Source organism: Daphnia carinata, chromosome 1 (genome assembly GCF_022539665.2).
Source record: "Daphnia carinata strain CSIRO-1 chromosome 1, CSIRO_AGI_Dcar_HiC_V3, whole genome shotgun sequence".
Classification (NCBI taxonomy): Eukaryota; Metazoa; Arthropoda; class Branchiopoda; order Diplostraca; family Daphniidae; genus Daphnia; species Daphnia carinata.
Window position 1 is genome coordinate 4,138,719 of NC_081331.1, and position 1,071,410 is coordinate 5,210,128.

At 40.4% G+C, this 1,071,410-nt stretch overlaps 157 protein-coding genes, 24 long non-coding RNA genes, 2 other non-coding genes and 1 pseudogene across 270 annotated transcripts in view; 85 read left to right on the forward strand and 99 right to left on the reverse strand.

Annotated features, from left to right (window-relative positions):
* Positions 1–5,019: 5,019 nt before the first annotated feature.
* LOC130691897 (sonic hedgehog protein-like) lies at positions 5,020–31,009 on the reverse strand. The gene is made up of 3 exons (XM_057514931.2): positions 29,646–31,009; positions 15,607–15,868; positions 5,020–7,456 (listed from the first exon to the last, which is right to left on the reverse strand). Exons 1-3 carry the CDS (start codon positions 30,138–30,140, stop codon positions 6,573–6,575), a joined length of 1,641 nt encoding a protein of 546 aa, XP_057370914.1. The 5' UTR covers positions 30,141–31,009; the 3' UTR covers positions 5,020–6,572.
* Positions 31,010–31,539: 530 nt separating this feature from the next.
* LOC130691900 (alpha-(1,3)-fucosyltransferase C-like) lies at positions 31,540–49,120 on the forward strand. The gene is made up of 2 exons (XM_057514936.2): positions 31,540–31,544; positions 48,003–49,120. Exon 2 carries the CDS (start codon positions 48,207–48,209, stop codon positions 49,086–49,088), a length of 882 nt encoding a protein of 293 aa, XP_057370919.1. The 5' UTR covers positions 31,540–31,544; positions 48,003–48,206; the 3' UTR covers positions 49,089–49,120.
* Positions 40,743–40,814, reverse strand: Trnaq-cug (transfer RNA glutamine (anticodon CUG)). Its single transcript has one exon. It is a non-coding gene; the product is annotated as a tRNA-Gln (tRNA).
* Positions 41,666–45,864, forward strand: LOC130691909 (uncharacterized). The gene is given in 15 exon segments (XM_057514949.2): positions 41,666–41,803; positions 41,958–42,103; positions 42,172–42,513; positions 42,599–42,861; positions 42,933–43,023; positions 43,088–43,237; positions 43,310–43,558; positions 43,620–43,791; positions 44,531–44,725; positions 44,816–44,943; positions 45,029–45,134; positions 45,192–45,250; positions 45,307–45,381; positions 45,481–45,579; positions 45,647–45,864. Coding segments are annotated over 15 exon segments (2,283 nt in total). The 5' UTR covers positions 41,666–41,691; the 3' UTR covers positions 45,743–45,864.
* LOC130691908 (uncharacterized) lies at positions 46,332–46,861 on the forward strand. The gene is made up of 2 exons (XM_057514948.2): positions 46,332–46,683; positions 46,753–46,861. Exons 1-2 carry the CDS (start codon positions 46,449–46,451, stop codon positions 46,821–46,823), a joined length of 306 nt encoding a protein of 101 aa, XP_057370931.1. The 5' UTR covers positions 46,332–46,448; the 3' UTR covers positions 46,824–46,861.
* Positions 46,917–47,687, reverse strand: LOC132088588 (uncharacterized). Its single transcript, XR_009422076.1, has 2 exons — positions 47,469–47,687; positions 46,917–47,405 (listed from the first exon to the last, which is right to left on the reverse strand). It is a non-coding gene; the product is annotated as an uncharacterized LOC132088588 (long non-coding RNA).
* A 10-nt stretch (positions 49,121–49,130) lies between the features above and the next one.
* Positions 49,131–50,769, forward strand: LOC130691904 (uncharacterized). Its single transcript, XM_059497579.1, has 4 exons — positions 49,131–49,841; positions 49,904–50,275; positions 50,332–50,477; positions 50,542–50,769. Exons 1-4 carry the CDS (start codon positions 49,469–49,471, stop codon positions 50,719–50,721), a joined length of 1,071 nt encoding a protein of 356 aa, XP_059353562.1. The 5' UTR covers positions 49,131–49,468; the 3' UTR covers positions 50,722–50,769.
* Positions 50,770–51,124: 355 nt separating this feature from the next.
* On the forward strand, positions 51,125–52,257 carry LOC130691905 (corrinoid adenosyltransferase MMAB-like). The gene is made up of 5 exons (XM_057514944.2): positions 51,125–51,277; positions 51,361–51,525; positions 51,591–51,819; positions 51,881–52,005; positions 52,112–52,257. Exons 1-5 carry the CDS (start codon positions 51,168–51,170, stop codon positions 52,200–52,202), a joined length of 720 nt encoding a protein of 239 aa, XP_057370927.1. The 5' UTR covers positions 51,125–51,167; the 3' UTR covers positions 52,203–52,257.
* Positions 52,258–53,236: 979 nt separating this feature from the next.
* Positions 53,237–58,141, forward strand: LOC130692218 (uncharacterized; the record flags this gene model as incomplete). Its single annotated transcript, XM_057515295.2, has 17 exons — positions 53,237–53,263; positions 54,581–54,623; positions 54,695–54,789; positions 54,863–55,055; positions 55,129–55,323; positions 55,393–55,503; positions 55,597–55,720; positions 55,784–55,878; positions 55,939–56,097; positions 56,160–56,296; positions 56,354–56,466; positions 56,530–56,635; positions 56,694–57,000; positions 57,077–57,245; positions 57,318–57,567; positions 57,632–57,809; positions 57,868–58,141. Coding segments are annotated over 17 exons (2,424 nt in total), but the record flags the coding sequence as incomplete, so codon positions are not given.
* A 3,443-nt stretch (positions 58,142–61,584) lies between these two features.
* On the reverse strand, positions 61,585–63,329 carry LOC130691916 (uncharacterized). The gene is made up of 7 exons (XR_009001323.2): positions 63,120–63,329; positions 62,901–63,048; positions 62,738–62,836; positions 62,583–62,669; positions 62,011–62,522; positions 61,768–61,919; positions 61,585–61,709 (listed from the first exon to the last, which is right to left on the reverse strand). It is a non-coding gene; the product is annotated as an uncharacterized LOC130691916 (long non-coding RNA).
* Positions 63,330–64,462: 1,133 nt separating this feature from the next.
* Positions 64,463–72,937, reverse strand: LOC130691893 (ectopic P granules protein 5 homolog). 3 transcript variants are annotated; one of them, XM_057514923.2, is made up of 14 exons: positions 72,870–72,937; positions 72,687–72,795; positions 69,569–72,625; positions 67,921–69,502; positions 67,628–67,842; positions 67,418–67,549; positions 67,104–67,343; positions 66,761–66,944; positions 66,382–66,683; positions 66,062–66,313; positions 65,810–65,991; positions 65,123–65,749; positions 64,847–65,041; positions 64,463–64,769 (listed from the first exon to the last, which is right to left on the reverse strand). In XM_057514923.2, the coding sequence occupies exons 2-14, from the start codon at positions 72,747–72,749 to the stop codon at positions 64,538–64,540; spliced, it is 7,263 nt and encodes a 2,420-aa protein (XP_057370906.1). In that variant the 5' UTR covers positions 72,750–72,795; positions 72,870–72,937; the 3' UTR covers positions 64,463–64,537. The 3 variants fall into 3 exon arrangements, with proteins under 3 accessions (XP_057370906.1, XP_057370907.1, XP_057370905.1); XM_057514924.2 differs by lacking the exon at positions 72,870–72,937 and having other exon boundaries at positions 67,921–69,509; positions 69,576–72,625; positions 72,687–72,858; XM_057514922.2 differs by lacking the exon at positions 72,870–72,937 and having other exon boundaries at positions 64,464–64,769; positions 72,687–72,858.
* Positions 72,938–73,144: 207 nt separating this feature from the next.
* Positions 73,145–77,283, reverse strand: LOC130691894 (DNA repair protein REV1-like). Its single transcript, XM_057514925.2, has 10 exons — positions 77,059–77,283; positions 76,350–76,995; positions 75,809–76,284; positions 75,371–75,745; positions 75,217–75,309; positions 75,013–75,141; positions 74,774–74,957; positions 73,703–74,709; positions 73,426–73,646; positions 73,145–73,361 (listed from the first exon to the last, which is right to left on the reverse strand). Exons 1-10 carry the CDS (start codon positions 77,110–77,112, stop codon positions 73,241–73,243), a joined length of 3,306 nt encoding a protein of 1,101 aa, XP_057370908.1. The 5' UTR covers positions 77,113–77,283; the 3' UTR covers positions 73,145–73,240.
* Positions 77,284–79,219: 1,936 nt separating this feature from the next.
* Positions 79,220–85,082, reverse strand: LOC130691898 (reticulon-3-like). Of its 3 annotated transcripts, none has more exons than XM_057514933.2 (7): positions 84,806–85,082; positions 83,873–84,739; positions 83,712–83,747; positions 80,667–80,874; positions 80,392–80,600; positions 80,225–80,330; positions 79,220–80,152 (listed from the first exon to the last, which is right to left on the reverse strand). In XM_057514933.2, exons 2-7 carry the CDS (start codon positions 84,660–84,662, stop codon positions 80,107–80,109), a joined length of 1,395 nt encoding a protein of 464 aa, XP_057370916.1. In that variant the 5' UTR covers positions 84,663–84,739; positions 84,806–85,082; the 3' UTR covers positions 79,220–80,106. The 3 variants fall into 3 exon arrangements, with proteins under 3 accessions (XP_057370916.1, XP_057370915.1, XP_057370917.1); XM_057514932.2 differs by having other exon boundaries at positions 84,904–85,081; XM_057514934.2 differs by lacking the exon at positions 83,712–83,747 and having other exon boundaries at positions 84,904–85,080.
* Positions 85,083–85,421: 339 nt separating this feature from the next.
* On the forward strand, positions 85,422–88,184 carry LOC130691910 (serine palmitoyltransferase 2-like). The gene is made up of 11 exons (XM_057514950.2): positions 85,422–85,653; positions 85,812–86,003; positions 86,060–86,214; positions 86,289–86,434; positions 86,502–86,720; positions 86,784–86,947; positions 87,010–87,171; positions 87,242–87,368; positions 87,430–87,565; positions 87,651–87,780; positions 87,847–88,184. Exons 1-11 carry the CDS (start codon positions 85,555–85,557, stop codon positions 87,967–87,969), a joined length of 1,653 nt encoding a protein of 550 aa, XP_057370933.1. The 5' UTR covers positions 85,422–85,554; the 3' UTR covers positions 87,970–88,184.
* Positions 88,185–88,467: 283 nt separating this feature from the next.
* On the reverse strand, positions 88,468–91,997 carry LOC130691896 (general transcription and DNA repair factor IIH helicase subunit XPD-like). Its single transcript, XM_057514930.2, has 17 exons — positions 91,886–91,997; positions 91,721–91,820; positions 91,399–91,653; positions 91,103–91,336; positions 90,919–91,042; positions 90,743–90,839; positions 90,551–90,684; positions 90,321–90,489; positions 90,144–90,263; positions 90,011–90,079; positions 89,771–89,942; positions 89,437–89,715; positions 89,263–89,351; positions 89,104–89,191; positions 88,916–89,026; positions 88,750–88,848; positions 88,468–88,689 (listed from the first exon to the last, which is right to left on the reverse strand). The coding sequence occupies exons 1-17, from the start codon at positions 91,888–91,890 to the stop codon at positions 88,552–88,554; spliced, it is 2,283 nt and encodes a 760-aa protein (XP_057370913.1). The 5' UTR covers positions 91,891–91,997; the 3' UTR covers positions 88,468–88,551.
* A 54-nt stretch (positions 91,998–92,051) lies between these two features.
* LOC132088587 (cyclin-dependent kinase 20-like) lies at positions 92,052–93,501 on the forward strand. The gene is made up of 6 exons (XM_059497633.1): positions 92,052–92,415; positions 92,473–92,727; positions 92,794–92,864; positions 92,933–92,972; positions 93,062–93,252; positions 93,322–93,501. The coding sequence occupies exons 1-6, from the start codon at positions 92,097–92,099 to the stop codon at positions 93,454–93,456; spliced, it is 1,011 nt and encodes a 336-aa protein (XP_059353616.1). The 5' UTR covers positions 92,052–92,096; the 3' UTR covers positions 93,457–93,501.
* Positions 92,624–94,083, reverse strand: LOC130691914 (uncharacterized). Its single transcript, XR_009001322.2, has 6 exons — positions 93,966–94,083; positions 93,763–93,896; positions 93,547–93,679; positions 93,346–93,462; positions 93,060–93,264; positions 92,624–92,953 (listed from the first exon to the last, which is right to left on the reverse strand). It is a non-coding gene; the product is annotated as an uncharacterized LOC130691914 (long non-coding RNA).
* On the forward strand, positions 93,798–94,447 carry LOC130691907 (uncharacterized). The gene is made up of 3 exons (XM_057514946.2): positions 93,798–93,919; positions 93,990–94,214; positions 94,281–94,447. Exons 1-3 carry the CDS (start codon positions 93,905–93,907, stop codon positions 94,380–94,382), a joined length of 342 nt encoding a protein of 113 aa, XP_057370929.1. The 5' UTR covers positions 93,798–93,904; the 3' UTR covers positions 94,383–94,447.
* A 459-nt stretch (positions 94,448–94,906) lies between these two features.
* Positions 94,907–96,977, forward strand: LOC130691912 (gamma-soluble NSF attachment protein-like). The gene is made up of 9 exons (XM_057514952.2): positions 94,907–95,125; positions 95,198–95,350; positions 95,620–95,637; positions 95,702–95,887; positions 95,940–96,032; positions 96,104–96,203; positions 96,277–96,354; positions 96,415–96,636; positions 96,705–96,977. The coding sequence occupies exons 1-9, from the start codon at positions 95,067–95,069 to the stop codon at positions 96,813–96,815; spliced, it is 1,020 nt and encodes a 339-aa protein (XP_057370935.1). The 5' UTR covers positions 94,907–95,066; the 3' UTR covers positions 96,816–96,977.
* Positions 96,978–97,238: 261 nt separating this feature from the next.
* On the reverse strand, positions 97,239–98,608 carry LOC130691903 (cyclin-D1-binding protein 1 homolog). The gene is made up of 5 exons (XM_057514942.2): positions 98,448–98,608; positions 98,071–98,383; positions 97,854–98,007; positions 97,637–97,791; positions 97,239–97,573 (listed from the first exon to the last, which is right to left on the reverse strand). The coding sequence occupies exons 1-5, from the start codon at positions 98,524–98,526 to the stop codon at positions 97,309–97,311; spliced, it is 966 nt and encodes a 321-aa protein (XP_057370925.1). The 5' UTR covers positions 98,527–98,608; the 3' UTR covers positions 97,239–97,308.
* Positions 98,609–99,441: 833 nt separating this feature from the next.
* On the reverse strand, positions 99,442–100,488 carry LOC130691906 (protein MIS12 homolog). Its single transcript, XM_057514945.1, has 4 exons — positions 100,300–100,488; positions 100,060–100,229; positions 99,788–99,928; positions 99,442–99,734 (listed from the first exon to the last, which is right to left on the reverse strand). Exons 1-4 carry the CDS (start codon positions 100,373–100,375, stop codon positions 99,459–99,461), a joined length of 663 nt encoding a protein of 220 aa, XP_057370928.1. The 5' UTR covers positions 100,376–100,488; the 3' UTR covers positions 99,442–99,458.
* A 355-nt stretch (positions 100,489–100,843) lies between these two features.
* Positions 100,844–102,769, forward strand: LOC130691901 (uncharacterized). Of its 2 annotated transcripts, none has more exons than XM_057514938.2 (2): positions 100,844–100,969; positions 101,335–102,769. In XM_057514938.2, exon 2 carries the CDS (start codon positions 101,344–101,346, stop codon positions 102,544–102,546), a length of 1,203 nt encoding a protein of 400 aa, XP_057370921.1. In that variant the 5' UTR covers positions 100,844–100,969; positions 101,335–101,343; the 3' UTR covers positions 102,547–102,769. The 2 variants fall into 2 exon arrangements, with proteins under 2 accessions (XP_057370921.1, XP_057370923.1); XM_057514940.2 differs by having other exon boundaries at positions 100,871–100,935.
* A 1,414-nt stretch (positions 102,770–104,183) lies between these two features.
* LOC130691902 (S-adenosylmethionine synthase-like) lies at positions 104,184–106,833 on the forward strand. The gene is made up of 8 exons (XM_057514941.2): positions 104,184–104,470; positions 104,571–104,648; positions 104,706–104,828; positions 104,888–104,992; positions 105,057–105,208; positions 105,272–105,490; positions 105,558–105,740; positions 105,817–106,833. The coding sequence occupies exons 1-8, from the start codon at positions 104,371–104,373 to the stop codon at positions 106,051–106,053; spliced, it is 1,197 nt and encodes a 398-aa protein (XP_057370924.1). The 5' UTR covers positions 104,184–104,370; the 3' UTR covers positions 106,054–106,833.
* A 2,390-nt stretch (positions 106,834–109,223) lies between these two features.
* LOC130692485 (zinc finger protein 865-like) lies at positions 109,224–113,001 on the reverse strand. The gene is made up of 6 exons (XM_057515600.2): positions 112,549–113,001; positions 111,861–112,359; positions 111,252–111,672; positions 110,803–111,193; positions 110,465–110,726; positions 109,224–110,398 (listed from the first exon to the last, which is right to left on the reverse strand). Exons 2-6 carry the CDS (start codon positions 112,201–112,203, stop codon positions 110,091–110,093), a joined length of 1,725 nt encoding a protein of 574 aa, XP_057371583.1. The 5' UTR covers positions 112,204–112,359; positions 112,549–113,001; the 3' UTR covers positions 109,224–110,090.
* A 576-nt stretch (positions 113,002–113,577) lies between these two features.
* LOC130692451 (eukaryotic translation initiation factor 2-alpha kinase 3-like) lies at positions 113,578–116,813 on the reverse strand. Of its 2 annotated transcripts, none has more exons than XM_057515561.2 (14): positions 116,505–116,813; positions 116,249–116,386; positions 115,972–116,176; positions 115,731–115,886; positions 115,505–115,621; positions 115,308–115,432; positions 115,174–115,249; positions 115,000–115,076; positions 114,623–114,939; positions 114,414–114,531; positions 114,297–114,344; positions 114,118–114,155; positions 113,913–114,053; positions 113,578–113,834 (listed from the first exon to the last, which is right to left on the reverse strand). In XM_057515561.2, exons 1-14 carry the CDS (start codon positions 116,617–116,619, stop codon positions 113,613–113,615), a joined length of 1,893 nt encoding a protein of 630 aa, XP_057371544.1. In that variant the 5' UTR covers positions 116,620–116,813; the 3' UTR covers positions 113,578–113,612. The 2 variants fall into 2 exon arrangements, with proteins under 2 accessions (XP_057371544.1, XP_057371543.1); XM_057515560.2 differs by having other exon boundaries at positions 115,000–115,094.
* Positions 116,814–117,791: 978 nt separating this feature from the next.
* LOC130691820 (myosin heavy chain, striated muscle-like) lies at positions 117,792–140,394 on the forward strand. Its single transcript, XM_059497625.1, has 25 exons — positions 117,792–117,911; positions 117,982–118,686; positions 118,785–118,923; positions 119,013–119,245; positions 119,314–119,586; positions 119,647–119,898; positions 119,961–120,170; positions 120,231–120,614; positions 120,671–120,892; positions 120,952–121,173; positions 121,238–121,405; positions 121,469–121,711; positions 121,776–121,985; positions 122,061–122,303; positions 122,376–122,585; positions 122,642–122,947; positions 123,016–123,258; positions 123,344–123,592; positions 123,763–123,858; positions 123,929–123,991; positions 124,070–124,150; positions 124,241–124,285; positions 124,357–124,549; positions 140,075–140,251; positions 140,316–140,394. Exons 2-24 carry the CDS (start codon positions 118,027–118,029, stop codon positions 140,176–140,178), a joined length of 5,049 nt encoding a protein of 1,682 aa, XP_059353608.1. The 5' UTR covers positions 117,792–117,911; positions 117,982–118,026; the 3' UTR covers positions 140,179–140,251; positions 140,316–140,394.
* Positions 126,420–131,566, reverse strand: LOC130691823 (uncharacterized). Its single transcript, XM_057514813.2, has 3 exons — positions 131,439–131,566; positions 129,356–129,652; positions 126,420–129,252 (listed from the first exon to the last, which is right to left on the reverse strand). The coding sequence occupies exons 1-3, from the start codon at positions 131,460–131,462 to the stop codon at positions 126,526–126,528; spliced, it is 3,048 nt and encodes a 1,015-aa protein (XP_057370796.1). The 5' UTR covers positions 131,463–131,566; the 3' UTR covers positions 126,420–126,525.
* A 5,920-nt stretch (positions 140,395–146,314) lies between the features above and the next one.
* On the forward strand, positions 146,315–148,017 carry LOC130691890 (uncharacterized). Its single transcript, XR_009001318.2, has 4 exons — positions 146,315–146,466; positions 147,061–147,160; positions 147,222–147,595; positions 147,672–148,017. It is a non-coding gene; the product is annotated as an uncharacterized LOC130691890 (long non-coding RNA).
* A 3,317-nt stretch (positions 148,018–151,334) lies between these two features.
* On the forward strand, positions 151,335–153,197 carry LOC130691868 (hydroxysteroid dehydrogenase-like protein 2). Its single transcript, XM_057514890.1, has 8 exons — positions 151,335–151,413; positions 151,474–151,637; positions 151,774–151,987; positions 152,077–152,291; positions 152,395–152,619; positions 152,709–152,811; positions 152,919–153,048; positions 153,117–153,197. The coding sequence occupies exons 1-6, from the start codon at positions 151,400–151,402 to the stop codon at positions 152,726–152,728; spliced, it is 852 nt and encodes a 283-aa protein (XP_057370873.1). The 5' UTR covers positions 151,335–151,399; the 3' UTR covers positions 152,729–152,811; positions 152,919–153,048; positions 153,117–153,197.
* A 2,228-nt stretch (positions 153,198–155,425) lies between these two features.
* Positions 155,426–167,100, forward strand: LOC130692219 (tachykinin-like peptides receptor 99D; the record flags this gene model as incomplete). Its single annotated transcript, XM_059497153.1, has 7 exons — positions 155,426–155,713; positions 155,789–155,964; positions 162,062–162,268; positions 162,497–162,647; positions 164,301–164,497; positions 165,218–165,360; positions 165,611–167,100. Coding segments are annotated over 7 exons (1,326 nt in total), but the record flags the coding sequence as incomplete, so codon positions are not given.
* Positions 161,567–214,697, reverse strand: LOC130691834 (uncharacterized). Of its 2 annotated transcripts, XM_059497541.1 has the most exons (12): positions 214,247–214,697; positions 214,112–214,174; positions 213,856–214,038; positions 213,648–213,785; positions 213,406–213,586; positions 213,218–213,337; positions 212,958–213,124; positions 212,690–212,893; positions 212,587–212,626; positions 212,341–212,524; positions 212,120–212,281; positions 161,567–161,578 (listed from the first exon to the last, which is right to left on the reverse strand). In XM_059497541.1, the coding sequence occupies exons 1-11, from the start codon at positions 214,529–214,531 to the stop codon at positions 212,125–212,127; spliced, it is 1,722 nt and encodes a 573-aa protein (XP_059353524.1). In that variant the 5' UTR covers positions 214,532–214,697; the 3' UTR covers positions 161,567–161,578; positions 212,120–212,124. The 2 variants fall into 2 exon arrangements, with proteins under 2 accessions (XP_059353524.1, XP_057370812.1); XM_057514829.2 differs by lacking the exon at positions 161,567–161,578 and having other exon boundaries at positions 211,937–212,281.
* Positions 166,311–172,888, reverse strand: LOC130691837 (bromodomain-containing protein 4-like). Of its 2 annotated transcripts, XM_057514836.2 has the most exons (5): positions 172,027–172,888; positions 171,254–171,611; positions 169,704–170,051; positions 169,349–169,667; positions 166,311–167,659 (listed from the first exon to the last, which is right to left on the reverse strand). In XM_057514836.2, the coding sequence occupies exons 1-5, from the start codon at positions 172,048–172,050 to the stop codon at positions 167,113–167,115; spliced, it is 1,596 nt and encodes a 531-aa protein (XP_057370819.1). In that variant the 5' UTR covers positions 172,051–172,888; the 3' UTR covers positions 166,311–167,112. The 2 variants fall into 2 exon arrangements, with proteins under 2 accessions (XP_057370819.1, XP_057370818.1); XM_057514835.2 differs by having other exon boundaries at positions 169,349–170,051.
* LOC130691850 (uncharacterized) lies at positions 174,984–177,751 on the reverse strand. The gene is made up of 2 exons (XM_057514863.2): positions 177,532–177,751; positions 174,984–176,253 (listed from the first exon to the last, which is right to left on the reverse strand). The coding sequence occupies exons 1-2, from the start codon at positions 177,538–177,540 to the stop codon at positions 175,006–175,008; spliced, it is 1,257 nt and encodes a 418-aa protein (XP_057370846.1). The 5' UTR covers positions 177,541–177,751; the 3' UTR covers positions 174,984–175,005.
* LOC130691854 (uncharacterized) lies at positions 181,895–184,933 on the reverse strand. The gene is made up of 8 exons (XM_057514870.2): positions 184,811–184,933; positions 183,999–184,615; positions 183,762–183,831; positions 183,530–183,685; positions 183,349–183,452; positions 182,715–182,795; positions 182,532–182,637; positions 181,895–182,416 (listed from the first exon to the last, which is right to left on the reverse strand). The coding sequence occupies exons 1-8, from the start codon at positions 184,817–184,819 to the stop codon at positions 182,330–182,332; spliced, it is 1,230 nt and encodes a 409-aa protein (XP_057370853.1). The 5' UTR covers positions 184,820–184,933; the 3' UTR covers positions 181,895–182,329.
* On the reverse strand, positions 188,811–197,479 carry LOC130691857 (putative uncharacterized protein DDB_G0271606). Its single transcript, XM_057514873.2, has 4 exons — positions 196,924–197,479; positions 191,822–192,118; positions 191,389–191,622; positions 188,811–191,247 (listed from the first exon to the last, which is right to left on the reverse strand). Exons 1-4 carry the CDS (start codon positions 196,936–196,938, stop codon positions 190,597–190,599), a joined length of 1,197 nt encoding a protein of 398 aa, XP_057370856.1. The 5' UTR covers positions 196,939–197,479; the 3' UTR covers positions 188,811–190,596.
* On the forward strand, positions 210,398–211,942 carry LOC130691877 (transmembrane protein 134-like). The gene is made up of 5 exons (XM_057514900.2): positions 210,398–210,686; positions 210,894–211,003; positions 211,076–211,229; positions 211,305–211,408; positions 211,477–211,942. The coding sequence occupies exons 1-5, from the start codon at positions 210,542–210,544 to the stop codon at positions 211,549–211,551; spliced, it is 588 nt and encodes a 195-aa protein (XP_057370883.1). The 5' UTR covers positions 210,398–210,541; the 3' UTR covers positions 211,552–211,942.
* Positions 214,698–216,002: 1,305 nt separating the features above from the next.
* On the forward strand, positions 216,003–217,760 carry LOC132088170 (uncharacterized). Its single transcript, XR_009421463.1, has 4 exons — positions 216,003–216,266; positions 216,337–216,520; positions 216,582–216,925; positions 217,027–217,760. It is a non-coding gene; the product is annotated as an uncharacterized LOC132088170 (long non-coding RNA).
* Positions 217,761–221,749: 3,989 nt separating this feature from the next.
* LOC130691888 (uncharacterized) lies at positions 221,750–227,801 on the forward strand. Of its 4 annotated transcripts, XM_057514921.1 has the most exons (12): positions 221,750–222,710; positions 223,707–223,846; positions 224,218–224,461; positions 224,639–224,806; positions 224,875–225,097; positions 225,218–225,271; positions 225,351–225,455; positions 225,551–226,213; positions 226,292–226,540; positions 226,603–227,102; positions 227,168–227,246; positions 227,312–227,801. In XM_057514921.1, the coding sequence occupies exons 1-12, from the start codon at positions 222,223–222,225 to the stop codon at positions 227,360–227,362; spliced, it is 2,964 nt and encodes a 987-aa protein (XP_057370904.1). In that variant the 5' UTR covers positions 221,750–222,222; the 3' UTR covers positions 227,363–227,801. The 4 variants fall into 4 exon arrangements, with proteins under 4 accessions (XP_057370904.1, XP_059353494.1, XP_059353492.1 ...); XM_059497511.1 differs by having other exon boundaries at positions 225,551–226,540; XM_059497509.1 differs by having other exon boundaries at positions 227,168–227,801.
* Positions 222,740–230,318, reverse strand: LOC130691867 (alpha/beta hydrolase domain-containing protein 17B-like). The gene is made up of 11 exons (XM_057514889.2): positions 229,765–230,318; positions 229,587–229,703; positions 229,344–229,517; positions 229,179–229,280; positions 228,924–229,056; positions 228,618–228,857; positions 227,165–227,381; positions 226,841–227,076; positions 223,413–223,858; positions 223,254–223,347; positions 222,740–223,101 (listed from the first exon to the last, which is right to left on the reverse strand). Exons 1-6 carry the CDS (start codon positions 230,013–230,015, stop codon positions 228,774–228,776), a joined length of 861 nt encoding a protein of 286 aa, XP_057370872.1. The 5' UTR covers positions 230,016–230,318; the 3' UTR covers positions 222,740–223,101; positions 223,254–223,347; positions 223,413–223,858; positions 226,841–227,076; positions 227,165–227,381; positions 228,618–228,773.
* A 660-nt stretch (positions 230,319–230,978) lies between these two features.
* Positions 230,979–231,807, reverse strand: LOC130691886 (large ribosomal subunit protein eL36-like). Its single transcript, XM_057514919.1, has 4 exons — positions 231,688–231,807; positions 231,367–231,489; positions 231,164–231,298; positions 230,979–231,106 (listed from the first exon to the last, which is right to left on the reverse strand). Exons 1-4 carry the CDS (start codon positions 231,697–231,699, stop codon positions 231,020–231,022), a joined length of 357 nt encoding a protein of 118 aa, XP_057370902.1. The 5' UTR covers positions 231,700–231,807; the 3' UTR covers positions 230,979–231,019.
* Positions 231,808–231,891: 84 nt separating this feature from the next.
* On the forward strand, positions 231,892–232,966 carry LOC130691871 (uncharacterized). The gene is made up of 3 exons (XM_057514894.2): positions 231,892–232,016; positions 232,160–232,537; positions 232,609–232,966. The coding sequence occupies exons 1-3, from the start codon at positions 231,961–231,963 to the stop codon at positions 232,883–232,885; spliced, it is 711 nt and encodes a 236-aa protein (XP_057370877.1). The 5' UTR covers positions 231,892–231,960; the 3' UTR covers positions 232,886–232,966.
* On the reverse strand, positions 232,908–233,791 carry LOC130691878 (bcl-2-like protein 1). The gene is made up of 2 exons (XM_057514901.2): positions 233,158–233,791; positions 232,908–233,096 (listed from the first exon to the last, which is right to left on the reverse strand). The coding sequence occupies exons 1-2, from the start codon at positions 233,626–233,628 to the stop codon at positions 232,983–232,985; spliced, it is 585 nt and encodes a 194-aa protein (XP_057370884.1). The 5' UTR covers positions 233,629–233,791; the 3' UTR covers positions 232,908–232,982.
* Positions 233,792–234,200: 409 nt separating this feature from the next.
* Positions 234,201–235,009, reverse strand: LOC130691887 (zinc finger and BTB domain-containing protein 44-like). The gene is made up of 3 exons (XM_057514920.2): positions 234,778–235,009; positions 234,610–234,723; positions 234,201–234,547 (listed from the first exon to the last, which is right to left on the reverse strand). The coding sequence occupies exons 1-3, from the start codon at positions 234,877–234,879 to the stop codon at positions 234,455–234,457; spliced, it is 309 nt and encodes a 102-aa protein (XP_057370903.1). The 5' UTR covers positions 234,880–235,009; the 3' UTR covers positions 234,201–234,454.
* A 106-nt stretch (positions 235,010–235,115) lies between these two features.
* On the reverse strand, positions 235,116–235,719 carry LOC130691885 (histone H3). Its single transcript, XM_057514918.1, has 2 exons — positions 235,552–235,719; positions 235,116–235,476 (listed from the first exon to the last, which is right to left on the reverse strand). The coding sequence occupies exons 1-2, from the start codon at positions 235,677–235,679 to the stop codon at positions 235,194–235,196; spliced, it is 411 nt and encodes a 136-aa protein (XP_057370901.1). The 5' UTR covers positions 235,680–235,719; the 3' UTR covers positions 235,116–235,193.
* A 242-nt stretch (positions 235,720–235,961) lies between these two features.
* Positions 235,962–236,273, forward strand: LOC130692220 (histone H4). The gene has a single exon (XM_057515297.1). The coding sequence runs from the start codon at positions 235,962–235,964 to the stop codon at positions 236,271–236,273; it is 312 nt and encodes a 103-aa protein (XP_057371280.1).
* Positions 236,274–236,409: 136 nt separating this feature from the next.
* LOC130691833 (carboxylesterase 4A-like) lies at positions 236,410–239,939 on the reverse strand. Its single transcript, XM_059497534.1, has 13 exons — positions 239,774–239,939; positions 239,536–239,681; positions 239,262–239,414; positions 238,931–239,196; positions 238,732–238,869; positions 238,524–238,668; positions 238,342–238,440; positions 237,992–238,269; positions 237,764–237,914; positions 237,517–237,701; positions 237,305–237,449; positions 237,106–237,238; positions 236,410–237,041 (listed from the first exon to the last, which is right to left on the reverse strand). Exons 4-13 carry the CDS (start codon positions 239,162–239,164, stop codon positions 236,819–236,821), a joined length of 1,731 nt encoding a protein of 576 aa, XP_059353517.1. The 5' UTR covers positions 239,165–239,196; positions 239,262–239,414; positions 239,536–239,681; positions 239,774–239,939; the 3' UTR covers positions 236,410–236,818.
* Positions 239,940–240,075: 136 nt separating this feature from the next.
* LOC130691830 (malonate--CoA ligase ACSF3, mitochondrial-like) lies at positions 240,076–243,275 on the reverse strand. The gene is made up of 9 exons (XM_057514825.2): positions 242,602–243,275; positions 242,113–242,165; positions 241,575–242,050; positions 241,313–241,513; positions 241,108–241,253; positions 240,895–241,028; positions 240,721–240,832; positions 240,484–240,662; positions 240,076–240,420 (listed from the first exon to the last, which is right to left on the reverse strand). The coding sequence occupies exons 1-9, from the start codon at positions 242,966–242,968 to the stop codon at positions 240,217–240,219; spliced, it is 1,872 nt and encodes a 623-aa protein (XP_057370808.1). The 5' UTR covers positions 242,969–243,275; the 3' UTR covers positions 240,076–240,216.
* Positions 243,276–243,375: 100 nt separating this feature from the next.
* On the reverse strand, positions 243,376–246,131 carry LOC130691832 (malonate--CoA ligase ACSF3, mitochondrial-like). Its single transcript, XM_057514827.2, has 8 exons — positions 245,667–246,131; positions 245,149–245,602; positions 244,881–245,081; positions 244,668–244,813; positions 244,419–244,555; positions 244,214–244,325; positions 243,936–244,114; positions 243,376–243,872 (listed from the first exon to the last, which is right to left on the reverse strand). The coding sequence occupies exons 1-8, from the start codon at positions 246,025–246,027 to the stop codon at positions 243,663–243,665; spliced, it is 1,800 nt and encodes a 599-aa protein (XP_057370810.1). The 5' UTR covers positions 246,028–246,131; the 3' UTR covers positions 243,376–243,662.
* Positions 246,132–246,526: 395 nt separating this feature from the next.
* Positions 246,527–247,174, forward strand: LOC132088379 (uncharacterized). The gene is made up of 4 exons (XR_009421910.1): positions 246,527–246,666; positions 246,731–246,829; positions 246,898–246,984; positions 247,044–247,174. It is a non-coding gene; the product is annotated as an uncharacterized LOC132088379 (long non-coding RNA).
* Positions 247,175–250,532: 3,358 nt separating this feature from the next.
* Positions 250,533–251,180, reverse strand: LOC130691891 (uncharacterized). Its single transcript, XR_009001319.2, has 4 exons — positions 251,041–251,180; positions 250,878–250,976; positions 250,723–250,809; positions 250,533–250,663 (listed from the first exon to the last, which is right to left on the reverse strand). It is a non-coding gene; the product is annotated as an uncharacterized LOC130691891 (long non-coding RNA).
* A 459-nt stretch (positions 251,181–251,639) lies between these two features.
* LOC130691831 (negative elongation factor B-like) lies at positions 251,640–254,192 on the forward strand. Its single transcript, XM_057514826.2, has 11 exons — positions 251,640–252,038; positions 252,101–252,140; positions 252,199–252,347; positions 252,404–252,464; positions 252,525–252,646; positions 252,723–253,217; positions 253,274–253,424; positions 253,494–253,573; positions 253,631–253,732; positions 253,797–254,015; positions 254,074–254,192. The coding sequence occupies exons 1-11, from the start codon at positions 251,757–251,759 to the stop codon at positions 254,182–254,184; spliced, it is 1,812 nt and encodes a 603-aa protein (XP_057370809.1). The 5' UTR covers positions 251,640–251,756; the 3' UTR covers positions 254,185–254,192.
* LOC130691889 (uncharacterized) lies at positions 253,539–254,186 on the reverse strand. The gene is made up of 2 exons (XR_009001317.2): positions 253,945–254,186; positions 253,539–253,878 (listed from the first exon to the last, which is right to left on the reverse strand). It is a non-coding gene; the product is annotated as an uncharacterized LOC130691889 (long non-coding RNA).
* Positions 254,193–254,865: 673 nt separating the features above from the next.
* On the forward strand, positions 254,866–257,267 carry LOC130691835 (rab-like protein 6). The gene is made up of 8 exons (XM_057514830.2): positions 254,866–255,128; positions 255,191–255,297; positions 255,372–255,592; positions 255,653–255,793; positions 255,861–256,070; positions 256,128–256,333; positions 256,392–256,545; positions 256,613–257,267. The coding sequence occupies exons 1-8, from the start codon at positions 254,996–254,998 to the stop codon at positions 257,127–257,129; spliced, it is 1,689 nt and encodes a 562-aa protein (XP_057370813.1). The 5' UTR covers positions 254,866–254,995; the 3' UTR covers positions 257,130–257,267.
* Positions 257,268–257,443: 176 nt separating this feature from the next.
* On the reverse strand, positions 257,444–260,420 carry LOC130691828 (probable serine/threonine-protein kinase dyrk2). Its single transcript, XM_057514822.2, has 9 exons — positions 260,276–260,420; positions 259,922–260,215; positions 258,761–259,853; positions 258,547–258,695; positions 258,323–258,489; positions 258,176–258,267; positions 258,013–258,120; positions 257,601–257,951; positions 257,444–257,532 (listed from the first exon to the last, which is right to left on the reverse strand). Exons 1-9 carry the CDS (start codon positions 260,323–260,325, stop codon positions 257,509–257,511), a joined length of 2,328 nt encoding a protein of 775 aa, XP_057370805.1. The 5' UTR covers positions 260,326–260,420; the 3' UTR covers positions 257,444–257,508.
* Positions 260,421–261,439: 1,019 nt separating this feature from the next.
* Positions 261,440–265,381, reverse strand: LOC130691849 (gastric triacylglycerol lipase-like). Of its 3 annotated transcripts, XM_057514862.2 has the most exons (13): positions 264,110–265,381; positions 263,970–264,031; positions 263,784–263,902; positions 263,172–263,286; positions 262,934–263,096; positions 262,792–262,875; positions 262,507–262,662; positions 262,364–262,448; positions 262,183–262,283; positions 262,072–262,116; positions 261,914–261,997; positions 261,652–261,857; positions 261,440–261,576 (listed from the first exon to the last, which is right to left on the reverse strand). In XM_057514862.2, exons 1-12 carry the CDS (start codon positions 264,305–264,307, stop codon positions 261,798–261,800), a joined length of 1,272 nt encoding a protein of 423 aa, XP_057370845.1. In that variant the 5' UTR covers positions 264,308–265,381; the 3' UTR covers positions 261,440–261,576; positions 261,652–261,797. The 3 variants fall into 3 exon arrangements, with proteins under 3 accessions (XP_057370845.1, XP_057370843.1, XP_057370844.1); XM_057514860.2 differs by having other exon boundaries at positions 261,652–261,997; XM_057514861.2 differs by having other exon boundaries at positions 261,652–261,997; positions 262,792–262,871; positions 262,930–263,096.
* Positions 265,382–265,543: 162 nt separating this feature from the next.
* Positions 265,544–269,149, reverse strand: LOC130691851 (lipase lipl-1-like). Its single transcript, XM_059496031.1, has 13 exons — positions 268,785–269,149; positions 267,538–267,774; positions 267,385–267,446; positions 267,187–267,314; positions 266,984–267,098; positions 266,753–266,915; positions 266,606–266,689; positions 266,387–266,545; positions 266,243–266,327; positions 266,063–266,163; positions 265,952–265,996; positions 265,793–265,876; positions 265,544–265,735 (listed from the first exon to the last, which is right to left on the reverse strand). The coding sequence occupies exons 2-13, from the start codon at positions 267,706–267,708 to the stop codon at positions 265,676–265,678; spliced, it is 1,257 nt and encodes a 418-aa protein (XP_059352014.1). The 5' UTR covers positions 267,709–267,774; positions 268,785–269,149; the 3' UTR covers positions 265,544–265,675.
* Positions 269,150–269,315: 166 nt separating this feature from the next.
* Positions 269,316–270,800, forward strand: LOC130691866 (phytanoyl-CoA dioxygenase domain-containing protein 1-like). Its single transcript, XM_057514887.2, has 7 exons — positions 269,316–269,476; positions 269,545–269,691; positions 269,763–269,885; positions 269,960–270,066; positions 270,135–270,169; positions 270,236–270,481; positions 270,545–270,800. Exons 1-7 carry the CDS (start codon positions 269,444–269,446, stop codon positions 270,718–270,720), a joined length of 867 nt encoding a protein of 288 aa, XP_057370870.1. The 5' UTR covers positions 269,316–269,443; the 3' UTR covers positions 270,721–270,800.
* Positions 270,729–272,577, reverse strand: LOC130691858 (uncharacterized). The gene is made up of 6 exons (XM_059497428.1): positions 272,286–272,577; positions 271,780–272,226; positions 271,630–271,718; positions 271,344–271,565; positions 271,185–271,254; positions 270,729–271,103 (listed from the first exon to the last, which is right to left on the reverse strand). Exons 1-6 carry the CDS (start codon positions 272,451–272,453, stop codon positions 270,945–270,947), a joined length of 1,155 nt encoding a protein of 384 aa, XP_059353411.1. The 5' UTR covers positions 272,454–272,577; the 3' UTR covers positions 270,729–270,944.
* A 48-nt stretch (positions 272,578–272,625) lies between these two features.
* On the forward strand, positions 272,626–273,610 carry LOC130691872 (small ribosomal subunit protein uS7m-like). The gene is made up of 4 exons (XM_057514895.2): positions 272,626–272,756; positions 272,817–273,005; positions 273,064–273,127; positions 273,201–273,610. Exons 1-4 carry the CDS (start codon positions 272,695–272,697, stop codon positions 273,588–273,590), a joined length of 705 nt encoding a protein of 234 aa, XP_057370878.1. The 5' UTR covers positions 272,626–272,694; the 3' UTR covers positions 273,591–273,610.
* A 158-nt stretch (positions 273,611–273,768) lies between these two features.
* LOC130691870 (DNA-3-methyladenine glycosylase-like) lies at positions 273,769–274,859 on the forward strand. 2 transcript variants are annotated; one of them, XM_057514892.2, is made up of 2 exons: positions 273,769–273,817; positions 273,989–274,859. In XM_057514892.2, exon 2 carries the CDS (start codon positions 274,042–274,044, stop codon positions 274,798–274,800), a length of 759 nt encoding a protein of 252 aa, XP_057370875.1. In that variant the 5' UTR covers positions 273,769–273,817; positions 273,989–274,041; the 3' UTR covers positions 274,801–274,859. The 2 variants fall into 2 exon arrangements, with proteins under 2 accessions (XP_057370875.1, XP_057370876.1); XM_057514893.2 differs by lacking the exon at positions 273,769–273,817 and adding an exon at positions 273,860–273,876.
* Positions 274,860–275,110: 251 nt separating this feature from the next.
* Positions 275,111–276,494, forward strand: LOC130691874 (uncharacterized). The gene is made up of 5 exons (XM_057514896.2): positions 275,111–275,429; positions 275,492–275,650; positions 275,711–275,831; positions 275,899–276,074; positions 276,155–276,494. The coding sequence occupies exons 1-5, from the start codon at positions 275,265–275,267 to the stop codon at positions 276,230–276,232; spliced, it is 699 nt and encodes a 232-aa protein (XP_057370879.1). The 5' UTR covers positions 275,111–275,264; the 3' UTR covers positions 276,233–276,494.
* An 18-nt stretch (positions 276,495–276,512) lies between these two features.
* Positions 276,513–291,526, reverse strand: LOC130691847 (lachesin-like). 4 transcript variants are annotated; one of them, XM_057514855.2, is made up of 10 exons: positions 291,332–291,526; positions 278,751–278,881; positions 278,256–278,390; positions 278,108–278,183; positions 277,871–278,035; positions 277,674–277,799; positions 277,292–277,597; positions 277,186–277,227; positions 276,970–277,134; positions 276,513–276,854 (listed from the first exon to the last, which is right to left on the reverse strand). In XM_057514855.2, exons 1-10 carry the CDS (start codon positions 291,381–291,383, stop codon positions 276,778–276,780), a joined length of 1,275 nt encoding a protein of 424 aa, XP_057370838.1. In that variant the 5' UTR covers positions 291,384–291,526; the 3' UTR covers positions 276,513–276,777. The 4 variants fall into 4 exon arrangements, with proteins under 4 accessions (XP_057370838.1, XP_057370840.1, XP_057370837.1 ...); XM_057514857.1 differs by having other exon boundaries at positions 291,336–291,472; XM_057514854.1 differs by lacking the exon at positions 291,332–291,526 and adding an exon at positions 283,579–283,733.
* A 412-nt stretch (positions 291,527–291,938) lies between these two features.
* LOC130691883 (protein SREK1IP1-like) lies at positions 291,939–308,759 on the reverse strand. The gene is made up of 3 exons (XM_057514912.2): positions 308,751–308,759; positions 292,765–292,807; positions 291,939–292,607 (listed from the first exon to the last, which is right to left on the reverse strand). Exons 2-3 carry the CDS (start codon positions 292,799–292,801, stop codon positions 292,171–292,173), a joined length of 474 nt encoding a protein of 157 aa, XP_057370895.1. The 5' UTR covers positions 292,802–292,807; positions 308,751–308,759; the 3' UTR covers positions 291,939–292,170.
* LOC130691822 (serine/threonine-protein phosphatase 1 regulatory subunit 10-like) lies at positions 293,211–299,357 on the reverse strand. Its single transcript, XM_057514812.2, has 12 exons — positions 298,798–299,357; positions 298,484–298,581; positions 298,332–298,418; positions 298,019–298,248; positions 296,495–297,949; positions 295,517–295,740; positions 295,073–295,439; positions 294,920–295,006; positions 294,687–294,843; positions 294,120–294,603; positions 293,895–294,054; positions 293,211–293,812 (listed from the first exon to the last, which is right to left on the reverse strand). The coding sequence occupies exons 1-12, from the start codon at positions 298,798–298,800 to the stop codon at positions 293,568–293,570; spliced, it is 3,597 nt and encodes a 1,198-aa protein (XP_057370795.1). The 5' UTR covers positions 298,801–299,357; the 3' UTR covers positions 293,211–293,567.
* LOC130691876 (small ribosomal subunit protein mS40-like) lies at positions 299,526–300,578 on the forward strand. The gene is made up of 4 exons (XM_057514898.2): positions 299,526–300,004; positions 300,066–300,160; positions 300,224–300,354; positions 300,419–300,578. Exons 1-4 carry the CDS (start codon positions 299,725–299,727, stop codon positions 300,543–300,545), a joined length of 633 nt encoding a protein of 210 aa, XP_057370881.1. The 5' UTR covers positions 299,526–299,724; the 3' UTR covers positions 300,546–300,578.
* Positions 300,570–302,659, reverse strand: LOC130691844 (fumarylacetoacetase-like). Its single transcript, XM_057514851.2, has 9 exons — positions 302,459–302,659; positions 302,257–302,367; positions 302,070–302,191; positions 301,902–302,012; positions 301,579–301,837; positions 301,471–301,492; positions 301,185–301,391; positions 300,847–301,113; positions 300,570–300,786 (listed from the first exon to the last, which is right to left on the reverse strand). The coding sequence occupies exons 1-9, from the start codon at positions 302,624–302,626 to the stop codon at positions 300,710–300,712; spliced, it is 1,344 nt and encodes a 447-aa protein (XP_057370834.1). The 5' UTR covers positions 302,627–302,659; the 3' UTR covers positions 300,570–300,709.
* Positions 303,308–306,132, forward strand: LOC130691855 (hatching enzyme 1.2-like). Its single transcript, XM_057514871.2, has 15 exons — positions 303,308–303,551; positions 303,645–303,705; positions 303,934–304,073; positions 304,161–304,236; positions 304,303–304,420; positions 304,547–304,595; positions 304,678–304,740; positions 304,829–304,892; positions 304,957–305,025; positions 305,095–305,204; positions 305,270–305,375; positions 305,445–305,570; positions 305,687–305,726; positions 305,793–305,865; positions 305,932–306,132. The coding sequence occupies exons 1-14, from the start codon at positions 303,405–303,407 to the stop codon at positions 305,830–305,832; spliced, it is 1,209 nt and encodes a 402-aa protein (XP_057370854.1). The 5' UTR covers positions 303,308–303,404; the 3' UTR covers positions 305,833–305,865; positions 305,932–306,132.
* Positions 308,760–311,314: 2,555 nt separating the features above from the next.
* On the reverse strand, positions 311,315–326,162 carry LOC130691853 (cytohesin-1-like). Of its 3 annotated transcripts, none has more exons than XM_057514868.2 (12): positions 325,970–326,162; positions 319,284–319,357; positions 314,049–314,116; positions 313,600–313,737; positions 313,223–313,351; positions 313,003–313,115; positions 312,769–312,917; positions 312,579–312,690; positions 312,375–312,493; positions 312,194–312,269; positions 311,992–312,097; positions 311,315–311,868 (listed from the first exon to the last, which is right to left on the reverse strand). In XM_057514868.2, the coding sequence occupies exons 1-12, from the start codon at positions 326,013–326,015 to the stop codon at positions 311,781–311,783; spliced, it is 1,218 nt and encodes a 405-aa protein (XP_057370851.1). In that variant the 5' UTR covers positions 326,016–326,162; the 3' UTR covers positions 311,315–311,780. The 3 variants fall into 3 exon arrangements, with proteins under 3 accessions (XP_057370851.1, XP_057370849.1, XP_057370852.1); XM_057514866.2 differs by lacking the exon at positions 325,970–326,162 and adding an exon at positions 323,929–324,332; XM_057514869.2 differs by lacking the exon at positions 325,970–326,162 and adding an exon at positions 321,096–321,112.
* A 431-nt stretch (positions 326,163–326,593) lies between these two features.
* LOC130691862 (luc7-like protein 3) lies at positions 326,594–328,983 on the reverse strand. 2 transcript variants are annotated; one of them, XR_009001316.2, is made up of 7 exons: positions 328,840–328,983; positions 328,334–328,777; positions 328,114–328,269; positions 327,789–328,042; positions 327,652–327,722; positions 327,469–327,578; positions 326,594–326,980 (listed from the first exon to the last, which is right to left on the reverse strand). XR_009001316.2 is itself a non-coding variant. In XM_057514883.2 (6 exons), exons 1-6 carry the CDS (start codon positions 328,939–328,941, stop codon positions 327,547–327,549), a joined length of 1,059 nt encoding a protein of 352 aa, XP_057370866.1. In that variant the 5' UTR covers positions 328,942–328,983; the 3' UTR covers positions 326,594–327,546. The 2 variants fall into 2 exon arrangements, 1 of the variants encoding a protein (XP_057370866.1); XM_057514883.2 differs by having other exon boundaries at positions 326,594–327,578.
* Positions 328,984–329,842: 859 nt separating this feature from the next.
* On the reverse strand, positions 329,843–333,351 carry LOC130691839 (protein disulfide-isomerase-like). 2 transcript variants are annotated; one of them, XM_059497417.1, is made up of 9 exons: positions 333,212–333,351; positions 332,886–333,088; positions 332,207–332,404; positions 332,014–332,147; positions 331,581–331,952; positions 331,186–331,517; positions 330,948–331,116; positions 330,419–330,496; positions 329,843–330,293 (listed from the first exon to the last, which is right to left on the reverse strand). In XM_059497417.1, the coding sequence occupies exons 2-9, from the start codon at positions 333,022–333,024 to the stop codon at positions 330,246–330,248; spliced, it is 1,470 nt and encodes a 489-aa protein (XP_059353400.1). In that variant the 5' UTR covers positions 333,025–333,088; positions 333,212–333,351; the 3' UTR covers positions 329,843–330,245. The 2 variants fall into 2 exon arrangements, with proteins under 2 accessions (XP_059353400.1, XP_057370821.1); XM_057514838.2 differs by lacking the exon at positions 330,419–330,496 and adding an exon at positions 330,704–330,793.
* Positions 333,352–334,154: 803 nt separating this feature from the next.
* Positions 334,155–337,174, forward strand: LOC130691840 (TOM1-like protein 2). 3 transcript variants are annotated; one of them, XR_009422002.1, is made up of 12 exons: positions 334,155–334,388; positions 334,480–334,649; positions 334,707–334,797; positions 334,863–335,053; positions 335,109–335,515; positions 335,597–335,775; positions 335,845–335,923; positions 336,091–336,166; positions 336,281–336,310; positions 336,427–336,477; positions 336,565–336,768; positions 336,834–337,174. XR_009422002.1 is itself a non-coding variant. In XM_059497419.1 (11 exons), the coding sequence occupies exons 1-11, from the start codon at positions 334,325–334,327 to the stop codon at positions 336,703–336,705; spliced, it is 1,479 nt and encodes a 492-aa protein (XP_059353402.1). In that variant the 5' UTR covers positions 334,156–334,324; the 3' UTR covers positions 336,706–337,174. The 3 variants fall into 3 exon arrangements, 2 of the variants coding, with proteins under 2 accessions (XP_059353402.1, XP_059353403.1); XM_059497419.1 differs by having other exon boundaries at positions 334,156–334,388; positions 336,565–337,174; XM_059497420.1 differs by lacking the exon at positions 336,281–336,310 and having other exon boundaries at positions 334,156–334,388; positions 336,565–337,174.
* Positions 337,150–339,006, reverse strand: LOC130691845 (angiogenic factor with G patch and FHA domains 1-like). The gene is made up of 4 exons (XM_057514852.2): positions 338,240–339,006; positions 337,994–338,179; positions 337,449–337,931; positions 337,150–337,374 (listed from the first exon to the last, which is right to left on the reverse strand). The coding sequence occupies exons 1-4, from the start codon at positions 338,741–338,743 to the stop codon at positions 337,231–337,233; spliced, it is 1,317 nt and encodes a 438-aa protein (XP_057370835.1). The 5' UTR covers positions 338,744–339,006; the 3' UTR covers positions 337,150–337,230.
* Positions 339,007–340,283: 1,277 nt separating this feature from the next.
* On the forward strand, positions 340,284–342,829 carry LOC130691838 (large neutral amino acids transporter small subunit 1-like). The gene is made up of 10 exons (XM_057514837.2): positions 340,284–340,492; positions 340,561–340,966; positions 341,034–341,159; positions 341,228–341,311; positions 341,374–341,440; positions 341,726–341,849; positions 341,927–342,127; positions 342,199–342,433; positions 342,492–342,581; positions 342,644–342,829. Exons 1-10 carry the CDS (start codon positions 340,370–340,372, stop codon positions 342,706–342,708), a joined length of 1,521 nt encoding a protein of 506 aa, XP_057370820.1. The 5' UTR covers positions 340,284–340,369; the 3' UTR covers positions 342,709–342,829.
* LOC130691821 (leucine-rich PPR motif-containing protein, mitochondrial-like) lies at positions 342,785–348,305 on the reverse strand. The gene is made up of 18 exons (XM_057514810.2): positions 348,138–348,305; positions 347,856–348,040; positions 347,538–347,787; positions 347,343–347,483; positions 347,132–347,265; positions 346,828–347,066; positions 346,397–346,630; positions 346,062–346,318; positions 345,795–345,992; positions 345,458–345,737; positions 344,964–345,373; positions 344,664–344,895; positions 344,105–344,592; positions 343,830–344,049; positions 343,547–343,766; positions 343,202–343,483; positions 342,984–343,138; positions 342,785–342,921 (listed from the first exon to the last, which is right to left on the reverse strand). Exons 1-18 carry the CDS (start codon positions 348,272–348,274, stop codon positions 342,886–342,888), a joined length of 4,098 nt encoding a protein of 1,365 aa, XP_057370793.1. The 5' UTR covers positions 348,275–348,305; the 3' UTR covers positions 342,785–342,885.
* Positions 348,306–348,522: 217 nt separating this feature from the next.
* Positions 348,523–350,528, reverse strand: LOC130691848 (syntaxin-5-like). Its single transcript, XM_057514858.2, has 5 exons — positions 349,937–350,528; positions 349,800–349,855; positions 349,492–349,733; positions 348,988–349,355; positions 348,523–348,921 (listed from the first exon to the last, which is right to left on the reverse strand). The coding sequence occupies exons 1-5, from the start codon at positions 350,383–350,385 to the stop codon at positions 348,762–348,764; spliced, it is 1,275 nt and encodes a 424-aa protein (XP_057370841.1). The 5' UTR covers positions 350,386–350,528; the 3' UTR covers positions 348,523–348,761.
* Positions 350,529–351,390: 862 nt separating this feature from the next.
* On the reverse strand, positions 351,391–352,298 carry LOC130691881 (salivary glue protein Sgs-3-like). The gene is made up of 2 exons (XM_057514905.2): positions 352,147–352,298; positions 351,391–351,903 (listed from the first exon to the last, which is right to left on the reverse strand). The coding sequence occupies exons 1-2, from the start codon at positions 352,156–352,158 to the stop codon at positions 351,427–351,429; spliced, it is 489 nt and encodes a 162-aa protein (XP_057370888.1). The 5' UTR covers positions 352,159–352,298; the 3' UTR covers positions 351,391–351,426.
* Positions 352,299–353,846: 1,548 nt separating this feature from the next.
* LOC130691825 (importin subunit beta-like) lies at positions 353,847–392,307 on the reverse strand. Of its 2 annotated transcripts, XM_057514819.2 has the most exons (12): positions 357,403–357,547; positions 357,133–357,191; positions 356,650–357,060; positions 356,438–356,590; positions 356,227–356,376; positions 355,966–356,130; positions 355,710–355,886; positions 355,318–355,650; positions 355,047–355,256; positions 354,475–354,990; positions 354,144–354,376; positions 353,847–354,077 (listed from the first exon to the last, which is right to left on the reverse strand). In XM_057514819.2, the coding sequence occupies exons 1-12, from the start codon at positions 357,455–357,457 to the stop codon at positions 353,894–353,896; spliced, it is 2,646 nt and encodes an 881-aa protein (XP_057370802.2). In that variant the 5' UTR covers positions 357,458–357,547; the 3' UTR covers positions 353,847–353,893. The 2 variants fall into 2 exon arrangements, with proteins under 2 accessions (XP_057370802.2, XP_059353376.1); XM_059497393.1 differs by lacking the exons at positions 357,133–357,191; positions 357,403–357,547 and adding an exon at positions 392,304–392,307.
* LOC130691826 (PHD finger protein 12-like) lies at positions 357,664–361,189 on the forward strand. 2 transcript variants are annotated; one of them, XM_057514821.2, is made up of 15 exons: positions 357,667–357,890; positions 357,958–358,151; positions 358,215–358,284; positions 358,346–358,703; positions 358,803–358,917; positions 358,992–359,121; positions 359,195–359,365; positions 359,423–359,530; positions 359,603–359,799; positions 359,866–359,993; positions 360,059–360,253; positions 360,323–360,439; positions 360,498–360,580; positions 360,652–360,861; positions 360,924–361,189. In XM_057514821.2, exons 1-15 carry the CDS (start codon positions 357,843–357,845, stop codon positions 361,095–361,097), a joined length of 2,298 nt encoding a protein of 765 aa, XP_057370804.1. In that variant the 5' UTR covers positions 357,667–357,842; the 3' UTR covers positions 361,098–361,189. The 2 variants fall into 2 exon arrangements, with proteins under 2 accessions (XP_057370803.1, XP_057370804.1); XM_057514820.2 differs by having other exon boundaries at positions 357,664–357,890; positions 360,059–360,439.
* LOC130691864 (F-box/WD repeat-containing protein lin-23-like) lies at positions 361,455–363,472 on the reverse strand. The gene is made up of 4 exons (XM_057514885.2): positions 363,315–363,472; positions 363,020–363,253; positions 362,617–362,907; positions 361,455–361,692 (listed from the first exon to the last, which is right to left on the reverse strand). The coding sequence occupies exons 1-4, from the start codon at positions 363,429–363,431 to the stop codon at positions 361,459–361,461; spliced, it is 876 nt and encodes a 291-aa protein (XP_057370868.1). The 5' UTR covers positions 363,432–363,472; the 3' UTR covers positions 361,455–361,458.
* Positions 364,034–366,269, reverse strand: LOC130691880 (uncharacterized). 2 transcript variants are annotated; one of them, XM_057514903.1, is made up of 4 exons: positions 366,188–366,269; positions 365,829–366,044; positions 364,615–364,893; positions 364,034–364,528 (listed from the first exon to the last, which is right to left on the reverse strand). In XM_057514903.1, exons 1-3 carry the CDS (start codon positions 366,191–366,193, stop codon positions 364,615–364,617), a joined length of 501 nt encoding a protein of 166 aa, XP_057370886.1. In that variant the 5' UTR covers positions 366,194–366,269; the 3' UTR covers positions 364,034–364,528. The 2 variants fall into 2 exon arrangements, with proteins under 2 accessions (XP_057370886.1, XP_057370887.1); XM_057514904.1 differs by lacking the exon at positions 366,188–366,269 and having other exon boundaries at positions 365,829–366,050.
* On the reverse strand, positions 374,421–376,430 carry LOC130691843 (prenylcysteine oxidase 1-like). The gene is made up of 5 exons (XM_057514848.1): positions 376,238–376,430; positions 375,937–376,143; positions 375,683–375,857; positions 375,353–375,561; positions 374,421–375,289 (listed from the first exon to the last, which is right to left on the reverse strand). The coding sequence occupies exons 1-5, from the start codon at positions 376,332–376,334 to the stop codon at positions 374,538–374,540; spliced, it is 1,440 nt and encodes a 479-aa protein (XP_057370831.1). The 5' UTR covers positions 376,335–376,430; the 3' UTR covers positions 374,421–374,537.
* On the forward strand, positions 376,955–380,257 carry LOC132087973 (uncharacterized). 4 transcript variants are annotated; one of them, XR_009420997.1, is made up of 11 exons: positions 376,963–377,086; positions 377,144–377,303; positions 377,386–377,595; positions 377,674–377,765; positions 377,827–378,000; positions 378,079–378,281; positions 378,381–379,280; positions 379,334–379,405; positions 379,464–379,603; positions 379,674–379,857; positions 379,920–380,257. It is a non-coding gene; the product is annotated as an uncharacterized LOC132087973 (long non-coding RNA). The 4 variants fall into 4 exon arrangements; XR_009420998.1 differs by having other exon boundaries at positions 378,079–378,175; XR_009420999.1 differs by having other exon boundaries at positions 376,955–377,086; positions 377,151–377,303; positions 378,079–379,280.
* LOC132088096 (uncharacterized) lies at positions 382,019–383,925 on the reverse strand. Of its 2 annotated transcripts, XR_009421319.1 has the most exons (7): positions 383,847–383,925; positions 383,722–383,793; positions 383,524–383,663; positions 383,270–383,453; positions 383,114–383,207; positions 382,862–382,950; positions 382,019–382,790 (listed from the first exon to the last, which is right to left on the reverse strand). It is a non-coding gene; the product is annotated as an uncharacterized LOC132088096 (long non-coding RNA). The 2 variants fall into 2 exon arrangements; XR_009421316.1 differs by having other exon boundaries at positions 382,862–383,207.
* LOC130691842 (myocyte-specific enhancer factor 2-like) lies at positions 386,334–413,599 on the reverse strand. Of its 3 annotated transcripts, none has more exons than XM_057514845.2 (9): positions 413,416–413,599; positions 393,681–394,335; positions 391,262–391,465; positions 390,819–390,992; positions 390,356–390,731; positions 389,937–390,222; positions 389,691–389,823; positions 389,434–389,560; positions 386,334–389,266 (listed from the first exon to the last, which is right to left on the reverse strand). In XM_057514845.2, the coding sequence occupies exons 2-9, from the start codon at positions 393,732–393,734 to the stop codon at positions 389,172–389,174; spliced, it is 1,449 nt and encodes a 482-aa protein (XP_057370828.1). In that variant the 5' UTR covers positions 393,735–394,335; positions 413,416–413,599; the 3' UTR covers positions 386,334–389,171. The 3 variants fall into 3 exon arrangements, with proteins under 3 accessions (XP_057370828.1, XP_057370829.1, XP_059353406.1); XM_057514846.2 differs by lacking the exon at positions 391,262–391,465 and adding an exon at positions 391,918–392,121; XM_059497423.1 differs by lacking the exon at positions 413,416–413,599 and adding an exon at positions 395,376–395,605.
* Positions 398,427–399,900, forward strand: LOC132087956 (uncharacterized). Its single transcript, XR_009420955.1, has 3 exons — positions 398,427–398,730; positions 398,808–398,874; positions 399,608–399,900. It is a non-coding gene; the product is annotated as an uncharacterized LOC132087956 (long non-coding RNA).
* A 200-nt stretch (positions 413,600–413,799) lies between the features above and the next one.
* Positions 413,800–415,773, forward strand: LOC130691846 (phenylalanine--tRNA ligase, mitochondrial-like). The gene is made up of 8 exons (XM_057514853.2): positions 413,800–413,976; positions 414,045–414,292; positions 414,355–414,583; positions 414,642–414,795; positions 414,864–414,995; positions 415,080–415,240; positions 415,314–415,433; positions 415,499–415,773. Exons 1-8 carry the CDS (start codon positions 413,896–413,898, stop codon positions 415,664–415,666), a joined length of 1,293 nt encoding a protein of 430 aa, XP_057370836.1. The 5' UTR covers positions 413,800–413,895; the 3' UTR covers positions 415,667–415,773.
* Positions 415,774–416,016: 243 nt separating this feature from the next.
* On the reverse strand, positions 416,017–444,362 carry LOC130691818 (uncharacterized). The gene is given in 23 exon segments (XM_057514807.2): positions 416,017–416,629; positions 416,888–417,041; positions 417,357–417,438; positions 417,623–417,679; positions 417,884–417,968; positions 418,049–418,079; positions 418,158–418,373; positions 418,450–418,552; positions 418,645–418,771; positions 418,832–418,957; positions 419,028–419,165; positions 419,227–419,607; positions 419,673–420,969; positions 421,032–421,870; positions 422,174–423,874; positions 423,971–424,141; positions 424,204–424,245; positions 424,655–431,267; positions 431,269–433,637; positions 434,699–434,779; positions 434,963–435,067; positions 438,910–439,041; positions 443,847–444,362. Coding segments are annotated over 23 exon segments (14,943 nt in total). The 5' UTR covers positions 443,932–444,362; the 3' UTR covers positions 416,017–416,621.
* Positions 444,363–457,235: 12,873 nt separating this feature from the next.
* LOC130691841 (uncharacterized) lies at positions 457,236–466,360 on the forward strand. 2 transcript variants are annotated; one of them, XR_009001315.1, is made up of 9 exons: positions 457,236–457,372; positions 458,232–458,397; positions 460,544–461,027; positions 462,412–462,525; positions 463,445–463,559; positions 463,639–463,745; positions 463,843–463,991; positions 464,393–464,527; positions 465,518–465,657. XR_009001315.1 is itself a non-coding variant. In XM_057514843.1 (9 exons), exons 1-9 carry the CDS (start codon positions 457,366–457,368, stop codon positions 465,701–465,703), a joined length of 1,467 nt encoding a protein of 488 aa, XP_057370826.1. In that variant the 5' UTR covers positions 457,236–457,365; the 3' UTR covers positions 465,704–466,360. The 2 variants fall into 2 exon arrangements, 1 of the variants encoding a protein (XP_057370826.1); XM_057514843.1 differs by having other exon boundaries at positions 463,839–463,991; positions 465,518–466,360.
* Positions 466,361–469,989: 3,629 nt separating this feature from the next.
* Positions 469,990–476,210, forward strand: LOC130691861 (aquaporin-10-like). 7 transcript variants are annotated; one of them, XM_059497429.1, is made up of 8 exons: positions 469,990–470,199; positions 473,206–473,305; positions 474,227–474,353; positions 474,487–474,624; positions 474,737–474,864; positions 474,933–475,147; positions 475,217–475,380; positions 475,538–475,591. In XM_059497429.1, the coding sequence occupies exons 1-8, from the start codon at positions 470,042–470,044 to the stop codon at positions 475,543–475,545; spliced, it is 1,038 nt and encodes a 345-aa protein (XP_059353412.1). In that variant the 5' UTR covers positions 469,990–470,041; the 3' UTR covers positions 475,546–475,591. The 7 variants fall into 7 exon arrangements, with proteins under 7 accessions (XP_059353412.1, XP_057370859.1, XP_057370861.1 ...); XM_057514876.2 differs by lacking the exon at positions 475,538–475,591 and adding an exon at positions 475,799–476,210 and having other exon boundaries at positions 469,991–470,199; positions 475,217–475,410; XM_057514878.2 differs by lacking the exon at positions 475,538–475,591 and adding an exon at positions 475,799–476,210 and having other exon boundaries at positions 469,991–470,199.
* Positions 476,211–476,687: 477 nt separating this feature from the next.
* Positions 476,688–478,271, forward strand: LOC130691869 (aquaporin-10-like). Its single transcript, XM_057514891.2, has 8 exons — positions 476,688–476,847; positions 476,949–477,036; positions 477,126–477,164; positions 477,231–477,281; positions 477,346–477,432; positions 477,500–477,621; positions 477,750–477,967; positions 478,026–478,271. Exons 1-8 carry the CDS (start codon positions 476,749–476,751, stop codon positions 478,132–478,134), a joined length of 813 nt encoding a protein of 270 aa, XP_057370874.1. The 5' UTR covers positions 476,688–476,748; the 3' UTR covers positions 478,135–478,271.
* A 754-nt stretch (positions 478,272–479,025) lies between these two features.
* Positions 479,026–480,160, forward strand: LOC130691865 (dnaJ homolog subfamily C member 17-like). The gene is made up of 2 exons (XM_057514886.2): positions 479,026–479,193; positions 479,347–480,160. Exons 1-2 carry the CDS (start codon positions 479,064–479,066, stop codon positions 480,090–480,092), a joined length of 876 nt encoding a protein of 291 aa, XP_057370869.1. The 5' UTR covers positions 479,026–479,063; the 3' UTR covers positions 480,093–480,160.
* Positions 480,161–481,695: 1,535 nt separating this feature from the next.
* Positions 481,696–483,285, reverse strand: LOC130691875 (uridylate-specific endoribonuclease-like). Its single transcript, XM_059497431.1, has 5 exons — positions 483,247–483,285; positions 483,073–483,174; positions 482,901–483,002; positions 482,664–482,831; positions 481,696–482,140 (listed from the first exon to the last, which is right to left on the reverse strand). Exons 2-5 carry the CDS (start codon positions 483,155–483,157, stop codon positions 481,848–481,850), a joined length of 648 nt encoding a protein of 215 aa, XP_059353414.1. The 5' UTR covers positions 483,158–483,174; positions 483,247–483,285; the 3' UTR covers positions 481,696–481,847.
* A 215-nt stretch (positions 483,286–483,500) lies between these two features.
* LOC130691879 (proteoglycan 4-like) lies at positions 483,501–484,690 on the reverse strand. Its single transcript, XM_057514902.2, has 4 exons — positions 484,519–484,690; positions 484,197–484,448; positions 483,852–484,009; positions 483,501–483,774 (listed from the first exon to the last, which is right to left on the reverse strand). The coding sequence occupies exons 1-4, from the start codon at positions 484,601–484,603 to the stop codon at positions 483,697–483,699; spliced, it is 573 nt and encodes a 190-aa protein (XP_057370885.1). The 5' UTR covers positions 484,604–484,690; the 3' UTR covers positions 483,501–483,696.
* A 1,257-nt stretch (positions 484,691–485,947) lies between these two features.
* On the forward strand, positions 485,948–489,855 carry LOC130691824 (F-box DNA helicase 1-like). 3 transcript variants are annotated; one of them, XM_057514815.2, is made up of 15 exons: positions 485,948–486,130; positions 486,201–486,331; positions 486,384–486,600; positions 486,657–486,730; positions 486,789–486,924; positions 487,017–487,484; positions 487,551–487,803; positions 487,879–487,937; positions 488,004–488,273; positions 488,339–488,396; positions 488,459–488,653; positions 488,719–489,154; positions 489,213–489,442; positions 489,507–489,617; positions 489,698–489,855. In XM_057514815.2, the coding sequence occupies exons 1-15, from the start codon at positions 486,011–486,013 to the stop codon at positions 489,781–489,783; spliced, it is 2,844 nt and encodes a 947-aa protein (XP_057370798.1). In that variant the 5' UTR covers positions 485,948–486,010; the 3' UTR covers positions 489,784–489,855. The 3 variants fall into 3 exon arrangements, with proteins under 3 accessions (XP_057370798.1, XP_057370797.1, XP_057370801.1); XM_057514814.2 differs by having other exon boundaries at positions 485,950–486,130; positions 489,501–489,617; XM_057514818.1 differs by lacking the exon at positions 485,948–486,130 and having other exon boundaries at positions 486,198–486,331; positions 486,395–486,600; positions 489,501–489,617.
* A 19,593-nt stretch (positions 489,856–509,448) lies between these two features.
* Positions 509,449–519,064, forward strand: LOC130691836 (secretin receptor-like). Of its 3 annotated transcripts, none has more exons than XM_057514832.2 (13): positions 509,449–509,997; positions 513,201–513,314; positions 513,873–513,982; positions 514,792–514,920; positions 515,520–515,614; positions 515,689–515,878; positions 515,977–516,130; positions 516,240–516,373; positions 516,462–516,553; positions 516,867–517,014; positions 517,075–517,211; positions 517,285–517,579; positions 517,665–519,064. In XM_057514832.2, exons 2-13 carry the CDS (start codon positions 513,236–513,238, stop codon positions 517,788–517,790), a joined length of 1,689 nt encoding a protein of 562 aa, XP_057370815.1. In that variant the 5' UTR covers positions 509,449–509,997; positions 513,201–513,235; the 3' UTR covers positions 517,791–519,064. The 3 variants fall into 3 exon arrangements, with proteins under 3 accessions (XP_057370815.1, XP_057370816.1, XP_057370817.1); XM_057514833.2 differs by having other exon boundaries at positions 516,462–516,547; XM_057514834.2 differs by having other exon boundaries at positions 509,450–509,997; positions 517,309–517,579.
* A 721-nt stretch (positions 519,065–519,785) lies between these two features.
* On the forward strand, positions 519,786–520,977 carry LOC130691882 (uncharacterized). Its single transcript, XR_009421468.1, has 4 exons — positions 519,786–519,923; positions 519,994–520,177; positions 520,240–520,584; positions 520,689–520,977. It is a non-coding gene; the product is annotated as an uncharacterized LOC130691882 (long non-coding RNA).
* A 1,804-nt stretch (positions 520,978–522,781) lies between these two features.
* LOC130691884 (uncharacterized) lies at positions 522,782–524,100 on the reverse strand. Its single transcript, XM_057514913.2, has 5 exons — positions 524,034–524,100; positions 523,836–523,975; positions 523,582–523,765; positions 523,175–523,519; positions 522,782–523,070 (listed from the first exon to the last, which is right to left on the reverse strand). Exons 1-4 carry the CDS (start codon positions 524,095–524,097, stop codon positions 523,512–523,514), a joined length of 396 nt encoding a protein of 131 aa, XP_057370896.2. The 5' UTR covers positions 524,098–524,100; the 3' UTR covers positions 522,782–523,070; positions 523,175–523,511.
* A 19,650-nt stretch (positions 524,101–543,750) lies between these two features.
* LOC130691859 (LIM/homeobox protein Awh-like) lies at positions 543,751–552,865 on the reverse strand. The gene is made up of 7 exons (XM_057514875.2): positions 552,339–552,865; positions 552,142–552,213; positions 550,973–551,280; positions 549,256–549,473; positions 545,563–545,895; positions 545,052–545,186; positions 543,751–544,898 (listed from the first exon to the last, which is right to left on the reverse strand). The coding sequence occupies exons 1-7, from the start codon at positions 552,372–552,374 to the stop codon at positions 544,840–544,842; spliced, it is 1,161 nt and encodes a 386-aa protein (XP_057370858.1). The 5' UTR covers positions 552,375–552,865; the 3' UTR covers positions 543,751–544,839.
* A 3,220-nt stretch (positions 552,866–556,085) lies between these two features.
* Positions 556,086–558,386, reverse strand: LOC130691856 (TBC1 domain family member 13-like). Its single transcript, XM_057514872.1, has 10 exons — positions 558,266–558,386; positions 558,132–558,205; positions 557,946–558,071; positions 557,729–557,882; positions 557,348–557,510; positions 557,090–557,288; positions 556,812–557,013; positions 556,621–556,743; positions 556,481–556,538; positions 556,086–556,414 (listed from the first exon to the last, which is right to left on the reverse strand). Exons 1-10 carry the CDS (start codon positions 558,283–558,285, stop codon positions 556,337–556,339), a joined length of 1,197 nt encoding a protein of 398 aa, XP_057370855.1. The 5' UTR covers positions 558,286–558,386; the 3' UTR covers positions 556,086–556,336.
* A 94-nt stretch (positions 558,387–558,480) lies between these two features.
* LOC130692221 (alpha-(1,3)-fucosyltransferase C-like) lies at positions 558,481–560,099 on the forward strand. Its single transcript, XM_057515298.2, has 3 exons — positions 558,481–558,978; positions 559,039–559,809; positions 559,885–560,099. Exons 1-3 carry the CDS (start codon positions 558,594–558,596, stop codon positions 560,097–560,099), a joined length of 1,371 nt encoding a protein of 456 aa, XP_057371281.1. The 5' UTR covers positions 558,481–558,593.
* A 226-nt stretch (positions 560,100–560,325) lies between these two features.
* LOC130691863 (uncharacterized) lies at positions 560,326–562,571 on the forward strand. Its single transcript, XM_057514884.2, has 6 exons — positions 560,326–560,510; positions 560,590–560,723; positions 560,816–560,983; positions 561,067–561,326; positions 561,587–561,928; positions 562,003–562,571. The coding sequence occupies exons 3-6, from the start codon at positions 560,833–560,835 to the stop codon at positions 562,126–562,128; spliced, it is 879 nt and encodes a 292-aa protein (XP_057370867.1). The 5' UTR covers positions 560,326–560,510; positions 560,590–560,723; positions 560,816–560,832; the 3' UTR covers positions 562,129–562,571.
* An 18,106-nt stretch (positions 562,572–580,677) lies between these two features.
* Positions 580,678–596,735, forward strand: LOC130691852 (neurogenic protein mastermind-like). The gene is made up of 3 exons (XM_057514865.2): positions 580,678–581,600; positions 591,656–592,442; positions 594,965–596,735. The coding sequence occupies exons 2-3, from the start codon at positions 591,721–591,723 to the stop codon at positions 595,479–595,481; spliced, it is 1,239 nt and encodes a 412-aa protein (XP_057370848.1). The 5' UTR covers positions 580,678–581,600; positions 591,656–591,720; the 3' UTR covers positions 595,482–596,735.
* A 12,976-nt stretch (positions 596,736–609,711) lies between these two features.
* On the forward strand, positions 609,712–612,476 carry LOC130691829 (eEF1A lysine and N-terminal methyltransferase-like). The gene is made up of 10 exons (XM_057514823.2): positions 609,712–609,958; positions 610,027–610,149; positions 610,213–610,429; positions 610,489–610,588; positions 610,647–611,061; positions 611,128–611,314; positions 611,402–611,591; positions 611,651–611,947; positions 612,009–612,143; positions 612,205–612,476. The coding sequence occupies exons 1-10, from the start codon at positions 609,867–609,869 to the stop codon at positions 612,396–612,398; spliced, it is 1,950 nt and encodes a 649-aa protein (XP_057370806.1). The 5' UTR covers positions 609,712–609,866; the 3' UTR covers positions 612,399–612,476.
* Positions 612,477–618,329: 5,853 nt separating this feature from the next.
* LOC130692567 (uncharacterized) lies at positions 618,330–619,095 on the reverse strand. Its single transcript, XR_009001462.2, has 4 exons — positions 619,023–619,095; positions 618,772–618,965; positions 618,530–618,707; positions 618,330–618,473 (listed from the first exon to the last, which is right to left on the reverse strand). It is a non-coding gene; the product is annotated as an uncharacterized LOC130692567 (long non-coding RNA).
* Positions 619,096–631,533: 12,438 nt separating this feature from the next.
* LOC130692369 (protein obstructor-E-like) lies at positions 631,534–725,171 on the reverse strand. The gene is made up of 8 exons (XM_057515475.2): positions 725,084–725,171; positions 724,978–725,015; positions 724,738–724,909; positions 724,525–724,667; positions 724,386–724,449; positions 724,190–724,317; positions 724,024–724,103; positions 631,534–631,543 (listed from the first exon to the last, which is right to left on the reverse strand). The coding sequence occupies exons 1-7, from the start codon at positions 725,112–725,114 to the stop codon at positions 724,026–724,028; spliced, it is 654 nt and encodes a 217-aa protein (XP_057371458.1). The 5' UTR covers positions 725,115–725,171; the 3' UTR covers positions 631,534–631,543; positions 724,024–724,025.
* Positions 633,621–663,913, reverse strand: LOC130692224 (paired box protein Pax-2-A-like). 4 transcript variants are annotated; one of them, XM_059497412.1, is made up of 9 exons: positions 663,295–663,912; positions 659,571–659,765; positions 645,490–645,676; positions 643,522–643,719; positions 639,212–639,582; positions 636,840–636,928; positions 636,376–636,748; positions 636,103–636,207; positions 633,621–634,395 (listed from the first exon to the last, which is right to left on the reverse strand). In XM_059497412.1, the coding sequence occupies exons 2-9, from the start codon at positions 659,713–659,715 to the stop codon at positions 634,250–634,252; spliced, it is 1,614 nt and encodes a 537-aa protein (XP_059353395.1). In that variant the 5' UTR covers positions 659,716–659,765; positions 663,295–663,912; the 3' UTR covers positions 633,621–634,249. The 4 variants fall into 4 exon arrangements, with proteins under 4 accessions (XP_059353395.1, XP_059353393.1, XP_059353379.1 ...); XM_059497410.1 differs by lacking the exon at positions 633,621–634,395 and adding an exon at positions 634,545–635,704 and having other exon boundaries at positions 645,490–645,655; positions 663,295–663,913; XM_059497396.1 differs by lacking the exon at positions 633,621–634,395 and adding an exon at positions 634,545–635,704 and having other exon boundaries at positions 663,295–663,913.
* LOC130692339 (maternal embryonic leucine zipper kinase-like) lies at positions 705,996–709,751 on the reverse strand. 2 transcript variants are annotated; one of them, XM_057515435.2, is made up of 14 exons: positions 709,661–709,751; positions 709,289–709,466; positions 709,078–709,228; positions 708,904–709,013; positions 708,684–708,837; positions 708,509–708,615; positions 708,282–708,437; positions 708,024–708,218; positions 707,750–707,954; positions 707,535–707,687; positions 707,397–707,475; positions 707,042–707,246; positions 706,794–706,897; positions 705,996–706,597 (listed from the first exon to the last, which is right to left on the reverse strand). In XM_057515435.2, the coding sequence occupies exons 2-14, from the start codon at positions 709,439–709,441 to the stop codon at positions 706,411–706,413; spliced, it is 1,959 nt and encodes a 652-aa protein (XP_057371418.2). In that variant the 5' UTR covers positions 709,442–709,466; positions 709,661–709,751; the 3' UTR covers positions 705,996–706,410. The 2 variants fall into 2 exon arrangements, with proteins under 2 accessions (XP_057371418.2, XP_057371419.1); XM_057515436.2 differs by having other exon boundaries at positions 707,042–707,249; positions 709,661–709,750.
* On the reverse strand, positions 709,975–712,704 carry LOC130692334 (uncharacterized). Its single transcript, XM_057515424.1, has 4 exons — positions 712,609–712,704; positions 711,266–712,547; positions 710,982–711,198; positions 709,975–710,920 (listed from the first exon to the last, which is right to left on the reverse strand). Exons 2-4 carry the CDS (start codon positions 712,514–712,516, stop codon positions 710,127–710,129), a joined length of 2,262 nt encoding a protein of 753 aa, XP_057371407.1. The 5' UTR covers positions 712,517–712,547; positions 712,609–712,704; the 3' UTR covers positions 709,975–710,126.
* LOC130692387 (uncharacterized) lies at positions 716,845–719,099 on the reverse strand. 4 transcript variants are annotated; one of them, XR_009001379.1, is made up of 9 exons: positions 718,820–719,099; positions 718,687–718,761; positions 718,584–718,604; positions 718,399–718,527; positions 717,832–718,297; positions 717,510–717,765; positions 717,044–717,435; positions 716,921–716,978; positions 716,845–716,859 (listed from the first exon to the last, which is right to left on the reverse strand). It is a non-coding gene; the product is annotated as an uncharacterized LOC130692387 (long non-coding RNA). The 4 variants fall into 4 exon arrangements; XR_009001377.1 differs by having other exon boundaries at positions 718,687–718,764; XR_009001378.1 differs by having other exon boundaries at positions 718,584–718,761.
* A 620-nt stretch (positions 725,172–725,791) lies between the features above and the next one.
* LOC130692355 (integumentary mucin C.1-like) lies at positions 725,792–727,991 on the reverse strand. Its single transcript, XM_059497427.1, has 12 exons — positions 727,875–727,991; positions 727,762–727,805; positions 727,582–727,680; positions 727,444–727,519; positions 727,179–727,372; positions 727,047–727,116; positions 726,920–726,967; positions 726,788–726,840; positions 726,647–726,719; positions 726,277–726,587; positions 726,119–726,217; positions 725,792–726,054 (listed from the first exon to the last, which is right to left on the reverse strand). Exons 1-12 carry the CDS (start codon positions 727,969–727,971, stop codon positions 726,019–726,021), a joined length of 1,200 nt encoding a protein of 399 aa, XP_059353410.1. The 5' UTR covers positions 727,972–727,991; the 3' UTR covers positions 725,792–726,018.
* A 1,013-nt stretch (positions 727,992–729,004) lies between these two features.
* LOC130692366 (probable chitinase 10) lies at positions 729,005–730,542 on the reverse strand. The gene is made up of 6 exons (XM_057515471.2): positions 730,440–730,542; positions 730,143–730,373; positions 729,904–730,061; positions 729,754–729,829; positions 729,434–729,654; positions 729,005–729,344 (listed from the first exon to the last, which is right to left on the reverse strand). The coding sequence occupies exons 1-6, from the start codon at positions 730,483–730,485 to the stop codon at positions 729,261–729,263; spliced, it is 816 nt and encodes a 271-aa protein (XP_057371454.1). The 5' UTR covers positions 730,486–730,542; the 3' UTR covers positions 729,005–729,260.
* An 886-nt stretch (positions 730,543–731,428) lies between these two features.
* On the reverse strand, positions 731,429–733,787 carry LOC130692346 (mucin-2-like). The gene is made up of 9 exons (XM_057515449.1): positions 733,675–733,787; positions 733,554–733,615; positions 733,362–733,466; positions 733,178–733,247; positions 733,058–733,102; positions 732,929–732,981; positions 732,792–732,864; positions 731,811–732,691; positions 731,429–731,738 (listed from the first exon to the last, which is right to left on the reverse strand). Exons 1-9 carry the CDS (start codon positions 733,724–733,726, stop codon positions 731,649–731,651), a joined length of 1,431 nt encoding a protein of 476 aa, XP_057371432.1. The 5' UTR covers positions 733,727–733,787; the 3' UTR covers positions 731,429–731,648.
* Positions 733,788–734,466: 679 nt separating this feature from the next.
* On the reverse strand, positions 734,467–736,657 carry LOC130692359 (probable endochitinase). The gene is made up of 12 exons (XM_057515463.2): positions 736,509–736,657; positions 736,317–736,363; positions 735,996–736,239; positions 735,814–735,929; positions 735,670–735,745; positions 735,431–735,594; positions 735,273–735,345; positions 735,163–735,210; positions 734,972–735,096; positions 734,775–734,847; positions 734,684–734,714; positions 734,467–734,599 (listed from the first exon to the last, which is right to left on the reverse strand). Exons 1-11 carry the CDS (start codon positions 736,555–736,557, stop codon positions 734,695–734,697), a joined length of 1,035 nt encoding a protein of 344 aa, XP_057371446.1. The 5' UTR covers positions 736,558–736,657; the 3' UTR covers positions 734,467–734,599; positions 734,684–734,694.
* Positions 736,658–737,592: 935 nt separating this feature from the next.
* Positions 737,593–740,028, reverse strand: LOC130692354 (integumentary mucin C.1-like). The gene is made up of 9 exons (XM_057515457.1): positions 739,889–740,028; positions 739,738–739,802; positions 739,421–739,664; positions 739,180–739,355; positions 739,013–739,091; positions 738,583–738,674; positions 738,423–738,498; positions 737,974–738,311; positions 737,593–737,872 (listed from the first exon to the last, which is right to left on the reverse strand). Exons 1-9 carry the CDS (start codon positions 739,938–739,940, stop codon positions 737,780–737,782), a joined length of 1,215 nt encoding a protein of 404 aa, XP_057371440.1. The 5' UTR covers positions 739,941–740,028; the 3' UTR covers positions 737,593–737,779.
* Positions 740,029–740,345: 317 nt separating this feature from the next.
* On the reverse strand, positions 740,346–743,244 carry LOC130692345 (salivary glue protein Sgs-3-like). Its single transcript, XM_057515448.2, has 11 exons — positions 743,113–743,244; positions 742,951–743,015; positions 742,610–742,859; positions 742,370–742,539; positions 742,224–742,293; positions 742,040–742,090; positions 741,909–741,961; positions 741,763–741,835; positions 741,060–741,682; positions 740,937–740,976; positions 740,346–740,835 (listed from the first exon to the last, which is right to left on the reverse strand). The coding sequence occupies exons 1-11, from the start codon at positions 743,153–743,155 to the stop codon at positions 740,759–740,761; spliced, it is 1,515 nt and encodes a 504-aa protein (XP_057371431.1). The 5' UTR covers positions 743,156–743,244; the 3' UTR covers positions 740,346–740,758.
* Positions 743,245–743,910: 666 nt separating this feature from the next.
* Positions 743,911–745,645, forward strand: LOC130692362 (geranylgeranyl transferase type-2 subunit alpha-like). Its single transcript, XM_057515467.2, has 8 exons — positions 743,911–744,043; positions 744,099–744,209; positions 744,305–744,429; positions 744,490–744,674; positions 744,730–744,927; positions 744,986–745,171; positions 745,237–745,365; positions 745,445–745,645. The coding sequence occupies exons 1-8, from the start codon at positions 744,041–744,043 to the stop codon at positions 745,492–745,494; spliced, it is 987 nt and encodes a 328-aa protein (XP_057371450.1). The 5' UTR covers positions 743,911–744,040; the 3' UTR covers positions 745,495–745,645.
* A 21-nt stretch (positions 745,646–745,666) lies between these two features.
* Positions 745,667–748,716, reverse strand: LOC130692332 (bromodomain-containing protein 7-like). 2 transcript variants are annotated; one of them, XM_057515423.2, is made up of 8 exons: positions 748,526–748,716; positions 748,174–748,439; positions 747,662–748,108; positions 747,189–747,587; positions 746,951–747,116; positions 746,360–746,863; positions 746,130–746,300; positions 745,667–746,036 (listed from the first exon to the last, which is right to left on the reverse strand). In XM_057515423.2, exons 1-8 carry the CDS (start codon positions 748,590–748,592, stop codon positions 745,792–745,794), a joined length of 2,265 nt encoding a protein of 754 aa, XP_057371406.1. In that variant the 5' UTR covers positions 748,593–748,716; the 3' UTR covers positions 745,667–745,791. The 2 variants fall into 2 exon arrangements, with proteins under 2 accessions (XP_057371406.1, XP_057371405.1); XM_057515422.2 differs by having other exon boundaries at positions 748,520–748,716.
* A 242-nt stretch (positions 748,717–748,958) lies between these two features.
* Positions 748,959–749,574, forward strand: LOC130692380 (NEDD8). Its single transcript, XM_057515490.1, has 4 exons — positions 748,959–749,100; positions 749,168–749,185; positions 749,246–749,358; positions 749,424–749,574. The coding sequence occupies exons 1-4, from the start codon at positions 749,083–749,085 to the stop codon at positions 749,506–749,508; spliced, it is 234 nt and encodes a 77-aa protein (XP_057371473.1). The 5' UTR covers positions 748,959–749,082; the 3' UTR covers positions 749,509–749,574.
* On the reverse strand, positions 749,442–750,389 carry LOC130692374 (adenine phosphoribosyltransferase-like). The gene is made up of 3 exons (XM_057515481.2): positions 750,227–750,389; positions 749,913–750,153; positions 749,442–749,830 (listed from the first exon to the last, which is right to left on the reverse strand). The coding sequence occupies exons 1-3, from the start codon at positions 750,316–750,318 to the stop codon at positions 749,615–749,617; spliced, it is 549 nt and encodes a 182-aa protein (XP_057371464.1). The 5' UTR covers positions 750,319–750,389; the 3' UTR covers positions 749,442–749,614.
* A 928-nt stretch (positions 750,390–751,317) lies between these two features.
* Positions 751,318–754,685, reverse strand: LOC130692343 (uncharacterized). The gene is made up of 10 exons (XM_057515442.2): positions 754,405–754,685; positions 753,561–753,795; positions 753,108–753,479; positions 752,984–753,025; positions 752,791–752,906; positions 752,471–752,726; positions 752,341–752,391; positions 751,794–752,277; positions 751,605–751,732; positions 751,318–751,526 (listed from the first exon to the last, which is right to left on the reverse strand). The coding sequence occupies exons 2-10, from the start codon at positions 753,706–753,708 to the stop codon at positions 751,513–751,515; spliced, it is 1,611 nt and encodes a 536-aa protein (XP_057371425.1). The 5' UTR covers positions 753,709–753,795; positions 754,405–754,685; the 3' UTR covers positions 751,318–751,512.
* Positions 754,686–758,770: 4,085 nt separating this feature from the next.
* Positions 758,771–764,380, forward strand: LOC130692385 (facilitated trehalose transporter Tret1-2 homolog). Its single transcript, XM_057515496.2, has 8 exons — positions 758,771–759,061; positions 759,440–759,525; positions 762,119–762,251; positions 762,314–762,528; positions 762,608–762,858; positions 762,925–763,159; positions 763,228–763,508; positions 763,578–764,380. Exons 2-8 carry the CDS (start codon positions 759,484–759,486, stop codon positions 763,984–763,986), a joined length of 1,566 nt encoding a protein of 521 aa, XP_057371479.1. The 5' UTR covers positions 758,771–759,061; positions 759,440–759,483; the 3' UTR covers positions 763,987–764,380.
* On the reverse strand, positions 764,374–765,071 carry LOC130692386 (uncharacterized). The gene is made up of 3 exons (XR_009001375.2): positions 764,951–765,071; positions 764,788–764,885; positions 764,374–764,538 (listed from the first exon to the last, which is right to left on the reverse strand). It is a non-coding gene; the product is annotated as an uncharacterized LOC130692386 (long non-coding RNA).
* Positions 765,072–765,102: 31 nt separating this feature from the next.
* LOC130692324 (protein RRP5 homolog) lies at positions 765,103–772,334 on the forward strand. The gene is made up of 10 exons (XM_057515408.2): positions 765,103–765,322; positions 765,414–765,578; positions 765,634–765,951; positions 766,019–766,288; positions 766,349–766,791; positions 766,854–767,499; positions 767,561–769,642; positions 769,733–769,964; positions 770,359–770,524; positions 771,935–772,334. Exons 1-10 carry the CDS (start codon positions 765,218–765,220, stop codon positions 772,104–772,106), a joined length of 4,599 nt encoding a protein of 1,532 aa, XP_057371391.1. The 5' UTR covers positions 765,103–765,217; the 3' UTR covers positions 772,107–772,334.
* Positions 772,335–775,925: 3,591 nt separating this feature from the next.
* Positions 775,926–786,663, forward strand: LOC130692326 (uncharacterized). Of its 2 annotated transcripts, none has more exons than XM_057515411.2 (10): positions 775,926–776,113; positions 777,317–778,126; positions 778,730–779,242; positions 779,384–779,776; positions 780,998–781,169; positions 784,400–784,859; positions 784,930–785,143; positions 785,221–785,538; positions 785,615–785,731; positions 785,802–786,663. In XM_057515411.2, the coding sequence occupies exons 2-10, from the start codon at positions 777,344–777,346 to the stop codon at positions 785,967–785,969; spliced, it is 3,138 nt and encodes a 1,045-aa protein (XP_057371394.1). In that variant the 5' UTR covers positions 775,926–776,113; positions 777,317–777,343; the 3' UTR covers positions 785,970–786,663. The 2 variants fall into 2 exon arrangements, with proteins under 2 accessions (XP_057371394.1, XP_057371395.1); XM_057515412.2 differs by having other exon boundaries at positions 775,942–776,113; positions 784,933–785,143.
* Positions 786,664–787,208: 545 nt separating this feature from the next.
* LOC130692335 (uncharacterized) lies at positions 787,209–792,847 on the forward strand. 6 transcript variants are annotated; one of them, XM_057515425.2, is made up of 12 exons: positions 787,209–787,875; positions 789,206–789,497; positions 789,565–789,804; positions 789,879–789,971; positions 790,107–790,253; positions 790,477–790,572; positions 790,686–790,883; positions 790,997–791,250; positions 791,317–791,429; positions 791,495–791,637; positions 791,702–791,952; positions 792,013–792,847. In XM_057515425.2, exons 2-12 carry the CDS (start codon positions 789,258–789,260, stop codon positions 792,206–792,208), a joined length of 1,971 nt encoding a protein of 656 aa, XP_057371408.1. In that variant the 5' UTR covers positions 787,209–787,875; positions 789,206–789,257; the 3' UTR covers positions 792,209–792,847. The 6 variants fall into 6 exon arrangements, with proteins under 6 accessions (XP_057371408.1, XP_057371409.1, XP_057371412.1 ...); XM_057515426.2 differs by lacking the exon at positions 787,209–787,875 and adding an exon at positions 788,121–788,277; XM_057515429.2 differs by lacking the exon at positions 787,209–787,875 and adding an exon at positions 788,497–788,520.
* A 38-nt stretch (positions 792,848–792,885) lies between these two features.
* LOC130692225 (zinc finger protein 383-like) lies at positions 792,886–795,661 on the reverse strand. Its single transcript, XM_057515300.2, has 6 exons — positions 794,918–795,661; positions 794,310–794,813; positions 793,442–794,227; positions 793,331–793,377; positions 793,204–793,267; positions 792,886–793,131 (listed from the first exon to the last, which is right to left on the reverse strand). The coding sequence occupies exons 1-6, from the start codon at positions 795,557–795,559 to the stop codon at positions 792,886–792,888; spliced, it is 2,289 nt and encodes a 762-aa protein (XP_057371283.1). The 5' UTR covers positions 795,560–795,661.
* Positions 795,662–795,890: 229 nt separating this feature from the next.
* On the forward strand, positions 795,891–797,464 carry LOC130692367 (zinc finger protein 19-like). Its single transcript, XM_057515473.1, has 3 exons — positions 795,891–796,041; positions 796,472–796,569; positions 796,675–797,464. Exons 1-3 carry the CDS (start codon positions 796,012–796,014, stop codon positions 797,234–797,236), a joined length of 690 nt encoding a protein of 229 aa, XP_057371456.1. The 5' UTR covers positions 795,891–796,011; the 3' UTR covers positions 797,237–797,464.
* An 896-nt stretch (positions 797,465–798,360) lies between these two features.
* On the forward strand, positions 798,361–800,022 carry LOC130692391 (uncharacterized). 2 transcript variants are annotated; one of them, XR_009001388.2, is made up of 5 exons: positions 798,361–798,777; positions 798,841–798,942; positions 799,026–799,186; positions 799,290–799,423; positions 799,495–800,022. It is a non-coding gene; the product is annotated as an uncharacterized LOC130692391 (long non-coding RNA). The 2 variants fall into 2 exon arrangements; XR_009001387.2 differs by having other exon boundaries at positions 799,026–799,423.
* A 940-nt stretch (positions 800,023–800,962) lies between these two features.
* Positions 800,963–802,131, reverse strand: LOC130692394 (uncharacterized). The gene is made up of 3 exons (XR_009001391.1): positions 802,044–802,131; positions 801,563–801,960; positions 800,963–801,490 (listed from the first exon to the last, which is right to left on the reverse strand). It is a non-coding gene; the product is annotated as an uncharacterized LOC130692394 (long non-coding RNA).
* Positions 802,132–807,339: 5,208 nt separating this feature from the next.
* Positions 807,340–812,171, forward strand: LOC130692331 (annulin-like). The gene is made up of 13 exons (XM_057515421.2): positions 807,340–808,057; positions 808,896–809,111; positions 809,221–809,354; positions 809,441–809,573; positions 809,657–809,851; positions 809,973–810,007; positions 810,075–810,249; positions 810,327–810,582; positions 810,649–810,804; positions 810,872–810,951; positions 811,025–811,169; positions 811,241–811,547; positions 811,620–812,171. Exons 1-13 carry the CDS (start codon positions 807,763–807,765, stop codon positions 811,905–811,907), a joined length of 2,415 nt encoding a protein of 804 aa, XP_057371404.1. The 5' UTR covers positions 807,340–807,762; the 3' UTR covers positions 811,908–812,171.
* Positions 812,172–812,289: 118 nt separating this feature from the next.
* Positions 812,290–813,989, forward strand: LOC130692360 (heparin sulfate O-sulfotransferase-like). Its single transcript, XM_057515464.2, has 6 exons — positions 812,290–812,802; positions 812,858–813,036; positions 813,091–813,312; positions 813,376–813,473; positions 813,540–813,697; positions 813,762–813,989. Exons 1-6 carry the CDS (start codon positions 812,640–812,642, stop codon positions 813,971–813,973), a joined length of 1,032 nt encoding a protein of 343 aa, XP_057371447.1. The 5' UTR covers positions 812,290–812,639; the 3' UTR covers positions 813,974–813,989.
* Positions 813,990–813,992: 3 nt separating this feature from the next.
* Positions 813,993–867,586, reverse strand: LOC130692363 (ubiquitin carboxyl-terminal hydrolase isozyme L5-like). The gene is made up of 6 exons (XM_057515468.2): positions 867,576–867,586; positions 815,223–815,357; positions 815,077–815,140; positions 814,718–815,011; positions 814,447–814,644; positions 813,993–814,378 (listed from the first exon to the last, which is right to left on the reverse strand). The coding sequence occupies exons 2-6, from the start codon at positions 815,293–815,295 to the stop codon at positions 814,051–814,053; spliced, it is 957 nt and encodes a 318-aa protein (XP_057371451.1). The 5' UTR covers positions 815,296–815,357; positions 867,576–867,586; the 3' UTR covers positions 813,993–814,050.
* On the forward strand, positions 820,724–832,009 carry LOC130692350 (transcription factor SPT20 homolog). The gene is made up of 2 exons (XM_057515451.2): positions 820,724–821,507; positions 830,576–832,009. The coding sequence occupies exon 2, from the start codon at positions 830,576–830,578 to the stop codon at positions 831,983–831,985; it is 1,410 nt and encodes a 469-aa protein (XP_057371434.1). The 5' UTR covers positions 820,724–821,507; the 3' UTR covers positions 831,986–832,009.
* On the reverse strand, positions 836,169–846,162 carry LOC130692351 (uncharacterized). Of its 2 annotated transcripts, XM_057515452.2 has the most exons (6): positions 845,451–846,162; positions 844,740–845,313; positions 843,098–843,145; positions 839,746–839,982; positions 839,136–839,600; positions 836,169–837,185 (listed from the first exon to the last, which is right to left on the reverse strand). In XM_057515452.2, the coding sequence occupies exons 2-6, from the start codon at positions 844,812–844,814 to the stop codon at positions 836,673–836,675; spliced, it is 1,338 nt and encodes a 445-aa protein (XP_057371435.1). In that variant the 5' UTR covers positions 844,815–845,313; positions 845,451–846,162; the 3' UTR covers positions 836,169–836,672. The 2 variants fall into 2 exon arrangements, with proteins under 2 accessions (XP_057371435.1, XP_057371437.1); XM_057515454.2 differs by lacking the exon at positions 843,098–843,145 and having other exon boundaries at positions 836,171–837,185; positions 845,451–846,148.
* On the reverse strand, positions 851,356–857,844 carry LOC130692383 (far upstream element-binding protein 1-like). Of its 7 annotated transcripts, none has more exons than XM_059495516.1 (16): positions 857,715–857,843; positions 855,425–855,743; positions 855,231–855,360; positions 855,037–855,163; positions 854,900–854,974; positions 854,693–854,842; positions 854,310–854,372; positions 853,753–853,953; positions 853,348–853,597; positions 853,132–853,289; positions 852,750–852,876; positions 852,555–852,689; positions 852,362–852,486; positions 852,100–852,252; positions 851,698–851,919; positions 851,356–851,628 (listed from the first exon to the last, which is right to left on the reverse strand). In XM_059495516.1, exons 1-15 carry the CDS (start codon positions 857,796–857,798, stop codon positions 851,713–851,715), a joined length of 2,304 nt encoding a protein of 767 aa, XP_059351499.1. In that variant the 5' UTR covers positions 857,799–857,843; the 3' UTR covers positions 851,356–851,628; positions 851,698–851,712. The 7 variants fall into 7 exon arrangements, with proteins under 7 accessions (XP_059351499.1, XP_059351498.1, XP_059351496.1 ...); XM_059495515.1 differs by having other exon boundaries at positions 853,348–853,603; XM_059495513.1 differs by having other exon boundaries at positions 853,747–853,953.
* On the forward strand, positions 859,107–873,901 carry LOC130692382 (sushi, von Willebrand factor type A, EGF and pentraxin domain-containing protein 1-like). The gene is given in 24 exon segments (XM_057515492.2): positions 859,107–859,321; positions 861,620–861,744; positions 862,229–862,429; positions 862,745–862,847; positions 865,369–865,551; positions 866,399–866,509; positions 866,581–866,673; positions 867,472–867,648; positions 868,130–868,303; positions 868,386–868,441; positions 868,443–868,566; positions 868,646–868,825; positions 869,440–869,613; positions 869,731–870,108; positions 870,184–870,390; positions 870,456–870,869; positions 870,931–871,093; positions 871,179–871,297; positions 871,442–871,584; positions 871,793–871,919; positions 872,007–872,166; positions 872,442–872,953; positions 873,031–873,201; positions 873,265–873,901. Coding segments are annotated over 24 exon segments (4,350 nt in total). The 5' UTR covers positions 859,107–859,266; the 3' UTR covers positions 873,465–873,901.
* A 2,467-nt stretch (positions 873,902–876,368) lies between these two features.
* LOC130692349 (steroidogenic acute regulatory protein-like) lies at positions 876,369–880,144 on the reverse strand. The gene is made up of 13 exons (XM_057515450.2): positions 880,012–880,144; positions 879,482–879,886; positions 879,328–879,408; positions 879,192–879,269; positions 879,058–879,111; positions 878,823–878,955; positions 878,637–878,741; positions 878,449–878,495; positions 877,208–877,360; positions 877,001–877,105; positions 876,793–876,919; positions 876,579–876,721; positions 876,369–876,511 (listed from the first exon to the last, which is right to left on the reverse strand). The coding sequence occupies exons 2-13, from the start codon at positions 879,767–879,769 to the stop codon at positions 876,401–876,403; spliced, it is 1,425 nt and encodes a 474-aa protein (XP_057371433.1). The 5' UTR covers positions 879,770–879,886; positions 880,012–880,144; the 3' UTR covers positions 876,369–876,400.
* Positions 880,145–880,377: 233 nt separating this feature from the next.
* LOC130692353 (DNA primase small subunit-like) lies at positions 880,378–882,645 on the forward strand. Its single transcript, XM_057515456.2, has 9 exons — positions 880,378–880,484; positions 880,549–880,674; positions 880,897–881,053; positions 881,115–881,290; positions 881,355–881,553; positions 881,622–881,835; positions 881,913–882,106; positions 882,180–882,346; positions 882,417–882,645. The coding sequence occupies exons 2-9, from the start codon at positions 880,584–880,586 to the stop codon at positions 882,434–882,436; spliced, it is 1,218 nt and encodes a 405-aa protein (XP_057371439.1). The 5' UTR covers positions 880,378–880,484; positions 880,549–880,583; the 3' UTR covers positions 882,437–882,645.
* Positions 882,557–884,709, reverse strand: LOC130692352 (mannose-1-phosphate guanyltransferase alpha-like). 2 transcript variants are annotated; one of them, XR_009420694.1, is made up of 9 exons: positions 884,518–884,709; positions 884,197–884,395; positions 883,750–884,139; positions 883,494–883,659; positions 883,307–883,411; positions 883,116–883,239; positions 882,912–883,052; positions 882,681–882,844; positions 882,557–882,593 (listed from the first exon to the last, which is right to left on the reverse strand). XR_009420694.1 is itself a non-coding variant. In XM_057515455.2 (8 exons), exons 1-8 carry the CDS (start codon positions 884,558–884,560, stop codon positions 882,744–882,746), a joined length of 1,269 nt encoding a protein of 422 aa, XP_057371438.1. In that variant the 5' UTR covers positions 884,561–884,709; the 3' UTR covers positions 882,617–882,743. The 2 variants fall into 2 exon arrangements, 1 of the variants encoding a protein (XP_057371438.1); XM_057515455.2 differs by lacking the exon at positions 882,557–882,593 and having other exon boundaries at positions 882,617–882,844.
* A 108-nt stretch (positions 884,710–884,817) lies between these two features.
* Positions 884,818–886,559, forward strand: LOC130692356 (3'-5' exoribonuclease 1-like). The gene is made up of 6 exons (XM_057515460.1): positions 884,818–884,896; positions 885,100–885,262; positions 885,322–885,611; positions 885,676–885,814; positions 885,896–886,045; positions 886,116–886,559. The coding sequence occupies exons 2-6, from the start codon at positions 885,119–885,121 to the stop codon at positions 886,473–886,475; spliced, it is 1,083 nt and encodes a 360-aa protein (XP_057371443.1). The 5' UTR covers positions 884,818–884,896; positions 885,100–885,118; the 3' UTR covers positions 886,476–886,559.
* LOC130692364 (cyclin-J-like) lies at positions 886,496–887,963 on the reverse strand. Its single transcript, XM_057515469.2, has 4 exons — positions 887,660–887,963; positions 887,410–887,581; positions 887,228–887,328; positions 886,496–887,158 (listed from the first exon to the last, which is right to left on the reverse strand). Exons 1-4 carry the CDS (start codon positions 887,780–887,782, stop codon positions 886,625–886,627), a joined length of 930 nt encoding a protein of 309 aa, XP_057371452.1. The 5' UTR covers positions 887,783–887,963; the 3' UTR covers positions 886,496–886,624.
* Positions 887,964–888,399: 436 nt separating this feature from the next.
* On the reverse strand, positions 888,400–891,671 carry LOC130692338 (transmembrane protein 8B-like). Its single transcript, XM_057515434.1, has 11 exons — positions 891,467–891,671; positions 891,235–891,379; positions 890,838–891,027; positions 890,559–890,766; positions 890,191–890,496; positions 889,962–890,131; positions 889,752–889,900; positions 889,481–889,659; positions 889,345–889,399; positions 889,069–889,280; positions 888,400–888,982 (listed from the first exon to the last, which is right to left on the reverse strand). Exons 2-11 carry the CDS (start codon positions 891,287–891,289, stop codon positions 888,719–888,721), a joined length of 1,788 nt encoding a protein of 595 aa, XP_057371417.1. The 5' UTR covers positions 891,290–891,379; positions 891,467–891,671; the 3' UTR covers positions 888,400–888,718.
* Positions 891,672–891,816: 145 nt separating this feature from the next.
* On the reverse strand, positions 891,817–894,265 carry LOC130692341 (zinc finger protein ZFP2-like). Its single transcript, XM_057515437.2, has 7 exons — positions 893,805–894,265; positions 893,422–893,740; positions 893,053–893,338; positions 892,727–892,982; positions 892,494–892,669; positions 892,162–892,424; positions 891,817–892,088 (listed from the first exon to the last, which is right to left on the reverse strand). The coding sequence occupies exons 1-7, from the start codon at positions 894,157–894,159 to the stop codon at positions 892,019–892,021; spliced, it is 1,725 nt and encodes a 574-aa protein (XP_057371420.1). The 5' UTR covers positions 894,160–894,265; the 3' UTR covers positions 891,817–892,018.
* Positions 894,266–895,603: 1,338 nt separating this feature from the next.
* On the reverse strand, positions 895,604–904,472 carry LOC130692323 (regulator of G-protein signaling 12-like). The gene is made up of 15 exons (XM_057515407.2): positions 903,685–904,472; positions 903,396–903,597; positions 902,911–903,110; positions 902,477–902,841; positions 902,030–902,187; positions 901,283–901,878; positions 900,811–901,117; positions 900,071–900,298; positions 899,735–899,965; positions 899,385–899,666; positions 898,690–899,304; positions 898,293–898,632; positions 897,981–898,231; positions 897,562–897,924; positions 895,604–897,505 (listed from the first exon to the last, which is right to left on the reverse strand). The coding sequence occupies exons 1-15, from the start codon at positions 904,110–904,112 to the stop codon at positions 897,110–897,112; spliced, it is 4,962 nt and encodes a 1,653-aa protein (XP_057371390.1). The 5' UTR covers positions 904,113–904,472; the 3' UTR covers positions 895,604–897,109.
* On the forward strand, positions 896,190–896,927 carry LOC130692372 (uncharacterized). Its single transcript, XM_057515480.1, has 2 exons — positions 896,190–896,391; positions 896,572–896,927. Exons 1-2 carry the CDS (start codon positions 896,190–896,192, stop codon positions 896,925–896,927), a joined length of 558 nt encoding a protein of 185 aa, XP_057371463.1.
* Positions 904,473–904,583: 111 nt separating the features above from the next.
* Positions 904,584–908,599, reverse strand: LOC132088025 (uncharacterized). Its single transcript, XR_009421089.1, has 7 exons — positions 908,136–908,599; positions 906,797–907,268; positions 906,557–906,727; positions 906,416–906,492; positions 905,290–905,650; positions 905,096–905,188; positions 904,584–905,004 (listed from the first exon to the last, which is right to left on the reverse strand). It is a non-coding gene; the product is annotated as an uncharacterized LOC132088025 (long non-coding RNA).
* Positions 908,600–910,894: 2,295 nt separating this feature from the next.
* LOC130692327 (actin-binding LIM protein 2-like) lies at positions 910,895–958,922 on the forward strand. Of its 5 annotated transcripts, XM_059495492.1 has the most exons (18): positions 910,898–911,382; positions 911,729–912,008; positions 912,741–912,922; positions 913,026–913,152; positions 913,285–913,378; positions 913,471–913,560; positions 913,624–913,773; positions 913,929–914,006; positions 914,171–914,366; positions 914,426–914,591; positions 914,650–914,863; positions 914,924–915,067; positions 915,131–915,293; positions 915,681–915,772; positions 916,300–916,372; positions 916,441–916,805; positions 916,894–917,030; positions 958,913–958,922. In XM_059495492.1, exons 1-17 carry the CDS (start codon positions 910,923–910,925, stop codon positions 917,005–917,007), a joined length of 2,988 nt encoding a protein of 995 aa, XP_059351475.1. In that variant the 5' UTR covers positions 910,898–910,922; the 3' UTR covers positions 917,008–917,030; positions 958,913–958,922. The 5 variants fall into 5 exon arrangements, with proteins under 5 accessions (XP_059351477.1, XP_057371397.1, XP_059351475.1 ...); XM_059495494.1 differs by lacking the exons at positions 915,681–915,772; positions 958,913–958,922 and adding an exon at positions 916,121–916,194 and having other exon boundaries at positions 910,895–911,382; positions 916,894–917,121; XM_057515413.2 differs by lacking the exon at positions 958,913–958,922 and having other exon boundaries at positions 916,894–917,121.
* LOC130692342 (uncharacterized protein DDB_G0280205-like) lies at positions 917,913–922,959 on the forward strand. 2 transcript variants are annotated; one of them, XM_057515441.2, is made up of 12 exons: positions 917,913–918,731; positions 918,806–918,942; positions 919,010–919,289; positions 919,352–919,441; positions 919,513–919,680; positions 919,762–920,031; positions 921,263–921,349; positions 921,414–921,491; positions 921,581–921,682; positions 921,760–921,957; positions 922,025–922,182; positions 922,248–922,959. In XM_057515441.2, the coding sequence occupies exons 2-12, from the start codon at positions 918,835–918,837 to the stop codon at positions 922,365–922,367; spliced, it is 1,659 nt and encodes a 552-aa protein (XP_057371424.1). In that variant the 5' UTR covers positions 917,913–918,731; positions 918,806–918,834; the 3' UTR covers positions 922,368–922,959. The 2 variants fall into 2 exon arrangements, with proteins under 2 accessions (XP_057371424.1, XP_059351505.1); XM_059495522.1 differs by having other exon boundaries at positions 921,266–921,349.
* LOC130692344 (QRFP-like peptide receptor) lies at positions 923,077–936,537 on the reverse strand. Of its 2 annotated transcripts, none has more exons than XM_057515445.2 (8): positions 933,940–934,501; positions 931,712–931,854; positions 931,242–931,293; positions 930,811–931,148; positions 930,539–930,729; positions 930,296–930,477; positions 923,885–924,141; positions 923,077–923,789 (listed from the first exon to the last, which is right to left on the reverse strand). In XM_057515445.2, the coding sequence occupies exons 1-8, from the start codon at positions 934,167–934,169 to the stop codon at positions 923,710–923,712; spliced, it is 1,473 nt and encodes a 490-aa protein (XP_057371428.1). In that variant the 5' UTR covers positions 934,170–934,501; the 3' UTR covers positions 923,077–923,709. The 2 variants fall into 2 exon arrangements, with proteins under 2 accessions (XP_057371428.1, XP_057371427.2); XM_057515444.2 differs by lacking the exon at positions 933,940–934,501 and adding an exon at positions 936,200–936,537 and having other exon boundaries at positions 923,128–923,789.
* On the reverse strand, positions 937,221–938,119 carry LOC130692379 (ATP synthase subunit e, mitochondrial-like). Its single transcript, XM_057515488.2, has 2 exons — positions 938,003–938,119; positions 937,221–937,533 (listed from the first exon to the last, which is right to left on the reverse strand). Exons 1-2 carry the CDS (start codon positions 938,042–938,044, stop codon positions 937,321–937,323), a joined length of 255 nt encoding a protein of 84 aa, XP_057371471.1. The 5' UTR covers positions 938,045–938,119; the 3' UTR covers positions 937,221–937,320.
* Positions 948,396–958,653, forward strand: LOC130692381 (uncharacterized). Of its 2 annotated transcripts, none has more exons than XM_059497357.1 (20): positions 948,396–948,711; positions 950,326–950,676; positions 951,153–951,279; positions 951,368–951,582; positions 951,731–951,901; positions 952,131–952,500; positions 952,768–953,315; positions 953,381–953,719; positions 953,780–953,888; positions 953,952–954,127; positions 955,321–955,462; positions 955,533–955,786; positions 955,851–956,201; positions 956,263–956,469; positions 956,531–956,785; positions 956,850–957,008; positions 957,074–957,503; positions 957,566–957,712; positions 957,777–957,927; positions 957,996–958,653. In XM_059497357.1, the coding sequence occupies exons 2-20, from the start codon at positions 950,334–950,336 to the stop codon at positions 958,161–958,163; spliced, it is 4,662 nt and encodes a 1,553-aa protein (XP_059353340.1). In that variant the 5' UTR covers positions 948,396–948,711; positions 950,326–950,333; the 3' UTR covers positions 958,164–958,653. The 2 variants fall into 2 exon arrangements, with proteins under 2 accessions (XP_059353340.1, XP_059353341.1); XM_059497358.1 differs by having other exon boundaries at positions 955,324–955,462.
* A 600-nt stretch (positions 958,923–959,522) lies between the features above and the next one.
* On the forward strand, positions 959,523–961,525 carry LOC130692371 (myelin and lymphocyte protein-like). Its single transcript, XM_057515479.2, has 5 exons — positions 959,523–959,964; positions 960,778–960,836; positions 960,906–961,014; positions 961,089–961,202; positions 961,266–961,525. Exons 1-5 carry the CDS (start codon positions 959,767–959,769, stop codon positions 961,344–961,346), a joined length of 561 nt encoding a protein of 186 aa, XP_057371462.1. The 5' UTR covers positions 959,523–959,766; the 3' UTR covers positions 961,347–961,525.
* A 576-nt stretch (positions 961,526–962,101) lies between these two features.
* On the forward strand, positions 962,102–964,598 carry LOC130692376 (uncharacterized). Of its 3 annotated transcripts, none has more exons than XM_057515485.2 (6): positions 962,102–962,242; positions 962,856–962,988; positions 963,264–963,332; positions 963,405–963,518; positions 963,684–963,806; positions 964,268–964,598. In XM_057515485.2, the coding sequence occupies exons 2-6, from the start codon at positions 962,872–962,874 to the stop codon at positions 964,340–964,342; spliced, it is 498 nt and encodes a 165-aa protein (XP_057371468.1). In that variant the 5' UTR covers positions 962,102–962,242; positions 962,856–962,871; the 3' UTR covers positions 964,343–964,598. The 3 variants fall into 3 exon arrangements, with proteins under 3 accessions (XP_057371468.1, XP_057371466.1, XP_059353525.1); XM_057515483.2 differs by lacking the exon at positions 963,684–963,806 and adding an exon at positions 963,975–964,106; XM_059497542.1 differs by lacking the exon at positions 963,684–963,806 and adding an exon at positions 963,975–964,106 and having other exon boundaries at positions 962,113–962,254; positions 962,871–962,988.
* An 830-nt stretch (positions 964,599–965,428) lies between these two features.
* On the forward strand, positions 965,429–971,186 carry LOC130692325 (alanine--tRNA ligase, cytoplasmic-like). Its single transcript, XM_057515409.2, has 19 exons — positions 965,429–965,455; positions 965,876–966,044; positions 966,108–966,296; positions 966,365–966,510; positions 966,578–966,914; positions 966,987–967,132; positions 967,222–967,348; positions 967,546–967,678; positions 967,745–967,869; positions 967,927–968,080; positions 968,136–968,305; positions 968,364–968,618; positions 968,682–968,935; positions 968,999–969,107; positions 969,169–969,507; positions 969,564–969,677; positions 969,734–969,942; positions 970,301–970,442; positions 970,501–971,186. The coding sequence occupies exons 2-19, from the start codon at positions 965,898–965,900 to the stop codon at positions 970,939–970,941; spliced, it is 3,537 nt and encodes a 1,178-aa protein (XP_057371392.1). The 5' UTR covers positions 965,429–965,455; positions 965,876–965,897; the 3' UTR covers positions 970,942–971,186.
* A 7-nt stretch (positions 971,187–971,193) lies between these two features.
* Positions 971,194–972,910, reverse strand: LOC130692375 (uncharacterized). Its single transcript, XM_057515482.2, has 5 exons — positions 972,628–972,910; positions 972,289–972,357; positions 972,109–972,222; positions 971,821–971,943; positions 971,194–971,353 (listed from the first exon to the last, which is right to left on the reverse strand). The coding sequence occupies exons 1-5, from the start codon at positions 972,721–972,723 to the stop codon at positions 971,222–971,224; spliced, it is 534 nt and encodes a 177-aa protein (XP_057371465.1). The 5' UTR covers positions 972,724–972,910; the 3' UTR covers positions 971,194–971,221.
* An 800-nt stretch (positions 972,911–973,710) lies between these two features.
* On the forward strand, positions 973,711–975,069 carry LOC130692368 (protein obstructor-E-like). Its single transcript, XM_057515474.2, has 7 exons — positions 973,711–973,811; positions 973,895–973,932; positions 974,023–974,194; positions 974,260–974,402; positions 974,482–974,542; positions 974,614–974,741; positions 974,811–975,069. The coding sequence occupies exons 1-7, from the start codon at positions 973,775–973,777 to the stop codon at positions 974,886–974,888; spliced, it is 657 nt and encodes a 218-aa protein (XP_057371457.1). The 5' UTR covers positions 973,711–973,774; the 3' UTR covers positions 974,889–975,069.
* A 267-nt stretch (positions 975,070–975,336) lies between these two features.
* LOC130692330 (tudor domain-containing protein 7A-like) lies at positions 975,337–979,474 on the forward strand. 2 transcript variants are annotated; one of them, XM_057515419.2, is made up of 14 exons: positions 975,337–975,503; positions 975,571–975,719; positions 975,777–975,871; positions 975,933–976,186; positions 976,252–977,017; positions 977,085–977,274; positions 977,347–977,572; positions 977,635–977,728; positions 977,790–978,118; positions 978,194–978,273; positions 978,350–978,378; positions 978,452–978,632; positions 978,732–978,864; positions 978,941–979,474. In XM_057515419.2, the coding sequence occupies exons 2-14, from the start codon at positions 975,589–975,591 to the stop codon at positions 978,977–978,979; spliced, it is 2,547 nt and encodes an 848-aa protein (XP_057371402.1). In that variant the 5' UTR covers positions 975,337–975,503; positions 975,571–975,588; the 3' UTR covers positions 978,980–979,474. The 2 variants fall into 2 exon arrangements, with proteins under 2 accessions (XP_057371402.1, XP_059351484.1); XM_059495501.1 differs by having other exon boundaries at positions 975,339–975,503; positions 977,790–978,273.
* On the forward strand, positions 979,330–980,136 carry LOC130692377 (peptidyl-prolyl cis-trans isomerase NIMA-interacting 1-like). Its single transcript, XM_057515486.2, has 3 exons — positions 979,330–979,473; positions 979,556–979,650; positions 979,719–980,136. Exons 1-3 carry the CDS (start codon positions 979,422–979,424, stop codon positions 980,046–980,048), a joined length of 477 nt encoding a protein of 158 aa, XP_057371469.1. The 5' UTR covers positions 979,330–979,421; the 3' UTR covers positions 980,049–980,136.
* Positions 980,137–980,391: 255 nt separating this feature from the next.
* On the reverse strand, positions 980,392–983,601 carry LOC130692358 (glutamine synthetase-like). Of its 2 annotated transcripts, none has more exons than XM_057515461.2 (6): positions 983,329–983,601; positions 981,972–982,224; positions 981,225–981,661; positions 980,922–981,121; positions 980,715–980,854; positions 980,392–980,647 (listed from the first exon to the last, which is right to left on the reverse strand). In XM_057515461.2, exons 2-6 carry the CDS (start codon positions 982,144–982,146, stop codon positions 980,499–980,501), a joined length of 1,101 nt encoding a protein of 366 aa, XP_057371444.1. In that variant the 5' UTR covers positions 982,147–982,224; positions 983,329–983,601; the 3' UTR covers positions 980,392–980,498. The 2 variants fall into 2 exon arrangements, with proteins under 2 accessions (XP_057371444.1, XP_059351530.1); XM_059495547.1 differs by having other exon boundaries at positions 983,323–983,599.
* Positions 983,602–987,386: 3,785 nt separating this feature from the next.
* On the forward strand, positions 987,387–990,901 carry LOC130692336 (F-box/LRR-repeat protein 6-like). Its single transcript, XM_057515431.2, has 7 exons — positions 987,387–988,375; positions 988,442–988,605; positions 988,673–988,842; positions 988,910–989,050; positions 989,113–989,488; positions 989,549–989,705; positions 989,795–990,901. Exons 1-7 carry the CDS (start codon positions 987,708–987,710, stop codon positions 990,006–990,008), a joined length of 1,890 nt encoding a protein of 629 aa, XP_057371414.1. The 5' UTR covers positions 987,387–987,707; the 3' UTR covers positions 990,009–990,901.
* An 879-nt stretch (positions 990,902–991,780) lies between these two features.
* Positions 991,781–993,361, forward strand: LOC130692393 (uncharacterized). The gene is made up of 4 exons (XR_009001390.2): positions 991,781–991,914; positions 991,985–992,168; positions 992,231–992,574; positions 992,678–993,361. It is a non-coding gene; the product is annotated as an uncharacterized LOC130692393 (long non-coding RNA).
* A 1,891-nt stretch (positions 993,362–995,252) lies between these two features.
* LOC130692396 (uncharacterized) lies at positions 995,253–995,842 on the reverse strand. The gene is made up of 4 exons (XR_009001393.1): positions 995,780–995,842; positions 995,655–995,726; positions 995,457–995,597; positions 995,253–995,386 (listed from the first exon to the last, which is right to left on the reverse strand). It is a non-coding gene; the product is annotated as an uncharacterized LOC130692396 (long non-coding RNA).
* A 2,109-nt stretch (positions 995,843–997,951) lies between these two features.
* LOC130692329 (piwi-like protein Siwi) lies at positions 997,952–1,031,773 on the reverse strand. 2 transcript variants are annotated; one of them, XM_057515417.2, is made up of 17 exons: positions 1,031,763–1,031,773; positions 1,001,944–1,002,111; positions 1,001,556–1,001,883; positions 1,001,259–1,001,467; positions 1,001,097–1,001,198; positions 1,000,944–1,001,039; positions 1,000,729–1,000,884; positions 1,000,344–1,000,645; positions 1,000,132–1,000,240; positions 999,931–1,000,075; positions 999,720–999,861; positions 999,480–999,645; positions 999,260–999,382; positions 999,012–999,187; positions 998,783–998,897; positions 998,398–998,727; positions 997,952–998,340 (listed from the first exon to the last, which is right to left on the reverse strand). In XM_057515417.2, exons 2-17 carry the CDS (start codon positions 1,002,073–1,002,075, stop codon positions 998,224–998,226), a joined length of 2,748 nt encoding a protein of 915 aa, XP_057371400.1. In that variant the 5' UTR covers positions 1,002,076–1,002,111; positions 1,031,763–1,031,773; the 3' UTR covers positions 997,952–998,223. The 2 variants fall into 2 exon arrangements, with proteins under 2 accessions (XP_057371400.1, XP_057371401.1); XM_057515418.2 differs by lacking the exon at positions 1,031,763–1,031,773 and adding an exon at positions 1,002,411–1,002,495.
* LOC130692370 (probable endochitinase) lies at positions 1,005,661–1,007,233 on the reverse strand. Of its 2 annotated transcripts, none has more exons than XM_057515477.2 (7): positions 1,006,978–1,007,233; positions 1,006,854–1,006,912; positions 1,006,592–1,006,681; positions 1,006,480–1,006,530; positions 1,006,317–1,006,389; positions 1,006,060–1,006,247; positions 1,005,661–1,005,992 (listed from the first exon to the last, which is right to left on the reverse strand). In XM_057515477.2, the coding sequence occupies exons 1-7, from the start codon at positions 1,007,015–1,007,017 to the stop codon at positions 1,005,903–1,005,905; spliced, it is 591 nt and encodes a 196-aa protein (XP_057371460.1). In that variant the 5' UTR covers positions 1,007,018–1,007,233; the 3' UTR covers positions 1,005,661–1,005,902. The 2 variants fall into 2 exon arrangements, with proteins under 2 accessions (XP_057371460.1, XP_057371459.1); XM_057515476.2 differs by having other exon boundaries at positions 1,006,060–1,006,250; positions 1,006,978–1,007,232.
* LOC130692361 (G kinase-anchoring protein 1-like) lies at positions 1,007,842–1,009,626 on the reverse strand. Its single transcript, XM_057515466.2, has 6 exons — positions 1,009,211–1,009,626; positions 1,008,799–1,009,119; positions 1,008,577–1,008,732; positions 1,008,334–1,008,499; positions 1,008,120–1,008,265; positions 1,007,842–1,008,053 (listed from the first exon to the last, which is right to left on the reverse strand). Exons 1-6 carry the CDS (start codon positions 1,009,406–1,009,408, stop codon positions 1,008,021–1,008,023), a joined length of 1,020 nt encoding a protein of 339 aa, XP_057371449.1. The 5' UTR covers positions 1,009,409–1,009,626; the 3' UTR covers positions 1,007,842–1,008,020.
* On the forward strand, positions 1,010,406–1,011,149 carry LOC130692378 (cytochrome c oxidase subunit 5B, mitochondrial-like). The gene is made up of 3 exons (XM_057515487.2): positions 1,010,406–1,010,568; positions 1,010,735–1,010,808; positions 1,010,870–1,011,149. Exons 1-3 carry the CDS (start codon positions 1,010,487–1,010,489, stop codon positions 1,011,074–1,011,076), a joined length of 363 nt encoding a protein of 120 aa, XP_057371470.1. The 5' UTR covers positions 1,010,406–1,010,486; the 3' UTR covers positions 1,011,077–1,011,149.
* LOC130692388 (uncharacterized) lies at positions 1,011,839–1,013,039 on the forward strand. 4 transcript variants are annotated; one of them, XR_009422098.1, is made up of 4 exons: positions 1,011,839–1,012,220; positions 1,012,274–1,012,373; positions 1,012,441–1,012,524; positions 1,012,592–1,013,039. It is a non-coding gene; the product is annotated as an uncharacterized LOC130692388 (long non-coding RNA). The 4 variants fall into 4 exon arrangements; XR_009001380.2 differs by having other exon boundaries at positions 1,012,284–1,012,373; XR_009001381.2 differs by having other exon boundaries at positions 1,011,840–1,012,220; positions 1,012,288–1,012,373.
* LOC130692365 (uncharacterized) lies at positions 1,016,188–1,017,960 on the forward strand. Its single transcript, XM_057515470.2, has 2 exons — positions 1,016,188–1,016,881; positions 1,017,134–1,017,960. The coding sequence occupies exons 1-2, from the start codon at positions 1,016,569–1,016,571 to the stop codon at positions 1,017,712–1,017,714; spliced, it is 894 nt and encodes a 297-aa protein (XP_057371453.1). The 5' UTR covers positions 1,016,188–1,016,568; the 3' UTR covers positions 1,017,715–1,017,960.
* LOC130692337 (GRAM domain-containing protein 2B-like) lies at positions 1,019,710–1,027,148 on the forward strand. Of its 2 annotated transcripts, XM_057515433.2 has the most exons (10): positions 1,019,710–1,019,951; positions 1,021,028–1,021,205; positions 1,024,481–1,024,666; positions 1,024,762–1,025,126; positions 1,025,219–1,025,322; positions 1,025,395–1,025,601; positions 1,025,663–1,025,785; positions 1,025,851–1,026,028; positions 1,026,091–1,026,356; positions 1,026,421–1,027,148. In XM_057515433.2, exons 1-10 carry the CDS (start codon positions 1,019,840–1,019,842, stop codon positions 1,026,502–1,026,504), a joined length of 1,803 nt encoding a protein of 600 aa, XP_057371416.1. In that variant the 5' UTR covers positions 1,019,710–1,019,839; the 3' UTR covers positions 1,026,505–1,027,148. The 2 variants fall into 2 exon arrangements, with proteins under 2 accessions (XP_057371416.1, XP_059351504.1); XM_059495521.1 differs by lacking the exons at positions 1,019,710–1,019,951; positions 1,021,028–1,021,205 and adding an exon at positions 1,021,725–1,022,043.
* LOC130692397 (uncharacterized) lies at positions 1,027,402–1,027,929 on the forward strand. Its single transcript, XR_009001394.2, has 2 exons — positions 1,027,402–1,027,551; positions 1,027,620–1,027,929. It is a non-coding gene; the product is annotated as an uncharacterized LOC130692397 (long non-coding RNA).
* Positions 1,027,738–1,031,164, reverse strand: LOC130692384 (lysophospholipid acyltransferase 6-like). Of its 3 annotated transcripts, XM_059495526.1 has the most exons (10): positions 1,031,052–1,031,164; positions 1,030,731–1,030,860; positions 1,030,521–1,030,666; positions 1,030,379–1,030,456; positions 1,029,917–1,030,008; positions 1,029,432–1,029,679; positions 1,029,195–1,029,366; positions 1,028,907–1,029,112; positions 1,028,489–1,028,838; positions 1,027,738–1,028,407 (listed from the first exon to the last, which is right to left on the reverse strand). In XM_059495526.1, exons 2-10 carry the CDS (start codon positions 1,030,830–1,030,832, stop codon positions 1,028,272–1,028,274), a joined length of 1,530 nt encoding a protein of 509 aa, XP_059351509.1. In that variant the 5' UTR covers positions 1,030,833–1,030,860; positions 1,031,052–1,031,164; the 3' UTR covers positions 1,027,738–1,028,271. The 3 variants fall into 3 exon arrangements, with proteins under 3 accessions (XP_059351509.1, XP_057371478.1, XP_059351507.1); XM_057515495.2 differs by lacking the exon at positions 1,031,052–1,031,164 and having other exon boundaries at positions 1,030,731–1,030,963; XM_059495524.1 differs by lacking the exon at positions 1,031,052–1,031,164 and having other exon boundaries at positions 1,028,907–1,029,107; positions 1,029,190–1,029,366; positions 1,030,731–1,030,962.
* Positions 1,031,354–1,035,146, reverse strand: LOC130692328 (sorting nexin-19-like). Its single transcript, XM_057515416.2, has 8 exons — positions 1,033,788–1,035,146; positions 1,033,584–1,033,708; positions 1,033,143–1,033,505; positions 1,032,913–1,033,089; positions 1,032,413–1,032,855; positions 1,032,200–1,032,357; positions 1,031,967–1,032,129; positions 1,031,354–1,031,904 (listed from the first exon to the last, which is right to left on the reverse strand). The coding sequence occupies exons 1-8, from the start codon at positions 1,035,093–1,035,095 to the stop codon at positions 1,031,708–1,031,710; spliced, it is 2,934 nt and encodes a 977-aa protein (XP_057371399.1). The 5' UTR covers positions 1,035,096–1,035,146; the 3' UTR covers positions 1,031,354–1,031,707.
* Positions 1,035,147–1,035,390: 244 nt separating this feature from the next.
* Positions 1,035,391–1,037,352, forward strand: LOC130692483 (uncharacterized). 2 transcript variants are annotated; one of them, XM_057515598.2, is made up of 6 exons: positions 1,035,391–1,035,773; positions 1,035,837–1,035,938; positions 1,036,059–1,036,295; positions 1,036,358–1,036,667; positions 1,036,744–1,036,921; positions 1,037,025–1,037,352. In XM_057515598.2, the coding sequence occupies exons 1-6, from the start codon at positions 1,035,550–1,035,552 to the stop codon at positions 1,037,108–1,037,110; spliced, it is 1,137 nt and encodes a 378-aa protein (XP_057371581.1). In that variant the 5' UTR covers positions 1,035,391–1,035,549; the 3' UTR covers positions 1,037,111–1,037,352. The 2 variants fall into 2 exon arrangements, with proteins under 2 accessions (XP_057371581.1, XP_057371580.1); XM_057515597.2 differs by having other exon boundaries at positions 1,035,396–1,035,773; positions 1,036,056–1,036,295.
* LOC130692482 (uncharacterized) lies at positions 1,037,254–1,039,469 on the reverse strand. Of its 2 annotated transcripts, XM_057515596.2 has the most exons (6): positions 1,039,172–1,039,469; positions 1,038,848–1,039,102; positions 1,038,523–1,038,759; positions 1,038,163–1,038,450; positions 1,037,796–1,038,094; positions 1,037,254–1,037,623 (listed from the first exon to the last, which is right to left on the reverse strand). In XM_057515596.2, exons 1-6 carry the CDS (start codon positions 1,039,260–1,039,262, stop codon positions 1,037,342–1,037,344), a joined length of 1,452 nt encoding a protein of 483 aa, XP_057371579.1. In that variant the 5' UTR covers positions 1,039,263–1,039,469; the 3' UTR covers positions 1,037,254–1,037,341. The 2 variants fall into 2 exon arrangements, with proteins under 2 accessions (XP_057371579.1, XP_059351519.1); XM_059495536.1 differs by lacking the exon at positions 1,038,163–1,038,450.
* A 97-nt stretch (positions 1,039,470–1,039,566) lies between these two features.
* Positions 1,039,567–1,040,841, reverse strand: LOC130692484 (uncharacterized). The gene is made up of 3 exons (XR_009001415.2): positions 1,040,770–1,040,841; positions 1,039,830–1,040,676; positions 1,039,567–1,039,761 (listed from the first exon to the last, which is right to left on the reverse strand). It is a non-coding gene; the product is annotated as an uncharacterized LOC130692484 (long non-coding RNA).
* An 858-nt stretch (positions 1,040,842–1,041,699) lies between these two features.
* LOC130692479 (cyclic AMP-dependent transcription factor ATF-7-like) lies at positions 1,041,700–1,044,141 on the reverse strand. The gene is made up of 8 exons (XM_057515594.2): positions 1,043,958–1,044,141; positions 1,043,795–1,043,891; positions 1,043,579–1,043,665; positions 1,042,859–1,043,520; positions 1,042,679–1,042,798; positions 1,042,495–1,042,616; positions 1,042,225–1,042,439; positions 1,041,700–1,042,145 (listed from the first exon to the last, which is right to left on the reverse strand). The coding sequence occupies exons 1-8, from the start codon at positions 1,044,006–1,044,008 to the stop codon at positions 1,041,844–1,041,846; spliced, it is 1,656 nt and encodes a 551-aa protein (XP_057371577.1). The 5' UTR covers positions 1,044,009–1,044,141; the 3' UTR covers positions 1,041,700–1,041,843.
* Positions 1,044,142–1,044,186: 45 nt separating this feature from the next.
* On the forward strand, positions 1,044,187–1,046,827 carry LOC130692480 (dihydrolipoyllysine-residue acetyltransferase component of pyruvate dehydrogenase complex, mitochondrial-like). The gene is made up of 7 exons (XM_057515595.1): positions 1,044,187–1,044,389; positions 1,044,600–1,044,778; positions 1,044,854–1,045,135; positions 1,045,201–1,045,526; positions 1,045,643–1,045,812; positions 1,046,130–1,046,292; positions 1,046,360–1,046,827. Exons 1-7 carry the CDS (start codon positions 1,044,268–1,044,270, stop codon positions 1,046,627–1,046,629), a joined length of 1,512 nt encoding a protein of 503 aa, XP_057371578.1. The 5' UTR covers positions 1,044,187–1,044,267; the 3' UTR covers positions 1,046,630–1,046,827.
* Positions 1,045,961–1,046,032, forward strand: Trnac-gca (transfer RNA cysteine (anticodon GCA)). Its single transcript has one exon. It is a non-coding gene; the product is annotated as a tRNA-Cys (tRNA).
* Positions 1,046,821–1,049,660, reverse strand: LOC130692478 (polypeptide N-acetylgalactosaminyltransferase 1-like). Its single transcript, XM_057515593.2, has 9 exons — positions 1,049,386–1,049,660; positions 1,049,038–1,049,328; positions 1,048,802–1,048,971; positions 1,048,616–1,048,738; positions 1,048,336–1,048,559; positions 1,048,062–1,048,211; positions 1,047,743–1,047,923; positions 1,047,521–1,047,663; positions 1,046,821–1,047,439 (listed from the first exon to the last, which is right to left on the reverse strand). Exons 1-9 carry the CDS (start codon positions 1,049,523–1,049,525, stop codon positions 1,047,023–1,047,025), a joined length of 1,839 nt encoding a protein of 612 aa, XP_057371576.1. The 5' UTR covers positions 1,049,526–1,049,660; the 3' UTR covers positions 1,046,821–1,047,022.
* Positions 1,049,661–1,049,960: 300 nt separating this feature from the next.
* Positions 1,049,961–1,052,367, forward strand: LOC130692503 (uncharacterized). Its single transcript, XR_009001434.2, has 5 exons — positions 1,049,961–1,050,235; positions 1,050,300–1,050,399; positions 1,050,460–1,051,563; positions 1,051,626–1,051,699; positions 1,051,767–1,052,367. It is a non-coding gene; the product is annotated as an uncharacterized LOC130692503 (long non-coding RNA).
* Positions 1,052,368–1,055,391: 3,024 nt separating this feature from the next.
* LOC130692562 (dickkopf-related protein 3-like) lies at positions 1,055,392–1,057,983 on the forward strand. The gene is made up of 4 exons (XM_057515703.2): positions 1,055,392–1,055,712; positions 1,055,824–1,055,998; positions 1,056,491–1,056,740; positions 1,057,580–1,057,983. The coding sequence occupies exons 1-4, from the start codon at positions 1,055,455–1,055,457 to the stop codon at positions 1,057,662–1,057,664; spliced, it is 768 nt and encodes a 255-aa protein (XP_057371686.1). The 5' UTR covers positions 1,055,392–1,055,454; the 3' UTR covers positions 1,057,665–1,057,983.
* Positions 1,057,984–1,058,976: 993 nt separating this feature from the next.
* On the forward strand, positions 1,058,977–1,060,509 carry LOC130692475 (endoribonuclease CG2145-like). Its single transcript, XM_057515590.1, has 5 exons — positions 1,058,977–1,059,054; positions 1,059,138–1,059,210; positions 1,059,324–1,059,456; positions 1,059,529–1,059,728; positions 1,059,813–1,060,509. Exons 1-5 carry the CDS (start codon positions 1,058,992–1,058,994, stop codon positions 1,060,286–1,060,288), a joined length of 945 nt encoding a protein of 314 aa, XP_057371573.1. The 5' UTR covers positions 1,058,977–1,058,991; the 3' UTR covers positions 1,060,289–1,060,509.
* Positions 1,060,510–1,061,206: 697 nt separating this feature from the next.
* The window catches only part of LOC130692133 (uncharacterized), a 15,171-nt gene continuing 4,967 nt past the window's right edge, over positions 1,061,207–1,071,410 (reverse strand). The window contains exons 2-3 of the mRNA XM_057515209.2: positions 1,063,914–1,064,477; positions 1,061,207–1,062,405 (exon numbers count right to left, since the gene is read on the reverse strand). Coding sequence (XP_057371192.1) covers positions 1,061,920–1,062,405; positions 1,063,914–1,064,450 — 1,023 coding nt within the window. The 5' untranslated portion in view covers positions 1,064,451–1,064,477 and the 3' untranslated portion in view covers positions 1,061,207–1,061,919. The remainder of the gene's footprint in view (positions 1,062,406–1,063,913; positions 1,064,478–1,071,410) is intronic.
* On the forward strand, positions 1,067,985–1,069,529 carry LOC130692226 (endoribonuclease CG2145-like; annotated as a pseudogene).

Here is a 1,071,410-nt window from a genome sequence, read left to right on the forward strand (position 1 = left end):
TCTTTCGGTATTGAAAAGCCACTTTTAAACGAGTGACTTGATGAATAGTTTGAAAAATTGAATGGGAGGCTACCCATCCCGTACAGCTTCCTTGGGAGAAATATACTAGAACGAACTTTCTATTGAGAAGAAGCAAGGAAAAAAAAAGATGGAAGAATGAAACATTCAATTAGTTTTTTTTTTTTTTCCCTCATCTCCGTTAAGTGAGAGAATGAATTAACCTCAACACACACACAGCGACAAGGGAGGTAAAGGCGAAAAGAAGGGAAAATAATAATAAAAAGAAAAAAGTAGGTGTGTTCGCGAGTGTCGTTATAATAACAGGCGGGCCGCTCTACAAGCCTAATAGCCCCAAGAGAGCAGTATAGAGGTGAATCCATACAAATTCATTTTTTTTTTACGCACACATTTTTATTTTTACCTTTGAAAATTTTTTTTTTTTTCCGACGAAAGGTTAAAAAAAAATTGGAATGCTCATTGCCGTGATGATTTGGTGGTCATGGTGGTGGTTGAGAGGGGGGGTTCCGGAGTATGTCTGTGTCTGTCTGTGTGTCCTTCTCTCAGTTTCTTTCTTCTGGCAGTCCTTATCCCCCCGTGGGGGCCATTTGGAATGGAAATTTATACACCCAAAGAGAGCCGTGTGGCGCACACAAGGTGGGGTGCCTTAGCTCTATGTCGACAGGCAATTGGAGGATGAATGTCATTAAAAAAAGGAAGAAGAAGAAGAAGAAGAGGAAGAAAGAACTCGACCGTCCAGATGGAAGAAAAAGAAAAAGGGAGAGAAAGAAAAGATCAGGAATTCGGTAATTTTTTCTCTTCTTCTTCTTCTTCTCCTTTCCTAACTCTGATTTTTTTTTCTGATTGGTCGGTATCGTGAGCGCGGGGCGCGCGCAGCACGCGGACGGGACTAGTGGCGTCACGAATGATGGTCGTGTATCGCGCCATGGGGGAAGATCATCAGTATTCATCACACACACAAATAAATAAAAGAAAAAAGTCGACGACGAGAAGGAGAAAAGAACCAAACGGATTCTTCATCTAAGAAAAAAAAAATAACAAGACAAAAAAAGAAAAATTAAAACAAGAGTTGGGCCCGTCTCTACGTGGGGGGCTTTATAGCAAATAGTAGACATATCGACATGCGATGTAACGAAGAAGGAAAACCTCATCTCACCCTGCTGATGTATATCGCGGCAGACATGAAGGTATGAAATGCATGAGATCACCCTTAAATTGGGATGCTTTAACTTTCTTTTGTTTATTTTTTCTTTGCCCGTACCCACCTTGTTATTGTTTCATCATCCGCATCTTAAATGGATGCGTTCTGCAAAACTCTTAACGTGTGTGTGTGTGCCAAAGCTCTCTTATCGAAAACGGCCATCTACACACGAATTCTTTTTCTATAGCTTCAGAAAAAAAGCTATCGGATATCCAAGGCGGTACTGCAAAACAAAACAAATCAAATTAGTGAATTGAATTGCAAATTTCTTTTAAAGGAAATAAAATTACCCAGCAAATTTATGTTACAATCATTTGTTTGTTTGTTTTTCCAGAAACGCACTACGGTATGCATCTTGCATTTCACGGACATTCCGACATCAAGATGTTGGGAAGACGAGGAGAATTAGTAATGTTTCAACATTATCCTGCATATAGCCACAAAGAGGATAGAAAAAGAAAAAGGACGTCGTAGGGTATATCATTCTCGCGTTAATCGGTAGGCACTTATATTGTGGAATAGAGCCAACACCTGACCTCTGGCGAAATTCCTTTCGCTACTCTATATATGTCTCAGCTAAATTTAGCCAAAACCATTTGAGATTTTATGTTGTGTCTCAGTCTTTCGGCTTTAATTGCAATTGGGACACGCTGTAAATATTAAATGTTTTCTCGTGCATTGCGAGCGGTAGATTCAAACACACTAAACAAAGGGCCATTTTCGAAGGGGAAAAAAGAAAACACCTCCAGCCAAAAGACATAATAGCAGTTTAGAAACGTACTCTCTATAACAATGTGGCTAAAAAAGAAAAATTCGAGCAAAGTGGTCACTGTATAACCTTTTCGAAGTCGGTTTCAAGGTTAAGATTCTATTAAAAGCTATTTATTGCAATTTTGTCTTGCCAGAATAGGACCGAAAGAAAACGAAAATTGTAACAAGATTATGCAAGGTCCACTTGCCGCTAATTCTTTCGTGTTTCAAAGGAAACGCATTACATCCAACCGAGCTGACGGGCCATTCGGGGGAAAAAAAGGACAGTAAAATTTGCATGTATGTATTCATTAATAACCTATTACAACATTAATTCCATTTTGACAAGCCAGAGGCGACCATGTCGGCAAATTTTTAAAATTCTGTGATACTTTTTGTGCATCAGATTGAGTCAATGATTCAGGCATTAGGAATCGTGTAATTTATTCAGACATTCACCGACAGGCAGTGACCAGGCATATTTTCTATTCGTTCCAACACATGAGAAGTATGTGTGTACACACACAAAAGGGAAATACTTTTCTGCGGGTTAAAAACTGCATACGTATACAAGTCATTACAAGAGTTTTGGTCGGCATGCTCACCTATAACTAAATTTGGCTGCAAAAAAGAAAGAGAATGCTTCATTATTAAACGATAACGGCCGGCCATGACGTGCAAAAGAGAGAGCCGATTGTGGAACATTTAAGGTATTAAGCATACATGTACATTTCCAACTGGGGAGAACAAAAAGGCGAGGGTTCATTAACCAAATCAATATCTGATATAATGACGCACAAGGCCTTTCTGTGTCTTCAACAAGTTTGACGTCAATAACGAGGAATCGGTAAATGGATGGTTATGGCGGACCAAATAACGAAACGGTCATTTGAAACAGCCGACAGGTACGTCGTCCATTACTGAGTTCTTTCTCTTTTGGCAATCGAAAATGTTTTGTTTATTCCTTTTTCCCCTTTGCAATAGCATCATGCCTTGAATGCTTAACGTAGAAAGAAAAATGTTGGTCAAAGTAGTTCATCGGGTCCGGGCTAACAACCTGAAACTGCCCTGGTCCAGACGTTCTCGGCATTGTTGCACGAACGTGATTATGGGGGGGGGGGGCTGCTATAGAGTAATCTCATCATGGAGACATAACTCTTCTGAAAGACTATACAGCACAAGGCAGACAACCAATCACGCTGTTGTCAACCAAAACGTTCATCAGGAGCCTCTCATTTGTACAACGCGGACGGGCATGTAATTTATTCGCCATAGTCAGACGAGTTATTCAAAGCAAATAAATTCTGATTCTTGTTGCTTGTTGAAGACTAGCCATTGGATAAAAAAAAAAAAAAAAAAAGGAAAAAGGAAGAAGGTTGGAACAATATCAGCAAAAGGCCTTCTGCTATATCGCTGTCCACACCTCTGTGTTATTCATGCAGACGGAGGCAGACAGACGAAACCAAAGTCGAGACGCTTCCACGGTGGATTACTGATGTAGACAACGGAGACAGGCCACGAATACGGGGCCGCAGACACACGCGGCGTATCACGCACACTTTCAAACTCGTCGATAAATATGTAAGGTGTTATAAAAGCTCCAGCTCGGAGAGGGAGCTTACACCACTATCGGCCTTGTGTCTTTGGCTGATGGCCGCATGATACATGAGATTGCGTCTGAATTGGACTTCTGCATGTTGCTGCTGTTGTTTGCCGGATCAATGCATAAACAATTGGGAGAAGCCATCAAGTAGGAGGCGGACCCTCCCTAGCGCTTTCACAGAGCCATATACAGTGCACGGCTATATACTGTGTACGTATACATGTATACAACGCAGGATGATGAACGATGGTCACGTTTTTTCGGTGTGTGCGGCCAAACGCAAGCACACACACAAAGCCAAACAAAAGAAATCAAACATACAAGAATCAATTTTCAGAAGGCCAACATCAGCCTATATCTAGTTTGTAACGAATGATTGAACGTTTACGTTGAATAGGTGGAAGACCCGTTCTTCGTTACGATCATCATCCCTACCGTTGGGATAGGGCAAGAACGCGTTGATCAATTGTTAGACTGGCTATCCCGAGAAAACAAAAAATAGATTTTCTTTGTCTTTTCATTTGTTAGGGGAAGAAAAAGAGTCACGAGTGATGGGTGAGAGTAAGAAATCCCGACACTTTGTCATGGCGGTCGTATTGTATTACAGTGTCTCGCCGAAATGCATAGCCAAAAAGTTCTTGACTTTTGCCCGTCTTGGTAGCTGTATAGTAGCCGCTTGTCACGACACTCTACCGGGAAATCCTTTTTCTCATTCTTTTAAAGTGCATCAACATTCTTTTTGTCTGCGTGTGTGTGTTCATCATCAGGCCGTCTTTGGCAGAGACTCCATATTGTTGTATGCGCATAGACAAGTAACCACCAGTCTCTTGTTTCCAAGCACAAAGATTATACACATCCGGCTAAATGAATCAGTAAAAGATGATTAACATTTCATTAATGTATATGTTGATTTTTTGTTGTGTGTATTTAAATTTTTCGCATCGATGAAAGATGACTATTGAATGCGCATTATCGTGGCATTTATAAATAGATTTATAGCTGACACGACACTTGTCGTGATATGCTACTCATGTGACTTTGATGGATGTGCTCGTCACCATCGAGCAGCTTAGCCAACCATGTGGTACTTTACGTTTTTGATGGAACGATGTTTTTGTAGACGACTGGGGTTCTCTGTAATATGGCACGAATGAATTTCAAATGATTGTGTTTTTTTTTCTTATCAGATAAAGAATACAATTTTGTATAGAAATTTGTTTATCCGGCTGCGCATATTTAGATTTTTACATTGGCTTTTAGGAAATCCTTGTGATACGTTATTTCTGATAGTCTCCTCTCACATCATCCGAATTACGTCATTGGTGAAGGGCTCATATAAATATGCTTGAGTTAAAGCAAAGGTATTATCTTATTGTTTCGTGAAAACTATCGCATCTTGCTTGATGCCTTTCCGAAGTGAATAATAAAAGACTTGGAAATGTGTTGGTAATAATTGAAACAGATGTATGATTGCAAAAATATACAAAGTTGACAATCCGAATGGCGGAAATGGGTTGCTCCCAATTGACATTTTTTTTTTTAAACAGAAATTTCGGAACATAAAGACATGCGAAATTTGAATTACAAAGTAAAAATTAACAATACATTCGCAATTTTTGTTATTTTCATTTCTCAATTTTTTTTTCCCCTTTTTTCACGACAAAAGATTCCGAGAATGAAAATAAAAAAAATTAATTGGTTGTCGTATTAGCTTTGGAGGGCGGTTCAATTGATTTTTTTTTTTTTTTTTTTTGTTTATTTTCTATTATAATTACCGCCCGTCATTGATGCAAAATGAGAGCGAAATGAAAAGTGATAAGGCTTTGATCATGAATCAACAAAGGGTCAGCAGAACGTGGGGAGCACTGGAGACAGCTACGTTTGATTTAAAAAAAAAAATAATAACAGAAAAAAAAATTCAATTTCAAGTGTGTTAAAAGTACCCCACAAAAAAAACTAGTATAGAAAATTATTATATGAAGACGGACGGAGTTATAGCAGTAGTTAAAATCAAGGATAGTATATATAGTATTATTTATTGATATTATTATTTTGTTTAAGAAAGAGGGAGGCTTTTTCATAGAAAAAGTCGTTGGTGGTGAACGCGATTGGAGGAAAGGGAATCTGATAGATCTGTGTGTCTGTATGTCTCACTCTATTTTATGTACAACTTGTTGAATCTTTAACATTTTGCTCTTTTTTTTTTTTGTTTGTTTTTGTTTTTATTGTGAAATTAACTACATATATGGGACAGAAGATTTTCTTTTTCTTTCAAATCTGTTTGGCTGGTGGTTGTCTTTTCCGTTCGTGTTCTCATTTCTCCGTCATCGTGTCATATGAACATTCCTGTTCATCCTATTTACAAATTGTTATACATCTTACACGCATCATCACATAATTATGGAGGGTATATTCGTTTCGCTTTTTTTTTTTTTTTTTCTAAAGAATTCTGCAATAGGGAAACGCGAGGGACAAAAAAAAAAAAAAATTTATGTAGGTTGTTTGCATAGGATTTGGATATACTGTAGTGGTTGGCTGGTGGTGGCAGTTCCTCTGCTTGGAACAATGTAGTTTGGGTTGACCGATCAGTCGAAAACGGCTTTTACAGGAGATAAATTGGATTTGAAAAAAGGAATTTTTTTTTTTTTTTTTTTTTTTTGGATTGGGGAAATCGACAAAATCATACATCATTGGGCATATTTAAATATATAGACTCAACATTGCTGAGCAAAAAAAACGAACAAATAAAAAAAAAACCATTCAAACAAACTAAAAAAAAAAAAACGAAATTGGGAAACTTTAGTTTCTCCATCTCTCTCTCTTTCTCCCGGTATATCATATGATGGCTGGGCTCTCTTCAACGTAAAAAAAAAAGAAAAAAGAAACGTCATAGAGTTAGGAGATTACATAAGAGAGAGTGGAGATGTGGCTGAGCAAAATGATGCCCAACAAAAAGATTGTGTGTGTTTTGGTTTTTGCACACCGTCAGGCGGCGGTCGTTCAGTTGAAGACCAAGTGACTGGGCAGTACGACTCGTGCTATCCTGTACAACAATTTGGCGTACCAATGGATGCCCACTAACGTCGGAGGTTTGTTCTCATTGGTCGTCGATCTAGCCTCAACATTTCTGACTGGGATGCTGCTGCCCGTGGCATCGACCGTCGTCCGGTCGTGATTCCACCAGCTGATGGCTCGCCAGAAGTGGACCAGACTTTTGTGGACGTTGTTAAGGAGCCGGACCGGGGCGAAAGCCCAGTGGGCGATGACCTGATCGTCGATGACGGCGTAACAGGACACGACCACCTGGTCGACGACCAACGTGCCTTCCTCGGTCAACGGAGCCAGAACGCCTCGCTGGGTCACGGCTGAAACTCCGACAACCCGTTGAGGGTTGGCTCGACCGTCAGGGCCGGTTGACACGATCCAGTCGCCAATTTGAACTTTGGAAGCGAACGTGGCCTTGAGTCGTGATCCGAAACGTTCCATCGTGGCGTTGGCCATCAGCTGGCCTAACAATCGATCTTCTTCTTCTGCGCTGCTGCTCTCGTCAGAGGTCAAACTGTTGGATTGCAATTGCTCGTTCATCAGATCGATGTCGACATCCTCCAGTAAGTCTTGGCTGGCCACTGTGTAGATCAAATGACTGGCCGTCATCGTAACCGTAGCGCCATCGGCCGATTGAAGTTGAACGAAATCACGTTCTTCGGTCAAATCGCGGTCGAGGAAGAGCAGAACGGGACTGAAGACCAAACGGCCTTGCGAGTCCATCGATTGAATTCGATCGCCAACTGAAAGTTCGGATAGCTTTCGGGTGCTGCCATCGTCGACGAGCACGGTCGATTCGGGTGGGAAACAGCCTCCGTGACGGGCAGCTTGCGACGATTCTGTAAAAGAAAGGAAAACATGCGGTCATTAATGATGTCAACAATTTATGATCAATGTGCAATGTTGGCGTTCCTTTTTTGTTTGAAAACATTCTGAACTAGAACGAGGAATGTGAGGAAAGACATAAGGTGTACACGAAATGGACGCACGAAAATGAAATAACTGTTGGAGGAACACCAAAAAACCATCATTCCTTAACTTGGGCGGTTTGGTTAGAGTCAAACGAAAACACAGAAACAAAAAGCGGAAAGAAATAGAAAGAAAAGGGATAAGGTAAAAGAAAAAAAAATAAATAAATAGAAGGTAATAACAGTTCGGCTTTGATGCCCTTGTCTCGTCCAACTGTCGAATGCTTACGTGTAGATAACTACTACTTGTCGTTTCGTCCGTTTCTTTCGTTCCCCTCATTCCTCTTTTTTGTTTCTTCTCATCTAACCCAAAAAAAAAAAAGAAAAAAAAAGAAAAAAACCTTTCCTTTGGCTCTTACACGTACAGATGAACAGGCGCGAGCAGAGACTGTTGCCATGGCTGCCCGGTGAAGCTTTCTTTCATCCTTTTTTTTTTTTTCCCCCTTTGCGCTTGTATTCCGTTTTAGTTATACCTATATCCATATATCTATCTGTATATTCTTCTATTTTTTTAGTGCTCATTAACTTTAGGCAGCCACTTTGTGTATGCGTGTGCCCCCTTTCCCATTTTTTTTTTTTGCGCTCTGGGCTGACCTCCCATTGGCTCTTACGATATTTTCGCCTTCCATATTCAATTCCTTTTGGTCCCTCTCTTTAGACACATCGCCAAGTAAAACATCCAAGGACAGCAGCTGGATCTCCTTGGAACAATGTGGGACGGCAGACTGGGCAACAACGTTTGACTCCCAAGTTGACACTGGGAAATCTGTTAGTCAATTACAAGTTTTTAAGATAAAAGAGCCACCCCAAAAAAAAAAAAAAGAGAGACTATATCCATCTCGACCAGACGGAGAAAATCTTAGGGTGGGAAATGAAAATGTGTTTTAAAGAGAGAGAAAGAACGAGAGGTTGTTGGTGCTTATAAGAGACGACGGATGAGGAGGGGGGGGCTCCATAACCCGGACCTTTTTTTTTTGCCCTCCTCGTCCGCATTCCTTATATAATAAACATCGTTCTTCTTCTTTTTTTTTTTTTTTGCTTGCTTGCCTTTTTTTTCCTGTCTGTTTTCTACCTGAGCAGTTCTCACGCGCGCATCCAACACACACACACACACACACAAAAACCTATGGGTGCCACTTTTTTTCTTTTTGTTTCTGTCTACAACTGCGTCTGTTTTCTCCTTTCCGCAAGAAAGAGGGAGAGAGAGAGAAAATACCTAAAATTCACTTTGTGAAACATTACGTTGCCAATTTGTCGTCATGTTCTTTTCTCTCAAGCCCCCCACCCGACTGTTTCCATTATCTTTTAGCTGCAAACTTTGCTGGTATTTTTCTTTTTTTTTTTTTGTTTTGTTGTTCACAAACTGCGATCCATCACCATCATTCGAGATTACCGAAAAGATGAGGGGGGCTCCGAAAGAAATTTCTTTTTTTTTTTTTGTTTTGTTTTAAAGAGTAAATAAATCATGGAAAGAATTCGGCTTCGAAAGAAAATTTGAATGACAGTAAAGCGTACACACGACGACATTTGGGTGGCGCATTGAATGCGCACGGGCACAAAAAAAAACGAAAATTGGCGGTGAAATATGTTTGCGGAGTTCCTCCATTTTTTTTTTTTGGTGTGTGTTTTGAAAAGGAAAAAAAAAAAAAAGGAGACGCACGTCAAATTTGAGACGCAGGAAAAATGGGCGACAAAAGGGCGACGTTGCGATTAATTGTTTTGTTCGCTCCTCAATTTCTTTTTCTTTTCTTTTTTTTTTCTTTGAGGAGAATGCGCAGGTGTGCCGAACGCCAATCGAGTGAAACGAAGAAGAAAACCTTTTGATGGCAAAAAATGTTGTGTCTCATCTTTTTTTTTTTTTTTTCAACATTTGAAAAGCATTCCATCAGTTCAACATCTCGTTTCTCCTCATTCCGCCATCACAAAAATGAAAGGGAAAGCCACACACACAGAAAGTCACGCGCAGAGATCCGAATTTGACAAAAGCGCATCGCGATTCTTTGCGAAACGATAAAAAAAAAAAAAAAAAAAAGGCTGGCAAAAGCAGCATCGGCTTGTCAATTGTGCGCAGGATTCTCTTTATTCTAGAGATGTTTCACGGATATCATATAAAACACAATAGGAAGAAACATCCAAACACATTTTTTTTTTTTTTTTTTTTTTTTTTGCTACGAGCTTTTTGTTCTCGATTGGAAAGAACGAAAAATCTGTGCGTTCCGACAGATTGGGGGAGAAAAAAAAAAAAAAAAAGATAAAGCTGGCCAAGCGTGTCAAAAAGGCTGGACAAGAAAAAGGGGGGACGTTTTATTTTTCGAGCCGGAGCAAAGCGCCGCGCTCATCACCACGCACGATTTCCAATGTCACAACAATTTCATCTTCTTTTCTCGAATAACTCGCATCACGTCAAAAGAACGTGTTTACACCCACCAACTATGTGGAGAGGGGGGGAGGAGGAGGAGGAAGGTCGGCTTCCTCTTCATACCTTTACAGGTAAAATAGCAACGAAATTCTTATTATTATTTTTTTTTTTCAAATTTGATTTACGCGCTTTTATTATTACGATTATTTTTTTTTTCCTATCATAGCTCGGTGTTTTTCTTCTCCTCTTTTGGATATTCAATCGGATACACATTCATAGAGAGCTTTATAGGGCTGCCCCCCCTGCTTGATTCTATACAGCGGAAACCTATACGAAAATAGAATTTTACCCTTGACGTGGCATAGAAAATGAATTTGTATTTTTTTTTTTCTCTTTCGTCACGGATCTCTTTTGATTCCTTCCTTGTCCAAGGATTTTTTTTTTTTTTTTTTTTTTTTGGTGCCGGCCGGGGGGAAGGAATAAGAAGACAAGAGATTATCAACGGGTGAGGACAAGATAGGCAATCAGTGAAACGGGCCAAGGGAAAGAAATAAAAGGGGGGAAAATGAAATAAGAAAAATCTATAGAACCTAGAAAAAAAAAAAAAGATAACCAAGAACAAGAATACAAAAGAAGAAGGAGGAGGTATGTTGTTGGTAAACCAATCGGAGAAGGAAAACTGTTCAGTTTTCATTCTGACTGACTTGAGTCTGAGCTGACGAAAGCGAAAAAAAAAAAAAAAAAGAAACGAGAAAAAGTAAAATGAAAAAAGAAAAAAAAAAAAAAAAAGAAATGGCCGCTGTTGACTGTGTGTTGGCAGTGCAGCTACTACCTTGGCTATCAATTCAAAGGCCCCCTTTTTTTTTCCCGCATATTTATGGTCGCAATCAAAAAAACAGAATAGAGAATTTATTCCCCCCCGCCCTGCCAAAGAAAGTCTTTCTTTTTTTTTTATTTAAACCACCCTACCACCTTTTCTTCGATGGCGTGCAGCAAATTTGCGGGGGAAGCTCTTCTTCTTCTTCTTCTTGTCTTTACATTTTATGTGCCGCAACTTGGGCGGCCGGCATAAATTAACAAGCGTGAACCGAACGCACGTCATGGCTCCCAGTTCTGCTCTTACTCTTTATCCCATTTCAGAATTTTTTTTTTAATGGAAAGAATAATTTTGCATGTCTCCAAAAGTGCGAATGAGCCGCTTTACCCCCATATTTTTATTTCTATCATTTTCTTTAGAGTTTTCATCACATCGGTGTCGTCACCGTTGAATGTCGTTATTATGACAGCGAGCGTTCAGTCAGTCTTAGTCAACGATGACGCAATTTTCGGACGCACGAACCAAAAGGGCGAGGCAAGGTCAAAACGTGTCTCACTGCCGACAACTCTTTATTATTATTATTCTTTTTTAAATGGGTGTTAACGAGTTGGGAAATCTGTTTGAAGTTGAAAGACCATTTGAAAGTGGGAGAGACAACGGGACACGCCGCCCCGTCAACGAGTCAAAATGTCACCCCTCTTTCTTACTGCCTGAGAAATAGAAGAATTTCAACGAAAGACACCCATCTCTTTATTTGTGGTATAGTAGAAAAGGCCCTTCTTTTTTTTTTCTTTTTTTTTTGTACTCAAAAGAAAGAAAGAAAAAAGGGCCACACAGAAGTGAGAGGGACGTGTAGGCAGATAAGAGATCACATATATTGAATCCTTGCCTTCGTGTATAGGCTCTCTACAAAAAAAAAATATATATATACAGTATACCTTTAACAACGACTGGGCTGCTCGTACTCACCGGTGCTGTGTGAGAAAAGAGCGCGTCCAAGTGGTGAAAAGCGGCCGTTGAGTAAAAAAAAAAGAAAAAAGAAAAACCTTTTCTCTTCTCTAGTTCTCTAGAACATTTATTTGAATTCCCTGGTAGTGTCCACCATAGAGGGGCAAAAGATATAAGCCCTGCTAGTTATACATACACACGCAGGTATGCGGTGCAAGTCAGTTGTAAGGGCAAAAGCAGCCGCTTCTTTTTTTTTTTTCAAAATAAAAAAGAGAGGCAAAGAAAAGACGAAAGACAAATCGGGTTCGGCGTCTAGAAGCTGCGCCAACACACACACACAAAAAAAACGAAGAGAGTTGCAGGACCCACATATCCCGACAAGTGTTTCCTGCGGGGGCTTTTTTTTCTTCTTTCTATTATATATACACACACCAGTGTATATATAATAATGCTGAGCTGTTCGGTAGAGGCCATAGCATAACTGAGCCACGCAAAAGAGAAAAAGAGTTTGAATAAGCTGACGCGTCAAGTCAAGTGAACGCGAGAAGAGCTCCTCTCACAGGTGACGGAACCCAATCAGTCAGAGTCACATGATACCTGTACGTTCGTATAGTATAGATATTCATAACGTTTTATTCTTTCTAAATACATCCCGTATGAGAAAAAAAAAATTATGCGTTTTTTTTTTTTTTTTTTATTCAATTGTTAAACGAATATAGCAAAAGGGGGGAAACGAAATGATGTTTAGATTTCTTTTTCTTCTCAAATCGACGCTTTAGATTGATTTAATAACATTCCTCTGTTGTTGTTTTTCCTGCCTATCTGAAACGTTATGTCCCTTTCTTTTTTTTTTTTTCCCCCTTTGTGATTTTCTTTTTCTTTACTAGTTTTCATTTTAACAAAAAGAAAAGAATTAAAAATAAGATAAAATAAATCCCAGCGCAGCTTGTTGTTCGAGCCCTAGCTTGTTAAGCTGTGTTACACGCTCGAAGACTGGGAACTCTGGAGCCCCCCTCCCATTGGTATGCGGGTAGTTATGTGGGGAGAATAGGAGAAAAGAAGACGGCGCAGGTAAAACAGGTAACACGGCAAAAAAAAAAAAAAAAGAGCGGGGCGCCGGTTTTTTTTTTTTTTCAGAAAAAAAAAGGGAGAAGAAGATCTCCCTTAAAAAAAAAAAAAAAAAAAGGAAAAGAGAAAAAGAAAAAGAAGAGGGTGCCGGTTAAGTAGAAGAAGAGGCTCCATCAGGTTCCCTGCAGAGCGCGGCACCCATCACCCCGCATGGCAATACACGGCCTCTTTTCTTCTTCTTTCCTTCTAACATCTATTACTACTTATGCTCTTTCTACGTTTCTTTTTTCTTCTCCTTTCTTGTCTTTTTGCTTTTCTTTCTTGTCGGCCCACAGGCCACAGTCAAAAAGTCGCCGGAACAACATCACCCCATTCGCCATGTCTACATGCACATACATATGGGATAAATAAATGTAGACCCCATATCTAGAGAGACACACACATAAGAGATGAAAAAAAATAAAAAGATTTTCTTTTAAGGTTAAAGAGAAAAAATAAAAAAAACGTCAACAACAACAACGAAGGCCTATTCAAGATGGCGATTCAACTAAGAAAACATGAAAAAGAAGAAAGCAGGTATAGATGAATGAGAAATGTTGAATGCTATGTCCACCATGAAGGAGGGATAACATTCATCGAATTATTCAACGATTTCATTAATGTCACGCACGTTAGTGTGTCCAGACACCTGCGTTTAAAAGCTTTATATATATATATATATATATATATATAAAGAATTATTAAACACAGCAGACGTGAGTTGACACGAGTCTCATCACGAACGCGAATGTGTTCCAAGGGGAGTATCGGGAAAACCCATTGGCCTGGAGCAAGACTTGTGGCCTCACGCTCATCTCTCACTTCACGAACACGACAGGGGTGGACGCTAAAAATTGCGTTTGCGTGACATCGTCTGTGATATGCTTCAATCATTACATCATTTAAAAGAAGAATCGTTTTTTTCTTTTCAAAAAGAAAAGTAGGTAGGCATTTCGTATTTTAAAAAGGCACTCTCTCTTTCGATGTAGATTCTTTGTAAAAAAAAAAAAAAAAAATCTGTTTGTTAAAAGAATGAAACTATTCATTGGCTCAAGTCCAAAAGAAAGAAGAAGAAGAATCCAGCAAAAAAATCAAAGATAAGTTGGATGGCTTCTCACCTTTCTCTCTCTCTCTCTCTCTCTCTCTCTCTTTGCAGCGGAATGTTTCACACACGCACCGTTAAATTCGAGAGCTGCTTCTTTCTTGGTCATCATCATCATCATCCCTGTGAATTCCTGAACTACTTTGCCTTGCCCTTCTGTTTTTTTTTCCCCCCTTATTATATACACAGCCCTCTTATATTAAATAATGATAAGCTATTTTTCTTCTAGCCAATGATCTGCTGGCTAAAGCTATACACAACCGGAGTTCAGTTATGTACCTTGTTGGGCTTTATTTTTTGTTGTTGTTCCTTCTTTTTTTCTTTCCTTGGATATCTCTGAAGTGGTCCCTTATATAAACGTCTGGCAGCCAATGAACGTCGAGCCTCAACCGACCGGCCCTAGAGCCGATATCTAACGATGTATCCTAGAAAATATACACACAGACACTCGTCTATAGCCTATACGATGCCTTTAAGAAATGAAATACAAGAGAGCCCCGTTTGGCCTCGACTGTTGCCCAAGCCTCACGAAACTGTAGTTGCATTCCAACATTTACCAATCACCTGCTGTCTTGTCTGTTCAACTGCTAGCCAATTGGAACGATAGCAAAATTAAAATCGTAATTCTAAAACATCATTTTGTTGTCAATGTTAGACAACGATGTTGGTTAACACGACGACTATTGGTGTCCATCAGCTTCGAAGATGACTTGGCGGGATTTTTTCAAAAAAAAAAAAAAAAAAAAAAAAAGAACTAACGCGCTTGGAGAGGCGATGACAATCGAAAGAGTTTGTACATGGTTAATATACGTGTGAACAGTCTGTTGCTCTCTCTTTGCCTTATTGCCCAAGTCTACCAAACATAATCTTTTTTTTTTTCCTTTTGCCATCGGAACGCAGGGAAGCCAGTCAGAGCTGCTGGAGGGCGATTGGAAAATGGTTGCTCCTCTCTCTCTCTCTCTCCTTTCTTATTTATTTATTTATTTTTTGTTCGTAGGAAGAGAATTAAAATAAAAGAAATAGCTCCGGCTGAGGTCCAACGAACTGGCCCCCACAGACGCTCAAAGTAGGAGTTGTCCGAAGCTTCCCAAAGAGGAACAGAAAAAAAAACAAAAAAAAACAACTGGCGTTTTGGTTGGGGCATTTGAAAGAATGATGGCACTTCTATAAATAGAAATGAACGTAAAATCCCCTTCTCCCATCTTCTCGTGCTATCCCGAAAAACAAGAAAAAAAAAACAAACCAAACTCGAGTATAGTATTAGTCGTAGTAGCGCATTATAGAGTTTTCTCCTCTTCTTTTGTAAAAAGAAAAAGAAAAAGAAGAAGAAGAAGAAGAAGAAGAAGAATGGATTCAATAAAAACGAGATACTAGTGAAAAAGAGAAAAGAAATAAAAAAAAAAAAGATTTCTGGAAAATGTTTTGCGGCCTCGACTTTGTGATTCGAGCGAGTATTTATAACAGAAGAAAAGGCCAGGGTCGAGACTATGTCAGAAGAAAAAGAAAAAAAAAAAAGAAACAACAAACACCTATCCATCAAGATGGATCCGGTTCGTTCGTCGTCTTTTTTCATTCGAACTGTTTCGGTTTGCAGGAGCTTTTGGGACGGTCTTTTTTCGGATGGCGCGCTAACATTTTGGTGCTATTTAGCGTGTCTTTACTGGCTTTGACAGTCATGCGTTTCTTACCTGATTTGACCGAAGCGTGAATGTGAGCTCGCGACTCGTAGTAGACCCAGTCGAATCCGGCCTCGACGGCCAGACGGGCCAACATGCCGTACTTGGAGCGGTCGCGATCCGACGTCGTGATGTCCACGCCTCGCCCTTCGTAGTGCAGCGAATTGGCCGCGTGTAGGCCTTCCTCGTCCCAGCCTTCCGTCACGCGCAGCTTGACGCCCGGCCACTGGTTCATCACTGAAATGGCCAGCGTGTTCAGCTTCTCCTTGCAGCGCTACAAAGACACACCCGAAAACAAAAAATTGATAATTAAATTTCGAGTCTTTATCTTTTTTTTTTTTTCAAACACATAAATATTATTATTATTTTTGTTTAGTTTTTTCGCGGGCAGTTTCACGTTTCCCGTAGGTCATGAACGACCTCGTCTCCCGATGTTGTTTTTCGTCTGTCTCTTTCACTCGCCCTCAAGAGATGTTGAGTGTTATGCAGGTGTTCTTTTTGCTCTTCACGAGGAAGATCGAACCACCTGTGGACTGTGGGCGCCGCTCTCCCACTTGAATGCTTCACGTTTTAGAATCAATTAAGAGCGGCAGCAGCAAGAAGGACGGCAACCAACACAATAAAGGGAACAAACGATTTTAACGGACAGTCAGCCCCCCGCATCATCATCATTTCCCAACACACCGTTTTAACAATTCAAAGAAGAAAAAGGTTATTATTCTTATCTCTTATCTCATTTTGTTTCTTTTTTTTTATATTTTAAATCTCCACTTTACAATTTAAAGAAAAAAAAAGGGGGGGGGGGATAAAAATTCGACGTCATCTCATTATGTTTTAATTAATAACAACCAGCGGCCCCTCGCACATATGTAAATACGCTATATATTTACATAGGCCTATTCCTACTTTCTCTTTCTCATATATTTATTATCCGGATATGCGTATATATATATATATATGTATATTGATGTTATGACGGGGACGTTTGATCTTTGTGTGGACTGTGTGTCACGATGCTATTAGTTAAAAACCACCGGCTAAGATCCTCCATCCAACTATGCCGCCCTTTTTTTCTTTTTCTCCTGAATTTCTACCCACCAGTTCGTACAACACGCACACACACGTAGATACACACACACACACATACGGTGACGACCTCCCACCTTCCCATGTTTTGATTTCCCACGGTGTCTTTAAGTGTTTTTTTTTTCTCTTCCTACACTCGGCTCTCTCTCTCTCTCTTAGTAAAAAAGCCAGTCCGAGGAGGTAGGAGGAGTCACTAGAAGCAGAAGAACCGCGCGCGTGATTTGTCATCCCTTTTTTTTTTTTATTTGTCTCCCTTCACTTTTTTTTTTTTTTTTTTTTTTTTTTTGAAGAACTGTTAAACGAGTTTGACTTTAGCCATCCATTTGCTTGAACACACAACACACGGGGGTAGTAAAAGATGCGACCCTGTTTCTCCTTCTTCGACGCCGACATTTGTTCAACCGTTTTTAGTCGACTTTATTCTTGTCTAAACACGTAGACGAAAAGAGAATAGAACATCTACACATCAGAGATAAACCGCACCACGAAGCCAACGTTTCGAGTGGGGGCGATGACAAGTGCCAAAAGCTCCGAGAATATATTTGTGTTCCAAAATGTCGGCAAGCGGCTCTTGAACTAAATATCCGAGTTAAAACACACAACGAGACTGATAACGGTAAGCGACGCTCGACGACGACATGATTTTCCCTTGGTTTTTTTTTTTTTTTTTTTTTTTTGTTCCGTCTGTGTGTCGCTTTATTTTTCTTTACGTGCTGCTTTGCCAATGTGTTTACACAGGACACCCGATACGTTGCGTAGTGGTTAAGGCGTTAGTCTACGTTGACTCGACTCTTGTGTGTGCGCGCGTCTGTTTGCTCTGAAACCTTTTTTTTTTTTTTTTCTCGTTCGCTTAAGGCACCAGCTGTCAGGACTTTAAGGGCTAATTGCTCTTTTGTGCTGCCGAGAGAACTCTCACACACGACCAAAGGTTTTTTTTTTTTTTTTTAAGGGCGAGGGAGAAAAAATAGAAAACCTATTCAATTTCCCTCCCAAACACGAGAGAAATCTAACAACAACAGACACACAAAAAAAAATCTCTTTTGTTAGAGGCTTCTTGGGTCCCCCCCTTGATTTCTTGGGTCCGTAGCGCGAGCGCTTCTCCTTATTAGCCGGACGCCAGGTGTTTGAGTACCCCTGCGGTACTGTATCATTTTTTTTTTTTTTTTTTTTTTTTTTTCAATGGGTTGAAATGGGAAAGATTCCCCTTCCTCCCTTGAAAGTCGTTGCTTTTCATCAACAATGAAAATCAATTGGCAACCAAAGCCGAACACTTTGACGTTAGGAAAGGATTTGCTGTGACGTCCCACAAACGAACGCGTTCGAGTTTTTTCCTTCAGTTTTTTTTCAAGATTCACTCAAGGATAGACGTTGGTTTCTACTTTTTTGGACAACCGTGAAATTCCAGGAATGTCGTTCGCTTGTCGGGCATCTCATTTTTGCGCTAGCCACCGACATAAAAGACGTTGACACAATCAAACAAGTTGAGGGGAAGGTGAAAAAAAAAGGAGAGAGTTATAAAGAAAAGGCGTGTGTTCCACAACGGAACCCCCTGGCGCGTGTAGACCAAAAGAAAGAAAAAAAAAAAAAAAAAAGAATTTGTTTTGAAAAAGAGGGGGTGCCCTTCTCAAGGAACCGCCGCTTGTGTTATGGGGGGTAGGGGGTCCTTTTTTTTGTGTGTGTTGCTTGTGTTGAGGGTGAGAGACACCAAAAGGTGAGGGGGGGGGTTCCGGTACCCTTCCTCCATCAGCCATAGATAATTCCGCCCCCACAATTCGTCCTGATTTTTTTTTTCTTTCTAACTCCTACCCTTCATTCAAAACGAAAGCAATAAGAGAAAACCGCTAAAAATATTATCTGCCAAACGTTTCCGAGGTTTGTCCTTACAACGTTGGATGATGGTAACATAATGAATGATCGTTCCATGACTTGACTTTTTTTTTCTTTCAAACATGTGCCGACTCTTTTCAATTGGGAAACGTACTGGATTGCTATGCATGGAACAAGATAAAAGAAAAAGGATGGCTGTTGGAAAATAAGGGAGGGTGAAGAAGTGGGCAGGTCGCGGTAGAATCTAACCAAATGACAAGGTAGACCGTTCATCGTCCGTACCCTATAAAAAATGCGCAAAGAGCCCAATGTTCCATGGCGAACCTGGAGAACCATGTTTTGACAACAGCGTCTATGTCGATGGCTATTTTCTTTGGCCTTTATTTCCCCCCTTACAAATAAACGAAAGGAAGTCTGGTTTACGGGAGGGGGGGGGGTTCCAGTTTTTTTTTTTATTGGGGAAGAGAGAGGTATGAAAGAATTTCTAGGGAAATATTCAAAACATATCATTAGCAATGGGCCTGACTTTTCTTTAACATAGCAGCCATTTTTCTTTTGTGTCGGCGGAAGAGAAAAAGAAAAAGGTGGGTGGGATTGTAAGAATAATCATTAACCCGTTAAGAAAGTTTGCAAACTTTTTCTTTTCAATCTGATGATGATGGAATTAAAAAAAAAAAAACACACAAACAGGGGTAATTTACATTTTGTATGTGTTCGAAGGATCCCCGTTTAAAACGACAGTGGCACACGGTTGAAACGGAGTGCGGACGACCTCCGAGTTCATCCGCAACAAGCTAATGGGTGGTGCGGAATGTCAACTATGCGCACACCACACAGGGGCGCCGGCCGTCGTCACCCTGCCGGGCAACCATCCGCATTTCTTTTTTTTTTTAGCCTTTAATGTGGCCCCACAGGTCGGCATGAGGGTTCATTTGCAACCGAAAAAAAAAAACAACAACCACGAACTCACTTGTGTGGTGGCTTTTTTTTCTTCTGGTTGTTGTCAACTACTTAAAACAAAAACAAAAAAAAAGGAAATAATCGAAAGAATGTGAGGTTGTGGTGCCATCGGGACATTCTCTTGCTCGAGTCAACAAGTCAACAAGTCAACACGAGCGCAATTAAAACGGCGGCCGTGTGTCGTTGTGTGGCCCACGAAAAATTAGAAGACGTCGAAGAAATTCCAATCGTTACGAACACGAAAACAAAGTAGTGCTGGAAAAGCTCAAAACGCTAAGGGAAAAAAAATCATTTTTCGTTTGGACAGCGGGGGGCCAAACAATTCGTGCAACACCAACAAACTTGTTGCTCCGCAACGGAATTTCTCTTTTCTTTTTATTATTATTATTATTATTATCATACATATTCTCTCTCTGCCGTAACCCCAAAAATTCCAGTCAGTCCACAGACAGCCGGGCTGGGAATGCGATGATTGCGCGACCCGAAAAACGACCCAACCCAAGAAAAAAAAAAAAAAAAAGAAAAAAAGAAAAGTGTCAAAAGTCAATTGGTGGAACGAGTCGCGGTGCGTAGCGGGACACGTTTCATTTCTTTTTCCGCGCACACGCGCACAAAACGAAAATAAAAACACCCAAAAATATCCTTGTTTGTTTTTTTTCTTTCTTTCTTTCTTTTTTTTTTTTTTTTTTTTTTTTTTTTTCGCATCGAACACAAAGAAAAATGATATCGACCACCAGGCAAAAATCATCGCCACCTGTAAAACAAACGAACGAAATTCTGTGCACAAAAAGGAGGTTGGAAAGAGGTTGATGGCCGCGACGCCTCCAGAAAGAAACGTCCCCTTCTTCTTTCTTTCTACTGTATATGCAAATCATCATCATTGTCTTTACGAGGAGAAGATACTTTTTCTCCATCAAACTCTGTGTGTGTTTGCCTCATCTTTTATTTTTCGCTTTGAATTGTCATTTTCATGTCCTCTTTTCTCTTTCGTACCGGTCTGCCCTGGCCGGATGGGTAGCCGTTGACCCGGGCTGTATACAAGATGGCAACAAACGGGAATGATATGACAAACGTTATAGGGCTTTACGTGAAAAAAAAAATATATACAGTATATATAAATAAATAAAGGAGCAAAAAAGAAGGAGAACGAATTGATGGAGAAAGAGAGGAATGAAGGCCGCCTTCGGCAGCTGTTGTTGCGTCTTTTCAACAACAAAAATTGTGGCGGCGGCCTTCGTTCTCTCAACTGCTGGCCCTTCGACGGGTCCAATCACAGAACAGGCTGCATTATTGCAGAGAGAAGATGGTAAATAGGCTCCTCCTCCCGTTTGTTGAGCCGACGACAGCCTCTGCCCTGCTGCATGTCACGACAGACGAAAAATGTTTCATCTGTGAACTCAGGGCCAGCTGCCTGTTGTGCGACAAATGTGTTCTCACACACGCACGCAGACACATTAGGAATTGTCCAAAAAAAATAAAAAAAAAGGAAAAATTCTATCCAGTCATGATCTATTCATCGACGCCCGGGCCACTTATTTTTGTTTTCCCAAAACGAACGGACCAAACAAGAAAATCGTAAAAGATTTGAGAAAAACGACCAATGGCAAGAGGGGGGCTATTTCCGCACTCGAAGACAACAAACAATTGACTCAAAGTTGAAATTCTTTTTCTTATCGTGACAACAACAACAAAAGAAGTCAAAAGCACAATAGGTTTTTTTTTTAAATTCCCATCCGTAACAGTTGGGTTGGCAGCCAATGAACGATCGAGAAACGGCAATGGAAAGCATCCTCTTTTATCGTTGACAGTAGCCGATATTTTCTGATTAGGACTAAACGAATCAAAGTTGGTTGTAATATGCACACACGTACATCGAAAACAATGAAAACGATCTAAAAAAGAAACGAAAATTCGTAAATTTTTCGTATAGAAATCCAAAGTGAAGCGGTGTGTCGAAATCACGCGCACCTGGACAAACTGAAAAAGCGGCTACTTTTCCGCCATTTTGCAACGGGAGGGGGTTGTGTATATCCCCCATCAACTGATAGGCCATAGTGGGAGCCGCACGCCAATCGATTTCACCACAACAACAAGATCTGCAACAATCGTTGAAATCAAATCTACTTCTCAATGTCACCGCAAACATGAAGCAAAAGCTTTGCAAACGCCTATACGGCGCTTAACGCGGCCTGACCTTTCTACTTATGTCCAGTAAATTTATTTATTTATTTTTTTTTTTTTTTTTAGGTATTGTGTGTCTACGTTCCTCCCGACTTTTTTGATTTGTCGACAACAAGAAGAAAAGAAAAAAAAAAAAAAAAAAAAACACGACGAGTGGAGCATGCTCAATGAGAAACACGATCCGTCATCGGTTGGCACGTGTGTTTTTTTTTTTTTTGCCTCAAAACTTTGCCGCTGCCGCCGTATAATATTACCCGATCCGAAAAAAAAAAAAAAGTTTGCGTGCGTGATAGCGTGCCCGTCCTCCCTTACTTTGAAATAGTAGCAAAAACATATCCTGCTCACGCGCCCGTTTGCCAGTTCGATTTTAGGTGCAGGGCTATGAAACTCTCCGTTTTCGGGCTGCAGCTTTTTTAGAAAAAAAAAAAAAAAGCGAATCAAAATTCGAAAACAAAAGGGAATAAAAAAGAAAAAAAGGTGTACAATCATGCAGACATCCTGGCTGCTGAGGTTTGCAACGAGTACTATCACCTTCTCCAAATCAAGAAAACGGACATTGTTTCTCTATTTCTTCTTTCTAACTTCTCGGTGATAATCCGCAATGCCCTTTCTTTTTCAGTTGTTTTGACATTGAAACAACCTTTTCGGCTAAAGCAAAACGCCCAAAATCCGATTGCTTTGTGGTAGGGTGGTATGCAGATCATACAGAGGCAGGCAAATATGAAACGAAAAACAATCTTTTCTTTTTTTTCTCCTTCGACTCTTCTTTTCTCAAACATTGTTGTTGGCTCGATGCCAGTCGTCGATATCGAAAGGTGGTGGCCGCTTTTTTTTTGGAACTCCTTTGGTGTTGGCAATCTATGCCACATTCTTTTTCCCTCCACAGGAAAATAAAAGAAAAAAAAAAAATCTTCCAGTTTGCAAATGTCTAGTGGCCCGTCTGCTGTCAGACGGCCCAATTTTCTGGGAATCGTGTAAGGAGTCCCTGTCTGTCCGTCCATCGTGATAGGGTGAGGGCCAAGTGTGGCCAGCGTGTGCCACCCAAACAGATTAGATAAACGCCCAACAGTTCGCAGTAGGTCGACCTACATTACCATACTCTACTATTACTATGTCTACTACTACTACTACTACTACTACTACGTTATGCTAATCAAGTCTCGTGCGGAATGGATCTTGAGCCAACATATCATCACGATTTGACCCTTTTTTTTTTTTGTGTTGTTGTTGTTGCGTTCCACTAAACGGGCGACAAGTGATGACGACAGCCAAATGGACAAGTAATTCCTTGTTGATTTGTTTTTTATTTATTTTTTTCTTCTTCTTCTTTTGGTATTTCGATGATTTCTTCTTCTTCTAAACATTGCGTTGATTTTCAATATCTTTTTTTTTTTATATACATATTCTCTCTTTCTATTATTTTCTTTTTGGGAAGGGAAGGTTTGTAAAAGGACGTGTAGGAATGCGATGGGCAACCCGTTGCTCTGCCTTTTGCATTCTATCATATAGAGATTGTTGCAAGCAATTTCTATCCTTCTGTCTCTCCGTTTTCTTTTTTTCCTGGTTCCCTTTTGATTTGATTTGAATTTTCTCTCGGAGGTCAAAGACCCATGTCTCACACCACGTACACACGACATCAGTTAAATACTGCACGTATCAAACAAAACGCAAGTAAAAGCGAATAAAAAAGGATGTGCTTCGCGAGAACGATGATCGCCAATGTTCTTCGAGCTCTTGCAGTTGGATAACAACAACTTCGTGGAACAAACCGTGCACGATTTGTGTTATTGAATTTTTTTTTTAATTCTCCTTTTTTTTTGCCATTTCACAGAATGAATTTGCCTGTTGAAATGTTTCTTTCGTTTTTTTGATATTTTTACGATGTAATTGGTCCTCGTACTATCCGTTTTGTTGCCCTATAAAATTTTGAAGTTTGATCGACTCTTGATGAGGGCCTATGATTTCAAGTGGAACTGACCCTGGGCCAGTAACAACAAATGTCAACCCTCTGTTTTCTTCCCTTAGCAAAAAAAAAAATATTATTTTTAAAAGGGGGGAAGAAGGAATATAAAGACGAGCAGTTCTTTTTGTTTTTTTACAGACCTGCGTATCTAACCAGCAACCCCTCCCTCGTCTCACTCGTCAAGGGAAACCCAGAAAACACCTGATTCTTGTTCGAGGTCTGTAAAGAAAAAAAAGACCCAGGTCGAATTTCAAGATCCATCCGGCTCTACGACGTGTTTATGTTGTTATACCTCATCTAAAGGCACTAGTAGAGTAGTAGCTATAGCCTACATATAAAAATTATACGATGCAAGCGAACGCAGTACAACAGTACTGGCTTCCGGAATCGATCGGTCAAGGGTTTCGCTAGGTCCCTTTTTTTTTTCATTCTCAAAAAATGCTACAAGTTTTTTTTTTATGTACCTTAGCACTCTTGTGCTACTGTTACCAAACTATACACCTTTACGGATTGAGTCGCTCTTCGATGGCATCGTTGCCTTTCGTACTGTACGGAACCGAGTATATTTATGACACGAAAAGAAAAGGACCCCATCGTATGATAAGAGGAAGCACGGACACAAGAGTTCGGGTCATTTGTAGGTAGTCGGTATTTTTATAATGTGGAGACGACAATATAGCCGAGCTACTGCCATAACGTTTTGTTATGTTTAGAGTTATAGGTGGATACTATGGAATATGAAAGATCGGAAAATACCTTCGTCGAAATGATGACGTCAAACCCGTCCCGCATTTTCTTTTTTTTCTTTTTACGAACAAACATTTTTGTTATTTCCTACTCAGGTATTTTCTCTTGCTTTGCCAAATACCGTGTCAAACTAATGCTGGAAAAGAAAAAAAATAAATTTTCGTGTCGTGATAACACGGAAAGGTTGTATATCTACTGAACCTTTCAGAGTGAAAGGTGCGTTTTTCTATTCGCTTTGGCCAGGTCTGCCCTTTCCATCCCGTTGTATCTTGTCAACTGTTTGCAACAACTGATGCGCTCTTTCGGGTTCGACATGTCGGCCTAAATACCACCTGCGTTCACACAGACACACAGGCACGAATAAGAATCCTTTAAAAGGTCCTGATGGATCGTCCCAGTCTTTGAATTCCTTCCCGTTTTCTGTTGCTCCCTTTTGCACGTCTTTTGGGCAGACGGAGAGCAAGGGAAGCCCCCTCCCCCCCCCCCCCCTCCTGTTTGTTGTTTGTAAATTTCCGCGGTGATTCTTTCAATCGTCCGTGTGTGACTTGGTGGACAACGAAAAAAGAATTTTCAAGACAAAAATACACAACGACCATTTTTGGGGACGCGCCCTTCAGTTGTGTAATAAGTAGAAGAAGCCTTATGTTTTCGCTCTCGTATTGGCGATCAGCCGTGAACAGATAAATTCGCTGGCAAACGCAGAAGATGTTGTGTGATGAAACGGGTCGACCGCTACATGTTGGCCTCTCGACTTGGTATCGCGCACGACGACATAAAAAGAACGCTCTCTGCTGGAGGCTGCCCATTAAAAAACAAAAAAGAACACAACAATTCAAGAAAATGAAAGAAAGGAGGAGGAGGAGCTGCTGGATATTGCGCATCTTCTTTTCTTATCCCTTGGTTGCACTGGCGAACTTTGGCCCGGCCAGACAATATAACACTATAGAAAGATGGTATGGATATACACATAGTACATCATACCGTGTTGCATTACTAAGGGGGGATATAGCCTGTCAAACATTGTTCCATCCCCTTCCATTCACCGTGACTGAATATAACAACCGTCATAAACAACATGTTGTCCTTGCCACTAACCCCACTCCGAAACGGCCAGCAAACTCTGACAACTGCTTTCGAAAAAAATGAGCTGGAGAAAAATAGAATTCGGAAACAGAGAGGAATAAGAAAAAATTCTTTCGCTTTCAAACTGTGCAGCAATTGACATTGTCCAAAAAATAAAAAAAGGTAAAATTTCAGTAGCTCCTCACCAAAAATGGCAAAAAACAATTTGATGCGCAACGTTGTTTTCTTGATCAAGTACGCGTTTTTTATTTGCAGCCAGTGAGGTATCTTGGTGAGCTACCAATCCTACCCTTAAATTTTTCTTTTCTTTTTTTACAAGTGACTGTATTTGAGATTGTACAGTCGCGGTAGCTAAAAGCAATCAACAAAGACAGGAAGAGATGTGAAAGCTGTTTTTGAAAGAAAAAGTCGGATGGTACAGAAGGTAATGGCGGTATATAGTGCCTGGCACGTTGGGTGGTGGCTATCTATCTAATGGCCCCACACAAATCTTAATGTATGTCTGTGTGCGAAAGGCGTGTGTTTATATTCTCCCATTTTTCTTTTCCACAGGAAGGAAATCTTCCGACTTTTTGCACACACACACACACATACAAAAATTATAAGGAAATGCTGTCTACTAGGATAGGAATGCCAGCCGGATCTTAGCCATATAAATGCCACCAGTTTTGTGATACGGCTCTGAACCGTGTCATGACCGTGTCGTCGGTGTATGACAATATCCTCTACCGAATATAGAATTTGAAAAAAAAAAAAAAAAAAAAAAAAAAAAGAAGTCGTGAAGTCACAGAGAATGTTTGGACGTGTTGCTACGGCTTAAAAGAGAACACACACACACACACATACAAACACAGAAGAAGAAGAGAAAAAAGCCGTGGGAATGTGTTGTGTCTTTGCCCGTTTTCTTTCTCCTTTTTGTTTTGGGTTTCCTCAACGGACCTCAAAGAGCGAGAGACAGAAGTGATGAGGAATAATAAAAAAAAAAAAAAAAACAGGGCGCAGGCAGCAAAATTCTGTGCTGCTGTGAAAAAAAAAAAAAAAGACAACGAGACGACAGGTAAAAATGGGCCAGCATCACACCCACACACACTGGTGTCCATCTCTGTCCCGCATCTCTCGGCACTGAACTTGTATGTGTGTGTGTATGTGTGGGAAGAAGTCAGAGCAAAAGTCGAGGATATGGCATGGGAACGTCAAAAAAGAGAGTATAGTAAATCTATAGGTATAACCCCACCCTGTAGGTATATATGTATATATACCGGGTATATACATTTTAAGTGTCTAAATAGGACCTTCCTTTTTTTTTTTCTTTCCTGTTTACTACGAGATTGGGACGTGACAGCTCAACCTATAATTCCGGTCAACTCTTTCCACTTCGACACTGTGTCTGGCAATAAACAAAATCCACGACTTTCTCAATCAACTCGAGTCGTACCGTGTATAATAGGTTGTATCAGAAATGTCGATCATGTTCCTTGAGTTTCCATTTTTTTTTTTTTTTCAGGTAACATTTATTGGGAGGCTTGCCATTGACTCACTTCCCTGCGATTCTAAAGGATTTCGCTCGTTTCTCTTAGTCACCGTCGGAAATAGTTTTGACTAGCGCACGCTCGTAATCCAAGCGCTAGTGTTATAATATGTGAGAGAGTCACCGAAAAGACGGTGTGGTGTAACGTTTCGTCTTTGTGTAATGTACGTTGTTGTTATACGAGGACACGTCACACGCCCCAAAAATCCCAGCAAGAAGAAGGAATTCTTTCTTTTTTTTTTTTTTTAATATATCAAAAAGAAAGAAAAATTGTTGTTTAAAAATATAAAAAAAAAAAAAAAAAAAGAATGTCGCATCTAGAAGGGAAAGAAAAAATGGTGAGCTTCTTTTACATTTCCGACTTTGCGGTGCCATGGCGCGCTATATGTGTTTGCGTGAAACCGAATCTCTTTATCGGTCCAGGAAAAAAAAAAAAAAGGGCCACTAGCCGAAAAAAAAAAAAAATGTTTTTCGAAAGAAGGATCGGAATAAAACGCGCAACCCACCCGCAAGTTTTTCTCTTCGGTCGCTTCCAAACTATTCTATTCCACAAGGTTTCGAATTTCAAGCGAGGACATGGAGAACGACGATGAATACGTACATGTACATGTCTCTTAAATAATGTCGAGAATACAAAAAATAAAAAAAAAAAAGAAGGAATAAAGAAATCGTTGCATTCTTTTCATAACTTGGCGACGTCGTCGTGTTATTTTGTTTCTCTACCTTTTTGTTTTTTTTTGTTTTTTTTTAATAGAAAATTATCGAATGATTTGAAGGCAAAAAAGAAATGCCCAAAGTGTTTGTCAGCTATTTCTTGAATTCGATGAAGACGCGATAATTGATTTGTTTTGAATTGCGCGGGGTTTTTTTTCGAATGGCTATCCTTATTACTTTTATTTCTCCATCTTGTCTGGGCCTTATTCTTTTTCTTTATTTGCTTTGTTATTTGGGGGGAGGGTGAATCCTTTTTTTTTTTTTTTTTTTTTTTTTAGCTGAGAGGTCCATTTGACACCTGGGTGACAGTCACGCCGACCTGTTACTGTCAATAGCCAATAGCCCCCCAAGCAGTTCGCTTTTGTTTTCTTGTGCTGCACATATCATGGGCTAAAGAGGGAAATTCCATCAAGAGCCTTTTTAAGAGGTCCTCCTCTTTTTTCTTTTTCCATTTGTATTTTGTATTCTCCTCGACAATGACAGGAGAATCAAAAGCTTTTCAGCGAGGTATTTTCAAAAGTCGCACGCACTTCCCAAAAGAAGAAATTTATGAAAATAAAAAAAAAAAATGGAGAAGATGAAGACCGCCTCATCGTCGGGCCATCCCGCCCTGATGTTTCAAGTCCAACTGGCGTGTCTTGGACGCAAAGTTCCCAAGACGTTGGGCTATATAGTGCCTCCCTTTTTTATTATTCATTTGGGTATGATTGTTCGCAGATAGGTTGTATTACTGCTACGACTACTCTATTTATTAAAGGGCAATTAAACATTTACTTTCTTGTGTTTGGAAAAAAAAAAAAAAAAAAAAAAAAAGGCCAAATGCAAAAGGTGGGCAGAGTTCGAGGGTGGGCCGTTAGATTCAGATACATGTAGGAATCGTGAATGATCTTTGAGGAGGAAAACCAATTGTCACTTGTCTATTTTAAAGCGTGGACCCAACAAACCATGGGAAGCCATTTTCTTTTTACCTATCCACCTTTGACAATAAGTCAACAAAAAAGTCCAGACTGGTGCTAAACTCTCTCCACGGGGGCGATTTTTTTCTATTTTGAAATTGTCAGGTACAGTGTACGGACATGTCTACGCACGGCTATTTGGGGGTACATTTTACAGGATGATGGAGCTCAAAGAGAGAGACTTTTAATTAGGACGAATCGACCGGTGGGAAGCTTCATTTTTTTTACCTCGCATGTCACTCTTCATCGCACAATATTTGGATGTTTGTGCCACTGTGTAATTGGATTTCAAAGCCGTGTGAAAATCGACTTTGCCACACATTTCTATCCTTGTTTTTTTTGTTTTTTTCGCACAGTATCGCGCAAATTCACTGGAGAGATAAAGTATTTCAAACAAATCCAATTGCTGTAACGTTAAATTAAAGACCATACGACCTAATAAGTCAAAGAAACCTCTTTTATTTTACCTTCTTCACTCCCCCCCCCCCCCTTTTTTTTTCTCTATTACTCGAAGAAAAAAAAAAAGGAAACATTTCTGGTGTGCGGTAAAGTAAAACCCATAAGAAGCTTAAATTTGGAGCCATCGGATACCGCCATAACAGTTCCGGCCGCTGGTTTCTCCCCCCCCCCCATACTATAAGCCTATAGTGGCCATACTACAGATATCGTCATAAAACAAATGAATAAAAAAAAAAAACAAAGCAAAAGGGGGATAAGTAGCTAACTATATAATCGCGTGTGTGTACGTGTGTGTTATGTTTTGTATCGTGCGTTTCTTATATAGCTCTTCGTCGTCTCAATTTACAGTGGGTGCGGTAACTACGTATGCCTATTGTAACGATACAAAAGATATGCGTGTAAACAGCGACCAGAAACTGTTTACGCGTACAAAAGGATTAAAACAGGCCTATATCAGGTAGAACGATTATCGGCCTATGCCATGTCCTGTTATCGTTGAAAACCCGCGGGAAAATTCAAACACAAACGAAAGGATGTTAAGACGTACCTGGGTCATAAGACGGTCGGCGCCAGTGCCTTCCTCGTCTTTGAAAACAATGTCCGTGTTGTAGTTTGGCACGAGCTGCTGGAATCGCGGATCGTCGCGCGTGATTTTGCCCTCGGTCAGTCCGCTGGCGCCTAACGTGTTCTCCGACACGTTGGGCACGTGCTGCTTGAAGACGAGCGGCGTCAACTTGCGCGGCGACCGCCGACGGTTGGCACCCCGGCCGGGACCGCAGGCCATCGCCGGTGTCGGCAGCAAAGCGCTCGACACGACCAACAAAACGAGCAGCCAATAGCAATAACCAGCCGATGAGCGGTGATCGTGAGGGCGGCGAACGTGTCGCCGTGACGAAGATAACGAGCATTTGATTTGCTTGACACCACAGTCGTTGCAGACGCCGACGCTTATCCGCCGCCGAGTCCGAACGCTTCCAGCCTCTTGTGAGCACATCGTAGGCCTTGCACTATTACAGCTGGACCAACACTCGAACGACGCCATTTTTTTTTTTTATGTGTGTTGTTTTGCTCACGATTTCTTTTCGATCTTAATTAAACGATTTCTTTCTTTGTTTTGATCGAGCGAAATTCACCTACACTTCAGAGACGCACTGTCGTAAGGCACTGAAGTCGAAATCCAATGACGACGCACCGTCGAATTACAAAACAAAATCACACGATGATGATTGAGAGAGGAAGGGATGTATAGAATTGTAGGGAATTTTTTAATGGGGCAAATGAGACGGCCGGCAAAGCTGTGATCGTGTACTCTTTCTACTGGCAGATGTGTCGACACGATCGACAAACGGCATCGGCTCTTGGTGGAGTGTCATTCCATCTCTCGATGCCCAGACGTCAGCAGAGGGTCAATTTGAAACAAAATTGCCTTTCGATTTCTAATTCCAATTTTTTTTTTTTTTTTTTTTTCAAATAACTCTGTTTTTTTTTTACGTCTTTAAAAAATGAATTTCGTTTGCTCTTTGATGATAAAAAAAAAATTGCAAAATCGGGAAAACTCAGAAAAGGAAATAAAACTGCGGATCGTGTGGGAGGTGTGTAAGTGGTGAATAGCGTGGGTTATCCGACAGGAAGGTAGCGGAGAGACGATCTCTCGACACCGGCCGATGAGGTATCTGTGATGGAACTGGCAGCAATCACCGAACCACCAGCACTCTGTGAAACTGAAGAGTAGGAGGCGATGGCGGAGGCGGGGTAGTAGTAGTGGTACTAGCAGTAGTAGTAGTCCACCAAGTGGATGAGGAGGAGGAAGGTGACGTTGGGAGAGCAGAAGAGCGGATCGGATCGGAGGAGAGGTGGGTCATTTAAAATCAGGGGGGTTTGGAAAAAAAAAAAAAAAAAAAAAAAAAAAAGGTAAGGTATATAGACAACACTAAAGGGAATATTTAAAAGAAGGGGGAGGGTGGGTCAGTCCAGGTGGATTTTTTTTTTTCTTCTTCTCCTCTTCTTGTTATACTGAGCGCCTCTTCTTTTTTTCAGAGGAAAAAAGAATTATTCTGGGATATGTTGTCACAACAATGTGTCTTGACGGACTGAGATCTAAAGTCCGTACCGGTGGGTACATCAGACACACTAGACACAGAGGAAGAAAAGCACAGGGCGTACAAGCCGAGACGTACAACACACACAGCAGGGTGGAGGCGGGGGGAAAGGAGGCAGCACCCGACCTCCCAGTAGAGAAGAGAGAAGGAGGTTATAATATTTTTTTTTTTTTTTCTTTTCTTTGATAGAGGGGGGCAAAGAAAAGTTTTTGTTTTTTTTTGTACCTTTTTCTGGTGTAGTTTCACCTTCTTCTTTTCGCTGTAGTGAAAGAAGGGGGGGGGGGTTCTGTGGGGTGCGCTCACGGGTGCGCATATTTCTCTCCTATGGGTGGGCACCCACAACAACGGTGTAGGCAGGGCTTTGGAGGTATGGACTTCCCCACATGTGAGCTCCTCCCTTTGCGTTTAGACTCCTCCCACATCCACCGGCAGCATCCATTTCAAAAAGCCCCTGCTCATTGTGTGGCATTGCTTACAGATACATACACATACGGGTGTAGTGTGTATAGTTTCGATAGAACCGAACCGGAGAGTCCCTCCCACTTGACCACCACTACACCGGCAGTGCTCTGCGTGTTTTTTTGTTTTGTTTTGTTTTTACCCGAGGCAGAGACACCTATAAAAAGCTGATGCCACACAACCAAAGAGATAGTCAAGATAGGGCGAAACGCGTACAACAAACAGCCAGCGAAGAAATCAAGCAAAAACCCCTGCAGAGGTGCCGAATGCGCCATCAAAAAAACATCATAAGAGAAAGAGACGATTTTTCTTACCTTTTGTCGCCTCTTTCATTCTTTTTTCTATGCCTTTGCTTTGATGGAATGAGATTGAAACCCATCAAAACACATACGCGTACCGACTACATGTTTCAAGTGCTAATGTGGCCCTTTTTTTTTTTTTTTTTTTTTCCTTTGCTTCGCCCTTTATGAGATGATGGGCGGTTTACTTGTAGAGTTGCTCTCCTGAGCTTTTCCACGTTCATTCAATTGTGTTGCTGTTTTTTTTTTTTTTGTTCTCTTTTACCTCGTACATTAGGAAGGAAAAAAAAAATAGAGAGAAAACTGTAATTAGATTTCATTATTTATGAATCGCTCTTCTTATCACCGCCCTCCTCTCTTCCTTCTTTTTTTTTTTTTCTTCCTCCGCCAACGAAGAAGAAGAAAAAATAAAATCAATGACGAAGCTGAAAATGTTTTTTGTTTCCCCTCTTGGGTCTTGTAGTACTAGAGCTATATATCTCTGGCGTTCTCCTATGTTTTTTTTATTTTTATTTTAAGGAACTTTTCTTTTTTTTTCTTCGAGTGCCAACAAGGGCAACAATTTAGAAAAAAAAAAAAAAAAAAATAGAAAATGATCGTTAAAAAGAAAGAGAGAATTCGGTGTGTGTGTGTGTGTGTGTACATTTATTATTCCTTTACGAGTGCGTAAATTGTTGTGTATGCGTGTGCGTCCCTCTATACCTTGTGGGTCTTGCGGGTACCTACGCTATTTGACTTTGATTCCGTTTTATTATCATTTTCTTTTTCTTGTCTTTCTTTCTGCTCTCTTTAAATAAAATAAAAAATACCCAAATCATTTCTGTTTTCTTCAGCACCCGCCCAATCTCTCTACCGCCAATGATGATTACCTATTTAGGTGTGTATTTATAGATGTGGCAAAGCTTGCGCATGTGTCCCGAGATCCCGCCCGAAAAGACGTGGAAGTAGTGAAACAAAAAAAAAAAATGCTGCTTGATTCTTTTTTTGGTTTTGTTTTTTTAATGGCGCTCTTAGCGGCCTTTTTGGAAGAAAAAAGAAAATGATGGCAACCGCCATCAGTTGACCACCCACTGGCGCTAAATGCAAAAAAAAAGAAAGAAAAAGCATTTTTCTTATTTCTTTTTATTGTATGTCTATTTCTTCTTTGAGTTGATGGTCGTACGAAATGAACGAGGACGTTGGCAGACAAAACAATCGAGAACAAAAAAAAAAATGGCATTGAAAATGTAAATCAATAGATATTCTGCAATTGCATTAAAATTGAGTACACCGTCCATCAATGCAATTCTTTCTAATCATAAGTGTTCGACATCGTGTCATTAAATGGGTTGGCGAAAAAAAATACAAACAAACAATTCCGCATCATTCCGCACGATATCCCTCGTTGACCGAAAAGGGGGGGGGGGGAAGAAACGTCACGACTAAAGAGGCTTTTATACTATAGAGACAGTTGTTGTTGTTGTTGTCACACGGGTCAGTACACACAAACAAGAGACACCTATACAGCCGACAAGAGACGACCACCTCCACACCCGCCCGTTTATACCTGCCCGATTGTCTCCAGTGCACCTGGGCTAGGTATCTCGGATAACCTCGATAATCTTGTGGCCCAGCTTTTTCAATTAAACTCGGCTTCTGAAAGAGGGGATAAGGAATACGATCACCTTCCAAATCTTGTTACCTTTTAATTTTCGTTTGTGTGTGTGTGTGTGTGTACTGGACTTCAAAAGGAAATTGTGAGGCATTCAAAGAAAACGGCTCAGAATAAAATGTTTTTGTTTTCGCCCGGTTGGAACTTAAACTTGGGAATCTAAACAGGACCTTTTTCTTATCCATCCGTGTGTTTACGCGTAGGGTACAAAGTACAAAAAGTCATGGAAGAATACACAACAAGGGAGTGGCAAGTGCCACGAGTTTTGCCTCTTTCCAGACGGCCGGACGTCTCTTGATCGACAGCCACCGTCTTTTCGCTGTTTCGACACACCATTTTCTACGTAGAGCAAATGTTTCATCAGAGCGTCTGCCTGTGTTTGTAAGTCATGTAGAAAAAGAGAAGATAAAACAATGGAAAAGAAACCTCTTTCAACCCCACTGTTGTATCGTCCATTTCAAAATTCTAGTCCAGTCTGCCCAAAAACAAGAAAATTCCCAGCAAAGAGGGCGACACCCCACCCAACTTGCGGCCACACACACGGCTTTTTTTTTTTTCTTTCTTTGCCGCAAATAAGTAGGAAAAATAAAGAAAGAAAAAAAAAAAAAAAAGGGAAAAAGCGATTTTCCGAAACACTTACAGAAACACACAAACACGCGCCGCCACACAGCGACCGCCGCCGCTGTTGCGGTTCTTCCCTTTTTTTTTTTACACTTTTTTTTTTTCTTTTCGTGAGGTAAACATACACATCACGGAGAGACGATGATAACACCATTCGGCCTTATTCGTCCTTCCACACAACTGTACCCCGATCGGAGCAAAAACACGTCGAGTGGACGGATGGAGAAAGCGGTCCGGACATATACAAGACGCGGCGCCGAGAGAGTTGGACGCGTGCCGCCGACGCCTAGAAAACAGAAAAAAAAAGGGACTAAGAGAGAAAAGGAACAGCATCCAGCAGGTGACGGGCCGTTGAAAACACACGGACGTGTCTTTTTTTTATTTTTTTTTTTCCCTTTCTGTTGCAGAGCGCGCCTTATTGGACTTATCTTTGGTCTGCTGGCCGCGCCGCAAACACGGCACAAAAAGGCGGTTACAATGTAACACACTATCACGTATACAATCGAGGGTTAGACGAAGAAAGAGAGGGTGGTAAATAAGAAAAGAAATTCAAAAAAGAAATTCCATCCCCCCGTTGAAAAGAAGAAGAGCGGCCTTTTTATTTTCCCCGTGTCTATGTGTGTTTAAAAAGCTAAAGCGGAAAGCTGTTTACGCAGACATGCGGACCTACTGGTCAAGCACACACACACACACACACACACACACGGGTGAAAAACCAATGCAGTCACTATGTACATTTTTTGTTTTTCCCCTCCCTAAATATCCCGACTGGGTCCGTGGCAGATGCGGTCAAATAAAAACAGACTATATACACACAACAGATTTCTTTATATTCGTTGTACTTTTTGGGTGTTCCTTTTTTCGGTCTCTCTTTTTATTTCGCTTCACACTCTTTGTGTGTGTGTGCAACCGGAAGGACGTGCATTTCCCCATCGTCGATTCTGACGACAGCAGAAATTTTCGTAGAAAAAAGCTTAGATGCAGTTGGGGGACCTTATAGCGCTTTGCTCCGGGTTCAAACTGTGTGTGTGTGTGTGTGTGTGTGTGTGTGTGTTGGCAACTTAACGCTTATCGATATCAATCTGGGGCTATAGCCGACCGCCTACATGGTCCATACATATGTACAGTCCATTATATTCTTTGGAAAAAATAAGAAAAGAAGGACTTTTTGACATGGAGCAAAGGCCAAAGGCAGAGGAAATGACTGGCCGCGCTGTGGCTTCTTAAAGAGAGGACCCCCTGTCGTTCAGTCGCAGAAGGAGGCCGTCATGAGCTGGTTTTTTTTTCTTGTGTGTGGGAAAACACCGAGACATTCCAACACACACATAGCTCGTCCTCACCGCTCTCTCTCTCTCTCTCTTTTTGCTCCTGTCTCATCTCTACAACTGTGCCTAAATAATCATAAAAATGTACACACGGTACATGTAGAAATGGGACCATACAAAAAAGGTCGAACAGAACAAAACAAAATAAAAATGGACCACATAAAGACACCCAAATGAAAAAAAAAAGGGGGCAAAAAAAAAAAAAAAAAAAGTGCGCACCCATCAGTGAGATTTATGAGTCTTGGCTTTGCGCTTTTATCTCTTGGACGACGCGGCCGCTCGGCACTGAATGATAATTTTCTCAATAGCCTCCACCCACCCTATACATTTTATTCTTTCTGCCGACCAATGTATGCACAACAGAGTGAAAAAGATTATACTTTGTTGTTTTTTTTTTTTTTGCTCAGTAGAATAACGGGCATTTTTTTTTTCCTTCAGGTAATTATTAACCGATTCCAGCGCTCTAGAAGGCAGCATCTATTAAGGTGGCAGAGCCTCCCCCCAAAAAATAATGTAGAACTGGAATAGAATAGAAAAGGGTGCCCTTGCTCCACAATATTTACTGGACGAAGAAAAACAAAAAATGTTGGGCTGTTTGGCGGTACATTTTTTTTTTTTTTTTTTTTTTTGACGTCCGACATCGACCTGCTTCCGACATTCCATCGCCTTTTGATCCGGTCCTGCACAGCAGAAGTCGTCGCCGAATTTTCCGCAGTCGAAAAATGTTCTGTCAGTGGCGTTGTACGACAAGGCCAAAATGTCAAAAGTCTTGTAGGCAGTAGAAAAGAAGGCCGAAGGATTTATCAAAAGAAATCCTTTTTCTTCCTGTTGCAGGTATCGATGATGGCAGGATAGGGAAAAAGAGAAGATGGGAATGAAGGAATTATAAAAAAAAAAAAAGCGTTTGCTACTAATCTCCTTTTAAAGAGGACAACATTCTTTGGATCCGGTTGTACATACAATACATACTACATATGTACATATATTTATATCGACGTATCACACACAGCCCCTCCTTTTGAGAAAAGAGAAAAAAAAATCAAAATATTCGACTGGAAGATGCATTCGTATGGAACCCACACGTATAGAGGGAAGACCTAAAGAAAAATGTTTGATGTCGGATCTTTTTCAAATCTTAAAGCAATGAGGCCGATCAGGTGAATGATACCCAAGGGTCAATCCTTTTTCTCCGGCTTTACTTTCTTTGACCGTCTTATTTTTTTTTGTTTTGTTTTCCATCCCTTAGCGTTTATACCCTTCATTTAGTTCTTATTTTTTTTTTTTTTTCTACTGAAGAAGGTTTGTTTCGGTTCTGGCTGTCTGGATCAGTTTGAACTGCTGGCCCAACAAGAGCTCGGCGTTGATCGACAGGGAAAATTCAGGCAATTCTTTTCCCATCTTGTCCGCAAAAAATATAAAAGAGAAAGAAGATTGAAAGGTTGAGCCAATATTCTGTTAAGAACGAGGACGTGTCTCATGGATTTTTCAAAACAAAGATCCTCAGATCATTTTCAAAGATTATCAAGAACCCACTCTGTGACTCTTTAACATGTTGAAAACTACGGAACATGAAGTCGTCTTTCTCCAGTCGACATTTCTTGAAATGAATATCTTTAAGATCCTTATCGCTAACAAGCGATTGACCCAAAATCATCCGCTTTTTCGAAAATCTTCTCGCATAATGTTAAATTATCATGTACGCAGAATATTGAATGAATACCACACGTATGGAAAGGCAGTGCGGAAATTCATTCATTGACATTTTTTCCCTCCAAAATCTACTATAAATTTATACACACTCGGCCTGAGCTGGGTATATCTATTTTTATGGTCCACCCCGAAAGCGTAGTCTAATCGTAATGCGGTGTATAGCCTCCTACTGTATAGCTATAGGCAATAAAAAGTATTTAAGGAGGGAAAAAAAAAAAAAAAATAGAAACTTTACAGCCGTAAAGAGAGAGACTATAAGACCCAATCAAAGAAATATGAAGACAATTGAGGGTTGTCTCGTTTCCCAGTATTTATTGGTTCGAACAGTTTCATTCTCAAAAATCAAAAAATTAATTCCCTTCATTTCGTTTTAATGAAGTTTACTATTTATGTACACGCATACAATAAAACAAGTCCGGTGTATACTGTTCCTATTGGGTGGCCGTCCCCACTGAATTTCGAAATGCCATTCATCCCATTTTAGATGAGAACCTACTTGTTTACAATGTGCAAGTAACTTGATTGAAGCGCATGTTCAATTCAAATGTCTACATTTTCACCTTCTGACGCTAGGCTAAACACAGACAAAACATAGTAAACAAACTTGACACTCCATACACAACACGGACACGGGCAATAACAAAAAAAAAAAAAAGAAGAAAATCAACGAACAGCTCAGAAGGGTTGGGTTTCCATCATGCGGCTATTGTTTCTTTTGCTTTTTGCATGCGCCGGAAAGAGAAATTCCAGGCTCCGGGGAATGTGTATATTGCCATATCGGATGCGGAAATAAGGCGGTTGTATATCGCTGCTGCGGGTTAAAGAAACATGTAAAGCAACACACATTTTTACAGCCTGTTATTATTATAACTAATAATAATAATGGACATGGCGATCTTCGTCTTTCGCTGACCTATACAGGATTATCTTTTTACGAGCCGCCACTGCATTTTTAGTTATTACTCATTGAAACATGGATACTTTATAGCCGGCGACCGCGCGATAAACTTAATCCTGATGGTTTCCATTTTTCTCTCCTTTGACCCTTCGCTTATATTTTATATACGTGTACGTAGAGTCTATGTTCGGAAGTATCCGTCTACTGCTTAGCTTTCCATCATCATCATCGCTGATGTTGAATGCATCCACCGGCTGTCCTGTTTTCGTTAAAATTACTTTAACGGCTACGGCATTGTGTCCTGAATAGTTTGCAGTTGATGGGGGTTAAAGGTTCATCATCTCTCATCATTGGTTGGTTGATTGACTTGACTGCTGACCGTTATTTCAAATTTTATTGCATTTCTTGCTTGTTGGCCTTAATTCCGGCGCGGATAGAGTTTAGTGGTTTACAAGTGGCTATTATACATTGAAGCAAACAGGGAATCTTTGAAGGGAAAAGCACTTCTTTCTAGTTTTTCGTTTTTTTGTCTTTAGATCGTTTTGTTTTGTTTTTATTATTTTGAAAAAAAAAATTTTGTGTGTGTTCTGTCATTTTCTTTTCCCGGTTTTCAGTGGAATTGAACGGTTCCCCGGCGCGCCACTATTAGCACCCGACAACCCAAATATTGTGGAATGGGTCGCCAAGGCTTGTTGGAGGATTTATAAAATAACGAAACACGACCTCTGCTTTTGAAACAGGAACTGTTACAACATTTTACGGCGCTTCCACTAGAAAAGCCGTAAAAGAAAAGTGGGCAGTCGGTGTAAAACAACGCCGACTTCCCGCAACCACTTCTTAGTTCTTACACCAGCAGCGGGAAACCTTGATTACAAGCTATAACTTACAATCAAATATGCCGTTTAACGGCTGGCTGATTCTCTTTTGCCGAGAAGCAGTCCAGCCCCAGCAGCTAGTCAACGAGAGGGAGATTTCAAATGCAGCTATATACGACTAGCTATACTATAGGCCAAACTACTAAATGGGATTGTTTGAATCTGTTTACCCGCGCAGCTCTTCTCGAAAATCCTTCGGATCGGACTGTTTGTTTCATTAAAGGACAAAGAAAACAAAAACAAAACTAAATTCCTTATTTTTCTTTTTGTTGTTTCACTTGTTTAGTTTTTTTTTTACGATCCTTCTCCGTCCCCCAACGTTTTCATTTTTTTTTTTTTTTGATTCTGGAATCACGGTCAGCAATTTCCTAACGACCAAGCGCGCTAAATAGAATTTAATACAAGACAATAAAATTTTTTAAGAAAAAAACCAAAAACAAATGAAACAACTTTTCTTTTGTGCTGCTGCATTCTTTTCTTTCTCGCCTTTTTAACGGTTTGTATACACACATGCAGCAGTCACACGAATGCTGACGGCGACTATAGTTGTGCCGATAAAAATATGAGATGTGCTCCGTGTGATGTGTCAGCATCAGCGCACCGCTTTCTCTGTGACAGAGGCCCATATTTTTCGGGATTGACGCCACACTTGATATCAAACTGTAGCAACGGGTTACGCAGTTATTGTCGCTGTATTTGTATGTTTATTCTATTTGCTCCGGCAAGCAGATAGACTCGCTATCGTTCCCTGCGCCACCGCGATTTTGTTTAGTTTTATTGTGTTGTTCACAATGTGGCGTCGATTTCAACTAACACGAAGAATTTATGGCAGCTCTTTCTCTTTCCTCGTTATTTTGGCTCTATCCACCAGCAGCACTTCGTATACAAGCCACGGCGGGAAAAAGAAAGGGGGAATAGAGAAACAACAGCATCTAAAATACAAACGCATTAGCCTGAGGATGACGACTCTTGGTCCAAGTCATGGGAAAAGGGGCGTCAAACTCGACTATCTTTCGTGTGTATGCCTCGCAACTCTTCATTGTGGATGGAAAAGCTGGAATGCTGGGCCCGCCAATCACAATAGCGCGGTCAGTGCTTTGACAACAGGTCCCAATCAGAGTTGTGCGAAAAGCTTTTTAATTGCTCCTAGAATGCCATCCACTCTAAATGCTTTTTTCTTCATAGGAAGATGACACAATGGAAAGAATGAAGAAGACGAGTTATTTCCTACAACAGTCATGAGCCTATGTGTTTACAATGAACAAGATGATGCGCTCGAATGACATCGAAACTTTCAGTAGAACCTGACAGCTTCGATGTTTGCTTTCTTTTTATTTTAGATTTTTTTTTGCCCTGTACCAGCGCTGTGCCTGACGTAAATTTTGAATTGCTAACGTAATCCTGTTAGAGGCAATTGAAGTTCAATCCTACGTGAAATTTGGACTCGCATGACGAGTCGGAATTTCAAACGAAAAGACCAACAGTGCGAGTCTAGTATGACATCTCCTGGTAAAAATCTTAAACACGTAGTGAAAGCATATTTTTTTGTTCCAGTCGACGGTCACGCTTATAATTGTTATCACTTACAAGAAGCCTAGATGCCTGTATTCAATCTAAATAGAATCTGATTAGAACATCCGTTCTGTTACTTTTGGGGAATTGTAGATTTTTGCAGTTGATTTCCTTTCTAGCCTTGCAACATGTCTAAGGTCCCACCGAGATTTGAACTCGGATTGCCAGATTCAGAGTCTGAAGTGATAACCATTACACCATGGAACCTTTACAAACTTTATTGTCCCTGTATTAACAATCAGTAATGTTTGAACTTGGAGACATAGAAAACTGGAACCACAGTTCCGTGAAAAATAGGTCCCACTGAGATTTAAACTCGGATTACCAATTTCAGATTCTAGGGTGCTAACCATGACGCTATGGAACCATGGAACAATTACTCTACTCTACAAAGAAACAAGGAAAAATGGGGAGGAATGTTTTGTGTCCATTATGTTGTACATTTGCTTGTTAAATATGCATGGCACAACAAATGAATTTCAAATATGTTGTAGAGGTTTTAGTGAACTGGCTGTTCCGTGCGCCTTATTTTAGGCAGTGTATTGGATTTTAACAAATCAGATCCTCAAATAAAATCAAATCCAAATCACATCATTTGCCGATGTGGATTAAATTGGATTTTACTGGTTAGGTTAGTTAAAGTTAGCTTAGGTTAGTTTAGGTTAGATTACTCGAGGACTTTTGCTGTCTTGAATGATTCAAAAATCCAATGCAAATCCGCAAATAATTGGATTTGCTTCGGATTTTTTTTTTTGCGGATTTGATTTGCCAAAATCCTATACACTGATTCTAGGGTTGGTAAAAATCTGACGATCTTCCTTAGGGAAAAAATTGCAAAAAAAAAGCCAAAAAACAAACAAAGATGTGAAATTTTAGACTTTGGAAAAAATATCCTGGTTTTCCTGAATTTTACTATCGAAATAAAAATAGTATAAAACCCTAGAAGTGCAATCACTGCCCGTTTGATTACAGCTTTCAATTATTGGTATTCCGACGATGCCAGTTTGGGTGGGTGTTTGGCAGCCTGGTTTAAACTGAAACAAACGAGCGTTGATGTCAACAATCAACAAAGCTGCTAGTGAAAATGGCGTCTACTTCTGCAGCCTTAGAAGGTCTACCAAAACAATTTGTGACATCAATGAAAACTTTGTTTGAAATAATGGACGATAGGAATAGTGGATACGTGAAACTTACAGGTATGCATCTTCTAATAACTAGCATATGTATGCATGGTATTTCGTAAGTCCTTTGTTGTTTGTATGTATTCCTGATTCCGACTGCACGATTTTAGATTTTCTTGGTTTTTCTTTGACTTTCTTGCATGTAATTGTTTGCGTTGAATTTCACCAGATTTGGAAAATTTTTGGAGTGAAGAAGGCCTCTCAGGCCTTCCCAAAGGTGTTATTGAGAGTTTACGTAAAGTGACACCTACATCTGGCTTGCTTTCATTTGAAAGGTTTTGTGCTGGCCTGAAAATTTGCCTCCTTAGATATCAAGTATTGACCAACAATGCCATATCAAAAACTTCCTTTAACCATTACTTTTTCAATTTAAATTTTTAAAGTCTGATCAACAGAAAGTTGATCTGAAAGTTCCTCTGCGGTCTCCTTCTGCCCCTATTTTGGATCTAGAAAATGGGTCCACCCCACCACCAATACCTCCACCCATCCATCCTCGTAGTCCCACAGCCACTGTAAGGCCAAACAATGCCCTTATGCTACATAGCAGGACACTCAGCATGCCTTTATTGGCAGCCAATCAACAATCCACAACTGAAGAAGAGCCACCTCCTGTACCAGTGCACATGAGAAAACCAGAAACTTCCATGGCAATAAAAGAAAGAAGAGCTGGCATTCATAGTGTTTATGGAAATGTTCCATTATTCAGGAATACTCCACCACCACTGGTAAATGTTCAAAGTTAAAACTCCTATAGAAGTATAGAAAATTCATGGATTTTCTATTGGTTTACACCCAATACATTTTCCTCAGGTACCTATGATGGGGCCGCCGAAACCTCCTCGTGTACTGCAATCTTCAGCTCCTCAGAATAACGTTATCACCAATGGAGCTCTGATGATGAGAACGCGTTCTGAAATATCGGCCCGTACTATGGCTTCAACCAAGGGTACTTCAATTGAAAATAAGAACCCCTTACCGGTGGCCTCGATAGCAGAGAGATTAATAGCCAAAGCTGAAGTAAGAACTGCACTCCAACAATGGCAATTGGCTCAAATGGATTCTGAAAAAAATGGGTTATTTATTTACATAGATTTGTTATTGTTCATTTAACTAAAATATCCACGCCATAAATTTACGGTTTCAGAGGAAATAATAAAGGCGTTGTCAGTGGAATATCCGGCAAAAAGAGAGAACCACGGCGACATACTTTACAGAACGGAATTGACCAGAGCATGGTGAGTTTACTATATGTGTACCTGTAAATCTGTCTCCAGTTTATATAAATTTGATTTTTTTTAGTTACGCAGGATTCATATGTTAGAACAGGAACGGCAAGTGCTTACTAGTGGTTTGCAGGCATTGGATAGAGCCAGGGATTGGTTTAACTCTCAGTTGATCGATGTTAAAGATAGAATCGAATCATTTGGAAAATCGGCAGTTGGCTCACATGTAATTTCTAGGAAAACATCATTCAAAAATTTTCTCTTTTGATTTGTTATGACGTTCTTTTACCTCGTTTAGGATTATTCAACCGACGCAGCGTCAGAACGTTTGGGTTTCAAAATCTCTCGAATTGAAGAAGTTAGCCGGCAGCTCCTTGTACTTATTGAGAATGCTGATCGCGGATTCCCTGCCCATATGAATCTTGCTTTGGCCGATCGTAAAAAAGTTGCAAAAGCTCCTGGCGATGGAGGTATTGATGAAAACAACGAAGAGGAAGTCAACCGTATCCTCCGTCGTTTAAAAATTCAGAATCATCAATTAACCGAAGTATGATTCCCTAAGCATACCACAGTGATTTAAAATCATAACACTTTTATTTTACATCTAGGAGGTTGGCCGAAAAAGTGAACGAATAACTATGCTAGAAAAGGAAAAAGGATCTCTCATACGCGAACTTTTTCAAGTCCGAAGTCAACCATCTAACAGAGCAACCAGCAGCCATCATTTAGCTGACGATAATACGTTGATGTGAAGTCAATGCGTAGCTGACGAAGATGCACGTGACAAGTCTTAGCAAACATTCTTCTGACAGTATTGGATCGAACAAACAAAGAAACAGTTTTGCAAATGCGTCATAATATTATCCTATACACTCTTTAAAAAAGTTACTCGCAATTTTTGGATTTTTGTCCCCCATATCCGTTCTTGTAATACAACACCGTTGACATAATGTATAGCGAACATGTAACAAGCTTTCAGCGGTTAAGGTATGTAGATGTAGACGAGCGATTCGGCGTCCGTTGCCGTTTAAGCTTTCCTTGCGAATAATCCCCTTAACTCCATAGCTGAATTTCCCGGCTCGGCAGTTGTATTTAAGCGATACTACCATGAATTTTCACACAGACCGTCTACCAAATTTATTTTGTATAATTTAATAAAATCCCAAACCTAACCTTCCAAATTCCATCAGTCAATGGCCAAAGTTTTCATCGATTGCTTATTTAAAACTCGAATGTAGTCTTACACCTTTTGAAGTCGAAAATAAGGAGCTTTTTTTATGAGATAACAAATGAAAATGTTTTAACAATTCCGCGCCAAAAGGGGTATCTCGGAAACTGGCAATGCTGCCGTTGGCTAAGCAAAACTGATGCTTGGCAACGTCTAGTCGTTCAAATTCTGCCTTTGTGTTTTTCATAAAAATCTCAACGTTCGTGTTAATAAAAAACTAAGGAAATTGCAGAAAATCGATACTTGGTGTAAATTCCATTAAGCTCGCGACATAATAATTGTTAGCTTAAGCACGAATTACCATGGGAAGGACCCGTCGTAAAGCGAGCTGTGAAAAGGAATATGAGGACAATGCATCGTCATGCAGCACTCCGCCTGCCAAAGACAAGGAAAATTGTTCCCCTGCACCCATTAGAGAAAGATCATCGTTTGCCATCGCTCAACAACAACAGATCATTACGTTACGGAAGGATTATGACCATAATGGTAAACAAAAAGAATTCTGTGTTCATCCTAGTGTGTGTACAACCACAATAAGTGCAACATACATTTACATATGCCATTCTTTTTCCACAGTTGCAATGACCATAAAGGATATGCTTGCAAATAAACAAGTAATGATTGAAAATCTAACATTGCCATTCTATACTGCATTGATGAAGATGCCACAGAACATCAAGAAAATGAAATGGTCTGATTATTTGGTGAGAATATATACATTAAATATACATATGTATAACAGATATTTCAAATTCGTTTTTGGTTTGCTAAATAATACAAATTTGGTAGAAACGGAAGGTAGATGCCAGTCAAGAAACTCTCAATGTATTGCCACTAAATGACAATCCTTCACAAGAATCAGTTCCTGATCTTCACACTTTTGCAGTTCCAACAGGTGATACATGAAGATCTCACTGTAGCAACAATTGTGTTAATATTTCATTAACTTTAGGACTATCTAAAATGGAAACCCCTGCATTACGATCCTCATCACGATTAGCAAAAAATAAAGTATTAATAATATTAAGCACTCAGTAACTTAAATAAAAATTCTGATCATTACCCAGATTCCCATCATTACCCCTAAATTTGATCCATCCACTGGGGCTATCATTAACAAAAGGCTTCCAAAGCCAGGAGAGGTAAGGCTTTTATGAAATGCCTGCTTATTATTCTCATGCATATTTATCACATTTTAAATACTTCAGAAAAATTCAGTACTAATTTTGAGCGTTATTTAGGTGTTATTTTCCCTTAAGGGTAGCCCCGTTGCTACTAACACACATTCGACAAAGCTGTCTGCACGGGAATTGTCTAGCCTAGCCGCAACAGAAGATAAGGTATAGATGAAAAAGTAACCGTCATTTGATAAATTACTAAATCGTAGGACTCTGATTCTTGTTTCAGGATCTAGTTGTTGCTTTCTTGAAGAATCCAGAAAATTTCAACACGTTTAAAGCTTTTGAGAAAACATACAACAGTCGCAAGATGCGCAAAGAATGAAATGGAGATTTTTGTGTTCTTTCCATGCGGTCTTACCCGTCGATCAAACAGAATCCTTATGACCAATCGATCTTCGAAATCACACGTGTATAATCCCATATAATACAATTTAAAAATGTTCACACATATTATGTTTAGCTAACCAGACAGCATGAGATACAATGTTCCCTACAATCGCTTCATACTAATGACGCAGTGTATTCGGTGCGTTCTTTTTAGATTTTAGATAAATATTAAAACAAAAATTGAGACATACAAGTGTCAGTAATTGTTACGGTCTTTTAACGTGCGAACCCCTGAGGAATAAAAAATGCTATGTTGTGTGCGATGAAAAGTGGTTATAACTTAAAATTCCTGTGAAAAAAGAAGCGAATGGTACTGTAGAGAGCAGCGGAGGAAATTGTTTCTTTTATTTTTTACTCTTTTTTATCAAGAAATTGTGCACAGATTTATTAGCGAAGAATAACTGGTTGGTAACTGCGTGTCTTATCTTTGGAGTTGTGAATTTTGAAATATTTCACTAACATCAGCACCATCTGTTAGCACTTTAAAAATGTTTTCCAGTACACCTGACAACTAAGGGGAGTCAGTATTCCCTAGGGTCTACCATTCTCTCTATCCAACAGTAGGAGGTCATTGAGATCAGAAAACGCCTTTTCCTATCGGGGAAATGTTCATTCGCGTTTATTTCTCTGAGTGATACGAAATGGACGTTGCTGAACGTCCCGTGATTAATTTTGCCATTAACGGACCATCAGAAATTGCGTTGAGTGAGGAGGCCATAGCAGCTCGCCAGAGAAAGCTTCAGGAAGCTAAGAAACATTTGGCCTCTATAAATGAAAAAATACTGGAACTACAAGTTATGTTGAGAAGATTGTCTAGAAAACCTCGTTTTCATAAACTTCAGTACGTTCTCAAACATCGTGTGGCTGTCTATTCAGGTAAAGTCTTATATTTTAGCTTTTACTTCTATTGTTCTAACAAATCTAAGGTTTTGCTTATATTTCTAGGTTTACGTTCGGTCTACCTTAAATATTGCTGTAATTTGCAAGAAGATCTAAATCAGTTTCAACAATACTAACAATAAGAACATCATCGTCTCATCCACAACTTTTATAGGTAACCTGATGTTTGGTATTTTATATCAGTTCCTTGTTTAAAGTCCTCCTTTAACAGTTTTGAATCAAGAATTGTAAAAAACAAAAACAAAATGGAAGTGGAAAGTGACAATGAGGAAACAGTGGAAGAACAGTACATTTTGGTAGAATTTGCTGGAAATACTGGAAGTGATGCATTAAACCAAGAAAATGTGTCCATCAAAGTTCTTGGAATGGAGACCGAAGAGCCTATTATTAAAATAGGAAATCAGCTTTATGAAGGAAAATATTATGACACTATTGGAACAGAACTTTTCTTTACTGAAGCTGAAGGTGAACCACCTTCTGATACCTTGTTTGATGCTAAATTAGAGAAAAAACTGGAATTTTACGGTAAAACGAACACAAAACTTGTTGTTAGCAGAGCATTTGCTAAGCCATTGGAAAAATCTAGAAATTCGGCTGACCTCCATTTGCCCAATCAAAGTGTGTCCAATTCGGATAAAATTAATGAAGTTTAGTAATATTCATCATCGTTCCAGTTTCATTGTTCATTTCTCCACGCCCTGTTTTGATCAGAAGTGTACCAAATTTGTAAGCGAATGTTAATGTGTGTTGGTGTGAGTTACTAAAATATAAAATGTCTGTGGTATCGGAGCAACATCTGGCCATCACAGGTTTGTTTTCCACAACGACGTTAAGAAACAGAAATTTTCTAATGCCGTTTCATTGGGGGAAGTCCGTTCCATTTAGAATTTTTTGGTACGACAAAAGAAAGAAAAGCGCTAGAAGCGTGACGCCCCTACGACGATACAAAGCAACCCGGTTCACCGACCTTATGTTCGCCTGGAGTCCCCAGTACTGCCCACTCGTATGGTTGCCCATCTCCTGACGCTGCATTCTCACATGTTAGTTACAATCGAGACTTCCAGCATGCTCGGATGACGAATTGAAACTCGGAACTGGTCTTATCGAAAAACTTCAGATGCCCTGGTGAAATCTAAGTTCGTATACGGGCAGACGTTGCCATGGAATCATTTCGCCGAAGAAGCAACTTCAGCCATCCGCTTCAGCGAGTCCTCGCCGTTCCCGTGGCATTCATTCTCGTCATGTGTTATTATTACCAAGATGCCATTACAGCGCAAAGTAAATCTGCAACACAGTTTGGGAAACAGGATGGACGGAATGCAACTGCCGATAGTGTGAAAACAATATTGATTTGGAATGCATACTCCCGTTTTGAGTTGGAAGTTTTTGGCGACGGATCTGATACTTTCGCTAGCCATAACTGTCCAATAAACAATTGTTTCATCACAAAGAATCGATCTTGGGCTGCCCTTCGTGATTTTGATGCCGTCATCTTTAATATGCCACCGCTTTCACTTTACAAATTTCCAGTGGATGGTTATAGACGACCCGACCAACGTTATATCTTCTTTTCCCAAGAACCACCGCCATACATCGGAGAAGAAGTTACCAAATTCAACCATATCTTTAATTGGACAATGTCATATGCAGCTCACTCGGACATTCGCTACCATTACGGAGAAGTTATACCTTTACCATCTGCCCCGACAACTCATTCCAGTCGCACGGCATATATTAAATCTACTCGACACGGCGAGAATTTCGCAGAAGGCAAGACGAAAATGGTAGCCTGGTTTGTTTCTCATTGCTACACTCAGAGTCGACGTGAAAAATACGTAAGCATTCTGCGTCAATACATCCCGGTCGACATCTATGGCGGTTGCTATTCACATCACTGTCCCATGAATGAAAGTGCCTTCTTGTCAACTGACCCTTGCTACGATATGCTCGATAGTAACTACAAGTTTTATCTTGCATTCGAGAATTCTTTCTGCGTCGATTATGTTACGGAAAAATTTTTTGATATTCTCCAAAGAAGAATTATTCCTGTTGTGATGGGTGGCGCAAATTACTCTGCAATAGCACCTCCGCATTCGTATATCGACGCACTATTGTATAGTCCACGACAATTGGCAGACTATCTCAAATTATTGGCTTCGAATGATAAACTTTACAACGAATATTTTTGGTGGAAACCTCATTTCAAGGTTGTAAGAAGATACCCACGGTTAGCCTCCAACGCGCTGTGTTCTTTATGCGAAAAGTTACATCTTAACAAAACGCAGTCGGTCTATCACGATTTAGCAACGGGATGGAGTCACAAAACACAATGTAAAAGTCCGCGTTTTAAAGGTGTTCGAATTTTCTTTGGCATTTTTTGAAATAACCTTGTGTTACACACTATGCCATGGAACACGTCAGTTAACTCATTTCGGAGCAAGCTCTGCAGGCAGTCGTGCACAGCGGTGATCATTTGTTACTTTCGTTTCCGTTACATCCTCTTCATCATTCTGGCTCCAGGTAGTCGACATTTAAATGATCGCTTTAAGAGCTAAGGGCTGTTCATGTGCCATGGGCTACAACAAATGGGGTTGTTGACCGTGAGCTTGTGTGGCGTGAAGTATTTGCTTGCAGGACTTCCATTCCTTTAAGGAGGTCCATGACGTCTGGACGTAGAATTTTACCGAAATTACGAAAACACGTGTTATGTTCTCTGTGTTTTACTCTGATCTTGCTATGTTTTATTCGTTTTTAAGACAATATGGAAATCTGTGGTAGACGTCGGACGATTCAAATATTTTTGGTGATTTTGGTAGTGTTATTTTGGCTGTTGGTTTTCCGTTTTGAACTATATACTCTGCATCTAATCCGGCGCACCGGTGACTCAAGGATGGCTACCGATTCAAAAATATTTTCGTATCGTTCTTCCTGTGGTTGCTCTAAAAATTCTACCTCTTCCACACTAGACACGCAAATACAAGTTAATTATCAATGGTGTAGCCCCGAATCTGTTCAGCGAGGGCCAAATCAAAGAATCGTCTCCTTTTCCGTGTTCGGAAAGGCTGACAAAAACGGGATGAGATATTTCAAATTCTTGCGGGAAAATGCTATTAAAATAAACCAATTTTTGCCAGGTAAGAATTTGAGTTGAAAATTATCAATATCACTTCATCCATTACTAACTTACTTTTGATAGGATGGGTCATGAGGGTGCACCACAATATCGGTGTTGAAACGCCGGAGCACAAACTACTATGTGAAGCATATTGTTCCTATTCATGGGTTGATCTTTGTGATGTTAGCAGCCTCTGGAGAAGGCTTTCAAAGCGTCGGAAGAACAAAAATTTCGATTTACGGCCAGTTACGGGGGAGCAAATTTCCAATCTTAATAGACGACTATGGCGATTTTTGCCATTGTTGGATCCTCAGGCGCATACGGTGCTTACCAGAGATTCAGACGCTGTAATATCTCATCGAGAGGTAGCGGCAATTGAGCAGTGGCTGAATTCCAACTACACTTTTCACCTAATGAGAGATCATCAGGCTCATAAAACCCATATACTTGCTGGTTACGTATGTCATAAAGTTATATTTAGTTTATAGCTGAACGTGTTTTATTTTTAGGGATGTTTGGCGTAAAAACTCACCAGCGACGAGATCTGGTCGAAGGATTGACACGGGTCTTGGTAGTTTTCGGGAAAAACCAGAAATATGATACAGATCAAACGCTTCTTTCAAAAATCTTTTGGCCAACGGTTAAACACGATGTGGTAAATTTAGTGTTTAGTGTTCAAATTTAGCAAAATTAGCAAAGTTTGTTTACGTTACCATCAGATGGCTCATGATAGTTACAATTGTATGGAAAACTCAAATGCACTACCGACGTATCCTTTCCCAACACAAAGAGTGAACAACTCCTTTGTCTCAGATAACTTTGAAAGCCGCTGGATTGTCCCAGAAAAATGTCCAATTGCATGTCGACCTACTGATCATCATGATTGGGAATATTGTTAATTCTTGAAGAAACAACAGCATGAGGTAATGCTATTTTCCAAATATAGGTTTGGTTAGGTATGCGTTTCATGGCAATCTACTGTATTAGATTTCATGTCTGTCAGTGCTGTTACAAGACTTCTGCCATGATGTCCTTGTACACCATGCTTCTGCTAGTCAAATTTTCAACCATCATGCCGTTTTGACTGGACATGATCTTGGATACATCAAAATTAATTGGGGTTAATTTTGATTTTCACAGCTTTTTGAGTAGTTATGCTTCTTTGTCGTAATTGTACGGTCTAGTATACAACTTTGTTGAGGAAGAGAAAAAGCGTGAAATGCATCCTTAATATCCACGTTTGCGATCGAAATTCGCTTTGAATAAAACTGGCTGCTCTGCCCTCTATCTATGCAGACGCTTTTTTTCGTTTGTAACAAAATCGTTGAGGTAAACTTGTTAACGTATGAAAATGTCTAGACTGCTTACGGGAAAGTATTTAACATACTTTTCAACTAATAACGTCATTAGTCTATTTTCGCAACACAATTCCATACGTTTATTATCCAAAACATGGTAAATGGATCAAATAAAAAATTAAGATGGGATGTAATAGCAATAGGTTATTTTAAAAATATTGTGCCTATCTATTGTACCAGCTCGTCGAAAAGTTCTGATGGCACTCCACCGAAAGCATTCCCGAAGATCTACACCAAAACTGGTGATAGTGGTATGACATCAACATTCACAGGGGAAAGACGTGCTAAGGATGACAACATATTTCAGGCATTAGGAGCAGTAGATGAGCTTGCATCCTTGCTAGGGTATGTATGACAGGGCTATATTTCATACCTCAAAATATGTTTCTACATTGAGTTTCCTACTTTAGTTTATCCAGGGAGTTTGGTTTAGATAACTCTCATCCCTACACTGATCATTTACAAAGAATTCAGTGTATCTTGCAAGATGTGAATGCATGTGTTGCAACACCATTTTCTTCAGCTCGAGAAGGACACCTTCTCAAAACAGAGTTTGATGCCAGGCATGTTGGAGAAGTAGAAGAGTGGATTGATTCTTATACTGCCCACCTTCCTCCTTTAGAAAACTTTATATTGCCAGTAATTAAGGGAAATGTCTCTTCCATATTAAAAAGTTATTTTTAACCTAATTTAAAACTAGGGAGGAGGGAAAGCTAGTTCATCCCTTCATGTTGCTCGAACGGTTTGCCGAAGAGCCGAAAGAGCTGTTGTACCTCTAGTTCGGGAACAAGAAATAAACGCAGAAACACTGAAGTACCTGAACCGGTAAGATACAGTTGTACTAGGCTATTTTATGCTGAGCTTATTTGCAACCGTTCGCGGTCATAATTATGTTTCCCGTTCACTAACTCTGTTCACTTTATGCGTTCAGCTTATCTGATCTGCTATTTACCTTAGCAAGATTTGCCGCAAAAGTCGACAAAAGGCAGGAAACAGTTTATCTTCGACCTGGCAAAAAATGAAGTGTAGGATGCCATAAGTTCATAACGTCGTCGTGAAATACACTCGCACGTTGTACTTGTATTACGCAAAAAAAAACGAAAACAAAAAAAAACAACAAGAAATTTTGTATTTGTGCAGGTAAAGTTAAACCAGAGATCGCAGAAGAATATCGACAGGAAATAGTATTTTTTTATTGTAAAACTACTGTGCATAATGGTTCAAGCGTATTACCAGGCGAAACCCGTCAAATGTAACCCGGTATTCATGGCAGGCTGTCAACGTGGAACTCTGGTTTTCTGCTTTGCCATAGAAATAGGATACTTCGGTGAATTAAAGTGATACACATTAGAACATATGTGGGTTCCAAAGAGTTAAACACTTTGCTAGAAACGACTTCAATCAAAATCAAATTCTTCTTCAATGTCGTTATCCGTATCGTTTGTAAAGTCGGAGAAATATCCATCAACATCCGGAGTGTCTTTCTTCTGGCAAGTATTCGTTATAATTGGTACTGCATGCTGCGAATTTCCAAGATGTTTCACAGTGTAATTTTCACTTTTTAGAACAGCGCATGGTTTATCGTCGAAGCCTTCAAATGTTGAACTTGCTACTCCTAACTTCTGCGTTTTCTGCATGGATGGCGCTTTTTGACCTTTCTTGGACATTTCATTTTGGCTGACGCCACTTTTAAGGTAGCTGTCTGTTGGCTTGATTTCGTTGTAAAACATTCTGATATCTTCTTTATTATCTCGCCAGGTTTGATGTGAATAGGTGGAAACTGCTTTGCATTTGGTTGATCCATAAAACTGGTCGTTGAAGCTATTATCATTAGGTATCATTAAATCCTCACAGAGTCTTTTCATCAAAATCTCCTTGCCAATCTGAAAGTAGAATTGAAGACAGTTAAATTGTCAAAAGAAACGAATATGCTACATTTTTACTGAAAACTTTTTTCTCGATTTTCGTATGTAGATGGCTATAATTTCCTTCATATTCCCGTTGGTGCAGAGGTTCCGCTGGAGAAGATCTGCCGTAATATCACACATCAACTGCATGTAACAATTCTCCTCTTCCCTATGAGGTAACAACATCTGATTCTGAAGAAAAATTCATTACTTAATAAGGAAGTTATTTTTACTGTGCTCGGAGCCATTTTTTAATGTCAAAGCCATCCATTTCCTGCGAACTGTCGCTGGTAGAGCTTGAAGAGTCCATAAATTGTTCATCTCCAAAAGCCGAATCTGCAGAGAGATTGCGCTCTGGGTCAACAGCAGCAACAGCCGCCTTAGTTTTTCGCGATGTATTTACCAATTTGGTTGGGACATTTTCCATGCAATCCGATTTTGTTGCATTGCTTGTAGTAGAAAACGGGCGCATGGTTGTTGCAGTGTTAGGACGGACTATTTTACGTACAATTCTAGGCGCGAAGTTCTTGGGTTGCGTGAAATACTGTGAATGTCGAATCATGACGTCGAGTGTCTCGTCCGAAATTTCTTTTTTCTTTTCCGAGACAGGAGCTGAAACGTTTAAACAAAATTCACTAGCCATTCGCGTCTCGATGTTCCGTAAAGACTCTTCAAAGCGTACATCATTGCTGGATTTGGATAATCGAGTTCTTGAAATAGTAGATTGGCGAGTGTTGTTCAAATGTAGCTGGGACCGGGCCCCATTTAGCCGACGGTAATGATGGTTCATGTGATCCTGTTCGATTAGCTTTCGTACGACCCATGTGCCATCTGAAATCAACGTTATGTTATCAAGAACAGAAGTAAAGAAATAATTTATATCAAAGAAATCTATCTAAATACTGTACTTGATTTATTACGATGCATCGTAACACAAATAAGAGTAAACTATGTTTACAGTGCTCACGACACGTTTCCCTAGCAACCATCGATTACATCGCAACCATATTTGTTTATAGTCTTGGAAAACCATTACAAACTCAATGCATGTCATACCGTTTGATTGACAGGTCTATGAAATGACGATGCTAAAGGTGGGGACTAATAATTTTCCCTCGGACAAGAACTATTTTGCGCAATAGTTAGAAACCCCTGGTAACAACGCTTTGTTGTGAGTTATCGGAAAGGTTGTTAGTAGACAATAAGATCCATAACTGTAGGAACGTTTCTAACGAAAAATTGCAGGGAACTTTTCACGCGGATGATAATGTCACAATGTCGGGAGTTTACCCGGACAGACTTGAATTAGCTCTCCAATTGGTGTGTATGCTCCGGTATCGCTCTTTGCAACGAAACCCATTTGCGCCATCATTTAGTTGTGCATCTTATTTTTTACGTTTGCCATTATTAACTTAATTTACCACGATACTGTAATTGCTATTTTCCGTCTTTTTTTTTGCGAAATGATGGCATCTCATTTTCGAATTTTAAAGTGTATACTTATCACACTTCTATACGGAGGGAATACTGCAGATGGTAAGAAATTCCATCATGGAATTTAAATATCTGAATAATTTCCGAGATCTTTTGTTGTCTTTTCTCTACAGTATTCAATGAAAAACCTGGTTATCATGTAGTCGAAATTTGTTCCGACTTCACCCGATGGAATATTGCTATACCTCCGACAGCGCATTGGATTTCGGTAAGAAATAGTGACATGTGATTAACTTAAGTTTGATGCTCTAAAACTTAACTCGTTATAATGAATTTTTCAGGACCTGTGTGATGCGATAGTTAAAGTTCAGCGAAAAGGCCATAGTTTTCCGGAGACTACAGTTGGCATAAATTTTATATTGAATGTCCTTTTATCGACGGTTTCAGATGAAGTCAGTGTTGCTGAGGCACGCATGCTTAGCACAGACAAAGCCGCACCAGGGTTAATAACTCTTTTTTACTCTAATTCATCACGTACGTAACTGTGATCAATTCGCTCCAAATCCCTAGCACTCTCGAATTTAACCACTTTAAAATATGCTTTTAGATGTCAGAGCAGACCAGCTAATCGCGTTTAATGGAACAGAAATGTTGTTTGATGTACGTAACACACATTTGGCACTTCCAGCAGAGTCATGCGGCCAGATGTTTCTCATTGTTGCACTTTGGAACAGTTCAGATGGTGTTAAGGAGACACTCATGTCTACCATGGCATGGCCGTTCCAGGTTACCTGTGAAACTAGTAATGTCTATTGACAACTTTTTTTGCTATTACGAATGCTGTAGAATTTTTTTCTGTGCCTACGAGCAGACGCAGATCTTGCGTTATATGCTGAGGAAGAACCGTTTCCACCAGCTCATGGGATATTTGGTCATAACATGACCATTGTGATTGGCATTCCTCTGTCCCAACAACTAATGGGTACCAGTTCGTTCCATTATTGCTGATCTCTGAAAGATCAAACAATGTATTACACGGCAACCTTCGTTAATTAGATTTTTTTTTCTTGTTTAGGTTTGAATTTCTTCGTACAGAACGCGAACAATTCCAAGGCTTCATTCTTACGTCGTACCAGTATAAGTGTGCCTAAAATTATGGCGTTCTTGACTCAGAAAAGGCACAGCCTTTTAAGGAAAAGGTTAGGTGGAGTAAAAAGAGGTTACTTATTATGACAATTATCTAACAACTTTTATTGTTGTAGCCTCGTAAGGTACGATACTTTAGAGTATCGCTTGGGTGACGAAATCTTACACGGAGAGCAACTAATTGATTTACTATCAGATCAGAGTTCACCAGGTAACTAGATGTGATAGCTATGTGTATGAGCACGTCTTTCGTGACATCGAATGCTTATAGAAATCAAACAAGGCCAAAATATTCAGTTGAATACTAGCCAACTACAGCTTTTTACCACCAGCATATGTGGCGAAGCCTGGATGGTTTTTCGGATAGATCTGGAAGACTTAAATGTTGAAAACAACTTTGTTGTTATTCCGGTCATAGTCGATTGTTCGGGTAATAATACCTATTTTGAATTCCCGTTTAGAATGTTCACTCTTATGATCTTAAATGTCTAGCATTATCTGAATCACTGAATACCAATATGGGAACTTGTGGTGTTGTTCCCGATGAATTCTCTATGGGCCGTTCAGCTCTCATGTTCACATCAGTGCAATTCGGCGGCGCTATGTCATTGAACGCTTTTCTTTATAAGGTATTGCATTGTTGACAGGTTTCTCTCGTCTTCGATTTTAATGTGAGAACGGTACAGACAGAAGAAAAAACCTATCTACCATTGCGAGGAAACGAGGTTTTTGTTTCCGAAATACTTGACGCTTTCCGAACGGTTCAACTTGAGCGGAATCGGTTAAGCAAATTAAATCAGTAAGTGAATCTGCCAAAAATGAGTTTTCATGAATTAGTTTCTGAAATTAAAGTTTTGTCTAGGTGTCCATCTCATCCGGAACTGCGTCTCGATTTCAATACCACACTTTTTGGCCATCTTTATCATTTGATTTTATTATTGAACGAACGTTGGATACCCTTCAATCAGGTTACTTTAGAAACAAATCCATGAAACTATTTTCTTGTTAACCCATTTATTTTTACAGACCGAGCAACAGAGAGAACAGCAGGAAAAAATTCTTTTAATAAGCCAAGCTCTGGGGGGACTTTTATTTGCCTCTACGTCTTACAACTCCGTTCCCGCATATTTTATGGATTCCGTTTTAAACGGTTTGTTTAGTTACTGGCCCTTTTTTCCTTTTGACCTATCGTCCATACGAAGTGCTTCTCCATCCGCGCAAGATATTAATCCGTCTCTTCAATCTTGGCACGATCGCTTTGCGAAAGTCGTGACCCATTTTATGCGAACAGCTGTTTATGCCGATTATGAAGGGAAGCCTAATCCGGATACAGGTTAACATAGATTCTTCGACTTATTTCTTTGGTAAATGAATGTAGCTGAACCGTAAAATATCGCAAATTTTAACAGGTTTGCAGAATTTTCTGAATCAGCTTTTGTGGAGCCCTGATGCCCTTCAAAGCGCTACGCTATCAAAAAATTCGGTGGACAAACTCCGCCAGTTTCTCCTTTTAGTTTTACAGAAAAAATTGCCAAGGACCTTCGATGATTTGCCATCCACAATTTACAACGTGCTTACGTAATTTTGTTTATAACGTGATGCCATAGTAGATATTTTACTATTCTTTGTCAATCCTATGATGTGTTTTAGATCTTTTGCTGAAGAAGTTATGTCGCTCATACCCGTAGAAGAAGCCCAAGTTTGGATAGCAATGGACACTATGTATCATGCTGTCCTGCAAAGTATAACACTTAGCGGTAATCTGACACAGGTTGAAAGGAAAAGCGACATCGCACCTAATCCAGCAGATCGCAGCGAGAAATTGGCTATTTTAGGTTCGATGATAAATACTATGAATACATCCATGGTTGTCACGCGTCTGACTTTGATCATTCGAAAGGTTTGAATTTGATCACCAACCGAATGTATGTCCAAATTTTTTATTACTATTTTTGTTTATTTAGATCCAAGAGAGCGTGTCTCTGAACAAGCAATGGATTCTGATGGAAGGCATGTCCGATACTGCTTTAGATGCTGAACTTTATTGCCGAGCACTCGCGCTTAATCGAATTAAATTTCGGAAAAATCCAGAAGCTAGAGATCTGTTTAATGACCTCGATCGCATCACTTTCTGGAAAAGAGGTTAAAACTAAACTTCTACAATTGTTAAAGAGAAGATTCTACCTCTTTTGCGTTTTAGATTCTGGAGTGATTTACCGTGGGGACATAAGTGGTATAACTGGCCGATTGTATTGGAACAGAATTGCCGTATGTCACTGCAATAGTTTTCCAAAATACCAGACGCGCGAAACTATGCCGTGAAACAGCTGGCAATAATTATTCATTTTCTTGTGAAATCAACTGTTTTTTTAAGGTATTGAATACCGTGCTGTAGTAGGATTGCGCTATATTGTACAAGCGTACCGACATTTGTTACCAATAGTTTTTGAACTGAACGTAAAAAACCAAATATAAAATTGGGAGAATGACAGCACTTTTTTTTTTATTATTATTTTCAAAACGACTGGTTGAAGGAGAAAACCAATAGCTGAATTGAAATCAGAGTTCAAATTTCATTATACCGTACGAGTTTCATCGAATTCCAAGAGATGTATGGCAATCCGTTTTACACAAAAAAAAAATCACACTTTTTTCTTTTTTCCGACACGTAGCCATCTACCGCTCAGACTCGTAATTACTGGCGTAGGCAATTTCAGTCCATTGGATTGCCATTCGCAGTTAGTTCAGTAGCGTGGATGGAGGAACAATTGAAAAATGGATAAGATAATACAACAAAAGGATGGAAAGTATCAACATTATTATATTGGTTTTCAATTATTAATTATTGTTTATTAGATCAAATTATGAAGCTGCAGGCCCAATTATTGGAACAACACGAAATATTAGATAACAGCAAAGCTAAGGATGGTAGGGCCTAATACGTAATGATTCTATTTATTTGCTTTTATTCATTTGCGTTTTGTAGCTCAAATTTTGAGTCTACAAGCTCAGCTAGGGGAAAAGAACAAATTGGAAAGGAACAGTTTCCAAACAGTGAAGGAGGTTTTTCCAAACTCATCCCTAACTGAACATGAGGATGAATTGGCATTAGGCGAACACAGTCAGGTACCTAAACTTTTCAAATAAGAATTCAAAAAAAGTATAGAATTTTAACAAACAATTATTTATTGTTTACTTATTCAGTCTACCACCTGACAGTGTGTTAAAGTTAAATTCTGTTAGTGCTGCACTAAAAGAATTGTTAGTAATAAGTCCATGCAGCGAAGGAAGTGAACAATTGTGGGATCGTATTTGGGCTGAAAATGGGTGTGGTACGGAAGCCCAGAAACGGCATGAGTTCAACATAAAACATGAATTAGGTACTTTTCGGTTTTTTGTCTATCGAAAAAGTATTTTTAATGCTATTATTTTGCATTCACAGAATTTTAGTGGGGGATCAAGTCAAGTCTGGAAGTGTTACAGGATGGAAGAGTGAGCCTACAGTTGAAAAACACTGAAAGTGCATTACCATTAAGGTATGAGGTAAAGTAATAGAGTAATAAAAATTGTCTAATGAGAAGTACCATCTTGTGTGAATGAATCCTGTGTAACAGCAATCCTTTATAGTTCTGTCACAGCTAGAAGCCTCAAATAATTCTGCTTCTCTTGCTAAAGAACAACTTGTCCTTTACGTTCAGAGTGTTGGTGAAGCTGGGTACTTAAATGGCCCTAAAGATGTTTCATTTCGTTGGCATTGCAGCGATGAACATCATACATAGACTTTTTAGGTATGAAAGGAATTTTCTTGAAAATTTTTTGAATTTATGACAAAGCATTTCTCCTGCTTTTTGCCAACCATGTCTAATTTAAAAAAAAATTTATCCAATAGGAAAGGATTTTCAGCATACTGGGAACACAACTATCAACAATGCAACATTCTAGGGGTGCTATTTTATCATTCAAGAGCCTTATACAATGATTTTCATCTGCAATTTGTATGGCCTTTCCCAAGCTTCTGCCAGAAGTTGAATCTATGAGTCATGTAAGTCACATGAGCAACAATTGAGATGCTTAATGGTGTTGTTTTTCTTTTCTCAGCATAGGTTAATAGTAACATTGGATCTGAAAAGATTCTTGGTTGGGGCAAGACACTGAATAAATTGTAATGATTGAATGGATGTCACGACATTTCTATACTTAATTTGGATTCCCGAGACGGTATTTTATATTTAAAAAATTGAAGTGCATATCTGGGCTCCCTTCCTTTCCGTAGCCCCGTTTCCCCTTGACTCGTAATAAGCCCGTAGGGGGTCATGCCCCTACTGTACGGTATATATAAAAACAACATATACCGAGGTTTGGAGGGCTCTGGCCGGAAAGGGGACGTGGGGGTCCGCGTAGTCCGATGATGTGTTCACGGAGGGCGACGTGGCTGCCCACAAATCCGAACTAAAGGTTAATCGCTCCTGTAAAAATGTTCCAATTCTTCAGCTCTTCTTCCGGCTTCTCTTAGCCAATCACCGGGTAATCTCCCCGGTGGGTCAACAAGGCAGTGTCTCCCCCTGCCTGGGTTGACGGCAACTTTTGAAAGGGCTATTGTGCCTTTTTAAAGTTGCAAAAATAATTGTAATGTGCAGAGAATTCTCAATAAAAATTTTTTTATAAAATATTTTTTGCAAAATTTGTTTCTTTCATTGTCTGTGTTAGCTGTGTTCACACATTACATTTATCAACTTTTACCTTTGATGGTAAGCATTGTTTCCATTGGTTTATCTGTAAGTATTCAATTATTATTTATTACACTGTTTGAATTCTCCAACTTAAATTCAAGGAACAACGTGTAATATCTGGATATTTTTTGAAGTAATTTTGTAGTTTGCTTTACTCGTATGGGAATCGATCCCCAGACATTCAGCGTACAACGCCGATGCGCTAACATTGAGCCACGAGATACATATAAATATTTTATCACCGCATATCATATGTTATCGTCTAGGATGTTTATGCAGTCTTCCATAACTATATGTTTATCTTTCTATAGCTTGCATAAGGTTCACATCTCTGTGGTAGAGACTTTAGCTGAGATACCTGTTACCCTGGGTTCAAACCTCAGTAGATGTGTAAAAATGAAGTAGAATAAATGTAGAAGAGTATATTACAGAATTGCATTTCAATTTTATTCCAAGTGTAAATGCAAGTCCACAATTGACTAGAAAAAAGCCAACTTCACATCATATGAATCATGGCTCACTGGTAGAGCATCGGCGCGGTATGCCGAACATCCAGGGTTCGATCCCTGGATAATAATAGAATGCTTTCAAGTAAACGATAAACCAATGGAAACAATGCTTACCATTAAAGGTGACAAAAACAAATAAAGCAAAGCAAAGCAAAAAAAAAAAGGTTGATAAATGTAATGTGTGAACACAGCTAACACAGACAATGAAAGAAACAAATTTTGCAAAAAATATTTTATAAAAAAAATTTTATTGAGAATTCTCTGCACATTACAATTATTTTTGCAACTTTAAAAAGGCACAATAGCCCTTTCAAAAGTTGCCGTCAACCCAGGCAGGGGGAGACACTGCCTTGTTGACCCACCGGGGAGATTACCCGGTGATTGGCTAAGAGAAGCCGGAAGAAGAGCTGAAGAATTGGAACATTTTTACAGGAGCGATTAACCTTTAGTTCGGATTTGTGGGCAGCCACGTCGCCCTCCGTGAACACATCATCGGACTACGCGGACCCCCACGTCCCCTTTCCGGCCAGAGCCCTCCAAACCTCGGTATATGTTGTTTTTATATATACCGTACAGTAGGGGCATGACCCCCTACGGGCTTATTACGAGTCAAGGGGAAACGGGGCTACGGAAAGGAAGGGAGCCCAGATATGCACTTCAATTTTTAAATAATTAATACCGTAATACGCGGGAATACACAGGCGACTGATGGAGGGAAAGTCAATTCCGTACTTCAAATTATTATAACTTTTCGTCATCACATCCCAACCAGAAACCTTCGCAGGTTCACTATTGCTATTAATCTAAATTAAGAAAATAAAACATAGATAAGGATAAGACGTTCTTATTGATATCGCTTACATGGTACATAAATTCATCATCTGCCATATTCCTGTAGATTCCTGGCAGGAGCTTCTAAAAGGCTATGCAGTTGCAAGTAATCACCATAGCCAAAACTTGAATACGAAAGTTTGGAAGAACCCTTCGTGTTGGACACAGAGATCTTCCATGGGCTTTCCGGTTGGACGTTCCATGCACCATAAAAAACAGATAGGTTACAAAGTTGGTTGTTTTGATCACTAAACGTTAAGGTAAACAATGTACCTGGTCTCGGCAGTCTTGACAACAATTTCCATTATAACATCATATCACCTGATTTCATGGAAAAAGAATTTCGTAGGCGACAGTTCAGAATAGAAATGGTTGCACTCAAATCTCTTGACAGGTGAGGATTAAGTAATGTCGCCTTAGGGAGTGCAAACCGCGATTTTCAAAACTATTAAATGCTTGTTAGCCATTGAAAGATTGCTGGCTGACGCAGACAATCGTTTGGGACATGATTAATGAGCTGCTTCGTGGATAAAGCTCGTTTTTTTTTTAGTCCTCTCCAGGATGACATGAATTCCAGCATGTTCTCCACATGTATCAGCACTTAGCGATACACCAATTAAAGCAATTAAAAAATTTAAAATAGTACCACCTTTTAATGGTTTTGACTCCATGATTCATCTTCGTTGCAACTGTGAAGGCAAGACAACTGACCTATGGAAATTTATTTATCGCACTTGCCATAACCATTTTCCCAAAGTATCAGCTTTTCTGCCAACAGTAGTTTACTAATACAACATTGACGATTAAAATTAGAAAACTAAACAAACTCAGCAGAAAAGCATTACCAGGGAGTAACATCTTGCATGTTGACGAAGAATCCTAGGTTTATCATGTACATGGCAGAATATCCACATTGCCTGGATGGCACAATCCTTTGCGTAATCACACAAATAGTAACTAAAACATAATGAATTGAAACAAAATTTAAATGAAGTTTTACCCAACAGCTGGCTGCACCTCTGAATTCCAAAACTACGTCTACACATTCATATCAAGCTTTTCCAGCTTGTCTCACCTTTGCCATTTGTTTAAATCATTCCTTCAAAAAATTTTTATAAATGTAAATAAAGTAAACAATTGATATTTATGTGACGTCGGAGTACCATTTGGCTGTCAAGCATTCCATACAAGATAGGCATTTTGAAGAATCAGTGGCAGCAATCAAGTGCTACAATTTGAATATGGGCTAGGTGTTATAGTCGCTGAGGGCTCTCAATCCCTAAACTGAACCTTGCTCACTGATGTGACAATCTATAAAAGGATTTAAAACTTAATTAATGAGACATGCGGGATACTGTATAAAATTATAGTAAAGATGGTACCAAATGCTGAATTACTAGAAATTTTGCCTGGGAAATCTCCACTGACCATGTGAAACATAAGTCAGCTGTACTGCAATTGCAAATCCAGTGTTCAAGTAACCATATCCAATCAAGATGGTCTCCGCGAGTTGACTCGACCGTTCGGGTTGTAAGCGGCACACGATTCTCGCACTGTGATTGGCTCTCCAGCTGTGACGCCAGTGGCAACCACCACTGAAAGAAAGCAAGCTGTTGATGTGTTGTCTGCTTGTCCGTCTGCATGTGTCGTCTGCATCGATTTCTATTTTCAAAATAGGCCCAAATCATAAAATTACTAATAAAAAATCATAAAACATTCCTGAAATCAACACTGACATCTTTTACGATAACCCTTTGGACTCGACGGTAAGCGATTTTTTTGTTTCCAGTGAACCATCAATGTAAGTAGTTTAATAGCCTTCTCACTTTTTCATTTTTGGCCAAAATTTAGATTTCATTTTAAATACATGATTCCGATTCAAAATTGAACCAGAATCACAAAAATGAAGTTTGTTTTTACGTTGGGCTTATAGCTTTTAGAAAATGAAAAAAAAACTGGAGAGAAATTAAGCCCGACAAGAAAAAGTCGGGCTTACCGATTTCTTCATTTTCTTTCAAAAATCAAGATATAGCCATAACAATAGATGAATTTGATTTGAAATTAAATGAAAATGATAAATATGTCGTTATTTTTCTCATTAGGTCACGTTTTTTTAATAAACCGAATATTTGAGCTACATCGCGCTAGCACCGGTGCGTACTGGCGCGGTAGCGATTGTGTTAAATATTCGATGTATTTACAAAACCATTGATTTTACGCAAAAACAAAACACCTTATGGAATTCAGCGTTTTATTTTAGGTTAACATTAAATCTAAAGTTAAAATTACAAAACTGAATATCTGACATACCGAAAATTAAGCCCGATAAAATAAGCCCGACTTGTTCGGGCTTATTTTTACATAAGACTTTTTTATAGATATAGCTATAAAAATACATGGCTTTGATTCGAAATTAAACGGCAATCACACATATGTCGTTCTTTTTTTATTGGACCAACTGTTTTTGAAATACATCGAATATTTGGGCTGCATCGCGCTAGCGCTGGTGCATACTGGCGCCCTAGCGTTGTGTGAATATTCTATGTATTTCAAAAGCGATTGCGTGATTTGTTATATTATTTGGACAGGATGACCTATAGCAGGCAACAAACAACGGAACGAAAACTGTCACAAAAACTGAGCTACTACTTCGTTTTCTTGTATTTTTTCCCATAAACCACACGATGAAGAGATTTTTTACAGATAATGTACAATCAACTGTCTATCCAACTACATAAAAAGATGAAAAATTACTTATTGAAAAAACAAAAACGATAACAATAATGAAATGCATACGTTTTTACTTAACAATTAAGCGTGAAAGATAGGAATTGGAGTATAATAAAGGGACCAGATTTTGAAGCAGCTTTATACCATCAGGTTTGACCGATTTCAAGGCTTCCAAGGCACTTTCCACAGCGGGCTTGCAGTCTGCATTATGACGATTCATTCTCCATCTGCTCTCTAGCTGATCCAGAGCTGTTGTAGATTGCTGCAAGTAACACAACATAACGTGAGCCAAACAGCGACCCCTATCAAGAAGTTAAAAAAAAAAGAGGGTACAGTTTCCAGACTACAACTGAATAAGAAAACGAAAAATGTTTAATACTTAGATGACAGTCTGGGTGCTTTACCCAGGCCAATTGTTGATAACCAACTTTTGTTTTCTTCAGTCCAGGAACCGAGCAGTTCACACCATTCTGTGTTCACAGCTGTCTTTTTAGGACTGGGATTTGGCGAGGTAAGATTCCAAAGAGTTAGGAGTCTTTCGTACACAAAACAGAGCTTTGGCTCAATTGCTTCGCTGTATTTTTTTTCATTCAGAAAAAGACAAAATCATTGAGTTGATTTTTAAAAAATGTAAAAAGCTTTCTACCAAAAGTACCTCAATGAAAGTGCCTTGCAGTTCGAGAGCATCTGTTCCAAAAGGTATGGCCCGTCTGCTGGATCGGGTTTCTCTTGGTTGCTAACAAGACAATACCAACTCAAAATGCAGCCTTGTTGCCAGGAAACTGCCGCCAACTCTTTTGAACCTCCGATTGGAAGTAAATCAAAAATAACAGAACGTGTGCCCTCAAATTGTTCCAAGGCAGATTCTAGCACGGCAGCCATTCGTTTTTGGCCATCCTGACCACCACCACCACCATTTACAACGGTAATCACTCGCAGAACATTTTCCACTAAAGCCGCATTGACAGGATAGCAGTTCATCCTCTGACACAGGCAGTTTTGAAGGGTATCAGCGATGGGACTAGAGCTCGATATGGTAACCGTTAGATATTCATGAATGTCATTCCTGTATTCCGCCGAGTGGGTGTTTTTGCATATGAAATCCAGTAAATTTCCAATAGCATTAGAAATAGCTCTAGGGTGTTGCTGAATGAGAGACCGATGTCGAGAGACGGTCAAAGCGATCAGACGGATCCAAGAACGAACGAATATTTGCCGCTTGGGCGAATTGCGAATGTGATCGGTTGACTGCAAATGGTGGCTACTGGCCGCTTGTAACAAACTGCCCACAAAATACCGTATAAAAATAATGTGATTCATTAAAGGAAAAATAAAACAATACCGAAACACCAGAGGATCATTGGAACTGCACGGTGTTTCTTGTCGCTCCAAGTAGGGTTGTAAAATGAAAAGTGGATCACAAGTTGAGATGTACCAATTCAATACTTGATCATAGACACTAACGTCTATGAATTGCCACGGATATGCGCAAGCTTCATCTAGGATACGTTTCATCATGGGATTCTAGCAACAGTTGAAACCGGCAAACGATTAAACAGCAAGCCACGCAAATTGCAATTTAAATACTGCGTACCTGTTGAGCCGTTGGTTCACTAGCCAACCGAACATGTAGGTGCAGTAAGCAGGCTAACAATCTCGAAGATGTTGTCGGCTGTGAGTTACAGTGGGCAATCAGTGTAGATAAGCAGCAACGGACGAAAACATTGACTAGGAAGGAATGCACTTCGGGCAAGAACTGCCCTGCTACACGGACTAATTGCTCCAAATCGTTCAATGACGGAACAAATGATTGCCAGGGTAACGTATCCAGTGCTTGGTGGATTACCTTTCCAGACATACGTTGACATTTTTAGAATTTTACATCATAATTCTACAATATGAAATTGGTAGTACCTTAAGTATGTGCAGTTTGATTGCTGTATGGCAAAATCCTTGCAAATAGAAGGTCAATATGTGAGATAAGATACTCTGCTGAGCAGGAAGCGTCTCGTGAATAAATGTGGTACAGTGGGTAAGAGAAGAAGCCATGAGTGATGCTAAACCACTATCGGCGGCAATCCATGGCAGTAAAACTTTACAGTCAGACAAGGCGTGTTGAATCCAGGCGGCGCAATTGGAGTTCACCTGCTGTTGGGTGTAGGGAAGTATCCAAGGGGAATAAAGGTCCCGAATAGCAGTCCAGAGCTGCCCAACCACTGAAAATAACCAATCAACGTTATAAATGACAATGATAAATTCCGTAAAAACTAGGTATTCGAAACTGTTGCATTACGCAAATCGGAAGCTGTTCCATTGTCATTCTGTAATGTGGTAAAACACAATCCATGGCCGATTGTCAGTAGGAAGCAGGCGATAACATGGATATAAGGCCGATACTTTGGATACAATCCATAAAGACCATGGAGTTGTCGTTCCGTGGAAAAGTGTTGAGACATTAAAATTACTGTTTCCATCATCTGAAAACCACAGAATGATTAGTTTACAAAACTAACTTAACACAAACGAAATTGTAACAACAAAGCGGTCAATACAAGAAGGAAAATTTTAAAACAAAAGTGCAATTAAACGAGTTATTGAAACCCATTAAAAAGTTGACTGTTAAAAACATTAATTACTTTATTAGCAGCCAATAACGTCTGCTGGGTGGTGTATTGCAAAACTTGTTGAAGAAATTCCTCCATGCTTAACTCCGGCTGAAGACGGAGCCATCCCTGACCAAGGGTATTAATCGTATCGCACCAAACTACAGGACTGCAACTTTGGGCCTCGCTAGCTTTTAGCAAATGGTGTAGGAAGTGATTGTATTGCTCCGGGAAATTTTGTGACAGTATTAGTTGTAAATGACGTCGTAGGACCTTTCGTCGTAATTAACATTATAATTAATGCTTCAAAAAATCAATTTAAAAAAATTTAAAGAACTTAGACTGACTTCGTGAACTGCCAGTGCTCTTTCAACTGGCTGCGGACCGTAACTATCCAAGGCAGCAAAGACAATTTCCAACAATTTTAAGCGATCGTGAGGCCAACACTCTGCGCAGTTCAACCACCATCGGACATCGAACTGAAAAATCGAGGTAAAAAAAATAATAAAACAAATGTGATCATTGATCATCTTCTTGCAATCTGTACTACAGGATACCTTGGTAAGAAGGACGAGAACAAGGTCACTATCTTGCTTAGAGAGACCTATGACTAGCCGATACGAGTCCAAAAACGCGTTGACGGAGGCACTGGAAGGATCAGGTGTCGATGGAGTGAAATGCGGTGCCACTAGACCAGCCAAATTAGAATTGCTGCTTAACAATCCTACGAGGTTTCGGCATTGTTCAGGATGTCCGGCAATGCAATGCTGACCTGTAAGCCAGTACACACATTAGAACAGATAAATTTAGGCAAATTCAGTATTATAATTATTTTTGTTTTGTTTTTTACCTAATCGTTCAAGACAAGTAGAAAGCAACTGTTTGGTAGGTAAATAATTGTTACTCTCTTCACCGACAAGCTCAACCAAGATGTAAAAGAGAGCTGCTCCAATTTCTAGCACGTTCGGATCCGAAGAACCTTGGATTTGATCAACACAGTCTTCGATAAGAAGAGCGGCCACACAAAGCCACTGGACATTGGCATCTTGAAAGGCCGAATGTAGCCGAGTTGCTTCTTGTCTATTGGTATCTAACTGTTTACGAACGGAGGTATTGAGTCTCCAAGGCTCGCAACTCAGTTTTATTACAGCGGATCCGCTACAAGCTCCTGACTGTGTTCCATCACACTTGACAGTCATTGTCCGTTCGGACCGGTAGGGGCAATAGAGTTCTGTTAACAGCTCGGAATAGTGACAGTCAAGGGACGTCAATTCAGCCATCCGTCGATTGAATTGATCTGCACAGTCTATTATAACTTGAAGGTGCGGATTTATTTGTAGGCGAAAATCACTGGCATTTCTGAAAGCCGTTAAGAACAGTCTGGAAAACGGAAGCTGCAGTGCCACCTGAGTTAAAAGGATGGGAGTCGGATAGGTTTGCAGTCTTGTATACAACGTGTCTTTTTGAGGATGTAGCGATCCCATTGATTTCTGTTGGACAACTGTTGGCGAAGTAATGTTTCTCTCCTTATTCCATGATTCTCTTAGTTCTTGGCGATCTGCGTGAATGGCGTTCAAGTCGCATAGGTCTATCCATAAATCGGAGCCTTGAAAGAGTTGGAGCAGTCGTGCCGGATGGTAATTTGGTGCTAAAGATGGCAAATAAACATGAGGTTCTAGTAATTTGACATCTTCCACCCAAAGACAGCAACTTTGCAAAAAACCGGAATGCACAAAGTTGTTCTGAAATTTGTTTGCACCTTCTTCCCACTTCAGAACGAGACGTTTCAATAAGGAAGAAAATGTGGACGAATTCGTCATGATCCGTTGACCGATGGCCCAGCTATCAGTGCCAATTTCCGTTGCTTCTGTACGAGCAAAATATAGGCTGAAGAAACGTTGGATGATTACCGGCAAAAGTGGGTGGTCTGAATTCAGTTCCAATGCCATTTGTGCGTAGCGGATCAAACAAAGCTGATGGACACCAATGCACGGAATTTTAAGAAATCCTGTAATGGATTTCAAAGCTTGTTCGATGCTTTTCACTTTTCCCGGTTGCAATTCGATGATAAGATGTTGCCACAATTTCGACTGGCGTTCCATCTCCATTTCTAAGACCATCCATGACAGATACGGCAGCGAAGGGGTGGGTGAAATCAATTCGGTTGCATCCAAATGACCAAGGGCCTCAGATGATCCACTCACCCAATTACCCACGCGTGACACAAGACCTTTGGACGGCCGGTGAACTTTACTTGATTCTTGGAGAATGATGGATAATATTTGACTAAAACTTTGGCTATCAGAAGGATTCGCCCAAGCGATTCGAGCCAATATGTCGAGAAGATAAAGCACACTTTTGTCGACATTCCATTTGGGTAGCCTGCTGAGCAAATTTAGCCAAATCTCAAGTACAGGTGTGGCTCCAGGCAACTTGAACCTGAATCCAATGAAACAATCAACAACTTTACATTAATTCACTTTTGCTGTATCTCTAACTACTAACCCATTCAGCTTCCAAACAGTGTTTTCGATTAAGGACGCCATCATTTTGAGGACTACTCCAGGAAATTGGGGTGCCAACAAGTTTTTTGCCCTCTTGTAGTAAGTCAGATCAGCCTGTATTAGACGTTGGAAGATTTCTAGCAATTTAGGTTGATCGTAGAGTACATCAGGGCATGTGACTATAAGGGGGAACAAATGGTTCAGGAAGGCGACGACTGGCCGATACTGATCGGCGATACTCAAAATGTACAAGAGATCCAAGCCAACCGAACAAAGTTCCGGGACACTATGCCCGGCATTCGTCATGGAGAGCGCTATGAAGCAGCTGAAAGGTGTGGGATGTGGTTGGCGCAAAATCGACAATTGTGGATCATCTTGCAGTTGCCGTACGTTGCGGAACGCCTGTTGTGGATTGTGCAGCATCCATACGAGATGATCAGGAAAGCAGTCAAACGTATGCAGGCGGAGTTTGAGAGCCAAATGCCAGGCCCATTGGACCAAACTCGAAGAATTCCACGAACGTGAAAAGCTGGAAAGAAACTGTACAGAATCAGCCAGAAAGTTTGATGCCAATACTGGAACGGCTGAAGGGACTGGAAGCCTGCCATGAATGGCTACAACTTCTGTCAGCAATAAAGCCGTCTGCTGATGGAAAGATGTTCCCAGGAAAGGACGTTTAGGGTTGTCTTCTAAGGCCCAGTTCAAACGAGTCAGCACTGTGACGGAAAGCTGATGACGGACGGAATCCAGAGCATCATTTAGCAACCAATTTCGTAATAACTGGAAGTCCTTAGTGGTAGGTTTCCACCGATGTAAAGGTAAATCTTTGAACAACGCTAATGAAGCGGTAGGTACCAATTGCTGGACCTCCAACCGTTGCAAGACGAACGAAACAAGTGGCGGAAAACGACTGATGATAGTGACTAACAATTCTGCAGCTGTTTTGAAACAAACTTCTCTGGTGAGTTGATTTAACAACCCGAGTTCGGTTAGTTCCCAGGCGACTAGTTGTAGAAAACAATTATCAGACGAGGTGGAGCCGTCGCTGGCCATTTCTGCCAGAGTCACCAGAAAGACGAACCGGTCTGGTTCAGGGAGTTGAACCAATTTCGTGTTTAGAAGGTTCCAAAAGGCATCGGAGTGGAACGAATCGAGGGTATCAATCTCAATAGGCTCGCCAATAATCTCAGAGTGCCATCGCAACCAGAACTCGAATCTTAGTCTCGGAGTCAGTCCACTTAGCGGAATTCGACTTAGAAGCTGCCACGATCGTTGCTGCCTTGTTCGGATCAATAAGGATATTCCTTCTAGAAATAAATGTTCGTATTCCCTCAATAATCGTTCTCCCATAGACGTCACAAACGCTTTTTGCTCTTGCCAAATGTCTGATAGATTGCAAACAGTATGTAAAATCAGTTGCCCAAATTTTTTTGCAAGATTCTTGTAGCGTTTTCCTTGATAGGTTTTCATTCCGGAGTCGAACATTTTCAGCAGATGGCGGCAAATGGCGAACGCGCGGAGCCATTCGCTAGCTTCAAGTAAACCGGTAGAGACGTCCATTTCATCTTGTTGTCGTAGCCGAAAGGCAAAACGGAAAACATTGGCCAATGGAATTTGATTAAGTAATGACAACAGGTCATCATCTGTCAAGTTCATCACAGACGTTTCATTACCACTGCATTCATCTTCACCCTCTGAATCCAGCCATACCCAATGGCTGTCCTGGTCGGGATCAACCCAGCTTTGAAGAAATTCTTGGCGGCTTCGAACCGGCTGACACAGGATGGACAGTAAGGCTAATACGACATCGACGTGATGAATGTTTGTGCCATGTCGGTCTTCGAACGGATCATAAAAAGGTGCTTGCACGTACGGACTTCCCCATCGAGCCAATCCAGTTGGGCAGCGCACGGCGTGATGAGCAAGGAAAATATAGTCTTCTTTTCTAGCTCGTTTCAATAAAGAAACGGCAACGTAATTTAACCAGGATTTCAGGTGATCGACGAACATTTTATCTTTGACTGGTCGTCGCAGAAAGGCAAAAAGAACCGAAATGGAACCATGTTCACTGTGTTGGCTGCTCTGGCAAATTAACCAATCAACTCGTAGCCTCCATAAATGAGATTCGTAGACACTTAAAACTAACTTTTCTTGAATTTTTTCACGTTGTTGCTGTAACTGCCGTATGAGCTGAAGGGAGGACTTCTCATTGAGATGGGCCACAGGAAAATCGTAGTGCGCCTTGACTCGCTTGCTGTCGGCGCAATCGCCATATTCAGTCATTCTTCTGGTTTCTGATGTCCACAGCTGAGATGTCAAAGCTTCAACATCTCGATTAAATTGCTCAAGTTCTTCTAAATTGCTTTTTAACATAAGGCGAGAGCGCAAAAAGTATGTTAGGCTTTCATATAAGGGATGCGTTTCTAAATTTTTTCGACAGTCAAGAAAACTTTCTACCACAGCCAATTCGCCCAATAATAAACGGTTTTCATAAAAGGAAACCAGCTGCTCTGCAGCAAATGGCTTTAAATTAATGAATTCTTGTTGCTTGGAAACAGCTTGATTGATACTGTTTTCAAATGACTGTGGAAATACAATGTTTGCTGCCTTTTCTTCAATAGGTAGTTCAAAGTTGAATTCCAAGGTACCACCCAACATGCTAGGAGCTGGTGCAGAGGGAATTTCTGGCTTAATTTTTTGTGGTTCAATTGAAAATTCCCTCAATTGTTCACGAATAGAATTTTCACACATGGGAGCTTCTTGCAATTTAGAACCTTCTTGTGACAACACCACTCCATTTTCTTGTTTAGCAAACACAAGTTCAGGTCCATTTTCAGATAACTTCACTTCATCTTCAACTAAGTGGTTTGGGATAGATTTAGCTGTGATGTTTTTATGACTTTCTGTTGTGATTGATGTATCCTGTTGGATTTCATCTTCTATGCTTGGCAAAATGGTTACTTGTTCATTTGTAATGCCACTCTTAGTCACTGAACAGCTTGGCTGGTTTTCAGTATTTACTATTTCTGAGAAGGGCTCAGCATGTTCAACCTGAAGGGCAATGAAGCCAATAAAATGTCAATGATGAAAATGAAATTACTGGAAAACTTACCAATATCTCCTTTATCTTAGGTTTCCCTTTTTTCTTGCTCTTTGGGCGTACTGCTTCAGCCATGGCTTTTGGTTAGCCAATACAGTATATGCCTATAGATTTTGGTCAACTGAAAATGACGCACAATAAAAAATTGAACAATAATCTTCACCTTATCTCTCGAACCAGATTCCAGGACGGGACTTCTGTTTTGATACTACGGGTGTTTCTTGAGGCACGATAGAAGCCCATACTCACCGATCATCCATACTAGATTAGCAGGCTTTCACTTCAAGATTCCAGTTCCAGACAATCCGGAGTTCCAGTTCCAGGATAGCACCCCTGCAGTAGTAGGCAGAGGCCGGGAATCAAGGGCTGCCGACCACAATCTCCATAGGCGGTATTTACGGGCCACATAATGAAAGCTACGGCACTATGACTGAACATAAGAAAACGTTAATTAAAGAAAATGCGCATAATTTTTTGTTTTCTCGCAGTTTTATTTAAATCAACGAAATTTCTGCTATAACCTACGCCGTGTACGTTTTCAACCAAAAAATAAAACGTCGTACCAATCATAAAAACGATGGGGGGAGTTTCAGTGGCGCGTTATAATACTGAATCACGTACAGCTGAGTGGTATTGATTATTTCATCTATTGCATGTTTCCATGAATCACTTTGCCCAATGGACTTCCTAAATATAAGCGATTCGTTTAAAATACATGTAGTGATGGAGCATTTAAAAACCACAAGCATACCTTTTTAAGAAAAGAATAATGGGTTCAATCTTGTGCAATTCTTTATTATTTACCAAACTTGCAAAGAACTTCGAGACGGCCTCGCAATCCTCATTTTCAGGGCTATCACTTGACGAGAACCATTCCAGCAACAGCTGCCGAATTTCCGGCAACGTAGAAGCGCCACTCAAAGTTAATTCTTCTTTTGGTGCATCAAGAGGTGTTGCATCTATTACTACCTTCTGGGTAAGCTATAAATAATTAATCTTTACGGATGCAAAATAAAAAACGTTATCACCTCCTGAGCTACTGCAACCGGAATTGGAATGGTAGATTGAACTTTTGCTTTCGGTATTTCTTGGAATTTGGTCTTTCGTTTGGTTTCAGCTTTTGACTTCCCGTTTACAATTTTTCCAGCAGCTTTAACAGGAGATCGTTGAGGCTTGAATATACTTTTCCAGCCCTTGATTGGGGAAGTTGTTTCCAATTTGCGTTGCTGGATGTCTCTTTCTATTTCAATTCTGATGTCGTCTGGCAATGCCGACCAGTAACTGGCGTCGATGTCCGTGATCTCTTCGATTCCATCGTACGATACAGGCTTTTCTGACAGTGAAGTACCAGAAGATTTCACTGATTCTTTGGTTACAGAAGAGCCAAGGGCTGTTTCGGTTTTCGACGTTCCGGCTACAGGTTTTGCGAAGTTTTTTGTGGGACTTTTCGCAACGCTTAAAGTAACTCCTTTTCGTCGATATTCTTGAATAATGTCATTTTTCAAATCATCGGGAAGTTCGTTAAAGACGGTAGAATCTATCTGAGAAGCAGCAAAGGAAGTAGCATTTCCCGCTTCAGCTTTCGATGGTCCTGCTACAGGTGCTGGAGAGTTTTTCGTAGGACTTTTCACTCCGCTTAATGCAATTCCCTGTTTTTGATATTCTTGAATAATGTCGGCTTTCAAATCATTCGGAAGTTGGTCAAGAACATTAGGATCAATCTGAGAAAATGAAGGAAGCTCGAAGCGCGCGTTGTCATTTGCACTTTTTCCACCTTCTTGTTTTCTATCTGATTCCGTTTTCTCATTGTCAGGTTCCTCTGCATAGGGGTTTGGTGTTATAAAATTTTCTGAGAGAACTGTTTTTACAATGTCTTCTGGCGGAACGGTTGTTATAGGATTTTCCGATGGAACTACTTTGGAACGTGCAACAAAGGATAATAAGGAATTCTGTTTCGGTTGTTTGCCTTTTGATACATTATCAGCTACAAGTTTGCTAAACTGTATACCCATTCCGCGTAACTCACGGCAATCAACTGTAAGATGACAACTGGGTTTAGTTATGGTATGGGTAATATTTATAATTAGAAAAAAAGGCACCTTTGAGTTGCTTTAGAAGAATTTGAACCTCCTTTTCTATGATCTTGGTTTCGCGAGTGGCTGTAACCAACGTTGTTGATCGCGAAATGCTATCGCACACTCCATGGCCCATAAATTTAGCCGTCTCGACTGGAGCATCCTTTGCGCGAATTTTAAGTTTTAACGTCAAGAGTCGTCCTCTGACCTGAGGGAACATTTGTTATTGAAATAATTCAAAATACAGAATACTAGATACTTGCGTGAATTTCTTCCATTCTTTTGGAAACTTCAGACGATAGCTCTTGAACGAATTTGTGCATTTCCTGGTCATTTGCAAAACGCATCCCATAGTTTATATCTGCAGAAATGGATTTTCGGATGTGCTCTGTCTATGAAGTTTATTTTTTGATTACAATGATTTCAAATGAACCAAAACAGAAAAAGGTAGCAAAAGAACAAATTACCTTTAGGCTGCGCTTATCTTCTCCTCGGCACATAAAATACAAGGTTTGCCCTTGCTTTTGGCCGAATTCTTGTTGAAGCTTTCCCAAGGTAACCTGGAATTGAAGAAAAACCATGATAATATTGGAATTTTCACATTTCTGTGTCAATATCCACCTGCTGCATCTCAAGACAGGTATTGACGCCCAAGGCATGAAACCGATGGGCCATAGATCTTCCGACACCCGGTAAGTCTTCAATCTTGTGACTTTTCATAAATTCAACCATTTCTTCTTTCTGAATATAAAATAGTCCATTTGGCTTCGCTTTTTTTGTTGCGAGTCTAGCCATAAGCATATTAGGGCCCATTCCGACAGAGGCGTTACACCGAGTTTTGCTGAAGATAACTTCTTTCAGGTGCGTTGCAAAGTCTGCTGGTGAAAGTCCACTTTGTCGCAAAACTGTCGTGATGTCGGCATACAACTCATCACAACTGACGGCTTCAATGTCCAAGGTGTAGGAAGACACAGTATTGTACAGTAATGTGGACACCTGTCAATGCGGAAGAATTGGTTGAATTGGCTAAAAGATGAATTCTCTATGATATCACCATACTTCTTTATATCCTTCAAAATCATAAGGAATCGCGACGAGAGATGGGCATAACTTCAAGGCTGCTCCCATGAACATTCCGTTATAAATGCCAGCCGCGCGAGCTTCGTAGCTACATGAAGCGATTTCAGACATGGAGCATGATTCGTCCAAGTCCTGAAGTCGAGGAAATACATCCGTAAGACCAGCTTCCGTTTCGTCTGTATTTTTATTCTCGGAGAATTTAGATTTCTTAATCCAGTGTTCCTTATAGCACTCGAATTCATATTCCCGATTACTGCCTTCGCGTCTTGGAAGTGGCTTGGAATCAGCTTTTGCATGGGTCACGACGACTGGTTTGCCCACCAGGGACGGATGGTTCCGCAGCCCAACCGAAACAAAGAAGCAATCCATATCAATATGCATGAACACAGTCTCTTCGTTTTTATGGCTCCCTTGATACCCAGATGTCTTTTTCCAATTTTCGATGTTTTCTATTCCTTCATTCAGAAATTCCATAATAGAACGAAACAGTCCCTTTAAAATAAGGATGGACAAACTGTACCTGGGAAAACTCCATTATTTTTTTCACGTAACTCTGTGACATGCCGTTTGAACAAAGCTCCCATGGTAGAAATGTGATGGAGTCTTGACCGTTTGTAAAATTCAGACAAAAAATCGTCTTCTCCCGCGCGTTTCATTTCTCTTGATTGCCTACTATCACCAGTTGGTGTATCTTTTTCAGGTGAATCTGTAACCACTGTCCTTTCACTTCTATTTTGACAGTGGGTGACACCTTCTTTCTTCGCCATTGAAACAATGCCCAGCTTTTGTTGTCCTTTATCTAATGTTAGTCCAGTATAGAGCAGGTATGGTTTCAAATCTAATAATGAGTTTGCTTTCACAGAATCAAGAATCCATTCAGGCTTAACAAATTTTTCATCCCCTTTAAGTTTCTTGATTTTAGCATCACATAAGTTGGAGGCAATTATGTGGGTGGTAGTTCGGGAATTATAATAATGATGATAAATACCCCCATGTGCTAACATTATGCGTTTCAGTTCTTCAGCAGTTGGATTGGTATAACCATTTACAAAAATGGCAACATTCAAAAATATGTTGCTTAATTTTTCATCTTCATTCTCTTCATTAAACTTCTCATTCAAATATTGATTTTCCAGTTTTGATATTTTGGCTGCCATATAGCCTCCCTGCAATAGGAAGTAAAAGTACTAATACTAAAGTTATACTTTTGAATATAATTGCCTTCTCACCCTGTCTGCAAATCCATTATCATCCCCTAATTTTCTTTTTCCTCTTCCAGCCATTGCTGGAAAAACGTAATCTTAAACCAAAGAACTATGAATTACGTTGAAAACACTGTTTATTAAGGTACATAGCTTTCGCCAAATCTGACTTAATATTTGAACTCAAAGTTCAATAAAAGACGTAATTATTTTACATTTCACGTGGTTTTGGCGGTCACGTCCACGAGACGTCTGTTTATTTTATTCGTTTTTTCAAAAATGTCTACTAGGGGGCCAGTAAAGAAAACATTGCCGAGTTTGCTAATTAAATCCATTATCGCCAAAATCTGCCAAAATTACAAATACAGAAAACTATTTATTCTGTTCAACCTTAAAAATATCTAGATATTGCCATGAAATAGTGGATAATAAAAGTATGGTTTGCTGGTATATTAGAAAAAATGTTAAATCTATTATTTAGAGTCACTGCTCACTGGGTCATTAAGTCTTCAATTTTTTATGAGCATGGAGAGTTGTAAACTTTCGGGCATTTGGTTCGTCGTGACTGTTACCTGATCTGAGTAGAAAACCTTATTCTAGCGATATAAATTATTGTTAAGAATAGACAATTATTGCAAAAATCATTTGCACCCTTTTTCTTTTCTATTCACGTCATATAAAATGGTCTAGGGTAAGGAAAAATAATTCAATTGTTTTCGAAATTGTCGTAATTCACACTGTGAGGCGGAGAGGCATCATGCGGCCTTGTGGAGTAGAATCCTTAGGAAGACCGAAAAATTGCGAGGACTAGACGGAGGACTAATTTTGGTATAAAATTGTTGTAAACAATACCTTTCGTCCAACAGGATGGAACTCGAAATCTTTCGACGGGGCTTCTCCAGTCAGTCTTGTCCCAACTGCCTAATGAAAAGCGATTGTCAATCATAGCCACTGTGTAAATCTTCTGCGATAAGATTGTACTTCATCGTAAGGTATAAGCTGTTTCTGGAAGCAAACGTACACTTTACCCAGAAATCGTTGTTTTATCAGAGGAAAGCTTTTGGGATTGTTTCGACATTCCATATCGCTGTACGGCCTGCAGATAAATCACAAAAGGAAATCCCAACAACATACCCACAAAAGGCGGAAAAGAAAAAGGTCGTTGCTTGGTTTGCATCGCGTTACACAACGAGAAAAATACGTAAAAATATTGCAAAAGTACATCCATGTCGACATGTTTGGAACACGTCATTCGACGAAGTGTGGTTTAAAAACAGAAAAAAGGCGTCATTGTGGGGACATTATGTTACGATATGTTAAAAAATGATTTCAAGTTCTGCTATCTTGCTAGACTTCACCTCACACATGGACGAGTTCCATTTCACATTGAAAATATGAGCTGTTCTCACTGAAATGAGTTAAACAGATTACGTTGTGATTGCCCGGGGAATTCCCAAAGAAACAATCGAGTATACACTGTTACCCAACTCTAACGACACACTTCATTCGAAGTACTGTACAACGTTGACTGGGAAACAAGTTTTGTTGTCTAGAAACAAAAAATGGGTGGCCTACAATTCTATTCTACTTTTCAAAATTGAATCTGGATCGCCGAAACGAAATGACAGTTGATCTTTCATTGAAATGGAACCCAACGAGTCCGGTCTGAGTTCATGCTGTACAAAAGCTTTCCACCTTGTTGACAGTCTAGTGAATGGCATCACAGTGCCTGATTTTTCTTGTACACATAATCGAATAAAACAAGTTCAGCATGGTCCAACTGGATTAAAAGTTTTCTTTCTCGCTGGCTATTGTCCTACAGCACCATGCAGATATTACAGCGTTATGTTTTTTTCTGAAGAAAATCATTTGCATTGAACTATGGTTGGAATGAAAGAGCGAAACCGAAAGGTCTGACTTTAAATGGGTCGAACTTAATATAGATCCGAAGACTAGACCAGGTGAACAACGCAAAGAATTGCAATGCTATTTTCTTGTTCTAAAATTAACTGAAGTACCTCGTCGTTTCACAGTCTCAAGACCTTTTAAAAACTAACCGAGTAATTTTTTTTTTAAAGCCTCAATGGCTATTTTTGAAAAATTTCTTAAAATGGAATGCAAAGGAGTTTGAATTATGATGGATATTGCCACGGAGCTAAATGGCGAACCAGTCATGTCAAAATGACAATTCACGGTTGAACGTTGAATATTTATTTTCCAAAGTGTGACGGGAAAAGGTGGGAACAGCAGACAAGGAGCAGTACTATATATTATTAGTATTAGAAGAGAGAGGCTTTTTCCTTCAGCTTTTAAAAATAAAAAATATAACAATAAATCTTATCTGAATATGGGTAGAGAATCGACAAAAGGGAACTCATGAGTGCCACCAAAGCAGGATGAGAAGCGCGTATAACTTTCTGGCTGAAATTCTGTATCGAGTAAGAGACTGACGACATGCCGGGACAGCGAAACACTACAACAGCTCTTCTCACACTGAGATTCGAGAGATTGACAAAATTAGCGTGTCAACAAACCACACACTGGTTTACAAGACAATAAAATGATGTTTTGAAGACTTGTTGAGAGAATCGGTTTCAAGACAACACAAAAAGAAGTTATAAGAGGAGATTATAGGTGAGCAAACTCAAATTCTAGCCAAGGGCATTTCGCTAGTTCAGTATCTTTCTTTTAGCCCTTGAAATCCCAACATATAGTCTTTTACAAACATTTGACGGCTTCCGAATTTCAAAATCCCTAGGTGATGGATAAGAAAGAAATTTGCTATGGAGCACACAACAAGTGCGATCGCCCGATGTAAATGATGGTTATGGTTGTTCATCTACAGGCCAAGGTATATTATAGGGGAAAGGAAGAAAGGAAAATGTATGACCAGTTATTTCTCTTCTCGCAAATAAGGTCTAAAGAGAGAAAGCAGCCACAACCAAATTTAGAGAAAAGAGAAAATAACTAGTAAAGGTTTCTTCTCATCAAGTCTACCGAGTCCCGACTGACCACAAGCACACCGAGGCCGAGGCATTAAAAAAAACACAAGCCTCGCTATTCTAAGTTTCCAATTTATTGGCTTTTAACCTTCTTGCCGATGGGCAACACGGCCTGAACCCTTTAAAAAATAATAACAAAAATTATAAGATAGCGTTCTTAACAACAAAGACACTTCGCGAATTGAACTCACTTGTCAACAATTTCGTTGATTTTGCCTTTCACGAGATCAACATTCTGATCGATTTTTTCCTGGTGTGTTTCGTACACCTTGGGGAACGTAAAAAGACCAATCACACCTGGATTTCAAACGGCTATGTTAATAGGCTGATGAACTGCGAGACAAAAGGACTAGTTTACCCAAGATGACCAATGTCAGACCATTGAACATGGAACCAACATAGGTGAGAGCCCACAAGACGAGTGCGAACTTGACAGAATCCACCAAATCTTCAACTAGGAACAATCGGCGCAGTTCGACTAAAGTAGCATTCAATTTTGCTGCAGTCAAATCAGCTACTTCATGCACCTTTTCCGTTGTAACAGTAACATCTTGTTCCAAATATTCCCTGTAAATACAAGAAAGCACCATCAGTTTCTCAATCAGACTTTCATTAATTTACGGTTAAACTTACTTGAATGGGTGTCCGTCTTGAGTCTTTTGAACGGCTTGCAGCACATTCTTGTAGAGACGGAAAGAGAGGGTGCCAGTCAAGACAGCCAAAGCAGAATAGGAAATGACGGATACGACCGAGACCACCGACAGCGAAAGGAGGATGGCGAGCACAGCACCAAGAACAATGCCGCTTTTACGCGGGTCGCGCCAGTACACCAAGTCCACAACTGCGGTAAAAAAATGTGGCGTAAGCCAATTCGATTAGTAATCGACCAATACTGAACGGAATCGATTAATAGAGCTTGCCACGTAGACGCATACTATCACCATAAATGCGATGCTAAGTGCTAATGAGTTAAATTTAAACAAAAAAAGGTTGAACCACAGATACATACAAAAAACGAGGACAGTAAAGAGACGTTATACTTGATAAAAAGCCATAGCGATTCTTACCAGGACCCTGAGATTCGTAAACTTCCTCAGTTGTATTAATTTCACGATTACGACGACCCATTTTTTTAGACAAAAAATTTAAAACCCCGCAAGGATGACTGAAGACGAAAAAGTAGGGAGAAAAGAGATGAGCAAATGAGGTCAATCGGCACAAGGCCTGAGCACCTGCACTACCAGCTGTTACACAACACAAAGGAAACACAGTAGGAAATAGAAGACACAAAGAGCGATGGTTTTACTAGCTGATTGGCAATAGCACCGGTCGCAATTCGGTCTTTGAACAGCGAAACGAATCAGTGAATTCGAAATACGGATATCAGTTTCCAGAACTGCCGAAAAATGAAGCGACGAAAACCACGGGCTTGTAACAAGCCACGTTGACAGCAGCTTCCTTCAACAGACTGAACTACCGCTCAGGTACAAAAGGGAAGGAGAGGAAGAATTGACTTGGTTAAATAGCAGTAAAGAGAAACTTTGAAGCCTAGAGCTATGTTCGTTCGTCTGAAGACAGGTGGCGTTGAACCTAACCTGCCAACAAGCCTTAATGCACGTGAATAAAACCTGGTGGAAAAAAAATGAAAGATACAAAACAAAAAAAAAAATCGATGGCATTAACTTCACTAACGAAGTGGATTGGCTAAGACAGACGAATTGGGCACAGTACAGGTTTCCGACGACGAGAGGGGAGATCGATTCGGAAAGTGAAACGACTAAAACATAATTCAATTTAAATATCTGAAATCCAACAACTGTATCTACCCTGACCAACCAGAACGCTGATCAACGTTGGAATAAGAGAAAGTCATGAACTATCGACGACAACGACGAATGGCTTTCGCCATAAATTATGCTTTACTGGCGCTATATGATCTGGCTCGGCAACAGCAAGATCAAGGACATACAGTCAAGATCAAACACAAGAGCAATGACACATGCCGGTACTTTCAATTCAATCCAAAGAAAAGAAAGGATCAGCATTTTTCTAGAGCAACATCAGCTGTTTGATATCCCTAAAGAATTATCTAGACAGGCGAGTTAATTCGATTAAGATGTATGACAATGAAACGAGAAAAATAGTATAGTTGCATAAAGTCAACTTCTTTTTGCTTTTTTTTTGTTTGAATCAATCACGGTGCTAGAGCAGGGCAACAGAAATAGCTCGAGCTTGAGTCCTATGTGTAGAGCTGGTGCATTATTGGCTCATATGACGTCGCTCCTGCGATCCAACAAGTAAAGAAGAATTTTACCTCCCACCCATTCTATTTCCGACCTCCATCAAACTGGGTACTCAAGTAGCTATCTGAATAAATTAAAACAAGTCAAATATTAGATAAAAGAAACGACAGTAGCTCTCCCGGAAGCAGGGTTATACTGATTATTTATCAAGGTTAAAGAAAAAGTCCAAATGTGTGGAATCAGGAATCGACTTTCGCAGGCATCGACACAAACACGTAACCACTATTCGGTACGATAAAGGGTAATTCGAGAAACACTCACCCTGTTCGTTGGAAAACAGAGCCATTTTGTTGAAACCCACACTCTGTACAGCACTCATAACACTGTGACACGGAAGAGGAGATTAGACAACAAGAATCAACCAGTTATTTTAAAAAATGCTTTCGTAGCCTCACAAGAGATCAAATATGATGACCGGACACGACTGGGTGTCTCCGTCTTCCAAACGATCCTGCTCGAATCCCGAACTCGAATCAACGAGAGTACAGCAGGAACAATAATACTCGCTAGGTATATGTTTCAACGGCTGCTTTTGGCGCTAGCATCGAGCCTCCGCATCACGACTCTTTTGGCGCTAGTGTCGCACGTCGATAAAGCCCGAATGCGGTGCGCGCGGGAAAAAAAACGCTCAGTCAGGGACGGAATAGGATTGGACAGGACAAGGCAGGAAGACACAAAAGAAAAGAGGAAGAGACATGCAAAAAGAATAACACGCCCTCTTTCATTCGTTTTTTCATACTACTCATTGCTCACGCACTGATGACACCGGGCGGGGTTCGATTTCACTAGGAGCGCGGTTTTTCCTACCCCCAATATTTCGCGAGCGAATAACTTTTCTAAATAGAGCAGTTATTACTACACCTGATCTCTCTTTTGCGGAGGAAGCGGACACTGGTTATGGCAGTAGGCAAGTAGTTCTTGCACCACAAAAATTCAGCAGAAATAGAAACTACTTTCCAACCTCTTGTACGCACAGGTGGTGAGAAAGTACAGCCAGGTTGTTCATCTCTATTCGCCCACCATTTCGCAATAGAAAACCATTGCAACAAAAAAAAAAAACGGGAAAAGAAAGATGTTTTGCAATACACCCTATGTGATATGGCCCAACTGCTGAGAAAGATATAGACTGTGTAGGATTCCGTTAATCATTCACCCCCGCAATAACTTTTACAGCCCTTACTTCTCGTCTAACAGTGATCAGAAAGGAGGAGTGGGAAAGCGGAAAGACGTTTTCCAATATTTGAATGGAACACATATACAAAATTAAGTTCTTGGCATACAACTTGCAAGTGCCCTGTCTTTGTGCTTCGTCTTATCAATTGTTAATAAACATCAATAGCTAGCATTAAAGTGGATGAAAACTCGTGTGGCTTACCATAAGTATTAAGGCGTGAGAGATCAAACCATCGACCTGTGGGAAGTCCAAAAGCCATGCAGCGTGCGTGATAATTTGAATAAAGAGAGATGGCGAGTGTGTTAAAAGCATTTTGTTTTCCTGTTGGCACTCCTAGAAAAATAAATGAATGGGGCACTTACCGAGAAAGCTACGCCCTTCTGACTTCATGCTTTTGACGGAACGCGTTTTGAGGGGCTCGGCTCCGGTTGGAGTAGGTTCGGCCGAAGAATCACGGTCGACCAAAGATGCTGATTCGGTGTGATGAGACTTAGATTCTGGTTGACTAGTGGATGAAGTAGAAACCAACTTTTCCTCAGTAGGGACTGATTCGGGTGACTTATTAGAAATCTTCTCCTGCTTGGGTTCCTCAATAGGGGCTACCGACGACGAGGTCTGACTTTGAGACGGTGTGGGAATTTCTTCCTGTTTAGAAGGAACTGCTTCGGGCGAAGCTTCCTGTGGTTTCCGGTGACTGACTTCTTGCTCTGGTTCTACAACTTCTTCTTCAACATCTTCATGAGAATATTCTTCTTGTTTAACATCAGGATGAAACTTTTCTGCTTCATGAATTGCTTCATCTTGGAAATGTGCTGGAGAAAACTTCATTGTTGATTCAGACTCACTTTTCTGATTCTCAGACGGAATTTCTGGAAGTTTCTTTTCAAAGTTAAAATCTTCTTCCTTATCTTCAGGCAAAGTTTCATCTTGTTTCAGGCTGAAGTCTTCATGTGGAATGTTTCCATTTTGTGCACCAGACTGCTCAGCTTGATCAAGTCGGCTTGGAATGTGAGCTTCGTGGTCATCATGGTCTGAATCTGGATTTGTTTCTTCTTTAGTGTGGCTCTTATTTTTTACATCTTCTTCGTGCCGGCTTTGTTCATTTTCAGCTTGGAATTTATCAGAAGGATTGCTAGTTTCATATTGATCCATATTGGCTACCTGTTTTTGTTCTTGTTGCCTATTTAAAAGGACGGAATTTCACGACGTGGCCGTAATATCTTTAAAATCTGTGAAACAGAAGGGAAAAATTAATTATTATAGTTTGGAAATAAAAAGGATGACGATTGGATTACGTCTTCACTTGGAAGGTACCACAATTCAACTGAAGAGAAGGTAGCTTACATGCCGAACGTAAGTAAAAAAAATTCGAAAAATAAAATAGAAAGCTCACTATTTGGTTAAGACGAAAGCCTGTCTGTGTTTCGGGAAACGTCAAACCGGCGTGACCGAAAAGAAGTGTGTGCGTTATGGTAGGTATAACTGCGTTTGCTGCTGAGGGATACTCAGGGAGGGACTCGACTCGACTGTTCGTAAGGCAAAAACGAAGAGCAGAGGAAAGTTTAAAAAAGAACTACTAAACAGCAGACCATTGACGGAACGTCATGAGATCGATAATATTAAGCCCAGCCCCTTTTGCCTTTTGGTTACGAAACCACAATGTTATATCAACTGAAACAATATTTATCTTTGTTTGACTATTGTTATACGTATATCTAAGATGAACAGAATTTTTTTTACTAAAACCCAGACGGGAACAAAATGGGTGAGTCATTATTTATTGGGTCGGATACTCGGCTTTGGACGTGACGCAGGCGCAGTGCATATCAGCCATTTCGTTGCCTAATAGGCCCTAGCCGGCTATCCTCTTTTCTTCAAAAGTTTCACGTAACTCGTAAGGTGGAGTCGTCATCGCTGGGCCGTCTCACACAGCAGACAGTGTAGTTGGTGGGGATAGGGCGTTGTACTTTTTTTAATTTTTTTTTTTGAAATTTCCTTCCTCCAATTAGTGTTTATATTTGGTGAAGTTTATTAATATTCCATAATGGCGATTACCAGTACATGCAATTGCAAACTGGCACCCGGACAAAATGGAAAATCGAAGCATGCCTATTGCCCAACCGAGAATCATTTTACTGATAAGGTAATGACGTATTTCTTTACCATTGCTTGGAGTACAGGTGTCCTGGTTTTGTAGACGGAGACAAGTTCCATTCGATTGTTCTGGATCGTGCCAGATTCGATAATATTTTTGTCTCTACTATTAATGGTTCTGTAATTTTATTGTTTTCTTTTATGCAGCAATCATTCCAAGAAGGCTATGAAGGAATTGGGAAACCAAGAAACAGAAATGGCATTGAATCTTTTGAAGAGGTTCCTATGTCAGTTGCTTTACTGACTTACATGGGATGGGGGATTATTATTCTTATTGGATATGTCAAAGAATTTCTACTTAGTTTTGTGCCTAGTCAAAATCCTGAAAAGAATCGTGAGGTATAACCATTGGCACATAGCTGTTTCAAAAGCTTGTGTAACACTTTGTTTATCAGGGCTTTGCTCCCCTATATTCAAGTTTTGAATCTTTTTACACACGCAATGTCTATCGCCCCATTCGTGATTGCTGGAACAGGCCCATTTGTTCTGTACCAGGGGCAGAGCTTGTTCTTAAAGATCGTGTTACCCATGATAATGGCTGGACGTTCAGGTAAGCATCTCATGACGTGCTGTAAAAATCCCGAAATATTCACGCATATTCCACTTTGTGATAAAATGTTACAGCTTCACAAACACATTCACCAAATGTCTTAATATGGGGTCTTACAATTATCTGGGATTCGCTGAATGTGAAGGCCCTTGTGCAACTGCTGCCCAAAAAACTACCTACAGTTTAGGTTTGGGAGTTTGCAGTCCAAGACAGGAGCTCGGTATTATTTCCACAAAACCGATTGGGTATACAGATTAGCTATATATTCATGCTTATCCTCTTTACAGGAACCATGGCCATTCATAAAGAATTGGAAACGTTAGTAGCAAGATTCGTGGGAGCTGAGGACGCTATAACTTTTGGAATGGGTTTTGCCACCAATGCCCTGAATCTACCAAGTCTAGTTTCCAAAGGTTGCCTTGTTATCAGTGATGAAAACAACCACGCTTCACTCATTCTTGGCCTTCGATTATCTGGAGCCACTATTCGTGTTTTTAAACACAACAGTAAGTTAAAGAAATTTTTTAAAAATAGTTAGAATGGCTAATTTATTCTTTATAAACTCTTAGATATGAAGAGTTTAGAGGCAAAGCTCCGCGAAGCAGTTGTTCAAGGACAACCGCGCACTTACCGGCCATGGCGTAAAATTTTGATTGTTGTCGAAGGCGTTTATTCAATGGAAGGTTCTATCGTTAATCTCCCAGAGATAATTGCTTTGAAGAAAAAGTATAAGGTAGGCTTTGAGCTATTGAATATGGTAGCGGGTATATAAATGAGCTTGGCTTTCGGTTACAGGCTTATCTATACTTGGATGAGGCTCATAGCATTGGGGCGCTTGGACCACGAGGGCGTGGCGCAGTAGATTACTTTGGGTGTGATCCAAAAGACGTCGATGTATTGATGGGCACGTTCACTAAAAGTTTTGGATCCGCTGGGGGTTACATTGCTGGATCGAAGGTAAGATGCAAAAAAAACAAACATGGGATTTCACAGCTTGCCATTAAAATAACTGATTTACTGCACGCAGAAACTGATTAATCATCTTAGAATTAACAGCCACGCAAATTGCTATGCTACGGCAATGTCACCGCCTGTCGCACAACAAATTATCTCATCAATGCGCATTATTATGGGGGAAGACGGGACCGACGAAGGCAAGCATTTCTTAAAGATTTTCTCCTTCCGTTATGTAACGGTACTATTTGCAATTTGTAGGACAACGCCGGTTGGTACAGTTGTCCCGCAATAGTCGTTATTTCCGGCAAAAGCTACGCCAACTTGGTTTAATTGTATATGGTAACGATGACTCGCCTGTCGTCCCAGTGTTACTTTTCATGCCAGCTAAAATTGCGTAAGTTTGTTATTTTTTTATTTTTTATATTTCTAATGTAAAATCTTTTGGTTGCATTGGCTTATCTCTTAATTGTTCGCCAAAGTGCCACATCCCGAGAACTTATCAAGCGCGGCGTTGCCTCTGTTAGCGTTGGGTTTCCTGCCACTAGGATCACCGAGAGCCGTTCCCGGTTCTGTATCTCTGCCTCACATACTAAAGAAATGCTAGACAAGGTACATATACCCTCAGATTTTCAGTGTATGATGAATTGTTTTCAATCAAGTGGTCCGATTTAACAGGCTATTGAAGCTATGGACGAAGTCGCAGATCTATTACGCCTTAAGTATTCCCGCTTACCACGCCCCATCGGACCTGTAATTTACGGCGAAGATAAAAAACCTCAACAGGACCAAGTCGATTAAGTTGGAACAAAATTGTTAAAACTGAAGCAAAAAAAAATCATCCCTGCCGTCAGGAAGAGAAATCTTTCAAGTCCGTTTATTGTATTTTTCAGTCTTTTTATATGTAAATTTATTAAAATAGCCTATTGTTGATGTCAGTCTTCTACGTGGATGACCTTTCGATCAACGAAAACCATTGCAACTCAATCAAATACAGAACACAATCCAAGTAGTAACTATTGTCCTCGGCAAGGCACACAGTAAAGTTGCAATACTGTGTGCGCGAGGTCAAATTAATTTTTGTTGCATTACTTCTGTTGAATAATGTATCTCTGCGTCTTATCTCTGCCCCTTTGCTGCCTTGTTGTTGCCCCCATGGTTCGTTGACAAAAATAATTCACTACCAACCAATAAGCAAGAAGACTTGTGTGAACTAATTTATTAGGTCTTTGTATCATTGTTGGTCCGTTTACAATTTCCTTATCCGTTCAAGTCACACACATAGTGCCTGCTTGTTCTGCCTGCTTTTGCGTCTCAATATAACCATATGTGTAGTTTGTTTTCATGAATTCTTACAAAAATACACAACTACCATCGTCAAATTCAAACGCCTTGTGCACGTAGTTGAATTTTCTTTTGCATATCTTCGCTCTGAAGTTGTTCCAAAGTTAATAAAGAAATTCCAAGCTGGTCCTCACGCGAAAAAGGCTGCGCCATTTGCCGAAGCCATCGTTTGCAAATCTAAAATAATATTCCTTTGAACACAAAACGTACTAGTTAACCAGTTGGAGTGGAAATGACCTGAACGCATTCTTCAGTTGACAAATTACAGAGCGTATCCTTTAAATGTTCCTGAATCCATTTCGGTAATTTGCTACGCTTGTCCGCCCGGGAGAATCGCTAGAAAATCGAATTTTTACGAATAACGTTCGATTGACCTATGTACAGCTTTCAGCATTGATCTTACTTTGTCAGCTAATACCATGATACCATAGTCCGTTTTACCACGCATGCACCGACCAAGGCATTGGGCGGCGTGACGCATAGCGTCGAAAGTTAGAAAATCGTTTTCCCTGATCTATCATAAAAAGGAGAAAGAAACGTAAAAGCTTAACAAAGCCTTTGAACCAGGAGAAGCAATTTAAAACGTTTTACCTGAAACTGATCCCTTAGGTATTCCAGACGTGCTCTTAGAATCCGTGATTGGGTGTAGACGTATGGGATCCCGAACATCAGTACAGCGCTAGAAAACGATCAATAGGAAGTATTTGATAAAAAGAGGAAAAAACGAACAGTTTTCCAACATTTACACACCGTCCAAGATGATGATCAAAATCGATTCCTTCGGAAACTTTGCCCCTAGCAACGGAAAGCAACACGGCGCCTCGCCCATTATCACAGGCCTTAAGGAACGGAAAGTAAACGTAACAAACCAAAAGATGAAAGTTAGCGAGATCGATTTCTTAATATTCTAGAAAACCATAATACTTTGATGTAGTTGATAAGAGCCAAGCTTGTTTCTGCGGCGTCTTGAGTTTCGATAAAGAGAAGCTTGTGTCTTTGTAACTGATCAATGATGCCTTGGTCATACCACGAAGACACAATTGTTTCAAGATAGAGGTAGCTGGTGAAGAAGCAAACGATACCATCAGGTACCGCAGCAGCTACTTCAACCAATAGGTTTCCATAGTTCCGGATAACAGCAGTATCTTCTCTGGTCTCGTAGCGAGACGACATAGCGACCTGATCGTTGCCTTTCGATACGATCTAAATTTCAAGTGAAATCACTGTTAGTCAAACATCATAAAAGTAAATCAACTACCATTGGCAGAATGCAAGGTCTCGCCAACGTCATAGTGAACGACGTCATAATGACGGGATGAAAGTCGAGGATTTTTGGATACATATCAAGCGGTGAAAGAGTTCCTGAGGTAATTACGACAGTTTGAAAACGATTGAAAACTGGTTTGATGGCGATTGATGAATCTAAACAGCTGCAAGATTATCAAAGTCAACCTTTGCATTTCGGCTTGTTTTCCATGAGGTATGCGTTTATAATTACCTAAAGTATAAAATTGGGTTGGAAACAGTAGGGGCCCGATCTTCAAATGGCTCAATGATTATAGTGAATCTGCCATGAAAGTTCGATAGTAAACAAAAAATTTTACTTTTATGCCCATATTAAAGTAACAAACCCTTTTGTATATGTTGAGACCAATGTGGCAAAATGAGAAACAGTCACCAGAGGTGAGAAATCCGTCAGATCCGAGATTTCTAACGTGCGAATAAGCGACGCTAGGCGCTCCGCAGTGAATCTTGCGAGTAACAATTAACAAAGGTATAATATGTGTTTTGAAAGATGATTTGAATACCTTAAGGGTTTTCTATCGATGCACACTTTTGTGTGAATATCTCTTAGGAAACCTGCTGGGCTTTCTTGAACGACCTGCTGGACGCGGAGTCGAGTTTTAATGTACTCTACCACTCTTTTCAAGAATGCTACAAAATGTTCGGCCGTACGAATGGTACCCGGGACGGCCTCTGTCATTGAAATACGTTGATAAAAAGTTATTCAGAATACTAGAATAAATATGATGTCAACCTTCTAAGACTTCTGAAGGTAATACTGGATTCACTAAAGCCATATCAGTTTCTCTTGCAATAGTAGCGTCCCGTAAACCTTCAACTAATCTTTTATATTCTTTTTCCAACCTTTTACTGTCATTCTCCTTCATGCTAAAAAAATATTAGAAATTAAAACATGAGCTTTAGGCATGTAAATATCATGAATTACTTTGAAATAGTAGTTTCGAGAATCGTAATACTGTTAGAGCATTTGTCCAAAAGCCTTTTCGTAATTTTCACGCTCATTGAATCTATACAAACATTGTCTAATACATAAAACAAAAGTGAAAAAATAACACTTTGGTCAAAATTCTAATTAATATACTGAAATTCCAATTAAAATACCGATGTTGTGGGCTTCATCGAAAACAACCACGCTGGTTTTGGAAATTTCCTTTGAAACCACTTCGGCAATTTTGGGATCCAGCAAATAGTGGTAACTGTACACCACTATATTGGCATGAGTAATCTTTAATTCCAGAAATTAGTTTGATTTGTCAATAATATTTAATATTATGTCCGAACTCACCGTGTGTCGAGCCAGAAAATAAGGGCACCATCGTTTCATCTGCCCATATTCTTTGAGGTCGTCCAGGTTGTATACGCCAGGAGGCAACGGAAATTCTTTTCCGTGGGCATCAAATCCTTCATAAAACTCGCAAATAGGAACGGCATCATCGGCTGCATGACGAGCTCTTACAAACGATGCCGTAAGACTATAACAGCGCCCATCTACCACTTTTCCTTCTCTCTCCTTGCTAACCTATTTTTTTTAAATCATGTCATGACTTACGGTCTTTTCAATGTAAAATTTTTTTACAATACTGAGGGATGAATGCAGAGGTTTTTTCGGGAACTTAGAGCCAAGCCAAGAATGTTTTGTTCCATGCCTAGTTCTTTCTCGTAGTAAGTCATTAACTTACGTAGCTCTTCCATAACTTTCTCAATTTCTGGAACAGTTCTTGAACAATAAACTAGTTTGGTCAAATCAAGAGGATGTGCCTTCATGTAGGCCACAATTAATGATAACAATGTAGTTGTCTTTCCAGTTCCAGAAGGCATTTCTAACAAACAGTGGCCCTAGAAAGATGCAATTAATCAGAATCAAGCCAATTGAAAACACAAAATTAATAATGTTACAGTATACTTTTGCATCCAGAGCACGTTTCAATTCAAGCATGTATGAAAACTGCTCTGGATATATGTAATCATAGGGAAAGTACACGAGTAGTCCATCGACATTTAACCTGAGAGTAATTCAAATCATAATTTTTTCTTAATCTGAATTATCGTTTTCATAAACTAATATTACTTCATTTTCAACTGAAAAGTTTACAAAAACATGAACCACATGAAATCTGCAGATCAGGAACCACTGGCACGGTGTACTTCTTCAAAATTTTAGCAGACTGCTTTTCATAGCTTGTTTGAAATTATGTCCACAAGATGGCAGACAGTTGCCAAGGCAACGCATTGTTGTTTGAACAAGTAAATTTTTACAATTGTCAATAATTATTGTACTCATGGAGAAATATATTGTTAATGGTAGGATTGGTGAAGGGGCACATGGCATCGTTCTTAGAGGAATCGACAAATCGTCAATGAAAGTAGTAGCCATGAAACGGGTAGCGTTGAAAAATATCAACGAACAAGGCTTACCCAACTCGGCTGTGCGCGAACTGCTGGCTCTGCGCTTAATCCGTCACGACTACGTTACAAATTTGGTTGATTATTTTTCACAAGGATACTCGCTGGTTTTGGTCTGTGAATATTTACCAATTGATCTCAACGAATTTTTACGATCCAACGTGAAACCCTTGGCGATTAGTCACGTGAAAAGCTGTATGTTTTGCGAATCAATAGTTGACAATTGGGTACTTTGAACACTTTTCCATTCAGATATGTGGATGTTGGCCAGTGCTGTCGAATACATCCATAGCCTCCACATCATGCATCGTGATTTAAAGCCGGCAAATCTTTTAATCGGTTTTAGAGGGGAACTGAAAGTTACCGATTTCGGATTGTGCCGAGTCTTCCGTAATCCTGAATTGGTTGGTAGCACTAATAACGAAAAGGATCAAAAACTGTTCACTCATCAGGTCGCTTCCCGTTGGTACAGAGCACCCGAATTGCTTTATGGTTCTAGAACTTATGGCAAGTTTCCTTTGTGATGATAGTGCATTTTTACTTAATAACTAGTAGTACGCTGTTGCACGGCAGGTCCGGAAGTAGATCTCTGGGCCATGGGTTGTATCTTTGGTGAAATGCTCAAGAATTCTCCACTTTTCCCGGTAAGATAGCAGTCCTTAATAAAAGTGATTAACAGCTGTTGAATTCTTTCTCTCATACAATGCTCTAGGGGGAAAATGACATTGGCCAACTATGCACGGTCATTCAAGGTAAAAAAAAAAAAAAAAAAGAAATAGTCGTAAAGCCAGATAGCATTTCCAAGATGAATGTTATCTCCTAACTATTTGATTACTTACAGTACTAGGTACTCCAGATGAGGAAATTTGGCCAGGTGTGTCATCGCTTCCTGATTTTCACAAGATTTCGTTTACAAACACCCAAAAGCAAATCTCCTTCAAAGAAATCCTAACTGAAGTAGACGAATCATCAAGGATTATGCTGGAACGTTTTCTACGTTATTGTCCCAAATCCCGAATAACGGCACAAGAGGTATGGGAAAACCTGCTTTTTTAAAAGGATAATTAGATTTAAATTTAATCTCTCGATCGTTTTGTATAGTTTTTGGAAGCTTCATATTTTCACCAAGAGCCGCCGATGACTCCTTTAAATGATCTCCCTCTTCCGGTTGTAAAACCACTAAATACAGCAACAGCTGAATTTGCCAACTGGGATTGGTCTGCAACACATTTTTGAATAAAACTTTAATAAAGAAAAAAAAATAGTATTTAAGTATTTTAAGTTGTTATGTAGAATTTTTTAGCGATTTCAAAATTCAAACCCAACCTATAGGATAGGGATAGACCTATAGGGAATAGATTTTCAAAGACGAAAGTTCGTCTTATGAGCTCGACCGAAACAGGATAGCTGTACGAAGGACAGGGTTTAGTCTTCCAGAATACTTTATATTATTGTTACCCTGGGCGGAGAAAGTTTCCATTAGGTCAAGGTTGCCTTGCATTGAGAAATAAGAAAGGTCACGTAGACAGAAAATGCAATTACCGGAGAAAGTTGGGAAGAGGAGGCACCAAGGGACAAACCAAAGGTTCAAGAACAAGGTGCGAAGCTGAGTGATGTTAGTCTTCCGTGTTCTTTCGCACTTGTTGCACTGCTATTGCCGTTGCCAAACACATTTTCTAGTATTATGTACAAGAATAAGGTACAGTCATTATTTGAAAGTAGGCAACAGTTCAAATCTTACAGACCAGGGCTCATTTTTTCTTTTGCAGAAAATATGCCTCGTGTTAGCACTTTGTTTCCTTCTACTGCTGACAATGCAGAATTGCAATGCAAAGCGCGAAACGCTCAAAAAGTTATTTGGATTCCTTGACTTTGATGCACGGGATGTGAAATCACCTGTGGCTGTGGCGCCCCGAGCACCCGTGGTTTATGTTCCACAATATAGATCCGCAGATCCAATATACTTGCAGCCGTTGACCAAACCGGTACCAGAGGTAAGTGCTGTAGGCCAGACTATATAATTAATACAATTTAATACATTTTTGTTTCATAACAATCAGGTCATGCTTGGTGGCGTCTCGCCATATTCGAACCTTGATGCTAATGGGAAAAACAATCCTGCGTTATGGCAGTATTCCAATTTTTATCCAGAATATCAATGAAAAACGTTAAATGACGTTCAAACGACTGTACTATTATTTACTGTTAATAAAATCTACAAATATTTTTTTCTTTTGTAAACGCTTTCAATCTCAAAGTTCGGAAGGTACCCAATAATGTGAAAATCATCAGTTAGACCCGATTAAGGTCGATCTTGATTAGAACCAAACACGCGAGGGCCAGCCAACCAGGTCAATTCAACGCATTTGTTACGAGCCAGGTACCGATTAGGTGCTGTAGTCGTAAAGTATTTCTTTATCACGAAAGAAACTAAAAAGAATTACCGATTGCATGCTCTATCCTAGTGTGCTTAACTCAAACGGTTGATGTTAGTGATTAGACAGAGAATTCAATAGCCTATCTTGTTGAAAAGCTATAGTGAACTCAATTACGATGAACCGCGTGCCTCCGTATAGTACGTGTATGTTTGTTGTCTGCTTGAGTGCTTGTGCCACGATCTCACGAATCTGGAATATATGCCAATGGTAAACTTGAAATATACGACAACGTCGCAATCTAACGATCTGGGTGCTCAGCAGTTGCCCAGGAGCAGACATTGTTTTGACAGAAGAGTTCCAAGTAAGTTCTCCTATTGATACCTATACACAAACCAAAAGGACTTCAATCGTCAATTTAATTGTTAACGGATAGCACAGCTCAACGAAAAAATATTTTAGTACACTGATATGGCTTCAGCAAAGAAATCCGCCGAAGGAACGGACCTTGTTCAGCAAGCAGAGAAATAGTAAAAATAGTGCAAATTTTTCTATACTTTGATGTTATTAAATTTATGTTTTGTTTGCGGATAATTCTGTAGCTTAAAAACCTCTTTGTTAAAATGGAAGCCAGACTATGAACTGGCAGCAGACAGCTATAACAAAGCTGCAACCTGCTTCAAAACTGCCAAAGAGCTCCATAAAGCAAAAGATTGTCTGTACAAAGCATCGGATTGCTACAAGCAAACCAAAGCGTATCCTTTTTATTTCCTAGTTAATGAAAATTCTTTAATATAAGCAAATTTGGCCATAATTAATATTATTTGTGTAACATAAGATCTGCTACAGTTAAGAAATAGTAAAAAAAAAAACTGCAAGTCTGAATAATCTAAGAGTTTTCTCAACAGTACAGATTGGCATTACTTATAAGGGAAATTGTATTAAATACAGTATATCGTAAAATTGCATGCAAATTGTCAGTAAAACATCTTCCTTGACTTAGCATTATAATGTCTGAACTCAGATACTTCTCTGCTGCCAAGTAAGTAGTCTATTTCAATCACCTATTAAGTTTATTGAAGCAGTTTATGATGATTTTTATATAGGAGCTTGGATCAAGCAATTCTTTTATTAAAAGAATTGCAGGATTGGAAGGAAATATCGACTATTGCACATAAGGCTTGCCAACTGTTTCAAGAGCATGGATCTCCCGATACGGCTGCATTACTTTTGGATAAATCCGCAAAAATAATTGAGCCTCATCTTCCTGAAGATGCCCTTGTTTTATATAAGTATACATTCAGAAGCAAACTGATGTACGATGTAAAAAAATCTCTTATTTAGGAGAGCAATGGAAGTCGTTATGGTAGAAGATCGGCCCCGCCAAGCATCCGAGTTTGCGTCCAGAGCTGGACGACTACTCGTCAGATTGGGAAGGTTCGTTTTAAATTTAGAAATGGAATACAACAGGAAATTAAATAAAGAGAATAACATTCCCCTTTTTAAAGGTATGAAGACGCCATCAATATGCTATCAAAAGAGATGAACTACCATATTGCAGGAGAAAATCCAGCAGCAGTAGGAAGAGTATTGGTAGCTGTTGTTATGGTAAATATAATTTGGGTTTTCTTTTGTCAACCCGAGTTTTGGTTGATTCCCAGTATATGCAAATTGATTTTAGCTTCATCTAGCTCGCGAAGATGTAATCGCTGCTGGAAAAGCTATACAAGAATGGGGCGGCAACGGTCAGCAAGAAGAAGTACGTTTTTTCGACTAAACATCCGTTTCTGATTTTAATTTTTATATTCTTTTTAATTAGCTTCAAGTAGCCATGAATCTACATCACGCTTTCGATTCTGAAGATGCCCAAGCAGCAGAGAGGGCACTCGCTGATCCTTTCATTCGCCACATGGATGTGGAATACGCGAAACTAACTCGATCCGTTCCATTACCCAAAGGGCTAAGTGAATTGGAGAATGCAGCTAGGCCAAAAACAAATCTAGAATCTCTTGTGGACGACATTCCAGCCATTGATGATGACGTGAGAATTACGCTAAGACAATTTCAACATTCATTACAAGTGCCAAAATCATCCTATTTTCCTTTAAGGACATCGAAAATGAATATGGCGGTGTTGCAAGGAGCTACAATGCAAATCCTGAAGCCGAATCAACAGAAATTAAAAACGATGACGATTTAGAAGAGGGTGGATTATGTTAAAAGTTGCGAAGACCTAGTCCGTTATTTACTCATTCCTTTTGGTGTTGTCGCATTTTTTGAATTTTTTTTCCTGCTGCCCGTTTAATTTTGCTGCTGGTATCTTACATGTATCTAAACATCAATGTTGCCTGTGTACTCCGAATACACAAATTGCTACTCCAACGCTGCTCATCAAATCTAGCTTCTGTCCAAACACCTTGTACGACAACACTGCAGTGATGCTAGCTTACCTACGCCTCCATACTCGCGTATGCGTAAACAATGCTGTATAAATTGCAAAGCAAGTTATATAACTATGGTATGGGTTAGTCAACATGAGGTCCACGATAAATTAGGCTATAAATTTAATTACAAATTAAGTTTAAAATTATAGGGTTTGAGAAAAATAAAGAAGATTCGGAAATAAATCGTACAAGAATATCGTTGTAGATGGTTGCGGCCACCGTTAATTTTTTCAGCTAAAAACCGCCGAGTACTAAAAAAATATCAAATATTACCCCGATGCTGCTTTGCTTTGCAAATTTTGGAAGTTATGTTGAACAGCTTTAGACAACAATTCGATCCAGGCTTTATCATCCTCGCACGCTATACCCTGAACAGTTTTCAAAAGATTGTCCACTTTAGATGAGAGCTTGTTGCCATGTCCAACAGCTAGTATCAGGTTTACGGGAGCATAGAGGGAACAGATTAGGTCGTCAACTTCCGTACTCATGCTAGAAACGCTTTCGACTACAGGATCTAGTCTGTTTTGGTCGATACTGAAAAAGTAATTGAAGATAAAAGGCTGAATGCCTTTAAGTGTTTCACAAGCGTTCTTTTACCCATTGAAATTGTTGACCACTTTTTTCGTTTTTCGTATCAGCGCGGCTGCAGTTTTTACAAGACCTCTGACTGACGGCTGTAGTTCTTGTCCAACCCCATGAATCACGGTTTCATCGTCGGAATCGATTTCATCATTGGTTGAAGCATCCACAGCCTAAAATAGATAAACAGAAATTAGACAGGACTAGTAGGATAAAAAAAAAAATATAAACTTACTTGTTCTAGTTCTTCGATTGCATCATTTATTAATTCTTCTTCTCTACTTAGCACAGCCAATACTGCTTCTTTATTGTTTTGGGGCAAGGTTGGCAGTCTGTCACAAAATTCCCAGAGAATCCCAGTAGATACAAGACAGGGCTGCAGAGTATCACTAAACAAAAAGAAACCATTTCAAAAAGTGGAATACAGGGCAAAGAAATAAAGTTATTAATACTTTTTAAGAATTAAATTCTGAATTGCTTCTACAAACTGCTTTAGACCCAAAAGCAAGGATTCCAACTCTTTCTCTATAACTTGAAGAAATGTTGACCCACAGTTGTAGGGTAACAAAAGATAGCATCCTACTAATTGACTTGTTGCATTACACAAACTTCCAGCTAAACTTTTTGTTGTTGACACATCTGGAAAAGGTGGGCTACTGTGAGCAATAGCAAATTTTGTAGCTTCATGGGATAAGACTTTGGAAAATGATGCTAAATTTGAATGAAATTCCTGTAAACTATGTTCATATGGCTGCAAAGAAGAATCTAGGGAATATGGAAAATTATATATGAAACTTGAGGAAATCAGCTTGGCACATACTCAACATACCTTTTTCTTTTTGTAAACTAGAAATAAGAACATCACAGTTTGAAAAAATGTCATCAAACACTTCCGATATGTTACTCATTCCTCAGAAGTTATTGGTAAATAGGATTTTCGAAATCTGATGGGCCTTTCAGCAACACGAGTAAACGTGTCAATTATAACACCTTCTGCTTCTAGTTGTTTAGTCGTCTGCTCACTAGATATCGAGACAATGTTGCTAGATTTCAGCGAAAACCAGCCTGCCTGCCTACCTACTAACCTGCTAGGTTAGTAGGTAGGCACCAACGGGTAACACCAACTAACAGTAGGTAACACCAACGGGACTACAGAATACAAAGCGAGGACGGTAACCATTGTGCCAGGACCGCACATCTCAACCAAATTTAGCTTTAGCTGTCCCTCATTCAAATAGCTAGCTTATGTATATATTAAGTATTAACTTTTTGAAGTATGGCGCTGTGGCATAATTCGCGGCTGCCATGCTGATTTCACGAGTTCGAATCTTTGTAGTGATGCTATTAAATTTTTTTAAAAAGATATTTAGTCAATATTATTTTGCAAAGCACCCCCTACCCTGCCCGTCGGCTTACGTGCTGTCGCCCACCCGTTATAAACAATGCTCGTGAACTGAAAAGTTGCTTATATCCAAGTTTCCATCCACATTCTAACGTTCCAAAACCCAATCCCACCGATTCACTTCAGCCGGCGGCGGTTTTGACGTAGGCCCATCCAGCCAATCACAGCAAATGCACATTGACACATAAAACTCCTTCCCGTTTAATGTACTTTTTCTCTCCTTCATAAGAAAACAACTATAGATTTCAAAACATTTTCTTGGGCATATGCAAATCTGCTGGCAATGGCAATAGTTGAGATATGTTCAGTTCCTACAAACCAACACCACGTGGCAAATACTAATTAGAAAGAGATCGTTAAGAGAGAACTACTTGCTTATTGATTAAACCCAGGCCCCCACGTACACGACACAAAAATGCAATTTGAACGAATAATAGTTTATTTGAACAGGTCATTTTCTTTTTGGCGGTAGAGTTTATTTGTGTCCTTAGTATCTGGTGGTGGTGCCAATTCTTGCAAGTCCTTTAACTGAGCTCTACACCTCTCAAATTTTGCAAGGATAAATTCAGAATTTTCTTTGATGTCCATTGTTTTATTTTCCCGTAAAACCTTTTGGGAAGTAGTTTCAGTTTCTAAAGCTACAGCTTTAAGATTTTCGTGAGTCTCAGTTGCTTCTTTTAATTTTCCTCTGAAGACTACTTTTTTGTATTTTTCCTAAAACAACAATTTAAATTCGTCAGAAAAGTATCAAATGTAAAATGGAATACCATTTGGATATCACTCTTGATGCTCTCTATTTCTTTGAGAATCTTCTTGTGTTCTTTTTCGTGATGTTTGGTTCTTTGTGCTGCATCTTCAGGCAAGAGTACATGGTCAGGAACCTTTAAAATCACCTCTGTCATAAACCTCTGTTTCAAGGTTACAAACAAACAATGAGTGCATGCATCGGTACTGAAGTTGTAATGTTCAACAATTTCATCTTTCTTTGAAGTGTTTTAAGGTGTTGATTTCTCTTTAAAATTGGAAAATATATGCATACTTCAAGCTTGCTGCAGATAGGCTCCATTTTTTTTGAAAATCTTGATCTTAGAAGATCTACCCCTCTGGCAATATTTTCTTTGGGAATATCTTCAAAGACAGAGCTTTCCAACAATGATTTTTCCATGACATCCATACACTCTGTAACAGTTGAGTCCAGTGTCCCAAGGACTAAATGTAAAGTTAAATTTTTACTTTAATTACATAGAGTAATGAGGTCGTAACTTCGAAGCCTGTTTACCAAAATCAGTGATGGTTTTTGGTGGATAATTGAGTAACTGAGTGGCGTAATCCACGGAGGTCTTCATACTGTCCATAATGATTCTAGCCTCTAGATACTTATAAACATTAGCTCAATGTCATCGGCCAATTTTGAGTTTAAATGCAGATAACGATTCCTCTCTTCCCTCTTATGTATCGTACTAAATGTTTTGAAAAACGCTATTCGACTGTGAAAACAAAACCGTTTGAATAGAACACTGTTGCCGGTTAAACGATGATGTGTGGCGTGCAACTTGGTCCCAGCAAAGTCATATAGGGGATATTGATATATTCAACTATATACCTGATGAATAAAATTGCTGTTGCAGGAAAAAATACAAAAAAACATCTGAGACTCGAGAAAACCTTAAAGCTGCGATATTAGACTCTGAAACTACTTCCCAAAAGGTTTTACAGGAAAACAAAACAATGGACATCAAGGAGGGAATATCCCCTCTAGAGTCAGTCTTCTCTATGACTCCGATGCCAACTAACCATATTTTATTCTTACTTGGCACCGTCGCAAAAAGCTGGAACTTCGTAAACAACAAAAAAAGAAAGTTTATTCCGTTCTCTAATCTTTTTTGTTAAATCTTATGAAACTTTCTGAGTTTTTGTAAATTAAGCTTTTTTGGGACCTTGTCCAATATGTAGGTTTCCTTAAATTATCTATAGAGACTAAAAATGTAGATGGTTAGACATGGTTTGAGCAATGTATAGTTTTATCTGGCATTATCAGCAAGTAAATTTTTAAGCCTTTACGCAACCATTCGTTAAAATCCAAACGTACGTCTTAGTCCTCGTGTTGTATTGCTAAGCACTTTTTCAAATGTTGTTATAGAATCCTGTTTGGGACAGGGTAACATTTCTTATTTCTTTGGGTTGTAACCAAATGGTAAATTTTGGATTTCGTACATGATCATTTGCACCTGTACATGAGGTTGCATATGGAATATGGTACTCAACAGTATTGATGTTGTAATTGATTTTCTAATTTTCGTTTTTTTTTTTTTAGATAACTGGAATGAATCCAAACAATCCACAGAATATGATAGGGAATTACCCACTACATTATTTTCATGTAAATCCTGCAAGCTTAAACTGGCAGTGGAACCAAGTGGTACCTGGCCCTCCTGCAGTTAGAGGAAATTTTGTCCATGTCAACCCAGCCTTCTTTCAACCAAATGTGCTTCCACCCCCAGAATTGCCCAACCCCAAAAGAATAATCATCAATCCCAAGTTTTTTCCTCATGTACAAGCTGAAAAGAATATTGGGATGCCTTTGAACTGTCAAGAAATGTATCATGCTGAAAGAGTTGTGCTTGTTCAAAACGATGAAATCCCATCTGTGGATAGACAGGCTGTTCAGCAACAAGTGAAGGCAAGTAAACAGCCAATTTCAACCTTGAACATCCATAACTCTGAACAGATTCCGCAACAAGAGCAGACAAAACCAAGTCCCATTCGTCACCTTGCAGATCGTCGTAAACTGACAAAGTTCAATTTTACAAATCAGTCAGTGAAAAACAAATATAAATGGCGGAAAATGGAGAGCCCATTAAAAACCATTGCCATTAAACATGCCTATAAACTGGTTCGAAAATCCGCTGCAAAGTCTCCGAAGATAATTAATCGTTTTACCCAACGTGGGCAACACCACATATTCAAGACGCTAACTCCCCCAAAATTAACAAGTACGCCAATTGAAAAGCAGCCCCCAGGTAATTCACGTTTTAAATTGGATAACCGGCTTGCCAAAACGAAAAAGAAGGCCAACAAGATTGCAAGTCCTCGAACGTCATTACCCAAGATTCTTCAAAGCAAATATAGACTGGTTCGAAACAAGTGTTGGAAACCCAATAGCCTCATTGTGGGGAAACTTGCTTCCAACCGCTCCAACGTAAGCCGCTCCGTTATCAATCGGTCTCTTGCCAACCGTTTCGTTGTCAATCGTAGTTTCACCAACTTTAAGTCCCCACTCTGCACACCATTGGCACATCACGGCAGCAAGCTTCAAAGGTTGGCTATTATTAATAAATCAAATAAAAGCATCAAGAAGACCAAAACTTCTAAAAAGAAGGCGCAGAAGCGTTATTATGATGAAGAATCAAAGGCCAAACCAGATGAAGAAGTCCTTGATGACGTGGATGTTGAGATTGTTGAAAAACCTTCGGGACCTAAAACGCGTACGCCGATAGGTGTGTTACCTTCCTTTATTACTTTGTAGGAAATAGGTTTGTTGCAATAATTTTCTTACTGTCATGTAAATACCTAGCTTTCTGTTGATTCATTTGGTTAGTTACAACTGGGTATATTTGTAAAGACCAATGGTCGGTGGCCAAATGCTCATTGAATAATCTCTCATTCGAATATCTGTCTTAATTGATGAAATTTTTGTTTTCAGAATGAACTGTACTTTTTTAAAGAAAACAAATACAAAGTGATAATTATTCGGGGAAGTACGGAAGTATTTTCTGTGGGTGTGGCAGTTTCGGTAGACGAGAATGGCCGTATTTTCATATGCTGTGTTAATATTTTCTGTAAATCTTGACTGACTTCCAGTAAGAACCGTCCTTCGATAAGAGTAACCAAAGGGGTTTTCGTAGCCGTCCTTGAAATTCAAGGAATGATGCGCAGTTTCTAGACGGATTTTACTTCGTCTTAAAGTCCTCAGGCTCTGCCACATAGATTATTTCTCAGACGTAGTATCTTGGCATAATGCAACAACGCTTTTCTTTCTTGTCAAAAACACATCTGAAACGTCATGGAATCTGGGTGGTAATCAAGGTATTCGTATCCATGTTCATCTCGAAAAAGTAAGCATGGAATGCATGATTACATGAGGTAAATAGTTTTTCTTATCACCAGCCTTGCAGAAGCTTTCGACATTATCATGACGAAGGTAGAATTGCTTCGTTTTCAGCTGCAACAAATTGCACCATTTTTTTTTTCAAAATCTTCCTGGTAAGATAGTACGATTCCTCGTGAAACGTTATGTTATATCCTGAAAAGGTTGGGCTATGACGTACGTGACCAAACCGCCGATGTTCACTGCTATTATGGCAGACCTTTTTCCTATGGGCGTAAGGCATCTCCGTTGTTTCCTTGAGGGTACTTGGTCTTGGTAGGTCTATACTTTGGTAGTAAAACAGAACTGGAGGTCGTTAGCGATGGAATGATTTTTAGCCACTGCTCTTCCTGTTGTTTAAATCTACAACAAATAAGGAAACAGGTCTTCAAGGTTTTTGTTGAAAATATACAAGCGATGTGGCCTTTGTGTCAATGCAATCAGAACTTTCGATCGGCTTTTGATGTAGAACGCCATTCTGTCAAGTCTTTGAAAATATTTGTACAGTTTTGCTTAAAACCGCCCTCCTAGCGTTTCGGAGAAAACGTTTTAGAAGGCCATTGAGTGTTAACTCATTCAAGTAACGTGAGGTCGATAAGGTTGATCGATTGGCGACTCCTATCGCGCACTGGTTCATCTGTGTGGCGACTGGCGAGATGTCAATAGCCCTGAGTGGCCTAAATAGGGCGGAATGGACCTAGAAACTTAGTGGAGAAGAAGGAAACTACGACTTCAGAAGATTTGGCGCGGTAAACTTTTGCTTAACAGGCGATCGTCTGCTAAGATGCAAACTGCATTGTAATTGCGACTGCAACGTGTCATAGAGTCAAAATCAGGATTTTCTTACACTTCAGTTACTTGTAGGTCGTACATGTCGCAAGTTGGATGACAATCCCAAGTGCGTGAGCGTGGTCAAATATCAAGTTTAAGGATTCACGACGATTCCCGATTTAACAAAATATCGTGATCGATATTTGAGCAAGTCTATAAATTGCAGGTTGCCACGTGCAAAGGCCTCTTTCCACACACAGCAGTCGAACTAGGAAGTTCTCACTTCGATATTCCAGCAAGTTACTCTCGTGTCTACTAAACTGCCACGGGCTTTTGTGTCAAGCTTAGAAATAAGAAATCAAAATAAGGAGTCCGCGTTTTTTGTTGTAAAGTGTAAAGTGTTTTTAAATTGTTGGTTGAATTTAATTCGACATGCCGGGAAAAGAAGTTCTTAACGGAGAGAATTTGAGCACAAACGGAACGTCTGAAACGTTTCTTTTCACATCGGAATCGGTGGGAGAAGGGCATCCAGGTAATTTCAAAGAGCAACGTCGAATATATGTTTAATACTAAAATGGCTTACATTATTGATTTTATGTCAATGCCCTGTTTGTTTGGCATTTTTTGTACAGACAAGCTATGCGATCAAGTCAGTGATGCTATCTTAGATGCACATTTAGCACAAGATCCAAATGCTAAAGTTGCCTGTGGTAGGCTCCTGTATAAATGCCACTAGTTTTCATTTAATAATCATTGTTTGTTTACAGAAACTGTCAGCAAAACAGGCATGGTTTTGGTCTGTGGTGAAATCACCTCACGTGCCATTGTGGACTATCAAAAGGTTATCCGTAACACAGTTCAACAAATTGGATATGATGATTCGTCTAAAGGTGATTATTATTGTTTTATTGTTTATGAGGTATTTTAACACAATTTTTCCCTCTCCCAGGATTTGACTACAAAACATGTAATGTTTTGGTTGCATTAGAACAACAGTCACCCAACATTGCCAGTGGTGTTCATGTTGACCGGGATGATGATAATGTTGGAGCAGGTGAGAAAAAAGAAATAATATTTGTTGTTTTGGTTATTTATAAATTAAATGTTGTAAAATTCAGGTGATCAAGGATTGATGTTTGGCTACGCCACTGATGAGACTGAAGAATGCATGCCATTAACGGTTGTTCTCGCTCATAAATTGAATGAAAGACTTGCCGAATTGCGCCGTGATGGCACTCTCTGGTGGGCTTGCCCTGATACTAAATCTCAAGTGAGAAAAACGAGTTTTGATTATATTCTTCGATAATAGTTTATCACAATATCGATGTAAAAGGTAACTTGTGAGTACTATTTCGACAACGGAGCTTGTGTTCCACTACGCGTACACACCGTAGTAATTTCTACACAACACTTGGCAAAAGCCTCCTTGGAAGAGGTTCGGCGAGACGTGATGGAACACGTCATCAAGGCTGTTATTCCCGCTAAATACATGGACTCGAACACCATTTTCCATATCAACCCCTGTGGATTGTTTATTTACGGTGGACCAATGGTACGTGCACACGTAACGCCCTACTTATTGTAACGTCACGTGACGTTTCTATTATTTTTTTTCTAAGGGTGACGCTGGACTTACTGGTCGCAAAATTATCGTTGACACATATGGTGGCTGGGGAGCGCACGGAGGAGGTGCTTTCAGTGGTAAAGATTATACTAAAGTGGATCGTTCTGCTGCATATGCTGCCCGATGGGTTGCGAAATCTTTAGTCAAGGGTGGCATATGCCGCCGCTGCCTTGTCCAGGTAAATCGAATTTCTGTGTTTGGCACGAAACAAACTAAATACTATCCGGTCTTACACATTTTTCCCTGTCTACTAGGTGTCTTATGCCATTGGTTTAGCGGAGCCCCTCTCAATCACAATTTTCGACTATGGTACATCCAAGTACAACCAAAGCCAGTTGCTGGCCATCGTCAAGAAGAACTTCGACCTAAGGCCAGGTGCTATCGCTAAGAACCTCAACCTGAAGAACCCGATTTACCAAAAAACTAGTACATATGGCCATTTTGGGCGAGAAATATTTACCTGGGAGCAACCTAAAACTCTGATATTGTAAGACTACGCCGACCATTTTTTTTTCTTTTTTTTTTTTTTCTTTTGCCATACGTCTCTGTTAAGTCATTAGAAGATCTTATCCTTTCTCAGACCTGCTATTCTGTTATGGTTCTACAGTGTCTCAGTGTGGGGGTTTCTTGTTGGTAGCAGTAGTTGAGATCGAGACAAGTCTCTTTTCTTAAAAGCTTTTCACGTCATCTCAATAACTAGAGGTGGCGAAGATATAGCCATGTAATGAAGTACGTCTACTCTGCTGCCGACTGAACGAACTCGCTGCGAATGTTCGCCGTTTCATTTACCATTATTAATACCCTTTTTTTCATAAACCACTGTTGCTGACGGCGTACGTTTGTGTTGTGTTTCCAAAAATTCGTCCATGGAAAAGAGCACTTTTTGGAAACACTCCGATACTGTAGAATTGCACTCGCTTCTTCACACACTACTTCTAAAAGTTCTTATAATGTGTCTTCTGTCCAACATCTCTTGTTTGTTTGACGGGCGGGGCCATTTGACATACCCAACTTTTTCGTCTTTGAATTTCTTTCCCAATTTTTTTTTTTCATACAAAAAAAAATCTAGATTTTGTAGACTTTGTTTTTTCTCAATCAGGGAATGATTTCATTTTTGCCACTCCTTTACACGAATGGAACAATGACCCTTCGTTTTGTCTTTTAATAGTGCGGTTTGACTGTATCTAATGCCGCGCCTATTACGCATATTTTTCAAGGTGTGGGCAGGTAAGAAACGAAGATCAATAAACAATGGTCGTAAAAAGAAAGAATCCAGATATCAATCCAATTGTATTGTAAATTTTGAAATCATGAAAGGGTCATAACCGTCTGTTTCCACAATACAGGTGAACGAAGACAAAAATATTCCAACCCAACCTCAAAAGGAAGAGAAGCTAGATCAAAAGAAAAATCGAGGACACTACCAAAATTAACTAATAAAAGTAAAAAGACGCAAACTTCCAAGTGTTTTTTTGTGTGTCTTTTGGAGGGGGAGGAGTCGAAGTGTTCAAGTGCATTCAAAACGCTTTCGCTAATTCAACTAATCTTCAATCACGCACAACAATACCACTCTTTGAACCGTATCACATTTTGTGCAGTATCCGCCCTCTCCGCTTATTATATTTTTAAAAAAATCATTTGGGGGGTGGAGAGTTTGAATACCATCACTGTACACACACCAAGCAGACACATTATCCTTTACCATATTGTATGGTCGTAATTAATTTTTTCTTTCTCTCATGACATTCTATTCAGCTATTAATTATTGCTGGCAAGTTGGAATCTCCCAACCCTCCTTTTTCGCTCACGCATTTGCGGATGAACAGAAAAGCAACGACTAGACAGCTCCACCTCCCCATCTCACTTTTGTGGATTCAGGTGAGTATCAGTAATAGTCACAGTTGGCGGGACATCATACTGATTCGCTCCCTAATGTAACAAGGTTATGTCTGCTCCCCCCCCCCCCCCCCCTCACTGGTTCGGCAACGGACGCAGAACGAAAAGTAAACGAAACAGATAAAAAGGATTTTTTTTTGACAGGATCGAACAAAGTCGATTGTCACGTGACAAAAACACGAGTTACACTCTAATAAAGAGGCAAAAAGGCAACGACAAAAAGTAGAAAAAGAGCGGGGTGAAAAAAGAGGGGAAAAGCTAATCAACCGGAAGGTAAAAATTAAAAAAAGGTAAAGATAAAACAAAAAAAAAGGGAGGGGGGAAGGAAACGAACATTAGACATCCACGCTTTACCGATCACTGCGCTTGAGAGAGAAGTTTAAAACACGAAAAAGACATTAATAATGAGTATTGCGCCTTGACATGGACGCGAATCAACGACATCATTGTCACACAGATTCACTCAAAAAAAGGACAAGAAAAAAAAAGAGATAGAGAAAATGAACGTATAAAAAACGGGGAAAATTGCTGGAGAGCGATAAAAAAAAGCTGGCGCCAGTAGTAAAAAGAGGAATCAAGAGGGATAATATAGTATAACATAAATGATAGGAAATAATTGACATCGCACAGCCGCACACAGGTACTGGTACCAATTCCCGTTCTCTTTGTTGGTTTTTCCCCTTCGCACTTGTCCGAATCTGGGTTTGTGTATGAAAGCATTCACAGTCGAAATCAGGCACATCTTTTCTTTTGGTGTTATCTTTAGAAGTTTGTGGGTTCGAGATATCATCCATTCTTTAAATGAATCAAAAAACTTTTAAAACAAGCCAAAAAAACAAACAATTTAACAGATCATTTCTATATCTGATCGTCACTTTTCTTTTAAAAAGGAATTATACGAAACTTTAAAAATTTATCTTCCGAATTAAAGACTAGATTCGATTCCGCACAAACGTTTGCGCCTTCCTTTTTGTTTTTCTTTTCACAATTCACCGGTTGTTGGTACTCAATACGCTAACTGACTCGCATTTGTTGTTACCGTCACTAGTTAATCTACTGCGATGATGTCGGTTTTCACTCATCCATACGCACGGTCACATAACTATTAAAACAATAGGGGAACAATCAACATTGTCCTTTGAGGGAAAGAATTGAAAAATTATGGTTAAGGTCGTTAAGTAGCAGTAAAAAATCTGCATTCTCGAGGGGGAAAAGGACAATTTTGATGTGAAGGAAGATCAAAGTCGAAAACTCTACTAGGCTGCTGGATGTGTTTTTGAAACATGGATCCTGGCAGATGATTACGATTACAAAAAAAGGGGAGTGGGAGGGGGGAAACAGACGACCATTCATTGACAGAAAAGGCACGCAAGTCAGTCACGTCCAATGGTTGAGCAACGAGTGTGGTACTACGCAACGACGAGATGTTCTAAAAAAGAATCTAAAAGATATGGAGGGTGGGGTGGGTCAACGGCTTAACACGATAAGTCAAATTTGAAGCTAATTTCTTTTTGGGGAGGGGAAACAAATTTACTAACTATGCACGATCGAACGCCGTGACTGATTTGATCCATAACATTATTATTACTGATTTTTTTCTTTTTCTTTTCTTTGCCTATAAAACGGGAAATTATTTTACCTAATTCACGAAATGGATTTCACGAAATAATTAGCGTTTTTTTAACACTCGTCGTTGCCTGTCATTCACTCGGCTTGAGAACTGTGACTCTAAAGAGGAAAAAGGGGAGGGAGGGAGGGAGGGAGGGGGATTTTTGGGACAACACACGTACACATTTGATGGCTTGGCGCGATAGAATATCCTTTCACAGTCAGTTCCACGTCTTTTCCATCTACGAGTTATTTTAACAACACGCATGAAACATATCAACCAAGAAGCACAGCGCCTTTTATCACGAGTTAGTTGCAACATATATAATTGTTTTGTTTTTTTTGGATTTTCCGCTGTGCAATTCTGTCGATTCTAACTCAACTGGGTTATCACAGACTGTTCTGAAATGCTTAAATTCGCACAATCAGCTATTCTCTTTTACTTTCAATCTCACGCTCCTTCGCTGGCTCATATTCTGGGTCTCGGATTTCAATGATCACAATCACTGGGCTGTTCACTAACACAACGCTGCGCCTATTTGTTTCTCTCGCCTCGTTTAGCGCATTGTCTATCTCTGCTTAACCCAATCAAAGGCACCGACCTTAAAAGAGCAAATCCTACCAGGCACACACTTAAAAAAAAGGTGGAAAAAACGCTCGTTTTTTTAAAAATGCCCACGGTTAATCAACGATAATATATATAGAAAAAAAAGCAACGGTTAACCGGTTTCACCCCAAAAGGCTCCTTTAGCCAAAAGGAAAATAAAGGGAAAATGGGGCAAAAAAGAATTCGACCGGCTGATGGCAGTGAACCAGCCCCAAAATGGAGAGAAAGATATTTTGGAGCGGTATTAATATAGGGCAGGGAAATTCAATTTGTTAAAGAGCATTGAACATGGTACGGCAGTACGATGAATGGCGCTTGGATATCGCACGAGGCTTAGGTTAAAAGATTTAATGTGAAAACAAGATTTTTCCCCATTTCCTAACTCAGGACCTCCCCCTACATCCCAACCTACCACCTTTAGGCATTATTATTGTTGGCCGTCGGTGAATCCTGGTCGCAGGAACTAGGAGGAGGACTGGTCGGTTTGGTCTGTATCAGTGGCGGAGGGGAGGTCGTTGCAAGAACCGATCCGGCCGAAGAAGTCCTTGGACTTCCGTTGGAGCCGGCACCAATGCCCGGCTGAGAGGCGATCACATTCGATTGAACGTCCGATTCGGCCACAAAGGCTTCTCTTGGGGCGCTACCAATGCTACTGCTGCTGCTGCCACGTAGGTATGAATCGCGACCTCTGTTGCTTCGACTATGGCCAGCCCCTGTGAGTGATCCTATTCAATGTGTTCATCGGATGAAATCAAAACTAATGCTAGCAAAACTGCAATGCATCTGTTTACCTTGGCCCGGCGTGGGTGGGACGTGTGGTGGGTGGTTGGCCGTTCCGGTCGTCGAGGCGTCGGAATGAACACGCATGTGGATTCGCACTTGTTGCGACTGGCTAAATCGGCGGCCGCAGGTGTTGCATTGAAATGGTTTTTCACCTGTGTGAGTGCGGATGTGTTGGCGCAAGTGATCTCTTCGCCGAAAGCGTTTTCCGCAATAGGGACACTGGAACATGGTAACTGGGCCCTGGGGAGTCACCACTGTCACTCGCAACGGCTGGAGCGGAAAAAACATAAAATCTTTATTGATCTTTCTACACACAGACACACAAAAAGGCCTAATGCTATCTTACCTGATTTTGGGCGGACGGTGCTGGTCGTGGTTCGGCCACTGCAACCGCGGCAGGCACTTCAGACACAGCTATCGTAGACGCAGTGGTCGGCGTAGACTCTTGACGAGGAGCGTTGACGTCTGATGGAGGGCGACCGCGTCGGCTAAACGACGGCCCAGGCAACGGGGGTGGAGGAGGATAGGTAGGCATTCGTTGGGAGGCGATTGGCCCTGGTGGTATAGGAGGAGCAATAGGGACGACCTGCTGCTGACGAGGAACCCAAGGTCCTTCTGGCCCAACTCCTATCGGCGGAGTGGCCACTACTACCGGAGGTCGTCCCGCTGATGGAGATGGTAAACCAACGGGTAGGGCAGCAGGTATTAATCGGTTGGTGAGTGGTGTCGGCGAGTACCTAATAAAAGTTAAACGAGTCATTTTGAAATTCCATTAAGCGTGACATTGACCGTTACCTGTTGCCCATTAGAGAGGACAAAAGCATGCTGTGATGCTGAGAAAACGCATGCTGCTCGGCTGCAACTGGGCCAATAACAGGGGCACGTATGGGTAATGGTAGGGGAGGACTTGCGCGTCCAGGAGAAGTTGTAATTCGGCCATCTATTCTAATTGCTTGTTGTTGGTGTTGTGGACTATCCACGTCAGCTGAAGATGGCCGCATTGGTTCGGATACTATGGTTGGTCTTGAAACGTGATGGGATCGCCTGTCGCCTGTGATGGGTGGGCTAACTGTTCCGCTGTTTCCCGGTGCTGGACGGCTCACTTGGTAACCTGCATTTATGTTCTCCGCCGATCCCGCGCCCCCTTCACTCGCGCTGAGTGGTGTGTTTACGGGTTCGGGAGCTACAGCAAATGGGAACAACGACGAAGCCAGTCCTGAAGAAGAAATCAATAATGTGATAAATACTCCAAATGACGGTGTGGATTTGAGACTCTTGAACAGCTTATTGCATAATTGAATATCAATGGAAATGTAAAATCAAGAGATTTACAATAATAATGAAAAAAAATTATCTATGCCTATATAAGATATAAAAAAGGCAGCGAGTTAGGTGATATAGTACCTTTGATTTGAAGATTTTCAGCAGTTCGAAAGAACGAGGCCATATCACACCCAGCTGATACAACCACCTCTCCTGAATACATGAAGGTGAGCAAAGAATGCAGATCCTTGAGCGGCACCCCCTGGAGGAACACAACAGGATGCTGGTGCTCAGGCACTTTGCTGAGGATTTCAAGAAAGTAAGGGCTGCAAGCTGATAGAATGACACGGTGAGCGGGGAACACCCTTCCCTCAGAGCAGAGGATCACATCTGTGAAGGTATCATGCCTCCACAGGTCCTCTACCACAGCAGCAAAATTCTGCTGGTGGTTATTCCACCGCAGAACAAATTCTTCAGCTGCCATTCTTTGTTTGCCTTAAAGTCTATTCAAGTCTTCAGGATTATGGGCAAGGTATTCCAAGTTCACATAGTAAAGGTGCAGTAAAGTCCGACCTTCATCACAAACTAACACAGCTGGGAGCTAGCTTGCTGTTTTCACAATTATGTACAACAGACTGTCCTGCAAAAGATTGACAAATTAGTAAAGATCACTTTTAGACCCCTCAGGTACACAAACTTTATCGATTTTTCCGCAAAAAAAAACTCGCCACATCACAAAAAAACACATTGAACAATTAATAACGCGACTAAACGAATCCTAATTCACTATTATAATGTGTTGTCACTTCAAAATAACACATTAATTTACCTTTACACTGCAAGACAGGGGCAGCCCCTACAACAGCGCTGTTTACGACGCAAATGTCATGTCGACAGCTGTGTGTAAAACAGCACAGGCGAAATAGGGTTGTGCTAGCCTCTGTGGGCAACACCAGCGGCTATCATCGATATATATTTTTTTAATACTTAGAGTTGGATGATGTAAGTTTGATACGACTCGCCAGCAAAATTTCACAAGGACAAGTCGTCAGAAATAGTTTCATGAGAAATGGATGCCATCGAATCACAATTTTTCACGCTCCCAAGTGAACGAGCATTAAACATTTGTTTATCCATAAAATTCGGGAGGAAAAAAAGAATGTTTTAACGACCGGTTTGATCTTCCCGCGGTTGCCAGACTCATCTAAATCGTGAGAGGGAGGCTTTGTGTACCAGCAGACCCAGCAGTCGAGCAGATAACGAAATACTAAGATAAGAGGAAATATTTGTTTTTGCTGGTTAAAATGCTCTTGTGTTTTACGCCCAAACTGCTAACCTAATGTTCTACTAACCGATAAAATGTACCATGTGTGCCATGTTAAATTTGCAATTACGGTACAATGACGAAATCAAATCAACCCATTATTCGATTATGCGTTAACAAAAAGATAATAAAAGAGGTAAAGTAAAAGCAAATACATATTTTTACTACACGTTTAGTATGAGATTTGTTGAGGGCGTAAAGATCAGCAAAATCTAACACCCGCGTACTTATGAAATAAGACCGTTGCTGCAATGAAGGGGTTGGATGTCACGCGATTTCATTCCCATGCGAACTCAAATGGTATCATTTTCCATACCGTCTCCAACGAGTCGAAATGATAAATCCGCCTTCAATTGCACTCGTTCGGGTGCAAGAGTAAAGGCGGAGTCGAAACGTTGCCTTAGTTGTAAACTTCAAAAAAGGAATTTCAGACCTTACGGAATGGTTTCTTTGCATACTAAAGTGGTGTTGGGCCTTGAAATTTGATCACAATGAGCTGTAGATACCCATGCGATATTACAGCCTACACGAACGTATTACTTGCATATTTTATTTGCATACTGGAAAGGTCACTTTTGTTTTTTTGTCAGTGCTTCTATGATTAGGTCTTTTTCAGCTATTTGACGTCGTAAATCCTCGATAATGGACCAAAGTTCATCTTTGCTGAAATGGCTCGTTGCTGATGCGGCAGTTTTGGAAGTAGGTGAATTGGAGTCGAGATAGGATATGATTTCTTCAGCAGACGGGCGTAATTCACGGTCACGCGAGATCATTTTCGTCACTAACATTGCCTAAAATAATAAATTAATTCGTTGATAAACGATTGAGAATATGAGTCTGGCGAAGTAAAATGACGCATTTAAAATCACCATTTTAGGCCATTTACGTTTCACTTCTTCTGATATTTCACAACGCGCTCGTAAATTTTCAATTGTCTTGTATCGTTCCATGTCCGTTTCGAAAGGGTTGAGCAATTCTAGGAGAACGATGCCCAGGCTATATATGTCGCTCTGCAATATCGAAAGTTTTGCACGTTTATATATTGTGTGATCATACACGATTTTTCTTTCTCACCTTGGCGTAAGATTCTCGACTGGTTAGTTGTTCTGGTGCTAAAAACAAATGTTTAAAAAATGAAGAAAGATTACAGAAGGTTGTAGAGAATCACTACCCCGTTTTCCCAAATTTTTCTTTTAACGAGTATAAAACAAAAAAATGCCGAAAAAAATCGCCCGACATCAAGTCGTACCTACCAGCATATGTATGAGTTCCGACTCCCCGGGTGGCAGCGCGTGTTCCAACTAGTTGAGTATTAGAAAAATTATAGTTAGATAGTAAAAACACGAAAAACTGAAAACTAACAATCGAACCTGGTCTAGCTGTTGATAAAGCGCTTCCATTGGGTTCATTTGTGAATCCTAGTACTGCAAGCCCAAAATCTCCAATTAACACCTGATTAGCTTCTGCATCGACAAATATGTTTTCCGGCTTCGACAACAGACAAGGGTTACGGTTAATGTGGTAAAAGGAAAATAATGTTAGATTTGGTATTTTACGCTGTCAAATTTTCGCACCATACCTTAATGTCCCGATGAATGATATTATTGTGATGTATGTAGTTTATTCCTTGTACTAATCGGCGGAAGATAGATAGCTCGAGGTCAATGCTATCGAGCGTGTTTTTTCGTTGGTTACGATCGTTCAGCCAATGTCGTAAAGTTTGTGGGCATAATTGCATCTGAATATAGAGTAACATGGCAGCAGATGAGAATACTCGGTCGTAAAGCAAGCTGCTGCTCAGAATGACACTTCCCTTGCCCACCTCGCGATGGCTTTGATAACACCGCGAGGATGAATTGGTTTGTGTTTCAATTTTCTCCGCAACGATTCCATCACCTTTGAATAGAAATGCAAATACATAAATTTTCATCAAGCACCTGTGTCTTATTGGCTTACCGGTACGGCAGTCCACTCGACGTGTGCTACCAGTTCTTCCATAATTATACGAATAGGATGAACTGATAGATGTGGCTCTATGTTGAGAAGAAATACTTCAATCGCCGACATGTTTAAGCACTTTGCTGGAAAAGCGAGGCAAGACATGTATGAAAATAGTATGCGTCTACTTACTGTAAAGTTTGTGATGGATGACTATCCCGTGGGGACAGATTGGTTGGAGTTTCGCTTTCAAAAATAATACTGTCACCTAAGATATAGTATTAAAACTTATTCATTGACTAATTAACAGAGTGCTCAAATATTACTGCTGGAAGAATCTATTGGGTATGAGCTCAGAGCTATGTCGTGAGATTGGGATGAGCTGCTGATGTTTAGCGAGGACGATAGTCGACCGTCTTGGGAAGAAATATCCATATGTCGAAGAATCTCACTGAATATGATACATGGAAATGATAAGTAAGCTGTTGAATTGAGAACGGGGGTATGAAAAACAATTACGTACCTTAATGTCTGTGGAGGACAATATTCCAACCATGCACTTTTATATGCCACTATATTTGGGTGATGGAGTTGAGACAAAAGATGCACTTCACGTAAAACTTTGGTAGCAGATCTCGGCCTAGAAAACAAAAAAAAAGTGGAATTCTTCATTAAGTGGAATATGTAGAAGCAACAAAAAAAGTTACAATAATGATTCAAAAAAAAAAAGGATCGAAACAATATCGAACCCGATTAGAATTTTTTTTACTGCATATTCCATGTTATCAAGAAAGTTATGAGCTTTGTAGACAACACCAAAACCTCCAGCTGCTATGAATTCCCTTTCTTTGAAATCCAGTTGATAGCGCGACGTAAACAGATGTTCGCTGCCATCGATTGAACTCCTAGACATATAGGATTTTATAGTGTACAGCACTGCCAGGAAGAAAAGCAAAAAAGAAAAATTGTTAGAATGTAGCAAATTGTTACCAAATGCTCCCAGCAAGGGGGGATGAGTTAGCAACAGCCAAAGGGCCAGCTGTTGTAGGTGTTTGACTACTTGTGGCCAGCTGATGCTTTGCTAGGTAAAACAGTTTGTTTAAGTCAGAAGATATTTTTAACCTGACTCCATCCATTCCTGGAAAACCAGTGCTTCGAGGTAGGAGACGAAATGTAATGAAGTAACTTCGCAATGCTAAAAATGAAAGCAAACAAAAAACCTAGGATGAGTTTAATTAGGTTAAACTATTTTGGTTCCTGAACTCACCATCATACAGCTCTTTTTGTTTTGCTGAATCTGTTTCGTACATGGCACACATTCTTTCTAACATACATTCTATAAGTAAAACATGTGGAAGCTGATGACGGACGCTAGTTGCAAGACTAGTAGATCCTTCTGCTACTCCTGAAGATGTAAAAGTGAGTGTATTTCTGTCATTGTTTGTTTGTTTAGTTTTTCGTGTAAGTTGAACATCTAGGGCTCCCATTAGTCACCCCACTTTAATATACATTTCATATCTGACCTCCATCTAGGGTTGTTATGGGCACAGGTAGGAAACTCATGTTTCCTCTAAATTTTCGCCGTTGATGAAATGGGAAAGGCTTTGCGCTGCTATCTTTCAGATAAGGATTTCCCATAATGGCAATTTACACCGACACCAATCAAGAATAGCAGCACAAGCACATAATGTGTGGCGACTTCAAATCAATGTTAGACTTTATTTCTTTACGTTCATTACATCTACTTTTGTGGAGAAATACAAAATGCATCAACACTTGGACTTTGCAGCATGCTTGTTTTGACTTTACATTTCGAGCAGCAGACCTCGCGATTCCGACGGCACTGCCACATCTGTAAAAGTTTAAACAAAGAAATTAAATCAAAATCTAATTCTAATTTTTAACCTGACTAACTATTAAAATGAATAAAGCCAAAAAATCTTGATGAAAATTTTCTTAAATTCAAAAGTTTATGAATTTTTGCCACGCAGCACAATGAACATAAAACAGTTGTTAAAGCGGTAGCAGTGTTTGAATTCGAAAAGGGCGCCATAAAAATGGGACTAGCAAAAGGGAACCCATACGTACAAGACGATCCATTTATTTTCCGTAGATGATCGCGTTTTATGTGACACTTCAAGATCAACATTTTTTAATATACGTGAAATTAAGTGTTAAACATTGCGTACATGTAGTTGAAAAGTGCATGCATGAAACATTCAGTTACAGACTTATTCCGTGAGTTAACGTTAAACTATCTTTCCCCATCTGTTTGGCCTTGAACCTTTTAACTTTGTTATTCCTACACTTGGATCATTATTAGTGAATGCCATTAACTTTTAAATTAGCAGCCATAGGTTGTCACACTTTTAAGGATGTTCTTGAATTCGATATGGTTGTGGTGGTAACAAATAATGGTGCTTGCAATCTATGCAAACCTGAAACAAATGAGGATCTATTTTACTCTGCCATATTGGAACACGAGGTCAAAGTGTTGGACTGACATTCGTTTGTTTCAGGCTAGCCGACCAATCGGCATATGAATACTATTTTGGGCGGCAATTAGTCAGTAGTTGTCCTTTCTTTGGCGTAACAGGTCGTTTCGTTCCTAGTGTCTCACGTTTCTGAGTGTGCCAAATAGGTAAGCCTTCCTATCCTTGCCATGTATTGTGGTGTACTTTTCGTTGATCAATTTAAGGAAAACTGCCAGTTAAGTTAAAATTGATCTCTTTTGGTGAATTTCGAAGTATTGTGGCCAATGAAACCGTGAATTGCTAAATGACATGATAGTTTCCAAGTAAAACAACCGTAAGCTACAATCTTACATTTTAGAAGCTAACATGCTTATCCCCAAGAGGCTTTACGTGAAATTGCTATTTTTATGGTTGTTTCCATTTGCTTTGTAGTATTCTGGCTGGAAAGGCAAATTTGTAAGGTCTTGATGATATCATTTAAGTCCAAATTTAGTGTTCATTCTGTATTTAAATTATCTTTCTGCAGGCTTGCCTATGGCTTTCAGCAACCAATACACCAAGTCAAAGTAATATGGAGAAAACATTCTTTGGGTTCCCACAACCCAAGTTTATGACAAAAAAACCTCGCCAGGAAAAGAGCAATGGGCCTGATTTACCATTTATCACTTGTGTGGTTAGTTCATCACCACAAAATCCTTCTTACTCGGAAACTCTGAAACCTGATGCAGGATTAGAAGAGTCTACTCCTCAAGAAGCTATATTTAGCTCCCATGTCCCCAGTATCTTTCAGCATCCTTTCAATTCGCCCACTGTATCTGGTGCAAATCAACCTTTTTCGCCTTCAAGCCTTCCCGCCGAATTTCCTTTTACCTCAAGAAGGAAACCACCAAAAACCTTTGTTACCAAACCTGTATTTCCTGTTTCACCTGTAGTGGCTTCATCGCCAAGTACACCATCACAACCGGCAAGTTTGGTTTCCAACAGTGACGTAGAAAAACCTGTTATCCATAGGCAACAATTGAACGCTTCGCTTCCGAGTTTTTTCCATCGTACGTCTTCAGAGTGTGTTTTTACACCGAAACGAAATCAAATCAAAGTCGAAATAAACCTTGAAGATCCTTCCCCAATACCATCTCCCACTTCGTATGCTGAGGGCAATACTAGGCGTTTCAACACAAAATCACTTTTTGGCGGAGGTGGCTTTTCACGCGTGACAGGCGTGAACTCTGAGGTACAGCATGGTTAATGAAAAAAATATTTTTTTTGCAATAATTTTCATAGCCTTCTGAATACTATATTTCTAAGATTAATTATTGCATTCTTTTCCAGGAATTATCTACTGAAACTGGCGAACAACGGGCTGAACATGAAAATGCTGCAGCAAAAGAGTTCGAGGTTTCTGAGCACTCAAGCTTCTACCGGTTGCCGTTCCGTGATAGGATGAATGGGGAAAAATATGTTGAGGAAGGTAATTATTTATATTTGACCTGTTAGAATCAGATGAAGTTCTTTGTCTATTGTCATAGAAAGTATAGGTAAAATATTTGTCTTCTCCAGAACAAACGAAAACCAAGACGAACTGGGTAGATGCAACAAAATCTGACGAACGCAAAACTTCATTTGAAAGTAAATTACAAGCATTTACTAGCCAATTGCTAGCAGCTGCTGAGGAGGCACAGTCAACTGTCAAAGCCGAAAATGAATTCTTAAAAAAAGAATTAACCAGAGCACAAAAACACATTGTTAATTTGGAAGCGCAGTTTGATCAGTTGGAAAGAAACCAATCAGAGGTATGCTTGTCTTGTTCTAAAATCTTGCGCATACTAGAAAGGTGAAAAATTTTCTTTGTAATTTAAAGGCTATAAAGAAAGCCAATCATTTGTCGGTAGAGAAAGAGACTCTTAGGGACCATCTTCGAAATTTGCAAGAACAATTATCTGCTACCGAGGAAGAACTTGGGAAGAAACAAGGCCAATATGAAGAGATGGGTTTACAGTTAGCAGATAAGGAGCGACGCCTGAATGTGACCCTAGATAACATCAAATCACTTGAGGAACTGACGCGTTCATCGGATGAACGCGTTTGCGAGCTGCAAACCCAACTGCAACTGGTTTTGACCGATCGGACAGCTGTAATTGTCCCCCTTCAATTTAATTTGGTTAACAGGGATTACATGTATATTTTTTTTTAGGCGGATGAGAAAATTGTGACAATGTCTGAACTAGTAGATAGCCTCCGTGAGAATATTGTTGCATTGGAATTAGCGATGTCCGATGCCGAAAAAAAATTCCAATCAACCCTGAGTGGTTATCAAGACCAACAAGAGAAACTTAAAAAAGAAATCACCTTTTATCAAGAAACTGTATCTGCCTTAAACGACACCCGTAAAGAATATGACACCGTAAAAGGCGAACTTGGAAGCTGTAGAGAAGAATTGTCGAAGGTAAGCGTGCAAGGATTCAACAGCCCTTGGATTTTTGCTAAGGTTTTTTTTTCTGATTCCAGATAAAAGCAGATTCACAAGCGGGCTTGGAAGAGAATTTCAAACTTAAAGAACGTCTTGATTGTCTCAGTGAACAATACGCGACTTGTGAGCAATCTTCACGCGTAGCACAAGAAAACATCTCTACGTTGGAGAGAACAATCAGTAGTCAACACGATGAGATTCAACAGCTTAACCAGCGTTTGGAAACTTCTTCTACTGAGCTCACTAATGTATGCCATTTGTCTGATTGTAAAATATTCGATTTTTACTCTTCATATTGCCTTATTTAGAGCAGGGAGGAAGTGACAAACCTTTCGAAAGAACTCGAAACGTTGCGTCGTCAGACTTTCTCGTGGCAAAATCGTTTGAGTGCCTCCGAAGAAAAATTTCAGCTTGAGTTAACCAAAACGCAACAAGAGCTCAGTTGCGAAAGATTAGCACACAGTGAAACTAATGTATCCGTCATGGCAGTTTTCATTGAAACCAGAAATATCGTGGAAACTCAAATAAAGGAGTTGGAAGGCAGTGCAATCGTGGCTGAATGCGAAAACGATGCAATGAAGAAAGAACCTGACGGCGAAAGGGAGGCAGTTGCCGAGGAAAAACTCTGTTGGGAACTATGCAAAGATCACCTGGAAGCATCCCTTCGTCTACTTTCAGCCGAATTGTGCAAGGTAATTTTTTTCTTGAATTTTCTTTAGCAGAACTGTAGCATTAATGTCATTTTCAGGTTCGGAGTACTATAAAGACATTAAGTAATGAAAACGATTCGCTTAAATGTCAAGTGAATGGATTGCAAGAAAATATAAATGTCTCGAAATGCCAAATCGAATCATCTAAGCGAGAATTGCAAAACGAAAGAGTGTCGCATAATGAAACGAAATCCAGCTGGAAACAATGCAAGGATGAACTGCAAAATGAGAAAAAAGAACATTCGATTAATTTGTTGAAAGTAAGTGCAGATTGTGCTTCCAATTTTGTGGAAAACCTTATCTGAAGTTATTGTGTTAGATTCAGAATACCTTGCACGTATTGAGCGGTCAAAAAGCTTCACTCGAAGCTCAAGTGAATAACCTAGAAGAAAATGTAATTGCAGCTGAACGCCAAAATGAAACAATCAAACAAGAATTGAGTAGTGAAAGAAACGCCCATCATGAAACAAAATCTAACTGGAAACTTTGCAAAGAGCAATTAGAAGATGAACAGCGTCAACATTCCCTTGATCTTTCTAGGGTTAGTATTTTTTTAATTTTATTATTTGGTTTGCTCTTCCCAGTCTAAAATTCGTCATGTTTAGCTTCAGAGTGCATTGCAGACTATGAGCGATCAAAAGAAGTTTGTAGACGCCCAAGTAACAGATTTGCAAAGTAATTTGGTTACAAAAGGCCGAAATCATGAATCGATTCGCGACAAGAACCTTTCACTTGAGCGTCAGCTGGAATTTGCTGCAATAGAAATATCCACGGTTAGTATAACTACTATACCAACCTTTGATATTTGTCATAATTACCTAACATCTTGTTTATAGCTTAGGGCTGAAATTCAAGAGCATTCTAACAGAAATCGTGACATCCAAGCACTGCTTGACGATATCCGAATGAAATCAGCATTGTCAGAAGAAAGCCTTCACGCAGACCTGAGTAAATGCCGCAAGGAACTGGATTCCCAGCAAGAATTGCAACGTGAGACTACGCGAAATTTGACGGAAACTCAGTTTAAGCTCCGCACTACAGAAGATATTTGCAACCAAGTTATGCTGGAACGTACCAATGTAATACTGGTGTAATTTAGAAATGGTTTTCCCATGCGTTTTAAAATGTGCGTTTCTATTGTAGCTTCAGTCTGATGTAGCTCATCTTGCAAAAGGTAAATTGGAGAACGAAGAAACGATCAAGCACTTGAAAGTGAAAATAGCTGCCCTGGAGAAAAACGTTGATACTGTAACAGCAAGTGATGCCTCACTAAACCAGACTTTAGACGTTTATGAAGACTTTATAAAAGCAGCCCATCAAAAATGCCAATTGATGTTTGCAGAATACTTAGAGGTAAATTGGATGCAAACCCTAGTTTCACTACAAAATCATCGTACACAGCAATAAGTTAACTTAATTTTTTTTTAGGCTGCGCTAAATGCCAAAGAACTCACAGTTGAAATGAAAACATTGAATGAGAATTTTGAAACCATTTCAAAAAATGCCGAGAATGTTGACGAAGATTTGAAGAATTTCAATATTTCTTTTGAGAAGTTCCTTGCGTTGGAAACGATTTCTTCCCGAGAGATCCAGAATCGTCTAGTAACTGCAAATTCCCGACTTGCTGCATCGGATGAAGCACTCGAGAAGGCAGCAAACGAAAAGTCGTTGGTAAATATTTACACATATTTTTTTTTAAATTTTGTTGATGCATGAAATAAAGACATACCACGAAATTCCTAGCTAGAAAACGCGATCAGCTTGGCTTCAGCTGAAAAACTTGAACTTGAAAAACAACTCGAAGTGGCCAGAGAAAATTCGCTAGCTTCAGAAGCGATTCTCAAACAACTTCACAACCGAAACAGTGCTCTAGAAGAAATGAAAACATCCTTGGATCAACAGATCGTGGATCTTGAAGAACGTGTCCGCTCGGTAGAGGCTGAACTGGTAGTTGCAACACCATCACTTATGTTTTTGATCCTAATCTGAAAGATTTTTTCCTTTCAAAGGCAAATGGAAAAGTCCGAGATCTGCAAAATGATAAAATAGAATTAGAAGCTAAACTGGAGTCGCTTCATGATCAGTTGCAGACTTCACACTACAAATGTGAAAATGCAGTTGGAGTGTTGATTGCAGAAAAAGAGCAGCTTGCGGAAAAGGTCAAAACACTCACAGAAACCGCTACAAACTGGAAATCGTCAAACGAGAAATTCTGCGCTCGAAACTCAGCCCTAAAGAGTTCGCTTATAGCTTCAGGTCAGCAGATATCGGATCTCCATCAACGTATTAATACATTAGATACCGAACTAATCCTGGTAAGACGAAGTGCTGTTGTTTAGTTAAATGTTTGCAGTGATTGTTAATCCGAATATTTCAATTAAAGTCGAATGAAAAAATCAGAGATCTGGCAGTAGAAAAAACAAACCTAGAATCTCAACTGGGATCGCTTCGCCATCAATTGAAAGAGTCCCGAGAAAAATTCAACCGAGATCTGGAAAAATTGCGGCATCAGCTAGAAACCGAAAAAGCTTCCCATGAAAATTGCAAGTCGCGCCTTGCCACCATCTCCACTAGTCATCAGAAATCCATAAAGTTGACGGACGAGAAGAAACAGAAATGCCTCAAGGTATACATTTGTCAAGTAGATATAATTGCATCGTGCCCTATCACATGAGAAACAGTATTTATGCACTTTGAATTTCTGGTTCAAGGTCGCGGTGGAATTAAATCAGAGAACGTTGGACGATAAGGATTTAAATGATCTGAAGAAAAAAGCTCCATCACCACCGTTAGCAGTTACTACGACGAACGAAAAATTTCAGAGGCGTCCGTTAAGCGACCATCATCAGCAATTAGAGAGAGGCAAAGAGTCCAAAAAAAATAAGGCTATCTGTGGTACTCCCTTAATGAATCGCAGCCCCACAAATCGTTCCAGAGATACCGTAAACAATTCGACTAAGGTAAAGATTTCACAAAATTCCGTGTTAGTTTGATTTTACTAGCAGCTTCTACAGCAATTACTTTAATCACCAAACAAAATGTGATAGTTAAAACGGCCATTGTATGAGCTTGTTATGATTAAACCGTTATTTTCAATTCCTTTTTAACCCAGTGGTTTCCCTTTGCTCAGATTACAGATGTCGACAAACGTGACAGTAGACAAAACCACGAAGTACATGCATCGGTGACAGTTATTGAGGAATCTCCTCCTGCAGCTATTCGAAAGGTATGTTTCTTGTATAATGATCTCGGGTTTATCGTTTTAAACTATGGATTATTACAATTTTAACATTTAGACACGACCTCGGCGCGCTGTGGTTGTTGCCAATCGAAGCTTTCCTATCCAGTTGGAACACGAGGTTAGTTTTCATTCACTTTTCATATGACTTCTAAAGGCTCTATTCTTTTTTTTATCGTTAAAATATGGATTTTTCTAGTCGCCTAGCAGTTGCGACAGCAATGGACAAAGGGGAACCAAGAAACCCGATGAGATTTCATCATTTCGTGAACGTCGAAAGGTACAATTCTCTTTTATGCTATAATTAGTTGTGAAGAACATGTCTATTTAAAAACGGCTATTTAAAAAAGAGTATATTGTAATCTTTCAGTTATTTCTCACGCCGTCTCCTGGCCCCTCGCGTTCACCAACACAGGTACAGTGCCTGATTGCCTTTCTAAGACAAAACCAATCAAATATTATAAAATTTTCTTAACTTGTCAATAGAATTCAAGATCAGTTAACACTACACCTGCAAAGGCTGACAAAGAGGAATTGTCAGATCACGACGTCAGTGCATCGTCAACAACAAAGCCGTTCGCACCTGTCAGTAAGACTTACGCACGCAAACGTTTGTCAATGACAGCTCGTCTAGTCTCCGCCAACACGGCCTCGGCTCAACCCTCCAAGAAACCTCGCAGTAAGTGAAATTTCTTTTTATTTGCTTGCGTGTTGCTATCTATAAATCCGCCTTGGCATAGGAGCGACAAAATGATTAGGCGGTGTGTTCTTTTTTCCGACAAGAGGGACTTGGCACTGTGCCAAGAAACGAAAATTTATTGCCATCCATTTGTTTCTTTTTCGAACTACTTTTTCTCATTTTTTTTTTCCTGCTGTCATGTTCTTCAATGAACAAACGACGAGCGGATTTTATTGCGTTACCCCTATTAGCGATCGTTTTCTTTTCTTTGGTTTTACCCGGAAAACAATACAGTTTTTGCGTTGATTTTCTTGGGTTCGTGACGATATCGGTTTTGCGGATGGCAATCCATTTTTATTTTTTGATCGAGGGCACTTTTTAAAAAAATTGAAATCAACTACGTTCCGCTCTTATTGTGTAGAGTGTATTCCTGTTATTAGAAGGTAATGCATAAATTAATGGAGAGGGTACCAGATTGGTCGGACATTTTGGGGCAGGGGAAATAGATGGCCACAGGCCATACCTTACATTACACTATAGATCTAATCTTTGTAAGACCAATTGGGAGAAAATGGGAAAAGTGGAAAAGATATAGAAAATGCAACATATCTTTGATAACAATAGTTGAGCACGGCACCAGATATGGCCTTGCACACTGGTCATTCTGCGAGAGTTTGTTTTTGAAAAAATCCCGACCGATAATACAAGCAACAACAAACGAAGGGAAGGGGTGAAAAAAAAAAACTTCGATCAAGAAAGAATAGGCGATCCGTCAACTGCAAGGCAACACACACACACACGTTAATAGATTAACATTAACTGCACTCGCTGACGTTGCTACAGTATAAAATATCCGAATGCTGGAATGACCAAGAAGCGTAAGGCGCTGTCTGGAGAAATGATCCGATCAATAAAACAACAAAAAAAGAAACATGTCGAAAGTGTGTGAAAAAGTTGAAGGAAAGATGGAAGAGGTTTGTAGGAGGGGGGGGGGGTGGTTGGGTATCGTCAAAGTCGGGTGCTATTTACAGCGAACTAGAGTCAAGTCTCAAGATCCTGGGGCGGCGTAAGTCAACGTTGGCAAAGTTTTGTAAAGTTCTTGGTTTTGATTTTTCTTCTTTTCGCATCTTGACGTGATGACAAAAATTGCAAGACAAAGCGCACAAGTTTGATGTCCTCGTACTTTTCCTTTCGTATAAATAAAACAAGTCCGGGGTGAGAGCGTCAGTGTGTCATAACAAAAGCGATTACAATCAAGAGAATCAGATTCTACCACAGACCAGCTGGATGTCGTCCTCCTCCTGTCATTCTTTTTCTTTTTTATCCAACAAAAAAAAAAAAAAAAAAAAAAAAAAAACAAAGGCCGTCTTTCAGTCCCGTCTCGTCAAATTCGTAAAAAGAAAAAAAAAAGTCGAGAAAAAAAATATTGCTTCGTTGAGCTTCTGTCATTTTTGTAGTTTTTTGTATTTTATGAATTTTTAAAATTTTTAAGTTTCATGTCAAAGAGATGGTCGTTGTTTTTTTTTTCTTTTTTCGTCAGATTGTAAATTAGATATAATAATTATCGTCTTCGTAGTATGAGCGTTGTTTTTTTTTTTGTTTGTTTCTCTTTTACTCTGTGTCGTCTGACGTGTGTTGGCAACGTTTGACTCCGACACCCAAAATCGGAGCGTCTCGTGATGGGGCGTTTGAGGGAGGGAGAGTCGGGGGTTTGGGATGGGGGAGAAAAGAATAAATAAAACAAGGTTACAATAGATAGAGTGGGATGGGGGGGGGGAGAGCTAGGGAGGACTCGGCTGGAACAACAGTCTCATCATCAGCAGGGGAGTTTTGTTGTTATAATGATAAAATAAAAGATGGTATAGAAGGAGGTGGAAATTGTTTTTTTTTTTAGAAATTGAAAATCTGTTCCATCCGCATGGAACAGGGAACGGTGAAAAAGAACCCTTTTAACTCTCGTTTTTTTTTTTTTTTTTTTACTCCTCGTCCTGGCCATCGATCGTTAGTGCCGATCCGACTGTCAGTTCGACTGGACTCTCTCCTTCAGCTTCCACTTTTTGCTGTTCGTCTGATTTAGCGTTTCTCAGCCCGTAAACTTGACCCCGATTGTAGACGGGGAAGTAATTGGCTGCGCCGGGCACAGCGAAACCGGGAGACGAACCACCGTTCACCGGTGTCCATTCGTCGCTCTTGACGGCGTAACCGCCAGCGGCTGGCGCAGCAGCTCCAGCGTCGTAGGCGGGAGCTTGTTCTTGCTGTGGCTGTTGATCGTATGAGGGAGCGGCGGGAGCTACAGAGTAGCTTGCACCGGCATCGTAAGCTTGGGGCTGCTGTTGGGAATAATCGGGTTGAGAACCAGCGTCAGTGTAGGTCGGTGCTGGCTGAGCGTAGTCTGCTGCTCCACCGTAAGATGGCTCTTGGGGTGCGTACGATTGTTCTTGCGGAGCGTACGATTGTTCTTGCGGAGCGTACGATTGTTCTTGCGGAGCGTACGATTGTTCTTGCGGGGCGTACGATTGCTCTTGGGGAGCGTAACCGGCTCCAGCGTCGTAAGCTGGGGCTTGGGGAGCATAACCGGCTCCAGCGTCGTACGCTGGGGCCTGAGGAGCATAACCAGCTCCAGAGTCGTAAGCTGGGGCCTGAGGAGCATAGCCGGCATCGTAAGCTGGCGCTTGAGGAGCGTAACTGGCTCCGGCGTCGTAAGCTGGTGGCTGAGGTGCGTAACCGGCTCCGCTATCGTAGGATGGCTCTTGGGCAGAGTAACCGGCATCGTAAGATGGTGGGGCAGATCCGTAGCTGGGAGCCGGGGCGTAATCAGCGACTGGGGCCTGGTAGACGTGCACGGGAGGACGGACACCCTGGTAGATGATAATGGGTGGCTTGTGGTAGGCTTTCGGGGCTGGAACGTACACTCCCTTAGCTTTAGGTGGCTCGTAAGTGTTTCCTTTGCTTTTAGGGGCTTTGGGGGCCTTTCCGTACTGTCCTTTAGGTGCTTTAGGTGCTTTGGGGGATCCGTAAGATGCCTTGGGGGCCTTTGGTGCTCCGTAACCTTTAGCTTTAGGGGCCTTTGGTGCCTTTGGGGCCTTGGGTGCGCCGTATGAGGCTTTGGGTGCTTTAGGGGCCTTGGGTGCCGAGTATCCCTTAGCTTTGGGAGCTTTAGGAGCCTTGGGTGCCTTTTTGGGCTCTTCGGGAGTGATGTAAGCTTCGGGCTGCTGGTAGACGTGGATGGGCGGGTGTCCAGCGTAAACGATGTGTGGAGCTTCAGGTGCTTTAGGTGCCTTCTCCTTGGGTGCCTTGGGGGCTGAATATCCCTTTGCTTTGGGTGCTTTAGGGGCTTTAGGAGCAGCGTATCCCTTAGCTTTAGGTGCCTTGGGGGCCTTTGGAGCCTTAGGAGCGCCGTAAGATGCCTTGGGTTTCTTGGGAGCGCCGTAACCCTTGCTCTTGATCTTGGGCAAGGAAATCTTGGGCAGCTTTGGGGCACCGTAAGAAGCCTTGGGAGCCTTTGGTTTCTTGGGAGCGCCGTATGAGGGTGCGGGAGCGCCGTATGAGGGTGCGGGTGGGGCATAGTAAGGATCGGGCTGGTTGACGTAGACGGGAGCTGGGGCAGGTGGGGCGCTCAAGTAAAGAGGCTGAGTCGAAGCAACGGGATATGCTGGAGCCTGATCGTAAGCGGGAGCGGGCTGATCGTAGGAAGGAGCTGGTTGTTCGTAAGCAGGGGCGGCCGGTGCGTACGATGGTGGAGCTTGCTCGTAAGATGGGGCGGGTTGATCGTAAGCTGGAGCCGGCTGTTCGTAAGCTGGGGGAGCGTATGCCGGAGGAGCTTGATCGTACGATGGAGCTGGTTGTTCGTATGCAGGAGCCGTGGCGTAAGCCTGTCCAGAAGGAGCTGCTTCGTAAGCCGGGGCAGGTGCGGGTTCATACTGAGCCGGTTGTGGGGCGTAAGCCGGAGCAGGGGCAGCATCGTAATACTGCTGAGGAGGAGTGTAAGGAGCAGGTGCGGCTTCGTAAGCGGGAGCAGCAGGAGCATCGTACGCCTGTTGTTGGGGAGCGTAAGCCGAAGCTGACGGCGCAGTTTCATACGATTGTGGCTGGGGTTGCGGGTAAGCCGGTGCGGGAGCAACATCGTAAGATTGTTGTTGCGGTGCGTAAGCAGACGCCGAAGGAGCAGTCTCGTACGACTGCGGCTGGGGTTGCGGGTAAGCGGGGGCTGCGTCGTAAACGGGTGCTGGGGGAGCGGCATCGTAAGTTGGAGCCGGAGCAGTTTCGTACGGTTGAGGTTGAGGGTAAGCCGGAGCAGCTTCGTACTGTTGAGGTTGAGGGTAAGCCGGAGCAGCTTCGTACGGTTGCGGTTGGGGATAGGCCGGTGCTGGAGCGGCTTCGTATGCGGGAGGAGCCGCGTCGTAAGTCGGTGGTGGCGGGGGAGAGTAAGGAGCCGGAGCTGATGCAGCGTAAGACGATCCTGCATCATAAGCCGGGGCTGGTTGTTCGTATGATGAGGCGTATTGCGGGGCCGGAGCCGGAGCGTAATCTCCCGCGGGTGGGTGGACAACGTGAATAGGCGGCTGACTATCGGATTGGTAGATCAAGACGGGAAGGTCGTGATGAGGAAGTGGGACGTATTTGATGGGATGTTCAGCCTTGGGCTGTTTGTATTCGGGCTCGGGAGCTCCGTATCCGTATCCCTTTCCCTTTGATTTCTCCTTCTGTAATTGCAAAAACAATCAATTGAATGAATTTTTTTTTACTTTTGTTTCGACGGAGCAATTTTGTTTTGCCATTTGAAAGTGCTTTTTGTGAGGGACTCACCTTTGCCTTTGGCGGAAGAGGTGGTGGCGGGAAATAAATCACGGGTGGCTTCTCAGCCGTGTAAACAATAGGTCCGGCGTATTTGACTGGAGTAGGGGCCTTTGGTGCTTTAGGTGCCTTGGGAGCCTTGGGGGCCTTGGGAGCCGCATATCCCTTGGCTTTGGGTGCCTTGGCCGGTGCTCCGTAAGAGCTGGCAGGCGGAGCGGAATAGGAATCTCCATATCCACCGCCTCCTCCTCCTCCTTTATCTGCGCATGCTAGGTGAAGAGCTATCGCTAACGATAGCAACCATAAAACCTATCATCGAAAAAAAAAAAAAAAGAAAAAGAAAAAAAAAATTGTTAAATGAAAAATGAAATATTTAATTGATCGAATCATTATAGGCAAACGATGTAATGATCCTGTTTTATCATTATCGAAAGAAAAAACAAAAATATTTCATTTTCAATTTGTGGCGTTCGTTTTGTTGCTCGAGAGTAAAGGAGGGACGGGTGTTTGTTAAAAGAACCGGTTGAGGGAACACACAACCACTTCCGGAAAGATGGCCTCAAGCTCGCCGTTGACCGAATTGGCTCGATGCCATAGACACATACGCACACACAAACTTGGACGATTTTTTTTTTTTTTTTTTTTTTTTTTTTTAAAGGCTATACGGAATGTTTTTCGTTTTTTTTGTGTGTGTGTGTGCCCGTCTGTACATAGTTCTGTTGCAAGCAATCAGATAGGAGAAGGTCAAGGCTACCTGACTCGATGGCCAGGATGAGGCGGTTGTAGTGGCTAAAGGGAGAAAAGAGGGATAAGGAAGAGCAACAGGTGGAATAGAAGCCCCCTATGGCACAAGTCCCGGAGAAAAGAGGAAGAAGACCGACGCGGGCTTTCAACCTGCTGACCTAGTTACCTCACCTAAGCCGGCTCATTCCTCCAAAATTATACTAGGCGTGTGTGTGTGTCTCGTTTTTTTTTTTTCTCTTAAAGATTTTAAAATTTGAATAAAAAAAAAAAAAGCAAAGGATGATGAGGAGAGAAAAATGTGAAGCAGGACTTGCCCTCAGGGAAAGAGCACCACCCACTCTTTTTAGGCGATGAAGCGTGAACTTTTGTTTAAATGGCCTCAATTTTCATTTTTCTCGTTTCCATTTTTTTTTCCAATTCGAAAAAGATGAAAAAATTCAAATTTGGTGCCATTTACAATTTTTGTTTGAATTTCTTACTAGAAATGGACGCTTATGTTTTTCCTATTTTTTTTTTTTTTTTTTTTTTTCGGGTGAAACATTTTACTTGAATGCGAAAAAAGAAAAAGAAAAAACGATTTTCGACCTTGACTGAAGGGCACCTGTAAACTTGGGATGCGTGTGGCGCTTGTGGTTCGGGGTGGGGATGGGAGCCAGTATAGAGAGAATGAACAAAAATCCCGAAGACCCGTTAGTGCGTGGAATGGGGACGAGAGAGTCGAGGAGGAAGGCACGACTGACCGCAAGGTGTTTCCTACCTGATACCGTGTGTGTGTGCCTGATATGTACCGTTAGAACAAGTGCATCTTCTCTTGAGAAAGGGCGACCTGACCCACACACACGCACACACACGGAACAAGCTTCTTCCGGCGATGACCTTTCTTAACCCGTTTGTTTTATTTGTCTCTCTTTTTTCTGCGACATCTTCCCACCCAAAACACAAAAGGGAAGAAAGGCAATTAAAAATGGAAGAGAAAACAGTTAACTGTATCCACTGTGGACAGTAATTATTTTTACTCCTTTCCCTGCGGTTGAATTTAATTTAAAAATTTGAAGGGGTTTCGCAATTTTAATATTCCAACCACTTTTTGTTCGATGGCACACAATTCACTGATAATAAGTTTTGCTCTTTTTTTTTTCCAATCCCGCTACAAATGATAGGACCTATGCAGATTTCAGAAAAGAAAATCTTAGGAAACTCAAAAAAGAAATTGTTTTGAACGTTTTCAAATAAGCCCGCTCTTTTCTCTTTTCAAATCTTTTTCCTGCCCAAAAATGTTTGAACTTGATCGGACGGGATTCAAAATGGATTAGATTCTTCTTGTTTTTAAATGTGATTGATTCAAACTTACGGTAGTATATTTGGACCGTGCCATGATTCGGAGAGGTCGTAAGCCTCCACTTGATAAACACGAAACCACACTGACAACTAACTAGGTTGTCTGCCCTTCTGGGTGCTTTTATACTCTGCAACCTGTACGAGTCGTGGTGGCCATAGTATGTGCCTGTGTGTGTGTATAGGAGAACCCCCGGCCCTCCGCCGGTCTCTTCTGAGGAGGAGGGTGGAGGAGGAGTTACCAGGACGAGCACACACACACACACGCACACACTTGGTGTAAGCGCAGCAGCAACCGGCAATCACCAACCATCCTCAGGTGCGCTGGTGCTCATTCTTTGTAAAAGAAAAAAAAGAAAGAAAAATAGCCCACACGATTTTCTTGGTTTGATGCTAAAATGGTACGGTAGAAATTGCCTTATCATGTTACGTACCATTTTCCATGTTGATGGCCTATCGCATTTTGAGCTAGGGCTAAAACTTAATTTTTTTTTTTTTTTTTTTTTTGTGTTTGAATTTGATTTTGCCTGTCGCTGTACGTTTATAGCGCGAATGAATTGAATAATGTAGGAAACAACGGTTCATTTTGACTCGTCTGGGAATGATTGCCTTGAGCCATAAGGATCCCAAATAATCGTAATAACAGTCATAATAGTAAGAAGAATTCGTCGGAATATCTTTTTCATTTGGCTCGTCTTGTGAGCTAGAGAAAGCCGGACCAAAAGGGGGAAGAGGGGGGGGGGGGGAATCATTGGAACGTCATGTTGGGATTTGTTTGCAGTGTAGTAGCCATCCTCCATAGGACATAGCAGTCCCCCCCCCTCTCCTCCGCCTCACCTGCCCACCCTCTTTTGTGTGTCTGTGTGTTGAAATGGGCTGCACATAAGAAACCGACGAGCCAGAGCCCGATGGCAGTGCTCCACTTAGATTCCATTGGTTCTGGGACTCCAACCAGGAAGTCGATAAGAAGAAGAAGAAAAGAGAGAGAGAGAGAGAGAGAGAGAGAGAGAGAGAGAGAGAGAAAAAAAAAATACCGGCCATTTTGGCTGGGCATTATAGTCAAACGAGAGAGAGAAGAGGAAGCTTTTTCTGTTGTGTATGTGCTGTTTGGTTTCTTATGTTGGACGTGGGCAGTAAACACATACACGATGGCCTTGATTCCTGCGTCCCGATCCGGCCAGCCATCGGCTTGGCCCTCCGCTATTTTTCGAAGTTGTAAACTGTTAACTGTTTAGTTCGGCTAACAAATACGTCACACGTAGCGCCACTGTTGACTTGTCCCCGACTTGTTATGACGCCCATTTGGCCACTTTCTTTACCCCCCCCCCCCCCACCCTTTCCATCCGGATAGACAGTTTTCTATTAAGAATAGGACGCAACTGGACATCAACACAGGACGAAGGGTTGATTTCCAGTTTTCATTTCGAAAAGAAACAAGAAGAGAAACATGTTGTATACTAGCAGATATCGATTGACGTAATGGGGTCGCTTATGCGCAAAGAAGTTAATGCTATGAATATTTGTCCACCATTTGTCGGTTTATCTTGTTTCGTGTTTGGCATTGAGCCCATCCTCGTCGCGTTCGATGATGATGAGCAAACGAATTTCTTTTAAATTTAAAATTCAACCCTAAAGTTCAGAGGTCGGTCGTCCACCGAGTCGATTAAGATGAAGAGCAAAAGAGAAAACGAGGTGCTTTGTAATTTCTAACCGGCGGGGGAACGAGAACAGCCAAATAATAAAAGACGAAGAGATTCTGTTGCGCATCTCGTGCCCAAATGATAACCGAAATTTAAAAAAAAAAAAAGGCAACCCAAAAATAACAACAAAAGAACGTGCTATAATGTCTCATTGTTTTTCTTCCCCTTTTTTTCTTCCTTGACTCGTTTGTTGAGAAAACAATGGCTCACGATGGCGGCCTAATAATAAAAGAGGAGAACCTAATGGAAGGCAAAGCTTAGACGAGTTTAAACTTAAGATTTGCATTTTTTCATTCACGTCTGCTCTCCCCAGGAAATCTTAAAACTCGTCTGCGGCTGCTGCGATAATTTTCATTTGTACGCCACAAAAAAAAAGTCGTTGCACTCGTTCGGAAGTTTGATGGAATTTTTTTTTTTTTTTTTGTGAAACCAAAATGAGAACAAATGAATTTGACAGGCTTGTTTTTTTTTAATGTTTTTTTTTTTTTTTCCTTTCGTGTTTTACTATCGGAAACAGGGTTATGTGAATCCCACATAGCAAGTGAACGATGTCTTGCCTGAAATGATGGAATAACTACAGCGTAGGCTATAGACAGTGTAATGGCGCCCTATTTGAATTAGAACCAAACGAAAACATCTGCTTAGGGAAAACAGGGAGCGTTGTAACTTTAGTTTCCAATCGAAGTAGCATGGCGTTTGGAGTTATGTAGACCAAATATTGTACAGGCTTTTTTGCAACACGTTAGCACTCAATATTTTTTTTTTAAGCGACCGCTGCATTCCTGTGCGTTATGGTTTTCAGCTTTGCTTAGAACCGCATATGCCCGCTTTCCCCGTGCAGATGCTGACCAAGATGTCTTTGGAATTTTCCCGCCCCCACCTGCTACAGGAAATAATCGCAAAAGACAGGGCTATTTTTAAGAAAAGGAATTTGAGTGATTTCCCCCATTCATTGAGGACGGAACATCTATGAATGGATTCCATTAGAGAAACTGAATTCTCCCACTTGTCAAGTAGAGTGCATATCTTTTGTTGATTGGTCGGCCATTTTTCACCTTGTCTACCTCTTTACTGTCCGGACTAAAAAAAAAAAAAGAAGAAACGGATTTAAAAATGCCTTTAAAAAAATAAAAAAAGGAAATATATCACTTCATTAAAATAGGCGAACAGATGGGGGGGGGGGCGTCGACCACATTATTCCGCAGACGAAAAAGGCGTAACTGAAAATACCTGAAAAAAAAAAGAACTAGAGTAGGGTGAAGGAAAAGACGCAGTAGGAAGGAAATGTAGTCAATCCGGATCTGCATTCAGTTTCTATTTTAGCTCTCTCTCTCTCTTTCTCTCTTTTCATTGCGCTTCATCTGTTGCGATAGACGCCACAAAGAAAATAAGTGTGTCGTAATGGTTTAGATGAAATGGAGGACTTCGAAAAAAAGACAAAAAAAAAAAAAAAAAAAAAGAATGCAATATGGCGTATATGTAAACACTACGGGAAGGAGGAAAAAGAAATGTAAAAAAAAAAAAAAGCAATGAAAAAAAAAAAGAAAAGAAAATAAATAATATGTTTTCTTTTCTTTTTTTTTTTTTTTTTTTGGCGATGATCCCGGGGTCACGTTAATTCGCCCTGAAACCACGTCTCATCCGGCGCCTGTCCCCTGACGTCATTTTTATTTATACAGCCGAGGAGGGAAAAGGTGAAAAGGTATCCACCGTCTCACGGTGAGATGCTGATCTTTTCTTGCCCAGGGTTCACCAGCGCCGGTTCACCTTCCTACTTTACGGGCGTCTTATTATTTATTTATTTACATTTAACCTTGCGCACATACCTCGTCCTCCTATAGGCAACGGATTATTTAGCATTTTTTTTTAATTTGAAATCAAGCGCTGAATTTTTTATTCAAAAATTTCAGTATCTTTTTTAAAAATATTGTTGCCATCCCCTTTTCGGAATAATTCCTTGGGCTACTGCTACGCGCGTAGAGTAGATTACCTATATATTCGCTCTATTGAATCAGGGGTAGTACAGCTGAGACTGGAACTCGTTACATGTTGTTTTTTTTTTCTTCTTCTTTTCTTGCGGGGGAAATGAAGAGGAAAACAAGAACGAAAAAAAAAAAAATCAGCAGACGTTATTGTAGACTATTTCTAGTAGCCCTTTAACTGTAACGTAACAACACGTTAGAACAGCAGCGTACTCTTGTTTAACTCGTGTAAACTGGGACGTGTGTGGTCGTGCGGCCAGTCGATTTAGCGCAATCAAAATAACTGTTTGTGTTTTGTTTTTTTTGTTGATTTTTTATTTTTTTTTTTTTTTTTTTTTTACCTACGAACAGAAAAATAATGATAGTAGGAAAAAAAATTGAATATTATTGTCCGACGGGCTCGTATACCAATTTTTTGTTTGTTTTTTTTTTCAAATCTTTTGTGCAGGTACGTGTACAGCGCAATTTTGAACCCTTCTGTATAGGAGGTAAAAAAATTTTTTAACTGGACGACGTGCCGAAATGTAGGGCAGGATGTATTCAATTTGGCTCTTGCCATCGCAAAGATTTATGCATCGACATAAAAGTCACATGGTAACCCACACAGACGCACACGGGGGTGAGTTGAGGGTCCCTTTGAGGTTTTTCGGTTACTCAAAAAAAAAAATATCCAATTGAAAAGAAGGCTCCTTGTTTTTTTTGTTTTTTTTGTTCAAAAGTGGGCCGCCGCCTGGCTATATAAAATTCTGACTAGCTGTTATACGTTCTGTGAACAAAACAAAAAAACATCAACGTAAACCCTATGGTAAAAAAAAAAAAAAAAAAAGGACCAACAGTGTGGTGGGGCCGTTGGTTCGTCAGTCAAATGATTAGGTGTTGGCGTGTTGTGATTATTATCAAATATCTGGCGTACGTGCGGTTACGTTGCTTTTTCGTTTTACTATTACGCTTTCGAAAAGGCCATACACATTTATTTCGCCCTATAATGTTAATGACTCGCACCCAAGTACCGCTGTACAACATGCAGTAAATGCAGCCTCGAGCTTCCGCCAGCACAGTTTCGTATGGCGATTTTTTCTTATCGCAATTCTTTAAAAATGTTTCGGTATAGAAAGAGGTTATCCTATCAACGTTAACGTGATTATGTTGTAAAAAGAAGAATGATTTTCCGTAGCGTTTTTGTTCGGGGGGGGGGGGGGGGCGCGCTAACATTTGAATTTTTTTTAGGTGTAGCTCAAAACTATTATTTTGAACCTTCTCTCTTTTTTTTTTTTTTTTTTTAGAGGAATCGTACGCTGTCGAGGGCGAAACTGAGGGAAGTCTGAGAGCAGGTGGTAGAGGGAGGAGAAAGAATGCGGGATCAGGTGCCAAAATGACAGAGTCGGGGGGTTAAAAGAAAGGAGAGAAAGAGAGAGGATAAGGAGAGCTTCGCCCTTTGCCGTACGTTGAAGGATGTGTTTGGGACCTGCCGTGTATGTACAATGGGGCAGGTTGAAGAAGAAACGAAAGGCCCAGGTATTTTGGATTTGTACAAGAAGTAGATGGCGGGGGTTGATGGGGCAAGGTGAATAAGATAGAGAGGGAAAAAGAAATAAGACGAGGATAGAGCGGGGGGGGGGAGAAGTAAGGTGGAACAAGTGGATAACTGGAGAAAATGAGATAGAAAAGAGAGGGATGGTATGGAGGGGAGAAATTTTGTGTTTCTCTCTCGAAATGTAGGTGCAGGTTGTTGCTCCGGGCCAAGACCTTCACCTAGACCCGAACCATCACGTCAGCACGTTGCAAGTTGACCTACATCTTTTTTTTTTTTTTTTTGTTTCTTTCCGTCTTCTTTTTTCTCCAAAAAAAGAAAAAATAGAAGACGATGATTGCGAGAGCGCGCGCGCCGCTCCGGCCCCTTTTTTTTTTTTTTTTTTTTTTTTTAATTTTGCCTTTTGGTTATCGTCGCCTTAGATATAGAGGCCCACACTCGTACGCGAGGTGTGTTTGCTAATCAAATTGTTACACATATCTTGCTCTCTTCATTTTTTAAAAAGAAATCCCAAAACACATTTCGTCGTAATCCGCCTGAGTTATCCCTTTGATTCTGATAATGAGATTCTTTTTTTTTTTATTATTGGGGATGGGGGGGGGGGTGGACGCACGCGAATGAAAGTGAAATACATTTTTCACGTTTTTGTTTCATTTCTATTTTGAATGAAGCAAAAAATAAGGGAAAGAGAATAATCAAATCAAAACAGAAATGGTTCAAAAGTTCGCCGACCCTATTGTGAAATAAGAGGCGGCCGCTAGGAGTTGTGACTGGGTCACAGCTTTGCGGAAGGCGTCACTTTATCCGGTATTAGGAAATACAATATCTCTCCAATCCGCAATGACCTTCCATTTCAGATATTTTTTTTTTTTTTTTTTTTTTTATAAACAGGAAATGCGAATTTGTTTTCTTATATCTTCAACTTGCAAATGCCCACATTGAACACGAACCACAGCCAAAAGAACGTGACAGATTTTTTGCTGTTGTTGACGTTTCAATTTATTACGTCTAATTAAAAACAAGAAAAATGCAAATCGCTTTGCTTTTGCCGTGTAATTGCATAATGAGAAAAAGAAAAAGAAATCAGGATGAATGGGGTTGTCGGCGCCGCGGCGTCTACAACTCAATTAGTTGGTAGCAGCTCATTCCCGACTTTTAAGATGAAGGTTAAATAGGCAAAAAAAAAAAAAAAAAAAAAAAAAAGGGGGGGGGAGCGGGAGATGGGAGTGTACAGGTAAACTGAGAGAGAGAAAAAAAAAAAAGGACGAACAGGGGGGGAGAGTGAAAATGGGGGGATTCTTGTGATGTGTGTCTTTATATTCTTCTTTATTATTCCACGTATTTTTTTTTTTTTTCGTTCTTCTTTGCGGTGGAAAATATCATTAGAGAAAACAATTTTTCAAGAGGCTTTGGTATTGGCTCTCTCTCGGTCAGCCATCACGACACGGGGCAGACGAGAAAGAATGTTCTCTCTTTCTCCTCTCTTCATGATGCGCTTCTCCTGCATCTTTTTTTTTTTTTGTTTTCTCGATCAGAAAAATAAAAACAACAAAATGAGGAGACCCGTTTGTTTTGTTTTTTTCTGAATGGGAACAAATCCCCGGGAGCCATTCGACGACGCGCTCGCAACTGGGCGGCTGACCTCCTTCCTAATACACCGACGAGTTCTTTTTTTCTTTTCCTTTTTTTCTTAATTTTCTTCTCTCTTCATCCCTGTTAAAAAGAAGCCGGTAACTTGAAAAAAAAAAAAAAAAAAAAAAAAATTTCAAAATATCATCACACGCAGTTGTTTTGTGTCCTTCTCTATTTCATCTTGTTTCAAAAGAGAGACTCGTCATTTATATCGTGTTTTTTTTTTTGTAACATTTATGACTTATTCAGAAAGAAACCGGTCCGAATTCTCCGGTGCTACCCAACCGAAGGCCGCGATATATTCGATGTTTTTTTTTTTATATTAATGAATAATCGTAAGTTCTTAGTATTTCGTCGGGGGAGGAGGGGGAGAAATGATGGCCAGGAAAACTAAAAACGAATTGTGTCACCTGATTCAGGTTTAGTTTTGCATGGCCAAGAATTTGCACTTTCGAAATTCCTTTTTTCTGTTTTGTTTTTTTTTTCGACCCAACGCAATGTCAACTATTTTTATTCGAAATGGTATGCAGCCTTCCTACACCCTCGTTTCTCTATAATGCGTCATTGCCGGCAGCCTTAAAGGCAGCTTCTTTTTTTTTTTCGAAAGGAAAAACTCACATAGCGGAAGCCAAGAGCCGGTAATGTCAAAATGAACAGTAAAAAGCGGGGAATTCCAAAAAAAAAAAAAAAAAAAAAAAAAAGAAACATTAATTATGGGTGGGGGGGGGGGGCGGAATGGTGGGTGCATCGTCATTGTCGACTTGCTGGACTTGTGCAGCCGACGCTGAGCGATAGCAACGGCCCAATGAGCACTAGGTCGTTCGTCGCTTATCCAAATTTGGACGTTTGGAACTTGGAGGAGAAAAAAGGAGGTTCCCTAAAAAGCGATAGAGGAAGAAAGAGAGAGAAGCATCAGAGTCAAGGCTGACATTCAAAGAAGCATATGTGCTGACGAGGTCAGTCGGTCAACGAGTTTTGACCGAAGATGCACGGACGGAATATTTAAATAAAGAATATGGAAGATGCTCGTTGCCAGTACAGGCTGCAACCATCAAACTGGTCTATGCATTTTTTTTTTTTTTTTTTTCAAATGATTGGGTTCATTGCCATTTGATTTTTTTTTTTTTATTCCTTTCAAAAAATTTGTCGTTTACTAAACTATTTTCTTTTACCGGATTTCGTATTATTGATGGATTAACAAGATGTGACGAAGAGATATTGCGGAATTTTCCTGTTATGCGTCTTGCCGATGGCGCTACGATTTGTTTTTTAGTCCAGCGAGTCTCACAAGGCTTCGACTTGGCAAGTGTCTTAGAAGAACGTTAGACGAGTCACTGAGCTCGCCACTATTTTCTGTGCGAGATTCCATCATATTTTTTTTGTTGCTATATGACGATCGCAAATATCTTCTTAGAAATTAAAAAAAAAAAAAAAAACAAACAAACAAATCTTTTCAGAACGTAGTGGCTTTCGATAGAGTACTGTGTGACTTCTGCCGTGAATTTTTGCTTGCGCACGGTCATCGAGCACGAAAGACGTTGCAAAGGCAAACTGGAGAAAGTAGGAAGCGTAACCTTTGTAACGGTTCTATAGGAAATCCTGGAACATGTAGCATACACGTCCATATCTGGACGCTCGTATTTGGTTTCTCTCTGCCTTTTGGCGTGTTCATGTTTGTCTTTCAACCACCTACATCTTCACGTCTACCCCTTTTTCTATCCGCGTCTTGCTTTTGTTTGTTATGGGGGAGTTTTCTCGCTGGTCTGTTCTCTTTTTTTCTTATTGTTTTTTTTTTGTTTTTTTTCAGTCTCAACCCCTGTTGACTCGCCCTGTTGCGTGTGGCCAGACTTGTCCAACTCATTCCGACGAACGAAACCAACAGGAAGTGAAAGCTCTGGCGCAACTTGTTAAAACGTACCCTTCTTTCTCCGACAGACGAAATCGCTTGAATTTTTTTGGCAAATTGACAAGGACGTACATCCTTGTAGGTTCCTCCTTTGAAAACAATTCAAAAGACACGCCTTACTAATATTTTTTCATATTCATAGACATCGTCTCGTTGTTAATAGCCCGTTGTTTCACATGGGGTCGACCCGCCTCTGATTGGCTGCTTCACCTGCCAGGTGTGTATCAAATCAAATCACGGCCAAGAGGATTTATGTAGCGCACATCATCCGTTCGCAACAGTTGGGAAATGACGTTGCGAAAAACAAAACAAAAAACAAAGTAGGGGAGAAGAATACCATCCATCATGAATGGGAAAAAAAAAAGCGATGGGATGGTGTAGCAACCTCATTAGAGTGATTGTAATATCTACCTTGAAGTCATAAGGAAATAATGAAAGGATATATATATAGGGTGTAGGATAGACAACACAAATGTCTTGAGTGTTTGAACTCGATTGAGGCCGATTTACGGAGCGCACTGCTTGAGGTGTGGCGTAAGAAATGGCCGTTTTGGAACACATGTCGTAAGACGTCTCCGTTCATTCGACGCGGGAATTTTTTTTTTTAAACGCTCTGCGTACGTGGCTGGGATGCAAACGTTGCAATTAGCCTTTTCTATCCACTTTGTTTCACAACAAGTGGGTCTTATATTCCACGTGAACGAGCCTCTAAACAATCGTCAACATTAACTGGAGAAAAAAAGAAAAAGAAAAATTAAAACGTGCGGTTTAAAAAAATAATAATAAATGTTTCATTGTGAGAAGCCGCATAATATTGTACTCTCTGAAAATAGATTGCAACAACTTCGAATCGAGCCAAAACACAGCGGGATCATCCCGCGAAATGACTGGCCAGGAAAAAAAATGAAAATTTAGAGGCATTCAATTGTTAAAAAAAAAAAAAATTCTTTTTCTGTTCCGTTGTAGCTGAGATATATTTAAAGAGACGAGCGAGAAGATCATCTTTTTGGATGTAGCAACAAGGCAACCCAAACAACAAACTCCAAGGAAACTAAGCAGCAACAGAAGAAGAAGAAAAATGCCGAAGGTGGGACGCGCTTTGCCTCTTTGCCATACACCTGGTAAACACCTGATGCCTCCAGACGGGGCAGTGACCCACTTTCAAAGGTGTGCAAGAGAGAGAGAGAGAGAGAGAGAGAGAGAGAGAAAGAAAAAAAAAGGGGGACTCTCATCTGGACACGTTGTGGGAGAGCTTTGTACCGTTTTTTTTTTTTTTTTTTTTTCTTCTTCTTCCTTATCCGCGAGAGCGTCTCTTCCTATACACAGCAAAAGATTGGGGGTAAACGTGCGTTGTTTTCCTATTTATTTATTTTTTTTTTTTTCTGGTGTTTTATTATTTTGCGGTGTATATTTTTCTCCATTTCAGGGTACCTGTCAGTGTAATATCGTGCCCGCATCGTAGCGCAATTTTCTTCGTCTAGCGTTTTTTTGATGGATCGGCTAAATGGCCAAGTTATGACGCAACCATGCGAAAAAAGAAAAACGGTATATGAAAATCGTAGCCAACATGTATTTAAAAAAAAAAAAAAATGGAAGAATAAAGAAAAGACCTTTTCCGGGTGTTTTGCTTGACGTGGCGACGAGGAAAACCTTTCATAATCGAAATTCGAAAATTCCTTTTCGGCTTCTCTATCGTTCGGACGAGAAGAAATTGAAAACAGCGGCAAACGAAAAGGTCACATAAATTTGAAATAAAAAAAAAAAAAATTCCAATAGAAAGATTTAAATATTTATTTATTTTTCTCCGCTTTGCATGTTCCAGCCACAGCCCCGAAAAATAGGGGAAACAAGAAGTCATTCCAGCCTCCGTTCGAACCAATGTAGGGCGACGAAAAGGACTACGTCTAGAGAGATCAAGACCAACGATAGTACGCCGAAAATAAAAAAAGTAAGTCAAAAATTTCTATCATTTTTTTTTTCCCCTCCTTTGATTTTACCTATTACCTTCGGTTAAACACGAACTCGCATCAATTTTATTGTTGTTTCGATGTTTAAAATTATTATTTTTTTTTTTTTTTTTTTTTTAAGAGGATAAAAATGCTTACATGATGAAATCGTGTCTTCACTATGGCACGACCATTTGCGAAATGGCTCCATCGGTCGTTTCGTACAATGTCGATATGGAAACTCGACAAAACGAATCTTTTACGCTATCATAAGTTTTCCGATAACGTTTCCTTATTTTCCTACCCTCCTTTCGAACCGTAAAAAAAAAATCGAGGAATGGGGTCCGCTTCTTTAGCAATTCAAATCGAGAAAAATCGCAAGAACCGTTCGTGGACCATATGCCGTTTTCGATTCGCATGTAAACAAGAAAAGAAAAAAAAAAAAACGATACGACGATTTTTGTGCCGAATTTTTTTTTTTCCTTTTTTCTCGCTAAAAAAGAAAATGGAGATCTAACTGGAAATCAGCGTGTAGCCGTTCCAGGTCGCCGCCCAGTTGGCATCATCTCCGCGAGAGATAAAGTCTATTTTTACGTGATACGTAAACAAAGCGGCGACACCATATGGCAGCTTTCTATGTAACTAGGATAATCGCATATCGGCGCAACAGAAATTGTCCGTGTTTTGTCCGATGGGCTAAAATAACAAAATGAATTAAGAGATTGGCTACATATGGCGATCGACAGTGGGCCGGAATTCAATTTTAAAACTAGTCTTTGTGTCTTTTCCATAGTCAATGTTGACCGCATAGAAGACGAGGATAGTCGTATTCAAAAAAAAAAAAAAAAAAAAAAAAAAAAGAATTATGTATAACGAGTCCTACATCTGTCTTTGGAAAATGACATCATTCTTTCGCCAAAAAAAAAAAAAAAAAAAAAAAGAATCTATCCTCCATGTCCTATGACGTCAATGTGCCACTAGTCTATTTGAACCGCTGTGCATTTTCTTTCATTAAAAAAATAAGAAAAGAAAACGCTGTTACTGCTTCACGAAACACAAGGGGATAATTATAGTAGCTTCAACATTTTTGAAGAAGAATTGTCCCCAACAGCGAACGGCCCCCTTTTTTTTTTTTTTTTAAACCGATTCCCCGCCGGCCTGATTATGTCAGGAAGCGTCCTGATTCTTATCATCCACACTCTCCTTTGCCACGTAGGAAAACAAAAAGAGTCAGACATCCGCCACTCGTTCGATCTATTGGGTACAAACATAGGATAACTCGTTCACTTTTACTTCGTTTGACGTCACGTTTCCGTTTTCTAGTCGGAAACTTGAAAGATAATTTTCACTGTGGCTTCAAAGTGAACCACCAAAAAGAGAAGATCCATTGCGCTGACCATTTTTCCCACCATATAGCAGACGGCTAAACTAGCTGACTGAACGCAACGAACGTTATTTAATACCTGTTTTTGTGTCTCGAATGATTTCGATAGGTCATGTGTAACGTATCGTTTTGGACCAAGTCCGAATAACGCCACATAAAATCTAACTGAACAGCGCGTAAATTTTGCGAGAAAAAAGAAGAAATAAATGTTCTAGAACGAATATTAGCAGGTGTCGTGTGTGGGCACATTAGATGGGTCTGCTGTAGAAAACGTGTTGCCTTTGTGGCACCAATGAGTTTCTAATTGCCATTTTGAAACTCGATTCGTTTCGGACTTTTCATTTGATTTCGTACGATTTCCATCACGCCGTTGCTCCCCTTTAGGAATGTTACTGTTGCCATACAAAATCTAATCCGCTTGAACATTTTCTTCATTCAAATCAATTTTTATTCCAAGAAAAAATTTCAGCTCGTTTTCTCGATTACATCGGTCAACTGGATACTGCAAATTGCTGTTTTTAAAAAAAAAAAAGAAAGGCTGACCGACGAAAAAAACCGGCCAATTTTATTTGAAAGAAACCGCAACATTCTGCTGTCAAAGGCTTCACGTCTGCAATGTGCGTTCATGTTTTGAACTGTAGCGGAGAAGGATAGTGTTATTTATTCCCGTAACTGACCGTAACATTATTACATAGCTTATGTCCGTAATAGCATAGACGACTCAAGTGGATGTCGAGGGGGTTGTACGCACTTGCACCAAAACTCATTTAGCTCTGCTACGTGCCGTAATAATATCGCATATAAAAACAAGTAATGACCGACCATTTCTTCAACGGAAAAAAAAAAAAAATTAAATTAAGCCGCCAGCTACTCAGAAAGGAATGGCCTATGCTGCCGTTGTTCCATAATGCCTCGTTCCGCTATAATAACCTTGTGCAACTCATACGGGTTTTTTTTTTTTCTTCGACGGTGGTTTATGACTTGACAAGAGTACTGTTTGTTTCTTTTGTACGTTTTTTTATTTTATTTATTTATTTTTTTATATATATCTGGGTTACATCGAGACCGTAAGCAGTAAAAAAAAACAAAAACAAGTCGATTCCATTATATCTGTTATGGTATACCCTGTCCAAGTTCGTACTGTACTTCAAATTGCTTTTCAAGTGCGTAATTCGATTCACAAGGAATTTAAATTGCAACGAAAGTACGGGACTCTCAAATCTGCATTTTCGCCTCGTAGAATTCATTTCACATCATGATTTACTTTTGTTTCGTTTTTTTTTTGTAACCAAAAACCACTTTGGATATCGATATGCAAATTACGAATTTTTCACTGTCCTTTATTTCAATGCGGATCTTTGTTTGTTTGTTTTTTTTCTTGGAAGAGGGCAGCAACTCGATGGCCCGTGCAATTTTACCAAAGAGAAAGAAAAGAACACGAGGCTTTGATTCCGTTATCAGGCCATCTGCAACGGTTCACAGCGATGATGAATTGAAAGTATATGTGTGTAATACGACGTCCTCTCTCCTCCTTTTTTTTACTCGATGCGACGCCGTCCATCCGTTTGCGTGGGAAAGGAGTCATGAGGCAACGAGGCGATGGCAGAGATAAACGTGTTACAAGCGCATGTATTTCAGCTCCGAATGACGATGTCAAATAACTCTCTTGTACATCGACTTACAAAACGAATCAGCGGGAATGTTGGCGATCGATGACGATACGATCCGCCAAAAAAAATAAGAAGGGGGTTCTTGCTTGCCAGATGACGATGCATTGCAACGCTAGCCAAATTGGCGAATAAGCATATTTTAACAGATCTCTCCCCTCCAGAAAAAAAAAAAAAAAAAAAAATGCTTCATCTTAAATGAGGCCATGCATACGTTTCTCGATTTCTTATGGCAGACATTGTCTAGCTCATCTCTTTTTTTTTTTGAGGTCCGATCTGGCGAACGTATTATGACTCGTATTTATTTGTTTCGACGTGTTAACTTAGAACTGACTTTGTCTTCCGCAACGGCGGGTGCTCTCACGCTTTCTCTTCAACGAGAATGAATTAGGTTACAAATGATGGAAACATCATACCCCTCAATTTATGTGTGTTTGAATATTTATGTGTTTTCTTTTTTTTTTTTTTTGGCGCAAAATTCTTTATAAACAAACGTAACAAAATGAAAAATTAGTCTTGTGTTTTAAATGCGACGTGCCGAAAAAATCATTTGCATTGACAATTCACCCTTCTTATTTCCAACACGAAAATAAAACAGGTTGTTGTCAAAATGTTTGTTTTTTTTTTTTGTTTTTTTTTAGATACCGTCAAAAAGAAATGAATACCGCTGAAGAAAAAAAAAAAAAGAAGAAGAAGAAGAAAGAAGAAGGAAAAAAAAAAAAACGACGAGAAGAGAAATATATGAAAAGAAGGTCAAAGAAGCAACCGTTATAGAGTTCCCGATCGGAGGAGCTGGCGAGCCACCACCAAATGGCCAGCCAAACATGGGGTGAGGGAAACAGACACACCGGGAGCAGAGCCGTGCCGGGAGGACGGCCGAACTTGAGGACGCGCCGAACTTAACGAAAATGCAACTTCCTTGTAAGGCCATACCAGAAAGAAAAAAAAAAAAAAAAAAAAAAAAAAGGAGAACTGGCGGATGGTCAAATGCGAGCACTGTTAGTAACTCGATGTCCTAGTCTAACGGATATTTATTTCGAACGGTTGTTCTCTCCTGGTCTTCGTTATTGTCCGGATTGCCCACACAATCAACAGTATTGCCAGCTTTTTATTTATATGTTCACCCTTTTTTTTCGATTTTTTTTTTTTTTTGAAAACATTTTGTACATAGATAGATGATAGGTGTTTTCACGTTTCAAGGAAATCCATATTGATTCAAATGAGCTAGTCACCAGCAAAGAAGGCGGATCCTGTTGAGCATGAGGCTACCAGAGAGCGCTGGTGATGGTGCGTCAGGTATTTTACGTCGAATTGCATTCGTTTTTTTTTTTTTTTTTTTTTAAGGATGTGGCTTATTCACGTTGTCCCTTTGACCCTGATGCCGCAGACACACAGTTTCACATGTTTAGAATCCATCACGAGTCTCTCATCCACCGTCGACGAATAACGTGAGTGCCTCCGATACAAATGGGCGTCGTCGCACGGGTTTCCCACCACCCGTTTTTCTTCATTTTCATTCGTTCGCTACAACAACAGCAAACCGTAAAGCCAAAAACATGCGAAATTACCATCTGCAAGCGGATCGTCCCCCGAAATTCTTTTTTTTTTTTTTTAATCTGGTCAATGAACTCTGTTGGTGTAAAATTAGAGAGGCCATAATTTAGTAATACGTATTTATATACTAGTAAATTTTAATGGCCAGGGAGAAATTAACGGACAATGAACGAAAAAGAATTAACTATCCTGCGTTTAATAAGAAATTTCCGTGATACACAAAAGAGAAGTAGATTGTGTGGATCATCTGTTTGATGATGTTCTAACGGATTTATTCCAACGTTTATTACCAATCCGCTTTTAATATTTCCCTTCATTTTATTTATTTTTTCAAAGGTATGGCCTCCATCTTTTGTCGGGAGTTCAGCTCGTCAGCATGTGCCACCTACTGAGCTCACCATCGACCACGTGAACGAAACCCACGAAGAGTAAAATGGTAACTAACAAAAAATAAAATCTTTTATCAATCACTAAAAAAAATCAACCATTGAACGCAGCTGACTCTGGAACGATGACGCACGGAGATCACAAAAATGGGGATTTATCCTACGAGATCATTTGCGTATAGGATTCGCACTACACTTAGCATGTAATATAAAAGGCAGATCCGTCCATCAAATGGTGAAAAGCTTTTGCTGCTTGAAAAGTGATGTGGAATTGCGACGATTGAATTCCATGTCGATTTCTTTTCATCCAGTTCCACTTTACGGCAGAGCAAAGGATTTCTGCCACTCGGCATTTCAGCTCAAGTTTTCTGAATAAGATTAGCCTCACACTTACTTTTCTTTGGAACCATTTGATTTCGTTATTATCCTTAGTGTGTCCTGGCTGCTGCTAAGATATCAATCGGCCACTTCTCTCCCCCAATTTGGTAGGTCGCCAATGAAATGAGCAACAAATCATGTAAAGATAAAATGTTTAATTCTTTTTAAATTTGCCTTTTGTAGCTCTCAGATCTGTAGTTTCTCAGACATGACGTCATTAAGCCACAGTCTGATGAAATGTATCGAATTTTTTCAGAGTGAATGAAGCGATAGCGTACATAACTCCTAAAGAATTTCGTCCTTTTGGATGAAAGGAGTTTCGCAATCAGACGGATGCCGTTCCTATACTCACGAAGATGTAGACCCCCTATGGTCGAGCATGAAAATTTATCACTATGGACGTCCCTTCCACCCACTGGTATTACATCCTCATTCTTTTTTGTTCCAGCTTCCGCTTTATTCTTTTCTTAGTTCAATCACTTAAAAAGAAAGCGCCCATCTATATAGCCCTTGTTTCTAAGGAAACCAGTGGTCGTGGGATTCAGCTCATTTTATTATTATTTGAAACAAAACGTTTTACTTGAGCTTATTATTTTTTTTTTTGTGTTGCTAACTTTGTTTCACGCTTCTACTTTGCTTTGTTAGACGTGTAGAAAGGACGGGAACTTGATGGTGTTCAAACTACCTATCCCGCGTTTTCGATAGGATGCTCATTAATCCTCTCCGCAACACAGCCGCTCCCTCTCGTTTAATTTTTCATTAGACGCTGCGGTACGGCCATAAATAGGCTGTATGCGAGAAAAAGAAATTAAAAAAAATACAATATTGCCCTTTCCTTTCAACCAGCGCCTCCAGCCTCGGAGGAATCGGAATGTCGGGATCTGCGAAATTCAATGGAACTTTTCAAGACGTAAATTCCAATTGACGTTTGCGCTCCTAGCGATTTATTTTCTAAAATGTTTTGCTTTAAATTTTCTTTTTTGTGTGTGAAGCAGGCAGGAGATCCCATAACAATTGCTCGGAATTTTCATCAAAAAGTTAAGCATCGCATTAATATTTTAAATCGTGTATGTTCGTGAGAAACGCCAGCTAGTTGGACTTTTTCTTTACGATCACGTTTATCGGTTTTTTTTTTGTTTTTTTTTTTTGATTTTATCATTGATGTATAGGTGACGAGGAGAGCTGGTGAACGTGCACTCTACATTGTTGTAAAATGCATTGTACCGCGCCATGTTACTGTGCCATTTAAGCGTTTTGCTAGCACCGCCAAGATCATTCCAGCAGTTATACAAAGAAGGATGTCGTGAAAATGGATCATTACACTGTGATATCGGCCGGATAGTGCATGACATGGCGACCGTGCCCCAGTTATATTCCGCTCTAAGGTACCATAAAAAGCCATCGAGGCACACGCCAAAAAATTGTATATTCCCAACAACAAATTGAAATCGAAAAAAGTAATGCATTCTCAGCAAGTTTAAATGACCTGTAAGAAAAATATATTCTTAAAAATTTGTTTTTCAAATTTTAGTAGGTCACGCAGGGATCCAAGTGGCGAACAGGCACCTGTCAATTCACATTTCTATTTGGCGTTACAGCTCTACGAATACCAGTTGCGTAATCGAATTACATCATAGGCTTAGATATTTGTATTCAGTCTGTGATATAGCAGCGCAGTTGGTGACACAGTTTGCTGAATATGCAATAGTAATACCAGTAGTAATCTTCTTTGATAAATCATCGCTTCACTCCAGTTGACAGCGCGGTCGGTGTACCGTAGTAATTTTTGGGGTCGTCAAGTAGAAAAATTTCGTTCTCGAGTGCGACAACAAATCCTGTAGTGGGCGACATGGACTATGTACTATGTCTATGTACGTCTGTTATAGCTGTTAGGTCGTCCGTATCCGAGCTGTGGGTGTCTCGAATTATATTCTCGTCCCCAAGAGAAATATCTTTAACGACCACCTCGTTTCGCTAGACAACAAACATCGCATCATACAGAACAACTACATTTATTTCGGTTTAGAAATAAAATACTCTTAGATGGCCGTATTGATGTTTACAGCGATTTAGAAGGCTAAAACAAATGAAAAGTTAGAGGGTCCTTGTGATGCTACGTCATCATCAATGCGACCGTTCGGGACAAGTACAAAGTAACACAGAGTCACATGTCAGCTCACTTTGACGTACCTGTCCACTTTAAGTCCGATTAACTAAAGATCGATGCGTCTACCAATGTTCCTTCTACGATAAACCGAATTACCTGGTAACCTCGCTACGTTGTTACAGTGGCACACTCAGTTAGTGGAAGGGGGAGGGGGAGGGTGGTGCGTAGAGGATGGCAAAGATCTGACACGTACACTTTGTCTTCGGTACACCATTCGATTAGAATTATACTGCGCAACTAATGCGAAGCCCATGACGTCTGAGTCATGCGGTTCAAATTTCAAAAGTATGTTTCTTCAGGATGGATTCGTTTATTTTACAACTAAAAGGACACTTACGTATTCAAATCGAGATTTCAGGGATATTGTTAATTGGTTTTTCATCCAGATACGTGATTAAAAATTGCATGGATCGTTGAAGATACCTTAATACTCTCATACTCCCTTCTGCCCAATTAATGTGACATCTCGTAAATCTCAATCTTACAGACTGCAATAAGTCGTGGCGAACATGCAGACAAACGAATCAGAAATCATTGAAGGTTTGAAATTATACCCTCGTCTATACAGTGTAGCGGAAAAGGCGTATAACGTAGATCGATACGGTTTCCACTTAATGTCTTGAAACCGTCATTTGCCTCGTGTGGTGACAAGTACCCATGGTTAACGGATTTGCCCCCGCACGCATTTTTGATTTCTTTCTTTTTTGTTTTGTAAATTTGGCACTGTCTGCACTTTAGCTGACGTCATATGGATAATAGATGGCTGCGAAGGCGGTTTATTGTTTTTTGTTTATTCTCGTTTAGGTCAAAGGAATTCAAAGTAGGACCGTAAAAAAATTATCGTTGATAAAGCTAAATGAATAAGCAAGTGTTAGCTTTTTCAACGTTACGGGTATTTTCGGATACACTTTATTATAGGATCACGTAACGAATAAATACGGTTCTTGACATGTATAAAACATGGAGGACATGTCAGGGCAATTATGCCTAAGCATTAGGTTAAAAGAAAGACTAAAGGTGATATTATTCGTGAGGCATCAAGAGCCAACATGGCACACTATGATAACGGACTCAAAAGTTATTAACACTTGCCAAACGTGCCACTTTTTCACAGGCAAATAAGCTAAGTTGCTACGTCAAAAGACTGAGAGTAATCTTTGGATTCTAAAGTCGCGTAATCAATACCAGGAATGGCTTTGGGTACGTGGAAGTGTTCTTGTTGACACTTTTTTTTTAAGCTTTTAGTCTACTGTCTGCTTAACCTTTGAAAGTTACCTCGTTCTTCGCTGAAACAAGTATCAGTACATAATGGCATGTTACGTGCTGGTAGTGTAAAAATTCACCCTTTTGCCTCTCACTTCGTAGAAGACGTTCAACTATGAAATCATCCACTTTACTGGAGCACTCTTCGTTCGGTTAGGATCCAAAAATTGCAGTTCTTGTTGTTCTTTTTTTTCCTTTTTCCTTCCTGCCTTCTTTCCGTGCAAGTGGTAGGTACTATACTCGACGACACTAACCCGCCGCGTGACTCTTAGATGGTGGTCGACGAATAAAGTTAAAAAAATAATAATAATAAAATTTTAAATAAATAAAATAAAATAAAAAAAGAATATTTATTCTTGAATACTAGATGGCGCTGAAATTAGTTTTCATAGATATTTATTTTTGCTAACTAAACTATTCGGCAATAGTTTATTGTATCAACCGGTAGTAACAGTAGTTCTTGCATTTCAGCTCAGTAAAGATGCTAAATACTGGGTACGGCAACTCTTTTATCTTTGCTACGACAGCGTGATTGATTCTGGTGTTCTGATTTAGGAAATTGGCTGGTCGCACGTTGTTCATCACGGGAGCCAGCAGAGGTATTGGAAAAGCTATAGCACTTAAAGCCGCTAGAGACGGAGCTAATGTAGTTATTGCGGCAAAGACTGCCAAGCCTCATCCAACATTGCCTGGGACAATCTATACTGCAGCTGAAGAAGGTATGTACAGATATATTTTCTTTATCATATATAGCAGCTGCACATAGCTGAATGTGGGTAAGAACATAATGTCTGGCTTTGTTTCGTACAAAAATGATTGGCTAATAAATCACATAGTCTCCTGTATTGGTCACAGTCAGAGCTGCAGGAGGACGATGTCTCTCATGTGTGGTGGATGTTCGAAATGAAACTCAGATACAAGACGCTGTGGATGTAGCTGTCAAAACATTTGGAGGAATTGACATAGTTGTAAACAATGCATCAGCCATCTTCCTCACTGGAACTGCTGAGACTTCAGTAAAAAATTTTGATTTGATGCATGACATAATTGTTCGTGGGACATTTCTCGTGTAAGTATTTATAATGTTAACCAGTATGCTGTTGTTATTGTTAGAAAGCATTGGCACAACTATGCATGAAACATCTTTGATTATTGCAGAACTAAGTTTTGCCTACCATACCTAAAAACTGGAAAAAATCCACACATCCTCAACATAGCCCCTCCATTAATGCATCTTCCTGCCGAAAGGTTTTCCGGACATGTCGCCTATACCATGGCAAAATATGGAATGTCAATATTTGTAACTGGTATGGCAGAAGAGTTTAGATCAGAGGGGATTGCAGTTAATGCGCTGTGGCCGAAGAGTGGCACTGGTACAATATTTATTTATGTTCGGCTTAATAGCTTACCAGCTTTTCCGCACTTGAACGCTGAAAATAAACTCCTAGTTTTTTTTTTCTCTTTTACAATTTTCAGCTATCAAGACCGCTGCAACGGAATTACGTGCTAAACGAATGTCTCAAGAGGACATTGCATTATTACTCAAACTCAAACTCCGAATTCCTGACGTAACTGCTGATGCCGCCTACGCTATTCTTACACGTGATTCGAGAAGCTACACTCAGCACTTTTGTATCGATGAAGACGTTCTTAGAGACGAAGGAATTACGGATTTTGAACAATATTCAGCATCAATTCCAAGTAAATATCTATTTTGGTTTGCTTAATGCTGCTGTTCTCTTTTTATCTGGTTTTGTATACATATATATATATATTTTTTTTTTTTTCAGATTGGGTTCCCAGAGTTTGAAAATCAGAAAATTGAGTTTCTCTTCATCTTCTAATGCCATGCTTGAATACCAATTACATTTCCTATTCATAGGATCCCAGCAGGTGATACTGGTTACTATCTGGTTCCTTATAGGACCATTAGTTTAGACTTTCTGCAAATTGCCAGGAAATTCAAATTTACTTACATTGTGTGCTTTTTTGTTTGTTAGGAAAGTTTGACGACGCCAGCTTTGAAGCGTATAGAATCGAGATGGCTGGAGCAAGACTACCACAAGAAATGATTCAGATGATAAAACTTATCCAGCCAGAAAACTTTCGTTCTGAACCAAATATAGTATTGTAAGTTTAATACCAAATTGTGTTCATTCCATCACTGCTAGAGCTAGAACCATTGAAATATTTTTTAGGTTGTCAGGTGTTTCGATATAAGATGTACGCAGCTAATGGGAATGCGGTACTACTAGCCATATATCACCATTTTCTGCAGGTAATTTTTTTTTTGCATTACTTTTAATCTTAAACCCCCAAAAGGCAATAGGGTTGTAGCCAAAAATCATTGTCACAATTATGACAACCACTTTTCAGCTGTCAAAGCAGATTTTTCTTTTATGTGCGCCCGATGTGTTTGTCCCAACTCCATTTCTGGAATCCTTTAAGATACTCATCGACAACGGCCCACAACTTGTGCCAAGTTGAACGACCAGGTGTTGAACAAAGCACTCTAAGGGCTATTGATATGAAAGAAGGATTTCACCCACCAGATTTCAATCTTAGCTGTCTAAGAACTAAAAGAGAGAGTGCCAAGAAGTCGAGAGGTTATGCCGTGTCACGGCGCAATCGCCATGTGTGGGACTAAAGGGGCGGGTTTCGTTTGGACGTGTGCTACATCATAGCTAGTCTTCGTTGCTCTCGCTCCCTCTCTTTAGTAGTCCCCAAGAAATGGTATGGACAGTTCCGATTCCTCCAATATAACACCATATAGCGTTCGTCTTGCTCGAAGAAAGATAGTTCGCTGTGCGTGATTCACGAATTTGCATTCAAAGACCTTGTTTTTTTTGCACCAAAGAAGCTTGTGCAAGCGCCAAATTTGAATATAGAAGCCGTGGTCACCAATACCGGTATGATATAACGTGTAGAAATCTTGAGAAACCTTTGAATTATTGAAGAGGTAGACGAATTCAACGGGAAAGTTTACCTTCCTTGCGAAAAGTTTTTTTTTTCCAGTAAACTATCTCATAAAATACTAAACGACTTCCAAATAAGAAAGAACTGCCACGTTTTCTGAGATCTCATTCCAAATTGAAAGTAGGAGAATAAGTTATTCAGAGACAAAGTTCTTTAATGTTTGACAGTGTCTGAGAACATTTTAATGATGCCGTTATTCGTTCATAGCTTCATGATTTTAAAAATTGGTTAAAAGTTTGATAGCGATATAGACAAAGCCAATCAAGCCTCTTGGTGCGTCTCCTAAGTTCACGCATTTATGCGTTCTTGATAAAGCCAGCCATTTCTCAAAATAAAAGCTATTAACGATAGCGCAGCTTCTTGTGCATTTTCTGTAGCGTAACATAGGAATTATTTTATATTTAGACTGATTGTAGCGTTGAAAAATGTTTGGTAATGTATTCGATAGCAAACAGTATTGACAGAATCGCGCGTACCTTGCAATTGGTCGTTTGGTTTTTTTGCAGTTAACTTAGTTCTTAGAGTTTCTTTTCAAGGATTGACTCCGAAACGAAAAGTTGCGCGACACATTTTGCACAATACTTTTTAATTGCGTTTCAATAGCGGATCATTTCAGCACTCGACAGCCATTTTTGTGTAAAATTTATTTCTGGAAAAGCCAACTGAAGGCTTTTGACAGTGAACGTTAAACTTACGTCATCGCTCCTAATTTTTGCGTATTGTGAAGAATTGTACGAATAAACGTCAGCTATTTTGCGCCGTAACTTCTAAAGAGGCAAACGCATGATGTATATATAGACATGGAATTGGAAGATGGCTGTCCCGAGAGCATTCGCCTTTTTTTTTTTTTTTATTGTAACTCAAATGCTTTGGAGTTCGGTTGCTATATACCGATTGTCTGCCTACCAAGACAAATAGCCTGTCAGCACAATTGTTAGTCTCTGCCCGGGTTGACGTCAAACTAAAATTGTGTTACATCTTATGTTCGTAGTATGAGGGTGCAACAACAATTTCCTTGGCCGTTTTAAAGAACATTTCGAATCGCGCTATAAACGCGTGTTACTAATGATAGTGTGAATAATGAACATACGTTTATCTTCTTTCTTAGTCTCATATTATTAGTCATGTTTGTTGCCAGTTTTGTAACTCTAATGCCCCGTATATCACTGGTTAAATTCCGTTAAGAGCAAACAAAAGTCCTTCCAGCTGACGGTACTTGAATGAAGAAACGTTGTGTTCTCTCTTACACGGGGGTACGAGAGTAGTATCTGAGCTGTCCTTAGCTCGAGTCGGCTTTTGTTGGATCAGTTCCGCCAATCCTCCTATAGTGTCAGCTAGAATTTGTCCTTTTTTTTTTAAAAAAAAAACTAGCTTAATATATTCAGTGACCTATTTTCTCTCTGATCGACATTTTCTTAATTTCTAGTAATTGCGTCGTTAGCCAAGAACTGATAAATTTTTAGTTTGAAAACATTTGCGAATGTCAATCAAAATCCTTATTTTTGCTTGTGTATTTTTAGGAGTTCTTTGAACTTCCAGAAATTGGAGCCTGATGGCGCTCCAGTGGAATGACGGAAACTTGACGGTTGTCGATTCGGACCTGATGTTCTTTGATCACAGCAACTACAACTGGAGCCATAACAACAGCGTCTTGGAAGACACTTCACAAAATGACCAGTTCAATTTACCGTGGTGGAGAATCGTCCTTTGGACAATGCTCTTCGCCGTTATGGTTGTTGTCAGCACCGGAGGAAATTTGATTGTCATCTGGATCGTTCTGGCTGACCGGAGAATGCGCACGGTCACGAACTACTTTCTGGTAGTCAGTTTTTGAAAGCAACATCGCAATTGTCATCCCTTACTAATTCATACCCTTTTGCATACATTCTGGCAGGTCAATCTATCAATCGCGGACACGATGGTCTCGACGCTCAACGTCATATTCAATTTCATCAGTATGGTCACCAATGATTGGCCATTTGGCCGGATTTACTGCAAAATATCGCAATTCGTAGCCGTCATCTCCATCTGCGGAAGCGTCTTCACTCTCATGGCAATCTCCATCGAAAGGTAAGCCAATCCTATCTACAGCTCTTGTCGTTTTAGTTGCTCGTCGCTAGTGTTAATTAGACAAAATATGGACTGACAGAAAGCTGCTGTTGCTCTCTGTACTACACACTGCGAAACCGCTCAGATGAGTCCAGGGTGTACGGACGTTTTGCCAGTAAAAACAAAAAGGGCACGGCCATGAAACGCGGTGATTTCTTTCGTTTTTTTAAAGCGTCTGCCAAGTTAAGCTTGAATCACAATATTGGTCCACTTAGCCGCTTTGAATCCATCAGAACCTTTTTTTCCGCGTTTCTGCTGCGCCATTGTAGGCCACACGGCTTGCGGTCTATGCAAAATCGGTTCTGAATGGGACGCGTTCAACTCTGACGCCCTGCTGTCTAAAGCCTTTCTCTTTTACTACGTTTCGTGGGCGACGCTATATGGCAAAGATTTAAGCTGCCAAGAGGCTGTGAAAAAACTTCATTTTGCCATTATTTTGTTTTCCGGGTACTATTTTCTTATTATTAAACGCGGCCGAACTCTATTCGCTTTATCGTTAAACGCGTATCGATCGCCGGTTAGCGAGAAAAATAGCTACAGGATTGGATTGCGACTCGCAATAGCTACCACGCCCTCACCGTGTCTTGTATTCAACATTTCGTTATTCCGTAAAAGCTTATGTAGTATACGCAAGGATTTCTGCAATGAATGGATTGCTGAGTCTGCTCATCGTGTGGGTAAACGGATGCTTTTAAAATGCTGTTTGTTTGAGATAAACGGCATACCAAAAACAAGACGAAGAAAAGTAAACCACGTCATCGGGGGAGATAGAGGGTTGCAAAAAAAATGCAGCGGCTGAGAACGACTGGAGGGTCAATCCATTGGCTGTGTGATTCCGCGCTGCGAAAAACCATAGTTGCTTCTGGCTTCTTCTCGTTGTCGGCTACGAATCGCTTGGCTGGTTTGATTGATCAAAAAGGGAACGTCACGCCAATGTGTTCCCTCACGGCTGAGCGATTCCGGCCAAATATATTGCTGCAACGAGCAATCGAATACTAAAAGAATCTATCACGAAAAATTCGTTGAATGTAGTCAAGACTGTCAATAATAGTTATCCGCTTATTGACGCTTGTCGTATTACCTTAAAGTATTACCGACTTTTAGAAACGGATTCAGTTTTGCGTTCGCACAATTTTCTCCCTCAATTTCTTTAGTTGGGTATTTCTTTGATTCCTTCAAATATTGAAGGATTTTTTTTTATCCCTTAAAATATTCAGAATATATCCGAATAAATTTACAAGTAAATGTTGTTTGCCGAAGGACCCCTTTTTTGTGGGGCCCGTCAATCAAATTGCTACACGTTTCAATTCTCTGCGTGAGCTTCTGTAATCGAATTGTTGAGTTTTCGTTGGCGTTACACGGTCAAATCGTGGCTGTGGAATCAATATTGAATCCGTCGAGTTGGCAACACATAGTTGTACGGCTACTACAAGTAAACCGGTTTCCCTATGTTTTTGTTATTTTTGAATATTTTTACCTCGCAAATTTCGGACCCTGCGCTTTGAAAGAAAAGAAAAACTAACCTTCTTATTTTCTTGTCAAAGAAAAATCTACAATTTGATTCCTGTTTTCATTTGGATACTCGTGTTTTTCAACCACAACGGGGTTACGTCGGGTTCTTGATAGCTACAAAGCTACAATGGTCGACAACAGGACAAAACTTAATTTCACGACTAAGGAAAAATGGAAACATTTTTAAAGCTTGTTCTTTCCTTTTTTAGTTGTTCAGGAGTTCTCTTAGTCGATAAGTACACGTCTTTTGCGCTAGAGCGCATCCAAGTTTTTTGAAAAAAGCTCCGTTTTTTTCCCTTTACATTCTTGAACAATTTCTTGTCAAAAATTTGACTTCCAAATTGCGTCGTGTTTTGTTTCTCTTCCTATGTTTTTTTTTAACGTTCTAGCTAGTCTGCGTTATGGCCAAGCTGTGTTACGTGCAGTTTCCTCAACACCAACATGTCTCGGGGCGTATCAAATAGTCCGTATACTTTATTCAGTTTTTTTTTCCTATCTGAATGTCAAAGAGCGATGCTGAACTTTTGGCATTCGCCAAGGGCCTTTACGGTTGTGCGTGAGACAAAGAGACGCTCGCCAATGACTCTTTAACGGTCCGTAAAACTCAAATTTTCTTTGATACGTTAAAGATGGAAAACAAAAATAAGAAAAATTCACGGTCTTTTGTTACTATCTTCCTAACGCGGAGCTGCAGATTAAATGTTATTTTATTCGTGCCTCAGAGAAACCCGAAACGTACACCAACAGCCAATTAAATCCACAAAACATCGTTTCACCGATATGTTGGGAGTAAACACAAAAGCAAAAGTTCGTTATTCTACACTCCTATTTTCAAATGTAATCGAGTATGTTTTCCCGCTCACTTGTCTGGCGGGTTTATTCTTCAAACTTGCACTCGTTTTTTTTTTTTTTTTTTGTAAGAAGTCAATAGTTAATTACGTGTCTGCGAGCGACTTTATAAGAGACGACGCTTCGTTATTTTTCATGTTTCTCTTGTACGCAGTGTTCCACATTTTCCATTTCGGCAGCTCGATGAAATAAATGCCAAATAGAAAAATGTGAGTAAGGCCTGCGTGTTGAACAAAAACATTCAGGAGAAGGCAGTATAAATTTCTTTTGATGTATACTGCCAGAGCAAATATCGTGCTGCTGGGAAAGCCATCAGCTACTGTCACTGTAACTTACACACACATCTAACGAACGAAGGGGATGTTTTTTTTTTTCTTTAGTGTCAACATTCAAAAGTGCGTCACGTGCAACTAAAAGGGAATAAAAACACGGAGTAAAAAAAAATACGACTGTTTGGTATGACCTGACCCCAACAAAGTATGGTTTGCACTTGTAGATTATGTGGTGTAATGTCGTGCACATCTGGGAACAAGTTTGCTCGTCAGGCATTTTTCTTTTTTTGCTTTGGAAGCGTGACGATGGGGTAGCTCATTTCCTGCAAAGAGTTTCGACATCGACAATCGGAAGGAATTCATTCTGTTGTACGGTTTCTTTTTTTTTTTTCTAAACAAGTGCAGTTTACGTGGCAATCTAGCTGGCAGTTATCATGAAGCCTTAGTATACGAAACTGGGATTTTCCTTGCTGATCTATCTCGCTTTATAGATGTGCGCTATATGGCCATCGGTGCGTAATCTTCTGCAGAATTTTAGAGGCCAACTTTTTAGCCTCTAGTTGAAATAACAAGCAGCTATGTAGTTACCTTATATCCTTAAGGTAGTAATAAAATTCAGATCATATTCGCTCGGGGAGAAATCGGGTCTAGTGTTATCGCTAGTAAAACGCCCTAACAATCTACGCTTATGCACCCGTCGGAGTAAATAAACAACTATGCCATTCGGCACATCCAGACAGTTAGGTTGCGTGATAAAGTATTCTTTTTTACGTCTGTTGAACAAAAAAAAGGGGGGAATGAAAAACTTTTATTTCCCTTTTTTTCAGTTTAACAAAAGTTTGCGGAAGAACCGTGTTCGGTAGACTCACAAACGCGGGACCCAATTCAATCGCAACTACAGTCGAGTCAGAAGATCCATCATGTTCTTTTTTGTGCCTTATGCGAACTTCGAAACATGGACTTTGAAGAATTCAAACAACGTTTATTCCTTGTAGTATAAAAGCCACTTCGAAGAGACCATTACGTATGGGCATTTTTGAAATATATCAACCGATTCAGTTGGGGGAAACAAACGTTGTTCGTAATTAAACGCGACGAAGTCGAATAACCAAACTTCTCGATCAACTTGTTGCACGTACGAAACTGAACGCGTTGAATAATTTTTGTTCCTTTTCTTTTGCAAACTTTTCGAGTCTTCATTTTAATGAGGATCACAAATGCCTCTAGGAATAATGCAATTCATGTCGAAAAACGTATGAATCACTGCAAGTAGTTTGAAACGGCCCTGCTTTCAACAAGTTTAAGAGCGAGCTGAATTGCTTTACATATCATTACGAGTTCGTTACCGTAGCGTCGCAAATTGAAAGAAAACAAAGGCAAACTCTCATTCGTCCCAAATCTCTTTTATCTTTTTTTTCTTTTTTACCAAAAAAAAAAAGAAATTAGTAGAATGGCAGAGCGTCTTTTGTTTTTGTTTTACAACCCGAGCTCGATTCCGTGCGGAACTTGTATGCAAGTTGCAATGATACAGTCATAATCTTTTATAGCGAGCCGGTGAATAATACTTGGCATCTTTATCCGACCGTTTGACGATACACTATTACGGACCAACAAGCCTTTTTCTTTGTTCCCCAAATGCAAATCAAAAGTCAGTAGATACCCTGTAAAGTATATGAAGTCCTATAGTTCATTTGCTAGGAACTGGTTGAGCGAATTTTCTTTTTCAGACCGACTTAAATACAACCCTTGCTGTAGGATTAGTATTCTTTAAAAAGAAAATGTAAATTTTGGACAATGTAAGACTAATAACAAAACCTCATCATCTCAAAGGTTGCCAGTTGATTACGGGCATGCATTGTGGGGCGTTCTTGGATTAGTAAGCAATTAGGCCTATGCATGTTTTGCCAACATCAGCCTGCAAGCAGATATTGCCAGAGACGCTTTCAAAACGTAAATGGAGCATTATTACGTAGGCATCGTGTGGCAATATAATTCCCATTTCCCCCCCTGAAACTCTGACGTTGGAGCTGCAGTAACTGTCAAACGACGTCGAGCAAGGTTCAGGTTGTGATCCGCATTTTTCTGTACGGATTACCATTTCGTAAGCAAAAAACATTCCGCATTGCGGTTTTTGAATCAACGAGCGAAAACTATTCACCACATCGCGTAGATCCAAGTTGTAGTTTTCCAGATAGTTATCTAGTAAGAAACTAAAACCTTGCAATCTTTTTAAGAAGTTGAGATGAGGAGGTAACGCAAGTTTTAATCATCCCTGGTTCAGACATGATAGCTAACGAGGAAGAAGTTTAACGAACTACGCAGGTGCATAAAAATTTCCGTCAGGTGTCACGTTCCATCTTCGCCGCCAAAAAGATGAAACGCAGCAGCGTCGTGTACCTTCAACAAATAATTAGACCTCCAAACTTTAGCTGGAAATGGATTAATGAGGGATACACACACCGTAAGAAGATTTTGATGTATATTTTCCATAATGGTGTGTTTTACGTCACGTACGACACCCTCTTTTATAATGTTGATGCGATTCATCTTTGCATGATGGATTTTGAATTTTAAAATGAATCTACATTTCGCAGAATATGAAACACTTGATTATACGTAAAGTAAACATATCCTACGGACGAAATACGCATCGGATATTTGACGGTTTTTGTACAATCCAATGGGTTCCTCGAAGTGCATTTTCAGTTGACGTCTCATACTTTAAATTCAATTGCCACGTGTAGCTCGTGGAAATCTTTCTATAACGTGGAGATTACATATACGCGTTGTATTTTCAATATTCAATTTACGAACCGGAAAATTATGCGTCCATTTGGTCTGCACTTGGCGTGTGATTTCAAGCGATCGAGACCCGAATCCATTGAAAACCTTAAATTTCGTTAGTGTTTCTCATTCTATTTCTCCTTTACGTTTTTTTCGTCCTCCCACACGAAAGTTCCATGCAATATCATATGATGAATAAATTTGTATCGACCGAGTTAGTGAAGTGTCACTACGCAAGAGTTATTTTCTCGTGCCGGCAGTTATTTTTATCCCCAGACGAACTGCTTTGTATCAACGACGTTATTCTCTCGCATCGCCAGACCCAGGAATACGTAAAATCCAATGATGCTTTTAAATCAACTATGTATACCGAGTTGCAGTCGTAATCCATGAGAATACATTGAGCACTCCAGATGGCTCCCTTGTTGGAAATAAATCTCGAAAACGTATAGCTATTGACAGCGATGACAAACAGCACGCGAAAAGATATTCACGCGGAATTGAGCAGGTGCTTTAATCAAACACAACCAATGCACACGCATACATCCCCTCATAAAAAATGATTTAATGTCGTACTTCGTAAGAAAATCAATCGATATCGATCATTACATTTCTTTCTCCTTGTTCACTTTTAAAAATAGATATTTGGCTATAATGTACCCCTTACGGCGAAGGATGGGCAAGATGACGACCATCGGCATCGCTTTGAGCATCTGGATGGCCAGCTTACTCATATCGACTCCGCACGTCTTGTATTCCACCACCATTACGTACAATGAATCCGGACGTACGGCTTGTTACCTCGCCTGGCCTGATGGTCCCACCTTCGAGAGCTACCAAGAGTACATGTAAGTCTTACAAATTGTTTGCTAATTATTTGGACATTTGCCCGATCTTGCATTCGTATCCAGTCACATTACGTATACGAGGTTAATACCATTTCGCCGCGTTCTGGTACTTAGTTCTTGCGCTTAATGTGCGAGTTGGCTTGTAGTCAACGGCCGCCGTTTTCACACAATGCATACATGTCTTGATTTCTCACTTGATCTTCTTATCACGTTCCACTTTGTGTACAGATATAACGTGATGTTGACCATCCTCACGTACTTCTTGCCTATTTGCGCCATGGGCTACGCTTATTTCCAAGTCGGAGTGGAACTGTGGGGTAGCCAAGGGATCGGCGAGTGCACGGATCATCAAATGGAGAATGTCCGGTCCAAACGACGGGCACGTATTATTTTTTTTGCTTATTTAGATTTAGAATTATTCTTTTGCGCTTGTTCTCCGGATATCCTTATCCAGCTACCTGAAAATTGATGGTGCAAACAACTAAACAGGGTGTGGCCCCATTCGTATCACGCAGGAAGGGACGTTTACATTGTTTTGGGCGGAATAGGAGATCCGAAATAGAACAATAGAAAATAGGAAATGACGATAGCGGGAGTAAAGAGGGGGGAATTATTATTCGGTTGTTTTCTTATTGGGACGAAGGCCAAGTTTGTGTCGGCTCTGATTAAAAACTAGCAATCCATAAGAGAATGCTCGTTGGGAACCGAGGTATAATTGTGTGCATCATCACTCATTCCGCGTGACTTTCTCTAGGGTATGCACAATGCCACAAAAGGCTGTTTTCCTCGACCGTGCACAGTTCCGTCGGTCTAATGCACAGCATAAACTAATCACAAAACAGGCTCAACCATTGGCATCGGTAAAATGCCAACCATTTTTTTTTTTAAACATCTTTCTTAAAATTATTTTCGTGTTTTCAGACCTTGAAAATGTAGACATTGTTGCGCCGGTGCGTGCGTCATCATCAAGCTGATGTTTTTCTATTTTTTCATGAAAAAGAAAATTTAATTATCGCTCGTCTTTCTTTTCATTAATTACTCGGAAGGAAAACTGTCTGCATTTTTTTCAGCACATTTTCCGGGAGGTCTAATTCTGTTAAGTTTGGCTACTCTAATGAGCCTTGCAGTGTTCCCCCGAAATGCTAAGATAAACACTTGCGCGCTAATTTCTCCTGTCGGTGGCTAGGGACGGGCCGAGTTTTGTTCATGAAACAAGAAACAGAGAAACAATGTTTTACCAAAAATATTTTTTCTTATTATTGTATACTCCGTGCCACGTTGTCATTTGATCGAGTGTTTTCTCCTTTTCCTCCGTACCCTAAAGCTTCGCTACATCATTAATAACGATCAGGTGTATTATGAATAGCCCTTTTTACAAGTTGGTCTTCTTTTTTTGCATAATATCCAGTATTCCGTGTCGCCCATGTATTATGGTATCGAATTTCTTAGGACGAGCAATCGGGAAATGACATTGAAAGCTTTTCTTATTTTGTATGCTGAGCTACTTCCGTTTCCTTCCTACATTTTTTTTTTTAAGCTTTTGAAAAGCTAAGAGGATCTCAGCGGACATGTGCCAGCTAACATTGACGCAAACATTTTTTTTTTCGATATCTTGGGAAGTTATTGTTGCTAGATTGAATGCGTAGCCACGGTACATGTAGCTTAGGCATTGAGATTGTACGGTCCCCGTTCTTGCCTCATAGGACAATGATGTCAACGAGGATTTTGCCTTAGGTAGGCAGAGGAGATTCGGATCGTTTGTGCGCGAAAAGAATACCGTTTTCTTTAAGCTAGTAGAAAGCAGGTATTAAAAGTACGTTGAATAGCTTTATTTGTTTGTTTTTTTCAAAACCGAGTGCAAGCCTTCGTCCAAGATTACGTGGCATCACCAGGCCGAATCTATACGAGATGACAGATTAAGTTTATCGAGGCAAAAAGGGTAGGGTGACCATTCTCAAAGTTTAATTAGTGATACATGTATAGAATGGCAGATGAAAAGCACGTGAATAATTGTCATTGCTCATTTGCATAGGTTGTCAAAATGATGATTGTAGTCGTGACGATCTTCGCCATATGCTGGCTACCCTATCACGTTTACTTCATCGTGTCGTGGCTGTTTCAAGAGATCAACCAATGGTCGCACATTCAGGAAATTTACCTTGGAACGTACTGGCTGGCCATGTCCAATTCAATGTACAATCCCATCATCTACTGCTGGATGAACTCGAGGTATTGTGCCACAATATTAATACTAACGCTCACGGTGTGTTTTAGCTTTTTTGAAAATAAGATTAGCAATGTACTGATAGTTAGCTATCAATTGATGCGTGATGTGCGTACGTACTTCACTCGTTGAACATTTGGAATGATTACAACGTCGATCGATGGCGAGAGACGACATTCTTTGGCGTTGACATTGCAGCGCTTTGAAGTGAAACTCGTAATGAATTTGAAAAGATCAAGCAAAACTTGTACAAGAGATATCGGTGTTAGCATAAAATTATGCAAGTAGAGAAGCTTTGCTTTTCTCTCGTTTCTCCTTTTTTTAAAAGGAAGAAATAAAAGCGTAACAATTGTGGGCATCTATTGTGCGCTTTGTTGCTACGATGGAAATCCGTCCAGTGCCGTAAGACATTCTGAGGGGGAATTTACTTTCGTTTCCTGGTCATGTGTCCCATGCGTTTGGACAACAATACAGAACTTTCTTTTATCGTTGACGAAAACATGTTGAAGGAGAAAACGAACGCCGCGGTTTTAAAAAGAAAAAAAAAAGTACGCTGAAAAGGGTGGCGGCCATTGTACCACCACGGCATGTGTAACAGACAGCTTGTTTATTTTTGCTATTGAATTTCTAAAAAAAAAAAAAATAAAAAAGGTTGAAGAGAAAGAAAAATGAGTGGAACAGACATCTCCCATGTGTTTAATCTTCCAACTTTCACGATGAGTAAGGTTCCGCAAGGGCTTCCGGCGCGTGTTCTACTTTTGGTTCCCCTGCTTCAAACGTCCCGGTGATACCTTTCCTCGCAACGGAGCAACAGCACAGTGGAACAGCTGTCCCGGATCGCCCGATCATGCTCGAAGCGGCCGTAATGGTGAGTTATAAAAATAATAACAAATAAATGAAAAGCAAACAAGCAAGGCCCACATTCCCGCACTTACGCACAGACAAAGATGTGAGCATATCGCCCATGACTCGTGAGAACACGGAAGCACATTTACTACGATTTTACGAGCTATTTACACTTCTCCGTTATGGTTCCGAGTTACCGTACTCCAAGTGTCGAGAGCTGAAAGAATCACCTGTTTGAAATGGGAGTCCTAATTTGAATTGTCTGTTCATAGGAGGAACGAGCATTACGATGATGCCATTGCATCATTTGAACCCAGCGACTGCGCGCTATGATCGGAATCGCCAGCTGATCAACCAGCAGCGGCCTAAAGTAACCCAATGTACCATTGGAGGCATCCCAGCACGATCGCAGAGGGAAGAAGATATCTTTGCATAGAAAAGGTAAAAATTTAGGCCAGAGAATGAAGATCAGATTTTGTTTTGTTTTTATTGTAAACTAAAAATCAAGCCAGGACCAACCCGAAAGAGGCACGTCAGAAATAATCGTGATTCTCTCACATCCTACGTAAGAAAGAAAAAAAAAAAAAAAAAAAAAACAAGTTGCTTTAGCGTGCGTATCAATCTTGTTAAGAAAGAAACCAATGAAGCGAACGTTTATTGCTGTTCATGGTTTCTTTAGTATTTGTTTATTTATTTTCAATTGCCGAATGTTATTCTCGTTCTGACATCACGTCCTCAATCGCACGATATCTGTTTAGATATTTGTGTATATCGTACTTGTTCACTTCCCTTCGGGATATCACGAAGCGATTATTATCTATTACCGTTCGTGAATTGGGTGTTGGATATCCGGTATCTCATGTACATAACCCATTTTTTTTTCTTTATGCTATTCAATCATCAAAAAGAAAGTGGAACAAACCGTTTAGCACGTATTTCTTCAAAAAAAAGCAGTCTAAACGATTAGAAAATGAAAATAATGAAGTGTATATTTAAAGTCGAACGGATAAAATAGATGCGAATGGGTTCATCATTTAGATATTCAATGTTATTTTTGGGGTGAGTGTTAGTGTCACGAGGATATATGTACAGCGTATAATAATTATGCAATTTTTTGCTGTCGGACATGTAAAGTAGAGAGCACAAGTGAAAAAAAAAAATTTAACCGTTTTTTGCTTACGTGATATCAATTCTTACATGGTAAATTCAAATCTCGGGAGCGACATCGCTCTCTGAATTTGCGAAAAAAATACAAACAAAAAACTGAATAGCCAAGAGGTAAAAAGCAATTGGTGCAAAATCGAAATCCGATTCGATCAAAATCTTTTCTTTCTCTTCCTTTCTCTTTTTTTTTGCATATTATATTTTTAAAATATTATTTTGACGGTGATAATGTTTCGGTGTCGAAATAATTTCCTTGCGATGTGTTGTATGTAAAACCGAACAAATGACTTTTGGGGTGATTGAAAATTGATTCAATAAGCGGCACATCTATGCAGGAAATGACACGATACCAAAATAATGAATAATCAATGATTTAACTGTGCACAAAAAAAATTATAATATTCTTTTCAAATATCAGCAATGTGAGAAAGATTCGATGTATTGTGTTAGTATGATGAAGACAAATAAATGTTGATCTTATTATTTATATCATAGAAGCTGGACGGCTATCACAGTCAAAAGACAGAATGTTTTTAAAAAAATGCATTTTTAATGTAAAACGAAGAAGAATGTAAATAAAGACTTACGCCGCTGAAAACGAACATAAAAGCTAAGGTCGGCGAATAGCAACCGAATTACGGCGGTTTGATTTGCTCGGTGTTTGCGTTCTTTTGTCAACTTCGACGTGACAAACGCAGCTAGTTGGGAAGCGAAAAATGGCCATTGACGGACACTGGCCTGCCTGTCTCTTATCTTGATCAATTGAAATGAGCGGTTGGTAGCTATAGCGTTGAACGCAGCGCGACTTGCGACCACAGTCGGTGAATACTTTGCAAACGTCATCAACCCTGCGACAGACATCGATGGCGACCCGCTGAGGAAACTCCGGTGTTTGTATGATAATCCGCCAACGACCCAGACGATCCTGTGCCACATGCGGCTGGATGAAACGAAGTTCTGATTCACAAGCAGATTCCTTACGGTATGCCGACCATGACCAAGGCAATAGATTTTTGCCGGTGCTGTTTCCTTCTTGGCCAGGACCTACGCCAGCAGGTTGATGGCTGTCTCCTAAAGCTTCGTAATCTTCGGGAACTTCAGCATACATGAGGTTCACTTGGTCGTGGCATCTATGCATCGTGTCGTCAACAACACTCCTAACACGTCATCAAAGAAATTAATCAGAAAGGGAATGTGTTGACCTGATTACAATTATTCAATGGGGATCAATTAATTTATGCGTTTCGTTCGATCTTTCCACCCGAACTCATCGGAAACTCAGTCACCATGCAATCACGTCGTCTGCTGTTAATTGAATAGTGCAGCCAATCTGACGAAAAATAGCGCCACCCAAGACTTGGTCACATCGTCCCAATCACTTTACGACTAACTCAAGATATAGACGCCATTTGTCGTGTCATTAATTACCCAGAAAGAGATGAAAAAAAAAAAAACGTTCGCCAACGGTGCAATTTCGATGACATTCTCAACTCGTCGATCATCCACTCAATTTTGTTGACGACGTGTGCAGCATTTACAGCGATGCCATTGAAATATGAAAAGCGAAATTTTGTTTTCTTCTCCTGATTTTTTTCGTAGTCTGCTGTAAGTGATAGCATGGCGGAGACGACGGCACACAACTCTCGGTGATTACTTTTTTCTTTGTTGAAAACTATTTAGTTAGACGAATCAGCCGTTATGATTCCTTTTCGACTGATAATAAATAAATGCTTATTCTACTACTTTCTCTAGGAATCCAGTCAATGCAAGATATCTATTCTATTCTAGATCGTCTAATTTGGTCGAGTGCCTTCAAGTTGCTGTAGCAACTGAGGGGGGGGGGAGCTAGATAAATTTCGACGGCGTGCTCGAATGGCGGCCACCTATTCCGTCAAGGCCATTCGATCCTGGCAGACAACTTAGTCATCTCATCAAATCTACCTATAGTCAGCTCATCGTTGAGTTCGCTAGCTCACAGTTAATGAGTGAGAAGACGATTACATTTTTTGTGAAACAAACTAGTAGAAAAAATTTTGGAACAATAAAAACTTAGTGTGCGTCTCCCAGAAACAAGTTCATTGTTGGAAAAGCCATGCAACTTCATCGTTGGAGACCAAACTTCTAGACAACGTCAACGTGCCTGCAGTTCTCACATCACCGGTTGGGTAAGTGAACAATGCCCATATCTTTTTATTTTATTGCTCGACATTTTCCCGTTTCTTGGCTGTTGCGTCGTGCACGTTTTTTTTTTTTATCTTTTGAGCGAACTTTTTTGGGGGGGTTTTCTGCCATTTTGTATGTCGAGGGCGCGCCATTTTTCGACTTTCTTTTGTCTAAAGGGATGTGGCTTCGGTATTGTTACGACTTTTATCGATTGACTTTTAAGATCCCCCCGTTGGGAGATTAAAAATCTTCTATAACCCCATATGTCTACCTCAGCATAAAAAAAATGCTCTTTCGTTCGATCCCACTCCACACTGTTATTGACGCTGGCAAAAAGCTTAAGCATGTATTAGTCTGCGTCTAAGATGTCCCTGCGACGCTTGGGGCCATCTGCGTACACGTTTTTATTGTTACGTGATCTAAGTCTAGCTGTAGTTCTTCAGCCACCTCACAGACCCGTAGCTATATAATTCGGTGCCCGACTGACGGCAATTGTTGACCGAGCTCTGTGGCGTCAGATTTCCCAGTTCTCAGCTCGTGCTGACACTTATTGACACTCATTGCCTTTGCCTGATCCAAAGGGACCTCCCTTTTTTTTTTCCTCTTCTTTTTTTCGATGTACTCTCATCTGGAATTGTTGAAGTAGTGGTGACACTCAAACTGCTTTTTTTGTATTGACTTACCTTGGATATTTTTCCGTAGCAGCGCAGAAACCGAGATCGTTACCAGCTCCGCAGTCGATCACGTTTTCACTGTGACTAGAGGCGCTGGCTGCGCTATCTCGATGAATCGTGCTAATCGTCTTGCCTTGACGCAAGAAATGACGTTGTTGATGATGTTGGTGTTGAAGCGTGTTACTTGATAGGGCAAACTGAGCAGGCAAAAGAACTGGCGGTGTCGGCTGACTCGCTGCAATTTGCTGTGCCGGAGGTGGACCTGGTAGACTGGGAACGATAATGGGCTGTTGAAATGCTTTTTGAACCTGTTGTTGCTGCTGAGGCGGTTGTTGCTGCTGAGGCGGTTGTTGTTGCTGTTGAGGCGGTTGTTGTTGCTGAGGCGGCTGTTGAAATTGTTGTTGAATCTGAGTTGGGTGCGGCTGGAGGGGAATGTTACCAATCGGAAGAATGTTGGGCACCAGGTTGTTGTTGCTATTGAACGGCTGCGGAGGCTGGAAAGAGATGGACGGTGTAAAACCACTAGCGACTGGAGTTAATTGCGGTTGTTGCTGGACCGGTAAGGCTTGAAAATTCTGATCGCCAGGCTGTGAAATTTGATGCGGTTGCTGTTGTTGTGGCGGTCCTGCGAACTGGCCAGCATGTTGTTGTTGTTGAACGAACTGCGTTCCAATCGGCTGCGACTGTGCAAATTGCTGCTGTAGCGGAGCACCTGTTTTGTTTGTTTTCGTCATTAGCAAAAAAAACTCGAAATGAATAAGGTGGATGCATTTTTTGAGAAAGCGAAGAATGTCAGCCGCCTTATTTCTAGAAACGGTTTTTATTTGAAAGTTTCACCATTATCACGTGTGCATGCACACACATAGAACCTCTTTTTAATTGAACAAGAATTCTTGAAAAATTTTCTTCCTTTTTTAAATTCATTTTTAAACGGCAAAAATTTCTATTTTGCGTTCTTTAATTCATTGTTGAGCCTCTGCGATGTTACGGTCTAGAAAATGCTCAACCCCTCGTAATTACGGCATCTCAGTGAGCGAACAGACGCTCGTCAGTTGGTGATTTACTTCCATTTTCTCTTTTCCGTTTTTTGTGTGGTTTTTTTTTTTTTTTTTTTTTAAATGTAATTGATGGGTTAGAGAAAAAAAATTGAGTTGCGTATCATTTTGAGCTTTAATAACGGTGTAAGATTACATGGTTTGAACAGCCAATATCGCACCCGTCCCCTCTTGAAAAAAAGAACTTTCACGTTGATCAGCCGATTCACGAAATGACTTTCTTTCGGCGGTCATAGATTATTTGATTCGCTCTGGCGTTGATTGAACCCTGTAGGCTAGATAGCTTCCTACGTTTAAAAAATGATCTGCTTTCGCGCATGAATTTTTTTTTTTCTTCCATCCATCTCTCGATCGACCCGATTAAAAAAAAAAAAAATCCAATCGTAATCGTCGCCCGTGTAATGGGATGCCAACGAAGCGTGTTGCATTCCTCATGTTATCTAGAATAAGAGGCCTACATCACGAGCGGTTGTCTCGTTCCGAAAAGCCCGAACCGATTGAAAACACGAAATCCGTGTAAAAAAATTGTAATCTTAATTTTAGAGGCGTTTTTTTTATTCTAAAGATACGCCTTCTCGTTGGAAAGAAAAATTGTTTGACATGTCAGGGAACTTTGCTTTCATGACTACTTCTCCCGTGTCTATATGCGTCGTATTGAGGTCAAACTGGGCCGTTTTCTCCTCAATGCCGTCATTTTTGACTGTTTCTTCCTGGATCCGGATGCCGTAGGGCACCGTGTCATCTCTCATTCGTCTTTACAAGCCACTGATTTTTTTTTTTTTCTTCTTCGTTTTATCTTTTTTGGTTATTCTATTTTTTTTTTTTTTTTTTTTTAATAATAACGGGAGGGGGTGTTTACCTTGTGCGTTTGGAACGAAAGCGTTGAAAGGCTGGCCGGGTGGTGGCTGTTGGAAGACCGGCGGAGGCACCTGGAGAAAATGATTGGGTCCACCGCTGACCGGTGAAAGTTGTCCACCACCTACGAGGCTAAATTGCGGATTCGACGAAAAGGCGGGAGATGGTGGCGGAGGAGGCGGCGGCGGCACCTGATTTTGTGGCTGCCTTTGCTGGCGGAAAAGGTTCGACAGCGAAAAGGGATTGTTGAGTCCGCCAAATAAGTTGGGAAAGCGCAGGCCCCCGCCTGTTTGTTCCTGGCATTGGCTACCGTCCAACAGGATGAGTCCGACGGCCACGTAGAACAGCAGCACCGACGCAATCTGGCCGTAACATAAAGAAAAGTACACGCACGCGATGAGAATTATAGGCCGGGGGCACACGTGAAAGCGGCTCAGACAGCATAACCTCGTTCGGTTCCTGTTCTTTTAGTTCAAAGTTATGCATCTGGGTGATTGTTTAGCCTATTTGGCAACGCTTCCTCTTCTTCTTCAATTTTGTTCCATTTTATTTTATTTTTTTTTTTTTTTTTACTACTTTATCTACACCTTTTTTATTCCTGTGCCGAAAATAATGTTCGAGGAAAAATGCAGAACGTGCGAGACGCTTTCGCAAAGTCGATGAACTCTCGATTGATTTCTCTTGGCTACAATTTGAAAATGTTTAATATTTTTTTTAAATCGTTTTTCTACGTAGGGAAAAGTGTGAGGCTCTTTGTCGCGTGAAACTGAAGCTTACCGTGAAGTTGCTTTTTGCGTGCATTATTTGATGCCGTGCGCCAAATCCAGTTTTTTTTTTCACTGGTCCTTCTGTTTTGTCGATGGATTGCCCGAATGCACAAAGTTTTGGGGAAGCGTAAACTTTAATCTAAAAAAAAAAAAGAACCGGACGTTTTTAAATCCTTTTTTTTTTTTTTTTTCGCGCGATGCACAACGTTCCGCCGCCACTGAAACAACGAGTTTGGACGGGCGCGTTACGGCGGCCCTTCTAGTCACGCAAAACAAGAAGAACAGCTAACACAGATAGACACGGACGCACACACGCAACGGCCGTAAGGGACTGGTAGCTGAGCTACTCAATTGTAGTGAAGGATAACTTTTTTTTTTTTTCTTGTGTTTGTGTTTTTGAGATTGACAATACGAGTATCGACTACTTGAGGGAAACTGGGATGAAAATAAAGTGCTCTTTGAGCGGATATCCGAGAATGAAAGCGGATGTCACGTCGTCAAACGCTGACAGCGACAAATCCCGATGGTGTTTCGTCCGCAACTGAGCACACCAAGGACGCAAGGCCGTTTTCGGAATGGAGCAAGGGGAGGGAAGACACAACAGAGCTCCCGAGGATTTCAACAAAAAAAGAGGGCCAAAGAAAAAAAAAAACAAAACACGGAGAGTATACCAATTTCCTTCTTTTCTCTTCCCGAGTTGTTTGTCGGATGAAGAGAAAAGAAAAGAAAAGAAAAGCCGGGGGAGCCTTAGCGGGAAAGAAAAAAATAAATGCGGATTCGTTGGCTGCGTGATTAAACCACTCCTCACAGGGGAAGGCTTCACGCACGCACTCTCGGAGAGCTGGTGACTCGATCCGTGTCCAACTCCAATGGGAACTAAACAACTCTCTCTTCTTCGTCTACTCTTTCTCTTGTGCTCTTTACCTCTCGTCTGTTTCTTGTGTGATATCCCACGAAGAAAAAGAAAATGCTTTGCCGGAGAGCAATAACGAAGGAAAAGAAGAAAATGAAAAGAGGACGGCCTTCCGGTTTTTTTTGTTGTGTACGTGTCAAAAAAAAAAAAAAAAGGAGAGCCGGCGTTAAGTCATTCTTTTTTTTAGGCCTACTGCTTCTTCTTTTTTTTTTTCATTTTTGTTGGAAGGAGTGGGGGGCTGGCGTTATTTAAAAAAAAAAAAAAAGGAGGGGAGGGGGGCTATTGTAGCAAGTAGGTTAACGGCCATGTATCACGTCATGCGACCTCAAGAACTTCCGCGTGACGGATCATTTTCGTTCTCCGTCATCCAATTTTCGGTGTAACCAACGAAAGAAAATCGGTATACTTAAATTTTTTTGGGGGGGAAAACTTGACCGTAGCGATAACGTCATCTTGTCTAAAAGATCTAAGATCTGACTCTTGTTTTCCTTTTTTGTTTTCCGCTCGATTATTTTCTCCTTCGAACGAGAAAAAAAAATGCTCGGTATTTTTTTTTCTTTACGGCGGAGGTTCTTTTTTTTTTCTAACGTTTTGTATTATACCCCCCACCCACCTGCTGTTTCATCTAAAAGGTGATGATGAGGAAAATATGATTTAAAAAAAAAAAAGCGGAAAAAAAAAAATAAATGAAAAACGATTTATGGTAACTCTCCAACTTTCACTAGAGGCGCAGTACGTTTCTGGCGGTTGATTTCTCTTCATCATTGTGCGTTATATGCCCCAAGTGAAAGTTACGAGGCCTTCCACCTATCGTAGAAAGAAGAGCGCATTTATCTTAAATGGAATTTTGGCTTTTTTTTTTTTTTTTTGAAAGGGTGGTCCGTTTGCGTCCCGTCTCCAACCACTTCTAACACGTAGACATTTTTTTTTTTGTGTGTACATATCTCCTCATTGGTTGTGCGTAAATACAAATAATGAAAGGTAGGAAGAGAAAATCAAGGCGTTGCGAATGGTTGGAGAAAGCGCAGACGTTCGTTACGAGACTTTTATTTATTATTATTTTTTTTTATCTCGTCTTTTTGTGGGTGACATCACACGTCTAGTTTGGCTCTCTTTTAACGGCCAATAAGCACAAAGTATTTGACCGAGTCTGATTTTTGACAAAACTCGAGTTGCGTGAAGAGAGAGGGGGAAGCCCGTTTGGTTTGGCGATGATATCAGCGACTTGAAACGGATGGGATCATTGTGTCCCACTTGGCCCGGTTTTTTTTTTATTTTATTATTATTTTACTGCGAACTGGAGAGTCGGTCAGTATGTTTTTTTCCCATGGAAAGACAACCTTCCTCAAGGTTGGCCCGGCAGGAGAAAAAAAGAAATGGGTGGGTTTGTTTGAAAATGCCTCCTCCCTCCAGGCTATAAACATGTTATAGCTTTCTCTCTCTCTCCTCCTACTCCACCTTTCCTACTCCACTTCCTCCACCTTGCGTCCGGTTTTTTTCTTATTATCTAAAGAAATAAAGAAAAGCTTTGCTTTGTATTTTTTCGGTCACCTGTTTGGCTTAGCCTTAAAATCTTTTTTTTTTTTTTTTTTTGCCTTTTAAAAAACGCACTTTGTTTGTTTTCAAAATCGAGTTATCTTTCTGTCGAATTGTATTCCTTTCTTTTAAATGGATAACACACGCGAAAGAAGAAAAGCGTACGTGCGCTATCGACGCAGGAATCCAGCTGCATCACAAAACAAAAACATGTAAACACAAAACAATGAAGCACTCATTTAACAAAAGAATTGAAAACAGGAAATTAGAAATTAAGGTGAGCGGGGGGGGGGGAGAAACAAACGGTGGAAGAGTTGCGCGAAATGTTGTTCCATGTTTAGACAGTTTGTGAATGAAAAGGCCTCCATGTTAAATCACGTTTCTTTCTTTTCGCGTGACCGTAATGAGCCTCGTCTTACGACCACCCCATTAAAAAAATTTTTTTTTTTTTGCGCAATGAACGGATCTAAACTATTTTGAAAATGATGAAACGCTTTAGAAAAAAAAACATGCAGATTTTGGAATGGCGTGCAGCAACGTTTAGCGACGGCCTCCTCGTGGCCGTATCCGTTCGCCGTAGTTGTCGGCCTGATCCGTTGGCTGGAACGATGCGTCCTCTTGCTGGTAAATGTCCAGCTGGGGCGCTTCGGACGGAGCGATGTTTGCGTAGGCATCTTGATGAAAGATGGGATCATTGAAAAATTCCGCCAATTCCGGATCTTGATGTTGGTAATTGTCGATTTGCTGGGCGTTTTCCAACGCTGGCTGCTCGACGTATTGGACGATTTCTTGTTGAATCTCGCCGCTGGATGAGCCGGAATAACCTGTTGGTTCTGTCGGACCATAGGCTGCTTCTTCAACGGGCACCGTTTCAATTTCAGCTACAGCATGAGATTCCGGACCGGAGTAAACAGGGACGGAAGAGGCTTCCGAATAAGACTGAGATTCGCTGGAACCAATGTCAGACGATCCAGAGCCGTAATTGAATTCCGGGGCGGATACTTCTTGAATAGCGAAATTGGCTTTTGGCAGATCGGGTACAGTTTCCAGTTGAGAATACGCGGGGACGACGGACTCGGAAAAGGATTGCGGAGCGGAGTAGTCTGAAGGAGATTGGGCCAGTGCGGAATCTACTGGACCCGGCTGCGAATAAGTTGGGGCAGGTTCAGAGTAAACAGGTTCGTTTTGTTCGGGGTAAACGGGAGCTGGTTGAGAATAAACGGGCTCCGATTGTTGGGGGTAGGCGGGCTCGGGTTGTTGGTTGTACGCGGGCTCGGGTTGTTGGTTGTATACGGGTTCGGGTTGTTGGTTGTATACGGGTTCGGGTTGTTGGTTGTACACGGGTTCGGGTTGCTGGTTGTACACGGGTTCGGGTTGCTGGTTATACACGGGTTCGGGTTGTTGGTTGTAAACGGGCGCAGATTGAGGCGGGTAGGCGGATTCGGGTTGTTGAGAGTAAACGGGCTCGGGTTGAGAATAAAGAGGAGCCGGTGGAGTGTAAACTGGAGCCGAATAGGGCGCTGGAGCGTATTGAGCAGGAGCGTAGTAAGGCAGACGGGGAGCTGGTGGCAGGAAGGAAGGAAACGGAGGCCGGGCGACTTTGTAGAAATGCTTGCATTTACCCTTGGGTGGGCAATGTCCTACCCACGGATAAGTGGCACTAGGTCCGGCTTGTAAGATGATCACCTTTTGCGGAACTGGATACGAATGGCCCTTTTGCTTCTTCTTGCCAGCGTCGACGAGCGCCAGGGACGCCAAAAGCGCCAAACAAAGCAACAAAGATATCACCTGTCGTAAAAGAAAAAAAAAAGAAATGTCGCCAAAATTAATCATCTAAATGCTTACCAACAATTCGAAAAAAAGAAAAATGAGCGTTGGTTTGTTTTGTCCCTTCACGGTTGTAACTGGAAGTAACACGTTAGGAAACAAACGGCTGTCCGGCTTGACCCACTCGATTTATCGTTTCTCCTTCGTTTCAACAGCAATTGTTACGCGTAACAATGCGCGTCACAAACTTAATCTTTTAAGGTCGTGTTCGGAGGTTTTTTTTTTGTTTTGTTTTGTTTTGAAAATTTAAACGACGATCGCTTTATGCTTTAAAACGCCTTTAAGGAAGAGAGAGGCGTTCCACTCGATTGCACGTCCTCATCTTTCATTCGTTATGATCGACTTGAGTCACGTCACACGAAGCGAAACTTTCTCCAAACTTCACCTGCCCGCTAGGCTAATATGATAATTTTTTTTGTTTTTTGCCCATCCTTCCCAGGGTATTCAAACGCATTACGCGCAAAATGGAGAGAAAGCGGATGATGGGTCAGAAAATGGGCTGCTCACCATTCTTGTGTTCTCTTCCAACAACAACGAACTTTGGCAATTGATTAAATTCCTTTTTTTTTGTCGTCGTGGACGTATTACCTGATGTTGTAACCTTCTTTCTGTTGGTTTCACCGTCCCCCCCCCCTCTTCAAGAAGATGGGGCAGTTGAAGAGTGAGGGGGGGGGGAATGAATAATTAGAGGGGGGTTCTTCGTTTCCTGAATTATTTTGTTTGTTTGTTTTTTCTACTAGGAGAAGACGAAAGAAATTGCGTTTCTCTTTGTGGTAAAAAATGGCAGTTGTTTACTAGGTCAGTTGTTTAGCCATAATTTAAATAATCTAGTATGGATCTCTACTTGAAATGAATTGCTTTCGTATGGTAATCCAAAGCGGAATGTTTTTGCTTTAAGACCCGAGCGTTCGCTAATGTCTTTGCCCTTTTGAAATCTTGTTAGGGAAACCGCAAAATGTTTTCGTACTGTATTTTTTTTTTTTTTTTTTTTTACGTTCTTCTATTATGTCCGTCTGTGGTTGACAGTTGCGCACAGCTGGAAGAAGGATGCTTTCACGTTGGCATCCCGTACGTCAGGATTAGTGTAATCTTACCAACGTCCCCAATGTCTCTGGCATTCGGCCCCCATCCACTTCAAACACAAATTACGAACAATTCCCAAGCGTTTTTTTAAACACAAAATGTGGGGGTGTCAAAACTAAGATGTGGGTTTAAAAAAACAAAACAAAATCAACTTACCCTTGCCATGATTGGCTATTTTGTTTGTATTTTTCTTCTTCAATGAAAACTGACTGGGATTCTTCAACGAATAATTCTCTTGGAATCCTTTGCGATAAATGTAGATGGAACGAGTTTTTTTTTGTTTTGTTTTTTTTAGATAAACGCTAGCGGAAATGTTATTTTTTTTCTTCTTCTTGTTATCGAATGTATTGGCTTTAGCGTCCGAAACAAGAGACACCGTTGTTTAAAATGACGCCAGTTCTTGGCCGGCCGACCGTTTTTATACCAAGACCTCATTTCGCTCTCTCTCTTTTTTCTGTTCGTCTTCATTTCCCTCCTCTCGCCGAGCTGGCCCCCTGACAACGGGCTGCTCCATTGGACATGCCCCCTTCCAAGTTGCCTACTTCACCGAGGGCTGTTACCAACCACATAAGGGAGGGTTACCTGTTGGCTTTTATCAGCGTCCGAAACAAAAACAAAAACAAAAAAATGCGCCAACTGAAAGAAGAAGACCACACTATTTGGCGAGAGACTATCGTGAATTGGAAATCGACCAAGTGCAATAATAACATCACCGCAAACAGATGAGAGAAAGAAAAAAAACAAAAAAAACAGGGTGATGTGTAACATGTCGCGGGGTAGAAAAATGGACGAGAAAATGTGCAAACTTAAAATCGGGGAATTTTTTATGGAGGAAAAACAAAATAAATAAAAAAAAAAAGAGGAATTTTTTTGGAAAACCGCTCAAATATGTGGGTGACGCAATGCGTCCTTCTCTCTGAGACGATTTGCATCGGAGAAAATGGTCTTGAAGGGGAAAAGTTTCCTCTTTCTCTTTCTTCTTTAGGGTCTATTTTTTTGTGTGTGTGTGTGGGGGGGGGGGGGGATTGAGAGAAAGGCAACTTGGCAGCACGGCTAAGCCGTTTTCGTGTGACTAGAAAATTTGGCTTGCAGGTCGGTCTCTGAAATTATTCAAAATTCTTCCACTGTCCCGCTGACTCTTGTAGCGCTAATAACGATCACGATACATTAGTGTACTCGATCTTTCCCCAACTAGAATCGAATCGCCTTTAACCAAAACAAATCCACTCAACACGGAATCTATCCATCAATTTTTGTATTGTTTTTTTTTATGTTTGTCTGACCAGGCGGCCGGCGTAAATGCTTTAAATGTATTTTTACACGCTGTTGGACCAAGGTCCCTCCTTTTTTTTCTTATTCATTGAGTATTTTGTTTTCGTACCCGGTGTGACCGATTTGCTCTATCCGTACAAACGATTGCGTTTATATTCTACTTTTTTCTATTTCGTGTGTTCCGTCCGTGCGACTCGAGTGGCCCGGCCAACACGCACAGGGTCCTACTTCTTTTGTTATATCCTGGTTGTAATGATATCGACCGAGATGCATCCGATGATGTATCGCATTCTTTTTTTTTTTTTTTTTTTCTTTTTTTTTATTAGAAACAAACCAAGAAAAAGTTTGTCTTTAAAACTTTCTCCGTCCTCTACTGTCGATACGTAAACACTCGTCATTGCCCAATAAGGTGTAGGAAGTCGATCTAAAATCATTAGAGCGGCAATTTTCTTATAGATTATTATGTCGGCGCGGCGCGGTCGGCGGTTACGGTGTTTACGCATGCGAGATATGGCGGCGATATACATCTCTATCGTAATGAGTCTCTCTCTCTCTCTCTCTCCCCCTCTCTTCGGGAATCTTACACAGGCAGGGGGGGGGGGGATAAAGAACAGTTGGGGTGGAACAAGAACGCGATCGAGCCTGAACTTCACGAACATCTTCTCTTTTCCGTCTCCACTATATCACTACTTTCTTTTCTGTATACATTTTTTTTTTTTCGCTTTATTGGCTTTTTATTTGGGATTTTGTTTTTGTTTATCTCGTTTGATCGGATTGCGTTATTTCTAATGTTTTAATTTTATTTCTTGGCTTCAACTTTTTTTTTTCTTTTCAAATTTGAATGTGGATTTGAAGGCGGGTGTGACTCTATTTCCAAGATTATTGTGATTTTTCCCTACCTATATTTCTCGGAACCCTTTCCCGGCGGGAACGCCGGCTTTTCAAGTGTGTCGCTACCGTCGCACATATAAAGCGTGAAATAGGGAGATTAACCCAAAGCCTCGGGTCTCTTATTTTTCTGGCCAGTATATATAACGCGTACCCTCGACGCCTAGATTTCCCGCCCTGCGTGTTGCTTGACTCTATATTTGACAAGGCTGAGTAACGTGGCCCCCGCTCCGCCGCTGGCCAGCCGACTAACACACCCAATAAAAAAAAAAAGTGGGGGGTGAGAAAGACGGAGGAAATCATATGAATAGTTGAAGTGGTTGAGACCGTCAGCGCCTTTTCTTTTCTTACCATAAGAACGTAAACAAAAAATTCAAAGCTATAGACGAACTTTCTTTTTTTTTTTTTTTCACGCATCCGCTTGAGGAGAGAAAATATGAGGCTTTAGATTTCATATTGGATCCTTACCACCAAATCAAAATAGAAAATTTTTTATTCAACTTCCGACCACGTCGAATGAATTTTGATGGCTACCAGACTGGAGCAAAAAATAAAACGCGGTTGATTATTGTATTTAAATGCATATTTTCTATTTTGTTCGATGTGCTACGTTGCCATCAGTTGAATGTAGTGCGATACAATGCAATGGGAATGTGCGCATTAGTGGCTGGATGACGGGATGCTGGAAGGGGTTAAAAGCCGCAAGTCACGAAAGATGACTTCAAAAACAACAATGAAAAAGTGGGCCGCTTTTATCTTCTTTTTTCTTCCTTCTTTTGCATATTCAAATGTGGATCTTTAGGCTAAAAGAAAATGGCGATGCCGAGAAAGCTTTCACTTGATACCGGATTCTTTTTCTCTTTTTATTTTCTTCTTTTCTGCCAGCCGATATGCAGGTCGAACAGCGGCCTCGAACCTTTTTTCCATATACCAACAGCGTTTCCTCACCGACGGGGCGGACGCATCGCCGTCGGTAAAAGCGAAACTTTCTTCACCTCTTTTCGAATACTTTCACCAGCGAGTCCGCACGTGCGATTTATATCCTCTCTCTCTTTTGCAAATATGGGCACGCATCGTTAATATTAATTTTTTTTTTTTTTTTTTTCGTTTCCTTGTTGCACGTATCGACTTTACCTTTCAACTTGGAACAAAACAAAAAAAATGGGGTTTTCTTGTTTCGTTAAAAAATGACATCCATTCTTTTCGTTTAAAAATTAAAAAATCGGGTCCGCCAAAAAAGAAGAAAAAAGAAATCATTTTTGCGAGAACAATAGACCTGTGTTGTTGCAGTTGACGGTGACAGATTAGGAAGGTAGCGACCGACTGGCCGAACGACCGGACAGTACAAAACATCGTGAGTTTGTTATATTTACCACCTCTATTTATTTTTTTTTTCTTCTTTTTCTCGGGGCAAGTAGCATTAACAAAAGAAACAAAAAAAAAATTGGGGACATGCTGTGTGCTAGCATATTATTGCGGACGGTCGAAACAAAACGCGCACAATCGTCGACAAGTTCACACCATTAAACGTACCCGCGCATTCCACTTCCGCCAATAAACGGCTCAAAGTTAATAATAAGCTATCATTATTAACCAAGGGTTTTTTTTTTTTTTACCGGCTATATTTGGCGTTTGACGTCACGGGATTTTATCTTGATTTGTTTTTGTTTTGTTTTTTTGTTTTTTCAGAAAGACGAAAAAGATTAGGTTGGATATTCGTGTGACATTATATTGTCGGTTTATGCGGTGCGCGATCTCTCGACCCCGCGGAACACACGGTTGCGCTCTTTGAACAGAGGCGGCCATTAAGAAAACAAAGAAAAAAGAAAACACAAAGGATTGAGTAGGAAAACGGAAAAAAAAAAAATGAAATACGAAAGGCATTAGTAGGCAGATCAGGGATAAGGAAGAAAAGTAGGGGGTGATGGCGGCGTATAGACGAGCAATCTTCTATCATCGGGAAATGCTGACCGTTACGTCTCATCTCACATTGTGTAACAAATAAAAAGAAAAATAAAAGAATAGGAGTAGGAAAAGGAAAAGGCGAAGAGGGGCGACATGGTCCGTTGATGAAGCAACCAATCAATACTGCCGCTCTTTTAGTCTTTTTGTGGGTCGTGGCACTGCAGCAAGGCAACATTGGGGTAAGGCGTAACATAAAGGCCATCAACATGAAACTGGCGATATATTAAAGGTAGTCGATTTCAATTGCAGTGTGCCAGCGTTGGACATGATCAAACGAGTGGGTGGGTGGGTGGGTGGGTGACATAAATAATTCACGTGCATGGCTGATATGGTTGCGATTCTTGTTTTTGTGAGTCGAAACGATTTTCTTCTCGTTGCAAGGAAACAACATTTTTCGAATAAATTAAAATTGGGGAAAATGATCGAGCATTATTATTTTTTTTTTTAACAATTGCTGAATATTTTTGAGTGAGGCAAAAAAAAAAAAAAAAAAAAAAAAAAAAACTACCGGACTTGGAGCGACAACTTCAGTTGCATCGGTTTTTGTTTTTTGAGTTGTTTTTCTAATTCCGGGAGTTTGTTTTTTTTTTTCTTTGAAAATCCTTCGTTGATAAAGTGAAAGGAACAATTGCAAACAAATATTGGGAAAACAATTCTAGAGTTCGATGAGAAGTAGCGAGTCAAAGAGTATGTTGTATGGGTTCTTCCTATTTTCTTTTAGCCGGACACTTAAAGGGTCCGACGTCAAGGACAACAGCAAACGTTACCGTTATTTGCAACCTGACATCGTTGAAGCCCGCGTCCAGCCAAGAGTAAAAACAAAACAGTCCTATTGCCATCGATGTCCGTCTATCTCAGCTGCCATCCGTTGCTGAGCCGATGGCATGATGGCCCTTCTCGAAATACTCGATGGAATCTAAAATCGAAAGAAGCGATTCAAATGTTACGTTTAACATTGATACCGACGTTCGGCGTCCCATCTTTTTTTGTTTTCATGGCACACATTTTTAAGAAATAGTTTGAACATTTACGTTGGAGCGTGAATCCAAGAACGGTTGCCTGAGAACGCAGACGCAACAGGATGGAAAGGTGAAGGCTTCACGAACGATCTTGCCGTTTTTGATCGCTGCCAAATGACTGCAAATGTCGATTGGAATTGAATTAGTTTTTTTTTGTTTTGTTTTGTTTTTTAAACAATTTACTGGGTGACTTACTGTGTGACAAATTTCTGCATACAAACAGCTTTGAATCCGGCCGGGAAATTTTCTGCATGATGGCACGGCTTATTTTCACCTCTTGAAAAGACAAAAAAAAAAAAAAAAAAAAAAAAAAAAAGAAATAAGGAAAAATGTTGCCTTTTTTCTTTCAATTTTTTTTGAAATTTGCGTAAATTTTAGTAAGGAAAGAAAATGAGCCAATAACGTTTGACATTTTAAGTTTTTCGTTGCGCATCTTTTTCTTTCGTTTCTTTTGCGCTCAGTTAATCGCTCGGATGTTGTAAGACCGAGCCCGAACGATTATAATTAACCGCCGCGCAACTGGGTCGCGGTCAACGTTGACGTGGGAAATTAGTGAGCCTGAACATTTCCCGCATTCCTTTACTTGGCCATCAGCGAGCACAACTACATCGGAGAGTACACATGTACATACTCTTCCAACCTTGTGCCATTAAACTATATGTCGACGGTCTAACCTACATCACGTGGAGAACTTGTCCTCTCTGAAGAGCCTAGTTTGAAAATTGGCGGGTTTCTTATCCCGCACTCTTCAAAGCGCTTAATATCTTAGCGCCGTGTGAAACATTTTCTTGTTTCGTTTGTTTTGTTTGTTATTCCTTTTTTCCCTTACCGACAAGTCTCGACGGTGATTGGCTGCGAGATGTTGTCTTGGTTGACGATCATCAACATTTCATTGTCTTTACTTCTGGCCGATTTCGGGAACAAGAAGTCAGTCTATTTATAAACAAAAAATGCGGAAATCAAATTGAATGATGCGCAATGAGGATAACATGTACGCGTTTTTTTTATACCTTTGAATCGCAAAGAGGTAGAATATCAGTGGCGGACGTTGCTAACGGTTTGATTCGGGTATTAATGGCGTGCGATGTCACTGCCGTACTTAAGTCGGGTTTGCGCTGGGCCAATATCATGGATTCGTCCGGCTGGCTACTCGACGCCAACGGTTGCTGTCATCACAAAATTGGGTTGTGTCATGAAAAGAGAACATTGCCGAACGTATTTGGCCAGCTGTTTGCGACTTACAATGTTATCGGCGAAAAACGTAGTCAACAGACTCCCGTTATCAGACATAAGGATCTCTTTGATGGCCTCCCTGTTGTTGAAAGGAAAAAAAAAAAAGAATTTAGTTTTTTTTTTTTAAATTTTTGCGATTTTTGTAACTTTTACTCGCTAGATGGCACTTTTGAAAAAAAAAAAAATTTGAAAAAGGGAAAAAAAAGGGAAATGGTGTACATGATGAATGTGGATTGGAAAACTCACGCTGGATAATTGGTCACGTCCTCGCAAAACTGCGACGATCCGTAAGATTGGCACTGAGATTCGTTCACTACCGGCGTCCAAACGGGTTGATTGATGGAGTCGAGCGAAGATGAAACGTCAGCCATTGCCGATCTGTCGGCCTCGCTAGCACCGACGCTCTCCGTCTTATTGCAACCGGGACGACGTCCGTGATGTGGGAACCTATTCTTCATTCGATCTTGCACACCGAAATCGATTGCGGGAGCGCCTTCCATTGCATCGGCTTCCTTAACAACCACTTTGTCCCCATTAGCGGCTCCGAAAATCATATCGTCTTCCGTGTTCGGTTCCATCACGTTTCCCGTGTTCGACGCTTGTTGAATGTAAGGCTCCAAAGCGACGTCGACGGCAGCGTCGCCGTCGACGAAGATGTCTTCGGTGTGGCGGTTTTTTCGCATAATTCCCGCCGAATTTAAACGACCGCCATTGCGAAGCTCGCGCAACCAATAGGGTAGCGAGGCTCTTCGTGCCACTCTGTGTGATGATGCGGATGGATTTGAAACGTCCCTACGGACCGTCCATACGGAAGAATCTGCGGAATGAATTGCGAAGATGACGGCCAACGTCATATGGATAACCTGAAACAAATTGAACGTTAGTTGTGTTTTGTTTTGTCCTTTTGTTTTTATTTTAAAGGTCGCGAAACTGAAACAGTCTCCGACTAAGCGCTAGCAGGAAATGGAAGTTTGGTATCATTTTCCATTCAATGGAAAATGAAAAACGATTTTTAAAAAAAACAAACTTTGAAGCAAATCCGATGAATGAAAACTCACTAGATTCATGACGCTATTTGCAATGGGGTGAAACGGGCGAGTAATAAATTAGAACGATGGATGGCCTGTTTTTCTTGGGTGGGGGGGGGGGGGGTCACACTTGAATCACTTTTTCGGGACGGGGGGAAAAAAAGAGAACTTCGGCCAAAATAAATAAATTAAATTGAAGGGTAGAGAAAAAGGAAGAGATGAGTGCAGTTCTCCGTGGAGCGGATTGAAATGAATACCAGGCGGCTGAGACTGAGCCCTTTTTAAACATCCTTTTCGCTCACTGTGCGTGCGTTATACGTGTGGAGGCGGACGGGGGTATTTCGAAATCACTTTTCTCTTCTCCAACATTGCCGCCGGGAGGCGACATTCCACTTCCGACGGGAGTTACAGCCTCTTTTTTTTTTTTTTTTTCTATCCCCTCTTTACAAAAACAAAATCTCTTTTATTGGCTTTTTTTTCCCCCTACTATCTTCGATAACGTTTCAAAAGACACGGGAAAACCGACAAACTAATTTTCGCTCACCGTTCCAACCGATCAATCGCTGTTAATGGGCAAGACTGGACGTGTTTACTTTCTTGGTAGGAAGGTGAACAAAAAAAAAAAAAAAAATTTGTAGCTGCATCTTTTGTGAGGAGAAATCGACAAAAATAGATCGGGGTTTTGTGTTTAAAAAGGGGGGCGAATACGTTGAAGAGTGACCTCTTGGTCGATTCACTCTCACGTCAAGAAAGTCTGCCTGTCTACATGGGTGGGGCTTAGATTCGAATGTTTTCAGGTCACATTTTTATCGCTAGGTCTCAATCTCTTCCCAACCAACATCCGGGTTTCCGCCATTCAGCTGAATACCAATTTCTTTTTCCTTTTCTCTCCCCCATCCCTTTTTTTTTCTAATTGTTTTTTTTTTTTTTTCTTAAGGTCATCAAATTTTTAAAAAATGATTTCAGACAAATTATTTTTTTTTGTACGTCGTTTTTCCTCGTCAGTATTATTTTTTTTTCACGCATTATCGTTTACCGGATTTCCAATAGCGTGACGGCAGATTATTTTTGTTAACTACTTGACGTATGAGTCATCCTTGCACGACATCCTCTTACGTGCCAGTCCTCCCCGCCACCAAACGACCCCGCCTTTTAGATTGTGCTGATCAAATACGAGCGATTTTTTCGTTTATCTTTTTGATTTTTTTTTTTTTCACGACATGTAAAACGTGCCCGTTCATTCAAGCCGTTGTACAACTGCCTCACGTTTCGCAAGGTTTCAAAAACTTTGCCGGTGTCACGCAGAACGTTGGTCCGCCGCTCTTTGATTTTTTTCTTTTTAACAAACTGTCCTCTCTTCCGTGTTGATGCGAAATAAAACCGGTACCCTAAAAGTCGGCGAATTGTTTTTAAAAAGTTGATTGTGTCGGTAATAGCGAAACTCGCAATCGCCATACGACAACAACTCGCATCCTTCAATTTTACTTATCTAAACTGCACGTTTTGTTTTTATATATTTCCAGTGATTATTCCTTAATGAGGAACATTTTTTTTCCCCCTATCGCTAACGACTTTGCCGACTTCTCAGCCGATGATGTCACTAGATGACGTCAAATTTCCCTTTGTCACGATGACTGTTGATATTATTAGATAGCGCTACTAACGAGCATACCGGTATCGCTCCGGGCGTGGGCGTCCGCGACAGCTCTTAACCCGACCTCGTTAAATGATTAAAAAAATGAACATATTTTTTTTTTGTTCCTTTCATTTCCGTTTAAAGGGGGAAATTTCCTTTACATATAAAAATTGCGGTAGATTGCGACTATTTTTGCGTACACGCATTCGAACCGCCCGCTAGTGGACCGTGACGCTTGTTCATTCATTCGCGCAATCGTTGTCGGCAGTGAACGCTTCCATATGCGTCATCAACTGTTAACAACAACAACAACAACAACAACAACAACAACAACAACAATAACCAAAAAAAAAGGGGGGGTCCCCTTTTCGTGCCGCCTATGTGTAACAACACGCTCTTTCACCACTACGTTCTATTTGCGGCTTCGTGTGTAGAAGAAGGGCCCAGCCCTATAGGGCAGCATGTTGTTTCTGAGTTTCTTGCTAATGTTTGGATTCTCGGTACTCGGCTTGGAGGTCTGGTGAGTAGACGACCCCATGTCGTGCATGACGTCGACGCCTCATGCGCGACCGACATTGTACAATTGTTCCAAGGCAACAGCGTCTTTTCCACGTTTCGTTTTTTTCTCGCGAATTATTGGTACATGCCGTCTTATCGCTTTTACTCCATTCGTAGAAATCAATTAGAGTTTGCATTTTCTACAAGACGGGAAGTTGCGCTAACCTCTCTGTACTTGATGCTCACGCAATTTTATTTTCCCCCCGTTTTTTTTTTTCTGTTATATTTGTCTTTAGCGCAATTATAGCCGCCGGGCATGGATTTGTGGCATTTCGTGGTATCCGGCACTGCGTGTGTATTTATTATATATTTTTTTTATTATCATCGTTGCGTGGAAACGGCGGTTGGTGGTATCATCAGCGATATAAACATCCTTTGGTTCGTTTGGTTAACATTGTTATACTTTCGGGTCGGCGACGTCTATTAACGTCCTTTGAAGCTTTCATCTTACATCGACCTAGCTCCTAGCTATACGTGGCCTCTAGCTGATCCCGATCCGGTTCCAGGGAAAACATCCTGAATGGAAGTGGAACTTTTTTTTCCACTTTGGTTTTGTTTTTGTTTGTTTTTTTACCTTGTTTAGAATTATGATTCTAAATCCATTTCTCTCGCGACTTGTATGGAGGACGTATGTTAATATAGGGGATTTCCCATTTCACTTTCGAACCATAACTCACGACCGTTCACTTTAAAAGAGAAGGCCGGTTCCGCGAAGAAATGCTAATAAAAAATAAAAGAACCGCTACTGCAAACACCACCATCTGTTGTTTTGATGCAACACAATGGTTGAAATCAAAATTTAAAAAAAAAAAAAAGGATAAATAAGATAAGCCTAAGGGGAATTTTCTAAAACTTCGTAATGATTCACATTTTTGCTTTTGTTCAGTGTCGCTTTTAAAGAGAAAAGATGGGGAATACACTCACGTACGCCTTCACTTTGTCTCGTGAACGGGAGAAAGCAGGCTATTCTTCCTTTTCATCGTCATTACGAAAGCGTTAGATAAATGGCCGCAAGAGTGCTGTTAGCATGTTACAGCGCCATCTTTACGTCAGTTCGTTCAACAAAAATTGCTGCCATTGAATTTGGGGTTTTCCGCCGCTTTTTTTCACGCGGTCAGTTTCTTACGTATGGCACGCGGACCATTCGTTGGCGTAATGGTCTGTTATTTAATTGAAACGGATTTTTTTTTTTAAAATCATTTACCATTTTTTTTTGTTTATCAGCCAAACGAATTTTTTATTTAATCCGCTAAATCAGAAGAACGATGCAACTTTCTACATTCTAAGGTTGCTCGGCCGGCATAATCGTTTTTGCATATATGGCGTCATCGCTGTGACGGAAGGTCGTGATAACAAAACATTTGCTGACATCATATTGACCATGTCTTTCCTTTTTTTTTTTTTTTTTTTTTGCCCGCATTTGCTTTGGAAATCTTTCGACATGTGCGCCTATTTCGGTAGTGATCCAGCACGATGACGATATGCCTCTCTATACATGGATCGGAAACTAGTTTACGCGTCAAATGATAATTTTCACCTTTGCTCCACATGCGCACAAATAGCAACAATAGAAAGGCACTTTTTTTTTTTTGAAATTTTGTTTATTGTTTTGTTTTCTTTTATAATTGCAATTCAGAAAACGTGATTATATTCGATTAGCTGAGCATTTGGCTTTCTCACCTTGTACGTTTTTTTTTTCTGCTGATATTTCCTCTATCGCATTCTCTAAAAGGCCAACAGGTTTCTCTCCAATCTGTTCATAATGACGACTCTATCCTGGAAGTAGGTTGATTGATCGTTGTCGCAAAAAAAGAAAAATAATTTCAAAGAACCAACTCGAAACATAAAACCCAGTTTTTTGTTTTGCTCTTCATGCATGTTACATAAAATGCTTAATCATTTACTAGACAGTTAGCCGAAAGGCGTGACAGATTGAGAAGAAACGGAACAAAAAGATACCCACATAACAGAGACTTGAAGATACGCTAAGATTCTGATTACGTTACACCGTTTATAATACGAACAGAGAGCGAATGCAGAGATAATGGGTCGCGGGGGGGGGGGGATGCAAATGTCCTATCAAATAAAGATACTAAAAGGCCTGTGATTTTAAAAAATGTGTTAAGACTTGAAGTACCATTACTTCCTTGTTGTTTTTGTTTGTTTTTGTTTGTTTTTTTTTTGCAAAATGCGCCCGTTCCTTTCTTTACAGGCAAACATACCGCGCACCGCCCGGCTTTATTTTTATTTACACCTACGTATCTAATTGGAAATGTTTTCGGCACACAGTGGCTTTACAATATACATTTGCGTGTGTGTGCGTTTGTGTTTGCTTGTGTTTAAGGTCCTCACTACGCAGTCACGTAGCGCAGTTTTCACTGGAATCTAAACACAAACAAATTTATTATTTATTTTTGAAATTTTTCATCTGATCATCGCAGCGCCAAACCGGCCAGCAGCGTTTGCAATGGTTTCTTTTTTTTTTTTTTTTTTTTTTTTCTATTAAAGCCGTTCGTTTTTTATTGTTTTTTCTTGGAAATCGAACATACCGTCGTATTTTCGGCGCAGAAAGGAAATGCAATGTGTGTTTTGCTTCTTTGTTTACACGGGAACGAACCAGGACGGTTTAAAAATAAAAGCATCAGAAACTGCGAAGCGACTGACGCGTGCCCAACTACGTTTCTTGTTTAAAATACTGAATTCAAAAAGGCTTTTAACGGACCCAAAGAAAGAGTAGCATGAAGTAGCGCACTCGATCGTCCGCTAGATGTTGTTACGAGTGCTATGTTAATTCTTTTCAAATATTCTTGCTTGTTTTTTTTTTTTTGGCAGTTCTCGGTGAACACACGATTACACGAGAGGCCAAAACAAAGAATCAATTTGCTTATTCACGTCAAGTGTTTGTGTTTCGCGGCATTTTACTTCGTTTCATTTTGACCTTCCCACTATATTGCGATGGCCGTTGAATGACTTTCAAAGGCTGCAAATCGATGCTTCATTGCCGGAATTGACGAACGTTTAGCTCTTGTTTTGTCTGCCTCTGAAAATGTGCAATCTCATTTGACCGTCTTCGTCTACTGTCTGAATTTTTCAGCGATTCATCGTCAGTTTAGTAGACGTCTGCTTTGTCGTTAGCGGCACCTCTAGACACGTCAAGAAACACACGAAAGCAATCACATTTTTGAAAAAAAAAAAAAAAAAAATTAAAATAATAAAAACACGGGGATACATCATTTTCAATCAGAATCGTTTTTTGTTTAAGGACAAGGGAAATTCAACCGGGAACCGTTACGTACTTGCCGTAAGGTTCCTCCAACACGTGCAATTCTCGTTCAATCAATATTCATAGACAATCAAAAGTTTTTCAATTTAAAAAAACAAATCATATCCAGCAGTTCCACGGCCGTTTTTGTTTTTTTTGTCTTTTGGTTTCTCTCTCATTATTCACTTTTACCTGCGTAAAGGTGGACACGATCGAAGGGTTTTCCTTCCGCAAGACAATAAGAAAAGAAAAAAAAAAATGTCGATTAATAAAATCAAATGGAAGACCACGAAAGAAAAAAATGGTGATTTGTTTTGTACACGCATAATTTTTGTTTGATGTTTTTCGCTCTTTCCGTTTCTACGCAAATGGAGGATATTTTGGGAATAGCAAATTTTGATCGTTCGTATCCGTTTGCAACGGAAGGATGCCGGCATTGTTGACGCCTGCGTTATTGTCCGTCAACGGCGAAACGGGCACAGGGCCGCTAGGTTGTCGTGTCGTGGTCATTCCACCTCGGAAAACGGGAGCCGAAGGGTCGCCCGATGATGCGCTCGCAGCCGGAGCAATCGGGGTAGGTGTAGTTGGTGGCGTGCTGGTGGCCGGAGTTATAAATGTCGCCACTGTCGTTGTCGTCTGCTGCTGTTGTTGCAGTTGTTGTTGCTGCTGTTGCTGTAGTTGTTGTTGCTGCTGTTGCTGTAGTTGTTGTTGCTGTAGTTGTTGTTGTTGTTGTTGTTGTTGTTGTTGGGGAAATTGCTGAGGGGGTTGTTGCAAGTTTTGCAATTGTTGAGGCTCCTGAATTGGAACGACTGGACGAGGCACTTGCGGCTCTTGAGGTGCAACGGGAGCCGGACGAGGAATCTGAGTCACTTGCGCAGCTTGCTGTTGTTGAGCTGGAGGTTGAGTGAACTGCTGGGCAGGCCTTGGCTGTTGCGGTTGCGGCTGCTGGAACAATTGTTGAGGCTGGCGAACAGGTTGACTTAACTGCGGCGGTTGTGTAAACTGCTGCTGCTGCTCCAGAAAAGAAAAAAAAAGCCAATCAGATTTTAAAAATGTAATCGATTTTTTGGGGACAAAAAAACAAAACAAACACGTGGCCCGATAAGGCCGATGAAATATTTTTAAAAAATTGTGATGTGCGTGGTTTTATACTTGCGGTTGTGTTGGCCGCTGGTTCGGTGGACGGAAACCGCCTTGTTGTTGCTGAGCCGGAGCCGGTTGTCTGAACGGCTGCTGAAGTGGCGCTGGCTGCGCCGGGCGTGCTGGTTGCTGTTGCTGGACAGGAAATTGTGGACGGACCGGTTGTGTCGGCTGTTGAAACTGGGCTGGTTGCCTGAATTGTTGGGGGAAAGTTTGCTGTCGAAATGGTGGCTGCGTTACCTGTTGCTATATAAACACACAGGCAAAACTTTCAATTAATCTGCGTAATCCATCGTCTTATTGCTTCTGGAATCGACAAAAGATAACGAAAGTTTTACACGCCCAATTTGCTAAATTAAAATTTTCTTTTTCAAAAAATAATAATAATAAAACAGTTCATTTGCATTTCAAATTAGCCAATGGAATTGCTTTTTATTTTGTTTACCTGCTGTGCCGTCGGCTGTCTGAATGGCTGTTGTGCCAGTTGGGCTTGTTGCCGTGTTTGCCTCACTTGCTCGGCCATCGCTTGAAACGGCCTGGACGGCTGCTGTTGGAACGGCCGTTGCGGTCGTTGGACATTAAAAATCTGGCCGGGCAATTGTTGTTGGCGAGGCACCCTGAACTGCGCTTCTTGTTGTTGCTGTTGAAATACTTGCTGGAACGGAGGGAAACGCTGGAACTGGGCCAAGCTCTCGCTCGCCAATAAGATGACCAGCACCGACAGCATCACTTTCGATTTTCCCTAACAATCAAGAAATCATATCGTTAAAACACAACATAAGGGACCCTCTTTTTTCTTTTGTTTTTTTTTTTACTTAAGATTTCGGATTCGTCGTAAGAGCTTATGCTAATAGGGTTTTGATGTAGCCTTGAAAAATGGCTCGATGTCTTGATTACCATCCGTCATTACGAAAACAAGAGAAAAGATAGTCAAGGTTGAGAATAGCGGAGATGGGCACATTGCACAGGTTTTTTTTTTTGTCTATGTTGCTCATTTCTCTTGTTTCCCCTCCGTAGCGCATACATCACTGCGTATCCGTGAAATGAAGAACCACTATCCATCATGCAAATGACAGGGTTTTTCTGCCCTTTCTGCTGACGACCTTATAGACCTCCACTGTACGGTTAGGGATTCTTTTTGAGAAGTTTAAACAAAACGAAAAAAAAAAAAACGTCTGCCCCTTCATTTTTCAAAAGCCACGACTACCCTCACGTTTCCTCTCGTTTTTTTTCTTTTATATTTTTTGTTTCTTTTTGAATCCATACATGCCGAAAAAAACAAAACAACAACAACCCAGGACACATCATCAATATTCCCTTTTTTTTTTTTTTTTTTTTTTTTTTTTTGTTTAGTTTTGTATTTTAAAAAATTCAATGAAGTTAGGGGAAACTTTGTGTGCGCCCACACAACGAAAAAGTTCGGTTTAGAAAAGAACGACTCCAACGGCGACTTGTCAAAAATAAAAAAAGGTCAATAAATAAAATAAAAAAAAAAAATAAAATAAATTGAAAATCGAAAGCGAAACGAAAGAAAAAGTTTTCGTCGTGTCCTTGCCCTTCTTTTGCTTTTCATTTCTCTATCTCGTTTTTATACATCCGCGCCGACAGCTTACGACTCTGAAATAGCGTTGGCAAAAAACAAGCCCCAAAGCTTACACTATGTAACGTCCACGCGTGATTTTTTTTTTCCTTTTTCACTACCACCAGTCAAAACGTGACTGCACACTTTGGAACAAATTCAAGCCCTAAAAAAAAAAAAAAAAAATTTGAAATCGAGAAAAAAATTACACGGCACTAAGAAGCGCTCTTCGTAAACGAACGATATATATTTTGAGAGGACTTGTCGACAAGCACGACATGGCGTAGTCTATCATACGTTGTTGAAACATAAATATAGAACGTGCACTAACCTTTAAAAGCCTCTCAAATTTTTTTTTTTTTTTTTGCCATTTAAACTTTAAGACAAAAGAAACACGTTGAAATGGGAAACCTGTCGTATGGGATTCGTCGTCGTTCATCATTATCAATGCCTTTCACCCTTTTGTGCTGGACTGAGTCCGTTTTGTTGCGCACTTAATGTAACGGGTCACCCGTTAAAAAAAAAAAAAAAAAGATCTGCGCGTTTTCTTGTGCGATGCTTCGGCCAGCTGGCAACGTGACAATAGAAATCAGCCGTTTGGCCAGCTCTCTTTCACCCCGAATAAGTAGTAGCTATAGATGCTATATAGTGTAGTGAGAGCTAAAACTATAGAGCTCCGCTCTTGTGCGTCTAACGCAACTTCGGGCGGCTTCTCGCTTTCACCCGACCGCATCCGACAGCAGGGACTTGTTGGAAAGCATTTTTTTCTTCTTTCTTTCTTTCTTTCTTATTGTGTAGTCAGTCATTTTTGTTACAATTATTAGTAGTTGTTTTTTGTGTTTTTTTTTTTGTAGAAAAGACAACAATTCGTCAATAAATTAAGTACGCGCAATTCTTGCGGGAAATTTTGAACAAAAAAAAAACTTGTTTTCGTTTCGTGAGTTGTTTTTCGTAATGTTTTAATAGGTAGACCACAACGAGACAGTGTTCGAACCTATAAGGAAAAAGAAAAAAAAAGATGAGTTGCGTAAATGGCTCGACTGGCTCGGATATTTATTCTTCACGCTTTTTTGTGTTACGTACGCGCACACATTTCGCGTGCCATAGTTTCAATTAATGTGTCTATACAGACGCGGATATTTTCGGTTACAGGCCGTTAAATTCTTCTCTTTTTTTTTTTATCTATCGCTCGCGTGTTTTCATTTTTTTTTTTTTTTTTAACCGCTTCGTTTTTTATATTTTTTACGAGTTGCCTCTGTGTATCTCCTCCGCATTTTATGTATTGCTCATTTTCAAAAAAAAAAAAAAAAAAAAAAAAAAAAAAAAACGCGGTGAAGAACGAGAACTTAAAAAACTTCGCCATACATTTTCCTCATTCTTAGCAATCGATTCGCCAGCTTTGTTGGCGAAACGTATGCATTTAGCGTGTCCTGTGTTAATGCGTCTAGTACATGTCGCAATGGTCGATGCGTTGGGTACATTGTTTGCTGCTTTTAAGTCTTTCCTCGGACGGATTAACTTTTGCTTTCTTTGTCGAACAGATCTTTCTAGGGCAGTAGGTGGTATTAGTTATCATAATTGCGTATTAGGTTTATTTTCTCCCCCCCCCCCCCTTCTTGTCTTGTACGCTTTAAATTGCTAAGCACAGCCAAGGCCGTGTTGAATTTTCCGGTGCGCTGTGCTGATGTGCTGTCTAATAAGTACATTTAAAGACGCCTATGTGGCAAACATAGACGATGGGGGAGGCCGGCTAATAGGCAGGTGTGCACAGGTGAAGGCCGCGGCTGCCTTAAGCAGCGGTTCACCATCATTAAAATAGCCACGGAGAAAAAACAACGCAAGCCCTACCAACACGACCGCCGCGTTTTACTCAACGACCTTTTCGTTTTTTTTCCCAATTAGTTATCTTTCCCTTTCTCACCAGAAAATTACTAATGAAACTTCCGTCAAAACGCATTTTCGTTAGGGAAAAAACGTTCATTTTTTTTCCCCTTCTTTCTGGAGAATGAAAGAAAACAAATTTTTTTTTTTTTTTTTTTTAAATGTGACGTAGGTCAAGACATCTAATAAAATAGCGAACTTATTTTGTTTTTGAAATAGAACATCGCTTGAATATGTTACACATTACATCATTTGCTTTCTCTAAGAAATGCGTGTCTCTCTTGTTTCTCTGTGTGTTTGGCCATTTTCTTTTCTGTTAACGGCCCATCAACAGCAAAGGACGACTTTTTTTTTTTTTTTTACCTTATTCAGCACGAAATCAGGTGCGTCCTCGTGTGGCACCGCCAAAAAGAAAACAAAAAAGTCTCGTTTTCTCTCGTTCTTGTGCGTGTGTGTGCGTGTGTCGCCCGAAAAGAGAGAGAGACTCTTCGGCACCTGACAACAAGAAATTCTGCCTCGGATGACAAAAAGAAAATCAAAGCTGTAAACATGTGTGTTCGAATCCAATTAATTCCAATGACACGCGCAAGTTTTTTTGTTTTTTTTTTTCTTTCTTTCTTTCTTTCGATAACATACTAATCTTAACAGCGGTTACCCTTCTACGTACATTTAACGCGGATTGTTAGGGGAAAGCGAAAATTACACGTTTATTAGCGAAAGGGGATTTTTTTTTCCTCAAAACTGCGGCTGGGGTCTCATTTTGTTTTACAAAAGAACGGAGCCCAACGGGCGGAAAAAATAAACACACATACGTCACTTCTTTCGCTTCCGAATTTGAAACAGAAAAAAAAAAAAAAAAAAAAAAAGAAGAGAAAGACAAGCAAAGGTAGAGAGCGAGATATTATAGCATTTCTTTCACAAACAGGTTTTTGCGTGTTTGTCTCGAGGGGCGGTCTATACACACGGACTGCTATGGCCAACGGTTTTTGGCGCCGGTTTTTCTTCTTCTTTCGTGAGACATCGCCACCACTTTCTACGCACACCACACGTATACGGCACACACACACATGTATATGCATTTATACGCTAAATATATGCTGAAACGGCTGCGGCTACTACCGTAGACTATATAATGTGAGATGTCGGGACAAGATGAAGAGACCGCTCCCGGAGAAACGGGGAGAAAGGCAAAACAGAAAAGAGAAAGATGTTTTGCGGTGCTGCTACTTTACACGAAAGGTGATTGCCGGCTAGTTGAATGTAGGGAATTTTTGGAACAAGCGGGGAAAAGATGGAATAACAATTTCGATTTTTAGTCGACAGGAAATAGCGATCGAAAAAAAAAAAGAAGAAAACGTTCACATGTACAGCGGATGAAAGATCAATCAGCCATAAAAATCGGATCGTGTATCAAATACCCTTGAACGTTTCTTCCTTTTTGTAAACTTTTTTTTTTTTCCCGGCAGTCAGAAATCAATACGAAGCGCATTTAAAAAAAAAAGAAAAGAAAACGAGAATCGTTTCCTGATAAACCTGTGAGGCGTTTAATTTTCCTGTTTTTTTTTTGTTTTATTTCTTTTTTTTTCTAATTCATTTCTTTTTCAACCTAACTTTTTTTTTTTTTTTTTATCTATACGGTGTCTTAATGGAAAACCGGCCGCTTTGAAGTGCCTATCTTGACACAACGCCGAATATTTCATTTCCTTCTTTGTTTTTGTTTTTTTTCTATTTACAACGGCCAAAATTTTTTATGGTTTGGAATCAATGACCGCGCGATGTGTAAATTCTTGAATTTATTTATTTTTTCTCTCCTTTAATTGCTTCTTTGTCCTCTGATTCCCAATCACCCACCTGTCGAATTTGTTTTTCTTTTCGCACAGGGGAAAGAATTACAAAAAAAAAAAATTAAAAATGCTAATCACGTAGACGACTGCTTGTCATGCAATGCGATCCTTAAGGTTAATTGAACACTGTCAGGTGTACCTTTAAAGAAATTCTATTTTCGCAGTTGGGTTATAGGCACTTTCGACCTTCAAAATAAATTGAACTCACCACAGATAGAAAAAGACTAGCGAAATCAAACTTACCCATGGGAATGCCATGTTGAATTAAATAATGATGCGCTTTTTGAGAGGAAGGGGGACCCGATTTGCGGCGGCAAGTTTGATTGATTCAAATGGAAAACCACCAAAGTCGAAGAGAATGCGGTTTAATGAGCAAAACAAAAATGTGCGTGTCTTTTATGTGCAGCTGTTTATTACAGAAGGCACTGTCGTAACACTTGAAAACATCACATCACATAAAAAATAAACCCGAAGACAAACAAATGAAGCGCGTCCGCTTTTAATTTCAGTCCCGGCTGTCGATTTTTTTTTTTTTTTTTTGCTTAACCGGACCAAACAAAGCAGCAGATGTTTTCTTTGGTGCCGATGAATCGTGAAAAAAGATCTCTGCGCCCGAAGAATGGAACACTAATAGCGACGCCAACTGGAACACGGACACATATAAAACAGAGGAGGAGAGCACCTTTGTGAATAATTTTTGAATATTGGCCTTTTTAGCGATAAACTGGCAGGGCCACCAGTGCTGTGGCCAGCGTATGTGAAACGAGTGAGCCCGGCCGTGTTTCTTTCTGTGCGGGTATATAGTGGCCCAGCCAGTCTAAGCCCAGGCTTCTCTCAGTCAGTGAACTTTCACTCTCTGTTGGCGATGGCCAAGTCTCTGGAAAAAAAAAAAGAAAAAGGAAAGAGAGAGAGAGGAAGAAAAGGGGCGGGAGAAGAAGAAAAAGGTGGACAAGAAAAAGGTGTATATCTGCAAAGAAACAAACTAAACTTTACGCCAGTATTGACGGAGGAGGACAGCTGGCCAACATCAAACCACTGACGGAATAAAAATACCTGAAAACTATTCACGTTATTTTTTTTTTGTTTTTTTTTTTTATATTATTTTAACGGAACACATATCGAATAGATGTAAGAAAGCGAAGAGGACAGTAGCCCCAGCAAAAACCCAAAAAGTTCGACCTTGGCAAAGGCCTTCCAATCAGACTGCAGTTGTGGGATGGAAAATCCAGTAAAGAGTTGTTGTACACGTGAACCCTGCGCCTATATGAAGCTCGACCTTTTTTTTTTTATATATACATTCAACTCTCATTTGTAGCTCAGCCTTTTCTGTTTATATCTTTTTTTTTTTTTTAACAATGGTCAGGTTCTTCTTATTTAGTTCTATTTTTTTGTCCTATCTTTATGAGGTTATTCCTCCCGTGTTGCGCTTGTGTCTCTGATTTGAATTCATTAAATTTTGTTTTTATGAATTCATTCCTTTAAAGCTAAAGTTTTGAAAAAATGAAGCAACCAGGCCAAAACATAGAGCGTGACCTTGCCGTTGGACCGTAACAATTGACGAGGCACATACCCTCTGATGTTCGTGCTCAACATTTACCGTCATAACCAGTTTTTTTCCGTTGTTGTCGTTACATCGCCTAGAAGTCTATCGCTTTGCTATTGGATGATGGAAATGAAAATTCGGGCCGTCTCTCCGGTCGATGGCCTTTGAGCGTCTTCTCTACTGCCTCTCCCGTTAAAAAAAAAAAAAAAACATTCCTCGACTTGTTTCTTAAGAGTTTTTTTCGTTGTTTTTTCTTTTTTAGCTTCTGTGTTATGTCGTTTGTTTGTTTTATTTATTTTTTTCTATTTCTCTCGACTTGAAAATCGACTTAACAGGGGCGATTTGATGGAAAGCTGATTAGAAATCACGTGTATGTGTGTCCCCTTTGTTTCTCTTGCTAGCTCCTATCCTACTCTCCTTGATGGCCCATCAATCGTTGGTGTACCTTGACAGGTATGCAGCCAGCAGCCTGTCGTGCACTATACGTCTGTATATAACACACACGTGTGTGTGTGTCTAAGAAAAGAAGGGGGGTTCTACGCATAAACGCTCACCGCTAGGTGACATCAACTTCAAAGGCCTCTTTTCACTTTCCATTCGACTGAGATCGAATTGTTCATTCTATTTATGCAGACGCACAAGTCCGACATAACTCTTGTGCGCTTTAAATAGACTGACGTACTACGCCTTTATTCACAATACACCTAGTAAATCAATTTATCGTTGAATGGAGTTCAGTAAGAGAGGGTCGCCATCAGTAAAGATCCGGTGTGTCAGGGGGGGGGGGGGGGACTAGGGTTCGGCTGTTGTCGAAATGTATGTGCGTATGGACATGAAAAGGAAAGTGGTGTACATGTCGGACCGATCTTATAGCAGAGGGGGGTTTGCTATACGACAGCCCGTCCAAAATGAAGATAAAGAGAGGGAAAGAAAAAAGCCGGCGCCAGTGGTATATTTATATATGTATACGTACCACGTACAATAACGTATCCGTATCGCTATATATGGGGCTATATACGTACACATCCCGAAAGACGGTCTATCCGTAACAGATTGTTTTGTGTCTTATTTTTTTTTCCCTTTTGGGTGGGGGTCCAAATCTTTTTGAATCGTTTTTTTTTTCTTGCCTCTCAAAACGTACTTATTGAGGACCTAGATGTGACCCCGAAAATACAAACAGAGACTGTCTTCACTGAAAATGGAAACGGAAATTTACAAAACACTCTTTGCTATTTTGCTTTTTAGAATAATTCTTTAAGTTTACGTCGACAAGAACTCGTCACTTGTTATAGCTCACATTTCTTCTTTTTTTTTTTTTGTCCACACGAATATTGTCGTCGCGTGAGTACAAACATCAACAGTGGATGCAAACATGGGCGGGGAGCAGCACTCCAGTGTTCCATTATTTTCTATCCGGCACGCATGACCCCACATTCATATACTACACTCATCTCCATCATCCCATTTCACGATCAACATTTATTTCTTTTCTCACTCTCGCCATATATCAAGTTGGAACGCTGCACGTCACGCTGATGACTTTCAATCATCCGCACGATGGCCTTGTGTACGCCATTTTTATTTATACACGTCTGCCGATGTAACGTGTCAATCTAGGCATCGCTTTTACTTTCGCATTTTTCATGCATATAACTTTCTGTGAGAACAACTCATTAACCGATTTGAAATGCGACGAAACAAAAAATTATGAAAGTTTCTTGATTTTTCTCGTGTTTTATCGTTTCAAAATTAAACCTCTAATTGTACTATATTTGCTGGCCATTCCACGAAAATGCGGGTTTTATTTTTGAGTACCATAACTGGATTGCGACAGTTTTCTTGTGCTCCTTTTTTTTTTTTGCAGCTATTCCAAAAGATAAGCAGACGGCACGGTCTCGTGAGTCATCGTCGTGACAAGTTTGACTCTTGTAGTCTTTCACCCGTTTCTAGTTCGTTCTTTTCCCAAGTCCAGTGCTGTGGTGTCCAGCACGTTAGTTACGCACGCCTTTCATTGTCGTCGACTGGATCAATCGCTCGTTTTTTTTGAATCAACTGCCCGTAACGTAATGGTATTACACGACATACCTTGACCAACATTCAAATTTTCAAATGAAGGAGCGGGAAATCAAATAAGAGTCTTCCTTTTTGAGGAAAGAATCACAACAACAAAGCTAGACCTTGTGACCTTCCAAGTCCATCCATACAAGAGCGACCTTCCAGCTCTTCACACACACAAAAAAAAAAACAGAGATGAATTCAAACCATAAAAAAGACCTTGCCTCTTTTGAGATTATCTCCGATGGGGAGCAATAATGCGTATAATTCTAACAGAAAAAAAAAATTGAAGAAGAAACGTTGAAAGCACTTCACTTTTTATGCTGTGTATGGTCTACATTAATTCATACTATAAGCCTCTTTTGTGTACATCATCTATAATGAAGCGAAGCGCAAGAAGGTCGTGAGCCCCATGGCGGCATAGACGAGCAGCGTTTAATAGCCAGCGGGTCTCAGGGATAGGACCCGGGTCGTCCATCCGCGTATATACGTAACCAAGTTTTTCCCAGTTCCTCCCCTCTCCTTAGAACGAAAAAAAAAAAAAGGACAAACAATAAAATTCTCGGCACGTCCTGAAAGAACGCCACTAACCTTGCTTCATCGCGGCCAAAAAGTCATTTTCTTCTTTGGGCAGCAAAGAAAAAAAAGAGGGGGAGAGCAAAAGCAAGAGATAAACAAAATCACGTGACCAAGGTCGTGATGCCATGGACCATGGCAACGCCAAGTCCCTTTTGTTTTCGGTTCATATTGTATAGTGACAGAGTTAAAATCTATTGTGTTTCGACGATAGCCGGATCTTTGGAAATCCGATGGATTGCATCGACATTGTTTTGGTTTTTTTTTTTTTTTTTTTTTTTGGGAAAAAAAAACACATCGAACAAAGTCGAAAGAGTTGTCTTACCCTTCCTTTTTTTTCGGCCACCAACTGATTTACAGCAGCACTTCTTCTTTAACTATGACGTCAGTAGACCTTGATGGAGCGGCGCAATGGTGTTTATTTAAAAGAAAAAGAAGAATAACTCTCAGGTATATGCGCGTAACGGACATTATCCTACAGGCAGATCGTAATCTCAAACCATTTACGTGAATCATTAGGCCAAGGCAAACTTTTCTCTACTAATTTCCCTTTTTTCTTCAAATTTAAATATTTTATTCCTATTTTTACGACGGCAAAACATGAAACATTCTTTCCACAAAAAAAAAAGGAAAAGGAGTTTGAATCGATAAGCAGAATATTTATACGCATAATTTTTAATGTATTATATCAATCGTTTGTCAAGCGAATCGAACGATGACGGGCCAAACTCGGCGAAATTGTGACGAGACGTCGTTCCAGCCGGTTTTTTTTTTTATTCCAACTCGTTCCAAGAGAAGCCCTTTCTACAACTTAGTTGGAAAAAAAACCACTTTGCAATGTAAAACTGCATTTATTTATGTTTATTTGTCTCCATTGGTTGAGCAACAAGTACCCGTCCGAATCGCAATGGCGCAAGGTTCTTGATAAATGCACAAGGCCGAGCAAGGCTGATTATTTGCTTATAAACAGGTCGCACGCTATCAGTGTTGTTACATACGCGCACGGGGGACTATAACGGCATAACCGGCTCCGAACTGACATGCTTATTTTTCTATATTTATACACATCCCACTCTCTCTTGCGCGTATCGGGGATTTTCTCATTTTTCTTTTCGTTTTGTTGTTCCACCTCCGCAAAGAGCTTCTCATCCATTGACGGCGAATAGCAGTGTCTAACAACTTTGATGGGAGATTTGAAAAAAAAAAGAAAAAAATTGCGTGATGATGAGAGAATCACGACGCCACACAAGAGTTAAGGGAAGGCCGGGATGAAATGTCGCACGGGCATGCCGACGTCGACGATTTATTATTAGAAGGTACGGGCGTGTGTGTAACCATCGACATTGGCCCGTCTTTTTTTTTTTGCCCGTCCGTAAGAGCTGACGTCAAATTATAATGCCTTTCACTTTATGATTTTAGTTTTTTTATTTATTTCTTCAATACTCATGTCAATTTTGTCTATACATTTTGCCTTTAGGCTTTGAATAATGTTTTCTACGTGTACACGTTTTGTTTTTATAAATTTCGTTTTTTTTTTTTTTTTCATTTCTTGTGATGGTGACGATAGTTCTCCTTTTCTCGCGTGTTTATGATTGCGTGTGTAGCCCGAAAATTGTTGATTCGATATTCAAATTGGATTGGAATTCGGGGACTAGGAAAAAATGCGCACAACGCAGCAAAAATGTTTGACAAGCGTTTGGTTTCCGACGTGAGAATATCACGTATCGTGTCGTTTTTTTTTACCTCGTTTGTCGTTCGATCGCGTGAGTTGCATACTGCACCGAATTTGTAGGACGTGTGTGTCCTAGGGCCGGTTTATAAGAAATTGTGTTTTGTGCGTACAAGGAAGGAAGCACACCAAACAAAGAAAAAGTCGAACACTTCCATAATAACACTCGTAAATAAGAAAAAAACAAAAAACAAAAGATAATCAACAAAACGAACAAGAGAGAACAACGTCATTTAGTGAATAGGTAATCATATCATTTTCGCACTGGGGAAAACCCGACAACAAACATTGTGTTGTTATCGCGATATCGCACCGCATAAGAACCCACCAGAAACCGCAAATGTCAAACGAAACAAGAACGAAAAACCCAGGCTCTCTTCTAGCTTTCAGCTAAAATTCGCGAATGCGATAGAGACTCTTTCTTTAGCCTCACGTGAGAGCGGCGGCTAGAAAAATTGACAAGGGAAGCGGGTCACGCTATTTCGCATAACAGCGTGCGGTCATTCCATTTGATTGAAGGTTTTTTCTTCTTCTTTTTCGGCCGCTCAATTATCAGCAATTTTGACGCTGTGGCGCCAGTGATGACTAACGTATGTTTTTAGACATAACGGCCCATGTTTGTGGCGAGGCAGTAGAAAAGAGTAAAGAATAATATAGACGAGCTCTCCTGTTTTGCGATTGGATCGAATGGCGGTCTCAACGACCGACCTTTGCCTCTTAGAAATCGGCCAGCTAACACGAATTGCAGCGCTTTACACGCGCACGGGACAGGCGATTTCCTTTTTTCTTTGCGTGAACGAAAGGAAAAGTGACTATGGATGACCAACGAAGCCACAAAAATCTCAAAGAGAACGGAGGGAAAAAAAAATAAAAAGCAGATGACCACGGATGGCCTATCGGTGTGTCCCATCTTTCAACTTCATCGACGGCCAACATGGCCCGCTGGAAAATGCAGTCACGCTTTGATTGCGACATCATTTTACATTCGTCGAAAGGCAGACGTGACGCTTTACGTGTAACTCGAAACAACAGCCAAGTGGGTCGAATTGAGTGAAACGAAACTGAAAAAGCCAAATCGAGAAATAAAATTCCATTTCATTTTTCCAAACGCGCAAAAGCGTTTTTTTTTTTTTTTTTTTTTTTTTGCGCAATGCGATAGATAACAAAATAAAAAGATTGAAGGCAACCCTCGCGTAGTCGGAGCTTTGCCAAAAAAAAAAAGGAGAAAAAATCTCAATAGCATGGGCGATGTTTTGGGCTTGGGTGTGTGCCCAAATGGTCGTCGTGAAACCTTTGCTCAAATGCTAATCAGCAGAAGAAAAAAAAAAACAAGGGAGAAAAAAAGGGGGCGTTGATAGCCACTTTCTTTTTCCTTATTTTTTGCCAAGAAAAAAAAACACTTCTTGGTTATACAACAACAACAATAAATATAATTTCATCTTTTGTCTTCTTTATTATGGCCACACGAGCCACTGCGCGAGAGTTTCCCGCTGGATACATTTGCGTATGGCGCTTAATACAGGTTGGTCCGGCAAAGAAATATTTCGCTTGCGGTCATTGGCCACTTCGTGTGGCCTTCACCTCGCACATTCAAAACACAAAAACAAGAAAGAAATCATGGAGGCCTTTAGCTGTTTCACAGTTTCCAATTTGTGTTTTAATTCTGCTCTTTTCCCATGTTGAAATTGCTATTTTGTGCGTGTGTCTTGCCTGCATCACGTTGGTTAATAATTGAGTGAATGTGTCTAGCCAAACCGAAATAGATATCACCGTGAGCCTAGCGAACCGGATCCGTTAAACAACAGCAGAGTGAAAGAAAAAGATCAGAAAGTTTTTCGGTGTGTGATGGTGGTGCTTGTTTTTCTCGATCCGTATCGAATGCAAAGAAGGGCGGACACGGGCTATTTCTTATCGAAGTCATTCGTTCTATCCTCGTTTATATTATTCTTTTGTACGGTTTTGTTTCTCTTTCATCGGCATGCAATGCAGCATACCTGATGCCCGTGAGCGTTCAAATGTGGCCATAAAAATCTGTCAGCCATCGCACGTCGTCCGTTTCCAAGTGTAACAAAAACACACGAACCGGACAAGTATACACTTAGTAAAGCCGAGTATCCGTGACGTAGCCAAGTGACAGGTGACAATTTATAATCGACGGACATTTTTTTTAAACGTGTAATTTAGTCATACGTGAATTCATGTGTGGACAAAAGGCTTTAAAACTTAATTCTGCGCGTCTAGCGTCTTTAATTATTGGCAGACTGCCGTGGACTGGGCAGATCTGTCAGCGTCATCTCAGGCGACGATGAACTTTCTGTCCGTGAACGATCGTAATGCACGCGCTTTTCTCTTTACATTTTGACTCTATTTAAAAAAGAAAAAGAAAATGCAATGGATGATGATGAGAGCCGCCTTTTGCGTGTGTCGGGCATGGATAGCAGTGCATGATGCAAGTGCATTTTCATACGTCCTTGGCCCCCTCTTTCTCTTCTACACACTAGGCCAGATAGTGTGGGATGACCGGTCGTTCCGTCTATAAACACGTTGTTGTGTGTATGTCGTGCATGTCCTACTCCGGCCCGTTGGTTTGATTTGCTTTCCCCTCTTTTTTTTTTTTTGTTTCTCAAGAAAAAAAAAGGGGAAGGCTTTTTATGTAGCGACCTCGCCATTAACTCGTTTCTCGTTGCTGATTTCCATGTCGGACTGACGTCAATCTCAAAGAGAAAAGAGATCTTTTCGTTCTATTCTGTACGTAAACACGAAAGGGAATCAAAAGAATACGAAGTTAGCGCAGGGGAAAATTGCAAGTTGAAGGGCGGACACACGCACGGGAAAAGTCGTGCTAATCTAGCTACTGTTGTTACAGGTTCTCCACTTGTTATCGTGTTGCTGTCGTCATTGTATTGCCCTTCTTTCACCAGTTTGTCTTTTTCTTTGCCATTTTGCCATTCAACATTCGTCACCGTTATTATCCACCCTCGTGTCCTTGTTTATTCTGAATGACTTTTGCACGATAGAACTGATCAGACCGTCCATCGCTGTCGAAACAAGTGTAGTTTTCGTGTCACATACCGTCAAAGCTATAGAAAAAAAGGAAAAGAAATGAACGACATGCCAAGAAAGAAAGGAAAAAGAAAAAGCGAGAAATTTTACGCGAAGGAGAAGGTCGCGACGCTTTGCCAACCAAAACGCTCGGAATTTTTCTTTCTTTCTACAGCATATTTCGCTCGTGTAACTAATGTGCTGCGTGTCGCTCGTATACTTTCTTTCGCATAATTTTGCAAAGTCATTCCTGTCAATGGTGGAAATCCCAAAATCTTAGTATCGTACGGTGGCCATCAAAAGGTCGGGGCAAACACACCTTGAACAAAAAATAAATGTACACTGCTTTTTTCACGTCTTACGTAACAAAGCTATGAATACAGCTGTATGTATAAACAGAATAGGCGAGGCTATATTTCAATATTTGACGGAACGTCTCGGAACAGCAATAAAGATTCTATCATTATCTTTGAGTTGATTACCTGTATCCACTGTCACTGAAGATTTGCCAAACGCACCTGGATGGATACCGACGCCGGACCATATCCGAATCCTGCAATGTGTCTTCACCGACCTTCGAATAGACAGAGACGGATTAAAAAGGAATGTTTTCTGTGCATGTACGCTATTCTCACTATCAGCCTTGAGACTGTGTTTTGGTGGCTGATTATCACACTACTGGTGATATGGCTTCCCAAATGATTAGGGAAGCCACGGAGGTCGTTGATTAGAAAAGCAAAGAAGAGAACAAGTCCATCTGGAAAGACTTTGTTGGAGAGTCTCGGAGAAGAAAAAGTGAATCACGTCATCACATAACATGATGAAAGAAAAAAAACTGACCATGTATGAGCATTCGCTTTATTGTTTTTGAATGATATAAGATAGGAGGGGTGCGTCAGTACCAGCTAGAGACTAATGAACCTATTTTTAAAGCCACTCTTTATTTTTTACATCCGCCCAGATGGAGTGGATGAATGTTTTTCGATTTTTGTGTTCTGTTAATATCCGCATACTAAAAAAACTCATTTGGTTGATTTTTTGTTGTTGAAATGGGAGATAGTTTGCATTCGTCCTTCATAAATCTCCATAATCGTGCCAACATTTGTTCCTGAGTTCAGATCTAAAAAAAATGTACGAAGAAAGTTCATTCTTTATGAATTCTTTTGTTGCATCATTAAACACCGTTTATGGGCTATTTTTTTCCACCAATGAAAACATTATAAAAATTCTTTTCTTTAACCTAGAACTAGGAAGGTTTTCTATTAAAACATTTCGGGTCATCTTCTCTTTTATTTCAGGGCCATGTTTGTACATGTTCTTTTCGGTCAACCATGTGACGTTTGAAAAGTGCCCTTTTCTGTTGAAGCTAGTAACCTGATCTATTGTCTCGATGGTGGTGCAATCAAACGGATTACCATTTTTCTCTATTGGCCTCAATTCTGTGTTGGTGACCGAGGCCGCTTGCCCAGCGACACAGTCATCAATGTCGCGATGCGGCTCAAGCCGTCGGCCACTTGACGGATGACAGTCGTGTAAACGGGAGCCCTTGTACTATCCATAAATGTTTCGAAACATTTTCCTTTTCGTGTCCGTAAAGCAATGTCCTTCTGTGCAGCAAAAGTGCACGAGGACTTGGTTGATAACAAATCGATATTGGGCATCACTCATTGTGTCAAAAAATTTGTTCGAGAATAAAAGCTGTAGAGTTTTAGCCAATGTCGCTGCTCTCACTGATTAAAAAGTTCACCAACTGTAAGAGGATCAAAGATGGTTAATATAGAACAGAGCAGAAGCGTAGCAACCTCCACAACTTTCAGCAGTTCTTATGGTGGTTCTAAGAAGTTTAAACACAACGCCCTCAGATAACGTATACTTCTTAAACCAGACATATATACGACACAGAGCGCTAACGCTCAAGGTGTCAAACAAAGGGCTAAAAGTGGCAAACAAAACTTTTATTCATCTCCCGACGATAAGTTATTGTACACACGGTGCACCTTTGTGTAGTAAGTGGACGCACTTCTTTAAAAATACAGTCGAACCTTTGGAGATTATATTTCAGTTGATCTATCGCTTTAAAAAAAAATGCTATTTTTGGATTATGACCCTGCCTATCTGAGCGCCTCATTCGTCTTCGACTATTTTTGATGATGCTTGTCCGCGAAGGCTACGTCTCCTTTTGTTAAATCCTATTCAAAGTGTGCCCTCTGACTTCCATAGATGCGCGCAGGTGCGTTAAAGCCACGGTTCTTTTCATTTGGTTGGTTTTTTTTTTCAACTTTTAGATAGTGTGTATACGTGAGGACTATATAGACTCATCGCCCCGGATGGACTCGATGGGCAATTCCATTTCTTCTTCTCCACTGACATTCAAGATCCCTGATTTCAAGAAATGTCCTTCTAAACCGAACACAATAGGGCATCCGCTGTCCTCCTTTTCTTTTCGATTGAACTCTCGTTATTGATGCTGAAATACCGTCACGTTGACTGCTCTCTGTGGTACAACGAATCGTTCTGCCGTAAACATAACAAGTATACACACAAGTAAATTGTTTGAAATGCACTGTATAGCATTCCTGAGCACCGGTACAGGTGTACGGTATCGTACGTGATGGACTTTAAGGTCATCCCAGTTTAGGTTGCTATTTCCGTGGACCATATAGTGGTCTGGTGGTCACAGTTTTCTTTTATTTGTGTCCCGAAAAAAAAAAAACTAGACGAAATTTCTTTCTTTACGTGTACCTGTAGTGGCTATACGATTGTGGGTGCATTGTTTTCAATTGGCCTTGAAGGACGGTCGACATCCGCCCACACAGAGCCCGATCGATGTGATAATTGCCCATTCTTATGCTACCCGCATGTTTATATTGTTGACATCTGGACAAAACGAGTCACGTTGACTTTTTTTTTTTTTTTTTTTTTTGCAAAAATGAAGGCAAAGCTTTCGATTCAAATGAATTCGACTCACGTTCCGAAACCGATTTTCCGCTTAAATGTATCTACACACAGTCACACATTATATGGCGAAAATTATAATAGTTCCTCCGTGTTAGGCCAACGGGCGAGAATGGCGGGTTTCTTCTGTTTCGCGATCAATAAAGTAACATAATCTTTCTTTTTGAATTCGATCTTTTTTGGTGCAGAGTCAGCGCCGTCACACCGACCTGATAAGCATCGACGCCCAACACTTTCCAGTTTCGAAAATGCTTATTTCTTTTTTCTTGTTCTTGGCAAAAGGAGCAGGGTATTGTATTGGCGCTGAAACCTGCATGGCCCGCTCCTTTAAAGTGCCTACAAAATTTCTGGTTCGACATAGAAGCCACAGTGGCTCACAAATGAAAAGTTGAAATCCATGAGAAAAGAGAAAAAAAAATCCTTGAACCCTGAATGACTGTTCGACGTTCCATGCACGCCCTTGCCGTTAGCTCGTGTTTCGGTAGTTGTGTACAATACGTGAGGTAGCGCAAATAATCGAAACCGTATATGTGGATGACTTACCGTGATTTTCAGTTTCTTCACTGTAATTTTTTTTTTTTAGTTCTGGTGCGGGTCATCTCAAGGTTGGTTTTGCAAATGGGCGCTATATTTTTATGCTGATGTGATCCTTAAACGGGCATGGTGGACAAGCAAAGGATGGCATTGGATCTTGTCAAAATGCTGTGGGCCGATGGGTCACGAGCGACGACCCAAAAAGACAACATTTGCGCAAAAATTTGAAAAAGGAGCTGACCGATTTTCGTCTACCTGGATGAGACGGCCATTATCAGAACGTGGAGCAGAATACGAATGAGTTAACAAAATTCTTTTCGAAACAGAATTAAAGAAATAGTGTGCTCTAGTGTTTGACGACCTTCACATTTTTCGAGGCCAGTAGCAGCGTATCCGTCGAGATTGTATCTGTTGGATCCAAATCCCGAAATGTATGCATGCTGCGTACCATTTCACCCCAACGGGAACACGGTGACTCTTACAAAGAACATAAATCAGTTGCGTCAGCTGTGCTACGCATACGCACTTTCCAAAAGCTCTTGGCCTTCTCGGCGTCCACTTGGTAAATTAGCGCCTTTGGTGGTTTAATTATATTCGTTCCGCGTCTAATCTAGCCTTTTCCGAGACGCAAAATGACAATTTCGAGTAGCCCCGCCATAGCGCCGTCGGATCCGATCCCATTATAAAAACTTCAGCGAATGAGCGTTTCAAATAGTTTATAGTATTAAAATGTTCCAGCTATCACCAGTTCTTCATGATGAATACGAATTTGCAGCCGCTTGCGCGTTATGTAAAAGCCATGCGTACCATACTAAGTGAAGGGGTGCCAACAGCTTTCTCTATCTAATACGCATTTGGTGCCCACTTGTTCTAAAGGCGACCGTTTGCATAACCCAAGCGACCAAACCCCACGCTACGCGTTATGTCCACAAATGGAAAATCTGTTAACCAATCATGATTTGCCTGAGAAGAACCGAAAATTTCTTGAATGCCTTGGAAAATAGTCTTGATAGTCTTGCATTAAAAGTGTAAAATCAACGTTATTCACCAGAGAATTCGACACTCAACAATACTGCGAAACCTAATTTTTTTCCAAACGGCCTTAACACCGTTCTTTGGCAGACAGGGTTTAATGTTTTAAAAAGTAAGAAAAAAAACTACGGAAAAACAATCGAGTGTGCAATGGGTGGTTGAGCAGGTGGGTCACTTCTCGCTCATGCCGTTATTTGTTTTTGTGCCTGTTTTCGACTGGCAGGTTGAAAACGATCCGGCATCGCTGGGGGAGGGACCCCGCCCACTTCGTTCTCCCAACAGCCCACCATCAATATTTGTGGCATTGAGTTCTTCATAATCCACCAATGTGTGGCTTATAGTAACGTTGAAATCCCAAATTGTGTTATTTATTTGGTTATACGTATTGCAATAATATGGCGAAAAAGCCATTTTCAATTGATGATGCTTTTGACGAAAATCTCGATGATGTCGTGGTACGTGTGTATGGCAGCACAACAGTCGAAAAATCCGCTTTTAGTGCACGTAATAATAGCGGCGTGAAACCTGCATCTAGTGAAGGTAGTACACGAAGCAAACACTTCTAGTATTCATATGCAAACGTCTTTTCTGTTGCACAGTGCTTGTATCAACATACTAGTAGATCTTTATTCCATGAACAGCTGAATTCAAAAATTATTTCTTGATTACTATGTGTGTTAAATTGTCATTTACATGCAGTTCTTATTTGCTCATTCTCAAAAACAATATTGGTGGGTTTTCTGTCAGGTGTTGAAAATCAAATTACAAACATAAACTCGTTAGCAGTTCCTCATGGCACACATCCACACCACACCCCAGTATTACTGAGCATTCGAACAGGAATCATGCAGGATGACGTAGGCTGAATTTTTCATTGGTTTATCTATCTTTCACATTGAAATAATTATTGCTTTCTTTCTGGTACACAGACGGCATCTAAAGACAGTGACTCCCTAATTCATGAGAGCTATCAATATTCACCGTCTTATTTTGACCCAGACAGAATTTGGTTCAAACATCCACGTGTGAAAGAGAATTGGAAAGTTGTTGCAACTGCCTTTGCTCTTGTCATAATTGGCTTGGGTAAAAATTTTATTTCCAGAAAAAGTTGCCCCTCATTGAATAGTGCATGGTATGTAACATGCATTTCTCCTTTAGGTTTATTGGTCACAGGGATTACTGTGTTGATACTTCCATCAGGGGGAGTTCAAGGCCTAGTTTTTCTCATCATAGGAGTGATTTGCTTTATTCCAGGAGCTTATGTAAGCCATACTTACATTCAAATGAAGTAGCAGATTTTATGACACAATTGCTTTCTGTTGTTTTACAGCATATTGTCTACATTTATCTTGCCGTCAAAGGAAGAAAAGGATACAACTTCTATCACTTGCCTCTCTTCAATTAGGCTCTGCTAAAAGCCCGGTCATGAAATATCCCAGATGCTGCCAGCGTGCCATATTGGGGTGTTACGTATTTCTCTCGACACTCACCATTCGGCAGAGTTAGCTTTTTTTTGTAACCGTGTACAGTGATTCATCGCTAATCCCCCCTCCAAATTCCCTAAGTTTTTTTGCTCAACTTTGGTTGTACATACTGAACCTCACAGCTCGGTTTTCTTTGATTTGCATTTTTTGGCTCCCCAGAATTTTGGACCACTTCACTTTTGTGTTATTATTATTTTTTTTGGTACTCACTAGGACCTTTTCACTCAGATGAATCTCGTTTTTTTATATTTGGACGTTGTGTTTCTGCCCTGGGCAGATTGTACAGAGTAGGAAAATACAACGAAAGCAATTCCGATTTGTGTATGTTTTTAGGAATTGCACAAGTGATGTAAACAATACCTTTAACAAATGTTTTTTCTTCGTTTAATAGATATTAGAATTATTTTCAAATTAAAATGGAGAAAATAGGTAATATAAGGAAGTATTTTGTGAAATTTCGAATCTCTCCCATCCGCGTCAATCAACGACTATAATCACGCATTCCCAAACTGAGAATAATTTGGCCTGTGGGAAGCCATTTCGAGGAGGCACTTGTCAGGATGATCGTTCCAATCCACAGCGGAAAGTTTAACGTCCCGACTCTTCTCTACTTGCTTCAATTCCCATTTTTTGTACTCCAGCTGAGACTCCCTGATAAAATGGCGCTTTTTATGGCAAATCAAAAGCATGACAACTTTTAACAGTCATACCTCTGTTGGCTTGTACCACAACCCCATACTTGAATGGCTTCCAGCCTATACGGTATTTTTCTATAGCTCAGCCGCGAAAATTCTTTGTCGATTTCAATGCAAGGATGTCGGTGATCTGTCCCCACTTGAATCCCAAAAGGATATCCACGAACGGAGGTATTGTAGTACATCATGCTTTCGCCACCTAGTAAGAATGAAATAAAAAGATAAGGCCATCATGGAATTCTGAACTGGTAAAAATCTTACGATCGATCACTCGATATTCGGGAGTCAGCTGAACGGTGATCTACAGGTAATCAGTTAGATGCTTTAGCGATTATGTCATACTGTATCCTATTTAAAGTAATACTGTATTAGGTGTTCCCCAAAATTGAATCGATTCCTTCCACGCTAGGTCGACAGCCAGACAAAAAATACGGTCGCCCTCGGCATAGAGAAAAGAGACAGTAGGGCCACGGTAGCCCATTACGTGGTGCTCAAACCGATTCAACGACAATCCGTCGTTATCACTATTGTACAGTGTAGTCCAGTTGGAGGGGCTATGTGAAGCAAGCTAAACGATATGATGCACTATGCTATGAATAGTGTTCGTATGCAATTGTTTGACGCTTAGATACCATTCGAGATATGAAAGTGTGAGGATCCATTAAAACAATTCCGTTAATGGAAGGCGAGCTAGGAAGTGCAGGAACGGGACGCGTATATACCAATGGAAGCGTACACCCCAATAACCAGATTTGCATCGGGTGAAGTCTTGTCTCAGAAATCACTTGTTCTATGTCAGCTGAAAATCAAATGTAATTTAAAGAATACATCACGGATGAATTGTTGACTTAGCACTTATCTTGGCACTGAAATTACTTAAAGAGAATCGTACCCTGAGATTGATCTGACTGCCTTTGTAAGGAAAATTCCGTCCCAATTGGAGAAACGGGGCTGCAAGGGAATAGAGACAAACTATCTCGACGAGTCGTAGCCAACACTGGGGTTTCTATATCTGTAAATATATAATGTTAAATTTGTGTTTTGTGCAAACGCAAAACAAAGATGGACCAGCATTCTTACTCGTGGCGAGATCAGTGTCGTGTTCAACTTCTATTTTGGCTTCCCGGTTCTGCTGTAAAATGCGAAAGCCAACAGTAAGACGGTGGACAAGGTGACGGTGCATCCATGTCACAACTCTAGGGCAATTTTCTTGTACCCAGTGAACGACATATTTTGAGCTAAGGGAGCTTTTACCATGAAACTGTCAAACAATGCTCGAAATTTACATATTTCACCATTACCGAGAAGGCAATTTATCGTACCATAGCTGTTATAACCATTTGAATAATCTCTTCACTGTGTTCCATGGAAGTTGTGGTTCCTAACGAGAGCTGGTAGCAGGATTGAAGAAATTGGCTAACATCGTCATGGCTTAATGCGTCATCTTCACTCGCAAAAATCTAAAACACAATATGAAGTCAAATGTTAAAAAATAAAATGGAAACTCTGGTAGAGCTGCGCGTATCAAACCTGAATATAGAATGTCAACAATGGTTCTTCTCCAATAAGTTGTACTATCTTTTGTGATCCCATAACAAACTGTTCTTTGGAAAGTACTTGTTTATTAGGTGACTTCTTGGAGTTCTTCCCCAGTTTGAAAAAATCTCTGAACAATGCCTGACCTAAATGGACACAGCCGTGGCAAACATATTTCTACAGCAAAAAAAACAGAAAAATGAAAGGTAAGCATTTCTGTTGGGATGCTTTATGCTGTCAGGCACTGTACACAAAACATGCTGAGAGATATTCCGTCCTTGGTGTCTTGGTTCTGTGTTCGGATGATTAGCTCCTTTAACAAGTTAGAAAGAAGAACAGTTTTACTTTATGGCAAAAATTAAGTTAAAAGGTATCCACAACTAACCTTAGCAAGTTTAGTAATTCCATCTGGTTTTGAGCTGGAAGCAACTCCTGATTCGGTGTATGAAGAATCAACACCTGCTTGCTTGTTCATAGAATCTCTATCACTTAAGTTGGATGTGATGTTGGTTATTTGACAAGCAGGACCATGATCACCTGCTTCTTCTTTAATATTTCGCTTACTTGACGGAGACAAAACAGGCGACTTGGCTTTTAGAAAATCTCGTAACGTCCCCAAATGACTTTTATCATCTCCATCCGACTCGTCGTGACTGTGTTTGTTTCCCATTGTTTGTTTAAGAATGGCAGACAAGCTACCAATGTAAGCGGAAATTTGACAAACTTTTACGAATAACAAACTAATTGGTTCATAGATTCAAAGAAAGAAATACAGGGCAAATATACAGATATGTCGTTGTAATAACGATTGGGAAATTCCAATGAAGTGTCACGTCAAGCAGAGTTCAGGGCTACTATTACAAGTCCCAAAAAGCCAAAACACATTCACGTGTCACGTGATGTTGCGTTGTCGGATTTCTAAATTTAAAAAATCAAAGCTAAAAACGATTTTTAAATAAGAGAAAATGACGTTAGCACCCAAAGTTTATTTTTTATATTTTACTATTGGTTACAAAACGATGCGGCTATTAACAGTCGTTTTCAAAATATAAAAGACAACAAAGTGTTGAAAGAGCACCAACTTTATTGTCGTTTTTTACGTTTATTTCAAAAACTGTAAGGCCAATTTAAATATAAACATGATTTCCGCGATTAAAATTCAATTCTGAATCGAAATCATGTATTTATAAGCGAAATCTAAATTTTGGCCAAAATTGAAAAAGTGAGAAGGCTATAGCCTTCCCACTTTTGTCAAAATCGGCAAAAAAGGAAAACTCTTAGAATGCTATAAAAATCATACTGAACATTCAAAATTAAACGCTGATTTCGATAAAGTGGTTTGTTTTCTCGTCCAACCAACTGTTTTTTAAATAAACGCAAACAAAATGCTGGTAGCGTACATATTCGGGTTTCTTGTTTTTTACAATTTATTCAATAACTATAAGACCTGTTGAAAAACAAACGACATATTTGTGATTTTCGTTTAATTTTGAATCAAACTAATGTATTTTCATAGCTATATCTATAAAATGTGTCTTATCTAAAAATAAGCCCGAAAAAGTCGGGCTTATTTTATCGGGCTTAATTATCGGTATGGCAGAAATTTAGTTTGTAATTTTAGCATTAAATTTGATGTAATTTAACCTAAAATAAAAAGACTGATGCCAGGAAACATATTTGTTTTTTCGTCAACCCCCCCGTTTTTGTAATAAATGGAATTAACGCGGTGCTGGCGCGCCAGCACTTATCACCCGTTTTTTCCGTGTATTCAAAAAGATATTAGGCCAACGTAAAAGTAGACTTCATTTTTGTGATTCTCGTTCAATTTTGAATCGGAATCATGTATTTTCTATGGCAATCCGTTTTACACAAAAAAAAAAAATTTCGCCAAAAAAAAAAAAAATCACACTTTTTGCTTTTTTTCCGACACGTAGCCATCTACCGCTCAGACTCGTTATTACTGGCGTAGGAAATTTCAGTCCATTGGATGCCATTCGCAGTTAGTTCAGTAGCGTGGATGGAGAATAACGCGTGGCTGGAGGAGCAATTGAAAAATGGATAAGATAATACAAGAAAAGGATGGTAAGTATAAACATTATTGTATTGGTTTTCAATTATTAATTATTGTTTATTAGATCAAATTATGAAGCTGCAGGCCCAATTATTGGAACAACACAAAATATTAGATAACAGCAAAGCTAAGGATGGTAAGGCCTAATACGTAATGATTCTATTTATTTGCTTTTATTCATTTGTGTTTTGTAGCTCAAATTTTGAGTCTACAAGCTCAGCTAGGGGAAAAGAACAAATTGGAATGGAACAGTTTCCAAACAGTGTAGGAGGTTTTTCCAAACTCATCCCTAACTGAACATGAGGATGAATTGGCATTAGGCGAACACAGTCAGGTACCTAAACTTTTCAAATAAGAATTCAAAATAAGTATAGAATTTTAACAAACAATTATTTATTGTTTAGTTATTCAGTCTACCACCTGACAGTGTGTTAAAGTTAAATTCTGTTAGTGCTGCACTAAAAGAATTGTTAGTAATAAGTCCATGCAGCGAAGGAAGTGAACAATTGTGGGACCGTATTTATGCTGAAAATGGGTGTGGTATGGAAACCCAGAAATAGCACGAGTTCAACATAAAACATGAATTAGGTACTTTTCGGTTTTTTGTCTATCAAAAAGTATTTTTAATGCTATTATTTTGCATTCACAGAATTTTAGTGGGGGATCAAGTCAAGTCTGGAAGTGTTACAGGAGGGAAGAGTCAGCCTGTAGTTGAAAAAACACTGAGAGTGCATTACCGTTAAGGTGTGAGGTAAAGTAATAGAGTAATAAAAATTGTCTAATGAGAAGTACCATCTTGTGTTAATGAATCCAGTACAACAGCAATCCTTTATAGTTCTGTCACAGCTAGAAGCCTCAAATAATTCTGCTTCTCTGGCTAAACAACTTGTCCTTTACGTTCAGAGTGTTGGTGAAGCTGGGTACTTAAATGGCCCTAAAGATGTTTCATTTCATTGGCATTGCAGCGATGAACATCATACATGGACTTTTTAGGTATGAAAGGAATTTTCTTGAAAATTTTTTGAATTTATGACAAAGCATTTCTCCTGCTTTTTGCCAACCATGTCTAATCTAAAAAAAAAATTATCCAATAGGAAAGGATTTTCAGCATACTGGGAACACAAGTATCAACAATGCAACATTCTAGGGGTGCTATTTTATCATTCAAGAGCCTTATACAATGATTTTCATCTGCAATTTGTATGGCCTTTCCCAAGCTTCTGCCAGAAGTTGAATCTATAAGTCATGTAAGTCACATGAGCAACAATTGAGATGCTTAATGGTGTTGTTTTTCTTTTCTCAGCATAGGTTAATAGTAACATTGGATCTGAAAAAATTCTTGGTTGGGGCAAGACACTGAATAAATTGTATTGATTGGATGGATGACATAACATTTCTATACTTAATTCGGATTCCCCAGACGGTATTTGATATTAAAAAAATTGAAGTGCATATCTGGGCTCCCTTCTTTTCTGAAGCCCCGTTTCCCCTTGACTCGTAATAAGCCCGTAGGGGGTCATGCCCCTACTGTACGGTATATATAAAAACAACATATACCGAGGTTTGGAGGGCTCTGGCCGGAAAGGGGACGTGGGGTGCCGCTTAGTCCGATGATGTGTTCACGGAGGGCTCTGTGGCTACCCACAAATCCGAACTAAAGGTTAATCGCTCCTGTAAAAATGTTCCAAATCTTCAGCTCTTCTTCCGGCTTCTCTTAGCCAATCACCGGGTAATCTCCCCGGTGGGTCAACAAGGCAGTGTCTCCCCCTGCCTGGGTTGACGGCAACTTTTGAAAGGGCTATTGTGCCTTTTTAAAGTTGCAAAAATAATTGTAATGTGCAGAGAATTGTCAATAAAATTTTTTTTATAAAATATTTTTTGCAAAATTTGTTTCTTTCATTGTCTGTGTTAGCTGTGTTCACACACTACATTTATCAACTTTTTTTTTTATTGCTTCGCTTTATTTTATTTTGTCACATTTGCTGATAAGGATTGTTTCCATTGGTTTACCTGTAAGTATTCAATTATTATCCAGGGATAGAACCCTGGATGTTCGGCATACCGCGCCGATGCTCTACCAATGAGCCATGAATCATATGATGTGAAGTTGGCTTTTTTCTAGTCACTTGTGGACTTGCATTTACACTTAGAATAAAACTGAAATGCAATTCTGTAATATACTATTCTAAATTTATTGTACGCCATTTTTACACATCGACTGGGTTTGAACCCAGGGTAACAGGTATCACAGCTAAAGGCTCTACCACAGAGCTATGAACATTATGACAGCTATAGAAAGATAAACACATAGTTGTGAAAGACTGCATAAACATCCTAGACGATAACATATGATATGCGATAATAAAATATGTAAATATATCTCGTGGCTCAATGTTAGAGCATCGGCGTTGCACGCTGAATGTCTGGGGATCGGTTCCCATTCGAGTAAAACAAAATACAAAATTACTTCAAAAAATATCCAGATATTACACGTTGTTCCTTGAATCTAAGTTGAAGAATTCAAAGAGTGTAATAAATAATAATTGAATACTTACAGATAAACGATAAACCAATGGAAACAATCCTTATCAGCAAATGTGACAAAATAAAATAAAGCGAAGCAATAAAAAAAAAGTTGATAAATGTAGTGTGTGAACACAGCTAACACAGACAATGAAAGAAACAAATTTTGCAAAAAATATTTTATAAAAAAAATTTTATTGACAATTCTCTGCACATTACAATTATTTTTGCAACTTTAAAAAGGCACAATAGCCCTTTCAAAAGTTGCCGTCAACCCAGGCAGGGGGAGACACTGCCTTGTTGACCCACCGGGGAGATTACCCGGTGATTGGCTAAGAGAAGCCGGAAGAAGAGCTGAAGATTTGGAACATTTTTACAGGAGCGATTAACCTTTAGTTCGGATTTGTGGGTAGCCACAGAGCCCTCCGTGAACACATCATCGGACTAAGCGGCACCCCACGTCCCCTTTCCGGCCAGAGCCCTCCAAACCTCGGTATATGTTGTTTTTATATATACCGTACAGTAGGGGCATGACCCCCTACGGGCTTATTACGAGTCAAGGGGAAACGGGGCTTCAGAAAAGAAGGGAGCCCAGATATGCACTTCAATTTTTTTAATATCAAATACCGTCTGGGGAATCCGAATTAAGTATAGAAATGTTATGTCATCCATCCAATCAATACAATTTATTCAGTGTCTTGCCCCAACCAAGAATTTTTTCAGATCCAATGTTACTATTAACCTATGCTGAGAAAAGAAAAACAACACCATTAAGCATCTCAATTGTTGCTCATGTGACTTACATGACTTATAGATTCAACTTCTGGCAGAAGCTTGGGAAAGGCCATACAAATTGCAGATGAAAATCATTGTATAAGGCTCTTGAATGATAAAATAGCACCCCTAGAATGTTGCATTGTTGATACTTGTGTTCCCAGTATGCTGAAAATCCTTTCCTATTGGATAATTTTTTTTTTAGATTAGACATGGTTGGCAAAAAGCAGGAGAAATGCTTTGTCATAAATTCAAAAAATTTTCAAGAAAATTCCTTTCATACCTAAAAAGTCCATGTATGATGTTCATCGCTGCAATGCCAATGAAATGAAACATCTTTAGGGCCATTTAAGTACCCAGCTTCACCAACACTCTGAACGTAAAGGACAAGTTGTTTAGCCAGAGAAGCAGAATTATTTGAGGCTTCTAGCTGTGACAGAACTATAAAGGATTGCTGTTGTACTGGATTCATTAACACAAGATGGTACTTCTCATTAGACAATTTTTATTACTCTATTACTTTACCTCACAACTTAACGGTAATGCACTCTCAGTGTTTTTTCAACTACAGGCTGACTCTTCCCTCCTGTAACACTTCCAGACTTGACTTGATCCCCCACTAAAATTCTGTGAATGCAAAATAATAGCATTAAAAATACTTTTTGATAGACAAAAAACCGAAAAGTACCTAATTCATGTTTTATGTTGAACTCGTGCTATTTCTGGGTTTCCATACCACACCCATTTTCAGCACAAATACGGTCCCACAATTGTTCAGTTCCATCGCTGCATGGACTGATTACGAACAATAATTGAGCCTGCAGGTTCATAATTAGAGCTAAAAAACAATAATTAATAATTGAAAACTAATATAATAATCATTGTACTTACCATTCTTATCTTTTATTATCTTATCCATTTTAACTTAATTATCTTTTTCCAATTTTAACTTAAATCTTATCCTATTTTCTCCAGCCACGCGTTTTTCTCCAGCCATGCTACTCGACTAACTGACAATGGGATCCAATGGACTCAAATTGACATGCCTGTAATAAAGATTCTGACCGGTAGATGGCTACGGGTCGAAAAAAAAAGAAAAGAGTGTGATTTTTTTTTTTCCGAATTTTTTTTTTTCTTTTGTGGAAAACGTATTGTCATAATTTTCCCTCAAATCTAAATTTTGGCCAAAATTGAAAAAGTGAGAAGGCTATAGCCTTCCCACTTTTGACAAAATCGGTCAAAAACGACATCTCTTGGAATTCGATCATACTCACACGGCATATTAAAAATTTAACGCTGATTCCGATTCAGCAATTGGTTTTCTTGTTAAATTAATCGTGTTTAAATTAAAAGAAAACATTATTTGTTGTATAAAAGGAAGACTTTTCAAAATTTAGTAGCCGAGAAAAATTGGTTAACTGATTAACTAAATTGCTTTCCTTACCACAAGAAAGCAGAATATCAACTGTGGGGAGAGTAAAACAAAACAACAGTGGAGCAAACCCCACTGACACAAACATGTTGAGTTTAAATCCACTTTCCTGTACCGGGAAGGCTGTGGATGATTAAAACACTAATTTCTCTGGCCTACATTCACTTCCACCACCACAAGGGACTTGTCCTTACCTTGAAATACCCGTATTCCGTCTGCATTATATCCCAGCAGTCAAAGGCAAGTCTCTAGGTCCAGTTTGTTGGCATAACCTCCAAAAGTGTATTAGTCAGTCGCCTCTATTGGTATTGGTCATTATACTTGTCATGGTATCATTTTGTCGTATTATTTATCCTTGCTTATTGCACACACACAAAATTTTGCATTTGGTTTGCTTATTTTTTTTCTCTTGCTTTGTGTTTGTTTAGGGAGAAGAGGGAGAATTTTCGCCGAAAATAAAATTATGATTCTTTATTTGAATTGTTTTGGTTCTTATCCTTGCGGGCAAAAGAAGACAATCTTTAATGGTTAAACACTGAATATTTTGCCGTTATTAGTAGAGGTGAACGCGCTGATGTGTGCATACGGCTGATGATTATTCGAGCGTCACATTGTTTAGAAGACTTAAAGGCTAGCGATAGGTAATGTCATCATAGCGCCCTTTAATTTTTCGAGTACTTGATGCGGAAAGCGGGAGGATGCTACGCGACTAACTTTCTCTTAGTTTAAAGCAACATTACATAGTGCGCAGAAGTAAGCTTTTAAACACGTAGGGAACTTGGAAGGAAGTGCGGTCAGGCGAGTTGACGAGAGTTACTCGAGTGTGCGACAATAACCAAGAACCTAACAAAAAAAATAAATGGGAAGATGTTACAAGAAGTTATAAAAACGAAAAAGCAAAAAACAAGTCGCGTGCCACCCGCAATGTACTCTACATACCCCACCGCATTGGTTATTGCCCCCAACGAAAAAATGAGCAGCACGCAATACACTTAGTAGTTCGTAGAAATCCCCAAGTCTTTGACAGTCTTTCTTGTAGAAGCTATGCACCGACACCAACCGGATATACCAGTCTGCACGGTCTGATCAACGTGGATAGATTGGCTTCTCTTCAGTTGCTTTAGCTTTTGTCTTTGCTCATTCACTTGCCAACTTCGAAAGTGCCTGACACGGTTTGAGCTTGATCGTCGGAGGCGTCGTATTAGCGAATGTCCTCTTAACAATTTCAAGCACTTTCAACTTGGGTGAAATAAAAATAAAACAAAAAAGGACCAGGCCAGGTGGATTAAATAGCTGTGAAGCAGTTTTGTGGCCACAGTGTGACATTCTTAAAAGAAGCAGCAGCTTCTGCGTAGTGTTCCGCAAGAGAGAGAATGAAGACGGGTAACTGAAACTCCGATCATCTGTAAGCTTCGATCAGGTGCGATCTGTGACAGTCACCAACCATCGAGGGTCGAGTCAACATGCTGACGCCTTGATCTCAATTCCGCACTTCGCAAACACTTGCTGGTGAGGCGAATCGCAGTTTCAGTTTTTTTTTCTTTCTCTACAGCAGCTGAAAATGTGGCGTGAATTTCTGATGAAAATGCGCTCAAAGGACGCTTTATCCGAGAACTTGTACAGTGACGACGACAGCGAAGACACGTGTGATAGTGATTATTCTGGTCTCAGTGGTCATTACAGTTTTCGCAATCGTCTAGATAACAGCGAGCCGTCTACGATGTCTCAATCCCGATTTGCAAGGACGCGGATCAATGGCATTCGTTTTTCGCAAAGTCAGTGCAGCAGTGAAGCGACGGTGAGCACTGCAACGGGCGCCCACGAAGAGGAATCTTGCGTTACTTGGCGTGAAAAATTTCAATTCACCTTATCGCTCATCCGTGAACCGAGATACCTGCTGGCGGAAACACTCGTAGCCGAACAACTCAAACTGACCCTAAAGCAACAAGCTTATAGACTGGAACACATTTTAATACGCCAGACGATTCAAGAGCATCGACAGCAATCCATTTCTGCAGCGTCAGAAGCTGCTTCAACTTACAATCACAGGTAAATCGATATTTTGCGTCATATTAGCCTTTTTCTTTTTACTGGTTGTCGTTCAGCTTCAACTGATGCAGGGGTTCAGCCCTGAAAACATAAGAGAAAAGACTAGTCAAGCAAACAGGAAATCAAAGGAATACAAATAGTTAGCTCAGTTGGGCAGATCGCCTTGTTCTCTTTATCTCCTTTTGACTGTGCAAAAGATTCAATTCCATCGAGTGGAACACATTTTTTTTTTCTCGTTTCGTCAAAGATTGATGAACAAGAGCGCAAGGCAATGGGCGGAGACTGATTCGATAGGACCTTGAACCAAGCATTTAGAAAGCAGCAGGTGCTTCATCAGCATACATCAAAAGGGTGTGTAGCTCCTTTCGGAAGAAAATTACCAAGTAGGCAGCTGACCGTATCCAACCATCCATTTTCCACCAAAGAATCATGAAAAAAGAGAGCACAAAAGGAAACAATGGTGTTAGGTAATGGCGTAGCAAAATAATTTAACCAGGGAATAAGGGTAACTTTTTTTTTAAAGGGACGTAACGAATTGATTACCAGATGTAGTGTAGTGAAACGCCCCCTTACAAAGCTTCTGTTTGCGGAAGCCGCCAAAGTTGATCCACCCGGGTAACAATGTCGACCGTCTCACCTAAATTCAAAACAAAAAGGATTCACAACGTGCTGGCCTGCAAGTTATCCAATGACATGTGGTACCGTCACGGCCGGAGAGGCATGCGGCATAGATTGCAAGTCATCCGTGACAGTGGAGGAAGCCAACACGGAGGTAAAAAGAACATATGGGTACATACAGTATTCATACCACTCGCTACCCAGAGTTGTACGTGCGATATACAAGAGTAGTTGAAGAGCATCACTAAACTACCAGTCCGTCGCCTCTATTTGAACGGGGATGTTCCTCCATCCAGTGATGTGTCAGGCGGTTCACGTTGTGCCGGACGGAATCAGTTTGTTCCGTTTGTCTCATTCATCCTATTCGTTTTCTTCCAGTGGTAGGCGAGTGGACGGTGATAAAGCTGGAGCGGATATCGAATCGTTAAAAAGGCAATTGCTCATTGTCGACCAGCGTCTGGCCACGTTGACTGGACGGTTGGAGGTGCTTAAAGCAGTTCAACAAGTTCTCCCTGCTGGTAAGCCGTTTTCTGCAAAACAAAACAAATTACTTGCATGCACTGTAAGAGCTTCCCTCTTGGGTAAACTCATTGCGATTTCAAATTCAAAGTCATTACCCTTTTAAGTTGTTTTTCTCGGCGAACGCTCTCGTGATTTCCATCGAAATGCTTCAAGCCAAGCCTGTATAGCGTGACTTGGCAACTGCTATAGTTTGATTTATTGCTATTTACACAAGGATCGTAAATTCATCTATAAATGATTAGGAACAATCACACAAGCGTATCGTAGATGAACAATTTCGTCGTGCTATTAGTGTTGTTTTTGTTGGCTAATATTCTATTTACGACAAAAACAAAAAGTTTAAAAATCAAATAAATTACATAACTAGTTCCTTCCGGCACCGAAATCAACTCCGAAACGGACGAGCCGGATTCCTTGGAACCGGTGCAAGAGGTTACGCCATCGATCCAGAATGTCAGTGGAACAATACGCCAAAAGAAAGTCGGTGATAAGAAAAAAAACACGGAAACATCATCTAACGAAAGCGATTTACTGGCCTTGTTACAACTGGAAAGACTAGCTCAGCAAGCCAGTCGGCGTGATTACGAACTACTCCGGAAACAGTACCAACGGTACTTCCTGTTATTTTTTGTTTTTTTACTAAAACAGTTCAGTCGTTCTTGGCCGTTCAATAACTCGAGTTCAAAAATTCCAATACGGTTTGCAAGCACAAAGAATTTAACGAATCAACTAGAAGAGTATTAGAAAATAATTGCCATTTGCCATTTCTTTTAACGGTGAATAACAAGACTCAAAGAGGAACTAGAATGGAGAGATTCAGGTCATGGAGACGATGTAGGCGACGCTGAATTTTCTTCAGAGCTTATCAGCGACCGTGACAGAGATTCAGACAGCGTTCAAATGAAACCTAGTGTCGCTCTCAAAAGTTGGACCTGGCGTAGCAGCAGTACACCCAGGTAAGTGAATGCGCAAGCCAGCATTGCAAAACGCAAGAGCTTTCAACTTGACTTTTCGTGAACCGTAGTCAAGAATCAGCAGCTACCATCCGGGAGAGTCATCCAGGTGATAACACCTCCACCTGCTCGTCGATAGAGTCACCATCAGTGGCCAACAGTGAAAATAAACACTTGTGGAGCGAAGTGCAATCAAAAGACAAAATCATCACCCAGCTGCGGTCTACGATCGCTGAACTGGAACCCGCCGTTGACAAAGCGAGAGCCGAAGCCACACAACGCGACATGGTCAACGTATGTATAGATATTCAACAATGCATGGATCAATAATTTTTCGTTCCCAAGTCACGGAAACGAGAGGCATTTGAAGTACTTGCTCCGTCACGCATGTTTCTCCCTTTTTTTCGTTAACAGAAGGAGCTCGATAGGAAAAACCAAGAACTACAAATGGTCATCAACAACCTAACGGTATGAGCTCCATAAAAAGTTATTCTGTACGATTGCCTTTTCACACGTGACCCAAGTCGTGATCTTCACATTCATTTAGGCCAACATCGAGGCTTTAAGAGCGTACCAATTAACAGAGCAGCACATCCATGAGAAGGCGTTTGTAAGCAGCGACGATAACATCCAACGAAAGCGGACCTACAAAGTATGTCGCTCGTACATAACTTGAAGAAAAACAAGTTTCTAGAGATAAATTCTGAATGATTATAATAATGAATAACCGTTGACCTAAACAAACAGGTGACTGAAAACAAGGAATTTGTACAAATGCGCGGTCTGATCGCCGAACTACAACAGAAAGAAAACGAGTACAAAATCAGAATAGAGCATCTGGAAAAGGTGCTACGTCACCAGTCTCATTCGCTGCCCGAAGTCCCAAACTTGGAGGAACTCGAGCGGCACGTCACTCACATGGAACAAGAATTGGAAGATAAGAATGAAAGACTGGCGGCTTTCGAGCAATATCTGGAAACGAAAGAAGAAGAATTCTCTGTAATGGAACGCGACCTAGAAAACCTGCGAGAGGAAAACATCCGTCTCAAGTCCGAAGTAACTGAAGCCATCTACCGTGACAGGGAGAGTAACCTAGAGAAGTTGGAACAAGTGGGTCGAGAGCTTCAGCAGGCGCTAGAGGCGAACAAGCGGTTGGTGGAAGACATCAATCGTGAGAGAGTCTTGCGCAAAAAGTATTTCAACACCATAGAAGATCTCAAAGGGAAAATCAGAGTTTACTGTCGGCTCCGGCCGCTGACTTCCGTCGAACAACGAGTCCAGCATTCGGTGGCCGATGTCATCGATCCTTACACGCTCGTCATAAACACCCCAAAGGGCCCAAAGGAATTCCATTTCGATCGCGTTTTCCTGCCAGAAGACACGCAAGAAACCGTCTTTGAGGACACGCACGTAAATGTTTATCAAAACTTCACGCATTGCTCATTGTCTTATTCCTCTCGTGTTTTTCCATCGCTTTGGGGAATACAGACACTTGTGCAGTCAGCTTTCGACGGCTACAATGTTTGTATATGTGCTTACGGCCAGACCGGTAGCGGGAAGACGCACACGATTATCGGAGACGACATTCAACCCGGTTTGGCAACTCGCACCTTTGAGCGCATCTTCCAGTTAACCGAAGACCATCAAGCCCAATTTGACGTTCAAGTTTCTTGCTCTATGCTAGAACTTTACAACGACAAGCTCATCGATCTCTTGCGCTTGGCCGATCAGACAGAGGTACATGCAGGTTTTCACTTTGCATTCCCTTACAGCATATAACTAATTTCGATAACAATCAGGTGAAGCTGGAGATTAAAAAAGACAAGCGTGGAATTGTTTGGGTCCAGGGATCCCGCATATCGCCCGTTACCAACGCAAACCAGCTGTCAGATCTGTTCCAGCGTGGCCTCAACTCTAGACACACTGGCTCCACACGCATGAACGACCGAAGCAGTCGTTCGCACCTTATTGTGAGCATCAATATTGAATGCACCAGTCGGCTGCACGGTACTGTCATCCGTGGTAAGGTGAGCTTACTCGATTTAGCCGGCAGCGAGCGATTCGCCAAATCGGGATCATCTGGCGATCAACTGCGAGAAGCTTCCTCTATCAACAAGTCGTTATCCACTTTGGGCGACGTGATCTCGGCGTTGGCCAGCGAACAGCAGCACACGCCCTACAGAAATAGCAAGTTAACTATGTTGATGCAAGATTCGCTGGGCGGCAACGCCAAAACACTTCTATTCGTTACCGCCTCCATAGCTGCGTTCAACCTAGACGAGACATTAACTTCGCTGACGTAAATTGACACCAAGATAAAAACAAAATTGTGCAAACAAAATAGTAATAATATACACTCACTAGGTATGCCTCACGCGCCAAAGCCGTAACCAACCAAGCCCAGAGAAGTGCCGACTGCAGGGAGATTGCTCGTCTCAAAGCGGTAAATTGTTCACTAACATTGGTAGAAGGTATTAACAAAATGACTGAGAGCGGTTGCAATGTTAGATCATACAAAAACTCCGGAGAGGGGAAGAAGATGTCGAAGATACGAGTTGAAAAACAGCATCCTAAATGTCTTTTGGGAGAATTTTTTGTTTTTTTTATTTTGTAAATTAGAGCATGTTCATACAAATATTTCCGGTGGATTTTTTTTTTCACGTGTCTTAAATCTAACTTGCTCTCTTTCACATCGGATGATATCAATTGTAATCGAAAGAATTGATCTCTTTGCATCTATACGAGAATCTAAAATCTTAAACAAAGAATCTAGAGCAAAGAAATCCAGACGAGGGGAGATAATTTGAGGGGAAAAAAACAGGTGGGAGCATCGGCGTAAATGGATAATGTCGTACGAATAATCACGCACGTAGAGCAAACAACAAAAACAAATCCGTCTTAATTTTTTTCTCGTTCGTCTTCCATCGTATGTTGTTTGACGAACCACACATTTTTATAATAGGACGCCTGAAACGAAATTACGCACACGAGATAACAACGAAAGGGGGGCGGGCACCTTTGTTTTACTTTTGAAAATGTAAATGGGATTTTCTATCCCATTACTATATGAAGACTTTACGAGGGAAACTTGGTGGAATATTGGTGGCGGTCGATTAAGGGAAGAACCAATTTTACGATCACGCGAATGCAATCAGCATAGATAGAGTGACGAGGGGCGGTTAACAACCCACTAGCACACAACAACGCAATAAAGTCGGGAGGTACCAACGGGTTTTTAGGGGAGTTTTTTTTTGTTTTTTAAGCTTTGTACGATAATCCTCCACTGCGAAAAATGCACGACAAATAAAAACGAAATTAACAAAGAAAGAGGCCCAAGTAGAGGCACCAGATTTCTTTTTCCCATTGGATCCAGCTCAACCGTTTATGATAGAGGTAGAATAGAAGGATGAAAAAGACAAATGATATCAGTTTTCATCTTTCTGACAAAAGTGGGCAATGGGACAAAAATACACTGCATTTGAAAAGAAGTTCCCCCTTGCGCTACTGTCCCACATATCATAAGACGCGCGTTTATCGGCAATTAGTCCACTGCAAACACACGCACACAACCACACAAGATCCTTTCTACATCAGCACCGCTTTGGCCAACTGAACTACATATGAACGTGTGAGATCATCGATAGGATCTGTCGCAAGTTCGTTTTTGGTTAAAAGAAAAAGCAGGTCGATTTCAAGAAAAATCGCAAAAAAGGGATTTCTTTAAAAAAAAAAAATACATAAAAAAAGTTCCCTGTTAAGGTGTCGTGTGTGAGTGACCAGTTCTGACGGGATCAAAAATTGTTTTTACTTATACCTTCTCAAGTTTTCTCCATGTTTAGAGAAGTTTTTCTGTTGGGTTCATTGATTTCTTTATTGGAGTGGCTCTTTCGGGTACTAGGCAGAGACAACCGTCGGTGGACGTGTTGGAGGTGGTGCTGTCACTGTTCCCATCGATGGCCAAAGACACCTGTCAATTGGCCAATTCGACAGATACAAACTGTTTCAGACGGTCCAAATATTGGCTGTACAATTCAACGTCATTGTGACCAGCGCCCTTTTAAAATGATTTTGAAATAATTAGTCGTCGTAAAAAACAAAGAAAATATCGCAAATGGAATACCTCGACCCACAAGGGTTCTACGGCTTTGGGGCACTTGTCGTGAATGGCGAGGCCATGAGAGAAATCAATCACTTCGTCTTCTGTCCCATGGATAACCAGCACAGGTGATGTGACTTTCGAGACTTTGTCAATGCTACCGGGGAAAATAATAGGCAATTCAAGGACAAATCTGTTGCTCGATTCAATACTCTTCATGGTCCACTGACTTTTACACAGTTAAAGATACACATTTACGAAATTCTGTTCACAACATACCTTGGAAACGCGTCGAAGCACCAGGTGCGCTGCGTCTTGGGAAAAGCGACACGCATACCGGACATTAGAGGAGAATGCAATATGACAGCGCCAACTTCATATCTAAATGCAATGGAATGACGTTAATTAAAGAACACATGCGAGTTTTGGCAACACTTTGTTTACCGAGATGCCAGATCAACGGTGGGAACGGTTCCAATACTTTGGCCGTACAGAATCACATTTTCCGGTGATATCCCATATCTGGTTCTCAATGCATGCCATGCAGCATCAACATCTGCATAGAGGTTTTTCTCTGAAGGCTTTCCTGTGCTCATACCGTAGCCAGCATAGTCATAACTGGGAATCCAACAAAAATTACTCATTTCAAGGATTGTTATAACAAAATAAAATGGTTTAGTTGCTCACCTGAATATGTTACAATTGATCCTTGTTCCCAAACCTAAGTAAAAGCTACTCATTTGGCCCAAATCGACAGCATTTCCATGGGAGAACAAAATTGTGTAGCGGGCATTTGGTGTACATCTGTTGAAAGTAATGTCAGTTGTGTTTTGTCAAAGATAAAAATGAGAAGTATCAAACATACCTGATAAACATGCAGGCTATCCTGTTTTGTCTTGATGTCCGAGTATAGAATACTTCCAGATTTTCTTTTTCTCTTTCAGAGTATTGCCACTCTGCTCGATCTGACAGACAGACAACTTGCTTAGCTCCATTCTCCTCCACAAATGTATAGGTTGGCTCAGGTGGTAGAAAGGCCAACTTGGCAGCGATTCTTGATGGCCAAGGAGGACAACAAAAGAGGCAGCACAGCTCCCGGACTCCAAGTCCGTTCATTGCACGGCCGTCGTTCTCCAGCTTGATGACTTGAGGAAACCTTCTTTGTGTCACGATTTTACTACCCGAGTGACGTGTTGAAGATCACAATATTAGGTTGCTCTAGGGCGTTTAGGAATTTTACTCATTCAGTGATAGATAGAATAATCCAAGTCACAACTAGTAGGTAACAATCGAGCAACGGACCAGGAAGCCGTTCAACGAAATCGAGCGACAAAACTCACGTCATCCAGTGACTACCAGACGAAAATACACAAACCGAACAAACGGCCATGACACAACTGCTCTACGAAAGCCTACACAAAAAACACCGCCAGGGAAGCAAGCTACACACTCAAGTCTTCCCCACCCCCGTTGTGCTTTTTAATCTGCTGCAGGCGTATAACACAGGCGTGGAGTATTTTGCCAAATATCACTTCAATGATATTAGAACAAATCAAAAGATAAAGTTTAAAACAATATAAATTTTATGCCATGTATAAAAAACTGCTATTCCGGATTACACCAGATGTAGTTTTATCAAATAAAAAAGCTGAAATCACCTACCAACGTTAATACGATTGAAGATACGCGGTAAAGCAGTGCCATTTTGTTTAAACTAAGCCGTGTCCTGCTTCTGATATTTTCTACCCTCAACTAAATTGTATGCGGTGCAAATCCGCCTTCTACATCAGTCAGTCATGCCCATGGTAGATTGATTTTCCTTCTAAAGGAACCTTTCCAGCCAACCATGAGAAAGTGATATACCAACAACTACAGAACAGCTCTCTTGATTGCCAAGTACTTAACCAAACCAAAATGATTTTCAAAATATTATAGCCTGGATATTTTACATAAATTACCAACAAAAATTACTGGTTGAAAGAGCTAGTGTCCCTTTAATTTTAGCATCAGGTTTAGAACTCATTTGTAAAATGTGTTTTCACAGCCACTTTCACACTTGAAAATAATGACAAGAACATCTGACAATGCAAGCCTATGTATTGTTTTAACACATACACAATTTACTTGGCGGCTTGGGCTTTCCTCATCTGGGTCAAAACATTACCCAATTCTTCACGCTTCCTCTTGGCCCTCAAGTGCGTTCCCAACTAAGGTAATGACAATTGTTATAATCTTAACAACACTCAAAAATAAAAAAAACTTACTCTGCGCTTCAAGAACTTCAAGGCTCGCTTATCCTTTGAGATCTTGAGCAATTCCATGGCTCTCTTCTCATAAGGTGCATGACCAGCGACTTCCTTGACGATGTCGCGGATGAACTTGGTGTGTTTAGTGAGTTTCTACAAAACAAGAAAGCCATATACTATCAAAACGAATGCACTTCATCTTTTCGCTTATGTTAACTTACACCCTTCCTGCGTGAAGGCCTTGGCTTCTGGGGGTTCTTGGTAGTCTTGAAACCCTTCTTCAGACCAACGGCCAAATCGTAACGTGGACGGCTCTTGCTGGGAGCCTGAACCTTTGGAGCTTCCTGTGTTCCATTAAATAAAAAAGATCTGTCATGTAAACATGTACCATCGAGTTCCTAATTTTATTCAATATATCGAAAACCTTACTTCCTAATACTTCACCTTAGCTATAACCACGCACCAAATAAATGAATTTCTCACACAATACAATCTATAGATGCTACAAATTTCCAAAGATGTACTTGGATGCAATTCCTTACCTTTTCCGACATGTTTTCGAAGTGTTTCGTCGACTGGAGCGAGACTCGACGAAAAAGAACTAGAAAACAAATGAAGAACGACGAAATCAAATTGCGGCGATGCCATTTGGGTTAGGATTTGGTATCCGATGCGCATGCTTATGATTGGTATGTGGAAGCCGGCAACAGTGTATTCTAGAAAATCTATCCTTTTCTTTTGTTATTATTATTACTTCTGTATAAACTTGTCTTTATACCAAGAAAACTTTTCGTGTTCTGCAAAGAAAATAAATTATGAATTTCGACAGTTTCTTTCGTCAATTTTTCGGATTATCGCATCCTGCGAAAAGGTTTGAAATTCTTTCGATTTTCTCATGTGAGATTATTTATGGCGCTTGTGAGATACTGATGATTCAGTAGCTATCAGAAACACCAAATCAGAATGATGTTTTTAAGCTACTTTTTAGTATTGTATACTTAACTTTTTTTCCAGACCGTCTGAAGAAGGGCTTGATGAAGATTCGCGGAATTTAGGCAGTAGCGCAATGTTTCATGGCGCTCAATGGAATAGTGAACTTGATCAACTTGATAAAATAATGATCAAACTTCTAAAAGAGAGTTTTGAAAGTCTATCGATGTTCACTGATGTTCCATTACATCAAGAACACTTAGACATGCCTGTATATCCACAAGCTTCCCTTAGAGACCAAATGCTAAAGCCAGGATTTACAGACCAACCAAATAAAGAGGACTGGAAACCAGAAAGAAATATAAAAGCTGGAGTTAATGTGGATGAAACTACCAAAGATGAAAAAAATTTAGCTGTGTTGCTACCAAAAGCCAGAGAAGATGGAATGTATTATTCAACCAGGTAGAGTATCAATAAATGGTTGGTATTGTTAGTTTTGTGGCTGTCCATCTAACAGATCAATTCTTGATAAGGTCTTCAACAAACTATTTCCATAGCTCGAATGGTGCAACAGAATCAAAGTCCACAATAAATGACAGAGATGGTTGTTACAGAGATTTGACAACAAAAGAATTTAATGGAAAAAAATATGTGATGGAACGAAAACAGTGCCCTGGAGCTCCCCCACAGACAACAGAAACACTCATTAACTTGTCTAGGGAAGAATTGCCAGAATTCTTAAAAAACTGGCGAACTGATCAGGGTGTTGGAAATCAAGATATGTTTGACTTTTGGGGCTCCTTTAAATAAATAAAATTTTATTTTAATTGTATATTTTTGGAGAATAATTGTAATCATTTAAAATTAAATAAACATACAATACACATACAAGAGGAAAATTACAGGTTTAATGTGTCAGTTTATAAGTGGCAACCAGACCAATGCCCAGTCCTGTCAAAAAGAAGTACTTCCACTTGTTTGATGTAGATGTGTCACCTTCAAATTCATTGCAGATCTTAATCTATATAGAAAAAGTAGCTGTAGACTTGCTTGTAACAACTTTTAAAAAATTAAATAATTACCCAGCCTCCTTGTTGCAAGATCCATGGAGTAATTTTGTCATTTAGGTAGCTCGCAAGTATCTTGCTGACATTGCTGGATGATACAATAGGGTCTGTATGTAGCTGCTTGCTAAGTACCCATGTGAAGGCAAACAAAGTCACAATCCTCTCCCATAGCACAATAAACCCATTTTCTGCTTCAAAGAGTTCATCAGCTAATGAAGCAAATTTATCATGGCCAACACCACGAGAAAGGTCCAGTCTGTTTACTAGCTGCTGCATAGGTGACTCACAATTTGCCAACACTTCTCCAACACACGTCGACAACGTCCTATAGATTGTATCCTTTGACAAATCTATGTTTTCGCCTAATGCTTCTTTTACAATGTTGACGGCGAAAGTTGAGTTTTGTTCCAGCACGTATTCACGCGTTGACTGTGCAGTGTTGTTGCCAAGTGTTAGCCAAGTTGTTGAAGCCATGGTTTTCTTCATTAAGTAACAAGCATAAACACGCTATCGATCACGTCTAAACAATAAGAGCTGAGATCAAAATTCACGCAGTTTTGTCTGCACATTACACCATTCTAACCGTCACTATCGTACTGTTGTACTGGTCGTGCGTGTAACACACAGGAGGGTAAGAGACTGGGGCGAGAGATCGGAATGCGAGTAGTGGGTGGAGTGCTGCCATCTGCCCTAAGGATACGAGTAAAACAGTTGAGATGCCCTCAGGCAGACTTTTAATGAATGAATCTTTAAGAGAAATCTTTTGGAATGCTTGTTGGCCTTATATTACGAGTAGCTTTCCTTCTCTCAGGAAATTCTTGTATGGCCTTAGGCCCCAAGGTCGTGTCTGCCATACTACCCCTTTGTTCCTCTTACAGCACGTTAGAAGTGTAAACTCTGGAACTTTAACCGATAAACTGATTACGCTAACTTTAAATCAAAATAAAATGGAAATAAACTGATAACATATCTTGTATTACTGGAAACATAACTTAAAGTAGATTGAAATTAATTTAAAAATTTCAATCTACAAAATTCTTTGCTGCCCATCTTTACATAAAAATTATAGTAAGGATTACTTTTGTTTCACACACATATCTGGAATAAAGTTAAATGATTAAGAATTTTCCATGAGGCTGGTAACCGATGAAGCCAAAACCAAATAATCCTTTAATCACAAACAAACAAGACTGAACAGACTTCTTAGTTCAAACATTAAATAAACTGAAGATGGCTTGTACAATATTTTGTTTCAGCAAAAGTTGCTGGCAATTTGGCAAAAGACTCATAACACATTCTACTCAAATTTCACTTAACATGGTAAATGGGTAGCAATATGCGCCTTCTTTTCCCTACATGGGATCGTTGCCAAACAAATATTGCAAGAAACAAATCCTCTGATTCGCTGAAACAGAAAGCAAGAAATAAAAAGAAGCACCATATAAACAATATTAGAAAATACTTTACCTTGAACTTGTCATCCATTTGCTCATCATGTTGAAGTCTCAAATGAGTATTCAATGCATACTCTAGTTTAAAAGATGTCCCACATTTGATACACATGTAAGGACAAATCCCTGCCTGTGAATGTACAATTATGAATGAAAATACGAAATAGTGCATTAATCTTTTTACGTGGTAAAGCATGTGCCTTTTCAGAAGACTGAGAGACATGAAAAACCGTTCGCAGTTGAACATAGGGCATTCAAACTCCTCCGTTTTCGCGTTGTTGTCCATAAAGATACTTAGCTCTTGTCGGATTACAATTACAATTGTGACAACAGAAATTTAGCTGTCCAGAATCAAAATGTCGAGTTTTCGAAAATTCGAAATCCAGAAAGTAACACGTTTTAATGACGTAAGTCACTGGATGTTGCCAAATTGATTGCCAATATATGGCGACCGGACATGGCAGTTGCCATTGTTTGACGTTAGAATTTTAAAATTAGCGATCAAGATTCTTTTCATTTCAATGGTGGTCCTGAGAAGGACCGTTGTCGAAACAGCTTTCAAAGACAATGGATTTAAATTACAAAACACATTCAGGCACATTAAGCACGTTCTCCACGAATACGACGGGCAAGCTGGATATCTTTCGGCATAATTGTGACTCTTTTGGCGTGAATAGCACACAAATTGGTATCTTCAAATAAACCAACAAGATAGGCTTCTGACGCTTCTTGCAAAGCCATAACAGCTGAGCTCTGAAAACGCAAATCAGTCTTAAAGTCCTGAGCGATTTCTCGGACCAGACGCTGGAATGGCAACTTTCGAATGAGTAATTCAGTCGACTTTTGATACCGCCGGATTTCCCGAAGAGCAACGGTTCCTGGCCTGCTCAAACACCCATTCCATGACAAACACAACTATTTTTAAAAATTTAAAAAGGGCATACTGCTAATTCGCTACCTGTAACGATGCGGCTTTTTGACACCACCCGTAGCTGGGGCAGATTTACGAGCAGCTTTTGTGGCCAACTGCTTACGTGGAGCTTTACCACCAGTCGACTTACGAGCGGTCTGCTTCGTACGAGCCATCTATAACAGATAAAATTGAAGGATGTACAATATTATAAAACCGAATTAAAACACGTCAATCGCATTCCGGCTTTCTTCTGTTAATAACCTCTATTCGGACGCTATGGAGACGTGAAGGCGGAGCTTTCGGAAATAATGGGAACGATTGGTGGCTTGGTTTCAGCCAATAGAAATCCAACCGCCTCAATAAATTGTACAGACGACCTTTATTTTTACCCCAGTCTTCGCTCAGCTCTGTGCAAGTATTGTTTGAATTTTCTAATAAAAACAGTCGAATTAGAAATGACAGGCCGTGGTAAGGGAGGCAAAGGACTTGGTAAGGGAGGCGCCAAACGTCATCGTAAAGTTTTGCGTGACAACATTCAAGGTATTACTAAGCCTGCCATTCGTCGTCTTGCACGTCGTGGCGGTGTAAAACGTATTTCGGGTCTCATCTACGAAGAAACCCGTGGTGTCTTGAAAGTTTTCCTTGAGAATGTCATTCGCGATGCGGTTACTTACACCGAACATGCTAAACGCAAAACCGTCACAGCAATGGATGTGGTGTACGCTCTGAAACGTCAGGGCCGTACTCTTTACGGTTTTGGTGGTTGATCAGCTACTTCAAGAACCCGGGACAAGCTAATAAAAGTTCTTCAAATTAGTAAGTTTTTTACCAACATTTTTTGCTTTATTTTTGATTGATACAGCGTAGTATTGACATGACTGGTATTTGCGCAGTTATCCAAGATGGCGTCTCGACATTTTTATCCTCTTGTGCTTTCTCGTCTGTTTTCTTATGGATCGGCTGCAGCCATGACACCAAACGGCACTGAAGTGAATTAAATTCATCCCTCTTGCTTGATTGGATCTGCACAATTTTCTTCCAGTATACAAATTGTTTTTTATGTTTAATCTTTCAATTCGATCTTAGCGTCCCACTCGAATAATGTATTTCGGTACCTATGGATCTAATGTGATGCAGCAAATGTTATGACCAGAATACAAGTGTTTTGCTGTACAATTAATTTCCTCATTTTTCAATAGTCTCGAAGCATGTGAGTAACGTTAGGTAGAGAATAGATGAAAATGAATTTCTAAAAATGTTCAACATTTGAACAGTTTTCTGTGTGTTGTTTTCTTATAAGTGTACTGAGTAGTTAAAGTTCATCTTTTTCAATATTTGCATTGCTGACAATGGTATCATTTTTCTTATCAGTTGGATGTAATATAACAGAAATCTCCTCGTTCCAAAAACGACTTGCATCAGCTCGGTAGTCTGAATCAACAACCAAAGTTGTACCGATGCGTAAAAACAGACGGTTCTTATTGAACGGTGTCCATGAAGTTGGTATATGATCCGTAATTATCGACGTAGGGACGCTAAAAAAAGAAATTGGATATAATTTCAAATTTATGGCACCTAAATAAAGGTATTAACAAATACCCGGTTTTCGCGAAATTGGTCAACAAAGGGACGAAAACATGCTTGCTGAATTCGATATCGTCGGATGACATCAGCAAATCTTTGCCCCAAAGGTCACTAAAAATATATTGAAGATCATCTCCTTGGGCAACACCTAGAGCAATTTTAAAGCTATACTATCCAGAATAAGCCAATGAATGTTACAGAAAGTAATCGATACCGAAATCCGCGATTTCACCCTGAAGATTTACAACGCTGTATTGGCCGCGGTATTCGAAAACATAACGATAGATCGGCACGCTATGGTTTGCGAGTAGACGCGAATAACGATCCGTGCAGCGGGTGTAGAGCAAATCAGTTAAAAACTAAGGGCGAAACCGAAAATAACTTGTAGCAATGATTTTCATTACAAGTATCATTAATCACACTTGCCTCGACATATTTTGGTCTAAACTGATCCTCTTCATCTAGATCGACGTTGCGAAAATATTTACGTCGTATAGCTTTTGACAAAGATGGAAGTTTGCGATCGAATCCCGACATCATTGGTAGCAGACGGGGAAGCTGGTCTACAAAACTGTCATCGTACCGGCCGTTACTTAACGTATTCAGTGTCACTGTAACACAAATAACGGCAAATTTGCTTAAATTTAAATCAGGAAAATAAGAAGACATTTACGTCGATAAAAGAAGGCTCCTTCGTCTTTTGTTTGCCCGGTTAAAGTAGGCACGCGATGAAAAGAACCTTTTGTTAGCATATCTTCCGGATCAACCAGAATAACGACACCGTCCACCACAGGCGTGAACCTCCGAGGAAAACTATAAAACATCTTAAATAAATAACCAAATTAAAAATACAACGACAAAAGCAACGACAAAACAAGAGTGGGAGACGTAATGTACTTACATGCATATCGGTGGATTTAAGAATAATATCTTCCACAGGCACCTTGCGTAAGCAATCAACCATTTCTTTCATTCCCATCTCAGAGCATTCTACCCGTCGTGCAAGTTCCAAAGTTGCTTCTCTTGGTTTATGTTGGATGTACTCACCACACAGGGCGTTACCGGATAGAGCAATAATTCTAGAGAATAGCCCATCAGCTACAGGTGACATACCAAGCAATGTTGCTGATACTGCTCCGCTGTCTTGTCCAAACAGTGTCACCGAGTTGGTTTCTCCCCCTTTTTTCCGTACGGCAATGTTAATAATACAAAATGAATAATGGAAAAGTTTTTAATTATTAGACGTATTACCAAAAGCCGAAATGTGATCTTTAATCCAGCGTAAAGCCGCCACTTGATCCAATAGTGCCCAGTTACCTGGGGCTCGATTGTCACCACTACTCAAGAAACCTAAATAACATCATTGTTCACACAACAAACAGCGGTTAGTCAATACTACACATTATTTCAGCTGTTTTGTTTTTGTTTGCAACCTAGAGCGCCGAGGCGATATTGTACAGTAACCAGAACTATATCCTGTTCCAGTAAAAGCTTTGGGCCAAAAAAGTACGATACGCCACCTCCCGTCACAAAGGCCCCGCCGTGCAGAAAGACCATCACAGCCCGTGAACCACGAATCTGTGACTCGTGATTTTTTAAATTCTTAAAATAAAATGGGTTGTAAAATCTAAAATTACATACAGAAGGCGTATAAATGTTCAATATCAGGCAATCCTCATCTCCGACTGGTTCATTGCTTTGTAGGTTAAATTGGGGACAAAGATTTCCATCTTTTAAAGCATTGCGAATACCCGACCAAGGTTCCTCTGCTTCTGGAGGCTAATTGAATTTGGTTAGAAAGTCAAAGCGGACAATTTTTTTAGCATTCAAACACGGGTACCTGAAAACGCCTTTCTCCTATTGGTGCCTTAGCATATTTAATGCCTTTGAACGAATAATAGGATGTTTTAAAATCGACAACCTCTTTTCGACCTCGCAGTGAACCTGTTTTCGTTTTCAATACTACAGTTTCTTCATAGAAATCTTCGGTCTCCTCTTGTTCGAGACTCCAATTCGGCGCAACCATGATGCAAATCATGGACAAAATTTGGATCCACACATCAGTCGACGCCATTTGTCTTTCTTCTCACGAGAACTCTGACAAGTCTAATAATCGTTAGAAGACGTAATGTTATGTTGAGCTGTAGGAATACTTCTTCGCTGGTAAGAACCTTAACGACAACTGACTGTTCAAGAACTGTCAGTTTCTGTATTATAACACAGAATGTCGCAATACTTCACGCTACATGGAACAGTTCGTCTTTTTCCTGGTAGCCGTCCTCAAAATGATCACACTGCAGACACTGCGTGATTGCCTTGTCGGTCTCTGTCATAAATAGGAATAGAAAAAGTGAAATTTCCTTGGGTACCGGAGACCAGCTCTTCAAATATTGTTCTGGTCGAAGTCATTAATCAAATGTAACTATGGATGGGCATGGGACTTACCTTCATTAAAAATTACCAGAAACCATTCCAACTCCCTACAAACAAGCCACGGATCGGTGACGAGCTGACAACACAACGAAAGTCCGCACTTTCACTGCCATGCAATTAGAGCGCTCGAGAGCCATAACAAAGAACATGCTGTGCATCTATAAAACAGATGTTGTACTTTTGAATTTTCCAATGCTTTTAAGGAAGTATAATATAAATTCATTAAGGAGAAATGAAAAAAAAATATTACCTGAAAAGTTGGCGAGACTTGTTCCATTTCAGTCTGTCGTGTTAATTTCGTTTTAGGTCTCTGAAAACAGTCACATGAACATAGCCGAGTTTAATTATTGCCCGTGAACTATCGTTTCAAATGCTAGGAAATGAAAGATGAAACTATGAATACTACGGCCAGTAACAAGTTCGCTTTCTCAAGGGCAGAAGGTTTGTTGTCTTTTTCCCGATGAAAACGTGGATATCCTAGATCAGGCAAACTGGAATGAGAACTAGAAATAGGGTAATGTTGATACCATTTTGAAAGTTACTTTAAATCTATTTTAATGCTTTAATTTTATTATACCACCTGAAAAATGTCAACACGATAATAAACACAATTGGGAATATACAGCGAAGGCAAGCTCATGAATCACAACGCAATTGATAAAATAGTTGGCACGGTTAAAATATAATTTAAGTTTACGGAGAAGTAGGCAACGTGAACATCTGATTTACCAAATTCTTTTTGTTGATTTTGCCCATGGCATTCCGAGGTATGCTATCTACTACTTTCCAAACTGTAGGAATAGCATACGGTGCCATAGTTGCATTTTTTTTGCACCACGACTTCAGTTCGTCAACTTCCAGTTTACTGCGCTCCTTGGGAACCAAAACAGCCGCAACCTGTGAATGAAGTGCATGATTATTTTACCAAAAGAATTTTTTTTCTTGATGTACAAGTCTTACCGCTTGTCCCCATACGGGATCAGGTAAACCAACTACAGCGCAATCACTAATACGCGGATGGGCTAACAATTCTGTTTCAATTTGGAGGGCGCTAAGTTTGTGACCTCCCGATTTGATTATATCAGCAGATGCTCTTCCGAGAATTTTGTAGTAACCGTTGTTAAACTGGGCGATGTCTCCTACAAATATGATGGTAATATATATTGTTTTTGAATAATGAGGCGTTGTTTAAATTACCGGTTTTAAACCATCCATCTTTTGTGAACTCTTTCTCTGTCACATCGGGTTTGTTCCAATAACCCTGGAAAACGCTGTTACCTCGGACAAGAAGCTCACCTGAAAGTCCAGCCTGTACGTTTCGCAAATAAGTATAATCGAGATGCACGAAAATAATACAGAAAAATTTTTTACCTTGCCGGGTTCGACTTTAGTTGCTTTAGAGTTGCCTTCTGCTAGGATATCGTAGTATACTTTAGAACCATCCAAACTGGTTTTAAACTCAGCGATGCGAACACGGACACCAGGAAGAGGGAAGCCCACATGACCTTAAAAAAAAAAAAAAAAAAAAAGATAAAATGTACTACAAGCCATTCTGCGATTTCAGAGCAATATTATTTTTGTTACCAGGTCTGCGTTCTCCTTTAATGGGGTTAGATAACGCCATTCCAATCTCTGTCATTCCGTAGCGTTCCAACAGTTGATGCCCCGTAATGGATCGCCATTGATGAAAGACGGACTCCGGTAAGAGGGCCGAGCCGCTGACCATCAATCTAAAGATAAAAAGTGTGAGCATCTCCACGTTAAGCATTAAGCTTGACTTCAAAATAACCTCATCTTCGTCGAACAAGTGGCCTTGACGTACTCTTTTAGTTTAGGATTGCCCGCAAACTTGCGTTGATACTCGTTAATTAACATTGAATAAATGGTGGGTACAGCCATAAATACGGTTGGTCGTTCACTGTTTGACATGTTTACACCTAAAAGATTAGACCACACCAAACTGGCATCAAATTTCGGCAGCATTATACACCTATAGCCGAATATTAAAGAGTTTAAAGTAACCGCCCCGCAGACGATGGCACAAGCTATACCTGGCGCCAACATAGAGTGGGCAAAGAAGGGCATTAACGATTCCATGGGTGTGATACAGAGGCAAAGTGTGAAGAATTACATCAGCTGGCGACCAAGACCACGAGCTAACCAGGGAACGGACTTGGGAGTCGATATTTACGTGACTCAGTAGAACTCCTTTAGGTTTTCCTGTAGTCCCGCTGGTGTATAGAATCATGGCGTTTGCTTGCCGATAGAAATTATCAGGCATCGAAAACTCGCTTAAAAGCCCAGCCAGTGTCGAATCAATGGACGGTGGATTTGTTTCAACTCTAACACTTGAGCAAATGTTCTCAGAATTTTTTTCACCGACAGGCCGAGAAGACGACGAATCTTGACGCGACCATGTGTCATCAATAACTAATAACGGAAGGCCATTCAAGTTAGAAGACAATGATGTCATTAGCTCTACATTTGATGGGTCTGATGTGGTAATGGCCAATGAAGCTTCTGAATCCTATTAGGGATTCATGAGACTGCAGTTAGAACAAAACATAAAAAAAGGAAGAAATGTGTTACCTGGATGTAGTATGAGAGTAATGATGGCGGATGCACCGGAGAAAGAGGAACCGCTTTTCAAATGCATTCATGTAAGATATTAATGATAAGGAAGATGAGTTTAGATTAAAATCAGAAACGGTACTTTTATCGTATTTTTACTACCATAATACATTTATTTTTATGCGATCGAACGCATTTGGCAAAAATTCGGAAAAGTTACCATAGCTTAAAATTGATTGACAGTATAAGCACAGTGGAAACAAAAAATTAGAAATTTTCATTGACACAGTTTTCATGTTCCTTTGCATTGACCTTGGCCTACATCACAACTTCCTTATCTGCAATGGAATGCCTTATCAGGAACATAACAGTATTATGCAATGTATCCAAACACAAAAAATTTGTATGAATGCATCTAGCATCACATTATGCAATCTTTAATTTTTTGTGTTACAGCTACAAGGGTTCATCCCTAGTTTAACCAAATATAAATGAATTAAGGCTTACCTATGTGACCAGACGCCCAGCATGCCCATTGCGCAAGGACATATGTAACATCATTTGGGCATAGGAAAACAATTCGTTCTTGAGTTTTATTAACTCCAAGTTTTCCTTGAATCTTTCTAGCCAGCAATAAGCTTTTCCGTAAGATGTCTTGATAAGTATGGGTTCCATTTTTGTCTTTCAATGCAATTTTATTTAAATGGTTGGTTGCAATTTGAAAAACTGGTGTGATTAATTCATTTTTTTCTTCAGTTTTCCCATGAGGTATAGAACAAAATCCCCTTCTTGCAGCTCTATATAAAGTAACAGATTTGTTTGACGAAATGGAACTCAAGAAACAAATGACTGGTTTTAGGATAAGAAACGCCATTGCACAATCATCTAACGTGAATCACTGCACACGCTTTGGCGACAACTGACTACAAGAACATCACATCTGACTTCACAAATGCAAACTGTCTCGCGTCTGGTAAACAAAGTTCCTGAATTTCAGCCAAAAAATGATAGCCCAAGACCTTGAGACAATGTGGCGCTTCGCTTTCAAGGTTACACAAAAGGGTGCAAAAGTTACGTGTTACCAACCAAAATAGGTGCAAAGACTGTTTTGTAATCGCACAGCATACATACGCACATTGACTACTAAAAACAATATGCCAAGTATGCTAAGAACCTGCAGCAAATATTTAGAAATACGAATAAAAAAAGAAAAAGACTCAGACGAAATTTGGGGTAAAGAAATTTTACGGATTTCAAGGTTGTAGCTAAAGAGCAAATAGATTTAAAATCAAACATTTAATTTATTTTCGATTAATTTACATTAATTGCATCCCATTCTTCGTTCTGCGAATCAGTATAAAGCCAATCGGAGATTTACAAATATTACAAATACCACAAAGTGTTCCCATGATCCCATCCTACACCTATAAGCTTTGACTACCAAACGGTACAAATGTCATACATCAAGGCATGTATTATTGCCCGAATGTTACCGTATACGATAAGAAAAACTTAGTTTCTAACGTCTGTTGCCACACACTCCCGTGGTACTATACATAGACCAAATATTAAAGTTTGCTGGTAACCGGTTTGTCGTTGAATGCTACTTTGGCGAATTCTACCTTATTAACTTTACCTAACGCATTTCGAGGTAGTTCGGAATAAATTCGCCATTCACTTGGCACTATATAAGGTGCCATTCTTTCTTTACACCACTTTTTTAAAGCTACTAGGTCTATGCTTTTTTCAGGATTCACGAGTACGATGACAGCTGCAACCTGTAAAACAAACATAAACGCGGGCTAGACAGTTGTGAATATTCCAGTAAATTAATTTGATACCTTTTGTCCCCACGTAACATCAGGAATTCCAAATACTGTACAGTCTACTATTTCGGGATGACCAAGAAGGTGTGTTTCAATTTCAAGGGCACTTATTTTGAAGCCACCTGATTTTATTATGTCTGCAGATAAACGTCCAAGAATCTTGAAGTAACCGTTGTCGTATTGAACTGCATCTCCTGTAAAAACCTATCATTTTTAGCTTCTAGCGTTCAAATTATTTGTTTAAATCTAATAAAATTGTTTAAGTAAGAAAGACAATCTAGAAGTTGGCACACCAGTTCGAAACCATCCGTCTGCAGTGAAATCTTTCGCTGTAGCTTCCGGTTTATTCCAGTAACCATGGAAAACGTTTGGCCCTTTAATGATAAGATCACCGCTTATAACTTTCTACAAATAAAAAAATACAGTAAAGTCCTTTTATGTACGTTGTAGAAGCAACATTAACAACACAATACGATTGCCTAAATGAAGCCTTCTTACATCGTTTTTCACGTGAGATGAAAACTGCTCGTGGCTTGTTTCGAATAACACTTGATAATTTGCTTTAGCTCCAAGCGAAGAGGGTTGAAATTCAACTAGTCTGATACTGACCCCTGGCGATGGAACCCCGACGTAGCCTTAGGAAAAAAAAACATAAATTAATTAGAAATTGCTTACGCTTGACAAGGAATTGCTAGATGCCATAGGACTGTTGATCATGTTCAAATGATTTCGGTACCAACCACTCACCGGCACGTCTCTCTCCATCTAAGGGAATCGACAAAACTGAACCAATTTCTGTCATTCCATAACGTTCTACAATTTCGAGTCCTGTTGCCGCTTTCCATTTATGAAACACTGGTTCAGGGAGAGCCGCAGACCCGCTAATCATTACCCTACGTGGAAATAGTTCAATCTGTTATGTTATCGTTTTATTTACCGTTTGAATACAGTAAGTTGTACCTGATGCTGTTGGAGATGCTCGCTTTCACATATTCTCTTGTCCGGGGATTATCCCCAAAAGCAGTATCATGATGTGCAAGTAGCTTGCTGTACATGGTGGGTACTCCCATGAAGATAGTCGGTTTCTGCTCTCGATTCACATTAGTGTTTAGGAAATGATCCCAAATTGTTTTGGAATCAAATTTAGGCAGCATAATACAACTAAATCATGTATCAACAGAAGACTACTCCTTAATGGATATTAATGAATTCTTTCCCAAATTGATACCTGGCTCCAACATAGAGAGGGCACAGCAGAGCATTTACGACCCCGTGGGTATGATGAAGCGGGAGTGCATGGACTATGACATCTTTTTTGGTCCACTGCCACACCTCGATTAGCATGCGTACTTGAGCATTGATGTTTCTATGACTCAATAGAACTCCTTTCGGTTTCCCAGTAGTTCCGCTAGTGTATAACATCATCGCATCAGAATCGCGATAGAAATTAATGGATTTTGTGCCACTGAGGATGGATTCTAGTTGGGAGGGCAAACACTTTTCATTTGTTTCCTGTTGCCATGATTCTTCAAGAATTAACGATTGAATTTCATTTCCAACTGTTTTTTTAAGTGCAGAAAGCAACTCTGAATGACTTTGAGATGCAATCAATAATGCAGCACTACAGTCCTTTAAATAGTAACCTAATAAAGAAGGGGGATGTACAGGACTGAGTGGTACAGCTGTAATATAAATAATAATGATCACTTTAAGAGAACAATATTCTCATTCCAGTAATATAAATACCAATGTGACCAGCAGCCCAACAGGCCCATTGGGATACGACATAAGTGGAATCATTTGGGCAGAGAAATCCAATTCTTTCTTGACTCTTTCCTGTACCAACAGTGTCATTTATGAGGGTTGACAGCCTAACGGCTTTTAGCAACACATCCAAATAGGTGTGGGAACCATAGTTGTCTTTTATTGCAACTCTATCCAAATGTTGTAGAGCAATGTGATGAGCAGGAACTACATCATTGTCATTCATTATGATTTTTTTTCTGCCTTGAGTACCTGCATAATTGACCGAGTACGACCAATTACGATGGGTTATTGAAAGAACAATGGATCTTAATGACTTCAGGAAAACAAGACGCATCGCCATATTATTGTAAATAACAATGACTTTCAGGATAACATTTAAACATTGAAAGTTTTAACTTTACAAGTAAAGATGGATTTTCACTAATAAGAATATTAATTAACCTGTGCAACCTTTGAGTTACGTGAAGGATATGGCAATCCGTTTTACCACCCCCAAAACAAGTATTGTTATTATTTCTGTTTTACTGCTATCACCATCTACCGGTCACTTTCTAGTAAATTCTCAAAGTCAGTTTTTACAGCTATGGCCATCTAGCGGCCAGATTCCTATTTAACTTTCTCATTCATTCCTTCAGACATGGATTGGATATGGTTACTTGAACACTGGATTTGCAAATGCAGTACAGCTGACTTATGTTTCACATGGTCAGTTGGAGATTTCCCAGGCAAAATTTCTAGTAACTCAACATTTGGTAACATCTTTACTATAATTTTATTCAGTATCCTGCATGTCTCATTAATTAAGATTTAAATCCTTTTATAGATTGTCACATCAGTGAGCAAGGTTTAGTTTAGGGATTGAGAGCCCTCAGTGACTATAACACCTAGCCCATATTCAAATTGTAGCACTTGATTGCTGCCACTGATTCTTCAAAATGCCTATCTTGTATAGTTGTATGTAATGCTTGACAGCCAAATGGTACTCCGACGTCACATAAATATCAATTGTTTACTTTATTTACATTTATTAAAAATTTTTGAAGGAATGATTTAAACAAATGCCAAAGGTGAGACATGCTGGATAAGCTTGATATGAATGTGTAGACGTAGTTTTGGAATGCAGCGGTGAAGCCGGCTGTTGGGTAAAACTTCATTAAAATTTTGTTTCAATTCAATATGTTTCAGTTACTATTTGTGTGATTACGCAAAGGATTGCGCCATCCAGGCAATGTGGATATTCTGCCATGTACATAATAAACCGAGGATTCTTCGTCAACATGCAAGATGTTACTCCCTGGTAATGCTTTTCTGCTGAGTTTGTTTAGTTTTCTAATTTAAACTTTAATGTTGTATTAGTAAACTACTGTTGGCAGAAAAGCTGATACATTGGGAAAACGGTTATGGCAAGTGCGATGAATACATCACCATAGGGTCAGTTGTCTTGCCTTCACAATTGCAACAAAGATGAATCATGGAGTCAGAAACATTAAAAGGTGAACTATTTTAAATTTTTTAATTGTTTTAATTGGTGTATCGCTAAGTGCTGATACATGTGTAGAACATGCTGAAATTCATGTCATCCTGGATAGGACTAAAAAAAACGAGCTTTATCCACGAAGCAGCTCATTAATCATGTCCCAAACGATTGTCTGCGTCAGCCAGCAATCTTTCAATGGCTAACAAGCATTTAATAGTTTTGAAAATCGCGGTTTGCACTCCCTAAGGCGACATTCTTTAATCCTCACCTGTAAATAGATTTGAGTGCAACCATTTCTATTCTGAACTTTCGCCTACGAAATTCTTTTTCCATAAAATCAGGTGATATGATGTTATAATGGAAATTGTTGCCAAGACTGCCGAGACCAGGTACATTGTTTACCTTAACGTTTAGTGATCAAAACAACCAACTTTGTAACTTATCTGTTTTTTATGGTGCATGGAACGTCCAACCGGAAAGCCCATGGAAGATCTCTGTGTCCAACACGAAGGGTTCTTCGAAACTTTCGTATTCAAGTTTTGGCTATGGTGATCATTTGCAACTGCATAGCCTTTAGAAGCTCATGCCAGGAATCTACAGGAATATGGCAGATGATGAATTTATGTACCATGTAAGCAACATCGATAAGAACGTCTTATGCTTATCTATGTTTTATTTTCTTAATTTAGATTAATAGCAATAGTGAACTTGCGAACGTTTCTGGTTGGGATGTGATGACGAAAAGTTATAATAATTTGAAGTACGGAATTGAATTTCTCTCCATCAGTCGCCTGGGTATTCCCGCGTATTACGGTATTAATTATTTAAAAATTGAAGTGCATATCTGGGCTCCCTTCCTTTCCGTAGCCCCGTTTCCCCTTGACTCGTAATAAGCCCGTAGGGGGTCATGCCCCTACTGTACGGTATATATAAAAACAACATATACCGAGGTTTGGAGGGCTCTGGCCGGAAAGGGGACGTGGGGTGCCGCTTAGTCCGATGATGTGTTCACGGAGGGCTCTGTGGCTACCCACAAATCCGAACTAAAGGTTAATCGCTCCTGTAAAAATGTTCCAAATCTTCAGCTCTTCTTCCGGCTTCTCTTAGCCAATCACCGGGTAATCTCCCCGGTGGGTCAACAAGGCAGTGTCTCCCCCTGCCTGGGTTGACGGCAACTTTTGAAAGGGCTATTGTGCCTTTTTAAAGTTGCAAAAATAATTGTAATGTGCAGAGAATTGTCAATAAAATTTTTTTTATAAAAAATTTTTTGCAAAATTTGTTTCTTTCATTGTCTGTGTTCGCTGTGTTCATCCGTTACATTTATCAACTTTGTTTTGTTTAGCTTGCACAATTTACCATTATTGTTTATTCCACCTTTTTAAGATAAGCATTGTTTCCATTCGTTTATCATTTATCTGTAAGCATTCAATTATTATCCAGGGATCGAACACTGGATGTTCGGCATACAGCGCCCATGCTCTACCAATGAGCCATGAATCATATGATAAGAGGTTGGCTTTTTTCTAGTCACTTGCGGACTTGCATTTACACTTAGAATAAAACGGAAATGCAATATTTTTTCATATATTTATTCTGCTTCATTTATATACATCTACTGAGGTTTGAACCCTGGGTAATAGATATCGCATCTAAAGGCTCTACCACAAAGCTATGGACCTTAAGGAAGCAATAGACAGATAAACATATAGTCGTGAAAGACTGCATAAACATCCTAGACGATAAAATATGATATGCGATAATGAAATATTTAGATATATCTCGTGGCTCAATGTTAGAGCATCGGCGTTGCACGCTGAATGTCTGGGGATCGATTCCCATGCGAGTAAAATAAAATACAAACAACAAATTAAAATACACAGTACAAAATTACTTGAGAAAATATCCAGTTATTACACGTTATTCCTTGAATCTAATTCAAAGAATGTAATAAATAACAACTGAATACTTACAGATAAACCTAGGGAAACAATGCTTACCATCAAAGGTAGCATAAACAATGATGGTGAATGTGCAAGCTAAACAAAACAAAGTTGATAAATGTAACGGATGAACACAGCGAACACAGACAATGAAAGAAACAAATTTTGCAAAAAATTTTTTATAAAAAAAATTTTATTGACAATTCTCTGCACATTACAATTATTTTTGCAACTTTAAAAAGGCACAATAGCCCTTTCAAAAGTTGCCGTCAACCCAGGCAGGGGGAGACACTGCCTTGTTGACCCACCGGGGAGATTACCCGGTGATTGGCTAAGAGAAGCCGGAAGAAGAGCTGAAGATTTGGAACATTTTTACAGGAGCGATTAACCTTTAGTTCGGATTTGTGGGTAGCCACAGAGCCCTCCGTGAACACATCATCGGACTAAGCGGCACCCCACGTCCCCTTTCCGGCCAGAGCCCTCCAAACCTCGGTATATGTTGTTTTTATATATACCGTACAGTAGGGGCATGACCCCCTACGGGCTTATTACGAGTCAAGGGGAAACGGGGCTACGGAAAGGAAGGGAGCCCAGATATGCACTTCAATTTTTAAATAATTAATACCGTAATACGCGGGAATACCCAGGCGACTGATGGAGAGAAATTCAATTCCGTACTTCAAATTATTATAACTTTTCGTCATCACATCCCAACCAGAAACGTTCGCAAGTTCACTATTGCTATTAATCTAAATTAAGAAAATAAAACATAGATAAGCATAAGACGTTCTTATCGATGTTGCTTACATGGTACATAAATTCATCATCTGCCATATTCCTGTAGATTCCTGGCAGGAGCTTCTAAAGGCTATGCAGTTGCAAATGATCACCATAGCCAAAACTTGAATACGAAAGTTTCGAAGAACCCTTCGTGTTGGACACAGAGATCTTCCATGGGCTTTCCGGTTGGACGTTCCATGCACCATAAAAAACAGATAAGTTACAAAGTTGGTTGTTTTGATCACTAAACGTTAAGGTAAACAATGTACCTGGTCTCGGCAGTCTTGACAACAATTTCCATTATAACATCATATCACCTGATTTTATGGAAAAAGAATTTCGTAGGCGACAGTTCAGAATAGAAATGGTTGCACTCAAATCTATTTACAGGTGAGGATTAAGGAATGTCGCCTTAGGGAGTGCAAACCGCGATTTTCAAAACTATTAAATGCTTGTTAGCCATTGAAAGATTGCTGGCTGACGCAGACAATCGTTTGGGACATGATTAATGAGCTGCTTCGTGGATAAAGCTCGTTTTTTTTAGTCCTCTCCAGGATGACATGAATTTCAGCATGTTCTACACATGTATCAGCACTTAGCGATACACCAATTAAAACAATTAAAAAATTTAAAATAGTTCACCTTTTAATGTTTCTGACTCCATGATTCATCTTTGTTGCAATTGTGAAGGCAAGACAACTGACCCTATGGTGATGTATTCATCGCACTTGCCATAACCGTTTTCCCAATGTATCAGCTTTTCTGCCAACAGTAGTTTACTAATACAACATTAAAGTTTAAATTAGAAAACTAAACAAACTCAGCAGAAAAGCATTACCAGGGAGTAACATCTTGCATGTTGACGAAGAATCCTCGGTTTATTATGTACATGGCAGAATATCCACATTGCCTGGATGGCGCAATCCTTTGCGTAATCACACAAATAGTAACTGAAACATATTGAATTGAAACAAAATTTTAATGAAGTTTTACCCAACAGCCGGCTTCACCGCTGCATTCCAAAACTACGTCTACACATTCATATCAAGCTTATCCAGCATGTCTCACCTTTGGCATTTGTTTAAATCATTCCTTCAAAAATTTTTAATAAATGTAAATAAAGTAAACAATTGATATTTATGTGACGTCGGAGTACCATTTGGCTGTCAAGCATTACATACAACTATACAAGATAGGCATTTTGAAGAATCAGTGGCAGCAATCAAGTGCTACAATTTGAATATGGGCTAGGTGTTATAGTCACTGAGGGCTCTCAATCCCTAAACTAAACCTTGCTCACTGATGTGACAATCTATAAAAGGATTTAAATCTTAATTAATGAGACATGCAGGATACTGAATAAAATTATAGTAAAGATTTACCAAATGCTGAGTTACTAGAAATTTTGCCTGGGAAATCTCCAACTGACCATGTGAAACATAAGTCAGCTGTACTGCATTTGCAAATCCAGTGTTCAAGTAACCATATCCAATCCATGTCTGAAGGAATGAATGAGAAAGTTAAATAGGAATCTGGCCGCTAGATGGCCATAGCTGTAAAAAAGAAAAAAAAGGCCAAAATTTTTTTTTTTTTTGGGTAAAAAGGATTGCCATATGCCACAAAAACCAACGGAAATTTTCCCAATGATTTTGATTTTAGAAAAGGCATTTTCCTCGTATTTTTTCCATTAGAGTCAATCGGGGTCGATCGCTAGATATTAAGCACGTTCGTTATAGTTTCAAAAGGCAACGCTGTATTCAACTGTCAACACAAAATTTGTTTGGAAATTTATCCCAACTGCACAAAAACACGAAAACAAACAGTGCTTCGGGATATTATACTTGAATTAAAGTTGGTGTTACATCTACAATCATGAGTCGCAATGTCCCGTCCGGTGCAGTGCCGAATTCTACTCAAGCTGCTGGTTCCGCTTCCGTTGCAGCACCTTCAAGCACTGCATCTGGTCTTGAAGTCCTCGGTATTCCAGGGGGAACCTTTCTCCGAGAAGCATTAACTTCGTGCAGTGATCCACTTCAGGCCATTGAAGAATTCCAAGTTGAAAATGGAATCCTTTTGCCTTCGTTAAGACCAATGATGCCCCTTTTGGATTTACATGGAGTTAAACGACTGGATTTTCATATATCTGTCATGGAGGTTTCTTGTATAATCTAGTTTGTTAAACAGCAATTTTGTTTTAACATATTGTTTGGTGTAAGGCTCTTCGAGAAAAACTTTTAGCCCAAATTGCTGATTTAGGTAAACATCTTGTGGATTTTATAATCAATATGAAATTCTAATTAGCTGATTAATTTAGGTCAAAAAGAGGGAAAAGATAAAGATAAAAAGTTAAAAGAATTGCTTAACAAAAGCTTTCTTGTTGTAAAAACCAAAGCTCTCCGACCAGTTGTTATGGCAGTCATGAAGCATCTTTCTCATGTGGATGACAAATATCTCAAAGTTTTGGTAACTGACTTTGTCATGCCATTCAGATTTGAAAATCAATTAATGATTTCTCTCAGGTAAAAGACAAAGAACTCTATGATGATTGTGATACTGTGGTTAAGAGGCAAATGTGGAAAGGTATCATTACTCATTTAGCTAAAATAGCTGTATCTCTCATTTTTAAAATTAAATATCTAGACAACCAATCCCTTTTTGGTGATGAAGTATCACCCCTGCTCAGCCAGTATATCAAAGAAAAGGAGCAACTTCTTTTTGATCAAAATAATCTTACAAATTTGTTTTTCCTACCATCTCCAAAGGTAGAAATTCCTTTCGTTGGAACTATTGGAATCGATGTGAAAATCATTTAAATACTGATAATTACCAAAAATTTAGGTTCGCCGTCAAGGAGAAGTCGTCCAGAAACTCGCACACATGATTGGGAATAACGTTCGACTTTACGACATGGTTTTACAGTTTTTACGGACACTCTTTTTGCGCACGCGAAACGTTCATTACTGTACCTTGCGCGCCGAGCTGCTCATGGCTCTCCATGAAACTGAAGTGCAGGAGATTACTAATGTGGATCCATGCCACAAGTTTACTTGGTGCGTGGACGCTTGTATCAGAGAACGCAATGTCGACACAAAGCGTTCACGAGAGATTCAGGCATTTCTTGACGGTATCAAAAGTGGTCAAGAGCAAGTTCTTGGGGATCTATCGATGATGCTTTGTGATCCCTATGCTGTCCATTTCTTGGCCACTTCGTCTTTAAAAATTTTGCATAACCTGGTCGTGTCAGAGAGCCTCCCTCGGGAACACCATATTCTGCTTTTATTGTTACGCATGCTTGCTCTTGGACTAAGTGCATGGCAAATGATCGATTCACAGGTTGGCAGGGATTCAAAAGCCGTCGTTCATAATTAATTCTTTAAAATCTTGCATAGGAATTTCGTGAACCACGACTTGATTCTCAAGTTGTCACTAAGTTCCTTCCAGCTCTCATGTCGCTGATGGTGGACGACCAAGTCCGATCTCTAAATGCAAAATTACCCAGTGATGAGCGGGAATCGGCTCTGACAGTTATTGAACATTCAGGTATTCAAGGAGAATTCCTTAGTTTACTGCAAATTTGCATTACTTAAGTCAAAAATAATGATAAAATAGGTCCACCTCCTGATGCCTTCCAAGCATACATTTCAGAAAGTAGTGTTCCTTGTGTACTGGCGATGTATTATACCCTGCAGGTATCGAAATTGCTTGAGGATCAGAAATGGCTTAATACATCAACTTCTTGGTTTCAGGTTGCAAGGAGTAGAGACAAAGTGGCTCTAACGCGTGTGCTAGGCACGCTGGCTGTAGGACATGGTGAAAGATCATTTGAAGATCCCTTCCTCCACACTTTGGTAAAATCTTCTAGCCATATTAAGTTTTGGGATCCATCAATAAATAATTTCGTTTGGGTATTAGGTTGCTCATCTTATCCCAATGCAGGATGAATTTGTCAATGAAATGTTCTGTACAGTTGTTTTTGATGAATTTTTCTTCACTTCTATTGGCAAGGAAAATGTTGTCAGACATCTAACCAAACTGGTGTGGTATATTCACCATAAGCTACCTGCAGCTCGGCTTAATACCCTCATGAAGGCACTTCAACCCAATTCTCAATCCCCTGAAATTATGCATCAGGTATAATCATTCACCGACAACATATTTACAGTATGAATCATTGACTTTCTGCAATTAGGTCTACAAGCAATTGGAGCAAAGAATTGAATCTTACCAAGTGAATCCCACCCAGGGAGTTCACAATGAAGATTCTGTCTTGATGAATGTACCTACTCCAATGTCAATATAGAATAAAAATGACAGTGTGTATTGGTCGGACAAAGAAATAGATTTAATGATGATTTTATTGGTAATAGAGTTCCAAATTCATTCCATCATGAATCTCATCTATAAAGAATAAAGTTAATTGTGATATAGTAAACAAGAAAACTAGGGGCCTGTACTTACAATCTTCTAGTTTGATGTGGTCCTTGTAAATGGTATACCACTTCTTTAAGACGATCTTCTCCCATCTAGTACCAGTTTGTGCGGCAATCAATTTTTTCAAATCGCCGATAGTGTCGTCAGGATTGCACTTGACTCTAACTTTCTTGCCCAGACGATCGTTACAGGTGATTTCAATCATCTCTGAGATTGTTAGTGAATCAACTAACTTTAGGAAATTGATTTGTAATTATGTGAATTTGGGGCCCACTCGACACATTTAACCTACGTGTTTTGACAGACAGAACAGAATGTGCGTAAGCTGCAGAAGACGATGCTAGCAGTGTTGCCTTTCGAATACAGTTCGAATTTTTAATGAAATATTTTGTTGTAAAAATTTAAATGAAAGAAACAAATCCAATATATCGAAAAATCTGTTGAACTTGAAGGTACAAGTTTTCCACTGTAATATGCTATTGGATAGTTCGATAAAATTTACTTACGTAGATCGAAACGTTACAGCTTCAGCCTTCAGCAATCTTCCTCGTCTTCTGCTTTACTTTGTTTACCAATTCTTTCGCATTCCCGTATCGTACTGTAGCTTATACGTTTGCGTTTCTAGAAGACCGACCAATCTGCCTATTTAAAAATAGTGAGTAAGATTTCAATTAAGTGCAATGTTTTCGGCCTTAAGAAAGCTAACAGCAGGAAACAACAAGAATGAAGTTAATGGAAAAAGCCCAACTGGAGGTCATCAGACTATGCATGCATCTCTACAAAAGAAATTTGCCAAAGGAGTACATTACAATAGTAGGACCCTGTGAGATGTTTAGCACAAAATGATCCTTTACTTAAATCAACATTTTTAACAGTGAAAATAATTATACGTGGAGATAGAAATGTAGGTAAATCATGCCTATTTCAGAGGCTTCAAGGCAAGCCTTTTGTAGAAAATTACGATCCAACACAAGAAATACAGGCAAGTTTCTTCAACCACAAGAGTTTTGTAAAATATCCATCAGTTTTAATTTGGAACAGTTATACTTAATGTAGGTTGCCAGCATACAGTGGAGTTATAAGGCAACTGATGACATAGTTAAAGTAGAAGTATGGGATGTTGTGGACAAGGGAAAAAAGAAAAAACCTTTAGAAGGCTTGAAACTCAATACTACTCCTACATCTCTCACTGAGGAACCAGCTTTAGATGCTGAGTTTCTTGATGTTTATAAAGGAACTCATGGAGTAATTTTAATGCTAGACATCACCAAACAATGGTGAGGATAGGAATAGTTCAACAATCACAAGCCCTAATTAATACATACCTTCATTAAAAGGACCTTTGATTACGTAAAGCGCGAACTTCCTAAAATTCCAGCCACCATTCCTGTTATGGTACTTGCAAACCACCGAGATATGGGACACCATCGATGTGTCTCTGAAGACGACGTAAAATTTTTCGTGGAAAGCCTAAATCGGTTAGAAAAATCTCTGAAAATAAGCCATGAGTTTAAACACTTTTTAAATTACCGAATTGCAATTCAGGAGTAAAACTGATGCCCAGATCCGATTCGGCGAAAGATCGATGAGAAATAGCTTCGGCCTGAAGCTTCTTCATAAATTTTTCAACTTACCATTTCTAGCTTTACAGCGCGATTCTCTTCTTAAACAGTTAGAGACGAATGGACAGGAAATGGCTTTGACCAACGAAGAACTTGATCTCTATTTGGAGACTGATGATGCTAGCTATGACAGGTGCGTTTGGCAATGGTTGTTTTCGATCCTATTGTTATGACGATCCTATCGCGACAGGTTTCTAGATCTTCTTACTCAAAAGCGACGCCAGACTGCTGATTCTCTGAGCGCAGCAGCAACTTCGAATGCGCTACAAGCTCCTGTCCCTAACGCACCAAAACAAGTATCAGCCAATCCAATTCAAGTCGCCACACCTAAAGTAGAAATCGCAAAACCTCCTTCCGTGGAACCCAAAACATCGGGCCAAATTACAGCGGTGAATGGTAAGCCTTGGACGATTTTGAGGTGGGAAATCGAATTGAGTATGACCTTCAATTACAGGCGATTCTGTGAAAAAAGATAGCGAATTTTCCAGCGTCGAGGATTTTGTTGTTGAAGGAGATGATGGCGAGCAAGGTATGGGTTTCCTCTCGTCAGTCGAAGAAACATCTAGTGCCCCAACCAAAGGAGTTGCAGTAGAACCAGAATCAGATAGGTAAAAGATAAAGTATGTTTAAAAATTGAAAGCGTAGAAGATACTAATTGTTCAAGAATTTTCAAAGCGATGCCGAAAAAGAAGGCAACCCAATGGTAATGGGTTTCCAGGATGAAATCGACGATGAGGATTACTTACGGCCATCTGATTTTGGAAATCCTGTAGCGCAAATTTCGGATTCTTCTGATGATGAACTATCAGTTCCTGGGCCCAATAAAAAAGAATCCTCTGTTTCTAAAGCAAGTCGGACACTTGAGAACGTGACGATCAAAGATGATCTAGACGATTGGCTCAACGGTGGAGATGAAACATTGTCAGCTACAAAATTTAAAGCGCCTTCACCAGCCAGTACAAGAGATGATGCAGTACCTATTAATAGAAAGATTACTGAAAAAAAGACAGAAGTTATTTTGTTCGAGGAGTCTTCCATAGAATTAACTGGGAAGAGTAAAAGAACAAAGGAAAAGAAAGGCAAACGAAAATCCAAGAGATCGTCAACGGAAGAGCGCACGTCGAGCAGTCCTGTTCACGATACAAATGCTGTTGGAGAATCACGGTCATTTAACGACTATGAAGAACTCTAATGAAACTCGCTTTTTAAAAATCATAATTATCTAATCATTCAGACCATAATGTCAATTTGTTTTCCCCCTTTTTAAGTTAAATGGTGTACAAGGTATATTGTGTCCTCAAGCTTTCTAAATGAAAAAAAAAGAAAAATTTATTGATTAAAACTATCATTTATTTTTTAGTTTAAGCCCTAAAAAAAGTTCACTTAATGACCGCCCAACAAATGCATGGAATTTCTAGCGCTGCTAAGATTTTCCCATAGCCCCTAGACCAGTAGATTTTTTTCCGAGCTACATTTAGAAACAATTATAATATATAGAATACATACATAGGATGAATTTGATAATGGTGATTGATTCACTATTGCGCGTATGGAGGTGGTTTTCCTGCGAATTACATCCACCGCCGGATGTTTTCCTGTAAATCATGGCAAGAGAGTAATAAGTTGTGGATCTACGTTTATCTAAAACTGCTAGTAATTTTACCTTCTCTTCTTCGGTGAGTTGCCCACCGTCCAAGAGGAATTGTAGCTGAATGCGTATTTGGTGGGGAATAGCCTGGGTACTCTGCACCTGAGGCTGGTAAGCGCATGTTAAATACGGATGCGATAAAAGCTGTTCAATGGATAGTCGGTTGCGTGCATTGCGATCGAGGCAGCCTTTCAGTACAGATATGGCCATCGGATCTGCCGTTGGAGGGAAGTCTATAATATGACGCTCGTCCACTATCGCATTGATTTTCTCGATGGTATCCCTGATCTTGTTAAATGGCGGGTTCTTGTAAATAAGACTATATAACATACAACCTAGGGACCACACATCTGTTTTCCTACTAATCTGCAACTCCAAATGTAACATTAACGATCATTAAGTTTCGGTCAATGAAATTCCATTTTACCTTGTACTCGTGATTAGCTCCCGCAGGAGATGCCGATTTAATTGCTTCTGGTGCCATATAATTGTATGTGCCACACTGACTGTCTTTCATTATTGACGTCATGTCAGCCTTGTAAAAGAAGGTGTTAGCTATTTAAATTTTTTTAAAGATTAATTTGGATTACCTGGATGGAAGTAGCTATACCAAAATCGATTAGCTTTAAGCCTCCGTTGACCAACAGAAAATTGGCCGGTTTCAGATCTGTATGGATTACATCTGAAGGGAACAAAATTTGTTACATGCCAATAATGGCTATTAAAAACAAACTTACTTTTATCGTGAATTTCTTTAACAGCTTCTAGCATTTCTTGCCAATAAAAGCGAATGAGGGTCGGATTAATGGCATTCAGACTGGTTCGGTTCCGAATGAGATTGGCAAGATCAGTGTCACCTTTTTCCATAACTAGTAACAATTTTTCTTCTTCTTCGTTGTACTCACTAAAATTTTTTTTATTATTCCAAGAACAAACGGCCACCCACTTAACATTAGCTTACTATTCAAGGAGGCGGACGACACGAGGCAAACCTTGCAATTGCTTTAACAGCCGCACTTCGTTGATGTATCCTTCGGCAGTGACCTCATCAACGGAATCCAGACGCACAACTTTTAGGGCAAATATGTCTGTCATTTCTTGGTTCAAAACCTGTGATAAAAAAAATTACTTACTTGATATACTAACTAATGAAATGTTAGGTTTAAACGTTCAACCTGATAAACAACACTTGATCCACCACGTCCAAGCAGTTTCATAACGGTGTACAGTTTTCCGTTTACTGAAATCTGCTTGCTTTTGGTGGGTTGACGAGGAGTTTGAGGGAGTAAATGATTGCTGCTGGATACGACGGAATGAAGCATTTTCTGTTGCTCAATATTCTGATGATTTGAAATAAGCGGTTGAACTTCTGATATGCTTGCCGTATGTTTCATTTTTTCTGGTAATGGCCGTTTAAAATCCGCCGAGTTCAAAACCAACAATGACGCACTATCTGGCTTGGTTAATAAAAGGCTAGGAGATGGACTTGGTTCATTTATACGGTTTTCAGGTTTGGAAGAAGAAACTGATGAAACTATATGAGGTTCTTGGGCCTTGGTTGTACTAAACGAAGAATGCCCAGTCCACGATAGCTGTTTAGCGATTGGCGTTCTCGAGTCATCTGAAGGATGCATTTTGACAGTGAGCTGCGTCGGTATCCCAAGCATGATCGCTGTATCTGAAGTTGTATTCGAGTCTGATTTATCGAGAAGCTTGGTAGTAGAAGACACGGGTTCTTCCTTTTCTGGTGGCATGAATGGTACTTTGCAGTTTAAAACTAATGGCTTTCGCGGTTGATTCCAATCCCCATTTTTAGTTCCATGCAGGTTCGTCTGTTGAAGACAAGGTTTCAGTACATCAACAGGATGCGACTCCTCTTGAACTTGCGGTAATGACAAATGTCCTTCAGCAAGCAGTTTGGTAGGAAGCTCTTTGTGACAATCAGAATGAAGGGTTTTGATACCAAACCCTTGTTGGATATTCATAGAAGACGAAGGACCATAACCCCAACGTGAAACCTTGTCTTCTGATTGGGAAAACTTTGATTGAAGGTTAAGGGCAATATCAGGTTGTTGTTGAATAATAGGTTTGCGAAAGATGTCTGGAAGTGAGTCACTGGTGAGCGAAAACAGGTTGGACACACTGGTCTCTTGAAGGACATTGCTGTAACAGGTTTTTTCTTGAGCAGTGTTTCTATCAACTGTGTGTAGCAGGTGATCTGATCTTTTAATCCTATGCAATTCAGGTGTTGATTCAGAACGTCCAAGCCTTGTTTTAATATAGGGAAACAGTAGTAGTATTTTGAACAACTCAACATAGAATTTAAAAAATTATACTTTGGGGTAGATGGAAAATCATGCATTCCAAATCTAGGAAGTTCATTTTCTTTGAAGTTAAGTCTAGGTGTGTGTGGCAATTGCCTACCAGGGGTAATTGGGTTGAGGTTGGAAGCAGAAACATTTGTTGGGCGGATGGGCTTCAGACCACTCTTATTTCTGGCATATCTGTTTGAGTTTGTGCCTGTACCTCCATCATGGTTGTGTGTGTTTTCTCCTTTGGAAGCGTCATCACTCGAAGTAGAAGTGGGACTGGGTTTCTGACTACTTGGAGTCGCAGCAGCAGAATTTGTTCTAAATCCAACAAATGCAAATCGAAAACCAGAAATCTTTGGTAATTTAACTCAAACTTACATTAATTGCTTTTTGTAGTCACCGTCTTCTTTTCTTGGAAACCCATACATTGCTCAAAATATTTTATGTTTGCGATGCAAGTCGGCTTGCAAACAAACGGTTAACCTCGAGTCAGGTAAATTCAAACTTTGTCTGCATTTCGGCATTGCCAGATCTGAAGAAAGAATTTTGAAACTGCTTGAAAACCGCCGCCAGCTGGAGTGAATCGGTGGGATGGGGTTTTGGAACGCTAGAATGAGGATGGAAACGTGAATATAAGCAACTTTTCAATCCAGGAGCATTGCTTATAACAGCTGGGCGACGGGCAGGGATAGCGGGTGCTTTGCAAAATAATATTGACTAAATATCTTTAAAGAAATAGAGTTAAATAGCATGACAACAAAGAATCGAAACCGTGAAATCAGCATGGCAGCCGCGAACTATGCCACAGCGCCATATTTCAGTCACTTGTAGTATACATAAGCTACCTGTTTCACTGAACAACACCAAAGCTAAATTTGGTTGGGATGTACGGTCAAGGCACAATGGTTATCGCTCTCACCTTGTATTATTTAGTCCCTGGTTCAAATCCCGCCACTTCCAATTTCCAGGCCCTCCCTTCCCTCCATGATCTCCTCCCACCACTCTCTCCTCCCCTCCCACCCCTCCATATCATCATTCAAGATTCGCAAGTTTCTTCATATCATTGGATTACGCGCAACATTCAACGGATTCTCAAGATTCTTCCCTTCATCGGATTACGCAACATTCAACATCTTCATTACAATGGATTCTCAAGATTCTTCATCTCATCGGATTACGCAAGATTCTACATCCCATCATCTACACCAAATGACACATATACCTTCAAGAAAGAAGAAAAAAGAAGAGCCTACTAATAAGGGGTTAAAAATGGCACAATAAAAAATCGATCTGTAGTACCGTTCACTACATTGAAGATCGACCTACAAACTCAGGTAGAGAAGGGGTAATCGTAACTCGTAGGTTGTTGGTAAGTCTCCCCATGGCCACTAGGTTTCATGGATGCAGGCAGCTAATCATCGAGGTATGTGACCCTCTTCGATACCATTTTTTTTTTTCCTTACTGTGTCGAACACCAGTAGGTACTGCTAGCAGGTTATTAGGTAGGCAGGCTAGTTAGCATTAATAAGCGGAGGTTATAGAGGACTGTAGATTTGAAATCAAATGTAAAATAAAATAAATATAGAAATATAATAAAATTGCAGGCAAATCGATGACCCTGGAGTGGCGCAAACGTGAAGTCGACAGCCGTGATTAGTAACACTGTATTGTCCTTCTAACTTTGAAAGCGAGAAGGGAACAGAAAAAAAAAATTTGAAAAACTGGATACAACAAGAATGTATTTTTTTGCTCACAAGGTACGCGGCGAGAAATGAAAACAGCTTTGTCTGGGGGCAGGATGCAGTATGAGTGAAAAAAACGGCCGACCATTTTTCTGAGAAAGTTTTCTTTTTTAAAATCTTTTTCAGTAAGCACCTACACGCTGTCACAGCGTATTAACCTAAGGTGGCGGTAGAAGAGCGATGACTTTCTCATACAGCCTTTCTTTGGCATCTATTCCCTATTGAAAATGTTGTAAACGTTTTTAGTTCCGTAACATCTAAAAAGTTTTGATACCCAAATGAAATCCAAATGACTGTAATCGCTAATACGGTTAGATCCATTCAAGTTTTTAAGTTTAGACAAAAGCCAATCCACGTCCTATGTAAAAAAAAAAAAAAAAAAAAAATCTAAATAAATTTTTATATTTATTAAAATAGGGAAAAAAGCTGTACCGATGGGGTCACTATGTGATCGCTTCCTCCAGAAAAGACGTACACCTATGCACGCGAACCTTCTATATCATGGTTATTCAAAATAAAAAATACTGAAAGAAAGTGAGATACCGGAGCTGTGATTTTGGCAAGATCATATTCGTGCGGTTTGACGGATCCATACCGTAACAAGTTACCCCTTCGCCCGAAGTCATAAGCTTGAAAAACATTACCTAAATAAACAAATCAATTAGTTACACTAGTTACTTTTTGCAATCTGAATTCGTCTGATATTAATTATGCCATTTCTCACCTGCATTGTAATTTTGCGCAAACTGAGCTATAACACTCACTGATGTTCCGCGAAGAAAATTCACGTTAAACAGCGGAATCATAGCCTGAGAAAATAACCATGCACTGTTCTTTTTTCTTTGCAATAAATATACAATTGCTTACTGGATCTAAATTCTCACTGGGTCCAACTACTGAACGAAACCAGTTTCTGCAATAGTGTGCTTGGATGTAAGACTGCTCGCAAACCAATTTAAAAAAGCGATCGCCGAAGCCCTCACTGTCTAGCCCTCCATGAACTCCGACAAACTTAAGAGCATCCTGAATGTACAGTGTGATGTGGGTAATCATGAAACCAAAATAAAATTCCATTAATTTGTTAAATATATCGATCTACCTTTGTGGTATCAAACTGGTCAATTTATAGTTAGACGTGGATTCATAAGTTACCTCTATGCGATCAGTAAATGGCGCCCAAAAGCGAAAAAAGTCGGTGGTAATATACGCAAAGGAAGAAAGCGGCGCAAGAGCTACCTATGAATTATAATTTGATTTTAGAAAAGCGAATGTGACAAAATAGTTATAAACTTGCCATGATTTCAATCCTTGCGTTAAGTTCTGGGTGTTTGAGCATGGCGATAAAAAACACACCGCATCCCAATGAATGTCCTATATAAGTCAATTTTGACTGACCTGTCTCCATTAATATGTAACGAATGACGGACGGAATGTCGTAATTTCCTATTTCGTCCCAGCTAATAGAAAGTGAAACAATAAGTAGGACCCACTAGAATGTCGTTGGTACTTTCAGCTTACGAAACAAAGTTTACCTGAATTTCCAATATTCGGCTTCATCGGGACTAAGGGTTGTATGTTTCCTAGAAAATCTGTTTCCACGAAAATTACCCAGCCACACGTCGTACGATAGTCCTGCTAATAAAAATGCTGGAAACAAGAAGTGGGAGTAAATCGTGTTACTAAAGACGCGTTGTTAAAAAAATGCCTTAAGTTTTACTTGTTAATGGAATCGTTATTTAAGCAGAACCATGTTTTCTAAAAATTTAGTAAATTAAATTTAAATGATGTTCAGCTGGAGGCAATTGTCTGCGTTGTGAAACAAGCTATTTCAATGGTGGAAAAAGTGGAGGTGAGCCGAGGTCAAGGTACAAAAGCCTTTTGAGTTGTTAAAGAAGAGGTCATCGGGTGGTTCAATTTACTCTACAGAAAAAGAAAGAGAAAAATTCTGGAAATTTCCTTTTTCTTTAGGTTGTTAACCTCATAAACATTTGCAGTTAAAACCTAAAAAATTTGTACCAGCTTTAAAATTAAGGGCCACGGGCAGCTGAGATATGTACATTGAAATCGACGCATTGAGCTCTAACATTAGTGGAAAAATATTTTCCACAGTACACTAGATTAAACAGAGAAATCAGTGGTATTACCGAGGGAGCGACTAGAAGGATTCACCAGCCATGTTCCAGAAGATTGTAAAACTCCATGTTGAAGAAACACCACTTTCTTTGGAGTTCTTGAAGGAATTCGATGAAGCTCCAGAATATATCTATATTTGGAGATAAGACATCTGATTACATTAGCATCCAATTCCTGCTTTTTATCAAATATGGTACCCATCTTCTGTCGTTACATGATGAATCTCAACTGGAAAACCCCGATGCTTGATTACTTGCGGCTATACAGGTTTTCCAAACAGATAGTAAAACACAATTTTTAAAAAAATCAACATCAAAAATTCTTTACAAAAACTCACCGGGGTATAGGAGCGTTCAGCAGTTTTGGTTAAGCGATCAAATAACGTAACCCCATTTTTTGTTTTTGTTAGCCACTTGTCTAGTAGTCCACGAGATAAAACGGGGTCGTGGTGCGATTCAATCGAGCTGTAAACGACCTTACTTGACCCAACCATTAACAATGCAAACCACCAACATCTTAATCGACTAGGCAGCATGACCGTATCTTTCCTGAGGTAGAGGGTGACTGGTCGCAGCAGTTGATGAATTCGGCATATTGTACTGCCACCAAATTCCGATGTCACCAAACGTAGTTTAAAGGCCCGTAACGAAATAGAATTTTACGACATGCAAAGCGCGCAAAGACCACGCAAACGCTGTACGAGAAAATCAATCTTTCTATTTAAAGTTATTTGCCACGCAACTTTTTTTTTGAATTTTTTGAATTCGGAAGGCTAAAGAACAACGAGAGGCCCGCAAAAGCCAGGTGGGCTAATTCTTTTTGAAGCACCCAACCCATAATTTTGAGAAGCTATGTAACTGCCGAGTTCCATCTACACAAACACCTCCCAACGCTTGTTACGTGACCACTAGAATTCCAAGAAAATTTAACAATAACGTGACGGAAGTCGTACCAACGAAACCGGTATCGAGGAAGAAAAATTGCTTTCCAATATTTTGATAGCAAAGCAACAAGAGTTTCTTAGTTGGAACAGAAAACCTATCTAACAATTTCTGAGGTCATTCAAGTTTTGTGGTTTTCCTTTACGGCAATGCATCGAATTCCTCAATGGTAACTGACAAAGAAAAACGTGATGAAACTGGTTTTAAGTTTCGCATGGTAGTGGCTTCCCAGTGCTTTGAATGATTCATCTGACTCGCATTACCATAATTGCCACTCGTCACACCCTTCTCAGTTACGTTTTTGTGTACACAAGTAACTACGAAAATAAAATAACCCATTTTTTTTTAGAGAACTAGTTTCTCCACAAGATGCAGAGCATTTTACACCTGAAATAACTCTCACCCATATGGAAAAGGGAACCCAAAAACAGCTGTCGCGGTAGCAAACGTGTTGCGAAATAACAAAAAAAACAAACAAAGACGTAGAACACTCGTCTTTCTAAGAAGCGAGTTTTGGTTGTCGTGCGTGCGTCGAGAAAAAGGAAAGACGTTCGCCTTATCGTTTTTTTTTTTAAGGATATGATTCCCATTTAGTACGAAAATAACGGTTAGTTGGGAAGCGAACTGACAACTCACATTATTCGTCAGCTATGGTATAAACTAATCTGTAGATATGAATTTAAAAAGCGAAGTGGCAGGAAAATGAAATATCAAGCAACTAGATGACCACAATCCTCAAATACCTGACGACCGCAGTCTGCTACATGAGATTAAAATTCAATATTTTGTGCCATGCCCCCCCCCTCCCCAAATCAATCGAAAATGTTTTTCCTAACTTAAACAATAGTAAGTATTCTGTCTGATCGAAAGATTGATTAGTATATCACGTCAAAACCTTTTCAAACGTTAAAATTAAATTATGTGCCTGAGAAACGTTCCTGTCGCTTATGCGTTGATGCGGCTTATGGTGGTGGCAAAAGGGCGATCACTTTGTCGTACAGTCTTTCTTTCACATCAATTCCCTATATAAAAAATAAGATATTTAACGCGATAACAAGGCTTACTATAATTTTCCCTACAAAGAGGAAATCCAAGTGGTTGTAGTCACTAAGACGAGTAGAGCCTACCAAGTTTCCCAATTGCGTCAAAAGCCAATCTACATCCTGCACGATTTTATGCTGTTACTTCGGAATATACTATCTAAAACTACAGTTTAAAAATGAGAAATGTTTACTTACCAATGGAGTTACAACTCCATCAGCTCCTCCCGAAAAGACGTACACCTGTTCAGATTAAAAGAAGTGTTTGAAATGACGCAAATTCCTAACGGATGCAGGTAATTCAAATACCGGAACTGTAACATTTCTAAGGTCGTACGTCCACGGTTTGCGAGATCCATACCGCAACAGATTACCCTCTCGACCGAAATCATAAGCCTGAAGTGTTTTACCTGTGAAACAAGTAATCAGATAGGAATGTGACAGCTACCATTAACTCTTGAAAAATGTTGCTGAATTAATTTTTTGTACCTGCGTTGAAATTTTGCGCAAATTGGGCAATAACTTTTACCGATGTTCCGCGCATAAGGTTCGCGTTAAACAGCGGAACCATAGCCTAGGTAAACATCAGACATTACATTTAACTAAATAAAATCTTATTTTGTGATATTTTACAGGGTCTAAATTTCTGCTAAGTCCAACAAAAATATTGTAAAAATAGTCAATGCAAAACTGCGCTTGCGTGCGAGTTTGCTCGCAAACAAATTTGAAAATGCGATCGCCTAAACCGTCAGTGTCAAACCATCCATAAACTCCCATGAAATCCAGCGCACCCTGCGTAAAAAAAATGAGACTATTATCGATTGTCAATGCAACTGGTTATTTACTTTTCACCTTGAGATAAGTAATCCATGGAGCAATAACGCGCACAACCTCGATAGTAGAGTGAGCAAAGGTAGAAAGTGGGGCAAGGGCAATCTGATCAATTGTAAAAAAGCTTTAATAACATGTCGATGATTAAAATAATCCTAAATAACGTACCACAATATCTATTTTCGAATTAAGTTCTTGATGTTTGGCCGTCCCTATAAAAAACGCAGCACTTCCTAATGAGTATCCTATACAGGATAGTCGTTGTTGGCCGGTAAATTTCAGTACGTAGTCGATCGATGATGGGATATCATGATTTCCTAATTCGTCCCAGCTTAATTACAAGACACGCTCTAGAATTTTACTGGGAAAACTATTTTGTTGTTGTGTGAATAAGCTTACCTGAATTTCCAAAACTCAGCTTGGCTGGGATTAAGCGTTGTATGTCTCCTGGAAAACGTGTTCCCGCGGAAATTTCCCAGCCATACATCGTACGATCTGTCCGCTAATAAAAATGCTGGGGGGGGGGGGGAGCGGTTTTTTGTGTAAATCTGTTATTTTAGATATCGTCGTAATAAAACGCATTGATGCATTGCTATAATTACCAAGAGAACGATTAGTGGGATTACCCGTCCAGACGCCAGAAGTTTGCAATACCCCGTGCTGCAAGAACACCACTTTCTTTGGAGTCGTCGAAGAATTTGGTGGAATTCGATGAAGTTCCAAAATGTATCTATAAACGCATAAAATTGCATTTTTAATTTAACAACAATTTAAATTTGTTTGCTTCAAATTTTAAGTACCCATCATCAGTAGTTACTTGGTGAATTTCAACTGGGTAGCCTCGATTTTTGATGCCTTGCGGCTGGATAATATCAACATAGAGAGAGGCATATTTATTATGATAATTATTAGTATTTTAAATGATATCTTCACTTATTTTCTTAAAAACTTACTGGTGTGTAAGAGCGTTCTTCGTTCGTAGGTAGCCGGTCCGCTTTCTTTCGCCAACTTTTAAACAGTGCACGTTTTATAATTGAGTCTTGATGTTGTCCAATACAGTCGTTGCTAATTAAAGTAACGGTAAATACGGCCAACCAGTAACACTTAGACGGGCAAGGAATCATGATCTACACAGGGACAAACACAGTAAGAGACTGCCTACATCGGAGTAGTATTCTTGTCGTCGAACCCTAGCGAGAATAATGATGATAATCAAAATCAAATTTTAAAAAATGCAGTAAACAAGAAATAGAAAAAAGGCAAATAAAATGTAGTAAAACAGGATAAACGGAGGAATCGATAAAAATAATAATAATAAAAACAGCATATGAGAACAGTTAGATAGACCCAAAAAGTAGGAATTCAAATATCATTTAATCCAATTTTTGAAAACTACGATAGTGGGTTACATTTTAATTGGTCAACAAAAATACACATAAAGTACCAGATGCCATTAGTCTTACGCAATGGAGTTTGGTTTTAAAAAATTCGATAACCACCTGTACACCGCACAATCGGAAAAGAGCATGGAATTTATGGAACTTGATTGGGTTTTGCTGAAGGCTTCAAGAATGCCAGAATTCCATCATCTTTTCCAATTAAATATAAACTTTTAGAGTTATTTGGCGAAGAGGAGTTCAGTGGACTTTCAAAGAATGTCTACGATGTACTATTTGAAATTCAGATTTTCAACAGAAGAATTTTGTTGTAGAAACACTGGAAAACGAGCCACGTTCTAAGTTACTTATTAACTGTCAAATTTTTAGTAATTGCGTAGTGTTTAGTCTGGTGACTCGTAATGTCTCTACTATTTGTCACCGAAATTGTTTTTACTCAATGTGTTAACACTCGGCAATGATCGGATTTGATTAGAGGAGAAATGCTTCGCTATTATGAATTTAGTCATCGAAAGTTTAAATCCAACCATAAAATGAAAGCTTTTTGCCACTACATAAGAATATAGAATTCATCTGACCTCACACAAAAATACGTGACACAACAAACAAGCGTAGGGCATTAACTAGTGCACGTCCAGACATTGTATCAACTTATATAGGAATCCGTCTGTGACTTCTCTGTCGACGATAATGGATCTCCTTTCCAAAGACGTAAGGGCAAGACAAATAGGGAAAGGAAATACAAACTAGACCTATGGAAAACAAAAGACAGAAGAACGAAACATTAGAAGCAACAAACTCACCCAAGAATCGTGTGCTTTAGGACTTTCGAGAACACTTTGTAAAACATGATTTTCTCGAGGAATGGAAGTCATGGAAGGTAAGGTATTCGGGTCCGTCCATGATTATGATTCGTAACCGGATTTTAAAGCTGTCACTGTGTGTAACGTATAACATTTTTCAATAACAGCGTTTGGAAATATTCCATAACGGGAAAATTGTACACGTTTTACAGCGAATTCGCCCCTACTGATACTTTTGTTTTTTGGGGGCAAGCTTACATTACGCCAAACTTCATCTGCTGTGATTTTGAGTAATCCCTAAACATTTGCCTGCAGGGATCAAATAAATCAATAAGACTGGATGAAGGTTATTGCTAGGAGAAGGTCCAGATCTACTAATGATAAGAATGGGTGAAAACTCCAAAACAGTTAAAAGTACCCACTTTTTGCCTTTGGCATTGCTTTGCCTTATTCGTTTTATCTCACATACGAAACAGACTCAGCCGATGTTTTTCGTTGTAGTCTGCAAGAAGCTGTGTGGAGACGTGACTTACCATTTTAAAGTTCTGATCAGGTTTTGTTTTCGGCTCCACAACGTCAGAAGGAAAATTGTGAAGTAGTGGCAAAACTAGTTCTACGAGTGTCGGTTGCTAGTTGATTGGCAGTTCACAATTTTAGTAATGGGATTTCTCAATAAGAATCAAATAGAACAAGTAAGAAATAAAGTTTCATTGTCACAAACCTTTGACGAGTTTTAGTGATTTCCGTTTGCACAATCTAGTTTCATAACGATGGATATTTGATCATCAATAATTTCTTGAGCGATGAAGATGTGGCTTCTTTGCGGAAAGCCATAGCAACTATTATCGATGATTTCCAACCGGATCAGCACAGAAGTATTTTCACAACAACAGACACTCCTAAACAGGTGAATTGTTTGTCAAGACGGCGGCAACGTCGAAACCAACGTTTTGGCATGTTTGAATTTGATACATCTAGGCCCGTGATACTTACTTTCTGGAAAGTGGTGACAAGATTCGCTATTTCTTCGAAGAAGGCGCTTTAAATGAAAATGGAGAACTAATTGTCGAGAAAGATCGTTCCCTGAACAAGATTGGCCATGTCTGTAAAACAATGCTATAATTATTATCTTAATCACATGCATTTTTACGCTGTTATTTTATTTTACGCAAAAGGCACTGCATTGGCTTAACCCGGATTTTAAACGCGTCACTTTCAGTAATGAAGTAAAAGGGACGCTTAAGGATATTGGTTTCAAAGATCCCGCCATCGTTCAGAGCATGTGAATAAGAAAGCTTTCTAAAGATAAATAAAATGCGGTACTAATAATTTTTCCTTTTCCCGCCAAAGGTACATTTTTAAGCAGCCTGGGATCGGTGGCGAAGGTAAAACTATTTCATTGTTTGTTGAAAAATAAGAAATTTGAAATTCTAATCATTATTTATCTTCAGTTTCGCCTCATCAAGATTCTACCTTTCTCCATACGGAACCCATGAAGATAGTTGGTATGTGGTTTGCGCTGGAGGATGTAACTTTAGAGAACGGCTGTCTATGGTTTATTCCTGGGTCGCACAAGGAAGGAATCAGTAGAAGATTCATCCGCAATCCTGATGAAAGCTCGCCAAACTTGACTATCTACACTGATCCTAATCCTGATTACGACGAAACAAAATTCATACCAGGACCTGTTCCAAAAGGTAGAGAACGTATAAAAGGAAACAATTATAAACAGTTGTAACGGTTAATTATAATACTTTAAGGTTCTATGGTACTTATCCATGGAGAAGTCGTGCACAAGAGTGAGCGAAATCTGTCACAGAATTCCCGACACATTTACACATTCCACGTAATTGAACGAGAGAATACGACATACTCATCAGACAACTGGCTTCAGCCAACAGAGAAGCTTCCATTTCCAGGAGTATTCGATAACTGACCAAAATATTTCTTTGGACAATTTATTGAATTTGCTCTTGTTGCCTTGGAGTTCAATACATATCCAGTTTAGCCAGCTTATTTATGATAGACCCATTTTGACAAACTATACACCAAGTTTTTCGGAAAATTTAAAGAATTTCCTGGGTTGTTGGCAGAAGAAGCGCAGAATCACATTTCTGCTATTTAAATTCTAAATTAAACTAGGGACGTTTGTTAGGCATTTCATGCCTGACTTTTCACAGTTGAATTAATTAGCAGATTTTCCATCACATCCGACAAGTTTTTCGAATTATGCTGTGGAAGAAGGCCCAACAGCAGAGCTAGTTTAGCTGCTAGAATGCCTTTGTTCGTTTCGGTTGCTTTATCGTCATCGGGCATCATCTTTAAAACAAATATGTTCGATATTGTTGGTAATAAGTTGCAAGGCTAGAGATTTAATATTCTAAAAAAGGTTGAACTTACCTTGTCAGCTACGTGAAGCGTGATGAGTCCTTTAGAAGACACGTGGAAAGTAGAAAATCCATCATACCAACTAGAAAAAATGAAATGAGATCAATATGGGTAGACAAATCAACGGGAAAAAAGCGATGATTGTTTTTTTTTGTTTGTTTGTTTTCTCACCTTTCCTGCTTTTGTAGAACCTCTTTCCATTGCCACAGCTTATAGCGCCAAAATTGCAAAAGAACTTTCAGTCCTGAGATGCCACATATTCGCCAACGAACTTTAATCGTGCCGTCTTCGGGATGCTGAGTAATTTTTAAAATTTCGAAGCGGACGTATGCGTATTTCAAATGTCCAACGCATCGAAGAAGTGCCACTTGTTTTACATAATTGTATAGCCCCCTGTAAGAGAAAACGGTATTAAACTATAAGATTGTTGTGGCATTTCCAAATTTAATTTCTTTACGCTGTACGGGTTCCTCTAATTCGATTTTCAAAGACAACGTCGGGGCTGTAAATTTGATAATTCATGGGTTGAATAAATAATTTGGGTAACTGTACAAAGGACATTCTGTTATTTTAAATTCAGCAAGTTTCATGAAACTACAGTTCTTACCGTGGTTCTGAGAACATCAAATACATGCTGTAACTGTGATGGGGATGGTAATCCTTGATTTTCTATGTTGTTGGAACTTGTCTGTGGAGTATCCCCAGTTGAAAGCAAAAGCTTTTCATTACGAGACAATTGACTACAAAAGTAAGCTGAAAAACTAGGCTGATCCACAGTCATTGAAACTAAAGTTTGTTGAAGTTGGTCGTCTTCAATGCTCAAATGGCAATCCTGCAAATCATTCCGTCCCAGACAGAAGTTTCTGTGGGCTCTAAATTGCCTCACAAAGTCATTTGCTTGAATGTGTTGCTGTAGACTAACGGCTGTATAGTGCTTTCCAAACACCTTTGGATTACACTTCAATTGTAATGGCTTGTCAACCATTTGGCTAGAAATTTGATTTTTGCTTGAAAGAGAATCTTCTAAAGTGTCAAAACAGGTAATGGCTAAAGCCTGCAAAAAAATATATATTACAATTGCCAATAATAAAGCTCAGACTAATAGTGATTCACCTTTGGTTTATCTACATAGCATTGTATTAGGTTGAATCCTTTTTTATGAGCTCCATAAACACGATTACTTGCAACTAATTCAACCGACTGGTTGCTTTTCGTCCAAACCATCGGATTTGTTGTGGGATACGAGGCCCGGAGCGAAATACAACGGAAACCGGAAGCCATTGTACACTAGACGATTTTTTGCATAGAAAATTGAAAAGCGTACTTCACGGAAAATCTTTCTCTTTACTGTAATTTAAAGAGATACATGAATGTAACCTATACGTCAACAACGTGTTTAGTGCAACTAAACTACGTTTTAACAACTAGCAGCAAGCAGCAGTGTTAACAGCAGTCGACCAGTGAAGAATTTCTGTCTGCTACCGGGAACTTATTTATTTTGTGCCACAACATTTTCGGCAAAATGTCGTTGTCCGGTGTACTCCGGAAGCTACCTAATTTTAATGCAATACATAGCCATCTAAAGTAAGACAAGTTATATCCCTGAATAGGGTTAACTTTATTTACTGTTTGTGTCCATTGTAGCTTTTTGGGTCGAATCGCTCGACAACAACCTTATAGCATGTATCAGCCATTCGTGAAAGAGCCAACATACAACATTGAAAAATTGAAAGAGTTGATTGAATCGGGAGAAGCGAAAAAACGGGAATTCGTTCCAGTTAAAGCGGCGAAAAGTGATCATAATGTTTCAGTTTTTCATGATGAATTAACAAGGTAAGACTTAAAACATTAGTGTATTGCCAACATCTAATTTTTCAGTTTCGGTCCACAGCAAATTTATCAATATGGTTATGGAAAAAGGACATAAGGAAATAGCAACAAAATTGGTCGAAACGGTAAAATACCATTAAAACTATAAATTGGTAATAGAACCTAATAAAGCTTATATATAATGATTAAACTGTTTAGGCCTATATGAAAATCAAGCAGATGCAGCTCGCAAAATACTATAAAGCTACAACAGATGAGGAACGAGCTGAAATTGAATTGAACCCTATTGTCATATTTCATAAAGCCTTAGAAAATTGCAAACCTGTTCTTCAGTTAACACCTATCAAACGAGGTGGTGCAACATATCAAGTTCCTATCCCCATAAAAGAAAATCGTGCCCGGTTTCTTGCCATGAAATGGATGATACTGGAATCCAGAGAAAAGGAAAGGAAGGTACACTTTCCTGAAAGGCTTGCATATGAACTACTAGATGCTTTCAATAATACTGGCAAAGTGGTTAAAAGGAAACAAGATTTGCATAAACAATGTGAAACTAACCGGGCATATGCTCATTATCGTTGGGGATAAGTAATGCCAACAAATCCCCCAATCATTCATTATTTGTAGTTGTTAATACACATTTTCAAAAAAATGTTCTTTGGTGACTTACCCTTCTTTCTTCATTATAATGGTCTTCAGGGAAAGAACTGTTTCTAGCCTAGCCAGAAAGGGCTTGGTGCCTTCGCATTAACAAGAATCAAAGTCAAATAGATCAAGACAAAAAGAAAAAAACAAACAAACGGGCATGTTTTCAGGTACTGGAAAATCAAAAGGCATTTCGTTTACTACTAATCGTTAATTCGAAAATAAAAATGTACGCATATTTTTTTAACATTCTGAATGAGAAAGAACATTTTTGAACTTTTAAGGCATATGTCAAACGCAGGTAGTAGATTAATTTTGTAAATTTTTACATTTCCTTCTAGTTTTTGCATCTATTTGTACTTCGTGACGCACGAACATTAGAACATTTCAGAAGATGAGTAATTCAAGTATTTACTTCAAGAAACTAAATGCAAAAGTTGGGGAACCTCCAAGAAAAAGAAAATGTAAATTACTTCCTCATCTGCCACCAGTTGCCTTACCTTCGTTTCCACCTATCAAAACCCGATTGGGAGATGAGTTTTTCAATCAAGAAAGCTCTCTCCTGGCAAATGCCTTACTAGGTAAAGTCCTAGTGAGGCAGATTAACAATGGGGAGCATATCTGTGGCAGAATAGTAGAAACTGAAGCATACCTGGGCATGGTGGATAAAGCTGCTCATTCAAGTTGTAAACGTTCGGTGCGTACCGAGCCGATGTTTATGAAACCTGGGACTGTATACGTCTTTTCTATCTATGGAATGTATCACTGTTTCAACATCTCGAGCGGAGGAGAGGGAAAAGCCGTTCTAATACGTGCCATAGAACCCCTTTCTGGATTTGAACGAATGCAACAAATCCGTTCCGAGTCTCAAAAAAAGTCGTGCCATGGTCTACCGACACACCAGTTATGCAACGGGCCTTCTAAATTGTGTCTTTCGTTCGGTATCACAAAAGAATTTAATAAGGTGGACCTAGCGGATCCCTCGTCTAGAATCTGGATAGAAGATTGGAGTCCTCAGCCGGAATTTGTAACCGTAACATCGACTAGAATTGGTTTAAGTAAAAAAGCTGCTGAGTGGATTGATGCTCCATTAAGGTTTTACGTGAGTGATTCTAAGAGCGTCAGCGTCCTTGATAAATCAAAGAAAACATAAAAATCATAAGTAAAAATTGTTTAAGTCAACTTGTTTCTCGAAGTGTGTGTTATACCAGAATAAACAAATCCTGTGTTAAATCGCCAATAAAGATTCTTCAAACATTTGCATTACATTGGTTGTGCCACGTGTCCTAGGAGTTTGCCTAAAGAGAAACGTTTCCGGTAATGTAATAATCCAGATCCTTTTGTCCGGCATACCAATAGCACATTTTAAAATATCCGACTTCGTAATATTGTCAAGTTTTATTTCACAAAGGAAGCGTTGTACATACTTAATAAACCAATAACGGTTATGATGAATTGCGAAATTTGAAAAGTGTTCTACGGCCGTAGAACACCATCAGGATCGACGGCCATATTGAAGGTCCAAAAGTCTGTTGAGACGGTTGCGTCTTCATCACGCTCCCCAATATTTGACGAATTAAACTGAAAAACTCCCATTTTGCAAGAAAAAACTAAAACATGGCAAACACAGCTTCCGAGAAAGATTTGCTCGATACAGTTTGGCATGCTACTCGTGGCTTTATAGGGAAAGAATTACTTTCTGAGAGCAAACTCGTACCAGTTCCTTACCTCTCGAATGCTGATGATTTCGGCCTATTCTCAGTTTTCGTTAAGAGCAAATCGGTAACTACTTTACTTTCACAACCGGCTAAAAGTACTTGCAAAATAAAAATGTTTCTAACAAGGAAAGCGTAGGTCAAAAGATTAAGCATTCGCTGGCGGGAGCCACTTACCATGTACTTGGCCACGTTTCTCAAGTCATTGAGCTGGAAAAAACTGACCTTGATCGTTTGTTGAACAGCGCGAAGCCACACACAGAGGACGTCGGCAATCAGCCCGAAAAGGTACATCAGCAGCTTTGTGCATTCTTCGTTTCATTTTAATGTGATTTTCAACATGCACAGTGGGAGAAGGACATCGATTTGGGATCAAAGTCGATACACTTGACTGTCGAAGGGCTTCACAAATTTCTCATCCCACTGAATTTGAGCGAAGGAGACCTTTGCCTGAAGCAAAACATTCCTGGTACATATAAATAACTGACAACATTACAGAGGCATGTAGAGTAAATTTAAGTTTTCATCGATTTTAGATCTGGTCAGCGCTAAAAGCGTGTACATCATTACAGATGTAATGAAGGCTAGTAGCGTTACAGCATGTGTTACGAGTGATGACGACACGATGGAAAGAGTTTCTACCGTTTCTGTTCCAATAGGATTTGGTTATTCGAAATTCCGATTGACTCCCGAGGGACTCATTGCTGAACAGGTCTCAATTTGTTTGTCTTTTTGCCTCACTCTCGAGGGCATCCAATAACATTTTATAAAAAAAAATACTTAATGTCACAGATGAAATGCAAGCCTGCTTTCCATGGTAAATGGGTTGTTGTGGTTAAACAAATCTCTGAATTCCTCAACAAATTGTAAGACTCGCATGGCATGCTGCTCTCATCCTGGTCTCACAGCGGACAACGCCAAAAATGATTTTCAGCCTTTTCAAAATTATCTTTTTAACTGTTTAAACATTTCTAAACGTTCCTACTAAAGGTATTTTCTAAATTTTTACTTACTAACTCGTTACTTTCCACTCGTTCTGTTACGGTCACAGACTACGCCGTCCCATTCGCCATATTTGTGTGTCCTATTCGAGTTCAATATTTTTAATTACAAATACCTCATAATTCTTTGCGTACCTATGAATACGTCATTTCCAATCTTTCTCTCTGGCATGTATACAGCATTTACCGGCAAAAGTATAGTGATATTTACAAACAAAACAATTGTTGGGTATAACGAAGAACAGGTCAAATGGATTTACGGTTGTTTTTTGGGGGGGAGATTTTTGTTGCAAACTGTCATTTGGTGAGCACGGGGGCTTTGCATCCAACCTGAGTTGAAGCTTTTTTAAATATATAAATTATTTAAGATTTGAAAAACAGGGATAATGTACGGCCTCACAACGAAACAATTCATCAAAGTAACTTGTTGACCACGACCAGGAGAACAACGGTGGTTAGTTGCTGGGGCCAGCGTGGTAACAAAGGTAAACCTGCATCCAATGGCAACAGATTCAACATACGGTTGAGTTGGAATATCAGCATACGATTTGTACGAATAAATCGAAAGGTATTGATAGTTTTTAATGGGATATTTGCATCAATTACCTGAGTTACGGACTGTTGATTGGCGTCCAGTTGAATACGAATTGTTGCTGATAAACTGAACCCGATTCCCTTGTTGCCACGTACTCGTGCTGGGTTTAGCAGTAGATCGAGGTATCACTGTCGTTTTCTGTGGGGTTGTCTGTCGTGATTCAACGCTAGGGAAATCTATTTAAAATATTATTATATTGTACCGTTTTGAAATTTTCATTCTGATACCTTCAACAATCATGTCGTTATTTGAATTATCCGGTTCCGTTTCTATTAAGTTAACAATCAATTTTTAAAAATAATTGTCAACGATGTTATTCATTATTAAACGAACCCATTAGCTGAACTGATCCTTCTGCTTCGCCAAGAGAATTTTTAGCCACACATCGATAAGTGCCTATATCTTTGGCTTCAAACGATTGGATAGTCAAGTTCATGTGTGTCCGATAGCCGTTGCTGGTCGAATCGGCGTGAATCCTGCGACTAGGTAACAGTACGAGATCCGATTCGGGTGGGCCGCCTGACGTTCGAGCCCAGTAAGTAATGGCCTTCGGTTGAGCTTCAGTGAAACAATCAAATGTAACAGATCCTCCCAGTGGCAATCCGACTATTTGAGCTGGAACCCAAACATTTGGAGGAACTGTCAAATAAACAAATTAAATCTTTGCGCCGCCACTGAAAAAAGTAAATCAAAATGATTTAAAGACGTTACTCACATTCCACATCGACCCAGATCCTTTTGGAAACGGATGGCGGGACGCCATTGGAAGCGATACACAAATAGGCTCCAGATTCCGTCCGTCCAATTTTGTTGAGTGTCAAACTTTCGCCGTCACTCATTGCTACATCGGGAACCAAATGTAATGAGATTAGCGCGATGTCGATTGCTATTTTAAACGTAAAAATGCCATACCGTCTTTTCTTTTCTCGCCGAGAAAAATAGGGCGTCCGTCTTCGCGGCGCCAAGTGACTTTCGGTGCTGGGACTCCATCACCACGACAGGTGAGCGTCAAACTTAATCCTTCACGGATCGTTATGTGCGACGCAGAGCTGCCAGCATCGACAATCACCGGCGGCACTACGAAAAACCAAAACAAAAATGATCAAGTATATTATAAATAGTTAGAATCGTAAGATGCCGAAAGATTACCGACGACATCAACGATGCCGACTTGCGTGATCATAGGGTTGGAATTGACTTGGCACAAATATCTTCCGGCATCCTCCTTTAAAAATGTTTTTTTTTCATGTTAGTGAATTCCTTTTCTTTTCAACAAAAATGTTCAAAATGAACAAACCGGTTGAGCACCGCGAAGCGTGAGCGTCCAAGTGTTTCGATGAGCATCGTGAGTGGCGCTGTAACGCGGGATTCGGGTCACGAGATGTTGATGGATGGCAACAATCATGTGACGGTCCAAATGGATCCATGCAACCTACTCGACAAAAAAAATTCCAATCAATCATAAAACTACCACTTCAGTCCAGTTATTTATGAATTTTCTTGAGAAAAACAGTAACAACACATTTCCCCGAATTAAATTTCAGCTGTTGATGAAAAAGTTATCAACTTTAAAGTTATAAAAAAGAGGAAAAACTTTTAAGCTGCCAATTTTCTGAGCTTATTATAAAAAACACTCTAATCATTTAGGAAAGGCAACAAGTGAAAATTTGATGTGAAGGACAGGTCAAGAGGAAAATAGCATTTTTTTTTTTTTTCAAAGTCAATTTGCCCAAAGTAAAGCGTGTTAGCGCCCGCCAAGGCAAGAGAACGGAAGGAGGAAGCTATTATGAACCTTATTAGCCCCTAAATGCTCTACGGTGCAGGTGAGGCTGGCGTCCCTTCCAATTACGACGGTGGCATTGTTAACAGGCTCTAGGAAAATAGGCGCCTGTTCTCCGCTAACTGTCCCGCTGCTGCCGGCTCCTAAGATAAACGGTAAACGAAGATAAAAAAAAATAAATAAAATAAGCTTAAGTAAGAAAAGAGAAAAAAAAAAAGATATATACATCGTGTATAAAGAAGACTTGACGGGGGATGCGACTTTTGATTATTTCTTCATCGCAGCTGTTGGGACGGGGACGCAGATGGGATTCAATCAAGAAGCGAAAAGAAGGTGTCGTATAACCCCAACGGGAGAGGGAAAAAAATAAATAAAAGGAACAACGATGGCGAAAATAGAAAAAGAAAAAAAACAGCTTGGCTAAAAGTGACAGTACACGTTTAGATAGTATAGCGAGCGCAAACTAGGCGTGATGATGTCGATGACAGTCGTTTAATTGACTGTCATCTTGTATTCTTGCCGTGATCAGATCTTGCGATATTTAGCCAAAGGTCATGTGTTTTATGCGTGTTTAGAGGACATCCACTATTGTTTATTTCAACCGCCAAATCTTTCGAATGATTTATTTCGTTCATTCCGTATTGGAACTCGGATAAGAAGTATTAGAAAAAGACAAATTAAAAAAGAAAAGAGGGGGAAATTTACGACTAGGAAATGACCAAAAATAGTCGCTTCGTATTTGATAGGCAATAAATCTTGATACCCAATCTAATGGCTTGCGCATACGATGACGGATATATATTCTCTGGTTATACCACCTGCGACTCTTCTTTCAACTTCATCTTCTTTATTTTCGATTAAGAAAAAAAAAAATAAAATTCTCTTTCAACTGTGTCGAACGTCGTCTTGTGTGAACATCTGCTCCTCATTAAATGCAATTCAAATGGGCGCGCGCAGGCGCGTCCTATTTCTTTTCAAAAATACATATCGAGCTATATTTATGAGAGCTACAAGCACAACTCTCATACCACTAAAACTCTCTTGTACCTCATCTTTCATTCCGTGTCCGACTTGCTGTTTTCGTCATTCAACAACAACTAAAAATGAATTAAAAACACGACCTCCGCCACGAGAGGAAAGAAATGCTAGCAGTCCGCTATTTCATTCCTCGCTTTTGGCCTTTTTTTTTTTTTTGTCAAATCATTCAGACAGAATTTGAAATTCGAGAGTTCCACAGACGCCAACGTGCACGACGCAGAAGTGCTATCGTTGGAATGTGTGGCGTGAGGACAAACTAGCCCATCATCGGATTTAAATATAGAGCGCGCGCGGCAGTTGAAAAAGCAAAAACCGAACACGTAAGGCGCCAAGAAGATTTAAAACAAAAAACAAAAAAACAAAAAAAGGAAAAAAAAAAGTAAAGCATGTTGAGAAACGAAAGATATCACGGTTTGAGCCGTGAAATAAGAAGAAAAATTTTTAGAATCTTCTTATCGTTGCGCATATTTTCTTTCTTCGCACCGTTTTTCATATCGGTTTTTCTCTCCATTTTCAAGAAATTGTATCAAATGCAGTTGTATCATCAAAGGAAAGCGGCAAGACTTTTTTTAAAACGACGTTGACATGTGTTTTGCATGTACATAAAACAAGCCGCCGTGCCACTTATTTCAAGAAAAAAGAAAAGGGAAAATGAAACTTGGATTTTTAAAAATACAAAACTGTCCGGAATAATGGAAGTATCAATACTACTAACTGTTTAAAGGCGCGTGTAGCCCGTTAAACTAGATTGAACTTGTCAATGTCTAACAAGTTTTGAGAAAAAGGTGGAGAGTAAAACTTTCAAAGTTAATTTGCTTTCAAACAAGAAATATGACGTAGCTCAGTAGAAAATGTGAAAAATCGAACTTTAAGCGCAATGATTATATGATTTAAACATTTTCTTTGAAAATGCTTATCCACTCTTTGTTTTGACGACTAAAATGAATAAAAAAAAAAAGAGAAAAACTGTTTGGTACTACTAGGAATTGCTGGCCGGAGACGTAATCCATTAAATTGTCCGACTGGCAACGTCAAAATAACAAAAAAAAAACACGTGAAAAACAATAATAAAAAAAGTAATATAATAATAGCAAGTGACAGGTTCCAAGTTGAAGCAATGGCGGGGATGTGTTCAATGCTGTCTTTTTTTTTTGCCGTGCGTGTTTGTCGTCTATTTCGATTGAATCAATTTTTCAGAAAACAAAAGAAAAATTCCTCTTTTTTTCCATTCTTTCCATACGGCATAGTTTGTGAAATTGGGGGAGGACAGGAAAAGAAAATGACATTCCTAGTGGATTTGTAGTGGCCGTAATATTTCACGTTAAACGCAATTTTGGAACCTTTAAGGTGGAATATGTTACGCAATTACGAGTGAGTGTGCACCCCAACCTTGCGCCGTTTAATCTCAACTCTTATAAATAAGCTCCTCTTCGCAAAATGCCTATAACAATAAGCCTAATGGTAACATAAGAGCGCATAGGTGTTGACGTGCGTTGACTAAGAAAAGAAGTGCTTTAGACCCGAAATAAGCCCAACAACAAACAATCTGTTATGCGTGTGTCTCTAGCGTGCACAGCACGTTCGTATATAGCAACAAAAAGGGAAGGGAGAGAAAAAAGTCCTTCGCTCTATCTCAACTTTGCGCTCTGATGAACACAATGGTTTATTAACATCAACTGGCAGGATCAAGATAGAATGCCTTTATACGTACCGCGATGCAACATCATCACCTTATCTGGGTTTTCAGAACGCCTCCAGATAATGAAGAGATAAGAATTTATACAACAAAAAATATATAAGGGAGGCAGCTTAGGCATGGCTAAAAACTATTGAATTCAACAAAGAAGTGAAGCTCATCTTCATACATGTTTCTAAAAAATGTATAATCAAAACAAGAAAAGGAAAACCACAAAAAAAAATCCATAGAGTATTAAGAAACGAACGCGGGTTCTAACTTTTTTTAAATTTATTTTTACTCGACTCGTGACTTTGTGATTGGTGACCTTTTGTCTTCAACTTTTCTTTTTTGTTTTAACAAATCATTGATGCGCTCTCCTCTCATGCTCATTGTAATTCTTGTCGACCTGTTTATTTTATTAGAAGAAAACCACTGATTTTTATCCTTTAACGGATGAATACATTTGTCCGCTTACTTCCCAACAAGTGGACACACAAATTGAGTGTCTTGAAAACCAATTGTTTTGCCAATGGCATCAAATTCATTACGACAAAGATAATCGCAACGTATTAAGACAGTGAAACGCGGTACTAAGCTACGCAGTGACGTCATCAATGTTTGAATTGCGGCTATTGGAAGTAAAATAACAGGGTCGCTAACCTGTCGGTAAAGTAAACCGCTACTACTATGTACGCCCGAGTATAGCATAGATGTCTCTCCATATTTCATCTACGGATCAAGACCTATTCCGGATATCTTGGCAGGGATCATTGAACGTGATCCGACAGGCCCAATATGATGGGGGGAAAGAGGTTACAAGGGCCAACTTCAAATAGAGACATCAAGATAAGCTTATGACGTTTCTTTTAAGAGCAATTAAGCGTTACATGGACATACATGGAGTCATCAACGTACGTCAAACTTGTTGTTTTACAAAAAATTTAATCAACAATTTAAAATGCAATAGGTCATTCATGAGACGACTCCATTTAATTGGTAAATGAAATTATGAAATACTGAATGAAAAGAAAGGGCGAAAATCATTTAATAATGATCCCTTGATTGGAAGATGTCTTAGAGGGAGATTTTTTGTTTAGACAGCCTCTTTTGTAAATAATACATCGTCTCACAATGTACGTGGAGAGCCTAGTCTCTATTGCATTATTTCGTGCGTGATTAGCAGTTGCGTATGCGATTGGCCTTGTTTGCTGCACGCTCCCGATCTTATCATTTCTATTGGTTGATGATGTTGCACGTAATGAATTCCCCCGTCGGCGTATTTACAATAAGTTGCGCTCGTCCCTATTTCCATACCATCTCAATTCGAAAATAAACAAAACGAAGAAGGAAATCACCGTAAAATAGATGTTCGCTCATCTAACACGAAAGTAAATATAACGACGAACTTTACTGTACACACACACGCAAAAAAGAATCCCTAAACGCTCGACTGCCTACGTGCAAACATTCGTGTGTGTATCTTTTAACAAAACAATATTAAGCCCCTTTAAATGGGCGACCTTTACATTGCATACGGTTCATTAACGTGTAGTTGCCCTACATCTCAAATTCCATCAAAATCCATGAGGGTCCGACCTGACAATTAACGTTCGATACATTTTAATGAATTGAAAAAAAAAAAAGAAACACAGGTGCAATGAGAACTATGACAATAATGCGGTGGGATGGTCATCTCGTGTAACAAAAATCCCCCCGGATATTATTATTACATATTTTGAGAAGAGCCGACAAGGGTCCTCTTCTAATAAGAGGACCAACTTGTATGTCTTCTTTCATTCTGGCGAAGCAAAGCCACATACATTTTCATTAACTACACGCAATTCGATCTGCTCTTTTCGAAGAATTTCAGAATACCAAAAAACTGTTTGACGTGCTACGCGTTTCTTCCCCCGCTAAGAATCACATCACTGTAGTGCTCACGACTCAACGGGAGCGGCAAAGCAGGGGGAATCCTACAAGTGTCTGAGCTTACGTCTATTCCACCCCTACGAACCCAAAAGGTCAAAATAGCTTTTCAATCCATTAGCAAAGAAAATCCTATCGCCTTCTTCTTATCAAATGTTCAACGAAAATTTAAAAGGAAATAAATTGTTTTCAACTTACCAAACACAGTGAACGATTGGAGTAACAAATGAAAGACGATAAAAGCGATCGTCATCCTTCAATTTGAAAAAAAAAAAAAAATGGAAAATTCTATAGTCGCATATCCCACGGACTATAAATTGCCTCTTGTTTTAAAAAGCCAATATCAAAACACAAAACGATTCGAAATTCTTCTTTTTTCACAAGCCAGTTTTTTAAACGGGGGGGGGCAAAATACACGTCTGTCTACGACGGCGGACGATACGGGATTGAACTATGAAGAGGACGACGTGGCATATAAGCGTATAATGCAAACACAAGGAACGACTCCCCCTCAAAAGTCAAAGATGGGGGGAGGTGGGAGACAGAGACCGGCTGGATGACTTATACATGGCACACAACGGGTGGTTAATGGGCATCGTGTGTAGCTCGCGCATGCTCTTTACACACTTCAACCCCAAAAAAAGGAACTGTCAGACAAGAGAGACCAAACTAGTCATTTTCTGTAGCGGTCGTGTGGAACGATCCGCGTTGAAGATCTCATCAGATTTTTTTTTTTTCCTTTTCTCTCTATAAAACTTTGATTTTTTTTTTACCTTTAGCAGACGTCAGTGGTCTTTTTATCAGGGACAAAACTTGGCGGTCATCCGCTGTATGTCAGCGACGTCTTAATGAGAACTGTCCAACACGGGTCATGAACAAACGCGCCAACCAAAAAGGACATCAACATCCAATCATATCCACACGCTTGAACTTTCGATGCAAGACCTCATCACAAATTGTTATACATTTAGAAGATAAAATCGCTTCTAGCTGGAGATGAAATTACGATAAAAATTAAGTTAATGCCCAGTTTGTTAAAGAGACAATTTCCATGCCAGTTTTTTTTTTTCTTTCTAAGCATCAGCGCCTCCTCAATCATCTATCCATCTGCTTATGTGGATTCCATTGCATTTTTTGGAAAGAAACTAAGAAACTTTTGGCTGTGGTAAAACAGATGTCCATACCCCTCCCGAGAAAAAACCATCGTCACCACAGCAAAAGAGTCCGACGGTTGAGTAATGATCAATCGGTCGTCGTCGGCGTCAACCCCCCCCCCCCTACCTAAAAGGAAAAAAGGCGTCACGTAGCCGCAGGGCATATCCTAAAATTAGAGCGTGAAATAACTTTTGACAGTGAAACATTCATTTGAAAAAAAAAAATTATTTCTCAGTAGTATTTTCAAACGGCATAGAAAATAATTGTCATTTCTGTCCAGAAAAAAATTCTTCCCCCCCCCCCCGATTGAAAACTTTCAGCGAAATCACGCAACGCTATTTCCACGTACTTTGCAAAAAAAGAAGGTGCCTTGGGGAACGGATATCATTGTAGCTGCGTGACAAACGTTGGCGGCGAGTTCACGCGCTAGACGTGACGGCCAGCGCACGTCAGTTACCCATTAGGATTAGATCAGCCATATATAGTTTGTGTGTATAAAACTAACATCGACTAGACGCAGTCAAGTGTTTCCTTTTTTTTTGGTGCTGCGAGGATGGCACAACTAGCCGCGAATTTAAACGGTCTAATGATCGATGAAATGCAACTGCGACAGTTTAATTTACCGTCTTTTTTTTAATATCGAACGTATTTTCCCTTGCATAGGATTTCTATCCGTTCAATAATTAAAACTGGCATTGGTAACGAGAGAGAGACGGAGGAATGCCCTTTTCTTTAAACTAATCCGCTTTTGCCTGTACATCATCCGACTACTTTTGAATAGTAAAAGAAAAAAAAACCAACTTGCGATCGGTTGAACTTTTCTCTATCAAACTTGTCACATTTGGTCTGTAATAGAATCTTATTTATTCAAAAGAAAAGCAGAAAATGTAATAAAAGGGGGCCGTGTAAATGACGGAGGGAAGAAAAGGGCGTAGGCTGTGCGGAGGGAAGAAGAGAAGGGAAAAGAAATTCACATAAATCAGGACGTCCGCATTTTTCATCGTTGTCCGATTCATCAGACAACTGATATGTTTTTCTTTTACGGTGGTACACAGTGACTTGCGCTTAATACAACACAAAAATGGAATAATAAGCGACAAAAGATAATAAAGCGGCTACATGTGTGCCGTTCGTTCATCTTGGTATATCGTGTGTTCTCTAATAGAAAGAAAGAAGACACACAACTACGAGCCAAAAAAACAAATCCATGATGTAGCATATCAAAAAGGGTAAAGTATAAATTGCGACTTGGTAATACAAGGTCTCTCATCCTAGACACCCAGTGTGTACAGTATATAAATACACGTATTATTCCATTATTGCATATAGAGGCAACGAGCATATGAAAAAGGCGACTATTACGATCTCTTTACCAAGGGAAAAAAAAAAAAAAATAAATAAAAAGTTTTTCTTTTTTTTCAAGGGATGGGGGGGGGGGGGGTGAAGCGCAAAATGGCTAAAGATGGAAAGAAATCCTATTGGGAGTCGTGCATCATGCTTTAGACGACGGCCAAGGGAGAAAAACGATGTCAGCAAAGCCCCGGCTGCGGCCAAAGGTGGCTCTATAAAGTCTTATATAAATATACGTCGTGAAACGGATGAGAAGAGATGGACAGCAACTATATCTCTCTTCTTTTTGTGTGTCTACTTTCTCATATACATCGCGCGCACTGTCCATTTCGTTACGTATAAATAAATGTCGACTATACGCAGCTATACAAAAAAGAAAATACTCTAATAAAAGTTGTGAAATGCAGTGGAAGGTTTGCACAAAGAAAAAGGGAAGCCGCCATTTTTTTGTGTGCCAGTTTCAAATGGCAATGGTTTCAAATGTACGCAAAGGGACTTCGTCCAGGTAAGTCGGGTGATTTTTTAAAGAGGCCAACTTTCTTCTACCGTTTCGCATAGACAAAAGCAAATAAGAAGATGGGGAATAAATCAATATTCCGGATGCAGACAAAGAAAATCCATTTAACAAAATCCAGCATTTAAAAAAGAGATCCTTTACTTCCTATAGGATTTAACGTGCCCGAAAAAAAGTTAAGGGATGCGCAACTATTCGCTTGAGCATCGTCATTTGGAGGCCGTAAGCGTCAGACCCAACACGAATTAACGCACACCCCCACTAGGCAAATAAAAAGCTAAAACTCATTTTTAGCTTGTAACACAAAAGTATTCCCAAATACGCAATTTGAAAGAGCGAAAAAAAAGTTCATTATTATAAAAACGCAGGAATTAGACTCGCGCAAAATAAACGCATCGCTGGGTTGCCGGGGAAAAATAATAAAACTAGTTTGGATGTTGCGACTTTTTTGATCCTCTCCCCCCAACTTGTTGGATTGTTAAACAGATACAACCACCCGCGCACACTGTTTTCTCCGACTATCGTCATTTCCGGTCGTGAGGGTTTCTCACCGTATTGATTTCAGGTATAAAAAGTAAGTGCATACATAGGACGATGTGAATTTCGGATGCTGATTGGCTTTTAGGATAAGCAGAAAGAAAATACGAGGCTGGTCTTTTTTGTGTTTTTCTCCCTTAAAAACAAGATAGTTCTATACCAACGAGAGTGAGAGATTAAGGTTAATGGAGGTTCCGTGTTGCAAAGTGGCAACACTGACGAGCTCTTGGGATGATCCTCCTCAGCAATCCCATCAGAACCTCATGGCACATCCGCAGCTGATGATGCAGCTGCTGCGTTGCTATAAGCCGTGCTCCCTTTGCAACAGCAGGAGTTGATGTGTGCGCCCCGCTCTCCGTCCTCAGCTCAAAAAGTCGACCATCATTTTTCAATTAACTTTGTGACTTTTTTCTTATGCGCCAACTTGCGCTGCATCAGCAAAAAGAAACGTTGTATACACAATAGAAAATGACACCAAACTACTTTGTTAAAATGTCCTTTTCGCAAGACGAACAAAAAATTTTGGCTCGTGTTCTAAATATCCTCGTCTCATCTATTTCCGATTAGATTTCATAGATGTCGGTTTGCTAAAACTAATTAGCGGGATTTCATCGTTTCTTTTTTCTTTTCTTTTAAGGACCTAAATCGATTTGCTGGTGATCACAAGTTCGTGACACGCCGGGTCGACCTCCCTTGTTCGAATGACATAGGCCCTGGCGATTCCGACAAACACCTTCGGGAATTTCGGGCCGCGTGAGTTTTCAAGTCGCGGGCAAAATCCGGCATGTATATTGGGACTTGTACCGTCTACACACACGCGGAAAATGAAATGGTATGTTTAAAAAAAAAAAAAAAAGAGAGAGAAAAGCATGGAACGAGCAAAGGTCTTAACGGATGGCCTCCCCATATAGATCTATGTACGAGGTGTGTTTCGGATCCATGAACACATATTTACTCGATAGGATAAAGTATTAGATATATTTATGTACGTAAGAATTTTTTTTTTCTATTTTCTTGTAAGAGTCGTGCGTGTTTCCCTGCGGCCGAGGAAAAACATACGTTTGATTTCCCCGCGGTGCTGTAGAGTAGTTAATTGATCGCGCGCGCTCGGGCTCTCTTTCCCCCCGACCCCGTGAGTAGATACATAGACGTATGGGGGTAGGGCGTTGGTGGTTGGTGTGGATGGTTTGGAAAAACAAAAAGAAAAACACTCTGGTGGATAACACGATCCATTTTCATAGAAAAAAAAAGGAAACAACATAACAACAGGGTTCGTTTTCGCGCCCAGCGTACCACATTAATCCCGTTGCTCACCAAAAAAAAAAACTATTCAATCAGTCGATGATCAACTGATGGGATTCATTTAAGTCATTACACTTTTTTTCTTGAATGGAAAAAAACTGATTTGATGAGATTTTCAATTAAAAGAAAAATCGAATTCAATTCGATGTCATCTTCACATTTTTCTGTTGGATAAAGGACGAATAAAGAAATCATCAAGTCAGCAATTTGAAAGTATTATTCGTTCTTCCCTTTTGTTTTTCTGAATCCCAGAATAAAAAAAAACAATGGCAATCGACAATGTCTTCCCTTCCCCCACATTGATTATAAACAATAAAAAAAAAAATGAAATTTTACGCATTTTTTTTTTTTTTTTGTGCTGATGTGAGCACTGTATGAATAGCTGTAGGGTGTGTGCGTATCATTACCAACTCTCCTACAATTGTGGATGGTGATAGAAAAGATTTTTCGCTGCGATGGCACCTGAAAGACGAGTGGACTCTTACGGTTCTCCACGTTTCAATTGAAAAGAATTTCAACCCATCCCGTACCCCATACGGTAATAACGCGACGCGATTGCCAAGCGCATTCGTCCCCATTGTGTTGGCATCTGCATTTCAAGTCGGGTTCGGCAACAAAAACCGCGATGCGTGAAATACGATCCGCGGGCCATCCATTCCACTCGCCCCATTTTATTAGATAAAACATGATTTAGCTGGCCCGACATATCGATCGAAATCGCCCTATTTGCTCATTGTCATGGCAGAGCCACGCGATGACCGTCTTTTTCTCGATCGTCATCCGACACCAATCCAAACAATTCGTAAATCTCATTGCCCCCCCCTCCCTCACACGGAATAAAATTTAATGGATGGCAATCGAAGAAACATTCTTTGATTTATACGGCATTCAAACGAAGAGGAAATCAACTGTTTAGGGGTAAACCGAAAGATTCAGTATAAAAAATATACGATAGTCGTAAAAAAACAAAAACAAAATGCCCTGCACCGGGGAAGGATTTGAAACGGGAACAATGGCCGATTGTCATCACGCGCCACCCCACACACACATTTTGACAGACAAACGGTGCTGGCGTGCACATATCCGATGGCTATACACACATTCATGTAAAGCTCGTGTTACGTCTTTTTTTTTTAAGGCATTTTGTAATATTATGACAACTAACGCCTCTTCTCAACGCTCATAGACGACGAAACCCTAAATAAAAAAAAAAGGTCTAAACCCAATCGACTGGAAATGTCTTCCGCGTTATTTGTTACTTTCACTTGAACAAGAAAAACAAAAGTGTTTGCCGCTCCATAAGTTATTATGACGTCACCCTATGCGTGTATAGAGAAACTATAGCAAGTTGAGCGGAATGATGAGCTTGACACGCATAGCCATAGCAAAGTGTCGATGAAGCACAGCTGGGGATAGCAAGTCCAGTTGTGCGGCAGGGGGGAGGAATAAAACGGAGGACATTGAGAAGAACGAATAAAAAAAAAAGAATGTCAAAGAGATGAGACGCAGAAAAAAAAGGGTCAAGTGAAGAGGGTGAATATCGACAATGTCGATATTGTTGTTGAAGGATCCGGTATAACTTTAACCGACTACACACACCGCAGGGCATGGCGGAGGGAAATCGGAGAAAAGACCATCATTTGAAAGAACATAACCGGAATCTATCCGCATACGCAGCAAACTCTCGCCCCTTCTTCTCACTTCTTCAATGGACGATTGAATATGTGAACAGACAGAACGGAAGGAGGGGCCCTCAAATGAAAAATGGCGTTAGGCGAACGGGGGGGGGGGGGGGGGGGGGGGGGGGTAAGCAAAAAGAAAAATCGAAGATTGGAAGGGGGGGGTTATAATATAAAAATAATAACAGAAAATAAATGGCTGTCATTTACTCGCCAGATGGTACTGTCACTCAAGTTCAGAGGAGGCAATATCGACAAAGAACAAAAAAGAAGTCCGAAATTTTACTGGCTGTGCATTTAATTATCTTTTGTAATGTTTCAAAACGAGACTTCCCTTTTTTGTTGTTTGACGACCTTTTCAATTCAATAGATTTTTTTCATATATTGCAGAGTAAGGCACAAAAAATGAAAAGGCAAAAAAAAAAGAGGTGTTTTGCGAAAAAGCGTGAGCGTGTGCATTAGACAATTGAATAGCGTGGCAGTGGCCTGGGGACATGTATTACTGACGCATGCGGGTCCAGTCACACCACTTGAATACAAGGAGAGAAGTCATTTCGTTGCAACAAACTAAAATAAAATGGGGAAAATAAAAATCAATTGCCTTTTCTTCTCTCTCAATAAATGTAAGCAATTTCACTGTTACAAAAAACTGTGTTTCGTACGCCAAAAAAGTACAGCCTTCACGTCCCGTTGTCCCTACCTACTGTTATTACTTTTTGTACGGTCGCAAAGACCCAACTCTTTATCGTTCTCAAGTTTTCTTTTTTCGACGATGAAATTTCCTCTATCTTTACGTTTCCTTTGTACGGTTCGCGAAGAAGGGCTTATATGCTTACACACAGTTGAACGAAACGCATTTGATTGAATCGAGAGCTGCCCTCCCCCCCCCCCCCCCGAATAATGTCAACATCGTCATAAATGGTAACACAAACGTTGATGTTCATTTCCTATCTGCCAGTAAAGAACACGAAACAAGTATCACTTTGGGCTTCTACGTGAATGGAGAGACTTGTCTGATGACATTTAGATGTGAAAAAAGATTAGCACATCTCAGTGCTTCCGGTCACTGTAGACCAGCTGTCACACATGCCCATATGCGCGCCATTTTTTTTTTTGCCCCATTGATTGCATTTTGCTCTACATCCGGTTAAAAGAAAGGTAGCTTTTTTTTATTTCATTTCCGCCAAGAAAAGAAATGATGCCGATAAAATAATTTCTAAAAGTTCAATTTCCTGTCTTGATTGAACGTGTTTTATCGACGTACATCCTCCCGACATTCATAATTAGTAAGTTACTTTCTACACAACCTACCCTTAATAATCGAAATCTATCAGATTGAATAGTTTGAAAAGGAAGTAAAACATTTTAAACATAAGAGCATGTGCTGGAAAACGAAGGGGGAAAAAACGCCCACCTACTTGTTCGATCGTTGGCCTCGAAACACCATCAGTATGGATCGACATCATACGGTGAACATTTTTCTTTTCAAACGTCTTTGAGCAGAAAACAGAATCCCATGAGAAGGAGATCACTTATTCAGCATCCACTCTTTTAGGCAGCATGTTATCGATCGTTTCACAACGTTATTCAATATGAAAAATTCAAAAGTTATTATACGACAGGAGCACAAACTTTCTTTGCAGCACATTTTCAACTAGTTCACGTTTTCGTCGACGGCGTTGCAATTATTTTAAATTGGATGCGCTAGCAATTGTTTTTTCGATGTAAATGGTAACAAACTAACAATCAATTAATCAGTTAACTGCAATGTGTAAAAATGGGGAAATAATAACAGGATATAAACTAATATTGAAATTCATAAAAATAAAATAAGACCGTCTCAGTAAAAAAAAAACACGTAAGTTTAAATATTAACCCAAATTACATGGCGGCGAATGGAATTAAATGCAACCTTACGTTTTCAACGCGCCGTTATGAAAAAATGCCCGCAATGTTATTTATTTGGTTTCATCTTTTTGATCTATAGCTATTTAATAAAGCTGACATAATGTGCAATGATATGAATTCTGTCTTTTTTTATTACTTTTCTTTTTAATGTGAAAAAGAGGAAGTGAATGGGGTTAGCGATGTTTGGATGGTGGCGGAGGATGCTTGTTGAGCACAGGGTGTTACATAGATTTCCCTTGGGATATCACTTCAAGAGCCATAAAAAACTAAAATGGACAACTGAATCCAAGACAAAACACGTAGAAACATGCTTCCTTTTTTTTTTACTTCAATTAAAAGAATATGTTATGAGTCTTCCTTTGATGATTTCTTGTGCTTGGACTTTTTCTGTTTCTTGGATTTCTTCTTCTTTTTCTTTTTTTTTTCGTGACTGTCATCTGAGGAGGTAGAGGAATCAGAAGAATCACTAGAAGTTGATGACGAACTTGAATCCCTCCTTCTCCTCTTTTTCTTGTCCTTCTTCTTAGTTTTGGATTTTCTTTTTAGCTTCTTTTCTCTTTCTTTTAACTTCTCTTGTAATGCTTTTAGTTCTTCAGCTCTCAGCATAGTGAGAGGAGTTGTCATATCATCCTCCTCGCTGCTCGTGCTGCTCACATCTAAAACCACACCGCTGGTAGGATTTGCTGAAAGAAAATTTCGACACTGAAATGTCAAATGTCCTGGGTAGCCACATTTTTTACATGCTGGCCTTGTGGTTTCATTTCCAAGCCCAACAACAGTTCCTACAATCAAACACATACAAATGAAACACCCATTTTAAACCTTTGAATTGCTATACCAATCACAAGAAACGAAGAAAGGAACGAATTCGATAAGCAGTTACATTCCTTAAAAAATAGAGGAAAAGAAAATAAGAGATTGCGTTAATAAATTAATTACCAGAAGATTTCAGCTTGTTTAATGTTTCAAGATCCATGTTGTTCTACGTAAAAGCCAATGTCGAGTTATCTGTGGAAGGCCCATGTGTCAATAATAAAGCGTCCCCTTATTTACTTTCTAATTTCGTATTTACTGGCGGGACCGCGGGAACGGGAAACACAAAATTAGAGCCACCAATTTCTCACCCATGTGACTTGAATGACACTTTATTGGCAGAATAGCAAATAAATTTGATAAATTATGCATTAGAAGAGCTTGTAATTACACTGGATAATTGGTATCCGCTTGAACCACTGAGGGGGTGAGCTAACTAGCTAATGGAATTCTACCCACGTTTTCGGTTCTAGCACTCTGCTAATTTATCGATCACAGCGACTGAACCTTTTAAGCAGCTCTATTGACTCACGGTCCTGCACTCGTGGATTAAACGTTATAACAAACACCGCAACTTGAAATCAATTTATATGCAGCCAAAGACTTACATGAAATGTACAATGATACAGCACAATCATACAAAGACGGGCAAGGGAAGCTGGTTAACTTATTATTTCTTACTTTTTCAAGTTTTGATTCGTCTTTTTTTTAATACAATTCAGCACAAGTATGATGGCGGCGACGGAATGCAGTCTATGCAGGCATCACATGATGAAAGTGAAGAAAAAAATGAAACAAACTAAACAATCACATTGATTTTCGAGCTCGTCATAAAACACTATACAGGAGAGTGGACAGTAAACGATTTACTAAATATACATAATAGCTAGAACTTCTAACATTTTTTGTGTCTTCAATGTTTGCAATTATTAAGGCATTGGTGCGCCGTTATAGTTGTTCGGATGAAGAAATTTGCATCGGCTCTCCAAACGGCAGAAACCTCGCATAAAGTGCCAGCAGGGCTGATTTGAGGGGCCGCCGCGAGATGAAGGCGGCCCTCCAGGCCGGCCTCCACCGCCACCTCTTGGTGGTCCATGGAATCTGGGTCTCGGTCCATCCATACCCATTCCTCGAGGATGACCCATAAAACCAGGGCTCGGACCTCCCATCATATCTGTTAAGGAATAAACAAAGATTCAGTATTTCGTAAAGGACGAGGCTACAATGAAAGAGATATATTCGAAAAACCAAATTACCATTATAGCCATGGCCGCCCCGTTCCCGGGGATGAACATGTTCACGCTCTCTGTGATGATGGAAACTGTCACGATGATGCGGTGGTCCGTCCCGGTGGGGAGGCCCATCATTGTATCTCTGTCCGACATCATGGTCGGGGTAAATTGATCCATCACCGGCCTGCTCAAAATGCAAAAAGGAAACGTTAATTTATTTGGAGATCAAACGTTTAAATAAATTCTTACCATCCACGTTCCTCCGATATCACCGCGGTGACCGCCTCTACCATCAGGATGATGATGGTGCATAGGAGGCCCTCCGTGATGAGGCATATCTCCATGACCGTCATGGAGAGGAATGTCGCCAAGTCCTCCGTGCCCAAAATGATCGTCATGCATTGGAGGACCATGATCGGGATAATACTGATCAATAGGACCAGGACCAACAGGTGGGGCACTTCTATAACCCGGGCCCCCATACTGTTGTTGGTGTTGAGGAGGTTGATGTTGCTGTTGATATGGCGGTTGTTGAACGTGATGTGGGCCACCTCCGTAGGGCGCCATTGGGTGTTGAGGTCTCATTGTTTTGGGTTCCGGCCATGGCAAGTGCCGATGATCATAAACGCTTTCCGGATTGCCCGTCACGTCATCTAGTGGAATGATAGTAGGAGCCTTGTCAGTCCGCTCCAATGGTACTTCAGGATCCGCTTCAATAGGAGCCTCTGGAAGTCTGTTTTTGTTTCCAAAGATAATTTTAAGAACAATAAAAGCAATAATTTTTTAAAAAGAATTATCAAGCGGCAGTTCACTTACACTTGGCCTTTAAAGTACAATGCCTGAAGTGTAGAACTTTCTCTGGCGGCCTGGATTTCTTTTTCTTTACTGTTTTCTCCGTAAATAACACGATCTTCGAGATTGTCAATACGCTGAAGACCTTTCCAGGGATTCTCTTCAATTTCGGGTTCTTCAACTGTGGGCACACAATTCAATTGCGGATAAGTGAAGTTCGTTCGAAAATAGAAACTAATAAAAATAGATTTACTCACTCATTGTTTTAGACATGAGAATCGATTGTTTCTCTCGTTCCTTCTCGGCTTGTTTCATCTCGCCGAAAAGTAATTTGTTTACGTTGACTGCAAATAAATACATTCCAATCAATCGTGAACGACAGACACCTAAAACAAATAAAGAGAACATACCTCTTTCCGTTTCGTCGAGTTCGAAATAGTGATGCATTTCCAGTTCTTCTTCTGGTCGCCATTGGAGGGTTTTCTTGGGCCGCCGTTTCTGATTCGCGTGGAGGATTAGAACGCCTTTCGGTTTTCCACTGTCTGATTGTGACGGAGGAGATTCCTCGCCAGCCATATCGGTTTTGATGCTGTCACGGGAGTTGGCTTCCTCATTCTCTTCGCCGTCAACTTCCATTTTCACACGCGCTTCTTTCTCTGCCGATGGACTCTCTGGGCATTCTTCTTTAATTTCTTTGGCGTCCGCTGATGCAGCGACCGCATCCGGTTTCTCTTCTTGCTTTATGCCACCGTCCGTTTCCAGCGTGTCTTGATAGAACTGATAAGGTTAAACCATTAAAAAGAAGGGTTATTGCAAGACTCGTGTGAATCGATAGTTGTCAAATAAATATTTACATTGAACATTGGTTTCATCGGGGTAGGTGACGTTTCCCGATTTGCCCCGGCAGCTGGCGCGGGAGGATTCTCAGGGAGTTCTTGTTTGATATTAATGGGTGGTGGAGGTGGTAGATCGGGCATGGATCCGTCTTTCGCGGAACGTTTTCTTTTGCGTGGTTCGGTAGTCGATTTCGACCCGGCTTCCAGCGCATCCATAAACAAAGAACTGTCCTGCAGCAACGCTGTTGCGATAAAAACATAAGTAATAATGGGTAATGTTAAATATACGGACATCTTTCAAAGAGCAGATCCTGTGGGTTTCACGTGTCAAGTTATTTTTATCATATATGTAGTGCAATAAGTTTCATAACTATTTTTTATCATTATCGTGAAAGCGATGATGTACACATTACTGCGTTGCCTCCGGAGCTTGCCACTCCCGTGTATTGTTCCTCGACGGACACAAAAACACACTCCGGCTCTTTAACCGCCGTCCCGGGCGGATCGGGTTGCCATTGGTAGACAAACTGCCTCTGCTAACCAGCGCAATGATCAATTAGTTTTTAGAAGAAGGAAAGTAAAGGTAGAGCGTAACGACCGGACTCGCCATTATTCAGGGCTCATTGGGGGTTAATGTAGGGTTTATATCACACCCTTTATGACCCCGCCCTTTATATCAAAGGGTCGACTGTATATCGCATCGTTGATGATACAATCCAATCATCCGAGCCATCAAGAATGGACACCCTTCACACTGCGAAGAGAAGAGTCAAGACGTTGTTGAATGTGTTATATGTATACATACGACAGGGCACGTCTGCCGAATTGAGCCATTAAACTGATGACAACTGACCATCCGATAAACCTGAAAAAAAGCGCTAGAGCAAAAAATAGCTAAGATAAACAATGAAACGTGATTATGTAAACAGGACACTTGGTAGCAAAACGAAACCCACTGGATCTGATACGTGAAAACAATATATGAAAATAACTTACGTCTCGGTCTAGGAGAGATCAACTTGACCGCTGGTTTGATATCCGAAGCTGTTTTTTTCATGACTGCAGCCACGGCAGCGCTAATTGCCGTATCGTCCACCGCTTTCAGTTTCTTGTCGGCCGGTGGTAACAAACCCTCAATCGAGCCCGATCTCTTGATATTCGGACCCTTCTTTTCGGCTGATGACGATGGGCTGGCAGCTCCTGGTTTCTTAATGCCAATAGGGGGACTCTTTCCAGGTTCTTCGACTAGACCTGTGGATCGAAACTTGGAATTGAACGTCTTGACTGTTTTGGGTCGAGGTGCAAGTTTATCGAGCAATTCTGTCGCTGATGTCGTTGACGCTTCGGTAGGAGGTGCCGTGACGTCTTCAACCTTCTTGCGCGGAATCTTGGCCAACTTGATTACGGGTGACATGGCTTTAATGGCGGCTAAAGTTTCACGATTCTTTTCAGCCTGTTTTGCTTCTTTGATTTGACTTTCACTTCGAGGACTAGCTTTGATTTTCGGCTTCTCTTTCCTTTCATCCTTGATGCTCTTGCTTCGATCCCTTCCACTGCTACTACTAGATTTACTATCTCTTGTTGACGATGATCTCGATCTATCTCGTTCTCTCTCTTTATCTCGTTTCTTGGGGTCTGATGACTTGCTGTCGCCCTCCTTTGTTTTGGAACTGCTGCTGCTATTGGACGTCTTCTTGTCTTTTTCTCTTCTCCTGTCTTTTATCCTTTCCTTCTCCTTCGTTTTGTCCTTTTCTTTGGTGTCTGCATACTGGTCGCCAACGGCTGGTGATGGCTTTGTTTCCTCTTTGGGTTCAACAGGATTGTTTGTACTGTTTACCACATATGTGCCTGCCTTTGATACTTTAATTTTTAAAACAGGTAAGCCTGTTGATGCTACTTCATTGGGCTTTACTGTTTCATCAATAGTTGGCTGCGGTGGAATTGATGGTACTATGGGTACATTATTATTAGACGACCATTCGGCGGTAGTCGGGGCAGATAAAAGCTGGTTGTTCACCTCTACTAAACCAGGATTCAACACCTGGTGTTGCAGTTGTTGCTGCGGTTGGGGCTGCTGTTGCTGCTGCAAAGGCTCGTTAGTATAGTTTGCTGTTCCATCTATATAGACCTGGTGATTGTCGTGACTCATGTTATTGTTCATGGCCACAGCCACAGGCTCAAAGGGATTTAAGTTATAATAGTCATTATTCTCCATATAGGGTGTGCAGGTGTTCATGTCGAGTGTGGACAGATTCGCCATTGCCATGTCAACACCTTCACCAATATTCATGCCGAGTTGGTCGCCATACGAGGTCGACGTAGTGTCTGGAGCATAGATGGACAAATCCATGTCATCCGGAAGGATGCTCTCCTGTGTCAGCGTGAATTCTTCGGGTTTGCTGGAAGCGACGCACCAACGTGCCCAAAATTGAGCAGCAAGATTTCGGCAATCTGCAAATGAAACAGGAGTAGGCATTGAAGTATAGGAAGACGACACCAGTGGCTGCATGTTTGGCTTACTCTGGTCATTATACTCCTCAGCTATCGACTGTATCATTTGAGATAGGTCGTTATAAGGGAATGTAGAACGAATCAAACGAGTGACTTCTTCGTCTTTCAGCCGAACCTCTGACATGGGCAACAGTTGGACAAGTTCCAACATCTCGGTCAGTAGCGGTGTATTACGCGTCTGTAAAGCTTCAACAAGCCATTTCAGAAGCAAAAAATAAGCTCCTTGCTCATTCAAAAACCTGTTGGAAAAACAATCAATTTAAAAAGGAGAAACAAACAAACACAATAAACAAACAAAAAATGTGAATGTTTTAGAACTCACTGGTCCAACAGCTCGTGCGGTGTTGCTTTAAGGACGTGAATGTAGATGCATTTACTAACAAGTTTCTTGGAGAATCGTAACATCAGCCTAAATTAAATCATCGTTCAAATTACATCGATAATTTTAAGAAGAATATGTCGAGTTAGGCATACCTGGCTACTCGTACGACTTCTCCGGGTCCTTTAATACCGCCATTTGTCGACAGTAAAACACCAAGGCAGTTGAGCAGATCAAGTGGATCAATGCGTGGCTATGAAACGTAAACAAAAACGTATATAACCTATAACGTAAGCATCGTATAGCAATCAAGGATTCGAATAAGAACTGATGACGTCACTAACCCCCTTCCACTCCCTTCGTTCCCAAATGAGCCCAAGGTCGTTGCTATGCGATGGTAATGCCCCGACGTATGCATTACACCTAACTACAATACATATATTTGTTCCATTGTTTACAGTTCACTTACCATTTTGCGTTATGATTATCGGCGTGGAGGAGTCAGGGCAGAATCCTCATTATGTGAAAAGTTTGACTAGGTTTCGAGACGATGAAATCGTGCCAGTCACAGAATTATTCGCCACTTTGGAGAGTTAAGGTTTTCACTTATTCAACGACAGAATCGACCAGATATCAATTATGTACATGTGTAAAATTATTCTTTCTCAATGTAATAACATCTGAATCAAATCGATTTCGTCGAGTCAGAAGACGGCAGCTTCGGATACGGCAAAATGTCTCGTCTCCCTACCCAGGGCTGTTGGTAGGGAAAAAGGCAAAAAAAAATGGACGACAGAAAAGTTGTTATCTGATGGCTGGGCTTCCTGTCCTGACGCGTAAATCGTTTATATCTGAGTTCTTCGAGGCGATCGGTATTATATATATTTATCAACAGACACGTTATGTTACGAAGGTGAATTAGTATACTTTTATAAGCAGAAATACGCTTTAATATTTGGTTTTTATATGTGGCGAAAGACACGAATTGACCAAACTAACGTCGAATCCTCACAACTACCAAAATGACGTTTCTTCTCCGAAACGCCATCTACTGTACTTTTTGATCCATCTAGCGACGATTTTGTTTACCTGTATGCCTATTGCCTTACTTATTTTATGGGAGGAGAGTGACAAGAAAAAGTTAAGTATGAATTATAGATTTCAAACATTTCCTTCATTAAGGTAATGAAGGAATTCATATAATTCATTAAGGTGAGCAGTACATAATAGATGTTAATCGCATTATTAGAAGTTATTTCCAATGTTGCGGAAACCCGTACAGCCGAGATTCGTCTGCTAGCTCATGGTTTCAGACTTTTGAAGTAGTTGAGAAGAACACAAAAACTAGACAGAATTTTATACTTATTTAAGGAGAAAAGTGATTTGCCACTAAAATATGGCAGCCAGGGTCATATTAAGTCAGGGTTTACGGCAATTGGCAATAAGTCCAATAGCTTTCACAATGCCGTCGAAATACACAACCAACTTACCTGTGTTGTTGAAAGCTGGAGGGAATTTGTCATTCGCGCGAAGCTTTTCCGAACCCAACGATGAAGTTGCTTCCGAGCCAAATCCAGAAAGTGACCCCAGTTTAGTTGTGGATCAGAAAGATGCGTCCAAAATGCGTAATCGTGTAATTCCAGTAGAAATTAGCATGAAGTATTTAAAGAGTAAAGGTAAATATCATTTCTGTTGTTTGTTTAACAGGAAAAAAAATAATACTTGTTTTATTCTAAGGGTATTTAACAACCTATGGTTCAGAGCCTGTGTGGGTTAAATATCGCAGAAATTTCAAGGGCCAGTTTGCTCCAGAGACAAGAAAGACTTGCATAGTAAGTTTACTGTTTTGAGGAAAGGAGAAAATTAAGTACACAAAAGTTGTCTTTTTTCTCTAGAGACAAGAAAAATTAAGTACTGGGAATCCTTGCCCAATATGCAGAGATGAGTACTTGATACTTGATTACAGAAACGTTGAATTATTAAAACAGTTTATTTCACCCTTCAATGGAGCTATTCTGCCAACACTGTAAGATGAAAATGAAGACTTATTTTTTTAACCTTTCAGTTTAATAAATAACTTATTCTTCCAGGAAAACTGGTTTATGCCAAACTAAACAAAGGGAACTACTTGTGGCAATTACAAAAGCTAAAAATTACGGTCTAATCGCGTTTGATGTTCCCATTCGTGAATATGATTATTCTGATTATCGATCATAAATGTGATAGTAAATACAGCAGTAGTTAAAGTTGCTTAAGGAATCATATATTTTCAACTTCGACATAAAGATCTTTTCTTACACCACGACCAACGATAAGTATAATCTAATGAACTACTAAATAGCACTTTGATATGATCAAATGCTCTGAGTATGTGACTTGAATCAGACCGGAAGAGCAGGAAGAACCTTCCCCGTGCATTTGCCAAAACCAATGCGTAAACCGTCTCGCTCACAAAATCCTAAAAAAAAAAGGAGGAATTTTTCTGTAACACTACACACAATTCAAAAAATTAGTCTACCTCTGATGGTGACCTCGTCTTCATCTTGAATAAACTTGCGCGTAACACCGTCGCCCAATTCAACCAGCCGGGTGCCACGCCAGCTTAGCTCCAACATTGATCCAAATGCATCGTTAGTCGGACCACTGATTGTTCCGGAACCAAGAAGATCGCCAGGTTGAAGATTGCACCCAGTGACAGTATGGTGGGCTAACTGTTGTTTCATGGTCCAGTACATATACTTGAAATTTGACCTACAGACGACCGCTTCTTTCTCCGAACCACCAGCTATATTAGTAAAATTCCTTTTAGTCTATATTTTTAACTTGTGCAAAGCTTAAAAATTTTAAAGTGCTTACGTTTGATAGCCACTTCAAGGTTAATGTCGAAATTGTAGTCATCAGCGTGTTTTAAATACGCAAAAGGTTCGGGATCTTGGGGGTAGTTAGAAACCTTAAACGGTTCTAAAGCCTCCATGGTAACAACCCAGGGTGAAATAGTTGTTCCAAAGTTTTTAGCTAAGAAGGGACCTAATGGAACGTACTCCCACTTTTGAATATCCCGGGCTGCATAAACGAAAAAAAAAAAAATAAATAAATACAAATATTATCTATAGCTGAATACAGTTTTTAATGTGAAACGCACCACTCCAGTCGTTCATCAAAACCTATAATAGAAGAAATATATAAAATCAACAACATTAAGACAACCAAAGCTGCATAAATGTAAGCCAAGGTTTGTGGAAAATTATACCATTCCAAAAATGTGGTTTTCCGCTTCTGCCACTGGAACGGGACTACCAAGAGAGTTGGATTTTCCAACGAAAAACGCTGTCTCCAGTTCAAAATCAAGAAGCTTGCATTTGTCAAAAACGGGAGGCTCAGCGTCATTAGGTCGCGTTTGCCCAATGGGACGCCGAATTGGTGTTCCTGATATCACAATCGACGAGGAACGACCGTGATAGCCAACAGGCAAATACTTCCAGTTGGGCATCAGAGCATTATCTTTTCCTCTAAAGTATTAATACAATACCATGTTATTTTAATTCACAATAACTTAGTCATGACGTGCTTTACCTAAACATTTCTCCAACATTTGATGCATGGATGATGGAAGAATAGAAATCTGTGTAATCACCAATCTTGGCTGGAAGGTGCATGGTAGCTTCCGATTGCAAGACCAGAGAACTGGCAATACACTCAAAGTTATATAATGATTGGAGAAAAAACCTCAAAGCTCATTACTTTTTTCTCAAATCAGTGTCATCTTCGAGCGTCTTGTTGCCAGTAGACAAAATATCTTGCAGTGTTTTTCTCGCTTCAGTCCAAGCTTTTGGTCCTAATCCCATGAAACTATTGAGAGTGCTCTGTCAAATCGTACAAAGTATGATTTTTTATTCAAATAACCTGCAATCTAATAAAAAAGTGTTACCTCCTGGAAAACATTCTGATTGTTTTTTAATTCTGGTCCATTGAAGAGATGAGCAACAGCATGAAGGTCAAGAATGTGTTCACCAATAGCAACGCCGATTCTTTGCTGGGGCTATAGAAATTACAAATAAATATTTCACCAGTTACCACCACAAGTGTTTACATCCATGTCAATACCTAGTTCATATCACAAGTATTCTCACCTTATTAGCTGTAGAAAATATACCATAGGGTAAGTTTTCCAATGGAAAATCGCTGTTTTCTGGGAGAGGTATGAACGACATTCTCCGAAGTTGGCTGCAGATTTTTTCAGCTCGCGAATGAGGTAATGTCAAAAGGAAAAAAGACCACGGCAACAGGTAACTGAGCATACTAGTTGAACGCGAGCATTTTTGCCGGGAGCAGAAGACGCCACGCGGATAAAATCTCAACTATCATCACCTTGCCACTGGCAATTCTCGTTAAATATTTAGAAGATCCGGACAAATATGGATGTTGGCCTGAACATTTTAAGTTACTTTGAACTTGTTACTCCTGGAAGAATGTAAAGCTAAACAATTTTACTTTCTGCTTACGATTAAACGGGTTTTTTTCTTACCAGAATTCGTAACTCGTCGAATCGGAATTGGACACCAAGAAAAACCTGATCATATTTGAAGTACGAAAAGGCAATTGGGAGTTAAAATCTTACTTGTCGGTACGTTTTTACAGCATTACACAAAGATAACAAGAGTTTTAGGTTCCAGAGGCGTGTACTGGGATTTCCCAGTAGATATGAGTTAGACATAACGCCATAGGCTTTGGAATTTCCAGTTTCTACAAAACATTTAGTCAGTTGCACCCAGAGATGTTTGCACCCCCATAACAGATGATCTTGTCTGAACTGGCACAGACTGGTTTAAAGTGGAAATGAAAAGCTACCACACACAACCCGTGTAAAAGAACTTCTAGGGTGAAAGTTTTCGGGCTATGACGATAACTTTTACACGCAATGAGTAGGATGACGAGGGCGAGTTCATCCTCTGTTCACCGTATAAAAAGACCATCGTTCCTTGGTACCGGGACAGTTCATACAACTACATTACAAGGCCGTCAACCTCTCTTTGTTAAACCGGGAAAAATCTAAACAATTCGTTGACGACGGAAGAAATGTTCCGAGTAACGTTTTTGGCGTTCGTGCTGATTGGAATGACCAATCAATACAGAGTAATTTATTGCGCTCCCACACCTGATGGCAATAACGAACTTTCTGAACCTAAAATGACCAAGACAACGTATGGCAGCAGCAGGGATCCGGTACGTTTTCTCTTTTTTAATGAGATTAATTTTGTTGCAACGAGAAATGCAAAATTTTGCGCAAAGATTACTAATGAATTTTAAAAATTACAGATTGGAGAAATGCCTGGCGAACCCCTCAGCCCAGCAGATTTTCAAAATGCAAAGGAATTGGGTAAATGCAACAAAATATTAAACAAAAAAAAAATGAAAGTAGAATGTAATCAATCTGAGTACTAGATTATATCTAGTATTTCCTTAATTGGGCAGCACGAGCTCGTCCAAGTCTACCGAAAACAAGGAACTCTGCATTGACAGGCTTTTTTCTTTAGAAAACTACTTTAGTATGCAAATGACTATTATAATAACCTTTATAAAAAGGAAATTTTTGTTTTCTTCACAGTTCTGGGGCCGAATTTTCAAGATTTGGTTGACGGTAGTCCAAACGGACTGGGTGGCCAGAAAGGCCTTTTTGAAGGCGACATTGTCGGCGTGTTAGCTAAAGAAACGGCCACAGTAACAGGACGACAAAAAGGGACAAAGGTCAGTTAGAATTTTATTTCTATTGAAAATCAATCAACTAGAAAGTGATCTACTTCCAATCCGGTTCACTGATTCTTTTCGGTGTAGCTGAACAGTGCCGTCGTCGACGTGACCCTAACCTGGCCATCTGGTACAATACCGTACGTGATTTCAGCATCTTTCGGTATTGTCCAACACTTTATAATACAGTTTCCGGACAAGCTCATTCACTAAAGGTGTTGTATTACAGGAAAACGCGAACGAACTTTAATCGCCAAGGCCATTCTTGAGTTTCACAACAAAACGTGTCTTCGTTTTGTACCACGTACGAACCAGGATGACTACATCAATATCTTAAATGCAAATGGGTAAACGAAATGTTGCAAACTAAACACTGTGGACGCGTGCAGTCGACATAAATTCGTCTGTTTTGCTGAGCTATCGTTATTTTCCTTGTTGAATGATTTGTAAAATACTTCCCATATTTTTTGCAGATGTAGCAGCAACGTCGGTCGTGCAGGTGGAGAACAGCAAGTCTCTTTGGTATGAATTATTCAACATGCAAAAAAAATTAGGAAATTATGTTAGCGTGATTTTGTCTACATGGAGTCTGTTGATCATTTAGGGCATGGGATGTTTCTACGTCGGCATCATCATGCACGAATTAATGCACGCCGTTGGGTTCTGGGTAAGCCTTCTTTTCCGAATTGCAAAATGTTTACTCACGAATACTTAAAAATCTGGCTAAACGTTTTGCTTTGATTGATCTTCGACAGCATGAGCAAAGTCGTACCGATCGCGATGACCACGTCATAATCCACTGGGAAAACATAATGAAAGGTATGACTCACCTATTTAAAAAAAAAATTCATTTTAATAGTAAATTACTTTGCTATCATGACAGGGATGGCATACAATTTCCAGAAATATGATCAAGGCCGCATCCAATATCTTGGTCTACCCTACGATACAGGTAAACAAGTTAAATATATTGACTTAAGTGTTCGTCTTGGTAAGAACACTGATTTTTTAAATGAAACAGGTTCCATTATGCACTACGACGCTTACGCGTTTGCTGAAGACAAGCGCTACCCTACGATTACATCTAAGAAGAGCGACGAGCAACTAGGACAGCGAAATGGGTTTAGTGATGTACATATCAACACGTTGATAAAGTTTTGAATTTCTAAAGTAATTTTGGAAAAATCTGATACAAGGCGGACGTGTTAAAGTTGAACCGGTTGTACAAATGTGAAACAAATTCGAGCGAAGAAACGTCAGTTACAACTTCGCCTGCTGCCACTCGGTTGAAACCAACTCCAGGTATATACTTGATATTCAAAGCACATCATGATTTGAAACCATTAAAAATTATTTTTACTCTTTTCAAAGACAAAGGAAAGTCTACAAATGGATGCCTAGACGACCACAAATATTGCAAGATTTGGACAGAGAGAGGAGAATGCGCAAGAAATTCTTGGATGGCAAACCACTGCCGCAATTCTTGCAATCAATGCGGTATGTTGTATGCAAAAATCATTCACGAAATCAAAGATTTAGAAACATCTATCTTAATCGGCTATCTCGCTCAACGAAGCACGTTTGATGTAATCTTTAAAATATTTTCTTTTCAGATGGCCAGTGTAGTAATTTGAACGACAATTGCATCCAATGGTAAACAAAAAATTGCTATAATTATAGTTCTATTGAAATCAATGAAATTAAAAACTATTCCAACAGGGCCCAATCGGCGAGTGTCAAAAGAATAGTCCATACATGAAAATCTATTGTCGCAAATCTTGCCATTTGTGTGGTAAAATTGAGTTCTGTTAAAACTGTAAAATACCAGTAATAACTCAAACGTTTTATACTTTAACAGACGACACAGATAGATCTGATTGCGTCGACGACGATCGTTTGTGCCCCGTATGGGCGGCAAGGGATGGCTGCAAGGCCAATTCGAATTTCATGCAACTACACTGCAGGAAATCGTGTGGTGAATGCTAACATCCTACTTTCACTGAAAAGATTATTATCTTCATGACATTTCTCTCTTCGAAGACTCCACTGCCAAATCAGTCCATGTTGTCCTACTTCGTTGCACACTACCAGCTTTTTATCTAATAGTTTTCAAAAGGGCCTGAATTTTAGAGATTTTCTTATTTATGTATTGCAAATCGTTCACGATATGTCTCAAGAATAAAATATTATTTTTCAAGTCAAAACCTAATCGCCACCGACGTTTATCGAAATAGCATTAGACGTAATCATGTTTTTAGGCAACAGGATTGTGTTCCCTTGCGCAATAAACACACGGTGGGATGAAAAAGTAATCCGGTTTCTTTTTTGGTGGCTTTGTGGGTTTGGCAGGAACAATTTCCGATCCTATACAAGAATGATTTATTCATAAGATAACCAGGTTATGAAAAATAAAACGAAGGCCAGCAGTTTTGCGCTCTGATGGTTCTTTGTTCCACTAAATTATTCCTTATGTTGTAGGCAAACAAAGAAATGATATGCCAGCCTTAAAAAAAACGCTACCTGTTGAAGCAGGTATTGCCGGAAGGTCGGTCGATAATTTAGATATCACCTCGGGCAAAGGTGCGGGCTATGCAAAAACATTCAAAAAGAAAACAATAAATTTGTTTGTTATTTCCGCCTAAATTAATCTGTTGGTACGTTACCATAACGACGGACAATGCGAGGAGAAAGATAAGAACAACGACAACTTTCATTTTTAACCGGTGAGAAATGTTTGCGATTGGACGGAAATGAAAGGCAATCTGCCACCGTATACCCACGATTCAGAAATGAACATTTTGTGCTTGTCAAAAAATCTAAATAAAAAAAAAATTCGGGAATATTCCGCAGGTGGCCGGTCTTGCTGACGATCCTTTTCTATAGATTAGACGCCACATGTGTGACGCTTTTAAGTACACATATGGTGTTGCAACCACTAAAAGTGGAACAGATGCGTCGTTTATGGCTCTTCATTTCGTAACCAGAAAATAGCACATGATAACACACTTGCTTTCGTCAACTCGATGGTGAGAAGTTGACGTGGATAAAGAACGAAACTGGACTCGGCAGAGAAGCTTGGGAGTCATTTACTTTGGAATTCCCTTTAAAAAGTTATTTGAACGTTTCAGAGTTCGTTAAAAGAAATATGCAATCGAAACGAGCTGCTTGGTGAGTAGCTAATTGCTAATCAGCGCGCAAAAATCAAATGTCCACATTTATTCGTTAATGCCATAATTAGGATTTTTCCTGGATAGGGAAAAGTCAAGCAATTCTTGAAAGGGCGTTGATACTTTCTTTCGGGTACACATTTACATAATTGCTTAGTAGCCGGGGATAAAGTCTACCTCCATTTCAAGGTTATCTAGCAGTTGATTTGCGTCGGCAATGACGGAAAAATCCGTTGATCCCAATCAAGAGTTGAGACTACTGACTTTGAGATTTTGGGCGTGATTCCTTACGTTTCTACTTAGCGGTAAAGACAAACCAGAAATACTATATTCAAAAAGCTTGTCAAGGCTAAATATTTTTTTCAAAAACAAAAACAAATTACAGCTGATTAAGGCTTGATTACTATCGCATGCAACACGGACGTACTCTAAATCTTGTCCATTTCACGTAATAAGTGGTAGGTAAGTGTTACTGTCACGCTGGGCCAACGCGAATACGATACGTGTAAAAAGGAACAGGTTCTATCTGCGAAAGATAAAAAAAAAACTTTCGATGCAAAATTCGTCTCTACTTCAGCGATCTGCTGACTAAAATGACGCAATCTCAAACAACGTCCTTGGTACCACAAAGATGCCAGGCATTTAAAACGCAGTTTGAAAGTGTTTGTGTCTTGATTGTCAGGTGACTTTTGTCGATGCAAGGACAACAACACAAAAACAAATGACGACCTTCGTTTAGAATACAAGAAAAAAAAATTCAGCAATTTTCTTCTCTTGTTTATCAAAATAAAATGTGCAGAGGTGTGGCAGTCAAGAACACTCATAGCGCCGTTATAAATGAAAATACTGCGCAGTACATTGCTTTCGAATCCTTTCACTTGCAATAAACAAACTGAAACCGGAATCTTTTACCATATTAAATGTCGCTACATTAATCGAAGTCATGCAAACTGCGCCATCGATTCGTTGTATCGCTTTCATCAAAAAAGCCGAATGACGTCACACAGGTCTCTTCAATCAAACCCGGAAAAACAAACAATTGTCAAGAGAAAAAAAGGTGGGCATTGACGCCCGTTTTACAAAGCTTTGCATACTGTCAAGGTAAATATTCAAGGTCATTATCCGCCAAATTTCCGACTGGGCGCTCACGACGTGAGGGGAAAGTTCAATTCAACTTGACAAAGCAGATCAGGAGAACAGCACGAGCCTTATGTCGAAATTCCAGGATTTCGCTGAACGCGCTGCATGCTGAAAGCGTGCGGACTAGTCGACACAGAATATAATGTCCTTGTCTTTTACGTAGGCAATATATCACAATCGGAAGATGTAGAGGCAAACGCTATTGGATCAATCTTACTGTTGCTGGTACGCACACAAGTTTGAAAAGTAGGTCTCAATTCGGAGAAGGTGGGTGTAGTACGGTCGATGAAAAATTCATAGCACGAATTCGGTTTTTATACAGTATACAAAATAAAATTGTACGTCTTAAAAAGATGGTCAGAAACGTTACAGAGTCGATTGCGTTTTTTAAACCCGGAACTCTTTGCGCATGCGTTGGACTCAAAAGAATTTGGACCTTTACCTTTTTTTTTTTGTACAGACTATTGATAAATATTTAAAAATTTCAACAAGACGAAATTGTTGGCTCGTTCTCAAATTTGTCAAAATTATTTTTTTACATTTTCTGAAACTCATCTAGTCGTTAATAAGGAATGTATAAAGTTATTTTCAGACGTTAATAGTCTTCTGGAATGGGAAAAACTCCAATCTGTCAGTAGTCATTATTTTAGGCTTCTTGTAAATCAAAATCCCCACCCACAAGAGGGATACAACTAGAGGATTAGCTCTCATTTATTTTCAAGTGCTTCTTCCCGTCAAGCTGTTCCATCATTTAACTAATGACGTACCGCGAGACCCAGACAATAAACATTTTTTTTTCGCCCTTTTTAAATAATTTACTGTAGGGTATCGAAACGCCATTTCACAGCCCATAAGCTCTTCAGATTGATGAAGAAGTGAAAACAAAAGATTTTTGATTTCGTGTTATGATGAATTCCACCTCTCCGCAACACCCACCTTCTTATTACGCCAATATCATCTTACGTCAGCTACGCTTGCTATATAAGGTACCACGTGAGTTGTTGCGTGGGACATGTTATGATAGTCGGAAAAGAAAACGGATACGTATCAATGAAAGATTGGCTTGCTGTTTAGTCAAGTGCGTCAGCATTGCAAAGAAAACCTTGCGGTCGACAATGCAGGATAGCCTCGTTAACGATAACAGCTTATCTACCGTGTGTAAATAGACAGTGTCAAATAAATAAGTTTGTAGAGTTTGAACCCCAAAAAATATTTTCTTTTTAAAATGAATTGTAGGGGATGACTTACAATTGTAAATTTATTCAGAAGCCAGAAAAGCGTTGATATCTTCATTCTGGCAGTTAGGGGCTATCGACAACAGGTTTTCTAATAGATATTTTGCATACGGCATTCTTTAAAGTCCCATCGCTATCTAAATGTTTACTTTAAGATCACCTTAAAAGGGAAAAGGCGGAAATGAAGGCTACGCCATAATCAACTACACCCACAGGGGGGAATTCTAGACAACATGTAATGGAAGGGAAATTGAAAAAAAAGGAGAAAAAGTTGATAATAATCACTTTAATTACATTACAATCTCTCCTTTTTTTTTGGTCAAACAAAAAGAGTTTATTGCCAAAACCCCTTTTGGGCAAATTAAAATTTAATTTTGCGAAAGGTGGTAAAGAAAAAATACGCCAATGGCTTAAGGCCTTGTACGAAGCTTAAATGCAAAAGGAGAGAGAACCAAAACTCGTTGACCTACGAGCGTCATCATCAGATTATTGCCTCCGACTTGTTTTAATCTGTTCGAGATATGCGAAAAGTGACACAAGGCTACTGAGTTGAAATAAGTTCGGATTTTGAATACTAACGGGAACTGTCGGTATAACAAGAAATCATCAAAGGAAACTTGTTTCAACACACGAGATGTGAAATGGAAACCCAAAACGTCAGCAAAACTTGAAATCGAAGACGATCTTGACATCGGCCAATAACTTTCAAGGACCCCGTCTCTTCGGCGGGATCTTCACTTATTTCCCAAACAAAAAATTGATACAAAAATACAGCCGTCCAGTTTGAAAACTCCATTTCAATCTTTTGCATCATGATTTTACGATGCATAATGTCCGTCCTATATAATCATCGAACGTTATGACCCATAAAAAGCTATGGAAATTTTGCTGACGTATTTTTTTTTCTGCTGGTGGCCCAGTATGTCATTCCTTTAAAAAACTTATATACGGTTTTACTTGTCTATAACTGCACGCACACGAAATCAATATTGGCGTGAGGAGAACTTGCCCGGTAACCCATTTCTAAAAAAAATTGAACTAACCTGTGGTTTATACGATGCACGAACTGGACGAGTCAATTTCCAAGTCAGCGATTTCGGTGATGAGGTGGCGCCCCTTTTATTCAACATGAGAAAAAAAATTTAAAAACATTAAGCTCGTTTGATTTCCATTTTACAATGGCGATAGAATAATAACAGACTAGTACGAAAACGTATCAAGGGCTCATAAAGAAAGGGATAAATTTTTGGTTACGCAACGCCCCAAAAAGGAATGAAAAGGTAGTTGGTGTTCGTTTATTGAACGAAAACGCCAGCAGCTACTATTGTGCATGCTCTTTTACGGTATGCGTATCGAATGAGCAAACCCTTTCAAACGTCTCATCTTCAGTTGTTTTCGTCGTATTTCAAATTCAAACACCAGCAGCCCATTACTGACATCGTAAAACAGAATGAAATAAAGAAAAAACTCTTATCTAACAATAGCACTGGGCATTCAGATTTGAGTCTTTCAAGACTTCCAATCTAACGGAAGAGTGAGTAACGTCATCGAGGTCGGATGTACAAAACAAGATAAGAACAGCATGAAACCCCACTAACCATTAAAACAAACATTTTCCTTTTTTCGTGGCTTTCATTTTCTTTTTCTTTCTTATCTTGTTTATTTTGTATTTCAGTAGAAATAGTGTAAGAAGAGTCTATACAAAAGAAAATCGACGTGTATATACGCGCGCACCAGAAAAAACATGGCCGATCCAAGGGAGGGGAGTGAAAAATGTTTGAGATTAAGTAAATCGTGCACAACACACAAAACTGTCTTTTCTTTTTTTTTAAGTAATAAGTAGAAAAAACACTCACCAAAAATAATATTAATAATCACTGAAAAAAAAAAACACACACTTTTTTCTATTTTTAAAATATTCTCTGGCAGGAAAACAAACTCAAGATCAAAAATGTGTTCTGTTGCAGACGATCAAGAAAAGACAGAAAGAACAAAAATTACATGATGCGATACTTGAACGCCACCTGATGACGACATACTTGGAATGGGGGGTAGAGGGGAGATAATGCGATCTCTATCGGTCATGATAAATAATTGGTGAGGCTGAGTTGTTGTTTTAGTGCCCACTTTTTTTCAATGCCGTTTTGAATATTTGCTTCGACTTTTCAGGGCTTGGTTCGATGGCCAGATTTCTGGGCTTTCTTCTTCCTGGCCGCTAGCATGTCGTAGAACGGATTGTGGCTTATGCTTTGCCTGTATAGATCGACCACACAAAAGACAACAGTTGAGTACAAAATGTTAGAAACAAATTACAAAAAAAAAAACGGGTGTGGGTTTTCTTTTGCTAAAAGACTAAAAAGAATAAACGATTTGTACCTAATGCAAGCAATCCATTCGTCTTTTTCAGCTTGTTCGGCAGCGGACATTCGGTATACAGTGTGCTTGCCCTCAACCACTTTCCCCTCGGAATCCGTTTTGCAGGCTATTTAAATTTTTTTGAAAAGAACAAAAAAATATTTGAATTGTAGACACTCGTTTTTCTCAAATGTATTATTCGCATGCAATTGTGCGTTTGTACCTTTGATGAAATCGTTTCCTCCCGTGGCGTAAAGCTCGAAACAGTTGGGCTTGTTCCTATCCGGCACTTCACGGACCTGATGGATTCACGAAAAATATTTCTGTTAGTTTTTATGATAATAATGATTGACTGACACGATAAAAATAGATTTCAAAAAAAGGGGAAAACATTCAAAACGTACCTGAATGTTCTCTAGCGGAATAATTCCTCTCGGTTCCTTGTCGGTGGTATACTCGAAGTAGTATAAACAATTGTCGTTCAAAATAAACCAGCGCCTCTTCCACGACTTGTACCGGCCACCTAGTAACGAAATAACGAGGTCAGAAACCAAGAATTTTTTTTTGTTTGTTTCTTTCCAAACGCGAAAAAAGATGTATGTGCTTACCTTGTTTCCATAGCCATCCTTCACGGTCTGGGTTGAAGAATGTGTGCATCAGGTCGTTGCCGTCGTCCTCGGGTATTTTGAAAGGTTCAGCCTTGATGCTATCGTAGATACTCTGAAATTTTCGAGAAAGAGAGAGTTCAGACGCTGTTTGTCTCAAGACTGAAAAACGGCGCTGGCGAAACACACTTACTTCTTGTATATCTTTCGGTATATCTTTGCCATCGTTGATTCCACGGTTCATGGCAATGAATTTCTCCAACGTGGGTTTTTCTTTGACGCTCGGATTGTGCAAACTCGTATTGAGTATGATAACGGAAAACGATAAAACATAGCAGGTATCTGTGGTGGTGAGAAAATATTAATCAGAAATTACGACACTGATAGTTTTCGACGCGATGAAGAAAACAACAAATAAGAAACGTACCTGGATTGGAGAAAATGTTGGGGTTGAGCTGACAATACCGCTGAGCGAAGGTCTCCATCATTCTGTCAATCTTTTGGGCTTCACCGGGAAGTCTGAAACTCCACAGGAATTGTCTATTGGAAGAGCGCGGGCACAAAAAGAAAGTAGATTATTATTTTTTGAAAATCCCCCAACTTCGAAAAAAAAAAAAAATAATAACAAGAAAAGTAAATGGCTTTACCTTAACGCTTGTACGATGATGAGATCTGTAAAGTCATGCAGATCGACGAAAGCTTTCAAGACCTGCTCGTGGAAGGGGCTTTTCTCGCCCAGGTAATCACCGATAGCCGTCTTACTCAGTCCTTCTCCCCTGTGGGAACCAGAAAAAAGGAGAGCACCGTTATTAGCGACAACTAACAACAAAGAAACAGTGTACAAAACGAGCTTATTATCAAGCCGAATTTTCTCCTCGGGATGTCAACCTTTGACCTTCCCCAACACCACAAAAAGTAAGACTTTAAAACGTCTTGTAAAGAATAGCAAAAAAAAAAACACATTTCGACGGGGTCGACTACACACGTGTGAATCACTAGAGTAAAAAGAAAAAGGGTGATTTACCTGTAGAGGAAAGCGGCAATGTCTTGAGGCGTGTTCTGCAAGAGCCCTTGTTGCAGCAGGAATTCAATGCCCTTTTTCGGGTCCATGTTGAATTTCTTCCGTCCGAGGGACATCTGCTTAGCTCGGGCTGCATTTTTACTGCAATCAAACAAAACACATGGAAAAGATGATGTAACATCTGTCTCTTTTTTATTCGCTGACGTACAATGTAGGAAGTTTAAAGACCCACAAAAAATTGCTGATTCAAAGTTCAAACAGTCACTGTGTATGCAAGTGGGCGTTATGCTGCAAGTCCGCAGATAAGATAAAACATTCTTTTTTTTTACACACACACAGGAAAAAGGATTTAGTGGCTCACAACATTGGAATGCCCTTTTTTTTCCCTTCTCTACGATCTATTTCTCATTTAAATTTCAAATTGTTATTTTTGCCTCATCTTTGTTTCTTACCTGTCTTCGCCCGTATTGTCCAAACTCTCCATCTCGGCCGTGACTTCGGCGATCTCATCCTTAAGTTGCTGTAATAAATAGAAGAACATAATCAAAAAATGAATCACGTGCATGGTATAGATAAATTTCATAACGAGTCTCAGCCGCTGCTGGCCATTGTTCAGAAATAGACTAGCATAGAGATGGTAAAAAAAAGAAAAAAAAAAGAAAATAAACAAAAAGCAAAAGAAAAAGTAGATGAACAGCCTAGCCCACACGTTGAACGATCGCTACATGGCTTAATGACAGGCTCATCAGGGCGGAACAGCTAGGCGTAGGCACGAAACGAACCGTGCCAACATCCCAACAACAATAACAACAAACCCCCCTCTGCATAGAAGCTGCCGCTCTTCTTTTTCGACAGAGATAGAGGACGCCAGTGAAAATAAACTCACTCCATTCCTTCGTCCGTTGATATCGCTATCCGATTGCGTATACCAGATGGTGGATCGTTTTTTACGACGATCCAGCGATGAGGTATTAGAATTGGTGTAAGCTCGTGGTCGGCTCGTCTCCGGCAACGGAGGCTGCCATCGATTTGTGTTCGATTGCGGCATCTGCAACCGCTTCCTGGGCAACGTGCAAAACTGTGAACAATTCTTGTTGTCGTCATCCACTTGTTCTGTCACCACCGGAAGCGGACCTTGGATAACTACGATCGAACGACGAAGACTAGGATCCGGCGACTCCGCATCACTCGAAATGTCGATGGAGGAATCGTTTTTCTTGGATCGTTGCAATATCGTGCCAAGAAGCCACCTCGTTTTCGGAGTTGTCGTAGAGCAACGTGCTGATTTCGGTGAGGCTTCCAATCGTTCATTCAACATAACGGACGAGGTGGAATGAAGATTGACATTCAATGTATGTAGGCTGGACAGTGATTTAGCACCGGTTATGGTCTTTGTACCGTTGATGACACCACCATTTTTTGTTGGGCTTAAATTGTCCGGAGTCGAGCTGAGACTTTTGTTTCGATTCTTTCTTAATGAACCGAACCAACCCATTTTGGCTGCCGTTTCGACGGGTGATGTCATCGTCATGGCGAAGCTAATCGGCAAACACCAACACACACAACCACCACACAAAGACGACAACAACAACAAAAAAAAACAGAAATGGAGGCGATAACCAACAAAACACACTTCAACTGACTCGAAAAAAGGAACACACAGTTTTTTTTTGTCGTCCCCACTGTGTAACGGTTTTTGTTGTGTGTTGTTATTGGAATACGCAAAGGAGTGAAGAGATGAAGAGAGAGCGCAAGTGCGCACCTCACACCCTTAGCTCTGCTGACTGACTGACTCCCAACCAAACATCTACAGCCCAGTCAGCTGATGCCAGTGTAGAGGTTAGAAAAATAAAACTAGCTACTCTCCCCTAAAGGGACAAGGGGAAAAAGCCAAAAAAATAATAAAAAAGGGCGGAGACCTTTTTTTTTTCCTTTACTTGGCACAGGGCCGTGTGGGCGTTGCACTGGGCACCGTGTCGCTATCTTCATGACGTCACGGTCCTGTGCTTCGCTGTGGTCATGAAAGGGAGATGAAAATTGTGAACTGTGGCAAAGCGAGCCAAACATTAACGAAAAAAAACAAAAAACAGGAATGATGATGATAATATGGAAAGAAGAAACGTGACTGGGCATCCGCAAATGCGACGTTTTTTAAAATTATTTTTATAGACGGCTCGTGAATCACGCTGCTCTCTTTTCAAGAGGCTCTCTAATATCGTCTCGGCACACACACAAATGTCTCCTTAAATTTTTTCCCCTCCTCCTGCGTATCCTTAAACAAACAGAAAGCAAACAATTTTAACCTGTGCGGCAAGTTTTTGATTCGCTCGTTATTCAAGTCGGCCATAGATCGAGATGTGGGGGGCCCACATTTCGAAGAAAAAAAAATGCATTTATATGCACAAACAATAACAACAACGACGACGACGGAAGACGACGTCGCTATGTGGTTCCTGTTTTGTGCATGTGTTCAAGACAAAAGAAGCAGCGCACGGGAGAGCAGTTGCGTGCGGACCGGTTTTCCCAGGGACCTGGCTTCCCAACCGCCCAGAGGGTTGGTCGCAGGGGTATAGCCGAGGACCGAAGTTCGGGTTGCTTGATATTATTCTGCTCACGCAGTGATGCAATCCTTTCCATTTTTCTTCTTCTTCTTCTCCTTCTTTTAATCTACTCGAAACAACGTTCAAAGAGGAGGCAAAAAACATGCGGGAGGAGGGAAAAGCTGTTGCTGCTATGGAAGGAGAGAGAAAAATATAACAGTTTTCGGATCAAGACGCGTGATAATACAAAAACTGCCGACCCCAATGGCCAAAACGCTGTTTGTTTGTTCTGGTCGCTGAATATGTAGTTTGTCGTCGCCGTCCCAATTAATGAAACGAGTCCAAAATGTGACTACATTTTCATGGATTCCGACTCTCTCCTGTCATTGTTAGACCGTATTTTTTTTTCGTCCATCTTAATCAAGGCTAATTCGGATGCCAAAAAAAACCGAATTTTTTTCTTTCCTAGTCGATCTTTTTTCTTTTCCTTCCAGAATGACATTTAGAAAAGAAGAAGAAGGAAAAAAAAAAAAAGAGGAGGAAGCCAACATTTAGGCGAGAGAAAATAGATGTGGCGTCGTCTGCGGTTTGACAGAATTAGAAACTGGGTGGAGAGGCGCAAATAGTGTGACTCTCCGGTTCGTCCGTTCGCTTCGCTTCATTTGTCAAGAGTCCATAGGAGGGACAAGAATAACGCTTCACTTTGAATAACGATCAAACACAAAGCGGAATTTAGAATAATAAAAAAAAAGAGAGAGAAAGAGAAACAGTCAGTCAGGATAGAAAAGACGCAATACGAAACGGATGGATAGTTAAAAACAGGGTTTTTCTTCTCCTTCTCAAAGACGCTGTCAAAGCAAAACAAAAAATGGAAAGGGAAGGATTGGTATGTAAGGCCTTGTATGCATCTCGCAAGAAGAGGGAATAATAAATTTCACTATTGCGAGATGCGCTGGCCAGGTGAGAAGGCGGAGGAAAATCCTCTGTATGACGAAAGACCACACTGTTGTGGTAGCTCTGGGGTAGATATGGTAAACACGATGATGAATTCCATAACCAGAATCCTATTTTTTTTTTCCCTTCGCAAAAGAATATTAAACGACGAGAAATCGTCAAAAATCGCAGACGATGATGTCAGAGTTCTTTAATACGTTTTTCTTTTTTCGTTGGAAAGTTATGACGATAAAGGGAGACAAAAATTGTATTCCCTTCGGTTTCTGGTCTACGTGTAGGTCAAGGACCCACTAGAAAGAAAGAAAGAAAAAATCTGCAGAAGACAGCATTTCTTCAAGTACAGCTACTATATTACTCAGCTATATCCCACTTGGGATCGATTTTGAAAAAAGAGATAGCCCACTTGACTTTTTCGAGTTCCTCTTCTTTTCCCCTATGCAAGACTATTGTTCTTTAATTGTTTTGTGTTCCAGGAACAAGAAAGAAGGGGGGAAAAAAACAGGGGGCGAAACCACAGCAACAAGGTAGGTGGTTTCTGTAAAAGCAAATAAATGGTCCATTTCTAGCTGACGTCTGCACAAAAAAAAACCCATCTCAAACTCATCTAACTGTAAAAACAAAAAATATAGGTGTACGTTATGAAATAGAAAAAACAAACAAAAAACAAACAACTAGAGGATCATCGTGCGAGAATAGATATCCATCCAGGATAATTATTTTCATTCGATTTTTTATTAGTGCATCGCGTTTGCCATCCGTTCGTTCTTTTTCGAGGTTAGCATTGGGTGGTTTGTTTGGTTGTTGTTCGTTTACTGCGGCGCGGATGAGGTCGCCCTGACGATAAGATTAGAACCGACATTCGGCTTGTTTGTGTGTCTATGTTTTGTGACTGCCTTAGCGACTAGGGGTTCGTGTTTGCACGTTTCAAGCAACTTATAATAATATATGGGACCTTTTCTTCCTTCTTTTTGTTTGAGATGGAGGAGACTTAAAAAGCGGATATGACCATTTGGACGCTGACAAAAACACACACACACAACCAAAGTCACAAATAGAAAAGACACACACACATACGCACAGTGTGTGGGATGAGAGGAGGGCGAGCATCAAAAATCCATTAAGGGCCCTTCCGACTTTGGGTTCGTTCGTTCGTTATTTTGTTTCGTTCAGTCTGCATCCCAAAAAAGCTTTTCCTACTTCTTTTCTTTTTTTTTTCTTCCCTAAAATATTTTTCTCTGTCTCTCTTTAACGTTTCCTACTTCTTTTAATTTGAAGACTGTGCTCCTCTGACTCGGAAAAATTCTTAGGACGCCTAGCCCACGGCTGCGCGTGCTTGTATACATATTTTTTTTGTTTTCTGTTCGCCATTCACACTTCCTTGCATCACGCTTTGATTTTATTATTTATAGTTTTCTCCCTTTTATGACAGCTAGTCGGCGACCAAGAGGAAACAAACGGCTCTGATTTCATGGTCCCAAGGTTCAGCAGCAGAAGGAAATAAAATGCGAAAATTCAATAAAAAAACCAAAAAGTAGGACACGCAAACGCCATCTAGTGGCCAAATTGTCAACGTTATAGTCGAAATCGTGGCTCTAGTGACATATGCTGCCACCTATTGGCCGAAAAAAGCAAACGACATACGACAATTTGGTACAAATCTGATAAGGAAGAATCTGTAATTCAAGATGTAGAAGAAGAAGAGGGAAAAAAAAAATTCCTTTTCTGGATTGTGGTGGGTCACATTCTTGCATAATGGACAACCGAGGGGGGAAAAAACAGATAAAAGAAATACGGAAAAAAGCGGAGTGGGGGTTGTTCTTCCCTTTTCCCCTTCTTTTTTACTACCGACTACTACTATTATTATGGAAATAAACTATTATGCGACTATGAAAAGCCGACGAAAAAGATCTTAGTTAAACGATCATTAATACAGTCGATTCCCACGCCGCCGCGCATAATAGGAGCCTCAAAATACTAAACACTTCACACCCAACCAATAAGAAAGAAAAGGAAAAAACCGGGTGAACATAATCATAAAGTAAAGCATGGCATTTTTCTTTACTTTATTTTATTCAAATCTACTTTGTACTAAAAGCTATGTGTTTCCGCCTTTTTTTTTTCTTTTCTTTCTAAATTCTAAATAGCGACGACGCAACAAAAAAAAATGCTGTAGAATGCAATAGGATTAAATACCTGTATTTCATTTAGTAACTCCGTTTTACGGCGTCGTATCTCGACAAGCAGCTGTTGTTCGGCTGGCGTCAAATCTAAAAAAAAAAACAAAAAAAAAACGGATAAAATAAAAAATGAATATTAACTCAAAATTTCAACGAACGAATATGATATCACAAAATTACAAAAGGGCCCCCCAACTGAGCAGAAGCGCAAGAACTAAGTATAATGATGAATTGACGTGTCGCTCGGCCGTTGACAAAAGGGGAACAATGAGCGTCGTGTTCATAATGATGAACAACAACCCCTCCCTTTCTCTCTCTTTACTTCTGGCAAATCGTAATTATCGTCTGTGTTGTTTATGTTCTCTTATATACACACAAATAAAAAAAAAAAAGCAGCAGCTGATGAGTTCGAGCGTATCATTATGGCGATCATTATGTTTGTGTTCGGTATATTCACATAACGACAGAGCGTGATCGTGAGAACCCCAATCGTACACATGCACTACAGTGCTACTACCCCACCAAGGAGGCTATTCATCGACTATTTATTAATCTACTAGTTAGAGAGTTCCTCTCTTTCGCTTTGGGGCAAAACGGAAGCAGGTGGTCGCGGTCGGAAAGAATAATAATAAAATGAAAAGACAGAAAATAGCTCTCTCTCTCTCTCAGTTTCTGGGTTTCCATATGGACTCAAAACACACCAACCCGACCTGGCCTCTCTGCTCGCCAGAGGAGAAAATAAACGTGTCAACCCAAAAGGCCAGACGTTCACCGATGGAACATTTTTCGTTTGTTTTTTTTTCTGTTCGTTTTTTTTTTCGAGGGGTAAAAAAACACCAAAAAAGGGAAAAAAAAAACAGGTTTTAGCTGATAGGGCTAGTTTGGATACAAGTCAAAGTAATTTGACTAGATACGGAAGCGCTGCTTTCTCTCTCTCCCCCTTCTCTTTCCGGAATGAAACGTCATCAGCTGTTACTGCTGCGGGGTGCGTTAAGTTTCTTTTTCAGCTTGTGTGTATGCACATCTTGACAAAACATTTCGAAGCCTTGGAAGATACGAACACACAAAAAAAAGGAGAGACGAGTGTGAAACAAAAGCCGATGTTGCGGGTGTCAATTCGGTGGAGGAACGCCAAAAGCAGCGTGGGACTGGAGAGGCGGGGGGGATCCTTCCATGGCGCCATGCAGTCACAAAAGTCACACAGGACGCAGACGGAATCCATGAAATGAAAAAAATCTTGACCGGATTCTTCCTCGTGTGAAATGTGAGAATCAAAAGCAGTGTTTTGGAAAATTTTTGTTGTTCATAAGCTAAATATTTACTCGTTTCGTTCTCAAACTACAAAATCATTTCGGTTGGTATTTTAGAGTGTCGGCATCATTGTCAGTAATTTCAATTCGAAGCGAGTGGAATTGATTTTAATTGGAAGTAGCATTCCAGGAAAGGCAATTGACATTCAGCCCACCAACTACGAGCCGACGAGTTTCTTTCGATTGTCACTCGTCCGGTTGGACAACATTTCATCGGGTGGAGTCGTTAAACGAACTTTAAAAGGAGATGCGCCTGTTGGCGGGGACATCTAAAACTGACAGAAGCTTCACCCGAAAATGGGAACGACGAACATAACAATCAACAGACAAGATAATAAAGACTCAAACAAAACAAGATAGAAAGCATTTTTTTTAAAGAGAGAAACACAGGGCGTTCCCTTTATCTCGTGCCTCCCCGGATAAAACAAAATGATTTCCGCTCCGTTTCATCCGCCATAAACGAATGGGAAAAACAAAAATGAAATAATATAAAAATAGTAAACACCCGGAATTCACACCTCAACGGTCTCACGTCTAAATCTACACGAGACGACAATTAGAGGACGATTTTCAGCCGAATAGCGACGGCAAAGGGGAATCTGCCATCATCATCCGCAAGACAAAAGGTCTGACGGAGGTCTGACACACGGCGCACGTTCACGCTTGAGCAAGTCACCAAGGTCACTAGTCCCGCAGGCGGTCCTCCTCATCGCAACACTCGATCACTCGATAATGCGCATCTTGTATATAGATAAAGCAGGGGGATATAAAATAAGGAAAGCTGAACGTGTTATAACTGAAGGCGAACGGGATAGAAACATCAAAAAGGAGGAGGAGGGCGGCAAAGAGGCAGGTTCAGATTAGAACGTGCAAAATAGCAGCCATACATAGTCTTCTGCGTAATTATAATAATAGAAAGCTGTACGATGAAAACAGGAAAAAAAAAAATAGAGAGAGATATAAGGAACATGTTGTGTACCCTGTAAATAACGAGTATAAAATCGAACGTAACCATCTATCTGGCTCTCAATGCATGAGCTAAAAGGCGTTATCCAAAAGATGTGCTGTAAGGTTCAAGGACTCATCCGTCTCACCTTTCTATCGCCCTTCGTCGCTCACGTTTCATAATATCATCGTCGTGGCATCTTTTTTTTTACGTTCCACTACTTCTTTCTTTTACGCTCTTTTGACTCCCCTCCACCTCCCCCCCAAAAGAAAATGATTCGGAGATCACGGTGAAAAACAAAAGAAAAATGCGCACGACCGCGGCCTCAAAAAAAAAAAGAATTTTGTTTAAAGGTAAAATGGGGAAGAAAAAAGTTAAAGGAAAACGAGACACAAAACTGGCAGCGCGAAACACCTCGGTATTATATCTATTGGGGTCGATGCTAATCTCTATCGTTGAAATTATCCGTCCCCTTCGATACACACACAATCTTATTTTCCCGTTGCAGCTATTTACGTAAGTACCAAACGCTGTGTGTTACGTACACACCAAAGTACACACACAGATAGTGAGTGAATCGAAAATATTTACGGTTACAGCGGTAGTACAGTTTAGATTGTCACCATTCCGTCACGACCGTTGCTTTAGCAGACGATCACTCAACCGGCATTCCAACGAAAAATGCCAAGAGTGTCATAATCCCCTCCTCGCTCTTCTACAAACACCACAACTACTAGTCTATATAACTACATTCCCATTGAAAAATCTGTGTATAATCTCTTTTTTTTTTACGTTTCTCTCTATCTCTTGTAGACGGAAAGCAACCCTCTTTATAGACCGCAAGGAGATTCAATGAACCGCGTCAAAATCCAACCCCCTCTCGATCACACAAACTTTTTCCGATGTTCGATCCAATATTTTTGACCCGAAAATCCCACGAACCCTATTGTGGTGTCGTTTTCCATAAATAATTACGCTGCTCGGGTAGAATGAGAGCTCTCTCGAAAAATATAAAAACCGAGTGGGTTACACACAAAAATAGTTGAGAGAGCGAAGAAAAGAAAGGAATATGTCAATAGAAAAAAGAACTTGTCCAGGTGGAGACAAGGAAGAGCCGTTCGTTTGCAGATGGCCACGAAAGAGAGAGACGGGCCATTCATCACATCGGTGAAGGGCTTTCGAAAGTAAAACGAAGAAAGTCTTGTACATACGCAAACGAGTAAAACCTGCCCATTAAATTTTGTTTTTCTTTTTTTACACGGTTTCCGAAATAGACGACAGAGAAAAGACGAGAATAAAGTAAATTCGAGGGGGGTTCTACAGTGGTTAGCTGAGTGTCCATGACCAGGGCGCTATCGGTGGACTTGGGTTTGCAGCAAACAACAAGGACCACACCTGGCTTAACGTCAACCCAATTTGTAACGGCCTCTATTCAAAGATGAGCAAGAAAAACGAATACAAAAAAAAAAAACTGGAACATATTCAAGTATCTTTCTATTTTTCCCCCCTCTCTCTATTCAAAATGATGAACAACGCGGTTAGTGCACAACTACACTGCCAACAATGTCCCGAGAGAAGCCCCACGCCGGACAGCCGCACCTAACATATACAGACAGCCGTGTTTGTGTGTGGCTGTGTGTAAATTTGTCCGTTCCATCCCTGGGAAAAAAACGAGGCCGACCGAAACGCTCATCATTTGCTTTTTTTTTTCGAAGAGAAAGAAAAGAATGAATAAAAGAATGACGGGAAAAATAGGAGGAGAGGGGCACCGGAACAAGTACTTTTTTCTCCTTAAACTGTGCCTGTACTTTTGGATGAGTTCATCCAATGCCTTTTTACTCAATGCCGTGAGATAGTGAGAGACCTGCCGCTGTTTGGCGGCACATTTTGGGGACCTTTAATGACAAGCGCTACCGTTTGATGATTGTCCTATTGATGGCCCATCAGCCGTAATGTCTACTATTTATCTCCTTTTTTTTCATCCCTCTATCTCTCTCTCCCGATTTCTATACACAATAACCTTTTTTTAAAATATATATTCATGGGGGTGGTGGATATAAAAGAGATTGACCATTGCACCGTGTTTTTCTACCATAAATGGTGTAACCGGTCCTTTAAAGAGATATCGCCCCCATGTTACTGCGTACAATTTAAAGTTTCTTTTCTTATTTCTTTTTTTTTAGATTTACGGATCGGCATTCCAAAGTAACAAAAAAAGGGAAGATGAAGTAGATGATGATGATCCACCAGCTAGCTACCGAGTTCTTATGAAAGTAAAAAAAAAAAAAAAAACCAACACAAAAACAAGCATCTCAAAATGAGACTGGACTACATTATCCCTCTGCTATTCTCTTTCTCGCTGCGAGACGATGATGCCAGGTAGCATCCTCAACAACTTCACTCACACTTGTTGATAAGATTCTCCAACTGAGTCCCGGTAGCCGCCTGTAATCCGTTGACGACGGCCATGGTCTGAATTCCAATAATATGTTTTTGTTTGTTGTTTTGCGGGTCTTTCGTCCCAATGAAAGAGAATTGGAAGGGGGAACTTGAAACCAGGGCAAATAACTCTTTTTTCCCCTTCTTTTCGATCTTCGTATCAAAAATTGCCGAACCCGAAACAAACAAACACACGAACACAATGAACGTCCAAAAGGGAGAGGGGAATCACAATGTTCAATAGACAACTGCCACTTCTTTTGCTATATAAATTTGTGTTTTGTTTTCTTTCTTTCTTCTGATCTGTAGCACAAAAATCCGATGCACAGAACAACCCGGAGAGTGTATACACGACCGTTCCACCTGAGCGTTGGACACTGACTGGTGCCAGTGGCTCCTATGCTACCCCCACTATCAACGAACTCCGGAACCCCAAAGCTCCATGTGTACTATTACTACCACCACCACCACTACTACTATGCGTATACTACGCTCCCTTCTCTTTCTCTCGTTTCACCTCGACAACAAAAAAAGAGAGAGAGAAAGAGCATCTTTTCACTCCCACCCTCTTCACCCCCTAACTATAGTAGTTTTAGATTCCCTTCGCTTCGGACGCTATCTATCCGTTAGCCAGTCAGCATCGTCCATCATTCAAGTCCACGAAAGAGGAGTTGCATTATTGATTCTTACATCCGAAGAGGAGGGAAGAAAAAAAAAAAGGAAAACCCAAAATGCAAAGATTTTTGAATAATCTTTCGAGTTTTGTGTGGTTGTTCATAGTATAGCTCTCTGCGGGGCGAAAACAATACCAATCAGCATATATGGGCGGTCGGTGAGCTTGCAGTTTGGGTCGTGCGGGATGATGGATGCACGAACGGCGCCGGAAGGTAGACTCAGGTGGGGTACAAAAAACAAAAAGGCAAAAACAACATTGAATCAACAAAAAAAAATCTAAACGTGTCGTTTTTCCATTTGAGGGAAAAAAACGGGAAAAGACAAGGCACGCTTAACACATCCATGTATCGAGGGCCGTGAAAAATGCCTTTGGGTTATGTGATCTTTAAAGGCTTTGGAAAAACCTGTATTCTCCCTTTTCTTCGTGTATCGCTTCTAGTTCTCCCCCCCCCCCCCCATTTTTCCCTTTGGAGGGCCCGGAAGGCCCTGTGCGGAATGAGGGACATTTAAGAGCGGATGAGCTAGACGCAAGAGGGTTCGGATTCGCTCTCTCTCTTTCTCGGCCTTTTTTTTTCTTTCTTTAGTTTATGTATTTCATTTTCTTTTAAGGGTTAAAAGGTGAACGGTGGAAAACCAGTGGGGGGAACAGCCCGGCATTTCCGTTCCCATCTCATTACCCCAATGTTCTTGTTTTTTTTTTGTTTTTTCTTTCTTTCTCTTTCATCTGAGCGTCTATCTGAGCATATCTGGCTGCCTTAAGGGTACCCCGTTGCGGTTGGTATCGTGTTTCAACACCCAGCCAACCAGCAAAGTCCAGCTTTTGGTCGAATCCAAAAGACACGTTCAATAGTCTGGAACGTCTGCAGAGAATTCTTACCAGGAGTTGGGAAGAAGAACAGCTTGGTACATAAATAACAGCCAAACACTCCTGGTGAGCAATGACCATCAAGTCAAAACAGTAACGAAGGCAAAATAGCCTAAAGTGTACCACCTTTATCAACCGAGAAGATATTTTTGAAAACCTATAACCACTCATGTGTGGTTTACTAGAGAGCAGAGCCTCTGCAGAGAGAACAGACTGGGGAAAAAACCAATGACAACTTGTGAAGTGTGCTTTGTTTGCAGAACGATCCTATATGAGGGAAAAGTCAACCAACAGGAGAAGACTAAATTCACCCCAATATCTCTAATTGAAATCCTGCCAATATTCAATAACTAAGCAACTCCACTAACGCTATCAAGTGTGCAGCTGTTTGCCATGATACGAGTTGCATCCTCGTTCTCGTTTTCTCCGAGAACCACGTACACCTTAGTTATCTTTAGATCTCTTACCTGCAATTTTGAATATCTCGGCAGAAGACACCGTCTGGGTCTGCATGATAGCAACGATGACAAAGTCTCGATCGTTGATTAAACTGGTGTGGAGACAATGCACTTATCTATGGATTGATAACTCAAAAGAAATTGTGGCGGATTGTTTGCACCGTTTATCGTCAACAATAAGACGCCATTGTTCGAGTACGGCCAACGCTACCTAGTGGCAATTTCTTACAACTCGGTGTCACTTTGCCATTGCCAATGGAAAATAAAAGTCCTAACCGATTTGGTAATTCCCGTCTCGACAAGACATCCCGATTGCATTCATACATTTGAAATTCCAACTTTATCTCGATACAATCATACGGGTTTTTAAATAACAACTTACGCTAACCTTTCGAAGAGTCTAATTTCACGAATATAACTGAAATTACAAACGATTTTTTTTTGTTTCTTCAATTTGGACCGAAAGGTGTTAAGTAACTTCCTAGCTGAAACAAAAAACTCGAAAGCCTTGTTAATAGGGCGATTTGGGCCGCATCCGCTGCGTAATCGGAACATGTTCTAAAACGCCGTTTTTGACACACTATAGTACTACGTTCAAAGATTTAGGTCACATTTTTGCTATCGTTAAGTGAATTGTGGTTGAAGACTAACGTGTATTTAAGCAACTTTATACTAATGCATTATCTGTCACACAGAAGCAAGTTTTAATTCCAACTGAGGAATGTGTAGTGGTATAATGCAATCAAAGACATGTTTTGTAGAGAAAATAGAAACATTCCAAAAAAAAAAAATATTAAAAAAAATAACTGTAAGGTTCCACAAGAAAATGAATGCTTTGTTGAAGAAAAAGATCAGTTGTAGAAGCGAGAAAGAACTCGAGGAAGAACAGAAAAGGAATACAAATAATGTGTCACCTTGCTTGACAGCAGCAGCGACTTGAGGCGAAGGGAAAAATTGAGACGCCCACTGTGATCCGTAATGAGCGTCTGACAACAAGGCTTCAACATTTTTAGTCCGGACCTACAATAAAATGGGAATTAATTTTCCGACTGCCTACCATGACGAAGCCAGCTTTCTTATGATTCTTTTGTTTGTTTCGAGGCTCGCCGACTTGCAGTTAATCAATAACAATTTGGATCAAAAGGTCACCTGCAATCGAATCAATTTTCCCAGCTTTTTGACAGTCCGAAGCTGTGTGTCTGTGCGATTGTGTACGATCCCTCTCACAGTTTCACTCATTCTCTCTGGATGTCGAACAACACAAAAGCAAATCACGAATTCTTCCCTTCCCTCGAACCATTGGACCACCCTCATTTATCTGCCCCGTTAAAGGCAAAATGGAGAAAATCCGTGTGCATTGTTGTTCTTTTTTATTTATTTTTTTTTTCTTGCTTTGTCATCTGAGATGCACCCCAGCCCAACGACACTTACCTGACGCGGTTTCGCTAAACCATGTAGGGGGGCAAGTGGATAACGATTAACTCGCGTCATGAAGTGAAACCACTTACCTGAAAAACGATGAAGCTACCTCATCTTAGATGACTTTTTGACTTCGTGCTGCTTCTCCCATCTCCTACACGTAATAACTACATGATTCCTCCACCATTCTCCTTCAAACCTAACGTTGCAAAACAAAAAAGGGCTTTTAATAAACGCGAATCAGTCAAGACATGGGGAATATGAGAGACTACCGTTGTGTGCTGAGCGATCACGATCACGAGGTCTATCGTCTCGTTTTCTGTCTCGATGATCTCTGGTATGCCTGCAGAATGAGCATAATTTTGTTAAGAAATTAACATTTCTGTACACTGATAGCAAATTTACTAACCCGCGGTCCTTGTCTCGGTGCCGTTCGTGTTCTCCCCGATGACGATCACTTTTTTCGCTACGATCTCGGCGATCGCCGTGATGGTTTGATGATCGATGCCTTGGAGAGCGGGAACGGCTGCGCCTACGGCTACTACCTTCGCGGTCTTTTCCAGGTTGGCGACGTGAATCGTCGTCATGACGTCTGCCGCGACGATCTTCGGCTTCTTTCTGTCGCTGCATTTCCCTATCTTGACGAGCCTTTTCTCGACTCTCCTGAAAAAGGTATAGACCGTAAATTATAAACTTAAAACTGAGATTCATTCTTTTCTTATTATTGTCAATACCGTAATTTCATCGACTGCCGACCGCAATTTTTGGTAGCCAACGTGCTGCTTTCCTTGCATGTGATCGTCAAGTCGAGCTGGAGCATCACCAACAATCAAAAAAGCACCACAAACTTTGCAGACTTCCATTTGTTTTTCCAACATCAATTCAGTTGCCTGAGTAAATACACAAAAATAAATGAGTAAACAACAGCAAACACATAATTAAACAATTCCTTACAAATGAGAGGCCTTCTCCCTTCTTCAAAGCTTCCCGCTCACTTTTGAACTGGTCACTAAGTTTCAACAATCCTTGGGCCTGTTCAATGTTACCTTCAAAGCCTAAACGTTCAGCTTCTTTGACAAGGTGACTTATCTTGTCGGTGAGCATGGCAATTTGTTCTTCAGCTTTGGATTTGGGATTAGCACCAGCTTCTTGCTTTGCCAACTGTGATTGAGCAAGTCTCTGTTCTCCCTTTTGGATTTTACGTTCAACTTCATTCAACATGGATCGACAATACTTGAGAAATTCATCTTCAAATTTTGTTTTAGTGTATGAAGGTGCCTCATTCAGGTACTTTTGGCGTACAACTTCATCATGGAGATTGGAACAGGGACCAAGATCTGCTTTGGTGTTATGAAACAAGTCGTGGGGACAAAATCGTACCATGTAATACCTACACACCTAATAAAAACAAGCCACAGTTCAAGGACCAAATGCGTACCAATGAAATTTTCACTACTTACCTCGGCGTCATTATACGACAATTCTTTAGTGCGGTCAGTTGGAAGAGCATTTCGATTTCTTCCCATTAACTCATCAAGCAGTTGCGCAGCCATGGAAGCCATTTTTGCGTTTTACTGAATGTTCTCTCAGATGACCAAATAGGCGTTGCCAAATACCGCTAATTATTTCACACAGCAAAAGAAAAAAGAAAAAAAAAACAGAAAAAAAACTTACGGAGTCAGAAAGAACGCATTAGTTGTAAGGTATAAAAGATTAGATGGCAAATAAATTTTTTTTCAGCTAAAATTGAATTCGTCTAATGATTTCTTTTGAATTCTTCGATTTGAAGCTTGAAAAATGAAAGGGGTAGTGACACTCGACAGAGAGGTATCTAAATGCTTGATGGGCTGACGTCATCAAATTCCAATTTTTGAGAACTAATGAACTGAAATGAAAGAATGAGAACACGGGAACCATACAAAATAATCACACGCATATCGACAAAGTTGTAAACAACTTCTTTTATTAAAATTAAAAATATTTAGGGAAAACCAACATTAATAAGACATCTTTCTGATATGTTCAAGTGAAAAATGTGGAAATCAACAATCATTCAAATATGATTGTGTTCTGAAAATTAATTTTAGGAAAACAAAAAAAAAGATAGTTTACTGAAATTTAGTGCTAAATAAAGTATGGTGATTGATAGGTAAACTGACATACGCTCGGTTCCTGAACAATCCCATCAGCTGTTCAAACGTTATGGTGTCCCAAATGTTCAGCATAAATTGCAGCCAGACCAAGTTCATTGGTATACACTTGTAATTGTGCATGGTTTCAGAAACTAAAACAGCCTACACTTGGCAGATAACGTACAGTATACCATAGCGCACCCCCAATTATTAAAAACAATCGTGTTATCAAAACGGTCGTGAATTTATTTAAGCACCATGTCAACTTGACAAACGATGAGAAAGCATCAACACATTCGTCCTTGCTAAATAAACTAGCAATTATTACCAATTGTTTTGTTACATCGTGTAATTCATTCAACTCTTTCACTGTTGGAAATAGGATGAGAGACGCATGGGCTTCTTTTATAATTGCACTTACGTCCGATCAATACATGAGCGTCAGCCAGAAAAGAAAACGATGGGACTGCACTCGGGAATTTTATCGATGAAAATATTTCTTGTCCAACCAAAACATGATTCATGTATACCAGGAAAGTTAGATTTGCAAGTGATTAAGTATTTTGTTAAACATCTGGAAATGAAATATCCCCTTTCAATGATTAAAGAAAGGGAAAAACAGATTTTTTTTCGTTTTTTTAAGGTGTTTGTTAATCACGTACATTAAAGAAAACATTGCAACAGAACAAAGCCAGCACCCTTTCCCCAAGTAGTGATTTAAAACCAAATACAACTTATAATTCATCCTTGGCTGGAACATCTTTCTCTTCTTCTTCGTCCTCCTATTTAACGATAAAAAAAAAAAGATTAGTAATTCGTAATAATACATTTCGCAAACCCGTGAAAACTCGCCACCGAGAAGCTCAAGGCAAAGCTGAAAGATAGGAAGAAAAGTTTAAAAACTCACTGTGGATGGTGTCTTTAGACTCTGTTCTAAAAACTCTACAAAGCCGTCCAAAGTGCGTGCACCCGTATAAGGGATCACCTCGAATAGAAAAAGAAGAGAAACAGATTGCAAGTCAGCTACTGTTGACAAATAGGCCATGCAAAGACGCGCATTTACAAACATGCAGTTCGTCCGTTATAAACTCAAAGGTGTGGGTTAAAAATAGAGAAAGATTTGGTAGCGAGCGAGTTTTGGTGGCGAGCTTCCCCCTAGTCATCCGTTGATTTTCTTCATTTTATACAATACCTCTTCGGGAGCGGCTTGGCCGTAAGTACCACCGGTTTCCAAAAACTTGCTCAAGCCGGCCAAAGTTCGCTCACCATTATACTCGACAACCTTGACGTATCACACAAAATGCGTTATACAAATATTCATATTACCTCGATTTACTGAAATGGATCAGGATTAAATCGGGATTCTACTATCGGATGGGCACAGGCCACCCATGTCTTAACTTAATTCTCGAAAACCCCGAAGCACTAAAAAATACCTTGTTGTCTCCCTTCTGGTACAGTTTAATTGTTGGGAAGCTCTGGATTTTCGTGTGCTCCAACTCGTTGGTAGTGGAATCCATTTTGGCAATAACGATGCTTTCATGATCCTTGTACTTTTCGCCCAGTTCATCGTAAATGGGGACCAACTGCTTGCAGTGTCCGCACCTAGAATCAACACGACCGGTGGTTTATGGAAAAGAATCAAATGAACAGTTGTACACTGAAGGGTATTACCAGGGAGCGTAGAATTCAACCAAAACGTCCTTCTCCTTGTCGAAGGCAACATCATCAAAGTTCTTGGAGACGAGGACCTTAACGGGGTTCTTGTCCCAATCCTCGGGAACATCCTCAGAGAGCAAATGGGGCTTGACTTTGCCATCGATAAAGTCTTGAACGAAATCCTTCATGGAGTCGGCAGTGAGTTCCTCAGCAGTAGGCTTGTATTTAGTCATCTCTTCTTCCAAATGGATAAGACGCATGGCTGGGAGTTCGGCCTTCTTCATGCCGAAGAATTCGAGGATACGTTGGTGGTCCTCTTCGTCGGTGTCAACGGTGACGAACAAAACCTTATTAGGAGAATAGATAAATGAGTCAACGATTTGAATAACTACAACTCTTTTAGTACTAACCTTGCCCTTAAACTGCTTAGCCACATCACGGGCAGCTCCGGTGATTTTCTCAACATCAGCGTGGCTCTTGCCAACAAATACAAGCAAGTGGTTCTTGATCTCTCCGCCAAAGATCTTTTGTGCGCTTTCGTGATTGAATTCAATGACCAAAGGCAAAGATTCGGTCTTGACGAATTTGACGATGGCTTCAGAGGTGATTTCACCCTCGAAGGCAACCTTGGGAGTGTCAAATTTCTTCAGGAGCAAGACGGCAGCGTCAGATGTGACTTCGTACTCCTTGAGGACATCAGCATCAGCGGTGATACCGAAACGGAAATCATCGACTTCTCGGGCAGCGGCGAGGTATTGCTTGGCAGCCTCAGATTCGAGATCCTGAGGAAAAATAAATTTATGAATTAGAAATAAGTGTGACGCAAAAAGGTAATTTTGTTACCTTGAAAAAACCGAGAACGACAACGTCGCTGGCTGAGGCGAACTCCTTGGCTTCATCGACGGTTGCGATGGCTTTGGCAGCAGGGCCAGTCTTCTTCAACAACCAGTTGACAATTTCGTCAGCGGTACGACCACCTTAAATGAACATTCGCTGGTTGCTCAACAGTGACTAAAATAACTCTTGTCATTCATACCATTGTAGTCTGATGGCTTTCCATCTCGGTAGAATTTGAGAGTAGGGTATCCACGAATCTTGTTTTCTTCAGCCAACTCGGTCTGTTCGGTGGCATCAACCTTTCCAAGCTGAATGTCTGAGTTGATATCTCTCAGTTTCTGGGCGGCCTTGATATATTCCGGTTCCAGAGACTTGCAGTGGCCACACCATGGGGCATCTAGAAACAAATTGAAAAATAAAGATAATTAAAATTCACGCAAAAAGTGAAGAAAACGAACAGTTGCTGAAATTGAAAGCAAAAGTTCATTAACTTTCCGTCCAGTTTTCTTTTCTACTGAAGGTCGACGAATGTTGGGTCTTTGAATCGCTTCAAGGTCAAAATGCCCAGGGCCATCTCACGCGTACGTTGGCAGACACGAGAACTGACACTACCAACTTTGTGATTGCTTTGAATGCAATCATTTCAGAATTTTTTTCCCCTTTTTTCTAAATTCATAGTTGATTACCATTACTCCATACAAAATTACTTTAAACTACGATAATTGTAAACCTGTTGCTTCAATTCCTGTCATATTTGTTACAGATTCAAAGGATAAACTTAAACATAAAACTAGCCCATTTTTAATCCAGAATTTTGCACAATAACTCTAGCTGGTAGACGTTAGGGCTAAAAATATGCACAAGGAAAATCAACTTACAAAATTCAACAAGGATGAACTTGTTATCAGTGATGGCAGCCTGGAATGTGTCTTTCTCCAAGACCAACACTCCTTGGTCCTTTTTTATTTCATCAGTTCTCACCAAGACGGCAAACGCTAACAGCAATAGGAATTTCATCTTGACAGAAATCTCTCGTCTAGGTTGGTGATTTGTTTGACGGAGCAATTAGCGTTGCGCAGATCTGCAAAACCGAAAGCATATATTATTGTGGCAGTCGATTAGATATCTTTTATCAGTGATATTCACTATGCGTTTAAACAGAAGTATCATGTCAGACACTTTAGAGTAAAAAGAAATTACATACCTCAAGAGTACGTTGAAATCGGTCGCCGGTCTGAAACAGAAAGAGATGAAGTGCGGATTCTGACGTTCTCTCCCGGTAAACGAGCCAAACGTGCTGACGTGGTGTACGCTCACGCATCGATTTTTTTCATATCGATAGTACGGGTGGTTTTATTTTTAAACATCGATTGATTTTGTTAATAAAAAACGTCGGAAAGCACGTTAAGGTGCAAATGAGAAACAGATTTGAACCAACATTTATAATCGCTTAAAATTTGCGCTATCGTAAAATGCGTTGTTTCAATGATTGAACGTTTTAGAAAAGCCAACGAAAATTCAGCCTGAAGTACAAGTCTGTGTATCGATCTATAAGAAATCGCTGACGACGGTTTTCCTTAAAGGGGAAAATGTGTGTTGTGCTGTTTGATTTCTATTGGTTCCTGCCTTAGTACAATATTTGATTTTCAGGAAAATTGATTTGACTCCTTAAATAGTTCTCTCGAATTATATACCAAAATCTTACTATTTCAGTGGCGAAGAAAACGAAAAATAACGTTTTACATAATGCAATATAACCAATTATTATTTAAATGATAGCAGTAGTTATATCCTTGTGTTATTAGTGTTAATATGTCTAATTCTAGCGTGATGAATACATACTACTACTTCATGGGAACAGCCATTGTTGAATAAGCTTGATCGTTCAGCTGATTTACGGAATACTTTTATTTGCAAAGTTTTGCTTTTTACAGATACGAATACGTACGAATCATAAGACCCGTAAGACGCAAAAGGGAAAGATGGGCCATATGGAGTTCTTGATTACGATGGAGTATTTTTGTAAAATTCCAAAGCTATGGCTGATGCAAAGATAATGCTGATCAAAGTAATAAATAGTTCAATGTTGACTGCCTGACTGACTCACACCGCTTATACGTACGGACGTACCATTCCAAGCAATAAACGTTGATTAAGAATTTGACAACGTCCAAATGTCTGCAATCACCTGTCAGCTGATTTTAGCTGGTTCTTCCTAAGCCTGTCTCAAGAGGATAGGAATTGTTTACTAGTTTGGCTTCTTACTTCTGGCATATTGGCATACAAGAGTATCACCTACATTTCTGGTTTTTCAATCATGGAGACGGTAGCTGCTTTTTTCGGGGGTAACCCTTTTGCCACACCTATCGGACAACGAATTGGTAAGCAACTTGTTGACTAAATGACTTCATAATCTCTGCCTCTTTAAATCCTCTGTCTCTTAAAACCCACGTACGTGCTTGGATTCAATAGAAAGAGCAACGGACGCATCGTTGTCCGATGAGGACTGGGCACTCAACATAGAAATTTGTGACCTGATAAACGAACAGGAGGATGGTCCAAGAGATGCTGTCAGAGCAATCAAGAAACGTTTACAACTTAATGCAGGGAAAAATCACACAGTTATCATGCACACTTTGATAGTATGACCTTACACTTCATGGTTTACTAGGAAAAGCTAATAACTTTTTCAATTGAAGGTTCTTGAAACTTGTGTAAAAAATTGTGGACGCAGGTTTCATGTTCTAGTGTGCAGCAAGGACTTTGTTCAAGAACTAGTGAAGTTGATTGGTATTAGTGTCTCCAAGTTGCCCTACCTTTTTTAGTAGAATTGAAAATTCATGTTTGTACACTAGGTCCCAAAAATGATCCGCCGACAGAACTACAAGAGAAAGTGCTGACACTAATTCAGAGTTGGTCTGATGCATTTCAGCAATATCCAGAACTGCATGGTGTAACCCAAGTCTACCAGGAATTAAAATCTAAAGGCATTGAGTTTCCAATGACCAATATGGACTTGATGGCTCCAATTTTGACACCACAAAAGGTATTCACTGAACTCCATGGGAAAATCTTTACCTTAACATTGTCTCTCCATTTAGACATTCACTCACAGTGAAACTGTCCCTGCAGTCCGTAGTAATCCAGTTTCAGTCATTCAGCCTGTTTATCAAAGACCGTCAACAGCTGACCCTCAACATCCATTGCCTGGCGTTGATAGTTCAGCTATTTCTGCGAATCAATCAATTACATTAAGCGGTCCACAGCTCACGAAGTTGCAGCATGAGTTGAGCGTAGTGGAAGGTAACATGTCCGTTCTTTCGGAAATGTTAGCAGAGATGAGTCCCGGACAAGAAAACCCCGCTGACTTGGAGTTACTGCGGGAATTGTACTCTACGTGTCGGACTATGCAGCAGCGTTTGGTAGATTTGGTTGATCGTGTGGCAAACGATGAAATAACAGCTCATCTTTTAAAGATCAATGATGACCTAAACAACCTTTTCCTAAGGTAATTTTTAAAATTAGAAATACCAAAGATAAGACGGTAAAAACAATATTGAGGTCACAACACCTGTTTGTTTTCAAATAGATACGAACGCTATGAGAAAAACAGACAAGCGGTGGCCCAAAGTGGTAACAATGAGACTTTGCAGAAAACTACTCCACGACCAACTAGTGCTTTGATTGATCTTGCTGATAATTACCAGCCATCTGCAAGCGCAGCGGCTGCTGCGCTCCCAACTATCACTACTCAGTTACAGGGTCTAGGTAATTTCTTATCATTCTCTTATAAAAACGAAGAAGGAAAACTTTAAGATTTTTACGATAAACTCGCAGGATTGAAAAATGCGGATGAAAGCGAATTTGATATGTTTGCACAATCACGCAACGTAACCTACGAATCGTCAAAACCTAGGTATCTGTACATTGGTTATCAAATTGGTTGCAGAATCTTTCCGAAGTTCTTTTGCTTATCAAAGTTTCTTTATAATTTCGGTCTTGTCTTTTCCGGAATTGGCGTATTGCACGTTACGGAACATGCCGTTGTGATCTCCTTGACTGTCGAATGACACAACTGACTAGCGCTGGTAGTGCGTACGGAGATCCAGACCAGTTGGATGCCAGTTTAGGGACAATAACCCAGCAGCGACAGCAAGAGGTATTTTCACGTTGCTTACATTCCTAACCTCTTCGCATACTGTGGTCCGCGTAAAATGTTTATTACGTTTGTTAATGCTTCTATCTTTCTGTGGTTGGGCTTGGTTGTCTTCAGGGAGGTATCTTTGAAGGTGATTTTCTTCAGGTAATTTGTTTCTTTGTCTATTTCGTCTTCCTAGTCTGTTCAGTTCAATTTTGTACTCCTATAATTTCTTTCCATTTATTTGGTATTCCTGTATTTAATGGATTCTCATTAATTAGGGAGTAAAAGACGAGGACATGGAAGAAATGGAAGCATGGCTCGAAAAAGAGGTACCGCTTTCTCCAAAGCTGTTCATCCGCTCTTTTAGTATCCATATGTCAACAAATTTTTCGGTTTTTAAATAATTTTGTTTTTAGCCTCACCTTGCAGAAGATGCTACGCTTACTCCTGCTATGAAAGAATACCTAAAGAAACGTTCCGCTAAACCAGAAGGAGCCGGTACCACAGGCGAAGAATCTTCTACTCGTTCTAACGACACGAATTTGTTTTCACTTTAACACATTTGTTCCTTTTCCTACGCCTTTTTTCGCAGAAGACTGCAACTGCTTTGTCCGTTAATTGTAGGCAACGGCTACATTAACACCAACTTATTTTTTTCTTTCTGAATTTAAACCATTTTTTTTAGGTGTACATGGAATTTGATGGTCTCAGTCGGCTGGTTGGAGAATCCAACCAGAAAATTATCCTTATCAGTCACGTTATTTTCCACTTAGAAAAAAACACTATTTGAAGATTTTTCACCTCAGCTGGTTGGTCCAGATGTGTCAGAGCCCTCGTGTCCGTTGTTGTGCTGGTGTATTTTTCAGTTCCTTACCTATGTCCCTTGATTAAATATTAATCAATCTGTTCGTCGTGTTGACATTCCTTTGCTTCCCCTTCTACCTGGCCAGCTGTAGATGTTACTTCCTTAACTATATTTAAAAATGGTATTATTATATATATACAATAAACGCCTTGTATTACCCATCCAGCAAACGATAGGTGAATGATTACGATGGAAGAGAAGGAAAATAGCACGCTCCTTATTGCGCTTGTGAGTATCGGTGTCTTGTTTTTTCTAACACATCAGCTCGTCGTTTTCTTGACGCATCCGAATGAAAAGAGCTGATTGAAGGAATTGCATCGGCTCCCAAGCCTTCTCTACCGGCTCTCATGTCTACTGATATCTACAAAAGAAGGAGATATCAAACTGAATCTACCACTAAAGATGTACCTTGAAATAAATCTTGGTTACACTTACTGGTTCGATGATGGCATCAGCTGATTCGGTTTTACCCAGAGCCTGACCTTCATTCCAACCCATTTTAGCCAGCATTTGGAAACCTTTGTTCTTTTTGGCGATCGGTACCAAAGTGGAGGCCTGCTCTGTCTTTGCACCGACGGGATCAATACCCACCGTCTGGCGTCGCACCTCTGCTCGATCTTGGTAACCAGGCTTCAGTGACACGGGATCATCAGAATCATGCAGCTTAAGTCCAAATTTTTGACGTATCTTCTTGAGCTCCCTTTTTCGAGCTTTTTCCAAATCTTCTTTATTGGCTGAAATTGAACAGCCCATATCTTTGTTTTCTTGCTCTTTGATAACCAAACCTGGTTCACAGCCGTCACATGTTTCCAAGCCAGCATGGATGTGACATAAAAGTGTGATACTTCCAACTTGTATCTGGGAGTCATGGGCCAAAATGTATTCTTCGCTCGTTTCCTTAGATCCAGAAAGTCGTTCCTGCAAAATAAGGACATTGGAAAACAAATTGCAAAGCATGTGCTAACTTAAAGTATACTTGCCATGTGAATGAAAGTACCATTCCGACTGCCCAAATCAATAATGGTAAAAGATTTTTCATCCTGGTTGTATCCAAATTTGGCATGCTTCTTACTAACATTTACATCATCTAAAAAGACCTCACATTCTGGCAATCTTCCAATGGTTCCACCAGTATAAGGTACAACAAATAAAGAACCAATCTTTACCTATTGACATGACAAAATATTAGTGGCTACACTCTATGCATAATGTCAAACTACACTTACTCTATCAATTGAAGAACTCACAACCAAAAACCGAGCACAAGGAGGTAGACGTTCGGCAAGCTTGTGTGCTTCACCTTTGGTCTTGTTGTGTTTCAGGTCTACTTCATCAACTTCTTCTTCAGAAAGTTCACCCTCTTGTTTACTTGACTTGATTTCAGCTTCAACTTTTTTGGATAACTCAGTTGTGTAGTTGTCAATTGAGTTGAGAACATGTTCAGCAACAGCATTTTCAAAGGTGAATCCTTCTACTTGATGATGCACCACATATTCACATATGGTTTCATCATAGCGATACCAAGTTCCCGTAAAACCATTATAGTATAATCCGGTCTCAGAGTTGTAATATAGCTGTGTAGTATTGTCATAGTAGAGGCCAGTCTCTTCATTGTAAACAAACCCTGATTGATTGACAGCTTCTTCAGCAGCTGCTTTCACTTGATCAGCAATGGATAATCCTGACTCCCAACCGACTTCTTCTGACGTCGACGGTTCAGTGACATCCATCTTTATTGATAAAGTTCCTGCAAATCAACAGAGAAAAACGTGTTACTCTTCCTGAAGGGCTATGATGAAAAACTGCCGGTTGCATGTTAAGCTCTCCAGCCATAATGCACTTTAGGTGGAACTCGGCGAATTCCTCCGGATAGTCCCGAATTGTTTGAAGACTTCTCGTAGATACTGATTCGTTTACAGCAACCACTCGCCGATACAGCGAATTATACATAAAACCGCAGAGTGCAGAAGGAAAGAAAATCGGACAGATCTTTAGGTTAGTGAAATGCTACGTTGCGACTTTGCAAATAATAACTTCTTTCGAGCTACGTTTCAACAAGTCTAAGTTATTACTTGTATTTAGCGCCTAGTTAAACTAACAGTATTAATTAAAAAATTTATTAAATTTGTAGGAAAGGCAATGCATGAACGCGTTTTTCTGTAAAAAAAAAAAATAGGTAGAACTGGATACTCCATATTACGAGGCTCACCGACTCTTTCCAGCTGATAGTTCGAACTTTAGCACTGAGGATATACAATGACTTAAGCGCCACAGTTGTTCAGCGCTCCAACAAATTGGCTACTTAAATTAGGCTATCTACTTGTAACAAAGTTTCGGATTCAGGTGGTGTTGCCGTGTTTTCGCTGGTTTCATCTTGCCATATCTGTAGATAATAATAAAACCCACGTTCTAACCGTAGATACACTGGTTTATGCGACATTCCCTTTTGATTTTTATGCTTCCTAGTTCCTACGTCCGGAAACAGACAACAAGTGTGACAAATTGCATCATTAAACGATGATTGGTTCATGAGGGATCCCTTTATATACAATGTTTGAGTTGTAGTCGTTTTCGCTATACCGCGTCAAATCTAAAATGAGCCATTTTCTTTAAAAAATCGTATGAAAAGACGGATGATTGGGCGATTTCACAGCACTTCAACACCTCTAGAGGGATAATAAAAAAATCAGAAACGGTTCCTTTATGTACATTTTTGAGGCTTCTTCCTAGTTCTGGCAAAAAAAAAAAAAACACGAATAAGTTTTTACTACGAAGGTGTTGGGTAGATGAGCTAAGAAATGGCCAATAGGTATTTAGTTACAAGAAGATCGCAGTTGAGGGCTTTTCTCAGGTGTTTTAATTTAAACTGCACCATTTATATTTATACTATGTTGTAGAAACGATCCAAGTTTTTTTTGTTCAAAATTGTCAGCGTCAAAGTTCAGCGTTGACGTCCCTCGCAAGTCATCATCGTGAAAGAACCATTTAATTTTTTGTTTAACGTTTAAAACTTCCCTAACCTTTCTTACGCTTACAAAGATGGAACATAAAACCCTAAGATACTATAAAGAGAAATAAAATACTTTTAGCCGAAATGAAATATCCCAAATGAAGCCCTATCTGCAAAGAAATTGTTACCCAATCCATTTTGCCCTTTTTCTATATATGATGGTAAGAAGCAAAAAAAGACCTCCTCGGCTTCTTTTTTATTCCACTAAATCCACGTCTATGCTACGCTCAGTGGGTTGTAGTCAACAATATAGAGCTAAGATAACGCCCGTCTGTTGCCTTTAGTCTTTAATTCGGTTCGGAGGAGCAAAGACGTGCTTTGCAGTCGGTGAATCACTGCTTTCGAGATGGATTCTGAAGAATGTGATGACGATGTCGCTGCCACTTCCTGTCAAATCCTAATCCAGCGTTTAACCAGAAAAAGCCATAAGCCAGATGTAATCCACGATGACGTGCCGGAAGCAACTCAGGTAGGGGAAATAATTTTACTTTAGTTAATTTTTTTCTAATAAGTTTTTTTACAATCATTTGGTAAAAGGACAAGCGTCGAAAGATTACCTTGGCCAACGGGGTAGCTATCATAGTTGGGAGCATCATTGGTTCAGGAATATTTATCTCTCCAAAAGGAGTTCTCATAAATGCTGGATCAACTGGTACAGCGTTGATAGTTTGGGCGTTGTCTGGTATATTTTCTGCCGGTGGAGCCCTCTGTTATGCGGAACTAGGCACAATCATTTCTCGATCCGGTGGCGATTACGCCTACATTTTAGAGGCGTTTGGTTCTCTGCCAGCATTTTTGACACTATGGGTTATAACGTTAATCATAAAACCAGCGTCTCAAGCAGTTGTTGCTTTAACTTTCGCTACCTATATGCTGCAACCAATCTTCGGTGACTGTCCCGTACCTTACTCGGCAGTTCGCCTCCTTGCTGCCTGTTGCCTCTGTAAGTCTAGAGAAATATGTTATAACTCATTCAGTTAACTCAAAAATATTTGATTTGACTCTGTAAGGTCTTCTGTCGGGTATCAGTTGTGCCAGTGTAAGAGGAGCCATGCGCATCCAAAACGTTTTCACAGTGGCAAAATTATTGGCACTATTTATCGTCATTGTACTCGGCCTGTTTGAGCTTTTTGCAGGTTTCAAAATTTTTAACAAAGAGTCTACTTTTGTTTTACCTCTTTATAACGCGTTCGGAAATTGTCAGGAAACACACAGAATCTAACATTCACATCGTTTTCGGAAGATGCACCGCTCGAAATAGGAAAATTATCCTTAGCCTTCTATTCGGGTACATGAAAATTAATAAATTTTTAAGCTTTAACGGATTTAATACATCGCTGTTGGTCATAGGCCTATTTGCTTTTGGTGGCTGGAATTACCTGAATTTCGTAATTGATGAACTGCAAGATCCATACAGGTATGAAGAAATACTGATGATATCAAGAAATTTTGTCAACATTAAGTCCAAAGAATCTATACAATTTACAAATGGAAAATTACTCAGAAAAGCCATTACGATGGAGAAAAGCGTGTCTTTTACCAACGAAACCAATTTCTCTGTTCCATCATTCAGTGGATCAATAGTATTGGGCAAGGAAGAAAGCGCATCCTAAAGTGTAGTGGATTACATTTCCAATGCTGATGCGGTTCTTGTTTGTTCAGAGTGATACTGACTATTGATTTCTATTTTGTGTACTCTAAGGAACTTGCCTTTAGCTATATTCATAGCAATGCCAATCGTCACGCTCTTTTATGTTTTGGCCAATTTGAGCTACTTCGTGGTAATTTCACCGGCCGATATCATTGCATCTCATGCCGTCGCCGTGGTATACCATAATGATTTTCGCAGAAAAATGAAATTGCTCGACAGCCTGTTTGATAACACCATCTTTGATGAATCCAGACATTCGGAATAAAACTTTACAGCTGGTTGAAATGGGTCATACCTGTGTTCGTCTCCATCTCAACTTTTGGCAGTTTAAATGGAATCACTTTCACGGCAGCGCGAATTGTTGCAACCGGAGCGAACAACGGCCAGTTTCCAGCTGCTTGCGGATTCCTTCACCAAGAGTTACTTACACCCATACCAGCTTTGATGTGGGAGGTACGCACCAGCGAAGTTCTATTTATCTAACCTGTGGAGCTGAAGTTTTTAAGATAATTTACGTTTTACAGTGCTGTCTGGCTTTGCTATTGCTGCTTTTTCCTGACGTCTTTTCGCTCATCAACTACTTGAGCTTTGCACTATGGTTGGTTTCGGGTGCAAGTGTGACCGGACTATTATACTTACGTTGGAAACTACCAGACATTGAGCGGCCTATTCGAGTTCCCCTGGTTTTACCTATCACCTTTCTTCTTTGCTGTGTTTTTCTAGTATTAGTTCCAGCTGTTGTAACGCCTTTTGACACAGGTACATACCCTAAACGTGTGTACAGAAAAATGCAATTAATCTCGATTTTGAATAACAGGAATAGGAGTGGCCATAGTTTTGGCTGGTGTTCCTGTTCATTTCTTGATCAAGAAAAGCTCATCTTCAACTGTTGTTAAGAAATATTCAGGTACTCGTACAATCCCTTTGTCTTTAAATTTGGCAATTAAATTAAATTTGCTTCATCCATAGATAAATTCTCCCGCTTCTGCGTCGCTTTACTAAATGTTGCGCCAATCAATGGGCATTATGCTTAACTATTAGATATGAATAAATGTGAAAGATGCTTACCGTCATATAAGAGGACAGTTTACTTTTGCCAATAAACAAAAGTGACGAAATCAAGGCTAACTTTATTGTCAACAAAAAGTAATTCGCGACTACAATTGACTGGAATTATCAAAACAAACGTGTCGGTCTAGATTAATCGTTCACTACTCGGATTGTGGCTGGGTTACAGGTTTCTCGCTCTGTAATAATTTTTAAAAATCTTAGTTACCTCAGAACTTTAACAAATGACACGGGGAATTACCGATTTTGGTATAGAATAAGGAAAGCTTTTTCCGACTTTCTCACACTCTGTTTTTAACGCGGACAGTGTAGATTCGTTTAGAAGCGAGAGCTCAACGCCTCCGCTCAAGGCTTTATCGAGAGTAGCTATTGCTGCATCTAGTTCATTTTTTGACCCTGAAAAGGCAGAAATGGTCTTAGTCTAATGATCTCCACTGAAACTTAAAATTTTTAAGTTACGGTGGACATCAATCCATGCGGAATATGCGATGCCTAGGGCTGACGGTTTGACGCTTGATCCAGAGGCAAGCATGTTGATAAGCGTTTCGGCCAAAGCCACGTCTTGTTGTTGCCTAATGTGGCGGCAAACAGGCTGAAAGCCAATTGCAATAGGAGATGATTTGAGAGTTTCCCAGGTTGACTGGGCTTCAGTTAAATTTCCACTATTCAAATGGTAGCACCAAAGAGAATTCACGGGACCATAAACCCCAAGTTTAACATATTCGTTGGCTATTTCTTGGCCTGTATAGAATAAAAAGTACTGAACACTTTCTTTAATTCCATTCTACCATATTGCACACTCACATTTTGGCAGAACATTGGGGTTCTTTTCTAGTATCCCTAGTATGCCTCCTCTAGGAAATGTAAGTCTTAATGCCTTTAACTGTTCTTCGTCCAACGTCGCATTAACAGATTTCGCTTTAATGTCGTTCAAAAGAGTATCGACGTAAGCTGTCGTGGCAGCGGGATCTTGTGCAATAGCTGAGGCAAGAACGTTTTCGTAGCTTAGGAGACTCTTTCTTTCCTAAAGATTGATAATGAATGAGTCAAACATACAGGAATTGAAACAAAATAACCTCATACTTACTGGGCTTAAATACTCCCCAACCGTTCGAATTGATTGATGATCACCAGCTGATGCAAGGGCTTTCATGTAGAATCGGAAGATGCGTGGAAGAGGATATCCACCCGATTTTTCTAGCTCTAAAACAAGCTCGGTAGCAACATCCAGCCGACCTGCTTTTACAGCCACTTCCACCAAATCGGATTTTTGTCTAACTGAGATATTATCACCTTGGCTTTCCAACCTATAGGAAAAAGTCGAATAACGAGTGCTAGCCGGAATTGAAAATTTTTACTTACTCTTTCTTTAGCTCAAGAGCAGCAGTTAGGTCGCCATTTTTTATTGCTGTCAAGAACTCCCCTTTCTTGGGAGACTTTGATTCCGAGATGTCTTTTTTAGGTTTGCTGATGCTAGAAGTTTTCTTTGCGTTTAAGCTGGAGGCGACCGACATGGAAGAATTTGACACTGTCACGTTATCCGGTACATCAGGAATTGTAAAGGGGACAGGCTCGTTCTGTTCTTCAAGAAATCTACCCAATTTCTGCAAAAATTCAGGACTTGGTTGAACATCTTCTTCTTGCATTTGCGTCCATAGGCCAGTGGCACGGGACACATCTTTCGCGTTTATACAAGCTGATAGCATGTATGTGTACATCATGTTCCGATCAATACCATATACATCTTTTGTGATTTTGATCAGGTTCTCAAGTTCTGTGATTCTCTTCTCATCAACATAGCGTTTGCATACCATATCAATACGCGGACCTCGTGCACGAAGACCAGGAGTCTGGTGAATAATAGGATGATGAAAATTGATATCGTGGATCACTCCCAAGAGTCTCTCGACTTTTTCATTACCTCAAGGACTTTTTTTGCTTGTCGAACTCGACCGCATTCCAAAAACGCGAACACTAAATCGTAAAGACTGTTCATCTCGCCATGAACTTTAATGCTGGCATCCATAACTTGTTGAAGTCGCTGGGCATCTTCCGATTCAATCAATCGCGTGGTTAATGTGGATTTCAGAGGAGTGATTCGATATGTTTCAACGCACTGAAGGAAAGTTTTCAATGCACCTTCAAAATCGTCTCTGTGAATAATTGTTAAAAGTTAGTAGGCTTTTTACCTCATAAAAAAAGATACCGTAGTAAATTTTACCTGCTTAGATGAACCTTGATCAGCGGGCCAGCAAGCATGCCAGTAATTTTTAATCCAGATTTTTCTATGACTTCAAACAATTTACGGGTAACTTCGACGTCTCCTTTCGAAGCCGCTACGTTCATCAGACGCCAACCGGACATTTCCAAATTGCGAAGATTTTGTTCACTCGTTTCAGACGATGGCTTCAAGCGTTCGAGGACCTTGAATGCATCATCTACGCGGTCACCTTTCAGAAAGCTTGTCGCTAAACTAAACAACTTAATAGGTGTCACAACAATATCTGGGTTCTTCGAGTAAAGCGCTGTAAAAATCCCAAAAGCTTCATCGAAACGTTCATGGTGGGCATAAAGGTCCATGAGCAGAATGTTCAATCCTTCAGAAAAGACGAAATTGCGTGATTCCAATAACTAAAAGAACAATCCGAGTCGTAAATACAAAGTTGTCAAAAACAACAAAAAAGAAAAAGAAAAACGGGGAGGTTAGAAAACTACCTTCTTCTCGTTGAGGGCTTCCGTGAGATTATGCTCTTTAGCGAATTCAACGAACTTTTGAGCTCCTTTAAAAAAATTTTGCCTGTTGGTGGACGGCGGGTAAGCTATAAGTTCTGTAGGCATTAGCGTCCCGGAACTCAGTTCAACAAGCAGCTGCGCAACTGATTCCGTCATCTCGTCGCCGGCCTGCTCTTGGATGTACTGTACAACGCTATTTGGTACACCTATTCCGTTTTCGTGCATGGCTTTTAAAAGAGGTTCGACGGCTTCTAATTTGGGTCTTCAAAAAGCAACTATTAGGTCCTCTGAAAACATTATAGTCGAACGAATTTTTTACTTGGTAGCACGATCGAAAACTTCCCTCAGAACTGGCCCAGCCAACTCAGCAGCTTGATCTTTACGATCATTTTCCATTTCCGGCGTCTGCGGTTGGCGCAGCGTGGATTTCAGAAGTTTTGCCAAAGATGATGCATCTCGGGTTTTCAGGTACGCATCAGCCGCGGCTTGGCGAAAGTGAACGTTGTCAAAACGGAGGCTGCAAAGTAAAAATGAAGTGAAAAATTTGCTTTCATAAGTAAGCATGTTGCGTTTCCTATCATTTTACTATATCTTTGAAGCAACATCAATTGCCGACGCGAAGTCAAGACGATTCAAGCTTTGAACTAATAAAGATATGGCCACAACACTTGGAGGGACTTCCGCGGAACGTAACTTCCGGAGCAGAGTTTCAACATTGTCGTTTGCCATGTACGGTAGTACACGTTGGCTGATTGTATCTACATTTGGCGTAACCTGTATGGCTGCCATTTGACGGAGAGCGTCTAAAACTCCCTTTTCACCACCAACTTTTGATTGCGCTGTCTGAAAAAGTACAGAGTGTCATGCAGCAACATGGAAGAACTAAATTTAAAAAATTTTATGATGTAGTGATTTCCTCACCAACAGCGGCCAGAAAGCTTGGGGTCGGAGCATTTCTTTTTGTTTTTGAATTTGCTTAAGAAGAAGATTTGAGATTTCTGACTTCTTGAATGCGTTAGAAATCTCAAGGGCTTTGAAAAACGCTCTGTTGTTTAGGCCAGAGTCCACCAGATGTTGACAGAAAGAGATAACCTTCTCAGGTGGACAGTTCGATTTGATGATTTGACGAATAAAAAAATTCCCGGTTGCAGACATCTGCAAATAAACATTGCTTAGGTTGAATCTTAAATACTGTCAACTTGGTTATTCCACTAGTTGGGAGTTACTATGACAATCAATGTTTGATTTTGCACCTATACTAGTTTTTGTACCATCTTATTATTACAGTGTGATTTAAAGTTTAGACTAATATTAGATTACAACAAAAAAGTAAGAATATCATTAAAGCATACTTGACCATCAGCTAGCTGAACAGGTTTCATGCTTTGAAGGACTCTAAAAGCCTGGTCTTCTTGTTGATGATTGACTAAACGAAGAATTATGTTGAAACAATCTTGATTATAGCCGGCAGATTTGTTCATCAGATTCAACATGTTATCAACAACTGTGGGGTGATTGTGAATCGCTGCGGTGTATAATACTTCTAGCAAATCCCTGTCATGGAGTGTGATTTCCTTGTTTTTACATTCATCTATGCATATGAATATAAAACAGATTTAAATAAGGATCTCATTCAATAGTTTTCTATTAAATTACTTATGGTGGAAGAAATGTCCTGTAATAGGCCGTGTTTAGCGTAGCCGCAGAGTAACGTACGGTACGTCTCACTGTCAGGTTCTAAACCAGCTTGGGTCATCACTTTGATAACACCCCTAGCGCTTTCCAGATCTCTGTTACATAACATAATAAACAAAGTAATGTAAATTCAAATAAATACTTATTTTATTGGTAGTGCTTAGTAGTTTACCCTGTGTTGGCATGGCCCATAACAAGTGAATTGAATACTAGCTCTCCAATGGGGAGATCTTTGCTTTTCATTATTTCCAAAATTTGTGAAGCACCATCAATATCACCTTTCTGGCAATAGGCTGACAAAAGCCTCTGGTAAGTTACCTAAAAGAAATGTACAAATAGAAATGGAAATGTATCGCTGAAGATAAAGGTTACTCTGTTAGGTATAATATTTTGCTCCTCCAGCTTCTGTAAGAACTTCATGGGGTTAAATGAGTGCTCATTTTCTAAATACACACGCAGAAGGGCATTATAGTGACTAATGTCAAGAGAAACATTGTATCCCTGTAACATTTTCCAGACTTCTTGAACCAATTTTGTTCTTGAAGTTGGTGGTTCCTCAGGAACCAAGCTACCACAACATCGTATAAGCAGTAAGCTTTGAGTAGTTGAAGCAGTTTCTAAAAATATGAATAAACAGAGCATGTAATTTTTCTACTATTCAACAAAATATAAAGAGGCAGCATACTCTGTTGTTTTATCTTTTCAATGATATTCAGAATATCATCCTTTGTGATACGGCCAACTTTTTTAGCATCTGACTCAGCTTTTTCAATAGCCCTGTCAATAACACCATGATCTGTTGATATTAGTGGCTGCTGAACAGTAGTATCACTTAAGTTCTTCAGTGGTAATTGGGCAGCTGACAGAGATCTGGGGAAAACACAATAGGATAAAACAACTTAAAACTGTTATGTCACGTGGGTTACCGGCAGATAGAAACCGGTGTTACGATGGTACGGCTACAAACCTGTGTATGGTAATTTCCCATTCACCTCTACGTGCACGAGCCAGTGATTCATTTCTACCACCATTATTTATATCGAAACTTCTTGTTAAGTTTGAGAATAACCGGAAAAATTTTCCAGAACGTAACAACGAAGCCATTTTCGCAAGTTGGTGGTCAATTTAAGGGATTTGGAATCACGTAGTGACAAACTGCGGTAAAATGATTGCGGGAAAGTAATATTCGGGTGTTTCTAAACAACCTTTTCATGGCCATATTATGCCGGAAAACAGCCGTGATGTAAAAACTTTTACAAGTCATACCTTCAACGGAAAATAAACAAGATATTCAATATATTTTGAAAATCCTGAATACTCAGCGTGTGGATTACAATACAGGAAAAGGTAAATCCAGTTTACAATTTATTTAGATCTTCTTAGATATTTTACCACCAAATCATACGCTAAATACATCACAGAGTTGATAACTTCATCATGAAAAATTACCAGTAAGACTGGGCAACATTTTCATTAGAGGGCATCGTATCTACATTCGATTGTTAAGCAAGAAGACAAATGAACCGTAGTTTCAATTCATTATGATCGAAAATTTATTGATAAAGGAATTGGGAATTATACTTTAAATAGATCAAGCAAAAAAGATGGCGAATATTACTATGAAGATAAAGACCACTCCAAAGACTTTCAACATCAGCCATCTGTTTGAAGAGACTGAACGAAAGTAACGCAATAGCTCATCATGGGCGGCTTCCACGTTGAGTTGCGCATCGTCAACATTCGAGTCGATTCTAACAGAAGACATTGAAATAATTTGTTTATAAATTTTTAACATCAAATGAAGAAAAGATAAGTACCTCTGAACCATTTCTTCCTGTTCGCGGACCATAAGTGCCAATTGTTGGAAAATTCCGCCCAATTCCACGATAGTGGATTCTATACTTTGTACGGCATCAGATCTACTTTGCAGGTAAGACTCGGTTTCGTCGGCGAACACTTGCTGCTGAACTTGAGTCCTAGTACCTCTGTGATCGGCCGTACCCATATCGATAGCTACTGCTTCTCCTCCGTGAGCCTGACACGCATCCCGAAGTAGTACCGATCCTTTGGAACCATTTTGAGAGGACCCAAATGGGCCTCCAGTCAATGCTGCGGCAGGTAGATCTGACACAACTGGGGCGGTGCCAGAAAATTGTTCTCGTCGAGTTCTCTGGGCTTTAAGATTCTGAAATATTCAATAAATTATTGGCATTACGCAAGGGTTTAGCGATAAGTGTCTGGTCATTTTGGAAATATTTTCTCAATTTATCCATTTATAGCCTGAATTTTAATTTGTGTTGCGATCTAGTTTAAATATATACCTCCGTGCGGACTTCAAGAACTTGTTTAAATTCCGATGACATATTTGCCAGCTTTGATTGAAGAGCTACAACAACATTAGCTGAGTGTGCCTTGGTGTTTTGTTGTTGATTTTGCTGCTTTTTCATGAAACCTTGCAGATGGGCAATTTGTTTGTTAAGATTTGTGATGTCCTCGCGAATGATGTAAGTAAGTTCTTGAATCTCTTGAGGGCGATCATCAAATAGTGTTCTCTTTTTTGCCACTATTAATAAAAATATGTATACAATTTGGTCAATGAACAATGGAAATGTGGAACAAAGCAAGTTACATAATGTTAGTTTTTCTAGCTTGGCATAGGTGTTGCTTAGGTCCTTGCTAATGACCCTATGGACAGATAAACAAACTCAATTGTATAAGGAAAATAATGACAAAAAGCAAATGTGTTTTTAAAATGTAGACACTTACTTAGCCACTTTCATGAATTCAGAATACTGCTGATGTTGTTGATCATTATTTCGAGACAGCTGTTGATGATTTGGTTTTCCAATTACTCCATTTGCTGGTCTATTCTGGAAACTCCTGACTGCAGAAAGGAATTCTGCAGTTCGGTCACGAGACGAGGCATTGGTGGAAGAAAGTAATGCTGAACTGGAATTAGCTGCTAGGGCCATCATATCAGTACTATTTGTTTTTGTTTGAACATCTAATGATCTATTGGCTGAAAAATTTGGTGCAGCAAATGCACCTATTTCACCCTGTGGAACAATGAAAAACGATGGCTGTTGTTGAGGACTTTCACCCGACCAAAGTAAAACGGACGAAGGGCCTTTAAGGACTTGGTGTTGTAACTCAGGTTCAGCAAAATGCTGCTGATGCTCCGATTCAGAGCCTTGCCGACGACGTCGCGTAATCATCCGTTAAAATATATTCTTCTAGAACTCATCCAGTTTCGTCTTTATAATCCAAGGAAACAGAAAACCAATTCATTTACTATCAAAGAAATTATCCCAACGTCACGCCACGTCATTCACGGAGGATGCAGACGAAAACAAAACCAAATATTAATCCCAGCGTTGCAAAGTTTCGGAGTTGACTTAGCACACTTGTTCCTGAATGTTTTGATTGTTCTGATTTTGTTTGATGTTGGCCACTGTCTATTTAAAATTTCATTTTTTTCTCGTCTTTCATCTCTCGTGAGCTTTTGTTTTTGACAGGGAGGTTTTTGAATAGTTACGGGCTAAACCTGTAGCGTCCCCGTACTGTGTAGATTGTGTCGTAAAAACCGGTCACATTATTAGGCAGTAGTAACTTGTAAATCTGTAATAAGAAGCGCAGAATACTGCAGAGAGCTGGAATAAGAAATCGCTGAAATATTTTCTTGTGAAATAACACTAGAACTGCCTACGTGATTCCAAATTTAAGAAAACTAACGGCTTTTTCCAGATCTTTCTTTCTTTTTTATTTTATTTTTTACCATTTCCAAGCAGGTTTTTCCTTGGATGCTTGTCATTGCCAATGTCATTTTTTTTTAAATAAAGAGGCGTAGTTGGCAAAAAACGTAAGATAAAACCGATTCACCATTTCGGAATTAGACATGTATCCTTAGGAGATTACATGTCAAGAAAGTATTTTGTATTTTTAACTGGCTTATAAGTTATAACCAATGAACTTTAAATTTATATACATTACTCGATAAATATTAAAAATCTGCTTTCACTTCCAAAAAGCAAAGGAAAAAAGAAATATACTTTAGCCTTTAGTTACTTTGTTAAAGTTGAGTAAAAAACAACAATCCGTCGACATTTACTGCCGATCATATTTATTAAATAACATTGCGAAGTTAAAAAAATTAGGTTTTCAGAAATAGAAGATTAACAGACAACCTGATGGGTTTTCCAATAGACAATGTAGCCTGGCTAGTATACGTGCGCAGGTCAAATATTATTAAAAAGCGCTTAAGCAGACATAGCTGCGCGTTTGGTGGTAGCGGCCGTGGGTTTAGCCGTACTCATCCCTACCCCTCCGCTGGTCGTGGTACCGGGTTTCGTGGTAGTGCTGGTACGTCTGGCCGTCGTTGCCGGACGCCTGGTGGCCGAGGTAGTACGCCTAGCTGTTGTGGGTGAACGCCTTGTTGTTGAACTGCCTGCCCGTTTGACAGTTGTGGTCCTCGGTTTGGTAGTTGTTACCCCTCTTTGGGTGGTAGCGCCTGGACGTCTCGTGGTGCTGCCTGAGCGTCTGGTGGTACTAGCTGGTCGTCTGGTGGTACTAGCTAGTCGTCTAGTAGTACTAACTGCCCGTCTAGTGGTGGATGCTCCGGGTTTAGCAGTGGTTACCACACGTTTCGTTGTGGAAGCTCCAGGTTTGGCTGTAGTGCTAGAGCTGGACTGGGAATTCACCACCGCGACGACAGCTATCAAAACAATTAAGCTTACCTGGCAAACAAACTCTTGATTAGCATATACTTTAATAACAAAATACGTAACAAGAGTCAGGTCTGAATATGTGTACTGGAATCGTGAATTTTTGTGATCCCATAAGGAACACAAGATCGTTAGTGTAACTTGGGCTGTCCTTAACTTCCCATCTTATAAATACACGGTTGTATCCTACTAGCCTTAAGTATAATTTCTCGATTGCACGCTGCATACGTAGTAAACAAAAATAGAGGCTCTTACCAAGTGCTTCATGTTGGCTTGCGCGTTGGTGAGTGAAGATGCTTTCTCGAACGAAGCGAAGATGTTATTTGAACAACTGATGGTACTTGACACCTTAATATAGCCACGAGTGAAGGTCTGCTGCGTTGTTCTTCTTCAAATTATGCTCTTTTATGTTGCTTTGGCGGATAGGTGCAACTCCAACTATGGTCGAATATCAAACATGAGGTCATCAGTCTTTGTATGCGACTCGTTCTTATAAAACATTTATTCCTTTACCTCAACAGCAAACATTTCCAGTCAAACAAGTCACGTCGGCTGGCAAATTCTTGTCACAGAACAATGCTCCAGGCTATAACCAAACCTTGATTGCAATATCTGAACTTTCAATTCTTCTACTAATTCAAAACGTTATTTGTATATATTGATTGTTATTCAAGAACGTCATACCCTTATTCGTAATTCGTTTCACATGGCTTCCGTAAATAAAAAGTCTTGGCATCACTTGTACAGGCCAACTGATGAAAATATTCTGCGTCGTCAGGTTGCAATGAAACCCGAAATTTGGTTGAGGCTAATATAAAATGAAAAGTCGTAATGAATAATTAATGTTTCTTAACGTTATTCCATTAAAGGAATATTTTCAAACTTGACGAAAACCCATGGTTTCATGATTCGATTCTTTCTACGTGAAGCGAGGTGGTTGCTCCCTTATACGCGGCACGCAAATTTTGCGTGCGAGCCTCTGTTTCGATAAACCTATGCTTATCGTACTGAAAGCACAACGTTATTTAAAACTTGTTTTTTTTTTTTTTTTGTAATATGGTTGGTCGTCATTTCCTTGGCCGTGAAATGGATGACGTATGACACAGCCAAAAGACGGATGGAATGTTTGTTTCGTATACCTGTCTGATGAACAATTGCAGTATTTCTCAGCAATGCAAAACAGTTTTTCGGGCTCCAAATTTAATCCAAACGATGCATACAACTGGCAATCATAAAAAAAATCCAATTATTACATGTATAATTCACGGTCACAGTGTAAAATATATACTCATACACATCAATCATTCACACACCTTGCATTTATATACAAGTGGAATCCGCGTTGGCGTAGGAAAAAACTTTCGCACTGACGGGATTTTAAAAAAAATAGCATAAATGGAATTCGAGAAAAAAAACTTTTGCATAAGGAACCTGGATATAAAAAGGGCTCTTGTTGCTGCGAAACGCTGGTTCAATCTGTTATACACGGAACTACGGCGTAAGTTTTCTGTTCGAGAAAATAAAAGTTAAAATATGATAACGTTAAAGAGAGGGAAACCAGGTTTGAGTCAAAAGTCACAAACTAGAGGATAGTTTACAGATTTACTACCCAACTAGTCTTAATTTCTTATCGAGTTTTACTCGTTGTGATATTTATAAGTTTACATTTCCAGGTCCAAGGAAATGGAATGCTGTATATACAAAATGGAAATAAATGGAACTAGTCTATTTGTGATACTTACCGAAAAAAAGCAACCATCTGGAACGTAAAATTTTGTTTACCTCATTGCCGTTCATCATAGCCAGAGCGCAATCAAACGCAGCATACGTTCTTAGTCTCCGTGTAGACCATTGAAATAAGATTTGGCAGCATTAATTTCTCCTGGTTAGTGAACTAACCGGGAGAATGCGTTTTAATTTAATATTAATTTAAATACATTTTCTCGTTATGAAATATTTTTATGGCATGCAACGCATATGAAAAAATTTTAATAGAAAATAATTATTTTACGTTTTTAAAACCTTCCAGCTCAGATAGTGCAGACTTGCAGATTTGCTGACATTCATAACTGTTGAATTCGAAGGTGTCCGCACGGCGAAGTGCAGTGTTTAGTAACCACCTGGCGTCCAAGTTTGACTCAAAGTATTTGTATGTTTTGGTGGCACCCAATCTAGCGATGACGATGCTGATGAATAAGCAGAAAAAATATTTGAAATTTGAAATTACATTTTTCACCCGACAAAATTCCTACCCGACAAGAATGCCACCTGCTATTATGACCATGTCTGAAGTTTCGTCGTTGATGATGTCCCCCATGAACTTTGAAACACTCTTGAGGCACTCTTGCATTAATTTAAAGCGGGAGGAATATTCCGGTTCTAGATTTTTTTCAGGTTGCCCGAACTCTCTGTCAACACAGGTGTAGCTAAAAAGGACGGTGTAAAGTTTTAACATATTCTCCTGGATCTCTTCATGGTCGGTATGCTGAATAGTAAATAAGATAAGTTAGTTTTCGGCAAGTCGAACACCGACTATTTTAAATGATTCACACATAAAAAAAGCCAAAATTAAAATAAGCTTACGTTTTTTACAGTGGTGTTTGCAATATACTGAAGCTGTTTCAATGTACGAGCTATGTATGGCTGGAAATGTAACCCGCCTACAGAATTGGCCATATCCATCAACGTTGCTGTGCAATCCGAACACAACTTCGTATCTAAATCTTTTTGGTTTAGTAAATCGAATATTGTCGTCCAAAAATAATCCAAGTATGGTAAGGATTCAGTTCCAAGAACGCGAAAAAGATCGCCAATTAAGCCTATTATTAGAGGAAGAACGTCGGGCAACCCAACTGCTAATTTGAAGTAAGTTATCAATGACGGCAAGTGCGCTTTTAATTGTGTTGGACCCAATAGCGAAATTGCGCTAGAGGTTGCTAAAAAGATTTCTTCTTTGACCACTCCGGCTTCTAGCGCTGATAAAAGGCTAGACATGAATTCATGGCGTAATTGGACTACATTCTCGTCCAGATCCAAGCGAGCTAGTGATCGCGATAACGCTCCACACGTGAAATCTTGTTCTCCTGTCCTATCCTCCAACTATTGACAAATGAGAAGTCAAATTTTTACTTTACTGTAAAATATATAATGCTTACGTTTTGAAGTTTTCGCAATAAAATTTGGATAGTACTCTTGACGATGCTATAGCAATCATTGGGAGAACTAAGAAGTATGTCTGCCAGCGCTTGGTAGGCAGCAAATTGCAGGTGTTCACAGGACATTTCGCCACATCTCAGAAGTTTTTCGGTAATTGTCTTGTAGTAACGAGACAAGGAAAACGTTATGGGGTTTTCCCCTTTTTTTTGCTGTGTCACAAAAAACAGGTTTAGAAGATTTGACAGTTCTCACAACAAAAGGGCGCTTCACCTCTAATGCTAGTTTATAAACAACTTTTACTAGCGAGGCTAAACTTCTACAAGCTGCAGCAGCAATTTGTTCCTTGTTATCATCCAAATGTTCGAGCAAACCGTTGATTAATGGTCGGAGAGCTTTAGGAATCAAAGCAGGGCAAAGTTCAAAGATTCGACTCATTACTACATGAGATCCATAACGAACTTTGGCACTATTTCTATCATTTGTCAATTCCCATATCTGTGCCATCAATGGTAAAAGTTTGTCATAAACTCTTTCTGAACCCATTTCTTCTATAATGGCATTAACCGCCCACAGTGCTGCATGACGTTGTCGCCAATCGGAATGCTATGGATATTTACATCGTTACAGTTAGAAGAAAACCAGTTTGATGAAATCTATTCTACCTTAATGCGGTTATTAACTTCTGGCATTATGTAGAGGTCAATGGTATTTGTACAGCATTGCGCAAGATACGTCAGGCACGAAAATGCTCCCTTGAACGGTGACCAGTCTTCCAGATCATCCATATCGTTGGGCAAATCTTGCCAAGCTACAAGGGCCTCCATCAGTATGGGAACTAGCTACGGAGCAAATGGTTGGTAAAGTAATCAGAATATTTTAACCTTGACTTTGCTATGTTTGCCAATTATGGCATTTTACCTTAGGCAATGCCTTTTCTGTATATTGATGTGATTCTGGGACCACAAATGTAGGATCATAAACCCCAGAGGCCAAATTTAGCTCAATTTCTGCTACAGACGACCAAAATTCTATGCCTTGCAATGAGACATTCGAATCGGTTGACACAATGGCATTCAGCGTGATCTAGAAATTTAAAATGTTGCTTTAAAGAGTCCGTTGTTATTAGCACACGTGAATTTTTGGCTGCAAAAGATACCATAGAAGAGCTTTATAACTTACAGGCACGACGGCTTGATCCATGTAATTCAACAAATGCTGATAGTAGAATAAAGCGATTTTTACCAAAATTTCGAACGAAATTACAGATTCTTTCGCAATTTGCGATTGCGTTGCATCACATGTAACTTGCATAATTATGTTTCGACCTCCCTGCGAGGAAACAATGAATATAAAAAAGGAAATTTTATGTTAAGTGCTACCAACAAGATACCTCTGTCTCAAACTGTGGATGGATGCATTCTAAGGAGCTGAGCAGTGCACGGGCGGCAGCTAGACGAATCCTTTCTGCTGTTTTTTTATCCATCATGCAATTTAATACGGGAGTCAAAATAGAAGTGTAGTAGTTGCTGAGAACGTTCGGATTCTGAGGAAAACTAATAAAGGTTATCTTTTAAAAGAAGGCATTCATTAGATATAACGCACCACTTCCTGGCAAACGTAGTCCAATGCTTCTAGAGCTGCTTCTTTACAATGCTCACTAGCTGTTTGACCAATAATAAGGCTAGCCAAAACAGAAAGAAGTTCGCCCAAAGATGTAGTATCGGATGATGTTTGGGTTTCTGAAGACAAAAGTTCAGCTGCTCCAGTGTAAGCTAAACACTGCGCCGCACAGCTCGGATAGACGTTTTCTGTTCCCAAAGCTGAAATCAAACGTTCACGTATCGCTTTGCGAGTTTTAAGTGGGAGAGATAGCCATCGTCTTTGATACTCTTCCTTGAGAGACACGTTTCTGACGGTCAAACAATTTTTGAGTTGGAGACCAGCTGCTTGGCGAGCAACAGGCGAATTTTTCGAATCAGCAAGCACAATAGACATGTTAGAAATAAATTGCCCCTTTCAATACAAACCAAAAGCAATAACAATAAACTGAAAATTCGACAAAACTTTTAAAATTCTAGAACTAACCACATTTTCTTGAGCACACTGTTCCAATACTAACTGGGCTTCTGCCAATATTTTTCTATCTGTGAAATGTAGAAACACACATTTAAGAGAAAATTACAAGTAGTCTATGATTCAAGTTTTACTAATCACATGGGCAAAATCAACTCATTTCTGCAGTCAATATTACCCATATCAGTTAATTCATACACACTTACATATATATTTACTTAAAGTATGGTGGCACTTAAGACTGATCGAATGCATATAGGTCGACTGTGTTTGTTGACTTACCTGGAGAAATTGTTCTTTCCAAACATTGGATTAAGCAAGCCAAAGAAGCCACCATTTTTCAACCCAGTAAGCAGTAAAGTAATGTGACACTAGTGAGGTAGAGCAATGACTGTGATTATTAGGTGACTCATGCCTTGCAACAATTATGATTTCTTCTTTGTTTAATCGCTCTTGGCTGGAAATAGGCCTAAGTTGCCCCTTATTCCTTCACTGTACAAATATTCACGAAATATTCAAAATCATGTTCGTTCGTGTGTAGAACTTTTCTTGGTTGCCGCTAGGAGACCGGAATAGAAAGATGCTGTTTACTGTTTAGCTCGTTTTTTCTACACTCAAAAGTTGTGTTGTTTCTTGATTCCTGCATTTCGTGTTCATTTAGAAGATGTTAGTGTAGAAACGCTGGGTTTTTATGCGATAATTGAATTATTTTCACGCACGCCATGGCTAATTCTCAATATGATCTCGACCTCTCTGGTGGATTAATGCCTGTAAGTTACTTTATTCGGCTGTTGAGCTATGCTTGTCTATCGCATTTATGGTGTTTTCCTTTTGCAGCAAATACAAGCTCTGCTTGCCCCACCTTTATTGGAAGACATTTCAAAAGAAAAACGGAAAGATGGTTTGGCATTACATCCCTACTACAGAAGACCAGGAAGAGGTCATAACCGAGATAGTTGTGATGCCTGCAAAGAGGGAGGTGAACTCATTTGCTGTGACTCTTGCCCAGCTTCTTTTCACCTTCAATGCCAGTAATAGAAACACAAATTTCCATGATTGAAATATAATTTTCCATTTCTTTAATCTTCCTGTAGTGATCCTCCATTGGAAGAGACTGATTTACCCAGAGGTCTATGGAACTGTCACAGTTGTCGTGTTAAGAAGGTACTAAAAAGGTTCTATTTACAGAAAGCCGAAATGAATTGGACTGTCATGTTTGTTTCAGGCTCAAGATGCTGCATATGCCCTTACTCATTCTATAGAGGTAGATGATGGGGCAGACTCTGATTCCAGCAAAAATGGAAAAAGATCAAACAATTCAACATCAAGTTCAACAATGCAGCTGTTATCTGCTGGGCAAGGAGTACCTGAGAAGATTGCAGGTCGCCGTCGAACAAACAATTCCGATGATGTGGATGTAGAAACTCCTGGAGTAAGCTCGGAAAAATCGAGTGATAGGGAGGAAGTCTTTGAAAATGCGGGAAAGGTTTCGTTTTTTGGTCCACTCATCAAAGTAGCAGCATCCATGAATCCACAACAGTTTGAGCTACCGCCTGAGCTTGTAGAACCTATCCCGTTCCCAGGTAAGTTTAAGCAGTACAATTTGTAAAAGAAATTTTTGGAAGGCCAAAGCATACATTCTGAGATTGGCAGATAATATTGTCACATATTCTTTTTTCAAGGTTCCAGCAAATCATGCACTTCAAAAAAGACAGGACCTGGGCTTAAAAAGAAGTCGCATGAACTTGATAACGGACTTGTGCCGTTACCTTTGCGAGCGTGCTTCTATTGCAGCAAGTAAGATTTGACCAAGTCCTAAATAGTATTAGTTTAGATGAAACTGTAACCTTAAAGTCGTATTCAAACGTCAGGAGTTGCCGCAAGGCGCCAATGGTCGCGTGTGACTTTTGCCCCCTGGTTTTCCATTTAGATTGTCTGGATCCTCCGCTTGTTTGCATGCCAGTTGGAAAGTGGATGTGCCCAAATCATCCTCAAAATATTGTAATACCTGTCATGTTATGTTATTTTCTTCGTGCCTTATTAACCATATCTTTTGTTATCTATTTCTGATTAGGAGTATAAGTTGTTGCCGGATTCTCGACTTACTGAACGCGTCAAATTTTGGTCGTTTTTGCAGAAACCTATTGATCATGAAACTGTTAAAATTAATTTTCTGCGTAAAGTAAACCGAAAACATCCACCCTTTCGTCGGAAGGTACCTCTGCCAGGCCGACCTCGTATGAGAGTAAGACATAGAGATGTTGTTTTCTTCGAATTTATTCCTTAACGTAACGTATTACAGGTGCCATTGATAATCAAGAATCAGTACAAGCATCCTCCTCTGCTTCCCGCTCGTCTGACAGGGACGCAACCATTCCATTGGTCGCCCGTTCTTCCTGAAACACGAAGGGTAGGCAACTCTATTGTTGGTTTATCGCGTAAGATTGGTACCGTAATAACTCACTTTTGCTTTGAATTTAAGAGTTTGAAGCCTTTCGGAAGGGATGAATCAAGTGACGAGGAAGATAAAAATGAAGAACAACCCCAGCCTCATGAAGAGGCTCACCAAATAGCAGCAGAATGTAAGAAAATGCTTTCGAACGAAGGCGAAGCCATGGAAGAAGCTGATACTGTGTTACCTGAACGAAAAAATAAAGAATCGGTTGAAGGGTCCAATTCGTGAGTGTTAAGTTGAAACCGCAAGAAAGTGAGTTCAGTTCTTTTCATCTGTGTTATTTCACGCAGTTCTGTGTGGAGTGGATTGTTTGCTGAAGAATTCAAACAGATTGAGAAAGATGTAACAAATTACCTGGGCACCCTGAGACGCGGAATGAAAGAAAGTCATTTGAAGGTCTTCATGGAGCAATTGTCAAGTAATTTACCTATATTTGTTTTCATTAAAAAACAAGTAGGATTAACGTTTAATTGTGCAATCTAGATGACTTATTGAAAGCCATGGATCAAGAAACGTTGCGAACCCTTGCCATGCAAAGAGTGCAGCAGCTAATCCTTAACCCAGAGTCGCGGTCGCTGACGGTGTTTCCTCTTCCTGGAATGTTGTCTTCTGTTAGCAACTCACAGAGTACAACCATTCCACAGCCTTGGCTTCATTCGAGCAGTGCTTCCGACAGTGGTAATAGCACTATTCTTTTTATTCAACCAATTGGAACCCAATCATTAAACCTCTTCTGTTATCGAGTAGACAGTAGCCAAGCACAAGCAAATGTTTTCCCAACACAGCCGAGAGCGTTCCTCTGTCCCCTTAGTTCAGCATACCCGCCAGCTCCCATCTACTATCGCCGACTTACTATCGGCACTGGTATTGATCTTGTTTCTTTTACCACGTTTATCCTCAATGAATGTATTGTCTGTTTAAGGTGCCGACATGGATTTAAGCTTATCTTCCTATGGCACGTGCAAATATGTTTCCGGACATCACGCCACCGTGTTCTATGACGAGGTATGGTAATTACAGCACAATAGTCTATTTTGGATCTTAACGTGCCTTTGTTATTCTTAACTGTGGAACAGATGTCGAGGCATTTCGAGCTACTCAATTACAGCGAACACGGGACAGTTGTTGATAACGTCGTATATTGCTGCGATCTAGATATTGATGTAACCGCTAAATCGGAGGCGGACAGTGCCAAAGAAAAGGAAAGGAATCAATCATTCCAAGGCTTAGATGACATAACGAGACGTTGTGATAAAATGACCACTTCACTTACGGAATCAAATGAAGTAATTTTGTTAAAGTTTATCGCCTCTTAACATGAAAATTGATTTGTGGTTTTGTGTGATAGACTTCTCATTGCGGTTGCCGTATCGATGTCAGCTCTCTTAGCTCAGCAGGCAAAAATGGAGGATGGGAAGGGACTGGTCTACTCACACATGGCTCTCACATTAAGTTCGGATGCATGCAGTTCATTTTGTGCATAAGCAACACCAACGAGAAACCTCGTTTTATTCATCATTAAAAATTCTAGGGTACATTATCATATTTGCCTCATTATGTCCCGCAGTTATTTTGTTTGTTTTTCGTTCAAATAAAATGTGTCAAGCCGTGAAACGAGAATCAGACCGCAGACCATTCGTTTGAAAATTTACGTTCACGCTGCAAAAGTTCTTTCATTTTTTTACCAAAACTACCTGTCATTTGTTCATTCATAAATCTCAAAGTCAAATGTTACGATTTGGAGCCAACTCTAATTATCAACTACATAGGCACGCGTAAGATAATGGCAAGTATAGGTACGTTAACGTCACGATAATGTTTGCATACATGTTGAGGAACATTAAAAGAGGAGAAATCTAGCAGTGTGTGATTGAATGTGTTTTTCATCTGTCGAGGATCTTGCACAAAAGGCCATTATTGCCGCCGACGAAGATGTGGCCACTGCTAGAGGGGTCGGGCCGGATGCAATTGACTGCCTGACCCAATTCGACTACAGACAGAGGGGTGAAAGTCTCGAGGTCGTAACTGCGAACCGTGTTGTCCCATCCGCCCGAATACAGGTGAGTCTTCTTTGGCTGTTGGCTGTACGCCAAAGCGTTGATCATGCGGTCTTGACCCTGTTGTTTGTTACAAGTACAGCAGTGAAAGAGAGAAAGAAGAAAAACAAGTTGTAAGCAAAAGAGAAAAACTAGCATTGAAAAATTGAACAAAACATGCAAGACGAAATTTCAAGGGCGTGTTGGAAAGTAAACGAACAACTTTAGGAGCTTCAATAGCTCTTTCTGTTTTCCAACATCTTAATTTTCTGACATTAAACTTATTGCTCTGTAAGATAATTTCTTTCCCCCTGCCCATTTTAAATTTCGAATGGCGTAACGTTTGGCGGCTGTTGTGGCTCACGTGGTGGGTCTGTCGTACACAAAATGCGCCGGAGTAAACCGGCTGAGTGCTTCGCGTACATCAATGAACTTGAGCTCTTCATCCATTGCGATGAAATTATGGACTTTCCTTTGTTGTATCTACTTCTTCTAAAAACACCTGACTCGAAGGGAAATGTTGAGAACGGCAACTTGATTCTTTTTTCCCCTCTAACCGCCAACTGTTATCTCTCTTTCTCTGCCCATCTAATCAGTGACCTCAATCCTCGACCTTTTGCCTCGTGTTACCTGTTGCTGCCGCCTCTGCCGACGTGTAGACCTATTCATTTCTCTTTTTTTCTTATTTTCAGGCCTCTTATTCTTTGACTTTTCAAGTTCACTGACATTTGTTACAACGAAGACGCGAACACGGACACTCATTCGCCGCGTCGAAATTTTCCCAGGAAATGACCGCTTCTCCTGATTGGGATTGCCGCAGGTAGATCTAGGAGAAAGTGTCCATTTCGAATTCTTCGTGTAATATAACACGTCGCTCGAGACGAACCCCAAGCGCCCCACTGACCCCTCTCATTTTTCTTTCTTCTTTTTTGTTCCGTTTTCTTACGTCTTACAGGGAGAAGACAAAGACAAATGCTTTAATTAGACTGTGGGATTTCTACCCACCTTGATGATACCAATTCGCTTAAATTGGAGTTTATCATCTTCCATGATGTGGATATCCATTCCGTCTCGGCTAAGTACGGCGATGCTGCCGTCCAGCCGACACATTGGACCACGAGCTTCCAACGTTTTGGTAGTAGTCAATTTGTGGCCATGCTCCGTTTTGTGGATCTTTTGGACGATGAGGTCTCGGTCACGGATAGAATAGAGATGATCGTCGGCAAGGTCAAAGTCCCAGACTTCTTCACCTGTTTCGTACAGGTGAATTAACGTGTCACCTTGCCACACGAGAACCTGCAGGTAGGTGATGATAAACGTCATTCAAATTTGTTCTGACGTCTTTCTCTTCATATTTTCATCGATTACAGGGTTAAAAAAAAAAGGAAACATTCCTTTGAAATTATACCTTGCCTTCGGTGTCGCCTGAAACGACCAAGTCCCCTACTACACGTATCTTGGCTACGCTTCCTTGATGCTCGTTTAACTCCCTGATAACAGTGGCCGTCTCGATATCCCAGACAACAATATTACCACCAGACGTACCAGCATAAAGTTGGTTGCCCTTAACGGCGATGCAGCAGATGGGGCACTGTTTAGCATCCAATTCGCCCACCGCTTTCAAATCTTCCTTGTTCCATACCTAGAATGATTCATCTTTAAAAAACGAGTTTGTTTTAAATGAAATGGTTGAGGCATATTACCATGACATTTCCACTTTCGCTCGATGTGAACAAACGATCGTTTGTGACGCCGATAAATTCAATATCGCATTTTGGTCGTTCGGAATCGCCCACCATTTTCGCAATTTCTAGTGGCATTTTGATTTCCTTGAAGATTAAAACACGAAAAGATGTTCAAGTAAATTGTTTCCTCTAAGTGAGTGGTAGCTCTGATCACTGTTGACTATTTTCAAAGTGACTTGCGTTCGGCTTTATACGTGACGTTCAGTCTGTTGGCCCTGTTCCCTTGCTGCTAAATTTGTGATGGTACTAGAAAAGAAACAACCTAAAAATAGCATTCATTTTCTTTCTCGAAGCTTCTCCCTTTTTCCTTGTGTACGTGCGTGAATGAGTGATGCGCAGAGGCCGGCAAACATAGCCTTTACGGTAAGTTCTAGTAACTACGTTTCATTTAATGACTGGTTCGAAATGGCAGACAGCATTTCCGTTTATAGAGGAAAACTTTCTCCGATCCCGACAAGACTAGTTCATGGTTGTGACTGAGGAAGCGTTCATTGAAACGCCAGACACGATAAAAAAACAAAAACTGCTGCGCGTTTAACAAAAGCCTCCGAGTGTCGTTGCTGCGCACGGGTGGTCGTGTCGGTAAAATGCGTTTAAATTAATTTTAATTGCCGTTAGCTGTCGGCTTACGTTATTATTCTGAACACTAAAAACAACACACATTGTGTAGTTGATGGTTTGTTGTTTTTTGTTTTATCTGTATTCATCAGGTGGTATGAAAATGTTTTCCAAAAAGACAAAAGAGAAAGTGATGACAAAATCAAAAAGCTCGCGTCACAACGAGATCTATGATTAGCCGGCACGATGAAACATACTCAAACAAACAAATCAATCGGGTTAAAATGTAATAATACTCTTGGCTTCTTCTTTTCCTTTTCTTTCCAATTGATGGGCTATAAATGATGATGATGTTGTTGGCTGATTTGGGATCCGTAACAAATAAGAAAATTGAAGTAAAAGCGGGAAGCAATGATTGGAATAGGATGGAGTATTACACACTACTACTACAACAAAATATATTCATCTTTTACAGAATGACATTCTCTCTCTCATATTGTGTACGGGGGGAAAAAAATGTCGTCGTCTCTACCGGGAGAAACGCTTGTGAGCTGTACATTGAAGAGATAAAAATAAAAGAACCACAAACTCGTTCACCTTCGTACTTTAACTTCCTGTGTTTAAAAAAATAGGGAAGAAAAATGTGTGAGAAAGCATTTCAACCGAAAATGAGAAACACATTTTTAGTTGCTATAATTACCTAACCGGAATAACCGGAAGCCGGTGGCGAGTAGACGGGAGCTGGTGGCGAGTAGATCGGAGCGTAGCTCGGCTCGTGGTGTTTATGCTTCTCCTCTTTCTCTGGTTTCAAAGCTTTCAGAGACTCACCGATTCCTACCAATTTCTCGCCCTTCTGTTGGTAGTGTTGAGCTTTCTTCAACATCATTTTGCCCTTGGCCGCCAGGATGGAGCCCTTCATGTAACCGAGATGACCGATGATTTTGCTCTTGAACTCCTCGAGTTTGGCTTTCAGATCCGGCTGAGTAATACACCGATTCGGTGGAAAAGAAAGTAACGAAATGTTAGGACAAGAGTTCAACGATCTAGCCGGAAATGTTTGCTGGCCTTAGGTTACAATCACATTAGCAGTCACGATACATTCAGGTAATAAAAAGAGGAGTCAGTCGGGCACTAGGTCGAAAACAAAATCAGAAAAAAATAACTACGATTGATTGATAAACGTATCACATAAGGGTCGTCGACGTGACATTAGCAAACATAAATTCCCAGCCTCTCTTTTTCCCAACATCCTGCTGTTCCTTTTCGTCATTCGCTTTCTTTGTTCAACTTCCGAAACTGCTTGATCGCATACCAAGTAGGCCTCCACACGGGTGTGACCCGTCGTCACGAGCGAGCATCACAGATAGACCATCTCTTTTCAACGTTCCCTACATGTACGCATGTCTCTTTGTCTGTTTAAGGGTGTAGACCAAAGAATATGGTTCTTTTTTAAGGGATTCTTCTAAAGGAACTAAAAATCGTATAAAATTTCTCTTTTTTTTTTTGCTTCTAGCCATTTCCTACCACACTGTCTGCGTGTGTTGCATAGGTTAAGTTAAGAGCTTCGACCTATGCAACAGTTTTTTACTTTCCAATCGGCCAATGAGATCAGCCGTCTTTTAACATAGGCATCGGACGATGAATAAGAAACAGAATATAAATTATTTTTAAATTGCTAATTAAATAGATGGAGGAATAGATTGCCCTGAATGTTCGCTTTCCTTGTCCCTATCAATTATTGAACGGTGAAAGTTGCCAGCGATGGATAGAGTTAAAAAAGATCGGTTACGATGAGACGACAGTGCTTTTCTACACTAAGTTTGTTTTAAAAGAAGAGTCTGTCTAACTCATTACGCTTTAAATGAATAGATTTTTATGGGCTAAGCCAATGAAATAATAATGAATTGCACGTACCTTGTCATCCTCTTCGTAATAGACGGGAGCGCCGTAGTTTGATGCAACATAAGTGGATACTGGAGCAGCTCCATAAGTGGGTGCTGGAGGTACGGCTCCATAGCTTGATGCCGGTGGAGCGCCATAGCTGCTTCCGCCCTTGTGGCCCAAGTCGCGTCGGACCAGACCGCAATGAATGCCCGCCACCAAACCGATCAAGCACAGCAATCTTAAGCTCTGCATTAAATAGAAAAGTTGTTTAAGATTGTTAGTTATCACGCTGAATTGGCAGAGCACGCCAGAATCTATGAATGAATCCAATGCGTTTTGCATCTCACTACGGATTTTGAATACATTTAGGAAAAAAAATAATATCTTACCATCATTTTTTTTTAAATAAACGTTTTGATCTGAATCACTCCCTATCAGAGACTATAGAGGCGTTCAACGTCTTTTTTGGTTGGTAAAACTCGAATGTTTGAAAACGAGAATCACTCGCCCTTTATATACCCTGTGGAAAAAAATAACGCCAAAGAGGAGGGACAGGGGGTGGAGAAAGAACGAGTCTCTCCATAGCAGAGCCGGAACCTAGGTGAATGAGAAAAGTAGAGAAAGAAGGGTGGTGCAAGGATGGGCCACCTCGTCTACGGCCACCTGGCCACCTCATAAAAAAAAATTTGTATATTAGGTAACTCGGCAAGAGGTAGAGAGGAAATCGAGGGCCCCCATCCCTGAGTTCTTGTACAGGAGAAAGAGGGAGGCGGGATTGACGTCGTAGCATATAGCGACGTAAGCTATTCGCTTACAGGTGTACAGCTGGTGTTGCCGTATGGATATCGGTGAGAGTGGATTTCTCTCCGCCTTTTCTCTTTCCTCTTTGAGATTAGAGACGCGAAGGGTCAGCGCATTCCAGCCGACTCTATAAGCAGAGGCCGTTATGAATCGTAGAGATCACTTTGGTCCGTTGCCAGTAGTTTCGAGCCGTACAAAAGCCTAAACCTGCGCCAACCAAAGTCTTCTTCTTTAACATAACAGCCGAAGGTGAAAGGAATTCAATCCAGACTAAAACGACGTCTATGCTGTCCAGTCAAGAAATTAATAGCCGACATCAACGACAACAGCAAAATATATTCAACTTTCTCTCTCGATAGATCGTTGCATTGTCTCTTGTGTTTCCCTATTTCGAATCACACAATCTCCCTTTATCTAACTCTACCAACAATTTAAAAATCCATTCATTTGTTTTTTTGCTACCCCACCCGTTAACGGGTAGGGACGTCTGAAGTAATCGCAAAGGACTAGGGCGGATGACGTGCGGACTTCATTGCTGACCTCAATCAGACGTGTTGCGCGTTCGATTTCATCACCGTGTTTGAGTTCCGCTTGTGCCATTCTGCATTGCACCGGCAGTTAACTCGAAAAATCGCTTTTCGCATACAACAGCCGGTTTATTGTCGTGAGATTTCTATCCATTTTTTGTTCCTTTTATTTCAGCGGACTTGTACGTTCTTGACAACGATAATGTGGCTAGCGAGCCGTGATGGACGGGTCACGGGATGTGGCCTGTATCGCGGATTTAAACATATCCTAGAACTAAAACAACCGCAGAGATTTTATGACCGTGTCGAGTGGACGTGGATCATGGATACGGCCGCCAATGAACTTTCCCCTTGCCCTATTGGAATGCCGAGCTTGTCCGCCAATTTTTTATGTGTTTACTTATCTCTTTTCAAAAAAAAAAAAGAATTTTCTTCGAATGGGAGAAAAGCGGGGAAAGAGAGAAATTGTGTTACTAGCTCCCGACACGACCTTCACTACGATGTCCGCATCGACACTATCGGGTTCGGGAGAGAGTTGAAGGATGTGAAAGAAGAACTCGAAGGTTGGCGGAAGTGCGCATTGTTTTTGATGTGAGTGAACGCTTTGAATGGCCGACGTGCTTAATGAGTTGTTTAAGAATTTTTTCTAAATCGTTAAATTCTGTTTTATTTTTCTTCAAAATGAAATCGGGAGTTTTTCCTGAATATTTATACGACCGCGTAAAGTTTAATTGATTCAATCAAATTTGTGGGGGATTAACGACTGTCGAATTCCTCCCTTTTCCTTCGCGTAGATTATTTAAATGAACATAATACGATGACCCATATTAGCGATATAATGTTTGTTTTATTGATTCGGCCACTTCCTAGTTCCTATATAAAGAGGAATGCTTCAGGGTAGAAAATGCCAACTTTTTTTTTTCACATCAGCGGAATCCATCTTTAGTTACAACCATTTGATTCTTTTGTAGGCGGATACCTGTGGTCTCCAACGGCCACTCAGGCGAAAATACAAAGGTGCCACTTTCTAAGATGGATCCTGGTGATAACAAAAACCCAAAGACGCTGTGAATTCCTTGTTTTTTTTTTTCATTTTATCAGTTAGCTAATAGCTACTATTACAACAGCCAACCTGTGCAACCTGCGCGTTCGAAGAATCCGGTACGTTGATTGATTGTAAAACGGATCAGACAGACCAAATTGGATTCGATGGCGAATTTCGTGGCCAAATTTCATTTTCCCGGTGATGCAAACGGCTGGGCGTTTTTTTTTTCCCGTTGTTTGTCGTCTTGCCTACACCGACCGAATTGGTTTTATCTGTTCGGTTTAAAGAATGCAGTTCCAAATCGTTTGCGCCTTAAAATTTTTTTAAATATTTTTCTCCTGTTTTGCCTTCGGTATAATAAGGGATGAACAAGGTCAAACCCTCTGAGGGAAAGAGCTTCGAATCCGGTTCATACGCCCTTGTGGGTCCATATCTTTTAGCCGATTCGAATGATCTTTGATCTCTCCCGTCAACTAACTGGTCGGTAGAAGAAAAGCGGAACAAGTTTTATTTTTCTTGTCTTCCTGTTGCTGCGACTAACCTTGAACTACGGCTGTCGCCTTTCGTTTGATGGAACACGAGGAGAAGATTGGAAGGCTAGACTGTTCACCAGAAGAGAAAACTTTCACCTGTTCTCTCGCGAGGAATTTTTTGTTTAAGGTCGCAGAGGATTTGTTTCAAAAACAAGATTTTTTTCTTTCCCTTCCAGGCGAAAAATGATAATAAAAATTCTTTTATTTTTTTTCCTCCCTAAAATCTTCTCGACAGGTCCTCTGCCCATCATAAGCTTCATAATGACCCATTCGTCAAACTGATATGGAATCAATTATAGCTGATTGTGATGCAGCTTGCTGGAATTTCCTTAGCCCTAACTAAGAGGTTGTCCCTTATTTTTCAACAATCTTATTTTTAGTTCTGATGATATAATCCTGTTGTATGCGTATAAAAGTATAGACTAGATTTTCCTTGATGGCTGCTGTTACTCGAATTGTTTTTCCTTATAGCTCATCTGTTTGATTTATGTTATAAGAAAAAAAGAAAAAAAACAAAAGGAGACCAATGTTTTGAATGAATGTACATGCCATGATGGATGATCTCGCACCCAGCAGGCTGTTCAACTTTTCGATTTCGTTACAGAATTTAAAGGAAATCATTGCAAGGCAACATTCAGATGACGTGTTGCTTTTTATTTATTTATTTTTGAAAAAATCTATTTCCTTCCTTGGTCGGACGATTGTGTTAGATTATGCAGGCGGCCCCGTGGGCCTCTTAAATATAGGAGTTTGACCCACTTGTCCGTCCACGGGGGCCCGTCTCACAGGACTTAAAGCTGTTTTTTTTATCATGGTGTCTGCGTAGCTACGTGCGTCTATGAAATTCCTGTCGGTTCTTTTTTTTTGTTATTTCGGTTTCTTCAACATATTAGTTTTCAAATAAAACATAAAAATGGCCTGTGTTTTTGATTTCCCCTTCCTTTCTCTTTAACCTGTCGCCCCACGCTCAACAGGTGCACTAAGGTGGCACTATAGCCTAGAGCCGGACTTTGAAAAACGTCCGAGTCTCTCTCAACGATCTGGCACGGATATTTCGCATGACGAGAGGAGATGTTGTCGGTCCGTTTGATCCCTTCCTTCATTTTCGTGTGTGTGTGTTTTAAATTTTCCTCCTTCTCCCGATTTGTTAACGAAGACGTCGTTCGTCATTCTTAATTGCTTCTCTTCCATCCAATTTCAACGACCAGGTGGCATTGTGGATGCGTGCGCGTACCGTCTAGACGATCTCACTCGTCTAGCTGCATCCAGATTGAACGCGTTCGGTTCCATTTAGGGTTGTTAGTTCTTGCTTTTTTTTTTTTGCTTTCCATTCCGGCATACGGCACAGAAACATATGCACGACAGGAATACCATTGAATGTAATGACTTAAGGGGGCCAGCAGGTTATCCTGTCACTTTCATTCGACAACACTGTTTTACGAACAGTTACGGCCTTCTTTGACGGCCTTTTGATTTGATTATTAATGCCAGTGTTTCTGGTGACTAGTCGAAATGTTGGCTGAGACGCCGTGCAATGACAACTGAAATGGCAGGAAAGAAAACGGCCGTATTGTTTGTTAGCAACGTGCGTGAGCGCGACCGACAGGTTACGCTTTCTTCATTTTATCTTTAGTACCCCTATGGTTGTGTATTTTAGTAAGGTACTTTTAAATTCGTGCTGTGGGTGCGACGCGATTGTGTAGGTTCATCGGATGACCCCAACAAAGTGGACAGGTAAAACCCAGCAAATCAGAAAATTAAAATCATGTTCACGAAAATAGAATTGCTGAATTTTTCATAGTCACCTGGGCTCTTTCTCCACTTTACATTTTGGAAGAGGTGTATCTTTCAATTGCAAATTCACTCACTTGTTGTTTCATGCAATGACCTGTTCGTCCTGTAGAATCAACGTTCGATAACACCATAGTTTTTCACCTTTCCCATGACGGTGCTAACAATGAACGTTGTATACAGTCAAGGACTTTGTTGAAAGCTCATGTGAATAACAGAAGAATGGCCAACGATGGTTATCACTGGCTACGGGTCATGCAATTGCATAAAATGCAAGTCCATTTTTCGTATAAGGTGAACATACAGACAGCGATAACATTCACTGCGGGGGTAGGACTCGTAAAGTATTTGCTTACCCTAGACAACTTTCGCTTGCTGTGGCTAGTAATTTGAGAGAATTTGGCAGGGTCTTTTATTGTAAAGTGTGTCCAGACTAAAATACGATACGCCTATCGTGCGTGTTGTTATACCATCGGGAGCGAACCGTTTGTTCGATTGCTCTTCCTTGGGTTAGCGGTCAAAACAGATAAAACATTAAGAGCCAAACGTTTCCCAGTATAGCAGTGAAAGTTTGATACGAAATTTATTCATTGTCCTTTTTTTGTTTTACTCCCTTCATTGACGGAATAGGAAAGAGCTTTCGCTTTCCCGTCTCGCGATCGACATCACGCGGGCATTAACGGTAGAAAACATGTCTGGAGAAAAGCTACAAACACAGTTTGCGATTTATTTCTGTCCAAGACGACGAAATTAATGTCCACCCAAAGTAGGATTTTCAAAATTTTATGGGCAATACACAATGAATCAGGTTGAAACGGAACCGTGTTGCCTTGAGCTGTTATGCTTACAATTATGGCTGATATATATCATAGCGACAGGGTGTGGTGGCCCGAAATTATATCGCCAACATCCTTAGTTTGAATGCATTAAATCTGGGGTATCTACACAAATAACAATTTAATGGTTGCATTTTTATAGCCAACGCTTAAAGATCGGTTCGAAAGTGTAGGCAATATCAGTCGTATTATCAAACTTGAAATTGATTGGTTCTTTTCTTCTGCTTAACGTTAACCTTCGAGTCATCCGCAGCCTTTCATCGAACAATTAGAAGTAGAAAGAACACGCATTTTTTGTTTAACTTCTTATAGTCTCACGTTAATAAATGTTTACTAATCGTTTCACGCTACCCGACTCTATATGCCTCAAGAACTACGGGCAGCTATCCTGCTGATGAAATGGAATGACGTGGATACGGTATTTTAAAGCCAACAACATAAATGGAGATGGATGAAACTGGATAGAAAAAACTCTTTCTCTCATCGTCTAGCATTTTTTCCTAACTGGCTCGCACTCCCTAAAGATGTTTGGTGATGTGACGAATCTTTCCCAACGGCATCTTTGTATACTTCAACATATGGCAAACGATCAAGGGGATCGTTAACTAGCCCAAGATGAGGATTGCCTTCTCGACATAAAAAAAAGAAAAATTCCGAAACATTTCCCATTTGCCAAACCCCACCCGACTTTAATGCGTTAAACAGGTTGCTGGGGCAAAATAGTTCGGAATTCCGATTGAGAAAATTTTAATGTACCGTTAGAATCGTCACCCGCTTATTAAAGTTTATTTGAATGGTGCATCATGCTGATGAAATCAAGAATGCGCTTTAGTTTGAAATAAGGTATGACGATGCAGTTGTTAATTATTTTGTATTCTCGTCGGGAAACATAATAATGGGGATTTAAAATCGGGCTCATTTTGATGATACACACAGATGTAAGTGAACCCTCACCAGGCATAACAACAACTAGCCACACAACGCGTATTCAATTTCACACAGGTGCTCCGTACGTGTCCGCGTTGCTTAATTAGGAGAAGCTAAAGAAATGGAGACAACAAAAACAGTTAAATTAAAAAAAGGGAAGATTCATTAATTTGTTTTAAACCTGTTGTTTTGCAGTGAACCGTTATTGCATCTAGGATGACGGCTAAGTAGCAATAAGATCATTTTCGCCAATCAATTTCAGCCCTCCTTTTAATTGAATATTCCATACTTCAAAATCATGTGAAATATTGTCCGTTTACTACTGGAAACTTCTTCTGTTACAGGTATAACACTAAATCGCCCAGAGATATGCATGCAAGTTGTTGTTACCAATCGTGCCCGTTCGTCTCCGTTGTTCATCACAACGGATACATACCGAATGGCAAAGGCAACAGGAAAAAATAAAATGCATTTACCTGTGCCAGTTCTTCTTTCCTGTAAAAATCTTGACGTAACGCGTTGGTGAGGGAGGCACGTGACGCAATAATAGGGGAATGGTGAAAGATGATGCATGCCAGCATCGCACAAGCTGAAAAAGGTAGAATCTTATACCTGAGATAGGCCTGGAAATTGAGAGAAATATCTAGATTTTAGGTATTTCCCTGTTTTTTGTTTTGTTTTCGACATATGACGTTGAACTGATTGCGTTTCTCGCTCATCTACTTGTTGTGGGGGTTGAAAAGTTCATCGCCCCCCGTATCTGTTTTACGACAAAGGTTGCACCGTTAGCTTCGGTGCATACCAGACGTGACACGTTGATGGACGAGCTTCCGTGATTGGTCATCGCCAAGCTTTTGCGGTCCATAAGGGACCATCTCTCTCCCCAATATTTCATTGAGAGAGTCTGCAACCTGTTGCACACGCGCTGATGTGGAATGTTGACCCAGTGCTATGTCCTCATCGACTTATAACCGCCAATAATTTGTGTCAGGATAACAATTCTCCACATTCCACCTGTCTGATTGTTGGACGTGCATCAATGAATAAAACCATGATGCGACAACAACTGAAAGAAGAAAAATGGCACGAGAAACTACGACTACAGCTATGTGGTTTGTAGGTGGTATTCCAGGAATTCCAGACTTGTGATAGAGTGACAATTCAATCTTGGACCATGCTAGCTAGGTACTACGAGTTGTAATTTGAACTATACGCTATCACATGAGCATTGTCATGTTTTCTTCTCCTCCCCCCGTTTTTTATTTCTTAGTTCCATGATATGTTGTTTCCTTCAGAAGTTTATAACTTGTAGTTATGGTGGGCGTAATGATTCTTTGCCACTTGCATACTGTTATACGTAATAGAATTGCACGGTACGCGAGGGAAGAAAAACCACGTAAGATAATTGGGTCTTCGTCAGATTTGCATGGTTCGTAAAAACTAATTCCCCTTCGTTCTAGCGGTTTCTAAAATTAATATACAAGGGGGAGGTCAAATTAAGTTGCACTTTCATAGGCAAACTACATAAAGGCACTATTGCTGAAAGTCCGGCTTCTTTTTACGGCTCATTTTTGCAATGGGCGCCTAGAAGTATCTCGACAAGGAAAAATACGAATACATTACAGTTTGATCCTGGTTGACACCATAAGCGATAAGAGCTCTCGTTTATTCGTCTTTTCGTAAATCTTTTGTACAACATTCGCAGTTGATAAACAATCACACAGTTGTTTCACCGTTTCTGCTGAGCTGGTGAAAGTTAGGTTCTGTAAGTTCTACGAAAGCTTACAACACGGAAAGCCCATTAGGAAACCTTTAAGGAGGTGCTCTGAAGAACTTTGTTTTCTTTGATGCACCTTACCATATATTGTTTAACATCACAACTTTCACTGGAATTTCCTCGCAATTAATAACTTTCAGGCGTGATCCGCGTCGGTATCTTAAATGGGTAACCGAATCTGGGTCAATATCATGTACCTCATTTGTTCCACTGAATGCAAGTTATAGGGCTGTCATACATTGTTAGGGTTTGAATAGCTTTCATTCTTTCTCAGCACGCATGTAAAGCTTTCTTTCGGGTAACCATAACTTCACTTGTCACAGTATATTTTATTGGTCGAAGAGTAGATTTAAAACAGGTATGTAGAGCTTCAACTTCTAGACTATTTCTTGTAGCCATTGTATTCGACTTTTTACAAACGATAATAATGCACGTTATTTGAAATAACTTCGACCAATTTACCCAGAATGATTAAAAAATAATACTTTTGTTCCAGAGTTGATTACAACTCAATATGGAAACTTTGAGCCTTCCGATCCTGTATATCGACACCAAGGTGACTAGCTGCCAGCATCGCTACGTTTCTTGCACCAATGACTCCCATTTCCATGGCTGATGCGGCAAATTCAAGTGTGTTGATATGGTAAAGACCAGGGTGCAAAGTGAAATTTCCTGAAGATATGGTTCCATCGTATTCCGGGTAGGCTTTCCAATGAATCGTATAGGTTTCATTAATGGATGAAAACAGGATGTTGAGCTCTTCTTTCGTGAGAGGCTCGTTAGAAAACACTTTCCAGACCGGTGGGGCATCTCCTTCACCATCATCCATGTCAACTGGATAGTTTCTGGCTAGAGAATTGAAGAACAGCGTTCGGTTGATGGTGAAGATGTCGTCAATAACTGAACTCGCATCAGCGAAGCCAAATGTTTTGTGGTTGACTTCCCCTTGGACCATGGTACAAATAGTCTGGTGATAACGGCCGGGGAAATGGAACTGGCGAGGAAAGTTTTCAAACCCAAACGATGACGTATCATTTGTTATTGGTGTGGCCAATATCACAGCGTCGTATGAGGGCATTTCGTCATTCTCTTTGAATCGTAGGCTGAATCGTCCATCAGTATTCAAATGGATGGCTTCTACTTCTTCATCATGGAAATTAGCTCTCGAAGCATTTAGTAAGGCATGTGGAATCTTCTTGTTGCCACCGCGGAGCGACCAGAGGCCAGTTTCTGCTCCGGCTAAGGAAACACTTCCTAAGTAGAGAATGGTTAAAGTTTTCTAAACAGACAATTAGAAGCATGGCATTATTTTTGTACCCACGAACTGATGGGCATCTGTCGACTGCCCATAGTTAACTCGCATGATGGCATTTGCCAATTCGTCAATGAACAGACTAGATATGCCCACTTGTTTCAGACCCTCTTCCAATGTACGCTCCAACATCAAGTTGAAAGAAGGATCCATGGCAGACAACAGATCGACAACGTTTGAAAAGGCATACCCGTCGTCTTGCACGTTATAGATTCTGATTTATAACAAAAGGAAGTAGTTAGCCTTGTTATCTACTGTAAATTTAAACTGGTCATTGATGATACTTTTCTATGGCCAAAATAATTGTAACACAAACACTTGTATATGAAAAGTACCTTTCAAACTGATTCAACATATCTCCTATTAGGGTATTCACTTTGACGAGACTGAAGCCATAGCGCCAGAGCAGGGAAGCCACATTCAGGACATTCCAATCACCTTCACTGTATACAAAGCCAGAACCATCATAAAGTCCAAATTTCCCACTGATGCCTTTCTTTTGTTTGAAACCTGTCGTTTAGTATCATATATTCAAAACTAACATTGTCTCTCATGTTGAACATTTGTTTTAGATCATTAATTTTAGTACCAAATTGTTCTGCAAATTGCTTCATGTATCGATTTCTCGGATGGAGTATTGATCCTCCAGTTTCAAAATCATATCCTTGAATGTTGATGGTTGCCATTCGCCCACCCACTGGGTCTTTTGAATAGACATCAATTTTCGGATTGAGCCCAGGGGTCTTACTTAGAAAATAAGCAGCAGAAGTTCCACTGATACCAGCTCCAATAATTGCTGTAACAAGAACGAACAGAAAAAACGTGCACCCATTATTACTGTTACTTGGCTATGTGTGAAGAACGTCTAGCTTGCGAAAATAAAAGTTTACCAATTCGCGGTTCAGCCGGGTCCAGTGTTTGCTGAGAATCATTAATCAGCAAAAGAATTAGGAAGGAGAGCTGAATGCAAAATGAAATTGGAAACATCACGTAACGTTCCGTGAATAACGCAACAACGGCCTTTATCGTTAAAAATTCGTTTGGGAGTTAGGAGGGTCCTGCGTCCGTCTGGCAATTTTGTTTTACGTGTTGATTGGCTGTTATTACAGTATGCCATGGTTGATACAGTACTAGCAGACGACGTAGTGAAGCGGAACAACATTCGGAGGTACAGTTTGGTCCTGGCCTACCCATGGGTCCATCGCCGTTCTATTCTATATTATTCTTTTCGAATCAAAAAAGTAAAAAGGCTTTTCCGGGGTTCACGTTGAGTCATGTTCCACGACCACATAATATTGACAACACTTTTAAACAATCGATTGTTTGCTGTTGGGTTGCGCACCCCTATTCAGCAAACCGACTGAAATCCGACAGGACATGGGGCCAATAAAAGGCAGCCCTCAACCCATCCAACCCGCCCCGAAAACCGACATTACCAACACGTTAATGCTGGGCCGATCCTGCGATCCTACTAGGATCTAGGGCTGGCCGGTGAGGAACTAGGATCCTCGTAGTGCCTAGAGGGAATTTACCTACGTAAAAATTGTCAGTAAAGCAAGAAGAGGCTTCGTGCCGCGCAATCTTCATTGTTTGCCTGTACGTTCTGTACTCTGTATGGCATGTTGTTGTTACATGTCATGTCACGTTTGTTTGATAGCGTTAAACAAAATTACATAGTCACTTATTGCAATCAGATTTGCTTGTGATTACATCTGTGCTAAAGTGTCACACTCTCAAGGGTATCCATAATTCACAGAAATTACCTTTATAACCAAGTGTTGAAGTTTTTGTTTAAGTATTCAGATGATTAGATTCCTGTGATAAAATTTTAGCTGAAAGTGATGGCAAGTTTAGTAGCAATCATGATGGGTGTTACGAAGCATAGTACAAGAAGTTATGCACATTAATAGATGACATTTTAAGTCATACATGTGAAAGTATGACTATACTTCGGAGGTAAACTGTTTTACTGTGCAGTCTTATTCACTGACATCATGTTAAGTAATTGCATGTATTTTTGTGATTCTAAAATTACTAGCTTTTTTTCATTTCTTATGATATGGGAGCTTCAGTTTCTAAACAGATGCATATATCTCAAACTATAAGAAGCTACGAAAGCAAAATTAACTGTGAAATTGGAAGACACCTGAAATGATAACTATTCGAAAAGAAAATAAAGCAGCCTTTCTCAATTGGGAAGCATTCGGATGGACGGGTTCCAAATGTTTTTTTTTTATACATTCATCTGGTAAGCAGGCTTCTTTGAAATTTTTTAAAAACAGAAAACACTTGTTTGTTTCATTTGAAATTTTTATTTAATTGAAAGAACAACTAGTTATTGTTGGCTGCTAGATCAACAGCTGAACTGAAGCATAACATATTAAATAAGAAAATGCAGGGCACAATGGTCGTTAGAAGGTATATTATCCAAAACGTTGTATTCCACACACTTTAACTACAGTTTTCCTATTAAAAATAGACCAATTTGTCAGGGCGCCATGAAGAATGAATATTGTGGTTACGGTTTCTACAACAATGGGACAAATGCAGCGTAATATGCGATGAACAATCAAGATCTTAAAAGGTTATTAATTAAGGATTTGGATAATTATCATGGATAAGACGCTCAACAGAAGTTCTATGACGATCTAAGGTAATAAACACATTTACATATGCGTTTGAAGTATAAACAGCACACGTTTTGAGCGCAGTCTTATGTTTGTCATTCTAGTGCTACCAAACGGTGCGTTTTGGCGTCACTTTATGAGTCCGACCATCACAACATCGGTCGCAATGCTGGCCATGGCATTTTTCCTATATCGACAAACGTAAGCTGAACCATGTAGTTTCGCTTGTTGCGGAATTTTGTGACATTTCAGCTCGATTTTAATTGTCCCAAAGTGACTTGACGGGCATTTGAGTTACTTTCACACGGTGAATTGATACGAAAAGATAGCGGCTATTCACCAAAGCCTACATATTCATTTTACTCTACCAACAAAATATTATATCAGCTTTATTATTATTATTAAGGTTCTGCAACCAAAACTTTAATCCGAGACACTGTTCGTCAAGCTCGTGAGGGTAATCGTCAGAAAAGTGTAAGTCAGACAGCTTTCAATTTCGTCTAAGTGGAAAGTGCCGCCAATAGTCAATTGCCACCAATTAAGGTAATTCTTAAACTATTATGGAAACCATGTTTTCTCTCAGTAGATACCACATGCCTTAACATACATTAGGTCTCTACGTAAAGTCTCTTGTGTGAAAGAAGCACAATCACCATTATGTCTGACACTATGAGCTTCCCAAACATATAAATCTAACAGCTCAAAAGTCTTTAGTAGGGTTGAAAGTTTGTTTAATTATTTATACAGACTTATGATGTGCGGTGGAATTATTTATTTTTTTTTTGTTAACCATGACTTTCTACACAAAATTCTTTCAAGTTCTTGGAATAATTTACATGAAACGGATTGAAAGGTAGTTTGTTTAACTGTAAGCATGTGACTCCTGATCTACAATAAGTTTGATGGTTTTAGCCTAGTTGTTGCATAAACGAACTATTAAGATTATTAATTTAAACCTCTACAGCATCTGTGTTATTTGTTTGATGATTCAACGCATGCATAGATGGCGTTGCGGCCGCTAACAGAAATTGATCAATATTATGAACATCACGTAAACCTGCTTTTCATTTCAACTATGGCAATATGGCAATCCGTTTTACATAAAAAAAAATGGCGGAAAAAAAAATCGCACTTTTTTCTCTTTTTTCTACCCGTAGCCATCTATCAGTCGGTTTCGTTATTACAGGCATGTAAGCAATTTCAGTTAATTGTATCCCATTACAGTTAATTGAGTAGCGTGGCTGGAGAACAACGCGTGGCTGGAGGAACAATTGAAAAATGGATAAGATAATAAAACAAAAAAATGGTAAGTATAAACATTATTATGTTGGTTTTCAATTATTAATTATTGTTTATTAGATCAAATTATGAAGCTGCAGGCCCAATTATTGGAACAACACAAAATATTAGATAACAGCAAAACTAAGGATGGTAAGGCCTAATATGTAATGATTCTATTGATTTGCTTTTATTCATTTGTGTTTTGTAGCTCAAATTTTGAGTCTTCAAGCTCAGCTAGGGGAAAAGAACAAATTGGAACGGAACAGTTTCCAAACAGTGAAGGAGGTTTTTCCAAACTCATCCCTAACTGAATGTGAGGATGAGTTGGCATTAGGTGAACACAGCCAGGTACCTAAACTTTTCAAATAAGAATTCAAAATAAGTATAGAATTTTAAAAAACAATTATTTATTGCTTAGTTATTCAGTCCACTACCTGACAGTGTGTTAAAGTTAAATTCTGTTAGTGCTGCACTAAAAGAATTGTTAGTAATAAGCTCATGCAGTGAAGAAACTGAACAATTGTGGGACCGTATTTGGGCTGAATATGGATGTGGTACGGAAACCCAGAAATAGCACGAGTTCAACATAAAACATAGATTAGGTACTTTTCGGTTTTTTGTCTATAGAAAAAGTATTTTTAATGCTATTATTTTGCATTCACAGAATTTTAGTGGGGAATCAAGTCAAGTCTGGAAATGTTACAGGATGGAAGAGTGAGCCTGCAGTTGAAAAACACTGAAAGTGCATTACCATTAAGGTATGAGGTAAAGTAATAGAGTATGCAAATTGTCTAATGAGAAGTACCATCTTGTGTGAATGAATCCTGTGTATTAGCAATCCTTTATAGTTCTGTCACAGCTAGAAGCCTCAAATAATTCTGCTTCTCTTGCTAAAGAACAACTTGTCCTTTATGTTCACAGTGTTGGTGAAGCTGGGTACTTAAATGGCCCTAAAGATGTTTTAATTTTGCTGCTGTTGCAGAGATGAACATCATACATAGACTCTTTAGGTATGAAAAGAATTTTCTTCAAATAATTTTGAATTTATGACGAAGAATTTCTCTTCCATTTTGCCAACCAGGTGTAATCTACAAAAAAAAAAAATTTATCCGATAGGAAAGGATTTTCAGCATACTGGGAACACAACTATCAACAATGCAACATTCTAGGGGTGCTATTTTATCATTCAAGAGCCTTATACAATGATTTTCATCTGCAATTTGTATGGCCTTTCCCAAGCTTCTGCCAGAAGTTGAATCTATAAGTCATGTAAGTCACATGAGCAACAATTGAGATGCTTAATGGTGTTTTTGTTTTCTCAGCATAGGTTAATAGTAACATTGGATCTGGAAAGATTCTTGGTTGGGGCAAGACACTGAATAAATTGTAATGATTGAATGGATGACATGACATTTCTATACTTCATTCGGATTCCCGAGACGGTATTTTATATTTAAAAAATTGAAGTGCATATCTGGGCTCCCTTCCTTTCCGTAGCCCCGTTTCCCCTTGACTCGTAATAAGCCCGTAGGGGGTCATGCCCCTACTGTACGGTATATATAAAAACAACATATACCGAGGTTTGGAGGGCTCTGGCCGGAAAGGGGACGTGGATGTCCGCTTAGTCCGATGATGTGTTCACGGAGGGCTCTGTGGCTACCCACAAATCCGAACTAAAGGTTAATCGCTCCTGTAAAAATGTTCCAAATCTTCAGCTCTTCTTCCGGCTTCTCTTAGCCAATCACCGGGTAATCTCCCCGGTGGGTCAACAAGGCAGTGTCTCCCCCTGCCTGGGTTGACGGCAACTTTTGAAAGGGCTATTGTGCCTTTTTAAAGTTGCAAAAATAATTGTAACGTGCAGAGAATTGTCAATAAATTTTTTTTTTCATAAAATATTTTTTGCAAAATTTGTCTCTTTCATTGTCTGTGTTCGCTGTGTTCACACATTACATATATCGCCTTTTTTTTTTATTTAGCTTGCTCAATTCACCTATATTGTTTTATGCCAACTTTGTTGGTATGCATTGTTTCCATTGGATTATCGTTTATCTGTAAGCATTCAATTATTATCCAGGGATCGAACGCTGGATGTTTGGCATACCGCGCCGATGCTCTACCAATGAGCCATGAATCATATGATGTCAAGTTGGCTTTTTTCTAGTCACTTGCGGACTTGCATTTACACTTTGAATAAAACTGAAATGCATTACTGCAATATTCTTTTCTCCATTTAAATGTAGATCTTTATACATCTAGTAAGGTTTGAACCCAGGGTAACAGTTATCGCAGCTGAATGCTCTACCACAGAGCTATGGACCTTACGAAAGCAATAGAAAGATAAACATATAGTTGTGAAAGACTGCATAAACATCCTAGACGATAACATATTATATGCGATAATAAAATTCTAAACATATCTCGTGGCTTAATGTTAGAGCATCGGCGTTGCACGCTGAATGTCTGGGGATCGATTCCCATGCCAGTAAAACAATATATAATTACAAAATTACTTCAGAAAATATCCAGGTATTACACGTTGTTCCTTGTCTAAGTTCAAGAATTCAAAAAGTGTTATAATAATAATTGAATACTTACAGATAAACAATACAACGGTGGCAAAAACAATAAAGATGAATTGAGCAAGCTAAATAAAAAAAAAATTGGTAATTATAATGCGTGAGCAAAGCGAACACAGACAATGAAAGAGACAAGTTTTGCAAAAAATATTTTATGAAAAAAAAATTTATTGACAATTCTCTGCACGTTACAATTATTTTTGCAACTTTAAAAAGGCACAATAGCCCTTTCAAAAGTTGCCGTCAACCCAGGCAGGGGGAGACACTGCCTTGTTGACCCACCGGGGAGATTACCCGGTGATTGGCTAAGAGAAGCCGGAAGAAGAGCTGAAGATTTGGAACATTTTTACAGGAGCGATTAACCTTTAGTTCGGATTTGTGGGTAGCCACAGAGCCCTCCGTGAACACATCATCGGACTAAGCGGACATCCACGTCCCCTTTCCGGCCAGAGCCCTCCAAACCTCGGTATATGTTGTTTTTATATATACCGTACAGTAGGGGCATGACCCCCTACGGGCTTATTACGAGTCAAGGGGAAACGGGGCTACGGAAAGGAAGGGAGCCCAGATATGCACTTCAATTTTTTAAATATAAAATACCGTCTCGGGAATCCGAATGAAGTATAGAAATGTCATGTCATCCATTCAATCATTACAATTTATTCAGTGTCTTGCCCCAACCAAGAATCTTTCCAGATCCAATGTTACTATTAACCTATGCTGAGAAAACAAAAACACCATTAAGCATCTCAATTGTTGCTCATGTGACTTACATGACTTATAGATTCAACTTCTGGCAGAAGCTTGGGAAAGGCCATACAAATTGCAGATGAAAATCATTGTATAAGGCTCTTGAATGATAAAATAGCACCCCTAGAATGTTGCATTGTTGATAGTTGTGTTCCCAGTATGCTGAAAATCCTTTCCTATCGGATAAATTTTTTTTTTGTAGATTACACCTGGTTGGCAAAATGGAAGAGAAATTCTTCGTCATAAATTCAAAATTATTTGAAGAAAATTCTTTTCATACCTAAAGAGTCTATGTATGATGTTCATCTCTGCAACAGCAGCAAAATTAAAACATCTTTAGGGCCATTTAAGTACCCAGCTTCACCAACACTGTGAACATAAAGGACAAGTTGTTCTTTAGCAAGAGAAGCAGAATTATTTGAGGCTTCTAGCTGTGACAGAACTATAAAGGATTGCTAATACACAGGATTCATTCACACAAGATGGTACTTCTCATTAGACAATTTGCATACTCTATTACTTTACCTCATACCTTAATGGTAATGCACTTTCAGTGTTTTTCAACTGCAGGCTCACTCTTCCATCCTGTAACATTTCCAGACTTGACTTGATTCCCCACTAAAATTCTGTGAATGCAAAATAATAGCATTAAAAATACTTTTTCTATAGACAAAAAACCGAAAAGTACCTAATCTATGTTTTATGTTGAACTCGTGCTATTTCTGGGTTTCCGTACCACATCCATATTCAGCCCAAATACGGTCCCACAATTGTTCAGTTTCTTCACTGCATGAGCTTATTACTAACAATTCTTTTAGTGCAGCACTAACAGAATTTAACTTTAACACACTGTCAGGTAGTGGACTGAATAACTAAGCAATAAATAATTGTTTTTTAAAATTCTATACTTATTTTGAATTCTTATTTGAAAAGTTTAGGTACCTGGCTGTGTTCACCTAATGCCAACTCATCCTCACATTCAGTTAGGGATGAGTTTGGAAAAACCTCCTTCACTGTTTGGAAACTGTTCCGTTCCAATTTGTTCTTTTCCCCTAGCTGAGCTTGAAGACTCAAAATTTGAGCTACAAAACACAAATGAATAAAAGCAAATCAATAGAATCATTACATATTAGGCCTTACCATCCTTAGTTTTGCTGTTATCTAATATTTTGTGTTGTTCCAATAATTGGGCCTGCAGCTTCATAATTTGATCTAATAAACAATAATTAATAATTGAAAACCAATATAATAATGTTTATACTTACCATTTTTTTGTTTTATTATCTTATCCATTTTTCAATTGTTCCTCCAGCCACGCGTTGTTCTCCAGCCACGCTACTGAACTAACTGCGAATGGAATCCAATTGACTGAAATTGCCTACGCCAGTCATAACGAGTCTGAGCGGTAGATGGCTACGTGTCGGAAAAAAAGAAAAAAGTGTGATTTTTTTTTTTTTTTTGGCGAAATTTTTTTTTTTTTTTGTGTAAAACGGATTGCCATATTGCCATAGTAAAACGGATTGCCATAGTTTACGCCCCCCCCCTAAAAAAAACCCATTTATTTTTCTATTTTACTACTATCGTCATCTATCGGTCACTTTCTAGTTAATTCTCTACATACACTCAACGAATATTTCAGTTGCATCTCGCTTGCGCTGTAGCGTACTGGCGCTTGGGCTTATTAATTGGGGCTTAAATTTCTTTTCGGCAAAAACTGACACGCATCGGAATGGCTGAATACCACAGGATATACTCAAAATTGAGTGCTGATTCCGGAAAAATTTCTATATTTTTCATTAAATTAATAGTTTTTGAAATACATCAAATTATATGTGCTGCATCGCATCGCGCTAGCGCTGGTCGTACTGCCGCTCTAGCATTGCGTTTAATATTAGGTATAATTCAAAAACGATTGATTTGACGTAAAAATAAACCACGCTATCGAAATCAGCGTTTAATTTTGAATTTTCTGTGTGATTTTGATCGCATTCTAAGCGTTTTCCTTTTTTGCGGATTTTGACAAAAGCGGGAAGGCTATATGCCTTCTCACTTTTTCAATTTTGGCCAAAATTTAGATTTAATTTTAAATACATTTCCGATTGGAAATTGACCGAGAATCACAAAAATGAAGTTTATTTTTACATTGGGCTTGTAGCTTAAAAAAAAAACGGAAAAAACGGAAGAAAAAAAAGCCCGACTTTCTTGAAAAAAATCACGCCAGATGGCATGGAAGTGCAGTTTCTGTTAAAACTCAATCGATAAGCGGGAAGGAAACGCAGAATGTTGGCGTATGTAAAAAATTCAGAATTTTACTGTTGGCAACTGTAGCCTTTGTTTTTTAGTTATTTATCGGCATCAATTAGAATCAAAGCATTCTAAAGAATGTTATCACAACAATCAGTTTGACTCGTCAGAAAAGGGTTTTTTTGTTCAATAACGAGTTCACTGGCCGCGGCAGGACGAGAAAGAATCCAGTTTGTTCTAAAGCACACAGGTAGCAAAGGTATGTAAGAGGTAATGAAGAAAATACGTCCGAAATTTCACGTCGAGCTCGCGACACGTCGGTGGATCGAGCCCCCTCCCTTTCCAGCGGTGTACGCACATGTGAACAAAAAACACGCTTAAGAACGAATCAAAACGAATAAATAAACATGGAGCGATGAAAGATATCCGAAAGTAGAGACGATTACGCCACGCATAGAGAACAAAGAACATGGGTGTGTGAGTGTGTGTGCGGGGAGATTGCGGAATTCTGTGGAAAATATATGCACTTACAACTACAAAGACAATGAAAAAGGGCATGAAAAATAACCGGTTTCATGTTTAGCTTACACGACAACTGGCGACAGCTGAAAATAAAAGTTCACATTTGTTTTCTGCACATGGAAATACTGGTAAAATCGACTTTGATTTTAAAACATTTTTTTCCCTCTTTCTTTTTGCTTCTATTGCTCCTATATTTATTTATATACGACTTCACACTTGAACACAAATGAAAGTTCCCATCTTCCTCCTGAGTTTGACCTCCTCGTCACCAATAAAAACCGGATCGTGGCCCCCTAGTTGACGATGGAAGGAAAACGCCGATAACACGTGTAAGGAATACCAGGTAAGAAGGAAAGAATGTCATCTTAACGTACGTGCACCATCCGTCATCCAGTGGGTTGAACAGGACCCCCCCCCCCCCCCCCCCCCCCCCCCCCCCCCCCCCCCGGTTTTGAAATCAGGAACTCGAGAACTTGATTTCTTTCAACATTTTTTTTTAGTCTTTTGTTTTATTTATATCTGTTTGAATGTATTTTAACATGGCCAAACACTCGCACACGCACACACAAAGTGGGGAGGGTGGGGTTCTCGCCATGATGATCAATAATCGGGAGCCATTGATTGCGTCTGCTGACATTCGAAGGCGCTCGCAATAAAGAAATGAACAAACAGAATAAAAACCAGTTACTCGCACACACTCGCACTACAATAGCAAATCCATTTTCAGGAGGGGGAGAAAAAAAATAGCAAAGGGATGATGGGCAAAAAAATCCAACTATTGGTCGTAAGATGTAAATGAACACAACACAGCACTACCGATGATGATATAATAATAACAGAACACGACGCGACTCAACTTCGAAAATTCAAAACTCGTACTAAAAAGAATAAACAAACAAACAAACAAATACATAGAGCAGCACAACATTTCTCATTTGGTTGAAATTACAAATGAACAAAAAGAAATTCATTTTTGTTTTGTTTCCTTTTCTTTTCCCCTCTCGTTTTGCTTTGTAATGATGATTACCACAATTGATGATTGTTGTCGTAATTTCGCATTTTTTTTTTTTTTGGCAAAATTTCTGACAGAAGAAAAGGAACGGGGAGTTAGTAGAAAACGAAAACACGATGATATAATATATATATAAATGTATATCTAGGGGTGGAGGGGAGGGATTTCATAGGCGGAGGAAAATTTTGTTTTCTTTATCGAGAAAGGAAGGCCATTTTTTGTTACGATTTTTTTTTATACACGGGGAGGTGTGTGTGCGTAAATATATATTTCCTTTTCATATATATTTTGCGGGCGGGAAATTTGAAAGGGAGAAAGACGGTGAGAGTAGAAACCATACGCACATTTGATATCAATGTGGAGGGAGAGGGGACAGTGGGAGCGGACTCTTTCTTTTGAGGCAATAGATGTTTTTGTTTTTTAAAGACGAACTGAAAGATGTGATCATCAGCAAAAAAAAAAAAAAAAAAAAATAATAATAACTCTTTTGGTTGGTGTGAATTCACATTGGCGTTGGCAACGTTGTCATCGGTGAAGAAAGATCTCAAACACCCGCACGATTACAAGGGAAAACAAATTGATGGGGAACAGGGCAAAGAAAACAGGCACACGCTAGCTCAAGTTGATAGAACTCGGCTTGAAATAATTATATCTAGAGCACACACACACACACACCCTCCCCTATATCCTATTGAAATTTCAGAGACGGGATCGACGAAGCCGCGCTTTTTTCATGTTTGAATTTTTTTTTGTTTTTTTGAATTTTTGAGCGTTGTAATCACCTTTGCCCTTTAACGCGACAATTGGTGAAGAGGAAAGAAAAAAAGAAGTACGAAAATCTTTAGCAAAAATAGGACCACACCCAACTTCGAATACTCTCTCTCATTCTCTCTCTCGGGTTGCGTTCTCCTCTCGGCAATAAGGTACTGGGCATCAATCAAAGTATCTCACATCACTTCTTGTAATAATAAAGGACACAAACGAAGTCAGTCATCGCTACGAATTAAAAAAATAAATAAATAAATCAAGAAAAAGTGAGAAAGAAAAAGTTTTGGTTTGAACTGGGAAGAGACGCTCCTCAATCGATGCATGTTATCATTACTGACAGCCAAAAATTAACCGATCACGAATGATGGATGCATTTTTTTTTTTTCCAAAATGAAATTTCTGTTTTGGCCGTATTTTTTGTTTGTTTGCGAAACAATTTTCGAAACGCCGATGCCCCACGAAAACAGTGAAAAACAACGGGGTATTTCACTTGTTCAATAATTCTTAATAACATTTAAAAAAATAGGTTTCTCTCGATAAGAACGAAAGAGAAACAAAAAGCACGCAGCAGGATTGAACTTCTTGTCTTTGACAGAAAAAAAAATATACAGATAATTATAAAAAAAAAGTACGCACACACGTATTGATTTCTAACACAGCACGGCCCTGGGCCAATAATATTTGACCAGTTTCACAGAATAAAACTGTCACAGAAAAAGAGAGAGACCTGCCTCATTTTCGATTGAACAATGATAATGATGAAAAAAAAAAATAGTCGACCCGTTCTGTGGGTTCTCTTTTGGTAGAAAAAGAAAATCGCCCACAACGAAAAAAAAAAAATATTTAATTAAATAAATAACGAAAAAATAAAATTATAGGGTCGTAATGGTAGCGTTACAACAAATAGCAAATGGGTGGAGGCACTTCTGATAACTAAAATAACTCTTATCCAATGAGTAGTTCTACAACTGCCATATGCCATTTGCCGAGAGGCAAGAATAATTGGCGTGAATTGTCTTTTAGCAAGTCAAATTGTTTCCCACTAATTAGAAAAAATGAAATTCTTTTTGGTCTCTTCTTCACTCGTCTTTACTCAACATTTTCTTTTTCTTTCTTTCTCACAACCTTTTTTTTTTCTTTTTTTTTTTTCTCTCTTTTGTGCTGCCAATTAAGAAATCCCATCGCGGTAAGAGATGGAAATACGAAAGAGTTAGGAGGAAAAAAAAATGACACAGGTTTCCTACAAGTTTTGTTTTTTGCTTTTGACGAAAGGGAGCGAAAACGTCTCATATCCGCTTGTGCACCATTTTTCTTATTACATAATCTACTAGTTCTACATATACTCTCAAATTGTTTGTCACTTTTTCTCGCAATCTGTTCGCAGTCTTTCAGGCACTATCACTGATCACTTGTCCGAAAAATTTAGGTACAGGGTTAGAAGGGGGGAGGGCGGGATAACTGTTGCATCTTTTCAAACTTTTTGATATAAGGATCTTTGGCGCCATCGAAAAAATTGATTCAAAAGCGAATCCAAAAGTGCAAAAGCTTCGTTCAAAGAGCAGGGCTGGAGCAGGACTCGATTAGGTTTCTTTTTTTTGTTTTTTGTTTTTTTGCTTTCCACAGAAATCGGGTTGTTAAAATTGTGTTGTTTTTTTTTTTTTCTGGGAAATGCTGAAATTGTCTTTACTGCCTCCCCCCCCCCTCCCATTTGCCCATCTAAAGAAAAAATGGAAAAAAAAAATTATTATCGAAAAAGAATTGTTTCCTGACTTATTTGAGTGCATGTGTGTGTGTGTGTGTGTTTGTGTTTCCTTCCGAGGGAGATGCACAATAAAGAGATAGTCTGCGAGAGAGAGAGAGAGAGAGAGAGTAGACAAAGAGTTTGCAAACAAAACTATTTCCCCGGTCCGTGGGTACTGGATGTTGAGTTTGGTTGTTGGGCTTGCTGGGCGATGTTTGTTTTCTCGCTTTGTGTGTGTGTGTGTGTGTTTGTGTTTTATTTTGTTTTCTTTTTTTTTTTTCCTTTTCTTTGGAGTCAATCTTTTTAAGACGCGCCCCATTCGGCAATGCGAGGCCTTTTGTGTAACGGCATCGAATCGTATTCTGAATGGCTATGATGACCCGGATCTGGCGACGACCCTATTTGGACATAATAATAATGATAACAATAAATTATTTCACGTTTCCTCATTACATAACGTCAAACTTGAATTTCCATGCCCTTCTTCTTCAGAGTTGGAAAATTATTTCATTATTTTTTTGTTTCGTTTTCATCTCTGATTAGAATACAAGTTTGCCTTCCATACCTGTTGGGGTGAGGTGACCAGACGGTGACAAATGATGATCCGATGACGATGAAGGACGTTGCATTAGACTCATACCGGTTGGCAGTGGCGCCATTGAAGGTCCTAATCCGCTGCTCATACCTCCTCCCTTTAAGCGAAAAACAAACAAACAAACGAAAATGATTGAGATTCTAGAAAAATCAATTTCTGCAAAGGGAAGCTCATTTTCCAAAAAAAGAAAAAATCATTGGCTTTTGAAAATAAAACGATGTAATTACCTGAAGGACCATAGCTTCCCGAGGCGGGGATATAGGCTCACTTTTGATTTTGAGCGCCACCGGTGACGGTGACAGAGGCGCGCTAGGCGGCCGCTGAGAGCCCGTATTGGGCACTGCCAAATGGGACAAGGACCTGATGGGGGAAAGAGAAGCGCCATACAAAAATGCAAACAACAACATTCAGTTAAATGGCCCAATAAAAAACAAAACAAAAACAAACATCAATGAAAGATATTGGACGTTTACCCTAAATGTAGATTGTTGGAGAGGTGACCGGTGTGGTGAACGATACCGCCGGAAGAAGATGAGGAGTTGCTGTTGTTGGAGCCGGCGGACGGAGCGCCCCATCCGCCGTGAACGGCGTGCAGAGAGGTGAGTACCATGTCGGGAGGTAAATTGAAATCAGGTTGACCTTGAGCTCCTACACCACCGTGACCAGAATAACCGGATTGATACAATCCAGACAAACCAGCAGTCTGTAGTGGAACGACGGGAGTATTCAAACTGCTGTTCCCTCCGCCGCCACCTCCACCTGGCAAAATGTCAATCAAAATCATTCAAATCTGTTTGTTTTTTTGTTTTTTTCCTTTGCTTTTCTATGTCTCCCACGCTAATGACTCAATAATTAAAAATACAGACATAAATTAAGACAACTATCATTTTACCTCTATCATGGCTAGATATGGCAAGTCCGGCTTGGTTGCCGGGTATGGCTAGTCTTAAATTATGTCGCTGAGAGGCGGCAAGGTGTTGCTGTTGCTGTGGCGAGAGGGACCGGTTAGCCATCGAGCTGGAACTCCTGAGCGCCGATTGAGTTGGCGGCGGTGTCGGACTCTCCGGTATGGGCGAACTGGCCGGTTGGCTGGAGCCGTAACCATTGTTGCTACCACCAACGTCCAGCATCCCTGAAGATGACGACGGCCGCGGACTGACACTCGAATGGCCGCCCACCATTTGCGGACTGGCGTGTAACATGGAGCCAGGATCTCCGTAAGGTCCGGGATTGACAGGTACCGAGACGGGCATCGTATAACCGCCGCTCTATTTGGAACAAGCCAAAAAGAAAAAATGTTGATTACAAACTATTTCATTATTCAACTGTTTTTGGAAATGATGTTCGGGGCTTACCCTCTGGGCTCCGTTGAGGGGTTGAGTGCGCTGCATCATCATCTGAAATTCTTCGTCGATTCTGTTGTATTTGGCTTCGGTCCGCGGTGTCAGTGTGTAATCGGTGGCGTCGACATCTTCGCCGGGACTGTCTGGACTGCAGCCGCCACTCTTGTGCTCTTTCTTGTTCAAAGCCTGGTGCGAGCCAGCCGCAAGAATCAAATAACATTATTAATAATTGCGTCGTAACAAGTGAATCAATCGATTTTTCTATCTAAAAATCAACGACGCACAATCGACATTTTTTGTCGTGCACTCATGCAAATTTCTACTTCGATTTTTTTGTTGTTAGTACTTAACGAGCGCACGATGACAATTCAATTTGTTTTGTTTTTTGTTCTGTTTTAACAATAAATAAAATGATGAAATCAAAGGTAAGGGATGCAACTGAGAAATGGCCAAACCTCAACGATGTCGTTGTTAGTTCGCGATTCATGCGGCTCGTTATATTCCGTGTATTTGAGCAGCACTTTGTCCATGTCGGTGGAGGCGTACTGGAACAGCTTGTTGGAGCTGCTGAAGATGATGAGAGCGATCTCGCAATCGCACAGCACCGACAGCTCGTAGGCTTTCTTCATCAGACCGAATTTGCGCTTGGTGAACGTCACCTGGATACGGCACGCACAGGTGTAGTCAGTGGAGGGGGAGGAGGAGGGCAGCAACCGAGGTACAGTTGGATGCAAATTGCAAACACGTGCAAAAAAAAAAAAAAAAGGACAACGTCAAACAAACAAAGAAAAAAAAAAAAAAAAGAACAGGTTATTCATACGATGATTGCTGTTTAGCATTTCGAAAAATACATGATTAGCAGAATGGCAGTCGGTTGCTACGATATGGAAATCGGTTTCATCGAGCACGCAGTGGTAGTAGAAAAGAAAGAGATTAGATACTCAAGATTTCTATGCGGCAATAAATGGCGCAATCGTTTGTCCCTTGAACGTAAACAAGATCACGACATGTGCACTATCGAGACCCGATCGTCATGCCAACATTATTCGATGCAAGTTCTTTGTTGGAGGGGGGGGGGGGGTATTAGTTTTCTGCTGATTGTGTTTCTAACCTCGATGATATTCTTATTGGTCAACGATTCGTGGGGCTCGTTGTACTCGGTGTACTTGAGCAAGACTTTGTCCATGTCGGTCGAGGCGTACTGGTAGAGCCGGTTGGAGCTGCTGAAGATGATCAGAGCGATCTCGCAGTCGCACAGCACCGACAACTCATAGGCCTTTTTCATGACGCCGAATTTGCGCTTATTGAACGTCACCTTCAATTTTTATTTGCATTTTTTTTTTATTTAAGAATGTTTGTATTTTTTTTTTGTTTGCAGGAAGAAAAAAAAAGAAAACAATAAAATAGAAAAAAAAAAGCTACTGGCTGTTTACATAAAGTACAAGTAGCTACTAATCGGCCTAGTCGGTTGCTAACCGATTCGCTATAGACCCAAACAACATTTTCCCCTTATGCTTGCACTAGTTGAATGACAAGTCGAGCTCAATTGGATCCCACCCCCCGTGGTTCGGCAAACTAGAGACACGAGGCAGGTTGAAGATAAAAAAAACAAAATAAGAAAAAGACTTTATTTTTTTTTTATTTTTTGGTAACGGTAGCGCGATCGATAATGTCAATGACTGGTGAGTGAGACATGGAGAAGGACGCAAAGATACGAAGCATAAAGATAAGATTACATCGTGACTCAATCTTTGCGTCGTCCTCCCCATTTTGCACCATCCCACGGGGGTCTTTTGTCAAGGTATTCTTACAAAATTACGTTTTCTTCCTTCTCAATATTTCTCCCCCCCCCCTCTCCCTTCTTACGGTGAACGTCTCGAGTTGCACGGACGTTCAAAAACAAAACCAAGAGAAGCGCGGAAATCTATCTGCATCGTAGTACAAAGAGGCTCAGAATAAACATTACGACCACGATTTATCTTAACATCCGTGTCAGATCCTGGTAAAGCTCTCCTTCTTCCTCCTCTACGTCCCATCGTCACCCCCCCATTTTAACAGGAGGTGCGCTGCGAATTTGCCTTTCAGAATCAGATTTCCAACGAAAGGCAGAAAAGAAGTTGACCTTCATTCCCCCCGTCCCCCCCGTCTTATCGACAACAATCGAATATAAAGAAATAATAAATAAATGTTGGCAGATTTTCATCTTGTTCCTCCTGGCCGTTACCATGGTGACGACAAAATCCCGATAAAGAAATCGGCCGATTTCTTGAGAAGTTGCGTACGTCACAATTCTTCTCCTACCCCTCCTCCCCCCCCCCCCACCTTTTTTTTTTCTTCGCCCATCTCCAATCTTTCGCTCTTCCTGCGTATTATACGGAACCAAACAACACATTGTGCCTCTAACCGTACACACGTACACACCGGGAGGGACGGGAATGAGCGACAAATCGATTGTCGCTATGGTGACGTTCGAAGTTGGCGCACCTGGAGTGTGTCTCTCTTCAGACTGCCGATCGCTGGCCCGAAGTTTTCACGTTCCCATAAGACGTTTCTTATCCAACCAAAGTGAAAAAAAAAAAAAATAACAAATTTCTTTGCTTTTGTTTTCGCTTTTCATTTGTTACTCAACTCTTTCGTCGGCACGTCAATTCCTCCCCTCTTTTTCCTTTCAGTTTAGTTTTCTTTGAAAAAAAAAAAAAAAAAAAAAAAAAAACTTGCTCGGCGTGTCTCTTTCGACACCTTTCCGGCCGCTCAAGCTCGGCCCGCACAAACGCCAAACATTAACATAAACCACTTAATTTCAATCGCTAATTGAAATTAAAAAAAAAAGAGGAAGAAGAAAGGTCAAATCAAAATGGAAAAATGTGCGCGTACCTGTCGGTTTCGTTCGTCGGTGATGCGCGAAATTTGAATTTTTTTCCGTCCCATGTTGTTGTTGTTGCCGCTGTTGCTGTTGATGATGGTGCTGCCGCTGATGCCTACCTCAGCTTCGCCGCCTCCGCCCGCGCCTCCGCCGACCCTTCTTCTCCGTCTTTCGGACACTTCCAAAATGTGATGTCACTCGTTCAGAGTGAATTTCTTCTTGTTTTAAATTTTGTTTTTTTAATCTTGTTCTTTTTTTTTTTTCCCCGTTTATCCTCGTACACCAACAGAAGATTTCACTACAATCAACGATGGTCCTCCACTTTTATTTTGTTGTCTATAAAATTTTATAGTGGAGGAATGACGGTGCGCACGTCTCGCGGTTACGTGTCTGGAAGGATGGATGAACAACAAGACCCGTCGTCACCACATTAAAAAAAAAAAAATAAATAAATAATAAAAAAAAATCCACTGCTGCTACTGGGCTTTATGCGTCTCGTCGGAATTGCTACGTATTTTCCCGCTATTGTTTTTCTTTTGCTTCTCTCCTTGGATTCTCTTCTTTTTTTGGGGGTTGCCCAAAAAAGAGCCCGATGGTAAAAAACAAAAAAAAAAAAAGGTCCCCCCTTTTTTTTTTGCGCTGCTTAGCCGACGACAATCATTGGCACTGTTTGTTTTTTTTTTGTGGAAGAAAAAGAAAAAAAAAAAAAAAAAAGAAAAAATGCATTAATTAATCAGAATTTAAAAAGAACAAGGGGAAATCAACAAAAGGTAAATACAGGTTATTTAAATATTTAACACTGGAGCGTAGTGGTGCTGCTACTGTTTGAAACACAGACATTGTGTTAACGCTTTCCGTCCCACTGGCACGTCTCGCCATCCTAACTAGCCGACCACAATTTTGTTCCATAAGGTGTAAATAGTGTCTTACTCTACGCCCACTTTGCTCTTTTCTACAACTCGCGGACAAGAAAGAGGAATTTTCTCGTCTATGCACGTGAGTTTTTTTTTTTTTCCTCTTTCCGTGTGAATCGACTGTCTTCTTCCCTCGCGTCGTCATTTTGCGCTCCGTTACGAACCGTTTTCTTTTATTTCTTTCTTTTTTGCTGCTTAATTTTCTTGAAACAACAACAACAAAAAAAAAATTATCTTCCGTTTGCTCATGCCCTCCTTTTTATTTTCACGTTGTCTTTTTTTTTTTCTTTTGGAAAATAAAAAATAATAACACGATCTACCCAGAAAGGAAACGTTCACCCTTTCAACGGCCCCCCTTTTTTTTTTCAAAACTGTTTGAACTTGCAATGTCCCAACATGATTGGCCAATGTTGCCGCCAACGTGTTACGCAGTAGCGGTCCTACTTCTTCACGTCGGCCATTGCCTGTGCAAAAAACCACAAACCACCCGGAATAGTTGCCCCTATATTTATATGTAGTCGTACGTGCACACGGTTACCCAACAACAACACCGCCATTCACGTTCGTAACAAACTCACTAGCTTTTTCTCTCTCTCTCTCTCTCTCTCTCTCTCTCTCTCTCTCTCTCTCTCTCTCTTTTTTTTTTTTCTTTTTTCAAAAAGGAATTTCACTGTATGTGTATGCGTGTCGCATTTAGAAATGCCGAAAATGAACACACACAGACACACACAAACTGAAGCATATATATATATATATATATATATATACACACACAGGTAGGTGTACACGCACCGTTGTGGTTGGAGTCAAGGAGGGCGGTGGGGGTAGGTGGGCAAATTCTTCGCGGTGTATAGCCACACGCGCGCACATGTACACACAGACACACGGAGGCACGGAGGCACAGACACACATACATACATATACACACACACACACACAGAGGCGCGCGTATACAATTTTAGGGGGGTTCCTTCTCGTTTAGTGTGTGTGGCGGGTGTTAGACGGCAGCGTCGAAGTGAAAAGATAGTATAGCAAGACTACGATGGTAAAAAAACGGAGAGCGAAATCGCCGAGAGCACGCGACGCACCAGACGGCTCAAAATAGAGGCGCAACGGCGACTGGGCTTAAAAATAGCCGGCGACGCACTGAGGACCCCCGAAACAAGAACACACGGGCTAAAGCCACGGGCCCAAGCCAAAGCAAAACCAAAAAGCATAGGGCGGAGGAGGTGGAGGGGGAGGAGGGAGGAAAAGGAGGAGGACTTGGGCCGGAGTAGGTGAAAGAAAAAAAAAAAAAAGAAGCAAAAAAGAGGAAAATATATATATACAAAAAAAAAAAAGGGACAAACTCTTGCCATGCTATACTGAGAGGATATGGGGGAAAACGGGAGGGGACGAGAGGCCGAAAACATTCGGGACCGACACCGTCACAAACCCCCCCACATCCAACCCCTTTTTTTTTTTTTTGACTTGGGCGACGCTACCGGCGCTCACCTGCCATTGGCTCGCCTCGTGCCGCTGACGACATGCAAGGAGGAGGAGCTCTCTTGGCCTCCGCCGCAACAGCGCAACGTAAGTACAGTATCCGTCAACGAGCAGAGAGGATACCGCGTCTCTCTCTTTTTTTTCTCAGACCCAGTTCCGTACCCAACATCACCACCACCACCTCCTCCTGCTTCAACCCCACCCAGTGAAAAACAAACAAAAAAAAAAAGTAAATGTAAAACCCACAAAAGATTCTAATAAATGAGCTGTTCTGCACACAATAAAGACAATGCGCATATATTTTACTGACTGGCAGTTTTCTCTTGCGTTTCAATTGAAATGACATTTAAGATCAATCGGATACCAACAACGTAATCTGGGGCGGCTGTTCGTGCGAACGAATGCGCGCTTACGTCTAATTTACATGTCATTACGAAACTCTCGCTAGTCGAATGAATGAGAATTAAAAAAAAAAAAAATGGCCAAGGACGGTCAATGTCTTAGCATCTATTTAATTTCAACATCTTATTTTTTTTTTTCTTTTCAAATAAAAAATTTGAATTAAAAACCAATCAAAGACAGGTAAATAAAAAAAATTAGGAAAAGAAACGGGAGAGCCTTGATCGAAGACCAAACGTGGAAGAGACACTTATTTTCTTCAGTCGTCCAAAATTCAATTACGACACGAGTGCTGCTATACTTAAAAAGAAAAGGGCAAGAATAAAGTTAGCAACAGATTGCCGTCATCGATTGAAATAAGCAAAAAAGAAAAAAAACTAAATTAAAAATTAAATCACACGTCTATGCAAAACGAAACCCTATCGGCATTCAAAAGTCACGCTGGGAGATCCCAGTGCGGTTGCTGGTTTGATAACGACGTCATCAATCTCTTTCGCTTTGTAATACTACGCGGTTGGGGTTTTTTTTTTTTTTTTTAGAAAAAAATAAGAAAAACATAAAAGATGGAATAAAAACAAACTTGAAGCTGTGCACGGTAGCTAAACTGTCTGAACAAAATTTTCAATGTTGGCCTCGATGGGGGACCTTCATGTCTCTCCCACGTCGATCCGTCTCCTTTACCCCCCCCCCCCCCCCCCTCGGAGGATGTAATGAAGAATCAGAACTTCTTCCTTGTTCGCGTCTCTTACAAAGCGGAGAGCAGCAAAGAAAAAAAAAATGAAAACACAACAATGCCAATCGTTTGGGTTGTTGATCAAAAAAAAAAAAAAAAGAAAAAAGGGAGAACTAACGGTACACTCTGTAAGACAAACAGACGGGGATTGCGCGAACGTGATCCGGCTGCTCTTTTTCGCTACGTGTGTAAACTTGTTGCGGCCATCGAACCGTACGATCCTACTTGCTCTCTAGCAAATAATAAAAAAAAAATCTATTTTTTATTTTCTATTTTACCAATGCACTTTATGGGGAAAAAAAATATATATACAATCGAAATGTCAATAGATACGCGTACACACAACGGATCATCTAGTTTGCAATGTTGTCCTTCGTCTTGTCCGCACAATGGCGGAGGGTTCACGTTACACACGAAAATAAAAAAGCCTTTTCTTCTGCTTGTATGTGTGTGTGTGTGTGTGTGGAGTTGTCAGGTTCAAGACAGTCGGGGATGGATGTTATCAAGTCGATTGAATCATATACCATAACAACGAGTAAACGTTGGACAGGTGTATCGTGCCTGTTACATCGTTTCTATATCGGGCACGACTATTGTTTAGACTATTATAATAATACACACACGCACACACACACGAATATAGCACACGTAACCTACATGTGTGTAAGTATATTTCTGGCAAAGTTCTTCTTTCCCGAAATACTTTGGCGAAAATCAAAAAATAAAACCTCATCGGCACTGAGTGCCCGTCGTCTTTCTTATTTTTGGGTTTTAGGATTTTTCTTGTTTTTTTTTTTTTTTTTTTTTTCTTCTCCTTTTTCACATCCAAATCCACCTTTTTTTTTTTACCCGTCTTCTTCACTTTTTCAGCCCGCCCTCAACAAACTCGTAGCGTTCTGTGTCCGGTGTCATGTCTGTGCTCAAACACTCGTCTAACTGAAATCTAGCAAACCGCCAACCAAACTCGATCGAAAAGCCGAACAAACCGCAGCAACATGTTAACGAACTCGAAGTTTTTGTGGCTTGTTATCAAATCATTTTTCCCACTCACCCCCTTGAAAAAAACAAACACGTTGTGCTAATATTTTCTAGCTTTTTTTTTTTGTTTGTTTCTTTGAACCATTTTTTTTTTGTTTTCTTGGATCGTGCTCAAACAAGTTATTGGCGAAAAAAACAAAAATCTATCAAGATTTATCCCCCCCCCCCCCCCAAAAAAAAATGCCAATTTTCCAAATCGGAATGAGACGCATCTCGTGTTACAAGTGTTACGCGTCTCACGCGGATTAGTCGAGGAGAAAAAAAAAATTGGGACCAGAAAGAGCCGGTAGAGTTTGAAAGGAGTGACCGTCTTCATGCTCGATGTGACGCTCATCTCAACTTATAAAGTAAAAGACAGCGGAGATGACAGCAAAGAAAGGACGGGAAAAAAAAGGAAAAACGATGAAAACGGAAGTCGTGTCGAGAGCGTGTCCGGTCGTCTCCGGGAGCTCAACATCCTCCCCTCTCAACCATCTCTGGCAGGAGCAGCAGGTGCAGGAGCAATCAACTTGACGTTAAGCAAAGAAACACAAGAAGAGCGGCACACTGTTGCTCCTTTTTGGCTGCAGAAAGTCCAGGGGGGATGTAAGGAAATGGGGGACGGAATACGAACGGAACAGAGAAGCGACGCAGCCGGTAACAAAAAAAAAAAAAAAAAAATTTAACGGATCCGCTTTTTTAATTTTGAAAAAATGAACTCCTAAGTTTGATTCCGTCATCTGGTCGACATGTACGTCCCACCCTTAAGCCTTTAAATCGTTTCTTACAGCCCGTTGTGTTCCCCAATCCTTCCCCTACTCTAAAGGGATAACAATATCCGCTTTAATTAAATAACATCACATTGCATTATGGAAGATTAAAGAGGCTGATGCGTCATGAGGACTTCCGGGTTTCGTAAATGATTGCGACACAACGCAAGCTGATGCTGATGATGTGCGCTCTTGTGTTGGACGGCTGAAAAATTCCAAAATGAGCTCCCTTTCGCTCCTGCCCTCCCGCACTGGGGTGTCTGTAATGAAACATCGACGTTCACGATGGCGTCGTCGGTCCCGCGTGAATACACACAGAGAACGAGCGGCCCATTTTCTCGAGTATCTGCCGGCTGGGTTGAGAGAGAACGAACGTTAAAGTCCCGGGCCAGGAGCTCTGGCCGGTCTCGAAGGCTATTTCTGGAACTCGATGTGTGGTGATGTTCCGGTCGCGTGTTCCAGGAGAGACTCAAAACCTTTTTTTTTTTCTTGTTTTATTTACTCCTTTTTTTTATTTCCTTTCTCCCTTTCTCTTTCTCGACTGCAAAACGTTCAACACTTCGTCCTGTCTAACCTTATTTTTTTTTTTTTTTGTGTGTGTGTGTGTGTGTGTTCACCAGGTTTGAAAAACTTGGGTCAGAGAAGAAAACAAAACGGAAGAAAAATCTTCACCATACCCCGCCGCGTGACTGTTGCTCTGCCTCCTGAGCTCCCGAAACGAGAATTTTAAATGGACTCTTTCATCTTAAGAGATAACCAAGTGCCAAGGAAGCACGGCCCGTTTGGTTCCAACCGAACGCGAGGAGGAGAGGAACGTACCAAAATTTTTTTTTTTTTTCGAACAAAATCAAATTCAACTAAATAACACGTTCGCAATGCTTCACATTCAAATAGTTCCATCACGATTACAAGATGTCACGCTATTCAAAATAACGAACGTGGAATGTTCGAATTCAATTTGATCCATTTCAAATTGAATAAAAAATGAATTTAAAAATTCTGTAGCCATGGCAATGTGCCAAACATGAGTTAGCCCCGATCCATACGCAATAGAACATTAGTCAACAGGGATGGAAATATTTACAAAGAAAAAAAAAAAAAAAAAATAGGCGCCAGTGGAGGGCATCACAAGCATCGCAGCCAACGGCTGGCGTCATATTTTGCCTCTAACCTACGCGTTTCTCTTCTTCACCTCCCTTCGAACACATCTTCTAGAAGAACAGACTTTGTTTTGTTTTTTTGTCGAGACGAGGGTTCTACCCGGTGTCAAACAGCCAGCAAGAGGCAATGGGGGAGGTGGACGTCGTTCCACAAAAACCTCCCCAGCTGAGCAGAGGCCAGTCCCGGGTTCGTTCGCCACCGGACCGATCCTCCTCCTCTCCAAGGTTTGCGGGGGATTTTTTTTTTTTTAAAGAAAAAAAGAAAAAAAAAAAATCCTTCCTGCCCCCTGACTGCTACGTTGTTACTACTAGTGCGCACGTGGTGTGATGCCAAGACGCGGGCGCGCTGCCTGTCCAAATATGGAAGCGATGCCTTGGCGTCGTGGGGCGTCTCTCTTCTGTTCCACTCACACGGCGCCGAGCAACAGGCAAAATATCATTCCGCCCTTCCCTGGCGCTTTTCGCTCTTTCCTAACCTTTTCAAAGTGTGCGTGTGTGTGTGACCCAAACCTAACGAAAAGGCAGGCAAATAAAAATGAACAGAAGCAGCAGCTGAGCTTCTCAATTTTCAGGTGAGTGCGGGAGTCGTGGTGATGTTGCTCCGAAACAAAATGGGCAAACAACCCCCTCCATTCTCCGTTAAAAAGAAGAAGCAAAAGAAAAATGTAATTGAACATTTTCAAGGAGCTATATATGATAAGGGGGGGAAAAAAAGGAAAGAGGGGAAGCACGTCAAAAGATTGTCATTTTTTTTTTTTTTCTTAGCTTTTTCGCCGACTCGATTACTGAATGACGAAGACCGAACAAGCAACGAAGTCAAGAACAAGACGCAAAAATGAAACGAGATTACAATCCATAGTTACCGTTGCACACATCCTCGGGATGTGCAACCGTCTTTGGTAAACATTTCAAAATAATAAACAACTAACAAACAAGAACAGACGCCGAAGAAAGAAAGAAAGAAAAAAAAGAAAAAAAAGAAGGGGGATCCTTCCAAAAGATCTGCCGTTTCGCTTGTTTGGGAATATTTTCTTTAACTCAACCGAGACGAAGCCAGTCAAGAAAACGTAACGGGCGTACAGCAACCGAGACCAACCCAATTAAAAGAGACCCCGACGTTTTGTTTCGTCTACTCAACTTTTGTCATCATAAAGGAGAGGAAAGAAAAATTGATTTACGTCAATCTTTTTGCAGATGCACGTCACGTTTTAATTCGAAAAACGAAATTCTTTTTTTTTTTTTTTTTTTCAACTAAAACAAGATTAAGATGTGCTTTGTTTAATTCTTTCCAACTTACGAGTAAAAAGGATTCTCTGAAGGCGCAGGTTAAAAATAGAAACTGCGGCGGAGGGATAGAGACAGAGACGTAGCCAAAACACATTCAATATGCTCTACGTATGACTGTTGACTAATCAACTGCAAGAATCCATTTCTTAATTATCGAGAAAAAAAAAATCGTGAACGAGAGTGGGTGGGGGACGAATCACAACGATAGACACGACAAAACGAAACATTGATTTCTCCTTCTCTTTTTGTTAAAACAACAATTGGAGCGTGAGAAGATGAAAGAAAAAAAAAACAAAAAAAAACAACAGCAAAATGGAAGGTGTGTGTGTTTGCCCATCGCGCTGAACGTGAAATCAGTCCGCATGATTACGTATTCTATTAAATACTGGTAGTGACTTAGTATGGAAAAAAAAAATGATAACACATCATCTATAGCCCAAAGAGCCAGTCAAACGAGTTAACGCATACACGTTTCTGTTTTAAAATTGAGGCTACCATTAGAAGAATACAGACAAAAAAAAAAGAAAGAAAAAAAGAAGAGCGTGAAAAATCCCGTTAGGTCAGACGTCGTCTTTCGTCGACCAGTTTCACCACATTCGAAGTGATTCATCCCCTCTACTTGCAAATACGTAAAACCATCCCAGTCACAACAACCTCCCCCCTTTAAAAAAAAAAATGGCACAAAAGAAGTAAGAAAAAAGAAAAAGGGGTAAAAATCAAGAAAGATTTTTCAGTTGTAGGGCGCAAGGGAACAGTTGGCACGCGTCCGTGACGAAAGATGTGCGTCCAAGAGCACGTGGTCTAAAGAAGGGGGAACCTTCAAGAAGAAGCTGCTGCTGCTGCTGCTCTGTGTATATACGCTGGCAAGCAGATGGACTTTTAAAAGAGCGAGACGCGGCGTCAATTGACGAACAAGCAAAGCGATTTAGTCCTTCTCTTCTTTTCTTTTTCTTTCCTCCACTACGATTGCGAGTCGGGAGACGAAGAGAAAACAAAACAAAACAAAAGGCGAAAGCAAAGAAAAACGCCAGCATGTTCATCGATAAGTTTTTTCTTTTCTTTTTTACTTACTAGCAGCGGACTCACTCTCGGCCCTCTTTTTTTGGGGAGGTTCGTGTAAACACAACAACAAACGCATATGCTTCCTGTCTTTTTTAAAACACTCACACGCAGAAAAAAAAATCCTCCAGCAATTCTTTAAGTTTGATTCGATTTGATTCATCAAGTTCACTGATGATGGGATGGAAAGATGTGAGTTTCCAAACGGGCAGGTCAGACACCAGTGCCGCGTTCCGGATCTAATCAGATCTGGGACGGAGGGGATGAAAAAAAAAAAAAGCAACAAGGCCACACACAGGAGAACAATGTGTTGTTTGCTGAACGTAACGAAGAGGTGAGAGTCTTGTGGCAACGCGCAAACGTCAACTTCGCATCAGACAAGAGAGGCCATCGATTGGCACCTTTCTTTTTTGTGTTGCTTTTTTCCTCTGTCTAGCGTGCATTCTCCATTTAAAAGAAGAGGGAAAAAAAAAAGAACAACTCCTTATTCAATGTTTGATCGAAACCTACGTCAATCCCTTCTCATCAAGTTTGCAAGGACACCGGTGCGCATTATGTTGCACCGTTACGGCGTCCTACCCCGCGTGCGTAGACCCGAATACAAGAGAGACGGTGTGTGTTATCGACTCGATTGATCGGAATGGAAGCGCGTGTCTTCTCTGTATATGCGCAACTGTCTCGTTCATTATACAAGCAAAAAAAAAAGGAAAGGAGAGGAGAGGAAAAAGACACAGACATTACCGGTGACGTGCTTTAACGTGCACGACGCGGATTTGAAGCAGTGGAGGCACTCGTGAGTCTCGATATCCGGACCAACAAATTTCATTCTGTTTCTCTAGTCGATAACACATTTAACGCACGTAAATGGAAAAAAAAAAAAAAAAAAAAAAAAAAAAAGAAAGAAAAAAGAAGACGCGACTTTGATCAATTTGCCCAACTCCTGTAATTTTTCATCATACGCGCTCTCGTGCCTTTTGTTTTCTTTAGATCCTTCCCTTTATGCAACGCATGGGGAAAGCTCTTACATAATGGCCTGAAGGAACTGATTATTTTTTTTCTCTGTAACACTTGTATTAGCCTGAATGGATTGAAACTTTTCGTTCTTGAAACATTAACGCGTTTCGTGTTTGAACTCCGGAACGAGCGCAAAACACAAATGACAAACTTGTGTCGGGGATTGTGTGTGGGCGTGAGACTAGCACGTACACAACTTTCAAATACATATATGAAAAAAGGACGAGAACGATAAGGATATTAAAAAAGAAATAAATAATAAATACAAAATTTAAGGTCTCTATAGAGTAAAAGCGGTCTAGCAGCCAGACCAAGAGTAATTGGGATCTTTCCATGACGACGCTAAATCAGTCAACTGCCCTTTTTTTTTTTTTTTTTTTTTCCTTTTCCTTCTTGGACCTCCTCCTCCTGTTCCATTTTAACGACAGTCTATATAACACGGACGTTAAGACTCCCCATTTTTCCCACTCATTTTCAGCCCACGGGTCCCATTTTTTTTTTTTCCCTCTGCATGTTTTTTTTTTTGTTTTGTTTTTTTAATGAAACTCGAGCAGAGGAAACTTGTGTTGACGAAATGCTTTCGCCAAGACGACGCAAGGAAAGTGTACGAACGATGGCCGTGTACCCGTCTAATATTTAATATAAGCTGACTTCTTTAAGTACGGACTCTCATCTTCTTACCACGCCATCGCCTTTTTTTTCGTTTTTTTTTTTTTTTTTTTAAGGTGGCATCATCAAAAACAAGGTCGCTATTCGTGCGCTGTCATTTTTGCCTCTCCGTGTCACCTTGGACGCTGATCGAACGCTCTCCCTCCCTCCTCCCCACCAAAAGCGACACATATACACACGCATCATGTCGTAACGTCTCCCACTACATAAATGCGTCATAGAGAGTCAAGTGCGGAGTGAAAGCCGCAAATACCAAGGGTTATTTCCATGATGATTTTTTTTTTTTTTTTATTTTTTTTTTTTTAGAAAAATGAGAAGTTCATTACATGTGGAATGACGTCACGGCGGTTTACCCCGGCCCCGATACCGCGTTTAGATAACGGTATCGTCAAATGCAATTAAAATGGTTTGAAAAAAAATCAAATACAATTTGCTTTTTAAGGAACTCAATGAGCCGAAAAGAAAAAAAAGGGAAATGAGAAAACTGAACCGATGAAAGTGAGATTGTGCACGTTGTGGGAAGGAGGGAAATCCTTTCCACAACGTCGCGCTAGCAGACGCCATTTCCTCCTGAGAAAACACAAACACGACACGGGACCCCTTCAGTTGTTGCTTCTCCCCTTCCCACCCGAAGAAGACAACTCTCTTTTTCCTTTTCCCCTCTCCTCGCAAACGGAGTATTATATAGTCTAGTAAGTCATTTAGTTAGTTAGGAGTATATACTGAGAAAAAAAAAAAATAAAATTAATGTTCCAAACGCGCAGGATTTTTTTCTTTTTCTTTTCCCTCCTCCGTCCGTGGAACCGGATGTGAGACTCGAAGTCTCGCTTCGTGTAGACCATATGGACCAACAGTTTCCTCTTCTTCCACCCCTCGTTTTTTTTTTTTTACCCCTCCCCCCCCCCCCCTTTCGATATCCTTCCCTAACCAAGTGAAAAAGAAACTCTCAATCTGCAGAGGAGAGAACTGGAACATCTTCGTTCAGCCTACCTTCTCTCTGCCCCTTGCGACTGGTATGTGTGTACGTCTAAACTGCGCGGAACGAGAGAGAGAAAAAAAAAAAAAAAAAAAAAAAAAAAGGGAACCGAAAGAGAACCGAAGCTTCATTTTCGATTGCATTGATGGGTATTATCTGAACGATAGGAACAAACGGCTGTCTGGCTTTACTGGCGGTGTGTGTGGCGTGTGCGCCGAGCGCTTAATGGCCGAATGGAGAGTGGAATGTCTATTGAGAGCACTTGGCTCGTTACGGTGATAACCTAACAGATCCACCCCATCCACCGCAAGCATCTTTTTTAACCTCACGGTCAAAGTAACAAACACAAGACACGATAGTTTAAACGCGCCGGTCGAGCAGAAAGAAGGAGCTTCTTGTTCTCGGCCGTGTTTGCTACAAGTGAAAACACAAAAACTTAAGCCTTTTTTTTTCTTTTTTTGAGGAGCAGGGACGGATAACGACGGATGTTGTTGTTTTTGCTACTATTACACACATACATACACGAAAAAAAAACCGGGATAAAGAGGAGAACAAGAAGGGGGGAGAGAACAACACATGTCTTCCATCATGCGGCACTCGTAGTGTTCGGAAAACTAGCCCGAACATACGTTTGCGAACGTACACTTGACAACGTTACCGAACCAAAGTGAAGTGTATAACGATTTCCCAAAGTTCATCAATTGATAGATCGAGCACAGAGAAAGAGGGAGGTCGGGAGTGGGATGACGTCAACCCTACCCCCCCCAAAAAAACGAGAGGGCGACCGATCAATTCTTGGTCGCTGTTTCCAGGGATAGGGAGAGATAGATTCTATATATAAATACATAAAGGCAATATAAATCTCGTTATGATCTCTGTCATTTTCACTTCAATGACATAAAGGGGGACGAGATAGCACGAGGGAATCAATACTTGTGATTTCTTTCCTCTTTTTTTTGACTGAATTTTTCGTGCCTTTGACACGTTCCTTTATTCCCGTTTGCGTTCAAGCACATTATTTCCTTTCTTTTGCCTGACATCATTTAACTCATTTCATCAAAAAGAAAAAAGAATAGTGGAACCTCAAAAGGGGAGAAGGAACGTCTCATTCGCTTTGGTGCGCTATTTGAACCGGTTCGCCAGGTGAATGACAAGCGACAACGTTATCTTTCCAGTTGCATTTCAAATTTAGGAACAAAACAATGGCGGGACGTATGCGTAAAGCGATTTGAAAAAAAAAAAAAAAAAAAAAAAAAAAGACAATCAAGATGGTTTCGTCTCACTAGAACAAAAAAGGGCTTCATTTCTTCACCGATACGTTTTGATTAGCGCGAAAAGAGAATGTCGTCACCGCATCAACGCGACGGCAGCCAACAGCCTGCCGTCAGAAGTGGAAAACCAGTTGCTAATTCGCGCATTTCTTATTTTTGCCGTCTTGATTGGTCGCAAATCACGCAACAAAAGAAATACATTAGAAGGCTGATGGAGACCAATCGAGTAAATCATTGCGTTTTCAAAGGAGAGAAAGAGAAAAGACCTTACGGTTGCCTTGGCAACGGGGCTCATTCCTACATATACCTGGAGTGGACAAAAGTTAGTCTAATAAGACCGCCTGCCCTTGCCTTTCACTACTTATACCACTCAATTCAGCTCGACAACAAGATGAATCAAGACTGTATGCTAAATAGTATTATTCAAAAGACACGCACAAAACAAAAAATAATAATAAAAAACAGTCCAGCAGACAATTGGTTCATTCTTTTAGAACAGTCACGATTCAGAATTGAATTCCAAATGTAAACTGTAGATGACTTGCCACTTCAACTGTGGCCGATTTCGTCATCCAGAAAAAGTTAGCGGGAATGCAATAACGTCATACGAGATAACACGTAAGAGAGGGACGGGTGTTTAGATCATAGAGGGCCTCTTTCTTTTCTTTTTTTTTTTGCAAAGCATTTAAAAACAAGATAGTACAAAAAGAGGCATATCAGCAAAAAGATTGAATTATTTTTTTCAATTTCCACTTGCTAGATGACAAAGTTCACGGCCTTTTTTTTTCAAGCTGGTTTTTACCATCAAGTTCAACTAAAGTCAAAGGGCAGCAGATCGAAATGGAGCGTGACTGGCCGACACAATCCTCGCAGAAAGATTGGCGCGTACAAACACGTGACCCGATAGACAGGCTAAGCAAACAACAAAACGAACGAAAAATACGAGCCTAAAAATTGACAAGGACCGAACAAGATAAGAATGTCGTCAACACCCCCTGATGGTGGTCCCATAACCAGTGGATTACATTTGTAGTCGCAGCGTGTTGTGCATTCTGTTATCCCAGTTCGAACTGATATTACGTCACTGCAGATTTACTCCGCAGATAACCATCTGGATAACACGCTCTTATTATTTCTTTTTCTCTATTGTTTTTATTAAGGTTGGCCCCCCCCTCCCTATCGCAACGGCTCCGTTTACGAGCCATAGGCAAAAGCGATAAACGCCATCTAGTAAACAAAATCATTTATAGGTAGTCCTCCACGCGACCGTTAGATGGCGAAACGCTTAGACACATATTTTACGTACACAATTTCGCCTACTCGATTCTTTTTCCTTTTGCCTAAATTTTGGCTGGTTCAAATTGCCATCGTCAAAGGAATATGCAAATCGACCGTATACTGCCGACCACCTCTTCCATCTTCATCTCTGTGGCCTTCTCTGAGAGGAGGAGACTGGTAAAGATCGTGGCCATCAGATCGACGTCAGCATCGAATAAAAAAGAAGGAAGCCCTCAACAAAGAAATAATAAAAAAGAAAAGAAAAAAAAAAACCTTGGCAAACTGTTGGAGAGGGATGGTATGATCTGAACGATCAACCGCGTATGACGTCATTCGCCCTTCGCCACGGCGGCGGTAGTGTCTACAGTCGATCCGCCTGGACAGCTCTCGCTCTCTCTCTCTTGCTCGCTCTCTCTCTCCTTACTGTTTTCTTTCCCGCCGGTTTCACGCGGTTTTGACCTTGCGTTTTCACGAACATTTGTACGTCGAATAAAAAAAAAAAATCAAACATTTTTCTTTCTTCCCATAGTTTACTAACGGCTGTACTCGGCGCACTAGCGACTGAACGATTTATAGTTACGACATTTGGAAAGATACAGAAGAGAGATGTCATAAAAAGAAAATCTATCCATTTGAATAAGAAGAAAACGAAAAAGAAGAAAAAGCAGAAGCAGAAGAAGAAGAAGAAGCAGAAGAAAAAAACCTGCTGCATTTATGCTGCCTTTAACTTTCTTGCTGTGTTGGCTGCCGACACAGTTCAACGTCCCTTCGACCGTTCGTCGGGACCGAAAGCGGAGAACCTAGTTGGTGCGTGTTGTTGTTCTTTGATAATCAGTAGCGGACCAAGAGGGCGCGCGTAAAAATCAAAAAAATAAATTTTAATACAAAATTAGTGGAAAAAAAAAAAGGAACTCCTTCAGTCAGCTACTTAGCTCTCACTCTCTCGCTCTTCTGACGGGCTAAACAACAACAGACAGAGAGAGGCTCCTCCTGATGCCTGTGGGTAAAATCAACGTAACACAGCTGCTGGACTTTTTTTTTTTTTTTTCTAGACACACGAACCTGATTGACAACATTCGTGTTGCGGACATTGTGTAGATCGTGAAAACAAAAAAAAAACGAACGCTTTTTCGCAAAACAAAACAAAACAAAAAAAAATAGAATACACAATCCATTTCACGTGAGGAGAAGAAGAAACAAAACCTGTACTCATCTAGTAGCTCACACGCATTATCTATTTTTATTATTATTATTATTATTATTGAAAGAAAAAAAAAAAGATTGTGGCACTTGGCATTCCCCCCCCCCCTTTTCTATTTAACATTGTGTCCGTTCCCAAATAACCTGACAACGGTCGGACAAAACTCAAGGTATAAATCGACCAAGTAAAGAATGGCAATGGCCCTTAAAAAGAGACGAGACCTTTTTTTTTTTTTTTTCCTCTCTGGGTCTCAACCAAGCCACACATCTGGACTTATCTCGATTGCAATCAAGCGAATAACCTCTCTTTTCTTTCTCTCTATCCTCCGACATGGAATTTTATAATAGAAGGAAAAAGAGAGAGAGAGAGAGAGAGAGAAAAAAAAAGAAGAAGTAGACGTGGGGGCCCCCCGACCATTATCTTTCGAATGCAGTGAAAGAGAGACAGAAAAGAACTCAGTTGTGGCCACTATTGCATTCCGAAAAGCTTTTCGGTTTCTTTTTCTCTTTTTTCACTCGACAGCAATAGAGGAAAGAAATAGATAAAACTGGTTAGATTCGTTCTTTTTTTTTCTTTCCCCTAGCACCCACCTTGTTTCTCTTTTGTTTCTATTCTGATCAATTTTAATGAGCCAAAGTAATACTCGTCTAGTAGTATGGCAACAATCGACTAATGAGGGCATCAAAACAACTAAAAAAAGAGAATTCTTTTTTTTTTTTCGAGGGTTGAAAAAAAAATATTAGAAAAGCAAAACTAGCTGCTTCAGGTTTTTTTTTTTTTTTTTTTTTACTTAACTTGCGAGTTGAAGCCATCACTCATTCATTAGGACAAAGTCAAGTAACGTTGGGAACAGCAAAAACCAAATATTTCCACCGATTTACGTGTTTCATAAAACGTCAGGTAAAAAGAAAAAAAATAAACAAAAAAAAAACGTGAGAACCAAAAATCAGTTTCATTAATTAACGCGACCCACCGTAAATGAAAACTGGACAGGCCATGGAAAAGTTTATCTCTAAATTCACTTAATGATTATGACTTTATATGCACAACAGGGTGAGGGAGGATGGCCTTTCTGATAAAAAAGAATTGATCCTTTTATCAACATCAAATGTCACTAAGTATGTCTAAAAGTTTTTATTTTCCCGACGTGGTGCAACTCAAGTCTCACAATCACACGGAATCACAACCTCCGCCCCCCTTGAAAAACACAACAAGAAAAACAATTTTTTGAAGGAGAGAGAGAGAGAGAGAGAGATTATCTACGCACTACACCGTTTCAGCCAATTAGACGCCACAAGAGACGACCGAAGCACCAAACAAACGCGGCCACACACGCACGCACACTAAGTATTGTTTCTTTCACATTTCTTTTACAAACGATCAGAGTCGTTAAAATAAAAAAAACAACAGGCAAACCGAAAGTAGTTTCGGAACTTGTCGCTTTATTCCCTGAACATGCCTCATTCCCAGAGAAGTAAAAGAAAAAATAATAATAATAGCATAAAAAGAGTCAGAGAAAAAGAAAAAGGCAAACGACATTTAACGACACACGAGTTGCCCAGCAACCGAAATTGTCCGTGCGTTCTAGTACCATTCCAAAGGTCCACCGCTAAATGACAAGCCCTCCCCTCCCTGTCCATCCATCGAAAAACACCTTGTCATATAGAAGAAAGTGATTACGTCCGTAATCATCGTATTACGCAGACATTCTTCTTTACCTCCACAGCTCTACGCGTACACACACACACACACACACACACACACACACACACACACACACACACACACACACACACACACACACATCCCGATAACCTAACAAAGGAAACCAAGGTTGCACGTGATCAACAAACGAGGGAAAACAGTATTTTTTGTTTTTTATGGTATTCACTTGATTTCTTCCCCCCCCTCTCCTACTCACGATGAAAAAAAAAAGTAAAACCGCAACAACATAACGGCTGAGAAATACAAATTCACTAGACCGATTATTGTTTGATATTTTATCGAGCCATGGAAGAATGAGGAAGAAGAGGGTCATCGGGTATAATACTAATAGCCGCCTCCATGTAGTGAGTATTCTACTCACGCCATTGACTGTAGAATTTTACTAACGAAAAAAAAGAAGAGCTCGTGCGGGAAAATCAATTTTTAATGTGAATTCAAATAGAAATTAAACGTTGAAAAAAAAAAAAAGAAAGAAAAATGGCGCCACCTATGAGGGAGGAAAAACGATCAAGACAGAAGGGAGGCGCCATCGTACCTGGCCATTATACAGGTTATACTGGGAGGGACGTGACATGTTGGGCACGCACTTTAAATCACTCGCACGGATACGCTGTGAAACAGAGACGAAGATGCAGCACTGAGGATCGGCAAACACAAATTATCGATTTCTATCCCATTGAGGGAAACACACACACACAAAGTCAGGGCGGCTTCTTTCAGTTCCTTTTTGAAATCAAGAGACACGTTACACGGTTGCGCAAAAAAAGAAAAAACTCTTTCTCTCTCTCTCTCTCTCACACACACTCAGGTTATCTTCGCAAGAAATGGCGACATTTTTTTTTTCTTTTTTTCCTACTAAACTTGTACAATTCGACCCTTTTTCTTCGGGTGTGTGTGTGTGTGTGCTTTTTTGTTCTCTGGCAGAACAAGAAAACCAGTCAACTGAATCGTTTCGTTTTATCAAGTGTAGACGGCCATGACGCTAAAACATAGAGAGTCCATCAGTGTGTAATGGCCAATGACTTGAGTCTAGCATTTTATTTACGACGAATTCGTGTAGTACGTTACTGTGCAATAGCGAAACGTGCACACCGATGAGGGGACACCCGACTCTCTTTCAATTGTTTACTAGGTAAAAAAAAATTTAGACGAAAACCAGTTCTAACAATAGGTTCAAATTGTTCGACCGTAACACTATAATCCTTTACGAAATTAAATGAGGGTACAATTTTTACTCGAAAAAAAAAAAAGAAAGATGTTTATCAGTTCCCACTGTAGGTGGATATTCTTGCCATATTATAGATTGTAGGTGTGCACATTGTTGAGAGGTGGAAGGGGTCCCCCCCCCCAACAAAAAGAGTGGGGGGGGTTCAATTGAACGGAAAAGATGGAAGACATTCTTTTTAACAAAACCATTTTTTTTCTTTCTTAATACATAAAAAGAAACTCGCATAAATAGTAACCCTTTCCTTCCCCCCTCCCCCCTACCTTACTCTCAACCCTTACACCTCTTCGGAAGACCAAAGTTAAAAACAACTTTTTTTTGGGGGGGGGGGGGGGTGTGCAAAAAACAGACCCCGTAGGGTAGAGGACCGCCATTTTTTTCCGGAAAAAAATTTCAATAATAGACGCTTATTTATTTTTGTAAAAGAAAATGTGGGAGGGGGGGGGGGTGGAGGTAAGAAAAAATAAAATAAAAAGGGGTGTGGGTTTTTTTTGTACGGGTTGAACAGGCCCCAAGAAATGGAAAGTTCATATAACACCCTAGTTCAAGGTCGTTTGAATAACTCACCTACCCTCCTGGCTTTTGCATATTCATTTTTCCGCGAAATGTATTTTTAAGAAATGCTTCTTTTCCGAAATAAATCAACCCCTGCGCACCACTGTAAGGCAACTCATTACTGATTGCTCCATGTCTTCTACAATGTTTCCCAAAGGCATCAAAAGAGTGCAACTGGACTTGCTATATTTGAAAAAGGAAAAAAAAAAGAAACACGAAATCATTTTTGTGTTGCCTTTTTTGCCTGAATTTTGCTGATGGGTCTGGCCACTCGAGGAAGGGGGGTGGGTCATTAGCATATCGATTACCAATGGTGTATGTATGTGAGGATCCCCCGTTTCAGCAAGTTCAAACTGCAATTGCAACACAAGAAGAAGAGCTTTTCTTTTCGCCCGGGGGCTTTAGACTTTCGAATACAAGGAACACACACACACACACACGCAATGCAAGTCTTTCTTGACAATGTCCGGCGAACACGATTCACGCTCCACAATATTGTCGGTACCGTACCTCGTCACCCCGGCAACTGCCACACAATCCCGAATGACTTAACACAACAAAGTCAAGGTCGACCAGATATTGTAGTGTTGCTTAGACAAATGAAAAGATTCCAAGAAATGTTCGTTTTTGTGGGCTTCATAATCATCTTTCCATCTTGAGAGACGATTGAAATAAAAAGTGGCCTAACCGGACTAACAATACTAGCCTTGATTCGTTAACATTTTAAGAGAGAAACACACATACTCAAAATCATGAGTTTAACATGTGCTTCCCAGCATTTAAAACGAAAAGCCGAGATTTTATACGCACACAGACACACACCTGCTGGTTTATCCGATGAACAATAACGACTTGCGTGAGATTTAACCATCCCCAATAAAAATCAACGTCCCAAAAGATTGGGAAAATGTGTGCTGGTCAACGGACCAACTTCACGTTACACCTCGATACCCTCGTGCAAATGTACAATTCGACTTCGTGAATGAACGAAAAGTAAAAAACACTTACCTTATTCGACAGACGACTGTGAAACAACACGCACTCCAAAGTGTTGGGGGGTAACAAAAAAAACAAAAGTAAACAGCACTGTGTGTGTACGTTGTTTCGTACGATTAACCACAGCCCCGAATGGACACTGGAGAAATGTGCACGCACAACCCTCTTCTCAGATCCCTCTACAGCAAGTGCCAGAGACGTCCATTATGGGCCACTGTCTGGCTGCCGCGGTGGCGCTACTATCGTTTCTTGCCGAAAGGAAATCACGATAAAAATTTTTTGTTGTACGATTTTTTTTTCAAAACTTCCACTTGATTTCGCACCGTATCAAATTTTGCAAGTGAATCGTTTTTCATCCATTTGAACTGTTTTATTACATTTTGTCGGACTGCATTGCTAATGTTATAAAGTTAGGGCTGCCATCTATCACTGTCACAGGAAGTTTCCGACGTTTATTTACCTCCGTGAGCAGTTTCACACGTGTCCGAAAAAATGACTCTGTTGATGAAAAATTTGCGAATTTTCGCCAATCAATGTCGCAATTGCACAACAAAATCGGCCCCCAATATAGAGGTTTTAATACGTTGGACTTCTTATCTCTCACCGTTTGGCTATAATTATTACAATATGAATTGAAACAGTTTACCGCCTCTTCGGTTAATATTGATGGCCGAAAGTTCAACCGAGACAAGTGGACAAATGTGACACCTAATATTTTGAAGCATCTCAATAGGAACTTGCACTTGAAACCTGGACACCCTTTGTGTCTCCTGAGAGAGAACATAATTTCATTCATGTACAAATCATTTCCAAACCGTGCTGGCAATCCAATATTCTCTATTTATGACCGTTTGGATCCAATTGTTACAACAAAGAAAAATTTTGACAGGTTTGGTACTGTCTATTTTCACAGATTTCAACTTGAAATTTATAATGCACATCATGTTTCAGTTTGCTGATTGGTCAGGACCACCCCAGTCGAAAGCCTTCAGATTGCTACTACCTGAATAAGGATTTCATATTGAGAGGCCACACCAGCGCCCACCAAGAAGAGCTCATTGCCAGTGGCTTGGACAGCTTTGTTGTCATGGGGGATGTCTACAGGAGAGATGAAATTGACGCCTCACATTTTCCAATCTTCCACCAAGCTGAAGGTGTTCGACTGTTTACCAAGCATCAAGTATTATTGTTCAATAGCAAGTGGGAAAATAAAATAATACCTATTCATTTTTCCAAAGATTTTTGATGATGATAAGCAAAGTGTAGAACTATTTGAAGATGGGAAGCGAACCCCTTTTAAACAAGAATACCACACAGAAATTACGTCCAAAAAACTCCAGCATGATCTGAAAACCTGTCTGACCAAATTGGTACATCACCTATTTGGCACTGGTATGTAATTCTTAGTAATATACTTTGCTGTTGATTAAAATTTAAATGTCCTTGTCTTCTCTGGACAGATGTTGAGACTAGGTGGACTGAAACATATTTCCCATTCACCCATCCATCATTTGAACTGGAAGTCAAATTCCAAGATAAATGGTTGGAATTGCTCGGGTGCGGGGTGATTGAGCAACAGATTCTTTACAACGGTATTCAATTTCGTCATTTGATTTCTCGTTACTATGAACTGGTTTCATAAATCAATTGGTCATGAATTCTGCTTCATTTTAAAGCTGGTGTTCCTGACAAGGTCGGATGGGCTTTTGGTCTCGGATTAGAACGCATCGCTATGCGTTTGTACGAAATACCCGACATACGCCTGTTCTGGTCCAACGATTCCGGATTTTTGTCGCAGTTTGAAGGTGCTAGTCCCGATAAGAAAATTAAATTCAAGGTATAAGGGTTTAAATTATATATTCTTTCAAAAAAAAAAATAAACATGTTTTCTATTTCTTACTTTCAACTAGTCGGTTAGTCAATATCCCCAGTGTTTCAATGACGTCAGCTTTTGGCTACCTGAGGGGGACATCAACCCAAGCGATCTTTACGAAATTGTTCGTGGCATAGGAGGCGACATTGTTGAGCAAGTATAACTTTGAAAATGTCTTTGTCAGCACCTTGCGAAATATCTTTAACGTTGTCATCTTAAAAGGTTCGACTAGTCGACGAATTCGTTCATCCGAAGACGCAGCGACGTAGTCAGTGCTATCGCATTATCTACCGCCACATGGAACGCACTCTTACTCAGGCAGAAGTCAACGAGGTGCACAAACGAATTGAAGCCCAGCTCACCACTGAATTGGGTGTAACCATACGTTAACATACCTGGTGCGTGTACATAAATAGTCACAACCTGTGGAAAAGCTGTTGACGAGAAATCTATTTATTAGTTTTGGCGATGTATTGAAATAAACATTTCAGCGTAGACCAAGCTTTATACAGGCATTTTTTTTTTTAAAGGGATCATTCCAGTTAAAGAAAGATAAAATAATACAAAAAAAAAAGTTTTAGTGTGGGGACACTCTTGTCAAACGGAAAAACAATTCACTGGACACTGTATATGTTTGTATGTTTTTTAGTCCGTCTAAACATGATTAAAAAATTGGTCCAGCCAAAGGTTAGTTGTTAGAAACTTTTTTTGTTCTCCTCAGCTAAATAGAATTTGGGGGGGGAGAGGGAAAAGAGGAGAAGATATTTTTTTTACTTCAACATTTTCCTCTGTGGTTGCCATATTTTTGGTGATTGAAAGTGTCACCGGATCACGCCTAAACATTTAAGTATGCATATGAACAGATAAAAGATATAGAATGTTTGTTAATTAAAAACATTTGAAACATGTTTCCTTCTTTTTCTATAAAAAAAAAGGCACCAAATAGAATTTTTCTTCACTCACAATCAATGAAGTACAAATAAATGAATAAAAAAGGGGAATACGGAAAAATGTTTGGTGTTGGTCGATATTATAACAATGCAAAAGAAAAAAGAAAAAAATCTTTCCCGGCAGTTGAGCAAACACATCTTTTGCTTTCATTTTTTTTCTTCAGCAAGAAATGAAACAAAAAGCAGGGAAAAAAACCGAAGAAATTCATAAAAAACCCAATCGTCAACTATGTACTTGAATCGCTCTTCCTTTCGTGCGACCTGCTGGGTTGTTACATAAATTTAAGAGCTCTGGTATTCGCTCGCGAGAGAAAGAAAAACAATTTTTAATTCAAGAGTTTCTGGCTACGATCATCGCACACGTAGTGGTTTACAAAGAATCAAAGTTGGAGTTGTCACTCTCCTGAAAATAAAACAAATGGAAAATAAATAAAAATATTTAACGATACGAAGAAAACAAACTAAGATTTTTCTAAAGAAATAAAGCGGGTATTAACAACAATAAGCGGTTAGGTACACCCAAAAGCCCAAATAATTCATCAACCTTGATGATTGTTACAAAATACCATCTACTTTGTGTTACTTGTAGAAAACTACACGAAAATAATAATAATAAAAAAGGACAGCTTTTAGAAGAGCCCCGTTTGAATAGGGGACTTACTCGGAAGGGGATTGTAGAGTTTCGGACGGGTAATGGTGAACGGTTGGGGAAAAGAAAGCAACTGTTGAACCAGTGTTTTTTGATCACGTAACACCGTGTCACGGGCACCAGCCGGATACCTGCCTGACATGCCATCAGATTCCATAGCCGCAGCCTTGATACGCATTATATAGTATCACAAAAGAGTTTTTTTTTTGTGTGTGTCTTTTGAATTTGTTCGAAGCGCGTTAATGTTTTCATTCTCGAAAGTTAATTAAGAGATAGAGAAAACGAAGGAATGCAATCAAAATGCATCTCGTGAAGATGAATGCTTAAATTCACTCACGAAAGACATTTTGATTGCTGACAAAACAAGTCATGCAATAAATATAATATGTTCGGAAATATCATGCAGCATGCTTAGTTAAATGATTTAAGACAAATTCAACCAATTTTTTAAGAAAATAAACTAAAAGGGCATATGACTTACATCGCTTTGGTAATATTGGGCAGGTCGTCTCGTTGCCGGGTGGATGGTCGTTTCATCGAATGATCGAACTTCCGATACGGTCCTGTACAAATTATTAAAACACATTTTTTGTTTAATATTATTCATTGTGATTAGATATTAAAATAGTGACTAATGGATAGGACTATATAAGTGAAGTGCCGAGAGTAATATCAATGAAATTCAAATCATAAAATAAAGAATATTTCAAGTTAGAAAAGAATCGGTGCAATTTTGGTGCGCCTTACGTTTCTAGCTCAGCTTTTTCCTGTGCGTCCGTTTCCGCAGATTCCATTTTTCCAAGGCTAATGGAGAGTTTGCGAAGAAATCAAGAGGACAGAGAGAAAATTGAAGAGATGCAGAAAAATAAAACAAACAAACAAAAGAACGTGGAATAAGTGAAAGTGGAAAAGAAGAACAAATCAAAACCTCACGTGATTTCAAGTGCAGACCCCAAAGCCAAAAAAAAAAAAAAAAAAATGTAATATATGAAAGTTAAGAAATTTTACCTGTCGCGGAATTGTGAGGTGCTGCTGACTGAAGTTCTACCGCCGGCCGAGAGGACTTCGCTTGAACGTGTGTCTGTCATTTTACCTAAGCGTTCCAGAGTGATAAAATAAAATAATTAGAAACGTTTTCTAAAATATCCGATTAATTAAATATGAATTGAGTACCATCCCTATCCGGAAGGACTTTCTTGGGACCCTGAAAGAAAAAAAAAAAAGCGAAAAATGTTAAATGAAAAACAATTCTTTCTGACGGGGGCAGATGAAAATAACTTACGCGTCCATCAAGATAATCCATCAATTGATGTTCTCTGTTTGGTGCTGCTTCGCCTCGCTCGGCTGAGCTGGTGGTGTTTCCGGAAGCCGTGGTAGGGCCGTGCTGGTGCTTGGCTCTAGGGATCATTAGTCCCTCTCCGTACGGCCTGTAACTCTGAAGAGCGGGACCTCCAGCCGGTGCACGCGGTGCTGGTTTGCCATCCAACGTGCTTGTTCCCTGTTGCAAACACATTATTATAACATTGTTATTTCCGACTAATTAAAAAAAAAAAAAATAAAAATTCAAATCTTACAGTGCCAAAGTTGTCGTTACCACTGCCTTCACTGCTTGTATCTCCACGAATCATGGCCGCTCTATCGAGAGTGCCACTAGCGGGAACACTCGGACCCCTGTATCTGATTGAAAGTTGGATAACGTTAAAATTGACCGTCAAAGTGGCGTTTGAATACCTATGATGCAAATTACAATCAGAAAAAATGACACCCACCTGAGGAAAGAGGGTCCACCAGTGATGGATCCCTTGGCCCTTCGTGAACGTAAACAGCAAACGACGATGATGGCAGTTATGAGAAGGATCGTGAAGATACCGACTGCCAGGACGACGATCATCACCACTAAATAATTTCCGCAATTGAGATAAAAGTTCTGCTACAAAATGCAATGAATGAATTTACCCTTCAAATTGATGTGGCATTCTTTGCCGGCAAACCACTTATTGCATATACACGTCATTTCATTTGAAGTGGGTTCAAACACGCAACGTCCGTGACCACTGCATTCTTCGCAATCTTGGCGTTCGGCTGTGATACAAACAAAGAAAAGCCATAAGATTTCTGATAAAAACTCAATTAAAGGCGATTTGGTATTTACCAAGACAAATGCGACCATCTTCGTCAGAAGAATCGATAAAACCTGGTCGACATTGGCAACGGTAAGATCCCTTTTCGTTAATACAATCGGCGAATTCAGAACAATCATGATGACCTTCATGGCTGCACTCGTCAAAGTCTGTAAATCAAAGATAATATTGATAAATTGTAAACAGTTACAATTAAATCGTGCTATTTACCTTGAGCTTGAAGACTGTCGGTGAAACGAGCAGCAGTGATGTCGCTCTCGCCGAGGAAATAATTATTACGTTCCAGGGATTTTACCAGTTTGCTCTTGAGTTCATTCTCGTCTTGTTGTTTGGCCAAATGAATAAAGAAATCGACCAAGACACCATCGCTCTGCAATTCGCTTTCGCTGGTTGGATGAATACCCATCACTTGACTGTCGTGAACTGATTCAGACAAATCAGTGCTCATCAAAGCTTGTTTAAGACCCATTCGCGCATGCGTAGCCAAACTGCGGTACTGCGGCGAAATTTCGTCCTTCAAATTGTTGTCAAAGTGCAACATGGTCCTGTTCATGCTCTCCAGCACCAATTTCAGTTGGTAGGTGTAGGTTTCTGTAAGAATCCAAGAAAATGTTACTACAAATGCACCACAAAAAATAAACTTGAACGTGACTTACTGCTGCAGCTTTCGAAGGGATCGGAGCGACTGTATCCAGGACGGCACATACATTCGTGTTGGCCGTTGGCGTAGACGCAAACCTCTGATTTTTCTTTACTGCAACGGCCACGACAGCCATCTTCAATGGACGAAGGTTGGTTGACGCTGAAAGATCCACCGAATCCGCCCAAAACGGCCTTGTTGCCAGTGTTGTCCATGATGACATCCTTGGCCATTGGGGGTTCTACCTCTGCAGCAGGTGTCGTAGATGTTGTTCTAGATTTAGTGGTACTTGTGCTGCTGCTACTGCTGATGGCCTGTGGCCGCAACGGAGGATTCGTTGGAGGAACAAACGGAGAGTTGGGTGGGAACGTTAAAGCTGGTTCAGTAATCTTTTCTTCTTCTTCTTCTTCTTCTTCTTCTTCTTCGATGGCCGGTGTGACTGGACTGGCCGCAACGGTAGGCATCGTTGTTGGTTCAACGTAGGTGATAGTTGTAGATTTCTGAATGATGGTAGAGAACGCAGTCCGGCCGTCAGCTTCCACACGGGAAACTACAGTCGTGAAATCTGGACTGCCAGGACCCATCACGACAGACGTGACACCGAAAAGTTCTTTGCGTTCAGGTGTGTCCGAATCGTAGTGGACAAGAGGCCATCTGGTTGGAATTGTCGGGGATTCGGATGGTGCGTTCTGGAAGACGGAAGGCATAATCTCAGTGGAAGGACTGTCGGAGAAGATGTTCAACGTTGGTGTGTGATCAACTTCGCCGCTTTCTGAACCGAACGCGAATTCGTGAACAACTGGCGTCACTGACGTGGACGAAGCTTCGGCAACAGGTGGCAAATCTGCTGATGCGGAAGGAACCAATCCAGGTTGCAAAATGCCAGCTCCTCCCTCGATATTGCCTCCAGCTGGCGCTGGAGATGGTACCAAGCCAGGCTGCAAGATGGTGCCAACTCCTTCCAAACTGGTGGGCGCTGTGGAAGAAGCCAAGCCGGCGTCTTGCATGCTGCTCACTTCTTTCACGTTGCTGGTCGATGTGGAAGGCGTCAAACCAGGATGCAAGATGCTGCCCATTCCTTCTAAATTGCCTCCTGATTCCGGTACATCAGTAGGCATCACGCTGAAGCTTTCAACGGCAGATGGCTTAATGCCTGATGGAACAATGGACGGCCAAGCTGCAGTGCTAGGAATGTTAAAAACGGGGGTAGGATCGTTGGGCAAGAGCACAGTTGTTTGTCCGCCACTGACGATGTTGGTAGCCACGATTTTGTTCTCACCGACGACAGATGCAATGGTTTGCACAGCCGGAATCTACATGCAAATTCCAGTTAAGTACATTCTAATGCTGATCATTTAAATAAAATATTAAAAACCTGGATAGGTGGTGGGCGAACTGGAAGCAGTGGAACGTTAATATCTTCACGTCTGGGAGGCTGCTGTTGCTCAGGTCGAATGACGGATGGAATGATTGGAGCAGGAGCAGGAACAGGTCGGATAAAGACTTGTCCAACAGCGCCTGGTGGAGGCTCTTCACCTTCTGGAACACCAACAATCCTCACCGGTTTACCATCGGGGCCGGGAACGATCGATCCAGGACCAATGACATCAACTGGGGGTTGAGGGATAGGACCAGGTGGTGGTGGAGGTGGAGATGCGGGTGGTGGTGGTATGACAGAGCCGGGCAAAGGTGGTACGTTAATCTGTTGTCCATTGGCAGCAAAGAACTGGCCGTTAGCTGGACGGCTCGATTGTTGGATGGGTCGGCTGGGTTCGATTTGAACACGGTCAATGTTATTTTGACCGTTGACAAATGGTGGTGGAGGTGGGCGTACACCTGGAACAGCTGTTGCTAATCCAGCTGTGCGCGTAGCCGGAAGAATGCTCTTTGGCTGATTGGGCATGCCGGTGAATCCCGTCTGCAAAGGTGGAGCGCTAAAGCTAATTGGCGCCGGGGGTGGAATGGGCTGCTGACCGGGCTGACTTATTCCAAACTGTTGGCCAGCATTGGAACCAGGTCGGAGAAGAGGGGAACCGGGCACACCAGGTTGAAGTGGCACACCAGGCTCAGGGCGACGGAGAACAGTGGGTGGCCTTTGCGGTTGGTTGGGCGTCAACTGCTGCGGTGGCTGCTGACCCACGTTTCTCAATGGAATGACGTTAGGCGGGCGACGGCCTTGCACGTCAGGATTCTGCTGTAACGTCTCAACACCTGCTAATCCACCGATAGGGATGAACAAAGGTTCATGTGAGGGTACATGAGGTTTACTGGATGGGATTGTGTTAGACAGTTGTTGTTGTTGGTTAAGCGAGGTTAAATGGGTATGGGTAGCCGAGTCGGAGCGATCCGTGCTATTGCGTCTGGAGGCGATCAGTCCGTTGGAGAGAACGCCCGTCATGGCATCAAACATCGGACCCAGGTTAATATTGAGACCACCAGGATTATTGTTTGCGAAACTTTGACCCAACGCCGTTAGTCCTAGTGTACCAAGACCGCCCAAGATGGATGCCAATGTACCTCCGCTCAATCCGCCAATGATGCCAGATGATGAAGACGACGATGATGAAGACGATGTCGACGACGGTTGGGTGCCGAGGATCTCGGTCGGGATGATCAAAACCTCACCTGCCGTGTTGGTCACCATGATGACTGTTTCCGGCGAAGCTCCATCTAATTCCGGCGGTGACAAACTGATAAAAGGTGGTTCGAATCCGTCCTCATTGGTAGGGTCGGTGGTTATCTCAGTCACTTCAGGATCGGTGCTCGAATCGATCGTCTCAAATGGCGAATCAGTCGGTGTGACGGACGGCTTGTTGGACAAGAAAGATTCTTTCAACGAGCTTAAATGTTCCGGACTCAAAATCAAGCTGGGCTGAACAGCAGACGATTGCTGGCCAGCAAGGAAAGACAGTTTCAAAGATTGAAGCTGCTCTGGTGTCAGGATCTGGCCGGATCCGGAAGGTACAGGAGTCACCTGAATATCGGCCAGCGCGGGAATGGAAGGCTCGATGAGAGCTTCCGACGGGATGGAATCCAGCGGAACCACATCGGTTGTAACTTGCGGAACGACCAAACGTTTTGATGAGATGTCACCAGCCGAATTCGTGATGTAATAAGTGGCCGTAGCGAACAGAGTCCTCAACTTTCCGTAGAGATTGGGACCGAGCTGGACGTAAGTCGGGCGAGTCTTCAGATCTGCTGGAACCTTGGTGGAGGTATCCTGTTGGGCGAAAAGCGAAGCTCGATTTCCGTCGATAGTTTCCGTGACGACTGAAGATCGCACTTCTTTGCGGGACTGGACGATGGTCCTGGTGCCTTGCTGGAGAGTGGTAAAATGAGTTTTGGTGGTGAAGTAAGTTTTAGTGGCCACAAGCGGTCCGTCTCCTCCAAAATCATCTTCGGTTGGCATGATTTGAGAACCTTCGAGAACTGGAGTCGGTTCAAAATCACGGATGGTCTCGACCACTATCTCCGGCCGGACTGTGGTAACACGATGGACGGTAGATGTCGTGCCATCGATTTGAGTGGACAGCAACGTCAACGTGTTGAGGTATGTTTTAGTGACTTCCATAAACGTGGCGACGGGCGTCGGTAAGACCTTCAAACGCGGGGCTTCCGTCACGACCACTTGGGTCACAACTTCCTTGGACGTGGCGATGGCATCCCTGTCGAGTTTGCTGGAAAAGATGTAGGTCCTCAAATACGTGGCCGTTTCCAGGGTGCGTTCAGTAGCTTCAGGCTGGCCAGCTGGAACAGTGATGACGTTGGAAACAGTTTCTTGGGACGTCAAGACAACGGGCCTCTTCTGATCGAGGAAGGTGTTGAAGTAGGTGTAGGTGGTCATGTGGGTAAAAGTGTTGTAATTGGAAGAGCCGGGCTGGCCAGTAGTAACAGTAGCTGTTGGTTTGACTACAGTCTCTTTGCGTCCCTTCTCTTGCGTTACAAAGTTGGTGATGATCTCCTCCCGGCTGCTGACCAATTTCGAAGCGCCATCAAACAGCGTTGTCAAATAGGTGAAGGTCGTCATTTGGGTAAGCGTTTGAAATCGTGCTGGATCCGACTGAATAGAAGAGAAGAGGCGGACATTTTCCACTTGACCTGCCAACGTAACTTGATTAACAAGCGTGCTAGCCGCAAGTGTAATTGGCGGGCTCGGCTCGATGACCGTCTGGCTCTTTTGAACGACGTTCTGCGCCAATAGCGTCGGTTTCTTCTCACCTGGATAACGAAAGTGAATTAATGAATGCAATTGCACAGTTTTTCAATGCGTAGTACTTTCACTAGTAGAAATTATAAGATATCAAGACTGCGTACTGGCAACGATGACTTCGACTCCATTGCTCATTATTTTCGTGGCGAAATTCGGGTTTCGGTTGCTGCTCCCAGCGCCCACATTAAGGCGGCCGCCCCGAACTTCTTCGATACCGTCATCGCGAATCAGCTGCTCGCGTCCGTCTCTGGCAGGAATAGCCCGAGCTGTCGGAACTGGTGGCAAATAAAACAACACATTTTTGAAATAATTCCAGGTTAAATAGAAAACAACTTACCAAGATTCTCCAAAGCGTCGAGGGATGCTTGGACATCAACGACTGGAAAAACGTCGTAAAAAATAATAATAAATAAAACGGTAGAAAACGAGAAAAGAATGTCAATCTGCTGTTGAGTGAAAACTAATAACAGGTCGCGCGAAAGAAAGTTTTTGGTTACAAAAAAAAATTGTACAAAAGCGAATGAAAGTCGTCGACATGTTTACGTTCTTCAAAGAGAAAGTTGGCGAGAAGAATTTAATCATGTGAAATATTTCGGACGAGACAGTCGGCATCAAGAAGTAGGCTATGTTTGGAAAGGAAAGTGAAGGGCGATGCGTACGAAAAACGTAACAACAAAAGCATTCAAACAAATTGGCTGTTTCAGCGCCATTACGAACCGTTGATTTATTATGTGACTCTTCTTATTTTTTTGAAATTGTTAAGTAATAAACAAAAAAGACTCATTTACCTGATGTCGGCTCGATTTGAACAACGGTCTTGGTTACCAGTTCGGGCAGGACTTCCAGTCGAGTGGTGACCTCCTCTTCGGTCCCGCTCTTTCGTGTCACGACAGCCGTGAAAGTTTTCAATTGAGTCTCGACGACTGTAACGAGATTGCCACCGCGAAGCAACAGGTCCGACAGGTTGGGTACCTCCGTAGTGTCCACGTTGGATTCCGTCGTAGGCTCGGATGTATCTTCGATGGTCGATTCGATGGTACCAGTCGATGGTAAGAGGCCGATGGCGACCGATGCTCGAATGGGCAATGTCAAACGGGCCGTTGGATTGAAATTATGCGGCTTGTTTCGTGACATGGGCAACACAGTTGGTTGAACCACTGGTTTGAATACGTCAGGAGATGCTGTCAATAATGACAATTCAGCGTCGAACAAGGTCGTCAATGACGACGTGATCAGCGTGAGAGGGATGCCACTTCGACCTCCATCAACGGCCAATGTGGACAGCGTTTGGAATTGTTCCCATACAACGGTGGACGTTGTGAACGTCGGGATGACGCTAGATTTCGAGTGGGAACGTGAACGGAACGGATTGGACGAACCGGGCTCATTAGTCTTTAGAACGCTGGAACTGGCTCTCAAGCCGGACCGCGAATTGGCCAAAATGCTGCTCAAATGACTCTGAAGTGGGTTCAGCAACTTGCGCGAAATGGTCGTCCGGCGTGTCGGTGTCACGCCAATCAATTTCGTGCTGCTACTCGTTTCGCTGACAGTTGTGCTAGCCACGGTGGTCACGGATATCTTTGTCTTGACGGCCGGTGTAGCTGTTTCAACGGCGTTCACATTAACGAGTGGCAGCGGCTCATTAGTATCCACAAAGTCATCGTATTCCGGTTCTTGTCCATCGAGCAACGGTAGTTCATCTTCGTGATGATCGTAAAAATAATCTTCATCGGCTGGTGGGTCCTCTGTGAATCCAGGGTCGTCATAGAAGACTTCATCTTCAAAAGGCTGAATCGGTTCTTCTTCTGGAATGTCAACAAAGAGTTCTTGCTCTTCTACCGGTCGGGGACGACCTCGGATGATAGAATTGCGGACAACAGGTTCCGGTTTGCGAATAGGTTCTCGTACGATCGAATTCCTCACTGGAACACGCACCGGAGCTCGAACAGGGCCGCGGGTCGGTCCGGATATGATTCGGGGTTGTTGTTGTGGAACTCGAGCTTCGGTATTGACACGTGATCTAACCGCTGTTGGTATCACATCAAGGCTTTCACCTAAAACCGATGCTGGATTGAAACGGACCGTGCCTCTTCCACGATTGCTGCCTGCAGTTCGGCTGCTCTTGGTCTCTTCCACAGCAACAGGTTGACGGACAATATTCGTGGCTTCCAGCGCTCTTCCTCTAGTGCGTGTTGTTCCAGATGGAAGTTTCTGCGTAGGGGTAACATCGTTCACGTCCGATGCGAAGTCATCGAAGGATGGCTCGACACGAGGAGTGGGTACAATAGATACTCTTCGGGGAGGCTGCGTCGTAGGACGGACAGGTGTTTCCTCCTTGACTTTGGCTGCGACATCAGAAGCTCGAACGGCTCCTCGGCCGTACTTGACCATCGTCATCGAAGCCAAATTGACCTGAGTGGTGATGCCGTTGTTGACGCGAGTGCTGAGATCCGCCACGGATTTGCCGCTGCTCAACGGGTACAGTCCGTTGCCATTTTCCGTGCGCTGGAATCCGGACGGAATGCGGCCGTCCGATCCGCGGACAATTTCCGAGATGCTGACTTCGCGCGTCGACACTTGACCGCTACTCGGCCCGTTCAAAAGCGTATAGAAATAGGAATAGACGGTGTAGTAAGTCCGCGGAGCGTAGACGTCGCCGAAAAGGTTGTTGCGCACTGGAGATTCCGTTTCCGGTTCGATCAACGAAGATGAAAGAGGTGGAGCTTCAGTTTTCGTTTCAGTTTTCGTTTCAGTTTTCGTTTCAGTTTTCGTTTCAGTTCGATTGACAGGCCTCTTTCGGATGACGACGAAAGGTTTGCCTTCGGCAGTGTTCGATTCTCCTTGATCGATCCGCCGGGCAATCTTCTGATCATCGACGACGCTGGTGGATGAAACGGGACGACGTCGAGTGACGACCACCACTTTACGTGCGCGATTATTCGACACGAAATCTTCGCCGATCTTTCGTTCAGAAACAAGATCAGATACTTTGCGAGTGACGGTCCTGCGCCGGAGCGTTCCGCGTCCACTTGGCAATGGCTCTACTTTGAATTCCTCCAGGTTAGATTCAATAGCTTCCAGCGGTTCTTCATCCGTCCATTCGTAGGACACTTGACGAGCTTTGCGTTTGCTGTTTCCTTTAGCCTTCTTGATAACGTCAGCCAAACGTTGGGTCTCTTTAACATCTTCGATGACTTCGGCGTCGATTTCGTTGATGGCCGACATGACGTAATAATCGAGATCTAATGGCGAATAATTCTCGGGCAATTCGTAGATTCCCTTGTCTGTTCCGACCAAGAAAGGAAGTTGGGAAGCCTCCATCGGAAGGATATCAGTAGGATCAATTTGGCGTTTGACTACCGTCGCATCCGCAGCATTGCCATCTAGCGTGATAGTGGACAAAATGGAGCTGAACTCTCCAGGTCGTCGGCCAGATAAGAAGAGAGTGATCACGCTCGTAACCGGTATCGGTTTAGCTGGAACAATTTCCTCTCTCGGCCGTTCGACGACTTTGACTTCCTCGAGCGGCTCGAAAGCGACTTCGTCAAACTCTTCAAACACTTGACTGGAAACGATTTCTTCTTTCTTCTGTTGCGGAACAACAGCGGCTTGCGGAACCTGTGTAGCCTGAATGGGCAAAACCTGTGCAGGTTGCAGTTGGGGAGCCAATAGCTGAGCTTGCAGTAATTGATTGCCCAGAAGAGCTGGAAGCAGATTAGCCAGGGCATTTCCTGGAGCTTCCGTTGGTCCCGTGACGATCGTCTCCGTACTGAAATCAGTTGCCGTGATGACTGTGCTCAACGAACCGATGATGGTCGTGAAAATCTCTTGGCCGCGCAACGTGATGGGAATTTTCGTCGTTTTCAATTCCGTCAATGTCGTCACGAACGTGCTCGTGTGCGTGTTGAAACTGGTGACGGGTCCGCTTTGTTGCAGACCGCCCAGCAAAAGCTGTTGCAATAAATTGTTGGTCGATGCAAGGGGATCGGATATGGTTGAAACGACCGTCTCTACTTCGAAAGCTGTGCTGGGCACAACGTGAGAAAAGGAAGTAGGTCTTCCACGGATCGTTGTCGGCGTGAAAGTCACCGTCGTCGTCTCTGTCGGTTTCAACACGTATTGCGTAATCAACGTGGTGCCAGGTGTAGGGGTAGCGCTAACTTCGCTCGCTAGATAGCGCCACGTGCCACTCACTCTCATCGTAGAGTATTGATCCAATACTTCGATGCTCGGCTTGGCGGCCAGCACCGTCCGGAATTCCGTCTTGCCGTTGTTCACAACTGGAATGGTCGTCTCGGTGGGGACCTTGTGCGTCACGCTGATTGGCAATGAAAGCGAAGGCGCCGAGCTGGGTAAAACTGGCTCTGGAGAAATGAATTCTTCCTCGTCGAAATCGTTGGCGGGCACGCGATTTCTAGTGCTCGGTCTACGGTTATTGCCAAACGTGCGACGACCACCTGACGAAGTCCTTTCCGTCGTCGTAGATACCCTCGCTCTCTGCCTGGCTGCCGCAGCATTGGTTGTAGGGCGCGCTCTAGAAGACGTAGATGTTCCTGGTCTTCTGTTTTGACTAGTCCTTCCCGCCGTGGATGTCCTGGTCCGCGATCGTGGGGCTGGCGTAGTCGCTTGATTCCGATTTTGCCTGTTGGCCATGAGACGGTCGCGCAGGGCGGAGGTGCTCGACGATGTTTGGCGAGATTTAGTGACCTTGCGATCTTCGACTTCGAACCCATCGTAATCTTGAGCGTCAAGGAGAGCGAGACGTTGTTCATAATCGTAATCCTGATGGACGATCGAGGCGCTAGCGGCGCGTCCGCGTGTCGTACTGGTCTTTGAGGAAGGTCTGCGATAATGCGCTGGATCGTAGAAGTAGTGATCGAAATCGATTTGCCGTTTGGAACGAGAAGCGAGGGATTCAGGTGCTTCGACAGTCACTACTTCAACGTTGGATGCAGCTGCAGCTTCAGTCCTGCTGGCCGGCCGAGTTGGTCTCGTAACAGCCGGTCTGGGCTTCTCAGTGAAAGTCAATTTCGGCGGACGGACGAATCGAGGACGCGACGTGACGCCGGAATCGGATGAAAGGGAGTTAATGGAACTACTCGAGTCGGATGATGGGCGAGTTGATTCCGTCACGGCCGGATTCACATTACGAGAATTGGCTCTCGAGAATGGAAATTGGCGACGAGATGGAATCAATGGCGACACGGCTGTTGGCTCGATGGCTGGACTAGCCGGTCTGATCGGAGACGGACGCCGGAAGGAGGAAGTCGCTCGGGCTGTTGTTGATGTCACGGGTTCAGTATTATCATCGGTTGTAATTTCTTCTTCGATGGCGACTGTCGGTGGAGTCGTTGGCCGTCCGAATCGCGGTGTGCTGGACACGGAGCTAGTCAGACCGCTACTGACGATCGTGCTGCTCGAAAGGCCGGAAGCGCGGACACCGCTGCTCAAAAGAGACGGCCGACGGGCAGATAATCCGGCCAGACTACTGCGAGGGGAACCGATCGACGGTGCGAAGCTACTGCTGGAGAATCGACGGCCCGGAAGGCCGGTGGAAGGGGAAGACAAGACCGGAGTCGGACTGATACCTCCGATACTAGACGGAGAACCGGATGATCGCAAACGGAAGAACTGGCTGCCGCTTCGCGACGAAGATTCCGTTGTTGAGCTGCTGGAGAAAGCTGAAACGCCGGAAGGCCGGAAACGGCTGCTAAATGGAGCTGGACGGCTTACGCTGTTGCTGCCACTAACTGAGGCCGGGCTTGGCGAAATTGGAGAGGAGGTAGTGGTTGTTTCGTCACTGACGGCAGCGCTGGTGAAAGGCGGGCGCCTCGGCCTGGTGGGCAAAGGAGGTCGCGGCCGCTGGGTGAACGGCCGGATGGCGGGAACGAAAGTGCGGTTGCGGGGAGGCGCCGAGAGGCGCGTCGTGATGCGCCCACCGTCCACTTTGGAGCTTTCATTGTCCTGTTGTTCTTCAACTCCGCTTTCGGCCGGCGACGGTGACGTGCTAATCGTCTGGGACGGGCTGACGGGCAGCACGATAGAGCCTTCCAACTCGACTGACGGTGTCACAACCGAAGATGGAAACAAGTCAGTTGCTTCTAAACCTTCCACTCCGCTCGCAGCAACGATAACTGTCGCCGGAAGCTGAGATGCCGGATTCAGCACTTCGCTGGAACTCTCCAAGATGCGGGCGTATTGACCGTTAATGAACGTGCCCAGCACGTCAGTCGTGAACACAGTCGTAATGCCATTGTTAACCAACGTGCTGCGGATGGTCGATAGCAATCCAGTTAATGACGGAAGGTTCGTCTTCTCCGATGCGGCCAGATCGACAATCAATTGACTAACGACGTTCGTCCCGATATTACGGGCCGTGTTATTAGCCACCAGTTCAGCATCAACAGCTGGTGGTGTAGGTTGGATGTCCATAACCGGAGTGGCAGCGTCATTGAGGCTGTGCACAATCGTAGCCAAAGGAACGGCGATCGTCTCCGATGCCGAAACGTAATTGGTGACCGTTTCCAGGCTGCTGGTCACAATGGCCGTGTCCGCCTCGAAACTGGTGGCGAAATAGGTGAAGGTGGTGTAGAATGTTGTCAGAGCTGGATCGACTGTCGGTGTAGGAGTGACGGCGACGACAGCTGTTGGGACGATCGGCTGGACGGTAGAAGCTTCGGAAGCTGTGGGAGTCACGATGTTGGTCACGGTCTCTTCTCGTGTGTCAATCAACGTTTGGCCATCAACGAACGATGTTGTTTTGTAGGTGAATGTGGTGTAGTAAGTAATGGGGAAGACTGGAACAGTGGCCTCGATAACAGCATCCGCTTCCGTCAAAACATTCGTCACCGTCTCTTCACGGCTAACGACGTTGGACGTTCCATCTGTGAAGAAGGTCGTCAAGTACGTGAAAGTCGTGTACAGCGTTTGCGGGAGTGAAGGTTCCGTTGCTGTTGATGGATCGATGGTCGGTACGTCCTCGATCGGAGATTCGGAAACGATTGGCTCTTCGGGGACGATTTCAATCGGGGCTTCAGATGATGAAACGATCGGGGTAGTTTCAACGGGGGTTTCGATCGGTGCGACTGGAACAATTTCCTCCAGGGGTGGTAGCGTCGGCATTGAATCCGTGGAGCTTATGGGTTCTTCCGATGTCTCGACCGTTACTTCCGCTTGACTAATTTCGGGTTCCTGGGAGACTGGCTCGACGGTAGTGGGTTCGGGTGTCGATACGACTGGAGTCGAAACGATCACAACCGGAAGGACGGTTTCAATAGACGGTAGAACAGGAAGGATAGTCTGAGCAGTAGAAACGGATGTCATTTCTTGACTTCGACGCTCGTCCTGCGCTTTCAGCGATTCCCAGAGTTCTTCATCGATGTCGGTCAGCTGGACAGTGGGGAGTTACAGCGTTCGTACTAACCACAATACGGCTAGAAACGACCGTTGTTCCGTTGACCAAAGCCGTCGTGAAAAAGGTGAAGGTAGTAAAGAATGTTTTGACAATACCGCCAGCTAGCGAACTGAAGAGTTGCTTCCTTTTTCCTGCTTCATCATCGACAGTCTCCATCAGCGAAGATTCGATGACACTCGGTTGAATGTCGTCCACCATTTTCGTATTGACGACCTCAGTTTCCATCATCTTGGTGGCTTCTTGGGGTACAGGTGTCGTGGCTAATGGGCTTTCACCTGTCAGCGTAATCACGCTCGATTCCACTTCCTCACGAGTTATCATTTTGGTGGTCGTGTCATCGAAAAGCGTAGAGAAATACGTGTACGTTTTAAAGACAGTTGTGATGGAAGGACTGGTCTCGTTGCCCGACTCGCCCAACATCATTTCGATGATATCGTCAGGTTTGATGGTCTCTTCAACGTACTGGACATCGGAGCTGACCACTTCGCGAGAGCTAACTGAAGTAACAACCTCGTCCCCTTTGGTTTCGGTGAACGTCGTAAAGAACGTGAAGGTGGTGACGCGAGTGACGGGCAATAAACCTTGCGGTGTTTCCGCCAGCGGGGTGCTAGTTTCAATCGGCTGATTCAGACTGCTTTCCAGCTCAACAGGTTGGGCCTCAACTGCCGGAATCTCAGCAGGTAGCTCAGTGGCGACAACGGACACTGGAACGGTAGCTACAATCTCAACGTCTGGTGCTACAACGGGGGCCACAGTATCGACGATGGCGTTGGGTGCTAAAACAGTGGTGATGGTACTTACCACGTTGGCCCATTCGCCATCGATGACTGTACCGAAAATGAGCGACGTGTAGACGGTGGTCACTCCGTTGTTGACGAGTGAACCTTCGAAGGAAGAGATGAGTCCGACGGGTCGGGCTGGCTCTACCGGGCGTGATGGCAATGGGCCCAGGGCAGGGAATTTCGGTCTGATTGGGGGTTTATTTTCGACACGAGGTTCTCGCTGACCGTCTTGACTAGATGGTTCACTTTCCGTGCTTTGCTCAGTTACGCTTTCTGGAGCAGACGTAAATGTTTCCGGTTCAAATTCTGTTTCTAGGTCTTCGGCTGGTCTATCAGGGACAGTGGGTTCCACTTGCACGGCCGAAATGACTTCCAGCTTTTCTGATACAGAGTTTTCGGCTTTCACGGCTGGGATAGACTCCACAGCTACGATATGGACGGCTGGAACAAGATCTTTGTCTTCTGTTTCGAGCTGGACATTGGAAACGGGTTCTGATTCCACGGTTTCGACGACCGAGGGTTCAACAGTTTCGACATTAACGGCTGAAATAGACTCTGACTGAACAGATTCAGCATCGACAGCTAGGGTGTGCTGTACATCTTCGATGACTGGAACGGGCCCAGATTGAATACTTTCGATGAAAGCTGGGATTTCATCGTTTACCCCTGTTTCAGTTTTGACGGGTAGGTCAGCTTCCAACTCATCGATTGATGGGGTGATCGTTGTCACGTCCACGTTTTCAGTGACAACGTCATCGGTTTCAACGATGTCAGCTTCGATTGGAGAAGATTCAACATTGCGAGACGATGGTAAGGCAGCCACAAACGTCTCGAGGACGACAACAGGTTTCGTTTGAACAGCAGATTCTGGTAATAAATCACTTCTGGCACGAGATCCCCGTAGATTATTGTCAGGGACCTCTTCGAAACTAGTGATGATCTTTTTACTTTCATCATCTGTTGGTTTATCTTCATCAAATGCTACGTTGATACCACCGATAGACGATTCAATCACACGTTCACCAACCAGCGATGTTAGATGGGCAGTTTTGAAAACGATTTTTCCAGATTCATCTTCGTTCGCCAAGCTGCTATCGATGATTACAGTCGGGATGACAATGCGACTAACAGGTGACGGCTGAACGTTGCCAATTTGATCAATTGACGGCAACGGTGCGAAAATTTCAGAACTTGTCAATATTTCTTGCACGTAAATTTGATCGATAAATGTGCGAACAAATTCAGTTGTTTCGATGGTGGTCGTTTCACCACGAATACGAGTCACCAATGAGCTGGAAACAAGTCCAGTAGGAAGAAGATCGACGGGCAGATCTACAGCGAATAAATCAGTAGGAACAGGCGAGAAAATTCGCGATTTGGTGCTCTGAATTTTGGCGTAGGTGCCATCCACCGAGGTGCCGATAACTTGAGTTGTGTATTCTGTTGTTGTCCCTTCGTTGATGAAAGCTCCCTTGGTCGATGTGATTACACCGAGGGGCCTGGGCCGGATCAGAGGTAATTCCGTTTTCAGGAAGAAGGTTGTCGTTTGACCACCATTCACTTCCACCCTCACATCTTCATTTTGTTTTGTTTTGTAGGGTTTTGTTTTTGATTTTACGCATCGCGACATCGAGGAGAGAATCATCGAAGAAGAACAAACAAAAAAAGACAGGAGAAAGAAGACAAATGCAAATTAAAAACGATGCATATCAAACAGAAAAAGTAGGATGAAGATGTTGCATGGAAAGACTTAATTTTTTTTTCCCGGAAAAGAGAAAAAAGAACTATTTGTCGTAGAAGACATATGAAAATATCAGATGTCCCCCACTCTTGCCGCCCACCCAGTCATCAGAAAGTCCAAGAAGCCAAGTGGCGATTTCTATTGGAAAGTTGTTGCACACGCTCTCTCTGACTTAGCTGGTTTCCTACTTGGCTCGAGAACAATAGCAATCAATACGAAGAAAGAGAAAAGTAAGAGAGGAAGAGAATCTTTCTGATGGTAATAAAAGAAACCACAGACAGGCCGAACAAACCAAACAACAAAATCCAATAACCGGCTCAACTAAAATTTAAAAAAAAAAAAAAAAAAAATGGCCGTAAACGTATTTTTTTGTTGTTGGATTCCGCATCTTGTTCGAAAAAGAAACTACGTGTATGGGTACGAACAGCCATCATTTTCGATGCGCTTGTTTGGTTTATTTGGGTGCGCGAGTGTAACAGGGAGAGAGAAGGAGAGAAAGAAAGCGTGAATCATTAACCATAATTGATGAAAGATTATGCAGAGTATCACAGACAGTCGAAAAGAAGTAGGTACTATGATGGATATATTGTGTGGACCATTGGTTTTTTTATAACGCGGTTTCTGTCTTTTTTTTTTTTTTTTTTTCTTTTGTTTGTTTTTTTTTTTGAATTCACAAGTGCCGAATTATCAAAAGCGATGGCCACACACAACGCGGTGAAAAGAAAAGAAAGTTTTGCGATTTATCCCAAAGAAAAGGAAGACGATTCGACAATAGAAGTTCATGTCAATTGAAATACTTTAAGATAGTAATAAAAAGAGAAGAACAAGGAAAATTGTTAGAATGTGGAAAAAAAAAAGATAGGGGGAAGATTCTAGAAAGAAAAGGTGCACTTACCGGAGGACGCACGACGGAATCGGACGAGGTCGTCGATGTTCTGCAAGTCCTCGTCCGACTTGCAGTTGCCGCCAATCAGACCTGAAATTCATCATCCAACAAAGGAGTGTTTAGCCTTGATTTACGATTTCATTTCGACTAGATAAAACATTTGAAGGAAATCATTCCCATAACGGGGGAGAATGTGACAAAGGCAATGGATTGTGCGAGGAATACCAAGGAGACATGACAACGCATCTTTTTCTCATTCGTGATTGATTTTACCTTCATCGGAGCCGTCAGCGCAGTCCAGGGCTCCGTTGCCAACCAGCGATCCGCTGATGCAACGAGGCTGCCCGCACAAACAGGTAAACTCCCAAGGCTGGCAGTCTATTTCATAAAAGAAATACAAATCGTGAACTACTTTGAAAAATCCAGAAAATATGATTGGCTAAAAATAATCAGTGCGAATCATTGAACACGAACAAACGTCATTTTTATTACACAATTTCTAGCTTTGTTTTTTTTTTTCGCACAATTTTTATGAATATTGAGTCACCGCTCTACATAGAAATAAACGACGCCTATTCAATTTCTCTCTCGATAAAAAAATGTCTAAAAAAAACTCCTATTTTTTTTCGTCACGACCATCATCACGATTAGGTTTGCTCAAGTGTTGCAAAACTGGGACGACCCATTGCCGCTGCATTTTGTGGAAGGCTTAGACACGTGATAGCCATGAATGATGATGAGATTTTATATTTTTTTTTTCTTTCTCTTTTCTTATTTCTGCCTCCTTGACTTTTTCCACTGCGTTCGGTTTCATCGCATGTTTTTTCGTGACTAGGTAAGTTGGCTCACGTTGGCTGTTCGGATGAATCGTGTTTCTTCTTTTTCGCTATAAAGTGGCACTTTTTTCTTTCCCTTTCTTCACCGCTAGCTCTCTCTCACTCGCCAACCTCGTGAGTGATTGTTTGCCAAAGAGGTCGCCGTTAACGCATCTAAAAGTCGGAGACGGCCAAAAAAATAAATTCCCTCTCTCTCTTTTTGCCTTCGAAATGCGCGTGGGATTATGAGGGAGAAACCGGTTTCTTCACGGCTTCATCAACGAGACGTAGTTATTGCTTTCCGACCAAACAGTCGAAAGAAAACCATGAAACACCTTTCATTCCTTTTGAAAAAAAATAATAATACCGTAACGCGTTATCGAGCTGTTCTAATCTTTTGTATCCTTCATTTACCTTGCAGGTAAGAAGAAAAACGTGAGCTTATCAAAATAAAAGTCAAGCGAAAATCATGCATCTCCGGAATTGAATATTGAACACAAAAAACACTTGTCTGTCAAGTTCTTTTTCGTTAAGACATTGATGTAATCATAAAAGGGGCGGCGAAGTAACTTGCGCAGAGGGAAATTCAATTTTAAAAAGGGGGGGGGGACGTGAGGGTGTTTTCTCTTGGCAGCAAAATAACCTGCTGGCCATATTTTTACTTAACCGTGAAAGGTGTTCAGACGGTCTGAGATCAAATATGGACGCAGAGCTTCTATGTTGTGTTGATCAAAGGGCCAAGGTTTCGCTATTTCGATTGCATTTCTGAGAGTTGTCCGAAACATTCTTTGTTGAACTGATGAAAAGTGGAAATCAAGGATATGGCGGGGCCACACCCAATGCGTCTTGCTTACCTCCAATGCAGACTGCTGAAAAAAAAAATTAGAATTCCAAGATAGCAATCACTATGCGAGAGACAGTATCACCCCCCCAGCTCCCTGCTTGACCATGTGATCTAAACATGGTAATGTCACTCTATTTTTAAAGAGAAAGAGGTGACCGAGATTTGTCCCTAGCTTTTTATAAAGCTGTCTAGCTAATTCGTAACGAAGGTCATTAAAAAAAAAAAAAACATTTTAATTGACAAACTGGGCTTCTTAGCAAATAGCCGATACAAAACGGAATAACAATTAAAGAACAAAACAACCAATTGTTTTGTTTTTTAAATGTCGTTTAGTCATTGCAGTGTCGAAATAGTTTTTAGGAGGGGAAGCTCTAGAAGAGTCCAGGTAGGTAGGTATATATGTCTAACGGGACATTGGAGGATAGTCGGTTCGGGAGTCGGGGCACCGAGTTCTTTCCGCACCGGCGCATGTATAGGACGTACGGTGTATACACAAAGTGCTTACTATTTCGACATGCACCGGTGGTAATACCCCGTTGTGTTTCACGCATCTCAGTTATTCCTTTGTCTCCCACTATTCATCATGGCTTTTGCCCCTCTTCTTCAGCACATTTTTTTTTTTTGCCCAGCAACAATAAATGCATTTTTTCGTGACGCTGCATTACCATACGCGCATTCCGAAAGATGCACATGTTACATGTACAGTAAGAAACAGATTGGGCGATTATTGTAGCGTGCAGATTTGCTGGAGCCAATCGAATGCACAAAGATATGATTCGTCCTTGTAACAAGTTAATTTTACTTCCGCGATGCGGACATTCTTTTGCAAGCATATGTTCGAAGAAATCAGTGAATAACAATGTCGATCTGCTTGCAGATATTTCGATAGTTTTCCTGTTGAAAATTTCTTTTTAAAATTAAGAAATGGCTAGTTCCAGTGAATAATTTCATTGCCGCCCGGTTCTTACACAACAATTTCCTCCGTCCTCAGACAACATTCACTGTTGGCTTCGTGAAAGGTGCGTATCCTTGGTGACTCACGCTGATGGAATACAAAACGATTATATATGGGTGGCTGATGAAATTGATTGCCTTGCCAGGATCTACTAAAATCCAAAAACGGTTCCATGTAACATGCAAAACAAATTCCTTTATGCTTTAAAAATTTTGTTTAAAACATTTTTGCTTGAAAAATATTTCTTTCCGATGGAAGTGGTTAACTGCCTGACCCTCGTGACGGCGTCGGGTCGTAGAAGGGCGGATAAGAATGGAAAAGAAAAATAGATAAAACGACAAAGGGGAGAATCAAAGGAAAAACACGCAGACGGAACAACGCATGCGACCGCACGGCCAAAGTGAATGTGGTCATCATCATCTAGCCTATCGCTATCTTCCTTCTTTTTCTAGTCCCATCGTGTGCATCGGGACTTGCACCCTGCGGGGGCTTCAACGAAGTTGAAAGGCCAGAAGAGAATGAATAACGGGACTTGCTGTATAGCGTGACCTCGCCAGGAATGCCGATGCACCGTGAAACGCAGCAAGCGCAAGGTAGGAAAAAAATAAAAAGGAAAGGACCTGCGATCGCATCAGACTCACCAAAAAAATCCGAAATAAATTTGGTTTTATTTGTTTTATTTCTTCTTTCAACTGTGAATGAAATGGTGGACATTTTCTACGAGTTCCGCACGATAGGCGGTAACGATCGACTACACGGCGGCCATACAAGTTCATAACTTTCTCATCGCATACAAAACTCAATCCTCATTCAGCATTTTTTTTTTTTTGCTCTTTCATTTTCCGCTTAGCTGATTTTTCTGTAAATGTATCACGATACACCGCCTTGACGATATGCTGATGTGAACTCATTCACCGGATCGGTTGTGGTACATCCACAGAACGTATACCTTACGGTACAGTTGGGTATACACACGGCAAACAAAATCCAGACGATGGATGTAGTGAAACATCAGCACATCCATCAACCATCTTTCACGATCCGTTTGTAGAGCGGGTCTCATCCGTATCGTCATTTTTCCGTGTGTGTTACACAAGAATGCCATCGTCTCCTCCCATTTTCGGTTGAGATGAAAGGCATGTCGACAGTTTGAGGTTTACGAAATTGTTTTTTTTTTGTTTTGTTTTGTTTTTTCCTGAGGTTAGAAAGCGTATTTGATACGGCTATTCCCTAAGTTGCCCAGCTTTTTTTTTTAGTATATGTTTATACTTATCTATTAAATGCAACCGTCTTTATTTTTTTTTTGTTAAGGTGATGTTTGTTTCAAAGGGTTGTTTTACGAGCACAGCTCGAGATTATGTTAATGTTACACAGCATGGTGTAATCGGGTGTGTGTGTCTAACCGCCAGTTACGGACCTGTTCCATCATGTTCCTATTCTAGATTTTCTATTTGGATGTTACCTCTCTTCGCTTGATGATCTAAATAGATTCTTTTAACGGGAGTATTCGATCAACGTGCCAACAGACCACCAATGTACGAGCCAAAACAAAAGAATGCTCCCCCCCACAAGAATTATTTGGAACAGAAAAAGAAATTGGACTCACCTTCGTCGGATGCGTCCGGACAATCGGCGACGCCATCCTGCACGCGTTCCACCTCGATACAGATGCTGGGGTAATTCCGGCAAGCCACTTGGGTCGACGGGTCGCAGACGGACGTTGATCCTGCTGCGCCAGCTTTTTGATGATTGTCGGCCAGAAACATAAAAAATGAAATGATAGAAAAAAAAAAACAAAGTCGTTTAGATATTAGCGTGACGTGGCATGCCAACTGCTGCGTGCGCAGACAGTAACGCACAAAAAGCGGATCCCATGTTCCAGTGCGTGATTCATATTGAACTCATCCGCCCTGTCCCTACATGGCATTTTTCATGGCAGCCTTTTTTTTTTTGTTTTTGTTTTTCAAAGTCAAACTCGTAAAATACGTCAGGGCAAAGAAGAAGTTGCACTACAATTGAGGAAGTCTCATATTGAGCCGGGTAAAGGGAAAAGGGAGGGTCGTCGAGGGCGTTCCATGGCCCAATGGGGATAAGACGGATCATTTCCGCATGGATTTCAGAAGATTGTATAAATTTTATACGACGATATAAAAACACGAGTTGCACTGACGATCGCGTTGCAAAGATGAAGCCAAAAAGGTGCGATTTCCAATTATCGATGAATATTAAAAAAAGGGTCATCATCGAGGAAGCGCTCGTGCTATCGTCAGCTGGCCTCTTTTCAAGCTAATCAATTATGGACGTGTAAAATGGTTACGATGTAACGAGCTTTGTGCTCAGACACACTGAACCAACAGCACCAATTGGGTTGATCGTTAATAATTGTAAAAGAAAAAGGTGGACGATTTGCATAAGACATGCATATGAAACTAGTAAAAAAAGAAAGAAAACAAAAACAATTGCACGTATACTAAAAAGGAAATGAGTTTTTGGCCACTAGCGCCCCACACTACCGTTACGAGAGGAATTATTTGTCTGCAAGAAGAAGAAGAAGACAAATAAAGTGGAATGCCGAGTCCGGCATGACGCAGAGAAGAAGACCGCGCTGACTATCGTCCGGTCTATCCGGTTCGTGTCTTCTCGGCTATCTTTCGTCACTTGATTCACAAGAAGTTTTTGAACTCACGTTGTTGGCGATACGCAGCTAACGATGGGTTCAGTCCCGGTCCGGGAGGGAAACGCTGGTGAGGTCAGCTAGGGACGTTCACCTGCGACACTTTTGTCGGCTCCAGCCAACAGCCCAAAAATGTAAAAGGTCGAAATGCAAAAGAGCGCATCTCTAACGCACACACACCTATAACACACGCAGACACAGTCCGGGACTTCTTAAATGTTTACAATGTCCAAGACTAAACTTGCGCTGCCGGCGTCGTCGGAATTCTTATGGGCACGGCTTGTGAGGGGTCAACATCTAACAAATAGGTGCCCTCCAGTCTCTTAACCGTTTATGGAACTTCAGTAAAGAACAGCCCCCACTATTTGCGCGTGGTAAGGCAAAACCGCCGGAGTTCGTTGGACCATCCCGAAATGTAAAAAAAAAAAAAAATGGAGAAACAACAAGAAAATCTAATAAAAAAAAAAAATAAATAAACAAATACTGAAAGAAAACAAGTATCTATTTTTTTTCTCAATATCGAGGCCAGGGAAAGAATTTTATATTTTTCGCTGACCAATTTCGCAGTTGGAGCGTGATCTATTGCGAGGGAAGGCGGGCGGATCTAACGGAACGATAGTGTACACACATACAGTGACGTACGCATATCTGATTTCCTCGACTTTGAGTTATCGGAAATTGTTCGCCCTTTTGAAATGTCTTTCCTGGTTCAACATTTTGTTTGCACTGTCCCTTTGAAGAAACTCACGAAGCTCCTCGTGAAGAATTTCGCGTGTTCACAAGGTATGGCGTCCAAATTTGCTCTAGATTTGAAAGCTCAGTGATTCCGACATTTTGAGTCATCACATACGCAACAGGAATAATAACTCTCATCCGTCCGTGACTTGGATAGGAAAATGCAAAACTTTCTACTAACAAAAAAGAAGAAAAAAAAAAATGTGATTCCTGGTCAATCATCTTCTAGTGTTAAAACTTTTTCCTGGTTGTTGTTTGCCAAGAAAAAATCGTGGCTATAGAACTCAACACAAGAAAAACAGGGGGGACGAAATGATTTCTCTTTTTTTCCTATGGATGCGAGCGCGATAAGAATGACTAGATTTCCAGATTATAATGGCGGAAGTATTGATTTCATTAACCGTCAAATGTTTGTACCCATCGCTATGACTGCCTTATGCAGGTATATGACATCAGCCGCCCACATTTCCATTGCACGTGAATGTAACGGGACCATTTCGGGATGATGTACAACCGTAAGAGAACACCTGTGTTCTTCTGATTGCGTTCATCCGTGACCCTAACCCCCTCCCCTCCTTTTTTGTTTTTCGTGTTGGCTGTCAGAAGGAAGTAACGAATCTTCCCTTTTTGTCGCAATCGTTCTCATTTTCTCTGCTGTGACGTTGTACTAGTAGTAAATGTCGGAGACATTTAGCGACCCGCAAGATCCCCATCAAATCATCAAAAGCTTATAATATCGTGCCTTTGGGACATGACGCAAATGTCTCTATTCTACTTCTCATCAAGACGAAGAAGAAAAAAAAAAATATATTTCTGTTTCCTTTCATTCCCCCTTTTTTTCCGTTTTTTTTTTGTTGGGTGAATATAGTCCGCTATTTTTACCACCAGAATGGGCGCGTACCGAATAAAGAAAATTCAAATTTAAAATAAATTTTTGCTCCGTTTTTTTTTCCAGTTAGCATGTCTGCCCTTTAAATTTCATTCCTTCTGGTGAATAATGTAAAAAGAAATAAAAGGGAACTCTAACACTGTGTTTAATAAACTACGATATGCTGGGCATAACGGTACGGCACCGACGACGCTACTCATTTACTTCACTTCTCTTTTTTTTTTTTTTTTTTCTTTTCCTTTCCACCTTCGTGAGCGCCCAGTGTCCAAAAAGGCTAATCCCGTTTTCGATTGGGGTGTTCCAGACTAGCCCGTTATTTAACTTTTTTTTTTCCTTTCCTTTCTGTGTGTTTTCTACTACATCCTTTTCGTATTTGGGTAAAAGTTCGTTTGTTCTCTCTCTTCCCCCCCTGAATGGCCGCTCCCAACCCTAATTTATATTACGCATACAAAAACAGTTCCAGCCTTTGTTGGTAGGAGAGATTTGCTCTCCCTTTCCCCAGCGCACACTATCCTCGCCCTGTTAGTTTTGTTTTGAGTTGCTAAACGACATAGGAAACAATGTAAAGCTTGAAGGCATGAAATAGATGCGCGAGTGGCATCCATCTGCCTAACGTTGTGTAATATTCCACGGTGTGCGGAAGCCGTTACTTGATTGACCAATACATTCAAAGAAGAACACAACAGACTTTGCAATGGCAATAATATATGCAATTTTCTAACGTTTCTTCTTGCCATTGCGAGTTCTTTTATGATCAATACGTTTACCTGGCCCGTTTGTTTTGCAGCAGGGAAAATGTCATGGCCAGTCTTTGTTTTATATTTATCGAGAAATATTTTTTTTTTTAACCAAACGTCAATATGTTTTTCTTTAACTATTTGTCATCAAACTATCTCCTCCTCCCCACCAAAATTCCCATGACGTCCTAGCAAAAAATTGCGTGTTTGTCAGCAGCCATTCGTTGGCAGGCAATACATCTAACTGTACACAACAGCCTATTTACCACAAAAGGCAACACCCGAAAACAATTGGCCAGCTGGTTGGAAAACAAAAAAATTCCGCACCCAGATGTTTATTTTCTATTTGCAAGCAGATTTTTTTTTTTTTGTTTTTTTTTTTTTTTTTTTTGTTTCAAAGATTGAAATCTTCGCAGCTCGTTGGCGTGTAGTGCCAAGGTGAAACACAACATCAGGGCATCTTATTTTCGTCTGCCGGATTTCTGGTTGACGATGTTGCGGCCATCATCTGCTTCTTGCCCGCTGGTTCACCTTCCAAGTCTATTTATGGCAAGCCTCATGCGCCTCTTGCCGAAACCTTTGCGTGCCGAACAAAAATGAAAAACCCCGCTGATTGGCGTCTGGGCTGCTGCGGGCGTCACTAGCCGTTCATTTTTCTCGATCGAAATACGTTAGGAAACACAAGGCCAAGGCGCCGAGAAGATGAACGAGTCCCTTACGGTACATTTGGCACCAAAAAAAGGATTTCGTGTAATTTTTTTTTTATTTTCAAAATAAACATTTTTTTTTTAAAGGCTTTTTAGCGATCGAAAAACAGTCAACGTTTTTTTTTTTTCTCGCGGCGACCCAACGAATTGAAGTTATAATATATGCAATTTGAAAAAAGGAACGGTTTTAGTGCATTGGTCGGGTTGAGCATAATTTGTGGTGGAGAAAATGTTTATTTTTGATTGTGTTCGCTTTCATGTTCTGCGGCGATTTGAATGCGACAGCGCCTTTCAAACGAAATCCATAACCAACGGAATTGACCATCTATTTATTTTTGAAAATAAAAAATTTCTACGAATGGAGAAGACGATCAAAACAGGATGCCCATCAATGGTTGCGACGAGCACTGGGAACGCTTTGCCCAAAAAAAGAACCACGGTAATTTGAATGCGCGAGTAGATTGGCCTTACATACCTGCCCTAGTCTAATCCTTTTTTCTTCTTCTAATTCCCTCTTTCTGTTCTGCATTTCAGTGGGGTAAAACTCGTGCGGTCGTCCCGTTTCAAGTCCCGGTGGTCGCTATACAAATTTGGCTTCTAGCTACAGAGCTCGAGTACGACGCTTTTTTTTTTTTTACCTGTAGTAATCATTTCAACGTTCACGGTTTCATTGAAACGGTTGAAAACAACACACAACTGACACAATTGCGCGTAATGCAAACTGCCGGTTTCATTCTTTGTTCGCTTCGAAAACAATTCACGCAAAATCAACTCAGTGAATACATGTGAAATAAATCCTACCTTGATTAGCGGTGATGAATGTGGCGTTGAACAAGAAGAGAGCCACAAGAGCAACGCTCCACCCACCGATGGATGGCTGCTGCATCTTGGGGACTCGGTCGAAAGCGGGAGTTTGAACTTTTGATTGCACGCGTTTAGCGCCTCCGTCAAAAGAAATTTCAAATCGAACCGAACAAATAAAAAGCAACTGCCTGTCGGTTAGAACACAAAAAAAAACGTGTAATCCTGGTCAGTTGAAGACACCCGTTGAAATGGAGCGGAGATGAGCAGTTTTTATTTTTTTATTTTTTGCCACCAATCAAGATCAGCGCTGCACCGATGACACACAAGTAAACGCCGGTGAAAGAGTTACCACCATCCACTTCAGCCGTTCGTCAAAAAGAAACGCGAGAGTTTCGCACACCGCAATAAATAATCTTTCTTTTTCCAGAGTAAAAAAGAAAGAAAATTTGAAATGCGAAGAAAGATTGGAACTTTTCTTTTTGTTTTGTTTTTTCTACGTTTGACGGTTGATTATGTTGAGATAAAAATGTGTATTTTCGTTGAAGTGGCGGCCGTAGCCTAGCCGGTCTGTCGTGATGGACTGTTCACCTGGAACTGAGGCGCGGTGCCAGTCGGTTGCTTTGCTATAGTCTGAATGCAGCAGCCAGTGCAATGAGAAGAAAACGAAGAGAATGACGAAAAAAATAAAAAGGAATAGAGGGAAGATAGGAAAAATAGAAAAAGCACCGCTTCAAAAACAGGTGGATTGCCAGAGGCATCAGGAGGAGGAAGTTTTTTTAGCCGAAAGAAGGTGGGTGTCGTGCATGTGTGTGGCGCAGTGGAGCAACTTTTTTTTTTTTTCAGGGGGGGGGGGGGGGAGGGGGGAGCTGCAAGAAACAACAGAGAAAGGAGAGAAAAGAGAAAAGAGAGAGGCCAAAGAGGCGGGACGAACATTCTCGGCTAACGATAGAAAAAAGAAAAAAAAAAAAAGAAATAGAAAAAAAAAAAAATTCGATTCTTTCGCTTAATACATGTATCGATCTATCAGAGTTTTCGCCCATTTTAAAAATTTCAATTCATTTTTTCGTATGACGCAAGTCGACCTTTTAACTGGTAAACGCCCTCAATCAAGCCATTGTACAATCAAATTCGCTTAGAAAAACATTTGTCTTAATAATTTCGATATGATGCACTGGGCAAATCCCAACTCTCGTGCACAATGTCTGTTGAAAAGGGAAATATACTCATACGAGTCGGCGTGTGTTTCTGTGCCATGAATTAGGAATAGAAAGAAGGCAAACATCGAAAAAGAGAGAGAAAGAAGCCGACACACACATGATGCGTAATGTGTGGCGTGCGTGAGTGCATCTGCCGACGAGTTCTCCTTCGAGAAAAAAAAAAAAAAGGGTTAACACAACTTTTCCTCGACAGCCTTGATCTCCGGTGCACGTTTGTTGTTTTTTCTTTTTTTTTTTTCGTACATTTTATATGAGTTTATGGCGTCGGCGGCGTCAACTGCTTCTTATTTCTATTTATTTTTAGTATTGTGGCTTGTCTCCCATATGTTTCACACAGATTTCGTCTTAAACGAACTAAAAATAGATATGAAAAATTAAACAAAAAAGGAGGGGGAAAACGAAACTCGTAATTTTCAGAATCAATGGGCTGGAAAACGAAATCTAAAAAAAATAAAAAAAAAAAAGGTCGTCGACTAATAAAAATGCTGCTGCGAATCACAAAAGAGTGAAAAATACATCGTAAAGAAAGGCGAGTCTATTCGTTGAAAACGTAGATGGGGAGAAAGGAGAGACCCTAACGAGATTGCGGTTCACGACCACTGCCAATATTATATGCCTATACACGTCGAAAATAGACATCACATCTTTTGTTTTGGGAAAAAAAAAAAGAAAGCAAAATCGGGAGAAAATGGACCGTACCGACCAAGAGCCCATCGGTGGTTATCGAGTAGTGATCGATTGATCGTGTACCTATGGCGCTCGTTATGTTTCTCCGTGTGACTATTAAACAATCTAACGGAAAGCAGTCCGAACATCTAATGGAGGGCGGTAGAAATGAATAACCACAGATTTCCCTAATGAATGCGGCACCTCCCAGGCACATGTATGAAGAATGGCGCAAGAAAAAGCGGTGCGCAATCGTAACTTTCCATTCATTAAATAAAGTGTCGAATGTAATACAACAAGGAAATCACCTCATCGTTTTTGCGGCTAGTTTCTTCTGCTTTAGGGGAATAAGCAAAAAAACATTTGAATGTTTCTTGTTGTCTCCCTTTTTATTTATTTATTTTTTTAAGGAAAACAAGGTAACATTCCAAACTGAGCTGGAGACCATGTGACAGCTGAATGCCTCGTTTAGGCCACGGTCCGTGGTGTTGAAACGGACTAATCAAAATAGCGCATCATCCCGCCTTCCACCTTTTGGCTGTCGCCTTTTATTAAATAAATTTTAAAAAATTCCTGTGAAATGAATGAACTCGGACACTGCCAGCCACGTGTATCAAAACATGAAAATCAAGAATTAAGAAAAGGTATTCTTTAAAACTTTTGTCTTCAACATAGGCGGAAGAACGTTTTCGAATTATGCCGCAAAGAAAGAATCACATATTCTGAAAGCATAACTCTTTTCAAGTGGAAAACATGGTTTCACTCTTAATATTCCACCCTCTCTTTTAACCCCCCAAGAAGACGTGACACTGTTTGATGTGCGCGACACTCTTCCATAGCGACATTATTCTTCTTCCTGGGGTTATCCGATCCTTCGTGTGAGTCAGCAATGCAATCCCTTTCTGAGAAAAACAAATAAAACAAACTGCCCACCCCTTTGCAAGAACAAAGCTACCCGCATGTTCACAATCAATTAGCATGCGATTTAGCTAAAAACATCCACCGTTCCATTTGTGTTTGGACATTTTATTTGCCTACATATTTCCGGATGACCGTTCCTCCCCCATTCCGTTCGGTGCGCATGTTGGCATTTCCGTTATTGGCAAAACAAATTGACGTGATCCAGCACGCGTCGCGGCTATGCGAGCGCATTGAACTTGCGCGAATTCTTCTCTGTAAAAGGAACAAAGTACGAAAAGAGGCTAAGCATTGCCATAGAGAATGAGGAAGGAAGCGCAAAAGAAAAAGTAGGACGTGCTGTTTTGTGCGGATGTGCGATAACACTTTGCTGACCGTTTGGGAAAACTTGCACGTCCTGGATAAGATGAAGTGGTTTCTGTTGTTTCCATTTCATAGATTCCTCTTTGTCGTACTTGCGACTGTACGTGTGCGACAGTACGTATCGATGCTTGTGGAAAGATCTGGTCGATGGATCATTCATAACTTGACAACACATCTACTTGTATACGCACACTCAAGTTTTTTTTTTTCTTTTTGCTGTACCTTGGTGGCATGCCGTTTCTCTTCATGTCCGGAAAAAAATGTTTGACCTTTTTCTGCATTTGCGCGGACAACAGGAATTCCATTCACGATTAGAATCGACTTCATCATCGTCAGAGAGAGAGAGAGAGAACCATCTTTTTTTTTTTTTGGCGGATGTTCAGCCGAATTGAAATCTTTACGACGTTGTGCTCCGGGCAAAGTAACCTGTACAGGCAATTGTTTTTTTTTTTTTTTGTGTTTTGTTTTTTTTTCGTGTTTAGTAATTCGCTAGTCACTCAGGGGCTCCCTACGCCATGAAATAAAAAATGTTTTGCGTGTGATGCGAAAGAAAAATAAAAGGGTAATAAGATTAAGGAGATGGTGGTTTGCCTCGTTTCCTGGCATCAGTGGCTCGTTAAAAGCATTTCCGCTGATGAAGAATCAACGCCCAAGGTACTAACCTAATTAGGTCGTTAGGTATTTAGTTGTTTTATGCTGAAAAGAAAAAAATGTTGTCTTATAGCCGACGTGTTGGGTGGCTGGCGATGATCGAATAATATTCAAATGAAAAAAAAAAAAAAGATACAGCGAGATGAAATAGAAAGGGTAGGAAACCGTGTCGCCTTCTTTTTTTTTGGCAAACGAAACACGAAATGAAAAAATAATCCCGAAATGCAAGAAGAAAAAAATACGGATGGAGAGAGACTATATAGGAAAGAAAACTTTCATGCCCGATGGCGTGATGGCATAAAAAGAGAGAACGCAAGTGTATCCACAAGGATGTGTGTGTCTTCTTTCTTTCGTTATGTCTGTGAATCATCCCGAAGGGGGGTGGGCGGAAATTTAGTTTTTTTTTTTCTTCTGTTAGTCGAGAGAGTTGAATAAATGAATCAGTGATGCGACGCTGAAGGGGGAAACAGCAACAGGAAAAACTTAAAAAAAAAAGATTCTTTTCGTCTTATCGGAGGACGGCCGAAGAGGCATAGGTCAGTGATAACAGGTTCTTCAGCGAAGGAGGCTGGCAAAGAGAGACTTGTGGCGCAGGAGGAGGAACAGCACGTACATAAATATTCCAAGGGTCCATATAAAAAAGAAAAAAAAAAAATTTGAAGAGAGAAAGAGATAGCCAAAGGAGAAAGAGAAAAGACTCCAGTAGAGAAAGATGTGTGTCTACGCGTGTGTTTGAGAAAGAAAGAAAAAAAAAAAGACGAAAAATTCCATAGATGGGATAGGAAAAGCTACGTTGTTATTGTTTTTTCCATGTCTTTTAATTTTCTCTCGTTCAGTGTCTCGAACATCTCGATTCCTCTTTCTTTTCAAATGATCAAATCTTCTTGTAGGAAAAAATATAAATAAAACGTTGTTGATGGTGAAATCCCGAAAAAAAAAAAGGATGAAGGAAAAAGAACAACAAGAGAAGCGATTGCACTTGAGAATATATCGGTCACGAGTGAAAACATCTTCGAAAATCTTGGAACTAAAAAAGAGGGCTCAAAAATAAATGGTTTTCTGTAAGAGTTAAAGTCAATACAGACAAATGAACGTTGCGAATTTTTCGTTTAAAGCAAAACGTGTAGATTGTTGGAGAGTGGAATGACCAACAGACTTACTGACACTCTTTTTATTTTTCCTCGTCATCCGGTCCATTACACGAAGTAGCAGACTCAAGTCTGATAAAAAAAAAAGGAAAATTCACGCAAGATCTTTGTGCGTGTCCAGTCGTCTGTCACGTCTCCGGGCTTCTCTTTGAAAATTCGAGTTTTTTACATTGATTTTTGTTGTTGTTGTTGCTACCAGACAAAATAGAAATCTTTTTAATTCCTCCTTGATGTTTCCGACTTCAAGTCTGACAACAATGCAGCTATTGCCATTCATCATCATCAACATTTCGAGTCAACATCTCGCCAGTTTCGACAGGGGAGGTTAGACCGGTCCGTCCTCATCACCACACGGCATATTCAGATATATCGTTGTCACAATGGTTACGTATATGTATCTTTGACATTGTTCGCAAAACATATACGCGCCGTCTGTCTAGGTAAATCAAACGGAATAATAGCAAAAAAGAAACGAGGACGAGTCAAGATGAAGAATAGTCGAACGCATATTTTTAACAGCTGTCACCTAGTAGATTCATCGTCCAGATCACAAAACAATCGCGATGTGCAGGTAAAACCCGCTGTAGCATAACAAAAACAGCCGCCGTTCATATAATTACACGATTTCTCACCTCCCAAAAAAAAAAAAAATGAATAAGTACGAATGGAAAGAACAAGTGAAGAGAGAGAAAAAGTGTCACTAACCACCGGTTTGCCTCCATAGCTGCATATATATTCATAATAAAACAGAAGCGATGAGAATGTTGAAACCTACTCCGGGTCTCTTCACACACACCGCCCAATAATCGGCTTTGAGAGAAAGTGCCGTTGAATTATAACAGGACGGCGTGATAGGCATGAAAAACCCAGTGTAGGTAACGCGGGCATTACGGTTAACTGATTTAAAAAAAAAAACAGGTGTGATAAAACCCCTCTCCTTTCTCTGTACGGTGCGTAGCACCCGTAGTGCCCTTAAACGTTGGCACTTGTCGTCATGGTAACCTATATGCGTTGTCATTGGGTGCGCATGATTTTACCTTGGGCATCGGAGAAAGAGAAAATAAATCTGTATAAGGCGATGGAAGAAAGAGGGAAGGAGAAAACGAATTTGGTTCCTCTTTCGTATCATTTCACGTAATAGAAGAAGACGAACTAGGAGGGGAGTTACAGTAGGTCAAACGTTCCCCACCGACCCATTTATAGTGGCACAGCCGCTTGCACTCGGTCGGCTGCAGCAGCCATTCTTGTTTCGTTTTTCTTGTTAGAGAGAAAGATGTTCTTTGCCAAGAAAAAGAAAAACGAGAGAAAAGACAACTCCACATTCGGATGGAAAAAGGGTCCGTCTTCAATCAGTTCTACATCACGGCGGTCTCAAGAAATTAAGGCACTGAAAAAAAAAATCCGGTGGAAAGAAACCGGACTCAATAACTCATCCGACTTCCTCCTACACCCTACCATCATCCAACTAATAACGAGAAACAATCTCTCTTCTGTGCTTCTTCTTTTTCCCCCCATTTATTTTTTCTTAAACATCAAAAAATAAGAAAAATCTGTAAGAGAAACAAAACGAAATGTTCCTCAAACATTTCAGGCAATGACTCAAAGACTTTCAGTGGCGGCTGCCAACAGGCCACTACACTTTTAACCTATGCTCTTTAACACATTCCCCCGATTCATCAAGCCAAGTATATCCATCAAGACACAGGGGCTTTTTTAAAACGATCTAAACTATAAACATTAGAAATATACAGCCCCAGAAAGATGTGCTTCCCTCTTGTTTCTTAAGACGAGACAGGGGAGAAACATCACGGTCGATTACGAAGTAGGACTTTATGTGGAAATTTTCAAAAAAAAAAAGCTCTTTAAAAAAAAAAAAAAAATTCTCTTTAATTCTTTGATGACGACGAAGTCAAACGATGCAATAAACCATGCAAGAGCTTTTAAAAATGTAAAAGAAAGACGCACATGGATGGACCGAATTGCTTAAGGGAAGCAGCAAGAGCTAACGAGAATCAGTTGGTGCCGCATCTTACCTGTCTATTCGAAGAAAGAGGGTTTATTAGAAGAGGGGGGAGCTGCCGGATTGAAATGACACGCAACTTGATGTGTGCTAGCTGGTTTGAAAGAGGGACACATTCCTCGGCTATCGGTCGGGAGCCACGAAGATGTTTTTTAAAAAAAAAACGCAAGTCAAACGCACAAAAAAAAAGGGGGCCAATGTTTTTCGGTTGGGTAGAAATGTGTAACCTCCTCCATAGCCGTGGCTGTCCATTTACCTTTTTGATAAAAAGCCCCTCGTCAACTGTCGAGTCAAGATAGAAACTGGACCGTTTGATTTATGAAACGTCTCTTCTTTTCCGAAGCAATCAACCTTTGGCATTTGAGGTCAGTTGTAAACTATGAAGTAATCACAGGTCCATCCAACTTCTATCATCACCGTGTTTTTTTTTGTTTTTTTTTTTTTTGTTCTTTAAAAATAAAGTTTTGCTGCAATAAGGAGAGGAGCTGAAGACACCGTACATCCACCTGTGGTTGAAAGGTCAACAGGTGGAATGAACCCCTCCCCCCTCCACCAGATGAGTCAAGTCGTGCAAACGCGATACGGAAATCGTGATCGAGGTGAATGCCAAAAAACACAAAAAAAAAATAGGGCCGACTGACAATAGCCTACAAAACAACGCATATAAAGAATAAATTGCATAATACACTACACTTGCATGGGATGATGTGCGTAAATACTAGATAGTTTGGCCCGCTTTACAACATCTACCACGTCCAGTCGTGTACGTAACATTAAAGAAAATGCTACAGTTGAGTATATAGTTTGTACGGCCGTCCTATAAAACGCGGCAGTCATTTTTATTTTTGATGATTATTAGTTCTTCCCTTGCTATATTTACGTAGTAACTACGTACCTTGTTGAGTGCATATCATACAGGTAAAAAGAAAAAAAGAATCTTTAGAATAGGAGAGAGATTCTTAGAAGGCGCGGGCCCTTGCAGGCATTTTGGCTGGTCAACACCAACAAACATTTTTCTGTTTTTTGAAAAAAGAAAAAGGAGAAGACGGACACGGGGAGAAAGCGGTCGTCTTGTAAGCTCTTGGCTATTTCTCCCGTCACTCCCGCCGCCGTTATGTGTTAAGTCATAAAGCATATACAACAAAAAGAACGCCAAAGGGGGGTTTCATAGGGATTTTTTTTTCCTTCCAGACTGCCCCCCTTCTCTGTAGGAGGGCCAAAAAAAAAAAAAAAAAGGAAAGAGTCGACGGACAAAACCTCGGAGCGATGGACACACGCGCTCTTTCTCTTTTCCCGTTTCTCTTCCCGTCTCATTCATCCGCCTTTTTTTTTAGAGCTCATAAGCGCACCGGAGTTTGCATATTTGTGGGGACCGCTTGCGGTGCGCAGCGATGGCTAAACAAGAGAACGAAGTACGACATTGTGGATTTACAAGCAAAAATTTGGCTAGTCATTTTTTTTTTTTTTTTTTTTTTTTTGCGATTCGTTCATCGCACAAGATGTTTAAGCTAAAAGAAAAAAAAAAAAACGTGGTTTGGGCTATCTATTGAAAATGCGGAGAAGGAGATGCGCAACGTTGGTAGAATTCATAATTAGCGAAAGGTGAGCGCGGGGTTACGTGCGAGATTCTCTTTCATCCTAGAGAGATTTTCGATTTTTCTTTCTTTTTTGAGAGACAAGAGAATTAGTTTTTTTTTTTTTTCGAACTCGGTTGGAGGCAAGTAAACGAAGACGGAACACACAAGCGGCGAAAGAGAAAAGCTGTTTGGTCAGTTTTCTCCATTCGGGATGCTGCCTTGAGCCCCTTTTCATTTTTCTGGGACGATTTTTTTGTTTTTGCGATGCCAGCATCCAACATTTTTGTTTTTTTGTTTTTAGCAATCGTCTATTTTTATGTCCGTGTTTGTCTTTTTAATAAAAAAAAAACAATTTTTCTTTCTAGGGAAAAATCGGAGACATTAGTTATTCCGGAGTAGGATGGACGCAGACAAGCGGCACTTATTGTTGCCATTTGTTTTCGATATTCCGGTCATCCATTACGGCGGCGGTTGACATGACGTAAAGGCCTGATCTTTCCGATTGTAGGGGACAAGGGAAAAAAGAGAAGTAAGGAGAACGAAAAATCAGATTTAAACCCGAAATCAATCAGAATAAAAGACAAAAAAAAGGTTTAGAAAAACAATCACGTCCGTTCGTTTTTGACGCGGAAGAAAGAGGGAACCAGAGGATGTTTTCTAAATGTACATCCACCCTACAATTTATTGCATTGCGGCAATGATTTCACGATAATTGGATTGAATTATTGGATGGTTCGATGCGACGTTGAGGGGTGCGACAGAATATTCCGTTTCACGTGAATATAGGTCAACGGTTGTGCAACGCTCCGGACGGCTGTGTATTCCTTTTTTTTTTTATGTTTAAATGGGTTTACACGTCTAGCCCTGTTACCAACATTTTTTTTTTTTTTAGAAAGAAGAAGGCTTTTATTTGTGGTTTTTGTTTTCTTTCTTGCTTTACGCTGGGCACGCTCGTTTGATAGCGGCTGATATTTCCTGAGCCTCGAGCTGGAAAAATCCGAGGGAAAGAAGGAAAAAAAAAAAACAAAAAAAACAACAACAAATGAAGTAACAACTACCTGCCATTGCCTACTGCAATGGCAACTAGTGCCCTAACCACCCAAAGAAAAAAAAAAAAATTAAGGTGCGGGCCGGCAGCTATGTGAACGCTGTCTCTTTTTTCTCTCTCTCTCTCTCTCTCTCTTGCTCACACACAAAAAACCAAACGTCGGAGAAGTTTACACACACAGACAAAAAACACTCTCCGCACCTCCTCACCCACCCTTCTTGTGTCCTACATACCTTGTCGAAAAAAGAAAGAAAGAAAAAGAAAATAAAAAAAAAAGGAGAAAAGAATTTCTTCTTCTTTTTTTTTCAGGTTTTTTTTGAATTTTTTTTTTGCTTCTGACCGCCTTTAGGTATGGGCCTTCTCAATTACTATTTTTCTAAAACATTTGATTATGCTACGATTTTGTTTAATAAATAATTTCAAATGTGTTTGGCGATAAAGGGCGTCTGTTGAAATCGGTTCCGCCTGTTATTGTCCTCTCATTTTTTACATCATAGTCCATTAAGCACCAAGAATAGATCGGATCATGGGCACAGCAAAAAGAGATAGCACGGCTCACTAACATTGGACAATCTGAAACAGTTGCGTAAAAACATACCTGGATAATTGTGTGAACGCCTCCCGAAAGTAATCCCCGCAAACACTACACGACAATTCGTTTCTTTAAAAAGAAACAAACCGAACAAGCAAAAAGTGAAGGGGACGGCCGGAGTAGTTAGTCGAACACACCTGTCACACAGCGAAAGAAAACAACTGTCGTTTGGTCTAGTGTGACGTAACCGAGAGAAAACTACTCGACCTGAGGGGGGAAGGGCGAACAAAACTAAAGTAAAAAGGGAGAAAACAAAAGAAAAGAGAATTTTTGTGTTTACCTATTCTCTTTGCCAATCGATTACAACTAGCCTAGAGGGACGTTTGAAACAAACAGGCGATTGCATTATTTTTTTTTTTTTTCTTCAATTCCAGCAGGTATGAAAACGGACAAAACGTAGCAAATAACGTAACATGGCCAATGGGAGAGAGAGCTGGTCTTGCACACACGACTCTTTCTAATAACAAAGTACATTGTCTTACCTGTTGTAACACATTGGTAATATCGCACGATGCCGGGAAAGTCAAACGCATCTTCTTTCAATGAAATCAAGTCTCCAAAAATAGAAGAGCCCCATTATGTACGAAATACGTGACACCATCATAAGGATAAACCATGCACCTCTATTTCTTTAATACAAAAATAATCAACCTGCAATATTAACACACAGGTATACATTAATAAATATAAAAAACGATGGGACAATAGGGATATAACCCGTCTGTTCTTTCAATGTGAGGTAATAGATGGATCGCCTTTCACTTGTGTCCGTAGGCCGAATTCTACAAACGGGGATGAGACGGTGAGTCTTACTTTCTGGCTCATTAAACATTTGAAAGTGAGAAAAAGGAACAAGAACGTGGCCGAATTCTGATACGGTTGTGTGTATACTGATTGATCGAGAGAGCCCGGATTCATGCGAAAAACCTGTCGGGACGTGCCCATAACGGGATGCCAGGAAAACCAATGAACTGGATGAAAAGAGAAAATGATTGAAATTTGTTGATAAGAGAAGAGTGTCATTGAACGAGGGTAATCGTGAACCGAATGGAAAGCGAAATGTTTGATCTCTCTCTCTCTCTACTTTTCCTGTTCAAGTTCAATAGACCCCGAAACGGGAGTTGCGCTAAACTTGTTCCCCTTTCTCCCTATGTCTTCATTCTTCGCCAACAACGTTTGGAATTTGAACGATTATTTTCTTAATTTCTTTTATGAACGCGTAAAATGTTGTCATCAGTTTTGTCGAAACAAGTAAGTCATTAAAGAATGAATTCTCAGAAAATTAAGATGCTCGCTAAAGTTCTGGCTTTATTTTCTTCCTCCCCACTGTCTGTGTGTGTTTTTGCGTTTTTTGATTGTCGGTCGTAAAATGAAACTACGCGTTGTAATAAGAAACAGAGAAACGAAAACAAACAAGCGATATAGAAACACACTCGGGTATTCTTGTTAAATGTAGGCTAAAAAAACCAACATAGTTGGCACACCTCCAACTGATTCTTAGAAACCATTAGGAACTGTGTTGATGATGATAAAAAAAAAAGAGGAACATGAAAAACTATTAGATCGACATGACTTCTATTGGTGCCGGGATCTAAAAAGAAAAAAGTCCGTGCCGGACATCCAAAGAACATGGAAGGAATCATAATAATATGAAAAAGAAAGAGAGAACTTTCTTTGTGTTGACGTTGGCTTTCCCCAACGAGCCAAAGTTGGACATGAGAGCTGACCATCGTCCAGCGACTATTCACGAGACAAGGTGCACAAAAGTCCCGAAATGATTAAGAATGACAAGAGGAACAAAAAGAAAAGGATAGAAAAAGAAGAAGAAGAAAAAGTAACAAGGCGATTCATTTGAGATGTAATCGGCAAAGGTAAGTGGCCTGTTAAGGATTGAAATGAAAGGGCCAAGGATGTCCAAGTTCAGTCATGTCCGTGAACGGGAACGAGAAGCTCCGCCGACCGTTGCAAAACGAAGCTCTCTCTCTGACCATGTATATAGCATAGAGTCATTTAAGCATTTTTTTTCTTCTTCTTATGATAATGCTATAATCATTAAAGTAAGAACAGCCTCAGTGCCGTGAGAAGCTTTCCGCATTGAACACGAATGAAAAATTTCAAACAAAAAATGAGGTTGATGTGGCCCCGAAAATGGGATTCAAAAGGCGCTTTTTTTTTCTCTTTTAAAAGAAAAATGCACTTGCATAACATAAGAAAGGGATACGAACATGTTAGCCCCCCCAACAGGCGTATGTAGCGCTCCATTGCTACAAAGAGGGAACAAGTGAAGAGAAAGTTGAACGGTTCTCAGCAACACCGACGCCTGACGTCGTTTTTCTTTCTTTCTCGTTTGTTGTTGCCGAAATTTGTAATTTGGTCTTGTGTTGCCTTATTTTTGGTTGTTCATTGCTTCCCCACTTTGCCAGTCGACTTGACACAAAGAAGAGAAATAAAAAAAAAGAGCCGAACCACAAGGACATTTTAGAACGAAAGAAGTAACATCATTATATATCTGAAACTAGTACAAAGAGTCACAGAGTAAATCGATATAGCATGCTTGATTGTACCACCATGCTATTTTTTTATCTTAAGTTATAACTATTAAGTAAAAAGAGCTGAAGGGAATCTTTTTGATTTCGAGTTTTTTTCGTTAACCAGAAACCAATTCGGCTAAAACCACAATCATTTTCTTCTGATTAACATTGTGAAATCGTGGCCAACAAGAATTTATGTACATTATCATTATATATATATATATATTTTGTTGGCTTCCTCGCCAACAGCAATAAAAAATGATGTTCTTTAAACAATTTTTGTAAAATAAAAAGAAAGAGCTGAAGAGGAGGCTTTCATTTTGCATAGATACTGGTGATGTGTGGTGTATGGCAGAGGAGCCATTATGCATCGCAACGGGATGAGAGATAAACTAATGGCGAAGGAACTTTCAAAACTTACCCGTTATCATAGCCGTCCAGCAGCAGGAAATCAGCATCCCGTGTCCGTCTGTCTTCGAACTCGTCAAAACGAAAATGTTTAGTTAAATCGGTCAGATGATGTAATAGAAATACTAGCACACACACACTAGTATTTAAAATACGAAAGGGGAAAAAAAATGAGGCTAAAACTCATCCTTCAAACGCGGACCCAGTGATCTCTGGCCCAGCGACGACAAGAGGTCGCTTGATTTCGGCCCGATCATGTTCCAAAAGATTGATGGAGTCGTTTAAACAGTGAAGCAGCAACTACCATAGAGTGCCTTCCGATCCTTGCGGCTATTGCGAAGAGAAGAGAAAATAAAACAAAATTCGACAAAGAGAAAATGACCGGTAAAAAGACGTCCTCGTAATATTATGTTGCTATAGCTTTTACGTATATTATTGCCTTAGCATTATAGAGCCAAAGATATATAATTCCCTATTGTTAACGGTGGCTCTTGGCGTGTAGTGACGTGGAATGGCGATTAATTGCCCCCTTCCGTGTCTCTTCTGGTGAGAAGGCGCCGCAAATTTTTGCAGCCAGGGCAACTTGTTCTCCTTTTGAACGTTGAATACGGCATGATGCTAATCGCGCCGTATTCAAATGTAGACACTGTGGCCTCTTTAGAATTTTTCAGCATCTTTGTTTTCTTCTTTTTTTTTTTTTCTTCTCTCAGTTATTTACGACCAGACGAGCCAACAGGAAAATATTTGAAATGAAGCCATTGGTTGATGTTCTTCTCTATTGCATTTTTTTGTCTTCTCTGTTGGTGGCCGTATATTTTGAATCATAAAATGATGAAACGTCCTCTAGAGAAACGAAAACGCAATGATAGGTCTAGTTAAGAGTTGATGTTCGTCACGCTATCGCTAAAAATTATTGATGATGTTTTGCGTAAGCCCGTTCCCGTTCGGCGGGCAGCTCCACGCACGTTTGGCAACACTCTGTTTCCCCTACACATTTTAATCGTTTTTTGTTTTACGTTGAAGAGAGGCGAAAGCGCCCAGCGTAAACTTGGTCAAGTTTTCTAGCCGATTGAGCAACGCTTCGCGTGATTGTTTCGCTCTTTTGCGTCGAGCTTGGCTCATTAAAAAAACATGGGAGAAATTGTAAAGAGAAACACGATAATGCTGGCGTGTTGCTATTTATTCAAATCGAGAGAATTACGTATTCAAATATCTTTGTTCATCGACGATTGATGTTTGACAGGTATCGATGTGAAGATGATTCGCCTGGTGGTGTTCGCTTCCCTCTTTGGTGTCGCAGTTTTGTGCGTCCTTGCAGTCTGCGCGTTTCTTCTTCACAGACACTTGACTAGCAGCATACGAAAATGGAAGTTACCTTCTCTGCCCACTACCGCCCGCATCAAAATCAGGTATTAGCAAATTGCCCCAACACGTTCACGGATAAACCGCAGAATGACACAGTAAAAAAAAAAAAAAAAAGAAGAGGGAAGAGACAGAGCGTGAACAACAAACGAACGAAAATTCTCATGTCGATTTCGAATTCGTCAGCCGCGTAAAAAAAAATTTCCCGCAAAATGGACGTATCGAATTTACGCATCGGCTATTTCCCAACCAGGTAAACGGGCCAGAAAAAGTAAAAAAAAAAAAAAAAAACTTTCTACAATAACGCGCGCAACCAAACGACAGGCATTAAAAATACTGAAAGAATATAACAACAACCACGCCTCTACCATCCGATAGCGTCGAAGTGGCAACAAGACACACACGTCGAGCGTGTCTGTGGTGAAGAACGGAACAATACATTAAATCAGGAAAACACACGCCAAAAAAAAAAAAAAAGCAGTTCACCTGGAACTACAAACACAAGTATAAAAATAAAGCGGGCAGTAGTAACAGCAGACACAAGAATGGGCCGTCAATAAGCCCTGGGCAGTCGTCAAACGTTATCCGGGTTACACACAGGAAAGCCTAGGTTCTCTCTCTCTTTTATGCAAGTTAGTGAAGGATGGTCTTTTATTTTTTTTTTTTTTTTTTTTTTGCTTGTGATTATTTAGAAACTCGCGTCGACGATTCCACTCAATATGTTGAAAAAGTCACATGTATACACGCACGTGTAATAGAGAGTTGAGAGATTTAATAGTGGAACGATACGCAATTATCTTCAAGGACTGTAATCATCTTTTTTTAAGTTGAACGAGCCGTTGTCATAGACTTTGAAGGAACATGAAAAAAAGTTTCTGACATTGCGGAATTAGAAAAAAAAGTGAATGGCATTTTGCAGTAAATCCACACGTATGCATAACGTCATCGTCAAGGACTTTGCCAACACACCAAAAACTCTCCAATTTGCAATCGCAAATCTTCCTTTTCAATTTCTGTGATGTGCGCAATTAGCGAGACCCCAATCAGTAGAATCATTTTTTTTTCTCTCTCTCCGTAATTTCAATAATATTCCCTAATTACGCGGCCCACATCGTGCCTTACCATTCCAACCGCACGCAATAACCTTATTAAATCTTGTTTCCCTCCTTTCCTTTTTAAACTGAAAAAGACGTGGGCCGCTGGAACAAAATGCACGTAGATAAAAGCTCCCCCTCTATTCAAAAGAACAATATATATAGCCCTTCATCACGAGAAAGAGAGGGTGGCATAGGGTTTGCTTTTTTTTTTTTGCACAAAGTGTCAAGGTACGTTGCATTTGAAATCGTCCGTGCAACCTCATCCCACTTTGCTTGCCTCCACGCGTCTATTGCGATTCCATTATCCTCGGCCGTTGCGATTCGGATACTGGGACACACGGGTATAGAAATCGTGGGCGTTGTTCTGCTGACTGCTATTGACTCACGCAACAAGTTGCACACGCGTGAGAGAAGGGGATGCCAACGGATACGAAGGTGCTAAGAAATGTATACGGTACCGTTACGTCAGCTAAAGAAAATAGCCAAGACGAAGAAACGCGCAGACTTTTGAAAAGAGATATCCGGTCAGCCCCTTGACACGTTTCCAATACTGCGCTTCTTTAAAAAAAAAATAAGAATCAAGTCAATAAAGAACCCGTGAAAGGTGGATTCAGCAAGCAAGGCACACGGTCAATAAACCTGGAACTATAGACGCGCTAAAAAGAAACGTCGACGTGAAGAATGTCCAACTCTTTTCAGTCGTCTCTTTAAAACATTTTTCCCTTTTTCTATGGGAAATGGGTTTCCAGTTGTGGGCCTCATAATGGCGGCGTTTCAAAATGTTCAAAGTTTCACTAACAACAACCCACGAAAGAATTTCAGCCTTTTTTTTTTTGCAGATTTCTGTAACGGATGGGGTTATTCAATGAAAGAAAAAGACCCGGTTCATCGTTCATACTGAATCGAGTTGACAACAACAACAACAACAAAAAAAAAACGATAGTCTGTTCTAGGAATCTACTAAAGAATACAGGCGTTGTGTTCTGTCATTGTTGACTTCAGACTTTGTTCAACAGACTGATCAAACCGTGTTTTGTTTTTTTTATTTCCTTTTTTATTTGTTCCATGTGTATGGACAACGGTTTCATATTAAAAGTGGCAGCCCTCTGGATACAGACGCTCACATTAAGCTACTCCATCAGCAGCCGCGTTTAAGTGGATCCGGAATGACGATGGCCGAAATGAGCCCTCTGGTACGTCACAAACAGTTGTGCAATTTCAAACAAGTCGAAGCTGATCCACAGCCGATGGGTAGCTGCAATACTTTGACGACTCAGCATCAAGTTGCATCATCAACGAAGACCCTCATCCGGCCGTTGAGTCAATCAGCGCAGTACCTGGCACGGCCAAGTTCACAGATGTTCCAGCAGACGTCGTTGACCAATCTGATCGGAAACGATGACACTAGCGACAGCAATCAAGGTCACGGGCGCAACATTGACGATTGCCAACAGACACCACAAGTGGAACTCACTTTGGTTTACGTCTCCGCTTCCGCCCAGCTCTTGGTGCACATCCACCAACTATCGAACGTGACACTCGTCCGTTACGGCAAGGAATCGAGCAACGTTACAGTCAAAGTAAATGATTGTGTTATATGGTATGTACGTAAATATGTGTAACACGCGCATCGCGCAATAGCAATTACGACAGCCACAATGGCTTCCCTCATTTCCAATGTCTCACATTGCGACTCGCCTGAACTCCACCACCCGATCCGGCCCAATTTCATCGGAAAAACCCCAACGACCAAGAGATTTCCAATCGTTTCTTTTGTTCTCTGTGTAGTTTTTTTTTTAAGGGTTCAATCATCAAAATGAAGTTGAAGAAACATTCAGCGATTCACCCTACATAGGAATCGGAACTAGGTTGCGTTTTAAAAGACTGGCCTGTTAGGTCTCTCTATCCGGATTTCTCGAATTGGACCGCCTCTTGATTACAGGTGAGGCGCTGCCGAGAGAGTTTAGCTGGTTAGTGGCCGTCTCGAAAGGGCAGAAATGTGAGGGATACAAACAGCGTAAATCAGTGCACAGCGTAAGGCGGTCTACAATTAACGAAGCCTCGCCGTTCAGTATCACCAGGCAATGGCTATATAGTCGGCGATAAAAATAATTGGCTCCGTTTTTGAACGTTTGAGCAAAGAATTCCATCATACATTATCGTGTCCGTTTTTATTTTCGAGCCATCTTTGATGAGACGAAGCAAATTCGGAATTCTTTGCATTATTTCAAGATCATTAGCCTGCTGGCCAGTCAGTTAAACGAAGTTAAATAATACAACCGTTAGAAGCACCTGACCTCTGCGGAATTCTTTCAGACATGGGGGAGGGGAGGGATTCATCGAAAACGGCCAACAATTTCCGAATTATACAAGGCCATCACATTTCTCTTGTTCCTACTATGCAAATCTGGAATTCACAGTACAAAGTTTTTTTTTCTAAGCTCGGCAGTCATCAACTATTTTTTTTTTTATATATATATTTTTGCGCACGTGTGTGTCTTTGCTATTTAAAAAATGGTCGGTTACAAAGTCGATGACGTTTGATATTCTCATCGGCTACCGTTTTGACAACCGCAATGACGAGCCCGCAATGTTATTAGATGACGTATAGATACTGTGCATTACTGGCTGTGATAGAGAGTTTGACGTGGGGCAGAGAGAGATTGACGAGATGTATAGAAACCTAATCCGGTGATTGGTTATATTGCGGTCCTTCTATAAGAGAAAACCAACGTGATTCTTTTTTTTTTTTCTCTAATTTTGTTGTTAGACTAGGGCATACACAATGCCGTTACATACAACGAACTAGTGGGGAATTTTCTCCGACTTCAAAGAAAAAAAAAAGAAAGAGAGTAAATAACAAAAGTCTTGTGGTTATTCATCCAATCCGCTCTTCTTGTTTTTGTTTTTTTCTTTTTTAAAATAAATATCTATTGGATCGACTTTCCCGCGGTTTGTTAACAGGTAGCGTTGGATGGCCGCATCAGGCGAGTTTTTCGTTCCGTTCTGATTGCTCCCGTCAGTTCATCAATTGGCCAGCCGACGAAATCGCAGCAGCCGCAACAACGGTGCGCACAGGTGAGTCTTTTTACTTCAATTCCCGCCGCTAGATGGATAATGAATATCACGGTCGGGAGCCGCAACCAATTCATTACCATAAATAATTTAAGAAAAAAAAATGAGAAACATTGATAACAAATCCTCAGTCTACAAAAGAATGCCGTTTCATTTTTTTTTTCTTTTTGTATCTTTCGCTTCTTCTCTTCGATGCCTATTGTCATTTGATAAATTTTTATTGTTGCTCATTCTGTTGCCCCGTGGACATCAATTGTCGATTAACAAGCCCCTCCACCTCCGTGGGTATTGTTTGAGATCGAAACGATTGCCTTCATTGTTTCTTCTGATCCGCTTTTCTTATTCGTTTTACCTTATTTTTTTCTTTGTTTTGCTGTGGGACACAACGGCCGTAATAGCCGGATAGGATGACCAACTTTTGTACATCTTCCGGGTTCTTCGTTTTTTTTTTTGTTGTCTTTCGCGACAGTAAAAAAATCAGAAACCCTTTTTTGCGCGTTTTTTTTTTTGGTGAAGCCTTTCTTTTTCCTTTGAAAAACTTTTAGAAAACACGTGGAATTTGTGAAATGACCATTTCCCAAAGCGATCCATTCGAGGGTTCATAAAAGAGAAAACACTCGTACGTAGACTTCTCTTTCTACTGCCATACAATTTGGATTGCCCATTTGTATCAATCGCATTGTTTGCATATACCGCCAAAAAATGGCCATTCTATGTTATTATCTTCCCTTTTTTTATTTTTTATTTTTACTTTTTTTTTTCTTGCGGCTCAATGGTTTCGCTAGTTTCCATGTCGGCTTATTAATTCGCAGACTATCGAAGCCTCGGGGATCTTGTGGGATCGAGAAAAAGGAGTACAGACGCTCAATAAAATAACTATGTATTAGGAAGCGAATGTAAAAAAAGAATAAATCTGTTTCAGGTATTCAAGTTTGCTGACGTCACGACCGACGACCTGCTGAACGGACATTTGATCATAACTATTTACCTGGGGCGAGGGCGATGGAAAAGCGACAAGAAAATTGGGTTCTTTAATGGTAATGAAAGAATTTTATTTATTTTTTTTTTTTTTCAATTGTATCGTAACAAATATCTCAAATTCCTTTTCGTTGACAGTCCGCCTCGGGGAAATGGCGCTAGCTGACGGTGTCCCTCAGTCCCGCACGGGATTTCTGAGTCACGACAAACCGGACGGCGTAGGTAAAAATAAAAAGGACGCTCAGGTAGATTGATGAACCAGTTATTCTTGATTCCAAACTCGACAGTGAGAGCTGCACAATTTCTTTCTCTTTCATTTTTGTTTGTGATACTATAAGACAGAACCGTGTCGACGGATCACGGGGGTGTCCGAACTGGGCCAGCTTCTTATTTCTCTCCGACGGGAGCAACACTCTACCGCTGGAACTTTGTCGTTTCGACTCAAAATCCTGGTACACCGAGCTCACGGATTGCCACCAACCAAAACTGTGGTATATATTTCTTCAATTTATTTTTTAAATTGAATTAATAAAATCCGTATAGCGTACGGGATATCAACGCACGCGCTTTTGCGGCCTGTAACGAAAAGTAGCTCAATATAATTTACATGAAAGTTCTTGACACTTTTATTTCCCTCCTTCTTTTGCTGAGGCAAAAATATGCGTTGTGCCACTTATCTTTTAAAACATCCTTGTAGGCTGGAAGCGAGAGAGGAGGCGCACCTTTTTTTCATTGGTGCTAATAATCCTATCTCGCTTTCTTGTTCATCTTTTTTCTAGCATGACACATTTTACATGACATAATTACTGTTAACAGACGGAACTATGTAATGCAATTATTCTTGCCCTTTTTTTTCATCTGCTTTGCATATGATGCGCGTGACTGTGGCCAGTTTGAACCCGAGTATATCGTCGTGGTCAACGCCTCCTATCCTGATGGAGGATCTGAAATAAAAGAAACCAAGCCTGCGAGGGGAAAAGCTCCTGAATGGAACCAGACCATAGAATTCGATGTAACTGATCGACCGGTAAGAGAATGAAAAAAAAAAAAAACAATTTTATAATTTTTGTTTTCATCGTCATTAAGCGCTTTAAGGTCCACGGGGGATGTCAGGATGGCGTAGCCCCAATATCTATCTGAATATATAATACCGTGATCAAACAAAGGCCAGCAAGATGATAATACCTGAACCGTTTCACTCGCCCAACTTTCCTATCGATCATGTTTCTAATTATTCTTGGCTAAGGGGAGAAGTAAAGGTGTAGGGGAAAAGAAAGAGTGGCCGTCTGAGTGCGTTCCAAGACAAAAGTTTGTGATCAATAATAGGATTATGATGGCCTTTCTACGAAAAACAAATTCAGGCCAGATTAAGTATGTCGATAACGAACATTTTCGAGGGGGGTTGTCTGGGAAAAACACGCGTAATGCAATAAACATTCTTGGCTTCGTTATTACAATAGCCTTTTGGAACGAGGTGATTGTGTTTGGTGAATTTGAATTGCGAATTAGCGCGCCTACGTAAAGCTGTGATTCAGCACACCCCAGAAACATTAAAGGCCCACATCGCAAAGCAAAAATTTCTCAGTTAACCTCGTTTCCTTTTGTCTTCGTTGGTCCCTTTGAAAATAAAAAATTTCGAAATCCAAGAGACCGATTCATTCGTTTTACGCAGGCTTATGCCATCTGGCGTTTGTAGAATCAGGCTTCGTATCTCTGTGTCTTGCATAACTTTATTTTAAAAACGCCCGCAAACTTGCGCAACGGCACGGCGGGCAAAGAAAACGGTTGAACGAAGTGCGCACGGGCACAATTCATAAATACCTGTCGATATGGTGTGGATATCAGCTACCAACATTTCAAGTCGATATACAGAGTGTCTTGACAGATAAGTTTGATTAGCTGATTGACGAAGATTGTATAAGGAAAGAAAAATAGGATTAACTTAATCGTTTTTAATTATAACAAATACTGACAGGTTAAATCTTTGTTTATTATTTTTATTTCGGTATCGTGACAGATCGCGTCGTGCTGGCTTCATTTGGTGCTTATGCGGAAGACGAAGAAGGGCCACAGTCCCAATGCGACTGTTGGTCACCTGACCCTCGGCGCAAATTCGACGCCCGACGGCGAACGCCATTGGCAGTCTCTTGTCAATACTCACGATGTGGAAATTCCGCAATGGCATCGCCTAACATCCCGCTAGTTTACTCTACGTTTTTGAACCAAGACTGGCAATATCCTTGATGTTTTTATTAAATCAAATCTGTGTGGTCATCGAGCAAATGAAAATCAAATTATTCTCCCCCCCCCCCATCTTTTCCAGCTTTCTCTCATTCGTTATTCATTTGAAACCATCACATAAAAAATTCATTAGACTGTCATTCCAGATGTTATACGGGCATGAACTGATTATTTTAATCTTGTAATCAACGGAATGGTTCAAAGTCAAGGTGTACAAGATGTCGGCCAGGAGAAAGTTGGAAGATAAATTTCGTTTTTGATGTTATACTCTTGAATGTCTGACAAGTTGCATCCCATTTCGAAATTCATTCCGTCACATTTGTTATTACATTTCGTTGGCCTATATATTTAGTCCGTTTCGTAGAGGGTGTTGAAAAATGTAAGGTCGCATTCAAATTGGAGGTGAGTGGTGAAACAAACAACACGTAAACGACTCGAGTAATTGAAAATCAGGCTCCTTAGAACGAATTTCAACTCGTTAAACAGTTAAATGGCATCGTGACTGAAACGACCCCCGTCAACAAGAAAACGACCGTGTTGTTATTGTAACACAAATGAAGGGTAAGGGTTCATCCGTTGGCACATCAGTTCATCGCTCATAAAAGAACCGTTGTATTCCCACTTAAATAAGCTGTAATTTCAAAATGTATCGAATAAATAACACGTTGAATTGCGTGCAAAGTATCGAAAGATTTCCGCTTTACACACGAACTCATCATTTTGCGACTCATGTAGGCAAACAATGTGATTGTAGGCCAACGAGGACTTGTAGCATATCGTCGGAGTGTCTAATCGGTTCACGCCCACCGAATTGGCAAAACTCAGCAAGGTTGCGTAATCGAGGACACTCGTTTCGCCGCATCAGCAAAATAAGTACGAAAAATGTACCCCAAAGATGTGGAAAGACTCCTTTGGGGCACGGGCTGCAATCCGCCGTCTGTTTACGTAGATGAAAAAAAAAAATAAAGTAAATTCGTGAAATGGCGAGTTCCTTTCACATGGGAACTGATTGTATCTTTCGGACCCCTTCGGGACGGTTAGAACAAGGCCGCAACGACGTTGTGTCGGAGCGGAAAGGTCGAAAAACTCTTGTCAGGGAATCAGATTTTTTAAGACGTTTTTATAAACGAAACACTGACTACGTTAATAATCAACAATGATATACGCCAAGTATTCAGAGAGTTCCATACGCTCAAGGACACAAGGAAGTTGTTTTTCCTTTTAATTACATGTGTCGAAATGACGAACACGCCCATTTTCTAGAGAAATTCTATGGCGACATCCTTTACGACGTCCGCCCCGTTATGTATTCAATTTCAGGAAAAACTATACTCTGTAGTGTATCTCTATGGAGAGGGAGGATGTCGCAAGATGTTTGCGATAGTCCGACTAATGTGCACCGATTGATTGTGTGTCTATATCATTTAGTTTATAGGTCAGCCACAACGTACAAGATCGGTAGCTATGTTTTTTTTTTTACTCTTTGTTTGATGGATAGCACGTCTGAATAGATTATATCATTCGTGTAGACTGTGATCTGATGAAACGCGAAATGAGACTAGAAGAACAAGCGTTCAACTCGACTTGTGTTGTCTCATTTGTTTATTTTGACGAGTGAATTCCCAGCCGATAAAGAAAGAGCATCGGGTTCGGTACTGGTTTCTCCCATTTTTTAAAATTCAGTTTGGTCGGATCGATATTCAAACAATGTGGCAGATAACGTGATTAACGTCATACATCCCGTTTGGAACGAAGAATTGTTACGCTCGCGTTTATTGCGTACCTGCTTCAACAGATTAGCCTCGCATTTATGCATTTCCCGACGTTGAGATCTGAAAAACACTATGCAAATTTTTCTGCCCTCTCGCCTTATGTGACGAAATAGGTTCTTCCCCTTCATCATTCCATGTTGCTCGAATCCCCATGTTAGGCCAGGCCAGTGGCTTGTTTGTGTTCAGACTACCAAATTACACTTGGGCAAAGGGGAATCCCGTTGCCTTCCAGCGAACAAACGCTAAAGGCTTGCCAAACTTGTTCTGCATCAATTAGACGTCTGTGGATGCGGATCAAGTCACAGCTATTGAAAAAAATCCAGCTTTTCAACGCTGTTTGAATGATTGGGCATAAATAAAAGAAGCCGGCCGAGTAATGCGAGACGGCCTGATAACACAATAACGCATTAAGTGGATGTTGGGCGTTGCACGTGCCTCTAACCAGTGCCGAACGCTACGTAACATTGCGTCAATTTTCAAGGCCAATTTACATTTTATTTTTGTGAATTTCATTTTCAACCAAGTCACGCTATATCTCTTGCATCTTGTTATTTCATTTCCCGGACAGACGAAAAACGATTCAGCAATCGCATGCTGTGAAAGCTTTTAAAACATAGGTTTTTCAAAAAATTTGTTTTCATCCGGTGGAGGAAAGAATGACAAGGTCAATCCCGACTTCTTTTCGTGAACCCTTTTGATGTAAAAACCAACAGTTTGCTTCGCTTGCATTTATCATAGTACTACCTGTACCTTTCATTGTTTTTTGATGACCTTCTCGTTCTTCCTACAAACCGCCAACGCATTTTCAAATTATTGACAGAAAGGAATATGACAAAGACGTTCATTTGTTCTTCAGCAGAACATTCGATTAACTTTTGTTAGATGCGTAAATTGTTGTGCTCCAGATCTGTTCATACATGGACATGTAATGCCCTTGGTCTGCCGAATATTCGAGGGGCCTAAGTCAATTCCAGACCCAAACAGCGTCAGGCAGTATGATGTGGAGAAAATTCAAAAACGGAATGAAAGGAAAAATTCCAGGAATTATTCAGACAGGTTTTGGGTCGCGTCATCGTCGAACAATAACGAATAGCGATGGCGTGTAAGAATTTGTCATCAAACACTTGTCAGAATGAAGATGTTGTTTCTCGAGTGAAAGTCCCATATAGCCAGCCAAATGATTCGACTTGGATTTTCAAAAAACTCGTTTGAGTCCGAGGGAGTGCCACATTCTTTCGACTCTTTCATTTGAGTGAAGTGTGTCACCAAGTTACAGCATCAAGAAAACGTGCGTCGTTGTGTAACTGACACAATAACGATGATCGACTGTGCTATCTAGTGCCTCTATTGATTGGTCGTATCCTGCGAGAAATTCAAAAGACGGTCATTATCTAGATGTTGATATCTCGATTGCAGAACAGGTGCGCAGCTTCCCAATTAAATGGCGTACCCGCAGTGAGGCTGATGATGCTGGCTGATGCGGCTGATGAGAACGAAGAAGAAGTACATTTTTACGTACAAGTCATGACCGGACAATTTCTAGTTAATTTTCTTCTCCTTTCCTCTCTACTTTGTATTCTCTCTTGTTCTATTTCAATAGATATACTCAACATGTTACATTGCTCCGGGTTGATTACGGCCAATTCGGCTGATTATGCTGAACAACACAGGAAAAATAAAGGCGCAGAAAAAAGATCAAGGGCATTTTGCATTTTTCTTCTGAACAACAAGCGGCTTCTTTTTTGTCTCATTTTAACCGCTAGTTCTATTTTCTTTCTCGCTCTCTCCGTCTCCCTTCTTTTGTGTTCAAAAAATAAATTACTTTTATTTTTGAAATCTTTTGTTTAGGGTGTGGTGATTCCAGAAAATGAAGCCCGGCAATCAAAACGATCCGTTCGTTCTAAGAGAATCACCAAATTTACATCGAATAAAGATGAGTAAGAAGAAGAAAGAAGTGAAATGAAAAACCTTGATTTTTTGCATCTTCGGAAAATCAAACATCCAGACAAACGGCCGTGCATTGAAAGATGTTATTATTTACGAGGCTGAACCTTTCCCTTTAACCGTGACACTTTTACCATCCATCATCACATAAGACGACCACAAAATAGAAGGGGTTTGTCAAGCAAAAAAACAAACACGAAAGTTTTCCGAAAGATCCGATTGGGCCGATTCGTTTCTTCCGCATGTGCGGAAGGCGTAAAAAAAAAATGATGAACTTGTTGTTGTTATTGTCTTGTGCCAGAACTCACGGAGAGTCACGTTGCCACCAGCTGCGACCTTTTTACCTATACGTGTTCTATCCTTGGTTGCCCCTTTGCTAGAAGACCTCGAGGGGAGGGGAGCTCACGTTCTCTTTAAATCTCCTCCCTCTTGTGGCTTTCGCTGACTGGAAGGCTCTCCAAAAAAGAACGAACAAACGCATCTGGAGACCGCTGCTGGGCTGGCCGTCTATATCTAGTGGGTAAATAGTTGACTTAGCCTTCAGTACAGGTCGAGTAACGGGCAAAGAAGTCAACAATCTCATAATGGAGAATCACCATCATGCGCACGATACGCATCCACCTCAAAGACATCATCCGCATCACTTTCAATCTCGAGAAATACTCCAACATATGGATGAAAGTGGCAGTCATCACTGGAAGCCGACTAAGACGCTAGATTCGACCCCAACTAATTCTATTGCGTGAGTTTGCAGCTAATTTATTTCGTTTTTTCTCTTTTGATTTTAAGAAACTTTCTGTTTTTTCAGTTTTTTTTTTATTATGGTCGTGTATGCTATCAATTTGGTGGGTTATATGTAGAAGTGGTCATCATCGTCAGTTGTCTCTTTTCTTCCTAACTCTTTTTTCTCGACCCTACCATGTTCTTATTGTAGAGGGTACTGGGTTTATTTGGAAACGGACAGTAATATACATGTGGAATCAATTTTAGCTGGACGGGGCACAGGATCGTCCTTGTGTATTACAGTGATTCGACTGTCGTACACGTAGAACGTTATTTTATTCCAGCCCGTTGAGTGGTTTGTCGCATGACAATCATTCAAAAGCTCCCTATACTTGGTTTTGTGCACTGCGTTGTCATATTGGAATACGCATATGGAACTGGCCGATTTTTTTTTTGAGAGCGCAATAGAGTTTATTTTTATCCGGAGCACGGTTACAATGTCAGCTCTCTCTTCATAATCGCAGTGGAACCAGGTTCAGCCAACGCGTTCAAACCCCAGTGATTGCGTCCACAGTTATTTAGTGAACGTTTTCATTTAGTAGTGATTTGGGATCGAAAAAAAAAATAAAATAAAATACGGTCAATAGAAATGATTATTATCAACATATATCACATGATAGTAAGCGAGTCTGAAGGTCAGTTTAAAAAACGCGGAGATTGAAGAGAAGATTGCGCGCATCGACTGTCTCCCCTCATCTCACCCATCTGTACAAACAAACGGGACTGGCCAGTCAATGTATCTACTATCCCATGTTAACGAAAGGGAAATTGATAGCGCGGACCACCACAGCACTGTTTCCCTCCTTATTTTGACACTCGTCCGATAGATGTGATGGATTCCAAAGTAACAGAGAATTTTGGTCGGGGAGACCGGGAGTCACGCTGACCTGGTAGGCGGGGAGGGGTAGGGAGGCAGAGAGTGTAAGAGGCTCTCAAACGAAGGCGGCGGTGGGGACACTTGACTTGCCGCGACTTTAGTGTTCAGTTGTGCATCACCCGTGCTGCCCAAAACCCAATCCTTAAAAAAAAAACCGGCGCGCCAAAAAGAAGGTAAGATCTACATTCTCTAGTGCTTTGCTGTCATCATTTGATGACATGATCGTTTTCTCTTTACAAAAAAAAAGATGTCTATACAAGCCGGGTCAAAGAGAAATGACGTTCACTTTAGATCCAGAAAATCTAGCGGGGGAAAAATAGGTCGCACATGTTGTTGACTTTGAGAGAATGCCACATAAACAAAACAAAATGTACAGGACTCTGTGACACATTTTTTCTCTCTATGGACGCACAAGTGCGTGGCGTAACCCCTTGTCTATACAGTTTTCTTTCGAGACTCTCACAGACCCGAAGTTTGGACACCAGACTCGATCTAACATTTCCCTTTTCTTCCGTGTTCCGTGTCCCATCTATTCGTGGCGACCCATCTAAAAGTGTTTCTCTCGCACTCTCCGTCCATTTTTCTTTTTTGTTTTCCAACTTCTGAAAATAGATCGGTTAAATAGAGGACCCTCCAAAAAAAAAAAAAAAAAAAAAAAGCTTATCTAGAAAAACTAATCGGTACGGAGCACGAGGTTCATCGCAACATATCGCCTCTACGTCGATTTGTAAAGCGTGCGGAGCAACGACGTCGCCAACGCGATCAAACCTTTTGTGTTTTTTTGTGTGGGTGTTCGTCAGGCAGTCGTCCAGTTCAATGTCGAGCTACGATTTGATGTTGGCGTAAGAGAAACTATCTCAAGTTTCAGTTTCCGTTTTTTCATTCTAACTGCTAGACGTTGTTTGGCAAAAAGAGAACTAGTTCAATAAGGTTATCTTAAAAGCTCCTTTCTAAACGTAAGGTTTTTTCTTTTTTCACTATTTCTCACTAGGTCGTGTTATTCACTAAAACAACAACAACAATAAACGAGAGTATTTAGAGTGGCTGAAGGTTGTCACTTGTTAAGGCGTGTTAAAGTTGGCAACGTTTAAATGTGTCGCTTTCACTGCTGATTTTAACTTAGCACGAGATCTAGCTGTCGTAGCTCTCACGCTCGAGAAGTGATCATAGGTGTCTCGTTGTAGACGCGGGTCTTTTTGAATTCCAGAGAACGTGATGTTCTTAAAAAAATAGAACAGTCTATCAGTAAGGCCATAGTCTTTTCTATTTCGTGCCTGTTAACAAGTCTCGACATACACGCAGATACTTGGAATTCAAATGACGTTTTCTCTTTATTTCATTTCTACCCTCTTGACTTCGAATGAGAAAAAAGGGACATGTCAATTGCGTGGGAAGTAAACTTGTCCAGCATGCAAGTAAACGCCCAGTTTCACGCTAAACATAACACGCTGGCGTGATAAGCTGTTTGTCAGAAACTGACCATCACCAGGGCGGATTCAGGAATTCTTTACGCTCATACGTATTTTTTCTATTATGAGAATGTTGAACCAGTAGCGTGTTATTTTCTTTTGTTTTTTTTTTCCTGCTTCTCTTGTTACAAGAACGCCGAATTATGGACAAGCAACTGAAGACAGGCGGGTTTGTGAGAGACTCTGGGAAGCGTGAATTCAATCGGCATTTCGGCGGACGGGTAATCCGAACCCGCTTTACAATCGGGAACATTATTTTCAATCGAAAGAGAAAAAGATGGGGTTTCACATTTCAAAAATCCGACGCAGCCTCGTGGAGAAGTTGCCTCTTATTTCATGTTTGGTTCTCGCCTCTTAAAGGATCCTAAGTAACAGGGCCGCGAGAGCAGATGTTCTTTATCCGTTTCCGCAAGTAGTTCTCCAATTGCTGTTTGTTCCGTCAATACGAAACAATAATCAAATTAAAAATATCTTCCTTATTCTTTTTGGTCCGCCTTTCTTGTAAAATGACTTGCTGGCGTTGGACACTTGTCGTAAACTGTGCCATCACAAAGTTGTTTTTGTTTTTTAACTGCACGCATGCAAAAATCGTTTACACTTGTCTTGTTTTTACTTGCAGTCCAAGTGCCATGGCTCCCAAGCTTATGAAGATGATACGCGTCGAGGCCCCACTCCTTCGCGAGATTATGGCTGAATTCCTGGGCACCTTCATTCTAGTGGTAAGTTTAATCCACCTGTTTCTCTTTATGATAAGCATACATTTTTTTTATCGGGATAAAGGCATTCGACCTCAGGGTCATTTTTGTGACCAACATTTGTATTCGACTTAATCTTACCTGGATAACTTGAATAGCAGTGTTTCTAGCTCACTGTCACGCGAAAACTACTTTGTACGTGAAAGTTTCTTTGCAAATACCGTTAGATCAATTTAACGTTTTATTGTGTTGATTTACATTTCTTTTATGATTTCCTGAACGTGACTAAATGGCCAGCGGGAGGGGGACATATAGGTTAGACGTAGAGACATACATCAATTCAAGTTTATTGAGTGTCTCGATATGCTTGTTGTTATTGTTAGTTTTTGGGGTTTTTTGTTTGTACCGAGAACCACGCCCTCACTTCACAGGTGTGGTTGGTAAACGTGTAAAGCGTTTAACGTACCTGCGTGCGTAATACCAGTAAAAAAGAGCAAATATCCCATGACGGATTGAAAGGTAGACGCTCGTTTTTGTCCGACATAAGACGGACAAACTTGATCAGCAAGGAAAACAAAATGTAAATCTATGCGATATTCAGTTCTGTTCAAGATCAATCCATAGGTTGAAAGAAGTCTGTGTTTGATAAAAAGCTGCTCATGGGGAAAAACGTACCAAATTCGTAAGAGATTAGCAACGTTTTAAAGGTTGGATAGATCAGAATAAGCACACTGTCAATCAATCCGATTTAAAATCGAACAAGAATTGATTCTAATCAATTCACAGCTAAGCCCTAGCTTAGTATATCACTTATCGAGAGGATTTATTCGTTAATCCCGCGATAAGTGACATGTGTCTTGTCCAAAACAGGATGCTTCTGTTTGCCAAAAAATGTGAACGTGACTAAATAGTTTCGTCTTTGTTTTATTTACATTTCTTGTACAGCTGTTTGGCGACGCCAGTGTAGCCCAATCGAAACTATCAAATGAAGCTAATGGTGACTTCTTCTCCATAAACTGGGGCTGGGCAATTGGCGTCATGATGGGAGTCTTGGTTGCTGGGGGCGTATCGGGTATGCAATTTGTTTTTCGCACTTCTCTTTCCGAAATACAAAAATAGATTTGCCTTTCGTAAAAGAAAATAACAAGAAAATACGATGAAACAAAGGTTCCAGATAAATAACGGCACGATTTACAACTTGACAGGTGCCCATTTGAATCCCGCTGTCACGTTGGCAATGGCTTGTGCTGGTCGTCTAGCAATCATCAAAGTTTTCTTTTACATGCTGGCCCAATACTTGGGCGCGTTCGCTGCGGCCGCCTCTGTCCTTGGCGTCTACAGCGGTATGTGTGAAATTTTGCAAACAAACATCACAATAATGAAACCATAAAGAATCCTCTTGTCGCTATTTTCACAAGACATTCTTTTGTGTTTTGTTTTTGTTCCCCGCTGCAGATGCGATCCAGTCTGTAAGCAACGGGACTTTGACTATGAACGAAGAGACACAAGATCCAGGACTGGCTGGCATTTTTGCCACTTATCCAGCCCCATGGCTCTCGGTTGCTGGAGGGCTTGGCGACCAGGTGTTTTGTCTATTAAAAAACAAATGCTTTTTTGAATTTTAATCATCATTATCGCAATTTTTTTTAAGATATTGGGCACCATGTTGTTATTGCTCTGCATCTGCGCCATCACGGACAAAAAGAACACACAAATCCCTTCTGCTTTAGTGCCTATGTACGTGGGATTCACCATCCTAGGCATCGGTGTTTGCTTTGGTGCTAATTGCGGTTATGCGCTCAATCCGGCCAGAGATCTTTCCCCACGACTCATCAGTCTTATCGCCGGATGGGAACAATCTTTCAGGTGAAAAAAGATGATGAATTTCTTCATCATTTGGAATCCTAATTTGACGCTTGCTTTCAAAATACTCAGCTGGAACAACTACAACTGGTTCTGGATTCCAATTGTTGGCCCGCATATCGGAGCTATCCTCGGAGTTTTTATTTACATCGCTTTCGTTGAAGCTCACTGGCCTGAGGATGGAGACGAACTGGTACCCGCGAACGTGCCACGAGGAAATTTCAACAAAGACAGGGGTGAGAAGATCCAGACCATGGATATGGAGAGTAAGAATTATAAATATAAATATTGCAATGATTATCCTGCCCACGTTGAGCTAAAGATATTTTGCCCATATGCATCCATAAAGGAAAACGAGTCTAAAACGATCATTTTTAATTTAAATACGTATAGGTTTCTAAATAGAATGCAGACATCCTTCCATCGCTATTTGGCCAACTTTTTTTTTTTTGTAAAAATTTTTTAAATCAAGGGGTGAGTTATAACATTTTACTGTGTGGCAATGGTTTGCTGTTGGGCATTTTAAATTACAGCGGCTTCCCTTCCTTTCTTTTTCCCGCTAGCGCTATATTTAATTTTTTTTCTGCAATTAATAGTGCTATGGTGGATATAGACGAAGACTAATTTGCCAACATTTTCTTCTCGCACAAACAGGTTACGCCGCGTCGACATAAGAAGGGCAACCACCTTGCCATCCTATTTCTTCCGTCACCGAGACCACCGTCGTTCCATTCTTTTGTTGTATCGCTGATCCTCATTATTTTGTCTTCATTTGGGAAATGGACCACTGTATACTCCTCCATACAAAAAAAAAACGAATTTTTAACTATTTTGATTGGAACTAGTTTTATTTACTTCATGCATTCAAACAGAGTATCTCCATCCCTATATTTTCACACGTACAGGAAACTATGGCATGAAATCACCTATGAATATTCCTGTACCCAGCAAGCAGCTAACGTGTATCCCTAATGAATCATTCTGTAACGTTACACTATTGTAGCCGTGTTATTTTTTCGGCACTTTAAGCTGACATACATGTACAAAAGCACATTTTTCCCCCTTCGTTTTAAAACATGTTTGGCGTAAACTCATTTCATTTCACATCGCGAGAGATTATCACAATAAACAACAGGTCTTTACTTAAGGCACAAATATGGATGAAAGAAGAAAGCCGATAAAAGCCGAAGTGCTCAATAACTTTCACTTCTATGGATGTCTAAATCACAAAAAAATAAGAAACGTTACAGATAGACTTTGTATGGGGGAGACATGCAAACAGAGACTGGATGACCGCTTTATTTAGACAGATAAAATTCAAAACAGTTTTTCTCAGATTGTTATTGAAACATTGTGTGGGTTTACTTAAAAGATAATGCCTTCCGTTGCACAATAGTCCAATGTCAAGCCGTCAGCATGTCAGTCTCGTCCATGACAGGCTATTTTTCGGATGTTTTTCGTTGAGGGGCAATGGCGTGGTCAGATTTGGGGCCGGGCCGATCTTATCAGGTGAGGGAGAAAGTAGACCAAATAACAGCTGGTTTTCTATAGTCGTAGGAATAAACTCATACGTCTTAGTTGATCATTCCATCTAAAGCAGAAGGATGGCCAATAAGCGCCGCGTGCGGAAGGCCATCAGCCTGTCGAACTACCCCCTTATCCGCGAATTCTTAGGAGAGCTTGCCGGGACCTTCGTTCTAGTGGTATACATACAAACAAAAAAACCTGGAACATCATCTTTTGAGCCTACCTGCAGTGATTCGCTGATCTTTTCTATCGACATGGCCCTCTTGCAAACGTCAAGTTATGCATTATCGGAACGCAGGCTCAAGCCGTTTTGACCAACGGGAAACTGGCAGAGTTCTTGGCTAACCGGATGGGTGAAGGATTTGGTAACGTTTAATTGTAGAATTTAATATAACTATGCCTTATTGATTGATACCATAATGATGTTAAAACTTAACGAAACAACAAAACGAAGGTGTCATGGCCGGAGTTTGGATTGCTGGAGGCGTATCAGGTTTGTAAACTACTTTGAAAATGAGAGGCCCAGCTTTTTGTAACTGTTTGTAATTTTTGACTGGAGGTGCCCATTTAAACCCAGCCCTGTCGTTTGCCTTGGCCAGCACTGGAAAATGTAAGATGGAACCCCTTCATGCAAGACATAAACCAACAACTTTTTTTTTCTGTTTCTCATATAGTGCAATGGCGGAAATTACCGGTTTATTGGATAGCCCAATATCTTGGTGCTTTCGCGGCTGCAGCTTGTGTCTTTGCAGTTTATCTCGGTTATACTACACGCTTGTCCTACAAGGGTTATTAAATATGTGTGATAATATCTTTTCGCAAATTTAGAGGCAATTTTCTATCGCACCGGAGGTCAGTTTGTCATGACCGACGAGGACCCGGGATTCGCTGCCATTTTCGCTCCTTACCCATCTGCCTATCTTTCACTGACGGGCGCTATTGTCGATTCAGTATAACTAATTTGAATATTCTCAAGAATTGAAATTAGTATTTTATTAAAATTATAATTCATTACCAAGCTAAATTCCTACTCCAGTGCATTTAGGACTTTTAATTCAAACACAGTTTTCAAAAACAGATAGTTGGATCAGCATTGCTACTGATATGTGCCTCCGCCATAGCTGACCAAAGGAATTGCAAAGTCCCTGTTTCCCTCATTGCTTTCTACATGGGATTCGCCGTAATGGGTTTGGGCATAAGCTTTAGCATGAACTGTGGCGTACCAATCAATCCTGCTAGAGATTTATCACCAAGGCTTTTCACTTACCTAGTCGGTTGGGGTCAACAAGTATTCAGGTATTGTTAAAGTTAAATAGTATTATGCCGCTTGATCAATACAATTGTTTCATTTCAGTTACAACGACTGGATGTGGTTTTGGATCCCTCTTGTGATCCCTCATTTCGGTGCTGTGCTTGGAGCTTTCATCTATATTATTTTTGTTGATGCCCACTGGCCCGCGTAAATGTATTGCTTAACCATAGACGTTTCAAATTAATGTGAAGCATGTTAACCGAAATTTATTTCGAAGAATGTGACAGCAAAATCATGCGGTACAGAACAAAATTTCGATCATTTCAATAAAACAAATTTTAAAACTTATTATTTTTGTGTGGGGAAATCAATTTTCTTTGTAATATGATAGTACGGTTGATCACTTGATGGTGTAGAAAGCTCAAGTATATCAGCTAGAAAACAGATCTATACAGCTCATTGTGGCTAAAATGGCAGCGCGTTTGATTACGACGCTGGACGTAGACGGTTCAATCCTGCAGTGAGCCATACCTATTAAGCCATACACAGCCCCTGAAATCAAATTGATTCCTACATAGTCAATTATGAAATGGCCAATGGCTGCTGTGAAAATTACTTCAGACCTTAGCTATGACTTGTAGTCGTATAATGACTGCAATGTTACGCAGGTTAATGAAACAATATTTTTATACAAACTGTGCAACCTCTGAATTTTCTTTGCGATCTCGGCGTACCCATTGAATGATCAATTATCAATAATTTTTTCAAATCTTTTGAAACAGGCCTTACACATTGCCAGCTTCGATGTTTGTCCCGTTGATTGTGCAAAGGAGTACACACACATTTTGCTTTTGAAGTAACTTTTAAAAAAGTGCTGTTTAACGAAGAAAATCCTTAATATTTCCCGTGTGTGCAGTATTAAAAAAATTTTACCGCAAAATTTTCGACTTTGTTATTTTCTAAATAATTTCTAAAACTGCTAAGAACTAATGTATACGTAACAAAATCCAGATTCCAGAAAAGCCATTCCCCCTTTGAAGAATGACGAGTTAAACAAAAGCGAATTCCTCCACTATTGGCAACCTTGGTAACCATAGTAATAGTTTCGTACGTAAAATTTACGTCGAAAAGAAATTAAAAATGTCGAAAATCGACGTGACAAAGTTGGATTTGTATGGTCTTTTTGAAGTTTCACCAGATGCTACAAGCCAAGAGATCAAAACAGCTTATCGCAAGAAAGCTTTAAAGGTTCACCCCGATAAAAATCCAGGTAATGTTATGTACCATATGAAATTTAAATATCATATTGGTTCTAAGATAAGGTTCCAGCGTCAAATGATATAAGTTAGTTTAAGTTTCAAGAATCAAGTATGTAAACTTCTATGTTGTTTGCTAAAAAGATGTGTTTCTTCTTAACTTTCAGATAACCCTGAAGCAGCAAAACTTTTCCATCAGTTATCAGAGGCACTCAAAGTTCTAACAGATGAATTTGCTAAAGCTGCATATGATCGTGTTCTTAGAGCAAAAAAAGAAACAGAACTAAGATATAAGCAGCTTGACTCTAAAAGGAAGAAGCTCAAGGATGAGCTTGAAGCTCGAGAAAAAGCTTATCAAACATCTGGGAAGACCTTCCCAGAACGAAGTCCAAAAGAACAGCTCAAGGCTGAAATTGAACGACTGAGAAAACAAGGCTCAAATCAGTTAGCTGAAGAACAAGAGAAAATACGAGTTGAGTTGGCAAAGGAGAAAGAACAGTTATCATCAATAGGACCTGTAAGTGCAAGACTGAAGCTATCATGGAAAGTTGACCCTGATGGTATAGACCCTTACTCTCAAGACAAACTCCACTCAATACTCCAGAAATATGGAAATATTCTTGCCCTTCTTATCTCAAGCAAGAAAAAAGGAAGTGCAATAGTGGAGTTTGCAAGCAAAAAAGATGCTGATTTGGCATATGCCGTGGAAAGGGGAATCCATGCTTGTCCATTGACACTTTCATGGATCAAAGGAGACCAGCCTACTCTCTCTCAACCTGTAAGACAGCCACCTCCAAGTTCGGTCGCTCCTATGTCGATGGCCGATTTTGAATCCAAAGTATTGCAGTCTATGAGAGAAGCCCAAGAGAGAAAACGACAACAGGAAAATAGTGCACAGCCTTTTCCAACGTGAACAGCCATGTACCTTTACTTTGTTTGAATATCATGAAAAACTATCGGCGATCCTAAAAAAAAAATTTTTAATAAGAAAAACTAGCTCTTGTTTGATTTTTCTTAACATGTAAGGCAAACCCAGCTACTCAGTAATTCTTGGTCCGAATTTTTAAGTAAATTATTTGATTTTAACAACTTGATTTGGTAAAACGGCATGAAGTTAGCTAGTGGCCAATGCAATAAAGTCGACGAGCAAGAGGAATAGGAAATTAATTTCTTATTTTTCACAAGATCAAGTCAATAAACCCTCTGTAGTTTCGAGTTTAAAGTATGTTTGTCAGCTGATCTACAACATCCATGAACATTCAAGTTTTTCTTTAAAGTTTTTCCATCTCCATGAAAGCTAAGCGTACCCTAGAGCTGGAAGTTTGGCTCTTCCTTGTTCCCTTCCTTGTTTCGAAATTTTGACGAACGAGGGCGCAGTGAGTAAGTGTCGTGAGACTCCCGCGCTGTAGCAGGACTTCCTTTGTTGAAAAATGAAAACTGTACCAGTATGTGCGTAACATTACATTTCGTGTTGAATGCAAGCTATCGCACAGAACTGATTGTTTTCCACAGAAGGCCTTAGGCCGAACGCCGCTATCAACTATTTTACAGTTATAGCGGAGCTGGGACTGTGTTAATATTTTGGCTGAGCTCAGAATCGAACTCGCAACCTTTTGCTTCGTAAGCCAGCGCTTTGACATCACACCCACGGTGAACATTATTTGTATATTTAGTACTAAGGATACAATAGTTATCAAATAATTTGAAATACATAAATAGGAAAATAAATCAATATGACAATCTAAAGAAATTGTAATTTTAAGCTGGGTGAATATTTCCCTGACGATAAAACTAGACATAATTTACCCATCTTTTTGTTATAAAACGGGACTAAGTGCAACGGTCATATATGTACAATGTACGTATACCTAACAAGTTTTCCTGATTTCAGTGTCAGCTATTTACTGACGGCTCAGAGATACACGGTATAATCGTATACTTTTGTATTTCTAAGCTTATAAAACTAATAATCGTTTATTTTTGACCAGGTTTATGTTATAATTAAACTTCGATGGTAATATTTTCCAGGTGTCATCGCTTACGCATCATAATGGTGATCGACGCATTTCAATGCCTTTTTTGTATTCATCCTCCCATCTGTTTATACAAAAGTCGCATCAAGTGGCATAGGATGATTCAGACACGGAAGTGGTTCAAACCCCATTTAAAGTCGCTGTTGAACAAAGTGGGTGCTGAGGATGATAAGATATTTTTCATCTTAGCATGGGGGTTGGGGGTCTAAGAAAAAAAGACTAGACTATACTTTTTCCAGACATTTTTTCGTAACACCTGAGGCATTAGCAAAAGGTGTCTGGACTTAAAAACCCTTCCCAACTTATAGCGTTTTTTGCCCTAACCTTATTTAAAAAAGGTCAATAATTAATATGTTTTGCCCATAGATGGCTTTTTAAAAAAAAATCGGGTGTTCTTCTTTTTATGCAGGATACTGTACAATGTACGTATACCTAACAAGTTTTCCTGATTTCAGTGTCAGCTATTTACTGACGGCTCAGAGATACACGGTATAATCGTATACTTTTGTATTTAAGCAAACAAAATCGAATTTTGACCAGGTTTATGTTATAATTAAACTTCATGGTAATATTTTCCAGGTGTACCGGGTGTCCGAATTCTGGCTCCATCCTACGTCGCATCAACTGTACCGAATTTAAATGATTAAACCTGCAAAGCATAGCGCTGAATAGTCGGGGCAGCAATTTCCGTAAGATGTGCACTGGCTGTTGCACTGGCAAGGCCACTTGGTATCGTAACCAGCAGTACAGCGTCCGTTGCAAGTATTACAGGTCGGAAGGAAATCAGCACAACAATCATTGTATGTCTGGCAGGAAGGATTACATTGGCATGGCTTAGTTGAATCAGTACCAGCAATGCCACATCTGCCGACACAAGAATCGATTCCGCCGGACGAACCCGTTGTAGCTGTTCCTATGGTGGTTGTACCTGATAAAAAGCAAGTACTTTATGCGCGTGAAGTTAAGCAATTATATGGTAAGAACATCAAAGAGTTTAACCGCTAACTAGTCTATCAACGGATCCCCAGTCAAATGCCACAGTTGCTAGATGTCAGAAATGATCTTCCATATTTTGCAACTCTCATGTTTGTTTCTCAACCCTTCACACTCTTTCCACCCTTTGCATTCTTCCACCCGTAATTGGCGTCCACCCTAATTTGCCACCCTAAAACCACGCTGTCAAATTCGCCCTTCTTTTGTTTCTCGCGCCTCTGTGAGTTGCTACCCGGCTGATGATCAGTGAGTGACGAATCAACCGTAAAAGCGTGACGATTCTCCCTCTCTGAACCAAGTTAATTTTGTATCTGTGCATCAATCTAGCATATGACTGTAGGAACCTTGAAATTTTGGTGTCTTGTTTAAGTGGTCGGTAGCAAATTATCGACATTAGATGACCTCGAATGTGAAGATGGTTTTTTTTTATGCCACTTGAAAATTAAAGCATAGATTACCTGTTGGACCAACTCCACCGCAGAGATAGGCGTAGTCGGGGCAACAGTTGTCACTGATTACGCATTCTTCGGTACACTGACAGGGCCAATCGGGATTGTTTCCTTCAATACACCTTCCCCATGACGCACAACTGCTGCAAGTTGAGAGGAAATCGGTACAGCAGTCTCCTGTTAGGTTACAGGAAAATGGTAAATTTTAAAATCGATGTCTACAAAAAACTCATCACATTAACAAACCTGCCGTTTGGCAAGAAGGATTGCACTGACATGACTGAGTGGGATCCGTTGCGGATTGGCCGCAACGGCCGATGCACGAATCGGTTACCTTGCTTGTCCTGACTGTCGTAAAGCCATTGGTAATATTTTTTTTGCCTCACTTAAAATATTGGTAATTTTATTAATTATTTACTTTCACGGAAGCTATTGGCTTTGGCCTCAGCCAACAATATGCCACTCGACAAACCACAGACGGCGATAAGAATCAAAAGCTTCATAATGGCCACGTCCTGGTCTTGAAAAGAAATAATTATTTAAAGCCAAGATAAAAAGGAATTAAAATAATAGAAACAATATGACAGCATACAGGTTAGTTGAGGCTTTTATCAACAAGTAGCTTGAACCGACTGTCGTACTTTTTCGGGTTTTATAGCCATTCACGCGTGATGGGGCGTGGTTACTTGAAACACACTAGGTAGCCGACTAAGGTAACTTCACAAGGTTGCAAATAAGCCCTCTCGGACTTTGAAACGGATACAATCCACTATTGATAGGCATACACATAGATTCGTGTACCACATAGATGCCGGTACAAGCCTTCTGCACGAAAACAGGTACAACTATCAAATAATATGGGTTTATTACTAATCAGTTCAAAGTATTTTTACTCACAAGTTGTAAATTAACGAGCAAGGACACCAAAAAAAAAATTTGGCATTCTTAAACATATATGATGAAGCTGCAAACTACATCATTTCAAAACAGTGGAGACCCGTCTCATTTCTTTCCGGTCGCTACCAATCTATCGGTGATTTTCTCATTGACACGAAGGGACATTATCAAGGTAATCACAGACTTGTAAATCCGGATTATAGTAGAGACCAGGTGGACAATTCTGCATAAATAATAATACGTTTCATTATGGTTGCATAAGCTCCCATATTTAAAAATGTGTAGATTAAAGAAGCTTACCATGAGATATGCCTCCCCAGCAACGCATTCGTAGAATGAATGGCAGTCATCTGGGTTAGGATATTTGCCGAACATATCATTGGGGCAAGTGAAGCTACTTGCTGTGGTTGTTGCAATTGTAGTGGTGGTCGTTGTGGTGGTTTGCACGGTTGTTGTGACTAAAATAAAAATCCATCGACATTTATACTTACGGTATAAGCAAATTATATAGGTAAAATAATTTATTGGGCAAGGACCGAAGGCGAATATCGGTTTTCGCCATAGTTACTTGTGTCAGTACAACAAAGCATTAATGTCACTTTGCTTAGATAGCTTAACTGTATCATATTAACAGAGTTTAGTTACCTCCTAGGCATAAAGCATCATAATCTGCGCAGCAATTGTCATAGGATGGGCATTCGACATTGCATTGGCAAGGCCACTTGTTATTATAGTTAGCAGAGCAGCGTCCATTGCAAGTGTTACATGTAGCAAGAAAGTCATCGCAACAGTCCGCGTACGTTTGGCATGACAGGTTACATTGGCACGGCTGAGTTGAGTCGGTTCCGGATTGGCCACATCGACCTACGCAGGAGCCGGCTGCCTTGCTCGATATGACTGTTGAATAAAAGAAAATTCACTCAAAATAAACTGATAGTAAACTTATTAATAAATCAACGATAGGTACGTTTGCGGAAGGTTTTCGGTTTGGCCTCCACTAATAGGGCGCTACTCATCATTCCGCAAACGGCGAGAACGGTCCACAAATTCATGATAATCCCGCTTTATGTTTTGAAAATGGAAAGAAAAAAAATGTTCACTCGCCTACGCCAAACGCAGCAGGATGCTTGGAAGTTTCCGAACGAAAATCCTGCACTGAATAGGGATCCGCTCGCGTTTTATAGCCGTTTACTTGTGCTGGTTTGCAGAGGTGCTAAGAGGCGGAGTCATTATGGAGGCTTCGTACATTTCACCACCGTCGATGAGAAAGAGTACTGAGATTAGTAAGGACGTAAGTTCAAGCTATGTTTTGACTTTGAGCAGATTCAGTTTTCGATCCCAAAATATAGATTAAACAAGATTTTTTCTACCAATTATTTGTCGAAATCCATGTCTTTCTGTCGATCAGTGATCATCACGTCTTCGTGTACACAACTTTATGTCTGTATAGATATCAGCTAAGCCTAGAACAATTGAAAAAAATATACTCAATGCACTTGCATGTCATGTAGACGAAGGTCAATAGCTAAAATATCCCAACACGACTGCGTAAGTTGTGATGGCCCTGTGCTATCACGACAAACACCTGTCAGCTCGAGTCACATGTTATAGGAATTCGAAGTTTAATCTAGGCCGAACGTCACGTTGTTACTATGGCGTAATAGAAATTTCTATGGGTTTTTTCTTGAGGTCCTTGCAACATTTAGCGTTTACTATCGAAAATCAAAGTGCATAATAAACAAAAAGTACACATTTACATCTCGGTACATTGGTAGCAGTGTTTTGCTCACAGAAATTTTCGTTGCTAAATTTTAACTACTATAATACCAGGCTTGCCGTAAGCGCGCTCACAAAATGTGCGAATTTCCCCTCTCGCTTACATTTTTAAGCGGCCGAGCCGCTTAACGGCATTTGAGCGTGATTACCGCCACGCTTGAAAAAAATGTGCGATCAGTACCCGCTCAAAACGTGAAATTACCACGGAAAATAGCGCCACCTAACGGTCGATACCATAACTATTTATAAATTATTGCAGCCGACGCTTTCAAAAACTGCAAGTCATGCACAAGCAAGTATCGTTCCCTAGGCAACCTCCGTATATATAGCAGACAGCAGACGGCAGAAGACAAAATGTGCGATAGGGCAGATTTTGAGCGCCGCACCACTCAAACACAATTGAGCGTGTTTGGTGATCCGCTCATTGCTTGTTAAGAGGTGCGGCGCACCAGCTTAAAATTTTAAGCGAAACGGCAAGCCTGTATAATACCATCCCAATAAATTGTACAATGCATAAAAAAAAAATAAAATAAAAAAAAATTATAGTTTTATTTTATGCTCGGTAGAGTCCGCTGGTGGTTGTAGTACTACGTAGTAAGAACAAGAACAACAACAAAACGGACGAAACGTTGAAGTCTAGATTTTGTGTTCTTTAAATTTTAATCGTAAAAGTAATTTCTAGAATGAATTCACTTCCTGATGAAATGCTAGAAAATGTTCTGGCCCATGTAAATGTTGTAGATCTTTTCAAATCATGTGTGTTTGTTTGCAAAAAATGGTACAAGATTATCTGTAATCAAAAGGTATGGCTTTAGTGAAATACGAATGAAGAGCACTGTAAGCTGCACTATCCACCCTTAATTTCGTTTGTAGTTTGTTAGATGGAAAAAATTATATGCCATTTACTCTGTCCAAAATAGCAAAATTTCAAGAGCAGCTCTGAATGACATTTGCATCAGTCAAAATATAACTAGAAAAGAAAACTGCCTCTCAGGCCTGATAAAGTAAGTTTATTGTTTTGAATGTATTTCCTTCAAAATTTCTCACATTTCACAGTTACCTTACAGGGTCTTGTGATACCCAATGCCTTACTATGAGGTACCTACGGTGCCATCCTCTCTTTAGCCTAGCGGAAAAACTAATAATAGAGCAAGGGCAAGAATTGTCAGTTTGGAGAGTGACCACAGTGATATGTATAATTGCAAAGGAAGCATGGGAGGTGTACAGCTTATTGAACTTTTTAACTCACGCAAGAAGTGACTGCACTATAATGGTAAGAAGTGATTCTGTTCAGTTATCCACATCTCTAATTTTTGTTTTTCTGCACAGGAGGCAACTGAAAAATTTTACTGTGTATGCACCTTCTTGCTCTACTTCACAAGAGAATTTCAAATTCCAGCAAAGTAAATTAATGCATTTAGAATTCGAAAAAATTATATGTATTTTTTACATTCCATGCAGGCTGCATTACAATTTGCGATATGCCCTCAACCTATATGAAACTGGCTGGAGCATCCGTAGCGAGGGAAACCAGTCTGTCCCCGCTTTAACTCCCGAACAATCACGGATTGTGAATCATCGAATAGAAAGAAACCATGTAGGTTCTTAAGTATTTGAATAACCAAAAAGCTTTTCAAAAATACAAAATATTTTCATATGCCTAACATATTTGCTTATACAATAATTCAGTTGATCAAGATTGTTGCATTTGCTGGCAGTGGGAAGACAACTACCCTTCTACGACTTACAGAACGTGTCTACAAAGAGAACCCCCATTTTAGATTTTTGTTGGTAGTGTACAATCGTGCAGTATCTGATGAAGCTAGCGGGAAATTTCCAAACAACGTCGTTTGCAGAACCATTCATCAGCTGGCGTATCGCCATATCGTTGGTCAAGGCCTCTTGAAAAAAAAAACAACGGGCAGCATCTTCCCAACAAGTTTGATTGACAGTGGGATACTTAACGATCGGCGTGGCATGAGACGATATCAACGAGAAAAATTGGTTATTGATACTCTTCATCGCTTCTGGGGATCAGCCGATGATTCAATAACAGTTGATCACACGCCTGTAAAAGTAACCAACAATGTGTTATCCCAAGATAGTCCAGTCGACCAACCTGTCAGGGAAAATATTCTTTCCGGCGAAGAACGTAAAGTGAGTGTTAATATTATAATTTATATAACTTGCCACTTTATTTCACCAGAACTTCCTTCCTTGCAGATGTTAGCCGTCGATGCTAAAAAGGTGTGGTCTGCCTTAAAAAACCCAAACGATGACAGATTGAAATTACCCTGCGATGCCTATCTTAAAATTTGGCAGTTGCAGAAACCCAATTTGTTTGAAAGTGAAGAAGTTGATTGTGTGATGGTAGACGAGGGGCAAGATATGAGTGGAGCCATGCTTGACATTTTTCTACGTCATCCTGGCCCTCGGATTATCGTCGGTGATCCACACCAGCAAATCTACCGTTGGCGTAAGTATATCTCGAACTCAGATTTTTTTTTTTTTCGTATTGTAAAATAATTATGTAAATATGTGACTATTTTAGGGTATGCCGTGAATGCTCTGACTAAAGTTCCTGCTACTCACACATTTTACTTGACGCAGGTAATATTACAGAAGAGTCGCCTATCCGACACAATGGTCTTTAACTTTCAATTGCTTTTTTCCTAGTCTTTTCGATTCGGGCCGGAAATAGGTTTTATGGCAAATTCGTGCTTAAGTGTCTTAAATAATGTCAACGACAAGTGCTTGGTGGGTATAAATGTGCGGGATAGGTTAAACAGTGCCACTCATCCATTGGATATGGCACTCAGAAGTGGTAGACAGTTTTGCTTCCTCGCTAGGACCAACTTGACCCTTTTCAAAAAAGCGGTCCAGGTTCTGGGTTGTGACGTTGTTGGTAATTCTCAGAAACCAAAACCGAAAATCGCGTTTGCAGGGGTGAGGATACTTTAATACCAACTTGTGTTATACTGGAATAAAAGGCTGACATTGTTTACTTTTAGGGATTAAAAGCTATGAATTTGGATCTGTTGCTCGACATTAATCATCTACGACGAGGAGGTAATTTGCATTTTTTAACATTTCGAATTAGCGTATGAGGAATTCCACCGTTTTCCTCTTAGCCTTTGAAAAAATTGTAAGTCCATTTCTTCGCAACCGTCGATTGTTTGGCAACTATTCAGCCTTTATCAAATACGTGGAAACAACAATGGACATGGAATGGGGAGCCAGAATTGCCCAAGTGAATTGGTCAGGAAGCAACACTGAGAAGTATGTCGAGGCCATCAGAAGTGCTAACGTCCACATTTCCGAAGCAGGTTATACAGAGCTACAGTGCTCAGCATTGCTAGTTGAATATAAAAAAAATTCGTTATTTTCCTAGATGTGGTTTTTTCTACTGCACACAAGTCCAAAGGAATGGAATGGGACACAGTTGCGTTGCTGGACGACTTTGTTCCAACCCTTTTTTGTTGCGAAGTCACGGAAGAAGAGCAGGAGGAGCGTAATTTACTCTACGTGGCTGTTACGCGGGCCAAACGTAACCTTGTTATCAACCCTGCCTGCTATTACACTCTGTTGGCAGTTGGCGATCGTCAAGAAAGCATAGTTGATACAATCACTTACACCGACATTCATGGTCCGTCTCTCACTTGTGCTCGTTGCCATCATATCTTGCCTGGAAAGTGTAAGGCAAGATCAGCCTCGCTCAGTACAACTCCTCTGGTACTTATGACGATAAGGAATCAGCCAGTATTTGCTACCACTGCAGGTATTTTGTGTGCTGCATGTGCTGGGCTACATTGTTACATGTTCCAAAGGTAAGTTAGTCGCATGATCTGATTTGTCAATTGTATCGTAATGACATCGTAATGATAGGTACGAGTGTTATGCCCACGAACTGCCCCAACTCCGAGTTAGGGAAGACAGAGGACATCTAACCTTTCGCTTCCTGGTAGGCCCGTGCGCTGACGAAAATCATTTAGCGGAAGCCTATTATGCAGAGCAGTATGCGTTGATGAAGGATGGCTTCATCAATGCAGGACGTTTGTTGCAAGGTCCACCTATTGTGGTGAATAATAACAATGCCTTGCAACAGATACACCAAGGTAAGACAAGCCCACGTATCATATTATACAAATGTATTTTTTCCAACTTAATTAAGAGTTGCAGTCATAGAGGCTGTGGTTGACAACAATTTGGTGCAACCCGTACCACCAAACTTGGATCGACAAGATCTGGTTGTGAATGCATTTCCCGATGACGACGACATGTTCCTGGAAGGTAAACAGGAATGCATTGTGTTATGTGTGATCAGTACTTGATTTCAATCCCTTATTTCCATTGTTTTCATTACGTGTTAGTTGAAGCAGAGCATTTACCGCAACCTGAAATCCCAGACGAGGGCGATGCTCATCGGGATTTATTGATTCATCGCCTTTCCCAATAAAATGCAGCATTTTTTGGATTCAACATCAAACTTTTACGGTATCAATTCAAAAATATTTTAATACAAATTTTTTTAAAGAATATGCCGAGTGTCGAGTGTAGGTGGCCACATCAACGCTTAGTCACGGATGAACGTAGGGACTCTTCACAGGGCCAATGTTGCAATGTTATTTCGCAGCCTCAGTTTTTGTTTGATTGCTAATCAATACGCTTGCGGTGTTCGTTCCATTACGCTCAAACTGCAACAGCTGACGCGGTGAAAGTTCACCCTTCCAGCTGTACGCTCTTCTTCATCACATGTGCAGTTCTCTAGAAATAGGAAATTGGACGGTGAACCAGAAGTCATGCACATAAATTCTAGAGCTCCATCTTATTTTGCTTTCGCCATTCCCCGTTCTTCACTCTTTCTCAGGTTCGTGGACTCTTTATTTTGTATTATGATATCGAAAGGCGCCAAAGACAGCCTCCGAAGCTACGGATTGATTGGAAGGACGTTGTTGTTCTGGCACTGATCTAGACTTCAGCTCACAGCAATTGGCATCGCGCTCCCGCCTCCTTTCCCTTTTTTTTCCCTCGGAGCCAAGGTTTTTTTGTTATCAGTTCTGGCCAAGACGTTTACAAACTGCGTGGTCATCTCCACAGGAAGGAATCACGCGCCACGGAAGCGTACAAGTAAAACAGAAGATTAGTTGTGGTGCTCGAATTAACTAGGAATCAACAATACGAAACCAGGCTAAGGCCACTTTTAATGAACTAAAAACACAGTCTTAATGACATACCTTCTGCTCAGTGTATCAGATGACATCTCACAAGGGAGGGCTGCTGATTCTCGGAAAGCTGTTTCGATTCGTGTGCTGTCTACACACCCTTAAATGAGGGAACGTGTACCAGCTTAACCGTCACGCAAAAACTGTTTCGCTTCGTCATTCTAAGCGATAGCGGGATCCTACCAGATAAAAGCACGGCTCTAAAAGCGGAAGCGAATTTTGTTGTTGTTATCGTTCACGTAATACGAAATTCACTGTAATTTCCTTCACTGCTTTTAATTCCTTCTTTGCAATCCTACTTCTCCTGCCTGGTGGAACGCAACAAATCAACACTTCGTGGCCTTGTCTGATAGGAAATCTTCCCAGGTTTTCCCTGTATCGCATCGCACGAATTTTGAACGGTGTTTTTAATACCGTGCGCTGTTTTGTGAGTCAAAGAAGGAGAAGACGTCGTATACAAATAAATCCAACTGAGTGAATAAGCAATCGGCTTAAGTACATGGAGGCATGCAGTTACTTACACTAGCGTTTCGCCCCTAAAAATGGGTATTTTGCCTATCGTCAAAACGACCCAGCTGGTAAGACGAATGGATGAATATTGGATGATATAATGATACACTTTCAAATAAGCTTTTTTGTGCAGCACAGGGAAAATTGTGGATGAAGTCAGGGGCAATGTACGACGTAAACCTGTGCCGTCTACCCATTCGTTATTGATTTCTGGAAAGAGGGAAATGCGTTATTGAATAGGTATGTATATGTTCTTGTTTAATACTGCACCGTTGGCGCTATACTAGTCTCTTTGTTCAATGGAAAAACAGATTGCTATTGGATGGTTCACCTTCTCAGGCATGGATACATGACCATATGATATACGTGTTCGTAAGTGATTGATTCATCCGGTATTCCTCCATTGGGTGGGATTGGTTTTGTTATCCGAATCTATTGAAAACACACAGTACAAGAACTGAAAAGGGAGATCCCCTATGGCGCGGGAGTCGCACTATTAGTCGATTACATGGAATTTCGTGTGGGCGAAATATTTCTGCGGTGGAAATATCATCGAAACTGTTTAGTTTCAAATTTAAATAGCAGATACAGGTAGGTCTTGTTAAAGTAGACCTGTTTGTCGACCCACCTAGATTCGCGACATGCGTTTACCTTGTACTGCCCAAGGAGATAAGAAAAAGGAAAAAAGGTGATGCAACGAGAACAAAAGACAAGAACAAAAAATCAGAGGAGACAATGGTGAAAAAAAAAGAGGTCACCATGTCTCCCTTGTTTTGTTTTTTTAGCTTACCATTCAAAGTCATTCGTCCGACCTACGTGTGATGGACGCGTTCAAGGTTGGCTGTCATCCTTTTCATTCTCATTTGTTCTTTCTGTTTCCCTGTTTGATTTAAGCCGATTGTAGCATTTAAGTTGTTTTTTTCCTGCTTGCACATTTATATCGTCACGTCACGAGTATAGGTCTACGTTATGGTGAATGTGGCGTGACAAGCACAATCTCAACCATCGCCATCAGAAGCCATCAGCTATCGTATCTTCTGTTACCAACGGCGACAAAAAAGTTCCTTAAAAGGGACCGCTCCCCATTCTTTTCTTCCATTTCTTTCCTCTCTACTTTTAGTCTTTTTTAATGCTTGCCTCTTATTTTATGATATACATCGAAAACAAAGCGGCAGTTCTATTTCACCATTTATTTATTTACGATTATTCAGTGTTTCCCACTTCACGTGATTTTCGATTTTATTTTTTGTCGATTGAAATGTTCTGTTTTTCTTAATTCCTATTTTGTTTAGCAGAACTATGTGCACTGGCTAGGTTGCCTTGTTAGATTTGGGGTATTTTTGAGTGATGACGAATCGGGAGCCTTGTGTGTCAATGATGTACGACTAAAACTTGTTGAAGTTTGTTTTTCGGTTTGGAACTTTAATGCGACAATGGCCGGTTTTGTACACCGTTTTTCAAGATTGAGAGTTGCAGCTGTGTAAGAACAAAAGATTATCTAACAACGATAGAGAGGCAAAAGGCAAAGAATATATAGTAGTGCTTCTGAAAGAGAAACACATCCAATCAGATAGCTTTGCCCGCTTATGGTCTTATAGATTTTGGTATGCAAGAGTTGTCTTCTACCGTACGAAACCATTCTACCGTATAGTGAAAGATGTCCGGACGGCCCAAAGATTGTCATACTGATCGTCTCTCCTCTTGCCACTTTTCTTTTTTATTTTGGAGGGTGGAAGATTGTTTTCATTATTTTTTTTTTCTCTCTTTTGCATTTACAGATTACCCTAAATGGTCCTATACAATATTCATTGCTTAGATTGTTTCGGATTGAATTAATAATACGCATTCTTTCAAGCGAAGGTTCTTATTCGTACTTAGCAGTTGGATGGATAGTAATGAACAACAATCCATCAAAATCAGCTCAAAGTAGCAGGTACAAAAAAAAAAGGAAATTAAAGAAAAAAAAAGCTTCAACAGAAGTTTCATGGTTTCTCAGTTGCAGCAGCTTGCGCTGATCCACTCTACGATTTATTTAGATTAGAATCAAAGCAAAATGGCTCACCGCACCATATATGTATACTGTAGTGTACATAGCAATCTTTTAGACACAAAGCAAATCGGATTAGGGCCGAGTAGCTGGAAGCCTTTACACACTGGTAGCAAGTCGTATACGGTATATGTACATGCAAGAGAATAAAAAAAAACATTTACTTGCCAACAAGAATGGAATCCCGTCATTTCTCATTTTTTTATGGGAGAAATCGCACACTGGTTATATACTACCCGTCACTCTCAACCGGAAACCTGCACCGCGATCCGTGTATAAGCTTTCCAGTTTGAGTTTGAGTTCCTTACTCATGGGTAAACGAGCTTTCGCCTCACACACAATTTCTACCTCCGGTAAAAAGAGTCGCAGGTAATTCGCACTCTTGAGCTAATACATAAAGTCATCCGGCTGGTTCCCCCTGAAAAAAAAAACGTTCATCGTATCATTCATCGACTAGCATAACATAGACAACATGCAGCCGAATTGCTAATGCTAGCAGTGGATGTCAGTCGAGAGTTATACATCTCCGAAGATCCACGTGTTTGTGTGTGTGTGTGTGGGCCAAGTTTATCCACAAACTCCAGGTAAACTCTTAACTAATATTCTTTGTTGTGGCTTTCTCTCTGGTCACATACTATCTTTTTAGTCTGTTGAGTTGTTTGTTATTTCTTTTTTTTTTTTTCTCTACCCTTTTTTTTTTTATCCATAGTCTCCATAAGGATGTTGGCTAAAAACACGCCCACCTAAAACAGGTAACGTAGCCCGGAGTCAAACAAACCAGTATAGGCTTTCAATCTCTACCTCTCTTTTGCTGTTTCTTTTTTTTTTCATTCTTTTCCTCGCTCGTTTTGTCCATTGCAAAGAGTCCCCCCCCTTTTGCCGACTTTTTTTTTTGCTTTCTGTGTCATTATTTTCGTGGGTGTGTATATAAAGCTCTGTTAGAAGCCGAACTGAGCGGATCGACTCTCTCGTTGTGGATGGCAGCGGGAGCCATAGTTTCTACTGTCGTTCTGTAAACAAACGCGTTTGGAGACAAAGTTTTGTTCTTTCTTGCAAGTCGTTCTTTTTAAGCAAATCGTCGACTCTTCAAGAATTAAAGAAGAAACATAAAACAGCCATTAACCTACCCAGGGGCTTTTGTGTGCTGCTTTAGTCTTTTGTCACTGATGCTATCTGTTGCATTTTTCCCCCTCTGCCATACTGTCTGGCCAATCAAGGCAGCAACTCTAAGTCTGGATTACAGCATTTGGCTGCTTATTCACAAGAGAAAAAGCCAGACAATTCTTTAGAAATTGGGCTTGAATACAAGCAGCTCACAAGTCCAAATGGGCAATCGATAGCTTAGTGGCGGTGTGTGCGTTTGTGTGATTCAACCGCCGGGGTAGGCGGTTTTCGACTAAACATTAAAACATTTCTAGTGGAAGTCGCCCTTATTTTGTTTGCGGGAACGTGACACGGCACAGAACACATTTCGCCTTTAGGCTGCCAGCGCCATGGTCGAAACTATTTAACCCGTGTCCGTTACAGTTGCGTATGTTGTATTGCTGCAGTGTGGTCGCATGACTGATTGTCGTTTTTTGTGTAGGACAAGTTGACTGACTATCGGAAAGATTTACAATCCCGACGCATCCATTTGTATACGAATGTGCATTGACCGATCGTAAGTGTTATCCAAGTGAACAGATTGAGTTGCCCACACTCTTTTTCGTTGTGAACCAACGATATCGGCACTCGTGAAGAAGCAAGAATATCTTTATTGTGCCAATCGGGAGCGTTCGCTTCTTCGATAAAAACGATCGTGCGGAAAGGAAATCCTGCAAACGTATACCACCCACGTTTGTGAACGACTTGCTCGATATTCTCCTGGTGCTCGTCGGTTGTTTTTAACAACGTACTGCTTCCTCGGTAAGTCGAATCACATTTTTGTTTAAAGTTGCATGTTCGTAAGAGTGCTGTGTTCCTTTTGTGCAAATGATGAGGGAAACTTGAGGGGTTAAAGAGTATAGTTGGTTAATCATGCAGGTAATGATCGTGTACGTTACATAAAGGATTCACCATTTAAGTCTTTGAAAGATTGGTTAGCATCGAAAGCTGGAAAAACTTGTTAAAACTGAATTCTTTTAAGCATATGCAAAAGCTATTTGCATGATTACGATCGTCTTTCTTTTTAAAACTTACAGACAGGTGCGGTCCTTCTTTGTTTTTCGTTTCTATTATAGAATAAATAATAATCTTTCAGCCCGTGTGCTGTATGCAAAGAGTTTTCACATAGACGCAACAACCGATGGTATGTACTGATTACCCGATCAATATTTACCATAGATGACGTAACACGAACTATAGTAGACGTGTCTATCTTTCATCTACATGTGTATCGAGAAGTAATTTCCAGCGTCCATCTTGATTATCGGCTTTTTTAGCAATAGCGAAAAACTAAAGTCGTATACTATCGGTTAATAGCTCCGAGCTGCTCCTGCAGACCATACTGGGCACTGTTTTATGATTTTGTCGATTTCCTCCATTCACGTCTGTCTTGCAATTTTACCGTTTGTCTAGCATAAGTCACTAGAGTTTCTTTTTTAGAAATCGCCGTCGAACCATTCACATAATTTTTGGTTCTTCATTATCGTCAAGTAAAGAAGAAAAACGAATTTCTTTATTGACACTAATGAGCAAGTTCTTTATTCATCCATTGTCTGTCTGTTTAAATGGAAATTCGAATACAATCGTTTGCCGTCAGTTTTACTTGACTGAGGGGTCGATTCGTATTTGACATCACATTAGATTTTACATGTAAAACTCAATTTCGTCGAATTGAATAGACAATGTGGTGCGCTTTTGCAACATCGCTAGGAACAGGAAGTTATGGGAACTCCCACAAATGGCTCATGTCACCTTGATGGTCCCGTTTTTTTTTCTCTTTGACCTCCAACTCCCCACGTCTCAGCGTAAAAGCCAAAAATGGCAATTTAAACTGACAGAATGTTGATGAATTTTTGCTTTTCTTCTTCCTCCTTTTTTTCTTTTTGCCTACATCGTTAAAGCGGGAAGCGCACTAAGCCCGTCATGGAACGTACCACGGACCATTTGACGGGCACACGGGGGCCTTAGCGGACTCGCTGCATGAATTGAGTAACCATTTTTGGCTGGACGTAGTAGAATTTTGGAATTTCCCATGATTGTAGACCGATGTTTTGTGATGGCCATCTTGCCTAGTTTGCTCAGCTTCAAGGCGTTGAAATGTTCAATAATCATAAAACCAGTTAGTTGATAATTTTGATTCGATTGAAAATTGGTGGATAGTACTCGATGACCCTTGTGTCGGTGGATCATATTTATTACCGTGTGTTTCACTTGGCCATGGACGATCTCCGCATGTTATCCAATAACTTACACACTCCCCCCCAAACAGTATGGGACAGCTTCTTGTTGTTGCTGCTGCGTGCGAATATCATTTTTGGCAAAGAAAATGAGGCATCGGCCGATTTTCTTGAGCGGACGGGCATTAGTCATCCCCACCGAGCTCTTGTGATAAGATCTTTTATTTATTTACTTTTAAAGCCATTTCTTTTCTGCTGTGTCTCTGGCGCATTTTTTTTTCCCTGTGTGGAGGCAAGCCGTTTTTGTTTTTCATTGTTTTATTTTCAGCTGGTCTTGTCGGCCTCGATGCAAACGGCCAATGTTGTTTGGTTTTTCTTTTTTTTTTTTTCCTTTCTTATGTTTGGCATCGGCTCATCTGGTACCGTATCCAACCTTCTCCCTCTCTTCTATATACCTCATGTCCGTGTAGGTAAAACACGACCAGACGGATCTGCTATACAGAGACATGCGATGCGTGACGAGTGGCTGCTGATTTTGGCGGGTCCTTGAGATCTAGCTTTTTCTCTTTCGGGAGTTCTCCATTAGTGTGTAGACATTTCTTTTTTTTTTCCTTTTTCATCCCGGGCTCAACAGGAGTTAAAGATCCTACATATAGACAACGTAGTAGGGCCATCTGGCAGCGCGGTACGGTGTAAGTGAGGTATCAAAGAAAGAACTAAAGAGCCTTGTATTTACTGTCTTGTCTTATTCTTACGTGCCGCCTTCGCTTTTTTATTAATGTGATTACACTTGGAGCGTCGCCCGAGTGCGTTATTGAACTACTCATATTTATATGACCATGATATGCGGCGAGATGGTGTGAAGCGCGTCACACCCGGTACGAACGAACACGGAACTCGGCGAAGATTATCCCGGAAGGTGAAGAAGTGTGCTCTTGCCTCTGATGCGGTTAAGATTTCTCGTTTTACCGTCAAAGCCGAAAAAAATTTCTCAAAAAAGATAGAAGAAAAGAAAAATAATCTAAAAACGAAACGCCTTATTAGGTTAGTCCAGGTAACCTTCCATCGGAGTCTGCCTTGCCGGTCCGTATCGTTTCAAAGCCAACTGGCTAACAACTAAAGAAGAGATAACCATCTTTTTTTTTTTATATTTCAGCTATTTTTTGGGGGTTTTTTCCATATCTTTGGCTTCTCATTCTTTCTCCATAGTGATAGAAGAAGGCGCGTTCAATTTAAAGATATTTCAATGGGCTAGGTGTGTTTTGTTTTTGAATACGATCCTCTGTGCGATTCTGATTGAAGCGGCTCGTTTAACTATTAGTATCTCACTCCCGAAAAGCGCGAAAGAGGAAAAAGAGAAATCAGAGACCCACCATTCAAACTCGGAAAGAAAAAAAAATTGAGGAGTAGAACGACAGTGCCATAACGAAACCCGCCCGTCCATTTTTGTTTTCCTATAAAAGGGACGTCAAAGCCAACAGTCATGAAACAGTCAAAAACAACACGGTATACAAAGTGTGGGGTACAGCGTACTCGTACTGAGCATAACTTATATATATCTAAGCAACGCCATAAGTGTCGGCCGGAGTTGGTTGCTTGCCCGTCTTATGGCGTGCGAGACGGTAGGAGGTAAAGCAGTAGGAAAGGTCCATCATTTTTACATCGATTTTGGCTCTAGTCTTTTCACAGAAAAAAAAACTAATTTCATTCTATACTTCAACGTCCTGGTTGATGTTCGAGCCGGCGGCTGCGTGAGGGCCATTAGCTTCCAAAATCCACCCAAACGTAAGCCCTTCAAAAACTGTTGAGCATATAACTAGAAAAAAAAAAATTTTTGACACCGTATATAGACAATGTTATTGTTATTTCCTTAATGATTAAAGTTGAGCACGGACTTTATAGAAATAGAGCCCTCTAAAATACAACAATGGACGAAACTCTCTAAGACTTGCTTTGGAAAATCCCCGTTCATTTTGCCAAGTGAAATAGAGAGCTTTAAAAAAATTCCTTATTCGGGTTTGGGGTGCTAGGTCATCGTGCTTAATTATCATCCACTCTCCTCTGGATCTAATTTCTTATTTTCATTTTTGTTTTTCTATCCCATCAGCCTAGCTATATAGCTAGCTGTCTATTGTCTTTCAATTTCATCCTTGTTTGGTGCGGCTCAATGCTGCCACCAGATTGTGAGCGGCTCGTTGACTCATCATCATCGCAGGTGCTTTTCTTTTTACCTTATTCTCGTTACCTTTATATTCTTCCACGTCCTCTCGTGACGCTCTCTATTCATACGCGTGTTCGTGTTTCTTTTTTTTTTTTGTTTTTCTCCTCTTCTTTTTTTGGCCAGTTACCTTAAAGAATCGTAAAGAATGCATTGCCGGCTCGTTTCGTTATGGTCAGCAACTGGAACAATAACAACAAAAGCAACAGCAGGGGCTAGCAGGAAGGTCTCTCGCCGACTCGGCATGATATCGCGCAGTTTCGCAGCTCCAACGAGGACTCTAACCAATTCTCTCTGGCATTGTTTTGAAGCCCTGTTCGGTATATGGGGTTTTTTATGGGTCCCTCGATCTGGCATGGCGATATCGGATTATATCAGTCGCGCCCACCCAGCGGCATCTGAAACAGACATTGGCAATTGATACAACTGGCGCTCACTCTTATAGAACAGCATACGTAACAACTCGTTTGATATATTTGACTTTCATTGATTTGATTGCCATCCAATGACCATATGGAGCTGCGAATCGGAAGGCAAAAGAAGAAGGTGAAAGATAGCCTATTGCCTTGAAATTTATAACCGGCTGCTACACGTGATAATAGAGGCAGGAAAAAAAAAAGACAAGGCGTCAATAACGTTATGTAGGAGAGACTCATCTTTCGGCAAATATTCCCCCTGCAGTCGTCATAAAAATAAGATTAAACAAGAGCCGACCCACGCCATCCGAAGACCAATCAGTCCAAGTCAGGGACGTGTTTCCGAATTGCTACATCATAAAGTGATATAAATGAATAATTTGCACCTCGTGTCTCGAATTGCCTCGATGACTTTGTTTTAACACCCATCAGTCAACGAAACAGCGCAGGATGCACTTAGTTCCGCCCAATGTAAAGAACTTAAGTGATCCGGCAAAAGTTCGAAACTAATCGAGTTGCACTTTGTTGTTTCCCCCTTTTTCGCTGATGAGATCTAACATCGCCATTTTCTTCAAGTGACGTACCACCTCTCTTTTTTAAAAGGCGTGTTGACGTTATGTACTTGTTTTTTTCGGGCGTGCCGGAAATGCAGAGGCAAATAGATAAAGAAAGACAGTTTGGGAAAAGATACAGTAGTAATGACGTGAATGTAATTCGATAAGCCTTGAACGAAAAGAAGGCTCCCCGGATTTGGGACCTGTTTCCGTAGGCAACGTTCTTCACTAAGTTCTTTTGCGTTGTTACGGCAAAAAGTATGGTCCGGCAGGATGTACGAAATGCATCACTATTGGCTCATCATTGGCCAAAACATGCCGATCGGAACAGGATAGGAAAACACTGTTTTTCTTAGCCTCTTAGTTGAGCGGAAGAACAAATGTTTTCCGGCCCTGTGCCGTAGTGGATGGTGTACAAGGGCAGACGCGCTATAGCAACAAAAAACGCGGGCAGCGGCTGCATTTGATAGATAGAATTACGAATCGGAATAGACCAAGGTCTGTTTACGTTAAGACTAGGTCGTTATTGGAAACGCTTTGCTTTGATCCGTGGCTGTCTAGACGACGTTCCATGCTCTTCCACATTGCCGCACGTATCCAGCATCCGGCTGGATAAACACTCAACCACTATGCAAGACATAACGCGACAAATCTGGTGGAACGGGCGTTTTCTACGCAGATCATCCAACCCCCCCTTTTTCTTTTGCTCTAGCAAAATAGGTGTTGATTTTTATTTGAAGATTCAAATCGACCGCCGCTTCGCGGCTTACAGTGATGATCCCTTTCAAAGTGGAAGCGAAGCCTTTAGAGCTCCCGATTGTGCACCCGCAGATGACAGTTTTTTTCAAATAATTCCATGCGCACCAAGATTGTAGGGTGCATGTGCATTGGTGTGTTTGCGCTCTTATTCCCGCTTGTGTGTTCCGTATATATCCATCGGTATAAAGTGGGGTCTACATGTCGCAGCACGTACTCTTTTACGTAGTCACGCTTGCGTGAAAAACTGCTTGAATCGGTTACGTTATCTGTTACGAAACGCATCGAAGTTTTAAGGGCTACATTGATTTTTTAAAATTCCATTTTTGCGTTGGAAAACACGAAATTTGTTCACTTGCCAATTCGAGGCCCGTAGCGTTTTACTATGCAGTTACCATTTTAACACCTTTCTTTATACCTCGTTCGATTCTCTAAAAAGGTAGGAGAAAGGTGAAAGAATTTCGTCCAAATAAAGTCAAAACATCCCGCAGCCAAAACACCTAGGTGGCTCTTGATTTATGATGGGTAATCTGCAAAATATCTCAAAGTTTCTTTTTTGAATTGGGCGTGCTATTTGTCCCGTGACAATGACTAGGGAAGCTGGGAATTCTCCAGAAAGGGAAGGCTAACACGAAGAGAATAATAAGATTTTAAACGGAAAAAAAAATCCATAGACGGGCCTGAAATGGGAGAAGCTGCGGCGCAGTACGGACATCTGTGTAGGTGCGATAAAAGAGACTGCCGCGGTAGGGTGGGGAGAGCAAGTCTACGTCCAAGCTGATGAAATTCTGCTAGTTCACGACGTTTATTTGGTCGCCCTCTTGTATTCTTTACAGATTTTTGAGTAACGAACTTCTCTCTTGGTCCCGATACGTGCTCAATAACAACGACCATCTCGATGTCAATAACCCCATCGATGATGACTATCGTAAATTATTCAGGAAATGCCGTCTAGTCATGCGGGGTCACCAAGGGGAGAAAACTCTTACAATCTCCTTATATTCCCGTCTAGTGGTATTTCCCGAGGCTGTCGATTTGTTTGGATCATTTGAGTGAAAAAAAAAACCCGTTCCACCCGACGGGTAGAAAAATGTAAACCGTGTGAGTGATTGCTATGATGAAATACGTTACACTATATCACAGGCCTAGTGCGGGAGTACTTGTAATCACATTTTCTGAAAATGGTTCACTTGATTGAGCTCCCCTCGCCGTTGTTGGATGTATCTGTTTTACCTACACTTTTTTTTTTTCTTGACGGCCATCAATGGACAAAAAAACTTCTTCCCACTCCCTCGACTACCGTCTTATTGCTTTCGCGTGTTTCTCGTTTACCGCTTCACGCATCGAAACTTGTCCGACATGACAAGATATTGCTGACGTCTTCCGATTTGTCGATTGTTTTTTTCTCTTTCTAGTCTATAACTACATTTCTATGAAGGCAACGGGTATCATGTTCTTCTTCGCTTTTTGTTATTTGACAATCAACTTTTGTAATGTAGGACTCTGTTGAATAACTTTTCAAAGTCGTTTGAGTGTCTTGACGTCACTATGGGACTGAATGGCATCCATTCTCTTTTATTTGAGCGTTGCTCTTGGTGCGTTTACTTTTCTTGTTATCCAAACTATTGTAGGTTATACATAAGGTGGCAATCAAATGCAAAAGTAGAAGAAGAACATGAAGCGAAATAAAAGGGTCGCTTATTTTTCTGTAACAAGTAGCCGCATTTTTTGCAGATGTTTTTCTGCATTGCCGTTTCTTTATGCTGCCAGCAAACCATCAAACCAGTCTGCTGGCTTTTACGACCTTGCAGAAAAGCCTCAACAACGACGTGCTTATACATTTTTTTGTTTGAAAGAAAATTCCAAAAATGAAAACACGCATAACATAACAACAAAAAAATACTGGAGGCCAAAGAGAAAATGCTCTTCCGTCTCCATCATTATTCATTCTTTTGTCAACGGCCCTTATTCTTTTTTTTCACTCACTTGCATTGTGCGGATTTACTTTGCCAACAAAAGCCTTCTTTTCGTATTAAACAACCGCTGTCCAACACCGTTTTTGTTGTTGTAAAGTCTCGCCGTTGTGTCGTTCATTCACGGCCAAACTGCTTAGCTCCTCCACCTTTCACGACACGATGTCTTCGCTTCCATCATCTCCTTTTATTGTCCGTCCTTTTTCTTTTTCCTGTCTTTTCTTTTTTGTTCTACGTCTCCTGATAAAGTAAAGAGCTTTACCGTGCAATATGAATAGCTTTTGCGTGGTATATTTCCGATAGCGCCGCGTCGTCCCTACGTTCATAATCGATGGCCAGGCAAAGTGACGCGCCTTGTTTTTCGTATTGGTTGCATGTAAGGCACAGTGCACTATTATATAGCCGATCAATATCAAGTGCTAAAGTAGAGGAAGGGGGGGGGGGGGTGACACAATGACGACGGCCATGGCGATGAGATTGAGTGAGACAAAAGAATGTAAAAATCGTTTACCATCCACGGCCTGTGTCTCCCCAACGGGATGGATACGTTTCGTTTGGGCCCGTGACAAAACTCTGTCTCAATCAACTCTTGGCCATGGCATGCCAGACCCCGGAGACTCAGCCGTAGGAAAAGGGATAATGAAAAATTGTTTGAACAAAAGACGAAGGAAATAAAAAACAAAAGGATGACATTAAAGAAAAAGGAAGTCTGGAAAGAATTCAGGCAAGTTAGATTATGGGTTGTGAGTTTGGGGCGTTGGCCGTGAAAGTGGAGAATCACGGACGATACCGTTAGTCCGTTTGTCAGCTGTGTTGTCTTTCACAGATCTCCTCGCCCAGTGTCACCGCGAACGCAGGTGTACGCTGTTTTTGGGAAACTAAAAGATTTTCGGCTATTGAGCTGCCCCGCCCTTTAATGCGAGTACACAAGACAATGGTGATGGAGTACATCAAGGACTTTATCGTTTCCTTCGTCCTCTATTGATCGGAGATGGACCCTGTGTAATCTAAAAGAGTCGCACACATACTAAGGACACACGCGCAAATGCCATTCATCTTCGTGATTATACGTTGCGGCATAGTGCCCAAGTTATTTCCGGCAAACGCTGATTAGCGATCAGTTACTGGGCTACATCCAACTTGCACGCCAATTGCCATTATAATGAACAAAAGGCGTTTTCTTCCGTGTCTGTTATCGCCGAGATACATCGCTTATCCCGAATCGCCAATCAGCACCATTTTCATCCCACATTTTTTTTAATATTTTCGGATCTTTTCTATTCAATTGATCGTTTTCTATTAACTGTTTCTTTTTTTCTTGATATCCAAATAATTGGGCGAGGCAGTAAAAACCCTGTCGTTGGTTATTGGTTAGGGACGTTTTGGAACACTACACCGAGGACGCTGTTCGTTCGCATCAAGCTGGCAAAAAAATTGGCCTTGCACAATGTAATGTTTGTTTGATGATTGACGTAGGCGACCTTTGACGCTATTATCGACTTTCTATTTCTCAGATCTAGCGACAACCTTTTGGCTGTCGGATTTTACCAGTTCGTGCTGCATGTTTTCGAGGAATGAAGAAACAAAAAAAATGGGCCATTTCCTTATCGGAGTTAGTGCACGGAATGATTGATCTAGCCGACTCTTGTTAGGAAGCTTGCACCCATCAATAACGCAACACCATTTTGAGTTGAAAGGTGTGCGACTTGGAAAAGAGCTTTTCGTTTCAAATTTTGTTCCCCATATTTATTCGTGGCCTTTTTCTCTTTGGCAAGTGCTATTTTTTGTTTGATTTCACAGTTTCCAAGAGAAATTCTATCAAATGATGCCGAGATAAGTAGGGAAACGGGCCAGAATAATAATAAAAAAGAGAACGACTGGCAGTGAGAGCCGTCACAGTGAAAAGGAAATTGACGACCTTGTCAACGGAAAAAGCCCCACTGTTTGGGTTACACTCTCGTTGACCCGGTCTCTCACTCTCCGTCAGTGTAACCTTCTTTATATGCACTGTATGTTTGTTTATACATACCATTCTCACATATATGGGCTAGTAGCCTATATAAATGTATACACTGAAATCTAAAAAATAATTTTTTGCATAAATCAAACAGAAAAATGCGAGTATTATTGATACACACGCACTAGTCTTTATATGGTGGGCAATACATGCGATGGCGCTTAATGTACTATTACTATACACTTCAGTTTGTATAAACAGTGGCCGCGCAAAGCTTAGTGGACGACCAACAACTTGCTATCTAGCAGATTGAAGCAATCTTGTAGCTCCGTATTAAAAAAAAAACACGACCGAATTTGTTTTTTGCTCTAAAAAAATGCCCTTATTGCTCGGAGAATAGGTAAACATTTCGATTCCGATGTTGGACTTGCTTCGCAATAGCAGGGACTATACATTAATAACCAAATCAATCGTACCCGCCAATGTCATTGAAATGCCGTCTTTTACATCGTCATGTTATCTAACTTCAGTCATCTGTCAATGTTTGGCAATGTCTTTTCCGCCGGTGGCGACTGTTATGTACCGCTGCGACTAAAGAAAACATGTTTGATCGGTACGGGAATGTCTTGGGGAACCGCTGGATTGACTATCTAGCCAAATTTCTCTTTTGCATTTCTTTTTACCAACCTAATTAATTCCCTCCGTGTGTTGCTATGGCAAAATCGTAGTGGACCTTATGACCCTTGAAACGAGTTATCTACGTAATTGCCGCGTGCGTGATATAAAAAAAAGAAGGAAACATTTGTAAGACGTAAAGGCAAACAAACAGCCGTCCCTTCCCCCCCCCCCCCAAAAAAAAAAAAAGTTTATTTTTTGCTAATTTCTGTTTTGTTTTTATTTATTTTTCTTTTTTTGTAAGATGAAAGAAACCAATCAAAAATTGTCAGCGAATATCGTGAAGAGCTGCCGTATATGGTCTGATTGAAAAGCCGCTCGTCCGTGCCTTTTCTAGACTGGGGAAAGGCAGGAATTACATATAAAAAACTATTAAATGGCATCTTGGAAGACGAGGACTAGACGCATGCTAGACGTATCGTAAATCACTCCAATTAAAACTCATCTGGCTGTGCGTGCGGCTCTTGTGTGGGCCCCATCATTTTCAAACTGGGCGGACTGTACAGTTGGCTCTTGAATGAGAAAGAAGCTCTTGACAACAGTACAAATAATTCTAACAAATTCGTCAGGGCTGAATCATTGTTACTAATCAGGCCAGGCTCGTCGACCCTTCCATGTTCCATGAAAATTTATTGTCACAGAGAGGACTGTTTCCCTTGGCTATTGATGGAAACACGGCGGGGTACGAACGTAACGATATCAGATCAGCATGAATTAGGACGTCAGCTCGTTTGCTGTTTACCCATTCTAGACTGAGTAGGAAATGTAAATTGATAGCGAACGCAAAAGCATCAGTTAATATGTTTACATTCTGTAGAAATTGACGCATCCTAAAACGGCAATGGGACAGTGCGTCAATCGATTTGAATTGTTGGCTGTGTGCAACAAACAACATTTCTGCTTCAATCGAATTGATCTGTAGTCATGCATCGGGTCAGGCTTGTTGTAAACGTCAAGATGAATTTCTAGAAGAAAAAAATGTTGTAGACACGAATCAAAAATGCTTTCAGCGGATGCCGTGCGGATGACGACGTCGTTTGATGAAACATTCCGTCAGAACTGCCTCATCACATTCCGAAATTTTTCTAATGCGCAGTCAAATATTAGGCTGTTCTATCGCTAACATTCCCTACTAACTTGGTATGAAAGGATATTTTAGAACAACTTGGCTGATCGATAGGAGTCGGTACGCCAGACAAAACGAATCAGCACATCAACAACTTCTTCTTTATTTTCAGCTGTTATTGTAAGCGTCCCAAAACCGGATTTAGATTTTTTTTGTAGACTTGGACCGATGATTGACCGATCGTATGCGCAGTAAGATACCACCCGCTGTCTGTTTTGCTACATTGGTTCCATCAGTCTTGCTGGCGGTGTGCCGGAACGTTACGCAATTCCGGCGTCCTCGTCATCAAGAACACAGTGGGTGGGATGGAAATAAAAAGGGCACGTGTTCTTTATTAAGAGATTTAATCATTTTTAATGAACACGAAATCATAGTTTTGATTTTCCTTGGAATGGTCGGGTCACGGGCTCATTCAAAATCGTTATGGGAAACGGAGTTGAATCGCACCAGGTTTTCTTTCCTCCCCATTTGATGCGAAGACTGGAAAGTGGGAAATCGGATCTCTAATAAGCTTGAACGAAATGCTTCTACGCCATGGTTAAGTTTTAACCTCTTAGACGTAGCCAAGAGACTTTGATCTCTGGACTGCGTAAAATAGACCCTTATGTTGCAGATGCGCTTTGGTAACCGATCCTGTGACAAGTCTGGATTAAAATTATTTAAGGATTCCCCCAATGCGATTCCTTCCAACACTTTTGATCTCGATTACAAGTCCTTAGTATCAACAGATGCTGCATGGATTTCAGAAGCTAAAAAGTCGAAGGAAGTATTTGACCCCATTTTCGGTTTTGCTATTTTTTCAGCTTCATTTAAGCGTATCGTCTTTTTGATGGTTCAGTTCGTATAAACGCCTGAAGCTGCAGACGTACACTAACGTATGCGAACGGCGATTTTTATTGATATTTTTAGCTACATTATGCAACGAAGTCACAGTCTTGGTGGCTTAAAGTCCAGAATCCCGAATATCCCAGGCAGCTGCAGCCCATCAGAAAAACCGCGCACATTAGCCGAGGGCATTGCGTCAAAGTCAATCGCCCTTTAATGTTTTTGCGTCTTTACATCTGTATTTGGGTTTATACGGCGTGACAGTGCAACTTCTATTTAAAGAGAGATCACGCGTCGGTTGCGACGGAGTTTAGATTTCGATCAGCTATGAGCATTTCACTGGGTTAATCGAAACGTTTTGTGCTATCTAAAGTTTATTGCTATAACACAAAATAATTTCTCATTCAAGATACCAATTGTAGAAACATTTGATTTGCGATGATACTTGCGCATTTGGAATTTCTTTATTGGTATTTGAAACGGGAATTCAACGGAGAAATATAATTTGGGAACAGGTCTCGGTACCAGATGCCTATGGCATCACCATTTTGTACCTACGCACAATCGGAAAGAAAGGTTCAGCTTGGTAACTATAAAAAAAAAGGACCAGAAAAAGAAAGATAGAGAGATGAGGCACTATATACCGTGTATATAGTTGTATAGGCGCGTCCCACGGGCGCTGGGTCAATAATCAACACCTACACTGCTACATTATTTACACAACACCAGCACGTATAGCGCAGGGCATCCTGTACAACTCGTTCGGGTCGTTTCGCCGTGCCTCCCCCCCCCCCCCAAATCTTTCTTTTTCCTTTCGCTTCATGGCGTCTTCCTTGACGATGTTATAAATATGTTGATACAGATATCGGGGGCCGGATCTGCAGACACGCTTCTTTATTTATCCGCCTTTTTTTTACCGCCTGTGGTTTCTTTTCACTTTCCGACACCAGGAAGTACGCGTCTTTCATGATGGAAAGTGCATTTTCATTTTATTTTTATTATTGTTATTATTATTTTTTTTTTTTCGTGCATATATTCAACAGAAAGTTTTCCTTTGGGTACCACCATTAGGGGGTTTCACTTTTCGATAAGATAGAGTCTTTAATAGACCAAAGTTTCAAGGCTGCCAATCTCTTATTGTGTGCGCTGACTTTGCCTGTCTCTTTATCTAATATGTTTTCCTTGGAAGACGTCCACATAACGGAGATTTTATTATTTTCTTTTTTGGAACGCTAATGATATTGAAACAACCGCGTGCAGTGAACAGTGAAAACGTAAAACTGAGGGAGAAAAAAAACAAAACAAAAACACTGCCTGTAGTTTTAGAAATCAAATCTAGTATAGAATGAACATATACACATTTTTTCCCGATCACAACGAAACTCAATATCGTTTCTATTTGGATTTTTAAGCGGATGGCTGAGTTTCGAGCCGACTTATGTACAGGAATTAGGCTATTTTCTATTTTTATACCGAAGGGCTAAAAGTAGTGAACGAATAAAATAAAATCGATACTCCACGCTCTTAGCTATTGACTGTTCTCAGTTTTTTTTTCGCTTTAACATTTTTATGTGGAAGACGGAGAAGACGGTTTCTTCATAAATCGAAGGCATAATGTGAGAGCCGAACAGCGTCCCGCTTTCATAACCGGTCTACGTCAATTAGATAAGCCAGCATACCCACACTCCCGCCCGCCCCCCCCCCATGTATTGGAGGCCGGGATTTCAGATTTTTACACATTGGTTTATTTATGCGAATTTTCAATCGAGAATGGCTAGTGTAAAGCTTGTTGGTAAAGCCGATAACACAGTGGGAAGCATTCGTGGTTTGGCTGATGACGCTAAAAATTAGGGACGGTAAAAAAAAGGAACTCTAATTTTCGTGGCCTTTTGTATTTGTAGAAAACTCTAAAAAGAGAGAAATGGAGAGCTCATCAACGCAAAAGAAGAGAGAAATTGGCTCAGGCTCTTTCCGGTGTTCTATTAAGCTTTGTTTGCGTTTATTCTTTCTTTGTTTTTGTATGGTTGTAAATGAACGGCTGTATAACGGCATTTGTTGAGTAGACAAGCGGCCACGAACGAGACTTTAACCTAACTTTTTTGGTTCCTAAATCCACCGTTTCCCTGTTGACGAGTCCTAGCCAAATTAAGTCACAACATATTTATTAACGACGCCACCAACCAGAATAGTATACGTGAGTGTTTGTCTTTTTCCCTACAGGGAGAAAAGAGAACAAAAACATGGAGAATAAGGTTGGCCAACGACTTGGTCAAAAGAATAGTTGGGTCTTTACCGAGTTGCTTACCGCAGCACGCCTCAAATAGTATGCACTCTGGGACTTGCGTACTATTCTTTTATTTTTATTTTATTTATTTATTTTGAAAAAAAGGGGGGGGGGAATGAGGTTGACTCTCTTTCCCTCCCTCCATCGTTCGACGTCGTCGTCGTCATCCTTATTTTGCTTTCCCCTTTTTTTTCTCTCTTTTTTTCTCCCGCACGCGCTCCCGGAAAGCGCGCGGGTTTGCCCGCGCAGCAGACTCGGTTCCAGTCAGACTATACAAGTCGATCTACAGACGGGATAGAAATCTAGAAGAAGACTTGAAGAGCCAGCGTCTGGTCAGCATCATCAAGCGCTGTATTGCTCAGTGTCTGTCGCGGTTCATTCTCTCTGCCCGTCCATCTGTTAGCGGCCAGGCACTGCCTATTTGGCATTTCCGTTTCTCTGCTTGATTTTATTTTTTTTTCTTGTCTGGCTGTCTCTCTTTCCCTTGAGAGAGAGAGAGCAAGGGTGGAGTACACGCAGTGAAGCTTAAGACAAGGCCGCATTGGGATTGTGTTGTCATTTGCCCATCGTCTTTGGCCGTCGTCGGCTTCTTATCAACAAGTGGCTCTCTCAAGTTGCTTTCAACGGCCACCTTTAGCCATCCCTCATCTCAAGACTACTCTCAGCTTTTTGTTATCTTTTCTTCCAAACGAGTTATCTGTCGTTTTAAACCTCTGGCTCATCGTTTTCGCAGTTGTACTACGAGACAATCCCCTCGACTTTATTGGCGAATTTTGTAGCCATTAAGGTAGGCAAATGTATATTTATAGGATGACGATGATGAGCACGGCTCCAATGTCTGTTTATTTTGGCTTTCTTCGCGTGCACTGCAATATTTCAGAAGAAATGTTTTCACTCTTCATCACCGGCCAAACGGGGGCTCTTTGGTTATTTGTTTATTTGGCTTTTCACATCCTCCCGTCCTGGCCATATCTTTCTCATTCATTTTTTGTTTGTTTTTCAAACGATAATTTTTCGTGAAGAGTAGTTTGCCAAGTCTGCGTCAAGTTCCGGTAAGCTAGTATGTAACGTCGATCACATGTGCTGCTAAAATAACCCACCCTGTCGTTGCGTAGCCGCAATTCGGACTTCAAGCCCGGCAACATTTCGCTGATTGCACCAAAACAAACCATTTGTCATTACATTACTCATCGGAGTTTTCTTTTGCCTTAGAATATATGCTGCCTTAAGCCGAGGAAGTCATATAAGAGAAAGATTAACGATGTGAAGAGGCATATTATTTCCAGCGCACACCAATACCGAGATGATGCGATGTTTGCAAAGCGATTTACTTTGAACTGCAATCTTCGCCTCCAGATGAGTCTATTCATTTGAATCGTGAACGTTGCTGACGTTTCTATCATTCTCGCGTCTCTCGAGAGCTGTGACTTTCTTCGTTGTTAAGTTATTTCAACACCCGCTGATTGCTTCTCGTATTTCCTTGACGACTTTACAGCGTATTCCGTTCGATGCCACATGCGCAGTCCCCTGAACACTTTTCGGTATTTGATTGACGGGGAACGCTTATGAAGCGGTGCTATGTGTTCTGTGCTATGGATTTTGTCTTAATTTTTGTGTAAAGTTTGGCGCACACAAATAGCAATTTTCATTACATGAAATAGTTTGCAACAACTTTTGCGAAACAAGAGTTACTGAAATATTGAATGCGTACTGAAATGAAGGGAAATGAAACTTTTCACTCTTTGCTCTTGGTAGGAAAAAATTCCCATTCAGCGAGTCAAATTAGCTCATTAAACAATACATAACTGTGTTTGTAGATTTCCCTTTTTTACGGGACTGTGAGCCTTCGGGCAAAAGCTACACGCAGGAAGAAATTCTTCCTTCATCGAGTCTTTTTTCCAACATAAACATGAAAATAATGAGAGGAGGAGCAAGGAAATCTGTAAATGCAATTTTCTTTGCCGAAAAAAAAGAGAACTAAGGACCGTAGTCGTCTGTTGCCAACACAATGGAAAGAACCTAACGCGAAACGCTGTGAGACGGACTTAAAAGCGGATCGCTAAATACAAAAGAGGATTGTTGCGAAACACGCATGGCTGCTTTTATTGTCTGGAACACTGTGTGTGATCGGAATGGTGGAGGAGCTTGTGGTGAAGGGGGGGGGGCGAATGGAATAATGAAGACGTACATAAATTTTCTTTTAAAAGCGTCACTCGGGAGACGTTCGTATTTGTTCTACTTCTATACTCAATATTTTTTTCAAGAACTCTACAAGCGGCCTTGGCCAGATCTTAGGTCTCTTGGAATATTGGCTCTCCATTTCGCACGAAGAGCAATTTCCACTACTCCAGTAGATATAGCGTGAGAGAATGAAAAGAAATGTAAGTCCTGTACACTTAGCTGTTCCGTATAGAGTGGCCACGTTTCTTTACAGTTCCCAAGTCCGGATGGTGTGGACTCGAAGGCACGTCGCCGACGCACTCGTGTTTGCCTAATAGATTCGCCTCTTCAAACTAACAGGAATAAGAACTTTGGACAGACCAGGTTTTCTTTGCAATATTTCCTTTTTCACCCTGGCAGGCAGCACAGTCGGTTGTTTGCACCCGAGAGTTTCTGTTGACAGCGGGACGCAACCGGAGAACCGATCGAATTTTCGACAAAAAAAGAAAACCAAACGGGATGTGTAATTCTTGACGTTGGGGAAATCGAAGAAACTGACAATATCAAATCCCCTCACACCAATGAGTATATCCCTTTCTTCCCATTGGGACAAGCATATGGCGAGTCGTTGATCCATCAGCGTGAAAAAAGAAGAAGCCTCTCGATCCTGTCGATGAACGTGTACCTACAGATTTATAAAGAACTGGTTTGGTTAGGATTTCTAAGGTCTATTGTGCACCGTCATCCTTTCGCAATTGAAGGAATCATGAGACTTACAGCGTCGTTGCACGGACGCTCAGATTTTCCATCCGTGCTACGTGTCGCGAACAGAGCGGTAAACAGACAACTCTTACATTCAATCTAACGTCGATCATTCGTTTTTTTTTTCCTATCGAGGAAGGGAGGAAGAAGACTGGCATTACAAGCAAGAATGCGATGCAATACCGTAGCTATTCCATCATAAGACTTGACTTCGTTTTTGCTTCATTACCTTATTGTTCTCTAAAGAAGAGACTCTTCGTGGGAGTTGCCGGTAGAAGTTTAGAAGTTATTGCTTCCAGGTTATCCGGCTTAGCATTCGTTTAGGTGGAAGATAATTCAAACCAAGGCGAGTTACTGAAAGCTTCATTACGCGCACCCTCTATTGATAAAAGTTCATGGATTTAGCGCTGCGTGGGAATTGATTTGCGCTGCATTTTTATTCCAAATGATGTCAGCTGGGAATAATTAGATGCTGACAGGAACTCGATTTGTCACTCTGGCCGCTGGAACGTATTTCGCGGTTTTTATTATAAATTCATCAAGCGAGCTGGAAGGGGAAATGTTACACCATTTTCTCTCATGGTCGTCGGCTGGTGATACTTAGCGTTCAGAACGACGTAAAAAAACCAACGAAGCCAAAATCGATTCCTACCCATTTGCTTCGTTATACGACCCAAGAACCACAGATAACGATGAGACCATAACCGATTTCAGCACAAACCAATCAAAATACATAGCTTATTCATAGAATTCAGCGGAGAGAAAAAAAAAATGAGTTCTGTCACGGTCGTGAAAAAAAAATCTGATATTCTGTCCTTCGTTTCTTCCGTTTCCCTGAACTGAATTTTCAAACTACCAGTCAATAAAATAAAAGTCCATTTATTATTATGATTACATTAAGCCACAACGCTACGAATTACATGTTTAACCAACTATATATTTTGGTGTTCCAATAAAGTTGTTATAGATACTCTCGATATTATAGGCTCTCTTACGACAAGCTAACAAATGCAATTACATGTATTCATTCGCTTTTTTCTATTTTTATTGGCTCTATTATCAATCCAGAATTACACAGGCGAACGGAGACCGGAAGGGCAGCTATGCATGAATTGCGAACTCTTCTCGACCGTTTGGAAATCGGCTGCTTGGAGACGTCGTTAACAGATCCTCAACCCAAAGGTAAAGGAACTTGATAAATCAGCGAATGCCATTGTTGATCATTCAAATAACGTGTACCGCACTGTTAACTAACAAATTTAAACTTAAAAAAAATCAATCCTGTACATATCACTCAGACATCTAAGCGGAAGACGATGTCCGTTTGATTGAGTAGTCTGTGCAAGAAAAGGAAAGTCTAGTGTTTCATCTGTATTGTCTAAATCGTGGCAGGTAGCTACTGATTTGCGCTACTGATTGACGAAGGGGAACTGTGTCAGATAACAGATGGCAATAAAAGAATATTCGTCCAGACATGACATCTAATCAACTGATTAGATGTCTGTAGCAACCACAGCTGCATAGGCATGGAAAGAGTTTCGATCGATCGATTGCGGTTGACGTCACTATGACAGTCACATGTAATATCAATTGATTCTTGTGCCAGGAATTTGTATTTCATTGCGGAACCGTGGATGTTATTGCACATGACCCACTGATAAAATTGAACAATAAGAATCAGCTGGTTCTTTCTTTTTTTTAATTCTTCTCATTTTTGCTTATTGACATTTCCATTTGCAGGAGAGGAATGTCCACGCGTATGGGACGGCCTTTTATGTTGGCCACCAACGCCAGCCAACGTTACGAGCCACCTCAGCTGTCCGGAGTATGTCGACGGGTTTGACGTCCTGGTGAGTCTTATATTATTTTTATCTTGTCAGATCTGACATCCAATCTCCTTCTTAACTGACGGCTACTGGTCAATGCTGGACCTTTCCTATTGTTCTGCACTACGGCGGGGCCTACTATTTATTGTATACGCACTGACTCCCGACGATGGAGCCCATTTCCTCTTTCCGTGTGTCGACGGGGGCGTTCGTGCTTGGTAAAGACCTAAGCAACGGACATGCCGAGGTTTTTTTGGCTCACGCCCTATCTCATTTAGCATCCCAGCGTTTTTTTCTGTGAAAGCTTTCTTCGTTTTCTTTTCCGCTGACTTGTTGTCTAGTGTCACAATGGGCATCTCGAAAGCACTCTCGTGTCGACTTGCGTACACGTACAAAGTCTCGTCCATCATTCCTCTTAACGAAATAAGGGACGGGGAGGAGGGGCAAGGGTAAAAAAAACCCGGTTGTTTACGGATGACGTGCGTCAGCCGAAAACTCCTCGGCTACCGTTTGAAATGGTTCTCGTAAACAAACGCGATGCGGAATGAAAAGCTAGGAAACCCACCACATTTAGCGGTTTCCAAGTTATTGTTTTTTATGGAAAAGCAGAAGAATTTAGTTTGCCTATAGAAGTTTGGAGGTTCAAAGTTTTTCGTTGTCTGTCGGTTCCTACTCTTCGTTAAGCTCAATCGCTGGAAGACACTAATGAATGAGATGGGTAAAATCCGGAATCCGCCCGCCTAAGCGCATTGCCTATTTCGACTGTTTCTATACAGCCAATAAATCTAAACTTAGCCGCATGAATGATAATTCAGCATATAACACTCCAACAGGCTTTCGCGACTCGACATTGCATGGAAGATGGAACGTGGTACTTCAATCTACAGGAGAACAGAACTTGGTCGAATTATTCATCGTGTGGCCTGTCTAGACATTCCCCTTTCAACACCACGCTATTCGAAGTATATTGCTATTATATTCATAGGTTTTTTACGATATCATACCTTCTGCTTGTGCCTTGAATCAATACTTTATCGAAATCATAGTTTAATTTTGCTTCTTCTGTGTGATTTTTATCTGATTCTAAGAGTTTTTGCGGATTTTGACAAATGTGGGATGGCCTTCTCACTTTTTCATTTTTGACCAAAATTTAGATTTGATTTAAAATACATGATTCCCATTCGAAATTGAACGAGAATCACAAAAGTTAAGTTAATTTTTACATTGGGCTTGTAGATTTTTTAAAAATCGGAAAAAACGGGAGAAAAATTAAGCCCGACAAAATAGGCATGACAGAATAAGCCCGACTTTTTCATTTTTTTAAAACATCTAGAGATAGCTATAAAAATACATGATTTTGTTTCAAAATTAAATTAAAATCATAAATATGTCGTTCTTTTATTCGTTAGGTCAACCGTTTTTGAAATACACCTAATACTTACACGAGTTGCATCGCGCTAACACTGGTGCGTAATGGCGCGCTAGCGACTGTGTTAAATATTCGGTGTATTTCAAAAACGATTGATTTTACGCAAAAACAAACCTTAAATAAATCGTTTAGACCTGGCTGCCAATTATCAGAAGGATATCACAAGTCGGTTATGGAGTCTCTCTCGGCACCTTACTCATCGCCCTTTTTATTTTAGCATCATTCAAGTAATCGCATTTTTGTACATCTCGTGTCCAACGACCAAATCTGTTTCTAACCTTGATGATTTGACGAATGGCAGGAAATTATATTGTCCGCGCAATACGCTACACATGCATCTGTTCATCTCTTTCATCATGCGAGCGTTTATGGCACTGCTCAGAGATAATCTCTTTGTCGATGGACTAGATAGTTTTGCCTTGTCGACAGATGAATCCCTCGCTGATACGAATGTGGACGATCTCCTGCACCAGTACCCCGGCACGGGCGGCGTTAGTATCTTTTTCTTTTGCTTTTCTTAAACGTTTGCGATAATTTCGTAGATTGCGTTTTCATTCAATACTTGAATATGATTTATCTTCGCTCTTAGTGGCAATGCAAGCTAGTAACGAGCTTCTGGCAGTACTTCATCATGGCAAATTATTCCTGGATCCTGATGGAAGGACTCTACTTGCACAATCTAATCTTCCTGGCACTGTTTACCGACTCTAGTGCCATCACCATTTACATTATCCTCGGTTGGGGTATGACATTCCCAATGAAAATTATGTCCGAGCTTAGATGAGGCGCGGTCGTGATAATGCAAATTCGCCATTTTGGTCGGATTATCAGTCGTCTGTGTTTGGTGGACAGGTTTACCATTGATATTCGTCTCTTCGTGGGTGGTAATGCGAGTCCTGTTTGAAAATCTACTCTGCTGGACGACGAACGAGAACAAAATCATATTTTGGCTTCTCATCCGGGGACCTATAACAGCTTCTATTTTGGTAAATAGTACACGAGGCGAATCTGCGCCGCTTTCAAGCGCCTTTAATGTAATCGAAATTGATTTCGTTTTCAATTTTCCGCTCAAAGATCAATTTGATGTTCTTCCTGCACATCACGTGGGTGCTCCTGTCCAAGTTAAGGTCATCCGTATCAGCTGAGACACGCAAGTACAGGTACAGGTAAGCTTTTATCATTAAAGAAAAAGGTACTCTCACTTTCTTGCCTGGCTCTCACGCTCACACAAACACTGCATGCGCTACGCACTACTTTTTATTCGCACTAAAGTAAAAGAAAAGAAAAAGAAGCAAACGAAACAAAACATGAACACATTTACGTCGTGATGTTCCAGCGTCGGCACTGAACTTCTCCATGAATGACCTGCATGGAAAGCAAATGTCCGTCGTCCAATATCGTTAGGACGTATACACACAGTTACATTACCAAACCAAAATCAATGGTTCACGAACTGATTTGATTCCATCTTTCCAACAGAAAATGGGCAAAATCCACCTTGGTGTTGGTCCCTCTTTTCGGGGTTCACTACACCGTCTATTGTATTATGCACGGGGCAGACGACGGACTTGGGGAAGCTGTGGAAGTGGCACTCCTCGTTTCCGATCAACTTTTCGCTTCTTTTCAAGTATTCAAAAGGGTCTAGTCACTGGTATCAGCAATCCTTAATTGAAATCGATTTACCCAGGGATTCTTGGTTGCCCTTCTTTACTGTTTAATGAACGGCGAGGTCCGCGGAGAACTGTCCCGCCGGTGGAAACGATTCCGGCAGAATCATAACTTGGACTCGCCTTGGTCGCAGTACAGTATCACCAACAATTCCAGGTAATTCCGTCTAACTTGAAATTGATTGCGTTGATGGAAAAGGACAGCAAAGCATGAAAGACAACTCTATTAGGATTCTTCATTTGAATGGATGCAGGACAAATACGACACGCGGCTGGCGGACGTCGTTTCATTCAATTCAGATCACGTCAACGGGTGGCGATCGCCGTGACTACAGACTCCGCTCCCTTACACCGCCGTTCATCGCGTGCTACAATAGCAACCCTAACAATTCGTCCAACAGCTGCGACTCGCGATCAACGTCTATTACTGGCCCTATCAATCAATCAGTTAGCACCAACAGTGTCATTGGTCCGACACGCATTGCCTGTTCAAAGCAAATCACCATTGCAAATCGACTGGAGAAGGTAAACAAGGGATGAGCTCCTTAATATAGCACACCAGGTCGCAGTTAGAATTTTGAACGGTGACGATATGTTTATTTTCCCGCAGATCGTTAGCGAAAGCGAAGAATCGGAGCATTTAGACACTCGACCCCATTACGATAGTGACGAGGCGACGACTTTAGCTGATATGACTACCAAGCCTCTCAGGGCAATATCTAAAACGTCATTGTAAAAGAACAATACGAAGGCATTATCTAGATACCTGCAAAACGCGTGAAATTATCACGACAGCCATTCCATTTGTCATGAGAAAAATCCACACTGATGTACCTATACTTCCATTTAAACAGTTACGTGTCTTTCTACATGCACACGAAACTGTTTTTGGTGGAAGAAAGTCAGCCCCCTTCGATGACCTTATTTTTCTTATTGACAACATGTACATATTAATACGATATGTCTTCTTTCTTTAAATATTGCATGTCGTGTGTGGTTGGATCAGTGTATTATAACAAAACACCGGTGAGTTAAATGTCAAATGTGACCCTAAAAATGTGATTTTTGCTTTTAAACGTTCATACTGTCGATGAAAGTTTGCGGCTCAATATGATTAGCATTTTTCAGCTCTTATACAACATTAGGCACTTAAAGTGGTTCGTTTAAGCGTTAACCTAACCCTTTTATGTACAGCTGTGCAAGCCTATGCTCAGATTGAGTATTCGTATCCTCCCGCCTCATGGTCAGTATTTTTTTTAGCTTGAAGCTATAGTCGTGACATCTCACGCTACGGATGGAAGAAGAACTGTTCACATCCTGTGTGAATCAAAGTCCATCTACCGACATCAGACAAACTGGGAACCAACGATTCGGATAAAAACAGGGCAAAGATGCAATTGTACTTCTAGTTCCTTTAGTTTAGCCAATAACATCGGGGTAATCCTTGATTGATTGTGACGGTAAGTTCCGAGTCGAGTGCAAACGTTTTCTTAGAAAAGAATCAGTCGATATTAAGGCGAATAGTTAAAAGGTCAAGAAATATGCGATGGTGGAAACTGGTTCCACAACTAGTAGAGTGCGATAACCTACCACAATTCAATGACCTTATTCCTTTTCGGAATAATTATGACCAAATGACCCTCATTCTTCATTTTCTGAACAAAACGCGTCGCTTAATCGCCGTGCCCGATTACACATAAGTGTAATGAAGCAACTATACCCGGTTTAAATTTAAATTTCTTAACTATCTGTGCCATACGGTTTCCTTAAATGTTCGCATTGTCGTCGCCCAATGTAATTGGCAAGTTATAAATAAAAAATGTCTGTATTCCTAAATCACGCATTGCACCATTATGGAAGTTACAAACATACAGTATAAAACTGGAGGTGTATGTGCCTTCACGGACAGTTTCCACAGATCTCACACCATAATAACAAAGCCCGACTTATTTTGTCGGGCTTAATTTTGATTTTGATTTTTTTTAACATCTAAATATAGCTATAAAAATATATGAATTTGATTCGAAATTAAATGAGAATCACAAATATGTCGTTCCTTTTTTCCTTGGGCCAACCGTTTTTGAAATAGATTGAATATTTGTGCTGCATCGCGCTGGCGCTGGTGCGTATTGGCGCGCTGACGCTGGTCGTACCACCGCTCGAGCATTGCGTTTAATATTCAGTATAATTCAAAAACGATTGATTTGACCCAAATATAAACCACGTTTTCGAAATCAGCGTTTAATTTTGCTTGTTCTGTTGTAATTTTTATCGGATTCTAACAGTTTTTATTTTTTGCCGATTTTTATGGCAATCCGTTTTACACAAAAAAAAAAAAAAATTTCGCCAAAAAAAAAAAAAAATCACACTTTTTTCTTTTTTTCCGACACGTAGCCATCTACCGCTCAGACTCGTTATTACTGGCGTAGGCAATTTCAGTCCATTGGATGCCATTCGCAGTTAGTTTAGACAGTAGCGTGGATGGAGAATAACGCGTGGTTGGAGGAACAATTGAAAAATGGATAAGATAATACAACAAAAGGATGGTAAGTATAAACATTATTATATTGGTTTTCAATTATTAATTATTGTTTATTAGATCAAATTATGAAGCTGCAGGCCCAATTATTGAAACAACACAAAATATTAGATAACAGCAAAGCTAAGGATGGTAAGGCCTAATACGTAATGGTTCTATTTATTTGCTTTTATTCATTTGTGTTTTGTAGCTCAAATTTTGAGTCTACAAGCTCAGCTAGGGGAAAACAACAAATTGGATCGGAACAGTTTCCAAACAGTAAAGGAGGTTTTTCCAAACTCATCCCTAACTGAACATGAGGATGAATTGGCAGTAGGCGAACACAGTCAGGTACCTAAACTTTTCAAATAAGAATTCAAAATAAGTATAGAATTTTAAAAAACAATTATTTATTGTTTAGTTATTCAGTCCACCACCTGACAGTGTGTTAAAGTTAAATTCTGTTAGTGCTGCACTAAAAGAATTGTTAGTAATAAGCCCATGCAGTGAAGGAACTGAACAATTGTGGGACCGTATTTGGGCCGAAAATGGGTGTGGTACAAAAACCCAGAAATGGCACAAGTTCAACATGAAACGTGGATTAGGTACTTTTCGGTTTTTTGTCTATCGAAAAAGTATTTTTAATGCTATTATTTTGCATTCACAGAATTTTAGCAGGGGATCAAGTCAAGTCTGGAAGTGTTACAGGATGGAAGAGTCAGCCTACAGTTGAAAAAAACACTGAGAGTGAATTACCATTAAGGTATGAGGTAAAGTAAGAGGGTATGCACATTGTCTAATGAGAAGTACCATCTTGTGTGAATGAATCCTGTATAACAGCAATCCTTTATAGTTCTGTCACAGCTAGAAGCCTCAAATAATTCTACTTCCCTTGCTAAAGAACAACTTGTCCTTTACGCTCAGTGTTGGTGAAGCTGGGTACTTAAATGGCCCTAAAGATGTTTCACTTCACTGGCATTGCAGCGATGAACATCATACATGGACTCTTTAGGTATGAAAGGAATTTTCTTGAAAATTTTTTGAATTTATGATGAAGCTTTTCTCCTCCTTTTTGCCAACCATGTCTAATCTACAAAAAAAATATTTATCCAATAGGAAAGGATTTTCAGCATACTGGGAATACAACTATCAACAATGCAACATTCTAGGGGTTTTATTTTATCATTCAAGAGCCTTATACAATGATTTTCATCTGCAATTTGTATGGCCTTTCCCAAGCTTCTGCCAGAAGTTGAATCTATGAGTCATGTAAGTCACATGAGCAACAATTGAGATGCTTAATGGTGTTGTTTTTCTTTTCTCAGCATAGGTTAATAGTAACATTGGATCTGAAAAGATTCTTGGTTGGGGCATGACACTGAATAAATTGTAATGATTGAATGGATGATATGACATTTCTATACTTCATTCGGATTCCCGAGACGGTATTTTATATTTAAAAAATTGAAGTGCATATCTGGGCTCCCTTCCTTTCCGTAGCCCCGTTTCCCCTTGACTCGTAATAAGCCCGTAGGGGGTCATGCCCCTACTGTACGGTATATATAAAAACAACATATACCGAGGTTTGGAGGGCTCTGGCCGGAAAGGGGACGTGGATGTCCGCTTAGTCCGATGATGTGTTCACGGAGGGCTCTGTGGCTACCCACAAATCCGAACTAAAGGTTAATCGCTCCTGTAAAAATGTTCCAAATCTTCAGCTCTTCTTCCGGCTTCTCTTAGCCAATCACCGGGTAATCTCCCCGGTGGGTCAACAAGGCAGTGTCTCCCCCTGCCTGGGTTGACGGCAACTTTTGAAAGGGCTATTGTGCCTTTTTAAAGTTGCAAAAATAATTGTAATGTGCAGAGAATTGTCAATAAATTTTTTTTTATAAAATATTTTTTGCAAAACTTGTTTCTTTCATTGTCTGTGTTCACACATTACATTAATAAACTTTAACAATCAACTTTTTTTTGTTAGCTTGCTCAATTCACATATAATGTTTATGCCACCTTTGTTGGTAAACATTGTTTCCATTGGTTTATCGTTTATCTGTTGGCATTCAATTATTATCCAGGAATCGAACCCTGGATGTTCGGCATACCGCGCCGATGTTCTACCAATGAGCCATGAATCATATGATGTCAAGTTGGCTTTTTTCTAGTCACTTGCGGACTTGCATTTACACTTTGAATAAAATTGAAATGCATCACTGCAATATTCTTTTCTCCATTTAGATGTAGATCTTTATACATCTAGTAAGGTTTGAACCCAGGGTAACAGTTATCACAGCTGAATGCTCTACCACAGAGCTATGTACCTTACGAAAGCAATAGAAAGATAAACATATAGTTGTGAAAGACTGCATAAACATCCTAGACGATAACATATGATATGCGATAATAAAAATTTAAATATATCTCGTGGCTGAATGTTAGAGCATCGGCGTTGCACGCTGAATGTCTGGGGATCGATTCCCATGCAAGTAAAACAATATATAAATACAAAATTACTTCAGAAAATATCCAGGTATTACACGTTGTTCCTTATCCGAATTCAAAAAGTGTAATAAATAATAATTGAATACTTAAAGATAAACGATACAACGGTGGCAAAAACAATAAAGATGAATTGAGCAAGCTAAATAAAAAAAAAAAATTGGTAAATGTAATGTGAACAAAGCGAACACAGACAATGAAAGAGACAAATTTTGGAAAAAATATTTTATAAAAAAAAATTTATTGACAATTCTCTGCACATTACAATTATTTTTGCAACTTTAAAAAGGCACAATAGCCCTTTCAAAAGTTGCCGTCAACCCAGGCAGGGGGAGACACTGCCTTGTTGACCCACCGGGGAGATTACCCGGTGATTGGCTAAGAGAAGCCGGAAGAAGAGCTGAAGATTTGGAACATTTTTACAGGAGCGATTAACCTTTAGTTCGGATTTGTGGGTAGCCACAGAGCCCTCCGTGAACACATCATCGGACTAAGCGGACATCCACGTCCCCTTTCCGGCCAGAGCCCTCCAAACCTCGGTATATGTTGTTTTTATATATACCGTACAGTAGGGGCATGACCCCCTACGGGCTTATTACGAGTCAAGGGGAAACGGGGCTACGGAAAGGAAGGGAGCCCAGATATGCACTTCAATTTTTTAAATATAAAATACCGTCTCGGGAATCCGAATGAAGTATAGAAATGTCATGTCATCCATTCAATCATTACAATTTATTCAGTGTCATGCCCCAACCAAGAATCTTTTCAGATCCAATGTTACTATTAACCTATGCTGAGAAAAGAAAAACAACACCATTAAGCATCTCAATTGTTGCTCATGTGACTTACATGACTCATAGATTCAACTTCTGGCAGAAGCTTGGGAAAGGCCATACAAATTGCAGATGAAAATCATTGTATAAGGCTCTTGAATGATAAAATAAAACCCCTAGAATGTTGCATTGTTGATAGTTGTATTCCCAGTATGCTGAAAATCCTTTCCTATTGGATAAATATTTTTTTTGTAGATTAGACATGGTTGGCAAAAAGGAGGAGAAAAGCTTCATCATAAATTCAAAAAATTTTCAAGAAAATTCCTTTCATACCTAAAGAGTCCATGTATGATGTTCATCGCTGCAATGCCAGTGAAGTGAAACATCTTTAGGGCCATTTAAGTACCCAGCTTCACCAACACTGAGCGTAAAGGACAAGTTGTTCTTTAGCAAGGGAAGTAGAATTATTTGAGGCTTCTAGCTGTGACAGAACTATAAAGGATTGCTGTTATACAGGATTCATTCACACAAGATGGTACTTCTCATTAGACAATGTGCATACCCTCTTACTTTACCTCATACCTTAATGGTAATTCACTCTCAGTGTTTTTTTCAACTGTAGGCTGACTCTTCCATCCTGTAACACTTCCAGACTTGACTTGATCCCCTGCTAAAATTCTGTGAATGCAAAATAATAGCATTAAAAATACTTTTTCGATAGACAAAAAACCGAAAAGTACCTAATCCACGTTTCATGTTGAACTTGTGCCATTTCTGGGTTTTTGTACCACACCCATTTTCGGCCCAAATACGGTCCCACAATTGTTCAGTTCCTTCACTGCATGGGCTTATTACTAACAATTCTTTTAGTGCAGCACTAACAGAATTTAACTTTAACACACTGTCAGGTGGTGGACTGAATAACTAAACAATAAATAATTGTTTTTTAAAATTCTATACTTATTTTGAATTCTTATTTGAAAAGTTTAGGTACCTGACTGTGTTCGCCTACTGCCAATTCATCCTCATGTTCAGTTAGGGATGAGTTTGGAAAAACCTCCTTTACTGTTTGGAAACTGTTCCGATCCAATTTGTTGTTTTCCCCTAGCTGAGCTTGTAGACTCAAAATTTGAGCTACAAAACACAAATGAATAAAAGCAAATAAATAGAACCATTACGTATTAGGCCTTACCATCCTTAGCTTTGCTGTTATCTAATATTTTGTGTTGTTCCAATAATTGGGCCTGCAGCTTCATAATTTGATCTAATAAACAATAATTAATAATTGAAAACCAATATAATAATGTTTATACTTACCATCCTTTTGTTGTATTATCTTATCCATTTTTCAATTGTTCCTCCAGCCACGCATTATTCTCCATCCACGCTACTGAACTAACTGCGAATGGCATCCAATGGACTGAAATTGCCTACGCCAGTAATAACGAGTCTGAGCGGTAGATGGCTACGTGTCGGAAAAAAAGAAAAAAGTATGATTTTTTTTTTATTCTGACATTTTTTTTTTTTTTTGTGTAAAACGGATTGCCATAAATTTCAGCATACTCAAAATTAAGCCCGACTTATTTTGTCGGGCTTAATTTTGATTTTGATTTTTTTAACATATAGATATAGCTATAAAAATATATGAATTTGATTCGAAATTAAATGAGAATCACAAATATGTCGTTCCTTTTTTCATTGGGCCAACCGTTTTTGAAATACATTGAATATTTGTGCTGCATCGCGCTGGTGCGTACTGGCGCGCTAGCGCTGGTCGTACCACCGCTCGAGCATTGCGTTTAATATTCAGTATAATTCAAAAACGATTGATATGACCCAAATATAAACCACGTTATCGAAATCAGCGTTTAATTTTGCTTGTTCTTTTGTGATTTTTATCGGATTCTAAGAGTTTTTATTTTTTGCCGATTTTGACAAAAGAGGGAAGGCCTTCTCACTTTTTCATTTTTGGTCAAATTCTAGATTTGAGGGAAAATACATGATTCCGATTCAAAATTGAACGAGAATCACAAAACTGAAGTTTATTTTTACGTTGGGGTAATAGCGTTATTAATAAACGGAAAAAACGGGTGATAAATGTTTGCGCGCCAGCAGCGCGTTAATTCCATTTATTACAAAAAGGGCTGGTTTGACGAGAAAACAAATATTTTCCCTGAAATCAGCGTTCTATTTTACTTTAACTCAAATCAAATATAATGTCAAAATTACAAAGCTGAATTTCAGCATACTCAAAATTAAGCCCGACTTATTTTGTCGGGCTTAATTTAGATTTAGATTTTTTTTAACATCTAGATATAGCTATAAAAATATATGATTTGATTCGAAATTAAATGAGAATCACAAACATGTCGTTCCTTTTTTCATTGGGCCAACCGTTTTTGTAATACATTGAATATTTGTGCTGCATCGCGCTTGCAGCATTGCAATAAAGTTTTTCTAAAAATTCTATCCGAACGATATTCTTTTCTAAAATATCATTTGAATTTTGGAAATTTCGCTTACAATCATTTGATTTTCAATTTCAGTCTCCATGATAATGTCAACACAACAGACAGCGAGATGGCGTATGAATCGCAAAAGAGAAGGAATTTTTAGGTTTTTCAAAACGTAAAGCCATTTGAATTGGAACTCCTGATCTTACGTGAACAGGCAGGAAATTCTAAAATGCGAAAGCAGTAGAAAATTGTTAATGCATTTTTAAAAATGGTAAACTTGCATTGACATCTACCTCTTCGTTGACTGAGTCTACGTCAACACTTGGCCACGGTGAAGTGTCACTTGTCTGATACTTTTTTAGCTACATTCACGCCACGTAATTCAAGAGGAAAATGAGTGAATACAATAGACAGTTAAAGCTTGTACAGGCGTCAAATCGATCGTCTGTTTCGTTCGACAATTGCATTGAACCGCGGACGCGATTCGAATAATAGAAAGAAAAAAAGATGTGTATAAACTGGAAAACCTCGGCTACATAGCCGCCCTATATAATCTAATTATCACTCTGCTGGTGGTATTCTCTTCCTGCTGTCTATTTTTCTCTTGACACGTTTTCCTGTATAGATCGCCTCATCCGCCTGTCAACCGTATAGCCAGCCGGTAGTTCACACTTGCTCGCTGTTTGATCCACTCAATTAACCTAATCCTTTCACACCAGCACGCCAACTCTTCTCCTTCATGTCTATAACCCATGCCAATATGTATACTCTATTAGTCACGCTCTGCACATGTACGTAACACCGCAAGTTTTTTTGCGTGCGCTTTAAAGCACTCAGGGGAATCGCAATCATCTTTAGTACCGCTTTCGCGCATTTATCAGCCAGGTCCTACATCAAAGGACAAATGACTTTGATCGTGAGTATACTTGTAGGTGGCTGCGATACAGTTTATCCCGACTCTCTTTTTCACGCTACGATTTGCCGTCAATATGGGCCTGTAGAAAAGCGATGGCCTCTACAAAAGTAGGCCCAGCGATATAGAAATACAGAGCTAAATTTTCGACTATAAATAGGACACTGGCCTATATCTATATATAGGAAAAGGAATAATGCCCCGCAAAAATCATGCGTCTATTCAAGAGCTTTTTTCCGCTCTTATTGTCGACCGGTGCTATAAACTGCCTTGTGTTACACATCTAAAGCACGTATATAGCTGGCGCAGGGTCCATCTTTAACTTTGTTAGGCCATTATATATAGCAGTAGACATACAGAGGAGCAGCAAAGCAGGAAAGTAAAGCATGTATACATATATACACAAGCAAAGTGGATTTCGATCAACACGCCATAGGTTATCCCCTCTGTCTGTGTGTGTCTACTGAATATACTTAGATAGATAGAAAGAAATAGACAAATACGTAGAAAGATTTTTCTTTTTTTTCAAATTCGCTTTTCTGTCACGCATCAGCCAGAGTATATCTCTATGTACACGTTCTGTTTACATCATGAGCTGCTGTATTGAGACTATACATTGCTCGTCGTTTATGCTGAACACGAGAACGAGATCTAGTGAGAGAAACTAGGGAGAGAGAGGGAGCGCTGAAATCAAGTCTTTCATGCTCGGTAGGTCTCTGATTTGATTATGTCCTGGCTCTGCTAGAACCTCGTCCTTACTGTGGCTTTCCCTTCGCCCCTTCTCTCCCCTCTCGTGCTAGTTCCGCCATCAATCAATACAAGTTGGTGCCTTCCCTTTTTTTCCTCCCTTGTGTGTGTCTGTAGAGATTTATGTTGTATATGTTTATTTCTTGTTATATAACAGAGCTTCTGCTTCCACCCTTATTCAGATCATCTCTCCCTCTCCAAATCGCTATTCATTTCGACACGATGTTTCCCGTCAATATGTCAAAACGCTTGTCTATTAATCCCTCCCAGCGTTCAAGTAGTTGGGGAACTTGTCGACGGGATTTGATGCCCACACGAAGGAGAACAATCGACTTGGTACTTTTTTTTTTGCACCCCGTCAAATGTATACCCAAAAGTCACACCCGCTTGGTGAATAACATGTTCTGTTGTTTGCCATCTTCTGCGGGTATACAACTTGTCTTGCTAAAGAAAACTCGAGGACTTTCTCCTCCTTGATGTGATCAGCTTTTCATTTTGATTGATCCGCAAGACAAAAGGATTTTTCGGGGTGCGGTTTTCTAGAGAATGTTTTGTAAAATTCACTGCTCTTCAATTCGTTCGTATATCGACGGGATTTTTAGAAAGCTGCGTTCCAAAAGAAAAATTCGAGTAGATCAGGCAGCTCAGAGTTCTTTCTCTTTGATTACACACACACGCAGCACCAATGTGACTAGCTGCAGGAATTCGTTGGTGTGCATTGTTTCCCACAAACGGATGAAAAATTCATCAATGAACTGTAAATCTTGTGCCTATTTATGCAAGGCTGTTGATTGGTGCGAAACAGCGAGGAGCGCTGTCAGCTCGACACCTTTAACATTGTCTTGCACGAAGACCCAACAGGGAGAAGCCTTGCCCACTTAAAGACTATTTTATATCCTTATTGTCTTTTGGAATTCTTTCGTTTTTTTTTCAATTACAAAAGTTGCCAAGCCCTTTCTCCTCATTTCCTTTTAATAATCGTAATAATACGACATGATGGTCTCCCTTTTTTTCTTTTCTGGATGCTGATGGGTGGCCTGGACGATAAATAATCGCGGACGCAGCTCGGGCACCCCCAAGTGCGACAGTAACTGGTGCAATCTCGCATATTTTTAGAGCTTAACGTTCCTCTACTTATTTTCACTGGTATTACAGTTGTGGAGCAATCAAGCCGGTTCATTTGAATATGTGCAGTTCGTGTGCTCCATAGATTTACTGTAAGAGCTGTTCTTCTTGCATTTCTTGGCGGACGTGATTTTCCAAACGGTTGTGCCATTTTACGAGGTTTTATTACGTGTATATTTTTTAAATGCCATGCAATGCCGTAAAAATTATTCAGTTCCATACGTTGTTGGGTAAATTTCAAGAAACCATTCAATCTAAAAAGACAGCGTGTTATACTAACTGTTACGCTATAAAGGACAATCGAGAGCATGTTACAAATAAGAACTTGTTTTCGCCCTTTTTACAAACACAGAGAAAGAACTTGTACAGATCGGATCTAACCATTACACGTGTTCTATATATTTTCTTTTCTATTTTATTGTACTTTTTATTTTTGTTATTATTTTTTTATTTTTTCTTAGTGGAACATTTTCCTTTATATTTCTTCTGACTTTTCTAAAAAAAAAGTCACTACTTTTTTTCGTCTATTCTTTCCCCTTTTTTTATGATAAGAAACACACTGCAGTTGCGGTTGTTGCCTCTCACGGAGAAGACAAGAAGAGAAAAAAAAAAACTTGGTGGTGGAAAAAAAAAGACGCCCAGCCGAGCTGTCGCATAAGAAGAAGAAAACGCTGCGGTGTGGCGGGAAGTTGTCTCTTCTTTTTTTTTTTTTTAATATGCATCCAGCATATAGTAGTAGATACACACGCATATAAGAAATGAAACTACATTTTAGGTATAAATATCCTCGTCCTTACGATAGCCATTTTTTTTTTCTTGGGAGGGCGGTGGAAGAAGAAGAAGAAAAAGGTAGGCACAAGAAATGGGGAAAGATATGGATAGAGCGGGAGGTATTGGACTATGGCCAAAGAAGAGACCCCCAGTTGGTTGGCCGAGCAACTTCAGCGGGGGACAAATATGTAGTGGACGCGACACCTGGCCACCATGTAGAACCATCGGACTGCTGTTCTTATATAACCATTATTATCATACTGAAGCACCTATGATACCCCCTAACCCGTTTACTCTTTTTATCTTTTTTAAATAATGTAGGACCTTCTATTTTTTTTTAAATAGGAAAAACTTATGTAGCATAAAATGTCATGTACGTACGTGTGCCATATTCGTCAGCGAACCATTTGTCTGTCGCTTGCGTTTTTCAACAAGCAAGAACGAAAAGGCATCGATAGTAATCTGAATTGGAATGACGTAAAAGGCTATGTACCGATATGCGTTGGAACATTGACAAATGACGTGATATTTCTTTTTTTTTCCTCCTCCCTTCTTAGATAAGAAGTGAAGGTGGTTACACCGAAAAAAGAGCCGCCCACACTTTGTCACTTGTATTTCGGATGCGATTTTTCAAACGATAGGGGAGAAAGGACGGAGAAAACCGTACCGCAAAGTTGCTCAGCTCCGGCACATTTCCAGGTCGACCAGAGACATTTGAATCGAAAGTAATCTGTTGGCAATTATGCTCACATATTTTGGAGAGCTCGCCGCCACCCTACCGATCACTAAAGGAAGAAAAAAAAAGTATACAAGAATGAATCATCACACGACTCGTTTTTTTTTCTCTTTCTTTATAGTTTTGGTACATCGCTTCTCAGCAGTCGACAATGTGTGATGTCATCTCATTAGACTTTGAAATTTAGATACAGTACCTCTTTTTTTTTCAAGAAAAAGACGCATTAAATTCTCAAACGTTTGGCTGTGCATCAAGCATTTGTTACTAATCGCACAGTTTCTATTATTAAACGTATTACAAATTGATTTGATTCAGGATTATCGGAGTTGGCTGTTCGTCGCTTTTCCATTGGCACACTAGAACGACAAGACCATAAAGGAAACAATTTTATATCTTCCTAATTATGAACTCCGCAAAAGCGTTTTCCCAATGATTTTGGGCTGGTCCGCTTCAGCCGCGATTCGTCCGGCCTGGCTCCTTTGTAGAAAACAAAAAAAATGGCCAGAATTTATCGTTGAGTTCCAGCCGTCTTTACCTTCGGTTGTTTTACTGTTATCAACCGTTTGATCGTTTCACCTCCTGGTAGTATAAAAAAAAAGGAGCCATAGTTAATGTTTGATGGGCATACCATTGTTTGATAGGAAAGAACAGTGGCTCCATAACCTATAAACGCAGGAATCGATTTTTTTTTTCTGTTTCGTTTTCTCTTTTGTCTTGCGGCTTTGGCTGGAAACGACCCATCATTAACAGTTTGATTCGGCATTTTTAAAAATGCACAGCAGCCTCGTCAAGCAGCTGCCGATCGACAGTTGACCATAAAAACGGAAAGGAAAAATCATTTTCCAAAAAGAAAACAACAAGAAATGATGATCGTTCGTGAGTGCAGACGCTGTTGGATACCTAATGAATGCAGCTTCCAAATGCTTCCTGAAGCGTCGGTATGAGATGATGAAAATATACAGCTTTTTAAAAGACGGGCCAGCTGCCTTAATGTTACAATAATGAGATAGGCAAAAGAACTCAAAGCCTTTCTTCCGTGCTCATATCGGCCATTTTTCTCTTTCTAATCCCCGTCCAGACTCGGCCGGCTTCGCACCTTTATTCGAGGGGGGACGCCTATATCTAATAGCCCTGTATGGCTACTAACACAGGTGGAAAGAACGAGGTAATCGAAATGCTAGAGTTGGAAAAACGTCTCGACTCTGTAGACGTATAAAGTTAGTTTGCTAGCTCAGCGGGGCAACCCTCCCCAGCACACACGAAGGAGCTATAGCTCCTACCGTTGAAACAAATGACAGCAAGAAGAGTAGCCAGACGAACATCATCGGAGCAACACCAAAATGTTTTTTTTTTTTGGTAGAAAGCCTTTTTGATTTTTTTTCTGCTCGGTACCTTGGCTCGCACAGTCGGGGTCGGACCCACACTCTCATCGGGGTGTCTGTTCCCCCACGCACGGTGCTCTCAAATATAGGCTGCCGTTGTATTCGGCACCTCATTTCTCTCATCGCTGGTGGGCTCTATTTTATTCTCATTCTTATTTTAAGAGTTTTGTGGGCCTTGTCTTATAGCGTCTCCTGTCTCGTATAGTCCCCCCAAATTATGATAATAATTGTATCGATAAATTATCCCCCTCTTTTTTTTTTATCCAAAGTAAAAAAATAACGAATATTAAAGTCAAGCAAAAGAAATGCTTCTCGTCCGGCCATTTTATTCTATAAACAAGTGGTGTTTGTCGTTAAAGTTTACCCCGAATGGTACAATAAGATCCTATTTGCATGCAAACTAAACGTTGCAACCATCATCTATTAGAGCATTTTTTGTGTGTGTAAATGATTTCACGAACTGACGAGGGATCACACCAAATAGGCGTTACGGAAAGGGGGAACAGATCGAATTACGAGAGTGTCAATGTGGGCGGTTGTTTGCGGTCCTCATTTGGGGGAGGAGATGAACTAGTTTCATCTCTCGACAGATGCGCCAAAAACCTCTTTTCATATACTGTAGTACACATCTCTACAAAAACTACACAAACCAATAATGGGTTGCTACCACCCTACACTTTTCCCCTTTCGTTCTCCCTCCACCTACCCGAAGAGCGTCTACGTTTGTTTAACAAGCTTTTGCGACACACAACAAAGGATGCAAACGCAGCACAAGCGACGTGACAAATAATAGCAAACAACTCTATACAGCCCAACCCCTTCATCTTCGTTAACACTGTAGCGGAGGGAATAAGTCTGTTAGGTAACTCTTCCTAACGAAAAAGCAAATTGGCAGCCATTGGCCTTTTCATGTAGATCAAAGTGTACAAAGTTCTGTCAGCAAAAGGAGGCCGGCTTTGCGCGCTACGCAACAGTGACATACGTCACGGTGAATAAAAAAAGAAGTAACCTAACACCGTCGACTCCTATGACGCAACATCGGTTAACCTACTAGGTAATATTTAGTTGTATTGCACAAAAAAAAAAATAGTTCCAAATAGTTTGGGGCAAATGACTAGGCTTGAACTAGCGTTTATATTAAAAAAGGCGGGGCAGCTGGTGGGAACGCATAAATCAAAAGTACACACAAGTCCATCCAAAACACCTTTACGTGTATATAGAAATAAGACGGTCACAATCACCTATAGACTGAGAAACGAGAATGGAAGTGTCTCGTACACTATAACCTTTTTTTGCCTTCAATATTTTGTTTCGTGTGTATGTGCAAGTAAAAAGATAAACCGCGGGTGTGCTGTACATTTTTTTTTCAGTTTTTTTTTTCCCACCAAATGGCTGTAAAGAGTACAACGGGGCAGGGCTCAACGAGCTCTACCTCCAACGTGGATGCGCTAACCACCTGTGCGTATATGTTGTCCAGCTAAATTGTGACTAGTAAACACACCCAACGTTTGACAAGGAACACAAGAAACTTTCGTACACGCCAAAAAAAAAAAAAAGAAAGCCCCAGAAAACATCAAGTCTCGTTATCGTGAGACTTGCTGAGAGCGAAGGCAAATCATATCCATCTTCCGACTGACACTCGACTATCATCCCACCTACTGTGTATACCATCCAACCCTCCTTTTATTTTCTTCCGGGTATATATGTAGACACACCATCCCCTTTGTTTGTTTCTCGAATGAACCGACTAGCACGCTGGATTCTATTCTGAAAACCAAAAGGCCTATAGAAAAAAAAAAAAATATAGCCTTTATGTTGTGTAATGTGAACGTCATCGTCGCATAATACAAGCGGGACTAAATGAACTGGGGTCCCACCAGTCGCCCATTCAAAACGTCCGCGCTCCCCTTGCCCATCACTCGCTGCATGTGGATGTAAACAGTCTTACAAATAACTATACACCCACCGCGTCTAACAATCTAATTCGCTTCCATTTATTCGCCCCTGTGACGTTACTCTTGTTGGATATACATACGGTCAGATATAGTGTGTTTACATACACCTTCACACGCTCGTATAACAGCTCATCGCTCACATCGTTTCGCTGTGAAGACGTGTTTCTTTTGGGGGGTTTTCGTTCTTTTAAGCAGCTTGAACCCACCGTTTTTCTGGCTCTTCAAAAACATATTTTTGGGGGCTATCATTTTTAAAAAAAGGGGGAAATTTGACGTATTAAAAAAAAGGAAACAACAAACATAAAAAGAAAACCCGGAATATATTTCTGTAATAGGCTAGTGGTTTAGTTATATGTATATACACTTGGCTACTGTATGTATCGTTTCAGGCGTTTTTTCACGCTTGCAACGTTTATGTGTAATGCTGAGACTGTCGTAAAAGAAATTCACAAAAACGGTGGAAGTAGACCAGTAATTATTTTTCAAAAAAAAAAAAATATATACTTGTTTGTGTAAGGATAAAAATGAACTTCTATCGTATAGCTATTTATTCTTGTAACATTTGCAACAGTTTGAAATCCCGAAATTTCGTTATTCTTCCTTACATCCTTAGCATTACAATGTTTTTGACCAGATAGTTGTACTATAGCCATATTTTATAGAAATAATATAGAAGCTGTTTTTGAAACCTCAACCGATGGAGCGTGATGTCTCACATCGTGATCCTGCGTGTGTGGCCCTATAAATAGCCAGAGCATAGTGTTACATCCTATATAGAATATAACTGTGAGACAGTTGGAGACAATGTTTATTGCTGGCTGCTGTTGTATTCTGTTCTCCTTTTGTTGTTCTGCGGTGTCATCGTGTGTGTATATAATGCGATCACGCCCGGTGACTATCCGATATATATCTCTGGAGTCGTTGCTTTCTGTTATGTTTTATTGTATCGCGATGTTTTCGTTATATATTTCTTTGCTGTCTAGTGCAATTAAAAGTCGTATAACAAACGGGCCAATAAGTCAATGGACCGTCTTCTTGTTTTCTCCAAAACGTTGTGTCCATAGTCACGCTTCACGTCTTTCCTGTATGGGCTGGAGTGGTAGAATGAAGTAGATCATCCATTTCGATGCCCGTTTCTTTCACGTACAAACAACAAAAATACAATACGAGAAATGTGTCCAATGGCCAGCACGTTCTCTGTCGAGCTATTCCATCGCGGACGTTATGGCTGACTTCGTTTTTCAGAACATATCCACTTGATTTTTTTTGCGTCGCTGTGTTATTGAGATTCGCTTGGAAACGTCTTTGAACTGTGCCCGTTCTCCGCACATATGAAACCATTTTTTGTTAAATAGCTCAGGTCTTCTAACCAAAAAACCTATTCCTCTTTTGGTATAATTCAATTGACAACACATTGATTTCTTTGCCCATCAAATCAACTTGAACGAATGCCTTTTTCTTTTCAATGTTTTCTGTTCTTTTAAAAAAAAATAATTTAGTTTCAGTCGAACGTTCTAACACACCCGTTTTTAGTATATGCTTTTTCCCCCCTCGTACAAAGCGATGGCTCTAAGAAAGTCAAGGCCCTTCTCGACAGAAAACAACAAAAAAAAGTTGGAACTACACGCGGGCGCAGAAGGCCCGGAATAAAAAAAAAAAGTCAGGACGTACGCAAACAACAATAGAGACTTGATGAAGTATAGACGAGGCTCAGCAAAAAAAAGCTGCTCTTCTTCCTCCCGGCCACGATAATCACAGAGGACAGTCACTGCAACGCATTTCCAAGAGCGACTATTTTTTTGTCTGCTTGTCCGTTATATTTCCATCTCCCATTTTTGTTTTTTCGTCGTTTGCTCGCTCAATAGGTTGTCGTTTTAAAGGTCTTTTTCTATTCCACCTATCCCATGAACTTGAGTCTTCCCCGCTGCGTAAAATGGCTCGCTGTCGTGGACGCTTTTTTCTCTACATCCTTCCTGCTTTACCCCTCACAAAGTCTGTGTTTATACCTTCAAAAAATGTGTGCATGATACGTCTTCAGGGCGCAATGAGCAAGGGCAATTATCTATTTTTCCAAGTATTAGGAGCTGCAGAAGAAATGTTGATATTATGGTGATGTGCTCGTCTTTTCATTTGAATTGAAAAAGGAAGAGAGGCAGCGTGAGATCGACGATGTAACTCTTCTCTTTTTTGTTTCTTACTCGTTTTTTTTTTTTTGGTAGTTCTGCAAGTTATGAGATTCTAGACGAAGAAGAAGAAAAGAAAGACCAAAAAATGGATACCCCCGACCTGCTAAGTCTCACCGCAACAGTTTCCATTTCCTGGATCTATTTTCCTTTTTTTCTTTTAGTTAAAGGTGTGCAAGCTACTGCTGTTTCATAAGCCATTAACTTGCTCACTAGTCCCTTCTTTTGTGTGTTTGGTTGGCTGGGGGAGGGAAAGGGGTTTCTCGATTTTCTCATATTTTTCTTTAGCTGCACACCGAGAAAAACAAAGTGGTAAGAGAACCCAGAGCAAGAGGAACAAGTGCACGCTACCGCCGTGTGGACTCTGTGATTTCCGGTCGTTTGACTTTGAAAAGGAACACACACACACACGAGAACAAGAGACCCCGACTGAGTTGCTCTAGTGTTCCACGACGATTGGTTAGACACAGTGGTCATCTTACGCATTCTTCCGAGTTCTTAAAAAAAAAAATGAAGAAACTCGGGATTGGCCAGTCCACTTGTGAGGCCTCCAGCCAAAAAGTTGGAACATCATTGCCGAGCGTATCCGTTTCGCTCCATCATTCTTTGGGGTCTCTATCAAAATACGCGCATATAAGACTTTTTTTTCCATACATGTCGGGAGATGTTACCAAAAAGGAGAGACCTATTGAGAATGGCGTTATATTGAGTGGCATTCCGAGTAAGAGTTCTATTCTTTCTTATGTACCGATAAACGAAACAACTCGAAGACCTCCTCCGTTGTTTGGGGGTCTCTGCTGGTTGGTTCCTTTGCCCTGTGTGGGAAGCAAAAAAAAAAGAGGCACAGTCTATACCTTAACCCAGTCATAGTCGACACTTTTTTCTGCCTCTCTTGTCTATTATATGCTGTGATCAAATATATGAAATAACATTTGAATGAAAAAAGAGGGTTCCAGTGGCCCTTTCTGATGAATGAAAGTTGTGGTATCAGCACCATCTTTTCTTCCGGCAAAAGAGGCTTCATTGTGTTTTGTGCTGGCCCACAGTCATGATCCGCAGTACCTTCCATTCTCTGCCATGGAAAAATAAAATTCCATATTCCTTTTTTTTTTATTATTATTTAATATTTGATCTTCTTCATGCTATCGTTCGTCTTTTTTAAAACCTTAAAAAACATAGAGGCATATGTGTGTCTGTGTGTGTGTACCCGAAAAAGGGCGCGACCGTGTGGTCGACCGTGCTGTCATGACAATTGCTGGCCTGGTCCCTGGATGAAAAGGCCAATTGTTATCAGTGTAAACCTCCCCCCTTGGATGGCCATCGCCGTGGTGGGTTCGACGTCCATTATTATCATTGCGATGATGATTTTCCCTTTTTATTATTATTTATTTTCGACGTCGAAAAATGTCGAAGGAATGTGTCCTTTTTTTCCTTCACTATTTTTATCTTTTAAATCCCACACTCTCAGTATACACGTTTGAGAAAAAAAAAATATAGAAAAATTTATTATTACCTTGATCGATGATGGCGACTTACAAAATTGTGAAGCTGATGCCAATGACGTGACAAAATTTTCTGGGGGTACATCTCTTTTGATCAAAACTGTTATACAATACCAGAAATGGATATACCCTACAATAAAAACCCAGACCGCACACACGTTACAAATATCGTACATGTTCTACGGCCTCGATTTTAAACATTCCGTTCATTCCATTTTCTTCCACAACTCGTTTTTATTTATTTATTTTTTAGTCCCGAAAGAATTTAAACTAATCTGGTTTTCCATTGGATGCGATACGAGTTGCAGAGAGTACGATGTTGTTCCAGTTAGTCAGCCACTAAATAAAGGGGACATGGAAGAGCTTTGAATATATAAGAAGGAAAATAGCCTAGGTGAGCGATTAGGCCAATGAGGCCTATTCAGAAAGCTTTCAAGAAAGTCAAAACAGATCAGCATAGACGTACAGTTATGAGCTAAGAAATAGCCAACAAGGAGGGGGGAAAAAACTCTTCAGTTATCCTTAAAAAAAAGAGAGCTTCTTCAATTAGCATACATTCATGCTAGGTTTTGTGTGTGTATAAATATCCAGCCACTCGAGCTACTTATTTTCCAGTATACAACTTGTTACGGTTGACTGTCAAACGGTTGTGACTAGGGTGGTTCGTTCATCCGTTGTCACAATCTGCGTGATAATTCTGTGACAGGTACAGCTCAAAATGTTTTGAATTCTCGCACAAGTAGCAATCGTTTCTGTCAATCGCTTTTATAAAATGGCCGTCTTCGTTATAACTGTGCGGATTATGTCACAAAAACAGATGGCAATGATAGGACAAATAGGTAAAGTTAAATAGAATTAACGCAGCGCACAGTGCATCAGCCATACAACTATGACTGTGAATGATTATTTATATACTGCACTTGACATGTAGATACTCCACTATTTAATGTGACGTGTGAGACCTCAAGAATGATTACCCTCGGAGGTCCTTTTGACACAACCTGGCTCCTACAGGCTAGTAGGTCTGATGAGGCCATTTGTCCTGCCTTGGTGATCCGGTGCGGATCAGGACTCGTTTCCTTTTTTTGTCGTCACGCTCCAACACCATATTGCCTTTACATCCTTTGTGTAAAGCCAACAAATACAATCATAATAAAGTCGAAATTTTTACGTTTTTTGCTCTATACGTGGAGGATTGATTGTTCTTCTTGGCGGCGCCATTAAAAGTTCAAAAATAATAAAGAAACAAAACAAAAGAAAATTAAAGAAAGACAAACATTGAAGCTCGCGCCCGACCCTTGCGTCCCTTCGTCATAAAGTGTTTGAAAACAAACGGACGTGTTTTTTTTTTTTTTTTACCTGGGCTCTATTTCTTTTGATGGTCAAGTTTGTGTGTGGTGTGTTTGATGGCTTTATTTATACGCGGAGGGCATTTGTGTATAATATTTCAGGCGGCGTATAGTCATTGCCTGCGCTTATGGATAATTGCATCTCAGCAGCAGTTGGACGTTGTTTTTATTTTCACACCTCGCGATCCATTTCCGCAGCCTTTTGTTATTACTCAAAAAGAAGAGGGAAGAAATTATATTTCTATAACAATAACCGAAGGTGCACGTCTATTTGCTGAGGCTCCATACTTCCCTGGGACTACCTGCTGCCCGTTTTCTTCAATCCGGCAAATGTCCAACTGGCGAAGAGAAACAACTTTCCAGTCAAACTTCAGTTCACACAAAGAGGAGCGTATGATTTGCGATAGCGACCAACGTGAAAATCAGCGAAATGTGTAGCAAAACTCAACGAAAGTTCCCACACGAAGGAGTCGATTCACTGATCTTCCCTTTTTTTTTTTTTTTGGAACAATTTCATGTCTCCTGTCAAGTGGATTTGTTCTCACGACCTCGATTCAACGCGTCTATCGTCCATTTAGATTTTTTTTCATACAATCATTCTCCCCCATACTTTTTGAGCGTGCGCTTCTATCCGACTGCGGTCGTTTTGCGTAGTAGTCGATGCGGTTCGATTCATCTGTTCAAATAATCCAATGATGACGGCAAATGACGTCATAATCGTCGAGTTAACGCCGTCAGACTGCGCACTCCCCTCTATTACTCCTACTCGTCACATAGAGATGAATTAGAGAGGGGAGTTGGATCCTCTCCTTTTTTTTTTTTCCTTTTTCTTGTAGTATTACATCTAGGACTATAGAATTGAAACATGGGGGGGGGGGGGGGGGGGGGGGGGAGGAGCGTAGGGTCGTTCACGTGCCGGGCACAAGACCAACATTTCCCAGTAACATTTTCTTCAGTTGCAAAAGTTATTGAAGAAGAAGGGAAAAAAAAGTACGTGCACGACGATGATGATGGGGGCCTGATTCATCGGAGGCCGATGATTACCGATTTTTTCCGCATGTTGAGCATTATCGGAAAAAAACGGTGTAGTTATTCTTGTTACATTCGCCCTACGAAATTCGAATTTTGCCCTCGGTTCTCACAGACGAGATTGTAATGTGAATTAACCTGTGCAAACAAGAATGAGAACAAGCGCAGGTGACTCTCATTTTCTTAAATAAAAAAAAAATAGTTAAAAATGAATTTAAACGTTCTGAGAAAACAAGTGATCAACTGATTATTCTTTACCAGTTTTTGATTCTCTTCGTGTCAACCCGTTGCCTTCCATCCTCCTTTTACTTTGACTCTCTCTCTCTCCACTTTTATTTTCCATCGTCTCACGATGATTGCGATTATTCCTTTCATGTACATTCAAAGTCCCCACCCTTTTTTGGCGTGAATTCATCGAAGAGCTGATGAGCTCACGACCAGACTCCCAATTATTGGAAGTCAAACTGCCATTGTTCCCTTAAAAAAAAATATTTTTTTTTCTGGTTATATGTACGCCATAACAATATAATAATACACATGTAGACAACGCACACAAGCAACAAAAGAGGGCTGGATGAGAGACGGCCACAGCCGGAAAAAAAGGGCAAGATTTCTATAGAGAGAGAGGGCGGTTCCAAGTCTGCTCTGCCCAGTCGCTGCCGGCCGACCTGCGCAGTCGAGAGGCAATAACGCGATCACGTTCCACGTTTTTTTCTTTCTTATTCACTCGGCCCAATCGAGTTAGAGACGGCGTACCGTGTATGTACACAGTACACAAAGCCCTTGACGTGCCCTGACTGCATATTCGAAAGGAAAAAAAAAAGACAAACAGACTCCACGCAGAGAGGGAAAGAAAAAGGCGAAATATTTTGCAGGCATCTCTTAGTTTGGTTATTTCGTGTCCTTTTTTAGTTAGACACGTAGACAAGGCTCCCCGACTTTTTGATGACTGTGAAAAGAGCTCAACCACACAAAAGAGGAAATAAGAAAAGTTAGTTTTTCTTCTTCTTTTTTAGTCGTGCGAAGAAAAAATCGCTATACACAATCGATTATTGTTTCCCTTTTTTTTTCTCACAGACTTTCTTTCTCGACAAGGATTTTCTTGAAGTGGTTTTTTTAGAGAAGGAAGGGGAGGCATCAAGAAATAAGGTTTTCTCTTATAGACTTTGCCTCGTTTCGTTTGTCCCTTGTATCGATTCCAATAGATATGCCAATAAAAATCTAGTGAAATACAACAATACACTCTCGTCTAACATACGACACTTCTTTTGCACTCGTCAATGAATTAGTCAACAGAAAAATAAAAGGTATGGAACAAGTTGAAGGACTTGTTTGGGGCGGGAGGAACATGAGTCGCACGCCGTTTAACAGCGCGGAATGGAGTGACTTAAAATCTGAGAGAAAAAAAAAAGGGCAGTTGTAGTGGATAGAAAAAGGACGACGATCCGCAAAAGGATTTGTTTTTGCCGTGTTTTTATATTGAGAAAAAAAAAATAAATTAAAAAAAATATTTTTGGTACAGTAGAAGGGATGTTGTCGTTTTCATTCAAACCTAATAACAGAAATAAATCAGATGCATTTTCTTTTTGTAGCAAACAACTCACGATGCTGCGTTTAAAAGATCAAAGACATTCTTTTTCTCTCCATTTTCCACAGTGCATACCTTGTTGCATTCCACAGCAGCAATAGCGTACCCTGGACACTTCTCGTTCTTTGTGCGTGTGTGTGAAGTGATCAAAGAAAAAAATGTTGTCCACCGTGTGTTTCTTTATGGTGGATATTCATTTTCCCGTGTAGCTCCTTATACGCAATCCACGGCGAAGATTCACGGCCTATCATTATCATAAATATTTTGGTCTCTTCCTTAAAAGTTTCTTCATATTCTCAGCAGACTTTATTGGCGTATCTAAAGAGCTGCAAAGTTCATTTTTGTTTGACTATTCTTTCTTAGATACTCGAGTTCAAAGTTGGAACTACAGACAAAGACTTGTAAGCTACACACGTTCTGCATAGCCCCGACTAGAATCCATCACTGGTACAAACTACATTGCCCCGATAGGATGTCTTACATCAACCGCAAACACCCAAAATAATAAGAAAACAGGTATATGATGCACTATTCTTAAAACAAGAAATACAAAAAATAGTTATTATTGCTAACGGGATATGTGGCAACTCTATGAAGACGCTCGAAATCGAAAGAGAAAAAGAAGATCTACACGGCCACCATCCGTTATGTGTACACACAACTATGGTAAACCGCTGCGGATTGGTGAAAAGGAAAATACAGTCGAGGGTAAATGAATTATTGCTTAGAGTCGAATGAAAAGGATACACCGAAAAAAAAAAATTTCTTTTTCTTCGATTTTACGACCGAATATTTAGAAAGAGAGACGTTGTGTCTAAAATGCCAAACGTTTTTTTTTTTCTTGCTGCGACTCTTCAAACTCTTGGCCAGGACCATATGGAGAACAAAATAATTCAAGGGACCTTTTTTTAAAAAAATTCTCCAGCTCCGTTCAGAAGGGAATGAAATATGTACCGTGTAGGAGGTTTCACACACCGGGAAAAAAAAAAAAAAAAAAAAAACTTTGAAAAGCCCATCAAGTTCTTTGCTGGGTGTAATAAGAAATGAAGAAGCGACCGTGAAAATGGGACGACAACGGGGGGAATATGAAAAATATGCCGCCTCTTTTGCGTGTGTGTGTGTGTGTGTATTACATAAATACCTTTTTCATTGATGGACCGCGCTTTAGTCGGCACACGTTAACTATTTAACGCGTATATACGAGCCCCCATTATTTTTGTTGGGTTGTAAGAATTTTCTCTCCGCAATGCATTCCATTTTGTACGATTTTTCATCTTTTCAGTTGTTGTTGAAATGATAAATAATAGGTGTGTAGTTGTTAGAGATGATGAAACGTGTCCGATACGTTATCTACTCACCTCCCGTCTCCCAAAGAGTCTGGGGAAATTGCTGGGACCGGCCCGTTATGGAAAACAATCAGCGCATCTTTCCAGGAAAAAGAAGTTTGGTGATCGGCGCAGAATTGGGCCTGTCTACAATTCTTCTGTCGTATCTTGTTCAGTTGGAAATGAACGGGCAAAAAAGAATGGAATTTTTCACCTGTCAATGGCCGTGTGTCTCTTGTTACTAGGAGACATGGACAGTCGTGTAAAATGTACAACATCACGGCGGTAAATTGCCGGGTAGTTCGTTTTGATGGAGGGTAAGATAAGCCTTAAAGGGGCGTATATCAGTAAGAATGCGTGTATGAGGTAGAATAGCGATGGTATACCTGTAACGCGTGCGACTATTTAAATACGATGGACAACAAATAAACACGGTCCGCTTTTGGAAGGGAAACAGTGTGGGAGGAGTCATAGCTGTTCAATTTCCTGGAAATGTAACAGCCAACTACAATGTAATGCAGTTCTTCTTAACTATTTTCTTCTGTTATTTACCTTTTTTTTTCTTTTAAACATTTATTTTCGAATGTGTATTTTTCAGGGATCCTGGTGAATTCAATGAACGAAAGTTTTCTTTCGATTTTCGTTAAACCTTTTTATTTTCCCCCATTATCAAACTCTTGAAAAACTGGTCTAATTATTAGACAGCTTCTGGTATATAGCCCGAAAGAGTTTTCATTTTATTTCGTGGGCTAACACCTATATCGAACGGTAGTTTTTCAAAATGGAAGATCGCTTATCTCTTCTGGACATTCACGACTTTTTACGGAATTGTGAGGGCCCTTCTCTATTATTTTGTTCGTTTTCACATTTGAAAAGAGATTGAATCTCATGGTCGATATCCCACAACAATAACAACAACAACGCACTCTTCCAATGAAGAAGAAAAAAACAAATCTGAATCAAATGTTCAAACTTTGTTATGTAAGAAGAATTTCTTTTCTTTGCCCTGTTGAAAGAGAGAGTTGACTCGGTTCGGGGGAAGAGGACACGAACGTGGGCCGTTCTTCCAACTGATCCGTGAAATTTCTTTGACACGAAAAAAAAAAAAATGCTTGAAATATGTGTTAAGCATTTCTCTTGTTATTATTATCACCCCCCTGAAAAAAAGGACTACGTCCAACACATTTCGAGAATTTCCACCCTCTTGCCAACCCCTTTTGACGGGAAAAAATAATAAAAGAATATGATAAATATAATAATAATAAAAAGGGAAAAGAAAAGAAGTACGAGGAGGCTTTCACACCTGTGCGCCCAGTTCAGATAGCCATCGGAGCTTCCATCGTAGTCCACCCCGCTGGTGTTGCTGCTGGGAAGCAAAAAAAATTTTATTTTATTTCATTTTTAAAGAAAAAAAAATATATCTCAAGAAGAAGTCATAGGAGGATAAGCTACAGGGGGTTTTCTTTTCCCCCTCCAACCCCCTGCACAAGTTGAGCCAGGAGAATTTTTTTCTTCCTGGCTGTGGAAATGTAAGATACAAACGCGTTAAATGTCCGCAACCATCGAAGGCCGTTTTAAGTGTAGGAGGCAGGGGGGGGGGGGGGGGGGGGGAGCAAAGATAAGCATCAACCGACTCGGTGTAGGGATAAAACCCCGGTGCGTTTCATCCAGCCCAAAGAGTGGTAGTTTGCGCCCCGACCTTCAGCTACCCATTTTTTTTTATTAAAGGGAGATAAACGTAAAGTAATGGGCTACGTGTGTTATATACTATCAATATGAGCCGTTTTTCATTCAATTTGATGCTACTATTTTTGAAATGAATCATACTTTTTACATCGATTCGAAGTATATTACGTTTATTCATCGACACGGTTTTTTTTTGAATATTTTTTTTCGGTTTTTGAGGTTTGAACTGAAGCGGGAAAGGAAGTGTGGAGAACAACGCAATTAGAACACGCGGGATAATAATAAAAACAAATTGTCTTTTTTTTTTTTGCTGTAGTGGTGAGGCTGTGATCGTTGGGGGGTGATCAGTGCTCTGTCAATTTTATGTAATATGTACAAGTAATAGATAATATTCTGTTATCATTTATAATAAGAATTTTTTTTGTTTGTTTTTCTTAGACGTGTTATACAAGAAATGTCTACAATAGTTTGTGGGGAAGGAGCGCACATCATAGGGCTGAAAATACGTGTGTTATCATTATATTTATAGTATGTAGCACGAGAGTGGGAATGAAAATGAAGCAGACAAGAGTTTAGTTAACCACTGTTATTACATAATAAAAACTAAAACATTTCTTTTTATAATTTTTACTATTCAAATTAACCGGAATGTGTTAGTCTGTTTTCTTTTAACAACAATAACAACGCGTCATTGTTATTGTTTACCTCTCGTACTCGCACAATTTTAATTCTATTCTGTTTTCTTCTTTTCTCGAAATCCATTAAAAAGTATGTACAGAAAAGCGGGTAAAGGTTAAAGCTCATTCTCGTTAACATTTCTTTTTCCGTATCCCTTCAGACAGAAAAACAACAACAACATTGTCAATGAAATCAGCGTTAGATTATAGTTTTCTATCACTTCAATAGCAAAAAAAAAAAAAAAAAGGAAATGTAAGAGACACGTGTTTTCATTAGAGAAAAAAAAATTGGAGAAGCATCTGGAATTAAGAAAATCGGAATAAACGGGAGACACACTCATTGTGCGTGAGCGGCAGCAGGACTAGAACCCTGACGATGAAAATCAGACGATGGAAATGAATCACGCGCAGCAGTGTACGTATGACTCGAATAAACAGACGATTTTCTTGTTGTTTGTTTGCGGCAGGTAGATTATTTTTCTGTACAGTGTTTTACACTTTTGTGCACTCGCACCTTTTTAACGTCGTGCAATGATTGTCCAGTTGGCGAAGCAGCCCCTGGATGAGGAAGGATTCACAAATCACCGCGGACCGATCTCATCATTGCGTCGCTCGATGAAGATTCGCCACTATCTTTAAAAAGCAAAATGAAAAAAAGGATAAATAAATCATCACGCAAGACTTGGGTATAGCATTTCACGAACGAATACGTCGGGTGGTTCGTGAAAACCCCTCGAGAAAAAAAAATACAAGAAATAAAAAAGAGTTGATGGAAAAATTTCTCACCAGGTGTTTGCATAGTGTACGAGTAGAGCAGGTGCAGACTGTAGCCGGCCTGTTCGGAAGAGTCCATCCGTTTGATACCGTTGCCGGGATTATTCTCCAGTTCGGTTGGCAATGAAACCGGTTGTTGACCATTGCCTAGTTTAAAATTAAACAAAAAACAAGCAAAAATTCCCGTAAATCTTTTGTTTTGCGTATGTGACAACGTTCAGTTCAAATATGACATTTTACACGTTGCGTGAAGAAAAAAAGATTTATCGATTATTGTATAAAGAGAAAAAACGACTGGATCGATTAATGAAATGATCCACAGTCCACTGGAGTTAATTCTCTTACACCTCCCACGAGTCTTTTCTTTCGTGTTTCATCCCCTCACGATGAACCGTCCTCCTTCATTACACGTTCCTTGCTCAACTTCCATCGTATCGTTCAACGTGAGCGGAATAACTCGATAACGATACGTCAGCATCCATGACAAAGACGACAAAAACAAATGCATCCTTTTTTTTAATACCTGGGTTATTGCGACGTCCTCCTTTGTTGACTGGGTTTCCATTGTTGTTGTTGTTATGGTTGGTGTTGTTGATATTGTTGTTGTTGTTGTGACCGTTCGATCCGGAACTAGTGGAAGTGCTGAGGTGTTTCTTGTGCCGCGCTCTCATGTTCTGGAACCACACCTGAGTCACCCTTTTGGAGAGGCCCGTTAGGTTGGCGATGCGTTCCAGGTCTTGGCCGTCCGGATTCGAGTCCAGTAAAAAATTGGCCTGAAGGACGTGAAGCTGCTCCTCGGTGAAAGTGGTCCGCACTCGTTTCGATTTCGATCGTCCGCCTCCTTCCGGATCCGTTTCTAAAATTAACGGAAAAAATTGATAAGCCAACATGTTAAAACTAGAATGACTCATTTCTATAGAGTAGGGTCTTTATTATCTGCGAGATGATTCAATTAAAGGGCTGACTCGTTTCCCTATGGATATTTTGGGGGGATTTCGTATGTGCCCTCTCTTTCGTTGCCATTCCCAAATAAAGAATGCTGGCCTTCAAAAGGGTCTTTCTGTATAGTACTAGATGTAATTCACATAATGGCCTTCCAAGAGGTTGCCGGCTCTTTATACTTTCATGTGAAAAGATTTGACCAGCCGCTTGGTCCTGCTTTTTTTTTCTCGTTCTGGACGTAGCTGCCCGAGCTGGGGCATAACAAACGGGCGGCGATTCATCAAGATGACACACGGTCACAGGTCCACGGTTTTTTTCTTCTCTCCTCCTTTACCACTGCACATACAAGAAAGGAAACAACAAGTCCATCCTTTCTATTCCGTTGAAAACGTAAAGTTCCTCTTTTTTTTTTTGTGTGTCAAATTTCAAAATCGGAGTTTTTCGAAAAATGTTTTATTTTTCTTCTTTTATATTCACCGTTTGTGTGACACATAAACAAGATCCAACGCCCCGTTACGAATAAACGCGGGCAGTGGGGGGTTGTGAATCTTCAAGTTAACATGTTCCTTTTTCTTAGGTAAAAAGAAAAACTGGGGGACGTTTAATGTGTTGGTGCTGATGGCGACTTGACCAATCCGTCAGTTTTAGTTGCCTAGCGGTTTTTTCTTCGTCACATTCAAAATGCCTGAAAGAATGTTTCGGATGCATAAAAGCCCCCAACAACCCCTCGATCTCGTTTTAATGGGTCACTTGCTATTCTTATTACAAGGATTCATGACGCCATTACGTGTCGTATAAAGCACATCCATCGTTAAGAATTCGTATGGGTTACGTCTTGCTCGAATTACAAAAAGTTTTGAAATCTATTGCAACATTTTCATTTAATCTGTTAAGGTGAGAAATGACTTAACAAATTTCCATGGGTTGTCTTATTAAATCGATTGATATCTAACGTGTCTCTCTGCAAACATTTGGATATCGTTATTGATGGGAATAAAAAAGTTTGATGGCTCTTGGTGTGAGATTAATGACGTGTGCACAAAGCAGTTTAGAAGGCCACGAACATAATCAAAAAAGAGCAAGGTCTTCTTTTTTTTTTGTCCCTAGTTGTGGCCTAGAATTTGAAAGAGTCATCATGGCGGAAATCAAGTGTCTTCGAGAAATCGATTTCCCTCTTTACGGAGGACTCCGTTGATCAGCTCAACACCATCCTCACGATCCCAATCAGTATAGTTTTGTCTGTCAATTTTCGAATACACGACGCCAGACAAACGAAACGTGATGAATCATTGGCTGTAATTCAATGTAAGATAAAAATGACCAACCCCACCTTGAAAAAAAAAAGGGTTCTAAACTAATAGTGCGTTCATTTAGTCTTCGTAGAGGCCTTGTTGATCTTCAAGTATGTGTTTCGAACAATCGCATTCCGATCGCCACTTTACCCACGCTATTCTATGACGAAGGTGTGGGAAGAAGGTAAACATTTTTGTTTTCAAAAAAGAAAAAAAAAATCGAAACATACAATAGTGTGCTTTATATTTAGAAGCTATACGATCGGAAGCTGACGTTAAAAAAACGTAGACTATGTCTATAGAAGCGTGAAACGTTTTCTCACGGTTCACTTTCCCCCGCCGAACGAGTTCAGTTGTGTGATGCAGAAGAGCGAGAAAAAAATCCATTGACGTCACATTCTGCAAAGCACATTGTTTTTTTTTTTTTCTTGATTTGTTTAAGGCCAAATGTTTACATGTTCCACAAGGAAGTTGTTTTCTTTTTAACGTCAAGTTATTAATCCAGCACTGGTAAATTGTTGGGGGAATGTACAACCACCGTAGATGCGATTGAACTACGGCGTTATGCGGGTGGGCCCATCAAGGCTGATTAAACTAACAGTTTGGCCTTCTAATTTAGTTTTTTTTTTTCATGAAAAAAAAAACAAAAACGAGATGAAAATGTACCGTTTTCCGTGCAGAAGCAACTCGGAAAACGTTCGTCTTTCTACATTTTTCTTGATATCTTCTAGTGTGTTTTACGAGACGGCAGGGTCAGGTGTCGTGCTGCATCGACCCCCGACGGCGGACGCCCGGATCTTTTTTAGCTCCTTATCACAAGAGCTAAACAAGCCGACAGTATATCCTCTACAGGGAAAGAATACCGACACAAAAAAAAGAGAAGTTTTTGCCATGCATAGATGTTGAGCGCAGGAGCAGCCAGAAGTTTGAACCCCAAAGTTTTAAACCATAAAATATACACACATTGAGAGAACGTCGTCCCTGTGTCATATATTATCTTTTCCTCTCTCGCTCATATAGGTAACGGTTGCTGCTGTTCCAGGGAAGAAGAAAATGAACAGACGCTCAGCCTCTTCACATCGGTGGTGGTAAGCATATCTCATCGTTCACACGATCTCTCTCTCTATATATACCTGCAATATCCTACTGGGGCTGCCGGTATCTTGCGCAGGCGGTATTCTAACGTGTGTATTCAGTTCCTGCTGTTGGACGATTTACGGCCAATGGTAATCGATGCACCAAGAGTGATGGGCAAACCCCGCGCCCATTTCAAAAGTATTTATTCCTATTTTTTCTTTTAAAGATCTGTTGCCTTTTTAAGATGTTTTTTCTTGTACAGGAGAACAGGCGTAGGATTGAAGGACCTCATTCGTTCTTATCAATTGTGTCTATGTAGATAGATCTGAGTAATTTTTCCTGGAGAAAACTTTTCAGGGTTGTCTCTTGTTCGCTTACGAAACGTTCCGACTACAAGTTGGAGTCAACGTAGATCTACATGTCTAAACATAAATAGGACGAAGGTCATCATCATGGCTCTTCGGTTGCTGACTGCAGGAGACTGTAGCCACACCAGCCGACAAAATCTCATATCATTATATATCCGAATTGGATAAATAGAGAGCGCACCCGGCCAAGGTGAAACCGACAAACTGGCGGAGCGTTTTCTTAATGGCGTCGCTTCATATGCAAAGTTACTCTGTCGCTCTTGCTATCGTCCAGCTGGTAAAACCGCACCCCTCCTACCACCCCTTTTGAGATGAAAAAAAAAAAAAAAGGGAAACGCAGCACGTCCCCATGGTGCAAGCAACGGACTTGTGCAACGTTTCTTTATATACATATATACAACACGATAATAAATGACGATCAACAAAAGCCAATCGTAGGCCTATGCCACTTTATCGAGGGAACACTGCCAAGGAATCTTTTTTTTACGATTGGCCCGTTCCGTGTTGTATACAGAGTGCTAGTATCGGATGTCTTACCGTCGGATGAGGTGGATCCGGCGTCCAGGCCGTCCAGGTAGTGAGTCTTGCAGAGAACGCGGCCTTCGTGCAGGGCAAACTCTTCACCGGTGCTGAGCTGGCGTCGGCAGGCGTCGCAGGCGAAACAGGCTAGATGGTAGACGTGCTCTCTCGCCCGTCTCACCCAATCGGCGGCCGAAATGGATCGACTGCATCGAGCGCATTTGGCTCCGAATGTCCTGTTTCAATCAATTCGAATCACCATTAAGAAAGAATGCACCATTAGCAAATTTTAAAACAAACACGTAGACATTACAGAATATAACTTTGAAAATACAAGTTGACCTTTAATTGTTTACGTGGTCAAGATGATTTGATTTGCCTTTAAACGCTGGCTATTGTGCAGCCTGTGTTAGTCTTATAATAGCTACAGTAGAGTATAAAATGAACATCATCTAAACGAACAAGTTACGTCGTATTTGTTTCACATCTATGTGGAAGAGTGCATTTTTTGTTTTTATACGAGCGAGTCTAAGACGATTAAACGTGTTTCCAGGCCTAGAAGATTGGTATCCCCGCTGCACGCGTAACGTCCATTAAATTGTTGGTCTGATGGATAAAAGAAACAACAGACAAGCGCCTTCATGTCCGTCCCCTCTTTAATATTCTCGTTCACAATAGACACACCGTTCAATTAACTTTTTGAACCCTCTTTTTGTATAAAGGCGTCAGTAGAAGCCCTCCCAGATTCATTTTTTTTCATTATTAAAAAAATAATAATAATGAAGCTTCCCTTTTCTTTTTCTGTTACCGTCGGGATTCGTCGTGAGTCCTGGTCTATTTCAATTTTGTTTTAAAAACCTTTTCTATTAGACTTGATTGGTAGAACAGCCCTGAGCAGCTATTGTTTGATTTCATCGTACCTTCATTTATTCACGTTTGCTCGAACAAAATCAAAACTATTTTTTGAATTAATAACGTGACGGAAAATGGCAGCTACATCGTTAAATACAGGCCCTGTGTCCCGCAATCATTTCTCGTGGTACACAAAAGAAAAAAACGTTCCCAAAAGTGGTCGTGTCCATCACGTTCTGCCTATGCGTCATTGGCCAGTCTTCTGTTATCATAACGTGACAACTCCCCAGCTAGAAAGGGACAAGCTAAACATATTTACAATCGTTTTGTGGCTTTTTTTGGGGGGGGGGAGGGGAGGGAAAAAGAGAAACTCGGAACACAACATCTTCGGAAATAAAGAGAGAAAATAGCAACCGCTATAGAAAGAAAAAAAACATGGCTGCCTGCGTGGTGGGTCGCATTTTTTTTTTTTCATTGTGGTGTCCACAATTTGGTCGTGTTCGTTTTTTTATTATTATTCTTTTCTTAAAACCGTTCAGGTTGGAAGTCACGGAAGTCATCGACTTTGTACGAGCGGTCGGAGACGTCAAGTCTTTAACACTTGGGGTATATTCAATTTTGTTTTTCTCCTATCTGTCCTCGTTGACATCACGAGCTCATCGACCCACAATCAAATGACAAACAAACGTTGGAATGCTCAGCAATCATCTTAAGAAAGGAAAAAAGGAATTGTGTTGTTCAAGTGTGCCCACGAAGGGGTTGACAAAGTTTTTCCTCCAGTCACGAGAACGAACTTGTGGGCAAATAGAATTTGAGGAACGTGATAGACGGTTGGTGGGAACGAGTTGAAGTAGATTGTGGTTATTCAGTTGATTTTATGTACCTGGTGTAATCGGCTCGGCAGTAGATGGCTCCGGCCCTGACGAAGCAGGAAGGTTGGTTGTCGAGGGCCGTCCGGCAGACGGAACAGCGCAGGCAAGTCGAGTGCCACGTCCGGCCGGACACTTGAATCAGGAAGCGGTCGGTAATCAGCTCGCCGCAAGCAGCGCACACTCCGGCCGCGACTCCGACCTGGCCGCTAGATCCGGCTGTCAACCCGACGCTACCGTTACTCCCGACGCTCCCGATGCCACCGACGCCCATGCCGCTGGTCGAGTCAATCGAACAGTCGGACGGCGAAAGAGCTTCCGTCTATATAAACGTGATTCATTTTTCTTTTAAATTCCAGAGATCAAAACACAGTTTCACGGCACTATATTTAGATATTAGATCTAAAAAAGTTTTACATCTTCCCCTCGATTGTGTCCATCAACGACTAGGAAGACGTACTCAACTGGAATATTGATGAAACAACTCCCTGTAGGCCACCTTTCACACACTTCGTTAACCGTCAAGTATTTCAGCGTGTACTACAAGTCTGGCCTCACGTTAAGCAACTAACAGCAGAGAGAGAGAGCAGTAGACTCACGAGTTATTAAATCACGCCGTAAAATGTCTCATAAAGAACAAGAAAGAAAAAAATGGAGAATAAAGAGTAGATATACAAAGCTAAAAAGGACGCTAGCTCTACGGTTTTAGCTAATAGTTAGCAGTGACATATGCAAAGGCTATAATGCATCCGCATTTGATACGTTGGGAATTTCAGTCTCGTTTTTGTACGTTGCTTAGCATTTTCTTTTTGACTGTGAATAGAGGTTTACACTAATAGCGTGTGTCCTGGAACCAGTCCGCTAATGGACGTCCTTATTTTAGGCATTTGGATGTTGCACATTCCTTCTCTTGTGTAGGTTACAGTATTTATGTCAGATGAAAAAGTCTTTTTTTTTATAGACTCTCATCTCACGCTGAGCCTCTTTCATCGTGTATACTATGGTTACGGATGCCATTTCATTTTTTTTTTTTTTGTATATTCAAGAAGATGTTTCAACCAGTACCGCCAAGATCCGTGTGCATTTTGATTTGTGGATAGATTTTTATGGAAGATAAAATAATATACGTATAGGAAATCAAGGATATCTATAGAGTGGACAGTCAAATGGATTTATGAATCACCTTTTCTCGTTTGATCTCGCATGGACTGACGGGATGTAGCGATGAGGCCGGAGACATTGAAGTGTCCATAAACTGCGAAATACATAAAACAATTATAGACGAGCCGGACCGTGCAAATGATTAGTCGTTGGCAATTGTTTTGTTGGGCCAGCAATTCTGAATGTTGATTAGTAGTTATGAATATGTTTTTTTTTTACCATGTCTTTGTGATTTATCCTGCGACGCACCTTCATAATTTCGATCACGGCACTTTTGATCTCGAAATCGATCGAGTCGATATGGAATTCGAGTAAACTTTAAAATCGATGATACGCACAAAACAGAACTACGAGGAGACAATTAAAACAAAGTTCTTTCAGATCAACCTGAAACCTAACCGCAGACTCACGATAATCTTGGATCGTTGGCTGCACGAACCAGTGACAAGAAACAACAGCAGCTGGGTTCGTTATGAAGCGAATGCCGAAGTTATTGGCGTTGATGTGCTGTCACGAAAAAGAGTTACACACAAACGTCAACTCTACAACAACTGAAATATTCACACAGATGCTAACGACTGAAGCAAAACTTAACCGCCCCAACACAACAACCCACACTCGGTGAACACCGGCCGAACATTGGACTCTGGGCCGGGGCGGACGGACATAGTCAAGAGGTGGGTGGGTGGGATTTTTTTTTCTCTCTCCTTTTTTTTTTTTTAAAGGTGGGATAGGAGGAGGGCTGCTGACTTGAGCGCGCACGCTCAAGCTCGCACCTATTGAACATAAAAGAAAGAAAAAAACAGGTCGGGGCCCTCAAAAGTCAACGCCCTTTTAGCGGACGGGGAGGAGGAGCTTGGATGGAAAACATCGCCAGCTGATTGGCTGCCCGCCGAGCGCGCAACACGCACCCACACACTGGAAACGGGCTGCCCGTATCCTCTTGCACCCCGTCGCCGCGCTCGAACAATTGGTCGGAGACAAGTTTCTTTTTATATATACTGTATATATTTTTTTTTCTTCCTATCGCTTACTGGTGTGTATGATGGCCGCCTGCCTAACGTGTGGGAGCGTGACCGGCGACTTTTATTTGATATTTTTTTTTTCTAAATCTCTTTTACGACGCTGCTGCAGCAAAAACGTTTGAATATGGGCAGTCGCATATAAGGAGGTCTCCGACGAAAAAAAATTGACTCCACTCTCAACAACAACAATAGCAACCCGTCGATCGAAGCGGAACTTTTCTTTTTTCATAAAAAGAAAAAAAAAGTATATAATATTTTATTCTTGTAGCTGAAGTATGATCATCTTTTAACATTTCTCCTTGATTTTTCTTTTTGACGTTTGCTTGTGTGTATATATACAGATTTGGGATGTTAAGAGTGTTTGTTCGCTTGCCGTGAATAATAGTATACGATATAGGCATACAACGAGAAACAGGGATCGGTTGTCCATGAGAATATTCAACTTGTGGAGAAAAAAAAACATAAAAATACCTGTAGGGGCCTTTGAACGCGCATTCCGCAATCTCTCTCTCATCTTTTGTCATTGACGAATGATCCTAGCGGTTCCGCCGTCGTCATAAACATGATTGCTGATCGCGCATTTTATCGTTGCGAAAAAAGCGGCCGTTTTTTTTTCCTTCCCTTTGCACAAATAAGGTATAAGATTCCCTTGTTATGCTTGTTATATACATGTGCATTGACTGTATGGGGTCGAAATGTCGGCCTGTTACTCGCCAAACAGTTGTTAACGACCTTCGCTCGTTCCCCTTACTTCGGCTGGTTAAAAGAATTCATAGAACTTACATTCTCGTCATTGATTCATCATCGACGTAGTCCGATTTGTATAGTGAGATAAGCCTCTGTAGATTTAAGTAGATCAACGAAACTGGTGTCCGTAATGCACACGATCATGTAGAGTGAAAATAGAAGATCAATCATTCGGAACTTGATATAGTGAGAGTTGCTGAGGGACAATGGCAAAAAAAAAAAAAAGAAGTTTCTCTCCCCGCAGAACATATCATCCCTGTCATTGTTGGGATTTTTTATGGGCTATAGCCACTTGATATTGAAATAATAGGGGCTGCTGTGGTGTGAACTCGGCGGAGCCGATTGTCGACGGCCAACCAGTCATGAAGTGCAAGCCTTCTCTCATCATTCTCTCTGTCTTTTATGTTCTACCGTCAGACATATGTACTTCATGATAGGAAACTATACATTCTTGACTCCTTTTTTTTAGGAGGAGGGGGAGACCTGACAACGATTGAAAGAATGAATGAGAAAAAAATCCAAGTATAGCCTCTTTGTACTGGCAAAACGGAGGCTTTGGATGAAGAAAAAAAAACCAAATAGGGCGGATTCGGGGGGTATTCTCATATAGTGCAAACTCACTGTACGACATAGTGTGTGTACAGCAAAAATAAAAAAAGAGATGCGATGATTCCAGCGAAAGGCGTGAAGTGTATTATAAAAGTTGACAACGTGACCTTATTGTCCATGTCCCCCTCATTTTTTTTCCCCTTGTAGGGTTAACCACAGCAGTGTTTCCCTCTTCTCGTGTTCGCTAACATTTGAGACTGAAACAATTTTTTTTCTTTCCTGTTCTACAAATTTATTTCTGATATTGCTTATGTATCGCAACCAGCAGGAGTGCAAAGCCTTCTTTTTTTTTTATTTTGTTGAGAGGGGGGGAGGGGTGGACTTTTTGTATCACCGGTGAGTATATAAATAACCGGGTAAGGCTTTTGTGCACCGGAAAGCGAACTGCGGGGCTCACCTTTAGTGCGGTTTTTGGGCTCCGTTGACCTCTAATAGGTCAAATCGATAGACTATATATCGTAGATACATCACCTATAGTGTGTACCACAACGTACAGAATAAAGAAAGATATTCAACCCCATTCGCAGCTGTTGATGGGGGGCACTGCTGCCGAAAACTAGAGAGAGAGAGAGAAAGGCATTCTACAAGAACAAGAAGAGAAAAAAGGTTGACATAGTCCGACAGTCGATAGACTGCGCGGCTCCACGGTACATTAACTTGAACAGGCATCCGCCAGTGTATCATAGTCCATCGCCTAGCCTTTTTGTCCTTTTTTCTTTTTATTCACATACGGGATGAAAAGCAGACCTTCTATACGATCATGTCAAACCATTCGTTACACAGGTATATAGGTGTAGTAGTTTGCAGTATGTCGAGATTCTTTGGCTGCTGCCGTCTACTCCCCTCGCACAGCAAATCGAAAGGTGTTTATCGACGCCACAAGATCGTCGCCAAAATCATTAAAATTGCGGTTGAGGAATAAAAGAGGGAGAATGTGAGGGGAATCTCGGGGAAAAAAAAAGGGTGGCAGTTCTTTCTAGAAGATGTTTGGCAAAGCTTCCTTTCTTACGTCGGTCCCATCAAAGCATTCAATAGGTGATCGATGCACCGTGGATAAACCGTCGTCGCATTCTTAGTCGCTTCTTTCTCTGCCAAGGTAAGGGGGGGAAAAGGGAGGACTGCTTTTATATAATATGTGATCTGAACGCATCGTCGGCTTAGTGAAAGAAAAAACCCTTTGACGCGGCGAAATCTCGTCGATGTAGGCGCGTTTTCGTAGCGAACGCGTCACCAATTTTTAGGCCTAAAAGGTGATTGGAGTGGAAAGAGAGCCAAGTCGGCGGCTGCTGTAAATCTCGTTACTTCCGCATTCAGAGATATACAAAAGAAGAAACACACTCCACATATTCAACAAAAATCTTCCTCTCTTCAAAGACCATTAGATCATATAAAAAGTTGCGACGCGAAGATCGATCAATCTCGATTTCGAATTCAGCGGCACGAGACTGCTAAACATCGTTTTACACTTCTTTTTATGTTCATCCCCTTTCAAAAGTTGCTGGAGCTTGAGTTTACCTTTGTCGTTTGGATGTAGTAGATTCCAAACACAAGTTTGGAATGTTGACTCAAAAATCTTGGACACGACTCAAGCGATCAAAATGATGTGTATGATGATGAAAAAGGCGAGAAAGAGTACAATGGACATGGTCCATATTGGCTCTTAGAAGAGCACGAGCAAGCTCGGCATAATCACAGACAACACACAACAAAAAGATATCAGGCGACGGGATAACGAGTAGCAATCAACTCGTAAAAATTTTGGTTAACAATATACATATATATCAGACAATCTGGTATCAAAGACGGATAGACCTATAAGAGCCACACGAACGAGGCTCACGAAGAAAGAGAACAGCTTAGCGCTAATTGTACAGCGCAATCCAAAACGATGTGGACATCCATGGACGGAAAATTCTGGTGATAGAAACAATTCGTATTTGAAAATACGGCAGTTTGTTTAAACAGTTAGGAGTGGAATACCTGAAGAAGTTTCAAATTACAAGGGAAATCGCCCGATAGAAGATTCTCTCTCAACAGCCTGTGAAAAAGATCCCGGAAAAAGAAAACAGATGAAAACCTGTTATATCGAATACGCATCTATACAAGTGGTTGCTACTTACACTATCATAGCCGTACACACGTAAATGAGAAATTCAAAACGGTTCTGATCTGCAAAAAGGGAATCCCATATCCGTAAAATATCAGGCAACTCAAATTCTTGAGAGAGTAAAAGGGTCAGCCATCTAAATGCAAAGACGTTGATCAGTTTTACGGGTTTGCTGTTCTTTTCATTTGTTATCGCGACTGTTACCGAAAAGAGTAAAACTGAGGTTCTAATTCTTGATTTTTCAGCCTGTTCCAGACTTGAGGGTCGCACTCCTTCAATTTCCGCATCAGGCGATTCATCAGACCGTTGATGCCCATCTCACTCTCGTCAAGCGTCTTAATGAAGAAATCTCGAATCTCAGACATCAAACCGGTGAAACAGAAAAAAGTGTCGGCTTCAGCATATTCTGTTCAGACAATTAAAGAAATATATTGATTACGGATGCATTCCCAGTTTCTATCAATTAATGAAAAAGAAAAAACCTCTCCAGTCGCTATCGGCGTCCGTAGCAAAAAGATAATATATCGGGCCTATAATTTCATTCATTCCTTGAACGTAGCTTTGCCCTGGATTCAGTTTTGCATAGATGAACAGAATTCGTTCAACAACTTCCCAGTGAGCTTCTTGTCCTGACGATAGCACTGCATAATCTTCCTGGGCTTTTCTGACTGTGTAAGATACCTGTCATAGTAATCTTGGTCAGATAAAACATGTAACTTAATACTACGTTTGAAAATTACTTTGTTCATCCCGATTCCTTTGCGTTCGACAGTCCCCGCACTAAGTGCTGTATACTGTACTCTATTGTGGAGGCGAATAGAATCTGAATCCGGCCCACCCACAATTTGTTGACATGGAAAATCTGTAGCTTGCTGGAAGAAGGAAATGTCAGGGCATAGTCTCCTAAAATATCAAGCAATTGATGTCATTTCCAGTAAACTAGAGAGGTTAACTTAGAAAAGCCAGTTAGTTTAAAGTACTGGCTTAAGTATGAAAGCCACTTGAATCTATACAGGTTATCTGAAGTTCTTTAAATAACATGCAAGTTTTTGAAATTGACAATCCCATGAGCAAGATTTTCCCACAAAAACCCTTAGCATAGTATAGCTCAATTTATATACCTGACATCTTTGTCTATTTGTAACAGAACTTCATTGTCCTTGAAGAAAGTCTGCCATTTACTATCAGGGTTTATGCTAAGTGGATGATCGTCCATGGTGACATCAATTCTTGGGCAATCTGTTCTTCCATCTTTCGGTGCCACAACCATTTCATCTATGTTTATAAAATCATAATAATCACAGTTTGACCATTTTGATCCATTAAACAATGTTATACCTATGAATTGTTTGTACAAATCTCTCTTGCTTCTTAAAACTTCCTTCCATTGTTTACGATTTGGTGGTAAATAGTTCAGCAAAAGTTTCCAGCAAAGGGGACGGAGGCCACTGTCATCAGGTACACCTGTCATCCAAAGGTAAGCTTTTTTTTATGTCAAATTTAAGGCATCTCATGCTGGGTTACCTCTAAAACATTGCTTTCTGAATAACTTAAAATTTATATTATCTTCCTTTAGCAGCTCCTGAAGCTCATTGATTCTAGAGAAATTAATAGGATTAAAGGGACATAAACAAAAAAAATTCATGATAGAAGATTACTTTTCGCGATATGCCGCCATGACAAAAAATGGAATATCAACAAGCGTAAAAGCAAATTATGAAATATTTCTTAAGCTGTCAAAATAAGTCGGAACTCCCCCCCTCCTCCTGGAATTTTTTCCTCAATGTCCCTGTTCCTGCCACCTAGGAGTAAACTGAGGAAGCATCATTTAAAAAATAAGGGTAGAAGGTAAAAAAACGCAATTCAACAACCTGTCGTTCAATGAACCTCCGGAGATGCGCCTAATTAAGCTGGCAAACATTTTCCGGGAAAAACAGCAATAGTCTTTTTCTGCCGTCATAAGGGAAGAGATGAGTCTTCACGAAAATGTTGCTGTGGCAACAACCAGCTACCGTACGGTGTCAGGGGTTTGATCGCTTACCGTTGGTGTTTTTAACGATATTAGTGTTATTCATCTACAATTTTAATAAACCTACTTTTGACCATGTAATTATCGTGAAGAAAGAGATTCATCAACTATCAAAAAATGGCCCCACGACCATTAGTGTTGCAAAAAAATTTCGTGAAGTCGGAAATGGTGCACCAATTCACAACGAATCGTCTCAGTTTAATCCCTTCAACGGTTCCGTAGTATCGAACACTAACGACGTAATGATGGCTTATAGTCACAATAGCTTTGGCCTTGAGCTAATGGAACGACCAGTGAAATCTATATTGTTTTGGAATGAAGCTTATGGATCCAAAGACTATGGTAATTAGTTTTTATAGAAATTTAAATTATGGATCATATGTTCATCACATTTTAGAATAGGTATAGGATTTGGTCAGCAGGGTTTCCGGCAGTTAAATTGCCCAATCACCGAATGTTATACGACAGACAACAGATCATTTTTTGCAGCCACCGAAGAGTTTGACGCCATAGTCTTCCACCTGCGAACATTTAACATCGAAGATTTACCTCCCACGAGAAGCAAACATCAACGGTGGATTTTGTGGTCATTGGAATCGCCTCAATATAATATGCGAGACATTTACCCATTAGATGGTCTGTTTAACTGGACAATGACTTACCGCAGAGACTCTGATGTGATTCAGCCATATGGATGGGTTCAACCCACCGGTCCCTTTAAACTTCGACCAGAATTGGAAGAAATCAATGGAGAAATGGCACTTTCCGCTACAAGAAAACCTACAACAAAAAAGACGAAACTGATAGCATGGTTTGTCTCAAATTGTCAAACTCGAAGCCTGCGTGAAAAATACGTTGATGCCCTTGCAGAGCACATCAAAGTCGACGTGTACGGAGATTGCGGTTCTCTGAGCTGTGATCGTGACAATGCAGCCAATTGTTACAGCATGCTTGAGCAAGATTATAAGTTTTACCTTTCGTTTGAGAACTCATTTTGTGACGATTACGTTACAGAGAAATTTTTTTCTATACTTCAATTGGAGGTTGTGCCAATAGTTTTTGGAGGCAGCAATTACTCTGCTATGGCTCCCCCGCATTCGTACATTAATGCTCAAGATTTTGAGACAGCTCGTCAACTAGCCGACTATCTTAAAACGTTGGACTCCGACAATGGTATGGATACAATAAACTTTCATAGCACTTCTTCACCAAAAAATTTCATATTTGACTTTATTGATTGCAACATAGAACTCTACAACCAATATTTTTGGTGGAAACCCCATTATCGAATCAGAAATCACATTCAAGATCTTAAATTGTCCATGTGTGGCCTATGCACCCGGTTACACTACGATAAAGCCCTACGAATATACGACGACATGGAGAAATGGTGGGTGAGGGAAAGCCATTGCCATCTTCCACGACGTGATAATGTTTTTCATATTCCGTTTTGGACAAATTAAAGCTATTCACCTACGAAAAATGTTTTGTTTTATTATTAGTCTTTCTCACTTGTCCTGCTTAACGGCCTGTATCTATTTTTAATTAATAATGGAAATGAAAAGTCAGCTTGTCACTGGGGTAAATGTTTATGCAATTAGGCAATGAAGCATTGACTAGTAATAAACGCTCGAAAAAGAACAATGGCTAGAGGGTAGCATGCTGGTTTATTTGTCTCGTGCTGTGAAGTCTCGCACAATTTTGGGTGATGCATTAGCTTGAGTTGATTTATAATTTGTTAAGAAAAGAATTAAAGCTCAACAAGCCTGTTTGAGCTTAAGTCATGTTAATTTCAGAGTAGTGGAGTAGTCCCTAACATTTCTTTTCAGTTTCCTAGTTTCTCGAAAAAGAATTTGCCAGTCAACGCGAACCAGGTAACATTGATTATCTGACTTTGTCAAAAAGGATTAATGTTGTCATATGTAAGATATCCAATTGTGCATTTCTGTTCAGGTTTAAATTTTATTGTGCTTCTGTTAAACCAAAGCATAGAGGTTTAACAGTTGCTGTTGCTGATATCAAATCTTACACAACACCTATTTTATATGCTGGTACGCTGATGATTTGTTAGCTATTATTTTGTACAGGTATAATACTAGTGATTATCAAATACTTTAGCTGTGCTAGTCTGCAGTTTGCTCTAACCACCCTTCGGATTTTTCATTGTACAAAAATCTAGGTTTTAAGATTCCAAATATGACCTCAACAGCCATGAAAGGCACAACAGAAATTATTTACATTTCTGACGATGAACCAAATGATTGTGTGATAGATTCTGCTAGTTCATGTTGGAAATTAGATATTCAAGCCATAAGTAGTGATGGCAAAGGATTTCATAACTTGCAAGGTGAGGCTGATCATCAGAGAAATTTTATATCAGTGAAAACAGCTTTTTTGGACAATTTTATTGATATTTCGAATTTTATACAGAAGTTGTATCTCGAAGTAACTTGACTAATTTGGAGAGTAGCAACACAACAAAAGTGTCGTTGGACGTAAAAAAAAATCATGATGAAATATCCAGTTCGTCAAAACATCAAAGTCCAATTAAAACTTTTAGTGTTTACATTTCTTCTACCGATGGATCGCGTCAATGGTTTGATGTTGTACCATACAAAGCTAAAGTAAAAATCGGTTCCAACAATGATGGTAGTCAACCAAGTTCCTCGCCGAAAACCGCTTCATTACAAGTACGTCGTTTTAAATTATTCTGCGTACCCTTAGAAGCTACACCTGCTTCGCATGACTACCTCTTTCTACGGTTTTTGAGCCTTTACGTAAATCCCTGAATTTTCTGAGACAAAAAAACATATAAATTGCGAGAAGTTATATACGTAAAGCTTCAGAAACGTCGAAAGAGTTCTCGTATGCAAGCACCTTTTCGTACGTAATACTTTCTTAGTTTTATGCCCGGTTGAATACAGGACCTTTTTACGATTATCCTATCTAGGATATCCGTGATGACCATCAATACAGTTCCACATCTTTACCTGAAAATTCAGACAAAGAGAACGGGAAAGCACCAAGTTCCAAGAAATCGCGAAGAAAACTTGTTTCTGCAGAGGAGTGCGACATCTGCTCACCCCCGTATCACACATGCAAACAGTTTGCAAACGTTACCGGCAATTTCACACCAAGTAGGAGGAACATCAAATTGAATAAATTTCTCGCGTTCAAGCCAGGCACTTTGAGAAAACGAAAAGACCTACAAACAGAAAGAATTGACCAGGCCAGAATGCGGAAGATTAAAACGAAAAGAAGACCTTTCTGGCAGTGTATTTATTGTGAAAAGGTAAATTGTGATTTTTATGAGAATGTTGGAGATAGCGAGGTAAAATTTGTATTATTATTAATAACTTCTTGCAGATATTTCAGTTGGCGGGTTATTGCGAACAACATGAAATAAATTGCCGTGAAGGAAACAGGGGTAAGCGGTCGAATGTATTGGCAAGTCAACTGAAATGTCCGAGCCATCCTCAGAAATATCTGTAAAAAATTGGAAGAGAATTAATGGCGCTCAAGATGTATGGCAAGTAGTCGGCGCTAATTTTTCGCGTCTAGGGAATGTTCAAATAGTATTGTAACGAAGAGATAGTTCAGAAAGGAAAGGCAGTGTAAAACGTAGTCTAAAAAGTAGTGACACAAAGTCCAAAAATAATTTTGGATATTCCGCCTATTTGGCCACTGTTTAATTTTAATAGTGAAATTTTTGTGAAGATTGTTATATCCAGAAATACGTCCTCAAAGGGAATGTACATTTTTATTTTGCGGATGATTTCTGCAGAAACCAAGAAGAATTTCCAATAAACAAGTACAGTTGCCTTTTAAGTGAGTCCTTCACCTTGTTACCAGAAAAGGATTTGAAACTATTTGATCTGTGGCAACTTGCTGTATTTGCGAGTAGATCACATGTAATGAAAACTTCATGTAAGTTACCTGTCCAGTATTTGAAAAATAATTTTTAATCCATTTTATTTTTATTATAGATTAAATTGTCGAATGTCTGCCTAATCCTCCTCGTTTTTTTACCAAATGGAGGAACGTAAAAACGATGATTTGAAGTAACGCTCTTTCAACGAACAGAAAATCAAAAACTCACGTACGTTTTTTTTTTTCCATTGGAAACTCGGATCAAGAACGAAGAAGAAGAACGAAGAAGTGAAAAAATGTTAATGTGAATATTGCTGGATCGCTTTGTAGACGGAAGCGCTTTTACACGGAAAGAAGTACAGGCCACCAAAGGCTGTAGTGCCCTCTGGGAAACTCATCTGGTAAACCAGTCATGTTTTTCATAGATTTAATATTTTCTCGAAATATCAGCTAATAGGAATATGCTTTCGCCATTTAAGGTAAGAACGACAGCTGTGTGCTGTACTCAGGAATACTTTAAATTTAAACTTTCTAAACTGCTTATATTTTTCGATCAGGTCTTTTGTCGAAATTTGTGTTAATTTCTTCCAAATATCATGAAGCATCAGTGGGCAGAGTCACCTCAGAGTAGTTTGGTACCGCTTCGATCGGGTCGCGTCGCGTCGTTTTTGCTGCCCCAGCTGTTACGGTTGTTTTCGGGTCTTTTCGGGTTGTTTGCGGTATGCCTATTTTTATTTATATTTATTATTATTATTTTTTTTAATTGGGAGATCGGGTTTCTAAATGGAACATGCTATGATGGCCAATCGATTTTTTAACAGGCAAGCTTATTTGTCGATTGTTAGCCTGTCTTTTTTCCTTCCATTTAGATGATGGCGCTGGGTCTTCGGGGCAATTTAAACCCGCCCCGATCATCAATTTTCTGGACAGGTCAAGCGGCACGATCACAGCCGATCGGGGCCTAGTCCCTACCACAGATGTTTAGCTCCTTGTTTTCATAAGGTTGCTCCACCCTTTATCTTAGCTTTGTCAAGGGCTTTGTTCTCGAAGTCATGATGGCCGACATTTCACCATTGACCAATCAGATTTGCGGGAGAGGAGAGGGTAGGGTAAGCAAAAAAGCTTTGCCACACAGTTGTTATGGTATTTTTGTTTAGACATATTAGTCGATTAAGGCATTTTTAACGCGGTAAACTTGAATGTCCAATATTGAGTAGGGCTATCACGCAGCAACTTAAGAGATTTCTCCCTAACTAACATGTTACTAGGCAGCCAAGGCTAGCAAATGTCATCGGGAATGCAGATAACATTGGCAATATATTGTTTCGTTTGATTGCTGGAATTAATGAATATACTGTGATGTCAACCTAAGAAAAACTTTCAGGTAAATACGAATACTTTATACCACTGCATTTGCACCGCAATGCATAAAGCAAGTAGAATAATGCTTTGTTTTCTTTTCTTAATTTTTGATAGGTGCAATCTGCATTGAATCTTCAAGGGTGCTTGATCTCTGAATATTTTATTGCCAGATATTCTTACAAGATAACTCTGGGAAGGTAAATCCTTGGATTTCATGTTGCATTATGACTTTCATTTGATCTCTGTCTGAAGTTCTGTCATTAGGACTATGGTTGACATTGCAGTAATGGACCACATAAATGTCTTTTGTTTTTCTATTAATTCTGAATGTCATATCACCACACATAGAATTAATTCAGTGATTCACTGATTACTTGCCTATGTAATTACAGATGATGTGGTATATTTACCTTGGATTGGTGACTTACCTTCAACAGAATCAAAAACTTTCTTTGCCAAAAATGGCAATTATTTTCTATGTTCACAGGTTATCTAGATAAGGGCAAACAATAGCAGATACCCTCATCTTCGTTAACAATGGAAGCACAGCTGAGCTGTTGTGTTACAACTAGCATAACAGGTTTCAAAATCTACCTAGAGGTATAATGTAATATAATAGATTAAATGCAGCAATGCAGATGATGAGAAAATGAGTTATGGTGGCAATACATTGGTTGTGATGTAGGCATTTTGTATTCTGCAAAAACATGTACAAGAAAGCAAACACTGAAAGAATATTGGAATTTTTTTTACATTGCCAACCACATTTGCCGGTTTCTTGCTGAAAATTTAATACTTCATTGTAAGGTAAATTTTCTATAGAAGTTAGAGAATTAGCCTTTTACTTTAATTAAAATTATAGGAAATTGATTGCAGATAAGAAGACCCATGGATTATCACGTTTAGAGTTACAACATTCCGTTGCTTCTGCAAATGTATTCTGAAAGAAGAGTTAATCCGTCATGCGTTCAGGTTAAAGGGAGATCTTCGGATAGGTACAAGTGTAATTCATTTTCCTGCATGAATAAACTAAAGATGTCACGACAGGTACTGCACTTACACCCACTGCGAAAACAATTGGCCAAGTAGAAGATGGCATTGACTAGAAAACAACAGTAGAGATGCTTACCCGTTTCTTTCAGCTATCACGGTCGTACGTTGACGCACTAAAAGTTCCAGGTATCTTTATGGAAAATTAAAGCGCACTTCGAAGTTGTTCGTTGATTAGTGTTTTTATTTCTTTATTTGTTTTGTTTTATTAGGTACTGCTGAGAGAACTGTGAAATGGAGCAAGCGGTATTACGATCTCATTTTGTTATGATGGTACACAGAGAGCCCAAAAATGTATTTTGTTTTCCTTAATTTGTGGACTCATTTCTTCATACAGGGAAACACTTCAGCGATAGTCATGGATACTTGACTATATAATTACATACTATTTAGTATACCCTACGCCTCCTTGCACAGGTAAGCTTAACAGACCAAAAACTTTCCCGCTTCAAAGTTTAATTAGTCACCATTTTCTCAGGTTTCCATTCTCGCATCATGATTGTTTGCGCGAATTGTTTGTCTAGATGAGGACAAACTATAGCACTTCGGCTTCAAAATGTGAATTTGTCAAACAATCAGCATTCGATGTAGTATATTGGTCATCGCGTCATGTAGTAATTTGGCACTGGCAAAAAAAAAATCAGCAATTGACATTTGTCACAAGGTAATCATATTCTTGTTTTAAATTAAAGCATACAATTCCATTTTAGTATTGCATTATTTAATGCACGATCGTAGGACACGTACGCTACTATCGGCAAAGAAAAATGTGCCCTCGATGAGAAAATTGGTACTTCAACTTTTACGCAGTTGCTTATAATGATTAGTCCGCTTTGACTACTACACTTCGTCAAGAAAAAGCCCTGGGAGCGTACATTCTTCATTTTGGTGAGTTTTTTCGTTGACTTGGCTATCACCCGTATTTATCCTCTGTAAGCTCTTCCACTGCGAAACGGTTCCTGTACTCTTCTCGGCCAGGCTAAATTACGTCAGTTAACCTGTTGGCTACCACCCATTTTTATCCCGTTAATACGAACTTAAGGATGACGTTTAACGTTATCCTTTAATCTTGCAGTTTAACTAAGCTAGTTAACCTGTTGGCTACCACCCATTTTTTTCCCGTCAGGATCGAATTTAAGAATGACGACTAACGCTATCCTTTAGACTTGCGGTTTAACTAAGCTAGTTAACCCGTTGGCTACCACGCATTTTTATTCCATGTCGACAGTAAGGTAATTCTAATACCCATGGTTTTTAAGTTGAAAGACCTTGCGTTAAGCATCCAATGCTAAAAATAGTAACTGTAAATAACACCGTAACATCCATAATTTTCTTTTCAATAGGAAAGGATTTTGATCATACTATTATGGCCATTAGTTATTTTTACCTTGGCACTACACGATGTCCAGTTAAGCTTTGGACCAACTAAGCTAGTTAACCCGTTGGCTACCACCCATTTTTTTTTTATCCTGTTAGCACAAACTTAAGAATGATAGCTTAAGTTTTCTTTTAAGCCTGCAGTTTAACTAAGCTAGTTAACCCGTTGGCTACCACCCATTTTTATGAACTTAGGACGACGTTTAACATTACTTAAGACTAAGCTAGTTAACCTGTTGGCTACCACCCATTTTTTTTATCCCGTTAGCACGAACTTAAGAATGATAACTTAAGTTTTCTTTTAAGCCTGCAGTTTAACTAAGCTAGTTAACCTGTTGGCTACCACGCATTTTTTTCCCCATGACCATGAACTTAAGGATGGCGTTTAACGTTATCCTTTAAGCTTTCAGCTTAACTAAGCTAGTTAACCTGTTGGCTACCACCCATTTTTACCCCCTTAACACGAACTTAAGAATGACGGTTAAAGTTGTCTTTAAAGCCTGCAGTTTAACTAAGCTAGTTAACCCGTTGGCTACCACCCATTTTTTTACCTCTAGCATGACCTTAAGTATGCCGTTTAACGTTATTCCTTAAGCTTTCAGCTTAACTAAGCTAGTTAACCTGTTGGCTACCACCCAATTTATCCCGTAAGCATGAACTTAAGGATGACGTTTAACGTTATTCCTTAAGCTTTTAGCTTAAGTAAGCTAGTTAACCTGTTGGCTACCACCCATTTTTACCCTGTTAACACGAACTTAAGAATGACGGTTAAAGTTGTCTTTTAAGCCTGCAGTTTAACTAAGCTAGTTAACCCGTTGGCTACCACCCATTTTTTATCGCTAGCTTGAACTTAAGTATGCCGTTTAACGTTATTCCTTAAGCTTTCAGCTTAACTAAGTTAGTTAACCTGTTGGCTACCACCCATTTTTATCCCGTTAGCACCAACTTAAGAATAACGGTTAAAGTTGTCTTTTAAGCCTGCAGGTTAAGTAAGCTAGTTAACCTGTTGGCTACCACGCATTTTTATCCCCTGTCGACAGCATGGTAGTTCTGATTCTCATGATTTCTCATTTTACAGGCTTTGCTTATGAATCCAATTCTAAAAATAGTAATTGAAAATTACACTTTGAAGAGATCAACTGTGAGGATGAATCTTGTACCCAAGTTGAGTTACCCAAGCTGTATTACTGTTTACATCAACTTCTTTTCCAAACTTGTTTCACACTTACATCCATACTTTTCTTTTCAATAGGAAAGGATTTTCATCATACTATTACGGCAGTTATCCGTTTCATTCAATTATTTTTGTATTGGCATTCCTGGATGCCAATCCACTTGTAAGGGTATAAGTGCACATCTTCAAAGAACGATTTACGCCGGTAAACTGTTTCACTTAGAACACAACTTTTCAATAAATCCCCCAAAAATTTAGTTTCCATCCCGCCCGCCTCCCACGCATTTAAAATGATTTACTACTTTACTAGAACGGGATTGGTCGTCCTCAGCGATTCTTGATGAACATCAAAGCTGTTCAGTCACAGCTTCATAGCCAATTCAGCAATATACTGTTTTTTGCTAACTATTTTTTCTGCCAATCGCTACAGTCTGTTCCTAAAGGATAAGACTGTACATTTGTTATCCATCAACAGGCCAGCGACGATGGATCCATTAGTAAGTTCTGAGTCTACTTTTATTTTACTTTTTTCTGTTACTAGCAGTTGACTGAGTGGACTTAACGTGTATGTGAAATCCACTCGATCTACTCGTAGAAAACAGGAACGTAGCGTAAAATAAAAGTTTTTGCTTGTTTTTTTTTTTTTTTACAGGACAAAGATAGAAAATACAAGGTATGGCCATGGACGTTTTATGCCGCATGTCCCGAGTCTTCTTAGCACCCCATTGAGTGACATACTCGATGAAGTGCCAAGTGAAGACTGTAGAGAAACTCGGAAAGGACAACTTTAAATAAGAAAAAAGCAAGGTCATTAACAGAAAAAAGAAGGTCAACGTGGGGTGTGTAGAAAACGAAATTCAAGGTTAGCAAGGGGGATGGTTGGAATTTTAGGGGTTATTCAAGGTTAGTATGGAGGTATATAGTTCTTGGAACTAGCTATTTAGTTTGGCATGAGATTAATGTCTGAATGACCTTAAATTAGTTCATGGTGGTACGCTGCTGCATGAGAAAGCCATCCGTGTGAAAGATGGAAGACAAGGGTGTTTGTCGCTGTCTGCCAAAGCCATGTGGGAATTCCACTGACAGTAAGCAATTACCACTTATAATTTTATATTTTCTGCCAGACGGATTTTATGTTCATTTTAGATTTTTATTATTTCCTCACACAGCTGATTTTGAGAAAACACGGGCTGCACAATATCTAATACATTGACAACGTATTCAACATTCTGAGGTTAACACTCTTTATTGAAAACAAGAACAACGAAGATATAGGATTGTGAAGGCAAAACAAAATTCGTCGTGCGTGTACTAATCAAGACTACGATCATGCAAGATACGCGTAAAACTGTTAATTCACAGGTACTTCTTCGTAGTTTTGAACTAGACACTAGCAATTTGAGTTGAATTGGTATCAATGTTCTGCATTGGAGCTAAATTCTATTCAAAAAACCAAAATTAACTGATTTTCTACGTTGTGATGAAAATAGATTTTAAAAAAGTATGGAAATAGATCCGAAAATGGAGCAGAAACATCAACAATATACTTACTGGGAAAGCAAAACACGCAGCAGTGGAGCCAATGACGTTGAGGGCAAATGGAGAAATGGCAAGCCACAAAATAAGAAACGGATTGAAAATCAGGTAAAAGATGAACAAAACGATGTAGATGTAAGGGAACACGCTACGAAAGTTTATGAAACTTTTCAGGTTATTGCGAAAACGACGGAGAGAGCAGCTCGTGATTCCAGATGGAGGTGGCCCTTCAATCTCGGTCATTGAATGTTGCACCGAACTATCAACTACGATTGTTGAAGTCGCATCAGCAAAAAAAGTGCCACTAATTGTTTCGTTACTCGCCATGGAATGGACTACAGAAAGCAAAACGCCCACCAACACGAAAGTAAGCCTTGAAGTTGAAAAGAAACAAAACATTCTCGTTGTTTCAACGTCAGTAATGGACAGTAGAATATGAACCGTAGCATTACCTGGAACTTGGCTTAAATATCCCATAAAGTGGGAAACGACATAAGGTTGGGTCAGCAAAAAAAAAAAAAAGGCTGAAAAAGGTTTCTGATAAACTACTGACGTTGGAGAGTGGGTATTCTAACTATTAAGGGAACCATTAAAGAGTGATTAGTATTTGGCCAGATTTAGGGGAGGATAGACTATGTCTGTCAACTGTTCAAAGAGAAGGAAGAGTCATGAAATATCGCTTTTACAGCACTGTTTCATACATTTTTTTTCGTACCAAAGATTGAAATTTTACGTCACGCTGATTTCAGTTTTGCTAAAAGTATATTGGTTATCTGTTTCCAACTCAATGTTTTGCACTAACAGTTTTAAACACACTGTAATTCAATCTTTATTAGGTCTATACTCCCATCCAGTAATATTTGAAGAAAACGGCTGCAATGGGACACGATGTTTCAAGTGTTATCATCGGCACTTAGCATAACTAGTCGAGACTAGTCTCTAACGAGGAAGCAGAAGATTCTGTGATGGAAATTCCAGATAATCATGTTTGGTTCTTGGCTAGCTACTTTTTACCATCTTTTTTACACCTGAAAATAGAAAAAGGAAACACCGCCAGTAAATGAAGACAGCATGTTAGTGGTGACTTGAATGCTGATTGGGGTGGCTATGCAGACAACCTTATCGCTTTTACAGCCCAAGTTCAACAGTTATTGGATGTGCTACTTCCATCAAAATTGAAATACTTGGGGAGTAGGAAAAGACCCAAGACTATTTTGATTATCTTTTGATCAGCACCAGAGCTTCTTGCAAGAACTCCATTGCACCGCACATTGTTTTCTTTATTACCTCACCGGCAATAGAAAGGAACACCATCACACACCACGAAAATAAAAGGTAAAAGGAGTGTGTGAATATGTTTTTGGTTCAATAATTTTTCTTAATTTGTTGGTTCTTGTTGTGTGTTACATCCAGGATGTCTTCCGTTGCTTTGACCGACGTGCAGCTATGGCGGATTGCTGTTAACTTAGCTCCATACTACGCCCTGCCAGTGAGCTTGATTCACGTCGAGATAGTGTTATCCAAACGTGATTAAATACCTGATTGAAACCGCGTGTAGGATGAAGACTGTTCATATTTTAGTAAGTAGAAATAGACTTAAGTTCACAGCGGCTTTTGAATTATTATTATGCAAGTGATCTTTGTTTAAATTTCGTGATTTCGTGTTCAACATGGACTGTCTGTGCTATTTCCACCCATCTATTATAGTAGATTTGTAATTGGTATGGTGGTTTGCAATTGGTATGGTGGTTTGCTATTGGTATGGTAGGTTTGCAATTCGTGGTGTAACATCTACTTTCAGGAAGTGTGCTGGGAAAAAACGAAGCTTTGCAATGTTCTAATCATCTAGAACGTGCTGGAGCATAAGGTCGAAGTTTTTTGTTAATTTTTAACGAGAAAAACTCCTTAGTTCCATTTTCAGTACCTTTCGCTTGTCGGATTTCTAATGTTTTACGAACTATCTTAAACCCAAAGTAATGGGAAAGAAAAAAGTCAATCCCAAGAACTCCCGTACAGTTAAACTAGTTTACAGATGCAGAAGTCTACAAATTTCTGGATCAACGAAAGCCAAGTAAAATGGCTCGCGTTTAGTAACCGGTTTGGATGTCTATAGTGACTACTCATTCCCTGTCAGTTCGATGGCTTAGATCCACTCCATCAAGCATTAACGAACGTATAGTAAAAATTCGTTGCTGTCGGCCCGTCAAATGGAATTAGGTCTGAAAGTAATCAAACGTCATGCAATGCCTGTATAACTCATTTGATGATATTTAAATTAATTTATTGGTTTCATTCGTACTTCGTCTAAGACATTTGTAGTCTTCCTTTTCTGTGTCATATTCTATATAGATCTTGAGCAGACGTAAGAATGCACCACGACACACGGGAGTCGATGGTAAGCCGCAAAATGGACAAAAAAATAATTTCCTTGAAAATTTGACGTAAAATTGTTCCCTGTCATGCCCAAGCCCTTTGATATTCCTCTATAACTTCAAATTATTTATGAAGTATCGTCTGTTGCAATTTCGATAATAACTGAGAAATGCGTAGCAGACTTGGGCGCGTCGCCAGATGTTTACAACAATGACCGGGTCGGAGGTATTTGGACATTTCAGTTATCTTAATACCTTATATAAAATATGTAAGAATTCGATTCTGTCTTAATATTTCATATTCTGAAAATTGTTACGTTTATTTCAAATGTGTATTATTAGAAATGAATGTTTTTCTACTTACCCCAACCCCATTCCTATCATTCTGCGCTTTTTGTACTGTTTAATCCCAAGCTGACAACATGTGGTAATGTCCGTATGGGATGGGAAAAGAAAGAACGAAGTTGCTTTGTCTCAGATGAGCTTTGGCGCATTTCTGTTAACTAGAACTTTCGATTGGGGAAACATGTCTGGTTTGTTCTGTGTCTGATTTATTTTGTGTTAAACTGCTTGTGATTTTCGTTGGCTCTTTTCCAATCGAGATGTGGTAAAAACGAGACTGAGAGAACTCAAGACAGGGAGTTAAAATCAAGATTTTAATTCAGCAAGTGATACAGTGGTTACGAGATATCCAAATACGACACGAGGTGAAACTTTGGGCTGCCCCCAGCCGACGCCATTCGAGGAATAGATAGTTACAGGTAGCCAAAAAACTAGTTTTTCTTTTCAACTGAGATTCTTAGAAACTTCTTTGATTTTCTTGTCGTTTCACTGTTCACGTCACAATCTTTTTAATCGCCGTCTCTACCACCTTATTTTTGGCTTTGAGGAATTTCTCTTTTACGTTGTTGGCGCCATGGTTATTGTTTCATTCACAGATGATTGTGGCTGTTAGATAAGTTACCCAAAAAGCTATTTTTTCCATGTTCTTTTAGTTTCGTTTTTGGACGTTTAAAGCCATACAAACGTAGATGAAATTCGTATTTCGATGAATCTTTTCCCCCACCACCAACAGCCACACGCGTGTGCATGTTCTACGTCGGTACTAGTCGTTCATCTTCGTATTTGAACTATAATATCGTTATTTATTCTGCGCAAATAACGAACGAAAAATTTGAGAAAAGAAAAGCAATTTTAAGAGAGCATTTATTCAAAGTGTAAAGCAAAGAGAACCGAATGATTGCTTTCATACCCAACTTTGTGGCTCGCATAGAGTCGCAAACAAAAGGCATACTCAAAACATTTCTTCGTTTTTTTTTTCACCGTAGCCTATCGCCCTCGCCCAGAGTGTATTAAAAATTCTTATTTTTTAATCCGTCGCGTGCGTGTAGTTAGTAGCTAGTAGCTAGATTGTAGTTAGAACCAACAAAAACTTATTGGTATCGAAGAGGGTCACATATCCCGATGATTAGCTGCCTGCATCCATGAACCGTCTTTCAGGCCATGGGGAGAACTTACGGACAACCTACGGGCTACGATTACCTCTTCTCTACCTCAGTTTGTGGGTCGATCTTCAACATGTAGTGAACGGTACTACAGATCGATGTGAAACGTCTGTATACGTGTTTTTTGTCGTGTAGGTGTATGTGGGTTTTTTTTTTTTAGTGTGGTACCATTTTTAGCCCCTTTATAGTTGGCTCTTCTTATTTCATTTGGTGTTGACGATATCAGTTGTAGATGAAGATGAAGAATCTTGCATAATCCGATGACATGAAGAAGCTTGGTCGTTTGAGATCTTGCGAATTGAGAACTTGAGATGAATCTTCAATGATGAGGAAGAGGGTGGTGGGAGAAGAGCATGGAGGGAAGGGAAGGGAGGGCTTGGAAAGTTGAGGTGCCGGGATTTGAACACGGGACCGTAGAATACAAAGCGAGGGTGATAACCATTGTGCCAGGACCGCACATCCCAACCAAATTTAGCTTTCAGTATCACCCATTTAAATAGGCAGCTTATGTACATATTAAGTGAGCGAAGTATGGCGCTGTAGCATTGTTCGCGGCTGCCATGCCGATTTCACGGGTTCGAATCTTTGTTTTTATATTATTCATTATTATTATTTTATAATTTTTTTATTATTTTTATTATATTATATAATTATAAAAAATATAATTATATATTATATCTATTATAATTTTTATAATATTATTTTAAAATATAATATTTTATATTAATATTATAACTAATATTATATATTATTATATAATATATTATAATATTATTATAACCTATCCCCGGCCCTGGAAGGGCCAAAGTTACTAGTTTGAACTAGAATATCGCTTTCTGTAAAGGCTTTCCGCCGATCCATGAATTTTTTTTTAACATTTCCATGTCTTGGTTATTAACGAATAGTGGTGGATTCGGCCACGAGATAGCGTTAAGACTTCTTTTGCTTCCAGATTCTTACACACGAAAACACCCGGAACTAGCGAACGCTAATTTGATTCAATACCCTCAAATGCAATCCAATTAAGGAGGATTAAGGTTCAGTGACGGCGGAACAATCCCCTTCTATTACATATTAAACGTCAAAACAGGTCTGCGTTTCAGTTTTGCAAGCGAAATGATTCAATTAACTCGCAATGCTGTGCATTAAGAAATTGCCTTTATCGTATCCATACATCATCATAGTAATAGCATGAGAAAATCCCCTGTCATTCCAAATAGAATCCAATCAAAACTGATGTTTGTTTTTCTTTCACTTTAATTTCGTAACAAAAATTAAAGTTGAAAAACCCACGAAAGTTTTGATTACATGATAGTCAGCCAACCCTATTTTAGGGTAGTTTTATTTCGTCAGTGTCGTTGTTGAGTAGATGATATGTCAATAAATGTCGAGTGAGCGGGATTGGAAAACCGGAAAGGCAACTACCGGCGCGCCCTATGTATGAAAAGTTCTGTGTGTCTGTGTGTTGATTTGTAATTGGATGGCGTGGGTTCTACATCATCTACGGATACATCCGAAAGGTTCAATCAACACCACTTGCGTGATATATACAGTTTTGCTATTAGTTTTCTAGAGGCGCTGCTGCTGTTGCCACACTAATGAAATCGGTTTGTCGTTTTTGCCATGAAAACGAGACTTTCCTTTTCTTCTGAGTTCCTAGGCTTGGATTGTTAATCATTCTGCCACTTTGCGCAATGTTACGACCGAAGCTCATTGGCCAGTGTTTGCCTCTAGGGGTTGATTGAACGAATTAGAAACGAGTTGAGTGATCTTTGTAGAGGTCTTGCTCCAGCTGGCCGAACATCTGTCACCCCGGACCTCATCTCATGAACTGCTCGTTAATCATCCACTCCGTGATTTTCCACCGGATCGATGGGTATGTGTCGCTGGGCCCAGCCGCCACCGCGCCCCGCCCGTGAAAAGGAGGAGAACCGGGCAACTTTATGGCCTATTATGATCGGATCCTTCGGAGCAAATTAACTCTGCTGCCGTGGCAGGCAAGGCTTAACGAGCGTGAGCACGGCCGTGTAACAACACTCTGTGTGTGCGCAACTCCAAGCAACTAATGAGATGGCGAGGTCGGCCAGAGAATTGTTATTGCGCGCTTCTCTCTCTTTGCCTGCGTGTGCGTGACGGGATAACTTTTTTGGCAGACGACGACGCAGAGCCATCTCTCGAGCGAAGCTTTCAACGGTTGAAATCGATCCGGCGATGGAGTTGCGTGACGCGCAACGATGGATCGACTTCCGTTTCGTTTGAAAAACACGCACATGGATATAGCACCGTGTGTCGTACACGCTAGACAACCAATTATTATGCAACAGCAGGAGGAATAATCGCTTCGACTTGATCAAGTGGTTCTAGAAGGCCAACTTAATTTGATGTCGCATGAGTGATAATTGATGCCCGTGCTCCCTCCATCTACCAATAGAGTTGATCTGATCTTGCAGTTTTTCTCTCTTCTTAGAGGTGGATCAAACTTGATCCACGTCAAAAGCGACGCTGCTGCCGCTGCAGCCGCAGCAGCTCGTTATAATAATTCTCCCTTGCGCATCCGTAATTGGCTATCAACATTTCACGATGATGGCTCCCGTCCAGAACGGAAGCCTTTCACCCTCAAGTCTCTCTGCTGCTCTCTTATACTATTTATAGAAAGTGCCCGTTTTCTTCACTTAACGAGTCGCTTCTCCTTTTGTCCCATCTTAGATTTTAACAGGAATATATATGAGGCAAGACAGGCCAGTTTTTCTTCACTCGACGAAAAATGTCACACCTTTTCTTTCTTTCTTTCTTTCTTTTTTTTTTTTGAATTATTCTCTGGCAGTAACAACATGAATATCGTACGTGGAAAGAGAATTAGGAAATCGATATGTGAGCTATATAGTTAATAAAGTCCAGTTGAAAGTTGTTGTATGGCTTGCGTGATGATGAAACATTCATAAATCGGATGATGAAACGAGGCGACAGGAGATATGTGGGTGGTGAATGACGGTGGCAGGTAAAACCGAAAGGGAGGATACGGGGAAAAGAAGCCATTTACAAAAATACGACGTCAGGACGGCCAAGTTATCTATCTTCCCCGTTTATTCTATTTACGTAGCACTTGTACTTCCCCCCCTCCAAAGGAAATGGGTAGGAAAAAAACGACAAAACATTAATTTTTCGCCTGTGGCTGTAATTAAGAGTAAGATGTTTGATTTTCGATAGTATCACTGGTAAATTATATACAATCCTAAGTATAGACTGTAAATCGATAGCTTTCAAAGTTTGGTTATCGTGACTTTGGTTCTTCTATTGTTAATGTGCATCTCTTTAGAAATGCACCGGTTACCATGGATGTTTTTTTTTTTTTTAGTTTCGAAATCACATTAAAAACTAATTTCAATTGCACTTCGTTTAAAATTGAAACATTTAACTAGCTTTATAGTTTGCTTTTACATTTTTATCTTTTCAAAACTAAGTCGAAAGCTCTCTTAAAAAACATGCAGATTTTTTGTTTTTGTTTTTCAAATTGCTTCCAAGATTTTTCTCTTATCTATTAAAAGAAAAAAAATCGGCCTTTTTTTTTTATAGTTTTTATTATTTAAAATTTTTCGTTAGTTGCAAGGCCTGAGAGTAGTTGGAGAAGTGCTCTGGATATTGTACACTCAACTTTCCTATTCCTTTTAATCCCGACCGAAAAACTTGAGTGCTTGCTGCTATTTTGCTGTTGAAGTCAAAAGGAAATGGAAACTAAAAAAAAAAAAAAAAGAGGGAAATCAACTGACGCAAGTAAACATAAACGATGTGTGTTGGAATTTCTTTTGCCTCCCCTATTTTCTTTTTTTTTTCCACCATAATTCTGTATACTGCCATCTCGTGATGGATGATGCACAAAAAAAAAAAAAGATCGTAGCGACTACTAGTAATCCGCCAATAGAGACGGATGTCACGCCAATCGGGTTGATGACGGTGCGAAATTCCATCCGACACAATCGGCCAGCAATGATTCATTGGTACCCTTCCACTCTCAGTCATCCTTATCGATCCCCCTCCCCCTTCTTTCCCATGATTGGGACGCGTACAATAGACACCGCTTTCGTACATCCGGATATGTGGGAAACCGTTATTTTTCAAATCCAATCTAGACCAGTCTCTACAGTGAATCATCTTCTTTTCACAATTTCTATAGCCTAATAAAGAGCGTATGAACTTTTCCCAACAAAATAATAAAAAAAAAAAATCAGCATTTTAAACGAATTGATGAGGAGCACTACTAACTATCGTGTATCCACTATTCCAATTGTATTTAGCCCCCCCCCCCCCCCTCTCCTTCCGAAAAGGTCCTCTTTAACAAGGGGGACGAGATAAGGGTAGCCCTCTGGTTCGTTCTATGTGTACATGTGTGTATAGCTGAACATTGCACAGGATTTGGTAATTGGACTCGTGCGGGCTCCTCTTAATGAAGTCCCGGGCCGCGGCCGCCGCTCTCACTACGACGACCAAAAAGCTGGAGCTTGTTAAGAGACCAAGGGAGTTGGGTGGGACTCATCTCCTTCTCTCATCATCACTGTTTAGAAAAGACGGGCTATATAGATGCTCGTGTGTGCCAAAAACTCGTCCAGCAGAATATAGCTTATACAATCAGCTAGGACTCTTGCCCTCCCACTTTCTCTCTCTCGCTCAACGTTAGAAAGTACAGTATGTACATATCTTTACCTCCTCCCCAATTACCCAACCTTCCACCGTTACTAACTTTGCCCCCTCCTCCCTCCACCAAACTTTTTAATGAAGCTCATTTCCTCTTTCTCTCTTGTCTCTTTTCCTCCGTTTCTTGTGGTACGCACGTCCCTTGCATCCCGCACGGGAAAAAAAAAACATTTTTATTTTAAACCCACTCCGGTTCCACCGCAAAACTATTATACGTACCCCCCATATACTGTATGCGCTTAATCAAATGCATGTGTGGTGTCATGTTGCCCATTCCATCATGTACAGGGATGGTTACAGTAATTAAACAAAAAGAAAATGGAGAGACATGGAAAAAAACAAACAATTTCATGAAAAATGGCTGACCCAGCTTAGAACTATCCTTGAAAGAAGATGGAAAAGTATGTAATCATCAAAAGCAAAAATCTAATCATCGTCTAAATAAGGTGGCCAGCAGTTGAGTATTTTTTTTTTTTTTTTTTGCGGAAGAGAACCGGGATAGTTATATAGCAGACAGAATAAGGACGCAATGCAATCAATACTGCTAATTAGATCTTTGAGTCGCCGCCCTTTTTTTTTTTTTTCCTTTTGCCCGTCTCTCTCTCTCTCTCTCTCTCTCTATTCTCAGATATAATTGCCTCAGCACGATCTCTCCCAAACCCATTCTACAGTACTTTCACCCGTTAATGATAACTATATATACGTGCTAGCTGCGATGTATGTGGGTGTGTGTGTAGTTTGTGCGCAATTCCCTTTTTTTTTCTTCTTCTTCTTCAACTACTTTCTGTCTTGTACACGTAGACAAGCTCTCTCTCTCCTATATCTGACGTGCTATTTAGTAGTTAGTGTGTATACAGTATAAAGCCTATCTTAAAAAAAAAAAAAAAGAAAGTTTAGAAGGGTCTAGACTTCTTTTTTTTTTCGGTGGGGGTAGTTAATTTGTCATTGATCGCGTTACGATGCATTTCAGGTTAAACTTTGTTTTGTTTTTTTCTCTTTTTGTTTTTTTTTTACTTCTAGGAGATCCACCGTACTGCTTGCCCCTTTTAATAAGTAAACGGGGTGAATGTTTACACGACCTCTTGGGTAACACAGCATCTCTTGGGAGTGACAGGTTAACCTAATCCGACAAGAAAAAGAGGACGATGACAACGACGGCAAAGGTTTCCCCCCTTTAGACATTCAACGGATAATCTTATTTGATGTACAGCACACATACAACGCTCAAAGGAATATTATCATGTACATGTCGGAATTTAACATCATGGGGCTTGTATTTATGCATTAAAAGTTTTTATTCTTTTTCTTTCTTTCTTTTTTTTTTATCGAAATTCTTTAGTTATGGACGTGAGCAAGAGAAAATGGCGGATTTATGGCACTGATGGCGCGCACCGGGATCGATTTAATAACCGGGATTACAATGCTTGAACACAGCGCATAATACATATAAGTCTATCTATTAGACGGCACTAGTACACGGGAATTTCAAATACATAACACTTGCACGTCCATTTAGGTACGTGAGAAGAAAAAAACGAGAGGTATAAAAACTCATTATTTTTACATAACGCATCTTTTCTTTTCTGTTCTTTTACTGTGAAAAAAAAAAAAATGTTGACACGCTCCGTCTGCCATCGTATTATACCTGCAAAATGATTGGTGAAAAAGAAATAAGGGAAGTTATCAATCAACCTGGAATGTCTCTTTCTTTTTTTAATCGTAAAAAACTAGGCCAAAGTTTAATTGACTGTCTTGTATTTTGACGTCATTTCGTTCCGGCCTATTCGTTTAACTCTTGAGTATGTTTGTTTTTTTCCAGACACACAAAAATTCGTGCAATACTATGCAAATTTACACCATTTTTTTTTTTTTTTTTTTTTTATTTTTTTTTTTTCATAGGTTGTGTTGATGAATCACGTACACGTTACATCGGCTGTTTTCCGTACTCTGAAAAAAACAAAAACAAAAATAACAGGCAACGTAATAATAAATAATAACGTATCCGTCTTCATGGACTCGCAATCAAAAAATCGCCCGCCAAGTTTTATAATTGCCTGTCGACCGTCTGCGGGTGTGGAAACTTTTGACACGGTCTCGCCAGTGTTGATTGCACGGTATTTCATCTTATCTTTTTTGTTTTGTTTTGGCTTTTGATTTGTTTTGTTTTGTTTTTTTTCTCTTTTTTTCGTCTGCTACACATGACTGAAATTCCTATGCAACATTTCAACAAAAATTTTGAGATTCCCTATTTTAAATGTTTCTTGTCGTTTGACAAGATATATATATATTTTTTTTTTTTTTTTTTTTGGCCGTAATGAGTCGATAACATCCAAATGGCCAAAATGTGTGGTGGCGGCGCGATGATCGCCCAGCGATCCTCTTCTTCTTCGGTTGTGGGGTATTTTCCCTTACATTCATTCATTCGGTGATTCTCTTTTGCCTTCACATTCATCCACAAAGCTTATGGCCTCTCCCTTTTTTTTTTCTTTCTCTTTTTTTTTTTTTTTTTTTTTTTCTCCTTACTTGTTTTACTGGTGGAAAGGGGGGGAAGGTGGCTGTTGCGCTGTCTGTGTGTGTTGCCCCTCACACACTCACACACACGTATAAAAGAGGAGGAAGGGGAGGGAACCGGTCCGCCAGCTGTGTGAGAGAGAAAGAAAAGGAGAGGGGGAGAAGAATAAGATGAAGAATGAATAGAAAGAGAAAATCGGATGAAACAAGGTGGGACGATGGAGGATGAAAGAGAAGAAAAGAGGGAAGCGGCAGCGGGTGGGATGCGCAGCCGCCGGCAAAAATATCATCACCCGTCGACGGTACGTTCAGAGTTTGGGACATATTCAAAAACGTTAGACACACTCGCGTTGAATCTCACAGAAATCGACTTGAATATCCAACTGTCCTAACTATGAAAGAATAAAATATTAGGAACTATTTAAACCTTAAGTCGATCGCTAAACATTCATAGTAATAGAAACAAAGGCTTCAAACATAAGATTCGAGGCGAAAGCTCAGCCAGCAGAGTATCCATGGTGATTTGTCCGCCAGAGTGCAGCACATTGGCGCTATCCCCACGGCCCAAAACCGTTCAGGTTCTCTCTTCCCAAATATTCTGTCGTCAGTGTCGCCTCGCATCACGGGCTCACCAGGTGGCGGCTGGCCTAACGCTCTCGATCGTTGTTGTTTCAACCTTTTTTTTTTTGTTTTTTGGATTTGGTACTTTCACAAGGAACGTACAAGTTGAACACAACGTGAACGCAAAGAAGTGAAACAAACCGAAAAACAAAAAGCAAGACACAAGAAACCGACATCACAAACGACCATCTTGTTTGCAAGAGTTTTTACTCTCGTGTCTGTGTGTGCATTGACGTGAATTTGCATCGAAATTGTCTTGGATGTAATTGTCCGGTTTCATTTCGTTCTCAAAAGTGATACATCACAAATTCGAAACGTGATCTGTAACCCGAGACTCGTAATCAATTTAATCCTGCCTTTTGTTGAAAATCAAAAAAACGAGTGCATAGCGAAACAGACTCTGTCTGTTATTGACACGCTGTTGTTTTGTCCTAACGGATTACGTATGTTAATTGTACGTACATTTTGTGATTATGAAAAGCATGTGTTGATTACCAGGTGAACCCCACAAAGTGAGCGTCAACCATGTCCAAAACTAGAGATTGATTTGCACACTCATCGGTTTCGACTAACTCGAATAATTTAACAAAAGAACAAAGGGCAACACGAAAAAGCAAAAAAATTTGGCGGGTAATTTTTCAACTATTTGCTTACCCTTCCCCCTTGGAATGATCACACCAGCCGAAAAGTGTCGTATGTAAGTTGTGTATACATGCGAAACGGTTAGAGATAGACGGCGGCGTTGCCAAGTGTCTCGCATTAGCCAACAATTCGTGGCGTGTGTGCTGTGCTGCGTGTGTGTGTGTGTGTGTGTATCGAGTGTTGAGTGTGTGTGTGTGTGTGTGACACTGAAAGGAAAAGAAAACAACAACAGCATCGTTTGTGCTTCAACACGTGGTGAGTCTCTAACAAAATTTCTTTTTCATCGAAAATTTTGATCACCTTGTAAATGGTATTCGGTGTGACCTCAAGAACGAGAGAAAAGATTTAAAAAGAATAATAATAATTTCACTTTTGTAAATGAGACGCCGCCTTTTTAATATGCGGTCAAATTTCGATCGTGTGCAGTTCCGGGTTTTATCTTTCAGTGTTGTGTGCGTGCGTTAAAAAAAAAAGACTTGAAATTCTGCCTGCCGGTTATTGTTGAAAGGCAATCTAACGAGCGAATGTGATTGGATTACTTAACAGATAGAAAACCCTTTTTCTTTATATTTTGCATATATATATATATATATAAATAGCATGCGATTCGTGTATCTCTGTGTGTGTAGGCGGACTTTAAAAGGATAGCCGATTCATCATCGAGTAGGTGGAATCGCTCCATTACGACAAGCTCTTGAATTTCAGAGTTTGGAACGGCCGATTAAGTGTGGTCTGTCGACGGTCGTTTAATTATTACGCACCACGTTTGTTTGTGTGCACGAGGCCAGCATCACCGCACGCGGCCAAACACAAGACATCCATCAAGGTGATGGACTCTTTGGCCGTCCAAACAACCTTCCATACCTCCCTCTTTTTTTTTTCGTGTGGAATCACAGTGGCCATCTTGGAGAAGGTCCTTTTCGTTCAGGTGGGAGAAGGGGGGGGGGATTTTCTTTTTTCGGTATGTTTCGTACCTTGAGGCGAGATTGTCCAGCAAACTGGGGAAAGGTGGGAATAAAGAAGAACTTTTTTTTTTATTTTTGAAGCCCTCCCTCCCTTTTTTTTGAAGTTTTCTTTAACGAAACAAAACGCAGCAGGGAATCTTCTATGCACAGAGAGAGAGAGAGAGGAGGAGTAATGTTTTCAAAACGCCCGCGCTGTGGCTGTTGAGGGCTTGACCTCTTTCTTCTTCTTCTGCTAGAGGAATTAAAAAAGAAAAAAAAGTCATAAAAAAAAAGAGGTTTTTCTACCGCCGACCTTCTTTTTTCTTTTTACTCTTTATTAGATTTACTTCATGTCAATTCGAGAGAATTTGAAAAAAAAAAATGGCGCACAAACAAACGATGCCGAAGATTCCGAAATGCCTTTTCGCCAACTTTGGTGAAATAACTTGGAAAAAAAAAAAAACAACGTCCGTCGTGAGTTTGGTGTGTGTGGTGGCGCATATTTTATGTCGGAATGAAAAGAAAAAAAAAAGAAATAGATAATCGTGTTAAACGGACAACTTTCCCATGTCCCAAACATTGGGCCATTTTCTTCTTGTTTTCCAAGGGGCCGGTGGTAAAGGTTTTTTTCTTTCGTTTTTTCCCCCTTACTAACTATTTTGAAACCCCCCCTTCTTCTTCATTGTGTGTGTGTCCCCTAAAGTATAGGAAAACATTCCTCGAGCAACCTGAACCCCCCCCCTCGATCTCAGGTTCCTCCCTCTTCAAGTTTCGTTCTTTTCTATTCCCAACTTTTTTGTGTTTGCGCTTCAGAAGAACCCCTCCTCTATCCCACTGTTTCTTCTCATCAAACATCGTGTCCCCCCCCCTCTCTTCTTATTTTTTTTTTTAAATAGATATTTTCTAATTCCATCAAGTATGAAAGAATCATTTTTTTTGGGGGGGGGGTTGAAAGTTCATTGAACGGGCGGAATCAGTTGAAACAGGTAAATCAATCAGCGATGGAAGAAAGTAACACATACTCAATTCATCAAGGTGATCAAAGCTGATGGATTGTGGGTCGGCCAACAAGTCAGCAAAAGTCGAATTTCATCAAGACGGATGAGTGTGTGTATGTCTGTGTGACTTGAACGTCGGGAAGAGTCAAGTGCCAAAGGCTTTCTTTTTTAAATATCTGGATGAAGGGGAGAGAGAAGAGAGAGAAAAGGGGGAGAACAAAAAAATAATAAATATATATGTCTATATCTCGTGTTACTTGAGCAGGGGGGCAGATGGTGGCGTCTTGAGGTCTGGTGCAGTTTACCATGACGGGGGAGGGAGAGAACTGGCGGTCCGTTTTTATGTGGAAATTCCCGACACACACACACACACACAATGAACTTTCTTTCTTCTTCTTCTTCTCCCCCCCCTCCGCTGTCTACGTCATCGTTATAAAGAATAAATAAATAAATAAAAACGAACAAGTTGGTTAAGACCAAAATATGGCCTCGAGGGTTCAATGTCGTTCACTGCCACCTTTACCTTCCCAGACTGATTGAAATCTTCCACGACGATTGCGATTTTTTTTGGTGTGTGTTTGTGTTATATCTCGAGTTGAAGTGTTGAATTCACACGTTGGGGGAGCTGCTGATTGAAACGTTGACCCGTTTGAAGAACATTTTTTTTTTTCTTTCTTCACAGGTGTCATTTTTGTTGTTGTTTTGATCTGAATGCGTTGGGGGAAGATTAGGCACAGAGTTGCCGTTACTTGCACGCGAATACCAAGACCCCCCCCCCCCCCCCTTTTTTTTTAAATCTAAAAAAGAAGAATTTTTTTTTTTTTTTTTTGAGTTAACTACTTAAAAAAAAGTTCAAGGTGTGTAATTTCACCGGGGCTCGCAGGTGTATGTTTAGCTTCATTTCATTAATTTTTTTTTTACGCTATCGCGTTGAACGTACGTGCTTGGGATTTAAAAAGGGGGGGGGGGAGGTTTAGACTTTATGATGATGATTACACCTGAGTATTGTTATTCTTCTTCTTGTAAACTTCGTTTTTTTTTTTTTTAAGGTTTCGGTATTATTTAGTGATGTTTTTTTCTCTTTAATTTCAAGGTCGTTACCTGCCAGCTCGGGAAACATTCTTCACTCTTTTTTTTGTTTATTCCATCCTCCTCGTTTTTTTTTTTTTTTTTTTTGAATTCGAAATATTTTTCAGACGTTCAATTAAAAGATGCCAAATAGTTCTTTATTTGTTTTCCTCTTCCTGTCTGGTTTGTTTTCGTCTGCTCTTGTGTCCGTGAGCTCGGAACGAATTGACCATTTTTGTCGCCACTCGTTTCGCAATGTCTTTAGAAGAGAACTAGAAATTCAAGTTGATTGGCTTTTCTTATCTGAAAAAAAAAAAAGAAATCATTTTTCAAATGCGTTCAAACTGTTGCCACTTCTTAACGATCCGCATTTTAAGTTGTTTGACTTGATGGCATCGTCTTTTAAACGTCACCCTTCTAAAAAAAAATTGATTTGTCCGGTTCTTTTTCTGCGTAACTACCCAACGATTGATCAAACAATCATCCAACTGCGTGACTGATTTAGAATATATATATATATATGTTGAATCTCGTTGGAAAGAAAACACGAAAGAGATTGAGAAAAGTAAATAGTTAGGGGGAGGGGTATGAAGAAGGCAAAAGAACAGAACGTGAGTGACAGAACCTCTTTGTGAGTAATATTTAAAAACAAAAAATGTAAAGAGGAAGAGCATTAAACAGTCGTTGTTCATCTAATCAGGAGGAGCACTGAGCCCCGGCATCGCACACACATACAGCACTTAAAAGCCTTTTGTAAAAAAAAAAAAAAAAATGAAGAAAAAAAAGGGGGGGGGGGTGATGGGTTCTCTCTCGGCAGCTAAGAGCGTTGTGTTGTTTACCTCCATTAGCAGACAGCTAGTGGCTCGCAGGTTTTGCTCTCACTGACATCCTTTTCCCCACATTACATACATCTCTCTTTGCCTCCCCCCCGTTTTTTTTTTTTTGTTTCCTGGAGTAGGAGGGGGGAGTGTCTGTTGACTTATTTGCTTTTGGGGGGGGGCAGCTCTCACGAAAGAAGGAACAAAAAAAATATATATAAGTTGTTCACATTATAGCTGTGTGCCATATTTGTCGTGTCAATATTATTAGACCTAAAGGTTCTGTGAGTAAAGGGCTGTGTTAGCAAATCCCCGTTCCGAGAGGCCTTTTTTTTTTTCTTGTTTAAACGAGAAACCATCTGTTAACTATTAAATGTCGTTAATGTATTGGGAGGGGGGGAAAAAAAATTTTTTTTTGTTTTCTTTAAGAAAATGAAGTCCTCTTCCTGTGACCACCGATTCCCTTCCCCGCCTTCCGGCTTAGCGTGTGTACGGATGTGGGCTTGTTTGTCGAGTGTATTGGGCGCTCAATCGCGCTCAAAAATAATCACTTTTTTTTTTTATTACCTTATTATTTTTTTTAAAGGTTGATATGAAAAAAGAAAAACGGGATTTAAATATGATTGAATTATTCGACTTTTTTTTCTTCAGAGTCTATAAAAATGAGGGAGGAGAAGGGCAAACGTGTTGGTTTTTTACTGCAGGATGTGTGAACACAAGTGAAGGAGAACCGCCTCCTTTTTTCGTTTGTTTGTTTTGTAAAAAAAAATTTTTTTTATTGTGGTAAGGAGATGACGTCATCCATCACATGTCGTTTTTTTTAAGGAGTTATTCATTCACGTTGTTGTTGTTGTTGTATGGGGTGAAGGTGTGTCTACGGGTGTGCGCGCACACACACACACACGGTTTTCATTTCCTTCCTCGTCTACTCCTCCCTTCTTACACCAATTTTTTTTTCTGTGGATAAAAAAAAAACGAAGGAACATAAAAAAAAAAAAAAAAGAAAGAAAATGAGCGGCTTCGATTTGGTTGGTTCCTTTTCGGATTATTACGACGTCGTATCCGGTCACCGGAAATGACTGTTGAACGACTTTTGTTTTTTTATTGCGTGTGTGAAACTTCTCTCAATTTATTTATTTTTTTTTTTAACTATGGTTTTTTTTTTTTTTTTTTTTATATTTTGCCGACAAAGTCGAAACTCTATTAACTTGCACACTGACGCCGCCTTTTACCCAGAAAAGAATCTCCCAATTTTATTTTTATTTAGCAATTTCTTTTCATTTTTGGTTTTGAATTTAAAAGGGGCCCATCCGGTGACCAGGTGTGTCTCCCACCTGGACATTTTTTTTTTTTTTTTTTTTTTGTAAAACGTTAATAATAAAGAAAAGAATTGATCCCCCCCCCCCCCCAAAAAAAAAAAAAAAAAGAATAGGGTGGGTATGCCTCTGCTATTGGAATGTGTCAATGGCTAGCTGAATGTTTCTAACTGCGCATTTTGATAAAGAATTTGCGTGTCCCCTATACAATTGTAGTACAATAAAGATCTCGTATGCCAACGCGGGATAGAGATTTCGGGTTGGCTTTGAATGAATTTAATTTCTTTCTTGATAATTTCTTTCGGCCCCCTATTCCGTGTTAAGAATGGAAAGCCGTTTTGAATTCATTTTGTTTTGTTTGAAAAGGCGCTAAAATACAGGACGAAATCTCATCAAGTCGAGATGAATTCGATCCGCCCCGACTGGCGCGCCATTTTACATTCCGGGTGTATATATATATAAATTTTTTTTTTCTTTTTCGTATGTTGTTTCCTACACAAAAGAGAGATTCGTAGAGATTTTGGGATCTCCCCCTTTTTTTTTCTCCATATTCATTAGTGGCAAGGGCGGACTAATTAAACGGGGCTCGTCCCATCACGCGCCTCATTTCACTTCTTCTTTACCCCCACTCGGCGTTTCTTTTTTTTTTTTTTTTTTTTTTTCTCTTAACGTGTACACACACACACACGGAGAGACGGGACTAACCTGGAGGCCAATCGCATTGATTCAAGAAGAAGAAATTAACGATCCTTCCGAAAGTGGAAGAGAAAAGAAAGACAAAATAAAAAGAAAGAAGAAGAGAAAAAAAAAAAAAAAAAACGAGGTTCTTTCCTTAATTGGCAATTTTACACCACCAATGGCGCGCGGCTGGCCTTCCCCAGTCAAGAGGCCGGTCCCGGGGCCCCCTTTGCGCCCTTCTCTGAGATCATAAATCCTCACTACGTGCACCAAAACAGAAATTTTCTTCTTCTTCTTCTTCTTCTTCTTCCCATCTTTCTTTCTTACCAATTAAAATTCAATCTCATTTTGATTCCCTATTATTTAACACACAAGCACAAAAAAAAAAAAAAATATGTATTCACACCAAACATTCAAACTCTGCGTAGCAAAAAAAAATGTAGGACTTTTTGGGGGGAAGTATGTCGACGTTGATTTGCATTCGAAGCGTGTTGGCTCGTTAATCAAGCAAACGATTTGTGGCTGGAAATAAAGTAAAAGAAAAGAGGTTTTCCTTTTTCTTTTTTTTTTTTTTTTTTAAGGACTCGTTTGCTGACGATTGGACTGGCGAATAAGCGCGTCATCCAATGAGCTCGTTAGCTCATTGTGAAATATGCATGGAATGAAGTTTTGCCCTGAAGGCGCACAACTCCAAAACGCGTCTGATCTTTTTAAATGAAACGTGGCTGCTGCTGTTGCCTTTCACGTCATCAGTCAATTCTTTCGAAGGCCACAAAAAAAAAAAAAAAAATTGAACAGCTGACCACTTGATGATGCCGATGGTCATCAAGTCTGGAACGTTTTCAGGAGGGGGGTTCGTTCATGTTTTTCTTTTTGAGAAACACAAAAAAAAAAAAAGGGCGTTTGATTGGGGTCTTATCAGATTCTCAATAACTAAGAATAAGAAAACTCTCTTCGCCGCTATTGACTGACAGTTGGATAATCGAGATTTACAAAGGGGACAAGCTTGTTAAAGGCTGGGCATTTTCGGGCGTGAACGCCGAACCGATCGATTTTTTTTTATAAAGAACAACTTCTTCTTTTTCTGATTTCCAACCGTCCGTGACTAGACCATCATTTTTCTTTTTTTTTTTTTTTTTTTCCTGGGGTCCCACAACTTATTGATGATGATGGGGGGGGGGCTCGGGGTCCGTCGACCTGTCCGCGCATACAATCGACCAATCGGCGTCTCTTTTTTTTTTTTTTTCTTCACCCCTGCGGGCACCGCACACTTTGGCGTTCACTATCCCGTTAGAAGCTCGGCAACTTCCGACCCCATGGTAACAAGCTGATGCTCCTTGTTGATGCCTTTTTTTTTTAAATTATTATTCTAGGCCGATCGAATGTCCACACTCTTTATCCACCCCTCCCTCTTCGTCGTTTTACCTTAATTGGCTTATTATGTTTGGGGGGAAAAAAAAAAAACAAAGAAAAATATCGGAGAAAAATGTTTTAATTCATTTGATGCGATAGAATTAAAAAATGTTTGATGTGTCATCCCCCCCCCCCCCCCCCCCCCGATTCAACTTTGTTTCAATTCCGCCAATGGCATCGTTTGATTATTAGGTGGGATAGTTGCTCTACAAGTTCATCCGTTTGAAAAGGGGTCCCGTGAGTGAACGGGAATATTTTCCTTTTTGGAGGGGAGTGTAAGGCGATAACGTCAGAGAAGTTTCAAATGTGTCGCGTTAAAGGTGAACAAAAAAAAAAAACAAACAAACCAAATTATTTTTTTTTTTTGGTATTTGGTCGGAAAAGGTTGATAGTCATTTGATGCGCAATTCAGACGCAATTTGTTTACTATTGTTGGCAACAACTCGGGACACCATTTTTCCTTTTTCGATCGGTGAAAGTTAAGCAAAAAAAAACTAGGCCGTCATGTTCATTAAGGGAAAATGGACAAGTCATAAAAAATGATGCCAGTCAGCAAAAAAAAAAAAAACGAGAGATTACCATTTGATGTTTTTTACGGGTAGGCCATTTTTAGGATTCAGCGCGTTGCGCTGCTCCTCATCAGTGCATTGTCATATCGATCATTGGGCGCAATCGAATCGAACCGTCATCAACAATCAAGGAGAAAAGACGGGCGTTCTACGTAATTAGGGCTTTTGAAAATCAAATAAAAAAAAAATCTTCTCTACTTCGTTCAAGAAAAGAATTTTTTTTTTTTTTTTTTCAACATTTTCGGTCGGCAAAAGTTAAACTTTTTTTTCAGATGGTAGGAGACGCGCTAACGAACACCAATTCTCTTTCTGCCTTCTTTTTTTTTTTTATGTGTGTGTGTGACTTTTCTTGCAAACCTTGTGTTAGTACTAGACGACTGATAATGCCCGCCTTCATTAGAGAACCATTTCTCTCACTCGGCCATCGTTCTTCTTCTCCCCCCCCCCCCCCCCTCGTTACGAGCCGACACCCGAACCTTTTTATTTTTGGCTTCGTCCTTTTAAACTCTGAAATCAAACAAACGAATTGACAAACCTGACGGCATTTTTCGTGATTCGAATAACGATGTCGATGATTGGCTTTGGCGGATGAAGGAATGTATTGTATTAAACAGGCAAAACGATAGGACAGGTGAATTAGGCAAATCAAATTAAAAGGATAGGGATCGCTTTGCTCTTTAACATGTTGACAAGCGGATAAATAGAAAAATGAATTTTATTTTATTTTATTTTTTTTTTAATTAGAAAATGTTTGACTTGAAACATGGTGATTTAATTAGACGACAATTAGGCAAACTGAAACGCGACGTCTCCTCCCCCCCCCCGTCCTTTTAAGTCTGGCAGTTTTTGAAATATCAAAGTTGAATTCGACCCGAGTCAAAGCGAAATGTTTAATCTATTATAATAATTATATAGATAGCCAAACACAGACTGAGAGTTTTTAGATGTGAAGTCTGTGTAAGCGAGTGTTCTCTCTACCTCCTGCCCTCACTCACTCACTCTCGCGCTAATTAGCTCATTAAGTCGCTCGGCTTGTTGTTTGCAGCAGCTAGACGAGGATGGGGAGGCAGAAAAACACAGCAGGAGAAGCTCGGGCAGTGTTAGATGAACTTCCTACTGCTGCTGCTGCTGCTGTTGCTGCGTTTTTGCCAATTAAAAGGATCACACAAATAAAATGAAAAAAAAAAAAAAAGAAGAAACAAACTTAAATTTATTTTTTTTTTCCTCATTTCCTTAAATGAGGGAGTTGGGATAGACGGATGATGTCACGGGGACGGACATGGGAAATTGGAGACTAGGAGAAAAGAGATGAAAGACGAGCCCAGGGGCCACATTGAACGGATTTTCCTGTTCATTATAATTTACTCGCCGACGCACATCATCCAAGTAACTAACTAACTAAGTAGAATAAATATCCTCTCTCGTTCTCTATCTATTCGTGAAAGGGATACCAAAGTTCTCTCTCTCTCTCTCTCTCTCTAATGAACCCCCTCTCTCTCTCTCTCTCTTCGTTCAAAAGAAGAAGAAGAAAAAAAAAAAGCCTTTTGTTGAGCAGAGATGCCCTTGTAAGCTTCATTTGCTTGATTGCCAATTTTCCATCTTTATTTTTGTTCCTCCCCGTTTTATATTTATTATTCGATCGTTTGGAGAAGAGAGATCACAACACAAAACAAACAAATGGAATGGAGAACAGACAGGCTATTGATGCGACATTGAAATAGATTTCGATTCTAGTTGAGTCATTCAAAGCGGCCATGTTTATTAGAAACCCAACAGGTTTGTTACTTTTTTCGGATAAGACCTTCATTTTTTTTAATAATGACAGACGATCATTTTGTGTGTAGCTAGTTTGGACTACTACTCACCAAGCATTTGATTTCGATGCGTGCAATTATCGAGAATGAATCTGCGTTATTTTATTTTTTTTTTTCCTACTCCCTTCATCGTTTCGTTCCCTACACTCTGAAAACAAATTCCAAAACACATTCTTGTAGGGGTGGAGGGGAGAGATTGCTGATTAACATAACGAGTCAGTCACAAATAGGGAGACGCGAGCGACCTCAAACGGGGGGAGTTTGAAAGTCTTTTTTTTTTTTTTAAATATTTTCTATAGCCATTAGGTGTGTCTTTTTTTTTTTTTAAATATTATTTTAAAAAGACATTTTTATAATTGGGGCACCCGTCCACCTTTTTTTTTTTTTTTTATCTCTTTCGAATCTTGTCAGCTTGACAATCTTTCGCCTCATTATGCGCGATATTCCGGTTCGTTACTTTTTCCCTCTTTGCGAGGGAACAAGAGGATTTTTTTTTTTTCTTGTGTGTGTTAACGTTCACTTGTTCCTTCAACATGGGACTGGGTTGACGTTTCGTAGAAATAGAAGAGACAATTGTCGATATAATTTGATTCGTTATTTAAAAGGGGAAGAAAACGAATGACGTCATAGCTTTTTTTTTTTTTTTAACATGATTATTAAAACGCCTATTATTTTTTTCTTGTTTTAAACAGATAAAAGAAGTAGAAAGAAAAAAAAAATTGTTTTTGGATCATCTTGATTGAATTCAAAGAAGAAGATGATGAACCCCATGAATCACATGGCCACCCATTTCCCCGGTGATATGGGTGGCTACGGCCAACATCACACAGGCCCTGGACCGGGGTCACCGGCCCAACAGCAAGCGCACGGTGCGGGCGGGCCGGTTGACGGCATGAACGGGTTTCGCGGCATGCAACAACAGCAGCAACAGCAGCCGACTGGACCGAACTCCATGTTCCAGGGACCACCCATGGAAAGCCAACAGCAACAGAGGTCTATGATGGGCAGCAACGCTCACATGGCCGGCGGTCAAGTGGTGACTAATAACATGATGAACGGCTCGTCCATGTCACTCGGCCCGGGCCCGATGAACGGCATGATGAACATGCAAATGCCACCACAACAACAACAACAACAACAACAATCTCAAATGGGTCCGGGTGGCATGCAACAGCAGCACATGATGCAACAACAGCCGCAACAACAGCAACACATGGGCGTGCACATGGACGGCAGCAGTATGGTGGGCGGCGGTGGCCCCGTGGGCCAGCAACAACAACAAGGCGGCAACGGCCAAGGAGTCAGAGCGTGCGCCGGATGCGGTGGCAAGATCCTCGAACGTTTCCTCTTCCACGCGCTGGACCGTTTCTGGCACCACGGCTGTCTCAAGTGTTCCTGTTGCGGCGCCCGGCTAGCCGATATTGGCGTGTCGTGCTACACCAAAGCCGGCATGATCCTCTGCCGAGCCGACTACGTCCGGTAAGTCCCACCCACTCTTCCATTTATTTATTTTTATTTTTATTTATTTTTTTTTTTTTTGAAATTTTAATTCGTGCGAATAGCCGTGATTTTTCTACACACACACACACACACACACACATAACAAACAAAAGAATGAAGTGACGTCACTGAAAGCTCACGAGGGGAATAGGAGGGGGCATATATGCGATTTCGAATGTACAGAGAGAGAGAGAGAGAGAGAGTTGGGGCCGGCAATGATGCCATTGGCTGTTGTGTACATTATTTAGCGACTCTCCACTCGATTTAACGAGGCACTCTCTTAAGTAATTGGCCATTTCCTCTCATTTTTTTTTTTTCCTTTTTACTCTCTCTCTCTCTCTCTCTCCTTGCTCACTATTCGCTTTATTCTATACGCTCTCTCGTGTGTGTTGCCATGACGACGTCTTAAGACACACCACTTCCCTTTTTCTCACTGTAGAACGAGCATTTACTACGAGCGAGTAGTATGGCCACTCTATTTTTCTTTTTCTTCTTGTGCCAAAGAGTGCCTTCTTCCAATACTCATCCCCTTTTCTCCCGTTGATTATGCATGTGCACGGATGGCGACATGTCTCACCAAGATTTTCACTCAACAAAAATAGAAAAAAAAAACTAATTCAAGCGGGGGCGGGAGGTTCGACTCACGTTCCATTCAATGAAAAAGAGGAGAGTGGGATTTACTTGGAACGAAATGCTGTCCCCCCCCCCTCGCTTTTTTTTTTTTTTAAATCTTTTTATGCGCACTACATTTTTTATTCGATTTGCATATGTGATCCGTTTTCGGCCATCTGGTTTGTTTCCCCTACTCCCACGTTGAGGTCAACTGAAACATTTCGTGTACGTGAGGCTGAACGTAATCGACGGATTGCAGACGGATGTATTTATTTATTTTTGTTTGTTTTCGGTTTGAATTCGTCGGATCATTTTGAAAATTGACGTAGCGCGTTTGAGTTTTTCCTGTGCGAGAGCCTTTTAACGATGTCGGTTCAATGTTTACTTACATACATCCATCACCTGCCAAATGAATTTGCTGGCCCCCCCCTCCCCCACGCACTACCCTTTTTTGCTCGTCGTGAAACACACGCACTCATTATTATTACGCCAACTGACTTGCATAAAGCGCTAGCCTGCTCCCCCTCACCGTGATCTGGGTTTGTAGATGTGTGGGAGTGTGTAAACATACAACGACGGCAGGAGGAGGAGGAGTAGCTAATTAAACGAGAACAGAAAGCTATCGTTGTTTCTTGCATGGAAAATGGGTTCGGAGTTAATTAAAGTCCACCAGCTTTGTGTAATGTGTGTGTGTGTGTGTGTGTGTGTGTGTGTGTGTGTGTGTGTGTGTGTGTGTGTGTGTGTGTGTGTGTGTGTGTGTGTGTGTGTGTGTATATATATATATATATATATATATATGTCTGTGTGTAGGAGAGAGAGAGAGAGAGAGAGAGTTGGTAAATGGGGTAATGGTGATGGGGGGGGTTAGGTTGGAAGGCAGAGGGTGATAGATCAATACCATCACCTTACTCGTTACTAGATGATGAACAGTGGAGAGAGATCGTATCCCTTCCTCCCTTTCCACTCTGCTTGATTAGCTCATTCAAAATGGCCGCCGTGCATCGAAAACTGGCTGATATCTCTCTCTCTCTCTCTCTCTTTCTCTTTAGCTCTATGTAGATGTTCGTGTTTTCAAACTCCTCACCCCACCCCCTTTACTCTCCCCACGCTTTGTATGTGTGTGTGTAGTTCACCCCGTGAGGCGGAGTGGGAGGTTAGTAATCCAATCAAGTCCAGTCCCATACGAAAAAAAAAAAAAAAAAAGAGGAAGGGGAGGGGGCAGGAGCAATCTCATCTTATCAAAGTTACGACAGTGTTTTGTTTCCAGTTTGTTTTTTGTTTGTTGTGTGTCGTCGGTCCGATTTGATTGGAACAGGCTGTGTAATCCAGCCAGTGTGACATATCCATTCCAGGATATGTAGACGCAGCTACAATTCTTCCATAGAGCAATAGCGATCCATCAGAGTTCTTTACTGGATTACATCCATCCAACTCTATCGTCCTTCCATGTCCCTTCGCTAGCTGCTACTTGCATTGATAGCCGCTCCCCCCCCCCCCCCAAAAAAAAAAAAAAAAAAAAAAGAGAACACTTTCACCACTACCAAGAAAAAGAAAGCGGAGAAGCAGAAGCTCTTGGGTGTAGTTGGAGGAAGAGGAAGGGGGGGGGTCATAAATAAATACGCCTTCACGGGGCCAAAGACGTGGAAAGCTTTCAGGTCGATTGTATCAAAAGGCTGAAACAATTTCCTCGTTGATTATTAGAGTGTTGCGCGCCGTGCACAACGTGTGTCAATCCGCAAAACTGGCCCGCGTTTTTTTTTTTTTTATTGGAATGGGAAGCAAAAAAAAAAAAAAAAATCATCGTCATTTTCTTTCGTCTTTGATTTGGTTTGATTTAAAAAAAAAAAACAAAAAAACAAAAACAACATTTTTTGATCTGTCACGTTCAGGTTATTTGGCAGTTCGGGAGCGTGTTCGGCGTGCGGACAGGGAATCCCGGCCAACGAGCTTGTAATGCGCGTTGGTGGAGCCGGACCGGCCGGCGGACCTGGCGGAGGAGGCGGACCGAACGGTATCCATCCACCATCGGGCGGCGGCGGCGGCGGCGTTTACCACGTCAAGTGTTTTGCGTGTACGAAATGCCAGACGCAGCTGATGCCCGGCGACCGGTACGCGCTCATCGGCGGCAGCTTGCTCTGCGAGCAGGACTGTCACAAGATGATGAAGAACAACAATAACAATAATAATAACAATAACAACGCCAACAACAACAACCACGCCGGCCCCGGTGGCGGCGCAGGAGGTGGAGGGGTCGGCGGAGGTGGTGGAGGAGGTGGCGGCGGTGTCAACCAACCACCAGGAGCAGGTGGTCCCGGAGCGACGGGAACCAACACCTCAACGGGTGGAAGTGGGGGAGGTCCCGTCCGGAAAGGCAAAGTTGGCCGACCGAGACGGAGTCGAGATTAATTATTATTTTTTTTTTTTTTTTTTTTTTTTTTTTTGCTTTTTAAATAATTCTCCCGTTTAAAAAAAAAAAAAACAACAATTTTTTTTCGTTATTTACTTAATTTATGATGTAATGAACGAAAAACAAAATGGCGGGTTTTTTTGAATAGTGTATGTTAACAAATTTAACAATGAATAATTTTTTTAAACAGTAACAAATCGTTTACACAAAGCGAAAAGAAGATGAAAAAAAAAAACAATAGACCTTTGTATGTGCGTGTGTGTGTGTGTTTGTATAAAAAGGGTCGATCTGAATTGTTTAAAAAACAATTGAAAGTGAAACAAACAAAAAAAAAATGGAAGAGTTAACGATGCTAATAATGAATTATTACGATGATGACACGTGTTTGTATTTTGCCTCCCTCCCCCAGTTGAATTGAAATTTTCTCGTTTTTTTTTTTTTTTTGCTCGCTCGCGTGTGTTTCTACACACATTCTATACACCTTTTTTTTTTTTTAAATTTAATTCGTTAGATAACAGAACAAAAACAATAATATTGCAAACAACATATTGGGAGATCTCTCGCGCTCCAAACCCGATCGCGTCTTGTACAGTCCCTTTATAACCTCCCTACTTTCACCCGGCCCCTTGTCTCCCTTTCTTTTGTTTTATTTTTTTTTCTATTACCTATCCATTTTTTTTTCGTCTGTCACCTGTTTCCGGTTTTAAACAAAGCCGGAAACACAAGAACAAAAAAAAAAAAAAAAGATATCACACACTGACTTTGTTTTTGTTTTTTGTTTTTTTCTGTTCAAAAAATCTCGCAAATCTTTGAGAAAAACAAACTCAACTGTCCCTCACATTTTCTCAATTTCTTTCTTTTTTTTTTGTGAAAATATTATTATTATTAGCCCGTTCTGTTACGCGCGTGAAAGAGTGTCATTTTTTTTTTTATTTCTGATAAAATTCGTTTGAAAATTGCCTCTGGCTCCTCCCATTTTAGTTTGTTGTTTTTTTTTTATTATGTCACCGTTTTTTTTTTTAACTTGTGCAAAAATTAAAACCCCGATTGGGTTTGGCAAAAAAAAAAAAAAATTTAAAGATTTTGAGAGAAAATGATCGCGCATTTGATCCCATCCCCCATTTTTTTTTTCTCGCTCACACGATTGTACCATTCCCTCCCAACTCATCCCATCTGCCCTCCTCCCTCAAGCGCACTCCCTCCTCCATTTGATCAATAAAAAGAAGACAAAAAAAAAAAATGAAATTTCAATTTTTCGACAAATTGTTTCCTTTTTTGTTTTTAAATGAATTTTTAGTTGTTTAAGTCAACAAAACCAATTCATTTGATTTGCTAATATCATCAAATTAGCAAGTAGTAAGCTTATAGGGGAAATGCGTGTATTGATTTAATTACCTTTCTACTAGTGTCAATGGCGTTCACTCTACCCTCCCCCACTATCCGAAATTGAACAGAGTTTTCTACATCAACTCGGGAGTAGTTTTTTTTTTTTTTTTTTTTTATTCGGTAAAGAATGATGATGGCGTGGTTGTATTATTAGCGCAAACAGTCAAAGTAGATGGCCCGGCGCCATCATATCATCATATAATGGCTCAGTCAAATAGCAAAAAGGATCCAGTTAGCTTTCGGATGAAATAGGAGAGAAGAAAAGTGATTGGACGGTTAAAAAGAGTGAGCCAAAAAAAAAAAAAAAAAAAAAAAAAATTGGGAGGGTGGGGGATAGAGCTATGTACAGACGGAACACACGGAAGGGGTGGCGTTGGGAGGAAGCTTTTATTTGATTATTAATCAAATCAAAAAGCAGTCGGCAATCAAGTCCGAGTGGTTTGGCCCACTCTGCTCGATATCCAATAAGATAGAAACACAAGTCACACGGACGAAATAAAATAATCTCATCATCGCTATTAGTTTTAATGGAACAAACTGAAAATGAGATGGATTTCTATTAGCCAATTAATGGATTGCCATTGTTTAAAAAAAAAAAAAAAGGGAGTTCAATTTGATTTTATTCATAATATATGTGTACGAGTCTCGTTTTTGTCTTTATTGGCCCTGCCTCAATGGTGCAAGTTCTGGCCCAGCAACACATAAAACTAATCATGGAATGGCCTTCAGTACCAGCTGGAAAGGTCCGTCTGTTTTTGTTTTTTTTTCGGAAGGGGAGTTAGGAGATAAATGGAGTAAAAATAAAAATTGAATAATGATTTCCTCTGAGACTTGCATTTGTAACATCTAGTAAAAAAAATACGTATAGGTTACGTGCAATACATCAAAAAATAACGCAAGTTATACAATCGTTCCAGTTTTTTTTTTTTTTTTCTCCATGCGTGTTGACTCGCCCAACAAATTGGGCTGATGGATTAGTATTGACCTCTCCTTTCCTGCATTAATTGCGGAATAAAAAAAAAACGGACGTTGTTTTCATGGCCTTTTGTTTCAGACGGTGAAGTTAGATTTTACGTTAAATGAGTTTGAATACATTTCGAGTTGCGGAAGAAAAACATTGCCAATTTCCAAATGGCGTTCAGGTTTTTTTTTTTTTTTTTTTCTAAAATAGGTCGGGCCTTCTTTGTATGAAATTGGGCCTCTGCGTTGACGAGAAGAGTTGGAGACAACTCTGCTCATCTCTCAGAAGAGCAAACCCTTGGGCCAGCCCTTCCACTTACCCATTTGCCTCTCTCTCTCTCTCTCTCTCTACTTAATACAGATAATTGATGAGAAGAGATGCACTCGAGAGAGAAGACAAAGAGAGAAAAGAGACGGACTTTACATTGAGAGACGGACCGGGCCAGTAGGGAGAACACACACACACAAGCGCCAACTGCTTTAGCTCCCGAGGCCGGGAGTGTACCTCCTCCCCTTTATCCTCCCGATGCCCGCCAGCTCAATGTGGAGGGTGGGGGGGGACCAGCTGATGGGAGTGGATGGGGAGGGATGCACTCTTCCACTTTCAACATTTATTCACATCCACTTTGCCGAGTGAGAGGAAACCGGATCTTCACTATATCCGACTCTATACCCTCCCCCCTAAAAAAAAAGGAAACTAGACGTCGTTTTTTACTTTTTTTTTTTTTTTTTTTTAAATCCACACTCATCTCGACAATGGATGATCCGGAATAGCTATGTCAAAAATTCATTTGGTTTTTTTTTTTTTGGTTATTCAATTATTAATATCGTGAAAATGGGGCGCGACATTGTTTTTAAATTGAATTAGAAAATTCGATTGGGCGGTTTATAAGATTCACGCTCAACGCTAATGAGGCACTAGTTATACAGACTAGCGTGAAGCACAGAGATGAGCAAGCCTTTGGTAGAGGACGTCCGTTTTCCTTCAAAAAAAAAAAAAAAAAAAGAAACTCGTTTCTGTCAATGCGAACGTAGAGACGCACAGGACCACGACAATAAGAAACAAACACAGGACTTTGCGTCATTAATGAATAATGACAAGACACACGCGGGAATGAAGGACCGCTAGCCACTTCACGGTGACATCGTCTAGACTCTTGTGCCAAATTTCATTCCTTCCCTTTTCTTTTTTTTTTTTGTTTGACGTGCACACACACGAGTTTGCTCCCTTTTGGCAGGCGAGATCACAGCCAGAATAAGTTTTAAAAATAATTGCGCGAAATGGATGTTTTCTCATTGATTTAAACCCCCAAACTATTTTATCACTTGGACAAGTTCACTCCTTTGTTTAAAGGAAAACGAAATATGTAAAGTCTTCTAATTAAAAGGACAGTTTTTTGGAATCGAAAAGAAGAAGTGACTGAATGCTTGTGAACGACAGGTTTATCGTCTGCGATATTTTTGCCGTCGAAAGAAAAAAGTAAAAGGAATGGAATGTTCTTGTTTCTTTTTTTTACATGCCATGGACATTTCTTTTTTTTTTTTTTTTTTTTTTTTTTTTTTTTTGTTCTGTGCTTTAAATAAAAAATATTCTTTCCTATTTATTTTTGTACCGAGGGATGTTTTAATTGGATGCCGGGGGAGTTGGTTTTCGTCCCTGTTCTACTTGGGCAAACGGAAATAAAAAGAAAAAAAAAAAAGGTAGATGTTTAAAGATCTATAGCCGCCTGTTGTATACACGCACGTTTTCAAATGATTGGCCGAAAATTACGTGTCCCCCCCCCCCCGCTCTTTCCTTCTCTGTTTATACATCTAAAAGGTATGCGTCGTAAAGGAATGCGATTGAATTGCGCTGATGTCGGTAATAGCTGCCATCCGTTTGATATGCGCTATTCGCTTTAACCGACAGACGGAAGGGAGACACGACCAATCTAACTTAATGAAGGCCATCTCACGCTGCGAGTTGGGATAAATTACACAACTGTCCAGCAAAATAAGTTCCTTTGACCTTTATATATGCTGTCCAATGAAATTCCTCATTAAAACGACAGTACACGGTCGTCATCACGCGAGACAAACACGACAGCTGAACAATTCGCTCTCTCCCCCCCCCCCCGCCTCCCCCAATGTTTGACAAACGTAATTATCAATTTTCACGCGGCACTTCCTGTCCCCCATCCGGATGTCCGACATTTGACGGAATGTTCTAATATCGCGGAAATTGCTTTCCGTTTCCCAATTGCATTTGCAAAAAAAAAAAAAAAAAGAAAAACACACGTGGATGGTTCATAATAATAATTTTAAAAAAAGGGTTTGTTTGCGTAAGACATTTATTTTTTTTTTTTTTTTAAAAGGACATCGATATGGGAAATGATTGGCGGAGTTGATCCAGTTGATGGAAAAGCTGATGCGGCGATGATGGCCCAAGTAAAAAAGAGAAGAGGAAAAAAAAAAAGAACGACTCTATCTAAAAACGTACTTCCGTGGGAAAAGAAATGCGGGTCGGATGGATCGTCGGATGAGGGTGTACTATACCGCACTATCTACAAGGCTTTATAGCGGGAGGGGTCTCCCATTCTGTCGTATATACACTCACACGATAAGCTAATTGAATTGGCAATAGGATATGGCCAGGAAAGTGCTTGCTACTGCTACTTTAGCTATCAAAAAGAGATAGAAATGTGTATACAGTAGTGACGTCTGGCGACTGGATTTCCTTGTTTTTCTTTTTTTCTCCACACTCGTCGAACTTGTAGTAACAGCCCTTTATTTACTTTCTTTTCTATTTGTGCGTGCACACACACACACACACACACACACGTCGATTACTCAGAAATAGAGTTCAAAAACTAAAAAATAAGTTTCACTGATTTCGTACTCTTCTCTCGTGTGAATCAAGATGCAGGACTCGACGAAGAGGGTGTGGCAAGTGTCGCTTAGCAAATTAAATGTGTTTTTGTTTGATAGGTGTAACAAAAAAAGAGCCCCATTGCGAAAAACATAGGGTCCAATCGATACAGTCAAAAGAAAGCTCTGATTATTTGATATAATAATTGGCTAATAAATCATTGTTTCACGTGATTTCTGGCTATCGATCATCTTGTTTTTTTTTTTCATTTGTCCAAGAGCATCGTCACCTCCTATGTTTTGTTGTTATCTTATAGTCGATACTATTATTTGTATTTATAGTACTATTGTGCTGTAAATACAAATATAAAAAAAAAGGGCCTTCCGCTGATGGATAGTGTAAGGAGGGTGTGCAAAGGAAGGGCCCGTTTGTTGTTGCTGTCGGACAACAAACATGTCCAACTCTCAATGTATCGTCCATCACCATTTGCGTCGCCGGGGTTAAAAAAGAAACTTGGCCAACCTCCGCTTTTTTTTTTCTCTTTTGTGTGTGTGTGTGTCTCTTAGTTAGATACACATAAGGAGGGCGAGAGAGAGAGAGAGAGAGAAAAGAAAATGGAGAGATTGAAGAGTCTCTTGTTTCCTCAACGATGGGTCATCCATTTAAAAGAAGACGATTGGCTTACTGCTGATGTCCTCTCTTTTCTTCACATCAGCGACACTGTATAAACGAATTAGTCGGCAATCTTCACCCCTCGTTACAATGACAGATGAGCATCATCGTGTTGTGCAAAGCTGTCACAACTCGCACGTTTGAATATAGCGCGGCAAATGTTTGTTTCCTTTTTTTTTAATGCAATTCAATGCAAGTAAGTTTCTATATATACAGTATATATATATATGCATCATATTCGATCCAAACCAATCGATTGCTTTTCTGAATTTCTTTTTTTTTTTTTTTGTTTTTTGTGAAAAATATTATTATTTGAAAGAAAACGCAGTGATGTACAGTACGCGAGCGGGCGACATGAAAATTCAATCCAATTCCATCTCTTTCTCGTCTTTTTTTTTTCTTTCTCGGCAGAGTGTCTCTCTATCTTTTTCCTTGCTAGTCGTGTTTGTCGGATAAAGTGCCACTACCACTAGCTGGCCCGGAGAAAGAAAAAAAAAAAAAAAAAGGGAAAGTGCATGTGTGTTGAAAGATGATAGAAAAAGAAGAAGAAGAAGAGAGAGAGAGAGTTGCATCATATCAATTCAATACTCAAGTGCCTCGTGGATAGTCGATTGAATGCGCCCACTCCCCCCTCTTTCTCCCCCCAGTCTGCACTGACTGTCCCCACACGCAGACGGACGGGCCTTTTTTTTTTGCAATTGAATTCCTCTCGCCTTCCTTTTTTTTTTTTCCTATTATGAACGACGAAAATTGGTGGCCTCTGGGCATGAACAGAGAAAATAATCATATGAAAAATAATAAAAGAGCATCGAACCTCTTTTGCGTCCGATTAAAAAAAGAAAACCATTGTAAATTGTTAGATCTATAAATATAGGATGCGGGAAAGGAAAAGCCTATACGATCCATCACGAGTGCGTGTCACGATTCCCATTTTTGATCATTCGCTATTTTCTTTTTTTTTTTTTTTCGCCATGTTCGAAAATGAACATTTAACTGGTGATGACATCAGCAGACTAAATAAGTCCATGCGCTGTTAACCGCATCAAAAACGAACCCGGAGTGAAAACCTGTTGGCCAATGTATGCAAATGAATAAGGACATTTTTAATCATTTCACTATAAAATTGTTAGACGACGCCCTCACGTTGACAAGGACAACATCCAATTTTATTATTTTTTATTTTTTGGAAACACCAAATTCATACCGGTTGTTGCTAGTTGCCGCCTAAGCGCTTCCGTCGCCGGGGTAGGAGCAGTCAAAACTCGCGAGGGTAGTAGCCAACGTCCTGGGAAACATCTCGGGGAGGTCAATCCCGAGACGAACTCTAAGAAAGAAAGAAAGAAAAAGGAAGAAGAAGATATAAGAGAAAAGAGAGCGGTAGCCATAAGGGTGCCATTATGATCTACTTCGGCTGATTGGAACCTACTCCCTCTTGCTCCTTTACCCAGCCTCCAGTCCGCCAACAAAACTTGCACACGCAACTTGTTTAATGCATTTCAAGATGCAGGTCTATTTTTTTTTTCTTCTTCTTCTTTTGGCGCCCATAGCAACTCTTCCAGTTCGATTACCTAGAGTGTGTGTGTGTACATGTCTTTTGTAGATCTCGCAGATGGAATAGACCTAGTTTTTAAAGTATGGGTTTCGGCAACCGTCGAGTGTCTAGCGAATTTTCAATTATGTAAAGGACCTTTTACGACTCTTTAGCGCTCATGTACGCGTCTGTGTGTGTGTGACCTTTTATTATTGAAAAAAAAAGACATCCGACATTCCATAGCGGATTGTTTTCACTTGTGATGGCGCTTTATGTTGCGGAAACGGAATCAAAGCAAAGAGCAAAGTGGATGTCCAATTTCTTCCAAGTGGCAGGGTTTCTTGTAAGTAAAAAGTCTGCTGCTGTAGATACACACATCTTCATTCCGCCAAGAGGCCTTTGCTACACGTACCCTCTTCAACCGTCACCATCTCATTTTCTAAATTGGCCTTTTTTTTTCTCTCTCTCTCTCTCTCTCTCTTATCTATTTGAGATAGATATAGACCTCTCTACATGCATCTGTCCTTTTTATTATTTTTGTTTTCCCCTCTTCTTGAACAACAATCAAATTGAGACTTGTCTAATCGCTTGCCGACTTCCCGTTTCCAATCTCTTTTATCTATGTTTTCTTCCACGCATACCGCGCCAAATTTAAAAGCCTGTAATGTACATATACTCTAACAAATGAACAAGTTGCTACAGTATGCCGCGGATACGATGTACTACCGTAACAGCATAGCGCCGTCTCTCTTGTTTTATTGTCTTTTTGAAAATGGGAAAAAAACAAAACAATAAAGGTTACGATTTTTTTTTTGGGTTTGTTTAAATGGTTCTCTTAGCTGCACATACGTGAAAAAAAACGAGATATACTTTGAAAACGACGACGGCGTTGTCTACTACCCGCTTTTTCTCATCATTCTGCTAGAACTATGTACGTCGCATCCATCCGTGTATATAAGCTCTTTTTTATCCGAAGGCCGATGGTTATTTTTAAACCGATGGACCGGACGACTAGCTGATGTGGCCGCGGGGTGCCCTGATGGTCCGTTGTGTGTGTGTGTGTGTGTGTGTGTGTGTGTGTGTTCTGTTTGGCAGTAGCATCCATCGTCCTATAAGGACAAACAACTCTTAAATGGAGAACACTGAAAAACAAGAAAATGCTATTCTGAGTAAACCGAACTGGCCAAGAAATGCGCATTTCAAAAAAGAAGTAGCGCCGCTCTTTTCAAATGTATATCTATAAATATAGATAGATTAGACGTGAGTGTAAAACTGTCCTCGTCCACTATTTAGGACTGACATTATTTACTATTTATTAGTATACTATTCTGCTGTATTTCCTGATCAGTGAACTTTTTCTGGCCCTCCATTGTCCCAACTTTTGAGTCAATCAATATGAATAGGTGTAATGCAGATCTTAATGGATTTATAGCCTAAATAGTTTACGTCTAGCAGTTCAAAGCAAAAAATGAAAAATAATGCCTTCGTTTAACGTCTACTAGCGTGAAATAACGTGATCGTCGAAAAGCCAAGAAATCCCGCATTGGACAATCATCAACCCATCATCTCCACTGGGGGAGGGGGGGGGGTAGCCCGTTGTTGTCGTCGACTGATGACAGTGCGCAATGACATGAAAACGGATTACACACATGCTAGTCGGATAGGGGGTGGTGGTAGGAAGGAGAAAAAAAAAAGGGAAAGAGATTCCCCGCGCGTGATTGAGCGGACAAGTGTGGCGGAACAAGCTTCAGCTCTAGCGGCACGATACAATAAGAGAGGCAAAGGCGGAAACAATACATTTATAAAAGACCCATATGTAGTGTCGCTAAATGGATTTTCTTGTCGGCAGATTATGCCGCAGATTAGTTGATTGCTGACCACAGTTGTAATCAGTTGTACTCATTTAATTGATTACTACCCAATTCTCTGTTTGAAATCAAAGCAACAAAAAAGACTCGGATGCAATTACTCAACATCGGGGTAGGGTGAACCATTTTCGCTGGACGGCGAAATGAAACGTTAGATTACATCGAACAGCGCGCATGCGCCCGAAAAAAAAAGAGATTTCTATGATTGAAGTGAATTGTTTTTTCTATCAAGGTGGCTGTCCCTTCTTCTTTTTTTATGATTCTATTGGAGAGTTAGGGGACGACGACCGGATTGCTTGGCTCACACACACACACACACACACGTTATATAGCATTTCGTCGACGCGTTGTTGTCGAATGGCTCTCTTGATAGATCAACCTTCATGTTACGCCATTTCCTCATCCCTGCTCCTTATTCTTTCCCCCCTCTTTCCATCCTCGCCGATCTACCGCACATCCCCCACCCGACCGATGCCACACGCACCGCACTATAGGGAAGCGGCCTCTGTGTGTGTGTATCGACTTGATTGCATCTCTTTTGAATTGAGCTCATCCTCCTCGCTTGCTCGCCATCGTACCTCCCTCTTTATCCCGCAACCCCTCACGCTACAACTCTTCCACAAAGGAGCAATAAACTCCTCAAATATCCTCTCCCTCTGCTACCGCTGCTGCTGTTGCGATTTCTGTATTGCTATACGTCGTCTTATGGAACACAATTCCCCCCCCATCACTCGACCTACTCATCCCTGGCCGGACAAATAATGCGCTGCCCCATCTCCCGAAACGACGATGGGTGACGCGCTAGACCGACATTTTAATTTTCTCAAATTTCAATCAACAGACAAGTCAGGTTTTGACTTTAAAGGATTTTCAATTTCAAGCCAATCATTTTTTTTTCTCGTTTTTTTTTTATTTCGAGAAACGAAAAAGAGCGCGCGACGGAAATACGAAAATGTAATTTTCAAACTTCTTTGATGAAATGACACACGGCCATTATGACGGGGAAATGGGATTCTTTGTATAGACACAATATCTATTGGATAACAATAAAAAAAGGGGGGGGGGGCAGGGAGGATTTGCACACAGCCGTGTGTTACAACTTTGGGGTTATGTCTGCTTGCGAGCTCGATCGATCACCACATACACGGAGGTCTCTTGTACGTATACAGTTTGCCGTGATGTGTGTAACCACACCAAGCAGCTGCTATGAAAAAGAAAGCAAAGAAAAGAATCCACTTGCTCGTATATGTATGTCTGTCCCGATTTAATATACAAGAGGAGGATCGCTATATAATCAACTATTAATCACACCAACCCACCCTCCCCCCTCCCGTTCCTAGTTGAAAAGGTATACTTTTTTAAGTGCCAGGGTGGGTTTCTCTTTCCAAAAAACTGGAGGGTTCCTTTATAGGAAGAGAGGGGAGTATGTATATGAACGATATGTGGCATCCAGGAAAAGGAAGCCGTTGGTAGATGCATAATGGATCCAGCGAAGAAGACAACCCACGAGCAATATAAGGAAGAAAAAAAAAACTCTACTCACAATTTGCCATTTGAGTGTTTTTTCCCTTCTCATTTTATTTATTATTAATTCTGCCCCGTTCTCCCTTTTTTTTTCCTTTCCTTGGCATGCAAAACGTTTTAGAGAGCAAAGCCTTGGCCAAAAAACGTGAGCGAAAAAAAAAAAAAAAAAAGATAAATCTGGCGGGTCGATTCGATCACGTGCATTTTGAGTTTCTTTTACCAGCGTAGCTCAAAGTTATCCCTCACATGCGTGTGTGTACATAGAAGCAGAAAGGAAAGCTATATAGCAAAAGGATCATCATCATCGGCGATAGATTTACCATCCAACAACCAAGGGCCCCCCCCCCGTCCCCATGCCATCTAGACAACCTTACTCCGCCTTCCATTCCACCATCGAATGATGATTGGAAAATCCCTACGTCGTCGACCGGGATATCATTAGCTTCCCGCTGCTTGCTACTGCAATCATTTCGAGTTGGCCCACAAAATGTTTTACACACACACACACACACACTGCTACTGGTACTCTCTCTCTCTCTCTCTGGGCAGATTGGATTTTTAATTAGGGACGCGCCGCAGAGTGACATGTGCGCGCTGACATCTCTCGTCTATCCCGACCGGCCGCCGTGTGTCTGTGATAACCGGGCACACACACATATATGCTCTCACTTTGACTTTGCTGGGAATCCCATGCCACTCCTTTTTGCTCTCTATACTCTTATCGTCGACTCGCACATTCCATTTGGGTTATTATTATTATTTGGCTTGACGTGTACACAGTCGCACCACTCTCGTCTATGGAAGACCAATACGACGGAGATCAAGAAAGCGGGAAGGAAAAAAAACAAACAAATAAAACAGTCAACACGGCCATTTTTTAAATATCATTTTTCATTAAATTTTCCTCCGTAGTCGAGTCATGAAACAAAAAATCAAATCGGGTCAATTGCAAAAGTCGTGAGCGTGCATTCAAACGATCGACCAGCTGATCTTCCTATCAACATCTTGAACTTCTTCATCTCCCTTCTCTTCCGCCGACCAATATCTCTTTCTCTCATCTCTTTCTCTTTTTTTTTTAATTTTTAAATTTAGAAAATAAGTAAAAAAACATAAATTATTTTTTTCCCCTTGAATGAGCTTGGACTGCTTGAGTTTGGCTTCCATCTTGATTGCGACAGGGCACCAATACAAGTAGGTACTCGCGATGAACGGGCGTTATTTATTTTCTTTTTGAGCAACCCCCGCTGTTGTTCCTTGTATTTTATTTCGGATAGCGATGGCTGTGGCTAGATTATTGGAAGGGAATTATCTCACGTTGGCATCGTTGGCAGTTCTGTATAGCTATCCTATACACACGTATATTTATGTATATGGATGTATTCAATTCCAACTAACCCCAAGTCCGCTGCTGACTGGACGCCATGATGAACCCCAGGTGTGCGTAACAGCACAAAACACAGCCAGTCGTAAATTTAGACCAAAGGTATACGTATATATAAGGACATTATTGAAACGGTCCCAAAAAGATTTGTTTCCCCCCGTCCCCTGGAATTTTCCTAAGGGGGGGGGGGGGTTCGTTGTTGTACATTTACTGGAGAATTTTTTGGGGGGGATATTCTTCTGTAGATCTTTGACATTGATAAGTACCGCTTGCTCGAGAGGTGAGGGGAGGGTCGCTATTATCTTATAAGCTAAAGCTGTGGGACACACGATCCGGCAGGTGTTTATTAAAAGAGAAAAGAGAAATATAAATAAATAAATAATAAAAACAAACGAAAATGAAATAGAAAATGCACAGACTTTTATGTTCTTAACTTTCCAGATAGGAAAAAAAGAAAGAATCTAAGAAGACATAATACTATAAATAGTATGGCCTATGGACTATTTATTATCGATTGAATTGATTGACCGTTTTTTTTTTCTTTTCTTTCTACCGGGAGAACGACGGCTGATATCTTTCTTTCCATTTTCCTTCTCCTTCTTTTTTTTCCGTCCCTTCTTTCTGGCTTGTTGGCTGCTCACAAGGCGCATTCAATCACTCGGTGGTATATAAGCGAGACGTAATCAACGTCATCATTTTGTCAGAGTGAAACGCTCAGTGTGTGTTGTTGTCGCGGTGCCTTATTATCGTTATTGTCAATGAACACGGTTGCAGCTGCAATATAATGAACAGATAAGTGCTAGACTCTCCTGCCTGCTGCTCTTCTTGCTGGTGACTCAGCGCCTCTTCGTCTTTATACTCGACTTCGACCATCACCACCTGCACACGGCCAACGGACTTCTCCTCGCAAACGCACACACAATGACACATTTTACGAGAATTCTCAACCGAATTTAACGACGGGTCCATCACGCGCGTCCCAAGGTCTTTTTTCTCTCTTTCATTCCCCGAAAAGTCTTTAAAAGAATCCGTTCTCTCTGTCGCTAGTTCGCTGGAATTTTTATTTCTATCTCATATACATAAGCGGAATGAAGAGAGAAGGGGGGAGAGAAAGAGAGAACGGGTTAAAAAAGACGCACAATACGTGGTGTAATAAGTGCGCACTAGACACACATCGTCGTCGTGCGTATGTATTTTTTTCCGTCTTTTACAATAGCCAAACGAGATTGAAAAGTGCTAATTTATGCGTCAAGTCCCCTCGCTTTTCCTCGTTTTCAAGAACTTTTCTCACAAAATTTATAGACGTGAACATTTCCTACAAAGCGCGTATAGCGAAATCTAAACAGTAATAGTAATAATAATAGTAAAAAAAAGGTAGGGAAACTGAATCGCCGAGAGCGTCCATCTCTGGCGTTGTGTAGTGTTCATTTTTTTTTTTTTTTACCTTATCATCATTTATCTTGGCATTCCGGAGCGATCCGGCGATATCCATAAACTTTTTTTTTTATCTCCTCTCCCTCTGGTGAATGGTTGAATGATTTTTCGTTCAAGTTCCGGTTCAGTTTGTGATTGTCCATCATGACTATGCTTTTTTATATTATTATTATTTTTTTATTTTATATATTTATTTAGTTATTATATTTATTTTCTTGGCACGTTTATATTTCTTAGTCCCTATAGCTGCGTCGTGCCTGGAACTGATCAAATGGCAAAGTTCCTCGGCACATTCGATTGTGTCTGGAAAGAAATTCTCTCAGCAATTTGTGATGGGTTAGCACAGAAGTTTTTTAAGTAATTGATTTATAGCTAGGAATAGTGTTCCCACTGCGATTTTTTTCTTGTTCCTCGTCGACAGACGAACCATTTTTTCGTTCAGCGATCGTCTTCTTTTTTATTTTTGCTTAAGCCAATCGACGTCCCCTTACGGCAAATAAAAGTACTTTTGTTGTAATGTCTTTCTTTCACTGCTTCTGCAAGTTTTTAGCTCATTTCCAAATACCATCACAGTATAACGTAAAACTGAGAAAAATGTAAGGAGGAATTGATAATAAATTCTTGAGTTTTCAGTTTTGTTTTCTTTGTTTGATGAATTTTTCATTAAAAAGAAAGAAAACTAAAGAATTCCAACGTCGTCTGCTTGTATTGGTAAAAATCGACACACGTGAGTGCTGTCATTTACAGCTATAATAATTAAAAAGTTTTTACATAACCGCAATGAATCTATTGCCCAAATCGAGTTCTGAGTTCAGCCAACAAGATTACTGGGAAAAATTTTTCAAAGCAAGAGGCAAGAAAGCATTTGAATGGTACAGTATATTGCAAATGATTTCTTTCAGAGTTCACTTGCCATCACATAATGTTTTGATTTCTTCAGGTATGGCACATATCAACAGCTTTGTAGTGTGCTTCATAAATACATCAACCCAAGAGATAACATCCTGGTTGGAGGATGTGGTAATTCTGCTCTTAGTGCTGATCTGTACAAAGCTGGCTTCACGTAAGTAAGCTTATAATAACCGATCAACAGTATGTTTGGCTGACACTTTGCTTTTATGTACAGGTCTATGACAAATGTTGATATTAGTGAAACTGTTATTGAACAGATGACTAAGCAGTATGAAAAAACTCATCCCTTAATGAAATTTGTGGCAATGGACTTACTTGATATGACCCTTGATGCAGAAACATTTTCCTGCTTTTTGGATAAAGGAACATTGGATGCCTTGATGTCCGATGCCAACCAAGAATCAGTGGAGAGGGCAGAAAAGATGTTTCAGGTATTTGAAAAAAGCAGTCATGTCAATGAGGTGACTATTTGAGGTGCTCTTATTGGCAGGAAATAGATAGAGTTCTAAAAGTTGGAGGACGGTACATTTGTATTTCGTTGCTCCAAGAACATATTCTTCGGTGTCTTGTATCATACTTTCATAACCTAGGTGATTTACATAGATATTTATTCCACAATATATCTGTTATCATAAAACTTTGTCACAGGATGGATGATTCGCGTCTGCCGATGTGAGGAGGCTGAGCATCAGGAAGATCCTTCAGATTCGAAACAAAAAAAACAAGCTGGTAGTAGCCGTTTCCCATTTCCTGTGTTCACTGTGGTATGCACCAAGTTTAAGAAAATGGAACGTCTGACGCCATTGCTCGAATTTTGCCCCGACGAGAAAAACATTGAGAGACTATCAAGTGCAGATCAGTTAAAGGAACGTGTTCGATCCGTCCAACATTTTGCTACATTATGCCATCAAATTAGTCATGACGAAAAATCCTCACAAGATGTCTTTATTGAATTAATGGATCCCAAGTCGTCAAAGAAGACCCCTAAGTATACACTATTTATCGTTGATCGCCAATGTAAATCGGCCCAAAAATTCGCTGCTTTTGTCGTTCCCCAAGGAAGGTATATAACTTGTCCGTCTTTTTTTCTTGTTCTATACTTGGTTTGTTAACCATTACGTTTAAACAGGGAAACAGATTGGTTGTTTAGTTCGCATGAGGGGCGACGCCAACTTGCCGATAGCGCCAAATATCAGCGGCTGTTAGTAATCCATTTGGGTCGCGATCACCAATTTGACAGTTTAGATAGCGTTCAAACTGAATTGGCTGGAATTGTGTCCAGTTTACAACCCCATGGGTTACCAACAAATACGCAGGTAATTTAATGGTGAAACTTTGATTCGTGTATGAAATGAAAAAGCATTCTTGCTTCTTTTACATAATTTTTACCTTTATTCTTGTAGATTCCTTTTCTGTCGTTGGGTGCACAAGTTAACCAACGCAAAGAGATTCACAGAGCAGCAAGTGAATCTACAGGCGAATATGTAATCGAAGAAGTAGAAGAAGAAAATGATGGAAAACCCGTGGTACTGCGACGGCTCATTTTTCTTTCGAATCCGAACGTCATTCAGTCTGAAGCTCGAATGAAAAAAGGTAGTGTTTTGTATTCATTTTTAATGTTCGATTCCAACTAACTATCAATTCTATACCAGGAAAGGTAGATTTGAAACATTTAGCGTGCCAGCATCACCTTGTTATGGTGGAAGAACTACGACAACACCTGGACACACGAAATCCTGAACTGAATAGCATACTAGTACTTGGCCTTGGTGGTGGAGCTCTTTGTACCTACCTGCATCAGGCATATCCGCACTTCAAAGTCGATGGTGTCGAAATCGACCCGACCATGGTAGAATTGGCGGAAAAATATTTCGGATTCAAACCGAGCGAAAATCTCAGACCCCATATTGCTGACGGATTATCTTTCGTTCGCGACCTAGCAGCCACAGGTAAATATTTAATGTACTAGACATGCCTTTGTTAATCAAGTAGCGTTTTCCGCTCGAACAGAGTCCGGGGAACGTTACGGTTTCATCATGCTTGACGTTGATTGTAAGGATCGTAGCTTAGGAATAAGCTGCCCTCCTCCTAGTTTTTTGGATCAAAATTTTATTGAATCTGTGAAACAGTGTTTGAATCCTCATGGTGAGTGGATGAGACTTTTCTATGCCTAAATTGATCTTTAAAATGGCTGACTTCCTTGCAGGTTTCTTTTTTATGAACCTTGTCTGCCGAGATGAGGCGAAACGAAATAATGTTATGGAAATGCTGCGTAAATCATTCGAAATCGTCCAAATGAGGAAAATCAAAGGAGAAGTCAATGAAATCATCAGATGTCATCCCGTAGCATTGACTTTACCAGCAAAAACAAGAAATGGTAAAAAATCATCGAAAAAATGATTTTTTTTTTTTAACTGTGAAAGAAGGGATTGCAAAATTAAGTTCGTGATTTCCTGATACAATTTACTTGGGACTCTTTTTAATACCTTTAACTAATCAAGGAAGGAGGGGTTATATTACTATAAGTGATATAGCATTTTTGCGGTATAAAGTAAGATTATAGTTTAAGAAGCTGCCCTTGACCTAGACCATAGAAAATTTTTCCAATACCAACCGATGTATCTGAAACCACCATTCTTTGCTAGAGGAAAACAACATTTAGCATGAGGTAAATAATGTCCCTCCAAGTAATAAGATATCAAAGCTATATCTCGTGTAGAGCCATGGAGTGGGCGATCTCGGTTTGCACCTTCCAGTACAGGGTAAAAAGCCTACAACATTTATTTCCGCTAGAAGATTTGCAAGTGATTTGAACACATGATTATTATTATTTCGTCATTTACGCGGAAGAAAGTTAAAAAAAAAAAAGAAAGGGCTATCTTACGTCGTGCGTCACCTATATTAGAGTAGCTGGTTCCCAAAGACAATACGAAATTTGAAGCTAGTTGCATCTTCAAAAAGAGGTTGTAAAGTGTTTTAAATGGGCGAGTTGAGAAGTCGAAAATTGTCTTGAAGTGTCATTCTGGGCATAAGGGAAGTGTAAGAAGATGTGTCAATGCATTTCAAAACCGGTTGGCCCAATGAAAATAATAACGAAATATTTATGATTTTCATTTAATTTCAAATCAAATTCATGTACTGGTATAGCTATATCTTGATTTTTGAAAGCAAATGATAAAATCGGTAAGCCCGACTTTTTCTTGTCGGGCTTAATTTCTCTCCCGTTTTCCGTGTTTCTAAAAAGCTATAAGCCCAACGGGAAAAGAAACCCGTTTATCGAAATCCCCGTTTAATTTTACTGGTTCTATGTGATTTTTATCTGATTCTAAGAGTTTAAATTTTTTGCGGATTTTGGCAAAAGTGGGAAGGCTATAGCCTTCTCACTTTTTCATTTTTGGCCAAAATTTTGATTTCATTTTAAATACATGATTCCGATTCAAAATTGAACCAAAATCACAAAAATTAAGTTTGTTTTTATGTTGGGCTTTATGGCAATCCGTTTTACCCAAAAAAAAAAATATCGGCCTTTTTTTTTTTGTTTTACTGCTATCGACCGGTAGATGACGATAGCAGTGAAACAAAAAAAAGGCTGATATTTTTTTTTTTTTGGGGGGGGGGGGGGGAGGGGGTTAATCGGATTGCCATAGATTGCATCAAACTTACCCATTCGGCAACCCAAGTGTGCATATGTCTTTCTTTGATAATTATTTTATTTTGCTACTATATTTGGTAAACTGCAATCGTGCCCAATATTTTTGCCTTTGCATTAGGTCAACTCTTAGGTGATCTATACCTGATCCTGTGTTTTAAAGTGATCTGCTTTCACAGCTACATTTCTGTGTTCTTTTTTGTTGGTCTATGGTTCTGAATTGAGGCAAGTATATCTATTATGCTATGTCACTAAGCACTATAGGGAAGGGAATAACTGAAGTTGATTGAGATCTATTCTGATTCTCCTGATATCCATCTCACCAGGTTTATATTTGCTTTTCAACATCCATTTCATAGTGGGATGTGTGGCTTTCATTAATATTGCCATAAAGACTGGCGAAAATGGGTGTGGTACGGAAACCCAGAAATGGCATGAGTTCAACATCAAACATGGATTAGGTACTTTTTCGGTTGTTTGTCTATCGAAAAAGTATTTTTATAGGTAAGTACAAAGATTATTATATTAGTTTTCAATTATTAATTATTGTTTTTTAGCTCTAATTATCAACCTGCAGGCTCAATTATTGTTCGTAATCAGTCCATGCAGCGATGGAACTGAACAATTGTGGGACTGTATTTGGGCAAAAAATGGGTGTGGTACGAAAACCCAGAAATGGCACGAGTTCAACCTAAAACATGGGTTAGGTACTTCCCCGTTCTTTGTCTATCGAAAAAGTATTTTTAATGCTATTCTTTGCATTCACAGAATTTTAGCGGGGGATCAAGTCATGTCTGGAAGTGTTACAGGATGGAAGAGTGAGCCTACTGTTGAAAAAAAAAAACTGAGAGTGCATTACCATTAAGGTATGAGGTAAAGTAATAGAGTATGCACATTGTCTAATGAGAAGTACCATCTTGTGTAAATGAATCCTGTATAACAGCAATCCTTTATAGTTCTGTCACAGCTAGAAGCCTCAAATAATTCTGCTTCTCTTGCTAAAGAACAACTTGTCCTTTACGTTCAGAGTGTTGGTGAAGCTGGGTACTTAAATGGCCCTAAAGATGTTTCACTTTGCTGGCATTGCAGCGAGGAACATCATACATGGACCCTTTAGGTATGAAAGGAATTTTCTTGAAAAAATTTTGAATTTATGACGAAGCATTTCTCCTCCTTTTTGCCAACCATGTCTAATCTACAAAAAAAAATTTATCCAATAGGAAAGGATTTTCGTATACTGGGAACACAACTATCAACAATGCAACATTCTAGGGCTGCTATTTTATCATTCAAGAGCCTTATACAATGATTTTCATCTGCAATTTGTATGGCCTTTCCCTAGCTTCTGCCAGAAGTTGAATCTATGAGTCATGTAAGTCACATGAGCAACAATTGAGATGCTTAATGGTGTTGTTTTTCTTTTCTCAGTGTAGGTTAATAGTAACATTGGATCTGAAAAGATTCTTGGTTGGGGCAAGACACTGAATAAATTGTAATGATTGGATGGATGACATGACATTTCTATACTTCATTCGGATTCCCGAGACGGTATTTTATATTTAAAAAATTGAAGTGCATATCTGGGCTCCCTTCCTTTCCGTAGCCCCGTTTCCCCTTGACTCGTAATAAGCCCGTAGGGGGTCATGCCCCTACTGTACGGTATATATAAAAACAACATATACCGAGGTTTGGAGGGCTCTGGCCGGAAAGGGGACGTGGATGTCCACTTAGTCCGATGATGTGTTCACGGAGGGCTCTGTGGCTACCCACAAATCCGAACTAAAGGTTAATCGCTCCAGTAAAAATGTTCCATATCTTCGGCTCTTCTTCCGGCTTCTCTTAGCCAATCACCGGGTAATCTCCCCGGTGGGTCAACAAGGCAGTGTCTCCCCCTGCCTGGGTTGACGGCAACTTTTGAAAGGGCTATTTTGCCTTTTTAAAGTTGCAAAAATAATTGTAATGTGCAGAGAATTGTCAATAAAATTTTTTTTATAAAATATTTTTTCCAAAATTTCTTTCTTTCATTGTCTGTTTTCGCTGTGTTCACACATTACATTTATCACCTTTTTTTTATTTAGCTTGCTCAGTTCACCTTTATTGTTTTGGCCACCTTTGATGGTAAGCAATGTTTCCATTGGTTTATCGTTTATCTGTAAGTATTCAATTATTATTTATTACACTCTTTGAATTCTTCAACTAAGATTCAAGGAATAACGTGTAATACTTGGATATTTTCTGAAGTACTTTTGAATTTGTAATTTATTTTACTCGTATGGGAACCGATCCCCAGACAATCAGCGTTCAACGCCGATGCTCTAACATTGAGCCACGAGGTATATATATGAATTTTTTATTATCGCATATCATATTTTTATGGTCTAGGATGTTTATGCAGTCCTTCACAACTATATGTTTATCTGTCTATTGCTTGCATAATGACGATAGCTCTGTGGTATAGTCTTTAGCTGCGATATCTGTTACCCTGGGTTCGAACCTCAGTAGATGTTTAAAAATGAAACAGAATAAATGTAGAAAAGAATTTTGCAGTATTGCATTTCAGTTTTATTCTAATTGTAAATTCAAGTCCGCAAGTGACTAGAAAAAAGCCAACTTGTCATCATATGATTCATGGCTCATTGGTAGAGCATCGGCGCGGTATGCCGAACATCCTGGGTTCGATCCCTGGATAATAATTGAATGCTTACAGATAAACGATAAACCAATAGAAACAATGCTTAACATTAAACGTGTCCCAATGCTTACCATCAAAGGTGGCCAAAACAATAAAGGTGAACTGAGCAAGCTAAATAAAAAAAAGGTGATAAATGTAATGTGTGAACACAGCGAAAACAGACAATGAAAGAAAGAAATTTTGGAAAAAATATTTTATAAAAAAAATTTTATTGACAATTCTCTGCACATTACAATTATTTTTGCAACTTTAAAAAGGCACAATAGCCCTTTCAAAAGTTGCCGTCAACCCAGGCAGGGGGAGACACTGCCTTGTTGACCCACCGGGGAGATTACCCGGTGATTGGCTAAGAGAAGCCGGAAGAAGAGCCGAAGATATGGAACATTTTTACTGGAGCGATTAACCTTTAGTTCGGATTTGTGGGTAGCCACAGAGCCCTCCGTGAACACATCATCGGACTAAGCGGACATCCACGTCCCCTTTCCGGCCAGAGCCCTCCAAACCTCGGTATATGTTGTTTTTATATATACCGTACAGTAGGGGCATGACCCCCTACGGGCTTATTACGAGTCAAGGGGAAACGGGGCTACGGAAAGGAAGGGAGCCCAGATATGCACTTCAATTTACGAAAAATTTAATACCGTTTTTAATTGAGAATCTGAATGAAGTATGGAAATTCCATGTAGTGTTTCCAAACATAATAATTTATTCAGGACCTTGCCCCAAACAAGAAACCTTTTCAGATCAAAATTTATTGTTCATCTATAATAAGACAGTAAAAGACCATTAGGCACAAAAACTCTTAATTCACATATATAGTTCATACCTTACATGATTCGTGAGTTGATTGCGAGCATATTCTTCTGTCAGAAGCTTCAGAAGAGACATTTACGATTTTCGTTTACGCTCAACATGGATGCCGGTAGACTAGACATTTAAAGTTAAGACACTTTGCCCAATTCCAACAGTTTTGATTCTTACTTGTAAGTTGTTATTGCACGAGAATGCAGCGACGAAATACGCGGTTTTTTTGCTGTTGACAAAAAGGATAGTCTTGGCACCACCGAGATCTTGTAAAACTTCGATCAGCTTAGCTCTCTTATCTCTTTTCGAGCACTGAAAAAACAGCTGTTCAACACCCGGAATGTTGCCATCGACAATGCCTGTTGTGACGAATATGTAGTCTTCCATGTACGTCGCAGCCAGCTATTGCACTTCATCTGGGAATGTAGCCGAAAACATACAAACACGACGGATTCCCTACATAGAAACAAATAGTATTACATCAATCAAATCTCATACTCAAAAGCCATCGAGGACATACTTTCGGATGCATCGTTGAATGATTGACAATTTTTTCAACATTGGGACCGAAACCCATATCAAGCATTCGATCAGCTTCGTCCAAAATTTAAAACCTGACTCCCGAGAAGTCAAATACTTCACGGTCGAGAAAATCATTGAATCGCCCCGCGGTCGCGACAAAAATATTGCACCCAGCTTGAAGATTTGACCGCTGATGGCTCGTGAGAGTTCCTCCATATATAATCACAGACTTTAAAACCGAACTGTAGGAGAATTTACACGTCTCGCGGTGAATTTGAATGGCCAATTCACGAGTGGGTGCGACAATTACAACTTCTGGCTTTTGCCCCATGGCATGAGACGCACCAACAACACTTTGTTCTAACAATATGTTCATAACCGGTACCAAGTACGCCGCCTACATGAAAAAATGTAAAATTTTAGATGACTTAATCAACGAATATCACGAAGGGTTTGTTGAGTATCTTAGATGCAATTGGACCTTTTAGTAGTCGCAATCACCGGCGTGCCCACTCAACATTACTTTTACTTCAACTTACCCAGTTCATACCGACCCATTCGAATCAAGTCAGTACGAGGGCATCAAGGTTTCAAAATTACACAGCGTTAATTAGTTGGATTACCGTTTTCCGGAGCCCGTGACCGCACAAGCAATTAAACCTCTTTTGGCAAGAATAACTACAACGGAAGCTTTCTGAACAGGTGTTGGTTTTATGTAGCCAGAATTCTTAATGTTTTGAAGTAGTAGTTGACACAGGCCGGCTTCTTCGAATGATGTTATGTATTGAAGTACATCTTTTCCTGTAGCCTAGAGCAAACACAATAGATATTTTTTTTTAAATACAGTTTCGAGAAATGGCTTACCTGGAGGACGACTTTATCAAAATTGTTAAAGTGTTCCCACATAGACAATGCCCTTAAACAGTTCCTTTTCATCGCATGTCACAGCTTCTGGAATGTATTGCTCATGTGGCTTTCCATCTTCCGTCAATTCACTGAATAGATTTGGGCAGCCTTTCGAGGTGTGGTCAGCTTCACTACACTAGGAGTAAAACGATGAACACTGAAACATAAAATAGTTTTGTGAAGATATAGTTGATCTTTACATCATAACAGTTGCTGCCACCAATGCTTCCTCCTTGAGGAAAATCCCTTGCTATATTGCCCTCTTCTTCGTTAAAAATGAGCACTAAAAATGATGTTTTTTTTGTTTTTTGTTTATATCATGGCAGGTACGACTTCCACCACCGCCGCGACCCTCTTGTGGACAATCCTTCGAGAAATGTCCCCCTTCCCCATACTATAAAAAGCACCAAGAAGTTAAGTTCGAACACATGTTTCGATATTTTCATCTTACTTTGTGACGTCAACGGACCACTACCGCCGCCCCCACCAGCTTGTGGACACTCTGACAAAATGTCTTTCACACTGTTAAACAAAACCATAGTTTAAAGTAATCACACTAGGAATACAAGAAAACACTTACCTAGTGACCCTGGACAGAAAAAATGTAGAACAGAATGAAACAAATAAGACTATATAGAGAGGTCAAGAAGTAAAATCTAGCGAGGACGGTCTATCTAGCGAGTAAAGGTAGACAGCAGCAGTGTTTCCACTTTCCGCAAAGTCCAAATCCCTAGAACGTTGCCAGACTGGGGACATAAATCCCTATTTTAAAAAAATAAAATCCCCAGAAAAATCCCTGTTACTTTCATGGCATACTCACATCATGGTGTATTAGCAGAGTCATAGAAACCTGGTTGCTCTACGCTGTGTGTAGATCATGGCCTACTATAATCACGGCCAGCAAACGCGCAATACCCCCTGCGCCTAAAACGAAATTGCCAGAGGGGTCTAATACCCCAAACCGAGCTCCACTTTCCACTGTTTGGTAACTAACAAAGAATTGAAATGAGTGGGAAAAACAATGGAAAGTGGAACCTAGCGCCGCGCGTGGCCAGTTTACTATAGGAAAGGAGAAAAAAGAAAGATTTATGCTGGATTCGAACACGGGTCTCCCGCATTCCAACTGAAAGTTCTACCCATTACACCAAAGTTTTGATAGTTAAATTGCTACCGGGGCACTAGTAATTCACCTCCTTTACCATTCAGTGGCAAAAGTCGGGGAAATCGGAATGGGTGGAATGAAGCTGCGGCAAGTGGAGTTCGATTTGGGGTATTAGGCCCCTCTGGCAATTTTAGTTTTAGGCGCAGGGGGTATTGCGCGTTTGCTGGCCGTGATTATAGTAGGCCATGGTGTAGATGCTACAAGGGTTTGTTGTGACTTGTGGTCCTTTTCTGGCAGTTAAATAGCGAACCTAGCGGTTTTGGTGGAGTACTACAAGGTCCCAACCAATGAGCTATGTCCTGCCAAAATTTTGACAGCCAATCATAGCAGACCCGCCAAACGAGGGGGAAGTACTTAGTACTTTACTCCAGCGGTTTGTACTTGGAGTAGTAGGATGGCCAAGTCAAGCGTGTCTTTCAAGCATGGCCTACTATAATAACGGCCTGTCAGCGCGCAATACTTCTTGCGCAAATAAGTTAATTGTCATTGAGGCTTAATAGATATAAAACTAATATAAAATTACGTAATATAAAATTTTAATACAGAATTGCAATGAGTGGAAAAACAGTAGAAAGTGGAACCTAGCGCGTGGCCAGCATACGATAGGAAATGGAAAAAAGAAAATGCAGCGGCTAGATTCGAACTCTGGTCTCCCGCACTGCAATCGGAGGTGCTATCCACTAGGCCCTTCAACTGATGTTCGATACGTCGTTTTCTTATGGTTTTCATTTAAGATGTTAGGATATCTCTAATTCTAGTCAACAGATGGCCAGCTCAGATGCCAGCTCCGCCCACAAAAAGGCGGAAATTGGGACCACAAGTCGCAACAAACCCTTGTAGTATCTACACACAGTGTAGAGCAACCAGGTTTCTATGACTCTGGTATTAGTAATGGTGGGACAACTCTCCATTTTAAGGCCTATCTCGAATGAAGCCTGTTTTCAGGGAGGTAGGTGGGTGTGGCCTAATTGAGGAGACTTATAGCCAACGCCACCATCGGAACTACTTAGGAACTTCGCCAACCACTGAATGGCAAAGGAGGAGATATACTAGCGTTGCGGTAAAATCTAGTGGATAGAACACTGGATTGAAGTACGGGAGTCTCGAGTTCGAACCCAGTAATGATCTTTCTTTTTTCTCCTTTCCTAACGTAAAATGGCCAAAGTTTTGTTGATTTTTATTTTGTTAAGAAGTGACAAGTATAAACAAGATTTTTTTCCACTTCTTCCACATTCTATACAATACTAACATAAAAATACGATAATATAACTACACAAAGGTTAGAAGTTAATTTTGATATGTAACAGGTAATGGGATAATGGGACAAGTCCCCGTGTTTGGACTTAGAAAATTTTTCAAGTAGGTGCAGCCTTTATTTATTCAATATCGGCCACTAAGCGTCTCTGACTATAGGTAACCTGGACCACAAATATCCTTCAGCCGAGATAGGCCGTTATAACGAAGAGTTGTCCCACCATTACTAATACACCATGCTCACATGGCCTACTATAATAACGGCCTGACAGCGCGCAATACCTCCAGCGCCTAAAACTGCATTGCCAGAGGGGCGTAATACCCCAAACCGAGCTCCACTTTCCACTGTTTGGTAACGAATGCAGAATTGAAATGTGTGGGAAAAACAGTGGAAAGTGGAACCTAGCGCCGCGCGTGGCCAGCTTACGGTAGGAAAGGGAAAAAAGAAATGACTGAGGCTAGATTCGAACTCGGGTCTCCAGCTTATATATAGCTTGTTATATTGTTATATTGTTATATAGCTTATATATAGCTTGTTCTCTGCCTCGCTAATAAATAATATTACCAAACATTCTCTATTTGCAGCTACTTACAAAACCACTCTTTCATGTTTGGACCGTGGTGTAGAAGGATGGTGAAACAACTCTCCATTTTAAGGCCTATCTCGAATGAAGCCTCTTTTCAGAGGAGGTGGGTGTGGCCTAATTGAGGTTAGATATAGCCGACGCCACCATCGGAACTACTTAGAAGTACTGAGGAGATGTACTAGTATCGCGGTAGGAAAATGACTACAAATACAGTGAATTAATGGATAGAACACTCGATTACAGTACGGGAGTCTCGAGCTCGAACCCAGTATCAGACTATCTTTTTTCTCCTTTCCTATTGCTATATAAATTTAATCAATAAGTCAAATACGATAATATAATAAAATAAAAGTTATAACGGTAATTTGATGGCTAAGAAGCAATGGGATAATGGGCAAAATCCTCTTGTTTAGACTTAGAAAAATTGGCTTTAATTATAATTTATTTATTATAAGAGTTCTTTCACCATCCTTGTACACCATGCTTGAACTTCATCAACAACAACACCTTGGCAACACTAGATACAAAAAGGAACAACAAAAACTTACGGGTAGCGAATTGGGTCACATATCCCGATGATAAGCTGCCTGCATCCACGAGCCGTCTTTCAGGCCGTGGGGAGGCTAACGAACAGCCTACGTTCAACGATCACCTTTTCTCTACCTTTCAGCTTGTGGTTCGATCTTCAAGGATACTACAGATCGATTTTTAGCCTGGCAAGGCTATTTTTGCCATTTTTAGCCTGGCAAGGCTTTTTTTTTGGTGTGCCATTTAGCCCCTTTACAGTAGGCATGGCTCTTCTTTTTTCTCTTTTATTTTCTCTCTTCTTTTTTTCTTTCTTCCTGTTTTCTCTCTTCTTGTTTTCTTTCTTGAAGGCGTAGAATCTTGCGTCTTGATCTGTTGTAGAAGCTTGCGTAATCTGATGAATCTTGCGTATCTTGAATGAAGATTTGGAGGGAAAGGGAGGGGGGAAATTGGCGGTGTCGGGACTTGAACCCGGGGCCTTCAGAATGCGAAGTGAAGGTGGTAACCACTGTGCCAGGACCGCACATCTCAAACAAATTTATTTTTCATCGACCTTCGTTCTAATACCGGAGCTATATAATATGTGACTAATAGTGGTGTCGCGCTGTGGTAGGGCGCTGTGGTATAGCACTGAGATCATACGTAAACTGTCCGTGTTCGGTTCTTATAGACGCCAATGCTTCAAATTTTTTAAAATTATTTTTATAAATGTAAATAAAAAAATAAAATAACCCATTTTATTTATTTTAGAACAGTATTAAATCGAACACATTTTTAAAGCAATGACGGGCACTGGTTAAGTGCCCGTCAAAGCCAAACAAGTTACCAGAAAAATTTAAATTGGCTATGGAAATAAAACCATCGGATTGCCCCATCATATTTGTTTAGTTAAGCAATAAAGATATGGTTTTTTCCAAAAATAATTGTCATCGAACTTTCAACGTTATAAAGCCTCAAGAGAATCACAGCGTTTCCCAATGAACAGTGTGTTGCTCACCTAGATAACAAAATTGTGTGAGAGGCCTCGGGTTCATCATGTCTCAACAACAAATTGTTCATCATGGTTGAACAAAATAGATTCGTAATTCCTACGTATATGTTCAAGGAACTCTAACCCAGGTTTTGCAATTGGGTCAAGTGCTTGTCAGAAATTCAGTCGGAGACTTGAGTCTTAAAAAATTCGGCGTGCGATATGTTTGGCACAGACGTTTGGAGGATCAAATGGAGTTCATGGTGTATCCTAGTCAGTGTTACTTTCTGAAAAGCGTACCGTTCACCATTGTCCGCTTGGTGGCTTTTATTGAGGAACATTTTACTTTTGAAGTTGCATAGAGGCGCCAAAAGCAACAGCGGTTTGGCCAAAAATCTCAAAATCCCGAGAAATCCCCAGAAAATTAAATAGGCCTTGGATAATCCCGGAAACCCTAGGTTTCCATAACTGCACCCTAGATTCCAAAAATTTTCCTTAAATCCCCCTAAATAGGGTAATATCCCTAGAAGTGGAATGGCTGGACAGCAGACTACACGCGTTAAGCCAATCTAAAAATATGCCTGAAAAAAAAACTGTCCGATGAGCCACGGTTTAAGGCGCCTCTTGTGGACGCAAAAGTTATTACGAGAAATTGTATCCGCCACAAACTAAATGTTTTTAAACATTTAAAGTACTTATCCAAATGAAAATTTAACTTAAGAAAATTTATATGTTTGAGTAATATAAAGACGTTATTGTGTATTATTTGCACATAGCAACAACCAATAATGACTATATTACTCAAACATATTATTTATACCTTAAAACAAGCAATTATTCTCATTGCTATTAGAATTACATTCATTATAATTGTTGCAGCACAAAATGGAAAGTTAATAGTTAATAGTAATAATAATGAAGTTAAGTAAGTAGAATATAACAAAATAATTATTGTATAGTTATATTTCAATGAAATAAAGTTATTAATTTAAAAAATTATATATTTATATGGCTAGAATTCGTAAAGTTGTATTTAGAAAATTAAGTAGGAATCTGGCTGATAGATGGCGGTAGTTGTAAAAAAGAAAAAAAAGGCCGAAATTTTTTTTGGGGGGTAAAACGGTTTGCCATAAAAATTTATATTTCATTTTAAGTACATGACTCCGATTCAAAATTGAACCAAATTAACAAAAATAAAGTTTGTTTTTATGTTGGGCTTTATGGCAATCCGTTGTACCAAAAAAAAAAAATATCGTCCTTTTTTTTTGTTTTACTGCTATCGACCGATAGATGGCGATAGCAGTGAAACCACTGATATTTATTTTTTTTTTTCGGGGGGAGGGGGTTAAACGGATTGCCATAGATTGCATCAAACTTACCCATTCGGCAACCCAAGTGTGCATGTGGTTTTCTTTGATAATTATTTTATTTTGCTACTATATTGGGTAAACTGCAATCGTGCCCAATATTTTTGCCTTTGCATTAGGTCAACTCTTAGGTGATCTATACCTGATCCTGTGTTTTATATGGCAATCCGTTTTACCCCCCAAAAACAAAAATAAATTCGCCAAAAAAAAAAAAAAATCACACTTTTTTCTTTTTTTCCGACACGTAGCCATCTACCGCTCAGACTCGTTATTACTGGAATGTTGGCAATTTCAGTCCACTGCATGCCATTCGCAGTTAGTTGAGTAGTGTGGATGGAGAATAATGTGTGGCTGGAGAAAAATGTGTTAAAATGGATAAGATAATAAAAGATAAGGATGGTAAGTACAAAGATTATTATATTAGTTTTCAATTATTAATTATTGTTTTTTAGCTCTAATTATCAACCTGCAGGCTCAATTATTGTTCGTAATCAGTCCATGCAGCGATGGAACTGAACAATTGTGGGACTGTATTTGGGCAAAAAATGGGTGTGGTACGGAAACCCAGAAATGGCACGAGTTCAACCTAAAACATGGATTAGGTACTTCCCCGTTCTTTGTCTATCGAAAAAGTATTTTTAATGCTATTCTTTGCATTCACAGAATTTTAGCGGGGGATCAAGTCATGTCTGGAAGTGTTACAGGATGGAAGAGTGAGCCTACAGTTGAAAAAAAAAACTGAGAGTGCATTACCATTAAGGTATGAGGTAAAGTAATAGAGTATGCACATTGTCTAATGAGAAGTACCATCTTGTGTAAATGAATCCTGTATAACAGCAATCCTTTATAGTTCTGTCACAGCTAGAAGCCTCAAATAATTCTGCTTCTCTTGCTAAAGAACAACTTGTCCTTTACGTTCAGAGTGTTGGTGAAGCTGGGTACTTAAATGGCCCTAAAGATGTTTCACTTTGCTGGCATTGCAGCGAGGAACATCATACATGGACCCTTTAGGTATGAAAGGAATTTTCTTGAAAAAATTTTGAATTTATGACGAAGCATTTCTCCTCCTTGTTGCCAACCATGTCTAATCTACAAAAAAAAATTTATCCAATAGGAAAGGATTTTCGTATACTGGGAACACAACTATCAACAATGCAACATTCTAGGGCTGCTATTTTATCATTCAAGAGCCTTATACAATGATTTTCATCTGCAATTTGTATGGCCTTTCCCTAGCTTCTGCCAGAAGTTGAATCTATGAGTCATGTAAGTCACATGAGCAACAATTGAGATGCTTAATGGTGTTGTTTTTCTTTTCTCAGTGTAGGTTAATAGTAACATTGGATCTGAAAAGATTCTTGGTTGGGGCAAGACACTGAATAAATTGTAATGATTGGATGGATGACATGACATTTCTATACTTCATTCGGATTCCCGAGACGGTATTTTATATTTAAAAAATTGAAGTGCATATCTGGGCTCCCTTCCTTTCCGTAGCCCCGTTTCCCCTTGACTCGTAATAAGCCCGTAGGGGGTCATGCCCCTACTGTACGGTATATATAAAAACAACATATACCGAGGTTTGGAGGGCTCTGGCCGGAAAGGGGACGTGGATGTCCGCTTAGTCCGATGATGTGTTCACGGAGGGCTCTGTGGCTACCCACAAATCCGAACTAAAGGTTAATCGCTCCAGTAAAAATGTTCCATATCTTCGGCTCTTCTTCCGGCTTCTCTTAGCCAATCACCGGGTAATCTCCCCGGTGGGTCAACAAGGCAGTGTCTCCCCCTGCCTGGGTTGACGGCAACTTTTGAAAGGGCTATTTTGCCTTTTTAAAGTTGCAAAAATAATTGTAATGTGCAGAGAATTGTCAATAAAATTTTTTTTATAAAATATTTTTTCCAAAATTTGTTTCTTTCATTGTCTGTTTTCGCTGTGTTCACACATTACATTTATCACCTTTTTTTTTATTTAGCTTGCTCAGTTCACCTTTATTGTTTTGGCCACCTTTGATGGTAAGCATTGGGACACGTTTAATGTTAAGCATTGTTTCTATTGGTTTATCGTTTATCTGTAAGCATTCAATTATTATCCAGGGATCGAACCCAGGATGTTCGGCATACCGCGCCGATGCTCTACCAATGAGCCATGAATCATATGATGACAAGTTGGCTTTTTTCTAGTCACTTGCGGACTTGAATTTACAATTAGAATAAAACTGAAATGCAATACTGCAAAATTCTTTTCTACATTTATTCTGTTTCATTTTTAAACATCTACTGAGGTTCGAACCCAGGGTAACAGATATCGCAGCTAAAGACTATACCACAGAGCTATCGTCATTATGCAAGCAATAGACAGATAAACATATAGTTGTGAAGGACTGCATAAACATCCTAGACCATAAAAATATGATATGCGATAATAAAAAATTCATATATATACCTCGTGGCTCAATGTTAGAGCATCGGCGTTGAACGCTGATTGTCTGGGGATCGGTTCCCATACGAGTAAAATAAATTACAAATTCAAAAGTACTTCAGAAAATATCCAAGTATTACACGTTATTCCTTGAATCTTAGTTGAAGAATTCAAAGAGTGTAATAAATAATAATTGAATACTTACAGATAAACGATAAACCAATGGAAACATTGCTTACCATCAAAGGTGGCCAAAACAATAAAGGTGAACTGAGCAAGCTAAATAAAAAAAAAGGTGATAAATGTAATGTGTGAACACAGCGAAAACAGACAATGAAAGAAAGAAATTTTGGAAAAAATATTTTATAAAAAAAATTTTATTGACAATTCTCTGCACATTACAATTATTTTTGCAACTTTAAAAAGGCAAAATAGCCCTTTCAAAAGTTGCCGTCAACCCAGGCAGGGGGAGACACTGCCTTGTTGACCCACCGGGGAGATTACCCGGTGATTGGCTAAGAGAAGCCGGAAGAAGAGCCGAAGATATGGAACATTTTTACTGGAGCGATTAACCTTTAGTTCGGATTTGTGGGTAGCCACAGAGCCCTCCGTGAACACATCATCGGACTAAGCGGACATCCACGTCCCCTTTCCGGCCAGAGCCCTCCAAACCTCGGTATATGTTGTTTTTATATATACCGTACAGTAGGGGCATGACCCCCTACGGGCTTATTACGAGTCAAGGGGAAACGGGGCTACGGAAAGGAAGGGAGCCCAGATATGCACTTCAATTTTTTAAATATAAAATACCGTCTCGGGAATCCGAATGAAGTATAGAAATGTCATGTCATCCATCCAATCATTACAATTTATTCAGTGTCTTGCCCCAACCAAGAATCTTTTCAGATCCAATTTTACTATTAACCTACACTGAGAAAAGAAAAACAACACCATTAAGCATCTCAATTGTTGCTCATGTGACTTACATGACTCATAGATTCAACTTCTGGCAGAAGCTAGGGAAAGGCCATACAAATTGCAGATGAAAATCATTGTATAAGGCTCTTGAATGATAAAATAGCAGCCCTAGAATGTTGCATTGTTGATAGTTGTGTTCCCAGTATACGAAAATCCTTTCCTATTGGATAAATTTTTTTTTGTAGATTAGACATGGTTGGCAAAAAGGAGGAGAAATGCTTCGTCATAAATTCAAAATTTTTTCAAGAAAATTCCTTTCATACCTAAAGGGTCCATGTATGATGTTCCTCGCTGCAATGCCAGCAAAGTGAAACATCTTTAGGGCCATTTAAGTACCCAGCTTCACCAACACTCTGAACGTAAAGGACAAGTTGTTCTTTAGCAAGAGAAGCAGAATTATTTGAGGCTTCTAGCTGTGACAGAACTATAAAGGATTGCTGTTATACAGGATTCATTTACACAAGATGGTACTTCTCATTAGACAATGTGCATACTCTATTACTTTACCTCATACCTTAATGGTAATGCACTCTCAGTTTTTTTTTTTTCAACAGTAGGCTCACTCTTCCATCCTGTAACACTTCCAGACATGACTTGATCCCCCGCTAAAATTCTGTGAATGCAAAGAATAGCATTAAAAATACTTTTTCGATAGACAAAGAACGGGGAAGTACCTAATCCATGTTTTAGGTTGAACTCGTGCCATTTCTGGGTTTCCGTACCACACCCATTTTTTGCCCAAATACAGTCCCACAATTGTTCAGTTCCATCGCTGCATGGACTGATTACGAACAATAATTGAGCCTGCAGGTTGATAATTAGAGCTAAAAAACAATAATTAATAATTGAAAACTAATATAATAATCTTTGTACTTACCTATAAAAATACTTTTTTGATAGACAAACAACCGAAAAAGTACCTAATCCATGTTTGATGTTGAACTCATGCCATTTCTGGGTTTCCGTACCACACCCATTTTCGCCAGTCTTTATGGCAATATTAATGAAAGCCACACATCCCACTATGAAATGGATGTTGAAAAGCAAATATAAACCTGGTGAGATGGATATCAGGAGAATCAGAATAGATCTCAATCAACTTCAGTTATTCCCTTCCCTATAGTGCTTAGTGACATAGCATAATAGATATACTTGCCTCAATTCAGAACCATAGACCAACAAAAAAGAACACAGAAATGTAGCTGTGAAAGCAGATCACTTTAAAACACAGGATCAGGTATAGATCACCTAAGAGTTGACCTAATGCAAAGGCAAAAATATTGGGCACGATTGCAGTTTACCAAATATAGTAGCAAAATAAAATAATTATCAAAGAAAGACATATGCACACTTGGGTTGCCGAATGGGTAAGTTTGATGCAATCTATGGCAATCCGATTAACCCCCTCCCCCCCCCCCCCCAAAAAAAAAAAATATCAGCCTTTTTTTTGTTTCACTGCTATCGTCATCTACCGGTCGATAGCAGTAAAACAAAAAAAAAAGGCCGATATTTTTTTTTTGGGTAAAACTGATTGCCATAAAGCCCAACATAAAAACAAACTTAATTTTTGTGATTTTGGTTCATTTTTGAATCGGAATCATGTATTTAAAATGAAATCTAAATTTTGGCCAAAAATGAAAAAGTGAGAAGGCTATAGCCTTCCCACTTTTGTCAAAATCAGCAAAAAATAAAAACTCGTAGAATGCGACAAAAATCACACGAAACATTCAAAATTAAACGCAGATTTCGATAAAGTGGTTTGTTTTCTCATCAAATCAACTGTTTTTTAAATAAACGAAAACAAAATGCAAGTAGCGCACATATTTGGGTTTGTTGTTATTTACAATTTATTCAATAAATACGAGCCCTGTTGAAAACAAACGAAATATTTGTGATTTTCGTTTAATTCTGAATCAAACTAATGTATTTTTATAGCTATATGTACAAAAAAGCCTTATCTAAAAATTAAAAGAAAAGAAAATTAAGCCCGATAAAATAAGCCCGAAAAAGTCGGGCTTATTTTATCGGGCTTAATTTTCGGTATGGCAGAAATTCAGTTTTGTAGTTTTAACAATAAATTTGACATAACTTAATCTAAAATAAAACGTTGATGCCAGGAAAAATATTTGTTCCTTCGTCAAACCGGCCGTTTTTGTAATAAATGGAATTAACGCGCTGCTGGCGCGCCAGCACTTATCACCCGTTTTTTCCGTTTATTGAAAAAGCTATAAGCCCAACGTAAAAACAAACTAGATTTTTGTGATTCTGGTTCAATTTTGAATCGGAATCACGTATTTAAAATGAAATCTAAATTTTGGCCAAAACTGAAAAAGTTAGAAGGCCTTCCCACTTTTGTCAAAATCCCTAAAAAAGAAAAACTCTTAAAATCCGATAAAAATCACACGGAACATTCAAAATTAAACCCTGATTTCGTTGGAGTGGTTTGTTTTTACGTCAAACCAACTGTTTTTGAAATACAGTGAATATTCAACACAACGTTAGCGCCGCGCCAGTATGCACCAGCCTCTCTTCTCCTTAATTCCTCATTCTAATGGAGCGATCCATATCATTGTGGTATTTCATCGTCAATGAAACCGAAGCCAGTCAAAATTTCCGCTAATTTTTTTTTTTTTCATCATCCGTCTTATTTACGCAGACAAGGTTGAAACGAAAAAACAACTCTTTTCCTCTTAGTCGAGTCGGCATTCGTTGGATGGTGGAATACTTCTTTCGGTTTATAGAAAAGGCGGTTTCAGCCAATGCTGTTTCCTACACCGGAAGGAGGACAGTGGGTAACCACATGGGTAGTTGGGTACGTATCACAATTACCCAAGGTAGAGTTCCTCTATAGGCTACACACTTGCTATCAAAATAAGAAATGCGCATTCACTCTGGCTAGCACACCTATAAGAAGGTTTCTGGCTGGTGAGAAAGAAAGAAAAAAAAAGGGAAAAAGAGTTAGCCAGTAGTCTTTCTAACAATATTAGTGTCTCCCTTCATCCGCGACCAATAACAAAGGACCGCCTAGCACAGCACGATTCACGGCACGGCAGCAGATGCAGAGAACTCCGGCTTGTAGGTGTGTATATTGTAAATATAATGCATCACCGGGAAAGCTTATGTACAAGAAAATACATACAATGCTCTGCACTTTGTTAAAGCAGTTAGACTATACTCTATAAGAATAGAAAGGGGGCGTTTTAATGACAACGGGTACCTACGTGCTGTGTGCCACTTTCCCAAAGAAACAAAAGGAAAGAAGGGAAAGAAAAAAAGAAATGCGAGAATAAGCCCAATAAATATGAGCCAATGGGGAAACATTGCCGCTGCTTAAAAAGTTAAAGCGATGGCGCACGATGCGGGGTAGCCAACACAAGGCCGACTGTTGCTACAATTCTTTTTTTTTTTTCTTTCTTGTAAAAGTGCTAAGTTCGTGAGTAATAACCAAGGTTTTCCTTTTCTTTTTTTGCTTTTCTCACTGGCGATCAATAGTCTCTTTCTCTGCCAATCGCCACATCCGACCATTATAAAGCTCCACAATGAACCACAATGTTCACTTCGGAGCTGATTTTTATTTTTTAATGGTATAAAAATAAGATATGGCGGATGCGGTAAGGTCGAATTAGCATAGCGCCCTGTACGAGAATAATATTGAACATATTAAAGTTGGATCGATTGTAATACTTGCCAGCTACAAGAGATAGAATATACTCACGAAAATATTTTGGGGTCCGTCTGCGTAGTGAGAAAAAGCAACACCAATCACGCACCGGATGTGAAATATCTGTGATGACTCTAGGATGTTGAAAAAGAGTTATCGTGCCTCGGTTACGAGGGATTTTGAAGTACACCTTGACCATCTCTTTTGTGATCCATTTTTGTTTTCTTATCGTATTTTTTCAAACGATAAAAGATCGGCCAATAGATAAGTACCGAAGGACCGGAGACGTCGTGTGCCGTGGGTTTATTGTGATCCGGCCGCTTGTGCACGATTCCGGATTTTCTTTTGTGCTTCCTTTTGACTGCATATTCATAGCCTGTTATGTACAAACACAGTAGGATGTATAGAATCAACACTCCAACTTGAGCTGGGAATCTTTTTCTCCTTCAGTTCACGAGCGTCTTGTGTTGCGTCAAAACTTGCGCCTTCCTATTGTCGATCAATTTCGTTTTTTGAAGCTTTTTTTTTTGGTAGTTTAAGAAGAAAAGTAGTAATAAATACCAAATACCAAGATATTTGGTTTCCGGGTAGGGCGGAATATTTGGCGAGTAAATCTCTACTCAAGGCACTGATGAATACTGGGAATCTCGGTCGCGTTTCACTGGTGTTTTTCTTCATAAATATCACTTTATTGACACATTATTCCATTTGTTTTTATTTGAGGGCTACGCGAGCTACACACTCACCACACACGCACGTACAAAGCGGCGGCATCAGGGTAGTAGTACACAGCATTTTTCCGATTTTACATACAAACACACTTTTTCGCACAAAAAAAAAAAGTTGATGCTGGGTATATAATAAACACACACACACACACACACGCACACAACCGGCCGCTGATGGGATAATCATGATAATAATATGCTGTAATATGTACTGTATAGTGATGTAATAAAATCGATTATGTAGAGAAAGGAGACACTAATGTAAGAGCAAAATGTCACTAAATCCCAAAAGAAAGTTTGTTGTTTTCGATTTTCCAAAACACTTTCACACCCGCAAACATACACACACACACACACACACATGTGGAGAGAGAGAGAGAGAGAGAGAGAGAGAGAGAGAGAGAGAGAGAGAGAGAGAGAGAGAGAGAGAGAGAGAGAGAGAGAGAGAGAGAGAGAGAGAGAGAGAGAGAGAGAGAGAGAGAGAGAGAGAGAGAGAGAGAGAGAGAGAGAGAGAGAGAGAGAGAAAAGAAAGTCGGCATTGAGGAGTAGCCCAATCTAAACGAAGCATGACAACTTCAATAACGAGAGGTGAAATAATGAGAACAACCTTCCGCCAATTTCAAATGAGACGCTAATACAAAAATTAAAAAATTCAAAGGGGAATAAAATGATACGAAAGAAAACTGAAAAATACATGATTTCTATAATAATTTTTTTGTTCTTTTCTGCAAAGTAGAATTCATTCTTATTTTTGTATATAATATATGTATATCTTAATAAAAAAGAGAGATGAAAAGAAAAACGGTTGAAGAAAGAAGGATTATAGACAATATAAGAACTTGAAGCCTATTAGAGAGATGTGTACAAAGTAAGGGGAGATATTGCAAACGACCTCTTTGGTATCAAAACAATCGGCAAAAGTAATTCAGAGAACGAAAGAAGAGTGGTGGGGTCGAAAGACAAACGCCTAATTGCGTACAACGGAGCGTGAGGATAGCAAACGCCAATCGCAATCACCGTATAATTCCCATCAGCGCTCAAACTAATCAATAGGCGAGAGGAAAAATGAATTAAAGAGATTTAAAAAAATTAAATTTCGAGATCCGTTGAACGACATTGTTGCTATCCCGTCCACCAATCTCTCGTTCGCTCATAAACACCAACACAAAAAAAGAACACACCAGGATTCCCATGTGCACATCTGCAAAGCGTTCAACAATCAGAAGAGAACTTTCGCATTTGTATAACACATTGAACGACGATGATCGTGATGAAAACCAATTCCTCCCCTTTCACTCTTAGTCCGACAGCCTACACATTTTTAACCTCTCATCTTCATCTCCTAGTGATTTTTATCTCTTTAACTTTTGAGATCGCCGGGACCTCATCCAATCGAAATTGTTCCTTCCGCAAAAGTTACTTGAATCGGCATGAATGAAAATTAACAGTTACGAGTCACACGAAATCTAATCGAAGCTTGTCATTACTCATTAATGCGATCAATGATCTGTCGATTTGCTCACCAATCGACTACATTCAGGTGTGTATGTATGTATGTGTGTGTGTGTGTGTAGTAGACAACATATTTTTAAGGCTCAGCTCGGTGGAGACTAGGGGACGCGTCGAAACTACGAAACCGACGCCGTTTTCCAGACGTGATTGACGACGTGTGATTGTCACTTCACCTGATACAGTGAATTTACGTCATCAAATCGTCAATCACTTAATCCTCATTAGTGGGGGGGGGGAGGAGGAAATCAACTCGACAATACACGTAAAAAGGAAAAGACATTGGCTTTTGGTGGTGGCGGATACAAGGAGAGGATTTAAGGGTTATGATTATTAAAGTTGAACTTTGGGGTTGACAGTCAGATTTTTGTTTTTCTTTTCTTACCGACATATTCTGTCAAGTGTGTTACACTCGTGAGAAACAAGCGAACCGCTTATCTGGATTGGGTTGATCCGTCCATTTCGGCCGATCTGCGACGGGCCCTTGGACGCTGTTGCCCGAATCTTTATCAGTCAGGTCACTTGGTGAGAAGCCCACCGGTCCCGGCGCTGTAACCGTAACTACCGTACGGCGATGGAGCATACTGGCTGTAGTGGTGTGACGTGTACGAGTACTCGGATCCGGGCATAACGCCACCACCAACTCCGACGCCACCTCCACCCACTGTTGAGTCGACATACGAAAGAATGAAGGACACAAAACAATCAATAAACACGTTTCCGCACTGCACTCTAGAGAGTATTGTAGCACCCCAATTCAATCTAAATTCAGCTCCTTTTGTTTGGTGTGTCTATGCGTGTGTAGCCTTTTTGTTTTTCTTTCGTTTCCTATCGTCACGAAAACGGATAGGACTGACTGACCGATGTGTTTAATTCTCTTTCTTTCACAGCTGGATGTAGAGTGAGTGCATCCATTCCACATCGGCCTTCCGCCATGAAATACCGGAATAACGATGGCCAGAAAGAAAGAGATCACGTCGGCAAGGCAAACATAAGTAGACACAACCAGACAAAAGAGTTTGACATGGTTGGATTGAGAGAATTCAGGAAAATAAAAACTAGAAATAAATTTCAAGCGAAAAACAAAAGCATTGTGCTGGTGCAACATCAATAAATCAAAAGTCAGACTACCAGTTGTCAAAAAAAGGAAAACTAATCATCCAAATTTCATGCCAAATCAGTCAAGCGATGCAGGAAAGATGAAGAGAACATCGGCCACAAACAAACAAGCACATCTAAAAAGATTTCTTAGGTTTTAGGTTAGTTTCATTTTCAAAGCCAGGGATTCTTTTTGTTTGCCCGTGTTCTGTCTTTCTCTTTTCTTTGGTTAGTCTCTTTTGTTTTCTCTTTGATATTCTACTCGCCTGAAGCCGTGCTGTTGGGGTAGGGAGCCATGAGACTGGGTAAAGTGTAAGACGCTGCCGCCGCCGCTGCCGCCGCCGCCGCCGCAATGGGTTGGAGGAGCGTGAGAGCGGAGGAGGCGGAACGGGAGGAGGCGGTCGGTGGGGCGGAGGCAGCGGGAGGAGGCGAGGACAAGATCCGCGCCGCCTTCTCCTGCTCCTCGTGCTCCTCGATGCTCTGCTGTAGGTTGTGATGGTGATTGTTGTTGTTATTGTTGTTGTGATGGTTGTGGTGGTGCTGCGGAGGCGACTCTGTCGGCGTCTCGGCCATCGTCCGGTAGACGGCGGCACAAAAGCCGTGAGAGGCCGCTTGATCCATGTCCATGTCCATGTGGTGATGAGGATGGACATCATGGCCGCCGTCCGACATGGACGACGCCGTTGTCGTTGTCGTGCATTGGTGGTGTTGCTGATGCTGGATCAGGCAAGTGCTGCCCGGCAGTGGCGAAGAGTTGTGAGCTAGTAAGTGATGGTGGTGCCCAGCGCCACCACCAAGCCCAGTAGGCCCAGCAAGCCCAGAACTAGCGTACCCGCCAGTACCTGCAGTGCAGACCGAAAGACCACCGATGCCGTCTAATAAACACACAACAACAACAACGTACACAAAACGTTCAGCCAATAAATCCACCAGGGGTAGGTTCAAGTGATCAAGTCAACATTTTCAAAAATGAAAATAAATAAATAAATAAAGTTTTACAAAATGCGACCATGCAATGAACTTGCAAAAAAAAAAATGCAAAGGAAGAAATATTCAAATTTAAAATGAAAAGGCCTCAGTCAAATAACCCGCTAACAAAACAAACCAAATGAATGTTTCGTTTGTCTCATTTTGTGCATATGCAAAGTTGCAAATGTGTCTTTTGCGCGAATTTTGTGAAAGAACCACGCCAAGTTCAAAGAAGAAGAATAAATAAAAAACAAGCTCTCGTGAAGGTATTGGGAAAAAATGAAATCAATCAAACAATTCTTACCTTGTTGGTACTGGAGAGACGTGTCGACGACGCCGTTCGGCGTCAACATGTGCGCCTTAATATCCTGCATGCTGATGGGCGTCAAAGGTGTCAAAGAGCCACTGCCTACTCGAGTCAACCGTGCACAATAAGATAATGGTAAAACAAACAAACAAAAGTCAGTCAACTATGTTTTGCCAAACAAACTATTCAGACTCTATTAATAAATCGATAGCTAAACTGTTGACATGCTTTGAACGTGTTTTTGCTATTCGATGATAATGATTGACTTACCGAGAGATGTGCCCAGCGGCGGAGTGTAGATGGACGTGCTCTGAGCTTGCGTCATGGTGCTGATGGTATCGTAGAGCGGATCGCCCGAACTGCTAGACGTCACAACGCCATTAAAAGCGTTGGGGTTGTTGCCTGGACCTCCGTTGTTGGAGCCGTTTTGGCCGCCCCCACCCGATTGCTGTTGCCCCACGCCGTGGTGTTGTTGTTGCTGTTGCTGCTGCTGTTGGTGATCCGAAACGAAACTGGGCAGAGAGTAAGGCGATCCGCCGACGTTGTTGCTGCCCGTCGGTGAGCTGACAACTCCAGTCACGCTGCCAATGTCCGGCAGGAGTTTGTCGTCCTTCAAACTGGTGCTCCACTTGGTCGGCCACATCTGCCAATTTCAACAACAATAGTAAATTATTAATTGAAATTCGTACAGGAAAGAAGCGAAAAAGGCAAATGACGGGCAATGAAATGCTTACGCTATAAAGTTGATCGCTGCCGTAATGCAATCGCTGACGTTTAATTTCCTCGTCTTGATTTGCGTGGCCATTGAGATCGCGAATATCATCTAAAAAAAAAGGGGGGGAAAAATAAAAATGAAATTGAAGTTATTCGTCGATGCAAATCAGTGCATTTGAAATGAAATAACGACACGAAACATAAAAGGAGCAACATCTGTTTGACTCTGATGGGCCAATCTGGTACACGACCCATGACCCCTTCACCCCATTTTTATTCCCGTATAGCCCCATCATTTTAACATTTGTGCTCCCCTTCCTGCCTATCCGATGCGGAAGGGAATTAAAATAGGGGCCGATGAAAATGCGCGCACGGGGAAAAGGAGAAACCATCGGGTCATTGGGTTTTGCTGGATCTGTGCGAAAATGGACGGCACCCTGTGAATTCGTCGACATTGTCATGGCGGCAGCCAACAAGTCTCGATGATAACAGACTTGTACCGAATTGCGATGACGGTTGATACCAAAGAAAAAAAAAAGAATAAAGGATGTGGAATAGGAAAATAGGCGGAAGGCCTGGCTCCGAGTGAAAAGAGAAAAGGAGTAGAGAGTTAGGTCGATGAAGTCATCCGTCATGTGTGATGGAGAAAGAAAAGAGAACATTGAGAGAGAGAGAGTCTCGTTTGACTTCATGACAGCACGCACACACACATATCCAGCCAGCAGAGTGTGTCTTGACGAAAGAGAGGGAGACATTGTATTTCACGACTCCTTCACTGGTTTTAGAGGGGGGCCAAACAGCGGCGGCAATCTCATACGTCAGCCATGAGGCGCTTCCATTATGGAAAAAGAAGAGAGACACACTCTCTTTCCCAACGGACTCTCATCCAGCGTAACTCCAGCAGCCAAAAAGGCTGTAGATATTGCAACATCACCAGCCCGCACACGCACACACACCCCGCAGAAAAGTCTCATCCGGCGACCGCTCCTCCACGCTCGGCCGATCATCCACCCTCCTTCCTCTCGCTTCCGGATCTCGCTTTTCTAAATCCCCCCCTCCCCCCTCTCTTCTATGTATATCTAGCTGTATAGTATAGACGAGCAAAAGCACAGCACTTCCTCTACCCGAGTCATCTCGTAGCGATCCTGCGAGTAGCAAGGTCTTATGCCTAAGGGCTCCTTGGAGCAGTCGGGGAAAAGGACTACATTTATAGAGATAACAAGAAAACATGTCAAATTGCGGGGGTTAGGTTGACATTTCTAAGAAAAAAAGAAAGAAAAGGGGGGGGGACTTTGAAAAAAGAAATCACAAGAATCCAGCGGGGGAATAAAAATAGAGAAACTGACGATGTGCTCGTAACGTGATTGCGGCATCAAAGGACACAGCGCGGTCACGTCTATTTTGTGGAGAGACTAGTCGACGACGTGAATGTTTGATGAACTGTGCGGTGGGGAGGTGGGCCCACAAAAAGGTAGGGAATACGAGAAAAGACTAGCGGGCGATCCGGCTAGACAACATTAATGATTTGGTAGTGTTTTGTGTCAACGTCTCTATCAAACGACTCCGTCACGAAACAGGCAATTCGTGCCTACGTGTATATTCCAGTAGTTAAAATATATAGTTAAAGCTTTATTTTGTGGGGACTAGCTTTGAATAAGAGGAGTAAGGTCAAGGCAAAGCGGGTATTTGTTGACGGAATTATTCATTAGGAAGGACGCTCCAAACTGTTTCACTATTCACAAAGTCCGTGATTAAAAGGCCACAACAGACCCCACCCGCTGCGGTTGTTCCCTAAAAGATGCATTTCGCTATCAAAGCGAGATGTACCCCACGACATTTTTTATTTAACTTTTGGCATTCGGCTGAAAATGTCTTTCTTCTCGTGGATTTGATGAGACACCTGAAGTTTTTACTTCATCTCATCGTGAATTCCTCACTTTGATCCACGCAAACTTTTTCCCTCTGATTGGCGTTGTTTTTTCCTTTCAGGTTCGACTCAAATACTCCCACCCCCATTTATTTAATTTCCTCTCGACTATACAAACAATACTGGCAGGGAATCGATTGTTATTACGAACCCAGGCACGACCCCAACGAAAAGAAAAGAAAACAAAACAAAAAAAAATTAACTGAAACGAAAAATCTAATCCCAAACATAAAAAAAAAAAGAGACAGTCAGTCTCTAGAACCCTTCTATTATTCTTAGTTGATTGTGTTATCAAACTAAGCCCTTTTCATTTTATCACCGGTTTCTATGCCCTTCTATTTGCGTCTTGCAGGTATTTTTTGTTTTTTCAATGTCTGGCTCCCCTTTTTTTATGTTTTTCTTTTCTTGTTTAAATTTGTACGAACCAATAACCGTTGGTATTATAATGAAATAGGCGGGACTCACCGTGATCGTCTCGCTTCCGTTTAATGTTGCCGTTGGGGTCGGTCTGCGGGATGCCGAGGATGCCGTTGATGCTGTAAGAGCCTGGGCGTTGGTGAGGCGAGTCGTGCGGCGGCAAGACGTGCTGCTGTTGTTGCATAGCGTGTTGTTGTTGTTGTTGTTGGTGTTGGTTGTTACCGGTGGAGGCTGCCGATCCGTGAGTGATGACCGAAGCCGTTTGAGACGAAACTGGGCTCACCGGCCCGCTGTTACTTCCTCCGCCGCTGTTGCCGCCGTGACCTCCGTGTCCTCCGTGACCTCCGTGTCCATGACCGTGTCCATGTCCGTGATGACTGACCGACTTCGCCTTTTCCGCCGCTTTATTCCGCACAATCCTAAAAGTAGATTTCAAAAAAAAAAAAAAAAAAAAGAAAATACCGAAAGAGAGAAATTGTTAGAGGCCGTTTTTAATTCTGTATCTTAAAAAAAAAAACTTATCATTAAAGAAAACAAGTAGGTAAAGGGAAAGTTGGTTTGACTACCATCAACCATAGTTTTTTTTTTTTTTTTTTGTCTGGATCATATTGCAGCTCAGTCACGGACTTGTGATTACCGTCGCGCAAAGAAATTGCAGAAAAATGTTTTGGGGGCGTACCGCAACGGCCAATAGCAAGCAGACGGATATTTATCCGAAAATTATTTTCTCAGCTATACTGTTACTGCTACTATTGCTTCAATAGAAAATAATAACAGTAGCCACGAAGAAGAAGAAGAAGAAGGAAAAAAAAAAGAAACTTAAAAAAAAAAGGGATCAAAGTCTCCTCGGATATACTGTGGCAGACAGCAGAGACAGAATAAGGACGAAAGTATAGAACGACATTCAAAGGGAATGTTATTTCTTGCTCTTTTGCTGTTCTTGTATATAGAGGAAGAGAGAGAGTCTTAAAAAGTCGGTTGCGGTGGCAACATTCTCTAGATTCTATTTTTTTTTTCTTTCTTTTTTAGTTGGTAGGTTGTTGTTTTCCCCAAGTCGTGTAACGGTCGGCCAACCATGCGCAACGGGCGACCGACTGGCCGCAGAAGCGAGCAACAGCGGCATTGGCGAGACAGACTGCCGTAAAAGAAGAAAAAAATAAAATAAAACTTGCGACACAAAGCATATTTCTTATTACAACAGTAATTCACACGAGAAATGTTTTTTTTTTCTGTTCTTTTCTTAGCAAACTTTACTTCACTATTCTTATAGGAAGTATTTTTAAAATGCAAACCACGATTCATGAATGTATCGCTGCAATTCAACACATGGGCCTACGGTCTTTCGCGTAGGCCTTTATGTGATACAATTGATGAATAGCGTTGATCGCTATGAGCTGGGGCCGGCACGTGACCGACGTGATGCAACCAAAACAGCAACACACTCGAAAATGGTTGAAAATCAACCATCATTCGTCGCCCCATTGTCAAACTGTGGCTTACGCCGAGGGGTTCCTGATGACAAGGACATCATCAAAAAGACGTCGGGGGATAAGCTGAAGGGGCCGCCCAACGCAAACCGACGGCAAACGCCCTTTTTTTTAAACCTAACCTTCCAGTTGAGCGCCTAACATTTAAAAGGATACAGGCCTACACTTCCCAACGTCATTTAAGAGCATAGGCCTTTCCAGTTTAACGTAATTCATTTAACACAAATCACGAAGATGATTGAACTGCGCGCAATCAATCAGAAACAAAATACAGTGGGTAGACGCAAAAGCCGCAAAGATGCGCACAAAAACGAATGACGCCAGTCAACGAAGATCCATTTATGTCCATAAATGTACTTGGTACTGCGCATATAGACGGATGTTGTAGCTCCGAGTTTGACGGGTGTTGGACAAGAGATGAAGAGCGACTCGTTTGTCAGCGTCAACCAGGTGGCTTTTTTTTTTTTTTTGTATGTGTCCTTCCTGGACTACTATATTGCATCTGGGTTCACGTAAAAAGTAGAAGAAGAAAAAGGAAAACAGAGACGATGACATATGTGGTGCTTTAAGTACAACTCCCACCCTGTTGGATTTTCAACATTGACGAATGTGTTCCGACACTTGGTATCCATCTACATGCCGCTATCTCGATACATCGAATCAATTCTAAAATCCTCCCCTCCTGTTTCTGCGTTTTTATTCGTACAAGGTGTTTATCACCATCGCACCTTTTCATCGACTTTTAATGTAACAAAGAGGGAACCGTCCCATCACGACATAGTGTTGAGAATCTCATGAAACAGAATGATAAAGGATACACCATACATTGTACAGCTACATTAGCCTGTTATTGCAGAGCGCCAGCTTATGTCGGGGTTAATTTGACCCGAGTGTCTCTATTTGAAAGGCCCCCCCCACTAATTGAATCAAGTGGGGAGCTCTTATTGCTCCCTCCTTTTTTTTTTTTTTTTTTTTTTTTTTTATTTTACCGACAAGTGTAGCGGAATAACAGTGGGCACATATCACGCTCCACAGGGACGCAAAACAGCCATCTATTCAGTCCATATGGTCGCCTTATCTGTATACACGCACATAAGCCTTATGCGAGTCTCTCCCCTTCTGTTTGCCTATACAGATTTTTCTCTCTTTTATTTTTGGGACTCTCCCCTCATTCCCTCTCTGTATCTTCATCTGACCGTGAATGCCATATTCAACTGTTCAGAGTGTCATCATTTCATCGGATTTGCTCGCGCCCGTGGATTACATACAAAGCGACCCCACAACTGTCATCCATAACGCCCTTCATTCTACGACGACTTTTCAACAGGTACGAATAACAATTCTTCATTGGTTCTCAATTCGATTAGGTGGCTATGAAAAGCTTTCAATCCATTTAGGTGCTTCCCTCATCAGCGGCATCTTTGGTAATAAAACAGGGCTGTATAGGCCTGCTTTGATCAAAAATAGCTCGGCCATTTTGGATTCGAAATCTCCCGAGAGGAACGTGCTGGGAAAAAAAAATCAAGAAAGTGGAACAAATTCGCAGCGCTCGTTTCACCATTTTCAACAAAAAAAATCAAGAATTTGGGGTCGATACAAACAACGGAAAAATGTAGCAAAAATAAAAGATCCCCATATGTGACAACGGGCGTCGCTCTCTCGGGTGCCATTGCCTAGTTCCCAAAAGCAGCAGCTTAAAAAAAAAAAAAAAAAGAAATTGTCCTTCGTTGTTTTTTTTTTCTGCGCGTAATACTCCTCTTCATATGAAAACAATCAATGGAAATCGTTTGGCTCTACGCGGCTCTATACATACCCAAAACTGTGTCGTACGCTTATTATTATTATTACATTGTCGATGTTGTTGTAACAGATCGAATAAACATATGGGACCTCCCCAACCTAGTCTTTTTCTTTCGCATGCTCACCCTCTCTATTGCCATCCACCCTATCGCTCTCTTTTGTAAAAAGAGAAACCAAACTCCTCCCTCGGGACGTGTTGACACAGCATCTCATATGCAAAGTAGTACTCTTTTCTCTCCTCCTGCCTGTATAAAAAAAAAACCTATTTCTTTTTCCTTTTTTTTTTTTCTTTTGCTATAGCACCATCAACTTACACGAGTCTCTACTCGACTTTAGGGTATTGTAAAACACGATGGCCGAGAGAATAACTGAATAATAAAATAGACACTCTTAACAATAGTATACAAATACTACGGGCACTAAAAATAGAATGAAAATAAAAACGACCGAAAGAGAAACGTGAACAAAAAAAAGCCATGAACACCCAGAAGTTTGATCGTTTCAGAAGCTATCTCACGTTCCTTGCTTTAATGATCGTTCGCGGGTGTTAATTGGCTGTATAAAATCCCCCCCCCTCCCCACACGCACACCACCAGTAGCAGCAGCAGCTGGCTGACTATATACGAAGATAGTGTCGTTAACCGGCAGATAAACACACACAGAAAAAAAAAAGGCCTTCAGCAGGGAGAAAACGGCTGAAGAAAAAAAGAAATATGCTACGACCCACCATGAAGAATCGAATTTTTGAAGGTTTGTTTCCATTATGGAAAAGAAAAAAAAAATGTTTGAAATTTCTCTGAAATTGGAAGATTATGGGCCACCTTGAAGGAGACCCAATAGCTAACCCTCCCTGAAAAAGATGTCGATTATTAACTCCAGTTCCAGTAGAAACCGGATGCCAGTCAAACATTCTTTCCATTCCTTGCTCTTTCGTGTACCTCAGATGGAAATGAACGCAATCGCTACGAAATCAAACCCAACAGCTAATGAAGAAGAGAGGCGTATCATCGTCTACATAATATAACAAGGACTACAGGAAGTCGATTGGATGTGTGCATAGCTGGGTTTTACCTGTTAATGGAGCTGACGCTGGGAACGTTCTCCTGGTTGCAAATGCCTTCGGCCAGGAGCCGGTCGCGTATCTCCCAGGCGAACATCGTGGGGTTCTCGCGCTTGTAGTCGGCGATGGCGTCGACGACGTGGGGCGTGGCCACTTTCGGCTTGCTCCCGCCAATCACGCCAGCCTTGAAGCTGCCCGTCTCGTAGTACCTAAACAGAGGAAAGAGCCAAGATGTATACGCAGCCGTGAAAGATCAATACAAAAAAAAAAAAAAAAAAAAATGAGAGGGACCACCACACAAAGTCACAACGAATCGTCCAATTACAGCAAAAAATAACTCGGATTTCCAGTAGTTTTAGTTGTCGACCACCCAACATTCTCAAGTATATTAGCGCTTTGTTTTTTTGGTTTTTTTTTTTTTCGTCTTTTGATGTGGTATATCCTACACAAACGCATTTGATTAAAATACCCTGGTGTATTAGACTGAAGGCGCAGATGGAGAATACGAAGGTGGTACCACCACTATGCCAGTAAAGCGTAATAGATTCTTCTATATAGATGAGATGCGTGCACGTCGTTGAGAGTGGGGGGCGGAATAGTGTAGTAGATCGGCCGTAGGGAGAGCCGAGGCAAAACACGAGAAATATATGTATAAACATAAGAGAGAATCCGGTATTGAATTACTTTGGTGGATATACTGCGGTGGCAAACGGGTGACGTGTACCCTCTACCAGAAAAGGAACAAAAAAAAAAAAAAAAAAAAAAAAAAAAGTCAACCGCACCCGCCATCTCGTCCTTCCGGTTTCGTCTTCTTTTTATTTATTTGATCAAAAAGAATAAATAAATAAAGAAAAAAAAAATAAAATAAAATAAATGCGATATTGCGTCGTATCTTTTTTTTTTTTTTTTTTTTGTTCGGCCTGTCTCTTGTTTTTTTTTTTATTAACTTCCTTCTATACCATTTTGTTGTCGTTATTGTTGTCGTTATTGTTGTCGCTATTTTTATTGTTGTTTCTCTCTTCTTTTTTTTTTTTTTTATCTTACGATATTGACATTCGCGGCTTTCTCTGGACGGCGTTTGCTGCCGCTGCGCAGTTTCGAAAAAATCTACACGCACACAGCAGTTGATTTATACGAATGGCATGGCATTAGTATGCGATGCCATTCGACGTCGTCCTAGTTTCCTGACTCTCGTAAACATTCGCCTTATTATTTATGATTAACTCAGACATTATAGATGACTCCATAGAGCGCCACGAAACCTCAGCCCAATGTCTCAAATTCATAACTTGATCTATTCGTATGCAGATGGAGCGCGCACAGCGCTTGCCATCATCGTCGTGGAGAATCTTGTTGGTTCCGGCTGGTGTTGGTGGTGGCAGTCATTGGGTAAGCAGTTGTGATATCGATGTTGTGTTTCGTTCCGCCTCTTTTTTTTTTATATCCCAGCCTTAATTCTCTCTTTATTATTACTTTTTTTTTCTTCCAAAGAAAAAGTGAATTCAAATATGGCCTTCCCTTATTTCTTTTTTTTTTTTTTTTTTTTTTGGTTGGAATGTTTTGATTCGAGTTCAAAGCCTTCCCCGAGTCATTCGAATCGTCGCCATTATAACTGGAAAATGTTTTTCCCATTGGTCGTTGGGTCGATGAGCCAGAAAGAAAAAAAAAAGCAACACACTTCTTGTTCGTTCAGATTCTCTATTCTCGTCGATTTTCTACTAAAAGCTTCTTCTCATCGTTTGCTCCAAGTCCTCCAAAAAAAAAAGGAGGGAGGAAAATGATGGTTAAGAAACTGTTCATCCAACGAACGAATCTGAATTTGCTTTGCTTCTTTCTCACGACGACTATACAACTATCCTCTAACGATACTGTATATATATAGCTGCTATATAACTATTAGACTATTTATTCAACAACGGGGGGAAGAGGCTAACCGACAGCGGCATCGATTAGGAATACGACATGAAATTAAGTAGTACCTGGATAGTATCTTGGAGACGCATCCGTGGGAGACTCGGAGCTGGCGGGAGATATCGCAGGGTCGGACTCCGTTGTGGGCCAATTCGACGATCCGTTGGCGGACAACATCGGGCAGAGGTCGTCCGTTGACGAAGACGCCGCCGAGCTGGTTGACTCCGCCGTGACCTGTTCCAGACGAATGGTACACTATGTAGTTGAATTAAGATAGCCGCCCTCAAACTTGTTTTGCCGATGGAGAAAGTCATTGGTTGAAAGGAGAGACGCAACGAATAAGAACATCAGTTGTCCAGGGATGATTGCGATTATCGTGCGTGGGGTTGTAAGATACGCAACGAGGGGTAAACTATGTCAGTATATTAACGACGTCTGCTCGGCCACCTGAAAAATCAATGGGTCAAACACACAACGACGCAAAAACAAACCAGAGACTGATTGGCAATTCAAGACTCGTCGTGATATTACGTCGGTGGCTGTTTTATTAGTCATTATTGTTTTATTAGCCACAAGCCGTTAAGAGTTCATTTCATGGCATCTAATCGCCAAACAACTTGTAAAACCAAGAAGCGAACAAACGTTTCATGATTTATTCGAGTCCCTTATCAAAGTTGCGTATAGTCTCCTCAATTGAAAAATGCCACGAGAACGTCGTACGTTCGTTGCATCTAGGCCTATACGACCTTTTCAAAAGAGAAACATTTGCTTCAAGATGTGGAAATTGTTTTAAGTGAATACAATCAAGTAAGATGCTTTTATAGGCCGGCACACGAGAATAACAAAGCTCGACAACGGGAAAGCGAGAACGCGACGCAGGCGGGAATGGGGACCTGTATAAAGTATCTAACGGCTGGAAGTGTTAAGAGAATACGAATAATCTTTGAAAAAATAAAAATAAAAATAAAATGGGGGCTAGAAAACCGTTGGTTGACGACGAACGAACTACACAACAACAAGCAACAACACGGACGACGAGAAAAGACTTTAGATCACGTCTAATGCAAGAGCCGTGTCGACACGTCGGCCGACCGTCGCCCTCCCCTTTTCCCTCCATCCTCCGTTATATACTGTGCGGAAAAGGGCCAGCCGTTACATGTACAACGATAGCAGCTTTCAACTAGAAGCCCAACGTCGCGTTTGCTTCGGCCCTAGCCCAATAACAGACGGATGTCACCGTCGACACTTCCATCTAAAAATCCGGCGTTACTCTCCAACTTTAAATCTCTCCTAACACTGTGTACTTTCACAGATCGATACAGGCAATGAAATCGACGGATGTTTACTTGAAACTGACTGTTGCCTGGAGCACGGTACGGCCCTGAGCGCCGATAAGGATGAATAGCTATTTCTAAATCGTGATTCCGGCGCGATCCGTCATTTTTTCGCGCAAATGACGGGCGGTACACACTTTCGCATATGATCGGCACTCACTCTTACAAGTGTAATATTCCATCATGTTCTGATTGTAGCGGTAGGCCGTCGTTAGATCCATCGTGGCGGCTGAACCGGCGGCCGGTGCCGTCTGATGAGGCGGCGCTGGAGGCCGACCGAACGGGAAGAACGTCGCAAAACTAGGTGGAGACTCCACGATGGAAGCGGATGCGGGCAATTCTTTCGCCAGCTTTGCAAATTTTGTATTCAATTTTGTTTGTTTTTTTTTTGCCTGTTTTTCTTTCAAATATGTCTATAGAGTTTTGTGGTTCACTTTTTCGCAGCACACGAGACGTAACTGAACCACTGGGAAGATGAAAAACGAACCAGCTATCAGACGGACGATTTGACTGAGAATGAGCCCAATTGGAACTCTCGGGGTCGAGCCCTTTCTGACTCAGGTCCAGCCAAGAAAGCCAACCTTTTTCTTAAACAGTCGAATGCAAGAAAGAAAGGGGAAACAGCGACAATGGGTACGTTCCCCCCCAAAAAAGAAGGAGCTTCTAAACTATAGGCAAAGGACGGACACGTCCTGCCCTTGTTGATTTGCCGTTGAAATTGAGCCGTTTTCTTTCCTCACACAGGACACAATCAGATGAGCACTTTGTTTTGTTTTGTTTTTTGTTTTTGTCTTTTTGTTTTTTTCGTTTTGTTGCACAAAGTTCAAAAACTGAATGATGAATAGAGTCAAGAGTCTGTGAAGAAACCGCACGTCTGAACTGTGGAGGCACTCGACGAGGCGGGCAAGCGAGCAGACCGTCAAGTGTTCTATATGAACTGCCGGGGCGAATCGGAATGCAGCCCCCTTTGCCCTCTCATCCGACACAAATAGAAAAGGTTCCAAAGAGTCTCGCAGTTCAGCATAGAAGGAGGAATAATCAAAACATAAGAAAGGGAGGTGGATAGAGGTAGATATGTACTGCAGCGGATGAAAGAAAAGCAAAATAAAGAAATATAAGAGGAAAATAACAAACAAAAACAAAAAAAGGGGGAACAAAAATCTGGTTGAACTGCAACTACAACTCAACACACGCCTAATAGCTCCGCGTCGCCGCACTCGGCTGCTGCTACTGTTTCACTGCTGACCGGTTCGGTCTTGACCTGACCGTGACCGACAGACTCTTAGAGTCTTTTCCAACATTGGGGGCTTTGCTGAACTACACAGTCGTGTGGGAGGAGTCATGCGCTTCTGCGGGACGTGCATGGCGTGTGTTAAAAAAAAAAAAGAAAGAAAAAGTAGAGAGAAAAAGAAAAGAAACCCTCCGGAAAAATCCAGCTGGCACGAGATCCCACGGCGTCTGACGACGCTTGCCCTCGTCCAATCCTGGGTCGGCCCGTCTTTTTGCCGCAGCCATTGGCTGGCGCGCGCATCACTCAAAAAAGCAGCGGCAGTCCAAATCACGTGACCTGACGGTTTGCCTTTGCAATCGCTCTTGTCTGTTGCTCTCTCTCTTTCTCTCTCTACTATTTACCATTACTACTACGGCTACTATACGCACGGCTATACTATGTGTGTATACCATACACCTCCATCTCACGGACATGTACAAGTTGGCACCCCTCCCAAAAATTGGCCCTCTTCAACCCCACCATCAAACACGCGACGCGCATCTATTGATGAGATTTCCCTCTTTTTTTTTTTTTGTGTTGTTGTTACTTTTATTTTACGTTCGGCTCTGTTTCGATTCATTATGGATGACGACTCAATCAGGCCAGTCTAGCGAGTCTAAACGAATGCCTAATGCTGTTGGAATATTATATCTAGCCCCCAATGGTAGGGGATAATAAAAACAAGAACCATTCATAAATGACGAGCGCGATGAACGAGTCAATCTTCCTTTTTTTTTTTTTTTTTTCGTGTGTGCTCCGAATGATTTGAGCTAATCGAGGAAAAAAAAAGAGGGAGAAACGGTTCACCAGATCGGAGCGTATCGCAAAAATATAAACAGCAATTGTATATGTAGGAAAAGAATCTAGAAAAAAAAAGGTTCACATGTTTCGTCACGGCCAGAGAGAAAGAGAGTGAGAGAAAGAACACAAGAGTTCATCATGCTCAGTCGGTCATGAAATTTAGCCTCGTCTGTTATGATATGTCGGGTAGTTCTTAGCCTTTTTATTGAGTATTATATATCTCGTTTATCTACTCAAAATCAGCTATTCTGAATCTTTGAATTGTTAATTTAGTCGATAAATACATCCGATTTGTTCTATATGTAGAATCATCGAACTACTTAGCGATTCAATTACAAGGCAAACCAACAAAACGTCAAGAGGGCTATTTGCTCTTGTTGAAAGCGGATTTAATCTACGCACACCATCCAAACGTTATAGTAGCTCTAGGTGGAAGGGTCGTTCAAAAAAATAGGATATCATGCGAACACGGGGATTTCCAGGTCAACTCGAACAACTTTGCCCATTGATCGAAAAGAATTGAAAAGAAGCGCACAATCGTGATAGAGTCAAGAGCTATAGGGGGGAAGTAAATCAGGACACCCCATCATGATCTAGCCTACATATACTAGCGTGTACAACAGCCAAGTGAGTGCGCAGTCTATTCAAACGGTGTGCTGCGAGTAACTCATTAGACCTGACTGAATCCGTACGGCTGTTTGTCTCCCTCTCTGTTTCCCTATTCGATCGAACAGGGGAAAGGTCGAACTTAGGGAGAGTGTCGATATAGATAGCACAACTGTATTACAAGAATAGGTAGGAAGAGGACAAAAAAAAAAAAAAGAAAGAAAGGAGGGGGATTGACTCTCTTTGAACAGATGAATGGAAAAGGCCAGCATCGAGTGGCCCTATCGGTGTCAAATCCGTCGACACAATAGGCTCTCCGACCCGAGCGATTTCGGGGGCCCTGGAATACCAGCTATTTATGTATATCGATGGCTCTCTTGTCCTCTTCTATAGACACGCATACACACTGTATTTAAGGGCAAAAAAGAGGAATAAAGAAGCAGTGGTGGCGGCAGCTGAATGAAACTTTTCACACTATAGACATTGGCGCGCATTTCATACTGTTGTCGTATGTAGTGAATATAAATGCCAGCCATTGATCTTTTTTGGTTCTTTTTTTTTTCTATATAGTAATACCTTCTCTCACTCTCTTGACTCCTCTCCATTTATCGATGGAACATTGAGCCACTGTCTGCTGGCACTCCAACGGTACAACACAAAAAGCACATACACACAAATACAAGAGCAGTGGCCTGTCAGACACTGCATTGAAAGAGAACACCATTCCATCTCTCGGTCCCTCTCTTCCATGTATGTCCCTTTTTTTTTTTTTTTTTTTTTTTATTTATTTGTGTGTTATCCCAGTGAAAGTCAAACTACATTATAAAGCCCTTTAGTTCATATTCCCCCTACGTATGCAATGATTTTAATATCAAAACGGTTTTCTTCTTCCCCTCCGCCCTATTGTATTACCACTGTCTGTTGTGCGACATAGTGAGCAGATTACATAAGCACACACACGGGATTTAGTACCATTTCATGAAGTGCTTTAGAATAATACCCTTGCGTAACGACGTCTGTCTTAACTAACGGTGACCTGATAGTCTTCCGAGTATTTAATCGAAAAATAAAAAGAAAAAAGAAGTTTCACAAAAATTGAGTTGAACAACGTCGACTGTAACAAGGACAGCTGCGCCGGAACCGTATTACTACACAGAGCTGCATTCCAGTGAGCGAACAGCACACGCCCGCTCTCCTCTATACACTCAGCTGGCCATTGATCGACGAGAAAATGGGAAAAAAAAAAAAAGAGAAAAGACGCGAAAAGAAAAGAGAAATTTCACTCCATCACTGGGACATTTTCGATTTTTTTTTCTTCAGAGAAGAGAGAAAGGAAGAAAAAAAAAAAAAAAACCCAGGTCTCTGAGGAGTACATACATGTACTCGATGTATTGTACACGACGAACGTCAACCACGTTGACAGCAATTCAAAATGTGTGTACGTTTGGAAGCTGTATAACCATTCTGCGTTTGATTGGACATGAAATAAATCTGGCGCTGCGAAGGTTTTTTTTTTTTCTTTTTCAGCGGCGCAAACGAGAGGAAAGACGGAAGAAAAGAAAAGAAATGCCCTACCCAATCGGAATGCAAGTGGACGGGGGAATCGACGTTTGCATTGAACCCCATGCCTGACATCTTCATTTCACAGAGTGGAACGCTAGAAAAATGGACACGTATAGGCCTACTGTATTTCGCGCCAGCAATAGGGGCATAACACGAATACCATAGAAAATTGCAACGACAAAAGCAAAGAATAAAAATCAAATTCTTATTGAGCTCGAAAAGAAAGAAACACTGCGAATAGGTGTGCAAGTAGAAGGCCCAGAAGGCCCCAACCGCCAGTTTTCTAATGGCTTTGACCCGTGCGCAATGGGACTTATTGTAACAAGTCTGCCAAACGATTAGGCAAAAGAATAAGAAACACAAATGATGATGATCTTTTGCGTACTGAACTCGGGGTAAACACACACAAGACCCATGTATGAATGGTGTAAAATAAACCACAAAACAACATCGGAAAAGGCCAGACAACCAGAGAGTGATAGGTTTCTTCCGACGTGGGACAATTCGTCTGTGTCAAACTCCCTAGTCTTCTGTCTCTCTCTCTCTCTACTTACACACACACAAAAAAAAGTCTTGTGTGTCTATTACCCTAGACAATATTATATACTCCAGCGGCGGCAAACGAGTCACTATCATACAAGGAGGAGGCAAGAAAAAAAAAAAAAAAGTGTCACTCGTTGTGTCTTCACACAAACATATGGGAGGTCATGTCAGTTGTCTCGCGTGTCAAAAGAACGGCGGGTGCTGTTGGATAAAGACGAAAAAAAAAAAAAAATAAAAAAAATAAAAAACCCGCAAGCCGACGTCAATGGTTCCAACTCCGCCCCAACCATCCGCCCAAACACCCTTAGTAGCGTATACTTTGCTTTGCACTGTTCAAATTTCTCTTCTTTCTTGAATTGTTTGGCTTTGGGCCGCATCAGCGCAAACACACGAACATTCCTTGTGTACACACACACAGCCCCCAAAGTTGATGGGATAACACAGCGTACATACTAGCAGATAGATATGTATTACATGTGTAAGCTGAGGATTTTTTTTTCACCAGTAGCGGGAGCCAACCCCCTTCACCGCTCTTTTGAGCGGCATCCCCCGACGTCAGTTTCCGCTCGTTTACAAAAAAAAAAAAAAAAAAAAAAAAGAAAGATATGCCTACTGTGAAATATGTTCCGTTTCCCTTCTTTTTTTTTTTTTTTTTTTCTCTCTCCCGCGATTTGATTTGTTTGCTGGCCCAAGTTTTTAAAAGAAACTACACTAACGCAGCAAGCTAAGGTAAGAAAAAAAAAACCAGTACAGGCCTATGTTGCAATGCCCCTCCGAAGAGAAGATAGGGTTTGAAAAATAAGCAATGGCTTGCACGCTCCAACCGTTTTGCGCGCGCCTCCAGTCCACTTTTTTTCTTTTTTTTTTCTTTCTTTTTTTCGAATGTAGAACGTTCTCCTATATGTGCTGCAGAGCGTGTCGAAGTCGCACATGCTGTTTGGTTTGAAACGGCACGGTGCATAGAAAATAGGGAGAGTGACAACAACGAAGCGCGTTGTTTCATCTTCGCTCGTCTTCTTATTCTTCTTCATTTTCGACCGATTACACCCTCCACTTTCAATTGCGACGAGGCGAAAAATAAAAAGGAACACAAAAAAAAGGGGGTAGCTTTAAAACATCTGTTGCCATTCGATCCACTTCATTGACCAATCATCTGTTGTGTTAACCTCGCCGTTACCGCTGCCGCCCATGGCGCCTGACGTCGCCGCCACCCAGCGCAAATATGCCCTCGGGCGTCTGGTCTCCGATGGCTGTTGACTTCATTAGGCTATCATAACTGAGCATTCTGTCGCTTACTATTACTCTACTGTGCACAAACTGCCGGCCTTTTTTCTCTATATCTATACAGAGATTCATAGCCTCCCCCCTCCCCACCGTTTTCTATCAAATTACGGAGGGAAGACACGAAATATGCGAGGGCGCCGAAATGCGACTAATCGCGCACGTCAGTTCTTTAATTTTCACAGGTATTCGTGTTCATTGAAAAGCCAAAAAAAAATCGTTGCCAAAATGAGGAGAGATTCAAAAGCGCTCCGCAATGCAAGTTTCGTCACGGAAGGGAGCAATCACGCAAAGAAATATCGTGGCGAACGGGACAGGGGTGGAGCTGAGTTTAGGCAACAAAAAGACAAAAAATTATATTGACTGCGCAATTAGGAGAGGTTCCAAGAAACATTGGGCAAGTGAAGAGAAAGCCAGTTGACATGGATAGAAAGCAGGGCAGGAAAAAGGGAATGTTGGCGCTAGGATCACACGCAGTTAGCCGAAAAATCTTTTCTTGTTCGGCTGTGTCGTGATCAAGACCGAACGCCTTTCGTCTGAGCTCGCAACTCGTGACCACCCTCAAATTAAAAGAAAAAGAAAAAAAAAAAAGACTTGGTCGCCTTCTTAATTTGCTATTTTTTTTCTTTTGTTTTGTTTTGTTTCTTGAAAACAATAGTTAGGGATTCAGGCTTAAGAGGTACGACGAAAGTGTATAACTCGGTAAGGAGAAAAGGCCAACTATCGATTCATTCGTTCGTTATCAATATGGCAGCGCGAACGAAAGAAAATGAAGTAGAGTGATTACGACCCGATTACAGTACACAACCAACTTTTGCTCTTTTCTCTTTCACTTTCATTTGAATCCGGTTTCCCTTTCACTCACTGTATTTTGTCTTTTCTTTCCCGAGTGCTGTAAATATATTTAAAAAAAAAAAGGGCGGGGCCGACTTTTATGGGCGGACGGAGAGAAAAAAAAAACGAAATGAGGAAAAAATAAAATAAAAAAAAAAGACAACAAATGCGACGACAAAAGTTGGAGAGAAGTGCAGAAATAAAAGTCAGTGAAAAAAAAAAAAACAATAAAAAAAAAAGTGGAAGCACAACGACAATCTAATGCGACTCGGGAGCGGAAACATTTGTAAAAGGCACACAGTCGGAGCGTGGCAAGGCCATGCAAACTTGTACACATACGCATAAGCACTAGACAGTTTGCGGGATAAAAAAAAAAAAAAAGAGCGAGAAGAAGAAGAAGTATCGAGTCTGTCAAGGCATCAAAAGACCATTTCTATGCTAATCACCTCTGCTCGTCTACTAGTCGTGCCTTGCGCGTTCCAACCAATCGGTTCTCTTTGGTTGTCTTGCTCATTGACGAATTACGATGGAAAGTTAAACACACAACACGGTACCCGCCGCCACGAAGTATAAATAGAATGGGGAAGAAACAAGGAAAAAAAAAAAATTTTAAATATAAAGGCAACCAGTATAGGGTCATATAAGACGTCGGTGGTGGTGGTGGTGGTTACGGCCACCGCCAGCCCATCGCCAATGATGGATGGCCAATCGGCGAGGAAACGACGTTGGTTGTAGAAATGAATCAAGACGCATCAAAAGCCATTCGTCTCGCCGTTGCCCGACACGCGACCGTCTACCCGAAATCGTCAACAATAAAAAAAAAAAAAAAAAAGGAAAAGAGGAGAGAACATAAAAAAAAAGAGAGACACGTCATACTTCGTCATGGGCTCTGTAAGCTTGCAGCTATAACACGAAGAAGAAGAAGAAAAAAAAAAGAGAAAGACCTAACGGGAAATTTAAATATTCTTTGCCAATCGGACGAAGAGTAACAAATAGAAAGCAACGGACGGAAGTTCCCATCCGGTTCAAAGGTGACGACGCCACTCGTTAGATGGCAGCACATATCGCTTCTTTTTTCCCCCTTCTGATTTCTTAAAATAATTTAAAAAAAACTGATGACAAGTGCGAAAGACTGTGAGATGGAAGAGATTCTCACCTTCTCAAACAAAACAAATCTCCATGCATCCGGCTTCCAGCAATAGAAAATCCACATTTTCCGGCTAGAGGCCATGAGCTGGGAAGATCGTCTTCGGCTCTGCTCGCAGCGAGCGCGTACGTAACACACGATACCGGTGCGAAACTTTTCCTACTGGCCACAAACAACAACAACAACAACAAAAAAAAAACCCACGGTCTCCTCGTCCAAATCATCTTACACACACGCACCCTCAGTTCCTCGAAGAGAATGCCGTTTGGTCGTCGAGACTCCCGTTTCTTTTTTTTTTTTTTTTTACATATTCATTTCAAGAAGACGTCATTTGTATTCAAGCCTCACGTTATATACCGTAGTAATTCAAGGTAATAGATAAGCGGCTACTGCTAAGTATACTGTGGCTAATCACCGTGGAATGCATCGATAATCGACGGAAATCATTTAAAGAATCAGGGAAATTTTTGTTTTCTTTTTTTCGTGGGGGGGGGGGGGGGAACCAGGAGAAATAAGCGGAGATGATCGAGACGAGGTTCGTTTTTGGTCGTATTGTAATTTTTCTTTCTCTTTCTTTTTTTTTTTTATATTTGACGGGGAGCGGATGGATTTCCTCAATCGACCGGAAAATGATTATTGTCATCTTTTTCTTATGTTTTTTTTCTTTTCTCTTGTTCTTTCGGCCTCTTATTCCCATTCCCGTAACCGACAGCAGCCCGCCCCTCGAAGCTTCTAACAAAAATCATTCTATTCACCATTTGAATTCTTTCAAATGTCTTGCCTCCTATTTTCGAAATTCTCCTTCCTTCCTCGTTTCTCTATCTCACTAAGATGATTATACTTTGTCTCACCTTTTCCCCCCCCCCCTCCCCCCTCTCTCTATTCAGTTTGAATTTACCGCTCCTCCCTCCCCACCTTGTTACATTTAAATTTCGATGCTCTCATTTTCAGGCGATCCCCGCTGCCACTCGTTTATTTAAAAAATTATATAAAAAAAAAAAAAATCAGAACAGGTCACAATAAGCGTGCCTGCCTATACAATTGTGGCCGTGTAGAGCATCTCCCTGGACAGAAATCGGCAGATCCCTTCTTTGTAGATAGGGAACAAGAAGGGAAAGAGGGAGGCTATGAGGGGTTTGGAAACATCATAAGGCAAACCGCACACACGTAACACGTCCGGAATGCGCTTCACTCTAGATAGGTGCACGCAGAAGAGATTCCCATCGCCATTCAAACAATTTTTTTTCTTTCTTTTTTTCTTCCGACTTGATTATTTTTTTTATTATAATATATGACTACTTCGACATCTTTTTTTTTTTTTTTTTTTTTTTTCGTCATTCTATTTCAGTCCTACGTTTCAAGAAATTCCTTACTATATTCGTTGGTTAGCCTCGGCTAAGGCTTGTGCCCTGCTGAACGATACAAATGACAACCGGAAAGACGGTCGTCTTCCATCAAGAGATATTCATTCATTGTAAAATGAAACAAAAAAAAAAAGAAAATGAAGTAAAAGAAGTGGCCGACAAATGCATAACTCTATTAGCGGCCGCTGACGTTTGTGACATCGGCCTCTCGATCGTCTACCGCTGATAGATGATCAACGAATGTTTGAATAGGCAGACGATAAAGCTGAAAGCGATGGGTAAGCGCAAACAAGGCAGAACTTGTAGCAAAGGGCGAAAAGAAAAGGTTGAACGTAGAAAAAAAAAAAAAGGGAGACCACAAGAGGAGACCACCAGGTCAGGTTTCATCGTGGAGGGTCAGCGGGAACGAACGTATCGAAAACAAGGAGGAGGCAACAAGAAAAAAAAAAAAAAAAAATGAAAGGAAATCATTCGGTAGTTTCTCTTTCAGATAGAAAAACTTAAAAAAAACAAAAAACAAATGGGTTTCGTCTTGGATTGTGTGGATATGGAATTAAAAGGTCGGGCACGTAAACGAATGGGAGAAACTACTTCGTTATTATGACACAAACATCTGTCACGGTAGAAATAAAACCCAAGGGAATGAATTTCGACGATCTATTGGAGATGAGTTTGAAAAAAAAAAAAACTAAAGACAGGGCCGACAAGTAACGCACCTACGTAATCGAGTTATTTTCAAGCGGGAATTTTAAATGAACGTCAAATCAATTTTCCCCATTCATTTTGAAAACGTGATAATGCTATTCGACACCTTCAGCAAAATAATGCCCAACTTTTAATAGTTACACAATAAAACAATCTCGCAATAGATCTCGCAATCGCACTAAAATTAAGAAATTCAAAGAAAAGGCATGGTTCGCAGGGGCCTTCTCTTCCGTCTCATTCCATTAAGAACTATAGAAAGAGAGAGAGAGAGAGAGAGAAAGAGAAAAAAAAGGGAGGAGGTTTAGGATTGTTTTCAGAGCCATGATTTATTTAGGAAAGGCGTGTGCTGAAGAGGTTTCTATTTTTCCAAAAAGAGCTGCAGAGAAGCGGCTGCTCTCTTGGAAATCGAATGGTATTATATCTACAAGAGGGTTATTATAGAGGCAGTATAAATCATCGGGATTCCGTAGCTAGCGATGGCCAAACATCACCAGAAATTTTCTCTCATCTGCCGGGCTAACTTTTTTTTTTTTTTTTTTTTTTTTGAAACAGAAAAAGAAAAACCTTTTAGCTGTTTTCGTCCTATTGCCTTCGCTTGAAACTCCTCCCACTTCTGGCCTTGTTAAATGAAGCCATTATCATCAACAACCCGTTGAAAGAAAAGTAGAAAAAAAAAAAACGCAAAAATGTTGTTTTTTTTTTTCAAAAAGAAAAATGAATTTGTCGGTAACGGGAAGTTGAGAACGAATATTGTTTTGATGACGTAGACGATCTCGCCATCCAAAAGATACTCCACCTTCGGATGCGTCTGTTAGCCCCGGTCCAATTTTCCCTCTTGCTCAACACGAATACGTGAAAAAAAAAAAACATGAAAGAGAAGAAAAAAAAGGCGGGGAATTTGAATTTAAAAAGAAAAAAAAAAAAAAAAAAAGTTCCAATCCGGATGTCGTGGTGTTCCTCCAGTTTCTTTTTTGCGGCTTACAGCCGCTGCACGAGAAGAGATTGAGACGGATTCGAATCCGGCCTTCTCGCGACACTCTAGTTACAAAGGCAACCTGATGTTCTTCTTGTCGTCTATTCTACACACCCTCCTTTGTCGGGGCCAAGCCCCGCTTTTTCTCTCTTTTTTTTCACGTTCTCTTCTCAAAAGAAAAAAAAAAAAAAACGGGCGACGCCAGTGGTTTTGGGGGGGGGGGGGGGGGGGGGGGGGGGATAGAATATACATAATTTTCTTTTTTTTTTTTTTTTTTGAAAGATACAAAACAGTGAAATATCACAGCGAGAGAAGAAAAAGAAGAAAAAAAAGGGACCGAGATTGATATCATCATTTGATACCTGCGACCGGGAATTATTTAAAAGACAGCAACATGTATATCCTCTATAGTATTTCGACCTCCCTTCTCGCCCCCTTTCTTTCCTTATTCTTTTACGTGTATCTCAATTTTCTTCGTGACAAAGTAAAACAAAGGAAGCTTTTCCCCTTTAGGAACTGACAAATCAGAAAAAAAAAACAAAAAAAAAAAAACGGTTGGAACATTTGAAGATTCGATGTGGGAGGGCCAGTTTTAAATGTCATCTTGTTACTTGGATCAAATGCCCATTTTTCTCGCCTGGACAATTGTATCGGAATGGCTCACCGGATGAACATAGAAAAAAAATAATCCGTTTCCACTATACATTAACTTAATCTTTGATAGCCTTCCTCCAAAAAGAAAAGAAAACAAACAAATAAAAAAAACGGACGTTTAACGGAATGGAACAATGGCCAACTTTGCTGTTGTTGTTTTTGGCGTTCCTCGTCCTTTCCGTTCGCTTGAAAACGTCGTGAACGTTTATCACATCAAAAAAAGATAGTGAAGAGAATCTGACGTGAGAATGATCACGGAAGGCAAAGGGGTGGTGGCAAAAAAAAGGGAACGAGGACTCGAAACCCAAGAGATGGAAGACACAGGAAGAAGAGGGCGCGCTGTTGGTGTGGCTGACTTTGCGTTTTTTTTTTTTTTTCACTCCCCCCTTCTCATCCCCCTCTATTTCACATCCCCCTTTCTAAAAAAAAACATTTTCTAGAAAAAAAAAAAAAAATGTTCCAGGTGAAGGGAGGGAAATCTATATAAGGGGGATATTACGGAGAGTGTTTCATATAAATGACAACTTCCGTCGCGCGCCCAGCAGGAATTACAAAATAATAATAATAATAAAAAAAAAAAAAAAAAAAAAAAAAAAAAGAAAAGAAAAGAAAAAAGAGAAGGACTTCTACTTCTTCCACTTTATCCTCCTCTTCTTTATCCGTCCATTTTTCATCTGGCTTTTGTGGTCAAAGTGCGTGTACACCAGATAAATAATAAATACAAGTGAGACGAAAAAAATGGGATAGTATGCGCGGCCGGCCGTTTCTTAAATAGCAGAAATCGTGGCTCGTTACGTCTAAACTAGTAGACTGGGATTAGCTGCCTCTCCTCGCCAACAATCAGGCATAATCAAAAGGCCTATCAAACCAATCAGCTTAAGCGCTTCGGGCTTTGTCTGATTGTCAATACGTTTCTTGTTAAAGAAAGTGGCTCTCGGGATTTTGTTCGGCCAACACGAATTCTCGGTAGATGTAAGCCAAATCAAGTCAAATTCAAGTTACGATCGTCAAACAATTAGGCCCCCCCACCAAAAGAAGAAGAAAAATAAAATACAGGTCGACGTTGAGACTCACGTTTTTTCTTGGAATCGTCTCCGCTGCCTCCGCCGCCTCCGCCAGACGACATGTGCATCATTTGCGCGTTCTGGTGCATCTGCTGCTGCTGCTGCTGGGACTGCGGAGCCATTCCAGCAGGGCCGTTTACGTCCATGCTGATCATTGGGGTGGAGTCGCTACTCAGCTCGTCCTCTTCTTCACCTGCTTCCACACCTAAAACTTGGGACAATAGGAAAAAGAAAAAAAAAAAAAAAAAAAAAACAAAAAAAAAAAAAAAAAAAAAAAACGTCATGAAACATTTTGACATTGCCCAAAATAAAATAAAAAATAAAAGTGCCGTTGTCGATTTCATTTTCGAGAGGCTCTTGACCGTGTCGTGTGAGAAAGCGCGTCGATATCAAATTGCCCTAGTCGTAGTTTACTACAAGCGGGGGAGGAAAAATCCCATTTTCGGAGGGGAAAAATAAGACAACCATTTCTATCTCTTTCTCATTCTAGAGGAATATAAATAGATCGTAATAGAAGCACCAGTCGTATATTTATTTTCAAAAAGATGAGAGAAAGAGAGAGAGAGAGAGAAAGAAACGACACGTTTCTCACGTTGGCCACCGCATCATCGACATTGAAAGAGGACGGCTACCCGTAAAGACACAAACAGATAAGCAGAAGGGTTCAGACAGGGACGATGATGACGACACAATCGCCGTCATAAAAAAAAAGAAAGAAGGACCAACAGTCAAACAACCTGAGGAAATAACGAAGAGTGGTCATCGAAGACATTGACGTCCAAAAAACAAAAATCGAAATGGATAGGAAAAAAAAAAAACAAAAAACAAAAAACAAAAAAAACATTTATGACGGACGCATTTTCAGTGACGGGCCTATGGCTACGGTTCGAACGTAACTTATATAATTGTTTTCTTGAAATTTTTTTTTTTTGGGGGGGGGGGTTTAAACTTTGACGACTTTGACATTGCAATTTTCACGGGAAAACGTTAGACAACTTGGTCTAAAACGTCAACGACTTGATTCATGTGGCAGATGAGACAAGGAAAAAAAAAAAAAACAGGACCATTTTCCGAGTGGTAAAGGAAACTATTAAGTGTGGCCTTAGCAAGTGAGCGATGCTCGTAGACGCAAAGAGCTAATACGACAGGTGGTCTGCACGTAGGGCATAAGAGATTCGGGAGTTACACGGAGCCAAAAAAAAAAAAAACCAAAAATTAAAGATAAAAAGTATGTCTAAGAAGAAAAACGATACGAATAACAGACGGGGGTTTTCACGGGACTAGTTTAACGCCGAAAAAACATATTAGGTTTTCTATTTTTTTTTTTTCTAAGAAAATAAGAGAAAATTGAGGAAAAAAAAAGAAAGAATAGAAATTGGGTATATTAAAAAGGAGCGGGCAGTGTGCCAGACTGGTGAACGCCATGATCTCTTTTCTCTTTAAAACATTTTCAATTTCATTTTCTCCCATTTCTTTTTCCCTTTTGTGTTTTATCGGCTATTTTTGGTTGTGTGTTCACGACTTCACGGGGTTCACGTGTTAACGAGATGCCCGCGGTGAGAGAGGCGCTCAGGTTCCCTTTACCATCAACATTTCTCGAAAAACCGAGATCACCTGGGCCGTTTCCCCCTCCCCATCGGCGGTTTAGCCCTACCCACCTCTTCGATAGGCCTACTGTTACGAAACAAGAATAAAAACCTTGTTTTGCCTTCATCGGCTATCAACTGTTGTGAACACCCGCCTCCCAGTTTTGAAAAAGAAAATCCCTTTTCTTTTCTCGACCTCTTCATCTATCGTTTATTCTTTATGAAGGACTCGTTAGCTTCATCTTTTTTCTACCCCCATCGATTTGAAGGTATTGAAGCTGAGGCCTAACGAATTACGTAACATCGTTAAGGGGATAACAAGACCTCACATGACGGGGTCTTTTCTCTCGATACAAAGCGGTTCGATGCACGGGTCGATTTCAATCTCTCGACATTTTTTTTCGTGTGTTTCATTTTAAAATTGAGTTCAATAAGAACATGAAGCCAGCGGCTCGTAGAGACAACTCGAAATTGACACCCTCCACCTCGAGCTGTTTACGCATGATAATATGGGCTATTGCCTGTAGCTGCTGGATGTTTGTTTTATCTCTTTACTTTATTTTATTCTATTTTTCAAAAGGAGATTAGCCGATCGAGCGGCCAAGATTTAGATCACGCCATAACGCGGTTATATTATTGTAAAGCGAGTGTGGATTTTAACATGGTAGCGTAATGTGCCCCCCCGACGGTCAAAGCTCGTCTCAAATTCGGCAGCGCAAACGGCTATAATCAAAAATGCCGATCCGTTTTCTTATTTCTAAAACATAAAAAAAATGTTTCTTTTTCTTTTAAGTCAATAGAGATGATCTTGCGTGTGTCGGCTGTTAACCCACCGCCGGAAAATTGCCAACAGTCTAAGTACGTAAGCTTGCAATCCGTCGTTCCTTTTTACAGCATCCAATCGCTTCAACGACGACCACACACAAACGCCCGCTTGGAATAAGAAAGAAATCTCTTCAAATTGGTGCAACAAAAAAAGCGGTAGAGAAAAAATATATATATATATAAATCGACTCAACAAATTTTCAATTGTAAAAAAAAAAAAATATTGAAAATAAAGAAGGGATGCTACTGCTGGCAACTGGGCTTTAGCCGGCCTTTTCGAACGTTCCTCCTGGGCAAAATAATCCTCAAGACACGACGGTCCTATCTCGAAACGATAAGACGATGGTACGGAGACGCGTAAAAGCCTCTCCACCACTTTTTTTTCGACTCTCAATGAAAGACACTCAAAAGAAAAACGGCGGCCACTTGTTGCATCTAATCCGCGCCTCATTTTCCGCCACTTGATCGAAACAAACTCTAAAAGTAGATTGTGCAAAAGCGTATTTTAAAAAGAAAATATATAATAGACCCCCCCCCCCCCCCGGTAGTGGTCTAGACTCGCGATTGACAGCACATCGCAAAATCCACCAACGTCCAGTCACATCTTTTTTTTTATTTTTTTTATTTATCTGTTTCTTTTGACTATGTCAACTCCCTGTTACTTTGTGTCTCTTGGTATTTTGTCTTTCGTTTTATTGACCAAAAATCGAGCGCATGTTCAACTAAATTGAAGGCCAAAAAAAAACAAAAAAAAAAAAAACAGGAGGGAAGAGATAAAAAGAGATGGCCCTGTTTCCTACTCGTTTTCATCGTAGCTGTTTTGACGATGATGCGTTTATGTGAATCCCTTACGTAATAATAACGACAACAACAGCAGCTTCTTTGGAGCGATCGTAACACTTATCTCCCGGAGCGGCTCGTGCCCCGTCGTTGCATTAACGCGCAACTGTCGAACGCTCCGGTCTGTAATTACACACAGTCAAGAGAGACCATTCTCCCTCAAAAAAAGGCAAACGAGAAGATTACAAGGCAGGGGGAAAGAAAGAAAAAGAGAAATACGAAAAAAAAAAAAAAAAAAAAAAAGAGATATCCTATCTTGCGCCTTCTAAAATAATCATTATCATAATCAATAATCATAACAATAAACAAAGGAGGGAATTAAAAAAGCGGCTTCGTGCTACCTACATCTATCTAATTGAATTAGGGAGAAGATTTTTAAGTCTGTAGAGAATGGGATATGCGTTAACGTGTTACTGTCAGATACGGGCATTGAAATCACGACGGTGTCTCACTTGCGGAATGAAACTAAACTTGCAAACTCACCAAAATGCGGATGGAATAGCGTCGCCGTGATGAATCACAAAATAAGAACCAAGTGAGGGGAAAAAAATATATCGAAACTCTGCCGGATTGTTCACCAACTTAAAACACACTTGCGATTCTGGAAAAAAAAAAAAAATCGGAGTGCGATGATTGAGCAAAGAGGATATCGAACTGTTATCACACGACGTGTTAGGTGATGACACTTGATTTCCAAACGTGTCCAACGTCGAAGTCCCCAAAAAAAAAAGCAGGCGTCCAAATCACTCACGAATCACGTTGGCCAATCAACAACTCAAACTCCTTAAACTTAGATCAAAACTGTTAAAAATGACGATGCGCGCAACACTTTAGCGACGGTCAATTTGATTTGACGTAGCGACGAGTCAAACGGAAAGAAGAAGAGCGTCGATTCAGGTGATGATAAAAAGGTGAATGATGATCGTAATGATGGGGGTGGTCGTGGCGAATGGGCCAAAAAAAAAGTGGGGAGCGTCGCGGTGTGCGTCTGTCCAACGCTCCAGCAGCCATGCAACTACGACCGAAAACTCTGGCGCAGTGCGGAACAACATACAACAACAGTCGCAAGAGTCGCGGCAAAGAGGTTGGTTCTCTCTCTTCACTCCCCTCACTTTACCTGCAACACCTGCTACGTAGCACACATCCCCTCGGTGGTAGGTGGGTGGGTTGCTTGTGGGAGGAATAAAAGAAACAAAAAAAAAAGGGCATCACCCGTTTTCTACCTGTTGAAATGTGTCGAGCAAAAGCGGAGTTGCAGCACCAGCGGGAGGAAAAATGGGAGAAAGTAAAGCAAAGTGGGAGGGAGCTGGTAGTTGCACCACTGTTTTCCCGAACGTTGTGAGGCGCGGGATTTACGGGTAGGGTGGGAAAATGGGTGGAGGAACACGAAGAAGGAGAAAAAAAAAAGAGAAAAAAGAACCTGAGGCGATGGGAGGACGGCGCTAAGTCGTTTCGCTATTGGTGGAGACGCTGAGAACCGTCAAGAAAAAGGAAAAGAAAAGAAAAGAAAAATGAAATAAAATAAAGAACAACTCCTCCGACGCGCAATTACCGCCGGCCCCCGACCGCTAATCCTATTGGTCCTCACGAACTTAAGTTTGGGAAAGAAAAAAAAAAAATCAAATAAATTTGAAAATAACAATAACGTAGCCAAACGATAAAAAAAAAAATATAAAAAAATTAAAAAAAAAAAAAAAAAAATTAAAAAAAAATACAAGAAAAGGGAGTCACACACACGCACAGACTATACATATACACGCCGCCTTTCGTAAAAATTCGTTCAAGCTCACGATTCTTTTGTTTCAGTTTCTCAAAGATCCTAAATTTGGTCGCTCTTTTTACGCGGAAAAGTATCTCTGATAATGCGCCTCTGTTCAACGGTTTCCCTTTCTCACCTACCATCCCCATTATTTCACGTATTTGCGTCGACATCGTCGTCAAAGAAATTATTTAAAAAAAAAAAAAAAAAAAAAACCATTCGGATTTGAACGCGCGAATAGTTAGCACGTCCCTTTGTCGACTCAACAAATGGCGGCGCATTCAAATAGTCGCAATTCGGTGGATGGCGGATATTGAAACGATGTTTGCCATCGGCTATACTCGAAATTTGCATAGTCGCAAACGGCTTAAAAATTACGTTCTTAATTGAAATGAAAATGTCAAAAGAATCCTACCTTATTTAGGTTGAAGTCCGCGTTGCTTTCCTCCATCCTTTTTGTGCGCTGAAGGTGCAGGAAAAAAAAATTGACGAAGTGCCAATCTGCCGGCCAAACAAAGTAGAGCAGCCGGATCGTTACCCCAGCAATTGACCTGTTGGATGTGGCTGGCCAGTTCTCCGCACGCGAGAACGTTCTCTTTTCTTTGCACCCCATATTTTTTCTTTTTGTCGCCTTTCCTTCTTTTATTATTGGTCATCATTATGAAGACGTAGAGCCATGGCAGCCCGAACGGTTTATTGGGGGGGGGGGGGGAGGTCGCGTAGTGTTGTTTTCTTTTATATTCGATCTTGGACAGGGATGCTGAACTGAAGAGCAAACACAATTTGATGACAAGTGGGTAGCAGATCAGAAGTCCACACGGGAAAGGGTTCCGCCGACAAGATCGGCGACCTATTGTAAAAAGAGAAAGACAAAAGAAAAAGAATTTTTTTTTTTTTAGAATAAATACATAAATAAACAAACATTTCTCTAACAACGCGACAATGGTCCTCATCTTTTCCACTGAGACGGGCGTCAGTAAATCAGTAACATAAAATCAGTAATTCAGTTAAATCAACCAACATCTGATTTAACTTGCTCTTGTCTCTACTTCAGGTTGCAAACCCTAATAATCTATTAAGATTCTATTAGCTTTACACGTGTTTCTTATCGCACGGATCAGCTGATCCAACAGCCGGATTTAACCGACCGTCAGACAACGGGTAGAGCAGAAACGTATACTACATCAATGTCCAACAAACGAGATCAAGTTTCCCATCACAATCGAGTGAATAACTAAAAACTCCCTCAGATTTCCTTCTCGAATTGTGTTTTCGTTTTTTATAAAAAGCTAAACCAACGCATAGATTAACACACACGAGTCATTGGCGCGAAACTCGAAAAGCAGAAAAACAAAAACAAAACAAAAAAATGCAACAAGCCAAGAGATCAATGGACGTTTTGGCGATTGTATCATAATATTGCGCCATTTTCAATGTCAAGATGCGTTCCCATTTATTGCCGAGACAACGGGAGCCAATAAAAAATAAAATAAGGAAGAAACACGGGACGACCTTTTATTGGTGGGCGACCTTTTCGAAAAGATGTGGCAAAACCCGTGCTAGCAAAAAAAAACAAAAAAATAAAGGGTTGAACGATATAACGACGGCAAAGATTATCACCGAGCCAAAAAAGAAAAAGTTCCGCAGCTGAAACAAAAAATTTTGGCTATTCACGACCGGAGTGCGGGATCGGGAGCGATTCGGCTTATTATTGAACTCTTGTTTTTTTTTTTGTTTTTTTTTGTTCTTTAAACCTTCGTTGCGCGCCCACTTTAAACTTCCCATCAGATATCATCAAATCGTCGCCTTTTTTTTTCCTTCTTGTTGTTGTTCTTCTTGTTTATTGATTTATTTATTCCTTCCACTTAATGGGGTTGAAGGGCCATAAAATGGAGAGAGAGAGAGAGAGAGAGAGAGAGAGAGAGAGAGAGAGAGAGAGAGAGAGAGAAAGAGAACAAAAAACTCTAGCGAGTTAGGAGAACTTATTACTGTTGCATTATTGGCGGGTTCTTCGACTTCAATCGAGTTACGACATCACACAGCACAGCAAACACGTCCGAGCGAGATGTTGCACCATCCAATTCGTTTGCGTACACAGTTGGTAACTTTGAAAAACAATTCTTTTAAATTGGCGCAAAAAATAAAAAATAAAAGAAAACAAATGGCCGATTGGCGACAGAGGTGATCATCGGCCAAGTTAAAAGGGACCAACCATCGCCTCTAGTTCGATCATTTTCTGCGTTGTTATTCGATAAAGAAAGGCACTTGCCTGTAAAAATGAGAGCATTTTTAACGCAGTCCATTCGTCGTGTGGTAACATTAATAATCATCGTAATAATATTGGACAAGCATTAAATTATTGCAACACAAAACGTTCGCGTGCCACAGCGGCGGCGTACTTATCGATAAGATATTGCAGCACAACTATAAACAGGACACCCACCAAGAATTAACTGCAAAAATAAAGAACTTTTAAATTTTTGTAATACTCGGGAAAAAAAACAAAATACGAAGCGCTTTCCCTTTTTTTTTTTTTTTTTTTTTTTTGCTTGCATCAATTTCACGTTTTCCATTCGCAAATTTCGAAATCGAGAAAATAGAAAATCGCCAAACTTTTGTTTGACTGGCAATCAAAATTGAGCTGTTTGAAAATTGGATGTCCTCAAATTAGATCCATCAAGACAAGTCCCTACTAATAGGAAGATTCGCGTCAAAATAAAGGACTAAAAACATGAGAGAAAGAAGAGAGAAAACGGGTTGTTTATCGAGCCGCATCAACTCATTAGCTGCGCTCGAGAAAGAGAAAAGGTGCGCAAACGGGCGTCATCAATGAGTGTAGGGATCTTAACAGCGAGCTTTCACCTAGCCTCTTGTTCAAGAACGAGACAAAAAAGGAAAAATTAGAGAAAAGTGTAAAACATAAATGGGTTAACTGCTGATTCCATTTGCTAAAACAACTTTTGTTTTTCTTAATAGATGTGGTTAGCAAGCGTTGCTTAGCGCACACAAACAATTCAAAAGATACACATCAAATTGAGCTGCTGTAATCAATAAGAGACTCCATACTACTCAACATCAAGACGAATATGAAGAAACAACAAAGAATTTTGTTTCTCCCACCTGAAACCTGTGGCGTTGAAATCAAGAGGGGGTGGGGTGGGGTGGGGTGGGGGGGGGTGGGAGGTTGATTCGTCCCACGGAGGATTCAAAAAAAAAGGCACTAATAAATTCCTTGGGGTATGTGCACACGGCCTTCCTTTTGCCCATCTTTCGTACGTGCATGAAAGACCACCTGATTCAACCGCAATGCAACCAAATATTCGCAATAAAAATGGGGCCGACCATCTGATGACGTCAGGCAAACCCCCCTGGCCACATCCAACGTAACAACTTGTTGCAATAAGAAGTCCATTGAGGGCGGACTGGACATGTCAAAAGCAAAACCAAAAGCTCATTTTTTTTTTTTACCTCTCTTGAAAATAATTAAAAAAAAAAAAAAAACAGAAAATAAAATTAGATCGAGGGGTGGCTATTCTTTTTTTTTTCTTTTTTCTATCTCTTATGTTCCTGCATGCGCCCATGTCCGTGTGTGTGTGTGCGCGCGCTAGCATCCGGCCCGGAAATGTGTTTCCTCTTTTTTTGCCCGTTTCCATGTTGGTGCATTGCATCCCCCTTTTTTTTCTCCCTCTCATCCCACTGTTCCTCTGTCACTATCTCTCTCTCTCTTTCTCTGTTCGGTACATCAAAACAACCAAGCGAATGAACAAAAAAAAAAAAAAGTAATAATGTTGCAACTACATCACGATCCGCAATTCAAATCGCAGCCGGCAAATGTTTGCCTATACCGATATCCGCCAGTAGATTTCGGATGGACTGCAACTAACTTTTGTGTTCTTGTTTTCTTTTGGGGGTACTGTTTACACCCACCACAAGCAACAGGTAAGTATACAATTGGGAAAGAGAGAGAGAGAAGAACGAACGGGATATCAACCAAAATGGAGAAGCGAAAACAATTGAAGACGGTGAAAACGGGTGCGACGAGGAAACGCGACAGGTGCGCCAGGTGCATCGGAAAAATAAAAAAAAATAAAAAGAGGAAGACGGGGAAGGAAACAACAACGACACGAAGTCGAGAAGAAGCAAACGCACGCACACACACACACACACACAAAAAAAAACAACAAAAATTGAGAAGGAACTCAAAATCACAACGGACGTTTCAACTCTCGTTCGCTGCCTTTTGAAAATGGCGCCGTATGAAAGACGAAAGAAAAAAGAGAACTTGTCGATCATTTCCAACTAGAATAAAAAATAATAATAATAAAAAAAAAGAACGTGACGACCGAGTCCAAGGTTGCCCCGATTGTTGCGCAACAAGTGGCCACGAAATGCGGAACGCTTGTTCCAATATTCCACACGACGAGTCATCAGCCCTGCAAGTGGCAACACGTACGGTACACAACTTGCGCAACGCCATCACCTGCTCATCTTGAAAACAAACGCGCTCGTTTCCAAGACTATCCCTGTCAGTCCAACGTCAACTGAAATGCCCCGCTCGCACGTGTACCTCTTGACGTGTCAATAACGCGCCATTCTTCCCCGTGATTACCCTCCCAAAAAATAAAAAAAAAAAATAATAAATGTCCTCCTTAAAAAAAAAAAAAAGAAAAATAAGGAAAAAATAAAAACTGTGGGTCGGAAAAGCCTCGTCAGTTTGCGATGTAACACTGGGGCGACAATTTTCTCTGGCCAGTTCGACTACGATTATCTCCCACGATGACTATCTGCCTTTGTGAAACCGAACCAAAAAAAATGCTAATTACGGTTTTAAAAAAGAAAAAAAAAAAGGGGGGGGGGGAGGAGATCTCATCAGTCATCGCGTGCTGGGTGTATATATAACTTGTTCTTTTCGGCTTATGATACATTTCTAGTGACAGTTCAACGCGGCGAAAGAGAAAGAGAGAGAGAGAGAGAGAGAGAGAGAAAGAGACCACAGCGCCCCAAAACACGAAACAGAAACGGTTCGACCTGCAGTTCGACATCTGACACCTTTTTTTTTTTTTCGATTTTCAAGTTGGCATTTGCCGCCGCATTTTCAAAACAAAAAATCTATTCGGGTTTTTTAAGGAATGTTTCGGTTCAAACTCGCCAATCAACGACGTAACTCGCGTTGTGTTTTGGTTTTGTTTTTCTTTGCTTTTTTTTCACACCATCCGCATGAGAGGGAAAATATGATCCGCAACGGATGAAGATACCAACAAAAAAGGGAGTCCACATGTTTTACAGTTCCAGGAAAAGAACAGAGAAAAAAAAAAATAGAAGTGAAATAAAAAGTGAGAAAAGTGCGCTTATTACGATGATGACTGCCACTTGAGAAAGCTGTTGAAACAAGCCAATTGGCGACGGTCATGATTTCCCGATATAACATTAGTCACAATTTATTTTGAGCCACGACAAAAGGAAAAATAAAAATAGCTTTCCATTACCAATTTATTTGAATTTTTTTTTCCCCTCCGTTTTATTTTGGATCGTGTGGCCCTGACAAAAGAGGCCGTTAAGCGCTGCTTGTTTTGTTTTTTTTCCCTTCCACATTTACGATAACATGCTTTTCCCTTTAACTCTACCTGCCAAAATCTACGACTGCAAAAGGGGAAACGTAAAATCGATTTTATTTTAGATGTTCGGGCTTTAAAAAAAAAAAAAAAAACAAAAGAAAACAAAGAGGATCTTTTAAAGTCCAAAAATCTTTAACTCGGATATTAGACGACGATTTTCCGTGCGATACCAAAGTGTTTCAATTTTTATTATAACCTCCGCACGGTAGCAGAATACGCACACCTGCTGCTCCATATTTATATGTTTTTGTTTTTACTGCAAATTGAATATTTTCTTCAAAATGAAAAAAAATAAATAAAACAAACAGCCTGTTCGAGTGCACGTATAGCGCGTCATTGAATAAAAGCCCCAAGAGCCTATAGATAACAGGACGATAGGAAGAAGGAAAAAAAAAAAAAAAAAATTGATAATACAAAGAGAAGAAGAGGCCCAGAGGAAGTAGGGAGCTTATATTCGAATTTGATTCACTTCGTTTTCTTTATTGTATATATATATAAAAAAATAATAATAATAAATACCATCGTGTGTGTGTGTGTGGGTAGGAAACGACCCCCACACAAACACAAGAGTCGGTTGACGAGATCAACCGTGACGCAGATATGTAACTATACACACACTGATATAACTCCTGCCGGCGTGCTCAGAGCTCGGCGGGCTCCCAGAGTCGGCTGAATTAAAAAAAAAAAAAAAAAAAAAAAAAAAAAAAAAAAAAAACAACATCGGAAAAGGACCTGGCAGGAGGGTAGACAGACCACACCCGTTGCACTTCCGGTGACAGAGCTAACGAAAATGTCCACATGAATGTACATATCATCACTGCTCTCTTTTCTATCCCTCTCTTCTTTTTTATCTCGTTTCGTTTCTCCGTCTCCCCTCTTTTGACGTGAGCAGCAAAGGATTCCACACATTTCATCTACCAAAGCATCAAATTGTTTCCCTTTAATACTCATTTATCATCACATTCAACCGAATTAAATATGCAAAACAAGGCAAGGGGCGACCCTGAAAATGAAGAAAACATCCATCGCGTCAGCTGAAAAAATGTTAAGACTTCAATGGGACCTTCACCAAACAACACGGAGAAGCCAAAACATCAAGTGGAAAAAAACAAAAAAAAAAACAAAAAAAAAAAATTGAACCTTCCGGAACCCCTTTTTTGACCGCCCCGGGGGCTACTAGTTTGAGTTCTTCTCTAAAAAAAAAAAAATACATATTCAACATATCTGTGAATGAATGAAATCACAGCGAAAGGGAATAACAATAAAGATCGTCAACCAGTCAACGACAATGGCGCTCACATCTTTATACGAAAGAAGACGAGGAACACTCGTCACCACGTCTTTTCACAGCCGAAATTTGAATAGCGTCTCATCTTTCTTCACGATCGGAGCAGCTGTTGAAGCGTTGACAAATTCAATTTGGAAAGATGATTTCGTAAAAAGAAATAAAATAACATAGGAAAAAAGGGGGCAGAATGAATAAGAAAGGGCAAAGAAAAGAGTAGCAACACTCGTACAGTTTCAAAAAAAAAAAAAAAAAAAAAAAAAAAAATGAAAAAAACACGAGATGGAAAGTGTGGCGTCACGTGAGTCCGCTCATTTGCTATTGTCTGCTAGTCGGCTACGAGGACGTTAAACCTGCACACGCACAATGAGGACCCCTCAGAGCTCGATGCAAATACGTACGATAATGTGAAGAAAGACTTTTAAGGAAATATACAAACAGGGAAGAAATAAAAATGGAGTTCACGTGATGATGACGTTTCATTTAGGTCGACAGAAACGATAGAAGGACAACCACATCAAGCAAACGCAACCAGATGTTTATCTGATAGATGTCGACGAAACGGGAAGCGGGCGAGGACATTGGGCCCACATTCTTCGTGATTTTTTTTTTTTTTTTTTTTTTTCAACTTAATTTTCAAGGGAAAAATGCCACATTTTTTTTTTTTTTTTTCGTGTGAGCCTATTGTTTCCCTCCCCCGCCGCATTCGTTTTTACTATTGTATCTACAAAAAGAAAACCCAGAGCATGTTGTGTTCGTTCGTCAATATCACAAGCATCGATTTTTATATCCTCCCTCAAAAGACGGGAGAAATAAAAAGCAAAAAAAAACGAACGAAAGGTAGGAACAAGAAAAAAGATTGTAATCAGACGCGACGCTGGAGGTATGTTCGCTCGACATCATGACACACACACACACACACACACACACAAGCCATCGTATGAAATCAGACCGAAAAGAGAGAGACATAAAGAGAGGCAGAGGTCTATACTTTCTCTTTACATTTTCAGATGTATTTGTTTTTTGTTTTGTTTTGTTTTGAAACGTCGGTACTTTGGCCAGTTGCAAGAGACGACCGCCATGTGCACGACTTTTGTCCACCGGGTCGCCCCGTTTCTTTAAAAAAAAAAAAAAAAAATCTAAGATCGAAATGATCGTGCCACCAACAAAGCGTCGTCGTCGGTTGTTTTCTGTTTGGGGGCGGCTTGTCGCACAGTCAATTTCCGACCCCCCGACCCCCCCTCAAAAAAGTTCACCTACTCCAATCGCTAGAGCGGCATTTGTTTTTCTCTTAAAAAAAGAAAATACGTTGATGCTCTGTCATCGTCTCCGTGAAAAATATTAAAAAAAAAAAAAAAAAAAAAAAAGGGTCGCCATCATTTCCCACGCCCACTGATCCAGAACACCCCGAAAACTAACACACACACACACACACAGAATGAAAGAAAGAAAAGAATAATTCAATTTAAAAAAAAAAAAAAGGGAACCGAAAACGATAACAAATATCAGATTCTCCCAATCCCATTGACGTTTGTAAGAGGATGTGTCTATGAACCATTTGCGTGTTCCATCGTGAAAGAAAACAAGAGACAACGAAAACAAAAGGATGCCGGCCCCAGAAGTTCGTTTTTCTTTCTCTTTCGATCAATGTCTTTAAGGAGGAAAGATAAAAGAAGTTTGCGACCGAAGTCGATTAATAGTTTAAAACACGCATTTTTTTTTTTTTTTTTTTTTTTTTTAAAGGGGGAAATGCATCGGACAATTTCCGGCCGGTCGGATTTCCGCTCCCACGCGCAAAACGTTGGGCCCGTTTGTCTTGGCTCTACTTCTTCACTTGTGAACGAGGATAGCGAGTCGGCGTGATGCAAGACGCCCAACAGCCATTTCCTTCCTTCCGCTTTTGATTATTAACATTTCCTCAATGCTCTTCCCTATTTTCTTTCACCATCAAGCATTTTTCGAAAAAAAAAAAAAAAAAGGGACAATCCGATTTCGAGGTAAACATGTCGGCATCTTAAAACAGGCAGATAAGAGTCCCGCGGCTATTAAAAAAAAAATGGCATTCCCTTGATTCGATATCCATTTCTTTTGCATCGTGAGAAAGATTTCAAAAATACTTGTCATTCTTTTAATTCGACTGAGCATGTGGCCATCGAACTCCTATTCAATTGATGATTTGTTCGCGTCAATTGGTTCCACTGCGGCGAGGCTAATGTGATTAGAACCAAAGTCGAACGTTCTCTTGGGGATAGTAGAAAAAAGAAATCAAACCTCATTTTTTTTTTGTATGTGTTTACCTTCTTTGTTTTCGTGCGCTTCCCGACTTCCGCCTCTTACACACAAATATTAAACCCGAACCTCCCCCCCCTCTCCCCCAAACACACACACGAACAGGTGTCAAACGGGGTCTCGTATAGACAACAGTCGTGAATAATAGACGAACCAGAAAGATTTCGTCAACAGATGCTCGGAATCATTTTTCTTTTCATTCAATTTTATTTTCGATTATTTTTTATTGTATTATTTTTTTTTTTTTTTGTCTTTCCTTTTTGTGTGTGTCTGTGTGTGTTGGCGTAGACTCGACAGGTCTCCGACCGAGGACAAAACGTGATCAAGCAATAGGCTTTTCTTTTAATTTTGGTTAACACGCCACGTTAAACGTAATGATAATCACAACAAAAAAAAAAAAGGGAAAGAAAAAAAAAAAAAAAAAAAAAAAAAAGAAACCCAAAAACCCAGGGTAAATAGATTTTGACTGGAAAATCCATGACTGCTTCGCACCTTTTGTTCGCGTTCGGAGCGCTCTACATAACCATTGAATTTCAGGACTTTTTCCTTTTTCCTTCCGTTTTTTGTTGCCTTCTTCAAGATGTTTTCGGGCTCCCTACGGTTATACACTTTGTGTATGTACACATTATTGTGTAAAGGTAAAAAAAAAAAAAAAAAGAAAAAAAGGAAAAAAAAGAAGAGGGACGAAGGGAGCGTTGTAAATAAAAGATAACAATTACCAGTGAAAAAAAAAAAAATCAAATAACAAGAGAATCCCCACCGTCCTATTCGAAACTGTGAAAAGAGGTCGTGAGTCTTTATGCTCCCGCGTTAAGAAAAAAATAATAAAGGGGGGACTCGGTGAGCGCGTCTCTCTAGCAAAACAACACACACAACAGCTCAGAGGTATATACAGTGCAGCCAAACAATATAACGAGAAGCTGCTTCTTTTTTTTGGTTAGGTCGACGATTCGAAACATACAAAGTGTAAACTGAGAAAATAAATAAAAATGTAGAATTCATCCCTGTTCAATTAAAGGAAAAAAAAACAAAAAAACAACCCAAAACAGGTACGCAAATCAAATAGAAAACAATAGAAGCGCTTCTTCTTCTTCTTCTACAAAAATAAAGCCAAACAAATCCATTTCGTCCCGCTGTTTTATCAATGCTCGACTCGCAGCACAGAGTCCGTCGTCAACAAGAATGAAAGACACCACGATTTTGATTCCGTCCTCGTCTGCTCACCCTCTTCTTTTTTGTGCGTGTGTGTGTGCGAGTGAATGTGTGGACATTTTTTTTTTTTTTTTTTTTTTTTCGAGGATGATGTTGCGCTCCCGATTTAATTTTCAAAACCAGCTATTATTCACCGCAACTGAAGACGAATGAAAGACGCAACAAAAGAGCGCACAGGTAGCAGCGCACAGAAAATTGAATATAAGAAACGCTCTTCTCTCTTTTGATTCTTCATTTTTCTTCCTGTTACTCGAATTTTTTTTTTTTTTCTTTTTAAAAAATTATTCCTTCTACATTATACGCTTTTCTTCTTTTTTTTTTTTTTTTTTTTGAAACGGGCCGGGTCCAACAATATCACCGATGACGCAAATAGACCAAACAAAACGTGTCAAACCGAGAGTTGAACAACAAACGGAGTTTTGAGTCCGTCCTGTTTGGAAACGGGCTGAAAAAAAAACAAAACAAAAAAAACCTGAAGCTATTTGTCAATCTTTGAAGTTTTTGGTGTTGAAGGAAAAAACGTCACAACATTGACAACACCAACCGTCCACATTTTAAAAATCCGAGTTTCTGTAAAGATCAAGTTTAACAATACGCCTTTTATCACTGTGAAAATTGTTGTACTCTTTTTGAATACGGGTGCGGGAATGATGTCCATTTCTTTCAACTGGCACGTTAAAAACGTCAAAACGCAGGAGCTAATGGATCAGAGACGTGACATCAGAGAGATACAAGAATTTCATTTTCTGTATACGACACACACACAACAAAAAGACGAGATGAAACTTGCCGGAGAAATCAGCCATGTAAACAAATCCTCTATCGGACATGGAGAACTATAATAGATAAGCTTCTTATTCATCTGGCAGATGTGATTTATTGTCCTGTCCGGCATTGATAAAAGAAAAAAAAAAGACTTGCAGCCAACACAGTCCCGAACTGCATTGGATAAAAAAAAAAAAAAGAAGGGACATGTGTAGGCTTTAAGTTCGATAGCAAAAAAAAAAAAAATACATCAAGAATAATCTGGGCCAGAGATTTGTTTCAAGTTCGGGATTCAACGACGCGCTACAATTATTACAGACGACGGTCGTTGTGATTGCCACAAATCAGTGGCCCCTTCAACATCAAAAAGCATCAAAGATAAAAAAAAAACGATGCAATAGGCAAACAAGCATGTCGACTTGCAGCCAACTTTCCTCCGTTTCATCCTCAGACATGACACGCTCACACAAATAATAAGAATTATAGTCTACATATATTTACGAATGCCATAGCTAAACAAACAATAGATTCGTATACGAACTCGCTGTGTACACGATTTGTCTTATTTGTTTTTTTTTCTGTTGTTCTTTTATTGCCTATCTTTTCATTGATTCCAATTGTGTAGTTGAGAACCTTTGACGTCGTCTCCCCACATAAATCCGAGACGCTCCGCTATTTCTTTTTTTTTTTTTTTTATCGAGTGACGTCGTTTTGTATTGTATTTTTTTTTCTGCTTACTACTGGCTTTCGTGAATGAGATGCTGACGCAATGGGCCGTTGCCGTACGTATTCCCCCTAATGTGTAGATACACAAGCAGCACACTCCGCGCTTCCGGAAGCAATGCAGGAAGGACGCAAACTATCTTTCCCCTGACTTTATTATTTATTTTATTTCGATTTGCCCCTCGCGACAATCTCTTCAAAGTCAACATCCGCCAAAAATTACGGTCACAGAGTTCGCAATAAAACTATGATCCTCCCCCCCCCACCCCCCTCCCCGCCATTTTTCTTCGCAAACTGCAATACACGTCAGCGTAGCATTGCACACACAAAGAAAAAGGAACCGGAATTTCAATTCCAAATCGACTTTAAATTACCGCCCTCACATCTTTTCAATCTTTTCTTGACACGGCGATCGTCTCCGTTTTGTACATACATTCACATCGCTAGCGCAAAACCCCAAAAAAAATGAAATCATGGGCAAGTGAATTTGCGGTACACGTTCCGCAAAAAACCAAAATAAAAAAAAAAAGCAAGTCTAAGGATTTGCACCAGATGATGTTAGCACTCACGTGTCCAACTGAAGCCATACATCAAGCCGAAAACGACGACGCTAAAGCGTGAAGATGTAACGTGTCGCTACTTGTAATCTTAGACACGTTACATGAGCACGGAAAGTGACGAAAGCAAAAAAAAAAAAAAAAAACAAAAAAAAAAAACAAAGCCACATCAGCCGTCACGTCGGCCAGAGCTAATCCGACGTGCTGGGGCAACGCATGGCTGGCAGAGCATTGGCATAAGTCGAAACGGTAACAAATACAGAAAACAGAAAATGAAAACTAAATAAAAAACAAAAAATGGTTAATGACAAAGGGGAAAAAACAAAAAATGGATCCAAAAAAGACAACATTTCAAAAATAGGCTTGGCTTGATGGGCCGTTCTTTGCTACCAACAACGCAACACGTAAGATCCCTGTTGTGAAGGTTGGACGTCTACTCCTCTTAAAAAGAGTCAAGCTATTAGCAACAACGCGTGTTGTGCTAACGTATTGGGGAAATTGAACGAGAGAGAGAGAGAGAGAAATGAGCAGTTGAATGGGGATAGAAATAAAAAAAAAAAAAAAAAAAAAGGAAGATACAGAACAAGTGGTAGACTGTCACAGGGCTATGCTTAGTTGACGCTCAACTCGACTGTTACGCACGCGTCCGGGCGCATGCCGGACGTTCTCTGTGAAACGGACGCTCGCTTGATTAGCAAAGTGGACAAGCGAAACGGCCGATACTGTTGTCTATACCCCATTGTTTTTTCACGTTGCATTCGACAAGAGAAACCCACCAACACTTGACGCTGTGCGGTACAAATTTATTTACTTTTTTTTTTTTCTTTCGAGTTATTGGATTAAAAAAAAAAAATAAAAACATGGCCGGAAAAGTGCTGGCTTTCTTTTTCGGGCACGCACAATTAAATAACGAGATTGTGAATTATCGCCAGACAGTCAAGCAGAGAAAAAAAACAAAAAACGACAAAGGCAAAACGATTGGTTTAATGAATAGCTGGCACATCTTTTTACGCACCCCACCCCGCACCCCCATGGCGCTTGATGTTCGATGAGCCCACACATCATCCACCAGCCGATACCGATTCAATTGAGAGACTACAATAGGATCGCGTTCTACAGCACGAAACCCTTCACATAAGAGTTCGTTAGCGCTGGCCAGTTCGATCTGGAAAGAAGAAGAAAAAAAAAATGAGAGGAGAAAAACCCTCAATCGGGTCGTGGAATTCGTCGGCTTTTCGTACAAATCAACATCCACAAACGTTCACTACCAGTTTAGCTAGAATCAACTGCGTCGATAGCCACAATGTTCAGTTATACAAAAGGATCGAATGAAAAATGTACAATGACGACGGCAGCAGTTTTTTTTTTTTTTTTTTTTTGGGGGATTTAAGGAGAATTAATTAATAATAGAAGCGCGTACTTGATGCCCTTTTTCCGATACGTTGCCCAGTGTAAACGATTACAATGGGCAAGGGTACTACGAAAACTTAAAAAAAAAGGGTTGATTAATGTAGGGTATGACATCGATGAGATAACAACCAACAAATGGGGCGGTGTGTTTCAAGGCAAGGTCGATGATCTTGCCCAGATTTATTGATGGGGGAATTGACAATGCGGCTATTCTAGTAGGATGGCATTTGTAAATACATTAATCGAAAAGAAAAAAAAAATGTTTAGAAGCCAACAAAAAAAAAAAAAAAAAGGAATAGATTGAAAAGCGAGTGGGTTGAACACAATCAATTGACCAGGATACAAAAGTCGAACCCAACGTCCCCCCCCCCCCCCCCGACTAACAAAACCAAACAAAAATTGAGTCCTACTGTCTAACGCACTCATCGAGACCATCCCTGTTTTGTTTCAAAAAGCAAAAACCATTCACCGGTTAAAAAAAAAAAACAAAAGACAAAGTCAATAAAATATTTGTTTAAAAAACCAAACCAAAAAAAAAAAAAAAACTAAGTTTATCTAAAGCTTTCCATTTCCTGCGAATCAGAATAAACAAATAGTAAATTCAATGTAATTATTTATTTATTCCGTCCTCCACATTTTTCGTCCCCAGAGATTTTGTGTTTAGTTTCAAACGTACAGGTGCTGGCCGATTTCTGTCGATGGGATGCGTCTTTTCGCTCAATCATAACGTAATAATAATAACAATAACTGACAAGGCGGCCAGCTATTTCTTCCGACAGTCCATCGTGTCAATTTTCGTACGTCATCGTTTTCTATCACACGCATAGCCGCCCCGGAATTTATTTGAACACACACACACACACACACACACACACACAAAAGGCAACCAAAGGGAGTAGCAAGTGCGCGTGAAAGAGAGTTGAGAGCCCACCGTCACTCTTTTCCTCTACATCGATGATGACGACGATGATGATCGGCTATCGCGTTAGCTTCTTACAGTTTTATATCGTCAACATTAGACGGCCGGCGACGCAGAACAAAGTATTAAGACGCTAACAACAGCGGCGATATTAGAATAACATTACGCAATACTTCTTCTTTACGAATGCTTATATTGTAGATGAAAGACGGCGATATCGTGCTACTCCCTTTGTGTCTATACAATGTCTCGCCTGACTAAACGTCCAATTCTGGCCTCAAGTCCAACGCACCAGATTTAATAGACATGAAAAAAAAAAAAAAAATAAGAATAAAAGAATGTGAAGAAATGCGTGATGCTGGGTAGGCGGGAGAACATTTTCCACAGGGGATTTTTTTGTGTCGAAAGGGATGAATCAAAAATGAAAGGTCTTCGCCATGATTGTATAGGACTACCCATATTTTATAGGGATGCGTTACCCAATGTCACGGGGTACGAAGACAAAAACAAAAGGTGCGGACATAACACGGATAACCTGGCAAGGCCTACGTAAAGCTTGACTGCTCGTCCAGTTCTTAATGGTTAGCTCATCGTTCCGCATTAAGCTTCATTAACAAAACTACCGTTCAAAACAAAACAAAAAAAAATGGGCTACCTCCAAACGACTTTGTCTTTTATCTTGATATGATTTTGACCTTCCCTAGAATCTTCTCAATTGCCTAGCAATCAATCAAAATATTAGAATTCCAATTTATTACTGAAAAGCACTCAATTTTTGTTTTTACTGCGATTTTAATGTTTAAAAAAAAAAAAAAAAACTGGAATGTGCTAACAAATAACTCGCCAATGTGCAACACCGAAACTAAAGTGGTTGAAAAAAAAGGGAATTTTGAGACGACGATCATCTTCACCCTACGGCATCCACAACAAGTCCAGCAAAAAGAAATAAAATTAAAAAAAAACAAACAAAAAAAACATAAGAAACGGAGAGATGCATGGGGCAAGAAAGAGTCATCAGCATGTAACAGAGAGAGTTGAAAACATGTCGTAAAAAAAAAAAAAAAAAAACAACAAAAAAAAAAAAAAAAAAAAAGAAAGGCAAATTCTTGCGGAGCGATATGGATCGGTACTTTCGATTCGCTTTTTGACTCCGACTCGCCCCCCACAAAACAAAAAAAAAATCCAAACCCCTTTACCATTTTGCCGATGCCACGACAGCTTTAAAAAAATATATATATATATATATTTAAAGGGGAAAAAGGTCGTTAAGAATTTCGAGTGGTAGCGAACATCTTCTTTCAACAGCAACAGTCGCCAAGCGATATATATACACCATATAAAACAAAACGAAAGACAGTGGAAGCCACTCGGATGTTTTTAGGCTAGAAGGAAATGGCATTCAAAAAGAAGAAGAAGAAGAAGAAAAAAAAAAAAACAGATTGCATTCGTCCTATAGGCCAAAATAACAAACTCTAATCATTTGAATCAAGGAAAAAAGGAAAGAATAATTTGTTTTTGTTTTTTTTTTTCTTAAAGAAAACGTCCCTTTTCCTTACGACGACTGCAAAAAGATAGAACCGACATTTACGTTAGCGATTATCTATATATGCCGAGTCGTCCGTGAGTGGACCACCATCGCCGATCTGCCTCTCTCTCTCTCTCTCGTTGACGACTTCCTTGATGACGGAATGAACTCTACGTTAAAAACTCACGTAGACATCACCAAAACGAAAAAGATTTTTCTTTTTGCTTAAACAAAATAAGATGGATATGCTTTAGTATCAAACGATAACGAGAGGCTTTCGTGCCTGTTTCTCATAATATTTTTTTTTTTTTTCAAGATCAAAGGACATCCTTTGAATTTGGTATACCCGGTGAAGACCCTCTCGAATATGTAAATGCGAAATGAAAAGAAAGTCCAGTTCAACGGACGGAGTAAACCGCGTTGACCTGGGCCCAACATTTACTCTCCGTTGGACGTTTTATGAATAGTGAATGTACACAATATTACGTGGTCGTTCTTTTAAAAAAAAAAAAAAAAAAAAGAGAACGTAAACAGATACGACTACAAGAGGCAAACGTGTTTCGCCACGCTGACTGTACACTCCCGCTCGCTACACGAAAGAGGTGGTGGACTCTTCTTCCTCTTTTTCAACGTCCTTTTTTTTTTTTCTAGTTAAATCATTTTAAAGAAAACACTCGATCGTTGAACCCCTCCATCTTTAATTTGATTGACGTCGTCTTTCTTACAGTGCGTCTCGCTCGCACATCACAATAGAGTCAGTGGCTTTACATTTTTCAAAATTAAGAATGGCGATACGAAAAAAAGAGCAGGGGGAGGGGGGAACCTCTGCGGGATTTCCGGCGGATTTTTTTTTCCTCTGGCCGAAGAACCGGGCGTTCGTGAAAAGGGAAGGAAACATTATCAGTCCCCCCCCCTCAAAGTTGTGATGGTTGCGGCTGTGCGTATCATACGTGGCTAGATGCGTGAGCTTACGTAAGAAGAACGAGAGAAAATGGATACGACATAAGAACAACGAGAAGGGGGAAAGAAAACAGAGGGGACGTTGAAAATGTGGAAACAAGGTGCGTTACAGGTGAGTCGCCAAGCGAAACATCTCGGCACACACACACACACACACACACACACGACGCGCGTTCACATTTCGATTCCGTCCTCCACATTTTTCTTGATTCTTTTATGCGCTCACGTTTCCTACGACTCTCGTCCTATTCGTTTTCTCTGTTTTCTCTTCGCTTTTTTTTTCTTGTTTAAACAAGTTTGAATACAATCCATCCGCCATTTAACGAGAGTAAAAAATAAAAAAGGAAAAACTTAAGAATAAAAAAAAAAAATCGGCTTGTCGACTTTTAAACGTCACACGTCCACAACTGCACCTGGTAAACACGACACGCCATCATCCATTCTTCTTTTCATTTATTCCTACTCTTGCCTTCAACAACTGCTTCCGATTAACCAATAAAAACGGAGCATACGCGTGCCGAAGGCCGGACGTGAAACTCTTCGCATTTCCTCCATTTTTCGTGCCTGATTTTTCTTTCCGTTTTTTTTTTTTTTTTTTCTCTTTTCCTGCAAATGAAGATTCTATCCTTGTGCTCGATTTTGATTACCAGACGAATGAAACGAGAGAAGTAAAAATAAAATAAAAAAAAAAAAAAAAAAAGGGAAACAAAACTTGTCGCAATAAAGAAAACCCCCCCCCCCCCCCCCCCCCACAGTGTGGAAGACGGCAGTTGTTGCCCACCTGCAAGCCGCTACCATTTTTTTTTTTTTTTTTCGTGAAATTTCAAAGTGGTGTTCTCTCTTATTTCACTAGCCATGTACCCCTCCCCCCTGCAACTCTCTCGCTCATTCTGCGGCCGGCCCTCGTCAGTATTAACGTCGGCCGTTTCGCTGCGTTGCGTTCAGGCTCCTTGAAGAAAAGAAACACGTCCACTGGCACACACACACACACACACACATGTAAGTAACAACCTCCCATCCAAAAAAGAAACAAAAAAAAAAAAAAAAAAAAGAAAAACTCCCACACTATATTTTCAGAGTGTGTATAGATGGGGGAGGAGGAGGAGTTGAGCCTGTGCGCAATTGCTATTTTACTACATTGCCTAGCTGTTGCTATTGACGTGTGCTCCCGTTCTGTTCCTCTCGACTGTCCCTAACATAACAGACGTCCGATTGCCACACACACACACACGCACACACACAAAAAAAAAAAAAAGAAACCTTGAAAATAAATAAATAAATAAATAAAAATTTTGGGTATGAAAACTTTCCCTCCATCGAAACACCAATACAAATGGCAATCAACTCTTACCATTTTTTTTTTTTTTTCAAAAATTCCCCCCCCCCCCCGCAATGTGGATGTACCAAGAATAAGAGAGTCTCGTCTGTTCAACAGTAGTTTGTGGACTTTGTGAAAGAGTTAAGGACGTCCGGTTGCGTCAATAGAGGCGGTAGACACTTTGGTCCTCAAAAAAAAAAAAAAAAAAAGGAAAAATAGGCTAAGTAAGTATAACTATCTAGCGCAAGTATTGATGCACGCGTAAGTCTCTCGATCACTTCAAAGTGGACACTTCAAAAAGATTCGTGAATAATGCACAAGTTCGAAATGAGGGGGAGACTCGAAAGAGAGAAAACGGACCGACTGTCTGAACGCGTTCGAAAACGTGATGGAAAGAAACAAGTCGAGCAGCGCACGAGTTCCAAACAAAGTCAAGTGACCGAAGAGAAGAGTAGCTAAAATTTGCTGTCACTTTCAAAGTAGAAGAGTTTCCTCCCCAACTACGTCCGGATGCAATCCTTTTGAAAAAAAAAAAAAAAAAAAGTTCAATATCCGGTAATGACCCCAAAGAAAACAACCCATCGCTCCCCTCTACCCCCCCCACCCCCCACCCCCCCCAAAAAAAACGCGTGCCTATTTTTCTTTTATCACGAGATGATATTCAAAAGAAGTCGTTAACATGCAATCAAAATAAAAACAAATCCATTTCCAATAATAATTTTAAAAAAAGATTTAAAAAACAATCTCGCTATAACACACACACACACACGAGTACACTAAACCGATCTTTATTCAGCCATCACGAGTATAGTACTTCATATTTGTTCGCGACGCTGGGCTGCATCTTCAACGGCCGGGAAAGGTGTGCGGCACCGTTTACGAAATAAATGCCACACGCAGAAGAAAAAAAACAGATAGGAGGCGCGCGCGTGCCAACAGTTTTCTTATATATATATATATATATAGACAACGGGTTGCCCGTCATTAAACGCCATGAATGGAATGAGAAGAAACGAGACATGTCTTATGGGCCGAGCTGCTGCACCACACAGTCCCATACAGTAAAAAACTGTATGGCCGACGGAGCGGACCCGACGCGCGAGAAAAAAAACAAAACAAAACAAACGAGAGTGAAACGATCAAGCGTAGTTTCATTCTTTATGGTGGATGTACAGAAAAAGGCTGGGCAAAGAGCGCAGAGAAATATGAAACGCCATATGATATAGTTTGTCGGCTCCATTTAGCGTGTAAAATCTCTTTTCCCTCTCGTGCGCTGCCGCCACCGCCTCTCTCGCCGCGCATCCTCGCATCTCTGACCAAGGATGACAAAACTAAAGAGGCTTTTTACTTGTTCTCGCTGTCCATCTAACAAACATTTACGATAGAGACGGTATTGTACGTTAGCCAGCAGCTCCTATCCTCTCGAAAAGAAAATAAATCCCTAAATTCACACCTTCCCCCCCTTTTTTTTTTCTTTTTAAACTGGGCGCAAAAGATGCGGAACAAAAAACATCCAAAATAACAAAAACAAAAAAAGGGACAAACAAAATCATTGACAAAAGGTATGAACAATGTCGCTTTTATAAACCGTTAGGCCTAAATAGGTGCGTTATGAAAGAGGTTGTAAACAGGAAAAGGTGACAATTGATATCCACGTTGCTGAAACGGGCCAGTGTGTCCAGCCGACCCCGAATGGATGGATGACAGATTTTGTTTGTTTTTTTTCATTGATGAAACAAGACATGAAAACGCGGCAACCGTGTGCAACCAGAAAGCCGAATCAATAAGGCTTAACGTGTCATGCTCCGACATGCTCGTTTAAGAGCGCATTAACAATTACAAACAGGAAAACACATACAAAACATTGTAGTAAAAAAAAAAAATGGAAGAGGGGGGAACTCATCGGCTCGTTTGCTCATCTGATGGCAAACCGATCGGTTCGATTTCATCGAGCAGATCATCAAAAGCTTTTTTTTTTTTTTTTTTTTTTTTTTCTTTCGCCCCTTTTCCAGCTCGTTAATTTGCACAAAACGACAACCGAGAAACGAATGAAAAGACTTTGAATCGGCGGTTTGGTTCGTTTACTCCAATTCGTTTGCTAAAATCAATGGCGCATTCGTCGTCAACTCTGAGATCCCGCAGTTTTAGGCCTAGCAACGTCTAAAACTACGGGATCGCTTAACGAGTAGTTCCATTGAGGAAAACGAAAAAAATCAAGACAAAATTCAGAGACATTCGAAACCGAGGATTCGGCAGACGAGAAAGAAGGGATGCGTTGAATGTGGGTGAAAATGCTAAAGAGAAAACGTAAAAGTGCTCTTCTTGTTTCAATTCGATCACGCTATTATGGCTATATAACAGAGAAAATGGAGAGAATGGAGCAACAACAACAACAACAAAAAAAAAGTCGTGGAACTCGTGGAATGTTTTCACGCACCACCAAAACCCTTCAATTTCAGTCATGTTTTGTTTTTGTGTTTCGTTTTCTTGTGACTATGCCATTCGATTTACCATTTTCAAACAAACAAAAAAAAAAAAAAAAAAAAAAAAAAAAGGACGAAAAACAAAATACCATCAAAGACGATGACAGTTGCTGTTCCAGGGCGTATGGGTACGAATATCGAGCCCAGCAGCCGGAACGAATGAATACGCGACCTATCATCCTACAGGAAAAAAAACAAAGGGCTGCGATTCTCTTTTGTATCACGTAGACATTCTTTTTACCCTTCTGATCACCCAACTCCAGTAGCTGAGGGGCCAACGATCTCGTCATTGATACGACAAACCAAAGAAGAAGAAAAAAAACAACAAAAAGTTCCAGTCGTATCAAAGATCGCAAAGCCAAAAACGAAAAAAAAAAAAAAAAAAAAAAATAGGCCAAACTCTCGAGAAACAATTTCAATTATGTAGTTTTGTTCTCTTAAATATCGACTTCTGTCAAGAATCCTTTTTTCATTCCAGGCGACCCTCCAGCGAGCCGCAGTGTTAAAGTGCACCTGTTACGTAAAGAACGAGACGTACCGAACACCGATAAGGTTTTAACGATCTCGATAGAATTTCCATTTCCATTTCTTTTCTTTTTTTTTTCGCATACTTTCAAAGTTGGCCATGATTTGATATCACTGGGTTTTTTTTTTTAGCCATCCATTCAAACAAAAATGGTTCGACTCTTTTCTTCGAGACTTCCGCTTTTTTTTTTTTTTTAGGGAAAAAAAATGTAATAATTTATAATGGCAAATGAAAAAGGAATTGCGAACAAGAGAGTCCAATTAAGAAAAGAAAAGATCATTGTTCCGGTTTTGCTTGATAAAAAGGTTGAAAAAAAAACAACATTGGACGGTTCGGTATCGGATGGTAGGAGCCTAACAACGTCGGGTACCTTGAAATGAATAAAAACAACGCCCCCCCCCTTCAAAATGGCGCTGATGGAACAGAAAAGAGGCAGACATTTCAACATTTTGTTCGCGTTCCTCGTTGTTCATTTTCATCTTTAGCTTCTTTTTCTTGAAGAAGAATTCTACCAAAGACGTCGGCGCATTGGAACGCACTTGAAACAGACTGTGACATCATAATAAGTCGCTCATTATTGAGACTAGTTGACAACGTAAACGTCTCTGTAAACGACGGTAAGAAAATGAAAAACGTCCGCAAATGACGAAAAGAGTAACATCAACTAGAGTTAAATGATTAACATCGCCGAAAAATGTTCACGCATAAAACTATGAATTTTTTTTTTTTTCCCAATTTCAGTTTTCTTCTATACACAAAACTCGTCCAATAATAATTTTAAAAAATGTATGTATATAAATACATTTTGCTGGTTTGCGACTTATCCCACAACCTTCGGCATGAATCGACATGCCGGAGAAATGTTAAAAAGAAAAAAAAAAAAAAAAAAAAAGAAAATACCCGAAATTCTCTGCGTTCCCATTGGGCGGCTTGACGTTAGCCAGTCATCAGCCTAGCTGTTTATGGATACATAAAGATTACGTTCGTGAGTTTTTTTTTTTTTTTTTTTTTTTTTTTTTGAAATAGCAAAAAAAAAAAAAAATAAATAAATAAATACCGCTCAATGAATTGAAATAGCTTCTATTTTTTTTTCCCCATGCGGTAAATAACCAACATCCGAAAATAAAAAATAAAAATTCAAAAAGAAAAGACAAGCAGGAACTAACCAGGTACTTCTTTTTTTTTTTTTTTTTCAAAAAGAAAATGAAAAAAAAAAAAAAAAAAGGAAAGAAATAAAGAACGGAAGTTTGGATATAGCTTTTTAGCGTTTTTGGTTGTTGTTCATTTTTTTTTTTCTTCTTCTTCTTCAACTTGGGGTATTCGTCCAGTAGATATTAGACAAAGACCCGGTGCACAAGGAGCCTTTGCGGACGCAGGTGTCGTCGTCGATGGCACCCAGGAGGCACCCAGGGAAAGTGGGCTTAGTCTTGCAGAACCAACCAACCAAACAAGAAAAATAACAACCGAAGACGAAACAAGAAACAATAAAACACCCTCCCCCCCCCCTGCCTCGTAATTTCAAAATTTCGTAGGCCTTCGTCAAGCCTTTATTCTTGCTCCATTCCCGTTTAGTGGATCCCGTTTTTCTCGAAAAAAATTATGCAAGATAAAAAAAAAAAAAAAAACGAGAGAAAAAGGCGAAAGAAAACTAAGGTCCTTATCTCGTTTACAGCGAAGACGATTTCAACGAGCAATTGCGTGTTTTCCATCGAAGGCCTACTTTGAGACGAGAGAAACCTGGCGTGACCGTTTTTCTCAAGCACAATCCTTATATTATCGTGTATAGAAGCTGAGAAACGAAACGGGGGGGGGGGGGGGGGGGAAAGAGAATGAACGAGAGAAAAAACGACCAGCTCTCTCATAGCCTGCTTATAAGGATATGGCTGATCTCGAACCGTGAAGCTAAACAGTTTATTTATAAGTTACAAAAGAGAGAAAAGAATCGAGAAAACGAATAAAAATATAAACATTATATTCAAGTGGCCGGGGCCTGGGGAGGAGATGTGAACGGCATCAACGGCCCGCAGCCAAACGGGCGAAAAAAACAAACAAAAAAAAAAAAAAAAACCCACACGCAAAGTTTGTCTCTGTGTGTGAGCGCAAGAGAAAAACAAAAGCCGCTTGTTGGATCCCCCCCCCCCCCCCACCCAAAAGAAAAATAGCATCTCGCTACATGTCGTTCGTGAGGCCCATTATAATGGATGATGATGACGCTGGCCCTCATTATCAAGTCAGTTCGACTGCCAACTCAATTCACACTTGGACTCAAACAACGCTCACGGCGCAAGAAACAAAAAATAGAATCAAATCCCGATATCTTTTTACACGCATGCAAATTCGTTCGGTATCCAAAGAATAATAAACTAATATGGGGAGAAAAGAAAAAAAAAAGGGCGCAATTTAGATTGCACATTGTCTACTGCCATCAACGAGTTTTGACTACATCGATAGATTTCTCCCATTTTTAGAAAATTGCAGACACAATCAAAACATTCGAGCCAAATAAAATGAAGGCTATATATACGAAAGGCAATCATGTTGTTGCCCAATACGATGGCTGCCAGAGTTTCTATGCTAATCGCATTAAAGTTAAACAAAAAGAGAAAAAAAAATCATAATAATAATAATAATAAAAGAAAAATAACAAAAAAACCTACAGAGTGTACACACAGACACAGACACACAAGGCAAGAAAGACACGGAGGGCGTCGTGCGGTGACTGTGGGTTCCACTCGACGAATCCCATCTTGAATCACTCTAATCAAGAGCCCATAAAAGACAGCCCCCCGCCTATCCAAACGAAAAGCAAGCAAAAAAAAAAAACAAAAACAAAAAAAAAAAAAAAAACGCACTGGAAGGAGGGAGGGGAGAGAAAGCTCCGGCAATGTGACTGAACTCAACAAATATTGAAAAATGTCGACATCTTTCAGATCCGTTCAATTTAAAAATGCGACCCATTTTCCAAGAACAAAAACAAAAACAAACAGAAAAACGGAGTAAGATTTCAATTAAGACATTTAATGAATTCAAAAACGCATTCCTTTGTGACGGGAAAATCCCCGCAAATTGAGAAAACAAAAAATCAGCGTGACAAGGGAATTAGAGCTCACGTCGCTATTCATGCGAAGAGGAATCGAAACATCTTCGATCATCCTGGCATGGCGGAATCTTTCCAGCAAGAAACAAAAGGAGCCAGTTACAAGCCAATGCAATAATTTCATCCCCCTTTTCGAAAATTAACACAAACGTTACGATCTCGCCAAGTGCGCAGGCATTCTGTCAAAAAAAAAAAATATTTCGAAAAGTGCCATTTTGATGAATGGCTAATGCCGCATAGTGGCGGACTTTTGTCAACAAGAGTATAAATTCAATTAGAAACAACACAAAGATAATCACACAAGAGAGAAAAATTCCAAAAATCAGACAGGACGTAACAAAACGGCCATGGAAAGGGGGGGGGCCAAAGATCAGCCGGCGTAAAGCAAATCGGAATATCACCGGGTCGGTGACATTTCTATACTAATGCCATCAACCGGAAAGCGGGCCTACATACACACACATACACTATGTATATTTAAATAAAGAGATAAAGCCTATTATATTGACAGGACAGCCCAAAAAAAAAAAAAAAAAGAAAAACTCCATGTTGAATAGACGAAAACAAGTGGCCTCTCCGGCTATACACACACACACACACACTAAGCCCCTCTTTTATTATGCACAGCCTCTCTTTCCCGTTGTGCTGTATCGACCGTACAATCGCCATGCATAGGAAGCCACTCCAGCGTGATACTGATAAGCTCCCCGCATCTGAATGGGATATAGTAATCGTAGTAACAGTAATATACAGTCCCGCAAAAAAAAAAAAAAAAAAAAAAAAAAAAAATGAAGAGAAAGAAAATAGAGAAAAAAATAGGACCTTGTGTATATTCGACTTCCACCCCTGCAGCAGCTCAAAAACTCAATGGAACTTGGAGAGAGAGAGAGAGAGAGAGGGGGGGGGGGAGTTCTACACATGCAGTTATGGTTTGTGTGTGTGTGTGTGTGTGTGTGTGTGTGTGTGTCTATCTCCCGTTTCTATGGCTGGCTAAGCCTGTCGGCACGCGCGCTTACAGTCGGCTGCAAACGCCGACTAGGGGGAAATAAATGTAGGCGTTGGAAGAAAGAAAGAAAAAAAAAAGAGGTAAGCTGAGCAGCGATTTTTCTGCAACGTCGATCAACCCTGCGATGCCTATATGCATAACATATAACCAGATACCTGTACACAGCGTATAGAAATATATATACATCTCATTCTTCTTCTTTTTTTTTTTTCACATCACGTTCGGCTGCGCTTCTTTTCGTGTTACACAGAAGGAAAAATGAAAAACGAGTTATGTTCTGCCCAGTGAAGTCTGAAAGATTAAACGGCCGTAACGCTAGTTTACTTGTTGGGCGCTGACGTCCAACATCATTCTTCATCTGCGCACTAACTTATCATCATAATAAATTAAAAGGATAAAAAAAAAAAAAAAACTTTTACGAGATGATTGAGTTACTACTAACCACACAACGTGTTACATTTCTTTTTTTTTTTTAAAGCCTTTAATTTTTGACGCAAAAAAAAAAAAATAAATAAATAAAAGATGGCATCCATCGTAATCCGGAACTCGGGTAAAGAGGATGAATAAAAAAAAAAAAGGAGTGGGGGGGTGTGTTTTTAATGAGGGTGGAACGCTTGTTATACTCCTCTAGTGTGTGCGCACACAGACACAAGAGGCGTCGCTGACGCACAGATTGGACGCTTGCGTGCGGGATGAATGGATTGCCGCTGAAGGTTTCAGACGGACGTAGACAACAATATCGGTGATACATAAAAGAGGAATGCGCGCCCAGCCAAACATTGGCCCGTCACCATACAACACGTTCAAAAAAATAAAAAAAATAAAAAAATAAAAAAAATAAAAATAAAAATAGAAGGGCCACCGCTACAACTGTCCATTGTGTCATTTGAGCTATAGCTTTTGTTATTCACGGCCGAGAAAACACCCCGCCATTGCACGTCGTGCCATCATTTCCGGCCATCGCTCATACTGGCCGTCGGTGCCAGCCCGTCGATTTCCATATAGCGATTCAAACGAAAACAACAAGATTGACTCGGTGCTAGTGTTTCTTTTTTTCTAAAAAAAAAAAAAAATCAGTGACGACACATAGAAAGGGGCAGACAAGGATAACAAACCAGCACCAAATAAGAAGTTAATGCTCTTTTAAATCAATCATCTCTATAAAGAAAAGATCCACCCGACTCCATCCATCAACAAGCAGAGAGTTATGGGGAGTCATCAACGGTCTTCGACACAAGGCAATTCAAACTGTTCTCCGACGTTATTTGTATTCTAATGGGGGTAGCGAGGATGAGAAATAGTTTTCGCCATTATTATTTACAAGTTCTAACGGAATGAACTAGTCGCATTGTTTTCTTTCCTTCTTTTTACGATGTCAAAAGCAGAACAAATGCACATCCGACTTGCAATTGGGAAAACGAGAAAAAGAAAGAGAATCCCGAAAAAAAACAAAAAAAACCAAACAAAAAAAAAAATAGCTGAGTTTTAAAGCTAATGTAATTGTAACAAATGGGCCATCAGCAGGTGCAACACGAAGTCGAGTGCACTCTCTTCGATCGACACGCTCGGCTGCAGTGGCCAACAGTCCAGCCGGAATGCACCGAATGTCCGTTTTTCTTGAACCCGATGACTTCACTTCAGTTTACCATCGATTCAATTTTCATTCTTAAATAATCCCCATTTTAAGTTTAAAAAAATACCTTGCCAAAGAACACGCCAATGTACAACAACAAAATTAGACAAAAGGAACAAAAGTTCCAAAATTGAGCCCAAAAAAATTCAAATCGAATAATGGAATGATCCATTTCGATGTAAAATAAAAAAGGACAGGCATCAACGAAAAAAAAATAAATAAATAAATCTCCAGCGTTACGAGATTGTAACAGGAGCGGTTCCAGTCGGGATGTCGAATTCATCCACAGGATTTTATTTTTTGGGGGTGAGCATCAAACAAAAGCCCATCCAACCTCCCGCCATGAACTATTGCGTCGGTCAAGAAATATAAAAAAATCAGACGAGAAGGGGGTTCTGCTCCAGCACCCACACATTCTACCTTCTTTTTTTTTGTGTGTGTGTGTGTGTATGCTGGGCATTCTATAGAAAGAAAAAAGGCGATGGACGAATAATGGCAACACACACAGAAAAAAAAAAAAAAAATCAGATTGAGAATGAATCTTTTGAACAACATCGCTCGGCCGTGGCATATTTTGTTTCTATCCAAAAAAGAAAAGGGGAGAGAACCATTTTCTTTCTACATTTCTTTCCCATACGCATTAAATAAAAAAAAAAACAAAAAAAGACAAGTAGATGCCAGCAAAAAGAAAAGGGAAAAAAAAAAGAAAAAAGATGGTGCCCATTATTCCATCGTATCAAAATTCCCGGGCGCTCTTGTGTAAACGGGTGTTAAGAATAGAGCCTTACCCTTTTTTTTTTTCGTAGCGTAGCTAACACGATGGAATTTAAAAAATAAAATAAAATAAAATAAAACAAAAAAAAAGATTGAAGCCAAACAGAACAAGAGTTTGGAACGCCCGTTAACCGGGCTAATTTTACGTCATGACGTTGCACCTTTACCTCAGTAAGATCCCTCTGTGTGTACACGGGGGAGGGGGGGAGGGGAGGGAGATAAAAATCGGATGAAACCTCATTTATTACAAGAGCCATGATATGCACAATTAGATCATGATTCAAAGGGCTTACTGGCGCTAACGTTAGATGTTGCTTTGAAATGATGATGACAGCCAAGTCGCCCTCAAACAAGTCAAAATGCTTTATCTTTCTTTCACCTCTTCATTGTTGTTATTAACCCCTGCCTTTTTTTTTCTCGACCCTATAAGAACCACCTGTTGAAACAGACACGACCCTCCTTCACAAATTGGTTTGATGCTCGAGGGGGGGACAAACTCCAAGAAGTCGACCAAGAACTAAAAAGCGGTACAACACAAGACGCTACGACGGTAATGTGGCCACAATAAAAACAAAATAATAAAAAGGCCAGGAAAACAAAAAACAAAACACTACCGATTTTAAACCGGTTAACATCAACAACAAATAAAAAGGTCAAACATTTCTCATTTTGTGTTTTAAAAAAACAAAAAAACAAAGAAGTGACGCATGCCCAAACCGCCCCGCTATACGATCCGGTCGCTTGTCTTCATTTTTTTTGCAATTAAAGAGAAGAAAAATGGAAACGCCAGCCGAGCACGTTAACACCATTTTTCTTCCTTCCTTCTCTCCTTAATTTATTGCACTCGAGATGGTGTCAACAACCATCGAGTGTAATACAAGAAGCGGCAAATCCTAATTAGCGGCTAGCGCCGTACAACAAGCGACAAAATAATTTCAAACGCAATGGCGGCTAAAAATGGCCCGCTATTTAAGAATTTTAAGAAAAAAAAAAAAAAAAAAAAAGAAGGAACGAAAACAAGAGAGATGACTCTTTTCTTCGTCCGCGTCCACCGGAACAGCCTACGAATCAAGCAACGCGGGCGGGCGGATGCCGACCAGTGGTCACTTCCGCGAACGTTCTTCATCATCTCAAAGCCGCTACAGACCAACCGCTAAACATTTTCTTTCGATGAGACTCGGCTCTTTTTCTCTTTTTTTTTTTTTTTTTTTTTTTGTTCAAGTTCATTTAAAAAAAAAAAAAACTTGAAACGGATCAACGCATTTTCCCGGAAGAAAAAATAAAAAAAAAATAATAATGAATTGCCTCTCTACTCTTCTCATCGAATTTGTTTGTGACGTAACCGACAAACCGCACGTCTTACACGGTCGACAAAAGAGGGGAAGAAGAAGAAGAAGAAATGAAAATATAATAGGACTTACCCCCACAAAAAAAAAAAAATGGCGATTGTTGGGCCTCCCCATCTCTTTGGCGCTGCAGCGGTGCGGTCTGGATGAATCCGGTAAGGCCAAAAACGTAGAGATGAATCACTTTCCATTTTTTTTTTTTTTTTTTTTCTTCGAAAAATGAATTATCACGCGGGTTTGTAATCAGTCAGTCGTCCGGCACGACAACACATTGCGCAAGACCGCATGTCCCGTCTGTAATTGAATAGAGAAAAACGACACGTGAGTTAAATTTCATAGCACTGAACACATTAGTGGGGTGGCACGAATTACACCATTTAACCTGGACGAGATTCACATCTCGACTGAAGACTTGCACAAATGCTTTGTTCATTACGTGACCTTTAACTTTCGGTCCCTACCCTTTTTTTTTTTTTTTGGCAGGAGAAAGAACGAGAAAAAGAAAATTCGAAATGGGAATGGGATCATCTTTTGCTACGCTAAATGACAAAAATTCAATAGGAAAGGGTGTTCAAAAAAGAAATGTCAGGGAACTTAGAGAAACACACATTTTAGATGTCCCTCTCTCCTCTTCCACACCTTTTTTTTTCCTCGTCTGAAACCAAAGACAAAATTTTTTAAGGGCAGGAAAAATCACATAGCAGAAAATTCTTTTTTATCGATTAGAAAAAATCGAATTGAGATGATTTTTTTTTCTTTTGGTTTTCATTGGCTTTTCTCTCCCCCCCCCCCCTCCCTCCTCAAAAAAAAAAAAAAAAAAAAGCATTTCCCAGCAGTTAAACAGAGGGGGGGAAATAGGTAGGCTCGTGTAAAGCTAGAAATATTACAGCGATGATGACGAAGGTGGTCATTCCGGATGTTGTGGATACGTGTGTGTCTGTGTCTGTGTGTGTGTGTGTGTATTTGGTAGCCCAAAGTTACAGGTGTGTGTGTGTGTGTGTAGTCGGACGTGGGTGACTACCTCGTCCTTCCGGTGGCTGGGGCCCTTTTTTTTTTTTTTTTTCGTAATAAGGAGAGGATACACATAGATATTTATTTAATACATTTTTCCTCTTTCTGTCTCCTCTTTAAGTTTCTAACGAAAGAAACAAAAGGGAAAAAAAAAAATAAAATAACTCGAAGAGAAAATGTAGTTTTTAGTTTCTCGATGACGTCCAGACGGCCATTTTTGTTCGTTTTTTTTTTTTCTGGTTTCGCTTGGCAGCCTCTCTCTACGACTTCCCATTGCCCTGATGCGTTTTCTTGTCTTTTCTCTTTTTTTTTCTTCTTTCTTTTTGTTACTTCCACACTCTTTACAGTTCTCTTAATTCTCCTCTCGCTGTGCCGTGTGCTGCGCGGAAATAATTTCCCATGGCACACGAACTCGCGTTCGGGAATTTAAGAAATAAAAAAAATGAATTCTTTTCATTTCTTTTCTATGTCAGGGTACAAAATTAAAGCCCCGAAAGTTTGGCGAACGAAGGCAAAGAAAGACGTGAAGAGCGCGCACGCTCATTTCAGTGTGAACATCCGTGGCGAATCATAGCTGTTGAAGTCTTCCAAAACAAAATGTCCTTTTCCTCTCCCTTCTACACATCCTGCCTCTACTCACCCCCTCCCCCCTACACCCAACCTTTTTAATTCGTTAAATGAATGCGCAAAAAAAAAAAGAAAGCGGACTTGAAGCCGTAGGTTAATATGATTGGTCAACTTGGAAGTTTTGTTTCGCGCAAATTGAAAATTGAAAGTTTCCCAACGCTTCCTAGTAAATCGTTTTCGGAAACTGGGGGATAAAGGGAAGTGGCTCACTATTTGATGGGTCGGGAGAGGAAATGGCAATGAAAACGGCCTAGCGGGAAAGGTGTGGACATCGTCTCTGTAGTACCAACTGACCGAGTAAATAAACTTCTTCCCACCTTTTCAAACTAAGGAACTACCTCATCCCCCGGAATTTTCGTTTCCTTTCCCCAACTCCTGTGGAAAAAAAAACAACAGAAAGAGAGAAAAGTGTGTGTTTTCTTTTTCGGAAGCGATCGTTTCTGAACGATTTTCTCAACGGAAGAAGTCCGCCCCCCCCCCCCCCCCCCCTTTTAAAAGAGTCAAGGTGGAAAAAAAAAAAAAAAAAAAAAAAAAGGCTAAGAGGAAACGAGTCTGCGTGGAAGTGGAGAGAAGAAGGGGAAGTTGTTCAGGTGCTGGAAGACGCCGCATGACGCCGTGGAGTCATCCACGGTGAGGAATTCCCACCCACGCACGCCACTTGTGTTACGGCCGATGCGCTTCTCTTTTCTTTTTTGGCCCGATTTTTTTTTTTTGTTTTGTTTTGTTTCTCTCGCTCATTCACATACATGCACCTTTTTCGTACACACACCTACACACACACACACACACACACACCTATAGGAACAGGACATCTCTTCCTTCCGTTTCGCATCCACAAACACACATCGTCCGACTGACCGCTCGGACCACTTATTTTATTTCTTATTCGTTCCCCTCTCTTTTTATCTTTTATTTTTTTTGAAAAGCTTCTTCTTCTTCTTTCCATACCAACTGCCTAATTAGTCCGGTGCTTCCCGTGTAATTGAGGGGGGAGGGGGGACCCAGCCCCGGACGCCAACACACCAGACCGGAACCGGCCAGTCGATACATTCGCCCAATTAACGTCGCAGGGCCCTGCCATTTTTGTTTTGTTTTCGTAAGGGGAATGTCTGTTTTTCTCACTTTTTCTTTTTTTGAACATTCGAGGTGAGTTTTTAATGTCCAGAAACAAAAAGAGACTCGCAGCAGCTTGCACGATAATTGCAAGCAGGAAGGAAATCTGAGAAGAGGCGGAAGGTTCGAAAACTAGTCCAAACGCACAACAACAACAAAAATGGCAGTGGGTGAAAATGAGGTGATCAAATCGTTGACAAACGACGTCGGCATTTGTTTGTGGAATTGCATAAACGACGATGCGGAACCTTCCTATTTCTAATTCTGTACGATATTCAAATAGTACGTAAACAGCGTCATTGTCAGTTTCCGAGATACGCAAAAAATACGATTGAATGCAATACCAAGAATAAATTTTTGTTTTCAAATAGACAATTGAAAGAGAATCAACAATTTGAATTTGGTTTGTTTCGATTGTTTGCCCCAATCCGAAACCATTCCGTTTCGGTATGAAACTCGAAAGATGGAAACAAACACTTCCAATAATGCCATCGGTTATGGTTTTTTCCTTTTACGTACTGAAATACCTTGTCCACCCACACCTTCTCTTGCAGTTGCCATCTTTATTTGGCATCATTTGAACGATTCCATTCAATGGGGAGAAAAACCCAGAAATGAATAAAGAAAACGGCCAGTTCATTGTCTGTGAGAACACAACGCCTGAGCTTTTTTTTTTTTGCCATTTTCTAAACAGAAGGGTCCGCGGATGGTAATTACGTATTTTTTTAAGTGTCTTGTGTAAAACACGTGCAATTGCATCTGTAGCTTTTTGACCCTGCCATTTAAACTGCGTGTGGATCACGATCCATTTTTTTTTTTTTGTTTCACATTCTTTTTTTTTTCGCTACGAATGTCGTCTGGTCGTTAATCGCCAAACATCGCTTCTCATACCTCAAAAAAAAACAAATGACTCACGAAACAAAAAAAAGAAGTGCCGATGTGTTTCACGCCTTTGGTCACAATGCCCGATTATTTTAAGAAAAAGGGTCGCTTAAACAAGAAGGAGATGGAAAAAAAAAAACACACACACACACTTTTCATTCCTGTCAGCTCTTTTACCTTTTATTTTTTTTTGTCTTCTTCCTATCCGGTTTTCGTCTGCTAATAACTTCTTTATGGCTAATGTGTGAGAAAGATCTCTTTTCCTGTCGCACACACACGCAGTCTTGACTAAGGAGGGACGCAGAAAGATAGTCATATATCTAAAGAAAAAGGAAAAAAACTAAAAGTCCGCCATTATGAATATTATTGTCGTTTGCTACGTTTGAAAACAAAAGCTATTTGCATGTCCTCCTCGTCCCACCAAAAAAAGAAGAAGTCGATATCACACAACGTTTGGAAGGACGAAAATGAACTGATAAACCAAATAGGTAGCCAGTCGTTTCAAAAATATTCATAGCTCTTTTAAAAAAAAAAAAAGCTTCTAGCGGTCGATAAAAGTCAATGCAAAAAAAAAGGTGAAGTAGACCACCGGGATCACAAGTTAAAATCTCATTGGCACGTCATTCCTTCATCGTTAGCATCCCTGAAAGTGCAATTCTTTTTTTCTTTTTTTCTTTTATTAGATCATTCAAAATGAAGATGAAGGGAAAAAAAAAAAAGAATATCAATTTGAGAGATGCTAATGTGTACAAGGTACGACGTTTGATGGGTCAAACAAAAACTATGTGCGCAGATACGAAACGTAACGCATCCTACGTTTCACCTTTCTGTCAGCGACAAGGTGACGTCATAAATTTCGGGAGTCATAAATGTGCGCACGGTATTTCAAAAAAAAAAGGAGTTCAAATAAAAAAAACAAAACATTTCATTTCAAAAAGAAAAAGATAGGAGACGACAAAGATCATCAATCCTTTTTTTTTTTGTTTTACGTTTCCAGCCTAAGTGAAAAAAAAAAAAAAAACTCGGGCGGGATCACGCCGACATCCGACTGGCAATTGGACTCTAATGCGCTGCGTGATTTCCTCCCGCGTAACGTGCACCCCTTTCCACATCCAACAATCAAACGTAACATCCACGTTATTTTCATCCCTTTGTTTTATTTTATTTTTTTTTTTCGTCATCATAATCAGTAGAGACATCCTGTGTCGTAAACAAAAACGCAACGACATCAAAACTTGTTTTTTGTCGCGTGTTCTTTATCCTCTTCTCGATAACTATAATCGCTAACGGGCGGGCGCTGATGATTCGCCACGGGGGTCGCCCGGGTCACGCCGACAATAGCATCACGCCCCGAGTTAAATCACGTCAGACGCTGAAAATCACTTGATGTTTTAAAATTATTATTATTTAAAAAAACGGAACCGAAGTAAATCACCGACCGGAAAGTATTCTTTTAAGAAAAAATGAAATACAATAACGTACAGAATACAAACAACAAGAAAACGCAGGTGGTTGTTTGTATTCTTATTTTCATAAAAAAAAAAATTTTATGTCAGCCCTCGCCCTAAAAAGAAGGCCAGAACATAATAGAGGAATGACGTCAAACAACGTCAGGGAAGTAAGCTTTGATTCAAAGTTCATTCACTCCCCTCTTTGCAGAGTGACTTCCAAAATAAAAAAGACGCGTCTAACAAGACGGAAGATTCAAACAATAGCAAAAAAAAAAAGCAGCAATGCTTTTTAATCATTTTTTTTTTTTTAAATAAAAAAACAAATGGACATGGCTCGTGTCATTTTAACGAGTGTACCGAGTACGTGTGTGTTTTCTGACAAAAGGAGGAAAGACGCAATCTTTGTGTGTGTGTGTGTGTGCGGCTATAATGAAGACGCCCTAACCCCCGGCCGATTTCGGACGTCAAAGCGCAACGTCGTTCAGCTCGGCCGCTGTCATATCTCGAATTCTCGAAAAAAAAAAAAAAAAGAAATTTCAGAGACGACGAATAGAACAGGTGCACACAAAACCAACACAGGAAGTTTGGGCCACCCCCTTCTATCTTGTCCTCTATCATTTCCCCCTTTCTACCTTTACGTATCTACCTCTCGTTCTATTTCGGCCATGGCACGAGTCTCTTTCGAACGTCAAGACCAAAAAAATGTCATCCATCCTCGAGTTCCGCTTCTTTACGTCATCCCCCCCTTCGACGTACGTGACCGTCGTTTTCGGTCTATTTTTTATATCGTGTGCCTCATCTAAAAGAAAAAACAAATTCTTTTCCCAAATAATTTCAGAGAGAGAAACTTTCCAACAAAACAGAAGGAGGGGGGAAAAAAACAAGATAGATAAATAAAAATGGCCATCGCAAGGTCGTCCGCTTTGAAGCGCGGCGTTCACCGGATGGCGAAAGAAGCGGATTTCTCTTGATAACGCAACATGCAACGACGCTGGCCACCGAACGACGGCTGCCTGGCGTCTTACATTTAATGGCCAAAGTTTGGACATGGCTATGTTTATCTTTTCCCTTCATTTTTGTTTCTTAAAAAAAAAAAAAAAAAAAAAAAAAACCACCACCACCTACGAACAAAAAAAAAAGACAAAGTCCAACTGACCGCAGCCACAAAACTTGGCGATTGAATAACAGCCGAAAAAGAAAAAAAAAGAATAACGTAAGAACCCTGGCACTTTTGGGGGTCTGCTCGCCATATGAGATCCTTTCTTTTTGTACCAGCAGCACCTTGACGCGGAGCAACAAGAGTCGCTATACCTGTTGGTGTACCTGATCCCCCCCTAACTTTACATGCCCTCGCCTGCTCTTTAACAACTGTAATGACGGGGGGAAGACTCATAGGTAACGATGCCCTGCAACTCTTCTGCGGTCAGTGGTGGCGGCAAGTTTTCCTCTTTTTTTTAAGGTACTGACCTTTAAACCTCTGGTTGGTTGGCGCGTGCCAGGCTCCTTATTTTGTTTTTATTTGTTTCCTACTGTCCTCTCCATCTGCCGCTCTGACCGCAACCTACCCTTTTAAAGGTTTTTCCCCTTAACCTACCTCTACGTAGGATAGAATAAACACATTTTCGAAAGAGATAAACGATTTCGCTTGGGAAAAATCATCTGCCCAAATGCGAGAATATACGGAAGAAAACGATGGGAGAGAAAAAGAAAAAAGGAGAAGCGCAGAGGCTTTGCGGCGGAAATGCCACAGATGGGAACTCGTGATTGTCCCCTCCCCTTCATTTTTAAAGATCGTGAATCAAATAAAACCAAAAGAAAAATACGCGAGAGAAAAAGGGACGGAGGATAGTTAAGACGTAAAAAAAAAAAAAAGAATGATCGCACTGCCAAGGACCTACAGCTACTAAACTGGGCCAAAGATGGACAGCCGATGCGCCGATAGAGCGGCAATTCACGTTCAAGACTTTCTCGAAATACTCTAGACATTCTCGCATGACAAGATTTGTCCTTCTTTTCTATTTTTTTCCTCCCCCTTCTCTCTGAGAAAATGATATCAATCGTTTCACATTGCTTATCATGATTGTCCTGTTAACGACAGGAGATTGGGAATAGACGAACGTATCGCAATGCGATTTAGTATGACGTCATATTTCAGGTTTTTGAAAAAAAAAAAAGAAAAGAAAACGGCTGCGGGGCTTTTTAGAGGCAAAATTATCTGGTCCACGGTTAATCGGTGGTTTCAAAAAATAAAATGCATTATCGGACAACTGCAGCGAGCCCCAAGTCGGCGTCCAAAGGGTCAAGAAAAAGCAGGTGTTGGGAGCACGCGCTGCTAATATTGTGACAGACGGGCAGCTGCCTTTTTCTTTTTTCTCCTCGATTTTCCGGGGTGGACGTATATTCTTCGAATTTATCATAAACATAGACTGTATGTCATTTTACTTCAACTCGGTTCTAAATTAAAAAAAAAAAAAAAGCTCTTTCCCTGAAGGCATCAATTTCGAACCCGCAATTAAGCGCCGCGCTCACGCCAGCCGCTTCCAGGTACGGCACCACATCCATCGATCCAGATGGCCGAGCTGCAAATGTGGGACGTGACTAGCAAGTTATCCTTTCTGTTTTCAAACATGGAACGCTTTTGCTTTTTTTTTTTTTCGAAGGAGCGAGAGGCGCTAGTTGCGACAAACCACCAATGAATGTAGTAAAGACGTCAAACAGCGCTGAAACAAAGACGGATGAGATGACGCAAACGCAATGACGCACACGGTGAAACAAAAGTGTCGGACGCACTACGAGGGGATCTATGTTCATCGAGCTTAGCATTAGTTCGCCATCCTTGCAACATGAAAAGCACCGGAGAACAGAGAACCCAACTAAATTTTTGTTTTTGTTTGAATAATGGATCTTCAACGGTTCGATACAATGGCCAGCAAGAAGAAGTTTCGAAAAAACAAGAGAAAACGTTCTATAGAAAAAGACGGCGGGAGAGACGAGATACGCAGCTGTACAAAAAAGTCTTTTTTGAAATTTTTTTTGGAGTGAAAGAAGCAAAAAAAGAATACGAGAGGCGCCGACGAGAGTGAGAAACAGAGAATCTTGAAAATTATTCCTTCACGAAAAAAAAGTTACAACAACAAACGACACGGTTGGCAGAACTCGTTCAACTGCTTGCGATGACTCCCGAAATAAGAAATCAAAGTTGCCATCCTAGACTCGCGTTGACAAAAGCTCTCGGAATTTACACCGTCTCCTCCTCCTCCTCTAGAAAGAGCTACACTTGGAAAACAAAACAAAGCAAAAAAAAACCATCTCAACGAAGAAGAAAAGGAAGAATGAAAAGAAGGAGATGAAGAAGGTTGGAAGCGGACAAAGCGAACGGAGGAAAGAATACCTTTAGCACCTGTCTTTGGTTACGGGAGCGCAGACGATAACAATACAAGAAATTCGAAACTCGGTAGCCTCTTTGTCAGTAGTTAGTGACTGTAACTGAGTCGGGACTGTTGCCATTGTTTCACGCGAACAACTGACCATCAAATAAATGGCAGTAAACGGACACTCTTTCGCCTGCCTATACCTGCGCTTGTCCAGATACTCGTCTTCTTTTTCTCTTTATTCTCCCCTAAATTCAGATGGAAAACAAAAAAAAAAAAAAAAAAATCCTATGAATAAATTCAATGCCATCTCATTCCGAGTTTCTTGCTTTAGCATTTGGCTGCTGACGTCACCGCACAGATTGAATTACCCCACGCTCGAGCAGCAATAATCAACATCGGGTATTGTTATACAAAGACGGGGCAAAAGACTATTCTGATGAGCTACAATACGTTCAGTAGGAAACAAAGCGATCGACAACATTCGTCACGGAAAAAAAAGGAACAGGCTAAAGAAATAAATAAAAAAAAAAATGGCATGTACGTCAATGACGTCGGTTGAAAATAATTTGGAATATTTTTAGATGGAAACGGGCCTGCCGTGTGTTCAGTGTAAAAAGACAATAGCCGGAGCAACTGGGCTTGCAATTGAATTATGACTAATAAAACAATTTGAGCGCTTTCGATTAAAAAACAAAACTTCAACCGTGTTCTTTCTTTCTTTTTTTCCCCCTTTTTCTTTCTCGTTTGTCGTGTGATTCCCATAACGAAAAGAACAAGAAAGCGAAAGAAAGCTTAAAAGGGACCTTTTAAGCCTCTATCGTCTTCTTAGATACACGAAAAACGTTCAGCTCAATGGAAGCGAACTCGGATTGTTCTAGCCAGGTTTCTCTTTCTCACTCTATCCATCTCACTTCGGCCGTCGGTGCCGAAATAAAGATTGACGTAACCGTGAGAAACCAGGTGGGAAAACAGCTTTCTTTTCTGCCTCTCTACCTTTCTAGCTCTTTTCTCCCTGAAAAAAAAAAAACAACGTGTACACAAGGAAAAAAAAAACATCCCTAAAACCATTTCCTTGCCAAAAATAAATACACAAAAGAAGAAGAAAAAAGAAATTCAAATAGAATCCAACGGAATAAAAGTTAAGGAAAGAAAAAAATAGAGTGACGTCGTCGTGTTCTTTAAAAAAATGTTTGAAAAAAAAAAGCTTTCAAAACCCGAAAATATGATCATAATTTAAGAGAGCACAGTTAGTTCATTCTCAAGCGGTAGAAAGAGGGCACGGACACAAAATGGGAACCCCTTTTTTTAAAGTTTTGGAAACGCTTGGCGTAACTTGATGACAACAGAGGTCGGCAACCGTTGCATATTGATGCTTTCATTTGAAGGGTTTACCCGGCCATTCAGCAGCAAGGTAAAGGCCGCGCGCAGTTAGGTGTGGACGACCGCTACGTACCACTCCAGTGAACTCGATAATTTTTCTTTCTTTCATTTTTGTGCCGACACCAAAATCATCACAAGGCTGTTTTTTCTTAGGAGCTACTTGAGACTTCTGATTATTCCGGAAACCAGAAATCTTTTTTTTTTAACTTCATCGAACAAGTTTGTAACAACAACAAAATGGAGGGCTACGTCGGACCTATTTGCTGAGAAGAAGAGATATAATGCTTTGTCTAAAATACCTTATTGTTGGCGACATCTGGTCCACCCGATGACAATTCATTTTTCCCCCTGGTCTCGGCGTAATTCTGAGTTCGTTTCTGGCCGATGTAGTGCGACAGTCGAAATGGGTCTAATTTCTTTTTGATATCACAATAAAATTTTCCAGCCCAGTTAGATCCCGCAGTGCCGCATAGATCGGTAGTGTCCACCCACTAGTTCTCGCCATTCGATAACTGGAAAGAGGAACAAAATATAAGAACAAAAATACGTTAAGATAAACAGAAATATCCTGGAGCTCTTTTTTTTTTCACCGAGAAAAAAATTCACAAGATGACGGACGACACGTATTAACAATTTGACAGGTTCATTTTACGGTTGTAGGCACACGCCCTCAGCCAATAAACTCAGAATGTCTGAAGGCACATGGTGGCATCGATATGTCAATTATAGTGAGGTGGTCGTGCAGAGGGAACATCTTTGAGATTGCACGGGAGAGTTACTCTATCGAAATGGTGAGAACTTGGAGTCGTCTAGAACGCTGCTCACCAAGTGGGACGGAAAGAGCTCTGATTACTCAACTAAGCAATTTGACTGAGTTATATGAGGTATCATTTCGACTTAAACGAAATTCTCAAACAAGGGCTAGTTTTTGGATTAACTGGAACAGTTTGTAAAACCTGTAAGAAGGTCAGGAGACTCACGTCACATGTCTCTCCATTAATAGGAAGGTATCATACAGTGGAGTTACGGTCTACTGGTATTGCTTGTTTCAGGACAACGCAATGCAAAGCATTGCTTTTACGAAGTGTCATGGCCACGGCTTCTGACGTGTTAAAGTTCAATCTGGGCACATACACTCTCTTGACACATAACTTGAGTTAGTTATGTGTCAAGAAACATTGAAGGGATAAGTAGTACTAACTGGCATGATCACACAATTTTTGAGTTTCTAATTGGGACTTGTTTCCATTATGCAAGCATGTTAACTCTGCTTAACACGTTGAACTCTGTTTTAATGATCAGTAATATATTAGTTGAGATTTCTTGTGTGACGATGTAGAAATTCTGTAAAAAATTCAGATTCATCCTTTTACATGGAATTGGCCAATGTTTTCTGCTCCCTTTTTGGAGGCTTATTTTAATTTTTTTTTATCCGTGTTATAAGCCACTAATGGTAAACTATAAAAATGCCAAAATGAACTGTCCCGAATAGCCACCATCACTCATAGCTACCAAGTTTAACACCCTCTGTAGAAATGACACAAATTATTCACCTTTTAAAAGATAGATGGTTATAAAAGGCCTTACGATGGAACAAATTTAAGATTATTTCGAGCTCACGTGGCCAGGTTTCCTGTTAGCAGAAAAGACTTTGGTTTTTTTTTTTGCTAGTTCTAATCTTTGGAAGAAAATGGAGAGGCAAAGTTTTTTTATAACGCTGAGTTGGGCAAATTACATCCTCGTCTTTTACATTATAAGGATGTTAAAAAGTAAATTACCTGTAGTCGTAGACGTGCTGTACATGGGCTATTTCAAACCTTTATCACGTTTGGCTCTAATTTGAATAAAATCTTTTTGAAAAAGACCTTCGCCATCTAGCGTAAATACAATAGACAATTTTAACGCGACCTCTCTAGTTGTTTTTTTAAGTTTCACTAACTCTTCACACGGTTTGAAAGATGCATCTAACCAAAAACACTAGCTAATAACACAACAAACGAGCAAAATGGATATGGTATGCAATCTGATAGAGTATAATAATATATTGAGCATCACTGTAGAGCGACAAAAGTCAGCGCATAAAAGTAAAAAACTAATGACATATTATCCAATCCCGCAAGTACTTATGGTATGTTTTCTAAATGTTGGCTTTCGCTGCATTTATTATCGTCATGAAGAAAAAAAACGTTCGAAGGTAAGAGATAAATGAAATGTAAGTAATGCTTAATGTACACGGTACCACGTTAACACGACCCATGAAACTCGTCCATGAATTCAAATCAGTACCATTTTTACCCATCACCTTCCTATCGACCAAACGGTTACATGCTAAAATTGGAATCACAAGTGTGGGCAATATTATGGCATTTGAGGAAACGGGGGAAAAGAGTTTTTTTTAAGTAAAAAAAAGAACATCAATTTGGAAAATTTAAAATCGTTAAAGGCAAGACGAGAGAATCAATCGTACGTTGACCATCTAAAAATGCAAATCAACACATGGGGTAGCATAATAGTATTTCATGCAATTGCATATTACTACCGTTTTGTTTGATGGCATTATTAAGCGGCTGTTTGGATAGAGGCCATACGAAGAACTTCCTCACAAACGCGCTTATAGCACCAGGCATCACCTTTCAATCGTTTTCTGCGAATGCCGACCACATCAACTCGTGGAATGAGGCAGACTTCCAGTTCGAAAGACAACTTGGCTCTGACGCCTTCCGTGATCCTTCCTCGTAACGTGTACCTTGAGATGAAATATATACATTAAAGTATCGGATTATTGCACAGAGTACAGTGATAGTGAATCACTTGGTCCATGTAACTTTTCATTCATATGATTGCAAGCCATACGATCAATCGGAAAACCCAAAATTATTGTCCACCTTGATGGCCTGGTGCCATTTCAAATTTACGAGAAATGCAGGCACGTGAGAACTCACCCTTTTTGTTTAACAGGAATGCCTTTGCTCTGGAGTGCTCTGCGCAATTCCGACAAGACGAAATCAGGATCACGGCTGGATGTGGTTGAAACGTTGTAAAGCGTCTATATCGAAGAACAAAGAAAATATTTTAAGAAAAAGATTAAAATAATGCAAGAACAGAAAGATCTTGCGATGTTGGTTACACATGGTGGTTTATGGCTTTTTCAGACTCTGTGTTATGATAAAGTTCATGGCCTATGCAGTACCTTGTTGTCGACTACGTTCGGTCCGTTCGACGCAAATTCCATTTCTCCATCCCCACGCTGCAGCTGTCTCCGACGAGGCGTGAGCATCAGGCGAACGCGGTCCAGTCCTCGTTCAATACTACCAAACATTTTTCGGGCTGATTTAGATCCTGCAACGCCACCTCGCTCAGGAGTATCCATCCAACGATTTTCGTCGTTTATTCGGCTACTGTAGTAATAAAAAACGTTCGAATAAAAACTAGGTTTGCGTGTTTAACTGAGTGTCTTATAGTAATAGCAGTGGAGTATGATTGTTTTGGGCCAAATCCCTCGACAGAAATGAGTGACTGTTACGCAATTCAGGGAGAGCTATTACCTCCTTGGAGTAGCTGGAGTTTTTGATATGTCATCTAGGGCGCTGTCCATTGAGCGTGACGGAGAGAGTTTGGAATGGTCTGAAGAAAAAATCAGATAGTATAAAAAAGACAATATAACGATGAAATGACCATAATACCCGGGGATTGTCTTTTGGTTTTACGAGATGGAGTGGGAGCCACAGATACTGGCTTGGCAAAAACATATTCTGATTCTTTCTCCTCCAAAGGTCGTTTTTTAGCCAAAGGCGTCATATTGCTGTTATGCTGATGGGAAAATGGAGGCTGCGTTTCTACGTGAGAAATCACAGCTTAGCAAATGTAATAGAAGTCAAAGGCCAAAAGACCTAATTACCGAGGACGCGTTGAATGATGTCACTGATGGGGCTTCCTTGTCCGATCGCCAGGAGATCCACGTCATCGAGTCCTCCCTCCAATGATGTATGTATGGTTCGAGGCGAATTTTTTAGAGAATTGCGTCTAGTGAGATTATCACCGGCAGAATTCATTTCTTCCATCAAGTTGCGCTTCAATCCCGACACTGGGGTTCCAGGTATGCTCTGAAAACAAATCCGAAAAAGGATTACATTTCTAAAAACGATGACCGATTGTTTCGCCATTTCCAGTACCGGTTGATCTCTCATTAGCTTAACGGACTTCGAAAGCTGTTTACGCTTCCACAGTAGCAGATACGTTGCTGTGTTGTAGTCGTAAGACCAGTCAGACAAGATTGAATGCATTGCTTTTCTGGATTTGCCGACCGACACGGCCATTTCAGTCACGCATTCGTCATCAAGTTCCTTGGTTTGATAGATGCTTTCCCACTAAAAGAAAATATAATTTTGAAGGATACTTTCATGGTTTTTAATGAATACAAAAATATTTACTTGCACGTTATAGTTTGGGTAGCAATCTTTGGTCACCCAAGGATGGTTTAATAACTGCGCAATAGTGATCCGACGTTTAGGGTCTACCTGAAGGAGCCGATCTAGCATTTCCATGCTGGATTCGCTTAACCATTCTGGTTTTTCGTAAATGCCGCTCTACAACGTAAGCAATTTAATTTTGAGTTATATACATGATTAAAGAATGTGAAAGTTGTCAAAACATTTACTTGAATTTTTCTATAAAGTATAGCTATATTATCGTCATCGAAAGGAAGATAACCGCAAAGAAGAGCATACAAAAGGACACCCATGCTCCAAATGTCTGCTTCGGATCCTACAATGACGATCAAATTTGAATGCCTAGTGGAAAAAATGTACGCAATAATATAAACTGATAGTTACCTAAATAGCATTTCCCAGAAATTAACTCTGGAGCAGCATATGCTGGCGAACCACAACAAGTTTCTAGATGAGAATTCATCCCACCTTTCGGTTTTGCACAAAGTCCAAAATCTATAAGTTTTAGCTGTTGACCATCATCTAGCAGCAAGTTTTCCTAACAAATTCAAACAGATTGGTTGTTTAAAAGAATCTACATAAATGTTCGTGTAGCAGGAATTACCGGTTTCAGATCACGATGCGCAAATCCTTTGTGATGTATGTAAGCAACAGCAGCAACAATTTGCCTGAAAAAATGTCTTGCTTCATCTTCCGTTAACCTATCTCTTTCAACTGATTTTCAAATAAGATAGATTTAAGCAGTTTTCTACATTAGTTTATAAATATAATATAGTACCAATATAGTCAAATAACTCTCCATCAGGGCAATACTCAAGGATCATAAAAATTTTGGAATCAGTCTCAATGACTTGAAATAATTTACAAACATTTTGATGGCTCAGAGTTTTCATGGCTTCGATTTCCAGTCGAATTCGGGGTAGGTCATCCTGTAACAGCATAAGCATTAGATTTTATTATTCTTCTCAACATTTATCTAAGCTACTTACCCCTAATTGCTTCTTATCCATTATTTTTATGGCAACTTTTTCACCAGTTAGACAGTGGACGCCAAGTTTGACTTTAGCAAAGCCTCCACTTCCAATTGTATCATACATTTCATAGTACCCATCCAAGGCACAATATGATTTGATTGGCACCATTGTCACACTTTAAAAATGTCAAGGCCTGTGAAGTAAAAAATTCATTAGGCCAATTACATCTGCAACTTAAGAATACTGTTAATTTTTAGGCTGGCATGCTTGTGTAGTGAATAAACAATGTTCTTCTTAAGTTATAAGGCCATAAATTTGTAATCCAAAATAGAGCACAACACTTCCTTATGGTTTTTTAAACATAAAAAATAATCAAAGCTAACTTACACATTAAAATTTGATTGAATTCTTCTCCGCCCTTCTCTGCTGAACTGACTTGTCGGCTGTTCCAACTTTTGGATTCGAACAGTTGGCTATTTGAAAGTGAACGACCAATTAGAAGAAAGCGGAACGCCACCTAGTGCAGGAATGTAACACTGTATAATGACATTAAGAAAAAGAAAAAATAGTAATTTGTTGGCAGTGGAATGGAAACAAATCAAAAATTTAAAATTATTAATCTTGAGAACCTACTTCAGTTTGATTTCCGTTATCATTAGCAACAAAAACAGCACATGATGACAAGAATAGGTGGACAGACATTCGTTGTTCGATTTGTATTAACAAATGAACTAGGAGAATAAAAACAAAATATTTTATGAAATGTATTTCCCTTTACAACCAAAATCAATTGTCAGCCTGAAGATAGTATTTCTTCATGCAAATCCTAGTAAATGTTGTCTGAGTACAACGATTACACAACCCCAGGCCTAGCAGACGCTGCATCCAAATAACTGACGATAGAGTTAACGGCAGAAAGAGGGTTGCCATTGGGGAGTTTGTGTACTGTAACCTCCCATTTGTTCCCCACTTGACACGATGTGATCTGAACACGGTTTTTGAATTCTAGCTTTGCCAACAACTTTCCTGCATTACGCTTCTCTTTTTCATTCAAACTGACCCGGACGCGACGGTGCATGCGTTTGCCGTCGCGGCTAAGGTGGTTGATATCAACGTAAGATACAGCGCAAGGTACAACTTTGGGAGCAACGAAAATTTTCTCTTTCAGTACATTATTAGAAATTTGGGAATTTGGCTCTTCTTTTGCAGGGTTTTTTCTTGATTCAGCCTTTTTTTGAAAGGTGATCAGCTTTTTGAATCTATTTTTTGCTTCCTTGGTGTCCCCGTTCCCTGAAAACTCAACTATCATCCGACCTTTCTTTGGTTGCTTCCGCCAAAATATTTCTATATGTTTCAGTTCACGAAAGATTGTGTTTCTTGCTGCTTGCAATGCACCTTCGCTCGGTTGACGATCAAGTGGCAAGGTATAAGTTTGGCGTCCCCCTTTTCTAGGGGACTGGGATTGCATATTGTTCCCAACGACCCAAATTTCCTTGCGATCTTCACTAATCGAAATGGAAGATTTGCCATCACTGGTGACGCTATTAAGGAATTGTCGTGGATTCGTATAAGAGAAAATGGTAGGGTAGGCAGGTAGATACTTGCTCCAGCGTTTTTCGGGACAATCGTGGACTAGGTGACCACGACCTACAATAATTTAAAAAGAATGGATACTGAAAAGTCTCATACAGTGCTTTACGACGTATACCTGCGCAATTACAGCAGAACAACTGATTGCTAGGCTTTAAAACGTTTCCTGTGTTATTTGGTTCTTCAGATTGATTCGAGATTGTTGAATGGTAGCGCCTCCACAGATCGGGGCAGCGCTGAGTGACATGCTTAGAACGACAGATCATACAAATAATATTTTGCTCTCGACGACATTCAGGACAGCACTCAACAAGAATTTTGCTTGGCCGGCCACACTGTGATGAAAAATAAGTCAATAATTACAAAGCAGACGTTGAAGTATTCGGAAATTGCATGACTTACACCCAAACACATTTTATTTGGACATGCAAATTGCTTGTGTCCAAGCAAGCCGCATATACCACAACTAATGATTTTCCTAGGATCTCTGCAGTCCTTAGTGAGATGATCCCACTGACTACAGTTAGTGCATCGCGTTTTGGCACTCTTTCCAAAGTAACGATTTCTCTGCAAGTCGCTTCCACGACGATCTTCGATATCCAAATGCCACTTGACGTTTTTCGGAAGAGATTTTAAGATTGCTTCCAAATCTCTATCAGACCCATCTCTATCGTAGAACTTTATCATTTCTGGTGTCCATTTTTCACTAGAATACTTTTGCCAATTCAAACCAGAGCTAGATGAATTGATGCAAGTGTCTAGAGTGCTTCCAGTATTAGGTGAATTGACATTCAACTTAATATCAACTTTATCATAGCCAATTTTGGGTAGTTTCATGACTTCAATTTCAGAGTCAGATGAATCTGTTGTTGAGCTTGGTGATAAATCTGGGGATGAATCCACATACATACATGAAGGGCCTGGAAGGGGGTTAAGCACTGTAACAGAACTGTCAGATTCACTGCCTTCAGCTGATGATGCACTGGAATCAACAGGTAAGGAGATTGAAGCAATTTGTGGTCCTCTTTCAATGCCTAATGGTAAAGGAAAAACTCTTTTTGTGTCATTATGTTTGGAAGATTTGTCGATGGAGACATATTTTGAATCTTCGTCATCCGAAAGAGTAATGACCTCAAACGGTTTTCTTTTCAATTGACTTGGCCTACAGCTTTCTTCTATTATCAACCTTTGAGAAAATGGATTCCTTTTCTTAAAGGAAGTTAAAGGTTGTTCTTTAGGATTTATATTCCTTAAGAAATCTTGTGTTTTATTTCGGCTTGTCACTTTTGTTTTCTCCATGCATTCTAAATGCTTTTTTGATTGTTCATAACCTATATTGGATAGTAAACTTACTGGTGGAATACATACAAAATTGGCTGGCTTTGACTGCTCTTCATTTTGACTTTCTGGACTACTGTGGCCTTCTTCAGATTTGGGATAGTTCCTACCATCATCAGGCACAGCAGCTTGTGTATGTAAAGAATTGTTTGTGTAATTTGTGGGATTAAGGCAACATTCTTCTTCATTTGATGCATGATGAAGCATCCCATACAAAGCAATTTCTAAATCTTCTAGAGCTTCTGAATCTAATTCATCTATACTATGGTAATCTGAAGGCATACTGAAATTTGCTCCGTTCATTTCCATTTCCATTGAACCAAAACTTCCAACGATGTAATCGAACCTGGACACAAAAGCTTCTTGGTAAGTTTGTTGGTTGTTCTAATAATAATTAATGCACTCACTTTTTATTTATTGAGTATCAACTGGCATAATAACGATGAAACTTTTCCCGTATGAAAGGAGGAATTCACGTGGCAATAAGGAAACAAGTACACTACATGAGAAACTTTTACAACGAGCAGACGACAAAAATCATGTTGAATATGCCAACATTGCCACTTGTTAAAAATTGAACTTTTATATTTATTTAAAAAGAGTTGTAAACATAAGATATAATACGAAAAGCAAGTTTTTTTTTTAAACATGCTTTTATCGAATCCAATGTGAAGGAAATGAAAATGAATCAAGATTTACAGTCACGAGTATTAAAAGAAGCAATTATTTATCTATATTATCACTAAAGGTATAATAGCGTGAACCATTTGGGAAAGCGCTAGGGCTACTTTCTACAGCAAATCGACGAAACCCCCTGCTCGACTCGACATTGTAAACGTCAAGAAAATTAATTAAAACAATATTTTACATGTTTTTTGCACTTGAAATATGTGTGAAATAAGTGCAACGAATCGACATGTAACAAGAAGTTAAAGTTTCATTTTTGCAAAATAGCATTTTCGAAAAAAGGGTGGTTTGCTACCGAGCTATCAGCTCTTGCATCCTATAAGCAGGCGTCCAAATTCAGCCAGGAATACACTCGCAAAATATCACAAAATAAAAAGCTCCAAAATGGAAGAAATCTTATCAGTTTTGGGTTTGACAGTTTTAAGCTTCTTTATTTGGATGTGTTATCGTTGTTTGGAGAAGCGCAGCATTGTACTGCATTCCAAATGCCACTGCAATGAGTTCAGCGTATCCGACCAGAAACAAAAACCCGGCGGTCCAATACCGGAAGGAGACTGTTGTGAAATTAAAGCCACTTTCACCAGTTATGTTGACAACCCAGAAATCCAATCACAAAATTCGGCATTTTTGTTTATGGAAACCAGCCCGGCCCCAGACAACGAAGTAATACTACCAGATGTGTTGGATCTCAAAACCGAGGAAAAGGCAGTTCCTTTTCCAAATCGATTCGACAATCCAAAACTGGAGGAAGATCGTTGTGAAACCAGGAACACTTTCACCAGTTATATTAACAACCCAGAAATCCAATCAGAAAATTCGGAATTCTTGTTTATGGTAACCAGCCCGGCCACAGACAACGAAGTAATAGTACCAGATGTTTTCGATCCCGAAAACGAGGAAAAGGCAGTTCCTTTTCCTAATCCATTCGACAATCCAGAACCAGAGGAGGTTTTTGCCGAATCCAAGTCAACTTCTGCTGGTAAACCATTGCTACCAGAATTTGAGAAAATTCTCCACGTTCATATTTTGCATATACCTGATTTTCATGAGATGCCAGAAGTGCCACCAGAATTTGAACCGGTTACCCACGTCCATACCGACAAAACACAAATCAAAGAGTTTCTGCAAAAAATGTATGAAGACTGCTGCGAAATGCCTGAAGACTGCTGCGAAATGCCTAAAGAAAACGAATACCTAAATCAATTATTTATCTCGAACCCTATGTTTTCGAGTGTTCCACCAAGATGCTATAATGCTAAAGTAATTGAGGTCGACCCCCGCTTTTATAATATATATTCTCCACCTCGTGAGACCCCTTTAAAAATGAAAAAGGAAAACAGGTTTGTGAAACTGATGACAAAATGGAAAAAATGGATTGCTGCTCATCTTCCAACAAAGAAAGCGAAGGCTAAAAGAAAAGAACGGAAATATATGAAGCGTTATAAAGAATGGTCCGCAAAACAAGACTTGCGTGAAACTTTTACGGATAAATTTGCTGAAACGCCTGAAGCTTCTAAGCTGGAAAAAGAATTGGAACCGTCAGAAATATTTGAAATCTATGATACAGTTGGCCACATGCATATCATCGCTTTACCTAGTGAAATACCAGAAGAGTTCCAACATTATAGCACAGTTTATCACATCCATTACCTCTATATATCTGAAGAGTTTCTGACAGACATCGTTAAAAACTTCAAGGACCAAGAGTCACCTACGTTTCCGAATTCTGTACCAACGGGCTGCGGTCCTACAATAACTGAAGTAACGGACCTTCCTTGTCAGTCACCATCAGCTACTGAAGCCGATCTTGGAGAAAGTTTTGAAAACGAAAAAACCTCCGAACGAGATGTGTTACAAAACGAATTGGCAGACAAAACACCGGTGGCTGAGCAAGATCAGACAGCAGCGGAATATGACACGCCAGCGACAGCTAAAAAAAAAACAAAGTTTGGGAAATTGGGAAGCAAACTGAAAAAGTGGGCGGCCCTTCATTTTCCGTCACGGAAGGCAAAATCTAACGGAGGGATCCAAGATGAGCTTGAAGTGGCAGAAGATCGTGTGGACCAGCTAGAAAATGGCACCAAAGAGCAAAAAGAACTCCAAGAACAGCAAAAGGTTAACGTGGCCTCAGAAAATGATGATATACCGAAAAAAAAGGGGAAAAAATTTAGGAACTTAGGACGAAAAATCAAATCATTGTTTCGTTCGAAAACAAGCAAGAAAACAGAAAAAATGTGAGAGAAGGAAGGAATATGGAAAATACGGATAGACAAACGTTTCAACCACTTTAAACTATACCACTCTTTTCAAAAATGTTAAGACTGTTCAGAAAAGTACGTGTAAGGGAGGCCAAAAGAAGCGTGCTGAGAAAATGAGAACGAGCGACACACAGTAACGAAAGGAGGCGTACAGAACGGATTTCACTCCTACGGGGGGAATGCGAGTTTTGAATACATTTTCGTTGACGTTATGTCGAAGAAGTTGAAAAACTTGTTTCCCTTTTAAAGGGGAGGTCCGTTTTTCGTTTCCTTTGTCGTTACTCGACTTGTTTTCTCGGTGTCTTTAGTTTTAGCCTTCTCCTCATCATTTTCTGAACAAGCGACCCATTCGTTGAAAGAACCACAAAGATTGTCTCCGTTCAATTTGCTATAAATACCTTCACCCTTTGATGACAACTATTTAAAAATGAAAAAATAATCGCGTACTCATCACGATTCCTCTGGTGTTTCAGCTTGCCTGAAACCTGCCAACCCGGAAAAAGTGGAAGTTCAATTGAAAGTACCAGCACAGAAGCCGGTTGTTTCCAAAGCACCGGTGCCACTGAAAAATACAAGCAGCTTCCACAGAAGTACCCGAGAAGACGGATTTGGCTACAGTGAATGAAAAGGCAGATGAAAACTTAGATGCTTCCGTCGTTGTGGACCCGATTTCAGCTTCCATCGAAGAAGTTGAGTTACCTGAATCGACGTGCACTGCTGCTGTAGAAGAACGTTTACCGGTTTACACCCAATATGAATCCGTCGATTATGTTTCTTGTGTTCAACGTGAGAGGTCGTCGTTAGAACTACTGAATCAGCTGCATTTGTCCGTGTTCGTGGACGTAGAGATCACGGGTGAGTCCTACCACGGAAGCACAGAAGGAGGTGGCCTAGGCTGCAATGCCCCAAGTGCCCCATTGAGCCGTTTACATTCCATTTTCAACACAATGTGTATCAAAATTCCCAATTTTCAACCTTTTTTTTGGATTAACTCTAATTCCAAACTTGTGAAGATGTCCTTCCCCAATAGCACACCAAAGGAACTGGGAGGTGAACCCGTAAACGGAGTTGTTCGTTGTCGTATGTGGGGGTTAACCTATTAATGTTTTCTTTCTGTTTCAATTGCCTTCTTCACGGCACAAGCTTGCAGTGAAAGTGAAGGGATGGTGAGCAATATTGCCATCTCTCACTAGCACGCACTCGCCGGAAGAAGACCATCACGAGAGCTGATTGTCTCGTGATGTTGGCAGAAGTTAACAAGTTGTCCCTCACGAGAGTTGATTGTCTCGTGATGGTGGCACAGTTAATAGGTTGTCTCTTACCTCTGCGACAATGCGCTATTACCTTTAGGGGGGAGTTTTTCCTTAAATGAGCCAATCTGTTCTGGAAGTGCGCTACTATGGAGACATCTGAGCAAGTATTCTTTTCTTTTTTTCCCCTATTTTTCCTTGTTCATTTGCTGTTGTTCTTGTTCGGCTTGCCATGTTGTTAATTTACTGTTCTGCCACTTGATTACACACAAAATTTTAAATCAATTTATTATCTATTTTTTCTTTATTAATAATTGGATTTCAATCGGTCCCTGCGTTACTCAGGGTTACCTGCAAAGTATCCCACCCTGCAAATTATTAAACTTATTCGGTTTAGAACGGCAACTCCTCGACGCAACACTTCGACGGTTGCGAAGAAATGGACTTGCAATTTTATCAAATACTAAGAGGGAAATGGTGAAATTCCTAATACGCTAATTCAAATTTTTTAAAATGCAAATTACCTCCTTGTCGTACACGATTAATGTCGAGCAACAATTCCAAATACAAAGGTTTTAATCCCTAAAAGTAAAGAATGTCAGCTTTTTATTCCATGATACCACAATTTGGTATTAGGCGATTCTCACCCCTGCAAACACGATTTTTGGTTTTGGTTTCTGAGAATTACTAGCGACGTCACAACCAAGAACCTGAACCGCTTTTTTGAAAAGGGCCAAGTTGGTCCTAGCGAGGAAGCAAAACTGTTTACCACTTCTGAGTGCCATATCCAATGGATAAGTGGCACTGCTTAACCTATCCCGAACATTTATGCCCACCAAGCACTTGTCGTTGACATTATTTAAGACATTTAAGCGAATTTGCTATGAAATCTATTTCCGGTCCGAATCGAAAGGACTAAGAAAAACAATTGAGAGTTTAAAGGCCATTATGTTGGATATGCGACTCTTCTATAATATTGCCTGCGTCACGTAAAATGTGTGAGTGGCAGGAACTTTATTCAAAGCGTTCACGGCATACCCTGAAATAATCACATTTTTACATAATTATTTTAAAATAAGAAAAAAAAAAAATCTGGGTTCGAGTCTTACTTACGCCAACGGTAGATTTGCTGGTGTGGATCACAGACGATAATCCGAGGGCCAGGATAACGTAGAAAAATGTCAAGCATGGCTCCACTCATATCTTGCCCCTCGTCTACCATAATACAGTCCACTTCATCACTTTCAAATAAATTGGGTTTCTTCAACTGACAAATTTTAAGATAGGCATCGCAGGGCAATTTCAATCTGTCATCGTTTGGTTTTTTTTTAGGCAGACCACACCTTTTTTAGCATCAGCGGCTAACAATCTGCAAGGAAGGAAGTTCTGGTGAAACAAAGTCGTAAATTATATAAATTACAACATTAGCACTCACTTTATAACGTTCTTCAGCGGAAAGAATTCTTTCGATGACTGGTTGGTCGGTTGAACTATCTTGGGACAACACATTGCTGATTACTTTTATAGGCGTGTGAGCAACTGTAATGGAATCATCGGCTGATCCCCAGAAGCGATGAAGAGTATCAATAACCAATTTTTCTCGTTGATATCTTCTCATGCCACGCCGATCTTTCAGTATCCCACTGTTAATCAAATTTGTTGGGAAGATTTTGCCCGTTGCTTTTCTTTTTTCAATAGGCCTTGACCAACGATACATATGGCGATATGCCAACTGGTAAATGGTTCTGCAAACGACGTTGTTTGGAAATTTTCCGCCAGCTTCATTGCATACTGCATGATTCTCCGCCATCAACAAAAATCTAAAATAGGGGTTCTCTTTGTTGACACGTTCTGTAAGTTGTAGAAGCATAGTTCTTCCCACTGCCAGCAAATGCAACCATCTTGACCAAGCAAATTTTAGTATAAGCAAATATGTTAAGTGTGTGAAGATATTTTGTAATTTTGATAAGCTTTCTGGTTATTTAAATATTTAAGAACCTACAAGGTTTCTTTCTATTTGATGATTCACAATCCCTGATTGTTCGGGAGTTAAAGTGGGTGCCGACTTGTTTCCCCTGCTAGGTGTACTCCAGCCACTTTCATATAGGTATATCGCAAATTATAATACAATCTGCAAGTGTAAAAAAATACAAATAATTGTTTCAAATTCTAAATGCATTAATTTACTTTCCTGGAATTTGAAATTGTCTTGTAAAATAGAGCAAGAATAAGATGCATACACAGTAGTTAGTACAAATAATTGTTTCAAATTCTGAATGCATTAATTTACTTTCCTGGAATTTGAAATTGTCTTGTGAAATAGAGCAAGAATAAGATGCATACACAGTAGTTTTTTGGTTGTTGCCTTCTGTGCAAGAAAACAACATTAGAATGGTGGATAACTTGGTGGAGTCACTTTTTACTTTTATGACGCATTCACTTCTTGCGTGAGTTAAAAAGTTCAATAGGCTGTACACCTCTGACGCATCCCTTGCAATTGTACATATCGGTGTGGTCACTCTCCAAACTGACAACTGTTGCCCTTGCTCTATTATTAGTTTTACAGGATTTACATGAGCCTGAACATTTTCCAGCATTTCATCGGGAAGTGAATGCATTATAAAATCAATTTTATAATAAAAACAATAAGAACACAACAATAAAATCCAGGGAGAATCTATTGCACCCAAATTTTTCAGTGCAATAAAGGCTTTTTTCACTATTGCACCAAAATCTGTCGTTGCAATAAGTGGCTTTATTCGCTATTGCACCGAAGAATTTCGTTGCAATAAAATAAGTTTTTCCTTTTGTACCGAAAGATAAAATTCGTATACTACCAAAACAGTACATAAAATTGATTTTTGCTAATTAAAATTTATATGATTTAAGTAAAATGAAACAGCGAAAGCCTAAAACTTACCTGGCAATTGCACACTACGCGACTGAAAATCCTTCTGCTTGCTAGGGAAAATTAGTATAGTCTCGTGGTGAAAGACAGTAGTGTTAGGTAATATCTCTCGTGTTAAGTGCCGGTTTTTTAATATTTGTACGTTTATGTCGATAGTGTAGGTGTTACGTTGTGTTTAGTTATGTCCGGATAAAGCTGATTTTTAAAGGTAAGTCCCAGTTTAATTACTTTGTTTAATCCCATATTTGTCTGACGCCTATGCCTTCGTTGGGCATTTTAGCCCGCCGGACGATGCCTTCGTGGGCATTTTTTTCCGTTTTTCATTTCGTCGGGCCATTTTTGCCTGACGGACTATGCCTTCGTAGGGCATTTTTTTTTCTCTTTTTCTTTTCAGCGGGCCATTTTTGCATTTCGGACTATGCCTTGTAAGGCATTTTTTTCCCTTTTTCTTTTCGGCGGGCCATTTTTGCACCGAAAGATTTCGGTACAATGAGGAAAAGGCCGTTATTGCACCGAAATATTTCGGTGAAATAGATTCTACCTAAAATCTATCCCGTAACATTTCTTCGGTTTTTTTTTTATTACATAGTATTGCAACCACCAGAGCACTCGGTTTTTGTGCCCGCATAGAACAAAAATAAATTGTTTATTCTTATAACTTCCTTTCTCCCTTACAATGATCCTTAATTTTTTCACCTTTTTTTCAGTAGTTTATTGTAAGAGTAATTGATGCATTCGCTGTTCGTCGCCGGATAGAAATCCGCAACAACGAAATGGTGGAATCGGCGTTAGTGAATTACGCTTGCGACAGAACAGCTAATGCTCAAACAATGTACAACGATAATTAGGCTACAATCACTTGTTATTGTGTATCGTGCAAAGAAAGGCCAAATATTGTTCAGCGTGTTCAATGAGATGGGGTTTGATTGATGAGAATATTAATCACAGTTGAGCGCCGTTAGGATCTGCCCCTAAGGCCATGCCTGTGCTCCTTATTGGTCCGTAGACCGAGGCGGAAGTTATTTCCTCACGTCATGGTCATGTGAATTTAAGACTAAACAGTGAATTTCGTTAGTTTTTTTGTTCAGAGAAAGGGAGGAATGCCAAAACTAAAGACACCGAGAGAACAAGTCGAGTAACGACAAAGTAAACGAAAAACGACCATACTGGACCTAACCCTTTCAAATGGGGGCGAGTTTTTGAACAATTTCGACATAACGTCAACGAAAATGTATTCAAAACTCGCACCCCTCCCGTAGGAGTCAAATCCTTTATACACGCCGCCTTTCGTTACCGTGTCACTCGTAATCCTTTTCTGAGGAAGTTGGTTTTGCAAGTTGGTTTTGACACCGCTAATCGTTCATTTCTGAACAGTACACACACTAGTGGAAAGAGCGTTGTGCTTTAGGGTGCCAATTTAATGTGGTTGAACCAACTGCCTGCACTTCCATTTTTGTCATACTGTAAACGAAAAAGGACCATAAAGGACCTAACCCTTTCAAACAGGGACGAGTTTATGAACCTCTTCGACATTACGTCAGCGAAAATGTATTCAAAATTCGCACCCCTGCCGTAGGAGTCTAATCCTTTATATACGCCTCCCAGAAATATACAGTATGTTAGAAGGACTGGCCATTGGCGACTTTGCCGAGACGCGACATCCAAAATTCCTTTTCAATCGCGCAGTTCGTCTTTAGCTTGATGTGAGAAAACGGTGATTTCACCTGGAAAGCGTTTTGTGACCTACTTCCTCTGCAGAAGATTTCTATATTAAGTGGCTTCACTTCGTTTTCGCCCAAGTCGACCAGTTTAAAATTTCCTGCTTCAAACGGCGTCCTGTATACACTGAATCGTTGATTAGGGAGCTGGTGGGTCAGGACTAACCCACTGTCAAACAAAAAGGCATACAGCTTCAAACCGTCAACATTTTTAAGCCAACCTTCACATATCAACATGGTAGCTTTTTGAAGTATTGGATCAGCCGTACTACAGCTATCTATTTTTGCAATCGCGTTTTTAAAGGTCGCAAGTCCGGTTGCTTCCTCAACTCTTTGTAGAATGTCAGAAAGTTCTTTCAGACTTTTTTCTAGCATATGGTGGTCGTCGTGCGCTTCTAGAGTTGATTTTAGTATATCCTTTATCAGTAGAGGTAACTTAAACACGCGTGATCGTGGGGAATCCAAAAAGCTCCATAAATCGAGACGGCGCGAAAAATTTGAATTTACGCATTCTGCCAGGAATTTCTCAAAAGGAGAATTGGTTAACTTTTTCTCGTTCAATAGGGTTTTAACTTCGACTAATCTCGAACAATAGGCGACGTAATTGTCTAATTTCGGTACAAAATCTTTAATCGCCTCTCCTATGTTCTCAAATCGGCCGTCTGGTCCAATTGTTTCGGATAGTCTATCTCGCAGTTCGCAGTGGATTGGCAAGAGGGACTCAATTCCTCCAAACATGAGTTCAGCCTCGCTTTTGGAAAGCAAACCCAAGCTCAATAGTGAGTCGCGATATATGTTTTGGAGCATCGAAAAATCTTCGATTTGATTAATCTCCCCTTGTAGCAGTTCATATATCTTCTCTTGTCTTGTAAGTTCTGGTTTATCTAAAGACGATGCTATTTCCCTACCATATGTTTCACACCACAAGTAGATCTTTCTCTGCCTTATTGGCTGCGGGGGTGGCAAACAATATGGTTTTGGTTTGTATTTAGAAGATTGTTTCAGGGATTTTGCAAAGCGCTTCAAAAGCCGTCGTTTGAGGCCTTTTCGTAATTTTAGAGTTGGTTGCCGTTCAATTTGAGAAGGAGGATTTTTTTCAAAATCCTCAATTTGCTTACATGGTTCTACCGAACCGGCATTTTGCTCCGTGTCCGTGCCGGTGTCCTCGGTGTCCTGTACGGTAATTTCAGGATGCTGAGGTGCCTGTAGGATTGAGGTCGTCTGGGTTTTTGTCAGGCTTGCAATAGCCCAACGTTCTAGTGGCTTTTCTTCAACCAGGATCGGGCTGCCAGGCCGGAGTTGGTATTCGCTTATTCGTTTATAAGGGCGGTTAACAATGAAAAGCTTCCTAACCTCAGTGGCAGTTTCCAAAACCTCTGGCAATGTGTCTTGTAGGCTGATTTTAGGATACAGGGGTGCGTCTAGAATGTGGGGGATCCTTGGTTTTTTCCGATTTGCGACAGCCCAACGCTCTGGTGTTGTTTTTTGCTTGTTTTTAGATACAGATGTGGTTCCGCAGTTTTCTGGTTTCACTGTTGGATAATCGAAGCATAGCAGTGCGGATTCGGACGCATCTGGGTCAATGTCTTTTGTGTCGGAATACGTCAATTGTAATCCGCAGTTTTCTTCAGCGAGGGTCGGGTTGCTGGGCTGGAGTTCATCAGTATTCCTAATACTGCTGTACCCACAAGGGCGGTTAGCGCTTAACCGCTTCCAAAATGCAAATGCACGCTGTACATCCGTGGCAGGTTCCAAATCCGCTGGTAATATGTCATTTACGCTGAATTTTGGATGCTTAGGTGCCTCTGGGTTTCGGGGAGTCCGGTTTTTAGTCAGGCTTGCAGCAGCCCAACATTCTGGTGGCGTATTTTGCTTGTCTGTAGATACAGATGCGGATCCGCGGTTTTGTGGCATTATTGCTGGATTATTGAAGGATGGCAATGCGAATCCGGAAGCATCTGGATCTATGTTTTTTGTATCGAAACATTGTATTCCGCGGTTTGCTTCAACGGGGCTCGGGCTGCCCGGTTTGCTTTCCGCTTGTCCTGGTCTGGTGTACTCACAAGGGCGGTCAACGCTGAACAGCTTCCAACCCAAATAGCTTATCAAAGCAAAGAAGAATAAAACTGTAAATCCAAAAATTGCTTCCATTATGGTGGTTTTAATTTTCCGCTGATAATTTTTCGCTGAATCTGTATTCCTTATGTGCAGTTGCAAGTGCTAATGGCTCATTGTAAACCACCCTTTTCCCTAAAATCCAATTTTTTCAATAAATTCTTGTTGCATTTCGATTCCCAACACATATTTTAACATATTTTAACATATTACACACATATTTCAAGTGAAAAAATATCGTAAAATGTTATTTGTATTCTTTATTTTTATACAATTGAAAAATCGGATTGAACATGAATTTCATATGCGTTGTTCATAGGGAGAAACCAAAAGGCTTTCACGAACGGCTTTTTTTTTCCTTAAAGAAAAAAGTAAGATAATGGCAACAGTGCGAATTTTAAAAACTGGCAATAAACATTGCCAGCGTCTATATGCATAGCTGTCAGTATTTCTTTGCGTGGATACAAGTTGTTACTTTTTACAGAAATTTTAAGGCGTACGTCCCGAAACGTTGGATCATTAAACGTCGATTCTGACTTTTGAAGCGTTTGAAGCATCGCCCGTACTTGTTACCGAGTTGTAAAAAGTTTTAAATATATATATCTATACCATTACTGGCAGAGAATAGGGAGCAATAAGGGTTTGTGTAACCAACCTCTTTGTGTATTTCAAAATTATTCGTGTCATTATCTTTTCTTTGTGACACCTATGTTTGTAATGCTTTTGACGAGATTGGATTCAAATTTGCAAGTTACCGTTACCTTACATGTCGCAACGATAATTAAAGACAAATTTTTTAACTCACATTTTTCCTTCTAGATTTCGTTTGCTGCTAATGTGGGTGATAGTTTAATTGTAAATTTGTTCACCATCTGGCAGAATACACATTTACAAGTTGCAATTGACATTGGCTGGCCAATCACAGATGTCAAAAGGAGCATTGTAGTAAAGCCCAGCAGCACAATTCTACAGTATGAAAATAGAAACTGATTAGTCCTGATCAGTTTAAGACTCAACAGATTTAAAGACAAGTATGGAAATATGGTGCTTACGAAGAGGAATGATACTCCATCAATGCAGACATAGTACTGAGAACAGGAATAAGGACTGGAGAAGCTCCCGTTGGGTGCCGGGCACTGGAAATCGCCCGGTGCTGTGGGTGCTCTAGCTGTCGTTGTCGCTACGCAATTGAATTAGGATTTTTCCCATTTAAAAAAAGGGGGACGAAATGAATAATTAATAACTTACTTGTACAAGTAGATGCGATGCATGACGATGAAGGAGCGTCGAAGATTCCTCCATTTGGGCAAGTCTATAAGAAAGAACAAAGCGGAGTCAATGGGATTTTAGTACCATTTGATTTCGTGTTTACGTGCAAATATCATACCTCTAATGAAGTGGCGTTGTTAGTGCAAACGTAATATTGGGAACTGCATGCACCCTCTTTAATAGGGAATTTACCATTGGGAGACGGACATGTGAAAGGCGAAAGGCGGTCACCGCAATCCGTTAATTCCTTGAAGTTGCATCCTACATCATTGAAAAGCAAATAACGTTCAGTGTGCATCACAGCATCAAAATTAACCACAAGAATCTATACCGTAGTAAACGAGATCAAACAATAGGTCGTCTTTACAATGGTACAAATGAGTTGGGGTGCCACCTGAAGCGCAAATGTAGTACAGTTCGCATTGCGTCTCGTGAGGAGCGACGTAAAGTCCTTCCGGACATTGATAATCAGATACACCCAAATCTATGTCCTTCGATACCACCTTTGAAATAATAAACGATGCCACATGAAGGTAAGACTTCTTGTTTTCAATGCTTAAAAGAAAATTACCTTGGGTTGTGTTTCTGCTGCGACAAATGCCAAAAGACCTTTTCCAAATCAAATTTGATGATCAGTTCAATAACGGATGGTGAAAAATAAATCAATCCCTGTTTACCGTAAATAGCTAGCAGTGCGAGCGCTTTCATGTTGTGCAACTGCGGCGTGTTAAAACGCAAGATGATATTAAAATTAAGCGGAAGCTCTCACTTCTGTTGCCAAGAGGACGAAATGCATAATAACGGAAGGGACGAGGCGTTGGTATTTAAATGGTTCGGTCGGATGCTGTCTTATCAAATAATTTTATCGCTCTTCCTACACAGTTAGGCTACGCATTGACATTATAATTGTTTGTGTACTTTGCACGAGAACAAAAAGTCAGTCGGCGGAAATGAAGAGAATTAATCGTGTTCCCCAATGAAACACATAGGTTACCTAAATGCCAACTCTGACGTTGGTCGATCAACTTCCCCACAGTAAGGGATTAAATCTTATCTCTATCATCGCGATATGCAATAGACTTTCGGAAGCTGCAGTGCAAGTGGACTGATCAGCTCGAATCTAGAATCTTGACCGAAAATGACACAAGCTTAGTAAATACATTAAATCCTGTAGCTCATGGTTATCACGTTTGTTCGCATGTGTTGCGTGATGTACACGAAATAGCGGTGCGTATTTCTTTTGACGTACACAAGCCAGTTAATCGCAATGGAAATGTTGATCTAGATTGCTCAATATCTCAGTAGTGCCGACAACCAGTAAACGAATTCCAAAACGAAGCATTTTGTTTTGAAAATTCAAGGCCTAAACAATATCAATGAAAGGCTTGAAAGAAAGGTTTTATTGTGACGGTAGTTTACAGAGATGTGTCATTGATATAGTGTGCAACAACCGTATAACTTATAGTGCTTGCAACATATTATAATTATTTGATTAATTCAACTATATGGCTATTTAGAAATATGGAGGGAGTCACTAACTGACGTTGGTTTTCTCACTAAGAATTTTTAGATACATCGGTAACGGCACACGTTTAGGACTTGATTTTTAGAACTATGGGCCGCCAGTCATTCCGACGAATTTCAGATCCTGTTGGGAAAATAAATGAATATAGACATCGACATAAAATTGTTCTTTGATTAAACAATCTTACTCGGAAAAATTCCATGGGATCGAAATAGCAGCCGGGAACGTTAATGGGATCCTCACAGAATTCGGTGGTGGGGTTAAACACCTGCCCAGCTGGACAGCTCTGGATATAAAAGTTTAATGAAAGACTGTTGTTTTATTAGTATAAGAATAAAAACTTACTGCTACAATGTAGTTGCTGCCGGAACAGACATAGTACAAAGTACAGCTTCCGGGATAGGGATAATGGCCGGTACCCGGACAAACGAATGGTGCCTTAGTTGTTGGTGGCCTTGTGGTTGTGGTTGTGGTTGTTGTTGTTGTTGTAGGTGTTGTTGTTGTTGTAGGTGTTGTCGTTGTTGTAGGTGTTGTCGTTGTTGTAGGTGTTGTCGTTGTTGTAGGTGTTGTCGTTGTTGTAGGTGTTGTCGTTGTTGTGGGCGTCGTTGTTGTAGTGGGCGTTGTAGTAGTTGTTGCTGGTGTTGTGGTAGTTGTAGCTGAATTTCAATAGTTCAAATTTCAGTCAATTTCTATAAATTAAATGTGTAACCCTTACTTTTGCACGACGCGTTTTCCGCAGCGACGCAATTGTTTGTGCTCGGATCAAAGATGGCAGTTCCAGGGCAATTCTGTGAACGGACAAAAAAGCCAAAAAATTACTATTATGAGTTTGCTATTTAAATTCTTTATACCTTACCTGTAAATAGGCCGTCCCACCGACACATGAGTAGTAACTATTTCCGCAAGTACCTATATTAATTCCAAGATTTTAATACATTGCCACTTACGCCGTTAAGCCTGAAAATAAAAGTTTTAAAGCTTATTTTACCTGGAACTGGGTAAAATCCGTCTGGGGTCGGACATACGAATGGTTTTTCTGAAATATGTTGACAACATTGAAAATAAATAATGTTTCATTTTTAAAAAAAATATCAAAAAAGAGATAATCTAATTACGACAAGAAGCTTTATCCGGGGATGTGCATACTAGCGTAGTTGGGTCGAAGACGCTGTCTCCTGGGCAAGTCTAATAGATAATCACACGATTAAATAGCCAGTCTATCGAATAACAATAAACCGAAAACGTACCGATACGTAAGGAGAACCACTGACACAGACGTAATAATCAGCACCGCAAGTGTTGGGAATCGGGTAAAAGCCTTCGGCTGTCGGACAATTAAATGTCGGACCGATTGTTGTAGCCGTCGTCGTCGGAGTGGTGAGTGTCGGACGTGTCGTGGTCGTCGTGGTCGTCGTTGATGAGGTAGTAGTCGTTTCTATATCTGGAAGTATGTCAAGTTTGATTTCAATTATTTGCATGCACAATTCCAATTGGTTTGATACGACAGCTTACTGCGGCAAGAGGAATCCGCGTAAGGTACGCATTTTTTAATTAATGGATCAAAAACATTTCCTGTCCCTGGGCATGTCTATATAAAAGATCGCAATTCATTTCAATTCACAAAAATTTAATGCCAAACGATTTCATTACCTGGATGTATGGTACTCCTCCTACACATGCATAATAAGTCGCTGTGCATTCACCTTCGATGGCATAGAAACCATCAGCAGCCGGACAAGTGAAACGTTCCTGATTCTATAAGTCAATAAAAATATTAGAACACGTTCACAAGCCTATAAGTGCATCCAACTTTAGATATAAATTTCGTACCTGTTGCCTTGCCAAAGAGAAAGCATTGATTTCCAAAAGGAAACCTAATATTTTCATGTAAAATGAAGTCAATTAGTTTCATGGCACTCTTGTTAACCTGACTAGCCACTTACATTGAAAGAGGATCGTGACAAGGAGCGATTTCAGCATTGTGGGTAGTAAAGCTCTTCTTTTACAACTGTGCTCCGTGATTGAATTGTCTGAGGTCATATATTTCACTGTGATGGCTTATCGTATTAAATAAAAAATCACTTGTCAGCGCCATTATCTGGCTTTGACATGTTTTAACTCTTATCAGTTGAAACTGGCAAATAGGAAGAAGAATTTTCATCGTCGTCATCTTAATAAAAGCTTATTCACCGTGAGCTGAACATGACGCGGTGTATAAGTCATGACACTAGTTCGGCGTTAAACAACCTTGACAACTAACTAAGCCCAAATATGTTTTCCCCATAGTTACCGTTCACTAAATCACGTTCTCGATAAATGACCTGTGAAAATCAAAAGTCGAGAGTCCGTTAGCAATTTTCACGAGGCACACATCAAAACCCAAATATTAAAGCTGTTTGTTTGCCATCTATCCGAGGGACGGAATTCACGACGACTGGTCCTGACATGTTTACCTTCATGTCAAACTTTTGGAATTAACCGAATTTATTATTAGCAAATCGTTAGGATTTCCCAACTGATCACGCAACTGAGCCTAAAGAGCAAACACACGAACCAACACACGTCTTTCTGTCGATGTGGCAGTTTAGCGCATCATTTGTCAATGAGTTTAGGTCTCCCCACCTTGACACCTTTCGAGAAGTTGCAAACCTTTCCTAGTTTTTTTTTTTTTCTCCACAAATTTGCAAAGGGAAGGGTTCGGTAATAGAAACAGGTGAGCTCCCAGCCCTGGCCAACATTTTCAGCATTACGTCGCCCTTGGTAAAAAGGCACGCATCGGGAGAAAGGTCCAAATCATCCACGGTTGGTTAGATAAAAAAGAATAAAAGAATAAACAAAAAGGAAGAAAGAGAAAATCAAACAAAACAACGAAATCCTTCTGTATCTGAAAACAATTATCGTCTGGAATTTTTTCTAAAGGTGCCGTCTTTACAGGCTTATTTGTGTAGACACGTAACTTGCTTCACAAGCTTCGGAGAGGGCAATTCTTATTTGTTTCTACGTGATGAAATTACACATTTATGATGTATAAGATTTATCACCAGCCTCACGAGGCACGCTATCATACACGTACAAGTGTCATTACGACTTTCGTCATTTTATTCGATTTATCACAAGGCATACGCATATAGAAATAAAAGCAACTGGGGAACGTATACTTTACATTAAGCTACGTTCACAATATATCAGTTATACAACAAACCAATTATATATAACGCATCTCTGCATTAAAAATTATAGTAAGTACACTTGTTTGGTGGAGCAAAACAAAGTTTGATTATTATGCTTCAGCGGTGGAAAGCATCTTTAAGAAAAACGGCGTCGTCATTCTATTTACCATTGCAGCTAGGGACGCTGCTGGGCCAATCGCAAACGCCACCAGCTGGATTGAACACAAGTCCAGACGGACAAGTCTGTCGATAAAATTTGTTAAATTTTAACGTCTCTTAATTAAATCTCATTCTACAAAAATGAAGGTGCTTGAGCTATGTAGGCTACGTACGAAAAGGAAGGCGGTGCCGTTGTCACACACGTAGTAATTTGAGCATTGAGCTGGGTCTGGGTAAGTTCCGTTTGACGGGCAGACGAATGAACCTCCCACGGTTGTTTTGGTGACCACTGTTGTTAAATGGATTGTTGTTGGCGGAATTGTTGTCGCCGCGGGGGCACTCGTTTTGGTAGCGGATGGCGTTGACAATATTGGCGCACTAGTTGTTGGCGTTGCTGTAAACAAGCGAAACAAAATATTTCTATGATATTAAAAATTGTAATTATTGGTCGAGTTGGGACATGACGGGGCAAATTTATGTACGAATCGCCTACCACTCTTGCACGCCAAAGCGTTTGGTGAAACACATCGTCTGTTGACCGGCTCGAAGACACCGTAGGATGGACAATACTAGAAGTATGTTTCAATGCATGTCAACAAGAATGTTTACGAGTGCGTGAAGGACTATGTTTTAGATTACTTACAGTGGAAAAGGACTGGCCGTCGAGACAAGTGTAGAAATGGGAACTGCAACGGTCCGTGTACTCGGGATAAAACCCGTCATCGGGACATGTAATAGGCTTCAGGCTAGGTTGACTAGGTGTTGAGGTTGTGGGTACAGGCTGAACGCTTGTAGCAAACTCTGTGCATCATGTAATACATCCAATTACGCAACCCTTATTCATTTGTTTAGGCAAAAGCAAAAGCGGTAAACATTATATACCATCCGGTCGGGTACGATTTCCGCAGTACGTTTGATCGGGCCAGTTGCAGCCGTCATAGACGAGGTCAAATAGCAAATTGGATCTACATTGCCACAGGTAAGTGGGTTCTGTGTTGTAACAGGTGTAGTACAGTTCACACCGCTCAGGATGCGGGTAGATGCTGTGGCCTGTTGGGCATTTGAAATCGCTGACACCTAAATTGATGTCAGCAGCACTGAAGACGAACGAGCCTGTACAAGAAAACAATTGTTTTAGAACTATGACTAGTCTACTTGCAGTTAATTGTTATAACTTACATTGGAAAATGGCAAATGCCAAAAGCATGGAGGACAGCCTATTCATTTTGTTCCGGTGTTGGCTTGAAGCGAATTTCAGCGTTCTTTCAAATGCCAATTGCTGCCCGCAATTAATTTCCATCCCACTGTGTTGTACTTCTTTTATACAACCCACAATATCCGGACCTTATCAAAAACAATGTTTTATTTCCCCTCACAAAAAGCTTAGGAGACACTCGTCATCAAGCAGTAAAAAGGATTTAATGGAATTATTCATTTGCCAACGCTATTATTGTGTCATTTTCTATTCGTTTTACGCAAACACCGTCTGCCACACCTGCAAAAGGTTGCACGCGTAAAGGTCGATAACTGCGTCATCCCTGTTTCAAATGGATATAGAGAACTTTAAGACTGGCTTGGATAAGCCAAGAAAGTACGTAATCCTGTTTTATTTGTTTCTGAAAAAGAAGCTTTTGGCACGCACACCTTGTTACGCAGCATCATTTAGCAAAATTCATTGACGTTTGCAAATTCAGGGGATTATTAATATTAGAAATTCTTTCGGGAACCGTCTCGACGGGCGTTTAATATTTCCCAATAAAAACATTAAAATTATAGTATCAATGACATCCTTGTGCAATATCAGTTTTACGAATGATTCACGATTGCCGTCATTCCCGATAAAGAGGCAGTACCGACGCGTGTTTAGCTAAACTTCAAGTTACCTTAAGATCAGATAGGTCTTATGTAGGTGTGCTAAACGGCATTTATGTTAACTTGCCTCATTAGTCTGGTGAGGTAAACCTATTGCCTTAAAACAATTTATTGTAGGTTGGGCCAAACTTTATATCGATACGATATTGCTTACGTCAAAACTTTGTACCAGGCTCTTGATAAGCATTATCTAGTTATCGATGGTCGTTGAAGAAATCTGGAATTTGATGAAAGCTCGCAATCAAATCAACGTATTCGCTGTCACAAAGAAATGCTACGCAAACAATTTGAGGCGATTCTTTTTGTTTGTATATTTCCTGATGAATAACAGGACTGGACATGTGACGATCGTATCATTATGGGCAATCAAACAACACGTTGGTTGTTAGATTCATTTAGTAGATATCATAAAGGGATATTTGTTTTTATATAGAAGAGAAAAGCGAAATAAACTGCTAAGTAATGAATTCGAACAACAACTACGGGGTTCTGATACGCTAGTTCACGCGGTAAAGGCTACAGCGCGCAAGCCTCGCATCCAGGCACGTTGGAAGGATTTTGGCAATACTCGACGGCTGGGTTAAAGACTTGGCCTTCTGGACACACCTTAGAAAAGCAAAAGGAAAATATCAATGACTCAACTCCCGAAAACTGATATTTTAATGAATAAATACTTACTGCAACTATATAGACGCCACCCCCACATACGTAATACAGAGAGCAGTTTCCTGGATAAGGATAGTTTCCAGTGTGCGAACAGGCAAATTCAACTGGAGGAGCAGCTGTTGGTGGAGTTGGTGGTGTAGTTGGTGGCGTTGTTGGTGGTGTACTTGGAGATGTGTTTGGCGGTGTTGTTGACGGTGTAGATGACCGCGTAGTTGATGGAGTAGTTTGGAGTGAAGTTGATGGGGCACTTGATCGTGTAGTTGATGGAGTAGTTGGTGGTGTACTTGGTGGTGTAGTTGTTGTTGTGCTTGGCAGTGTAGTTGACAGTGTAGATGACCGCGCAGTTGATGCAGTGGTTGGCGCAAAAGTTGATGGAGCAGTTGATTGTGTAGTTGATGGAGTAGTTAGTGGAGTAGTAGGTGGTGTAGTTGAAGGTGTAGCTGATGCTGTAGTTGGAGGTATAGTTGGACTTGTTGTAGGAATAGTCGTTGTCGATGATGCAGTCGGTTGGGTCGCCGTGGGAATCGTGTTGGTTGTAGTTTGGACTGCAGTTGAAGTTGAGGCTGAACTTATCGATGGAGTTGTTGGTGCCGTTGTTCGTGTAGTTGCTGCTATAGTTGACACCGTTGTTGAAATGGACGTTGCTGTTGAAGTCGTTGACTCCGTTGATAATGGAATTGTCGAAGATACTGTCGTGGAAGACGTCTTTGGAGTTGTGGTTTGGTCTGTGGGTGAAGTTGGATTGAGGGTCGTGTTTGGAACTGAAGTTTTGGCCGTTGTGGGAGCTGTTGTCGTAGAGGTGCTGGCGGTTGTCGCTGGTGCTGTTGCTGTAGATGTTGTTGGAACAGTGACGGTGCTTGGAGTAGTTGCAGCTGTTGTTGTTGATAAAGTCTCTATCGAACAAACGGGATAAACGGTGTAACGAGCAACCCGTCCAGGTAGACAACGTAACTGGACTTTGTTCTAGTTGTTTGTAGCCATTCTTGTACTTACCTGTACACGACGCGTCCTCTACTGCCACGCATCGCAAAGCTACAGGATCAAAGGCGTAGCCGGCTGGACAATACTTTCGGAATACATTTCAAAAGTTTATTTGCATTAGTAGACAATAGATTTTATAATGTGCTTACCCGAACGTAAGACTCCCCAGCACTGCACACGTAGTACAAATTCGTACAGGCACCTAGCACCGCCACGTAAATTAGAATTGTTTTCCTTAATACATTAGAGTCTACATTGAAGTGCTTTCACTGCCTTACCTGGGTATGGAAATAATCCGTCTGAAGAGCAGTCCAGCTTCTGATCTATATTCCAATTTGCAAAGTAACATGTTAGTCGATATGTTAATCAAAAGGTAAAAATGAGGTTAGAAATCGTACTGCATGAAGCCTGAGCGTAAGGTGTGCAAACAGAAGTGACAGGATCGAAGACATTGCCTGCTGGACACGTCTATATTTGTCAGGCGGATGCGTAGGCAAATATCACGTGAATAAAATACCGAATTAAACAGAAAGTTGGAATCAATTAGTAAATCTTTCAACTGTTCTAGAGGTCCCAGAATACCTGAGGGTAAGCTATTCCTTCTCGACATTGGTAGTAGTTTGCAACGCACTGTTGAGGAGATGCGTAGTTACCATCAGCTCCGGGACAAGTAAAATCCCTTTCTTGCTATGCAATCAAAAAAAATTTAATATTTAAATGTCATCAGACATACTAAACTGAGCTACATTTTACATTGTAGAAGGGTTTACTTACAGCTGTTTCGGCCACTTCCCATTTCTCCTTGGAAATTCTATCAGTCACAGCGCACAGACCCCCTAGGACAAAATGAAGCATTTCCGTAAGTCGTCGGCGAAGAGAAACTACATGAAATTACCTTGAACGCAACAAATAATTAACGCAAGGGACACTAGCGAATAAACTCCCATTGAGGAATGATTCTAGCTTGCACGAAGGTTAAACGATGGCAATTGTTGTAGTAAAATAAACAAACTGTCCAGCTAAGCCGTGTAACACAAGATTTTGTATGCCTGTGAAATATGGTCAGCAATAGGTTCCGGCCCACTCAATAAGCTTTCATATGGTTGTAGCCTTAATCGGCAGGCATGTCACCGTAATTGCTTCACGCAATTTCCTTTTCTTTTTAAAAGATAGGTATTACAATTGCCAACAGCAAAATACTTTTATAACTTACCACATTAACCTATTTACTTAACAAAGTGGTACGTTTGGCATTCGTTGTATTCTATAAGACATTCATACCTGAGATACTTATTGCCACATAAGTCGTCATCAAATCCATTAGCAGAAGGCAGCTGCCACTTGAAATTTCCTGTCAAAATTTGTTTATCTTTAAAGGTATAGGGCTGTTTATCGATGACGGACCGAAAGTCCAAATTGTGTGACTACAATTGCGGCATATTTGTTGTCATTCAAGTAAGGTCGCGGGAATTGATTCGGGGTAACTCCCTTGTACCTTTTTTTCCCGACCAGTCACAAGTCTAATATGTTTGTCCAAGCTTCACAATGGAACAACACGTCAAACTGTTTATCTCGAGCTCAATTCAAACATGGAAATTTCCAAAGACATGTTTGTCCGTTGGATATATAGGGACACTCTTCTGAGCTGCCAACGTCGTGAATATTTGCAAAGAAACAACGACCCCAATTACACGAGGCCTTTTTTATTTATTGATAAAAGAGGCAATTCATTTATTCATTATTTCATTTTAGTTGAAAAAAAAAAGCATTGGAGCGTGATCGTTTCATTCTTGATTAGCGTTTGACCTTCCCAGTGACGTCTATAGTTTAGAGGCCGAAAAATAAGTGAAATTGTTTTAGTAATAACTAAAGAATTATATCGAATAGAAGAACGAAAATTTCACCTTCTAAAGCCTTAGGTGAAATTGGGACAAGCTGAAAGAGGAAAGAAATAATAAATGTGTAAGAAATGGAAGAAATGAATGATAGACTTACGGGTGCAACCAGCAGTTTCGAGGGGCACACAAGTCCTTGTTGGTGCGTCAAAAATGTACCCTTGCTGGCATTCCTGCACATCAAATTAAATTGTAAATTTAGGCTGGCACCAAAAAGAGATTGTTCTATCATAGATATCGACCACGACGTTTTTTTTAAATAATTGTTGGCATTAAAACAAAACCGGTGTCACGTACCTGCGGGTACGCCACTCCAACGTAGCACGTATAATATTTTGCCGAACATGCACCGGGGTAGATGGGAAGGAAATCAGTTTCGTTATTCGGGCAAACAAAGTCGGATGGTGCCACAGTAGTTACATCTTGACAAAGCAAACGTATTCATTAACCTATTGCATAAAATTGCTGTCCGTTCGGGAGTTTCTTACCGCAGTTGTTAACGGTGGTAGTTGGTGTCGCCATCGTCGTTGTTGAATCTTTGAGAAAAATACGTGAATCGAAGACGAAAATCAATCAAAAATTGAAATGCATATATTACCGAAGCAATCCGTTTCTTCGGGACGTCTACATTTTGATTCTGCCTCAACGAAAATCCAACCGTTTGGACATTCCTTTAAAACGACGGACACAAATTTGCGTTTGAAATCAATTGTTTGCAAATTCAGGAAAGCAGCATTAATATTTAAATCGTTTTACTTGGAAATAGGCGACTCCATTAACGCAGGCGTAATACACAGTTTGACATGGTTCAAAAGCGTAGAATCCGTCAGCTTCGCATACGATGGGTGTCGGGGTAGTATGCGACTGAACTGTGGTTGTGATTGAGCTTCCAGTTGTTGTAGGAGATGACGACGTTGTCGCTACAATCGCGAAAAACAAATTGAAAAAGAAAAAAAATACAAGAAAGCGAAAATAAAAAGAAAAGGTGTCCCTACCTCCGCATGTTGGCACCTGGTCAGGCATAACGCAGTACAAGAGGTTAGGATCGAAAACGCTGCCATCTGGGCAAACCTGAACCGAGGGTTTCAAAAATGACCTTCAAATCATATTGACGGATCTATTTTTTTTTTATTATTTACCTGGGGATAAACGTCTCCCTCGACACACAAATAATATTGATCGCTGCACGCTGATACTGGATAGTATCCGTTATCCGGACAGGAGAATGGTGGACTCCTAGTTGTTGCCACGGTCGCTTAGCGGATAAAGCTTAAAGTTAATAAGCAAGTGAAAGGTTAAGTTTGATGAATAATCAACTCACTTTCACCGGGACGCAGTCTGTCGCCACAATCCGTATCGTACGGGAAGTTACAACCGGAATAGCGAAGGTCAAACAAGTAGTCTGAATAGCATTGCCAAAGGGTGGCAGGAGCTCCAGGATAACAAGTGTAGTACTGTTCGCATCTTTCAGGATGAGGAGCTATCGGAGTGTTGGGTGGGCATTGGAAAGTGGGGTCGGGTCCTATTTCAATATCCCCCTCACCTCGCGAATCGAATCTCAAGTTCTTTTGAAAACAGAAAAATGTCCTGAATTATTACGTATTTTAAAGGACATCGTGAATTTACAGAGAGATGAGTCTACCTTGCCATGGGTCAACACTCGGAAAGTTGCAGATGGACGAGGGAGAACTGTTATTGATTTAAACAGAAAAAAACCCATTTTGTTTTTTCAGTTAACTTCACAATAATTCAAGTTTATTTAACAGCGATAAGTAACGCTGGGAATACACTAAATACGGACCGCATACCTTTAAGAATTTATCATTTGGCTTACCTTGAAAAACGATGAAGAAAACAAACGCTACAGTTTTTATAGCTTTCATTTCCTTACAGCAATCAGAGAATTTTATAAACAATGGTTTGACACAAGCAGTAGTTTAGGTTATTTCCGACGGCTTTCGGTAGTCCACACTCAATCGTGACTGACACTCGTAACGCAAACGGGGAGGGGAATCGTTTTCGACTGTTTTATCGACATTATTATCTCTGCTACACAAAAAAATGCTACTGTGCACACGTCAAACCTCCATACTCAGCGTACACCGCTTGCAATATCAGTGTTTTTCTGTAATTTTAATTCAGTTGGCCTATACCTGGCTCATTGGAATTCAATGTCGACCTACTTATTTAATCTCCTAGACGATTCAACTAGTCCTGGATTTCAGTGGAAGAACACAGTTTCCTTGGATTTGCGATGCAAGGAGACAAAAATTCCAAAACCACGGAACACAAGAAATATTTGACTCCGAAAAATGAAAATGACTTGGTCGTATAGAAGCTCAATCAATTTAAAAAAGATAAACCGGAATTCCATTGAAATAATTTACGTGATCGGTGCTTGCTGTTTCAGCCAACACCTGTCCTGAGATAGGCCAAGCTCTGCATCATGGCATCAACTTGATTTGCACGACGAGAAAGAGATAATTTGTTTTTAGATGCACAACGTAGAAAGCGAACGCCAAAGCGTTTTCCGTGATTGGGAAGATGGACAAAACTGCTTGTGATCAATGGAATCAGTTTCGCGTTGGGCTTCAACCGTTGCTGCAATTACTACTGTCGCGAAATATAGGAAAGCCGTGCATTAAATTGGCTCAAGTTGTCATTATCGGCGGTTACATCTGTACGCAATCCCATCATTATCCGATGAAAAATTCGTTTGACCCCAAACGAATTAATAATCAAATTATTTCGTCATGTTTGTTGTCCGCGTCCCAGTATCAAATGGGAAGAAAAAAATACCCCTCAAAAATATCCTAATCGCCGAGTGAGAAACCTTTGAGACTTAAAAAATGTTCGATTATCTTTGACATTCAGCTGTTTGACACAATAAAAAGAAAGCGGCCAATCAAACTGCACAATGCGTTTACATAGTGTTTATTTTGTCATTTTGCCGTTGTCATAATAATGGATTTCGTTAATATTTCGTAGCTTAGAGTTTATTTTAAACTTAATTTTTTTTTTCAGTGTAGAAAAAAGGTTTTCAAAAGTTGGTCTTGGGGCTTCGTTTTTTCAATAGCCATCGTTTTTGCAACATTATCGAACCTTTTATATAAAAGCGGAAAAGAAAGATGTGCATCCCGAGCAATTCTGCGTGCATAGCTGCGATGAAGCTTCAAAGCATCCATTTTCGGGGCAGTTCTATCAAAGAAGACAAGTTATTTAAACGGAATGATCCACTTCAAACTTATGGAGAAACGTATAACTCTGAATTGATTTTTTCCAAAGTAAAGAAAACTTACTGAAGGAAAGGCAATTCCGGAAATGCAAACGTAATATTTATGGCAATCCGTCGGATCGGGATATTTGCCATCTCTACCAGGGCAGATAAACTCCCCGCTTGCAGTTGTTGTTGACGGCGTTGTGGTTGACGTTGTAGTAGAAGTAGTTGTTGTTGTTGTTGGAGTAGTAGTGGTAGTAGTAGGGGTAGTAGTAGTAGTGGTAGGGGTAGGGGTAGTAGTAGTAGTGGTAGGGGTAGGGGTAGTAGTAGTGGTGGTAGGGGTAGGGGTAGTAGTAGTGGTGGTAGGGGTAGGGGTAGTAGTAGTAGAGGTTGTTGTGGGAGTTGTTGTGCTAGTCGAACCTGCATTTGAGATTCACAACAAAACAGCCATTGAATCATCTCAAATTTTGTATCCTATATGTTATAGTCTTTGCGCTTCCATTCATTGAGTCCGTTAAAACAATATCCTACCTTTCGAACAAGACGCCTGGTCGGCCGTGGAGCAGATGAGGCGTTCCGGATCAAATATGCCGTTGTTAGGGCAAAGCTTTTGAATAAATGTTATATTAGAAAAATCAAAAGTGACATGAAAAAACGTCTTTAAAGAAATACACAAAAAATAGCAACTCACCGATTCGTAAGCTACGCCAGAGGCACAAATAAAGTAGACACCTGTACATTGGCCTTCGACAGGAAAGAACCCATCCTCCACACACGTAAACGCTAAAACGCAAAATGTTTTATTTAAATTTTTTTCTTCCCAAAAAAACAATTTTTTCTCTAGGGGATAAGTTTTGGACAATTCTATTCAAATTAGGAAGGAGAGAGGGGTTACAAAACAAGGTTTAGTAAGGTTGCATCTCTAATGAGAAAAAAAGGGGGTGGAATAGGAATTTGCTTATGAATATTGAAATGAGCTGAAAACAAAAACAACGCCCGCTTTAGGTGGCCACAAAATTCGTCCCATGGGATTTGGATGGAATTATTTTTCAGAGTAGAAATTTTAAAAATGGGGGGGGGGGAGAGAAAAGGTATACAAAAGTTAATAAGTTAAGACTCACCCGGTTCCTGACAAGATACTTCGTTTGGTGGTTCGCACGTAAACGTGACCGGATCGAATAAATCATCGCGTGGGCAAAGCTTTAGTTCAATAAACATGACGTGTCCAATTAATTATTATACATATTTTTTCTTTAAATAATTAATATACAATAATCTGATAACTTGCCATAACGTAAGCTACTCCTTGGACGCAGGCGTAATAATGTCGATAGCATCCGTCGGAATCAATAGGATAAAAACCTCCGTCGCTGGGACAAGTAAACGCCGGAGCGTTCGGTTCAGGAACGGGTGGTCGAGTCGTTGTTATGGGAGTCGTTGTTGTGGAAGTCGTCGTTGATGCGGCTAAAACAATCACATTTAACAAAATGATAGAATAATATCAAATTGTGTCTTAACTTTAAACTTACTCTGACCCGGACGCAGTCTGTTGCCACAATCCGTATCATAAGGGTAATTGCAACCGGAATAGCGGAGGTCAAACAAGTAGTCTGAATAGCATTGCCAAAGAGTGACAGGAGCCCCAGGATAACAGGTATAGTACAGTTCACATCTTTCAGGATGAGGAGCTACGGGAGTGTTGGGTGGGCATTGGAAAGTCGGATCAGGACCAATTTCAATGTCACCTGCACCTCGGAAGTTTGGATCCCATTTCTTTTTATTCGAAAAAAAAAAACACAAAAATATGAGACACTTAGTTTGCCACACTTGTAAGAATTTTGTTTACCTTGCTCAAAAAGGCCGGCACCTTTGAGACTGTCGCGCTGGACACGTTGTCCGGTTGGCAAAAAGCTATCACAAGATTTGTTTGAATCAACGCGTTGTAGAGATAAAAATACTTACCAACTTGATTTTTTTAAAACTTGATTAATGCTTGCCTAATAACAAGAATCCAAAGAGAAGCGACGGAAATTTCTTCATGACAAACATCTGTGCGCACGTCGTAACACAGAAAAACGTTAAATGCCAATAACGAACTCACAGCTGATCTTTAAGTGCTTATCACGGAATTTTAAGCGATAACGGCATGCCTCTGAGCCCATCAGAAAAAAAACCATTCGGTTATCGACGACAATGATGATTGTCAAATAATACTTCGTCATTTTGTTGTTCAACGAATGACAGGCAAGTCGCTCTAATCCTAAATGAATTCAGCTTTGGGCTTTTAGTTCGGCTGCCAACCCTAAGGGTCATTGAATACGCGCAATGCCTCAACCGGCCACGGTCCTGCTTGATTGCATAAGTCGTAGCCCTGGAAGCATTTGCTATTCTGTACACAATGTAACACACAAAATGCCGAGCTGTTTAAAAAGAAATTGTGTCTTTGATATATGGTCGGTTTTCAGCATTGTACTTTTTGAGAACATAGGGATTGTAAATGTCAGGGTCAGCTTGTGTAACACAACATTTCCATCAGATTAAGTGCTTAAACAAGTGTTGACTGTGTGATAATGAGACATTACATTTTGACAACATCAGCCCCGATGATGCAAGCAAATGCAATTCTGTAAGCGCTTGGACCGTAAATCAGTCTAGAAGATTTGGGAGCTGTCAGCGGTCTAATGCTGAATAAATGTTGCAATATTTATGAGTGCAATGTGCTAGACAGAATGTATACAAGTAATTCTTTCATTCTACTACCAGGATATAATATTTTTAGATTAATAGATTTTTAAGTGGTTAAAATGGGTCATCGTTGAAGCTTGAAATCTGCTTCTCCTGGTGTTATGCAACAGCGAAGTGATGATTTAGATGTTCCTTTTCAAGGACTTGAAAGCCATCCGCATTGTTTGACAACCCGCTACGTTATAACTCCAATCACAGGCTATGAGAAAATATTGAATAATAAAAGGAAAATTCATTAATAAAAGTATTTTGCGGAAATAAGTGACGGCAAAGACAATCTGTCTTGATGATTGCACTTACTCTGGATGGCCGGATTGTAAACAGTGGGCATGGAACAGTCCTTGAGGATAATAGGAAAATTAATACTGGTTTATAGCTGAATTTAATCAGATGCGATGGCAAAGTGATTTCGGAAACTCTTACCATAAGATACGCGTAATAGTTGGAGCACATATAATACTGCGTACTACATGCAACACCTGGAACGGGGAAATAGCCATGCGACGTCGGGCAGGTGAATGGTCCCACAGTTGTCGTGCGGATTGTTGTTGACGTTGTAGTCGGCGTCGTTGTTGTGGGTTTCGTTGTTGTGGGTGTTGTAGTAGGTCGTGTCGTCGTTGTTGTTGGGGTCGTCGTTGTTGGTGTTGTAGTAGTTCGTGTCGTCGTTGTTGTCGGGGTCGTCGTAGTTGGCGTCGTTGTTGTTGGGGTCGTCGTTGTTGGTGTCGTTGTTGTTGGGGTCGTCGTAGTTGGCGTCGTTGTTGTAGGGGTCGTCGTTGTTGGTGTCGTTGTTGTTGGTGTCGTTGTTGGGGTCGTCGTTGTTGGTGTCGTCGTTGTTGTCGGGGTCGTCGTAGTTGGCGTCGTTGTTGTTTGGGTCGTCGTTGTTGGTGTCGTTGTTGTTGGGGTCGTAATTGTGGGTGTCGTTGTCGTCGATCTTGTGGTTGTGGTTGTCGACATTGAATGCGTTGGTGTCATTGTCGTTGTAGTGGGCTTTGTAGTCGGCGTTGTTGGAGTGGTCATACCAGGCATTGCTGTCGTGCTGTTGGAAGCTGAAAAGGAAAAGCATGACATATAGATTGTATTCCCGAATTTCAAAAGAGCGACGCATGGCTGCGATTAGGATTGTTACCTGTGCAAGTAGCATTTGCTGCCGGCACGCAGTTTTTCGTTACAGGATCAAAAATCGTAGTTCCAGGACAATTCTGAATATAGCGTGATATCAATTATAACCATATTGATCTTTAATATACCAATTAACTTGTCCTATTATGTTACCTGTACGTACGACACATTCCCGACACAAGCATAGTACGAGTTGCTGCAGGCACCTTTGGGGTTACATTTTCGGGTTAATTTCACAAGAATACATACAATATTGTTCATGAAAAAGAAAATATAAAATTTACCTGGAATTGGGTAAAAACCATCAGCCGTAGGGCAGGTGAAAACAGGTGTCGCTGAAAAGCAAACAAATAAAACATCAGTCCACTGGTTGCTAGTCAATTTATCAATAAAACAGTTCCTTAATGCTTCAGGCTAATCGAATGGAAATTTGACAGAAAAAAGGGAATAGCTAATCTTATGACTTACTGCAACTGGCATTTGTAGGCGATGTACAGATTCTTGTTACGGGATCGAAAATGTTACCATTTGGACAAGTCTGTCAAAGTTCCATCAAGGAGACGCTTGATTAAAAATGATATCAAATTTGGCTATTGCTTTAGGTCGTAATATACCGATACGTATGGAGATCCGCTGACGCACACATAATAGTCTCCTGTGCATTTGTTGGGAATGGCAAAGAATCCGTCGGGTGTAGGGCAGTTGAAAGTCGGTTGGTTCGATGGTACAGTATTGCACGGTGGAGTGGTTGTGGGTATCAGGGTTGGAACGGTCGTCTGCACACCTTTCGTCATATTTTTCAAAGGTATAAATCAATAGCGTACTATATGGAACAACATGAAATTAAAACTCACTCGTAGCAGGACGCTTTCGTGCTCCACAGTCGACCTCCATAGGATAATTGCAACCCGAGTAGTTAAGGTCAAACAAATAGTCTGAAAAGCATTGCCAAAGAGTGACAGGATATCCAGGATAGCAGGTGTAGTACAATTCACATCTTTCCGGATGAGGAGCAACGGGAGTGTTGGGTGGACAAATGAAGGTCGGATCGGGTCCTATTTCAATGTCGCCTGCCCCGCGTGAGTCGCCATACAGACGCAAGCCCTTTTTGAAATAGACATTCAAACAAATGGGAATAAAGCACGCACTTTGACGTCGTCATATTGTGGTAGGTTTATCTACATTTTTATTTTACCTTGCTAAGTAGTGGCGCCTGCCTTGCCCTGGCCGCTGCGATCACGGTCTCGGCTTGAAGAAGTGCTGTAACAATAAGATTGACAAAAAGATAGCATTAGCCAAGAATTTTCTCTTATGTTCTGTGTTTAGCTAAAGATGAGACTCAGCGTTGAGTGCTTGCCTAAGAGCGCGATTCCGATGAACAACGATGAAAAATACTTCATGACAAACGTCTGAGCTTTGCTTCTGTTGCAGTAAAATTGGATCTCCGATGAACTTGTTGTAAGGCTAATGAATGGGAATGCTCTACATTTCTCAGCTGCCAGTCACCTTTTATAGTTTTACTCTAGTTAAGCCAGTCCAGCTTTTTCGTTATCACTCTTTTATCTCTAAAGTCTTACATGCTTCATCCATTAGGCACACTTAAAGAGAACTGAATTGTCAAACGTCGATGTAATTTGCTTTCTCGAAAATCGATAGGTTGCCATAAACCGTTCAATTATCAATTCGTTTTGAGTAGGCGAAATTTAAATACGTCATTTCTATATTTTCTACGCATTTTTGAAGACGATTGCAAATTGATAATAAACAACCAATGGGAATTCCAAAAATGAAAACGGAAAAGTAGGAAGATTAGTTAGTCAGTCCCGGATGTTGATCTTTTGATCCTGTCTTTTGGTTTAAGCTTATTCGACAAGGGTGTGGAAAGATAGGATTAATCCTTGGACAAACATTTCTCAGTCCACGGAGTCTGGTGCAAACTGTGACTTGGTGTTGCAACGTGACATTGAAGCCGACAACTGCCTCAGGGTTAAGTAGGTTATAACATATGACACAACTGCTCGTACGGGCAGAATAATTATATGTTTTTAATTAAAAAAATTATTCTTTACTAGTTGCCATCACATTTTTGCTTAAAACATGTGTGGATCGACCGCTCCCGATTGCATATTTCCTTCTTTAGCCAAATTCATTTGAATGGCAACTGTTATTACGATTGCTAACTAGCAGAAGACAATCTGATTTTGAAAATTTACTTCCACTTCCTTGAAAGTAGAGATACAATTCTAGTCCGTTCTGAAAGTGGTGCCCTGCATAAAGAGACGAGAATGGTATGAATGACATCTCTTTCCTGTTTGTTAAATTAAAAAATTTTATAATTAATAGCATGGAAGACTTAAAGTACGTACAACTGCCGAACAGCAAGAAATTAAAGCCAAAGAAAGAGCCAAAAAGCTTGCCGTATACAAAGCAGCAATGGATCGAATTTTTTGCAAGGTATTTCTGCAGAAAATTTGCAAAGTATAACACATGTGTTATACTTTGCTTTCGTAACCACTAAGAAACTCATTGTATTCTGTTTTTATATTTAGAGAAAGTCAGGGGAACTAGATGATGAAATTCTTAAGATAACTGGCCAGGTTTTGACAGAAAACCCAGACATCTCCACACTTTGGAACATAAGGAAAGAAACAATTTTGAAAATCAAGGATACAATGTAAATGTTGATAATCTATAATTAAAGAATTTCATAGTTTTAATTCATGAAATTTTACAGGCCAGACCTTGTTGACAACTATGTTTCGAAAGAGCTATTATTAACTGAACAGTGTATTAGAGTGAATCCAAAGTCCTACAACTCTTGGTTCCATAGAAATTGGGTTCTTGATAAAGGCTCAAAAGTTGATTTCCAAGCTGAACTTGCACTATGTGACAAATGCCTGGAGCTAGATGAAAGGAATTGTATGTATTGTTAGTTCTAGTTGTTAATCTGTCTAAAAGTCTCCTTTGTCGGTAGTTCACTGCTGGGATTACAGACGAATAATTGTGCAGATGTCAAAAACACCATTGGAAAGTGAGCTTCAGTTTTCTACTGAGAAAATAACAACAAATTTTTCAAATTATTCTTCTTGGCATTATCGAAGTGAGTTGCTCCCGCGAATTTATCCGAGTTCAAATAGCGAGACGTTGTTGGATGATCAGAGGCTGGCTGAAGGTAAAATCAACTTGTACTTTTGCTAGCTTTAATTCAAAATGGTGAAATTGTACTATAGAATGCAACCTCATTCAAAATGCAATTTTCACGGATCCAAACGACCAAAGCGCATGGTTTTATCAACGTTGGCTTCTTTTCAGTAAAAAAGAGGGCAGTACCACTGAAAACTCTAGCTTCTTGTCCGTTTTGAACAATGAGTTGGAATCATGTCAGCAACTACGCGACTTGGAACCTAACAATAAATGTATTTTCCTATCATTATTATGTTCATTATCGTATCCTTACCCAAGACTCGTATGATGTTTTAAGGGGTAATCCTACAGGTTTGTGAGCTGCTGCGCCGCATAAACAGCGTGGAAAACGAAAAAGAGATTCTACAACTTGTGAGCCAGTTGACTAAAGTCGATCCGTTGCGTCGGGGATATTATGCTTATTTTGGTAAACTGATACATGCTTAAAAAATCAGAAGTCTCGAGAATTGGTATATCTTAATCATTGAAATTATATATCCCTTTAGGCTCGAAAATTGCAGAAGAGAATCAAAGGAAAACCATTCCGGAATCGTGAGTACTTATTTTTAATCACATCATCTAATTTACACGTGAACCACGATCCCCTAAGTTGTATCGGGGGACTTGAAATGTTGAGCTCCTGCCATCAATATGCGTTGGTTGACTTTAAAAAAATACAGTGGCGGAAATCGTGGGTGAACCGAAAAGTAACATTCGCAACTTCGGAGTTTCAGAATAAAGAATGTATTTTAATATTTACGATCAATACCGAAGCGGTTGTTTGTCGTCAGGGAAACGGAAGGGGCGAAAAAGTGAAGGACATGGCATGATCAATTTAGTGAGATGAACAAATTCATTGAAATATGTCTGGCATGCTCTCTGAAACACCATCTTCGCCAAGTAGTTTACTTAGCTCACTCTCAATATCTCGTTGATCGGGCTCCGTAGTCACTGGTGGGCGCGGTACTGTATTTGGTAACGCCATTGGAAACGGATCCAGAGATATGCCCATAGCTCTGCGTACACCTTCTACAGAGGCTACTGCCGAGGGTGTCGACTGCTTAGCCACGTAGGCGATGCCTTCCGTTATTTTCCCCACTGAAATTAAAACACCAAACAAGTAATAATAAGAATATTAACAAAATAGCTCCTACAATTCAACACTCTTACAGAACCCTAGTACACAATTACCTAATTGAAGCTCAAACTCCGATGGCGGCATAATATTGGAAAGATGTGGTGGTGGAGTTTTCGAAAGTCTCTCGCGCTGTGTTCGCTCAAGTGTGCTTATAAAAGATCCCGTTTCATCCAAACAGTTTTGGCTAGCTTCTCGTGCCCGCTGTTCGGCTTTAAGCTGCGCTTCTGCAAATGAAGGCTGATTCAGAGAAGTCCAAACGCATAAAGTAATTCCAGTATCTTACCGAATGAATCCAGGAAAGAAACGTCGATTCCAAGGTCTCCCAAAGACCGAAGTGCATTTAGATTGAATGCATCATCATTTGCCTGCTGACATTGAAGAAGCTGCTGTTGTTGTTGCTGAAGTTGTTCTTGTTCCAACTGTTGAAGAACTTGTTGTTGATGAATTCGCCTTTTCTCTTCCAAGATTCTTGCAACGGCAGAGTGTTCGCCGTGTGTCATCAAGTTGAGTAAGTCGTCGGCGATGTGTAGCGCGTAATCACAATCGCGCACAAAATCCAAAATACTTTCCGCATAAGGTACACCCGTTTCTTCACCGTAAGTCGAGAGAACGAGATCCGATTCTTCTTTGGAGAGATTAGCAAAGGTCGAATCGTACGATGGGGCATACGAACCGAAAGGACCATAATACAAAGGTTTTACAGTTTTTACTTGGTTTCGCCGATCTTCTCTGAAGCCCATTAATTGGCCTGTACCAGGTCCTGGTTGGACTTTGCCAGTTAATGCACCTAGAAAATAAGAAGGAAGGTGTTAAGCCACTAAACTGGCATTGCCACAATAGTCGGTGTTTTTTTTTTTTGTTTGTTTTTTTTTACCAAGAGTCACAGGAACTTCGGTAGTCCCAGGCTGAGTCCCTGGGTGGCAAGGGGTTAGGATGGCTAGCGACGTAGTGCCATCTTTTCTTTGCCGCAAAAAACCCATTTTCGCGTTTGGATGTTGATAGTTAAGTTTGTTGGCAGCAATTTGTGCTGCTTCATTGGCCTACAGAGTAATGAGAAAAACATTAGTCAGCTAAGGTTTATGGGAAAAATTATAAATAATTAAAACAGGTACCTGTTCTAAAATTTCATCTGGAGTCATGTCATCAGGCAAAGCATCAAAATGGTTTTTACTCGGCGATTCGCTCTTAAGGAAGCTATCTCGGGCTGTTTCCACAGCCGTCTCGCCCCCGGAAGAAAACCCGGTTTCCATTTCGTGATCGACTGATTCTACTCCTTCCGCCGATTGCTCTTGTCGTATGGCAAAGGCTCGGAATGATTCTTCTAGCGGTTCGAAGCCCAGATGAGTCACTGTTAATTCTCCATAGTTAGATATAGTGGGTACGTAAGGGCGCACTTTTTCAGCTGTTAGAGTTCGTAATCCCGTGTGGAGTAGTCTTTTGGCAGCCTTATAATACACGGTATCGGGCTGATTATAGGTCATTGCATTGTTGCACATCAACACAAAGTCGTCCTACGAGAAACAAAGTCGAGAAAAGAAGAATATAATCAAGGAACTTTATTAACAAATGAGGTGGAAATGCTTACCGTAAACTCCTGTAGCGTCTTGTATTGGTTATCTTCTATTTTTTGTTTCATAGTACTAAAATCCATTGGTTTGGTGATGATAGAAGAATAGTTGGGTGCAATACTGTCAGTAACTGGCCAGGCAAAAAATTGCCTGGGGTCTTTTTGTTCGAGGTTTGGCAGTAGAAGTTCAAGAAGTTTCTGCAGTGCCGGTTTTTCTTGACGTGGTCGAAGGCTGGTTCGAAGGGGCGCTGCACCGGGACTAGAATGTTGCACTCGTGCTGCTAATGAGGCCGACAGGTTTGATCCAGTTGCTGAATCTAAGGAGGCGGTGGAAATCTTCAGTATGGGCCTAGGAGAGAGTGGTCCACCTAGAGTAGGATTGGAAGGCTGAACAGTTATGACTTCATATCTTAAGGATTCATCCCCCTCGGCAGCAGATTCATCCTTGTCTTTACGTTTTTTATCCTGAAAGAAATGTTTAAAATTTACCATTTGCTAGAAGTTACTACCAACAAAAGTAAAGCCTGAACCTTGTGTTTATGCTTTTTCTTCTCCTTGTCTTTATCTTTATTTTTCTTTTTCTTTTTTTCCTTTTTTTTTTTGTGCTTTTCTTTCTCACTTCCACCAGGAAGAGAAAAGAGAGAAGACTGTCTAGAATCTTCTTCATGTCCATATGGAGCATGAACAGTTCCCTGACGATGAGATATTCCTGAAGAGCTTTCACCATGGTCCACTGGATCTGGGGTGGACGCACCTCCAACTTTCAGGATTAATCGCAACTGCGGACGATCAGTACCTACCGAATGCAATCAATGTTTTCATATTTGTTTATATTAGTATGATGGCAACACAAATAGAACCAAAAATTTAATTTACCCTGACCTCCTTGGGCACTTTCATACCTTCCCCAGCGGTCGGATTTGTGCTTTTTATGTTTTTTGCTCCCCATCGGTGTTTGTGAATTTGAACTTATGTCTAACCTAAATTAATCAAACTTTTCGTTAAAATGTTGGCGTCACAAATCAAGCCGACTCTGGTTTCGTTGTTGTTTCCTTTTTTCGTGTGGTATAGATACCACAATGCCACATTGTTTAGCAAACTAAATCAATCGAATAATTGTTAAACCATCCAACATTCTCGGCCGAAAAATAAAGAAAGTTACAATGCGAGAAACTATTTTTGCAAAATCTGTTTTCATCAACAATAGAGATTTCAAAGGAAAACTGATGAACAATTTATTGCTAAGCAATTTTATTTAAAATTCTGTTGTTATTAACACAGCGCAACGCTGTAATTTCGTTCTTGCAATAATCTCTACATGTCGGCAGAAAACTAAATTTTGCACTGAACCAACGAGCTGTCACACAAGTTATTGTGGAAAAATATTTTAATTAAAAATTGTTATCTTGTTACGATTTACTCGTCTTATTCAATTCAATATGCTGATCAAGGTTAAGGTACATTATAAAGATTGATAATTACACGTTGTGCAATGTCCAGTAATTCGTTATTACATTTTTACAGACGTTAACCGGAAAAGAGGTATTGTTAATTTGAAACATAATTTTTTTTAAAATAAAATAATTCGGCATTGAAATTTAGATTGAAATCGATATTGAGCCGACTGATAAAGTTGAACGTATTAAGGAACGTGTAGAAGAGAAGGAAGGGATTCCACCACCACAGCAGAGGCTTATCTTTTCAGGAAAACAAATGTAAAAACTTCTTTAAATTTTTTTGATAATAGAAACATGCTTAAAAGCACACTTTCTTCTACTAGGAATGACGAGAAAACTGCTGCTGATTATAAAGTCCAAGGAGGATCTGTATTACATTTGGTGTTGGCTCTGCGTGGTGGTTTATAACTGTTTTCCCCATCTCATTGTCATGTAATAACAAATTTAACAATGGAATACAAATCTGAAAAATAATATCTGATGCCATGGAATGCCTTTGGAATATATGTTTCAATCAGAAAGTAATCAAAGACTGAACAGGAGCATCCACATTTTTGGATCCATCCAGCTGGTCCAACTCTAAAAGAACTAAGCATCCAACTATGTTGGCATTTAGACCCTTGATGAGCTTGCAGGTTGCCCCTAAACTTCCTCCAGTAGCAATTAAGTCATCTATAATCAGTACCCGCTGTCCCTGATGGATACTGTCTTGCTGTATTTCTAATACATCCTGTAAAAAAACAAAACACATTGAAGATTAGGACACCTAAAATAAAAAGGGTAATGAACTTAAATAAGGAATCAAGACTTACACTCCTATATTCTAAAGTATATGCAATTTCTTTGCAGTTTCCTGGAAGGCGGCCCTTCTTACGAACTGGGACAAACCCAGCATTCAGCTTGAGAGCCAGTAAAGGTGCAAGTATAAATCCTCTTGATTCAAGACCCACAATAACATCCACATCAGTCCATTTAAGAAATTCAATCTTTGCCACCATAAGATCAAGAACATTCCTCAAGCATGCTGGATCTCTCAGAACAGAGAATATGTCTCTAACATGGTAATAATCAATGAAACAGAATTGTAACATTAAAATAGTATTCATGCTAACATGTAAGATTTTACCGAAACATAATCCCCTCTTTAGGAAAGTCTGGGTAACTCTTAATTTTCTTTTTCAAATCGGACAGCGTAGATTCGTAAAGCGTAGAATCCATCTTCAGATCAATAAAACTGATAATTTACACAGCCGTTGCAGTAGCAGACAGACACTTGTGGATTTTTCTTCGTTGCACGGTCACGTGACCGCTGAGTTCCGTACCATCCTAGTTAGACTTGAATTGGTTTTCGTTTTAGTAAAGCAACAGACAAAAATAAATTGCGGTAGACATTAAACAACTTTTTTAGGCATTACAAATCCCAGCTGTCTTTTTCTTTAAAATAAGGGAAACAAAACAGAGACTCCAATTTTTTCCGAATAAATGTCAACGTCTTATGGAACTGCAGGATCAGATTTCTCGTGCTATAAAAAAAAATAGGTCAATCGTAGTTTTCGACAAGCCTTTTTAGGCCAGAATTTTAGCATATATTTTAAGAGATTATTTTATTCGTTTGAATCGTTTCTCACTTATTTAAGAGTTAGTATATCTTTTTGAACTGAGAGCAGGAAAGTTCCGTGGATTAAACCTTGAGCTTCAGCACATTGTAGGGGAGCACGAGCTTGTCAGACATGTATAGGAAAATTCAATGGGATTGGATGTTTCAATCATGAAACAAGCGGCAGACAGGACAAAAGAGAAAAAATTGCACGGGTCGTGTTTGGATTAAACCCAATGAAAAAAAATGAAAATATTTTTACCGTCTTACTTGGTAAAAGATGTTTGTAATCTAACATTTTGCTGTTATCCTGTCTGTTTACACACAAAATGATTCATTCATCATGAATATTTTTCATCATTCAATTCATATTCACTCATCATGAAAAAGCAGTTTTTCCGCATGATGAGGGAAATAAGGTTGAGCAGGTGGCAAAATGCGCACCGGTCCAACCTGCGTTGTCCAAAATATATAGGGCACGTAGCTCACCTTGTCAATCTAACATTACGAATTTATAAGGAAAATCAAAAACTTTTTCAGCTGCTTATTATACGAATTATGTACTTCATGAAATTTTCAACATTCATCACCCTCCTGTGAGCACATTATAGTTATCAATTATAAGGTTGTAAGCTACAGGCGGCAACTACATGCATGAATCCGTTACGTACACCTTTCACTGCCACATAACAGTTTACATAAATATGGATAACAAGAATATGTAGGCTAGCAAAACATCCTTTTGCTCCGCTTTTGGTTCCGATACATAAAATTGGGAATAGCGATCACGATGCTGTATTGCGATAGTTCTCCAACTAATTCGTCGTTTCTTTGGATCAACAAGAACAAAAAGCTCGTAAGCATACAATCAATATGTTAATTCAAGAAAAATATGATTTGCATTTACCGCAACCCAGTTCGTCACTGTGGTCGAAACAGTTATAATCCCGATCGCAGCGTTTCGAGTTGTGAATGCAAAATCCATCGTGGCACCGCCATTCGATGTCGCTCAAACATTCCGACACTCCTTCACATCTAGTTAAGTTTAACGCAATCAATTAATCGTGAAAAATTAACAGCAATAAACAGTGTTTACCTGAAAGAGTTTGATCCAAGAGGAACGCAAGACTCGGTGTGAGCGCGACAAAATCCACCACATCCAGTCGGATCTTCCGGCTCGGGAGCCCAGCGGCAAACAGGGACGACTTCTTCAAGCCGGGCGACACACACTTCTCCTTGTCGGCATTCACCACAAAACTGATCGAACGTGGCAATAGATGTGTTGCTGAAACGGAAGTGGGTCACTTTCGTTGGACGGACGACGTTAAAACGAATCCGCGGTCGTGCCGTCCGAGTCGCACAATTGCACGGCCTGATCTCAACGTCTGCAGCCGAAACTGTTGAACCAGCAGTGCACGGTGCGATGACGTTATTCGTCAATTGGTTGTTCGACTCAACGGGCTCCTCCGGTCGTCTATCACGCAACAAACATCGGCGATTTCGTGATTGCTTCCGCGATGGATCGCAAAATGAACCTAGAGAACAGGAAGGTGTCCACTCCGTCCACGGTCCCCAACTCGCTGTGGACAGATTCAGTGTGAGGTAAATACGATGTAACATTCTGAGAAGTATGTGGTGCATACCTAAAACGTCGTGTGGTGGTACGTAGTTTTTTACGCTTGTAGCTACGAATTCTGAGGTTAAAACAAGTCTAGTTAACGCTCTTGGATTTCCGTTAAGAACAGTTATTACGATAAATGTTTTAAAAGGAACCTGCAAACTTGACGGTAGTCAAGTTAAGAGACCAATTATCATATTTTTTGCCATCGTGTTCCCCTTTTCGATGAAGATTGGTGGTGAAGGCATGAGCCATTTTCTCAGCTATCATCACATCCGCATGGTTTAAATGAATTTGAAATTGTATCCGAATCGATGGATTCTGCGATGTTGTGTTGGGGACTATTCCGAACATTGCGGATCGATTATACAACGAAGAGAGCATCGTAGATGATTGAAAAGCGCGATCCATCTAGAAAATTTCCCCAACCATTTCAAATTTTCATTAATACAAAGCAGAAAAATGATTCGCTTACTTTTTGCTGAAGTTCTTTTGCAAGATCATCGAAGATTGTCGGGACTGAACTTTCTTCGCTTAGTCCCGATGTCATTGTTTGATTATATATATGGAATTCTCCGTATATAACGTTGGCTATTGTACACGTTCTTATTAGATGACAGGCATAGCAAAACACAATTAAACGTCAGTATATACAGTTCGATAAATACCTGCTGGAGCTTGAGGAGGATGAAAGAGCGAACTTCCTTTCCCTAACGATATTTTTCATTTGACAATGGATCATATTATTGGAATACCATAAGTTATACACTCGCGTTAGCTTCCTCAGTTTACCTGTAAAGTATACGACAGTTGTGATGGCAAGCCCCAGAAACAGGATCGCCCAAATGCAAACGCACACCGCCAAAATTGATTTAGCAGCATGTGGGCAACTAGTGGAGAGGGTGACAGGGGACTTGTGATCAGTTTCACTCGTATTGCTGCTCCCTACGCTCTTCACGGAATTTTGACTCCAATATGGCACGGCAGATGTAAGATTGGTCGAGCCAATCGAGCCATCACGAACAGCCGCCAGCCGTGGGTGCATGTTCAAATGGGCGGAAGCAATTTCGTCAATGGAGCGTAGACTGGATCGAACGCTAGCAATGTACTCAGATGACGAAGGGTTGTTCAACAAAGGGTTATAGAAATTAAGGGCTGGCAGTTCTGGAAATATTGAATTCCGTAAATTCCTTTATGGCTATTTGCACACGTAATGATAGCAAGCGTTGTGGATGTTTTGCTAACCTGAAAGGGCAATAGCGAATCTTCGTTGATCGGGGGGCGACCGTTCAAAGCCGGAATAGGTTGGCGATTGTTCGCGTGACACATTTCTTGTTCGTGTCGGATATGTCACGAATCCGTAATCGTCTTTGGCCGAGCCGTCTGTATCCATCTGCCTCGATGCTGGGTCCCCGACAGACTCCACAACCGTTTCTGCATCAATCTGAATCAGTTCTCTTGAATTTTCGACGTTGCCCCTCTATAGAATTGTTGTTTAGAAAACAAAAAGCCGATCAAACTCCGGATGTGATGATGCGGTGACGGAATATTCCTTCCGGTCTGTGACGTTGACCGACCGACCACCAGTTTTCACTGAATGGGGGTGGGGCCATACGACCGGATATAAGAGGAACAGTTCGGTGATTGCACCGGAAACAACAAAAAATACTTAACTTTATACGTCTTTTTGTTCTTTCCCCTTTAATTTTGTAGTTCTATCTTAAACAAATGACTTCATCAACTGTAATCAGTTGAAAGTTGAAAGAGAAGTAAAGTTTTAGCATTGGAGGAATGATTGCTCAAAGACAATTGAAATCAGACTCTTCAATTGCTGACATAATCCCGGTTACTTTCAATAGTTTGATTTAGATGAAAAGCTTTTTTTTTTATGGCACAATCGTTTAGGTAGTTAAAGGAATTACTGGCATGTCCGCAAACTTCTTTATCTTCCGGATGACTAAAATAGCGAAACTATCGTTGCTTACTTAACAGTTTGGGAAATGGCAGAACGAATGATTAACAGAATGATTGGGGCTAGATTGATTGGGTAAATTTTTTGCCTAATGCAAATGTAATTTGATGTACTTACACCCAGTTTCTTGACGAAGATGGAAATCGATGACGAGGCCAACTTTTGATGTTACTCCAGTAGTACGAACGATCGACTAGTTACTTTGACTGCTGAAACGAAATGCCAACTAGAGTTGAATTTTCTCCCCGGAGGGGTGTCGGAAATTCTCAAATAGTCCCTGTTATTTCAGACACGTGCTTCTGAGTGCTGCCCACTTCCTCTGGTATACTTTGTTGATGGATATCACATATTACATGCAACATTTGCGTACGCGGATGATGGTTGACTGGAAGGCGCAAAAACGCTGATTGATGGTGAATCCCGTGAATTAGGACAGATTACCTTATATTTTGCTATTAAGTTTTTCAATCAAACATTACGATCGTAATAAGTCGTTCCCGAATTTGTTTTAGTGATCAACGCTTCGATTTCATTTTTGATGTCGATGCGGAAGCCGCTGGATCTAAATTCTAGGTGTTTGTATTTTGTGATTTTGGTTTGGGGTCCATGACCTGTTATAATGATGTAGAGCAACATACTTTAACACAAGTCTCGTCATTTTTGATTGTCAAGTAAAAACCTGTTGTGATAATGATTCTCCCGTTCGTTTTGCTAATGTCATAGGAAGCCAAAAATGTGAGGTCAATCAATTCATAGTATCGCTGAATAAAAAATGCCAAAAGGCAATCCTAAAGAATTACATTTTATAAATATGTATACATTTATTTAATTCGAAATTCAAACATTCAAGTACTTGTTCGTTAAACTTGGTTCCCGGAAGATGGCACGGAGTGGTAAACAGGTGACCTCACGATAGTACGCAGCAAAGTCCTTTTTTAAAAACCGGTATGTTTTATTTTGTTATCTTTTGCAGAACGATTGCCTGAAGCTCTTTACCTGATGTCGAGGACGCATTCAAGCACACCTGTAAAAAATTAAAGAATGGGAGACAAAAAAACATAACAATTTAGAACGACGCGCACGCATACTGAGAAAGCAACAGTGAAATGAGGAAGTAATGTCGAAAACACTCAAGGATTTCAAGATTTTGTGCATGAAGGTAATTTCTTATGCGTGATTTGACAGGTAAATATTATATGTACAACAGACACAAAAAAAAGCGCTGTTTGTGGCAGTCACTGCCGCTAACACCGCTCTAAGGAAATATAATGCAAGATGAATGATTCCGCCAAGGAACTTTCGAGAAATTGCGACCTCAGTATGCTCGCATTAAACATGAGCAAATTTTCAGCACGCAATAACACATATCTGATTACATACTACAAGTAAAAAAAAAATCCTTATCTTGTCCCATTAATCTGAATCAAGTTTCAATTCCTTTCTGCAAAATCGGATTAGAACTGTCGAGAAACATGAATAGTTTAGACCGTTATAGTTATGTTTTCCTTTACAGTTATTACTAAATTAAAAACCAAAATCTTTTAGAATTCTCACGAGCGAGAAAGCGGTTTTTAGGGGATCAGCAATATGGTGTTTGACTATGCAATTCCATCGAAATGTTCCTTAGATGTTATGACCGATTCAGTGAAGTAGGGCAGTCGCCATCTGTTCCTGTTTCCCATTTTCACGGCCTGTTTTTTACGACGTGAAGGCGACGCACCTGTGGTCAAGGTTAACCGCAATGTTCAGAGTATTCCACCCAACATCTTTCATCTCAGTAGATGAAACACTCCAAAGCTTTGCGGAAGCGATTGCGTAGAATTAGAAACATTCAAAGATTTTTGCCCTTGAACATGGACCCAGACAATTTCTTTTTTACTCAAAATCCACGTTTTGCGTGTTGGTAGCGCCCATTCGGGATTGGAATTACCTTGACCTATACTGAAAGTGTCATTTTGTGCTACGAAAATCTTTTATCTTCCTTCCTTATGTTGAAAATAGTTCAGTTTATTCTTGGCTGCAAAATCAACTATAGTCAAGCGGAAAAAATTGAATTACCAATGCGCATACAATTCATGGAACAACAAAAATTCACTCCGAGGCTCGATAACACGCGCGTGAATTTACACAGAAAATTCTAATTTAAATAAATCGTTCACCTCTTGTCATTAAATAGCTAACTTAAAGAATTAGGACTGAACCTAGAATCTTTTTTGTGATTGCTTCCCCTACACCCACTAGAATAATGATGCGAGATTGACACCCAAAACTTAAAGGTTACGTCACACTTTGTGTGGTGCAACTGCTGCACAAGGAAATCACGGGATGGAATGGAGCGGTCCGTTGCAGATAGTGTGTGTAGCACTAACGTAATTTTAAGCACCGAAGACATCTCCATGAAGGTTGACGTCGAGACCCACGCAGCGACACATTATATAGAAGTATACTGCCATTCCACGTTTCACGTGACCCAGAGTCGTGATCACCGATAAAATTTGGACTCATTAATACTTTTTGAAATTGAAATCGTCCGTGCAAGTGAAAGCGAGGCTCATCGATAACATTTCACATGCAACGGTCGAGCTCGTCTCCGCAATGCGACATGCTTCTTTACCTGTGCTATAGAAATGCGGCTCATGATGACCATATATGTACTCCACAAACATAGCACGCAGTAAACCAACCAAAATGATGAAGAAAGACCAATCAAATAATCGATTTTCCCACCAGCGACGTGAATATAATATCCGGACTCAACTGGTTTTCAACACCAAAAAAACCGGTTCATTGATTATCGAAAAAAATAAACAACAAAACATCCGGGTCATAAAGTTGAAGACAGAATCCCCAAAAATGATTAGACTGATTACGACCTCTTTGGCATTGTAAAAGCTGGGGGGATGAATGAGTAACAATCAGCTTATAACACGAGGTGACATGCGCGTAAGATGCAGGATGGAATCAAAGACAAGTTTCTTTAAGGTTACCTAATGCCTACGATTGTTTGTGTTTTTTTTTTGTTTGTTTTTTTTGGAGGGGGGGGGGGGTAAAAGCGAAACGCTTGGGAAACCAGGCTGGCCTTATGAAGAACAGGGAATACCTGTACCTTTTGAAAGATAAGAACATATTTGGTCATGGCAACGAGGTCGAAAACTACAGTTTTTTTCTTTCAGTTTTGTTCACCTTGATCAAGGTCGTTCAGGTAGAAATGCTAGTTAACCTTCTCCCCCTCTAGCTCAAAAGTATATCTGCTTGTTTACTTTACTAGATGTAGGTTTCGTTCTCTTTCTCCCTTTCTTTTTTGAGTTCAAAGGAAGGGAGACCTAAAGAAGAGAATGGGCATTCAAGGAAGAAGACCGAAAAAAGAAATCCCAGGGTATGGTCACATTCGAACCTATTTCGATGTTGGCTGTCCATTTGTACACAACAAAATGCACTGTGCGACGGATTCCGGTGCGTTCACACTAGAATCCGCCTCTTTTTGGGAATCAAATCAAATGTTGAGAGCTAAATTTTTAAGTCACCATCTTTGACTTGTACGATTTTTTAAGTCTGGACGAATCTTGAAGTTATTATATCACTTTTTTTTGTTTTTTTTCTTTATTATTTCGTTTGCTTTTAGTAATGTTGCAAATTGCCTATAGGCATTATAATGTGAATTAAACGAAATGTGAAAGAGTACCATTAGACCGTTTTCTGCGTCAGTAAAATCGCCACACCTGTCAGCATCGACTCTTTATTTGTTTGTTTGCACAATTGTGGTGTGCCAGTATTTGTTTGTTTTCTATGACCAAAAGGAAATCGAAATTTTTTTTTTGTCATTCCCCAACCGGTTTTTTTAAAACGTAACCTTGTCGCCGCACATAGAATGTGAATTACACAGCGAATCTATTTTAGGTAAAATGAAAAGGAACCCAGTCTCTCGTTTAGCAGTTCGTTGTAGATGTAAATCATTGCTTTGATTTTCTATCGTACAACTGCTGATTATGCGTTGCCTCTTTTAATATTTCAATACTGTGTCCCCGAATAGTAGAAACAACCCAATCGATTTCTTTCAAAGAATCCCGATAGGCGAAAAGGTTTCGTCTAACGTTATTCAGCTCGGCGCGCAGTGTACTTGACTATAAGCTTCGGGAATCTGTTAAAAGAACGAAGCACGTGGTATGTACACCCCAAATCCCTCGTATTGCGTGCCTTTCCTACAGTTCTCCCATACCTTTTGAAGCGATTTTACATCAGTCACCTTTAAACAAATCAAAAAGAAAACCCTCCCCGTTCTATGTGTGTCTCTTCCCCCGGCGCACGCACTTGCGTTGAACACATTCTACGATAGTGCTACTACACTTGTGTAGTACCTTCTCCGCCGGAATCCCCACTCTCCTTGGGGCTCTCCTCCCCCCGCCTCTCCCCCTGGAGCACAGCAACGCCACACGTCTGCACGGAGTTAGGGATTGGGGAGGTTTACATCGTGCGGAACAAAGCTCCGAGACTTCATTCGACGGCCAGTTCGCGCGCTAACAACACCTGGTCGGTGCTGCACACAGTTGACTGTCTTCTGTTTTTTTCTTTCCCACCGTACAGACGACACACAGTTAAAACAATTTTTCGCCATATTTAATCCAGTTGAACAACATCGACAACGATCGCTGTCTTTCTTTTTCTACACACAAATCTATTACTTTGAAAGCTCAATCTTCAAAAGTGCAACCGCCATTTGCTTGAAGGAACGAATATTCTAGAGAAAAGTTGTTTGATATCGACATTTCGTGGCAAGGTAAGTCATTTACATTTTTTTTTCTGTGTAGTTGACTGTCTGTGCACGCCGTCTGAAATCAATGTTGCGTAAGACATGTGCTCCCCTAAAAACTGCTGGCATTACAAAGCAACGAGGATGCTAGGGAAATAAACAAATGGCTCATATCAATCATTTGCGGTTTAAAAAGAAAAAGTACAGATAGTGGTAGAGAAGACCACGATATCCCCATGAAGAAAATTCGGCTAGTAGGACGTAAAATTTCTTTCTCTAGAGAAATGTTCACAATAGCTTAAAATTATTTGTTAAAAACCTATTTTGACATGCCACAATTGTTATGTCATACATTCAATTGCCCAACATAACCAATAGAAATTATTTTTGTATGTGTCTATTCAGGTTATCTTTAACTACAAGAGGAAGAACGCATCCAAACCGTCATCATGCTACGCCTATTCAAGAACCCTCGAAAAGTCATGGTGCAGGTAATTAGATCTTCATTTCTTTTCCGTTAGTCCATGCAGTGCTCGTCTTTCTCCATCTGCTATCATCTATTGATTGTTGGGCGATATATAACGCAGCGGTTTCTAACGCGTTCTGGCCCCAATCGTTTTGTGCAAGCTTTGCAACTGTCAGTCTAGTACCTGAATATCGAATAAAGACATTGGGGTGATGGGAAGAAAACAACAAAAAAAAAGGAGATCAACAGGATCGAGTTTCTTTCGCTTGCCTAACGGTTAGATAGCTCGTTTTCCCATTTGCTAGTTTTTCGCCATGCTGTACTCCTTTTTCTTTTTTTTTGCGTGGCAAGATGGATCTTGCGTGTTGCGGCCGGCTGTTACGGTACTCACGCAAATGTATTTTTTTTGCTCTGTTTTTCTGTAACCATGTCGGATTGATCCAATTCTTTTTTTTTTTGCTATAGAGATAATAATAGATGACACGTATCGAGCACAGGTTTTCCCGTCAACGCTAGGATAGAAAGAAAATCTCAGGATTGTTTTAGAAGCATTAACAACAAAAAAAGGCATTGCGCTTTTTTTTCTGTTTTGCGCTACAGTTGGAAGAGAGCCAAACAGTTTGCCCGCGATATTTGACGCGATGGTATAAATAGTTTGTCAGTTTGTTTTTAAGTAAAGGATTTTAATTTTTTCCTAGTTTAACCACAAGCTGCTTCGAATGCAAGTTCAAAATTCAACAGGTTTATTTATTTTTCAAAAATATTTTTCAAGTGAATTTCAAATGAGTGAGAGGTGACGGTTCGTGATCGAGTTTATGACCTTCGTTTTCATTGTGTTATATGCATGAGACGGCCGACAGGAAAAATTGGAACTAGGAAAATGCAGCGGTTTTATGCGGTTTCAATGTAAATTATATAAAGAAGCGTTTTTTTTTCTTGTTTTCCATGTATCGAGGACAAAGTATGTATCATACGAGTACGTACGTAGATGAAAAGAATGTTGACCGGGCTTAGAAAAGACTTTCAATTGAAAAGAATTTCGCGATAGTCCAGGCTTTCAAAAATTGTGTCGTGAAATCGTAATCATTTTTTCATTGACAAGGAGGTCAGGTAATGATTACAGGTGGAAGGACAATGCGTTGCTAGAAAAGAGTAATAACCGGTTTGCTCGAAAAATGTGCAATTAAAACGATTACCATGAAAGGAAATAATTACCAATAGTTGAAACAATTTGACTTCAAGGCACTCACCTTTTAGTAGTAACCATGGCCTTATTCCAACAATGCGCTAATGTTATTACAATCGCATAAAAAAATTTTTTTATGGCGTTTAATATTTTTTTTTTTTGCGTATCACGAAAAGCTGGTAAACACTTTCGGTTCTTGTTTGCTGCTGACTTGCAGCTATTCATTTTGCACAGGTACGCGATGGTACCATTCACTGATCGAATGGAAAAACCCATGGTGCGGATCAAGTTTTTTCTTTGGATGCTTTTCTTTTTTAATTTTATTTGAGGTGGATTACATAAGCAAAAACAGGTAGAAGAAGACAAGGGGGTGTGCCCTTTTCCACTTCTATCCACCTATCGTGCTGGGAAACTGAGCGCGCCTGGTACAGTCTGACACGAAAGACATTTTCGCTCCAGGTGAAATTTTGTCTAGTTCCATACATCTTTTAACTCTGGCTCTCAGTTTCTTATCTCCTGACTCCTGTCGTTTTAAATAAAAGAAGAAAAAAAAAGGAGCTGCGTAGTCCTTTTTCCTTCTATGTATGGGTTTTTTCCTCTTTCTTTGTTTGTGCACGCTATTTTAAGGTAACCATAGGTGGATGAAATTAAAGGATTTCCTACCCATCGTTCTTGTTATGTTCCCGCACGAGAAGATTAAAATGATAAAAGGAATATGGACAAAATCGGGAATTCGGATAGTCGTCAACGAATTTTCATGTTTTTTTTTCGAATGGCGTTTCGTGCAGCCACTGTTGTAGTCGCATAAATAGATAACCGACAATCCACCGGTTTCAGTGAATGCACGAAAAATTGGCTCTTGTGTTGCAAATCAACTGCATTCTTTGGGATTGTGACACTTTGTTGTCCTCAGATAAGTTTTGATTCTGCATGTAGCCTTGGAATAGAAATGCAGGAAGATGTGCAAAGAACAAAGCAAAAGAAATTCTTTGCCGAAAAGAAGACGAAACCGAATGAGCAGAACATGGATCCTCTCCTGCCAGGGGTTTTCTATTACCGTCTCATGACGACTCCAACGAAAGAAAGAGGGAATCCTTTTGCCAAGTTTCCTCTTTTTTTTTCATGTCCCTATCCGCGTCGTTGGGGTGTTACGTCATTAAATCTCATTTTTCGACTACGTTGACCTCGGAATTGGCAACGTAACTGTTTTTCTGTTTGTTTTAAAGCGATGCAATTTTTCTAGTTAGTGGGATCCAATCATGGTCAAATGTGCCAAGGCAACGGCAGAGTCGCCGAAGGCACTGTGGCCTTTGGTTCCAGCTTGTTTTGTTTTTTTCATCCGTAGATTCAAATTTCCATGGGGACGAAATGTTGCTTACTATTTAGTATTTTATTTCAATAGCTTTTAATGTGATCTGTTTCCGTTTGTTAGATGGGAGCTGCTGCCGCCGCTTCGTTGTCCTTCATGATCATGGGCATGGTGCGCGCTTGGTCCAGCCCTGGAATGCCATCGCTGTTGGAGTCGAAGGCAGTACCCCTGAGTGAATCGGACGTTTCATGGATCAGTAAGTTGAATACCTGCAAGGTCGCGAGAATGTAAATAACAAACTGTATTTGCTAACCCTAGGCAGCATACCCCCATTGGCATCTTTGGTCGGAAGCTTGCTTGCCGGACCTTGCCTGACCATTTTGGGCAGAAGGCGGACATTGATGTTGATCTCGATCCCTTACAGCTTGGGATTTTTGTTGATTGGATTTGCGTCGCACAGCTCTATGCTGTACATTGGCCGAATCCTTGATGGCGCCATGATTGGCTTTAGCGCACCTTCGGCCCAGATTTTCGTAAGTTTCTATCGTTTTGTTTTCATCAATTACATTTTATGTTGAATTTTTTGCTTGCTCTCGTGTTTTTGCATGACAGATTGGCGAATGTGCGTCGCCTCGAGTCCGTGGAGCCCTGGGCGCTTTTACCGCAATTTTTCTCTCTTTGGGTATTCTGATCACTTATATCATTGGCGCTTTCGTTCCATGGAACGTTTTGGCCTGGATTTTGAGTGCTTTCCCTGCCCTGCTTTTCATCGCCATGTTCTTCATGCCCGAAACGCCCACTTGGCTTCTGTCGAAGAATCGAGAAGATGAGGCCAGAAAATCTTTGCAATTTCTCCGCGGAGCGTAAGGATTATTACACTTTATTCAATTGCAATCGTTATTCTTAATTTCAATTTCGTGACCACACAGGCACACTGACGTAACTGGGGAATTTGAGCGCTTGAAGGCTAATATGGCGAAAGGAGCAAATGCGCAACAAATTCAGCCTAAAGACTTGCTGAAAGGATCTGTCCTCAAGCCCCTATTGCTCTCAATGGCGCTCATGTTGTTGCAGCAATTTAGCGGAATTAATTCCATAATTTATTTCACTGTCTTCATCTTCCAGAAAGCCGGTAGCACCATGGATAAGAATCTTGCAACTATTGTAAGTGGATTGCACTACATTCAAAGCTGCTTAAATAATAATCTAATATTTTTTTATTTATGCGACAGATCGTCGGTATCGTCCAACTTTTGGCCACCATTGCTTCCATGTTTTTGGTTGATAGAGCTGGCCGTCGTATTCTTCTGCTCGTTTCGGGCATTGTTATGTCAATTTCTCTGGCAGCATTAGGTGCCTTCTTTTACATGCTTGAAATCTACGGTTCGGATGTGCAGCTAACACTTGGATGGCTTCCACTCGCCAGTCTGCTCCTGTTCATTATCGCCTACTCGAGCGGTTTCGCTAATGTTCCTTTCCTCATTATGGGAGAGCTCTTCCCAGCTAAATTCAGGTACAACACGAACTATTATATGGTAATTAAAATAAAACTTAACGCTTAAATTTTAATTTCCTTTTTTAGGAGTGTTTTGGGATCTTTAGCTTCTTGTTTCAACTTGTTATGCACATTCACCATCATCCGAAGCTTCGGTGACATGAACAAAACCATGGGTGAATACGGCACCTTCTGGTTTTACATGTGTTGGTGCGTTGTGGGCATCTTCTTCGTTTACTTCTTCCTGCCCGAGACCAAGGGCAAATCGTTGGACGAGATTGAGCGCATGTTCGCCAATAAGAAGAAGCAGCAGCTGTATGCGGCTAGTGCCGAGACGGCAATTGGTACAGTAGTTGACAAGAATGATGTGTTTACTGTCGAAACCATTCCTCGTGCGCACATCGATGAAAGACTATCACAATCGCACTCAAATGACGGGTACGATTTAGACAGCGACGAAGAAGATAATGGAGAGGTGGTGGCAACTCCACTCTAAATGAATCGTTTCAACAATAATGATCGAAGCCGTCCTGGCAAAATAATTTTATCGAGATTGATTTTGTATATTTTTAAATCGTCAACGAGAGTGTATTTTTTTAAATTACCGTTGACGGGTGTTTCGAATGCACGTATTGTCGCCAAATGGTGCACATGTTTTGGGTTGCTAAACATCTATTTGGCAGTATGAAAACAATGGGAACAACTTTCCTTTCACCAGTTAATTTAGAATGTGTAAATGCTAAAACAATGTTACTGAAAATGTCCAACTGTAGCCATAGTTAAACCTTATAAGTTTGAACACTAGTATTCATGTACATAGTATAAATGCCAATTTTCTTGAATTATATCAAGGAACTGTAATTAAATACAAAGAAGTACAAAATTTACAACTATTTGTTTATTGATAAAGTTTGATGTAGACCAACTATTCATTTTACAACAGATCGCTGAAAGGATACTAGTGAGCAGCTTTAGCTGGTGCTTTGCTTGGCTTAACCATATTGTAGAGAACAATAACACCAATGAATCCATAGGTGGCCAGAGCAACCTGCATTCAAAAGTAAAAATGTAATTTTGTTTAGACAATAGCTAGAAATACAGTTGGTATGCAGATAGCAACAACTTTAAACAGTTATCGTAACTCACACTTCTTTCAACTAATAATCCCAAATCAACAATGCAACAGTAAAATTCAAACACTCATCCACCAAGAGTAAGGCAGAATTATCTCGCAGAAGAATTGTGCAAAACTACAGGAAACTCTAGACGATTCAGACAAGGTAAATCGTCGACTTACATTCGCTCGGCCTCGAATGGTGGTGGAGTTGAAATATTTGGCCATTCCAGAGAACTGACTTTCAGCAGCGTGATCACCAGCCATTTTAGATTATTTACCTACAAGCACAACGACATTGAAATTATTTTATTGATTACAACATAAATGTTATTTTTTACGATACTTTTTGCGGCGAAATGGAGTCCACGCAAGGCAATGAAAGAGCTACCTGGAAACAGACGAAGGCGAATAGCGGCGATAACGAGAAGTTGGGAGAGAGAAGACGGTGCCAGATGACCGAATTTACCCTTCTGTATACGGCAACGGTGTGTATAAATCTATGTCGTCTGGTTTTCAGGCTTATAAACACGTGCGTTTCAAACCTCGAGTGAGCCTGGATTACGATTAAGAAAATTTAACTGTTTAATTCCGTGAAACATAATTTGTCGTTATGGCTATCGTGGAAGGAGATTTTCCGCGTGGCGCAAAGGCCAGAGACGAAAAGAGGGAACATCATGCACATGAAAAGAAGAGGAAAGTCGAAAACTTGTTCAAGGTAAAGCAAAGAGAGTGATTTCCAATGCTTCATATGCTTGGTATTCCTATAATCTCTAACATTATTTTATCTTATGAATGTTTTCAATTAGGGTGCTGCCTCCAAAAAAGTCAACAAGAGAAGGCTAAACCTAAAAAAAAAGCATTCAAGAATAAAAAAGGAAAGACAGGAACTTCAATCGTTGACCACCAAGGAGAAAAAAGTTATTGAGAAAGAAAAAACAATGCTTGAGTCTATAGAACCTTTGACATTTAAAGTGAGTACCTTTTGCATTGTTATTGGGTATTAAAATGCTAATCTGTATGATTTAGATGCTCGCTGAAGGAATGCAGCTCTTGAGTAGGGTACAAGAAGTCAGAGAAATGGATGTACTTCTGAGTCTTCCGGGGAGAATTCAGGCTGTTGTCCCAATTACAAATATCTCCACACCATACACTGACTTGCTCAACATGCTGGCGCAAGGCGAAGATGTTGAGACAAAAAGTTTGAAAGAAATCTTAGTGGAAGGAGAGCTTTTTCCTTGCAGTATTAAGGAAGTCACCAATGATGGATCATTCAAAGTGACAGCTTCTCTAAATCCTGTTGATGTCAATAGTGAGATTCCATCAACAGCGCTCTGCAAAGGAATGGTATCCCAAAATGTGCTTTGCAGCTGTGAGGTCTTAGCATAACCATTTTTTTTTTTTTTCATACTAGAAAATAACTGCTGCTGTACAAAGTGTGGAAGATCATGGATACGTTATGGATCTGGGTATATCGAATGCCCGCAGCTTTTTACCCAAAGTACCCGATCAAGATTATGCTATCGGACAAATTATATCAACCTGTGTGACTGGCTGCCAAATTGATGGCCATGTAGCAACTCTGACGCTTTCGACAGTTGATTCGATCAAGTTCAAGCAAAACGTGGAACTTAATCTTTCCACTCTTATTCCAGCGACAAAACTTACCGTGACTGTGAATAAGGTAATTATTACATTTCAAGCGATCCATGGCAAGAGCTCTATGTTTGCATTAATTTTATAGGTCCTACCGCAAGGGTTGGTAGTCACGTTCGGCAATTTGGTGGGCTACGTCCATAAAGATCATCTTGTTAACGCTAATGACAACGTATCATCTTATGAAAAGAGTTCCAACTATACCGCTGTTATTTTATATACACTGCCATTGATCAATGCAGTTTATCTCAGCCTAAAATCGTCGCTCGTTAAGCCTGTCAAGGAAAAGAAGGAAAAAGACATTATAGTTCCTGGTCAATTCTTTGATGCCATAATTACCGAATCAACTGCTGTAGGACTCTTCATTCAACTAAACAAAACAGCCAAAGGCTTTGTCCCAGTACGGCATCTCAGTGATAATCAAGACATCTTTGAAGATACTAGATCCTTATTCCCAATCAAGTCCCGTAAGCGCTGCCGCGTGCTTAATCATGCATCTGTGGATGACATTTACATCTGCACTATGAAAAAGTATTTTTGTTTTATTGCATCACTTCCGAAATATTCAAGTTCTAATTATCTTAAATTTATAGGTCGCTATTGACGCAAAAAGCTTTACGATATGAAGATTTCACCGTCGGTGAAGTGCTAGAAGGCAAAATTGATTCGGTTTCGCCGGCTGGCATATCAGTCAATTTGGGAGTCAATTTGAAAGGTTTCATTCCAAAGTTGCATTGGGCAGATGATCCAAGACTTAAAAAGCCAGAACTTAGATTCCGCGTGGGGAATACTATCACCTGTCGAGTTCTGAAGGTAATGGTCGACCGAAAAAACATCCATTTGACTTGCAAGAAAGCGCTGCTCGACGAAACCGTTGTTGCGTATACCCATCCGAGCCAGTTGGACAAAAACCTTGGCTTGAAAGGGACGGTGGTCATGATAGAGAATAATGGTGTTCTCGTTTCCTTCTTCGGTGACCTTACTGGATATATGCCACGGAACAGGCTATCGAAGAAGGGAATTTCCGACATCAGTCGTTATTTCTATATCGGGCAGGTGATTGATTGTGTAGTTCACGACATTCACGAGACTGGAAAAGTTACACTGACTCTTGCCAAGCCAGACACAGAGCAAACAGTCAAACGTGCGGCTCAACCTGTTTCGAACTTGGGATCCATTGTCACTTGCAAAGTCGAGCGCGTTTTTGACGCCACCGACGGCGGCAGCAGTGGACTAGAGGTATGTATATTTTATGGCAATGCACTAGGCAAACACTGATTATGTTTGTATTTTTCTACAGGTTTCGATTCCTTCGTTGAAAAGTACAGGTTTTATTCCAGTTGGACATTTGTCAGATTTCCCTAAACTTGCACCGCACCTGCTTCACTGCTATCGTCCAGGCCAGATCATTGAGGAGGCTGTCGTTTGGGTATGTTCGAAACTTCAAACGGTCTTAACTCTCAAGCCTATCATCGTGAATTACATCAAAGAAAATTGCTTCCCCGGATCCATCGAAGAAATGGGAATGATCTCGGTGTTTCCCTGCGTTGCCGCAAGGCAAAGATCATTTGGCATTTTTGCGTCGCTTCTGTGTCCACCTAACAAGTTTGAAGTTTTATTTCCATCTAGCCAAATTCCTGAAGAGCTGCATTCCCTTTCGGAGAAGGATGTTCAGCACCTAACTATGGAAGGCCGAGTTATTAAGGTCGACAAGGAAGCGAAAAAGATTTCCCTAAGTGCATTGAATACCAGTGTCCTGCAAAGTGATGCTCGTGTGTTGGAAGCGTTTCTACGGGAACGTGAAAGAATTAGGTCCCACTTAATGGAGAGCTCAGACGAAGGTTTGAAATATCTAGCAAACCTGAAAGTTGGTGACGTGGTGATAGGAAAATTGCTAGCAGATTTCAAATCATCCGCCAATTTGGAATTTGAATTACCCAATGGACTTAAAGCAATCGTTCCTGCTTATCATCATGCCAAAAAGATTTCCAAGGCAAACGACTTGATCGTTGGTTCTGTTTTATATTGCGACCTGATTCTCCGAGTTGTCTACGTCACAACAAAAGATGACGTCATTAAACGCATTACGGGCACTAGCAAATTGGAGCCCAGGGGCAACAAGCAAAAAGGCAAGATTCTTTTGAATACGGACTACTTCAGTTTGGTGTCACTCGTTGATGGGAAAACCAAAGACATCGCTTTCATTTCCAATATTAGGAGCATTAATGAAACTGTTGCCCCATTACCTGCCCCCTTCGAACTTGGGGTCGACGTCGATGTAGCTATTGACTCTGACACGGAAGTTGGCAAAATTGCTACGTACCACAAGACGCCCGTAAGTTGGGATGCAGTTAATCGTTCTCGTAACAAGCGCGCCTCTTCATCAGATGATGGTCCAAAGAAGAAAAAGGCAAAAAAAGAAAACGCAGCGAAAACTAATGGAAAAGAGTCACAGGAAAATGTTGACCCCCCAACTGAAGTCAAAACGAAAAAGACTCAAAACAAGAAAGCGCAAAAACAATTATCCGAATCAAATGGCACAAAGGAGACTGAAAAATCAAGCTTATTAGAAACCGATAAATCTACCGGTGAAAAGAAAAGAAAAGGCAAGAAAGATCTTACAGAACAGAAGGAAGAGACTTCAGAAACTTGCACGAATGGAGAATTAAAAGATAATCCTTCGTCGGCTAACGAGACAGAAGCAAAGAAGGCAGCAGCAAAAAAGAAAAAAGACGTGCCCGCAAAGAAAGAAACGCCAGTTCCAAAAGGGAAAAGAAGCACGTCTGAAAACAAAGACAAGTGCGCAGAAGATCAAAAAGATCTTTCTCCATCCAAGAAAAGAAGAACGGAAGCGATTGCCGAGAGTACCACGAAACAGCCGCAGCAATTCAATCCTTTAGCATTGCCGCGATTATCGATTGCTTCGACATTCAAATGGGATGATGATATGACTACTCTGCCACTTTCAACAACTTCACAGGTTGCCGACAGTTCAGATTCTGAAGATGAAGACGCAGACAAAGAGAAAGCGGTAATTAAAGATCGGCGCGAAAGAGCACGTGAAAAATTGGAACAAGCCAAACAAGATGAAGCCAAATTGTCGAAAATCGAAGAAGAGTTGAATAATCCCGACCGGGCCCCCGTGACGACGGACGACTTCGACCGCATGGTGCTCTCGTCTCCAAACAGCTCTATTCTTTGGTTGCAGTACATGGCCTTCCACTTGGAGAACGCCGAAATTGAAAAGGCACGGACAGTTGCCCAAAGGGCGCTGAAAATCATGAGCTTCCGTGAGGAACAGGAAAAGTTTAACGTCTGGATCGCTTGGCTCAATTTGGAGCACATGTACGGCACGACCGAAGGCTACGAGGCCACTTTACAGGTAACCATTATCGTAAATTAAACCAAGACATTCGCCATGGTAGTGTTGTGCATAATATAATAAACGTGCTTGTTCCCTTGTCGCCCACAGGAAGCTCTACGCTATAACGAGCCGTTTAAAGTGCATCGTCAGATGGCTTTGAATTTCGAACAAAGCGGCAAGTTTGACGAGGCCGAGTCGCTCTACACCACAATGCTGAAGAAATACAAGCAGAACAAGTCTGTCTGGATGAATGCTTGCCTCTTTTACGTCAGAAATTCAAAATTGGACACGGCGCGCGGTGTTTTCCAGAGGGCATTGTCGATCCTCGACAAGAAAGAGCGTAAGTACATTTTTAAGTAATACAATCGGTTCGCAGTTTGGGGCCCCCGCAACGTTTTTCGTTTCATGGCCGTTGATAAACGGAGTGACTTGTTGTTCTTCTTGGCTTCCTCCTTATTCCTCATTCCGTAACCACTCCCACCCACCTTTAAGTTCGCCGCACGTTGTGCGTCTCTAGTTAACGTTGCGTCCCCCTTTATCTTCATAGCTTATTTTGGCGCCCTGTTCTCAAAGTTTTAAGCAGTAAAGGTGAGCGTTTTACTAACTAGGTTAATTATCGTACTCTGGTTTGAATGTCCAAAAACAGCGTATCTCTCGTTTTGTGTTTCACTTGAATATCATGCCCCCCTTTTAAATTTGCATTACATTTCTGTTTATTTTTCTTCCTTTTTTAGATGTTGACTTGATTAGCCGGTTTGGTCAACTGGAGATGAAATTTGGTCAACTAGGCCGGGGCAAAACGCTCTTTGACACTTTGTTGATGTCTTACCCGAAGAGGACGGATCTCTGGTTGGTTTACATCGATACGCTCACCAAAGTTGGCGATGTAGAAAGTGCACGGTAAGAAAATTTTCGACATTATTAAGACACTTTTGTTTGGTTCTTTGTTATCCATCTCGCTGTCTTCCCAAAACGTAAAAACTACCCACGGCCTCGTTGCGATGATGAGAAAAACATGCGTAGGCGAACCACGTTTAAAAGGAAAAAGAAAGAGTCGTTCCCCACGCCGCTGTGTAGTTATACGCTATATGATTGATATTCTCAAACAATAACTTACAATCCCTCGGCAACCCATTTTCGTTTCTTCCATATTTTTGTTTCCCTCCTCTTTTCCCTCTCATTTTATGTTTAACAATTTTTTTTATTCTATCTCTCCCACCCTTTTTTTTTTTCTTTTTTAATATTTCCTTTTTTCGTTTCATTCTCAACTTATTATGTATTGAGGTAAAGAGGATTTGTGTTGTCCGGCCGTCGGATAGAGAGTCTCTTAAAGTGTTTGTAGTTGTAGATAGCGAGGAGATTCTTTATTCTTGTTTGTTTGGTGCGTCTCATTGCCCGCTGTTCATGCGAGATAGATGGACGGAGAGAGAGAGTTGTTCGCCCTGTTTTACAGGTTGCTATTGGCGTCATGTCTTGCCTCATTCCACTTATAAATGCAGGGGAATTTTTTTATCTTAAACAAACAAGATTGCCGTCCCGAATCAATCCCGCATTTTCCATGGCCGTAGTCAGAGACAGCCATTTAAAAATATGTTCGGCCCATGTGACTCTTTAAAAGATGTTGATATATTAATCGTAATTTTCTTCACCTATTGTCCCGCCATCGGAATGAAAAGAGGAAATCAAAAACAATTTGACTGGCCTGTTCTGGTTGATTGAGGTTTGTAACCCAGATTACGAAACTGGTCATCGGTTCAGCATTTTCTATATGGTCATTATTTTTAACTGCTACCTTCCGCAACCCGAGCGTGCTCCGTTTTTTTGTGCTCTTCTCTTTGACCGAAGCGCTCCCAATTCTGTATTGCGCCATGTCCAGGTCGCCGGCCGGCACTTCGTCTTCATTAATTTTCAAAATATTTTTTTTTTCTTTTCTTAGCTCCTCTTTTTTTTTTTCTCTTCCTCGGTAATTCAAACTCGTGACGTGTTCATTTTCCAGGCTTGGGTTCTCCGCTTCCGTCGTCATTTGACAGAAGGGAGTTGAGAAAAAAAAAATAACGAGTGATTATAATTTCACGCAAAGGCCCAAAAACGACTCCCACAACTAGCGACTTTTTTTTTCACCCCTTTCCTTCTGTTTGTCTGCGTTATCACACGGAAAGATTCATGATTTTGTTTTCTTTTTTTTTCCCTTATCTTTTGCTTTGATTGCGTGCGTGATTAATTCTTCTTCGTCTTCTTTTGTTGTTGATGCGCGCCGTGGTGGGTGTACTTTTCTTCCCAACTAATTACGGTTGATTGTGCAATTTGTAGGCAAGTACTTGAACGCTGCATCACTCTGCAGCTACCTGCCAAAAAGATGAAGACAATCTTTCAAAAGTTTCTCGAGTTTGAAACGCATCACGGTGACGAAGAAAGGCAGGACTATGTCCGCAAGAAGGCGCTCGACTACGTTGAATCGAAAACCGAAGTCGCCGACGAATGAGTGCAAGTGCTCATCGGAAACACCAAGCATCTTCTTCTTCACCTCGGTCGTCATCATCGCCTCATTTGCTGACGTGTGGGTTTGTTTTTGTTTTTTTATTACCTCCTACATTCTATCACCATAAGCCGAGAGTCTTTTTTTTTTTTTGGTGGGTTTCAATGACTTCAAGGCGATTCGCCAATAAAAACATTGAGCGGTCTGATCAACAGCCAAAAACTCGGGAATGAATGATACTATGCATTTCGCTTTTAGTCCTTAAAAAAAAACAATTTCTGTTTTTACTTTCACGATCGAATCGCCTACGACAGGTTGTTTTTTTTTCTCCCCCTGTCTGTGATGTATTTGATTTTGACGGTTGGTGGAACAAAAACGAAATGCCATCGTTAGCCTATGGCTTCTGACGAGCCCATTCGTCTTGCTGTAGTTTTTCAAATGGGAACTTCACGATGCAATCACGTCGTCTTTATTATTAGTCAGACACATTTGAGAAAATGGGGAAGCGAAAAAAAAAGAAAAGAAAAATCTTCTTCTTTATTTTTGATTGCCTAATATCATCGATCCATCATTGGCGTTTGCGTGAGTCAGACTGATGTGCGTGCTGGATTGCTGGGAGAGAGTGATGGACACCCGCGAGCGGCGCTCCTCATTCGCTAAGCTATTTTTTTTTTTCTTTTTCATATCTGTAGTGTAACAGGGAAGGGAAGCATCGGGTGAATCTTCCCAGTATCAAATATTTTTATTGTGCCGTAAGGATAAAGAGAGAGTTGCTGACTGTTAGTCCAATTCTTTCGCTCTGATGTTAGTAGCGTGCCCAATGTAAAAGAGAGAGAGAGAGAAAAGAGGAATGCCCTCGTATTTATGCCGACACTATCGGATCATCAAGAAAGGCTGGTCAAAGGATCTGAGAGTTCTCAATCGGGTCGTAGAGGCACTCGCCCGATTGCCTATTGCATACATCAGACACCTTGGCGCGCGGCCCCTCACTCGCCTAGTCATGCAGAGGGGAGAGAGAAAAGTTTAAAAGGAGGAAGTGTAATGCCTCCAGGTGTGTGTCAGTAGATTTTCGGGTTACGGAGTGTGTGTGTGTGTGTGTGTATCTCCTTTGGCTTTACAAGTCTTTGAAAACATTAGAGAGTGAGCTACCACCTCTTTTTTTATCTTGCAAGATGTTTCTCTTTTTGTTTTGAGTTAAAAGCGATGGGGTCGAGTGCCTCATAGTCTCCCTCTTCTATCCGTCTAGTAGAACCTTCTTCCTTGTCTCGTCTATACTTTCCCATCCTGTCCATTCGCCAATACGTTTTTTTCCGTTTCTCTTTAAGAAAAAAACGTGCGAAGGAGACGAAATTCAACAGGGTCAAGTATGTGGCTGTTGCACCAACGTCCTCCTATGGATAGAACCCGACAACCTACGTTGACTCTTGTTAAACTATAAAATAGTAGTCTGTACCTGTTTTTTTTTTTTTTTTTTTCTGTTTATTTTTTTCCTGCTTCTTCCTGCATTCTCTCGGATATCTGTCTGGGTTTGACTGAAAGGTGTAACACATTTAGAGACCCACACGTGGCAGACTGGCAGCATCAGTTGAGCTCTTTTCTAACTTTACGATCAACTCTCCGCTATTTAGTTGGCCCTTTCTCTCTTTCTTCTACTCCGACGTTTATTATGGATAGCGGCACCCGGTTAATGCACGCAAGGGAAGCTACCGGCTACTTAAAACGAACTTTTCTTGCCGCCAAAAATAGGTGAAATCTAAAAGAAATAATAATAGAGAGGAATTGAGAATAATTTATGCGTACCGATTCTCTTTTCGCATTTTTTTGATTGCATGTGAATTGATCTATTATTTTTTTTTTGTTTGACCGGAACTTTTTCGTTTGGCTTTCCCCGTTTTGGGATTTTATTTGATTTCATTTTTATAAAATGAAATGCTGCTGGCTGATGGCAGTCCGCAATCCATTGCTTTCGGGTGGCCCGATCGTGGCCCCCATCGCGCGCGCCAAAGAACTGCCAGATCTTGATATTTAAGTTTTTCTTTTTTTTTTAATGCTCGTTGTTGTTGCGCCCCACAAGTAGTCGGCAAAGTCTTCCTTTTGTTTAGCAAAACGACACAAACGGACAGAGACGAAAACGTTTTTTTGATCATCCGCTGCGGATGAGTAAACAACGTGAGCGACGAAAAAGGAAACAGTCGATCTTTTGTTGGTTCTTTCCTTCTTCGTTCAACAGAGTCTCGTAACTGGCCTGTAATACTAGATTTGGAAGCTTTGGTGAGTTGTCGACAACTCTGTTTTGCTACTTGAGCAGCTAAAAAAAAAAACAACAAAAACATCAGCAACAAGCTGAACTGAACGCAAGTGAAATACGGCATTTTTATTCCGGTGAGATGCGTGCCGTATTTTCATATGATTATCAACAGGTGGAAGAAGACGAGCGTTACGTGTTTAGATTTTTATTTTTTGGTTCGAGTTTTGGTTGGGTTCGAGTGTGACGAAGAGGAGGTTACCCCAAAACATGGAAAGGAATTAAGGAACCGATGACAACTAAGGAAACACGGGCAAAAAGGACCTCGTTGTGGTTGCGTTTGTCCCCTCCTCTTGCACGAAAATAACGTTTTTTCTCAATCACATATTTCTTTTAAAATTATTTTTGTGGGTGGAACGTACTTCCTCAATAGAGGATATCGTCACGTTCGATTCTGAAAATCCATAGAAAAACAAAAATTATGGCCATCAAAAGTTCAGTCAGGCACAAGAAAATTGTGTGTAGCGTTAAAGAAAAATCCAGTCCAGTTCGTTTGATGCAGGAAAAAACGGGCCATTCGAGTTGGCCAGCCGCACTCACGGACAAGCTACCGCAGCCAAAAAAAAAAAAAAAAAATGACATTTTTTGTTCTTTTTAAAACTTGTGGCTTAATAATTCGCGTGCCACCACGACTACCAGTTGATACGCCCAGTCGGTCGCATTGTGGATACTGGGCGTTTTTTTTTTTCTAAATTTCGTGCCCAGTCTGTGGAGCTACTAAACCAAAATCTACGGGAATAGCACAGACAAGTGCCTTAAAAAAAAAAAAAAAATGGTTGTTTGGTTAGTGACTTTCTTCCGGGGTATGCGGGCTGTTATTTTGGAAGGAAAAGCGGACAGCAAAAAACAAAAAATTTGAAGTAAAAGAAAAAATTGTTTTCATTTGTCGAGAGAGAAAAGAGGATGTTCCGCATTGCGACGATTTTCATTGGGGCTTTGTGGTAGCTGAGTAGAACAAAGCTGCAGGTTGGCATCCTGGCAATTGTCTCTTCGTCATCATCGTTGACTTGGTCGCAGCAATTTATTTCATCACAGGGGCGTGCCAGGGCGAAAATGCTTTCAGACCAACAAAAAGAGTCTCCACTCAAAAAGGTAAATATGACGTAGGTAGGTACCAAAGAGAAAACGAAAACAAATTCTTGAGCAATTATTTAATGGGAGGAGGTCACGAAAAGATGACTTGAAAATCGAGATCCATTCCGACTGACTCCCTAAAAAACTAAAAATCAAAACAAATCTTTCAAAATCTTGAAGGTACAAGAAAATGTGGACGAGTAAAAACAAGTGAAGAATGCTGCTCGAAGATATTTGCACCGCTCGAGGTAAATATTTAAGCGAAATACCACCGCACACGCAGGGCTGTGTGCGTTCCATGTACATGTCTTGTTTGTTTTTTTTTAAATTCTTTTTTATTTTGCCTGCATCAAAAGGGAAAGAAAAGTGGACCGCGCTGCTGGGCACGTTCCATACTTGCATGGTTTCTACCTACACGGACGAGGAATTGTATTGAGTTTTGACGGGATGTGACGGCAGCCCATTCTTGCGTGGCGATTGTTGATCGAGATATTGTTCTCGGATGACAAAAGAAGCCGAAATGTTTGTGGAGGTTCTCGTGTTGTTAGACTGTGGACAGACGCAGAGAAAAGAAGAATGATTGGCGTTTTGGCTACACGCCATTGTGCAAAAGGAAAATTGAAAACACATCACGGTACGTAATGATACAATACTCTTCACATCCTCGATTTCATTTCTTTTCTCTCGCTGTCACACTTGTTTTGTTCCCGCTTATTATCATTAGATTCTTCATTGATCTCTACAGCGTTACATGTCTGCATACCTTCTATTTGCCTTCCTTTTCTCTGCTATTTTTCTCGCTTTCAATTGCCATTTCTCAATGACAATGCCTGTTTTCTCCTTCTTTTATTCAATTTAAGCAACAAGAAAATGGGATAGAAACCGTCGTTTTTAGGCGTCAATATGGGCACAAGTTTTGTCTGTTCAATTGGCTACGCTTCGCTGATGGCGGATGTACGGGGAAAAAAAAATACGATGTCGATGACGTATCGCTACATTCATGGGCGGCTATATATGGTACCAAGACGAAAGCGTATCGACAATAATGAATTTAGAAATCAACGCATTTAAAGTCGAATAGATGGAGAAGAAAAATGGAATTTTAAATGGGAAACCCATCGCGTGTGCTACCCCTTCAAAATAATACGAACCATGGAACAGACGTGGTAGAGCCTGACACATTTTTTTGTCTTGTCCGAATGGACAGGAGAGTAGCCGGGGTAGGGAAGCAAAAAGCTGTATAAAGGTAAATTTTTTATCTTTTTTTTTATATACCTGGAAAGAAGGTGGAGGAGGTTCTAGACTATGGAATGGAGTAGGCGGAGCTTGTCTTGTGGCATTTGGGGCTCGTGTGTGTTAAATTTTTTTTTTCTTTTCTCTCTTAACTCTTGCTGCCTTTACCTAACCTACCTTCTCCCTGCGCAGTTCGTTCTTCTTGTATAGTCTTCTTCAAGAGAACAAGAAAGCGGAAGTTTATGCAGGAGGACTCCCCTCCCCTTTAGGGAGAGAAGAAAACGATTCAAAAGTAACAGAGAACTCTGACTAGGCTAGCAGTTGTGTGTTGGTCGCCGTTCAACACTCGTCATCGCATTGTGTGTCGTCCTTCTTGCCCTGGGGTTGTTAATCGTCTCTCTCACCCGCTATAGTTGATCGTAGATGGTCGGTCATGATAAGTGTCCGGTCAAAAACAGGAGTTAAAACAGACGATAACCGCCGACAAAACAAACTCGAAAACCTGATTATTCAGTTTTTCCTTTTCCTGGGTTATTGAACTGTTTAATTTGACGTGACCCTCGAGTGCATTTTTCAACAAGTGAATTCAAACAAATTTCCTTAGTGACCGGTCATCGAAGCCGCCAATAGAATGGCGCCCATTCATCAACGGATGGACAGGTATCATGATCTGCCTCCTCCACCGCCGATCCCACTCAAATTGAAGCCGAAAACTCTCAAGAAATTGTCGCAACAAGCAGCCAGAGGACAGCCGCTCTATTTGATTGTCGGTCCTCATTCAGCGGCCGCTGCAGGTCCACGACCGATGGCCAATGCCATGCATCCGCCACCATTGCCTCAACATCCACCGCATCCTAATCACCCGTCACGCAATTTTGCCGTCGTTCATCCTCGTGTGGAACGTCAGCAGAGAATGGCTGGAATGATGGCCGGACCAGCCAACAGCGTCGGAACGGCCACGTCGGGCAGCGATTCCATGAAAAGTATGAGCTTTTCTTCTGCGCAAGGTTTGATGGACAGTCAAAACCGATTTCGTGGGGACAATTTCAACACGCGTTTGCGCGCTCATCAGCAGTTATTTCCGTGGAATCCGCACAATCAAAAGAACAGCCACAGCAGCAAGAGCTCGTCGAATTGGGTGAGACATTTGACGAGCGACGACGATGTGGAAGAAGAAGAAGAGGAAGAAGAAGAGGAACCAAGAGGAGCAGGAGGCCATCGGCCTATCAATAATAGCAAAGCGGACACGGTCTCGTGTATGGAAGCTGTGACAACAAGGGCCAGCAGCGGCCCTCGACCTGAATACCAACTTGGGCCATCCGACCGCAACGCTCGCCTCGTCGGAGAGATTCAACTGAGTTCACGGGTGGCCTCTATGACCATAGCCGATGTCAGCCCTCGCTTTGCCTTCAAGGTGAGTCCCGTCTTCCATCATCTTATTGAATTTCATTCAAAAATGCGTCCCCTATTGTCCGTTATTCTATTTGACAATATTTTGTGGGAACATTCTGACATGCCATTCAATTGTATTAATACTAGCTAGTTATTGTTATCTCGTTCCATGATTTCTTTAAAAATAAAAAAACAAGGGCCATTATATCTTTGGGTAATATTTAAAAAAAAAAACCCATGTCCTGGCCCGTCAAGGTTTAGTGATGGCAACTCTTTTCCTGCCATTGTCTCTTACGGGATTCTTTGCGTGTTTCATGCATAACTGAGCGGAACACAAATTATGGCACTTAACTACCAATAGCTTCCTTCAAGCTTTGATTCGATTTCATGTTGTTGTGGGTCTCCGTGTATGTAGAGAGAACAAAAGATTGGTATCGGTGTATCTATGGCCCAAATTCGAGAGAGTCCATTTTTGGTGACGGTCATGACTCTTTATTGACTAGACATAAAAAGGCGCCATCCTATAGCTTTTAAAAGAAACATTTTTACACAACAGTCTGTTGATCTTTTCCCATTCCTTGTTCTTTTTTCTATTTTTTCTTTTGCCCCGCTACGTGGAATTCAGAAAATTCTGATGCTGTCCGAGAACAAACAATACCGCGAATCGGCCAATTTCATCAACCGGCTGAGCGGCAACACGTTCGGCGTCATCGTCCACGACCTGCCCGTCGACTTGTTTATCGAATCGATGCCTCAATCGCTGCCCATCATCGAATCTTTGTACGCCAAAGTCTTCCTGTCGGACGGCATGACGAGGAATTCAATCCAATTCCTCCGTCCGGAGAGTGTCGTCATGCAGATGGTCAAATATTTTGCCCATCAGGAAGATCACCCGCCCACGCCGAGCGGGGGGTCGGCTTCCGGTTGGCCGCCGAACGTCTGGCGTTGGGACTATTGTGGACCGTTCATCTCCAGCTGCAAGAAACTGCTGCGCGTCATCGTCCTCACCGAGCCTAAAATTCGCAAAAGTCTATTTCAAAAACGAAGAGCCCTGGGCAAAGCCATCGAAGGTCTGGGTCAACACGGACTGGTTGGCACTTCTGATGAGAATCTGATGAATTTACACGACGCCTTACAGGTAACCTACGAGAATTAAATTTTTAATCGTTTGTTCGTTTTGGAATTCGACCTGAAATTTCAAGACGAGATAAAAATAAGGAACTGTTTTGTTGAAGTAATCTTGATATTTTTGTTCCGTTGATGTGTTGCAATCATGTAGGACGAGTTCAACCGAGTTGTCCAGTCCTACAAGAGCGCACTGGATAAAATGGTGGAACTGGAATTGGCCCAAAAGAAGGGAGCAAACCGGACAGTATCAAACGGTCCGGCTCCTATCGCTGCGTCGCATCAGCGTCTTTTGTCGTTGAAACAATCGGAAATCCAGGAACGACTCATTAAAAACAAGACGCTCTTGAATGTCGTCGAACCGACTCTAACGAACCATTCGCTGGATCTCTTCCTGGGCATTTTGCAGCGTCGCATCGAACTCGACAAGGAAGCACTGTTCCAGTTTAGCCAGTTGAAACGTGACCAGCCAGCCAAACCGGGAGAGGCCGTTCAGAATATCGTTGTCGCGCCCATATTGATGAAATATTCGCACGGATGCCAACAGGTTAGTGTCCATTTCAACAATTCATCGTTTCCGCCAGGAAGTCAGGAGCTCAGTCACGTATTTTTCTAATCAGAAAAATTGTAACAGATGTAGAGCGATCGGTTAACCAGATGAAAGGCAACCTTTGCCGTCACGGAATTCTATATTGCACGCAACTTGTATAAAAATATTCAGTTCAATATCGTGATGCCCCCCATTCTTTTGCAATCGCACAATACGTGCCGTCGTTTTCCTTTTTTTGTTTTTCATTTGCGGCCGTGGTGGTGTGAACAATCAAAAACAATTGCAAACAACGAAGAAATGAATACGATGCGTCGCCTTCGGCCTGAAAGATTTTAGTGAACAATAGAACACGGGCGAGAAAATGATGATGGCGAAGGTGAAACTTTGTTTGGTGCCATATAGACCCAAATGTGACGTGATGATGAGAAGTTTAGATTGTTTCAAGATGGCTGGGAAGAAAAGACAAAAACATTTTGAAAGTCTATCAACGGCCTTCTTCTTCTCTTCCTTGTTTTCTCTTTCCAATTATTTTGATCGATTGTCGTCCGCTCGTCACGCGTTCCATCCCGATGCCTTTTTTTTTTCTCTTTACGTCGTGATCTCCTGCAGCATTCCTTTTTCTTTTCAGGTTTTTTTTTTTAAATGTCCTTTACGAAATAGTCACAGTAATTTCGTGACGGATGTTTTTTTTTTTTTTTTGCTTCTTCTTTTGTTTCACATCAAACCGACCACAAAAAAAAAAAACTTTCGTTTGTTACGTCGCAGTTGTCGTCGTCCAGGTGATTATTGGTTAGGCGAAGGCTAAATTGCATACGATTACAGTTAATTGCCACAACCACGTTCGTTCAAAAATTCGTCTTTTTTCCCTTTCCGTGTTCTTTTGTTTTCAGTGGCTGATTTTTTTTCCATTTTCTTTTGTTGTTTTGTTTTAATTTTCTTTTTCTTTTGCGTTGGGTAATCGCGCGAACCAAAAGAGTGTGAAAACAGCGGAGTACGGCATCGCGTGAGACATCGCCCGCGATGAGATTAAAAGCGAAAAATAAATAAATTTGCAAGAGAGATGAATATATAAGACAGGACCACCGTAAAAACTTCAGAATTCATTATTCCATTAGAAATTCGAATATGACTATGTAACAAACTAAGAGCCCTGATTTATTGAATTGTTTCAGAATTTTTATTAATCAATTTCGTTTTTTTCTCTTTGAAACAATGAAGGTCCTGGAACTGATGAGAGAAGTGAGTTCGGATCAAAACCCACAAGAGGAGGAATTGGAAGATTCCAGCGACGTTTCGGGCTACCATTCCGACTCGGATTCGGCGGTGATGGCGTCGGGTAATTCGCCTTTCTTCTCAAAGAGCGCCCGCTACAATTTCCTCTCCCGATCAGGTAACATACAATTTTTTCTGTTTCTCCTATTCTTCTAGTTTTTTAAGACTATAGACCTCATTACCTTTTTACATGCATATCTATAAGTGTTAGTGCGTCCTGATTCCATTTTAGCTTTTATTTTCTTTCTAGACTATGTTTTAAATTCCAATCTCGCCGCTTTCTCATTTCCCACTTGTTCACACACACGCACCGTGTTAGTACTAAATTTTTTGATGTTGCGCGTTAGCTCTTCTTTCTCCCATTTTCTGGATATAATCAGCTTGACCTTATTTTATTTCGTTCAACTACCAAATAAGGAACGTTCTTTTCTTTTAATGATACAGTCGTTCAAAAGTTGGCGAGAACAAGGTGGGGCTCCTCGGGGATAGAGAAGAAGGGAGAGCGATCGCCCGAACGATAGTAGCCTCCCATTGTTTCCACATGATCCGATCACCGTTATGAACTTAACGGTGTCGCTTTCTGAATCGAGCCATCAGCTCTCATTAATTCCGCTCACATCGCACAAGACTCGCGACGCGATATTAGTTTAAAGCATTAGGACGACAAGAGAAAAGAACTGGAAGATCAGGTTGCTACAATGGCAAGTCGTAGGGTAAAAATGTTGGCAGTCTGACGGGTTAGAGCAGGTTGAAAATATTATGGAGAAATTCAGATAAATTTTGACAACGCGGAAACAAACCATAAACTGACAAGTATTGAACGCAGACAAAAAAGAAACGAGTTATATTTTTTTTTTTGGAAAGCAAACCACGCCTTGTGTGGAAATGGTTTTAAGAATCGAATTGTTTTTTACTCTCAAAAATCAGTCACGCGTTCACGTGAATCCCCTCTATGCCCGCAAACAACTTGTCGACCTCAATGTAGTTGATACACTGGGAGCAAAAAAATTGAAAAGAAAAAGAAATGAAATAATAAGAGAAGAACCGTGTGGGCTTGTCGGCGGGAACCCACACTAGAAACGACGCCCCTCTTCAAATTCGCCGAATAACTTATGAAAATTGAGCATTTCTTTTTTGGAACACTGAAAAACAAGATCGCAATCTCCTCCTCTTCTTCGTCTGTACGCAGATCTTCTCTTCATTAGCGTGATCGACATGGGGCTCTCTGCGTACGCGCTAAGTTGATGGATAGGAGGGAAAAAGAACGACCGGTTTCACGTTAACATTTCCACAAGTCTCTCGGTACTCGATCGCAGTTGAAAGGGGGGAGTTTTGCCACGAGATTATGAGGCTGTTGAAAACAAAAACGAACTGTTACAACAACCATGGAGTCGTGTATCCATTTACGCCTGTACTTGTATTGTAGGCTACATAGTAGCCTATATAGTAAAAGAAAAGGAAAAAAAAGAAGAGGGATATAAAAATAACACTTTGACGGGAGTAGGAGGCACGTAGAGAGCCGCCGGAGTTGCACTGTGGTTCAACTGCCTATAGGGCATGAAACAAAACCATCCGCACAAGAAGGCCCATTTAGATTTTTTTTGCCGAACCTTTTGTAATTGTGTGCGACTTTTTGTGTGTGTGTGTTTGCGTGTATACGCTTAAAACATTCCGACCTACATCTTCCGGAAGCGAATAATAGGTGATACGAGCGACTTGTTTTTGTGTGTGTGTCTCTCGTGTCTTTTTAATGTTCTTTTTTTTTTGTGCTATTATGCCAAAAGAAAACAGAAATCGGTCGTGATTGGGTGTTGTTCTATTTCTCCTTTTTTGTTGGTGAAATTTAAAAAGGCGAAATGGCAAAGATACACAAATAATAATGTGGCCAGAGTTAATTTAGGTCGTATTTTCAAAAGATTGTAAATGGAATGTTCAAGCGACAAAAAAGAAAATAACAAAACAAACGGCAGGGAAAAAAACTGGCAACCATTTTGCGGTCTTCCGCAGACAGGAAGAACACATCACGAAATATGCTATTGAGAATTCACAGTCGATTCGTCGCAATGATTTTCTTTTTCGTTGTTCGCTGTGTAAAGCTATTACGTGGGCGCACGTCCTTCGCATTCATAACGGGACCCGAATTTCATCGACATTCAAAATCGTTTAATCGCCATATTTTATTTCCAAACACTTTTTTTGTTTCGCATATACGCCATATTTTACGTGGTTATTTTCCAAACACAAAAAATGTACCCAACAAAAATGAAATGTGCGCATTAAAGCAGAAACCGAGGGGCGGTTCATTCGGGCTGAATTTGAATCCATTCACGTGAGCCCCGCATGTTCTGTGACATCCACCAGCGCGATAATCAAGTGTTATCTAATACAATGAACAGAGTTAAGATAACTACTAATGACGCACATAACCAAATGAAGCGTATAATGAATTCCGCTAGCGGTCTTCAAATTTTTACATCATCGCGTTGCTGCTACGTGACACGTCTAACGTCACCTGATTTCCTGTTTCAAACTTTTTTTTACGGTTCGATTGCCATCACGCTGACACGCGGGATAGAAAGAGACGTATGTAGACCTGAAGACGTGTACATAAATAGCGCAACACAAATAAAAATTCTTTCAATGAAACGAAGAAACGACTGGAAAGGCTGACCTACTAGAATGTTACTCCCGACTTTTTAGCTCTTTTCTAACTGACCTAGTGACGAGGCTATTTCCCCTCGACCGAACGACGACCCTCCCGGCCATCACCCTTTCTTATTCTGGAATTTTATTTTTCTTTTATATTTCGTTTTTCTCTTGTGAAATCTTAACTTGAGTCCGCTCCATTTTCTTCTGTTTACTTGAATGCCTGTAAGCTTCAGTTTAATACTCTTTGCCATTTTTGTTGCCATCTTATCTCTTTTATCCAAATATCGAACTCGAGCCGTTACGAAATTACTGACACAACAGTTCAGAAAAAGAAAAACTTGTAACTGACTGCAATTATTTGGCGTAACATGGTACATCCGGATCGAAGAGAAACAAAAGGTCGAACCCTTAATGCAGCGGCTACACATGTGTGCATCCAAAAACAGTGGTTCCCATTCTATCATGTTGTTTAGTTACCTTGTTCTCGGATTGCTAATAGCTGTTTACCGTAGTCACTTTTGCATGTTAATGGTAAAGCATGCATAACTTTGGGAAAGAGCATACCTCGTTGCCTGTCTTTGTTGGGGTCCTGAGAAAAAAAAAAGCGGTAGCATAAAATTCTGAAATAAGTGAAGCCCATTTTTTTTTTCCATGTATGATAGATAATTGATGTGATATTTTTTTTTTCATTTCCATCAGTTCGCCTGGGAAGCCGTGCGAGCATCCGGACGTCGTTGCTCGTCAACTCGCTGGGACTGGAAGCGGGCGAGATCAAAGGGCAAACCGGTCAGGGCCAAGGCCAATCGACGAGAAACGGCCGAAGAATGTTGTTGGCTAAGGCCAAAAATGCTTCATTGTCATCGTCGACAGGCTCTAATTCGCCCAGCAGCGAACGTGAGAGTGACTACCGTTCAAGTGGCATCTCATCTGGAACCGGATCGCCCGACTCCCGACAGGCTCTCGCCAATGACTCCGGCCGTCTAGCCAACACTCCTCCGTGTCAGCGATGCCAAGTTCAGAATTTGAATAATACAATTGTCGGCACACATGGCGTTGATCCAGGATTACAAGCCGAATTGGAATCCATTAAAGCTGAAATGAATAAAGCCAATGCCACGATATGCGCATTGCAAGAACGCGAGAAGAAAATGAAAGCCAGGTAATAATGAAACTGAAAATGATTCATGTTCGATCGACAATTTAAACCGTATTGTCGATAATCACGAAAGCAGGATGGCTCTTCAAGCTCAGAAGATGGTGGAACGAGGTGTAGGACCTAGCAAATTCGAATCGATTTCTTCCGAACAGCGATCCGATTTGATTCACAGCTACGGCGGGCTGTACACTCAGTCGCGCGTCGAAACGCTCGATTACTTGGACAAACTGGAAGAGCTTCGTGGTGCTGATGAACTGAAATCTAAGCTACTGTTCTCCGTCATTGTGGTAAAAAGAAAAACAACAGTGTGTTAACTGGCTTTACATTTTAGATTAGCTTTAAATCAAAATTACGTTTTGATTAGTTGGCCTTCCGCTCATTGCAAGCGACGTCTACCCAAATGAAGGATCATATCAAGAGAATCTTACAGATTCCACCGGGCCCGATGCATCAGCCTGTGAATAATAACAACGCAGTATATCTACCACCGCCTCCTCCACCGCCGCCATCAGCATTGGCTGCTCCGTCCAACAGTAAGCGTCAAATCACGCCGCCCGCCAAACCCGCTAAGCCGGCCAAACCTTTGCGTAAGGAACGTAATCCTGGCTACGAGGTGGAACAAGCTGTGGCTTACTATCTAAGAGAATCAGTGGCGACATTCGATTTAACCAAAAACACAGAGGTTTGTACAATGGCTATGAAAGAATTTTAAAAATGGCCTTGCCATACGGTATTAATGATATCAATTGGATTTCCAGGATGTTTGCAATCAAATCTGGGCAACATTGTACGACTACCCTTGCCTTCGCTCTTGCGATCCGCTGGTCAAATACATCAAGGACTCGGTCCGTTTGGCTTGGGCTCTTGTCAATCAGGTAGACATTGAGATCTGCATTAGCCACAAGTGTTTTGTAATAAACAATTTTTGTTTCCTGGAACTGATAGTCACCGCCATATGTGCTCGACTACGAGGCCAGAAGTTTCAATGCCGACTATCACATCCGATTCCATACTTCCGACCCAAATGATAATTCCATCAAGACTTACTTGTGGCCAGCGCTGGTCGAAGGCCATAATGGACCTTGTCTTCAAAAAGCAGTCGTCATCACTTAAGTGATAGCAGGTGACAAGGCGGGCCCGCGCCAGATCGACACAAACATTTTGTAACTTAAAACGTGACGTTCAATCTTCTTTTTATCTACAATTAACTATCTAATAGATGACTGCGTCTTTTTTTTTTCTTTCTAAATATCTATTAACCTTCGTTTGTTTGATAATGTATATCCATTTACTATTGCATCACAGTACATACGCCTTGGTTTTACTACGTATGAACTTGAAATGTCTATTAAAGATATTCAGTTCATCTAAATTACATTACACTTAAATGTTATTAGAACATCAGGCAGTCTGTTTTAGCAGGATTGACCCTAAAACGTTTTAGTTCCCTTTTTTTTCTGAAAACGTCATTACTCCATGATTGTATTTCAGTTCAATTATTCCTTCCTCTTCTATTCATTGCATCCATTGCATTGTTTTATTCTAGTAGCTGGTGCATGTTTAATTTTGGGTGTAAATCCGAAAAATATTAATCACAGCTATAGCTGGGGCCAAAATATAGGCTCCTGCTCGGAAAGGAGATGGTTCTCTCTTTTTTATACATATACAAGCGTATCAAACAAAACACAAAAAATAATTATTATATATAATTAATTTTATATAGCGCATTTGTATCAAACCAGTTTTTCGTCTCAGTTGTATCTTGGCGCTAATGAACGTAATACAATGGCTCCTGTACTTTCTCCAATGACGTCTTGTATTCAATAGCGTGCTGCTATTTCCTTCGTGGCGAGTGAACAATTTTTACCAAATGAACGTTACAAATGTGTTTTTTAGACTAGGGATTAAGGCTGTTACTCTTCCAAAGTGGAAACCCACACATGTTACTCGTTAGATGGCTGATGCATGCTCAAATGAGAAAGAGAATGATGTGTGCTTTAATGTGAAGGTAAAAGCTGCCTACGTCTTCCAGCCATTTCATAGTAGAAAAATTCTCCCTTTATCTTTACCAGTGTACTCAAAATCAACCTTTGTATCCTCAAAATTTAGATTGTGAGTGACACCTTGTTCCTTCCATATGCTCTATGCCTGAGGAGTTGCGATAGGAGCAACAAACAAACGCTCAGAACCACCTTTGACTAAGGACATCTGCACTGAAAACCTTAGTCAATTATATTTGCTTTGCCGATAAGGAGATCGCCAGAGTTCACGATAAGATTGGATTTCGAAACTGGCATGCGCTCTTAAGGCAAATTCATTCGTGGCTTACGGCCAGTGAAAGTCCTTAAACGATCTGAAAAAGTGAAAGCTAAAAGTACGTCTTACTCTGGCAAAAGTTCAAGTAATGACTTAAAACTATAAGCGAAATCTTTGTGACTTTCAGGCATCATAGGGAGTTAATTGTTGGATTTTGTTTTCGAATCGGCTCACTAAAAGCTGGTTGTACTGCGTGTACGGAGCTCAGTTTCAGTGTGACATTGTGTAAAAAATAATTCAGGATTTTACAATTCTTTCTTGCTGTTGCGAACTTTCCCTAGCTACAGTGTACAAAACCCTACCTAGTAAAATAAATATAGCGTGCTCGATCCCAAAAATTACGTCGTGTGTAAAGTAATAGTACGCAACTTCTTCCACGTGATCAATCAAGCGACCAAAAGAAAAGAGACACTGAGTTTTATATTCATTTGAAGCCGGAGAGAAATCGAGACGCTCTGCCTTTAAAATCTTTTTTTTTTCTATTAAGAACTGTATGGTTTTACCAACAGCTGTTGTGTTGTGTATTTAAGAGTAACAAAAGGAAAAAGGAGGTCACTAGTATTGGAGAAAACAGCTACAAGTGAAAACCCTTTTGTTGTTTACTAGTTCCTCTGCAGAAAGAGCCGTGAACAGTATGCCCATATAATTTGGTTACATAACGCTTTTTGGATGGCTAAAACAACCTCGTGCGAATTTGTTGCAGGTAGGCATTTTTCTCATGTGCTTTTCGCGTAAAATTATTATATGTGGTGAACGTTCTTTATTCGACCAAAACTAATTAGATTTGAATTTTGTGAAAGTGGGCGCATAAGAGACACCTGGGGACAGTAACGTTGATTTCCAAACAAACAAAGGAAAGATACGATTCATAATATTTGCCCGTAGCCAGTTCTGTATTACATGTGACTTAAAATCGCAACCTCGATTTACAATCTGCTAGAAATTCTATCTAGTTTGTTTCGAGCAAAAATTCAATAACAAAAAAGCTATATCGATTGTCGATAGTACAAATCGATTCAGAGAAGGAGATCTTTTTGTCCACTGAAAATACTGACAAAAGTTGCCCAATCTCAATCAACTCTGGCGAATTCAGTATTATTTGACGGTAAGATCAAAGCCAAGCTACGTTTTAGATAATAAGCAGGTGTATAGAGAAGCCAAAAAGTTGATGCATAACCCTCTCGCCTCAAAGTTCTTTGTTTACGTGAAGTACTGTGCCCGTTGACAGTTAGTCAATTTGCCTTATCCATTTTATTTAAGATAACGTATATTTGAACCTACTAGATATTTGTCATTTCCCTATTTCATTAGGCTGTTGGACAGATAAAAGGAAGGTGGCATAGAGCAGGTATTTCTTCTCTTGGCAACAGTTCTTATTCTGGGTCAGGGTTGTTAAAATATCCTAGAAGGAAGTTTTCTCCTCTCTCTCTCACACACATGTTTTGGTCACCAAGGAACGAACACACTATTTGAAACCCTTGTGGATTGTTTTAACATGGATTCACACATTTTGCTGCTTCTTGTTACCCAAAGTACTGGTGAAAACTCTTTGCATGTGAATGGTGAAAGTGGCTGTGCATCAAAAGTGTTCATTGAGTGATCAATCTCTACTTTTGCAAAACATTTCGATTATTTAGTATTTATGATCTATGTGTTTGCTAACTTAAACATTTTAGTACAAGGGAACCATGAATTTCAAACCAAATTGGGATAGTGGTGATACTATTTTTAGCCTATGTTTCAAGTAATGGAAAGTTTTGTCCCAGCTGGAGCGGAGCACTTGTTATTATTACTCATAATGCTTGATTAGTTACTGTGTAGTCCTGATGGTAGTTGTTACAAAAAAAGTAAAAAATTATCTTGGAGATTATGAATGTATTTGAGGTTAAGCTATGGAAATAGTAGTTATATGTGCCTCTCCAGCAGTTAGCACTGATTATTAGTTGTAACTTTGAATCCCTTTAAGGTTGACTAAAACCGTCCTCGTCTTAACTTTATATTTCGAAACTAATCACTGATTCGTTGTTAACCAGGGCGAAAAAGGCCGTTACACTCGCCATTCAACTCATCCCCATTACCACTACCATGGTAGGAAGTGTTTCTCGGCTTACGACGGCCGTTCATTCTTTGGGAATAAGAGCCATCACAAGTGGAAGTAACATTGGAAGAGGTACTGTTGGCAATTTTGGCGTTGGATCCGTCAGCGTGGGAGTTAAATTGCTCGGACAACTAATGGGTTGGGGGGAGAATTCATCGGATTTGCAGTCCTACTGCAAGGCGAACTGTTCTCATGGAGAGTGTTATAATGGAACTTGTTTTTGTGAGGTGGGTTTAATATCTCACCATGTTTAACCTTTGTCTTTTAACAGTTTATTTTTCCTTTATAAACCAGATTCAGTTTGAAGGTGTCGAGTGTGCTGAACCGAATGTCAGCTATCATGTTGGTTTCGCTAGTGTTTTTCTTCTAGTGGCCGCAACGTCTTTGATCCAGTTATTTATTTGCATCCATGCCGAATACGCTCGGCTAAAGACACCATCCATCCTCAGAGCATGCCGGATCACGAATCAAAAGTTTCTATACATACTGGTCTTCTTAGCTGCTCTCTTACGTGGACTCTATTTTGCATATCCTGTAAATTATTTGAATTGCGTTATACTGCTTGTCTTCCATTTTGTCAGATTTTAATCAACTTTTGAACAAAATAGGCGACAACAGATGAATGGTCATCAAGTCTCCTGAGTGCTTACTATCCGGTTTTGTTGACTGGAGCCTCCTTAATTGTCTGTTTCTGGGCAGAGGTAATTGATAAAGCATTTACATTTAGCACGAATACGGACTAAACTCAAGAAATTTTTCACAGTAAATTTTTCCGATTTCTTGCAGTATTCCTGTTATAAACTATATCGGACGCTTTCTGTTTCTTTTTTCATCAGGTATTCCACTTGCGTGACGTTCAAGAGAGGCCACCCTTCCTGTCCAAGTCCTTTTTGGGCTTTCTGGCCTTCAACATCATCACGTACAGTCTATTAATTGCGGAATTGGTCATCACCAACACGCAAATCCATTCGGAAGAAGACAAGGTATGGAAGTTGCAGTCTGACCTTAGTCTAAACCCAGTGTCTGATTTGGTCCATTAGGAAGACCTTAAATCCTTTTTAGGTGTGAGCCAAAACTTGTGTGGTTTTTCGGGACCTGATGTCAGGCTACAGGCCTTTTGTTTTATTTTGATCATTTCAAATGAAATTTATTCATTTTTTTTGTCGTTTGCAAATGGTTGTAAACTTCATTTTATTTTCGTTGCAGAGATTCTTTACCAATGTATTTAACGGATGTTATGCGGTTCTGATGTTCATCGTGGTCATTTTCTTTTTGATCTATGGCGTCGAAGTCTACTTCAAGGTATTCATTTCTTTTTCGGGTCGTCTCTCCAATAGCATTACCGGGATTCGCCGTTTTCGTGAAGCTTAGCTGTTTTTGTGTTCTGGAATCGTCTCTATTTTCTCCTCCAATAGGTTCGTGGTGGCTTTTTGCATGAAGGAGAATCCAGCATTCCGTTGGGGATTATGTCGTTCAAAACCATTACGTCGTCGTCTTCACCCGCCTGTCTGTCCTCATTTGTTATCGCTTCTTCCCCGGATCATGCTGACCACGTTACTGATAAAGATGTCGAAGAGGAGAAAGAAGTCACTGTGCATCTCATGAAAGAGGAGGCATGCATATTATCGTTCTTTGCCTTGTGTCCTCAATATCTCAGTTGCTTTTGGCCATTGCTTTAAAACAAGATGCGGAAGGTGGTGACTTATGATTCTTTGATCACCTTCAGGTTATCCATGGACGGACTCCTGTTCCATTCCGGCAGTCCATTGATACAGCCCAACTTCACCAGTCACGACTTGGTCTCGTCTCGCAAGCCATGATGTTATTGATCACGGTATGTTTCCTGCTTTCTGAAATCCTCGGCGAATTCTGGAAAAAGAAGGTGCCGCTGGAAAGCCGTAATGTTTTCGACGTCGTTTTCCGCCTGGTTGAACTCGGAGTAGCTTTGTGGTTTCCTTGCGTTCTCTGGAATTGCATGAGGTGAAAAATGAACTAAATTTCCTTTCGAGTTCCGTGACGATTTTTTTTTTCTTCAATTTTCTTTAGGCCGGATCAGTTATGGATTCTGAATCCCAAGAAAATCTTAAAGAAATTTGATATTGCTACTTCATTAGAGCTAACAACACGTAATGCGGAAGACGCTCCTTCCAAAACTCAAGGTAAATAAAATTACTAAAAAAAGGAGATGTAGCGTGAAAACATGCATTCGTGTCCTTCTGAATAGACGCAAACGGAGATAGGAAAGCAGAATGCTGGATTTGCTACGATACTGATACAACAGATGCTGGTTCAATGATCTTCCCCTGCTCTTGCAAAGGAGACGTTGGTGCTGTCCACCACGAATGTCTAAAGCGCTGGCTGATTGAGGTAAAAGAGCACATAAATAAGACGTCGGCAAGAATTTTTTATTTGATTTCTATGTCTTGCACAGAGCGCCAACAATCCATCGGCTTTGATTTGCAAAGTTTGCCGGACGCCGTATCAAGTGGAGGCAAAGAGTCATGCTTGGAGCCAGATCAACATGGCAATCACTCCTTGGCATTGGGCTCAGACTGCCGGTCTTGTACTACTCATGAGTGGCTCCATCGGAGGAGCTTGTGCTATTATTAAGTTATATGAAGACTCTGGTATTCGGCTCCTTGCCGTTAGCGTCGCTCTCCTCATTGTGTATATCTGCTGCAGGTAAGATGTCCGTAGTCTGTTGATCGAAGTCATTGGCGTAATATTTTCCTATTTGTTTAGATTTCTGGGGTTGAATACCATAATGGCGTACCAGCGCGCAAAGGTATCTGCTTTCAAAATTGTGAGTACACGGACCGGGCCACCGGCCAGCGAAATGGATGAATTAGCGACGGTTCAGGATCTCTCGGTCGACGGAAGGACTCAAGGTGATGTATTCGTCACAAGTCGCACAGCGCTGCCAACTATGGAAATGTGAGCATTTAGAAACGATCTCGAGAGTCGTTCCTCGTCCCAGTGAAAAAATTATGGCGGGTGGGAGTCTTTACACGTACCTAGTCGCTGCGATATGTTTGGCATATACGTTACGTTCCGTCTCTCGCTAACCGCCCGTAAATCAGTGCGATATCCTTTTGGAAGTAAGAGATTGCTTTACCTTTTTCTCTGCCTCTTTTTATTTGCGTTTATATTCGGATATGTAATTCTGTACCCTATAGTATTCGAAACGATTTTTCTTTTGTCAATAGTCTGTTATTATATATTACTATGTACATAAATATTAAGAAATGTCCATAGTCTGATCGGTCGGAGAACGGTATAGAAATGGACGGATGATGTATCACAAGTGACGTTTAAGATGCGTCTTGCTGTTGACGGGATATTCACTGCAAGAATCCAGTGCCGGTAGTATTAATTACTGTTACTGATTGACAACGGAGAAGTTCAATCAATTTTACTTTTATGTCTGTATTCGCAAATACGTTGTATTATCCGTAATATTCTTTCCGTTACATTTACAGTATATATCACGATTTTCTTGGAATAATAGGGCGTAATGGGCGCGAACAGTTGTCGTGGGCTGTAGACGTTAATCAATACAGAGAACTGTAGCCAAACATACCTGTGCCAGATTCTTCACATCTTATCGTAAATGATTCAGCTATTTGGCCGATGTGTTTTTTTATGGTTTATTAGGTTGCTGGCGTCATGGAAAGATCTACTGCATTCGTCACATTTGAAGGGTTTCACTCCCGTATGCCTGTTGAGGTGCATTTCAAGTGCTTGTCGCCTTGCAAATTTTTTCCCGCACATTTCACAAACGAATTTCCGCTCGTCTGCGTGAGTTTTTGCATGGCTGTTGCAATTCCCGATGCTTGAAAATGCTTTTCCGCAAACTGGACACTACAACAAGATTTCCAAATTAACGTCGTTACGGTAAATATTTGAAGAATTTTAATTTTTCCCTAGCATTACTTGGTAAGGCTTTTCTTTCGTATGGGTCCGCTGATGCGCTACAAGGTGACTCCTTTTAGAGAACCTAATAGCGAAATGGGATTTTATTTATCTTTTTTTCAGCTGAAAAGATAAAAGAACAATTTACCCCATGCCACAATCACTGCACTTCATGGCAAATTCTCCTTGATGAGCCTAGCATAAACAATCGGTTTAATGTTTCTTATACAAATTTTACAGACATTTAGAAGCAGAGTACCTTTACGTGGGTTTTATACAACGACCTTGTCGCAAAAGCTTTATCGCAGTGATCACATTTGAAGGGTAACACACCAGTACACTTCGGCACGTGCGCAAGTAAGTTGCTGTTAACATTAAATCTCCGACCACATGTTTCGCATTCGTACGGCTTTTCTCCAGAGTGGATACGTCCATGGGTAGTCAATGCTCCTCGACTGGCGAAGGCTTTGTCGCAAATTTGGCACTTAAATTCACGTGGTCCATGGTGTATTTTGACATGATAGAGGTAATGGGAGCGGCGCTGGAATTGTCGAGGACACTGTTGGCACTGTAATGGAATCGTATCCTCATGCCTAGTCCCCTGGCCTGGCAAATGATTGTCATTCGATTCTTCAATCCTATGTGTTTTCCTGTGGCGCTGCAAACCTCTGATGTCCGAGTAAAATTTCCCACACTCATGACAGCCATGAGGCTTGAGGACCTCTGCATCTGTTGCGTGCTCCAGTACTTCGTTGATTTGATCTGTTTCTTTGCTGATAACGGCATCCATTACATCGAGTTGGCGTGCTGATTCAAATTCTTCAGGAGTTGATTGATGACCTACGTCCGCTGTAGACAACGGATTTTGCAGCTGCGAAGTCGTGTAAGTTTCATTGATACACATATCTTGATCAGTTTCTGCAGACGGCAAAGCGCAGTACTGGGCTTCATCCTGTTTGTCAGGATGTTTGTTGTTCTGGTACATGGACTGAATTTGTGCTTGTAGGGAGTGGACCTCTTTTTCTAACGATAAATAACGTTCGAGCTATTAAAGTAACAGAAACCATTTTATTGGGTAACAGATCAAAAGGTAATTCCAAGAAGTGTACAAATATATTTGTACCCACCATGAGATCACACTGGGTACATAGTAAAACAGAAGATTTGGAAATGGGTTCACCGACTACAGGTTCCAACTTAATGGCGATGTCAAGTCTAGGAATAAGATGATCGAAATTGTTACACAGTAGGCACTGGAGATCTTCATCGACTAAATCTTTTGCGCGGTCAATATCCCCAAACGAAGTGTCATTCAGAATATTTTCCGGCACATTTTCCAGGATATCTTCATCGTCAATCGGAATTAAATCTTCACTTGTATATGACTCAGTATAAGAGGACGAGTAGCTTGACGAAGATTCTTCATCCTGATTCAATTCATCTTCAGATTCTTCAAGTGATTCTTTATCGGTTACAGAGCTTTCATCGTCTTCGGGTGATTCAGGTGTGCCGCACTTCGAGGCAGTTCGCTCTAGGCCTCTACATATAAAATCAGTTTCTTTGGCAGCAGACTCTACAGCCGACGAGGAACACGCTGGTAAAGATGATAACATCGATGAGCTCGACGGAATCTACAAGTTTAATTGAATTATTGAGTCAAAAACGGTAAAGATGAATCAGAATTTTTATTTTGTTCAATTTCAGCATTATATTTTTTGCTAGAAAACTGAAGTACCTCAAGCTGTACTAAGGAATGGGTTGGTGTTTCCTCTTGAAGAACAAGTCTTGTTTCAGCTAAGGAACTTGCTGGTATAACTGATGAGGAGACCTTACTACAGGAAGGAAGTTGGCTAACATTGCTGCTGTCATATGGATATGTCCTTTTTGATGGGGCAGGCTGGGAACTTGAGTTACTGTTTGGCCACATCGTTTCATGATTCTGCATGTAGAGTGATGGTGAATAGTAGTTTATTGGATTTATTGGAGGCTGGCCACTGGGATACACTGATGGTGAATTAGGGTTGTAAAAAGTCCCATAGAATGCAGAGGAATGATGTGAAGGAGGTAAAATGGTGCCATAATAGCTACTCATGCTACTTTGCTGGGATCCAGCAAGCATAGAACGGTAATATGGGCTGGGGTAATTTGAATACATTTGCTGTGTAGTTAGGCAACTAGAAGGTGATGCCATAGATGGAGGAACTAGGTAGTTTGCTGTAGGTTGTGTTCCATGATTTCCCTCTGCTAACGGCGAACTAAGTGATGGTTGAGGAGGGTAGCACATAGGAACATTACTGGGATAGGAAAGACTAGAAGAAATTTGCATATTGGTAGACCGGCTCTCCCCTGAACCAATTTTTCCTGTAGTATTCTCCATGGTACACTTAAAACAATCCCCTTTCGTCAAACAATTTTGAATCCCCCATCAGGAACAAAACTTCTTAAACGGAAATCTGCTTTCTGTTTTCGTTAACGCTTTTGTAAATATAGTCTGCAAGGCCATCTAGTAGAACTTATTTCAATACGCTTTTTTTTTGAGGAAATGAGAAGCTGGGCATTTTCATTTAAACAACTTTAGGCACTTTTAGAACATATTTCGTTTCACAGCAAAATCATCTTAGCTTTACGATAAGCTGCAGTTTTCTTCAAAAAGAAAATTCTATTGGCAATCGGTGGTTTGGTACTATAGCTACGCTTTAGTACAAGCCATCACATAACTTTCCCCACCTCCTTTTTCCGCCATTGCTTTGTTTTGGTTCGTTTTTTTGTTTATCTTCGCACAAACAAAATGTCGTATGGTTTTCTGTAACATTTTCTACGTTTAAAAAAATGCCCTCACACCGCTATAGCGACAAAAAGGTAACATCTGCTTCATTTCCAGATACATTAGCAACAGTTTAAAGAATGTATATTAGCTATTGTTCTTAGTCCTTGGTATTTTTCAACAAAAGATGCAAGTAATAAAAAAAAATTACGCAAATCTTTAAAACTCATTCTATAGTAATTTTTTCGCTCAATAACCACGACTATATACTTAATCACCCATTACGTTGTCTAAAGCTATGGTTTACTATACTGTGATTGTTACACCGAAATTACAACTAACTTCTCAAAATTTTGCTTATGTTGGTTACTTAAAAACATAGTGAAGCTCTCAACAATCCATTGGTTACAATAGATTGGTGATGGAATCATATGCAACTTATTTGTTGACTTACTTGAAAGATTTCTTATTACCTTAGCAATACAGTACAAGCAATCTTTATTCATTTCTTCATTACCATTGCAGCCATCTGCAGATCAAGACAGCAGCAGTTCAGATGACAATGATCATGGGAACAACGAAGAGCCAAGTGCATTAAAAGTACGGCTTTCTTTTAGCACCAGGTAATTGGTTTTGAAAAACTTTTTTTCTGTTTCACATTTGTAAATTTTAAAAAACATTTCTTAAGCTATTGTTTTTATTCATTATTTTAAATCCACTATTGACAGCTATAAGGCTGGACAAGCCAGGTTAGAAGCTTCTCCAGCAAGGGATTCGTATCCACCAATAAACTTTTGTCACCGCCACAGCGAAGGCAGCGACCAAATAGCACAGACGACATCGCCAAGACTCCCAGCGGCTTTTGCTATACCAACTCCGGACACTTCTTGGAGCCGACGACATTCATCTAATCCAGTAGAAACTGCACTACCACCTTCGCGCAACCGATCTTTTCAATGCCGAGAGTGTGGCCGTGCCTTTCACGATGGCAGTCGATTGAGAACTCACCTTCGCATCCATTCCGGAGAGCTTCCCTTTGAATGTGGCTTATGCTTTAAATCCTTCATAAGCAAGTACCGACTTGATCGTCATCAACTTATTCATTCAGGAACAAGAGCTTTTCGATGTGAATTGTGTGGTCAGACGTTTGTCACCAAAGACAAATTGAGCCGCCATCACGTTATCCATACCGGGGAACGACTCAGTTGTGACCAATGCGACAAAACCTTTTCCCGTCGTGACAAACTGTCCAGACATCGGTTAACTGTTCATTTCCCTAAGGCCAGCTAATTGTTATTGAAAATTATCAAAAAGCCTTATTAAATTATATATATTATCTTTTCGTCAGTGAACTCTGATGTCCCATACGGTGAATCGATCAGTGTCAAATAACGCTCTTTATGTGTGATAATTTGGCCTGTATTCTGACCTATCTAAACATTCCCTCACTTGTTGGTAGGAAATGTTAAGAAGAGCTATAATGAATAGAACTGGAGTGTCTATACATCCTTCTGCAGCCTTAGAGACCAGACAAAAGAATACTATTGATGGATGATGTAAGTAAATGCTACGTAGGTCCAACGATGTAATACAGAAATAGTATTCTTAATCGTGTGGATTGTCTGTTGTTCCAAACTGTCCTGAAGGAAAGTTTTAAAAATAGGATAGACCTTATTGACGGCCATCAGTTGCCGCCATCGTCGTGCCGCAGGCGTTTATTCAACTAGGAAAATAATATCAGCCGCAATGATCCCCGCAATGAACCTCGACGTCGCCCAAAAGGAAAGGTTGGATCCGCGACTATGAAGTCAGTGGCACATACTTAGTATTATTATTGAAGTGAGACCCCCCCCCCCCCCCCCCCCCCCCCCAAAAAAAAAAAAAAAAAAAAAAAAAAAAAAAAAAAAAAAAAAAAAAAAAAAAAAAAAAAAAAAAAAAACGGAAATGCCTCTTCATCGCTCGCATCTATGCTTCCCACGAGTGGCACGCGTTGCCTAATTTTTTGAAACTCACTGAGATCATTGTCGTAGGCTCGTTCCGTTTATTCAAAGTTCTCTTCTTTCTTGTCAGGCTTAATTTCTCTTGTTCTGTGTGATTTTTATTGCATTCGAAGAGTTTAAATTTTTTCTGAATTTTGACAAAAGTGGGAAGGCTATAGCCTTCTCACTTTTCAGAAAAACGAAAAAACGGGAGAGAAATTAAGCCCGACAAGAAAAGTCGGGCTTGCCGATTTTTTTCATTTTCTTTCAAAAATCAAGATATTCCGGCAATCCGTTTTACCCAAAAAACAAATATCGGCCATTTATCTGTTTCACTGCTATCGCCATCTACCGGCCGATGAAACGGACTACCATGTATTGCATCAAACTTATCCATTTTGGCAATCCAAGTGTGCAATGCTGCATGCTTTTCTTTGACAATTATTTTATTTTGCTGCAATGTTTGGTAAACTGCCATTATGCCCAATATTTTTGTCTTTTCATTTTAGGTCTACCCTTAGATGATCTATACCTGATTCTGTGTTCTAAAGTGATCTGCTTTCACAGCTACATTTCTGTGTTCTTTTCTGTTGGTCTATGGTTCTGAATTGAGGCAGGGCATATCTTTTTATGCTATGTCACTAAGTACTATAGGGAAAAAAAATAACTGAAGTTCATTGAGGTCTCTTCTGATTCTCCTGATATGCATCTCAACTGATTTTTATTTGCTTTTTAACATCCATTTCATAGTGGTACGTGTGGCTTTGATTAATATTACCATAAAGACTGCCGAAAATAGGTGTGGTACGAAAACTCAGAAATGGCATGAGTTCAACATCAAACATGGATTAGGTACTTCTTGGTTTCTTTTCTGTCGCAGAAATTATTTTTAATGTTATTATTTTGCATTCACAGAATTTTAGCGGTGGATCAAGTCAAGTTTGGGAGTGTTACAGGATGGAAGAGTCGGCCTGTAGTTGAAAAAACACTGAGAATGCATTACCATTAAGGTATAAGGTAAAGTAATAGAGTAATGCAAATTGTCTAATGAGAACTATCATCATGTGTTAACGAATCTGTACAACGGTGATTCTTTATAGTTCTGTCACAGCTAGATGCCTCAAATAACTCTGCTTCTCTGGCTAAAGAACAACTTGTCGTTTACGTTCAGAGTGTTGGTGAAACTGGGTACTTAAATGGCCCTAAAGATGTTTCACTTCGCTGCGATTGCGGCGATGAACATCATATATGGATGCTTTAGGTATGAAAGGAATTTGCTTCAAATAATTTTGAATTTATGATGAAGCATTTCTCCCCTTTTTGCCAACCATGTCTAATCTACAAAAAAAAAGTTTATCCAATAGGAAAGGATTTTCATATACTGGGAACACTACTATCAACAATGCAACATTCTATGTGTGCTAGTTTATCATTCAAGAGCCTTGTGCAATCATGTTAATCTGCAATTTGTATGCCATTTCCGAAGCCTCCACCAGAAGTTGAATCTTAATTATGTTTTTCTTTTCTCGATTAGTTGAAGCTTAATGGCGTTTTTTTTTATCGATATAGGTTAATAGTAACATTGGATCTGAAAAGATTCTTGGTTGGGGCAAGACACTGAATAAATTGTAATAATTGGATGGATGCCATGACATTTCTATACTTCATTCGGATTCCCGACACGGTATTTTATATTTAAAAAATTGAAGTGCATATCTGGGCTCCCTTCTTTTCTGTGGCCCCGTTTCCCTTAAATTTTTAATAAGCCCGTAGGGGGTCATGCCCCTACTGTACGGTATATATAAAAACAACATATACCGAGGTTTGGAGGGCTCTGGCCGGAAAGGGGACGTGGGGTGTCCGCTTAGTCCGATGAAGTCTTCACGGAGGGCGACGTGGCTGCCCACAAATCCGAATTAATGGCTAATCGCTCCTGTAAAAATGTTCCATATCTTCGGCTCTTCTTCCGGCTTCTCTTAGCCAATCACCGGGTAATCTCCCCGGTGGGTCAACAAGGCAGTGTCTCCCCCTGCCTGGGTTGACGGCAACTTCTGAAAGGGCTGTTATGCCTTTTTAGAGTTGCAAAAAAAATTGTAATGTGCAGAGAATTGTCAATAAAATATTTTTTTTTTAAATTTTTTTTGCTAAATTTCATTTTTTTTTCATTATCTTTGTTCGCTGTATTCACATTTTATATTTATGAACTTTTTTTATATTCAGCCTTCTCAATTCATCTTTATTGTTTTTGCCACCTTCGATGGTAAGCATTGTTTCCATTAGTTTATCGTTTATTTGTAAGCATTCAGTTATTATCCGAGGGATCGAACCGTGGATGGTCGGCGTACCGCGCCGATGCTCTACTGATGAGCCATGAGATACATAATGACAATTTTTCTAGTCATCTGCGGACTTGCATTTACACTTAGGATAAAACTCAAATAATACTGCATATATTCATTTTCTACGTTTATTCTGTTTCACAGCTACTGAGGATTGAACCCAGCACAACAGGTATCGCAGCTAAAGGCTCTACCACAGAGCTATGCACCTTATGAAAGAAATAGAAAGATAAACATATAGTTGTGAAAGACTGAATAAATATCCTAGACGATAACATATGATATGCGATATGATATATCTCGTGGCTCAATGTTAGAGCGTCGGCGTTGCACGCTGAATGTCTGGGGATCGATTCCCATACGAGTAAAACATAATACAAATACAAAATGACTCAGGAAATATCCAGGTATTACACGTTGTTCCTTGAAACTAGATTGAAGAATTTAAGGTGTGTACAATTACTAAGAATTTAAAGTAATTAATACTAATTAAATGCCTACAAATAAACGATAAACTAATGGAAACAATGCTTACCATCAAAGGTGGCAAAAACAATAAAGATGAATTGAGAAAGCTGAATATAAAAAAAGTTCATAAATATAAAATGTGAATACAGCGAACAAAGATAATGAAAAAAAAATGAAATTTAGCAAAAAAAATTTAAAAAAAAAATATTTTATTGACAATTCTCTGCACATTACAATTTTTTTTGCAACTCTAAAAAGGCATAACAGCCCTTTCAGAAGTTGCCGTCAACCCAGGCAGGGGGAGACACTGCCTTGTTGACCCACCGGGGAGATTACCCGGTGATTGGCTAAGAGAAGCCGGAAGAAGAGCCGAAGATATGGAACATTTTTACAGGAGCGATTAGCCATTAATTCGGATTTGTGGGCAGCCACGTCGCCCTCCGTGAAGACTTCATCGGACTAAGCGGACACCCCACGTCCCCTTTCCGGCCAGAGCCCTCCAAACCTCGGTATATGTTGTTTTTATATATACCGTACAGTAGGGGCATGACCCCCTACGGGCTTATTAAAAATTTAAGGGAAACGGGGCCACAGAAAAGAAGGGAGCCCAGATATGCACTTCAATTTTTTTAATATAAAATACCGTGTCGGGAATCCGAATGAAGTATAGAAATGTCATGGCATCCATCCAATTATTACAATTTATTCAGTGTCTTGCCCCAACCAAGAATCTTTTCAGATCCAATGTTACTATTAACCTATATCGAGAAAAAAAAAACGCCATTAAGCTTCAACTAATCGAGAAAAGAAAAACATAATTAAGATTCAACTTCTGGTGGAGGCTTCGGAAATGGCATACAAATTGCAGATTAACATGATTGCACAAGGCTCTTGAATGATAAACTAGCACACATAGAATGTTGCATTGTTGATAGTAGTGTTCCCAGTATATGAAAATCCTTTCCTATTGGATAAACTTTTTTTTTGTAGATTAGACATGGTTGGCAAAAAGGGGAGAAATGCTTCATCATAAATTCAAAATTATTTGAAGCAAATTCCTTTCATACCTAAAGCATCCATATATGATGTTCATCGCCGCAATCGCAGCGAAGTGAAACATCTTTAGGGCCATTTAAGTACCCAGTTTCACCAACACTCTGAACGTAAACGACAAGTTGTTCTTTAGCCAGAGAAGCAGAGTTATTTGAGGCATCTAGCTGTGACAGAACTATAAAGAATCACCGTTGTACAGATTCGTTAACACATGATGATAGTTCTCATTAGACAATTTGCATTACTCTATTACTTTACCTTATACCTTAATGGTAATGCATTCTCAGTGTTTTTTCAACTACAGGCCGACTCTTCCATCCTGTAACACTCCCAAACTTGACTTGATCCACCGCTAAAATTCTGTGAATGCAAAATAATAACATTAAAAATACTTTTTCAATAGACAAGAAACCGAGAAGTACCTAATCCATGTTTTCTGTTGAACTCGTGCCATTTCTGTTGTTCCGTACCACACCCATTTTAGGCTCAAATACAGTCCCACAATTGTTCAGTTCCTTCATTGCATGGACTTATTACTAACGATTCCTTTAGTGCAGCAGTAACAGAATTTAAATTTAACACACCGTCAGGTGGTGGGCTGAATAACTAAACAATAAATAACTGTTTGTTAAATTGTTGACTTATTTTGAATTCTTATTTGAAAAGTTTAGGTACCTGACTGTGTTCGCCTAATGCCAACTCATCCTCACGTTCAGTTAGGGATGAGTTTGGAAAAACCTCCTTCACTGTTTGGAAAGTGTCCTGTTCTAATTCGTTTTTTTTCCAGTATCTAAGCATGTCGACTCAAAATTTGAGCTATGAAACACAAATGAATAAAAGAACACAAATACAATCATTATGTATTACCAACCTTTGTTTTGTTGTTATCTAATACTCTGTGCTGCTGCAATAATGAGCCTTCAGGTTCATAATTTGATCTAATAAACAATAATTAATAATTTAAAACCAACGTAATAATCTTAATACTTACCTTCCTTATCTTTTATTATCTATTCCATTTTTAAATATTGTTCTCCAGCCACGCGTTTTTCTGCAACCACGCTACTCAACTCACCACGCGACTCAAATTGCCTACATGCTTGTAATAACGACTCTCACCGGTAGATGGCTACGGGGAGAACAAAGAAAAAAATGTGATTTTTTTTCCGCATTTTTCTTTTTTTTTTGGGGTTAAAACGAATTGCCATATTTCTTGCTGTTTTACTGCTACCGACCGGTAGATGGCGGTAGCAGTGAAACAGAAAAAAAGGCCTATATCTTTTTTTGTGGGGTAAAACGGATCACCATAAGATATAGCTACAACGATTGATGAATTTGATTCGAAATTAAGTGAAAATCATAAAAATGTTGTTATTTTTCATTGGGCCAACCGTTTTTTAAATACATTGAATATTTGTGCTGCATCGCGCTAGCGCTGGTACGTACTGACGCGGCGCTAACGTTCTTTTGAATATTCGCTTTATTTAAAAAACGATTGGTTTGACGCAAAAACAAACCACTCTATCAAAATCATCGTTTAATTTTACTTGTTCTGTGTGGTTTTCATTGCATTCGAAGAGTTTTAATTTTTTGCGGATTTTGGCAAAAGTGAGAAGGCTATAAGCCTTCTCACTTTTTCATTTTTAGCCAAAATTTAAATTTCATTTTAAATACATGATTCCGATTCATAATTGAACGAGAATGAAAGTTATGAAGCTTATTTCTACGCTGGCCTTATAGCTTTTCGAAGAAACGGAAAAAATGGGTGATATATGCTGGCGCGCCAGCAGCGCGTTAATTCTATTTATTACAAAAACGGCCGGTTTGACGAACAAATAAATATTGTTGTGTCGTCAGCTTCTTATTTTAGGTTAAGTTACATCAAATTTAATGTTGAAATTTACAAAACTGAATTTCAGTCATGCTGAAAATTAAACCCAACAAAATAAGCCCGACAATAACTGAATCAAAATCGAAAATCGAAAAAAAGTGCTTTAAGAGCCCCAACTTTGTTTTGGGTGTGACGTGTGTTAAAAAACTATAATGCCCATTGAAGAAATTACTTGAATTCCGTGATTAACATTCAATTCTGAATCGAAATCATGGTAATGGTTGGCCCAATAGCGTCCAGGGATAGAAAGCACGTTACCATTATACAAGCTTGTGATAAATACAATATATCTTGTAGCACTTGTACGACTAATGATGTCCAAACAATTGTTGAAACTATTTTTCCGTGTTTGCCTTAGAATTGATAATAAGTGCGCAAAAATTGCTTAACATAAACAAAATGGCAATGCTAGTTTAAATGGGCTAAATAGTTCTAGCTTTCGGTGCAGTAATTTGATCTATTTAAACTCAACTTTTCGTGGAGAATCACACGATTAGTTTGTTTTCTCTACAGCAACTTATGTATACAAGTCAGCTGTTTGTTGTTTTTTTTTATACCGTTTTGGGTTTTGGGGGTCCGAATTGGTCATTTAATAGCCACGTAGCAGATTTTAGACACACACAGAATCCACTAATTGGAACAAAAGTCCAAAGACCGACCTAAAAAAATTTTATGATGTTAAAAACAAAAATTGGCAATCTGTTTCTGAACCCCCCAAGCCTGTTCAGAATTTGTAATGCTGTCTACTGTGTGTCACAGTTATTATTCTAACATTGAAACACTATAATTCATGTAGATACAAGAACAGTCAAGAATACCAAAAAACAAGTTAGATTTCGAAAAAGATGGATTGTGGTTGGATTTCGGAAACAAGTTATTTTAAAATAATGTAAATTTCCTCTGAATATCTAGAACATTTCCCCTTCTTAATGGTTTGTGCTGATCTCGATATTATTGCTTAACGAGAAAATTATTCTTACTCTTCATTTTAAACCATTTTTAGGGTGGGGGCAGCCATGGTTTGTTTGACGGTTATGCAAACAAATGCCTTGTTCCATCGCTGGGTTAACGCCGGGTCATTTTAAGTTAATTTTACACAATTGTCATGTGACAGCAAAATTGACGAGGGATCATATAAATTTACGGTTCAAACTCGGTAGCCTCCTTTTTATCTGATTTTGTTGGCGAACTCTTTTAAATGTTATTTTCTGTTATTTTTTTTAAAGATTTTTTACCGAGTAGTCGAGAGAGAATTCCCGATAAACAGATAGAAAAAAAGGTATGTTTCAATTGACATAATTTCCGGTGGCATAATAGCCTTTGGCGTCGCCAGGAAGTCCTGGAATGAATTAATTTTTGGAAGAAAAATGTTTGGAAAGTCATATGACGACAGAAAACATTGCCAATGGACATCAACAAACATTCGTCCTCGTAAAAAAAAGGTAAATGTTAATTTTCTCTTTAGTTTGAGCAAACAAAACAAATAAAAAAAAGTAAAGGAAAAAAAAGCCGCATTTTTCAAGATGATCAGAGAGATGTCCTAATTTGGAAGTGTTCACGAACCCTGATCGTTGTTTAGCTGAATCCAAATCCCAAAACAGTTGCCAAATATAATGTCATTTCGCCCTTGAATTGACCGACGTCGGAAGGGTTGGACGACGTCCAACTGATGCTCCTTTGGTTGCTTCTAGCCAATAATAACTTAAAGAGGCATCTTCAATTGCGGTTCGGTATCCTGCGTTGACCGTCTGCCTGCACTACTCTTAGCTACGCTTCCTGATACCGATCTCGTGCAACGAGTGGCCTGTAAACAAAAAACGTTCCATCATTTAAATTGCCAAATTCTTTGATGTATGCAAAAGAAAAAGAAAGAAACATACGAAACGAGCAAAACAAATGATGAATGAAAAAGGAAAAAACAAAACAAACAAACCTGTCGTCAGCCATTGCGTCACGAGACTACATTCTTGATCCAGAATCCAAAAACGATAGAAGCGGTGCGCTAATGCCAAAAACCAAATCCTAATCGCACTCTCAAATGATTTGCACATTTCCATTTACTTAAATTGACAAGTAACCCTTGAGAAATTAGCTGGATACGTATGTTTGTATAAAAAAAGCTAGCGATACGTTTTTTATCTACGGTTTCCATTTATTTTTTGCTGAGGGCTTGGAAAAAATATGAGAGCCCTCAAGTGTTTTATTTATTTATTTTTTGGTAATGCAGACGACCTTCTGGCAACGCACAGTCCAACATTCGATACAAACAGATTCACTCTGGCGGTTCGCGGTGTTAATGGAACGATGCCTTTGGCAAGGATTTATCTCAGAATCAGGTCTTCCCGGTGCCAAAGAACTCATGTTTTCATCCGTGTCTTGCAGACAAATTCTCGGCTTTTAACAAGTATTGCTTTACGATATATTTACGTGACTCTACAGCTACTGATTGATTTGGTATGTTTTCCTATTTTTTTCCTTTTTCTTGTGCTACTTTTTAATAGGGAAAGTCAGACAACTTTCGGTAAAACCAAACTTCCATAAAGTCTTCGGTTGTCTACTTACCACACTGCGCCGTTTTTGGTAAATATCATAACGGATTCAATATTCTTTTGCATTCCGGTCTCGTCAGGCGAGCTTTGGTTATTACTAAGATATTGTCCCTATCAGCGTTAGTCGAAACCAAAGTCGCCGCTGTGCGTTTCGATACGGGTCATTTTTTTTTTTTCAAATCTAAACGCGGGAGTTAGAAAAAAGAAAAAAGATAAAGTAAAAAGTCTCAAGGTCATGCAGTTTGTAATTTAAAACTCACGTATAGCGCTTTCTTCACCTCTCCCCATGCCTACACGTCCGTAAGCGTGACAATGGCAGATAAGCGATTCGGCACTCGGCGACAACAACGCAATTTTGCATTCCGTTAAAACGCTAATTCACACTGGCCGTCCAAATTTTTCATCGTGCGGACAGCAGCGATAAATATTTTACGTCTATCTAAAGGCAAATTCCAAACGTCTTAACCGGTGTTGCTAAGTAACCACAGGAAGTTTACACCGAGTGCTAGACAGACGCGTTTTGTGTACATAGAAAAAGGAAAAATCTCATCCGAAAAAAACCGGGTGCGGAAGGACCTCCTCTCTCGTGTTTGCTTCTTTTGACCCTAAGGCTGTGTTCAATGATGATAGTGTGACGTCACCTTTCAAACTTTAAGGATACTTTCGTGTTTACTACGTATAGCAAACAAAAACATATGCTTATATTTTCGTGTGCCTTTTGTCTTCGCCGAATTTCGTTGGGCGGATTTACCGGATTCTTTTTCGAAGACTTGTTTATTCAAATGAGATGCACCAGACGTTCTTGCCGTAGGTTGTCGTGTACGCTCATTCCTTCGCTCGCGAGATTCTTTTTTGTCGTTGTTCTATCGAGACTTTTTCTTTCCCTTCGCATTGTCTGAATATATTTGGGCTTTTGTCCATTTCTCGTTTGTGCAGCCACATGCACTCACAAAACACTATACACTGCCATGTGTGTGTGTGTGCGTGTGTGTGTGTGTGAGTGCTTGCGTGTGTTTCGTCTTCCCTTTAAAAAAAGGACCTCCTCTCTCACCGTTCGTTCACGAAAGAGCTGTCGTACGTTCCGCCGAGCAAAGCATCAACCCCTAGCCTTGCATCAGTATAGCCAGCGGACCCAGCCTCAGCAGACGGGTTGGTTTTGTCTTGAGATTCCATCTCGTTCTCGTGTCTGTCTGTGAAGCTTCTTCTTCAGCGAAATAACCGTCGCCATTGTTGGGTTAATATCATCGCAACGCACTGCCTTTTTTAGGCACGGAATTAAAATCTGTGACGTGATTACGTGTGCGACCTCATTAAATTTGACCGGACGTTTAGTAAACAGTTCAAACGAACCTAACCGACAACGTTACGAAAACGAATGCTCCGTGTTCTACGTGCGGAAGTGTAATTGTCACCGGAAGCGTGACTCCATCCGCGTCCGTTCAATCTCTTATAAGAAAGTAAAACGTACTTGATCGAGAAATCAGTTGAATCTCGTCGCTGTCAACGTGCAGTAACGACTGCATAAACCTTGATCACGATGGGTAATCGCAATTCGTCTGGTAGAACGTCTCGTGCTATAGCAGTGTTTACCAGCTGCTGCAAGTGCCGCACCTACAGTTTTGATGGCACTGATGCCGGCCGCGGCCACGATGGCGCTGCTGTTCAACCAACTACCTCGGGTGAAACGAACGAACTACAACCTGTTGCCCCGAGAAGCGAAGAGCCAGTCGCAAACCTACCGCCGACTAACAACACTCCCGAAAACCTGCCCAACTCTGAAAGCCCAGAAATGTCGAGAATAAGGCTGCCAAGACCACCTAGACGCCCTGTCGGTAAAGCTTCAATCTTTTCTCTTGTTTTCTTTTTTTGTTTTCCACCAGTTGTTAATGTTCTCGCCAAAGAAAGCCAATGGTGCCTCGACATGAAAAGCGAAGCGCTAGATGGCAAACTTTGGCTGAACTGGCACACGGTTTTCTCCTCATTATGGGCACTATTAAGCTACTACTTCATAAAAGGACATTGACATATTTCCCCGCTCTGTACGTGACTCTTGTCGTTGTACCGTTACGACGCAATTTGTCAATCACCTAACGCATCTTGTGTTCACTTTACGGAATTGAGTTTACGTGCTCGAACTGCGCTGTCCTTGACACCCGCGTCCTTAATATTGTTTTGACAGTATTGTTTTGGACGGACTCTTGTACTTTTTTAGAAGAAAAACTAGTCTTATCATAAGTAAAATATCTGTTAACTACCGGTTCGTGTTTTCTTTTCAAACAAAGAATGTATACAAGGATAGCGTTGGTCTAATGATGTCTATCAAACACGTTGTCGTGTTACAAGGTTAAATTGATTTCATTTTCCTTTTGTGATTGCGTTTCCAAGTAACCTATCAAAATTTTGGGGGAAAAATAATTGCGAAATCTGCGAAATCTGAAGGAGAAATAAGCTGTCAGAATATGTTTGCTGTGAGACGGTCCGAAAATAAAACCCGCCCGTAGGACAGTCTAGACAAGGACTGGTATAAATAGAGTCCAAGACATGATTTACACGTTTTCTTTCTTTTGCCTTCCTAATCCATCGACGCTTATCATCGAATTTGTTCCCCCTTTAAAGCCTAAAAATAAATAACCCTTTCTCTTCTATTTTTTGCTACAAAATACAAAACAGATGAAGCTGGAAAGGCCGGACTGAAGGTAAACTTGATCGATATCCTAATCGCCGAAAATGGAAAAGATCATCATACGTTCGACTACGAGATGATGGAGCGCCAGGTTGACGCCAACCTTGTTGTGCGCCGCGGACAACCTTTCAATCTTCTATTGAATTTAAACCGCAAGTTTGATCCGGCCACAGACGCTGTCTCTCTTATCTTCACCGTTGCGGGTACACGGCGTTGTCGTTTAACCCTCCTTCTTTTTTTTTTATCCCAGCATACAAGACATGTTGATTTATGCTTTATTGAAATTTTCCACTTGTTGCGCGTAATGTTTAGACGCCAAAATGCCGAGCCCGAGTAACGGCACAACTATCGCTATTCCCTTGCTCAACGACAATAGCAGCGCGCTACCTGCTGGAGGCTGGTGGGCTAGACTTGTTGCCTCTGGCGATCTCTCCATTAAAGTGCAAGTATGTCATTTATAGAAGGAAACAAAAAATTACGACAATCGTTATGGACGCGGACGACCTTCACGTTCGAACATTTCTTTCCTTAGGTCTGCACCATGGCAACAAGCGTCGTCGGCGTATGGAAATTGGATGTCGACACCAAATTTATCCCTACTGGCGCCGCTCTTTCGTACTCGTTGCCCTCTAGAATCTACCTTCTTTTCAACCCATGGTGCAGAGGTTCGAAACCAGTTTTTTTTTTTAAATATGCATTTAAAAAATCGTGACTCACGAATCTTGGAAACAAAATGACATGATTGTAGAGGATCTCGTGTACATGGAGGACGAAACTTGGAAGAAAGAATATGTCATGGCTGACTCTGGCTTGATTTGGCGTGGAAGTCATAACCGGATGCGCCCTTGTGCCTGGAACTTTGCACAGTTCGAAAAGGACATTCTTGAATGCAGCATTTATTTGCTTAGCAATGTCGGCAAACTAACCATTGCGGGAAGAGCCGGTATTTTCTTAAAAATTTCTAGCTACGTGTGGCACAGCAAAACCAATATACATAGACTTTACAAAAATATCCGTTTTGTTTATCTAAAACATATGACACCTTTCTATGTTTACTTTCACAGATCCGATTCGTGTTGTTCGTGCCATTTCCGCCGCGGTAGGACGCTAAACTATTTCTTCTATTTACGACTAAAAGTAAAACAAACAACTCTTTCGGGATTTAGGTGAATTCATCCGACGATAATGGTGTGTTGATGGGCAACTGGTCCAATGACTACTCTGGTGGCACAGAACCAACGAAATGGCAAGGCAGCATGTTAATCCTGCAGAAATATTGGAGCACTAAAATGCCAGTTAAATTTGGTCAATGCTGGGTCTTTTCCGGTGTGACCACGACTGGTAGGATAAATCATCGCAGCCTATTTTCAATCATGTCCAGAAATGTGCATCTCTCCTATTTTTCTTATTGATTTAAGTCTGCCGCGCTCTTGGCATCCCTGCCCGATCCATTACGAATTTCTCTTCTGCTCACGACACTCACGGAGGATTAACTATTGACACATTTATCGGCGACGATGGCAAAGTCGTGGAAGAGCTCAATTCCGACTCTATCTGGAATTTCCACGTCTGGAACGAGGTGTGGATGGAGCGTCCAGATTTAGAGCCAGGAAATTATGGTGGGTGGCAAGCTATTGACGCTACCCCGCAAGAAGAAAGCGATGGAGTCTATCGGTAAATATTATTCCGAAACATGTTTCCGAACGACGGAATTCATGTTTTTTTTCATGACCGAAACAGATGTGGTCCTACGTCAGTGGCCGCCGTTAAGCGTGGCGAAGTTAAAAAGGCGTTCGATACTGCCTTCCATTTTGCCGAAGTCAATGCTGATAAGGTTTACTGGAAATACAAAGGCACCGGTCAGCCGTTGAAGCTGATCGACAAGAGGACCGACGAGTAATATTTCCATAGAGTTCGGCGTTTATTCAAGTTGCCTAACAAAATGCTTTGCACATTGTCATAGAATCGGCCTGTCTATCAGCACTAAAGCTGTCGGAAAATTCCAGCGCGAAGATGTCACGGACAATTATAAGCACAAAGACAGTATGTTCGCGGATTCAAGTTGAACAACAAAAGGACTGTAGCTACTCTAATTTTATTTTATTTCCTTCAAAAGATTCGGCGGAAGAGAGAGAGGTGGTTCTGAAAGCCCTTCGTCAGTGCGGACATTTGTACAGTCGATACTACCTCAACGAGGCCTTAGAGGACGTTCGTTTCGATTTCCAGCTACGCGATGACATTGTTATTGGACAGCCTTTCAGGTAAGGTTTAATTAAACGTAATTCACTACGGATATACAACATCTTTATTTCTTTATTATTAAATCGTTCAGTGCTGTCGTGACTGTGGCCAATCGAAACCGCAGTAAAGATTACACCGTCGAAGTTACTCTGCGCATTGACTCGGTGCTGTACACTGGAAAGCTGAAGAGCGTGATCAAAAAAGAGGTCTTTCAACGCACCATCAAGGCCGGTACCGCCCAGAACATTACGTTGCCCGTCTCGTACGCAGAGTACGCACCTGAACTTAGCGACCAATGTGCCTTCAATATTGCCTGTTTGGCCAACGTCAAAGAGACCGAATTCGAATTCTTTTCGCAAGATGACTTCCGCGTTCGTAAACCCGACATCGCTATCAAGGTAACGCGTGAATAAGCAAAATGCATGTAGGGAATTTCAAAGGAAATCATTTGTTTTTCTCAAATTTTACAGGCTCCGACAGAAGTTCCGCTAGGTGAACAGTTTGACGTGACTGTTTCTCTTATCAATCCACTCCCGATTCAACTAAATGGCGCTAAATTCGTCATCGAAGGGGCTGGACTAGGCACGCCACACAAAATCAGCGTGGATAAGGTAGCGCCTGGCAAAGAAGCCCGCACTGTGGTTAAAATGACGGCTGCTAAAGCTGGACAGAAAACTGTGTCTGCCAAATTTTACTCCAAGGAGCTCAATGACGTTGACGGATATCTCAACTTGGATGTTATCGACAATACTGCCTAAAAAAAGTTTGCTTTTTCTATTTGTTATATTGACACAATTATTTTTCGTCAAGTTTGTCTAACTCTTTAAAAAAAAGTTTACGCGTGATAAAACGTTACCAAATTAGACCAGAGAACTCTAACTCTGCCAAAAAAAAAAGTGACAATTTAGTGTTTTACGTTTGAGGCGCGCAAGTTCAACGGTTGTTGGCAAGCTAAAAATGGTGTTTGTGTTAAGCAATTACTAAAATATACTGATAATAATAATACACGGCTAAAACTAAAATTACGCATTGGACGGTGGCATAGCGACAAACACTAGGCACGGCGCTAAAGTGTTAGCAACCTCCAATTGAATTAGAAGTCAGAGCTTTTTTAGCTCAAGTTGACGATGACCAGTATTTCCATCTGCAGCCGTTGGGTTAAACCTTTTGGCTGAGCACGATTGATATACGATTTGAGTACTGCCATAATATAGCGTTGGACATACAAGAGCTACTGATGCGAAATACTGGGCCATCGTAAAATTTTCAACTAAATCAATGCGACCGCTCTAAACCTCTGCTCATTTATGTCTCAAGGAATTTAAAAAGCCATCTATGGGCCGCTTAAAGTACAGTTTTAACTTGGTAGTTTCGATGGCAATTTATGACAGGCGATCGATCATGTCTGTTGTGCTTTTCAAAAAATGACTTTCTATTTAACTGCATCGACGTACGACAAAATTTGAAGTTCCTTTCTAGAGCAGGAAGCCATGGCTTTTAGGACGTGTAATTTATCTGCGCGAGCCGTCTTTCTTTTCAATATTGTAACAGTTTTAGTTCTTGTGACTTATTTTGTGGATTTAGAAAAAAAGATAGCCAATGCTAAGTATAATTCAGAACAGGATTCAAGCCTGCTTAATAACCAAGTCAATGGTAATAGCGTTGATAAAGTATATCACCTTTCTACTGTACCAGAAATTTTCTTTAGGTGCATTGCTGTCCAACAGTTTCTCGTCACAAAACCTAACTGTGTTCTACAATCGTGTCCCCAAGACTGGGTCAACCTCTTTTGTTGGTTTGGCTTACGACTTGTGCTCAAAAAATAAATTCAAAGTACTTCATGTAAATGTCTCAAAAAATGCACATACAATGTCGTTGTCTGATCAGGTAATCATTTACTTTTAAATTCGATGCAACATTGTCAACAACATTTGTTTGTAGTTGCGGTTTGCAAGGAATTTAAGCAACTGGGATCTGAAGCAGCCATCATTTTACCACGGACACATAGCATATTTAGATTTCGCAAAATTTGGATCTTCATCACCATTGTTTATTAACTTAATAAGGCAGCCACTTGATAGAATGGTTTCCTACTATTACTTTTTGAGGTATGGAGATGACTTTCGTCCACACGTCATCAGAAAAAAGCAAGGGAACAAAACAGTAATAAGTTTTCAAGATATTGGTAATCCTATGTCTCATTTTTTTCAAATTCTCAAATGCTAGTCATTTGATGATTGTGTAAAAGAGGGACAAGCAGAGTGTGACCCAAATAATTTATGGCTCCAAGTGCCTTTCTTCTGTGGTCATCATGCAGATTGTTGGTAATAACACTTGATAAAATTCTTAATTTGTTTTAGCAACTGAGTATTTAAAATTTTGAAACATAGGACACCAGGTAGCAGTTGGGCATTCGAACAAGCAAAGAATAACTTGGTTAAAAACTATTTATTGGTGGGCGTAACAGAAAAAATGGAAGAATTTGTCGCTGTTCTGGAAGCCACTATTCCTAATTTATTTAAGGGAGCCCTAAAGCTTTATCGCAAAGGTATTTAAAATTTCGTTTGCATGAAAAAAAAAAATTTCAAATGTGACTGCGATCTTTTCTCTAGGCTCGAAATCTCATTTGCGGAAAACAAACATGAAGATTCCGCCAAAAGCTGAAACAGTAGCATTTTTTAGAAACTCAACTGTATGGCAGTTAGAAAATGATTTTTATGAGTTTGCTCTCAGACATTTTGAGTACGTTAAATCTCGTACCCTTAAACCAGATCTTTCGGCTAAAGGACAACAGTTTTTTTATGAAAAAATTCGTCCAAAATAAATCGTTTTATCAAAAAGCAAAGTTTGTCCGACATTTTTATTCCATGTTCCTTTGGAAGTTGTTTTTACATTAATAAATCAGCTTTTTTTCTGAGTAATAGCTTTGGCTACTGCTCTTTGTTTAGCTTTCTCGTACAACGGAAGCAATTGGCCTTTCTCACCAAGCATGCGGAGAAGTTGGACAATTAACGGTAGATAGTTGTGTTTACGCCGGACATTTTCTACTTTTTGACGCTTCCGTTTGCTTTCTTCTTCTTCGCAAAGCATCAAGAGCCGCTGGATCTCATTTTGCATGTCAGTCGTGATAACGGACTGTGACTGTAGCCGTTCAATCTCCTTTTGCCACGCTAATTTCCGATCAGGAACGATTGCCATCAAGTTGAAATGAATTTCCCCTTCGCTGTATCTGTTTAACAAAATCGAATGTTTTCGGAATCTTTCATTTCGCCTGAGAGTGAAGTAATGCAAAACAACCTTTGAATACGTTTCTCGATTATCGGCCTAACGACATCGATCCAGTCAGCTTCAGTTGGGATGGCGCCAAGATCAATAGGACCTTCTTTCAAACCATCAAGTTCATATAGGCGGCCATCAATGGGAACATATCCGACAAAATGAAAGGTATCGTCATCTTTAGATGATGATTTGGAATCAAATTCAAAGAGAGTTTGTCTGTTTTAAAGACAATGTTTTCATTAATGGAAAAAAAAACCCAAAAAGGACAACATTTGAAATTGCTCTAAACCTAGCAAATGAGTTGTGAACACTTCGAATAGTATCACTGTTGCTCAGTGCTAACCCTTTCATATTGGCATCAAAAGCTTGAGTGAATTCTTTGAACTCTCCAAGAGTGGGGCCCAGATGAAGGTCAGGGTGCTTGCTATTTAGAAGGATACTGATAATGGCTTGTGTTGCACAAGCATTGTTAATGACCTGTTTGGCAAAGAAAATCTTGTCCAGTCTACTGTCTTGAACAACTGTTCCAACCACTTCTTCATTTGGCACCCACTTGAAAAGAAATATGAGCCCATGAATAGGTCTGCCACAAGAAAAAAGTTGAACAAATTAATGCTGGACCAAAAAAAATACATCATCTGCAATTACTTTAATTTGTCAAACTGTTCTGGATCCAAACTCCATAGCTCTTCAACTTGGACCCCTTGCACTTCTATTTAATTAAAAGAAAAAAAAAATCAAAACCCAACGTCATCAAACGAGTCTTTGTCAACGTTTCCATTTTTAAGACATACCGAAATCTCTGATTAATTCAGAAAATACGCCGGGATCACTTTCGATCAAACACCAGTTACCAGCATCTGCCATTCTTTTTTTTTTTATAAATGAAAATGATACTATGTTGTTTCAATTAAGAATACAAAATCCAACTAACACAGCGGTATGAAATAGTTGACAGCAAAGCGAGAATGCAAAAAAAAAAAAAAAACGTCTGCTACAACTACTCGACCGTTGGAAGCCTTTTCGCACTCGTTCTAAGCGACATGTTCATTTCAAAATACAGAAAATACATCTCCTAAATCCCAATTCTATTGCTGCGAAATGCACTTCTCGTAATGAACACGTAGTCGTTGGCCTTTTGTTCGATTTCAAAATCAAGATAAGCTACCGTAGACAGCGGTATGTCTGTAAGCGTGTAATCGCATCTTCAGTTGGCTTGGTCTGTCGGCATTTCATCACGGCATAAGCTAAATTGATAACATCCCAAAACGAGTCCTGACTAGACAATACGTCATTTGTGGCAAAGGTATTCGTTTCCGTTGGTATTCGCGGTTTTTATTTTTCTTTCCTTTCAAGAATATATGGGTACGAGAAAAATAATCCTGGGGGTCGCACGGCAACAACGGGAAGCCCCGTCATCAATTGCGGATCGTTGGGCACCCAGCAGGTACTACATCCGATGCACACCAAAATTTCAACCATACAAGCGTTCGAATTTCCCACTAGGTTCATCATCATCAATGGGACTTTCAACTACATTTGCTAATCTTCAGTCAGACATAGCCACCTATTGGAGGAGAATATGTTTAGCTTCTTTTATTCGCCTCTTCAATTGACATTGTCCTTAAAAGGACACGCATGTTTTCTATTATTCAAGCAAAAAAGGAGAATTTTTTTTTTTTTTTTTTAAGTAGTTCATAAAAGGACTAGCAGAAACCCACAGGCAGGTATATAAGTTGGAGGGAGGTAACAAATGCTTTTTTGGCCTTCCCATCGTTTTTGTAAAAGAGCGGCACTCTGCTTCGCACCAGGATGTTGTTGCTGCTTATTATATCAGCGCAAGTAATTCTTTGCATGCGAAGATGTGATGGGAAATTGACGACGATCCCACTAAATGGCAATTCAAGAAAAAAAAAGGAAGAAGATGAACGAGGTTAAAGCTTTTTTTTTTTCTCCCTCTCTTTAATTCTTTTTTTTTTAAACTTTTTTTTGAGTGCTGATTCAGCGACAAGCTGGAGCCGTCCAGACTGACGGGAGCAAAAAAAAAAAAAAAAAGAAACGAAAAAAAAAAAAGAAGTCTGACAAAAGCCGAGAACAACCTTGACGTTTTACGTGTAATCACTGCTATGCTAGTTAAAGCAAAACATCTAAACAAAATTGTAAAAAGAAAAAGGTTGAAAATGTCAGTTTGGACTTTTTGACACGAAAATGAAATAAAAACAGTTGAAATTGATGTTTTCACTTGGCCGCTGTCTCTCTCTTTTTTTCCCTTTTTCTTGCCACTTATTTCTTTTCCCTCACACTAAAAATGGAAGCAAAGAGCGAGTCGGATAGATTTTTTTTTTTTTCCCTTTGAGTCAATGGGATCCCCCACCTGGCGACAGTGACATATTTCACGAGCATATCATCGCCGAATAGCCAAAAACGCAGGGGTTGGTCCTCGCTTTTGTTCCTCACTAAAATAACGACATTTGGGGGCCTCGAGAATTTTTACTTTTTCCCTCATACGTGTAAATGTGTAGAACCTATGGCGAAACAGAGAAGACAAAAACTCAAAATAAATCGAACAGATTTCTTCCCCATTTTATCCGTTGGCCCATCCACATACGCTCCCCCCCCCCTCTTGTCGCCGGGGCCATAAAAATAAATAAAACACACGGAACCGCGGGGCACGGGAAGTCGGGAACCAAGACACACACAAACACACACACAAGGACGTGTGTATACTCACATGCTCTGTGTAACTTCAGTGTCCTCCTTGCGGGGCTCTTCTCGGCCTCTTGCACTCCAAAAAGTTAAAAATGCCAAGGCCAAGGAACTTTTTGATTGATAAGAGAGGGCAGCACCTCTGAACGTTTCGTCATACGAACGTGCGTGAGTGTTTGTGGGCAAATGGTTGCGTTATCTGATATGATATTTAAAGAAGAAAAAAAAAAGAAAACCCTCTCTGAAAATCACTCAGCCATCACTCCACCTGTCCCAATCGTCTCATCCTTCCGTCACGTTGGAATTTGAACCCATACAAAAGAAAAACGAAATACATAAAAAGAAAAAGGAAGTCGGGGGGGGGGGGGGATATTATTTTAAAAAATTGTGAATTGACTCAACGGTAACTGATGACACGGCCTATTTGGTCCGAGTTCAGTTAATTCACACTGTAGCGGTAACGTCGTGGAATACACAATACTTGCATACAACGCAGTCGTTCTATCGGGCAATTGGCATCAAGTTCGGATACGTTCCAGTGAGTTCCCGTTTCCCGTTTTCTTTTACTTCCGCCAGTAAGCTCCCCACACAAACACACACCGCTATTACTGGAACCGGTGAGCAATCGGTCTACAAAACCCAAGGAACTGAAGAAAGAAACAAAAAAATAATAACAATAAATACAAGTACCGAACCCCCCCCCCCCCTCAAAATAAAGGACAGGAAAATCTAATTTGCCGGTCAATTTTATTTTATTTTTCAGTTCCCGTTTTTTTTTTTTTTTTTAAGGTCTTTCTTACATTTCTTTCTATTACTTTGGTTTCCCCTTGACTGGGCTCAACCGCATCGACATGTTTTCACGCAAATGGAGCGTAACCCGTTTTCTCACCATTTTTATTTTGCCTTCACGTCACAAAAAAAAAAAAAAAGACGATGGGGAAATGAATTTAACATCCAATGAGTTCATTTTCGGACGCAAGGGAAAAAAAGCCATCAACTTCTAGTGGTAACCATTAGACTCTGAATATGGCCGCAGAAGCCAGCGCACCTTTCGCTCTCAACAGGTAAGCAAAAAGACTTGAGGGCGATTTCAAAGCCGCCATTGTTATGACACTACGAAAAGAAAAATGTAGATATTTTATTGAAGCTCTCCAATCAAAGAACAATGCAAGCGGTTTCACAAGTGTGAATAGCTTTTCAAGGTTTTTTTTCTTTGCTTTAAAAAAAAAAAGAAAGAATTGATCGAATAAAAATTGAAAAAAAAAAAAAAGGAAGGTGATGTTCCAGAAAACAAGAACGGTATCGGCCTTTTTGAATGGAACGCACCGAAACACAATCCGGAATTTTGGATGGCTCTTTTTTTTTTTTTCTTTTCCCTTTACTACTCGTTGGTATACAGCGCAGGGGGTTAAAACAAGATGGAATGTTTTCATTCAATCAACAAGGTAGATGGACCACAACACAGGCAAACTTCAACAAAAAGAAGGGGAGGGAGTAAATCAACGGATTTTTTTTTTTTTTTGAAAAGAGTAACCCTAAACCTCTTTTTCTTGAATTTCCCTTTACTCCAGTGATAATAAAATAAAAGAAGAAGAACCTGTAAAAAAAAAAAAAAAAAATGTGCCGCCGTATGTCAATCCGGTGCCCAGCATTTTTCTTTGCTCTTTCCCCAGTCGTTTTCCACCTTTTATTTTTTTGCTTATGTTTTCCCTCTACTGTTTGGGGCGTATTATTTCAACTCTTTTATGCTTTTTCAACAAGTTCCCCATTTTTCTTGTTTAATCACAGGAAATTTGCTGGCCTTTTTTTTTTTTTTGCCCGGTCGTCTTCATCTGCCGTGTTTTCACTTCCGCTATTGTGTTTTTGACGATGGGATCGCCCTCCCCCCCTCTAAAAAAGAGTTCCTGACAAACAAGATACTATATACACGTAGATCTTATTTCCCTCTTTTTTTTTTATATATCCCTCCGTTGCAAATGGCCGTCTCGTGGGAGAATCACGTGGGTTCCCCTTCCATCATCAAGGATATAAAAAAAAGATATTGTACCATTCCACTGTGTCGTATACGTACATGGAAATAAAAAAAAAGAAAGAAAGAGAGAAACGACACAAGAGACAAAGAGAAAGAAAAACAAAAGAAAGTTTTTAAATCGCACTGTATAAAAAACAAAAAAAAAAAAACTATGCGCGTTCCAGCAGCAAAAGCCAACACGAGCAGACGGGTCTGGACAGACAATTCACCTTTAAAAAAAATAATAAATAAAAGGGCGGGGTGAACGAGTTATTACCAGATGCCTATCTGAAGAAGATCCTCTTGTTTTAAATGGAGACACACGCGCCGAGCTTATGTTTGTTTGTTTATTCAACTAAATAAAATAAAATTTGAAATCGTTTTATCTCGAAAAAGCTGCTACCACCAGTGAAATAGATTTACCCCTTTTATTTCGTCTTGATTTAAAAAAAAACAAAAAAACGAAAGAAAAACAACACATTTTGATGACCCTCTGTCAATAAAAAAAAGAAACAAACAAAACTTGCCCAGACATTTGCTGGGCAAACGGGGCGGAATATAAAAAAGGAAAGAATTTCTAGAAAATCCAGTAAGACCTGAGGGCCATCGATAACATCCGACTTTTTGGGTGGCGATTATTTCGTCCAGTTTTTACTTTGGGAAAAATGAATTTCAAATGAGTGTAAACAAATCCAAAAAACGAAATTTGAAAATGAAACTGAAGTCGATTGTTGGGGGGGGGGGGGGGGGGGATTCCAAATAATAAATGGAAGAGCCGGGAGGATTGATCCACTGATGAAACATCATGCATTTTAATTGGAAAATCATCGCATCGGGTTAAAGGATGAGCACTGCGGGTGTAACGGAATGTTTCCACCTTTTCTTATTTTTTTTTTTTCCTTTTATTTCTTCCCCCCCACGGGCCGACAGGTTTCAACTGTTTATTCATTTTGGCCTCCCCCCCCCCCAAAAAAAAACAACTGTTTGTACTTTCCTTCGAATATTATTCAATTTTTTTTTCAGAAGCAGAAAGAAAACAACAATTAGCAAAGAAATTTCTTCACAATTGGCCTATCTATTCTACTCGTTTGCATATCAGTAGATCATACATCCATTAGCATAAATTGCTTTTGACCATTTCTCTTTTTCTCATTTCATTCCTCCCCACGCTTTTAACCGAAACGATGACCTGACGCGTTGCTACGTCAACCGTCGTTATGAACTATAACGTACACACAAGTCAAATGTCTGTTTGGCTTCACATACATGCAAGTTGGAAAATAGCATCGATCAGAGTGTACCTACACTCTGTACAGCTCCTCTTTTTTTTTTTTTTTTTTGTTGTAACGTGTGTTTCCTATTCCCTCCTCTTTCATTGTATATACTACACCTCCCCCCCTTTGCCAAACTCCTCCGGCTCTCTCCTCCTCCTAAAGGTGTGTGTGTGTGTGTGTGTGTGTGTGTGTGTGTGTGTGTGTGTGTGTGTGTGTGTGTGTGTGTGTGTGTGTGTGTAGTGATAGCAGTGGCGAGAGATACAAAAATTTCAAAGTGCCAGGGCCACAGTTCAGTTACCTGCGTCCGTAGTCCGTCAACGGACGTGTTTCGGCATCTACCTGCCAATTCTTTTTTGTGTTTTCTCTGAATTTTATACCTGAAGTCTCTCAAGAGGCTCACCTTTATTTGAAAAACGCCAATAGAGGCCAGTGGTATAGGAGAAAAAAAAAGGAGAAAAAATCTGGCCGTTATAGTTTTATATTTCCCCCTCTGAGAGAAACAGCGTCGGCTTCTTCATGTCGGACAGTAGGCCAAAGTGAAGTCAGTGGAACGGCTTCGAAATCATTGTCGTGTTTAAAAAAAAAAAAAAAAAAGAAAAAGGAAAACATTCAAATTTTTAGGGAAAGAAAACGGTCGATACTCGTTAGCCCGAGCCAATTGTGTGTGTGTGCTATTTCCACTACGGTGGTATATAACGTGATTGCGATTCATTACAACAGATTTTCTTGTGTGTGCTTGTGTGTGTGTGTGTGTGTTTGTTGTGTGTGTGGCTGAACTGAAAAAGCAAAAAGAAAAACTATTTCCGAAAGAGAAAGAAAAATAACCGCCGTTTTTTTTATGTGCCGTGACTTGCGGGAATCCCGCACGCGCGCTCACGTCAACCCCCATCCCTCTTTTTCTGTGCTGGTGCATTATTTAAAAAAATATTTTAAAGTGAACCAAAATCCCCACCAGCCCTTTTGCATAGCTGATTTGCAACAACCCATTTCGACGTAACCATCAAAAGGAGAATACACCACCAGAGTGTGTCTGCGTCTATGACAATTGCTACCGGGTCTTTCAACTTAACAATTTTCTACTTCAAAAGGTAAAAAAAAAAAAAAAAATATATACCTAATATAAAAATGTCAGAATTTGTGCGTACGTCTTTTTTTTTTTTTTTTTTTTTTAATGTTATTTGCTTCCTCTCCTTTTTCTAAAATTTCGCTCCTGGGTCTTTCTGGTCTAAAGCTCAGACTCTCTCCTCTTTTTTTTTTTTTTTGACTGGCTAACATCCTCTATACACGACCTATATCTCTTTCCTAGTTGTATAGACAACAACCTGAGAAAGACGGTTGCGGTCGCCTGCGGATGTGGTGGGCTTGATTTTTACATGCAGAGCTGCTGCTCTCCGTATTCATTTCTTTTCTATACGCATCCTCATCTTGTTATTTCGACGCTATCGGAAAAGAAAAACGCATTTTTCAAGCCCTCACCGATATTTAAAATATCGGTCGTGACGATTGATCCTCTATTTTTTTTTTAAAGCATTTTTCGTTGTCGATGGAACAATTCCTTTTTGTTTTACTATTTTCACCGTTGCGTACCCAAAAATAGATAACAACACAGACCCAACGGCGAAAAAGTAGGTCATCATCATACCCATCGGTTTTCGTATGAACTTTGATTATGTCATTCTTTTCTTTTTTTTCGAATACAAACAAAATAATGTCCCTGTGTTCCCAATCTGCTATAAAATGCATAGACGTTACATTTGAAGCCGGCCTCAATCGTGATTGAAAATTCGAATCATCTCGAAAATGTCCGTTGGGCTCTCATCTTTTTCATATAACAACCGGCCGTTAGAGCGCCGTTGTTATTCCGGCCCACCCATCTGCCCCAAACAAAACAAAAAATCGCTCTCTCTTTGATGTGTGTATATATACATATATATATATATAAAAAAAAAAAAAAAAAAAGGGCCTCTCCCCCTCGTCATCAATAGAGCGTTGGCAGCTGCGCCACATACGTCTATTGTGTGTCCCAGACACGGTTTGAAATTCGAACGGTTGCGTTTACCCATACGCACAAAACATCTTGTCGTGTTCCGAGTACAAGACACACTTCACAAAAAAAAGATGCAGCTTCAACTTCCCCTCCCATAGATCTCGGATTTCCGGAAGGAGAGAAGACGCCAGAGTTTCGAGCAGATGTTTTTGTTCTTACGAACGTTTCTAATTTCCATTTTCCATGAAAAAAAAAAAAAGGGGGGAAGCAGAAAGATGTGCACAGATTGTTGAAAAACATTTCAAAAGTTGGATGAAATCATACAGACATTAAAGCAGAAAATGTCATTCATCAAACGTGCGCGGTCTATTGATCAAGTCGGTCGTCAAAAGAGAGAGAAAACTTTTTTGTGGGTTGTTGTTATGTGGTCGTTGATTTCGCTTGGATGTTCTAAAGCCATAAAGCACTGATATGATATTTTGGCGTTCGAGAAATCGGGCCGCACGCGTGTCTTCCTCGTCCCGCTTTCGTGAACGCTTAAGCCATTATTCATTGCGCTCTAGCGACTTCTACTTTTGGGAACTTGGTTTTCGACTCTTTGCAAGCTCTTCTTTTTTTTTATTTCAGTCAAGAAAATGGACGTACTTTTCATACGGAATTTTATAGAAAACGAAAAAAATTGGCTTCACAGCGCACATGAAAATGAATCTCATTTCTTTCTTTTTTTGCGAATGAGAAAAAAAAAACATGGAAATAAATCCTTTTTTTTTTTTTAAATATAAAGAAGAAAAGAAAGAAAAAGCGAGATGGAACGGTCGTCCGGAATCGAGGCCATCCGCGCCCGTCTAAAAGGGGATAGGATGTCAGAGGATTCATGAATCCCATTGACTCTCTCGGTCGGGGCGGGGTGATAGAGACAACCTGTATAAACCAAGAAGCGAAAATGAAAAGAAATAGCTGCAAGGCGTTGACCCTTTTTTTCTTTCTTTCTTTCTTTCTTTCACTTAAAAAAAAAAAATCACGGTGAATTTTCTGTTTTAACTTTTCCCAATAAATAAAAAAAAAAAAGGCCGACGTAATTTTTCCTGCGTAACGGCCTCTACTGTTGCAGCTGCGGATAACCCGAGTCCCGCAATCACAAGAGCAAATGGCTGCAGGCTTTCGTCTGACCCCGGTAAACACATACTACTGCTGTACTCAAAGCCATCTGGTGGCGAACTTGGCCGCTCCTACCTTGGCCTGTACACTGGCAAAAAAAAAAGGGGGGGTTTGCATAATAATATGCAGATGGAATGGGAGAAACTATTTTTGAAAAAAAAAAAAAAGTCGGCCGTCAAGCGAATAGATATGCCGTTCTGCTCTCTCCCGTACTTCAAAGTACGATGATGACGATGATCCTAGAGAAAAAAAATGGCAGGTCGTTCCACAGGGGGACGACACACACACACACACACACACAGAAACGTAACAACAATAACAACAAAAAAATGAGCTACGACCGAAATATTGAGGCCAGTATACAGCTGGGATGATTGCCGGTCCCATCCATCATCACGCGAGGATAGTGTGGGAAGCGAGACACAAACAACAAAGCCAACCCATCCAAACCACCTTTCACACTCGAGACGACAATGTTTTGCTATGTTTCTTCTACGGAGAGAGTTTTTCTTCTTCTGATTTTGATGAGTTAAAAAAAAAAAAAAAAAAACTAACAAGAAGAAGAACGAGGTTACAAAAAACTTGTGTTGACGGACTATCCGCAAGGCAAGTAATCGATAAATATCCTCAAGGTAAAATCAAAAAAAAAAAAAATTATTTATTTTTGAACGTGCGTCAAAAAATGGCTAGCTGATATAATCGAAGCTGCAGACAACTGAGAGAAACGGGTGTCTGCGTAATACTGACGTCATCGGCACACGCATCGCAGCTTTTGGCATAGGGGAAAACAAAACACGAAGGCGACTCGACAGTTTTCTATCATATTCGAAGCCACCATTTAAGGATTGAAACGATCCTCGAACAGCCGGCACCTGGTGAAACAACCTCAAACACTAGACCGTGTTTGTTTTCACAAATTTCTAGACGTGCCAAAACAACGTTGAAAAAAGTCGTGATTGTGCGGAGGAACTCGATCGAAACGTGCCGCTACAATCGGTGCATTTTCACTCGATGATGAAACCGAAACACACAAAACCCACATGATGATGTTGTTGTTTCTTCGACTTTGATTTCACAAGCACCACAGAAAAGAAAAAAAAAAGATGAGAGTCATGATGGGCCGGCATGAAAATGGCGGCTCATTCAGCAGTTGAAGCACGTGCACCTGTCGATGTCCGGCCAGAAAGTTGGGGTGTGTCAAGCATCTTTTTTTGTTGTTGTTGTTCAAAGCCACGGCCCGCGGTACAACAATAAAAAAAAAAGACACAAGTCAACTCTCGTAAAAAAATTGTATTTTTTTTTTGTTTTTTTTTTACGTCTGGCCAGCGTATGAAAAACAACAACAAAATGTATGCAGACAGTGTAATCCACTTTAAGAGATTTTGCTTTTTTATATATTTTTTTTTTTTTCAAAATGCCCGCCCAAAATTCTTATGCCACCAAGTAAGGCAAGTTATATTTTCAGGTCTATTGTTTCAACAGTTCTTTTCTTGGTTTTTCAAAATTAATGATTTTTTTTTTATTTCCCAACAATTTTTGTTTTCAAAAGGAGAAAATGAGGACATTTACACAGACGTGAATCCGTGATGATGAATTGTTTTTCAGCGTATGCCTCCCCCTTTGAATATTAAAAATTCAGATAGGATTTTCAAAAAAAAAATAAAAAATAAAAAAAAGGTACGCAACAAGACAAGTGTAGGACTTTCCCGAGGCACGATTTCAAAATAGGCTCTATCGCATAGATATATAGAGGTCATCCTTTGTTATTTCTCAAAAACACAGCCTATACGCGAAGGCCGTTTATGGACATAATAATACGAAAAAAAAAAAAAAACAGGGCTTCTTTTTTTTTTTCTACTCATCATCCACCTTCCACAACTACCCCCCCCCCCCGCACACACACACACACAAATTTTTCAGACTGAAAAAAAAAAAACGCAACGGTTTTTTCCTTTTGAAATATTTTGAACCATCATCCGTGCCGCCAGTGCGCAGTGGGTTTTCCCTTTTGTGTTGTTATTGTTGTTGTGTGATGAATTCGTCGTCACGGCACCGCGCCAGCAATCGATTATGCTAATGAAGAGCGGCATAATAAAAAATAAAAAAAAAACAATAAAAAAAAATTCACTAGTGTTTCGTTTTTCTTTTTGCACAGACTTTTACGCGGCATCATGATTAGTATGTAGTTAGCGCTAGACAGACTAGCGCACGTTTAATGCTCACAAAAATATATAGGAGGGGTCGTTTGATTGAAGGCAACAATCGATTCCCTTACCAGTTAATGGCACTACATTTAATAGACCCCCATTTTTGTTATTTCATTTCTTTTTTTTTTTTTCGCTAAAAAGAAAATACTCTTTTCTCGTATATCGTTTGCGCGTAGAGCGGCGCAGTTTTTAAAACGTGGAATGTTGCCGTATCACGCACAGGGGGCACTGGTATATAAAATAAATGTGTGTGTGTGTGTGTGTCACGGCTCGGTTATAAACGAGAGAGAACTTTTCATTTTTTTTTTTTTTTTCAAGACGAGGTTTTTTTTTGTCGCATTTTTTTTTTTTATGTGTCGGTGCGCCTGTTGTTCATTTTGATGTTTATAATTACACACAATCATGTAGACGTGTAGCCCCACACAGACAGATTTTTAACCGAGACGATACGCCGCCCACAAAGCCACGCCTTTTTCGATCCCTCTCTATTAAACATTAAAAAAAAAAAGGCTGAAGAGAGAAAATAAGCGAATTATTATTGCTGTTTTTAACGAGCAACTTAATAGAGCCCATAAATTTCTGTACGAAAAAAAAAACAAAACAGAAAATGTTTGAAAAATAATCTGAATATGAGTCGAAATCATGACGAGATAAGAGGTGATTTTCCCTTTTACTGGCAACAATAAGAAAATAATGGGATTGGCCCTTTTTTTTTTCTTTTAATGATGACTCGATTCACAGCCGCAGAGACGCTTCCGTTCTACCTACACAAGCCGCTTTGCGGTTGATTTCATTTTTTGTTTTGTTTTTTACCGAGAAAGTCGATGATGAATCTCTTTCTTTGTAATATACTTACACGCAAAGAAAACAAAAAACAACCGGTATTTAAGGTTAAAAAGAAAATCATGGCGGGTGGAAGAGCGAGAACGGAAACAAACCACAAAATGTGTTGATGTTGCCCTTCAAAAAAAAAAAAATAAAATAAAATAAAATAAACAAGTTGACATCATCGGAAGAAAGAAATGAGGGCGAAATGGTGGCGCCATCGATTTGATTATTAAGTTAGTCGGTTGAGGGGAGTGGAACCGGAAGAACGGTTAGCCGATTGTTGCACAACGTGTGCATTATAAATTCAACTCCTCCTTCTTCCCCATCCTGGTTGTATAACCCTGTCTTGATATTCCTCGGGGCCATCATTGATTCTCTCACGAAAATTCATTTCCCCTTAAAAAAAAAACTAAAAAAAAAACAACGTAGCCTAAAACCATTTTTATGGAGGGACTTTAGTTATTGAGTTTACTTGTCATTCAGGTTTCGTTACCGTTTTTGGTTTGTTCACCCTTACCCACTACCGCCCTTGTGCGTTTCAACGTGCGGCCAGTGCGTTAACATCGTGTGGCAAACAGTTTGTGTGTGTAGTCGATATTTCCTGGACAACGTGAATATTCGGAAAGCCCAAGGATACGCAACCACCCATAGGCAACAAAGAAAAACAAAGGCTATCAACCGATCTTTTGATCTATTGATCGAAATCAAGTGCGTGTTTGATTATTTATTATATTTTTTTTTCGATTTCTACCACAAGGTTATTACTGAGAAACTAAACCAATTTAGAAAGAAAAGAAAAGCGCCTTGGAACATAATTTTTTTTTTGGCGGATATGTAAACCCAATTTTCACGGCCGCAATTCAATGCTAATACGTTCCCCTTCGAATTTTGTTTCGAAAATAGAAAAAAAAAAAAAGAAAAACATTAAAAAAAAAAATTATTTGTGGGTTAGTTGACTCGATGTGCCCTACATTTCGGGCTGTTTAAAAACAAAAGAGAAGCGGGTTCGTAACGGCACTTGATTGTTCTTCGCGACTCTTTTCTTCCCCCCCCCCCTTCTCAATTTCCAGTTTTTCTCGTTTTTTTTCCTTTTGTCATCATCGTTGGCCAAGAACAAACATCCAAAAAGGTTGTCGGTGTGAGAAACTCGTGAGGTACACAGTCGAATGACAAACAGGGCTTATATAAATTATGAAAACTAGACACACAGCTGCAATCCCCGTTACAGTTGGAAACCTGTCGAATGCAACATTTTTTTTTTTTCAAAACAGCTTTTTTTTTTTTGTTTTGTGCTTTTCTTTATAAACTAGAACAAACAATCGACCAAGTTTGTTTGGCTTTTTTGTTTTTTCATGGGGGAACGAACATTTTTGACATGATATCTCCCCCCCCCCTCGAAAAAAATGGCAGATTTTGGACGAGCACATTCCGCGTGTCTGTTAGGAATTCAATCGTCTAATAAAACAAAAACAAAACATCCGCCTTCCCCTAAAGACAACAAAGAGAAAGTCTGCGAGTAAATCAAAACGACAGAAAAAAAAAAGATGGATTCTTTTTCATCTCAGCGCAACATAGAGCCAGTGAAAATACGATCCTTATCTCGCTTTTTAAAAAATATTCTTTCAAAGGTGTTCGTGTATCAGGATGGAACATCGATCTTTGTATACTTCTCTGATGGGCAGCGGTTTGACTCAATTTTGAAACTAGGGCGGTTCATTTCAAAAGGGAAGAGGAACAAAAATGTGAAAACAAGTGTTTTGTTTTTTCTCCAAAGATTTTCACTTTGACTCGCACCTTCCCCCCCTTGCAACGTTTCCGTTCATCGGCGCTACGTTTGCTAATAATCAGTGTGCACACGCAACAGGAGAAAAGAGAGAGAGAGAGAGAGAGAGGCAATTGGTAAACGTGTTGGGAAACTCTCTTTCCACTTGATCCGACACTAATCAGAATGCGGGTCACCTATTGCTCCGTGCGATCTTATCACCTCAGGAGAAGGAATGTGTGTATATAATTTATAACCCACTGCACAAGTGTTGAAAAAAGAAAAAAACGCTATTCCCCTTCTACTAGAATTTTTCTTTTTCAAGAAAATCATAGAACATGGGCGTCCCAGATAATAATAAAAATAAAAAACACAGCCTAAACGGTCCCGAAGATACTACACCTCTCTTTAAAAAAAAAAAAAAAATGCCAACTATAGACATAGACACAAGTCCCGCGAACCCAGGTGGGGGCCCAGGTGTGTGTAGGAGGGGAGCGGCATTCTTTTTTTTTTTCCAGTTTTTTTGCTGTTGTCTGTCGTGACCCAGTGTGCGTGAACGCGACCCCATGACAACGTTGTAGCCAAGTCACGGACAACGGGTCTTGTTTGAAAAAAAAAAAAAAAAGAGACGCTTGTAGTTACGATGGCCCTTTCTCTCCATTTTTTTTTTTTTTTAAGGTCTACTTGGTGAATCTGTAATTACGCACGCTGATTCCGGGCGCACCAGAATGAGGTATAGACAGTAAAAAAAGAAGAAGAAGAAAAGACCTTGTTAAAGAATGATTTTTTTTTTTTTTTTTTAGAAGAGGAATAAAGGGTCTGTTAGTGTGTCGTTCGGTTACTAGGCCAAAGTTGTTGGTAGACGCCCTTTCTGACAACAATTGATTCCAATTCAGAACAATGATAATAAACGCCCAAAAATATACACGCGTAACAAAAGAGTTCGTTTTTCCGATTGAAAATTAGGTTGTTTTCAAATTCATTACTTTCAAAAAAAATATCAAGGATTAATAAACTAGTGGAAAAAAAAAGGGGCAAACATTTGTGAGTTGAAACCAGAATTGCCGTTTGTTAAAAAAAAAAAAACAAAGTCGACGACATTCTTTTGGCGAATTCAAGATAAAAAAAAAATGTAAAAAAGAAGGTTTAATGAGTCGAATAAAGCCCATCCGCTGTATGCACAAGGCCGCCATGTGTACATTTTTATTAAATTGATATTTTGAGAAAAAATTTCAAAAACGAAGAAGAAAATGACAACACTCAACAAATGGATTTGAAGTCGTCATGGAGACATCGGTCACGAATACGATAACGATTTTTTTTTTCGAGATAACCGGTTGTGCTCCCTGTATCTCTTGTTGGCTATCCAAAATTTGCATTTTTCTTGCCACTGTAATTTAGTTTCGCCCATCGGAAATGCCTTCCCCCCATCATTTCAGGTGAACTTTCAAGGACTGTTTTTGTTTTAATTTTCCGCTTGAGCAATAAGACTGCGTCTGCTATCTTCAATTGTTATCAAAACTGTTGCGCAAACGGCTGCCGCCTCCCCTTTTTAAGTAAATGTTTTTTTTATCTGCCCTTCTCCATCTTCTTTTGGAGACGAACATTCTATCACTTCGCAATTGATTTTGAAAATATCCCCTTGATTTCCCATCTCTGTCCCCTTTTCCTATTCGATTCGAAAATAGTTTTCCTATGTCTCCGGTTCAGTTCGTATACGGATCCTTTGTACACCTTGATGCGATTGCCCAATTGCCTCATCATTTGGCCTTTACCGATGTAGAAAGCCAATGTCACCGCTAGTAGCCTCTTTTTTTTTAATCTTAAACGCGAAAAACCTGGAACGATTCTCGAAGCTTCTTTTTCATTGTCGTAACGATCGCGTGATTTCAAATCGTATTTAAAAATAAAAATAAAAATAAAGAGCCATCTAGCGGCGGCTATATCGTCCTGTCACAAAAGGCGGTCTTTTTATGGCCTTTGCCAAGTTGCAAAGAAATAAAATAGTCGTGTAAAAAGATCTCCAACAATGTCAAGGACTTTTTGTTTTTTTACTGTCATGTCTTTTGTCTGCGATTGTTTGTTGTTGTTTTTTTTTTTTATTTAAAGGAAAAAGAAACGCGTTGTTGAATGTCACCGACCGGCTAATGCAAGAATTTCATTCCCTAACGAGTCTTTTTTTTTTTTTTATCTTTGCTTTTAATTTATGCGCAGATGGAAAGCCGGATCGAGGAATTGGAGCGGGAACTGAAGGAGACGAGCGAGCAGTTGGCGTTGACGCGGGAGCAACTGCGATTGCAGAGCAGACGGGCGCGCCAGCTGGTGGCCGCCTGCTCCACCAAAGTCGAAGAAAAGGAACGCGAAATGAGGATGCTCCGAGTCCTCAAAGACGGCCAATTGCAGTCCATCGTCCGCAAACTGTTGCACTTTGAGAGCCTCTTGCGCCAGGAGCAGAAGCGCGTCGTCGAGATCGTCCGCCAGAAGGACCAAATCATTCGAACGCAATCGACTGAACTGGACCAACTGAGGCAGGCCAATCGCAAGCTCCTAATGGCCGCCAGCCAGGACCCTGACGATTCATCCTCCGCCTCTAATCCAGCCGCATCCAAAATGGCCAAACTCGATCCGGAAAACAAAGAAAACGTTGGCCAAAACGAATCGCAAACGAAAGCCAACCAACAACAACAATTGGAGACGCCGTTAGTGACGAAAATGGTTCGCCGATTCGAGCCCGCTGTCTCGACTGCCGCCTCGAAAAAACCCGAAATTCCAAAGAAACCTGCCCGCCTGTTGGCGGCTGTCGCGCCGACCCCGGCCGTTGCGATCCAGCAACCCGTGACGGTCAGCAAAGGCGTCGTTCGAACCGATTCGGTCAACGATCACGGCTACTTTACGCTAGAGAAGCGGAAACCTGTTCGGATGAGCGTCACTCCGACGCCGGTCCAAGTAACAGAACCCAAGTTGCCGAATCCGACTCCCCGAGATCCGCCGTCGGCGGATCACGTTGCGGATGAAATGGATCTGCGACACAATTTCGAGGAATTCCATCTGATGGACAGTTTGGAAGAAGAAGAGCAACAGCAACAGCAACAACAACAACAGCAGCAGCTCTTGTTTCAACAACATTCCGAAACGACCATCATGACAACGACACCCCCACGGACGCCCGACCGGAGTAGCGGCGACGGCGCTGAATGGAACAGCAGCAGCGCCAGCAGCGGCGGCAGCAGCAGTTTGCAGCTAACGCCTCCGCACAACGGCATGGCCGACTGCACATCGTTGAGCATTTGCGCCAGCTCGGTGCAAATTCTCCCGCAATTGGGCGACGCGACGCCGACGTCCGGCGTCCAATTCGATCGTTTCCTCGACGTCAGCGGTTTAACTCAGAAATCAATCTTAACGCCGAGTCGGTTGCTTAGTAACCACAAGAACATGCTCAAACCCAAGGACGTCAAACATCGGCACATGATCAACAAAGCGACTCACGCTCACGCCCCCAACGCCTTCAACAACTGCCGTTCCAGCGAGTCCCTCCTATTATCGGCGGCTGGTGATTCAGCCCGTTTGCATCACCACCACCATTCCACTAATCAAGTCCGTTACTATGTCGAACCATTCCTATGAAACGAAAGAAAAAACGAAACGAAACCCAAACGAGGAAAAATCGTAAAAATAAAGAAAAGTGGGGAAAAAAAAAAAAAACGTCGTGAAACGGCACAAAATTTTCCTTTAAAAAAAAAAAAAAAAGGCAGAAAAAAAAAATGAAGGGGAATAGCTTTTTGATGGGCTGAATCGTTCATCATGAAATTATTGTTTTTTTTTCTCTTTCGGCTGACAAAAAAAAAAATTTTTTCGCTTCTTTTTTTTCTACCTTTTTTGTGCTGTCTGTTTTTTTTTCTCTTTCCTGTTTTATTTTTGTTGCCGAAAATAACGAGCGGTAGATGACCATTTTCGGAGCGGGAATATTCGTGATCTATCAGACGGGGGGGAGAGAGAAAGTGGTGGAGTCAAATCCGACCTCGACGTTTTTTTGTTTTTTTTTATCTACAACCCAAAAAAAAAAAGAAATAATATGATTTCCTTTTGTTCGTTTGTTAACTTTTTCTTTGTTTGTTTCAACTTTCCGCGAGATAAAAAAAAACCCCAAAAACTTTCAAGACGCAAAACATTTTGAACGAAAACGAAAAAATTGTTTGTAACAGTAGCCGTTCGCCGTGGTACAGGTCACACGCAAAAAGGGGAGGTCCATCCAATGTTTTGGACCAACTCCAAAAGACATCGAATCACAATCGTTTCGGCAAAAAAAAATTCCATCCGTTAAAAATGAAAAAAAAAAAAAAAAAAATTATACAATTGCAATCGAAAAAAAAAAAACCAAATTTTGAATGACGTATTGATTTTTCGTGTGTGTCTGTGTAATATGGCGCCGCCTGGATACCCCCTTCGGGATATACAGATCGTAACTACAGCACACACACACACGCACAAAAATATGGAATCCCATTTACCAGTCGTCTGTTATGCTAATAATAAAAGAAAAAATCTCCCTCCCATGCGAGTTCCTCGACATTACGATCACAACGTAAGATGGAGAACGTCGTCCTGTCTAAGATATGATAATATTCCCTTCGTCATCCTCTTGTGTCTCCCGCGCATCAAAAACATTATACATACAAGTGTATCTGCTGTATAAGGAATTTTTCTCAAAAATGTATTATTTTTTTTCCTGCTATTTTCCATCTTTTGTTTTTTTTTTTCCCTTTCTTGTTCTTCTATCCTCTCTTTTTCCCCAAACAAGAAGAAAAAAAACATACTAGCTAAGAAAAATGGCGGATATCATAATTATTATTCTAATAATCCTTGAAATGTACAGAAAACCAAATATATTATCATATACACAAGAAAATACATTCGCCTTGTTTGTTTTTTTCCCAGCGATTTAGTCAAATGCGATGGAGAAAATGTCAGACGAGGTCGTCGTCTTACTTGAAAAAAAGCAAACAAAAGAAATGAATTGAGCTGTCATAATAAACGCTGACGTTCATCTGCCAGCACAGCAGCTGTATATGCCCTAATGGTTGATTTTCACAGGAAAGATGGATACATATGCATGAATTCATAATTCGTATTCAATTACGCCCCCCCCCACCCAAACATATGCGTCTCGTTACATGCCCTTGGCTTTTCATCTTTCCAAGGTTGCGAGAGCACTCGCATCTCTGTGTGGGTTTACACACACAAAAAAAAGTGCTGTGGCATCCAAAAACAAGTCAAACAACAACAGGGTCGTCGCAAAAAAAGAAAGGACTTGCAACGAAATATTTCGTGACGAGCTTCAAAGAGATAAGCGCGTTTTCGTGCCATGCTTATTCACATGCTTCTCCTCTTCTACTAGTCTATCATCGCGGGAAAACGAAGTGGAAATTGAATGAAATTAGAAGCCTCCCGCACTTTAACCCTGAGCTTAAAAAAAAGAAAAGAAATTGTTTTTGAATAAAAGAAACAAATTCTCTACAAAAAAAAAAAAAGGTCCGTCACTTTCCCATTTAAAAAAAAATAAACGGCCTGAATGGGAATAAGATAAGAAAGGCGTTGGTTTTTGTAGGAGGCTGTTCCAGCTCATCCAACAATTTTTTTTTTTTTTTTTTCAAAGAATAAGTTGTTTTTTTTTTGTTCCCCTCCCTTCGAAATCATCGTTCGTTAGAAACTCGGAGGTTTGTCCACGGCTGTTCGTTTTCAATGCCGAACCGTTCACTTTTTTTTTTTTACAAGTCCGCTGTTGATTACGCATTTCTACGAAGAAGCAAAAAGATAAAATACCATTCCTCGTATATCACAGTCAATGGACATCCATCAACCGCAGTAGGTAATGGATGATGAGATACTTTTGACGTCAAAAAAAAAAAAATTACGTTTTCTTTATTTTGCCTGAATGACTTTCGATAAGCCACGAAACTGCAAAGTACTGGCTTTTTACTGGGTCAGACTTTTTTTTGTTGTTGCAATTTTATCCGCCAGGCGAATTGATCTCAAAATCCAGTAAACAGAAAATGATTCAAAAAGTGGAATTTCAATTGGACAAAAATCGAAAATGTTTTGAATGATCTCGAAATTTCAGTTTAACAAAGAAAGATGGTCATCCGAATCAACGGGGCGTGAAAACGACAAGAAGTCGAGAGTTGACAATAATTATTGTTTTTAAGAAAAAAGGCCTAACAAAACGAGTCGGAGCTTCACGCATCGGGTAGCACCGTCAACACGATTTTTTAATTCAATCAAGAAAATGTGAAACCAAGAATAAAATGTGGCAGGATGTTACGATAATTTGGTGCCCTGAAGGCATCACCTAATCGTTGCCACCTCATCAGTGAAATAGAAAACAGTAGGAAAACATGTGGTAACAACGTGTTCGTTTTTATTACCCCTCCCCTGATTTCCAGCGAAAAAAAAAACTGCCTAACGAAGAGAAAAAAAAAATGTGAAAAGAAAAGAACGATTTTGTTTTTCCCTTCAACTCGTCTGACGGCATTCAAATTGAATGATGGTCGGACTTAGGTCATTTTTACAACATTATGTCCCGCCATGTTGTTCTCAGCCAACCGTTAAATCAAATTCAACATGTCGAGGACGTCGCCCTCATTCCATTCCACAAAAGAAAACTAGATCTCAATAAAATTTAACGAAAAAGAAAGAGAAAAACGGTTACGAAAAAAAAACAAGACAGGCAAACTAATCGCGTCCTGATATAAATATTCTTCCAAAAAACCAAAAAGCAAAAAAAAAAAACAACACAAATAATGGAGTTGTCATGTACAAAATGCGAAACGCAATGGCGTCTCATTTTCTCGGTATCAGCACGTGTGCCTGCCCGAGCTCTGCATACGTGCACTAGAAATGTGACTTTTAGCGGAAGACATTTGATCCTGTTTTTCTTTTGTTTATTACGCTATTAAACGAACTGACATGCAATCGAGAAGGCCATCTTTTGTGGCTAGAAAAAAATGGGACGCAGTCGATACAATTCGAACGGATCAACAACGATATATAAGACCGCCTCACCCAGAGAGAAAAAATGGCGAACAAAAAGTAGTCGGTATAATAATGGTTCACTTACTACTTAATTGATTGCAGCTTTATTGATGGGGGACGGGCCGAGGGAGAAACCTTTGCAAAATGGCCAGGGACGAGTTGTTGCACAACTGTTACGACCAAGTAATTCACCACAGGAATCGTCCATGCTTGAGGGCATGATCGTAAAGAACAATTGGATCAGCGAGCACTAAAGTCAATTTCTCTCTTGTAATTTGTGTACGTTTGCACTAGAAGAAGAAACACTACACAAAACAACAAAGAGTTTGAGAGAGATTTTCCGAAACAATAACCACCTTGTTTGTGTGCCTTCTTTTCACGTAATTTGACGATCGTTTCACTTTCCCCCGCTGTTCTCGCGGTACTAAAACTGGATGTCGAACGTTGCCAATTTCAACAATGATTTTTTCTTTGGCTTTGTGAAATGTTTTCCCTCCAAATTTCTTTTTTTTTCTTTGTCGTAATCATAAATAACAATGGCAACCTTCAAGTGCATAAACATCTCAAAATCGATTTGTTTACGGTATCGAAAAGGGTGGCAATAGAACGACTAGGCAACCTACGCCTTAAAATCGAAATTAGTTCGACGTCGTGTTTTTGCATTTAAGGAGGACGTCATAAAAATAAAATGGGTAAAGAGAAAATTCTTATTTATTTTGCACACACACACACAAAGCTATCAAAACTTACATAATTTGAAGGAAGAATAAAGTAATTTTATACAATCAAATGTCAGTGAGTGTCGAATACAAATGCCTCTTTTCATCGTGGCCTCTAAACCCAATAATAATAATAATGTTAAATAATAATAACAAGTTGATATGACTCGTATTGCCGACGTGAATCGATTATTATCATCTATCGAATTTACTCGGATCATTAAACCTGCTATTTTCGTCTGCCACGCACCGTCTACAATCTAGAACGACGTTTCTATTCCCATTTTCTTGTTTTGCAAGGTCAATCTTTTCCATAAAATATACACCACACAGACGTACACAACGATTAAACCCAATACCCTAAATCGTGGCATTGCAATTCCTAATTTAAAAAAAAAGATTTCTTAATCAATGTCGTATCGAAATGCGTTGTCTTAACACAACAACTGAATATAGAACAAATACATCTCAGTGTATGCAGAGTGACACTTTGGCGTGCAACAACCGAACACAGAATGCTTAGAATGGAATGAATATAATAGTTTTCATTGTTTTGACGTGAATCAAACCTGGTGAGAGCAGGATACTTGAAATTCCTGCGACGATGATGGAGTCGATGACGAACATCCATCGACTGAATTCGACTTCCACGGACATTTATTGTTCTTTTTGAATTTGACATCACGTGGCCTGGTGACAGATCGATGATTGCTGCAAAGACTGGCTGCCCGCAGAGAAAACGATGACGAAGATAAACCCGATCCCCGGCTGCTAGTAGACTCTTGATTGACAGGCATCCGCTCGAAAGAGCCTCGCAGGAATGTTTTGTGGCCGCGTTTATTGAACGGTGAATCGTCACTGCTGCTGCTATTCTCCATCGAGTCTTCTTCCTCTTCTTCGTCTTCTTCTTCAACCTCCGGCTCTTCCGGCTGAAGGAACATGACCCTCCGCTGATGATTGCGCACCAATCGTGTGGATTTCAGGATGCCCGGCTGTTTCGTAGTTTCTCTGAAAATGGTGAGGCCGGCCCGGGATGAATCCACTACGTCCGAGATGCTCCGGATGATTCTGACTTGCTGTTATTCCCATAAAAAATGTTAATGTATCGCAGCTTTAATTATCGCTTTTAAAACGAGCTAATTTGAATGTCAGCCCAATTCTGAATGATATACATCTCTCTACGAACATAAATAATGTGTGTTCCAAAATAAGCTGGTAAATTAGGATTGTCAAACGAGCTTTTTTTTTGTTAACAACTCAACAAGACGACGCTCCATTTCGTTTTTAGGTTATATTCCCAAATTGGGCTGTACAATCCGTACCTATTCGAATGAACATGTAAGGTTTAAGACAATCACATCTAGGAGAACTGTGAAGTCAAACTAAGATACGACTTTCATTCACAGTAATTCGCAAACACGCCCGCATTTTCTATTCTTAAAAATTGAGAAAAAACATAAATCATCTGCGGCTTTTGCGCATAGACACGTATGTTTTTTAGACATGGATTTCCCATTGTCGTGCATATCAAGTCGCCCGGTTTTCCATGACACATTCAGCCCATGCTCCACATTTTTATTACGCGTGTGTTATTTTTTTCTTTCCTCAACTCGATTCGAAAGCGATATATAAAAAAAATAAAAGTCTATATAAAGACGCTACGTTTATGTTCCATCAGTGATCTCCAACTGGTGGCGCATGACGACATCATGCTGTGGATATGCACGACTTACACGAGCGGAGCTTCTATCGTTAACTCTCCGACAACAAAACGTCACGCTCTCTCACATATCGTAGCCCAAATAAAGACAACTATAGAAAGAAAAAAAAAAAGAGCAAGTATTATAACAATAATCGTATAAAAAGACATTTCACTTTCTCCAAAACAACGATGTGCAATGTCCCTGATAGTGAAACGGTAGATTGTCAGTCACGTTTTCCTATTTCCAATACAGATTTCTTATGGTTTATGAATCAATTTTTTTTTTTTTATAATATGGATATTGGGGTTATTGTCGGTGCATTTAATTACGCATTCATATAATCAAAGCACGAGCGAGCCTCTCTTTTCTTTTTTATAGCAAATCTAATTTTATAAACTGGGTTTCCGTGACAAGCCATCACTCGGTGTCCTATGGCACGGAGGTCGAGCTTTGTTGCCAAAACCTGATTGAATGAACCGATTGATGGATGGCCTACGAGATAACGGTTTCACATGATCAAATTTTCAAGAATGACGAATGGGAAATTTAACAATCGATTTTCAATCAACGAAGATAACAAAAAAGGAGATACGACTTTGCTAATCAGATTTGCGCATTAAAAAAAAAACCTGTTTATCCGAGCATTTTTGGCGTGGATTGTACCGTAAGAAAAATCTACATTTCATCAGCACGTTGAAATAATCTGCATACGATCAAGGTGTCGCGCTATTCGCCCCCCCCCACCTTCTAAAAAAAAAATACCTGGTTCAGCCGCACCTGGGCAGCGTTTCGGAATTGGGTAGCCAATAAAACTTTCTTACCATACGTGAATAAATCCCGCCTTTGCGTTTCTTTCGATACGCGCACCTCTACGTGTATAAACACATAAGGCGTACATATTGAATAGAAAAAATAGGCTACACAACATGCGCTCGTTACGTGCAAGTCTTTAGAAAAAAAAAAGAAACGAAGTGGGATGTTGTTGGCCTTCAACGTTTGCCTCATTGTTGTGTGATGACCACATCCATCATAAACAAAACACATAAAAGCGTCCCTTTCCCTTTCGGCATCTATATAGGTAATGCTCATTTTTCTGTAATACTCGAACCAACTCAGGTATAAAAAAAAAAAAAAAAAAAGAAATTCGTTGATGGAATTGGTGTGTACCTCGTACAGCAATTTTCTTCTACATAGCGAGTGCGATCATAATGGGCAACCCCCGTCCAAAAATAGCCGATTAGAGACGCTATTATACAAAACGGTATTTTATAACTAACGCCCATGCCAGGCTAAATAATGTTTTATTAAAGAAAAGAATTTTACCTGAGGATTTTGGGCAAACGTGGGCGAGTGCCCGTGATCGTCGTCGATAACAACGGCGCTATCGCTGTCGTCGAGACTCTCATCTCCTTGCTCCCTGCCTAGAACTCGCACTTGAAGTTGAGTTGTTGAACTGTCGTCCGTCGACGGACAGGTGGATGACTCGCTTTGTATTTCGTCGCAATTTGGCTGATGATGATGATGATCGGCCAGCGATTGCGGCCGGTTGACCAACGTGGCTTGTTGCTCGTTTGACTCGGACGCGACGCTATTTCGGCAACGATCCAACTCCCTTTCCAACGAACGTATCGTCTCCTGTTGACCGCTGATGATCCGGTCTCTCTGGTTCAGTAACCCATCAATCTTTCCCTGCTTTGCGCGTAGATTGGCTTCCAAGAGGAGGAGTTGCGAGGTCAACAACCGCATTTGCTCCTCTCTTTCCCGATGCAACCCGAAAAGTGCTTCGTTCTAAAAGAAAAAAAAATTCACGCGAAATGATAGAAAAAACATCCATTTATTAGCGAAGATGGTCATTAGGAGAGCAGCATCGAGTTTTTTGCAACGGTGAAAAGGAAAATGGAGATAGAAAAATAATCACAAAAAACTGTACAACCTGTTGTTTGAGTCTGTGCTTCCATGCTTGGAGGAGGTGACCTTGCGCAGTGTTTCGTTCGGTTAGCCGGGCAATCATCTGTCGCGCCTCTTCCAGGTTCGAGATGACTGGCTGAGGAGTGGAGCGTTTTTGCCGTGGCGGCGGAGGCTCCAATCTTGTCGAGTCCATCCAAACGACGGCGGTGGCGGCAACTGTGGCGGCGGCAACTGTTACTGCTGAAGGCTCTCGGATAGGACTCTGTCGAAGAAAATAAGGATAAAATTAAAAGAGGAAAGACACGCACAAAAGAAAGTCAAACGCTCGGCTTTGGTAAAACGCGCATTATTCAAATGCAAAGTACATTTTTTTTTTTTTCTGGGAAAAAAAAAAATTATTGCCGCATTGCAATAGTTTGGCAGTAGACATATACATATTGATAAGAAGCTCCATATTTGTCAAGACAAATATCTCGAAAAATAAGAAATGAGATGCGGGAATCAGGAAGGCGGTTTGAATAGACGCTTCTTCTGCGGGATTGAATTTTGATTCTTCCTCCCGCCCTTTAAAACTTCAATTCAAGGTGAACAGGCACAGAAGCTTTGGCTACCAAGCAAAAAAAAAAAAAATGAGTTGTTTTTTTTTTTTTTTTGTGTGTTCCAGTCCTCAGGCGCCAGCATCAAAAACTGTTGGAAGCAAAAGAGAAAAAGATGTCTGTGTGTACAACACGATAAAGCAGCAGCTTTTCTTTTTTTTTTTTAAATGATTTTTGCCCCTCTTAGCCGGGGCTTTTCATTCGCCGACTGGTCGGCAGGAGCAAATGGTCAGCGTGTCGGGTCGTTACGTGCATTCATTCTGACAGATGCGGTACACTCTGAACCCTTCTCGAATCATCATCAAACACACAAGGGAGACATGCTCTGCACACACGAAGCTTTTTTTTTTTAACGATCGTGAAAAATAATGGTAATAATATATCGCCCCAACTCGAGTTCTTTTTTAATCCCATTGGCTTTCTCTCTATGACATCAGAGAACGTGATTACATGGTAGCGTAGATTCATTTGAGTTTTGAAAGAAAAAAAAATCCTCAAACAGCTGACGCGCTATAACAAACTTGCATATTTCTTTTTTTTTTTACTGGTGTTTTGTGTCTGTTGTTTTCGGGCTGCGATGGTCAAGGACGCCATCATCATCAACCAAACAAACCATAAACAACAGAGCCCGAAAAAACTGGGGGGTAGCTAACTTATAGGTAAACGGAGAAGCGGCAAAAAGACACGAGTTATACCGTCACAAGAAAATTCACTGATGAAGACACGGGTTCACAGCACTAGCGATTTTTATTGGACATTCAAGGTCCTTCACTTGATGAACCTTAATGATTAGTCGGCCAACCATTATAAGCTGGACGAGCATCGTTCACGGACGTGTGATGACCACATTTTTACGACTCCCTCTGAATTTTCCACCGAGAAAAAAAATGAAATATGTCGATGGCAAAACAACGCGAAATGTCGTTAGCTCGTTGCTACCGAGACGGAAGAGAAATGAGTACTAAAGCATCTTCATAGCTCGTCTGCTTAGTTCATCTTGGAGCTCAAGGTACGACGAGGTACGTGAGTACTAAAGAATTTAGGAAATACGGTCAAATGGAAACAAGTTTTTGTTTGATATTTCGTCCTCGAGGATTCCAGGGAGAGAGTTTACTGTTTCAACCGAAAAATGGTTTTCTTTTTGTCTTTTATTTCTCGCTATTTCGTATGTAATTGGATCGTCTTGAAACGTGATTTTTAATGAACAGAACAGCTTATTATGGTAAAAAGAGGCGACCTGCTCCACTTTTTGTTGTCGACATCAGCCAGTTGACCTTTTCACCACCAATCAGGTCTTACAGTTGTCTTTTAGCGGGTCTGAACTTGTCACGACCGGTCATCTGACATAAAGGGGAAAAAAATAATAATAATTTGGTTGAAATTCTTGGCAGGGCCTTTAAGATTAGGTGACCAAAGAAAGCCATTTCTTTTTCAAACCAAAAAAAAACAAACAAAAGGTCTCGAATGATAACGATCAGTGTGTTAAACAAATAATAATAAAAAAAAAAGAAACGGAAAATCAAGAAATACAATAATAAGATGTCAACCTGATTTTCTTCTTACGTTTGCCAATCAACCGAGTGAGACGGTCACTGGGAAGGGTCAATTGAAAAAAAAAAAAAAACGAACCGTACAAAAATTCTTAAGGACACATGTTTTTTCCTTTCCATTTTCAGGTCAAAATTGATTCTTACACCAACGTTATCTTGTAAGAGCCTTGCGGCCGTAACGAGTAGCGTAACTTGAATAACTGAAAAAAATTGAAATTTTACGATCGTCTTTTCTTTTTTAACAAAATGTGTTAAAAGGGAAGCGACTCGAGCATAAACGATTTGGTGATTTACCTGCTCCAGTGCAGCTACAAAGAATCGAAATTTTTGTTCGGCAAATAAACAAAAAGATAAGAAACTTTCCCCTTTTGGCCTCGACTCTCTACATTTTGAACTTGACTGCATCTTCCAAAAATATCTACACTGCATTTCTTTTAACTTTTCTCTTTTTAAGGAAAAACAAAATAAAAAGAAGGGGACGATCTTTAAACGTAATGACGTAATAACAAAATACGGCGTAAGTGATGTTCTTCCCGCTTTTGAAATTTCATTTTAGTTTCCCCCGTTTTTTAGAACGCTCGTCAAAAAGGACAAATTCCCGAAAATTTTCAGTTAACAATTTTTAAGATCTTTTTTTTTTCACATCGTAAAATACAGTTTCCTAGTCACATGAGTTTTTTTTTAGTATGTTTCTACTGTTTAACTCCCATCTTTTCAGCAGACCGTGCACTCCCCCGTTTGCGTGCTGTATACCGTAGACGCTACACAGGTACGTAAGAGCACCTAACAAACCGACTGTGAAGGTTAAAAAAAAAAAAAACAGTCCTCACAGTACATGCTAATCAACCGCAAGAATAGAGACGTGAGAAGTCCTTAAAGCATAATATTAAATACACTTTTTCCCGTGCATTTAAAAGAAAAGAACTCGATGCTATTGATTGATTGCGGACAATTTCTTATTCACCTCGAACTCGATCCTCATTTGGATTCTTCAGTTTCGTGGAGGCCCCTCATAGAAAATAAATATTCCCCCCATTCATATTCATGTGTGAATAATCACGTTCGATAATTACAATTTTATATATATATATATAGCAATGCCTATAGCAGATGAAAGCTTTACAAAAAGTGAACGTTCCAAGGCCAACGGACGCGTGCGTGCGTACCGACTGCACCGTAGCGTCTTGATGAAGAAGAGACTGATGTGGGAAAAAGAAAAAAAAAAAACTACCATTCGTCGTGAACGACGACCTTCCATAACAGGTCCTCGGTATGTTTTCTAAAAAAAAAAAAAAAAAAAAAAAAAAAAATCATTATTCACGCATTTTTTTGGGGCCGATATACTAATGAGGGAAGATGCTACACGCAAGACCCGACATGTGCGTCCTTGACGATGACGGAGGCGTCCAATTGTGTCGGATGAACGAGTGTTCACGCATAAAAATAATCAAATTAATTAAAAATAATTTCGAGAAAATTGGAATGGCTAGTTTCGTGGGGGCCAATAAGCAAACAAGCCTGCGCTGTTCTCAATTCCAAGGTATCCCGTGTTTATCATTTATGCTAAATACGGAACATACGTTGTGTGACAAAAGGTGCTGACTTTGTGTCGCGTTGAATACATTAACGATGTTCGTTTTCCCGATCGGCTGGATTCGAAATCTACGGGATTTTTGAATATTCATTTTGCATGAAACAAGGACGCAAAGCAACAATAGGGTGGGGTCGGACTTTACTCTGAGGGAAACATTCACGAGGTTAACGAGTACGTTTCAATCAGATGATTTTGTTACATTTTAATGCCGAAAAACAAAAACGAAATGAGGTTGCGACGATTGAATTGTCGTTCGATTGTCAATCTAGCACAATGATTGCCAGCGCTTCTGGGTCTGCCCACCTTGTTCTATATGCTAATAAGTCCATAGTAGCGTGACAGACATGCCGAGCTCTTCGCCATCGACATTCTAATCCAGTGGAAACGGGATTATTTTTCACATTTGGTAAATATCCTTGCATAAGCAATGGTGCATGGTAAATTACCTAATCAGTAGTAATCTCTTTCAATAACATGGCCATTAACTTACGGAGCCAAATATGTACAAAAAATTAAACAAATATTGTTGGTTTTCGTTAATTCTCGTTTAACAGCAAAATAAAAAAAATGCTATTTTTTTAAAAGTTGCATTATTTTCTATTTTTGGGCATTTCCACTCTCTCTGCAATTGCATCATTCGACGCTCAGCAATCCGGGGATTCTAAACCTCCAACTTTTCTTTCGCTACCTTACCTCACCCTTAGACAAAGTGATACATTCAATCCCGCTCTCGTAATGATACCCTCATCTCAAACAAAATGTACATCCGGCTCCACGCGCCAATCACTTTCCGTGAAAGATTAGTGGCTCGTCAGACAATATGATGTATGGATTTTACTTCGTAGATGGATATTCACTATCGTGTTTACGATGAGCATGACGGAAGAGCTACAAAAGTTTTGAGACAGAGACTGACGGTGGGTATGAACATTCGCTAGTTATTGATTATAACGTGACTCGTGGCTACTGACACACACTTTCAAGAGAATGAAAACTTACAACTTCAGAAGCTACCAGCCGTTCCATCACATGGCTCCTAATAGACCAAACATTTTTTCTTTTCTTGGCCCGTGGATATGCACCGTGATGGCGCACGTCGAATTCAATTTGCAGAACGCTCACGAAACGAGTTTTGACATGATAGATTTTTCTTTTGAAACAATTTGTTCGCAGTTTTTCTTAAAAAATAGGCTTGTCTATGTATGGTAATGTTCATCCTACAATAGCTAAATTTATTTAATACAGAGGTGGTAAAGCGAAAAAAAAAAGAGCCACTTACCCAATCTGTCATTTTGATGATAGTGGCTGTTGATGTTTTGGAACGTTCCGCCGTGCGAGTGTTGGTCGTCGACATGGTGAAAGCGCAGAGAAAACAGCGTGTTTGTTGTTGTGGGAAAAAAAAACGAGGCGAGTTTAAGGGTCAAGAGTCACTTTCATTACTATATTTCTCTCGTGTCATTAGGCCACAGAGAGTATAATAATAACAATCCTCAACGAGCGTAACATCCTTTCGACTCGTTGTTTCACGATCCCCACTGCACTCGGCTTTAAAAGTAGCACTTTCTTCAACGACACTAGTGCGTCTAATAAGACTGCAAGCAAGTACAGCTCTGTTTTGTAAGAAGGTGAAGGTGGTACAGTTCCCATAAGCCAAAGAGGTTCACTGACAACACCCACAAAACTGGTATAGCAAAGCCAAAGTTGCCGACTATGTTCAAATAACAGGCGGCTATTTCTTTCGATTTCTGTTCTTTTTGCAACTTTTGTTTTCTTGAATCGTTCACTTTCTCTCGGCTACACGCAATCGACCGATGAGCAGGTCGGACGATGGCGACGCACAGATGGGACCCCCTCTAGCAAAGTAACAAAGAGTTAACTTCTCGTAGATCTTGATAAAAACAGGTAAATGCAATAGTTGAAGAAAAAGGATGACGGGGCTTAGACACATTTGGAAATGTTTCGATAGCCCTAGAGAAAATAAAGAACTTACCTTCTAGAACAAGATGAACACACACACAAAGAGAGTTTCGTAGTCGCCGGGATCACGGAACACACAAAAAAAAAGGCTCCCAACCGAGTTGAATGAACCGCACTCACAACAACAAGCAAAAGGCCCCCAGTTTTCCTTTTCTAGATTACAATAATTTTTCTAACCTCTTCCCATCCGTCGCTCTTTACAGGTGTCCACGCAATTTTCAGGGGTCGGGTCTTCATTTAAGTTGTTCCAGATTCAATTCTTTTTTTTTTTTTAAGGAGGGAGGAAAACCACAGAACACTTAAAAAAAAACTGTGTGATTCTCTTTACGTTGTGCACTTGTTTTTGTTTGTCCTTGTCAACGAGTTTTGTTTCTGGAGACAAAGAAATAGATTCACTAGACCTGTTCTTATTTTCTCTTTCCTCGGGCTAGAGTTGATATTTTGAATGCCCCCCACTGCTGAAACTCAATTACAGTGAGCACATTCAAGTCGATAAATCGATAGATTATATCGTGCCAAAGTCACTCGACGCGTTTTCTTCGGTCGACGTTGCTACGAAAACTCGTCCAAAACTGGCCTGGACACGATGGTGATTGTCTTCCAAAAGTTAAAAAAACAAAATGTCTAGTCCAATAAATCAGTGAGAGACGAGTTTAAAGCTACACAAACTAAAACGAGACACGCAGCAACACACAGAAGACAAAATAAAGCCCAAAGCAATAAGATTTTTTTTGTTCTCTTGTTGTTTTGGGCGTCTACCTGGCTCAGGTGAAGGTTAGCAGCCGACTGGACGAGAAGACGAAGAAGACGGAGCTCCGTATGGTCTTGGAAACGGGGAGAAAGACGGGGAGGGGTTCGTTTTTTTTTTTTTTCTCATCGACTCTTCCCCCTTTACGTATATAATTCTCTCTCTCTCTTTCTTTTTCAGTTTCGGACTGTTGGGCAACTTTGTTAGCCATGCGTGACCCTCCGGAATAGAACAACCGGGTGGTTATTCTTTTTTTTTCCCCTTTAGTGTAGTATGGACTTTATATCGTGTTCTGTCCTACTATACAGTAAACATAATGAAACCTTTTTTTGGGTATTTGTTCGCCTTGCAAGTATCATCACAGATTGTGATGGCGAGAAAAGTTATTTCACAATCGACGGCACACGGAAAGAAGGTTTCATTATCACACCATCGTCGTTAGATACAGCGGGAACGGATGAGATTCTTTTTATTACATAGCGGCAACAGGAAAAAAAAAAATGATCGGTTCTCATACTGAAAAAAAAAAAAAATTCCCCCTCGAAATATAAAAATCTGGACATGAAGAAAAAAATTTTATTTGACACCCCTTGGTCGATTTCTTGCGCGTTTACGCGGAATCCCGCGTGCTTGTTAGCGTGGGCAGCTGTTATTCTTGTTAGAGGTTTTTTTTTCTTTCATCCCTCCTCCTCAAGACCAAAGATGGGGCATTGAGAGACGTAATAAAAACCAAATTCAGTCGAGTGCATCTCTCGGCTCAATTTATTAGGACAACGCCCGAGAAGAGAGGGGGGGAGAAAGAAAATCGACATATTCTATTAAAACAGCTAAAAAGAAAAACAGTGGGGGGTTGTATCAGTGCCACCGGAACTTCTACCATTCACACACACAGAGAGTCTCAAACGAAGCCAAGCAAGAAGCCAGAAGAGTGGGAAAACAGCTTGTCTCTCGTTTGCACAAGTTTTGCTTTTTACCTTTTTACCCACGCTGTGTTAGCCGTCACAAATCTACTTATTAATTTACGTGCCATCGACAGGAGAATTTCATTTCCAACTCACGAAGTAGTTGTATGATAATCAGGCTGTTCTCATATCATTCGGCGTGTGTCTTTTGATATGATGACAGCCATAAAATGCCAACGTTAAATTAGTTGTTGCTGAAGGCGAGAGGCAAAAAAAAAGGTAGCGGAGAGTTAATGACTTACATACGTAATGACATTCTGACGTTGTAAAATGAATTTTACGATTTCATGAAAGCCTCGTCGTGATAATTAGGCAAGTATGCTGTACAGCTTTCCTTAAAAATTAATTCAATCTGGACAACGATATGAGAATATCAGACGACAATAAGAGCCCCTCGTTTACATTGACAACCATTTTCTTGGCTTTGTTATCTTAAGTTTTTGTGTTGACATTCTTGCCATTTGAATTGCACGGGCTTCACTCGTAATCTGGTTTTTTTTAGTACCCACACACCTATTTAAATGTGTAATCCCATTCCCATGACAAAAAATTCCTTTTCTCCGCCCTCCTTATTGGATAAACGAGAAATACTTCCATAATTGCAAATCAACTGAACGACATATTTCAGAAAAAGTACTTTCAGGCAACATAATTCCACCATTTTGGAATGTCACTGCAGCAATTTACCAGATTTTATAATTCAATCTTCAATTTCTTAGAATTTGAATGGTGAAAATAAAACATAATAAAGAATGGTGGCCTCGTTTTGTTTTCACAATATCAAACGAAATTTTTCGTTAGTGTATACTGTTACGTTGCAAAAGGTGTCAATGGGGTGGGTGGGCTACCGCATATGGTTATCTAATTCGGTCGCAATAAAACCTTTAGTTAGGCCACATCATGGTCACACAAAACCCATCTGTTCCGTATGGTTACGAACCACAAATGCACTGTTACGAATCGCTCCCCTTTTTTTTTTCTTTGTTGATGCAGAATGCGTGGGGCATCAACGTCTCAAGAATGAAGATCTCGTCACGCTTAACAGTTCAAAAAAACAAAAAGTGAAAGCCAAATAATACACGTCCTCTTTGCTTTTTTTCCCTCTTCTGAAATTCTACATTTCATTGTGTTTTTCTGTTAAAAATTGCAGGTACAAGACATGTCACGCCTCCTTTCGGCCGTTGTAAGGCCGTGATAACCAATCGTTTTCAAGCCCCCTCCTCCAAAAAAACAACAACCGATTCGAATTGTGATAGCGATCCCTTTATGCCCTCACGAATGTGCGTGATTAATAGAGACAATAAAAAATGGATGTTCTTAGTTACCTGAACCTTGAAGAATCCCAGAGAGAGTGTTATTGCTCTGAGCACATCGACAGGGGGCAAAACACCAAGCCTGGTGGCGCTGTGTATGCAAATGATTGTTTTTTTTTTTCGAAAATCACCGACAATTTTAGCCAATCTTGGGCACAGCATTATCTATATGCAAATAAATCAGCACGGAAATTCACTACAATCGACAAGATCTGAAGAAAGTCACGTTTGAAATGTTCACTGAAATAACTCTTTTCTCTAGAATGTTTTTTCGTTTCTCTGCACACTATTGGTATGGCAAACCCCTGACATTTCGATGACAGCAGCCAGCCATGCTTAAACGAACTAGACTTAGAAAGATTTCGTGGAAACCATGCTGCACGGTTATCGTCTGACAACTTGGGCATGTTGCCGGATATTCGAAATTCTTTTTTGGTTTTATTTTGACAGTTACCCATCCGATTTTCAGTTAACTACTGTTTTATCAACCAGCGTTGCACATTCGTTTGGCTATTCTTCTTGGAATTAAATATAAAATCAGAATGTAAAAAAAAAAAACGCATTAAATGTTGCAGAACATTTTTTTTTGTATGTTGGTTTTTCCTGAACTAGTACAAAAAAACTGGGTTTTTAAAATAAAACCTTTTCTGGCTTTAAACTTTGTCTTCATTGGCGATCAGTTTGTAAGAATTCGACCCAATAAAAAATAGACCATAGATGGACACGCAGATTTTTTTCAAACACTGAAGAGACACAGCAAAATGTTTCTGTTTTAAAAAAATCAATGATAAAAAAAAACGAAAATCTATTGGAGAAGATTGTGACAGACTGTGGGAAGTTGAGGGTGGCGGTAATAGAGAAAAAAAAAATCAACTTTCAAAATCGGACGAGATGTTACAAATTTTTGAAAGATCCGGCATGGGCATGGGTTTTTTTCGTTTGTACACTCTCATTTTGGTGGTATGCACGGCAATTCATTGATAAATCCGTTAGATATCAGCAGAGGGGCGTTAAGACGACAGAATAAACACTCAATAATTGGCCCGCGTTTCCAATAATGTCATCCTCCTTAAACAAATTGGCAATTCTCTTCATCGCTATAGATAGGTCACAGAATCAAAATATGACGTTTGCAAAGTACAATGATTTAAATCTGTACAGCGTGTGGATTACGGGATTGATGAGAAAGGAGGCGCGGGATATCGAGTCATCATCACTTCAAAAAATAAATCAAAATCAAGTCGGTGGCGAGGGCGCACGAGTCAATTTGAACAGCACGGGAGTAAAATTTGACGGTCACGGTTTCCTTTTTTCCTAACGTTATGTTTGCAAAGATATTTCACATGGACAATACAAGGACATACTGTTGATCACGCGCAACCAGACTGTTTCTTTTTTCAAACGTTTTCAATTTTTTTTTTCTTTTGAGACCCGGAGTTTTTTTTTTCTCTTAATTTTGCAGCAGTGGCAGTTAAAAAAAAAAATACGAACAAAATGATTTCGAGTTAACGTGACAGAAAAAAAAAATAGATCACGGCATATTTTAAAAAAAAAAAACAAGAGGACAAACCCTTCGCATTATATCAATGTCATCATCAATAAACCCTTTTTGCTCTCAAATTTCATCAAACGGGATCGCACAAATTATTTTTTTTCTCAAAGACGAAGTTACAACTGGCGTATTCCCCAGCCCAAATTGCACGGGTATCTTTCTCAAGTGGATCTTCCTAACACAAAAATTCTTGATTCTATCGTCGATGAAAACAACACGATCATGTGTTTACAGACCATCAAAATCAATAATAGTTCAAAATAAAAGAAACCAAAACATCCATCCAGTGTAGATCAAAATCAGAAGGAAAAAAAAAAAAAAAAAAAAAAGAAAAAAAAAAACATGGCCATGGAGGAGGGATGGTGGTAAACGGGATTTAAGGTAAAGAAGCTATGCATATGCTTTCAAGAAAGCGGCAAAGATTACAATATGTCAAAATTGGAAAAGGTCATCAAGATTTCGTTACCCAAGTCACCCTGACCTTTCCCCAGAGTTTTGTAAGCATCTAAATCAACCAGCAGAAGATATCGGGAGATTGGAATCAATAAGATGAAGGCCCTACAATCCAATTATGGTTATTTGTCTTTTTAGCTTACTACCAGTTGTCAAAATACGCGAACGTGCACACAAGACACTAAATAATGAAACCATGGATTTTTCTTTTTAGTATGCTTAAGACAGGTATTTTCAAAATTGAACCCCAAAAATTATCTTTTAAGTTTTGACATAATTGACATCCACCATCGTTTTAACTGAAATTTCTAAATGAGCCTACACCTAGTACGAAGAAAAGTTTAGGGAGTTTGTTTAAATAATGTTCTACTCGTTATATCAACGGACAAAGAAGATGGGGAATTTGAGGCGGGTTATAATAAGAGGTCAGCTCAAGACAAGGGCGAGGGTGGGCGAGAAGGGGACAAACTCACGATCATGGACACATTACTTCCTCGTTTTGAGAAAAAGAAAAACTCACGGACATCGGATTGTTGCAACATCATCAGCAGCAGCAGCAAAAGACAGGTATCTTTAAAAAGTCTCTTCAACATGGCAACAATATTGGATCGTCAATATAGTGGAGAAAAATGCAAACGTGTTATCTCGAATGAACCAAGACAAAAAAAAATTATTTTCTCAGCTTATAAGACTGGACTCAAATGACCTGAGGAGGGGTAGCGTGTTTTCTCGACCTTGGTGGATTGTTAGATTTCGAATGACACTGGATCAGTTTCAAATATCGAAACAAATGAACAGCGGGTTATGGGAGAAATTTCAGTTGCGGATGTTGAGGGAGGGAGGGAGAGTTGGGGGGGTAAAAATGAACAAACATGTAAAAGACAGAATAGCACATTTCCGACGACTGTGTGTACTTTGCCTTCTCCTTTTCCTACGTTAGTCTGAGCTTTAGGTTGGTATCAAGGAAAAAAACCAAAGGAAGAGGAACCCAATCAAAAATAAAAACACAAGCCCATCAACCAACAGACATTAAAATAGGATTGGATGGAGAGTAGAGTGGAGAAAAAAAAAAAGAATAACATGACGCATTTTTTTCGACACGTTGGATTATGTGAACATCGATGAGAAGACACGATCTATTGTTACCAGCTTGCAGCAAACCACTATATATAAACAAAGGCAGTTTGTAATGTACGATTCCAAAGGAAGAGTGTTGCAGGCGGAGATATTACCACTGTTGTTTCCTGCTATTGTCCGTCAGAAGGAGCTTGTCCATAGCCTCCATACCCCTGGTAGCCGTAAGCTGCTGCTCCGCCTTGAGGTTGTCCGCCGCCCGGCTGTCCTCCGTAGTAACCAGCCGCGGCCGCGGCGCTACCTCCAGATCCAGCGCCAGGATAGGCACCGTACTGAGCAGCTGATCCAGCTTGACCTGGACCTTGACCGCCCTGTGCACTCTACAAGAAATTATTGCGTTATCGGTCAAACTTCCGGCAACAACATGCAATGCTCATCGGCTTTTCACATATCTAAAATAGCAGTGTTTCCGATATCAACCCAAAATGAAAGCGGCATTTGGGAATGGTACGCGACTAGGACCGGAATACCCTGGAAGCAAGAAAAGTTCAATTTCTTACCTGCTTCAACCTGGCCTGGGCTTCGATGGCTTCCGCTTCCCCAATCTTGCCAATCGAACGATAGTAGGCGGCCCACTGTGCGCTATAGTCTTGGGTTGGCGCCGCCGCAGGAGCAGCTGCTGGAGCCGCTGATACTGCTGCATTTCCCATACCCTATAAGGCAATCATTCGTTTAGTAACTGAACAAAATAACTACGAGGCATTGGCAATCCAGTAAAGCGAAGCATTTACGTTACAAACACTTTTCATTTCAAATTCTTACCTTGCTGGCTTTCAGTTGTTGTTCAAGGGCTTCCGCATCTTTCATGGCTCCAATACTTCTGTAGTACTGAATCCACTGGGCCGTATAATCGGGTTGTCCCGTTTGAGGATTTACAGGAACACTCCCTATGATTGATAGGTAAATAAGCCACCAGCCTAAGTTGTATCCCATTAAAGGAAAAAAAGAAATCTACCGCTGTTGCCTTCAGGTTGTCCAGGATTACCACTTTGGGCTGAAGGTGCGCCGCTTCCCGGTTGCTGATAGAACTGCTGCTGTTGGTAATAGGCAGCCCACGCGGCGGCATTTGCGGCGTTTGGATCCGCTTTAGCTATAAAAATGTGAATTAACTAAGTGCGAAACTCAAGAAAGATAAAAACAACTGAATTACATGGGTCGTTGGGTTGTCCAGGCCACTGTTGGTAAGCGGCTGCTCCCCAGCCCTGAGCTGCATATGCTCCTGCATTCTGGTTCTGTCCCATTGGATATCCTTGTGTCGGTGGTGCACCCATTGGTCCCTAGATTTAACAACAAAAAAATTTAGAATGTGAATATGCGCTTGCATAAAACAGGTATTTCAAGGCTTTCAACTGTAGCACGAAATTCGATTACCAACCACCCAATTTTTTATTGATGGTCAGTCAGTACTTTCTGCTAATTTATTTTGCACTGAGAGCATTAGTTTGAAGCCAATCGTCTTCAAAATTAACATAACTCTTGTGCCAAACACACAAAATGGAAAACCATGATATCAAAACGGGTTCACTACTTACCAATCCCAGTTTTTCGCTGATCATCCTCTTAGCAAGCTCAACTTGTTCGTGCGACCCTCGAATGATGAAGATCTTTTCATTTGGATTAGGGGGAGGCCTCCGATCAAGCTCACAAAACGCTCCGGACTGCTGATTGATTTGCTTGATTGTTTCTCCTCCTGGAATTAACAATGGTCATGACGCTAAAGCACGCAAAGTGAGTAAAGAAGTATATACCTTTGCCTATAATAATTCCGGTTTTGGTGGAAGGAACAAGAAATTGGTATTCGACTTTGTCCTGTCCGTTACGGGCCATTCCCATGCTTGGTCCACTTCGGCCCACTCCAGGTCCATATTCTCCCCATCCACCACCGCCTGTTGAGCTTCCACCGCCAGGGCTTCGTCCGTAAGGAGCTCCATTCATGCTGCTTCCACCAGTGCTTCCTCCAGTTCGACCCCGGCCCCTCCCCATCTGGCTATCGCGCGCCTGTGACTCCCCCAACACATGGAAAGAAGAAAAAGTTGACATCTCGTCATTTCCATAAACCGTAAAAACTGTATCACTTTCTTTTAGCCATTAACTAAACTAAAAAAAAAAAATCTTATGAAGTTAAAGCACATTATTAAGTGCACTACCAATACAGATTCAATGAGTTCTTCGATGCGTTGTCTGGCGTCCTCGATCTGGTTCATGGTGCCTGTCAGCGCGCACATCCGTTCCTCGGGATTGTCGTCTCGCCCTTGCTGGAACTGAACTCGGGCTCCTGTTTCGTTCTGGATCTTCTTGATCATCTCGCCGTTCTTCCCAATTACAACACCGACAGCCGATCGCGGCACTGCCACCTGAAGCAGGGTAGGACAAGCGAACCCTTAACACTAATTCCACTCGAGTTCCCAAAAATGTTTTCGGTAGTTTTTACACTGCCCCGTTGAATGAATGTTTGACCATACTAATAACAACCCAAAGAGGCGATTTGATTTTAGGTCTGGGCGCAAGGATAAGGTGTCAGGCAGGATAGAAAGAAGAATCAAACCAAAGATGGATACAGTAGGAGATTGGGTAGTCAAGTGAAGATTGGTTAAGAAGAGAAGTCTCAAAATAATGCGTAAGTTTTTAACGTGAAATAAGAAAAAAAAAAGCAATAAATGTTGACAGAAAAATGTAGAAATACGTGCACAGACATAGACGAACGAAATACCTCGATAGTTTGCTGCGGCCCACCTCCTCCATAACTACCAAACCTCTGTCCTCGACTGAAGGCCTAGTGTCATAGAGAAATTTGGCCTCAATTACTACACACGAACGATCCTAAGTAGCTGTAATTCATCAACGTTTTGATGTCTCACATCTCCAATCGCAAGTTTCAAACTCAAAGACGCCGCAAGCAATTGTTGTCATCAACAAAATAAGAAAACGAGTATCGCCATTCATTCAAAGGGCAGTAGACGCGAAGCCCACGATAATCTCATTGTAGAATAATCGAGTTGTAAATTAACACTACACGCTGTAGCTGCTGTTTGAAATTTGTGATTGAACATCGGAGACCTTACGAAAGACGGAAAGTAATAGAGCTAGACTTACGGAGACTTCCATTTCCTTCTCGGCGATAAGGTCGTACACAAGTTGTTTCGCATGCTCAACTTTCTGAGGGTCGCCGTAGATGCGAAGGGGCTTTTCGTTTTCTTGTTGAGGGCCATCTTGAACAACAACCATTCTTGTTCCTGACCTCTCCTGTAATGCACAAAGGCATTAGTTGAAATCCAATGTATGACAAAACACACCAATTACCTGCAATTGCTTGATAGTCTCTCCACCTTTACCAATAATTAATCCAACTTTAGGGCCAGGGATCATAACTTCAACCTAAAGAAATGGAATGTTGATTCAGTTACTAGTATGTATATAATTCAAACTTTGTTACTTACATTGGGAGCTAAGGTGAGATCGATACTCACAGAATGTTGTCCACCTAAAGATTCTACTGATGGAGGTCCTGCATCTCTGGGTCCACCACGAGTCTGAACAATGTTCATGATCAGTTCACGAGCCCTCCTGCATTTACATATGATTGAATATGAAAGCTTTTCATTAATGACAGGCTACAGGTAACAAAACTTACCCTATTGCTTCTCTAGAGCCAGTGATTGTGCAAGTACGGTCAGGAAGGCCTGCACTGTCAGGTGCCATTTGGATTTTGGCTCCAGATTCAGCCTGCAGTCTCGAAATTTGCTCACCACCTCGTCCAATAACTAACAATAAAAAGTTAATGACGAAGAAGTATCAAAGAAGACAGGCATGAGGAATTATACTCACTTAATCCAACCATCTTGTCTGGAACAGCAACTTCTTCAGTACTGATGGGACCGAGGTTCATCATAGAGGCAGCAGGCATACCCATCATTGGTCCTCTACCCTGCATCCCAGGTGATCTTAAAGCTCCAAAGGGATCAGCTGCATTAGCAGCAGCCGCAGCAGCAGCTGCAGCAACGGCTGCTGCCATCCGCTTAGCATCTGGTTCATTCTCCATCGATGGGCTTACACTGCTGAAAGGCCTCTTGACAGTGGAGCTTGAACCGTTTCTTTCAAAGTCTTCTGACGGGCTTGCTGAACCTGGCTGAATTTTGGATGCAACCTGTAAGATTAAAGTAAGAAAGTAAATATTTAGTAATCACATTTTACTTTACTAGTACACTAAGGTCTATCTTTCAAGGTTTGTGAGCTATTGAAAAAGTAAAGAAAGCACATTTTGGTGCATTAGCTCTATCAGCGAGGGGGGGGGGAGGCAGATCTAACTTATTTAGCATGACAAAAACCGTTAATGTCAATGTTGCTTGCCATTATGTCGTAACATTTTGACACATACGAAATGATATTGTGAACAGTAGCTAGAACGGTCGCAGTTGGCAACGAAACCCACTTCGAATAAATGCCTCTTAATTTCGAATAGGCTGATGGTGAAGAAACACCGGCTTTTTACGTAGGTTAGACAACTAGCCTTTGAAAGACGTGAATTCACTGCACAAATCCTAGATGATTAAATAACTAACCGGGCAAGAGTAAATAGTCAAAAGACTGAAGAAACGAATGATGAGGCTACCTGATTATCCGTCTCGGCACACAGGAATCGAAACGCGAGTCAAGCCCGAGTTAAAATGGTGGCGTGTGTAGCAGCAGAGTTGGAGTGCTGGGGTAGGGGGGGGGGAGAGAGAGAGGCCCTTCGGGGCGGAGTGGAGGGGAGAGAGAAAAGGCGCCGCGTGGCCGAAAGGAGAGGAAAGAACCAGAACTACTACTAGTGGTGGTGTGTATATGAAGCGCGTCGAAGAAATGGGGAATTTTTACGCAGCACAAATTTTTTCGTTTACAATCTACTACAATTAACTGACACAGTCACACACTCACTCACGATAAGACGAGGTGAAAATTAAACTAATATGGATAGAAGGCTTACAATCAACCTGAAAATTTTCTTTATACACGGTTCCAACACATTCACAAGCCCATTCACTCGCACAAAAACTGCGGTACAACTGTGTTGCCCGGCATACGGCAACCAAAGCCCAGGATACCCCTTGTTCGTGCTATGGCAATAGGGGAAGCAAATAGTATCCAATGACCGACCCCAAGGCCGAGGCCGGTTATGCTTTTCGAAGAAAAGAGATAGGATCTTCAACTATGGCCATCTACTGGTCGATGAACACATCATAGGTTCTCTACCTAACGCCATTTCACTTCAGCCCAGCATTTATGTCAAAAAAGACAGGGCTTCAACTTGGCAGGTGCCTTAAATGATTGACATTTTCATATAACTGACCAGTTAGTCAGTTGAATGAAAAGAAATCGAAAGAACGATTAAGATGGTACATTAGCAAAAAGGTTATTGCTCCAGGATGCTAGATTGTCTGGGGTAACTCGAGGAAAAAAAAATAGAATATTGTGCAGGAGACGCGTCTGGCTTGGTAGTTGCATGGTGGGAAGGGGGGTTGGCTAAGATAGCGAAGGGGACAGGAGGGGGTGGCAAACATGGCCGCCAAACGTTACCAAGGTCATTGACACTCCAGAAAACACCCGAGCATGTTTTCGTGTAGTAACATTTTGTCGATCAACTATTACGTTGAGGTCTGCGATACGTGAGACGATCAATCATTTCAAGATGTTTAAACAAACGTCAATACCAATTAAAATAAACCTGAAATGTTACCCATACAAGATTTTGCAATATATAAAGAACTGAAAGCCCCAAACAAAAAAAAAAAAAAAAAAGGGAAAAAACAATACAAGTGGCGCGGCGTGGCGCCGGTACGTGAAAGAATGGCGCGAAACATGGCCGACGATGCACAAACACACAAAAATGTGGTAAATATGGCTATTTTTCTAACCAATTACAGGTGTGGTAAAATTTGCCTACAGGAACTTTCTGTCGTAATGTCTAAAAATTTGTTGGGAAATCCCAACCACTGGAATCTTAACGCCGAAAGCACGTGGGGGAAAGACGGCCGACTCGAGACAGCCTGAACGTTTTGACATTTTAACCAAGCATGGAATCGGCCATGATGGTGGGATTTGCTTGATTTTGTCAGTGACACTGTTATAAACAAAATATTACCTCTCTTGCTCGTTGAACGGCTGCATCAAATGCAGAATTCTGGCTGTTGTTTTGGGCCGTAGTCACTACAACCGAATCACCCATCACTGGCTTGCAACAATTTTTTTTTCATAAAAAATAGCGCTACCTAGCGTCAAAAAGAAAAAGAAGTGCCCGTTTGACTTGATTTTGGAGTACCAGAACTAAAGAACGTACTGCCATCTACAGGCAAAATATTATAATTGCGAGTCTGTCATAGGCGCGCCACAAAAAAGCTAAAACGTTTGGTCGATAAAAAAAAAAATATTAAAAAAAAATCCGATTAATTCATTGCGCAACCGTGGTGAAGTTGTGGCATTAAAAATGATAGGAAAAATAGCACATTTTCTATTGGGATGTATTTTACGATAAAGCACTGAATCAGCTTAGTTAAAATTATGGCAAGATGTCTTTCAATAATCATATATAACGACATTCGCCGGCGATGAGGTATCAGAGCTGTAGAGGCCTGCATCCAGCATACGAACAGGCTTACCTTTACAAGAGATAAATTTTTTAGTTGCCTATTCCCAAACACATGACGCTTTTCGATATTAAATCATTTTATTTCTTTTTTCACAGGTTGTCGCGAGGTGAAGTGAGGATTACCCAGGTGAGTGATGGGATTCCGGCTATTCTCGCTCCTTTTCTTTTTCTCCCGTTCCTGTCAGTTGGCTAAACAAAAACAAAAATGTGCTAGACTGATGGAATGGATGCAACCCCCTGCTTTTCAAGACAACAACCTCCAACGAATGTGAGTACATAGTCCCACCACCTATACTAGTACTGCACACACCATACGTATCCAGCGGTTGATTTGAGACACTCGGCAACTTGTTTACATAATTGATGGCCTGCCATCTGCTGTGGAAAGCATATTTAATGCCATTTATCCGTGCAGAGTGAAACTACTCAAGACTTACCGCGCACAACTTTCCGTATTGTGTGTGCGTGGTGTAGACGTGAGAAATATCCGTAAGTGGATGAAAATCCAGTGGCAAGCGAATCAACTTTGGGGGCCCAATGAGCCTTGAGAAACTTTTCCTCCATCTTTGGTCTCCTTACTCTGCGAGTGAAACAAGAAAGGTCGGATGGTCCGCCGTGGATTTATCCGTTGAGAGGCAAGAGGGGGGGGGGGAAGACTTGATTGGCGCGGATGCCTCCTCATCCCATGTGTTCACATGAATACAGTGATCTAGTCTCTTGCGTGACAATTATTCAGGGACGCTGGTCGCGTGCCACCGAGCGCCACTCCGGCAGACGAAACCGTCCGCCAGCAGTGGCCACCGTTTACATAAAGGAACGTGCTCACGCTGCGCAGGGAGTTCAGTCTCTCTTGGTCTTCGATCCAGTCAAGGCGTACACGCTGATCCTTATTCTCCGTTGGCTTTACTCTTCTATTTTCAACTTTGATCACTCGGCTGCCGAACAAACAAAACAATTTAAGCCATAGAATTTAAAAATAATTAAAGAGAAATACTTTTCTCTTTGGTTCTTTTTGAATGGACACATCGACTGCCGAGTTCAAGTGATCATGTCGAGGATCGTGATGCTGATGGGGATGATTCTCCACGTGCTCTGCGTTAGAGGTAAACTCTTTTCATTCTGATGATGTATTATTCACGTCTGGAAAATGATTGCCATTTCTTGTTGAAAAAGCACACGCCGTGATTGTGTGAAGCCCAGCTTGTTATCGAGAAATCTGGAGGGCCGTGCGCTTTTTGTTAAACAGGCGGATGTTTTGATTTGTTGGCGTTGAAACTAATGTCACTATTTATTTATATTTCGCTTCTATTGTCTACCACATGTCTAAAGAAAATTACGTTTCCGGACAAGTTTGTTTAAGAGAACGTCACCTTCCTTCTCATTTCCATTAGAGCGGAAATGCAAACAGTGGGGGCATAATCTCCACAAAATGTTGTCTTTCTCTCATGTTTTGGAATGAGATTTCCGGCGTGTCAGCTATTTTTTTTCCCCCTCTTTCCGATCGTAAATTTGAATCGTCCTAGCGCCATAAATCCGGAAGAAGCTTTAATCCTCATTTGGTATGGATGAAAAGAAAAAAGAAATTCACAGACGATTAGAGTTCCTCATCATCGGTTTTGCTGTTCACGTGCCGAAGAAGTTAAGGCACAAGTTTAAAAAAAAAAATGCCAATCTCGGATAGATAGTCTTCTGCGACAAGTTCCATCATGGTTGATAATGTAAGCCTTTCACCGCTGTCTGAAGAATTTGTGCGCTGGTACTCTATAATATACACTTGTAGAAGAAAGAGAGCTAAAAAAAAAAATTGCCGGAGCAATCTCGAATGCCATTCCTCGCTAGAACAAGTTTAATATGAAACGTGTCACATCACTACGGGCTTGGGGGGTGGTGGCAGCCGGCTCGGATTCTCAAACGATGATCCCGTCTTTTTCCTACTGCAATAATCTGATACCGTCGACCTCTTCAAAATGGAATGTCATTCCTTCATGTTTATTCCTGAAAAAGAACAAAACAAAAATGAGAAACCAAAACAAAGCCTACCGACAAAAAGAAAAAAATCATAACAAGAGCAATATAGTTTCTGGGAAATGTTTGCAGTACGGATGATACGCTTCAAGGAAAAAGAAACAAAATAGAGCTACCGAGTATATCCAGCGAATTGTCTACTACAATTTGAATATAAACGGTTGAAATATTCATACGCGACGTGCGCGCACAAAAACGAAATGCGTTTTTGCATTTTTTTCGAGATGTCGCACTGAAACATGTAGGCTCTCGTTGACGAACCGATTTAGTTTATCGACTTTTTTTTTTGCGGTGGCAGATGGAGAAGAACAAGTGTGTGCGCGCACGACGGGAAAAAGTGTGGGTTGGAAAAGGATCATGAACATCGGTAGAGCAACCCATTCGTTACTTGATTGCTCTACCGGAAACCACCGCGCAGATGGATGGTCAATCATTCGCTCTCTTAAATTCCTCCAAATGGAATAAAAATTTTTTTTTTCTTTGAATCTCTCATTTTCGTGAGTGGGGGAGAAGGCATAGCAGGTGTGGCAACAGCTGCCAATGCTATATCTCTAGGATTGCCGATTTTTCGCATGAACGAATACTGAAGCAATAATGGAAACAAATAAACGGGAGGTAGTAAGACGTACAGACAAGTCTAAAGAGTAGTTTCTATTTATCTGTCTGCATGAATGCGTTTTCAAAAGTTCCGACTACAGGGAAACTCGAATAACGAACGCCGTTGTTATTGTTGAGTTAAAATTAATTCTGATTGTCCGGCGTCTATCCATTTCGCTTGCGCGCAGAAAATGGCACGTAGACCGTCCTTTCAGTTTCAAGAAGAGTCTTTGTCGCCAACTTTACCAAGTTCACTCGAGAGACATCGATCCTCTTCCTCTTAACTTCAAGTAGGGCATGCACACACGTACACCCACTCAAGGATTTTGATGAAGCTATAAACATTATCAACTTACAGCCGCGTAGACACGATCGATTTCAATATTTTCACAATTTTTATTGCGTGATCTATCTTTTAAAAAAAAATCCTGACTTAAAGAAAATCCCGGAGTGATGTGAACCGACCGCTCGGAACGGCAACAGCAAATCAGCTTATAATTGTTACAGCGGTTGTCTGAAATCTTGTTTTCAATTGTTTCCTTGATTGCTAAACCCGTCCGTTTGACAGAGATTTCTGCTAAGTACGGAAAGATACAAAGGGAATCCACGACCAACGGGGTGCACTCTTTGTCTTGCGGATTACCATGTACATTTGTTCGTCGAGAATTCCCTTCCGCGAAATGACAATCCCTTTAAGGATTACCCTTTCGTTTTGATGAAATCCCATTTTAAAATGACGCTAATCGCAATATAAATACTTGAAAACTGTCTGACAATAGACGAAATCGAGGTTGGCGATGGCCGTAAGTTTGGCTATGGCTTCACTTATGTCCGCGGTGGATCCGGTGGATTGTGGGCTCGAGGGCGAAACGCTAGTGACGCCATTTCAGCACTCCATTGGCAGGCAAGTTTAACATTTTGTACCTTTTTTTTTTAATGTTTGAGCGAGTTTTGGACATTTCTAAAAAGGGAAGCGAGAAAGAAAATAGTTCTTTGTATCACCATAGACAAACCACTTACAAACTCACGGGAAAAAGCATCATTGGCAGATCCTTTAAGGGTTGTGTCGACACCAGCTGATGCGGTTCACACGAACTAGTTTGGAACTAAAGTGATGGAATTACTGAAAAAAAAAAACGTAAATTGCATATTGCTTGAAGGGCTTTTTCCCGTGAATTGTAAAAATAATTCAATTTCTTGTCCCCCCCCCCCCAACAAACGCTCGACTGCGTCCTGAATTTAGAAGAAAAAAAATAATCGTTTGATGTGATGCCAAAAAATAAAACAAAACAAAAACATAAATCTGAGGTGAAGGTAGCTATAGAAACATGACATGCTTTTGTAAATACATGAGTAATGGTGTCTTTCTGCGGAAACGGGTATAATAGGCGGATAGTCCAACCGGTGGCGACGAGGCAGACGACGAAGATGAAAACGACCAAGACGACGTAGTCATCCGAGCGTGGGACGATGGCGGATTGAACCGACTTCCATTCCAGCCGTACACACCGGAAAGGAAATCCTTTAAGAATCCGCGCAACGTCCCGTCGGATTCTTGCCCTCGCGACGAAGACCTCGCCCAGGCTCAGGTTTGTTTTCGTTTGGTTTTTTTTTTTTTGTTCTAAAATTTAGTTACATTCGCGTTTTTTGACGTGATTTCACGTCATCCGGCCAATCCTCTTTTGTCTGCTCCGTTTGTTCTCAATTCCGCTCTGTCCTAGACGTAATAGGATTTTTGCTATTCAGAGGCTATGCAGATTTTTAATACGGTAACACGCGTCTAATAAATCCGACTTGAAACACTGTGCCCATTTTTGCAACACAAAAATTCATTTGTTTCCCCAACTAGGAAAAAATGTAAAAGGCTTACGATTCTTCATCTGACGATAAATCTCTTTTCCCAGGGTCGGACGTGTTTAAGGAAATGCCTAGCTGATGAGGATTGTCGCAGCCCACGTAAGAAATGTTTATGCGACGGCATTTGCGGATTGTCTTGCATCAAACCCGGTAAGTTAACCTCCCTTTTATATTTACGCACGTTTTCGCTCTCTATTGTCGGAGGCTTATGTTATGCCATATGAAAAAAAAAACCCAATCCCCACTGTCATCCAGTTTTGATCGAACGACCTCGAATGCTTATTTTCGAACGATGTCGTTGTTGTCAAGATCATTTTGAACGAGGTATCTAAAATATTCTCGGGAAATCGCGTTCGGGAGTGTATTCCAATCTTTGAAAAACGTCTGGCGCTGCGTGCGATAATAAGCCATCCGACATCGGTGCTTCAATTTTAGCAATTCCGACAACAACAAAATTGATTTTCTTTTTCCCCGAAATCAGCGATTCCATAGAAAAAAAAAAGGAGGATTCAGCAACAAAGTAAAACTTTGTAAAAAAAAAAAAAAAAATGCAATTTTCTGTTCTATTGAGTTTGTGATTACGTGCGAGAGCTGCCGAAGAAGAAGATCTTATTTTTGGCTGCGTTTGCGGGCGGGGAAAACTTGTTGATTGGAATGGAAATGGGCATAGATGGTGGCGGAATGGACTCCGCCACGTACACCATTATTCCGCGCCTTAACGGGGGATGGGCAACGAGGCCTAGTAACCCAATGCCACCGATCGATAAAATTAAACCATCCTATTTATATGGTTCTTTTAAAAGAACACGATGATCTAAAAGAAAGATAACGAAAGTAAAAGCGGTTTACAGACACGATTTGAGATACGAAAGGGTTTCATCTTTGGCAATATCTGCTGTTATTAACGAAGAAAATAAAAATGAGCGGAAGGATAAAGGACGCACGGATGGCCAGGAACAAATTAGCATACGAACGTTGCTTTATATTAGACTATATATAAGCAAATGAAATGAAAACCATTGATTTTAATGGTGCCATTCTATTCTTCCCACCACTCTGTGCTGATCTCGCGCGTTAGCTCACCATTTTTCTTTTTCTTTTTTTTTATATTCAATATCTTTCAGTCGTTAAAGATTTCATGTAAATCTCAGCGAGAGGAAGAAAAATCGTGAAAGGAAAGTGCGCGCGGAATAATAAATCGTCTTAATGTAACTCGCTCACATCTCTTTATTGTCAGGCACCTATATATATATATATATATATACATCCCTTCCTTTTTTTTTCTTTAGAAACGGAAATCTTTTAAAAATTCTTTTTTTGTTGTTGTTTCTCTTGCGCTTGATGATCCAGCTTAGCTGGGATCTCCACCGCTATAGAAAACTCAAGTAAAGCGCTTCATTTCCAAACGCAGTGCTCTTGCTATTGATTTTTACGTGCCGAGAGGTAGTCCCGAAACAAAATTGAACTATCCAACGCTTCTTTTTTTTGTTGACGAAAGTAAATGACAAATTGGGCACACGTTAGCGCCCAGTCAACTGTCTTCCCCTCCCACCCCCTTTTGTTTTCTTCGCTTCCCTTCGTAATCTGCGGCCTCTTGTTTTCTCCGAGAATGTCATTTATTTACGCCTTCTGTACACAATGTCATCCCACGGTTCTATGTATACGTGTATGTTAAGACGTCACGTAATCGATAGGCTTATATCGGAACCGAACGCTCACACACACACACACACACACATACGTCTAATTCTTTTTTTAGGGCGAGATCGGAGGAGGTACGATGCTCAAGAAGTGGATGACAATGATTGGATGTTAGAAATCCAATTTCTATCGTGATTGTGTGCGCCGTAAAACGTAGTTCAATAATAAATATTAACATTTCCAAGAATTATAAATTTTCCCTCTCCCCCCCAAAAAAAAAGACGATCGGAATTCATAATAAGATGGTGTTGTAGTTGACTCATAAAATCCGATAAACGCATCGCAATCTCGTACTCTTATCAAAAAGAGTATTGAAATAAATAAAAAACAGAATTGCGGCAAGAGAGCAACTCTGGCCATTGGGGAAATAAACAAAGTGCTACTCCAAATGAAAGTTTCCAATCCGGATGATTGGGTTGTCATCCGAAACAACACGAGTGAAACTATTTAACGCAACTTGCCAATCTCATTCTTTACGCGAGACAAAAAAAAAGGGGGGTCGGACATTAACAGCAAATATTTCGCTGCAATCATTTTTCGCGCTAGTGGACGGAAACATTTTCATTTTGACTCACCAAATGAGAAATGTCCAACAAAGTGACGTGCTGGTATTTTGATGGAAGGCCAAACGCCTTTATCTCTGTCGTCTCCTCAACACGGGGTTGTCGTATAACACGTTTGTATTCCAATCATCTCGCCGACTGATGCGAATCCCAGTAAAAAAAAAAAAAAAAAAGGCAAAAAGAGAATTGTGAAATTGGTTTCATTTTGAAGAAAACAGCATCATCGACAAAAATCTTTTGTGTATACAGGCAATGGAATGACGATGAGTCACGAGGTTAATTATTATTTGAGCGTGATTCGTACCCGATTGCCTCCCTTGCGTTTTAGACAACGACGCTCGCTTTTGTATTATAAGACGATGGATGTAATGATGGTTTTTTAAGTTTCTGATTTTGTTTTGGAGCAGATCGCGAATGTCACGACGAACTGGGTAATCCGGACAAAGGTAGCGTGATATTGACAGGTCGTCTGTTTGGAGATCGCGCCATCTACACGTGTGAAGAAGGCTACCGTTTGGTCGGAGTCGAATTCCGGCTATGCCAAGCCGACGGATCATGGTCGGCTACTGAACCCTCTTGCCACAAAACCGGTTCGTATTAATCACTTCTGTCTGCACATTTTAATACGTAGCCACTAGGGAGGGCGTTTTTCAGTCTACAATTTCACGATTTCTTTTTTTCCTATTTCATAATTACGCGCTCAGTTTCGTAGCCCAAATGCGCTGCATTTCAAACTTGAACGCAGATTTACAAAGTTTAATTCCAATTTCCTCATGGGGAATTATCGGCTTCCCTTAATGTCATCCGGATACGGTGATCTGCTCCCTTTTCTTTCCAACATTATTATACCAACCAGTGTGCATGCTTGCGCACTTGGAAACAAAAAAATGATTGGACAAATTCAATTTACCGCCACTCTTTCATCTATCCTACGGATAAGATGCTGGACATCCGACTCGCACAATATCGATCCTTTTATTTGTAACCTTCTTCTTCTTCTTCTCTGGTTCTATGAACGATATATAGCTCTTTGATAGACACTATATAGCCACCACAAATCGACTGCGCTTTATGACAATCCCACCACCGTATTGGTATGTCTCTGTGTGTCGGTAATGGTGTCTTTTTGTACACCACATTCACGCGCGCGTCTGGCTCCGTTTTTAATGAAATTGGTCTCGCTTGAGATCTTGCCATAGCACGTATCATATTACAGGCTATGGGCTCAGTTTATATTGGAGGACTAGCCGGTTCCATATGAATGAGGGCGGTATTACTTGTCACCGATCCCGCTCACCCCTCGAGTGTCAATAAGGCGACTGGGTAATTGGGAAGGATCTGCGCACAAAGTCTAGAAATTTCGCGATATCGCATTCGATCAATGAAAACTATCAGAAAAAAAAAATCTTTCAATTATGTTGTGGCGGTCGGTTTTAGTTCAAACTAGCGGATACTGCGACGAGCCTCCCGTCGTAGCGAACGCCCGTCACAACGCCCCGCAAGAGCAAAACAGCTTCGCTCCCGACACCGAGCTCCAATATCAATGCTGTAAGTCTATTCGTATACATTTAATAGTAATTAAATTTTAATTAAAATTTTCTTTTTTCGAATGTATCCAGATCTCGGTTACAACACGCTGGGATTTGCTCGCGCTAGATGCCTCCAGTACAATCAGACAGTCAAATGGTTCGGGCCCGACTTTAAATGCGAAGGTAATATCTTTTCTTTTTCAAAGAGAGATTTTTTTTTCTGTTTCAAGATTTTGTCGAATTATACGATTTCTTTGAGGCTTAGAAAGAAAGAGCAAAAAAAAAAAGGAAGCGGAAATGTGAAATGCAAGGGACGGGGGGGGGGGGGCCGGAATAGAGTCGACACTCGACAGTTCCATTAGGCGGAGGCAACGAGTATGGCGTAGAGTCGTAGCGATTTATCGTTTCCGACTTTGTGAGTAGAAAGAGAAGCCGTTCGTCATTGCTCTTCTTATTTTTTCCCCCGAATAATTCAAAGAAAATCCTCAACCCAGGGAAATGAAACCATTTTGTTACAACCAAACATTGCTTTTTCGATGTTTTGTGTCTGTTCGGAAAACGAGCCCATTGGGGAGGGAACAGAAAAAAGAAGGGAAACAAATAAAATAAAAGACGCCGAATGAAAAAACATTTTTATACTCACAGTCGACCCACCCCAAAGAAAAAAGTTAAACCTCCTATCCAAGAGAAAGCAAAACTTCTCTCTTACTTGCGTAAGTACAATAAATAGACATCCATAGTCCTTCGGCCAGTCAATTTCGTTCTTTCATTGCTCGACCTTCTGCTTGTCTATCGGGCCTTAAAAGTTTCTGTTTTATACGTTCGGTAGTATATATCCCCAACTCAACAACAACAACAAACAAAAGAAAATCCTAACCGCTGTGTCAGCTTATCGTAAAGGTTCTCTATTCAGCGGGAGTCTTGATTTCAATTTGAAAACAAAAAGACGTACACGTTTTCTTTTTTCTTTTTTTAAAATAGCTCGATCTTGCGGAGAGCCAACTGACATAACCAACGGTCGGCACGAAGGTGAATGCTACGCTTTCGGATGTCGTGTTACCTATTACTGTACGGCTGGCTTCGACCTGGTCGGAAGGGCTAACCGCTACTGTCAGGCTGACGGTACCTGGACGCCGGGCGAATTACCCATCTGTGTCCGTAAGTTTAATTTTTCTTACTTCCGACACCCGATGAAAAGAGATTCACGATAACAAGATACAAGCCGCAGATTTTTTTTCCCGAAGAAAATAGATAAATAACAGAACTAACCGCATAATTGTCCCGTCTCTCTGACGGATGAATGGTATCTCCTTGGTGACCGATGCTTCATTCGATTAGCTTCTCGTCTTTCATCCATTAACCCATTTCCCTTTAGATATCGAATATATAGAACGTAACGGGACCTTCTTCCTATATAATAAAAAACATTGGAGGCGTTAGTGTTTGGATATTGATCCATCTGGATCATGTGTGTGTGGTATACACACGCAGTTGCCTAAAGGCCTATGCATACAAGCTGTTTATCCGGAGCAAGTTGTATAAAAAGGATGCAACTTCCGGGCTTTTCTATAACTTGATGTCCGATCCATCTCTGACTATTAAAATACTTTTCTCTTTTCATGACGATGATTCATTGCAGCTGTTCAATGTCCCATACCCAGCGACCCCGATCTGGGAAAGGCCATCTTTAGTTCTACCAGTTACAACTCGATCGTGACCTATGAATGTCTTTATGGTAACTCACTGGTCGGACATCCTACAAGACGTTGCGGAGCCGATAAGCGATGGATGGGTGAAGAACCTTTTTGCCGAGGTTAGTGCATTTTCGTACAACAACAACAAAAAAAAATCCATGCGTTTTCAATAAGAAATTATGTATCGATTGTGCCTACTAGAAATCAATTGCGGTTCACCCGGACACATCCCCAACGGATGGATTGAAAACCTTCATCTTGGGTACGTCGTTGGGTACTTCCATCATTTACCGTTGCAATAAAAACATGAAACGCATCGGCGCATCGTCTGCCACTTGCGAAAAGAGCGGCCGTTGGAGCTACAATCCACCTCAGTGTTTGTGTAAGCGTTCTATCAATTTTCAATTATTCACACGCACACAAAAAAAAATGTTTTTCGATTATCGATTTAAAAAAAAAAGCATCTTGCGTGGTGCCAATGGTGGAGCGTGGCGTTGTGCGGAATGTAACGGCGGGATCGATGGTGCCCCACGGAGAAAACTTGACTCTGGAATGTATCGACTTGTACGAGCCGGCCCACGGCCTGGCTACTTTCACTTGCAACAACGGAACGTGGAACGTTATCCCTCGATGCGAACCAGGTATACAACGACTAGCTCGATATTGGCAAAATTAAAAAAAAAAACCGTAACTAATGAACTACTTAAGCCAAGACATGCGGCGTCTTCAACTACGTACCTTTGACTAACGAACCACAAACGTGTGTAATCTGATTACTATAGTGAACGTAAAAGACGATGCCTTTCGATGTCCATGTGTACGACAAGGATATGCAATATTCTTAATTAAGAAACTTCCCTGTTCAGTTGGTATTCAAGTTATTCGAAATCAGACATCCTATTATTATTTGTTGTCTATTGAGAGACGCTAGAGATTTTTATTACGTTTTCTGGAATTTCTTGATTTCAAATTGGGATTGCAACTTGAAATCGTATATAACCTTAGTTCTTGCGTCTACCTTTTTTCCTGTGCCGTTCAGCACGGGAACCTGGTTTATTTGTAGCCAACTTCATTACAACGGATGTCTAGATTGAGAACAAAAAATCGATGGTTGAAGATGCCTTCAAAATCTCATTAAGTCCAATAGATCTCCTGCTCTACTAGTGCTCGTTGTTTGGTAGTCTCATTTCAATCTCTCTTTTTTTTTTTTTTTTTTTTTTTTTGTTCGACATGTGTGGACAAACACGCCTAAAAGCTCGGTGCAAAGCGTTACCAAAGCGACCCCGTCACGGAATGGTGATCGCTCCGCGGATGGAACACGGATCGAGAGCGCTCTACAAGTGCAAAGACGGTTTCCAGCTTAGCGGATTCAACGTCACCGAGTGCAACTATGGCAACTGGACCGGCTTGCCGCCCGTTTGTCAAGAGAGTAATGCGCACACATCCATCTTTTTCTTTTTTCACACAAAAGAGATCGTTTTCATGACGCATTTTAAATAAAAAAAAAATGCTTTCCTTTTTCTATTCAATTGTTTGTGCCGCCCAGTTTATTGCCCGTTTCCGGGCTACATCGCCAACGGAAAAGTCATGTTGATGGGCAATATGGGCTATTACGACTACCGTCCCTACGTCAAGAAAGTCACCAACAATAGGCAAATCATGTACGAATGCGATCGCGGGTACAAGCTGGACGACGACGGACCGCCCGGCGCTACTTGCGTGGCCGGCAGGTGGAGCCCCAAGCAACTGCCGCGTTGCGTTGCTGAGCAGCACTCTCGCGGACGTTGGGCTCGATCCATCAAGTCCGGAAGGACACCCGTCGCCATCCGTCCTGGTGGGAAAAAGAGCTCGGGGAAGAGCACGAGACGTAAACAAGGATCGAGACGTAACGACCCCGATTACGACGACAATCAACAACCTCACGGTGCGATGTTTGAATAGCGAAAACGAAAAAAAAATTCTGACGATTTAAACATTTGCGAATTTAAAAAAAAAATAGAATCGCGGGACACTTGTATACCGATCGCCATTGAATCGCACACATCAATTCAAGTGATAACGCCGGGCAAAAACGCTAGTGACATGTTCAGTACGGGAGTAGTTCTGAGTATCACTTGCGCCGAAGGCTATCGACTGAACGTTGGCAATCGGACGGTCCGTTGCAAAAGAGGCGTTTGGAAACCGGAACGGCCAGCTTGTTTACTCAGTAAAAAAAAAATCGCATATAATTTTTCTTTAAATATTTACATACAAAAAAAAAAATTCCAACAGTTCCGTGCACGATTCCGGATATCGAGAACGCGGCGTTCCAGCTAAACGACTCTACGATTGTACCAGCCAACAGCGAGATACCGCACAATGAGACGGCCCTGTTTGGTTGCAATCCGGGTTACGTAGTTCAAGGACCGGAAGTGTACCGCTGCTGGTTCGGCGATTTCATTAACACCCGTGGGCAAACATCTGAATGCGTTCCGGGACCTTGCGAACTTCCGCGCATCACTTACGGGGACTACACAGCTGGATATCGAGCCGGATTGACAGTAGCTAACGGATCGACGGTCGATTACATTTGTTTCGAGCCCAACTATGTGAAAATCAATGCCGGACCTATTCAATGTCGTCTGGGAGAACTGATACCGGATTTCCCAATTTGCCGCACCCGTTCCGATCGATTCGGCGTCGACGGTATCAAATTAGCAACGAATGACTTATTACTTTTTACCAAAATTCCAATGAATTCAAACAGATTTCGGAAGGATCGCTTGGCAAGAATTTAAAGGGGGCGGCGACATCACTGAAGGCGGCGTCATGGTGTTGATGGATCGCAATAAAAGAAACTGTTCGGAACCTCATCGCGTTCACGGTTCACTCGTCTTTCGTGATGGAGAACCCAAAGACGGCGAGAAAAGGTGTTTTTTTTTTTGCTGAATACGCGCAATCAGAATTTTAAAAAATAATTTTTTTTCACATTTTGGGCTGTTCCGGAATCGAAAGCAGGTTTCCCCACGGTTCGCAAGTTACTTTCCAGTGCATTTCGGGTGCGAATCGAGATCGAACAACGTGGCAAATTGTCTGTTCCGACGGTTCTTGGAACGGCCGACCATTAAATTGCGGTAAAAGAAAAAAAAATCTAATCTGCGTAGAACACCCCATCGTTTGAATACACCCAAAAAATGTTTTTTTTTTTTCTTTTTCTTATTGGATTTTTTTACGATTAACTAAATTTTTGATTCGGTTCCACGACACGTGTCGCAAAGACGGTGAAGTCTTCGTGGAAGGACTGGGCCAGCCGTCCAACAAATCGTGCGTCTTTCGTAACAACGAGCCCAACTTGATGACTTTCTACGACGATCAGCAGATCACCGAAGACGTGGTTGAATTCCCACCGGGCACCGAACTGGTAATACATCGTCTACCCCTTTTATATCTACTTGGCTATAGTTCCTCTTTTCTTCCATTCGATCGACCCCCCTATTTTATATGCAATATCGACCATTCCTCTTCATTACGTTGGACACTCGGAATCCTGTTGACTACGCGGTCCATCTCGTTCCTCGTCTTGATAACAAACCTCTCCTTCTCTCTCGTATTTTATTTTCACATAAAAGATTTCTCGCTGCGTCGATATCGGCAAGTTCGCCTTTACGGGATCGGTCCGTCGCCGGTGCAGCCGAGGAGATTGGACGGGCATGAAACCGGCCTGTTACGGCCTCAGCCAAGAAAACGATTACGCCCGTAAGGAAATTGTTACACGCAAAAATTCCATAATTTATTGTTTCATAATTTTCATTTTTTTTTTTCGCTGTCATCGTTTTAAAAAAGTGGAGAAGCCACCGACGATTCTATTTCGACATCAATTAGGCCCCATCGCCCAAAGTAACGACGGCCGACTGATCGTTTATCCGGGCACAATTGTTCACATGGAATGTCTTTGGATCCGGCGGTTCGGCACCCCGAAATGGGAAGTTTCACATCAGTACAGGTACTTTTTACGCTTTAAAATTTCATAAATCCTGTCTCGATTGTTCGTGAATAACGGACATAAATGCAGCACTATGATCGATCGTCCACATAAGCCGTCTATTGTATACCATGTCAAAAGGAAAAAGTCTTTCGAATTGAAGAATCCCCTCCCAAAAAAAGGGCGATCGCACAAGTGCCTATCAAAGATCGTTTTCAAGTTTCCATTTCATTTTATAGTTTTTAGCTCACGCGTAAAATCCTATTGTCTTTTTTTTTCTTGTTTGGAACGTGAAGGAAATACCCGGAAGGTTGGACGGAAGAGGAAGGACGAGATCGAACGTTGGAGTATCGACTGAGCATCTTTCACGCCCAGAAAGACGATTCGGGGACGTTTACCTGTTCGACGCCGACGCGACATCAGCACAGCGTCGAGATCATCGTTCATCCGGTTCATTGCCCGGCAATCATCGAACGGAAGGGATTAGTGGCGTCGACTAAAAACACGAAAATGGGCACCAAAGTTCATTTTTCGTGTCACAACAGCAACGCTTTGATCGGCGCTCCAGAGTTAACTTGCCTGCCTTCAGGTAGTTGGAGTTCTCCGACTCCGTTCTGCGAAAGCGTCCTCTGCCCAGACATTACTAACATTACGAACGATCGAATATTGCGAGTGTCCATCGTCAGTCGAGAAGTTGGCGGACGGGCTCTATTCTCCTGTCCGCCAGGTTTTACTATCCGAGGCGCCGGAACAGAGTCCGTCTGCCAATCTACCGGCGAATGGGCCCAGCCGCTACCCCGTTGCGAAGGTAAGCGTGGTTTTTTGTTTCAAAATTCAACATGAAATTGCGTTTTAAACGGAATTTGAATCGATGGATTTTTAAAGAGGTGGTTTGCGAACCGCCAACTAGTCCGGAAAATGGATACATTCAAGGGGGCAGCACGTACAAGGCCGGCGAAGTGGTGCAATTTCATTGCCATCGCGGTTTCATGGTTGAAGGACAGCCAATCGCAGTCTGTCAAGACAATGGGAAATGGTCGGGAACATTCCCCAAATGTACGTGATTATTTTTAGTTTCTGTTTTCTTCACACGCATAATCGACGTTTCATTTTTCAAAGGTTTGCCGGCCTGTCCGTACCCGGGCACAACGATTGGCGCTACCATTTCAATGGTGAAATTCTACTACCCGATCGGAGAGACGGTGACGTTCGACTGTTCCGCTGGATTGGTCCTTCAAGGCAACCCGAACCTTCACTGTCAAAAGGGCGGCAAATGGTCATCAGCCGTGCCCACTTGTGTTCCAGCTCAGAATAATTAGCGACATCATTTCAAAAACACGCGCCAACCTTCTCTAATAATCGATCAACTAAACTACAGACACGAACTTCCAATTCATTCGAAAAAAAAATCGATGTCAATTCACTTCTTTGTTGCTTTTGTTCCCCGCGGTACTTAAAGAACGAACGGTTCATTTTAGTTTCTGTTCAATTCAATGCGGTAATTTCGTTCTTCAATTTCGGTGAGTCTACAGTCGATACGATACGTATATTATACTACGCCAAAGGCAAGTAGATGACTCGCGTTCATTTACGTTTTTTTTGAGGCAGTCATCGTTTTATAACAGTTATTTACACTACCGTCTATGTAGATTTGCATATTTACTGCTGCTTTGTGTTTTATAAAAATTTCGATGTCTATTCGCGAAAAAAGAAATCGAATCCCTACCCCTCCCTCCCCCAAAAAATACGATTGGAAAATTGACTGGGCAAGCTGTCGATGTCAAATATAAAAACGATACATTTCAAACTGAATAAAAATAATAATAATTCTGATGATGAAAGAAAAAAAAAAGGCACAAATCGTGAATGACCTCACAACAAAAAAGAGAAAGCCGTGACACACTAAACTGAAACGCTTTTCCAATCAATGAAAAGGGTTGCAGTGTAATGGAGCGGCGAAGAGATTCCGGCATCTCTCTTCCGATTGAACAAATCGCTGCTTCTTTTCGCATTCGGCTTGTTGTACGCGACACCCGACGATGATACAATCATCTTCACAAAGTAAATGAATCGACGACGACATTTACAGGATCGATCGACATCAGATTGTTTGATGATGTCGCGTGGCGTATAGCGGCTTTTATGCATTGCTTCGAGTTCTAAGAACATTGACGCAGTTCGGCAACTTAGCTTCGATATTGCTCGCTCCAATGCTTCTGGCCATTGCACCCGCATGTGCTATTATCAATCACGCAACGACGCTCGCCTGCGAATACTGCTATAAGAACGCACAGGAAGACCAGCACCAGCTGCACGCGGATAACGCAATTCGATTCATTGCATCCCAGTTCAATTCGTGGCCCATTTTTTTGGGTTTTGCTGCGGCCTAGATAATGGGTGCTGGTCTTCTGTCCTTCATTGAATTGCAGGGTTTCTATCGTACGATAGTGGCCTGGCCCTGAAATCGATAGTCAACTTATATCCCGTTTCAGCCGGAGTAATTAACTTGCATGTCACGCCATAGGGAGAAGAGATAAGTTTGAGGGGAGAACATGGAACATCATCTATCTGTCTTAGAGGAAAACCCTCTACGGAGCTCATCAAAAAATCGAAAAATACGACAAGGCAGAATGGCTAGAGATTAACAAGTACATTGTTTACCAGCGCCATACGACACGACACGGCAAAGACTGACAGTTAAGCCCCGTCACGTCTTGGCATTTTCGCACATACTTTCGAGCTCAAGATAAAAAAACGATTTCTACTATTCTCGTTACATCACAGCCACATTGAATCATAAAATTATGTAAAGAGAAAAACAGAACTATCGATAAAAACAGGCATGGCAAAAGAACGAAAGGCGAATGAAAATGAACCACTTTGGCTCTCATGAAAGGTCAGGAGATCAACTGAGATATTTTTGCATTTTGCAACGAGTTTCGTCTAAATCATTAGTTTGTACCCCAATAATGTACCAAAAAATGTTTCGTTGCAAAAAAAACCTTGATTCTTTTCATCAAGGGAAACGCACATGAACACAAAAAGTCAGCAAAACCGCAAAAAAAGCAAACGTTGCTAGCCAATTCGTTCAACTTGAGCAACGTGATGCAAGCAAAATATCGATTTCTGTAGTCAGTAAGTCAACCTCCCATTCCCTCACAAACTCCATGAATCAATGATTTAAAGTTTAAGTGCTTACTTGTTGTTTTTGCTGATGCACGAATGTCTGGACGATTGGAGAAAATAATTCACTTGCTGAAAGAGTTAGAAATATGCTGAAAACAAGGTTCAAGTTTCAATCATCACAATATTGTATCACACGATAATCAGGAACATGTAAAAAACGAACAAAACAAACTCTGCATTTTTAACGACGACGTGATGTCTTAATTATTACCATTCCCCCTTTGGTGCAGCGCTGCAAATTTTCCTTAAATATTCCTGAAATAGCTCGCTTCAATTGTTTCATTTTGTAACTTGGCTGTTATTTATTAGTGAAAAGATAAAATTGATATGCCAACAGCCTATTCAGCATTATACAACAAGTTTACCAGTCTTAAGCATATTACCGAGATTTACACCACCCTGCATGTTTGCCAAAAAAAAAATTATAATACGTTACTCCATTTTTTTAAGTATCTCGTTGGTGGTAACTTAGTGTCACAGCTATTGAATTACGTTGCATACAGCCACTTTGTAGCAAAATGACTTTTCTTTATTAAGTTGTCGTTGAGAATTCCAGCATACACACGGTATAAAAAGAAATCGAGAGATGATAAGATGAAATGATCAGAGACACGTACTAACTGAGTAACTGCATATGCTCGTCTCATATAAATGAGACTCCTCTAGAAATCAAGACGCACCCAGACAAAAAAAAAGGAGTGAGGGGGATTGGGAAATCAATTTTACGATACCTAAAGTAAAACAAAACAAATGCTCTCCCGGCAAAAGGGAGAAAACAATAAGCCTCCACGTCCGTGCAATTTCACACGTTGGTTTATGGCAATATCAACATACACTTTTTTAAAAAGGCAAGCTGACATCAAGAGATTATCTAACGTAACCATTACCACGATCGAAATGCCAAGGGAGATTGGAATCTAGAAGAAAGTACAGAATTTGCACCGATGACAAAACCGAATTATTTTGATAGAAGGGGGAGAAAAAAGAGATTAACAAATAAACGATCAAGACCTGACAAGTAATCGATGATGAGGCTGAATAGCAGCCTTTCAGTCATAGCTATTTTTGGTCAAAACTTTCCCTCTTGGCGCAACTTTTCGCCATAGTTTCTGACGTAACGGATATAGTCACACATGGCAAAAGATAGCGCTGTATCAATGATACTCTGAGGAATCCAACCCTACACGACGATTTTGATTAAACCAATTGACTATATTAATTTTCTTCTTTTTTCCCGAGTAATATACTTTGAGATTGGTGTCCAGCAACCACTGGAAGACGCATTTGTTGGGTTCGTTTGGAATTGGTGTCATAACCCAACATCCGGGACCATTTTCTCCCCGGACGTAGCTCTTTTGAGCCGGCATTTCAGGAAAGACGACGGAAGCTCCTAATGTAAAGAGTCATGTTATATTTAAAAGAGTTTGAAGATTTAGTTCACTTGGGTGAAACTCCTCTTACCTGCACAAATATAGATTCCATCGCGTACTTCACAGTATCGCAGGTTAATAAAATCTCGAGAAGAGATGATGCCGCCTCCACCTTCTGCTGCCAACTGGTAACTAATGGAGACTTTTTCGTTCACCGTCTATTAGCGATAGAAAATAGTTTACAATTGTATTTTTAGTCAATACTTTTCATCGATAAATGTCCGATATTTTGCAATTACCTTCAACGTACGGCATTCAAGTAACGTCGGATTCCAAGATGGGACATTTTCTAGATTTCGATCGAGCTCGTCAAACAATAACTTGGGGGGAATATCAACTGTGCCCTGTTGAAACGAAAAGGAAAATGCAGGTTTAGCATTGCTCACACAACCAAAAAAAGATAAAACACAGACACATTTCAAGTCAGAGCACGCACGCTCACTTACAGTTATTCGGAAAATTTTGTGATTTCGACGGACGTATTTGCTGTGAACAGTATCGCCCTCGGGTGTCTGCTTTTCTACTTTCCATCCGTCAGAATTGATTGTACTATAGGCTTCCTCAAATGATTCCAGCGCTTTTCGCGCCAATTCATCATCCTGCAGAACGAAAAGAATCTCGTTACGGATACCGAGGTCTTCTTAGAAATGGGAAACGTGGCATGCTTTGGCGACAAAAGCGACACGATCAATGAACATCACTTCCCGTCGAAATGCATCCGTTCACTACACTCGTCCATCTTCTTAACTAACACGATTAATACACTACTTGAATGCCAGTGACTACGACATAATGAAATCCTCATAACACGACAAATTGCACGTAGTTTCAATTTTTTAAACAATGTTTGAAATAAAACGATAAGTTCACGAGATTCGTGAAATGAAATGTGAAGTAGGATATCATGTTACGAGGCTTGAACTATAAAGCTGAAATACCGTCCAGCAGACGATAGGGCTATCTTCTGTTTCTCCCGAGATGAGGAAGAGATTCTTCAGTTTTTCCGAAAACGACTTCATCGTTATATCTCGCCAATCGTTCGTTTCGTTGCCAACTAAATTTCACCCAACACTAACAGGAACCGATTGGTAGAGAAGACTTGTTTCAACGTTCACACAAGACGATGTTCAACTATAGACTATAGTGTCGTGTCACGATCAGATATCAAATGTTCGCGTGCCTCTGGGGTCTTTAAGGGTAACTAGTTGCAGCCAAAACAAGAAAATCTAGCACTTTGTCGTGCCGTAAAAGTTGGACTTCCACAAGTCGACAAGTAGTCTTCTGCAACCACGCAACGCGATTGCAACAAGGGCATAAGAAGAAAAAAAGTTAGAAGCGCCCTATAGCTCTAGACAGTTGTTGACAGCCACACAGCAAACGAATACTGCTTCTGCTATTGACCAACCAGCACCGGCTGCTATTACCAAGGCCGTGCCATCGACAGGGAAAAGCTTTTGCCCATACAGTATGAAACAATCGGAAATACGTGCGGCTTTACGGCGATTTATACGGGTAAGCCGACTAATTTTCTGAAAGCATTGCCCATTTTTGTCACAAAATTATGTCTAACTAAAAAGAGAATCTATCAAATAATTTCCCAATGACACATCCAAAGATCCCATTAAAAGTTAGGGTTGGAAAAGAAATCCAACTTTCTAGCAATTTGACTAGAACTAGGATACTGTACCTCAACACTACTGCGGTTAGCCCTATTTAGTTGATCGTCATCTGAATCTAAAAAAAAAAAAAAAGAAAGAAATATATAACTATACGTCAAAACTTTTTTTTTACGATTTTCCATAGAATTATTTATGGTCCCGATAAGGAAAAGCCGTAACATAAACTCGTCTGGGTGCACTTTGAGACGAGACATACCTTGCGGAGAATCGATTGGTGAGTAAAAGTCATCTAGGTTATGACTGCGGATTGAAGTGGCTTGATTTTGAAGCAAAGGTTGACGTTCATCATCCGAAGAAATAGCTGTTGGAGAGTACATATGCATGCTTTTAATAAGTATAACAATTAAAAGCGACCGAAGTGGTTAAGATCAAGTTCGCTTACCTCCGAAAAAATCACGAGCAAGGGATTCTTGTGGGAGGACTCGAAAGTCGAGAAACCATGCCTCACCCCATGACAAGATGAAGGAGCTTAACACAAGAAAGACATCCAATGTATAGTTCGTGGCTTTCAGCCACTATAGAAAATATTTTAAAAAAATAACAGTAATAATAAATACCGTCGAATATGGCAAATGAATGCAAAGCCTCAATGCTTATCTTAGAGACTGCTATCATACCTCAAAAAAGAAGACTTTTATTATGAGAAACCCGCAACTTCCCGCCGTCGTTATCTAGTAAACAATACAGTTTAGTTGGTGGCGTTAAGTATTAAACAGTTTTTACTGGATTATAATATATTTAGCCAACTCACCGCAATCACCCACCAATGATTAATGCACAGCAAAGCATAAAATAGAAGAAGGATCACAAAACGACCTGCAGAGGCCATCTATAAAATATAAGAAATATAACCATAAGATATTTGTTGTGTATGAGTAAGATTTTACCACAATGTCAAACAAGGATTCATGTATTGTGTAGTGTACTATTTGATCGATCAGCTTTTCTTTAATGTTTTCTCCGCTAATCTACAGAAAAGATAAAATAAAAAAATAAAATGTACAATTATACTTCTCAATAGAACTATAGTTCCCTGATTACCACAAGGCAGATTAACCACATAAGAGTTGTAAACAGGAAATCAAAGGTGACAAAGAGGCAAAAGAATCTTCGAACAGCTGACATTCTTCCATCTCTTGGTGAGCCTGCAGCCAACATTTCACGCAGATAGTCCTCATTGTGGTAAAGAGAATCATGTGAATAATTTGGCATAGTGTTGATTGTGTGATATCTGGTTAGAGAATGTGATGAGTAGTCAGCACTATTACTGATGAAAATTTCTGCCACTTCACGAGCTTGATCACTTCTATTTCGAGACTCTTTGTTCATTTCTCCAAATTACATAGATTTGAAACAGCATCTGTGGCTATTTTGTATATCGACGTTAGCCAAACGAGATGTTGTTAGTTTCACTTCACTGCTGTAAGTTTTGGTTTGAAGGGCAATCTACGACAAAACAAACGTGTAAAATTTTTAAAATATGACGAGTTGTAAAGTAATTGTTTCGATCGATCACATTCTTATTGTACTGAAACCTTATTGAAAAAACAATACAAGAACGCCTTACATACCCTCCAGGATGTGAATCATTCCACTGAATAAAAATCAGTTGAGTCTTCGCTTTAATCTTAATCTTATCGTCTGCTGGACATCTGATAATGTGGATAAACGAGATTGGGACAAAAAGAATTTTATTGTATATTTTTCTTTGTATTGTGGCTTACTATAACGCCACCAGATGGAGATTTTTTTCTTTCCTACATTTTCCGAAATCACTAAGAATATAAAATCATTCAACTTTTAAAATTTTATTGTAAATCCAATTCAAGTACTGTGTACTATACTAGTTAACAACTTACGAGAAACGATACAATTTACAAAATACACAGTGCTAAAAAAAAATTAGGATGCAAGTAGCACAACTTCAATGTTAAAACATTACTTTTGGCGGGATTGATCATGGACAATTGGGAAAGACAAGCGCTGTCATAACGAAGGAAGCAATAGGAAACTCACAGCAGCTTACAGTTCAGAAACTAACGAAGTATTTATTGTTTATCATCAGTTTTTTTTGTTTATCAGTCATTTTATTATCATACTATCTACAGTTTTCAGACCAGTGTCATCATTACCACCGGCAGTCATGTCGGAGCAAAGTGAAGAAGCCATGCTAACGTATTATAAGCGCTTGTTTCCGTATGGACCTTACTTCAGGTGGCTTAATTATGGAAATAGTAAGTTACCATGCATTCTAGAAAGAAAACAAAATTTAAAGTTGTGACAACACTGATTTTTTGCCATTCTACAGTTGTCAAAATTTTATAAGATTAGTTTTACTTTACACCATCTTGTATTTGTATCTATTGGAACGTGTAAGGATAAATGAGTTCCTAATTATAAGTAAATTGCACTTTACCACTTGATTTCACTCAATGAAATCATTACTTTACCTTTAGTGAAAGAACATTATTTTCACAACCGGGAATTTTCATTCACTCTTCCTGATGACATCTACATTAGATATCAGTCTTTTAAGGATGAAGCAGAGCTAGAAGAAGAATTGAAAAAAATGAAGCCACAGAAAATAGATTTGGGTGCTGTATATAATCACAGGTAAAAATAAAGCTGTAATGTTTACTTAAAATTGTAAAACTTAATCTTCATCCTTCACCAGGCCAAAAAACCATAGGAGTATTACACACTTTCTTCCTATGGAAAAGGAATTGGTTTTTGATATAGATATGACTGACTATGATGATGTCAGAAATTGCTGTCAGGGAGCAGATATATGTGACAAATGCTGGAAATTCATGGTTGTTGCCGTTAAAGTCCTAGATGTGGCACTCAGAGGTTCTGTAACAATGCTCTGATGCTGCTTTTACAATCAAAGTTAATTATTGTTTGGATGTTACAGAGGATTTTGGTTACCAGCATTTACTATGGGTTTTTTCCGGTCGTCGTGGAGTTCATTGTTGGGTTTGTGATGACGCAGCGAGAGCTCTTGATCAGTCGGCGCGTTCTGCCGTCGCAGAGTATCTGCAGATCATTAAAGGCGGTGAACAGCAAAATAAGAAAGTATCTTTTAACCAAGAACATCTTCATCCAGCAATAAGGTGAAAAGATTAAAATTCGGATCCATTTTAATGAGTCCAGCAAGTCAAAAACTTAAATTATTTTTAAGTCGAGCTGCCGGAATCGTCGGACAACATTTCGAATCAATGATGGTGGAAGATCAAGATATTCTTGGAAATGAAGAAGCAGTTAAGAAGTTTTTACTTATGATACCTGATGAACAATTGAGAAGTAAACTCGAAAAAACTATGCTTGACTATCACAATAGTATAAGCCGGTGGAGAGTATTTCAAGAGTTGACGGCTAACACTGGCAAAACTAAAGTAAGAAAAAAACTTAAATCTATTTCCGGCTGATTATGGTTATTAACGTGGACTGCCATATCTGTTTGATTCCATAGCGCCAAACTTTACATTTAAAAGAAGAAATAATGCTGCAGCTTACGTACCCTCGATTAGACATTAATGTTTCTAAACAACTTAACCATTTACTGAAATCTCCTTTCTGTGTACATCCAAAAACGGGCAAAATATGCGTTCCGATAGATCCCTCTAACGTGGAAGACTTTAGCCCCGAAACAGTCCCAACTTTATCGTAAGAAGCATTTAATTAACCTAAACAGTCACTTGGTTATTTGATGGGGCTACTTTGTTTCGTTTGCCTGTAGACAATTAATCAACGAACTGCTAGAATTAAATTCTGAGAGCTTAGGCAAGGACGGTAAGAGTATGAAAGAATACGAGAGGACAGCACTGAATCCCTCTATCCAGCTTTTCAAAAAATTTCTCAACAATCTGGAAAGTTCCTGGAGACACAAGCGGATTATAGCAAGCGGTATAATAATATACACCACCAACGATTCAATTTTATCAATATAATTTTCTTTACGCTTTTACGTCTTTAGATGCAAAAATGGAATTCTAAAAATTGAAGCATTCAATCGTTGGTTAATACCTTTGCAGTTAAATTCAATCCCATGTATCTTTTAACTGAATGTAAAGAATTCCCCATGAAAAACGAAGTTGATCGAGTACAGTTTCCCGATGCAATCCAAATTTTTTTATGGAACATTTAGTTGAACCTGTACCATTCGTATACAGTCTATCATTAATAAAGCCACTTGGTGTGTGAAACCATCTGTCCGTAAAGGATTTCAAATGATAATCACCAAATTCGTTCAACCGAAATATCGTTCAAGCACAAAATCTGTAGTACCATGAAAAAGGGTTCATTATAAAATGATTTCGTTATTGTAGCTTCGCGTCAACTCTTTGTGAGGTAACACAATAGAATTACGGACAATAACTTCAGATGGAATCGTCACATTATTACCTAGATGATGAAATAGGCCTTATTGCAAAAAATTTAAGAATTTAAAGTAAAAATACCAAAAAATTACCCAGGATAGTTATAGAGGGATTTAACTTTCCCTCTTCGTTAAAAAGCGGAGCATTTTCCATTTTGGCGAATGGTTTATCTGGATTAGGATCACACGGAGTTCCCTCCACCCGCGTCCAACATCCAATTTCACTATTTGCTCCTACAACACAAAAGCGGCGACAGAGAAAATTAAGAAGAAAAATTGTCGATAATTATGTCTCACCGATAATACTATATAGAACTAGAGAATGGTCCAATATTCGTGAATGAGCTAGAACAATGGATTCCTTTATTCGAGTTCCGTAACCGATTGTCGCATGAGCACCAATGCTAACATTCGGACCTAACTGAAGTAACCGCAAAGCAAAGTCCTAGGTAAAAATTGATTTTTGAACAGAGGGACTAAACACTTACTACAGCAGTAGGATGAACATTAGCAGTTGCATGAATGTAAACATCGCCTATTATTGTCGGCTGAACGCTTTTGGCTAACCTTTCAGGTCTTCTTTCTCTGAAAAGCTGCGGAAGAATGAAAATAATGCCTCGTATTAATAAGAGTACTCTGTTATGAAAACAATAAAATGTGTGTGCGCCAAATTACGTTGAGATAGTGTCGATTTGCATATATTGCCGCACCGGGAGTCTTTAACTGAGACCACCACTTGATGGTTTGATAAACAAGAGCTTTCCCAGTCCCTGCCAATGGCATCAGAATTTCTTTTTCCAAGTACAACGCCTCCCTTTCAATACTGCTTCCGTTTTCCACACTTGAAAGAAGGAATGGCATAATTATTTGGAAAAATCCCTTTTGTAGGGGTTTCGGACAACTAGAAAAAACAGAAAAATTTAAACCATACTTGTAAAAGTCCATTTGTTTCTTATTGAACACATTGGCCATTTGATGGAAAACTTCTGGTGAGAAAATGTAGACTCCACAGTTGATCAATGTTGAGATAAATGTAGAAGGCTTTTCCACATAATGTTCCAATGTGTTGTTTTCCTTGTTTTCTACTATGCAACCATATATAAGGCTCTGCTGACGTGTAGCTTCAGTTGCCATTAGAGTCACTATTGCTTTCTGTTTCTCTCCATGAGTTTTGTGAAATTCCAACATTTCAGTTAAAGGAAAATCAGCACAGACATCTCCATTCAACACAAAGAAAAAATCTGGATTCCCACAGCGAATTTGGTCTCGAAAATGATATAAACCCCCTGCAGTTCCCAGAGGTTCAAATTCTTGAAGATACCTACATCCAACAGATGTGAAATTATACTGCATTGGTCCTGCATGTTATCATGTCTACCTTATATTTATCTTGTAAAGCTGAACCATATCTAGAACAAACTGGGACATTTCACTAACAGCATAATAGCCAAGAATGATGATTTCCTTTAAAAATGGGATTTGGACACATGCTTCAATATGGTGTTGTATTATGGGAAACCCAGCAACTGCAAATAGTGGTTTAGGGAGGTCCAAAGACAATGGGCGAAATCTTGTACCTAACATAAATAAACAATTTAAATAAAACCAATAAATGATCAATTAAGTTATTTATTTGTAGTTTGAAAAATGGATTAGAAATCGGGTATTACGATATTTCTTGCAAAAACTTACAATTTACCTTTCTGATTGCCTCCAATTAAAATTACAGCTTTAACCAACATTATAGCCAGGATATATCAAAGCAAGCTCCTCTGTTGGCGCACTGATTATTCAAGTGAAAGCTAAATGCCTGTTGCGCTCGTGCTACACCGTATACGTGGACAATTTATTCCGCACTTTCATTTATTACTGCTGTGTTGCTGTCTACTCTCTACTGCCCAGCTTTCACTTTATTACTAACATGCTGTGCGACGTAACCTGCTAGCCAAATTTTGATTCTATTTTTCACGGCAGATGGCATTGTTTTGTTTACATTTTCTACCCTTAGCGGACGGAACGTACAGAAAGAAATGAGAAAAAGTTTCCCGCCATGGCGAGTACGCATCTTTCATTTTAAGGTAATAATTCCCGTCATTATTTATTTGTTTATTGTTAAATGGAGGAAAAACAAACAAACAAAAATTGTATAAAATAATGTAAGCATTTTAACGGCTTCCATGGATAATCCTGTTGGGTTGTCCAGAAGGAATATAGGTGAAAGAAATCTGTGGGAAGAAACAAATCATTGTCTGTGTATACTAAATCTTAGCATGTTGCATAGGGTTGAAGGACCTTTTAGCATGCATGCCTACAGTGATGAAATTAAGGAAATAATGAGGACTGACACAGTTGAACCCCAGAATGAAGAAAAAACTGTTGAAGAAGAAAACACAGATAATGAAGTAGCAAATGGAGCAGCTGATGGAGAAACCAAAGGAACAAAGGTTAGATCCAACAGCATTCATTTTTTAACACATTTATCTATTATTTTGTTCTTGGCTAGGAAAGGGAATATAGCCACCCAGTTTATAAACAAATAGCATTCTTAAATGGAAAAATCAACAGTTATTCAAAGGCAGAACTTATTAAAAATCTAAAGATGTTGAAACTTGACACTGATGGAAGCAGAAGTGTCTTAGCTAAAAGACTGAAAACGTTTTATAAGAAAACAATGTTGAACGTCAGTGGGATACAAGAAAAAAATGGGAACTCCAAAATCAGAATCTTATTTGATTTCTATGTCATTATAGACTATGAAGCAACATGTGAGCTCCTCAGAAATTCAAATTTCAAGTAAAGTCAAATTGGGACAATATCTTCAAATAAGTATCCCCTCAAACATTCTTTTCATTTAAAGGCAAGAAATTATTGAATTTCCAGCTGTTCTGCTTAATTGTCAAAAAGGTGAGGTGGAAGATGAATTTCGGTCCTATTGCCGGCCAGTTCTTAATCCGTTACTGACAGAATTTTGCATGGAACTTACAGGAATCACGCAGGTTTTATTTTTTAATAACGCTTATAGAACAATGACGTAAGTTTTTGTGGTGATTTTGTTTCATCCTAACATTGTTGCTCAGGATGACGTCGATACCGCTCCTTTGTTTACTGAGGTTTTGACGTCTTTTGAAGAGTGGTTGCAAAAGAAGAAGCTTGGCACAAAATATTCATTTGCAATTGTAACTGATGGACCATGGGACATGGGTCACTTCCTTAAAAATCAATGTGCAGTAAGTACTTAGATCAATATCTACATCTAATATTATTTCTCATACACCAATTTTTGTTTATCATTTCTAGCTCTCAAATATTGAGTTCCCTACCTACTGCAAATACTGGATAAATATCAGAAAAACGTTCTCCAATTTCTACAATACCGGCAAATTACCCTTAAGCACAATGATTCAGTTAATTGGCCGTGAATTTCAAGGAAGGGCACATTCCGGCTTGGATGACGCACGAAATATCACGTTCATTGTTCAACGACTGTTGAAGGATGGAGCGCGAATAATTTTCAACGAAAAATTGGTTGAAGGCAATGCAAAGCGAAGAGATGATGGCAATCCTTTTTTTTCTGCTCCCGTACACCACACAGAATTTAAAGCTATTCAGGGGAAACATCGACCTAATTTTCCCCAAAGAAAATCATCAAAAGTTTAGTATTCTAGAATATGCTTAAATTGTGTTGATGAATACCCGTTTTATTGGTGATAAGCAAAGATACACGAAGAATTTCTGGATTTAGAGCAGACTTTTGAATTAACAATTGAAACAACGTTTGTAGAGACTCTTTACACTTCCTTCCTTTTCTACATGGCACAATCAGTTAATCGGTACATCTGTTTTAGGTCACGGGGGTGTATCAAATGCCGCCGCTTTGTTCTGGCACAGTTGTGATTTGACACACCTTTCAACTTATATTTACATTCCACCTTTGATTCTTCACGTATCAAAATGGAAGATTGTTGCTGCAAGGCAGGATTAAAGAAACATTCACTTTGAGTTATTTGGGCCAAATGAATTAGGAGCTGAACACATTCATCAATTTCTAGATAGGAATAGCCTGTCAAAATCTCCATCCCTTCTGGCCAGGTTGGAAGCAATCTGAATTGGAGCCGGGCAACTAAAATACAAGAGGCAGCAATGACTGAGGATTTGAAGTAGATGAAATTGACTTCAGTGAGAGTCAGATTTGCTAAGTACACAGCTTGACATTTCAAATTTTTAAAGCTGTTGGAATGGAGTCCTTCGGCACACTTAAGAAGATCACAGGAGAGATAGTGCTCTAAGAAATCTAAGGAAGTTGAAAAATTAAGGTCCCATTTCCAGAAGTTAAGCAGCATCTACAAATAGATAAATTATAATGTTTGCTATTCACAGGAAGAACAATAATAATCAAACTTTGTACTCACCTTTTCCATTAATGAAAATTCATGTATTGAATTATGATGGTTGGTCAGAGATTGCAAATGTGAGAATTTTGGAACATTACTATCAACATCAACATATTTGGCTACACATTGAAAAAATATTAAAAAACACATGCTTGATTAAAAACAAAGCAGATAATTAAGTAATCAGTTAATCATATTACCAGCAATCAAGAGACATGTGGACCCAGCCAACATAAGCTGTTGTTGATCAATTTCGTGGCAATCCATGAATATGTCTAATAGATGAACTGCTAGGTGAAATGTTGAAAGAGACAGGCCGAGTTTGTCATTGAGCTGTTTGAGATTTTTTATTAAGTCTTGTCGAAAGGGTAACTGGAACAAAAATGGTAGCATGATGAAGAGCTAATCCAATCAAGAAAAGAAACAGTAATGCATAAGCTAGTTACATACCTGAGGAGATCGTGCCTGGAACTGGTAATGGTAGAACCTTTCATTCTCTTTAAAACGCAGGAGGGCATAATACTCGTGGTTGTATGGAAACGTGTCATCATCACACGAATTGTGCCTAGCCATCTCTACAAATACCAACTTAAACACGAAACAACCTTTCAACGTCCAGCCTCGATTCACTGCAAATTTCCCTTTACCTAATACTTAATACAGAACACGTGGTTAAACGTAGCAGACGACTGCGTTTGACGAAAAAACATTTTGCTGAGTATAGGTCGGGCTCGTCCGAGGTGCACTGCGAGAAACCGAGAAACAAGTGGTTACGTAAAAAGTCCCCAAATACAAGTGTTCCTACAACCTGTGTTCCTACAACAGAAATGAAAAAAAACACAATAAAATTCTACATACGAAAGCTTTCTGACAACCCCTCCCTTAAATTAGCATCTTCACCTCCAAATCTCGTTTCTCAGCCTTGAATATTTTCTTTCACTTCAATAAGGTCATGCCTTTGCAAATTCTCTTAACAAAAATGCATCGAAACAGAAGTTATACAGACACTCACATCAACGTAAGATTTAATATAACAATCTTTGAATAAATTGACTTTTGCGTGATAGTTTATGGTAAACGTCATGTTTCCAGGCCTATAACGATGCACGCCACCAGAAAAATGTACAGTTGTCGGTTTAAACATCTTTTTACTACTATTGTGCTAAATGTCAAATAAGCAAAGAAATAAGAAAAGGGAAAGAAACATTTATTCGCACGAGCTAGTAAAAGAAGTACTACTGCCCTGCGGTGCGTAATTAATGCAACTAGAAAGGAAAAAGTGTCCGGATATCTCTTAAAAAATAAGCAAATAAAAATCAAGAAACAACAAAAAAAAAACCTGCAATATGTTTCGTCCTACACTCTAAGCACTTGACCACGATGACTGAAGTTGAACCAAATACAACTTTAAAAGAGAGTTAAATGCAACAAAACAAATAGATAACATTTTTTTCACAAGTTATTGAATGCGAAACCTTCATTTCGTAAAATGACTACTATTCTTCTTCGCTATTCTAGTTGCGAAAGATGTTCGTGATGATTAGAAGAGAGCTTCGTGATGTCCACACTTTTACTCCCTTGCGGGATAACGAACACTATAGCTAGCGCAATTGAAATGTGCCATATACTGTGAACATAAAAGTAATTGTCCTCCGTTTCGAGGAAAGCGAAACAAACCAATCCAACAATGGCGAACAATAAGCATGGTAATACAGCCTTCAAACAGTAGGATTTGCCTGGGTAACACTTGTGCATGTGGCAGCTCTGGCGAGTCTGTTGATTACAATGATGTCCATTAAGTTAGACGATGGAGATCCACTTGTGACATAAATATGTATATGGTGAGAAAGCCTAGTTACCCAGCAGACCGCAATGAGACCAAGGCCACAAACAATCGGTATGGTAAACGAGGCGAATGACGTCGGATTGTAATGAACTGCCATAGCTATGCCGACCGCCCCGGCAATACAAATTGCGCTGGAGATCTCTTCACTGACACTGGGATTAGCTACAATAAACGCAGTTAACCAAACCGAGGTTAAGGCCGCGTAGAAATCGCCAAACTGAAGAACTATATGGGGAACATTTAAAATAATATCATCAAGCACAATTGAAAATTTGTTCATTTTTTGTACCAGTATAAGGCATCAGACAAAAACTGAACTCCGGCTGATCGCACGCGTGATAAAACTAAATTCCAATAGAAATTTAATAACGATTAGTAGCCTAAACCCAACGGCACTAACTGAATGACTGTAATCAATTTGTTACCGAGGAGAAAAACATCGTTACGAAATACAACATGCACTGCGAATAAAAGCCTCTTCGAAAGGCAAGGATGATCGCTGGAATGAAAAACAGATTGCTCAGTGTCAGGAGAAGGACGGAGGATAGAAGTATTGTGGTCGAAAGGGCGTTCGTACCATCACTACAACTCCAGCCAGCAAAACCTTTAAGATTAGATAATTTTCTATGAATTGTAACTTGTTTTCTTTGCTTAGATTTCTTTTTTAATTTTTTTTACTAGGGAAGATAATATTACCACTCGAGCAAACACAAGCAGAATATATTAATCCAGCAGAAAAATACTGGATACAGCGGCCGTGAGGCCCACAGGCACCTTCCTTACAGGGCGATAGAGAAACTTGAATTTTAACTGAAATGTTTCGCTGACAGTCAGTCTCATTCCACCTATGATTTCGTGGAATTAATTTAGTTGATTTATTTCAAATAGCATGACTATTCGATATACCCTATGCAATTGGCGTAAAGCGACAAGTACCAAATGCCAGCAAGTGGATAAGGAACAATAACTGTGGCCTTAGGATTCAGGTCTGAGCTATTGGCGCTAAACCGGGTTCCGTTCAGGTTATCTGGTGTTCCGTAGGTGAGATAGCCGAATATGCTACTGTTACTTTCACTCTAAAAATATAGGCTGAATTATCTATAAGCTTTATTTTCTAAAATTATATTTTATAAACCTCATTGAACCTTATATCGACTTGTAGAGTTCCTCCTATATCTACAGGGGAAAAAGTAGTCCAAGACAGAAGGGTCGGGAGATCATTGGATTCGAGATCGAGAATGGATTCCGTGCTAGCAGTAATATTGCCAGCCTCATTATCTTGGTCTAATATCCATTTGACATTGAGTGGTTGAGCATAGCTTTTTCTCACTAATCTGGAGGCAGTTTCTTCAACATCCCCGTTGACTATTGATGAACTTGCGTTGAGAGGAAGAGTTTCAACTCTGCCCCAAAACAGAGTGGTGCATGATATTGTCAACCCCTAAATAGAACCAATTATTAATCGTTCGGTTAAATTTTCAAAGCAATAAGGCGTGAATTAGCTTTTTGTTGGATGCGCGTAACATCTTCTAAAACAAAAACAGCACCAAAAATAGCCGAGGAAGGTTTGCGAGGATAAATAGTCAACCGTTGTTCTAGACCGTCACTGAAGAAGTTTTCCTCATAGTCTACCGGTTGATAAATCCAAGTGAAATTGGGATAGCTGGCATTAAAAATATTAACGATAGGTAATCCATCGTGCCGGAGAAACCTAAGGAAATATGAATAAATGGAATTGTTTAGTGAATTTCGAACCACCAACGAGAAATTCAACAAACTTACAATGTGACGTTAGTCCAAATACAACCTTTCGTGACATTTGCAAAGAATGAGAACACCAGAGGATAATCAGCATCAACTACTGGAATTTGAAGGAGCTGGCCATTTTCAAGACCGTCACCATAAGCACTCACACCTCTAGGTAGAAATTCTTGAATGACACTGCATCTAACAAAAACACTCTGCACAGCAACTGCATAAGAAAAACTTCACATTTAAATTTAAACATCTAAAATATGTTAGAAATCACTCAAAATAAAAAAGTTTATTATTTTTATAACACTATAAAATGTATGGTGCAAGAATGCAATGAACAATCATTTGTGTATCCATAATACTGTTTCCAATATTAGAAGCATTTCGTGTTCAAATATTACAAGGTAAATAAAACATGACTTACTGACATAAATGCAGAATGAAAGGACACCCCAATTACTGCTCATCAAAACAGTCATACTTGACAAGCAGCTGATTTACAATTTGTAGAAAGAATAGTAATATTTTAACACCATGTCACCAAGTGAAGTTCCCTCTACATATTAAAACTGTAAATTTGCATTATACAAAATTAAGTTTTATTTACTGGAAATTAAGACACAGATGTAATGGTGAAGGGCTACAACAATACTGACCTGCTTGTTGACGTTATTGTCAAGTACATTCTCCTTACTATTCCGTTTCCCAATAGGTATGAATGACTATGTATGACTCTGTAGAGCCATTTACAATTATTCTATCTACAGAAATATCTCACCAGCATTTGCTATAACTTCCTGAATTACTATATACCATAGTCAAGGGCGACTGCATGCTTTCGTAAAAACGCTCGTAGCAGAAGACTACAAAGTACCGATCAATGAAAGGTAAACATGGAACCAATTCACTAATCGACGTTGCAATAAAATTTATACAATGCAAAAAGTTTGTCAGTGACTGTAAGACAGAGATCTACTGGTTTTCTGCCTCAATTTAAGGCCTAGGATCAAGCTAGTCAACGGAACATTAAATGTGTAACGGAATTTTTTTTTTTTTTTTTTCACATATGAATAAAATGCATTCTTAAATAGGTGACATGGTAACTTTGTTTATCCCCCACTTCTCCCCTTCGGACCTCCGTATTGGCCAGCGACCAAACGTCAGCCATCACAATTTCACACGGTTGACGAAAGATTAAGACGAAAGAATCATGTTTTTTTATTTCCGTTCTCCTGATTGGGAATGATGTTGATCACGGGATCTGGACATTTTGTCCTCCTGAAAAAAAAAACATTAAATAGCAAAATAATTTTTTTTTCTTTCTTAAATGATACGCCGTGTTACGTGTTACCTATGGGCCCTGAGTACCGTTGCTTGCGTGAATGATTTACGACAAACAGGGCAAGTATGTGGTCGGATATTATTGTGGGATTTTTCATGACGAATAACATGTGATATATGCGAGAAGGACTTGCCACAAGTTCCACACATGTATGGTTTGTCCTTACTATGAGTTCTTTTATGAACTAATAGGTCATGGGCTTTGTAAAACTGTTTGTTGCATTCTTCACACGTAAATCTGCGAATCATGTAGTGATCTCTTTTGATGTGCTCCTAAGAACAATAATGCAGGCTTACAGTTAATAAATTAAAAATCAAAGAAGAAACCTGAAACTGTTTTACTTGAAGTTGGCTCAGAGATTTGTATTCCTTCTTGCAATCTGGCTCGCTGCATGACAAAATCGTGCGTGGCTCGGGAGAATGGAATTGCATTGTATGTTTCACGTATGTTGATTTCCACGCGAACGCCATGCCGCATTCTTTACATTGAAATTTTCTCAGTGAGGTTTCGTGAACACCTTGAGACAATGCAGCGTAAAAGTTAGAAACCAAGGAGTAAAAAAAATTCTTTGTACCCCAATGCTGTTTGTAACTCATATAACGACGAAACTGTTTCCCACATTCGAAGCAAACGAGTTTGCTGATTTTGCTTATTACGTCTTCTATAGTTTGGCTAACTGTGTCTATCACCTTAGGGAGAACTAGATCCATACTGATAGGCGCATTATTCCCATGCTGGATCTCGCGCAACATTGAATCAATGCTATCCATGGCATCCAAAAGTTGAATTTCAGCGCATGGATTTTCATTAACGATAACTGCTTCTACTGGCTGGGCGTAAGATTTGCAAAGATAATTACTATAGTTCCATGGTTGTAGTGTATTTACAACTGTACTATACCTCTTTTGGAGACAACACACCTTTTTCTATTTCTTTATGTTTCCTCAGCAGAGATTTCAGTGCAAAACTTTCACCACAATCTGAACAATAAAATTTTCGTTTTGCTACAACAGTAGGAGGGGTATCCAAGTCCCTGTTCTCAGCTTCGTGATAAATTTTGCAGTGATGTTTCAATAACTGCCAAGTCTTGCAAAGACGACCACACAAGGGACAGCGATGTAGATTTTTATTGTCACCAACATGGATGTGAGCTTGGTGTGCATGTAGGGAATTTGCTTGGCTGAATCTAGATGATTCAGTTAGAACAATCAATGATAAAACATGAAGCACAATTAGATTAATTAGTTTACATTGCATCAATGATTTTACCTTTTGTCACAATCTTGACATTTGTAGGGCTTGGCACCTGAATGGACTCTCAGATGGCGATTCAAGTTTGAGGAATGAGAGAACTGTTGTCCACAAACAGGACAGAGAAAACTATGCAAACCGAAATGTCTAGAAATATGAGCTTTAAGTTCCGATGTTTTGTTATAGGCTTTTGTGCAAATAGAGCAGCTCAACACAGTTTGCCCTAAACATGCTCCTGATGGTATCATAGCATTCAATGCTGCTAATTTAACCTCATAAGGAATAGGCTGTAAAAGGCCAGTATCTGTCTTTTGCATTACTAGTTCACATGTAGTCCCTTAAAAAATTATGATACAATAGATTTTTTTCTTTTAGCACAGAAAAGAACTTAATAATAGTACCATTTCTGGATGTTTTGCCAACTTCATTTGGTAGAGGTGTAAGTATGACACCTTGTGAATCAGACAGCGTTACTTGATTGGTCACCACTGAATTATCATTCAGCTCACTGCTACTGGGTTGCAGCTCATGTTCACGCCCCAGGTTGACTTCAAGGCTTATTCTGTGCTTCGAAACAATCGTATGTGTTTCATCGTATGTGACAAGGAACAATTTATTGTATTCTGATTTCCCGTTCTCAGAACTACACCAAGAATCGTTTGAGGTTGCTCGCAAAGGAAGATTCCGAAGTATTGTATCAACACTACATCTATCTTCAGGAAAAGAATCCAACTCACTGGATTCATATGGCTCCATAATAAATTAGTTTCCTCATAACAAGCTTATAATAACTTTCTTTCATTTCTTTCTTTGATTATTTAGCGTGCCTACGATGAACACACAACTCCATGCGTTTGTTTATAACATGCTCTGAAGACAACAAAAAGTTTCGTCTGCTGTCATTGTGCGCGTGACATCCAAAAATTGGAAACAAGACTAGCGAAAACTTGTAGGATTACAGCGAATCTTATCATCGCAGAAGAATACTTGTTGGTCGTTTCACATGCGCAACATTTCTCCATCGGTTGCAGAGCTCCGAGTCCGTGTCGACAGAGATGACGAGTTTATGGAGTACAGACATGCACATACTGAAACCATGATAGCCACCTACCTACATCCTTGCTAGCGGCAGTACTGGTGTAGTAGTACACAGTAAGGAAAACAAACATATTGGTATGGAAGAGGGTCACATAACTCGATGATTAGCTGCCTGCATCCATGAACCTAGTGGCCATGGGGATGCCAAATTGTCTTTGAAGATGATGACCGAAGCGATGAGAATGTAGAAATTTGCATAATCCGATGAGATGAATCTTGAATGTTGAGTGGTGGTGGGTGGGAGGAGAGCATGGAGGGCTTGGAAATTGGAGGTGGCGGGATTTAAACCCGGTACTACAGAATATAAAGCGAGGGTGATAACCATTGTGCCAGGACCGCACATCACAACCAAATTTAGCTTTGGATGTCACTCATTGAATGAGGTAGCTTATGTACATAATAAGTGAGTGAAGTATGGCGCTGTAGCATTGTTCGCGGCTGCCATACTGATTTCACGGGTTCAAACCTCGAAGAATTATTTGATTATATATAATACTTTGAGTTTGGATAATTGAAGTCTGTATCGCCAGATTGTGCTAGTCTGATCCGTCTTTGTTTTGAAATTTGTAGGTGGACGAGGTGGCAGGATAGTAGAATCCGCCCTGCTGGTAATATTTCAAAAATTCAATGTGCATAGCAATCCCATAATGTTACGTCAACCTCCCTCTGGCGATTATGCAAAACTTACAAATATCTGTGTAGTGAATGCTTTCCATTATGACAAGTGGGTATAAGATGACGACCAGTAGATCAACCAGTGCACATGCTTGCCTCAGTATGGTTCACAGTTTAATGTGCCATCTACAAGGAGAGGAAAGCGAGTTTCTCAAAGTGTGTCATTGAGAGCCTTGTCAAAAAGTAAAAGGTACAATTGTTTCATTAGAGTGTCTTTACAATGTGCAATCAAATCTTCTGCTTTAAACGATTAGTTGGTTAAGAAGAAGCAGTACCGGTATGCGTTACCATAGCGACTGTTGATGTCAACAAATAGGGCGTACTTTGTTTTTGAACGAACAATGGGAATCCGTAACTCGATCTTGCTGAAAGATGACGTTTGCGTTGGAATTGGGAAGCTTGCTGTTTATCACGGGTGAGACACAAATTAAAGTACACAACTGAATATTTGTTGTAATGTATCCATCGACTGACGATTGTTTGGAAAATTTACACATACGCACAGGAAAGAGAGCACCGGCAGTCATGTTGCAGTAGTACACCTTGACGCCGTCGAGTTGATGGTTTTGGACAAGAGGGGAAACGTCCAAAAACAACACGTGTTGGACATTAACGAACTGATAGTTGATAAACCCGATGATATACAAGTTCGAAAGTTTGAAAAACAAACATTGAAGAAGTCATAGTTGAGACAAAAGACGGTCGTGTACAATCGAATACTTTTCTTTGGCAGGTATTGTGGTGCGACGAGGAGCCAACACTCGCAATCGCTCACACCAATCATCTACTGCGAGTTATCTTCGACTGCTCGACTAAAACGTGGAAAGCGGATATAAACAGGACGCTCGATGAGGAGGGATGGATCACCTCACTGGCCTCGATCAAAGGGTATATATACACAGGTAAGAGGGACAATTCAGGTGAACGACGACGAATTTTACAAACAACCCAAACCGTATTTGTTTCTTACTACAGGGAGCAACGAAGGTCTTTGGGAAATAGGCAGTCAAGACATGCCATCTCAAACCCAACTCGGTAAATTCCCAACCACGGTCATTTGTGTTTCCACAGAATACCTGGTGGCAGGAGACGAACAAGGAGGTATCGTCCTCTTTCAAGGTGAACCTGGCTGTTGGTCACACTCTCAACGTATTCAGGAGAAATCGTCAAACTGCTGCACCAGCATGTTAATCCTCGAAGCCAGAGGAGAGCACGGTAACTAATGGCCGATAGTCACGGGTTAGTACGGTGAAAATGGTACACATAAAATCAACGAACAGAATAAAAAAAATTTTATCGTAAAAAAAAAGAGGAATGGGAAAGGAAAGTTTTTTTTTTTTTTTCAATTTGGCTTGGAACAATATTGACCATTGTTAAAATTTCGTATCTTTTCAGTTTTGATCGCAGCTTTCAACACGGGATTCATCCGTGCCTACTTGCTGCCAACGATGGAATGCCTATCCGAGGTTGCAGCTCACATTCGCTGGATAACTCAGATTCTTCCGGTCAGAGGCGGTTTCATCTCGGCAGCAGAGGACGGTTTCTTACATCTCTGGATTCTAGGGAAAAGCAACGATCCCAGCTGGGATATGCGCTATATGAACAGCTTTGAAATGAAGGACTGCATGATCACAGGGGCGGCTCCTTTCATAGACAGGGGAGTGTTGGTGACGGCCTATGATCGACCTCAACTCTTCTGGCTAACGCTGGTCGGACGTCCAGAAGAAGACGAATCGTTGGAGGCTCTATAATTTCTAAATGCTTTACAGGGTAAACTAATTCCCACTTGGGATGGAGTCGTCACTCGATGGGCCGCAATACACGCTTAACGAATCAAGAAATAATATGGCACACTTAATCATTTTCCAACGCAAAAAAAAATAAATGTAAAAAAAAGGGAAGAATTCGTTAACGTCAAAACCTTTCGGTACTGTTAAACGAAACTGACATTCACTCTGGAAGAGGTGTTGATATTACGACTGGGAGGCCGTGGAGGTGGCATGGGTTTCGGTATGGGAGCTTTGAACGGTTCGTTGATCTTGGTTTTGCCCGGTTTAGGCGGTAGAGGTGGAGGCGGCGCTGGGCTGGCGGCGGTCAGGGGGTCGTCCAAGTCGAGCAGCTCGAGAGCAGGAGGCGTGGGAAGTGGCGGCCGACTGCTAAGAGGCTGCTGCTGCTGCTGCTGCGACGAGGGGACGTTGTTCCTCGGTCGGCTGTGCTGTTGCAGTTGCTGTTTTTGATCATCCGTCTCGCGGCCCTGGTAACAGCGCCAGTCCACGTCTAAATCGAGAAGCAAGTCATCCCAGTTTGAATTGGAATTCGACTTGGCAACCTGCAGAGAATCTAAACATCAGCGCTTGGGTTATGACAGCATCCGAACACACGTACCTGCTGACTTGCGTTTTGCTTAGCGCGGTCTTTTTGTTCGATTGCCGCAATACGTGCGGCGACGTTTGCCACGTTTTGTTTAGCCGCTGCTACAGTGATTTTGGCATGCGATGGTTGATTTGGCTTAAGATCAATGGTACCACTCGCAGAAGATCCGAAATACATTTCCGCCTCTTCATGGGTGGGCATTAATCCATCAGCAGAAAAACTCTTGTCCAAGATTTGAGCAGCAATGGCGGCAAAATCCGGTGAGGCGCAAGAGCCGCTCATGCCGGAGCCACTGGAGCGGGGCTCAGAGACAACCTCACGCCTCGAAAAGAGAGGTTCGGATGCACGACCATCAAGCGGAAATTCATACGATTCCTTGAAGATAAAAAGAATTAATTTTCGCTCAGAAACCACCTCCATTATTAACAAACCTGGTATACTCTTCTGGGTCTGCATCCAATCGGTTCAGAAGCTCTCCCGTCAAGCGGGAGTTCGTGCGATTCTGGATAGTCGTCATTGGAACACCGACCAGGCAATTTCAGAAAGTCTGGCAGTTCATAGTTAATTTCCGTCCCTCTTTGGTCCTCAAGTCTGCATCTTTGCGCCCGTTTCAACCTCTCATAGAGAGCTTCATTTTCCAGACGCGTGAGTGGGTTTCGTTGCGTGTTTGGCTTCCTCGATCCTGCGCACATGAAAAAAGATATTACAACGCTGATTCGATTTCGGGAAAGTGATTAATTTACCAAATGGAGCTCGAGGTGGAGGCATTAAATGCGTGGCTGAACTGGATTTTGGTAGATCGTGCAGCGAAAGTCGTTTATTGGCAGCCGAAATATTGGGATTCTGTATCGTTCCTTCACTTTTCGTTGGTGCCATAGTCTGTTTCTTTCCCGAAACTGTCCTATTCCGTTCGGCTTGAAGAGAATTTCTTCGATTCAACCCTTTTCGACCAAGCAAACTCCCACTATTCTTCACTGGAAGGTCCTCTGGTTCATCACACTGTTCGGCTTGCTCTTGAGCTTGGCCCGAACCATCGCGGTCTATTTCACCGACATCTTCGGGGGCATCATCTCGGTTCATCACCTAAACAAACGAGATTTAAAAACCATGAAATCCATCGCAATACAATTAGCAATTCACCTTCAAATGGCAACCGTCCAATGAGGCTAACAATGTCTTTGTTTGGACAACATCGCCCGTAGCCGATTTGACGATAATCGAGTGCTCAATCTTGAGTCCGTACTTTAAGAGAATCGGCTTAACCACTTCGCCTAGCTGCCTCCTGGGCTGACCACGGATCATCAGCGATTTGCCCGACTGGAGCAGTAGGAGATGGAAGACGACTCGGGGTTCCAGACGGATTTCCATGCCACCCACTGCAGACGCGTCCCTTTCCAGCTCGATCGGTGTAGAATGATGGCTGTCAAAGAGTTCGAAGGCATTAAAGCGCAAACCCCGACGCTCCAGAAGTTTGCTGAGAAGTTGCTGGACACTTTGACCAGGACGGGCGGCAATAACTGCAGAGGACATATCGGGAAGGAGAACTTTGACCAGAGGCACTGTGCTTGCAGTACTCTGAATGTGGAACGCCCTGTCACTGAATTCAGATGCCACCGAGTCTTTAGACGCTGCTCTTTTAATCAGCTGGTCTTCATCATCCGTCGCATTTTCCTTTTCCTTATCAGGGCCACTACTGGTACTACCTTGTCGATTTTTTTTCTTGGCCGTCTTTCTGTAATCAGATTCGCCACGGTCCTGCATTTCAATTTTTCGAAAAATACAGTAAATTAGACAATCCTATATAAGATGTTTTTGTTTTTTTTCAAAGTGCAAACCTTGGATTTAGACCGGTCTTTCTTGGGCCAAGGTAATAAGGACCGACGTCGACGTTCACCAGCATCACTGCCACTCTTTTTCAATGCCAAATTGCGAGTACTATCACTATCACCATCTCCGAAATCATAGTCAACATTCAAATCAGGATCATTGAGCGTTAATGCCGCTATGGGCGGCTGCTCGTTGTGTTGTAGAGCTTGAACACATTCGCGATAGATCGGTGAGCGTAGGAACCGTGGATAACAATCGTATTTCATCAAATTGAACACTTGTTTTTGAGCCTTGTAAACCAAAGAAGAAAAATATTTAACATAATCGATAGAAGGAAAAAAAAAAAGAAAAACTATACCTGATCGAATAATTCCGGGCTAGGTTGACAAAGGTTGTCTTCTGCCTTTTGTCTTGCCTGGGAGTCTACATTAACAGGTTCAGAGGCTGCTGGGCCAAGGTGACGTTCGAAAATCTTTTGGGCTTCATACGAGGCTGTTGTTGTATCCTCCGTTGGGAAAAGTCGATGGAACCGTTCGCAAGCGGCCCAAAAATAAATATTTTCGTGGCTAAACTCCTTCTTTAGAAAACCCTGTGTACGGCGAGCGAAGCGAAGCGCGTGTTCAGGTCAAAAACGTCACAATGAGCGATCGTTTCAAATCACGAAGGAAAAAGGTAAGAAAAAAAAGGTACTCACAGCGAAGGCCCGTAGACCCAGGGGGTCCTCTAGGAGTTTCTCGAAGCCTTGCGTCCAAACGTGTTGTTGAGGTTGTGAAGGAGGAGGCTGATCGGTCTGAATGGGTTTCTCGAGCGTGCCAGTCAGTATGGGCTCGTTGATGTTACTAGCTGTTGAAGCATTGGCCGCTACGGTCGGCCCAGGTCTTACATCTTGGCCGCACCGTTGATCTGAAGCCGGGTGTTGTACCTTGGGAAGATCGAAAACTCGAGCTATTCTCATGATCGACTCGCACTCACGAGAGCAAACAATCGCACTGCGGGTGGCGGTGACGGTGATGAAACGAGACGAAGGCAAAAAGATAGAGCGTGCCGTATCGGAATTCATTGGAAAAAAACTAAAATCTCTAAGGAATGGGGTAACTTCACGCCCAACGGCGACCGCATCCGCGTTTGAGCAGCGGTCGCCACCCAAAAAAGGGGAAATGGCTTTTTCTTCACTCACATAAAGAAATCAGAGCGCCATCTATTTCGCACTCGAAAATTCATTGGGGTCGGTTGTGTAACGCCCAGCATCCCTTTGTCATCCACTCTAGCCTTAACGATACTCTTCCTCATTAGACACAGTTAAACAACTTTGCTTCGAATTCCTATTAAAGTTTTAACTCTCGTTTCTTTTTCCTTTCCGCCTTTTTTGTTCTAGCTCTCTAATCAATCAAAAAGTTTCTCTTACTTTACAAAAAAAAAAAAATCATATTTTACCTCGCTCTCTTCTTCTTCTTCACTATCATCGTCTTCGTAATCCAGTCTTTTGGCTAGCAGGTTCTGTCGCGGTGGGGATCCTGACTGGCCGGCTAAGCTGTGCCAGCCCACTACGGGATCAAAGGGAGTACTATCGTCCCAATCGATCTTGTCTAAACCGTTGTCAGATCCCAGCTGTTGGGGATGGTGATGATGGGGGTGCTGATGATGGGGTGGATCACCGGGCATACGTGCTTGTTGCTGGCAGCTCTTACTTAAGTCGTCCAGGCTACGAGCACGACTGCGCTCCGACGGCGTTCGAGCAGGTCTGCGAAGACGCCAAGAACAAAAAAAAAATACACGAAATAAAATAAAGCAAAATAGATGAAATAAAACAGTTCAAAGGTCGCGAACCCGGTTGAGACCCCTTTGACTTGATTACTAGCAATTTCAACTAATCAACCGAAGTTGCCAAGTGCAATGGAGTTATTACCTGTTGGCGGGGTGCGGTAGGCCGCCGGGTCGGCCTTTGAAGACTTGGGGGCTGAGTTTCTCCTCCAGTGTCATCGTGGCACGAACGCTCAGCGAAGGGTTGACGTGTTGGTGCGTCCCCGTGTTGCGGTTCAGCAACAGCATGGCCGGCTGCGGTTGTTGTTGTTGTTGTTGCTGCTGCTGGTTCAGGTAACGCTGCATCGAACTCCTTAACCGAGCGGCATGTTCAACTTCGCCGGGACTTTTAATTGCCATTAGGGGATCAGGCATGGCTCGAACTGTTAGCCGGTCCAAATTGCCATTGAGCGGAAGTGAAATGGGTTGGTAATGCATCATCAGCTGATCTTGCTGGTGGCGTAGTTGCAGCTGGACGTCCCGGTCGCTGTTTTTCCCATCATCTCGGTCCCGGAAGATGCCCGAATCGCTATTGCTGCTACTGCTGCTGCTGTGGCTGCTCAAATTATGTTGTTGTTGCTGTTGTTGGAGACGTTGTTGTTGCTGCTGCTGTTGTTGTTGTAGCAAAGGATTGGCCCAGCCCATCAATCCGATAGCGTTATTTCCATGGCATCCAGATGAAGCGCACAAAGAAAGTACAGCCTAGTAAAAAAACATTATTATAATCGCTAGTTCAAACGAGGCTCTCTCATTGGCTATAAAAGAAGAGGATGGTTTAATTGGCATGATCAAATGGTAATTCTCCCAGGTGTGAGAAAAGTGAGGACAAAAAAAAAACATGTATGTATCTAACCTGCAGTATCGGCTCGGCCGTGGGAGGGAACTCCAGACATCGTCCATCACCTCCGGCGGCTGGTGTGCATTGGAAGCGGAACGCGTGGGCTCGGGCCGCGTGCCCTTCGTGGGCCACCAAGCGGGAATCTACCATGAAAACGTGGCACGACGTGAAGCCTACACCAAAAAGGCGGAAGAAAAAAGAAAACGAAAGAAAAGGCGAGAGAGAGAGAGAAAATGAAAAGTCATGAGAGAACGTTGTTGGTTTCTTACGGCATAGTTAACAAAAACGTAATGGATGAACGGAAAAAAGAAATGAGAAAATGAAAGACGGCGATCATTACTGTATACTACGAGTGTCTATCGCCAAAAAAAAAACGCCGCCAAAGAGACACATCGTCATTACGAATTTGTAACCTTTAAACTTTTCATTTCGTTTATGTGGTGGAGGGTTTCATAGACTTACCAGCGGCTGAGTTCTTACGATGGGCGTTGAGCATTTTCTCTTCGTGATCTGAAGTGGATTGATCGTCTTCTTCGTCGTCGTCGTCCGAGTCGTGGGAGGCGGATGTAACGAGTCCAAAGAAACGGGCGTCGTCGGCGTAAGCTCCGCAAAAAACGACACGTCGTGCAGGAAACCGTGCCAAATTGGCTCCAGCCGGGCTGGTCAGAGTGATCTTTCCCGACGAAGAACTGCTATTATTATTAGAGGCTATAGCTCCACCTCCGGCGGCACCGACGACCACTCCAGCACCTGGTCGGGGTCCCCACACGCGGAGCAGCACCAACGTGTGAACCTTCTTTTCCACTCGGAGCCGACGCACGCAGCTCCTGCACGACAATCAAGACGACACTGGGTTAGAGAAGCGAATGGGTCAAGTGTCACCGACGCGATCTCACCTGATTGCCGCCAGTCGAGCCGCCGCGCTGTTATTGCTGTTGGAATGGCTGCCGGAGGCGCTCAGACCACCTCCACTCACGCCGCTACTGGGAGACGACTGACTGCTAGAGTCTTCCGGCATTTCAATCGTCCCCAAGTAGCCTACAACTGAACGGTACATTAGCTGACCGGTGCTGTTTGTGGCCACTCCATTATTCGGCTGATGTTAAAAATCGGAATTTTAAATTGGAACATACCAGAAGGGAAAAAGATAAACAAAAGAAATAAAATATTTGAATAAAATATATGCTGAACAAAATCTAAAAGGTTACGATAGTAAATTGTTTCGCCGTAACGCGTCCGACAGGGATTCCGACACTTATGTGTTACAAGACAAAGTCAACATATGATGGATGGACTTCGTTAGCCAAAACAAGGAATGATTGAAAGAGATCGTGGAATTTTTCCTTTTTTTTATGATTTCTTTTCTCCCATATTATCTTACTTTGTTCATTCTAGAATGAAGATTTGGCGAAGACAAGAGGTTGCCTATATGTTCTTGGCTACTGTCGCTTGAGTTTCGACGACGCCGATTTTTAGTTCCGGAAGAGTAATTTGGCATTGGCGGGACGGGCATCATTCGGCTATGTAAATCTCGGACGGCTCTTTCGTTTCGGGTAGGAGGAGTTGCTCCTTTTCTTTTCATTCTTGGATATGATGAAGCAAAAAAAATTCAAATCAGTAAACAAACCTTACAATGGCACAAAATGAAGAGTAATTCCAAGCTGTTTTACCGATTTGCATGTCTGGTCCTGGGCAGCCTAATTTTAGATGAAACCCTCATCTTTGGATCTGATTCCTCATCTGAAGAAGAATATCCCTTCGCTGTAGCTGGGATACCTGATTCAGCCAGATGCAGTCTCAGCATCCCCATGCAGGAACCAACAAGCCTAACCACTTCATCGTGAGGAGCCCTACTCACATCACATCCGTTGACAGCCAGCAAGCAGTCCCCTGCGTGCAACCCAGCCCTGTCTGCTGAGCTGTTGGGCACAACACAACTCAAAATGCATGGCGCTTGACCAGATATTGTGAATCCAAAGCCCTGCTGTCCCCTCGTGAGCTTGGCCACTTTGTAGGCCGGTGATGCCTGCAGATGTGAAGTCACAGGAGGTGAAAAAGGCCTGGCACGGGCCTTCTTCTGCCGTCTCGAAGCGTGCATTGTGATGAGCCGTGTGCAAAAAAAACATTCGGGGTCACTTCATTCCGTCACAACACACATTGTCTGCCACAAGCCTTGATGCTTTTTTACCACTCACAACCAACAAGTTGGCGGTTCACCAAACAGAAATGAATCAATTTCACTAAGCGGGATCGACGTTCATCACGCACTAGTGAATCCGTGTGGTGAAGATGGTTCGGTCATTTGTTGTCTAATGGGGGAAAGAAGACGCAGAGAAAAATTCTTCTTTCACTAACGGTCTAACGGTGGTTGTTGGACTGGATGTCGGGGGTATGGGTAGCCCGGGGCTTTTTAAATTTCACTATACGAAGACATCTAGCGAATAAAAATACAAACTTTAAAATGTCGGAGATGTCGTGAATAAATTCTTCTTCACGCCATCTATGAACTACTCGGTTCCCTAAATAAATTTATATCAGAAACGGGAAACGGTGACGGATGTGAGATCGCAGTAATGTAATAAACAAAAAATACAATACAAACCATGACAAAATGATGATGTGACATCCTGGGGTCATACAACAGCTTTGTTTGCACAGTTCATCAAACTTTGACGGAATTCGATGTTTACTGGTTGGCTGATTGAAATATTCGTCGATCATCGAGTTAGATTGTGGCATTCATAAAGCACTCGATTGATCATAAAACTGCAGATCGACAAAAACCCTAGTTAAGCGAAGTATAGCGGCTTTCCATGGTATTTAACACAAACAAAAGTACGGGGGTTGTATAGCGTTAGACAACTGTTGATTCCGCCACCAGTTCCGCAGACCGTGAAAATCCTCAGAACACGCCCGCGTCTACACGCGGAATTTTCATTTCTCGTCAAGCGAATCAATTTTCTAATTTGCCTTCCTGCTTCATGGCGTTGCTGTGAAAATTGACCAAACAGGGTGTACCGTTTTTTACTGCTATTAAATTCAACAGATCCATCAGAATATTTTAAGCATTGTCATATTTACATTGGTCGTTATCGCGTGTCGTTGTCGTCTACAAACACGAGTTTGTAATACAGCAACGAGAAACTGTCGCCACTTTATGGCCTTTCACGAGTTCTGAAAAAAAAAAAAAATAATAATAATTTAAAAAAAAAAAAAATTAACTCGTTGAAAGGATCATTATACTTCGCCTGTAGCCAAGTAATTTTGCACTATACTTTTCTGCATTTCGTGACGAGGACATCGTACCCAACCGACCGTGAATCCGGATGTCTTGAGGGCGATATAAAAAAAAATACAACCAAGACACAGGGAGTAAGAATTTAACATACCCCTTAAATTAAATTACACTCAAGGCCATTTAACTTGTTGCAATAAAAAACGTGAACCAAACACGTCTCTTTTTTCTTACCTTTTTCTTTTGGCTGGTTTATTACTATTCCAACGCTGCAAAAAAAAAAAAATTGAGCCACACGCTGTGTGGCACATCCTTCACGCGTGTGACCGGTACTCGGTTGGATATTTATTTGTATACTTTCTCCCTTGTCCTTGTTTAGTTATACCGCTATGCCCTCTCGTCTAAAATAGAAAAAAAAACAAACAAATTTATTCAAACACTTGAAATCACTATTCCAAATGCATAGTGCCAATTGTAATTCCAGCCATCCTCGCCATTCGTCAATAATATAAGGAGTCACGCTCGGCAAGGCATTATTCCGTGGGGCATACACCTTTTTCAAATGTTGCTGTCCATACAACATGCTCTTGTCGAGTGTGTGTCACGGCCATACAAGCGCGTTCCCATCGTTTCCTTTCTGACATACGGGTTTGCGTTTTAGAACGCATGCAGCGCTAACATTTTAAGCCATAGCTACAGTGTAAACCGTCCATTCTTACCCAGTGTCGTAACCGAATAAGGATAACAAAACGGCTACCTGATCGAGACCGGGGCAAACTAGTTTTTTCCTTAAGTAAAATTCCTATATCGTCTTTCTTGCTTTTATAAACAATAAACGGGAAAAAAGGGAGATTTTTGATTCTTAATATTCTTGGCCGTAAACATAGCAGCCTATCCTAATACAAAAAGGGAATACAATACTGTACGTATAAAGCATCGGCCCGTTAAAGACAACGGTCACATTGATATTCAAAAGCGGTATTCAAACCAGTTTAAGGTAACGTTATCTTTTTCTCACGAAAGCTAGAAGTAAGACGAAACGCAATAAATTTAGCAATACTATCAAGCTAATGTTAATATTATACTGGTATCTATATATACTACCGTTGGAAAGGCAAACGCAAATTCTCACGCAGCTGCTGATTTAATTACTGGAAGTAGTTTACCTGTTCGTATGACCAGATGACCAAAGGAGAGGGTGTATGTTACTCGTTTGTAGGTAAAATCTCTCATAACGGGATAACTATATCGTGAAAATAGAGACGGTTATGTCACGGGCCAACGCATATCGTTACAATTTGGCTTACCACTAATCGTGACCATTGAATCGAACCCTGTAACCCCATTGTCCATTGTTTCCCAATAATGGTAAATGGCTTTACATCGTGAAACCGCATTTGATTGCATTCCTGGATTTCTCGAAAATGTTTGATGTGGCAGTCTAGCGTACAAGGCTCCAACTCCGATCAATACTGATTCTGCATAAATTTAAAATGGAAATGAGTAAAATGCGGTTTTTTTCAAACGCAGAATTCATTTGCAATTACGCGAAAACAAAGTGTGAGTGTTGAATTATTCCAGCCAAGTCCGCAGAAAGAAACTGAATATTTTCGGTTAGCCAGAAATAGAATAATTCTGGCTATCATCACTATTTCTCGCGTCTCGCTATTGCCCTTTTCTTTTTTCTTACAAAAAAAATTTTCACAAGTCACCATTTCCGCTTGGAACACAAAAAGAGGAGCTTCCTCATTTACAGCCCAACGCGTTTCTTCGATGATGTTAAATCTTTTTTTTTTTCTTCCTGTTTTTACTCGGTTATCTTGCATACACACAGACGCGTGCGTTAACATATCAGATGGCGTTCATTCTGGAGCGCGCGTGCCGACGACTGCCTCACCCTACTGTCGGGGCTATAAATAAGCTTAAATAGGGCAGATACCCCGACCATTTGATGAGGTCATGAGACGGTCCGAGATCACTTTTCTCGCCCACAGATGTGTCCTTTTCGTCTAGGCCTCCCTGAAAATTGAAAAACAAAAATACGTCATTTTAAATATTCACAAGATAAGTAATCGCATTGGCTCAATTTTTTATTAATGAGTCTTTAATTAAGATGTAAACATGAGTCGTTCTGAAAATGAGATTGTACTAGAAGAATAACTGAACACGAACTTTGTCATATGATTTAACTACCTTCCAGGTTAAATGTAGTGCATTAATCAGCATTTTAGCTACAGGAATTTGTCAGCTCGTGTTTTGGTTAGTCCCTCGATAGGAATAATTTTTATGGTTTCAGTCGGTGCCACTGGAATTTTTGAGGAAAAATGGCGGAATGAAAGTCAGGTATTATGACGTCATATCGTGAATATGCGTTGCTGATAAAAGGTTCCTTTAACCGACTTCCGTGCATAGCAAAAAAAGGAACATTAAAACCACATTCTCTTTTCCTTGGAAGTGCTTTTTTTTTTAAGCCCAAAGCGAAAGGCCTTTCTTTTTTCTCTCTCTCTCTCTCTCTTTTACTATTGTTCCCAAACGAGTTGCCTTGAAACGAACATGGCTAAACAATAATATTTTCAAACCTACAATGTGATGGCGTGTGCATAGATCACATCTGCCATCGGCGAAGGCCATTACAACGATGTTGTTCTACTGCTCTCCTTTCCTCCTTATTATTCTTTCGTCGACTCTCGTCAATGGGCAACGTAGTCCACATTTGAATAATGGATACTGTGTTGCAACAATGTTTACTTTTAACCAATGTTTTAATCCATCAATAAACCGGATACAGGAGAAATCCACAGACAGAAGAGAAATGACGGGTGAATGACACATCCGGCTGTGCCGCAATCGACGTCATTTATTGGGGATTGTGGACTGGACTCATACCTATATTTATACGTTGGGATTTTTTTTTTCTCGTTCTTTCTGGCCAGGCAAGGAATTCCACGTGTTCTTTTTCCATTAGTTGGCGACAACAATTCTATTTTGGCCTGGTAACAGCACAAAAAGAACAATTACAACCCAGTTCCGTTCCCAAAGTCCTTCAAATTCCGACAAAGGGTTACACACATGTACACCACGTTTTTTTCGAACTAATTTGTTTTCACCACATTTTTTTGTTTGATCTGCCGATCATCCGGAAAGTCAATAAAGCACACACAACAAAAAGTGTTTTCATTAGTAACAGGATGATTGGATTACCGGTTTTACGGTTCCACGGTTTTTAATCACCGAAAGAAACTTGGACAAATAAGATTAACAACATGCTTCTGTTTTCCTCGTTTCAGATGAAAATCTGCCTTCGACAATGAATCGATTTCAAACTAGTCGATCATTAAGATATAATGCAGAAGGCTGCGTTGTCGCTTGTAAACAATTCGGTTTTGGATGTCTGCTAGAATTTATGATGAAATAAACGAAAAAAAAACAATTGCTGAGAAAAATAAACTGTTTTCTCCATTCAACTAGAAAAATGTGCTTTAAAAAAGTGAGGAAGGAATATCTTCCGTTGAAAGATTTTCGTTTGCCGACGGGAAATAATAAAAAAAATGCAGGAACAATCGATATACCTAGTATAAATTGCGGTTACCGTGGGAACCGCCGTTTCCTTTTATTTTTCCTTTTCCTTTTTGTACGTACTTAATTTCACAAGGCTTACTTTTAATGCCTCGAAGATTTCATGGCAAGGAAGTTTTCAAGCTATTTTGCAAAACGCTGATAAATTACCGTTTGGCCAGGAAAAGTAAACGGCAGACAAAGTAAAAGGATTTTGACGAGAGACAGAAAAAAAGAGAGTCTGAGTGACTGACACGCAAGCGATGGTGCCATGTTGAAACAAATGAAGAGCTGGGAGCGCTGGCTGCGACCCCTATTCTCTCCCTTCTCTTCTGCGAGTCGGTTCAGTTTTCATAGTCCCAGTGCCATTTTCACACAAGACGACACAGACGGCCGAACCCAGTTCACTAAGGGCGTTCCCGGTTCAGTGCTGCTGCGTTCTCCCATCGTCTGGATCTGTTTCTGTTTCGACCCATTCACTTGACGTCCACTCGGCCCGATCGCCTTACACAACTGCGGTCGACAAATTGCAATTAAAGCGTCGCCTTGAGGTGAAAACAACCCATCTAACCGCGATCCGTTCGTTCTACTACACTCGTACAAACGCCATCGAAAAACTTCTCTGTGGTGTGGTGTGTATGTGTGTCTGTATAGAGTGTGTGTGTGTGTGCCTATCCGTCTGGTGCCAGTGTGGGAGAAAAACACTCACATCCGACTTATTTCGGCCGTTTGCTGCTTCCTTTACTTTTATCACAACAACACAACGACCATGGGTGAGTTATTTTCTGGAATGCTTCGTTTCTTTCTTTTTATATCCACATAATAAGGAAACGAGTCCAACCTTGAAACGAAATGACGACGAATATAGCCAAAAGAAGCACCGAGAAACGAGAGAAGGCACAAAAAAAAAGGCAAAAGTAGAAGAAGATGGAGGATAGAAACGTAAATCAGAGCCCAACCAAAAAACCACAGCGTGTGTGCCGTAACTTCTCCTCCCTAAAACTTCTTTTTTTTTCATCAACAACTGTATAATTAATAATCTTTTTATCCATAGACTATCGTATTCATTTCTAATTGATCCCGACGGTAATAGCACTTTGGGAAATCGTCGTCACGGTCGTGTCTTTTCGTATCGTGTTCTCACCGGTTCGTGTGCTTTTTCCCCACTTGGAGCGTGACGTCATGTACACAAGACGCCTTTTTTTCTTTCAAAATGCCTGAAAAATAGCTGTCTCTCATTTTCAAAGAGAGAGGTAACAATTCAGGCATTGAGTGACACGACCTTCCCCCTTTTCTTCCTGATTCTCAGTGAAAGGCGATATTTTAATATTCACAGGGATTATCTAACGACTGCCACTACTGTTGCCACATATGAGAGGGGGGAATAGGTGTGGTTGTAGTGGCGCCGACGAAAGATGGACATGGCTGGCGTCGCCGTCGTCGTACATAAAGTAAAAATGGTTCGCACACACACACACACAAGACATTCGAAATATGTGGACGCCGGAGGGACAGAAAAAGCCCCTTCCGGGCTTTTTTGATTCAGCAGCAGTAGAAGGGGGAGTTGCGTGTATGTGAGGGTGAAATGAAAAGAAGAAAGAAAAACGTTCGGTATAGCGTGGAAAGGCGTCGCGACGTTATAAAAGGAAGCGCCTTTGCACGCTCGGAAAAGTTTCTTGTCCAGTCGACTCTTTGCGTTCGACGGCGCTTCGCCAGCCTGCGTCTCCCCCTCCTTTATCGTGAGGAATCGACTCTCGATTGGGTAAAGAGAAATTTGACATTTGCGTGACAAAAATCTTTTTTTTTTTTCTAAAATTTTTTCGTTTTATTTTCAGAAAAAAAAATCAACCCCCATTTGGAATTTTGTTTTGAGTTTCAAAAAAAAGGAGGGCCTTTTTTTTTTATCTTGTGCGAGAGGGAGAAAAAAAAGTGCACTACTCCGGAGAATCTATTTTCTGCTTCTTCATCCCGTCCGCATTTTCCAAAGTTTTTTTTTTCTCCCTTGCGACGTCATTATTATTTAAGCAGTGCGGTGCCAGTGTGCTCATCTCCCCAATGGATTACTTTTGAAACGAAATTCATACATTAAAAAAAAAAAAAAAAAATCCTTGAAAAAAGATGGTGATCTTGTGGACCAATTTGGAAGGCGAGAAGGTCGAACCGAGCCCGACGTCCCAGAGGCCAATACCTGAACATGGCCGGAATAACAGTAATGGCCAATTGAGTTTGAAACGGCGTGTGCAGGTGGCATTGAAACCGTCGTTACCGTCTCTTTTCTTACCCCTCATCAAACCGAACGATGAGAGCAGCAACGGTCGTGCGGCTTCCGAAACGTACAGTCCCGGAGCAAATACCGATAGCGTCAGTTTGCCCAGCTCGTTGGATAGTTCACCCACATTGGCAGATGACGATCTGCTGCGATTGGTAGTTATCCGTTCGCGAGATTTGTCACCTGATTCAGGTGTTCTCATCCAATACGAACCGACTCCCTCGCCGTCCGTTCCGGTCAATCCAGTCAGGCCGACAACGTTACCCGCACAGCGGGCCAAACCACCAAAAACATTACCCATCATTTATGGTACTCAGAAATATTTTTTTGTTGTTCTCAACGGCGAAAAGAAAAGTCCCGCTTCTTCCTTTTTTTCCCGTTCAAAATATCGTTCAACTGGAACGATGTTGTTTTTGGCTAGAGAAATGTTTTAACTTTGTTATCAAATGTCATTTGTTTTTTCTTTTCGGGATTTATTAGCTTGCGAGGAGAAGCTGATCACCATCGAAATGGGTAACATCCGTCTGTAGATGAACATTGAGACTTTTAGTTCACATTTGAAATTCAAAATTCCCTCGAAAATGACATTGGTGTTTCCTATTCGGCCTATTTCCTTTTGCTAAAACTGTTCCATTTTTTTGAACAATCATTTTAGGTAAAACGCAGTGTCAGAGTTGCAAGAAGAAATGCTCCGGAGAGGTGCTGCGCGTCCAGGACAAGTACTTCCACATCAGCTGTTTCAAATGCCGCGTCTGCCAGAATTCTCTGGCCCAGGGCGGTTTCTTCTGCAAAGACGGCGACTACTACTGCACGCGAGATTACCAGGACCGTTTCGGCACCAAGTGCTCCCATTGCGGACTCTTCGTCGAGGGGGAAGTGGTCACCGCTCTGGGGAAGACGTACCACAGCAGCTGCTTCACTTGCGCCCGTTGCAGGTCATTGCCGTTTTTTTTTTTATTTTGGTGAAACCCACAAGAAATTATCCCGCGCGACTCGCTCGAATGCCATCGGGGTCTTTGACTGGAAGCAACACACTTTTTTATTTGCTCATATCTCGGTGTGTAGTATACGCGAACGTATTTCATCGTTTGTATAGTTACCACCTCTTGTGGTTTTCAGGCAACCACTTAAAAAGGAAGTGGTCAACTGTGCCGAATTGTTTTGTTTTTTTTGACCAGGTTGTAGTCGACACAACACAAAAATTGCCAACTGCTTTTTTCTGCTTTGCGTCATCTTTTATAAGGCGGTGTAATGCAACGGGCGGGAGAAATCGATCGACCGGCAAAAGGATTTCACGCAAAACGTATAGATATGTATTTGTGTGCGCTTGTTACAACCAAGCCACAAACCATTGTGACGGAACATGTGGCCCGATTGTTTTCAAAGCGTTCCCGGAAAATGGGATGAAACCTAGAAAATCAAGATTTTGTTATTGCGCATTTTTAATATGGTACAAAACAGAAATGAAATGGAATAGCACACAGTAGAGGCCATTAGATAAATTCAAGTGGGTTGCCTGCATCGGTTAGATAAAAAAGAAAAAGATTTTCATTTTGCTTTTTGATTTGAAAATCGTGCTGTCATCTCAAGGGTTTCTGACTGCTGGAACAGATGAGACTGATCATTTTCCAATGGCGCGTTATTGATTTTCGTTTCCATGTAAACAGGCAACCGTTTCCGTCCGGGGAACGGGTGACCTTTACGGGCAAAGAAGTTCTATGTCAGAAATGCGTCCAAATCCCCGTCATGACGGCAACGCCATCGCCGCCGATGAAACCGTCCCGCTCCAGTCCGGCGCCGAGCTCGCCCGTTTCGAACAGCGGAGTCAACACGTCATCGTCGACAACGCGTGAGTGTGAAAGCAATCAATAAATAATCAGGAGAAACAAAAAAAAAACAACAGAGGAATGTTGTTTACTAATCGAAAATTTCTCTTTTTTTTTCAATTTCAGAATGCACCGGCTGTCGGAAGGAGATCGTTGAAGGCCAGGCTCTGATTGCGTTGGACTCGCAGTGGCATGTCTGGTGTTTCAAGTGTGTAACTTGCAACGCCCTCTTGCACGGAGAGTACATGGGAAAGTAAGTTAACTATTTATCATCGTCAGCCACTTGGCTACCCCCCGTCTCTCTCTCTTTAGCAGACAAATAACGAAATTCATTTTGACGGACGTTGATTTCAAAAATGTGTTTTTTTTTTTTAATCACGTACAGGGATGGATTGCCGTACTGCGAGAAAGACTATCAGCGTCAGTTTGGCGTCAAGTGTGATCACTGCGAGCGCTTTATCGCCGGCAAAGTCCTTCAGGTAAAGACGTGACACACATTATGATAATCTGTCGGAAGGATGACACTTTGAACCTAACCGAATGATTTTTGTTTCAAAACTGAAAAAAAAAGGCCGGAGATAACCATCATTTTCATCCGACCTGTGCCCGTTGTTCAAAATGTGGCGACCCTTTCGGCGATGGCGAAGAAATGTTTCTTCAAGTAAGTGGATTTGCAAGACACGCAACATACGCACGTCATTCATTCGCAATGCCTTTGATGTAGGGCTCAGCTATTTGGCACCCGCGATGTGGCCCTGGCCCTGGCCAAAACACAAACGGAAACATCACATTGTATCTGAACGGCGCTAATCAAAACCAAGGACACGACGATAAAGACGACCGTTTCAGTTCGACAGCCGGAAGCGAATTTCAAGTACATTTCCCACCTTTCCCCACTCTTCCCAAAACATTTAACGCTTTTTGTTTTGTTTTAATCGTGAAATCCCAGCTACGTCTAACGATGTTGCCTCGATTGTTTCTCCGCGTTTTTCGTTTTTTTTTTTTCATTATTATTTTGTTTTCTTTTAGTTTTCCATGAGATCCAGGACCCCTAGTGTCAATGGTTCCGTTTGTCCCAGTCCCTCCTATGGTAGCATGCATAAAAAGGTTATTTCCCTACTCAGTTCCTCTCAGTTTTTCGTTTTACCAAGTCTAAACCAAAACATGTCAAAATGCTTATACGTCGCTATCTTTTCAAACACGCCATAATCAATTAACCATTCAATTTTTTTTTGGCAATTGTTTTTCCTCCTCGCTGTTATCATTTTTAGCTCTCTTCAGCGCGAACGTTAAGTCCTGGCCTGATCCTACGCGATTATGGCAAAAGGAGTCCTGCACCTCCAGAAGACATCACTCGTTTGTACACCTATAGTTATTTAACCGAAGAGCCTACCATGGGCTATTTAAGGAAACCAATCGATCCATACGATCGGCCACCAAAGTCGCCCCATTTCCACCGACCTCAGAGTACATTTCTTTACATTTGCTGATGGGGGAGTATTTTCATTTTCTTTTGCGTGTTACAGTTGGCGGTTTCAGCAATAAGAGAAGCAGCTTACCGTACAGGTTGAACCACAAACCTGGCATGAAAGCAATGCTGGACCAGATGGAAAGGGAGACACCCCGTCCCAAATCGCCACACATGAATAACGAAGAACCCATCGAGTTGGCTCATTATCCTAACGCTAACCGGTAAATATTTGATTACAATTTATTACGCATAAGATTAGTTTTATATCGTTTATTTCAGGCCACGACCCGGTGATCCACCTCGTATTGAGCGCGACGACTTTCCGGCACCGCCTTATCCTTACACGGATCCGGAACGACGTCGCCGCTGGTCTGAATCCTCTAAAAAGATATCAGTTTCAGACAGCAATGATTTTGACGATCGAAGCTACGAACATAGAGATGTCGTCGATGGTGAAACTGGCGAAGACACATCGGACGATCCTAAAGTGAAAGTAATTCATTTCAATTTCGATTTGATTTTTAGTACGTAATAACTCGCGTTATCGATTTAGAAAAGCGAAGCCGAACTGTCAAAGATCGCAACTGGAATCGGCAAAGTCTTCCTGCACAATCTGAAAGAACGCGAAAAGTTCCGCCAGTGGAAGATGAGTCATTTGGATCCGCGCAACGCTTCTCGTACACCATCTGCCAACAAGGTGAATGTCGATTGGATTGTTCTATTTCAAACTTGATTTTATAGCTATCGATTTGTTAATCAGGAACCGCCGTTGCGTCTGCGCTACGAAAGTCCAATCAACGCCTCGCCTTCCCGCTTCAAGGACCACCCGCGACCTTTCGATTACGAAGAACCAGAGTTGGACAGGCAATCAGCTCATCGCTCTTCGCTCGGCCGATCAATCGGCACTCTTCCCTCCTACAACGGTATTTTCTTAAGAAATGACGACATAAGAAACTTTCTTTATTTGTTAGCAACCGAATGCAGTATTTTTTTTTTTATCATTCCCCGTCCGCTTGCCTCTTCCTTTTTTTTTTAAAAACAGTTTTTATTTGCAAAATCGCTTGAATTGTGACTTTCGTTTGGTTGCACGTTCGTTGATCTTACCGGTTGGTTTCGATTGCTTCAGAACAATACGCCATTTCGCTTTTTTTTTTTGTTTAGAGAAAGGCATTCAGTAATTGTGTGGCTGTGGTTTCATTTGAGTTTGGATTCTGTTGATTTTTATTTATTTATTATTTTCATTTTACATTTACCATTTCTATTGCCATGGCGCAACTTGTTTAAAAAAACAAACACACAAAACGAAATAGTCGTGTCATCCCGCAGTCCACCTAGACCTGGCTACACATTGAAGTCATCTACATTGCCCGTCAACGGTCGTCAAAATGGCGGAGACTACTTGGTAAATGTCGCTTTGTTTTTCTATTTTAGTTCTATTTTGTTTTCAGAATTTTTTCAGGCACCGAAAATGTGCGTCATAAAACAGGTAAGGTCAACAGTTTTCTTTTGCATGTCTCGGTCCTTAATCGCTGTTTGCTTTGCTGACTGTCCACCCCAACGTTACGCATTTTTCCAGCTCTTTGTCTATTACATCCATTGTATTTTGATAAATATTTGACGTAGAACATTGTATCTCAACATCTTTCTCACTTTAAATGTCTGACTATATTCTTCTGTCTTTCCTATTTGCTTTTCATTTCTCCTTATAACCTTCATGTCGCTTGTGTTTCCTCTTCGATGGACAAAATAGTGGTGAGCGCCTTGCGCTACGTTCCAAAACCCGGATACGGATTCGCTCCCACACCACGCTCATACACATTCGCGGTAGGTGTCATTTATCATTTTAGTGTGTTTAACCCCATCCAGGAAGAAAAACTTTGACGTACATCCGTTTTCATAAACTAATTTTTTGGATTTGAAAATGTAAAGGGAGACTATGCGTTGGGAGGAGGACTCGCTGAACAGTCGCAGCACACGGATTTCGGATCCAACAAGTCCGACAGTAAGTTTATCTTTGTAAATGTTTAGAAAGGACATGTGTCAATTTTCAATGATGTTATTGCGTTTCAGTTTCAGCCGTTTCGTTGACGGAATCCGATCGTCGAGCCTTAGCACCTGATCTGCGGAGTAGCAACACGTACAGTAGCCATTTGGGTGGTGGCGGGATGGTATCCAACACGCCGCGTCCGCACTCGCAACAAGGCTTCCGGCCGACGCTGATGCCCGTCTCGACCATCAGCAGCCACGCTCTTCCGCCGCAATCGGCACCCTTCCGCGCCCACACTCATCTGCGGCGCTCTCTGCCCAACATGTCGGCGGCCGCTTTGGCCGCTCAGCAGGCGCTATCCAACGAGCCACCCAAAATCTATCCAGCTCATCTGTTGTTTACTACCAATTACAGACTTCCGGTGGACGTCGACCGTTGTCAGTTGGAGGTAATTCATTATTTATCTCTTCTTCTTGTTCTATTTTAAAATCCTTATTTTTTTTCTTGCCCCCTTTCTCGTTTTTCTGTCTTCATAGCGTCACTTGTCGGACACAGAATTTGAAGCCATTTTCCAGATGACACGCTCGGAATTCTACCGCATCCCTCCCTGGAAGCGTAATGAAATCAAGAAACGCTTCCGGTTGTTTTAAAAAAAACGAAAATTGTTGGAGGGGTGAGCGTGTTTCTCGCAAAATTCCTCGACTGCAGCAACACCGCAAAAAAAAAAGGATTCGATGGAATTTTGCTATTTAGCTTTTTTTTTTTTTTAAAAAAAATTAGGGGTAGGGCGGGATGGGCAGGAATGAAACGCTTATGGTTCGTTAAGTGGAGTAAGGACAATCGATTTGCGCATCGCCTAATCAGTGTAGGCGGGATAAAGATATTTTTCTTTTGGCATTCTTGCAAAGCTATTTTTAGCTTCATCAAACAAAAACTTTCAAAAAAAAATCGGCAAACTCTAAAAGACATGTGAAAATAAGACTCCCGATGATTTTCTTTTTAGAAGAAACCAAAAAAAAAAGGAGTTTAGGCATGAAGACCGATGATATTGATAACACCCAGTTGAAACTGGTTATTATTGCATCGCAGTACCCAAACCAGTTAATGAAAAAAAAAATCAAGTGGAACGATTTCTTTTACCTTGTTTGGAATCGTTTTCATCCGGACGGCCTTGAAGCATTTTATTTAATTTGTTTTGTTATTTTTGTTCGTAAAAGAAAGGAAAGGAAAATTATTAGCAACTATTTTTTAATGGCCACTAAAAATTGGAAGGATAAAAACCGCAGCAACTCTCGAAATACTAGCGCTGTTTATTTCTATTATTATTTTTTTTTTTTTTGGAGAGAGGGGAAACTGGATCAGCATCGATTTCCCACAAGAAAAAAAAAGTAGATTAAATTTATATTTTGCTATAGAGCTATCAAATTATGTTTTTCTTTTCTCCTTCTTCGTTTTCTTTTTCTTCCCTCTGAACGGAATAATCCCCGACAAACCAATTTTTACCATAATATTATTGCCTGAATACCTGGGTCACATGTAACGAGGTAGCTTTCTGATTGGGTTTTTTGGTATTTCAAGAGCAATCAAGCTGTTTCCATTATCCATGTCTTGTAAACAATCTTTCTAAGTGGGCAGCTTTCTAAACATCACAAAAGAAAACAGGCAGCAGGTGCTCCCAAAAAATGAAGTAAAATATTTTTTAAAAAATGTTTGAAGGAAAAATCATTCATCGCAGAATGGACGAGATGTGTTTGGTTTTCTTCTTTTTCGAGGGACGTCACTCTTTTTCGTATTTAAAATTGCCTAACGTCTACTAATAGCATTTTGGCATTTCTCTTTCCTCCATCTAATATTCTTCATCTCCTAACACACCCAACTGTTGTGACTTACTTTTGGATTCTCCCTTGTCTGTGTCCTAGTCGCTTTCTGGATTGCAAAAAAAGATTCATTTATTTAAAGCAACAAAAAAAGGTAAAATTTTACTCTCTACCGAAAACCCAAACACTTTTTTGAATACATGTAATCGACTTCATTTTTGCGTTTCCTGTTTTATTTTCATTTTTAAATGGTGCTTATGAAAAACGAGGTAAGATATAATTTTCAACATTTGAAAATTCCCGCGTTTACATTTTCCGGTTGCTCTTTAGCCTGCACCTTCATCATTTCCTATGACATTTCGCACAATAACAAGCACTGATTGAAATTTGCATAAAGAAAATAAAAAAATCATGTCGTGATCATGATGGAAGAGAAAGGCGTGAGGAAACAGGAACACTGACCTTCTTGTGACTCATGGTACCAATCCACACCCATGTCAAATGAGCCAAATCCGTGTGAAACCACATTTTAATAAACCAACATTACAGATAACGTGGTAACGTACATCCTGTGGAGTAATTTTGTCATCTAATATCTAAAAGTCGTATTTCAACGTCTAATTCTCATTAGAGGAGCAAGTGTTTTCCTGGTTGGATTCCATGGCTGTCAAGGGTTTCAGTATACCTCAAAGAAAAATCTATGATCTGGATTTGTTATACAAAATAGTTTCGTGGGACCAAGCTGAGGTGGAGAAATATCTGACAGAGGTTTGTGTGATTCTTTAAAAATACAATAGCGTAATGTTATTAAATTACACTTATTCAATCTTAACAGAATGGAATACATGGGTGTGGATTTGCATTGGAGGCAAATTCAATTAACGGAGAAGCCTTCCTTAATTTAAATAACCAAACTTTGGCAAGTTGGGAAATACCAATAATAAAGCGCTCTAAAATAATAGCATTGCTAAATGAATTGGGATCTGAGGGTAGCAGAAAAAGTGCTATAGTAACAGCACATTCAAGACAAAAAAAGGCAGCTACATACCTTGAAATAGTACAGCGTCCTACGGCTGCACCTCCTACACCCAGACCTTTATGTTCTGAGAAACCAAGTACTATACTCAAGCATTATATTTATCTGCTCGCTACTATCATTAATTTGCATAAAATTTAGAAATTCTAAACAAACCTAATTTACCAGTTATACCTCCTAAGCCACCACACTTGCTAAAAAAACCAATTCCAACAAACAGCTTGTCAAAAGGTATGGATAGGACATCAATTGTAATTGTAACACATCCTGAGAAATCACTGCAGTGTGCCATTCATTTTTAGATGAAACCCAAACAATTGAGAAAATCCCTGTTCAGTTGTCAAATGATGCAAATAACAGCCCCTTTTCTAGTGAATCGGAATACGTAGGTCCTGAAAGTAATGAAATATATATGAGCCCTACTGTTCACAATGAATCCGACTACGAGGATCCTGAAAATATCGAACTATGTACGAACTCTTACGTTAACATTGATTCTATTGGTTGTAATATTAAATGCTGTATTAAAGTATATGTTTTACTCATGCCAGATACCGAACTAGACGAAGAAAGCCTTACAAAAAGCACCATTGACGGCCCCGCTGTTTCGTTTGAAACTATTCACAATAGCAGAACACCGTCTCTAGTGCTTTCACCTGATTGTCAAACAGACGAGTCGTCGTCCGGTGACGACGGGAACGCATCGCTTACCAACGCTTGTTTTGTAGGTTACAAAATGCCATCTCCCAATAAAAGACCAATCCGCAAAAAAAGTACTTTTACAAACTGGCGCAATTTACCCGAAGAAAAACTTACCAAAGGTATACAATTATCATAACTAATTTCACGATATCGCACCTAAATTGAGCTGACGCAAGAACGCGCTTTGGGCTTCAACAGCGACTGTAGACTGGCAAATAGTAGTACCCGAATCATCTTTCATATTTGCTTTGGGCACTTTGTGTTATTAGATGGCCGGTCGGACCACCCTTTTCTATCTCACTCACCCGGAGGGCAATCTTGGCCATTACCTATCGCCACGGTAGTCGCTTCGTTTCTTATGTTGGCTATCCAGTTAGTTATAGATCAGGTGCTTACTATGTGGTTACTAGTTCCGTGTTCTTTATTCCAAACTTTTCAAAGAGTAAATTAGACAGGTGGCTTTCCTTTCTTACACATTCGATAGGGTGAATCCGTAGCACGTGAATGAAGCTTCTTTCAGTCTTGTAACGGCTATGGCTTGCTGCGGATATCTCCGCTTTGCTGGCCCGGCCGCGCGGAATTTGTTAAGACGACTCGGATGCGCTGCCGTCGAGTGTTGCGTCCGCGGAACGCAGCGCATCCGTCGGAAACTGGTACCAAAATACGCTTGCCCTTGCGACCTTTCAACAATGATGACCGTTTATGGTGAGCTAAAATCCCCTTTTTGCTATTATGTTTTAATTTAACGAAGCGATAAGAAGAGAGTATCATTAAGCGTTCGAGAAACATGTTATCGTAATGATAGCGTTTGTGGCAGGTAGCGATTCCGTTTGGATTTTCAAGATTGTATTAGAAAGGGTTTGGGTGTAAATCTAAGAATGATGTTGTTGACATTGAATTTGGGCAGAGTCCATTGTCAAGGCGAATAGATAACAATAGCTCGGACTTGTTTTGCAGGTTTTCCCTTTGTGTATAGCCTGGAGCAAGTGTGATCAATTTTGTGGTTTCCGGTTCCATCTTGATGGCAGGTAGTCTTAATAGTGCTCACGTGGGAAAACTGCAAATTGTTCATGTCTTGTAGGATGATGATAAAAGAATTCGAGGGATTTCCGGTTCAGCTTTTTCGTCCCCTGTTCTTGGAAAACGAGAATAGTATTTGTATTTCGGCGTTGGAAGACTTGCGTCATCACGCGGTCATCGGACGATAGGGTAGCCGTTGTCTGTTGCCCTTGAAATTATTGGCTTTTCTAGTCTGGTTTTGCTTGGATTCCCTCAAAAAATATCGCTTTGTTTCGCAATCAAAATCAAATGTATCAAAATAACCGGTTTTTATTGTTCCCTTTTATACAGGAGATCCATGCGGTACTCCACCTCTTCCGCCCGCTCGAAATCAAATTTTCAATCGGTGCTCATCGGAGTCCAATGTCAGTCAATCAGGTACTTCCTTAATTGTTCTCTTTATTTTACTCGTTGTAATCGTTAATTTGCTTTTACGTCATAGGATCAGAATCTCGTTCTTCACCAGCCCTGACCCCACGCAAACTGTCATCGCAGTGCGCTACTTCACAGCTGAATCTTGGTACATTCCCGTTATTCTTTCATCATTTTTTTTGTTTAGATTTCTTTTTTATTTTAAAAAATGTCGTAACTTGTTTTTGTTTACCTTAGCCGAATCACTTTCGTCACCATCGTACCCGCCACCTCCCGTACCCGCCCCAAATAGACGATTGACACCTGCTAGCCGGCCAAGTCCGACTCCTCTTCAACCAAGTATAATTTCATTTTCTTTTTTAAAATGATAATGAATTAATTTTAAAACGTGTTTTAATGATTTATTTTAATCAAAGATGCGCTCTTTGGAAGTCAAATTATGTTACATCCAATGCGCAGGAGTCCATCACCGTCGATCTCGCAACATAATAGTTATAATAATAGCCCAGCAGGAAGTACACGCAGTAGCAATGTATCTACGGATTCCGAAATGGCTAGTTATCCATGGTTCTTCAATATAGACCGTAAAAAAGCCGAATCTATATTGGCACCACGTAAGTGCTTAAATTCGTGAAACTCGTGAAATGTGTCAATCCATTATTATTTCAATGTTTGCAATAGTGGGAAACGGAACTTTTCTCATTCGGCCATCCAAGCATGGCGGAACGAACGCTTCGTTCACGTTGAGCTTGCAGTTTAACAACCATGTTTTCCACGTACTGATACGTACGAGGCCCGACGGTAAAATGGCTTTGGGTACCGAGAAGAAGGAAGAAAACGTAACTATCTAAAGATAATCGCAATTCTTTTAATGATTTCTAAAGTACTTTGTCTTGTGTCACAGTGTTTCTACACACTGCATGAGCTAGTCGATTTCCATTACAATGAAGTAATGCAGTTACATTCGGGCAACAAAGTGAGCGGAACAACGCGCCTTACCAGCTGGCCGACCAACTTCACGTAAGATCTTTAAGTCGTTAGATAGCGGTCAATAACCTCTCGTTTGACCTTCGCCCCTTTTCTCTATTTTTTGTTTGAAAAATGTTCAATGCCTACTAGTTATTTGTGGCTTTCGCACTAAATTTAGCCGTTCGGCATTCAGCTGGAAATTTATATTTACTTGGGTTGAGAGCATCATGTGACGAGGATCATAAATCTTAAAGAAAGTATTAAGAGAAGTACAGGTCAATATCGTATCATTTAATATTATCCTTCTTAAATGAACTCTCCAACTGTTTGCTATTTACTTGTTGCCTTGTAAGATGTTCACTATAATTTGGTAGCAACACCTCACCATGTAACCGTCATGAATTTTCAGTTGATGTCGTATTTTACGTTTTCCTATGAACGTCGCCGAAGCCGTTGCGTGTGTTCATCATTAGTCACGATCAATTGACTGCAATTCGTTTCTCTTCCCTCGATTTTAATTTTTTTGCACGTTTTCATTTACACGTGCAGATCGTTAAACTTTAAAAAAAAAAGACCCACCAAAGAGTCTTGAATTATGTTTTCTTTGCGCACGCTTGTATGGAAAGCAATAAATGCGTTCACTTATTGAGGATGACACGCAAAACAGTTTACGTGTTACAACTACATTCTTTCACGTAATTGGACCGTCAGGCTAATTGTTTTGTATTACGTAAAAAATAGACACTTTGAAGATGTTAATTTACAGAACACGTAAACATCAATAGTTAAAATACAGACATATAAATCGAGACAACAGAGCATTATGTCGTTTGTATTAAGTGAATATACGTAAAGTGGCAAAGAAATTCTCAAAGTATTTGGTGATTCAGATTTTGGGATACGATACTGGTGGGTATAATCATAAATGAAGAGGTAGAGATCAAAGTCTAGAGTGACTTATTATTGGCAGAGGCTAATACGAATTGACCAAGGTTGATTACGAGTTTGAAAGTGTTGTGTGAACTGGGACAGTTTTATTTTTATTATCTTAAATGAGAATTCGTGTCGAGGTGAAGAGATGTGGGAGCAATTGGATCAATGTACCTTTCATGACGAAGATGGATTTTCCAGGTAAAATTGTAAAATAAACACCCGGCAAATGAATATAATACATAAGCTCTCAGAAATAGAAGTTTGTGAGTTATAAAAGAGACAGAGAAAAGAGTCAATATTAAAAAGAAGAATGTCGGCAAAGAAAAATGCGTTCTTTTATCTGCTATTCAGACAGCAGGTGTCAGATTTGATTTTGGATGTGAGAGGAGGATTGGGATTGATCGTGGCTGGTTGTCACAGCGACGACAGTAATGCAACTTGACATCCAATAATGTAATATCTGTTTAAATGGAGTAGAAGTTATTGGGTGTCGAATCCAAATCTTCCATGTCTCCAGGATCTCCTACACTCTTTGCCGCGATCGCTATTCAGTGACCAATGCATTATAAATTAACGTACTAAGATATAACGTAAAGAAAGGTACTCTCTTTTAATGTGTATAACTGTTGTGAATCTAACCTGTTGATTTATTTGAATGTTGCATTAGTTTGTCGAACGAAACAATTTTCATGGGCAACAGCGCTATGGTGATAAAGCTCTGTGTGTGTGATCCCATCAGCCTTTTAATAGACGGCGGAGTTAGCGGTGATAGACGGTTCATGACGATCAAATCTCTTTCAGGCGGATTTTCAATGGTTCGATGTTCTTGATGAGACTGCGGATCAGGCTGGCAGTGATTCAAGTTTGATCCGCCATTTTTTACTATTGGCCCTCGGCTGCAAAATAAATCCATAGTGTTTAATGTGGGCGTACATACAGAAGAGCAGTGCATGATCTTGGTTATTGATTGACAGTAAAACTAGGTCAAGTTTGCAATTGGCTATCCGTTATTGGCTAAGATTCAATTACAATGTTTCTTTTGACGGGAAGCGTACGTGGGTAAACTGTCTGGTCTATATGCCATTTACATAAGGCGCTGAATTACAATCGTTTAACAAAGTGAATAACATCTTAATGAACATGTCAACGATCTGAAGGCCATTGCGGAAGGTCTTTGAATAAGATAGTCAGGATTTAATCTGTTCACTAATTTTGTTATGGATTCTACAACATAGAAGTATTTGTACATGCTATAGTGTAAAGTTAGGCTCATATGCCTCATTATGAGCTTTACGAAAAAGATTTCCGTGGGCGTTATTTGACGAACTATGAGAAATATTAACTTACTTAAAGTATTGTCGAGTGATCATCCTTTTTTTATAATTTCTTTTATGGCAGATGATTGAAACTATCGGATACGAAAAAAAAGTACTTTTTTAAGCCCGACTTTTTAAGCCCGACTTTTCGCACTAAAAAGGTCGGCATTTGAGTTTGACGTGAAATTCCAGTTAAATCTAATCTGCTACAAATAAAATTAAACGCGGATTCTAAATATCTTTTTCATTTTCTATTTGATAATGTAGTTCCTGAATAAAACGCAATCGAAGTTGGTTTTAACGGAACCACTTTGAATCAAGATAACTAAAAATCTATAAGCCTCAAATCAAAATGAAGTAAATTTTCGTGATCCTCGTTCAATTTCCCATCTAAATTATGTGTTTTTATAGCTATAACTAGGTTTTTTAAAAAATATTTAAAAGTCGGGCTTATTTTTTAAACCGTGAAAAAAAAATGGCCTGAAATTCAGTGAAACCTACCCCGTTATAACCAATTTTTGACGCTGATTTCGAATAAAATATTAGTTTTCCCGTCAATCATATAGTTTTGCAATAATTCGCAATCAAAAGGGGTTTTAACCCCAACCACTTTGAATTCAAATAATTCATTGACTAATTAATCCCACGTCAAAATAAACTTGATTTTCGACATTGCTGTTAAATTTTAATTGTAAATTATTATTTATTTAAGGTATATTCAACAAAAAAAAATGATTAACCCAGCTTTTTGAACGAAATGGCGTTCCGCAAAAAGTCCCATTAAAGCAACGTAAATACTTTATGGCCAGCACAGACGGAAAGGCCTATGTAATTCGATTACTGGCGCGGTCGTTACGCTCCAATTGCCCCTAGCACATTCATGGGGTCTGATAGTTTTTTCTAATTGTCGTTCAAGTGGCTCGACCTGGATCTATAAGGTGTTGACCTTGTATTACCCAGCTGATTTTTCAAAGTACAAAAAAAAAACAAAAGAAGAAGTCACCTCAGGCCATTAGGACAAACGCCCCTTCAGACCTTTTTCAGCTTTCAAAGTGACAACATGTCGTCTTCTTCTAGTATTTCGTCGAGTATTTCAAGATCCGATTCCGACTCGAGGGCAGCAAGCTACCGTCATCGCAGCTTGCGCGGTTACCCACGGGCCGAGAAAGGAAAGAGGGACGTGGAACGAGAGTTGGACCGTCGGGGAAGACGCCGAGACCGAAGCGAGAGTCGCAGTCGCTCGCGTAGCCGATCGATCGTACGTGGTCGAGAGATCTCAGCTGGCTTGACGCACCGTCGCAATCGTTACCGAAACCGGAGTCCCTCATCCGATCACGCCCGCAGTAGCAGCCGCTCGGTCGATCGCTCTCGCAACCAACGCAAAGTGACAGCCCCGCCTGAGAGGATCGAGTCGGATTTGGAAGTAGGAAGTGCCGGAAACCTTTCCCGTGCTCAGGAGCAAGAACCCCTTCTCCCGAAGGGCTTTCAGCTCGACAAAGCTCGTTCCAAGGAGCTTCGAAGCTGGATGACTTCAACTCTAAAACCGGCGGAGTCCAGGCAGCTACGAGAGAATTTCGTGCCTTGCTTTGAAAAAAGTTCCTTCGACTTGCAGGTCCCGAAGCTGGACCCTTCGATGGCACGTAGACTCAAGGAAGTAAGAGGAGGGGAAGCTAGCAAGGCGGAGGCTAAAGAGAAGGCCCTCGTGGCCTCTCAGTATAAAATTTTAGATATTGCCAAACCGCTGCTGTATTTGTGGGGAAGCGCCACTTCTGATGCAGCCGCTATCGACCCGCTTCTTGTCAGCGCAGCAGAATCAGCTCTGCAGTTATGGGGCCATGCCTTCCACAATATCACGGCCCAGAGGAGAGAAAATGTGCTGCGCCAGACTGACCCCCGGTTCGAATCCTTGCTATCCGAATCGGGTCGATTTAAACCAAAAGAATGTGCACTTCTTTTCGGCCGTACTTTCCTCAGGAGTATGGTTAGAGACGCTTCGGATGACCAAAAACTTAAATCTCTAGGTCAACCTGGGGGAAGGCGGTCGAATCCCGCTTCGTCCTATAGGCCCAGCAGAACCAGCGGTTTCAAACGTGGCTCGAGGAGCGGGAGATCAGGATCCGGATTTAACTTGCAAGGCAGCTTCAACAAACGAGGCTCGAAACCCAGCTCGTACAACCGCGGTTCCAGGTTAGTTTCTCCGGTTGTATATACTTTATCAACTACTGTGTCGCCGCCGATATCAGGTAACGTTGTTGGGGGGAGGGTGCGAGATTTCGCTTCCTTTTGGCTATCGCTTACAGCCGATAGGTGGATTCTGGATTCGGTTTCTTTAGGAGTAAAGATTCCCTTTATCAATTTACCGTCTCAGTCTACCACCGGTGTTAATATGCGTTTCAGTCCAGAAACGAGGGCAACCTGTGAGGCGGAGGTAACATCCCTTTTGGCAAAAGGAGCCGTGGAAAGGATCCCGTTAGATTACATGGGCTTTGTGAGCGGTATTTTTGTTATTCCTAAAAGCTCGGGCGGTTATAGACCGATTATTAATTTAAAAAACCTTAATAAATTTGTGCAACAGTTTCATTTTAAAATGGAAGGCGTAAGTGTGATGAAAGGATTGATAAGGAAGGGAGACTTTTTTACGAAGATCGATCTCCAAGACGCGTACCTTACCGTTCCCATCCACCCAGACCACAAAAAGTTTTTGCAATTTATGTGGGAAGGGTCGCTTTTCCAGTTTTCTTGCCTTTGCTTCGGGCTTTCGTCTGCCCCTTGGACATTCACTAAAATTTTGAAACCGGTGGCGGCTTTTTTGAGGAGAAAAGGAATTAGGATTGTAGTTTATTTAGATGATTTTCTTATATTGAATCAGTCCAAGGAGGGGGCGGAGCGCGATTTTGTTTTGGCGGTAGAATTGCTACAGAAATGTGGGTTTTTGGTCAATTGGGAAAAATCGCTAAGCACGGCCGAGCAGGTGCGAGAATTTTTAGGCCTCGTGGTGGACTCAAACAAATTAGCTCTCTCCCTCCTACCCAAAAAGGTGCGTCAGATTGTTGAGATGTGTCGCAAGGCTAGCGCCGCTAGCTCCGTCTCTTTGAGAGAGCTGGCGAAGATTTTGGGTAATCTAGCCTGGGCAATACAAGCGATTCCCTTTGCCCAGGGCCACTACAGGTGTGTCCAAAGACAGTTTTTGAAGGAATCGGCACGATTCAAGGGGGATTTAGCGGCAGAAATTAGATTGGACGAAGAATCGATTTCTGATCTAGATTGGTGGGCGTCCAATGTGGAAAGATCCAACGGTAGACCGCTTTCGACTCTAGAGCCCGACTTAATCATTTTTTCAGACGCGTCCCGCTCAGGGTGGGGCGCAGTCTTGAACGACGCCACAGCGAAAGGGCCATGGACAGAGCATGACCGATACCGCCACATCAACGAGCTAGAGCTGATGGCGGCCCTTTATGCTCTGAAATCCTTTACAGAACTAGCTTCACGGGTATCGGTGCGGTTGATGATGGACAACATCACGGCGGTTCACTATGTGAACAAGTCAGGCGGCTCGAGGTCTGAGGGCTTATGTCGAATAAGTGCGCAGATCGTGGCGTGGTGTGAGCCGCGCGCGATCACTATTAACGCTGTGTATCTTCCCGGTGCGCAAAATGTAATTGCAGATCGGCTATCAAGAGCGCCTCTGGACTCGAGCGATTGGAAACTCAACCCGAAATTGTTCAACAACCTGAGAGCTCGCTGGAGCCTAAGGGTAGACCTGTTCGCTTCGGCTTGGAACAGCCAGCTAGGACAGTTTGTCAGCTGGGGCCGTCAGCCGGGCGCACTGACGGTAGACGCGTTCACCATCGGCTGGGCCGGTATAGACGCATACGCATTCCCGCCGTTTTGTCTGATTCAGAGGTGTCTGATGAAGATAATGAAGGAGCGGGCGGAGCTGACATTAGTGACTCCACATTGGCCAGCCCAACCATGGTTCCCGTCGCTATTGGAACTGGCTTGCGAGCCGGCGGTGATTCTTCCGAAAGAGAAGCTGCTGTGGGGACCGATGGGCCAGCTACACCCGCTGTCGGAGTCACTGCTGCTAATCGCCTGGAGATTGTCAGGGGACGACTTGAAGGCAGCGGACTTTCGGACGGCGTGGTCGAGCTTCTCTTGGGGGGAGCCCGTAGGACCACATCAGCTACTTACCAGTCGGCATGGAAAAGTTGGCACAGTTGGTGTGTTCGAGAAGACGTTGATCCCGTGTCTCCACCTCTAGCTAAGGTATTACAATTCTTATCATCGTTGGTAGACGAAGGGAAAGCGTATAGGACGATAAATGTCGCCCGTTCGATGCTATCTTCGACGTTGGGCAGGATCGACGACGTCGACATCGGCAAACACCCTCTCGTGGTGAAGCTCATGAAGGGAGCGTATAACCGGAAACCCCCGAGCCCAAAGTATACAGGATTTTGGGATGTAAATCTCGTGGTAAACTACTTAATATCTTTAGGGCCTAACAGCGAGCTGTCGTTTTCAGGTTTGTCGAAGAAATTGGCCGTCCTATTAGCCCTCTCAACTCTATGCAGAGTGTCTGAGCTGGCTAGCATCGTCAAGGATTCTATCGCAATCGAAGATAATCAAGTAAGGTTCGCCTTAACCAAACCAAGAAAGTCGCAACGAGCTTCCCCGCTACAAGTCCTCTCGTTAAGGAGATTGCAACCCGTTACGCTGGCTTGTCCAGTTGAGACGCTAAAGGACTACATTTCAGCGTCTGAAGGGTTTCGCGTAGGAAAGAAATCGAACTTGCTGCTGTTGGCGCTACGTCCTCCTCACTGTTCAATAGGCGCCTCAACGGTAGCGCGGTGGATAAAGTCGGTTTTGTCTGAGGCGGGGGTGGACACGGCTGTCTATTCCGCCCATTCGACGAGGGGTGCTTCCGCGTCTAACGCGGTTGGTTTGGGAGTACCAACGGATGTTATTTTATCCGCTGGGTGCTGGAATTCGGAATCGACGTTCACGCGTTTTTACCGTCGCCCGGCTGCGGACGCATCGGTAGCGAATGCGTGGCAGGGAATCTGTTAGGCTCTCGGTCCAGGGTTTGTGCTTTGAAGTCACCTTATAGATCCAGGTCGAGCCACTTGAACGACAATTAGATAATTGTTCGAGGTCGCTAACTAGCGACTGATGGACAATTGAGATTGTCGTACAAGTGGCGAGACCTGGATCTATAGTAATTTCCCACCCACCGTCCCAACCAGCTCTCTAATGCTTTTTCTCTCTCTCTTTTCATTTATAGTTTCCGGAGAGGAAATGGTGGAAGTGGCAGAAACCAGCCATCGTCCACTTAGGCATCAGACTGGTCAACCAATTTAGACCGAATTCCTGCAAGTTGATTACATGGATTGTGTTTATTCCTTCCTTATTTTGAAAGCCTCATAGGTCTGAAGGGGCGTTTGTCCTAATGGCCTGAGGTGACTTCTGCTTTTGTTTTTTTTTTTTGTACTTTGAAAAATCAGCTGGGTAATACAAGGTCAACACCTTATAGATCCAGGTCTCGCCACTTGTACGACAATCTCAATTGTCCATCAGTCGCTAGTTAGCGACCTCGAACAATTATCTAATTACATGCGCTGACACATTTAGCAAACGTTAAAAGACGTGAGGTGGTCAGCAGTTACGAAAAAGGTAGCAAAGGACGAATGTATGACTAGTCAAGTTCTTACAAGTAGAATCGATTAAGAAATTTTACTTTTTATTGACAGGAGCTCGACGTCTCAACATTTCAACGGGTTCCGAACTGTTCCGTAGGTTTCTCCCGGTTGGACGAAAGAGATTTGCGACCGATTGGCGGATGTTGCGTGACAAAACGCAATAAAGAAGCGGATTGATTGCAGAATTAGCGTGACCCAGCCACAAACTGAAGGAATGAACCTATTAAATTTTAGATGGCTTCAGTACAATCTCCATTATGTATTATGCAAAAGGTAAAGACCATCAACAGGTGGGGTGCCGCTTTATCCATTTCTTTTAATTGGTCGTTCTCCATCGTGTCGAGGAACAGCTGCGTCAGGCTGTAGGGCATCCAACAAACGGCAAACACGACCGCTATAATCAAGAGAGTACGAGCTACACGACGGCGGCAGTTCAGCAATCGAGAATCCCTGTTCAGGATTATTTCACCTCCTAATGTTTTTTTAAATTATTAAATCAATCACTAAACGACAGCCAATTATATTTTAAAAAGCAAAAATCGGAATTCCTTACCATCGTGATTGTTGGTCAGGATGCTGGGCGTGCACAATTTGCACCCCATACGGACGTAAGCAGTGACAACTAGCAAGACGGGCAGGACGTAGGTGGCGACAAACAAAAAAATACTGTACGCTATTTTGTTCCAGTTTTCTTCCCAGCCTTGTTCGCAGACCTTGCAAATAACGAGTTCACTTTTTTCTCCGCGAAGAGTGATTGTCTCTTCGTGTTGGACGACAAGAACGGGCACAAAGACGAGGCTAGCTACCACCCAAATAGAAAGAATGACGCACCGTGCTACGCGTTTGTTGAAAAATTGTCGAAAGACGATCGGGTGACGAATGGCAAAGTATCTGCATAATTTTAGAATGAGATTTTCAAAAGAAATTATAGATGGTAATGATACACACAGCCAAATGAATTGAGACCTAATTTTCCCAGCTTACCGGTCTATGCTCATGGCTAGAATGGAAAACATGCTGGAACTGGCAGCCACTCCTGCGTTTCAATATATTAATCCGGTTCTTTAGCAACGTGACAACTTGGGTGGGATTCACAATTAAGCTTTTTCTTTCTGCTTCGTTTTAAGGCGACATATAACAAGTATAAACGTTGATTTCGGCCAAAAAAAAAAAAAAAAAAAAAAAAGGAAAGCTCTGAAAATAAATTGAAAATCTCCAGCAAAGTCCACGACTGAAGTGCCCAGTATTCTTATTGAAAATTTACATATGACTTTTAGCTTCGTGTTTGCTGGACGTGACCCCCTACTGCCCAGCGACCCAAACTTGGACTACAAGCCAAAGAGTGCACATACAAATCAGACAAATTCAAGTATCCACAATGTTCTTTTGCGCAGTTGTCAAGTATAGCTCGCGAAAGAAGGCGTAAATAAAGAAATTATTTCTTTTATGTTTACCTTGGAGATAGGTGGCAAACTTGCACATAAAAAGCCCGTAGAACCAAATAACCGTAATGTTTTGCGACATGGCCATTGGCATGCAAATCAACGTCACCAGAAGATCTGCCACCGACAAGTTGACCAGAAAATAATTGGTGACACTACATTTCACAGCAAAAGAAAACAATAAAAATTAGTTTTATGGCGAGTGCTTACAGACTGATGTTTTCCTTCAAAGAAATTAATGACGAGCTATGTCAAATTTTGCAAATAACTTTCCAGGTAGCTGACTCCGCCACGCGCAACAGACATTGAAACCAAAAATTTACCTAACGAAATAAGCCAATGCGTCTCGAATTGCCATTTTATTATTTGGATTGTTTGGGTTGATTGAAGGTCGAATAGACAGACGGGTTACGTTGGTAACCGTTGACATATACCCTTCCCAATATAGACTCTGTCGTCTTTGTATCAGCCACCGATCACCACACAAACGTCTGACGAAAAGAAAAAGGATGTAGAGTCTTATGGCGTCTTGTATTGAAGATAACCGTCGATCGGCAAAGCCTCCGATTCAAAAAAGCTTTGTAGTTTTTTTTTTTTATCTCGAATTCGAGTTCTGTTCCCTTTCATTAGCGGCAAGTTGATTGCAGGGGGGAAACCGAGAAGCAACTCCATTTTAAGTATTCAAGCATAACCAGCAGGCACTTTAAGAAGAAAATGTGTGAGTAGAGGAAAATTATTCGAATAAAACTTGGAGAAGTTACGGCCATGACCCGAACACCTTTTTCGACCAAAATCAACATATGCGGCACCAATTGAATTCGTTGCCGGAAAAAAAAATGTTTGTTTTTATCCACTTCAACGATTTCTCTCTGAATTTCGTGTCTTTCCCAACTCTTTCAACCGACTATAAACGGTTGCTTCTTCAGCTGTAGCTGAGGCTGCAGAGTGGAGAAATGTGTATTGCTACACGGGGCACCGCATCGTGAATTCACGATGCGCTCGTCGATTTATATGTCCTGCATCTCGCCGGATCTTTACGATTGACTTTAATTAGTCGCTAAAGGCGAGGAGGAGCCAATGGCACAGCCAGTTTGAAAGGAAGTACCTTCGAATGGCCATCACGTTTCTTCCACTTCTAAGCATTTGGTACCGTGCGCTCAACAGTCAATTAGTTTTATTCAAAATAAACCGTAAAAATTCTTTTTTAGTTGAGAATTTTGCCTTGACATGTCCAAGCCATTGACAAATTCTTTCAAGTCAAGGCAGTCGATCCACATAGAGTGACAGAGATGAATTGAAAACGTTTAATGATTTTCATAGAATCAACATAAGACAAAAGAAAAGAAACCTAAAAGGGGGCAAAGGATTCTACGTTGATCCGGTAATAGTGGCTGAATAAAGAAATTCTTCTCAGTTGGTGAGCTGTTGTTCTAACGCAATTGGCTACAATTCTTTGGTCACATAATTGGCACGGGTCCGGGCTACGTGACTGTCCAGCAACGGTACACTTCGCTGACCGCTATGGCCCGTTTCATCTCTTTTCTCTTTTCTTTCTTGGTATTCTAAACGTACACGATGGCGAGTTCAGTTGTACTTTTAGAGTATTTCATTCCTTCACCTTGTACAAGTTCCGCAAATTTATTGCTCATAACACCTGACAAATACCAACTTCAAAATATATAGTTATAGCTTTTGGTTTTTATTTGTGTTTACATCGAGCTATTTTTCTAGCCTATCACTACCTTGCCAGTGGTCAAGGATTTAACAGACTAGAAAAACAAAAAGATAGCGGACTGGGGTATACTCGTATCCGCAATATAAATACGGATCAGTTCGTTCGCACGAGAAACGTAAGTGTTGCAGTCACGAACCGACTGTTATCGGCAGATGCAGCACGTATGGGATAATGTCTACATGCATACATGGAATATCTTCGACCACTGTGAAAGATGTAGGTTCACTTGGATGAAACCATTGGCAGAAAGTTTGGTCAGCGCAAATTTGAGAGTGTTTTTTGGAAGCCAAAGCTGTTGGATAGATAAGGTCATGACGAGGAGATAAGAAATTGCTTTCCAATCCTGTTGGTTTGTTTTTGGCTTCTAACCCCAAACCATTGATGGAAACAGCGTGACATTTGAAACTGACTGGACCTATCTATTTCATTTCGCAACCGACATCGATTGTACCTGTTATTCACTGTCTCAAGAGAAATCATGGAAAATCATTTAAACGTGCTCAACCTGTGAAGATGCTGATAACGAAAGATGACGACAATGACAAGAAGATTGGTAACAGCAGCTACCAAGAAAACGATGCAATAAAGAGCGAGGACGATTAACTTTGACGGCTCGTGAAGATAATAAAACGCACTAATCACTGCGCCTCTGTATTCATCCGTGGTCACTGTCCCATAGCCCTCAATCACTACTGATCCATTTTCAAGCAGCTGTCCTTGCAACGTATGGCCCATAACCGCTTTTTTCGGTCCACTCACGGCCGCAGTTTTAACAAAAACACATTGTCGCTTAATCCGGCAGTAAAGCCAGTAAATCCTAGTGAGGTTTGAAACGAGTTGAGCGCGATCTTCTTATAAAATGATGGGACTATCATATGTGGGCTTGTAAGAAAGAGGAGAGCACACGTCAAGCCAGTTGGGTCGTTGGGTTCCGACTGAGACATCTTTGACTGCTGGCTGCTAGAAATGGTGGAACGACATGAAAAGCCTGAGTGTCAGGCATGTTTGTTGGCGGATGGGCAAGGCGGATTTGATGGGGTTGCTCTAAACTTCATCGATCTCGCCGGAAAAGTTTTATAGTTTTTTTTCAGGAACAACTTGTCTCTAACTTCTGCGCGATGAAAACGTAAAAATAGAAAAAACTACGTAGCATGAAGGGAACAAATCTTTAAAATAATGACAAGTAATTTACCGTCCTCAGTCAGTCAAAGAATGAGAACGTTAGAGGATGCTGAATGCTATTGAATTGGATCTCAAGAGGTAAGATATTGCTTTCAGTGGAAGTAGGTCAAGTCGATTAGCAAAGGAAGATGTTGTTAAAAATACAAAAAAAAATTATACTTGAAACCTAGCTCTCCTTTCAGGTCTTGAAAATCGCCCACGGAAGATGCTAGATTACCCTCCTTTTATGCCATTATTGTGCGAACGTGACGATTCGCTTAGCAAAAATGCTGGTCTCATAGCTGCTGTGGGGAACACCAGCTGAAAAATTTTATGTGTCAAAGCTCTGTCGTGTAAAATTTTTAAACGTCCTGTCTGTGCCAAAATACTCGAGGGCTAAATCCGAGATTCGGTCGTCTTGGAATCCGAGTCTACGTGGTGTTATAAAGCTGTTTTTGGTAAGTACAAAAACTCGTTTATGCATCGCTTTCGTCAGATCGTCAAAAACTGTTTCTTCTTGTTTAGAATGGTTCTGTTTCAACATAGCTACGAGGAAGTCATGTAGTACATATTTATCAGATCCCTATATGTCACTCAGCTGTCCAAAAAAAAAATACTAAAGTGAAAGTTCCACCACCAAAATTAGGAAAAAAAAAGGCATCAAAGTCGACGAAGCATAAAACAAATACAGGCTCTTCCACGAGCCAACCAGACTAATAAATCACAATTCTTTTGTTTGCTTTTTTTTCGGGCGTTCAACCTCTTTCATGATCAAATGGGATTTTTTCATAACTATCGATAAGTCGCTCTTTTCCCTTTCACGGAACCAAATAGGCGGCCTTGCTTTTAACGGTCATTTTAATAATTTGGCTTCATTTGCTTGTTATTGAAAGAACAATAAAATGTACATTGTTTGTTTTTTATCTATTGGGTGCCATTAGCTATACGCATCTCGCGCTATACAGTCATTTTCTAAGGTTGTTCATCTACGGAATGCGAACATAATACGCTGGCGCCTACGATCCGCTTTACTATCACGTCAGCGTCAATCGATTTAATGGACCGGATATATAACGACTGGGAGATGCTATTCGAATTTTGCGAATTCTTGATGTAAACGCTACGTCTCTGTTATGCACTTCATTTCACATTTTGTAGTGAGCCGATATATATCACAAAAGCTCGTGACCTACATGTCGCTCTGACGTTGGCGTAAACGATAATCGGTTCCACACGTGGAAGTCTTAATATTAAGCTAGTGTCATTGGTGTTTCCAGAAAGTGAAGGATATCAGACTTGTTTTCGACTTGCTAATTTTGGAGTTAACGCTTTAGTTCACAATGTTTTTCTTGGATAGCACGAAATCAAAACAAATCCTACACTTTTCTGCTCCAATTTTTGCATTTTGTTGACGTCATACCGACGATTCGTATTTGTTTTCTAAGAAAAGAACATGTCGTGCTGACATCCTCGGCAAGTTCGACGAAACGAATCGCAATTTTTATGGTCATTTGATTTGAACAAGATGTCTTTACGCACCGAAGGTAGTAATCTAATTCTCCACTACACACATCAAGAATAAACAGAGAACGTAAAACACTTACCTGCACAGGTTACGAAGGCTTGCGCGGCTTCGAGATTTTTGCTTATCTCTATTGACATGGAGATTCTTTGTAGGATTTGTTTTCTTTTTTTTTCTCTTGAACTGTTTCTCGGTCTTTAGCGTCGTCTTGAATATGGGCAGAGTTCGAACACTGCAGCGGCATCTCACTATCGAACAATGATAAATACGTTGGAAATTTATCGTTCGAGAACATTCGTTTAACATGTATAACGAAAACACGAAAACTCTGTTAAGATTAAAAAACCTAACTGTTATGTTCAAATATTCCCTTTTCCATCCATTCCGTCGTAAAGAATTTCTCATTCTATGCTTTTTGATCACTGGAAGTTCTGTGGTGATACGAAAGCAAATTTGGTCGCAATCTCAACGTCGTCCTGCATTACCCAATACAGCTTTGCATGAATCTTTACATCGCGATCCAGCTGCGATACAGATGTTCAGAGTACATTCGCATAGGAAGGGATATTGGAAATACGTTTCTCTAGAATCGATTCACCCACGGTTGTAAACAAAACCGTTACAGTATTTGTAGTTACTCCATCATAGACAGACAAGTACTAAAATGAAAACTAATACTCCAGTGAAATATGGTTGACTACTGGTTCTGGTACCAGCTCTTCAGCTGTCCTGAAGAGTTACTATGTCGTATAAATAAATATACCTACTCGTACAGGGCATATTTGGAACTAGGTCAACTAGGTTATCATCTTCTTTCACTTGCAGCTGTTCATGAAGACGTCGTGGTGTCATTATTTTACGAGCCATTTCTTATAAAAATTTCGTAGAGCATGCAAAAGATGTAGGCCAATTTTACCTTAAAATTCGAAATAAAATTTCATAAGGGTGTTGACTTCACATTTCTTTAGAGCACTCAGTGGTTCGAACTGGAAATAAAACCAAGTAGTAAAAATATTGTCTCCTTCCAATAGCCTAGACCTTTAAAAGCAAGTTACATATCTGAAAGTTCATTAAATAAAACAAAATTTTAAAACAAGTACAAGTTAAGAGATGGTACCTATATTGATTCTTGACAATTTTACACTGCTAAAAGAGTTCCTTAGCAGACTAACATGTGTACAGCAGTGAACATTTCAATTGGCTTTAAAAGTTTGGGGGTACTTTTACGCCAGCTTGGTTGGCCAAGTACAATAGCTCCTCTCGGTTCAGTCTCAGCTTTTCTTCAGCCTTTTGAGCGTCTCTGACTACCTTCCGTTCAGCTTCCTCTACCCTCCAAGCATCTTCATTAGCCTTGTTCACCCTGAAACGGTGACCACCCCACATGATACCCAGCAACAGGGCTGAGTAGCGGCCAAACTGTACAAGCAAAGGAAATTTTTATACCACTGTTCTTACAATGTGAGAAAAAAAAACACTGTAATCTTGAACTGTTTGGTACTCTGGAATAAGATATATCACATTGATAGTACCTTATAACACACAAAGTATCCATTTTCTATTGTCCCTAAGCGAAACTCTTTAACCAGAGGTTGTCATTAAAGAGAATTATAAAGGGACACACTTCCTAATTACTCTTAGCTTACATTGTGGTAAGATATTATTAAAATTAATTCCATCTATGCTGAATAAAAACAGGAAGCTTAAATGACTTCAGATAATAGCGTGGTACATATGCCGTAAAAAAACGCACACAGCTCAACAGTAATTTCAAATTCAAAGTAGTATCTACCGACTAGCCGTTACGTATCGAACATAATATAAAGTATAAATCATTAAAAATAAATACAACTTTTATCCTAAGAGATATAAAATAGTGAGCAATTACCCTGATCAGTGGAGAGACTTGAACTGGAGCAAGAGCGGCCATATTTATACGTTATTGGCTGACTGCGAAGCCTTCTTCTCTCTGACTGAGCTGAACGTTGTCACATTTGTTTTTTGTCTTTGCCTCTGGCACAACCAGCGTTGCCATTTGCCGAATATAGGAAATTAAAATCATTTTTTCAAATTATTACCAGTTATTACCACATAAATGAATAAATCACATAATGAAGACGTAAAAATAAATTAAAACCTTAAATGCTGGGGAACCGCTAATTTTAACAGCGATATGATAAGCATGACTCAGACTCATTTGAACAATATTGCCTACAGGATAGTGGTTGAAGAATTGTGTCGAAAAAAAAGGTATTCGTATTTTTTATTTGCCAATTATATTTTTTTCTGAAACCTTAACTCATACATTTGCATGCTATGCAATGGTAATGGGCTTTTTTTGTTGAGTAACAACGGCCGGTGATGGATCCTTGCTTTGCGGACGTGTTTCGAAAGAGCGAGGATTTCTTTCTTTATTTTTTTTCCGTTGTTTCTCCGTCTATTCCCTGATAGGAATCTAAAAGATTTTTCATTTCCTGCCAGTACTCCAATACTGCGTCTGATCGATAATCTGAAAAAGAATGGTGAAATGAGGTTTCACTGACAACCGCCGTGCGATTTGATATACCTGATGTACGTCGCGAATTCGTAAAATAGTCCAGGAACGTTTGGCGATTTCGGTTTGCTTCCTCTGGGGTTGAAAGCGTGAAGTCCCTGTATGCTACAGGCATTCTGTTGGATTTCCATCCAGGTGAAAAGGAATCCAAGTAAAACTTAAAAACCATCCAGCTTTCTCTGTATTTTTCCAACTGCTTCTCTGTAATGTAAATCAAGATTCATTAAAAGTCCAAGCATGAAATGTTTGGATCGGATAAGTAAAACTGATTCTAGTGCAAAAACGTATGTTGTCACGAGAGAGAATTCAAGTGAATAAATTACTTGTGGAGAGCTTTAATCGATTTCGAATTTTCTCGATTTCGTCAGCCAATTCCTGCGATTGATCGATAGCTGCAGTCCTAGAGTTAACGTTCTTTACTGGTTTGCTCTCGGCGGCGGTAATATAAATTGCAGAATGATTATCCAATGTTGCAGCTGTGATGTGGGTAACGGGGACGGTGACCGATGTTTTGGGGGTAGTCTTTTCACTTAGAGTAGTTGTTTTTACTTGAGTGGTTACCGGCTTGTTTGTCGTTTTCTCTTTATAAGACAATAGGTAGTTGTTGAGGGTAGTCCATGCTGCCATTATTTTTGTCACTTGCGTGCCTGAATAAAAATATGAAGGAACGATTAAGGAAGCGGTAGGTTAAACACATGACTGTTGTGCACCTGAACTATTTCGCATTTTATTGAAGTAAGTTTCAAATAAATTCTTCCAAATTTTGGCTTCTTCCGGAGTCGAAAGAGAATATGTTGCATTGATTGTAGATATATCAGTTGCCTTATTTTTTAATGCGTCCAAGTAAAGCTTAAACACCAACCAGATTTCTTTGAGTTTCTTCATTTGTGAGGCTAAAAGGGAGAAGTTTAGTATCTCATCTTTGACTTGAAAAATTGTAATACCTGTTGCTGTGCGAATGTTACTGGTTGAGTTAGTGATTTTAGCAAACACCTCGTCAAATACTTTTCCAGTTTCGAAGCCAGGTCGTGGAGGACTGGCAGTTGTTGTCCGCTTTTGTGATGCCTTAGTAGTTCTTTTCGATCCCGATGTAGTTGACGAGGCAAGCTTTTTAGCCGGAGTTGTTGTACTTCCCGTAGCCAGCATTATCTCTTTTACGGTGATGGTTGTAGGTGAGGGGGCAGTTGTTTCTATAACCGTGTTTGGCTTTAACTCAACCAGTGTTGTTGTTCCTACGGACAGAGACGTGTCGTTTGTTCCAGTTGTTAGATCTGGGACCAAAGAAATCATGTGTGTTGCCGCGTTTGTCGAATGTATTGAAGTTGTCGATTCCATAAGCGGGATTCTTTCTGTGATTAAAGGTTCCGAATGGATGGATGAAGGGCCGCTTTCTGCAGCTGAACTTGCTTGTTCCGGGACATGTACTATGTTGATTGAAACAGGGATTCTTTCTGAAGTTAGTAGCACATTGTTTGTCAATGTAGTTGTTTCCACACTTTGAATATGGTGTTGTGTAGCTGGAATGGCTGTTGTCGCTTCCGGAGTTCTATCGAAAACAGTTGGTTCTTCGTTCGGAGATGGTATTGGTTTTACAGCCGTGATGATTGATATCACAGTCGGTATTGCCGTTTCGGTAGTTAAACTAGGGGACATAACTGAAGTTTTTGATTCGACTGTAATAATCGGTGCACCTGGAGTGATTGGCTCTGCCGTCGGGGTAGCTGGATCAGAGGAAGTAGTTGGGTTTGCAGCTGGAGTTGCTGGCTCTGAGGCCGGAACAGTTGGTTCTGTAGCGTGAATAGATGGTAATGTAGTCGGAGTAGCAACCTCTACAACCGGAGTAGCTGACTCTGCAACCGGGGTATCTGATTCTGCAGGTAGAGTATCTAGCTCTGCAGCATGCGTGGATTTGCCTGCCACAGAAGTGATTGGGTCTGCGGTTGAAGTACCTGTTTCTGCTGCTGGAAGAGTTGGTTTTACATACGAAGTAGCTGCGTCTATGGCCAGAGCAGTTGATCCTTCAGCTAGCGTGGCTGGATGTTCAGCAAAAGTGACAGAGTTTGTAATAGGAACGTATAGTTCTACCTTCGGGGTAGCGACTTCTAGAGCCAGGGTAGTTGGTTCTGCAGCCGGAGTAGCTGGCAATGTAGCCGGAGAAGCTAATTCTGCAGCTGGAGTAGCCGCACTTGCAGACGTGGTAGCTGACTCTGCCGCCGGAGTGGTTGGCTCTGTAGTCGGAATAGCTGGTAATGCAGTTGGAGTAGCATGCTCTACAACCGAGGTAGCATGTTCTACAACCGGAATAGCTAACTCTGCAATCGGAGTGGTTTTTCCTGCAGTGGATTCGGCTGGTTCTGCGCCCAGAGTAGCTACTTCTGAAGCCGGAACAGCTGAATTTGCAGACGAAGCAGCTGATTCTGCAGCCAACATGGTTGACCCTACAACTCCAGTAGTTGAGTCTGCAGTTGAAGTGACATGCTCAACCATCAGGGTAGGTGACTCTGTAGCGGGACTAACTAGTCCTGAGACCAGAACAAATGGCACTGCAGCTGAAGTAGCTGCCTCTATGGAAGGGGTGATTAGCTCTACAGTCGGAGTAGCTGGCTCTGAAGTCACAGTACCTGGTTCTGCAGCCAGAATTGTTGGCCCTACAGTGGTTTCCGCAGGATACGATGAGGCTGGCCATACGGAAGGGATTGCAGGTTTTTCAGACGTACGGGGCACTTCTACCTCCAGAGTTGCAGGATGTGTTGGCTCCTTAGTTACCACCGTTGTTTCGACAGCTGAATTGGTTATTAAGGTGGCGGATGAAGTCACTTCCATTGCCGGAACGATCTCTTGTGCTCTTGACGTAATCGGTTTTGTATCTATACTTGTGGCTTCTCCAGCCGAAGTTGTGTGTTCAGCAACCTTAGTTTCCTGGATCACCGAATGCGTTGGCTCTACAGTCGTCGTTTCTCCAGCCGGAGTCCTTTCCGTTTTCAAGGTGGCCAGTTCTACAACTGAATGTGTCGTAACTTCGACTGGCGATGTTGTTTCCCTAAAGGGAGTAACGGTTTCGGCAACCATATTTGTCGTTTCTACAGGCGTCAGCGTTCGTTCAGCCAGTGAGGTTGTTTCTACAGCCGCAATGATCGTATTTGCAGCCGGAGTTGTTGATCCCATAACTGGTTTTTCGGTTTCTACTGCCGCTATTATTTTCTCCGTAGCCGTTTGTGCTATCAGTACGGTTGTTCCTGCATCCAGGATTGTTGGTTGTATAATGTGATCAGTTGGTTTTTCAGGTGAATGGATTGGCTCCTCAATCGAAGGTTTAGTTTCTTCTTCAACAGTCTCTTCCGCATGCAAATCTATTGGCTCTTCTGCTGGGCTCTTTGCTTCTTCGTCATCGATTTCCTTCAGTGACATCAGATCAATTGCTGATTCGACAGCAGCATGCGGATCTTCTGAAACTGACATATCCGTTTCTGGCTCTACGCTCGCCTCCCCAGCCAAAACCAATGATTCTGCATCCGGAACATGCCATTCGGTATTTGGATTTATTGGTTCCTCTACTACCGAGGGAGACGTATTATCCTTCTCTTCTGCTGCCGTAGTCTCTACAGCTGGAACAGCTGCTTCTTTAATCATCATCGGTTCCGCAGCCGGTGTTTGGTCGGTCAAAATAACGGCCTCTGTAGCCAGATTTAGTGCCGGATCTTTCAGATCTACTAATGCGGCAGAAACAGGGGAATCAACCTAGGAGGAAAAGAAATAGTTTACTCTTTTCTACTTTCAGTTGTTTGTGAAATGTTTCCTTACCTTCGTACTGTTTTCCTGTCTTTTTCCAGATTGCAACTCAGACGATGGATCCCTTAAAAACAAAACAGTAAAAAGTATTTCCCATTGTGTACGTTAATGATACAACGAAAAGTTTGACGAACACATTTTTATTTAAATGTAAGACAAAAATAATTGTGCTTACTGTATATCTGTTTGGGTCGCCTCCACGGATTGGAACTTGCTGACCACTGGGGTTGTTTCTTCCGCCGATGCTAAGGTTATCGCAAAGAGCGACATCAACAGCTGTGGATGGGAAAACAATTACCAACATTTAATTGATTTAAAGTACATACTATATGACAGTTTAGTTTCTTACCAAAAGATTCATCCTTGTCCTGTTGATGGTTGCTATGAAAATAAAAAATCAATCGTCGATCTCGCTGAACGAATACTTTCTTCAAAGACGCTCTAATTGCCAGTGACTGCGAAGTGTTGCGAATTTAGTGATTAAATATTACAAGTCACGTGACCTTTAAAGCCCCCTGGTTTTGAAATCTGCTACACCTTACGTACGAAAAAAATGTTCTCTCGTGCAATACAGAATTACGTGTTCCGTGAACTTATTTTTTTACTTACTATTTATCGCAAATATCAGCGAGGCTCGTATTTGGAAATAAAAATCGAACTAGCTTTAACAGGACACTTTTGTTTGATTTTCGTGACGAATGTCAAAGACACGAAGTCACGATCGATCGGTAATCCTATGCACTCTGAAGGACTGTAACACGCTTGCGTATCCGAAAACCATGTTAGAAGCCTCGATATCAAGTCACGTTATTTACTTTCCGATAGATATGCAACAGCTCGAATAATGAGAATAAAATGTTAAACAACGATATCATTTCGAGCAGAAATCACGTAAGAATTATTGATGAGAGAAACAACAACAGCAGGTCAACAAGGGATTAAAGCCTGTTTTTATGAATAACATAAAATTTTAATAAGTTCGATTTCACTAGAGAAATCGTTCGTTTTCAGATGTCCTGACAGAGATAGTTGTTTCGTATTTATGCGCCAAATACTCTTGTATGGTCCAAACAGAGATGGCAGCAGGAAATTGTTGGATAAGCTTGGGAAAAAAGAAAAAGAAAATTACGTATGCGGTTTATTTACATCTCAATATAAAACCATAGTGAAATGCGTGAATGGATTGAATACGGCTGGCAGTAAAATTAGGTAGTTTACGCAACCGGGGCACCGTTCAAGCGATATATTTTTTTGTAACGATTACAGTCGGTGGTGAAAGAAAGTTCAAAGTACTTTCCACGACAGCACAAAATTCCAGCTGGTCCGCAAAGATTATCTAAGTTTCTTTTTTTTTTTTGCTCGCAAAAAACCGTAACAAAAAAAATATGAATACGTAAAGTGTGGGCTATACAAATGAATGCATTTTCTTCTCGTGCCAGAGAACCAGCGTCCTTCAGATGTTGCATAACCCACCGATTTCCAAATGGAATTTCTGCCAATCTATTCTTTGAAATAACGGCTTCGTTACAGAGACGCTTTCAACATTGATTTAAATCAAACTTGTTTAAGAACATTATTCACTCATAGGGAGGTCATATACGTAAGTGGGGCTCTAACACATTCTCCATTAAACATCAACACTGGCATGTTAGCTACAGTACTCTTCTTCTTGGAAAAATGAAATCTCAAGGTAATAATCGATGAAAAAGGTTCGAAGAAGTTTTGTCGTTTTCTGCCAAGCCCTTCCACGCATCCGTTTGCAAATGAAGTTTTTATCGAGAGAATCGTTTATTCGTGGGAGAGGTTGTTTGAGAGAAAAAGAGAATGTTATTCAAAGAAACGGGCGGATGCATATAATGTGGCAAAAAGGCATAGTGCTATATACGTGGTTTACTGTTAATCCAGATCTTTCTATTCGAATGACGACGTTATGAAACGAGGGGGAACAACAAAAAACCAAAAACAAATAAAAAAAACGATCGTTTTGGCTCGATGGCGCCAGATGAACGCGGGACTTTCTCTTCAACTATCTGGCGGAGTTCATATCTGTTGCTAAAGTTGTTGGTGAAATTTTGTTTTTCTTTTGATTTTCATCAAAAGAGGAAAATATGCCAACTGGGCGATGGTTGTTCGTTATGGTTAGTTGTACCGATATAACGACACGCCAAATTGATTGCAATCCGATCTCATCGGTTGGCTGCATACACACACAATAATGAAAAATCTTATGTAATAAAAACAACCGAAAACATGTGAGAGTGAGGCTAGAGTTGTTCAAATTTTTTTTCGCCGTATAGAAAGAGAGAGAGAAACGAAGACAAACGGATTGCTACTCAAGGCCGTGAGGCCTCCGCATAATCTAGTCGTGACGAAACACGGCCGATTCGTGAATTATTCATAAGGCGTGATCGTCTTCATTCCAAAGGTTTTTTTTGTTCTCGTTGCGTTCTTGTTGTTTTATTTTCTTCATTTCCATTCGAAAATAGTAATTAACTGATTGGCTTTTGTTTCATCACGAACGTCTTACCTTCGTCCATGTTTATCACCAAGAACTTTTTTGAATTCCATAAATGAATCAGTATGTCAAAAAAAAAAAAATGGGTAGAATAGAGAGGGGGAAACAAGCTTATCAAGGTATGTGAAGAGAATCATAAAAAGCAATCTGCGTGTATAAGAGCCGGGATCTTCTGTAACCCGCGGGCAAGGCCGCTCCTACGTGAGTACCAGCCGAGAAATCTACGTGCGGGCTGTTGATGCGAAGGCCATCTTCTCTCGCGCCTCTCACTGTCTCTTCTGCCTTCTCAAAAGAGATGAACACGAAACTAAATAGAGAAAGACTAGAAAACGTGTTTTCATAAACAAGCCGACATGTCGCCCGTGCTGCGTGTGTGTTTGCTTAGCCTTGCCGCGCGGCAACGAATGAGAACGAAAATAACCGTAAAATGTCACTTCTCATTTTAAAGAGCTGTTATAATCGGCTCTTATTTTATGATTGCTGAATCGGACCGAGGATGTTCCATTGGGTGACCGTGGTGGACGTACGTCGACACGCTCAGAGAAAGGATATATACAACTATCACCATAGACTACTCTCTCTCTTTCTTATTGTGTGTGTGTGTCTATGTGAATAGGTTGATACGAGTACTCGACAAGCACGACGGAGGGAAAGTGTTAACAAGTCGAATGTATTATCCAAAGAAAAAAATATCTAAATATGAAACAGGAAAAAGGCAATCTTATTTATACGCATACACGCTTAAATTCGAAATCCTGTGCCTTTGCCATTGTGAGAGTTCTTTTGGGAATGAATCCAAAAGGATTTCGATGTCAACAGACGACAAAACGTAAAAAGACAAACAACCCAAAAAATCCTCCCCAAAAGTTTCTTTTTTTTTTCTTCTTCGTCAAATAGCAGTGTGTGTGGATATAGCGTCGAACGTGGACCTGTTGCTATTGGAGAGTTGGCTGGCCCTTCGCTGAAACGATGCTTTCGCTTTTTTAGAGGTCGGTGCAAGATTTCACGCGGCCGATCTCGGTCACATCGCCACAGCGTCAGGCCGTTAAAGGGCAGTATAGGCACTTTGATGGAGATCATAGACGATATAGGCGTTGGTTTTCTTCGAGACTTTTCTTGTTTATTGGCTAAACATGGGGATACCAACACATCAACTGACGCCCCATTAGTTTCTTGTCTGCCACGATTCGCATGAAAAATAACAGCGATGTCACAATAACACGCCAGGTTGGACCTCGCTCGTTACCCTTTTGGCCAAGCATTGTCTCCGTGTCTTTTGCTCCCTAACGTGTCATTTACCTAAGGTATAATAGATAGCCTTTATTCTTTCAGACTTGGACAGTTCGTGCGTGTATGGCGTCATTCACGTATATTGCGAAACGCACAAAGAGAAAGAGATAATGACAATCATCATTGTATGCAATATTATACATAGGGGAGTCAAGGACGAAGAGAGGAAAAGCACGATGGCCATTCGATTTGAAACGTCCTATTAAAAAATTCCAAGCTAAATCGAATTTCTTTTACTGCTGTGTTATTTGTCCCGACATACAAAATTTTTGACCTGTTGCTGCTTGCCATGAACTAGTAGGACATAGCATCGATCCGTCAATTTCCTCTGACGAGATATTCAAACACCGACATCTTACGATGAGCTAGAGACGAGAAATGAGGTGCGCGTATCTAGTCGGTCTGTTACGTGTGTTAACGGTATAACGCAACTCGGACACAAAACAGGCTGCGACCTGACATACTGACTTACTTTTAGGCACCTTTACCACACGCACGTAACTGATTGGCCGGTCTGTCGGTTCTTTCTCTACTCAACTCCCCCCCCCCTTGTTTTTTTTTTCTTTCATTTTCTCTCTTTCTCTATCCAAAACGAAATGACGATGAAATAATACAAAAAAAAACCCGAAATATTAAATTTCTCGTCCTTTCTCTTGCCTCGTTATTATTATTTTTTAAGGAAACTGCACCCAAGAAAATAGGATCATCAATAAGGGTTTCCCTACCTCCTCCCCTCTTTCTCTGATGATTTTGATTCCGTTTAACGAGTTCTTCGAACGCAACTTGCCTTTCAAAATGACGTCACTGTCGAGACATGTTATGTTTGACGGCACCTCGAAATAAGACGGTTGGAATGTTATACCAGTGCTGTCAATGTACATCATCCGGCTTTGGAAGACAAAAGCGGGACGTTGTTTCGTCATCTAATTCATTTGGGTTTTTTTTTCCCCCTAAATTCCGGCTTTCTTGATGATAGAAAGAAAAATGTTTAGCCGCCATTTTCACAATAAAATGTAGACTCTTCCTTTCTGAACTGTTCCGGCTGTATTCCGTCGAAGGATGGTACGACTCTACCATTACCATAAAAATGTTTGTTTCATTGCCTAAATGGCCTCTAAACCTTCAGAGCCATCAAGTTTTTGTGTTTTTTTTTTCCATTTTTGTGTTAGGCATTGTTTTGTTTTTTTCTGGAAGTTCCAACGACTTCTTCCGTCAACGAGTCCATATTTCTGCTAAATGTTATAAATACGCAAATGACAACGCGCACGCGCCCGCATGCTGCGTTAGACCCTCAGTTCGTGATAGGTGGGTTTCGCCTTTTGTCTTCGGCCGTGTCTAATGTATGGTAACGCGTGTGTACTTCGTGCACATTTTTCCCGTAGATGCTATAAGTGGGGACTCTTTGTCACCTTTGTGTCTTATCTCATCTATATTTCTGACACATGAAAGAGCATTTTTTGTTCACCGTTTTGCAATCAGAATTTCGTGATATTATTCACGTAAGTTGGAAGGGCGATTTAAACGCACCGAAGCGCCGTGTTCTCATTTGATGTTAAAATGCATTTCTCTTTTGGGTGAAATCATTTGGGGACATTTTTTTTAAATGCCTTTTTTTTTTTCCTTGTATGTTCTCCTTTTTGTAGGTTGACGTGGATGATGAGCCGCAATAAAATTTGTTGTGCCATCTGCAGTCTCTTTTTTTACTTAGTGTACTCCTCTTGTAGTCTATTACACTATGTATAACTAAATAACGTACGGGGCACACACATCTTGTTCTGTTGGCGTTAAAACGCCATCGTCTGTGACGCGTCCATCGGCCAGTTGTTGTTGAGGGATGTGGAAGCCAAATCGAAGATATAATTTACCATCTTCGGGACATACTGGCGGGTGGCATTTTGCTTATCAGCCAATGGGAGCCCCGGCGTAGACAGCGAGTCCCGTGCGGTGTGAGGTGCCTAGGAGGAACCCTGAAGATAGGAGACTTTTGGCCGAACTGGAAGGGAAACCAAAAAAGGGGGCTGGGCTGCTTCTTTTGCTTTACCTGCGTCTTCCCAGCAGCACACGCCGGCAGTGAAAGTTGTTGCAGGCTATCTAAAATCCTGCAGTCGCGCAACCAACATACTTCAGTCGTGATCCGCACCGAACGAACGACAGTTCGCTGCTAGGAAACATCCTCAGCTTTATCCAAACGTTTGTTTTGGAAAACAAACCAAACAAAAAGTGTTACAAACATTTAATTTTTTTTTACCATTGGAAGTAGAAAAGAGACATTTAGAAATTGATTGACGTAAAGAAAGAGAAACAAAACTAACACGAGAAAAATTAGTCTGACGATGTTTATCTGCTGATCGAACAGAGTTCCAAGAAAGTGAACACTTTGTATTGAGATTTATCAAAACAAAGAGCTACACGAAACGAAACGTAGCGGTGAATCATCTCAGGTGATAAGGTGAGTCCGATTTCATTCTTTGTGAGGGTTTCGTTATTTTGTCTTGTCATTTGTAGTTACGTGATGAAGTGGTTAAGTCTCTTGCGTGTTGTCTTTATGATGTGTCCATACCAAGTCTTGGGCCATAGAAAGTGGCCTCGGTTCTTCTCTTCCAAAATCTCGGTCGAAACGATGGTAGGAGTATCACTAAAAAAAAAAAAATGAAGGGCTGATGTAAAAGACCAGGAGGGGTGGTGGTAGAGAAGAGGGGGGGGGGGGAGAAATTGAGGACGCCGTTCCCGGACCCCTCACGTTTTTCACGTTCGTTCTGGCGACTTTCTTTCTTTTCTCCGACCTCCTCCCTTTTTATTTTGGAAAAAGAAAATGTTGTTGGCTTCTTTCTCTTTTTCTTTCTTTCTTCCTTTTTAAATGAAACACACATTTCTCCATACTTTTGATGCGGCCAAAGAAGAAGAAGAGTTCCATATCTCCAGGTCGTCCTTTCTCCAGCTGGCGGCATTAGCGCTTTCTCCACTCCACTACAACTTCTTTTTAGATTCCATCTTTTTTTTTCTTTCTTTCTTTTAAGGACACAAACATTTGTTCCGTCCTTTTTCTTATTTCTTTTTTTTTATTATTATTTAAACCGGCCATTCGTTGCTCTCATTCTTTCTCCCGTCAGCTGGTCTCACCTTCTGCTATCAAGAATTTTGTTCGAATTGTACAATACTATTTCATCACCGGAAGCCATCGACTGAAAAAAAAACATCAATCCCCCCCTCGACAAAGAAAATGAAAAAAAAAAATAAATATGTGGTGCTAACCAAATAGAGCGTGAGTCGTTCACCTGGTCGCACCTGGCTTCAGCCAAAGTTTGCATACTTATTTTCGATCACAATCATTCATAGCACCCATTCGGGTAGAGGTCACCTTGATGTCATCTGTTTTAGGGTTTCTTTTTAAATCACTTTGTCCGTCACTCCGATCTCTAGCGTGGACTTAAAAGGATGATAAAAAAAAAAATCGGACGAAAGTCCTCCAACAGTGAACCCAACACGACACGTTGGCACGTTACAAGGTCGTGACTCGTTTGGTTAGTTTCGCGTTTAAAATACAGGATTTCCGGATGTCGTCAGCATCTTGTTGCACCTACGCTTCGGTTAGCAAGTCACCGACGGGTACATACTATCTGTTTGTTTTATCTGCACGCCGACATTAAAACAAAAAAAAAAAACGACTTACCTTTCCCATACTGCAGAAACAAGTTTTGGCGAGAAAGGGATGTGACTCAGCAGAAAGTATTTAAAAATCAGTCCGTTTGCCTTTTTTCTTTAATCCTAGAATGTTTCTATATTGTAGTTTTGTGGGTCGTCTTCTTAATAATAGTAGATAACTGGGGAGATAAGTGAAAGACTCCGTGACAGGCATATGTCGGCCCGTTCACTCAACAAGTTCACCTTGAACCTTCCGGTAGTGTTTCTTGTGAGAGATTTAGAAAGAGATGCTTCCATGTTGTGCCAATTTTTACACAGATGCTAAAAAAAAATCATGTCCAAATAAGGCAGAAACAAACATGTGTCCAATGAAATAATGTGATTCTTTTTTTTGAAACGAATTCCTTTCACCTGTCAACAGGTTGAAGAATGGCGCCGCTGAACGCGAAGCGCTACTGCTTTCCATTAGCCCGGATTTTGCTGTTGATTTGCCTGTGCTGCGCCAGCCATGCCATCCACTTCGACACCGTCTTTACTGACAAAGTCATTATCGACGGACAGCAACAAGTAGTGCGGGCAAAGAGAGACACCCTGGTCAAGCACAAGACGCAACATCTGAAACCGGCCATCGAGATTGAGCCCATCAACGAAAAGGTCAGAGTGGCCATGCCTCACTTCAACGTCCAGGAATTGACGACGTACGCCAATCAAGCGGCCGCCGCCATCGCCACCCGTTTCGATGAATTCGAGCCAACTCTTTTGGCCAGCAACGGTAAGCTGTTGGCTCGTTTCCCGGGGAACATCCTCGACACTCTATGACACGTGAAAGTCGCACAAGGGAAAGCTCCCTCGTGTCTGAATCGGCCATCGTAATACTTTTGTAGAAACGATGGGTCTGCAGTTTCTTTTTAATTTCTAATTAAATACCGGTATTAACTATTGGCCATAGTCATTGTTTTGTTTTCCTTTCAATTCGTTGGCTGTCCAGTTCGATATCCCTAGTTGTCCCACTAACTACACGACAGTTTTCTCTTTTCGTATTCAAACGTTTCGAAATTCGCGCGACCTCTTTTCTGTTTCTGAATTTTAAATAATATTCAAGAATGCCTTTTCATAAATATTTCACAAAAAAACGGAAGTTTCGCCTTCAAGGCTTCGTACCAATTAAAAGAACATTAGGCTAATTTTGGTTTGACAACAGACTTGGAAACGATGCTAACGTTGATTATTTCCGCATTTCGTTTGCAGATAGTCGGCTACAAACATCAAGTGCCGCCTGGTTCATGGCGGCCTCTCACAAGACCAAGGTTGTGGCTAAAAACATCTCGCGAATCGCCCTGATGGCCGAAGAGACGACCAAATACATTGCTCAAGGGTAATGATGTCATGTTTCCATGGGAAAAACTGCGATTTGTCAAAACCATTCGTTCTCTAACTTTGAATTCTTTTGATGGGACCTTCAGATTAAAACTGACCAAGGAGCAAATCACCTTCGCCCTGCCGACCATGGACGTCCGCAACACGGTCCTGGCCGACCAGTGCCCACTCGAAGTCGATTTCCCGTGCCAGCCGCGCAAGTACAGAGCCTACAACGGCTATTGCAACAACGTGCAGAATCCTCGGTGGGGCAACGCCAACACCCGCTACCTGCGGTTCCTCCCGCCCGATTACAGCGACGGTAAGAAGACACAGTGACATGTTCATGATTCTTCTATCGCCCACAAGCTGTGGCTCTGTCGACACACCGAGACAGAGATAATTCATTATTATTATTTTTGATGATGGATGAGTCGAGTATTATTTTTGCGTGTCCTCAATGAGCCCAGGTGTCAGCATTCCCCGCCAGGCGACGGACGGAACATTCCTGCCCAGCGCCAGAGACATTTCCCTGGCCGTTCACAAGGATGTCGACAATCCGCACCTTCATCTGACGGCCATGGCGGCCATTTGGGGACAACTGGTGCACAACGATATCTCCCACACGCCGCAAATGGCCGGTGAGTTTTCTTTTTCCCTATCTGGTGAACCACGCTGTATTCGTATACCCCACCCTCTCTTCTCCCCCCCCCATGATCTCTTCGTTCTTATTAATGTATATTTCGCTGCGTCACGAATGTTCTTCCTTCGTGTTGGGGAGAAACTTTCTCTTCAGAGGATTGGCCTCCATTAACTTGCGTTTGTCTGACCCTCTATTTTATTAACACACACATTCTGTGTGCTCTTCAGGTTTTCTGGGTCAGCGCCTCAGGTGTTGCGGAGTGAATTTGCATGAATTCCACCCCGAATGCTACCCGATCCGGCTGCCGGACACGGATCCCGTCAACGGGCTGAACAACATCAAATGCCAAGAATACGTCAGATCGGGAACGGCCCCGAGAGTCGGCTGCACGCTCGGCCCCCGAGAGCAAATCAACCAGGTCACGAGTTTCATGGACGGCTCCACCATCTACGGCAGCTCCGTCGAAGAGGCCAACGACTTGAGGCTCTTCCGCTCCGGCTTAATGAAGACTCAACCCGGCCCTGCCGGCACCAGCAAAGGCCTACTTCCGCCCGACGACAACGTCATCGACTGCAACACCAAACATAAGGATCTCAAGTGAGTCACGAGAAAGTGTTTTTTCCTTCCAGACAGGAGAGAGTAATAGCCAATGGAATTTCCGTCACCCTTCAATGGAAGTTCCAGTAAGAATAGAAGTGTGAGAAAAAGAGGGGGATATAAACATTTGATGTCGGGATTGAATGAAAGCCTTTTAACGTTGAACACTTTCACCAGCACTTTTGAACGGAACAAAAAAAACGACTCTTAACTCTCTCGTTCAAACGTATTGAGCTTTCTCGATAATAACATTCTTTTATGTTATAGGTGCTTCAAAGCGGGAGACGTTCGAGTTAACGAGCATACAGAGCTAACAGCCCTTCACGTAATTCTGATACGTGAACACAACCGTCTAGCCGAGGAATTGGGCGCCATAAACCCCCACTGGTCCGACGAGACGCTCTTCCAGGAGGCGCGCCGGATCGTTGGTGCCGAGATGCAGCACATTACCTACTCGGAATTCCTGCCCGTCATTCTAGGCCAGACGATCATGGAGAAGTACGGATTGGAGCCGGAATTGAGCGGTTATTTCACCGGATACGACATCAACATCAATCCGGGTGTGGCCAATTCCGTGGCGGCTTCCGCGCTCCGCTTCGTCGCTTCCCTCCTACCCAAAAAGATGGGATTGTATCGCAACGGAAGGAAAATCTCCGAACAGAAAATGGGATCCTCCTTCTACGCTCCTTTTGAATTGTACGAAGCCAACGGGCTGGATGAAATCATCGAAGGCCTCGCCCGCACTTTGTCCCAATCCGAAGATCCGTCCATCAATGACGTCATGACCAATCACATGTTCCAGGACAAACCCGGCAGTAAGTTGAATGAATTTTTGATTTCTGATTTGCATCTTATTTTTAACTAATGTTTTGAATTTCAGCCGCTGGGCTGGATTTGGCGGCTCAAATCATCCAGCACGGCCGTGATCACGGCATTCCGGGTTACATCAAATGGCGCGAATTCTGCGGTCTTCCGGCCGTCCAGAATTTCGACCAACTTAGCGACGTGATGAATGGCGCCACGATCGCTACCTTGAAGAGCATTTATCGTCACGTCAACGATATCGACTTGTTCACCGGCGGATTGGCCGAAACTCCCAACGCTGGTGCGGTTGTTGGACGCACTCTTGGCTGTCTCATCGGCCGTCAGTTTCACTATCTACGACGTGGAGATCGTTACTGGTACGAAAACGAACTTCCACCCTCGTCTTTCACTAAAGGTAATTTCCTTTTAATTGGTTCACTTTGACATCAGTCCTAATTAAATGTAACGCTTACAGATCAACTTCACGCCATTAGAAAAGTGTCATTGGCTCGTCTCATCTGCGACAACAGCGATTCCATCAACCAAATTCAACCTCGAGTCTTCTTGATCGACGATCCCTTCTTGTAATTTTTCAATAGACGTTTCAATTTTGCATTGGGTTATTATCCGAACGTTTGAATTTGTAGGAACGCTGACATGTCTTGCCACGACGGAGTCATCCCCAAGATGGACCTTAGCGCATGGAAAACTGCTTCGCCGCATTTCGTCATCCCGGAAACATTGCTGGAAGAGTCTGTAGTGCGGGCAAAACGAGAGGCCGAGGATTACCTTACCTTGGAAGAGACCCTACAGTTGACAGCTGGTAAGTGTTACCTTGAAACGTGTGTGAAAGCTCTCTTTAGACGCCATTGCTTTGTCAAACCAAAAAAACAAAATAATGACGAGACGCAAACGAACCGAACGATGAGACTTGTGTGTGAATGACTACTACAGCTGCTGCTGCTGCTTCTTCTCCTTCGACTCGGCCCAAGAGACAGATCTCATACTACAACCCCATAACGAACTTGAGTGCCTGGACGCGAACGGCCATGCATTCAGCTAATGACAAGATGGCCAACTTCTTAACTTTGCACTCGCTGGTAACACCGGCACCGATCCACCGCCGCCGAAATTCCCCTCAAACGATCCTAACAACCATTCACCCATCCCTGAGAGCTTGGCTGGCCCCGCTCATTTACCCTAGACTCCGTACTGGCCATCACGAAGACCACGGTTTCCAGGAGCGTCAAAGTTTTGAGCAGCAGCCTCGCTTTCACGGAGCCAACGCTCAGGCCCTCAATCAATACAATCTTGACCAGCACCTGCTGAACCTGCTGTTGGCCAGCTATGGCGAAGGCGAAGTTGAAACGGACTCGTATGGACCACGAAAGCGAGAAGCGGTTGACGTACTTCAGGACTCGGCCCGAGTGGCCCATCACGTGGCCGGCTTGTTGGCCGATTACGAGAGTCAACGTAAGTTCCCTCCCGATCCCACCTCAGCCTGACGCTCGGGACGCACTTGCCACCTCTCCGAAATTCCAAAACAAAATCTCCATCCTTATACCCCACACAACAAAAAACGCTTTGACGCTTGTTTTCGCCAGTTCTTTCATTTCTCACCCAACGTACGAGCGATTGTTTTTTTTAATTTTATTTAAAGACAGCATTGTAACACCTTGTATCGGGACAAAAAAGACAGAAAACAACAATAACAATTGGGAAGGTATACTCTCTAATTTTTGGTTTCTACACCTCGCTCACCAAAAGGATGAAGGACATTTTGCATGGAAAACAAAAACGCTAGGAACGCGTGGTGTCTTGCTGGGCGTGTTTTCATAATGTTTTCGACATTTTCAGATTTAATTTATGTAAACGATTGTTCAAGGTACATTTACTAGGCCGATCGGCTGGCCTCACTCTTTGAAATGCACGAAGAGCACGAAATGCCTGTGCATGATCAAATAATGAAATCTTGTTATGCTATCATATTTAAATGTTTTGATCACTTTTTCTAAGCAGGTAAAGGAGCTGATCCTAAATCTCCTGTTGGTACGGCTTTTAGCTTCAGCAGACCCAAACGTCAAGCGAGTGCTATCGCCAACATTTCACGCGTTCTCCAGTTTGCTTCCAAACGATTTGTTAACAGCTTCCTCAACCTGTAAGTCTATTATTTCAATTCGTGTTTTTTTTTTAAAGAAGATTTCAAATGTCCCCGTTCGACGTAACAGCGTCAATCAAAAGGACGTGGAATCGCAACCGCAGCCGTCTACCCTCCAGGATTTGATGAAAGTGTTGCCGAACATCGACGTCAGTGAAGTCGTCGATATCCCCAAAGTGTTCCAGTGCGACGAACAGACCTTGCCTTGCGATCACACCAGCAAATACCGCACGATGACTGGCTGGTGTAACAACCTCAACTTCCCCGAGCTGGGCAAATCTCTCAGGGCTTTCGTTCGCCTCCTACCACCAAAATACGAGGACGGTACGTGGTAGTGAATCTATCTCATTATCCGTTAGTTTTATACCATTCATTTGGGTTGTGTTAGGGCTATCCACGATGCGTGCTACCGCCGTTTCGGGCCGTCCGTTACCTAGTGCCCGCATGGTTTCGGCTAATATTCACAACGACGTTAGCGCCCCGCACACCCGCTATTCGCTCATGGTCATGCAATACGCCCAATTGCTGGATCACGATCTGACTTTCACGCCCGTCAATCGCGGCTTTGGTGGTTCGATTATCGATTGCAACAGTTGCGACTCGGCCAAAACCGTTCATCCGGAATGCGCGCCCATCTCTATACCTCCCAATGATCCTTGGTTCCCTCACATCGAACGCTCTACCGGCCGTCCCAAATGCATTCCCTTCACTAGATCTTTACCCGGTCAACTGACTCTCGGTACTTGACTTTTTTTTAGTAGATAATAATTCAGACTTATAATGCGTATTTATTTATCTAGGACATCGTGAACAGTTGAATCAAGTGACGGCATTCGTTGATGGATCAAGTACCTATGGCAGTGATGTTTGCGAGATGCGCAAACTGCGTGCGTTCGTGGGCGGCCGATTGAATTCCACCCGTCATCCAATCCGCGGCAAGGATCTCTTACCTTTAACTGGAGAGCATCTTGAATGCAAATCACCATCTGGCGTATGCTTCACTGGAGGTAATTTATCGCTATCTGTTATTCGTTTTTTCTTCAATTTATTACATTTGTGCATCTACAGGAGACACTCGTGCAAGCGAACAGCCTGGATTGACTTCCATTCACACAATCTTCATGAGAGAACACAATCGTATTGTTACTGAGCTCGCCAAAATCAATCCTCATTGGAACGACGAACAGTTGTTCCAGAACGGCCGACGCATTATGAGCGCAGAATTCCAGCACGTATCGTACAACGAATTCCTTCCGCGCGTGCTCGGATGGAATGCCATCCAGCTTTACGAACTTAAAGTCCTTACCGAGGGCTATTACAATGGTATGATTTTTAAAAAATACAGTTTCTGAAAAAAAAATTTATTGAGAAATGATTCGGATAAAAGGCTACGATGCGACATGCAACCCCACCATTTTTACCGAGTTTTCCAGCGCGGCCTTCCGTTTCGGCCACTCGTTGCTCAAAGAACAATTCAAACGTATGGGAGCCAATTTCGTCGATCGTAAATTGAATGTGAAATTGCGTGACGTATTCATGAATCCAGGTAATTTATTTTGATTCACTGAATCCATCAAGTTCCCCATCGTTAAAGTCGACTTACTTGTTTAGATATCATCTACCAAGTCGGTATGATCGACGATCTGTTGCGCGGATTGTTGGGCACTTCCATGGAAACCATGGATCAATTTATTACCCAAGAAGTGACCAACCACTTGTTCGAAGAGAGGGCCAAGCCTTTCTCTGGACTCGATTTGGCAGCTCTGAACATCCAGCGAGCTCGCGATCACGGCATCCGACCTTACAACGATTATCGCGCTCTTTGTAACTTGAAACGAGCCAGGACGTGGGAAGATTTGTCGCGTGAAATCACGCCGGAAATCATTACCCGTTTGAGGCAGACTTACGAACACGTCGACGACATTGACCTCTTCCCCGGCGGATTGGCCGAGACATCCTTGCACGGTGGCCTTGTCGGTCCAACTTTCGCCTGTATTATTGCTATGCAATTCCGACAGCTGCGGAAATGCGATCGTTTCTGGTAAGCCTTAATTATTTTGAACTTAAGTAACGCCTCATACTCATTTGTGTTTTCTTGGTCAGGTATGAAAACGGTGATCCATTGATCCGATTCACAGAAGCTCAATTAGCTGAGGTCCGTAAAGCAACGGTGTCCAAATTGATATGTGATAACTCTGATGGAATTGACACCACCCAACGATCAGCTTTCGATCAGAGCGAACCATTCTTGTAAGTTGCTATAATTCATTTTTATGAGGAACTTTTTAAACGAACTGATGAATTTTACAAATAGGAATCCCCGTGTGCCTTGTCGGTCTTTGCCGTCGATCGATTTGGAATTATGGAAGGAACGAGTTTCGTGTACCGTAGGATCAACCAACATTGAAGTCGGAAAGGCGGATCGAATTTCCCCTTGCGTCATGTGTACTTGCACAAGAGAAGGAGTAAGTTTTAGGTTATTATTTGAATCACTGATGAGCTGGAAATTTAACAGTTTGCTTTTGATTAACAGCCCATTTGCCAGTCATTGAAGGTAGTCAACTGTTTCCAATTGGCTCAGACTTTTAGCCCGGCCGCGATTTTGAACGATCACGTATGTAAAGTGCAATGCGCATTTGCTTTCCGAGCCTTCCCGCAAGTCGCTGCGGCGCAAGATCCCAATCAGCTCGGTTTCAGTTAAATCTTCTGTACGCTGACGGAAAACTGAGGGGGGAGAAAAAAATATGACAACAACATCAACGCAAAAAGAAGAGAACCCCCTCTACACTTGTTTTGGATTTATGATAAGAAATTTGTATAATCATCGGTGCTACGATTTCGAAATGTCTTTTTTTCGGTCAGTAATGTAATAATTGGGAAATCTTGAATACGCTGGACGTCTGTATAAACAGTTTTTGCCAACTTTTATTTGAATCATATCAATGACTGACTTTCTTTCATCACCTCGACTTGGGTGTCTGTAAATTAGGCGCAGTCGCAAGTCAGGATTTGATGCTTTCTACATTTGGACTCGCTGCTGATGCAAATCTAAGCGGATACGCAAGGCGATCCTCTTATCTAAATATATACTTAATGCTTGGCCACTTTGCTGGCCGTGGCATTGCATCTTGTGGTATGATGAGTGATGACCTGCTAATTATGTAAGAAACAAATATAAAATGTAAATTGAATGTCGTACTTAACGAATAATTCTAACGAAAACTATCGCGTCAGTAAACCTAGTGGTGAATTAGAAAAAGAAAGAGATCAAAGTATAAAGGTTTGATGAATAAATAAGCGTCTAGACGAAGATAGCACAAACTGTAACACGCCCTTTTACCTGTACAGAATTGTAAATGAAAACTTGACGCGTTGTATACTCTGTTATCTAGGGTAGTACCGTTCACTACATCATAAAGATCGATCCCGCTAACTCGTGTAGAGAATTAGTAGATCGTGTGTCGTTAGTTTTCCCACTTTCAACGGGGCAGGAAGTTAATCAGCGTGCAATGACCGAATTCATTACCCACATTTCTATTTCTGCATGTAACGTATTATAGATAGATATAAATGCACGTAACCCACCGAGCTACTTTGCGGCGCGCTGTTCAAACCACACCTTGAATATTTCAAATATGCTTAACGTCATTTACTTCGGAGAAAAGTTGTGGCATATTCACGTTTCGTCTTAAAAGGATTCGGCCAGCATTCAAATACTAAGAAAGGGGACCAGTTATTTTAATTACTATTCATTTGTCAACGACACGAGTTTACCCATTCGTTTGTGACCAGTTTGGAGTGGAACCCAAAAAATGACCGGAACTGCAAACATTCGTAGTCGAGGACGGAATTTTAAACAAGTAGATTCGTTACACGAACAAAGCCGCACAAAGGTGTGTTTGTTGCGCAGTCTGTTCAGCCGCAGGCCATTTTTTCTCCCGAAAGTCTCTCCGATTTGGGCGTCGTGAATGCTCGTCGAAACCAAGATGAGTAGAAGGAGAAAATTTTGGGAAAGAGCCAGCTCGTACACGTAGAAAAGCATAGCTCTGAAAAAATAGAAAACGCCTCCATAAAACAAGTCCCTTCTCTCCGTTGCCGCCCATTATGTTGGGCGGCGTGCCTACCTGTTGAACGCAGCACGCGCAACGTTACGATCCTACCATCCCAGTGTGTTCGTGACGAGTGTTGGTGCGAGTGACGGTGCTAAGCTTCTGTCATCAAATTTCATCCAATTCGACACTCGGATTGTAATTTTTGAAGTACTCATTGTATGTTTGTTAGTTCACGCCGAGTGAGAAACGAATATGGAGTCGGAAAACGGAATGAGGAAGCATCAGCCGGCAACAATCACGGTGTACCCACAGCATCAGCAAGTGATTACCACCGTCACAGTACATCCGAATGATCAACCACCAGTTTCAACTGAACCGGGTGTTACGTACGTTCAACTCAATCCAGGGCATTTCACTACCCTCGGTGGCATTTTAAAACTGATCCAAATCGTAAGTGGTTTCTACTTATTTACCTACTATTTACGAGGTAAATGGCGTGCGTAAACGACATGTTGTTTTCTTCAATGAATTTGCGCGATGAGAAAATGAAGTAATAAAGGGGGAGGGTCGTTATTCTTGTAATTAACTACGCTGTCCCATTCTGCAAAAGATTTCACCATCCCAACGGCCACGGTCGAAACCTCCGATTGGATGCTATCTATGTAAGGCAATGCTGTTCTAGAAATTGTTGTTCGCATGACTGTTGATAAAGGAATCCAGCGAAAACGGGTTGGCTGATGTTAACAATAACACAGACGGAAAACTCTGTATCCCGAACCTCACATCCTCAATTTCTTTGCGTATACTTTCGCCAGAAGGAGGTTCTTTCATCTCCATGTTTGGGCTTGTCGAACGTGTATTGACCCACTGACGAGGCGTTCTTGCCTTGTGCGGTATCAAACTTTCACTCGATTGGTTCGTGAGACCAAGGAAGGCAAGAAAAAGCAGCGGGCATTTCAAATAAGCAAAAAGGAGGCAACCGATTTAATTCTTATTTGGGTTTCACGCCCAAAATCGATTCAACGACCACCGCTGTCGTCATCCTCATCTCGTGACCCCTGATACGAGGTTTAACGATCGAGCAGTCGTTGTCAGAGAGCAAAATGTCTTATCTGTAGAAAAACATGGAACTTCTTATATACTGTTCTCCACCGGGAAATCAGCAAGGGGGCATAGTGATGTCGGTTAAGCGTGACTTTGACCTTTTTGACTGTTAATAGCTGATCTTGTATTTCTCTTTTTTAAACGAAAACAAAACGGCAGCTCTTTGCCGTTATTTGCATGTCATGCGCCTCACCAGCCTGGAAACCTGGAACTTCTTGGTAAAAAACTGATCCCTTATTTTTTTTATAAGCTTATCGGGATGTTGTGTAACATTTACTTGTATTCAGGTTTCTCTTTGTGGTCGTTATCTGTTTCATCTTGACACTGTTTTGGATTTTTGCTCATCTGTTGTCACTTGTCAACAGCCTCAAAATTGGCGCATCTTGGCTATCCATCGTACGGGCATTTGTTGATAATGTAATATTTTCACGGTCTTCTAGTGTTGACGTTTTTCTGTTTCGTACAAACAGGAATATGGATACAACATAGTAGCATCTTTGCTCTACTTCACAGCTTTCATCGTCCAGCTGGCCGTCTGGGCTCCGGCTTCCAGCTATTTCACCAATTCAAACGTCGCTGCTGGGGTAATGTACCATACGCTTCATGAATAAATAATTCGAAATGTTTAAATCGTTGTTGCCTTTTAGGTCTTCGCCCTGTTCAACTTTGTCGTTTACGCTTGCGCCACTTTCCTCCTTCACAAGGAAGTGAAAAATCAACCGAAATAACTGTGACATCATTTGCCCCCTCTCATGTTGTTGCCACACATACACACACATCACTCACGCAATTGTTCGATTAATGGTTATTTGTTTAAATATTATAACTATATTAGGCGTCATTGTCTCTTACAAATAAATGCTTCGTTTTTTTTCTTTTGAAAAATAAACTATTAAATGTTTGACTACTTCACGTTGTTGTTACAGACTTGATCAAATAGAACGTAGCATCTACTGCTAATAATAAAAGCGCACGTCATGTGACTCGTGGGTCGAGTATTTAATTTGCTGCAAAGATACAGCGTATTGTTATCTCAATGTCAAATACGTAGTATGGTGCAGGACTTGTATGTGTATCCTACGCGTGTCGTCGAGCAAAGGCAGCCGGATGTCGAGAAGATGACTCATGCTGAGAAGAGTGATAAGGTCGTTACACCGATTCGTTGTGGCTTCTCGAGAAAACAACGGCCACAATAAAATGAAAAATGAATAATCAAATGATAAGCGTCATACAGCGCATGCGCTTGCCGTCTCCAGGCTGGCGGCAGTAAAAGATGGAATAATGGGAAAGCTGGAGAGAGTGGGTCGCATGGATGAAAAAGGAGGTTTAACATAGAGGAGATGGAATGGATTGAGGGGTGGAATAGCTGGGCATAAAACGAGTCAAACTTTCCTCCCAGTCACCTCCTTCAGTTTCGTTCATCCATTCGCCAAGCCCCTGCCTGTTCGTGTTGCCGATAGTCTGTGACCTACTTGGCGGCTTGGTGGTCGAAGAGACGCGCTCGCGCTCCCGCCACACACACGACAAACGCAGCTGCACACACGCACTCGTCCCCAAACAAGCTGTTGGCGAATTGAATCGGGCGTATTCACAGAAGTCTTACCTTTTGGATATTCATTAAACGGTAACACACTGTCTCATTGAGTTTGCTTACACATTAATTCCTAAATTCAATTGATCAACAACTGACTGTTGAGCTATGGTACGTTGTGCTGGAAGAGCGTGGATGTGTTAATTCAACATATGACAAAGGAAGTGTTTCGGAATGCCAGGAATGACGAGGTCACTTGGCCCGCTCTCAAACGGACGTGACAAATGTTCAAATTCGTCCCAATCGATGGTTTATAGTGTGGGCTTGCCTTATTTGGCATGCAGAAAAGTTTCTTCTAAATGTTTCCATGTTTGCTTGTTGGGTTTTGCTGTTGGACTCTGTTGATGAGTGATGGGCCGCTCCCATCTGAAACATTGCCGCTTTGGGCGGAAAGCCAAGTTAGACACGATGAAATTTTCGTTTTGTTTTGACTGTTTACTCCACGTCAGATGCAAGAACTGCGATAGACATTTTTATGCACCGAAACGAAAATAAAAAGAAGGTGTGGCCCTCGATGTGGGTGCGGCCCGGAAGTTTTATCTGTTCTAAATGAACTTGAATCAAGTTTTAATCGTGATGTTGATTGATTATGTATTCAAAGTTGTGTTCAAGCGTTATTTCCTATTTTGTTCTTTTCCAATAACAGGGGATATTAAAACACCATGTCGCACAATGTGACAGTCACCCGTACGACGACCACCGTGACCACCACCTCGGCTATCCTGCTCAACACGGGCTATTTAAAGACGACGTCTGGAATCCTCAAAGTCTTGCAACTGGTGGGTTATGTCCGCTAAGCGTAGACACCATAGATTCGTTTTTTTTTTCAGTTCAGTTCCATGACCTTTTTGTTTTTGCCTTTGCCCCAATGTGCTTGTGTTGATGCTCGAAATAGCTTGCCTGCGCCAAATACGCTATTCATGTATACAACACAGATATAGCTCAAAGCCAAAAAATGTGGAAAAGAATGGTCATTCAGCAAGAACGAGAACTATTCGAGAATCAATTGTAAAGTGATGTGATTCATGATTAATTTTTCTTAAAATATTCACAGATTTTGGGGTGCGTCATTGTTGGATTAGTCGGCCACTATTTCGTCCGAAGTAGCCCATTGTTTTTTACGGTGAGATTCAACCAAGTTTGTACGAATAATTCAATTTAGTGAAGACTCACGATCGTGATTCATTTTCAATAGGCTGAACTATTTCTGCTATTGATCGCTACAACATGTTTGATCACGACGACTTGTCTTCTGGCCAGCTGCCTCCTCTCCATTTCGACGGCCACCATTATTGCCAAAACCATGTTTGTAAGTTAATCTTTAAGCATTGTTCTTTCTCCCGTTGCGGACCAGACGATATTGTAGATGGGGTAAATTGGGGTCACTAGTTCACGTTTCTAAAGATGCGTGACGAATAAGACGCGACCGAAAGTTCACATTTCATTACATATCAAATGAATGGCCGTTTCTCAGGAACTAGTGTACCACGGGATCGTCTTCTGTCTATACCTGGCGTCGTCCGTCTACATGCTCGTTCAAGCGTCGCCCTATCAGAATTATCGAGATTCGAAAATTAGCGCCATGATTGCGGCCGGGGTGAGTCTTTATTCGCCATTACTGATTGTTGCGTCTCTTTTCTTTTGTTTTTCTCGCGGGTCCTGGTCCTCCTCTCTCCTCCTCTTCATAACCCACTCAACTTCCCCTTACATCACCATTCCTCCTGGCTGCTGGATGTTCCTTCGGGGCTGGATGCGCTTTATCTAGGTCAGCATGCTTCTCATTCCCGAAAGTGTCCTCTACCTCTGTGCCACTATAAACTACTTGGTGACCATAGTGTCTCGTAATGCCGGTTACTCTGTGGCGGAGTACGGCTACAACAATAAGATGTTCGCCGCGGTGAGTTAACACTATTAGCAGAATGAAATACTGACCACTTCCAAGCCCGACGCCTCATCTACACCATTCCCTAACCATCTGTTCCCTTTTGGCGATGCAACCATCAGATTGACTGAAAAACGTTATCTAGCTTCTCAAGTGAATTACTATTTATTTTGCAGGCATTGGGTGCCATCAACACGGGCTTGTACTTCGTGAGTGCCCTCTTGGCTTTCCGCATTTACAGACGTTCATAAACAACGCCCAAAGGAAACCACCGCGAGCTTGGAAAAGTGAATATTAAAAATCTCAAACTTCTCTTTATACGTGTTCTAATTTATTGGAGTCGTGACATCACCGATGGTTGCTTTCTAGTTATTCATCCTGAACTCGTTGCTTAGAAAGGCTTGTCATTGATTCGTGCTACCATTTCGTCATTTTCAGGTGTTAAACAAATTGCGTGGTCTTATTAACTTGAGAAGTTGCTATACAAAGGCAGTGTTCAACAGCAAAGAGCTTGCGGTATTTTGTTCTTCTTATTTCACCTCAAACTACGAGAATGGTAAACGGTATTTAGAGGGTTTTAAGTTTAGCGGACGAGATAGCAGGATTTTAGTTTAGAATTTCTATATAGTGTGGGATCTTTTTGGGCGAAAGGTGCTCTGGACGTCCATCTCCTGGTGCCCACTTACGTTTTGCAACACGTAAGTTCTGTTTAACTTGTTCTGTAGTCATTGTAGCCTAGGCATTAAAAAAATGAAATTATATTTTGACGGGTTGAAAGCGGTGAAACCAGGGCTTGGAACTGGGTCTTGGAACTGGTTCTTGAAACTGGTTTCTTTTTTTTTTTGTCATGCCCCGGCTCATTTTTTTTATCTATGGGTAAAACGGGATGGTCTGCAATGTGCACGAACCGCACCGAAAATCAAAATGACCCGGCATATGAATTGGCTATTGATTTTGAACCAAGTCTAATAAATGCCATCTAAGGTTTAGAATGATGATTATATAATATTTATTTCATTATCTATTATTATTCATTTATTATATTATATTTCATATATTATGGGGTAGACCGAGACTATTAATCATTCTGTACTTGAACAACAGTCGAATTGGGGGAGGAGAGGATAGCTTTTTGCGTTGTAGTGCATTAGATCTCCGCATGGTGCAGATCAATCGGAGGGAGCAGCCCGAGTAAGCTCTTAAAACTCTCGCTTGCAAAGGTGGACGGGAGGCGTGGCTTTCTTGTAAGGGTTTTAACATGGAGTAGTTAGACCATCCATTCTATGACTCTGACGGCGGTCTTGGAACATATGATTGTTCTCTTCCCTGGTGGTGCGACACGTGGAAGCTTCTTTCGTTACGATGTAAGTAAATTCATGGCTTGCGTCAGTTCACTAGCTCTTGTAGGCAATACCATCACTATCTTCTCGGTATCGTGATTTAGATAATACGCCCAAAAACTCAATTGCAATTTATGACATTCCTTCCTGTATCAGCGGAATATCTGCATGACATTTTCCCGTTATTTCGTTGTCGATACCAGAATTGCATCAGCTAAAATATTGTGTTAAATACCACCGTTGCTCGTTACTCATATTGTTTTCTTCCTTTCCTTGTAAAATTACCGATCCTTTTCGGTTTTGACAGCTTACAATTTTACCTGGTAGGTACACTAAAATCACAAAGACGTGACAGCTGTTTCTGTTTTTGTTAAAGATCATTATATTTCTAGAACTTTAAACCCTAGGATACCAATATCTAATACGTTAAATTGCTTTTATTAGTTGTCTCACAAATTGCTGCAATATGGACACCTCACTGTCTGCTACCAAGATCCGCCAGATGTATATGGATTTCTTTATTCAAAAGAAGGATCATATTTATGTCCACTCATCCTCAACTATTCCTAAGGATGACCCAACACTGCTGTTTGCCAATGCTGGCATGAACCAGGTATGTATCCAAACCAGTCATTAGCATAATTTAAATTTTAACAGTGTTATTTTTGGGTCATAGTTCAAACCACTTTTCCTTGGAACTGTTGACCCCAACAGTGATATGGCAAAATGGATTCGTGTTGTAAACACCCAAAAGTGCATTCGTGCTGGTGGCAAGCATAATGATTTGGATGATGTTGGAAAAGATGTATACCATCACACATTCTTTGAAATGTTGGGAAATTGGTCATTTGGAGACTACTTCAAGGTTTATTGCTGGTACCTAAATATCATAATCACATAGATTGACTTAATTTTTCTTCCAATAAATAACAGAAAGAAGTATGTACATGGGCTTGGGAGCTACTAACTGATGTGTTCCAACTACCAAAAGACAGGCTTTATGTAACATATTTTGGTGGCAATGAAGCCACTGGTCTTCAGCCAGATGAAGAATGTAGACAAATTTGGTTGTCTCTTGGGTAATACTTCAGTTCACCATTTCACTTTATAAACAATTAGACCTTTAAAAAACACATTTTTTTACAGGCTTCCGGCGGAGCGAATTTTACCAGGATCGATGAAAGACAATTTCTGGGAAATGGGCGATGTTGGTCCCTGTGGCCCTTGCTCTGAGATCCATTTTGACAGGATTGGTGGAAGAGATGCCGCACACCTCGTAAACATGGATGACCCGGACGTACTGGAGATCTGGAATCTCGTGTTCATGACTTTCAATCGAGAAACTGATGGATCTCTTAGACCATTGCCAAGGAAGCACATTGATTGTGGAATGGGTTTTGAACGACTTGTTTCTGTTATTCAAGACAAACGCTCAAACTATGATACAGACATCTTTCAGCCAATCTTTGAAGCAATCCAAAAGGTATGTAACTAGCTTTGGTACGATTTAAGGAAAGGTAATAGATCTCAGAATTTGTATGTATGATCTGCACAGGGTACAAACGCTCCACCGTATCAAGGAAAAGTTGGATCAGAAGATGTGAATGGGGTTGACATGGCGTATCGTGTGTTAGCTGATCATGCCCGCACATTGACGATTGCCCTGTCCGACGGGGGACGCCCAGACAACGTTGGTAGAGGGTAAATATTCCGAACTTAAGTTGTAGTGCTTGCCTTGTCACATTTATCATTACGTACCACACAAATGTATATATATGTATATATTTTAGGTATGTCCTTCGCCGGGTGCTTCGTCGTGGAGTTCGTTATGCCACTGAAAAACTGAATGCCAAACCAGGATTTTTTGCAAGTTTGGTGCCCACGGTCTGCCAAGTTCTCGGTTTAACTTTTCCTGAGGTATGTCTTTAATCCACTTGGTTCTTCGGCCTTCTTTAGAAATGATGGATAACCTTTTTAGTTGTGATTGACTGTGATGCATCAACTTCGTCACTACCACTGATCTTAAGACAATTATTGTCGAGGCAAAGGCGTCTTATGCAAAGAAACAAACGTAAATTTTTCTTCTTTCCGTGTTTTTTTAATTTTTTTTTCAGGTCAACCGTGACCCTCAGCTTGTGATAGACATCATCAACGACGAGGAGACGCAATTTTTGAAGACACTGACGCGAGGCCGAGATTTACTAGAGCGCACAATTTCCAAACTCAATGGCCAAACCACTCTGCCGGGTACTAACTAGGGGTTGATATAGGCAGTTCATGTTTTATTTCTTTTTTCATATTCTTGCCTTCTAGGTGATGTCGCATGGCGACTGTACGATACCTATGGTTTCCCTGTCGATTTGACCCAACTCATGAGTGAGGAGAAGGGTCTGACTATTGATATGGTGGCTTACGAAGAAGCAAAGAAACAGGCGCAGGTATTTAATACATAATTTACCGTTTATTCTTCAAATTAAATGCCGTTTGTCTTGCAGCTACTGTCTCAAGGAAAGGGGTCAGGTGTTGACGACACCATCGCATTTGACGTCCACGCCATCACCGAACTGCAAAATAAAGGAGTTCCGCCTACAGATGATTCGTTTAAGTACAATTATAAAGCGGTTTCTGATTCGGTCGATAGCCCATATGGTAATTCGTTCTAATGATTAAGGAGCGAGTCTGTTTTAATTGTATTATTGGACAGAGTTTGACATTTGCACCAGCAAGGTGATCGCAATCCGCTACCAGAAGGCTTTCCATCAAGAGGTGTCGAGTGGAGTAGAGTGTGGAATTCTTTTGGATAAAACATCTTTTTACGCAGAGTCTGGTGGCCAAGCGTATGATGAGGGTTTCATAACCAAAGTCGACGATGAGGTGCGTGAGCTGCCAAACACCTAGCTTATGGCAACCGATAATCTTGTAATCTAATTAGGCAACTGAATTCACTGTCAAGAATGTGCAAGTTCGTGGAGGTTATGTTATTCATTTGGGCAATGTGGAAGGTACATTGCGAGTCGGTGATGAGGTCAAGCTTAGTATTGATCAATCTAGGAGGAGATTGATCATGAGCAATCATACAGGAACTCACGTTCTTAATTATGCCCTCAGACAAGTTGTTGGAATGGAAGCTGATCAACGAGGATCACTCGTGGCGCCTGACAGAATGCGGTTTGATTTTACCAACAAGGTATTAACAGATGCTTTATTTTATGCTGACAAAATATTAATATTTCATTCCTGTTAAACCTAGGCTGCCATGACCCCAGAGCAAGTTAAGCAGACCGAGCGTATTGCAAACGAAATGATCAGTAAGAACGAGGAGGTCTACGCAAAGGAATCTGCTTTAGTTGTTGCCAAAGCTGTTCAAGGACTTCGCGCAGTTTTCGAAGAAACCTACCCCGACCCAGTACGCGTTGTTTCAATTGGAATACCTGTTGAACAACTTGAAGCAGATCCATCAAATCCGGCTGGTAATTCCACATCCATTGAGTTTTGCGGTGGAACGTAAGTTCTCAACTGTGGATGTTGGTTACCAAACCGTCTGCTGACAACTTCTTTTAAATTCAGACACGTGAAGCGGTCCGGACATATTGGCGATTTCATTATCTCTTCAGAGGAGGCTATTGCTAAAGGAATCCGTCGTATTGTGGCCATTACTGGTCCAGAAGCGTCCAAAGTAATGGAGCTAAGAAGAATTTGTGCTGTTATAATAATTATTAGCATATATTGTTCCATAGGCATTGAAGAAAGCCGAACTTCTCCAAAAGGAAGTCGACGTTTTGTCGGGAAAAGTCGATGCCTTCGTCAACCAAAAAGACAAATCCCTGACAGTAAAGGAGCTTTCTCGCATCATTGTAGATCTATCTGACGATGTATCTCAAGCCAACATCGCATACTGGAAGAAGGACGATCTCCGTAACGTGTTGAAGAGTTTGAAAAAGCGTGCCGATGATGTTGAACGTGCAATTAAAGCTGCTGTCGTGAACGACGTTGCTGAGGCTGCCAAGAAATTGATCGGAGAACGCAGCAATACCCCTTTCATTGTACACGAATTCAACGCCTTCTCCAATAGCAAGGTACACTAATTTTCCCACAATCGATATATCTTATACATCACGACGTTCTTTCATAGGCTCTTGATGGTGCGTTGAAGCAAGTGAAATCTCTATCGCCGGAAACTGCTGCCATGTTTTTCAGCGTAGACGCCGAAGCAAACAAAGTTGTAGTGCTGGCCGCTGCTCCCAAGGTATTGATGACAGTGTATAATCTTCTTGAGTCAAATGTGTCATATTGATGATTTAGGGTGCGAACGATCGTGGTCTCAAAGCTAATGAATGGGTTGCCGATGTCAGTGGCCTTCTTGACGGGAAAGGTGGTGGTAGTGCTGGATCCGCCCAAGCAACTGGAAACAACCCTGCCGGTCTGGCTGAAGCTATGAAGAAAGCCACAATGTTTGCCCAATCGAAACTCGGAATCGTGGCTGAAATTGCGGCGTCTACAGCCAAACTCGGGTTGGTTGATTTTTAATTAATTAAACATGCTTATATAAAGCATGACCCTTTTACCAAATACATCCAGACCCAGTTTGTATTTTCGAAACGTTAAGTGTTCTGTCGTTTTCGTCTTGGATTATTCCCTAGCAAACTGCTATCAGTTAATCTGCTTGCGACTATGATGGCATTGCTATGTTGCTCATTGTTGTTTTATGGTAAGTGAATCGGTAGTTGCCCTGCAAAGGAGGTGACAGGCGTTAGCCCTTTGTAACCTAGTTTTCCCTACCTCTGCATTTGGCTTGCATGTGAAAAATCAGTTTTGGAACGTGAACATTATGGAACGAGGTATGACAAGAAAAATTGTTTCTTCTAATAGGGCAGAACCTGTTGATGGACCAACATTATTCTCCACTTCTGGGAGTGTTCGTACGAACATTGCATTAATTGCTGCTCAGTATGCCAACACGAAGTTGAACGTGCTAACGGACTTGCCATCATCAACATTCATCTCAAACAAAGTAAGTTTCGTCCTTTGCCTAGTGGATTCCCAATCAGATGATAATATTTATTCAACAGTTTCCTGCATTGTCTGTTGGAGATGTCCAAATATCGGGACTCGCTCCTATTGCCCTTTATTTGGCTCCCAATTCTTTGAAAGGAAACGGTGCGTTGGAGGAGGCTCAAATTCTTCAATGGATCAATCTAGCCGAACATGAACTGCTACCCGCTGTGTTAGTTTTGCTCGATGCCTCTCCCAACGCTAAGCCGGTGCAAAACCGCGCTCGTCAAGAGATCCAACTTTATCTAGAAATTCTGAACAGTATTTTGCTAACTCGCACATATCTCGTCGGCGAAACTGTAACTCTCGCCGATATAGCTGTCGTCTGCACCCTTGCTCCGGTTTTCCAGCGTGTAATGGAAGGTCTTGGTAGTTCGAAGTCGGCCAACGTTTTGCGATGGTTCAACACAATTACACCGCAACCGAATGTCAAACATGTCATCGGCGATGCCAAGTGATGGGCTGGACCCCCTAAACGCAGCTTGTCACTCAGGTCTGTCGTTGACCTTTAACCAACTGTGCCCTTTTTTTCACGTTGTTGGTTTCTTTTAGAGACGAAAGTGGTGTGTTATCTTATTGGCGAAAAAGCATTATCATTAAATCGTTGAGTCGTTCCTTCAGTGCTGATTAAGAGTGTAGTTTTTGTTTACCTTTGGTGCGAGGGTTATCGAAGTTGGAGATTAAATAAAAAGAACGAATTATAGCAATGGTTCTTTTCAATGTTGTAATATTTTTACTTCATGGAGGTATCAAGGCAGCGGTGGTTTCATTTTCGCGTTGTTTTTCTACGTGATCATATAGGCGAATCTGATCGCAGAGAGCACGAAAGAAACTCACCAGACATAGGATCGAGCTGATGACTCCGAATGCCTGTAATGTAAATAATAACTATAGGAGATGATTAACTGCTTCCAGTCATTCCGATGGTTGAATCACAAAACAGAACGTTTGGCATGCTTTTGGTTTGGGAATGGGGACGATGCGGTGTCGGCTTTGAAGTATTCAATATTTTGTTCTGCTCATTCAGTTAACTCATATTTGCCGAATAATTTATTTTTGAAATTGTCCGCCTCGATGCAGTATCCAACATTACGTATATGCTAATAGCTAAGTGGTAAATAGGATTAAACATGTATAGGACACTTTCGGGAGTGACAAGCATGCTGTTTTAGATAAAAGGACATCCAACCCCGGAGGAACATCCGGCAGCCAGAAGGAATAGTAATGGGCGGAGAATTGATGGGTCATGAGGAGGAGGACAAGAACCCAAAAGGATTACTCAAAAAAGGGAGAAAAGAAAGACGCAACAGTCAGTAGTGACTGAAAGAAAGACTTACCCCAGCCGAAATCAGGGCCTTTATCTCCGGATCTCCGTAATTTTGATGGGAATATGTTTGCACGAGCATGTATATAGATGACGGCAGGTAAAGACAGAACGTAATCAAATTGTAGGTGAATTCCTGGAAAAAAAAACATTCGTTTGATATATAATGAAATATAATCTTCCCGACGCGTCTAATTCGTCATACACCTCCCGACACGTAATCCCGTGATGTTGATATATCTACATTAGCGTCTATTCAACAGTACTGTACAAGAAAGACAATGAAGGAATATTTACTCACAAAAATTGTCTTGGAAATAACTGTGGTCGCTGAAATAGAGAGGAGGCAAGTGATCAGGAGGCAAAAATTCATCATCAAAGATACTGTAGCTATTAATAGCAAAAGTAGTTTGGCCTGTTGAACATACATCACAATTGTGAATCTTTACTGAGTTTCTGAACAAACTTGGCTGAAACTTACTGTAAAAAACAATGGAGTACATGGATAAAAAAAGGATGCAACCAATCCAATGACAAGGAATCCCACAATCTGAAAATGTTTTAAGAAAAACAAACTGGTAATAACATAATTTTACAAGTGATTCTCAAATGATTCTTGTTCTTGCTGAATGGCCATTCATTTTCCAGGTTTTTTTTGAGCTATGTGCAGTATTTGTAGTTTCAAATTAATAACATGTCTGGTGAAAAGAAGCTATATCAAACATCACCACAACAATTTTAGCGAAAAACAAACAAAAAGGTCATTGAAGCAAACTGGAAAGGAAATCTATGGTATCTACACTTAGATGATACAACCCACCACTTGCAGGGCTTTGAGGATTCCATCAACCGTTTTTATATAGCCTGGGTAGAATAGGATACTCGAGGTATTGTTCACAGAGGTATCATTTGACATGTCGTTATGTTTCTTTAGTACAGAGGAAAAAAAAATACAAAACTATGTTTGACAACCAAATGAAAAGTGGTAGTAGCTTTGTATGCGACTGGTGCGTCTGCACCAGCTTCCCGGGTTGCCTAGCAATGCCTTACGCACGGATTTTCATGTTTTGTTTTTGAGTTGTTCGTTATTATTTTCTTTTGTTTGTTTGTTTTTATTTTTTATTTTTTATTTTTTTTTTTGACCAAATGAAAAGGCTACTGCCAACAAGTTGGCGATTCCATGCGTCGTCTGCTTGCTTGAACACAAGTGCCTGTGGGAAGCTAAATTTTTTCGTAGGATTTCATGTCAAGTTGATGGTTTGTTTTTCAATAGACTAAAACAAGATTTCACTAAGATCAACCGCATATACTGCTTGTGTATTGAAGCATGGAGCTTCTAACATTTTCGAGTGTGAACAGCCAGTCGCATCGCGAGTTACATAAGTGTTTATCTTCTGTGAACGGCGGAAAACAAATCAAACATTGGGCAAAAAAACAATAAAAAAATGGCCTGCACAGTAACTTATCATGGATAATGCTACAGAAATTCTGCAGCTTGTGCAGAATTTGTTTGACCATTTGCAGATGGGTACAATTTCAAAGTGGAAAAACAATTGTGAGAAAAAATTACATCAGTCTATGAAGTGGGATTACCAGAATGGTCTGCTCATACTCAAGTTTGCACCGGTGGGGATAAGATCGCAAGGATACTGCCCAGTCAACGGTGGATACTGGAAATTCCGATCGCCTTTCTTCATCAATAATTCGGCATTATGGTAGGCGTCATATTGACATTTACAGTTTGTTTGTTTCGTTTACGCCTACAGTATAAATTTTTTATCGTCGAAATTTAAAAGTTCAGGTGCAGTCTTGCGTCATACGTAGATTAGATCATGTTGCTTGGGCGATAACCAATTGATAAAACGTCCATTTGATAAAAAGAAACAATGGGGTTTAAATAACGAAGGTTTGGGTTCAGTAGATGAAAGATCTACGTCCTTTCATACCAGTAAACAACAGTTTAAAAAATGAAGTCTACAATCTGTGTAATCCTTGCTGTTCATGGTAACTCTCATATTATTCTATTTGTGTTTCCAAATTTGAAGATACGATGTATTCACTTTAACAATAAAATATGTCTACTGCAGGCATCATGGCATTCGTCACCGCGGAATCAGTTGTAAAGGTAAGATTTTCTAAAACCAATTTAAATTAAAGGTCTTGCTTGTTAGTACACGCGGCAACATGTATGGTCTTTCTTGTTAATGTTTATAAGGCGGACGCAAGAGACATTGATTTGGGAGAATCCACTTATCAATGTCCGGACGGGCTTTTTGTGGCTCCGCACGAAACGCGATGTGAGTTGTACTACCTCTGTTCTGCTGGCGGTGTCCCAACTCACTTGTACCAATGCAGGGACGACTTATTGTTCGATCTCACTTATTACGGTACAGTTATCACATTTAAACGTTACGTAATCAACGACTCTTATGTCATGTCTCACAACATTTAGGATGCAATTTCAAGGAATTAACGGATTGTGGTGACCGTCTCTCGCCATTTACCTGCCCATCTCCCGATGGTTTTTTTCCCATCAAAGAAGGAGCATGCAGTTCCCAATACTACGTTTGCCTCAACGGCGTCGCTGAATTAGAAGTATGAAAATGTGAACAACAGCCTGCATGAAAGAACCTGAACCATGTACCTTCTCGTGCGTTTTTTTTTTTTAATGTAGACGTGTCCGACTGGAATCTTTGACGCGTCCTCATCGTCCTGTGTAGCAACATCCTGCGCAAGTAAGTTACCAATGAAAAGATATCCGATAGTGCTCTAGCAAAACAAATATTTTATTGCATGGCTTTTACAGCGACCACGACCCATGCAGTACCCACGGCACCAGGCTCGTTTGAGTGTCCAGCGCCAAATGGAAATTTTGCCAGTCCGTATTCTTGCTCGCAGTACTATGTGTGTGTCGACGGAACAGCTTTCCTTTACGTATGGATTGCTTTTATTATTGTATTTTTAATAATGAATAATTAATATTAATTGCTTTTTTTTTTCTAGGAATGCCCTGCCGGACTTTACTATAATCCTGCCCTTAACATCTGCGACTGGCCCGCCAACGTTAACTGCAACCTGTGAATTTGGGCGGAAAAGAGGATTCCAGACGTAAAGAAGCCACTAAGCCAGAAATTTTATTCTCGTTTCATTTAGAAAAGAAAATTTTTCATTATCTTTTTACTTACTAGGTTATGCTAATCATATCAATACAAACGTAATATAATGTCTAACAAATAACACATTAGTTACGTTGAAAGCATTACTGGATTTTAGTTTTCATTTCTTCTTGAATTCTCCGGATGGATCTTATTAATTTGTTTATTTGGAACTTTTATTTGTTTTCCCTGGTACTGGTATATAGTATCTGGTTCAAATTTCAATAAATATTTCCCTCCTAAAACAGGAAATGAAGTTGATGGCAACCCTGTGTGTCTAGAAAAAAAAAAAGAAATTTTAATGCAAAATATTTACCTACCGATTCGATTTGGACAATGTGCTTTCCAGCAGCCTAATGTGGCTTTAAGAACCATTGGGAGTCTGACCACACGTAGTTTCTCTCTCTCTTGACGTGGCCCGTGGCAATTTCGTAGTATCCTTCATTTAAAAAATAACCTGACCTTTGGTAGAACTCTTTTGCTGGTTTGATTGTTCATTCTTTTTAATCATTTACTTTCATTTTAATTTCAACATTTATCGGTAAGACCATTAAAAAAACTATATTTTTGGTTATTGAATTATTGACTACAAATGGAACCTTATTCAGCTGAGTGAAGTAAAAAAAATGAGTAAAGGCCTCAAGGAAGAAGTTAAAATAGTGGTGAATTCCTTGCTTATACCACATTCCAGAGGCCTTACACTGGACCAATTTCTAAAGGAGTATCACGATGTAGAAGCAAAACCATTTCCACACAGGTTAGAAAAAAAAACACACTTATTTTCTAATGCCATAATTATATTATTTTTCTACAGACAACTTGGATTTAACACTCCAGCAGATTTCTTGCGTTCTGTCCCTAAAGTTGTAAAGTGCACAACTTTAAGAAGTGGCCATATTCTTCTTCAAGGTAACATCATGATGTTCCATTAATCATTTGGTAATCAAACTAACATGGATTGGCTTTACAGCTGTTGCAAATGAGAATGTTTCCCACATACAGGAGCTAGTTAAGGGCCAAAAAAGTAATCAGACTGCCAGTCTCAAAAACCTCAATCGGCTGCTTCAACAAAACAATCGCTATTACCCACCTTTTGTTAGGCAGTGCCCTCCTCCACCTATTCAAATCAGTCAAAATACTATTGGAAGTGAATTCTCTGCATGTGCAAGGCCACCACCTTTCAGTGTGCCAAATCAGATGACCAGCAGGCCTCAGGCTTCACAGGTAAAAAAAAAAAAAAATTCATATATTATATAGAAGTTGTTTTAATATTTCATCTTTCTCATCAGCATGTTGGCCAGACCTTTAGTTCTACTGAAGCAATCATTCCATCGTCTCACACATGTTCGAATGTGGAATATGAACGTCAGTTGGTCTCCGAGTTTGAAAAACTTCTTCTGGCCTATCCGAATGGAGTTAACACGGCACACATATTTGCCCTGTATTCGAGCAGATACAAGAAAGAAGTAGACCTTCACCAAATTCAGCCTAATTTGAGCTCCATCAATTTCTTTAAGCGGCATGAACATGTATTTCGAATTTGGAAATGTTCAGAAAATGTCATGGTAGCCCTGGTAGGGCCATACCGTGTAGATACAAGCCAGTTGCCAAATGCAAATCAGCCACCTCTAGAAGAAAGGGGCAGCCTGACGGGTGCAATACCAAAGGGCCAATTTTCGAAGAATACGGAACATCCAAATTCGCAACCTCCTACACATGCAGTATATTCAATGTTCCAATCGCCGCCGAAAGCTGCACCTCCAATGTTTCAATCTCCAACCAAAGCAGTGCCCTTTCAGTTTAAAACTCCCCTAAAGGCCACGGGCTTTTCAGCTGAAGACGTTAATCGTACAGCAAATAGTAATGCCTTTCAACCCAAGCTGTCTGCTACAGATATTCGCTTGCGTAACCCTGACGCCGGGGCATACCAAACAGTGACAACCGAATGGAATTCAGCAAAGCATTCGCCTGTAGCTCATTTGACTCCATCGAATATGATCCCTGGCAGTTGCCATGCACCTGCCGTCGCTGATGAAGCTCTACCAGTCACATTTGGTATTTCTACCCATGATACTTAATGTTTGAAATTTGATTATGTAGTGCTTCTCACATGTTTCTGCAGGTGTGCGTCGACCGAAAATTAATAACGTCTATGAACCGGATACAGAAATTACAAAACAGGCATTTCCATCGAACCTGGCCAGTTTCGACTATTTTTTTCTCATTGTTGCAGAAGTCTATTCTCCTGGCGAATTCTATTGGTTTCTGAGCGAAAATAGAAAACCTATAGAAGATCTGACGGATGATATGACGTGAAATATTGAAATATTATCTAATGAAACTTAAATCTGTAATTTAATTTTCTATATTTAATATTCGTGTAGGTTGTTTTACGGTGCTACTTCTGATTATTTCATATTTCGTGGAGAAATGTACATCGGTCAACTAGTTGCTGCCATGTACACGGACAATCTGTGGTATCGAGCCCGTATTGTTGGATGCCACGAAGATATGTTCCAGGTTTTCTATGTAGATTATGGCAGCAAAAACTTAGTAAAGATCGAACGGTTACGCCACCTCCATTTGCGTTTCACGAAGTTACCACTGCAGGTACATTTCTACATTATATTTTTCGTGTATTCCCTGCTAGAATTTTGTCCTGACTCCTTTAGGCGTTTCGTGGTCGAATTTTCGGCATTCGACCCTTGCCCACTGAGAAAAAATGGTCGTTTGAATCAGGCAAATGGTTTTTGGATCTTATCAAAGGTAATCCCTTTAATTTCTGAAGGTGTGACGGAGTGATCATGCATATTATTTGTATTACTAGGTTGTAAAATTATCGCCGCTGCCAAAATGATTGAAGAAACCTTGGCTGTACCCCAATATGGCATTGATACAGTCTATTCATTAACCTTAGTCGACACGACAAAAGAGAACGACGTTCACGTTAGCGACTATTTGATCGAAAATGGCTTTGCTGTTGCCTGTGAGGAAGAACAGAGAGCATTGGCTGCTGCCACTCCTGCTGTTGAATGTTTGGATCTTACTCCTGCGCGTTCGCCAAGTCCAACTGGTACATTTCTTTCGTCTGCCACAACTTCGCTTGTACACCAGTTAGAGAACACATGCCTCTCATCTCGAGCAACGTCGCCACCTGTAAGTCCAGGACAGTTTAACTTTTCCTATCCTTCCATAGATGACATTATCGTACATGAGAAAACTCTTGTGAAGACATGCACAGATCAAATCGAAAATCTTGCACTGGCGGAACAATCTCCGTATACCACATCTCTGTCTGCAGAACCAGAAAGGCAAACCTTTTTCTTTTATCTTGCGTGGTAATTTTCAATGTTTTTTTTTTCATTTAATTCATCTATCTGCTTGCAGGTCCGAACAATGTTATGTCAGTCAGCTAGGTAAACGATTATACATGAATAAGTTTGAAGAGGTTATAGCGTACAAATTCATATTGATTTTTACCTCTATCAGTTTTGAAAGACGGACGAATACTGTACATAGTTGAAGATGATGGCGCGCTGTATCTTCCAAAGCCCGATATGTTGAAGTTGATACCCAATCTTGATCGGCAAATAGCAGCTCTCAAAGTGAGAGTCGACGTCAAAGTTGTCAATTTCCAGACGCAACCGCACATATTTAGCGATTGCGCAAAGTAAGATTACGTTCTAATGACATCCCATTAATTGAAAGTAGGCTTGCTGAAATAATAAAATTTATATATATTTTTTGCTTTATTCGATTTCGTTCACAGTGCTGGCGCACCTTGGATTATGAATGAGGAGGGCAATATGGTACCCCAACTCATTCTTTACTCATTACAACATGTTTCTCTCTTATTGTTTATATGTTCGGTAAAGGATAAGATGGTTTCTTCTGCCATAGAGGTAATTTTCTTTCTTTTTAAAAAATTATGTTCAAAACACTTTTATTATCTGACTAGTCTCTTAACGTTTTTTGCAGTCCAAACGAAAGGAATACAGCAATAAATGTGCATCATAGTCATCACGTTTTCAACAACAAAAATACTTGAAGCTTTTAGGCGTGAAAATCGAAATGTTTTTATCGCGAAGTGCTCAATCCAGGAAATGTCTGTTTTATTAATATAACTGTCGAGTTACGAATATTACGTAATAATACAGACTGTAAATTTTTGTTTTGAATTCCGTTATCTATCTATTCTAGCGGAATAAACTTCTGTGCCTTTAATGCCAAGTCAAAATTGAAATTCAAAAATGATCACTGCCATCTAGCGAAAATTTATTTTACTGCTCCGTGGGAGAGTCTCGTCTTCGCGACTTCGTTCTGCTGTCAAAGCAAGCTGACAACTTTGCCATAGTTTCTTTGAAAACGCCATTCTTGAGCCGATTCGCCAAATAACAAAGCGAATACAAGTCACTTCGTCACTCTGGTCATCGTCTGCGAAAACACCACACCTACAAAAATGTCTGAAGAATTGCCACCTGGTTGGGAGAAACGAGTAAGCCGATCGTCAGGTAATATGCAACCCCAGAAAACTATTATCTCTAGTAGAGCTTGTATGATGTTTGGGTTTAACTTCGTATTTTTATTCATTAGGAACAACTTACTATTTAAACATTTACACAAAGGAGAGTCAATGGGATACCCCAACAAAACCAGCAGAGCCAGCTTCTTCCAATGGGCCAGAGAAGGTTTGCATTATAAATCTGTTGCTTCTGTTAAAGCTTTAAGTCATCAGCTCATGTTAAATTTGCTTTAGGTTCAATGCAGTCATCTTCTTGTCAAACACAGGGATTCTCGTAGACCGTCTTCATGGCGGCAAGATAACATAACTATTAGCAAGGAAGAGGCAATGGATTTGTTACTGGGATACCAAGAGCAGATCATTGCTGGTGAAGCTTCATTTGCTGAATTAGCATCAAAATACTCTGATTGCAGTTCTGCAAAGAAAGGGGGTGATCTTGGGAGCTTCGGCAGAGGAGCAATGCAAAAACCATTTGAAGATGCTGCTTTTAGCTTGAAAGTTGGAGGAATGAGTGAACCTGTGTGGACTGACTCAGGAGTTCATATTATTCTTCGTACTGCTTAGATTTAAAATTCTTTTCATTGTTCTTTTACTAGACCCTCTTGGATGTTTTCATCAATTGCATACGCCTATAAACAAAATTACTGCAAGACTGTTTGCTTCAATTGGCACACTTTTTTAGAGAAGTATTAGTTTATATTTAGATTATCTAAAAACTTTTTGTATTTACTTGGCATTGGGTAACATACTGCATGTTTCATGTTCGGTTACTTGAAGTTTAAAAACTTGCCAATCGATAAGATTATGTACACAAATCGATATAACGTCACGTAGGAGTGAGGGAAACAAGTACCACACAATGAGAATATTAAAATTAGCGGGTTCAAATTACAGCTTGGCGATGATCGACAGGGCACGGTAGTTTTCTTGCGCCTTCAGAATACAGAAGGAATGGATGGTTCTCTTTTTCTTTCCCGTATATATTGAAAATGGGGCCTAAAATATCAGGATAGTCTATGGTTCTAGACAAGTAGTGCGGACGACGACTTCGGTAACTTGATATGGATCGGAATTGGAAGCCGGACGGCGATCTTCCAAGTAACCTTTGCGTTCTTCAGCCACTCCACGAGGCACACGAATACTGCAACCGCGATTAGCCACACCTATAGCGTTTCAATTTGAAATAATGTAAGCACAGACTTTCTCAAAAGGACGCGTAATTGCTCGTACCAGCAGAGAAATCGTGAATAGACGAAGTTTCACAACGACCGGTCAGACGTCGTTCGTTGTCCTTGCCTTCATGGGGATCGTAAGCCTTGATGTGTTTCACGTGGCAACGAGACAGTTTCTCGATGGCTTTCTCGATTTCACTATTGATGCAAAATTTAATAATTCAGTGAATCATGTTTCATTATCATCTAGTTGTTTCAGACTTACGCAATGCCGTTTTCTTCTCGCATTGCTTTAGTGGAGAAATTGCAATGGGCTCCCGCCCCATTCCATTCGCCCTTCATCGGCTTAGGATCCAACGAAACATTGACGCCAAAATCTTCGGCAACGCGATGCAAAATGTAGCGGGCCATCCACAAATCGTCACCCATGGTAATACCTTCACAAGGACCAACCTGGAATTCCCACTGTGCAAAAAACAAAGTGATAACGATAAGTAAAATGACCTTTGAAATAATTCATGTTATCTTTTATATCAATATTTTCAAGGATTCAAAACATTATTATTACCTGAGCGGGCATGACTTCGGCATTAGTGCCGGAGATATTGACCCCAGCGTAAATGGCAGCACGATAATGGGCTTCGACAATATCTCGGCCGAAAACCTTGTTGGCTCCAACACCACAATAATAAGGTCCCTGCGGCCCTGGGAAGCCGTTTTTTGGCCAGCCGAAGGGATGGAGATCGGAATCGAGTAGGGTGTACTCTTGTTCAATACCGAACCAGGGCTCGAATTCAGCAGCCAATTTCATGGCCTCCAAACAGGAATTGCGATGGTTCGATTCCGTCGGTTTCTTGTTGTATTTGTAAGTGTCGCAGAGGACCAATCGGTTGTTGCCCAAGCTAAACGGATCGCGGTAGATGGCCACTGGATACAGGTAGACATCCGAATTGCTGCCTTCAGCCTGGTAGGTAGAGCTACCGTCGTAGTTCCAAATCGGCAATTCTGCAGGGACAAAGAAACAAAGTGCGATTGTTACATAAGACACGGAAATTTAAATAGGTTCCATAAATGGCCGAAAGCGAACAGGTTTTAAACAAAAGATGCAAAATTGTTTCCAGTCGTAACCGGACTGAACCACCTCAGTCCACTTTGCAATCATCAAGGCCATTAGAAACTACGAAAACATCTACAAAAACAGAACGTGCCAAATTTACATAAATGGCGAAGGCGTATCCGGAATAAGTAAACGAGAAACAGCACCGTTTAAGGTACCAAAACGCAATAGAAATACTAGTTTTTTTTTATTAATTACCAGAAGGACTCTTGGGGAGGAAATCGATGGTTCTCGTCTTTGCACGGACGTATTCTCCAGTTCCGTCGATCCAGATGTATGTGGCCATGACTTTGTCATCTGGCTGCGGGAGTCTCATATAGCGATCCAGCACCGCTTTGTTGGTAGCTGACGCATTCGACATTAGACCAGCCATTGTTCCTCTTGTCTGGGTTCCGCGATCTTACACCAATAATTTTCAATTGTGAGGGTTTTAAAACACCAACGTTCTGCTCTAAATCATAAAAAGAAATAAGTATAAAATTAACATTTGATAACAATTAATGGAGTTCTGCCGCTGTCTTAAATGGTTAAAAACAGTAATTCTAGCGTTGGGTCAACGGGTAAACAAGGGCGATTGTTGCATCATTTCGTTCGTTTCCTTGCCAAACTTACTCATCTTCTCTGGTACAGCAACAAAGAGATGAAAGAAAAGAGTTGGGGGCAGAAAGGCAAAACATTTTGAGTAGGGATTAAGGCTATGGAGAGGGAGTGGGTGGTTGGCTTCACGAGCTGGGCTGGATTCGTTCGGAAAACCGCACCGAACTGGATAGACGTAACCACCGTGAACCAGTCGGAACTGGATTTAGCACACAAAGGAGATGGATTCGCACTGCAGAGCAGGGAAAGTCCTTCACGAGAAATGCGCACGCGCAGCAGAGAATACCCCTACACACAGGACCTACACTGACACAAAACGGGAGACTCCTCATGGCAACAGCCCAAGACCGTCGCGGGATTTCCGTACGCTATGAACTCGCTCCTCGTCATACTCGGTATCTTAGTAATTTTAAGAAATTACCAATAAATTTGCGAAATGTCATAGGACAAAAGTGGCAGATAAATATTGTGTTAAAAAGGCTCAGGAGAACCCGTAAAAATAAGGATTTTCACGGTAAATTCGCCAAACAAGAGGGACAGCTCACCGTCACTTGTTGACGCGGAATGGATCGTAACATCACGTGATCAGTCTCGCAGTTTGACCTACTTATACGCCCATATGATCGCGCCTCAGCAACAGCATGCTACTTTCGATTTTCCTCAGATCGTTTCGTTCTTTTGTTTAGCCTGGAAATCTAATCACATCAAAATCTAGTAAACAGGGGTGGGGTCGCATATGAAAGTAATAACTTTTTTAAAAAATTCAACTAAGACAAGGACGCGGGAGGGAGGCAATATACGCCCATTCAGCAGCTATTTTGACCTCACTCGACCTTGACCCTCGAAAAATCTCCACCCCAATATTAAAACATCGTAAAGCTACAACAGACTTTTAAGTAATGCAAACGTTCTAAAATGGGGAAAAAAACTAGAAAAAAAAGGACCGTTTAACTCGTACCCGAATTTTGTTTTGATGTGGCAAAGAAACGTGTGGTTCAGCGTGGATAGACTGCTTCTCGGTGAGCTTGCTCTGTTGACTCCTCGTGTTCAAAGAAGCTAGTGGTTTGAGCTGCTAGTCGAACGCTCGGCAGTTTTTATAGAGACGAGTGAGAGGCCCCTCCTTGTCAAGTTTCGTTTGAGACACCAAAAGAGTGACCGAGTGAAAGGCTATTGGTTCGGAAACTGGGATGTACCCCCCTCTTTCCTCCCATAAAAGATATATACTGGAACAGAACACAGTGCAAGAAATGGAGATGGAGTCGTTCAAAAAAAAAACCTCCTCCTGCCTCCCACCTAGGACACACAACAAAAAGAAAGAGAGCAGGCAGTCTATAGCCTCTATCTATGAGGTAATACGCTAGGTACACTAAGAATCAAGCCAAATACCGAGCCCTTACAGCACAAAAATTGTCATGTCTTTTCTGTGGAAGCGTGCATTCGGCAGTACGACTGCTGCACGTTCCCTCTCTAAAAAACAAGACGACCGACCAATAGCAATCGGCATCGCACGTGATACCCTACTGATCAGTTCCACACGGCCCTTTCAATTTCTTAATAATTTTTTTAATCGTTTTCTTTGTTTGTTTTTTTTCCCCCAACGGGCTTCACGGTCAAATACTTTAAGTTTTCGGTTTGAGATATTCACTGTTCTAGTATTTTGATTACATTTTTTTTTGTTTGATCTCGAAAGCCTAGTTTCTCAGCAATAGCCATCAGCTAAAGCAATAATAATCGTGACGTGTTTGAAACTTAAGGACGTATAAATACGGTTTTACCATGAAATTTCACCTTTGTACTTGCAGTCTGTTAGACAAGTTCGTTGTTTACGTCGTGTTTTTGGAGTGATAGCTATTCAGGGCAAAGAGGGAAAAAAACAAAAAAATATTGTAACCGTACAACCTTTGATTGTTGAACAATAATTGCTTCAGTTAAAAACAAACGACGTCATCGCTGGACGAAAAGTACCTACGACTAGATAGCGTTTAGCCTTGTTATTGATGGTCAACTGTCGTCTGCAGTCTATTTCTGTTTACTTCGCAGGTTAAAAGATGTTGTTGTCTCAGTTTTCATTTCAAGTTTTTATCCCAAGGACAAAATTTTTACGTCTTCCATGCACAATCCGTGTGGCCCGATGATTAGGAATTATCACTCATCTTGCTAATATTTCAGTTAGCAGTAAAGACCTCGAGCAAATTCAAATAATTGCCTTGAACACACGGTTGGATCAGGTACAATCCCTCTACAATGTATCTTTTTTTTTCTTTCTTACCGTGATAGCAGATTGCAAATTGTCCTTGACTAAACACAGCCCATCTAACTGTAGCGCTTATGAGAGAGATGGTCTTATTAGAAGGAAGAGTAGGTCGAATTCGAAGGTCAATCGACCAACGGTTTCCTTCCTACCGTCTATTGCAGATTGGAAGTGTCCTCTTTGGTTGCGAAACACTTTCCAATGAAACGAGTAAGGAAGCGAGCATAAAATTTTTACTAGCGACAGGAGCACTTGTAAGTATATTTGCCTTGTGAGATTTGACGATATCGCTTCCTCCGTACTCGCATTGACTTTCATAACATGGGCAAAGCTCTCTACGCAAAGATAATAAACTACGGTATCATTAAGAAAATAAAATCTGAGTTACCCTAGCTTATTTGCGTAAGAAATGAACCTTCACCTTTTTAAAAAGCTGGCATGGTTAGTGAGACGGTTTCGGTGATAATATATTGATCAGAGACTTTCCCAAGGCCAAGAGACCCCAAAAAAGATCTACGTAAATTGTCTAAGAATGTCTGAGACTAAATGCGACTCTGCCGTGTTGTGGACCTCCACAACCCTAGAAAAAGCGAAAGCTTCTACGTTGGGCGAGAGCGAGGAAAGGGAAGGGTTTTGTTTTGTTCGTTATTGTTTTACAGGTCTATTTGTGTTTTCTCTAAGTAGGCCGTGAACAAGGTATTGAGAATCTAGCAGCAAATTTGAATGTACAATTTGTTTCCGTCGTTGTTCCGTCGTTTAAATTAAATTTTAAATGACACAATTTAATGTAGTATAACGTCAAGAAGATGTTGCAAGAGATGCAGTTTGATCTATTTAGGCTTTAAATTAACGCCCTTTTCATTACAAAAGAGGCTGCATTCGGATGTTGAAATCCTCTTGTACGGGAAATTGAGGATAAGGTCAACGATGTTTATGTTTTCAAACTGGAACGTCTTGTTGTTGTTGTTGTTGACAACGCCTTTGCGGAAGACGCACTTGGAAGTAATGCGAGCCTTGTTGACACGAAAAGAAACCGATTCGCTAAACACGATTACGCAGTTTGATAAGACAAAAAAATGTTTTGCATGGCAGGAAGAGTACGACGTCGCAGTAAATAGAATGACGTCATATTTAAACTGTTGCAAACATTATCAACAGGCGATTGAAACATTGGCAGTTATCGAGCTGGTTTCTTTTTGTAAGATAAGCCAGAAGGGCTCGTACGCATTTGTTGAAGCCCCCAAAAAACAAAAAAAAACAAATATCAACCTAAAAATTCAATAACAAAAACAACCGGTTACGATTTGGCTTAGAAAGTCATCCGAAACGGTCAGCCATATGAGAATCAAAATAGGCTTCTACTTCGTGAGCAAACTGGCTCAGTCTTGATAGGCAGTCAAATTTATATTGTATCTAATTACTGTTATCAGAAATCTCGTCCTCAAGCTACTTGCATGCCTCCATTCAGCCGTACTTTGGACTTTCCCTTCCACAGAATACCTAATGATCTTATAATAGATGGCGCGGTGTCGGCAATTTCTATCGATCCAAATCATCACAAAATAACAACCACGGGCCCTCACGTTGACTCAAATTTTACACAGCCCGCAAAGAATTATACGAACGATAAAGTAAAGACGAAATAGAAGGTGTAGTATGCTTGCGTTTTCTACCGTTACAATTGTGTACAAGAGCCACGAAAACAGATAGATGGTTAAAAGACTCTTTGCAGCCGATTGTCTGATGTCCTTCAGGCAAACGAAGGTTGCTGAAATCTTTTAAGGCGAGCATCCGAGTATCAACAAGGTCAACTAACCGAAAGAGGTTGATGGCCAGAAAAACTACGCTGTTTATTGTGGCAGCATGAAATCCAAGCTAGGCGTACGTGTGTGCAAAACATCCAGCTTACTGCTGTTTCCGAGACGTGCAAAATCCCATGCTTAGGATTTCCCATTTTCGGATATTCAATGCCGAGGCTCTACCGTCTCATTCTGTGTTTCTGAGAAAACCCTAGGGCACCAGGAAGCGTGAATTTCGCGTGAACTTTACTGTTTACTATACTGTTCTTTGCGACATCTAACAGTAGCTGTTTAAAATGCATTTACACTACTACGCTAAAGAAAAAAGAGAAACGGGAATTTCCTCGGTTTTCCCAAACATGTTAAGGGTTTCCCCGCAATTATGCATGTGTTCTTAATTTGTTTTGAAATGCTTTAGGATATTTCAGCAGTGTCATTTTTAGGGAATTTCTCATTTTAAACGTAGCTTAAATATTGGAGAGTTGTGCTAACGGTTCTTTTACACTGTTTGGCTTTCTTAGATTAGAATTTAAAATTTATAGCGTTGATGTAATTAAATAAATAAATAGTACACTATTTTGTCGCTGTTATCACATTCATGGTGATGCTTCAAATAGGTTACTAATCGAATGATTTCGCTTACTAGAATACAGAGATAGCCCGATGCTGCTGGGATAAAAACTCGGAGCTCTATCGGACAAAAGTGGCACAAATCGTAGAATTGTTTTCTACGCCGATAATGGTTTGAAAATATTTAGCCTCATTTTTGATATTTTGTTTTCAAGTCGGTAAGAAGTTAAAAACCATAAATTCACAAAACACACCAAAGCAAATAATGCCGGTTATACGAGCATCGTAGTTTGGAAACTGTAAAATAGGTGGCGGAGTTGGTTGTCATTCAAATGACAAGCAGACGTGACTGACTACTTTATGTAAGAAAACAGTTTGTAAGCGCGTTACTATGTTAAGAAAGTGAACGAATGCCACCATCTATCATCTGGCATCCACTTGTTTGTTTTTGTCTAGAAGTTGTCATTAGCTTCGGTGTAAACATTTACAGGTAAACCGAAACAGTTTCAGAAATGCTGGTTGCCCAGCGTCGTCTCCGCGTCAGCTTCAATGAGTGAAAGCGTCAGAATCCCCTTGTTCAGGAGTCTAAATTTATTTTGAGGCCAACAAGAAAGGAGAGGTTTTAAGATGACTTTGACGACCAACCGTTAGGTCTTGTAATCGCCCAGAAAGTGAAGAGTTTCTGCTTTTTCGTGCCCAAGCTTATCTTCTTGAAGAATGGATACCGCAGTCAGTCCTATAGACATCCCTTTGTTGCCCACTCCTTCGACAAGTTCTGCTAGTCCCAGTGTTGAACTCAGGCATGATTTTGAAGTGCTCAGCAGTAATGCTACAGATTTCTCGTCTGCACACACAAGTCCTGATGATTTCAGGAACTCTCATGCCAAAGAGTGTGAAGTGATGTGTCCCGAACCTAAAAGCATGATTGCAGACAGTCTGAAAATCTCTCAACGCAAGCAGCCACGGACCTGCCCTGTTGTGTATGAGAGTCAGATATCACCAGAGCTGGAAGGTATCAAACTCAAGATTAAAAAGTCTCCAACACAAGAAGTGTTGCATCAGAGCACATCAACAACAGCAGCTGGGCCAAGAAACAAACCCAAAACTGTCAGATTGAAAACACCAAGGGCCCGCAAACCGACGGCGGCGGGACCCAAAGGCAGAAGACGTAAAAGAAGGAAGAAAGGCCAGTCTGACGATGGTTCTGATGAAAATGAAGAAGATCAATACGATTTTGTGCACATAAATGGTTCATCAGCGGTGACTGTTAACGACAATATTGGAGCCCAAAGTGTCTGGGCTAACGAGCGAATGCCCCCTGAAATCTTGTCCAAAATTTTCATGGAAGTGACTTACACTGAAGGATGCGTCCCCACCTTGGTCAGGTAAGAATATTAACAGCCATTACTTTACCCTTGAATCGCAAAATAGAACGTTTTGTGTTCGTACAGGTTATCGCGAGTTTGTCGGCTGTGGTGGAAAGTTTCCACGGGACCGTTGTTATGGCATACAGTTGATCTAGCTACAGGCCGAGTTAAAGAAAAACATCGAACAGAGGGAAAACTTCTTTGGCTTCTTCGCAATCGGTTATCGCGCGTACAAGATTTGGCTCTAGGTAACTATCAATAAAACATTTCATTGGTGACATTTTTATAAACTTCTTTATTACATGCACTTTCTAGGTGGCTGGAATTCTGCACTGAGTCGAGCTGCAGTTGAAGATTTGTCTCGAACCTGCAATGATCTGAAAGCGCTGAGCCTTACTGGTTGCAAAGGTTTGATGGGTGATAGTCTGTTGAACGTCATACAAAAGTGCAAAAGTTTACAAAAGCTTGACCTGTCGGCCATTTCGGTAAGATTTAAATATATTGTGAATGATTGAAAAAATTAAAAATTGAATCTCCATCTTTTCATCGTAGCCTTACACGGCCAACCCACGGGGAGCCATTTCGAGTGGAACCTTGTGTGAGCTAACCAAAGTAATGGGCAGTCGGCTTTCCCATTTGAATTTGGCGAATAACTGCACGACGGGAATTCAGCAGATTGTCATTGCTCTAGCGGTAATACCTTATTCTACAAGTGAATTTTCATAATCCAGCGGTGGCTAACGATTCCTTTTTAGGTTTCTTGTCCTAACCTGCAAGTTTTAGACTTGTCTAACACACGGACGGCTACGCGGGACACGGTTTGCATTAACATCGAACAGTTGCAAGAAGGTTGTCCCAAGTTAAGGGTCTTGCGTCTGACCAATAGCCTCATCCGGCTATCAGCTACGCCTCTTAAAGATCAAGCCGCATCTCTTGGATTTCCTCACCTAGAGGAGCTCAGTATTGCGGTCGACCCCAAGGCCTACATCTCGCTAGACAATGCTTCAATTGAACGTATTCTCAAAAACGCTCATAAATTACGACTACTTGACGTCCGCGGATGCACTTCCATCACCAATTCTAGTTTGGTCCGCGTTCCGGCCTGGGATCTCGAACATCTCTTTTTATCAGGTATCATATATACCTATGGGAAAATTAACAAAAAATAATCATTTTTAATACCTTCCACAGGCTGCACCGCAACACGCCACTCAGCCGATGGGCTGGAACTAGTAGTCAGAAAATGGCGCCACAGTTTGGTCGAAATTGATCTCTCTTGGACATCTGTCAGTGAAGCTCTCGACCAGGCAGTTATGGCTCTTGCCGAAGACCCAGAATCACCTCTTAAGTGAGTCTTCACTCACTTTTTACTTTAGCCGTTTCTACTTTTACGCGTATAAACGCGGTACATTAATTATTATATTTCATTTTTTGCAGAGTATTGGACTTATGTGGATCATCGGTTAGTTTTCCGCCTATTCGTCAAGTGCTGTGTCATTGCAGTCGACTGCGTACGCTAAACCTGTCTTCGTGTCGAGCTCTCCCGCGTGGAATCAAGCGCCTTTATGACGGCGTCACTCAACTGTCTTTATTAAGAACAGCTATCCAAGCAGGTCGGTTTGACGATAACAATGATCAGGTTGACGACTAATGAGGAAAATTCGCAAAACACCCCCTCATCGTTCGTTTAATAACCGTATCAACCTTCCCAACCTTTCCCCCATCCTCCTCTTCTTCAATTATCTATCCGGTGATACCGGCCTTCTGTTTTAAATTATTAGTGACCAAAGTGGTTATGAAGCAATAGGGCGAACTATGCCAGTTTCTTCTCTAGCCACTTGAGTTGTATTGTATTTAATGGTACGTCGCAGTTATAATGACCCAGGAGCCTATTCTGAAAATACTCCGTGCAGTCGACATCATTATATACTTTTAGTGTGTTCAATAAGTCCGTGCCCATGCCATATACGACAAATACTAAAAGTTCTTATTAAGTTTTTGACAATGTTATCCATTTTACAAAGGACAAATGATATCTACTATCTTCTCGTGTGTTAACATTGTCTGTTCATTGTTTCGTTTTCTTTCAATTTGTTGGATCACCTTCTCAAAACTGCTACAATTACGTATACCTGTTCACCCTTCTTTTCCTGAACTTCAGTTTTTTCGCTAATCCGTTTTGTTGTTGTTTTATTTTGTTTTCATCTTCTTCCACTTTCTCATCCTTTTCTTTCTCTCTTGCTATATATACCGAAAGCCAAGTATTGAAAGATCATTAGTACATTTAAATTTTTCTTTTATTATTAAACATAGTTCAAAGGCTTTTGCACAACTCAGAATTGTTTGGTATAATTGTAAGCGTGAGTGTGTGCGGTGCGTGTTTCGCTAGCCTCGGGAGTTCCGCGTGAACGTCGTGATTGTATACAGCATGGAGGAGTTGGAAACCTTAGGTTTGCTCCGTAGGTTTGCTCTCTCGTGTACGATTATTGACGTATTATATTCGTGTATGCTGTTCATATACAAAAATATACTCCCTGAACTTGATGATCGGAATAAAAAAAAATGAAATAATTTCATCGATGCAACTTTAAAAGCTATAGAAGTGTACAAAAACCGAAGATGAGACGAATTTTAAGAAAAAGCGTCGCCATTCAGGCCGGGCTTATAGCATTTTAGAAAAACAAAATAAACGGGAAAGAAATTAAGCCCGACAAGAAAAAGTCGGCCTTCCCACTTTTGTCAAAATCGGCAAAAAATAAAAACTCTTAGAATCCCGATAAAAATCACAACAGAACAAGCAAAATTAAACGCTGATTTCGATAACGTGGTTTATATTTGGGTCAAATCAATCGTTTTTGAATTATACTGAATATTAAACGCAATGCTCGAGCGGTGGTACGACCAGCCCTAGCGCGCCAGTACACACCAGCGCCAGCGCGATGCAGCACAAATATTCAATGTATTTCAAAAACGGTTGGCCCAATGAAAAAAGGAACGACTTATGGCAATCCGTTTTACACAAAAAAAAAAAAAATTTCGCCAAAAAAAAAAAAAAAATCACACTTTTTTCTTTTTTTCCGACACGTAGCCATCTACCGCTCAGACTCGTTATGACTGGCGTAGGCAATTTCAGTCCATTGGATTCCATTCGCAGTTAGTTCAGTAGCGTGGATGGAAAATAACGCGTGGCTGGAGGAACAATTGAAAAATGGATAAGATAATACAACAAAAGGATGGTAAGTATAAACATTATTATATTGGTTTTCAATTATCAATTATTGTTTATTAGATCAAATTATGAAGCTGCAGGCCCAGTTATTGGAACAACACAAAATATTAGATAACAACAAAGCTAAGGATCGTAGGCCTATACGAAATGATTCTATTTATTTGCTTTTATTCATTCGTGTTTTGTAGCTCAAATTTTGAGTCTACAAACTCAGCTAGGGGAAAAGAACAAATTGGAACGAAACAGTTTCCAAACAGTGAAGGAGGTTTTTCAAAACTCATCCCTAACTGAACGTGAGGATGAGTTGGCATTAGGCGAACACAGCCAGGTACCTAAACTTTTCAAATAAGAATTCAAAATAAGTATAGAATTTTAACAAACAATTATTTATTGTTTAGTTATTCAGTCCACTACCTGACAGTGTGTTAAAGTTAAATTCTGTTAGTGCTGCACTAAAAGAATTGTTAGTAATAAGCCCATGCAGTGAAGGAACTGAACAATTGTGGGACCATATTTGGGCTGAAAATGGGTGTGGTACAGAAACCCAGAAATGGCACAAGTTCAACATGAAACATGGATTAGGTACTTTTCGGGTTTTTGTCTATCGAAAAAGTATTTTTAATGCTATTATTTTGCATTCACAGAATTTTAGCAGGGGATCAAGTCAAGTCTGGAAGTGTTACAGGATGGAAGAGTCAGCCTACAGTTGAAAAAAAACACAGAGTGCATTACCATTAAGGTATGAGGTAAAGTAATTGGGTATGCACATTGTCTAATGAGAAGTACCATCTTGTGTGAATGAATCCTGTATAACAGCAATCCTTTATAGTTCTGTCACAGCTAGAAGCCTCAAATAATTCTGCTTCCCTTGCTAAAGAACAACTTGTCCTTTACGCTCAGTGTTGGTGAAGCTGGGTACTTAAATGGCCCTAAAGATGTTTCACTTCACTGGCATTGCAGCGATGAACATCATACATGGACTCTTTAGGTATGAAAGGAATTTTCTTGAAAATTTTTTGAATTTATGATGAAGCTTTTCTCCTCCTTTTTGCCAACCATGTCTAATCTACAAAAAAAAATTTATCCAATAGGAAAGGATTTTCAGCATACTGGGAACACAACTATCAACAATGCAACATTCTAGGGGTTTTATTTTATCATTCAAGAGCCTTATACAATGATTTTCATCTGCAATTTGTATGGCCTTTCCCAAGCTTCTGCTAGAAGTTGAATCTATGAGTCATGTAAGTCATATGAGCAACAATTGAGATGCTTAATGGTGTTTTTCTTTTCTCAGTGTAGGTTAATAGTAACATTGGATCTGAAAAAATTCTTGGTTGGGGCATGACACTGAATAAATTGTAATGATTGAATGGATGACATGACATTTCTATACTTCATTCGGATTCCCGAGACGGTATTTTATATTTAAAAAATTGAAGTGCATATCTGGGCTCCCTTCCTTTCCGTAGCCCCGTTTCCCCTTGACTCGTAATAAGCCCGTAGGGGGTCATGCCCCTACTGTACGGTATATATAAAAACAACATATACCGAGGTTTGGAGGGCTCTGGCCGGAAAGGGGACGTGGATGTCCGCTTAGTCCGATGATGTGTTCACGGAGGGCTCTGTGGCTACCCACAAATCCGAACTAAAGGTTAATCGCTCCTGTAAAAATGTTCCAAATCTTCAGCTCTTCTTCCGGCTTCTCTTAGCCAATCACCGGGTAATCTCCCCGGTGGGTCAACAAGGCAGTGTCTCCCCCTGCCTGGGTTGACGGCAACTTTTGAAAGGGCTATTGTGCCTTTTTAAAGTTGCAAAAATAATTGTAATGTGCAGAAAATTGTCAATAAATTTTTTTTTCATAAAATATTTTTTGCAAAATTTGTCTTTCATTGTCTGTGTTCGCTTTGTTCACACATTACAATTACCAATTTTTTTTATATATAGATTGCTCAATTCATCTTTATTGTTTTTGCCACCGTTGTATCGTTTATCTGTAAGTATTCAATTATTATTATTACACTTTTTGAATTCTTGAACTTAGACAAGGAACAACGTGTAATACCTGGATATTTTCAAGTGTAATTTTGTATTTATATATTGTTTTACTGGCATGGGAATCGATCCCCAGACATTCAGCGTGCAACGCCGATGCTCTAACATTGAGCCACGAGATATATTTAAAATTTTATTATCGCATATCATATGTTATCGTCTAGGATGTTTATGCAGTCTTTCACAACTATATGTTTATCTTTCTATTGTTTTCGTAAGGTCCATAGCTCTGTGGTAGAGCATTCAGCTGTGATAACTGTTACCCTGGGTTCAAACCTTACTAGATGTATAAAGATCTACATCTAAATGGAGAAAAGAATATTGCAGTAATGCATTTCAGTTTTATTCAAAGTGTAAATGCAAGTCCGCAAGTGACTAGAAAAAAGCCAACTTGACATCATATGATTCATGGCTCATTGGTAGAGCATCGGCGCGGTATGCCGAACATCCAGCGTTCGATCCCTGGATAATAATTGAATGCTTACAGATAAACGATAAACCAATGGAAACAATGCTTACCAACAAAGCTGGCATAAAACAATATAGGTGAATTGAGCAAGCTAAATAAAAAAAAGGACGATATATGTAATGTGTGAACAAAGCGAACACAGACAATGAAAGAGACAAATTTTGCAAAAAATATTTTATGAAAAAAAAATTTATTGACAATTCTCTGCACATTACAATTATTTTTGCAACTTTAAAAAGGCACAATAGCCCTTTCAAAAGTTGCCGTCAACCCAGGCAGGGGGAGACACTGCCTTGTTGACCCACCGGGGAGATTACCCGGTGATTGGCTAAGAGAAGCCGGAAGAAGAGCTGAAGATTTGGAACATTTTTACAGGAGCGATTAACCTTTAGTTCGGATTTGTGGGTAGCCACAGAGCCCTCCGTGAACACATCATCGGACTAAGCGGACATCCACGTCCCCTTTCCGGCCAGAGCCCTCCAAACCTCGGTATATGTTGTTTTTATATATACCGTACAGTAGGGGCATGACCCCCTACGGGCTTATTACGAGTCAAGGGGAAACGGGGCTACGGAAAGGAAGGGAGCCCAGATATGCACTTCAATTTCTGAATTTTAAATACCGTTTGGGGAATATGAATTAAGTGTAGAACTTCCATGTAGTGTATCCAAACGTAAAAATTAATTCATGACCTTGCCCCAAACAAGAAACCTTTTCAGATCAAAATTTATTGTTCATCTATGAGTCAGTAAAACACCATTAGCATAAAAACTCTTAATTCACATGTATAGTTCGTACCTTACATGATTCGTGAGTTGATTGCGAGCATATTCTTCTGTCAGAACTATAAAGGATTGCTGTTGTAACGGATTCATTAACACAAGGGGGTACTTCTCATTAGACAATTTGCATTACTCTATTACTTTACCTCACACCTTAATGGTAATGCAATCTCAGTGTTTTTTCAACTACAGGCTCACTCTTCCATCCTGTAACACTTCCAGACTTGACTTGAACCCCCACTAAAATTCTGTGAACGCAAAATAATAGCATTAAAAATACTTTTTCGATAGACAAAAATCCGAAACGTACCTAATCCATGTTTCATGTTGAACTCATGCCATTTCTGTGTTTCCATACCACACCCATTTTCCGCCCAAATACAGTCCCACAATTCTTCAGTTCCTTCGCTGCATGGGCTTATTACTAACGATTCTTTTAGTGCAGCACTAACAGAATTTAAATTTAACACACTGTCAGGTGGTGGACTGAATAACTAAACAATAAATAATTGTTTGTTAAAATTCTATACTTATTTGAAATTCTTATTTGAAAAGTTTAGGCACCTGACTGTGTTCACCTAATGCCAACTCATCCTCACGTTCAGTTAGGGATGAGTTTTGAAAAACCTCCTTCACTGTTTGGAAACTGTTTCATTCCAATTTGTTCTTTTCCCCTAGCTGAGCTTGTAGACTCAAAAATTTGAGCTACAAAACACGAATGAATAAAAGCAAATAAATAGAATCATTACGTATTAGGCCTACCATCGTTAGCTTTGTTGTTATCTAATATTTTGTGTTGTTCCAATAACTGGGCCTGCAGCTTCATAATTTGATCTAATAAACAATAATTAATAATTGAAAACCAATATAATAATGTTTATACTTACCATTTTTTTGTTTTATTATCTTATCCATTTTTCAATTGATCCTCCAGCCACGCGTTGTTCTCCAGCCACGCTACTGAACTAACTGCGAATGGCATCCGATGGACTGAAATTGCCTAAGCCAGTAATAACGAGTCTGAGCGGTAGATGGCTACGTGTCGGAAAAAAAGAAAAAAGTACGATTTTTTTTTCCGCCATTTTTTTTTTATTTTTATGTAAAACGGATTGCCATAACGACATATTTGTGATTCTCATTTAATTTCGAATCAAACTCATATATTTTTATAGCTATATCTAGATGTTAAAAAAAAAATCAAAATCAAAATTAAGCCCGACAAAATAAGTCGGGCTTAATTTTGAGTATGCTGAAATTCAGCTTTGTAATTTTGACATTATATTTGATTTGAGTTAACGTAAAATAGAACGCTGATTTCAGGGAAAATATTTGTTTTCTCGTCAAACCAGCTGTTTTTGTAATAAATGGAATTAACGCGCTGCTGGCGCGCAAACATTTATCACCCGTTTTTTCCGTTTATTAATAAAGCTATTACCCCAACGTAAAAATAGACTTCATTTTTGTGATTCTCGTTCAATTTTGGATCGGAATCATGGTGTATTAGTAATGGTGGGACAACTCTCCATTTTTAGGCCTATCTCGAATGAAGCCTGTTTTCAGAGGAGGTGGGTGTGGCCTAATTGAGGAGACTTATAGCCAACGCCACCATCGGAACTACTTAGGAACTAGATCATTCGCCAACCACCGAATGGCAAATGAGGAGATCTACTAGTGTGGCGCGGTGGGGAACTAATTACAAATACGGTGGTCTGGTGGATAGAACACTCGATTGCAGTACGGGAGACTCGAGTTCGAACCCAGTACAAATCTTTCTTTTTTCTCCTTTCCTAACGTAAACTGGCCACGCGCGGCGCTATGTTGGACTTAGAAAATTTTTTTAGTACGTGCAGCCCTTACCGTTTACTTCAACATCGACAGTAAGTGTCTCTGACTATAGGTAACCTGGACCACAAATAGGCTTCAGCCGAGATAGGCCGTTATAACGAAGAGTTGTCCCACCATTACTAATACACCATGTCGGAATCATGTATTTTCCCTCAAATCTAGATTTTGGCCAAAAATGAAAAAGTGAGAAGGCCTTCCCACTTCTGTCAAAATCCGCAAAAATTGAAAACTCTTAGAATGCGATAAAAATCACACAGAACATTCAAAATTAAACGCTGATTTCAATGAAGTGGTTTGTTTTTGCGTCACATCAATCGTTTTTTAAATACACCCAATATTTAAGACAACGTTAGCGCGCAAGTACACTTAAGCGTTGGCGCGCCAGTACGCACCAGCGCTAGCGCAATCCAACTCAAATATTTGGTGTATTTAAAAAAACGTTGGTCCAATGACAAAAATAACGACATATATGTGATTAACGTTTAATTTCGAACCAAAGACATATATTTTTATAGCTATATCTAGATGTTAAAAAAAAAATCAAGAAAAAGCTATAACAATACATGAATTTGATTCGAAATTAAATGAAAATCATAAATATGTCGTTATTTTTTTCATTGGGTCAACCGTTTTTGAAATACATTGAATATTTGTGCTGCATCGCGCTAGCGCTGTGTTGAATATTCGCTGTGTTTCATAAACGATTGATTTGACGCAAAAACAAACCACTCTATCGAAATCAACGTTTAATTTTACTTGTTCTATGTGATTTTTATCGCAATCTAAGAGTTTTCATTTTTTGCGGATTTTGTCAAAAGTGGGAAGGCTACAGCCTTCTCACTTTTTCGTTTTTGACCAAAATTTAGATTTCATTTTAATACACGATTCCGATCCAAAATTGAACGAGAATCACAAAAATGAAGTCTATTTTTACGTTGGGCTTATAACATTTTTAATAAATAGGAAAAAAGGGTGATAAATGCTGGCGCGCCCGCAGCGCGTTAATCATTTATTACAAAAACGGCTGGTTGGAGGAGAAAACAAATATTTTTCCCCAAACCAGCTTTTTATTTTAGATTCATTTAAATCAAATTTAATGTCTAAACCACAAGACTGAATTTCTGCAATACTCAAATGTCTTACTTAATATGGACGCACGGACACATTTCTTTGACTACTAAACTACTCAAAGGTTTATTGATAATTTCTTGGTTACGTACAAAAAAAAACCCAGGTACTTAATCTCGCCTTTCCAGTTTACATGTGAAAATAAAGGGTTTTGAAGAACAAATGAACAGTTTTGTCCCCAATTCCCTTGCTCAAACGATGAAATAAAAAAGCAGGGCGAAGTTCTAACCAATCAACTTAAATTAAGTTAAATTAATTGACTCTTTTGCTAATTGTAAGAGGTATTATAACAAGTGTTAGCAATTAAAATTCCGAAATAGAACGATACTGAACGGACTCAAAAATTATGCCTCACAACTTAAAGATAGTATGGAAGTTTAGATAAACTATCGTGTGGTTGTTGCATGATTGACTCACCGACAAGATATGCCAATTTGTGTGCATACTGGATCGGAGCAGGGATGCGGAGAGTTCCCTAAGAAGCAGAACATGAAGACTAACAAAAAGTACCAAAATTTCCTGTTGGTTTTACCGGCCAATTGTAGTAGAGATGCGTCAAGGCATATGCCAATCTCTGGTGAATATCAGGGGTGATTCCAGTTTGATCTTCAACAATATTATAACTAGTGGGTGATACAGTTCCTTGAGTAACTTTCTGCGAGACAAGGAAAAAGTCGAATCTTTCTTGCAGCGTCACCTTGTTGTCAACGACAGTGCCGCATACAGGATTGGATGGTTGACGCCCGTCCATATTGAAAAATCGCGTATTGATTCGCTTACTGACAACAATGAAAGCAACAGGTGGATTGTAAAGTCCACTCCCCATGTAATTGGTACGTGTACCAGCGTCAGAACAAGCCTCCTATTCAACCGCAAAAAAGATGATTTAGTGTGCTTCATGTGATTTTTTATGTTACCTTTAAAGCAGCAATTTCTGTTTCTTTCAGACGTGGAATATCTCCTGCGCCCACTCCGTCACGGTATACAATAATGGCACCCGGCAGCGTTTTTTCATTGACAATGTAGAAAGCTCTACGTATATGTAGAAAAAAGAAGAGGAAAAAGGAAAACGAGAACCAAAAAACAAAAAAAATAATAAACACTACGTAGTTAGCGCCTTCTCGTACACTTGGAATTTACTATTACTTAAGGGCGCCAAAAAGGTGGTCCTTGAAACTGGGAGAAATTTCTTCGTTATTTTCGTGAATCTTCACTGAAGAATAATATCGAGAAAATTCTTGGTTGATCGAGGCCACAAATGCACCAACAGCCTTTCTTTGGCGGGCATCGTGATACGTATCGTATCCAACCACCATCCATTTCTGTTGTTTGTGTTTTTTTAATAATTATTAATGAAGGTTGGCAAAGATACAAACTTTTCGATCTTTATTTACAGTAGATGGGACCAGTACTCTCCAAGGCTCAGCTCCCAATTTGGATGCTATCTGTATCATGACTTTGGTTGCGATGGACATGAGCTTGCCTTGTGCGCCTTTTAGATTTCGGCCCGTTATCACCTTGTTAAAGAATAATCAATTATAGTGTGGATTGTACTTCGTTTCAGTTACCAGCTGCAATGAAGGGGAAAAAACCAATACGAAAACAAAAATGTACCTGAGAAGGGATACCAAATTCAGTGCATGTCAGCTTCTTGATTGAAGAATACGTGTCAGCCCGAGAACTTCGCAGCACACAGAAAATTAGACTAAACTCTCTACGACTGCATTCACTACGAATAGCGTCAACATAATTAGATGTTCGATCCGCTTGCATCTGAACACTGCATTAGGCCAATTAGACTATTAGGATTCAAAAAAATAAGAAGATGCCTTGAATGAAACGAGAAATACTTACACTCTCGGGTCGGGGACATCAAAACCTTGTTTCCGACCAACATTTTGTATCAGTTCAACAAAAGGTTGTACTTCGTGTGACATCAGAGCAGGAGTGAACAATATCCAGTCGCGGAGTTCGACAGACACGCACATTCTGGATCCTAAATAAGAGAATTGGCTGAATCATTTTTGAGTTTTCGGTAACACTGTCGAGTTTCTTTTAAACCCACGCTGAATGTTACGACTCCAATCTCCTTCCTGTGTTGGAAAACTATTACCGCCTTGTTGAATCGTTTGGGGAGGGATGATACGTGCATCTAGACGAACGATATTGGCAGCAAAATCCAAGCCCCAGCTATTCAACTCTTTTTGAATCTAATGGAAATAATGTATTGCAAACGGCACATTCTATTGCCTATTGCAAAACTCACATCAGGATTTTCGGCCAATCGTCTCCGGAACTTCATTAGACTTTCAACGCGCTTGTCTGGTGTTACACGCGTGACGTTACCAACATCTTTCATTAGCCCAAAATTTTTTCTAAAAAGAACAGCGCAATTTTTATCACATGAAAAAACCATCAGAACAACATATAACTTTAAAATAAATAAATAAGAAATATAAATAAAATAGGCGCTTGTACTTTTGATCATCCGTAAGGCCGGTCATTCCACAAAGCTCTGGAATGAGATAGATCGGTTGATCATCTCCTCGATTGGTATCTCGTCGCGTAGGACGCGACACTAGTAAAGGCTGTGTGGGGTGTCGCACGTCAATATTGTAACGCTTCTTGTAGTATTCCAAATAAGAGATGTCCCTATCTTCCTTACGCAGGTGAAAAGTTGATTGAGGATTCTTGGTGTAGTCAAGGTCATCGATTCGGTAAGTTCTTTTGTTATAATGCGTCATAACAACCTTCCCAAGCATCTCTGCCGAGCACATAGCCTAAACCATGGTACAGTTTACAAATACCAACATATAATGAATATGTTAGTCAGCGAACAATCGCAGCTGTAAATCACGGTCACCTGAAAATCCCCTCCCGCTTGACGAATTTTGTTCATCATATCAAGGGCTGTATCTCGTCGTAAAACACGGTGGATAATTTCAACACCCAGTAGAAACCCTTCCTCGTGGTGGCGTATGGTTGTAACGTAGCCAGGCCATACATTCAGGAAGTGTTGCTATTGAGAAGGACCAGGTAAAACATAGGAAGTATTTAAAACTTTAAACGGAAACCTACAGGAATTTCTGTTGCTGCTGCGGGGTCATAATAATCGCGCCTCCATAGGGTAAGATTCAGCATCCCAAGACAGCGACGTAGAATTATATTCATCACCTAAACATAAAGTTGGATTACGGTATCTTCTCCCCACAGCTAATCCTATTTGCTTACAGTGGTATAAGTGGAGTCTTCTTTTTGAATCTCTCCGACGAGTCGAAAACTGATGACAACATCTGAATTATCAGAAAGACGTTTGGAAAAAAGTTCCAATGGCTGTGCACAAATCAAAAGTTATTGTGGCAATTCTACCAGTACTCTAAATGAAAAACTTACCTGCGGTAAGCGGGTGATATTGTACAGCAGGGTACCGTCAAAAAGATACTTCCCAAGGATCGCTTCATGGACACGGATAAGGGCCTTACGAGCACCGATATGGTCTACATCTGGAGTGAAATCGACGCGATATTGCAGCAGGTGCATATCAGGGCGCTTAGTAAGTTCAAAATAATTCGAAGTAAGTGTAACATGTTGGCCTATTCTTCCTGTTGGTATTGATAACATAAATACGTATATGACAAGCAACCAGATTTAAAGAATAACGGAAAGTGACGGACGTTTGGTTTAATTTACCTAATTTTTCGAAGTCAGCGGAAGGACGAGTTACAATCACAGATTCTCTCTGTTCACGAAAACGACTAGCACCACGGCCACCAACGCTGGCTCCCTCTCTAATGGAAGGCCCAGCACCAGGAGCGGCCGCGCGACTGGTCGAGGCTTGAGGCTGGGCTGCAGATCCACCATGAAAAGAAGCGCGGCCATACGGTACCCCAGAACGTTCTTGTGGAGCTTCTCGAGCAAACGAACTCGCTCGTCCTCCGGATCCTGAACGAGGCTGCGACGAAGGCCTTTGTTCTGGTTCTTCCGGAATTTGTTCTCGACTACCAGCTCGACCGGCATGCTACTCTTAAAAAAAATACACTAATTAATTCAAACAGGATTTTCATTTATATAAATATACGTGAGGTGGCTGTGTAGTATAAGGAGCGGTTCCGTGTTCTCTTGGTCTTCGTACTGAATCGTCCGATGCTGAGTCACCACGTAATCCACGTGATCGTCCTCTCGCTCGGCCACGAGAGTCTTGGTCTGACATTTTGCACTAGTGTCACTCGACAACTACTTCCACAAACTAAAGGTGAAAATATGTAACAAGAATATAGATATCATGGAACAACTTTTTCGTTCTACAATACTACGTAATTTTCATTGGCGGAAGAAAAACTTTCCTCATTACATTTCTTTAAACTATGACAAGTTGTTTTATAGGATACAATCTTACAGCATGTCATGCGTTCAGAGGTCTACATGGAATGATGAAATTTAAGGGCAACAAATATGCACTTAGAGAAGCTATCGCTTAGAAATCACACTCCATAGTTAAGCTACCTTGAATTAACAATTCTGAACCAGACAGAAACCATAACTTACCCAAGGGAATAAAGTTCGATGTAGGGTTAGCGAACAGCAGCAACCTTCTTTCACAAGTTCTAATTTTCGACTGACTAAATGCCCGCCAGCCTCAAAGATCCAAACGGAAGCCAATGACGTTGCCAATTTGTAAAAACGTCAATTTGCGAAATTTAAGTTGAAGTGAAACAAAGGAAGTCACACGGCTACCCTGAATGGTTGGAGGAAAGGGAAGCCTAGCCAGGAGGGAGTTAAAATACTAAAATTTGACCTTCACTGACGAACTTGTGACGTTTCGTTGGTTCCCATGCCCCTACTTCTGTATTGGCTTGCATTCTCGCTTTTCGCACACTGATTGTGATCGCTGTACTGTCGAATAAGAAAAATCGTTATCGTTTTGCAAATGAATAACAAAGATATTGATTTGTATTTTCAAATACAATTATAACCAACAAATAAAATTTCAAACAAAAAAGTTTAGGTTACGTGAGGATAACGATCTTCTCGACCATCAATCAAGATTCGATTCATCGGTAGTCTTATTTTTTTATGGTTGGTGCCATTTGATCCACCACACAAATAGCATAGGGAAGCTGCGACATTTTTTCTACAATAGGCTGTACAGTAGGTTGCAGTGAAATGTGTCAGGTTTGGCAAACAAAGCATATGGAAAACCCCACATTTCACTGCAACCTCCTGTACCTGCATAGCAGTATTTCCATTTTAACATCATTTGCTGTCGGTACCTGACCGATTGCGCCTTTCAAATTACCTCTCCCTGCCCCTTTTCTTGATATTCAACGAACATTGTTGCCTTAGGGCGCATTTTGGCGTCTCCTTCTAGTTCAACTTTTTTTGCGTCAACTGTCCGGTAGATGATTCAATTAGGGGACAGTTTTGGAAACACCGCAGGGGGAGGTTCAACTGAAAAAAAATTTGAACTTTTTCAACGGTGGTCCAGACCACCGTTGACCTTCAGTTGAACTTCAACTCCTCCCCTTTCTCAACTTTTGCTCAACTCTTCCGTTTTGGCGTCAACCTTGACGAAAAGAAGAACTAAAAAGGTTCAACAAAAGGTTGACGCCAAAATGCGCCCTTAATCTTTCTGCATATGGGTTGACAATCACATTCCTTATAGAGTACTCAAAGACAAACTTTGTTTTTCCCCATGCTTTCCCACTACCTTGAGGTCTTTCATGCTTACCATACATCTCCACCCACGGTTTTCCCCGTAGGATTACACTTAGGACTGATTGGCTCGACGAGTCCAAAAATGGTCGATGGAGGTTGTTAGGATTGAAAAGTTCCCCAGATGAGTGCAGAGGACTCAATTTCTGGATAATCCGTGACGCCACGTAGCCATCTTCCAAGATGGCGGCTTAAATGACGCCACATATAAAGTGCAACCTAGAATCGACCAAATGCGTTGATCCGTTCAACAAAGTTCGATGGAAGCATTTTGTTGAAAGGACCAATGAATTGGTCGATTCTAAACTGAAAAAAGACCTTATAGACAAATTGTATTACCCATAACCGATAACTTCGATCGATTACGCTGGTATACAGCCATTTGCTTGTAGCTGAAGGTGTGCACCTCGACTGAAACACGATTGGTTGTAGATAAAAAAAAAAGACAGCCCATTTCCCCGGAAACCCTAGACCGCAAACTTAAAATTCTGCCTTATTAACGTGGAGCCGAAACCTAACTACACTTGATAAATTTCATAGATTTTGGAACGCTTATTACTGTGTACATAAATTTGTGAAATTATTCACTTACGCAAAATGTGTACAATACAACTGAACGCACACTTAAATTCGATACACTTTAATAGTGAGTGTTGGAGGGTAAATTGTTTTCTACTATATTCACTTTACATGTATATGGACCTCCAGAGCTCATGTAAAACCACTAAAGGACAGCAGCAGGAATCCTTGTCAGAGCATACCCAAAGCTTTCACCACCAAGTTGGCCGTACTAGAAATATGTGCAACCCCACTTTCAAACGCATTAGAAAATGCACGCGTAAATAAGCAATAAAAACACAGAAAGGTTGTGGTGCATACTTTCGTCTTTGTTAGTTGAAAGAAAATCACAAACAGTATCTACGTCTGCCACCTAAGCCCTTCACGTGTGATCGAATAGCAGACTATTTCTTCCTACTAAGTAAAGTATCGATATTTTGGCAGCGATTATTTTCCAGCTATGGCAACGACACCAAAACGAATAAAGAAAATGAACTGTATAAACTTAGACAGTAAGACTGCAAGACAAGTGGCGTAAAAAAAAAAGAAACAGATCGCATTGGAAGCAATCTTGCATTAGAAAATTTTTTAAAAAACCTATTAAATTAAAACGCAATGGCGGGGGAGTTACAAAGCTGGTTGGCCACAGGTTGGCCTACGTGTGAAGTAGATTATTGAATTCAATTAAAAAACAAACAACAGAAGGCAAGTTAGATGACAAAAAAACCTGGCTCGATTGCCAAATAAGAAACCTACTAGTTGCTTCTTTGCAAAGATACCCAATAACGTGTTTAAATTTTCGAGTCCAAGATAACCTTGACTTCTGATGAATTACTGCGTTGCGTTGATTTTGAATTAATTTTGATAAAGAATGAATAAAACATGCCACCGTTCGCTACTAATGCGGCAACACTTTCATCATTTCAATGTCGTTCCCTCCTTACAAACAGAGATTAAGCAAGTTGTAAATCCAGGAAAGGTGCAATGAAGCTATAAACTTCATGTGTTATCGCTCTTGTGTTCATGATAACATGTATCCTGCCGTTGCATCACTTCATTTAATGTGCTCCTGAACAGAGGTTTCGTATTATAAAATTATATTATTGTTACCTTTGCGTGCAACTTCTTTTCTGCTTTTTTTTTCTTCAAAGTTATGCAGAACGTTGTGCTGATAAAATTTCAAACGGCATCACAGCGATTGAAAGAGAATCAACCCTTTGCAAATAAAAAGGCAAATAGGCGTGGAAATTGAAGAGATAAGGCGAATAAAAAATCCTTTTCTATCCTTTATAAACAGATCTGTTGTAACCCTGAAAGAATTTCCCGTTCAATGGCGATAACATGTTCTTTGACGGATTGATACCGCATGTTGACGTTTCAAATCTGTAAACAAAAACCACGAATCAATTTGCATCGGATCAACTCTTTAGGCACGCGTGACCATAGTGTTTGTAAAGATAACTTTAGTTTTTTAATGTAGATATATCTCTTTTCAGAGATTAATGACGAAAGAGGACATCACAAATCAAGAACGAGATGTTACATATATTTAGGTGTCCTCTTCATCAACTGATGAACAGATCATAATAATCATAGACAAATTAAACATAAAAATAAATTTTGATTACTGAAAATATAGCCTACTGGGCACAACTTCGTCAGATAATTTATAGCTATACATAGTAATTGACATGCTATTATTTCACTGTAAATTGAGAAATGACTATTTGATAGAATTCCGTTTTTTTCTAATCGTGGCATTTGGTTTTAAAGTGCCCCTGCGCATGGGCCGGAAACGTTGGATGGGTAATCGCAATTGCCCGTTGTTGGGTTAAAGACTAGATTACTTGGACAGAACTGCGACGGAAGAAAACAGAATTTTTATTAATGATTTTAACTTTACCGAATTTCCTTTAGGTCTTACGTAGAGATACGCGATGCCGTTGGAGCACATGTAGAAGGTATTGCAGTTACTCGGGTTAGGATAAGCGCCATTATCCTGGCAATCGAACGGAACATCAGTGGGGGTTGTCGTCGTCGAAATCCTTGTGGGAGTCGTTGTCGTTAGAGTCATTGTCGTCGTTGGAGTCATTGTCGTCGTAGTAGTCGATTCTGCTGTTTTTGAAAAACTACCACTCAGTCTCATTTTAGGGGAGAAAATTTTTTTACTTAATAACTCACTCTTGCAAGGGGCGGTGGATGACGATGTGCACACATTGGTGCTGGGTTCAAATACTGAAGCTCCAGCACAAACCTGAAATTATAATAGAAAATAACCATATTTATCGTAATGTGAACACTTTTTGAAGTTTCTCAGACCGCGAGCAGTGAAAAAGTGAGTTACCATTGCAACGGGAGAGCCAGTAGCACAAGAATAATAATCCTCGGTGCATTCCTAAATGATTTGAAATTAATTAACCGACAAGATTATTAGAGCAGAATCACTTAGTACTTACCTTTCCAGGAACAGGGTAGTTGCCAGTGCCGGGACAGACGAAGGTTGTATTAGCAGTTTTCTCTACTACAAGATCCTGTTCAATTAGATGCTGGTAAAACGGCGAGAAAAAAAAACAAAAAAAAGTTATTATCGGTTAAGGATAAGTTCCCCAGATTGGTATTCGATAAAAGTGTCCTTCACGACCAAAAGTGGGAACGCTATTTAGGTGGAATCTGTGCGTCAACCTTACGCAACAATTTTACTTTTCATCTTAACAATACCTTTGGGTTAAAGAAAGTCCGCCGAGAAGTGACTCCTGTTCCTAGGCACAATAGGGCTCCTAAAATTGAATTCATGATTAGCTACTAAAGGAAAGTTGTCAATGAAATGAAATTTTTAACATACCAAATAGGTACAAAATGCGTACTTGGACGGATGGCAACATGGTGGTGAAATTAAGAATTCTCGTGAACTGAATCTGGCGATAGTTTCACGGCTCCTGGTTTTCAACTGATCGACGGCTATTTAAGAAGCTGCATTTATACAGCTAAGACCGGTACAAACAAAAACGGGAATCGGGATTTTTTTCAAATCGGAGGCAAGATTAACTTTTAATCCCCTTATCTCAAGGAAAGGTATGCGTCAATCTGAGGCAGTTTTTTCAAGGTTTGCGTTGCGTGTAAGCTACTGGTATCCAATTACAACAGCCTCGTCACGGAAATTTCCGAACGGGATCTAGGGAAAAGAATTTAGGGATAGCATTTAATGCTTGTGCATTGCAACATGTCCTTCGCTAGGATTATACCCTTGATAAATTATCAAACAGTATAATCACAACGAATAAAGTATACAGCAGCTTTGTCAGTTTATTACTTACAATTTCCAGCGCAACGCTCCGAATTATATTTTTTCCATGTCAACAATTTTATCCTTAGGCAATGTTGCAAAATCTGTAAAGCCACCAGGTTTTACCGGTGAAGGTAGACAAACGTCACCAGCTTCACTTGAACATCCGGATTGCAACGACAAATTTTACTGCTTCTTGCTGCCTGCAATTTGTCACACCAAAACTCCAAATGGTGTTAATCAAGAGATTATCCACAACATTTTGCGCGGTGAATTTATTAGTAAAAACTTTAAAGTGGAAAGATCACGGCAATTCATTCGTGTAACACGAATTAAAATGTCAGACCATTCCCATGTTAGTTGGATGATTATGTACACCTAAAGAGAAAAAAAAATTAAATTAGAAAATGTACAGTTCTTCCATCCGTGTATACTCAAAGGTACGTTGCTTATAGCAATTTCGCCAACCAATCGAAATTCGACGAAGAAAAATTTTTTTAAGTGAAATAACACAGAATTTTAGAATGTAAACATGCCAAATCATCTGAAGATAATTCGTGAATTTCCATGTTACTGTTTGGGCTAGTTCACGCTCCCGAGGTTTACTTTTCGTTTTCAGACCTTTTCTTGTAACTCTAAATAACGTGAAAAAGAAATTAGACGATTTTGTGAAAACAACAACTTGGTTATAATATTATTACAGCAGTTTTCTTTAAATCGGTCAGTACGGTAACTTTGCTCCGTTCCTGGTGTAATTGATTGGTCACGATTTCTAGCTCAGCCATCAACTCATCTTTGACTTTAGAAATTTTATCCATTTCGACAAGGAGTTGGGCCTTTTCTTTCACTAAACACTCCGAAATTAAAATATATTATAGATAGCTGCACAATAACTAAATACAATCAGCACCATACTTTCTCCTTGAAGTAAGATTCCACAAAGCTTCTTGTTGCGGGTTTTAACGTTGAGCAACTCTTCACGCAGTCTGTCATTTTCCGACCGAAGACTTTCTATTTCGATATTTTTTTGACTCAATTCTTCGTGGAGCTGAGCTAGCCGTGGTTGCTCAACATGAACAGCCTCCAAATTACAAGTCAAAATTTCATTTATGGGGCTTGTAAAGGAATGAATGATTTTTGTTTGCTTTTTTTTTTTACCTCCTTAGCTTTTTTTGTATTCTTTGAAGATTCATTTTTTTTCTTCTCCTTGTTAATAATTTTTTTTGCCTCATCTGCAACTTCTTCAAAGAAATGCTCTTCTCCAATGATTTTTCCATTAATTCCTTGATGTGCTGGGGCTTCTCGAGGAGATTCCTAAAGAAAGACATAAATATATACCACTTGTACGACTGCCTAAGATACAGGAATACAAAATCTCACCTGTGGGCCCTGTTTGAATTGATCAAGAGACATGGTAGTGGCCCCTTTATTTTTATTATTTCCCGCTTTCTTCTTATTAGATGGTTTGTTGTTTACATCTTCTTTTTCTGACAGTTTAGTGGCTTCTCCACTATTTGCCTCAAAATCTACTTTCGAAGCCATTATTGCCTCTTTGAGTTGTGCCTCAAAATCATCATCAACAAATTCCTGATCTTTCTGTTTCCATTCTTTAAAGTTAGATGAGACTTCATTTCCAGCAGGTTTCTTAATAGGGGCAGAAGATTTTCTGGGTTTGCTTCCACCAAACGCCAAAGATTTCAGCTGAAAAGCAAGAATTGCATGGATAAGGTATGTAGTTCCAAAAGTTGTATTAATTGTCTCTGACTTAATCAAATATACACAGCCTCCATACCTCTGCCTTTTCTTGGGCAGCCTTCATCTTCTTTGCAGCATTCTTTTCTGAATTCAATTTTACTTTTCCAGACTTATTTTTTGATTCTGCTAGTTTTTGTGCTGCTGCCCTTTGTTTATCCCGTGCTCTAGAAGCTGCTTTCTCATCTTCATCGTCATCAATTCGAAGAACGGCAAAACGAGATAAAGAAGCAGTCATGCTTCTTTCCAATAATTTATCACAGATTTAAGAGTGGTAAAAAAAAATTATCGTATCGGGTATACAGGCAAACTATGCCAGGAATTGCAAAGTGATCAAACTTGCTCAAGCTTAAGGCTATAAATCAATATTTAAGATATTAAATTACAATAACCTGGGACAAGGAGTTTGAACGTTAATAGTACTGAACATGCCGAAATAATCGGCGTATTGTGATACAAATGGCAGCTAGATGTCGCGACAATTTTGATGGGTTTCAGCAACCCATGACGTACTATTTTTAGTTTACAAATCTTAACATTAGTTAAAAAGAAAAGGTTCTGCAATATTAGTTGACATTCTATAAAGAAAAAAGGTGATATTAGGAATCCCATTCTATTTCATAGTTATTTTCAAAATGCTTACTAAAGATAACAAAGAATGGCTTCATCCTTCAATCTCTGGATGTAACAAATCACGCAAGATAAATTTTTTTGAATTTCATTATCTATCCAATACAAAACAATGAAATTAAGAAATTCAGTGGACTAAAAAAAATTTATTATTGGAATTCAAAGATGAAAATGTCTCATGATGGGCTAAACCTCTAGTCTTCTGTTTTTTCTGGAGGAGGTCCACAAGGTTGGAGCATCTTTTCCATGAAATTAAAACGTACACGAGCTTTGGATTCGTTTTCTGCAATTGCTATGTGATTTAGCAGGTCGAAGTGACCAACATAGGATGCATACGAGTCTCGATGTTGGTTAGAAAGCCATTCGTATCTTGACGTGTCCGCGTGTCCGGTTCCAATATACTTTGATTGCAAGTGTTCCAACTGAGAGTGAATGTTGTAACGGTCACCCATGTTTCAAATACCTAGGAATTGAAAATATAATTGATCAGAAAGTTCATTAAAAAATATAAATCCATTACCCACCATAAAACGTTTGATTCGTACGAAAAACACAAATGCAACCTATTGCCAGGTTTCTGTAAAAACGATGTAGCAGAAGCTTTAGTGTTGCTCGGCAACCAAGCGCTCGTCACTTGTTTCACTCGTCATTTGTTTCATTCGCTCACAAGAATCCAGAGAAGAAAAATGGCTTCGTTCGTGTGCCGCTCGGTTTTCGCTGCAACTCGGCGAGGAGTTTCTACTACCGCTGTGAGGGCGGCAGATAGAGGTAATTATTGTTATAGGTTTCTATACATCTAAAATAATTCCATGCTGGGCTTACGCGTGGGGCTTACATAATAAATTTCGCGTACGCACCGTCGTCACGTAGGCCGCCATGAAAGCCAAAACTGCTCTGATAATGAACTTTTGATCACGGTATTTTTCTTCCTTAGCTATGAACGATCCCCTCGAACATGCTACAGGGTTAGAAAAGCGTGAAATTCTTGCAAAACAAGCTGGTCGAGAGGTAAAAAAAATGATTAAGTTAGTTGTTGGAAAGCTAAATAAAAAAATATACATTCACATAGGATCCTTATGAAATGCAAGTCTACAAACGAGTTGCTGGAACCAAGGAAAAGCCTAACCGTGTTCCCTCAGTTGCTGACCACCGTGTAGTAGGTTGTGTGTGTGAAGAGGACGCCACTGCCATCAATTGGATGTGGCTCTACAAAGGCGAACCAAAACGTTGTGAATGTGGCTACTGGTTTAAATTGATTGATTCTAAGCCTGTCTAGAATTTAGATTAATCTGAAAGAGCACCCTTTCTGAATGTATAGAAAAGAACGAATAAAAGAAGCAGTCCTGATAGTGAAATATCTTTATTACTGTCCATATAACAGGCACATTGAATACAGTGCTTTAAAATTAACTATCTATGTTCATTGAAATAGTTTTTTTTTTCATTTTCCCCTTTAGAGTTTTAGTTCCTTTTATTCTATTTAGTTTATGCATAAGGTAACTATCCATTAGTTGTGGGAAAGATAAACTTTTATCTGGCTCTCATTAATGAAATTGTCTAATAAGTGCGTGAATTCTGCTACCGTACGCATATAGCCATAATTCGAATTCGATTTACAGTTATGTTTAAAAGAATTAAATATTCAAAATGCTGATTTCAATTAGCAGACGAGCTTGAGCGCAGTTAATTCAAGTACGATTCCATTCTTCCAGTCGATGAATGTTACTAAACCCATCCGTTTTTGTTGTGCTGTAGACCACTTAAGATGACGACAACCCTAAACCCCGCTACGGACATTGAAGCCGCTTAATTTTACATATTTTTTGTCCTTCGTCAGTTTTGAACTCGGATGATGGAAAATGGGACGACAGTACCGGTATCGAGGCCGGGAACATGTATGGTTTTTCACAAAAGGTAATATAATTTACAAGCTTCCCGTACCCATTAAGTGTTACCTATTTTTTTTTCTTGTTTTTGTACAGAAAAATTAAGCATTTTTTGCTTCTGATTTTGATACATAATTTTTCTCGTTGTTTATTTGTTCTGTTGCTACTTCACAATGGTTGGCAACGCGAGCTAAAAAGCTCAAGGCAACGAAAAGGTAAACCATTGATTACCTTGTTTTTTATTCGGTTGCTGAAGGCGATTGTCTGAAAATAGCCTGAAATATCCATTCATAGCTTGCCTTCAACATAATGTTAGAATATTATCATATTTACTGTATCTTGAGGGCTTTTAAAAAGCTGCCTTTTTAAATTCGTTTTGGCAAAAATGTCGTTATCGAGTGCTTTGTCAGTCAATCAGTGGAAGCAGATCAGGATTGACGTTCAGCAGAGCTTGTATAACTAAACAGTGCAGTTGGATTTTTACAAGAAGTGCTGATTGTTGCTTCGTTTCATTAGTATACGCAAGTGAATTTAGTAAGTAATCGGAGATCAACTTATTTAATTATCGTCGTGGATTTTGTGATCAGTTTTTTTTAGCTAGGTGTCTATGGAAAGTGTTTGCTGTTATAATGGTTTTCAGACCTACATGGTTGGTCCTTATCTGTATTGGCAAGTAAAAATTCGTTGGTATGTTTAAAACGAACAAAAACCTATAATTAATAACGAACATGTTTACTTTTTATTCGTACGTCAGGCATCACTGATTACGCCCCCTATCGAGTCTACACATTTAGGAAAATAGTTCCAGATGAACCATTACGTGAAACTCAGTACAAAGGTTTTGATAATACAAATAAATCCCTTATTGTTTTTCGGCAGAACCATATTATATTTAAATGTTTTAGGGAAAAAGTTGTTATCATGCCAAAAACTACCTCTGTCAAATCAAAATCGAGCACGACAGACTCTCGCCCACCCTGGAATCCTTCCACAGCTGTAACCAATAAAAGTGCCCAGTTACCGAGTCTACCAGGAAAGAAGAGGCAATTTGCAAACGTCCAAAGCCGAATACGTTCGGGAATCGGTAACAGGTCTTCTAACATGTCGCAAAACGCATCGAATAGCTACCGAGAACGCAATGATTCGTCCGCCGTTTCTGCCTGTCTTTATCCAACTGATCATCAGTCTCCGTGGCCAGCACCCAAAGAACACAACAATACTACAACTGGTTCTACCAACCAAGTCCCAGAAGCAAAAACTCCAGCCCGTTGCGTTTGAGGATACGTGAGTAAAGACAATGGAATATGAATTAGAAGTCTTACGTGATTTAATAGAACCATCTTGTCACCAGTACTCGTAAGTTAAAATTCTCTTATCGTTCTTCCAGTCATCTGATGCCTTTATATACGTTCAAAATAAAAAATAAAATATACCATCAGATTAATAAAATATTGCCTTTAAGAAATATAAATACCACGACACTGTTGGGGCATAGCCTATTTGATTGCGAATTTTAAGCAAACAACTCCAAGACAAAACAAACCAAAATTCGGATCGGTAGGTGTAATATTATGGAAGTTATTGATGACTTCTTTGCTCTTGCACTATTCGTCTACCTTCCGCTATTGTCATATCCGATGCTGTCAAGGCTGCCTGGCTAGAGCTTTTATCAGACGCTATGAGAGCATTTCGTGTTTGAACATCCGTGAGTATAGAACGCGTGTTATCCTATATCTGTGTTTAAGAAAAGATAAGTAGTGAAAGACGTCTCTTCCGTTACAATGTGCTGGATTTGCTTATTTATAAAAAGCACAACATCCAAACAGCACGTAGTAGGGCGGAGTTATAAATCTATTTCGGACCCGGATTTGCAAGCTTTAGCACCCGCAAAATGCATTTCTCCGGAAATCCGGAAAAAGAAGAAAAGTTATTGACTGGATTGACACGAAAAATACTCGCATTCTACTGTCGAGAATGGAGAGTAATGGCACACGCTTCCGGAATTTTTCTTCTTCTAAGAACTTGAAGACGCTGTTGGTGGAGTTCATTCATCCGATCCCGAACAATAGGCAATTATTAAGACGAAACGTTTTAATCTATTTGTACGTCCAGGATAAATTGACTCTTATCAAAGGAAAACGATTTACGGTGGATGTTTTTAAGTTTCAGTTTTCACGCGTAACTTTTGAATGCCTGAAATTTTCACGTTTGGCATTTACCTCAATTACTTGTCGACGCATAGTACTATACGTTTCGCTGAAACATCTTCAAAAATATAGTTTACTCTATAGTTGCCACTGAGCTTTACTGCGCCTTTACTACGACGCAGAGCAGTAAATAAAATATGTGTCAAATGAAACGCAGAGGAAACTCTACCAACAAAACAGCCATAAAAGCTTCCTACGTTCTGCGTCTAACCTGGAATTTTCCTTGCCACAAGGTAAAAGAAGGTGAAAGTTCGGACAACTGCGTCATCACAAGCTATGTCGTACGATACGATTTCACATACCGTAGTTTGGCTTGGATGCTGTTTGACGTGATACTGCACATCCATTCTTAAAGAGGCTCCTTAAACATGTAAACTTAAAGAGCAAATACCTCGGACTACCTTCGATTACATTACGTTTGAATTACTAAGGACCACAGTTCTGAAAATTCAAATCTGTTTCGTTTGAAGGAGTGTCCGCAAAGAAAAACGACTTGTATCAAAACATTAAGTGACGTAACCCTTCACAGATGTTAACAAATTTGATTTTCGAACGACGCCAGGGGGTCGGCAAAAATCGTTTACTTATATGAATTTCTGCGTTGTTGCAAAGTCAAGATTGGGTTACATCACTTTGACTCGTGTAGCACATACTGGACCTGTCATCCATCCGTCTATTAGATCATTATCAGCATTCTCAGCAAGATAAAGGAAAGCTCGTTTTTTTGGATAAGCGTTGTTCTGCCCATGTAAAATGCTCTGTCATCCGTGATTTCAAAATCCTTTCTTGTTTACAGCCTTATGCTGACATCATAGTTTTCCAGCTTAGTCATAATGAAATATGTTTTCAAGCAGCCTCCCAAATTTGTCCTTTTCCAATATATTTAAGGTGAAATAGAGTAGCGATTTCTGTTCATCGCCCTTATTGGCATGTGACCTTGCCCTTTTAAAAAGTAGCAAAGAGAATGCGTGATTTAAATATCACGCATGTCGTATTCAATTTTGCGTTCAATATTTGGGTTATTGGGCAAGGTCCTTCGGTCTAAAAAGAACAATTTTCTTCGGGAGGAAGGGTGTGGCTAGTAATTGAAACTGGGATTACAGGGTCTGCTAGAATTGGGATAAAATGTTTTACGAAGAAACTGACGCAAATGATTGCATGAAATGTTCTAATGAATCCCTTTCCCCTTGACGGAAGCTAATTATAATACAAATAACCAATTCTGATTGCCACTCACCTGCCAAAAACTTGCTTGCCTTGTGTTACTTAAACTTGTTTGTTGATAAAAAATGAAAATGACGTTCGGCAACGCACCACCTTTGCGAGGTGAACTATTTCTAAAAGTGACAACGATAGTTTGGTGGCCATTGAACCGCAGGAACTCAATTCAAGTTGGGCTGAAATTGGCGAATGCTTGATTTGCTTTCGTTCAAGCCGTGATTTTGCCTTGTGCACAAACTCACGCAATCTTGCATGGACAATTGGACATGACTTATTAATAAATCAATGCGCTGGCTTGTAATCCAGTTATTATGGAAGCATTGTTCCTACGAATTCGGCAACGAAAAATAGACAACAGCTAAAATACCAGTAGCCGTTAATGACGGAGTCCACTTCCTCTCACTAAATTTTCTAATTGAGTTGCGTGAAAAAAAAAACGGCAAAAGAAGAAATCGATAGTGACATTGTTGGCAATTAAAAAAAAGAAGAAAAAACCGGACCGCATTTTTTTTTTCTCTTCCTAGTCATCCGTGTTGTACAAGCGAGAAGATCCGGACCCGGCGTCCCTTCAATTTGACGTCATGATGCCCTACAAAGTCTCACTCACTTATTACGTATATCAGATATTTTCCGGTTACTTACGCACGTATCCAAAGACTTTCGTTTGGAGTGCTGATTATCACGAAAAGACATGTACGCGACATGATGAGGTAAAACGAGAGACGGAGCCGACACAATATTGCACATAAGACGCCAGTTTTTGATCCTGTGGGGTCATCTTGCCAAGAACCCCAATTTTGTTTGTCAAACTTGCAACGTCACACCGGCTGACGAAAAAAAAGCCAATTATTATTCCTTTTTTTCTTATTATCGACGTGCCTGTCAGCTGGCGGGGTACTTATTTGGGAATCCAATGTCGCATTTCTATTTGATTGTGATAATCTTCTTATGCCTTGTTTGCGTCATCGCGGTGCAACTGTGTACAAGTCTTGACGCGAGTCGGATGACATTAGTGGAAGGAAGAAGGAAAATGGATACGATGCTAACGTATAACTGTACTCTACGTGAAAAGAACAGGCACCAGTTGATCGGCATGTAAAGGTCCGATCCTGTCACTGGGTATCCTTTTCACAATTGGATTAGCAACTGCCCTGGCAATCTACTTGCATTTTTCTAGAGAGAGAGAGACAGAGGTTTGCCTTACTTGCTCCGACATAGAAACCCATTCCACAGTGATACTCCATCAGCTCCGGCCGACTTTTCGTGAGGGGGAGACCATCCATAAGTAGCTCCTAGTTCTTTGTTTAGTTCGTCAGAAAAAATCTTGCTCGTCTTTCGTTCAGTGCCCAGCTGTTGCCGATAATAAGTGATTCACTGGTGAATGATTGTCTTTTGACTTTGTCGAGTATTTTTACGTCAAACAGTTGATTGAAAACAAAAATCAAGCAACAATTATGCCAAGCAATAATTTCGGGTGGAGTTTGTCCGATACTGTGGAAAATCCTCGACGGACAGGCTTAGCTAATTTCCGATACAAGCTTCTACAATACCAGTCTAATGTCACGAGATCCGATGACGATGAAGACCTGCCGACTAAGACCCAGCACCGTCTTGTATCGGATGAAACGACTGCATATGGACTAGTCAATGGCCCGTCCGATTTCCCATTCAGCCGATCGGTGAAACCCTATTACGGACGCGAACCTTCCGTTTCTCAGTGGTCCGACAGTTGTTTCGGCTCCGAATACCCATCGCTCACCAGCACAGGTATGTGCTTCTCTTTTCACAGCTTAAAAATGATTTTTTAAAAAAGAACTGTCCTTCAACTAACGGAACGCAGTCGGTTTTGTTGGCTAAGATTCAGCTCGATAACGTGAAGCACGTTACAAAGCTGTCTGGCTATCACGTGATCAATATTAATCCTGCAATGTTTAGACTGGAATTGTGGGAAATTCCACTATTTGTTTTTTTGTGAGAAGAAAAAGTGTTGATTGTGGCAATATTTTTCAAAACAAACAGGTTCACCCGAGCCGGAAATCCTTGAAATGAACACAGAACGTGCGAGACCTTGGATCAACTTATCAGAAGCGAATCAATCGACTGGTTGGATGGCGACGACGGACGACGTGCCTCGTACATCGTCAGGACCGCCGTCGACGACGTCAACGGACGTCTGGCGGGGTTCCATTCATTACGCTAAGGCAGTGATGGAACGTCGTGAGGGAGAGATTTCCAGCTTGTTTGATCAGCTGCACGAAATCGAGGACGATTTGACGTCGATGAACAATCAGGTCGGACAGGTCAGCTCTACACTGCAGCAATGTAGCCAACGACGAAGGCTAGTTCGAGCACAGCATGCCGCATCATCCCTTTATCAATCTCAATCCGTCTCTTCTTTGCATAGTCAGCAAAACTCATCGCCCTTTTCTTCTTTCACGAGTCAACAACAAAGACGATCAAATTGCGCCTGGTCCTGCCGTAATCTCGACAGTCTTACCGAAGACGAAATGGCTGATATTGTTCATCGACTTTTGACACGAATCTGTGAATTTACTCTGGCACGTCAAGAAGGCCGGAAAGATATTCCTTTAATTGTTTAAAAGTATTTACTTGACTGAGCGACTGAATTCTTTTAATTTATTATGGAGTGCAAATTCTTGTTAATTGAGCAACAATATTCGTGTTTCGTTTTCTACGCTGTTTCCTGTACGTTTTTTCAGTTATGGCATAACAAGTACCTGTGAGGCTGGTGGCCTGTCCAAATTAGTACCCAACCAAAATAAATACCATTCGATGGTTGTGTCCTCAATTTTCGCCCATGACGTCAAATGAAAATCCTACAGACTTCATTATAGGCTATGCAAACGTGAAAATTAGCATATTCCTCTTTATGTTTGGCGGCTGTGCATAAGCAAATTTTACGGGAACTGAACAGGTTTCTGGTGCTAGACCGACCAGCAAAAATCCAGGATGACGTGCATCTAGGCCAATATGATCGCCTAGGCCTTTAAGCCCCACACAGACATTTTAGGGAATATTTTCAAAAAGCAAATATTGATCGGTATCAATACTTGACAGTCAGCTCATAAGCCCTTATGGTAGTCAATAACCATAATGGCATTAACCAAGTAACAGTCACATACACACTTTTTCAAACAACGCACGTACTTCTGCGGAATACCAAACCAAAATCTCAGCAAAATGAAGAATAGATAAACGCGAATGCAATCGTTCTAATCTGATAATATTTTGATGCGAAATAACATTACGGTTACGTAAGCCAAGCGAACAATCAATTTCTTCACGGCCTTTAATTTTGAAAAATTGCGGTTCGGATCTGCCTTTTGAATGAAGGCCTTCACGGCTGATAAAAGAGAAGGTAACAAGAAATAGAACAATAATAACATAAGAAGGAATCTGGCTATTTCCTGCTTGAGATTCGGTACGGTGGGGTCTGATTTGCTTACTCGATGTAACGCCTTGACATCGACTTGTCATTTCACGAGATGCAGAGCTCTTGATAACTGTCGCTGACGTCAATTCGCGGAACGCGTTTTGACATTCGCGTGGTACTTAAAAAAAAACAAAAAAACATCCAATCTATAAAGTGGACATGTTATGCGTTCTGCACAGGTACATGGTTTTGTTGCTTCTTTCGCTAGCTGGATACACAAAGTCCGTCCCAATCGAAAGCAATGTCCCTCTAAGTTGAGGTCGACTTCAATTCCGTTGGCGTGTGAGAGATACGCAGAGGATTGCTTTTTGTGGCTTGGTTCTCGCTACATGTTATGATATTATTTGGCTAGAAATAGAAATAAATAAGGCCTCGAAACACGCAGCAGATGGAATATATCAGATTCTGACACGAACGCAAGAGTCTGGAAGGTCGACTACGTCCACCTTTTCGTATTGGTTAGCGATATGCAATCGATTGCCCGCAAAGATCGATCCTCTTTCATGAAAACATGCAGTACAATACGCAAACACGATGGCATTAAAAATGAAAAATGTGCTGAATAAATCAAGAGAAAAAAATGATTCAGATTGATTGGAGGACGCGGAGTGAAAGCGGAGATGTTTGTCCGTGTAACGTCCGTGACTGCCTACTGCGTTACAATCTTATCGGCTCGCATCCTCAAAATAAACCAGCAGCAAGAGGACAGTCACGTTGCCTTGTGGTGTTGAATACAAATTTCTGAGCCGCCCACGAAAGAACCTGCGTCGACGTACGTAACAATCGCGGAGACAGCAGATAGAGAAAGAAACGTAGCTCGTGCAGGTCAGATATTTTCGTCTTCGTTTTCGAAAGGACGTAGCGATCCGAGACTGATCGTCTACGCATATATATACTACCACAACATACGGGCAGAGCGGGGGTATCCAGCACAAGGAAAAAGGCTAAGCCAACAAATGCGGTCTGCGGATAGGAAACAAGAAGAAAACAGAGACAAAAAGACGCGAATTGTTGTCCGACACCCAAACGGCGTACACACACAATGCACAAGTTGGCGTGGATTCTGTGAATTGGACGCCAGTCTCAATCTTGACTCCATTCAAAGAAGGACGTCGATTATTTCCTCCACTTGTTGGAGGACAAAACTGCTTTTACGCGAATTTTGAGCACACACGGATTACTATTTAATAGTCATTTATTCGGAAACGTCCGTTAGTTGACCTTTTATTGGAATCGTTCAACTGAAAATCACTGGGATATTGGCAACGAAAATGAACTGGAAACGGCGCTTTAGTTCCGCTTGTGCTCACGAGTTTTTGAAACCACCTCCGGTGCGCATCCGCACCTGGTCGGATTCCGTTGCCGAAGTGGCTACCGCCGAAGGTAAATAAGAGTTGTCTGTTTAAAAAAAGTTCACGGTGGAGATGTATGCCAGGTAAACGGCCTCAAAAAGTCGGTTACCCACAAGAATGATTGATTATGTAATTATACAAGTTGATTTGCAAACCACTGGGTTTTGTTTTACTCTCTCTATCTCTGTCAAAAGCGCGTTCAGAAGTTCATTTCGAACTCGTTGAAAGAGAAATCCGTTCTTTCCCTATGACACGTTCGTGCGCATAATTAGTGTCGTGAGTTTAGTTTTACTCGAAACGAAAAAAAAATGTACAAGATAACGATAATATTCGTTTGCGGTAAAAATCAAGTAGACCGTCTTTAAAAATTGTGGGAAAGTGGGTGAAAACTGGACGTTTGGAGGTATTTTAAATCAATTAACAAGAGCGTCACAGCGTCAATTGGACAAACTATGTAAACGTTGCGCGTTAACGAGCCAATGATTTGAATTGGAAACATTTGCCAAACTATTCCGTATAGTTACTGCATATTCAGTGAGAGAACTGCATTCCGCTTGTCCAACTTGATCGTTATCATAATAATTACTTTTACTATCTTTTAAAAAGAGTACCAAAACAAAGTCAAACAAGAAATCGATTTGGCTGTGAAATCAGATGAATACGTCACGGTGGAATTTGTTTTTTACTTTCACTTTCTATCGAATCGGCCCGGCCCAGTAAGTCTACGCATATACCCTACTATCCTTTGATGATTCACTGGTGCAACTAAACGAATTCCAGGGGCCTCAAAGATTCCATTTGTATACGCCTCTTTCTACTGGTTTCCCTGGTCCCTTTTGAACATAATCAGATTTTGAATTGTCGCTATTCACCATCAAGATGGAAACAACGGCTAGTCTGTCAGCTGTGGTGGGAATAACTTAATACACGTCTTACGTAAAAAGTCGTGACGAGCTTCGCGCATGTATTTTCCATTTTTTACGATCGCGAAGGGTCATTGGCACAGGGAAGGGCGTGCATGTCTTTTATTGGATGTCTACTGAAGCGGATTTTCCATGTTCACTTTTTCTTTTCTCTCTTTTGCTTGCCTTTCGGTCGTGAACGAAGAAATGGCTGATCGGGACTCGGAGCTGGCCGAAGCCCATCGACGCCGCAGTTCGAACGCCAGTATTGGGGCTGGTAGCAGGGAAAATCAGCATCACGTGACTGGTTTTTTGGCTTCCCAAACTTTGGCTCTTTTTCTCGCTGTGCCTAACATTCAGTCCAGCAGCAACACTTCCGTAAGGTAATCTTTGGGGTTTTTCTTTTTTTTTTTTTTTCCTTTCCCTCCTTCTTTTCTATTTGCCCTTGTTCCCTCTTTCAACGTTTCGCTTCTAAAATTAGATACATACCTCTACTGTAAGTGGGGTTCTCAGAAAAAAAAAATCAATAAAAACTTAGTAGTTTTTCAAAATAGCTCTCTAAATATGAGCGTGTCACGATTGAACGAAAGAGAGTGTGAACGCAGAAACAAATGCAAGTAGGGGGAAAAAAATTTGTTTAAAGCATTGACCGAGTTGGAAGGAAGCTGTGCTATACGTTTAGCAATCTCGGTCAGTGTCGTCTTCTTCGTTATCGCGCATACCCTTTCCGAAATTGAGGCCACGAATGACAAGACAACATTTCGATTTTTATTGGAGCACAAGAAACATTTTAAACTACCTTCTTTTTGTTTCTAAATGGGAACAGTGTCGCTCTTTTTTTCCCTCAAGATCTGTCAGAAATGTGTTTGTCAAGTTCTTAGATTTTTGCGCCCCAACGTTCATCGCGCACACTCACTTTCTATCTGTGCAGTTGTAGGGAATTGCTGCTGCTGCGAGAGGTGATAGGAGGGGAGTCGGGGGCAAGGTCTTTTCCATCCCGTTTTTTTTTCTCTCTCTTCTAACAAACATGGGCCAGCGGCGTTGGCCAGCAGTCGACTTTGCACTTTCACCGTCGTTAGAAGCAACCAAGACGTCCTCGTATCGACGTCTTGAACGTCGTTTTTCGCCATCAGCGCGGACACGACCGACAAAATCAACTAGCAATTATTCTTTCTGTATCTTATTGTTTCGACGAAGAAAAACCCCATTCAGATCAGACGGGTTAGTAAACAAAAACATTTCGGATTTCTATTTCTTTCCGCTTCGTTTGTGCCGTTACATTCACGTCCACCATTTAACGGATAATGTCTATATGCTTTTACTGAGCGGGATTTCCGTTCAACCAAAGTCTCTTCGGTATAATATTAAATCTAAGTATATGCCAGGGTGTGCGTGTGTGTGTGTGTCTGTCAGTGTGTGAGTGTGTAGTCTTTCAAACGTGTTCCGCCGGCCAGCACCCATCAATGTGCTTATGCTATTATGAAAGGGCAAACAGTTGGGAGTCTGGTCATTCCAAAGTTTATTCCAATGTCCACCCGGAAATTATATACATGGAAGTTAGTCGCTTGTATGCTGCTGTTTGCATTTGTATATCTTTTCCTTAACATTTTTTTTTGTATCATTTTCTAGATTTTGCCCTCTTTTTTTCTTGTACCGTTAGCAAAAAGGAACGAGCTAGAGTGGTGGCGTGATTTTTTCGTTCTACGTGCACGTATTTATCTGATGTTCATGTTGGTCCCGTTTTTTTTTGTTTTTGTTTTTGCTCTTTCTCTCTTTTTATCGCGTTTCTTTACAAGTGTGTGTCTGCTGAAAGGCAAATCTCATTCTCTTTTGACTACCGTCGCAGGGAAATATCCGAGATCAACAAAGTCTAAAGTTCTTTGACGGTTACTAACGCGTTCCTGCCTTATATGCGGTTTCGTAATTCATCCCGGCATGTAGACCCCGAAAGGATTTTTAATCGAACTACAATGGAAAGCCTCCAACAGCAGGTTATATCATCAACTTTGATTCACGCCCGCATTCGCTCAGAATTCGATCTCGCACAGGTCGCCCATAAAAGGCGGAAACCTTGAAATAAAAATAAATAAAAATCGTGCCCAGCTTTTTTGATGACGTCTGACGGTTTAATGAGGACGACGACAGGGTTGGACTGTGTGTATACATGTGTGTATACACAGCACCCAACAAAGTCGAGAGTAAGACGCCAAGGCGAAAGTTTTGGAAAAGGCCATGGTAAACGAATTAGGGTCGACAGTAGGCCATGGCCTTTTGTTTTAATTTAACACACATAAAAAAAAAATAGATGGACTGATTGCATTGAATTTGAAAGAGCTTTCAATAGAATGAGAAGAAAAAAATGCTATTGTTTTTTTTACCGACAACTTGTTGTGCCTGCGCGTTTTCTATTTACGTTAGCGTGAAAAATGCAAACACATTCGATCAGTCAATAGTGGCGTTCACCCGATGTTATGAATTATGTGTGTTTGGTTCCCTTTGCCTTGTTTCCTTGGGGACGCAGTACTATACAATTCAAGCTTCAGTTAGCCCTTTCGACAATTGTGACTGTTCACTTGACATCATCTTCATCATACGTCTGCAAATTTAGTTTAAAACGAATATTCCCCAGACTGACTCACGTTTACGTTTTGCCATATGGAATATCACTGGCCGACAATTTATAGAGGCTATAAACGTCCTGCTTTTTTTCGTTCAAAGTCCCGAGCATTAATTAGACTACCTGAAAATGTTAGGCTTCACTTCTTAAGGGGATGACGAATGCAAGGCGTGATGTAACAACCCATTGAAGTAAATATTTCAACACCCCCCAAAAAAAACTGTACAACGTTTAAGCACAGATACTGTATATACAATCTTTCGCGGAAGTATACAGACTATGGCTCATTGAGCTCTGCACGTTAAACGACATGAGTAGTCTCTCTGTGATGAATGTTACCGTGGGATGGGGAATGCAAACAAACCGCCTAAATGGAAGAAAACAACGACGCAATAGTACTAACTGGGCCCTAGAACTGAGTAACGAAGATAAGAGCAAAAACCACAACGAGGAAGGAAAAAAGGGAGGGAGAATAAAATTGGGATCAGATACGTATCTAGATAGATTTATAACATGTACAGGAGATGAAAAAAAAAAGAAAAGAATGAGAAGTTAAGAGAGAGAGAGAGAAAGATAGGAGAAGTTGACCGATGTTCCTTAACAACGACTCGCAGCTAGGCATGTAAATGTGCATTAGAAAAAACCACGCGAGATAATCAATCGACTTTGCTATAACAATTGTTCTACCGGAGTAGGGCTTGAAAAGAAAATGAGATTAGCGATAAGTTGACCGTTTCGTTGTTTTCAACAGGACGAACTAGTCACGAACGTGTCGCTGTCGCTTCAGTGTTTCCGTAGAGATTGTGCCAATTGCGTAGAGTTCGTCTACAGAGCTCATTATCATTACCCACCGTAGTCGGAAAGTGACTAATTGAACTAATAGGGTCGTCGTAACGCCTCCCTTTGTAGGCTGGTTTTGCCTTTCCTTATTTTACCATTACCCGTTGTCGCCCTAGTGACTAATAGAACTAAGTGTTCTAGCAAAACCCAAATATATTTGGATTAATCCTACCTTTCTCTGGTGACTGTCGGGACATGCAGATATGACGACTTGAGCCAGTCGGGAACTTCGCTGCTAGAAAACGATGTCGATGACGAGAAACTTGTCGACGTCCATTGCAACAAACTAAGCCGAAGTAGTTCGCTGCGCCGTTCTAGTGATCAAAACTCGTCAGCCTCTTCAACTGTCTCTTCAAAGCCTTGGCGTCGTTTTTCTGAAAGATTCAGGTATAAAAGAGCGTTGAGTTATTAGTTTTTCTTTTGGTTTTCGTGGAATATTTTTACTGATTATCTGTCGGGACTCACGATCGAATTTTCTGCAGTGGTGCCACGTTGAGTGCTGCGATGGCGTCTGCTACGAAACTAAGGAGAAATACAGTCGTCGCAGTGTCAACCGGCAAGCTAGACCAAGTGTCTGTCGAGGGCCGTGCTGCACAGTCAGAGGATTCAATGACGATAGATGAACCACTTAATAGTCCGCTTTCTAGTAGCACTAAGGAAAACAATCAGTTGTCTTCGACTGTAGCTGACACACCGAAAAATCACCAACTGAAAAAGTTTAGTCAGAGCACTCCAGCTTTGCCGCAACTTCATTATGATCTCCAAGATCTTGGTCGATCCAAGTCAAAACAAAAAAAGTTCCTTCGTCACTTTCCTAACGTTCCCAGAGATGAACGCGTCCTCAACCGTAAGTTTGTCACTGAACTATTTGTGGTGTTGCCAATTATTTAAAAACCATTTAAAATTTACATTTTTTTTTAAATAAATTTTTTTTTCCAGATTATTCTTGTGCCTTGGTTGGTGACATCCTCCTTCAAGGACACTTGTATGTCACATATAACTACTTTGCATTTCACTCTAATGTCTTTGGCTATGTCCGGAAGGTAAATTGAATCGTAATCAATAACTGTATGTTTCTTTTTAATGATACAATTTGTTTTGGTAAATCCCAACAGATACTTATTCCTATGGCTGATGTTCGCAAAATAACTAAGGAAAAAACAGCCAAATTCTTTCCAAATGCCATAGCCATAACAACTGCTACAGAAAAGCACCTTTTCAGTTCTCTCATGTCTAGGGATGTTGCCTACAGGCTGGCATTGAGTGTTTGGAAGAAATTTCACTTTCCTAATCGCATGGGAGACTGCATAGATGGAGAAAGGGTACAAATCCCCTAGTTTTATCTTTTGGCCTCTAAATAACAGCTATGATTGATACCAACAGGAAAATGAGGGTTCATCTTTAAATGGTGAACATTCAAGTAATGAATCCTCACAGAATTCTGTTGAAGGTCTGATAATTAGTCAGCACACTGCAAGCAGCGGTGTGCAAATCACCACAGCAACGGTATAGTGATGTCTTAAACATTAACTCTGCAGCATTTTTTATGATTCATGTTCTATGACACATAGGAAGAGACCACGTCCGATCCCGATGAAAACAGTTCTGCTATAGACCACTCGTATTCTCCTACACCTGATCGTGATGATGTGAAAGATGGCAAAGTTTCTACTGGGTCTCCTCCAATTGCGAAATCGAGGAGAAGTTTCCTTGACTTTTTCTCTTCTCGTACGTCTTTTGTCAATGAAGGTGAGAGCTCTGTTGTTACCAATAGAAAGCATTGACTTAACTGAATCATCCTCTGTTGACAGACGACGAGAACAAAGACGACCCTGCAACTTCGGATGATCTCGGCGTGGTTTGCGATAACAGTTCTTCGCTCTTCAAAATTCACAATAGTCCCCTTGAATTAAGTTGGGGTTGCAGTGGTATCTGTTTTCTTCTAGTCATCCTGTGCCTGTCAGCTGGCGTTCTGTGGTATCGAATATTTCTGCTGCATTCTCACCTTGAGCTGAGACTGTCGCCAGAAACAACTGGAGAACTCAACTCCCCTGTGTCGTCTCTCTACTCTCCTCAGGTAAGTCGAGATGTAACAATTTTCGGTATTACCTTAATACTCAACTTTTTTTTGTCAATCGCAGATGCAAGAACTAGTCGACAATTTGCACCTGCTGTTGACTTCTCGTACGACTAACGAGCAAAGGGAACGGTCTACCGTCACGTAAAAAAAATTTGGCTTTGCAAAGGCTTACCGTGAGCTGCTTGAGTGATCGTTGCAAACAAGGCTTGTCCTTCACTTAATTTCCTTTTTCAATGGACACGGTGTATTAGCCAAGGAATCCCCACCAACACACCTCTCTGTTTCTCTCGAATAGTCTCGACATTTTTCTTTCTTCGAAAATCGCTAATTGAAAATATTCAAGTCTCGAATTGTTATTCACATCATATCTTTATGTTAGCTATTTCAAATCTTACTATTAAATTATTTCATAAGAAGAGTATATTATTGTACATCAATGAAGGATATACCATATTTTCTTTTTATGTTCTTAGAACTCTTCGGATGATTAATGACATTAGTCACCCATTATTTACATATCCGACATTCCGAGTGATTTCTTTTCTTTCTCTATCGTCTATAGTTCTAGTCCAGACTGTAGTCGACAGATGATAAATCGACTGTGTAAATTGTTATACGAGTAACATCATCACCTGCCTTATAATTATGCCTCGAAAAACATGAATTTTATGTTATTAAGTTGTTTCCATGTAGCAAACTTCGTATCTAAATTTGTTAGTTTCCCCCCCGTAAGCTTAAATATCATGTTTTGGCAAACCGCAAGAAATAAAGGAAACAGGATGTGGACAACACTGACCCTTCTTATCAGATCTGACTTTGATCGGAAAACTGCGTGAAGAACCTACGGGTTTCCTGTAAAAGCAAGTGACCTGAGATAAACTATGTTTCTAGTTTTGTAGAACATTCAATGAATTTAGTCCTTACCAAAACAGGAATCTTAGAAACGGGTTCCTGGTGGTAATAACGGGAAAGTTGCCAATCCAATTAACCGATACAAAAGCCTTGCGCAGCATTCCAGTCAGGTCTTGATGACGCAGCATGACCGCGTGATTCTTCCATGTTTAGTTATGGATCTCTCTGGAAGGAAGCACAACGTGACCTCTTATCCTTCACCGACTTTTCCATTATCGATTTACACTTTGCAGTATTTATCGACCTGACTAATTGTCATTAGAAGGCAGAAAACCATCGGGTGAAGGATAACGTCATTCAACTACACACGGGGTCTTTCGTAACAATCAATTCTACCAATGTATACAGATAAACGGGGAACCATACGCTAGTGAGAACCTGCAGGTAACGAAAATCTGACTTAACTGCCCCAACTAACAACAATCGGCTCTGCACGACGAGCTTACACGAGTAACGAAACATAAAATCTCCGAACACCGTTAAGTGTATGTAGTAATTTAACACTTATATGCAAGGAACACATCCAAGAATACGTTGAAGTTTTGTCACATCCAAAGGAAATCACAATAGGTGTCAAATAGGACGACATTTATAATATTTTATCTTTACAGGCGTTTAAAACTGTTTGGGAAAAATAAAAAGATTTATAGCTGCTGAATACCAACTCTGATCACACTAGCGGGACGTGGAACTGCTTAGTTTTTCTGTGCGAAATGTGCTTCCTTATATGTGTGCCAGTTTGATTAATCGTATTTGAAAATAATGCAATAGAATTTTCAGACATTTAAGAAGAGAGAACCCCCCCCCCCCCAACTTGCTAAGGATATAATTAGGTCGATAACAAGCAATTTAGTTGCATGTCATTGATTAAATAAAGGTTCGTGTTAGTTGAATGTCAACTCTCCCATTCCCATTCAATGATTTCGAAAAGACGCAACCCTCTTAATCAAATAATAGGGGGAAATCCAACATTCTATAAATGCAAAATCCGACCTTTTATCTAGGAAGAACGATTACCGATCACGGAGGTCCTTTGCTGCTCCAGTTGTTCCTTGTTGGGTTTTGGAGGTGGAAGCAACTTCGGAAGAAGAAAGATGGCTGCCAAGGAGAGCAAATGAATCCAAAAGTACATGTGCCTATAACCATTGAAAAACATGAATTTGAATGAGGAATGCATGAATTTTAAATGTATAAATAAAAATGTCAATCATTCTTACGCAAGTAGACGAATCGATGGCCAAAATTCAAGTAGAACGAAACTGAAAGTCAGATAGGCCATAACGATCCGCGTTGTAATGAAAGTTAGAGCGTCGTAAAAACGGTGGGTTGCTCGGTTTTTCAAAAAGAACGGACGAACTGAGCGTCGAACGGCCCTTGAGGCTAACGTGCAAAGCGCTCCACCAAGAAAGGTAATGTAGTAACCAGGGTAAAATCCGTGCCACATAGCAGACAAACAGTAGGTAAGGACGGTTTGGAAGCGGCTTGTGCGTTCATAAACTACGAAACGAAGCCAGCGGTTGGTGAACTTGTTCCAGTTATCAATGCTGTCTCTCAAGCTCAAACCAAACTAATAAGTAGAATAAGAAGAAATGAATAAAAAAGAACGGAAAAATTTAGGAATTTTACCAAACATACTTCAAATTTCAAAATATCGACGTTGGATATTAAGTCCCATTTCGCTTTGCCGGATGCGGTGTAGCCATTGAAACCTAATCCAGAGGCATTGCAAATTGCGTCGGCCAAAAGCCATGCATGATAATATTTCATGCGTGCGATTGTGGTCGATACCAGAATAAAAAATGTCTTGCCAAACAACGAAGTGTTTTCTACAAAGTCGTTATCTAAATAAACCGCCACGATGTAATTTAAAAGGAGAGCAAACCAAGTTAAAAATAGAGAGTATCAAAGGAGCAGAAAGCTCACCTTTGACCCGGGTTACGAGGAACATGGGTGTAAGCTTAACGAAAAGACCAGCACATAAGAGGCTAAAAAAGAGCTTCTGAAAAACGATCGTCACGGCTGAAGGTTCCGGAGCGGCAATTACACAGTTAGATTCATCTTCAAGAGTTTCAGTTCCTGTCTCTTTTGATGGCTTCTAAATTGTCGATAATTTAATTGAAGATTTTGTCTTGTAAAAAAAAAAAAACAACGCACTTTTACCTCTTCGATAGATCTCTTTGAAAAATGTTTCCCGTTTATAAAATCTGTATAGTCCGCAAAAAGAACTGTCGGTCCAACCATAACCGCATGAAAATGGAAAACATAGCTGTAATATTCAAGCGGATTTGGGACCTTGCGAATGAGCTGCTGCTTTTGAAAAGGGGTCAAGTCCTCGGGTTTACGAGCAAGTCCATCGTGTAACGAAAATGCGAGACTGGTCACCTTCTGAGTCAGGACCATTAGAGGACCTAACGAATTTGTAAAAAGTTTAAGTAACTTTAGAGACATACGCAAGGGTGAACAAATTTCCAAATTTCATTGTAAAGAGTTCTAACGAATGAAAATTACGGCAAAAAAATTAGAAAAACACAGTTTAAAAAAAAAAGGATTACTTGGTGTGGTTGCTATAGGGTTTAACGCTTAAGTAGCATTAAAAAATGTTGGAATTCGATACAAGCAAACTGCGAAATTCAAACAAAATTTACCTGATATGTCGAGCGTGTACGAATTATAGCTATAATACTGCCGTTTGATATGGACAAGTGATAAGTAAAGCATCGAAGTGATAAGAACCAACCTAAAAAGGTTTAAAGAAATAGCAAAATTGAATTATGGAAAACAACACAGAAATTGAGTATGAGCCCAAATCATATATACTCTAAAAATGCATTTTCTAAAATGCACAAATCATCGGTGACGTTGCTATTTCCTTCAAACTATTTGGGCTCAGCAGAAGTTCGATGAAAGTTGACAACAGAAATAAAGCTTTTAAGGAATTTCAAGCTTTCCTTACAAAAAGACCTTAAATTGCTATGGCAACTAAAAAAGAAGTTGCATGTGACTGTTATAAGTGTAAGAAACAATTGCTAAAACTAACTGCATTACAATGAAACATTATAGACAAAACAACATTGAATCTGTAACAGAATATTTAAAGCACTGCCTACCTTTGTGAGATTTTGGGACTAGCAGTCATCAGGATGGCATATGAAATGCTTGAGAGGCAAGCAAGATGTAATGCCTGCCTGAATGGTGTAATTAAAAATAGTAAAGTTTTTTTGGTCTGGTTAAATCTATATTTATGTATACCTTCCAAAGCAAAAGACAACCATGATCAATCCCAAAAGCAATGCAGCTCCATGACGTGTTTCTGGTGCAACTCTGGAATTATGAAGGTAGTAACGAAAGGCAAAAGCTGCACCAACTGCTGAGAATTGACTCAGCAAGAAGTTGATCTGAATAAAAATTTGACTGCATTAACACAATCCTTCTATAAAAGAATCAAAGAATGCAACATACCTGGTCCACAGAAAGACCAAGAGGCTCAGACAGCCAGGAAAAGACCCGACTACCATCATAGTATCCACTTTCATCAACTCTATTCATGCTTGGGATCCCCATTCTGAAGAATACTGCTGATCACGATCTTCTTCGTTTGTATAGAAATGCACAAAAATTATGGGATATCAAACTTCGGTCAACAGGTAACGATAAGGGCGTGTCAAGTGATAATAACAAACATATCAAGGGAAGAGATCAACGTTTTTATGTGGTTACACACATTAGCAAGTAACTAAAGCAACTAACTAAAAGAATTTAGTGGTATATTAAAGGCGCTACCAGAATTTTATCTCGGTATTTTCTTATTCAACTTCTGACACACTTGCACAAGCTCTTTCCAACACGAGCCTCAAATAAAGGTTGAATGCATACTACAGCCTGGATCGTCTCCGCACGAGAGCGCATCAACATCGCTTTCCCTACCTTTCCCCTTGTCACCGGTCTATTTTGAACTTTCTCAAAAACAAACGCCATCTATGAGAAATAAAATTAAACAAAAAACAGCGCGTATATTTTCCATTCTCTACATCATTAAACCAAGAGAACGGTGTAGATGCAACTCATTCGAAAATTGGTGTAACCAGTAGCTTAATAAACTTTTTTAAACAATATTTAAAGCGAAGGAACATGAATAAGTACTGTAGTATATCATAATGAGTATTTCAATTGTTATTTTTCTTTTCTCCTTTGCTCACGCAAAAATAAGCAAGAAATTTACTGTCATCGAAAAAGACACGGCATACACGGAATACTATGATAATTAAACGTGAACTGATTTCTAACTTACTGGTTTTAGCTAGATAGCAATGAAGGAAAACTGGAATGTTCAGCCTTCTTGTGACAATAAAACTGAAAGTTGTAAGATGAGCGATGACTACATGTAACTACCGTTGCAGGTTTTGATCGTTTTATAATAAAATGAGAAAAACAAACGTTTAGTACCGTTGGGGATCTCTAACACAATCCTGAATCAGTCGATCAACTGACGACGGAGGGGAACAAATTTGCAAAAATATGAAATCGAGTAATGTCAACGCAAGGTCGCAATTCAGTAGGGGGTCCGCCAAACATGAAATTGTAGTTTTTAAAACGTCAGTGCAAAGATCCTCTCCCACTATTTTGATAAACAATCCTAAGAACATATGCAATGCGTTACGAAAAAGAGTACTTGTGTGACTGACAAAAGTAAATTACTTGGTATTTGTTTACTCAATAGAAGAACAACCTCTTTGACCAGCTCATTGACGTCCTTGTCCTCTGTCAATGTGACATCCAAATCATTTACGTCAAGCTTGTGCCGCAACGAACGCAGACTATCAGCCAGAAGTTTGGGGTTTGAAAACTGGAGCAAAGATTCCTGGGAGAAAAGCATATATCATGATAACAAAAAGATAAATTAATAAAAACGTGGTTTCGAAAGAACAGACCTCAATGCAATTCTCAACTTGCTTTCCAACGACGATCTTGAGTGCCAGTGGGACTGGAGCTTTTGTTAACCACGTCTCTCGCAAGTCCAAGCATTCGATAAGTAAATTTATGAGGCTGCTGGACAGCGGTAGCTGTACATCAAATCGATCCCATCCGTCTAAGAAATTAGCAAGGTTAATACAAACGAAAACCTAACGTTGAATGTTTTTCACCTTTGATTGTTTCGCAAGTTGTGTTCATAGCTTTTACTTGTGGCGCTGTCGTAGCATCTGGAACTGCAGAGTCATGGCTAACATGAATGCTTAGTTCACTGCGCCACAGATGTGACTCGAAAGCTTCGTATGCAGATTCGATTCGGCAGTCCATATGATTCCAATTGTTCAAAAGCATCTCGAGCTTGCTCTCATCGCTAGCATAGGTAACCCGACATGGTACAAGAACTGTCCGGCCATCTATTTCGTCGACTGAGGATACCGAATGACACGATTTATTTTCTCGGTCGAGGGGTTCGAGTGGCGCCGTTGGAGGTGATGTTGGTAGAGGTAAAGGTAACAGTTGCATTCGTCGATTTTGGTCATTATCAAAGAGAGGGATGGGAAGAGGCAAAGCAGTTTTAATGCTTTGAAGTACATCTGATACTGTTTTGGCAAAAAAACTGAAAGAAAAGAAGTAAAAATACCGAATTTCATTTAGGCTATTTTGTCTTCCTTACGGAACACGTTGAAGTGTAGCACTGGAAGGAGTGACGTTGATTTCGTTTAAATGTAATTCATAGTCCAAAAAGTTGCGCAGTTCGCGCGACATGCCAATTGCCGGTGAGGTACATAACTGTTGCATGAAACGCTCGAGGAATATTTGTCGATGAGCAACCGTGTTCTGATCTAGTCGGCTAAAGGTAAAATGTCAACATAAACAAGCAATGAAATATTTAAGTGTTGTTACCTAAAGGGCAAGTTTAACCACTTGCTAGGTCCTCGGATCGAACGAATGGCTTTAGAAACCGACGGATCTTCCGATGCCTCCAATTGGGCATGCAACTGCATGAATTGTCGAAATCTTCGCCGAACAGTACGACATTTGAGTACAACTCGAGCATTTTTCTCATCCCCGTTGCCGCTTAAGCTTGCGCTGACAGCGGTGTAAATGCCATCATAAACGATGCAGTAGAATGAATGCTGGCCTTCTCCTGGAAGCGTACAGACCTCTGTCTTTGGAATTTTCACATTGAAAAAAATTTGGCTATCTTTGGGTAGTTCATACGCTTCGGTGAGCTCTTCGAAATTGCTATCAGTTTCTGTCCCTGAACTGAAGACCAACACAGAAAACAAAACCTGAAGTGAAATGCAAAATGCACGAATAGGAAACAAAAGTGAGTGAACACACCTGGCGTCGTTGGTGGGACTGAAGATGTTACTCTTGCCACTTGGGACATCAGCACCATTGGTAGATACTCGTTGTTCCAGTAAAGAGCGTAATTTGGCTATCGCCGTTGCAAAATCTTCAACATCCTAAAACCAAAAATTAAATAAAAAACGAAAACGCAATTAAGCAATATGTAAAACAACTTGCGTTTCATGAAAAAATTACTTCGTAGACCGGGGAGACGTCAGCATCGACAGAAAATGTGCCTATTGGTTCTGGATCCAGGCCACTAGTATTATCTCCTGCAATGCCAATCAATGGCAAGCTGTTGGGTTTACACATTTTGACAGGTTCTTTTTCACCATCGACGTTCAATTTGGAGCATTGCGAAGAGAGAAGAGGTGCTGTGGCTGTGGAGATGGAGTTAGACAAACCCGATTTGATCCACGAAGATGAGTTGGTAGTGGGCTGAGAGGATAATGCTAAGCTGTTGCACAAAAGGTAACTACCAGATAACACAGGACTGGATTTTCTGGGTGTTGGGAACGTCGTTTCCGCATTTTCAATGAGTTCTTTCTGTTGTTCTTTTTCTTGCATTTTAGGGCTAGATCCTGACAATGGATCTTGTATACCAACACTTGACTCTTGGATGTCGGGTGTATTTCGTAATGTGTCTTCGGCTATCCCGAAAGAGTTCTCTTGAATGAAATCTTCTCTTGTACTGTTATCTACTGATTCTAAAATTTGAATGATTGCTTGCAGGACTAGAACAGGTTGGCTGAGTTGTTCTATAAACTTAACTAAAACTTGGCTGCAAAAGGCAGCACAACTGAGGTCAAAGACAGCTGAGCAGTCTTGAATAGAGCCTGGAATAAATTCTTTCATAACAACATGTGAGAGACTACCTAAGTACTTTTCCAATGATATTTCACCCCTTGAAACAGGGTGGTTGAAGGAAAATTTGGAATGGTATCCTGATAGGCTATTAGAGCAGTTCATTGTTTTTTTGTAGCTCCTGAGGTGGTTGTGCACAATCATTATCAGGTTCTTCGCAAAATGTTCCACTTTGATTTTCGAAAGCTTTTCAGAAAGAGAGAAGAAAATATCTTCAATTTGACTGTGGATCTCTTTGACAAATTCTTCATTGTTGCCCGAAATGTCACATAAGCAGGTAATCACAGATTCTGCTGCATTCTTTGCTAGACTACTGAGTTCATAATCACAAATATCTTTAATAGACAAATCACGACAAGAATGAAATGCAAAGTTTTTGGTACAAGGTTTAGAACACGCCCAAATATTAGGCGATTTGACAAGTCTAGAAATAGCTTGGTGAGCGAGCCACGATGACAAGATTAAAACAACGAACATATAGGAAATAAGTTGATAACCACCAAAGTAGAACGGTGAGAACCATGCATCCACCGTGAAAAAAAGGAATACACATGAAAAGGCAATGATGCCGACCTGTAGGAAAACTGGAAAGGTGTTGAATCTCACTATCCACTTTGGCAGAGCATACATATCTTTCATTTTTGTTTACAGTTCCATTCAACCACCAACGCCATCTCCAGTAGGCGGCAGACTGATGGCAGTCTGGTTATCATCACGAACCAGCCTAACAGGCCTATTACTTTGCTCTTCCCAGGTCTTTCCATTCTAGGGAGGTCTCGAAGCGCCGCCTGGCAACAATTCGATACAACTTCAATACTTGGCCCAAACTACCAAAATCGAGCCATCGTTTGTTTGGCTCCGTGCTACGATAGTGGGAGCGCTAGCAGATTGGCTATGTTTCGGTTCCATTTTTAGGGGAGACAAACCTTTGGTCGCATTAGTAGCGAGTGACAATTGGCTTCCAATGGTTGTTGCTGTGAAAGAATAGGCCCATCTATAGAAGTCATCGTATTTACTTAACAACTCAATTCTATAAAATTTTGGTACACCGTATATCGGAGGGAAAATCAGCGAAAATTGTCCTCATCACAAGATGATGAGACCACGATCCCGATCAAGAGGTGGAAAATCATCAGCTTACCAACGATCGAGAAGTCGCTCACCATTTTTCACCAGAGAGAAACATAACAGATATCCAAGCAAACCATACAGAGGCAATTCTTATCACCACCATGGAAGACCTGAAGATGTGAGGCGCAGGGAGGAATATAACAGACCAGCACATAATTCTCCAAGACGATCACCATGCCCCTACAAGTAACACCACACTCAAATTGTGCAAATATTTCTAAAGGTTACATTTGTATGTTTTCAATAAAGGCCCAGGAGTCGTAGTCATTCTCCGAGTCCAGGTGTTCATCATCAGAATTCACATAATGTAAGAAAAGGGGAATTCAACAATGACACCCGTAGAGACCAAAGGTATGTATAAGTTAAAATTTACTGTAACATGTCAGTTCCAACATACCATGAGATTCCAAGATTTCCTACAGCAAGTCTTTAATATTTGAATGACTGAATTTATATTCTTGTTTTCAGAAGCCCTGTTCATTATGATACAATGTATCGTCGCAGTCCGCCTCCACAAAGGTTACCGACAGAACCCATCCCAAAGGATCGGAGCATATTCCGTGGACCTGGGGGCACGGTGATAGACCTAAATGAGCTTCAGAAAATTACCGTTGACATCCGTCGAAATCTGTCACGCGGTGCAGTCCCTGCATCGTATGGCCCGTTGAAATATGCATTCAATCCTGCAGACGTCATTCTTGTTCGAAGGTACTGAAGTACCAGAAAATTCATGGGAAAAGAAACTCATTCAGATTTTAATTTAACAAAAGACCTGGAGAAGGATCACATCCAATATTCGATCGCGAAGAGTTGAAACCGCGACCTGCGGAAGAAAGGGTAATAAAACTGGCAGCAGATTTTCCAGATAGAATGGAACGTGTACAACGGTCGCCTTCGCGAAGCCATGACCCATTCACTGGAGCTTCAGGTTCATCTTATCAGCAAGATAATCGATCCGTCGATGGAGACGGTGAAGGAGACTTGCGATTTCGTTTGATGGAAAAGAAAAGTAGCGAGGAAAATAAGGAAAGGATGATTGTCGATCCGAATTATGTTCCGCAAGGCCGTTACTATTACGAGGTACTTTTGATCTGTACGGATTTGTTATTATTATTCTTGTTAGTAATCTATATCGTTGGTACTTCTTAATTTGCAGCATGATAATCGCGAAAGGTTCATGAACCGAGGACGCGGATTTGCTTTCCGCGGAAACACAAGGGGTAATTACAATTCAAATTTACAAGGTGGCAATAGTAGTGGAGCATTTCGTGGAAGCTATCGTGGTGGCAACGGCGGTCAGTACCGCGAAACATCTCGCGGCTCTTACAGAGGCAGTGAGTTTTTCTAGTCAAAAGATTTGTTTTTGTTTTTCTTCCAATTAACAATCAACTTTGATTCAATCTCTTTCGTCGCTCTACTCCTTTGGGCTGAAATTAGAATTGCGTTCTCCCAACTGGCAACATGATTTGTTTGATACGGCGCCAGTGGATGATGGAAAACCAAGTAGTACGACGCAGATATGAAACGGTTAATGAACCATTCCCTTTGAACACACACAAAATCATCCTTACCTTTCCCTTGACGTCAGCGTTGAAAGGCATGGTTGGCATCACATAACTACATTTACATAATGAAAAAGTTATGTACATCCCCACATCCCATTCGATTAAAGATTACAATGACGTTTATTCCACAAAACGGTGGTCACGTTTTTTCTTTGCATGATGGAAGACAATGATGCATAATAAATATGTTTAGTTAATTAGATCTGACCGAGCTGTGGTCTCATTCAACTTTAAACCCATCAAGATGAGACTAACCATTGATTTGTCGTTGCTGGCAACTTCGATGTCTTGTTCATATTTCTGCATGGCTGCTGAGGGCCTCATACGTCCACCATAAATAAGATGTTGAATACCACTTAGTATTTTGTTGGTATTAGCAAATATGCTAAAGGGAGATAGGTTCTTCTTAGCATCGACCGCCGTCTCTGAAGTTCGAGTAGTGGAGGTACCGACTTTTTCTGGAAAACTTCCCTGTGGTTAACAACAGACGGCACGAATGCAATTTTAAAAAGACAGTATTAGTGTGGTAGTTACGACACGCCATTCCATATGTGTTTCTCTTGAATTTCCATCCAGAATCAGTTACTTAAACCGTTAGAAAGACCTTGAGAAGGCCTTTTTTTTCAGAATAAGCACAACTTACTGTTTGACGTTGTGCAGATGTAACGGAAGTGAGGACGGGTGGAGACGGAGGCGTAGTTGTGGCCGGCAAATTAACTTTGGCATTCTTCGAAGTTGTTGGGTTATGGATTTTGGATAGGGGCACATACTTACAGCATACGAAATTTGCCCGCGAATTCGGATTGGCTTTGAACACGCCTTCGCAATGACCGCCTTTGGTGTCACTTTGAAAGCCGGGAACGAATTCACAGGAGCCACTTAGCAGGCAGAAACCCCCACCGTGTCCACATGTTGATACTCCGCCTTGGATTTCCAATTCATCTACAGGGATTATTCAAGATGGTTCTTTCAGTTCACTGGTTCATGACCGTCTGTTCAAAATTACTTACTGTAGGAAACTGATTCATCGACTGATGTTGTCGCAGGACTTGTAGCCACTACATCGGCAACAGAAGCAGGTGTAGTAGCTATTGTGGTAGTAGGATTAGTGGTGGATGCGAGCGAGTATTGACAACAGACAAAGGCCGCCTTTGGGTCGGATTCTTTTGACACGCCACTGCAATGGCCATTGTTTGCGTCGTTTTCAAAGCCCTGAACGAACGAGCAAGATTCACTGAGAATGCAGAAACCACTACCTTGACCACATGTAGATACACCGCCTTGAATTTCTACCACGTCTGCAGCGATTAAAGCAAATTAGTACTATTACGTACTTTATTTTTAGTTGAAGAATTCTAAAAATTACTAACTGTAGGAAACAGATTCTTCTGCTGGGGGTGATGGTGTAGTTGAAGCCGCAGTCGTCGGGTCTAAATATTTGCAACACACAAAATCCGCCTGCGGATTCACTTCGTCCTTCAAGCCACTGCAATGGCCACCTTCCGTGTCGCTTTCGAAGTTCTGAACTATTGAGCAAGAATCACTAAGTAGACAGAAACCACCGCCGTTACCGCACGTCGACACACCGCCTCGGATAACTAATAAATCTACAACGGTATACAAAAAAATGTGCTGGGTTATACACTTCATTTATTATAATAAATAGTAACTGGATTAATTTGTAAGAATTATTACTATACGAAGTGTTGTCATCAGATGGTGGTGGAGGAGGAGGTTTGGTCTTGACGGTTGTCGGCGTAAGGGTAGTGGGGGCTGGCATGTATTTGCAACATACAAAATCCGCATGCGGATTAAAAGCATGTTTCAAGCCGTCACAATGACCTCCTTCTATGTCGCCCTCAAAATCTGTATCCACTAAACAAGAATTGCTCAGTAGACAGTAACCATCCCCGTGGCCGCACGTTGACACGCCTTGGATCACAAATAAACCTATGGTATTTAAAACATGGCTGTATACGTTTATCATTAACTATAAGAAAGCTTAAAATCATAATTTACCTGGATTTACGTGAGGTAGCGAAAATGGAGAAACGAAAAAAAAGTTGCTGAATACTGTAATTACAGCTAAAAGCTCCTTCCGACTTGCCATGATGTGCAATCACTCGTGCAGGTAAGAATATATGCACTAAGTGGCACAGCAACGATTCGGACGACAAGCGTAATGCACGCGTCAAACAATACTGAACTGGCTCTGTTGCTCTGGTTATGGTACTTGTACTTCCTGCTTTATTCTTCTACCTTCTACCTTTTTTCTCTTTTTGGTTACAGTCCTGTGACTCCGAAAATGACAACCGCCCTAAAAAAAAATTTTTTACAAAAGAGAAAAAAAAATATAAATATATACATAAAAAGACAAAAAAAAAAGCTGAAAAAAGAAAAAGGAATACGTGCCCCTTTTCCTTTGTAAGGAATCCAAGTCGTCATATGTGCCACACTTCAGTGGATTTCTTACTCGTCCCCTTTCTTTCTGGATGATTGTACTTTTTACCTATTTCTTATCGCTGGGAAGATTTTAAGTTCTATTTTTTTTTCTTAACGAGTGAGCTTAAAGAAATCGAAAAACTCGAACTTCCAAATGTTCTTTAATTCTGAAAGGAAAATGTGGTAGTTAGAGAAATTTTTTATGCATGGTCATATTTACTTCATTGATGCTTACCAAAGAATTCGATATTCTTGAGAGGGCACTTGGTTTGCATCTTGTAAGCAATAACGGAGTTTTGCTCCATGGGCTTGAAAATAGTTCGTTTTCTTAAGCTCCAGTGTACTCTACCAAAATTTGGTGGAAAACGTGACCCGATTTGGAAGCTATGCAGTGAAATGTATGTCACATCAAAAGAGGTGCGTCGTTTTGGGGACTTACTCTTTTCACCATAACACGGCAATAGCTTTCATGCAGGTGACAAGCCTTCAACTTTTTACGAAGAAGAATTACTGGCTGCTCTCACGACCAAAATCCCTGCTCACTGTACGACGCCTTATGGTGATAACATCCTAACGCTACATGGAGGCCCGAGGCGAAATCTTTTTATTTTATAGGAATAGTGCTGAATCCTGCAGAATGTCGGATGCGAAAGTGGGAAGTTGTATACTCAGAAATTTCTCTGTTTAAAGTTGGCTGGCTTCTTTGTGAGATTCGGAACCCATATTGGCTGTAGATGAAGAAAAAAGTAGGTTACACACAAAACGTGAACTACTTCCAAATTGGTACGCAGAGCCATAACTGGGGTAAACAGCTATCAAAGAACGTCTGCTAAATAAATTTACAGCGTTTTGTATACCCATACAAACTAATATTATTATTTACGAAAACTAGAACGACCAACCATGTGACCTTTATGTAATCGCGTACGATATTAAATGGCGTACATGACTGGGCTGTATATATGGCAGTATGATCAAAGGAGAAGGCGTTTACAGATGAGATTCAGTAAACAAAACACAAAGCCAACCTGGGGTGTGAAAGTGATTGATTCAGAGGGGAAAACATATGTCTGTGCCTCCTCCTAAATAAGGAGAAAAAGCTTAACTTGTAAGTTCAGAAATATGGAGAAAACCACAAATAGGCCTACGATTCTAAAGAACAACGGAATTCGTACCTAACGCTCCGGTAGCACTTAGCAGGCACGGCATCCCGACCATGCTGAGCTTTCAGATTGCTTCTAATGAAGTTCATGGGTGAATGCCATCTTGCCATGTTTCCTTCTCACTAGTAGATTTTTTCGTTTTGTTTTTCCGTTTGTTTCCGTAATTTCAATATTTTATAGGCAACCCAGAATACAATTCTCATAGTTTTTTAGTGGATTACTCGGTTATTGTTTATTGATTAACAAAGCTATATTTCCCATCTGGCATCCCCGCCTTTACCTATCGATGATCGTTTAGATCGCTACGGAATCGCTTCTTCGATTGAGACCTCTAGAGACGACGAGTGGTTTACAGACCGCCATTGGATTTTAGTGTAAAAGCACGAACGAGAAGTAACAAAATGTCTGCACTAAGAAACGGAGCAATGCAGGTCCGCAACATTATGACATCGGCTATTCGCCCATCAGGCATCCCAGGCGGTATCCCTGCTTCGGTAAGTTTAACGTGGAATCTCTAAAACAATTAATCTGCACTTGAAGCGATTCGATAGGCATACGTTCGAATACTTATTTGAAATTAAGAAATCTTAATTGCATGATCTTATTATATAATGACGTTTATTTTCATTAGAGTCTCCCCTTCTCTGTTACCAATCGGTACAAGCTGACTGCTTACTTTATCCTCTTCTTTGGCAGTGGATTGGCTGCACCATTCTGGCTGGTGCGACACCAATTGTTGAAAAAGTGAATAATAGATGGTAATGTTGTAGTGGCATAGTTCCATTGTTTGGTTACATAAATGATTTTGTTTGTTTTTTCTATAGACAACCTTACAATGGTGTGGAACCATCTCAGCATCATTCTCAAGACTTGGTAGATCAAGATTTATGTACAGTCAAATAAAAATACACTCAGTGTAACATTCATTTGGATACATTGATCTAAAAAAAGGAAACAGGCTTTTAATTGTACATTTTAACTGAACATTAACAGTCTGAGTAGTTGAATTTGCTGTATGAAGGCAATCAAAAAGGGCACTTTGAAGAAAAATTCACAAATATCTATTGAAACCTGGATGTTTCAATTTCAAACATCTTTAATTGACATGATAACAGAGGTCTGTTGTCCAGAATCTGCAGGATGAGGTACAATTGTAACACTTTGATTATTCAATGCCATACCAGTTTCCACTTGAGGAACCATAATGAGTGAAGGATGTGTAGGTTTACTCCTTGTTAAAATAGGCAAAGGTGTTGGATTCTGATTTGAAGAGTTGAGTATGATTATTTGACGCGAGGTTGATATATTCGAAACAGTTGAATTAAAATTCGCGGATGTTGGGGCGGTTACACCATTTGGTTTGCTTCCAGGGGCCAAACCATCAGTACCTAAAAAAGTAAACACAAACACATTTAATAACTCAGTAAAACATTTTTATCCATAGGGAACAATAACACAAAAAATTACTATTGTTCATGGTAGCATGCTGCTGCTGACACATTGCAAGGGTGACAGGGCAATCTTTGTGAGCTAAAAGTTGTAGTTTTAGCTGGGCTACTTCACTTCGTAAAGACATAACTTCATTCTGAAGTAATCGATTGGCCGTGTTCATAACAGTTGTTTTGGCTTCCAGATTTGTTACCCATCTTTTTCTTTTTTGTCGAGAGCGGAAAGCAGCAGCCCTAAACAAAGCAATAAGTATACATTGTAAAGTGGAAACTTAACTTCCTCCGATACCGATTCCGTTCCAAGAAACGCCTACGTTTTTCGCTTTCCTCTTCATCTAAGTCCTGATCAGATGCTGAATTATAACTACGGCGTCTATTTTTTCTCTGTGTAGAATCAACAGCCTCCATAACCTAAGAACTTTCAAACATGAGTGGAAACTAGCATACTTGAGTGCTATGACATGTAAAAATACCGTATCCGAGTTAGGTAGTAGCTCTGTATCAGTGCCACTTGCGTCACTGGTACCACAAGTGGAAGTGCCATTTAACGGCTGAATGGGAGTCCTTGTCTTTGTTAACGCTTGTTTCAATTTCTAGAATTTGAAAAAAAAAATCATTATGGTGCTTTCGGCAAGAATATACAGTTTTCCTACCAGTTTCGTTTCCGACATAATCGGTCTTGTCGGACGGATTTTGTTAGCCCCGTTTTCCATGCCAACCGGAGATGCTGCAACGGACACCCCTAAGTTAGAAGTGTCTGTTTCGGTAGGTACAGGTATTGCCGGAATCTGGACTAACCGTCCATCGGGAAGACGAAGAAGAAGCGCTGTCATTGGATCAGTAACGGCAGCTGATGACTGAAGAACTGGACGAGGCATTATATTCACGTTAGGGTTCGTTGCTGTTTTACTGCCATTGTTTGGGCAGATGTTACTTTTCTTGGCTCTATCTTTTCTTGGGCTACAGCTAGTTAAAGGGGTGGAAATCGTTTTGTCGTAATCAGACGATGAGGACAACGTCTTATCTGCTCTTTTTTCAGCAAATCTCTCAGATGTGGGGGGAGTTATAGTAATTAATGGAGCAGGTACGGGGGTCGTTGTTGGAGATGGGAGAGTCAGGCACTCTGATGTGGAAAGCGATGGCATAAGATAATTTTTTTTAACATTGGCTGATTTTGGTGGTGGTAACTGTGTAACTCCTTCTGATTCTGTTGGAAGCACAGGAAAGACATGAGGTGTGTGGAGAACATCATCAGTTGTGGGGAGCGTAGGAGGGCTTAGGTGGGTAGTGACCTCAGCTGCTCTTCTAAATTGCTCTAGAAAAGGGATTTAGATACTTTGATAATATTTTTAAGACTTACAAAATTTGATTACCATCAAATGGATTAACATTCAAATCTTGAAAAAGCCCTACTTCCTCACAATTCCGGATGAATCTTGTTGGTGTTGGGGTTTCATCAGCTGTAATTAATTATAGTAATTAGAATATCTATTAAGAATCAAATTGAATCTTTTCAAGGTCAAATAGATCAGCCATTATTATATCCAAACTGTTAAAAGGAAAAAGTACTAAATCATGTAGCAATTTACCCACAAAGTTAGAAGTTTTTGAGCCATTGCTTGATTCAATGGATAAAGACATGTGTCTTCTCTTGTGTATGCTCAAGTGATCTTCATTCGCGAACCTCTTTAATTTTTAAATAATGCAATTGCTTTAATTATACAAGAGCTAAAATTTTTGATGAACAATTACCATCGAGCAACCAGGACTGGTGCATGGAAAAGGTTTCTCCTCGTCAACCATTTGAAGAAAACGCTATGCTATAATGCAATAGGGGGAAAACTGTAAAAGTAGCTTCAACATACAACAAAATCTGCACAAGTGGTTGATGAGCAGATTCTTTCCGAGAAAATACAAAACAGGTAAGAAAGATAGCAGACTACTGTAGAATTTGGTTTTTGGTTTTGGGACGAACCAAAAATCAGCTGTTCCCTTCTTACTCTTCGTCTTTTAGTGTGCACATCGTGATTTCCAGTTCCGCTCGTTTAATTCCTTGTGGAAAATGTTCCGGTCATCTTTAGTTCGAAAGGCTTGTGTGGCGAAAATTACTTTAGAAAATGCATCGAAGACACGAAATGGAGCAAGGAAACTTTCGACGGTGATATTCCAGAAGGAAATTCCAAGGTAACATTTAAATATTTCACCTCTTATTTGTTTCCTCCAATAAATCATTGTAGTTCTTTTGTGGTTATGGATGGTATCTCTAGACAAGCCAGATTTAAAACATGGCAAATAAATTGCTTTTTTGTTTAAATTTAATATTGGAATTTTCTGAGATTTCACAGTCTGCTACTGATAAATGGGCCCGACTTTTATCTATGTTTTTAAACGTAGGGAAACATATGTTGACAAAAGCACTGGGTATTCAGCAATCTCGATGATGACTGGACTACACAAGACTTCAGTAAGAATGTATGCAAGTGGTTCACTTCCTTCCCATAAAAGGGTTGAATTGCCAGCATTGTCCCCCACCATGGAATCTGGAACTCTCATTAGCTGGGAAAAGCAAGAAGGTTGTACAGCACACTGCAATATGCTGCAGAGTATTGAGTTTCTCATGAATAACATGTATATGTACACTCTTTCAGGTGATAAGCTGAATGAAGGAGACTTGCTAGCTGAAATTGAAACTGATAAGGCCACTATGGGATTTGAAACTCCTGAAGAGGGTTATTTGGCCAAGATTATGATTCCTGCTGGATCAAAAGATGTTCCAATCGGAAAACTAGTTTGCATTATTGTTGAAAATGCTGAAGATGTTGCAGCTTTCAAAGATTTCAAAGACGATGGGGCTGCAGCTACCCCATCTGCCCCAACAACCTTACAAACCGAAACTGCCACACCATCTCAACCAGCATCTTCAATAAGCGGTACAAAGTATTTTAAATCGTACATCGTAGTGTAGGACATAAAGATATATTCGTAACCATTTTAGCTCCGACATCCTCGTCGAGCACCGAAACTTCGAATAGGATATTTGCGTCACCATTGGCCCGGAAAATGGCTGCTGAAAAAGGAATTTCGTTGGCCTCGGTTTCTGGTGGATCAGGATTCGAAGGATCCATCACAGCCAAAGACCTTGACAAGGTACCAGTGTCTCCCAAACCGGTTGCTACAACTTCAGCTGTACCACAAGCAGCTGCTCCTCTACAGCCAGCTCCAGGACAGAAATTCAGGGATCTTCCTGTTACCAATATCCGAGGCGTCATTGCCAAACGTCTGTTGCAGTCTAAACAGTCCATCCCTCATTATTACTTAACGGTAATTAAATTTGCGAGAACAAGTCGTTTCATTCCTCTGGTGAATATACAGATCGGAAAACGAACTTAAAGTAATATTCAGAACGCAAATAGTAAATAAGAAAACTCTACTGCTAGGTGGACGTTACCATGGATTCAGTGCTTTCGCTCCGACAGGAATTTAATGCTCTGCTAGGGAAAGACGGCGGCAAGCTGAGCGTAAACGATTTTGTCATCAAAGCAGCAGCGTTAGCCTGTCGCAAAGTACCAGAAGTTAATTCCTCGTGGCAAGAAACCTTCATCCGACAGTAAGCTGAATTCTGGAATTCGTTTTTCAATTTTTTACAATAGTGGATCCATGTTTTATTGGTTGGGTCACTTATCCAAAGATTACTTACGAAATGGGCAAGTTGCAGCTTTCGGTTAAACCTCGGCTAATCTGTAGCTTTGTAGCGTGGGGGTATAGCTCAGTGGTAGAGCATTCGACTGCAGATCGAGAGGTCCCCGGTTCAAACCCGGGTGCCCCCTCTCTTTTTTTTTTTTTTAGTTCCTACTAGCTTGGGTATTATTGGTTACTGTAAAATCATTTGATAAATTAAACCAAGTGAATTATTTACCGTCTTAGGTACCACACGGTGGATATTAGTGTAGCCGTGAGCACCGAGAAGGGACTCATAACGCCCATCGTCTTCAATGCCGAGAGGAAAGGCTTGGCATCAATTAGTGCCGATGTACGCACGTTAGCTGGCAAAGCTCGTGATGGAAAACTTCAGCCCCATGAGTTCCAAGTACAGTAGATATGTAATATGTTTTGTGGTTTTAAACAGTTAACTTATCCTTGTTTTTTGCATACAGGGTGGCACTTTTTCCATCTCAAACCTCGGCATGTTCGGAGTGCGCAATTTCACGGCCATTATAAACCCACCTCAGGCATGTATTTTGGCCGTAGGAGGAACGGAAAAACGATTGGTCGTTGACGCATCAGCGGAGCAAGGTTTCCGTGCTGCAAATGTCATGACTGTGACGTTAAGCAGTGATCACCGAGTTGTCGATGGTGCAGTAGGTGCCCAGTGGCTAGCTGCTTTCAAGAGTTATCTTGAAAAACCAAGCACAATGCTATTGTAAGATTTAAAGAAAATTAGCAGGCAACCTCCATGAATCTATGTTATATCGCAAGATTTAGGTAGTCAGAAATAGTTGATTCTGAATTCGTTTTTGTTTTGTTTTTTTCTGTAATTTGGATATCTTTTTTCAGATCTGTACTGTAATTCTGTAAAAGAACCCTGTGAATAGTACGGGACAAATAAACAAGTGTTAATGAAAGCTTTGCATACGAAGGCACAATTGTGATAGCTGATATTAACTTAAAATAACACAATAATTGTTGTCACCTTCTGCTTTACCGGAGGTAAATTAACACGTAATTCACATTTGTTAATCTAGGCGATAGAAGGCTGGATGTGGAATGGAATGGGGAGAATCACACGAATTGGTTGAGAATACGCGGGTTTTACCACATCAACTCCAAGATTCCGATTGTAGAGTCCACTGCTGCTCCGACGAACCATCGCAATTATGTACGGAAACCTCTCCTGGAGTTTCTGGCGGACGCGAAATGGACAAACATCGGCCGGAATTGCCATGAACAATGGCGTTCGTTCTTAAATTATGGTGCCACAATTGTTTGCTAAACCCAGAGCAAGCCATTGCACGAGCTTCACCGTCTAAATCATCGACACAAAGCGATTCGTCGGACATAATATAACCGACATGCGTACGACCATCTTTCTTGGTACTGTTCCATGTGGCAACCCACAAATGTGCTTCAAACCACTGCGTAAGGCATGGAACGAGCTTAAGGCGTCCAACCGGTTGGGATACACCTCCACCGCCAAGAGGTCGCTCTAAACATTTGCCAGTTGCTTTATGAATGATCTGAATGCACATAGTTAATGATGAGCAAACGGTAAGGCCAAAGATCATACTCAGGGAAAATAGATGCAAAGCATTTGATACCTTTCCGAAAAACCTGTCTGATGCAGGGAAAAAGTTCTCAGGCCAAACGTTCTTCAAGTACCAATTAAAATCATTGCATTTGAGCCTATCTCGCAATGCAAGGCGTGACCGGATGGACTGGGCATCACGAAGACGGTTGGCTTCTGAGAAAAGCGAGAAAAAAATACAACATTACGCGAAGCAACGACAGAGAGAAAAAAAAACGAATAGGGTTACATTTACCAGGGTTCATTTTGAAAAAGAATTCTTTCCATTCGTCCATCCATACTAGTGCAGCTCGAGCAAGATTTGAATAGAGGATTTGATTCACCCCACCTGGAAAGGTGTAAGGACTTGATTTCCGGAATACGTGAGCGACATGGCTACATGGGGACGTTTCTACTCGCCCACCACACTGCCAAATCTGTACGAAAAATTGCAATGCATACATTATGGTCATTATTTTATGTTATTTATTAATTATGTTAAAAAATAATAATAAATAAAAATTTATTCTATTTTTATCCTATTTCTTTTTTCAACCCTATTTTGATCAACTTACTCGTAAAGACATTTCAATGTTTTCGCCACCCCAAATATCCATCTGGTCGTCGTATGTTCCAACCTTTTCAAAATAATCTCTGCCAATTGCAAATAATCCGCCTGCCATCACTGGAGTCCTGAAAGGAATGGTCATGTTCCCACGTCTTTCCTAATAACAAAAAGGATGAATATTACAAAAAATACGTCCGATACAGTATTATTAAGAGATGCTATAACAATCCGGATTCTAATGAGCTAAATAATTCATGATCAATATAAACGGATTATCATACCGACATTAAGGTTTCTGATGCACCAAACCATCGGAAGTGCAGATTCCACGACATACCTCCGTGATGAAGTTCGAAACTTCGTAGGAGGGCAAAGCTGTCGTCACTAATAATGTCAATTATTGGACATACGGCTGAGTTTGGGTTCATTTTTATACGATACAGAAGTGGCTCAAGCCAACCAACAGTAGTTTCGCAGTGGGCATCCAGAAATGTTAGCACATCACCTGAATAGTGAACAGGTGTAGAATGAAATACTTAAGAAAATTTAATCATATAATACCAGTGGCCTTTCGAGCTCCCATGAGTCTGGCTCGTACCAGACCAATTCTCTTGTCTGATCGTAAAACCATAACTGTTACGGCTAATTTGCTAACATGATCCTCCAGTGGCTTCCCTAGGAAAGCTTAAAAAAAAGCAAGAGCATTTAATTATTGAAATAAATTTTACACGTAAACTAAAGACTAACTTCTGTTGCTCGCATCATCTACAAGAATAATTTCCCATAACACTTTGGCTGGTGATCGATTTATAACAGAGTGAACTGTTCTCAGCAAAGTGCTCCATGCCTCATTATGAAAAACAATGATAACTGAAGTAGTAGGAAGTTCATTGACATTGTACGTGAGAACTTTGCACCTGTAAGGAAAAAATGTTGATTACAAAAAAAGTAAACCAAATAAATCGTCATGTGTTTTCACTGACTGTGGTTTTCTAATATCAGGTAGTGTTCTGTTCAAAGGGATGCGATCACTTGCAAGAAGGTTGAATCTGTGAATCCTATACAAGCTCTGAGACTGAGACTGCTCATGAGGTAGAATTGCAACAGGTTCTCCCCATTCTCCTTGTGATGGATGAGGATTAAAGTTGTTTTGATTGAGAATTTCTTCAGTTAAATTTGGATGAGATGGGCCAGGCAATGAATCTCCAACATAGCGCCCAACCACTACATGAATTCCTCTCGAATCAATATACTCTCTTTGATTCTTACCAAACCTAATTTCAAAATCATTAGTATGGAAGCCACCATGGATTGATTGATTGAGAACTTACTTAATGGGTATAGCGACATCGTCATTTTTCAAGTCCCATCCTAAATCATCGTGCTTTGCTCTTGGCTTGTTCGCTAGCCATAGAATAAACAAACTTGCAACTACAGCAATCAATAGTTTAACACACCTTGCAAACCGCATTTCATGAAACCTTCACTAATGCTTCATTATGTAAATTAATTGAGTATCTAGCAGAATCCTAACACAAAAAGAAACAACTATAAATGTTACATAGAATTACAGAATTTCAAAAACCAACGAGGATAGGTTTAATGCTAGCAGACGATGTGCATGTGCCTTTAACACAAACTCTAATGTCGAATTCCAATGGGTGCACTAGAGTTGACCTGGGGCAATTTTTTGCCCTAAGTATGTTCCAATGGACTGACGGGGCAACTATTTTTCAGAGCAACTCTGGTTTTTTGTGTTCCAATGGCTGCCCCAAATTTTTGGAGTTGCCCTAAAACTGCCCTTTCGGGCGCTCACAAAAACTGACTTTTTTCCAGTTTTTCAAACCCTGAACGGGGTACTTTTCAGCAGACGAATTTTTTATTTTCTTGCAGACGAATTCTTTGTTGTTACAGTTAGTTTGTTTGTTATTGTTATTTTGTTGTTGTTTTATAGTGAGGAGACTTTTACTACGAGTTTCCTGATTCAAAAAATGAGGATTAGTGTCCTACGTCAGGTAAAGTATTTCCCATTGAATAGATTTTTTTTTAAATTTGGTAAGTTGCACCAGCGATTCTGGAACGATCTTGGCTGATTTTCGCTCTTCGTTTGCCATTAACCATCAAGCTCTAAATTAAGCCATATCGGCGCCGTAACGGTAAAAAATGGTTTGAAATCACCAGGTAGGCTATTTACATGTTAATGTACCACAGCACTGATTAACTCCAGTTACTTATAATATTACAGGAACCATTTGTAGCCACCAAAAGCCTGGCAATGCCCCGGCTGGTGCATGACGTCATGCCTAGTTTTCTAACTGCCCTAACCCTATGGAATTCGACATCAAGTGGGATTTTAGATCCATTATTTAATTATGAACCTGATTAATTGTGAATTCTGTTTGCAGAAAATAGTAGAGAAAAGGTACAATTTGGGATTTTTTTTTCCTGATGGGATAAATTAAATAGGACCCAGACGTCTTCCCATGTATTATACGTGTATATGTGTACATGTATTCAAGTATATTCGTTGGGTCTACTGTGTGCGAATGGACGTGATCAAGTTGACTTGATAAAAAATGTTGATGTAAGAGTAACATAAAAAAAATTGTGTCAAAATGATATTTGAATTTCAAACAAGATCAAAGCTTCCCAAATTGCCTTACATTCGGATAATAGAAACTTATGTGACTACTCGAGGTTCATGCCTTAAACCAGCATCAAGATACCCATGTCACGTTCCGCGCACTTTTGAATAGCTTAGCTAATGTGGTCACTGAAACGAGGAGCTATTGTAGCGGTGCGTGCCGTCTTTTCAACGCTTATGCTAAAGATTTTCTTTTCCTATTAAAGAACCTATACTAGACCTGAAGGATTCGTGAAAATATTTCAGAAATCCTGAAACATCATGCACTTACCTCGTTTGATTTCCATTTCACCAATTCTTCAAAGTTACATAAAATTGTATTATATCATTTTCTTTTTCTAATTTTCAGCCAGACATTTAAAAGAGAACGACAACAGGAAGCTTTATGCGGTAATACATCCAGAAGCTTCACTTCCATAAAAGCCAGCATATGTTCACGTGAAACGGCGCCCACCAGACGATATTACCTCAGTTTGCCTTTCATTTTTTCCCCCTAGCAAATGGAAACGAAGTGGAACGTTTCCGGCAAAGACCATTGACCTCTACCAGGCGTTCGTTGGTTTTCAAGCTGTTACCAAGGCTATATAATACTAATTCGAAGGTTATGCTTGAGGCCTAGGAATAAACAGCCAACTCAGAGATCCTAACGTGAGACATTATTCGTTCACCACCTTAATCTAAATAGAAATTGTTGCCGGATTTCGATGACAGCAGGAGAGTATTTTAAACAATCATTAATAATGAAAAGGAAGCACAATGCTAGGTGAAACGCAGAAAAAGGATCAAAGTTTTCATTTTGATAATGCTAAAAATGGAAACCAGTAGCTCACCGCATCACCATTTATTCGAGAGCAAACTGCGCTTGGTTTGATACAATTTTCATATTAAGCCTCTTTCTTTGGTTGCATTTGTTTGTCTTCCATGCAGAAGATCAGAAGCGGAAGAAAATGGACTATGACGTCAATTCATGATGGCATTATAAAGCAAAGGAACAAGTGAAGGTAAAAACGCATAATTCAATCTATTTTACATCGAAAAAGGGCAAGATTTGTATAAAATTATTACCAGGGCTAGAGATCGATGAGCCATCGCATTTCCCTCGCCAATTTCATTTAACGAAATCAAACCGTCCACTGCTCAGCTGCTGCGAGAATAAAAAAGAAATTCAAAAAGAAAGGCCGGCCAAAACGAGTTTCTAGATCCTACTGTCGCTATACGATAAAGCAAGGGCGCATGCATGTCATGTTGTAATGAAATGTTCTTCTACGACGTTTTGTTTGATGTTGACTCCATGGTTCTGAAGGGAAGATGTATAGTGTGGGCCAGTGGAAGGCTGGCGTCTTATTACGCGAACAACGACGACACTATGAAGTCATCTTGTTTCTTGTTCTCCTGTCTGCTTTTCTATTTATTCACCGTTTCATATCCAACTAATATCTGAACGTGCATAGGCTTCTCTAAAAAAAAGGCCATCGTTTTTCTTGCTCGGGTATTGTGTGACGTACTTTTCACGTTTCCCTTTTCGTTTGGAAATTCCTTTGAGTCTTCAGGGGCGGAATCTTGTATTCCTTTTGAAGCTAATTAATCACGTGAACAGTTTCTTTTTCATAATAGAGATTGCCATGCTGAAATAGGGAGTCCTTTATGAAGGACAGACTAGCATGATCAAAGAGAGATTTCTCTCCGTTGAACTGATAACGTCCTCTCTTGAATCGGAATTTGACTGCCAAGTTTTGGATCAAACTTTGAATAACCTAGCGAATAGCCATGGCATAAAATATTTGCATTCTAAATATGATTTTTTTTATGGACGCGCATGATTTTGTTTGATTAATTTTTGCTAAAGGCATTTGCTTTCCCGTTTGCCGATGTACTGGCTTGACATTTTGCGTTGGTCATTAGGAGATTGAATGAGCTGTCGAGTCGTGTTTATCGTTCGGAATATTCATTGCGTTCTTGTATATAACCTCAAGGTCGATTGCGGAGTGGATTCGGGCAACAATCACTCCCCGGGAGGCCTTGGCTTTAATGTTAATCCTTACAGTATTTAGAAGTTTGCTAGGCAAGAGTTAGATCCCATTACCTTGCTCTTCCACTAATCTATACATTGGAAATCAAACCGTCAGTCTGCTTTCATCCATCATTCGTTGTATGCCCGTTCGCTTCCTTCATCCGGTGGTGTTCCAAAGATATCGATCTACCAATTGCGCTGGCGTCAGTAGTGGGAGGACAGGTAGGATCAGCGTCCGTCTCCAAACCTATTACGTCGCTTGTTATGAAGTACCAATGACGATATACCGAAGTTAGTTTGACAAAAAACCGAAAACTTTTGATTGCGAAATAGAAACTGACTTGAAAACTTGAGTGATGGAGGAACAGATGCTGTTTTGCTTATTCTTATTTTCAATTGGAACATCTGCCAGAAAGCCATTGAGTCAACACAGCAGTGACCATCGAGCTTGAGCAGCTTGGGGACGCCAATAAGTCAGGAAAACAATAGACGCACTAGAAGGGGGTCTTCAGTGCCTCCTGATGACAAATGATAATGAATATATTCCATCGCAATTAGAAATGGGGAAGAAAAAAAGGAAAGGGAGACAAGGACTGCTGCTGATCTGCTGTGGATGACGGACTGTTGGGAATACATGATGGGGATTTTTATATGGGGAAGCCAACGAAACGAAAGGATATAAAAACCTGGTGATTGAGTATAGGTGAAAGAAGAGGATACCAACTGATGTAGAGCAACATCTCAGCCATAAAAACAATCGACCTTGTGAGATCGAAGCAATTAACGGGCTGCAAGAACTACTTGTTGTACGTCCTCTCCAGAAATCTCAACATCATTGACAATTAAAATGTAGGGCAATTAAAAAGGTTTAACTCTTCTTACGTGTTTATACCAAGTTGTCATGCATTGCTTTTCCATCAGAAAGAAATAATGAAACCCTTCCCAAAAAATCTCTGACTGAAAAACTGGATGGACATCTTTAAGTCTTATCACCGAGGATTGTATAACTTACATAAGGGAAACGTTTGAATCCGGAGAAGGGTCAATCTGATATCAGGGCATCGTAGAGCTTATAGGTTTTAGGTCCGTATACGTAAAACATTTTTCAGTTACTTTAAGACTTTGGAAGAAAAAAAAATTGAATTCCATCTGATCCCTTGGACTTGGTTTAACACTCAAGACAGCCATGATTCCATCGAAAGATATATACATTTTGTTTTTACCAGAATAGAAATCTTTTTTGCTTTTTAGCTATACAAATGTCCTTTTTTTCTAAGAAGACGAAGAGGAATGATGGTCAAGAGTTTTGGTTCTTGATAATTGGAATTGGAACATAATTGGATGTTTTTCTATGGTAGGCTAGAAAAAGAAGGCTAGACACAAATATAATAGTGGCCCCCCACTAGCAGTGCCAACAACATGCACACCTGTCTTCAGCACACATGACAATTCTTCTCTATCCAGATGGGCCTACAAGTCATTCGTCTAGAGAGGTCCTATGGACTCGTTTGGTAGCATGAGTCTATTTTTTTTTGAATTATTTTGTGTGTGTCTAGTTCCTATTTTATCACTGGGAAAAAACGAGAATTAAGGCTTTTGGTCAGGGCATTCAATGGCTAGTCGTCTGGCTAGTCGTTGGGCACTGATTTGTGTGGACAGCCGTGTCACTCAAACCAGCTGGAAATCCACATCGACCATCAAATCCTCTCGACTACGCTGCTCTCCCTCGTTGACTTTACAATAACTCACTCCCACTTGTGTGTGTGTTTTTTTTTGTGTTGTCCTTATAATAAAGAAAAGACTTTTTTCGTTAGAAAGTTCGCGTAAGTCTCCTATAACTTCAGAAGGCAAGGATAGAACAAATGTAATAGCACTTTACTTGGTAAAAAGAGGCGTTAGAATAAAACCCAATTCTCTTGTGGGTTCGTTATATATATTCTAGAAAGCCAATCGGTCGTTAACAACACGATATTAACGAACTTCGTTGTAATAACGAATTCAAAATGGATGGAGCCCTCCCTCTTTTTATGAATCTGATGGATGACAACAAACTTGGCCAGGAACTTTGTAATTTGGGTTGACTAATGATTTTGTCAAACGAAACTATTTTTTAAAATAATCAGCAGTTTTATGGAATGTGATAAATTATAAGAACCCATCTGACTCTTCCAACTGAGCTGTCGTGTCTATATCCATTGGACCCGGAATTGTGTGGATGTCGTCAACAGGAAAAATGCGCGATCGTCCTTATTTTTTAAAAGTTTTTCTTATTTCTAGTTCCTTTTTTCTTTCCAAAGTAAGAAAAAGGGCGTATTTTGATGATGATGACTGCCCTTAGTGCTAGGCAGGGGGGCTTGGTGGATTGGGCCTAGCACGTGGCCCCCATTATCCAGCTTAAGTCTTAAGTCAACTCGAACAAAAAAACTGAAATTCCCCTTAGATACGTAGAAGTGGGGGGCTTGTCGTTTTAAGCCTTTACTCCTCAATCCTCATGGAGAAGTACGTTGGAGATTTGATTCTCCATCAACAAGAGTAGGACAAATAAAACGTTATACATCAGAATTGCTCCAACCCCATCCTCGTCCGTCGAAATGCCAAATTTCTACCTGCCATCCACCTATAAAACGCAGCCGAGTGTTCCACATGTCTTCAATCGTCTCTCAGCTTCTCAGTTCGTTTCGTTTCACTGTGCTCCATTGGACTAAACATTTACTCGCCGTTTCTTCATATTCATCCCGCAAAACCATGAGGAAGTTACTCCTGGCATCGTTGGTCGTCTTGTTGGCCGTCGAGACGGTGCACGGCCTGGTCTGGTCGCTGGTTTTAGGCAATCCCGTCATCGACATGAAAGACGAGTCGTCCAAAACAAGACTCGATGACGACGTGGAGGATAGTTCCGAAGACGTCAGTGATATCGAGCATCCGCGGAATACCAAACTGAAGTTACCAAGGAACTCGTCGTTATCGAGCGGTTCACGACCGACGAGACAACATCACGGACAAGTAAGCTGAAAATAAAAACAAATTGCAATTTTCACCATTTGAAAACTACGCTTTTCATTTGTTTTGACGGTGATCGATTATGGATATAACGTTATGGGTTTTTTAAAGCAGGATAAATGTATGGAAGATAGACAATGTGGTAAAGGACGGTTCTGCGATCTTCACTACGGAGTCTGCCGGACGGAAAAGTCGCCCGGCTTCGCTTGCCGCCGGGATAGGATGTGCGGCAAAGGTCTGGCGTGCATGTTTGGACGTTGCCAGGCGAAAATAGCGACAGGAGAAGAAGGTAAGCCAACGATCCTCTTATTTTTTTTTCTTTCCTTACTCGTGTCTCGTTCCAGTTCACCAATCCTATTTAAAGGTAAAAAGGATCAAAGTCATATTCAATATTCTCCCGGTCGATGTTGACGTGAGCGGGAAACTAGACAGTATGGCCTAAGGCACTCACGAATCCCGATGGAGCTCACTACTATAAAAACGAGAGCGGGGGGGGGAGGGTAATGTGAGTGCAACGATCAGAACTGGGTGGAAGTGCAAACTTTGGTTTTTACAATTGAATTTCGTTGGAGCTACAAACTCTTACGCCGTACTTTAAAGTGTTCCATTAGTCTATTTTTTTTTCTCCAGTTCGCCATGACGTGCATATTTAAAAGAGCAACACACTTTTGCGCTAAAAATAAAGTGGGACTCGACACTCGTCGATCAAGTTTTCACTTGTTGGATCTTATTTGACATATTTAAAACATTGCCCTCTTCTTTTTTGTTTGGATTATTCAAGGATCCCGTTGCCATGGCAATTCGGATTGTCAAGCCGGCCTTTGCTGCGCCCGTCGTCACGGCGAAGCTGTGTGCCAGCGCAAATTGACGCTGGGTCAGCGCTGTTTCGTTCCCGATGGCGGCCTCGAGTATTCACTCAATCAGCTTTGTCCGTGTGACGTTGGATTAGTTTGTCGACAGCAGAATCCTGTCCATGCCAGTGACTCTCCATCCAGTCAAGAAGACAACAGCTTCGATCGTCCCAACAGCACGTAAGTGGCATTCGCTAACAGCACTCAACACGATCTATTGCATAGCCTTTACTTTGTGTTTACGCCATAGAGCGTTGCCCAGCAGAAACGGTTCAGAGGGTTTCTCAATATCCCATTTATTGAACCATTACTGGCGAAGCTCATATATTTTTTTTAATCCGCGCAAAGCCTTCGTGCGGAACCAAATGAGAATTGCGAGCGAAAACGTAGGACCCCATTTGATTTAGTTCATCATCCACCCTCATTACGGTCAAAGCGAGACCTATTTTCTATTTGAGTAACACATCTACGTAGTAGGGATAGGATTTCTAATCGCTATACGTTTATTTTTCCATCCATCTGGGGTCGTTATTTAAGCAAAAGCGTAAGGCAGTTCTTAATGGATGCTTACCCTTAATAGGTATGCCCTTTGGAAAAGACGTTTAAGAAATACGAGACGCGTTGCTTATGAGCGCATTATTAATACCCCATTTTTTCGTTTCCCATCTGCGTTTCACTTTTTGTGATCGATACAGTCATTGAGAATCGCTGAACGAGAACCGACCACTTTCAGTCGTCATTCTTATTCCGCCTTCCAATAGGGGGACACATATACCATTGCGAGATGATAAGTTATGTAGGTTTATATTCTTGACGAATGGGTTTCCGTCACATTTTTTAAGTGGGCATTACTCACTTCCGCTTTTTTGGGTGCCTTTTACACACGACTTACATTTTTATTTGGACATGTTTTTTTTTACTGTTTTGTTAATGATGCACAGTGACACGGCAATTAGTGATACTCATCCGACTGGAGCGATATGGATATTGATTTGTTTTGTTTTCTTAATTGTTTCTAGGAACTCGGAGAATTTCCCATTTTGGACTAGCACGGAGAACATGCGATGTACGTTTCACGAAATGGGAGACAATCGTGCGTCTTAATGTCTTACGTCGCTCGCTGCCACCGTTCGAAACATCGACGGATGGAGCCATCTGTTTGCCTTGTAACTGTACAGTTTTCCCGCGTCCTCTTTAAACGTTCCCCTGCTCTACAAATGTAAAAATTATCTATCAGCTAAGTAATAATCGATCCTATTCATTAAATTAAAATGTTGTTTACTCGACGAGAATCTAAAATGCGAGAAGGAAAAAAGAACAAGTAACTTTGTTTTGCACATTACCGTGTACAGTAATACAGCCCATTGAGAATGGACATTATGTTGTTTGAAGATATTGCATAATACATTCGTTTTATCTTTTCCTGTCAAACGCCGATACGAACCTGCCTTTCTATATTGACAATGAAGTGGGATGGAACGGGAGGGGCAGCAATAGAATGTGCTGGAGAAAGGGCGCCCTTTGTCCCGCGTGTAAAAGCAAATTATACCGAAGCCATTTTATGATATGGGGTACAGAGTACGTTTGGCGTGAGGTAGTCTACCTGCCGTCACAAGGTTTTTGTTACTGATTGTCTGTTGCTAACAGGAGATTCGGTTGTGTTAGTTACGTAAAATAGCCTATACAACAGACTTACGCAAATCTCTAGGATAACTGATGCAAAGTGGAGGGTCCGAAGAATTTACAATTCATAAACCATTTAAAGTAATGTCGTAGGAGTGCAGACATGAAGTTGGATGAATTTCAAATGAACCAAAAATCATGCGGAACTTATTCTCAATTTCAAAGTGGACCGTGTCGCTAAATGTTTCGATCTTAAGAACTAAAAGGTACAGCTCAAAAACGAAGAGGTCGATAGATATCTGCTTCGGCAGATTGTATGAAAGGTTTACTGCAGCTTGTATGAACGAAAATGATTGTTTCATAACTAATGAATATTTCATCAGTTTTTTAAAGTCCATAATGCACGTGTCAGACCGTTTTGATAACGTACAAAATTCCTTTATTTACTTTAAACCTGAAACATTGGAATAGCTCAAAAACGGCTAACGTGTTTGCATAGACTCCGGTCATTCAATAAAGAAAGACAGGGCAACATACTGTGAGAAAAACAGACCAAACCACCTTGAACAAAGTATTGTACAGTACAACCGAAACTTGGTATCATCGAAAAGGCAAGCTAGTACATTGTTATCAGACATCGTGGGTAGTCACGTAGGCCACAATTTTACTTGCTGACTGACTTATCCATTATTTAGTCCTCTTGTTCAAATAAGCATTTGATACAGATGACTTTTGATACCTGTAGATCCCCACGTAGACAACAGCCAATGTAAACGATAACGTGGTATATAAGGAACTTCATTTCCTGATGTTAGTCACATTGGAACGTACCAGCTGCTTAAAGCAAGTCACGACCCAAGTTCTCAAAAAGGTAAAAACATAGTTTCTTAATTGTAATCTGAGAAACTATCGTATTCATTTGACTAAATGGTGATTATCATGTGACTGCCTTAGATGAAACTCTTCGCCATCGTCTCAGTCCTCGTTTTGGCAATTGGTGCATCCAGCGCCAAGGGTCTCCGTGCCAGTAAGTTATCTAGTTTTCACCTTTTCTTTGCAATGTTCGTACTGTTTCGAAAATTGGACACTCTAGTGCAATCCATCACAATGGAAATCTCGTTCATAAATTTTTCTATCCAGCTCCCATCACCGACGATGAATTGCTGACCCTGTCCAGAGACCTGCACGCCAACGATGTCAATGGAGCCACTCTCACATTGGATCTCCAAGGCCAGACCACAGCAGGCAGCTTGGTAGACAACGCACCCGGCCGGTAAAAAATGCATTTTGCTAATAATCCACTGATGGACAACCTACTTTATTAACACATTGCAAACGATTCTAGATTGATTGTCAGTGACCCGATCCCCGACTTTGCCAAGCCAACTTTCGCTGCCGCCCAGGCTCTGCTCAACAACTACCAGAAGAACGTGACCATCCAGGACACTTTCACTCCCGAACAGTTGGCCGAAGAAGCCGCTTTCATCGACGCCGTCATGGAAACCGGTGTGATGCAACAGCTTCACGCTTTTCTGGTGTCCAAAGGTAATCGATCCTACTGCCTTTCCCAGTAAACTCCTAAGTTGTAGAACATCTAATGATTTAATGTTTGACTTAAATGAAAAACAGGTGAGGCTAGCGCTGATGTTGTCCAATTCAAGCAATTTTTGAGCACCATCTGGTTTGGTCGCTGGTCTGAATTCGTCCCTGGTGTTGTCGCTAGCAGCGGATGGGAACACACCAACGTGTTTGAGCGATTGGAGAACAACGTCGTCGTCGGATTCCACAGCTGGATCTACTTGTTCAACGAAGAGGAAGATGGTGACTTGAACTATTTGGGCTACATCAATGCCGTCGAAACTGGCAAGACGACCGTCCTTTCCATGCCAGTCGACCTGTACGGAAGCACCAAGGCTTCTTCTGAATTCAATATGGGAGCTAGCCCCGAATTGGAACTCGCCATCGGCACCTTGTGCTTCGTTGCCCGCCCCGATGTCCCTTGCTTCGTCCAGGGTTCCAACGGTGCGCCGTTCACTTGGGATACGCATACCGTTACCTACAACGGAGTCAAATACGTCGAAAGCTCACACCCAACTTTCGCTTAAAATTGACACAGAAAGACCCGATACCCTCAATTAAATACCCCTCCTGCCTTCCCGAAACTTGCAATGAATCGATCGATTCTTTTTTCCTTAATCAGGAATGAGACCGATTGAAATTGATCATGAAATATTTATTTCGACTGTGTGATGATGTCGGCTGTACAGTGTTTTCGCGATATGTAAACCAGTCGTGAATAATATACTTTTCTTATTATTCCCGCAAATATGTGACTAAAGCTTTATTTTGTCGCATCACATCCTGATACAAACAGGATTTTAAAAAACAATCCCGAATTCATGCGTGTATGCATGAACGTAAAATGCCCATCGGATGGTCCGATGGCTCGAGCTTGATCACGTATCTTTAGGTTACAACCTTCTCCATCGAAATAGATAGCATCTCGTGTGATGAAAGAACTTTTTAATAGCCTGTACCTGTTGGTTTTGTAGCCAATTGTAAAGTAAACAAACATCGTCTTTATCCGAGGTGACGTATACACCATACACCATGGCCAAAGATTCTATAAGATTTATGGACGTCAAAGGAACCGTATTATTATATTATCTAAGGTTGGGCACATGAGAAGAGTCACGTACGCCAATTTTTGCTCCAGATAAACTGTAAACATGAGGTGGTAACATCTTTGCTCAGGGATTGTCTTAACTTGTCCTGTGTCCCTTAGTGAACGTTGTTTCAAAACGTGTTTATTTTGGCGTGTTATCAGTATAATTTGATCACATCAAGTGCTATGGAATTTGTGGCCTACAGGAATGAACAAAGCGGTTATTTAAAACATAATGTGTTTCGTGTTTCCAAAGCGAATATTTTTTTAAGTTCCCGGCATAAAAATAAAAAAAGAAAATGTATGGTTGAAGCGGTTCATTAAACTCGATTACGTTAAATAATACATTCAGTTTATTTCTGTAAAATCATATGGAATATTGCGTACGGGTCACCGAACTGTTTTATATTGTGCATTGGATTTAAAAAAAAAAGGAAAAGAAAAAAAAGAAAAAGGGGAAATTTTTAAGATGACCGTCATCCACAGGACAGCCCTTCGTAATTTAAAGACGAATAACCCGTCATTATTAATAGTTCTTTTTGCGGGTCCAATCGTGATTAAATTACTTTAAATATAAAATATCCGTAAATGTACCAACACGTAACATATGATACCACATTTGCTTTTAAATTCAAAACGTGACAAGCTCCAATGCGGTTGTCACGGGTAACGCAGAAAAGATTACATTCACTAATCGGTAGAGGTAACACCGCGCTGAATGAGTAAAACATTTGATGTGAAATCGCATAAATATTACAACGCATCATCGAAGAAGAAAAGCGTGCGAGTTCCAGGTAAAACGTCGACTTCGACTCCCCAATCGATAATACATTTCATAAACAAAAATAACAAGAAGAAATAAAAACAGAATCAGTTTGGATTACACATTCATTGGGAGAGACGATACGTCTTCACGTCAGCCAATCGACAGATGATTACATAATATTGAACTAAAATACACAATAACGTGTGAAATAACTCATAGATTAAAAAAAAAATCTGAATATGATATTTGTTTGAATGTGTTGAATGCACAAATAAAATAACAAGAGTGAAAACAAAAACAAAGGCTCAAACGCAAGTAATGGTACCAACGGCTAGATGATTATCTGCGGTGGATGAACCCATTAATGCAGAGGCTTCGCCTCCCGCCGTACAGCTAAGAGCGTGGACGCTTTCTTCCGTCTCTTCACGTAAGACGAGCGTCTGCAGATCCATGGCGCTCTTGACGCGACGAGCCGCCGTCATGAAATGAGCCGTGGCGAACACGACAACCGAATTCTGCCTCGGCCGCTGCTGATGTTGATGATAATACGGATCGCCAACTGATCCGATTCCGTCTCCGTAGAAGGGCAATCCTGGTGATAAACAAGACGATGACGATCCGTGATGATGACGTGCCGAATGAGTTGGATGGTGGTGTACGAAGATACCAGAAGGCGATGCCGATGGTCTCCGCCTTCCGGATGAGAGAACTGATTGTTGGTGGTCGGCCGTTGGATGATCGCAGCAGCCCGATGCCGAAATGTTCATACGAGAGTGATGATGTAGTCGTGACTGTTCCATTGTTAGAAAAAGAGAAAAATGGATTTGAAACATGTAGAACAAAATGTTGCCTCTAATTGATATTGTTTCTTTTTTGTGTTCTACCATAGAGCCTTGTAGTATATTATAGGGGGAGGGTGGGTAAGGCACAGGGCGTGTTTAAGATATAAAAGTATTGGCCGGAATCCCAAGTAGCTTTTTATCGACCCAATGGATTTTCCCCTTGGACAATTGCTGTCTGGTAGTTTACGCTGTACACACACACAGAAGAAAAGTTTGACTTGGTATATCGATAGGCCTCAGTCAGGATGGATGAAATGAATTATTGACTCGACATGTGTGGTCAATCGACTCGATATAGGCGTTTCTCTAGTCACGCGTTCGATACATCCATTAGCTGTGGGGAGAAATAACGGGGGAGGATCAGTTCCTGCTGTTCTATTTCAAGGGTTTACGAGAGTCTTGGCACATTGAGAATTTTATCGGATGTTATTAGCATACGTAACGTGAAACCACTAAAAATGCGAAAGAAAATAAAACAAACGGACGAATTTAAAAAAGAAGAAGGCATCTTGTGAAATGGATTAAGGAAATTGTAGTATTTGCATAAGATTCAGTTGTGTATTCTTCTACGCAAATTAAACGAGTTTGAACCGCAAACAAAACTGTTTTTATTTGTTTGGTTTTATAAGCCGCCAGAATGACGTTGAAATTTCAGCATCAAATTCATTTCGATTCAAGTGGATTGATGCCAATGCCTTGTTAACGGCTCTGAAACGTGTTTACTTTGCGTTTACGAATTTTAAAGGAAGGGGGGGGGGCGAACGGAAACGAGCAAAAAAATGCGTGGGCATGGGATTTGAAAGAAATATGAGATACGGCGTCAGCCTGAAAACTATGAATAATTTGACTAATTTCCTCGCGCAAATGACATTTTTAGTTTGCTGACTTCCTTTGTTCAAATGGCGGACGGCGATTGTACGCGTTCCCTGTTAGTGCCCTAAATTTTCAAAAGGCCTAGAGAAACAGGTCGATAAAGCCTTTAACGTTTCAGACGTTTACGAGGACAACCTCTCGCTAACGAAGCAGAACATCCAAAGCTCTCTTGCATATCCGCCATCAGAACATTGCACGCAAGTGGAAGCCTGAGATTTTGCAAAATCAGATTAGTAGTACCTCGTATAGAATTTTGTTTTTGTTCACCAAACTCTTTGCTTTATCCCTCTCTGTCCTGCACGTGCACACTAAAACGGATTTAAAGTTGAGCTACTTCAAACTTCTTCGTGAAAAATAAAAGTTCGGTCCAAAAAATAGTACGCTGCAAAACTGCAGCTATACATCAGTTGCGTAAAGTGTTCGAAACTACGCGTATCGCGTTGCGACAAACAAGTTCAATATACGTTTGGCTGACATTAATTTGATTATGAATTGATCTCTTTGATGGTTGTCCATGTTGAAAAAAAACGCGAGGTTAAAAAAAGACTAATTTCTATATGATATAAACAAGCTTAAACATTTACCGTGTGAGCGAGCTCAATCATTGGATAAGAGGGCCGATGTGGCGCTGTGGACATGACCAAAGGAGCGCCTGTTCCAGCTGCTGCGATCGGTGCAAGAGATCCACGAGGAGCATCAATGAATTTCGGTTGGTACGGCTCCAGCATGCGAATTTTGCCCCATCGATTAAAGAAAAGTGCAACGGCTCCGACCCAAAGAAGCAAGACCAGTAGGACAAGGCCTATCTCTTCAGCACGGACGTTCAATCCACTCGGCGTGGCCATTTCACTGTCATTGACCGATGGATAGGCCGGCGAAGGGATTGCGTCAGGGTCGTATTCTAACGGTGGGGGACCTCCGGACGCTTCGATTATCATACTGGCGTAGTTGTTGTGATTCTTGCTCAGCGACGGGAAAATCGGAAGGACCGATGAGCCTGGATACGGAGGTGGATGCAGCCTTTCCGGATATAAACTATTCCGGTGGGTTGGGTATCCAGCGCCGTCGGCGATGGGTGGCGGAGGAGGATCGTACAGCGAAGAAAGCAATGGATTCTTCATGTTCCGAAATTTGCCAAAAGTTTCAGTCTGTAAATAAACAAATTAGTTTTTATTATTGAATGAAATGAAACTTTAGGAGCTCGTATTTGATGTAATCCTTTTATTTTATTAAAATGATTCTGAGCGCATTTTACGGCTGAGTGCTTCTTGATGTGAATGGTATGCAGATGCAAGAGACTTTGATATATTGAGTTGATACATGTTGATGAGATTAAATGGACGTCGGGAGCTCACCGTGTTTTCCCGCTCTCGTTTCGATTGGAAGAAAAATCGTGTTGCTATTCAAGTATAGAACGCAATTTGAATTTGAAGCATTCTCGGTATATGGAATGATACTCTCCGTCCATTTTATTTTTCTTTTCCTCAATCCATAAAAAACAACAAATGTGAGACTTTTTTTTTTAGTTTATGTAACGAGATACGGTTTAAGTTTCTTGACATTTGGAAAAGAAGTAAACAGAATGCACTTTGTATGCACCAGCCCATTATAGTAAATTGGGTCGAAGTATATGTTCTTTCTCTCTGTACAAATTCTTGTGTGATAAGTTTAGTTCGCTTCTCTGTGTGATACGTAGTACTTTCGTTTTTAACGAGGTCAATGTTGAAGGAACGAAGCCTGCTTCTTCTGCTTCGGGGCATGGATTGAGCCACAAAAGTTTCCTCTTTCGTTATAGTTAGTGTATCGTTACAGCCGTCTAAAGTGCCCGTCGGGGGCAAAAATGAAAACTGTAGTTAGGATTTCACGTAGTTATTATTATGTTCATTTCATTCTTCGTAGAATGACTAATGGACAAATTGTTCGTCAGAAATAAATATACAAAAACAGCTGAATGCAAATTATCGTTAGAGTCAATCACAAAGAGCAGCAGAGTTTCTAAAGGCGATGTGATTTTTTTTTCGAAATGACTCATATGTGGCTCATTTGCATGTTAATGAGGCACAGTTTAAAAGAGAAGAGATCGTCTTTTTCTACTTTTGTGCATGGCGCGAATTTGTGGGGGGTGGGAGAGAAAAAACAGAAACGATCTCCCAATATTTAAATTTAAGGAAACCTTATATTCATGAGCTGTAGCTTGCCGCATACACTGTACATGAGTAAACTTTCAATTTCTCAGGGGGGAAAAAATTTGCATGTTTTCCCCCTTATTGTCTATTATTTAAATCCTTTCCTCGAAGCAGAATGTTTGCAAACTTGTTTCACCAGCACAACATTATTGGAACACAAATGAAAAAAGGGAAACAATTCAATTATGGCCGATCCGTTCTTGTGTATATTTTTAAACTCAATTGCAAGGTTCATTAGGATTCAGTTTACGTTCCGTCAATAGTGCAAGGCATTGTCTTTTTTTTCTATCTCATCTCTCTTTTACCCCGAGCTGCAAGACTAAACAGGAAGGAATTGAGTTGACAATACGCACAAATATATTTTTCGTTTCTCCGTTGTGACGTTCGATTCTTGGAATAAGAGGCAAGTGGAACTCACGTTGTGCCTTTTCCCTAATCGTGCGACAGAAAACTTTGGATTGGATTCATCCCATATTCTCTGCATATACTGTACATATTAAAACTCAGTCGATTATAACAAAAGTTCGCATTTTTTTCTTGTTCTATTCGCTAGTATGTGGAATTGCTCGTAGTTACATACAAAAAAACACCTGTGTCCTTTGTTTTATGGAATGCATTTTTGCAGTCTGGAAATCGAACATCGTAGATGTTGCTAACAGACATAATTCGCCTTCGAATCACATATAACGGAAACAAGATTCCTGGGTTTCACCGTTGCGGTTGTCCAAGGTAAACAACAGTCTTCTTTGTAGTCCACCATCGTTTTGTTTATTTTGTAAAGTATTAAAAATAGAAGGTTTAGAGTCCTGGATACTGTAAATGTTTGAGTCAGTCGATCGGGGGTGCAAAGGCTGAAGGCAAACAGGAAAATCACGTTAAAACGTTGTCGGCTGCCTCGTTGTTGCTACATTCTATAGATAGGTTCAAACAAGGAGTGAGATAAGCAGTGTAAAGCGTGATTGACGAAAAACATATCTATAGCTCCGAACTGTCACGCTCTCAGACGTTAAGGTATAACTTCAATCATTGGAGTGAAAAACTCTGCATTAATGTATTAGATGCATGGCAAGTTTTCACGTTTCAAGCCGCTTGTGTATAACGAAAACTCTTCGTCATAATCAGGCGATGGTGTTGCTCAACAGACTAGACGATTAAAGTACGATTAAGCTGTTTGAAATCAGTTGAAAAAGTAAATATGTCAGAGTCTATTTCTGTAACGTTTGTAGCTGTGTGACTTCTATTGTTTAGTCTGAAATTTGCTAGAAAGCCGAATCGAATTAGAAGCTCGCGCTTGGAGCGGTTCCGTTAAATTGCTTGTTCGCACTTCTATTCGTTTTATTTTCTATTTTAGTTTTCAGCTTTTTAATACAAACGAGTTCTTGAAGGAACGTGCATTTGTACTGAATAAAAAGGACGTTAATGCTCTTGTTCTAGCAAAAGGACGATCGATTAAAAGTTGGAACAAACGAAAACCCGTGTAACAATCAGAATTAGTAGAAAAGAAGTTAATTGGGATGCTTTCCGTGAACGCTAGCACAAAGTAACAAAGTCTGCAAACTCTTGGACTAAAAGGAAAATGGGTCCTTATCTCCAATCGGAAAGAGAACGAGTATCGATTCCCTTTTCATCCTGTTTCGTATATACAAAACAATGAGCAGTATGCGTAATTAATCCTCATGTTCCAGCAGTTCGTCAACAGTTTGCCTGTTGCCAACAGCGTTAGTGTTTCTATAGTTACATAAAACACGGGTACAGTATGTAAATCCCTTGAGTAGTTGAATGTAAGCGCCAGTCCGCGGGACGCTAACGATCACAACGTTAATGAACGAGGGTCAAGAACAGAATAGTTTATAATCAAGTTGTATGCAATTCAAATGAAATGAAGGAAATTGGACTGTTCTCAGCAACATTTGTGTAACACTAGAGAAATAGACAGAAAAAGGTCCTCTCTAAAATTCGCAGATAATTTACTTTATTTTACATAATAAGACTGACCTTACGTAACAGTCTTCGTTAGCCATTGGATAACGGCTCACGAATTACAACTCTGCGAACGTATCAGAATTACAAACTAAAACGTTTCACTTTTTCGATTTATGTAGCGGAGTCTGATGGCTTGTACAACTCATACATTAAAAAGACGTTGGAATTGAACTTCACAATTTGGATGGCTATTCAATACAAAGATTGGGCCATATCCCGTGAGCAAAAATCAGATCACCTTGAACAATACATTGCACTACGTGACAGATGCCGACAAGATAACAACAGTTAAACACGAGACACTATGCGTTTGAATGTGTTATCAAGAGTTTGAAAGAAGTCACGTAGACCATTTTTTATTTCCTTTTGACTGCCCTACCACTATTTAGTCCTCCTATTCAAATACGCCTTTGATAGAAGATGATTTTTGATACCTGTAGATCGCCACATAGAACGCAGTCAATGTAAACGATATTGTCGTATATAAGGAACTCCATTTCCTGATGTTAGTCACATTGGAAAGTAGCAGCTTCTCAAAGCAAGTCATTCCCCAACTTCTCGCAAAGGTAAAAACAAAGTTTCTTAATTTTAATCTGAGAGACAATCGTATTAATTTGACTAAATGGTGATTATCATGTGACTGCCTTAGATGAAACTCTTCGCCATCGTCTCAGTCCTCGTTTTGGCAATTGGTGCATCCAGCGCCAAGAGTCTCCGTGGCAGTAAGTTATCTATTTTTCATCTTCTCTTTGCAATGTTCGTATTGTTTGGAAAATTAGATGCTCTATTCCAATCGATTGCAATGGAAATCTCGTTCATAAATTTTTCTATCCAGCTTCCATCGCCGACGATGAAATACTGACCCTGTCCAGAGACCTGCACACCAACGATGTCAATGGAGTCACTCTCACATTGGACCTCCAAGGCCAGACCACAGCAGACAACATGGTAGACAACGCACCCGGCCGGTAAAAAATGCATTTTGTTAATATTCCATTGATGGACAACCTGCTTTATTAAACACGTTACAGACGATTCTAGATTGATTGTCAGTGATCCGATCCCCGACTTTGCCAAGCCAACTTTCGCTGCCGCCCAGGCTCTGTTCATCAACTACCAGAAGAACGTCACCATCCAGGACACGTTCACTCCTGAACAGTTGGCCGAAGAAATCGCTTTCATTGACGCCATCATGGAGACCCGTGTGATGCAACAGCTTCACGCTTTCCTCGTTTCAAAAGGTAACCGATCCTACTACCTTTCCCACTATAATTCTTAAGTTTTAGAGCATGTAACAATTGAATTTTTAATTCAAATGAAAAACAGGTGATGCTAGCGCTGATGTTGTCCAATTCAAGCAATTTTTGAGTACCATCTGGTTCGGTCGCTGGTCTAATTTCGTCCCCGGTGTTATCGCTAGCAGTGGATGGGAGCACACCAACGTGTTTGAACGATTGGAAAACAACGCCATCGTCGGATTCCATAGTTGGATCTACTTGTACAACGAAGAGGAAGATGGTGACTTGAACTATTTGGGCTACATCAATGCTATCGACACTGGCAGGACGACCGTCCTTTCCATGCCAGTCGACCTGTACGGAAGCACCAAGGCTTCTTCTGAATTCAATATGGGAGCTAGCCCCGAATTGGAACTCGCTATCGGCACCTTGTGCTTCATTGCCCGCCCCGATGTCCTTTGCCTCGTCCAGGGTTCATACGGAGTCCAGTTCACTTGGGGGGTACGCATACCATTACCTACAATGGAGTCACATACATCGAAGGGCTCACGTCCAACATTGGCTGCTTAATCTAACTACCATCCAACTCTTAAACGGACCTCTAAACCATTCGGAAACTAGGCAAATGTAAAACAGATCATTCTCTCCCCCCAGTTTAGAATTTTGTTCTAAGCATTAGTTGCTGCCTAGTGAAATATTTATTTCGACTGTGTGATGATGTCGGCTGTACAGTGTTTTTGCGATATGTAAACCAGTCGTGAATAATATACTTCCCTTATTATTCCCGCACTCACATCGTTGACTACAATAATGTCTCTTCGCACCGCTTTGAACGAAAGAATTCTTCATTGTACAGTTTCCTCAGAAGATGTCTTACAAATGTAGCGTATCCTCGACAACGCATGGGGGAACTTCTCATAAAACATAAAGCCGTTGATCCGTAATATCACCGGTATGCCAATATGAAGCCTCGTGTAGAACTCTTCGTACTCTATCCGTATACTATCATATCATCATCATATCATGTCGTTCATCTGTTTCTCTCTTTCTATTCATAGTAATATTGAGTTTACTTTCATTCGAGTTCCCCAACAGCATTTCCTTGATATCCCTCCTCTTCAGAAAATAACTCCAGCACGTAAGCTTTCCTTCAACTCAATAAGCTGTTACGTATAAGATACTGTTGCTGTTCGCTTCCGTTCGTGGTGAATTGGGCGCCTGTTTCGGTAAGACCAGCACGTCCCAGCATCTGTGTAACCTTCAACAAACATCGTCACGTCAAACAATAAAAAAAAAGAACCAAAAACAAAAGACTGAACTGAGGATACAAGAGCATGAGCAGACCCTCTCTGTGTCGATCGGAGTCAGACATATGGTCTTCCATTCTCACGTACTGTACATATATATTCCCTGATGCGAAAGAATATATACGAGACAGGCAAAGAAAACGATCGACGAGAAGAGATATACGCTGTACTATCATACACGTAGCACGGTTATGATTCTAGAGCTAATCGATATTGCAAGCCGCTCGTATTCCCCATAGCATCTGTGCTTCTCTGGTGAAAAAGGGAAAATTCCCTAGCCGTCGTTCATCGTTTATTTATATGGGATAGACACATAACGAAGCGGTGCCGAGACGATGGCCGATTGTCCTAATAATTCTTTTCTCGCTGACGCAAAGCATAAAACTGGGCCGTATCCGGAACGAAGGGAAAATATTGACACTGTGTATAAAGATTTTGTCCTTGTGCTTCCCTCCTTTCCTTATATTTAAAAATTAAAGCTTCTCGTTTGCTATTGGAGACATGCCAGCAAGAGGAAATAGAAAAATGGGGCGCATTTCAAAAATCGCTTTATCAAGTTGTGACACGTTTCGAACCCACCAGCAAAAAACTCAGATGACAGACTGAAGAATCATTGCATTTTTGCTTCCGATTGACCTAGCGCCTTCGTTCACAGTGGTAACGATCCCAGAGTACTGTAGGGGATAAAGATAAGTGTGGATGGTCAATATCGATGCCCACGGAGACGTTGGGTCACATCGATCATCATTGCTGAATATGCATCAGTTCTACCCCCCGATGTCTCCTTCTCGATAGGCCAACTCTTTTTGCTTGCGTCCTTCGTCACACACTCACGCTGCTTTGTTTTTGTAAAGAGAAAAAAAAACTTGAGGAGAGTGGCTTGTATGAGGAGAACATACAGCGCTAGGGGACAATGTAACCTCGTGTAGATTTTCTCAGCTCGGCAAAAGTATATAGAGTGGCTTACGTATAAAAAATCGTGGCGGTGAATCTTTAAGAAAAACATAAGAAAAAAGCGGTCTGAGATGTGCGAGGATACACACAAGAAAAGCCTTGGACTTTCTTATACGTTCGATAAAAACGTATAGCGCTAACCTGAAAGGCATGCAACAAGATTGAGAAATCCTCTGATTTCCCATTCCATCATGTATTCCGGCCATGGCGTTATGGTTTCGTGAAAGAAAATAAGTCAATAGAAAAAAAAAAACTCCTTTCAAGGGTTTTCGGCTTGTGCGTGCTTTTCAGTACCTTTACTACGCAGTTGCATAAATGTATGGCTTCTCTCTGTCTCTGTCCAACTAAGTTTACGAATTGTAATCATCTAGAGGTCCGGCTGACCACTCTGTTCAATCGCCGTTGTCAGGGAC

What these genes read in the sequence shown, in the direction of transcription:
- LOC130692381 (XM_059497357.1), top strand. Translation starts at nt 950,334, where the DNA reads ATGGCGCCGCTGAACGCGAAGCGCTACTGCTTTCCATTAGCCCGGATT. An exon ending in GTTAACAGCTTCCTCAACCT is followed by an intron (nt 955,463 to 955,532) that starts GTAAGTCTATTA and finishes TCGACGTAACAG; the next exon opens with CGTCAATCAAAAGGACGTGG. An exon ending in ACCCGGTCAACTGACTCTCG is followed by an intron (nt 956,202 to 956,262) that starts GTACTTGACTTT and finishes TTATTTATCTAG; the next exon opens with GACATCGTGAACAGTTGAAT.
- LOC130691843 (XM_057514848.1), bottom strand. Translation starts at nt 376,334, where the DNA reads ATGTTTCCAATTTCATTTTGCATTCAGCTCTCCTTCCTAATTCTTTTG. An exon ending in GCAATTTGCAGAACAATTTG is followed by an intron (nt 375,858 to 375,936) that starts GTACTAAAATTA and finishes ACTAAACGACAG; the next exon opens with GTTTCAAACAAAAGAAAGGC. An exon ending in ATGTTGAATCAGTTTGAAAG is followed by an intron (nt 375,562 to 375,682) that starts GTACTTTTCATA and finishes GTTATAAATCAG; the next exon opens with AATCTATAACGTGCAAGACG.
- LOC130692364 (XM_057515469.2), bottom strand. Translation starts at nt 887,782, where the DNA reads ATGGCTAGGCACAATTCGTGTGATGATGACACGTTTCCATACAACCAC. An exon ending in TCCAGGCACGATCTCCTCAG is followed by an intron (nt 887,582 to 887,659) that starts GTATGTAACTAG and finishes TTTTTGTTCCAG; the next exon opens with TTACCCTTTCGACAAGACTT. An exon ending in AATTTTCATTAATGGAAAAG is followed by an intron (nt 887,159 to 887,227) that starts GTGAGTACAAAG and finishes ATCTATTTGTAG; the next exon opens with ATGCTGCTTAACTTCTGGAA.
- LOC130692362 (XM_057515467.2), top strand. An exon ending in TTGAAAATCAAGGATACAAT is followed by an intron (nt 744,430 to 744,489) that starts GTAAATGTTGAT and finishes GAAATTTTACAG; the next exon opens with GCCAGACCTTGTTGACAACT. An exon ending in GGAGCTAGATGAAAGGAATT is followed by an intron (nt 744,675 to 744,729) that starts GTATGTATTGTT and finishes CTTTGTCGGTAG; the next exon opens with TTCACTGCTGGGATTACAGA.
- LOC130691854 (XM_057514870.2), bottom strand. An exon ending in ATGCAGAAATTTGTCACACA is followed by an intron (nt 182,638 to 182,714) that starts GTAAGTCACCCA and finishes CGACATTTGCAG; the next exon opens with TCATTTGGCAGCGATCAAAA. An exon ending in TCTTGGATTCACGCTCCAAC is followed by an intron (nt 182,417 to 182,531) that starts GTAAATGTTCAA and finishes TTTCGATTTTAG; the next exon opens with ATTCCATCGAGTATTTCGAG.
- LOC130691912 (XM_057514952.2), top strand. Translation starts at nt 95,067, where the DNA reads ATGGCTTCAGCAAAGAAATCCGCCGAAGGAACGGACCTTGTTCAGCAA. An exon ending in GATGCCCTTGTTTTATATAA is followed by an intron (nt 95,888 to 95,939) that starts GTATACATTCAG and finishes TCTCTTATTTAG; the next exon opens with GAGAGCAATGGAAGTCGTTA. An exon ending in TTCCAGCCATTGATGATGAC is followed by an intron (nt 96,637 to 96,704) that starts GTGAGAATTACG and finishes TTTTCCTTTAAG; the next exon opens with GACATCGAAAATGAATATGG.
- LOC130691868 (XM_057514890.1), top strand. An exon ending in GTTCGTGGGACATTTCTCGT is followed by an intron (nt 151,988 to 152,076) that starts GTAAGTATTTAT and finishes TGATTATTGCAG; the next exon opens with AACTAAGTTTTGCCTACCAT. An exon ending in GTGGCCGAAGAGTGGCACTG is followed by an intron (nt 152,292 to 152,394) that starts GTACAATATTTA and finishes TACAATTTTCAG; the next exon opens with CTATCAAGACCGCTGCAACG.
- LOC130691825 (XM_057514819.2), bottom strand. Translation starts at nt 357,457, where the DNA reads ATGGTGGCTTCTTTGGCTTGCTTAATCCAATGTTTGGAAAGAACAATT. An exon ending in ATCCACAGTTTGAGACAGAG is followed by an intron (nt 356,377 to 356,437) that starts GTATCTTGTTGG and finishes GTTTCCTCGCAG; the next exon opens with GGAGGTCGAAACATAATTAT. An exon ending in AAGTTAATAACCGCATTAAG is followed by an intron (nt 355,651 to 355,709) that starts GTAGAATAGATT and finishes AAATATCCATAG; the next exon opens with CATTCCGATTGGCGACAACG.
- LOC130691842 (XM_057514845.2), bottom strand. Translation starts at nt 393,734, where the DNA reads ATGGGACGGAAAAAAATTCAAATTTCGCGCATCACCGACGAACGAAAC. An exon ending in CCCTCAACGGAGCCCAGAGG is followed by an intron (nt 390,732 to 390,818) that starts GTAAGCCCCGAA and finishes TGTTCCAAATAG; the next exon opens with AGCGGCGGTTATACGATGCC. An exon ending in CATATCTAGCCATGATAGAG is followed by an intron (nt 390,223 to 390,355) that starts GTAAAATGATAG and finishes ACATTTTGCCAG; the next exon opens with GTGGAGGTGGCGGCGGAGGG.
- LOC130692337 (XM_057515433.2), top strand. Translation starts at nt 1,019,840, where the DNA reads ATGAACTGGAAACGGCGCTTTAGTTCCGCTTGTGCTCACGAGTTTTTG. An exon ending in CGAAGTGGCTACCGCCGAAG is followed by an intron (nt 1,019,952 to 1,021,027) that starts GTAAATAAGAGT and finishes TCGTGAACGAAG; the next exon opens with AAATGGCTGATCGGGACTCG. An exon ending in TACGTCTTTTGTCAATGAAG is followed by an intron (nt 1,026,029 to 1,026,090) that starts GTGAGAGCTCTG and finishes CTCTGTTGACAG; the next exon opens with ACGACGAGAACAAAGACGAC.
- LOC130691859 (XM_057514875.2), bottom strand. Translation starts at nt 552,374, where the DNA reads ATGAAGGTGCGTCGCAGGATAAATCACAAAGACATG. An exon ending in GGATAAATCACAAAGACATG is followed by an intron (nt 552,214 to 552,338) that starts GTAAAAAAAAAA and finishes TGTATTTCGCAG; the next exon opens with TTTATGGACACTTCAATGTC. An exon ending in TGCCGAGCCGATTACACCAG is followed by an intron (nt 549,474 to 550,972) that starts GTACATAAAATC and finishes TGATTGAAACAG; the next exon opens with GACATTCGGAGCCAAATGCG.
- LOC130692562 (XM_057515703.2), top strand. Translation starts at nt 1,055,455, where the DNA reads ATGAGGAAGTTACTCCTGGCATCGTTGGTCGTCTTGTTGGCCGTCGAG. An exon ending in CGAGACAACATCACGGACAA is followed by an intron (nt 1,055,713 to 1,055,823) that starts GTAAGCTGAAAA and finishes TTTTTAAAGCAG; the next exon opens with GATAAATGTATGGAAGATAG. An exon ending in TTCGATCGTCCCAACAGCAC is followed by an intron (nt 1,056,741 to 1,057,579) that starts GTAAGTGGCATT and finishes AATTGTTTCTAG; the next exon opens with GAACTCGGAGAATTTCCCAT.
- LOC130691886 (XM_057514919.1), bottom strand. An exon ending in GGCCTTCACGCAGGAAGGGT is followed by an intron (nt 231,299 to 231,366) that starts GTAAGTTAACAT and finishes CTTGTTTTGTAG; the next exon opens with AAACTCACTAAACACACCAA. An exon ending in TGAAGTTCTTGAAGCGCAGA is followed by an intron (nt 231,107 to 231,163) that starts GTAAGTTTTTTT and finishes TCATTACCTTAG; the next exon opens with TTGGGAACGCACTTGAGGGC.
- LOC130692342 (XM_057515441.2), top strand. Translation starts at nt 918,835, where the DNA reads ATGGCTGTCAAGGGTTTCAGTATACCTCAAAGAAAAATCTATGATCTG. An exon ending in TTTATGTTCTGAGAAACCAA is followed by an intron (nt 919,290 to 919,351) that starts GTACTATACTCA and finishes CATAAAATTTAG; the next exon opens with AAATTCTAAACAAACCTAAT. An exon ending in TCCGACTCCTCTTCAACCAA is followed by an intron (nt 921,683 to 921,759) that starts GTATAATTTCAT and finishes TTTTAATCAAAG; the next exon opens with ATGCGCTCTTTGGAAGTCAA.
- LOC130692451 (XM_057515560.2), bottom strand. Translation starts at nt 116,619, where the DNA reads ATGGGAAATCCTTATCTGAAAGATAGCAGCGCAAAGCCTTTCCCATTT. An exon ending in TGTCCTCCACAGACATTAAG is followed by an intron (nt 115,433 to 115,504) that starts GTACGTAATTGT and finishes TATCATATTCAG; the next exon opens with TGAGATTCTTCGACATATGG. An exon ending in CCCAATAGATTCTTCCAGCA is followed by an intron (nt 115,250 to 115,307) that starts GTAATATTTGAG and finishes ACTATATCTTAG; the next exon opens with GTGACAGTATTATTTTTGAA.
- LOC130692367 (XM_057515473.1), top strand. Translation starts at nt 796,012, where the DNA reads ATGCCCTCACACCGCTATAGCGACAAAAAG. An exon ending in ACCGCTATAGCGACAAAAAG is followed by an intron (nt 796,042 to 796,471) that starts GTAACATCTGCT and finishes TTACCATTGCAG; the next exon opens with CCATCTGCAGATCAAGACAG. An exon ending in CGGCTTTCTTTTAGCACCAG is followed by an intron (nt 796,570 to 796,674) that starts GTAATTGGTTTT and finishes CACTATTGACAG; the next exon opens with CTATAAGGCTGGACAAGCCA.
- LOC130691877 (XM_057514900.2), top strand. Translation starts at nt 210,542, where the DNA reads ATGGCGAAAAAGCCATTTTCAATTGATGATGCTTTTGACGAAAATCTC. An exon ending in TCTTGTCATAATTGGCTTGG is followed by an intron (nt 211,230 to 211,304) that starts GTAAAAATTTTA and finishes TTTCTCCTTTAG; the next exon opens with GTTTATTGGTCACAGGGATT. An exon ending in GCTTTATTCCAGGAGCTTAT is followed by an intron (nt 211,409 to 211,476) that starts GTAAGCCATACT and finishes GTTGTTTTACAG; the next exon opens with CATATTGTCTACATTTATCT.
- LOC130692365 (XM_057515470.2), top strand. Translation starts at nt 1,016,569, where the DNA reads ATGCCAAGCAATAATTTCGGGTGGAGTTTGTCCGATACTGTGGAAAAT. An exon ending in CCCATCGCTCACCAGCACAG is followed by an intron (nt 1,016,882 to 1,017,133) that starts GTATGTGCTTCT and finishes CAAAACAAACAG; the next exon opens with GTTCACCCGAGCCGGAAATC.
- LOC130692375 (XM_057515482.2), bottom strand. Translation starts at nt 972,723, where the DNA reads ATGTCAAATGATACCTCTGTGAACAATACCTCGAGTATCCTATTCTAC. An exon ending in GTACTCCATTGTTTTTTACA is followed by an intron (nt 972,223 to 972,288) that starts GTAAGTTTCAGC and finishes TATGTTCAACAG; the next exon opens with GCCAAACTACTTTTGCTATT. An exon ending in TTATTTCCAAGACAATTTTT is followed by an intron (nt 971,944 to 972,108) that starts GTGAGTAAATAT and finishes TTTTTTTTCCAG; the next exon opens with GAATTCACCTACAATTTGAT.
- LOC130691902 (XM_057514941.2), top strand. Translation starts at nt 104,371, where the DNA reads ATGCCGGGAAAAGAAGTTCTTAACGGAGAGAATTTGAGCACAAACGGA. An exon ending in GGTGGGAGAAGGGCATCCAG is followed by an intron (nt 104,471 to 104,570) that starts GTAATTTCAAAG and finishes TTTTTTGTACAG; the next exon opens with ACAAGCTATGCGATCAAGTC. An exon ending in ATATGATGATTCGTCTAAAG is followed by an intron (nt 104,829 to 104,887) that starts GTGATTATTATT and finishes TCCCTCTCCCAG; the next exon opens with GATTTGACTACAAAACATGT.
- LOC130692330 (XM_059495501.1), top strand. Translation starts at nt 975,589, where the DNA reads ATGAGTAAAGGCCTCAAGGAAGAAGTTAAAATAGTGGTGAATTCCTTG. An exon ending in TCACGAAGTTACCACTGCAG is followed by an intron (nt 977,573 to 977,634) that starts GTACATTTCTAC and finishes TGACTCCTTTAG; the next exon opens with GCGTTTCGTGGTCGAATTTT. An exon ending in ATATTTAGCGATTGCGCAAA is followed by an intron (nt 978,633 to 978,731) that starts GTAAGATTACGT and finishes TTTCGTTCACAG; the next exon opens with TGCTGGCGCACCTTGGATTA.
- LOC130691824 (XM_057514814.2), top strand. Translation starts at nt 486,011, where the DNA reads ATGAATTCACTTCCTGATGAAATGCTAGAAAATGTTCTGGCCCATGTA. An exon ending in CCAGCAAATCTACCGTTGGC is followed by an intron (nt 487,804 to 487,878) that starts GTAAGTATATCT and finishes TGACTATTTTAG; the next exon opens with GGTATGCCGTGAATGCTCTG. An exon ending in ACACATTTTACTTGACGCAG is followed by an intron (nt 487,938 to 488,003) that starts GTAATATTACAG and finishes CTTTTTTCCTAG; the next exon opens with TCTTTTCGATTCGGGCCGGA.
- LOC130691898 (XM_057514933.2), bottom strand. Translation starts at nt 84,662, where the DNA reads ATGGATCAATATGAAACTAGCAATCCTTCTGATAAATTCCAAGCTGAA. An exon ending in CTCACGCCTTAATACTTATG is followed by an intron (nt 80,875 to 83,711) that starts GTAAGCCACACG and finishes TTTTTACCGCAG; the next exon opens with TTGTGGACTTGGTGTACTGG. An exon ending in TCTGACATTGGTCATCTTGG is followed by an intron (nt 80,331 to 80,391) that starts GTAAACTAGTCC and finishes TTTGAAATCCAG; the next exon opens with GTGTGATTGGTCTTTTTACG.
- LOC130692344 (XM_057515444.2), bottom strand. Translation starts at nt 936,522, where the DNA reads ATGAGAAATTCTTTACGACGGAATGGATGGAAAAGGGAATATTTGAAC. An exon ending in AGCCTTCGTAACCTGTGCAG is followed by an intron (nt 931,855 to 936,199) that starts GTAAGTGTTTTA and finishes TGTGAAATGTAG; the next exon opens with TGTCACCAATTATTTTCTGG. An exon ending in GTTTGCCACCTATCTCCAAG is followed by an intron (nt 931,294 to 931,711) that starts GTAAACATAAAA and finishes ATTGAAACGCAG; the next exon opens with GAGTGGCTGCCAGTTCCAGC.
- LOC130691838 (XM_057514837.2), top strand. Translation starts at nt 340,370, where the DNA reads ATGGATTCTGAAGAATGTGATGACGATGTCGCTGCCACTTCCTGTCAA. An exon ending in CCTGTTTGAGCTTTTTGCAG is followed by an intron (nt 341,160 to 341,227) that starts GTTTCAAAATTT and finishes GGAAATTGTCAG; the next exon opens with GAAACACACAGAATCTAACA. An exon ending in TACCAGCTTTGATGTGGGAG is followed by an intron (nt 342,128 to 342,198) that starts GTACGCACCAGC and finishes TACGTTTTACAG; the next exon opens with TGCTGTCTGGCTTTGCTATT.
- LOC130692353 (XM_057515456.2), top strand. Translation starts at nt 880,584, where the DNA reads ATGTCGGAGCAAAGTGAAGAAGCCATGCTAACGTATTATAAGCGCTTG. An exon ending in GGTGCTGTATATAATCACAG is followed by an intron (nt 881,054 to 881,114) that starts GTAAAAATAAAG and finishes ATCCTTCACCAG; the next exon opens with GCCAAAAAACCATAGGAGTA. An exon ending in CAAGCGGATTATAGCAAGCG is followed by an intron (nt 882,347 to 882,416) that starts GTATAATAATAT and finishes TTACGTCTTTAG; the next exon opens with ATGCAAAAATGGAATTCTAA.
- LOC130692329 (XM_057515417.2), bottom strand. Translation starts at nt 1,002,075, where the DNA reads ATGTCAGACCAAGACTCTCGTGGCCGAGCGAGAGGACGATCACGTGGA. An exon ending in ATATCACCCGCTTACCGCAG is followed by an intron (nt 1,001,199 to 1,001,258) that starts GTAAGTTTTTCA and finishes ATTTGTGCACAG; the next exon opens with CCATTGGAACTTTTTTCCAA. An exon ending in AAGACTCCACTTATACCACT is followed by an intron (nt 1,001,040 to 1,001,096) that starts GTAAGCAAATAG and finishes CTTTATGTTTAG; the next exon opens with GTGATGAATATAATTCTACG.
- LOC130691888 (XM_059497508.1), top strand. Translation starts at nt 222,223, where the DNA reads ATGTGGCGTGAATTTCTGATGAAAATGCGCTCAAAGGACGCTTTATCC. An exon ending in GCTTCAACTTACAATCACAG is followed by an intron (nt 222,711 to 223,706) that starts GTAAATCGATAT and finishes GTTTTCTTCCAG; the next exon opens with TGGTAGGCGAGTGGACGGTG. An exon ending in CGTAGCAGCAGTACACCCAG is followed by an intron (nt 224,807 to 224,874) that starts GTAAGTGAATGC and finishes CGTGAACCGTAG; the next exon opens with TCAAGAATCAGCAGCTACCA.
- LOC130692335 (XM_059497227.1), top strand. Translation starts at nt 788,732, where the DNA reads ATGGTGAAAGTGGCTGTGCATCAAAA. An exon ending in TTGTCTGTTTCTGGGCAGAG is followed by an intron (nt 789,972 to 790,106) that starts GTAATTGATAAA and finishes TTTTTTCATCAG; the next exon opens with GTATTCCACTTGCGTGACGT. An exon ending in ATTGTGTATATCTGCTGCAG is followed by an intron (nt 791,953 to 792,012) that starts GTAAGATGTCCG and finishes CTATTTGTTTAG; the next exon opens with ATTTCTGGGGTTGAATACCA.
- LOC130692323 (XM_057515407.2), bottom strand. Translation starts at nt 904,112, where the DNA reads ATGCACGCTTCGAGACGGCAGAAGAAGGCCCGTGCCAGGCCTTTTTCA. An exon ending in TCGTAAGAACTCAGCCGCTG is followed by an intron (nt 902,188 to 902,476) that starts GTAAGTCTATGA and finishes TTTTTGGTGTAG; the next exon opens with GCTTCACGTCGTGCCACGTT. An exon ending in CTACCGCACCCCGCCAACAG is followed by an intron (nt 901,118 to 901,282) that starts GTAATAACTCCA and finishes GCGTCTTCGCAG; the next exon opens with ACCTGCTCGAACGCCGTCGG.
- LOC130691836 (XM_057514832.2), top strand. Translation starts at nt 513,236, where the DNA reads ATGCATGAATTGCGAACTCTTCTCGACCGTTTGGAAATCGGCTGCTTG. An exon ending in TTACATTATCCTCGGTTGGG is followed by an intron (nt 516,131 to 516,239) that starts GTATGACATTCC and finishes TTTGGTGGACAG; the next exon opens with GTTTACCATTGATATTCGTC. An exon ending in TTGCAAATCGACTGGAGAAG is followed by an intron (nt 517,580 to 517,664) that starts GTAAACAAGGGA and finishes ATTTTCCCGCAG; the next exon opens with ATCGTTAGCGAAAGCGAAGA.
- LOC130691866 (XM_057514887.2), top strand. Translation starts at nt 269,444, where the DNA reads ATGGGATTTCTCAATAAGAATCAAATAGAACAA. An exon ending in CAACAGACACTCCTAAACAG is followed by an intron (nt 269,692 to 269,762) that starts GTGAATTGTTTG and finishes TGATACATCTAG; the next exon opens with GCCCGTGATACTTACTTTCT. An exon ending in GCCTGGGATCGGTGGCGAAG is followed by an intron (nt 270,170 to 270,235) that starts GTAAAACTATTT and finishes ATTTATCTTCAG; the next exon opens with TTTCGCCTCATCAAGATTCT.
- LOC130692355 (XM_059497427.1), bottom strand. Translation starts at nt 727,971, where the DNA reads ATGACCTCAGACAATTCAATCACGGAGCACAGTTGTAAAAGAAGAGCT. An exon ending in GAGGAGTACCATACATCCAG is followed by an intron (nt 727,520 to 727,581) that starts GTAATGAAATCG and finishes TCTTTTATATAG; the next exon opens with ACATGCCCAGGGACAGGAAA. An exon ending in CGCGGATTCCTCTTGCCGCA is followed by an intron (nt 727,373 to 727,443) that starts GTAAGCTGTCGT and finishes ACATACTTCCAG; the next exon opens with ATATAGAAACGACTACTACC.
- LOC130691884 (XM_057514913.2), bottom strand. Translation starts at nt 524,097, where the DNA reads ATGAAGCTGCAGGCCCAATTATTGGAACAACACAAAATATTAGATAAC. An exon ending in TAACAGCAAAGCTAAGGATG is followed by an intron (nt 523,976 to 524,033) that starts GTAAGGCCTAAT and finishes TGTGTTTTGTAG; the next exon opens with CTCAAATTTTGAGTCTACAA. An exon ending in CAGTAGGCGAACACAGTCAG is followed by an intron (nt 523,766 to 523,835) that starts GTACCTAAACTT and finishes TTTATTGTTTAG; the next exon opens with TTATTCAGTCCACCACCTGA.
- LOC130691905 (XM_057514944.2), top strand. Translation starts at nt 51,168, where the DNA reads ATGAAAATGTCTAGACTGCTTACGGGAAAGTATTTAACATACTTTTCA. An exon ending in GAGCTTGCATCCTTGCTAGG is followed by an intron (nt 51,526 to 51,590) that starts GTATGTATGACA and finishes TTCCTACTTTAG; the next exon opens with TTTATCCAGGGAGTTTGGTT. An exon ending in ACACTGAAGTACCTGAACCG is followed by an intron (nt 52,006 to 52,111) that starts GTAAGATACAGT and finishes TTATGCGTTCAG; the next exon opens with CTTATCTGATCTGCTATTTA.
- LOC130691894 (XM_057514925.2), bottom strand. Translation starts at nt 77,112, where the DNA reads ATGGCTGGAAGAGGAAAAAGAAAATTAGGGGATGATAATGGATTTGCA. An exon ending in AAATAATGGAGTTTTCCCAG is followed by an intron (nt 76,285 to 76,349) that starts GTACAGTTTGTC and finishes TTCTGAATGAAG; the next exon opens with GAATAGAAAACATCGAAAAT. An exon ending in ATTATTCTTTTCTTAAAAAG is followed by an intron (nt 73,362 to 73,425) that starts GTATGCTTGTGG and finishes GCTTATATTTAG; the next exon opens with GAAGTCCATTGGGCAAAGTG.
- LOC130691874 (XM_057514896.2), top strand. Translation starts at nt 275,265, where the DNA reads ATGGCAAACACAGCTTCCGAGAAAGATTTGCTCGATACAGTTTGGCAT. An exon ending in TTTTCGTTAAGAGCAAATCG is followed by an intron (nt 275,430 to 275,491) that starts GTAACTACTTTA and finishes GTTTCTAACAAG; the next exon opens with GAAAGCGTAGGTCAAAAGAT. An exon ending in AGGGACTCATTGCTGAACAG is followed by an intron (nt 276,075 to 276,154) that starts GTCTCAATTTGT and finishes TTAATGTCACAG; the next exon opens with ATGAAATGCAAGCCTGCTTT.
- LOC130691878 (XM_057514901.2), bottom strand. Translation starts at nt 233,628, where the DNA reads ATGAAGAAAACCATGGCTTCAACAACTTGGCTAACACTTGGCAACAAC. An exon ending in TCTTGCAACAAGGAGGCTGG is followed by an intron (nt 233,097 to 233,157) that starts GTAATTATTTAA and finishes TTTTCTATATAG; the next exon opens with ATTAAGATCTGCAATGAATT.
- LOC130692363 (XM_057515468.2), bottom strand. Translation starts at nt 815,295, where the DNA reads ATGGCAGATGCTGGTAACTGGTGTTTGATCGAAAGTGATCCCGGCGTA. An exon ending in TGAATTAATCAGAGATTTCG is followed by an intron (nt 815,141 to 815,222) that starts GTATGTCTTAAA and finishes TTAATTAAATAG; the next exon opens with AAGTGCAAGGGGTCCAAGTT. An exon ending in GAACAGTTTGACAAATTAAA is followed by an intron (nt 815,012 to 815,076) that starts GTAATTGCAGAT and finishes TTCTTGTGGCAG; the next exon opens with ACCTATTCATGGGCTCATAT.
- LOC130692331 (XM_057515421.2), top strand. Translation starts at nt 807,763, where the DNA reads ATGGGTAATCGCAATTCGTCTGGTAGAACGTCTCGTGCTATAGCAGTG. An exon ending in ACCACCTAGACGCCCTGTCG is followed by an intron (nt 808,058 to 808,895) that starts GTAAAGCTTCAA and finishes AATACAAAACAG; the next exon opens with ATGAAGCTGGAAAGGCCGGA. An exon ending in AACCCGACATCGCTATCAAG is followed by an intron (nt 811,548 to 811,619) that starts GTAACGCGTGAA and finishes CAAATTTTACAG; the next exon opens with GCTCCGACAGAAGTTCCGCT.
- LOC130692479 (XM_057515594.2), bottom strand. Translation starts at nt 1,044,008, where the DNA reads ATGGTTGACGAGGAGAAACCTTTTCCATGCACCAGTCCTGGTTGCTCG. An exon ending in TTATGTCGGAAACGAAACTG is followed by an intron (nt 1,042,799 to 1,042,858) that starts GTAGGAAAACTG and finishes TTCAAATTCTAG; the next exon opens with AAATTGAAACAAGCGTTAAC. An exon ending in GCATGCTACCATGAACAATA is followed by an intron (nt 1,042,146 to 1,042,224) that starts GTAATTTTTTGT and finishes TTACTTTTTTAG; the next exon opens with GTACTGATGGTTTGGCCCCT.
- LOC130691879 (XM_057514902.2), bottom strand. Translation starts at nt 484,603, where the DNA reads ATGAATTTGTGGACCGTTCTCGCCGTTTGCGGAATGATGAGTAGCGCC. An exon ending in ACCGAAAACCTTCCGCAAAC is followed by an intron (nt 484,449 to 484,518) that starts GTACCTATCGTT and finishes TTTATTCAACAG; the next exon opens with TCATATCGAGCAAGGCAGCC. An exon ending in CTGGGGAGGCATATCTCATG is followed by an intron (nt 483,775 to 483,851) that starts GTAAGCTTCTTT and finishes TTATTTATGCAG; the next exon opens with AATTGTCCACCTGGTCTCTA.
- LOC130692483 (XM_057515597.2), top strand. Translation starts at nt 1,035,550, where the DNA reads ATGATGAGACCACGATCCCGATCAAGAGGTGGAAAATCATCAGCTTAC. An exon ending in CGATCACCATGCCCCTACAA is followed by an intron (nt 1,035,774 to 1,035,836) that starts GTAACACCACAC and finishes TTTTCAATAAAG; the next exon opens with GCCCAGGAGTCGTAGTCATT. An exon ending in AAGGCCGTTACTATTACGAG is followed by an intron (nt 1,036,668 to 1,036,743) that starts GTACTTTTGATC and finishes CTTAATTTGCAG; the next exon opens with CATGATAATCGCGAAAGGTT.
- LOC130692369 (XM_057515475.2), bottom strand. Translation starts at nt 725,114, where the DNA reads ATGAAAGCGCTCGCACTGCTAGCTATTTACG. An exon ending in ACAACGCCACTTCATTAGAG is followed by an intron (nt 724,450 to 724,524) that starts GTATGATATTTG and finishes TCTTTCTTATAG; the next exon opens with ACTTGCCCAAATGGAGGAAT. An exon ending in CATCGCATCTACTTGTACAA is followed by an intron (nt 724,318 to 724,385) that starts GTAAGTTATTAA and finishes TCAATTGCGTAG; the next exon opens with CGACAACGACAGCTAGAGCA.
- LOC130692478 (XM_057515593.2), bottom strand. Translation starts at nt 1,049,525, where the DNA reads ATGCGGTTTGCAAGGTGTGTTAAACTATTGATTGCTGTAGTTGCAAGT. An exon ending in AGATGATGCGAGCAACAGAA is followed by an intron (nt 1,048,739 to 1,048,801) that starts GTTAGTCTTTAG and finishes CTTTTTTTTAAG; the next exon opens with CTTTCCTAGGGAAGCCACTG. An exon ending in GGGAGCTCGAAAGGCCACTG is followed by an intron (nt 1,048,560 to 1,048,615) that starts GTATTATATGAT and finishes TTCACTATTCAG; the next exon opens with GTGATGTGCTAACATTTCTG.
- LOC130691846 (XM_057514853.2), top strand. Translation starts at nt 413,896, where the DNA reads ATGACTCTGTTGATGAAAAATTTGCGAATTTTCGCCAATCAATGTCGC. An exon ending in GCAACAGATTCTTTACAACG is followed by an intron (nt 414,996 to 415,079) that starts GTATTCAATTTC and finishes TTCATTTTAAAG; the next exon opens with CTGGTGTTCCTGACAAGGTC. An exon ending in GAGGCGACATTGTTGAGCAA is followed by an intron (nt 415,434 to 415,498) that starts GTATAACTTTGA and finishes TCATCTTAAAAG; the next exon opens with GTTCGACTAGTCGACGAATT.
- LOC130691862 (XM_057514883.2), bottom strand. Translation starts at nt 328,941, where the DNA reads ATGGCTTCCATGGCTGCGCAACTGCTTGATGAGTTAATGGGAAGAAAT. An exon ending in CACCGAGACAAGGACCGCGG is followed by an intron (nt 327,723 to 327,788) that starts GTTAGTAAATTT and finishes CTCATTCTGCAG; the next exon opens with GCATACCAGAGATCATCGAG. An exon ending in TGATCGCTCAGCACACAACG is followed by an intron (nt 327,579 to 327,651) that starts GTAGTCTCTCAT and finishes TTGCAACGTTAG; the next exon opens with GTTTGAAGGAGAATGGTGGA.
- LOC130691872 (XM_057514895.2), top strand. Translation starts at nt 272,695, where the DNA reads ATGTCGTTGTCCGGTGTACTCCGGAAGCTACCTAATTTTAATGCAATA. An exon ending in GCAATACATAGCCATCTAAA is followed by an intron (nt 272,757 to 272,816) that starts GTAAGACAAGTT and finishes TGTCCATTGTAG; the next exon opens with CTTTTTGGGTCGAATCGCTC. An exon ending in CAACAAAATTGGTCGAAACG is followed by an intron (nt 273,128 to 273,200) that starts GTAAAATACCAT and finishes TAAACTGTTTAG; the next exon opens with GCCTATATGAAAATCAAGCA.
- LOC130691857 (XM_057514873.2), bottom strand. An exon ending in GACAGCCGACGGCACAGCAG is followed by an intron (nt 191,623 to 191,821) that starts GTAAACAAAATA and finishes GTGTTTATATAG; the next exon opens with CAACAGGTAACGCAGCCACC. An exon ending in AGCGGCCAACACAACCGCAA is followed by an intron (nt 191,248 to 191,388) that starts GTATAAAACCAC and finishes TTTCTGGAGCAG; the next exon opens with CAGCAGCAGTTTACACAACC.
- LOC130691851 (XM_059496031.1), bottom strand. Translation starts at nt 267,708, where the DNA reads ATGATTCCTTGCCCGTCTAAGTGTTACTGGTTGGCCGTATTTACCGTT. An exon ending in ATTCGAAAATAGATATTGTG is followed by an intron (nt 266,690 to 266,752) that starts GTACGTTATTTA and finishes ACAATTGATCAG; the next exon opens with ATTGCCCTTGCCCCACTTTC. An exon ending in TTAGCAGAAATTTAGACCCT is followed by an intron (nt 266,328 to 266,386) that starts GTAAAATATCAC and finishes ATGTTTACCTAG; the next exon opens with GCTATGGTTCCGCTGTTTAA.
- LOC130692224 (XM_059497396.1), bottom strand. Translation starts at nt 659,715, where the DNA reads ATGATCAGCATGGACGTAAACGGCCCTGCTGGAATGGCTCCGCAGTCC. An exon ending in AGCGTCAGCTCCATTAACAG is followed by an intron (nt 639,583 to 643,521) that starts GTAAAACCCAGC and finishes ATCTACTTTTAG; the next exon opens with GATTGTGCGGAATAAAGCGG. An exon ending in GTCTCTCCAGTACCAACAAG is followed by an intron (nt 635,705 to 636,102) that starts GTAAGAATTGTT and finishes TGTGTTTATTAG; the next exon opens with ACGGCATCGGTGGTCTTTCG.
- LOC130691870 (XM_057514892.2), top strand. Translation starts at nt 274,042, where the DNA reads ATGAGTAATTCAAGTATTTACTTCAAGAAACTAAATGCAAAAGTTGGG.
- LOC130692368 (XM_057515474.2), top strand. Translation starts at nt 973,775, where the DNA reads ATGAAGTCTACAATCTGTGTAATCCTTGCTGTTCATG. An exon ending in GTTCGATCTCACTTATTACG is followed by an intron (nt 974,195 to 974,259) that starts GTACAGTTATCA and finishes CACAACATTTAG; the next exon opens with GATGCAATTTCAAGGAATTA. An exon ending in ACGGCGTCGCTGAATTAGAA is followed by an intron (nt 974,403 to 974,481) that starts GTATGAAAATGT and finishes TTTTTAATGTAG; the next exon opens with ACGTGTCCGACTGGAATCTT.
- LOC130691855 (XM_057514871.2), top strand. Translation starts at nt 303,405, where the DNA reads ATGTTCCGAGTAACGTTTTTGGCGTTCGTGCTGATTGGAATGACCAAT. An exon ending in ATGGCAGCAGCAGGGATCCG is followed by an intron (nt 303,552 to 303,644) that starts GTACGTTTTCTC and finishes TAAAAATTACAG; the next exon opens with ATTGGAGAAATGCCTGGCGA. An exon ending in CAATTCTTGCAATCAATGCG is followed by an intron (nt 305,571 to 305,686) that starts GTATGTTGTATG and finishes TTTTCTTTTCAG; the next exon opens with ATGGCCAGTGTAGTAATTTG.
- LOC130691845 (XM_057514852.2), bottom strand. Translation starts at nt 338,743, where the DNA reads ATGGATGTCACTGAACCGTCGACGTCAGAAGAAGTCGGTTGGGAGTCA. An exon ending in TGAGTTCTTCAATTGATAGA is followed by an intron (nt 338,180 to 338,239) that starts GTAAGTGTAGTT and finishes TCATGTCAATAG; the next exon opens with GTAAAGATTGGTTCTTTATT. An exon ending in CTGATGCCATCATCGAACCA is followed by an intron (nt 337,375 to 337,448) that starts GTAAGTGTAACC and finishes CTTCTTTTGTAG; the next exon opens with ATATCAGTAGACATGAGAGC.
- LOC130691823 (XM_057514813.2), bottom strand. Translation starts at nt 131,462, where the DNA reads ATGGCACGGTCCAAATATACTACC. An exon ending in CACGGTCCAAATATACTACC is followed by an intron (nt 129,653 to 131,438) that starts GTAAGTTTGAAT and finishes TTTCGATGATAG; the next exon opens with GTTTTATGGTTGCTATCGTT. An exon ending in CTCTTCCGCCAAAGGCAAAG is followed by an intron (nt 129,253 to 129,355) that starts GTGAGTCCCTCA and finishes TTGCAATTACAG; the next exon opens with AAGGAGAAATCAAAGGGAAA.
- LOC130691849 (XM_057514860.2), bottom strand. Translation starts at nt 264,307, where the DNA reads ATGCTGCCTAGTCGATTAAGATGTTGGTGGTTTGCATTGTTAATGGTT. An exon ending in CCAGTGAGAATTTAGATCCA is followed by an intron (nt 262,449 to 262,506) that starts GTAAGCAATTGT and finishes TTATTTTCTCAG; the next exon opens with GCTATGATTCCGCTGTTTAA. An exon ending in ATCACATAGTGACCCCATCG is followed by an intron (nt 261,998 to 262,071) that starts GTACAGCTTTTT and finishes TTTTTTACATAG; the next exon opens with GACGTGGATTGGCTTTTGTC.
- LOC130691864 (XM_057514885.2), bottom strand. Translation starts at nt 363,431, where the DNA reads ATGCCACTAGAAATTGCGAAAATGGTGGGCGATTCCGAACGACCAAAA. An exon ending in GCGAAAGTGGAAATGTCATG is followed by an intron (nt 363,254 to 363,314) that starts GTAATATGCCTC and finishes GAATCATTCTAG; the next exon opens with GTATGGAACAAGGAAGATTT. An exon ending in AGCGAATTGGTATCATCAAG is followed by an intron (nt 361,693 to 362,616) that starts GTGGGTAGAAAT and finishes AACAAACAACAG; the next exon opens with GGTCAAGACCGCATGATCAA.
- LOC130691901 (XM_057514938.2), top strand. Translation starts at nt 101,344, where the DNA reads ATGAATCCAAACAATCCACAGAATATGATAGGGAATTACCCACTACAT.
- LOC130692336 (XM_057515431.2), top strand. Translation starts at nt 987,708, where the DNA reads ATGGATACCGCAGTCAGTCCTATAGACATCCCTTTGTTGCCCACTCCT. An exon ending in CGTACAAGATTTGGCTCTAG is followed by an intron (nt 988,606 to 988,672) that starts GTAACTATCAAT and finishes TGCACTTTCTAG; the next exon opens with GTGGCTGGAATTCTGCACTG. An exon ending in GACCCAGAATCACCTCTTAA is followed by an intron (nt 989,706 to 989,794) that starts GTGAGTCTTCAC and finishes CATTTTTTGCAG; the next exon opens with AGTATTGGACTTATGTGGAT.
- LOC130692343 (XM_057515442.2), bottom strand. Translation starts at nt 753,708, where the DNA reads ATGGATACAGACGGCTCGGCCAAAGACGATTACGGATTCGTGACATAT. An exon ending in AACTGTCGTATACTTTACAG is followed by an intron (nt 753,026 to 753,107) that starts GTAAACTGAGGA and finishes AAATATCGTTAG; the next exon opens with GGAAAGGAAGTTCGCTCTTT. An exon ending in CAAAAGAACTTCAGCAAAAA is followed by an intron (nt 752,727 to 752,790) that starts GTAAGCGAATCA and finishes GAAATTTTCTAG; the next exon opens with ATGGATCGCGCTTTTCAATC.
- LOC130692385 (XM_057515496.2), top strand. Translation starts at nt 759,484, where the DNA reads ATGCTACGCCTATTCAAGAACCCTCGAAAAGTCATGGTGCAG. An exon ending in CTCGAAAAGTCATGGTGCAG is followed by an intron (nt 759,526 to 762,118) that starts GTAATTAGATCT and finishes TCCGTTTGTTAG; the next exon opens with ATGGGAGCTGCTGCCGCCGC. An exon ending in TTGCAATTTCTCCGCGGAGC is followed by an intron (nt 762,859 to 762,924) that starts GTAAGGATTATT and finishes GTGACCACACAG; the next exon opens with GCACACTGACGTAACTGGGG.
- LOC130692334 (XM_057515424.1), bottom strand. Translation starts at nt 712,516, where the DNA reads ATGGAAATGGAAATGAACGGAGCAAATTTCAGTATGCCTTCAGATTAC. An exon ending in CAAATAAAATGTGTTTGGGT is followed by an intron (nt 711,199 to 711,265) that starts GTAAGTCATGCA and finishes TTTTCATCACAG; the next exon opens with TGTGGCCGGCCAAGCAAAAT. An exon ending in GTTCTGCTGTAATTGCGCAG is followed by an intron (nt 710,921 to 710,981) that starts GTATACGTCGTA and finishes AAATTATTGTAG; the next exon opens with GTCGTGGTCACCTAGTCCAC.
- LOC130691908 (XM_057514948.2), top strand. Translation starts at nt 46,449, where the DNA reads ATGGACGTTGCTGAACGTCCCGTGATTAATTTTGCCATTAACGGACCA. An exon ending in TCGTGTGGCTGTCTATTCAG is followed by an intron (nt 46,684 to 46,752) that starts GTAAAGTCTTAT and finishes TTATATTTCTAG; the next exon opens with GTTTACGTTCGGTCTACCTT.
- LOC130692475 (XM_057515590.1), top strand. Translation starts at nt 1,058,992, where the DNA reads ATGTTAGTCACATTGGAACGTACCAGCTGCTTAAAGCAAGTCACGACC. An exon ending in CGACCCAAGTTCTCAAAAAG is followed by an intron (nt 1,059,055 to 1,059,137) that starts GTAAAAACATAG and finishes TGACTGCCTTAG; the next exon opens with ATGAAACTCTTCGCCATCGT. An exon ending in CGCCAAGGGTCTCCGTGCCA is followed by an intron (nt 1,059,211 to 1,059,323) that starts GTAAGTTATCTA and finishes TTTTCTATCCAG; the next exon opens with CTCCCATCACCGACGATGAA.
- LOC130691837 (XM_057514835.2), bottom strand. Translation starts at nt 172,050, where the DNA reads ATGCACGCAAAAAGCAACTTCACG. An exon ending in ACGCAAAAAGCAACTTCACG is followed by an intron (nt 171,612 to 172,026) that starts GTAAGCTTCAGT and finishes TGTTACGGCCAG; the next exon opens with ATTGCGTCGGTGCTGCTGTT. An exon ending in GCTACGGAAAAATATCCAAG is followed by an intron (nt 167,660 to 169,348) that starts GTAAGTCAATAC and finishes ATGACGTGTTAG; the next exon opens with GAGTGTTGTTGACGACACGA.
- LOC130691896 (XM_057514930.2), bottom strand. An exon ending in CTCGAAACTACTATTTCAAA is followed by an intron (nt 90,685 to 90,742) that starts GTAATTCATGAT and finishes ATATTTTTTTAG; the next exon opens with CATGAAGGAGAATGACAGTA. An exon ending in CTCTTATCAACTACATCAAA is followed by an intron (nt 89,352 to 89,436) that starts GTATTATGGTTT and finishes CCGTTCCTTAAG; the next exon opens with GCCTGTGATAATGGGCGAGG.
- LOC130691852 (XM_057514865.2), top strand. Translation starts at nt 591,721, where the DNA reads ATGATGAACCCCATGAATCACATGGCCACCCATTTCCCCGGTGATATG. An exon ending in TGCCGAGCCGACTACGTCCG is followed by an intron (nt 592,443 to 594,964) that starts GTAAGTCCCACC and finishes TGTCACGTTCAG; the next exon opens with GTTATTTGGCAGTTCGGGAG.
- LOC130691858 (XM_059497428.1), bottom strand. Translation starts at nt 272,453, where the DNA reads ATGGCTTCCGGTTTCCGTTGTATTTCGCTCCGGGCCTCGTATCCCACA. An exon ending in GCTATGTAGATAAACCAAAG is followed by an intron (nt 272,227 to 272,285) that starts GTGAATCACTAT and finishes ATTTTTTTGCAG; the next exon opens with GCTTTAGCCATTACCTGTTT. An exon ending in GTTCTACAAAAGCAGGAAAG is followed by an intron (nt 271,255 to 271,343) that starts GTGAGAAAACAA and finishes CATTTTTTCTAG; the next exon opens with TTGGTATGATGGATTTTCTA.
- LOC130692346 (XM_057515449.1), bottom strand. Translation starts at nt 733,726, where the DNA reads ATGGGAGTTTATTCGCTAGTGTCCCTTGCGTTAATTATTTGTTGCGTT. An exon ending in AAGGAATAGCTTACCCTCAG is followed by an intron (nt 733,248 to 733,361) that starts GTATTCTGGGAC and finishes TGACAAATATAG; the next exon opens with ACGTGTCCAGCAGGCAATGT. An exon ending in CGGATTATTTCCATACCCAG is followed by an intron (nt 732,982 to 733,057) that starts GTAAGGCAGTGA and finishes TGGCGGTGCTAG; the next exon opens with GTGCCTGTACGAATTTGTAC.
- LOC130692339 (XM_057515436.2), bottom strand. Translation starts at nt 709,441, where the DNA reads ATGGTGCCAATCAAATCATATTGTGCCTTGGATGGGTACTATGAAATG. An exon ending in AGAGTTATTTGACTATATTG is followed by an intron (nt 709,014 to 709,077) that starts GTACTATATTAT and finishes TTTGAAAATCAG; the next exon opens with TTGAAAGAGATAGGTTAACG. An exon ending in ATTCCTGTTAAACAAAAAGG is followed by an intron (nt 706,598 to 706,793) that starts GTGAGTTCTCAC and finishes TTTCATCTCAAG; the next exon opens with GTACACGTTACGAGGAAGGA.
- LOC130691887 (XM_057514920.2), bottom strand. Translation starts at nt 234,879, where the DNA reads ATGGACAACAACGCGAAAACGGAGGAGTTTGAATGCCCTATGTTCAAC. An exon ending in AAAGGCACATGCTTTACCAC is followed by an intron (nt 234,724 to 234,777) that starts GTAAAAAGATTA and finishes GTACATTCACAG; the next exon opens with GCAGGGATTTGTCCTTACAT. An exon ending in AAATGGATGACAAGTTCAAG is followed by an intron (nt 234,548 to 234,609) that starts GTAAAGTATTTT and finishes TTTCTGTTTCAG; the next exon opens with CGAATCAGAGGATTTGTTTC.
- LOC130692379 (XM_057515488.2), bottom strand. Translation starts at nt 938,044, where the DNA reads ATGGCCGCTCTTGCTCCAGTTCAAGTCTCTCCACTGATCAGG. An exon ending in AAGTCTCTCCACTGATCAGG is followed by an intron (nt 937,534 to 938,002) that starts GTAATTGCTCAC and finishes TTGCTTGTACAG; the next exon opens with TTTGGCCGCTACTCAGCCCT.
- LOC130692485 (XM_057515600.2), bottom strand. Translation starts at nt 112,203, where the DNA reads ATGGCAGCTGAAGAATTTGTTCTGCGGTGGAATAACCACCAGCAGAAT. An exon ending in TCCTCTCTAATGGGCAACAG is followed by an intron (nt 111,194 to 111,251) that starts GTAACGGTCAAT and finishes AACTTTTATTAG; the next exon opens with GTACTCGCCGACACCACTCA. An exon ending in CACCGTCCGCCCAAAATCAG is followed by an intron (nt 110,727 to 110,802) that starts GTAAGATAGCAT and finishes TTTCCGCTCCAG; the next exon opens with CCGTTGCGAGTGACAGTGGT.
- LOC130691906 (XM_057514945.1), bottom strand. Translation starts at nt 100,375, where the DNA reads ATGGACAGTATGAAGACCTCCGTGGATTACGCCACTCAGTTACTCAAT. An exon ending in AAAAACCATCACTGATTTTG is followed by an intron (nt 100,230 to 100,299) that starts GTAAACAGGCTT and finishes CTTTACATTTAG; the next exon opens with TCCTTGGGACACTGGACTCA. An exon ending in TCAAGAGTGATATCCAAATG is followed by an intron (nt 99,735 to 99,787) that starts GTATTCCATTTT and finishes TTGTTGTTTTAG; the next exon opens with GAAAAATACAAAAAAGTAGT.
- LOC130691847 (XM_057514854.1), bottom strand. Translation starts at nt 283,633, where the DNA reads ATGACGATCGCTTTTATCGTCTTTCATTTGTTACTCCAATCGTTCACT. An exon ending in CCAATCGTTCACTGTGTTTG is followed by an intron (nt 278,882 to 283,578) that starts GTAAGTTGAAAA and finishes CGTTTATCTTAG; the next exon opens with GAGCCGGCAGCAGCGGGACA. An exon ending in AGCATTTAGGGGCTAATAAG is followed by an intron (nt 278,391 to 278,750) that starts GTTCATAATAGC and finishes TTTGTCGAGTAG; the next exon opens with GTTGCATGGATCCATTTGGA.
- LOC130692384 (XM_059495526.1), bottom strand. Translation starts at nt 1,030,832, where the DNA reads ATGGGGATCCCAAGCATGAATAGAGTTGATGAAAGTGGATACTATGAT. An exon ending in CAAAGAGATCTATCGAAGAG is followed by an intron (nt 1,029,367 to 1,029,431) that starts GTAAAAGTGCGT and finishes TCGACAATTTAG; the next exon opens with AAGCCATCAAAAGAGACAGG. An exon ending in TCGATATTTTGAAATTTGAA is followed by an intron (nt 1,028,839 to 1,028,906) that starts GTATGTTTGGTA and finishes TCTACTTATTAG; the next exon opens with TTTGGTTTGAGCTTGAGAGA.
- LOC130691831 (XM_057514826.2), top strand. Translation starts at nt 251,757, where the DNA reads ATGAGTCGCAATGTCCCGTCCGGTGCAGTGCCGAATTCTACTCAAGCT. An exon ending in AGCCCAAATTGCTGATTTAG is followed by an intron (nt 252,141 to 252,198) that starts GTAAACATCTTG and finishes TGATTAATTTAG; the next exon opens with GTCAAAAAGAGGGAAAAGAT. An exon ending in CGATGTATTATACCCTGCAG is followed by an intron (nt 253,574 to 253,630) that starts GTATCGAAATTG and finishes TCTTGGTTTCAG; the next exon opens with GTTGCAAGGAGTAGAGACAA.
- LOC130691900 (XM_057514936.2), top strand. Translation starts at nt 48,207, where the DNA reads ATGCCACCGCTTTCACTTTACAAATTTCCAGTGGATGGTTATAGACGA.
- LOC130691876 (XM_057514898.2), top strand. Translation starts at nt 299,725, where the DNA reads ATGGCAGCCAGGGTCATATTAAGTCAGGGTTTACGGCAATTGGCAATA. An exon ending in GAAGTATTTAAAGAGTAAAG is followed by an intron (nt 300,005 to 300,065) that starts GTAAATATCATT and finishes TTTTATTCTAAG; the next exon opens with GGTATTTAACAACCTATGGT. An exon ending in AGACAAGAAAGACTTGCATA is followed by an intron (nt 300,161 to 300,223) that starts GTAAGTTTACTG and finishes TTTTTTCTCTAG; the next exon opens with AGACAAGAAAAATTAAGTAC.
- LOC130691829 (XM_057514823.2), top strand. Translation starts at nt 609,867, where the DNA reads ATGAATCTATTGCCCAAATCGAGTTCTGAGTTCAGCCAACAAGATTAC. An exon ending in ATCATACTTTCATAACCTAG is followed by an intron (nt 610,589 to 610,646) that starts GTGATTTACATA and finishes ACTTTGTCACAG; the next exon opens with GATGGATGATTCGCGTCTGC. An exon ending in TCGCGACCTAGCAGCCACAG is followed by an intron (nt 611,948 to 612,008) that starts GTAAATATTTAA and finishes CCGCTCGAACAG; the next exon opens with AGTCCGGGGAACGTTACGGT.
- LOC130692325 (XM_057515409.2), top strand. Translation starts at nt 965,898, where the DNA reads ATGGACACCTCACTGTCTGCTACCAAGATCCGCCAGATGTATATGGAT. An exon ending in CTGGTCCAGAAGCGTCCAAA is followed by an intron (nt 969,108 to 969,168) that starts GTAATGGAGCTA and finishes ATTGTTCCATAG; the next exon opens with GCATTGAAGAAAGCCGAACT. An exon ending in ACGCCTTCTCCAATAGCAAG is followed by an intron (nt 969,508 to 969,563) that starts GTACACTAATTT and finishes GTTCTTTCATAG; the next exon opens with GCTCTTGATGGTGCGTTGAA.
- LOC130691832 (XM_057514827.2), bottom strand. Translation starts at nt 246,027, where the DNA reads ATGGCGATGCGTCTTGTTTTCCTGAAGTCATTAAGATCCATTGTTCTT. An exon ending in CCTCTCTATGTTGGAGCCAG is followed by an intron (nt 245,082 to 245,148) that starts GTATCAATTTGG and finishes TACATGATTTAG; the next exon opens with TTGTATTATGCTGCCTAAAT. An exon ending in CATCTCACGTGAAAAACGAT is followed by an intron (nt 244,326 to 244,418) that starts GTAAGAAGGCTT and finishes TTTTATTTGTAG; the next exon opens with AAAGTTATAAGCGGTGATCT.
- LOC130691871 (XM_057514894.2), top strand. Translation starts at nt 231,961, where the DNA reads ATGAATTTCGACAGTTTCTTTCGTCAATTTTTCGGATTATCGCATCCT. An exon ending in TTATCGCATCCTGCGAAAAG is followed by an intron (nt 232,017 to 232,159) that starts GTTTGAAATTCT and finishes CTTTTTTTCCAG; the next exon opens with ACCGTCTGAAGAAGGGCTTG. An exon ending in GGAATGTATTATTCAACCAG is followed by an intron (nt 232,538 to 232,608) that starts GTAGAGTATCAA and finishes ATTCTTGATAAG; the next exon opens with GTCTTCAACAAACTATTTCC.
- LOC130692370 (XM_057515476.2), bottom strand. Translation starts at nt 1,007,017, where the DNA reads ATGTTGCCATCCGTCCAAGTACGCATTTTGTACCTATTTG. An exon ending in ATCCACCGCCCCTTGCAAGA is followed by an intron (nt 1,006,251 to 1,006,316) that starts GTGAGTTATTAA and finishes TTTCAAAAACAG; the next exon opens with CAGAATCGACTACTACGACG. An exon ending in ACGGCATCGCGTATCTCTAC is followed by an intron (nt 1,005,993 to 1,006,059) that starts GTAAGACCTAAA and finishes CTTCCGTCGCAG; the next exon opens with TTCTGTCCAAGTAATCTAGT.
- LOC130691839 (XM_057514838.2), bottom strand. Translation starts at nt 333,024, where the DNA reads ATGAAATTCCTATTGCTGTTAGCGTTTGCCGTCTTGGTGAGAACTGAT. An exon ending in TCGTTCTCGGTTTTTTCAAG is followed by an intron (nt 331,953 to 332,013) that starts GTAACAAAATTA and finishes ATTTTTCCTCAG; the next exon opens with GATCTCGAATCTGAGGCTGC. An exon ending in CTAAGCAGTTTAAGGGCAAG is followed by an intron (nt 331,518 to 331,580) that starts GTTAGTACTAAA and finishes TCTCCTAATAAG; the next exon opens with GTTTTGTTCGTCACCGTTGA.
- LOC130692327 (XM_059495492.1), top strand. Translation starts at nt 910,923, where the DNA reads ATGGTGATCTTGTGGACCAATTTGGAAGGCGAGAAGGTCGAACCGAGC. An exon ending in CACGGAGAGTACATGGGAAA is followed by an intron (nt 913,153 to 913,284) that starts GTAAGTTAACTA and finishes AATCACGTACAG; the next exon opens with GGATGGATTGCCGTACTGCG. An exon ending in TCGCCGGCAAAGTCCTTCAG is followed by an intron (nt 913,379 to 913,470) that starts GTAAAGACGTGA and finishes TGAAAAAAAAAG; the next exon opens with GCCGGAGATAACCATCATTT.
- LOC130691828 (XM_057514822.2), bottom strand. Translation starts at nt 260,325, where the DNA reads ATGTATGGGTTTCCAAGAAAAGAAGACGGTGACTACAAAAAGCAATTA. An exon ending in TAAAGAAATTCACGATAAAA is followed by an intron (nt 258,268 to 258,322) that starts GTAAGTTTGTTT and finishes TGTTCCCTTCAG; the next exon opens with ATGTAATCCATACAGATCTG. An exon ending in AACTCACCGAAGAAGAGAAG is followed by an intron (nt 257,533 to 257,600) that starts GTAAAATTACTA and finishes CATGATTTACAG; the next exon opens with GAAAACATCCGGCGGTGGAT.
- LOC130692338 (XM_057515434.1), bottom strand. Translation starts at nt 891,289, where the DNA reads ATGACTGTTTTGATGAGCAGTAATTGGGGTGTCCTTTCATTCTGCATT. An exon ending in ATTTGGACTAACGTCACATT is followed by an intron (nt 890,767 to 890,837) that starts GTAAGTTTGTTG and finishes ATATTTCCTTAG; the next exon opens with GTTTCTCCGGCACGATGGAT. An exon ending in CTTTACGCCAATTGCATAGG is followed by an intron (nt 889,901 to 889,961) that starts GTATATCGAATA and finishes ACGAAATCATAG; the next exon opens with GTGGAATGAGACTGACTGTC.
- LOC132088587 (XM_059497633.1), top strand. Translation starts at nt 92,097, where the DNA reads ATGGAGAAATATATTGTTAATGGTAGGATTGGTGAAGGGGCACATGGC. An exon ending in ACTATGCACGGTCATTCAAG is followed by an intron (nt 92,973 to 93,061) that starts GTAAAAAAAAAA and finishes GATTACTTACAG; the next exon opens with TACTAGGTACTCCAGATGAG. An exon ending in CCCGAATAACGGCACAAGAG is followed by an intron (nt 93,253 to 93,321) that starts GTATGGGAAAAC and finishes CGTTTTGTATAG; the next exon opens with TTTTTGGAAGCTTCATATTT.
- LOC130691835 (XM_057514830.2), top strand. Translation starts at nt 254,996, where the DNA reads ATGTTTTCGGCCTTAAGAAAGCTAACAGCAGGAAACAACAAGAATGAA. An exon ending in TTCGTGGAAAGCCTAAATCG is followed by an intron (nt 255,794 to 255,860) that starts GTTAGAAAAATC and finishes ATTGCAATTCAG; the next exon opens with GAGTAAAACTGATGCCCAGA. An exon ending in GATGATGCTAGCTATGACAG is followed by an intron (nt 256,071 to 256,127) that starts GTGCGTTTGGCA and finishes CTATCGCGACAG; the next exon opens with GTTTCTAGATCTTCTTACTC.
- LOC130692356 (XM_057515460.1), top strand. Translation starts at nt 885,119, where the DNA reads ATGCATGCCTACAGTGATGAAATTAAGGAAATAATGAGGACTGACACA. An exon ending in GAGAAACCAAAGGAACAAAG is followed by an intron (nt 885,263 to 885,321) that starts GTTAGATCCAAC and finishes GTTCTTGGCTAG; the next exon opens with GAAAGGGAATATAGCCACCC. An exon ending in CTCAGAAATTCAAATTTCAA is followed by an intron (nt 885,612 to 885,675) that starts GTAAAGTCAAAT and finishes TTTCATTTAAAG; the next exon opens with GCAAGAAATTATTGAATTTC.
- LOC130691826 (XM_057514820.2), top strand. Translation starts at nt 357,843, where the DNA reads ATGGCTAATTCTCAATATGATCTCGACCTCTCTGGTGGATTAATGCCT. An exon ending in ACAGTTGTCGTGTTAAGAAG is followed by an intron (nt 358,285 to 358,345) that starts GTACTAAAAAGG and finishes TGTTTGTTTCAG; the next exon opens with GCTCAAGATGCTGCATATGC. An exon ending in CACTTACGGAATCAAATGAA is followed by an intron (nt 360,862 to 360,923) that starts GTAATTTTGTTA and finishes TTTGTGTGATAG; the next exon opens with ACTTCTCATTGCGGTTGCCG.
- LOC130691907 (XM_057514946.2), top strand. An exon ending in TGACCAAACCGGTACCAGAG is followed by an intron (nt 94,215 to 94,280) that starts GTAAGTGCTGTA and finishes CATAACAATCAG; the next exon opens with GTCATGCTTGGTGGCGTCTC.
- LOC130692332 (XM_057515422.2), bottom strand. Translation starts at nt 748,592, where the DNA reads ATGGGGAGCAAAAAACATAAAAAGCACAAATCCGACCGCTGGGGAAGG. An exon ending in AGAAAAAGCATAAACACAAG is followed by an intron (nt 748,109 to 748,173) that starts GTTCAGGCTTTA and finishes CATTTCTTTCAG; the next exon opens with GATAAAAAACGTAAAGACAA. An exon ending in GGAGTTTGAGCTTCAATTAG is followed by an intron (nt 746,037 to 746,129) that starts GTAATTGTGTAC and finishes TTTTAATTTCAG; the next exon opens with TGGGGAAAATAACGGAAGGC.
- LOC130692349 (XM_057515450.2), bottom strand. Translation starts at nt 879,769, where the DNA reads ATGAACAAAGAGTCTCGAAATAGAAGTGATCAAGCTCGTGAAGTGGCA. An exon ending in AATCCTTGTTTGACATTGTG is followed by an intron (nt 879,270 to 879,327) that starts GTAAAATCTTAC and finishes TATATTTTATAG; the next exon opens with ATGGCCTCTGCAGGTCGTTT. An exon ending in TGCTCGTGATTTTTTCGGAG is followed by an intron (nt 878,742 to 878,822) that starts GTAAGCGAACTT and finishes ACTCTCCAACAG; the next exon opens with CTATTTCTTCGGATGATGAA.
- LOC130692324 (XM_057515408.2), top strand. Translation starts at nt 765,218, where the DNA reads ATGGCTATCGTGGAAGGAGATTTTCCGCGTGGCGCAAAGGCCAGAGAC. An exon ending in TTACCGTGACTGTGAATAAG is followed by an intron (nt 766,289 to 766,348) that starts GTAATTATTACA and finishes TTAATTTTATAG; the next exon opens with GTCCTACCGCAAGGGTTGGT. An exon ending in GCGGCAGCAGTGGACTAGAG is followed by an intron (nt 767,500 to 767,560) that starts GTATGTATATTT and finishes ATTTTTCTACAG; the next exon opens with GTTTCGATTCCTTCGTTGAA.
- LOC130691869 (XM_057514891.2), top strand. Translation starts at nt 476,749, where the DNA reads ATGGCCAATAAGCGCCGCGTGCGGAAGGCCATCAGCCTGTCGAACTAC. An exon ending in CCGGATGGGTGAAGGATTTG is followed by an intron (nt 477,037 to 477,125) that starts GTAACGTTTAAT and finishes AACAAAACGAAG; the next exon opens with GTGTCATGGCCGGAGTTTGG. An exon ending in CGGGCGCTATTGTCGATTCA is followed by an intron (nt 477,622 to 477,749) that starts GTATAACTAATT and finishes TTTCAAAAACAG; the next exon opens with ATAGTTGGATCAGCATTGCT.
- LOC130692352 (XM_057515455.2), bottom strand. Translation starts at nt 884,560, where the DNA reads ATGTTGGTTAAAGCTGTAATTTTAATTGGAGGCAATCAGAAAG. An exon ending in CTTTACAAGATAAATATAAG is followed by an intron (nt 884,140 to 884,196) that starts GTAGACATGATA and finishes TGTTGGATGTAG; the next exon opens with GTATCTTCAAGAATTTGAAC. An exon ending in CAAATCGACACTATCTCAAC is followed by an intron (nt 883,412 to 883,493) that starts GTAATTTGGCGC and finishes ATTCTTCCGCAG; the next exon opens with CTTTTCAGAGAAAGAAGACC.
- LOC130692377 (XM_057515486.2), top strand. Translation starts at nt 979,422, where the DNA reads ATGTCTGAAGAATTGCCACCTGGTTGGGAGAAACGAGTAAGCCGATCG. An exon ending in ACGAGTAAGCCGATCGTCAG is followed by an intron (nt 979,474 to 979,555) that starts GTAATATGCAAC and finishes TTTATTCATTAG; the next exon opens with GAACAACTTACTATTTAAAC. An exon ending in CTTCCAATGGGCCAGAGAAG is followed by an intron (nt 979,651 to 979,718) that starts GTTTGCATTATA and finishes AATTTGCTTTAG; the next exon opens with GTTCAATGCAGTCATCTTCT.
- LOC130692374 (XM_057515481.2), bottom strand. Translation starts at nt 750,318, where the DNA reads ATGGATTCTACGCTTTACGAATCTACGCTGTCCGATTTGAAAAAGAAA. An exon ending in AAAGAGGGGATTATGTTTCG is followed by an intron (nt 750,154 to 750,226) that starts GTAAAATCTTAC and finishes TTACCATGTTAG; the next exon opens with AGACATATTCTCTGTTCTGA. An exon ending in ATACTTTAGAATATAGGAGT is followed by an intron (nt 749,831 to 749,912) that starts GTAAGTCTTGAT and finishes GTTTTTTTACAG; the next exon opens with GATGTATTAGAAATACAGCA.
- LOC130692220 (XM_057515297.1), top strand. Translation starts at nt 235,962, where the DNA reads ATGACAGGCCGTGGTAAGGGAGGCAAAGGACTTGGTAAGGGAGGCGCC.
- LOC130692354 (XM_057515457.1), bottom strand. Translation starts at nt 739,940, where the DNA reads ATGTTTGTCATGAAGAAATTTCCGTCGCTTCTCTTTGGATTCTTGTTA. An exon ending in AGTATCTTGTCAGGAACCGG is followed by an intron (nt 738,675 to 739,012) that starts GTGAGTCTTAAC and finishes TTTGCGTTTTAG; the next exon opens with CGTTTACGTGTGTGGAGGAT. An exon ending in CCGGAATTGCCTTTCCTTCA is followed by an intron (nt 737,873 to 737,973) that starts GTAAGTTTTCTT and finishes CTTCTTTGATAG; the next exon opens with AACTGCCCCGAAAATGGATG.
- LOC130691822 (XM_057514812.2), bottom strand. An exon ending in GATCTCTCCTAGACCGAGAC is followed by an intron (nt 295,741 to 296,494) that starts GTAAGTTATTTT and finishes TTATCGCAACAG; the next exon opens with CGTTGCTGCAGGACAGTTCT. An exon ending in ATATCGGAGGAACGTGGATG is followed by an intron (nt 294,055 to 294,119) that starts GTAAGAATTTAT and finishes CATTTTGAGCAG; the next exon opens with GCCGGTGATGGATCAATTTA.
- LOC130691867 (XM_057514889.2), bottom strand. Translation starts at nt 230,015, where the DNA reads ATGAACGGACTTGGAGTCCGGGAGCTGTGCTGCCTCTTTTGTTGTCCT. An exon ending in ACCGTTGATCTGGCATCTCG is followed by an intron (nt 229,281 to 229,343) that starts GTAAACAAAGTG and finishes CATTGCATTTAG; the next exon opens with ATATGAAGTTGGCGCTGTCA. An exon ending in TAGAACCCTTGTGGGTCGAG is followed by an intron (nt 228,858 to 228,923) that starts GTATTCCATTTG and finishes TCATTTTAAAAG; the next exon opens with GGCGCTGGTCACAATGACGT.
- LOC130691904 (XM_059497579.1), top strand. Translation starts at nt 49,469, where the DNA reads ATGGAAATCTGTGGTAGACGTCGGACGATTCAAATATTTTTGGTGATT. An exon ending in AATAAACCAATTTTTGCCAG is followed by an intron (nt 49,842 to 49,903) that starts GTAAGAATTTGA and finishes TACTTTTGATAG; the next exon opens with GATGGGTCATGAGGGTGCAC. An exon ending in CAACGGTTAAACACGATGTG is followed by an intron (nt 50,478 to 50,541) that starts GTAAATTTAGTG and finishes CGTTACCATCAG; the next exon opens with ATGGCTCATGATAGTTACAA.
- LOC130691897 (XM_057514931.2), bottom strand. Translation starts at nt 30,140, where the DNA reads ATGGCGTCGTTCGAGTGTTGGTCCAGCTGTAATAGTGCAAGGCCTACG. An exon ending in CCGACCGTCTTATGACCCAG is followed by an intron (nt 15,869 to 29,645) that starts GTACGTCTTAAC and finishes GTGTCTTTGTAG; the next exon opens with CGCTGCAAGGAGAAGCTGAA. An exon ending in TCACGCTTCGGTCAAATCAG is followed by an intron (nt 7,457 to 15,606) that starts GTAAGAAACGCA and finishes TTTCTTTTACAG; the next exon opens with AATCGTCGCAAGCTGCCCGT.
- LOC130692361 (XM_057515466.2), bottom strand. Translation starts at nt 1,009,408, where the DNA reads ATGACTGCTTCTTTATCTCGTTTTGCCGTTCTTCGAATTGATGACGAT. An exon ending in CTGCCCAAGAAAAGGCAGAG is followed by an intron (nt 1,009,120 to 1,009,210) that starts GTATGGAGGCTG and finishes CTTGCTTTTCAG; the next exon opens with CTGAAATCTTTGGCGTTTGG. An exon ending in CCGATTTAAAGAAAACTGCT is followed by an intron (nt 1,008,054 to 1,008,119) that starts GTAATAATATTA and finishes CACGTTATTTAG; the next exon opens with AGTTACAAGAAAAGGTCTGA.
- LOC130692360 (XM_057515464.2), top strand. Translation starts at nt 812,640, where the DNA reads ATGGCTTTTAGGACGTGTAATTTATCTGCGCGAGCCGTCTTTCTTTTC. An exon ending in CAATGTCGTTGTCTGATCAG is followed by an intron (nt 813,037 to 813,090) that starts GTAATCATTTAC and finishes ATTTGTTTGTAG; the next exon opens with TTGCGGTTTGCAAGGAATTT. An exon ending in CCTAAAGCTTTATCGCAAAG is followed by an intron (nt 813,698 to 813,761) that starts GTATTTAAAATT and finishes TCTTTTCTCTAG; the next exon opens with GCTCGAAATCTCATTTGCGG.
- LOC130692351 (XM_057515452.2), bottom strand. Translation starts at nt 844,814, where the DNA reads ATGTCGACGACCAACACTCGCACGGCGGAACGTTCCAAAACATCAACA. An exon ending in TCATCAAAATGACAGATTGG is followed by an intron (nt 843,146 to 844,739) that starts GTAAGTGGCTCT and finishes TTTTTTTTTTAG; the next exon opens with AAAACATACCGAGGACCTGT. An exon ending in GTCGTCGTTCACGACGAATG is followed by an intron (nt 839,983 to 843,097) that starts GTAGTTTTTTTT and finishes TTTCTTCGACAG; the next exon opens with AGTCCTATCCGAGAGCCTTC.
- LOC130692328 (XM_057515416.2), bottom strand. Translation starts at nt 1,035,095, where the DNA reads ATGAAAGATATGTATGCTCTGCCAAAGTGGATAGTGAGATTCAACACC. An exon ending in TGGTTAAACTTGCCCTTTAG is followed by an intron (nt 1,033,090 to 1,033,142) that starts GTAACAACACTT and finishes TTTTACCTTTAG; the next exon opens with CCGACTAGATCAGAACACGG. An exon ending in GCTACACTTCAACGTGTTCC is followed by an intron (nt 1,032,856 to 1,032,912) that starts GTAAGGAAGACA and finishes CTTTTCTTTCAG; the next exon opens with TTTTTTTGCCAAAACAGTAT.
- LOC130691863 (XM_057514884.2), top strand. Translation starts at nt 560,833, where the DNA reads ATGACCTCAACAGCCATGAAAGGCACAACAGAAATTATTTACATTTCT. An exon ending in CGAAAACCGCTTCATTACAA is followed by an intron (nt 561,327 to 561,586) that starts GTACGTCGTTTT and finishes TATCCTATCTAG; the next exon opens with GATATCCGTGATGACCATCA. An exon ending in AGTGTATTTATTGTGAAAAG is followed by an intron (nt 561,929 to 562,002) that starts GTAAATTGTGAT and finishes AACTTCTTGCAG; the next exon opens with ATATTTCAGTTGGCGGGTTA.
- LOC130691853 (XM_057514866.2), bottom strand. Translation starts at nt 323,992, where the DNA reads ATGGCCGTCGTCAACGGATTACAGGCGGCTACCGGGACTCAGTTGGAG. An exon ending in GGAGAATCTTATCAACAAGT is followed by an intron (nt 319,358 to 323,928) that starts GTGAGTGAAGTT and finishes TTTTTTTTTTAG; the next exon opens with ATTTGACGCCAGCCGAACAA. An exon ending in GAATGGATTGCTTGCATTAG is followed by an intron (nt 311,869 to 311,991) that starts GTACAAATCGTT and finishes CGATCTATACAG; the next exon opens with GCAAAGCATAAGCCACAATC.
- LOC130692345 (XM_057515448.2), bottom strand. Translation starts at nt 743,155, where the DNA reads ATGAAGTATTTTTCATCGTTGTTCATCGGAATCGCGCTCTTAG. An exon ending in AGGCGCCACTACTTAGCAAG is followed by an intron (nt 742,860 to 742,950) that starts GTAAAATAAAAA and finishes TATTTCAAAAAG; the next exon opens with GGCTTGCGTCTGTATGGCGA. An exon ending in TGGTTTTTACCCAATTCCAG is followed by an intron (nt 741,962 to 742,039) that starts GTAAATTTTATA and finishes GTAACCCCAAAG; the next exon opens with GTGCCTGCAGCAACTCGTAC.
- LOC130691903 (XM_057514942.2), bottom strand. Translation starts at nt 98,526, where the DNA reads ATGAGTAACATATCGGAAGTGTTTGATGACATTTTTTCAAACTGTGAT. An exon ending in TAGTTTACAAAAAGAAAAAG is followed by an intron (nt 98,384 to 98,447) that starts GTATGTTGAGTA and finishes CATATTCCCTAG; the next exon opens with ATTCTTCTTTGCAGCCATAT. An exon ending in CAATCGAAGAACTAGAACAA is followed by an intron (nt 97,792 to 97,853) that starts GTAAGTTTATAT and finishes TATCTATTTTAG; the next exon opens with GCTGTGGATGCTTCAACCAA.
- LOC130692383 (XM_057515494.2), bottom strand. Translation starts at nt 857,798, where the DNA reads ATGGGTGATTCGGTTGTAGTGACTACGGCCCAAAACAACAGCCAGAAT. An exon ending in ATCTCACCTTAGCTCCCAAT is followed by an intron (nt 854,975 to 855,036) that starts GTAAGTAACAAA and finishes CCATTTCTTTAG; the next exon opens with GTTGAAGTTATGATCCCTGG. An exon ending in TGGACAACCCAACGACCCAT is followed by an intron (nt 852,690 to 852,749) that starts GTAATTCAGTTG and finishes ACATTTTTATAG; the next exon opens with CTAAAGCGGATCCAAACGCC.
- LOC130691841 (XM_057514843.1), top strand. An exon ending in ACCGCCCGCATCAAAATCAG is followed by an intron (nt 458,398 to 460,543) that starts GTATTAGCAAAT and finishes TCATATTAAAAG; the next exon opens with TGGCAGCCCTCTGGATACAG. An exon ending in GAAAATTGGGTTCTTTAATG is followed by an intron (nt 463,560 to 463,638) that starts GTAATGAAAGAA and finishes TTTCGTTGACAG; the next exon opens with TCCGCCTCGGGGAAATGGCG.
- LOC130692326 (XM_057515411.2), top strand. Translation starts at nt 777,344, where the DNA reads ATGGCGCCCATTCATCAACGGATGGACAGGTATCATGATCTGCCTCCT. An exon ending in GAGAAGAAAATGAAAGCCAG is followed by an intron (nt 784,860 to 784,929) that starts GTAATAATGAAA and finishes TAATCACGAAAG; the next exon opens with CAGGATGGCTCTTCAAGCTC. An exon ending in ATTTAACCAAAAACACAGAG is followed by an intron (nt 785,539 to 785,614) that starts GTTTGTACAATG and finishes TTGGATTTCCAG; the next exon opens with GATGTTTGCAATCAAATCTG.
- LOC130692225 (XM_057515300.2), bottom strand. Translation starts at nt 795,559, where the DNA reads ATGGAGAATACTACAGGAAAAATTGGTTCAGGGGAGAGCCGGTCTACC. An exon ending in GTACCCAGTGTGATCTCATG is followed by an intron (nt 794,228 to 794,309) that starts GTGGGTACAAAT and finishes TTACTTTAATAG; the next exon opens with CTCGAACGTTATTTATCGTT. An exon ending in TGTATAAAACCCACGTAAAG is followed by an intron (nt 793,378 to 793,441) that starts GTACTCTGCTTC and finishes TGTTTATGCTAG; the next exon opens with GCTCATCAAGGAGAATTTGC.
- LOC130691861 (XM_057514876.2), top strand. Translation starts at nt 470,042, where the DNA reads ATGGAGAATCACCATCATGCGCACGATACGCATCCACCTCAAAGACAT. An exon ending in GGTTGCTGGGGGCGTATCGG is followed by an intron (nt 474,354 to 474,486) that starts GTATGCAATTTG and finishes ACAACTTGACAG; the next exon opens with GTGCCCATTTGAATCCCGCT. An exon ending in TGTCCTTGGCGTCTACAGCG is followed by an intron (nt 474,625 to 474,736) that starts GTATGTGTGAAA and finishes TCCCCGCTGCAG; the next exon opens with ATGCGATCCAGTCTGTAAGC.
- LOC130691880 (XM_057514903.1), bottom strand. An exon ending in ATTACGAAGAGGATGACAAG is followed by an intron (nt 364,894 to 365,828) that starts GTACGTGCAATT and finishes TGTATTACTCAG; the next exon opens with CCGGATCTGAAAGCCAAACT.
- LOC130692341 (XM_057515437.2), bottom strand. Translation starts at nt 894,159, where the DNA reads ATGGAGCCATATGAATCCAGTGAGTTGGATTCTTTTCCTGAAGATAGA. An exon ending in GTGTGTTGTCTCCAAAAGAG is followed by an intron (nt 892,983 to 893,052) that starts GTATAGTACAGT and finishes TCTTACGCCCAG; the next exon opens with CCAGTAGAAGCAGTTATCGT. An exon ending in ACGGTACTCAGGGCCCATAG is followed by an intron (nt 892,089 to 892,161) that starts GTAACACGTAAC and finishes TTTTTTTTTCAG; the next exon opens with GAGGACAAAATGTCCAGATC.
- LOC130691830 (XM_057514825.2), bottom strand. Translation starts at nt 242,968, where the DNA reads ATGGCGTTTCTTATCCTAAAACCAGTCATTTGTTTCTTGAGTTCCATT. An exon ending in TACTCTCATACTACATCCAG is followed by an intron (nt 242,051 to 242,112) that starts GTAACACATTTC and finishes AATCCCTAATAG; the next exon opens with GATTCAGAAGCTTCATTGGC. An exon ending in ATCCCGTATGGGGACAAGCG is followed by an intron (nt 240,421 to 240,483) that starts GTAAGACTTGTA and finishes CTTCATTCACAG; the next exon opens with GTTGCGGCTGTTTTGGTTCC.
- LOC130691848 (XM_057514858.2), bottom strand. Translation starts at nt 350,385, where the DNA reads ATGATTACGCGACGTCGTCGGCAAGGCTCTGAATCGGAGCATCAGCAG. An exon ending in TTCTTGAAGTCCGCACGGAG is followed by an intron (nt 349,356 to 349,491) that starts GTATATATTTAA and finishes TGAATATTTCAG; the next exon opens with AATCTTAAAGCCCAGAGAAC. An exon ending in CAGGAAGAAATGGTTCAGAG is followed by an intron (nt 348,922 to 348,987) that starts GTACTTATCTTT and finishes GTCTTCTGTTAG; the next exon opens with AATCGACTCGAATGTTGACG.
- LOC130692350 (XM_057515451.2), top strand. Translation starts at nt 830,576, where the DNA reads ATGGAAAGCCGGATCGAGGAATTGGAGCGGGAACTGAAGGAGACGAGC.
- LOC130691885 (XM_057514918.1), bottom strand. Translation starts at nt 235,679, where the DNA reads ATGGCTCGTACGAAGCAGACCGCTCGTAAGTCGACTGGTGGTAAAGCT. An exon ending in AAAAAGCCGCATCGTTACAG is followed by an intron (nt 235,477 to 235,551) that starts GTAGCGAATTAG and finishes GTGTTTGAGCAG; the next exon opens with GCCAGGAACCGTTGCTCTTC.
- LOC130691844 (XM_057514851.2), bottom strand. Translation starts at nt 302,626, where the DNA reads ATGCTCAGTTACCTGTTGCCGTGGTCTTTTTTCCTTTTGACATTACCT. An exon ending in TATTTTCTACAGCTAATAAG is followed by an intron (nt 302,368 to 302,458) that starts GTGAGAATACTT and finishes TAATTTCTATAG; the next exon opens with CCCCAGCAAAGAATCGGCGT. An exon ending in CCTTGAAGTGGCTATCAAAC is followed by an intron (nt 301,114 to 301,184) that starts GTAAGCACTTTA and finishes TTACTAATATAG; the next exon opens with CTGGTGGTTCGGAGAAAGAA.
- LOC130692359 (XM_057515463.2), bottom strand. Translation starts at nt 736,557, where the DNA reads ATGAAAGCTATAAAAACTGTAGCGTTTGTTTTCTTCATCGTTTTTCAA. An exon ending in CAGACTGCGTCCCGGTGAAA is followed by an intron (nt 735,930 to 735,995) that starts GTGAGTTGATTA and finishes TTATCCGCTAAG; the next exon opens with CGACCGTGGCAACAACTAGG. An exon ending in CCAGGTGCCAACATGCGGAG is followed by an intron (nt 735,595 to 735,669) that starts GTAGGGACACCT and finishes TCGCGATTGTAG; the next exon opens with CGACAACGTCGTCATCTCCT.
- LOC130691910 (XM_057514950.2), top strand. Translation starts at nt 85,555, where the DNA reads ATGGCGATTACCAGTACATGCAATTGCAAACTGGCACCCGGACAAAAT. An exon ending in ATCCTGAAAAGAATCGTGAG is followed by an intron (nt 86,004 to 86,059) that starts GTATAACCATTG and finishes TTTGTTTATCAG; the next exon opens with GGCTTTGCTCCCCTATATTC. An exon ending in CAGTCCAAGACAGGAGCTCG is followed by an intron (nt 86,435 to 86,501) that starts GTATTATTTCCA and finishes TCCTCTTTACAG; the next exon opens with GAACCATGGCCATTCATAAA.
- LOC130692366 (XM_057515471.2), bottom strand. Translation starts at nt 730,485, where the DNA reads ATGAATAGGCTGTCCTCCATGCTTTTGGCATTTGCCATTTTCCAAT. An exon ending in ACGGCCAGTCCTTTTCCACT is followed by an intron (nt 729,830 to 729,903) that starts GTAAGTAATCTA and finishes ACATACTTCTAG; the next exon opens with TATTGTCCATCCTACGGTGT. An exon ending in CGCTTTGGCGTGCAAGAGTG is followed by an intron (nt 729,655 to 729,753) that starts GTAGGCGATTCG and finishes GCTTGTTTACAG; the next exon opens with CAACGCCAACAACTAGTGCG.
- LOC130691820 (XM_059497625.1), top strand. Translation starts at nt 118,027, where the DNA reads ATGGAGAAAACATTCTTTGGGTTCCCACAACCCAAGTTTATGACAAAA. An exon ending in ATTCCCTTGATCTTTCTAGG is followed by an intron (nt 121,174 to 121,237) that starts GTTAGTATTTTT and finishes CGTCATGTTTAG; the next exon opens with CTTCAGAGTGCATTGCAGAC. An exon ending in ACCCTCCAAGAAACCTCGCA is followed by an intron (nt 124,550 to 140,074) that starts GTAAGTGAAATT and finishes GTTTTTTTTCAG; the next exon opens with TCTCAACCCCTGTTGACTCG.
- LOC130691893 (XM_057514923.2), bottom strand. Translation starts at nt 72,749, where the DNA reads ATGGCTGAAGCAGTACGCCCAAAGAGCAAGAAAAAAGGGAAACCTAAG. An exon ending in CTAAGATAAAGGAGATATTG is followed by an intron (nt 72,626 to 72,686) that starts GTAAGTTTTCCA and finishes ATTGCCCTTCAG; the next exon opens with GTTGAACATGCTGAGCCCTT. An exon ending in TACTTGTCTTGAACGATTAG is followed by an intron (nt 67,843 to 67,920) that starts GTAAAAAACAAA and finishes ACTGGCTTACAG; the next exon opens with GTCAGCATTGCATTGCCGGA.
- LOC130692376 (XM_057515483.2), top strand. Translation starts at nt 962,872, where the DNA reads ATGTCGCACAATGTGACAGTCACCCGTACGACGACCACCGTGACCACC. An exon ending in TCCTCAAAGTCTTGCAACTG is followed by an intron (nt 962,989 to 963,263) that starts GTGGGTTATGTC and finishes AAATATTCACAG; the next exon opens with ATTTTGGGGTGCGTCATTGT. An exon ending in TTATTGCCAAAACCATGTTT is followed by an intron (nt 963,519 to 963,974) that starts GTAAGTTAATCT and finishes CGCTTTATCTAG; the next exon opens with GTCAGCATGCTTCTCATTCC.
- LOC130692380 (XM_057515490.1), top strand. An exon ending in ATCTTTTCAGGAAAACAAAT is followed by an intron (nt 749,359 to 749,423) that starts GTAAAAACTTCT and finishes TTCTTCTACTAG; the next exon opens with GAATGACGAGAAAACTGCTG.
- LOC130691883 (XM_057514912.2), bottom strand. Translation starts at nt 292,801, where the DNA reads ATGGATCTTGAAACATTAAACAAGCTGAAATCTTCTG. An exon ending in AAACAAGCTGAAATCTTCTG is followed by an intron (nt 292,608 to 292,764) that starts GTAATTAATTTA and finishes GTTTGATTGTAG; the next exon opens with GAACTGTTGTTGGGCTTGGA.
- LOC130692371 (XM_057515479.2), top strand. Translation starts at nt 959,767, where the DNA reads ATGGAGTCGGAAAACGGAATGAGGAAGCATCAGCCGGCAACAATCACG. An exon ending in TTTTAAAACTGATCCAAATC is followed by an intron (nt 959,965 to 960,777) that starts GTAAGTGGTTTC and finishes ACAAAACGGCAG; the next exon opens with CTCTTTGCCGTTATTTGCAT. An exon ending in TGGAAACCTGGAACTTCTTG is followed by an intron (nt 960,837 to 960,905) that starts GTAAAAAACTGA and finishes ACTTGTATTCAG; the next exon opens with GTTTCTCTTTGTGGTCGTTA.
- LOC130691865 (XM_057514886.2), top strand. Translation starts at nt 479,064, where the DNA reads ATGTCGAAAATCGACGTGACAAAGTTGGATTTGTATGGTCTTTTTGAA. An exon ending in TCACCCCGATAAAAATCCAG is followed by an intron (nt 479,194 to 479,346) that starts GTAATGTTATGT and finishes CTTAACTTTCAG; the next exon opens with ATAACCCTGAAGCAGCAAAA.
- LOC130691840 (XM_059497419.1), top strand. Translation starts at nt 334,325, where the DNA reads ATGGAGACGGTAGCTGCTTTTTTCGGGGGTAACCCTTTTGCCACACCT. An exon ending in TACGAATCGTCAAAACCTAG is followed by an intron (nt 335,924 to 336,090) that starts GTATCTGTACAT and finishes ACAACTGACTAG; the next exon opens with CGCTGGTAGTGCGTACGGAG. An exon ending in AAGCATGGCTCGAAAAAGAG is followed by an intron (nt 336,478 to 336,564) that starts GTACCGCTTTCT and finishes TTTTGTTTTTAG; the next exon opens with CCTCACCTTGCAGAAGATGC.
- LOC130691834 (XM_059497541.1), bottom strand. Translation starts at nt 214,531, where the DNA reads ATGGGAAACAAACACAGTCACGACGAGTCGGATGGAGATGATAAAAGT. An exon ending in TGTTGACATTCTATATTCAG is followed by an intron (nt 213,786 to 213,855) that starts GTTTGATACGCG and finishes ATTGTGTTTTAG; the next exon opens with ATTTTTGCGAGTGAAGATGA. An exon ending in TGTGGTACAAGCCAACAGAG is followed by an intron (nt 212,282 to 212,340) that starts GTATGACTGTTA and finishes CCATTTTATCAG; the next exon opens with GGAGTCTCAGCTGGAGTACA.
- LOC130691856 (XM_057514872.1), bottom strand. Translation starts at nt 558,285, where the DNA reads ATGGCGGCATATCGCGAAAA. An exon ending in CCTCAGTTTTACTCTTTTCG is followed by an intron (nt 556,744 to 556,811) that starts GTAACAGTCGCG and finishes CTTTGCATTTAG; the next exon opens with ATGGCTGACCCTTTTACTCT. An exon ending in GTAATTTGAAACTTCTTCAG is followed by an intron (nt 556,415 to 556,480) that starts GTATTCCACTCC and finishes TTCTATCACCAG; the next exon opens with AATTTTCCGTCCATGGATGT.
- LOC130692378 (XM_057515487.2), top strand. Translation starts at nt 1,010,487, where the DNA reads ATGGCTTCGTTCGTGTGCCGCTCGGTTTTCGCTGCAACTCGGCGAGGA. An exon ending in TGTGAGGGCGGCAGATAGAG is followed by an intron (nt 1,010,569 to 1,010,734) that starts GTAATTATTGTT and finishes TTTCTTCCTTAG; the next exon opens with CTATGAACGATCCCCTCGAA. An exon ending in CAAAACAAGCTGGTCGAGAG is followed by an intron (nt 1,010,809 to 1,010,869) that starts GTAAAAAAAATG and finishes ACATTCACATAG; the next exon opens with GATCCTTATGAAATGCAAGT.
- LOC130692480 (XM_057515595.1), top strand. Translation starts at nt 1,044,268, where the DNA reads ATGTTCCGGTCATCTTTAGTTCGAAAGGCTTGTGTGGCGAAAATTACT. An exon ending in TAGCTGGGAAAAGCAAGAAG is followed by an intron (nt 1,044,779 to 1,044,853) that starts GTTGTACAGCAC and finishes ACACTCTTTCAG; the next exon opens with GTGATAAGCTGAATGAAGGA. An exon ending in TCCCTCATTATTACTTAACG is followed by an intron (nt 1,045,527 to 1,045,642) that starts GTAATTAAATTT and finishes CTCTACTGCTAG; the next exon opens with GTGGACGTTACCATGGATTC.
- LOC130692221 (XM_057515298.2), top strand. Translation starts at nt 558,594, where the DNA reads ATGTTGCTGTGGCAACAACCAGCTACCGTACGGTGTCAGGGGTTTGAT. An exon ending in TTATGGATCCAAAGACTATG is followed by an intron (nt 558,979 to 559,038) that starts GTAATTAGTTTT and finishes ATTTTAGAATAG; the next exon opens with GTATAGGATTTGGTCAGCAG. An exon ending in AACGTTGGACTCCGACAATG is followed by an intron (nt 559,810 to 559,884) that starts GTATGGATACAA and finishes ATTGCAACATAG; the next exon opens with AACTCTACAACCAATATTTT.
- LOC130691833 (XM_059497534.1), bottom strand. Translation starts at nt 239,164, where the DNA reads ATGGCGTCGACTGATGTGTGGATCCAAATTTTGTCCATGATTTGCATC. An exon ending in AGATCACATTTCGGCTTTTG is followed by an intron (nt 238,270 to 238,341) that starts GTAATACGTCTA and finishes TACGGAAAAAAG; the next exon opens with GGGGAGAAACCAACTCGGTG. An exon ending in ACCAATTTCGCGAAAACCGG is followed by an intron (nt 237,042 to 237,105) that starts GTATTTGTTAAT and finishes TTCTTTTTTTAG; the next exon opens with CGTCCCTACGTCGATAATTA.
- LOC130692358 (XM_057515461.2), bottom strand. Translation starts at nt 982,146, where the DNA reads ATGGCTGGTCTAATGTCGAATGCGTCAGCTACCAACAAAGCGGTGCTG. An exon ending in CCTCCCCAAGAGTCCTTCTG is followed by an intron (nt 981,662 to 981,971) that starts GTAATTAATAAA and finishes TTGTCCCTGCAG; the next exon opens with AATTGCCGATTTGGAACTAC. An exon ending in CCGAAGTCATGCCCGCTCAG is followed by an intron (nt 981,122 to 981,224) that starts GTAATAATAATG and finishes TTTTTTGCACAG; the next exon opens with TGGGAATTCCAGGTTGGTCC.
- LOC130691875 (XM_059497431.1), bottom strand. Translation starts at nt 483,157, where the DNA reads ATGAAGCTTTTGATTCTTATCGCCGTCTGTGGTTTGTCGAGTGGCATA. An exon ending in AGCCAATAGCTTCCGTGAAA is followed by an intron (nt 483,003 to 483,072) that starts GTAAATAATTAA and finishes GCTTTACGACAG; the next exon opens with TCAGGACAAGCAAGGTAACC. An exon ending in CGGTGGAGTTGGTCCAACAG is followed by an intron (nt 482,141 to 482,663) that starts GTAATCTATGCT and finishes GCTTTTTATCAG; the next exon opens with GTACAACCACCATAGGAACA.
- LOC130692372 (XM_057515480.1), top strand. Translation starts at nt 896,190, where the DNA reads ATGCCATCTCAAACCCAACTCGGTAAATTCCCAACCACGGTCATTTGT. An exon ending in CGAAGCCAGAGGAGAGCACG is followed by an intron (nt 896,392 to 896,571) that starts GTAACTAATGGC and finishes GTATCTTTTCAG; the next exon opens with TTTTGATCGCAGCTTTCAAC.
- LOC130691821 (XM_057514810.2), bottom strand. Translation starts at nt 348,274, where the DNA reads ATGGCTTCGTTGTTACGTTCTGGAAAATTTTTCCGGTTATTCTCAAAC. An exon ending in ATCAAGGTTCATCTAAGCAG is followed by an intron (nt 344,896 to 344,963) that starts GTAAAATTTACT and finishes AATTATTCACAG; the next exon opens with AGACGATTTTGAAGGTGCAT. An exon ending in CCCCAATGTTCTGCCAAAAT is followed by an intron (nt 343,484 to 343,546) that starts GTGAGTGTGCAA and finishes TATTCTATACAG; the next exon opens with GCCAAGAAATAGCCAACGAA.
- LOC130692482 (XM_057515596.2), bottom strand. Translation starts at nt 1,039,262, where the DNA reads ATGGCAAGTCGGAAGGAGCTTTTAGCTGTAATTACAGTATTCAGCAAC. An exon ending in GCTACCTCACGTAAATCCAG is followed by an intron (nt 1,039,103 to 1,039,171) that starts GTAAATTATGAT and finishes TAAATACCATAG; the next exon opens with GTTTATTTGTGATCCAAGGC. An exon ending in CGATGAATCAGTTTCCTACA is followed by an intron (nt 1,038,095 to 1,038,162) that starts GTAAGTAATTTT and finishes TAATCCCTGTAG; the next exon opens with ATGAATTGGAAATCCAAGGC.